The sequence below is a fragment of the Lithobates pipiens genome, unplaced genomic scaffold, assembly GCF_037356315.1.
Source record: "Lithobates pipiens isolate NorthernLeopardFrog02 unplaced genomic scaffold, aLitPip1_a1.2 Scaffold_18, whole genome shotgun sequence".
In the NCBI taxonomy this organism is placed as follows: domain Eukaryota; kingdom Metazoa; phylum Chordata; class Amphibia; order Anura; family Ranidae; genus Lithobates; species Lithobates pipiens.
In genome coordinates, this window is record NW_027507758.1 from 162,702,822 (window position 1) to 163,532,452 (window position 829,631).

Consider the following 829,631-nt stretch of genomic DNA (forward strand, 5'->3'; position numbering starts at 1 on the left):
TAAGTCGCTGATCTCTGCTATTACTAGTAAAAAAAAATAAAAAATAAAAAATATCCTATCGTTTTTAGACATTATAACTATAACTTTTTTTTTTTTACCAAAAATATGTAGCACAATACATATTGGCCTAAATTTATGAAGAAATTAAATTTTTTCTTTTAAAAAACCGCAGAGGTGATCAAATACCACCAAAAGAAACCTCTATTTGTGGGAAAAAAAGGATGAAAACTTTGGGTACAACGTCGCCCGAGCGCACAATTGTTAGTTAAAGCGACTCAGTGCCGAATTGCAAAAAATGGCCTGGTCATTGAGCAGCCAAATCTTCCGGGGCTGAAGCTTTTAAAGAAGCCTATCCTGCTTCTAACTAATACACTGTTTTATGTTCTCCATCAGTTCATTCCCCACAGCTATTACCTTTTGTATCAATTGACCCTCCCTCCTCGATTGTAAGCTCTAATGAGCAAGGCTCTCTGACTCCTCTTGTACCAAATTGTAATGTAACTGTTTTGTCTGCCTTCATTTTGTTAAACGCTGCGCAAACTGTTGGAGCTATATAAATCCTGTATATTAAAAACCCCTTCCCGCCGAGCGTACGCAGATGTGCATACTCGGCTTCCGGGGGTTATACCGGAATGATGCCCGCGCCTGCAGGCCTCATCCGGTACAGTTTTTCTGAGCGGCCGATTGGCTTTCCAGCCATAACAACCGATGCGGCTAAAAGCCGCTCGGCTGTTATGCCGGAGGAGCGGGAGGGGACATTCCCCCCTCCTGCCGCCTCCCGCCGCTCTTACCGGTGCTCCCGCTCAATCGGGAGCACCGATCTCACATCTGCCGCTTCCAGCGGCTAGGGAGGGACTGGAATGACGCCGTAAGTGGCGTCATTCCAGTATCCTAATTGTAAACACGGAAGCGACGTCATGACGTCACTTCCTGTTTACTCGGCTGCCAATGGCGCTGGATTAAAAAAAATATACAGTATTCAGAATCGCCGTTTTCGGCGATCTGAATACTTTGAAGTGTAAAGTCTTTTAGACCCCCGATCCCTCCATAAAGAGTATGTGTCACCACCTATTACTGTCACAAGGGATGTTTACATTCCTTGTGACAGCAATAAAAGTGATTTTTTTTTAAAACAATTTATTAATTTAAAAATTAATAAAATAAATAAGAATTTATTTTCTTAAAGCGCCCCCGTCGCCACGAGCTCGCGCAGCAAAGAAAACTCATACGGAAGTCGCGCCCGCATATGTAAACGGTGTTCAAATCACACATGTGAGGTATTGCCGTGATTGTCAGAGCGAGAACAATAATTCTAACACTAGACCTCCTCTGTAACTCTAACCTGGTAACCGGAAAAAAAATTTAAAGCGTCGCTTATTGAGATTTTTACCGTAGTTTGTCGTCATTCCACGAGTGCATGCAATTATAAAGTGTGACATGTTTGGTATCTATTTACTCGGCGTAACATAATCTTTCACATTATGCAAAAAAATTGGCTAATTTTATTGTTTAGTTTTTTTTTAATTCATGAAAGTGTCCCTTTCCCCAAAAAGTTGCGTTTAAAACACCGCTGTGCAAATACCGCTGTGCAAATACCGCGTGACATAAAATATTGCAGCAATCGCCGTTTTATTCTCTAGAGTCTCTGCTAAAAAAATATATATAATGTTTGGGGGTTCTAAAGCTCCATACACACTATCAGATTGTCTGCTGATTTTTTCCTTCAGGTTTACCAAAACCATGTAGTACAAGGGCCTGCCTGATTGCATACACATTGAAACCCCTAAGGTTTGACCTCATATTATATGGTTTTCGTAAATCTGATGGAAAAAATCAGCAGAAAATCTGATAGTGTGTATGGGGCTTAAGTAATTTTCTAGCAAAAAATATGGATTTTAGCTTGTAAACACCAAATGTCAAAAATAGGCTTAGTCATGAAAGGGTTAATATACAGTGCTTTGAAAAAGTATTCACACCCCTTGACATTTTCCAAATTTTGTCATGTTACAAACAAAAATTTAAATCTATTTTATTGGGATGTAATGTGATAGACCAACACAAAGTGGAACATAATTGTGAAGTGGAAGGAAAACGATAAATGGCTTTCAACATTTTTTACAAATAAATATGTGAAAAGTGTAGCGTGCATTTGTATTCAGCCCCCCTGTGTCAATACTTTGTAGAACCACCTTTCACTGCAATCACAGCTGCATGTCTCTACCAGCTTTTGACCATTCTTTTCAAAATAGGTCAAGCTCTGTCAGATTGATCGAAGAGCATCTATGAACAGCAATTTTCAAGTCTTGCCACAGATTTTCAATTGCATTTAGGTCTGGACTTTGATTGGGCCATTCTAACACATGAATATGCTTTGATCTAAACCATGCCTTTGTAACTCTGGCAGTATGATAGGGTCGTTGCCCTGCTAGAAGTTGAACCTCCGCCCCGGTCTCAAGCCTTTTGAAGACTCTAAGGCCGCGTACACACGGGCGGACTGTTCGCCCAACCTTGTTCGGCAAACAGTTTCATCAAACAGTCCGCTCAAAATTTGCATGAGCGGACTTGCCCACACACGAGCGGACTGTTTGACGAACAAGGTTGGGCAAACAGTTCGCTCAACTTTTGAAATGAACGGACTCGCCCACGTAAGGCGGAGGCAAATCCGCCCATTTCGAGCGCGTGTACAGGTAGGCGGGGCCCGCGAAGGAGACGTCGCGGGCTCCGCCGCCTGGAATGGGCTTAAAGGGGAACCCCAACGCCGAAAAAAATCGGCGTGGGGGTTCCCCCCAAGTCCACACCAGACCCTTGTCCGAGCACGCTACCCGGCCGGCCAGGAAAGGGGGGCGAGCGAGCGCGCCCCCCCTCCTGAGCCGTACCAGGCCGCGTGCCCTCAACATGGGGGGTGCCTTGGGGAAGGGGGGGCCGCGCGGCCCCCCCACCCCAAAGCACCTTGTCCCCATGTTGATGAGGACAAGGGCCTCTTCCCGACAACCCTGGCCGTTGGTTGTCGGGGTCTGCGGGCGGGGGGCTTATCGGAATCCGGGAGCCCCCTTTAAGAAGGGGGCCCCCGGATACCGGCCCCCCACCCTATGTGAATGAGTATGGGGTACAATGTACCCCTACCCATTCACCTGTGAACTAAAGTACAATAAAAAACACAACACAGAGAAAAAATATTTTATTGCACAGCTCCGGGGGTCTTCCGTCTTCGGGGGTCTTCTCGCCGGACTCCTCCGCTATGTGTGTGTAGCTCTTTTGCTAGCGGAGGAGTCCGGCTTTCTTCCTCCCCGCCGCCGGCCTCTTCTTCCGACTTCGGGGGTCTTGTCCCCCTCTTCGGTTCTTCTGCCGGGCCACCGCGCCTGGTCCGGTGGCCCGGTCTTCTGTCGCCGTCTTCCGTTCTTCTGTCGCCGCCTTCGGTTCTTCTGCCGGGCCACCGCGCCTTCTTGTAGCTCTTTTACAGGCGGTGGCCCGGTCTTCTGTCGCCGCTGTCGTCGCCGCCGCCGCCGCCTTCCGTTCTTGTTCTTCTTCTTGTTCTTCTTCTTCTCCTGGAGATGTTGACTCGACGAGCTCTCCGGCCGGAATGCCAGAGCCACGCTGTGCGGTCACTTATATAGTGACAATGGGGCGGTGTCACATGGTATATGTCACATGGGTTGGTCACATGGTGACCCCGCCCCCTTACGATGTCATAGTCCCCATGTGACATCAACCCATGTGACCAACCCATGTGACATATACCATGTGACACCGCCCCATTGTCACTATATAAGTGGCAGCGGAGCGTGTCCCTGGCATTCCGGCCGGAGAGCTCGTCGAGTCAACATCTCCAGGAGAAGAAGAAGAACAAGAAGAAGAACAAGAACGGAAGGCGGCGGCGGCGGCGACGACAGCGGCGACAGAAGACCGGGCCACCGCCTGTAAAAGAGCTACAAGAAGGCGCGGTGGCCCGGCAGAAGAACCGAAGGCGGCGACAGAAGAACGGAAGACGGCGACAGAAGACCGGGCCACCGGACCAGGCGCGGTGGCCCGGCAGAAGAACCGAAGAGGGGGACAAGACCCCCGAAGTCGGGAGAAGAGGCCGGCGGCGGGGAGGAAGAAAGCCGGACTCCTCCGCTAGCAAAAGAGCTACACACACATAGCGGAGGAGTCCGGCGAGAAGACCCCCGAAGACGGAAGACCCCCGGAGCTGTGCAATAAAATATTTTTTCTCTGTGTTGTGTTTTTTATTGTACTTTAGTTCACAGGTGAATGGGTAGGGGTACATTGTACCCCATACTCATTCACATAGGGTGGGGGGCCGGTATCCGGGGGCCCCCTTCTTAAAGGGGGCTCCCGGATTCCGATAAGCCCCCCGCCCGCAGACCCCGACAACCAACGGCCAGGGTTGTCGGGAAGAGGCCCTTGTCCTCATCAACATGGGGACAAGGTGCTTTGGGGTGGGGGGGCCGCGCGGCCCCCCCTTCCCCAAGGCACCCCCCATGTTGAGGGCACGCGGCCTGGTACGGCTCAGGAGGGGGGGCGCGCTCGCTCGCCCCCCTTTCCTGGCCGGCCGGGTAGCGTGCTCGGGCAAGGGTCTGGTGTGGACTTGGGGGGAACCCCCACGCCGATTTTTTTCGGCGTTGGGGTTCCCCTTTAAGCCCATTCCAGGCGGCGGAGCCCGCGACGTCTCCTTCGCGGGCCCCGCCTACCTGTACACGCGCTCGAAATGGGCGGACTTTCCGAGCGGGAACAGTCCGCTCATTTCGAAAGTACAGCGGACAGGCCCACACACGGGCGGACTGTTCGCTCAAACACAGTTTCAGCGGACAGTTTTTCGGAATTTCCGAAAGACTTTGTCCGTCCAACTGTCCGCTGAAACTGTCCGCTGAAAGCCCACACACGAGCGGACTGTCCGCCCAAACACTGTTCAGCGGACAAGGTTGGGCGAACAGTCCGCCCGTGTGTACGCGGCCTAACAGGTTTTATTCTAAGATTGCCCTGTATTTGGCTCCATCCATCTTCCCATTAACTTTGACCAGCTGTCCTATCCCTGCTGAAGAAAGCATCCCCACAACATGATGGTGTGTTCAGGGTGGTGTGCAGTGTTAGATTTTAGTTAGGGGTATCAGAGTAAAGGGGGCTGAATACAAATGCACACCACACTTTTCACATATTTATTTTTAAAACATTTTGAAAACCATTTATCATTTTCCTTCCACTTCATAATTATGTGCCACTTTGTGTTGGTCTATCACATAAAATCCCAATAAAATACATTTATGTTTTTGGTTGTAACATGACAAAATGTGGAAAATTTTAAGGGGTATGAATACTTTTTCAAGGCACTGTAATAATCACTGCTTTTGCAGAGCTTGTATGTGGCTGATTTACGTACAGCATGTAAAACAAATAGAAGGAGATGTTTTTCATTATCGTTAGATCCCTGGGAACAGTAAAGTTCTAAAAACATGGAATGCGTGACCTTACTTGAAAAAAAAAAAACTGAGTATCCCAGGGATTCTTTCATACCAATGTGGTTGTAAATCGAAGCATGGAAACTGCCTTACAATTTATGTGAATATTGTATTTTCCAGTAGAAACCCATTGATACCACTGAACACTAATGAACACATTTTCACAGTGCTGGAAACACATGACCAAAATATTCCTTGTAATAAGGCAATTCATAAAAGTTTGTTATGTAATTCTAAGTATTATTCTACAATAAAGATGCATTGGGTGTCTAACCCCATAAGGTTGTCAACTGGCTGGAAGGCAGCAGCTTATTCTGAAGTGAAGAACTCGCTCTTCCCACGCGTTAAAATATATAGCTAGAACTTACTTGATAAGAGAATCCTTTTTTAGGGGAAGGGAACACAGACAGGCATTACATAGTAGTGGAGAAATATTTGGACCATCTGGGGCAGACAGTGGGCTTCCTGGCTGGACAGTAATAGCAATAGCAGGTGGACCAGCAGTGGAAGGGAGGGCAGGGATTTCCTTTAAGGCTCCGTTTCCACTAGTGCAACTTGTCATGTGACTTTGGACACATAAAATTGCACATCTAGAGTGTAAGTTCTAATGAGCAGGGCCCTCTGATCCTTCCTGTATTGAATTGAATTGTAATTGTACTGTCTTCCCCGATGTTGTAAAGTGCTGCGCAAACTGTTGGCGCTATATAAATCCTGTATTATAATAATAATGACAAGTCACAGCCCATTGATTTCAATAGCACCCATTCCACTCTATGCGACTTAAAGTTGCAGTGACTTTGAAAAGATTCCTGCACTACTTTAATGTGACTTTGGATGTGATTTTGATCCAGAGAGTGTAAAGTCAGATCAAGGTCGCTCTCAAAGTTGTATAAAAGTCACACTCCAAAGTCGCACTTTGGAGTTGCACTAGTGGAAACATAGCCTTAGCAGAGAAGGATACAGTGCTGCAGCAGGAATGCTCAGTAGGGATGAGCAAAATTCAATACTTTCATGCATCGTTAGTAGGCAGGCAATATTTTAGTGGTTGACAACCACCGTGTGTTAAGGGTGCAGTTGACTTTTAATGGCTCCTGGGGGTTGCACAAATCCCTTTCAACTATCATAAACTTGTTCTGTTTACACAGAAACATAAAAAAAGAGTGATGTAACATAGGGCAATATCACGGATTTAATAATCAAATCCCCTGTACACACGGTCGGATTTTCCGATGGAAAATGTGCGATCGGATCATCTTCTCGCAAAATCCGACCGTGTGTGGGCTCCATTGGACTTTTTCCGTCCGATTTTCTGACAACAAAATCCGATCGCATAAATTCCGATCGTGTGTAGACAATTCTGACGGACAAAGTGCCACACATGCTCAGAATAAACGAAGAGACGAAAGCTATTGGCTACTGGCCCGTTTATACTCCCGACATACATGTTTGACGTCACCTCGTTCAGAACAATCGGATTTTCCGACAACTTTGTGCGACCACGTGTATGCAACACAATTTTCGGCCAAAATCCGTCGTATTATGTGGTCGGAGTGTCCGACCGTGTGTACAGGGCATTATAAGTGTGTCTTGTTTAGCTTGGGACTGACTTCAACCAGTGGCATTCTGGGAACTGTAGTCTGGAGGATCTGAGGCATGACCCTCACTGGGAAATGAACTACAATACCCAGTGGTACCCGAGAGCAGAAGGTGTCACATAAAAAGGAAAAGCCAGGGAACAAGTGGGAAGTTAAGGGAAGCTGTCACATCCTGGTCCAGGAGGCTGGACTGAGCTGAGTTTGCAGTATTATCAATAATAATTAAAAATGTGTTGTGCTATCAATATGAAGTGCATAAATTCAATCAAGTAAGAAATGCATACATATTAAAAACTGTAAATAAGAATGTGCTAAACATTCATAAATAATCTGGTAAAGTCCATCAGAAAAAAAGAAGAGAAGTGCTCTTGTGCATAAAGTTCATTTATACTTGTGTAGCAACAAAAAATCTATATTTTAGTGTGCATAGCAAGATCTTCACACCCAAAAGTGCACACCAAACTCTCAAGCTGCTTACCAGCTATTGTGACCCCAAAATGGAGGTCTATATACACTTTATCCCAGTATCTCCATGGATTGGATGGATTTCAAGAGTCAAGATTCCAGGAAAGATTACCATACATCCAGGTTGTTCAACAGTGGGCTCAGCTACTCTGACCCCAAGATAGTCGGTCTGGTTGCGCTTTATCTCAGTATTCCCATGGGATTGATGGATATCAGAAGCCAAGATTCCAGGACGGGATACCATAAGACCAGGATGTTCAACAGTGGGCTCAGCAAAAGGGAGAGACAAAGGAGGAACTCACAGTGTAGTAATTAAAAATTCAGGCGTACCCATCCTGAGATGCCAGTGCTCCAGGCCTGGTATTTAATCACAGCTGAGATTTTTATTTTTTGCTAAACAAAAAAAAAATGGAAAATTTTGAAAAAAAAGTAAATTATGTTTCAAACAGGTAATTTTTCTCCTTCATTGATATGCGCTAATGAGGCGGCACTGGTGGGCACTGATAGGCTGCACTGATGGGCACTGATAGGCACAGATAAGGTGGCACTGCTGGGGACAGATAAGGCAGTACTTATGGCCATTGATAAGATGGCACTGATGGGTGGCACCGATGGGCACTGATAGATGTTACTGATAGATGGCACTGATGGGCAGTACTGTTGATGAGGCACTGATTGGTGACACTGATAGCTGGCACTGTGGGCAGTGATAGGTGTCACTGTGGACACTGATGGGTGGCACTGTGGGAACTGGTAGGTGGCCCTGGTGGGCACTGGTAGGCGGCACTGTTGTGCACTGGTAGGTGGCACTGGCAGGTGGCAAAAGTGGGCACAGATGAGGTGGGCGGGAGCTCTCGTTGATCGGGAACGATGTCCCTCTGAGAGCCACCAGTGATCGGCTTTTTTTTTCTCCTCACGTTGTCAGTGCGAGGAGAAAAAATAGCCAATTAACGTCTCTGTTTACATCACATAATCAGCTGTCATTGGCTGACAGCTGATCATGTGGTAAGGGGTCGGGATCGACTCCCTACTCCGATCTGTGATCAGCCGAGTCTCATAAAGTCGCTGATCACAAGGCACCCCACACACGCCCTGCAGGGGGTGCGCAGGCTGCTTGGGCACGGGAGGACGTCTACTGACGCCCTCCCGGCAAAGTATGTCCGCTCTTTAGCCGTCATTCGGCTATAACGCGGATCTGAAGAAGTTAAGCTGAACCCTTGGTGGATGTTGTCAATGTTTATTTGTAAATAACCTGCAGACATTTTCTGTTGTGTGAACTGTTCATATGATTTTAGACCAGGCCCTAAGTAGACAAGCTATCTGTTCTGCTTTCCAACACGCTGTAACTGTGTATACCCTTACATCTAACTACTGCAACAGCACATGTTCTAGTACCTCGCTGCTACAACTGGGCCTGCTCATTTGTAATCTACACCACAAAGAGTCCCCTTCACTGCTAAGACCAATTTCTTACATACACTACTGCAACACCCATTTTATAGACACACCATTATTTCCTTGTACAACAATGTCTTTCTAGGGCCCCAACGCAACCGGCAGGAGATTCACCACAGAGACTTACTCAGACCCCCCTTATTCTGAGGGCCAATCTGTGTTTAACTTGTAATCTTTATCTTGCATGCCTAAACTTAGCTCCTTTGTCTGAGAGCTCTCAAGTGGAATAATTGTTCTACGTTCTAAGATATTTTTTGCTCTTGATTGATCACTTGGGGTGTTTCATCTCATAAAGAGAGCTATTGTTTACATCCTTGGGGTCACAATTTATGACACAAGAAACAAACAAAACACACACACACACACACAATTACAAGCAACATTAAAGTGATTCTAAAGGTTGTGATTTTTTTTTAAGATAACAAACATGTTATAACTACCTGCTCTGTGCAATGGTTTTGCACTGAGCCACTCCGATCCTCCTCTTTTTGGGTCCCTTGCCAGTCCTGGCTCCTTCCCCCTGCTGGGTGCCCCCAATAGCAAGCATCTTGCTATGGGGGCACTCAAGCAGGCTCATTCCTGAGCTGTGCTCCAGTAGATGTACATTGTCCATTCACACACAGCATGTGGCTTGGCCCTGCCCCCACTTTCTCCTCATTGGCTCATTGGTTGTGATTGATGGATTGATGCTCCTGCTGTTTGAGCCATTAAGGAGAGGGAGACCCGGGATAGCTAGTGTTTTAACGCACATCGCTGGATGAAGATGGGGCTCAGGTGCACCCAGAAGGATTTTTACCTTAATGCAATGAATAAATTAAAAACCTTCTGCCTTGAGAAGTAGATTAAAAATAAACCTAAGTACCCTAAGTACACCCCAACAATCACAGCTTTAAGTAAAGAAAAAAAAATTTTTTGTTGTTCAAGCAAATTTCAGCCAAACCGTTCATCCATCTTTGATGTAATTTCACTGTTTTAAACATGGTCCCCAAACAAGGAGTATGGACCAGGGGGATTTGTAGCGTGCATAGAGCAGTACACATGACCACAACAAATGTTCCAAAGCAGGTACCACCCGAGATTCAAACCATCTATGGGCAGGCTGATTGTACCCCAATTGATCCATCGATCGACTTGGGTACAACCAGGATGTCGGATTTCTAGCTTGGGATTGCTGGCAGTGGCTATAGCCGCTACCAAAAATCATTTAGTTCTTCCGGCAGGGACGGCTCCCCATGTCCCCCCACCAGGGGAACACAATAGCTCCACAGGAGAAATTCCTCCATCAACACTGACTGTGTTGATGGAAAATTGAGTGAAAATCATTATCATTATTATTATTATTAGGCAGGCCCTTATCTATAGCCTGCATAAGGAATGATTTCATGAAAAACAGATTGCAGGGTCATTAGGTAGTGGATGTGTCTAGATCCAAAAACATTGGATAAAAGTACATTTAAAATACAGTCTGTAGTAGGATGGGAAAACTGGGTGCTGATCAGTTTATCTTCAGGGCTTTGGACTGGACAGGCAGTTGACTATTCAAGCCCTAAACTCCTCTGCAGTGGCTAAAACCAAGTGACATTTTTTAGTAGTGAGGGTCAGAGCTTCTACTGTACCTTTACAAGTCTGCATGAATAAAGTCCTTACATAATACAATAAATATCTAAAATTAGCTTATACAGTATATATGCCTAGAAGTGATCAGGCTGATGCAGGCAGGAGGAAGCATTTTCCCAGTCTTTTCTCTCTCAGTGATAAGAAGGAAAACATTGTAACACTGTACCTAGTCAAAGAGCTTCAATTAGGTGCTGATCTGTGTCAGACATTTGTGAACCTAGCCAAGAACAGGCACCACGATTTACATAACTGTTATCTTTGAGCCAGCATCTCAGTCCAGGAATGTATTGCTAACCCTGGATAATGCTTGAATAATCATGCCTCCATCATGGGCGTCTGCAGACCTTTATCAGGGGGGGCATCATTTTAGGGTCGCCCATGACCAGCCCCTTTTCGACAATGTCATTATCATATTATAATGGTCAGAGACTATAGACGTAGTACAGTCCCTAGGATAAGTAATGGATAATGGCCAACAGGCCCTCTTACCAGACCCAGTGAAACCACAGCAGTGATCCCTCCGGCTGGACGATCGCTCACTCTGGGTTCCCTGGGGCCGACTCTGGTCAGTAGAGTAGCAAGTCTGTACCCTGGTCGTGGCTCAGTGTTTCTCTCTGATGGTGCTGGGCAGCGTGGCTCTCTCTGATGGCGCTGGGCAGTGTGGCTCTCTCTCTGGTGGTGCTGGGCAGCATGGCTCTCTCTCTGGCTTCTGCCCAGCACACTCATTTTTTGTCCTGTTGCGCTCTCTCCCTCAGCTTTTTCCAGGTTGCAGTGTCTCAATCTCTCTCTTGATTGAGCTGTAGCCTCCTCCCTGTGGAAAATGGGGCCACCAATCTTTGGGACTACATGTCCCATGATGCTCTCCTCTCCTAGTCTCCTCTGATTGTCCCTCAGTTATGGCCAATAAGGAAGGAACGGAGTGGGCAGGAAGCTGGGCGGGGACCTGGTGAGAGCTGCTGTCACTTCTCCCTGACAGGAGAAAGGGGGGCAAGCGGGGGAAACCTCTGACAGCCCGCAGCTCGCTCAGTACAGCACCGCCGAGTTCTCTGCTGGACTGAGTAGGCAAAAGAAGTCACACTACACTGATGGGGGGACTTGGCAGCACCTTTATAGTGTCACCCCACTGGCAGGTGGCAACTGGGTGTGGGCTGCCCGCACCCCGATAGCGACGCAACTGTGCTGAATTTAAGGTCCGATCCCTGATTCCAGGGGGGGTCACTTGACCCCCCTTGCCCCTACCTGCGGACGAACCATGGCCTCCAACCTTCTGAAGAGTAGAGCAGATAGAGGCATTGTCGGGAGTAGACATGTATGATTAGTTTCATACAAATCGAAAATTCGTACGAATTTCCATAAATTCGTACATTCGGGAGGATCCGAAATACGAATTGCTATGCTTCCGAATATTGTACGAAATACGTTCAGATCCAAATTCCGTTACAATGGAAACGTGACTGGTGTTATGTTGACCAATCAGAGGTTTTCTTCTGCTGCTGAGTGAGGGTTGGGAAAATGACCTTTTTTTAATATGGGAATGGGAGACTGGTACTGGTAGTCGATGGGAGATTCAGAATCAGACAAAATAAGAATTTTCGTTAATTACGATTATTCGTTATGATGAAGTTAAAAACCCAGGAAGTCAGCCCAGCACAGGGATGGTGGGAGCCCTCATAATGAGCACAGCACAGGGATGGTGGGAGCCCCTCATAATGATAAATTCATCATAATGAACATTCGTAATTGTTAAAAAAAACGAAAATTCGTATGAATCCAAATTGAATTTTGGACACAAATTACGAAATACGAATTAACGCCTAATACGAAATGGAATAGAACAAAATGAAACAAATTTATTGACGCCGCACATGTCTAGTCGGGAGTACTGTGATCTCTGTGCTCTGTAAAAAGTAACAAATATTTGTAATTTTTACATATATATGTTATTTATCTTGTGTGCAATTAATATGAAAAATACACTTCATGCTAGGTCTGCTGGTTATAAACATGTTTAAAACAATTAAATACATGTTAAAATAATATGCACCTTATCTGAAAGCCAGTTCACATCTGAATGTGTTTCTGTGCGGTTCCTGTGCGACGCAGTGCATAGTACTGCAGCACCATGTAATCCAGTGCAGACAAACACACTGCATTTGTGATCTGAATTTGGGGTGTTAGAAATATATGGACACCCACAGAAGATCGCACACCCAGTGTGTTTTGACGCGGTGTCATCTTTTCAGCAGAGCAGAGGGCTGAATGAGCTGGAGATCTCCACAGAGTGCGGGAGTCTTTTAATCACCCGCTTGTTAACATGATGTAGATCTGCCGCTCCTCCCACCACCTGAGATGCTTATAGGATGATATCGTCAGCGAGGCAGGACACCCTGGAGAGGACACACAGGCTCAATCCTGCCTCTGTCCTATCGAGAGTAGTACTGTGCAGAGGAGGCAGATAGTAAAAAGGGGCACTGTGATTAGAGAGAAAAGGAGGGGGTGACTGCAAGGAACACTGCGATGGGGGGCTGTGTTTGCTACGGGCAGTGTGATATAAAGTGGGCTGCACTGTAAAGGGGCACTATAATCATTACAGTGCCCCTTTACAGTGCAGTTGCCTTTATATCACATGCACCTTTACATTACTGTGTGAATATCCCATCACCAACGGCCCCTACCAATTTCCTTCCTCACCCGGTCCCTTGAAAAATTGGCTGCTCAGTCTAAAATGCCCAGACCTATTGTTTGTCCCAGTCCGGGCCTGAGGTCAGATATTTCTACTTATGCACTGATACTGAATAATATGTTTTAATCTTTCAAATGATAGGGAACTGAGTAAAGTATTGAAGCATAAGGTACCCATAGATATCAGCAGGGCTTTTTTTCAGTAGGAATGCGGGAGAATGCAGTTCCAGCATCCCCAGCACTGAATGTAGTAATGGCAGAGGGGTGCTGCAATATGCTGGAGGGTCCATTGATGATGGCTGCTGGGGAATCTATTCTTGCTCGGGGGGGGGGGGGGTAATCTATTGTTGAGGGAGGGGTCTATTGTTGCAGGGGTTGTCTTATGTTGCTGGGGGGGGAGGGGGGTCAATTGTTGCTAGGAGGGATCCACTGTTGAGGGATTTATTGTTACTGGCTCCTGGGAGAGCTACTGTTGGCTGGCTGGTAGTGGTTGGACAACAATAGATCTCCCAGCAGCCAATGTTCCCAGGGTGGATCTGTTGTTGCTAGGGGGTATTTTGTTGCAGGGGGGTATTGTTGCTTGGGGGATCTTTTGTTGGGGGCAGGGTCTATTGTTGCTGGGGGGGGATATTGTTTCTGATTCCTGGGGATCTATTTTACTGTATTTCATATTATCCTTAAATTCCATACAAATTACTTTGTATGGGCAGTACTGGGAGGTGGGTAGGGGGTGGGACTAAAGGACAGAACTTAGTGGTGGGTTGGGGGGGGGGGGGGTGGAGACAAGGGGTGACTTGGAAGAGAGGAATACCTGTACCTATTCTTCCCTGGATATCTGGAAGAGTAACAAAGACAACACTTCAGTCTAATGGTGGGTCCATACTCATGAGCGTTCAGCATGTTTGAGCCTTCATGTTTCGGTGAATTATAAATCACCATTTTCTCCTATTGTAAAGATAAGTTGGCAGACAGGAGCAGAACACCACTGTGGTTAGAATCTTCCGGTATATTGGTCTATACAAGAAACGGGAACCAAGCTTAGGCCTCATGCACACTGGATATTTTGTTATCTCTCCTAGATACCTCTCCTCCCAGCAGGGGTGTTTTGGCAGAAAAAAAATGATTGACATTTGGAAATGCGTTTTTGGATGTAATTTCATTTTATTGGGCAGAATAATAATTTATTATGACCATCGAAAATAATTATTCTTCAAGAGCTAAATGTGCCTAGTGTTAACGCATATTTAGATGCGTTTACACGCATTTACAGGCGTCAACCCACTTTTTCTGCTCCTGGACAGTAGGAGTTTTTTTTTTTCCTGCCCCCAAATGCCCCTACCTCTAAATGCCTCTAAACGCCTATTTGTGCATGGACACATAGGCTAACATGCAGGCATTTCGAGGCAAAACAAAAACGACTGATACCCCTAAAAGCAGTGTTAAAGTGGTTGTAAACCCATTACAACCACTTTTTGCTACAGGTAAGCCTATAATTAGGCTTACCTGTAGCTACACTGTATACGGTTTACGGTTAAGCCTGCACGGTTTAGGAGATATCCCCTGTATTTGCATGTGCTGACGTCAACGTCACTGTTGCTTCAGTTAGACTGTGCCATTACTGGCGGCTCCCACACGCATGCTCGAGAGTGACATCATCGCGTCTCCGGCCAATCACAGTGCCAGAGCCGCGATAACTGGAATTAACTCCGGGGAGAAATGTCGCCGGCCAGTGCTGGGTACGGGCACCGCAGCGGGGGCTTCGATCTCAGGTAAGTAATTCATAATGAGCAAGTATGCTATGCATGCTTGCTCATTATGCCTTTGTCTTGCAGTTTTGTTTTTGTTTTTGTTTTTTTCTAGGGTTTACATTCACTTTAAAAATGTCCAGTGTAAAATCATGAACCAGTTGCTCAGCACAGGATAAATTCAGCTTGGGAAAAAAGAAGTACTCTCTAAGGAAAACGGGGATACAAATAAAAACTTTTGCGCAATTATCGTGTAGCATTAGGCCGGGTTCACACCTATGAACACATGCCTCTGTGTCTGCGGCTGTGGGTCGGGGTCTGTGCGGGTATCCGCATCATTTCCTTTGAGTGCCTCACTGTCTCCTGGGATCTGGTGTCATTCATCCCAGGAGTCAGTGCGGACAGCCAACTCAAAATCTCGCGTGATTTGACGGTCGTGAGTTGTTTACACCGCTCGCCGCTGTTGCCAGTGCGAATGCGCGAGAACCAGCGAGGCATGCTGGTAGTTATTGCGTAAGGGAACAAGGAAGTGATTGCTTGTGGGCTTCAAATAAAAGTGGCGATTTTATGAAAAAATGGACATGGATACCGGACAGACACCTAACATGTGAGTTTAACGTTAGACTGATAATACTTGTAACATGAGAAGAAAAAAATAAATAAGTGTGTGCAGAACCGTTTTAAGAAAGGGTGAACCCAGCCTGAAATGATTTTTAAATGCGTGCAAAAAAAAAAAAAAAATGAACATGGCTCTGGCAGCAAAAGGGTTTATGCCCCCTATAGAGCGTCAAAAGACATGTAATAATCTGCGGTGGTTTTTATGGTATAATCTAGCAATAAGGTAACCCTCATAGCACAATGTTGTGATCTGTGTGCCCTTCAGCCATTGTTTGCAGGAAGTACGGTAAGTAGATCAGCAGGGTATTGTTGTTATCTTTGTTATAAAGTGCATGTTTTTTAACAAACTGATATTTACAGCCGCTGCTTTGAGTGGAATGTACTGACCATCTCTATATTTAGATGAAAAGGAATGGTATTAGCTATAGACATAATAACAATTTGTTCCTTCAGACAGTAGAAAGGGAAATCTATTAGTAAACACAAGGATGACTCTTTAGATTTGCTAGCATAGTTCTAACCTCAAATAGATTCTGTACTTGACATTGTAATAAGTCTCCACTCCATGTATAATTGGGTCTCTATGATATAAAGCATAAAAAAAAAATCTATTTATATGTTATTTCCAGATAATGCTTTAGGCCTCTTTCACACGGGGCGGATCAGTAATGATCCGCCCCGTGATGATCCGCTCGCTCAGCGGGGATCGCTCCGTTGTCCCCGCTGAGCCGGCTGCGGACAGGGCGGTCTCCGCACACTGTGCGGGGACCGCCCTGTCAGCTCTCCGCTCTCCTCTATGGGGATCGGACGAGCACGGACCGTGTGTCCGTGTTCATCCGATCCGCTCTGCAGACGGACAGAAAAATAGGATTTTCCTCCGTCTGCAGAATCGGACATTTGCGGAGGCGGACAATAGCGGGTGTCTGCGGATGCTCATCCGCAGACACCCGCTATCCCATAGGGATGAATGGATGTCCGTATTTCATCCGCAAACGGATGGATGAAATACGGACATACCATCCGCATGTGTGAAAGGGGCCTTACTCCTATCCATGGAAAATCCCCTTTATGACCTGTGCACACGGTCAGACTTTCTGGCGGAAAATGTGCGATCGGATTGTGTTGTCGCAAATTCCGATCGTGTGTAGGCTCCATCTGACTTTTTCTGTTGGAATTTCCGACACACAAGGTTTGAGAGCTGGATCTAAAATATTCAGACAACAAAATCTGATCGTTTAAATTCCGATCGTGTGTAGACAAGTCCGATGCACAAAGTGCCACGCATGCTCAGAATAAATTACAAGACGAAAGCTATTAGCTACTGGCCCATTTATAGTCCAGTCGTACGTGTTGTACGCAGGGGCGGACTGACAACTCATGGGGTCCCCTGGCAATAGGAGATTATGGGGCCCCCAGGCAATAGGAGAAGATCATGGGGCCCCTGGGCAATAGGAGATTATGGGGCCCCCAGGCAATAGGAGATTATGGGGCCCCCAGGCAATAGATTATGGGGTCACACAGTATACACACACACACATACAGTATACACACACAGACACACAATATACACACACAGTATACACACACACATACAGTATACACACAATATACACACACAGTATACACACACACACATACAGTATACACACACAGACACACACAGTATACACACACAGAATACACACACACACAATGAAAAGGTACTGGAGAGGCAGGGCAGCTATAATCTTGGGATTATTAAAAAAACACAGATTTTTACATGGTAACCCTGGGGCCCTCGGGCAGTGCCCTAGTGCCTGAATGGTCAGTCTGCCCCTGGTTGTATGTCACCTTATTCTGAACGATCGTATTTTCCGACAACTTTGTGCGACCATGTGTATGCAAGACAAGTTTGGGCCAAAATCAGTCAGAAAAAATCCGACAGATTTTGACATCGGAATGTCCGACCGTGTGTACAGGGCATAAAAGGTTCTTTCACCTTTACCATATAAACTGCCTTTGCAGATAGGGGGCGTCTGTAGATAAAAACAAGCTGTGCAGCTTTGACCAATATCGAATAATGTCCTTGCTATATGTGTAGGCCATTTAGTAGTTCCAAGGGTGGCCACAGCACTCTATGTTTGATGCAAATGCCCAGGTGTTCACCCACAAAGAAAATCCATATAAATCCAAAACTGGTTTAGCCACGTAAGGACCGCCTCACACAGATATACTGCGACAGGGTAGCCCTCCTGGGCGAAACCATGTACCTGTGCATGATTTTGTGCACAGGGACTGGGCGACAGGCGACCCGGTCACGCTGTGGTTGGACACAGCGGGAGCCAATCAGTGGCCGATCATTCAAAGGTGAGGCAGAATGGCGGTCTGCCTATGTAAACAAGGCAGGTTGCCATTCTGTCAGAGTTGAAGATGGAGATCTTGTGTTTCTGCTAAGCAGGAACACGAATTTCTGTCTTCCTCTAGTTAAGCCACCCCCCCCACCCCCACACACACACACACAGTAATGCCACGTACACACGATCACACATTCCAACAACAAAATCCATGGATTTTTTCCAACGGACGTTGGCTCAAACTTATCTTGCATACACCCGGTCAACACAAAGTTGTCGGAAATTCCGAACGTCAAGAACGCAGTGACATACCACGAGCCGAGAAAATTGAAGTTCAATAGCCAATGAGGCTCTTCTGCTCGATTACGAGTATGCGTAGAACTTTGTGCATCGGAATTGTGTACACACGGTCGGAATTTCTGACAACGGATTTTGTTGTCGGAAAATTTGTGATCCAGATGTGTGTCAGAAATTCCGATGGAAAATGTCCAATGGAACCTACACGCGTTCAGAATTTCCGACAAAAAGCGCCCATCGAACATTTTATGCGGCATTAGAAAGCACTCCTTAGGAACACACTTAAAGCAGTTATGTACCTGCAAACATTAAAAAAAAACACCAACCTGTAAGGCAAAGGCATAATGTGCTAGTATGTTTTTGTTTAAACACTTGACCTCCGGAAGATTTACCCCTCTTCATGACCAGGCCATTTTTAGCGATAAGGCACTGCGTTACTTTAACTGACATTTAACTGACATTTGCGCAGTCATGCAACATTGTACCCAAATAAAATGTATGTAATTTTTTTCCCAAAATAGAGCTTACTTGTGGTGGTACTTGACCATCTCTGTTTTTTTTTATTTTTTTTGCACTATAAAGAAAAAAGACCAACAATTTAGTGAAAAAAAATTATATTTTTTACTTTTTTCTATAGAACATATCCAATTAAAAAAAAAAAAAAAATCAAACATCTTCATAAATTTAGTCAAATATGTATCCTGCTACATATTTTTAGTGGAAAAAATCCCAATAAGCGCATATTGATTGGTTTGCACAAAAGTTATATGTCTAAAAACGATGCAATATTTATTTTTATACTACTAATGGCAGCAATCGGTGACTTATAGCGGGACTGCAATATTGCAACGAACAGTCAGACACTAATTTACACTTTTGATACTTTGTGGGGACATTAACACTAATACAGTGATCAGTGCTAGAAAATATGCACTGTCACTGTACTAATAATACTGGCTGGGAAGGGGTTAAACAAGGGGTTAAACATCTAGGGCAATCAAAGGGTTAAATGTGTGCCTAACCATTGTTTATGTGTTAATAAGGTGCTGTTTTTACTAAGGAAAGTGATAGATTTTATTCCCTGCATTGCAGAGACACAAAATCCATCACTTCCTTCCTGTCAGAATGGAGCTTTGCCTTGTTTATATAGGTAGAGCTCTGTCCGGTGTGTCTCTGCCCAACAATTGACAGGGGCTGGCGGACATCCATTGCCAGGCACTCGCAGATCACCTTCTTTTGTGAATAATTGCAGCAGAAGCTGCCCACTAGCGGCTCGTGTGCAACCCCTAGACGGTGATGCAGAATCACGTATATAAATATCATTCTACACAGAACAGCCGCCCTGTGCCCATATATCTGCTATAGGGCGGTCGTGAAAGCTAATGCCTACTGACCAAGGTATTTTTACGGTTTCATTGTGACTCCTTTCTCTTGCAGCATCCTTTGGAGCCATCCTTGCACATAAGGGCTAGACTTGTGTCTCCCTACATTGTGTGCATCAATAGAAACACACAGCCCCAAAGCCTAGGGATGATAAGGAAATCCCCTGCAACTCTTCACTGCCCCTTGTCACCTTCTTCAATCTAATGCCCTGTAATCACGGTTGGATATTCCGACCACAAAATCTGTCTGATTTTTTCAAACTTGTCTAGCATACACAGAGTCGCACAAAGTTGTCGGAAAATCTGATCGATCTGAACGAGGTGACGTCAAACACGTACGTCGGGACTATAAACGGGCCAGTAGCCAATAGCTTTTGTCTTTTAGTTTATTCTGAGCATGCGTGGCACTTTGTCCGTCGGAATTGTCTACACACAATTGGGATTTGTGTGATCGGATCTTGTTGTCAGAAAATTTTAGATCCTGCTCTCAAACTTTGTGCATCGGAAAATCCAACGGAAAAAGTCTGATGGAGCCCACACACAGTCGGATTTTCCAACAACATGATCCGATCGCACATTTTCCGTCGGAAAATCCAACCATGTGTATGGGTCATAACAGACTGGCCTGTGACTGCATTCTTCACTGCTAAGTAATTCCTGTGAAGACTAGAAATTCAGGGAAGCAGCGCTGAGAGAACAGTTGTCAGTAGCATTGGAGTGAGAACTTTTGGAAATGGTTTACTAGGGAATTTCTTCATATTTTTGTGCTAAATGTGTTAAGACAAACATAGCTGAGGGTTTAATACTGCTTTGACGTTTGTCTGTGGTAAAAATTTAACATTGTGTATTCATTTCTACATTGTATTTCAGTTATTTCTAATATGCTCTTATAATTCTGAACAATCATGAAGTTGTTCACTTACCTTGTGAAGATCCCCACACATTTACTGCCATGACTTCTGTGGCACGCATTTACTTGGCCCTGCTGATAGGCACTGCTGTGCCACACATTTCACAGAGTCGGGACGTACTAAACTGCATATTGGGATGATGGAATTAGTACATCCCCACAGAACCTGAACTACAGAGGTCCTGAGAGGAGTTTCAAGAGGTGGAGTCAGTACAGGAATCACAGCTTGCTGGTAGCAAGGTACCATGGGATATGTAGTCCTAGAAAATTAAAATTAAGCATCAGAGGAGAAGCTGCAAGGAATCCAGGACGTTGTGGAAATATTTTGTTATTGGGCACGCGTGCATGCCCGTCGTGAGCTCCGTGAGTCAGACCACAGGTTCCATGGACTCGATGTCTGCGGGGATACCCGCGATTGTCTCACGGAGAGGAAGAGGTGATGTAAACAAGCATCTCCCTGTTCTGCCTAGTGACAGTGTCACTGATCTCAGCTCAACTCCCTGTGATCGGAGCCGTGATCTGTGATGTGTCACACATAGCCCCTCCCCCCCAGAATCACTCCCTAGGACACACTTAACCCCTACAGCGCCACCTAGTGTTAACCCCTTCACTGCCGGTCACATTTACACAGTAATCAATTAATTTTTAATCGTACTGATAGCTGTATAAATGTGAATGGTCCCAAAATAGCATCAAAAGTGTCCGATGTGTCCGCCATAATGTCACAGTCAGGACAAAAATCGCTGATCACCGCCATTACTAGTAAAAGAAAAAATTATTCATAAAAATGTCATAAAACTATTCCCTATTTTGTAGACGCTATAACTTTTGCGCAAACCAATCAATAAACGCTTATTGCAATTTTTTTTTTTTTACCAAAAATATGTAGAAGAATATGTATCGGCCTAAACTGAGGAAAATAATATTTTTATATATATTTTTGGGGGATATTTATTATAGCAAAAAGTTAAAAATAATGCGGTTTTTCCAAAATTGACGCTCTTTTTTTGAATATAGCGCAAAAAATAAAAACCGCAGGGGTGATCAAATACCACCAAAAGAACGCTTTATTTATGGGGAAAAAAAGGACGTCAATTTTGTTTGGGAGCCATGTCCCACGACCACGCAATTGTCTGTTAAGGCGACGCAGTGCCGATTTGCCAAAAGTGCTCTGGTCAGGAAGGGGATAAATCCTTCCGGGGCTGATGTGGTTAATTTGTACTGGCATGTGTATATAAATCATTGTCATTTGTCTAAAAAGTTAGCTATGAGTAAGCACCAGTAGCTACGGTGTGAAACGTGTTAGTAAGAGATTCCATCTTTTGCTGTATGAATTTTAACCAATAAAGAAATCTTTGGAGTGCGGACATCCGGATGGAGTTCTTTTTATATGCTAATTGCATACTGAGCCAGCATCTGTACCTTGTGGAGGGGGAGATTCCGTGACTCGGATACCTGGAGCCGGTTCTTTTCCTGTTTCCAAGATGCGGAAAGAGATGGCAAATAGACAAGGAGCACTCACCACATGAACATCTTTTAAGTACGTTTTTTCTAAATTAGGGTGACCAGTAGGGATGAGCTTTGTGTTCGCCCATTCGGCGAATTCCGAACGTGATGGGCCGTTCGCGCCAAATTCGTGTGGCACTCACGGCCCACAATGCACTGCGATGGCGCAGTGCATTGCTGGCTCATGATTGGCCAAGCATGCAATTTGACCCCGCATGCTTGGCCAATCACAGCGCCGGCAGCGAGGAGAGCCATGATTGGCCACAGGCAGGATGCCTGTGGCCAATCATAGCTCAGGCTGTGTAGTGCACGCCCCACACTATATAAGGCCGCCAGCGCGGCGGCCTTGTGTAGTGTGTTGGCGTCTGTAGCAGTTAGTGGGTGCTCTGTGTACCTTCAACACAGTATACACCGATCGTTATCGGCCGATTTTTCATTCTTGCTCTTCTGTAGTGGTTGTTGTCTGCGTGCCCTGACCGCAGTATACACCCTATATTCACCTATATAGCTAGCGATATATCTATCTTTTATAATAGAGCTTGCAGTCAGTGTTAGGAGATTGTGCGTGCTGTCTGCGTGCTCTGAACGCAGTATACACCGCTATATCCACCTATATACAGTGCCTTGCGAAAGTATTCGGCCCCCTTGAACTTTTCAACCTTTTGCCACATTTCAGGCTTCAAACATAAAGATATAACATTTGAATTTTTTGTGAAGAATCACCAACAAGTGGGACACAATTGTGAAGGGGAATGAAATCTATTGGATATTTTAAACTTTTTTAGCAAATAAGAAACTGAAAAGTTGTGCGTGCAAAATTATTCGGCCCCTTTACTTTCAGTGCAGCAAACTCACTCCAGAAGTTCAGCGAGGATCTCTGAATGATCCAATGTTGTCCTAAATGACTGATGGTGATAAATAGAATCCACCTGTGTGTAATCAAGTCTCTGTATAAATGCACCTGCTCTGTGATAGTCTCAGGGTTCTGTTGAAAGCGCAGAGAGCATCATGAAGACCAAGGAACACACCAGGCAGGTCCGTAATACTGTTGTGGAGAAGTTTAAAGCCGGATTTGGATACAAAAAGATTTCCCAAGCTTTAAACATCCCAAGGAGCACTGTGCAAGCGATCATTTTGAAATGGAAGGAGTATCAGACCACTGCAAATCTACCAAGACCTGGCCGTCCCTCTAAACTTTCAGCTCAGACAAGGAGAAGACTGATCAGAGATGCAGCCAAGAGGCCCATGATCACTCTGGATGAACTGCAGAGAACTACAGCTGAGGTGGGAGAGTCTGTCCATAGGACAACAATCAGTCCAAGGCCCCTTTCACACATGCGGATGGTATGTCCGTATTTCATCCATCCGTTTGCGGATGAAATACGGACATACATTCATCCCTATGGGATAGCGGGTGTCTGGGGATGAGCATCCGCAGACACCCGATTTCGTCCGCCTCCGCAACAGTCCGATTCTGCAGACGGAGGAAAATCCTATTTTTCTATCCGTCTGCAGAGCGGATCGGACGAACACGGACACACGGTCCGTGCTCGTCCGATCCCCATAGAGGAGAGCGGAGATCCGACAGGGCGGTCCCTGCACAGTGTGCGGAGACCGCCCTGTCCGCAGCCGGCTCAGCGGGGACAACGTAGCGATCCCCGCTGAGCGAGCGGATCTTCACGGGGCGGATCATTACTAAACTGCCCCGTGTGAAAGAGGCCTTACACTGCAGAAATCTGGCCTTTATGGAAGAGTGGCAAGATGAAAGCCATTTCTCAAAGATATCCATAAAAAGTCTCGTCTAAAGTTTGCCACAAGCCACCTGGGAGACACACCAAACATGTGGAAGAAGGTGCTCTGGTCAGATGAAACCAAAATCGAACTTTTTGCCCACAATGCAAAACGATATGTTTGGCGTAAAAGCAACACAGCTCATCACCCTCAACACACCACCCCCACTGTCAAACATGGTGGTGGCAGCATCATGGTTTGGGCCTGCTTTTCTTCAGCAGGGACAGGGAAGATGGTTAAAATTGAGGGGAAGATGGATGCAGCCAAATACAGCACCATTCTGGATGAAAACCTGTTGGAGTCTGCAAAAGACCTGAAACTGGGACGGAGATTTATCTTCCAACAAGACAATGATCCCAAACATACAGCAAAATCTACAAAGGAATGGTTCACAAATAAACGTATCCAGGTGTTAGAACGGCCAAGTCAAAGTCCAGACCTGAATCCAATCGAGAATCTGTGGAAAGAGCTGAAAACTGCTGTTCAAAAGTGCGCTCCATCCAACCTCACTGAGCTCGAGCTGTTTTGCAAGGAAGAATGGGCAAGAATTTCAGTCTCTCGATGTGCAAAACTGATAGAGACCTACCCCAAGCGACTTGCAGCTGTAATCGCCGTAAAAGGTGGCTCTACAAAGTATTAACGCAAGGGGGCCGAATAATTTTGCACGCCCCACTTTTCATTTTTTTATTAGTTAAAAAAGTTTCAAAAATCCAATAGATTTCGTTCCACTTCACAATTGTGTCCCACTTGGTGATTCTTCACAAAAAATAAAAATTTTATATCTTTATGTTTAAAGCCTGAAATGTGGCAAAAGGTTGAAAAGTTCAAGGGGGCCGAATACTTTCACAAGGCACTGTAGCTAACTATCTTGCTCTTTTTAAATAGAGCTTGCAGTCAGTTGTAGGAGATTGAGCTACACTTTAAAAATGTACCAGTTGAAAATTACAAAAAGATTCAACTTAACACAACAAATGTACACAGTCCCTGTCTTGTTTGCACCGCCTGTATACTGCTGTTCTGAGTATATAGGGCCTGGGGGCCACACGTATTTCCTTTTTTTAATATGGGTTTGGGGTTCCCCTTATTATGCGTACAAGACCTAAAGGGGCTGGTAATGGGCAGGGAGGGCTACCCATGCCATTTTTCTCAATGATTGTCAACCATATTGCAGGAACCAGATATAACATTAAAACCGCAAGCAGTTTTCAATGATGTTATTTCCGTTTAATGTCATTTTGTGCAGGGACTGTTCTAAACACGGGAAACACGTGGCACTTCACAGGCATACTACAGACACCCCCCAGGCACCATATTTAAAGGAATATTTCACTTTTTTTTTTCACTTTAATCGTCATTAAAATCAGTGCTCCCGCCAAAACGGCCGTTTTTAAAACTTTTTTTTGCATTGACCCATGTCCCCTGGGGCAGGAGCCAGGTCCCCAAACCCTTTTTTAGGACACTATCTTGCATATTAGCCGTTAAAATTAGCACTTTTAATTTCGAACGTTCGAGTCCCATAGACTTCAATGGGGTTCTAACGTTCGTACGAATTTGGGGTCCGTTGGTGCGAACCGAACCGGGGGGTGTTCGGCTCATCCCTAGTGACCAGATGTCCCCGGTTTCAGGGGACAGTCCCCGGATTGAGGACACTGTCCCCGGACCAAGTCTGTCCCCGGTTTTGTCCCTGGATTTGACTTCAACAGGCACTTTTCAAAGACAGTCAGTGCAAAAAAAAATCTGAATTACACCCGCCCTGCTCCTACTAGCTTAGGGGGGTGTATTTTTTCCATTATCTGTGTCCCTTTCTAATGATGATGTGTTGGTCGGAGCGGATGGACTATTTCTTCAGTTTCCCGCACATGCCCATTCAGCTCCGCTCACATGTTCTGTCTTGGCTCAAATCCCGGCCAGCCATCTGCCTGCTTATCTCCTTGCCTTCCCCGGCAGAGTCATTTTCCTCCGCTCCCCACCCAGTAGTAGCCGGGGCCTTGAGGATGAGACCTGAGAGGCTGTGAGGTCGGCGGAGGTGGCGACGGGCATAGAGAGGCAGCTGAGCTCAGCTGATGATGTCCAGCTGCAGGAATAGAGGGGAAGCAGATGCAATCATGGGGCTGCCAGTACCTTCAAGGCTTCAACACAGGTGTGCTTTGGGGTTGTCTGTGAATAGACTACATTGCACTGTGTCTGTCTCTCTGGCATAATGGATGGTATCAGAACTCACAGGCAGCGGCACTTATTGGTCAGAAGTTAACAAAATCAGCACCCAGCAGTCATGTCATGTGACACACTGTGACAGAGCCAGCCAGAGCCATGATAGAGTGCCCGCTGCCTGTGAGTTATCATAATGCTGATGATCTTAACCAGTTGCCGATCGCCTGATAGCTGATTTGCTGCTACAGGGCGGTCACGCTGCGCCGAATCACTTATATACGTGATCCTGCATTTCTGGGTATCAGAGCCAATCAGCGGATCTGGCGGACTCGCCTAGTGGTCTGCCTATGTAAACAAGGCAGTTCACCATTCTGTCAGTGTGGAAGAAATTGATCCTGTGTTCCTGCAAAGCAAGTACAGGGATCCATGTCTTCCCTTAGTAAAAGCGCCTCCCCCCACAGTGAGAAAACACTTGTTAGGCACTCATTTAACCCATTGATTGCCCTAGATGTTATCCCCTACCCAGCCAGTGTCATTAGTACAGTGACAGTGCATATTTTTAGCACTGATTACTGTATTAGTGTCACTGGTTCCCACAAGGTGTCAAAAGTGTCACTAATGCCGCATACACACGAGTGGAATGTCAGACAGAAAAAGTCAGACAGAAGCTTTTCATCGGATATTCCGATCGTGTGTATGCCTCATCTGTCTTTTTGTTTAGAAAATTCTGACGGACCTAGAAATATAACATGTTCTAAATATTTCCGACTGAACCATTTCCTATTGGGAAAAACGCTCGTCTGTATGCTGTTCCAACGAACCAAAAACGACGCATGCTCTGTAGCAAGTATGAGACGGAAATTATTGGCTACTGGCTATTGAACTTCCTTTTTCTAGTCCCGTCGTACGTGTTGTACGTCACTGTGTTCTAGACCGCCGGACTTTGGTGTGATCGTGGGGGCTTAAACATTTGAAAGGTTTCATCCGAATCTTCTTCAGCAAATCTGTTTCTGTGGTTACTATGAGTGAGACCCCTTTCACATTGAGGTGCTTTTCAGGTCGCTTTAATGCTTAAAAAAAGCACCTGAAAAGCTCATGAAAACCTATTTTCATTCAAATCAATGAATGCTTTCACACTAGGGCAGTGCGCTGGCAGGGTGGTGGAAAAAACGCCACTCTCCATTGAAATTAATGGAAAGCACTTCAAAAGTGCTCAGTGATTAAGGCCCCTTTCACACTGGGGCGGTGTGGCCGTCGGCGGTAAAGCGCTGCTATTTTTAGTGGCAGTCTGCGGCCGCTAGCGAGTTGGTTTTAACCCCCACTAGCGGCCAAAAAAGGGTTAAAATCACCCGCAAAGCTCCGCTGGAGCGGCACTTTGCACGCGGTATAGCCGCACTGTCCCATTGATTTCAATGGGTAGGAGCAGGGAATACACTGCTCCTTCACCGCTCCAAAGGTGCAGCTAGCAGGACTTTTTTTTACCGTCCTGTTAGCGCACCGCTCTAGTATGAAAGCCTTTGGGCATTCACACCGGAGTGAAAGGGGCAGATTTTTTCAGGAGCTACACAGGCGCTATTTTTAGCGCTGTAGCGCCTGAAAACCGCCCCAGTGTGAAAGGGGCCTTACTGGCAGTTTACAAGCACCTCAGTGTGAAAGGGGCTTGAGAGTCTAGAAAAAGGTGTTACATTGTATCGCCAGGATGATTATTGGCACAAATTGGTGTACTGTTTCAGAATACATTTTGACCTATTAAATAAATGTTATTTATTTGCTAAATTTTATAACAGAAACTAAGAAAATGTTTTTTTTTCTTTAATTTTCCATTGTTTTTCATTTATTTACCAAGAAATAAAAAAACAAAAAAACAAACAGTGTTAATTAAAAAACACAAAAATCTCAATTTGTTTAGTGTTGCATGACTGTGCAATTGTCATTCAAAGCGTGATAGTGCTGAAAGCTACAAATTGACCTGGGCAGGAAGGGGGTGAAAGTGTCCAGTATTGAAGAAGTGGTTAAACATCTTAAGCCCCATACACACTATCGGACTTTGTACAAACTTTCCTTTGGATTTTTGTACAAAGGGCATTGGCTGTAAGCCTGTATTGCATACACACGATCTGACTTTTTAGGCAACAAACATGAACGTAGTGACGTTTCAACGTACTGATGACACTTCAAAAGAGGACGTTCCATTACTCCAGCGCCACCTTTGGTCAACTTCTGTATTGTTGTCTGATCTTTTGCATTGGTTCTGAGCATGCGTGTTTGTACTTTATACAAAAGTCAGATGGTTTTGTGTACACACCATCAGTGTGTATAGGCCTTAAAGGCCCATACTCACGATCAGACTTTATGACAACAAACATGCAAATTAGCTGTTTTAAGGCAAAAATCCAACCGCACGTACGCTCCATCAGACAAACTTTTTTGGTTTTCATTGGACTGAAGTCTGATGGAGCAAAGTCCATTTGTGTGTACAGAAAACCATCGGACTTTTGTAGAAAGTACAAACACGCATGCTCAGAACCAATGCAAAAGATCAGACAACAATACAGAAGTTGACCAAAGGTGGTGGTAAAGAGCAGAAAAAACACATGATTTGGTGAAAGTTGGCTGAAAAATTCCTGCTGTGTGTATGCAATACAAGTTCACGGCTGACGCGCTTTGTACAAAAATCCATGGGAAAGTTTGTACAAAGTCCGATCGTGTGTATGAGGCTTTACAGTGGAAAAGAAAGCCCAGAACTATTGCACATTATAGGATTGTTACATAAATGGTCCTCCTGCTTAGCTATAGAATTAAAAATGACAGAAGTAAAAAAAAAATTAAAGCTCCAGGCTGATCATATTGTAAAAACTGATATATTTCTTTTACAGGGTCTGTGGATTTTGGCTCAAGCTCAGCACCAAGGTACAATCCTGTTGACTAAAGATATTTGGAAGGACTCTTCAGTTTTATCAGTATTATCTGTGTGACCACAAAAAAGGAAATTGCAGCATCTGATTTCCAAACACACAGAAAGAAGTGTCTCTTTTGAAAGTGAACCATTGCATGCAGCTTCATCCTTAAAGCGGAACAAAATCCAAAACCAAAAATGTAATATACTGCAGTTTACCAATCTGTGGTGGCTACGTTCATTATCCTTTGTTTTTACCTGGTGATCTGGCCAGTAACACACCTCCTTTATTCAAGTACCTCCACTCTGGATCAAGGAGCACAGGGGCACATTTGGATAGCAGCATTGTTAATCTGGGGGAAGGGGAGTGTTATGCCGTGTACACATGATTGGAATTCTCGTCTGAAAAAGTTCTGATGGTTTTCCAGATGGAATTCCACTCAAGCTGTCTTGCCTACGCACGGTCGCACCAAATTCCAATCGTTTATAATGCAGTGACGTGCAACACATACAACAGGACTAGAAACAGGAAGTTCAATAGCCAGTAGCCAATAGCTTCTGTCTCATGGTTGAATCTGAGTATGTCAGAATTGCATACGCACGATCGGAATTTCCATCTGGAAAATTGAGAACATGCTATCAATTTTTGGCTGGCAGAAATTCAGACAGCTAAATTCTGATGGAGCATACACACGGTCGCATTTTCCGATGAAAAGCTCTCATCAGTCTTTTTCTGGGCGGAATTCCGATCGTGTGTATGCAGCATGAGGCTACTTTCACACTGGGGAGGGTGGGCGCTGGCAGTAAAGCGGCGCTATTTTTAGCACCGCTTTACCGTCGTTTGAGGGGCGCTATTCGGCCGCTAGCAGAGGCGGTTTTAATCCCCCCGCTAGAAGCTGAAAAAGGGTTAAAACTGCCGGCAGAGTGCCGCTGCAGCAGCGCTTTGCCGGCAGTTTGGCAGCGCTACCCCATTGTTTTCAATGGGTAGGGGCGCTTTAGGAGCGGTGAATACACCGCTCCTACAGTGCTGCAAAGATGTGGCTTGCAGGACTTTTTTAACCGTCCTGCAAGCACTCCGCTCCAACGGGCTTTCACACTGGAGACACAGAAGAGGCTCTTTACAGGCGCTACACAGACACTATTTTTAGCATTGTAGCGCCTGTAAAGCGCCTCAGTGTGAAAGTAGCCGTAGATGTACTAGCAGATTTAGATACACTACCAAACTCCAGCTAATACTTTAAACCCAGTTACAATAACCTTTTTTTTTGTTTTCCTTTTGGGATAAAGGTTTTACATAAATAAAAGCTGATCATTGTTGTTGTGGAAATTATATGAAGATGTATTTAATATGTATTGTTATAGTGTCTCCCAGTGTTAGTTCTAACGCAGCCCACTCTAAAGAGCTGACTGGGGCAGACGGACGCTGGTTGAGATCCGTCTGGTAGTGAAAAGTTTCTTGGGGATGTAGAGAAGTGTTTGCAGAGTGGGGATATATCCGCCAGAAAGGGCCCTTGTGCGATACACAGAACGATCATCTGGGGGGATGTGTTCGCTCTGCAAAGACATTATCAGTTTAGGGGATGTACGCTCGTGTGTCTCTGCACACAGCAGGGCCGTGGCGTGCTTCTGCAGATAACCTCCCATCTACAGGAACGGGAGTATAATCCGGGTATGTACGCAGAATAAGGATTCACACCAATGGTAAAAATTATGTCATTATTGCATGGTCAATAAACCATATATTTTATATTTCTTTATATTAGGCATTTTCGAGTACAATAGTTGTAATCCACCAAACAGTTTATAATCTTAATGTACAGTAATTCCATTTCATACAGGGTAGAGCTGAAATGTAGGCATAGAATATTTTTACATATTGGTCCTGTGGAAGCTGCAAATCATTGAAGTGAACAATGCTAACACAGTGATCTCCACTAGCTTCCTAGTCCCATGCCGATTGTACACTTGGAATGAATGCAAAGATTTCTCTCATTTGACTAGGTGAAGGGGCAGGGCCAGGTCCGGACTTACCATAGGGCTTGACTGGGCTCAAGCCCATGGGCCCCGCCCAATAGGGGACCCCGCCCAATAGGGGGCCCTGCCTGTTTCCGTTTTAAATACCACTAGGCGTCTGCACTATAGCCGAAAGACAGGTACAGCGTGGATGCCAATTGCCGGGAGGGCATCCCTGTTTACTTCCCCAATGCACGCCGCTGCAGGCGCACATCGGAAGTTCCGTGTTGGCCGTGTCCCTTGAACGCAGCCAATCACAGATTGTATTAAATGGCCAATCACAGCGGCCATTTAGCACTCGATCTGAGTGTCCAATGGGAGATGATCTCATATGTAAACATTAGTGCCACCTATTAGTGCCATCTGTCATCAGTGCCACGTGTCAATGCCATCTGTTATCAGTGCCACCTGTCATGTCACGTGCCGTCTGTTATCAGTGTCACGTGTCAGTGCCATCTGTCACCAGTGCCACGTATTAGTGTCATCTGTCATCAGTGCCAAAAATGTTGATTCATCTATGAAACAAGTGTATTTGATTGAGGAATTGAATTCAAACCCAAGTTTTTTTTTTTTTTTATAATTCAGATTAATTTAAATTTTTTAATAGACTTCAGCAATAAACATAAATTATGTAATTTTTTTTAGTTGTTTGTTCAGAATCGTGATCTCTATTTTTATTCTCAGTTTATCCTGAATTGTGTAGCTCTAATGCATAGCTTGTGTATGTATCATTTTGTTCTATTTAAAGTAATGTATAGAAGGTAGGGCCCGAAAGCACAAGCCCAGGGGCCCCCACCACCCTAAGTCCTGCCCTGGGCAGAGCGGTGACATTACAATTTCTGCTTCATCCAATCAGAAATGTTTTGCATTCATTGAAAAACTGCAAAGTGTTCTCTGAGTGGCTCGAGTACGGAGTGAGTGACGTTCTGTGTTCAGTAAGCAGAATGGTATGACATGGTAACGGAGAGCAAGCGGCGATCACTGTAGTAGTAGGTTTTTGCAAGGATCCCACTGGTATGGCATATACAGTATATAATTGTATTGGTTCAAGCTATGTAAAAATTGCCATACCTAGAAGTCAGTTTTAAAATAAAGAACAGACAGTGCTGACTTAATAAATAAAACATTCTACTAGAGTCAAAGGTGCATGCACTTGAGAAATGTAGAAAACCAGGGTATCCAAAAAATCATAAAAAGGTATTGAATTAAAAGCTGTTACAACTCATCCATTTAGAGTTAAACTGAAATGATGGCCCTAAATCTAATCTTCTACCTCTAGTTTGCATGAGGACGGGTAATGCATAATAGCTGCTTTTTCATATACATGTCTCCTGACATGTATGTATTTGCATATGTGTGCATGTCTAGAGGGGCCTCTTTTATTTATTTATTTATGTTTGTATTTATCATATTTTTATAATAGATTTTTACATTTTTGTTTTTTAGTTTCCAGCATACTACTATTATTTCACATGGAGATATCAGGCATCTAAACAGAAGTTTTTACAGGCTGAGGACAAAAGATTCCTCATTTGCTGTTTACCCGGCGCAACAAGGATTTTCCCTGCATTGAATTCGGAAGTACTCAGTGCTGAGCACTTTGAGGTTCATTCTCAGTGGAAGAAATGAGGAAACGAATATCCTACACTGCTCAGCCATCCTTAAAGTGGTTATAAAGTTACAAGGGTTTTTACCTTCAAGTGGTTGTAAACCTCAGTCATGAAATCTGAGCAAAGCACATACTGTATATCTGTAGTGTTTAATTATCGCTCTCCAAAGCTCTAAGTGTCACTTCTATCCAGTGCTTTATTCCTCTGTTATCAGCATAAGTCACTTCTGATAAGTTTTCCCAACACATGAGATAAATTTGGGTCGGGGGGGGGGGGGGGGGGAGTTGAGCTCAGCACGGAGCTTGTCTATTTGCAACACAGTTCTTCTGCTGTGTGAAGGGGGGTGTTCCTTTCTTCCAATCAGCTCCCACACACTGTAGCTGTAGCCTCTCCACCCCCTCCTCTCTGCGCCTCACAGATACAGAAGGCTTTTAACACAATCCTGTCCTTTTCAGATAAACTAGTAAAACTTATGTAGGAGGATTTGCTTCATCTCTGTTTTATCTGAGGTCATTCACTTCACTAGGTATATAAGAGGGTTTACAATCACTTTTATTCATTACTTACATTAAAGTGATATTGAAGTAAAAAAAAAAAAAAAAAAACATGACATACTCACCTGCTCTGTGCAGTGGGTTTGCACAGAGCAGCCCCGGTCCTCCTCTTCTCGGGACCCTGCCGGAGTTCCTGGCCCATCCCTCCTGTCGATTGCCCATAGAGCAAGCATCTTGCAAGAAGGGCACCCAAACAGGCGTGCTCCCGAACCGATGCTCTGCATGTCCATTCAGACAAGCCTTGCCCCCTCTCTCTCCTTATTGCCTCACTGGCTGTGATTGACAGCAGGGGGATCCAATGGCTCCCGATGCTATCTCAGCCAATGAGGAGGGAGAGTCCCCAGAGAGCCAATGCTCTCATGCACATCACTGGAATAAGAGGGAGCTCAAGCAAGTGTTAGGGGGGCTGTGGGGTCTGCTGTACACGGAAGGTTTTTACCTTCATGCATAGATGGATGCATGAAGGTAAAAAAGCTTAAGCCCTTACAACCACTTTAACCACTTCAATACCAGGCACTTAAACACCTTCCTGCCCAGACCAATTTTGAGCTTTCAGCGCTGTCACACTTTGAATGACAATTGCGCGGTCATGCTACACTGTACCCAAATTAAATTTTTATCATTTTATTCCCACAAATAGAGCTTTCTTTTGGTGGTATTTGATCACCTCTACGGTTTTTATTTTTTGCTAAACAAATAAAAAAATACAGAAAATTTAGAAAAAAATATGTTTTTTTTGTTTCAATTTAAAAACTTTGTAAATAATTACGTTTTTTTCCTTCACTGATGGGCACTGATGGGGCTACACTGATGGGCACTGATAAGGCGCCACTGATGGGCACCAATGATGTGGCACCAATGAAGTGGCACTGATGAGGTGGCATTGATGGACCCTGATATGTGGCACTGATAGGCGGCACTGATGGGCACTGATAGGCGGCACTGATGGGTGGCACAAATTGGCACTGATAGCTGGCACGGATTGGCATGGATGGGCGGTACAGATGGGCATGGATAGGCGGCACAGATGGGCATGGATAGGCGCTGATAGGTGGCACGGATGGGCACTGATAGGCGGCACAGGTGGGCATTGATAGGCGGCATTGTATTATGTTATACTGTACTAATGGATGCCAATCAGTGCCAAACAATAATGCATGCCAATCAGTGATGCCCATTGTGGGCACTGATTGGCATCCATTATGGGCACTAATTGGCATCCATTGTGGGCACTGACTGGCATCCCTGGTGGTCTAGGGAGGATTACCTTGTGCTGGGCATCCCTGGTGGTCTGGTGGCGTCCCTGGCAGTCCAGTGTGGGCATCCTCGGGGGGGCTGCGCTGATAATCGATCAGCACAGACCCCCCCCCCCCGTCCCCGTCAGAGGAGCAGCCGATCGGCTCTCCTCTACTCGCGTCTGACAGACACGAGTGAGGAAAAGCCGATCACCGGCTTTTCCTATTTACACTGTGATCAGCCGTGATTGGATACGGCAGATCACGTGGTAAAGAGTCTCCGTCGGAGACTCTTTACCGAGATCGTAGTTGAAGGGTGTCAGACTGACACCCCGCAACAATGATCGCCACGATGCGCGCCCCCGGGGGCGTGAAGCGGCTCAAAATCCTGATCATGTCATATGACGTCCGGTCAGGATTTTGAAATCACTTTGCAGCTGTCATTTGCCTATAGGGCGGGCGGCAAGTGGTTAAGGAAAAACATTTTTACGTGCAGCTCACCCCCTAGCCCTACCTTATACTTACCTGAGCACGATCTCGATCCAGCACTGTGCCTGAGAACTGCTGCTGTCAATCAAATCCAGTGACAAGGGAGCAGGGGTTGGGGCCGAGCCAAACCATGTGTGTCAAGAGGCACACATGTTGTGGCTCAGCACCATGTGGCTTGCTATGGGGCAATCAGCAAGGGGAAGGAGCCAGGAACACTTATAGGGGACCCCAGTAGAGGAAGACGGGCCTGCTCTTTGTAAAACCTTTTCTTGTTGTATTTTTTTATATATATTTAAACCTTTACAACCACCTAAATGGTAAAAACCATCAGTAGCTGTTTTCTCCCCCCCCCCCCCCCCACCTCTCGAAATACTTACCTAAGTCCTTTCTTGATGCTGTACCCATCTGCAGGAGCACTGCCTCACAGGGAAGATAGATATGGCTCCCACTGCTGTCAATCAAATTCAGTCAGGAAGGAGCGTAGGGGCGGTGCTGAACCATGCTGTATGTGTCAATAAACACACCCAGCCCGGCTTGGTGATCAAGCCTGCACGTCTGCTGCCATAGCAAGAAGCTTTTGTTCAACTCACTTGTCAGTGTATAGCCTCGTACACAGGTTCGCCAACAAAACCGTGGAATTTTGTCTGAAGGGCATTGCCCCAAACTTGTCTTGCATACACTCCGCCACACAATTGTCGCCCAACAATTACAAACGTAGTAACGTACTACGTGGTTTTTCAGCTCTTTAGTGCCACCCTTTGAGCTCCTTCTGCTAATTTCGTGTTAGTAGAAATTTGGTGAGTGTTGATTCCCACTTTTCATTTCACACTTTTCAGTTCGTTTCTGCATGGCCATTCGTCAACCAGACGTATTGCGGCATGGGAGGAGATAACGTGTTATTTATTATTGACCTTGGAGTTATTGCTTTGACATTTTTTTGGTTGAATAATGGTTTGATTTGGTAGATTTTCTATATGTTTGGATACATAGAATGCACTTGGTTAAGTTCTATTGGCAGATAGCATGTCTAATTTTATTTGTTTTCTTTTTTTAATGCACAATAAAAAAAATTGTGGAGAATAATACTTGGCTATGTGTTTTACTTCAAATGACAGTTTGGGAGTAGGCAGTTACATTTAAAAAAATACATTGTAAAATTGACAAGGGGCACCAACAGAGTTGTATGTTTGATCTTAAAAACTACGGGATAATGGTGTTGTGGTAACTTGCCCAAATAAAGAATAAAAAAAAAAAAAAAAAAAAAAAAAAGCAAGCATAATATTATTCTTGATATCATTAGAAAAAAAAAGCCTTTGAAAAATTTGTTTGCCATAACTCCATCAGTATCACCAGCAAAGCAGCTTCATTGTTATCCCATTAACGAAGAAGAGAATGTGCGCTGCATTTGAAGATTTCATAATTTGCCATGTCACGAATGTTAATTCTCGACTACGAATGCTAATTTACAAGGCTGACCGCCTCTGGCTCATCCTTGCTTCCGAGCATGCGTGTTTGTACTTTGGACTTTTGTCCGACGGACTTGTGTACACACGCTTGGAAAATCCGACAACACACATTTGTCCGCAGGACATTTGAAAACCTGCTAGCCAACATTTGTTGGCGGAAAGTCCGACAACAGTTGTTTGATCGGAGCATAGAAATGATTGGATTTACCGACAACAGCCTGTCATCGAACATTTTCCATCGGAAAGTCAGATCGTGTGTACGAGGCTTAAGTGTGTTTAGGCAGGTCAGAAAGGGCAAAAAACAAAATGTGTACTATTGTTTCTTAGCCCTACTATGAGTACGAAGAACAAATAATGCACACATATGTGGTATCGCTGAGATCACCAGGAGCAGAAGAAAGAGGATAAGTCTCCTTTATTATTCCAAAAGACTCTTCTGTGGAATATTTTCACTAAGGCCCTTAATGCCATGTGGTGGGGCAGCATTGGCAGTTATTTTCAGTGCAGCTCCTATGCCTAGACAAGGCAAAATATAGCACAGGTGTTGTGGTGTGTGCTGAAAAAAAAAGGACTACATGCAGTAATCTTTTAGAGCAGGGAGTTACCTAGGGTTGTCACCTGTCCAGGATTCACCCGGACAGTTCGGGTTTGGAATCATGTGTCCGGGTTTCAAACTGCCTGAAACCCGGACACATTATTCAGACTAGGCTATGGCTTCCCAGCAGGGTTGCTGGCTGCAGTTGTCGAAGCCGAGAGTGTCTGTTACACTCTCTTTCACACTGCACAGAGCCAGCACAACAACCCCCCCCCCCCAAACACACACACAGACGGGAGAGGAGAGAGGGCTTGATCTGCTCCTCTTCCATCCCACCCCTACCCCTCTGTGTCTGCCCACATTCCAGTCCCTGACACCGTGCCTCAGAAAACGAAAGTGGTAGCCGGAAATTTGAAGTCCAGCAGCCTCAGATACATCTGGATGACAGCTGCTGACTGCCAAGGAGTGAGTGAGCTCACCATCCATCCCTGTCTGTAACTGAAGTACCCCCCCCCCTTCTCTCTCCTGCCTCTGTATGAGTACACTAAGGTAATTCAGGGTTCTCAGAGCACCCCTTACATCAGAGTTACCCTTTACACCAGAGGCCACAGTGTTCCCCCTTACATCAGAGTCCTCTCTATGTATCAGAGTTCTCAGTGTTTCCCCTTAAATCAGGGTTTCCAGAGCATCCCTTATGTTAGAGTCCCCAGAGTTCTCCCTTATATCAGAGTCTGCAGAGTCCCCTCTTACAATGTAAGATAACTCTGCAAGTGGATTCAGATGTAAAAGGGGAACTATGTGGACTCTGATGTAAAGGGGGATTCTTGTGATTAATTTCATATGATTAGAAATGTTAGTTTATTGTAAAATATATGTATAGTTTATACTATACTATATATATATATATATATATATATATATATATATATATATATATATATATATATATATATATATATATATATATATATAAGTGTTTCAGTGTATTAATAATGTATGCAGTATTTATAACGGCTGCATCGCTGTGAGTAATCATTGTGAGTAAAAGTCTGTATGCCTCAGCTAATGTTTTTCTTCCATAGTCTGTTATGTTAATCTACAACTCATTTCAATTTGGCACATAAAGTGGCAGCACTGTTTGCCCTCTTCATCGTATTTACGCATGCTTATCTGGGAAATTTTTTCAGTGCTATAAAAAATGTTGAACTGTTATTGAAAACTCCCATACCCAGGAAACAATACAATGAAATATTATCAGATACATTGGTAAATGTATTTGGAGGTTAAACATTGATGGTCCCTTCTGGTATGTAAATGCTGTATAGCGCTTATGTTACACATGCATTATCAGTTTGCATTTACAGGGCCTTGAAAAAGTATTCACACCCCTTGAAATTTTTCACATTTCGTCATGTTACAACCAAAACCGTAAATGTATTTATTGGGATTGTATGTGAATAGATCAACACAAAGTGGCACATAATTGTGAAGTGGAAGGAAAATGATAAATGGTTTTCAAACTTTTTTCCAAATAAATATCTGAAAAGTGTGGTGTGCATTTATATTCAGCCCCCTTTTACTCTGGTACACCTAACTAAAATATAGTGGAACCAATTGCCTTTAGAAGTCACCTAATTAGTAAATAGAATCCACCTGTGTGTAATTTAATCTCAGTATAAATACAGCTGTTCTGTGAAGCCCTCAGATGTTTGTTAGAGAACCTTAGTAAACAAACTGAAGGCCAAGGTACAAATCAGACAGGTCAAGGATGAAGTTGTGAAGAAGTTTAAAGCAGTGTTAGGTTATAAAAAATATTCCAAGCTTTGAACATCTCACGGAGCTCTGTTCAATTCATCATCTGAAAATGGAAAGAGTATGCCACAACTGCAAACCTACCAAGACATGGCCGTCCACCTAAACAGACAAGGAGAGCATTAATCAGAGAAGCAGCCAAGAGGCTCATGGTAACTCTGGAGGAGCTGCAGAAATCTAAAGCTCAGGTGGAAGAATCTGTCCACAGGACATCTATTATGCCTCATACCAATGACCAGACTTTCTGTCAGAAAAGGTGAGACGGAATAATTTAATGCGCTGCCCCCTCTCTCCAGCCCCCCCCCCCCCCCCCCCCCTATGACCAATTGATAGATTCATGCATTGCATGAATCTATCCATGGCCGCTGCCACCACCCCCTATTCAGGCGCCTGGCCCCTTATCGGATGCCGGGCGCCTGAATCACAGTGACGGGGGGTGTTTTTGAAGCACCTTATTGGAGCCATAGGCTCTAATAGGCTTCTAATCTTGCAGGAGTGTAGTATTGCAGATACTAAGAATGATCCAAGTTTCTCCTTTTCTCCATTTTCTCAATTTCATATACTGTAGAGACTACAGAGGTCCAGTCTCTGTGAAAGTGACTTGTATTCTACCTACACCTACTACACTCCCTGAAACTACTGATCAGATCAAGAACATTGAGAACCAAAATTGCCAATGTCCCATATAAAACATACCATACCCACTTAGGTGGTACTGGGGCAAGATCATCTAGCACCCAGGGCAAAGAGGTTTGCTTCAAATGCTGTGCTTAAATACTGCAAGGCCACTATTAAGTGCATAGAAAACAATCTGTGAAAACAGTGATGATCACATGCAAATGAAATGTCTCATCCATTTCAAGACAATCCTATACTATCCACAGTTAACCCTCTCGAGGAAAACCATGGCGGGTTTGCCTCTTTGGTGTATAGACGCCCAGCTGCCCTTGTAACACACCTATACACTTATTCATAGTCAAGTAATAGTCATTATTGTTTTATCATTGTTACAGACATAATCAGTACAATTCACACAACATCAACTATATACTATTGCTTATTCCTATTTTTAAAATCCCCCTTTCAACAGATTTATTACTTAATTTGCATGTGTATAGACGCCTGGCCGCCCTGTGACACATGTGTATAGCCACCCGGCTGCCCTTTTAACATGGCTGCATATTTATTCATTGTCAATTCAACATTAGACTTACGACCTTATTTGCATGTGTGCAAATGCCCAGCTGCCTTTGTAACATGTGCACATAGACGCCTGGCCGCCCCTGTAACACATGTGTATAAACACCAGGGCGTCTTTGTAACACGTCTTCATATTTATTAATTGCCAACTCAACATTAGACTTACGACCCTATTTGCATTTGTGCAAAATGCCCGGCTGACCATGTAACACACCTGTATACTGATTCAGTGTCAACCTTACATTTGTATACTTATTTATTATTGTTAATTTAACCACTGCCATCTGTGCCCTGTACCCCTGTGTCAGATTCCTTCAGGACTGCATTGTATATAACACTGACGTTATTGATCCAATTTGCGGGTGCACAGTCGTCTTGGCCATCATCATAATACACCTGTCACTTCCCTTATCATTGTGTATTCAACATCTGCCCATACTCCTCCCCTTACTCCTCCCCCTCACCATTCATAAGCCAGCTTGTGGAGTATGGGCGTAGGTCTGATGAAGGAGCCGCACATGCTCCGAAATGGGTTAACGCCCCCTTCTCTCCACAGACACCAGCAGTCTTGTGTGTCCTGCAGAGAATACAGGCTTCCCTGCTGCCTCCTCTCTCCAGCACGTATGAGAACCCTTTACAGCTGCTGGACAGCTCTACACTGCTCTCTACCACCAAGCTGAGGATGGACACATGCCACAGATGAGGACTTCTGATTTTATCATGTCTTTTAACACTCAAGGATCTGTTCATGTAGTAGCTCTCTTGAATAGCAGTGTAAAATTACCATTGCCCACTCACATCAAGTGCAACCAGATTCCAGCCAGCAAAAAAGAGATCCCTACTCCTGCAGCTGCCTATGAGCACCCTTACTTGGGAGGCATAGTTGACAACATACCAGTTCTTGACAGAAATGCTGATATTCTCCTGCTCCTTGGCACAGACATCCCAAGGGTACACAAGGATCGCCAGCAAATCAATGGGCCACATGAGGTACCATTTGCTAAATGCCTGGGCCTAAACTGGATCATCATAGGCAGCCACGACCTGAGTAATGTCAAGAGGTCTTCCACAGTTTCTTCTTTTAAGACAGGTGTCCTGCCAAATGATCACATTAATGCTGCAAGCAGTGCCCACATTACTACAAAGACATGGCAATAAAGGCATGCAACGATAACAAGGCCCTTCATTTCTGGGATGATAATGTCGGCAACACAGTGCTTGATGTAACAACTAAACACAATAAGCTAGTAGCCACCACGAAAGACAACAAGCTCCTTAATACTATGAGTAAAGTGTTCTATCAAGACAATTTTAAGCCCTTGTACACACGGTCGGAGATTCAGACAACCAAATCCGTCTGAGTAATTCCAACGTATTAATTTCGGAAAAGAGGTCCGGAAGTGATGTTGCATACACACGGTCGGACTAAGTTGTACATAACGTGATAACGTTATTTCGTTACGACGGGACTACGTTCAGGCTAGTAGCCAATAGCTTTGGTCTAGGAATTTGATCTGAGCATGCGTGGCACTATGTCCGTCGGAGTAGGCTACACATGATCTGAGTATGTCCGATCTGAGCATTTTGACGGAAAATTTTACCGGCAAGTTGGAAAAGTTGGTCCGTCGGATATTCCGATGGAAACAGTCCGATGCAGACCACACACAGTCGGAATATCCGACAAAACGGTCTGATAGGATACATTCCGTCGGAATCTCCGAACGTGTGTACAAGGGCTAACAGCTGGGTGACACCACTACCATTCTGTGCCTCAAATAAAAAACTACAAAGTAATAGTCTACATGCAGAAAAAAGATTTTCTTCTTTACAATGCACCCTGAACAGAACTGTGCCTATTCTGAACAATATCCTTATAGGGGTTGTACTGCACTTCAGACAAGAATCAGCTGATGTTGAAGACGACAGAAACTTCTTATACACACATACACTATTGTAGTGCTACCCCTGTAGGAGCCACTGGATTTTTGGATCCCCCTTTGCAAGCACAGGAAGGCAACAGGAATTTACAGGCATTCGCTTAGTAGACAAAAAACAGTCCAGGGTGTTTTGTTTTAGGTTATTAGGGAATAGACTTGGATGGGGAGGCATGGGATGCCCAGAACTGTAGTTAAATTGAATTTGAGGACTAGGAAAACGGCTTATGGCTGCTGAAAAAGATCACAGGTCTGTTTTCCTGTAGAACAATTAATGAGCCAACTGGTAAAGCTCAACTCCATTTTTTATCTACAGGTACTCCATCTCTGTAGAATAATGCTATGGCACCTGGCTTCTCTTTAGGATTCCCAAGCAAGAGGTGCAGGATAGCTGTATGGGCTTTGATGGCTCTAAGCTGTCCTTTGTAGATAGTTGGCTGAGTATTGCACCTGCCCGCTTCTCCTCTTATGCCTCTCCTCTAAAGTGTAGAATTGAAGCTACTCACTCAGTCCCTTGTAGAGATCCTGTAGCTTATGAGGTGACTGCTGAACAGGCCTCCTGCTGGACAGGTCTCAATGGCTTCCATGGTGATTCAGCTAAGCCTAGCTCAGGCTAAAAGGGTGTGAGGCTTCCTCAACTGCTCTCTCTGTATCTCTCTCTCTTCATTTCTGGCTCCTTCTGCCTGGAGGCAGAGCCCCCCAGCACAGGGGTCCCCTCCCAGGCCGCTGGATCCTGGACTATCATGCAGTCAGGCTTCAAAATACTTATGGGCTATCTCTCCACTTTCTGAGCCATCCTTACCCAGAGATTGGAGGAGACTCCACAAATTTTTGGCCTCATTTCTGCCCCTGCACCCTCTAAGTTCTAGAACTCTCCAGGAGCTTCTAGAAGCCAGTGGGAGATGACCAGCCCTTGGAGCTCTGCCAACCGAATTCTTAATAATTTAATCCTGGCTCCTCTGGCTACAGCAGGTAAATTTACCTACTGTACACATGGGATGCCACACCATCTTCTGTGCCATCTTAAAGCCACAAGTTTTATATTATTGTAGCACGACCCCCTTGGGGACTGCTTATATTTACCTGCTCATCTGAATAACTGTCCTAGTTCAGTAGAAGAATTACTTTAAAAAAATACAGGTTAAGACAATTTGGCAATACTGTATAATGTATACACATATGTACAATTCAGTACCACTTATAGTAAGAGCAGAAACCCAGAAACAACCTCAACTCAGTGACCGTGCTTGGGTGAGGCCAGGAAGTAACAACCTTCCACTTCTGAGGGTCAGTAGCAATTCCCTCAGCTGATACTACATGCTCCGGATACGTGACTGAAGTCTGCTAGAACTAACACTTCTCTAACGACTGCTTCAGCCCGTCTATGTGTAATCATTGAAAGACTTTCTCCAACCAAGCTTCATGCTCCTCCAACGTTCTGCCAAACATGATAATATGATCAAGGTACACTAGCACTTCTACCAAGTTCATGTCACCCACAGTGTTCTCCATCAATTTCTGGAAAGTGGCGGGAGCCCCTATTAATCCTTGTGGCATTCGGTCAAACTTGAAAAACCCTACAGGGCTGATGATGGCCGTCTTCTCCATCATCCAAATGCATGGGTATTTGGTAATATCCATTCTTTAGATCCAGCGCACTGAACCATTTGGCCCCCCGATAAGCATCGTAGGGCCTCCTCTATGCAGAGGGTTGAGTACTGATCCGGAAGGGTCCTTCGGTTCAAGGTTCAGTAGCCAATACACATCCTGAGGGACCCATTCTTCTTTCTCACTATCAAAATCGGTGAAGCATAAGGGCTCCTGGACTCCTTGATAACCCCTGACTTCTTCAGTTCAGCCAGCTGTTCTTGAAGATCCTCCAAATCACACAAAGGAATGCACCTGGCTCTTTCACAAAAAGGCTCTTTCGGTTAGCCAAATTCGATGTTCGGCACTCCGGGCACAACCCACATCAAAGTCATTCTTGGAGAACATTTTCTCCCATTGGGCTATTTGAGCTTTGATCCTCTCTTCCCATCCGGAAGGTAGATTCGGGCAGTGGACACACTTCCCCAATCACCATCCTGGGCTTTAGGCTGATTGGGTGACTAGTCACGTTCCTGACACTGACAGGAATTTGCCCCCTCCGCTTCTCAGTAGGTCCCTAGTGGGGATGATCTCCGGGACCACTTCTATTGCAGCCTTCTCTGTTGAATCAGCTTCCAGCACCACAGAGGGACCTGGTTGGTCCCATGACAGCTTAAACATGGCCTTCAGACAGGCTCTCTCTCACCCGGTTGCAACACCTTTTCATGGGTATCCAATCGCCACAGTCTTCCTACCCCTTCCTCAGGTGCCTATTTCTCTTGCAACACTCTTTGGGAAAACCTGCTGCAGTTGAGGATGAATCTTTCCAATTGAGCTTTGAATAACAGTCCTAGATCAGTAGAAGATTTACTTTAAAATAATACAGGTTAAGACAATTTGGCAATACAGTATATTATATACACATATGTGCAATGCAGTACCATTTGGGCATGACCTGAAAGGATAAGCTAGAGTTAAACAGTAATTCTGGCAAGACTTCTAAAGGGGGAAACCCAGGCCAGCCTATATAACTTTTAAACCTAATGAGAGATCAATTAAGCAAGCACGGTATGAGGGCCCTTTAAGTAGTAATGGCAGTAATGTCTCAGTTGCAGGCCTGATGGTCTTCTCCGGCAGTTGGAGATCATTAACTATATCCAATAAGGTGCAGCAACAAGGCAATGGTATTTCTTAACCACTACAATACAGGGCACTTTCACCCCCTTCCTTCCCAGCCCAATTTTCAGCTTTCAGCGCTCTAGCGCTTTCAGTGACAATTGCGCGGTCATGCTACACTGTACCCAAATGAAATTGTTATCATTTTGTTCGCACAAATAGAGCTTTATTTTGGTGTTATTTATTTACGACTTCGTTTTTTTTTTTTTTGAGATATAAGCGCAAAAAAGCGGAAATTTGGAAAAAAAACAATATTTTCTTTTTTCTATTTGAAAAGAAATCCAATAAAATCAAATTTTGTCATAAATTTAAGCCAAAATGTATTCTGCTACATGTTTTTGGTAAAAAAAATTCTGTTAAGTGTATAATAATTGGTTTGTGTGATCGCGGACATATGTACGCAAATGATCATGTACATATGTGTGCAGGTGATCACGTACATATGTGTGCAGATAATCATTGGGACATGTGATTTTAGTGGGACATATGTGGGGGGCATATTTTTATTATTAGGGACATGTGTTTTTATTATTTGGGGACATGTATGTTTTGGGGACATGTGTGTTTTGGGGACATATGTGGGGAATGTGTTTGTACTGTGTGGTGTGTTGTGTGTTTACACTACACTGATGATCAGTGAGTAAAAAGCTGTAAAAAGCAGCCCATACTCACTGATCATCAGCCGGCTGCAGCGTTCTGCTCTCCTCTCCTCAGCGGTGACTTCCGTGTGAGGAGAGGAGAGCCGATTGCCTAGCAACCGGCTGTTTGTTTACATCACATGACGGCCGTGATTGGACACGGCCGTCATGTGATCAGGAGGGCCAATCACAGAGCCCTCCTGCCGATCTGAGATGTGCCGTGTCCGGGTGACACGAGCACATCGGGATCGCGCCGCTGCGCGGGCACGCGCGCGCGCGATCCCGCTACTCATGAAGGACGTTCCTGAACGTCCTATCAGGAGTAGACGGCTCCCACCCGGCCGTATATATATGCATTGGCCGGGTGGGAAGTGGTTAAGCTCCATACACACTATCAGTTTTTCTGCTGAGTTTTTCCTTCAGATTTACCAAAACCATATAATATGAGGTCAAACCTTAGGAGTTTCCATTTGTATGCAATCAGGCGGGCCCTTGTACTACATGGTTTTGGTAAACCTGATGGAAAAACTCAGCAGAAAAACTGATAGTGTGTATGGGGCATTAGAAGGGTTGATGCGACAGGTGTCTATGTACAATGTTCAAGTAGAAACGCAGTAAAGTGTTTCCCCAGGGTAAAGCTGTCTGTGCACAGAGTCTCAGTGAAGCAACAAAGAAAGGTTTGCAAAGGTGGGCAACTGCCCTCTCACCAATGACCAGGCCGATTAAATGCCTTAAGAGCAGCGGTTCCCGTAGAGGAGTCCTTGCAGCGAAACAGCTTGATCATCTGATGCGAAGCACGAAGCGCGGGTTGCCAGACGATCAGAGAGGTGCTGGATAGATGTCTGATGAACAGCAAGCAGTGATGTGCCCTTCTCGGCTGGGTTAGAATGACATACACCTTCTCTGCACGGAGAGGTCCATCACGCACCAGGCCCAAGAAGGAAGAGAGCGTGGGGCAAGTCTCTGCCTTCTTTTAAAGCTCATTCCAACATTCTCTCATATGGAGCAGTTTCCATTCTGAGGAACTACTAATCCCACAATCCCTTTGGATTGGCTCACAGATATGATGTCAGTTAGTGATGCTGGGCAATAGAGGAACAATACAGTACCTAGAAATGACGAGGAATCACTATGCTTTGCAATTGTAGTCCACATTGCTACAGTATGTTAATGTTTGAATTATTCTTCCATGTTCTCCCCCTTTATTCTTTTTCAGGTGTTCCAGAAATCATATTCACCTACAATGTTTGGACTTGATTCTCAGTTAATTAATATTTGAAAACATAGATTTCAATGGAGGGTATTATGTGATATATGCATTGCCTGTTTGATTTTAAAAAAAATTTTCCCTTCCTCACTCCTTAGTTAGGAAATGCTTTGTATAACTACTCCCACCCTCTATTCAGTGTGTCTTTAGCTTCTTTCTGAGCAGAGCACACGTTTTCAATTAAAGCTTTTTATGATCTTCAAGATGTCATTTGGATCTAGTCACTGACTGCTAATACTGCTCATATTGTAAGTTATAGCTATCTCACCGCAACTGGATCAGGTATAGAGATCGCATTTGTAATACTTGTAACACGCACAGACGATCGGACATTCCGACAACAAAATCCTGGAGTTATTTCCGACGGATGTTGGTTCAAACTTATCTTGCATACTCACGGTCGCCCAAATGTTGTTGGATATGCTGAATGTCAAGAACACGGTGACGTACATCACGTACGGCGAGCAGAGAAAAATGAAGTTGAATAGCCAATAGCTCTTCTGCTTAATTCCGAGCATGCATGGAATTTTGTGTGTCGGAATTGTGTACACACGAGCGGAATTTACGACAATGGATTTTGTTGTCGGAAAATTTGAGAACCAGCTCTCAAATTTGTTTGTTGGAAATTCCGACAAAAAATGCCCAATGGAGCCTACAACGGTCGAAATTTCCGACAACAAACTCACATCAAACATTTGTTGTCGGAAATTCCGACTGTGGGTATGCGGCATTAGACTGGGGAAGCAGAACAGTTCTCATTCAGATGGACTGCCATGGGGTAAATGGTAAAAGCAGATGCTTGAGTAGTAGCTTGTGGCATTGCCCCTGACTGCCCACTTACAGAAGAATATACAGAAGAATATGCAGCTGCTCAGGGCTGTACACATAGAAAAATTAAACAGAATGTTGCAGGCAGTACCTCCACCTAACAAAACCCATTTAAGTGTACAGGGCAGCGTCACGACTGCCTTGCAACCACATGTAATGCACTTGGTTGCTGTGCAGAGGCACAGCATTTACAGGGTTAAAACAGGCAGTAAAAAAGCAAAATATCCCCACAGCCTATCAAACTCCCCTGAAAATTGATTAATCACAGACTGCTTTTCGGAGGGGCAGCAAGGACATATGGACAAGCCCTAAAAGAGTATTTAAAGTGGAACTTAAAGTGGAGGGCCACCCTGAAAAACAAAAGTACATGAAAATTTAGCAAAAAATCAGAAAAAAAAATATTTTTTTTTTTTTTTTTACTTACCAGAAATGCCTGTTGCTAGGCATATTGTCCTAATCTGCCTCTTCCTACTCCGCGGTGATGTTCTGTCTTCTCTCCTACGTGCGGCGTCTTCTGGGGAATGGGGCACTGTGTGTTCTGGGAACTGTGTGTCCCAGAACACAGCGCGCCCCATTCACAAAGCGCTGCGCGACTCACGCATGCGCAGTAGGAAACGGGCAGTGAAGCCGCACTGCCTGTTTCCCTTAGTTGAAATGGCGGCACCAGGACCTGAGAGCCAAGGGACGGGTCAGCCTCGGGCGGCGGACATCGCGGGCGCCCTGGACAGGTAAGTCTGCTTATAAAAAGTTAGCAGCTACAGTGTTTGCAGCTGCTGACTTTTAAAAATTTTTTTTTAAAGCTGGCTCTCCTCTTTAAAGTAACATTAAAACGTTTTTTTTTATTTTTATTAAAACAACAAACATGGTCTACTTACCTGCTCTGTGCAATGGTTTTCTGGGGTCTCCTGTCTGCAATCCAGGCCCCTCGTCTTCAGCAAGTACTCCTGTGTCGGCTTGCTCCCGAGCTACCCTGTCTGCGCCTATTGATATAGACCAGTGGGCAACTCAGCCCCACCCCCTCACAGCATTTGATAGACAGCAGAAGAAAACAATGGCTCCTGCTGCTATCAATTTGCATAATGAGGAGGGAAACAGCGGCAAAAGCCATTGCTCTTGTGCATGTCACTGGATCAGATCGGGCTCAAGTTAGAATAAGGTGGGCTGGGAGAGATCCTACAGCAGAGAAGGTTTTTTACCTTAATGCACAGAATTTTTAATATTCCAAGCAAACTCATCCATGTCTGGCTGGCAGCAGTTTGTCCTGGCTCTCTCCCTTCCGCTTCTCACTGCTGCTGGGGCTACACTGTCTGAAGGCAGATACTAAAGACAAACTGGGCGAGGGATGAAGCTAATTCCCAGTGGGGGGGATGTTGGCAGTGTTGTCCCGGCGGGAGAGCTCTCTGATCCCGCAGAGTGCCTGCACAGCCAAGGCTGAAAGTACCGAGCCCTGGACATCACTGGAAAGGCTGGGGGAGGGGAAGAGGTGGAGTTGGGAAGGAGACAGCACTGGCAGCAATAGGGGTGGCACGCTTGCTTAACATGCCAGCGGCACGCCGGCACAGCACTCAATACTGATGTGTGCTTTAGGCCGGCCTATAGGTAGCGAGCGCCGGCCCTGTGAGACCACCCACAGGATGTAATCATTCATCTTGACCACTCACAGGTCGTTTTGTGAGTGATGTCAGCAAGACATGGTTGCACTTCCCCCAAAACCACATGGTCAATTGGATATGCAGCAGCCAACTTTAAACACACAATGTCAAATCTCATTGAGCCACCTATGGGCGAGAGATATTATTACACATGTAAAAAAACAAAAAAAACAAACACATTTGTCATGAATCAATTAAAAATATCCACAACTGATACAGGACACCAGCAGTGGTGTATTTAGGTTTTGTGCTGCCCTAGGCCTGACTAAATTCATGCACCCCCTAATTTAAATATGACCCACCCTTCCTGTCAAGGCCTCACCCCTTCCAATTTAAGACCTATCATCTCTAAGCCACACCCCTCCATCTCCCCTCAGCACCAAAAATATTCCCTTTCAGCACAAATCCTCACCCTCATATAACCCCTTCCAGGACAAATCCCCCTTTGCAGCACAAACCCTTACGTCAACCTCCTCTTTCCCAGCACAAATCCCACCTCTCAGCACAATTCCTCCTCCATCGCCCCCTCCCAGCATAAATACCCCCTCTTAGCACAAATCCTCCCCCATTTCGCCCTCCCAGCATCAATACTCACTTTCAGAAAAAATCCTCCCTCATCTCAAACCTGTGCCTCCTCTACCCTCCCCTCCCCCCAGCTCCTTCTTCTGTTATGTAAGAGCAGGCTACTCTGCTGGGACTTGTAGTGCCCTAGACTACAGGGGACTGAAAAATGTCAGCCCACTCTGCTGGGACTTGTAGTGCCCTCTGTGAGGGACTGATGATTCCTAAGTCCCCCCACAGTCTAAGGCACTACAAGTCCCAGCATAGGAGGCTTCCATATCTCAGCCCCCCAGAGAAGGCACTACAAGTCCCAGCATAAGAGGCTGCCATATCTCAGCCTCCCACAGAAGGCATTACAAGTCCCAGCATAGGAGGCTGCCATATCTCAGCCCCCCCACAAAAGGCACTACAAGTCCCAGCATAGGAGGCTGCCATATCTCAGCCCCCCCACAAAAGGCACTACAAGTCCCAGCATAGGAGGCTGCCATATCTCAGCCCCACACAGAGGGCACTACACGTCCCAGCATAAGAGGCTGCCATATCTCAGCCCCCCACAGAAGGCACTACAAGTCCCAGCATAGGAGGCTGCCATATCTCAGCCCCACACAGAGGGCACTACATGTCCCAGCATAAGAGGCTGCCATATCTCAGCCCCCCGCAGAAGGCACTACAAGTCCCAGCATAGGAGGCTGCCATATCTCAGCCCCCCCCACAGAAGGCACTACAAGTCCCAGCATAGCGAGGTGCCACCAGTCCTCCCAACACAGCATGAGGAGACTGCACAGCCTTCAGCCTTCCACCCCCTGACACTCACTTATTTGCTGCCATATACTCCTCCCCCCTCTTCCCTTACAATGGTGACCTACATTAGTCTGGGGGGCATGTCGCACTGCTTGTCTGAAGACAAGTCCCGGCTGCCAGACCCCCAGGGCAGCACAAAAAGGCTGCAGATCACTCCGCCACTGGTCAGGCACCTCAGGGGCTGTGGGCAGCGGATGCGGACGCCAACGCTGTGTGTGTGTTCATGGGAGGCTGTATCTAAGTGGGAGGAGGCCGCGGGAGCCGAGACTCAGGAGGATGGGTCGGGGGTGATGTTTTTGTGTGGGGGGGGGGCAGCTTTTTGCCACCCTAGGCCTGGGCCTTGTCGGCCTAGGCCAAGACACAGTACTGGACCTCAGGCACAATTAGGTTTGTTCTGGTAGTAAAAATACTGCCCTCAAATGTGCATCAAAACCTTTTTAGCAGCCAAAAATAAATGACAGTCCTTTAGCATTGTATGTATTCTCAAATTCCTGTATCCCGCTTTCACAAAACTCTTTGTCCAGTAAAACTGTAAAATAATTCATAATGACTTTTACCATATTGGCTATAAAACCAAATGACTGTCACAAAAAACACTTGACTGTCCATGACAAGTCACATCATCACTATAGCGCAGCGAGGATTTTTACAAACAAAACGTAAAACAATAATCATTGCTTTATTTTTTATGAATATTTAAACTATATTCAATTAATCTTAATGATGGTACAGTATTTCTGCCCTATTGAACATATACAATATGTATAACACAAGAGTACCATTGTCAACACTAAGCTAAAAAGGTAATACTTATTGTATAAAGTACAAGAAATTATTTTTAGTGAGACCTTTATACATAGGGATGAGCTTCGTGTTCGAGTCGAACATACGTTCGACTCGAACATCGGCTGTTCGTCCGTTTGGCGAAGTCCGAACATTTTGGTCCGTTCGCTCCAAATTCGTGTGGCGCTCACGGCCCACAATGCACTGCGATGGCGCAGTGCATTGCTGGCTCATGATTGGCCAAGCATGCACTGTGACCCCGCATGCTTGGCCAATCGCAGCGCCAGCAGCGAGGAGAGCCATGATTGGCCACATGCAGGATGCCTGTGGCCAATCATAGCTCAGGCTGTGTAGTGCACGCCCCAAACTATATAAGGCCACCAGCGCGGCGGCCTTGTGTAGTGTGTTGGCGTCTGAAGCAGTGGGTGTTCTGTGTACCTTCAACACAGTACACACCGATCGTTTTCGGCCGATTTTCGATCTTGCTGTTGTGTAGTGGTTGTTGTCTGCGTGCCCTGACCGCAGTATACACCGCTATATTCACCTCACCTATATAGCTAGTGATCTATCTTTTATAATAGAGCTTGCAGTCAGTAGTGTTAGGAGCTTGTGTGTGCTGTCTGCGTGCTCTGTACCCAGTACATACCGCTATATCCACCTACATAGCTCTTCTCTATTTGAGCCCACTTGCCATCTGCAGGAGTTATTGGAAGTTGTGTGTGCCTCCAGCACAGCACAGTATACATCTGTATATACCCCTTTATCTCTGGTGTTCTATAATAAAGGCATCTGCAGGAGTTAGTGGGTGTTGTGTGCCTCTAGCACAATATACACTACCCAACTGCTTTTTTACCCAACTCCCTTCAGGCCATTACCATGTCTGGAAGGCCAGCAAAGGAGAGGCAGACAGGCACGAGCCGATAAAAGAGGGCAAGCAGGCTCTGTGTCTAGAGACAACAGTGCTGGTCGTGGACGCGGTGCATTGTCATCAGCACGTGGCCATGGGACACGCTTGTCCTTCTTTTCGGCAGCTGGACATGTTGAGCCGCAACATGCCAACGACTTGGTAGAGTGGATGACCAAGCCCTCTTCATCCTCCTCATCCTCTCTCACCCAGTCTCAGGGTACTAGCAAAGCAGCTGCCAACGCATCGTCTTCCCTCCTCTCAATGTCATCATCAGTGACTCCTTCCCTAGACCCACCACGTCCTCCTGAGGAGTCTCCTGAACTCTTTGAGCACAGTGTTGGGTACATGCTCCAGGAGGATGCCCAGTGTTTTGTGGGCTCTGATGATGACACTCAGCTAGAGGAAGGCAGTAGCGTGAGCGCAGAGAGAGGGGATGCTCAAGAAGGACAGCAATCTGGCAGTCATGTTCCACAAGCTGCAGCATACTGCCAGGTTTGCTACAGCGAAGAAGAGGGAGGGGATGATGAGGGCACTGACTCCACGTGGGTGCCTGGAAGGAGAGAGGAGGAGGAGGAGGAGGAGGAGGCACATGTCCAACGAGGCAGGATGCCCTCCGGGGGCCAGCTTAGGGGCAGCACACCGACTGAATCACACCGCAGAGCTCCGCCTGTGTAGGGCGCTGCCTCTGCGCGTTATTCTAAAAGTTCTTTGGTGTGGGCCTTTTTTGAGACGAGTGCATCAGATCGCACCGCTGCTATTTGCAACATATGTCTCAAGCGTATCTCGCGTGGCCAAAACATCAGCCGCTTGGGCACCACATGCTTGACCAGACATATGTTGACCTGCCATGCAGCTCGTTGGCAAGCGTACCTCAAAGACCCACACCAAAGAACAAAGCGGACCTCTCCTTGCTCCTCATCAGCTGGCATCTCCAACCCCACTAGACCTTCAGTCCTCTCTGAAACCTGCTCTGAGAGGAATGAAGGTGTAGAATTAGGTGTGTCACAGCCAAGTGCTTCCGGGAACTCTGCTAGCGGTACACCCACGTCCGATTATAGCAGGCAAATGTCCCTGCCGCAGCTGCTGGACCGGCGAAAGAAGTTCACTCGCAGCCATCCACATGCCCAGCGGTTGAATGCTAGCTTGGCTAAATTGCTAGCACTTCAACTGCTGCCTTTTCAGTTGGTAGACTCGGCCCCCTTCCGTGAGTTTGTACAATGTGCGGTTCCTCAGTGGCAGGTCCCCAAACGCCACTTTTTCTCACGGAAGGCGATTCCGGCTCTCTACCGGCATGTGGAAGGCAATCTCCTTGCCTCGCTGGACAGGGCGGTCAGCGGTAAGGTGCATATTACCGCTGACTCATGGTCCAGCAGGCATGGACAGGGACGTTACCTGTCTTTCACGGCCCATTGGGTCACTCTTCTGGCAGCTGGGAAGGATGCAGGACAAGGTGCAGTAGTGTTGGAGGTTGTTCCGCCACCACGCCTCCAAAATGCTACTATTGGTTGTGACACACCTCTCTCCTCCACCCCCTCCTCTTCTTCTTCCTCCATGGCCTCTTCCAGTGCTCTGTCCTCAGAACCAGCGGTGCTTCGTAGGCATTCCAGGGGCTACGCAAGTACGCAGGCAAAACTATGCCATGCCGTGCTTGCGCTGGTTTGTTTGGGGGACAGGAGCCACACTGGGGCGGATGTTTTGTCAGCTCTGCAGGGGCAGGCCGAGAGGTGGTTGACGCCACGCCAGCTTAAGCCAGGAATGGTGGTTTGTGACAATGGCACCAACCTCCTCTCTGCCCTCCGACAGTAGCTCACGTCCTTAACCTGGTGGTGCAGCGGTTCTTGGACAGGTACCCCGGCTTACAGGATGTCCTGAAGCAGGCCAGGAAAGTCTGTGTGCATTTCCGCCGATCATTTAATGCCTCTGCTCGGCTGGCTGAGCTCCAAAAGGAGTTGAACCTGCCCAAGAACCGCCTTACATGTGACATGCCCACCAGATGGAACTCAACGTTGGCCATGCTGCAGCGGCTGCACACGCAGCAGAGGGCCATCAATGAGTACCTGTGCGACTACGGCACCAGGACAGGGTCAGGGGAGCTTGGTTTTTTCTCACCACGCCAGTGGGGCATGATCCGGGATGCATGCACTGTCCTGTCACCGTTTGAGGAGGCCACAAGGATGGTGAGCAGTGACAGTGCATGCATCAGTGACACTGTACCTCTTGTCCACCTCTTGGAGCATACGCTGCGTGGAATAATGGACAGGGCACTTGAGGCAGAACAGAGGCAGGAAGAGGAGGACTTCCTTGCCTCTCAAGGCCCCCTTTATCCAGACAGTGTTCCTGCTGTGCCACCCATCACACAGGAAGAGGATGAGGAGGAGGAAGAGGAGGAGGAGGATGATTGTGTCAGCATGGAGGTGGAGGCTGGCACTCAGCATCAGCAGCAGCAGCAGCAGCAGCAGTCTTGTAGGGATGATTTACAGTCCCAAGAAACACGTGGACTTGTACGTGGCTGGGAGGAGGTAGCTGCGGATCATATTGTCCTTAGTGACCCAGAGGACTCCGGACCGAATGCCTCAGCTAACCTATGCTGCATGGCCTCCCTGATCCTGCAAAGCCTGCGGAAGGATTCTCGTATTCTTCGGATCAAGGAGAGGGACCATTACTGGCTGGCCACTCTCCTTGATCCACGGTACAAGGGTAAGGTTGCCGACCTTATCTTGCCATCGCAGAGGGAGCAGAGGATGAGACATCTCCGGGAGGCCTTGCAGAAAGGTCTGTGCAACGCGTTCCCAGAGACTGGGAGGTTACAAACTCCTGGTCCTGGACAACGTGTTGCTGAGGCATCGGTCAGAAGGAGCGGTGGAGAAGGTGGCCGTCTGATGCTTTCAGACAATTTTTTAGTCCGCAGCCCCAAGGTATGATCGGTTCCAGCACCCATCGCCAGCGTCTGATTTACATGGTGCAGGAATACCTAGGGGCAAGGTTAGACTTGAACACCTTTCCCACCGAAAATCCTCTGGCTTACTGGGTCTTGAGGATGGATCACTGGCCAGAGCTTGCACAGTATGCAATTGAGCTACTGGCCTGTCCTGCATCCAGCGTTCTTTCGGAACGCACCTTCAGTGCTGCTGGTGGCTTTGTTACCGATCACAGGGTGCGCCTGTCCACCGAATCAGTTGATCGACTGACCTTCATCAAGATGATTCAGTCTTGGATCATCAACAGCTACCAAGCACCTGAAGCTGATATAACAGAATAATTTGTTTTGAAATATCACATCCCTTCAAGACTGCCTATGCTGATGCTGAGTGACTGTCCTGTTATGTTGATTGTCTATCCTCTTCCTCCTCCGCTGATATGTTGGAAGAACATTTCTGGTTCTGGGTGATGCCATCAGCCCAATTTTTCTGCCCCTGTTTAACAGGGGCGTTTAAGTACAATTTTTGATGCAATGCTTTGCAGCAGGGCTAATTCCTGCAATAAAACAAAAGTATATGGCAGAGGTTGCAGTGTGGTGGCACCAGCACCAGTGCCTAAGGCCCAATTTTTCTGCCCCTGTTTAACAGGGGCGTTTAATTACAATTTTTGATGCAATGCTTTGCAGCAGGGCTAATTCCTGCAATAAAACGAGAGTATATGGAAGAGGTTGCAGTGTCGTGGCACCAGCACCAGTGCCTAAGGCCCAATTTTTCTGCCCCTGTTTAACAGGGGCGTTTAAGTACAATTTTTGATGCAATGCTTTGCAGCAGGGCTAATTCCTGCAATAAAACTAGAGTATATGGAAGAGGTTGCAGTGTGGTGGCACCAGCACCAGTGCCTAAGGCCCAATTTTTCTGCCCCTGTTTAACAGGGGAGTTTAAGTACAATTTTTGATGCAATGCTTTGCAGCAGGGCTAATTCCTGCAATAAAACTAGAGTATATGGAAGAGGTTGCAGTGTCGTGGCACCAGCACCAGTGCCTAAGGCCCAATTTTTCTGCCCCTGTTTAACAGGGGCGTTTAAGTAAAATTTTTGATGCAATGCTTTGCAGCAGGGCTAATTCCTGCAATAAAACTAGAGTATATGGCAGAGGCTGCAGTGTGGTGGCACCAGCACCAGTGCCTAAGGCCCAATTTTTCTGCCCCTGTTTAACAGGGGCGTTTAAGTACAATTTTTGATGCAATGCTTTGCAGCAGGGCTAATTCCTGCAATAAAACAAGAGTATATGGCAGAGGTTGCAGTGTGGTGGCACCAGCACCAGTGCCTAAGGCCCAATTTTTCTGCCCCTGTTTAACAGGGGCGTTTAATTACAATTTTTGATGCAATGCTTTGCAGCAGGGCTAATTCCTGCAATAAAACTAGAGTATATGGAAGAGGTTGCAGTGTCGTGGCACCAGCACTAGTGCCTAAGGCCCAATTTTTCTGCCCCTGTTTAACATGGGCGTTTAAGTACAATTTTTGATGCAATGCTTTGCAGCAGGGCTAATTCCTGCAATAAAACTAGAGTATATGGAAGAGGTTGCAGTGTGGTGGCACCAGCACCAGTGCCTGAGGCCAAATTTTTCTGCCCCTGTTTAACAGGGGCGTTTAAGTACAATTTTTGATGCAATGCTTTGCAGCAGGGCTAATTCCTGCAATAAAACTAGAGTATATGGAAGAGGTTGCAGTGTGGTGGCACCAGCACCAGTGCCTAAGGCCCAATTTTTCTGCCCCTGTTTAACAGGGGCGTTTAATTACAATTTTTGATGCAATGCTTTGCAGCAGGGCTAATTCCTGCAATAAAACTAGAGTATATGGCAGAGGCTGCAGTGTCGTGGCACCAGCACCAGTGCCTAAGGCCCAATTTTTCTGCCCCTGTTTAACAGGGGCGTTTAAGTACAATTTTTGATGCAATGCTTTGCAGCAGGGCTAATTCCTGCAATAAAACTAGAGTATATGGGAGAGGTTGCATTGTGGTGACACTAGCACCAGTGCCTAAGGCCAAATTTTTCTGCCCCTGTTTAACAGGGACATGTAATTACAATTCTCGATATAATATTTCACAGGAGGGCCCCTTCCTGTGCCCACCCAGAGTAACGGTGAGGACTTATAGTGTTGTGGCACCAGCACCACAACCACCAAAGGTCAATTTTTCTACCACTGTTCAACAATGGCATGTAATTACAATTCTTGATATAATCGTTCACAGCAGGGCGCTCCAGCGCCCACCAAGAGTCACTTTGAGGGCTTACAATGTTGTGGCAAAACCAATACCTTGTTCCGCCATTTCTGCAGAGCATATAGGGCAGGCCCCTACTTTCAAACATCCAACTTACAAACATCTCCTACTTGCAAACGGAAGGAGACAACAGCAAGTGAGATGAAAAAAGATGGACGACAAAACAAATTATACAGGGGTGATAACCCTTCCCTATGTTTTCCAAAAAGCTTAAAAATAGTTTTTTTGACTGGAGCTACACTTTAAAAATGTACCAGTTGAAAATTACAAACAGATTCAACTTAAAGCGGAAGTCCACCGGGACTCCGCGTTTTTTTTTTTTTTTTAAAAGCCAGCAGCTACAAATACTGCAGCTGCTGACTTTTAAAATAGTGACACTTACCTGTCCAGCGCGCCCGCGATGTCGGCACCCAAAGCCGATCTCTAGGTCGCCTGTCGGGTCCTGCCGCCGCCATCTTGGGTATGGGAATCAGGAAATGGAGCCTTTCGGCTTCATTTCCCGGTTCCCTACTGCTCATGCGCGAATCGCGCTGCGCAATAAGGACGCTCCCCGCTGCCTCTGGGATCTGTGTGTTTCCCAGCAGGCAGCGGGGCACTTGCGGGAAGGGGCGGGCACTTGCAGAAAGGGGCGTAAGTTACGCCCCTTTCCGCAGAGAGCTATCCCGGAAGTGGGTGCAGTTACCTGGATTATCCAGGTAACTGCACCCCCCTCCCCCCTGAAAGGTGCCGATTGTGGCACCGGAGGGGGGGAGGGTTCCGATGAGCGGAAGGTCCACTTTAGGGTGGATCTCCGCTTTAACACAACAAACCTACACAGTCCCTGTCTTGTTTGCACCGCCTGTATACTGCTGTTCTGAGTATATAGGGCCTGGGGGCCACACGCATTTCCTTTTTTAAACATGGGTACAGGGTTCCCCTTAATATGCGTACAAGACCCAAAGGGGCTGGTAATGGGCAGGGAGGGCTACCCATGCCATTTTTCTCAATGATTTTCAACCATATTGCAGGAACCAGATATAACATTAAAACCGCAAGAAGTTTTAAATGGTGTTATTTCTGTTTAATGTCATTTTGTGCAGGGACTGTTCTAAACACGGGAAACACGTGGCACTTCACAGGCATATTACAGACACCCCCCAGGCACCATATTTAAAGGAATATTTCGCTTTTTTTTTTCACTTTAATCATCATTAAAATCAGTGCTCCCGCCAAAACGGACATTTTTAAAAACATTTTAGGCATTGACCCATGTCCCCTGGGGCAGGAGCCAGGTCCCCAAACCCTTTTTAGGACAGTATCTTGCATATTAGCCGTTAAAATTAACACTTTTAATTTCGAACGTTCGAGTCCCATAGACTTCAATGGGGTTCTAACGTTTGTACGAATTTGGGGTCCGTTCGAAAGTTCTGGTGCGAACCGAACCGGGGGGTGTTCGGCTCATCCCTATTTATACACACATGGTTATGAAGACTTCAGTATTTCATTCTCTTTATTGCTCTTCACGTTTTATCATTTCCTCCTCTCTATTCATGCCACAGACAGAAATGAAACCCAGAGTCTGTGATGCCACACTTCCTTTTGTGGTTCTCTAAGAGTGACATAAAATCCAGTACAGAGGGTGGATAACTTATCTAGGTGTGGCATATACATTTGCTATAAGAAAATCTTTGTTTGCAGTCTAATAAGCACCATAAAAAAGGTTAACCACTTTAAGACCAGGACTTTTCTGGAACTTTTTGCTTACAAGTTTAAATTAGTATTTTTTGCTATAAATTGTTACGTAGAGTAAATAGATACCTAACATGTCATGCTTTAAAATTGCGCACGCAAAAAACTACAGTACCTAAAAATCTCCATAGGCAAAGCTTTCAATTTTATTCGAGTTACAGAGGAGGTCTAGTGCTAGAATTATTGCTGTCACTCTAACGATCACAGTATTAACTTACATGTGTGTTTTGAATGCTGTTTACATATGTGAGTGCAACTTAACGCTTCTGCATGTGAGCTCAGAGAGACGAGGAACTTACATTTTTTTGTTTTTTCTTATTTATTTTACTTTTTATTTTTTGTTTTTACACTGTCCCTTTAATTTTTTTTTTTTTAATCACTTTTATTTCTAATACAAGAAATATAAGCATCCCTTGTAATAGAAATAAACATGACAGGGCCTCTTTATTGAGAGATCCGAGGTAAAAAAGACCTCAGATCTCACATTTACAATTTAAAGCAAAAAATTAAAACATTTTGCCTTTAACCCTTTAACGTTTGGTAGAGCACATTTTGAGTCATGCTAACTCATTGAAAAATGTGGACTTTAAAGGGTTAAGAGGAGGAAAATCATCCCTTTAAGGCGTCAGATGTCACTCCAGTCTTCCAAAGGCATAGAGCGGAGTGGGGGCTATCTTGCGAGGAATGCGAGCCATCATTTATCTGCTTGTCATGAACAGGTAAAATGCAGGTAAAATGCAAAACCCCTGTGGACCTTTTGCGATACCCTGGTTGAGAACCACTAGAGTCATCTCAGACTCTATTTAGCCACACCCAATATTTTGCGTAACTTCTTGCCATGGCACGCAACATATTTTTCCCCTTTCCTTTGGACCAGGCCCACAAATCCAAGTAACATATTACTCTGCCTACACTGGATTTTTGGACATACAGAAAAAAAAGTGTCCCTAAAAATGTTTTTGAAAATCTGTGGACTGACTTGAAGACTGCAGTCCACAAACAGTCACCATCAAATTTAACTGAACTTGAGTAGTTCTGCAAAGGAGGGTGGGCAAATATTGCAAAATCTATATGTGCAAAGTTAGTAGAGACATATCCCAACAGACTAAAGGATGCAATTAACCACTTAAAGAAGAAGTAAAGCCTGGAAAAAAAAAAAAAATACACCCTGCAAGGCAAAGTCATAGTGAGCTAGTATGCATAGCATACTAGCTCATTATGAATAACTTACCTGAGATGGAAGCCCCCGAAGCGAACCTCGTCCACGTCCTCCGTCGCTGCCATGATACTTTTATTTTTATACTGTCCCTTTAAATTTTTAATTTTTTTTTATCACTTTTATTTCTAATACAAGAAATGTAAACATCCCTTGCAATAGAAAAAAGCATGACAGGACCTCTTAAATGTGAGATCTGGGGTCAAAAAGACCTCAGATCTCATATTTACACAAAAAATGCAATAAAATAAAAAATAAAATAAAATAATAATAATTTGTCGTTTAAAATTTTTTTTTAAAAAAAATTGCCCTTTAACCACTTGCTGACCAGCGCACGACGATGTACGTTGACAGAATGGCACGGGCAGGCAATTGGGCGTACATGTACGTCCCTTTAAATTTGCCACCCTGCCATCGGGAGCGCGCCGCCGGCGACGCGCTCCCGCGCTGGTCGGGACCTCCGTGAGTCCGGTCGCGGGACCCGCGGACTCGATCGCTGCGTGCATCCCCGCGATCGTCTCACGGAGCGGCCGAATGAAGAAATGCCGTTGTAAACAACATTTCTCCATTCTGCCTAGCAACTAGTGACGCTGATCTCTGCTCCATGTGATTGGAACAGAGATCAGTGTTCACTAAATGAAAGCCCAACCCCCCACAGTTAGTAACACACCCCTAGGAACACTTAACCCCTACACTGCCACCCACTGGTTAACCCCATCACTGCCAGTGTCATTTACACAGGAATCACTGCATTTATATAGCAGTGATTACTGTATAAATGACAATGGTCCCAAAAATGTGTCAAAAATGTCCGATGGGTCCCGCACAATGTCGCAGTCACAATAAAAATCTCTGATCGCCGCCATTACTAGTAAAAAAAAATAATAAAAAATTATTAATAAAAATGCTATAAAACTATCCCTATTTTGTAAACGCTATAACTTTTGCGCAAACCAATCAATAATCGCTTATTGCGATTTTTTTTACCAAAAATATGTAGAAGAATACATATCGGCCTAAACTGAGGGAAAAATTTTTTTTTATATATTTTTGGGGGATATTTATTATAACAAAAAGTAAAAAAGAATGCGCTTTTTTCAAAATTGTCGCTCTATTTTTGTTTATAGCGCAAAAAATAAAAACCGCAGGGGTGATCAAATACCACCAAAAGAAAGCTCTATTTGTGGGAAAAAAAGGACGTCAATTTTGTTTGGGAGCCACGTCGCACGACCGCGCAATTGTCAGTTAAAGCGACGCAGTGCCGAATCGCAAAAAGTGGTCTGGTCTTTGACCAGCAAAATGGTCCGGTCTGAAAGTGGTTAACCACTTGCTTACTGGGCACTTAAACCCCCCTCAGTCCCAGACCAATTTTCAGCTTTCAGTGCTCTCACATTTTGAATGACAATTACTCAGTCATGCAACACTGTAACCAAATGATTTTTGTCCTTTTCTTCATACCAATAGAGCTTTCTTTTGGTGGTATTTGATCACCTCTCGTTTTTTTATTTTCTGCGCTATAAATGAAAAAATACCGAAAATTTTGAAAAAAAATAAAATTTTCTTTGTTTCTGTGATTAAATTGAGCAAATTAGCAATTTTTCTTCATAAATTTTGGCCACAATTTATACTACTACACATCTTTGGTAAAAATAACCCAAATTATTGCATATTATATGATCTGTGTGAAATTTATAGAGTCTACAAGCTATGGTGCAAATCATAAAGATTTGCAAAAAAAAGATCACATCTGATGTACTAAGGCCTATCTCCATTCTTAAAACCCTAAGAAGCCAGGAAAGTACAAATGCCCCCCAAATTACCCCTTTTTGGAAAGTAGACATTCCAATGTATTTAATAAGAGGCATGGTGAGTTATTTTAAGTTGTAATTTTTTCCCACAATTCTTTGCAAAATTACGATTTTTTTTTTTCACAAAATTTTCATTGTAATAGCTTATTTCTCCCACACGGAATGCGCATACCACAAATAACACCCCAAAATAAATACTCCTACTCCTCCTGAGTATAACGATACCACATGTGTGAGACTTTTACACAGCCTGACCACATACAGAGGCCTAATTTTGAAGTAGCACCTTCAGGCATTCTAGGAGCATAAATTACACATTTCATTTCTCAACCACCTATTACAGTTTTGAAGGCCCTGGAACACCAGGGCAATGGAAACGTCCAGAAAATGTCCCCATTTTGGAAAGCTAACACCCCAACGTATAATCTATGAGGCATAATGAGTCTTTTCAATGGTTAATTTTTTTCCAGAAGTTTTTGGAAAATGTGGAAAAAAATGAAAATGCATTTTTTTTACACAAAGTTGTCCGTTTATAAGATATTTCCATAGCATTTACATAGCAAAAATAACACCCCAAAATACATTCTACTACTCCTCCTGAGTATGGCAATACCACATGTGTGAGACGTTTACACAGTCTGGCCACATACAGAGGCGCAACATGCAAGGAACACCGTCGGCATTCCAGGGACACATAGCCTGCACATACCAAGAATTACACCCCCAAATACATTATGCTGAGCAAAGGGTAAAGAAAAGATTACCTGTGGTTTTAGAAGCGCAGTTGTCCACAGGAGGATATCACTGGTCCAGGCAGCAGGCAGGGACTTGGTCAGCAACAGCGAACACAGTTTTTCAGGCAGCAGGCAGGGATACTGTCCATATTACAGTCCAGGGTCAGTGCAGAGATGTCAGCAGTGTCAAAAATATTGGTCCTGGTAGTAGGCAGGTCCTTGTGGTGTGGTCAGTGCGGCATGATGGCAGTAAGTCCTACAGGCAGCAGACAGAAGTAGAGCCTCGTTCAGGACAGAATGGGGATAGGGGTAGAGGCTTCTCCCTCCCAAATCTCTTTGAAGCCTCCGAGTCTCCAGACCCTAATCTAGGAATAAGAAAACAAAGAAAATTGTTTTCTTCTTCCAGAAAAACTATACTGGAGCCCCTCACATATGTGAGACCCCGCGTTGAATCGCACTAGTCCAGTTGCAGAATACAAGATCAGTCCAAGAGGCAGGCAAATATCGTGGTCAAACAGTCCAAGGTCAGTTCCAGATCAGGCAGAGGTATGTACAGAATCGTTAGGCAGAAGCATGGTCGAATAACAGTCCAGAGTCAGTTCCAGATCAGGCAGAGGTATGTACAGAATCGTTAGGCAGAAGCATGGTCGAATAACAGTCCAGGGTCAGTTCCAGATCAGGCAGCGGTATGTACAGAATCGGCAGGCATAAGAGTGGTCAAATAACAAGCCAGGGTCAGTTACAGAGCAGGCAGTGGCATAAGGGGTGTGAAGGTGTATGAAGGCAGGAACTGAGGATTATGTTTACCATACTTCACTAAAAATTTATTGAAGTATGGTAACGCTGAAAACAGTCGCCTATGCAGAGGCCTGGTTGGGAAGGACATTGTGCACAATAATAAGATGTGTCTTTTCTGACTCCTGCTCTGGTACACACCTTACATCTTTTTTGACGTCTTTGGCCTGTTGGTTTGGGAGGGATTTTATCGGGAAAGTGGCGCTCGGAGAGTCGACTAATAACATCTGATCGGATATTTTCTGGTGGGCCGTTTGGGAAAATAAGAGCAGTGAAAACTTCCTCCTGGTAGCCAAAGAAATGTTTGGGGTTTTGGGTGGAGTTGCGGTAAATGACATAGGAATTGTAAATGGTCAATTGAAAAAAATAAATTGCTACTTTTTTGTACCAATGGTATGTCCGTCTTGTGACAAGATATGGTTCCATCATTTGGTCGTTGAAGTCGACTCCCCCCATGAACAAATTGTATTCATAAATGCATTTTGGGTTTTTTACGAGGCCATTCCTTCTGGGGATTTCCACGAAGGTATCATTGTGGATAGAAGACAACATATACACATCCCTTCTGTCCCTCCACTTCACTGCCAGAACCTCCTTGTTTCTCAGACCTGCGGTTTCTCCTTTTCGCAGCTTCTTATTCACAAGACTTTGAGGAAAGCCCTTCCGATTCCTTTTTACGGTGCCACATGCTGGCATCTTCTTCCGGTGAAGGTTGTGGAACAGGGGCAGAGATGTGTAGAAGTTGTCTACATACAGGTGGTAGCCTTTATCCAATAGGGGGTATATGAGGTCCCAAACAACTTTTCCGCTGGATCCCAAGTAGTCCGGACAATTAGGGGGCTGCAGCTGGGTGTCCTTCCCTTCGTCGGTCGCATAATTTGTAGATCTTCACCCCATAGCGGGCCCTTTTGCTGGGCATAAATTGCTTCATTTTAAGCCTGCCGCTAAATTTAATAAGGGACTCATCCACACATATGTGTTGGTCCGGGGTAAACAATTTGGGGAATGTTTGTGAAAAATAATTAAGTATTGGTCGAATTTTGTAAAGCCTGTCGTAATTTGGATCATTTCGTGGAAGGCACTGGGAATTGTCACTGAAATGTAAGAACCTCAGGATCATCTGATACCTGGTTCTGGGCATTACCGCGGAGAAGAGCGGTGTGTGGTGGAGGGGGTGGGTTGACCAATAGGTACGCAATTGATTTTTTTTGTTGAGTCCCATGTTAAATGTGAGGCCTAAAAAAACCTTGAACTCCTCCACCGTTAGGTCTCTCCATTCGTAGGGACGGGCATAATAAGATGTCAGATTTTTCAAAATAAATTGTTGTGCATACAGGTTGCACTGGGCCACAATTGACGACAACATATCCTCCGTAAAAATTAAATTAAAAAAATCTATTGGGGTAAAATTCTCTGTGTCCACCTGGACTCCTGGCTGGGCAGTGAAAGGGGGAACATTGGCCTCTCCTGAATTAGGAGGAAGCCACAAGGGGTTCTGAAGGGCATAGGGAAGGCCGGCATGGCTCCTAACCCTTTGGGGCTGAGATGACACCCCACTGGTACTTGGCCTTTCTTGCCGGGGCACTGCGGTGCTGGTGGACGGCACTGCGGTGCTGGTGGACGGCACTTCGGTGCTGGTGGACAGCACTGCCTCACTAGAACGCCTTCGTTTGATGGCCCGGATATCTTCCTCCTCGGATTCAGTCAGTGTTTCACTGCTGAGGACTGGCTCATAATTTATGTCGGCTTCAGAATCCAAATCTAAAAAAGGAATCTGAAGAGGAGAGCTCCCCGTTTCTCTCGTCGGCCGTGGAAAGAATTTGGTATGCCTCCTCGGCGGAAAAGACTCGTTTAGCCATGGTTGCTGGTTAAGCCTGCACTGATGGGCACTGATGAGGTGGCACTGATGTGCACTGATTGATGGCACAGATGTGCACTGATGAGGTGGCACAGATGTGTACTGTTGACGCAGCACAGAGGTGGCACAGATGAGCACTGATGAGTCGGCACAGATGTGCACTGATTGTACAGATGTGCACTGTTTAGGTGGCACAGATGGGCGCTTTTGAGGTGGCACAGATGGGCGCTTTTTAGGTGGCACAGATGGGTGCTTTTGAGGTGGCACAGATTGGCGCTGTTGAGGCGGCACAAATGGGCACTGATGGGTCTGCACAGATGTGCACTGAATTATTGCACAGATGTGCAGATTTATTGCACAGATGTGCACTGATGAGGCGGCAGATGGGCACAGATGGGCACTGCTGAGGCGGCACAGATGGGCACTGCTGAGTCGGCACAGATGGGCACTGCTGAGTCGGCACAGATGGGCACTGATGGGTCGGCACAAATGTGCACTGATTTATTGCACAGATGTGCAGATTTATTGCACAGATGTGCACTGATGAGGCAGCAGATGGGCACAGATGGGCACTGCTTAGGCGGCACAGATGGGCACTGCTGAGGCGGCACAGATGGACACTGAGGCGGCACAGATGGGCACTGCTGAGGCGGCACAGATGGGTACTGCTGAGGTGGCACAGATGGGCACCGATTGGTACAGATGGGCACCGATTGGCACTGGTGGGCACTGGTGGTGCACAGATGGGCACTGGCGGGCACTGGCGGTGCACAGATGGGCACTGACGTTGCACAGATGGTGCACAGATGGCCCAGGTGGGCACAGGTGGCCATAGGTGGGCACAGGTGGCCACAGGTGGGCACAGGTGGGCACTGGCGGGGTAGAGATGGGCACTGGCAGGGTAGAGATGGGCACTGGCAAGCTAGAGATGGGCACTGGTGGGCACAGATGGCACAAAAAACACTTTTTTTTTTAACTCACAGAATCTCTCTCCTCACACGCTATCTCTGTGCGAGGAGACAGATTCGGCAATGGGTGATGATCTCATTTGTTTACATTTGAGATCATCACCCATTGGAGGCGGCGATCGCGCTGTAAACGGCCGCTGTGATTGGCCGTTTACAGCGATCTGTGATTGGCTGTGTCCAGGGGACACGGCCAACACAGATTTTCCCCGATGCGCACTCCCGGGAGCGCGCGGGGAGCCATTAAAGGGGACGACGTCAATAGACGTAGTCCCGGCATTCGAGATCCGCGCTGTAGCCGTCATTTGACTATGGCGCGGATCTCAAGTGGTTAAAAACATTTTGACGGGTGGGGCCATCTTCCCCTCACTCATCTCCATAACTAAGAGGACACAACACGCGATCGCCTCCGCCGCTGCCGACGGCTCCGTTAAGCGGCGGACGGCACCGGAGCGCGGCGGGAGGGGGGCCCTCTCCCGCCACCAATAAAAGTGATCTTGCGAAAAATCCACCGCATAGATTACTTTTATCTTGTAGCGAACCGCCCGCTGAAGAAGAGGATACCGGGGTTATGGCAGGTAGCTGCTGCCATATATATATATCCTCTCAATGCAAACACCTTTTTTGTTTTACTTTTTCCAAGTGGACGGTAAAACTCCAGTGAGTGTCTCTTTGTGGAGGACCAACAATTCTTCTCAATCTTTAAGCCTTGTACACACTGTGCAAGAATCATCCAAAATCTAGTCTAGTCAGCAGGAACAGACCAACTTTTGGCCCACGTGTACACAGTGGCGGCTGGAGCTCAATATTTTGAGGGGGCGCCGTCTACACAGAGTGTGATTAGTGAGTCTTGGGGGACAAATCTCATGTGTGGATGGACTCCTGATGTAAGGAGACACTCTGATAGGGACACCTAATTAAAGAAGCACTCTGATAGGGACACTTGATTATGGAGACTTTCTGATGAGGACACCCTATTAAGGAGACACTCTGATGGGAACACTCCATTAAGGAGACACTCTGATAGGGACACTCCATTAAGGAGGCACTTTGATGGGGACACCTGATTAAGGATGATGGGGACACCCGATTAAGGAGGCACTTTGATGGGGACACCCGATTAAGGAGGCACTCTGATAGGGACACCCGATTAAGGAGGCACTCTGATGAGGACACCCGATTAAGGAGGCACTCTGATGGGGGCACCCGATTAAGGAGGCACTCTGATGGGGACACCCGATTAAGGAAGCACTCTAATGGGGACACCCGATTAAGTAGGCACTCTTATGGGGACATCCGATTAAGGAGGCACTCTGATGGGGACACCCGATTAAGGAGGCATTCTAATTGAGACACCATATTAAGGAGGAATTCTAATTGAGACATCATATTAAGATGGTACTCTGATGGGGACACCCAATTAAGCAGGCACTCTGATGGGGACACCAGAATAAGGAGGCACTCTGATGGGGACACCAGAATAGGGAGGCACTCTGTTGGGGACACCAGATGCAATGGGTGACTCTGATGGGGACACCAGAATAAGGAGGCACTCTGATGGGGACACCAGATATAAATATTCACACTGATGGGGACACCTGATGTAATGGGTTACTCTGATGGGGACACCAGATGTAAAGGGTCACTGTGATAAGGACACCTGATATAAGGAGGCCCTCTGATGAGGACACCAGATGTAAGGGGTCACTGTGATAGGGACACCTGGTGTAAGAGGGCATTCTGATGGGGACACCTGATGTAAGGAATACCTCTGATGGGGATACCAGATGTAAGGAAGCATTCTGATGGGGACACCAGACTAAGGAAGCACACTGATGGGGGCAACAGATGTAAAGAGGGACTCTCATGGGGGCACCCAATTTAAGGAGCGACTCTGATGGGGGCAGCTGATCTAAGGGGGCACTCTGATGGGGACACCTTATGTAAGGTGGTTATATTTTCTTTTACTTAAAATATAAATGTGACTGACCCACGTTTATGTTATATTAGAGAGCAATTTGGACCTCAGTTGGAAGAAAATTTTAGTGACCGGACTTGCATGAATTTAAATTTATCACCCCTGCCCTAGGTAGACATTTGTGTGTTAAAGAAATCATGCAATTTTGCTTATATATCTTCAATGCACAAAAACACACACAGCTCTTTTACAGGTGTGCAGTGGTGACATTAAAATAAACAAAGAAACAAAGCAACTCTTATATCATAAATTGCATATTAACATAGTGAATAAACAAATAAATAAATACATCTTCATTTGAATTATAAAAAATAAATAAAAATTGTAAAGTCCATTTATAGATCCCATACGTGAAAAATGACCTCAGTGAGTATAGGAAAGGTTCCTCTCCACCCGCATGCGGACACACAATGCACTCACCAGACTAAATTGACCTTTATTACATTGAGTTAAATTACCCATATGGGAAAATCCAAGATGTCATACATGAGGTTACAGGAATTAATACAAAACGCAGCTGTCATCCATTCAATATATTTATAGATAGCGTATTCAAAGCTCCAGTTTTGCCATATAGAGAGGGCGAGGAAAGAACACTCTCATGGTGCAGTAATTCAAATCATTTATTTAAAAAGAAAGTTGCATTACACTTGCATCAAAGAAGACAGGGATCCCCATGTATTGTATAGGAATCACTGATTATATCTCCACCTGCATCCCAGCTGACCATAAATGACGTATCGCAAACACCACCCTTTAACTCTTAGGCCCCTTCCACACTTATGCGACTTGTCCTGCGACTTGGGACTGCAAAGTTGTATGACACTTTGTACTCCATGATTTTCAGTGAGTGCCATTCGTATCTGTGTGGCTTCAAGTCGCAGCGACTTCAAAGTAGTCCCTGCAATACTTTGGTCCGACTTTGAGGCGACTTGAGGTCCCTAGACCTCAACATTACACAGGCATTGTGTCAAAATTACAGCAAAAAAATTACGCGACTTTCAGGTCGCACAAGTGTTAAAGGGGCCTTTATGGCACAACCACACACCTTACTTTTGCACTCATTCACCTGCAGCACACTCATTCACCTGCAGCAAAGCGTATTGGTAAAAATGTGTCATGCGTTTTGGTGCAGCACAATTTTTAAAAAGGTTATACAGGTTTTAAATGTATTTGTATTACATTGTTTTTTTGCGTATACTTAAAAAAAAAAAAAAGTTTTACATGTGCCGCTAAAGTGTTTGAGTTTGGCTTGAAGAAAAGGTGGCAACCCTAGTAGTCCGCCTGTCATAATACAATATAGCAGCAGGATAGATCCCTGCACTTGTATTGTTTTTTTGTTTTGTTTTTTCATTCGACCCGCTGGGTTGAACAAAATTAAACATCTAGTGTGTACCCAGCTTTAGAGCAGGTACATCATTCTGCCATGGTCCATAGCTCAAAGGTATTGACAGACCTAAAATAAGTCTCACCCACCAGCCGCATACAGAGTATAAGAGCAGTGGGGCGGCAACATTTAAAATCTGGGTGGTTGTATTGCTGTTTCTTTTATTAAAGCCCCATACACACTATCAGATTTTCTGCTGATTTTTTCCTTCAGATTTACCAAAACCATATAATATGAGGTCAAACCTTAGGAGTTTCAATTTGTATAATTTGTATGCAATCAGGCAGGCCCTTCCACTACTACTACTACTATCGTACTCCTCTGTCAAAGGGCAAATGCTGCTTGCATTTAGGTGCATTTCAAGTGTAATTAGCGGACCTCCAGCTGTTGCAGAACTGCAAGTCCCATGAGGCATTGCAAGACTTTGACAGCCACAATCATGACACCCAGGGGCAGAGGCATGATGGGACTTGTCATTTTGCAACAGCTGGAGGTCCGCTAATTGCATATCCCTGCTCTACTGGCTAGCATTTGACCTGGTTTTAAAAAGAATGCAAAAGCTTAAAAAAAAAAAAAAATGTTATACTTACCTGTTCTGTGCATTGGAATTACACAGAGTAGCTCCTCTTCTGGAGTCCCCCGTTGGCAGTCTTGGCTCCTCCTCCTCTCTGAATGCCCTCATAGGAAGCCGCTTGCTATAGGGGCACTCGTTTGGGCTCGTTCCTGAGCCGGGCGGTGTGCATCTATTGACACACACAGCGGGACTCACACCCTGTTCTCTCCTCAAAGGATTTAATGGAAAGCAGCAGGATTGGCACTCACTGTCTCATCAAAGCCTGTGAGAGTGGGGAGAGAGGAGAGAGACCCTACAGATAGGCTGGATCAAGTGAGATAAGAATAAGGAGGGGTGAGGGGGCCATACTGCTAATGGGATATTATTTACCTTAATGCAAGGAATGACTTAAGATAAAAAAATATTTAGCCTTTTTGATCACTTTAAAAAGAGGAGTGCCAGTCTCCCCTAGAAAAATTAAAAGTCAGTAGCTACAAATGCTGTAGCTGCTGACTCTTAATATAAGGCCATTTACTTGTTCAGGGATCCAGCATTGTCCTCACTCGAGTCGATTCTTCAATCGGCTTCAGGTCCAAGGGCCAACATCCTAAGTAAGGGAAACTGGTAGTGAGGCCTTGCAGCTTCACAGCTGGTTCCCACTGCGCATGTGCAGGCTGTGCTTTCTGAATGGTCAAGCAGTCTTCTTGGACCTGTGATGTGTCCCAGAAGGCTATGGGGAAGAACGGGGGGGAGGCAAAATTTTGCTTAGATTGCTGCTCCTCTACACCACCCCACCCCCCCAGAAACTTTTAATAATTAAAGAAGGGGGGGTACAAAGAAGCTGAACTTCTCTTTTTGGGTGAAGTTCAGCTTTAATCTCCAGCAACCTGCTTCAAGCTGTCCTTGCATTCCCATTGACTTGACTTGCAAGAATATTGAGATTATCTTTGCTCCAAAAGTAGAGCACTGTATAGAACTGTACATTCCTAATAAGAAAAATGAATTTGACTATACTGTATCCCAGAAAGGACAATAATCATCCCCGTGCAATGAAAAGAATGAGCTTTAGCCCTTGTACACATGGTCGGACGTTCCGACAACAAAATCCGTCGGATTTTGTCCGACGGATTTTGGCCGAAACTTGTGTTGCATACACATGGTCGGACAAAGTTGTCGGAAAATCCGATCGTACGTAACATGACGACGTTATTTTGTTACGACGGGACTACGTTCAGGCTAGTAGCCAACAGCTTTGGTCTAGGAATTTGATCTGAGCATGCGTGGAACTTTGTCCGATCGGAATTCTCTACACACAATCGGACAAAGTCCGATCGGATCATGTTGTCGGAAAGTTTTATAGCCCAGCTCTAAAACTTTATCTGTCAGATATTCAGACGGAAACAGTCCGATGGAGCCCACACACAGTTGGATTATCCGACAACGCGGTCCAATCGGACATTTTCCGTCGGAATGTCCGACCGTGTTTACAAGGGCTTAGGCCCCTTTCACACTATAGGCCCGCTCGGATCCACCTGTCCTTTTTTCAGGTTTATCTGAGCAGGCCTCCCATTGACTTCTGTGGGCAGGCAGATGACAATGGTGATGTGTCCGCTGACACCAGCCTGCCATCCGTTCCGATAAGATCCGCTCTAAACAGACGGATGCCGATAAGTTTGCCATCTGTCCAGCGGATCGGATTGGGATCAAATGAAAACAGACAGGGAGATCCGTTTTCATCCGATCTTCCCATAGAGGACAGTAGAGCTCTGACAGATCCATCCCTGCACAGTGAGCAGAGATGGATCTGTCATCCACCGGATCAGCGGGGATCAATGGAGCGATCCCCCGCTGAGCTGGCAGAGTCCGCTGATACGCTTAGTGTGAAAGGGGCCTTAGGACCCTTTCACAATTGCAGACCGTTTGTCCGTTTTTAATCCATCTATTGTCTGATGAAAGACAAACATCAATTCATCTCTATGTAAAATGGATGTAAATGGATGATCATCCATTTACACCCATTTACATCTGCTTCCGTCAACATCCATTTTTTGGTATGCATCAATGCCCTATTTTTCGTCCGTTAAACAAAAAAAAAACGTCGATGGAAAAATGGTTGTAAATGGACAAGCGGTCTGTTTTTGCATGAAAAGATTGCTCCGGGACTCAAGTGGTTAAAGTATAACTAAAGGCAAAACTTTTTTTTTTAGTCTGACCTCTGTCAATTTTTACTGCTTTCTCTGTCCCCGTCGGGTAGATTCACCCTCTTTACTTGACCTGTTTACCATTATAATTGAAAGTGAAAGTAATGAAAATCACAAATTTTGGGTTGTCCCCAGAAAAGTAATAGAGGGGAAATCTTCCAATGGGGACACTATTTGTGGTGACCTGGGGTTCCCTCAATTTGCAGTTTGGCTATGGGACAGATGGTAAAAAAAAAAATTTGTCAGGGGTTATAACCCTCCCTTAGTCTATGCAAAATGAAAAAAAAAAAAGTTTTGCCTATAGTTCTACCTTAAAGGACTGCCGCAGGATGTAAAATACTGATGTAAGAACAGATGAAAAATTGATGACCAACTGATAAAAAACTGATGTAAATTTTTAGTTTTAAGTTTACCTGTTGCCGCCCGCCCACTGTCATATGACGACGGAGTGGTGCGGCTCTTGTTCTGTGGCGGCCCATTCACACAGGGCCCATGCGCGATCGCGGGAGCGCAGCTCTGCATTGTCGGTGGCGGCGTGTCCCGGACACACATCGTGACACCGACAGGGGTGAACAGCTATTGGGCATGGCTGTTTACCATGTGATCAGCCGCGATTACATCACGGATGATCACAGTGGGTATTCCCCAATTTAGACCGCGCATACGCGCGATCGGGAGAGCGCAGCGTGGTCATGTGGGTGGCGGCGTGTTCCCAGAAACACTACTGGTCACCGACAAGGGTAAATAGCCAATGGCTGGCGGCTGTTTACCACGCGATCGGCTGTGATCCATTCACAGCTGATCACTAAATGTAAACAAAGACCGGTTACTAGCTGTTACCGGCTCTTCTCTCCTCACACACCATTTCCAGTGTGGGGAGAGAAGAGCCAGGATCAGTGAGTTGTCTCCCACCAGTGATCATCACACGTCACCTGTCACCCGTCACCCCACACCCATCACCTGTCGCCCATCAGTGACCGTCATTTGTCACCCGTCGCACTGCCCATCAGAAAAAATTATTCTATACAAGTGAGGAGGCGTTCCAGATTCTCTCCATGACTGATGAGAGCAGCGGGTAGTTCTCATCAGATTCAAATGGCAATTCTGATTGTGAATCAAATTCAGCATTTGAACCGATCGATAGTATTGGATCGGCAAATGAATCAGAGGAAGAATGGATCTGTCCTAAAAGAGCACGGCGCTCTGGAAACCAGGCAGCCACCAGCAATATACCCCAGGATCAAATTCCCGGGCCCAGTAACAGCGCTGCTGCATCATCACGCCCAAATGCCAGCACAGGAACTTCAAATCCCCCAACTACCAGCACTGGAGTGTCACGCCCCCCAAGAGCCAGGGCCGCTGCATATCTCCCAGATGGTCTTGCCAATCCAACATGGCTGCCTTCCGACTCAGGATCAGCAAGAATCCCCCCTTTCACCGCACAGCCAGGTGTGCAGGCCAATACCCAAACATTTTCTGCAATTTATTGTTTTTATTTATTTTTGCCCGACACTTTACTGCAACTCATAATGAACCAGACCAATTTATATGCCCAGCAGCATATTGCCAACAACCCCCAATCATCATGCGCCCATCCGTTTGAGTGGAGAGATTTGACTCTGGAGGAGTTCAAATTGTTTATGGGTCTCACCATAAACATGGGGCTTACAAAAAAAAAATTAAGGACATGCCTATTGGTCCACCAACCCCATCCACCACATGCCCATTTATTCTTACATAATGTCCAGGTCCCGATACGAGGTATTAATGCTCTTTCTTCATTTCAGTGGCAACACCCAGTGCCTTCCCCGCAATCATCCAAATTATGACAAATTATATAAAATTTGCCCAGTCATTCATTTCTTTTCCCAACGATTTGCAGAACTCTGTTCCCGATAAGCATATATGTGTAGATGAGTTCCTGGTACCCTTTTCAGGAAAAAAAAAATACATTCCTAGCAAAAGGGCCAAATACGGAGTGAAATTTTATAAGCTTTGCTAGAGAGTCACAGGATATCTGTATGTGTTCCGCATACACAAAGGAAGAGATTCCCAGCTCCAGCCCCCTGAGTGCCTGGCCTACATGGGCACAACTGGTAAAATTGTATGGGACCTGGCATACCCACTGCTGAAGAAAGGTTACCACATATACCTAGATAACTTCTACACCAGCCTGCCACTTTTCAAACACCTATACCTCGCAGAAACCCTGGCCTGTGGAACCTCCAGAAAGAATAGGAAGGGCTTCCCACAAGTGATAGTAAATAGGAAATTGCAAAGGGGAGAAAGAGCAAATTTGAGATGCAACAAAGTGCTGGCCTTGAGGTGGAAGGATACCAGGAATGTGTCCACCATCCATGATGACACTACAGTTGAAGTTCAGAGAAGATGAGGTCCCATTGTAAAGCCAAGATGTGTACAAGATTACAATCTGTACATGGGGGGGGGGGGGGGGGGTGGATTTCAATGGCCAAAGGCTTCAGCCCTATTTAGCAATAAGAAAAAAGCACTCTATTTAATTCATTTGGCCATTTATAATACCATTTATAATACCTACATAATTCACACCAAATCCACAGAAAGCCCTGCCCACTTCCTAAAATTCATAGAAGAAGCTGTCACGTCCCTCTTCTACCATCAAAGACTCCCCCCCCCCCAGAAAACCTTCGCTCTGATGCTGTTAGCTGATTTCAAGAACGCCACTTCCAGGACCACGTTCCACCATCTGAAGCAGGCCAAAGATGCCAAAAAAGATGTCGAGTGTGCAGCAAAAATGGATTTAGAACAGATACCAGCTACCATTGTCCCCAGTGTCCCTCCGAACCCGGCCTTTGCATTGGTGAATGCTTCAGACTATATCACACATCCTTAAAGAATTAGCCCATATTCTTAACCATTTCCCCATTTTCATCATCTGTACTGACCATTTCCCATGCTTCCTCAAATAACCATACCACTGCCTTCCACGTGAACTGACCCTGGTCTGTTTTTTGACTATGCCTCTGCCAACCATTTGGACTGCTTCCACGTGAAATAAGCCTGGCCTTTTTTATTAATTACGCTTCTGCCTACCGCTTGGACTGCTTGCACGTGAACTGAACCTGACCTGTTTTATGGACTATACTTTTGCCTACCGCTTGGACTGATCTGTTGCCCTGCTACTGTAGTACACAGGGGTCTCACACGTGAGGGGCTCTAGAAATGTTTTTCCGAATGGAAAAAAATATTTTTTTATTGTCTCCGGGTTTTGTAATTTCCAGATTAGGGTCTGAAGTCCAGAGACTTCATAGAGATTTGGGTGGGTCTAAGCCTCTACCCCTGTGCCCCTGTGCCCCTGTGCACAGGTCTTATCTGATTGCGCCCCTCAGCCTGTTGCTGACTTACTGCCGCTATCTCCCTGCCTGCAGCATAAACTGACCACACCTCTGCCTGCTACCTGGACTATGGAAATAATTAGCTGTAGCAAGAGGCAGTATGTTTATGAAGGGCTGGGGAGCAGTACAATGAGTGCAGGCAGGTAACGGTGTACCAGGACCAATATTATGGCTGTGCTGGCTGTCTCTGCCTGGACAATTTCCATGGACAAATGCTTTGGCTGTGTTGACGATATCCTTGTGCTGACTATAGAAAATATTCCTGCCTGGATAATTACTAATGTTATTATAATTATAATTACTATTGTTGCTAGCACATCCCTGCCTGCTGCCTGCTGCCTGGACCAGTTCCCTCCTTTGGAAACACTACAAAAACACTACAAGAACCACAGGTAATACTTTTTTTTACCCTTTCCTTAACATAATTTATTTTGGAGTGTAATTTTTGGTATGTAAATGCTATGTGTTATAAATATAAATATAATGGCCTTCAAAAATAATAGGTTATCAGGAAATTAGAAGTGTAATTTATGCTTGTAGAACGCCTGAAGGTGCTACTTCAATGGTGGGCCTCTGTATGTGGACAGGCTGTGTAAAAGTCTCACGCATGTGGTATCGCCATACTCAGGAGGAGTAGCAGAATGTATTTTGGGGTGTCATTTTTGATATGTACATGCTATGTGTTGGAAATATCTTAAAAATGGATAACTGCCTCATAGATTATATGTTGGGTGTCTGATTTCCAAAATGGGGTCATTTTCTGGGCATTTACATTGTCCTGGTGCTCCAGGGCCTTCAAATTTGTAATAGGTGGTTGAGAAATGAGATTATGCCTCATAGATTATATGTTGGGGTGTCTGCTTTCCAAAATGGGGTAATTTGTGGGTATTTGTACTTTCCCGGCTTGTTAGTGTCTAAAGAAATTAGATTTTCAGTACATCAGTTCAGATTTGCACCATAGCTTGTAGACTCTATAACTTTCACAAAAAACAATAATATACACTAATTAGGGTTATTTTTACCAAAGATGTGTAGCCGTATAAATTTTGGCCAACATTTATGAAGAAATATTACTAATTTGCAAAATTTTATGACAGAAACAAAGAAAAGGGAATTTTTTCACCACATTTTCAGTATTTTTTAATCTATAGCAAAAAAAATAAAAAACCCACTAGTGATTAAATACCACCAAAAGAAAGCTCTATTTGTGTGAAAAAAAGGACGCAAATTTAATTTGGGTACAGTGTTGCATGATTGAGTAATTGTCATTCAAAGTGTGAGAGCGCTGAAAGCTGAAAATTGGTCTGGGCAGGAAGGGGGTGAAAGTGCCCTGTAGGCAAGTGTTAAACAACTTGACTGAACTAATGAAACAAACAATCCACATGTGTGAAAGGGGCCTTATACTGTACATAAAGCCGTGGAAAGGTAAACCATTTTTATTTATTTTTTTAAACAGCTGATCTTTTTTTTCATTACATGTTTCTAATGCATAATGGCTTACATACCGTATATACTCGAGTATAAGCCGAGATTTTCAGCCTCTTTTTTGAGGCTGAAAGTGCCCCCCTCGGCTTATACTCGAGTCATCGCTGTCTGCCTGCTCGATCAGCGTGTCGAGCAGACAGACAGCGGCCATTCTATTCTAATTCAAAAGCCGCGCCTCCGGCTCCGCCTTCGCCTGTGATAGGCGGAACACTGAATTTCCCAGCAGCCTGTGTTCCGCCTATCACGGACATCCGCTCATCCTCGTACTACGGACGAGGATGAAAGGATGGCCGTGATAGGCGGAACACAGACTGCTGGGAAATTGTGTTCCGCCTATCACAGACAGGGAGGCGCGGCATTTGAACAGGAAAATGGGCGCCGACGAAGAGCGGTGATCCTGGGACGGGACCGGACGGAGGCTCGGCTCGGGACGGGACGGGACCGGACGGAGTCTCGGGACGGGACGGGACCGGACCGGACGGAGGCTCGGCTCGGGACGGGACGGGACCGGACGGAGGCTCGGGACCGGACGGAGGCTGGGGACACAGGTAGGCTGGACACACAAGGCCTCACACACACACACACACACACACACACACACACACACACACACACACACACACACACACACACACACACGGATGGACACACACACACAGGGATGGATGGATGGATGGATGGACACACACACAGGGATGGACAGGCATATCTCACCCTCGGCTTATACACGAGTCAATAGGTTTCCCAGTTTTTTGGGGGTAAATTGGGGGCCTCGGCTTATACTCGGGTCGGCCTATACTCGAGTATATACGGTACATTGCACTCCAGCAAGTAAACATCAAAATCAGATATTGAGCAAATAAATCAGCTTTCGCTGCATTAGCTGGACAAAGTCATAATAATGGCACTTATATCTGCAAAGTTGATGCAGAATTCTTGTATATGTTTCCATATTACTAAACAAAGTCTAGTAACTTATAGTAATCAATCAGATCTTGTTACAGATGAGAACAATCAGACTGATTACATAGCAGTGAGGGCCAACTGTCAAAATTTGGCGTGTGTGTTGCAGCTGACAAGTGGCCAATCCAGCCCTACTGGTCTTAAGCACGCAACGAGACTATGCAATGTTCTCTCATATTGTACAACTTCCTGACAGTAAAATAAGGAAGGAAGGAAACTATACTAGTCCTTGCATGTGTTAAAACAAGTCCACACACCATTCTATATCTATCTATCTATCTATCTATCTATCTATCTATCTATCTATCTATCTATCTATCTATCTATCTATCTATCTATCTATCTACACATATATACTCCTCTGCATTCAGTGTAGCCTATATATTCAGTGTAGACTCTATAATCATTCAATGCAGACAGTGCAGTTTATATAACACAGTGTATTGAAGTGGTTAAGGGGAACCCCGTGGCAAAAAATTGTGTGGGGTCTGGTATGGATTTTAAGGGGAAACCCATGCCAATTTTTTATTTTTTTTTAAATGGTGTGGTGGTCCCTCCCAAACAAAATCCATACCAGACCCTTATCCGAGCATGCAACCTGGCAGGCCGCAGGAAAAGGGGGGGGGGACGAGAGAGCGCCCCCCCCTTCATAAACCATACCAGGCCACATGCCCTCAACATGGGAAGGGTGCTTTGGAGGTCCCCCCCAAAGCACCTTGTCCCCATGTTGGTGAGGACAAGGGCCTCAACCCTACAATCCTTGCCCAGTGGTTGTGGGGGTCTGTGGGCAGGGGGCCCATCGGAATCTGGAACCCCCTTTAACAAGGGGGCCCCCAGATCCCACCCCCCCATGTTAATGGGTAGGGGCGGGGCCACCCGGTGACATAACCGGATTACCCCGCCACCTTCTGACTACATGTGATGTCAGAGGGGGCAGAGTCACCCGTTTACATCAGCGGGTGTCCCCACCCATGCCTATTTAACAGTCGTCAAAGCAAAAAGACGACAGTCGGTGGGACGGCTCCCATGGGGGCGGGGTTTTTCTGTTTTTTTTTCGGGACCGTCAGGCGCTGTGATTGATGGGACACTTTTTTTTTTAATAAAGGAATTGTCTTCTGTCATTTTAACTTTTTTGACACTTTTTTGGTGAATGGGTAGGGGTACAATGTACCTTATAACCATTCACATAGGAGAGGGGGCCGGGATTTGGGGGCCCCCTTGTTAAAAGGGGCTTCCAGATTCTGATAAGCCTCTTGCCCGCAGACCTCCACAACCAATGGCCAGGGTTGTAGGGATGAGGCACTTGTCCCCAAATGTGACCCCAAAGCACCCTCCCCATGTTGAAGGCATGTGGCCTGGTACGGTTCAGGGGGGTGCTCTCTTGTCCCCCCCCCCCCTTTTCCTGCAGCCGGCCAGGTTGCATGCTCGGATAAGGGTCTTGTATGGATCTTGGGGGGACTCCACGCAATTTTTTGTTGTTTTGGTGTGGTGTTCCCCTTAAAATCCATACCAGACCTGAAGGGCCTGGTATGGATTTTGGGGGGGCACCCCAACTCTACTTTAAAAAAAAATTGGAGTGGAGTTCCCCTTTTTTTTTATTGTTTATTTCTTTATTTGACATATTACAAGTTATAACAGACCAAGTTACAATATCAGTATATATTTTACAGTTTTGTTTCCTTATACCGCTAATACATCATATTCTCGTTTTCCTATTTATTTCAATTGATCCGTGCAAAACAACTTTTTATATTTTTCTCTTATTCTTACTTGCCACTATCATATATACTACCTAACCATCCTTTAGACACAAGTATTTACAAACATACACACAGACATAAACACAAAAAAAAACAAAAAAAAAATAAATAAATAAATAAATAAAAAAATATAAAAAACACACGCACTCTCCGGGCGAAAAATCCATAGCGTAGTTTCCATAGTGAGTTATATATCACAAGCTGACAAAGGAGGAGAATGTTTATACCCACATCTTCCTTTGAATACTGCTTTTACTGTCCCACTCAAACAGAAAAAGAAAAACTATACTAACCACTCAATACAGACTCCCCCATTACCAATGAGGGTGGAGCTACCCGTGGATCCGATATCCATCGTTTCCATATTTTAATCCAGTTATTGGATTCTCCCCTATTGCAACCAATTTGTTGTTCTTTCAAGATGTTTTCATTTACCTGAAGACGCCAGTCCTCAAGTAAAGGTGCATTCGAAGATATCCACCTTAGAGCAATTAACTTACGTGCAATAAACAATAGTCTGGTAACTAATATCATCACCTCCCTGGGAAAGAAACCTTCCTCGTCCAAATATCCCAGTAGACATGTCATAGGGGTCCTGTCGATATGCGTATTACATGTAGCATTGATTGTATTAACCACCTCTCGCCAATATCTAGCCACTTTTGGACAATTCCACATCATGTGTATTAAATCCGCTGGAGACTTTTGACATCTAGGACACTCTGGAGAATCGCGTCTGCCCCACTTAAATAATTTAACTGGTGTTCTATATACCCTATATATTATAAATAGTTGCGTCAGGCAATGAGCCGGTGATAATGATACTAGGGGCCCCCTTCTCAAAATAATTTGCCAGTTTTCATCTGAGATGTCCCCTATGTCTCTCTCCCAGCCTGTTCTACCCGGGCTGACAACTTTATCCTGATATAGTCTCATCAATTGACCATATAAAGACGAGATCAAGCCCTTTTTTTCCTCCCCCCTTGCTAATGATGTTATAAGTGGGGTAGGTTTTATCACTATCTTTTCCCTTCTAAACTGAGTTTGAATCGCATGCCGTAATTGTAAATATTTATAGAAGTGACTAGAAGGCAGTTGAAAGGATTCTTGCAGGTCCTGAAAGGAGCGCAGAACGTTATGTGTAAACATCTGTTCTATATATTGAAGCCCCTTAGAGTGCCAGCTTTCGAATCCCTCCAATTTATATAGTTCTTTGTATTGCTTATTCCCCCAAAGCGGGGAGTATTTTGAGACTCCTTCAAATTTCATTATACTCCTCATTTCCTTCCAGACTCTATTCATAAGTGTCGTTGTTAGACCCCTACCGGTGTTACCCAGGGCTCCGGATTCCAACTGAGCCACAAGATTATATCGAAAACTGTTATTTAACAGTAAAACCTGTATGGGGTCTTCCCAATTACTTTCCCCCCAGCCTGCAAAATGCTGAAGCTGGGAGGCTATGAAGTAGAGTCTTGGCTGTGGTACCGCTAATCCACCCCAATCCCTTGCCCTCTGGAGAATTGATAACTTAATTCTCTGGGTTTTTCCTTTCCACAATAGCCTACGAAATATTGATTCTGTTTTTTTGAACCATTTTAAAGTTATCCATATCGGTGAATTATGGAGTATATATAACAATTGAGGGGTCCAGATCATTTTTATGAGATTTGCATGGCCTACCACCGATAATGGCAATTTGGTCCACGCCATGCTCTTAAGTTGAAATTTGTTAAGAATAGGTGACAAGTTATCCATTAAATAGTTTTCTATTCTAGAGTTTATAATTATTCCCAAGTATTTAAATGATGACACTATTTTAACTTGAGGGGCCTCTTTTAACCTGGACAGACTAGGATTATCTAAGGGAAGTAGTACGGATTTATCCCAATTAATAATGTAACCAGAAAACGATCCAAATTCCCCTTAATACCCATACCAGACCCAAAGGGCCCACACAGTTTTTTAAAATTATTTATTTTTTTATGTATATTGCCAGGATCCAGCAATACATTACAGCCGCAAGCAATTAAGAATTACATTTTTGCCCTTTAGAAATGTCATATAACTGTTATAAACATGGGAAAGATTTTTGTTGTTTCACTTTACGCATTATTAAAATCACTGCTCCTGAAAAAACGGCTGTTTTAAAAACTTTTTTTTGCATGGATACATGTCCCCTGGGGCAGTACCCGGGTCCACATACACTTTTTATGGCAATAACTTGCATCTAAACCTTTAAAATTGTAAAGTTGGGGGTTGTTTAGCTCTCATAGTAGATGCTTTTGCCAGCGATTCAAAGCAGTCAGGAACTGTATTTTAGGACATGGTAGCCCATTTTTATTAAAAAGGCAAATAAAAAGTCCGTAATAATGGTTTCCCACACAGGGGTTCTTCTCCAGCAACTACAAACAACAGAAAATGCTAGCCCATCTGGCTCTCTGTAGCAGTACTTCTGCTCTTTGTCCTAGTCACACAGACCACTGGATTCTTCAGTATGGACGGCTTTACTTTAGCACCCACAGCTCCACTCTGGCCTTAGTCCTCAGGCCATTTCACTGCCTCTTGCAGTCACACATGTTCTGGCTGCCACCTGCAGCCCCTCTGACTCCTGGAGACTTCCTTTCTCTAGGTATGGAGCAGTCTCCAACTGGGAGCCCTGAGATATTCCCATAAAACTCATTATAAGGACTGTGCTCACCTGAGCACACACCCTGCTGGTCATCTACAAAATCTGGACACAGAGTTGGAGATCCCGTCCCACCCAAGACACTGTGGAATCTCCAAACTACAGAGCCCCATGACGGAATACCAAAACCTGGAGAAAGCTGTGAAAGCAGCCTTCTCCAGTCCACATCTATGCTCTGCAGTTTTGCATTAAGCAAATGTGCACACCCTTTGAAGAGGGGGGTCCTGAATGGACTTTTTAAACACCCCCAACCCTTACACTTTACACACTATACTGAAAAGTAACATGACACCATAGTAGCCGTATGACAGTAAAAATGTCAGGTGCTGCTTAAGGCTCCACCAGGTCCTCTTGCATGACACACCTCTAGGAATGACGACACCGACGGAGCTTATCCCAGTTTAAAACATCTAGTAGGGAAAAGAAGTCCTAAAAGCAAAACCCTGTAAAGAGGTGTATGACAGCCTCAGCTCTGGCTCCAACCAGGCCATGGCCCCCCAACACATTTCACTCCGCCCCTGGAACCTAATCATGGTGACTTACAGGGTTTTACTGTGATGTGTGACATCTAGGACTTCCTTTCTTTACTAGCATGGTGGTTAGCACATGAAATATCATGAGCTTTCACTTTAATGGTAAGAGTGCTACTAAAATTGCTATGGGGTATCCCAATGCTATCCCTATGGAGTATGGAACCAGCATGCAAGCAGCCAGCTCAAGACCAAACTACTGTGGGTAGCCCCTCCCAAATTGCTACCAGAGTACTCCAGTTCTAGTGGCGTTTCCTCCTAGGGCATTGGATCATCCCCCCAGCTATTCACCTGTGAGCTACTCCAGGTTTCACTGAGTAGGATAATCTCTGAGGATAATTGCAAGTAGCTGTTTGATGTAATGATTCATAGCTCTATTCTTTTCCTGTTTTAAAGTCCTATGCCGCGTACACCGACCAGTTCCTACCGAGAAATCTGCTCGTGTGTATGCTAGTCCGACGGACAAAAACCGACGCGAGGGCAGCTATTGGCTACTGGCTATGAACTTCCTTATTCTAGTCTGGTCGTACGTCATCACGTTCGAATCCGTCGGACTTTGGTGTGATTGTGTGTGGCCAAGTCCGTTCATTCGGAAAGTCCATCAGCACTCCGTCAGAACTCCGCCGAAAGTCCGCCAGACCTAGCCCCTTGAAGTCTGGTTGTGTGTACGTGGCATTACAAACACTATGCTTTGCAGAGCCACAGAGAGGTTGCTGTGAAGAGTCCATATTTATGCAGCTTTCATAGCCTGTCCTGTATTATCCTGCAATGTATGCATGTTTTTACTATTCTGACTCATTTTTGCATTGATTATAACTTTACACCTGTCTGTTTTATCATTTGCCTAATTATCCATCCTGTAACACTCTCACTACTGGTCCAGAGAGGAATATACCCAGAAAGGGAATATTTCTATTAATGTATATCATTTTTAGTACGTTAGCTATTTAAAGCAGAGTTCCACCCAAAAATGGAACTTCTGCTTTTCGGAGTCCTCCCCCCTCTGATGTCACTTTTTGCAACTTTCAGGGGGGAGGGGAGAGCAAATACCTGTATAATCCAGGTATTTGCTCCCACTTCCGGGCATATCTACACCATATCTACACCATATCCGGTGCCTCATCATCATCACCATATCAGGCTTCACTTCCTGATTCCCTTACCGAAGATGGCGGCGCCTCCACTCGAGAGCCGAGGAACAGATCGGCTTCGGGTACAGACATTGCGGGCTGTCCATATTTTAAAAGTCGGCAACCACAGTATTTGTAGCTGCTGACTTTTAAAGGAAAAAAAAATCGGAAGGACCTCCGTTTTTTTTAAGTATTCTGAGGATTCTCCAGCCACATCCCCTTGTATTCATTTGGATATAGTGGGGAAGGGTTGGAACCATTGCTATGTGGGACTTTGTTAGATTGCTTCCCCCTCGCTTTTTATCCTGCTGACAAGGGTTTCACCAGACAAGAAGTGAGGGATAGTCTGCATTAGGAACACAGGCAACAATAAAAAGCTGACACTGGTTCTAGCTTTCCATAACTATACTGAAGTAAACCTTTTTTATATCTGTCTGCATTGGTGTTGGAGATTTGCCCTCTCTTCCTAACTTGAGAAATCATTTTCAGCAAATCAGAAACAGTAGACATGCCGAAAAGGAAGACGCCGCTCAGACAGACCCGGTGCTCTTGCAGTGTATGGCCTCATCCAGAAGGCTCTCCTTCATGGCCAATGATGCACATATAAGCTCTTGTCCTGCTCATTCCCCCACCTCTGTGACAAAGCCCCGGTGGGTGGGGCAAAACACATCAGTGAGTGTGGGCAGAGCAGCGCTGGCTGAGGCCACACACTTGAAGAGCACCGTGTGGTCTGAGCGGCGCCTCCCTCTCAGCATGTCTACACTTCTGGATTGGTGCATAGGCACCTGCTACCACATTCTGAATACCGGCGGGAAAGTTTTCAGTGCTCCAGCTTTGAGTGGTGCTCAAAATGAAAACAGGAGCAGTGCCCTACATGGCAATAAAACCCAACTGGGGTTCCAACCTTTCCACACTCTATAAAAAAAACGAAAATAAATGTTTTGGCTGGATATATGCATTGTAGACCCATTCCCTCCAGATGCAGAAAGTGCATTTTGAACTGATTCCCACTGCATGGACAGTCAAAAAGCAATGTTTGCTAATGATAGTTTACACCATTGCATCACATTTTGTTGCAATGCAGTGCATTGAAAAAAAATTACAGCATGCTGCATTTTTTTGCAGCACAAGCATGCATAAATAGATAATAATTGTGTGTAAATCCATTGCAATTAAATGCAACTCTGGAAACGAACAAGCTTAACTGAAAATCCCCTTGCAAAATGCAACTTAACTTGTTAAGTTTGAACCTCCAGTGGGGGATTCATTGTTTGGTGGCCTCCCTTTTATCTTCCTGACTCCATCAAGAGAAGATTGGATTCCCCCAAGCTACCGTGGACCACTTCATATCGATTCCTGGCGGCCTGCTGCACTGTCTTTGCATGCTCGCTTGACCTGGTGTCGCTGATACGTAGGTCGATTGGCTCTGGTAAGAGTACCCATCCTCTTTTTGTATACCATTAAAGTTATTTCTTCAGGGATCCACTTATCATTTCTGGCTTATTATGCACCAACGTGGTCGTGATAGACCTATTGATTATTGGGACTGACTTCTGTTTGGACTGATCTATGTTATATTATTTTTCTACGGATTTATGTTTTTTCAGTTTGATATTATATGTTGATGCTCATCCATTCACATTTTTTCACTTTTGATATTTATGCACTTTATTTACACTGTTTTTAATCAACAGCGCTACATTTTTGTTCTTTCGCATTTATGAATTTTGTCAGATTTATATGTAGCTGCTTCTCTGTGCCATTTTGCAGATTAGCGCAATAATTCTTTGCACTTTTACAAAGCTGATTCGCCATGCCAAAAATGCTTGGAAAATTGCATTGCAAATGCATATAATGCATGTCTGGCACATACAGAATAAACGCACATGTGAAAATGCATGAAAAACTGGCAGTTTCTGGTGTGAATGGTTCTAAGAAACCGAGAAAATTTCACTTCTTCTTTAAATAGGAAATGTACAACACAGTGCTCAGAATGACTGTGCTGCTGCTACAGTCGCTACTTTGGGTGATGAGGCTAGCTATTGTAGCAGCTCAGTTCCTGCTTCCTGACTACATATTCCACAGCTGCTTCTGTTGCAAATGATGTAGGCACCTGTCCTAAACCCCAGCGCTATGGTGGCACCTGCCCTGCCCCGTTAAATTGGCACAGACTCCCTGGCATACACAGTCACAGAACTTTGACAGCTGCAGCTCAGACTCAAAAGTCAGAATGGTTTAATTAAACCCCTATGCACTGTGATGCAATGTGTGAGGGCACAGTGGGCCCCACCCCCCTTAGGGCCTGTGTGCTCAGTGCCCATTACACACATATAGGATACCCCACTGAATTGGTGATTTCCTTGTCATGACCTAACCTGGACCGTGAATTGTTTCTGCTCTATATTGCCATGCACGTGCCAGCCATAATCACACAACATAATGACCATCACTGTGGATCAGGGTTTCTCAACCAGAGTTCCATGGAAGTCTAGGGTTCCTCCAGAGGTTTCTATTGGTTCCTTGAGCAATGTGCAATATTTATATTGTTATTATAAGGCTTATGGCACTACCTATACCTGAATGACTATTTTATCTATATGATATCCAAATTATATTTCCCACTGCTCATGGCAGTGTATAAACAATGAAAATAGCCTATCCACACACCACATTACCAGACTATAATATTGTGAAGGAGATAGCAACCCAAAACTAAGAAGGAGGGGAAGAACCTCAGCTCAATGTATTATATGAGGACAGGATTCCTGACAAAAGACCCCTTTGATACTAGTGCGTACTCACTTTCTACCTTCATCCTTTATGTACATCCCTCCTCTGTGGTGTGCCCAGAATATATTGTACCTGAGGTAGGTAGTGGGCGTAAACTATATAAGTAGCCCTTGCTGAGGACGTCTATGATGAAAACGCGTACAACGGAGCCACGCACACGACGTCATTTCCGTGAGTTCGTGGAGCGGAGCTGGAACGCACGCCGCTCCTCCACGATCCTTTTGACAGGGCTGGTGGCGTAATACATAGCGCCCACGGCGTGAAGCTTGCCTTATGCTTATTGCTATTTCTCTTTGATTTTTAACTCTGAATTTTTATCTTGAGTTGTTTGTAAAGAGAAAGACTATTGCTGATTGAGACATTTGGGCATTAATATGGCATTTACCATCTGGCTCCTATAGAGAGCTTAACCATATTCCTTGGAGCCCTATACAGTGGTCCTATCTGTCTGAACTTGACCCCGTATGCCATTTTTGGGGCCATAAATATATATATATTTTTTGGATAAAGAGTATATAGTCCTTCATTTTTTTATTAATTTTTTATTTTTATTTGTTTTGTGTTTTTTGATTTTATATTAATTCAATATTTTTTTTGCATTTAAATTATTAAAAATATATTTTTTTTAAATATATTTTTAAAAATATATATATTTTTTGCGTTGGATATATAAAACCTTTTGGGAGTGTTTGCTAAAAACTTTTATCCCGTGGTGACGAACATATTACACTATGAGGATTGGTCTTTCTTCCTCCTGAGGAACCATCTGCCCGCTGATCACTATTTGAAAAGGAGCGCCATCTGGGTACCAATCACACAGCGAAGAGGTGGAAGTATCTGATACAGGGCGTATACAGGCGGAGATAATACATGCCCGTAACCCCTTAGGGGGATAGGAATCTGGTGAGTGGGGACCCAAAGGGGCACGAGCACAGAAGTCACTGGATTTATGTGAACACAAAAGTCACCTTTTTTTCCTTTTCCTTTTTTGAGGCATCTGGAAATCCATGAGACATTTATTGAACTTTATATATACAGTTTGCACTGAACACATTTACAATTGGGACATAATTGTTGTATATTTTAGCAAACTATAATTTTTGCACTTGATTGTGATTGTTGTTTTGTATAGACAACTTATTATGGTTGTCCATACGGTTTAAAAATATTGTTCCAATTATTTTAGTTTTTTTGCACCATAGCTCTAATTTTTGCACGGCTTAGAGCATATATTTTTTTGAGATTTTTTTATTTAATTTTTTTTTATGTTTTTTGTTGCACTAACTTTTTTTGCATTTATTGCACTTTAGCACTTTTTGCACTTTGAGGGTATTTTATTAGTTTATAATATGTTTGAATGGTGCTGGATTTTATAGTTGGTATGAGACAAGGATCTGGAGTCTGTACTACAATAGATATAATAGAGCTTTCATGTGGATATTATCTAGGTCCTTTATGTAAGAAGGATACACTATAAACATATAGTTATTTGGCTCACTAGGATTTCCTACCTTTATAATTTTAATATTACAATATAATAACATTTTTATCACTTATATCTGAAGGGCTACTTATATAGTTTACGCCCATTACCTACCTCAGGTACAATATATTCTGGGGACACCACAGAGGAGGGATGTACATAAAGGGTGTAGGTAGGAAGTGAGTACGCACTAGTATCAAAGGGGTCTTTTGTCAGGAATCCTGTCCTCATATAATACATTGAGTTGAGGCTCTTCCCCTCCCTCTTAGTTTTGGGTTGTTATCTCCTACACAATATTATAGTCTGGTAATGTGGTGTGTGGATAGGCTATTTTCCAGTGGCGTAACTAGAACCTTCAGGGCCCCGATGCAAGAAACCATGAAGGGCCCCCCTGAACCCAAGCCAGGGCCCTTCCCTCTGAGTCCGGAAATCCAGGGCGTGGTCACAGGTATGACCTTTGTGAGCCCTGTAGTTCCACCACTGGCATCAGTAGTTTTTTTTTATTATTTTGTTTTATTTTTAGGTGCCCCATTGGGGGACTGTCCCTAGGCAGGATGGGGTCCCCGTCCCCAGAAGAGATGAGGTCCTTTTATCCAGGGCAGATGAAGTTACTGCCCCCATGTGAGAAGGGGTCCCTGTCCCCAGGGGAGATGGGGGTCCCTGTTCCCACATGAGAAGGGGCCCCTGTCCCTAGGGGGGGATGGAGGGGGTATGTAATGGTGTGTGGGGGATGGTGTCCTCTCACTCACCAGGACCAAGCTGCAGGCTGCGCACTCATCCATGTTGGCCTGGGCTACATCCAGTGTGCTGGACAGGCGATCAGCATAACTCCCAGAAAGACCTTTCATCATCTGTGTATGACGGGGGAGGAGGGGGGCTGGCAGACAAGCCTGCAGTGTCCTCCGGGGGGCTCTCATAGGGCTGCACTGCATCTGGGTGCTTAAAGTTTGTTTACCCGGGAAAAGTATGCAGTGCAGTGTGGACCGGACTCGAGGGGGGGGCCCTGGCTGGGGAGAACAGACATTGGACTGAGCGGCAACGCATGGAGCCGGAGAGGGGTACTCTGAGGAGTCGGCCGAGGACACAGGTCATGCGGGGAATGTACAACTAAAGAGCAGCCAGTGCGATAGTCGAGCATGGAGCTCTGCTAGTCACCCTTCACCCACCCATGTGCATGGGGCACTGGTACCCCTAGCTGCCTATGCTGCTGCCGGCCATATGTAGAGGGGGCTGCATGGGCCCCCTGCATCACAGGGCCCGGTTGCAGTCGCAACTGCTGCACCCCCTATAGTTACGCCCCTGCTATTTTCATTGTTTATACACTGCCACGAGCAGTGGGAAATATAATTTGGATATCATATAGATAAAATAGTCATTCAGGTATAGGTAGTGCCATAAGCCCTATAATAACAATATAAATAGCTAAATAGCCTTAGCTCCCTAACAGGAGCTGAAGAGGGTGGCAGCATCCTAAAAATATTCTGTTTCCTAAGCGCGGCTATTACTAATTATCTCTAATGTGCAATATTTGCCTCTTAGATAAGTTCCCACTGACACCATTGATTTTTTTAGTTATCTGTAAGCCCTCCACACAGTCGGAGATTCCGACGAACAAATTCGTCGGATTTTGTCCGTCGGATTTTGTCCGACGGATTTTGCCCGAAACTGTTGTATACACACGGTTGGAAAAAGTTGTCGAAAAATCCGACGTGATTACGTTATTTCGTTACGACGGGACTATGTTCACGCTAGTAGCCAATAGCTTTGGTGTAGGAATTTGATCTGAGCATGCGTGGCACTTTGTCCGATCGGAATTCTCTACACATGATCGGTGTATGTCCGGAGCATTTTGTCGGAAAATATTTCCGGCAAGTTGGAAAAGTTGGTCTGACGGATATTCCGACGGAAACAGTCCGATTCAGACCACACACAGTCGGAATATCTGACAAAACGCTCCGATCGGACATATCCCGATGGAATCTCCGACCGTTTGTACAAGGGCTAAAAGAGGATTCTTCCCAATGACCACAAGTGTAAGGAGTATTTTTCCTTCTGACCATCACACTAAATGTATTATGAGTTGTAGACTGAAGCCGCGTACACACGGGCGGACTGTCTGGCCAACTTAGTCCGTCGAAACACATTTCAGCGGACAGTCCACTCGCGTGTGGGCTTCAGCGGACTTTTTCAGCGTGCAGTCTGGCGGACTAAGTATTTCGTAATTTCCGTAATATTGTCCGTCGTACTTTGGTTTCAGCGGACAATCCGCTCGTGAGTAGGCTAGTTCGACGGACTAAGTATGGCGCATGCTCAGAAAGGATTTACACGGCGAAAGGTTGCATTGCTGTGTATTGGACTTCCTATTTCTAGTCCTGTCGTACGTGCTGTACACGTCATCGCGCAAACTTTCGACGGACTGTTTGTGCATCCGTGTGTGGTCAAGTCCGTTCATTCGAAAGTAGGACGGACTGTCCGTTGGATTGTCTGACGGACTAAGTTGGCCATACAGTCCGCCCGTGTGTACGCGGCTTTAGTCATTTTTAGAAGGGATTCCCTGAGACTGGAACGTTTTTTCAAGGGTTCCTCTGTGTTGAAAAGGTTGTGAAACACTGCTGTAGACTATCTGCAAATGGCCTATTTTACTCCATAGCTGGTGTATGAGCAGCACCTCAGAAGAATGGCATTACCAGACGAATACTCTCACAATGTAAAAGGTTTGTTTGCATGCTGGCTTTACTGTCTCAGCCATTTTCAAACAGCACAATGTATACTTGGAACACTCTACCTGTGTAGCCATTATTGTATAAAAGAGGAAGTAAACCCTGATGGGTTTACTTCCTCTTTCATTCCCTGCAAAGGTAAAGCATAATAGACTATTTTGCATCGCATAGTAGCCCATTATGTGTCACTTACCTGACACAGGAGCCAGCGAAGTCACCGCTGTCCCCTGTAGTCCGGCGTATCCATCTTCTCGGTGGGGTCTCGCCGCTCCGCCGCTGTCATTCGGCGAAGCCGCAATGACGTCACTCTCGCGCATGTGCACGGGAGCCACCCGTCACAGCGATATGCCGCGCTCAGTGCGCCTCTGTCAACGGCGCATGCGCCGTATACAGCGGTGCCTGTCTTTCGGCAAATATTTCTTGGACCTGCAGATAAGCCTTAATCTAGGCTTACCTGTAGGTCAAAGTGGTTTGTAAGGGTTTACAACCACTTTAAGTGATTGATGTAAATCTGCAGCGCACCTCATTTTTATCACAGCAACTGACCTTACCAAAAGTGTTTACTGAGCAGTTAGTTAAAAGAACGTTGTCTTCAGATTATAAATTATGCTGACAGGCATAGTAGCAATGCATCATGCCATGAAATTGTTAAGACACATTGATTGAATGTAGCAGTGCTGTTTATTAATGTACATCCATTCTGAGCAAGAGATAAAGTAGCAGAAGAGAAGACTGACAAGCGTTAAGTGATGCTTTCTATGATATCTGGAAGATGGCTGATGCATACTTTAAGGCTGGGTTCATACCTATGCGAATTGGATGCAGGTTTTCCCCGCATCCAATTCGCATAGCAGGAGATTTTGACCGGCTCTCTATGGAGTCAGTTCACATATCTCTGGGTTGGCTGCGGAGCGCACTGCACAGAAACGATGTGCGTTTTTGGCTCTGTTTCAGGGCTGAATTCAGGCACAGGTTCAGGCATAATTTGTCTATGAACCGGAGAATGGGGACGCACAGCGTTCCTATGCGATCTGCAGCTGGTTCCAGTGTGAAGTTATGTATGACCAGCATAACTTCTTGACTTCACGACTCAACCTTCTATCAGACCCAGACCAACAATTTTTGTATTTGTGTGTTGGTGAATGTTCATGGCCTGGAGTTTGCTGTGGACAGCTCATTCTGACTGAGCAGTAACTACAACAATAATAAAGAGTATGTTACCCCAACATTTCATATTCCTGATATGTTTCTGTTGTACCATGTACTTTTGTTAAAAAGTATCCTGTTCCCTTTTTATTGCTACCTTTGTGTGAAATGCCTGGTGATTCTGCCAGTCTCCTATTTCAAACTGACCATGCTAGGCATGAGAGCATATCCTTCCCAGCCTAATCAGTTTTCTGGTTGTGCTGGGAAAACAGCCTGCCTGTCCTCCAATGATTAGACTTGTACTGACACAACCCCCTGATGCTTCACCACCCCCCTCTCTAAACGGAGAGCAAAGCTTATGTGATCACTTTCATGTGACAACACTGAAGAAATGACACTTTGCTACAATGTAAAGTAGTGAGTGTACAGCTTGTATAACAGTGTAAATTTGCTGTCCCCTCAAAATAACTCAACACACAACCATTAATGTCTAAACTGCTGGCAACAAAAGTGAGTACACCCCTAAGTGAAAATGTCCAAATTGGGCCCAAAGTGTCAATATTTTATGTGGCCACCATTATTATTCAGCACTGCCTTAACCCTCTTGGGCATGGAGTTCACCAGAGCTTCACAGGTTGCCACTTAAGTCCTCTTCCACTCCTCCATGACAACATCACAGAGCTGGTGGATATTAGAGACCTTGCACCCCTCCGCCTAAAAATTTGAGGATTGCCCACAGATGCTCAATAGGGTTTAGTTCTGGAGACATGCTTGGCCAGTCCATCACCTTTACACTCTGATTCTTTAGCAAGGCAGTGGTCATCTTGGAGATGTGTTTGAGGTTGTTATCATGTTGGAATACTGCGCCAGTGGCTGCAGATTTGTTGGCTGTACATCCATAATGCGAATCTCCCATTCCACCATATCCTGAAGGTGCTCTATTGGATGGAGACCTGGTGACTGTGGAGCCCATTGGAGTACAGTGAACTCATTGTCATGTTCAGGGATGAGCTTTATGTTTGAGTCAAACTCATGTCGACTCGAACATTGGCTGTTCGCCAGTTCGCCGAACAGCAAACAATTTATATCACTCAACCGCAATTTAGACCTGTTGTTCATGTACAGAATGCTGTTATTACCTCTTTCATCCTTTTAGCCTCTCAGTTAAGAGTGGGGATGTTCTCAGTTCCTTTTAGCCACTTCCTTGCTACTATACATTCATATTTTCCAGCATTAGCTGCACATCGTTATTCAGGTGAGGCTCCTTGATGGTGACGACAATGGAACGTTAGTGAAAAATCAGCACAACAGAATTAAATTTCTACCAAAAGCATGTTACAGGCAACAATGGTGGAGACCTATTGAAAGCAGGGGCGGACTGACAACTCATGAGCCCCCTGGGCAATAGAAGACTTTGGGGCCCCCGGGCAATAGGAAAAGATTATGGGGCCCTGGGCAATAGGAGATTATGGGGGGCCCCCAGGCAATAGGAGATTATAGGGCCGCACAGTATACAAACCCACACATACAGTATACACACACGGACACACAATATACACACACAGAATACACATACACACACTGAAAAGGTACTGGAGAGGCGGGGAAGCTATAATCTTGGGATTTTTTATAAAAACACAGATTTTTACATATTGTCCCTGGTTTTATTGAGGCTGGCAACCCTGATGGGTCCCCTTAGTGGCATGGGGCCCTCGGGCAGGAAAAATCCAGCAGAAGCTACAAAATATTAATAAGAAGAGAGACGCCTCTAAGTGTAGCAATATGTTGCTAAATGTTGTACCTTCATTAAATGTATCCATATTGCTACACTAAAGCCGCGTACACACGGGCGGACTGTCTGGCCAACTAAGTCCGTCAGACAATCCGACGGACAGTCCGTCCTACTTTTGAATGAACGGACTTGACCACACACGATGAACAGACAGTCCGTTGAAAGCTTGCGCGATGACGTGAACGGCACGTACGACGGGACTAGAAATACGACGTCCAATACACTGCAATGCAACCTTCGGCCGTGTAAATCCTTTCTGAGCATGCGCCATACTTAGTCCGTCCAACTTGCCTACTCACGAGCGGACTGTCCGCTGAAACCAAAGTTGGACGGATAATATTACGGAAATTCCGAAAGACTTAGTCCGCCAGACTGTCCGCTGAAAAAGTCCGCTGAAGCCCACACACGAGCGGACTGTCCGCTGAAATGTGTTTCAGCGGACTAAGTTGGACAGACAGTCCGCCCGTGTGTACGCGGCTTAAGAGGTGCCTCTCTTCTCTTTTATACTCAGTTGTGACATGATGCTACTTGTATATCAAGTCCAAAAATTTTTTTAAATGTTGCTTGTCTTGCAAAACGCTCTCAAACCAAGTTACTCTCAAACCAAGGTTTTACTGTATTATTTTAGCGAAAGCTAAAGATTTAAAACTACTGAAAATAGCTTTTATGATTAAATTACTATGTTAAAGATATGAGGTTTTAATGATTGGGTTTATTTTCCATTTAATTTAAAGTGGTTGTAAACCTCAGACGTGAAATATGAACAAAGCATATCCTCTATAGTATGTTCTTTTGTTAATTAAGAGGACTAAGTATCATTTCTGTCTGCTGCCTTGTTCCTCTGCTATTAGCATGATTCACTTCTGACAAGTTTTCCTGACACCGAGAGAAAAAAGATGACAGGGGAGGGATCTCCAGTTAATTGACAGTCCCTTCCCTCCAATCAGCTCCCAGAGCTCTCCTCACTGACCTCTGCAGAGTGTAACTTCAGCTCTCCACCCTGTTTTTTTTTCTGACAGCTCAGACAAGCTTTATAAATTCTGAACTTTGAACAGATGTAGAGAAGACTGAAGATAAACAAGTATCACTTATGTGGGAGGATTTGTTTCATCTCTATGTATCACCTGAGGCCAATCACTTCATTTTGGTATATGGAAGGGTCTACAATCACTTTAAGCATAGCTCCCAACTGTCCCTGATTAGGAGGGACTGTCCCTGATTTGGAGCACTGTCCCTCTGTCCCTCGTTTCTCCTCTTTGGCCCTCATTTTGGTCTGATCTATACAGATGTATGTAAAATGCACTTTTAATCTATCAAAAAGTGTTTCCAAGCACTAAACCTTACATCCAATTTCTAAATTGCTGCATTTGTAAGTTCCAAAAGCCAATATAAAGGAATAGTAGTGTTAAAAAAAAGCACTTGTGGGTTTATCCAATCTTGTTTTTTTGTACAGTTCTCCTTTAAGGGGAGTGGCAAAGGGGTGTGTCCTATGCCTGCATACTTTTGCTGATAGGTGTCCCTCATTCCCATCTCAGAAAGTTGGGAGGTATGTTTTAAGTATTCTAGCCAGTGACCTCAAGCATCAATAATTTGTCTATCAGCAGCCCTGATAGGAATGTAAAAAACACTCTTCACCTTTGCACAGTGATATGGCACAAAGAAGTGGGAACCTCTCTGATTTTTCCTTAAAACAATTTGAAGCACATGCAAAGATTCACTTCCCTTACAAGCACAGCTGGCTACTCATGTCTTACTTGTACCAACAATACCGTTGCTGCAAGTAATGTACCCTTTCTGCTTCCTGACAAGCCTTGTCATCTCTTTAATGAGGTCTTTATGCCTGGGGACAGGAAGTAGTGCCCGACCATGTGACCACTGTGATTGCCTGTCACAATGGTCCCATGCACGGGAACCATTCTTGCCGGCTACTGATCTTTACTAGAGACCGAGAGCTGTCTATGACACCTTGGTCACTGTCATAGGCGTGCGCACAGGGTGTGCCAGGTGTGCCTGGGCACACCCTAATCACCCTGTGCAGAACCAATTTTTTCCTGCTTACTAGCACCCTGTCTTCCCTCTGCAGTTCTGCCAGCTTCTGTCCCTTTGGTTTCTGGGAGGGAAGTTTCAGAATGGAGAGTGGTGTAAGGGGCAGGTAAATATCTAATTTACCGACTCCTTCCTTTTTTTGAATGAACACAGTGAGTTATTAGTTCATTCTTAACTGAGAATGAGTTCATTCTTAACTGAAGCATAGTACACTATGTTTACTATGCTATAGTTTGTAAATGAAAAAAAGCCGCTCAGCACAGAGCACTTCCCATTTGTTCACTGTCCAGTTCATCTGAGGCTGCAGAGAAAGGGACTGGGGAAACTCTGTCCTCAGTCCATTTCTCTGTCTCAAAAATGAGATATCAGGGGTCTATTTAGACCCTAAGATAATTCAACAAGCCCCCCCAAAGGGGCCCCTAAAAAAATAGTTAAAAAAATGTAAAAAAAAAAAAATAGTAAAAAAATAATAAAAATTAAAACTGACACCAATCTCTACTGTACTGACACTGCCCACTGATTTGCTGATATGCACACATGTGTGTTTGTGCTCTTGTGTGCACACCCTAATGCAATTTGCTGTGCACCCCAATGGTCACTGTGTTGGGAGCACACTCAGTTCAGCAACTCCTTGTGCCTACGGACACATATCTGTGGTATGTGGGCATTGACGCACTGTTCAAACTTAAACGTTTTGTAGCTTGGAGCCCGAAACCCAAAAACGCTCAGCAAGCAAAAACCTATTGATTTCAATAGACCTTATTCACATCTGAGCATCCTGTCGCTTGTGGGAAAAAGCCTGTCACTAAAAAAAAAGTACATGAGCTACTTCTCAGGCAGAATTGAGTGTTTTTGTCCCCATGGACTTCAATGGAAATGGCTAAAAAGTGCAACATGAGCTTTTTCAAGCATTTTGTCATGCATTTTCTGCTCAAACAGCAGCTCTCTTCTCCTTTTTTTTACAGGACTCCACACCTACCCTGTTTCCCCAAAAATAAGACCTAGCGTGATTGTCGGTGATGGCTGCAATGTAAGACCTACCCCCCAAATAAGCCCTAGTTAAAGTCCTTGTAGGTCTTATTTTCAGGGTAGGGCTTATTTTTGGGGAAACGGGGTAGGGCTTATTTGGGTGGTAGGGCTTATATTGCAGCCAACACCGACAATCACACTAGGTCTTATTTTCTGGCAAAACACCTGAGAAAATGTGCAATTCTGCACTTTAAAAAAAAAAAAAAAAAAAAAGCTTGAAAACGTGATGCTGAGGTTAAATTTACACCTGTGCGTTTTGAATCGCAGGCAGAATCTCAGTGATTCCAATCGTGATTTCAAAATGCTCTGGTAAAATAATAAATGGCACAACTCGAATTTCAGATGACATTCATTTTAATGGCACCTACAAACGCTGCAGTTCTGCCACAAGCTTGATGTAGCTCGATAAATCGCAGCAAACTGAATCGCGTGAAGCTTGTCGCTCCAAAAAAGGTTCAGGAGCTACTTTTGGGGCGTCAAACTTCACGCAACGTAGTTTGCCATGATTTCAGCCTGATTTATTACGCTACAATCACGGCAGTACCACACTGCATTGTTAGGTGCCATTAAAATGAATGGCATCTGAAATTTGCGATGTGCACTTTGTCATTTTTCCAGAGCATTTTGAAATCATGGGCAATTTGCCTGCGATTCAAAAAGCAGAGGTTTGAATGCAGGCTAAAGCCTGAAAAATATACCACTTTTGCAGTGTTTGTTGGTACACAACTTTTGAGAGTCGACCCCGACAAATTATGTGAAGGAACAAACACGAACATTTTTCTCGTACTATACAAGATTGTACAATTTTTGTTTTAATCAGTACACTATTCTTCCAAAAACAAAAGAATACATTACAATACAAATACATTAACTACATTACATCACTTCTGAAGTTGTATTCTGTTGTACTCTGAGAATTTTTGTGACTTTAGTAACCTTTTGTTTTAACCACTTCCCTACCCACCCATACCCACCCATAGTCATATGACGCCCACAGATGGGATCTCCCATCCTGGGTTGGCGTCATATGACATCCTCCCATTCCCAGCCGCCTAGTGGGCGCGCGCCGCCGCCGTCGATCGGGACCCGGTGCGTGTGCCCGCCGGCCATGGTGTCCGCTGGGCATTCGCGATTGCCCGGGAACACAGCAGGACCGTGGATCTGTGTATGTAAACACACAGATCCATGTCCTGTCAGTGGAGAGGAGACCGATGGTGTGTTCCCAGTACAGAGGAACACTGATCAGTCTCCTCCCCTCGTGAGTCCCCTCCCCCCACAGTTAGAATCACTCCCATAGGGAACATATTAACCCCTGCAGCGCCCCCTGGTGTTAACCCCATTCCCTGCCAGTCACATTTACACAGTAATCAGTGCAATTTTATAGAACCGATCGCTGTAAATGTGAATGGTCCCAAAAATGTGTCCGATATGTCCGTCACAATGTCGCAGTCATGAAAAAAAACGCAGATCGCCGCCATTACTAGTAAAAAAAAAAAATGCCATAAATATATCCCCTATAAAAATGCCATAAATATATCCCCTATTTTGTAGACGCTTTTGTAGATGCGCAAACCAATCCATATACGCATATTGCGATTTTTTTTAACCAAAAATATGTAGAAGAATACGTATCGGCCTAAACTGAGGGAAAAATTTGTTTTTGTTTTTTTTAAAAATGGGATATTTATTATAGCAAAAAGTTAAAAATATTGTGTTTTTTTCAAAATCGTCGCTCTTCTTTTGTTTATAGCGCAAAAAATAAAAACCGCAGAGGTGATCAAATACCACCAAAAGAAAGCTCTATTTGTGGGAAAAAAATGACGTCAATTTTGTTTGGGTGCAACGTTGCGCGAATGCAGTGCCGAATCGCAAAAAGTGCTCTGGTAAGGAAGGGGGTAAAATCGTCCGGGGCTGAAGTGGTTAATCACTTCATTTTTTTATTGTTGTTTTTTCATACAAACAACAGCAACAACAACAACAAACATACAACCCCGGCACGTACTAAAAAACATATTCTCCCCCCCCCCTCCCCATTCTGCCCTCCAATTATATATCCAAAATAAATATCAAGTCATCTTCTCCATATCTTTTCAGAATTCCCTGGCCGTCCTCTATGCAGAAAAATAGATTTTTCCTGAACTTTTTCCCTTATTTGTATCTTCCATTCTGCTGCTGTAGGTGGAAATGGTGATGTCCATAGGCTCCTAATTATTGAAATCCTGTATTCTCCCGGGATTTCTTCTTCATAGATACCCAGGAGGCATCCCCCTGGTTCTGGAGGGAACCCGGTCCCAAAAATGCTATTATTCGTTAATACCACCTCATTCCAGTAACGATGGAGTTTGGGACATCTCCGTAGCATATGGATCAGGTTAGCAGGACTCCCTTTACATCTAGGACATTGGGCTGTGTCCCTACGTTTCCATTTGAATCGTTTCTCTGGTGTGTAATATAAATAATTGTGTTAAGTTTTGTGTTGAAGATAGAGATGCCAGCGGTGTTACCGATAGTGGCACTTTAGTAACCTTTACATTTTTTATATGAGACCAGCATGCAAAAAATAAACCGAAAGGATGATCATACATCCAATACTCTCATCATGTGTAGGAGGCTTTAGGTATGAACCTAGCATGAAGCCAATCCTGTATGCAGAGGCGTTTTTATCATGAGGCAAACAAGTTGTTTTTGCCTGGGGAGGCATTTTTTTTGGGGTGGGGGGGAGGGATGATCACCCCAGCATCGTTTTTTTAGAGCCGGCGGTAGGCTCTTTTGTAAAAGCAATCAGAGTGGCATACTAGCCGAATGATTGCTACTGTATTTCCCCAAAAATAAGACCTACCCTGAAAGTAAGACCTAGCATTATTTTCCAGCAGGGCTGGAGTATAAGCCCTACCCCAAAAATAAGCCCTAGTTTAACCACTTGCTTGCTGGTCACTTAAACCCCCTTCCTATCCAGACCAATTTTCAGCTTTCACCCCCAAAATTTTTTCCCCCAAATAGAGCTTTCTTTTGGTGGTATTTGATCACCTGTGCGATTTTTATTTTTTGTTAAAAAAATTTCAAAAGTCCAAATTGAAAAAAAAAAATTTTTTTATTTTGTTATAAAATTTTTAAAGGGGTAATTTTTTTTCCGTCATTGAAGTACGCTGATGAGGCGGCAGTGATGGACACCGATAGGTGGCAGTGATGGGCACTGATGGGGGGCAGTGATTTGCACTGATGGGTGGCAGTGATGGGCACTGATCGGTTACACTGATAGGCAGCACTTCTATGTGGCACTGATTGGCACCACTGGTGGGCCTTGATAGGTGGCATTGTGGGCATTGATAGGTGGCACTTGTGGGCATTGATAGGTGGCACTTGTGGGCATTGATAGATGGCACTTGTGGGCACTTTCAGGTTGCAATTATGAGGCATAATTGCCTCTTCCGTTTTGGGACCGATGTCCCTTTAAGGTGAGACGGTGATCGGCTTTTTTTTCTCCTCCGCTGTCAGCGTGAGGAGAAAAAAAAAGCGATCCCCGAGCCTTTGTTTTGATCATGTGATCAGCTGTCATTGGCTGACAGCTGATCACATGGTAATGGACCGGGATCAGTGATCACCTGAGTCTCAGTGACTCGGTGATCACAGCGCGCTCCGCGCGTGCCCTGCAGGGCGCGTGCAAGGAGCGTGCACAGGGGAAGCTGTCATATGATGGCCTCCCGGGAATTCACATCCACGCTGTGGTCATCATTCGGCCATAGTGCGGATGTCAGGTGCTTAAAATGCTTGTAAAATCCTATAATCCACTCTATTACAGTAGAATATAATGTACAATGTGTGTGTTTCTGTAATATAATTGTGGAGAAGAGAGCTCCGGCGGGTCACAAAAGCGCAGAGCAGCGCTATAATGAAGGTATTTGGCACAATTATATTACAGAAACACACACATGCCCCAGTCCTCCCATGCTCGCACAGAAAGGCGAACGTGCCAAGCATAGGCGTGCGCACAGGGTGTGCCAGGTGTGCCTGGGCACATCCTAATCACCCCATGTGGGGAAAATTCCCCTTGTTTAGATCCCTTATTTTTCAACAAAGCCCCCTAAAAAAAAAATTGTCAAAAATAATAAAAAATGTAATAATAAAAGTTAAAATGATTGACAGCGTCCACTGCCCTACTGACACCAATCTCTGCCCTACTGACACCATCCATTGCTCTACTGACACTGTTAGTATATATACACATATGTGTTTGAGCTTTGGGTGCACACCCTAATGCAATAGGATGCGCACACCTATGGTGCTGTATCAGTCCCGAACGCACACGTGAACCGTAAACGTCAGATCATGGGCAGTAATTGTAGCACCAGACCTCCTCTGTATATCTAAAGTGGTAAAGGCTTTTAAAGAATCACCTATGGATAGTAAAATTTACGTTTTTGTTGCCTTTGCACGGGCGTGCGCAGTTTTAAAGCGGCTTATGTGGGACCAATTCAGACAAGGGTGGAGGGGGTGATGTGCCCGTTTTGGTCTTGCCTAGGGCAGCTCAAAACCAAAATACACCACTGTCTGTGTGTGTTACATGACTGCAAAGAGCCCATTATTGCTTTCTGTTTAAGTAAACTGCAAGTTCCAGTCCCCCCATCCGATGACCAATCCTGTATCAGTAGCTGATCCCCAGTGTAATGCCATGATCAGATCACTGCACCCCACATACAGGCAGATCTGCTGCTGCCGGTCACCCAGCTCCAGTTGTCAGCGATCATCTCCTAGTGATGTGCAGGTTATGCAATAGCAATGTGCAGGTTCCTGCAGAGTCATAGTGAAGAAAGTGAGTGTAGATGTGAGCCCTCCTCCTCCTACACAGTCTCCTCCTCAGACTCTGCTCATTCCCCTCCACACTGAGGACACACAGCCTTACTACACACTGCAGGAGCAATGCAGCTCTGATCAGCTGGAAGGTGACAAGGTGATCCCAGGCAGCCATCACTACACAGCCAGTGCATGGTGACAGGTGAGTGTTGGGGGGTCCTGGGTGTGATGGGTAGGAGGGGGGCACTGATTTCAGATGTGGGTTATGCTGGGCATCCTCTCCTCCTGCGGTGTGCAGAATTCCTGGATTTATTGCAGGGATTTATTATTCTGATCGTGGGATCTGCAGCACTTAACAGCTCTGGTCAGCTTTGATTTCATCTGAAGATCGTGCATGTTATGATCGGCTGGGACAAACTGTAGATCATCTGTAGAAATAGATGTACAAGGTGCTGATCAGTTGGGGAAAACTAGATCGTGTGTAGTGATGATGAGTTGGGGCAGACTGTAGATCGTGCATAGAAATCGAGGTTGATGGTGCTGATCAGTTGGGGCAATCTGTAGATTGTCAATAGAAATCGATGTGTATTGTGATGATGAGTTATGACAATCTGTAGATCGTCTATAGATATCGATGTGCATGATGCTGATCAGTTAGGGGAAATCTATAGCTCGTCTATAGAAATCGATGTGCATGGTGTTGATCAGTTAGGGGGCAATCTGTAGATCATGTATGGTGGTGATCAGTTGGGGGGCAATCTGTAGATCATGTATTGTGCTGATGAGTGGGGGGCAATCTGTAGATCGTGTATGGTGGTGATCAGTTGGGGGGCAATCTGTAGATCATGCAGGGTGTTGATCAGTTGGGGTGAAATCTTTAGATCATGTATGGTGGTGATCAGTTGTGGGGGCAATCTGTAGATCATGTATTGTGCTGATCAGTGGGGGGCAATCTGTAGATCGTGTATGGTGCTGATCAGTGGGGAGCAATCTGTAAATCATGCAGGGTGTTGATCAGTTTGGGGCAATCTGTAGATCATGTATGGTGGTGATCAGTTGGGGACAATCTGTAGATCATGTATGGTGGTGATCAGTTGGGGGGCAATCTGTAGATCATGTATGGTGGTCTTCAGTTGGGGGCAATCTGTAGATCATGTATGGTGGTGATCAGTTGGGGGCAATCTGTAGATCATGTATGAGGGGGATCAGCTGGGGGCAAACTGTAGATCATGTATGGTGGTGATCATTTGGGGACAATCTGTAGATCATGTATGGTGGTGATTATTTTGGGACAATCTGTAGATAATCTATGGTGGTGATCAGTTGAAGATCATCTATAGGAATAGATGTGTGATGAGTTAACAAGTGCCTGTGGAAGAGGTGAGCAAACTTCAGATTGCTTTACTAGTAGAGCAGAGTTGTTGTACTTGGTTACCAAGGAGCATGGCTTCCTGTCAACCACAACCACAACACACATCACTGGAGGCTGAGGAATCCTTACAATGCAAACACAGCAGGGCAAGGAGGAGGAGAAGGAGGGGGTCATCAGGGGTTGGAAGGATCTCAGAGATTCTCCCATCCATGATAGATGACTACCTGGATAGACCTACCTCCCCCTGGTCACCTACCTACTACACTCCCTCCTGTGCAGCATCAGTGACTGTCTGCTCTAGATTTGTCATTTCCTTTTCCTGGCTCAGATCAGCAGCTCATTGAAATGACAAGTACATCTCAGCACAGGGGAAGTTTTCTGCTAGAGTGGATTTTTTTTAATTATTATCCAGGATGTCCTTTAAAAATAGATTCCTTTTAATTGGCTTTTGCTCTTTGATTTCTTAAAGCCAAAAGCAAACTTTTTTTTTATACTGCAGCTTAGATGTGATGGCTGCGTTCATTTTCTTTTTTTAGGCTTTCTTTTCTTTTTTTTTTATCTGATAATTTAGCCAATGATGTTGTTTTTCAATAGAACACACTGTCCAGCAGATGTAGGAGTAATGCCCTGTACACACGGTCGGAAATTCTGACGGAAAAGGTCCGATGGGATTATATTGTCGGAAAATCCAATCGTGTGTGCGCTCTATCGGACTTTTTGCGTCGGAAATTCTGACAGAAAAAAATTCAGAGCTGGATCTAATATTTTCTGACAAAAAAATCCAATCAGACTTTTTCCGATCATTTGTAGAGAACCCTGACGGACAAAGTGCCACGCATGCTCAGATTAAAATTACAAGACCAACGCTATTGGCTACTAGCCTCTACGTAGTCCCGTCGTACGCAACGAACATCACCTTGTTCCGAACAATCGGATTTTCCGACAACTTTGTCCGACTGTGTGTATGCAACACCAGTTTCAGCCAAAATCTGTCAGAAAAAATCTGACAGATTTTGTGGTCGGAATGTCCGACCGTATGTACAGGGCATTAAAGTGGTTGTAAACCCTTACAACACACTTTGACCTACAGGTAAGCCTAGATTAAGTCTTACCTGTAGGTCCAAGAAATATCTCCTAAACCTACACGGTTTAGGAGATATTTGCCGAAAGACAGGCACCGCTATCTATGGCGCATGCGCCGTTGACAGCGGCACGCAGGCGCACTGAGCGCGGCACCATCAACAGTGATATGCCACGCGTGGCGGCTCCCGCACGCATGCACGGGAGTGACGTCATCGCGGCTTCGCCGAATGACAATGGCGGAGCGGCCAGACCCACTGAGAAGATGGATGCGCCGAACTACAGGGGACAGCGGTGACTTCGCTGGCTCCTGTGTCAGGTAAGTGACACATAATGGGCTACTATGCGATGCGTAGTCCATTATGCTTTACCTTTGCAGGGAATGAAAGAGGAAGTAAACTCATCAGGGTTTACTTCCTCTTTAAAGAGATAATCTAAACCATTTGTCACCAACAGGGGTGCGTACAATGATCAGATTTTATTTTTTCATTTGTTTGCTGTAGCCGCATAAAGAGGAACTGCAGTCTGCTCACATAATTTGTAATAAAAACATCTTTGCCATTCTGAAGCTTCCTCCCAACCACTTTGCATATTATTTTATATATGTGATTCTATACTTGCCAAATATGCTGCAGAAATTTCCTTCCATTAAGCCTGGTTGTATCCATTTTAACCGTGGGCATCTGAAGCTGCTGCCTGTTCACTTCCTGGATTCACACAGAGGCACACCTCCAGCTCTGCAGCTCTCATTGGCCCTTTTATGACTCACCCCCCCCCCCCCCCCTTGCTGGCAAACTCTTATGGGAGTGTGAGAGAGAGCTGTGCATGATGCCATAAGCCCAGGCTTTTTACCAGACAAGATACAACAAGTGGGCTGTATAAGGTATTTACTGGCAGAAAAAAAAATGTTTTACTATCCAAAGTTGAAACAACAAAGGCAGAGGATTTAATAGATGGAAAGTTGAAAAAATGACCGGAGGTCCGCTTTAAAGCGGTTGTAAACCATTTAAAAAAAAAAAAAAAAAAAAACCTGTAAGATAATGGCATAATGAGCTAGTATACATACTAGCTCATTATGCCATTATCTTACAGTTTTTTTTTTTAGTACTTACCTTAGAATGAAGCCCCCTGCAGCGGCGCCTGGTCACCGCTGAGAGGCTGATATTTTCCCCCAGTGCTACTCCTGGGTTTGCATGCTCCGCCGCTGTGCATAGACACACAGGCACGCAGGAGCCTTTAGTTTCCACAAGAAGCTCTGAAGTTCTGGCACGATACGCCGGACCTTCGGAGCGCATGTGCCGTTGGCGTCAGAGGCTGCATGCAGGGTGAATATCTCCTAAAATGGTGCACAAAATCACAAAGCGGAGCATACAACCACTATAAAGTGGTTGTAAAGTCAGAAGGTTTTTTTTATCTTAAAGCGGGAGTCCGCCGTTTTATTTTTTATTTTTTAAAAGCCAGCAGCTACAAATACTGCAGCTGCTGACTTTTAAAATAATGACACTTACCCACCCAGCGCGCCCGCGATGTCGGCACCCGAAGCCGATCTCTCGATCGTCTCTCGGGTGCTGCCGCCGCCATCTTAGGTATGGGAATCAGGAAGTGGAGCCTTTCGGCTTCATTTCCCGGTTCCCTACTGCGCATGCGCGAGTTGCGCTGCACAATAAGGATGGTCCCCGCTGTCTCTGGGATCCGTGTGTTTCCCAGCAGGCAGCGGGGGACCTTCGGAAAGGGGCGTAGATTCTGCGGAAAGGGGCGTACCTTCTGCAGAATCTACGCCGGAAGTGGGTGCAGATACCTGTACTGTACAGGTACCTGCACCCCCCTCCCCCCTGAAAGGTGCCAATTGTGGCGCCGGAGGGGGGGAAGGTTCCAATGAGCGGAAGGTCCACTTTAGGGTGGACCTCCGCTTTAATGCATTCTATGCATTAACCACTTCAGCCCCGGAAGATTTGGCTGCTAAATGACCAGGCCATTTTTTTGCGATAAGGCGCTTTAACTGATAATTGCGCTGTTGTGTGCTGCTGCACCCAAACAAAATGAACGTCATTTTTTCCCCACAAATAGAGATTTCTTTTGGTGCTATTTGATCACCTCTGCATTTTTTCTTATTTTTATTTTTTTGCGATATAAACAAAAAAAGAGCATCAATTTTGAAAACAAAACAAAATATTTTGAACTTTTTGCAATATAAATACCCCCAATTTTTTTTTTAAAAAGCTATTTTTTTCCTCAGTTTAGGCCAATATAGATATTTCTACATATTTTTGGTAATAAAATTCACAATAAGCGTGCATTGATTGGTTTGCGCAAAAGTTATAACATCTATAAAATAGGGAAAAGAGTTATGGCATTTTTATTATTAATTGTTTTACTAGTAATGGCAGCGATCAGCGATTTTTATCGGGACTGTGACATTATGGCGGACAGATGGGACACTTTTGACACATTTTTGGGACCATTGGCATTCATACAGTGATCAGTGCTATAAAAATGCACTGATTGCTGTGTAAATGTCACTTGCAGGGAAGGGGTTAACACTAGGAGGCGATCAAGGGGTTAACCGTGTTCCATAGGGAGTGATTCTAACTGTGGGGGGAGGGGACTGACTGGGTGAGAAGAGCGATTCGTACGTTCATACTTAGTATGAACAACAGATCGGTCTCCTCACCCCTGACAGAACAGTGATCTGTCTGTTTACATTGACAGATCTCTGTTCTGTCTCTGTGTGGAGCGATCGTGGGTGCCTGGTGGTCATCGTGACCGCCGGGCAAGCGGAACGGCTCCGGAGTTGCGCTGCTGGCATACACGTGCCCCCCCCTATTGGTCAAAAGGCGAACCGACGTACAGTCAGTTCACCTAGGGGAGCCAGCCTACCGCAGTACAACTGCGGCGGCTGGTCAGGAAGGGGTTAAGATAAAAAAGCCTTCTGTGTGCATCAGCCCCCCTAATACTTACCTGAACCCCATGTCTATTCAGCGATGTCCAGGAGTGTTTTGGCCGGTCATTGACCGCTGATTGACCGCTTAGGCTCTGAGGAAGATGGTTTGTCCTTGAAACGCGTCAGCCATTTGGGATGCCATCTGACCCCTCCAATATCAGTTCCAGGTTTCAGACATTCAGCGACGCAGTCTCACCAACTGATAAGCCTCTTTTACACGCTCGTATGATTATTGCTGTTATAGCTTGTAATAAAATTTACAATTGGTAATGCACAAGGTCGGTGCCCCCCCCTTTTCTCATTTTTTGTTCCAGTTTTAAGAATACCCATTGCTCTGAGGAGGGCAGCAAGACTGCAGGCACTGTTTGATTTAGAGGGTTGGTCGCTCCACTTATTCATAGACTAAGCACCCAAGCGCAGGAGATTAGTATTGTGTTGTTGTCTATAAAAATAACAAACATGTTATACTTACCTGCCCTGATCCTCTTCTTCTTGGGTCCCTCGTCGGCTCTTCTAGGCCCCTCCCTCCTGTTCAGTGTCCCCACAGCAAGCAGCTTGCTATGGAAGCAGCCGAGCCGATCCACAACTCCCTTTGTCCATTTAGACACAGAGCTGTGGCCTGACCCCTCCACCCTCTCTCTCCTGATTGGCTAGCTGACTTTGACTGGCAGCAGTGGCAGCCAGTGGCACCGCTGCTGTGTCTTAGCCAATCAGGAGGGAGAATCACGGATTGGCTGAGACACTCGTGGACATCACTGGAGAAAGAGAGAGAGACCTCAAGTAAGTATTAGGGGGGCCGAGTTGGGCTCCTACACACAGAAGGCTTTTTATCTTAATGTATTGAAACTTTCTGACTTTACAACCACTATAAAGCAGTTCTTCGCCCTGTTTGAAAAAAAAGTTAAAAGTCAGCAGCTACAAATCCTGTAAGTAAAAAGACACTTACCTGTCCAGGAGTCCACCTGAACTGGTTCTTCCCCCGGTCTTCGGGTTCTCGCGCCGGCATGTTTCCTATGCGCAGCCAGCTGTGATTTCTTGCAGCTTCTCAGTCAGCTTCCCACTGCGCGTGCGTGAGCTGCACTCTACTTCTGGGACATGGCTCAGAAGGTGGGCAGAGTAGGGGAGAGGGGAACTTCCGTTGGATCCAGTCCGGCGTTCCAACCGGAAGTGGGAGCAGGGAACTATAAAAACCAGATACCCGCTTCCCCGCCTCCTAGTGGGAAAAATAGAAGGGGGGGGGGCAAAAAGCTAACTGAACTGAGGGTGAATTGGAAAAAAAATCCATGCTAAGCACAATCATTACATTTTTGGATCGTGTGTTGAGACTTTCAAAACAAAAATTTCCGAAGGGACAAGCTCTTCAAAATGTTTCTTGTACATGAAGAGAACGAATGATTTTCATTTGATGTGTACAGTACTGTTTTCCTACAGAAATATCAGTGTTGGGGACCCCAAAAACTGTGAAAAACTGGCTCGGGTGAGGACAGTGCTGGATCCCTAGACAGGTCTTTTATCAAGAGTCAGCAGCTACAGTATTTGTAGCTGCTGCCTTTTAATTTTTTTTTTTGGGTGGATACGACAGAAGATCTGCTTTAAGTGGGACCGTATTATGAAGCCTCTTGTTAAAGTGTTACTAAACCCACAACAGTAATATCACGTGCGTGCCAGCAGAGCAACTCCGGAGCCGATACGCTTGCCATGACCACCAGGCACCCACGATTGCTCCACACAGAGTCTGTATATGCAGTAAAGCATGCTTGTTATAGTCACCGTGGAACCTAAGGGGTCAATCCTCTGCATTGTGTAAAAAGGCTGTTTGATCTTGTCTTCTCTGATTCTCCCCTTCTTCCACAGTCCCCAAGCCATCTCCTGATAGTACAGAGCCTTTGGAGGCACTCTGCACATGCTCAGTTTGGGGTGTATTGCTAGAGAGTTTTTTTTTTCTTGGGAGGGTGCATGTGATCAGCACAGGGCCAATCAGCACTTTCCAGACAGAAGGTCAGGGAGTCATGCAGGCTCATAGGACAGTCAGAGGAGAATGAAAACTCCTCCTACAAGCTTTAACCAGTGCCCTGCTGGACACTGATAAAAGTCACGCGACTGCAATATACTAGAGCTGCACGATTAATTGTCAAGAATCGTTATTGCGATTTTGCCCCATTGCGATCTTGACAAATGTACAGTATTTCCTGATTCTTTATATGCAGAGAATTGTCTCTGCTCTTCTGAAGCCGACAGCCATCAAAAGAAAGGAAGAAAAAAAAAATGGGCAGTCTGCCAAGAATCACAACATTCTTTAGCAGTGGAACTTAAAGTGGAGGGCCACCCTAAAAAAAAAAAAAAAAAAAAAAAAAAAATTTGCATTAATATTCTTTAAAAAAATGTAATTATTTTTTTTTAACTTTCTAGAAACCCCTGTTGCTAGGCAGTCTTCCTAATCTGCCTCTTCCTACTCCGCGGTGATCCTCAGTCTTCTCTCCTCCTTGCGTTGTCTTCTGGGGGAATCGGGCGTGCTGTGTTCTGGGAAATGTGTGTGTCCCAGAACACAGTGCGCCCCATTCACAAAGCGTCGCGCGACTCGCACATGCACAGTAGGATACGGGCAGTGAAGCCACAAGCTAAGGGACGAGGGACGTATCAGCCTCGGCAGGGCCGACATTGCGGGAGCCCTGGACAGGTAAGTGTCCTTATTAAAAGTCAGCAGCTACAGTGCTTGTAGCTGCTGACTTTAAAAAAAAAAAAAATTTCTGCTGGAACACCACTTTAAGTATGAACATTGTAACAATTTGTCAAAGGAATATATTTTTGGGTAAATACGGAAAGTTTAACCACTTAAACACTAAAACCTTTTTCTGACATCTATTGGTTTCAAGTTAAAAGAATTTTATTTTTTTGCTAGAAAATGACATATATATATATATATATATATATATAGATAGATATATATAGATATATATATATATATAGATATATCTATCTATATATATATATATATATATATATATATATATCTATATATATATATATATATATATCTATATATATATATATATATATATATATATATATATATATATATATATATATATATATATATATTAGTTTGTTTTTGTTTTTTGTAGAGACCCTAGAGAATAAAATGGTGGTTGTTGCAATATTTTATGTCACACTATATTTTGTGCAGCGGTCTTTCAAATGTAATTTTTTGGGGAAAAAGTTACTTTAATGAATAAAAAAAACAAAAAAAAAACCAACTAACCAGTAAAGTTAGCCCAAATTTTTTTTGTATAATGTGAAATATTTTATGCCGTGAGAATTGTGATCTTTTTATTCTAAGCAAACAAATAGTGATTCTCATTATGGACAAAATCATGCAGCTCTACAATATACTGATTAGAAAAGGTATTTAGCAGTTTATATTTACTAAAATAATTGCATTTCCATGTTCTGTGTACTGTGGGAGACCAGATATAGTGAATGCAGGGTCCTGGGTTTAGTAACACTTTAACTTACCTTTGAAAGTGATATATGCCACAAATTAGTTTGATTTGCAGATGTAAAGTCAAAGTGTGAACAGTTACTTTAGTTTTGTTTCTTTTTGATGTAAATATTTTAATAGTGTGCACATTCACATTCACCATGAGTGAATCTAAGATGGAAGTGATAACTAGGCTCTCTAGCGTACGTTTCCAGGAATAGCCCACATGCCGTTAGTTCATTGGTGGAGATGAATCTGCGTGGAGTAATAAGTGACCGTCGCCTGTGATGCAAGGAAAGTATTTCTGCAGTTGAACACTTGCCTAGAGATGTTTCATTTACCATGGTGATAGTGATTTGGAGACCCTATGAAAGGCTCGTCCTGCTTTCAATGCCAGAGCCCTTTCAGTGAGCGGACAAAGTGCTGGAGAGAAGAAAAGACTTCTCTCCGGATGGATGAATGGATGCATGACCTCCTACAGTCATTCCCTGATGCTGTGCCTATTGACCCCCTCCCTGGCGTTTTGTGAAAACATCAGTCACAAAATATGGGGCCCTATGTAGATAACTTGCTGCATTGCCCGTGACAACCATTCGTAGCGGTCAGTTTTGCATAAGTTGGTAAAAAAAAAAAGACGTAAATGCGTTGTTCATTGTAGAAAACAAAAGGTCTTTCCTTTTAAGATATGTTTAACCCCCTTCATGCTTGGAGGGGAATACAAATCTTATTGTTTTGAGTTTTGAAACTTTGGCATGTGTTTATATCATCAAAACTACTTAGGCCGGCCATACGCAGTGCGAAGTTCTTTCCTGCAACCACGGGTTGCAGGAAAGCAATTTTCATGATTCCCGCATCATCACAGACAGTGCTGACGGTGGAATTCCTCCTGCCGGGCCATTGTCTGCTCCCGGCTGGGGAGAAGACAGTGGTTATCCATAGCAGTTGCAACAATCGGAAGCAAATCTGACAGACTGGTTATACCCAAGTTGATCGATCGACTTAATACATTCAACCCGCCCATTAATGGTTCGAATCTTCTGTTGAACCGGTCCAGATTTGAACTGTGTATGGCCTGCTTTCGTTTATTCCCGATGAATTATACTGCATATTTTTCTGGAAAAATTGAGCCTTTATTTGGCGGCTCCTGATTTGTTTTTTTTATCAAGGAAAATTTGCCAAAAATAGTAAAAAAATAAATTAAAAAATCCACAACCAAAAGAAAAATACTGAAATAAATATCTCTTCTCTTGTTGTACCATATATGCATATATTATTTGTGGTAGTAGGGCCAAGAAACGAAAGTACACATCTTTTTTGTTTTTGTTTTTTTATTCTACCTAAAATACTCTAACATTAAATAAAGATTATTTTGTATTTTTTGTTACATAAAACATACAGACCCCGACTCTGATACTAACCAAGATGCAAACTCTGCTCTAGCTATTTTATTGTTATTTATTATCAATAGGACACTTGTAAATGGGATTGATGTGTGAACATCAGTAATCTCTAGCATTTATTTTACATGTATTTGAGCGTATTTGTGCGTACACGATTAAAATAAATTTTAGCTCTCGGAATGGAATTTTAACCTCTTAAAATGACTATTTTATACACGTATGTGCATATTTCCTGCATGTGTAAATATGTGAATACAATTCGCACGGGTAACATAAATCTCTGTAATTAAAAAAAAAAAAAATGTATTCGTCTATGTGCAACACATGTTTTCCCGCTTGTGTGTACGTTGAAAAAAAAATGGGCTGCATTTAGATCAGTAAAAGAAATGCCTGTATGCCTACAAACACTGAGTTTTTAGGCAGCAATGTGCAATAGGCCTTGTTATTTTTAATTTTTTTTTCATTTGACTAGGAGAACTAGAGTCATTGTATCTTTTTTCTTTATTCATAAGTAGTAATAGAGTAAGAGTCGGTTCACACTGAGGCAGCACAACTTGCAGTGCGAGTGTACTTCTGTATAGAAGTCAATGCAAGTCGCCCCAAAAGTAGTACAGGAACCTTTTTCTAAGCCAGAGCGACTTGAGTCGCTCCTATTAAAACGGTTTCATAGTACAGAACGGGTCAGGCGGCTAAGCGTCGTCCCTGTGTGAACCAGCTCTTAGCGTCGGTTCCTACTACAGCGACTTGGGATCCGACTTAGACCTCAAGTTGCCCCAAGTAGCTGGACATAAGAAAGAAGTGACTAAGAGCCTTCTTAATGTACACTTCTGAAGTCGCTCCGACTTCAAAAAAGGTTCCTGTACTACTTCAAGGAGACTTCTAGGCACCTTGTACCCATAGATTTTAATGGAAGTTGCCTCCAAGTCAGATCTCTATCTATATTGAAGCGACTTTACAGGAAAAAGAAAATAATTTATCCAGGTACCCCCCTCCCTCCCACAGAGCTGATTATTCTGTGATTGGTCACAGCCAAACTCGCCTGTCCTGGAGGCAACTTTAAGTCAAGTTGCGCAATGTTGCGTTGAAGTTGCCTTCAAATTGCCATCTCGCTGTTAGCCGGGTTGCCCCTGTGTGAACCGGTGTTCTGGTTAGAACTGTCCCCCTATCGGATAGTGTCCGCCCCATACCGCGCACCTTCTGCTCTGAGTCCAGGTTCAAGCCCCACCATGCAAGTGGACATACGGTATGCACTTAATAACAGGGCCCCTCGTGGGCTCGCTTCGCTCACCACGCTTCACTCGCCATGCTTTGGCATGGCCTCGGCAATTTTTTATTCTAACTCTATGTCCACTTGGATGGTGGGGCTTGAACCTGGACTCAGTGTGCAGGCGCTGTTCACCTTCGGAGACTTTCGCAGTACAGGGCGGACACTATCCGACAGGGCCCAGTATTCGACAAGACACCGGCACTGTTTTACTTATTTCCCACAATTTACACAGCGCTTTACATATTGTCTGTATATTGTGCATTCACATCAGTCCCTGCCCTCATTTAGCAAACGAAATTCTACTGATGTAAAGTCAACTTTATTCTCATCTGTAGAAATGCTTGTCATCTCCTCAGATGCCCATTGGGAGTTACACAGCTGTCACTGGAAACTCTTCAGGCAGGTCAGTTCCTTCTTATGCCATCCTCATGTTCTACCTTCTCTCCATTTTCCTACCATGACTGGTACTTCCAGGTATGGGGTGCATGTAACTGTCTCCTTTTTCCCATGATGCATTGCTGGATTCTTGGATGCAGTCACATGTGGTAGGCAGAAGATCCTTGGCCTTGACCTAGCCCAGGTTTTGGAGCATACTCTGGCTTTTTTTTTTTCACTTGGATTCACCAGGCAGTCAGGTTGGTAGGAGGACAGTGGATAGGGTAGTGGATGGGGGTATGTAGGTGGCAAAGGGAATATGGAAATCACTAGATTGGGTATACAGCTGAGTATAAAAGTGACTTGTAGTTATGATTTACTATCCTTTAAAGCTAATCTCCAGGGGCAAAAAAATGAAATTTTTGCAGCGAGTCTCCATCTTCATTGCAAAGGTTGACAAAACTTTGCCTGTTGTTGTAAGACTGTGAAAATGCCCTGCATTGAAGTGGTTAAATACTGCATGAAACCTATCTCCCAAAAAGGAGCAGGAGCTTCTTTTGGGTAACAAATGAGCATAGGGCAGCCTATTAAAGTGAATAAGCTGCCCTATGCCCAACACACGGAAACATAGGCAAATAGCACTTAAAAAGATATGAACGGGGCCTAATACAGGAGGTGTGTTACTGACCAGATCTCCAGGTGAAAACAGAGGGAAAACAAATGCAGCCACCACATCTAAGAAGTGGTAAGCTGCAATATATTCCATATTTGATTTTATGGATTTATTGCGGCTTAAATCTGGTGAAAGACTCGTTACTTGTTAATTGTTACTCAGAGGCCAATGATCATGCATCCGGTTCCTGAAGGTTGTTTTGAGATTGAAGGTTTGTATATAAACTATCTTAATATATTGTGTTTGTGTTACTTTTTTGCAACATTGTAATGTTGGTTATTTTATTTGATAAAATGAGAACAATATACAATGTAGTTCTGTTGGGTTTTAAAGGAATGTGTACATGTGATTGAAGGTCACAGTGTTGTAGAGCACATTGACGTTCACGTGTCCTTTGTTCCATCAGAAAGTGCATAGAGGGGGGTTGATTTACTAAAACTGGAGAGTGCAAAATCTGGTGTAGCTCTGCATAGAAACCAATCAGCTTCCAGGTTTTATTGTCAAAGCTTAACTAAACAAGCTGAAGTTAGAAGCTGATTGGCTACCATGCACAGCTGCACCACATTTTGCACTCTCCAGCTTTAGTAAATCAGCCCCGGGATGTTCAAAGCCATCAGTTTTACAGAACTTTGTATTGCATTGTGTATATGAAATGATCATAATTATCATAGAACATAGAAGCCTTCCTGCACCTAATGATGTAGTGTGATGCATAATGGACATTAATTGGGACTTTTAACGGAGCTATGGCCTGGTAAGGTCATGTGCTTCCATCCCACGGGACTTTAAATGAAACTATGGCCTGGTAAGGTCATGCGTTTCCATCCCTATTGTATTCAAAAAAAGGGGGGGGGAACAAGGGGGACATTGGGACTTTAAATGAAGTATGTGGTAGCAAGAGAGTACAAGGTGAACTAATAGGAATTTTATTAATCGTTGCAATTGGATTTACAATAAATAAATAAAATGATAAACAAAGTAATAAACAATACATGATAATGGTAATAGTGATAATAATAATACAGCATGATAACATAAATATCACAAGGTATCATAATAATAAAACTCCAAAGTTCACCGCAGCAGGATTGAATAAAAGCATATGTAGCATAATGCCTGCAGGACCAAGGTCTTTGTGCACCAATTAGGGTAATGTATAGTAATGTCAGAATCTGAATGTATTCAAAAGAAGCACGGCATATGATAGCTCTACGCACGTTTCGTGGCCTTTGTACCACTCATCAGGAGCAGAGCACGTGTTCAATCTATAATAAAGAGTAATATGGTATTCAGAAATAAGGTAAATGAAAAATAATAATAAAAACGCATGAAAAAGGGTGGGGTAAACAAGTCACCCACATCTAATACATGCTTACTCACTTAGGTGAGTGCACTAGTGGTCTAGTAGGTGGGTGACGCAAGTCGTCCAATATACACCCCCAACCGGTTGGGGGTGTATATTGAATATCTGAATATCATATTACTCTTTATTATAGATTGAACACGTGCTCTGCTCCTGATGAGTGGTACAAAGGCCACGAAACGTGCGTAGAGCTATCATATGCCGTGCTTCTTTTGAATACATTCAATTTCTGACGTTACTATACATTACCCTAATTGGTGCACAAAGACCTTGGTCCTGCAGGCATTATGCTACATATGCTTTTATTCAATCCTGCTGCGGTGAACTTTGGAGTTTTATTATTATGATACCTTGTGATATTTATGTTATTATCATGCTGTATTATTATTATCACTATTACCATTATCATGTATTGTTTATTACTTTGTTTATCATTTTATTTATTTATTTATTGTAAATCCAATTGCAACGATGAATAAAATTCCTATTAGTTCACCTTGTACTCTCTTGCTACCACATACTTCATTTAAAGTCCCAATGTCCCCCTTGTTCCCCCCCCCCCTTTTTTTGAACCTAATGAGCCATAGATGGGCCAAAATTTGACCAATTCAGCAGGAACTGGCCAACAGGAACTGGCCATTTATGGCTGTTCCCAGAGACGTCAATCTAATGGTCAACTTCTCTTGAATGGGTCTGTTGGTAATTTTTTTATTAATCAGTGTCTGCAGCCAATTGGTTGCAGCACTGATTGGTGTATTCTAACAGTGGAGGAGTTCCCACTGCCATAGTGCAGTGGGGAGGATTTCTCCACCCACCATCATTATGTGGATGAGCTTCAAAAACAGAGAATTTATCCACGCTTTTACCACCCTCCAACCACCCACTTATAAGAAAACATGGTGCCACTTTGGTGAGTACAAATTGCTTTGCATTACAATGTGCCAATTTTAATGCCACCTGCCAAGTTTGACAGGTAACACTTGCCTGTCAGACTATATCATGTAAGTGAATAGGACCGCCCTGCAAAAAAAAAATACAGGCATCAAGAGGCGGAAGTATCTCCTTCTAAACTTCTCTGCCTTGTTATTCACTGAGGCCATCCATTTCATAAGGCTCTATGCACACCTACAGTATGCACACATTTCCCCATTTTTTTAAATATGTTAACGCATAGTAACGCAATTCACTGGGAATGTGTCCCTAACATGCTTCAGCACACAAAAAACATGCAATCACTATTTTTGGGCAGAGCTCTATAACATGCAGTGGGGTTGATTTACTAAAACTGGAGAGTGCAAAATCTGATGTAGGTTTTAGGCTGGGTTCACACTGCTTACGCTCCGACATTGGGAGCACATGTCACATGACCTGTATAAATCCCTATTAGAGCTGTCTTAACTGGTCTGACACAAGTCGGTCCGACTTTGAAAAAGGTTCCTATACTACTCTGGTCCGACTTTGAAAAAGGTTCCTATACTACTCTGGTCCGACTTTGAAAAAGGATCCTATACTACTTTGGTCCGACTTTGAAAAAGGTTCCTATACTACTCTGGTCCGACTTTCAAAAAGGTTCCTATACTACTCTGGTCCGACTTTGAAAAAGGTTCCTATACTACTCTGGTACTACTTTGAAAAAGGTTCCTATACTACTCTGGTCCGACTTTAAAAAAGGTTCCTATACTACTTTGGTCCGACTTTGAAAAAGGTTCCTATACTACTCTGGTCCGACTTTCAAAAAGGTTCCTATACTACTCTGGTCCGACTTTGAAAAAGGTTCCTATACTACTCTGGTACTACTTTGAAAAAGGTTCCTATACTACTCTGGTCCGACTTTGAAAAAGGTTCCTATACTACTCTGGTCCGACTTTGAAAAAGGTTCCTATACTACTCTGGTAAGACTTTGAAAAAGGTTCCTATACTACTCTGGTAAGACTTTGAAAAAGGCTCCTATTACTACTCTGGTCCAACTTTGAAAAAGGTTTCCAAACTACGCTGGTCCGACTTTGATCCTAATTTAGCCCATTGAATATCATTGAAGTCGGATCATGCGGATCTTCTGCTCTGAGGATCTTGAAAGGGAACCCCAAGCCAAATAAAAAAAAACAGCATAGGTCCCCCCTCCAAGACCTATGGATTAATGTGCATAGTAGCACATTATGTGACACTTACCTGAAAACGTACCCCGCGCCGTCCACGCTGCAGGCCGCATCCATCTTTGCCTGTCTGCAGTTGCGATCTGCAGCAGGTGTCAATGTTAACTTAACCACTACAATACATGGCACTTTCACCCCCTTCCTTCCCAGCCCAATTTTCAGCTTTCATCGCTCTCGCGCTTTCAGTGACAATTGCGCAGTCATGCTACACTGTACCCAAATGAAATTGTTATGATTTTGTTGGCACAAATAGAGCTTTATTTTGGTGTTATTTATTTACGGCTCCGTTTTTATTTTTCGCAATATAAGCGCAAAAAAAAGTGGAACTTTGGAAAAAAAACAATATTTTCTTTTTTCTATTTGAAAAGAAATCCAATAAAATCAAATTTTGTCATAAATTTAAGCCAAAATGTATTCTGCTACATGTTTTTGGTAAAAAAAATTCCGTTAAGTGTATAATAATTGGTTTGTGTGATCACTGACATATGGACGCAAATGATCATGTACATATGTGTGCAGATAATCATTGGGACATGTGATTTTAGTGGGACATATGTGGGGGACATGTTTTTATTATTAGGGACATGTGTTTTTATTATTTGGGGACATGTATGTTTTGGGGACATGTGTGTTTTGGGGACATATGTGGGGACTGTGTTTGTACTGTGTGGTGTGTTGTGTGTTTACACTACACTGATGATCAGTGAGTAAAAAGCTGTAAAAAGCAGCCCATACTCACTGATCATCAGCCGGCTGCAGCGTTCTGCTCTCCTCTCCTCAGCGATGACTTCCGTGTGAGGAGAGGAGAGCCGATTGCCTAGCAACCGGCTGTTTGTTTACATCACATGATGGCCGTGATTGGACACGGCCGTCATGTGATCAGGAGGGCCAATCACAGAGTCCTCCTGCCGATCTGAGATGTGCCGTGTCCGGGTGGCACAAGCACATCGGAATCGCGCTACTTCTGAAGGACGTTCCTGAACGTCCTATCAGGAGTAGACGGCTCCCACCCGGCCGTATATATGCATTGGCCGGGTGAGAAGTGGTTAATGACACTCCAGATGCAGGTCGCAAATGCAGTGTTTTTGCCTGCACCGCATCACATGGGCAGTAGTACCATGCAATCCTGTTGCTGTGTGTTTTATAAAGTAATTTATGCATTATTTTCAGTGTGATTTCAGCCCATTAGTTTGAATAGAACTGCATGCAGATCGCATGTGAATCGCACAGGAACGCACAGTGCCTTACCATGCAATTCATAGTGTAAACTGGCCCTAACAATCCCCAAGGTACGTAACTGCGAACAGGTGGTTAGAAATGGGTTCTCTCTGCATACAGTATCTGATCGAAGTGAAACTTTAAAGTGTTATTAAACCCAGGACCCTGCATTCACTATATATGCTCTACACAGTACACAGAACATGGAAATGCAATAGTTTTAGTAAATATATACTGCTAAATACCTTTTCTCATCAGCAGTATATAGCAGTCTTGTGACTTCTATCAGTATCTGGTTAAAGTTTTTCTCCCTGCATTGTCCTATGTGGCTGCAGGACCCCTGACCCTCTGTCTGTACAGAGCTGATTGGTCCTGTGCTGATCACATGCACCCTCCCAAGAAAAAAAATAACTCTCTAGCAATACACACCAAACTGAGTATGTGTTGCTTGCCCCCAAGGCTCTGTTCGATCAGCAGATGGATTGGGGACAGTAAAAGAAGGAGAGGATCAGAGAAGACAGGATCAAACAGCCTTATTACATAATGCAGAGAATTAACCCCTTAAGTTCCACAGTGAGTATAACAAGCATGTTTTACTGCATATACACTAGGGATGCACCGAATGGGTTTTTTGGTGCCGAAACCGATACCGAAAATGAAAAATACACTAGGCCGAAAACCGAAACCGATACCGAAACAGCACCGATACCGAAAATGACTGTTTTTAAAAAATATTTTTATACAGGAGGTGGTCAGAGACTGGGGACATGGTACAGGAGGTGGTCAGAGACTGGGGACATGGTACAGGAGGTGGTCAGAGACTGGCGACATGGTACAGGAGGTGGTCAGAGACTGGCGACATGGTACAGGAGGTGGTCAGAGACTGGCGACATGGTACAGGAGGTGGTCAGAGACTGGCGACATGGTACAGGAGGTGGTCAGAGACTGGCGACATGGTACAGGAGGTGGTCAGAGACTGGCGACATGGTACAGGAGGTGGTCAGAGACTGGCGACATGGTACAGGAGGTGGTCAGAGACTGGCGACATGGTACAGGAGGTGGTCAGAGACTGGCGACATGGTACAGGAGGTGGTCAGAGACTGGCAACATGGTACAGGAGGTGGTCAGAGACTGGCGACATGGTACAGGAGGTGGTCAGAGACTGGCGACATGGTACAGGAGGTGGTCAGAGACCGAGAACATGGTACAGGAGGTGGTCAGAGACCGAGGACATGGTACAGGAGGTGGTCAGAGACCGGGGACATGGTACAGGAGGTGGTCAGAGACCGGGGACATGGTACAGGAGGTGGTCAGAGACAGAGAACACGGTACAGGAGGTGGTCAGAGACAGAGAACACGGTACAGGAGGTGGTCAGAGACTGGCGACATGGTACAGGAGGTGATCAGAGACTGGCGACATGGTACAGGAGGTGGTCAGAGACTGGCGACATGGTACAGGAGGTGGTAGGAGACTGGCGACATGGTACAGGAGGTGGTCAGAGACTGGCGACATGGTACAGGAGGTGGTCAGAGACTGGCGACATGGTACAGGAGGTGGTCAGAGACTGGCGACATGGTACAGGAGGTGGTCAGAGACTGGCGACATGGTACAGGAGGTGGTCAGAGACTGGCGACATTGTACAGAAGGTGGTCAGAGACTGGCGACATGGTACAGGAGGTGGTCAGAGACTGGCGACATGGTACAGGAGGTGGTCAGAGACTGGCGACATGGTACAGGAGGTGGTCAGAGACAGAGAACACGGTACAGGAGGTGGTCAGAGACAGAGAACACGGTACAGGAGGTGGTCAGAGACAGAGAACACGGTACAGGAGGTGGTCAGAGACTGGCGACATGGTACAGGAGGTGGTCAGAGACTGGCGACATGGTACAGGAGGTGGTCAGAGACTGGCGACATGGTACAGGAGGTGGTCAGAGACTGGCGACATGGTACAGGAGGTGGTCAGAGACAGAGAACACGGTACAGGAGGTGGTCAGAGACAGAGAACACGGTACAGGAGGTGGTCAGAGACTGGCGACATGGTACAGGAGGTGGTCAGAGACTGGCGACATGGTACAGGAGGTGGTCAGAGACAGAGAACACGGTACAGGAGGTGGTCAGAGACAGAAAACATGGTACAGGAGGTGGTCAGAGACAGAGAACATGGTACAGGAGGTGGTCAGAGACTGGCGACATGGTACAGGAGGTGGTCAGAGACTGGCGACATGGTACAGGAGGTGGTCAGAGATTGGCGACATGGTACAGGAGGTGGTCAGAGACTGGCAACATGATAAAAGAGATAAGTGCAGCCAGTGTGGCCCCCAGTGATGCAGCCAGTGATTCAGCCAGCGATGCCCCCCCCCCAGTGATTCAGCCAGCGATGCCCCCCCCCAGTGATTCAGCCAGCGATGCCCCCACAGTGATTCAGCCAGCGATGCCCCCCACAGTGATTCAGCCAGCGATGCCCTCCACAGTGATTCAGCCAGCGATGCCCCCCACAGTGATTCAGCCAGCGATGCCCCCCACAGTGATTCAGCCAGCGATGCCCCCCACAGTGATTCAGCCAGCGATGCCCCCACAGTGATTCAGCCAGCGATGCCCCCACAGTGATTCAGCCAGCGATGCCCCCCACAGTGATTCAGCCAGCGATGCCCCCCACAGTGATTCAGCCAGCGATGCCCACACAGTGATTCAGCCAGCGATGCCCACACAGTGATTCAGCCAGCGATGCCCACACAGTGATTCAGCCAGCGATGCCCCCCACAGTGATTCAGCCAGCGATGCCCCCCACAGTGATTCAGCCAGCGATGCCCCCCACAGTGATTCAGCCAGCGATGCCCCCACAGTGATTCAGCCAGCGATGCCCACACAGTGATTCAGCCAGCGATGCCCCTCTGCAGTGAAGAGAGCCGTCTGGTTGAATAGAGCGCCGGGAACATCACAGCTTTAAATTCAATAGCTGTGTGTTCCCCGTCGCGCGCCGTCACACACAGCCCCTCCCCCTTGTCCAGGCACTTTGATAGACAGATCACCCGTCCAATCTGGACAGGTGATCTGTCTATCAAAGTTCCCCGGACAAGGGGGAGGGGCTGTGTGTGACGGCGCGCGACGGGGAACACACAGCTATTGAAATTAAAGCTGTGATGTTCCCGGCGCTCTATTCAACCAGACAGCTCTCTTCACTGCAGAGGGGCATCGCTGGCTGAATCAGTCCTGCGCTATTCACCCCCATCATGGGCGGCACCAGGGGCGGGGCGGGGGCGGAGTTCCGCCCCAGGCCCCGCCCCATTTTCGGCTCAATTATCGGCCGGTTTTTCCTTTCGGCAAATTGCCGAAAAGGGCATTTTCGGCCGATATGTTTCGGCGGCCGAAATTTCGGTGCATCCCTAATATACACACTTATTTTACCGTTGGGGGTTTAGTAACACTTTAGGTTTACATTGCCATTGATGAATAACCTGCATTTCAGTATATGGCATTGAATTTCATTCATTGACTTTATAGCTCATAACGGCTTCACACAGAACATTGACCGTTATTATATTATACAGAATAATATTTGAATATTATTTTGAGTTAATTTTTATTTATTTACCTTTATCATTTTCTGAAATGAAGGGGTCTTCACTCACCTGAGTCCTATAGCAAGCAAAGCATTTTTTAGCACAAATGTTTTATATCTTTTTTTGGAATGGCCATGGCAATGTTATATGTCTGAAGGGAGCTAAGAAAGAGTAGTACTATATACCTGAATTCTGTATTTGCTCAGATAGTCTTTACCAGTAAGAGGTTACTCAGTCCTCAACTAAACACAAAGGGCAATAATTATATCCATATACAACAGTCGGCAAGCAAACTATCGCTTAGGAAACCCAATGTAGATAACATTGGGAATGCAGATCTGTAAAATGAGAAGTCCCCACAATAAACAAACAGTACAAGAAGCCAATGTAATGTATAGAATAATGTACCTCCTACTGAGCCTGGTGTGCACTTATAATCGTCAGGAAACTGAATATCCTTATTGTGTCACTAAACCCACATCATAAAAACGCTCAATAAATGGTGTATTACATGCTGTTCATACTCACTCGGTCACTATGAGATTCGTTCTTCTGCAAAAACATGGTTGATCCTGCTGCTCTCTATCTCCACCTTCTGTCCAGGTCGCCAATTCAGCTAGGGATTTTGCAGTTGTGGTGGCAACTCTGCACATGCTCAGTTTTCAGTGAGTTTCTCTACTGAGCATTTTCTCCCTATCACACCCGAGCAGCCCATATGACTATAGAGTCACACATGTGGACGTATACACTGTGATAAATAACAGCCCACCCCTCCCCCCCTCCTCCATGCCCACTTACCAGCTAAACGTAATGGGGCAGGATATTACCATAGAGCATATAGCAATGTGTTCCAGGTTTGAGCCGAGACTTTCTGTCTCATACCTGGAACAGAGTGCGGTTTATCACAGCGGCTCTCAGCCAGTTAGAGAAAGCGATGTATTCTAGCAATGAATACAAAGCTACCTTTGACTGGTTGATTCAAAGGTTGAGACATCACAGCAGCTCTCAGCCATTTAGAGCATACCTCCCAACTGTCCCTGATTTCGAGGGACTGTCCCTGATTTGGAACAATGTCCCTCTGTCCCTCACTGCTCCTTATTTGTCCCTCATTTTGGTCTGATCCATATAGTTGTATATAAAATGCACTTTTTACCTTTCAAAAAGTGTTTTCTAGTGCTAAACCTTTCATCCAATTTCTAAATTTCTGCATTTGTACATTTTAAAAGCCAATGTTAAGAAATAGTAGTGGTGAAAAAAAGTCCTTGTGGATTTAATTAACTTTTTTGGGGTTAATTCTCCTTTAAGAGGGTGTGGCAGGAGGCGTTCCCTATGCCTGCAAACATTTGTTAGTAGGTGTCCCTCATTCCCATTTCAAAATGTTGGTCGGTACAGACATACCCCACTTTTAAGTACACAATGGGGTTTATTTATTAAAGCTGGAAAGTGCAAAATCAGGCTCACTTCTGCGTAGAAACCAATGAGCTTCCAGGTTTTATTACCCAAGCTTAATTGAACAAGCTGTGGTTAGCTGTGCACTTTCCAGCTTTAGTAAATAAACCCCATTGTGTACTTATAAGTTGGGTATGCCTGTATGTATTACATGTAGATTAATGGAGGCTTCCCCTCCATCTTAAAGTGATTGTAAACGATCACCTTGTAAAAAAAAAAAATGATTAAAAATAGAAATGAAAGGTAAAACATTTGTATATAGATAAAAAAAAAAACACATTATAAATACCTTTTTTCATTTTTTATAAGTGATCATATTTCCTCTGTTCTCAGCTGCATAAGAGCTGGGGGAGGAGAAACAGCAGTATACTTCCCAGTGAAAGGCTGTGCAGGGGGGGGGGGGGGGTATCAGGACAAGTCTGATCATTGGAGGAGAGCAGGCTGAGTTCCCAGCATAGCTGGAGAACTGACCACTGTGTGCTCTACTGTTTAGTGTGGTCAGTTTTTAATAGGAAAGCAAAGGGACTGACAGGAACACCTGCACACAAGAAGGTTTTTTACATAGAATGCATGACGCCAAAAAATCTTGAGACTTTAGAACGACTTTAATTGAACAATCTGAAGTTAGAAGCTGATTGGCTACCATGTACAGCTGCACCACATTTTGCACTCTCCAGTTTTAGTAAACCACCCCCACTGTGCTATCCCACACAATGGTACAGGATCTGAGTATAAAAGCCTCACTGTATGAATGTGAGAGACAATCACACAGCCCTACCCACAGTCGCCTTTTTTTGTGTAATATCAATACTATTTCCTTTGATCAAAAGCCCCATCTTGTAGATATAATGCAGTATTTTAAAAATACGTTAATCAGGAACAATACCATTTTATGGCCAGTGTTGGCAGAAAAACACAGTAAAGAACAATTTCATTAAAAATAGATTACAGGACCATTAAGTAATGGATGTGTAGTTTATTTATTTTTTTTGAGAACAAGGATTATAATAAATATAGCAATAAATACGGTTTGTACACACAAATTTATTTTACATAAACTCCTTTGTGTTCATTAAAATATTATTAAATACCCCCCAACAGAAATAAAAAACTTACAGAATTTTTAATTTGTTCTCACTATAATCGAAACAAGAAAAAATGTTGTCTGGAGATGACTTTAAGCCAGAGGTAGGTACATTTAATGGCACTCACACTGAATCAAAGGTATTTCTGAACTATGTAAGAAAGGTTGCACTGAGCTATCATTATGACATTGCCAGCAATTGTCTTTGTGAAACACAACAAGCAGCTCAATTCCTTTCATCTGATGCAGCCAAGTAGCTGGGGGAATTGCAGAGACATATCTCATATTCACATATGTAGATTGATAGAGTCCCGAAGTTTAGTCACACTGCAGTTCTATCGTTTATGGTGATAAATACAATAAAGTACTGCACTTCCCATATATATATATATATATATATATCATGCTCTTGTAATCAAAATAAAACATGTATAACATATGCGTTTAGTGATTGGTCTCCAAACTGCGGCCCTTTGCTTGCTTTTATCCGGGCCTTGGGGCACTATTGCATCCACTGAAGCTGAAAATGGGGCATAATTACCCCCACTGACACCAATGAATGGGGGACATTTGCTCCCAATGACACCAACAATGGGGCCCAATTAAACCCACTGACACCAACAAAGGGTGCACAATTCCTCCCAATGACACAAACGATGGGGCCCACTGACATCAATAATGGGGCACAATTCCTCTCAATGACACAAATGATGGCGCACAATTTCTTCTACTTACACTAATAATGGGGAGCAAATATTCCCACTAAAACAAACAATGGGACATTATTTTTTCCCACTGACGTCGGCACCTTTTGTACTCTCACTGGCCTCGGTTGGGCACTCCTGAAGTGTGAAGGACAATAAACTGGCCCCTTGTTTAGAAAGTTTGGAAACCTCAGTGATAAATATTAAATTCATTTATGTGATAAGTATCTAAAAAATTAAAAAATCATAAAGTGAAATCAAAGTCCATCCAACGTGTCCTTTAAAGAGGAAGTAAACCCTGATGGGTTTACTTCCTCTTTGATTTCCTGCAAAGGTAAAGCATAATGGACTACAATGCATTGCATAATAGTCCATTATGTGTCACTTACCTGACACAGGAGCCAGCGAAGTCACCACTGTCCCCTGTAGTCCGGAGCATCCATCTTCTCGGTGGGTCTCGCTGCTCCGCCGCTGCCATTCGACAAAGCCGCGATGATGTCACTCCTGCGCATGCGCATGGGAGCTGCCACTCGCGGCATATCGCCGTTGACAGCGGCGTGCTCAGTGCGCCTGTGCGCCATTGTCTACGGCGCATGCGCCGTAGACAGCGGTGCCTGTCTTTTGGCAAATATCTCCTAAACCGTGTAGGTTTAGGAGATATTTCTTAGACCTACAGGTAAGCCTTAATCTAGGCTTACCTGTATGTCAAAGTGGTTTGTAAGGGTTTACAACCACATTAAGCTGCTTTCAGACTGCAGTAGACATGCATATGTGTTTTTGCCATGTTTTAGTTACGTTTCTGGTACATTGTACACATGTGAAAAGGGTACATGTGACTCAAAAAATGCACCAAAAACACAACCAATGCCTCTTTGCCATATTGTTGATTCATTTCCTATGCGTTTTAATGGGGAGGTGCATTTTTTAACTGCACCAAAAATTCAGCATGTAGGACTTTTAAAAATGCAACTGACCTGCACTGATTGGTGTGAAGAGTTACGTAGGATTTAATGGTCATGCTTTTTTCTTCTGCTTTTGGTAAGGCAAAAACGCAAGAAAAACTGATCAGTGTGGAAAGTTCCTTACATTTAAAGAGGTTGTAAACATCCAAACCCCCCCCCCCCCCCCCAAAAAAAAAAAAAACCTGCAAGACAAAGGCATAATGAGCTAGTATGTATGGCATACTGCCCTGTTTCCCCGAAAAAAAGACCTAGCGTGATTGTCGTGATGGCTGCAATATACCTACCCCCCCAACTAAGCCCTAGTTAAAGTCCTTGTATGTCTTATTTTCAGGGTAGGGCTTATTTTTGGTGAAGCAGGGTAGGGCTTATTTGGGGGGTAGGGCTTATATTGCAGCCATCACCAACAATCACACTAGGTCTTATTTTCGGGGAAACAGGGTAGCTCATTATGAAATACTTACCTTAGAAAGAAGCCCCCACAGCAGTGCCGGCACACCGCTGACATGGCCTGGAGTTACATCTGGGTTTCCCGACTCCAGCGCTGTGATTGGCAGGAGCCATGCATGCGTGTGCTGTCGGTCATGGCCAGGGCCCTGAGAAAAGGGAACGAGCAGGCCCTTCCTTCAGTGCACATGCGCCGATGATGTCGATAGCTGCATATATAGTAAATATTTCCTAAACGGTGCAAGTGTAGGAGATATTTACAGTATCTATAGGTAAGCCTTATGCTTACCTGTAGGTACAATCAAAGAGAAAGATTTTATTTCCTCTTTAAGTAATTAAATCACCACAAATAAATGTCTGTAAAAAAACTGGTGTTTCTTCATCCAAATCTCAATAAATGCACCAGCAAACCCTGCGTAGTGGGCTACAAAACACCTCCCTCCCAAAAACACAAATTCCATGCTCTTATTGCTCACACTCAAATTGTGCACTTACCAGACCTCCATGACCTTCTTAACTTGGTAAATGGGTCCATAATAGCTTAGATATACATTGTCCTTCCAGACAGCCTTCCAAATCACCTCCTTCCAGCTTCTGATGTTTGCACCCTTTAGTCCTCCAAATGCAGTGATGAAACCCAGACTTGTGGGGCGTAACGCGTAAGGTGGAGACAGGTGCATGACGCCATAATGCTAACTGGAAGCCACTGTGTGAGTCAGTGACTAGGATATATCGGAACTTGTACCTGATCACTGCATGATCCTGTCTTAAAGCTATATGCCACTTTTTTATGTCAGTACAATATTGCTGTATATTTTATTAAAGCATTATACAGAGAACACTAGGAGTGTTTCTTTTTGTCTCTGACAGAGGAGAAGAGGAATGCTCTGTACTCACGATAGGATAACAAATGTTGGATGTGAGCTTGTTGTTCGAAAGTCCGACCGTGTGCATGCTCCATAGAATATTTGTTGTCGGAAATTTCCGCCAGCAAATGTTTGAGAGCAGGTTCTCAAATTTTCCGACAACAAAACTTGTTGTCGGAAATTCCGAGCATGTGTACACAATTCCGACTCACAAAAGTCCACGCATGCTCGGAATCAAGCAGAAGGAGCCTCACTGGCTATTGAACTTCATTTTTCTTGGCTCATCGTATGTGTTGTATGTCACCGCGTTCTCGACATTCGAAATTTCCGACAACATTTGTGTGACCGTGTGTATGCAAGACAAGTTTGAGCCAACATCCTTTGGAAAAAAATCCACGGTTTTGTTGTCGGAAAATCCTATCGTGTGTACATAGCTGGAGTGCTAACGAGGGAACCTCTTGCTGCTGTGGTGGATTTCTGGAAATTTGTTATACAACTGGCGCGCTTAAGACCTCTTATAAGGTGAAGGTCTTTGGAGGGGCGAGCGCATTTGTTTGTCTGTGTGGAGACACCTGCTGCATCTAACAGAAGAACTGTCATTGGGTGTCAAGGGCACTTTTATGTGTAATGGGTAATTTGAAGAATCACTACTACAGGACGTTTTATTATTCATTGTGTCTTTATTGACTTATTAGGGCACACTCCCAGTTTGCTGAAATTTGGTGCATAATTTCATGCTTTGGGCACTCTCTCTTATAGCGCTGCACTGAATGATCTTACACTCCTCGGAACTGGAAAGTTTCATACCTACGCTGGGATCACCATTGAGATATTTGTATATCGCTATCATACCTCCTCTCAAGTGTCTCTTATCCAAGGAGAATGAATTTAGCGATTTGTAGTCGTTCCTCATAATTGAGGTCCTCCAGTCCCCATATTAATTTAGTTGCCCTTCTCTGGACTATCTCCAGCTCCAGCACATCCTTTCTGAGGATTGGTGACCAGAATTGGATGGAAAACTCCAGATGGAGCCGAACCAGAGTTTTACCTCTGGAGAATTATCGTTTTATCTCTGGAGTAAAGTCCCGTTTTAAAGCATGCTAATATTCTTCCGGCTTTGGTGGCTGCAGCTTGACATGGCATGCTATTGCTTAGTCTGTCTTCCACTAGGACCCCTAGATCCTTCTCCATTCTGGAAGCCCTTAGGGGTTCTCCCTAATGAGTAACTTTCGTTTATATTTTTACCCCCCAAGTGCATTATCTTACATTTTTCAATGTTAAACTTAATTTACCATGAAGTAACCCACTCCATTAATTTTATTCTATTAATATTCTATTAATATTCAGGTCCTCATGTAAAGTTTCTATATCCTTGTGTTGTCATTGGCCTACATATTTTGTGTTGTCAGCAAACACTGAGATCGAGCTATTTATCCCATCCTCTATATCATTTATAAATAAGTTAAACAGAATTGGTCCCAGGACAGAGCCTTGGGGTACCCATCTGACCACTCTAGATCATTCTGAGTACACGTTGTTTATCACCACCCTTTGGACTCACCCCCGCAGCCAGTATTCTATCCAAGAACAACCTTATGGTCCATCCCTGCAGACCTCAGCTTGTAGATTAAGCATTTGTGGGGGACTGCTTCTAATGCTTTTGCAAAATCCAGATACACCACATCCACTGGCCTACCTTTGTCCAGGTGGCAGCTCACTTTGTCGTAGAATGTTAATAGGTTGGTCTGGCAAGAAAAACCTTTCATAAACCCATGCTGATTAGTGCTAATTATATTGTTTTTATCAGCAAATTCTTGCATATGGTCCCTTATCCCCTAAAATAGTTTACAAACTACTGACATTAGACGGACAGGCCTATAGTTCCCAGATATATATGTCTGCACCTCTTTGAATATTGGTACCACGTGAGCTTTTTGCCAATCAGCTGGTTCCAATGCTGTCCACAAAGATTAGGAAGGGCGGTCTGGCTATAACCTGACTAATGCCGCGTACACACGACCGGACTTTCTGGCAGACTAGGTCCGACGGTCTTCCCGACTGACTTTCGGCGGACTTCCGACGGACTTTCCGAATTAATGGACTTGGCCACACACAATCACACCAAAGTCCAACGGATTAGACCACGATGACGTACGACCGGACTAAAATAAGGAAGTTCATAGCCAGTAGCCAAGAGCTGCCCTAGCGTCGGTTTTTGTTCGCCGGACTAACATACAGACAAATGGATTTTCAACTCAAGTCTGTCGGAAAGATTTGAAACATGTTCTAAATCTAAAGTCCGTCTGATTTTTATACAGCAAAAGTCCGATGAAGCCCACACACGATCGAATTGTCTGGCGGATTCGTTCCGTCAGACCTTTGCTGTCGAAAAGTCTGGTCGCGTGTACACAGCATAAGTTCTTTAAAGAGGGATTCCTCCCAAAAAAAAAAATATTAAAATCCAGCAGCTATAAATACTACAGCTGCTGACTTTTAATAAATGGACACTCACCTGTCCCGGGTTCCAGCGATGCCGGCAGAAGAGGCCGATCGACCGCTCGGGCCTCGGCTGCTGCCGCCGCCATTCGGGGTGAGGGAATCAGGAAGTAAAGCGAATCGGCTTCACTTCCCGGTTCCCTACTGCGCATGCGCGAGCCGCGCCGCGCAATAGGAAATCTCCGCGCTGTCACTGGGACCCGTGTGTGTCCCAGCAGACAGCGCGGCAGGGCAGGAAATGGCGTAGACTCCCGTGGGAGTCTATGCCCGGAAGTGGGTGAAAATACCTGTCTTTGACAGGTATCTCCACCCCCCTCCCCCCTGAAAGGTGTCAATTGTGACACCAGAGGGGGGGGGGGGGGTTCCGATCAGCGGAGGTTCCACTTTAGGGTGGAATCCCGCTTTAAGGACACTCGGGTGTAAAAAAAAAGTTTTTTATTAAAAAAAAGTTTTAGCTTCAGCTCTACATTTAAACCTTTGCCATGCAATCTAATTAGACTACAGCTCTTCCACTGTTATGCATATGGTAAAGATTAACCAAATGCCCAAGACTGTTTCACATAACCTTTAATAAATGGTGTTTTACATCTACATAGTAGCAGGACAGGATAACAGCTGTCTATGTGCTCGGAAGACGCTGCTGATCTTCCTGCTGCTAGTTCCTTAAAAGCACTTGTGAAATTTCTAGTCTGCATGCTGACACAGGAAACAGATCTATGAAGTAAGAATTTTATCTTATCTCTCCTTTAACATATTGTCTTTATGTTCACTTTATACCTGTACAAAAAGAATGCATAGGATAATATATTTGCAGCAACAAAAAAAATATGATAATAAACATGGCCCAGGTAAATAAAACATAGGAACCAGATATATATATAGAAATAAAACATAGAAACCAAGATATATATATATATATATATATATATATATATATATATATATATATATATATATATATATATATATATATATAAATCCCATCAATAAACTTTGCTTATTTAGTCCCTTTAGGTCTTTTGGCTAAATGTAACATTGAAGTGGTTTTGTTTTATCTGTTCCAAAATCTCAAAATATACCTGCTAACCCTTCCAGAAATATTGAGACCCTCCTAGATATATTTTAGGAGGCAGTGGCAGCTTGCGTTTTTTTGTTTGGGATGGGCGGCAAACAACCACCAATCCTCCCCCTCCCGCAGAACATCAAAGCCCCCCTCCCCCCCCCCACCAGCTTGCTGTCTGCTGGTTGGTCAACTTACCCCATCTAGGTGGTGGGGATCAGGCACTGGCAAACATCAGGTTGCACCGGGCATCCGGTAGCAGCTCCTGTGTCTTCTCCTCCTCCCTTCCGCTGTGCGTCTCCTCCCTTCATCCTAAGCATCCAATAGGATTGCCTAACCTTTCAGCCAATGACGGGTATCAGACCCGCTTCCCAATTTGCCAGGAGGAAGACCAGTGTTGCAACAGTGAATATTCTTTCGCTGTTTTAACACCTGGGTTGGCTCCTGGCGCAATGCTGTGCGCCACGAGCCCACCCTAATTTGAAGCCTATTAGAGCCTATGGCTCTAATCAGGTTCTTAAAAAAGCACCCCTGCCGCTGTAATTCAGGCACCTGGTGTCCTGAAAAGGGCCAGACGCATGATTTGGGGGGGTGGCGGCAGTGATGGATAGAGCATCACACCGTTGCATCAATAGAAGATGGAGGGGGTAGCGGCCCTGGATAGAGGGGGTGGCGCTATTGTAGTCCTTTCCTAGGGTGTCAACCATGCTGTGAGTGTTGTCACGTTAGGATAACAAGTGTGTTATTGATAGGGAGGGCTGTGCAGCTCCAATCTACCCATGCAGCAAAGATGACTGTCATGGGCAGTAGCGTAGCCATATGTATGTGCATATCGAGTGCCCATTCACAGCAGAATGTGGTGCCGGAAAACCGTGTACTGTGCACGTTTCCCACACCACATTCAAAACGCACTGCAGGTGTCAATGTTAAGTTGATGACGCCCAAAATGCAGGTCGCAAACGTAGTGCATTTGCTTGCACTGGATCACATGCTACAGAAGTACTGTGTGATCCGATTGCAATGCGTTTTTTCAAAGTAGTTAATTTACTACTTTTGGTGCACTCCATTGCAATTTCAGCCTGTTAAAAATGAATGGGCTGAAATCGCACTGCACTGTACCACATGTGAATCGTACAGGTTCTGTGCAATTTCTGGTGTGAACCAGCCAGGAAAGTGCAGGCTCGCCATCACTGAACAGAGCTTACTGTCTGGCCGAAGCACCTATTACACAGGCAGGAGAAGAGGCTGGAAGTGCTGTGTTCATTACCCCTGAGGTTCTGCCCTGTTTGCAGGCTCAGTATCACTGAAGAGGCTTGACCCCTTCACCTACCTGTGTAACGGGTACAGTAGCTGCACAGGAAGCTCTGTACCACTGAGCCATTGTTTTTTCTGGGCTCAGATTGTTTATAAAAATGTTATTGTTTTGGATACATAAAGTTGCATTACAAGTCACAGCCCATTGTTTTTAATGGCACCGCTCAGATCTTAAAGTAGCAGCGTCTTTGAAAAGGTTCCTGCACTACTCTGATGCGACTTTGATGCAGGGAACAAGTACACAGGGTGCACACTGCTCCAAGGCTAACCTGCATACCATCCAAATTCACTAAATGTACCTGGGTGCCAGCTTGGTCTGCAGCCAAGATCAGCAAAGATAGAAGACAAGAATAGCGGCACTCCAACATACAAAAAACAAGCTTCTTTATTTATTTAATCCATACAGGTAAAAAAAGAAAAACACACAGCTCCAGGGCATCGCGACTTGAGTCTCAGTAAAGTCGCATTAAAAGTCACACTTCAAAGTCTCACTGGAAATCGTGCTACTTTGGAGTGTGCCCTATATTTGCTGTTAAAGTGACGTAAAAAAAAAAAAATAAAGGAGTGCGCATGCGTGGGACTTCCGGAACGACGCACTAGCCGGGAGCTCCGCACCGCTCCGGTCTTTCGCGGCACCTCACGAGCGCTATTGTAGGCAGCCAACTCTGGGGAGACCTCCCCCGTACAGCGGAACACCCCGGGCACCTACACCTATGCCGGGAAAGGTCTCCAAGAAGGACGTTAGCCGTCAGCTGGACTTTGGCCCGAAGGCCCCACAGCCTCCCAAGATGGCGGCCGCCATTCCCACATGCGGTGAGAACGTGACGCTGACTAGCACAGCTACCTATGCTACGATCGCAGCTTTGCCTGTGATCCACCAACAGAACCCCTTACCCTCTCCAGCCTCCACAGAATCACTCCTGGGCAGACTGCAAACAGAGAATCCATTCTCCCCGCTGGCTGGCACACCTAACAGTGCTGTGGACTCCCTGCTAACCTCCCCCATCCTACCTGATCATCCCCCTGACATGACCCAGCTATTGAACAGCTTCTCTGATATGCTAGCTGTCGGTCTTGCCCAAAACGCTGCACAAATCACCTCTGCCATTAAAGCTGACATCAAGAGCCTGGGAGCCAGAATGGATGCCATTGAACAAACCGTTGATAATGCAGCTGCTCGCACAGACCAGAACACGGCCTGTATTCAGACCCTACAAGATCAGCTTGACACAGCCCTCTCTAAAATTGACGATTTAGAGAATAGAAGTAGACGTTATAACTTTCGCATCAGAGGCATTCCAGAATCGCAAACAGATACTCAGGCGATTGTCCGAGCTCTAATTAAGGATCTCATCCCTGACATCTCTGACAGCAGACTTGAGCTTGACAGAGCCCACCGTGTTTTACAGCCCCCCCGCCAGGATGGCCTTCCTCGGGACATTGTGGTCAAGCCGCACTATTATAGTGTTAAAGAGGAAATAATGAAAAGCTCCAGAAACAGGGGAGACATCTCCCTCAACGGCGCAAAAATTCAAATCTTTGCGGACATATCACCTACTACTATCCAGAAACGAAGAGCCCTCAAACCCCTATTGGATATTCTCTCGCAGAAGATGATCAAATATAGATGGGCCTTCCCTTTCCGTCTGCAGTTTACCTTCAAGGAGAAATCGTATAACATCACGAATTTCCAGAATGGCGAACGTTTACTTCTACACTTGGGGCTCATCTCTCAGGAACTTTCTCCCCAACACATGGAGACCCGTCCGAGTTCCTTCAAGAGGCCATCGCCGACCAGCCCTCTGACCCCCCTCTGGGTTAAACAGCAACCGAAGAGACAGAGGGACGCCGTCCCACCAAGATGAACTCCCGCCCTTCCCGACCCCTTGGGGTCTGACCCTTTCTCTCCACCCTCGCCAGATCCTCTCTGGGCGCAGGATTCCCCAACTCAACCACTGAGTCCACCCGGGACATTTTTCCAGTAACCCTTTATTCCCTGTTTTCTACTCCCCTCTCCCCCCCCCCCTTCCCCTTTTTTTTTTGATTTATCAGGGACATGCATGCACGGCCAAGAACCGTGTGTTTTTCAACGTGTCACGTTCTGAATCCTGGGGGCCTCCCCCTAGGGACTCTTTTGTTTTCAAATACTTTTAGCTGTTTTGGTTAACCATTTTTTGAAGTTAATGTTATGTTGTTATTTAAAAGGTGCAGACCGCCGCTCGACCGGAGCGGGTATGCCTGCCACTCCACCTGTTGTAGCCCTGGGGATTTATTTTCCCATGGTGGCACCAGGAATGCAACCTTCTAATAGGTTGCCCTTCTACCGATCCCTACAATCCAAAGGGATCCGGAGCAGGCTCCACCCTGCCTTTCCCTTCCATGGGGAACCCAGGTCTCCTTTCTTCCTGGTCCTTCCCCCCTTCTCCTCACTCTTTTCTTTCCCTTTCTGGTTTCCCTTTCTTCTCTCTACTCATTTGTCTTCTCCCCCACAGATGCCTTCAAGGAGAGCTGGACGTTTTGAACCTCCCCGGTTTACGAGAACTGAAATTGCCCTCAACCTTGAGACCAGGACCCGCTCGGGACAGGTAACCAAAGCCAGCACATGCTCGCACCTTACACCTCATGTCTATGGCTGATGATATACCCCATACACAATCCCTTAAAGTAGCATCCCACAACACCCAAGGTCTAAACTCCCCCATCAAAAGACGCAAGGCCCTACATAGCTACCATTCTAAGAACTTTGACATTGTTCTTCTACAGGAAACACACTTCCCGAAAAGTTTTAATCCCTCCTTCCTCCACCATAATTATCCCACCTTTTACCTCGCCAACGCTGACGATAAGAAAAGAGGGGTTGCTATCCTCATTTCTAAACGCACATCCTTTACCCTATCTCATACGATTAGGGACACAGAAGGACGTTACATTCTTGTCAAGGGACTTGTTAATGGGTCTCTTTTCTCCCTCATTTCTTATTACGCCCCTAATAAAGGCCAAACTAGGTTCTTTTCTTCGATGCTGACCTCCCTTTCCCCTCACCTGGAGGGTAAGGTGATTATGGGTGGCGACTCTAATGTCGCCTTCGATCACGTACTAGACAAGTCCTCCTCGAAGAGGTCTCTCTTGAAGAGGCCTCCCAAGCAGAGTCTTCGCATTGCGAGGCTCTTTCACGCTTTGGGCATGATAGACTCCTGGAGGGAGCTGAATCCCTCAGCCCAAGATTATACGCACTTTTCTGCGCCCCATAGTACCTACGCCCGCATAGACCACATTTTCATTCACTCCACTGATATTCCTCTAACCTCCCATGCCGCCAAAGCTGATGTCCCTTGGTCTGATCACGCAATAGTCTCCTTGAAGATTTCCGGGTGCCTGATTCGATCAACTCCTCCGCAATGGCGGCTGAAAGAGTCCTTGCTTTCTCACCCGGCACATCGCACTAGCCTTGAAATTGACCTAAAAGAATATTTCCGTACGAATGACACTGAGGACATTTCCCCCAGTGTTTTGTGGGGGGCACATAAGGCAGTTATGAGGGGTAAGCTCATTCAGCTCTCCTCCCGCCTTAAACGGGAAAAACAAGCAGACATTGTCAACTTGGAGAAAAACTTCCAGATCCTATGTAAAGAGCACAAAAAACACCCCTCTGCTTCCTCCCTTGCTCGCCTCGATGCTGCCAAGATCGCTCTTAACACCGCCCTCACATCCAGCGCCGAGAACCATACCCGATGGGTGAGCGGCAGATTTTATCTTAATTCAGATAAATTCGGACCACTCCTCGCAGCGAAACTCTCCCCCAAATTTAGAGCTCAGGCCCTCCCAAAAATCAAATCACCATCTGGTGCTCTTACACAAAACCCCAAACATATCCTGAAGGCCTTCCACGAATTCTATGCTAAGCTTTACTCTAGCCCGAACCATATTAGCTCTCAGTCCACCGAAAACTACCTAGATAGCGTCCCTCTCCCAAAGATATCGGATTCTCATCGTTCAATCATGGAGGCCCCCATATCGGAAACAGAAGTTAGAGCAGTCATTAAAGACCTTAGGAAGGGGTCTGCCCCGGGCCCTGATGGATTTTCAACACATTATTATAAGACCTTTTCCGACATATTATCTCCTTATCTGGCCCGATTTTTTAACTCATTGTCCCAAGCTTCACCCCTAGACCACGCAACAAATTTGGCATATATCTCGGTTATCCCTAAACCGGGGAAAGACCAGAGTCTAGTTAGTAACTATAGGCCCATCTCCTTAATCAATAACGATCTGAAAATAATGACCAAAATTCTCTCCAACCGTCTGGGATCTTTCATTAGCAACTATATCCATAAGGACCAAGTGGGATTTATTCCCGGAAGACAGGGACCGGACCAGATAAGGAGAGCGGTGGATATTATTTCCCTTCTCAACTCAGGGTGGGATGGAGGGCCTCCTCAGGAGGGCTTCCTTCTTTCTATAGACTTGCAGAAAGCGTTCGACACTATCACATGGCCTTACTTATTTGGCGTTCTACGAAAATGGGGTTTTGGTCCCCACTTCACTCACCTCCTGGGGGCTCTCTACTCTCACCCTCGGGCACAGGTTAGACTTCAGGGCCACCTCTCAGACCCCTTCCTAATCAGTAAAGGAACCAGACAGGGATGCCCACTCTCCCCCCTTCTCTTCGCCATTGGTATTGAAACGTTAGCTATATCCATCAGGAATCATCCGGACATTCAGGGAGTACGTTGTGGCGATACGATTCACAAATGCGCTCTGTTCGCAGACGACGTCCTCCTTTTTATTACCTCCCCCACAGTCTCGACCCCTCATGTCCTTCAACTCCTCCAAGAATTCGGACAAGCTTCAGGACTCCAAGTTAATATGGCCAAGTCAACAGCCCTCAATGTTTCCTTAACCCCTGAAGTAGTGAATAGGTTAAAAGAACACTTCCCTTTCGCCTGGAGCTCTCCCTCTATCCCATACCTAGGGATTCAACTTACATCTAACTTTGGCCAGTTGTTTCATCAGAATTACCCACCCATGATCAAAAAACTTAAAAATGATCTTGATCAATGGTCCCTTCATAAGATATCCTGGATAGGGAAAATTAACGCTGTAAAAATGACCCTTCTTCCTAGGTTACTATACCTCTTTCGCTCTCTACCCATTCCGGTACCTAAGTCTCTTATACAGAACCTTCAATCGGCAATTATTAAATTTACCTGGGGCAAATCCAACCACAGACTCCCCAAGAAAACATTATTTAGACCCAGAAGAAAAGGCGGTCTAGGTCTGCCCAATCTTTGGTGGTATTACCAAGCAGCTCAACTCTGCCAGATATCTAATGTTTACTCAAGCGGGCCTAAACCCGAATGGATAGAGATGGAAAGACAGGCTATCCCTAAATTTACTATCGATTACCTCTTATGGCGCCCTCCAAAATCTAGACCCCCAGTCATGTCTCCTACCCTCTCTCACTCCCTTGCTCTTTGTGATAAGATTTACAAGTCCACTACGCTTACCTCCAGGTGGCAACCTCTCGCACATATCTTCAATAACCCCTCATTTCAGCCGGGGCTGAATATCAAAGCATTCCAATGGTGGATAGACAAAGGTCTTTATAGAATAGGACATTATCTTAATCCGGCAGGACCACTTAAGTTGAAACAATGCATCTCTAAGTTGGAGATGCCTCCTACAGAAAGGTTCCGGTTCCAACAATTATCCCACTTTCTGCATAAACTAACTTCCCAATACCCCCTTCCCCTCACAGTTTCGCCTTACGAACTCTGGTGTTCTTCAGCCATAGACATGAGGGGAGGGATTTCGCTGATCTATTCGGCATTTGCCGAACCAACGGATAAAGCGCAGTACATGCTGAGCTGGGAACGCGACCTAGGAATCGAGTGGGACCTGGACTCCTGGCACACCCATTTCAATACTGCATTTAAGGGAATCCTCAACACATCTCTGGTGGAGGCGGACGTCAAAGTCCTTACCCGTTGGTACCTTGTACCCACACGCCTTGCTAAGTTCTACCCTCAATCCTCCCCCTTATGTTTCAGAGGGTGTGGGCACCTGGGATCGCTCATTCACATTTTGTGGGAGTGTCCCAGGATTAGAAACTTTTGGAATAAGACGTTTGCACTGATCCGCAAGGTCACCGGCCAAGCAGCTCCCCAATCCCCAACATTCGCCCTCTTAAATGAAGGAATCCCCCACATCTCCAAACATACTCAATCTTTGATTCACTTCATCCTATTGGGTGCTAAATTGACTATAACCAGGTCCTGGAAATCCCCTAGGGTTTCCTTCCCGAATCTGAAACAAAAAATTACCTGGATTATGTTTCAAGAAAAAATTTCCTACACTATTCTGGACAAAACGAGTAAATTTAAAAGGGTTTGGGAGCCCTGGGCTAGTCACATTGGGATCCTTATTTAGTTTTTGGTCTCGGTGTTTTGTTCTAGTGATTGCTCTATATTTTGAGCTACTCTCCCTTCTGTTCGCCTCCGGCTCTCCTTGACCCAGGCTCTTTCAGTTTAACGTGGTTCCCCCACCCTCTTCCCCTCTCCTTTTCTCTCTCTTTCTTTCTCCTTCTTGTCCCTCCCCTCCCCCTCCCCCTGGTCAGGCCAGGCTGAGGGGGGGTGGGGGACGCTTTCCTGAACATGCTCTGGCTTAACAATTATATTTAGGCATGTATTTATAACAATATCCTTTGTTTGCTTGGCTCTCCCAGGGGCCTGACATCATGTCCAGCTGGGAGCTATGCCTTTGAACAGGACCCCCTTGGGGACTCCCCCAGGTTCTTCCTATTAGTCTTTATGTTAGTCATGTTTTCAGTTTACACTAAATGGGGTATGATGTGACCTGACATTAGCTCATCCTCGGTCCCAGGTGAGCCATGGGGCTCCGACACAGTGAGATCCCTGTCGGGGTGTCGGGGCACCAGGCCGCCGGGAGAGGGGGTTCATTTATGCTTATTATTTTTTTAATTTGTCTTTTCTTTTGTGCACGCCTAGTACTCCTAGTTCCTTTTCCCTGTCACATCTCTACCATGGTTTTCTTCAGGAGTTTATTTTTCACTTTAGTTGCGCAGGTTAAACTATACTCCTGACCCGCCCCGGTACTAGGTTCTCCCTGCTGTTACCCCTTTAGTTTTATACCTGATGACGGAGTAAGAAACTTACTCCATATTGTTCATGTGTACAACATGTTTTGTTATCTATTCTTTTTTTTATGGCTTTCCCCTGCGTGGGAGCTTCAACTCTGTTATGCCAACTATTTTTCAATAAAACTCTTTTAAACTCAAAAAAAAAAAAAAAAAAATTAAAAAAAAAAAAAAAAAAAAAAAAAAAAAATATATATATATATATATATATATATATATATGTATGTGTGTGTGTGTGTATATAGATAGATAGCTATATACAGAATATATCTATATAAATGTAGCACACCCCCATAGGGACTGCTGATGAACTTGGATCCCCCACTCCTGCACAGCCAGGAATACCATATTGTCACAAGCACCCAGAAAGAGAACAGTCCGTGACTTTGTTTTTGTCATTTGTCTCATGAGATCTCCCAGGGAAGGCTGAAGTGATACCAAAGGATCGTTTTTTTATTTTCTTAAAATAACAAACATGTCATACTTACCTCCACTGTGCAGCTTATTTTGCATCCATTTCTGGGGTCCCTCTTGCGGCTCCTCCCCGCATTAGATAACTCCCTTGGAGAAGTGCTCTCCCAAGGGGGTTACCTTGTGGGTGTGCTCCCAAGTCCAGTGTTCGTCATCCATAGAGGCCGAATGCAGGACTCGGCCCCACCCCCCGAGTCATTGCATTTGATTGACAGCAGAGGCAGCCAATGGCTGCGCTGCTATCAATCTATCCAATCAAGAGCCGAGAACCTGTGGAGAGAGGGGTGACGGGGACGCACCAACAGAAATTCAGGGCTCAGGTAAGTAAAACGGGGGGCTAGGGAGATGGTGAGTGGCATGTGTTTTTTCCCCTTAATGCATAGGATGCATTAAGGGGAAAAAACACAAGGGTTTACAACCGCTTTAAGAACACCGCTGTCCTCAGGGAGACTGGCTAGGTGTGGCAGTCTCCCCCCTTGTTAGACCCCAACAGTGCTGATCTACTCACTCTGGCGTCTCCTGCTTCCGTGCTTCCTCCCGTGTGTCATGGTAGAATCCTTCTAGCACCTGACCCCCGACCCAAGGCAGGAGACACCCCCCAAGATCTAAGGATACCCCTAAGGGCCCACGACAGCCTCCCGAATACTGTGTCTCCATCTTTGACCTGACTGCCCTGCTGGCATGGCCCATGTCTATTTATGGAGTGGTTTTAGTTACCTGCCAGTCTACCCCTGAGGATTGGCTGAGGCTCCATAAATATTCAAGGCAGCCCCTCCTAACCTTCACCCACTAATTCTGGAAGATACTCCAACCTCCTAGACCAGGAGGAGGCACCAGAGAGTTGCCAGTCACCCAGCCCTGAGCCTAAGTAAACGACCCAGGATTCCATCTTAGGCTTAGGCTCCAGCTTAGGCTTAGCCCTGAGCTATACTATGTTTTACCTACTTAAAGCGGGAGTCCGCCGGGACTCCGCGTTTTTTTTTTTTTTTAAAGTCAGCAGCTACAAATACTGCAGCTGCTGACTTTTAAAATAGTGACACTTACCTGTCCAGCGCGCCCGCGATGTCGGCACCCGAAGCCGATCTCTAGATCGACACTCGAGTGCTGCCGCCGCCATCTTGGGTATGGGAATCAGGAAATGGAGCCTTTCGGCTTCATTTCCCGGTTCCCTACTGCGCATGCGTGAGCCGCGCTGCGCAATGAGGACGGTCCCCGCTGCCTCTGGGATCTGTGTGTTTCCCAGCAGGCAGCGGGACACTTGCGGAAGGGGGCGGGCACTTGCGGAAAGGGGCGTAATGTACGCCCTTTCCGCAGAGAGCTAGCCCGGAAGTGGGTGCAGTTACCTGGATTATCCAGGTAACTGCACCCCCCTCCCCCCTGAAAGGTGCCAATTGTGGCGCCGGAGGGGGGGAGGAATCCGATGAGCGGAAGGTCCATTTTAGGGTGGACCTCCGCTTTAACTTCTAATGCCGCATACACACGACCAGGCTTTATGGCAGACTAGTTCCGACGGAATCAGTCCATTGAACAATCCGATCGTGTGTGGGCTAATCCAATTGTTTTTCATTAAAAAAATCAGATGGATCCAGAAATAGGACATGTTTCAAATCTGTTCGATGGACTCAATTCCTATCGAGAATTCATCTGTATGCAGGTACCATGGACCAAATACGACGCAAGGGAAGCTACTGGCTATTGAACTTCCTTTTTTAGTTTAGTTGAGTGTATATATATATATATATATATATATACATATGTATGTATGTATGTGTGTGTGTGTGAATATATATATATATATATATATATATATATATATATATATTTTTTTTTTTTTATTTAAAAAGTACCTTCTATTGCTCTCAGCCTTCTCCAAATTCCTTATTTTTTTTTTGCTAGCTGTTTAATTGGTGGTTACTGTATTTTATTTGACTTTTTTTCAAGTGGTGTGCTTTCCAAGCCCGAGAACTCCCAGCTCTAAGCTAGTGCCATCAACATTACAAAGCCAAATGATGGTGTCACACTGTGAGAGTATATTATTTATTATGATCTATACAAGTTATAAGAAATAGCAAGCGTCCCTTCACTTTTAGGTGGCATTGGGCTTTATAGTTTCATTAGTAAAAACAAAAAAACAAAAAAACATAATGCAACCCTGGCTAACAAAACAGACACACTACATTGATTTTGTTTGACTGGTGCAGTTCGGTGCCATTTATTTAATAATAATAAATCATCCTTTACAATAAAGATCCTTAAGATATTTCTAGAATCCATGGTACATTAAGAATAGGAGAGCAGCCAAGTAAATGCTGGCATATTGGAAATCACTCAACATTTACTGTTCTTTCTATTTAGCTCCAGTTTTCTTTTTACAGTGACTGGCATATGTCTATGAGGACTTTTTACATCCTGTAAATATATTGCCCTAGTTTTGTGTTTGCTAATTCAAGGTAGATGATGGCCATAGAAATCTAATTCCTAGGCAATGCATGTGAAATGGATGTAGGTTATATGTTTTTATAGTCTGTACTCTTATGCCCCGTACATACGATCGGAATTTCCGACGGGAAATGTTCGATGACAGGCTGTTGGCGGAAAATCCAACCGTGTGTATGCTCCATCGGACAATTGTTGTTGAACTTTCTGCCAACAGCTGTTGGCTAGCATGTTTTCAAATATTCCACCAACAAATGTATGTTGTTGGATTTTCCGATCGCGTGTACACAAGTCTGTTGGACAAAAGTCCAAAGTACAAACACGCATGCTCGGAAGTCAAAGCGGTCGTTCTTGTAAACTAGCGTTTGTAATGGAGAATTAACATTCCTGACGTGGCAAATGATGAAATCTCTAAATGCAGTGCGCAATTCTCGTCTTCTTTAATGGGATAACAATGAAGCTGCTTTGCTGGTGATACTGATGGTGTTATTGCAAACAAATTCTCAAAGGATTTTTTTTTTCTAGTCATATCAAGAATAATATTATTATGTTTTTTTTTGTTTTGTTTTATTTGGGCAAGTTACCACAACACCATTATCCCGTAGTTTTTAAGATCAAAGATACAACTATGTTGGTGTCACTTGTCAATTTTACAATGTATTTTTTTAAATGTAACTGTCTACTCCCAAACTGCCATTTAAAGTAAAACACATAGCCAAGTATTATTATAACAATTTTTTTTATTGTGCATTAAAAAAAATTTTATAAATAAAATTAGACATGCTATCTGCCAATAGAACTTACACAAAAAGTGCATTCTATGCATCCAAAAATATAGAAAATATACCAAATCAAATAATTATTCAACCAAAAAAAATAATGTCAAAGCAATAACTCCAAAGCCAATAATAAATAACACATTATCTCCTCCAATTCCGCAACATGTCTGGTTGACATGAAAAGCACAAACTGAAAAGAGCTAAATGAAAAACGCAAAAAGAAAAGTGCGAATCAATGCTCACCAAACTTCTACTAACACGAAATTAGCAGAAGGAGCCCAAAGGGTGGCGCTAAAGAGCTGAAAAACCACGTAGTACGTTTAATACGTCACTACATTAGTAATTGTTGGCCAACAATTGTGTGGCGGAGTGTATGCAAGACAAGTTTGAGCCAACACCATTCGGACAAAATTCTGCGGTTTTGTTGGCGGAAAGTTCGATAGTGTGTACGGGGCAAAGGGCTGCAATTAAGTGTTGATAAGCAAGCCAATAGTGCTTTTTTTATACCCAGATACATTGTATATTGAAGAGTAAGGTGAAAAGTATAAAGGTCGGTTCACACTATTTGCAGAATGGCTCGCAGCAGGGGGTCCGGTGCATCCCCGTTCACCGTTTTACAGCGGTGGCTGGTGTTTTTTTTGGGGGGGGGTGGAAAACAACCATCTCCCCGGTTGGGTCACCGGTTGTATAATGTGATTGGAGGAATCAGGGTCTGAACAACAGAAAATCTGTATGGCTAACTTTATGGCTAACTATCTTTCGTAAACTAAAGCCAGGCATACATTAATCAAAATTCGGGGCAGTCCAGCAGAGACCGGACAAATTTTAGTCCATGTATGGACACCCTCAGCCTAGTCATTGATCCGATTGACTTCAGTACAACCAGCCTGTTGGGTTTTTCCTGATTGATCAGTGCTGCTGGCTATAGCTTGCAGCGCTGATCTTTGTTTTCTGATAGCAGGGAAGGCTCCACGTCAGAACAAAATAGCAAGAGGATTGAATGTGTATTTGGGTAATCAGATAATTTTTTTGCTTTCAATCTTGCGTTGAACACAAAAAAAATTATGAATGTATGGGCTGCCTAAATCTAAAAATCAAACATTTGAGGGACAGTTGATCCAAAAAAGGAATTTTCGGAAGCTATGTCTATAGATGGCAAGGAAATAAATTACTAACGTGTAAATCATAAGCAGACGAATGTTAAAAAATGGAGTTGCTTCTTCACATAAATGCACATTTTATTAATTACAGGTCGACCTCAACTTTAACTTTACAGTGACTTTAGCACCAGGCGTCTGCAAAGTGGAGTCTGCTGCTATTGTGATCCTTTTTACAAATGATATGCATGTTAGACAATACAGTGTCAACACAGAAAAAATAACCTCACTGGACAGTACAAAGGTTTGCGATCTTACCACAGCAAGGTCAGTAACAATACTCTGACCCATTACTCCTGGTGACAGTTGTTAGTGTAAAGTGCCCAAGCTAACACAATTACACCCGTTATTTGCAGTTTATCATTGTGTCAAAGTCACCCATGTGAAAGAGCCCTTGGCAAAACATAACAAACTCACACAGATACAATTAGAAGGCGACTGCTGTGTATTGAGAAGAAAACTGTAATCTGTAAGGACAGCCCCTGCCTTCAAGAACTGCCATTTGTTTACTCTGCCTGTAGATGAGGGTTATAGTATAATGGAGGTGCTGGTATTCATTTGTAGTAATATTTATAAATCACAATCTGATTCTTAACTAAGGCATGTCATTAACGTGTTTTATAACCCATCAGTGGAAATAATGTTCACATCCAAGCGGAGGGTTTAAGCTTGTAGACTTTTGGATGTAATTCTGAAGACACAATTTCCTCACAGTCTGTGGTAAGCATAGGCTGCAGTGTCCACAAAAGGCCCGATAAACCATACATGGCACAGTGCCCTTCACATGGCCCTTACAGCATGGAGAACCATTCGTTTACGTGTCCGGACAGCATGGAACTGCATGCATACAGCGTGTGTAAGGCTATGTTTACATCTGTACGTTTTTAAATGCATTTGCAGATCCACAGAAACACACTACTATCCATTTAGCCTTATTTCCTAGTGGTCCCATTCACATCTCTGTGGTTTCCTGCAATGCATTTTTTGGAAAAGGTTGAGGGGATTTTTTTTTTTACAAGCAGCATAGTGCGTTTTTGGCTCCACAGACTTCAACCAAATTGCAATAAAAAAATGCATGGAGAATGCATGTCTTAAAGCAGCACACCATAATTAAAAGTGCAACAGGGACACAATAAACTTGAGGCTCAAGATACTCTTCCTAGTGAAACTGTACCCCTTATCTTCCTAATGCAGTATTTTGAGTGGGGACATCACAAAGCCTAAGTCACACTCCTCCAGCTTAGCTCTCCTGCTACCTCACTCCCAGTGGCAGAGATCCCGGAGTGCACTGAGCACAGATCTCTGTGCGTGCACAAATTAACTCCTTTACTCACCTGTACCTTCAGCTAGGTCCATGGGGTCTCCATGCTGCAGATTTGGTCCAGAATGCAGGAGGGAGCCAGAGTACTGACCTTCTCGCTAATCACAGGACCTGTCATCCATGCCAAGTACTACTCTCCCCTTGGTTTGCTGCTAAGAATTCCCACCAGTTCTGGTTTCCCAGCCAACTCCTCTGTATGGTTAACCCTTCCTTGGTGGCTTTCTAGCTTCTCTTCTTAATCCCATAGGTGTTATAGGCTCTATTCTTGAGAAATGCCATATGCATTCATGCACCTTTTTAGATAAACTTCAGACCAGGAATGGAGCAGTTAAGAAGACTTTACTGAAAATTTAGTAGAACAGTGCAGCAGTACAGCTTACGTGAGCACAGTACAACACTGACTACCTAAAGCAGGCTTCCCAGGTTCATACCTTCTCCATGGTAACAAGTCCTTCAATGCAAGTCCAATGCTGGTGGTTTCCTAGCTCCATGTGAGGTCCCATGTGGTGACCTAGTAGCGGGGGCTACAAACTCCAGTAGGACTTCATAGTGCAGCAAGCCCTCCCTTGTAATCCCATGTGCAGGACTCTGCCCTGAGCCCTTCTCCAGTATTTAGAGATCCACACCAGGGTGCTGTACTGAAAAAAAACCCAAGAAAGGAGAGAATCACATCAACCCTTTCCTAAGTCAGGTAGTGAAATTATCTGCATAGTGCAATTTATTCAAGTGGCAGCAATACATTCAAGGATGCCCTGTAAGCACCTGCTTACAAGCTGTGGCTGGCCTATTGTTAAGAAGTTATCAGGAGGTGATATCCTGCCTCCTGTATGCCTGTTTTAAGAGGCATTCACCTGTCAAACGTGACACGCCATACATTTTTGCTATGCCTCAAAGCAAAGTGTCATGGCTGCTACAATATGGATTGGGCTGTGTGGCGGTTATTGCCAGGTTTTGACAGGTGGCCGAGGAGCTTTAACCCCAGGGATGAATGCCCAAAATAAGAAGACATTCATCACTGGGCGTATACTTTTCTAAACGTTAGTATAACTTTGTGCACCAGTCAGCCCCAATCAGTTGCCACAGCTTTGAGGCTCTGATAGAGTTCTGCAGGTTGCCAGCAGTGGTGGTGGATGGTGCATCTGTGCCTTCAGCCCACACAAAAACACCAGAATCTCATGCACCAGTGTGCACGAGGCCCAATAATGTTGCAAATTTGTTTGATAAATGTCCCCTAATTGAAGCTGTTGAAAGGTCAACAGTGGTATGTATTTCTATATCATTCATTTGAATGGGCTGCAAATCACACTGGACCACACAAGAAATAAATGCATGCACTACTTTTGAAAAACACGTCCCACCAAATTGCATAGTACTGCTGTACAATGCGATCTGGTGCTCAGAAACGCACTGTGTTTGTGTGTTTGGGGTGCCATTAACAATGTATTGGCACCACCAGCAGAGTGCAAAGGCAATGTGTTTTTCAATGGGCCTTTCCTGCACCACGTTCTGGCATGAACTGACCCTAACGTTGGTTAAAATTGCCAAAAGTGTCTGGAAATTGTTAAAAATCCAGTGCTAATGAGAATTCTAAACCTGTTTGTGTATATGGTGAATAAGCTTGGCAGATAATTCCATTCTAGTCGCAGTTGACCTTGAAACTGTCTAGTAATCTGGCACGTCAGGCATAAAATAAATTAGAGCTAAATTTTTGGTTGTAAAGAAGCAACTCAATTCAACTAAGTTGTCACACTGAAAAATAGCAAGAAATAATGTAAAAGAAAAAAGCATAACTTTGTCTTTATCCTACAATATATCGGTCAGGGTTTGCTCATGGGTCAACCGCAACATTTTTCATGTTCATTCTATTATAAGCAGGGCATGCTTATTTTGTGCGGTGTAGCCACAGATCAGGTACAGACATATAATTTCAGTTTATTCATCTTGAAGGAATTGACACAGCGCTCTTGTCATATATATTTTATTAAATAAGCCTTTCTAAACATTGACTTTAAAAGGCTCCCTTATTGTTTAGAAATTCACTGAAAATAAGCCTTGAGTGTTTTTCATCAGTACTGGGAGGAAGTGCAGTAAGAAGCAAGTTCCCCGCTTGATGTTGGCATTCCATCGATTTATTATGTTATTGCATCCGTAGTCTCTGCTAGTTCACGTTTTAATTTCACTTCTGCCCAGAAGAGAAATATTCACCCCTAACAGAATTGAGCATAGGGACAATTTAAAAGGAAATTATTTAATTAAACCAAGGGAAAATGTTCTCTTCCAGCACAAAGGATAATGCTAAAAAAAAAACATCAGGATAGACATAGGTATGCTACCTTTGCTGATTTCTCATGGCAAATGCAAACTCCTAGGTTGTCATTCTTATCCTTTATTCACTACATATTGAGGAATTGACCTGGAACGACAACAAACCTATGTATGGGGACAGAGTGTTGGATTGATACATACCACTGGACGTATTATCGTTAAAAATAAAGATAGAGATGAACGTACACTGGGTGTGGGACTTTAAATATACCTCCGATGGTGAAAAGTGATAAGACTATGGAGTAAAGAATTTTTTACTTCATTTCAACATGTGAAAAACACATTGAAAGAAGAGAAATTGTCTTGGTCCACGCATAAAATACATTAACAATAATGATAGTGGATGAGCAGAAAAAGTTGGGCAGATCAAGTTAACGATCACTGATATACCTATCTGAGTAATAAAACTTAATATATTTTTTATTATAAAAGTAAAAGGTAACATAAAACTATTGCAATATTTGACACAGTGTTTGGTAAACGAATGCATCAATATCTGGTTCAATGGAACATTTTTTAATGAATTTCCAAGGTCTTCATCAGATATTTTGTTTCTAATTTTGCCCTATCTGGTGCTTCGTGCGTAAGAATAGTTGCTGCACAATTATCGCCGCTGAAAACTGATGACATGACTAGGACGTGATTGTAAAGAGTAGAATATATTTCTTTGGGAAGATAAAACTTATAAAAGTCCAGTAAAGAGACACTGGGGCTGATTTATGAACGGTTTGCGCCATGAGTTGCAGCGCACGCCAATGCGCAACGGCTGTTTTCGTATTCACAAAACATTTGCGCCTGTAACACAGCACAATTCCCCCTTTACTATTATCTTTCCTCCCGTGCGCCGCTATAGATATGGCGCACGCATTATTCAACTCAGAATTAAAAGAAGGTGGAAGGGCAAATATTATGGCGGTAATGTGGGTGATGTGAGGAAGTATAGTTATAACTGTGCAAGTAACAAATATGACCAAAACAGAATGGAAAAGTAACTTTCTCTGAACAAGCCTGCTGAGCCTGCAAATACACCTAGAAATGCACAAGGTCAATTTATGCACTGCGCATGCGCAAGGGGCATTTGCGCATATTCAAGTGCTTTGGTTCACTGCGCCGGCAAAATCTTAGTAAATGTGAAGCCACGTAAAGGCATTTGCATAAGTTGAACGGGCACACCTCTCAACTTGACTTTTTTTTTTTTTGGTTCACTTCTATGTTTTTTTTAAGGCTATTTGCACACAGGTCATGTTAGCATTAAGAAAAAAAATTTAAAACATGTTTGGGGGTCCCCCAAAATTCCATACCAGGCACTTCAGGCCTGAAAATCCACACTGGGCCCTTCAGGTCTGGTATGGATTTTAAGGGGAACGCCGTGCCAAAAAAAAAAATGGCGTGGGGGGTCCCCCTCAAAATCTATACCAGACCCCTATCCGAGCACACAACCTGGCAGGCCGCAGGAAAAGAGGAGGGGACGAGAGAGCGCCCCCCCTCCTGAACTGTACCAGGCCACATGCCTTCAACATTGGGAGGGTGCTTTGGGGTACCCCCCAAAGCACCTTGTCCCCATGTTGATGGGGACAAGGGCTGCATCCCCACAACCCTGGCCGGTGGTTGTGGGGGTCTGCAGGCGGGGGCTTATCGGAATCTGGAAGCCCCCTGTAACAAGGGGACCCCCAGATCCCAGCCTCCCCCCAGTGTGAAATGGTAAGGGGGTACTTTCCTACCATTTCACCAAAAAAATGACAGAACTGTTAAAAATGACAAGAGCCAGTTTTTGACAATTCCTTTATTAACCTCCCTGGCGGTACGATTATTTCGGATTTTAGGTGCTAAAAGCGGTACCATTATTTTGCATGAAAATTTGGCGTTTTATATTGTAGTCCTGTAATTCTTAGGAATAACTCTCTTAAATCTGTCCAAACCAGAGTCTAGCAGACATCCCAGGTATGATAAAGTTTGAAAAATGAAATCATAAATTATAATATAATAAATAACTATAAATATTGCACCAAATAATAATATAACAATAATAAAATTTATTCTATAATGTAATCAAATCAAAAACACTGAAATTTGCTCAGTTGCAGAATTGTCACTGTCATTACTTTTCAGTATTTGATGACGGATCTCCCCACAAATCGCTATGACTCAATTCTGCGAGTGATTACAGTTTATTATCGCTGTTTTCTAGCGGGTCTATACCCTTTTTTGATGTAAAATGACAGTTTGGTTGCTATGGACAATCTCCAGTTTCCAGGCAGAAAGAACAGTTTGTATAATATAAAACTGCATGCAGGACACTGGACAGACCACTAGGGACAAAGGGGATGTGAAATATTTATATACAGCAATGTAATCTGTAAGATTACATTATACTGTATGTATACTGTCTGTTTCACTTTTTGAATTTGGCGCCGATCTCCGTCCCCATGCGTCGCAACGCTCGCAGGGAACGGAGATCGGCTCCGTGATAGATCGAGCGAGACACGGCTCGCTTGTACAGCGGGGAGACAACGCTGGATCCGAGGGAGAAGGTAAGTAAACCTCCTCCTGGATCCAGCGATGCAGTCCTGAGTCTGGCTCGGGGTTACCGCTCTTGGTATAAAAATTCCACCCCGAGCCAGACTCGGGAATACCGTCAGGGGGGATAAAGTCTTCTTCTTTCCATCTTCTTCGGGTCTTCTTCCTTTCTTCATCCTTCGGTTTCTTCCTCTATCTTCTTCTTCCTCCGATCCTCTGCTTCTTGCTCCGGTGTTCTCGTCCGGCATCTTCCTCCACAGCGTCTCTTCTTCCTCACTTCGTTCTCGGGCTGCTCCGCACAATGGGAGGCTCCCGCTGTGTGATGCCACCGGGTCACCGGGTGCCTCCGTTATATAAGAACTGTCAGAAGAAGAGAAGCGTCAATCAGCGGGAGCCTCCCATTGCGCGGAGCGGCCCGAGAACGAAGTGGGGAAGAAGAGACGCAACAAGAACAACTCAACACACGTCCATTAATGTCTAAACCGCTGGCAACAAAAGTGAGTACACCCTTGAAAATGTCCAAATTAGGTCCAATTAGCCATTTTCCCTCCCTGTTGTCACGTGACTTGTTAGTGTTAGTTCTCAGGTGTGAATGGGGAGCAGGGGTGTTAAATTTGGTGTCACCACTCTCTTATACTGGTCACTGGAAGTTCAACATGGCACTTCATGGCAAAGAACTCTCTGAGGATCTGAATAAAAGAATTGTTACTCTACATAAAGATGGCCTAGGCTGTAAGAAGATTGCCAAGACCCTGAAACTGAGCTGCAGCACAATGGCCAAGACCATACAATAGTTTAACAGGACAGGTTCCACTCAGAACAGGCCTCGCCAAAGAAGTTGAGCGCATGTGTTTGGCATTATATCCAGAGGTTTTCTTTGGGAAATAGACATATGAGTGCTGCCAGCATTGCTGCAGAGGTTGAAGGGGTGGGGGGGTCAGCCTGTCAGTGCTCAGACCATACGCCGCACACTGCATCAAATTGGTCTGCATGGCTGTTGTCACAGAAGGAAGCATCTTCTAAAGATGATGCACAAGAAAACCCGCAAACAGTTTTCTGAAGACAAGCAGATTAAGGACAATTTAGTGGAACCATGCCCTGTGGTCTGATGAGACCAAGATAAACATATTTGGTTCAGATGGTGTCAAGCGTGTGTGGCATCAACCAGTTGAGGAGTACAAAGACAAATGTGTCTTGCCTACAGTCAAACATGGTGGAGGGAGTGTCATGGTCTGGGGCTGCATGAGTGCTGCCCACACTGGGGAGCTACAGTTCATTGAGGAAACCATGAATGCCAACATGTACTGTGACATACTGAAGCAGAGCATGATCCCCTCCCTTCAGAGTCAGGGCAGTATTCCAACATGATAACGACCCCACACACCTCGTAGACAACCACTGCCTTGCTAAAGAAGCTGAGGGTAAGGGTGATGGACTAGCCAAGCATGTCTCCAGGCATCTGTGGGGCATCCTCAAACGAAGGTGGAGGAGCGCAAGGTCTAACTTCCACCAGCTCCATGATGTCATCATGGAGGAATGGAAGAGGACTCCAGTGGCACCCTGTGAAGCTCTGCTGAACTCTATGCCCAAGAGGGTTAAGGCAGTGCTGGGAAATAATGGTGGCCACACAAATTATTGACACTTTGAGCCCAATTTGGACATTTTCACTTAGGGATATACTCACTTTTGTTTCAGCTGTTTAGACATTAATGGGTGTTGAGTTGTTGAGTTATTTTGAGGGGGCAACAAATTTAAACTGTTATACAAGCTATACACTCACTACTTTACATTGTAGCAAAGTGTCATTTCCTCAGTGTTGTCACATGAAAAGATATAATAAAATAATTACAAAAATATGAGGGGAGTAGTCACTTTTGTGAGATACAGTACTGTAAATACATGGGTATAAAAGAAATCCTTGCCATATACTGTATGCATCCAGTATTTAAACAAGGATGCCATAATTCTCATTGGTACAAAAAGCCAGAACTGATTATGATTGAACTGATAAACATATTATGATGTTTAAAAGATAATTTCCGTTGAATATATTGAAGAACATTTGGAAACAATAGATTAACTACTGTTGCTCTCCTGATTTGTATCATTCTATGTTTCATTTTCTTATTATTATACAATCTTTGTCAAAATATATAATTTGGTCCATGTAATGCCTTTGGCCTTGTCATGTTCAGGACTCATTTTTGTCCTTGTAGTGATTTAATTTGTCATATTCATATAAAAAACATTATTTTTTTTGTTATTATTATTTCATGCTCTCTTTTGTCCCTTAGTAAAGGACATTTTACCACTCATGTTTGTACACGTATTTGTTCTCCTTTATTTAAAATTATTGAGACAAAAAAATAAAATAAAAAATGAACTGCATTGGTTGTTAGAATCTTGAGTAATATTCTTATGAATAAAATGTTACACTGTGTGAATTTCCAGTTCTCTGTAAAGTTTGTTACTTTGAAGGTCAGTGGAGATATTTCCGTTGTGCTTGGTTGCTGGCAGGTTATGTTATATTCTGGTTTCTAAAGTCTCCTGAGATCTCCAGACATCTTCTCTAAAATCCGTAGCTTTCTCCGGTGACATCACAACACAAAATTAATGTGTCTAGGATTGGGGTCAGGTTACAAGTTAAATCATAGGTTAAATGTTAATGTATAAATGCACTTTTGATAATAATAATAATAATAATAATAATAATACACCTAGAACCCCTTCCCCCTAAGTCTTATAATTAACTGTCCTTGTTTCTTTAAGATAATCGCTGGAGAAGCCAGCCACTGTTAGTATGCATGATCCCTGGGAATTACAGACCAGTTAGCCTAACATCAATAGTATGCAAGCTCTTGGAGGGGATGATAAGGGACTATATACACGATTTTAGTAATGAGAACGGTATGATTAGCAGTAATCAGCATGGATTCATGAATAATCGTTCTTGCCAAACCAATCTATTAACCTTCTGTGAGGAGGTGAGCTGCCATCTAGATAAAGGAAGGCCCGTAGATGTGGTGTATCTGGATTTTGCAAAAGCATTTGATACAGTTCCCCATAAACGTTTACTGTACAAAATAAGGTCCATTGACATGGACCATAGGGTGAGTACATGGATTGAAAACTGGTTACAAGGGCAATTTCAGAGATTGGTAATAAATGGGGAATACTTGGAATGGTCAGGGGTGGGTAGTGGGGTCTCCCAGGGTTCTGTGCTGGGACCAGTCCAGTTTAATTTGTTCATAAACGACCTGGATGGGGTAAACAGTTCAACCTCTGTATTTGCAGACAATACTAAGCTGGGCAATAACTTCTCCGCAGGATGTGGAAACCATGCAAAAAGATCTGAACAAATTAATGGGGTGGGCAACTACATGGCAAATGAGGTTCAATGTAGAAAAATTTAAAATAATGCATTTGGATGGCAAAATTATGAATGCAATCTATACACTGGGGGGAGAACCTCTGGTGGAATCTACGATGGAAAAGGGCAATGCCAAGCTGCTGCTAACAAAGCAAACAGAATATTGGCATGCATTAAAAAGGGGATTAATTCCAGAGATAAAATGATGATGCTCTACAAGACTCTGGTCCGGCCGCACCTGGAGTATGCTGTCCAGTTCTGGGCACCAGTCCTCAGGAAGGATGTACTAGAAATGGAGCGAGTACAAAGAAGGGCAACAAAGTTAATAAAGGGCCTGGAGAATATTAGGTACGAGGAAAGGTTGCAAGCACTGAACTTATTCTCTCTGGAGAAGAGACGCTTGAGAGTGGATATGATTTCAATATACAAATACCATACTGGTGACCCCACAATAGGGATAAAACTTTTTTGTGGAAGGGAGTTTTTACAAGACTCGTGGCCACTTATTAAAATTTAGAAGAAAAGAGGTTTAACCTTAAACTACGTAAATGGTTCTTTACTGTAAGATCGGTAAGGATGTGGAATTCCCTTCCACAAGCGGTGGTCTCAGCGGGGAGCATCGTGAGTTTAAAAAAACTATTAGATAAGCACCTGAATAACCACAACATACAGGCATGTACAATGTAATACTGACATATAATCACACACATAAGTTGGAATTGATGGCCTTATGTCTTTTTTCAACCTCACCTACTATGTAACTATGATAGGCAGCCTCTCAATATCAATAAATGCACATTCTTTACATGTGTGTAGGTGTGGAAGAAGAAGAGCCAAGCTTGGAGACTTCAACAGATGCGGCTCCCAGGGAGTCACATTGCAAACATCTCGGAGGAGCAAGCACAGTTGGGTCGGGGGGGGTTTGCTTGAGGGGGAGAACGGTTGCCATTTACATTTTGAGGGGGGGGGGGGCGTTGTATATGTAAATGCATTATTTTAGGGTTTAGGGATTCAAGCAGGGGAATATTAAACTTACTTAGAACTTTTACAATATTTGGACAGCTGGTCAGGATTTACAATTGTCCTTGATGGTGAGAGCTCCAAACTGAGCGATTGAAGGTTTATAAAATTATTGCATGGTTTTAGGTTGTTAGTGGTGTTCCCCAAGGTTCAATTTGGAAACCATTACTCTTGAACATGTGTATAAACAATACAGCATTTGGGATTAAAGCCCAACTTAAGTCAAAATTTTTTATTTCACTTTGGATAGACCAGGAAAGGGTTGGAGACTCTGTTAGGTTCCTTGCCATCTGGGTACATATTGGGAAGATTTCCTTTCTCTTCCCATCAGGAAAGGACAAACCCATTTGAAGTATGCCTCCAGTCACCCCGCTATTCCATTTACATTTTACAGAAATGCCATCACTGTGAGAGGTAAAGGGACACCACCAGAATTGGTGTCATGTGTACCCAGGGGGCTGAACGAAAATAAAACTGAGAGACTGCCCCCCACCAGAATACACTGATCAGCGCTCACAGCCATTGGCTGCCAGCGCTCATCGGCTACTGATCGGATGCTGGTTTTTCATCATGTCTCTTCGACAAAGGCTGGTCGTTGGACTGGCTTCTGTCGGACAGGCAGCTGTACACACTGTCTGAATGTCGGCCAGTCCCTGCTGAACAGGCCACTATTCAGATCTTGTGTACCCAGCATTAGAGGGCTGTCACTGTTAGTGTAACGTAACTAATAAAGTTTAAAAAAGAGCTGTAACTGGAGCTGTTGGGCTTTAACAGCCATTTCTATTTTGTGCATTCTAAAAGACATGGTCCTGTGTTGGCAGGAAAGAAAGTAGCTTGATTCCCTCAACACAGTCAGTGTTAATGGGGGAATCCCTCCTGCAGGGCCATTGTGTTCTCCCAGCAGGGAGGGGGAGCTGTCCCCATTGGGAGAACACAGTGATTATTGCTAGCGACTATAACACCTGCTAACAATAACCTCATGTAAAATTTGGCAGGGTGGTTGTCGTACATGGTTCAAATCTCAGCCAGTTTCTGCTGAATCGACCAATATTCAAACCATCTATGGCCACTTTAAGACTACATTCACTGGGATGTGCAGGGTCCTACAGTGCGTATGTTTCCTGCACCCAGGAGTTGCAGGTATTACGTACTGTATGCTGATAAACACAGATCTGAGCATGTACATGCGCACAGATACAGATAAGCACCCCTGATTTTGCATGCAAATGCATGCTGTACGCCCATCTAAGAGATTATAAGAGATATGACTTTTGTCTTATGCCGCGTACACACGGTCGGAGAATCCGTCGGAATGCATCTTATCGGACCGTGTCTTCAGATAATCCGACTGTGTGTGGTATGCATCGGACTGATTCCGTCCGAATCTCCGTCGGACCCAATTTTTCAACATGTTGGAAATATTTCCCAACCAACTGGGCCGGTCGGACGTAATCCGATCATGTGTAGAGAATTTTGATCGGACCAAGTGCCACGCATGCTCAAATCAAATTCCTACATCAAAGCTATTGGCTACTAGCCTGAATCTAGTCCTATCGTAATGAAATTACGTCATCACGTTCTGAAAGATCGGATTTTTCGACAACTTAGGCCGCGTACACACGGGCGGACTGTTCGTCCAACTTTGTCCGCTGAACAGTGTTTGGGCGGACAGTCCGCTCGTGTGTGGGCTTTCAGCGGACAGTTTCAGCGGACAGTTTGACGAACAAGGTTTTACGGAATTTCCGAAAAACTGTCCGCTGAAACCTTGTTTCAGCGAACAGTCCGCTCGTGTGTAGGCTTGTTCGTCAAACTAAGTTCCGCGCATGCTCAGAAAGGATTTACACGCCGAAAGTTATAATGCAGTGTATAGGACGTCGTATTTTTCGTCCCGTCGTACGTGCCGTTCACGTCATCGCGCACGGTTTCAGCAAACTGTTCGTCCGTCGTGTGTGGCCATGTCCGTCCATGCTAATTTTGAGCGGACTGTTTGCCGAAACTGTTTGACGGACAAAGTTGGGCGAACAGTCCGCGCGTGTGTACGCGGCCTTAGTCTGACCGTGTGTATGCAACAGTTTTGGACACAATCCGTCAGACTAAATCTGACGGACAAAATCCGACGGATTTGGTTGTGGAAATCTCCTACCGTGTGTACAGGGGCTTAGTCTGGATCAACTGCTGTTTAGTTTTGAATGGATCAGCAAGGTGCTATGGAGACCTTTGTCTTTTTTTTTCTCTATGTTGCTATGGAGTTTAAAAAAGGCTGAGGTTACCGAAATAATATTTGAATATGTTAGAATATGTCAAGTAGTCTTTGAAATTTTAAGCAAGCCAATTTCAGTTATTTCAGATTAATCAGTAATTTGTAGTTATATTCTTTTTCACTCTGATACCAGGAGCGAGCCTCTATGGCTGCAGTGTCCTGAAATGTGGCCAGGAGATGTCAGCACTAACTGGTGTTTTTTTGCCAGGTTTCTGGGGCTGCAGGAATTGCCTACAGTTATGCACTTACCTGTACCTTGCTAAGTGGTTAAAATGGTATTCAAACCAAAAACAAAAAAATGTATTATATTGCAGCCTATCGATCCTTAGATGCGATGGCTACATTCGTTTTCTTTTATTAGACCTTTTTTTTCCCCTTTATTTTCACCTGGTGATCTGGCTAATAAATCTGTTATTTTTGAATTTTCTTTAACAGACCTAGCTGTACAGCAAAGATGACAATTACAGGGCTGAGACAAACCATTTACAACTAACAGGGCTGCTTACAATGGTTATTTATGTATAGCAAAGAGCTGTTGCCGGCAAGGCCGAGTCATGCTGTGTGTGCTTATGGATGTACACAGCCTGGCTCGGGACTGAACGCACATCTGCAGAGGAGTAGCCGAGACATCCAGCGAGGCAATCCAGAAAAGGAGGTCACTTATTGGGGCCACTGCACAGAGCAAGTATGACATATTTATTTTTTAGAAAAATAAAGTTTTATCCCTTACAACCTCTGAGGTAAAGATAGAAACTGGTCGGCTGCCATGCACAGCTGCTCCAGTTTTGTTTGATTACAGCGATTGTAAATAAAAAATAACATGTCTATACTTACCTGCTTTGTGCAATGGAATTGCACAGAGCGGTGGCGAACCTTCTCTTCTTGAGTCCCCTGCCAGAGGTGCTGGCTCCTCCTCTCCGTCCAATGCCCCCCACCGGCAGCTGCTTTCCATGGGGACACTCATGCGTGCCCGCTCCCGAGCCCCGCTGCTGCGTTCACTGACACAGACAGTGGGACTTAGCCCCTCCCCCCACTCCCTCGTCACTGGCTTTGATTGACAGCATTCGGAGCCAATGGATCCCGGTGCCCCAGCCAACCCAATGAGACCCAGAAGTGAGCCGAGAGAAGAGCTGCAGATGCGCACAGCGCTGGATCGAAGAGCTCAGGTAAGTTAAAGGGGGGAGGTGAGGGGGCATGCTGATGCTTAAACATTTTTTACCTTAAAGTTCCCACAAAAAAAAAAAAAAATTAAAAGTCAGCTGCTACAAATACTGCAGCTGCTGACTTTTAATAATCGGACACTTACCTGTCCCAGGGTCCAGCGATGTGGGGGATCGAAGCCCCGCTCATCTCCCCCTTCGCTCGGGGGCACCGGCATTTTAATTGTTGGCACCCGGCTGTGGATTCACAGCCAGGCACCCACTGTGCACGCGCGAGCCATGACTGCCACCTGTCACGTGTCCCAGATGATTGCCTAGAGGGGGGGGGAGGAGAGCTGATCTCCCTTCCTGCACCGAGGGAAGTGACGTCAGGAGCCCAGGCGCCGAAGGAGGCAGATTACGAGGGACCCCCTAGCAACAGGCATTAAAGAGGTGAGTCAAAAAAAAAAAAATTTCTCCAAATGTTTTTTTATTTATTTTTTCATGCACATGAATGATTTATTTTTTATTTTTTGGGTGGAACTCCACTTTAATGCAAGGAATGCATTAAGGTAAAATATGTTTAGGCTTTAGAACCACGCTTCTGGTCCAAGGTTATTTTCTTAAAAAGGCCACGTTAGCCTTCAACATAACACATTTTTTCATCCACTGTAAAAAAAAAAAAAATATGGCCCTTCATACTTTTCAAAAGTTTATGAGTGTAACTGATAATTGCATTTTGTTTTATGCAAACATAGCCACGTGTGGTTTTAGGCAGGATAAAGAATGCATCTTTGTTTATCCTACAGAGGATTAGGATCTTTGATATGAAATATATTGATTGATAGAAGACACGGTTCTCTTCATTTATTTACAGATATTTCACTCAACAGACCGCAGCTACGGCAAATGCGCTTTCAACAATAATTGTTTCCTTGGCACGATTCGCACCATGTATCCTGCCCTGACAATCTTTTGTCAGAATTGCTAATGAGATTACAGGTTTTACTGTTGCAAGAAACCATGCAAGTCCCTTCTAAATCCTGCCTCTCTGTCTTTTCAGGCAGCTTAAGCTGTTGGTAAGAAGGACAGGACCCATAAGAACAAATTAAAGTCGGCATCGGAGTCGTGACAGGTCTGCTTTTGTTTGGGTGCCAGACATCAATGACGCAGGCGTCAGCTGCTGTGCGGGGATAGAAGGTAGATGATGCTCCGGAGGAACAACTCGAGAGATTTTCTAACATCCTAACAGCAAAACTTGGTTTGAACATACCTTTTTAGTGAAGGATCCCAGCAGAGGCATCATGGCTACCTCCCGGCTGGTGAACAGGAACACAAGGGACATTGCAAATGTGATGCAAAGGTTACAAGGTAAGTGTCACCTAGCTGGTACAGTCTATGTTCAGACACAGTTAAGCATTGTATAATGTGATTATAAACCCTGCTGGAAGTATTATGGGCTTTTGTGTGTTGGCTTACTGTTCTGACTATTCTTCTGCTGTATCATTTCTCCATAAGACATTATTCTATGTTCCTAAATTAAGCCCTGCTAAAAATATCATGAACGCAGCAACTCTGTAAATCAAAAGCTGTAAGCGAGAGAAAGCAATAACTTTCAAGATGAAAGCCCTGGCTGTTGATTATATACAAGTATCTGGTACTACATAGAGAATGCATAATTTAAAAATACATGAAGTGTTCAAAATCATAAACAGTATTCAACATACTTACAGTCATATAAACCTGCATTTATAAACCAAGTATATAATACAATGCAATCCATAAAGAAAATGTAGAATTAACTAAGCAGTGATCATGTTGGGTCATGAAGCAAAGTCATCAGTGGCGGCTTCTTTTTTTTGGGGGGGGGGCAACAAACACCCCCCCCCCCCCCGGTCCACACTTATCCCATCCAGGTCGCAGCTTCCCTGGCTTCTCCTCCTGGCTAATCCAGTCTTAATATCCGCCTGATTGACTGGGGGGAGAAGCCGGAAGACAATAGCGAACATTGACTTGTCTATATTCCTATCACAAACTTTCTGGAAAATAAGGCTCAACAATAGTAGGTGCTATAACGATTACCAGCTGGATCCTGGAAACATCAAGTGTACATATTCGCCAGCACACCAAGGATCCACAGTCATCGTTCAAAGGATTTTATTGCAGAGAGATCACATCACATTTGCACTTGTCTCTGTGATGTGATCTCGCTGCAATAAAAACCCTTGGACGGTGATTATAGATCCTTGGAGTGCTGGTGAATATGTACAATAGCGAATATTGATTCGCTAATGTCAGAAGTGGGTGGGTACTGCACCCCAAACCCAACCCTTTTGAAGCCAATTAGAGCCTCAGGCTCTAACCATGTGCTTCAAAAAAGAAATCAGAGAAACCTATGAGTCCGGCTCCCTGCATGGAGATTAGGGGGCCGCACATGGAGATTAGGAAATGCTGGGACATTTTTCTTGATCAGCAGCTGCAGAAAATCAACTGCAGCCACTGCTCAGGATATTTTGACAGTGGAGAGTCCCTACTGTCAGAATACAATATCTCAAAAGGGAGGATTGCTTTAGCCACCTTGCTTATGTGGATGGAGGAATCTGCTTTTTTTTTTTTTCACTCAGCCTGCTGGCTGAACAAAAAAAGAAAAGATCCATCTTTGGACAGCTTAAAGTGAATGTAAACCTTCCACATATACCCAGCGAAGTGAACAGCCTTAGCCCTTGTACACACGGTCGGACATTCCGGCAACCAAATCCGACGGATTTTGTCCGAAACTGTTGCATACACACGGTCGGACAAAGTTGTCAGAAAATCCGATTGTGCATAACGTGATGATGTTATTTCGTTAGGACGGGACTACGTTCAGTCTAGTAGCCAATAGCTTTGGTCTAGGAATTTGATCTGAGCATGCGTGGCACTTTGTCCGTTGGAGTAGGCTACACATGATCAGAGTATGTCCGATCGGAGCATTTTGTCAGAAAATTTTACCGGCAAGTTGGAAAAGTTGGTCCGCCGGATATTCCGACGGAAACAGTCCGATGCAGACCACACACAGTCGGAATATCTGACAAAATGGTCCGATAGGACACATTCCGTCGCAATCTCCGACTATGTGTACAAAGGCTTAGAGGATACACAGAGATGAAACAAATTCTCCTAGATAGTATTTATTTACTTGTGTATCTGCAGTCCTATCTTTCCTATAAAATAATAAAAACAGTGTAGCGCTTCAATAATAATAAATGTAATCAACATAAATTATAAAAATAATAATGATAAAACAGAAATCGCACAGAACTAGATGTCTAAAAATAAAAGTCCAACGTTAGGCACTCATTCCACTGTGTTGATGGCATAGGAGTGTCCAAACCCTCACAGGGAAGGAAAATGGTCTACTGAACGAATGTGTTCATGCGGATAAACTTGATTGTAAACATCAGTGAAAAGTAGATAAATACTTCTTACCGGAACAGTTGGACTCACGCAGTCATATGACGGTTGAGTCTAAAAGGCTTGAGGTCACAATCTGGGACCAAGGAGTGTGAGGAGAGAGGTCAGTTGAGCTGGTGGAGGAGCTCCAGGCGGTTGTAGGCTCAATAGTGGATCCTTTCAGATGGAACATCAAAGGTCAAGCTCAGACGCAGCCCGTTGTACCAATACTCCAACTTCCCCCGAATGGGGAGGGGGGTGTTTATGAAGTTTTAAACCAAAGCAATGGAGAAAAAGAAAAAAAGGCTCCACATGGTGCGGGTCAAACGATATAAAAACGTTGGTTTATTAAAGTCAAAAGGTAATGAATGACTTGGTGATCACATAAAAAACAAAATGAACTTAAAAGCAATGTGGGGTACCAACAGCTCGCCCGACGCGTTTCGACATATGTGTCTTCAACTGGGGCATGTTGGAACCCACCACATTGCTGACAAATATATAGAGAATGAGAGAGAGGTTCCGCCTACCAAGAGGCGGGAAATCCAATCTCAGACAGCCTCTTAAAGCTACAGTGTACAATTTAGTCATATCAAAGTATACCAATTCAGACACTATAAGCAAATACAAATAACATTTAAGAATATCACTCATACAGACTGTTAGATAGGTATTGGTGACAATAACATCTAGAAAATAAATAGAAAGTAAGCCACCATGCTAGCGCATGGATAGCACTAAATAGATTACATTGTTCATAGCCTAATCAGATATATAGATGCAGGATGATTCAATTCACTTATAAAGCATATACAGAGAACACATCAAGCACTAATACATAAAGATCAGACCTGCGTTGTTGATTATACATAAATCACATTATACCTTTACCAGAAACTGCCAGTTTACATTTGCATTGTTCACAGCCTCATCAGACTTATGAATTGCAGACAGCCCCAATGCACATACAGAGCGCAAACAGAGAACACATCCAGTTCTAGTACAAAAAGTCAGGCATGCACTGTCGATTATACATAAACTGCATTATACTATCCCTAGAACGAACTAATTTGTTTATATTATATCATAAATAGAGCTGTGAGATTCTCAGTGATAATGTCTAATAGAGATCTATCATTAAGTAATTTAGACGTCTCTTACTTGTTGTACCAGCAATGTGTAAACTGGAGATGTGCATAAGTAACCATGGTGATAATTCATACGTGATGATCAGTTTTGTAAAGTTCAGATCAAATAATCTGAAGTGTCATGACGTATGATGACACAGGAAAAACTAGACCAATCACTCAATGTGTATATCATGTGGCTAAATGTGGGAGTGGTTGAGAAAGGCTCACATCTATGGAGTAGAGGCGTGTATATTTGCATATCATTAAGCAAGAATGTAAGGAGAGGGTGTCGTTCAAAGCTTGGCGCCAATTACTCCTTGTTATGCGTTCCACGCTGCGGATCATAACAAGCAACGTGAGCGCTTATAGGTGCATGACGACGAAATGGGGCGTGTGTGTACAAAACGTCGCATATTACGTAGTCATGCAAAGGAGTGAAAAGGGGCGTGTAAACGCAAACGTCACGCTCTATATCTCTCCACGAAAGTATAGGGAAGGGGGAGGTATTTAAACCTGGCGCCAATTTTACACATGGAGAGCGTCACACGCCGCTGGGAGTGGCCGGCAGCAGAAGGGCCAATCCGAGGGTGTATCACTCTACACATGCGCCATGACTATTGACGTAATTACGTCATGTCATGCGCAGTGGTGGATCAAGGGTAGATGCAACAAGGTAATCGCGGGGAATATAAAAGACGTGACAATATCACGTCACGTCCAATAATAAAGCCCGACGTAACCGTGGCAACCACGGAAGCGTCATCGCATTTAAAGTCAAAAGGATACCACAAGTAAAAGGAAACAAATACAAGAAAAAAAGACAAATATCGCTCCACAATCGGAATATATCTTACTCAGGAGATTTTACCACTAATAACCAAAGGTTATGTGAAGTAAAAAATAAGGAATAGTCGCGTGGGTCAGATGCAGTGCATACAAATTGTGCACATATTGACCTAAAAAATGTATATTTTAAGGTGCCTGGAACCAAAAAGTGGCGTTGGAATATGATAAATATGGCATATTCTCAACTAATGCCAAAAGTGAGACTAAACATTGGAGTGAGTGTGTGGAAGGAAATCCGTCCCAGATCCCACATGATCTAGGAAGAATGCATAATAAACGCATATATCTAGATTCAGGTAGAAATCTGAAAAAGGGGATATGTGAAAGAAAAAATATGATAAGAACGCAAAGTGTATGCGGTGAATTAAACATTATGTCGCAGGGAACACAGATTAGGTGCTGAAATGAAAAGTGAAAGTGAGGTGCCCAATAAATAAATAATGGGTATGTTGGTGTGTAAAACCAAAAAAGGGAGAGCTGAAGAAATAATAAAGATATAAGTCAAATAAATAATAAAGATAATATAAGACACTAGTGATCCATAATAAGATAGATTAAGCCTGATTAATAAAGCTGTTAATGTCCCAGTCTGTGTTCATGCCGAAGGGGGAGTAGCACCTCAATTCATAAATCCAAAATGTCTCGAGACGCGAGACCCCCCTCAGGCATGAATCGCCTCTCCAGTTTGGGACAAATTTGTCAATGATTTGAAAGCGGGTGCCCGTAGGATCTCTATTGTGTTTTTCAAGGTAATGTCTCGGAACGGGGTGTTTATCGCACCCTTTCTTGATTTTACTGAGATGTTCGTTGACTCTAATGGAGAAATTGCGAATAGTGCGGCCAACATATTGTTGGTTGCAAGGGCAAGTCATCAAGTAAACAATGTACCTAGTGACGCAAGTGGTGAAGTGTTTCATAAGGTATCTACGTGCAGTAGTTGAGGATGTAAAGGAGTCACTTTTCCCCTTACCAAGCATATTATGTAGGCAAACGTTACATTTTCTGCAGGGAAAGTAACCCTTACTCTGAGGGAAAAATTGTATCGTTTTGGGGATATCTATTACATTAGGAGCGATATCATTTTGTATAGATCGGGCTCCCCTGTAGATGGTTCCAGCTTTATATGGAATCGTCCCACCCAAAACTTTGTCACTTTGTAGTACCTTCCAGTGCCTGTTAATAATTCTCTTTATGTCATTGTGTTGTGTGGAAAAAGTTGTGAAGAAAGACCATTTATATTTATCACTTGTTACTGTTTTGACTTTTTTTTGAGTAAGAGAGGCCCTGTCGGTAGTGATGGACGAACTTCCGACGGGACGTTTCGCGAAAGCGAAATGCGAACGGACCCAAACGTTCGCGAAACCGAACGTTCGCCGCGGGCCCCATTGACTTCAATGGGAGGCGAACTTTGCAAACCTTCATGTCGAATTTGCGGCCACGTGGTAATTATTAGGGGGTAAAACGTAGTCCCACCATCTGGACAATGACATAATACATGTATGAGGTGAATTTGGGATCGATAACTACAAGCATTTTTATTTTATTTGGGAAATTGTTCTAACAATTCAGGACTATGGAGCTAATGAAGGCAATGGAGGAGAGGGAAGGTCAGGGACCAGGGTAGGCAAAGAAGAGGGTGCAGGAGATGATCACCAGCAGCGTGACATACCGGAATGACACATGCACCATGATAGAGGCATCTGACAGCAGCACCGTAATACAGAGCACTGACAGCAGCACCGTGACATACAGCGCTGACAGCAGCACCGTGACATACAGCGCTGACAGCAGCACCGTGACATACAGCGCTGACAGCAGCACCGTGACATACAGCGCTGACAGCAGCACCGTGACATACAGCGCTGACAGCAGCACCGTGACATACAGCGCTGACAGCAGCACCGTGACATACAGCACTGACAGCAGCACCGTAAGCAGCCCCAGGAGGAAGTCAGCACAGCACAGGGATGGTGTGATCCCCTCATAATAAGAACCCCCAGGAGGAAGTCAGCACAGCACAGGGATAGTGTGATCCCTTCATAATAAGAACCCCCAGGAGGAAGTCAGCACAGCACAGGGATATCATAAGCAGCCCCAGTAGAAATATGACACCGCTCAACCTCTTCAAAGAGGAGGGTAGGGGCATATAGTACGGTGTGCTTTTTTGGGTCAAGGAAGTGAGCAGACTGTACGTCAGTCCCTATACCGCTGAAGGACTGCTGCAGTATAGGGCAGCGGTCAGCAGTGGTGCACGTCAACCCTATCTATTGTGGACCGATAGCGGTCCTTACAGAACAGCAGACTGTACCGCACTCAAGCCTATGTACCGTAGCACCCTATACCAAGTTACCAGTCCTTATAAGAACTTTTGTGGAACAAGTGAGTTGTGAATGTTTAGCAGACTGCAGCAGAAGGGCAGCAGTCAAGTATAATATCCTTTCTATATTTGGAAGAAAGAATATTATACATGTACAAGCCTATTACTGTACCACTGATACCAGTCCTGAAAAGAACCTTTGTGGAACTAATAATAACAGCAAGTCTTTAAAATTACCCTCACTGCCTGACAACACTGCTTCCTTCCTGTCCCTATACAAATTGGCAAAAAAAGAGAACGATTAGTGGTTACTGGAACAGCTCTTTTGTGGACCTTGATAGTAACAGCTAATGATGATGATGATGATGATGATGATGAAAGACTAATCTGGCTGTCCCTGTAGCATACACCGTCCTTTCCCTTTCTCTAAACTAACAAAAGACACTCAGGCTGCTGCAAGAATCAGCAGCACAGCAAACCTATCAACACCTAACACCTATACCAGTCCTGAAAAGAACTTTTGTGTACCAAATAGCTAGTGGTTTATCTCTCCCTACTCCACACAGGAACCTGTCCCTATCGTAACAGAAGAAAGAATGTAAAATGGCCACCGGATCGGGTGTATTTATAGGTTAGGGGGAATGTCCAAGTGTCCATGTGCTGTCATGTCTCAATTGGCTGTCCTGTATCACATGATAAACGTGTCACCAAAGGTTAAAGTTCTTGTATACATTAAACACGTAAGTCCGCCGCGGCGAACGACGGAAAAAGGCGTTCGAACGTGCGGACCGCGAATGTCGGAAATTCGCCGCGAAACGACCGCCGGGCGAAACGTTCGTCCATCACTACCTGTCGGTGTGTAAAGCTGCTTGAATCTCAACATCAAGAGTACGTAGATCATAACCTTTGTCCTGGAACCTCTTTCGAATGGTGTAGGATTGGGAAATATAGTCACTGACATTCGTGCAGTTGCGCCTGAGCCTGAGAAACTGACTGCGTGGGATGGAATTGAGCCATTGGCGATGATGGCAGCTGTCAACAGGAATATAACCATTCCGATCCGTTGGTTTAAAGAAAGTTTTCAGGACCAGGCGTTTCTGCACTATTGTAACCTCTAAGTCAAGAAAATGGATGTTAGTTGTACTGGCCTCAAAGGTCAGCTGAATGCCGCGATCATTGGCGTTGAGGGTTGCCATGAAGGAGTCAAGAGAAGGCCGGCTGCCCCTCCATAGGAGGAGGATGTCGTCTATATACCTAGCCCACAGTACCAGTTCAGGCCTGTTAAGGGCATAGACGACATCCTCCTCCCACTGGGCCATAAACAGGTTGGCCAAGCTGGGTGCATATTTGGCCCCCATGGCGACCCCTCTGTTCTGGGTATAAAAAGTGCCCTGGAACCAGAAATAATTGTGAGACATAGCAAACTCTAATAGCTGCATAAGGAAATTCCTGTGTATCACAGGAAGTGTAGAATCCCTGGAGAGAAACAGTTCAGCAGCTCTCAGGCCTAAATCTTGTGGGATACAAGTATATAGTGCAGAAACATCTGCTGTGACAAGAATAAGGTCGTCATGGTACTCAATATTCTCAAGTAGTCGAATTGTGTCACCTGTGTCCTGTAAGTAGGAAGGTATATTCCTTACTAGGGGCTGTAAATAGGAATCTATATATTTCCCTATTCGCGAGGTGATGGAATTTATACCGCTCACAATAGGGCGGCCAGGTGGATTCACAGAATCCTTATGTATCTTAGGGAGTTGGTATATTGTCGGGATACGTGGGGCCAGTGGGATCATGAATTCTCTTTCTTTCTTATTTAGAATGTTCAGAGAAAAACCTTCGTCTATGATCTGTATGAGTGTTTTTTTGTATTTGAGGGTGGGGTCCCCTGGTAGGGGGCTATAAGTGGTGGCATCGCTCAATAATCTGTTCATTTCCCCTATGTAGCGAGATTTGTCTAAGACCACTATACCCCCCCCTTTGTCTGCAGGGCGAATGATGAGATTTTTCCTTTCACATAAAGATTTAAGGCCCTGTGCTATAGAAGGGTCTTGATGTGTCCTTTTTATGGGTAACTTGTCTAAATCGTTTAAAACGAGATTTTTAAAAACGTTAATAGATGGAGGTAAGATACCTGGGTTGAACAAAGATGGATTGCTCAAACCAGAGTGTCTAACTGATGTAGAATTAGAGGTTTTATTGGTTACATTTGGAAGAGACAAAAAATGTCTCTGAATATGTAACTTACGGATGAACTTATGCACATCAATGAATGTGTTAAATTTGTTAAGTTTTCTAGGTGGGACAAATTTAAGACCCTTATCTAGAATACATTTTTCACTCACTGATAATGTTGCTGTGCTTAAATTAAAAATGCCCGCTCCTACTGTGTCCTTTTTCTTTTTATGCTGGATGCGCCTCCCCCCTCTGGTGCCTCGTTTGGTTTTTGGTTTCCTCCACGTATGGGGGTATCCCTGTGAAAATCCTGATAATAAGGGGGCCCTGATGGATGATTACGGTTATATGGGGGTCTGAACGGAGGTTCATCATTGTAAGTCATGTAAGGGGGAGGGTCGCGTTGAGAATCAAAATGGTCCTCATCCCTAAGGGGTAGGTAACGATTGTAAGTACGAATTGGAGTACTATGTGGGTAATCCTCCCTACTGTGACTATAATTGTCATCCCTCCGAGTTCTACTATGTTCACGGGAAGTATGTTGATAGCCACCATTGTTATTTCCATGGTGTCTATCTAGGCCTTTACCCTTATGCCGAGGTTTGGAGCCTTTCCCTTGAAGGTTAGGGTATTGGACTTGGGCAGGGGATCTGTATACATAGTTATTAGTTCTAGGAGGTCCGCTGGGCCTAGGCGGGGGTGGGGGGGGTTCATATATTAACCTTCTTTCCGTTTCCATAGCCTCAGGTTGCATAATGTCTGATGGCGGATCGTTACCTGGTTCTGAACCAATTTTTTTCTGCCAATTAAAGACAGCATTGGATTTATAATCGTTAACATCACGATTATACTTTTTTTGTTTTTTAATACGTTGATCTTTTTCCTCTTTCTCCAGTTGATTTCTTAGATTGGAGGATAACGTATTGTACTCTGATGTACCCAATGCTGGTGTAAGTTTTTCTTTGATATCTTTAATTTCTTTGTCAATAAGGGGTAGCCTGGCCTGCTTCTTATCTATCAAGAAGTTTAACAGTTTAATACCCATCTCATTGAAAAAGATGAACCAGGCATCAAACTCAACCTCTCCTTGTTGGGGATGTATGTCCCAACGTAAACCCCGAGGGACCATTTTCTCTTTAATATATTGCCTCAAGAAGGCGATGTCCCATTGAAGATGAACTTCTGAGACCATCACGTTCTTGAGTCTAATAAAGAGACCACTAACTTCAGTGTTAGTGGAATTAGGTGTAAACACACCATCAGTATTGAAGGATCTAGAGGTCCTATATTCAAAGATATCCATTGTGAAAGAAAAACGATATAACCAAAAATTATATGAAGGGCAAAAAACTAGAAGAAGCTGCAGTGGATAATGAGTCACAAAGAGAAATATAAAAAGGAAAAACACTGCGCTATAGTTTGTGAAAAGATGGCCACAACGGCCACAACAGCAGCCAACACCAAAAACAAACAAAGTTCAACAGGTAAAATAATAAAAACAGTGTAGCGCTTCAATAATAATAAATGTAATCAACATAAATTATAAAAATAATAATGATAAAACAGAAATCGCACAGAACTAGATGTCTAAAAATAAAAGTCCAACGTTAGGCACTCATTCCACTGTGTTGATGGCATAGGAGTGTCCAAACCCTCACAGGGAAGGAAAATGGTCTACTGAACGAATGTGTTCATGCGGATAAACTTGATTGTAAACATCAGTGAAAAGTAGATAAATACTTCTTACCGGAACAGTTGGACTCACGCAGTCATATGACGGTTGAGTCTAAAAGGCTTGAGGTCACAATCTGGGACCAAGGAGTGTGAGGAGAGAGGTCAGTTGAGCTGGTGGAGGAGCTCCAGGCGGTTGTAGGCTCAATAGTGGATCCTTTCAGATGGAACATCAAAGGTCAAGCTCAGACGCAGCCCGTTGTACCAATACTCCAACTTCCCCCGAATGGGGAGGGGGGTGTTTATGAAGTTTTAAACCAAAGCAATGGAGAAAAAGAAAAAAAGGCTCCACATGGTGCGGGTCAAACGATATAAAAACGTTGGTTTATTAAAGTCAAAAGGTAATGAATGACTTGATGATCACATAAAAAACAAAATGAACTTAAAAGCAATGTGGGGTACCAACAGCTCGCCCGACGCGTTTCGACATATGTGTCTTCAACTGGGGCATGTTGGAACCCACCACATTGCTGACAAATATATAGAGAATGAGAGAGAGGTTCCGCCTACCAAGAGGCGGGAAATCCAATCTCAGACAGCCTCTTAAAGCTACAGTGTACAATTTAGTCATATCAAAGTATACCAATTCAGACACTATAAGCAAATACAAATAACATTTAAGAATATCACTCATACAGACTGTTAGATAGGTATTGGTGACAATAACATCTAGAAAATAAATAGAAAGTAAGCCACCATGCTAGCGCATGGATAGCACTAAATAGATTACATTGTTCATAGCCTAATCAGATATATAGATGCAGGATGATTCAATTCACTTATAAAGCATATACAGAGAACACATCAAGCACTAATACATAAAGATCAGACCTGCGTTGTTGATTATACATAAATCACATTATACCTTTACCAGAAACTGCCAGTTTACATTTGCATTGTTCACAGCCTCATCAGACTTATGAATTGCAGACAGCCCCAATGCACATACAGAGCGCAAACAGAGAACACATCCAGTTCTAGTACAAAAAGTCAGGCATGCACTGTCGATTATACATAAACTGCATTATACTATCCCTAGAACGAACTAATTTGTTTATATTATATCATAAATAGAGCTGTGAGATTCTCAGTGATAATGTCTAATAGAGATCTATCATTAAGTAATTTAGACGTCTCTTACTTGTTGTACCAGCAATGTGTAAACTGGAGATGTGCATAAGTAACCATGGTGATAATTCATACGTGATGATCAGTTTTGTAAAGTTCAGATCAAATAATCTGAAGTGTCATGACGTATGATGACACAGGAAAAACTAGACACTCATACAGATCATAGACGAAGGTTTTTCTCTGAACATTCTAAATAAGAAAGAAAGAGAATTCATGATCCCACTGGCCCCACGTATCCCGACAATATACCAACTCCCTAAGATACATAAGGATTCTGTGAATCCACCTGGCCGCCCTATTGTGAGCGGTATAAATTCCATCACCTCGCGAATAGGGAAATATATAGATTCCTATTTACAGCCCCTAGTAAGGAATATACCTTCCTACTTACAGGACACAGGTGACACAATTCGACTACTTGAGAATATTGAGTACCATGACGACCTTATTCTTGTCACAGCAGATGTTTCTGCACTATATACTTGTATCCCACAAGATTTAGGCCTGAGAGCTGCTGAACTGTTTCTCTCCAGGGATTCTACACTTCCTGTGATACACAGGAATTTCCTTATGCAGCTATTAGAGTTTGCTATGTCTCACAATTATTTCTGGTTCCAGGGCACTTTTTATACCCAGAACAGAGGGGTCGCCATGGGGGCCAAATATGCACCCAGCTTGGCCAACCTGTTTATGGCCCAGTGGGAGGAGGATGTCGTCTATGCCCTTAACAGGCCTGAACTGGTACTGTGGGCTAGGTATATAGACGACATCCTCCTCCTATGGAGGGGCAGCCGGCCTTCTCTTGACTCCTTCATGGCAACCCTCAACGCCAATGATCGCGGCATTCAGCTGACCTTTGAGGCCAGTACAACTAACATCCATTTTCTTGACTTAGAGGTTACAATAGTGCAGAAACGCCTGGTCCTGAAAACTTTCTTTAAACCAACGGATCGGAATGGTTATATTCCTGTTGACAGCTGCCATCATCGCCAATGGCTCAATTCCATCCCACGCAGTCAGTTTCTCAGGCTCAGGCGCAACTGCACGAATGTCAGTGACTATATTTCCCAATCCTACACCATTCGAAAGAGGTTCCAGGACAAAGGTTATGATCTACGTACTCTTGATGTTGAGATTCAAGCAGCTTTACACACCGACAGGGCCTCTCTTACTCAAAAAAAAGTCAAAACAGTAACAAGTGATAAATATAAATGGTCTTTCTTCACAACTTTTTCCACACAACACAATGACATAAAGAGAATTATTAACAGGCACTGGAAGGTACTACAAAGTGACAAAGTTTTGGGTGGGACGATTCCAGATAAAGCTGGAACCATCTACAGGGGAGCCCGATCTATACAAAATGATATCGCTCCTAATGTAATAGATATCCCCAAAACGATACAATTTTTCCCTCAGAGTAAGGGTTACTTTCCCTGCAGAAAATGTAACGTTTGCCTACATAATATGCTTGGTAAGGGGAAAAGTGACTCCTTTACATCCTCAACTACTGCACGTAGATACCTTATGAAACACTTCACCACTTGCGTCACTAGGTACATTGTTTACTTGATTACTTGCCCTTGCAACCAACAATATGTTGGCCGCACTATTCGCAATTTCTCCATTAGAGTCAACGAACATCTCAGTAAAATCAAGAAAGGGTGCGATAAACACCCCGTTCCGAGACATTACCTTGAAAAACACAATAGAGATCCTACGGGCACCCGCTTTCAAATCATTGACAAATTTGTCCCAAACTGGAGAGGCGATTCATGCCTGAGGGGGGTCTCGCGTCTCGAGACATTTTGGATTTATGAATTGAGGTGCTACTCCCCCTTCGGCATGAACACAGACTGGGACATTAACAGCTTTATTAATCAGGCTTAATCTATCTTATTATGGATCACTAGTGTCTTATATTATCTTTATTATTTATTTGACTTATATCTTTATTATTTCTTCAGCTCTCCCTTTTTTGGTTTTACACACCAACATACCCATTATTTATTTATTGGGCACCTCACTTTCACTTTTCATTTCAGCACCTAATCTGTGTTCCCTGCGACATAATGTTTAATTCACCGCATACACTTTGCGTTCTTATCATATTTTTTCTTTCACATATCCCCTTTTTCAGATTTCTACCTGAATCTAGATATATGCGTTTATTATGCATTCTTCCTAGATCATGTGGGATCTGGGACGGATTTCCTTCCACACACTCACTCCAATGTTTAGTCTCACTTTTGGCATTAGTTGAGAATATGCCATATTTATCATATTCCAACGCCACTTTTTGGTTCCAGGCACCTTAAAATATACATTTTTTAGGTCAATATGTGCACAATTTGTATGCACTGCATCTGACCCACGCGACTATTCCTTATTTTTTACTTCACATAACCTTTGGTTATTAGTGGTAAAATCTCCTGAGTAAGATATATTCCGATTGTGGAGCGATATTTGTCTTTTTTTCTTGTATTTGTTTCCTTTTACTTGTGGTATCCTTTTGACTTTAAATGCGATGACGCTTCCGTGGTTGCCACGGTTACGTCGGGCTTTATTATTGGACGTGACGTGATATTGTCACGTCTTTTATATTCCCCGCGATTACCTTGTTGCATCTACCCTTGATCCACCACTGCGCATGACATGACGTAATTACGTCAATAGTCATGGCGCATGTGTAGAGTGATACACCCTCGGATTGGCCCTTCTGCTGCCGGCCACTCCCAGCGGCGTGTGACGCTCTCCATGTGTAAAATTGGCGCCAGGTTTAAATACCTCCCCCTTCCCTATACTTTCGTGGAGAGATATAGAGCGTGACGTTTGCGTTTACACGCCCCTTTTCACTCCTTTGCATGACTACGTAATATGCGACGTTTTGTACACACACGCCCCATTTCGTCGTCATGCACCTATAAGCGCTCACGTTGCTTGTTATGATCCGCAGCGTGGAACGCATAACAAGGAGTAATTGGCGCCAAGCTTTGAACGACACCCTCTCCTTACATTCTTGCTTAATGATATGCAAATATACACGCCTCTACTCCATAGATGTGAGCCTTTCTCAACCACTCCCACATTTAGCCACATGATATACACATTGAGTGATTGGTCTAGTTTTTCCTGTGTCATCATACGTCATGACACTTCAGATTATTTGATCTGAACTTTACAAAACTGATCATCACGTATGAATTATCACCATGGTTACTTATGCACATCTCCAGTTTACACATTGCTGGTACAACAAGTAAGAGACGTCTAAATTACTTAATGATAGATCTCTATTAGACATTATCACTGAGAATCTCACAGCTCTATTTATGATATAATATAAACAAATTAGTTCGTTCTAGGGATAGTATAATGCAGTTTATGTATAATCGACAGTGCATGCCTGACTTTTTGTACTAGAACTGGATGTGTTCTCTGTTTGCGCTCTGTATGTGCATTGGGGCTGTCTGCAATTCATAAGTCTGATGAGGCTGTGAACAATGCAAATGTAAACTGGCAGTTTCTGGTAAAGGTATAATGTGATTTATGTATAATCAACAACGCAGGTCTGATCTTTATGTATTAGTGCTTGATGTGTTCTCTGTATATGCTTTATAAGTGAATTGAATCATCCTGCATCTATATATCTGATTAGGCTATGAACAATGTAATCTATTTAGTGCTATCCATGCGCTAGCATGGTGGCTTACTTTCTATTTATTTTCTAGATGTTATTGTCACCAATACCTATCTAACAGTCTGTATGAGTGATATTCTTAAATGTTATTTGTATTTGCTTATAGTGTCTGAATTGGTATACTTTGATATGACTAAATTGTACACTGTAGCTTTAAGAGGCTGTCTGAGATTGGATTTCCCGCCTCTTGGTAGGCGGAACCTCTCTCTCATTCTCTATATATTTGTCAGCAATGTGGTGGGTTCCAACATGCCCCAGTTGAAGACACATATGTCGAAACGCGTCGGGCGAGCTGTTGGTACCCCACATTGCTTTTAAGTTCATTTTGTTTTTTATGTGATCACCAAGTCATTCATTACCTTTTGACTTTAATAAACCAACGTTTTTATATCGTTTGACCCGCACCATGTGGAGCCTTTTTTTCTTTTTCTCCATTGCTTTGGTTTAAAACTTCATAAACACCCCCCTCCCCATTCGGGGGAAGTTGGAGTATTGGTACAACGGGCTGCGTCTGAGCTTGACCTTTGATGTTCCATCTGAAAGGATCCACTATTGAGCCTACAACCGCCTGGAGCTCCTCCACCAGCTCAACTGACCTCTCTCCTCACACTCCTTGGTCCCAGATTGTGACCTCAAGCCTTTTAGACTCAACCGTCATATGACTGCGTGAGTCCAACTGTTCCGGTAAGAAGTATTTATCTACTTTTCACTGATGTTTACAATCAAGTTTATCCGCATGAACACATTCGTTCAGTAGACCATTTTCCTTCCCTGTGAGGGTTTGGACACTCCTATGCCATCAACACAGTGGAATGAGTGCCTAACGTTGGACTTTTATTTTTAGACATCTAGTTCTGTGCGATTTCTGTTTTATCATTATTATTTTTATAATTTATGTTGATTACATTTATTATTATTGAAGCGCTACACTGTTTTTATTATTTTACCTGTTGAACTTTGTTTGTTTTTGGTGTTGGCTGCTGTTGTGGCCGTTGTGGCCATCTTTTCACAAACTATAGCGCAGTGTTTTTCCTTTTTATATCTATCTTTCCTATACCCCTTCAAAAGAGCAGAAAAGTGTTACAATCTTTCTTCATCTGTAAGCAACACAGAGGAGGGGGCGGAGAGGCTGCAGTTACACTGTGTGAGAGCTGATTGGAGGAAAGGCACACACCCCCCTCCACACAGCAGAAGAACTGTGTTCTGAATAGACAAGCTCTGTGCTGAGCTCCCTCCCCCCGACACAAATTTATCTCATGTATCAGGAAAACTTCCCAGAAGTGACTCATGCTGTTAACAGAGTGCAACAACACTAATGCCTTGAACACACAGACTGAATGTTGGGAGACATTGGCCGGTTCAATAAAAATCGCCTGATAGTGTGTATGTCAGCTGGTCCTACAGAAGTTGTTTGGCCGGCTTCTGTTGGTCGAGTATGTTGAAAAACCAGCAGCCAGCCAGCTCCCGATCAGCACACTCAGCCAGGCCCCCCATCAGAACGCAATAGCGCAGCAGGGGAAATACATGTACTAACGTTGGATTGTTAGTACAGCGGCTCTGTACCAGGCTTTAGAGCTTTGGAGAGAGATAAGTAAACACTACAGATTCTGTATATGTGCTTTGTTTAGATTCCATGACTGAGGTTTATAACCACTTTGAGCACAAGAATCAGTTGTCCATGTTTCCCTAACTTATCACTATTGTTCCCCCTAGAAAAGACTTAGGGCCCTTTAACACTGCTCTGTAGCAAAATCTTGCTGTTTATGCTGTGTGTGAGATGCATTTCCTGTGCATTACTGGTGAGTTTTGGGTTGCCTACACCTGTGAAAAATGGACACTACAACTTCAATCCATTTCAATGACAAGTTGTGTTTTTGGTGTGGTTTTCAAAAAAGTGTTTCTGTATGCTTTTCTTAAAATTTAGTTTTGAATAGATTTGGGAATAATTAGACTCACCATCAAGTTTTTATTGTTGTCTTTGCTCCCATCGGGAGGATCCTCTCCTTTAATTGTTACATATAAGCATTGTCGCCAAGAAAGAAATTGAGGAAAAAATTCAAAATGTTAGAGTTATCTCCAGAACAAGTAGGGAGGGTAAATCTTCCAATGGGGACACCTGTTGTCTAAAGCTGGCCATATACCCATAGATTTCCAAACAAATGTTAGTACAAATATACATATGAAAATTCTCATTGGCACATTCGATGACTTAATGGATGTTGTATGAAAGTACTTCAAAATTTTGTTTGCTTTTAACATTCAGTTTTGGAATAAATGTAAATTGCTAAACGAAAACCACATTTACTGTAAACAATTAAAAGAGGGAAAGACAGGAAGCTCCACCTGAGTGTAGTATTAGTATAAACTATTGTTTATATTGTTCTGGTTACCTAAGGCGACCAGATCGAAAGGGGGAGCAGGTACCTGTCAAAATCGGTGACCTGTTCCCTCCCTCCTCCCCAAAAGCTCAGTTTTACAAACAGTCTACTGATTGGAATGGTACCAGCTGATTGGAGAAAAGCCAATGTAGCACCAATACTTAAAAGGGGCCCAAAATACATCCCTAGTAATTACAGACCAATTAGCCTAACATCAATAGTACGTAAACTCTTGGAGGGAATGATAAGGGAATATATACAAGATTTTAGTAATGAGAACGGTATCATTAGCAGTAATCAGCATGGATTCATGAAGAATTGTTCCTGCCAAACCAATCTATTAACATTCTATGAGGAGGTGAGTTGCCATCTAGATAAAGGAAGGCCCCGAGACGTGGTGTATCTGGATTTTGCAAAAGCATTTGACACAGTTCCCTATAAATGTTTACTGTACAAATTAAGGTCCATTGGCATGGACCATAGGGTGAGTACATGGATTGAAAATTGGCTACAAGGGAAAGTTCAGAGGGTGGTGATAAATGGGGAGTACTTGGAATGGTCAGGGGTGGGTAGTGGGGTCCTGTGCTGGGACCAGTCCTGTTTAATTTGTTCATAAAAGACCTGGAGGATGGGGTAAACAGTTCAACCTCTGAATCTTGCGGACGATACTAAGCTAAGCAAGGCAATAACTTCTCCGCAGGATGTGGAAACCTTGCAAAAAGATCTGAATCAATTAATGGGGTGGGCAACTACATGGCAAATGAGGTTCAATGTATGAATGCAATCTATACACTGGGGAGAGAACCTCTGGGGGAATCTAGACCAGTCATATGTGGGGGCAGTGGCCACATTTTTGTTTGGATATGTATGCATAGTTACATTGGCCCAGTTGGACCAAAGTAAGTATGTCCCATGCCATGCCAATCCCAGTGGAAGCTGGAAATGACTCTTAGTAGACACCACTGCTATAGTGAGCTCTTCACTTTGTCCAATCAGAGAAGAATTCTTTGCATTCATTGAGTAAATGCAACATGCTCTCTAAATGTCAAACATGCAGAGTGTGCAACCCCCTGTGTCCATAATGCAGCTGTTCAGCATAGGGAAGCTAGTAGAGATCACTACAGCAATGGTGTCCACTACACGGATTTCCAGCTTCCACAGAGATTTACAAGGCATGGGACATACATAATGACTTTGGTGTCATCACAGTCTCCGCCTCTTCAATCTGAGAAAAATGTTCTCTGAATGGTGTCCATTAAGCTAGCGGTAATGACTATAGTAGAGATGTCTACTACAGTGATTTCCAGGTTTCACAGTATTTGCAAAGCTGTTTATCAAATGCAAATTTTTTTCGGGAAAAAAATAATTATGTTTTTTATTTTTTCACTTATTGTATAATAATTTAGTTTTTGGACAGTTTTGTATTTAAAGTGGGGTGCCCCCTAAAAAAAAAAATTAAGTCAGCAGCTACAAATACTGCAGCTGCTTACTTTTAATAATCGGACACTTACCTGTCCCAGGGTCCAGCGATACGGGGAACGAAGTCCCCCTTGTTCCCCGCTCCGCTCGCGGCACCGGCATTCTTACTGTAGGCACCCGGCTGTGGCTTCACAGCCGGGCACCCGCTGCGCATGCGCGAGCGGAGCAGGGCGCCGGGATACGCCGCACAGTCATCTGGGACATGTGACAGGTCCCAGATGACTGTGTGGCACGAGGGGAAGTGATGTCACCAGCCCGGGCATTGAAAAAGGCAGACTACGAGGGACCCCCTAGCAACAGGCATTTAGAGGTGAGTAAAAAAAAAAAATTTCAATTTTTTTATTTAATTTTTTTAATGAATTTTAAGCTATTTTTTTTGGTGGCAACACCACTTTAACTTTACTGCTATCACAAAGGGACTAACAAGTGCATCTGCACTTATAGTTTTCTCTTAGTCCTTCTGTAAAGTCCAACAAATACCTGTTGATGCTGCCATTGAAGTCCACCTAATGCAGCTTCCAATGGTGGATCGCAATGATGTTGCACTGTTTCTGAATTCAAAGCAAAGTTGCCACTCTCGTGTAGGCTTGTGCCTGCTTGCACTACAAGGGGATGAAAAAATGTTGTGAGAAGGTTAGCTGTTATTATTGTCACTATTGATTCACAAGCCTGTAGCTGGTCGATAAGCATCTGGCCATATTTATGCCGCATACACGGGATCTGACTTTTCGACGGACTTGGTCCGGTGGACAATCCGACGGACTTTGCAGCTGAGGTCGGCCGGACCTTTAAATGAACGGACTTGGCTACACACGATCACTCCAAAAGTTTGACGGATGCGAACATGATGACATAGAATAAGGAAGTTCATAGCCAGTAGCCAATAGCTGCCCTAACGTCGGTTTTAGTCCGTCGGACTAGCACACAGATGACCGGACTTTTCGACCGGACTCGAGTCCATCAGAAAGATGTGAAGCAAGTTTTATTTCTAGGTCCGCCGGACTTTTGGGAAGAAAAAGTTCGCTGGAGCCCACACATGATCAAATTGTCCTACGAATTCCCGTCCGCCGGACCAAGTCTGTCGAAGAGTTCGGTTATGTGTACGCGGCATTAGTCCTATCCACTGCTTTCTGAGTTGACAGCTCTGTTTTTATTGCTGAAACCTACCAACTATGAGCTACAGTGTCTGGGAGGAGAGCATATGAGATACAAATGAATGAATATTTGGCTCAACCAGGTAAGGTAAGGGAAGTTTTTTGTTGACTTTTTAAGGCTTGTCCATCACATAGTAACTGGATTTGATACTTTTTTAGATTCTTATATTTTAGTTGTACTTTAAATTTATAAAAAGAGTAGCAACAAATGTAAGGCTGTGTTTTATTGTTTCTATTCTCTGACTTTGGCAGTGTTATCTGATGCTGGAAGCAATCAGTAGACTCAGTCTGCCTGTAATGCTGTAGTCATTTAAATAAAAATCTCATACCTTTGCCAAGATTTATGGTGGGAGATGTGTGGTGCTGCATTATGAATGAGCTGATAAACCGCAATGGAGAAGCCGTTCTGTTTCACTAGAAATAAAGTATATTAGAATGTCCTTTTCATCACATAAAACAACTTATTACTAAAAAGACATTATACATATTTTGCAATTGAACAAATATGGCTGTCACATTACCATATTCAAATATAAACTATACACAGAAAGAAGAATTTTGTACATTTAAAAATATATTCATAAGAGTTTTCCAATCATGCTGATCTATTTTACCTGTTTAATCTTAAAACATATACAACTTTATAAATATAAACTCCCTGAGAAATGCAGAAAATGCATTAAAGTGGTTGTAACACTTTGCATTGTTCCATGCGTGAGATGAGAAGTCTCTGCCGTACAGCTGAAACCCAGTACTGTGTACTATATAGAGCTGAAGATACATACAGTACATACTGTACGAGACCACCTAATGAAGGAAATGGCTTGTTTGGACCAGCTCGGTCCAAACAAACTTTTAAAGTGACAGAAAACATGGAGATCAGCTTTAAGATAACATTTGAGTCTTTTTTTTATTTATTATTTCTGGTACTTGTATAGTGCCGTCAATTTACGCAGAGGTTTACAAATATACTGTATATGATACATTCACATCAGCCCCTGCCCACAAGGAGCTCACAATCTAAGGTCCCTAACTTACGTTCATACTTACACATTCTAGGGCCAATTTAGACAAGAGCCGATTAACCTACATGCATGTCTTCAGAGCGTGGGAGGAAAACGGTGCACCCGGAGGAAACCCATGCAGGCTCCGGGAGAACATGCAAACTCCAGGCAGGTAGTGCCATGGTTGGGATTCAAACTGACGACCCTAGTGTTGCTAGCCAGAAGTGCTTTAGTAATTGGTCAGATACTGTAGGAAGCTTCTGTAGGGTTGGAGATTGCACTGGACTGATTCAGTCGGATGTAAGTCGATGACTAGTTGATTGTAGTGGTAGGATGCTTTCTGCCCCATTACACCTGGAAGGAGATGGTGAGCCCTTTTTGGGGGCCTGGTATGCTGCCTTTGGGTATGGCCTTGGGGTCATTTCCGCATGTACTATAAGGGATAGGGAAGGAGGAAGCGCCCAATATCCAAAGAGATGCAAAAAAGGGGGAATATTTTGTGGTCATTTATTGGAAAAAGCGAAAGATAGTAAAGCCATTGTGTTTGGGGGGGGGGGCTACTCCCCCTTCCTCAGGGCTGCTACTGATTGTAGGCTGGTAAAATCCCACATGGGTGTGTCTGTAATACCAGAATCAGAATTGATCTATAATCGCTGTGTTGGCAGTGTTGGCATTCTGGGAAGTCCAAATCATTTGGTGGAGAAAGGATTATGGTGGACAATTTCATGCTCCCAACTACGTGAGAATAGTTTGGGGATGGGCCCTTTCTGTTCCAACATGACTGCGCACCAGAAAAGTTGAAGCTGTTATAGCTGCAAACGGTGGGCCAACTCAATATTGAGCCCTATGGACTAAGACTGGGATGCCATTAAAGTTCATGTGCATGTAAAGGCAGGCGTCCCAATACTTTTGGTAATAAAGTGTACTTTACATAGTTCCGTTTGGCACAAACTATGCAACTCACTAACATGTGAGGCCACAGGATGTGCGGTATGACCTAATGTAGCTAAGGTTCCATAGAGCATATAGTACTGTGTTCCAGGTTTGAGCCAAGACTTTCTGTCTCATACCTGGAATACAGTACAGTTTATCACAGCGGCTCTCAGCCAATTAGGGAAAGCAATGTATTCTAGCAATGAATACAAAGCTACCTTTGACTGGCTGATTCAAAGCTTGTGACATCACAGCAGCTCTCAGCCATTCAGAGCATGCCTCCCAACTGTCCCTGATTTGGAGGGACTGTCCCTGATTTGGAGGGGCTGTCCCTGATTTGAAGCAATGTCCCTCTGTCCCTCATTTGTCACTTATTTTGGTGTGATCTATATAAATGTATATAAAATGCACTTTTTAGCTATCAAAAAGTGTTTTCCAGCGCTAAACCTTACATCCAATTTCTAAATTGCTGCATTTGTAAATTCCAAAAGCCAATATAAAGGAATGATTAAGCAGGTAAAACCGCGCTATGGAATGGGTTCTGGCCAGCAGGAATATATATAGGTGTTAATTTATACCTGTAACCTTGTATTTTGTATGATTTTTTTATGATTTTTATTGGTTACAATTCTACTTTCTAATTCTTTATCCTATTAATTTGAAAAGTTTATTAGGAGTTTTCTCTGATTTTATGAGGTTGCTGCCACCCTAGTATGCACAGGCTGCATTGACAACCTGCTTTCATGGAATGGTTCTTAATTATAGGTTACTGGCGCTACCTCCAACCAACTAATTCCAATACCACTATTTATTTCCTCAAACTTTTATGTCTATTACCTCAACCTGTCCCCAGGGACTACGTGAATTGAACCCGTGTTCCGTGTTTTAACTCAGCACCACCCCACTTATCCAACACCTCAAACTCAAACCAAAAGTGATTAAGCACCACTTTATATCTCCTCTGCTAGGTGAGCTGATACCACTTATTCTACATATAATTTCATTAGTACTTCAAATCAAAAAATGTAAGTATAAGTGAAAAAGTGATAAATGATTAATAAAACCTCTACCGCAAAAAAACCAAAACCAAAAAATTTAAAAAAATCCAAACAAAAAAGACAGAAAAAAAACACAAAAAACCCAAAAAAGAAGGTAAAAAACCAGAAAAAAACCCCCCAAAAAAAAGGGGGGGAGAGAAAAAGCTTCCAGGTGTTATATAGTGCAAAAACACTTCCTAACTGGGAAGCAAAACTACCTTCAATTTTTGTACAAATTACTTGTGCTAATTATTAAATATCCCAAATATCCCTACATTAGTAAATGTGAAAAATATAAAGAAATATATAAAAAGTCCGATTACATCCAGTGATATATGCACCAATCCAAAACCATATAAAATTGTGAAAGGATCAATAAGGCAAATATATATACAAAATAACCAGTGTATGTATCATAAAAATACATTTCAGTCCACAGTGAGTCTTCTATAGCCGTATCAATGTGCCATTACACCTCTTCAAAATACAGGAAAGGTGACTTTCGTGAGAGTGCCTGCGCTTTATTAGTGACTTTCGTGCTTGTTCCCCCTCAAGGATCCCCACTCACCAGATCCATTCACCCCCTAAGGGGTTATACGCCCATAATCTGTATCCCGTTTATCCGGAGATTCCACCAACCAGTTGTGTCTTCAGCGGATCCTTCTCAGGGTTTTTGTAAAGAGATGCAGGTAGATCCTTATATCCACTAGTAATTCCTCAAATAAAAGAAAATTCCCTCATGGTGTAGTATTTTTGATTATACTTGGGAAAGAGGGGAGAACAGTCTGATATTCTTCTTTAAGGCAGGTATTTTTAATTATGTAGAAACAGTAGGAGGCTAGTATCCACTTAAAAAAATGCTTTATTACCAAAAACTTTATACAACACTGTATGCAAAACGAGGGTTTTTTTATGCAAGATGCAGTTTAACAAACCATACATCAGCATACACCGTATATGAATTGTATTATACGGCTAACAAAAAAAGTACCAACCCTTTTCAGCAAAAAAAGAAAAACAATATATCTTTAAAAAAATAATAAAATAAAAACAAAAATAAATATAACGCACTGATTCCGGAGTGCAAAAAATATATATATATATACCAAAAATCCACAAATTGTAAGAGTAAAAAATGTAAAATAAAAATAAAATCCAAAGTCACCTACAGCCCTTGCAGCAATAACTGCACTTCGTCCCAAAAAAGCCCTATTCCCCCAGTGCTAGAGTCCCCTTACTGCAATGGGGTTAGATGATGGTCTCCCCAGGGGACCGTTTGCCAGGCTTAAGTAGGTTAAGAATGGGGCTACGTAGGTGAAAACAGCCAACATAAGATGAAAAAACCATAAAGGTTAAAAGGATTTGAAAAGTTGTTATTGGGCTCGCTTTCTTCAGCCCAAGTATTCAAACTAGCCGGTCCGCCGCGATGCAATTCCCCTGAACGCTCGGTGTGCGCTCTGGAGCGCACGCCGAGCATTCAGGGGAATTGCATCACGGCGGACCGGCTAGTTTGAATACTTGGGCTGAAGAAAGCGAGCCCAATAACAACTTTTCTCCTGGAAGCTTTTTCTCTCCCCCCCCTTTTTTTTGGGGGTTTTTTTTCTGGTTTTTTACCTTCTTTTTTGGGTTTTTTGTGGTTTTTTTCTGTCTTTTTTGTTTGGATTTTTTAAAATTTTTTGGTTTTGCTTTTTTTGCGGTAGAGGTTTTATTAATCATTTATCACTTTTTCACTTATTCTTACATTTTTTGATTTGAAGTACTAATGAAATTATATGTAGAATAAGTGGTATCAGCTCACCTAGCAGAGGAGATATAAAGTGGTGCTTAATCACTTTTGGTTTGAGTTTGAGGTGTTGGATAAGTGGGGTGGTGCTGAGTTAAAACACGGAACACGGGTTCAATTCACGTAGTCCCTGGGGACAGGTTGAGGTAATAGACATAAAAGTTTGAGGAAATAAATAGTGGTATTGGAATTAGTTGGTTGGAGGTAGCGCCAGTAACCTATAATTAAGAACCACAATATAAAGGAATGATAGTGGTAAAAAAGCCCTTGTGGGTTTAAGCAATCTTCCAATTCTCCTTTAAGGGGGTGTGGCAAGGGGGTGTGTCCTATGCTTGCATACTTTTTCTGATAGGTGTCCCATCTCAAAAAGTTGGGAGGTATGTGTGTGTAGCCTTAGCTACATACAGTTTAGACAGCACATCCAGCGGCCTCACATGTTAGTGAGGGACATAGTTCGTTTGGGCCAAACAAGTATTTAAAGTATATCAAGTATATCAAACAATCAGCTTTGAGCAAGCAAAAAACACTTAAAAAGGTAACCATCAATTTTTAAATATTTTAGTTATGCTATGTAAATAGAATCATGTAACATATACTGTATAATGTAGATGTTATCCCAATTTAGCTATGCAAGGGGAAAAACACTTTAACCACTTCCTGACCGCCTCACGCCAATATACATCAGCAGAAGGGCACGTACAGGCAGAATCACGCCCACAGGAAGCTCTGTGAGTCAGGTTGCACATCCCGCGCTCTCGATCGCCGCGGGGATACCCGTGATCGCCTAATGGAGAAGAAGAATGGGGAGATGCTAAAGTAAACAAGCATCTCCCCATTCTGCCTAGCAACAGTGTAACTGATCTCTGTTCCTTGTGATTGGAGCAGAGATCAGTGATGTGTAAAACACAGCCACGCCCCCCCACAGTTAGCAACACGCCCCTAGAACACACTTAAACCCTACACTGCCACCTAGTGGTTAACCCCTTCACTGCCAGTGTCATTTACACAGGAATCAGTGCATTTGTATAGCACTGATTGCTGTATAATTGACAATGGTCCCAAAAATGTTTCAAAAATGTCCAATGTGTCCGCCATAATGTCGCAGTCATGATTAAAATCTCTGATCACCGCCATTTAAAAAAAAAAATTATTAATAAAAATGCCATAAAACTATCCCCTATTTTGTAAACGCTATAACTTTTGCGCAAATCAATCAATAATCGCTTATTTTTTTACCAAAAATATGTAGAATACGTATCGGCCTAAACTGAGGAAAAAAATTTTTTTTTATATATTTTTGGGGGATATTTATTATAGCAAAAAGTAAAAAACAATGTGTTTTTTTTCAAAATTGTCGCTCTTTTTTTGTTTGAAAACTGACCAAGCAATTGTCAGTTAAAGCGACGCAGTGCCAAATCGCAAAAAGTGCTCTCATCAGAAAGGGAGTAAATTCTTCCGGGGATGAAGTGGTTAAAGTGTATGTACAGTAGACCCCAACAATGAACAGCATTTGATCCCATTCGGTCTGTTATGTAAATCACTTTATTATACCCGTTCAGTTAAAAAAAACACCTGTCAGACCCCTTTCACACTGGGGCCGCGGCCGCGTTAGCTCTAAAGCTGCGTTTTAGCGCTGTTTAAGTGGTCCATTTGAGCCCCTTTTAACCACTTTCCAAAGGGGTTAAAAGCACCCATGTTGCAGTGCTTTTGAGGCACTGGCGCTGCCATTCATTTCAGTGGGCAGGGCATTTTGGGAGCGCTAAATAAAGTGCTCCCAAACCACATAAAAGATGCTGCTTGCAGAACTTTTCCTAATGTCCCACAAGTGCACCACTCCAGTGTGAAAAGCCACACTGAAATGAATTGAACGCGGTTTTTCAGGCACTTTCACAGGCGCTATTTCTATTGCTAATATGCCTGAAAACCGCCTCAGCATGAAAGGGGTCTCAATTCTGCCCAACAGCTAATGCCGTCTTGTGTCCTTTGCACTATGCATTCCAATCTGAAAATAAGTAAATAAATTATATTAGTTCTGTCTGATATCAAGCTAATGCAGGTGAGGAGAGTGGGAGGCAGGAGCGGACTGACCATTCAGCCACTCGGGCACTGCCCGAGGGCCCCATGCCACTAGAGGGCCCCATCAGGGTTGCCAACCTCAGTAATACCAGGGACAGTATGTAAAAATCTGTGTTTTTTTTTACATCTGCCTCTGAAATGTCCCTTACCGACAGCCTTTTGGTCTATCTGTGTATACTGTGTGTACATGTATGTGTAACCTGTGTGATTGTATACTATGTGTGTGTGTGTTTGTGTATACTGTGTGGTCCCATAATCCCTGATTGCCTGGGGGCCCCATAATCTCCTATTGCCTGGGGGCCCCATGAGTTGTCAGTCCGCCCCTAGTGGGAGGTGTTCTGTAGTCCTAACATGCTTCCTGTCCTAGACTGACAACACTGACCCCCCATAGATACATCACAATACACATTTTCCCATTGTCACCCTAGCACTATAAAAATGTTACTGGCAGGATCACATGTTACTGGCAGAAGTAAAAATTATAGAAAGAATAAAACTAATAAAGCCACCACATCTGAGGACTGGCGATATTCAATATATTATAATTTTTCTTTTGGATTTAGATTTTACATTGCATTTTTTATAATCCAATGGAGTGAGAAAATCTAAAATTACGGTGACGCGGTCACTTGAAAGTGCTGCAAGCAGGAAGCATTCTAATTCACAGCGTGCAAACATTCCATTGTAAACTGAAAGTAGAGTCACGGCATTCCTGGGCCTCACACCAACGCCACTTTTTTATTTGTGTAGCTAAGCAAGCCATGGCAAGGCTTGGCTGTGATAGGACAATTGTTGATATAATTGTGTACTAACAGTTCCCTAGGAGCTAAGGGCTTTACATACCTCTAGCAATTCATTAAAGATAGCATATAAAGTATAATCAAAATCAGTTGCACATTTGATCATTTTCTATTGCTCAAGTGATAATTGATTCCGATTGGTCCTGCCTAAAAGACAGGTCATTTTTACATGTCTGAAAGTTTCTTAAAGCAGTATTAAACCCAAGAGCAAACATTATATTGCAGCTTACCAATTCTAAGCCCACGTACACACGGTCGGAGATTTTGCCAACCAAATCCGTCGGATTTTGCCCGTCGGATTTAGTCCGACGGATTGTGTCCGAAACTGTTGCATACACACGGTCGGGGCAAGTTGGCGAAAAATCCGATCTTTCAGAACGTGATGACGTAATTTCGTTACGATGGGACTACATTCAGGCTAGTAGCCAATAGCTTTGATGTAGGAATTTGATCTGAGCATGCGTGGCACTTGGTCCGATCAAAATGCTCTACACATGATCGGATTAGGTCCGTCCGGCCCAGTTGGTCGGGAAATATTTCCAACATGTTGGAAAACTGGGTCGGACGGAGATTCGGACGGAATCAGTCCGATGCATACCACACACAGTCGGATTATCTGACGACACGGTCCGATAAGACGCATTCTCCGACCGTGTGTACAAGGGCTTAGATGTGACAACTGCATTCGTTTTACTTTTTAGCCTTACTTTCTTTTATTTTCACCTAAACATATGGCCAGTAAGTGTTGCTTTTCCTGCAGAACAAGCTGTAGTTCAGATGTAGCAGTTGGAGGGTTGAGACAAACCATTTACTACTGGCAGGGGTGCTTACAACGATCAATTTGTATTTATTTATGTAAAACCTTTATCCCAAATGGAACAAAGTGCCTGTAATTGCTGAAAAAGTGTGAGCTGGAGTTCGGCTTCTATTTGTTAGTGTATTTAAATGTGCTAGTGCATCTAACCCCCCCCCCACCAGGCTGACAATTCTGCTGTTTAGGTGTCTCTGTTGCTCCTTCATCCAGAGTGGGGGCACTCTAATATAGGAGGTATGTTACTGGCTATATCACCAGGTGAAAACAGAGGGAAAAAAGAAAACCAATGCAGTCTCCATATCTAATGATTGGTAAGCTGCAATTTATTTTTTGTTTTGGGTTTAATACAGCTTTAAACACTGGAGTCCAGGATATGGGTCCCCTGGATATATATAAAAAAAACAAAAAGTTTGAATCACCCTGTTTAAAATAATCACATTTTAAAGCCTGAAATTAATGCAGACACAGTTTTTGTTTTATCCAGCTGCATAACCACAACATACAAAGCCATCCAAAACATCACCGCATCTTGACATATTGCCCAAATTGTCCATTTCTCTCCTCCCAAGACATCTTGGGAGTGCATTTTTATTGTCTTTTATTCTTTTTAATACATCGCTACAACTAGATGGAGGCGCCTTCTTGTGTTTGTTTTTTATAACCAAGGAGCTAATATGTTGTTTTGTGATGTTATTAGTTAGAAAGGGGTTAATTCTAGAAATATTGTTGAATTTAAAGTGGAGGGCCACCCTAAAAAAATAAATTAATATTCTTAAAAATTAAAAATAATTTTTTTTTTACTCAACAGAAACCCCTGTTGCTAGGCAGTCTTCCTAATCTGCCCCTTCCTATTCCGCGGCGCTGTTTCTTCAATGCTTCCTCCTTGGTGAGTGGCCCCGTTGTCTTCTGAGACATGTGTGTGTCCCAGGAAAGAATGGGGGTATTCACAAAGCGCCACGCGGCTCACGCATGCGCAGTAGGAAACGGGCAGTAAAGCCGCAAGGCTCCACTGCCTGTTTACCTTAGTTAGGATGGCGGCGCCGGCCGCTGATCCGATGGACGGATCGGCCTCGGGGCGGCTGACATAACAAGCTCACTGGACAGGTAAGTGTCCTTATTAAAAGTCAGCAGCTACAGTGTTTGTAGCTGCTGACTTTTTTTGGGGTTTTTTTGTTAAACAGCCAGAACGCCCCTTAAGACCCCATTCACACCTGAGCGTTTTGTAGCTTGACGCCTGAAGCTACAAAACTCTGGAGGGGAAAAAATCCATTATTCTCAATGTAGATGGTTCACATCTCCACTCCAAGTCGCCTGAAGCCCTACGCCTGAAGCTCAAACAAGTTCCGGACCCTTTTCGGGCTGATTTGGGCGTTTTTCTTCTTTTAACATTGGCGATCTTTTGCCTTGCACAAATTCGCGGCAAATCGCGGTAAAAACCGCCGCGAATCGCGGTAAAAAACGCCACAAAAAACGCTTGAAAATGCTACGCTCAAGTGTGAATGCAGCCTTAGGGTCCTTTCACACGGGGCGGATCAGTTCTGATCCGCCCCGTGGATATCCGTTTGCTCAGCGGGGATCACTCCGTTGATCCCCGCTGAGCAGGGAGATGACCGGTCCGTCTCTGCACACTGCGCAGGGACGGATCTGTCACAGCGCCGCTCTCCCCTATGGGAGATCGGATGACGACGGACCGCAGTGCCCGTCGTCACCCGATCCGATCCGCAGACGGATGGAAAAATAGCTTACACTTTTTCGGATCGGAGCGGGTCGGATGTCAGCGGACATGTCACCGCTGACATCCGACGCTCCATAGACCTCTATGGAGCACCCGTTCAGGTCCGCCTGAAAAACTGACAGGCGGGCCTGAACGGGACGTCAGTGTGAAAGAGGCCTTAAGGAGACAAGGTTTAGCCAGTGATTGTATATGCGGCCCGAAGAAGAGGTCAGAGTCTAGGACTATACCTAGCACCCTGGCATGTGTGGAGGGACCAATAATTATGTGGTTGACCTCAATGGTAAAGTCATGGGGGGAGGAAATACTACAAGCGCAATTTTAGAAAACATGAGCTTGAGCAAGTAGTATGACATTCATATGATCCGATCCAAATTTTATCCAATACAAATCCATCCAAATTAGTTTTATTCCATAAAAGGAGTGTCCCTTGAAAAGATTGACAGTTGGGAAGTCTTTTCGACTTACAATGTACCCCACTTTCCCTTTCCTATCACTCTACTTTTCTTTACTTTAAAAAATATATATTTTATGCTGCTTAAAATAGTTTCCTGTCACATACAGTAATACCTTGGATTACGAGCATAATTCATTCCAGAAGCATGCTTGTAATCCAAAGCACTTGTATATCAAAGCGAGTTTCCCCATAGAAAATAATGAAAACTCAGATAATCCATTCTACAGCTACTGCTGGTCTATGCAGTACCCCATGTGGCCAGTGGTGTGGGGGCACCGGAAACACTCCGAGACCAGTCAGAGCTGCTCGGAGACGCTCAGGGACACTCGGGAATGGTGTTTCCGAGCCTCTCTGAGTATCACCAGCACCCCCACACCTCTGGTCAAATGCGGTATTGCACACCCCAGCGGCTTGAATCATGCTCATCTTGCGAGACAAGGTCAGGATTAAAAAAAAAAAATAGCTTGTATTGCGAAACGCTTGTAAACCACGTTAGTTGTAATCTGAGGTTCCACTGTACTTATTATTTATAACAGTATTTTTTTCCTTTGAACTATAAAATTATTTATTATGGTGTTAATAACTGATCATGACTGATAACTGATAACTGATCATTGCATTTTAACCTTATTACATGTTTTTTCGAGTTATATATATATTTTTTATATATTTTTTTCTACATCTTTTTCAATATAAAATGTGCTATATAAAAAAAATATTTTCTTCTGAAGGAAATGTAAAGCTGGGTTTTTCTAGTCCTTTGTGAAAATTACTATTTGCCTTTGATCAATTACTGGACAGATATGCCAAATAAGTAAATATAAACTTGTTAACAACTCAGTTGTTCACACCTATTGCAAATATATCTAGAGAAATGCTGCTAAGCTGTGTAAACGCCTTTAAAAATACATCACGGCTTCTCTAGTGAGAGACTGATGAATGATATTCTCACGTAGGCACACTTTTAAACAATACGTGGCCCAGAGCAAGATCTGCCTACAGCAGACAGCAGAACATTTACATTTTTGGAGATGGCATAATGGAACGTGGCATAATATAACAGCAAATCAATACTGTGCTAATTTCATTTTAGCAAGAATTTAGCTGCGTTCCTGATACCCAAAATGCTTAGTAAGCAAACCATTTTAGTATCGAGTTTTAGATTTTTAACATCATACCTTTCTGATGGGCGACATGTTGAAAATTCTCTCTATTGCACAGCTGTAGGCACCATTGCTTTCTCTTCTGTATGCATTGGATGTCAGATGTAGTACCTCCTAATCCATTCCATACTTAAAGCGTGAGTAAACCCGCTGACTTTTTTTTTTTTTCTACACCTGTAAGGGAAAAGGCATAATGAGCTAGTAAACACCACATACTAGTTCATTATGAAATACTTACCTTAGAACGAGGCGCCCGCATCTCACTCAGTCCACGCCGAGGGAGCTGACATGTTCCCTCGGCGTGTCTTCTGGGTATCGCGGCTTCGGCGCTGTGAGTGGCCAGAGCCACGATGTCATCACTACAACGCATGAGCATGGGAGTTTTCTTCCCGGCAGAGTCTGGCGGACTTTCAGCCCAGAATCCCCGGAGTGCATGCGCCCCTGAAGTCAACGGCTCATAGTGAAGGGAATATCTCCTAAACCATACAGGTTTATGAGATATTCTTTTTACCTACAGGTAAGCCTTATTATAGGCTTACCTGTAGGTCAAAGTTACAAATATGACTATACAACCGCTTTAAGAACAGAGTAGTGATGCAGGGTCGGAGGGAAGAATTGTAGCAACTAAGGGAGGTCTATCTGACACACTCAGAAGTGTCAGATAGTAGTAACACTTTTATAAGAGAGCAAAGTGCCCACCAGAAAGTATCATGCTTTTTTTTGCAGGGGCTTTTCAATTTCATTTTGTTGAGGAAGCAACATGCTCATTTTAAAGAAAGTTGAAGTTGAAGAATAGTTCAGGTCATTGACCTTAAAGGATTAGTTCACCTTTTTTTTTCTCCTAAATTCCAGCTCCCCTATGTACCAATATAGCATTAATGTACTTTTGCAAAAATGAAACAGCTTTCCATTTATTCTACACACACTTACCTCACTCTCTTCATGGCTGTTCAAAAACATTTCTGCCTTATTTCCTGAACAGACTTCATGTCATGACACAGGAAGGAGTCGACCAGCTGATCTCATTAGCATACACCCTGCATCATCTATCCTCAGCTGGTCAACTCCTTCCTGTGTCATGACCTAAAGTCTGTCCAGGAAGTAAGGCAGAGGTAATAGATAAGTGTTTTTAAACAGACATGAAGAGAGTGAGGTAATGTGTATAATAAATGGAAAGCTGTTTTATTTTTGCAAAAGAAGTACATTGGGGAGCTGGAATTTAGAAAAGAAAAAAAAAGTGAACTTGGCCTGGCACTGTGTGTAATTATTGGAAAATAACCATGTGTAGGTATTAGACAACCAACATTTCCTTTAGAAATAAATAACGGACACTTGCTTTCTTTTCAAGGCAGGCAAGTCCCCAAACTTTTTAAGAAAAGGATCAGTTCCTGTCCATCACACAGTATTGGTGGTCAGAGGAAGCAAATATACTACTACATTGGTGGTCAGTGGGAGCACAAATTGACCCTACATTGGTATTCAATGAGAGTAAAAATGCCCCTACAACAGTGGTTAGTGGGATAAAAAATGTCCCTACATCAGTCGAGCACTATACAAAATGCCCCTGTGGTCAGTGGAAGTAAAAAATGCTCCTGCTTCCGTGGAAGTAAAAAATGCCCCCACCAGTGGTCAGTGGAGTAAAAAAATGCTCTTACAATAGTGGAGTAAAAAAATGCCCCTACCTAAGTGGTCGGGGGGAGTACAAAATACCCCTGTGTACCCAATGGTTAGTGGAGTAAAATAATGGAAAATTGTTTTAAATACTTACCGTAATTTCCTTTCTTGATGCCAATCCATGGCAGTAAACATGTGATATTGCTCTGCCCCTATATCCACCCACAGGACCTGTTTAAATCTATAAAAGGAAAGCTAGAGTAACCTCCTGCGTCTTTGTTAAAAAAACAAGATAAAAAAAAGGTAAGGTCTGTATGCTGCCATGGATTGACGTCAGGAAAAGAAAATTATGGTAAGTATTTGATACAATTATCTGTTTTCCCGACACCAACATGGTAGCATACGTACACTAAGCTATTCTGCACTTGATTGTGTATTCAAAGTGAACGCTCTCTACTACAGTAGGAAATATAACCTCAATTTGCAGTATTCCTGGAAGACTATGGGTCCGTTCACACTAGTGGATGTGCGTTATGGTCCTTATAATGTACATACGCTGGTGTTTCCTACATAGTGGAGGTGCGGTGAGTTCTAATAATACATCACAGAGTTTTCCTTTCTTTTTTTTTTACTTCACTAAAAATGAACAAAAAAACACTTCAATGAACCTCATGCAAAAGCATGTTATGACTTGCTACGTTACGTTGTAAGACCTTTTTGTGCAATGTGCTGTGTAAAAATGCAGAACAACTCATTTGAATGGTGTGAACAGGGCACATGGAAGACAACTGTTATCTATGTGTCCTTGCTTTAATCAACATTGAGAAACCTAGCTTAATGAACATGCTGTGAATGAGTATAAGTTTGTAATAGTTGATACAAACAGACTTTCTTGGAGGCATATACACTATATTGTCAAAATTATTGTCAACATTTTTGGGGCGCCTGCCTTTAAACGCACATGAACTTCAATGGCACGCACATGAACTTTAATGGCATCCGAGTCTTAGTCCATTTTGCAGCTATAACAGCTTCAACTTTTCTGGGAAGGCTGTCCACAAGGTTTAGGGAATGTTTGACCATTTTTCCAGAAGTGCATTTTTGAGCTCAGCCATAGCAGCCAACCCTCCTCGAAAAAGCATGCCCCCAGATCTAGTTTGAAAATGAAACAATAAGCCTTAATGGTTGATGCACGCATCAAGAAATTATCCTGTTGAGCACGTTTCATACAACAATACCCCAGGGACAGCCTCGTCCTCCTACAACACACTAATACACAGGAGATAAGCTGGCCATACACCAGTAGAATTTTGTTCAAAATTCTGCAAAAAATTGTTCATCAAAGTATTCACTCTTGCCATCATTGAGTCAACTAATTTTGTTCAAAAGCCCTTAAAATGTCTTTGTGACCTGCTACTTGAACGGACTCCAAGGCATATCAAACAGGCTTCCTTTGTGCCTAGCGCATGTGCATTACAGTATGTACAATTTTTTCTGAATGGAAATTTGATGGGTAGAATTTAGTTCGTTCAGATAAGAATCAAGAAGAACATCCTGCTTCTTTGAATGTTCTCATCACTACGGTTGAAAGCAATTTCCGATTTTATTCCACTGACCATTGGGAAATCACTAAACGATGCATCAATGAAAGATTATGAATGATATTCTACTGGTGTATGGCCAGCTGAGGAGCTTCACCAAAAGGGAGCCTAAATTATAAACAAGTATGACTTGGAGAGTACACCGATATGGACAGTAGTCTAGCTCCACTTAGCTGCCATAGAAGAACATTGCAATCATCTCATTCATTTCTGGGGTTGCCTGGATCCCTCTGTAGTCAAAACTAGAATTAGAACTTTTGGGCTTAAAAGCATCTACAGGATTTTGTAGCCCCTTTCCTAGGAATCAACAGTGCACAGAGGATTTGATTTTGATTTTTTATTTATCCCGCCTAGTCATTATTGTCTGTGAGTTTCATTATTTCTATTTTGTTGTGTGCACCAGTCCATCGGTATATTTACTGAATCAGCCTTGAGTGCATTTATCAGTGTAGCAGCGCCATATTCTCACCTTCAACGACGGCAGCAGGGAAGCTTTTCTGGTAATTACTGGCTTCAATTTAGTTATATATTTCCTTTGCTCATAAATTTGTCACATTCATTTTGTTTAATTGGAATTAATTTCATGAATAGTTATTATAATGTTTTAGGTATGTTTTAGGTATTTTTCAAGAGGGTAAAGCAAATTGATTTAGTCAAAAGGTGAAACCTTTTCATTTCACCTAAAACATTAATTCAGACTTGTCCAGTCTGCTAATTATATGATATATTAGTCACCATTGATTGAATCTTAAATTGCTTGATTCACTGCAAACTATACAGCTCTGCAAGGAAATGTTTAGTCAAACCAGAAATTTGTCATTCTCCTCTTAGAATTGATTTGTCCATTACTAAAGCCCCATACACACTATCAGATTTTCTGCTGATTTTCTCCATGTAATATTTACCAAAACCATATAATATGAGGTCAAACCTTAGGAATTTCAATTTGTATGCAATCAGGCAGGCCCTTGCACTACATGGTTTTGGTAAATCTGAACACAAAAATCAGCAGAAAATCTGATAGCGTGTAAGGGGCTTAAGGCTCGGTTCACACCTAATACCGATACGGCTCCCAGCAAGGGTCCTGTGTGTCCTGGTTCACAGTCTCAAGTCTGATTTTAGCCTGCATTTTGGGCTTAATTTGGACCTGAAATGGAACAAAAAAAACACACAGGACTCCTATGCAAATTTGCACCGGAGCCGCATCGGAGATATGTGAACCGGCTCCATAGAGAGCCATTCGCAATCTCTTGCTATTGGGAAGTGGATGCGGGGGTTCCGCATCCAATTTGCAATAGTGTGAACTATGGTGTCAGTGGACACAATATTAGCCTCCCGTATTTGCAATAGTGTGAACCCAGCCTTATTCTGTCAGCACCCAAAACACTGGTGTCAGTGGACACAATATTAGCCTCCCGTATCGGTGTCAGGGAACGCAATAATAACCCTCAGCATTGGTGTCAGTGAATGCAATATTAACCCTCCCGCATTGGTGTCAATGAATGCAATAATAGCACCCATCATTGGTGTCTGTGAACGTAATAATAACCCCCAGCACTGGTGTCAGTGGATGCAATAATAACCCCCAGCACTGATGTCAGTGGACACAATAATAATCCCCAGCATTAGTGCCAGTGGACAAAATAATAACCCCTCACATTGGTGTCAGCGAATGCAATAATACTCCCAGCATTGGTGTCAGCAAAAGTATTAAACCCCTGCATTGGTGTCAGAGGATGCAATCATAACCCCCAGTATTGGTGCCAGTATTGGTGCCAGTGGATGCAATAATAACCCTCAGCACTGGTGTCAGTGGACACAATAAAAACCACCAGCATTAATGCCAGTGGACACAATATTAACCCCCAGCATTGTTGTTAGTGAACACAATAATAGCCCCCAGCACTGGTGTCAGTAGACACAATAAAACCCCCAGTAGTGGTGTCAGTGGATGCAATAATAACCCCCACTGTAGTGTCCTTTGTTCTCTGCTCCCATAGTGCCCTCTGCCCCCAGCCCCCATAGTGTCCTCTGCCCACATAGTGCCCTCTGCCCTCATAGTTCCCTCTGCCCACATAGTTTCCAGTGTCCTCTGCCCCCATAGTATCCTCTGCCCCATAGTGGCCCCCAGAGTGTCCTCTGCCCCCATAGTGCCCTCTGCCCCATAGTGTCCAGTGTCCTCTGCCCCCATAGTGCCCCCCTCCCCCATAGGGCCCCTTATAGTGCCCTCGGCCCCCATAGTCCCATCTGCCCCCATAGTGCCATGTGCCCCCACAGTGTCATATACCCCCATGGTGCCCTCTGCCCCCCATAGTGCCCTCTGCCCCATAGTGTCCTCTGGCTCCATAGTGCCATCTGCCCCCATAGTGTCATCTGCCCCCATAGTATCCTTTGCCCACATAGTGTCATCTGCACCAATAGTGCCATCTGCCCCATAGTTCTTTCTGCCCCCATAGTGTCCTCAGCACCCCACCCACAGACACACAGTCACACACTGTGCAGGTAAAACTCTCCTACCTTATACAGCACTTCCAAAGCACCTGAAAAGTGCTTCAGAAGCAATGCAACTCAGGTGCTTTTAACCCCTTCTTCGGCCGCTAGCGGCTAAGAAGGGCCGCTTAAACAGCGGTAAAGCGCCACTAAGAGGAGTAGAGCTTATATGCAGCCCCAGTGTGAAAGGAGTCTAAATAAAAATAAATAAACAAATACTTACCAGTGTTTGGCAAATGATTTGACAGTTGCCCCAAATTGTTCTCTGGCACAAGCTACCACCTATAAAAAGAGAGAGGATGCATCAATAGAGGGGCAGAAGAAGACAAGGTTACAGAAAGTAGCACATCCTACCCTACCTCCCTGTCATTGCCCGTTTTATGAGGTTTGTCCCTTTCTTTGAAAGGGGATGTTAAAGTGGAGTTCCACCCAAAAGTGGAACTTTCACTTTTTTGCTCCCCCCCCCTCTGGTGCCACATTTGGCACCTTTCAGGGGGAGGAGGAAACAGGGACCTGTTATGAAAGGTCCCTGTTCCCACTTCCGGGAGACGGCACTGTCCATCGGAAGTTCGGCCCCACTTCCTCCGCCACCGAGCTAATTAGAAAGCGCAGCACACTTCACACACGCACAGTAGGGAACTGTCTGTGAAGCCAAACTTGAACTTCAATAGCTGAGCTATAGATATGGTTATGTAAAAAAGTTGAATATATGCTATGAGTGTTAATTAATTGATTGCTGAATTAATTAATTATTTACGTTTTATTTAAGTTAAAGAGGAAGTAAACCCCTATGGGTTTTACTTCCTCTTTTGCTTCCCGCAAGGCCTGCAAATTAAAAGCATAATGGTCTAGTATGCATCGCATACTATCCCATTATATGACACTTACCTGCAAACGAAGCCTGTGCTGTGCCCTGTGCAGGCCGCATCCATCTTTGCCCCTCTTTGTTCCCGGAACCGAGGACTCCGGCTCTGTGACTGGCCATGCGCATGGGAGCCATCAATCACGGCACACACCGGGGCGAAGAAACGGCACAGTAATACATTTCCTCACAGCGCATGTGCCGATGACAACATCAGCACGCTACAAGTGGAATATCTCTTAAACGGCACACGGCGTACCTTTAGGAGATATTTCCACTATCTATAGGTAAGAATTATTCTAGGCTTACCTATAGATATATAGCACTTACCCCCCAAGGAGTGGCTGAAATTTTCCTGGGCTTACTGATTACCTCCTCCAGCTCGTACTCGTCCTTGTCTAAGGGTTCCCAGGGTTGATAACCCAGTAATTGTAGAGACCGACACTTGAATTCCTTGTTAGGATTTTTACTTTGCATAAAACAATTGAACAAACTCAGTCTCTAAGTTGGGAATAGAGGGTATTAGGATAGAGTTTAGCTCAGGTGCTTAGAACTGCTGTACACAGTCCAGGAAACAGCTGCTCGCAACTGGACTCTTTAACTGTTGGATAAATCCTTAGGTTCTGGGTTTAGCAGCCAACAGGTAATTCTAGCATTCAAAGTCTCTCACACAGACTTGGTTGAAAACTTGGAAACTTAGTTGCAACGGGAAGGGTAGAAGTATGAACTTTTCTTACTGTACCAGAATCTTTCAGCCGGTCCGGCGATACTGTAAGAATTGTGGATTGTCCAATCAATGTCCATGGCAGCTCAGCTTCCAGGCTCTTACTAAGCAGCCAGCCTTGTGCGTGGCTCTCTCACCGAAGAGTCCTCCCCTGGTCACATATAGAGTTGTTGGGCCTCTCCAAAATCCGAGACTGCACTGGAACACCTTAGAATCCTCCTTCCAGTTACTGTGCCTCGAACTAGCCAGCTTCGAGGCTCAGAAAAAAGGATGGATCCGCACCCCAGGCCACGAGGGCCCCGGGGGCTGGTCAGGAGGACCAGGACCACGGAGTCAGCAATAACTTCTGGACCGGAACCCTGAACCACGTTACTTTGGCACCTTAAGTACCCCTTCCCGGATTAAGCAGTGAGACAAACACGTACTGATTGGTTCCGAGACAGAGATTGGTACCCAATGTGTCCAACCAGACTGCATTCTAAAGCCTCCCCCGGGTGTACAACCCCACCTATGACCAGACAATTTAGCACAATTAGTCCCAAAACTCATTACAGTTTTGGGGTAAAAACTAAATCTAACAAATAGCGTGTACTCGATAGGAGTACCGGCACTACAAATAAAAGTAAGACAAAAGGGTTTACAGTCACTTTAATATAATAAAGGAATTATTATTTATACCTATACATAAAGGGCCACTGCCTATTCAAACCACAGGTTTTGAGTAAAGAGTGTTTATTTAGCAAAGTTAATAAGTTCTGACTACAATCCCATACATTTTGGCCTAAATTTAGAAAGAAATTTGATTTTATATGTAGCACGCTGATCTTTAGGCAGGGTTGCTATCAAATTTAGTTGCCAGGCAATTGTTGCCTTGATCAATTGTTAGGAGATCAATTGACTCCTCTCTAAATCTGGACTTGTTGCACCCTTTCTCTTCTGTCGCTGGGTGGCAATATGCTAGTGACATTAGATAAGACAGGGGCATTGCAAGCTCAGACATGAATGGATGGGGTGTCTCAGCCAATGGCCAGGGATCATCTTTGGTTCCTTGGCCTGCTGGGAGAGTCTATTTATTTGGGTGAATCAGGTGATCGAGGTTCTGTGCCACATGCACGGCTGTCTTGGTGGACGTGTGTTAATCTGCGCTGGGCTGCTAGGCTGGAAAGCCTGAGGCCTATCCCGGGGACACCTGGCTGCTAGGCTGCCTGATGCCTATCCAGGAGCAGGAGAAGCAGTGTAGGGTTGGGACTACTGGCTTGTAGTCTTACCAGAAGTAGCGGTTCAGCCGGACGGGGAACCAGCTGTGGTCGGAGGTAGATGGGGAAGCTGTCACCATTAAGGGACCATCCACCTTGTTACCGGAGACCACTATGAGTAAGCTAAAGCCAGTACCAGAGCAGTCTTCTCACCAGCCAGGGATGGTGAAGAAGTGAAAAACTTCAACGAGTGCCAAGCCAGGGACCCAGCGGGGCAGCAGAGGTGACACTTACGGAGCATCAGTGGGTGCCAAGCCAGGGACTCAGCAGGGAAGTGGGGGTGACGCTTGAGGAAGATACTGAGTGCTAAAAGTGGAAGAGCTCAGGGGATCCAGTGGCTATTGGATCCAAAGTCTAGGGAAAGATTGAGTGAAGATCCACAGTGAGTGATTGTGGAGTAAGTGGAGAACTGTTTGTGTTGCCAATAGCGGAATACAACTAACGTTAGTAACTGCTACAAGATTGTTGCGCCCACCATTTCATCTTGCATTACACCCAGCATGCCTTGTAACCCACTCCACACAGAAGGATGTCAGCTGTCCCTAACTCTGGAGCTCACCATTAGGCCTCAGGGGCCCAGAGACTTTGCTACATATTGGATATGTTTAGTTTAACAGAAAGTAGTAAATATTGGGGTTTTTCATTTATGCAATAAAAATAAAAAACCCAGTGGTAATCAAATACCACCAAAAAAAGCTATTTGTGTGAAAAAAAATTATATAAATTGAATGTACATACAGTGTTGCTTTACCATACAATTGCCAATTAAAATAGCGAAAAATGCCCTTCTTATGAAAGGTGTAAAACCTTCTGGAGGTCAAGAGGTAAGTCAGTCTTTGGCACTGCTATCATGCTATAGCGGCTGTATTATAGTGCACCTGCTGGTTGAATATGGCCTAAAAAGTATTGTTGATAACAAAAATGCGATTGTATATATTGTTTCTTTAACCACACAACACTGAATCCATCCAGAGGATCTTCGGGAAGATGAGCAGGACATTCTGCAAATCTATTTATAGTGATCTTGTCTGGTTTTTGGATTGTTCTACAGTCTGTGCTCTCTGTGTCATTGTAAAATGCTGAAGACGTATTTCTGTCATGCTGGTGTGGTGGCAGGTAAAATATAGTGCAGAACATCAAGTATTCAGCATTTATTAAACACTTAGCTAGACACCATCTGAATATATGTAGACAGACACAATGATCCCAAACAATGAGCAGGTTATTATATGGGGCTTTTTGTCACTCCCCAGTTCTTCCAATGGACCGTTAGTAGTCTGCAAGAACAAGTTCCTGTCACAATACAGTGTCATTTTTCAAAAAAGGCTGATATCCTCAAGGATTCATGACTATAGGATATACACAAGCATTTTAAATGCCTTATTCATTTCCCAGCATTTTTCCGGCCCTGAAGTGTCACATGTGCCGTGTGCATCCTACCAAACAAGTGAATGGCTGTACGCGGTCGAGCCATTGTAAATGCCAATGTTTCCTTGTATCCGCTTTACCCGTGCAAGAGCATCGGACATACTTTCTGTACATGAATCATTCGTAAATATTGGAATTTACAAGAGCATGGCTTCCCCGCATACAGGCTGCCATACTAGTGAATGGCTGTACGGGGCACATAGCGCTTCCCAGAAGCAGGAAATTACCCTCCCGGGATCATAAAATGCCTGTGTAAGCACCATATGCATGAGCCCTAAAAAGCAGATCCTGAGCTCCAGTCAGGTGTCTTTGCCTAGGCTGAGCTGATGTGTTCAGTGTGCTGCAGAGAGGAGGAAGCATTTCTTTTGGCTTTGTTTACATATGTGGTAAGGGCTGCTGTGCCTCTGAAAAGGGATCTGTGAGGCATTTGACAAGTGACAAGGAGGCGATATTCAGCCTTCTTACCACCTGTTTGAATACTGTATATGCTGCACCAACGCTCTGCAACCATGTGGAGTGCAGTCCCATTGGCTGACAGGGGGGTCGTTTTTGCTTTGGCTATGAAGCATCACAGCCATGGCAGGTGTTCACCCCAGTCCTCTGCCTTTGAAGCTTAAAGTATAACTAAGGGAATAGCTCCCAACTGGCCCTGATTTCGAGGGAATGTCCCTGATTTGGAACAATGTCCCTGTGGCCCTCATTCCTTCTCATTTATCCCTCATTTTGGTATGATCTATATAGATGTTTTTAAAATGCACTTTTTATCTATCAAAAAGGGTTTTCCAACACTAAACCTTTTATCTGATTTCTAAATTGCTGCATTTGTAATTTCCTCTTACTTCCTCTTTGGCTATGGGACAGGAAGTGAATGGAAATCTCAGCAATGGGGCACAGATGGTTAAAAAAAAAAACAGACGGGGTTATAACTATCCAAAATTAAAAAATAAAATAAAAATGAAACACTTTGCCTATAGTTCTACTTTAAAGTGAAGGGGGCATCAAAATTGCAGCCCAACTGCAAGTGTAAATGACCCCACAGTCACCTCTCCTCCAGTGATCAGACTACAATATTGTAACTTTGTAGCAGGTTACAGATACTAATGGATAAAAATACAAAGGGGCCGCGCTTAGGATACGTGTAAAGGTTGCAGCCTCCCCAAAAAAAGCTCCCGTACGAGAGCTCCTAGGCAATAAAAATAAACAAAAAAGGGTTAATGGCGCTACCTATGTGCCAGAGAGTTATCTACCAGGTCACTCATTAGTGGCTAAACCAGTCCAGAAGTGGTTAAATCACAGTGCTAATATAAACCACCTTTACCCTACCTGCAGGGGTAAGTGAGTATGGAGATCCACCTATATGCGAACAAAGCTCTCAGCCCAACCTTGAGGAGTTATGCCCGCACTGGAGGTCTACTTTCCACCAGCAAGGTGATTAATGTAATGTCCCAGTGATTATGAAATATACCAGCGATAATATGAAATACAACTAGATAATGAATCTATACATAATTACATAAATCCAAATTGAATTAGTATGTGTACACAGGGTATAAAGTCCAAATACCAAAAACGAATTAATCATATAAGTTTTAGTGTACCAAATAGTTAAATTAAGCTTACCAAAGTGCAAAAAAACTAAAACAATGCAAATAATTGCACAAAAAACAAAAAAACAGCAAAAAATCCCGTCAGTTGCAAAAAACACATAAGTGCATCCAAATAATTGTTTATGCTTTAATAAATTGTTGCAGGTGACTTTTAGTGCTCACAGATCTTGACAGATGAGCACGCAAGTCACCTGTCAAGATCTGTGAGTTCTAAAAGTCACCTTTATTTATGTAATTATGTGTAGATTTATTTAGATTTATCTAGTTGTATATCATATTATCAATGGTATATTTCATAATCACTTTACCCTACCTTGCTGGTGGGAAGTAGACTGGGTAGACCTCCAGTGCGGCCATAACCCCTCAAGGTTGGGCTGAGAGCTTTGTCCACATATACTGTAGGTGGATCTCTATACTCGCTTACCCCTGCATTGTGATTTAACCACTTCTGGAATTGTTTAGCCACTAAAGAGTGACCTGGTAGATCAATCTCTGGCACATAGGTAGCGGCATTAACCCCTTTTTAGGTTACAGATACTGTAAGAGACTGCGAAAGGTCTGATTTTGATAGACATTTGTGAACACATCCAGGACCTGTGCATTTGCCAGGATATATATGATTGTGTCCTCTCTGAGCCAACATCACAGTGTAGGAAGTAGCTGCTGATCTTGGATGATACCTGAGAAATGAGGACTGGGATGAAAAGCTGAGTAACAGATCATTTACACCTACTCTATGTATTGCACTTACCTACCATGTGTGCATTTAACAAAAATAAATAAAGCTGATGCTGCCCCACTTTAAAGGAACATTCTAATGAGAGAAATGTATGTGCTGTCGTTGCTGATTTCTGAAAATGCTAGCTGACTGGTTGTCTCTGGCTTCAAGATTTTGGAATCTCTGTCCTGTCAGACTTCCTGATCTGCATACTTGTTCTGGGATCTTGGAAAATAATGATGGTAACCATAACAGCTAGGCAGACATCATTTTCCAAAGAAGTAAGCAACGTCCATCTTCATATTTCCACCAGTGCAGGTTTCCTTTAAAATTGGACTCTAGGCAAGCAGCTAAATACATAGATAAATGGGAGTTGTAATCCTGAGATGCCCTCTCTGCTTTAAACTCTGCCTTGGTGCAGAGATTAAACTTGGTGCCAACCAAGGAGCCTTTACTTACTCGCAAAGACTGAACACAGAAGACTTCCCTTTCTTCACAAAACTTTATTCAGATGAATATGTATGCTTCAAGTCCCCACCTAGAAACAACTCTTACTGACGCGTTTCATCCATACATGCTGATTTTGTAGCTGTGCTCCCCCTGACCTATCAGCAATGAGATTAGCCGATACTGCTACAGGGGAAGGAAGGGCACACTGCACATGCTCCATCTTGTAAAGAAAAAAGAAAAAGGATGCTCATCCTTGTGATGATGGGTGGGTGCGTTCAGTGATCAACATGTCCCAGCTTCTATGCCAGAACAGGGCGGATTTGGCACAGGATTCTGAGCAGCCATGCTTGGCCTACAGGTATGACATGTAAACTAAGCTCCATTGTTCAAGCTGGATAATGTTTTTAAAACTACCGGGGCCCCTTAAGTGCACACTACATTTCTCTTAGAAAGGAGAACGAACACTTTAAAGATGAACTTTGGCACAAAATCGACACAAAGATGTGAAACAACCAACAATTTACTCCATAGAAACGGCTTTGTTTACCTCCTCTTTCCTTATCACCAATATGCCAGTATTTGTTTATAAATTTGTTGCAACAAAAGCCCCATACAGTATGACATCCTTTACATTTGTGTCTGGAGGGCATCAAGATGTGTTTTTGTTGCCCTCCAATCGCTTTCCCTTTTACTGCAAAGGCAGTAGAGGTGGGGGAGGACATATACTGTAAGTGTGGCTAAAATGATCCCTACTGTTGCATTCAGTGGGCAGTACCACCCACCTTGTGTGGCCTATTGATACGGTATAGGGGTGCCCTGCAAGCGAGCAAGGTTTATGAGGTAAAACAGAAGTCGAGGAGGCAATATCGCCTCCTCAAAGCCTGTCAAATGCCCTCTGAGTGATTTTCAGAAAAAGGACTACTTGATGTTGTCACACGTGTCCATACTAACAATGGAAATGTTGCAGGGTTTTCATAAATTTGGTGCAACACGTCCAACTACATACACACTGACAGAAATGCGTTGCAAATGCCTTATTGGATCACCCCCAGGGTCGTTGCAGGTCAAAACATATTTGCTACCATTCAGACTAATATCAAATGTTTATTTTTTATTTATTTATTTTTGCCAAGAAAATAAGGCAAAGAAGGACCAGTCTAATAAATTCTAAAATATAAGTATAAAATACTTATTATGAGTCTAAAGTATAAGCATAATAAAAGTCTAAAGTCTAATCGGCTTGTGTGTATCCAACTTTAGGTCTCATGCCCACGGGCACATAGGACCATACAATGTAAAATGCGTTCATATTTCCGGGAGGCACAGCTGTTTCATAAAGCCTGTGTCTCCACGACTAAGCCCTTCTGAAGGTAAATTGCATTGGAGCATGCTCCATGGATTTAAAAAAAATATTTGGGATCGCAGGCAGGAATGCCCGGACATAAATAAAAACTTAACTAAAAAGACTACGCAAATATTTTATTAGATAAAACTTGGCCGAGGCATATATTATTCGTTTATATACATATTTATCAAGTATTAAATTACCATACCTATTATATTCACCATAGAAATAGCTCAATACATCAAAACTTAAGAAAATACAGCTCAGTCACTACGACTCAAGCTGAAAAACAATCTGTCTTCAATATTTCAAAAAATTGTCCCCTCTTTCTTTGAAAGCAAAAGGGTCCCTACCACATAATATAGTCGTGACAAGGGAAGAGAGGTGGGAAGTTCCACTGTTGATCCTCTTCGTGTGACTGGCCCTGGATCCCACAAACTAGCTCTTTATATAGGGATCCCCTGGAATTTTAGACTGTTCCAGGGGGTCATGTGACCCCTGTTGAGCTATCCTAACAAGGGGCTTCCGGATTCTAGAAGATTCCAGGTCAACTGACCTTAAAGAACCAATCCCATGCTTTCCCGCCGTTTTTCTCACAGTGAGGAGCCTGGAAACTGCTCCTACTCCGATCCCATAAGGAAAAGGGTGCCTTAAGACAGGCTTACCCCCTTTTCCTTATATTTTCATCACATTTGTGATATCATCAGTGTGCGCCTCACTCATTTCATTTGACAGTTACATTATACAGCCACCCATATTAATAATGCATACTCTAGCTCTATTGGGGTATGTGCCTTGCTTTCGTAAACACCGGGCTCAGGCATACATTTCTGGATACATTCATTCCACGTTCAGGGATTTACGCCAATGGACCACATTTTTATTATGTTTTTATGTGCATGGTGTTTTTTTTTACACCTTTTGCATTTAATACAACAATTATTTTGGTTTCCATCATCATTTAATTTCTTCTTTTGTGTCTATAAAATACCATATTTTTATTTTATTGATATGCCAGTGTATATTTACACAAGCATTGTGTACAACTAGTGTACAGCCAATCATTACTATGCATAGTCTATGCCACAGCCGTGTCCCTTGGGCACTGAAATATGACCACCATTTAGGCCTTATGTGTTTCATACTGATGATGCCTTGCCAGACTATTAGATTATTGTCATCAGCACTGCCAAAAATCAGATTTTCTGAAAACAAATACAATAAATGAATTACTTCTGCATTTTCCTGGGACCGTGGTATAAAAGTGTGAAGATCACAATCGGCGTTGAGTTTCCAAGGTATTCCCAGTACATCAATATGCGGGAATGCACGTGAAAGCTCTCCTGCTCATGCAGAGGGAATGGAGAACATGGTAACACACACTCGACTCATTTCTAAACTGTCACTTTTGATAGTGGAATTTCTTGATGATGCTAGAGGGTTTACAAAACTGACCTATCGTGCATGCTGCTCCGAGTCCATCCATAGTTACAGTTGCTATGACCAATACAATTCTCACAGCTCTATTACCAGCCATGCAGCTACAACAGAAGTGTTTTGTTTTTTTAACCCCTCTTTGCCTTTCATTCTAAAATGTATTCATTCTATATGTTCAGTTGTTTAACCGCTTTTATTAATATTAAGAAATCCAAATTTAATAGTACACTCCAGTCTTCTGTTAAAACTGACCTTTACTCTAATTGTTTGATTAAAATTTAAATAAAGACGCCATTTTAAATGTTTTTAAAAGGCAATGGGAAAAAAATTATTTAGGCTACATTCAGAGAGCCACACACTGGCAGCCAGGGACAGGTGCTGGTGAATATTGGTAGGTTCCCACCGGTGGTCCTAAACACGGCCTACACACACTGTGTGTGATCAGCAGCAGCCATGAGCGGTGGCTGTAAAATCTGTATTTATGTAAAAAAATGGCTGGCACCACCGCCGTTTGTACGTCACCAGTAATCTGAGCAGTTACAGGTGAATTGCACTTGCAATTACCCTGGATGCGGACAAACTGGTCACAGTTAATTGGCCGGTTTGTATGCGGCCATAGCTCTGCCCAGATGTAGGGTTTATCTACCTCTGAATGCAGCAAACTACGCGCTCCTAGATGTCTGCGTAAATAAGGCTTGGTTCAGGGTATAATATACTATTTGCCAGTGCAGGGCAGCATTTAACTGCTGTGCGGGTGCGTGCAGGTGCACTTAACTCTCAACCTTCCTGGAATGGGCGGGACCATTCACAGATTTCAGTGCAGGGAAATCTCAGCATTCTGCAGATCCAGGTTAAATCCTGGAGCCCAGTGCCAAAACGAGTTCCGACACTGACCTCCGCTGATCCCCCTGTCAGAACGAGTTCCGACACTGACCTCCGCTGATCCCCCTGTCAGAACGAGTTCTGACACCGAGCTCCGCTAATCCCACTGCCAGAACTAATTCCGACACTGACCTCCGCTGATCCCCCTGCCAGAACGAGTTCCGACACTGACCTCCGCTGATCCCCCTGCCAAAACAAGTTCCGACACTGAGCTCCGCTAATCCCCCTGCCAGAACGAGTTCCGACACTGAGCTCCGCTAATCCCCCTGACAGAACGTGTTCCGAAACTGACCTCTGCTGATCCCCCTGCCAGAACTAATTCCGACACTGACCTCCACTGATCCCCCTGCCAGAACTAATTCTGACACTGACCTCCGCTGATCCCCCTGCCAGAACTAATTCTGACACTGACCTCCGCTGATCCCCCTGCCAGAACTAATTCTGACACTGACCTCTGCTGATCCCCCTGCCAGAACTAATTCCGACACTGACCTCCGCTGTTCCACCTTCCAGAACTAATTCTGACACTGACCTCCGCTGATCCCCCTGCCAGAACTAATTCCGACACTGACCTCCGCTGATCCCCCTGCCAGAACTAATTTCCGACACTGACCTCCGCTGTTCCCCCTTCCAGAACTAATTCTGACACTGACCTCCGCTGATCCCCCTGCCAGACCTAATTCCAACACTGAGCTCCGCTGATCCCCCTGCCAGAACGAGTTCCGACACTGACCTCCACTGATCCCCCTGCAGTGCAACTGGCTTCTCCTCCTCTCCCTACTGTCGGCTGTGCTGCAGGGGAATTTACGGTTTCTGCACCCAGTGTCGCCCCCTATATGCCTCCCTTGCTATGATTCCCCTGTGGGATCCCCAGCCCCCTCCTTAACATTACATAGGAGAGGAGGGCTAAATTATTACAATTATTTTTAAAGTGGAACTTCACTCTAAAGGCCTTCTGTCCTCCTCCCCTAACACTTTGACATTTTTTGGGGGGGGGGGGATGCCTAGTTTTGGTAGGTACCCGCAGGGGAAACCTGCATCCAATTTGCACTAGTGTGAACCCAGCCTTAAAGAAACTCTGTTGTAGGGGCATCTAGATGTTCTGACACACCTGTAGTAGCTTCCAAAAGCCTTCAGCTACTGCTGCATACTTGACCTCTTATGCCGTGTACACACGGTCGGACTTTCCGGCAGAGAAGGTCAGAAGGAATCATTCCATCGGATATTCCAATTGTGTGTGGACTTCATCTGACTTTTGCTTTCGAAAATTCTGACAGACCTAGAAATAGAACATGTTTTAAATCTTTCCAGCTGAATCAATTCCTATCGGGAAAACCGTTTGTCTGTATGCTATTCCAACGGACCAAAAACGACGCAAGGGCAGCTATTGGCTACTGGCAATTGAACTTTCTTTTCTAGTCCCATCGTACATCTTTGCGTTCTAAACAATCAGATTTTGGTGTGATCGGGTGTAGGCAAGTCCTTTTCAGCGTAACTCCGTTGGAAAGACTAGTTGTGTGTACATGGCATTAGGCTCCTTTCACACAGGTGGTCCGATTAGGTTCACTTGTCAGTTTTTCAGGTAGACCTGATCAGAAGCTCCATGTTAGACTCCATACACACTATTAGATTTTCTGTAGATTTTTGTCTTCAGATTTACCAAAACCATCTAATATGAGGTCAAACTTTAAGAGTTTAAATTTGTATGCAATCAGGCAGGCCCTTGCACTGCATGGTTTTGGTAAATCCGAAGACAAAAATCTGCAGAAAATCTAATAGTGTGTATGCATAGTTGCCAACATTGTAAAAAAAAATTCCGGGAAACTTTTTTCACTGTAGGCAGAATTGTATTATGATTAGGGGGCGGGGAATGCGATTGTAGGCGGGGTATAGAAAAGGTGAAAATGCGGCACGCGCAGTGCGTCGCGGCAAAATATGGGCGTGGCCTACGTAAAATAGTGGGCGCGGCGTATATGGGCGTGGCTCAAAGGGTTGTGGTTAGAGTCTGAGATGAATGCGGGATGGAGAGGTAAAGGGGGGGTGTCAGGATGATTGAAGCACATTATTTCTATTATTACATTGTAATATAAAATGAAATCATTTAACTCACTGTAATGCAGAATCAGTGGGAGCCATGAGTGCGTCACTAGCCATGTTGCCTGCCACCCGATGCCATCAGGTGCCCTGAGCAGAGTCCCTCCTTACATCAGATGCCCCATCAGAGCAGCCTTCCTCACATCTGTGTCTCCATCAGTCCTCCTTACATCTGGTGTCCCCATCAGTCCTCCTTACATCTGGTGTCCCCATCAGTCCTCCTAACATCTGGTGTCCCCATCAGTCCTCCTAACATCTGGTGCCCCTCTGACATCCAGACTGGCCCCCCTCTGACATCCAGACTGGCCCCCCCTTTGACATCCAGACTGGCGCCCCTCTGACATCCAGACTGCCCCCCGACATCCAGACTGCCCCCTCTGACATCCAGACTTTCCCCCCTCTGACATTCAGACTGGCCCCGACATCCAGACTAGCCCCCCTCTGACATCCAGACTAGCCCCCCTCTGACATCCAGACTGGCCTCCCCTCTGACATCCAGACTGGCCCCCAACATCCAGACTGCCCCTTCTGACATCCAGACTTTCCCCCCTCTGACATTCAGACTGGCCCCGACATCCAGACTAGCCCCCCTCTGACATCCAGACTAGCCCCCCTCTGACATCCAGACTGGCCTCCCCTCTGACATCCAGACTGGCCCCCAACATCCAGACTGCCCCCCCCCCCGACATCCAGACTGGCCCCCCTCTGACATCCAGACTGGCCCCCCTCTGACATCCAGACTGCCCCCCGACATCCAGACTGCCCCCTCTGACATCCAGACTTTCCCCCCTCTGACATCCAGAATGGCCCCCGACATCCAGACTGGCCCCGACATCCAGACTAGCCCCCCTCTGACATCCAGACTGGCCCCCCTCTGACATCCAGACTGCCCCCCGACATCCAGACTGCCCCCTCTGACATCCAGACTTTCCCCCCTCTGACATTCAGACTGGCCCCGACATCCAGACTAGCCCCCCTCTGACATCCAGACTAGCCCCCCTCTGACATCCAGACTGGCCTCCCCTCTGACATCCAGACTGGCCCCCAACATCCAGACTGCCCCCCCCCCGACATCCAGACTGGCCCCCCTCTGACATCCAGACTGGCCCCCCTCTGACATCCAGACTGCCCCCCGACATCCAGACTGCCCCCTCTGACATCCAGACTTTCCCCCCTCTGACATCCAGAATGGCCCCCGACATCCAGACTGGCCTCTGACATCCAGACTCCCCCCTTCTGACATCCAGACTGCCCCCCTCTGACATTCAGACTGGCCCCCCTCTGACATCCAGACTGCCCCCCCCGACATCCAGACTGGCCCCCCTCTGACATCCAGACTGGCCCCCCTCTGACATCCAGACTGGCCCCCCTCTGACATCCAGACTGGCCCCCCTCTGACATCCAGACTGGCTCCCGACATCCAGACTGGCCCCCCAACATCCAGACTGCCCCCTCTGACATCCAGACTCTGACTCACTGGCCCCCGACATCCAGACTCTGACTCACTGGCCCCCAACATCCAGACTGCCCCCTCTGACTTCCAGACCGTTGTTTCCACATGGAAAGAGATTGAGCTGCGGCGCCGCCCTCCTTCTGCCCCTTTCCATTACACTTCACAGACACTGGCAGCGGTACGGGGGTGGGCGGCGCTGCAGCATCTCTTTTGTAGACCAGCTTCTGGTCTTTTTTAAAATGGTGGACCTCTAGCGACCCTCGGCAAAAAATTGTGACTAACCGAATTTCCTGGAACATTTCTCGGGACAAAATTAAATCGGGACAAGGGTCCTAATCCCGGGAATGTCTCTAATCCCGGGAATGTTGGTAACTATGTGTATGGGACCTTAGTCTGTTTCCAGCCAGATGTAAACAGACTTTGACTTGCGCCCGAGAAAAACAATAAAACATAAAAGGTCTGTGTCCTTTTCCACATTTTCAGACCTAAATAACATTAAAGGTAGTCTGGTGTAAACTGTTGCAAGCCCATTTATATCCAGCCACCTATGGGTGGGTCTGCAAAGATCAGTTTTTTTAACTGCAGCAGAAAAGGAAGAGACAGGGTTGTCAGAAAAGTGACATCTCTTCTGTTCTGCTCTGATTCGTCCAGATCCCCTGCTAATATGACCCTACTGTGCTCAATAATAAAACTACAGACAGAATGACAGCCAGACAGTTAGAAAATGTAGAATGAGAAATCAGCAGTGGCAGCCTCCATATTTTACTCCAGTGTTTGCTGCAGACAGATTGCATCCAGGGCTGGCCATCTGTCTCTAGCTGCACTTTATTGCTGGATGTGCTGATATATGAGAACAAATGCACACAGCCGCAGCTCCTGCCATTGCTTTGTACAGGCATGCTGCTGCAGCAGTTCGCGAACATGTGATTCCAGCCGCTGAAATCCACCTTTCTCCTCTATTTCCAAAGGTGAATGAGGCATAATAGAGAAATGTAAACAAGGGTATTGTCTGTCTATTCAGAAAATAAATAAAACAAGAACGTAGTGTAGGCCTTTGAGAAAGAACTGATGGAATGTGTTTGTTTATAAATCTGGTGAGAGTCCTATGTCAGACCTTGCACACTGGGGCGTTGGGGGTGTCGGCGGGAAAGCGCCGTTATTTTTAGCGCCCATTACCAACGTTTTAGAGGCACTTTTTTGGCTGCTAGCGGGGTGCTTGTAACCCCCGCTAGACGCCGAAAAAGGGTTAAAAGTGCTGGCAAAGTGCCACTGCAGCGGCACTTTGCCAGTGCTTCTGTGCCACTGCCCATTGATTTCAATGGGCAGCGGTGCTTTAGGAGTGGTGTGTACACCATGTACACCACTCCTAAAGCGCCTCAAAGATGCTGCTTGCAGGACTTTTTTTGACCTTGGGATTTCCCAAGGAGTGAGAGGAGAGGCGCTTTACAGATGCTTTGCAGGCGCTATTTTTAGCGCTATACCACCTGTAAAGTGCCTCAGTGTGACAGGGGTCTGGATTATTTGAAGTAAGGCCCGACAGACTAGCTTTTGTATTTGACTAGCTATTTCACAATTTAGCCCTTTCGCTGCCAGGGTTTTTTTTTTGCACACGTTTCATTTTAGGTGTGAATATTGCATTAAACCCCCAAACATTATATATTTTCTGAAAGCAGACACCCTACAGAATAAAATAGCGTTAGTTCCTTATTTTTTATTTTATTTTTTGCTACAGAATAAAATAGTGTTAGTTCCTTTCTTTTTTTGTGCTACAGAATATTAGTGCAGTATTTTAGGAATTGCAAAATATCAGTAAAAATACATTACAATTAATTTTAGAGCACATAAACACAATAAATTACCCAATATAAAAAAATTATTTTAACAAATTGATACCTAACATGTCAAATTATAAAATTTTGTGTGCTCGTGAAATGGCGAAACACTTTAATACCTTATGTTTTCCATAGCCAATGATTTAAAAGTCTCTACAGGTCAGCTCTGGTGCTAGAATTATTGCTCTCAGTTTGGCATGCACACGACATGTAACATGTGTAGGGCAATCAACGCTTGTAGGCTCCCCATTCGTGTGTATTTACATTTGTACATGCGTGTATGTGGGTGGGGTTTGAAAGTGATCAGCCAAAGCCATAGCCAGCGGATTGCTTCCATCTGACAGCCAACTGTCGGCTTGTCAGATATACACTCCCAGTGGCTGCAACTCTGTATGCTGTATAAAATACATGCATCCAGCTTGTCTCATCAGTGTTGTGTGGATGGTTTTAGGATATTTGCTTTTTTCCCTTGCTATTATTCTGCATAGGACATTTTCTGGTACTGTTCTTTGGATCTTCTGGTGACACAATTTCCATAGATATTTTATCTAGTAATTACTGTGAATAAGGATTCATTTGTGCTGTGAGAGTCCCTCAAGAAATCAGTGAGGAACTGGTGGGAGGCCTAAGGCTGAGAAAATCAATAAACTTGCTCAGTGACATAACGGTTACTTGAAGTGTTCTGTCACTTGTTTAGAGGCTTTCATTCTTTTTAGAAAAGGCTTCCCATGGTGGCCAATAAAATCCTTCATGGACACTAATGCAGAAAACACTAAGCACTTTTATTTGTATATATTCATGTAACTGGTTTGCTATATTGCTATATGGTCAATCAGATGTCATATCTTAACAAAACAAGGATTGGCTTAGATTGGGTCTCTGATGTATTAACCTGGAAATACATCACAACGTCACTTCCTGTTTACTCAGCTGCCAATGGCAGCGATTTAAAAAAAAATCCATAGTATTCCAAAATGCAGATTTGGGCATTTTGAATACTTATACTCTTTAAGACCCCAGATTCCTCTATAAAGAATATCTGTCACCACATATTACTGTCACAAGGGATGTTTACATTCCTTGTGACAGCAATAAAAGTGATCAGATTTTTTTTTTTTAACTACTTGCCATCCTCCATATAGCAAAATGACGTCGGGAAAGTGGTTGTGTTATCCTGACCGGATGTCAGATGAAGTCTTTGAGGATAACAAGCTGGCGATCATTGTTGTGGTGTGTTAGTCTCACACCCCACAACTCCGAGTCTCTGTCAGAGCTGACTTGATCAGCCGTGTCCAATCACAGCTGATCACAGTATAAACAGGAAAGCCACTTATTGGCTTTTCCTCACTCGCGTCTCACAGACGCGAGTAGAGGAGAGCCGATCAGCTGTTCTTCTGACAGGGGGGTCTGTGCTGATTGATTATCAGCGCAGCCCCCCCCCCCCCCCCCCCGAGGATGCCCACACTGGACCACCAGGTCCATCAGGGATGCCCACCACTAGTCACCACCAGGTATGCCAATCAGTGCCCACAATGCATGCCAATCAGTGCCCACAATGGATGACAATCAGTGATGCCCATCAGTACCATCAATTAGTGTACATCAGTCCCACCTATCAGTGCCCATCCGTACCACATATCAATACCCATCCGTGCCACCTATCAGTGCCCATCAGTGCCGCCCATCAGTGCCACCTATGTGTATCCATCAGTGCTGCACATCGGTGCCACCTATAGTGCTGCATATTAGTGCCCATCAGTAATGTGTGTATATATATATATATATATAAAATGTATGGCGGTGTATGGGTAAGTCATTTTATAGCAAAAAATACTGCTTTTTACTCGTGAACAAGTGTCAGAAATAGCCTTGGTCCAGAAGTGGTTAAGGCTGAAGTCCCACTGTTATGTGGTCACAAATACACAACGGTGCTTTTACTTCATTTTGAATAGCACTCAAATGCACTAACACAACACACTGTAGCGCTCATGTGTTGAACCACACAACGACACAGTGGGGGTTATTTACGAAAGGCAACTCCACTTTCCACTGCAAGTGCACTTTGAAGTGCAGTCGGTCTAAATATAAGGGGTAGATCTAAAATGAGGGGAAGCTCTGCTGATTTTATCATCCAATCATGTGCAAACTAAAATGCTTTTTATTTTCCTTGCATGTCCCCCTCGGATCTACAGCGACTTTACTTCCAAGTGCACTTGCAGTGCAAAGTGGATTTTCCTTTAGTAAATAACCCCCAGTGCCTTGCTTTAAAAGTGTGGCATACAGCATATTTGCTGATTTGTGGCACATACAACATAAATGGTCTTCCTAAAGCCACACATGTAAAACTCATGTTCAACAATCACACATTAAACCAACACAACTGCTCTAAGATCACTGACATCAAACACAACAGGGATTGTGTGTAGTGTCACAAAGGACAGAGCATGGAAAGTTGTGTACCCAGAGGCGCCTATTATAAAAATCTAGCTGTTGGTAGTTATGAATTGTTGTTACCACAGGAAACCAACTCTTGTGAACACCCTGTCATAAAAGTCAATTAGGTCCTCTTTTCTTTTCTTTTCAGGGGAAGAATTCCTTTTACAACTGTCATGCATATCTATGCCCATGAATTACAATAGGCCTTCATTAACCAGGGGCTGATGTCTGCATTGTTTGGGGGTTTTTGTTAGCTACGGACTGCACATATTATTCCACATTTTTTATTAGAAAATATAAAAATAATTGTATTTAGCCAGCTCATACACGAGGACGCACAGTCTAATACAACGCAAAGAGCCATGTTTACTTTCCTCTGCGTTCAGGCAGCCCATACAAGTAAATGGGAGTGTTTTAGATGGATGGACACACAAGCACAGCTGAGTTTGATAGGTGTGCAAAGTCGGGTGCATGGACCTGGGCACAGAGCCTGTGCATCTATATCCGTTCACCTGCCACTGCATGCCTTTCAAAATTGGCTGTGCAGATGAGTCTATACAGCCAATATGCTCCCTTTTACTTATATGGGCTGCCTGCACGCAGCTCAAAGGTAACAAAGGAAGATAAACAAATGGCTCTTTGCATTCTCCAGGGCTGTTTGCCCACGTGTATGAGCCCTAAAGTAGAACTTTATTAAAATTATAGTACTCTAGAGCCCACCAAATGCAACCCATTCAAGTCAATGAGGCTGCACTGCAAACATGTGCAATGTTTGTGGTTGTAGTATGGTGTTGTGGGTTTTTAGGGGTTGAAATGGGTGGCTTGTTTTCTTAACCTCTTCGTGCCGAGCACACGCAACTATGTGGCCTCTGGCGGCCGAGACTTAGCGCTGAGCAGCCACATATTTGCATGCATTAGCACTGACAGTGCTGTGCCAAGAGCTTGCGCCTTGCGCACTCCCAGCGCAGTGACCGACGGCTCACGGAACGTTGCCGAATGGCGTTTGCCCACCCCACCTCCCAGCATAGAAAACCCCTTGTAGGGCTTGTGGTAACTGGTGCCAAGGGGATAAGCAGCTTTTCTCCTGCCAGAAGTTCTAGCAGTCAAATGGGGCTAAACAGACACCCTATGTGCATGAGGCTTTACTGTATTTATCTGCCTCCTTGAAATGTCCTACATGAGCGCCTGAACCTCTCCTTCTTCTCCTCACTTCCTTTTGTTTGGAAAGAGTAGTGCACATTAGTTGTGTCCATGTGCACTGCTCTATGCACACTGCAAATCCCATAGTCCATAGGGGGTTATTTACGAAAGGCAAATCCACTTTGCAGTACTAGTGCAAACTAAAAGTGCAAAGTGCACTTGAAATTACACTGAAAGTGCACTTGGAAGTGCAGTCGCTGTAAATCTGAGGGGTAGATCTGAAACGAGGGGAAGCTCTGCTGATTTTTTCATGCAATCGTTTGCAAGCTAAAATGCTGTTTTTTATTTTCTTTGCATGTCCCCCTCGGATCTACAGCATAGTTTGCACTTGTAGTTTGCACTTGTAGTTTGCACTTGTAGTGCAAATTGGATTTGTCTTTTGTAAATAACCTCCCCAGTGTCTATTACATTTTCAGAGTGAACAAGAGAGCAGGGGACCACGTTTCTACATACAGATGGGCCATGGAGAACAAATGGGACAATGCGTTTCTGGGGCACACCCCCTTCTTCAGAGCTTAAGCACAGCTCTGAAGAAGGGGGTGCGCCCCTGAAACCCATTAGCGTGCATGTGTGAGGCTGCAGAAACACTTGGGGGTTGATTTACTAAAGGCAAATAGACTGTGCACTTTGCAAAGTGCAGTTGGATTCCACAAGAGCAGTTGCTTCAGAGCTTAGTAAATGAGCAGAAGCTCTGCTGACTTCCATCATCCAATCATGTGCAAGCAAAAATGCTGTTTTTTTTAAATTTACGTGCACGTGATTGGGTATTCTTTGCAAAGTGAAGCCTTACCTCATTTACTCTGGAGCAACTGCACTTGCAGAGGGCAACTGCAAGTGCACAGTCTATTTGCCTTTAGTAAATCAACCCTTTGGAGTTTCTACCTCATGTCATCCTTCTATGCACTTGCTATATACTTGTGCACCTTTGTGAGTACGCATTTTATTGGTTGCCTTTCATATCAGTAAATTCAGTTTTTACATGGATAATGCACTAGGGGTTTGTGCCTTCCCCTTTGTTTTTTAGTTCCACATGGAATATCCCCATCCAAGGAAGGCTGAATCTATCGGGCATTGGACCATGCATGTGATGATACGTTGGTGGACTTTCCCTCTGGTGAAGACCACTGAGCGTTGGGAGTATTTGGCTGTCTTTTCTTGTTTATTTTTATATTTAGCCTGCATCGTAAAAACAATTGGAATGATGTTGCTCGTTGTGGTTTGCTGTAGTTTCTATAAACATTCTGTTTCCAAGTTGTGTTGGTGGACATTATGTATGCTGCCCAGTCTGTTTACCAAGGACTGGAGGGTGGCCATTGTTGGGGCTATGCTCTGAGGTGTAGGTTAGAGCTGTACATCAGACAGACTCACGCTGAGCTTATTAGTGAGCGCAGAGAGTGACTTGTACCATGGTTCTGCTCTCTGCAGTTTCATTTTGATGAGCAGTGTGACAGTGTGAAGTTTGGGCGGTAAAAAGTGCTGAACAGGAAGACTAATTAAAGTGCGTATACAGAAGGGTTTCCGTGGCAACGGCTGCTGACTACAGCTACTGGCTGGAGGTTTCCGTGACAAAGGCCAGTGTTTTGCTTTTGAAACTCATGGAATCAGAATAGCTTCCAAAACCGAGCAGAGTGAGGAGTGAAGGAAAATGTACAAGGGATACCTTTTGTCTTCTTCTCATAAAAAAGGTAAACGGTTGTTTTTATCCCGTTTATGTGTTTTAATCTGTGTTTAATATATTGCATTTATGTGCCAATGTTTTCTGTGCATGTTACTATTAGGGCTCATTCACATGGGAGCTCAGCCCTGTATGGTGCATGTGCATGGAGCCATTAGCATACTTTTCCTATTAGCGCTGAGCTGCGTGCAGGCAGCCCATAGAAAGTGAATGGGTGCTTATCCGCCGTACGGACTCACCCGCACAGCTGGGTTTGACAGGTATGCAGGTATGGATGCACAAACCCAGGTGAGCATGGGTACACCTTTTTCTACATATCTTTTAAATCCATTTGGTGAATCTGTGCAGCCTATGCACACCTATTTACTTTATAGGCTCATTTACACACATCCTCCATGCTGAGAAGCTTTTTGCTGCAAGTGAATCCACATCGGAGCTGCATGCAAGCAGCCCATAGATGCAGCGGCTTCATATGGGCAGGAGCGGTTGCGCCTCTCTGAACGCAGAGGGCAGTGTCTGCGTTCAGAGCGGTGCAACCGCACCTGCCCATATGCAGCCGCATGTCCGATTTATGCCCATGCAGTCGCTGCGTCCTCATCCACCTCTATAGGCTGCTTGCACGCAGCTCCGATGTGGATACATATGTTGAGAAAAGCGTCTCAGCATGAAGGACGGGTCTCAGCGCATCTGAATGAGCCCTTAATAGACTGTCTGAGCACTAGGAAAAGTAAACAAATAGTTCTGCGGGCTGTACAAGGCTAAGCACCCATGTGAATGAGCCCTAATGCCAGTCACATTGACCCATCAGAGTTTGCTGCTTACTGGACTTTAGAAGCAGATAGAAATGCCTAGAGTACATTTTACGATAACATTGAGTTACTCTTTGTACGTGTATTTATGTGTTCACACAATTTAGAAGGAATAATTTATTTCAGGATCTGTCAGTTCCAGGGGAGGGCTGGCAGCCTTAGGCCTGGGGGGCAAGTCCAGTCAAGTGGCCCATTGAATCACTGAATCAGCTCACCACCCATCTACACCATATTCCCCATACAGAGAGAGGGGGAGACTGCTCCACATTGCCCCAAAGAGAGAGAGACTGCTTGACACTGCCTGCAAAGAGAGAGAGACTGCTTGACACTGCCTGCAAAGAGAGAGAGACTGCTTCACACTGTCTCCACAGAGAGAGACCCCGCTTCACACTGCCTCCACAGAGAGAGACCGCTTCACACTGCCTGCACAGAGAGAGACCCCGCTTCACACTGCCTCCACAGAGAGAGACCCCGCTTCACACTGCCTCCACAGAGAGAGACCCCGCTTCACACTGCCTCCACAGAGAGAGACCCCGCTTCACACTGCCTCCACAGAGAGAGACCCCGCTTCACACTGCCTGCACAGACCCCGCTTCACACTGCCTGCACAGAGAGAGCAGTCACTTTCTGTGCAGGCACTGTGAAGCAGTCAGTCTCTGTACAGGCAGTGTGAAGTGGAGCAGTCTCTCAGAGAATGGAGCAGTCTCTCAGAAGGAGACTGCATGATTGCCCCCAGAGAGACTGAGAAAAAGAGCTTGCCCCTTCCCCACACCCAGTACACAGACCAATGAGACTGCAGGAAGATGAAGACTAAAGACTGTTCTGTCACTGCCACCACACTAAGCACTACCTGTGGAGTCCGGAGCTTCTCTGGTCAGTGAGCACCACACCACTGGGCAAGCCAAGCAAGCAGAGTAGCTGAGAGTCACAGTGAGCGCAGCAGGCTAAACACGCAAGTCCTGCTGTCTCCCCGGCATGAACACCAGATTCACCAGGGTGCAGGTTCCTCCTGTCTCAATTGGGGATAATAAGAAATGCACATGAAGGCGCATGCTGTAGCACAGGCCAGATTAAGGGCATTGTGGGCCTGGTGCTGCAGTGGAGCAGGTTTAGGAGTGGCAGGGATATGAGGTAAGTAATGTCATATCCCAGCTCTTGCCCAGACTTGGTCACAGCCCCACAGGGCTGTAATGTTAGGGAAGCCCAGAACTTGAATTACCAAGCTTCTGTAAGAGCCGTGTGTCGGTGTGTGCTCTGAGGGGAAAGTTTCCAAGCCATCAGAATATAGTGATCACTGCTGGCAGCTATAGCAGCCAGCACTGATCGCTAAAAAGCATAAAGACACGCTGGTTGTACTGTCAGTTGATGGAGTCAAATTCTGTACAACCAGTCTGCACAGAAATAGATTGAAATGTCTGCTGAACCGGCAGAATTTCAATCTGTCTATTGTGGCCTAAGTCCACCAGTCTCTGGGTTTAATAATATCCTCAAATCTTCTGAAAGGGGGGCTCCACTTAGGTGTAGAAATTCACTTTGAACTCCACCTTATTTCCAGAACTCTCTTTAGGGTCCTTTAACACCGAAGGCACTGTACAGGCGTTTTAGTGCTAAAAAAATAGCACCTGTAAAGCGCTTCTTATGCCACCCCAGGTTTCCCACTGGGGCGGTGCGCTTGAAGGACATTCTGAAAAGTCCAGCAAGCAGCATTATTGGGGCGGTTTGGGAGAGGTGCCCAGCCCATTAAAATGAATGCAACACGGCCGTTTTTAACACTTTCTTTGGCCACTAGTGGGGGTTAAAAGTGCCCCGCTAGCGCCACTAAAACAATGGTAAAGCGCCACTAAAACGAGTAGCGCTGTACCACTACCGCCCACATCGCCCCAGTGTGAAAGTACCCTTTGGTATTAGATGTGCAAACAAAAAGGTGAGACCACATCTAATACCTACAGAGAGTAATGGAAATAAGGTGGAGTTCAAAGTGAACTGTGTCATTACCTGCAGGGATTGGCATTTAGGGGGGTTAAAGCAGGCAGGGATAAAATGCGATATCAACTATTCACTGCCTGTCAAATGCCTCTGAAAGTGAACTGAGCATAGATCACTTTTCAGAGGAGTGGCAGTGGCTGCTGCAAGTGAATACAAGAATTTAGGCTCACACTGGTGTGCTGCGGTTTGGCTGCAGTGCGGGTGTACTGGCAGGTGTCACACCCCCTCAGACTTCTTTTAGGTTACTCATTGTTGCTGCATGTTCTGAAAGTACACCAAACATGCAGCATGCAGGACGTTTTGTGCACTTTCAGAACATGCAGTAAAAATGTGCATCCTCTATGTCCAGGGGCAACATGCAGGATGACTGCTAGTACACCAGCACTGCAACCAAACTGCAGCATGTCAGTGAGAGCCCACATCATACCACCTAGCCCTAGGAGGGCAAGGTACTGGCACAGGCTGCTAGAAAAAAACTCTTTGGCTGCAGAGAGGAGGAGCTCACTTACTTGGATGGTCCCAGCCTCCCAGGAGCCTCACTGGATTCCAGCCAACTGCTCAGATTGAGCAGAGAGCAGGTCCAGCCTCTGCCAGCCAATGGTGTGGAGTAGGGAGGGGCTGGGCGGGGCTGTGCTGTGTAACACAGGCTGTCAGCCCTGACATGAAGACATCGCTGGCTCACAGTACTGGACTCGGCCAGCTCAAGAACTGTGCATGTTGCGGTTTTGAGCTGACGACACAGCAGCCTTTGCCATCGCATATCAGAGCAGCCCAGGGGGCAATTGCATCCCTGCCCCCTGGCCCAGCCCTCCCCTGGTCAGTTCTATAAGTGGAACTAAACTGTATGATAGAAATGCGAGATAAAAATTCACAGCACACCCCAATAACACAATGAATGAACTCCTGTATGCATATGCAAGAGTTAAAGAGGAAGTAAAGACAGTTGAAAAAATAAAATAAAAAACTGAACCTGCAAGGCAAAGGCATAATGAGCTAGTATGCATAGCATACTAGCTCATTATGAATAACTTACCTGAGAACAAAGCCCCCGAAGAGGTCTTCTGTCTTCATGTCCACCACTGCCATGGATCCCGGAGTGACTTCCGGGTCTCGCTGCTCCGGCGCTGTGATTCGCCGGAGCAGCGATGACATCACTCATGCACACGGGAGCCGACACTCGCGGCATGTCGCCGCGATCTGTGGCCTGCCCAGTGCGCCTGCGCGCCACTGTCTACGGCGCATGCGCCATAGACAGCGATGGCTCTCTTTTTGTAAATATCTCTTAAACCGTATAGGTTTAGGAGATATTTCTTGGACCTACAGGTAAGCCTTAATCTAGGCTTACCTGTAGGTCAAATTGGTTTGTAAGGATTTACAACCACTTTAAAGTTGAATTCCATTTTTGTTATTTCTTTCTGCATTGTTACATTGGTTCATGAATGGAAGTTTGCAGCTCACTGGTGATATATGTGAAAAAAGAGTGTATAAAGTCCTGAATAAAAAAGTGATGGTGCTATATAAATGCCTATAGTAAAATATAATAATCATCATCATATATTAAATATAATAATCATAATGTTATCAGGGCAGCACAGTGGCTAAGTGGTTAGCACTTCTGCCTAGCCAGCCCTGGGGTTGTTGGTTCAAATGCCAACCACACCGCTACCTGACTAGAGTTTGCATGTTTTGCCTGTGCTTGTGTGAGTTTCCTTCAGGTACTCTGGTTTTCTCCCACACTCCAAAGACATGCTGGTAGGTAAATTGGCCCTAGTATGTGTATGAATGTGAGTTAGTGACCCTACATTGTAATATTATTGAGGGGAGGGACTGATGTGAATGTACAAAATATACACTATATTGTCAAAATTATTGGAACATATTTACATGCACATGAACTTTAATGGCATCCTAGTCTTAGTCCGTAGTCAATATTGAGTTGGCCCACCCTTTGCAGCTATAACAGCTTCAGCTCTTCTGGGAAGGTTGTCCACAAGGTTTAGGAGTGTGTCTATGGGGAATGTTTTGACCATTCTTCCAGAAGTGCATTTGTGAGGTCAGACACTAATGTGGACAGGTAGGCCTGGCTTACAGTCTCTGCTCTAATTCATCCCAAAAGATGTTCTATCGGGTTGAGGTCAGGATTTTGTGCAGGTCAGCCAAGTTCCTCCACCCCAAACTCGCTCATCCATGTCTTTATGGACCTTGCTTTGTGCACTGGCTCAAATCATTTGGTAGAGGGGGGATTATGGTCTGGGGTGATTTTTCAGGGGTTTGGCTTGGCCCCTTAGTTCTAGTGAAAGGAAGTCTTAAGGCGTCAGCATACCAAGACATTTTGGACAATTTCATGCTCCCAGCATTGTGAGAACAGTTTGGGGATGGCTCCTACCTGTTCCAACAGTGCAATACCAGTGCACAAAGCAATGTCTATAAAGACATGAATGAGCCAGTTTTGGGTGGAGGAAAGTGACTGACCTGTACAAAGTCCTGACCTCAACCCGATAGAACACCTTTGCAATGAATTAGAGCGGAGTGCCTGACCTCACAAATGCGCTTCTGGAAGAATGGTCAAACATTTCCATAGACACACTCCTAAACCTTCTGGACAGCCTTCCCAGAAGAGCTAAAGCTCTTATAGCTGTAAAGAAGGGGGGGGGGGACTTAATATTGAACCCTATGGACTAAAGCTGGATACACACTATACATTTTTCTGTAGATTTTTTTCCTTTAGATTTACCAAAACCATATAATATGAGGTCAAACCTTAAGTGTTTCAATTTGTATGCAACCAGGCAGGCCCTTGCACTACATGGTTTTGGTAAATCTAAAGGAAATCAGACAACACTTGATCAATACTTTTGATAATATACTGTAGTGTATGTGTTAAGTGCTGGCTAAATTGACAGCGCTATATTAGTACCTTGTAATAAATAAATAAAATATATTAATAACAGGCAGAGGAAAGAAGCAGACTGTCCTTTAGCCAGTGGTGTGCTTGTGTAGATAATTGTATTTACAAAGAATGTGTTAACAATTGTTGGGAAATTGTTACTGCTAAGTATAAAAACACACTGTACATGTGTCATTTTTTGGATTTCAAAATATTCTCCTAACCATCAAAATTAAAAATGACAGGAAATCAGTGTTAAAGAGTCATGAAATTTAACAAGTATGAGCTACTATATACTGCATATGTATATAAAAAAAACATATAATATATATCTTATATTGTTTTTGGAAATATTTTATTATCTTATCATGTGACAACACTGAAGAAATTACACTTTGCTACAATGTAAAGTAGTGAGTGTACAGTTTGTATAACAGTGTAAATTTGCTGTCCTCTCAAAATAACTCAACAGACAGCCATTAATGTCTAAATCGCTGGCAACAAAAGTGAGTACACCCCTAAGTGAAAGGGTCAAAATTGGACCTAATTAGCCATTTTCCATCCCTGGTGTCATGTGACTCATTAGTATTACAAGGTCTCAGGTGTGAATGGGGAGCAGGTGTGTTAGATTTGGTGGTATTGCTCTCACTCTCTCATACTGGTCACTGGAAGTTCAACGTGGCACCTCATGGCAAAGAACTTTCAAAGGATCTGAAATAATTTTTGCTCTACATAAAGAAGGCATAGGCTATTAGACGATTGCCAAGACCCTGAAACTGAGCTGCAGCACGGTGGCCAAGACCATACAGCGGTTTAACAGGACAGGTTACACTCAGAACAGGCCTCGCCATGGTCGACCAAAGAAGTTAAGTGCACGTGCTCAGTGTCATATCCAGAGGTTGTCTTTGGGAAATAGACGCATGAGTTCTGCCAGCATTGCTGAAGAGGTTGAAGGGGTGGAGGGGGTCAGCTTGTCAGTGCTAAGACCATAAGCTGCACACTTCAAATTGGTCTGGATGGCTGTCATCCCAGAAGGAAGCCTCTTCTAAAGATCATGCACAAGAAAACCTGCGAACAGTTTGCTGAAGACAAGCCCACTAAGGACATGGATTACTGGAACCATGTCTTGTGGTCTGATGAGACCAAGATAAATTAATTTGGTTCAGATGGTGTCAAGCATGTGTGGCGGCAACCAGGTGAGGAGTACAAAGACAAGTGTGGTCTTTCCTATAGTCAGGCATTGTGGTGGGAGTGTCGTGGTCTGGGGCTGCATGAGTGCTGCCAGCACTGGGGAGCTACAGTTCATTGGGGGAACCACGAATGCCAACATGTACTGTGACATACTGAAGCCAAGCATAGTCCCCTCCCTTCAGAACACTGGGCCGCAGGGCAGTATTCCAACATGATAACGACCCAAGTATATCTCCAGACCTAAAATCTATTGAACATCTGTGGGGCATCCTTAAGTGGAAGGTGTAAAGAGGCAAGGTCTCTAACATCCACCATGTCTGTGATGTCGTCATGGAGGAGTGGAATAGGACTCCAGTGGCAACCTGTGAAGCTCTGGTGAACTCCATGCCCAAAAGGGTTAAGGCAGTGCTGGAAAATAATGGTGGCCGCATAAAATATTGACACTTTGGGCCCAATTTGGACATTTTCACTTAGGGGGTACTCACTTTTGTTGCCAGCGGTTTAAGCATTACCCGCTTGCCGACCAGTGCACGGCGATATATGTTGGGACAATGGCACGGCTGTGCAAATGGGTTTACAGGTACGTCCCCTTTAAGACGCATGCACCGCTGCGCAAACCAATCAATATACGCTTATTGTGATTTTTTTTAACAAAAATATGTAGAAGAATACATATCGGCCTAAACTGAGAAAGAAATGTGATTTTATATATATATATATATATATATATATATATATTTGGGGATATTTATTATAGCAAAAAGAAAAAAATATAGCTTTTTTTTCAAAATTGTCGCTCTTTTTTTGTTTATAGTGCAAAAATAAAAACTGCAGAGGTGATCAAATACCACCAAAAGAAAGCTCTATTTGTGGGGAAAAAAGGACGTCAATTTTGTTTGGGTGCAAAGTCAGACGACTGCGCAATTGTTAGTTAAAGTGAAGTAGTGCCGTATCGCAAAAAGTGCTCTGGTCAGGAAGGGGGTCAATTCTTCCAGGGCTGAAGTGGTTAATGGCTGTATTTTGAGCTATTTTGAGGGGACAGCAACTTTACGCTGTTCTACAATCTGTACATTCATTACTTTATGTTGTAGCAAAGTGTCATTTCTTCAGTGTTGTCACATGAAAAGATTTAATCAAATATTTACAAAAATGTGAGGGGTGTACTTACTTTTCTGAGATACTGTATATACATACAGTATGTAATAAACATAACAAACCTGATATATTTTTACTTTACGGCCAGCAGATGGCGCAAATGTTTGTTTCATGCTTATAGAATATACAGTACAGTATGTCCAGAAGGTGCACCCTCAACCAGCATTCCATAGACTGATTTCATTACCTTTCTTCTGGAATAATCAGAATGAGATTTATACTTTCTGCCCCCCCATGCCAACTATCTTTTCCATCCTTATTTTAAGGCCTCATGCACATGGACGCTTAGCGGCATTTACATGTGTACTTCTTCTTGCAACCATTCACACGTATGGCCGACTGTATGCACAAACTTCTGGAAAGTTGGGAATTTTACGTTTGAGCTCTTAGAGCCTGTAAAAGTCTGTGTACATGAAGCCTAAATCTTGGACCTGAGCATCTGATCAATACATCAACATACACCCTGATCTGAAAAAATCAGAACATTTTTATGTTAACCCTTGCCCTTCCACCATCTCTACATAAACATCTCCCAGCATCTTGCCCCATCATGGGATTGTCATTAATGGTCTTAGCACTGACAATCTTTTTGTATGCTTGGATTTGACAGTTTCCATCTCATATCTACGGCTTGCCTTAGTATTGCACTAATGAGATCAGGACCGACCAATCACAGCAAACACAGAACCAAAACTGTTCTGACACAACTAGGACTAGGAACAGGTTCATAAGGGGAGAGTCAGTACTGTAAAGACAAGCTTCATAGAAGATTGCCAACGTCTGTTAATAAATCTGGTGGATTGGGCGCCCGCAGAAATTTTTTCGGGGGCGGCATCATTTTAGGATCACCCATGCAATGCCCCTTTTCGACAATGTCATTATCACATTATCATGGTCAGAGACTGCAGACGTAGTACAGGTCCTAAGATTAGTAATGGATAATGGCCAACAGGCCTTTTTACCAGACCCAGCGAAACTACAGCAGTGATCCTTCCGGCTGGACGATCGATCATTCTGGGTCCCCCGGGAGCGACTCTGGTCAGTAGTGTAACATGTCGGTACCCTGGTCTCTCTGGCTTCCACCTGGCACACGCCTCATTCTTTGTCCTACAGCACTCTCTCCCTCAATCTCAATCTCTCTCTTGATCGAGCTGTGGAAAATGGGACTGCCAATCTTTGGGACTACATGTCCCATGATGCTCTCCTCACCTAGTCTCCTTTGATTGGCCCTCAATTATGGCCAATGGGGAAGGAACAGAGCTGGCAGGAAGCCCTGATAGCAACACAACTGTGCTAAGGTCTGATCCCCAATTTCGGGGGGGGGGCACTTGATCCCCCTTGCCCCTACCTGCGGACGCCCATGATCACAGGGTAAAGCGTATAGTGGCTTTCCCTTAGTGTGGGTCAAACATTGAAGTAAGCGGCGTGATTGAGAGGTGGTGGTACACTTTGGTGGAGCATGCACAATTTATGGTGGAATACACACAGAGAGCATGCATGAAAAGGATGCGTTTATTTATTATGAGGAGGATAATGTGTTATGAGAGATTAAAGGACTTTTGTTAATTTATTGTCATTTAATTGTGTCTTTTTAGGCACATACTTTCATAGTAATTGCATGCACACTGTTGTTTTTCTTATATATTGTATTCTTGCTCACTGTAATCAGTTGAATGAAGTGAATTTGTTTTTGCTCTGTATTGTTGCTCTGCACTTTGTAGTGCAGTCAGTAGTCTTTGGTCTGGTGGCTGCATTTGTTTTTGTTTTTCAGTCTTCTTTTGCTGTTTTTGTACCTGGTAATTTTTCTAATAAAACAATTCCTGTCTCAAGGGCGCTACGTCTCTCCTCCACTGATCTTTGAAGGTTGTTTTGGTTGTCGCCTTACTCTGCTCTCCTGACATGGAATACAAAAATGTTTGCATAGCTTCATCTCCATTGCATTAGGGGTATAGGAAACTGGTAGATTAAAGAAAACAGCTATAAAGGAAGATATTCTTCTGTGCAGCTCTAAGGAAGTGACAATGAAACTGCATTTCTGGCAAGATCAACAGGTATTGAAAAAAAATAAAATAAAAAATAATGCAACACTACCTCTAAGGAATGTAAACTGCAATATATAAAATTTTTGCTCTTGAGTTTAGTTATCCTTTAACCTCCCTGGCGGTTTTCCCGAGTGTGGCTTGGGGTTAAATTTGAGTACCATTAGCAGTAACCCCGAGCCACACTTGGGATTGCATTGCAGGATCCTGGTGCAGTGTACTTACCTTATCCCCAGGATCCTGCGATGTCCCCCCGTTGTGTCTGCGTGCTCTGTCCTCAGCCCGATGCCTCTGTGTGCCAGGCTCGGTTCCCTGCGAGCGATGCATGGGGACGAAGCTTGGTGGCATATTCAGAAAAATGAAAATACATAACACATACAGTACACTGTAATCTTACAGATTACATTACTGTATGAAATCATTTCACACCCCTTTTGTCCCTAATGCTTTGTCCCGTGCCCTGCATGCAGTTTTATATTTTATATACTGTTCTTTCTGCCTGGAAACTTGAGATTGTGCATAGCAACCAAAAAGTGTCCCTTTACGTCAAAAGTGGTTTGAGACCAACTAGAAAACAGCGATAGTAAATTAGAACACTTCATTCATATCTGGTGGTCATGCCCCAGAATCCAGACTTTCTGGGCGCAGGTCCACACGATCACCTCTCAAGTTACGAATCAGCAAATTGAATTTCTACCAGCTAGGCTCCTTCTCCACCATGTGCCCAACTCTACTCCCTCCTACAGAAAATCCCTGGGCATGCACATGCTGAACGCAGCCAAGTTATGCACTCCGGTGCATTGGGATCCACTGAGATCTCGACCACCTCAGAATGGCTGAATAGGATAGGGAGGATTGCGGAAATGGAGGAGCTCATCCATATTGCTCGAGACTCCCCCCACAAATACGCACGTATATGGGAACGCTGGACCCAATTCCGCTCCTCGGCGGTCGTCGGGCCCCCTACAAGCCCAATCACACATGATTCCAGGAACGCCCGAGATTCTGATTGACACTGATCCTATGACCCCCTGACATGATGACGCGTCCGGGACTGGAGGAGGCCCCTCATACCACCCTCACATCAGCCCCAAAAACGATGGGGCTTCTCACACCCGGAACTGGAGCTACCATACCTAACCCCTATGAATGACTTGTCTTGGAGGGAGTCAGAGGGAAGACCACAAAGGCCCTTGTTCCCTCTCCTCTTTCCCTTTCTTTGACCCCTCTTCTGTGCTCCCCTTCCCCCCTACCCCCCCCCCCCCTTTTTCCTTCCCTTCCCACCCCAGACCTCCCGACAGTACCCTCGTGCTTTATGACTTGACGCCAGCTGCTCACCCCCCTTCCCCATACACCGAAGACTGATACGACTGCTCTAATTACCGGGTAAATCTGAGGCCACTCGACACACGCTATACCCAGGAAAGCTCACCCTATTCCAAGGAAAGGACCAATTTGACCCCGAATGAGCCAAGCGCCAAGGTACCTTTTTCTCTCCCCTAACTCCGGATAGAATTCTTTTCGGCGCAAAGGCAGCCATCTTGGCATCACCTTCTCTCCTTTCTCCCCTCAGAAGTTTATACTCTTTTTTTTTAGCCAGAGCTCTAGGGGTTAGGGGATCCGTTGTCTTTTCCAGCTGAAATGTTTTGTAGGGTCATCAGACCACATACCCAGTAACAAGTTTGCTTCATAGTTTTTTATGTATGGGATGGTTACTTGTTTGTCATATACCTGTCTGTACCTCTGGCATACTATGTAACACAATCTGTATTTTTTTTTTTTTCCCTTTACGAAAATAAAACTTTTATGGAAAAAATAAAATAAAAAATTAGAACAGTTGCAGAATTGAGCGATAGTGAATCGAGGGAAAATTTATTTTATTATTATTATATTATTATTTTTTATAATTATTTATAGTTATTTATTATATTATAATTTATGATTTTGTGTTTCAAACTTTATCATATCCAGGATATCTTCTAGACTCTTGTTTGGACACATTTAAGTGTGTTATTGCTAAGAATTACAGGCCTACAATATAAAACGCCAAATTTCTATGCAAAACAATTGTACCGATTTGAGACGCAAAAATCGGACATAATCATACCGCCAGGGAGGCTACATTGAACCTAGAATGGTTTGCTTCTCATTGTGCAGCTCATACTTTTTATTTTAGAATATAAAGTAAAACAGAGGAAAAGGAAGGCTAGGGTCACAGTTTTTACAGGAAACAGATATGAACAGGCTCTCTCTATAATGACACATGCATTTTAGCACAATAAAATCTGAATGTGTGAACAGATATGTCCATGGGCCAAACCAAATGAGGTGTAAATTGTAAGATCACATTACAGGTGCCATTCTCCAGCGTTGGAAGGTTTTAAATGGAAGAATAGTCTCCTTGAATTCCCAATCATATATAAAGAAAAATTTAAAAATATATATTTTTCCTAGCACACAATTCGGTATTCAAAATGAACACAACTTCATCTTATTTAGTAGCAGTCACTTTGCAGAGTGAAAATAAACCTTTCAAACTGAACATTTCCTTTGATAGATGAACAAGAAATTCTTACTTGTATGCCTCATGGAGATGTTGTGAACTTTGGTAGACATTTTTCTGATTTGTATGCCTCATGAAGGTGTTGTGCACATTATTCTGACTTGTATGCTTCCTGGAGGTGTTGTGGACATTACAATGACTTGTATGCCTCAGGAAGGTGTTGTGGACCTTGGTAGACATTACAATGACTTGTATGCCTTATGGAGGTGTTGTGGAGTTTGATACACATTACACTGGCTTGTATGCCTCATGGAGGTGTCATGGACTTTGGTAGACATTACACAGACTTGTATGCCTCATGAAGGTTGTTGTGGACATTGGTGTTGTGAACATTGGTAGATATTTTCCTGACTTGTAAGCCTCACTGAGATGTTGTGGACATTGATAGACATTATTCTCACCCTTATGCTTCATTGAGATGTTGTGGACATTGGTAGACAATACACTGACGTGTATGCCTCATGGAGTTGTTGTGGATATTTATAGACATTTCACTGACTTGTATGTCTCATGGAGGTGCTGTGGACATTATTCTGACTTGTATGCCTTATGGAGGTGTTGTTGGCATTGGTAGACATTACACTAATGTATTTGCCTCATGGAGGTGTTGTGGACATTATTCTGACTTGTATACTTCCTGGAGGTGTTGGGGACATTGGTAGACATTTCACTGACATCTATGCCTCATAAAAGTGTTGTGGACATTGGTGGACAATACACCGACATGCATGCCTCATGGAAGTTTTGTGGACATTGGTAGATATTACACTGACTTTTATGCTTCCTGGAAGTGTTATGGATATTTATAGACATTTGCCTGACTTGTTTGTAAGTCCATAAGGGGGGTGCTGTGGAAATTATTCTGACTTGTATGCCTCAATGACGCGTTGTTGACATTGATAAACATTACACTAACTTGCATGCCTCATGGGGGCATTGTGGATATTTATAGACATTTCACTGATTGGAGGTGCTGTGGAAATTATTCTGACTTGTATGCCTCATGGAGGTGTTATGGACATTGGTAAACATTACATTGACTTGCATGCTTCATGGAAGTGTGGACTTTGAAGTACATTATTCTGACTTGTATGCGTCACAAAAGCGTTGTGAACATTGATAGACAAAATTTTGGCTTGTATGCCTCATGGAGATGTTGTTGACATTGACAGACATTACACTGCCTTTTATGCCTCATGGAGGCGTGGACATTATTCTGACTTGTATGCCTCATGGAGGTGTTGTGGATATTGATAGACATTACACTAACTTGTATGCCTTATGGAGGTATTGTTGACATTATTCTGACTCGTATGAATCATGGAGGTGTTGTGGACATTATTCGGACTTGCATGCCTCATGGAGGTATTGTGGACATTGGTAGACTTTACACTAACTTGTATGTCTTGTTGAGGTTTTGTGGACATTGGTAGACATTACACTGACTTGTGTGCCTCATGGAGGTGTTGCGGACATTGGTAGACATTATTCTGACTTGTATGCCTCACATAGGTGTTGTGAACATTGGTAGACATTTTTTTTACTTTTTTGCCCCATGGTGCAGTTGTGAACATCGTTAGACAATACACTAACTTGTATGCCTCATGGAGGTATTGTGGACATTGGTAGACTTTACATTGACTTGTATGCCTCATTGAAGTGTTGTGAACATTGGGGGACATTATTCTGATTTGTATTCCCCATGGAGGTTTTGTGGACATTGGTAGACATTACACTGACTTTTATGCCTAATGGAAGTGTTGTGGACATTAGCAAACATTACACTAACTTGTATGCCTTGTTGAGGTTTTGTGGACATTGGTAGACATTACACTGACTTGTATGCCTCATTGAAGTGTTGTGGACATTGGAGTACATTATTCTGACTTGTATGTCTCACATAGGTGTTGTGAACATTGGTAGACATTTTCTTTACTTTTATGCCCCATGGTGCAGTTGTGGACATTGGTAGACAATATTCTGATTTGTATGACTCGTGGTGGTGCTATGGATCTGTAGACATTATTCTGACTTGTATGTGTTATAAAGCTGTTGTGGACATTGATAGACATTACACCGAGTTGCATGCCTCATGGAAGTGTTGTGGACATTATTCTGACGTCTATGCCTCCTGGAGGTTTTGTGGACATTGGTAAACATTACACTGACTTGTATGCCTTATGGAGCAGTTGTGGACATTGGTAGACAATATTCTGACTTGTATGCCTCATGCAGGTGCTATGGACAGTTGAAGTGTTGTGGACATTGGTAGACATTACATTGACTTGAATGCCTCACAGTTGTTTTCTTTTTTAAAACAATTTAACATTTTAACTTGCTTTTAGAAACACCATGCTATACAATTTTTTTTCACATGCACAAGCAAACTGTGTTATAGTCAACTTCGGGTATTCATTTTAATGTACTCCAAATGTAATTTTCTATTCAGCGCTGTAGTTATTTCAAGCTGGATTTGCTGAAAAGATGCAAGCAGACTAGTTCACTGATAATTGAACCATTTGAAATACTGCAAATTGGATGCAGCTGTTGGGTTCATTCTTTATAAATTTTCATTTCACTTTCATGGTTATAGTGCAGCGTTATGTTGTTTTTCCTGGCAAAAAGTGATTTAAATAGATGTGTTAATATAAGCAAACATACTGAGGAAGGATTAAGTCATACAGAAACATGGAATTCGATTTTTCAACTGCACCTGGTTGTGGGCCAACCATAACTGCTTATTTTCCTTATTTATTAGCTTTGCTTTCTCATTACAGTTTGTACAGGATAAAACAATCATTTTCTTATCAGGGCATTCAATATGATTATTATTGAAAATGTTCTTAAGCAGATAACCTAATACCTCGTAATTTTTTTTTATTTTTTATTTTTTCACACTGCTTTTATGCGTCCAACAGAATTGATTTTACTTTTAGGTCTCATGCACACTAATAGTTTGAGGCTTAACATTTACTCTTGCATAAAATCTCACTGAGAAGCCACAGGTTGTGGCACAAACAGCTGGCCATAGAAGTGAATAGCTGTACACAACTGTACTCGAGTATACACCGATGCACAAAAGCATACACATATGATGTATTTCATCAACATGGAAATTCTGCATTTGGGAAATACAGGGAATTCTGGGCACATGGAATATGTTGTACCCACATGTGCAAGTTTATGCCCATGCACAAGACCAGTGGCATATATGGTAGTACAGCCCTGTACAGGCCTTCACTTCTATGGCTGGCTGTATGCACCACCTCTGCCCCATGGTTGGGGAAAAAACGCTGGGATTTTATGCTAGAGCAGAGTTTAACCTCAAACCATCCATGTGCATGAGGCCTAAGATTCTGTGTAAGCCTATAATAAAGTGAGATTTTTCTCTTTAAAGTGGATGTAAACCCCCAAAAAATGTTTAGTAATTAAGGCTTACACCTTGTATAGTATAGGATTTCATGTCATCTGTGCCCAGTCTTGCCACGAACAGTTAATCCAGCTCTGAGCAGTCTTCTTATCTTTTTTCAGTGAGCCATAGGAGTCTGTTTGTCCCCCATGCTGTGAGTGACAGGTGATTTACATACAGTATCTCATGCATGGCCCTGAGAGACACATTCTGTATACTTCAGATCCCCTCCTCCTTTCTTCTCCAGCTCTCCCAGGGTTGGCTGCTCCACACCTCAGCATGAGTGGGCATGCTGGAGTCATGTGGTGACTTTTCTGTGTTTTGACTGGATGTTAGTGATCATAGCAGGAGTTCAGTGTAAGAAGTACACAGGAGAAAATGCATGTTGACAAGGGGAGTGTAGAGGTGGGCGGAGAGTCTACTGATATCACGACTCCACCCACCAAGATCCTGACAACAGACCCACCCACAGAATCTTCAGTTTTTTCGGGCCTTATAATAGACAGAGGTGAGACATTTGACAGGTAAGGATACATGCAGGAGGCATGTATATCCTTATAGATAACCACTATGGCAGTAGTTTAGACAGGGTGAGAGCTCTGCGCCGCCCCCCACCCCAAAGCACCTTGCCCCCATGTTGATGGGGACAAGGGCCTCTTCCCGACAACCCTTGCCCGATGGTTGTCAGGGTCTGGGTTTGAGGGGCTTATCGAAATCTGGAAGCCCCTTTAACAAGGGGCCCCCCAGATCCTGGCCTCCCTCCTATGTGAATGAGTATGGGGTACATTGTACCCCTACCCATTCACCCAAAAAAAGTAGTGTAGTGTGAAAAAATACATTAGACAGTTTTTGAGTCGTCTTTTATTAAAAATATCTTCTTCCCCACTTCTTCCTCCATCTTCTCCCGTATCTTCCTCCTCCGGGCTTCTCCTTCTCCCGCTTCTTCTTCCGCTGTCTACTGTATTTTTTCACACTACACTACTTTTTTTGGTGAATGGGTAGGGGTACAATGTACCCTGTACTAATTCACATGGGGGGAGGCCGGGATCTGGGGGCCCCCTTTTTATAGGTGGGCTTCCAGATTCCGATAAGCTCCCCGCCCGAAGACCCCGACAATCACCCGGCAAGGGTTGCCGGGAAGGGGCCCTTGTCCCGATCAACATGGGGGCAAGGTGCTTTGCCTTGCCCCCATGTTGAGGGCATGTGGCCTGGTATGGTTTAGGAGGGGGGAGCGCTCGCTTGCCCCCTCCCTTTCCTGACCTGCCGGGCTGCATGCTCAGATAAGGGTCTGGTATGAATTGGGGGGGGGGGCAACCCACGCCATTTTTTTTTTTTACATTTTGGCATGGGGGGGGGGGGGGGTCCCCTCCGAATCCATACTAGACCCAAGGGCCTGGTATGGACCGGCTGGCAATTTTTTTTTTTCAGCTGTCAGGAAGAAAGCCCACTGACAGCTTATTGCTCGTTGGTTGTTAACCACTTTAGTTTTAGGAAGGATTTGCCCCCTTAATAACCAGACAATTTTTTTGCAATACGGCACTGCGTTGCTTTTACTGACAATTGCGTGGTCGTGCCACGTTGTACCCAAACTTTTTTTTCCCACAAACAGAGCTTTCTTTTGGTGGTATTTGATCACCTCTGCAGTTTTTCGTTTTTGCGCTATAAACAAAAAAAGAGCGACAATTTTGAAAAAAATTCAATATTTATTACTTTTTGTTATAATAAATATCCCACAAAAAATATATAAAAAAAATTCTTCCCCAGTTTAGGCCAATATGTATTCTTCTATATATTTTCGGTAAAAAAAATATCGCAATAAGCATATATTGATTGGTTTGTGCAAAAGTTATCGCGTTTACAAAATAGGGGATATACTTATGGCATTTTTATTATACATTTTTTTTACTAGTAATGGCAGTGATCTGTGTTTTTTTATTGGGACTGCGAAATTGCGATGGACAGATCGGATACTTTTGAAATTATTGGGACCACTTACACTTATAAAGCGATCAGAGCTAAAAATATCCACTGCTTACTGTATAAATGTCACTGTCAGGGAAGGGGTTAACACTAGGGGGAGCTCAAGGGGTTAAATGTATGTCCTAGGGAGTGACATACATTGAACCCCTTTAAGTGTAATGAGGTATATGCACCCTCCTAGATTGCTGATTTCTCTGTACTTCTGACACTCAAACAGGTGACTTGCTGCCTTTCTAATTTGTCCACATCTCCTCTTCCTTTGTCTAGTCATATAATGCTTTGTATTCTATGAACCCATTCAGGGAATACAAAGGGGTTGATTTACTAAAGGCAAATCCACTTTGCACTACAAGTCCACTAAAAGTGCAGTCGGTGTAGATCCGAGGGAGACATGCAAGGAAAATAAAAAACAGCATTTTTGCTTGCACATGATTGGATGATAAAATCAGCAGAGCTTCCCCTTATTTCAGATCTTCCCCTCAGATCTAAAGTGACTGCACTTCCAAGTGCACTTGCAGTGCAAATTGGATTTGCCTTTAGTAAATAAATCCCAAAGTGTCCTCTTAACCTCCCTAGCGGTAATCCCGAGTCTGGCTCGGGTTGGGAATTTCATTACAATAGCGGTAACCCCGAGCCAGACTCGGGCTTGCACCGCTCGATGCAGGGGAGGACACAGGGATCGTTACTTACCTTGTCCCCTGGATCCAGCGATGTCCGCCGCGCTGTGTGATCGAGTTGTCCTCCGCTCGATTCACAGTGCCGAATGCCGCCGAGCTCCGTTCCCTGCGGCGTTACGACGCACGGGAGCGGAGAACGGCGGCAAATTCAAAAAAGTAAAAGTACACAAAACACACACAGCACTGTAATCTTACAGATTACAGTGCTGTAGTAAAAAATACACACCCCCTTTGTCCCTAGTGGTTTGTGCAATGCCCTGCATGCACTTTTATATTATAAATACAGTTTTTTACTGCTTGGAATTTGGAGATTGTCCATAGCAACCAAAACATGTCCCTTTTTCAGTTTTTTTGGGATTTGATTACATTATTGAATAATTTTTATTATTCTTTATTATATTATAAACTTTATCATACCCGGGATGTCCGCTAGACTCTGGTTTGAAGAGATTTCAGAGCGTTATTCCTAAGAATTACAGGACTACAAAATAAAAGCCAGATTTCCATGCAAAATAATTGTACCGCTTTCAGCACCTTATTCCAGACTGAATCATACCGCCAGGGAGGTTAATGGGCTGGAGAGAGGAGGAGCGGACAGTGTGGTTTGTGTGCAGGAGAGACCTGTTATTGCAGCCTTTCTCAACCAGGGTCCCTCCAGAGGTCGCTAGGGGTTCCTTGAGCTGTGGCTGATGAACCACCTATTTGATGATGCCTACAGAGTTTAAGGTCCAGCATGACGCCTAATATCTTTTTAGCTGTCTCAGGGTGGCATTCTGAACACCACTTTAAGGCGGACATTCTTCCTATTGACCACCATTATAAGTAGCATTGTTCCTATTGAGCCCTGATGATTTGGTTTTAGTAAGGGTTCCTCGAGACATGAAAATTATTTTTGAGGTTCCTCTAGGGTAAATAGGTTGAGAAAGCCTGTGTTAGAGTATTGGACGTATAGTAAGATCAGGGAACCAAGAGGTAGCATACACCTAATTTCAATTAACTAAAAAAAAATACAAAATGTGGTGCCCTGTTTTAGCCTGTGGATGGTGCTTGTACAGTGTTTCATCTCTGGAAGTGTTTATGGTAGCAAATTTGCCAGCTCAGTACCTAGCAAAACGCATGACATACTGTATAAGAAAAAAAAAATAATAATACTAATGACTTTTATTAACAATTACCAATATAAAAGAATATAGGCATTTTGCTGATTACAACATTTTTACTAATGGTTTTATTTAATTTAAAGTGTCACTTTAATGGCAGGTGCAACTTATGGCGCCTACACACGATCAAATAGTCTGGCAAACTTAGTCCGGCAAACAATCCGGCGGATAGTCCGGCGGACTTTCTAACGAATGGACTTGGCCACACACGGACACTCCGGCGATTGCTAACGCGATGACGTACAGCACGTACAACAGGACTAGAAAAAGGAAGTTCAATAGCCAGTAGCCAATAGCTTCCTTCTCGTACTTGCTTCTGAGCATGCGTCATTCTTAGTCCGCCGGACTACCACACTGATGAACGGATTGTCCGCTGAAAGCCAAGTCCGGCGGACAAATTTTGATGCAAAACTACTTTCTAAGTCCGCCGGACTTTACGATGAAAAAGTTAGTTGGAGCCCACACACGATCAACTTGTCTGGCGTAATGCGGTCCGGCGGACTAAGTACGCCGGACAATTCGATCGTGTGTACGCGGCATTAGGAATATAGGCTCCTTCTCTTACATGACTGCTTGTACAAAGCATATCAGGTTGTGCTGTGTGTGTAACAATTAAAATATGCATCTTTGATCATAATATTAACAGTAGGAACATTTGTATGATTTGGGGGTTAAATGGACAATTGTTATTTTTTTACCAAAAGTGATGAAAAATCAAAAGAGCAGGATGGAAAAATCCAACAGTTAATGTGTTTTTCTTTTGGAAAATGTAATTAATTCTAAAATCTAATTTTAAAAACAAAGTACGGTACTTTTGGAACTACATTTGTCAAGTCTCTGATGGCAATATTGAATACACCCATGGAATTTTTTCGCACACATGTATGTAGGAAAATCTACCATTGTACATGCAGCTTTAGTCTTCCAGGTGCTTTTATTTTTGAGCGGGGACTGACTGAATTTGGATCCATGTGTGGGCGCTTTTGTTTGACAAAAGTCGATCTAAACATCGACTTCTGACTTATGAGAGTGTTGGAAATTTTTTTTGATCAGAAGCTGCAATCAATGGGCTACAGCCACTGATCAGTGTATTCTAAGCCCTTGTACACACGGTCGGAGATTCCGTCAACCAAATACTCCAGATACTCCGACGGAAACAGTCCGATGTAGACCACACACAGTCGGAATATCCGACAAAACAGTCCGATCGGACACATTCCGTTGGAATCTCCGACGGTGTGTACAAGGGCTAACAGCTTATTGAAGCCTTTAACACACACAATGACAATATCTCTTCTCCTCTGCTCAAATACAACACCTTTCTCACTCAGTTCTCAGGAATGCACTTTGCCAGTAATCCAACATCCAGAACAAAATCTGTGTATGGTAGCCAATCAGCTTCTAACTTTAGCTTGTTCAACTAAGCTTTGGCAATAAAACCTGGAAGCTGATTGGTTTCTATACAGAAGTGAGCAGCACCAGATTTTGCTATAGTAAGTTTTAATAAATCAACTAGATATGTGCAATTAGTTTCATAAGAATCGAAAATTCGGACGAGTTTTGCAAAAAAAAATTATGGAATTTCAACTAATACGAAAGAAATTATAACAAAACTAATTTAAGAATTCAGCATGATTCGTTAATTCATCTAATGAAACAAAAGGTCAACTCAGAGTAAATCTTACTGTCCAATCAGCTGATTCAAAAATGTGGCAGACTCAGTGGACCACTTTTCACATATAATATATATATTTATATATATATTTATATATATATATATATATATATATATATATATATATATATATATATATATATATATATATATATATATATATATATATATTTTTTTTTTTTATATGTATATAAATAGCTGAACATTAACCTAACCTTGGGTTATTCAGAAATGTAAATATATATATTATAAAAAAAATGGCAGACTCAATGCTCAATGGACCACTGTTTATATATATATGTGTGTAATTTTTTTTACATATATATATATATATATATATATATATATTTTTTTTTTTTTTTTTTTTGAATGGCCCAATGTTAGTTTCATGTTCAGATATATTTATATACATATTTAAAAAATTATATATATATATATATATATATATATATATATATATATATATATTACTATTTATATATTGTGTCATTCAGAATAGTGCTATATTGATTTGTGTAGGAATGAGAAAAGTGAAAACCTATAGCTCTTACCTCCTATGACATCCCCTCCGTACACTACAAGCAGCATCATCTGATGTGTGTAGAAAATTGCTTGCTTCAGCGTAACAGCTTGTTTTCCTTGGGCTGTCCTGAGCTCAGGATAGATGAACTAGGTTGCTGACATCACTGATTCCTCCGAACGGATTGGCTGTCCTTTGGGAAGATGGAATTGCACATCAGGAAGACACAATGGTGGCAGGGGATGGAGCAGAGATCACTATTACAGAACAGCTGCCTGCCAGTAACCCTGTGAATGGGATTCATATGATAAAACTGAATCATACCCTGGAGCATGCTTTGTGGGATTAATGGCTTTTTGTAACGACAAGGGATGCAGAGCTGCTGAGATCTTCCTGGATTGGGGTGGGCTAGTATGGCTTTGTACAGAGAAGTTGGTACCCGGAAGGTTACTTCAGTGAATTTAGTTACAGGATTTTTTCAGTATCTCCGGGGTAAGTCAGCCTAATACTACTAATCATTGTTTTTATTATCTAATGAATCTCTGTTATTTTCTGTGGTCGGTAATTAAAGTAGGATGCAGCAACGTGTTATTACACAGTGGGGTAGATTTGCAATGAGCTGTGCAGCTCGATTCCACACAATTTTTCTTTTTTATTGTAATTTTTTGCCTTTTTTTTTTTAGTTTGTTTTCTTTAGCAACTTTTGTAAAAATGTGTATTTTTTCAGTTGTACGGTGTTTGCCACAAGGGATCTGCTGTTGTGGTTGAAGTTGTATTTATAAATTCTTGTGCAGATTAAACTTCCTGGGAGGCAGCTAAGGACTCCATGGTGCCCTCAGATAGCGCCAGTTATTTATGTCATGTGTGCATAATTGACATTAACACATTCTTTGTAAATTATTCACATACTATACGTTTTGCAACAGTGTATATTTCATACCAAGTATACGAGTCTTCGTACACCATTGTCAGTGTCTGTTGTGAAAGACATCTTCAGAAGTGAATAAAGTGTGCCCATGCAAGACAGATAACATTTCTTTTTTTCTTTCTAAGCCCTTGTACACACGATCGGAGATTCCGACGGAATGTGTCCGATCGGAGCGTTTTGTCGGATATTCCGACTGTGTGGTCTGCATCAGACTGTTTCCGTCGGAATATCCGTCGGACCATATTTTCCGACAAAATGCTCCGATCGGACATACTCCGATCATGTGTAGAGAATTCAGATCAAATTCCTACATCAAAGCTATTGGCTACTAGCCTGAACGTAGTCCCATCGTAACGAAATTACGTCATCACATTCTGAAAGATCGGATTTTCTGACAACTTTGTCCAACCGTGTGTATGCAACAGTTTCGGACAAGATCCATCGGACAAAATCCGACGGATTTGGCTGTTGGGATCTCCGACCGTGTGTACAAGGGCTAAGGCCTCGTCTCACATAGTAGTACTTAAACATACACCCGTGCAAGGTCCATTTTTTCATGCAGGCAGCCCTATTTATGTCAATTGGGATGCACCGGCTGCACAGACCTAGCTGCTGCTCCCAATTTGACAGCCGTGACAGCAAGTGCGCAGCCAGGAACGAACTGTCTGCATTCAGAGCTGCGCATGGCTGTCAAATTGGGAGCAGCAACTGTGTCCATGCAACGGCTGCATCCCCATTGACATGAGAATGCTCGCATGTGGATGCACGGAACACCCGCGCATCCCAGTGCGGGCAAACGCGGCCCTCACATGGGCATATGTTTTAGTACGCCCATGGAAATGAAGCCTTAGTGTGATTAAAGGGAATCTCTGACATATAAAACTCAATATACATGTTACAATCTGGTTGTACAATCTCCTTTAGATCTTTTTTAGCGCAAGGGTCTGCCGGATTGGATAGTTTAGGTATGTTCTTATTTTACACAGCTTTGGTACATCCAAAGTTGGTTGTACAAAGAATGCACAGATTGTAATGTGTATGGTGACCCTAAGAAGGATGGCAGTGAAGTAATGTAGAGCAAATGCTGGAATTGCTATCAGTGTTTCTCTCTTTATGTTGCCATTAGTGAGTGAAGCAGTGGAAATTCAGCAGTCTTTTACATTTAAACCAGAGTTCCACCCAAAAGGGGAAGCTCTGCTTGTTTGCCCCTCCCCTCCGCTGTCACATTTGACATCTTTCCAGAGAGTGGGGGGAGCGAATACCTGGTTCTGTCAGCCAGAAGTTTGGCCCCACTCCTCCTTTCCCCACCGCTGGGCCATTCACAAAGCGAATCACCCTTCGTGCATGTGCAATAGGGAACCGGCTGTGAAGCCACAAGACTTCACTGCCGTTTTTTTAGCCTAGATGGCGGCAGCAGTACCTGAGAGCCCCCACCAGTGAAGACACCGCTGGATTTGTCGACAGGTAAGTGTCCTAATATTAAAAGCCAACAGCTACAGTATTTGTAGCTGCTGACTTTAATTTTTTTCTGAAGGATCCTGGAGCTCCTCTTTAAGACCTCCTTCACATGGTTGCAGTTACTTGCAGTTAGGGACAGATGTCAGAGTCTGGTTGCTGTTGACATTATACAGGCACAGACATCTATCCCTAACTGTAGGTAACTTCCTAGTGTGTGGCTACATACAAACAAAAGTGGCAGTTGTCAGCCTGTCATTATTTTATATAAGCTGAGTCACTATCAGTCTGTCCGTAGTTTATATTTGCTTACGCCTGTCATTCCTGCCATAAGAATCCACTGATGTTGCCGCTGAAAACCAGTATATGCAAATAAATGGTCGAGTGAAAGAGGCCTAAAACTAGGAGCCCATATGCCCCTAAATGCAACTACCACTCAGCACTGTGTTCAGCCTCAGCATATTTTAGCCTGTCACTGATTATGACTAGCTGCTGGCAGTGGGACTGGATGCTGCATCTGCGCCTCTCAGATGTCTGAAAACACCAGGATTTTACACTCAGAACCTAAACCGCTCATGTGCATAGGTCCTTAACATTTCGAATAAGACCCTGGATGTACAGAATTCTATTTTTCCACATTGAGGTTGAAGGGGATGCACCGCAACTGTGTGCAATGCATGTAGTTGTGGTGCAATAGTACAACATTACATCGTTAAATTAGGTGGTAAGGAGGCAATATAAGGTCTTCTTACTGCATGTCAAATGAAGAAAGGGCACCACGAGTGCTAAAGAGCCATAACTGTATCAACCACCAGATACCACCATGAAAGAGTCCACCCACAAAAGTGGACAACAATACCACAATAAAGTCAGAACCAAGACAAAGGGAGGGAAGAGAACTGATTGATTGAAGATCCAAACTGGTTTAGAATACAGATGTTGGTACCTATAAAGGAAAAACTTCAATCCCATCAGTTGCTTAAAGGAGAAGTTTAGGGTATGTAAACAAATAGGCATAATACTCATCTCCATGCTTCAGTATCGGTCTGATTCTGCAACTGTCCCCCACTGGCTCTAAGCCCGAGAACTAAACAATCACATGACTGCTGATTAATCAACTCTTGGCCCACGTACACACGGTCGGAGATTTTGCCAACCAAATCCGTCGGATTTTGCCCATCGGATTTAGTCCGACGGATTGTGTCCGAAACTGTTGCATACACACCGTCGGGCCAAGTTGGCGAAAAATCTGATCTTTCAGAACGTCATGACGTAATTTCGTTACGATGGGACTACATTCAGGCTAGTAGCCAATAGCTTTGATGTAGGAATTTGATCTGAGCATGCGTGGCACTTGGTCCGATGAAAATGCTCTACACATGATTGGATTAGGTCCGTCCGGCCCAGTTGGTCGGGAAATATTTCCAACATGTTGGAAAAGTGGGTCGGATGGAGATTCGGACGGAATCAGTCCGATGCATACCACACACAGTCGGATTATCTGACGACACGGTCCAATAAGACTCATTCCGACAGATTCTCCGACCGTGTGTACAAGGGCTCGGTCAGCTCTGAGCAGAGAGCGGTGGCTGTCAGTGCCAAAGCTCACTGGAGCGCAGGTCTGGGGAGGGGGCAGGATCGGCTGATCAGGCATCTGGGTGGATCCCGACAAAATTTTTAGGATCCTTCTGTGATCTGCCATTAGCAAAGTTTTGCCTGCTGTCAGCTGATTCTGGGTCACAGGAGAGCACAAGTAAGAGCACTCCTATGACCCATAACAGAATTATGGTCAAAAAAACCTTGGTCCTTCTTTTTTATTTCATATTCAAATTTTAGCTTGCAATCATCTTTATTTTAGGGCTGCCCAGGATCAGAGCAAAGAGGATCTTCCGGTAATATCTGTTTTCTGTAACTTCTTATCAGTGACCAGGATGTAAAGGGGGAAGGAGAACACAGGGCCTGAATGATAAATAGCACAAGCCAACAGAAAGATTTTGCAGCTTTATTATACAAATTCAATTAAAGCAATTAACCATAAAGGCAATACAAGATGGAAAGGAGGGGGTGGGTTGTGGGGGGTTGTGGGTCCCATTGGGACACTTAGTTAGCCCTGTGATCCCAGCAGGAGGCTGCTGCCAGAATAAAAGTAACAAACACAGCAGCAGCCACAGACGAGGGACACATCTTCAGAGCAAAATTTGTTTCATTGCGCAAATGTCCAAAAAAATAAAATCCTTTTTGGCCATATTTCAGCTTTAAATTGAGTTATGGGGTTTTAGCCATAGCACACGGAATAGCTGGCCATTTCTTATATCATTTTTTGGCTGAACATCTCACTAAACAAGGCTGCAGTTGTTTTTATCAAGGACGGTTATGTAATGTCTTTAACAAGAATTGGTATGTAAAACAATGACTATTTTGTCCAGCAAGTGTTCCAATTTTCTGTTCTCCAATAAAGAATTACGGCTAAGGAAAATCACTTGACTACCACCACTCCATTATTTAGGCTGAGCACTGAGGCCAGCAAGAAAATCAATAGTCACTTCTGGGGACGTCAGGGCGAGATAAAGCTTTATACGCAAGGTTAGAAGGGCACTTCCTTCTCTACTGGAACTCTGTGCTGGTTCAGTCACCGGCTATTGTGCGGGTTTATCCATCCTCTTATTTTTGTTGGAAGTGAAGCTGCACTGCAGAACTCAGAGTCGGACTGTAGGAAGAAAGTCCAAAAACTGATTTATTAATACAATGGAATATAAATTAGGTCAGGACGCATCTTATATGAAAATGCCAGCTTTTATTACTTAGGCCAACAAACACACTTGACGAGTGTAGCATGTTGTATATCTACTGTTTGTTAATCTAGTCATAGACGGCTTAAATTTTGTCTGATTGCTGCTGATTTGGCTGACATTTAAGCCATGGGTAACCCTACAAGCTACATCTGACTCAACAAATATCAATTTAAAAATCATCCAAGCCAGGTGGAAAATTGATCCTATCAGATGCAGCCACTGTTAAAAGTTTAGTTCACCTTTATAAAAAAAAACGCCTGTGCTGGTAAGGGTCGCCTGTGGATAAAAACAATTAATGGGAAAATACTGCGCTTTAAAACTAGAAAAAACAAATAATACAAATAATAATTAATAATAATAATAATTAATACTTTTTAATAATAATTTAAATAATAATTTGAATAATAATATTTATAAGAGTATCTATGAGTTGCGCATGATATTTATTCATTTATTTAATTAGTATTTATTTATTTATATAATTTTTTCATATGTTGATGAATTATATGGCATAGCATCTATTTTTATGGTGATGTTCTGTACGTTGCAGTAACATTAGTCACTTAATACAGTGGGGTGGGAGTAGTTAGATAGCGCAGCTACACTTTTTTACGTATTGATAAAAACAATTGGTGCAGCTTTGACCAAAGCTAAATAATGCTCTTGCAATAGGTGTAGGCCATTTACATACCACCCAAAGCATGTCTCAAAAAATTCATAGAGATGGCATAATCCCATCCTTGCTTGACAAAGGGGGCTGAGCCCCTGAAACACATTGCGCTGCGTTGTGAAGTTGCTTGGTCTCTCTGTAAAGGTTTGGAAACAGGAATAGGACTTTTTAGGCATCCAAGTTAAAGCACAAAGACAACTATTCTATAAACCTACAAATGGTATTATTACATGATATGTTTAAAAACAAAAAGCTGAATACAGGGAAAATATGGCCATCATATTGCAGTATGATAAATATAGAGCAAAGAACAAAACCACCACAAATTGCAAATCTTCAGCACATAACAATTGCATATACCAAAGGAATGAGCCCTAACATGTTTCAACTCTCAAGCTGTATGAGTTATCTTCAGGGTTAACGAGTTTAAAACTCTCAAGTAGTATTATTTTTCTTTAGGGGTAATGTGTTTCAACTCTCAAGGAGTATGCATTTTATTCAGGGGTTAAAGGTGGTAGGTTATATAATAATAGCAAAGTGTGTGTTAGGATGAATGCAGTCACCAATCGCAACCCCAGGGGATAGATCTGGAATAGCACAAGGAATGCCTAAAGATCCACACATGACCCAAATAATCAAAGCTTAATCATTTTGGCCCCAAAAAGGGGGAGTCAACCTATACAATGATTTTCGTGATGGGGAATTTCAAAGTTAATTGGCTTGATGAAGGAATTTTACATTGCTTGGTCTCTCTGAGTTGAATGAGATATGGCTGTAGACTCTGACGGCCATCCATCCATCTGGTGGATCTGACTTGAGTGAACAGCAGCTGCCTTATCAGGCACTCGGGATCACTGTCTACGCACTGCCTTTTCACCATTACCTGTAACCTAAGTTAAACTTAAACCTCACATGTAAGTGTGTATATTTAATAAAGTGTTGCGCATTCAATTCAGTAACTCGTGTGCCCTGCTGCTGTTTTCTGTGCAGGTAAAAACAAACTATGCAGGTTTGACTAAAGTTGGATGTTGCCATTGCTATAAGTGTAGGATATTTATTTAGCTCCCTAAGCCTATCAAAAAAACTCCCAGAGATAGCATCATCCCATCCTACCTTGTTTCTAGGATGTTGCTATCACACTCCCAGTTGATCCAAACCCCGTTGTCTGCATTCCCTCTCACCTGATGCAGTATCTCCAAGCTCAGTGATGGTGGGTGGTATCTCTGAGCTCAGATAAAGGACCAAACATGTTGGGGGTTTGACAGTTGTTCACCACCACTGTGATGGTGGGGGTGACTATTAATGGCTGGGAGTTTTTTAGTACTGTTCTAGCAATAAGGCAGGACATGATGATGCCATCTCTGGGAATTTTTGTATGGGTTTAGGGAACTACATACATTTCCTACAATTATAGCAAGGGCAATATACAACTTTAGTCAAAGCTGCACAGTTTGTTTTTACCTGCATAGGCAGTTTTTGATAATGGTGAACTAACCTTAAAGTAACGCTACACAATAGCCAGTGGAGTTTCCACCATGTACACTGTTTAGCCATATATACCCAGTTTACTGTCTAGTGCTGAAATGCCACCTGATCCACAAATTCTTTCTTGTGTAAGCCTGCTATGTGCCTAGATGTAGGAGGCCATCACGCTGTGAAATATGAGTAATAGTTAGATATGACTCAACACAGTTGCAAATTGTTATAGAATGAGTGACAGGCAAGATTTTGATATGTTAAAGCAGTGTTTAGTTCACAAGGACAACTAAATAAAAGTTTATTTTTATACCCCATTGTGCTTCAGGGCCACTTTAAAAACTATGCTGTCTATGTCTTGAAGAAGTCTTCATACAGAAGCTTGCTTTATAGCCCTGATTTACTAAAGGCATGCATGTTTACTAAGGGAAGCTGGCTCTGACTCCCTGAGGCTTCACAGCTGGCCTCACACTACATGGCGCGAGCCGTGCTCCGCTTTGTGAATGGTCCTGACCTGCATCCTTTTGGGATCTGGGACGTTAGGTGTGGCAAATTTCTGCTCAGGATCACCTAGTACAGGGGTCTCCAAACTTTCAAAGCAAAAGACCAGTATACGGTCCTTCAGACATTAGGGGGGCCGGACTGTGGCCATTAGGCATAGAAAAGGTCCCAATGCCAGTGGGAAAAAACAATGCCCTGTCTTCTGTGCCATTGGGAGAAATAGTATCCCATCACTGGTATTGGTATCATTGGTATCATTAGGCTTCATTGTTGGTGTCATTGGGAGTAATTCTCACCACCACACTCATCACATGCCTGATAAAGGGGTTCTGCGTGGTTTTGAAACATTGCAATCTGCTGTAATGATGTGATCGCTGCTTAAAAGCTCTGGACCCACTCTGGACACACTCTTGGTGTGCTGGTGACATTCTTTTGCTCTGACTTGACACGGTTCCATCCGGTGGTTGCTTCAGCTCCCACTTATATGCACGGCCATTTCTACAGGAATGTGTGCTTTGGGATTAGTGCGTTGGAAGTATTACGAGGAATTGGGCCCCATTATTGGTGTTGTTTGGAGAAATGGAACCCCATTATTGGTATCATTGGGAGGGATTGTGCCCCTTTATTGGTGTCAGTGGGGGAAATTGTGCCCCACTGTTGGTATCAGTGGATGAAATGGTGTTTCAAGGGCTGGAAAAAAGCAAGAAAAGGGCCACACAGTTTGGAGGCCACTGACCTAGAATATCGGAGCTGAAGCGAGAATGGGTATTGTACTACACATGTACATAACTTGACATTATAGATCAGTTATCAGTATCTAGAGCGGCCTTTCTCAACCTTTTCAACACAGAGGAACCCTTGAAATAGTTCTCTGGTCTCGAGGAACTCCTGCCAAAAATGTGAAACTTACAACTCATGATACATTAATGTGATGGTCAGTGAGAGGAATGGTCTTTACACTTGTGGTCATTGGGAAGAATTACCTCCTAACAGAGAGCTAAAAATATCAATGGTGTGAGTGGGAACTTATCTGAGAGGCAGAAATTGCCCAATGCTGAAGGAACCCCTAGGAACCTCTGGTGAAACCCTAGGGTTCCACGGAACCCTGGTTGAGAATCACTGATCTAGAGTATTATAGAGATTATACTATTCGGTTTTCAATTTCACCGAGCTTTTCTATTCCCACTAGAAAATGAAAACGGTAAAGGTATCAAGTCCTGCAGAATACAAGTTTTCAATGCCAGAGTTTTTGAATCTATGTCTTGGTGTATATGTTTTTCTTTTTTCTGTTCATTATACTATCTCTCACAAACCAGCAGTAATCATTATGGCTGCTTCTAAGTTTTTTTTATTTAATAGCATCTCTTGCTCTGGGGTTAAGGTTGCTGGCTGCAAGGCTCTAGATTAAATAACCAACTGGTCCCTGATGTGTAATCCCCCACCTGATTACAATTTAATTAATTAACAACACATACACTATAAGATTATCATTTATGTGCTTTGAAAACAATATAGCATAAGCTGAAATCCTCATGAAAGGAGCATATGTGTTTAGGGCTATTTTTCAGGACCTGTCACTATCAAGTGTTATGGTCAGCCTCATGTTTGCAGAAGCCTGTTCAGTGTTACATTGTATATCTCTCCTTTCTATCTCTTCTTATAAAGGAAATTCATGGGGAACAAATCAATTATTTACCAACTAATTTCTCTTCATGGAAGACTTATGAATATTTCATAGGGAAAATATTCCAGCGCTGTAGACAACGTCTATGTGGAAGTGAAGTTGTGGGGAGATCTGTAAAGCCAGGTTTATTTTACCAACAAGGATGTCTGCATCTATTTCCTGTCGAGGGAAGGAAAGACATATCACTGACAGCTTGTTCTGATGAGAGATTCATTTGTAATACACAAACATATCCGTTATAGATGTTTTGCTATGTATGACCAGTTTTAAAAATCAGAGGTTACCAGCAATAACTAAGATTCTATTAGAATCTTTAGCTGTGTCCATTTAAAGTGAACCTGTCTCGGATTGAAAAATGTCTAAGGTAACAACTCTACTAAAGAGCAAGCACGTTGTGATGCCCTCAGATACCTACAATCATCATCAGTTCAGTGTCCAGGTTTTGCTAAGCCCTTCCTGATATAAAACTTTCACTCATGCCAGTCAAATGCCAGAATCTCTACTTGTTACTGCGGCACTATTACTTGACAATTGATTAGCAGTGGAAGGGTTTGGCATCATTGGGGGGGGGGGGGGGCTAAAGCTCTGGGGCCCAACTTGCAGCCTGAGGGCCTGCATGCGGCCCATGGACCTCAGCAGTCTATAGTGGTAACATTCATTAGGGTAATTTCATTGATCTCTAACATGTTTCCAACATGTTTCCATTTTCACATTATCTTCTGCAGCATATCTCCAGCCACAAATGTAGCATGTCCACTACCTCTGACACTCATTTCTTCTATTAGGTCTGCAGGTTCTGCCAGTTCTCTCAAGCATTACATATTTTGAACATTACGTGTGGCCCTTTGCTGATGTTGGGTTGCACTTGAAGACCCCTTTATCTCATAAGACTAAAGTGTATGGCCGGGTCCTACAGTCCAAGGGCTCCACCGGGGCACATGAATTACTTTAGAGAGTAGCTGACCTACGTAAGTTATCCCCTCACCCACAAAAAGAAAAAAAGGAAACGAAAGGCGTTTGTAGCAGGGTGACACAGATGGCATAGATCCCAACTGTCCTTGTTTTTGAGGGACTGTCCCTCATTCGGAACAAAGTCCCTGTGTCCATCTTTCCTCCTCATTTGTCCCCTATTTTGGTCTGATCTGTATAGTTGTATATAAAATGCACTACGTATTTATCAAAAAAGTGTTTTACCGTGCTAAACCTTTCATCCAATTTCTAAATTGCTGCATTTGTAAACTCCAAAAGCCAATATAAAGGAATAGTAGTAGAAAAAGTACTTGTGTGTTTAAACAATCGTTTATTTTATACAATTCTCCCTTAAGGGCTGGCAGGGGGTACGTTCTATGCCTACATATTTTTGCTAATGGGTGTCCCTCATTTCCATCTCAGAAAGTTTGGAGGTATGCACATAGGAGCACCAGCTAACACTGGATATATTCATTTCAGAACAGGCAGTTCATTCTCCTCCCTAATACAACTATTAATAAACACGATAAACAGTATACAATATGATGACTATGATGTCATATGATGATGATGATGTTTGTTGCAGCTCTTATGCCAGTTTTGTATTTTATTTCTTTTAGGCTGTACAGTGGCTGTACAGCAGGAAGAGCTTACATAATCACTTTCCTGGGACCCCCTGCTGCCATGTACAGTCACCCATTGAGATAAATTAGAATAACCGGCCATACAAAGTAAAGCATCCACATTTGCTGTGAATGAACATTATCTTTGTTCGGTGCATGCGTTCATGTGCGCGCAGGTGTTCTCTGCAACCCCTAGGGCATAATTGCATACAACCCCATCTAATTCATCTTAACAGGCAGCTGTATGCAGCAACAGTGATTATGCAGACGCTGCATGCTGTACGGCCTCTGTATGACCATGTGCATGAGGCCCTAAAAAGTACCTATAAAAGCTTTTAATGTTTTTTTTTTAATGCCTACAACCTTAATAGCTAATCTTTTGGGCTCATGCACAGAGGTGCATTGGGCCATATAGCATAAAATGTATTTTATGCTATACCATATTTTGGCACCTGAGTGTAATAGGTGTTGCATACCTTCACTTGTACATATGAATTATAGAATACAGCTCTATGCAGGTATACGCAGCTCTGAGTGTAAACATGGGGTGTATATATACTTGCCTACAGTCGTTTTCTGTGATTTAACTTGTACAAATGGTTGTACTCAACATCTGTGGCTCCCGGGCTCCAAAATACCGCAACATTTTATGCTATAGGGCCCAATACAACCATGTGCATGTTTCTGTTTTTCATTATTTAAAGCATAAATCTGACAAATTCTCCATCAAAAGCAGCCATAGCCAGAAAAAGAGTTACCATTCTGCTCTGTTTATACAATTAATATACTATGAACCTGGAATAAATATGATCACATAAAAACAATGATTCCAGATGACACAGTACACTTATAATACAGGAAAGTAATTCATTTTTTTTCCCTTACAGAGCACCATTCTATGTTTTATGTGTAATCATTTATGAAGTATTGGATAATGCACATTTTCAGAAACATTGTTTGTTCTAAGGCTGAATCTGTGCTTCATTGACATTGTGTCAGTTGCTGTACTAACTCAGTATTCTTTTTCTTCCATAGATGAACAAGAAGCAGTACAAAAGAGAACCTTCACAAAATGGATCAATTCACATTTGGCTAAGGTGAACCTCTATGTACATTGATAATATGTCAGCTTACTCAGTACTTTTATAAGTTGTACTTAACTTAGTTTTAAACTGCTTTTAGTATTATTAATTATATATTTGTGTAAAGTAGAAATGTAGTGTCTTTGGGACAGGAAATTAAGAACTTGGTAGAAATTCAATGTTCTTATCACTTCCTGTGAGCTGGACAGATAGCAAAAACAATGTTATCTTTCTTTTGCAATAAAAGACAAACATTTTTGAAGTCCAGTTTGGTTGGCAACTATGGCTCAACGTGGAAGTGAATTAGGCCCCTTCCACACGGGCCAGACTCTGCTAGGATCTGTCTGCTGATCCCCAATGAGGAGGCGGATGGCTGGTCCGTCTCCGCTCCAAAGACACAAATACAGCCAACTCTCCTCTATGGGCAGACAGATCCGATTTGCTAGACAGATGTTGAACAACAATTTTTATCGGATTGGATTGGATGTTGCTAGGTGTAAACACACAAATGTCCATTTACATCAACCCCTCCATAGAGGATAATGGAGGGTCCAATCGGTCCGCCTGAAAAACTAACAGGCAAACTCTATTGGTCCACCTGTGTGAAAGGGGCCTTATTTTCAGGATTACCAGGTGAAAATAAAAGGGAAAAGACAGAAAAAGGGAAACTAATGCAGCCACCTCATCTTAGGACTGGTAAGCTGCAATAGCTGTTTTTTTGGTTTAGATGTACATAAAAATAAGTCTGCCAGTCAGATTTTGATGTGTATAATGTTAAAGTATAACTAAGGCTAAAATTCTTGTTTTAGCTTGAGTTAACGTGGCGAGGGATTAGAACACCTTTCAGGTTTTTATTGGTGTCTGTGTCCCCATTAGGGAGATTCAATTTCTCTATTTGTCCTTTTTATCGTTATCACCAAAAGTGAAAGAAAATCCCACAGTTTGGGTTATCACTAGAACAGAAATAGTGGAGAAATTTTCTAATGGGGACACTAGTTCTTATGACCCTGTTAACGACTAGGGATTCCCTTACTTTAAGAAATGAAGGGAAATCTACCCAATGGGCTACAGGGGTTGTATGCCTCCCTTAGGCCGGCCATAGATGGATGGCCTTAGATGGATGGTTTAGCAGAACATGGCCAAATTACAATTGGTCTATGAGCAGGCTGGTTGTACTGAAGTCAATCCAGCTTGTTGTTATTTTTTCACACAGTTACTTCTAGTGGCAATAGCCAGTGGTCATTGTATTCTGCCTAAGGGAGAGGCTCCCCATGTTCCCTGCTGGCAAAACACAATAGTGTTGCAGGAGGGAGTCCCCCATCAACAGTCAGTGTCGATGGGGGATCCAAATGGGGCCATGTTTCATCATATCGGCCGATATCCCTGCTATGCTCAGACGTAAAAATTTTAGCTAAAGCCTTAGCAACTCGTTTAAATAACTACATCCATAAATTAATACATCCAGATCAGTCCGGGTTTATTCCGGGCAGAACAACTAGTACTAATATTAGGAGGGTTTTTTTAAATCTACAAATACCTAGAGATAATGAAGGCCCAGTTGCCATACTGGCTTTGGACGCTACTAAAGCCTTTGACAGCCTGGAGTGGGGTTACCTCTGGGGGGTTTTGGAACGCTTTGGCTTTGGCCCCTTATTTATTCAATGGGTAAAGTTACTCTATGGGGGACCGAGGGCAAAGATTAAAATGGGGACCTTACTTTCCGAAACATTTCATTTAGAAAGAGGAACGAGACAGGGGTGTCCGTTGTCCCCCCTCCTGTTCGTATTGGCTATGGAACCCCTGGCTGTGCTGGCGAGATCGCGCCCGGACATCCAGGGATTCCGGCGCGGACCGGAGGAGGAGAAAATGGCCCTATTTGCAGACGACGTCCTGTTTTTTATTGGGGATACGGGCTCTACCCTGAACAATGTAGTGCAGTTGATGGAGGAATTCGGACAACAATCAGGCTTGGTTATTAACTGGAGCAAATCAGCCCTTATGCCATTGTCGGGGTCTGGAGGTCCAATACTATCTACGGTTTTGGGATTGGAAGTGGTGCCTAAGTTAAAATACCTGGGTATTTGGATCTCTAGAGATATAAACCAGTATGTTGAGGAGAATCTAGTACCATTACTGGCGAAGCTGAAGCAAAAGGTTGATAACTGGTGTCGCCTCCCCCTGTCTGTGGCTGGCCGCTGCAATCTAGTAAAAATGATTTGGCAGCCACAGATTCTATATATTCTTCATAATTCCCCAATCTGGATTAACCAGAAGTGGTTTACCAGACTGGAGGTGCTGATCCGTGAGTTAATATGGAGGAGGAGACAGCCTCGTATTCGACTACAGACGTTGCAGCTTTCTGCAGAAAAGGGAGGAGTAGCGATACCACACCTAAGAACATACTTTTTGTCAGCCCAGCTCCAGCATTTTACTGGGGCTGGGCTTGAAGGAGGTGGCTGCCCAAACCATAAATTGATGATCGATAAAGCATACCATAAAACATTAGCTGAAGTTTTGGAGGCCAATTCATTTGCTTGTAGGTGTCCTACTAATGTATTGGCGAGGAAAGTATGGCAGACAACCAAGCAACTCTTGGACTATGAGGGAGTGACTGAGTATACACCCTTATGGAACAATGGAGACCTGGCCGAATTAAACAGTATAGGTAGGCCATTAGAGTGGGAGAGAAGGGGGATCACTAGGTTAGTGCACCTTTACCAGGGGAGCCTTATGAAATCTTTTGAAGCCCTTCGGCAGGAATTTGGTATTTCCAATAGAACGTTCTATATATACTTACAAGTGAGACACGGGATACAAGCACAGTATCGTACACTTACCATTGAGAGGATAAAGACCCCCCTACTCCAGGAATTTCTCGATCGAAGGCAAACAAAGGGCCAGATCTCTAGGCTATATACAAAACTTAAGGATAAAGTGTTGAAAGGAGAGGGCCCTGATAAGAGTAGAAGGGGATGGGAGGCAGATTTGGGACCACTCAAGTGTGAACAATGGGATGAGACCCTAGCACAGGGGAACTTGGTATCTATTTCCCCATCACAGCGTATGTCCCATAAACTTTTTATATATAGGGCATACTATACCCCTAAAAAAATGTGGAAAATAAGTAGAAAATCTAACGGTAATTGCACCAGATGTGGGGCATTAGGGGATCTTCTCCATATGGTATGGAAGTGCCCAAAATTGTATCAGTATTGGCTAGAAATTGTACACAGAATCAACAGGATTTTCAACACCACCTTGAAACCGGAAGCTAAGACCTGTCTATTAGGGATTATGGAAGGGGGTAGAATGCTCGCTGTAACAAAGACACCTATACTGAGGTGCCTATACCAGGCCAGACGCCTAATTGCGTTGAACTGGCAGGCAACGAGTCCCCCAGTACTACAAGCATGGGTAAACGCCATAAATTCCATAATTTGGTGTGAACGAGCAATGTTTATTAGACAAAATAATATAAAAAAATTTGGAGCGTTATGGAATCCATGGTTGAGAGATATGGGTTACCCCCTGGATGAGATAGTGGATGATAGGACTTAGCGAGTATTTACTCGGTCCGGGCTTGGTGTGGTTTGAAAATCCGATGATGTCCCCCGTCCTTGTCCCCGAAGGGATTTGCCATCTTCCTAGCCGGCCAGCCTGAATTGGTCTGGCCGGAGCCGGTAGCACGTGTTCGAAGAATGGGGTTTTGGGGGGGGGGAAGCTTAGAAGGCGGGTTAGGGAAATTAGTATGGGTTACATGATTATGTCTGCGTTTTTTGATAAATTCTATGATGCAAGAATTTGTATTTTTTGCTGTTTTATATGATAATTTTTTATAATCATGTCGTATGTAAAAGAAAAATCTTTTTGAATAAAGAGTATTTAAATAAAAAAAAAACAATTGGTCTATGAGCAGGCTGGTTGTACTGAAGTCAATCCAGCTTGTTGTTATTTTTTCACACAGTTACTTCTAGTGGCAATAGCCAGTGGTCATTGTATTCTGCCTAAGGGAGAGGCTCCCCATGTTCCCTGCTGGCAAAACACAATAGTGTTGCAGGAGGGAGTCCCCCATCAACAGTCAGTGTCGATGGGGGATCCAAATGGGGCCCAAGCTATTTTCTTTCCTTCAACCTCTTGGTTGAAGGAGATAAAATTGGCTAATGCAGTGTTTCTCACCTCCAGTCCTCAAAGTGCCCTAACAGGTCATGTTTTCAGGATTTCCCTCAAATGAAACAGCTGTAGTATTTACTAAGGCAGTGAAACTGATCAAATCACCTGTGCAAAATGATGGAAAACCTGAAAACATGAGCTGTTGGGGCGCTTTGAGGACTGGAGTTGAGAAACACTAGGCTAATGTATAGCCTGCCTTACTCTATACAAAATATTTAAAAAATGTTTTGCCTTTAGTTCTACATGAACTCATCCAAGCCTTAGATTCTTATCAGCCCATCTTGCCAGCAATTTAGGCTCTAATAAAGAAGAGCCATTAAACCCCAAAAACACTTTGGCTTGTTCCTATGAATTTTTACAACTAAATAAACCCTTTCTCAGTATTTGACCTGTCACTCATTTTCTTTTTTTTTTTTCTGTGCCTCTCAGATTTCACAGAGGTGTCTTGTGCCCATGTTCTGCCAACCAGAGCCCTTATGCACTTTAATATAGTTTATATCTTGACTGTTAGATTGAGATACTCCTGGGTCCAATGTCACTAATTTCCATCTCTTAAGGTGGCAATTTATTTCTGTCTATGATACCATTAGGGAGTATTTTCTTCATGTTCTGTTCCTATGACACCATATATAATGGGGATTGTTGGCTGTCACATGGACTGGAAGACACAAACAACAATAAAAACATTGTCAGATTTTCTAACCTGTCCCAATATAGTGATTTTAGTCTTTATTTTCTTGTATTTCCTTGTAACATTTAACATACTGTATTGTGGTAAGGCTAACATGTAGGGTGTCAGGAAATTCTTCATCTTTTAAAATAAACCATGTCTGCATTAAAGTAAACTGCTAATCGAAGATATTCATTATTCAACGTAATCAATGTACAGTGATTACCTAAACCAGCCTGTAAAAGAAGATGATGTATTACCTTTCTGGAGGGCTACATAGTTACAAAATTACATGGCTACATAGTCAGTCTGGTGGAAAAAAAGACACAAGCTCATCCAGTTCAACCAATAGAAGGGGAAAAATGTATACAATCCTATATACACAATCCTATACCCAGTTGATCCAGAGAAAGGCAAAAAACCCCAATAAAGCATGATCTAATTTGCTCATGCAGGGCAAACAAAATCCTTCCCGATCCCCCAAGAGGCAATCGGATATTCTCTGGATCAACTTTACCTACACTGGGCAAAATTATAAATGCATCACTTTTGTGTTTGCCCCTATTTATCATGAGCTAACTTAAAGAACTATGACGTTTTATATGTACATAAAAAAGGCTATTTCTCTCAAATATTGTTCACAAATCTGTCTAAATCAGTGTTAGGCCTCTTTCACACTGACGTCCCGTTCAGGCCCGCCTGTCAGTTTTTTAGGCGGACCTGAACGGGTGCTCCATAGAGGTCTATGGAGCGTCGGATGTCAGCGGTGACATGTCCGCTGACATCCGACCCGCTCCGATCCGAAAAAGTGTAACGGAGGAAAAAGCTATTTTTCCATCCGTCTGCGGATCGGATCGGGTGACGACGGGCACTGCGGTCCGTCGTCATCCGATCTCCCATAGGGGAGAGCGGCGCTGTGACAGGTCCGTCCCTGCGCAGTGTGCAGAGACGGAGCTGTCATCTCCCTGCTCAGCGGGGATCGGCGGAGTGATCCCCGCTGAGCAAACGGACATCCACGGGGCGGATCAGAACTGATCCGCCCCGTGTGAAAGGACCCTTACTGAGCATTTCTCCTTTGCCAAGATAATCCATCTACTTAACAGGTGTGCCATATCAAGATGCTGATTAGACAGCATGATTATTGCACAGGTGTGCCTTAGGCTGGCCACAATAAAAGGCCACTTTAAAATGTGCAGTTTTACTGTATTGGGGGGGGGGGGGGGTCCAGGGGGTCCGAGAACCAGTCAGGATCTGGTGTGACCACCATTTGCCTCACACAGTGCAGCACATCTCCTTCGCATAGACTTTAGCAGGTTGTTGATTGTGGCCTGAGGAATGTTGGTCTATTCCTCTTCAATGGCTGAGCAAAGTTGCTGGATATTGGCAGGAACTGGAACACGCTGTCAATATCGCCAATCCAGAGCATCCCAAACATGCTCAATGGGTGTGAGTATGCTGGCCATGCAAGAACTGGGATGTTTTCAGCTTCCAGGAATTGTGTACAGATCCTTGCAACATGGGGCCATGCATTATCATGCTGCAACATGATGAGATGGTCGTGGATAAATGGCACAGCAATGGACCCCAGGATCTCGTCACAGTATCACTTTGCATTTAAAATGTCATCAATGAAATGCACCTGTGTTCATTGTACATAGCACAAGCCTGCCCTTACCATAACCCCACCGTCACCATGGGCCACTCGATCCACAACATTGACATCAGCAAACTGCTCACCCACACCACGCCATACACGCTGTCTGCCATCTGCACTATACAGTGAAAACCAGCATTCTTCCATGAAGAGAACACCTTTCCAAAGTGCCAGATGCCATTGAATGTGAGCATTTGCCCACTCAAGTCGGTTACTATGGAGAACTGCAGACAGGTCGAGACCCCAATGAGGATGACGTGCATGCAGATGAGCTTCCCTGAGATGGTTTCTGACAGTTTGTGCAGAAATTCTTTGGTTATGCAAACCGATTGTTGTAGCAGCTGTGTGGTTGTGAAGCTGGTTGGATGTACTGTTCTCTGAAATGCCTTTGAGGATGGCTTATGGTAGAGAAATTAACATTCACTTCAAGGGAAACAGCTCTGGTGGATATTTCTGCAGTCAGCATGCCAATAGGATGAATTATCACGGCAAAGGAGAAGTGCTCACTAACACAGATTTAGCCAATATAGGCCTTTTGTGTACATAGTAAAAGCAGTAGCTCTTTAAGTTCAGCTCATGATAAATAGGGGCAAACACAAAAGTGTTGCGTTTATAATTTTACTCAGTGTATACCCATACATATTAGTATCCAGTTATGTTATGTGTATCTTGGAAAGAATCCAGGCATTTTTTAAAACAGTCTACTGAGCTGGCCAGAATCAGCTCTTGAGGGTGTCTTTGAAGGGGTCCTGCATGGCCCTGAAACTTTACAATTTCTCTTCCGTGATGTGATTGTTTTAATATATTTTTGATGCTATTTTGAAGATTCATGGTGTGCTGGCAATATACAGTTTATTTTGACAGTTTTGAACAAAATGCGTTGAAAGCTATGGGATGCATTCTGAATTAGCAGTATGCGTTAGGCTCGCTTGAAGCAGGGCACAATAATATCTGCTTCAGTATCTGCTTACCCTGGTTATATTAAAACCTTAAAACCCAAGTGGTGACTGCTTGCTTTACCAGTTCCTCCTGACACATAAAACCCGCCATTGCTCACACCTGCTTTGTTGTGAAAAATCGCAGTGACCATCAACACCAAACTGCTGCTTTGAGAAGGGGGGTGTTCTTCTGGGGCCCTTTTTAAAAAAGCTGGCTATTAGTAATAATAAAAATAATAAACTTTATTTCATATACCGTCTTTAAAGGTAACTTTTCAAGACTCTTTACAGAGAAAATATAAGAAATGCACAGGATAAAAAACGGAGAAAATGGTAATTATGTAAAATACTGTCTAAAGAAAAACGCCAGCAGAAATAATAAGCACCGATGTAGGACTAATGGGACATAGTGTAGGCTCTTTACCCTTTTCTAAATCAGTCACTGTTGCACTACTCTGAGACAGAACATATGCATCGTAGCTTTGTTTCCACACCATTGATCACTGTGTAGAGTGGTGTTTACACAAATGCAGTCAACCTATGGAAGATGCATTAATATGCACTTTTACAAGGTGCTATAGCTTTATATGAATACGTCAATAGGATCTCTGCAATACAGTCTTGATCAGCCTTTCTGAACATTTTCAACACAAAGGAACCCTTGAAATAACTTGACAGTATCAGGGAAACCCTGTTAAAAATGACTATATCCACAACTCATGATACATTAGAGTGATGATCAGTTGAGAAGAATGCTCCTTACACTTGTAGTCATTGGGAAGAATTACACCCTTACAGATATCTCAAAATATCAATGGTGTCAGTGGAAACTTAGCTAAGAGGCAGAAATTGCCCATTGCTCAAGGAGCAAGTAAATAATATTACAAGGTGAAGTATACACTGCACACTCTCTTTTTCTCAGTGATTCTTGATCATTCCAGGTTTCTTTGTTTATTTAGCACAGTTCATGCCGCCTATCCTCATTGTTGATATGCTAATAAGGTCTTGAGGGGAGAATTAAATGATCAGGAACAGCTTTTCTATTGCATGTAATTTAATTGAGTATGTTGCTAATCAAAAGTAAATTCTGTTATTGAACAATGGCATTAAATAATATCCATGCCTTAACCAACAAATTACCCTATTTATCTATTTATAAATGGATTTCACAAGTACGAATTGCCATCTACAAGGCCAAAAAGCAAATGGAAAACCAATTTGATTATGACACTAAGCAATGTGGGGAAGCAGCATTGATTTGTCATAAAAAAACTAAACAAAGTTGAGTTTTGTTTTGCCAACACTCCCTGCTTTAAAATAATTTTAAATGTGCTACCAACTTACCATCTGTGCCTTGTGGTGCACTGAAATGCTGGGTTTCCAAGGGGCTTTGGGGTGCCCTTCAAAAGGGCATCATACTGCCAATTGTTCATTACCATAAGTTGCTTTAGGCTAGGTTCACACCTCTGATGGATGCGGTTCGCAGCAGGGGTCCGATGCGTCTCTGTTCTCCATTTCAGGGATGAATCAGGGTCGAATTTTTATCTGAATTCGGCCCTGAAACTGAGTCTAAGCCCTTGTACACAGGGTCGGACATTCCGACAACAAAATCTGCGTATTTTGTCAGACGGATTTTGTCCGAAACTGGTGTTACATACACACGGTCAGACAAAGTTGTCGGAAAATCCGATCGTTCGTAACGTGATGACGTAATTTAGTTACGATGGGACTACGTTCAGGCTAGTAGCCAATAGCTTTGGTCTAGGAATTTGATCTGAGCATGCGTGGCACTTTGTCCGATCAGAATTCTCTACAAACGATCGGACAAAGTCCGATCGGATCATGTTGTCAGAAAATTTTATAGCCCAGCTCTAAAACTTTGTCGGTCGGATATTCCAACAGAAACAGTCCGATGGAGCCCACACATGGTCGGATTATCCGACAACGTGGTCCGATCGGACATTTTCCGTCGGAATGTCTGACCGTGTGTACAAGGGCAAAGACACACAGCGTTCCTGTGCAAGCTGTTCCGAAGTCGCAACGGAGAGCTGTGAACCGGCTCCATAGAGAGCAAGTCATAGTCTCCTGTAATGCGAATTGGATGGGGAGAAACCTGAATCCAGTTCACATATGTGTGAACCCAGCCTCAATGTATGGTAAAATGCGCATTTTGCTGTGTATTGCCAGAATGCATACGTTTGAACTGAAAGCTGTGCAGAAGGTGTTGAAGGTACGTAATGAAAGAGCATAAACATGCAATGTTCTGAAATGCAAACTCTGGGGTCAAAGAAATTCTCATAGGGTGTTTAACTAGTAGAGAGACCAAAGAGTCCTTCAAGGTGCACCATGCATACCACGGGTGAGGAGTGCCGAAAAGGAAAATAGTAAATTATCCAAAGACTATGTAATTTTCAGAGAGAAAACAACAAATTTCAGTGGTAAGATATGCATCCCTTCTTGAAGGCCTTAATCAATATAAAACCATTTAAAATGTAAATGCATAAAAAAGTCCTCAAAATGGAAGGAGAGTAAAATCACTAAGGCTAGGTTCACACTGAAGAGATGCGGGAACGCCGCGAATCCGCGGCGTTTTTCCGCATTGCATACCTCCCGCCGGCAGTTCACACTGCCCTATGCGAACTGCTGGGAGTGTCAGTGAAACCTTAATGACACCCCCAGATCAGTTTGCATATCGCAGTGCGATCTGCAAACTCGGACAGGAATCGGATCGCATGGTGTGAACACCCATGCGATCCGATTCTGCTGCGGACCAAAAAAAGGGTCCCGTGCGAGTTTGCGGCGGGTGCGATGCGAATTCAGCCATACTATCTGTATGGCTGAACTCGCATCGCACAGAGATCGGATGTGATTTGCACTGCAGTGCGGTGCGAATCACATCCGGTTCTCGCTGCCGCAGCAGTGTGAATCCAGCCTAATACTAAAAATGCTTTTTTTTTTGTTAAATCAATGTTTCTATCAGATTGTATTTTATTTTTAATGTCAGCTTAATTTATTATTAACATTTTTATTACAGATTTTAGAAAAGAGGATACAAACACGGTATACATAGCTCACAGTTTACAATTCAAGCACACATAAGTATGGAATATAAAACAATAGCAAGCTTAAATAAGGTACATGAACATCCAGAAAGATCCACCGACATGGACCTCTAGTATTATCAATGCAGAGTAGGTGGTCTCATCTCGACATAGGGTCAGGTTAATTTAATGTGTAATAGAGTTAGTGTTATGATTAGACCACATACAGTATATTATTATATGTGGGCTTCCATACCTGGCCAGAAACAGTATCTAATTAATGCACTTTTGCTGATGCAAACAGTTGGAGCCCCCCCTCCGTCCCCCAATGTCCGTGCATAGTGTCCTGAGTCCTCTAGCATCTGGCTATACATTCAATGCCATCTGTAAAGTTGCCTTCTTTTGGTGGTCTGTCTGTGCAAAATAAAGATTCTTTCTTTAAGCCTCCATTAACGCCGGTGTGATTTGTCATGCGCTTTGACAGTTTCAAATCGCAAGACAAATCGCACCCCATTGTCAGCAATGGAATCATTCAAGTTGCCACAACTCGTGTCGCAGCGACTTTGAAAAAGGTTCCTGCACTACTTTTTGCCTATATTATTGCCACTTGCATAGACTTCTGTTAAATGATGTCACAAGCCACAATGAAATAATTGGTGCAAATTGCACTTATCTGAGGCTTTGAAATCTCGCTGAAGTAGCACGATTTCAAAGCTACAACAGTGTGAGTCAGGGCTCATAGAAGTCTGAATGAAAGCCTTCAGTCATTTTATTGGGTTCTAACAAAGACAGATTACATAACAAACATAAGATTGAATATGACAAATAGAGCAAAGAAATTATACAGAGCCATAGATTGAACATATAGCAATCATACATAAGATAAAACGTAAAAAAAAATACCAAAAACAGAAGAAAAAGATTTTTATGATTACATATTAAATATACGGTATTTAACACTTAAATATTAGGCAATAAGTAAATTGAGAAAAAGATTTCAGTATGATGAAAGCCCTTTGCCTGATCAGGTAAAAAAAAACCTTTGGAGGGAGTATGTAAAGGAAAACTATAGAGTGAAAAATACAGGGCTGCCATAGATATCCTCCTTCTGAAAATGCTAGTTGCCCAGCTGTCTATGGCTCAAATAAAGTGGAACTTTACCCATAATAACTTGATAAAAAATAGTGTTCTTTAGGACAGAACATGCATTCCACATTATGCTACGAAAATTGTTGTGTGCTGTAAATTGCCTCCAGCATTGTTCCTTAGTTTCTTCTCGCTGGAGGCTGCCATTTTGCGGAAGCCTAAGAGCCGGTTCACACAGCGGGCGATGCGAGGCGACACGACTCGCCTCGCCTCGCTCTCGCAAGTCGCCCCCGTTCTGTACAATGGAACCGTTCTGAGAGGAGCGACTCGAGTCGCTCCGACTCAGAAAAAAGGTTCCTGTACTACTTTTGGGCGACCTCGGGGCGACTTGCATTGACTTCTATACAGAAGTCATTTGCAAGTCGCCGCTGAGGCCGCGGCAGGTCGCGGCGAGGCAAGTCGGAGTCGCCTCGCCTCGCCTGCTGTGTGAACCGGCCCTTAAGCCCCTGAGCAGCAGTAAATCTTTAGGCTGTCAGCAGATCAGCTGCTACATTTTCGGCATAGTGACAAAAAAAAAGAGAGCAACTGAGCATGTGCAGAGCAGGGTGAGACAGTGGGGTTGATTTAGTAAAGGCAAATATACTGTGCACTGCAAGTGCACCTGCTCCAGAGCTTAGTAAATGAGGTAAAGTGTCACTTTGCAAAGAATACACAATCACATGCAAGGACAATAAAAATAACAGCATTTTTGCTTGTACATGATTGAATGATAGAAAACAGCAGATCTTCCCCTCATTTCAGAGCTTCCCCTAAGCCCTTGTACACACGGTCGGACAACGGATTTTGTCCGAAACTGGTGTTGCATACACACGGTCGGACACAGTTGTCGGAAAATCCAATCATTCGAAACTTGATGACGTAATTTCGTTACGACAGGACTACGTTCAGGCTAGTAGCCAATAGCTTTGGTCTTGTAATTTGATCTGAGCATGCGTGGCACTTTGTCCGATCGGAATTCTCTACAAACGATCGGACAAAGTCCGATTGGATCATGTTGTCGGAAAATTTTATAGCCCAGCTCTAAATCTTTGTCGGTCGGATATTCCGATGGAAACAGTCCAATGGAGCCCACACATAGTCGGATTATCCGAAAACACGGTCCGATCGGACATTTTCCATCGGAATGTACGACCGCGTGTACAAGGGCTTAGATCTTCAGCAAATGCAATTGAAATGGACAGTATATTTGCCTTTAGTAAATCAACCTCAGTGTATTACTGGAATTCAAACAGTATAGGCACTTATTTATAATGTTTTACATATCTATTATAAAAGGGGCCAGCCTGAAGTGATCTAGCAGGACTTAATATTCTGACAAAAATTTCACTTTAAGGGTACTTTCACACCGAGTGTGGGTCTGTCGTTTTAGAGGCGCTTTTCGTTCATTTGCGGGACGCTTTTACCCCCCGATAGTGGGCAAATAAAGGGTTAAAAGCTTTGCAGGTGCTTTGGCGGCGCTGCCCATTGATTTCACTGCAGTGTATACACCGCCCCTAAAGCACCACAAAGATGCTGCTTGCAGGACTTTTTTTAACGTACCGCAAGCGCACCGCTCCAGTGTGAAAGTAGCCTAAAACACTGGAGCCCAGAGAATTTGGTGCAGCTCTTCATAGTAACCAATCAGCTTCTAAATTCAGCTTGTCCAATGAAGCTTTGACAATAACACCTAGTAGCTGATTAGTTACAATGCACATCTGAGCCAGATTTTCCATGCTACAGATTTAGTAAATCTCCTCCACAGACCGGAAACAGGCAGGCAGTTATGGAAACTCAGATTGAACGCTGTGGGTTGATTGTTGTTGTTGATTTACTAAAGACAACTAGACTGTGCACTCTGCAAGTGAAGTTGCTCCAGAGCTTAGTAAATGAGGTAAGGCTTCACTTTGCAAAGAATACCCAATCACTTGCGAGGAAAATAAAAAAAACAAAATTTTTGCTTGTACATGATTTGATGACGGAAGTCACCAGAGCTTCTGCTCATTTACTAAGCTTTGGAGCACCTGCACTTTGCAAAGTGCACAGTCTTGTTGCCTTTAGTAAATCAATCTCTGTACTCCTGATTTGCAGACACGGGGGTTGATTTACTAAAGGCAATTACAGTGTGCACTTTGCAAAGTGCAGTTGCATTCTGCAAGTGCAATTACTCCACAGCTTGGTAAATGAGCAGAAGCTCTGCTGACTTCCATCATCCAATCATGTGCAAGAAAAAATGTGGTTTATTTTTTTATTGTCCTTGCACGTGATTGGGTACTCTTTGCAAAATAAAGTTTTACCTCATTTACTAAGCTCTGGAGCAGCTACACTTGCAAAGGGCAACTGCCCTTTGCAAAGTGCACAGTGTATTTGCCTTTAGTAAATCAACTCCATGTTCTGAATCAGTGACCTAAAAGGAGTACTGAAGCCACTTCACCAGCATGACAACCAAGGAAATTGTATTTCAGTGCAGCATTAAAAACATCCATACTTCCTTTACTGTAGGTTACTTTTATAATTACCCAAGGTTGTATTCTTATTATTTAAAGTGGAACTCCAACTTAAACGTTTTTGCATGGTCTTAAATAGAAATTGTAGGGGTTAGGACCTCTATTACGGAGGTCTTAGCATTTTTCTTCATTGTGTCCAAAGCTAAGAAAAAAAAATTGACTTTAAAGTGTAACTGAAGGCAACATTTTGCCTTTACTTACATTTTAATGTTACACTTTACACTGGTATTCATAGATTGTTATGTAGTGTGAGTAGGTAGGTAGCTGTACAAATTGTATCACCTAAATGCTTGATTGAAAGACCACTCCAATCTTCCTTCATTGGTGAATGGTTATTGGTTAAATACACATGTAATCTTTTTCTTTCATCCCTATTTCCATGGTATTTCCATGTAGTCATCTCTGCTGGATATGCAGAGAGGAAGTTTTGAAGCTGATTGTCAAAGCAAAAGTTAAAACGGATGAGCTTTGTTCTGTTCGTTGTATGCTAGCTTGATATTGGCACAATCCGTTGGAAACTGTTATGACACCTTTAGCTAGACAAGCTTACCAAGTGAAAAACGATGCACTTAAACTCCAATTATCACACCTCAGCAAAATATGAAATGCATCCCGGAGTCATTGACATAAGTGGAACATTTCAGCAGCAGAGGCACTATAGTAAAATGTCAGAGCAAAGTGTTTCTAAACAAAAGTGCACTGCTTCCTCTTCCTAATCTGGAACTGAGATATGACTACTGTTCTTTTAATTACGTTTTCGCTGCCAATCACAACCATTTATCTTTTACTATATTAGTCCTTCACATGTTGAGCTGGCTTCAGAGGGAATATGTTATAACTGATATAACAAAGATGTGAATGTAGTTAATGATAGTAGGTACACATCTACATGATAAGGTAAGTTGACAAACGTTAGTGAATGTGGAACTCCAGACAAAACATGTTTTAGATTAGAAGTGAGAAATGAAGATCAAAGCCTCGTACACACGATTGGATTTTCCGCAGACAAAACATCAGACTTTTGTCCGAAGGGCGCTGGCCAGGAACTTGTCTTGCATACAAATGGCAAGGAATTGTCGGCCAACAAACATGAACGTAGTGACATATTAGACATACTACGAGACTACAAAGAGGAAGTTCAAATGTCAGGCGCCACCCTTTGGGCTCCTTCTGCTAATTTCCTGTTAATAGAAATTTGGTGAGCGTTGATTCACGCTTTTCATTTTGTGCTTTCAGTTCTCGCTTTTCATATCGCGCCTTTCAGTTCACACTTTTCAGTTAGTTTCTGAACGGCTGTTCGTCAAACATCCATGTTGCGGAATCGGAGGAGATAACATGTTATTTATTATTGGCCTTGGATTTATTGCTTTGACCCAAGTCCAGTCCAGGAACAGGAGGAGGAGGATTTCTTTGGCTGCTTTATTAATCGTGACCAATTATGTCATATGCCTTTGCTGCGGGAGCTCCAGTAGAATAATCCGGATGATTTTTGGAATTATCTCCGGATGATGGACTCCTGCTTTCACCAACTCTTGGCATTGTTGACCCTTTATATTAAGAAGCAGGACACATGCATGAGGCTTTTATTTAATTTTTTGGTTAAATAATGATTTGATTTGGTATATTTTCTATATTTTTGGATGCATAGAATGCACTTTTTGATTAAGTTCTATTGGCAGATAGCATGTCTAATTTTATTTGTTTTCTTTTTTAATGCACAATAAAAAAAACTGTGGAGAATAATACTTGTCTATGTGTTTCACTTCAAATGACAGTTTGGGAGTAGGCAGTTACACTTTAAAAAATACAATGTAAAATTAACAAGGGACACCAACACAGTTGTATGTTTGATCTTAAAAACTACGGGATAATGGTGTTGTGCTAACTTGCACCAAAAAAATTTAACACGCATAAAAATATTATTCTTTATATCATTAGAAAAAAAAGCCTTTGAAAATGTGTTTGCCATGACTCCATCAGTATCACCAGCAAAGCAGCTTCATTATTATCCCATTAAAGAAGAAGAGAATGTGCGCTGCATTTTGAGATTTCATAATTTGCCGCGTTATGAATGTTAATTCTCCATTATGAACACTAGTTTACAAGACAAATGTATAAGCCTGCCATCTAACATTTGTCAGCGGAAAATCCGACAACAATTGTCCGATGGAGCGTACAAACAGTCAGATTTTAGGTCATCACACAATTCCTGGCAGAAAATCCAATCGTGTGTATGAGGCTTACGGTGTATATGTAAAGCGCTGCCTAAATTAACGGCTCTATATAAATACCTGTAATAAATAGGTAAAAATAAATAAACATTACAAATGATTGATCTTGTACAACTGAACGGAGGTAACTGTTGTGTGAGGTATTTTAGCAGCATAAAAGAATTCCCTACATTATTATTATTATTATATAGGATTTATATAGTGTCAACAGTTTGCGCAGCGTTTTACAACATGAGGACAGACAGTACACTTACAATACAAATCAATACAGGAGGCATCAGAGGGTCCTGCTCGTTAGAGCTTACAATCTAGAAGGGAGGGTCAAGTGGAAACAAATGAGAAAATGAAAATACAGTTGTTAGGTGTGGGTAGGGTGGGCTTCTCTGAAGAGAAGAGTTTTCAGGGATCGTCTAAAAGCTAATAAAGTAGGAGATAAGCGGACAGATTGAGGTAGGGCATTCCATATGATTGGAGAGGCTTTGGAAAAGTCCTGGAGGCGAGCATGGGATGAGGTGACGAGGTAGTTAGAGAGTAGGAGGTCTTAAGAGGAACGAGGAGAACGTGTAGGTTGGTATTTAGAGACTAGGTCAGTGATGTAGCTGGGCGGGAAATTGTGGATTGCTTTGTAAGTAGCTGTTAGTATTTTGAATTTAATTAGTACAAACAGCGGAAGCCAGTGGAGGGATTGACAGAGAGGGGTAGCAGACACAGAGCGATTGGTAAGGTGGATGAGTCTGGCAGCAGCATTCATGATGGATTGAAGAGGTGATAGACTATGCAGAGGTAAGCCAATGAGAAGGGAGTCGCAGTAGTCGAGGTGAGAGATGACCAGCGAGTGAATTAAGAGCTTTGCTGTGTCATTGGATAGAAAGGGGCGCATTTTGGAGATCTTGCGGTGGTTGAGGAGGCAGGATTTGGACAGTGCTATACAGTGCTATATAATTCTATACAGGATGAGAACTTTTCAAAGGTATCCTGAATCAATGCCATGAATGTATAGCCTGATATTTAGTTACGCTATGCCATATGCACCCTGTGTGTACAATGATGACAGATTATTTAAAATACAAATATATCCATTTGAACATTTTTAGCAAATAGCCAGTTCTCTTTCTGTGACAGCACAGCTGCTCTCTTTAAATAAATTCAAATCAGCAGTTAGCGCAATTTGACCAATAGGGATGTGATTTCTGGTTGGTTACTATAGTTCTTGCACACTGCTGTTTGCACTTTTGAGTTTGTGGTATGATATGTACACAGCAGGTTTATGTAAAGTTACTGATATATCCTGGTCCAGACACTGTTTGTATGGAGTTGGTTTATTCTTCCTGTACTTGTGTGGGTTTTTCTTCCATGTATTCTGATTTCTTGTATGTATGCATGTATGATAGCAATTTTAGACTGTAAGCTCCTTGAGGGCAGAGACTGATATAAATCTTCAGTATGTAAAGCGCTGTGTAAATTACCAGCACTTTATATAATAAATACCTGTAATAAATAAATATATTCAAATAGTTTTAAGCAGATATGTAATTGCGCTTCGTGAAACTGACCATTGTCTTGTTTTTTCCCTTTTATAGAGAAATCCTCCGTTAGTAATAAATGATCTTTTCGATGACATAAAAGATGGAACAAAGTTACTTGCATTATTAGAAGTCTTGTCTGGACAAAAACTGGTAGGTAACATAGAAAGTGTTCAAAAGAGCTTTTCACATTCTGATTTGATTTAGTTTTAATTTGATTTGAAAATATATCATAATATAATTATTATCATTTGATTGCATCTAATTGTAGGGTTTAGATTTAGATAAAGCCCTGGTTCACACTGCTGCGATTTCTGATGTGTTCCAGAACACATGGGAGTTGATTTACTAAAGGGAAATAGAATCTGCATTTTGTAAAGTGCAGTTGCCCTCTGCAAGAGCAGTTGCTCCAGAGCTTAGTAAATGAGCAGAAGCTCTGCTGACTTCCATTATCCAATCATTCCATTATCCAAGCAAAACTGCAGTTTTTTTTATTTCCCTTGCACATGATTGGGTATTATTTGCAAAGTTAAAGGGGTTGTAAAGGTAAGTGTTTTTTCATCTTAATGCATCCTGTACATTAACATGAAAAAACACCTGGCATTGACCACCCCCCCCCCCCCCATTTTACTTAACTGAACCCTCGAACTTGTCCCACGGAGACGCACCATCTCTCGGCAAGGGGATTCTTGGCTGTTGATTGGATAGATTGATAGCAGCGCAGCCATTGGCTCTCACTGCTGTCAATCGGATCCAATGACGCAGCCCCCTGGGGGCGGGGCTGAGTCCTGCATTTGACATCTATGGAAGACGAATGCCAGACTCAGGAGCGCGCCCGCAAAGTAACCCCCCGGGAGATCTCTTCTCCTAGGGGGTTATCTAATGTGGGGAGGAGCTGAGAGAGCCATAAGGGACCCCAGAAGAGGATGTACAGGACCACTCTGTTCAAAATGAGCTGCACCATGGAGGTAAGTATGACATGCTTGTTGTTAAAAAAAAAAAAAAAAGGAACCTTTAGTATCACTTGAAGCCTTACTTCATTTACTAAGCTCTGGAGCAACTGCACTTGCAGAGGGCAACTGCACTTTGCAAGGTGCACAGTCTATTTGCCTTTAGTAAACCAACCCCCTATAATCACATGACAACAGAATTAACATGACTTTCTATGGAGGCTGTTCACATATATGCAGCGCAATTCCAATGCGATTTTGAAAAGGGTTCTGTGAGAGTTTAGAGTGGTGCAGTGCAATTATTACCTCCATAGACTTGAATAGTAACCACATGCAAAACACTTATCTGTTCTAAGATATCAAGCTTCCAGTACGAGAAAGAGAGAGAATCGCAGCTTTATACAAATCGCATTCAAAACAAATTCTGAACCCCAACAACTTGCACTGATTAAATCACACAACAAAATGGATTAAACTCGCAATGTATCAGTGTGAACCTAACATAAGATTTTGTGGTTTAGCATAATTACTTTATTATAGTCAGACAAATTAAGCAAGTTTGCAAATACAACACTTTTCCCTTTTTCTTTTCTCCTGCCGTCTTTTGGGAGTTTTACTCCAAAGGCATTTGCAGACACTTTCCTTTCTGGACATGGTGGACACCACTCAAACTCATCTTAGATATGTATGCTAGACTAGTCTAGCTTTGACATACAAAGTTAAATTGGAGCATGCACAGATAAAGTAATGTCAGGGATGCCTACATGTTCAACTGCACAAAATATTTCCTCTATAACTGTAGGCATTTTATGTCCTTTTATAGATGTTTATAGACGTTTTATTGAAGTTGTGTGTTATATAGAAATGATTATGGCTGTTGTCATACTGTATAATCAACTTTGTGTGAGAAGACATGTTTTCATTACAAAGGTGCTCCTAATGTCTAAAGCGTATTGGTCTACACTCCTGCTATAATTAAAAAGCAGGCAACTAGATGTGACTAGCGATTAAGGATGGGCAAACGGTTCGGCCCGAGCATAAGTTCGGATCGAACTTTGGTTGTTCGGATGTTCTGCGAACACTGAACAATATGCGGTGTCTGGGGCAAATTAGAAAACCGCTGAAACACAGTTAAATTCTAAGGGACACTAACATGAAAAATCAAAAGTGCTAATTTTAAAGGCTTATATGCAACTTATTGTCATAAAAAGTGTTTGGGGACCTGGGTCCTGCCCCAGGGGACATGTATCAATGCAAAAAATGTTTTTAAAAATGCTTTTTTCGGGAGCAGTGATTTTTTTAATGCTTAAAGTGAAACAATAAAAATGAAATATTCCTTTAAATATCGTGCCTGGGGGGTGTCTATAGTGTGCCTGTAAAGTGGTGCATTTTCCCGTGTTTAGAACAGTACCAGGTCTCGGCAATATAGATAAAACTCATTAAAAAAAAGAGCATGGGATCCCCCCCCAGTCCATTACCAGGCCCTTTGTGCCTGGTATGAATATTAAGGGGAACCCCAAACCAAAATTAAAAAACAAAATTGCATGGGGGTCCGCCTAAAATCAATACCAGGCACTTTGGGTCTGATATGGAAATTAAGGGGAACCCTTCGCCAAATTCAAAAAAGAATGGCGTAGCCCCCCCCCCCAAAAAATCCATATCGACCCTTCAGGTCTGGTATGGATTTTAAGGGGAACCCCATGCCAAAATAAAAAAATGGTGTAGAGGTCCCCTCTAAAATCCATATCAGACCCTTATCCGAGCATGCAACCTGGCAGGCCGCAGGAAAAGAAGGGGGGACGAGAGAGCGCCCCCCCTCCTGAACTATACCAGGCCAACTGCCCTCAACATGGGGAGGGTGCTTTGGGGTAGCCTCATCCCCACAACCCTTGCCCGGTGGTTGTGGGGGTCTGCAGGTGAGGGCTTATGGGAATCTGGAAGCCCCCTTTAACAAGGGGACCCCCAGATCCCTCCCCCCATGTGAAATAGTAACGGGGTACAAATTTACCCCTACCATTTCACAAAAAAGTGTCAAAAATGGTAAAAAAAGACAAGAGACACTTTGGGACGAGTCCTTTATTAAAAATTTAAAAAAATAACAAAACTTGCATATAAGCCTTTAAAATGAGCACTTTTGATTGTTCATATTAGTGTCCCAAAGACTTTAACGTTGTTCTAGCAGCTTTGAAACTTGCTGCGATCACCACATATTGTTCACTGTTCGGCGAACAACCGATGTTCAAGTCGAACTTATGTTCGACTTGAACATCGGGCTCATCCCTAGATGTGACCTGATTTGGCCATTGATAGTTGGATCCAGGAATGTTTTTTGTTTGTAGTGGGCACCTCCACAAGTCTGGTAAAGCCTGTTCAAAAGCATTGTTATGTTCAAGAGTAGTAACAGCATACCCAAGAAGGCCAAAAAGACTAGAATCAAAAAGGTAACAATGTACACATCCTTAGCCTTTTTTATTATTTTACTGCAATTGTATAATATCAGGCTATTTTTTTTTCCTAAATACTTCCTGCAGCCATGTGAACAAGGAAGGCAACTGAAGCGCATTCACTGGGTAGCCAACATTGGTGCAGCGCTAAGGTTTCTGGAAGGCAGAAGGGTATGTTTTCTTATTACACTGCATGCTATTCTTGACTGTTATATTGTATGACCTAGGATGAGTTAATCAATGCTGACCCATTTCCAATCTTTCAATTCTCATGCATTTTACTTATAAGAGCATATACTGTATATAAAAAATAGAGACATCACAAAAATCAGCTTTTCAATGTCCTTTATCCAATTCATTGCTTAAAATACAGTAAACTAAACATTTTCTTTCTAGTGTGCTCTTCTTAGAACCTCATTGTGTTCAGTGTGTGTCTCATTACCACAAGAACTTGCAATACCATGGTGCTATATTGTAGCTACAGAACAGTACTTTGTTACTATACTTTGTTCAATATATTGTCAAAAAGACCATGAATATATCTTTTTAGGTACTGTGCAAGATTGACATTTTATTTCAGACGCAGTGATTTAAACAGGTGGAATATTGACAGGTCGCCCCGAGCATGGAGATCTATTCTGGTGAAAAATCCAATCTAGCCACACTGATTGAATCTATTGAAAGATTGATGAGTTCCTAGTAACACAAAGACAAACAGAAATAAGAAGATTTTTTTTACCCAGCTATTGTGTTTTCAGAGAGAATTCTCCATATGGACTCTAAAGGTCTTTTAAATTTAGAATAATGTATTTTATGTTTTTTTTTTTTTTTTTAATGAACAGAAACATATTAATATAGTCTTATGTGCTCAGGTCAGCTTGAAGGTATTGCAGGTCCACACGTATTCTGCCTATTTGTGCGCAATACATATTAATTAATTAATTTGTCTTTATTGCTTACAATACCAGAATTACAATTACACAAATAGAGTATTGCCTACATTTAAACTAAAAATATACAGTACATATCAGTATATGTGCATGCAGCCCGCAGCCTTTCAGACCCAATTCGCATCATAGTGTTCCGTGAACAAATATTGCTGAGTTTAAAGATTTTTTTTAGGTTTAAGTTTGGGTGCGGAGAAGAATTTTTGCTATACACATACTGGTACTTCAAAGGGCAAGTTTACTCCGAAATTGATACTCAGGATATTTCCTTTGGCAAAAGCGAGGCTCCCTTTTAATGGCTGCAGTAAGTGTACAGACCCAGGAACTCAAGCAAAAGATTTCACAACTGTTAGGTATTTAACTCTCCACCATCTGCCAAATAGTGGATTTTCAGTTGTGGGAGAACTGACCATTAAAGGACCACTATCTGGTCCAATTATATTATTATTATTTGTTCCCCCAAAAAGAGATATTTTACAATATTGCTAGTATAACTGCGTGAAATATACTTGTGTATTACCTAACCTCAAGCCCCTGCACAGCAGAATTTAAAGAGGGCCTTCAGCCTACCCGCCTTACTATTTTTTTCACTATGCCCCTGCTTAACAGGTGCCGTTTCAGGCACAGTTCGGATATTCACCCAGCCACCAGTTCTAGTGTTGACAGCCTTCTGTCAACAGACACTGCTTAGTCCCAGGCCGCCATATTACTTGTGATGTCATTGAGAGGCCCATCAGCTCTTCACGGCGGGACCCCATGGTTATGTGCTGCTAGGCCGACCCCCTTTGGTCTTACTGAATTTAAGACTAAAGGCCTCCTTGGATATGTGACATGCATATTCCAGGAGGCCCAGTGACCACTGTGCATGTCATTCAACTAGGTGAATGATGGAGGGGCTGGGCTGCAATGTTTTCCAAAAAAATAAAAAATAAACTTCCATATTCGAGTAGAGGAGGAGAGAAGGGGTCAAGAGTGGTGGAACATCACATAGAGGGTGAAGATCTGCTTTAAGTTTACATTGGCCACACATTTGTTACATATTTGTTACAAATGTGATCTGTGAGAGCAGCAATATTTTCCAGTAACTACTACCATTTTGGTGAGGTAGACCTTCACACTACATGGTGGATGGTAAATTTTGCTGATCAGACATATCAGCACATAAATAAAATCTGAATGTATGGCCAGCATAAAGATCCCTAATAGGACGTAAGGGAACATTTGCCCCTAGTTGTTTGTTTTTGTCTACTCAGAGTGCTTCTTGCCTCACATGCTCTGGGGAGCAGTCAATCTTTCAGGATGGATTTCCTGATTATCTAACCCACTCTCCTCTCCATAGACATGAACGTTCCTACACAAATCTTAAGCTGGCCATTTGTACAAATGTTCGTGCAAAAATTCTCGTCAAAACATTCCTAAAATGTTCTTCCTTGCCATCATTTAGTCTACTAATTTAATTTGAATATCTTAAAAGTTTGGCCAGATCTGCTATTTAAATGCAATCCCAGACATATTAAACAGGTTTTATTACAATATGTACACTTTTCCTAAAACAAAAACCACATTCATAGTTAGAATTTCGTTAATTCAAGATTTTTTTTCCATTCTGCTCCTCTGAACTTTTTTGTAATTACAGTTGATTTGACCCCAATAGTCATCAAAAAAATCGAATGAAGCTTCTGAAAACAAACATTTTCATTAGAAATTCTACTAGTGTACAGCCAGCTTTAGGTCACAGCTGCTAGGACTGTCATTGTAATTGTTATTGAAGGCCGGTGGGGGTATTACAAAACCCAATTACAAAACCCAATTTTTGTAAGGTTGCCATGTTAACTGTCCTTATCTGGTATTGTAATGTGGCTGGAAACCACTGCACAACACGAGCAACGCTTAATCCTGTGGTTGTTTTCAAAAGGTTTGCGGAACATGGGGATACCGCCATTTTAGTACATTGAGGGGCCCTAATCCATTATTCTGGAAAATTACTATTACATGACTGTGGGGTTGATTTACTAAAACTGCAGAGCGCAAAACCTGGTGCAGCTCTGCATAGAAACCAATCGGCTTCCATTTTTTTTAAGCTTAATTGAGCAAGCTTAAGTTAGAAGCTGATTGGCTACCATGTCCAGCTGCACCAGATTTTGCACTCTCCAGTTTTAGCAAATCAACCCCTCTGTCTATCAGAAAGGTACCTTCACATTTCTGCAGCAGCTTTCATTGCTCCCTGCTATGCCCAAATGCCAGGCTGTTCAGAAAAGATCCAACACTTCTTGTTAGTGTCAGAGGCTGCCTGTCCCCTCCCACCTCCCTCCCCACATTTCTATTTTGTGCAATAATATGCACTGCGTTAAGGCAGCTCATTTATTTGCAGTGAACCACAATGCTTAGATGGTTTACATATGTGTTTTGTTCTATGCCAGAAACACGTGTGCTTTGTGGTGTCATTCATAACGGCATCGTTGCAGTAATTGCAGTAATGGGTAATTACTACAACACCAGATCTGAGTGGGGCCTAAATGTTTTCACTAAATGTGGCCTCTTCTTCTCAGCTCAGAAAGTTGGGAGATATAACTAATATTTTTAAATAATTTTCTTCTAAAAAGTAGTTGCACTCCTTATTGTATGTATAATAATGTAATAACAGATGTGCCAGCTCCCAACTGTCCCTGATTTCGAGGGACTGTCCCTGATTTGGAACAATGTCCCTCTTTCCCCCTCATTCGCCCCTCATTTTGGTCTGATCCATATAGTTGTATATAAAAATTTTTATCTTTCAAAAAGTGTTTCCCAGTGCTAAACCTTTCATCCACATTCTAAATTGCTGAATTTGTAAATTTTAAAAGCCAATGTAAAGGTAGTAGTGGTAAAAAAAGCCTGTGTGGATTTAATTAACCTTTTTTTTTGTGGTTAATTCTCCTTTAAGGGGATGTGGCAGGAGGTGTGTCTTATGCCTACATACGTTTGCTAGTAGGTGTCCCTCATTCCCATCTCAAAATGTTGGGAGGTATGCATGTGGCAGTGAGTGAGCCTTCTCCAAATGGAAGACAAGCAAAAGATTTACTAAAACTAGTGCACATAGAATCTGGTTTTATTTTCACAGCTTAAAGTGATATTAACCTCCCTGGCGGTAATCGCAAGTGTGGCTCAGCGTTAAATTTCAGTACCGTTAGCGGTAACCCCGAGCTACACTCGGGATTGCATCTCAGGATCCTGGTGCAGTGTACTTACCTTGTCCCCAGGACCCTTTGATGCTCCCACTGTGTCTGTGGGCTGTGTCCTCCGCTCGATGCCTCTGTGTGCCAAGCTCCGTTCCCTGCGAGCATTGCAATGCATGGGGGCGGAGCCCGGCGGCAAATTCAAAAAGTATGAAATTCATAACACATACAGTACACTGTAATCTTACAGATTACATTACTGTATGAAATGATTTTCACCTCCCTTTTGTCCCTAGTGCTTTGTCCAATGCCCTGCATGTACTTTTTTATATTATCTACTGTTCTTTCTGCCTGGAAACTTGAGATTGCCCATGACATCCAAAAAGTGTCCCTTTACATCAAAAGCGGTATTAGACCAGCTACAAAACAGCAATAGTAAACTAGAACATGTGCAGAATTGAGCGATAGTGGATCGTGGGGAAATTAATTTTATTATTATTATATTATTATTTTTTATAATTATTTATAGTTATTTATTATATTATGATTTATGATTTAGTGTTTCAAACTTTATCATACCCGGGATGTCTACTAGACTCTTGTTTGGACAGATTTAAGTGTGTTATTTCTAAGAATTATGGGCCTAAATTATAAAACGCCAAATTTCTATGCAAAACTAAGTACTGCTTTGAGATGCAAAAGACATAATCATACTGCCAGGGTGGCTACAGTCTTGATTTTTTTGGGTTTGTTTAAAAATAACAAATATGACATACTTACCTGCTCCGTGCAGTGGATTTGCACAGAGCAGCCCAGATCCTCATCTTCTCTGGTCCCTCGCTGGCACTCCTGGCCCCTCCCTCCTGGCGAGTGTGCCTTCAGCAAGCATCTTGCTATGGGGCAACTGAGCCGCTGCTCTGTGTGCCCATTCAGACACGGAGCTGCGCCTCGCCCCCACCTCACCGATCTCCTCATTGGCTCACTGTCTTTGACAGCAGCAGGAGCCAATGGCGCCAACTTCTCTGTTTCAGCCAATCAGGAGGGAGAATCCCAGACAGCGGAGTCTCTCATGCAACATCACTGGATCGAGATGGCGCTCAGGTAAGTAAAAGGGGGGCTGCTGCACACAGAAGGTTTTTTATCCTAATGCATAGACTGCATTAGGATAAAAAATCGTATGCCTTTAGAACCATTTTAATTAAACAAGCTGCAGTTAGAAGCTGATTGGTTGCTGTACACCAGATTTTGTGTGCACCAGCTTTAGTAAATCTCCCCCAGTGTGTACCTGTATGTATGCCATAATAATGGTGTTACTTTGGTATAGAGGCTTTATAGACTTGATAATTGCAACAGTTTTTTTTAATACTGTGCATTTGTATATTTTACTTTACATGCAAGTCTGTATACAGAGGATCCCCGGTTAGTGGTTTTAATAGACTGTAATAACTTTTAAGTTATAAACAACTGAATTTGATATTACATTTTTAGAATTTTTTAATGAGATATGCAGCTGAGCATGCTTTATATTACTGAGTACTTTATGTTGATTATACAATGATTTTCTTTTTAAGGTGATGCTTCTTTTACAACTTCTGTTGAGTCCTTGCAAGGCAGCTATTAATGCCTTTAGCATGCATATTGGTTTCGTTTTTTGTTGTTGTTGTTTTTCCTTATTTCCGTTCCCCTTCCTATTTCCTGAGCATGTCTGTATTTCCACAGTGAATAGCAGCAAACAGCAACACCTACAGGCAAAGGATATAATATATTACATATCATTTGGGCTGTGCTTCTTTATGCCACCATGTACTGTATAATTACCAAACATGCTCAAGAGAAGTGTATAAAATTAGCATCTTCTAAAATAATTTGAATAATTAAATTCAAATTAAAAACAAATATTTTGAAGCAGTAGTTTGGAAAATATTATCCCGTTGTGATTCACTGTTGTTGTCTTTTTGTTCCAGATTAAATTAGTGAATATCAACTCAACTGACATTGCTGATGGGAAGCCTACCATTGTGCTTGGTTTGATATGGACCATCATTCTGTATTTTCAGGTAATTGTAATTTGGGTTTAGGGAGGAGCGGGTCTGAGGGTTACCATTTCCCTGAAAATTGGGAATTTGGCTAAGTGCTTTAGAGGTAATTAGAAATGTGAAATTAGGGTGATTTATAAATGTGCTTTAAAAGGCTTCTGAGGGTAACAATGTTCCCTCTAATTATCCTAGACTAGTTCTTGTGCTTAAAAACGGTCCCTCATTAGCTTCTTTACTTTACTTTTTTTCAAAGAAAAAAATAAATAAAAATAGGGGAAAAAAGGTAAAATAAGAAATTTTAAGTGACAGTACACTAATATGAGCAATCAAATAAATGTTACTGCATGCATATGCACCTACACAATAATGTGTGTTCCATTGCCAACGTACTTCAAACTGAAAAGTATTGTTTTTTCAAAATGCACCTGAATATTCACCTGAACATGCATTGCATGGATGGTGCTCTGCAATGCTTATGCATTGGGGTGCATTTGCATGTTGAGTTGGGGTGCCATAATATATGTCACTGCACAACCAATTTTACAGCTCATTACCACAGCAAACAAATGTGAAACCTGCCTAATAAACAAAGAAGCAAAATAAACAAAACTATACTAAAATCATTTTTTTGCTAGAAAATTACTTAGAACCCCCAAACATTATATATATATATATTTTCTAACACCCTAGAAAATAAAATGGCAGTCGTTGCAATACAATAAAATATGCGTAAGTACAGTCCCAAAATTCCACGAAACACAATACCTACACATTAACAGCGCTCTAAAATTAAATATACAACATGCATATATATATATATACTATGGAAAAAAGGAATCCAAAGAATGGAAAAGTTCATAAAGAAGGGTGTTTGTGATCCAAAAGCCGTTGCAATACATTCTGTCACACCGTATTTGCGCAGCAGTCTTACAAGCACACTTTTTTTTGGAAAAAATACACTTTTTTAAATTAAAAAATAAAACAACAGTAAAATTAGCCCAGTTTTTTTTATATTGTGAAAGATAATGTGAAAGATAATGTTACGCTGAGTAAATTGATACCCAACATGTCATGCTTACAAATTGCGCCTGCTCGTGGAATGGTGACAAACTTTTACCCTTAAAAATCTCCATATGCATCGTTTAAAAAATTCTACAGGTTGCATGTTTTGAGTTACAGAGGAGGTCTAGAGATGTAAACATCCCTTGTAATAGAAAAAAAAGCATGACAGGACCTCTTAGCAGCTAGCTGCTGCCATAACAACGACATTCCTCTTCTAAGTTCCCTTAGTCTGCCTGTAAAGTGGTGCATCTGTAGCATGTATAGAACATGCTGCAGCACATTTAAAAAAAAAATGCATGAAATAACATTTAAATTGCCGGCAATAGAAAAATGTTAAAAAAAATGGCATGGGGTCCCCCCTAAAACTATAACAGACCCTTATATGAGCAAGCAACCTGGCAGGCCAGGAAAAAGGGGGGGATGAGCGAGTGCCCCCCCTTCCTGAACTATGCCAGGCCCCATGCCCTCCCCCTTGTCCTGTTATGGGGACAAGGATCTCTTCCCCGCAACCCTGAGCTGCGGTTGGGGGGTTCTAAGGGTAGGGGGCTTATCGGAGTCTGGAAGCCCCCTTTAAGAAGGGGGCACCCAGATCCCAGCCCCCCTTTATGTGAATGAGCATGGGGTTCAAAGTACCCCTACCCACTCACCAAAAAACTATCAAAAAGTAATAGAAAACACCAGTTTTTGACAATTACTTTATTAAAAAAAAAAAAAACAGTGTCCCCTGATGTAGATCCATCATCAATCATGACACCGTCGCACCCCTGGAATCGAAAACGAAAAAAAAAAACGTCTTGCCTGCCGTGAAGACAAACCGCCGAATGGCTGGCTTGCCGTTTGACAATTACTTACAGATACTTATATACATAAGGGCAGGGAAACCTGGCAACATCACCTGGTGGCACCGCTCCCTTGTGACATCTCCGACTCAGCATGCATCAGTCAGTTTTCTTAATTCAGCTGTCATCGGTGAAGCCCTTTTGACAGCTGATGACCCATCGGTTGTTAAGGATGTCGTGGCCGGCTTCCCAGTGTTCTATCGAGAAGTGCCCGCTATCGAGAAATGCCCGGGACAAACGGTGCATGCACTGTGCATGCAACGCATGGAACAGCAAACAGCTGAGTTTACGATCGGCTGTTGTGTCGGACGGACAGTGCCTGCGCACAATAGCCGACGGAAGAAATTTTTATGTCAGATTGTGCCTTGCGGTGGCGAGGTGTGTCCATGTTGGTGAGGGATGGATTAATACAAGATGGGGGTGGATTATTAAATGACGTGCAGTGTGCTGCAAAACACATATTTTTCTGCTATTCTTCCTTGGACGCTTGCAGGGTGTGTTTAGTCAACTAAAGGGAGCGGATTTTTCTATCTTTGTTTTCTTTGCAGCACTGGCCTTCATTTAAAAATCCACCCCATCATGTACTAATCCGCCCCTCACCAACATGAACATGCCTCACCAGCACCAGACACGATATGACAGAAAAATTTCTTCCGTCGACTATTGTACGCAGGTGCCGTCTCGCCGACACAACAGCTGAGTGTAAACTCAGCTGTTGTGCTGTTCCATACGGCGCATGCGCAGTGCATCCCGGGCACTTCTCAATAGTGGGCACTAACTGACAGAACACCGGCTCCGCTCCTTAACAACCAGCTTTTATTACACCCTGATTGGGAAAAGCTTTGCCCAAATAGGGCGCAGAATGCATTGTACAGCACGCAGTGCATTGCAGGGCGTTCGGTGGGGCGAACACCCTGCAAATTCGGGTGCTCCCCGAATGGTGCAAAAAGCCAAATCATGCTCGATAATTTGCTGCTGCTGCTGCGATGAATCATGGGAGGCTATTTGTCAATTTACCAAGCGTTCACTTTTTTTTGTGGAATCTTAGAAGAATAATGTGTGAATCTTGGGTGAAAACACCATAGAGTTTTGTTAACAGATTTTAGTATTGTACCAAGAAAGATGCAATGCCAAAGGTTAAAAGGGGGCTAGAGGTCCATCTGCTGCTTTAAATGTAAAATGTAAATATACAATATTTATTGTGTTTATATTATCATGCTTACCTGACTAAAAACTGCATTTTTTTTACAAATAATCCCTGACCATAATAACTCAAAAACATATGCATTATTTAAAAAAAAAATATGTAAAAAGTTGGGAGGGTACCGGTCAGAAAGTGCTCTTGCGGCTACTGATTCGCCAGTGCAAGGGCTTTCTGATTGGTCATTCGCTGTGATATTTAAACTCAACCACATTTTGTATCACTATGTTCAATTCAAATTTAATTGATCAAGAGTTCATGTATAAGGTTTTTATTTTTTTATATATATACTTTTTTTATAGATTGAAGAATTAACCAGCAATCTTCCACAACTTCATTCACTGTCTAGTAGCACATCTTCAGTAGACAGTTTAGCGGGCTCTGATACAGCCAGTCCCCCAAACAAACGCAAAGTGGTCAATAAAATTCAGGGAGGTGCCAAGAAAGCCCTGCTTAGATGGGTACAATATACTGCAGCCAAGTAAGTATATTTTTTTGTTAACACATTTTTTTATTTTTTTTTGTATGTTCATAAAATATGTCTTATGTATTGTTATAAAACTTAGCATATAATTTAGGCAGCGTCAAGATAGAAAATAAACAATATACATCAATAACATGTATAAGAAAATCAAGCATGACTTGTGAATCTGATGTTTTTATGGAACTGAAAAATGTTGGATATGTACATATCAAGTAGTGTAAGTTTTCAGTGGTTACTCCTGCTGACCCGTATGTCACTACTGTGTCATGTAGTGACTTAGGGATCAATAGATGGAACCATGGAGCACAGCTGGTTTTAACCACTGTTGCTGTAAATGTACCTTTACTAAGTTGATTGAATTTTTTTTCTCTTACCCATTATTAAATAAAACGCCTAATGATATTGCTTTACTTTATACTGAACTAAGCGTTGAGAGAAAACAAGAGCTAGCTATCTATACTATCTATGGGTCCTCAGTCAATGCACACCCATGTGCTACTGATGTGCTGTTTGCTAATCCCTGGCATAACAAGTACACTTTTCAAATCTTTATGTGCCCTTTATATATTTGAATATGTTAATTAAGTCACTTGTAAGACGTCTTTTCTCCAAATTGAATATATGGAATTCCAGGCCTTTAAAGCGATCCTTTCACCACAGGGTCACTTGTAAAAGAAGTCTAACCTGTAAAAAGAGAAGCTATACTTAACCTCCCACAGCCTATGTCTTATAGCACTTTGGTGATAAGGTCACATTAACCACTTAAGCCCCGGACCAATTTGCAGCCAAAGGACTAGGCCCCTTTTTGCGATTTGGCACTGCGTCTCTTTAATTGCACGCTCGTGCGACGTGGCTCCCAAACAAAATTGGTGTCCTTTTTTTTCCACAAATAGAGCTTTCTTTTGGTGGTATTTGATCACCTCTGCGGTTTTTATTTTTTGCGCTATAAACAAAAATAGAGCGACAATTTTGAACAAAATGCAATATTTTTTACTTTTTGCTATAATAAATATCCCCCCAAAATATATAGAAAAACATATTTTTCCTCAGTTTAGGCCGATACGTATTCTACATATTTTTGGTAAAAAAAAAAACAACGCAATTATCGATTATTGATTTGTGCAAAAGTTATAGTGTTTACAAAATAGAGGATAGTTTTATAGCATTTTTATTAATATATATTTTTTTTACTAGTAATGGCAGCGATCAGCGATTTTTTATTGTGACATTATGTCGGACACATCAGACATTTTTGACACATTTTTGGGACCATTGTCATTTATACAGCAATCAGTGCTATGTGCACTGATTCCTGTGTAAATGACACTGGCAGTGAAGGAGTTAACCACTAGGAGGCAGTGTAGGTGCTATGTATGACGTTATGTGTTTTTTTTAATTGTAGGGGGCGTGGCCTGGCATGTGACATCACTGATCGTCCTTCCCTTTAAAAGGGAACAGACGATCGATGACAGCCACGCTAGGAAGCACAGGGAGATACTTGTTTACACAGACCTCTCCTCGTTCTTCAGCTCTGTGACCCAATAGCAGGACACCAGCGGTGATCGGGTCCGCTGGTGCCGCGCTCCCAACCCACGGCTGGGCACTTAAAGAATCACGTACAGGTATGTGATTGTGCCCAGCCGTGCCATTCTGCCGACGTATATCAGTATATCGTATAACGGCACTGCATCTGGGCACTATAAACCAAAAATGCTATTTAATTATTTTTTAATATTTAATATTCAAAGTAAACTCACCCATCCATCTATGTCTCCATGCTTTATTTTGCTGAGAAATCATTGTGAAAAAACACCCCCTAGACTCTCTGGCCTTGGCCATCTTGAGTAAGGGAAAATGATTCGTGTAGCATTTACTTCCTGGAATCCATCTGAGGGTGTGCTTAGCTGGGAAAGCTCCTCCTTTCCTCCTGAAGACTCAAGGGATGTATGACATAATTTTCCTAGGCAGGAAGTAACAGAAGAAATGTAAAACAAGTATATATGTAATACTTCATATCTATTAATGCTAGCAGCATAAGGATTACAATTATTCAGTGATGTTTGTAATTTTTTTTTGTATGGAATCTTCTGTACTATTTGATCAATCTTTAGCACCTGGGTGGGCATTTCATATGCTTGAACTAGATCTTTTTTACTGAATGATAAAACCAATAAATACATTGAAACAGAAAAATATTTCGTGTTTTTTTTCCGTTTTATCCATAAAAAAAGCTATTAAAGCTGCTACAAGTATATGGAGCTCATTCCAAGGTTGAGTAAGGGGGGTTTACAGAACCCTCTGTCAATCATGAATTATCCAGCTTACAAACAACTCAAGGGTGCATATTTTAACATAGACTCTACTCAGTTGTGTACCAACTCTTAGCTATTCCCCTGACTGGGCACTGCCATCTTGCCTATTTCACACCTACAAGAGGTAAACCCAGGTTGTTAGTCACAGCCCTCATGTCAAAGACACCTCTGTCGTTCCTGTGACAGTCATGTGTTACCACTCTGTGACCAACGGTAGAGGGTTAGAGGTGAGATTGAGGGCTTAGCTGGTGACTTGTGATGTTCAGTCTGCTTAAACTGAATGTTTTTAGGAAATATGGAGAGCATTTGAAATGCTGATGGTTGGCCTGTGAGGGTATCACTGTGTTTATGTGTTTAAGAAATAGAAACATTCTGTTTGATACTTCCTAAAATATCTAAATAAATGTTACTACTAGATACTGACTGCTTTGAACAAAAGTATCCATTTTGTTTTTCTTAAAAAATGAAAGGCGCCATGGAATCGAAATAAAAGACTTTGGATCAAGTTGGAGAAATGGCATTGCCTTCCACTCAATAATCTATGCAATTCGTCCAGAACTGGTGGACATGGAAATACTGAAAGGAAGAAGCAATCGGGAAAATCTGGAAGATGCTTTTACAATAGCCGAAACTGAGCTGGGGATTCCCAGACTCTTAGAGCCTGAAGGTATTTTTATTTTCTTGTATTAAAGCAACTAGAATAAAAAATGGAACTTGAAGTTAACTACAGATTATACCTCAAGAACATATAGTATTGAATGTATAATATAAAATAACATTGTGAAACCAAATAAATAGGCATATTTACATGTTTTTCCCTTAGATGTAGATGTTGATAAGCCTGATGAAAAGTCCATCATGACTTACATCGCTCAGTTCCTCAAGCACTATCCTGATCTTCACAACTCAGCGGGGGAAAGACAACAAGATGACGTAAGTGTCAAGAACCTATTGATAAAATCGAATTTATAGCATTGCTAATTGATTTAGCATTTTTATACGTAACGCCAGCACACTGTATTATCTTTTAAAAAAAAAACATGAAACAGACCATAGTTTTCCTTTAAAAGTGAAGCCCCTTTAGGGCTAATGTAGAAAGGTGTTGTTGTTTTCTTGCACCTCAAAGCAGGTCAGAAGAATCCTATTTACTTCACTGGTGTGATGACATGTCTGGGGTTGTGTTTTTTTTTTTTTTAACCAATAAAAGTTTATTGAGGCAATCGACATCACAATACAATACAAGATGAGAAAAGAAATATTCATGGGCTCAAGCCCAAAACGCACAAAATAACATATTGTTCAGTCATAAAAACCGCTACAGAGAACCTTACAATGTGGTAGCATAAAGCAGCAAAGAGAAAAAAAAAACCCAAAATGAAACCAAGGCCTCTGTAAGTGCGGGGTCCGAAAGAATTATCAATGACCCCCATTGAACTGTGCACCAAAATATATTCGACTGTTGGGGGTGAATTTTAAGTGTCTGTAGAGAAAGGGAAAAGAAGGGGGTGAGAGATTAAGAAGAGAAGTGAAAAGGGGGGGGGGGTGGGAAAAAAAAAGGGGGGGGGGAACCGTGACCTGAGAGATGTGCAGCCCTCCACAGATTGGAGGTAGTTTAGAGCATGATTAGCAAAACCTGTGAACAAATTGTGCTGAGGTCACAAACTGGTTTCAGTGCGGTAGCAAAGGTGTTACATTACAATCCTGAATATAACAACAAACCAAAATGTATAATATTAAACTCCATTGTAAGACCTTGGTTGTGACACATAGAACCGTCCTACTACTAACCAGGTAGATGTATATCGGCTAGGAGGTCAGCCATTTTGAAGTTTATCAAAAGTATCAGAATATTTGAAGATAAACCATGGTCTCCACAGTCTGTGGAATTTGTCTGTCCTTTCAGCAGCCATTGCAACCGTTTCCTCCATCTTATATAGGGAGTCCACTTCGGACAACCACTCTTTTAAGGAAGGTGGGTGTGGGGACTTCCAGTGTCTAGGAATGATCGCCTTGGCAGCGTTCAGCAAGTGCCGCACTACTGATTTTTTGTATTTTCCTAGTGAGTAGCTGGAGATGTGGAGTAGACAACATTCAGGTGTAAGGGCAAGGCCCGTCTCCGTGATGGCACGGATCTGCGTGCAGATCTCGTCCCAAAACTCCCGTAGGCTCGGACAGTCCCACCATATATGTATCATATCACCTTTGGCACCTCCACATCTCCAGCAGGACTCTGACGTACCTGGGTACCATTTATTGAGTCTGACTGGCGTAAGATACCAGTTCGTCAGGACTTTGTACGCTGTCTCTTGTGTGCTAGTGCTTATGGAGCATTTGTGTGCCAATATGCAGGCATTGCTCCATTGCTCGTCCGTGAAGGTCTTGGAGAAAAACCTCTCCCAATCCTGTTTATGTCTGGTCGAGCGGTCCGTCCTGGTGGCCTGTAGCCAATTGTAGATCAAGGATGTCGCCCTTCTCACTGGTTCACCCGTGATGCACAATTGTTCAAACCACGTCTGTTCTCTCATAACGTACGATCTGTTGGTCGGGCAGTGGACATAATCATGTAGCTGTCTATATTGCCAGTATGTGAAGTGTTTTGCCTGTAGGTCCTGTGCCAAGTCCCGAAAGGTCCTAAGTTTGCCCCTCTCCAAGCAATGTGCCACAGTCGTAGGTGTCCCATCGGCCCTATGTGGGAAAGACGCCGTAGTGTGTCCAGACGCGAACGCAGGGTTGTGAGCCAAGGGTGCCAAGGGACCTGGTGTGGAGGCCAGTCCACACTGTTGCGAGGCTTCCCTAAAGACTTCGAGAGTTGGCCCTATCAGGGGGTGCGTCGTCAGTGTGGCCGGTCGAGCTTCCGTAGCTACCCATGGCAGGAACCTCAGCGGGGTTTTTGTCAGTTCGGCTTCCAACCCCACCCAGTCTTTGGTCTTGTCATGACAGTTCCAGTCCAAAATGCGGACCAGGTGCGCTGCATATTAGTAAAACCTGAAGTTTGGCAGGTTAATCCCCCCCTTTGCTTTTGGCAACGTCAAGGTCGAAAGTTTAATTCGAGGCTTCTTGCTGGCCCAGATAAAATTTCTCACTATTGCTGTCAGGTGGACAAAGAATCGTCTGGGCAGTTTGATGGGAAGGGTGTGAAAAAGGTACAGAACCCTCGGTAGTATTGTCATCTTAATGGCAGCCGCCCTCCCGAACCATGATAGCGGGTGAGAGTGCCAAACCTGGAGCTCCGCACGTAGATCATTCACAAAGGGTTGAAAATTTTGGGTATAAAGACTGTCTGAGTCGGGTGTGAGCCAAATTCCCCGGTATTTAAGTCTGTGATCTACCCACTTAAAGGGGCAATTAGACTTGGCGGACAACAGGCGCGCAGGACCCAGGGATACGTTCAGTACCTCAGATTTTTCGCAGTTAATTTTAAAATTGGAAAGGTATCCAAATATCTCAAATTCTTTCAATAAGTTGGGGATTGAAATGTGGGGTTGGGTCAGGACGAATAAAAGATCATCCGCGTAGGCGGCTAGTTTAAAGTGCGTGGGTCCCTGCGTAAAGCCCCTAATTGACGCATTTGCATTGATCATGCGAATGCAAGGTTCCAGTGCAAGGATAAACAGTATTGGCGATAGCGGGCAACCTTGGCGTGTACCGTTGCGTATGTTTACAGGTTCTGAAAGGGTCCCGTTTATTTTCAGGCGAGCCGTCGGGTGTTGGTATAGTGCCGTGATCCAAGTCATTAGCTTCGGTTGAAAACCCACCTGTCTGCACACTGCAAACATGAAATCCCATGCCACTCTGTCGAAGGCCTTCTCCGCGTCCGTGGACAAGAGAAGGCCCTCGACAGTGCTCCCCCCCATGCAATGCAGAAGATTCACTACTTTGATGACATTATTCCGGGCCTCTCTCCCCGGCATAAAGCCCGCCTGCTCCGGCCCAATCAGCTCAGGTAGAAGTGTGCTTAGCCTTGTAGCAATAATTTTTGACAGAAGCTTTATGTCTAAATTGAGCAGCGAAATCGGCCGGTAGCTGGAGCAAGCGTTAGGGTCCTTCCCCGGTTTGGGAAGTACAGTAATGTGTGCTAAGTTAAAAGTGGGTGGGACCTCCCGAGGTGTGGAGAGAGAGTTTAAGGCCTTTAACAAGGGTGTCGTCAATAGAGGCGTGAAGGTCTTATAGTAAATGGCTGAGAAGCCACCTGGGCCCGGGCTCTTCCCAGCCTTCAATGTTTGAATAGCCTGGACGAGTTCCGGGGCCTCAATAGGCCTGTCCAATTCCCTGGCGTCGTCTACAGAGAGACCCGGCATGCCACTGCGTTGTATGTACTGTTCTATAATCTCACGTCTCGACCCCTCTACCGTTGCTGGCTTATGCATGGGTAGTATGTTATATAGCTTGGAGTAAAACCTATGGAATTCCGCCGCAATACCGTCTGTACTATGTATCAGCTGGTTCTCACGGTTCCTGATCTGGGTGATAGTATTGGAAGCCCGCACCCCCCTCAATGCTCGCGCCAAAAATTTGCCACTTTTGTTACCATGTTCGTAAAAAAAACCTCGTCGGAAGAACAAAATCCGTTTGGCCTGCAGGTCTAACTTATCCTGAAGAGTCCTGCGCGCTAGTAAAAGGTCATCAGCCAGGGCCACCGCCGCTGACCTCTTGTGTTGTGTTTCTAGGGCCCTCACTTTTGCGAACACGTCTTTTAAGTCCTGTTCCGCTATTCTCTTCTTTTGTGCTGCCAGGCCCATCAGTCTGCCTCTAAGGACACATTTATGTGCCTCCCATACAGTCATATGGGAAACGTCATCGGTGGTGTTTTCTCTAAAGTAGTGTGTTAAAGTCTCCCTTATTTGTTCCAAAGTCGTGGGGTCCGTCAGTAGTGCGGGGTTAAGTCGCCAGCTACTCGACTGTCGACGAGTCGCCTGTAGTGTTAACGTCAGGGATATCGGTGCGTGATCAGATACCGATCTCGTCCCAATGCGTGCGTCTTGCAGGTTAGGCAGGTCCCTTTGTGTCAAGAATAAAAAGTCAATACGAGTGTATTTGTTGTGTATAGCGGAAAAATAACTGTAATCTCTACCTTGGGGGTGCTTGACCCGCCAAGAGTCCATCAGTGCCATAGAGTGTAGCATAGTCTTAATTTTCTTAAATTTACGGTATGTGATTGCTGACTTGCCATCCGAGGTATCCTGGAGGGGGTCCAACGAGACATTGAAATCCCCCCCCAGGAGTATGCACCCCGTTGCGAACCCAGAAAGTTCATCTATCAACTTCTGACAAAAGCTCACATGTGCTACATTTGGGAAGTAGACGTTTGCCAGCGTGATGGGGAGTCCCCCAACCGTTCCCTTGAGGAAGAGGAACCGTCCCTCAGGGTCTGCTAATTGCTGTGTGAGCTCAAATCCAGAGTCTCTCCCCAGCAGAATCGTGACCCCTTTAGTCTTCGAGTCAGGACTAGCCGCATGAAATGCTTTAGGGAAGCATTGGCTCGTCATTTTGGGGATCGAGCTAGCCCTGAAGTGGGTTTCCTGTAGGAACACAAAGGACGGTCTCCCCTTCCCCAAGTGGCGTAGCAGCTGTGACCTCTTTTGTGGAATGTTGAGACCACGCACGTTGTGCGAAATCACGGTAGGATTCCCACCTAGAGCAGAATAAATCATTGTGCAGCAGAAAAGGGGGTGAGAAAGAGAGAGAGGAAATGGAAATCAGAAAAAAGAAATAAAGGAGAAAGATAGGGGGGAAGCCACAGGAGGCAGAGGGAGCAGGGAGGGAGAGGAGAGAGAGGGGAAAGGGAGAGGGAGAAAAGTGCGTAAAGTAATAAGGTGGAAGAAGGGAAGGGGTAAGGAAGCCCACTAACCGACACCAGGTAAGTGGGTCAAAGATAACTGGTAATTAACCTCTGGGGGGCGGCCCCCAGAGGTGATTCCTAAGAAATGGGGTCGTGAATTAACCCTACCAACGACAACCCTAGTAAACCAGGAAAGTCAATCAGGGAGTCAATTCACATCACCCCCTGTGGGGGTAGTGGGAGTAACACCCAGAACAATGTCAACAGCCCAAGTCCCAGATGATCTGGGGCAAATGGTCTGAATCCAAATATCTGCCGCTCTCCGCACCCCCCCAGCCTCATATGTAGTATGCGAAAACGTATCCAATGTATAACAGGTATATCAACCGTAACCATAGTCCCCAAGCAGGGGGATAAACCATATGATAACCACAGTGTGGTGCTTGTAGTAATCAGTTCAGCCGACCACCGCTGCAGGCCACCTGACGTCCACAAGTGCAACGTGGCCCAATGTCCCATCATAAGAGTGCGTTGACATGCCCTACTTCTAAACTCAGTGACCGGGCATCAGCAAACCATGGGCAGCGCTCTCGCTGGCGTCCATGTCCTTCTCCGGCGTATGTAGAAGTGATGTATCTGTGAGGCCTAGCCGGTCAGGGCTGCTCTGTAGAGTTGCAAAGTCAAGGTGAGAATCGCCTGAGCCCGTTCGTGCTTCCGAACGGTAGACCTCCATGCAGTCGGCTGTCACTCTCCAATGGGCAAATAAGCTAGGCAGAAACGAACAAACAAAACGAACGAAAAGAAAAGGACCCAAAAAAACTGTCAACGAACGGTAGAACCAAACTCGTATCAGAAGAGCCGACTCAAAGTTCTCGTCTGATCTCGTCCGCCCTTCAACGTCCGAAGCTTGGGTGAAGCATCCCTAGCCGATCGGCCACTATTCTGGATCTGGGTTCATCTGCAAGGCTCTAGGAGCAGAGGCGCGTCTGGGCGTAGCGCTGGGGCCCGGTGCAGGTTGCTTCTGGAACTTCCCCCTTTTGTGCGGAGGCTTAGAGGGGGTAGAATGGGGAGACCCCCGGGAGGATTGGGGAGCAGGAATATAGTGAAAGTCCCTGTACCAGTCAGGAAGATCAATCAGAGGTATTTGGACGTCCCGGCAGAAACCTTGTAAGTCATCAGGCGTGCGTAGATACAGTTGCCTGCCCGAGAAAGTCACATTCAGGGCAAAAGGGAATTTCCACTTATAAGGGATATTTTGCCTCCGTAAAGCCTCCAGCAGGGGGCGCAACGCACGTCTGTTGCTTAGCGTTATGGGCGAGAGGTCCTGAAAGATGGAGATTTCAGTGTCATTAAACGTGATGTGAGCATTACGCCTTGCTTTCGCCATAATTTCCTCTTTTAATTTAAAGTCAGGGAGGCAGCATATCACATCTCGGGGGGGGGGGGGGGCGTATCAGCAGGTCTGGCTCTCAGGGCCCTGGGAGCCCGGACAAAGTCAATTGGTGTGTCAGTTAGGCGTTCCAACAGTTCATTGAACACATATTGTAAAGCAGAAGGGATGTTGCTGGGTTCAACCGACTCCGGGATACCCCGTACCCTAATGTTGTTCCTTCTCCCCCTGTTGTCCAAATCCTCCAACTGCCTGTTCATCTCGATGAGATGGGCTGTGTGTGAATCTGTGATTTTGTCCAGGCGGGCGATAGCTTTGTCTCGTTTTGCACCGGCCTTCTCCACCCCCTCTAGCTTCTCTGAGATAGACAAAACGTCTGCCTTCAGCTCTGTGATGGCGGATGAAAAAGTGCCCTTAATATCCGCTGCTATTTTCATCATGTCAGTGAGGGTGAGGGGGTGATCCGCCTGTGCTTCCCTTACCTCCTCCTCATACGCGGATTGCGAATCCTCGCTGAACTCGTCCTCCCCACGAGGCTGCGCCATCTTGGATAGGGCCTTGGTGCGGCGGGGCTGCGATTTAAAGATATCCGGGATGCTTCTGGTGCCCGAGATTGGTGTGGAGCGACATGAGCGGCTACCGGAGTTGTGGCGCGTGGGTCTGCTCATGGTCGCCGGCGGTTACGGCGAAAATCGTGCTGTTGGGGCTGAGGGTATAGCGGAGCTCCTCTAGTCTGCTGCCATCCGCTCCGAGCTCCAAGCCACGCCCCTCTGGGGTTGTGTTTGACCGTTTTTTTTTTTTTGTATTGTGCTTCTTTGGATGGAGATGGTTCTATTGAGTTACATTTGTAGGCAGAACAGGTCAAACACAGCCTTCTGCTGTAAAATGCCTTCTATTACATTTCATACACAGAAAAGCTAATTCTGCGCTCCTCTCTGTGATTTTACTTTATTAACGGCGTGACTTTCCTGACTTTGGGGATGTCTCCACCCCTGAAGTAGAGCTCCCACCCAATGCTTCCTATGTAGACAAAGTGTCCAAGTGGCTAATCAGAGTCCTCTCACTAAGTGGGTTGATGGATGAGCTTTGTGAGTAAAGGGTTTGATGCTAAAGTTAGTGAAACTGAGGATTTAAAAAAGTAACAAAGTAAAACTCAGAATAGAGGGATGATGTTCTCTAGATAATAAAGGTAATATAAGGATCTTTCCTTTCAAAACGTCTTACATTAAATTTAACAGAATTTGACCACAGCCGGCCACCCATGTTCCGCTTATTCTGACATAGTCCAGTTCTGCCCAGTGTACAGCTCAGTGAGTGATAATGACTTCAACCTTTTTGCCCTATTTAATACCGTTGTACAAAGCGCAAATATGTATAGTAACCTGCTCTAAACAACCTAATTTCAGAATATTGAACAGACATTTTTTAGGTATCTGTTGCTGCATTATGTACAGTACTCTCTGTGTTATTAAGGTATTAAAGCCTAAGTTAAGTTAAAGTCTTTATTTATTTTTTACCATTCACAGCGATTGTCTCTTGTGCTGCTGGCTCTTTTCTTAGTTGAAAACTTAATGAATTTAAAGTAATGCATTTGGGTGCTAAAAATAGGAACACTAGGGGGAGACCCACTGGGGGAATCCAGGATGGAAAAAGATCTGGGGGTCCTAGTAGAGGACAGGCTCAGCAATGGCATGCAATGCCAAGTTACTGCAAGCAAAGCCAGCAGAATATTGGCATGCATCAAAAAGGGAATTTACTCCAGAGATAAAATTATAATTCTCCCTCTCTACAAGACCCTGGCCAGGCCCCATCTTGAGTATGCCGTCCAGTTCTGGGCACCAGTCCTCAGGAAGGATGTGCCGAAACTGGAGAGAGTCCAGAGAAGGGCAACAAAGCTAATAAAGGGAATATAGCATCTCAGCTATGGGGAAAGACTACAATCTTTAAAGTATTCTCTCTGGAGAACAGATGCTTGAGAGGAGATATGTTGGAGATATACAAATACCTTACTGATGACCCTAGCATAGGCAAAAAACTTTTCAGTGGGAAGGAGTTTAAAAAGACACGCGGCCATTTATTGTAACTGGAAGACAAGCGGTTTAATCTTAAACTGCGTAGAGGCTTCTTTACTGTCAGAGCAGTAAGGATGTGGAACTTCCTTCCACAAGCAGTGGTATCAGCAGAGAGTGTCGATAGTTTCAAAATACTATTACATTGGTAATCTTAACAATCACAACATACAGGTATATGGGATTTATTATTGATGTAAAATCACACACACTCACAAACACACATTCAGGTTGAACTGGATGGACTAGTGTCTTTATTCAACCTCACCAACTATGTAACTATGTAATTAATCTGTTCTGTTCTGATCCATAATCCTCTGGTGCTGCGGGGGTTAATACGATCAACTAGACCTGTCTCGGGCATTCGAATGTCGAATATGCCCACCCATTCTGCCCCCCATCGCCCATTCGTAAAAGCTTTAGTTTAACTTCCATCAATGAAAAGTGCTCTATGAATGGGGGATGGGTGAATGAAACATCCATCCCCTTCATTCATGGAGGACTTTTCATCTGCTCAATGAGACACAGGCAGCCCAAAATAAAAAGTGACAGCTATTTGAAATCTTCCCCACTCTATTCCAAACGAAAATGAAAATGTTTTAGCTAGAGCTACTCATTAAATATCTGTATAAATGTAATTTCATGAGTGATCCTGTTCTTGAAATTATAATAATTGTTTCCGTGGACTAATATTTAAAGAAAATCTTTAAATACAGCCAATGTGGTACCAAACATATCCAACAGGTGGCAGTCCCAAACAGTTTTTTTCTGGCTAAGCGAAGATATTAAAGTGACAATAAAATTCCAATTTCTTTTACATCAATCGTTCTAAAATATCAAGTATATCATGGCTTTGTTTTTTGTTTTTGTTTTTTAGTTTTTTGTGTGTTTCTTTTTTTTAACCACTCAAGGACCGGAAGGATTAGCCCCCTTAATGACCATGCCATTTTTTGCAATACGGCACTGCGTCGTTTTAACTGATAATTGTGCGGTTGTGCAATGATTTATCCAAACAAAATGTATGTCTTTTTTTCCCACAAATAGAGCTTTCTTTAGGTGGTATTTAATCACCTCCGCGTTTTTTATTTTTTGCGCTATAAACAAAAAAAAGCAACAATTTAAAAAAAACACAATATTTTTTACTTTTTGCTATAATACATATTCAAAAAAACAAAAACAAATTTCCTTATCAGTTCAGGCCAATATGTATTCTTCTACATATTTTTGGTAAACAAAAATCGCAATACATATTGGTTTGCCCCAAAAAAATAGCGTCTACAAAATAGGGGATATATTTATGGCATTTTTATTATTTATTTATTTTTTACTAGTAATAGTGGTGATCAGCGATTTTTAGCAGGACTACGTCATTGCGGCAGACAGGTTGGACACTTTTGACACTTTTTTGGAACCAGTGACATTTATACAGTGATTAGAGCTAAAAATAGCCACATAATTACATAGTTAGTAAGGTTGAATAAAGACACCAGTCCAACCTGAGTGAGTGTCCACAGTTATCCCTATCCCTGTACATTGCACACTCACATCGGTCCCTACCCTCAGGGAGCCCGCAATCCAAGGTCCTCATTCATATACTAGGGCCAATTTGGGACAGAAGCCAATTAACCTACCAGTATGTCTTTGGAGTGTGGGAGGAAACCAGAGTACCCAGAGGAAACCCACGCTGGCACAGGGAGAACATGTAAACTCCAGGCAGGTAGTGTCGTGGTTGGGATATGAACCAGTGATCCTTTTTACTGCTAGGCAGAATGTTAACCACTACACCACTGTGCGGCCCCTAAACCACTACACCACTGTGCTGCCCACTATGCCACTGATTACTGTATAAATGTCAATAGCAGGTAAAGGGTTAACACTAGGGGGCGCCTCAAAGGGTTAAGTGTTCCCTAGGGAGATATTTCTAAATGTGGGGGGAGTGTACTGCTTGGGAATAGAGAGATCGCTGTTCCTGATCACTAGGAACAGCAGATCTTTCTCCACTTTCCGTCTGTTTACATTGACAGATCACCATTCTGGCTCCCTAAGGAGAGATCGCATGTGGCCGGCGGACATCGTGCCTGCCAGCCATGCGCATACGCTGGGGCGTCGTGTGTGCCCCCTATAGCTTCTTAAAGTGGCCGAAATACAATGACGGTGATTTAGGAAGCCACGCCAACCTGCCGTGGTATAACTGCGATGGCTTGCCATTGTTTTCAGGCTTCTTTTTTGTACTGTGCTCACTCCTTATCCGCCACTGATGCAGCTCACAGCCACTGGTGTAGAGCAAGCAGTGCTCTTATTTCTGGTCACACACTCTGCTTTATGAGGGGAATCTATCAAAGCTGAAGTAGCCAGAATCTTGAGCAGTTGTGCAAGTCAACCAATCAGCTTCTATCTTCAACTTGTTCAGTTAGCTTAGAAAATGAAAGATACAAGCTGATTCGTTGGCATGCACAACTGCCCCAGATTCTGGCTTCTTCAGTTTTGATAAATTCTCCTCTACAATTCCCGTAGAGCTGAATGTGTCTGCAGGTAAATGTGTAGTTCATCATTGGGGTGAGCAGGAAAGGGTGGCTACATTCACATACATAAATGAGGCATGGAGAACCAACGTAGTCACCCTAGAACAGGAAGTTTGAGATTAGCAGAAATGGCATGCTCTTGAGAGATGAAACAAAGGAAGACAGAGATTGAAGGTACATTCTAGTTATACAGGTATTTGGACATATTGTATTTATTTTATTTTATTTTATTTAAAAAAATTGAGTTTAGTGTCACTTTAGAAGCTTTATAAAGAATTATAAAGGAGCTTTTTCTTTTATAAAGGTCATGTACAATACACAGTATGCTATGCATATATGGAAAGTGTTTCTTCTAAGTTTGTAAAAGTGTTATATATAGGAAATTGTAATCCTAGAGATATTTTTCATCCATGGTCCCTTGTTGAACGATCCGTACAGTGTGTAAAGCATTGTTCACTAATATCTATGAGAAATTGTTTTAGTGTGATAGCTGAGAAATGGTTATAGTGCAGTTTCTGAAAAATTGGGCAGTATAATCCTTGAGGAATTGTTAAAAGATTAAAAGATTCTGAAAAATGAAGTTGTAACAACTGAGTGTTTTATCCTGCTAGGCCCTTGCTCTTGAATGTTGTTGCTGAGTCTGCAGATATGCACTTTGCTATTCGTTTTCTGTGAAAACCTAGTTCTTACATTAACACTTTGTGTAGTTGAGTAAGTAGTAGAAATGTTGATCATAAAGAGAAACTGTAATTATTTTTGATGTGTTTCAATTATCAGAAGGCCCCCACTCTCCCTGTTAAATGTTTGACATTTTGTATCTTTTTTATAATATGTATATTGTAAAGAATAATAAATTAAGAATGCAACAGGATATATTGAAATATGGAAAGGTGGACAGAAACAATTAAAGGGGTTGTAAAGCATTCAAGTGATTGTAAAGTCTTGTTTTTTTTTTTTTTTCTATAAAAATAATAAACATGTTATACTTACCTTCTCTGTTGCAGTGTATTTGCACAGAGTAGCCCAGATCTTCCTCTTCTTCCCCCCGTTCAGTGCCCCCACAGCAAGCAGCTTACTATGGGGGCACCAGAGCTCAGTCACAGCCCCTTGTGTTCATTCAGACACGGAGCCCCAGCCCAGCCCCGCCCCTCTCTCCCCGATTGGCTAGATGAATTTGATTGACAGCAGCGGTAGGCCAATGGCACTGCTGCTGTGTCTCAGCCAATCAGGAAGGAGAATCTCGGATGGTTGAGACACTCATGGACATCGCTGGACAGAGATGGACCTCAGGTAAGTGTTAGGGGGTGCTGAGGAGGCTGCTGCACACAGAAGGCTTTTTACATTAATGTATTGAATGCATTAAGATAAAAAAAAAACCTTCTGCCTTTACAACCCCCTTAAAGGTTTTTCACCTTAATGCATTCTATGCATTAAGGTGAAAAACCTTTTGTGCTGCAGCTCCCTCCCAGCCCCCAGCCACCCTCCCTCTTTTATTACCTGAGCCCGATCTGATCCAGTGATGTGAATGAGCGCAGCAGCTCCAGTCGTCCTCCTTATTGGTAGCCATTGACTCCCACTGCTGTCAATCAAATGCTGTGACATGGGAGGGGGGGGCCAATGGACGCAGTAGCCAGGGCCGATCCTGTGTGGATGCACGGGGTGCAGTGCACTGGACACCACAGAGGTGGGGGGCGCTGAAGCGCCAGAATGCTCCCCTTCCTTCTCCTCTCCTTGTCTGTGTCCAGAGGCGGCTCTCTTCACCAGCAACTGACAGGAGCGAATCAGAGGAGAGACTGTGCCACCGCCACTGTGTTTCCTGCCCAAGCCCATCCCCTCTTCCTCCTCCTGTCAGAGGAGGAGAGTGAAGCAGCTGGAGATCAGAGCAGCTCTCTTTGTATGGAGAGAGACCAGCCACACAATGATGTCTCGGGGGGGGGGGGGGGCAGTTCATGCCTGACATGTGTTCCAGTTCTCCTCCTCCTCTCTGTCTCTAACTCCTGCCTGCTGCCTGAGCCTGTCACGATCTACTCTCCACCAAGGCGGCTCGGCTGCACAGTGTACTTTCCTCTCCAACTGCCGCCCGGGTGTTTTTATGTACCAGAGCTGCTGGCCTGCTGCGGTAATGGGTGGGGGAGCTTCCTGATGAGGTTGGTTTTTGCTAGGGGGGTGGTTTGCCCTGGGGAGATCTGTACTAATGGAGGGGGGTGGTTTGTCATGGGGGTCTGTACTAATGGAGAGGGGTGGTTTGTCCTGGCGGGGTCTGTACTAATATAGGGGGTGGTTTGTCCTGGCGGGGTCTGTACTAATATCGGGGGTGGTTTGTCCTTGGGGGGTCTTTACTAATGAAGAGGGGTATTCATCCTGGGGGGTCTGTACTAGTGGAGGGGGGTGGTTTGTCATGGGCAGGTCTGTACTAATGGAGGGGGGGTGGTTTGTCCTGGGTGGGTCTGTAGTAATGGAGGGGGGGGTGGTTTTTCCTCCGGGGGTCTATACTGATGGAGGGGGGTGGTTTGTACTGGGGGGTCTATACTGATGGAGGGGGCTCTGTACTGAGGCAGGGGTTTATACTTAGTGGGGGGTCAGCACTGATGTAGGGGGGTCTATACTTAGTGGAGGGGGTCTATAATGAGCGGCAACTATAGATGGTGAAGGGGGGGTAACACCAGGAGACACCAACCCTAGTGACACCACTGCATCTGCGGGCTCTTCTTTTCCCTCTCCTCCTTGCACATGCTGCTGTACTAGTGAGCGGTGCTTGCCAGCACAGCCGCCCACTATGTTTCTTCCCCCCGCCTTCATATCAGCCAGGGAAGAAATATAATAAAAAAAAGAGCATAAAAGAGGATTGTGGGACATGTAGTCCCAAGGACTGGCAGCCCCACTGTAACATGGAAACTGCAGCCCACACAGCATGCCCAGCTGAATGGGAGAAAGAGAGAGCCAGGAGCCCAGGAAAACTTTCAGGGAAGTGCACCCAGGACTCCAGAGGGAGAGGACAGTGCTGAGGGAACACCATCAGAGAGAGAACCCCGCTGCCCTGCGCCACCAGAGGGAAGCCACAAAGCCTAGCGCCATCCCTGGTGGAGAAAGGAATAGAGTAATTGCCAGAATATAGATCTGGGCGCTACCCAGCAGAGTCACCATGGGAAATTCAGAGTGAGCTGACTCCTGATCAGAAAAAACGTTGTTGCTGTATCGCTGGGTCGGGTGAGAGGGTCGATCAACAATAATATACTAACATCCATAGGAACTGCAGTCTCTGACCATCTCATGTACTGAGTTGCCTGCAGTCTCTGACCGTCTCCTGTATTATAATTCCAGTCTCTGACCATCTCCTGTAATATGTCTGCAATCTCTGACCATCTCCTGTATTATGTCTGCACTCTCTGATCGTCTCCTGTAATATGTCTTCAGTCTCTGACCATCTCTTGTATTATATCTGCAGTCTATGACCATATCCTGCATTATATCTGCAGTCTCTGACCATCTCCTGTAGTATGTCTGCAGCCTCTGACCATCTCCTGTAATATGTCTGCAGTCTCTGACCATCTTTTGTATCATGTCTGCAGTCTTTGACCATCTCCTGTAATATGTCTGCAGTCTCTGACCATCTCCTGTACCGTGTCTGCAGTCTCTGACCATCTCCTGTATCATGTCTGCAGTCTCTGACCATCTCTTGTATCATGTCTGCTGTCTCTGACCATCTCCTTTACTATGCCTGCAGTCTCTGATCTGACCATCTTCTGTATCATGTCTGCAGTCTCTGACTATCTTATGTATCATGTCTGCAGTCTCTGACCATCTCCTGTAATATGTCTTCAGTCTCTGACTGTCTCCTGTAATATATCTCCAGTCTCTGACCATCTCCTGTATTATATCTGCAGTCTCTGACTTTCTCCTGTAGTATGTTTGCAGTCTCTGACTTCTCTTGTAATATATCTGTAGTCTCTGACCATCTCCTGTATTATGTCTGCAGTCTGTGACCATATCTTGTATCATGTCTGCAGTCTCTGACCATCTCTTGTATCATATCTGCAGTCTCTGACCATCTCTTGTATCATGTCTGCAGTCTCTGACCATCTCTTGTATCATGTCTACAGTCTCTGACCATCTCCTGTACTATGTCTGGGTGCTCTTTCTAACAGACTCTCTAACAGAAGCCCTCTCTGTGTGCATCAGAGAGACTTCCCTCTAGGTCTCATTAGTGTATGCTCTTCCTGTATTTTCTTTGTTAAAATATCATGGGAGGATCCCAGGGTAACAAAGACTTCTTAGGGGAGCATCTCTGTGTTTGAGTCTTTGCCATAGAAACATTTGTAAAGGCGAGGCGTTGGTAAGATGACCACTCCCATGTGGAGGCGCCATAAATATTTCTGCACCCAGGTGTCTGTGACCCTGGAATCAGCCCTAGCAGCAGCGGTACTGGGGAAGGACTACACACGGGTGCTCCCGTGAAGAGTTTCTGGGGGGGCACCCGCCACAAAGAGGAACGCCAGTGAGGGGCCCCAGAAGAAAAGGATTGGGGCTGCTAATGTAATGTAAAAACATTACACAGAGTAAGTAAGTATAACATGTTTGTTATTTTATTTACAAAAAAAAAAAAAAAAATGAGCCTTTAGTAACACTTCAAGATTGTCAGATGGGTAGGAACAATCATAAATTGTTAAAGGTATATTTCACTTGTGAGGTCCCCAAGACATATAAAAACCTAGAAGCTGACCAGTGAGGCTCTACCTGTAACTAAAATATACATTTTGAATGGTTTGATTTTTTTTAAATGTAATCCATGGTACATATGTAACAGTTTGTTTGCAAAGCATGGTGGACTTGTTGACTATTTACTGAATATCCATATGGGTATGAGCTGAAAAAGGGTATAGATTAGGATATAGATTATATACCACCCTTTACTAATTCTGTGTGCGGTACAGCCTGTTATGGTCAAAGTGGATGTAAACCCATTTTTTTTTTTTTTTGATGTCACAATGTAGAGAATAAGATTTCCTATCATCTCTGCCCAGTCTTGCCACACTGAGTTAATCCAGCTCTGAACAATCCTCTTTTATTGTTCAGTGAGATACATCTTGACAAACAGAGAAAACTTTTGTTAAATCCTCCGCCTTGCTTGGAGTGACAGATTATTTACATATCTCATGAATTAGCCTGAGACAGGCACATCCTGTGTAAAAAGTTCACAATTCACATCCCCCCTCCCCTCCCCTCCCCTCCAGCTCTTCCATGATTGGCTGCCTTTATTTTTTATTTTTTATTAGCCCTGTTGGGGGCTTTGGTGACATATCAGGGGTCTAAACAGAGACCCCTGACATCTCCCATTTGAGAAAGAGAAAGCGACAGAGGACACAGATTCCCCAGTCCCTTTTTCGGCATTGAAAATGAATGGAGGGGACACAGCGGCTCCTGTCCATTCATAAACTGAAGCAGAGTAACACACAGGTTACTGTGCTCAGAAAGGGGCTGGTAATTGAATACCAGACCCCCTTTCTCCGCTCTCCATCCTGACAGATCCCCTGCCCCCCTCGCAGCCCGTGACTGCGGGAGACAAGGAGGGGCGGAGGAGGAAGACACAGCAGGGCTTTTCAGGTGAAAGCCGCAGGAGGGAGAGAAGCTGATGATGAAAAACCAGGCATGGGGGGATCGGTGCTCACAGCTGTCCCATTGCACCGATCATCCCCCACTGTCATTGGACATTGATGTGTGTATAAACTTGTGACAGGGGGCCGTGAACGCGCTCTGCTTTTACCCAGAGCGCACTCTACCTCTCCTGCACGCTCCGTCTGCTGACATCATGACTCCACCCACCAAGCGCAATAACAGACCCGCCCACTAAATCTGCTGTTTTTAGGGGCTTCAAACTGCTAAACAGGACACATTTGACAGGTAAGGGTATATCCTTATAGTTCAGCACTATGGCAGTACTTTAGAATTGATGAGATTGGGTTTACATCCACTTTAAGCAGAGCATGCTAACAAATCGTTTGGTTAAAGCTCTTTTGGCCCTGCTTCTCTCATGGGCCGTAGGAGTGCAATTAGTTTTGCACTCCGTTGACCCGTATTCAGCTGACATTAGACTAAAGTCTACCTAGCACATCACTGAGAGCCTGAGCCAACCTCTCCCTCCCCCTGTACAGCCTAGAGCTCCAGTTAGGGCTGGAGAGGCAGACCAGAGAGCCAGTGATTGACCGTCACCGGCTCTCTACTCACTGAAGACCAAGAACTGAGTGACCAGCGGTCTTTGATCGCTCAGTTCTCGATGTAGAGGCAGCGGGGGGCAGATGCAGTATTGGATCAGTGCTGCATTCACCTAGATGAGTATGATTATTTGCTTTTTTTAGTTCCTTGACTTCTCTTTTTTAAAACTGTTGAGTAGCCTTGAGAGTACCATCTGCCAACTGCAAGTGATAAATATGTAATAATAATTTGCCACATTAAATACTTACCGTATTTTCCGGCGTATAAGACGACCTTTTACATGTAAAAAAATTGGCCAAAAAGCAGGGGTCGTCTTATACGCCGGGTCAGCCCCTCAGATGGCTGTTTGGTGTTCGGTAATACTGTATTGTAGCTTCGGCTACATACAGTATATACCGCTGAGCCAATCCTGGTGAGCGATGTATTCAAATGAATACAAAGCCTGCTTGGATTGGAGTAACCACCTCTGCCAATCCGAGCAGGCTACTCTGTAGCCTGCTCGGATTGGCTTGGAGAGTCAGAGAGGCGCGGGCTGATGATGTTACAGCCTCTGCCAATCCAAGCAGGCTTTGTATTCATTAATAGAATACATCGCTTGCCGTGATTGGCTCCAGCAAATGCAGGAAGAAGGAAGAAATATGAAGCCTCGGAAGCCTTGAAAGCCGGGTCGTCTTATACGGTAAGTACAGTTTTAAAGGCGTTTTTGTGGGTCGCCTTATACACCGGCAAATACGGTATGTGCATTGGGCCTCAGCTTTTGGTAAACTACATTAATATTTTCTGAGCAAAATCAACTCATTGCACTTAACCCAGGTGGTCAGTAGAAGCTGTGAGGATGATCAGTGCTGTGGCTCAAGCTCCTGTAAACTGTATATAATTTGTAGCTGGTATGGATAGGTGAGAGTGTCAAGAAAATGGCACTAACATCCTTGAATAATATGTATAGACAGAAAGAAGATTTGGTGGGATTTTAAGGGTGCCAGGCAAAAAAGTTAATAGCAATACACCAGAATATCAAAAAAATAACAGAATTCATTACACACAAGACAGGGGAGGGAAAGGGTAGAGGAGGAAGGAAAAAAAAAATTACCCTTTCCCCCCCCCCTCCCCTTCCCCTCACTTTCCTTTTCCCTTCACTCCCTCATCACCACAGCGTACCCCTACATTTTGCTTCTCTGTGTGCAGCTCAGTTTCTGTTTTTCCATTTTGGCTCAACATCAAGTCGCAGGTAAAACATCCCTTGTTGGGTGCCTGATGAGTATTGGGCTTGGGCGGTCAATAGTACATTTTGTTGTTGTTATTTTTGATTGTGTATTTTTGTTTCCCTGTATTGTTTTTAACTGTATTTTGTTTTATGTATTGACACATCTATCTCTATCTCTCAATAAACATCCTCTGAGGAAGCCCTAGGGGGTGAAACATGTCGGGATACTATTGTTGAGTGACCATTTGTTCCATAAATTGATTAGATGTGTACCCATGTCTGCGTAATATATGTATAGCCAGTTTTTAAAATCTGTCTTGTATGTAATAAATTCTGTTATTTTTTTTTATGTTCTGGTGTATTGCTAGTAACTTTTTGCCCGCCCCCCTGCAAAAAATGACGTGGCAAATTAGGTGGGGGGGGGGGGGACTTAAAGCAGAACTCCGCTTTAAGCTCATTCTCTGTAATCACAAATAAGGCAAGTGAAATAATGGAGTTGATGTTGCATGATTTTGTATCATACATGCAAATGATTATATTGGACTACTGCTGCAGCGTTTAGGTTACTGTTTTTGTGACCACTACGTGTATGTCCTATAATTATATGATTTATTGAGAACATCTTTAGGAAGGAATTTTTGTTCTCTGTGGATCAATAAAAGATGCATTAGTTCCAGAACAAACAGTTGCGTGTCACAGTGAATGAGAGACTATTTAAAACAATGTGGAGTTTTCCCTGGTTGGAGCTCATCCAGCCATTCTCTTTAATTAATTGATACTCATTAAAAAATAGAGTGCGCTGGCGGAATGAGTACTCCTTGTGCGGGATACAAATTGGCATAGTTAAACATATCGAAAAAATGTAACGTCCCTTGTTCCTGCAAGGAACATTGCAGGTACAACTAATATGTTATGGTTTTAGGGCTTCTGTGGACGTAACATGTTAACTTCCTACACAATCCTGTTTTTTAAAATGCGTTATGTTTGTGTGTGATTTTGTTTTTATTATTACAAAGTTTTAAAGCATTTTTGGTAATAGTGCTTTGGCTCTATAGACAAAGGATTTCTTTACAGTCATTCAATATCAGTCTTTTTCATTTGTTAATACAGATGATTGATTAGACCCAGATTCATTAAGTGCAAGCGGAACTTAAGATATCCTAAAGCCAGGGATATGCTATTAGCAGACCTCCAGCTGTTGCAGAACTACAAGTCCCATGAAACTCTGACAGCCACAAGCATGACACCCAGAGGCAGAGGCATGATGGGACTTGTAGTTTTGCAACAGCTGAAGGTCCCCTAATTGCATATCCCTGTCCTAAAGGGTGCTTAATATGTATTTCCGATTTTGCAGGCAGATTAGAGAAAACAACACTATGGGCACAATTCGCTAAAGGTTATCGAATGAGATATGACAGTCACATGACCACTTAATGTGTGCAATAATCTATTGCTCGTATGTGGTATTTAGTGGAAACACCAAAAACGATCATTAAATACCACAATAAAAAGGCAGTAAAGTCAATTCACAAAAGGAAATAAATAAATGGGGTAATTAAGTACTGGTCAAAGCTTGTGATAACTATGTGGTAACTATGGTAATGACATACGCCCCAGTAATTGGTTTTAAAAATAGGCGTGAAAATGCATGCTGGAGATTTGTGGAGTGTCAGAGTATTATCAAATGTGAGGAGTTGTTACTGGAGGCGGATCAGAATACTCTTATTAATACTCTTATTAATGACTGCAGCTCCACATAGATCCACTTCTATTGAATGGGAGCAGCCACACATGGATCGAAATTTGACCAGTCCCTACTATACTGGCCGAATTCCAATCCATCAATGGCCAACTTAAAAACAGGCTGAGCTTCCCACTGATTGCAGGGCCCTTTCCTCCCATCGTGTTGCCCTTTATTATGGTCTGCAGTGGACTTTCTTCCTGCCATCTTGGGGCTGGCTCACGGTGGTGGAATGTCAGGGCCTGGTGGCAAGTGTGACCTTTGCGAACCTGGAAGTTCCACCACTGTTGTCAGTAGGACTGTGAATGGTGTCATTCAGTGGAGCAGGGGACAGTATCAGTATGGCAGGGAACATTGTCAGTAATGTAGCGGATGTGTTCAATAGGGCAGTGGATGGTATCAGTATGGAGGTGGACTTTGTCAGTAGGGCTGTGGATGGGGTCAGTAGTTTTTTATTTTTGTTATTTTATTTTTGTATGTTTTTTACAGTTTTTTTTAATTATTTTTTAACAATATTTTAGGAGCCCCATTCATTGGGGGCTTTGGTGAAATATCAGGGGTCTAAATGGCCTCTGATGTTTCACCTATGAGACTGAGAAAGGAGATTGAGGACACAGCCCTCAATCTCCATCTCTGCAGCCTCAGCTGCACAGAATAAATGGTCTGGAATCTGTACAGAGCTTCCCCTTCATTCACAAACTAACAAACAGTTTACTATGCTTCAGTTATACATAAGCACAGGAGTGATCAGTACCGGTCACCAATTAGTACCGATCACTGATTGTGTCCATTCAGAAAATAATTAAAATTACATATTTACCCTCCCCCCCCCCGCTCTCTATCCTGAAAGCATCCCCCACAGCAGCCGGCAGGAGAGGGGAGAGGGAAAGCAGTCAGCGCTGTGGGTGGAGGAGAGGACAGGGCAGCCCATTGGGGCACTGAGGCATCAGGAAACAAGTAACCTGGATAAGAGGGGTGGCAGGGGTGGCATATAGTGGAACCGATCCCCTCCACTTTTCTATGATTTCAATGGCTGCAAGAAAAAAATGGAGTGCATCGGTTCCACTATATGCCACCCCTGTCGCCCCTCCTATCCAGGAGTAGAGCCAAATATAACAAGAGAGCCATCATAGTTACAACTCTGTTCAGAGGCTAACTGTGGCCAAAATCAGAAACACAAAAATCAGCACACGGGAAATAACTGCCAATAGGATATGTCCCTTGTGTTGATTCCTCTGCTGTTAGTAATAATTCTCTCCTTCTGTTCTGACCCCCAACGACCATCATCCTTGCCGCTGTAATTTGCCAGTGCTATGGGGCTGAATATATATTGGGCTGTCGATTGTAAATTATGTCCCTTGTGCTGATTTTTTTGTTTTTGATTTTGTCTGCACTTAGGGTTTAACCCTTTGTTAGGACAGATTTAAATTTGGCAAGCAAATAATCTGCACCTCATAAATTGGAGGATTCATTTTTAATTATTTAATATATATGATTAATATCTATGTGGGTACCTTTATTTATGTTGTATTATACATTCATACTATATTGTTAAAGCAGTAGGTAAGCTTGCCAAACTTGTTTCTGATAAATAATCTCTCTATATCAGAAAAAAAACACAAAGTTCTGGAATAGGAGATTAGGATTTTGGCATTGGTAACAAAACATATTTCTGAAACAGATGTTGTTTGTTGTTGTAATGTGTATTTGCAGATCATAGGAGTTTTTGTTGTAATTAAAAAAGTGACTTTATTCTCCGCAGAAAATAATGAGAAATTCAATTGTGACTATGTCCATTAAGAGCAGTTACTGTATGTGCTAATTGTGGTGAAGATGTGAATTCCTAGCTGGAGTTCAAGACAGTAATATGCCATATATCCCTCCAAGGCTAAAAATAGATCCATCAGCCTAACATGGTAGCAATACTATTGATTTCATGACTACAATTATATTTAGATACATTTTAAAGATAAGAGGTTCCTTACATTTTGAGCATTGGGTTTGCATTGGTCATTTGCAATTTTTTTGTGGTCTGAAAATACTATTGTAGATACGGCTATGGAAGAAGCATGAAATGGTTTGATAGGAAATGTCATGTAGTTCCTAGTCTTATTTATTGACATATTTTTCTCCAGTATGTGTATTACCAGCTTTATAATGCCTGGTTTACACCTATGCATTTTTTTAGTGCATTTTCAGTTGTGTGTTTTATGGAAAGGGCCAGGGCTTCTTTTTTGGTTCCATAGATTTCAATTGTTTAATTAGTTACTGACCACCTGGCGAAGTTGTACTGTGGCAAGTTGGCTTCCCTTTGCAGATCGTCGTCATTGTACATTGGGTGCCTACACGCTGATTTGTGGGTGTGCGTGCCCATTCAGGAGCGGACTCAGTGTCCGCCTGCCACCTGTAATCTCTCCAGAGACAGGCAGAACAGGGATATGTCATTGTAAACAAACAGATCCCCGTTCTGTAAGGGGAGGAGAGACAGATCGTCTGTTCCTAGTGAATAGGAAAAACAATCTTTCTCCTCCTCCAATTTGCCCAGCTCTCATACAGTTAGCAACACCTCCCAGGGAACACACTTAACCCCTTGATTGACCCCCATACAAGTTAACCAAGCTCTATACTATACAGTACTAATGCTCTGGATTTATAGAACAGCAAGGAGCATGTATTCTTATGTCCACTTTCCAGTCACCATCTTCGATGGATTAAATGCTACTTCAGTCTTGTGCCTATGACATATTACCATATTGACCAGGATGTGCACTACGCCTCCAAATGTAGACTGTCATCCTCCATCTTAGATATAATAATAACCCACAATAAGTACTGGGTTAGCAACAGCACAGGAAATGAGTTAGATACAATTGAGCCAGACCATCTAGAAAAATTTGAACTCCTCTTTCTTAAATTGAAAAGCCCACCTAATCTAACCCTCACAGATATGCATTAAACTAATAATATTGATCAATGAACATTTATTACACAATAGGAGGTAGATCCTGATTCTTTGTTGGGAAACAATGCAGCCATAGAATACAAGTTTTTGTACACATGGTATGTACAACACAAGGGCTGTAAGTTCCAATCTATTTTTCCCTTTACAGAGAACAGCCTTAACCACTTCTATTCTGATGTATGTATACCCCTTATGGACCTTAGAAATTATTACATTTCTGCTTTGGGCCTGTTCAGCAAAAACATTGTCAGTGTTGCATTATGATGACATTGCTTGGGGTGCATATGCGGCGCGATGTGGGACAGACGTGTCTGAGCACAGCTCTGTCTGACCCGGTTTGCCAAGGCGGATTTCCCAGGGCTATTCTACTCCGAATCGACCCAAATCACTCCAGCACCCCTGCGGAACATACCTGTGCATGCCAAACCAAAAAAAAGGACAAAAAAGCCACTCCCTGACAAACTATCTTCTCAACATGGAGAAATCACAGGCTAAAAAATCCCAAGATGGTGCCAACTCCTCTGCAGCGTCCAGCACTCCCATGCCTGCACAGTCTGCAGCTACTATCCTAGCCTATTCACTATATATGAAAAATTTGCTGATAAAATACAGCTGGAACCACAGCTGCTACTACTACAGCTGGAACTACACAAATCTACAAGTGCATTATCATAAGAGATAGCAAAAATAGGTAACCACACTGACATTCTCGAAACTAAACATGGAAAACTTTCTCTAGGCCATAATGATCTCAGGAAAGATTATAAGACACTTGCAGATAGCTTTGCATTTATGCAAGCTTAAATGGAAGATTTGGACAATAGAAATTGTTGTAACAATATAAAGATATAAAAGAGTGGGTGGCATCCCAGAATCGATCACTGATCTTACACCTGCTATCTCTAAACTCTTTCACAATCTACTACCAGATAAACCTCTATCTGCATTCACCTGTGACAGGATTCATAGGGCTCTTTGCCCCAAACCAACACCTGACAAACCCCACGTGGCATGATTATGTACATGAAAGACTTTCTTGCATGCGCACCTCCAGGAATACTCAAAACATAGAGTTTGATGGTCACAGAGTACAAATTTACCCGGACATTTCACCGGCTATGCTAGACAGGAGACGCAGAATGAAAAAGGTCACCAGTATACTACAAACAGCAAGAATCAAATATTCCCATTTAAGCTATCAGTGATACATAATGGTTCCACTTAATCCCAAAACCACTCAAAGACACACCCTTCCACAAAACTTTTGCCCCATCTCAGTTCTAAATAACCACCTCAAAATCTTTGGCAGGATGTTGGCCGATGGACTTGCAGCAGTGATCACTAATCTCATTCACACAGATCAAACCGGCTTCATCCCAGGCCGACAAATAGTTGATAACATTAGACTAGTCTCAAACATCATTCAAGATGCCAACCTCCACTTGCAACCAGTTTGTCTTCTCAGCTTAGACATTCACAAGGCATTTGATAGCGTCAACTGGTCTTACTTCAATCATCTTCTCCCCACATGCTATTTCTGATAAATTCCTGCATGGCTTCAATGCTCTTTACCATTCCCCACAAACTAGAATTAAAATCCCAGGTAACAACTCAAAATTCTTCTCCTTGAGCAGGGGAACTAGGCAAAGCTGTCCCCTATCCCCACTTTTATTTGCCCTAGCAAGTGAACCCCTGGCACTTGCATTGAGAAATAACAATAATATAAAAGGTTACACAAATGGCCTCGATGAATTTAAATTAAGCTTATACGCTGATGATGCTCTACTATTCTCATCTGAACCACTTATATCCATACCCAACATTCTCGCTGAACTTAAAAATTTCCACAACCTCTCAGGCATGGGTATTAATATTAATAAATGCTCAGCCTAATATATTAATCGCTCTCAAAACACACAATCTCTACTACAACAAAACTTCCCATTCACATGTTCCCATTCCTTCAGATACCTTGGTATCCAAATCACACCCTCATTCAAATCAATCTACAAAGAGAATTACCCCCCACTTTTCTCCCACATTAGCTCCTTACTTAAAAAATGGTCCTCTTACCACAATTTTTCCTTGGAAGAATCTGTGCCATTAAGATGTCAATCATCCCCAAACTTCTATACCACTTCAGAGCCCTTCCTATTAAGGTCCCCTAAACTAAAATAGAATTCCTCCAAAGAGAAATTAATAAATTTATCCGGGCAAACAATTAAATCCAATATGATAGTTGCCCAATTTCTCCTATTATGGCTAAAGATCAAAGATCCCTATAAATTAGCTTCAAAAGCTGTAGTAGTAGCAGCTGTAGTTCCAGTTTTAAATTATATATACTGTTCTTTCTGCCTGTAAACTTGAAAATGTCCATGGCGACCAAAAAGTGTCCCTTTACGTCAAAAGTGGTTTTAGACCAGCTAGAAAACAGCGATATTAAATTAGAATCACTTGCAGAATTGAGCGATAGTGATTAGTAGGCAAATTTGTCATCAGAAACTGAAAGTGACGACAGGGACAATTCTGCAACTGAGAAAAGTTCAGTGTTTTTTTGATTTGATTACATTATTGAATAAAATGTATTATTATTTTATTATTTGTTATAATTATTTATAGTTATTTATTATATTATAATTTATGATTTTGTGCTTCAAACTTTATCATACCCAGGATGTCTACTAGACTCTTGTTTGGACAGATGGAAGTGTGTTATTACTAAGAATTACAGGCCTATGATATAAAACACCAAATTTCCATGCAAAACAATGTACTGCTTTGAGATTGAAAAATCCAACATAATCATACTGCCAGGAAGGTTAATGCATGAATGCATTTGAAACTAAACGAAAATTTGCAGTGTGCACATGTTTAATTTCCAGTATCTGTATCTGTATATGTATCTGATGCTTAACTCCATCCATGCAACAGTAGAAGCAGGATAATATATTAGTAACTTCCCCCCTCCCAGGTGATAAGTTGACTCTCCCATTACATATATCTTGCTAAAATGGAGAAGGGGTAGCCAGAGCCCTCCTATGTGTTGTTCGTGGGATATTCTTATGTAAGAACTGTGCCATCAAAATAGAAAAAATTAAAAAAAAGAGAAATGTATTGTAACTGAATCTTTTGTTGCAAGTTTAAATGACAGCAAATCAGTCTGTTGTACAGTTTTGTTCATCATGTGTTTACATCACAACTGGCACCCACATACTTGTAAAAGCATTCACCCCCTTGGCTTTTTACCTATTTTGTTACATTACAGCCTTTAGTTCAATGTTTTTTTTAACCTGAATTATATGTGATGGATCAGAACACAATAGTCTAAGTTGGTGAAGTAAAATTAGAAAACATAAAACAATTTTTCAGAAATAAAAAACGGATAATTGGCATGTGCGTATGTAGTCACCCCCTTTGTTATGAATCCCATAAAATGCTCTGGTGCAACCAATTATCTTCAGAAGTCACATAATTAGTGAAATGATGTCCACCTGTGTGCAATCTTAGTGTCACATGATCTGTCATTACATATATGCATCTTTTTGAAAGGCCCCAGAGGCTGCAACACCTGAGCAAGAGGTACCACTAACGAAACACTGCCATGAAGACCAAGGAACTCTCCAAACAAGTAAGGGACAATGTTGTTGAGAAGTACAAGTCAGGGTTAGGTTATAAAAAAATATCCAAATCCTTGATGATCCCTAGAGGCATCATCAAATCTATCATAACAAAATGGAAAGAACATGGCACAACAGCAAACCTACCAAGAGATAGCCGCACACCAAAACTCACGGACCGGGCAAGGAGGGCATTAATCAGAGAGGCAGCACAGAGACCTAAGGTAACCCTGGAGAAGTTTCAGAGTTCCACAACAGAGACTGGAGTATCTGTACATAGGGCGACAATAAGCCGTAAGCTCCATAGAGTTGGGCTTTATGGTAGAGTGGCCAGAAGAAAGCCATTACTTTCAGCAAAAAACAAAATGGCACGTTTGAAGTTTGTGAAAAGGCACGTGGGAGACTCCCAAAATGAATGGAGGAAGGTGTGTCTGGTCTGATGAGACTAAAATTTAACTTTTTGCCCATCAAAGAAAACGCTATGTCTGGTGCAACCCCAACATATCACATCACCCAAAGAACACCATCCCCACAGTGAAAAATGGTGGCAATATCATGCTGTGGGGATGTTTTTCAGCAGTCGGGACTGGGAAACCGGTCAGAGTAGAGGGAAAGATGGATGGTGCTAAATACAGTGATATTCTTGAGCAAAACCTGTACCACTCTGTGTGTGATTTGAGGCTAGGACAGAGGTTCACCTTCCAGCAGGACAATGACCCCAAACACACTGCTAAAGCAACACTTGAGTGATTTAAGGGGAAACATGTAAATGTGTTAGAATGGCCTGGCCAAAGCTCAGACCTCAATCCAATATAAAATCTGTGGTCAGACTTAAAGATTGCTGTTCACAAGCGCAAACCATCCAACTTGAAGCAGATGGAGCAGTTTTGCAAGGAAGAATGGGCAAAAATCCCAGTGGCAAGATGTGGCAAGTTCATAGAGATTTATCCAAAGCGACTTGGAGCTATGATGGCCGCAAACGGTGGCTCTACAAAATATTGACTTTAGGGGGGTGAATAGTTATGCACATTGACTTTTTCTGTTATTTTGTCCTATTTGTTGTATGCTTCACAATAAAAAAAAAAAAAAATCTTCAAAGTTGTGGGCATGTTCTGTAAATTAAATGATGCAAATCCTCAATCCACGTTAATTCCAGGTTGTAAGGCAACAAAACACGAAAAATGCCAAGGGGGGGGGGGGGGGGGGGTGAATACTTTTGCAAGGCACTGTATGTGATAATCCTTTTGTATCAGATCATGGCTTCACCTTTTAGCCGTCTTCACTTTCATCTAACAAAATGTATGGGTTACCATATGGTCACTCAGTCTGAGCAAATGGTATCCACCTGCCAGGAGCATCAAACAGATGGCAGTGACCGTGTAAAAGCAAGGTGTAACTATCCAGCCTGCCCAGATAAACCTTCTGCAGCATTTTTAACAGAAATAAACACTAATGTGTTATATGTTTAAATACATGTGTACAATGCCTAATATTTGAAATGCATCAAATATGGTGCATAACATTAATGAGAACCTAAGTGTTCCATTAGTATTTTTAATCGTTCTGTAGGAGGTTTTGAATGATAGTCTCTCGTCCCTTTTTAGTTAGCAGAACATGTTGCTAAGCAACTTTGGCCACCATATGAGAAGAAAATTACCCTATCCACGCTGCAAGCATAGCATCTGATTTTATACACTTTGCTAGAAATAACATACATGGCTTTCAACACTATAGAATAAATCACATACTTTGAAAGGGAATACTGTATTTTGCAATGCTTAAAGTAGAAGTTCAGCCATAACCTAACTAACTCTAAATTCATAGCTCCCAACTGTCCCTGATTTGAAGTGACTGTCCCTCATTCAGAACAAAGTCCCCCTTTGCCTCTGTCCCTTTTTCCTCCCCAATTGTCCCTCATTTAAGTCTCATCTATATAGTTGTATATAAAATGCACTATTTATCGATCAAAAAGTGTTTCCTAGTGCTAAACCTTTCATCCAAATTTTAAATTGCTGAATTAGTAAATTCCAAAAGCCAATATAAAGGCATAATAGTGGTAAAAAAAGCACTTGTGGGTTTTACCAAACACTTTTTTTGTACAATTCTCCTTTAAATGGGGACATGGCAGGGGGTGTGTCCTATGCCTACTACATACTATTGCTAATAGGTGTCCCTCGTTCTCATCTCAGAAAGTTGGGAGGTATGTAAATCTAATCTAGCCACATTTCTAAACGAATCTATCTAGCCCTATATATCAAAAAAAATCACTGCACTTACCTGTTGTGCAGCCGCTCTGGTCCCACGTCGAGCTGTGCAGGCGTGTGCAGAAGAGGCAGCTGACAACGGACGCCCCATAGTAAGTCTATGGGGGATGTCACTTCCCAGGCATTTACCAGAAGTTGTCGGGTCTCTCCTGCACACAGCATCCGCTGCTGGAGACCAGACCGGATCGGCTTCAGAAAAGGTATGTACAGTATTTAAAGGTATGTATATTGTCTTCTTTACAGGGCTAGACAGATTTGTTTTAGAATGTGGCTGTAAGTAGGTTTAGAGTTAGTTTTGAGTAAACTTCTACTTTAACTGCCTAAACTATAGTTCTATTATGTATACTACTGTATTTTACTTTGACAGTAGTAAATAATATATGTGTTTGTGGTAATTTTTCCTCAAGCCCCATCTTGTAAATTATTCTTATCCCACTGTTATTTAGAAGAGTAGAAGCCTGTCCCTCCATAACATGCCCATGGGTAGTGTTGGACTAGGGTAACTGGGACAGTGGTTCTTAAATGTTTCTGAGATATTGACACCTTTAAGAATCTGATGAAAGCTATGGACCCCCTCCCCAGGAATATTTACATAAACACAACCTTGCATGCAATTTGATTCTCTCATACATAATTGACATACACAAAGTTTGATTAAAGTTAAAGATTTTAACAAAAAAACAAACTCCTTTTCATGTAAAAAGTAATGGCCACTTATTACAAAAATGAAATCCAATCATCTTGTGCGAATTAAACAAAACAATTTAAATTTTGTTCAAATCTACTACTACTACTACTACTACTACTACTACTACTATTACTTGAAAATGAGAATTAGCACTTGCAATAATGTGACACGAGATGGATTCTGTGCAGAGAACACTGATAAAAGTTTAACTGGTAAACGTTTGCCAACGACCAGTCAAGAGATGCTTAAGTAGTTGGCGATAAAAGCAGTGGTAGGGTGCATTTTCTTTCAAGGGGAAATCATTGACTGGGACGGAGGGGGGGGGGGGGGTCTGTATAGTAAATGCTATTTTTTTTATCAGGCCCACACGGACCCCCTGAAACCTAAGTCAATGGACTCCAAATTAAGAACCCTTGCACTGGTATCAAGAGGCAGTACCATGCACAGTGCACTGTAAAAAAAAGTTGGTGGGAGTGTGGTAAATAAGAATTACCATTATGATTGCCAGCTTTTTCTATGTCAGTGTAGAAATGTAGGGCTAGTTTGTGGAAAATGATTTTTTACAAAAGTTTTAATTTAGTTTTTCAGTAGCAGAACAGCTGACCCTTCCGGCAATCTGCTGCTATAATTCAAATGTTCAGGATCAACAGAGACAGTTATAAAACTACAGTTACAGTAGAAGCTGCCCTGGTGAGAGTCAAAGCCACACTAATTAGCTTATTTTTTTTAAATGACATCCTGTCACCAGAGCCGTGCAATGCAGTGTTACCATAGTGACTACTCTAGGGAAGTGATTTGGATTTTTTTCAATATACCGCTATTTGCTTATACTGTCATAATGGCTAAACACTAAACAATAATTTCCGACAGTTCTTGGCTTCATTCCTGTAGCCACTGAGAAGTACTGCAATCTCTGTGATTGACTACAGCTATCACATGGTACAGGGAGGCAGTGCTTGGCCCTGCATCATGTGATCTCTGTGATCAATCACAGAGATCACAGTAGTTCTCAATGGCTGTATGAATGGAGATCACATGGTACCAGGCAGGGCACCACCTCTCTGTACTTGGATCGACTGATGTCAGTCTGGAGAGGAGGAGAGAGCTGGCTGGTCATGTGGCTCTTAATTGAGGTATTTACAGCATTTATATTTATAAATCATTCACAGAGTGGGACACTGCAATAAAAGGAAGTGCTAATGGTGTATACAGGTTAGTGTTATGAGAGCAGCAGGAATGGGGGGGGGGGCTGGCTCACACACAGACAGAGAGGGGAGGGGGGAGGACACAGGAGCCCAGAGGAGAGCAGATAGTAGGCTGCTGATGACAGAGGCACGTAAACTGACCACAATGTTTGGTCTCAGCAGCCATTATATACCGTGGTCAGTTTACAGATGGGTGGGGAGAAACTGTCAGGATCAGCCAGGTTTTTTAGGTGTTACAGGGGGTCAAATAACACAGGACAAACACTGTGTCATATAACATGCTTTAAATGAGCAGAATCCATTTTTTGGGGGTTAACAAACGCTTTAATTACTTTTGGTCGAGATTCGTCAAGTCATCAAATTTACTAATGAGAATTTTCATACAAATGTTCATAAATCTACTACTTTTTGGATAGCTATTTCTAACAAGATGTCCCAGTATGCTTCTAGATGTGACTTACTGTAGCTGAAGGTTGTGCTAGTATTTAAGCTCAGGTTTATTTATACCCCTGGGGTCAACCAGAGCATCCGGAGCCCACCAAAGAATACAATCTATATTTTCTTTATGATAATAATCCTTTGAGGAAGTTTATGATATGGTTGTTTTATGCTTTTGGCAGAAGGAAGAGAGACTGATGCTTCGAGACTTAAAAGTTTGGATTGAACAGTTCGAACGGGACATCACCCGAGCGCAAACAGTAGAAAGCAGTTTACAGGACAGATATCAGGTATAAGAATATGCCTCTATTATCTTGATCTATATGAAATTGCCATTGCATATGTCTGTATTCTGCTAGTTAAAATGATTAAGTGAGCACCCTATAGTCAATGCATTATGACAGAACTTTTTTTACTCTGCATGTTTTATTACTGTGTGGTGAGATTTCTCTCTACTTCCTATGCAACAAAGGGGACACCTATAGCTTTAAAGAGGAAGTAAACCCTGATGGGTTTACTTCCTCTTTCATTCCCTGCAAAGGTAAAGCATAATGGACTACTATGCATCGCATAGTAGTCCATTATGTGTCACTTACCTGACACAGGAGCCAGTGAAGTCCCCGCTGTCCCCTGTAGTCCCGAGCGTCCATCTTCTTGGTAGGTCTCCGTAGGTCTCGCTGCTCCGCCGCTGTGATTCGCCGGAGCAGCGATGATGTCCCTCCCGCGCGTGCGCACGGGAGCCGACACTCGCGGCATGTCGCCGCGATCTGCGGCATGCCCAGTGTGCCTGTGCACCGCTGTCTACGGCGCATGCTGTCTACAGCGGAGTAATAAGTATTTCTCTTTTTTCGTAGTTTTGATTTTTATTGTATTTGTTTCTTAAAAGCACTCTTTATCATTTTTTTTCTTGTAGACATTTAAACAATACAGAGTCCAGTATGAAATGAGAAAGAAGCAAGTTGAAAGTGTTCTTCAGCCATTGAGCAAAGATGGAAAATTATCACTTGATCAGACAATGCTAAAGCAAGCATGGGATAAAGTTTCAGCAAGGGTATGTGACTTTTTGTAATGTATATGTATCGGGTTATTGATGCACTTGGTCTTGTTTTTTATGTTTTTTCTGCATTCTCATTCTCATTTGATAGTCAGTTATGATTTGCTCACGTGAAAAGCATGTTTGGTAAAGTGCGCTGACATCTGTCCTAAATGGGATATAATGAACGCACTTGGCATGTATGTAGTGAGCAGCCATCAAAAAGAAAACAACAGATATGTGGCAAATAATCCTGGTGAAATATTACCCCCCCACCCTGTACGTGGCTCCCAATTTACCATCTTTTCAACACTCTTGCTCTGTACTCTTAAAGTGACATGTTGCAAGGACGTATGGGGTCACAATTCATGACCTAACAAAGAAAATGCTGGTTGCCTGGCAGTGATTGACTTAAAGTGGATGTAAACCCTCACATATACCCAGTGAAGTGAACAGCCTCAGATGATACACAGGGATGAAAGAAATCTCCCTACATAAGTTTTACTTGTATATCTGCTATCGTTCCCCTTCTATATTCTTTAGAATTCTTACATGGTGTTAGAATTTTCACTTACTCATTCAGCACTGGGAGTGTAGTCTTGGCTTACACTGGGAGACAGCTGATTGGAGGAAAGGCACACACTCCCTCTCCACATAGGTAGAATAACGAAGATACTTCCAGAGCTGTGCTTTGAATAGACAAGCTCTCTGCTAATCTATTTCTAGCAACCTCCTACGACACAAATTTCCAGCTGCTTTTATCTCCCCTCTTGGAGAACTTGTCAGAAGTTGTCATGCTGATAACAGAGAAACGAAACAGTAGAAACATACGGGACTCAGGGTTTTGGAGAGAGATAAGTAAACACTACAGATATATGTGCATAGGTCAAATTTCATGAATTGGATTTACATCCATTTTAACCACTTCAGCCTTGGAAGAATATACCCCCTTCCTGACCAGAGCACTTTTTGCGATTAGGCACTGTGTGGCTTTAACTAACAATTGCGAGGTCGTGGGATGTGGCTCCCAAACAAAATTGATGTCCTTTTTTTCCCACAAATAGAGCTTTCATTTAGGTGGTATTTGATCACCCCTGCGGTTTTTATTTTTTGTGCTATAAACAAAAAAAGAGCGACAATTTTGAAAAAAAAAACGCATTATTTTTTAAATTTTGCTATAATAAATATTCCCCAAAAATATAAAAAAAAATTTCCCCTCAGTTTAGGCCGGTACATATTCTTCTACATATTTTTGGTAAAAAAATTGCAATAAGCGTTTATTGATTGTTTTGCGCAAAAGTTATAGCGTTTACAAAATAGGGGATAGTTTTATGGCATTTTTATTAATTTTGTTAATTAATTTTTTTTATTAGTAATGACGGCAATCAGTGATTTTTATTGTGACTGCGACATTATTATGGACACATCAGACATTTTTGACAAATTTTTGGGACCATTGTCATTTATACAGCAATCAGTGCTATACAAATGCACTGATTCCTGTGTAAATGACACTGGCAGTGAAGGGGTTAACCACTAAGGGGCAGTGTAGGGGTTATGTGTGCCCTGGGGAGTGTTTCTAACTGGAGGCGTGGCTACATGTGACACGTCACTGATCTCTGCTCCTGATCACGGGAGCAGAGGTCAGTGCCATTGCCACTAGGCAGAATGGGGAGATGCGTGTTTACATTAGCATTTCCCCTTTCTTCCTCCCCATGAGGTGATCGCTGGTATCCCCGTGGCAATCGAGTCCACGGGACCCGCGACCCGACTAACGGACTTTGCCGCAGGCACGCGCCTGCTGGCGGCCTCTTAAAGGGCAATGTACAGGTACAATGAATAGATCTGGCGCTATACCTATTTATTGCCTGAGAATGTGTCACTAGGGATTCATTTGTCTGAAATGTTCAGCATATTAGCGATTAGTTATTAAAAATGGGGTTGGTTATATCAATGTACCAACAAAACTATTACATAGGAGAGATAAAATGAAAATAAATAAAATTTATGAAATCCTAAAGTAAAAAAGTATTGAACCAGCTCAATTATATAAAATATACAGCATCCTGACAATTAGTATGAAAACTAGTGAAGTAAGAGTTAGTAAAATAAAAATTACATATATTCAAACAGTGAATAATTTCCAGCGTGCTGGCTGTCAGGTGAAAAAAATATAAATATTAAGAACTGATAATCCCAAGGGGGTTGTGACAATTACTCATACGAATAAAGTGCTGGTGCAATTACATTTGCTAGTATATTAATAACAATTAGGTATGAAACTGAGACAGGCTGTGCTATCTTCAAACTGCTAGTGCAATAGCGTGACAGTGGAGTTTGTACAAAATTCATGCTACAAATATAATAAATAGGTGATAAATAACGTAATATCAATATTTCAAGTGAAAACGTGCACAATAAAAATGAAAAAATGAAAAAATGTATTGAATGGATAAAAATATAGGTGAATAAAAATATAAATAGATAGTCTCTGATGGGTAATAGGATTGTCCCGTGAGTGGGGGAAGGGGGTGTGATAAATTCAGATATTATTCTCCATGCACTGTGGTCACTTCTAAGTTGTACTCTCACCGGAAAAAAGACCCCATCCGGGGTGGATCAGCCTTCACAATATTAGCTATTGTGTCGCTCTCTGGCTTGCTTCTGGTAAGATGCTGAGGATCCCTCGTTTTTTTCACAGGTGGAGTGTGCCACGGTATGTATGTTAAAAAAGAGGACCATCCATAGTGTGATAACGTATGAGAAACAGATTTATTTAAGAAAGATTAAAACTACTTACAAATGTGAGTAAGAGTGGTAGCGGTTAGTTAAATCTCTACTCTAACTTTAAAGCAGCTTGCGAACGTCCCGTTCGGCTTCCCCGCCGTCTGTGCTTAAGGTGTACGTCGCTTGGCCACGCCCTACGCGTTTCGTCACTCGGTGACGAATAAAGTTTTATTGTCACTCGGTGACAATAAAGTTTTATTGTGCACGTTTTCACTTGAAATATTGATATTACATTATTTATCACCTATTTATTATATTTGTTGCATGAATTTTGTACAAACTCCACTGTCACGCTATTGCACTAGCAGTTTGAAGATAGCACAGCCTGTCTCAGTTTCATACCTAATTGTTATTAATATACTAGCAAATGTAATTGCACCAGCACTTTATTCGTATGAGTAATTGTCACAACCCCCTTGGGATTATCAGTTCTTAATATTTATATTTTTTTCACCTGACAGCCAGCACGCTGGAAATTATTCACTGTTTGAATATATGTAATTTTTATTTTACTAACTCTTACTTCACTAGTTTTCATACTAATTGTCAGGATGCTGTATATTTTATATAATTGAGCTGGTTCAATACTTTTTTACTTTAGGATTTCATCAATTTTATTTATTTTCATTTTATCTCTCCTATGTAATAGTTTTGTTGGTACATTGATATAACCAACCCCATTTTTAATAACTAATCGCTAATATGCTGAACATTTCAGACAAATGAATCCCTAGTGACACATTCTCAGGCAATAAATAGGTATAGCGCCAGATCTATTCATTGTAACCCCCTCTTAACCTTTCCCACCTTACCAGGTGGATATTAATAGAGGCTGCTCTTACCTATTGTGGCACATAAAAACTACTTTGTACATATACATATTTTTAGTATCCTTTTAGGGTATAGGCCCCATAGCGCAACCTACCCACCCCTTTTACCAATGTACAGGTACGTTAGTTTGCCTGTATGAGCCCCTCTGCCGACGTATATCGGCGTGAGGCGGTCGGCAAACCGTTAAAGCTCATCTCCTGGGAATGGTAAAATGCTCCCAGGTCCTCCTCTCTCCCAGCAGCTGGAGCTCTTCTCTACTCCCTTATGCTCCAGCAATGAACTGTACTCACCTTGACTGCAAGGCCGTGGGCTCTGCTATGGAATTGATCATTGCAGAGGACCAGCGACTGCTGGACATAGGGCAGAAGAGGCTATGGAAGCCAGCCTAAAAGCCTAGAGAAGGCCTGAGAGGAGAGGAGGTTTCTTTAGGTAAAATTGCTTTTTGCAACCCACTAGACATAAACAGATATTTAACCCTTGCAGGGCAGGGGCAGCAAATTTGACCAAAATAAGACTGTAGAACACATATTCTCACATGATAACATACATTTTGCTTAGTTAAAGAGTGGGGTGAAAATAAGTTGCTTTACATTTACATGGGATAAATGAAAATTGGTACTTGCCTAAATGACACATGATTACCAGCAAAGCCATGCTACCTCACAGGACCCCTAAAAGTGAGGTCCATTTGAGACCACTTAAGTTGTGTACAGAAAATAACTTCCCAGGATAGAACTCCAAGCAATAACCCTACTCTGTCAGTGTGCCCAGCCCTAATGGGACTGGATTGGACTTCATTTTGACTGAATCCGATTTCCTATCTTCTTGTCAATCAGGATGTAATTCCTAGTTAAAATGAATATTACAAATGAAAACCAACTGAACTGTTGTAACTGTCACAGGAACAGTTTTTTTTTCCCACTAGTTTCTTCCATTAGGGGTGCTGGGGTGTGCTAGAGGGCCTGTGGTTGCTGGCTGCTGGGGTATCTGTTGTTACTGGTGGGATATACTTTTTTTTTTGTGGAGGTCTACTGTTCAGGCTAAAAAAGGCATAAATCAAAAAACAGTAAAATGAATTGCTTTCATATTCAGTGCCACTAAAGAAACTATTGCCCACTCCTGGACGTCCCTCTCACTGAACTTTCAGGAAGTCAAAACTTGTATGAACGACATAATGGTCAATGAAACAGCTAAAGTGGAAGACAGACGTGACCAGTTTTTGGAAATCTGAACTGCGGATACATTACTTGCAACTCAATCAGAGAGCGCTACAACTCTGACTTTTACCCCTAATGTTAGGGACTGTATAGCATTGCATAACCACAACATAGCATCCAAGGAGTTCCCCCCTCCTTTCCTCCCCTTCTTTAATTGTATCCCTCTCTGTTAATTCATAACATGTCTGCCATAATGCCAATTTGAGTGTAAACATTTCTAAATATATGTATATAATATGTATGGATTGGCGGCAATTGAGACTCGCAGATGGGTAAGTACATCAGGGCATCAGTTACGTCCCATACGAGGGACTAACCAATATAATATAATATAGTACTAATATAATGCCTGACAAAGATACCCTGACCTATTTGGAAAGCTTTCATTTTCAATTCCCTGAGTTGTCCAATAGGGGTTAACATTTAATTAATGGTAAACTGTTGATTTTTAAAATATAGTTCTAAGGGCCGTTACGTGCAGTAGCTCACAGTGGTCAGAAATAATTTTTTTTTTTGACTTGTATAACCATACCATGTGCCTGTTGAAAGTATTAAGAATAATGTGTCATGTGACTTTATTTCAGATTCTTGATTGGCATGTACAACTTGATAAATCCCTACCAGCTCCTTTGGGAACTATTGGCTCCTGGTTATATCGAGCAGAGGTTGCACTCAGGGAAGAAATTATCATTCAGCAATCTCATGACGAAACAGCAAATATTGTACACAGAAAACTAGAGCAACTCAAGGTAAATAACACGTAATTATTCTCAGCACTAGTTGCACAAATAATAAAAACAAGAATGCTTGCAATAGTAGTGGTGGGACTGTATTGGGATCAGATGGGTTATGTCTTATCTTAGACCTCTTTTACCATCCATAGATCATTAAATACTGGATTCCTGAACCAATTTAGCAGTGTCAGTACACGCAGTAACTTGACAATAGCTCATCAACTATAACTTTATGACAAATTTGCCTGCCTAAATAGCTTTTCCTTTTTTTTTTTAAGGACATACTTATAAATACCTATAGGTATTTAAGGTGACTCTGTCATGATAGAAGTATGGGGGTGGCCATAGCTAGCTTACCTCTGAAGACATAAAGCGGAGGTCCACCTATCCCTGCAACAATTAAAAGCCAGCAGCTACACATACTGCAGCTGCTGACTTTTAATAATAGGACACTTACCTGTCCTGGAGTCCAGCGATGTGAGCACTGCAGCTGATGTTTCCATCAGCTGCCGGGTGCTGCCACCGCCATGGCAGGTAAGGGAACCAGGCAATGTAGCATTGCGTCAGCAGTGTAGCTTCACACCGGGTACCTACTGTGCATGTGGGAGGCACCGCTGCGCTCTCCTACTGGCCCAGTGGAGGGAGGAGGAGGGAGCCGAGCTTTGATGGCCCAGACTCCCGTAAGTGGAAAGACAGGTATCTACTCCCCCCCTCCCCCCTGAAAGATGCCAAATCTGGCACCGGAGTGGGAGAGGAGACAAATGAGTGGAAGTTACCAGACTTAAGTACTTTTGAGTCAAAGACCCAGAACAAGCACGCTGTAAAGTGTCATAATTCATTGGGGTTGATTTACCAAAGGCAAATAGGCTGTTCAAGTTGCGCTTTGCAAAGAAAAGCTTAGTGAATGAGATGAAAACCTTCTGAGTTCCACAATCATGTGCAAGAAAAAAGGCTGTTTTGTTTTATTTCCCATGCACGCGATTCGGTATTCTTTGTAAAGTGAAACTTCACCACATTCACTAAGCTCTGGGACAAATTTGTTTGCAAAGTGAGCCTATTTACCTTTAGTAAATCAAACCCATTATCTATAAGCTTGTTTGGGGTCAAAGGCTCAGACAGCATTAAAAACGAAGCATCTGCACTACAGACAAGGAACTAGCATCTCTAAAGGAAGGGTAACAATGGCAGGCTCCATTGTTCTCTCGTGACAAATTCATTTTCATTTGGTACAGTGCTTTAATAAATTCTCTATTCATTTTTTATTATAAGCTGACACATGGACAAAAATGCACTTTTTTTTTGGTATTTTTTTTGACTTGTCATAAAACAATAATTAATGTGATATTCAATTTTTTTTTTTTTTTTTTAGAGCAGGTCCTAACTTAATGTGAGTTTTTTTTTACGTTCATTTTCTTTTGTCTTTGGGCTTTTTCCTAAGCTGCTAGCCCCCCTGCCAGTTTGCAGGTGTCTCCTTAGTTGCTTACAAGACACCCGTCTGCGCACGTTCCTGGCTTGTGCTGTGTGCATCCATAAACACACACAGGGGTTGATTTACTGAAACTGGAAGGTGCAAAATCTGGTGCAGCTGTACATGGTAGCCAAGCAGCTTCTAGCTTCAGCTTTTGAAATTATGTTTTGACAAAAAAAACCCTGGAAGGTGATTGGTTTCTATGCAGAGCTGTGCCAGATTTTACACTCTCTAGTTTTAGTAAATCAACTCCACAGTGTGTAGAAAGCTACTAACCTGCTCCCTCCACCTTCCAACAATTTGACGGCAGTAGGAGCCTATGGCTTTGCTGCCCTCAGTATCCACCTCCAGAACCTGCAAGATCGGGAAAGTGGTGTGGATCAGTGGGGACCCGCAGTGGTGACAACAGGTCATAGGCATGTGTTTGGGGATGAGGCGCTGTAAAAATGTACCTGGGTGTTTTTTGGCCTAATGCAGAGAACGTATTAAGGTAAAATACATTGAGCATATTGGAGGTTATTTACAAAAGGCAAATCCACTTTGCACTACAAGTGCACTTGGAAGTGCAGTTGCTGTAAATCCAAGGGGGACATACAAGGCAAATAAAAAGCAGCATTTTAGCTTACACATGATTGGATGATAAAATCAGCAGAGCTTCCACTCATTTCAGATCTACCCCTCACATTTACAGCGAGTGCACTTGTAGTGCAAAGTGGAGTTGCCTTTAGTAAATAACCCCCCATAGCACCACTTTTAAATATTTTTTTCTATGCTGTAGTGTACAATGATAGTTGCCAGTTGCAGCTGTTGCTGCGTCTGTCTGTGCAACACAAGGAAAGAGGCATGGTGACAACTACAACTGACAGCTTTGTTTGTAAACGATGATCACATGATCAAGAACCATGCTGTTTGGTTTTAAGTCCTTAGTGTGAGACCTTTATTTCCTAGTTCTCAGATGAGTTGTAGATTAATATTCTGTCTGTGTAAGAAATCATGCTTGAGAACATTCATCTGCAGATTACCGATGTAGAGGATTTAAGGGAAATGTATGGAACATTTTCAGTGAATACATATTTTGAGTTTTAATTGCAATGTAAGCCTTTAAATATTTTTTTTTATGTTTTTTACAATTTTATATGCTTTCTCTTCCATAGTTATCATATTGTATTCAATATAAAGATTTTTAGGTTAGCCCCAAAGGGAGTTTTGTTGCTTCAGTGAAAATCATTTGTCTGTCTCTGTTAATTGCTGTAGAGCAGCGATCTCCAAACTGTAGCCCCTTTATCTGGCCCTTGTGGCACTTCACGCTGATATAAAGCACTATTCCTTGCACTGACACCATTGATGAGGCACCGATCCTCCCACTGACCCCTACAATGGGACACCATTCCTCCCACTGTCCAACGATAGGGTGCTATTCCTCCCAATCACACCATTGATGAGGCACCAACATGGGGCCACATTTCCTCCCACTGATACCATTGGTTGGATACCATTCCTCCCACTGATGATATAAACGATTGGGCATCATCCCTCCCACTGATACCAATGATGGGGCACTATTCCTCCCATTGACATAGACAGGACCCCATTCTTCCAACTGATATAAACGATTGGGCAGTATTCCTTCCACTGACACCAATTATGAGACACTATTCTTCCCACTGACACCAATGATGGAGCACTATTCCATCCACTGAAACCAATGATGGGGCACTATTCCTCCCACTGATACCAACGATGGGGCACTATTCCTACCACTGCCACCAATGAGGGGACATTGTTCCTCCCACTGACACCAAACAATGGGGTACTATTCATCCCACTGACACTAAGGATGGGGCACTATTCTTTCCACTGACACCAATGCAGGGCCACTATTCCTCCATCTGCTGGGCACAGGCATTATGTCATTTTCTTAAATCCCAGTGAACACCAAGCCTGAGACATAGTCTATTCCCACTAACACTGGAGCATTTTCTACTCCCACTGCCCACAGTCTTGCCCCAAAAAGTCTGAACAACGGTAAACTGACCCTTTGTTTGAAACTTTGGAGACCCCTGCTATAGAGAAAAGAAATTTGCAACATAGGGTGTTCATTGTTTGAATTTGTTGTTTAACCACTTGCTTACTGGGCACTTAAACCCCCCTCAGTCCCAGACCAATTTTCAGCTTTCAGCGCTGATGCACTTTGAGTGACAATTGCGCGGGCATACAACACTGTACCCAAATGAAATTTTTATCATTTTTTTCCCACAAATAGAGCTTTCTTTTGGTGGTATTTAGTTACAGCTCGGAGTTTTATTTTTTGCTAAACAAACAAAAAAAGATGCAAAAAAAAAAAAAAAAAAATCATGTTTTAATAGTTTGTTATAAAATTTTGCAAACGGGTCATTTTTCTCCTTCATTGAAGTGCGCTGATTAGGCGGCACTGATAGGCTGCATTGGTGGGCACTGATGGGCTGCATTGGTGGGCACTGATGGGCTGCATTGGTGGGCACTGATAGGCTGCACTGGTGGGCACTGATAGGCATAGTTAAGGCGGCACTAATAGGCACAGATAAGGCGGCACCGATGGGCACAGATAAGGCGGCACTGATGGGCAAAGATGGGCACAGATAAGATGGCACGGATGGGTGGCACGGATAAGTGGCACGGATGGGTGGCACGGATGGGCACTGATAGGTACCACAGATAGATGGGACTGATGGGCACTGATAGGTGGCACTGATAGGTGGCTCTGATAGGTGGCACTGCTGGGCACTGATGGGCGGCACTGCTGGGCACTGATGGGCGGCACTGCTGGGCACTGATGGGCGGCACTGGGGTGCAGCACCTTTGAGGCAGATTGGGTGGCACTGTGGGTGGCACTGTGGGGTGGCACTGTGGGTGGCACTGTGGGTGGCACTGTGGGCACTATGGGCACTGACAGGGGGCACTGACGGGGGGCACTTACTTTTTCTTTTATTTTACTTCAGGATGGCACTGCGGGAGGCAGGTGGGCACAGGCAGGTGGCAGGTGGTCCCTTGTATTGATGGCCGTGATCGGGACTGATGTCCCGATCACGGCCGCCGGTGATCGGCTTTTTTTTTCTCTCCTCGCGCTGTCAGCGCGAGGAGGAATAATAGCCGATTACCGGCTCCGTTCTATCACATGATCAGCTGTCATTGGCTGACAGCTGATCACGTGATAAGGGGTCGGGATCGACCCCTTACACGGATCGGTGATCAGGCGAGTCTCACGGACTCACCGATCACAGAGCGCGCCGCGCGCGCCCCTCAGGGGGCGCGCAGGCCGCTCGTAACCAGGACGACGTCAATAGACGTAGTCCTGAAAATGTAGGTCCGCGCTAATGCCGTCATTTGGCAATAGCGCGGATCTGAAGTGGTTAATTAAGAGATTTGCATTGTGAGATGGAGCTTTAAATCACATTGAGATAGAGTAATTCACATTATTTGTGTAACAATGCAAAATAGGAAGCCTACATATACAATGAACAAATATGGCCGCCCCATGCACACATTTAACTGCAAATTTTCAACAGCATTCTTTTTTTTAATTACCACACATTGATGAGAGTATTTCTGACTATTTTTAATGTTTAGCTAAAAAAAAAAATTGAAGAATATACATCCCCTTTAAGGCCACTTAGTGTCAACACTGCTGGAATTACAGCCATTTACTGGTTTTATGAGCAGCTGTGGCCATTATCAAATTGAACCATTCTGCGTAAACTGTAATATACTGATACACTATATTTCCAAAAGTATTGGGACACCTTTACATGCACATGAACTTTAATGGCATCCCAGTCTTAGACTGTAGGGTTCAATATTTCATCACAGACTGAGAGCCAGGCCTTGTCATCCAACATCAGTGCCTGACCTCACAAATGTGCTTCTGGAAGAATGGTCAAACATTCCCATAGACACACTCCTAAACCTTCCGGACAGCCTTCCCAGAAGAGTTGAAGCTGTTATAGCTGCAAAAGGGTGGGCCAACTCTATATTGAACCCTACAGACTAAGACTGGGGTGCCATTAAAGTTCATGTGCGTGTAAAGGCAGGCGACCCAATACTTTTGGTAATATAATGTATTTCAAACAAAGGCATTATTGTGCCTAACAGCATTATATCATTAAATGTCATAGTACTAACACATTAGATCAAAGAAATAATGTTACTTTGCCAGTACGGTAATTGTCTTTAAAGTTTTAAGACTTCATTATAAAAAATTCAACAGCTGGATCAAATTGAATGCTATGCTATGCTATGCTAAGAATTGTCTGCATGAGCTCCTATCTTTGGTGTCATAAAGAAAACTGTTGTGGGTCAGGAAGTGAAGAAGTAACTGCCTGTTGGGCAAGTGACTCTGTTCTGAGACCAGCTGTCAGGCGAATTGTCTGCATGATGTATCAAACAGTAAAATACTGTAGCAGAAATGCACACCCCATAGTATAACCAGAAAGGCCCTGCATGAAAACATTAAAGCTGAGCTCCAGGTGCAAAATCATTCATTAAAATATATTCCTCAATAACCACATGGGATATGAATCAATTTTAATTGTGTCTACCAAATGTCTTTTCAAACCCATAATTACCATATAAAAGTAGTGGTGATATCATCACTGGGCTATACATGATCTTTGCACAGAGCTGAGCTGTAGGAGGGGCCCTGCAGGTCCTCCCACTACAGACTGTCTACCAGAAAAAAGAGATGGAGGAACATGCATTCCTTCATCTCCTCTGTGACAAATGAAGCCAAAGCAATTATGATTTCATCACTTTAGGTTTCAGAGCTATCATTCCCCGACTGCTACAGCCACGGAAGCAGCTAAAGTGATCATGAGTAGCTGCATTAATTGTGCTCAAGATCGTGCTTGAGTAGCTGCATTGGAGGGCAGGAGAGACATCAGGTGTCTAATAGGCCCCAATGTTTCCATAAAGCGTACCTGTCATCTACCCAAAGCTATTGCATAGTGTTTTGTTAGCCCCCTTGTGATAACAATGTATTTAAAGCACCCCCTCCCCCCCATCCATACAAACAAATGCAATCTCACACATATGTCCTGCACACATATATGTAGTGATACCCCCCAAGGAGCCAAAGAACCTCTGTTCTGCCACGACTCCCTTAACTGCTTGCCCCCACTGACATACCTGGTTATAAATTGAAGGCCAGACACACCTGTGTAACTTAAAGTATAACTAAAGGCAAAACTTTTTGTTTAGTTTTGGATAGAATGGGATGAGGGATGCGAAGGCTTGTCGGTTCATATTGCTGTCTGTGCCCCTGTAAAGAGGATTCACCCTCTCAATTTGTCCTGTTTACCATTATCATTGAAAGTGAACATAAAAGAATATCCCAAATTTGTCCCCAGAAAATAAATTGAGGGGAAAAATTCCAATTGGGACACTAGTTCTGGTGACCTGGGGGTCCCCAAGGAATTCCCTTAAAATGCCAGGATTTCCTTTCGCTTCCTGTTTGGCTATGGGACAGGAAGTGAAGGGAAATCTCTGCAATGGGGTGGTAAAAAAAAAATGACAGGGCCCATAACCTTTCCTTACTCCAAAATAAGAAAAACAAATTCTGCCTATAGTTCTACGTTAAGTGTTAGTATATTACAACACCATATCATATTTATAAACCATATATAGTAAGGATATTTTAATGAGGCAAGTCAAACACAAAACATAAACCAGTAGGCAGGCAACTCAACATGTTTTAAAGATGCAGAGCTAAATCGGGTGAACCTTGGCCTGTATTATGGCAATGAATTATACTGCATCTATGCTAAACCAAACTTTAACTGATGCAAACAAGTTTGAAAGTATCAGCATTAGCCAATCAACAATAAATTAAATAAAGGTCCTTGTGTGTGCATGACATGTTTTGTGTCACATCGACACAGCCCCAATAGTGGGTGGACATATGCAGGAATCTCGAGGGGTAGCCATTTGTCAGGAACACAAAGTACCTGGCACCTAATTGTAAATATTATCTGGCTATCGTTGGAGCCCTTCTGTAAGGTGGTGCATGTGACGCTGTCCCTTCAATGCAATGGATGGTTGATGGGCTACTAAGTAAGGGACAGTCTCTATAGACAATTATTGTGTGCAGCAAGGGATTAAGTTAGGTAGTTATGCTCACCACTCCTGGCTCAAAACAGGTCTGGTCCAGTTCACTTGGTGATCTGTTGTCCCAAAAGTCTCAGTCCTCACGACTAGGTCCTTACTGATCAGGTCCTCACTGATGCAGGCACACACAGCAATGGGTCTCCCCAGCTTTGGTCCCATGACACAGCGACCCACTTGTGGCTCAGTCTCTCACTCTGGTCCTCACTGGCTCTGTCCTCTAAGGACACAGCAAGGCTCCAGTTTCTGCACACCAGGCTCTGCTCTTTGTGTAGGCATGCACAGAAACAGGTCCACACGCCCACTGGTTTCCCAGGACTATCTGGCCCAATTTCTGCAGATTTGCCCAGGAAAAGTCCTGCTCTCTCCTTCTCTGTATGCAGGGAATTTTGGATAGTAAGGTCCACAGCCCATTAACCTCCATTCACTTGCATTGTGCAGCACCCCTTATACCTTGATCCTTAGCACCTGTCATATCTTTCAATATCCTACTTTTAGGGTCTCCACTGCTACTGGGGGGGGGGGGGTAAGAACCAGGGAAGATGTTACACAGAGCTGCTCCACTCACAGCCAGCAGCGCAGCAGGGAAGTGAAAGATGAGAGAGATTGAAGCCACACACACAACTGGGAACTCGGCCAACAACACATTGGGGAAGGGTGGTGGGTGGGTGAGAGGGTAAAGGATACACACACAGCCGGTGGACACCTGGCTACATATGTAAACTTTGATTGCACCACACATGTAAGATATCACTGCGAACATAAGAACAATAGTAACAATTTTAGGGCCATCATTCTCAATAAACTCAACAACGATAACCTGAAAAGACTTTCATCTATGAAAAATGTCAGTATCATAGTTTGCCGCCATCTCATGGGCGCGCACAGTTTTGAGTCTTGATATGTTTAATGGCCCGAATAGCATTTAGCATCTGTCGTCCAAATAACTCCTGTAGTAACAATATTAAAACAAACAGAAATCTTGCTGACAGACTAAAGAGCAGCAGCTGGAAAAAACAATTAGACAAATTGTGTATAAACATGTAAATTTACATTGCAGCGTTAAAAGTGACAAGTGAAAATGAAACCAAGTGTATCTTGATGAATAAAGAATAAAAATTAAAAAGGAATAAACATGATAGTCCCAAATAAGTTCAAATCAGAAAAAATGTGATGCAAAGAAATCTTTATGTTCCGATATTTTCAACACCCAAGTGTGCCACCACCTTGAATAAAGAGGACTCTTACCAAAACATATGGATCCTTTATATGAAAAGAGTCATGAGCGCTTGTAAATGAATATGCCATCTGTAGGGAAACTTGTATCACCTTCGAATCTCCACATGTAGTCACCAAAACCTCCCATGCAAAGACATAAGATGTTCAGTCATAATATAAAAAGAAAATCGGGAAGGTCCACATAGTGTAAAACTGTATATTCAATTAAAAAAAAAAAAAAAAATAACTAGCCACTCACAGAGGTAAAATCAACAAGTGCCAAGTGCTTGATAATAGAATACCAGTCCTGGGATCCAATCGAACCACTTCTTGGTTACAGTATGCACGGTGAGACGGCACGAGCGTAAGATCCACCCTATGCGTTTTGTCACATCTGAAATCATCAGGAGCGCTTTCTTTTTACATCACAATTAAACATCTTATGTCATTGGATGGGGAGTATTGGTGACTACAGGTGGAGATTCGGAGGTAATACAAGTTCCCCCACAGACGATGCATTAATTTACAAGCTCTTGTTACTTTTTTTCAAATAAAGGATCTATATGTTCTGGTAAGAGTCCTCTGTTTTCAAAGTGGTGGCACACACACACAAGGTACACTTGGTTTCATTATCACTTGTCACTTTTTACAGATTTAGAGTTACAATGTAACAGTATGCAGTATCCAGGACGCCACTCTTCTGACCCAACCAGTGTGCAGTGTTAAGCGGCCTCAGCCAGTATTACTCCACTAACCATGCCACTGATGCGTTTCTCCCTGCCCACCGAGGGGTTAGTCATAGAGCTCTATAACTAAGCAACGGTGGGTGGGGTGAAACATGTCAGTGGTCATGGTTAGTGGAGTAGTGCTGGCTGAATCCACTTAACACTGCACACTGGTCGAGAGAGCTGCATATTTACTGGATGCACTATCATCTTTTATATTTTACCAAACATGGATATTAAATTTTTTTGTGTGCTCTAAAATTCATATTAGTGTATTTTTCCCATTAGTGTTTGATAAACAGCTGCACAAATATCATGTGACATAAAAGATTTCAGCAGCCACCATTTTATTCTCTATGGCCTCTGCTTTAGAAAATATATAATACTTGGGGGTTCTAAGTAGTTTTCAAGCAAAAAATGCTGATTTTAACACTTGTGTGAAAAAATAAAAAATTTGCCCCGGACACAAAGTGGTTAAAGTAAAAATACACACAACTCTTGTATTGAAACATGATTTGCTCATATTAGAACACACACTAGGGCTGGCTTTACACTATTGGTTTGCAGTTTCTGAAGGTGCCCTAAAAAACTAACTATCTTATAAAATGATAATACTGACTACTAGGGTTGCACTGATATTGTTTTTTATCGGCTAGTACGAGTACCAATACTTCACCGATACTGAGTACTGATGCTCTGTGGTGCGATTTGCGTCAGTACAAATTTTTTTCCCCACAAATCACACTGCAAAGAATCGCATGTGATTTGAACAGGAATGTGGTGCGATTCCTGTCCGAATGTGATTTACCCCACTGCTCTTGTGAGTGTATATGTGTATAGATGCATAGTAGGGATACTCTGATACCGATACTGATATCACTGCCGTTACCAAGCATTTAAGCGAGTATCTGTACTTGCCCGAATGCTCCCGATACAATTGCGTCAATACAAAATTCATGGGTACAAATCATACTGCAAGGAATCATGTGCAATTTGAACAGGAATGTGGTGCAATTCTCGTCCAAATCTCATGCGATTGCTCCTGTGTATGTGTATAGAAAGGGAAAAGCGCCATGCAGTGGGCAGTTTAAAAAATGTTAGATTTCACTGTGCATATCTGGCCACATGGAAAATAATCTACATAGGTGTCCCCAGTCCGCCAATGATAGGATGATAGCAAATCAGGACCGCTGGAGGTGCTCACAGGGCTGGAGGAAAAGTTCCGGGATCTTGTGGGTATAAGGTGGAAGTGATGTCTACTTGGGGGCGACGGCCTCTACTTCTCATCCAGACCTGTGAGCACTTCCAGCGGCTGTGATTTTCTATCACTGGCGGACCGGGACACCTATGTAGATTATTTTGCATGTGGCCAGATATGCACTGTGAGTGCTAACATTTTTTTAAACTGCCCACTAGATGGCGCTTTTCCCTTTCTACACACATACACAGGAGCAATCACAGGAGATTTGGACAGGAATCACACCACATTCCTGTTCAAATTGCACATGATTCTTTGCAGTATGATTTGCACCCATTCATTTTGTATTAACGCAATTTGCACCGCAGACTTTTGATATCGGGAGAATTTGGGCAAGTACAGATACTCGCGCAAATGCTTGGTATCGGCAGTGATATTAGCATCGCTATCAGTGCATTCCTACTGACTACACATATGCATTCACCTGGAACTGTGAAATATTGACTTTTCCTAGGGACTGGAATTTGCAATCTTTCCAAACTGTGCCAACATCCTGTGTATCTGATCAGAATTAAATTTGCTGAGTCTGCTAGTGATCAGTGGCATTAAAGTAGATGTAAACCCAATGTCATTCTTTCTAAACTACTGCCATAGGGGCTATCTATAAGGATATAAATGCCTCCTGCATTTATCTTTACATGTCAAATGTCTCCCCTCTGTCTGTTATGAGACCCGAAAAACTGCAGATTCTATGGGTGGGTCTGTTGTCAGGAGCTCGGTGGGTGGAGTCGTGATGTCAGTAGACTCCCCGCCCACCTCTACACTCCCCTTGTCAATATGCATTTTCTCCTGTGTATTTCTTACACTGAACTTCTGCTATGATCTCTAACATCCAGTGAAAAGACAGGAAAGTAACCACATGACTTTAGCATGCCCAATTATGCTGAGGTGTGGAACATCCAATCCTGGCAGAGCAGCAGAAGAAAGGAGACGGAGGGAATTAAAAAATAATGCATGTCTCTTAGGCTAGTGCACGAGATATGTAAATCACCTGTCACTCACAGCAAGGGGGAGGATTTGACAAAGTTTTTCTCTGTTTGTCAAGATTTATCTCACTGAACAATAAAAGAGGATTGCTCAGAGATGGATTAACTCTTTGTGGCAAGACTGGAATCAAATGATAGCAAATCTTATACTCTACATCAGGGGTCTCCAAACTGTGTCCCTCCAGTTGTTCAGGAACTACAATTTCCATCATGCCTAGTCATAACTGTGAATGTCAGAGTTTTACAATGCCTCATGGGACGTGTAGTTCCACGCCAGCTGGAGGACCATAGTTTGGAGATCCCTGCTCTTCATTATGACATCAAACCAAAAAAAAAGTCGGGTTTATATCCACTTTAATTATCCATTCAGATCCTTGGACTGCATCCCCCTTAATTGGGATTAGTATTTATTGAAGCAATGAAACATAAAACATTTTTATTTATCCTAAAACTCTTCTGACAGTCTAAATCCAATCAATAGAGGAGATTTGGACTCCAGGGGCAGTGCCAGTTGTACGAGTCTTCAGATGCCAGGATTCTAATCAGGTACACTTCTTTAGCACATACACTGAAAGGCTTTCAAAGGATCTGTTGAAAGCGTTTATAAATACTTGCTTTCACGAAGGGATAAAATTGCATACCACTGTGACAGATAAAATTTCCCGGTGCACAAATACTGAACAGTGACTCATCTCTGCAGCCTGCCTGCTTTTTATTTTTCATTTTCATGATTTTACTGCCAAAAACGTTTTCTGTGTTTCGCTTACTATATGCATTTTTTTTTTCATCCCCACAATTAGGACATACTGAAGAATCTGGATGGTTCTAAAAAGGCTTTCCAGGAGATCCACCGCTCACGGTCTGTCAACGGAGTCCCAGTCCCCATAGAGCAATTGGAAGACATGGCAGAAAGGTAAACGGAGAATTTTAAACATTAATTGTCAGCGATTGCTGAGAAATTGCTGCAGCCTTTTGAAATGAAAGAGGGGGGGGGGGGGGGCAGATCTCCGTTAGGATTGTGATAGAATAATCACATATGCGTTGCTATTACTAAATGAATTATAGACTTTTTAAGGGGGGGAGAGAGAATATTTAGGTTGGGAATGACTTATTTAGAAGTTGTCAATGATTGCTATTAAGTGCATTATAGTACAGAAATATATTGTACATTGAAATAACTGCATTACAGGTTTGTTGCCTTGGAGATCAGCATTAACGTGTGATAGTATTTTTCGATTTTAAAGAATGCAAGCTTCTTTCAGTCGAAAATTACAATTTATTACTGATGGGACTTTTAAAGACTGCAGCAGTTAAATTGGTAGATTTTAGTACACGGCGCAGATATTTAAATGGATAATTCTACGCCAAACTATTTCAGTTATTTTAGGATAATTGAGCCGGCATCTTCTCCATCTCATGCAGATTCTAGCAGTCAGATTTCCATAGTATAGAGTACTTGTCTGTTCCCATCTGCAAGGCTGTAACAAGGATGTCACTCCCTCACAGCTGGATTCACATATGATTCAATTATTCCACGGCCATACAAAATTTAAATTTAAAAATAAGTGAACTTAATTGAGCGAAATCGATTTTTAAGGAACTGCAGGATATCTACTAATGACTACATCTGCTTCATTTCAAAAAATATTAGAGCACCTTTGTAATTCACTATACCAGGGATATGCAATTAGCGGGCCTCCAACTGTTGCAGAACTACAAGTCCCATGGGGCATAGTAAGACTCTGGCACCCACAAGCATGACACCCAGAGGCGGAGGCATGATGGGACTTGTAATTTTGCAACAGCTGGAGGTCCGCTAATTGCTTATCCCTGCACTATACTTTATGTATAGTAACAATTTATATCAGAGAAAGGGTCAATAAAACATTTAAAGGGGAATTCAGCTGAAAAATTATGTAACAATTTTTTTTTTTTTATCAACTGAATAATGTCTGGAACCTCAACCTATTTAAATCTTTAAACTAACTGGGGGATACAGGCGTTACCTAGAGCTTGGGTTTCTTGCACTCCTTCTTGCTGGCTAGAATGAAAAATTGAAGTATCAGTTGTCACTGGAGTTGGCCTTAAAGTGTTTTTTTTTACCAGTGGCGGCTGGTGCTGGAGGATTTTGGGGAGGAGGGAGGGGGGGGGGCGGCGACCCCCTTCAGGTCCGCACTCATCCTATGGCGAAGCTCCCCTGGACTGTCCAATGCTGCAGCTTCTGTCTTCACCTGGTGTTCTGTCAGAATAGCAAACCCATCAGATTAGGTAACGGAAGTGACGTTCCGTCAGCTGTGCATGCGTTCCGTCGCTACCAGGTTTGCTAATCTGACAGAACAGCTGAAGTCAGAAGGCGACAGCGGACATCTTATTACACCCAGCTACTTCTTGAATTTCAGAGTAATTTTAGCAATAAAATGGTAAAATGGGCATATATATATATATATATATATATATATATATATATATATATATATATATATATATACACATATATATATATATATATATATATATATATATATATATATATATATATATATATATATACATACAGGCATACCCCACTTTTAAGTACACAATGGGGTTTATTTAAGCTCATTAGTTTCTATGCAGAAGTGAGCCTGATTTTGCACTTTCCAGCTTTAGTAAATAAACCCCATTGTGTACTTAAAAGTGGGGTATGCCTGTACTGTATAGCATACATACATCTGTGATGCTGTTTGAATGTTTCATTTTGAAAGCCTAAAGGTTTAGTGCTGAGCAGTGCGTTGTGTACCAACATGGTCTCCACCACCTTCCTAATGCTGGTGTCCAGCTTCATTCAAAATGTAACATCACAACAGCATCACAGATGTCAATATACTATATTTATTTATATACGCTCACTTTATTGCTAAAATTACTCTAAAATTTAAGACGTAGCTGAATGTAGTAAGATTTCCACTGCTGCTGTTCTGTCAGATTAGTGAATCTGTCAGTAGTGGTGGAATGCATGTACAGCTGACGGAACGTCACTTGGGTGCTCTGCGCCCCAAGGACAATGAAAAACTTGCCAATTGGGGCCTCGGGATGTGGTCACGTGGGTATGACCTACCTGGTAGAAACCTATTGGTCCGAAGCCCAGCACAGTGCACATAGATGGTGCGAGCTGGAGGGCGGCACTGAGGGCTGGGGGGTGGTGCCCCTGCGCTGATTGTGGACTGGCCACCACTGTTTTTTACCTATAAGCAACAATTTAATATATTGAAATGTACCAATTCTTACATGTTGTGATTGCATATCTTTATTTTGTTTAAGCGGATCTTCACCTTCCCACCCCCTTTTTTTTCTGGCTTACCTTGTGGATTCTCCACAGTTTGGATACTCACCCACCCAGTGGATCCAACATTGTCCTGCCAAGATACTATTCTCAGCAGCGGCTGCCCAGGTCCCGCGCTGCCATGTGTGTCTGACAGAATTGGGAAAGCCTGCTGGCTCTTCTGGTGAGCCTCCCAACGACGTAACACTAGGACTGCCCCCAATCCTCCTCTGTGAAGAAAACACTAAGCCCTCCTGGGATATGTACCTCATATATCCCAGGAGGCCTTAGTGTTTTATTTACAGAGGAGGAGGATGGGGGGTAATCCTAGCAGTACGTCATCAGGAGGCTTCCCAAAAGGCTTCCTAGAGCCAGCATGCTACCCAAAAGGTCAGATATATAAACCATTGAAACCATTTTGTTATAGCTATTCAGGAAAAACATCATTCCGGAAATCCAGTGAGCTACTAACTTGAATTGCTGTCTGCCTCTGCTGACTGTTATCAGTTATCATTGTCCCCAGTTCTCCATGTGGACTACAGAATGCTTACCTCTATGTTTTGGAGGTGAGGAGAGGGAAAGGAGTTTGTAGTCCCAACACATTACCTGTCTTAGGGTGACACCACTCTTGCTCCATAGATACACTACAGTGAATGAGTGTGGTCAACATAGGACAGGAATAGTGAAAGGTGAAATAAAAAGGTAAAGAGCTTGAAAAAAGAAAATAAATGCAGCCACCTGGGCCAATGGTTGGTAAGCTGCAATTGGGTACATTTTTGTTTTTGGGTTTTGATACATTTTAATGCTGAACTGTAGGTGTCATTTTATTGCTTAGGTACACCCAGCTTGGACCAAAATATGCATACCTCATACCTGAGTGATCACTGTGGAAACAGAAAATGACTGTAGTAGTTGCTGCAACTATGGTAGTAGCAGGGATCTTTCGAGTCCTGTGCTGAATGGCTTCTCTTCTTCATAGTAACTACAAGGGGTTGTATGCTTGGCACTGCCACGATTAATAGAATGTCTTGTATTTTTTTCAAAGAACACACAAAAATGCATGTTTGAATGAGGTGGAGATATAGACAATGCCTCCCTGCCTCTTCACTGCATCAAATCATAGAACAACTTGTATCAATATAAAAAAATAAAAGGTGCTCTGTAAATGGTGGCAGTGCAGTTACTATGCAGAAGGGCAGCCAAGTGGCATAGGACAAGCAAAACTACTACAGTGATTTGCAACTTCCACAGCAGTCCCTCGGGTATGAGATATGGATATTTACATTGGTTCAAGCTGGACAAATGCACCTATGCAGTAAAAATCATTCATATAATTCAGCTTTAACTCTGAGATGTAAAAACACATAAATTAAAAATAAATATTGTAGCATGAATATTTTAAAGTTAAAGCAGTTGTATACCCGTACAATTAAAAAAACAAAAAAACCTGTAAGGCAAAAGGCATAATGAGCTAGCATGCCTCATACTAACTCATTATGAAATACTTACCTTAGAATGAGGCATCGACAACTAATCCTGGTTACCACTAAGGGAGCTGAAATTTCCCCTCGGCCGGTCTTCCGGATTTGCGGCTCCAGTGCTGTGAGTGGCAGAGCCGTGATGTCGTCATTCCTGCGCATGGGGGACCTTCACAGAGCATGCACCGCTGACGTCAGCAGCTGCATGCAAAGTGAATATCTCCTAAACCAGACAGGTTTAGGAGATATTAATTTTACGTGCAGGAGAGCCTTATTATAGGCTTACTTGTAGGTAAAAATACAAAAAAAGGGTATACAACCACTTTAAGTGTGTACTCAAGTGTGTATCAAAAGTCAACCTGGCACCAGGTAGTTCTAAGGGCAGGGGTTTCAGCCACAAAATCAAGTGTTTAAAAAGTGTCCCTCACACTCCCTTACTTTTAAATCTAAGGCTCTTTTCACACTTGTGTAACTTGGAATCAGACTTGTGAGACCCCAAGTCGCAGGACATGTGATATTCAATGTATTTTTAAGAGAGACGTTCCTTCTGACACCACAGAAATTGCTGTGATTTCAGAAAAGATTCCTGCACTACTTTGGTCCGACTTTTGATGCGACTTTGGTCCAGAGAATGTAAAGTCAGATCAAAGTCACACCAAAAGTTCCAATCACGCGACTTTGGAGACACGCTAATTTAAAAGCAGCCTTATCGGAGTTTGCCCTCTCTATATCACACATTCCTATGGTCTATCATTATGGGCTTCTTTGCTGCCTAAAAAGAGTGTTTGGAAGGGGGAAGTGAGCAGGAAAGCTCCAACACAACCAAGAAGTGCCAAAGTTTTGTATGTCAGAATGGTCCAACTTTCTGGCATAACAGCAGGGCTTTTTTATTACCAAGTTGTTTTAATGATTTTAAAGTATACTGCATCTACCATGTGTTCTATCAAATTGGATATATAATCCAAATAAGTAGTCATGACAAAAGCCAAGGCAACATACACTTTGACTAAAGTAACTATTGCCTTTACTGTGGAGTGATTGTAATAACTTCAGCCCAGCTGCAATCTACATTTAAAGTGTTACTAATCCCACAACAGTAAAATCAGTCTGTATATGCAGTAAAGCATGCTTGTTATACTCACTGTGGAACCTAATGGTTTAATTTTGCACATTGTGTAAAAAGGCAGTTTGATCCTGTATTCTCTGATCCCCCCTTCTTCCATTGTACCCAATCCATATCCTGATAATACAGAGACTTGGAGGTACTCTGCACATGATCAGTTTGGTGTGTATTACTAGAGAGTTTTCTTCTTTTTTTTTTTTGAGGAAAGGGTGCATGTGATCAGCACAGGGCCAATCAGCACTGTCCAGACAGAGAGTCATGGGTCATGCAGTCTCATAGGATAGTCAGAGGAAAATGAAAACTCCTCCTACAAGCTTTAACCAGTCACTGAGAGAAGTCATAAGACTGCTATATATTGCTGATGAGAAAAGTTATTTAGCAGTTTATATTTACTAAAATAATTGCATTTCCATGTGTTTCTGTGTATTTCTGTGTACTGTGGGAGACCAGATATAGTGAATGCAGGGTCCTGAGTTTAGAAACACTTTAGGTCACCATAGATTTAATTAATCTCTATGATGGCCACAGTTAGCAGAATTATTTAAAATATCCCAAAAATGAATGGGGACATCATTTGACATTGCATGTTTAATTTTAGGAGCATCTATTAAGTGGAGCAGTCTGTACAGACTGCTTTGCATTCTTGTCACCATGGAGATCAGTGACATTATCAGTTTTATTGTATTGCATAACCCGTTAATACTCCAGACATTTTCCGAGTATACATGTTTACACTTGTATCAGATTCTTTTAATTCATGAAATTGCTTTCCGGGTAATACCTTATGCTTTTAAAGTAGTCAAGATAACACATTAAATTCTAATTATTGTAGTATTTTACAAACTTTTATTTTAGCATATTGAGTTTAGACTAGCAGGCTTGCCAAACGTAGCCCCATCTGTAAAACTAGGTATGACTGCGCACATGAACTTAATTATAAAATATTTATAATGAATAACAGACAGAACTTGTGTGAATTGATATTCATTTGTAAAACTGCATTTTATATAAACCACGTAGTGACACAAACCATTTTTTCTGCTTATTTTTGTCCTTTTCAGGTTTAGTTTTGTTGCCTCTTCTTCCCAACTTCATCTCATAAAATTGGAATTCATGGAGTTAAAGTACCGTCTTTTAGCACTTTTGGTCCTAGCAGAATCTAAGCTTAAGTCATGGATCATAAAATATGGAAGGCGAGAGTCTGTTGAACTGCTTCTGCAAAATTACATTGTAAGTTATTCACACGTATTCTCAGATACATTGAAATGACTCAATACAGCCGAGGTCCATGATTTGATGATAGCTACAAAGCCAGGGCTATTGTTTATATAGTTGTCTTTCTTTAGTTGGGAATGTGGTGGATATTGGGAAGTTGTAACTTGAGGAGTAGGAATGATGTTCTACTGTAGGTTTAGTTCACATATCTGCTCTGAAAATTGGGGATCCAAGTGTGGTCTTGAATTCTGTGAAAAAGTTTCCTAGGAGGACATTTATCAACATACTTTATTTTGAGCAAACCAGAACTGACTACATACAGAAGTTTGGGTGTTCTCCATCACAGCCCACCGCAGGTAACATCGGATATCTAAAATGTACCATTCCCTTAATAGCACTGAACAATTCTCTAGCTTTAGATGCAGAATAAGGAGGTAATGTTTAAACATGAAAGAATAGCCAATGAGGGGTTAACACATATTGTTGATACTAGTAACTTAGAAATTAACACATAGACAAATACTATGAGGATCTGTCACTAAGGGGTTAAATGTCATACTCTGAAGACCAGTAAATATGGTGTTACATAAGCAAACACTCAAAAGTGGTCATTGAAAGCTGGTCACTGCGGAGCTTACATTGTGGAGAATATTAAATACTGGGGTGGGTGGACCTTAAAAGTTTAAAGCACATGCTGTGGGGGGGGACTGATCATGGAGGGGTTAATGCACATACTGTAACCTGGATACTAACAACTAAGGAGCTAAGATATACTTTTGAAACTGACCACTAAGGAGTTATGCACATATGCTGGAAACTGTTCTAGTTAATCACATATTTTGTCAACCAATAACAGATTGGGTTAACACATGGATTGGTAGAGAAGAGAAGGATAATGGATACCGCTCAAAAGTTTATACTGTTTTTTGGGAATGTTATGGGAGAGGTGTGGAGACAGATGGCAAGGATGTGAGTATAGTAAGGGGACTGCTCAAGGGTAGGTTCAAAGCTAGGTTGGTACTACTGTGCAAGGTTGGTACTAGCACAGTACTTAATGGGAGGGAACAGCAAGTATGGAAAGAGGTGCAGATAATGATTGGGTCTGATGTTCTGAAGTGAGGAGTGGACACTGTGATACCAGTAGCAGATAGAGTTGCCAAAGAGCAATTTGGGAGTGTAAACAGTCTCTGTTGGAAGGATAATTAGGGAAAGGAGCATACAATCTTCATAGGGAATGTTGGCTCATACCACAAACACAGGCAAAATCCCCTTGTGGTGAAACCAGAAATGGTCTTAAAGTATCAGTTTTAATATATATATCTATATCTATATATAGGATAGGATTATAATCTTGAATTCGATTAAATATTCAATATCTGGACCATTGCAACACTTAGCTGTTTATTCCTTTATTGCAGTGTTAAATCAAATGCAACATATCACCATAGCAACATTTTCTGTAGAAAGCTTTAATAAAGGACCAACATTTCTAACATTGTAGAGCGCACTTGTTGTCTACTGAATATGTACTTGTTGTCTACTGAATAATCATGTACTCGAGCAAAACCTGACTGGCAGTACACCAAAGCTCAAGATAATCCATCTAATTATAATGTTAGTTTAACAGTTTTGCTTAAGTTATTAGACAATGATCAGAATTTCTACTGACTATGGTAAATTAACAGTCAGCTGAAATTGTCCTTTGTGTAATCTGCTATTAGTAAGTCAACCTTATAATGTCAGTATAAGTCCACCTAGGTGAACACAGCCTATAACAAGGGTAATATGCACTCATTCGTGCCCCCAAGCAATCAACTTAAACAGCTTAAGCCTGACTGACTAGAAAAGTCTATTGGTAACTACAGTGCATCTGGAAAGTATTCACAGCACTTACATTTTTGTGATGTTACAGCCTTATTCCAAAACGGATTAAATTCATTATTTTCCTTTAAATTCTACAAACAATACCCCATAATGACAATGTGGAAGAAGTTTGTTTGAAATCTTTGAAAATTTATTAAAAATAAAAAAAACAAAAAATCACATTTATATAAGTATTCACAGCCTTTGCTCAATACTTTGTTGAAGCACCTTTGGCACAAAGCACAGCCCCAAGTCTTTTTTGAGTATGATGCTGTGAGTTTTGCCCACCTATTTTTGGGCAGTTTCTCCCATTCTTTTTTGCAGGACTTCTCAAGCTCCGTCAGAATGGATGGGGAGCATCGGTGCACAGCCATTTTCAGATCTCTCCAGAGATGTTCAATAGAGTTCAAGTCTGGGCTCTGGCTGGGCCACTCAAGGGCATTCATAGAGTTGTCCCATAGCCACTCCTTTGGTATCTTGGCTGTGTGCTTAATATTGTTGTCCTGTTGGAAGATGAACCTTCACCCCAGTCTGAGGTTCAGAGCTCTCTGGAGCAGGTTTTCATTGAGGATGTCTCTGAACATTGCTACATTCATCTTCCCCTCTATCTTGACTAGTTTCCCAGTTCCTTTCGCTGAAGGACATCCCCACAGCATGATGCTGCCACCACCATGCTTCACTGTAGTGATGGTATTGGCCAGGTGATGAGTAGTGCCTGGTTACCTTCAGATATGAAAATAGTTCAATCTTTGTTTCATCAGACCAGAGAATTTTGTTTCTCATGGTCTGAGAGCCCTTCAGGTGCCTTTTGGCAAACTCCAGGCAGACTGTCATGTGCCTTTTACTGAGGAGAGGTTTCCATCTGGCCACTCTCCCATACAGGACTTATTGATGGAGTGCTGCAGAGATGGGTGTTCTTCTGGAAGGTTCTCCTCTCTCCACAGAGAAATGCTAGAGCTCTGTTAGAGTGACCATCAGGTTCTTGGTCACCTCCGTGACTAAGGCCATTCTCCCCCGATCGCTCAGTTTGGCCAGGTGGCCTGCTCTAGGAAGAGTCCTGGTGGTTCCAATATTCTTCTATTCATGGATAATGGAGGCCATTGTGCTCATTGGGACCTTCAATACTGCAGAAATGTTTCTGTACCCTTCCCCAGATCTGTACCTCGATACAGTCCAGTCTCGGGGGTCTACAGACAATTCCTTGGTCTTCATGGCTTGGTCTGTGCTCTGACATGCACTGTTAATCATGGGACCTTAAATGGACAGGTGTGTGCCTTTCCAAATTATGTCCAATTAACTGAATTTACCACAGGCGGACTCCAATCAATTTGTAGAAACATCTCAAGGATGATCAGTGGAAACAAAATGCACCTGAGCTCAATTTTGAGTGTCATGGCAAAGGCTTTGAACACAATGTACATGTGATTTTTTTCATTTTTTATTTTCAATAAATTTGCAAAGATTTCAAACAAACCTCTTTCATGTTGTCATCATGGGATATTGTTTGTAGAATTTTGAGGAAAATAATGAATTTAATCAATTTTAGAATAAGGCTGTAATATAATGTGCAAAAAACTAAGCACTGTGAATACTTTCTGGATGCACTGTACGTCTAACTGGCTGAGACCTGGGGTGTTACACCAGGGGACCCATATTTTTTCAAACTTGTCAGGGCACCCCCTATGTTGATAAATATATTTTTATAGACAAAGCATATCACCCATGTAAGCTATTCATTTCCTGCAGGTGGGTAAGTTAGCAAAATTCCAGTGGACTAGAATAATCTACGTGCCTGAAAAAATGCCCTCACGATAGCTTCCTGGGAGAATTTCTGCAATTGTAGACTGTCTAGGATGCCAAAGATGCATTGTTTAGGGTCACCTAAACAACTAGACTGCACACCTAGAATACATTATTAAGCAGATGAATGACCTCCAACTAGTAGAGTTGGAGTTTCGGGCATTACCATAATAGGAGAACTTGCTCTCCGAGATATCTGCTGCAGTTGGTACAAAGGGGTTGCTGTAGAACACCCATTTCAAATAGTTTGGAAGGTGTGTAGTACAAATTGAAGAATAAATAGTTGCATACACTTCTGATTGACATTAAGGGAACACTTCTGAACAGCCTGTAAGGCCTCCTCCCACTGCTTCTCCTTGAAGGTGCCAACGTCTTTAGCCCAGGGAGCATCTACTTTTAGGGGTACCCATTGAGAAAATGCAGCAGTAACATACCAACCCTTGGTAGTCCTACTGTTCTGCATCATGATGCAAATTGGTGTGGGAGGCTCTAAGCAGGCAGTGACATCCTGGGCCAGAACAGTCTGTTGCAATAGGTAATAATAGAAGAGCATACAGTGAGGTAAGGCAAATTGAGATTGTAGGGCAGCAAAGGACTTCAAAGTCCCATTCTCAAACCTGGGAGAGCTGTATTACGTTATGAAGAATCTGTTTTTGTCTGGAAGGAAAGTGATGGCCTGTAAATTTCTTTAATCAGAAAGCCAGCTGTATGTTTAAAAATATTCTTCAATATATCACCTGCATTTTTTATATTTTCTGCCAATGTCCTGTTAAGATTCTATTAATTTTGTTAAGTTCCTACTCATTCTGTTCAGATGCCATCCAACTAATAACAACAATATGATCAAATTTTTTTTAGCATAAATGAGCGTATAATGCTTGGTGGCCTTTCAAAGGCAAGAACATAAATGTTTGCGTTATCTTGAACATGATATGTATATTTTGTTTTCCAGTTAATTGATTATATTTTATGTTGCAGATGTTTATTGATGGTACTAGGTTCTTTGAGCAATACGAGTTTACCAGCCAATCTCTTAAGCAAGCAGCTGAGCTCTATGTTAAAGCTGAAGGATCAGGTAAGATTTTGATGTTTATTAAAGTTCAAAGATTATATAAATTCAAAGATTATCTAATTAAAAAGACCCTTATTTTCAAAATGATTTGGTTCCAATCCATTAATGTATTTTTTTTTAAACAGTAAAACAGTAAAAAAAGTGCATTCTGTCAATAACCACTTGACCACTGGGCACTTAAACCCCCTTCCTAACCAGGCCAATTTTCAGCTTTCGGTGCTTTCACATTTTGAATGACAATTACTAGGTCATGCAACACTGTACCTATATGAAATGTTTGTCTTTTTTTTCACACAAACAGAGCTTTCTTTTGGTGGTATTTAATCACCGCTGTTTTTTTTTTTTTTTTGCTCTATAAAAGAAAAAAAGACCAAAAATTCTGTAAAAAATGCATTTTTCTTTGTTTCTCTTAGAAAATTTTGCAAATTAGTACTTTTTCTTCATATATTTTGGCCAAAATTTATACTGCTACATATCTTTGGTAAAAATAACCCAAATTGATGTATATTATTTGGTCTTTGTGAAAGTTATAGAGTCCACAAGCTATGGTGCCAATCTCTGAAAATTGATCACACCTGAAGTACTGACGGCTTATCTCATTTCTTGAGACCCTAACAAGCCAGGAAAGTACAAATACACCCCAAATGACCCTTTCTTGGAAAGTAGACATTCCAAGGTATTTAGTTAGAGGCATGGTGAGTTTTTTGAAGCTGTAATTTTTTCCCACAATTCTTTGCAAAATCAAGATTTTTTTTGTCTTTTTTTTTTTCACAAAATTGTTATATTAGCAGGTTATTTTTCACACGCAGCATATGCATAGCACAAATTACACCCCAAAACACATTCTACTATTCCCCCTTAGTATGGCGATACCACATGTTTGAGACTTTTACACAGCGTGGCAACATACAGAGGCCCAACATGCAGGGAGCGCCATCAGGTGTTCTTGGAGCATAAATTACACATATCATTTCTTCTTACACTTGAAGGCCCTGGAGAATCAGGACAATAGAAACACCCCAAAAATGACCCCATTTTGGAAAGAAAACCATGCAATGTATAATCTATGAGGCATAATGAGTCTTTTGAACATGCCAATTTTTTCTACAAGTTTTTGGAAAGTGTGTAAAGAAAATGAAAACGCATTTTTTTTTTACACATTATTGTCCATTTACACAATGTTTCTAACACATAGCATGTACATATCAAAAATTACACCCCAAAATAGATTCTCCTACTCCTCCTGAGTATGGCAATACCACATGTGTGAGACTTTTCCACAGCGTGTCCACATACAGAGGACCAACATGCAGGGAGCACCATCAGGTGTTCTAGGGGCATACGTTTCAAATCTAATTTGACTACCTATTAAACTTTTGTGAGGCACTGTAGCGGTATGGATGATAACTGATGTGGCATGGATGAGCATGAATGGGGATGGATGAGCCATGGATGGGGATGGAGGAGCCATGGATGGGGATGGCTGAGCATGAATGAGTATGAGTACGGATGTGTACGGCTGAATACGGATGAGTACGGCTGAGTATGGCTGGGTACGACTGAGTACAGCTGAGTACAGCTGGGTACAGCTGAGTATAGCTGATTATGGCTGGGATAACTGGGTATGGCTGAGTATGGCTGGGTACGGCTGAATGTAGCTGGGTACAGCTGAGTATGGCTGAGTATGGCTGGGTACGGCTGAATACGGCTAGTACGAACAGTAGTTTACAAGACTGATCTCTTCCCAGACGTTCCTTGATTGCGAGCATGTGTGTTTGCACTTTCAACTTTTGTGTGATGATTTCTGTACTGACCATCCGAAAATCAGATGTTTGAATTCACATCCGACAAAAATTCTATAGCCTGCACATCCAGCTTTTGTCTGCCGAAAAAGTCAAATCCGCTGTCGAAAACACCGTAATAACGATCCGAAAATGTGCAGACAGCTCGTCTTATGAATTTTCCCTTCTGATTTTTGTATCGTTTGTACAAGGCCTTACTCTGTTCAGTGCTGAACTGGCGAGAAATCGCAGCTGCAGTGTTGAACTGATTGCCCATTGAGATTCTCTGCATTAACCAGTCCTCTCTTGCATTTTTCTTTCGTGGACGACTAGCCTTCTTGGGGGACTTGAATGAATTTAACATTGTAAATTTGGAACAACAAACTTCTCTTGCTATGGCTAAAAGGGTCATCCCTTTGGCCTTCATCTGTACAACTTGCAGCCAGAGGGTTTCAGTCACTTTAGAACACCTCCATACACACTATTAGATTTTGTCTTCAGATTTATCAAAACCATGTAGTGCAAGGGCCTACCTGATTGCATACAAATTGAAACTCTTAAGCTTCATACACATGGTACAATTGTTGGACAACCAAACGTCTGATTTTTGTAAAAAGGGTGTGTGCCAGGATCTTGTCTTGCATACCAACATTACACAAATTGTCGTGCCACAAACACGAATGTAGTGATGTACTACGAGGAATTTCAGCACTCGGGCACCGCCCTTTGGGCCCCTTCTGCTAATTTCGTGTTTGGTGAGCATTGATTCTGAGCATACATGTTTGCACTTTCAACCTTTGTGTGACAGATTTGTGTACTGACCATCCAAAAATCTGACGTGGAGCTGACGTTTGACAAAACATTACTAGCCTACCATCCAACATTTGTTGGCTGAAAATTGGAAAACAATTGTTGAAAGGAGCGTACTAACTGTAAGAACTTTGGACAACAGCCTGTCAAATGACTATCCCCTTCTGATTTTCGTACCGTGTGTACGAAGCTTTAAGGTTTGACCTCATATTGGTAAATCTGAAGACAAAAATCTGCAGAAAATCTAAGCCCCCTTACACATGGTCGGACATTCCGACAACAAAATCCGTCTGTTTTTTTCCGACGGATTTTGTCCGAAACTGGTGTTGCATACACATGGTCAGGCAAAGTTGTCGGAAAATCAGATCTTTCGAAATGTGGTGACGTTTGTTCGTTTCGACGGGACTACATTGCGGATAGTAGCCAATAGCTTTGGTCTCGTAATTTGATCTGAGCATGCGTGGTACTTTGTCCAATCGGAATTCTCTACAAAAGATCAGAAAAAGTCAGATCGGATTTTGTTGTCAGAAAATTTGAGGACCTGCTCTCAAATATTTTCCATCAGAAATTCCGACTGAAAAAGTCTGGTAGAGCCCCCACACGATCGGATTTTCCGACAATATAATCCGATTGGACCTTTTCGGATGGAATTTCCAACTGTGTGTACAGGGCATAATAGTGTGTATGGGGCTTTAGGCTGCCAGTTAAATAGGGTTTGTCAGCCAATTAAAGAAATTAGCACAAGGTGCCAGATTAACACCAGTAACTGGGATGTATCTGAAAGTGTTCTCTAATTTTGTTCTTTTTCAAATCTCATTGACGTTTTTAATTCTGTGCTTCAAAGTATATGTAACTCATGAAATATGCTTAACAAAACTTCTCTTTTACTCCTGTTTGGATCATTTCAGCAGTGACCTTGAAATGTAGGACATTGTAGGTTGTTCTCTAATTTTGATCTCCATTGTACATCTCATAAAGACATATAGGTGTTGTCTAATGCAGTCAGAGTGGACCTTGGTTAGGTGTTTTTTCAGAAACACAACTTTTGTAGAAAGTCGGACAATAGTTTAAAATTCATGACATCGTATTGGCTGACTGCACAACTCACGAAGAACAGAATAGGTGTAGCTTCTTTTTGTATTATGGGAGTATTTTTCATTTCAGACCTAAATATACAGTAAAAGACAGGAGCGGCCGCAAATGCAGTAATAGTTTTCTGTTTTTTTGTAGAAAGTTTTTTTATTGCACACTTTTTATGCAAATACTGCTTTGTAGGGTTCTTTAATACAATTGTAAAGTATGAGGATTGCTTTCTACAGCTCACTCTTTTCCAATTTCAAAGATCCTTGGAACGCCTTTCTTTCTGGCTATGCACATCCTGTTTTCAGGGCATCCCGAATTATATCTCCATAGCTTGTGAACTGCTAACCTCTTCTGCTTAAACAGCAGAACTGTACAAAAATCATTATCCTGTTTAGATGTTATTCCATCTCTTCCATAGACTATAGTCGATACCCAATAAGTTTGTCATTCCATGGCCCCTAATTTCTGTAGATTAAATCTTGCATATCTTTTTATGGCCAAATTAGTAGATTCAGCCTCTTAAGGTCTCAGATTCGCTTTTTAATTAGCAATAGTTTAGGCATGCAACTGTCTAACAACAGGAAATCACTTATTTTTATATATTGTTTGTGTGCATGTAGCTGAAGAAGCTGAGAGTGTGACAAAGTTTTTACATGAGACTACAGTCCAGTGGAGGAACTTATCAGTGGAAGTCAGAAGTGTCAGAAGCATGCTGGAAGAAGTTGTTTCAAACTGGGATAAATACAGTAGTACAGTGGCCAGTTTACAAGCTTGGCTGGAGGATGCTGAAAAGATGCTGGACCAGCCAGAGCATGCCAAAAAGGTAAGTAGCAAAATAAAAAAAAAACAATGTATTAAGATACACTTGGCTTATTGGCCACGATTAACTCTTTATTGCAAAGATTACCCAAAAGAGTTGTATATAGGATTGTCCAGTGTATATAGTGGTATCAACATCCTGAGTATAAACAATAGATAGTAAAGAAAGAGTAAGGGACTTTTAAGGTATTGGAAAAAGTCAAAAAGTAGATACAGGCTTTGATTTACCTTTACTCCATAGAAAGCTTCCATTTTTATTTTTTTTGTCAAAGCTTAATTGAACAAGCTAAAGTTAGAAGCTGATTGGCTACCATGCACAGCTGTACCAGATTTTGCACTCTCCAGTTTTAATAAATCAACCCCACTGCAGCGGGAGATCCAGAGTCTTGTCTCGGGAGGGGCAAAGTTTATAAAAAAGTTCCCTCTGCTAAAGTTTCCTGAGCCTGTCTGATAAACTGATGGGGCTTGGGGAAATGTAATACATGTGCAATCAATAACCTGGGGAAGCATATGTATACTGCCTGCACACTTAATAAAACTTAAAACTGCTGAACCCCATGTCAAATTAATGTGGCCCAGAGGGAGGAGTGTTTTTTTTATTTTTTATTTATTAAATAGCATGAGGTTCATATGCTTACGGGGAAAAGAAAAGAGAGGGGAAAAGGAATCATACTTGGTTATTGGGTTGATCAGTTTGGTTAATATAGATTATATAGTGTATAATGACAATGTATTATGGTGATATGTAGAATTGACAGGGTTAACCACTTAAGCCCCGGACCATTTTGCTGGCCAAAGACCAGAGCACTTTTTGCGATTCGGCACTACGTCGCTTTAACTGACAATTGCACGGTCGTGTGACGTGACTCCCTAACAAAATTGACATCCATTTTTTTCCACAAATAGAGCTTTCTTTTGGTGGTATTTGATCACCCCTGTGGTGATCACAAGGAGCAGAGATCAGTGACACTGTCACTAGGCAGAGCGGGGAGATGCTTGTTTACATTAGCATCTCCCCTTTCTTCCTCCCCATTAGACGATCGCGGTTATCCCTGCGGAGATCGAGTCCGCGGGACCCACGACCTGACTCATGAAGGTCCCAGCCGGTGAGCGCGCCTGCGACACACACGTGATGGCACTGCGGCAAATTTAAAGGGACGTACAGGTATGCCCATTTGCCCAGCCGTGCCATTCTGCTGACATACATCAACATGCGCCGGTCGGGAACCGGTTAAAGAGACATTATGAAGAGATGGTGTATGATCTGTGTGAAATATAGTATGTTACTTGTGAAAATAAAGAATAAAAAATTTAAAATGAATGGCCCCCTACAGAAGGACAGTTGGTACTCCCTTATCGGCGGCCCTGTATATATATAGTCATGAACAAAAATATTGGCACCCCTGCATTTCTGTCAGATAATGCACCACGTCACCCAGAAAAGTGTTGCAATAACAAATGTTTAGGAATTCTCATGTTTATTTATTTTGTTTGTATTGGTATGACACAAAAAAAGTGGAGAAACAAAAAGCCCAATCTGACACATTCCATGCAAAACTCCAAAAATGGACTGGGCAAAATTAATGGCACCTTCTCAAAATGTAAGAAATAATTGCATTCCAAGTTTGTGATGCTCCCATAATTTTGTAATTAAGCTCACATGTATCAAGTAACAAATGCCGACAATATAAGAAATCACACTGGCAACCAGTTAAAATGAAGAAAAATTCACTCAACCTCTCTGTTGTGTGTGTCTGTGTGCCACACGGAGCATGGGAAGGAGAAAGAGCAGCAAAGAATTGTCTGAGGATTTGAGAACAAAAATTGTGGAAAAGCATGGACAATCTCAAGGTTACGTGTTTATCTCCAGAGATATTAATGTTCCTGTGTCTACTGTGCATAACATGGTCAAGAAGTTTACAGCCCATGGCACTGTAGCTAATCTCCCTGGATGTGGACGAAAGAGAACAATTGATCAAAGATTGAAATGAAGGACTGTTCGAATGGTGGATAAAGAACCTTGATCAACTTCCAGACAAATTCAAGCTGACCTTCAGGCACAGGGTATAACTATGTCAGGTCACATTATATGTCGCCATTTGAATGAAAAGGCACACTATGGTAGGAGACCCAAGAGAACCACACTGCTGACACAAACATGAAAAAGCCAGATTGGAGTTTTCCAAAAAACTTACCTGAGGAACCCGAAATCTTTTTGGGAGAATGTGCTGTGGACAGATGAAACAAAATGACAGCTTTTTGGATCTTGCCCATGGCCCACCCTACGCCCACTGCCGCACACTGCACTTTCCATCCGGATTGGCGAGTCTGCCCTGGCTAACCATTTACACGCATTAAATCCCCATTAATTTATTTTTATTTATATGGTTAGTATATTATATTATTTTTTATTCTATTTCATAGGAATTTTTTTGGTCGCATCAGCTCCTGATGAGTGGGGAGACACCCACGAAACGCGTCGAGCTTTTGAAATGATGTCCCAGCTATACTTTATACGGAACTATATTTATTTTATTATGAATTTACTTTTTTAACTATATATTAAATTTATTTTTGTTTTACATCTAGTGGATGCATATCTATTATGTGGATGTATTTGCTGATGTCGGTTTTGCTGTCATAGGCACTACCATGCCATACTACCCAATTATTTTATTTATTACTACTATGTGCTGCTATATGTGAATACTATATATCATGCTTCTACTGTACTTATGCCTATATACTTTATGAATTTGATCTTTATTATTTTTTATGATCTGTTACTGAACAATCAATAAATTTTTTTTTTTTTTTTTAATATGGTTAAAACCTACCTCCATTATCCAAGTGCTTCATTTTAAAGTCCCAAACTTCCTCTATTACGTACCGATTACCGGGATGGAGGCACATACTTGTGCTTCATTTAAAGTCCCAAAATTCCCCTCCTTTTTTGCAGCTTTTTGGTAAAGCCCATCATTCTACTGTTTTCAGAAAAAAAATGAGGCTTTTCAAGAAAAGAATACAGTCAAACATGGTGGAGGTTCACTGATGTGTTGGGATTACTTTGCTGCTTCAGGAACTGGATGTCTTGGCCTTGTGCATGACATTATGAAATCTAAAGATTACCAAAGAATTCTGGGGTGCAATATTGGGGCCCATTGTCAGAAAGTGGGGTCTAAATCAGAGGTTATGGGTCTTACAGAAGGACAATGACCCAAAGCACCCAGAAATGGTTTAGGAGAAATCACTGGAGAATACTAAACTGATCAGCAATGAGTCCAGATCTAAATCCCATGGAGCACCTGTGGAGAAGTCTCAGAACAGCAGTTGGCAAAAAGAACTCTTCCAATCTGAGAGACCTGGAACAGTTGGAAAGAAGAGTGGTCCAAAATTCCAGTAGAGAGGTGTAAGAAATGCATTGATGGTTACAGGAAGCAATTGATTTTAGTTATTTTTTCCAAGGGCTTTGCTACCAAATATTAAAAATTGAGGGTCTCAATAATTTTGTCCAGTCCATTTTTGGAGTTTTGCATATAATGTGTCTGATTTAGCCTTTTGTTACTCCACTTTTTTGTGTCATTTCAATACAAACAAAAGAAACATGAGGATGGCTAAACATTTATTATTTCAACAATTTTCTTGGCGAAGTGGTGCATTATCTGACAGAAATGCAGAGGTGTCAATATTATTGGCCATGACTGTATATATATATATATATATATATATATATATATATATATATATATATATATATATATATATATATATATATATATATATATAAAATAACAATTATTTTGACAATCCTTGAGAGAGAGAGAGAGAAAGTTGTGCTCATAAATTTACATACCTTGTCAGAAGTTATGATTTCTTGGCAAATTTTCAGAAAATATGATGAATGGTAACACATAAACTCTTCTTTCACTCATGGTTAGTGTTTGTCTGAATCCATTTATTATCAAGCAACTGTGTTCACTCTTTTTAAACCACAATGGCAACAGAAACTACCCCAAATGACCCTGATCAAAAGTTTACATACCTCAGTTCTTAACACCCTGTATTGCCCACTTTAACATCAATAACAGCTTGAAGTCTTTTTTGGTATTTGTGGAGGAGGCTCTTTATCTCCTTAGATGGTAAAAGTGCCCATTCCTCTTGGCAAAAAGCCTCAAGTTCCTGCAAATTCTTGGGCTGTCTTACACAAGCTGCACGTTTGAGATCTCCTGAGAGTGGCTCAATGATATTAAGGTCAGGAGGCTGAGATGGCCACTCCAGAACCTTCACTTTATTCTGCTATAGCCAGAATAAAAGTCGACTGGCCTTGTATTTTGGATCATTGTCATGTTGGAATGTCCAAGTACGTTCCATGCTTAGCTTCCTGGCTGATGAATGCAAATGTTCCTTCAGTATTTTTTGATAACATACTGCATTCATCTTGCCAACAATTTTGACCAAATTTCCTGTGCCTTTGTAGCTCACACATCCAAAAACATCAATGATCCACCTTCGTGACTTTCATCATAGGCCTTGTTGACTCCTCTCCAAATGTAGCATTTATGGTTGTGGCCAAAAAGCTAAATTTTGGTCTCATCACTCCAAATGACTTTGTGGCAGAAGGTTTGAGGCTTGTCTCTGTGCTATTTGGCGTATTGTAAGTGGGATACTTTGTGGCATTTACGCAGTGGCTTTCTTATGGCTTTCTTCTGGTGACTTGACCATGCAGCCCATCTTTCTTCAAGTGCCACCTTATTGGGCATCTTTAAACAACCATATCACATGTTTTCAGAGAGTCCTATACTTCACCTGAAATTATTTGTGGGTTTTCATTTGCATCCCAAATTATTTTTCAGTCAGTTGTGGCTGAAATCTTAGTTGGTTTACCTGACCGTGGTTTGGTTTCAACAGAACCACTCATTTTTCACTTCTTGATTAGAGTTTGAACACTGCTGAATGGCATTGCCAATTGTTTGGGTATCTTTTTTATATTCCTTTCCTGTTTTATACAGTTCAACTACTTTTTCCCGCAGATCTTTTGACAATCCTTTGTTTTTTGTGTGTTATTATTCATGTTCTCTGAAAAATGGCCAAGAAATCATAAATTGTACCTGGGTAACTTATGAGCACAACTATATATATATATATATATATATATATATATATATATATATATATATATATATATATATATATCTTTCTGTGTGTATGTATTTGTGGCATATTTAGTACTGGCTTGGTAAAAAATGCAGTGCAGTGTTAAAAAAAATCATATATACACACTTTAATATACACTTTAAATACAGGTCACCTCACTCACTCACATTGTGTAAAAGAGAGACAGTAACCAAACCAAAGCATGCCTTTATCGTGAATCCTGTACAAAAATAGTATTTTTTGACAAACAGGAAGGCTGGCATAGTGGCACTTACTTTGCCTGCGGTCCACACCCTGGTGTCTTTGGCTGCAGAGACACTTTTCCCAACATAAGGCTCCAGCTCCTCCCCTTCACAGTCAACTGACATCTAATATCCTGCCCCCTGGCTCTGGCGGGCTGGTGCTGAACTGAATAGGTTGCAGAGCCAGCCACGTTAAGGGTGGTTGAGCAGTGCCGGCCCAAGAAGTGGCCCAGCTGCCTTGGGAGTGGGAAGTGGGCCCAACTAAGAAGATGCCTAGGAAGTCAGGACTCATAACAGTAATATCATAAAAATTGATAATTTTTATTTGAAAATTCATAAAATTGTACATAATTGAACTCTATTCGAGACTCACACATAATTAAATCTCTTAAGAGCTACACCACCTTGCTTATATTCCCTATGCAGCCTATCTATTATTCTGAATAATGCGAGCACCATTTTATTACTACATTTATAGCATAATTACAGAATTATTGGAGACAGATGAGTAATTGACTTTATGCATTTTGCTGAATATTTCCAACTTCTTCAGGAGTTAATGGTGGGTAAACAATTGAGATGATAAAAAAACATCCATATGGCATTGCCATGCTTGGGATCACAAACACTTTCAGGATAACAATGCGGCTGCAGCTTTGCTTGAAGTTGCTGGAAGACCCTTAAATGTTGTAATATACAAATTTCCACATACTGACTTTTGTTTGAAGTGTTCTTCTGGGTGTTTATTTCCAATGGACCATTTGGGGCAGAATACACATCCTTTATACATAGATCCCTGAGGTTGTGTTCTCTTGTGATCCCTAGCAGTGCCCCCTCTCTTTCCTGCCTTGTAAGCATTAATTTCTACATGATTGCATAGGGATGATTTTTATTATTTCTATTGTTTACCCACATATAACTCATGGAGAAGCTGGAAATATTCAGTGAAACACACAGAGCTGATTGCTCATCTTTCCCCAATAATGTAATAATGTAGTAATTATGATATATATATATATATATATATATATATATATATATATATATATATATATATATAGCATATTGGAAGGTAAGTGTGTGTAGTTTTGGAGGGAAGGAGTTAAGTAAATCTGTTACTTTGATCTTCATTAGCAAGTGATGGCACACCAAAAGCTATGATCTTTAACGAGTTTTCATCTGTCATTTGTGTTTTGAGATCTGTACCCCTTCATAAGACCCTGATGCATGTTTGTTCTCTTATTTACCCCCAAAATTATGAAGAACTATTGTCTATACCCCTTAAGTGGTCATGCAAGACAAAATGAAACAACAGTTCTGGCTTGATTTGGACTTTAAAACAATCAGAACTGGAGCATTTGTGAAGACACTGGAGCTACAGTTGCATGTACTGTAGTCCGAGACTGAAAATTAAAATGGAATTATTTTAAATGAAGTCTCTTAATGGCCTGTTAATCTTTGTACCATGGTGGTATGACACAGGATGTATTTATCATGTTCTGTGCATCTATTTACGGATATTAGTTGACTCTAAGGCCGCGTACACACGCGGGGACTGTTCGCTCAACTTTGTCCGTCAAACAGTTTCAGCAAACAGTCCGCTCAAAATTAGCATGGACGGACTTGCCCACACACGACGAACGAACAGTTTGCTGAAACCGTGCGCGATGACGTGAACGGCACGTACGACGGGACGGAAAATACAACGTCCTATACACTGCATTATAACTTTCGGCGTGTAAATCCTTTCTGAGCATGCGCGGAACTTAGTTTGACGAACAAGCCTACACACGAGGGGACTGTTCGCTGAAACAAAGTTTCAGCGGACAGTTTTTCGGAATTTCCGAAAAACCTTGTTCAGCGGACTGTTCATTGAAACTGTCCGCTGAAAGCCCACACACGAGCGGACTGTCCGCCGAAACACTGTTCAGCGGACAAAGTTGGGCGAACAGTCCCCGCGTGTGTACGCGGCCTCACACTCTGGATAGCCTAACTACATTCACTTCTAATATTGCCATGGAAACACAGACTTACCAACAATAAAACTAGTGAGTTAATTCTAGAACTGTTATCTGTTGGGCTTTAATTTTATTAATAGATTGTACTGCCCCCACACTGAAATATCAAGCAATGAAATGCCCGGTTAACTAGAATAAAATAGCAGTGGGGAGTGTAAATATCATTCAGCCCCATACCTCTATTTCACCGATTTCAAAGTCTAGGTGCGGGTTAGCCAATGTACCTAACTAAACCTAATGTATCACTAATTGTGTAACTCTGAGAAACATTGAAAATATATGACATGTGTGATGCAGTCGGTCAACAGCATTAATCAAAAAATATAGTTGCGCTAAATATTGTGACAGATAAATGAAATAGCGATACTGCAAACAGAAAGTCCATACAGTGATGTAAAAAAACAATACCATCGTACACTGCTAATCTCCAAAGTGTAGTGTGAGTTCCAAAGGGAAAAACCTCCACCTAATAAAACATCTTGCATATATTGGTCATACAAAATGTTTTTAACAAGATAGTGATAATCAGTTCTCATAAACATGAAGGTTGTTAGCAATTGTTACACAATGCATTAGCAACACACAGAAGACTGTAGAAAGATGAAGTCATAGACAGGTATCATGTCGCTGGCATGTATATGGAGATACGGATGTGGGGCTTTGGAAATATAAAGAGCGACAATGTAACAGTATGATGACTGTATTCATATAGTAATATTTGATTTTCTAGCATTGTCATCTTATGTGAGCTTATCTGTCGCAGGCCATATGGACATGTTTAATTATGGTTTTTGCATGAGCAAACAGGTTCTTATGTTGGTATATCATTAGGCACCATATCATACAACTGTGCGACTCTGATGAATGATGATGTTGTACTGTCACCCTCATGTTTTCATAATCTTAACAGTTGCATTTGATACAAAAATGTCCTCACTTAAAACCCTAATTTTTTACTCCTTAACACCTTAATATCTCTGCCTTGCTTTAGGAGTTTTTTCGCCATTTGCCTCACGTGATCCAGCAGCACACGACAATGAACGACTCTGGCAATTTCCTGATTGAAACCTGTGACGACACAGTGTCTAAAGACATCAAGCAACAACTTCTATTGCTGAATGGTCGTTGGAGAGACTTGTTCATGGAAGTAAAGCATGTATGTTGATATCAGTGAATTCTATATTTTTTTTCTTAAAGGGTCAATTCACCCAAAACTGATACTTCATTTTCTGGTAAATGCTGAAGAGTTAAACCACCTAACATTTTCTTATACCTCTCAGATTTGTGTTGGGTTGAGATCTCTGAACTTGACTTTCTATACCTGCATTTTTTCATTGGCCTCTATGAGGGTTATTACACTCCCTGGTAGATTTTATATTAATTTATATATTAAAAAGAATGTTAGAGGGTGCTGGATCACACAAAGGTGGGTAGAAATATTAAAATCTACCAGGAGGATGAGAAAAGCAATGAAGTTAGAATAACTAATATATGATTTTTGGGTGGAAACATAGAATTCCAGAATATACCTAACTAATCTTACAAACTGTCTCCTCCTCACTCCTAACACCTATTTTGACTTAAGCTATGTATACTTACCCATTTTCAGGTGCTCTGGGCTGATCACATGATCTCTCTGTGTCAGTCAGCACCAGCTGCAGGGGAGAGGAGAGAGTGCTTAATGGCTGGCAATGCCTGGGAGCGGTGGCATAACCCATAGTCTTACTATGGCCCACCGTTGTTGGTGCTCCCTCCATTTCCCTGCAGCCCCCACTGTCTGACATGTTGGCTGAGTTGGATCACAAGACCCGACCAGAGCAGTCTGAAAATAAGTAAGTATACAGATCTTTCATACACAGATTAGTTAGCATAGGTGTTAGGAGGAAGGGGGGAGCATTTAGCATTTTTAAAATAGGCACATAACAGAATTCTACTTTGTTGTTCAATTGGCATTTTTCCCTTTGACCTTTGCAGATTTATAGTAGATTTGAAGATGTTTGCAGTGCACATGTCTTAGTTATTTTCAGAATGATGTTATAAATACTTTCATTAAACTGCTAATGATGTCTAAGAGCTAGTATTGGTATGCAAGTGCACAGGAATTCAAAAGCAGCTGAGAAAATCAATAAACACAGAATAAAATCCATAAGAGCTGAGTATAGGCTTTTATACAAGAATATTGCAGTAATCATGTTATTGCTTTACAATAATTAGATCACAGAGGTGACTTTTTTTCATTTATTGGACTATTATATTTTAACTGTTTAATTATGTGTTTTGCATTTCTTTTCTTTATAACCATAGTAAAAAATTACAAAAAATGTAAAGCAACATTGGTCAGGTGACGTGTGAAGGTCCTCAGTTATGCAGGTCGGGGTGTAACTAAAGGCTGGTACAAAAGTGCTGAATATCGTCCGACATCGGCCGGTTCAACAGAAAATGTCTGTCATTCAGCCCATGTGTACAGCAGCCCAGCTTCTGTTGAACGGGCATGCTGGAAAACCAGCAGCCAACCAACATCCGATTAGCACTCACAACCAATGGCTGTGAGCACTGACTGGTGTATTCTGGCGGGGAATGGGCAACCGGGGGCGGTCCCTATGTTGAAACACAATAGCTTAGTGGGGAGATCGCTGTACTAACATGGCATAGTTAGTACAGCGATCTTCTTGTGAGCTCCCCAGTTTTTTTTTCGTTCAGCCCATTGGATGAATAAATGAACTACATGTGTGTACCAGGCTTACAATTTGTCACATTTAACTGGACTTGTACTGTAAAGTTGAAGATGTTTTGCTGCTTATCCAAGCAGCTTCTTCAGTTATGATAAGCACCCACATGGCTAACTCAATCACATTAATCGAAATCACCATTGAATGTGAAAAGACAGATGTTGATTGTCCATGATTGGACGTGCGAAAGGTTGTTAAAACACTCTGTCCTAAACACATAATTCAGTCAGCATTGTGCCAAGAAGCACAAGTCCGGTATATATTGTTCCAGTTACATGGTTGAAGGTGTGAGTTGTTGTCAAATCACTGAGATATTAAAATATCATTATATGAAGGTGAACCAATTGTCCAAAATGTGCACCTTTTTTTTTAAGTGTTAGTTCACAGTAGACACAGTTCTTTTCAGTTATGTGCGCTTTTTTTCTGCACAAAATGCATGCACAGTGTTTTCCATGTATTCCAATGGCTCTAGTTCACACCATGCAGTCAGATTCCGGTCCATTTCTGCACTGGAAACTGACTGCATGGTGTGAAGTAGAGCCATTGGAATACATGAAAAACACTGTGCATGCATTTTTAGTGCAGAAAAAAAGTGAACGGAACTGCGTTCTGGCCTGCGGATTTTACCCTCTTATGTTGGGCCATGTGTATTGAAAGGTTACTCACTATTGTACCATGGTGAAACAAAACTGAAACAAAATCATCACAAATCGTTCCTGCTTAAAAATTCTAGTATAAAATTTGTATTTTTCTGAGTGAGAATTTAAGAGGTCCAAAGGTGTGGAGTTATCAAAAATAAAATGGCAATTGTCACTGGTACCATCCTTTGTCACAATCCCCTGCCACTCAGTTTGTCTGGTAGGGTCCTCAAAAATACCCTGCACTTAAGGGTACAGGGAGCACCTGAATGTTTGAGCAGAACTGTTGTATGGGGTAGGATAGGGGGTGGGTAGATCAGTGGATGGGGGGGTGAACGTTTTAGAAAAACCTATCACTATTCTCTGGATAGACAATAATAACTGCAGTAGAAACTTTTAAAGAAAAGTTTTAGAGTGGGAATAGGTTGGAACATCTGCTATGTAATAGAAATTTAATGTCTATTGACAACATTTATTATCTATTAACCTTCATTGGGAAGGTTTCTTCACACTTGTATAATATTTTGGAGATTAAGTGAGTACAATTGCTTCGACAGGGACACAGGCTGCAGTAAAATTACTCTTCTAGTAGCTATGTAAAATATTTAAACCTCTATCGAGGGTTGGCTACTCTAAAGTATTTTTTCAGGCATAGTTAGATGAGTCGGTACGGTATATCATCCATTGGTCGTCTTTCTTCTTAGGGACTCTAAAGGCAAGATCTCCCTGCCATACAGTACTTAGTTACATAGTTACATAGCAGGTGAGGTTGAAAAAAGACACAAGTCCATCAAGTCCAACCTATGTGTGTGTCAATATTACATTGTATATCCCTGTATGTTGTGGTCATTCAGGTGCTTATCTAATAGTTTTTTGAAACTATTGATGCTCCCCGCCAGGACCACCACCTGTGGAAGGGAATTCTACATCCTTGCCGATCTTACAGTAAAGAACCCTCTATGTAGTTTAAGGTTAAACCTCTTTTCTTCTCATTTTAATGAGTGGTTCCTGGTTCTGTTCTTGTTTACTTTTCCATTTTGGCTGTTCGTGAACACTTTTTTTTTTTCATGAACACTTTTAGTGTTCCCACTTGTCCTGTTGTGTTCCCTATAATAGAACATAATTTGAAAGTAAAATTTGAACCCCCATAAAAAACATTCAGGACTGGGGGTTTATTTGCCAATATCTCATTATTGGAAGTAAAAAAAAAACTGGTTGCCTAGCTTTCAAGCATCTATCAGCATCTACCAGAAGCTTAGGATATCACATCTGGATAGACTTATACTTTAAAGTAAACTTGCCATTTAAAAAAAAAAAAAAAAGCTACAGCTTTCTTTGCTATTCTGTGAAAATGCAAGTTAACTTGCCGTCATGTTTACATTATAACTTGAAGGCCCCAGACCCATAACAAGTATGTTGATTAAGAAAGTCAAGAAAAGTCATAAAGCCTAAGCTGCGTACTTGTTCCAAGTAATTTTTTCAAGGCACAAAGGGGCAATCATGCCATCCAGGCCTCTAGCATTTTCAGAAAGAGAGTTCCATAATGACAACTTCCATTTTTCTCTCATTGCAGGTTTCTGTTAATAGCATTAACATGACAGAACATCTATTTGCTTTATTGTTATTTTATCTAATATATATTTTAATTAATAACTAAATACAAGAACAAAAATGTTATATATTGCACTTTAGAGTTCGTGGATGTGGTGTCTACCTTAGTTTTCTTTTTTCAAGGTAAGAAGACCATAGAGTGCTTGTCACTTCCTGATAATATCTTCCTTTTTAGTTATCTTCTGTAAACTACCAATTACCCTGCCCCCCATATAATGGAAATGAAGAGATACAGACATATTTGTAGTCCATATCAGGAGAACAGCCTAGGGTGACAACCATGGCTTTCTCCATTGACATAGTGGAATGGGGCAGCCACCTAGGGATAGGAAGTGTGTTATTTGCAACAGCACAGGTTGAAAATAAAGCAGAAAAAGCTTGAGAAATCAAAACATATGCAGCCACCCCACCACGGACCAGTAAGCTGCAATATAAACTTTTTTTTTGGTTTTGTCTTTAGATACACTTTAACCAAAGTCCTACCTGTAAACATGGTTTCATTTTTGTTCTACTTCCAATGAGTTTTATCCTAGTGCAAGGTGGAACCCGTTTCCACTACACTGTTAAATAATGTTGTTTGTGCCCATTTTCATATTTGTACTGTATGCATCTTTGTACTAAATGTATATAGCCCCTATGTATTCTTAAAAATGATCTAATGCTTTGCTGTCTATTTCTGTAGTATGCTAGAGAAGATGATTTTGAGCGGGCAAAGAAGGAATATGCGGAGGGTTTGATAGCACTGGCAGCATTTGCAGAAGGAGGCAATGAAAGAATTTCCATCCCGCTGGAAGTGTCCTTTCTAAATGTCAAGATGTTTGTTCAAGATTTAGAGGCATGTTTTTTTTTTATCTTTAAATGTTGTTTTTCTTTCTTTTTTTTTGTGATGTGGTGAATGTAGTAGTGTGCATCATCTAAACTCAGTGAGAATTTGCTTTGTTAGGAGGAGAGGGGGTTAATGTTAGTTTATATAGAAGTATACCCATCCTTTTTCTTGTAAATGCAATCAAATGCGTTTTGCACTTATCAGGCAGTTTTCAGTTTAAAGTAATGTAATAATTTACCTGCAATACCTACAAAACAAAGAGAAGCTAAAGCTGAATAAAAGCCTCTCAAAAGCTTCAGACACTGTAAGCGGGCTTGTTCATATACTTCTATGGAGGCTTTGAAGATGATTTGAAGTACCATGAAAGCAACATGCTGTATAATTTTTGAAGCAAAGCAAATGCAATGTGTGGACAGGACTGTAAGTTAACCATTTTATTTAGTAACCAGGGCTTTGATTGATATTTAGAGTGCTTTAAAAGAAAGCATGTCCAATGCCACATTTTGAAGCAATTGTAAACGAGCCCTACGTACCTGACAAATCTAACTCTCACTCTCACTAATATACATACACACGTTAATGGGCAGGCTGAATGTACCAAGTTGATTGGTCGATCAACTTGGGTACAACCAGCTTGCCAAATTCTCTTGCGATTATTGCTAGCGGCTGCTACTAGCGATAATCACTGTATTCTCTTGGCGGAGAAGGCTTCAACCCCCCCACTGGGAGAAGACAATAGCTGATTTCCCTGTCAGCATGGCCTGTGATGATGGGGGAATTGTGCACAATTTCTTCCTGCAACCATAGGTTGTAGGAAAGAAATTTGCACCGTGTATGGCCTGCCTATGATAAAATTTGTCCTTTCTTTGAATACTCATCTCTTGGGCAAAGATCTTCTGAATACCAACTGTTTATGCACCAGGATCCTTTTTTTCCTTACCAGTATATCCACCCTAAAGCCGCGTACACACGGGCGGACTGTCTGGCCAACTTAGTCCGTCGAAACACATTTCAGCGGACAGTCCGCTCGTGTGTGGGCTTCAGCGGACTTTTTCAGCGTGCAGTCTGGCGGACTAAGTATTTCGGAATTTCCGTAATATTGTCCGTCATACTCTGGTTTCAGCGGACAATCCGCTCGTGAGTAGGCTAGTTCGACGGACTAAGTATGGCGCATGTTCAGAAAGGATTTACACGGCGAAAGGTTGCATTGCTGTGTATTGGACTTCCTATTTCTAGTCCCGTCGTACGTGCTGTACACGTCATCGCGCAAACTTTCGACGGACTGTTTGTGCATCCGTGTGTGGTCAAGTCCGTTCATTCGAAAGTAGGACGGACTGTCCGTCGGATTGTCTGACGGACTAAGTTGGCCATACAGTCCGCCCGTGTGTACGTGGCTTAAGCTTCATATCTGCTGAAATGCAGATTTTGTTATTTTGTTTTTTTTTGTTTTTTTCAGTATATGAAAGAAAAAAGAATAACAGGTAGCACTAATTAGCTTTTAGTGCCCGATATTGGTTCTATCCCTAGAAATAGCAATTACAAATCAAACTAGAAATGCACTGTTCCCAAGACTGTACTTGGGCCACTTCCCACAAGGCCAGGTGAAGAACACCAGCATGGGGCTCAACCTCTGCCCCACACGCACTGCAATAATCCAAAGAAGAAGGAAGCCCGCTGCAGTCTGAAAGATTCAAACACTGGGCTTAGTTGTAGACTCTCTGTTCTTTCTGTCCATATTGGTAAAGAGTGTCAGTGTTTGAATTTGTTTTAAGTGCAGCCAGCTTTCTTCTTGGCTGGACCAAGGTTGGTGGGTTTCATGGAGGAAGGGGGTCACAAAATGGTGCTTCCTTCTCTGAAAAACACAAGCCCTAGTCACATATGTGCAGGGCTGGACTGGGACAAAAATTTGGCCCAGGACTTCATCATGAACGGCCCACTTTAATTTTGAGTGTCTCCGTCAGCACCTCCCCTTACATCAGAGTGTCCTCCCTCTCCTCCTCCTCCCATGTGTACTCACAGTTTTGAAGGCAGATTCTCGTTCCTCTCTCCAACCATGTGATAAGTGACAAGAGATAAGGGGAGAGAGGATGGAACGTCTGCCAGCTGTCTATCTCCCCCTGCAGTATGGAGGGAGCAGAAAGCCTTATGCTCTCTCCAGCAAGTGACGGCAGCTGCTCCGCCTAACAGGAGTGAAATCACGATCACTCACTGTCTGAGAGGAGCGGGTCCAGGACTGCACCTCACCAGCCCACCGAGCCATCGGCCCACCGGGAAACTCCCTGTAGTCCCGATGGCCAGTACATGCATGTATATGTGTAATGTCTGCAAGAAGCAACTGCAGGTAGGGGGACTGAAGTTTTAATGTCTACCTGAGATTTAAATTCACTTAACAGCAGTTGCTTTAGATGTTTTATTTTATTTTATTTCATATATATTTGGGAAAGGACAGTCAGTTCTTGTCATGTGCTTAGTCATGATTTGCGAGAAAAAAACTAACCATTTTGCAATTCTTTCTATTTATCACAGGATATTAAACAGAAAATGCCAATCATAGAAGCCCAGTATAAGTCAGTGACAAGGATGGCTCAGCTTCTTACAAAGGAATCTCCACCATCCGAAGCAAGTGAGATGCTGGCAGCTGTAGCAAGAATCAAGGATCAACTAAATCGAGTAAATTCATTTGACAGTTCTGTTATTCCCCGCAGTCCTGTACCCCCACATTCTATGATTTCCAACTGATATTTGCTTGGAGAGGCCTTAAATATATATTTTTTCGTAGTTAAAAATATTGCTTCCTATCTCATACTCCAGTGCTCAGTGCTGGCACAGCTGAGTATTAGCCACAAGTGTCCTTCTATTGCACAGAAAGGGAGGGGATGTGTTAGGCCATCTCTGTTACTGAAAGTATTGGGTCTAACTCTTTTGCTTATTGGACTGCACAATCATATTGAAACACCCTGCACATCCGTTGTAATGGGAATGTGCAGGTAACACTATGAAAACAGAGGTTGCCATTGCAATTTTTATTTGTCCTCATATCTCTTTCTGTGCATTGAACTAAGCTTTTCCAGATTGTGGATGTCATTTACATTATTGACAAGATTGTCTTGTAGGGTATTTTTATAAATTGACTTAAATAAATATTGGCACAGACTATAACTGCTGTAAAGTAGCCATTATGATATGCTGAAAACATGAAAAAAACATGGAAAACTTGGTTTTGGTGTTTTTAAGTCATTTACTATTCCATATGAAGAATGGTATAACTTTTCTTTTTTATTATTCTCAGATAAGGGAGAGATATCCTCCACTATTGTATGAATCGCAACAACTCCTTATGCCACTTGGAGAATTTGAGAATCACATGACCATTTTTTATGAGACTCTCGAGAAACTAACTGGAATTATCTCAATGTCAGACATGGAGTTACAATCCACCTCAGTTCTTAAACAGAAGCAGCGGGTATGTATCATAGGGTAGTATATGCTACTGCTACATACTGCAATGTATAATGCAACAATCAGGTTAGTTCACAAAAGCGCAATGTTTTCATCATTATATGTTATTTGCTTTTTTGCAATTGAAAAAAAGCCATATTTGGCAGTAGATATGCTTTAAATTACAATTAGAACTGATATAATATCATTTATCTTAGTGAACAGAGACCAATTAATTGTGTAGCTAGGCATCCATTCTCCCTTCTCTGTGTGCAGTGGCAAACAAATAGCATATCAGGCAAATAACATTTTCGGAAAAACATCGGCAGCCCCAGTATTCTAATGATTTAAAACAATGCCAGCAGTTTAAAGTATGACCAAATTTTACAGTTTATTTAGAGCTGGCCATAGATTGTTCTAATCTCAGCCAGTTCAGCAGGGACCGGCTGAGATTCGACCCAACTATGGGCAGGCTGATTGTACCCAAGTTGATCCATCAATCAACTTGGGTATTATGTCGGATCTCCAGCCCTGAGGAAGGGGGAGGCATTTCTCCTGAAATGTTGGCATTACCTGATTCTCTGAAACAATACAATTTTCAATTGGACCTCTGAATGTCATGACTTTTTGTACTGGGCGTTCTTCAATTAGCAACCCTACAGTATTCTTATGAAGACAGTTTTAAAATAAAAGCATTCATGATAACTGCATCTAAAATAGAATGCTAGCATAGTTGTATTCATTGAAGGTTTACATCAAGCATTACAGGATGACAGTATGAATATTTATTTTATTTTCATATTGTAGGAGCTAATAACATATCAAGAGAGCTGTAAAAAAGCCTTGGTCATCATTGAAAAGAATGGCCAAGCTGTTCACAAAGCACTGACAATCAGCAAATCGATGCAACATTTTGACCGATCTCCTCTGCAGAAGAAAATAACAGATGCTCAGTCCGCTTTTCAGGTGATTTTTGGTTGATGACTTCATTTCTGACTCCCCAACTGTCACTTTGCAGATTCTTACTCTTGTTTTTTTCCTACTGGTTTTTCCACCTCTGAGTACTTTTTATCCTCAGCCTTCTGTGTTCTACACAAGTTATCATGAATACGTATAAGACACAGTGCAGAATGTAAAGCAATAAGGGAATTTTCATATTACATATTTGTGGGAACCTGAATAAGCTGTGCTTACTATTAAAGATTTTTTTCTACAAACTTTGTGTGCCTCTTTTCAATGTATCTCTTCCTTTATTTTGATCATAATCTGTGAAATTTGAAACATTTTATAGCTGTAAACATAATAGTCAGGCAAGCAAAAGTTTACGAAAAATCAAAAAATAAATAAATAATCTTACAATTATAATTGTGTATACCCATGCAAAATACAAATTCGTTTTTTTAGATGTATGTTTATATCAAATTGACTAGTACTAGAAAGGAAATTTATTTTTCACCTAGGGTTCTGTTTAACACATATTTGCAGTTAAAGTATAACTAAAGAGAAAACTTTTTTAATGTTTTGGCTAGAATGGAGAGCAATTAGAACACCTGTGATTTTATTGCTTTTCATTCCCCCATAAGTGAGATTCATTCACTATATAAGCCTTTTTTTTACCATTAGCACCAAGAGTGAAAGTAAAAGAAAGTCCTATTTGGGTTGTCAGCAGAATGGGGAAAGAAGAGAAAAATTCCAATGGAGACACGGGTGCTTGTAACCCGGATGACAACTAGAGATGCCGTCACATTGGAGGGATTTCTCTTCTTGATTTGGCCATGGGACTGGAAGTGAATCTCCCCACTGGGACACAGATGGCAAAAGGACTGACAGGGTCATAACCCTCCCTTACTCTATCCAAAATGAAAAAAAAATTTAAATGTGTCTTTATCTCTTCTTGGGTAACTCATCAATAGTGGCCAGCTCTTGGCTGATTCTGGAACTTCTATCTCCTTACTGGGCGCAGAGCCACATGAAAGAAAAGCCTTTGTATTGTCCAAAGAAACTCCATCCTATTTGTACATTTATACAGGCATACCCCACTTTTAAGTACACAATGGGGTTTATTTACTAAAGCTGAAAAGTGCAAAATCAGGCTCACTTCAGCATAGAATCCAATGAGCTTCCATGTTTTATTACCAAAGCTTAATTGAACAAGCTTGGGTTAGAAGCTCATTGGATTCTTTGTAGAAGTGAGCCTGATTTTGCACTTTTCAGCTTTAGTAAATAAACCCCATTGTGTACTTAAAAGTGGGGTATGCCTGTACTTGAGTCCTAAATTACCAAAAATACTCACTTATTTGCAAGTATCTATAGGATTTCTAAATGTTTATTTTTTTTCTCTTTTAGGGCTAACACATATTTTTTTCTTATCCTGGAAATCAATAACACATTTACTGCATATTATTTCAGTGTGAAAGTCATAATAGGGGGCGCTAGACATGTGACACTAAATTATATGTGCTAACAATACAAGTTTTGGACCATGTGACATGGAATAAAGTGAAATGACAACTATTGCGAATAAAAGTATAAACAAAGTGTCTATTAAAAGTCCATAAATCTTCAGTGAAAAAAAAACTCGACGAATCAAATCAAATATGTGCCAAAAGTCCTTCACCGCTTAACAAGAGATCCAAATCACACCCAATGTGCTTGAATGAAAAACCTGCTCAACAGATTACCATGACCTCTTTAATTAAAAAGAAGGCCTGGGAACGCTCAGATTGGAAGAATCCAGGAACAAGTGGGCTGGGGATGAATCAGGGAACCTCTGGACTTTATTCTCCTCTCCACCACGGTTGTCCATAGGAGATGAAAGACAAGAGGGTAACCAATAGCGTGATACTGCTTTATTTAAAAAATTGTTAAAACATACAGATGCTTCCTGATGACGTAGTAATACAAAATGTACGTCGAGTCGTTTTCCGGTCACATCACTTCTGGGTCCGAGCTTCCAGTTTGTCTCCCAGTGGCAGTGGAACACACGCCAATCCCACAACGTGAGCCGAGTGGTGTGCGGTTCCCATCAGCATTCATGTGAGTCATCCCTAGTCCAGGGACAAGGCACTAAACAATGTAAGCAAGCATTTGTATGTGAACAATGTTTTTAAAATAAAGCAGTATCACACTATTGGTTCCTTGTTATCTGGTGAGCAGCTTTTTAATTTGAGTACATTGGGTGTGATTTAGATCTCCTGTCAAGTGGTGAAGGACCTTTGGCACATTTTTGATTTGATTCATCAAGTTTTTTTCACTGAAGATTTATGGACTTTTAATAGACACTATGTTTATACTTTTATTCTCAATACTTGTAATTTCATTTTATTCCATGTCACATGGTCCTTTTTTTGTATTGTTAGCACATATAGTTTAGTGTCACATATCTAGCGCCCCCTATTATCACTTTTTTATTGCACAGTAGCTTGCCTACATTATTTGGGGAGCAGCTATATGGTTATTTAATCTATTTGTATTGACACAAAGTTTGTTTTCTTTTCATATTATGTCAGTGGTCATCTCTTTATTTCTCCTTTTTTCTGTCATATTTCTACAATTCTTTCACATTAACCCGATAGCTCTGACAGCGAGCAGCTTAGTAGATGAAATTATCACCTAACTAGTGTGTTCCTTTGCAATGAAAGAAAATACATATGAGCCTAATGCCGCATACACGCGATCGGAAATTCGGCCAACAAAAGACAGATGAGAGCTTTTGGTCGGAACATGCGATCGTGTGTATGCTCGGACTTTTGCTGGCCCGAATTTCGGCCAACAGAAGATTGAGAGCATGTTCTCAATTTTTCGGTTGGAAAAAGTTCCTATCTGAAAATGCGTTCATGTGTATGCAATTCCGATGCGCAGAAACTCACGCGTGATTCAACTACGAGACGGAAGCTATTGGCTACTGGCTATTGAACTTCCTTTTTCTAGACCCGTTGTACCCGCTGTACCTCACTGCGTTCTTGCCGGTCAGAATTTGGTGTGACCGTGTGTATGCAAGATAGTTTGAGCGAAATCCCATCATAATTTAGTCGCAAAAACCATCAGGACTTTTTTCGACCAAAATTTTGATCGTGTGTACGTGGCAAAATGCACATCATTTTGTTGGGAAATTTAATCCAGGGCTAAATATTCATTGAAATGGATACTGTCTGGGACAAATATAAATGGAATGTCCTGCTCATTTTGATTAAAAATTTCTCATCTATATATAAACGTGAATCAAATGAAAAAAAATGTTGTATATATTTAGTGGTGGGAATGTTTTTAATTTCAGCGGTGGAACGAAAATCATTCTAACCCTATATACAGAATAAATTAATTAATTAGTAAAATACAGACAAGACCCATTTATTTATGGACACTATTAACCTGCAAATAGGCAAAGAAATCAAAACAGACCTTGTAGTAATCATGAGGTTTTATGATTACCATTAATTAGCAAAGAAACTTATCATCAAATGATCTTTTAAGTACCAGTACTTAGCATATATTTGTTGTAAGTGAGTTGCGAGTGCACATAAGAGTTTTCATAGTAAATTATAAGTGGTCAGAGATGTTCTGTCTGTGTTACTTACCTTTTCACTTACCGTATCTATAACATGCAATGCTTATTTGTTCTGATCATTCACACTATAAACTGTCCATTTACTAAAAAATACATAAATAAATAGGATTTTTATGCTAGCACTAAATTAGTTAAGCTGCATTTAATACCTGTAGGTACAGCTGTAGTTTTGTACCTACAGAAATATTTGAATAATTTGAATAGATTTACCAAAATTAATTACTTCCAACAACGATAGTGTTTTTTTGGCCATCAATGGGGGTGACAATAAAAATATACTATGTGTTAAACCGGTATCGCATCAAACCTGATTTACCCGTAAAGTGTAAAAGACGTTCTCCAATAGCTGAAATCTTCATGACATGTTTATAACATTTTCACTGGGCAAACTAGACTAGAACATTTCTCTTGAATTTCGAGCTATCTTTAACATATTTTTCACTTAATCCTTATTCTAAAAATTTAAAAAGAAACAAGTTATTGAACTAGAAATATCACACTGTTTCCATATGGTTTTCTACTTTAACCTCTTTCTAGTCAGGTATCGGTTTGGTCATCTGCCCAGAAGAATCCAGCTCTTAGCAGTTAACATGCAGGAGAAGACTTACTGAGACATGCAGTTCTCTAAGTCAGTTGTGGGCAATTAGCTATAATATTGGGGGCCTCAAATAAAGTCTCAATGCTTCTTAAGGCCTACATAATTATAAAAAAAAAAAATTAAAGCAGCAATGAAAGGTCAGCATGGCTTTGAGCCAACCACTCTTACTCTTTTAAACTAAAAAATAATGAACTGTTTAGAGCCTGTAGACTTGACATGCCATAATCATCAAGAAATATTCATCACACTGAAGTATTAACACATTTCTTGGAATCCTAGATGTACATTTTCTACTTTTTATGTTATTTATTATGTTTTATGTGCTGTTTTGGTGGGTTTTATGACGCTTGTTTTTAGGGGATACCATTTTACTTTAACTATCCCTAATGCTGTGTTCTGCACTGTGTCTCATATGTTGTTTTAATTTGACAGTTGTTCTTCATGTCTTACGCCATCATTTAAATGTTCCAAGGCACTGATTGCAGGCAAGCAGGAAAAACCTTTATACTTTTGTCTGTTTGTTGCTAAATTTGTCTCTTTGTCTCCTTCGTAATATATTTAGCTAACCAATTAGTGCTGAATGAATCAGCTACATTCTGAGTAACTAAATTCAGCTGTTTCTAACTGGACCCAATTTTGTCCTTTGGAAACAAGAGAAGTCTCAAATATTAATCAAGTGATAGGTTTGTAATTAGCATGTATTTCCTCTATGGAGATAATTTGGGATCAATAAAGAGTAACCTAAAAAAAGGAGAAAAAGGCGGAAGAAGAGGACAACAAGCTAGTAATTTTTCCTTATCTCTGACTTTGCGGACTTGATTTACTAAAACTGGAAAATGCTAAATCTGGTGCAGCACTGCTTAGAAACCAATCAGCTTCCAGGTTTATTGTCAAGACTTAATTGAACAAGTTGGAATTAGAAGCTGATTGGCTACCATGCACAGTTGCACCAGATTCTGAGTGCTCCAGTTTTAGTAAACCTCCCCCACCATGTCTTGTTCTACACTGTGCCTCTGTGTGGGAATGACCGGCGCAAAGCTTTGCTTTCTCATATCAAAGTTGCCCCTTGATGGCTAGTCTTAAGACCAATGGAGGAATGCTTAAGCAGTAGCAGAAGTGCATAAAGCACAGATCAGTCAATCAACTTAGGTACAAGCAGCCTGTCAGATTTTACATGCGATTTTTTCCAGTGGCTGTTATAGCTGCTAGAAATAATTACTGTGTTCTCCCAGCAGGGATGGTTTCCCCTGTTTACACGCCAGGAGAACACAATGGCTCCCTGGGAGGGATACCCCTGTCAATACTGTCTGTGTTGATGGGGGAATAGAGTGAATTTCTTTGCTGCAACTCGTGGTTGCAGTAAAGACATTTGCTCTGTCTTTGGCCGGTGTCTTGTCAAATAGGGTCCTCCATCAGATGCTGTCCCCTGCGTACTGCGCATGCGCAGTACACAGGAACACAGATTCCGAAAATTGCCGAGGATGAACGGCGCCTGCGCCGTGAGTCCAGGTTCTATCCCCACTATCCAAGTGGACATAGAGTTAGAATAAAAAAAAGCCGAGCGCAGCGAGGCCGAGCCCGAAGCGTGGCGAGCGAAGCTCGCCCGCGAGGGGCCCTCTAAAATTCACAACCCTATGTCCGCTTGGATGGTGGGGCTACCACCTCCTCTCACGGCGCAGGCGCCGTTCAGCTTCGGAAATTTTCCGAAGCTTCGTCTGCTCCGTACTGCGCATGCGCAGTACGGAGCGGACACATATTGATGGCCGGACTCTATTAGGCAGAACACCGGCATTTGTACAGTTGTTAACAACTAAAAGCAAAGAAGCTTATCAGAAAACAGATCCTGATAGGAAATGTTTTCCTGCACATTTTATATTTCAAAGAGATGGCACACTCAAGCTGGATTTGGGGTTCTCTATTATCATGGTTTAATTTATTAGTAATAAAGCCAGTTTTCCCACAGTTGTTAAAGCTTTCTCAAAAAAACACTTTTATGCTATGCTTATAGCATGCAAAAATATGCCCATTGTGTTTAAAATATGTCTACTTCAGAAACCCTTTGGTTTATTTAATAACAGCTCAAAGAAAGCACATTGTTATTCATAGTAAGCAGGAGCCAGCAGCTATAAGGGAATATTCTAGTAAAAGCTGCATTACAATCGGTTATGCATGGTTACTGCAAATCCCTTTACTTTATGCCTGGATATTAAGTATGACCAGTCTGACACAGTTGCCTGTGCAGCCAAGTCACACAGCTGAAAGTGAAAAAACAAAAGGAAACAGCTTTAACGATAAGTGCATTTGCCCAGGGTCACGTGTACTCTGTTTCATTACTGTTTGCCATGGTCCTGTGTGATGTTTGAAATGTGCAACATTCCTGGCATGGTCTGTAGTGTCATGTGACAAAAGACATGTTCATTGAGAATAATAGCTTTTCAACGTGCATGTGCCAAGCTGTAGATTGACATGCCCATTGTTCTACATGGATTGCAACATTTCAGAAGATGCAGGGGGCTCTGGTCTGGACTAGACAAGTCAGTGTGAAGATGAATTTGTCTGCATCTGAGGTCTGTATTCACATCAGGGAAGTTGTTGAGAGGTAACCAGGGCAAAGCGCATGGAATATTTTGGGAAATGACAGCTAATGTTACTATTCCTAGTGGAGCTTCATATTTGTTGTCTGCTGTTCTTGCACCATTGCACGGTGGACTAGGGGTTTCGTCAACACTCCCAGCATTTAACAGTGCTGGAAATAACAGTAGTTTCTTCACTAGACAGAAAAGTGAAAGGTGGGAAAGAGTCAGAGTAATGTGGCTTTAGGCCACTTTCACATGTCCAAATATCGGTGGCTTTTTGTCGCATTTTAAAACAATCTGCCCAATGAAACAATTATATTTTTGAATTTTCTTAAATAATACATGAACACACATGAATTTAAGACAGGAGTCTCAAACTGGTGGCCCTCCAGATGTTGCGAAACTACAAGTCCCATCATGCCATTGCCTTTGGGAGTCTTGCTCTTAACTGTCAGCCTTGCAATGCCTCATGGGACTTGTAGTTTTTCAACAGTTGGAGGGCCACCAGTTTGAGACCCCTGATTTAAGATGTACAAAAATGTTGTTAATCACATTTTAATAGACCATACATACATGAATAGGTGTACAATCAGGATACTAAATTTGCATAGGCATGGGAAGGCCCTTTTATGTGGCAGGACAGTCATCAAACCTGGCTGGCAGTTTTCTGTCTAATTTCTATGACATTCAAATCTGGTTGAAGAGTTGAGGGGAAGTAGTGTTTTGGAAGGTTAAAAACTTTTTCCAGTTGCTATTGTTTACCTTGAGATAAGCTGGTGCCAGCAGTGCCTGGAACGTTTGAACTACATCTGTCCCTACCTCCTCCCCTCCAGAAGACTCCTGAGATGTATGAGATAGTTTTCCAGGTGAAGAAACCAGGAAGTAACTGAAGGAATGTTAGAAACAAGTTTAAAACAATTATATGATATACTTTCCTATCTACTTACTAATCAATGTTGATTGGTAGAGTGAAGTTTCATTGTATTGTATTTCGTTTTGGGTAGTGTATGGAAATGTTCACATTTCTGTCTAGTTATTTTTGCCTGTGGCCACTTTTAAGAGATGTCAAGGGGCATTTGGCTGTCACTGAGACAAGTAGGCACAGACAGTAATAAAAATATTGTCAGAAGTTCTAATCCTTCGACACAAAAGAATGTGTTATTGATTTTGTCTGTGAACTTGTTGAAGAGATTTCCCATCACTTCATTGGAGGCTGTAACCCTCACGCATCATATTCAAAATGAAATACATTTTGGCTGATGTTGAGCATTAATAAATCTGGCCATATGTGCTTTTAATTAAAATTCCTAATGCAAGCTTATATGCATCCAATTTTTTATTCTTTTTGTTTTCAGTTCAATATTGATGTTTGTCTGCTCTTGTAGTCTCTTTTTTGAGTCAAACTCTTTTTTTCAATGTGTAAAAACCCAAAGGGAAAAAAACATCAATACTGTTGAACATCCCAGTCTATCAGAATTTGAGAGGAATTGACAAATTGAGCGATCGAACTGAGAAAAAAAAATATATTTAAAATCTCATACACCTATTTTAAATACAGTTCTAGGACTTGAGGCTCCTAAATTAAAACTTGGTATTTTTTCATAACATGTCCATATTCAAAAGTAAATACACGTTACAAAATAATTTATTCTGCCACTGATATTCTACTTTCCACTAGCCATATATATATAAAATATGTATGTGCCATTTTTCTTTTTAAATTAAGACCATGGTAAAGAAAATATCGGAGTGGAAAAAAAAGATAGAGTCCAATAGCAGCCTGATGAAGAAGTTTGAAGAGTCCAGAGCGGAACTTGAGAAGGTCTTGAAAACAGCAGAAACATACTTGAAAGAGAAGGGAAACCCAGAGGAATTACTAAGGAAGCACACTGTAAGTAGCTTTTGCCATATTATCATTTTTGTGACTTTTGACTTGGTGTTATGAATTACAGACAACCACTAAAGCGGCAAAAGTGAACTCTTGGAGTTGTTTTCTCCTGAAAATCCATACAAAAGGTTTCAGGATATGCTGATGAACCTGAATCCAAAATGATTATTTAGACTAAAAATTGTGTGATGGTACAGTATTTCTATGGTGTGGATATTCCCAGCCATTCTTCTTCTAGAATTACAGTTCCCTGTACTAACAAAAGCAAGATAAAGGTTTTATATAGTCTAGTGAAACATAATAAAAAGAGAAGACATTCTGTGAAAAGTAAAGATCCTTAATTTGTTGTGTAAGTCTAAATAAAGTATATACAGTAGAGGCAACTAGATCTTCTCTTGGTATCTACTGGCTATCGGTGGTTCGAAAATTGCAAATTGATAGGTGGCATTGAAAAGCAACATATTCATGGATTCTCCAGCTAGAATCCCCATTGGGGAGCACTCAAAAATGGTTAATTTTACTCAATGGTGGCCAGTTATATAACAAAGGGGCAAGCTAGGTGGATCCAAACTTTGGATGGCCCTGAGATCATGCCCTGTGATCAGCTTGTCAGTTTTTCTAGGTTAGGGGGTTCTACATTTACAACAGAAATTCTCTTTACTTGTTCAAAGCATTACTTCAGTTAGTAATCCACTTCCCAAAGACATGAAGGCAAAACTTTTGAATAATCCATTAACTTTATTTTAGCAGACAGGAGACAGTATAAGCATAACCTCCCTTATTGTTTTTTGTTACAAATTTTTACCCAAAATGGATGGGGATCAAAAAAAAAGATCAATTTCATGTAATCAGATTAATCTATTTTGTGTATAATGCAACAGTACCATCACCACTTAATCTTGACTGTTGTTTGAAACCATGATATCATGGAAACAATGCCAGGCTGAACATTTTGGCTGAGCTCATTCTGTGACTGGTCTAGGAGCTTGCTATGTGTTCTTATAGGAAATCCACTAAAGGCCGATGTACTGTATATAGCATTTCCCATTTGGAGGGGCAGGAAATTTTCCAACCAGAACTTATTGTCCCACACAACCCAAATAGGAGCATTTTCTAGTTAAAGCAGAGCTCCATGCAAAAGCTAAATACATTGTTAAAACACATATATGAGATTTACGTTACACTGCACGGTCCTTTTTGACATAGGACTGTATTTCCACTTTCACACACCTAACTTTGTGATCAATCAGGAAAAGGAGAGGCAGCATGCTGATGAACTCATCTTTCTGCCACTCTACTCTCTTCTTTGTCACTGCTTCTTTTGCACTGCAGCACAGCTGATTGGCTCCTTGTGCTGCTTCCCCCTGAACTCTACTGTAACAGCAGACTGCAGGAGGCTGATACCGAGTCAAATTCAGGTAATTTAAAGCCCAAACTTTTATTTTAGTTTAGTATATAGTTGGAAAGGGTTAGAACCTCAATCAGGTTCATGTCCATGCTGGGCAGATTCACATTTTTTATTTACCCATTTATTTGCCCATTATCAATGGAGCAGACAATGCTTTGAGTTGTCACCTGAACAGTAAAAGAGGGGCAGTCTTCCAGTGGGTAGCCTTGTTGTAGATGACTAAGAGAGGACTTTTCTCACTTTGTAGAGCTATCCTCTAGCTTTCTGTTGTGTTTATGGGAGAGGAAGTGAAGGTAAATTTCCCCAGTGGGACACAGACAGAAGAAAAAAAAACAAGTTTTAATGACACTCAGAGCTTTGGAGAGAGAGACAAGTACACAGTATAGAAGGATGTGCTTTTTCAGATTTCATGTCTGCGGTTTACCACTAGGATAAGTTTATGGATGGGGAGATAGGAAATACAACTTGGCAAAGCTGATACCACTCAGTCCACAGATTGCTGTTTGTTATTGGTCCTCAACTGGACTTGTGGAGTGCATTTTATGCAGATCAACATGTATGTTTCTCTACTTGCAGGTATTTAAAATGATAAAACATGGTGAAACATGCATGCATTGCAGAGATGCATGTTTTTTTCTTTTTCCATGCTTTAAGAGTTAGTTTCTCTAAAGATAATTGAATTGCACTACACTAGCAGGCTGTACATTTACAGAAAACGTGATATAGTGCACTGGGGGTGTTACTAAACCCAGGACCCTGCATTCACTATAGCTGGTCTCCCACAGTACATAGAACATGGAAATTAAGTTCTTTTAGTAAATATATACTGCTCAATAACTTTTCTCATCAGCAATATATAACAGTCTGGTGACTTCTAACAGTGTCCAGCTGAGCACTGGTTAAAGCTTGTAGGAGGCACTTTTATTCTCCTCTGATTTTCCTATGAGGCTACATGACCCTTGACCCTCTGTCTGGACAGTGCTGATTGGCCCTGTGCCAATTACATGCACCCTTCCAAGAAAAAAAAAATCTCTAGCAATACACATCAAACTGAGCATGTGCAGAGTTCCCCCAAGGCTCTGTACTATCAGGAGATGGATTGGGGGCTGTGGAAGAAGGGGAGGATCAGAGAAGACAGGATAAAACAGCCTTTTTACACAATGCGGAGGATTAATCCCTTAGGTTCCACAGTGAGTATAACAAGCATGCTTTACTGCTTATACAGATTGATTTTACTGTTGTGGGTTTAGTAACACTTTAGTTTGAAAAAAATGTGCTTTGTTGGAAACTCTATAACATTTTTTTTTGCATGCAGGACTTTTTTGGACAGTTAGATCTGAAGGTTCTTAATGCTTTCCTGAAAGCTTGTGATGAACTGACAGATATCCTGCCAGAGCAAGACCAGCAGCCACTTCAAGAAACCGTCAGGAAATTACATAAACAATGGAAGGTTTGTAATTTAGTTTATGTTTAGGATTCCACTTTATATCATTAAACCAATTAGGCTTCTGTAATCTAAGAAGAAAAAGTCTAGGTAATAAAAGTTCAGTTTCTTTGCATAGTGCTGCGCTATACATAAGTATAAGTGCATAAATTATCCTTTTTTTGGAGGAGGATTAACATCTGTTTTCAGAGGCTCTGGTCAATTACAGACTTTTGGTGCCAATTTCCAGCACAACTAGAAATATTGGGTTTCTGAATGGTTAAATCATCAGAATAGGAGCTAGGACCCTCCCTATCACGTGGGGGAGTCCTTATTTTCCTTCTGACGATTTATCATGGACAGAAGGAACCTTTCATGGACCTTTCATGGCACTGCTGTGAGCCATAGACACACAGTTTATTCCTCTCTTCTATACACAACTACATTTATTTGGTTTCCTTATGCTGCTTCCTGGATTGTCTGTGAATCTATCCTGTTACCTACCATCTGGGGCCATCTGAGAGGACACCTGAGCTCCTAAAAGTTTATCGAAGGACTGATTGAGTGTTTACCAGTGATGGCTGGTGTTTTTTTCTGGGTGGGGGGTGTATGGCAAACAAGACCACCCCTATCCCCCTGGTCGGTCAGGTCACTGGCGGCAACCCCCCCTGAGTCGGCCAGTCAGTAGTCGGGCCCCCGCACTTACCCCATCTCACGGGCAGCACTCCAGGCGGCATTGGCTTCTCTCTGGACAGTTCTCTGGCTACTTCCTTTCTTCCCCTGCATCTCCTCCCTCCTTCTTGCGGCCAATCTGATTGGATCTCCTTTTGGCCAATTGGGTGATGGGTCTGACGACCTACTTCCTGATTGGCCAGGAGGAGAATCAGTGTTACAATAGAGAATGTTAATTAGCTATTGTCACAGAACTGGGTGGGCTTGCGCCCCAAGCCCATCCTATTTTGAAGCCTATTAGAGCCTCTGACTCTAACCACATGCTTAAAAAAAAACCCTGCAGGTAGATCAGGGGGCTGGATGCATGGATGGGCTGCAACTGGTGTTTACTGACCTCCCTGAGTAAAGGTGGTCGCTGATTCTCTGGTAAGCCTCCAGTGAGAACTTGCTGTGGGTGACACGGTTGCGGTTTCTAGATTTCTCTATTCAACATGGACATTCTCTCTGTGGCTTCTTTTGACTTACACTATTTTTATATGGTTTATTGATTTATGCACTTAATATATGTATAGTGCACTGCATGTTGTTCATTTACTGCTAATATATGCACTTATTACAGTATATGTATAGCTCTGCGCTTTGTTTATCTATTGCTATTGTGCTTAGTATCTCAGTTATAGTGCTTAGCCGCTGATTTAGGTTCTAGGTGCAGATAAACTCTTTCTCTTTTTCACTTTCTTTGCATGTTTGTAAAAGGATTAAGGTTAAGGGTTTTCATTATAGCATTCATGAGCTGTTTTAACTGCTGCTCATTCTTGCTAAGAGACCATTTAAAGTGGTTTAGATATCTTGTATAGATGATCCTCGGTGAACGTTATTGTTGCTGAACCAGGGAAAGGAAAAAAAATATATACTTTATATAAATGTTGTCCTGAGCTGGTCCAGAAATGTGGATGGCCTGTATCTAGCATCACAACAGCCACTTTGACCAGTGAGTTTGACATTAAAGAAATATTTTCTTGTAAACCTTATTTTCACGGTTCTTTGTTTGCTTTATAGGATTATCAGAGTGAAGCTCCCTACCACTTATTACATCTGAAAATTGAGCTGGAGAGGAGTAGGATTTTAGCCTCAGTGGAAGACTGCAGAGCAGAGTTGGCTCGGGAAAACAAAATGCTTCTAGTAGATGGCAGTGAGAAAATTGTAAAAGAGCACAGGGTAGGTATACATTGAAACTTACTGTCTCCCTCAGAAATGTAATGTCATAAAAAGGATTGATAGATAGATAGATAGATAGAGATAAGTAGAAACATTTGTGATACCCTGAGCTTCCTTTCAGTCTATAATATGTAACTTGGGTCTTACCATAAATACCACCATTACTTTGAGCCAACATAGTGTCAAAAGGAAATTGGGACAGCATTCTGCAGTTCTCATTGTTGGGCAGGCAGGGAGTTATGAAAATGCCTTCTGCTGGACACCACTTGAATATTACATACTAGAAGCACAGTTGGGGCATAATGCTGAGAGGCCTTCTGCTTCTTATCTGCTCTGATCCACATCTAGTGGAAATTACTTCAGCACAAATGGTATGTCCGCCATGTTCATAAACTTCTTTGATTCACAAGTATAAAGATTAAAGTTCCCTGTCTAATGCAGTATAGCTAAGACATTTTACAATCAACTAGCCCCAAGCCTATCTTAGGCCCATGTTAGGGTAGCTGCCCGAAGCTCCAAAGCCAGAAGGGGTATGATGAAAATTATGTATTTACTTGACTTTTCTCAGTGATTAGGCATTGAGCATTAGCAGTAATTATTCAAGCTTGGTACTTGTCTCTGTAATTAAGCTGTATAATTTTTCTGCAGATTTCTGTGACGCAAGTGACTAACTACGATAGCCTGTGATGTAGGCTGAATGGACAATGCACAGACTGACTATAAGTTTTATTGCAAACACTTGCTGACCACAATACATATATATACGTTACTGCTTTGAAGAAGTGGTTTACCGGGATTATGGATGAATATATCAGCCCTGACCCCAGTATAATTTTTTACAGTCAGCGGCTGGCTTTCTCATAAAACCTTTTCAAGCGGCTCATGAGCCACCGAAACATTTTTCAAAGCAGTGGGAGGGGACATTCCACCCCTCCCGGTGCTCGCCAGTCTTTCTCTGGCTTACTGTTTCCGCCGATTTGTCTGAGAAACAATCTGACGGTGCGGCCTGCTTCTCCCATAGGCGATCAAAGAGTATCTACTCTTTGATCGCCTCTGCAGCCTTGGAGGACCGGAGCAATGTAATTTCTATTACAAGTCATTTCTATTACAAGGGATGTTCACGCAAGTTGAGCATGCATATGTAACTGGTCTTCGCACTACACATGTGAGGTATGGCAGCGAACATTAGAGCAAGAGCAATAATTCTAATGCTAGACCTCCTCTGGAACTCTAAACAGGTAACCTGTAAAGGCTTTGAAGCGGCACCTGTGGAGATTTTTAAGTACTGCAGTTTGTCGCTATTTCACAAGCATGCGCAATTTTAAAGTGTGACATGTTAGGTATCTATTTACTCAGTATAACATAATTTTTCTTTATACAAAAAAATTGGATAAACGTGTTTTTTTTTATTCATTAAAGTGTATTTTTTCCCCAAAAAATTTGTTTGCAAAATCACTGCGCAAATACCGTGGGACATAAAAAATTGCAACAATTGCCATTTTATTCCCTAGGGCCTCTGCTAAAAAAAATGTGTAATGTTTAGGGGTTATAGCAAAAACTTGTAAACAAAAAGTGCCAGAAAAAGCCTGGAAGGCAAGTCATTAAGTTGCTCAGTTCAGCTAATAAACAAGGGACATGATATTTAATTAATGCATTCATTAGGCTTTGTTGACCTCTCTCTTCCTTCCTTTTACGACTGTTTTATTATAGGCTTTCTTTGGTGAGAAAGGGTGCTACCAGCTATGTGAGAAGAGGCTGCGGCTAATAGAAGAGTTGTGTTTAAAACTGCAGGAGAGAGACCCTATTAAAGGAGTTTATGAAAGCAGTAGAGTGGTACTAAAAGACATGAAAACTCAGATTGATACTACACATCTAAAACTCATGGAGCATCCAGACAAGTGGAAGGATTTCAGGATAAGGTACTGTGTTACATAGTTGCATAGTAGGCAAGGTTGTAAAAAGACACAAGTCCATCAAGTCCAACCTATGTGTGTCATTTTATGTCAGTATTACATATTATATCCCTGTATGTTGTGGTCGTTCAGGCGCTTATCTAAAAGTTTTTTGAAATTATCGATGCTCCCCGCTGAAACCACCTCCTGTGGAAGAGAATTCCACATCCTTACCACTCTTACAGTAAAGAACTCTCTACACAGTTTATGGTTAAACCTCTTTTCTTCTAATTTTAGTGAATGGCCGCGTGTCTTTTTTTTTATCCCTATTGTGGGTTTACCAGTACGGTATTTGTACATTAAAATCATAACCCCTTTCAAGCGTCTCTTCTCCAGAGAGAAGAAGTTCAGTGCTCGTAACCTTTCCTCATAACTAATGTCCTCCAGTCCCTTTATTTGTTTTGTTGTCCTTCTCTGGACTCTCTCCAGTTCCAGCACATCCTTCCTGAGGACTGATGCCCAGAACTGGACAGCATAGTCCAGGTGCGACCAGACCAGAGTCTTGTAGAAAGGGAGAATTATTGTTTTATCTCTGGAGTTAATCCCCTTTTTAATGAATGCCAATATTCTGTTTGCTTTGCTTTCAGCAGCTTGGCATTGCATGCCATTGCTGAGCTTGTCATCTACTAGGACCCCCAGGTCCTTTTCCATCCTAGATTTCCCCAGAGGTTTTCCCCCCCGGTGAGTAGATTACATTCATATTTTTGCCACCCAAATGCCTTATTTTTTATTTTTGTACATTAAAACTTATTTGCCATGTAGGACACAAGCCCTATCCTACTGAACTGTATCTGTGTCATTGTTGTGTCAGTTGACCGGACATTGCATGGGCAACACACACTTAGTAAATGGAGCAGGAAAGTGGATGTGAATGCAATATCAGGTAATAATGATCAGTCACAGGAAAATGTTTAGTGAAGGCATTGCATTATATCCAGTTCAGCTGATGCGATTGTCTTGGGCCAGGGGAGAACTGAGAACATTTGGCCGGAGGGGGCAAATGGTGAAGTGTGCAATGCCTCCCTGTTCCCGAGTCCCAGTGAATTTTACGGTGTGGGGGGGGGGGGGGGGGGTGGGGGGGGTCGGACCACACCCTTCATTTTTGTCCCATCCCACTTTTCATAAGCCCCATCCCTTATAGAATCCACACACTCTGTCCCCTGTATTCCATTTGCTTCCACCCATAGTGTCAGAAGCTTAGCATCACATGACAGAATATATATCTCAGCCTCACAGGACACAATATATAGCTCAGCCTCACAGGACAGAGTATATTTCTCAGTCTCACAGGACAAAGTATATAGCTCAGCCTCACAGAACAGATTATATAGCTCAGCTTCACAGATCAGGGTATATAACATCCTCACAGATCAGGAGGATATACAGCTCAGCCTCACAGATCAGGGTATATAGCTCAGCCTCACAGATCAGGATATATAGCTCAGCCTCACAGATTGGGGTATATAGCTCAGCATGACAGATCAGGGTATATAGCTCAGCCTTACAGATCAGGGTATATAGCTCAGCATGACAGATCAGGATATATAGCTCAGCCTCACAGATCAGGGTATATAGCTCAGGCAATGCACAATGCAATGGCCAAACAGAACAAGGCAAAATCAATATGGAACCACACAAGAACGGTCAGCTTGGTTTAGCATAAACCCTTCATTAGCAATAGAGAAACATTTAAACATTAAACAATGTTGATATATAGGTAGATCTTATTAAATAAGGGGTGGGGCGTTAAAATTATAGACAATAGATGAAAAGATAGAGAAGACAGATAAAAATGAATTATGTTAAAGCAGAGCAAAAAGTTTAAAAATGCTTCTGTGAACACACCATATGTTAATAGTAACAACACCACATTATAATTTCTGTCTACACAGCTATAGAGGAGGTGGAAGAGGTCGGCAGGTTAGAAGGGTATCTCCTGGGGCACTACAAACACCAGCAGGAGTCACTGGGACTTGTAGTGCTCCAACAGCTGAACAAGAAGTGCTAGCCTAAACCTTCAAATTTAGCATAGCAGGGACATTGCAGAGATAGGCTGCTGAAGATGTCACTGAGCCTGCTAACTTCATCAGAGAATGGCCACACTGGGGCTTGTAGTTCCTCAGCAACTTCAAGGTAAACTTCCCAACTATGCAGAGAAAGTTGTTAGTGTGACTGCAGTTTCATCCCCAGGCCAGCCTGGGATTTACAGTTCCCTAACAGCTGACTCTTGCATGCCATGTTAGTGCACAGGCTACAGAGGACAGTGAAATCTCCACTCTGCAGGGCAAGGCAGGCTCTGTAGTCATAAGCTTTGCTGATCCTGCAGACCTTTGTTCTTGCCCATAAACAGGATGTAGGAGCCTGCCTGTTCCTGCGGATCTTTGCAGCTTTTCCCATTAGCTGGATGCCTCCTGCAGCAGGGACTGGTGAATCCCTAGGTTCTAGATACATTCTCCAGTACAGACTGGTGGATCCCCTAGCTTCTACATTCCTCTTCTAGCAGGTCAGATAGATCCCTAATTTCTAGATGTCCCCCAACAGGGACTGGTAGACCTCAAGATTCTAGATGTCCCCTCTAGTGGACTCCAAGCTTCTATATTCCTCCTCCAGTGGTGTCTGGCAAGTCTATAGGTACTAGATGCCTTCTTTAGCAGGGACTGGCAGATCCCTAGCTTCTAGATGTCCCCCTTCTATATTCCTCCTCCAGCAGGTACTAGTGGATCTTAGGCTTTTAGATGTCCCTGTATAGTGGTGGCTGGTGGCGTGGCTGCATTCCTCCTCCCCCCTGCACCAGGGGCCGCCGGGGGCTCAAGGCGGCACTGACAGCTGCTAGCCCCCCTTCCCGTATGCGGGAGGTCCGGTACTTACTGTGTCAGGCAGGCTGCTGTGGTGTGCTCAGCTCTCCTCTTCTCCCCTGGAGTGCGGGCATGCAGGCAGTGTTAGCTCCAGCTCCAGCGTGTATCTCCGTTTCCAAAGCTCTGTGCAAACTGACGACCTGGTTGGTGGGGGTGCACTGTAGAGTGAAAATAGCGAAGATTTAATCGCTATGCTCACACAATTGGGTGGGATCAGGGGAACACTTTCTGAGCCCACCCTTTTTTGAAGCCTATTAGAACCTCTGGGTCTAATCACATGCTTCAAAAAAACAAACAAACCCCGGCATAGGAAATGTATGCGCCTGATATCCTGAAATGGGCCGGGTGCATGGATAAATGGGTGGCGGCAGGGATTGGGGGGCTGTGCCCCTGCGCCCACAATGAACGGGCTGCCAATGCCCAGTCTTTGCCTATCCTGGGCCCATGGCAGTATTCTTCTCAATACTGCCACCTTCACAGCTTTTCAGATATTTAGCCCATGTACACATGGTCGGAGATTCCGACGGAATGTGTCCGATCGGACCGTATTGTCGGATAATCTGACTGTGTGTGGTCTCCATCGGACTGTTTCCGTCAGAATATCCGACGGACCAAGTTTTCCAACTTGCCTATAAAATTTTCTGACAACATGCTCCGATCGGACATACTCCGATCATGTGTAGCCTACTCCGACGGACAAAATGCCACGCATGCTCAGATCAAATTCCTAGACCAAAGCTATTGGCTACTAGCCTGAACGTAGTCTCGTCGTAATGAAATAACATCATCACGTTATGTACAATCGGATTTTCCGACAACTTAGTCCGACCGTGTGTATACAACAGTTTCGGACAAAATCCGTCGGACAAAATCAAAGGGATTTGGTTGTCAGAATGTCCAACCGTGTGTACAAGGGCTTAGAATATCACGCACTGGTAAAAATACAATTTCGTTTTTAAGTTATTAAAAATTGTAACCTGCTTAAATAACAATAGCTTCCTTAGTATCATTCTCCTTATTTATCCTAGTAAACTGATTTGTGCTGCATCACATAACCATTTAAGTGGATAATTTTCCTTTTGGCATCAAATGTAAATGTGACTAATTATTCTATGGTCAGATGTAGGCAAAATAATGTGGCATTTGAATTGGCCATGGATAAAAGACTATACATTTTTACCCAGAAACATTGTTTTACATATTGCTTTCTACACTGTACAAATTTTGAAAACTTAGATTTTTTTTGTTACTGTTCCTTATTGTCCTACTTTTACTGACTGTCCCTCTTCAACTTTACAGATTAAAAGAAGTGTCTGATTGGCTGGCAGCAAAGGACAAAGAGTTAATACAAATTAAAGGCGGGATTAAAGATATTACGAAATATGAACAATTAAAATATTCAGTGCAGGTAACAAGTTTTCTGACCGGATGTGCTTATGCTTGAGGCAGTATTTATATAAGATCTTGAAGCATTACTTATATATTTCATACTGTTCTTGGCCTCTATATACTGTGTAGAACAATCAGGTAAGACAAGAATGGTAACTACATTGGAGACTCTAATGGCTACAGATCTACGATGGCTTTACCTCTCTTGCTGGATGTGCTATAGACCCATTATCACCTAGTTTCTCTGGGTTGAAGATTTTAGCAGCATACAAACAGGGATGTATTTAGACATCATGCTCCCCAGGGGCACATGCCTCACATCTATTTGTAAATGCACCAGGGTCCACTCCCAACGCTACAAACGCCCACTTTTTGTCCTTTAATTTATATGTGTAGGTTTGACAGCTGCTGTTTTCTGTCTCCACCTGCCAGACCACCTACTGCCATATATATATATATATATATATATATATAATGCTATATTATATATGTATTTTGCTTTTAAAATCATTTGTTCTTAACATCACCTTGATTGTGTGTGTATATATACAGTATTTCACAAAAGTGAGTACACCCCTCACATTTTTGTAAATATTTTATTATCACTTTTCATGTGACAACACTGAAGAAATTACACTTTGCTCCCGTGTCTCAATAGTGAGTGTACAGCTTGTATAACAGTGTAAATTTGATGTCCCCTCAAAATAACTCAACACACAGCCATTATTGTCTAAACCGCTGGCAACAAAAGTGAGCACGTACCTAAGTGAAAATGTCCAAATTGGGGCCAATTAGCCCTTTTTCCCTCCCCGGTGTCATGTGACTCGTTAGTTTTACAAGGTGTCCAGTGTGAATGGAGAACAGGTGTGTTAAATTTGGTATTATCGCTCTTACGCTCTCATACTGGTCACTGGAAGTTCAACATGGCACCTCATGGCAAATAACTCTCTGAAGATCTGAAAAAAAGAATTGTTGCTCTACATAATAATGGCCTAGGCTATAAGAAGATTGCCAAGACCCTGAAACTGAGCTGCGGCATGGTGGCCAAGACCATACAGCGGTTTAACAGGACAGGTTTCACTCAGAACAGGCCTCGCCATGGTCGACCAAAGAAGTTGAGTGCACATGCTGATCATCATATCCAGAGGTTGTCTTTGGGAAATACACCATGTCCTGTGGTCTGATGAGACCATGATGAAGTTATTTGGTTCAGATGGTGTCAAGCCTATGGCATCCACCAGATGAGGAGTACAAAGATAAGCGTGTCTTACCTACAGTCAAGCATGGTGGGGGGAGTGTCATGGTCAGGGGCTGCATAAGTGCTGGGGAGCTACAGTTCCTTGAGGGAACCATGAATGCCAACATGTACTGTGACATACTGAAGCAGAGCATGATCCCCTCCCTTCGGAGACTGGGCTGTAGGGCAGGATTCCAACATGATAAAGACCCAAATACACCTCCAAGACAAACACTGCCTTGCTAAAGAAGCTGAGGGTAAAGGTGATGGTCTGGCCAAGCATGTCTCAAGACCTAAACCTGATTGAGCATCTGTGGAGCATCCTCAAACGGAAGGTGGAGGAGTGCAAGGTCTCTAACATCCACCAGCTCTGTGATGTCGTCATGGAGGAGTGGAAGAGGACTCCGGTGGCAACCTGTGAAGCTCTCTCCCTGTCGCTGGGCCAGTAAGAGAGAGGAGCGGGGCCTTGTGCATGTGCAGTAGGGTTCCTGGTGTGAAGCCCTAAGGCTACACTGCTGGGTTCACTTAACCACAGACATCGCTGGACTCCAGGGCAGGTAAGTGTCCTATTATTAAAAGCCAGCAGCTGCAGTATGTGTAGCTGCTGGCTTTTTTTTTGGGCAGACCTCCGCTTTAACCTATTAGCAGTTTATGGATGTGTATAGGGAATACACCACTCATTCCCCACCAAATTAAAAAAAAATCCAGTGGAGCTCTGCTTTAAAAACATATTGGATTAGCTAATAAATGGTTAAAAAGTTTAATGGCATAAAGCTATGATGCTTATATTTTGGACTGTAAATGATTTATTGTGTAAACTTTAACTACATATCCTAAAATCCATGAGATAACTGCTCCTCCTGAGAATAAAGAGTGGAGCAATGTATTTAGTACATCGTGATCTATATTTTTCATGTGCTTCCTTTCCCATTTCTTATGTCCATTAATATTCATAAATATAATGCCATTCTTACTAATGGGGAGAATTGTTTTGTTACAGGAAATTAGACAAGATGTGACTAAGCATGAGGATAATGTCAGGTATCTGAAAGACAGACTGACTGCACTTACTGAGGTTTCGGTGGAGAAGGAAGTAAGAAGGCAAAACAGTGATCTAGCAAAACTATCTGACAGCCTAAAACTCTTCCTGGACTCGCTAAATGAGGTACATAGTGTTAGCATTTCACTGCTACATGGACAGCCCTCACCTCATTATACGTGCTATTCATTTTTGCCTGCACTGATACTAGAAGTGTTCTTTGTTCTAGTTTGAGAAAATCCAAAGCAACAACCTGTCGCCATCACAAACTGAACAAAATCTGTCCTAGTACAGTGAATAATACGTGAAATGAGTGTGTTTTTTTGAGTATTCTTTTTTCTCCATTTGCTTTTAGGCCTTATGTACACTGCTGCTGGTAAACGGACATTTACCCTGTTTCCCCGAAAATAAGACCTAGCGTGATTGTTGGTGATGGCTGCAATATAAGCCCTACTCCCCCAAATAAGCCCTAGTTTAAGTCCTTGTAGGTCTTCTTTTCAGGGTAGGGCTTATTTTCGGGGAAAAAGGGAAGGGCTTATTTGGGGGGTAAGGCTTATATTGCAGCCATTACCAACAATCACGCTAGGTCTTATTTTTGGGGGAAACAAGGTAGGAGCATTTGGGCATTTTTTTCAGCTGCCCCTGAACTCTCCTCTATATTATCTCATCAGAACATGTACACAGGAGGGTCGTTTATAGTTGTTTCTAAGCAGTTGAGTTTAGAAGCATATTTTGGAAAGCAAAACAATGCGTTCAGGACGGATGAGGCGTTTGAAACGCAAAATGCCTGTAACAGCTTGTAAACGCATGTAAACGCAATAACTCACATTTAGCCACATTTCGTTTACAGGCTTTTTTAATGGGGAAACATTTTTGTTTTATTCAATGTAAAAAATGCTTCTAAACACAAACGCGGCATGTAAACACGGACATTTTTAAACATTGGTTACTATCTGTCAAGTTAAATCGTTCAGGAGAGGTTTTAAAATGTCCCTTGTGCATGAAGCCTTAAAACACATTAATTATTTCCTTATTTCCTTATTTTTACAAACATATTGTCTTTTTTCTCCTCTTGCCTTTTTCCTGTGCTTTAAAAGTTATCATCAAAAGACCAAACTCATGTAAACATTGTATTGTTTACATTTAAAATGTCTGCAGTCTGCACTGAAACACTGCTGTGTACTCTTTTATGCCCTGTATACACGGTCGGAAATTCAGACGGAAAAGGTCTGACAGGATTATATTGTCGGAACAACCGATCGCGTGTGGGCTCTATCGGACCAGGATCTCAAATTTTCCAACAACAAAATCCAATCAGACTTTGTCCGATCGTTTGTAGAGAATTCTGATCGGACAAAGTGCCACACATGCTCAGATCAAATTACGAGCCCAAAGCTATTGGCTACTAGCCTGAACGTAGTCCTGTCGGAACGAACGAACGTCATCACGTTCCGAACGATCGGATTTTCCGAAAACTTTGTCCGATCGTGTGTATGCAACACCAGTTTCGGACAAAATCCGTCTGAAAAAATCTGACAGATTTTGTGGTCGGAATGTCTGACCATGTGTATGGGGACTAAGTCTGCTGTATATTAGTTTTTCTCTTTTACTCTCTTTTTGAAGACCAACTATGTTACTATGTTATACAGGGCTGACCTTAGGTTAAATGCCACTTAGTAAAAACATTTAGTATGACATCCCTAATTACTCTTGTGAATAAAGGTACCACTATACACTTTTTTTTTTCCATAAAGATTTTATTGAGATTGCATAGAACAGTGCATGTATTGAACACAGAGCAGTTTTTCATATTCAAATGTTTAGATATGTGATATATTGTGGATTATTAATGGAAATGTTAAAAAAGTTTATAAAAATTTTGATAATAATAAAAAAAAAAAAAGAACACAGAACAACAGATTTTTTTAATTGAAATTCCAAGATACATAGGTAAATCATAAGTATTCGATGGTTATCAAGTCTGTACATATTCCAACTCCACAGTAAAGCTGAAAAATCCTACACACTTTTTACCACCGTTTAGTAAACTCATCCTTGCTGTCTTGAAATCCTTTTTGCATTTTACATTCTTGCTATCATATAAATTGTAGTTTTCTAGGCCAGAAAATGGCTTTTTCAAACAGAGTAATTTAAATTAGTAGAAATATCTCTACTGTATTAGACAGAATTATCTTTAATAAATGGTCAATAACAGTAAAAGCCCCACTACGTGTTCCCTCTGGAGGATGGTGCCTTAAAGCGTAAGTAAACCCATCCACAAAACAGTTTCATTTCCCGAGCATGCCGGAAATGTAACACTCCTATTGGTTGTGCTCTCAATCAAACTGTTAGACCATCCAATGGCTGGTGTCATGACTGATCACATGGGCAGCATCATGGTAGTTTTATATTAAACAGAGGCAAAGATGGCAGCTTCCTTGGCTGAAATTGATACGTTACACTTTAAGATACTTAACAGTTCACGTATAGCTAAGGCTAGCTACTATGTTATGGAATTGGGTAGGCCTGGGCAGTGTCATTGTATGCCTTTATCATTGCATTGGAATATATTATTATTGTTAGTATACAGGATTTAAATATCGCCAACAGATTGTGCAGAAATATAAGGGGGGCAGTGCATTTACTATACAGTTCATTACAGAAGCCATAGAAGGGCCTTGCATGAAAATTATTAAAATGTAGGAGTCTATTAACCTATGTTTCCACCCAATGTTCAATGAAGATTAACCCTTTTTTCTCACATAACGTTACATTGAAAAATATGATGAATCTTGGATGAAGACATTGATAAATAGACCCCATAGAAATAAAAATCTCACATTTTTTGCTGTTTCCCAATAGATTGAGAAGATTTTAAGCACTGTTGGAGATTGTGTAGAGTGCAAGGAAGCAGTAAAGAATAAGCTCAGTGAGTTAGTGACAAGTTCTAAGGATATTCAATCACAAGCTGAGAAGATTTTGAACACAGAAAGCCTTGAGGAGGCTCAGGAACTACTTCTTCATTATGAGGTATTAATACTTTATGATAATCCAAATAAACATCTAATGTGAATGTTTTTGTAAGAGCTAAGTGTGACAAATTCTCTACTAATTAACCTGTAATAAAATTTGCATGATCTTATATTAGTCAGAAAATACTATTTATGCTGTCTCACTGTGGAAATCGGGGTTCCCCAAGCCATATTAAAGCCATGCCCAACCTGACATTGTGACAAATCACCCACTTTGGCAAAAATCTCTCAGGTTTTGGATAACCATTGGCCCAAATGTTTGTCTTAAGTTGTGTGTATTTGGCTTGATACTAATCTGTATATACTATACTCTGGTCCTTGCAGAAAAATATAAAGAAAACACGTTTAAAGAAACAGGATGTTCAGCTCCAGATTACTCGTGCCAAAGAGATACAGGCTGAGAAGGGATTGTCCAGAGATGTTCAGGATGAGTTGATGAAGATGGAAGCTGAAATGGAAAATGTAGAGGCAGCAATGGTGCAACAAGAAGAAGAATTAAAGGTATACACACACACACACACACACACACACACACACACACACACTCAAGCTAATTGCTGTGGCCTAAAATAAATTATCTAAATGCCATTTTTACTTAGCTAACTTTGTGGTCGTGTGATGCACTGGATCGTAAGTCTTCTGGAACACAGAGTGGAAGGGTTATTTTTGAGGTGCTTTGTCTCTTCCTGAATAATGTGGAATCTTCCCATTAGCTGTCCAATGGAAGCATTCTCTCAGGTTCCAGAAGATTGCAGTAGCATTAGGGGTAGCAACTGATTCTTCCAGTAACTGGAGTTCAGATCTGACTGCCTCCAGGCTTGGACATGCGTTCCTAACCGCAGGTAACCACCTACATGCAAAGAGTGATGGTAGCTGTCAGCCTGTTAGTACTTTGTACTGGCTGAGTGGCTACTGCTATTCACATGCACCAGCCACAATAATCTGCTGATTCTTGCCTCTGGAATCTGATGTATACGACTAAACTACTGTGAGAAAGAAGGAGGCTTAATACATTCATATGCAATAAATTATTGGCAAAAAATAATGCTCTAATTACTTAAACTTTTCTGAATTTAAAAAGCTAATCAAGGCAACCGGTAAAAGGGTCGATCCACATACAACTGTTTTTTTTAGGGTTTTTTAGGTGTGGGGGAATTAAAACACCTGACAGCTTCTTATATTTTTGTATCTGTTAAGAAACCTGTTGAGCAATAACTGCAATTTCAGTTTTTTGGCCTGCATATCTGCTGTGACTATTATGAAGGGGCCTCAAACTCCCTGTTGAATTTTAATCATTTTCAATTATGGAGAAAGCAACAGGCATTTTCCATAACTGTCTTGCACCAGTACTTATAAGGTATGTTGGGCTGGTGGCACTAAGTAAAGATACTTTACTATTCAGACATCGATCAGAGTGGTTCCCTCAGTCAGTGATACACGGGGGGGGGGGGGCATAATATAGCTACCTGCTCCCCACTGAGACCTGTGATCATCGCTTTTGACAGGGTCTTCCACAATCAACTTATCTTGCAACCACCTTTCACCGTGCCCACCAAAAACATCACCATGAAATATTTAGTGTTTTACTCTTACTTTAAGCCATTAAAAAAATCCCCCCAGGCCAAATTTTCCTAGACCTATCCTGTTCTATGAATTTTTTTTATGTAATACAAAAAAAGGTGTTTCAAAGCACATAAAAATATTTAAAAATAGCTTTATATGATTTATTTTTTCTCTTTGAAGGACACAATCCATGATTGGGAGACAATAGAAAATGGAAAAGAGTCTATTGCTCAGCATTTGAAGCAGATAGGACCTACACTTGAGCGACCCTTGAACTTTGGAACACTGGAAAATATATCATTAGAACTTCAGCAGGCAAAGGTTACATTATATTTGTCTATAATATATAGTATAGTTGTTTTTACAGTAGTATGTGAAGTGTGATATGTCTTGGCTGCACATAAAAATACGATTCTAAACAGTGCTTAACACAAGCAAAGTTTTCCTAAAACAGAAAGTATTCACATGTTCTATACCTCAGCAGTTGTGGATGTGCAATCTGTACGGTCATACATCACCATAGTTTTGTTTGTAAAAGGCACACGTGACATTGCTACATGATATTTCCAGACACAGGAAATAAAGACATTTTGTGTGCTTATGTGAACAGGTAAAGGAACTAAGAATGTTAAAAATTAAAAGTCAGCAGCTTTAAATACTGTAGCTGCTGACCGTTAAAGATCAGGTACTTACCAGTCCATAGATTCCAGTACTGTCTTCCCGCAGCAGATTCATGGATTTGGAAGCTGGCGGTGACTTCTGGCTACCACAGTCCACTTCCCACTGCACATGCACAAGATTGTCTAATGCAGGGAGACTGGTTCCTACAAGTGCCCTTTCTAGAGGGGCGCTCATCAGTGTGAGTTTTTATTTATTTCTTTTTTGACAGCGGGGGTTTCACACACAATCCGGTGGCTGCAGACCCCTGGTACTGGCATCCTGCCGGGCACGCACGTCCCCACCATGTAATCATGTATTCTGGCCTCTGCTTGCACATCTGCGGGCACGGGAAGCGACATGTCGGGTGCCGGTGGGTGGAGGAGAGGGAGAACAGCAGACACACGTCCACTCTCTTCCCCCTTCTTGTTGCGACCCTGTGTATGACGTCACTTCCGGGACATGCTGTGACTTTCCCCAGTTAGCAGAGTTGGAAAATAATGTACAATAAGATTGCAATAAGCATATGTTGATTGGTTTGCACAAAAGTTATATCGCCTACAAAATAGCTTTATTAATATATGGCATTTTTATTATTATTATTTTTTTACTAGTAATGACGGCAATCTGCGACTTTTATCATGACTGTGACATTGCGGCAGTAAGATGGGACACTTTTGACACTATTTTGGGACCATTGACAGGGATCAGTGGTATAAAAATGCACTGATTGCTGTATAAATGTCACTGGCAGGAAAGGAGTTAACACTAGGGGGCGATCAAGCAGTTAAACGTGTTACCTGGGGAGTGAGTCTATCTGTGGGATGGGACTGACTAGGGGAGGAAACTGATCGGTGTACCTATATACTAGGGACACACGATTAGTCTCCTCTCCCCTGATAGGACATTGATCTGTGTGTTTACACACACAGATCCACGTTCCTTCTCTGTCACGAACGATCGTGGGTGTCCAGCAGACATCACGGCTGCCGGGCACGCGCATTGGCTCCTTGGTGACGTGGGAAGCCGAGGAAGCCGAGGACATCATATGACGTCCGCCCAGGATGGTAGATCCCATCTGGGGGTTAACCACTTCACCCCTGGAAGGTTTTACCCACTTCCTGACCAGGCCATTTTTTGCGATATGGCACTGTGTCCCTTTAACTGACAATTGCACAGTCATGCAACGCTGTACCCAGATAAAGTTGATGTCCTTTTTTTCCCACAAATAGACCTTTTTTTTGGTGGTATTTGATCACCTCTGCGTTTTTTTTATCTTTTGTGCTATTAACAAAATTTTGAAAAAAACAATAATTTTATTTTCTGCTATAATACATATCTTAGGCTAATATGTATTCTGCTACATATTTTTGGTAAAAAAAAAATCCCAATAAGCGTATATTGATTGGTTTTAGCAAAAGTTATACGCCTACAAACTACAGGATCTATTTAGGGACTTTTGTTTATTTTAATTTTTTTTACTGGTAATGGTGGCTTAAAAATGCACTGATCCCTGTATAAATGGCACTGGCATGGAAGGGGTTAACACTAGGGGTGATCAAGGGGTTAAATTTGTTCCCTGGGAGGTGTTTCTAACGGAGGGGGGTGAATTTACTGGAGGAAAAGAGAGATTGTGATTCAGCTTAGCTGAAACATGATCTCTCATTTTTCCTCCCTGACAGATCAGTGGTGTGCTTTGTTTACATGGGCCCAGTCAAAGCGGGAGAAGTGTGCCAGTGGCCCCTAACCCGCATGCACAAAATCACGTACAGGTACGTGATTTTGCGCACCTGGTTCGCCCGCCTGCAGTAAATGTATGTTGGGCAGTCCGGAAGCGGTTAACCTGTCACCGAAAATTCATCACAAACTTAATCAAAATTACATCCAAGCACATAAAACCTCCCCCCCCCAAAAAATGTGAGGCCCTCCACCCCCACATATACACATATACCAACATAAACGCATGTGTCGGGGGTTCCTACACATCAAAATGTTGATTGTGATACACATGTTACATATTGCCGCACACGCCTGAGTGAGAGTAAATATTCTAGCACAAGATCTCCCCTGTAACACAAAACTGATGACCTATAGAAAATATATCGTACTGAAGTATGTCGGCATTTTATGGGCACACACAGATTTAAGGTTTGATATTTTGGGTATCTTTGTTTTTTTTTGGGGGGGGGGCTCCAGAATTCACTGCCTAGCCCTGCTTCTTCATCTACATGAGCATTGTGGAAGTGGTAGCAAGTACTAACACAAAATGGTACCCCACCTTCCTCCCTCCAAAAATCCTGAAGCTCAGTTAAAGGCTGGAGAGAGGGAGAACATCAGCAGTACCTCACTTTATAGAGTGAATTTCTGTTTTCAGATGGAAACATACATCTGTAATAAGAAAATTCAATTTCTGAAGATCATTGTTTTTTTTTTTTTTTGCTGCATATAAATTATTTGTATGAACTACCGTATTTGCCGGCGTATAAGGCGACTGGGCGTATAAGACGACCCCCTATTTTTCAAGTGAAAACATAGGTTATGGGCAATACTCGCGGTATAAGACTACCCCCCTTCTGAGGCAACACCATTTTAAAAAAACATTAGAACCATTAAAAACACAAAGCAAGAATGCCAACTACTCATCCGTCATGCTGTGATATGTCATAAAGTAAATCAAACAATAATAACACAAACAGAGATCTATTGAATGCCACAACTCTGGAAAGTAGAATTTTTCACTAACCAAACCTATACCACTTTTGGGTTACATTCTATGGGAATTGTCCACCAAAATGCATTTAATAACCCCCCTGTCATATGTCCCAGATTTACCTGTTCCTCTTGGGTGCCTGGGACCTCAAAGGCAAACAGCAGGATGTATAGTAGTAGGAGATCAGTGAATGGATTTACCCAGGGAAGTATGGTGAGCGGTGTATTCTTTTAATGAATACGCCTGCTTGGATTGGCAGAGGCTGTAGCATCATCAGCCCTTGCCTCTCTCCCTCTCTCTCAAAGTCAATCCGAGCAGGCTACTCTATGTAGCCTGCTCGGATTGGCAGAGGTTGTTACTCCAATCCAAGCAGGCTCTGTATTCATTAATAGAATACATCGCTCGCCGGGATTGGCTCAGCGGCGTATACTGTTTGTAGCTGAAGCCACATACAGTATTAGCAGACATTTGAGGGCTGACATCCATCGGGCAGCATTGTATACCCGGCGTATAAGACGACCCCCAATTTTTGGGCATTTTTTTGTGTAAAGGGTAGTCTTATATGCCAGAAAATACAGTAATCTTTTTAGATGCAAAAAACTTCCTTCTCAAAATCTCTTTTCAGAATACTATGTAATGTGTATGGGTGGTCTAATGACCAGAATCTTTTTATCCTAACAGGAGCTATGTAAAAAAAGTGATGATCTCTCAGTTCAGGCTGAGAATCTGGTGAAGAAGTCAAGTGACATAAAGCTTGGAGAAAAAAGCAAACACCACCTACTGGAGAAAACTAAGGCTGTTGATGAAAATGTGAAGCAGACTAAAAAGTGCCTGTCTGAGAAGTAAGTGCAAAAAGCGGGACCCTTTCTTGTTTCTGGCATGTGATATTGCAGGAAAATGAGAGTCCCCTAATCTTCCTAAATTTTTTTTGCTTTTATTTGCTTTATTACAACATGGTGCTGCTTCTTCATTTGTGGATCATTGGATTTCCTGTTAAATTTTTTATTGATTTCAAAGAAATAAACACTTAGAACCAATACAAATTGGAGTGTCACAAATAAGGAAGCATATACAGAAAATAAGAGTATACAATAAACATTTAATTTGACCCATAAGGAGGAGGGACAGCCAGACATACTGAAAAGAATCTGAAACATCACAGTGGGTTAATGGGGCTCCATATTCACTTCAGCATAGGAAGATCCTTGTTATGGGTGTGCAAGTAGGTATAGCAGAATGGTGGGGCAGATGGGGCAACATGTAACTGTGAAAACTCATCGAAGTGTAGCATCCAAGTATGAAGTATAAAGAAGATGATGAGAAATGCAATGAAAAATGAGAAAGCAGGAAAAGGAGGGAGAGAGGGTATCCCAGGGATAAGTCGCAATCTGGTCTTACTGAGCTAAGAGGCTAATGTTAAGGTAGGGAGGCTAATGGGAACATTAAGGATTTGTCAAAATGTGGAGGCAAGTCGTACTTTATCTAGTGGTTCATTTTTTCCTTACACGGGTCATGTGAGTCACCAAGTGTTGCTTGGCAGGCTAAAGGTGCTTAGCAGGATTGTTACATAGGGGAAACAGGAAAGGGCACACGGATGTCATCAGTAGTTCCTGATGAACCTAGTCGTATTCCTAGTGTTGTATCAACTGAAAGACCAGAGGCTTTCCGGGCAATCTGAGCCACTAAGCCTATCTGGTATTGTGCCTACAGTCAGGGCCGCTGAATGAAATCATGGGGCCCCGTACAGCCTACCTGATGGGGCCCCGTTCAGCCCCACCCCTGGTCCCTCCTTCAGTCCCACCCCTGGCCAACCCCCTGGCCCCTCCCCAGATCCCGCCTTGAAACAAAGTGCAGGTAATGGTGGCGATCAGCGACTTGACAGTGGGACATGCCAATGCCATAATGTAAAAATGTGTAGCAAAAAAATGACGCCTTGTGGGGATGAAAACATATAAACAAACAGTTGCCCCCTTTAACCACTTAACAACCAGCGCACGCCGATGTACGTCCTATTTTTGAGGAGGGATATCTCGGTAACGGCAGCAGCTGCTGCCACAACCGAGATATCCATCTCTTCAGGCGCCGGCTGTCTGTACGATAACAGTGGTCTCCACGACGGATTCGCCAGGAGATCACCGCTATCGGCGGCGGTAGAGGTGCCACCCCCCCTCCCGCACCTTCCGCCGTTTACCGGAGCCATCGGTAGCGGCGGAGGCGATCGGGTCCTTTTCCTAGCTGGGTATGGAGACGAGTGAGGCTAAGATGGCCCCCACTCGTCTCTATAACATAGGAGGGCGGAAGTGACGTCAAAACGTCACTTCCCCCCATACCTCTTAAAGGTATATTTTTTTAAATGTCATTTTTCTTTTTTTCTTTTTTTTTTTTTTTTTTGCATTTTAGTCCAAATGTGAGATCTGAGGACTTTTTGACCCCAGATCTCATATTTAAGAGGACCTGTCATGCTTTTTTCTATTACAAGGGATGTTTACATTCCTTGTAATAGGAATAAAAGTGATCCTTTTTAAAAAAAAAAAAAAACAGTGTAAAAATAAATAAAATCTATTAAAATAAATAAGAAAAAAATAAGTTTTTAAAAACACCCCATCACGACGAGCTTGCGCACAGAAGCAAGCACATACGTGAGTAGCGCCCGCATATGAAAACGGTGGTCAAACCACACATGTGAGGTATTGCCGCGATCGGTAGAGCGAGAGCAATCATTCTAGCCCTAGACCTCCTCTGTAACGCAAAAAATGCAACCTGTAGACTTTTTTAAATGTCGCTTATGGAGATTTTTGAGGCTAAAAGTTTGACGCCATTCCACGAGCGGGCGCAATTTTGAAGCATGACATGTTGGGTATCAATTTACTCGGCGTACCATTATCTTTCACAATAAAAAAAAATTGGACTAATTTTACTCAAATTAAAAGTAAATTATTTTTCCAAAAAAAGTGCGCTTGTAAGACCGCTGCGCAAATACGGTGTGAAAAAAGTATTTCAATGACCGCCATTTTATTCTCTAGGGTGTTAAAAAAAAAAATATATAAAATGTTTGGGGGTTCTAAGTAATTTTCTAGCAAAAAAAACGGTTTTAAACATGTAAACACCAAATCTGAAAAAGAGGCCTGGTCCTTAAGTGGTTAAAGTGAATCACTAAACTGTGTGAAATTATAAAATAAAGAATAAGGCGCTATATAAATATACATTTATATGAACATGTAAAACACCTTATTCTTTATTTTATAATTTCACAATGTCATAATGTGCTGCAGACAGTGCCATCCATGCCAATTTCAAAACGGACGTGCTGCCTGCAGCGACAAAAGTACCACCCATGCTGCCAATGCCATAGCGCATGTGCTGCCTGCAGAGACAGTGCCGTTATGGCATTGGCAACATGAGTGGCACTGTCTCTGCAGGCAGCACATGCGTTATGGCATTGGGAGTATGGGTGGCACTATCTCTACAAGCAGCACATGCGTTTTGGAATTGGCAGCATAGGTCGCGCTATCTTTGCAGGCAGCACATGCGTTATGGGATTGGCAGCATGGGTGGCTTTGTCTCTGCAGGCAGCACATGCGTTATGGAATTTGCAGCATGGGTGGCACTGCCAATGCCATTATGCATATGCAGCCTGCAGAAAGAGAGCCACCCATGCTGCCAATGCCATAATGTGTAGATGCTGCAGAGACAGATAGTGTGTAATAAATCATCATCATATAGTAGATCTCTTGCACAATGCATCACCCCCAAGCAAACACTAAGCACACACCTGTGTCGGCCTCCACACCAGCCACTTCCTCTCTGATCCTACTGCTCCCTGATCTCTTGACCTCGGATCCTCCAAAAAGAAACGTATTGCTTCAGTTAGTACATCATCTAGTGCATCAAGGAGTGATTGTAGAGGTTCCAGTATCTAATAGGGGCACAGGGTTTTGCTAAAACCTGTTTACGGTTCAGAAACCAAACAGGAACACAAGGCCCATTTTGGACCTAAGATCCCTGAACAAGTATCTACTGATACAGTCCTTTCAAATGGAGTCTGTCTGCTCAGTAGTAGCCTCACTCCAGAGGGGAGACTTTCTAGCCTCCATCGATATAAAAGATGCGTATTTACACATACCTATCTTTCAGCCTCATCAGAGGTTCCTACTTTTTGCAATAGAGAAACATAATTTTTAGTTTGTGGCTCTACCCTTCGGGCTGGCTACAGCTCCCCGAGTGTTCACAAAGGTCCTGTCACCAGTACTAGGTCTTTTAAGGGCCCAACGGATCCTGGTGCTCTGGTATCTGGACGACCTCCTACTCAGCGATCACTCAATACAGGCTCTAGAACAGAACATAAATAACAAAAAGTCAGCCTTGAAACCAGCTCAAAGTCTAAAGTATTCAGGTCTGATCCTAGATACGGTTCAAACAAGAATATTCTTGCCACCCGTAAGGATCTGTTCCCTGAAGGTGCAGGTGCATCAGATAAGGGGCACCAGACAACCCTCTATTCGGTTCTGTATGAGTCTTCTAGGGAGGATGGTATCCTCCTTTGAGGCAGTATCCTATGCCCATTTCGATTCCACTTTTACAACAAGACATCTTGTTGGCCTGGACCAGAAGAGGAAAAGCCCTGGATTATCCAATGTGCTTATCTCCTCGGTCACGCTTAAGCCTAAATTGGCGGTTGCAGGATCAGAACCTGCGAAAGGGAAAATCCTTTCTCCTGGTAACTTGGAGTGTACTGACTACAGATGCCAGTCTTTCAGGCTCGGGATTGACCCTAGAAGGGCTCGCAGCTCATGGTAATGGTCAGAGATAGAACAGATCCTGTCCATCAACGTCCGGTTATTACAGGCAGTACATCTGGCCTTACAGTCTTGAACAGTGGAGCTTCAGGACTGCCCTATCAGGGTTCAGTCTGACAGTGTCACTGCAGTGGCCTATATAAAGTACCAAGGCAGTACCAGGAGTCCTTCAGCTTTGAAGGAGGTGAACCACATACTAGACTTACTAGCCTGGGCAGAGTGACATGTGGCGATTATATCGGCAGTCCATATCCCGGTAGTAGAGAACTGGAAGGCAGATTATCTCAGCCACCAGCAAATCTGCTCGGGGGAATGGTCCCTACACCCAGGGGTGTTCCAGGAAATTTGCCAGGTTTAGTCGACCTATTGGCATCAAGATTCAACAACAAGCTACAGCAATTTGTGTCCTGAACAAGGGATCCTCTGGCATTCGGAGCAGATGCTCTGATAGTTCCATGGAGTTAGCACTCCCTGGTTTATGGAAATCTATGGAAATGCAAAATCCGCTTGAAGCAGGTCAATGCAGGTCAGAGGAGGTTAGCTGCAGGTCAGATAGACCTATGAAAAATTGATATTGAAAGCATCTTAAACTGATATTAAACTGATTCCATCAATGTAAGCCCAAAGCCCGTTGACACACACCCATTAGGTGATCCAGTGTAGGAAGTAAGTAAAGATGTAATATTGTAATGATTTAGTGAGATTGGTAAGCTTCTGAATCATAGAATTTGGCCAGTTATTAAGATATTATTGGGGTATTAATATATTAAAATATATTTTTTTATTTTTTATAATTTCAAGCATTACCAAAATGGAAATGGTGAAAGAAAGGTGGCAGAAGTTTGATCGTGATTTTGAGATGCATGCCACATGGATTTTAGATAAAGAAAAGGAACTAGGTGACCTTGAACTGTCAAATATTTCAGCAGACATGCAAGTCAACCGAATCAAGGTAAATTATTAGAATAATAACTGATATATAATCAACATTGGAAATAGGTTTAAATATTTTACAGGGTACGCTCCAAGGCACATTTTAGTAAATGTACTTTGTGTTTGTTTTATCTAACGTAAAAAAGTTCCTTCACTCTGTGGTCACATCATTCTTTTTATTGTGATAATAATATAATAAAGCTCCATAAAATGAAGGGAAAGTCACCCTGCTTTTTATGTCTTAGTTATGGATATGGATATAAATTTTGATGGACTAATCCTTAAGGTAAATGCATATTGTGACAGATCAATACTATAATCTGTGGCTGAAGGTTTGTTGGGATAGGACAGACAATGCAATACTGAAAAACAAACAAAATGAAAAGTACTTGTATATTTGTTTTAATCTCATAGATTTTATTAATATCAAAAGCTGGAACCTGTATGATTATTAAAAAAATTAAGTATTTGTTTTTTTATTACAGGAAATACTAAAGGAACTACAAGGGAAAAGTAATGCAACAGCAGATCTTGAAGCTAACAGCCAGTCTTTTGCTGAATTTGTAAGCTCACCTGAGATGGCTCGGCAAAAAGCCAGACTGTCACAGCTGGCCAAGGACTGGGATTTACTCAAAGAACATGCTCAACGACTGAAAGAAAGCATCCTGGGGCATGCCGAACAGCAACAAAAATTTGACGAGGCTTTTAAACAGGTAGAAAGAAGGCGCACATTCACTATCAAAATATCAGTCACAAAATGCAGTCCATAGGTTTGTAGAGTTCTCAATTAATATGACAGCAGTTAAAGATCATGTGTGATATTTTCATCTAAAATCTTGTAGAAAGGCAATACAAACAAGAGAAAACATTTTTTCAGTGAGAACATTTTGACACCTTTCTTAAGTGTTAGCTATGAGTATACCTGAAAATTACAAATTAAAAATTTGCAGGCAGTATGTTTGAAGTGGTCATGCTGATTATTGCTGAGCCTTTGGATGGATTTGTTTTTGTTGCCTTTGGGTATTTTCAACATTTTCAGCATGATGCTGTGGTCCGTGATTGTGCTTAAAAACCTGATTGCAGAATGTGCAGTCAGCATTGCTATAAACATAGATCAGTCCTAAAGCTGCTGTTATCTGTTCTACAGGTTCAAAATTCTTTGGAGAACATTGAAGCTTCTCTTGCATGTCCAGTTAAGAACTGTTCTTCAGCAGCAGAGACTTACAAAGTGCTGAATTCACACCGGGTAAGTTTGCTTTTCCATAAGAATATTAATGAGCTTTGTTCATGTTTCATGCTAATTGCACATCATTTTAACTGTCTTAAAAATCCAAAGTACCAACTCAGGGTTTAGGAATTTGTTCGTTGAATTTGGTCCATTAATTAAGGTGTGCGAAGCAAGTATCTGGGAGGTGGAGGGATTGTTACGTATTACCTATGTTTCTGGATACATTTCAACATGTGGATGCTCCTTGCTGTTGCTGTTTGGGCTTTGTGGTTCACCTAATTGGATTTACAGACTTTAGCTTTTTTGTTTATGGAATTTTAATTGGTTTTCTTTGCGCTGCACTTCTCTCTGATTTTGATATGTCTAAAACTGCTATTTACATAAAGGGTTGTTAATTATGAAAGGCAAATCCACTTTGCACTGCAAGTGCACTTGAAAGTGCACTGAAAGTGCACCTGGCAGTGCAGTCGCTTTAAATCTTAGGGGTAGATCTAAAATGAGTGGAAGCTCCGCTGATTTTTATCATCCAGTGTGCAGGTTAAAATGCTGTTTTTTTATTTTCCTTACATGTCCCCCTCGGATCTACAGCGACTTTACTTCCAAGTGCACTTTCAGTGCAAAGTGGATTTTCCTTTAGTAAATAACCCCCTCAATGTTCACCACATATCAGTAAAAACCCATCCAATCCATATATACAAAGAAACCAAAACAAATAAGTTCAGAAATTATATTATGTGTAATAAAATGAACGACACAGGCAAAAAGTATAGAACACATGAAGAAAAAGGCATGGAAAGCCAAGACACCAGCGGAAATCTATCAGTAATTAGAAAGCAATCCTGGACCTTTTCAGTGCAAATTAATATCAGCTGGTTCAGTCTCAACTGATGGCCTATAAAAAGGTATCTCATTACCTCATTATACCATTATATCTCATTATCTCAGGACCTGTGCAACCTTATTGTTGCAAAACATACTGATGACATTGGTTACAGAAGGATTTCTAAACCTCTGGTCCAGTGAGCACTGTTGGGGCCATAATCCGGAAGCAGAAAGAACATCATTTCACCTTAAACTGGGCACAACCAAGTGCTCCTCGAAAAATGTCTGACAGAAGAGTGAAACGAGTTATTAGAAGAGTTGTCCAAGAGCCAAGGACCACTTGTAGAGAGCTTCAAAAAGACCTAAAATTAGCGGGTACAATTGTTTAAAAATAAATAAATTGGTAATGCACTCAACTGCCATGGCCTGTATGCACATCCACCATGCAAGACTCCATTGCTGAAGAAAAAGCATGTTAAAGTTTGCTGCATAACATTTAAACAAGCCTGTGAATTACTTGGAGACTATAATCTGGTCAGATGAGAACAAAATTTAACTTTTTTGGTGCCATAATACATCCAATGTTTGTAGGTCACCCCAAAACACCATACCAACAGTAAAGTTTAAAGATGGGAACTAGGGATGAACCGAACACCCCCCCCCCCCTCCCCTGGTTTGGTTCGGTTCAGTACGCAACCAGAACATGCGAACAGACAAAAATATGTGCGAACACCGTTAAAGTCTACGGGACATGAACGTGAAAAATCAAGTGTTCATTTTAAAGGCTTATATGCAAGTTATTGCCATAAAAAGTGTATGGGGACCTGGGTACTGCCACAGGGGACATGTATTAATGCAAAAAAAAGTTTTCAAATGGACGTTTTTTCAGGAGCAGGGATTTTAATAATGCTTAACGTGAAACAATAAAAATGAAATATTCTTTTAAATATCATGCCTGCGGAGTCCCCTTAGTCTGCCTGTAAAGTAGCACATCTTTCTCATGTTTATAACAGTACCGCAGCAAAATGACATTTCCAAAGGAAAAATTGTAATTTAAAATTGCTCATGACTGTATTGTATTGCCTAATCCTGGCAATATCCTGGCAATATACATATTAAAAATGTGTGGGATTAAAGTCTATAGGACAAAAAAAAAAAAAGTGTTAATTTGGGGAAAAAATGGTATGGCCTGGTATGGTGGCATGGTACGGTTCAGGAGGGGGGGTGCTCTCTTCCCCTCCTCGTTCCTGTGTCCTGCCAGATTGCGTGCTCAGATAAGGGTCTGGTATGGATTTTTGGGGGGACCCTTCACGACATTTTTTTTTCATTTTGGTGCGGGGTTCCCCTTAAAATCCATACCAAACCCTTCAGGTCTGGTATGGATTTTGAGGGTGACCCCTACACCATTTTAAATAAAAAGAATTGGCGCAAGGTTCCCCTTAATACCCATACCAGACCTGAAGGGCCTGGTATGGAATTTGGGGGGACCCTCACACAATTTTTTTTTAAATTTTGGTTCGGAGTTCCCCTTAATATTCATACCAGACCCAAAGGGCCTGGTAATGGACTGGGAGGGGAGATCCCATGCCGTTTTTTTTTCAATTAATTTTATCTGTATTGCTGGGTCCCATAAATAAGTCATTATAGGTGCGAGCACTTTTACATTAATTTTTTTCCTTTATAAATTTCATTTTGTGCAGGGACTGTTCTAAACATGGGGAAAATGCACCACTTTACAGGCATACTATAGACTCCCCCCAGGTACGAAATTTAAAGGAATATTTCACTTTTATTGTTTCACTTTAAGCATTATTAAAATCACTGCTCCCAAAAAAACGGCAGTTTTAAAAGCTTTTTTTTTGCATTGATACATGTCCGCTGGGGCAGGACCCGGGTCCTCAAACATTTTTTATGACAAAAACTTGCATATATGCCTTTAAAATGATCACTTTTGATTATTCATGTTCGTGTCCCATAGATTTTAATTGTGTTCATGTGTTCTGCCAAATTTTTTGCCTATTCGATATGTTCTGGTGCGAATTGAACCAGGGGGCGATCAGCCCACCCATACTAAAAATCAGAGTTCATAGAAGAGGTCCATGGAACCTTCAAGATTTGAAGACAGTTTGTGTGGAAGAATGGGCCAAAACCACATCTGAGCAATGTATGTGACTAGTTTCTCCATACAGGAGCTGTTATTACCAACAAAGAATTGTGTACCAGGTTTTAAATACATTTCAGTTAGCATGTTCATTATTTTTTTCCTGTGTCATTCCATTTTATTACACATAACTTAATTTCTGAACTTCTTTGTTTTGGTTTCTTTGTAAAGAATGTATGGATTGCATGGGTTGTTACCGACATGTGGTGAAACTGTCATATCAATCGCACCTTTAGAAATATATTTAACTAGAAAAAAAGTGACGTGTTCAATACTTATTTTACCAGCTGTATGTATAAATTGGCCGAGCCAAATTGCAGAGGAAATGATAATCAGAAGTCACACTCACTCCTCACTATTTCTCTCCTTACCTCTTTTGGTGGCCCTTGCTTAATCATTACAGTATCCTATAAAATGTGTTTGGTCTTACCCACAGGATATTTGTCATGATGTTGAAACCTTGAAAACCCGAATTCATTCCCTGACTGCTGGTGCTCGTAATCTCACAAATAAGGATAAAGCAGTGCAGCAGACCTCAAACCTTCAACAACGAATTGAAACTGCCTGGACGCAAGCTAAAGAGAGGCACTCCTTGCTGGAGCAATTGCTAGCACATTGGCAGAGGTATAATCCATCCCAATAATAATCTTATAATTATCTGTTACATGACATGTTGTAATTTGTATTGCATAAAAATTACAATACATAGATATTGTGCATTGCATGGAATCTCAACAGCACATTTTATAAAACTTGTTAACATTTATTTTTATTTTTTTGTGGTAATTCTCTGGTATTTCGGAATCTAAAGTCACAGCAATGTGATGAGAGCACTCTGTAATGATTGCTTATGTTTTTAGGCAAGAAAAGGAGTTTTCTGCTTTTATTATCTGGATTGAGAGAAATGAAGCATTGGTCAGTCCGCTACAAAACCTATTCCCTGCAGATAAGACAAAAATCGAAGCTGAAATGCAGGCAGCCCAGGTATGTGTATGCGTCATAACCAGTGGGCATACATAGGTATGCAATAGTGATCTAAAGTTTGACATCTGGCATTATACAAGTTATTTTATGGAGATTTTCATTCAAAGGTAATATTAACAATGCATCTCATCACTGCTGCCGTCCTTTTTTATTGCCATTCTACCTTTCCATGGGTATTTACACAAAAACAAATCTTTCAGCGCTCGCATGAACTGTCTTTGTCGAGGAATGGTTTACTGTAAAAAAACACACCATTTTATAATGTTGATGTGATTAATTCAGTACCATTGTGCAGCTGTTAACCACTTGGAACTTAGTGGTTTAAGGAACAAACAAAACTGAAAAAAACACAGCGCACCAAGGGGACCTTTATATACTAAAAAAGAAAGTCATTTATTAAATATTATGAAAAAACACTTTCACAAAGAGATCAAATCCATCCTGGGATCTAAAAAGCAATTGTCAATCTGGAGATAAAATAAGGTCCAAGTTGTAATTATCAATTTGAGAAAGCGCATGCACGCGAAACATGTAAGTCAACTCGGCATGGCAACCCGTCCCTGCATGAGGTTCTCTGCCTAGGATCAGCTACGCGGTGGTTGTAGACATCACGCAGATCGATCGGGTCTCCTCTGACGCTGGCTTGTGTAGCATTGAGATCTCTGGCCGGATCTAGATCTCCCAGCGCGTATAACGTCATCTTTTGAAGATGGTGATCACCCCGATCGGCAGCATTTTACATCCTGACATCCCCACTGGCTGTCCTGGTTGTCTGGTGGTATCGTTTATATTTCAAGTTGAAGTTCTATCTGCACAAGGTTTGATAATTACAACTTGGACCTTATTTTATCTCCAGATTGACAATTTCTTTTTAGATCCCAGGATGGATTTGATCTCTTTGTGAAAGTGTTTTTTCACAGTATTTAATAAATTACTTTCTTTTTTAGTATATAAAGGTCCCTTTGGTGCGCTGTGTTTTTTTCAGTTTTGTTTTACCTTTCCATGGGCACTGTCATAGTCATTTTTTTTATTTAGTACACAAAGTAGTGATACACAATGTTACATCTCATTGTTGAACATGCTTAAGGAGAATGCACGGCGTTTTCTAGAAAGCTCATATTTTTTGTTATTTAAGTACTTTTCTTGAAGTACAGTCAAAGTCACAAAAACAAATATGCTGCCGGATATTGTTCTAGCAACAACATTTTCATGGTTTCACCTCCATTTTCCCCTTCCAGCTGTTAGGCAGAGTGTCTAAATATGACTGTACAGTCCAGAAGGCACCTTTTGCATTTAGTTATCATCACTCAGGCACGGTCTGTCACACTCCTCTTCTTCTTCAGTACAATTCTCTGCAAGGACACTTGTGATTAGGAGTTTGGCTGTTACTCAGCTATGTCAGCACAATGCACTGAAAAGGAGGTGTAACAGTATTTTCACTGGCACAAAATGGTACTTTACTGTAAGGTGTCTCTAATCACAAATCATAACATGCGGAGGTATAGGCCTATAAAAAGATAAAATGTGGTGACACTTCATATTCTGTTTCGAAGTAATTTTGACTGTAATATTCACATCTTCAGATTATTTCTCTTCCTTATTTTCTTTATTAGATTAAGAATAGAGAGTTGTGGATTATCCAATGTCCCCAATGTTTCTTTCATTACACCTTTTCTAATAGAACAAGAGGGATTCTTGTTGTCTATCTCCTTCTGAATAAAGAGAAAAGAACTGCGCTAAGAGAACCCAAAAAACTAATTGATTAATAAATATGGCAATAAAAGTGTCATATGTGAGTAAGACATATAAATAAATAATTCAATACCAGCATCATATGAATGTGAATCATAAAAAATAAAAATAAAAATTCTAATAACAATAATTAATAATAGTCCAAGTGTATACAAATAAAAGTGAAAAAGGTATACATATAATGTAATTAATCCCAATTGTGTCATACCATGATTACTGGTATGCTAACTGTGGCTTCAGTTGTTTCTGAGTCACATATTTGGCGTATCAGAATTTAGAAGTCCTCAACTGCATAATTGCTTTGGGTTAATAATTCAGGGTACTAAAATAAGCATGGCAGTTTGGCAAGTAGCATTTTCCAAAAGTGAGGTCTATAGTGGGGGCATGCATTTTTTTTCTAGTTTGTAGTCTTCAGTGGGTGAATTTTTTCCTCAAAGGTATGTTTTTTATATTAGAGTGGATGTATATATATATATATATATATATATATATATATATATATATAGATATATATATAGATATATATAAATACACAGTCTGTATATATATTTATTATACATTCACATAAGCCCCTGCCCTTATGGAACTTACAGTCTAATCTAATGGTCTCTAACGTACATTCATACATACACCTACAGCACTAGGGCCAATTTAGACAGGAGCCAATTAACCTACCAACATATCTTTGGATTGTGGGAGGAAACCCACACATGCACAGGGAGAATATGCAAACTTTGTGCAAGTAGTGCTTTGATTGGGATTGCAATCAACGACACTAGCAATGCTAGGCAGAAGTGATAATCACTTAGCCATTGCGCTACCCATTTGCTTGTTTCTCAACAAGATGTTAGAACACACTCAAATTCCTGCTTGAATGTATTATCATCAAGTGCACACAGGGTCAATCAATCAATGAATGTAATTATATTGCCAACTTGATAAATCTTTTCATACCACTTATAGATAGATTTATCGGCATATAGCTTTAGCTATACCCTAATTTTGAGAGGGATGTTTCAGTAAAAAAACGTACATTTTAAATAACGGACTTTGAAGCAAAATAAGGGTCAGTGCCCATCAATACAGCCTGATCACTACCCATCTGCAGCCTCACCATTGCCCATTAGGGATGAGCTTCGTGTTCGAGTCGAACGTACGTTCGACTCGAACATTGGCTGTCCGTCCGTTCGGTGAAATCCGAACTCTTTGTCCGTTCGCGTCAAAATTCGTATGGCGCGCACGGACCACAATGCACTGCGATGGCGCATTGCATTGCTGGCTCATGATTGGCCAAGCATGCACTGTGACCCAGCATGCTTGGCCAATCGCAGCGCCAGCACCGAGGAGAGCCATAATTGGCCACAGGCATCCTGCCTGTGGCCAATCATAGCTCAGGCTGTGTAGTGCACGCCCCACACTATATAAGGCTGCCTTTGAGGCGTCCTCATGTAGTGTGTTGGCATCTGAAGCAGTGGGTGTTCTGTGTACCTTCAACACAGTACACACCGATCGTTTTTGGCTGATTTCCTATCTTGCTGTTGTGTAGTGGTTATTGTCTGTGCCCTGACCGCAGTATACACCACTACACTATATTCACCTCACCTATATAGCTAGCTAGTGATCTATCTTTAACCACTTAACAACCGCCCATTGCCGATTAACGGCTTCAGGGCGGTTGTTTAACTCTGAGAGGCCGTTAACGGCCTCCCAGAATTCTGCTCTCGCGCGCCCCCCGGGTCGCGCACTCGAGAGCATCCGTGACCGCCGGGTCGTCGCGGCCGTTTACCACGTGATCGCTCCATCAAATGACGGAGTGATCACTTGTAAACAAACCGGCGTCATAACATGGTTTCTCCCTCCCCTCTCTGTACCGATCGGTACAGCGGAGGGGAAAGAGATCGGTGTCAGCAGCGATGTGGGCTGCATCTGCAGTGCCCACATCGCTGCTCACCGAATTTAACCCCTCAATTCCCTGCCAATACTCTGCAATACCAGTGCATACTCTGCAGTACCCTGCCATTACCCTGCAGTACCCCCCATTAATCTGCAGTACCCTGCCATTACTCTGCAGTACCCTGCCATTACTCTGCAGTACCCCCCATTACTCTGCAGTACCCTGCTATTACTCTGTAGTACCCCGCCAATACCCCGCCAATACTCTGCAATACCCTGCCATAAATTGCCATACCCAGCCATACTCGGAGATACCCAGCCATACTCGGTGATACCCTGAAATACCCAGCCATGGACGCCCCCCACCCCTCACCGCCCTCCGGTGCTTCTACCAACTCGCCAGTACGATCAAAGCCTTTTTTTTATTTTTTATTTCAGGCTTCCCAGCCTAGAGGTGAGATGTGGGGTCATATTGACCCCCAGATTTCACCGTAAAGAGGACCTGTCACCCCATATTCCTATTACAAGGGATGTTTACATTCCTTGTAATAGGAATAAAAGTGATCAAAAATATATTTTTGGGGAAAAAAATGTCAAACTAAAATAAATAAAGTAAAATGAACAATAAAAATAAAATAAAAATTAAAGCGCCCATGTCCCCATGTGCTCTCATGCAGAAGCGAACGCATGCGTAAGCCCCGCCCACATATGAAAACGGTGTTCAAACCACACATGTGAGGTATCGCCGAGAACGTTAGAGCGAGAGCAATAATTCTAGTCCTAGACCTCCTCTGCAACTCAAAACATGTAACCAGTAAAAAAAAATTTATGAAGAAAAAATTACTAATCTGCTAAATTTTATAACAGAAACAAAGAAAAATTCATTTTTTCGCAGAATTTCCGGTCTTTTTTCTTTTATAGCACACAAAATAAAAAACTGAGAGGTGATTAAATACCACCAAAAGAAAGCTCTATTTGTGTGAAAAAAAGGACAAACATTTCATATAGGTCCAGTGTTGCATGACTGAGTAATTGTCATTCAAAATGTGAGAGCACCAAAAGCTGAAAATTGGTCTGGTTATTAAGGGTGTTTAAGTGCCCAGTGGTCAAGTGGTTAATAATAGAGCTTGCAGTCAGTAGTGTTAGGAGATAGTGCGTGCTGTCTGCGTGCTCTGTACCCAGTACATACCGCTATAATATAGGGCAGGCCCCTACTTTCAAACATCCAACTTACAAACATCTCCTACTTGCAAACGCAAGGAGACAGCAGCAAGTGAGATGAAAAAAGACGGATGGCAAAACAAATTATACAGGGGTGATAACCCTTCCCTATGTTTTCCAAAAAGCTTAAAAATAGTTTTTTTGACTGGAGCTACACTTTAAAAATGTACCAGTTGAAAATTACAAACAGATTCAACTTAACACAACAAACCTACACAGTCCCTGTCTTGTTTGCACCGCCTGTATACTGCTGTTCTGAGTATATAGGGCCTGGGGGCCACACGCATTTCCTTTTTTTAATATGGGTACAGGGTTCCCCTTAATATAAGTACAAGACCCAAATAGGCTGGTAATGGGCAGGGAGGGCTACCCATGCCATTTTTCTCAATGATTTTCAACCATATTGCAGGAACCAGATATAACATTAAAACCGCAAGCAGTTTTAAATGGTGTTATTTCCGTTTAATGTCATTTGGTGCAGGGACTGTTCTAAACACGGGAAACACGTGGCACTTCACAGGCATACTACAGACACCCCCCCCAGGCACCATATTTAAAGGAATATTTCACTTTTTTTTTTCACTTTAATCGTCATTAAAATCAGTGCTCCCGCCAAAACGTCCGTTTTTAAAACTTTTTTTTGCATTGACCCATGTCCCCTGAGGCAGGAGTCAGGTCCCCAAACCCTTTTTAGGACAGTATCTTGCATATTAGCCGTTAAAATTAGCACTTTCCATTTCGAACGTTCGAGTCCCATAGACTTCAATGGGGTTCTAACGTTCGTAACGAACGTGGGGGCCGTTCGCAAGTTCTGGTGCGAACCGAACCGGGGGGTGTTCGGCTCATCCCTATTGCCCATTAATGAAGCCTGATCAGTTCCCATTTGCAGCCCTGCCGTTACCCATCTGCAGCCTTGCCATTTCCCATCATTGTATCCTGCTCAGTGCCCATCTGCAGCCATGCTATTGTCAGTGTGATAAATATTCTGTATCATAAATAAATGATGACTGAATTTCTATATCCTCAGCAATATAAGGCCCAGTGTAGAATTTTTTACACCTCGTGCTATCTTGAATTTATGGGCAATTTATATGTCATATATGCAATTAGGCTAGCAAAGCCTCTGCTTACACTTTAATACATTTTTAAGGAATCAATGCATATTTATTATACCAATTGCATCATATCTTAATGTTTAGAGAGACACTGTAACTTTGCTTATTCATCTCCTGTGTATGCGGCTCAGCTTGTCACTCAGCTCGCAATCCGGGACATGTGACATGCTAGGAGCCAGAACTGGGCATGACTGCGAGCCAAGCTGAGCCGAGTACACAGGAGATCCTGGCTCTGTCTAATCGGGTGGCGTTTGTCCCCTCCTTCCCCTCCGAGGCAGCATGTCAGCGTATAACACACATGCACAATTTCCCCCCTATTTTCATGGGGAAAAAGTGCGTGTTATAAGCCAATAAATACAGTAGCTATTTTAACATAACATTGTCATGACTATTGCCATATAAATCCTATGACCATTAATACATTTTTTTAAATAATTTGATTAATGCATTTTTAAATATAGAAATGGCATTGTCTATTGATCTTGAATAATGTCTCTACAACAACTGGCAATGAATTATTGTAGTTGTCTGTCATTTAGAACATCAAAATATATCCCAAAAAAAAAGGAATAAAAACAAATGAATAAAACAGACCTAGCAGTATATACTGTATTTATTGGTGTATAACACTCACTTTTTCACCATGAAAATCGGGTGCAAATATCGTGTGCGTGTTATACGCCAATACTTCAATTTTAGCTGCCTTGGAGGGGATAGGGAGGGGGCAGGACGAGCGCCATCAGATTACATACAGTGAAAATCTCCTCTTTATTTGGCGGCCTCTGTAATAGGAAGTCCCATCTTCTGGGCCACCATTGGACCAGTGTTCTGTCTATCATAGGAGATTCTCACTAAATGGCTGCAGATGGGCATTGATCAGGCTGCTGCATTGATGGCAATGGTGAGGTTGCATTGATGTGGACTCATGAGGCTGCATTGATGGCAATGGTGAGGCTGTAGATGGGTACTGACCCTTATTTTGCTTCAAAGTTCCTTATTTAAAATTTAAAGAGGGAGTCCACCCGAAAAAAAATTATTAGAAGCCAGTAGCTATAAATACTACAGCTGCTGACTTTTAATAAATGGACCCTTACCTTTCCTGGGGTCCAGCAATGTTGGCAGCCGAGGCCGATCGATCGCTTGGCTCTCGGCTGCTGCCGACTCCATTCTCGGAGAGGGAATCAGGAAGTGAATCATTGCGGCTTCACTTCCCTACTGTGCATGCGCAAGTCGCGCAGCGCAATGAGAATGGTCCGCGCTGTCTCTGGGACCCGTAAGTGTTCCAGCAGACAGCGCGGGGGGACAGGAAGAGGCATAGACTCCCGTGGGTGAAAATACCTGTCTTAGACGGGTATCTGCACCCCCTCCCCCCTGAAAGATGCCAACTGTGGCACCGGAGGGGGGGAGGATTCCGATGAGCGGAAGTTCCACTTTAGGGTGGAACTCCGCTTTAAGTTTTTTTCCTGAAACTTCCCTCTTAAAATTAATGTGCGTGTTATATGCATGTGTGTGTTATACGCCGATAAATATGTTTCTAATATTTAGAAAAGTTATTTTTATAGAGTAATTTTGTCTTGTTCTGTCCTTACTGCAAGTTACCCAGTGACCTTTGTGCAGTTTGACATGCAGCTAAGGTAGGAAGAAAAGGGTGGGTGAAAATAAGAAGAAATATACATTTAGAACACATGTAATATAACCAATAAACAGAGCTGTTTTTTGGTGTAACAGATAAAGTACATTTGTAAATCCAAAGCTCATCAGTGATGATGTCAGGTATTTACCTCCACTTGAGCTCAAATGTATTAGCTGGGCTTTTAGATACATCAAGCTGATCCCTTTCACACACATATTAAAAAATGTATAATTTACTTTAATACAACGCTAGCAAAAGTGTGCTTGTTCATTGAACAGAAGGAAGTCTTGTATTCCTGAAAAACTGGCAGGTGGTATGAATGGATGATAGAGTGTATTGAGTTCAGCATTCTGGGGAATGTAATGTATAGCACAGCTTACATAGTGCAGTAAACAACCTTTAAGAAACACTGATAAGATTTTTTACACGAAGCTGGTCACTTCCATGCAAAAATTAAAAGACTACAAATTCATTTTAATACAACATATGATTGCTGTTTCAGAACGTTTGCATAAATCTTTTATTATGGACTAAGCTGTGACTGTAAAGTCAGTTTATTTTAAAGATGGGGTATACCAATAATCATTATCATTTTAAACAGTTAGTGTTTAATAAACACTTTTCTCAAGGTTGTTTTAAATATAATGTATATGGCTGATGATGAAGTAACTACTGATATTTTGGATTTACCAGGCTCTTAATGATGAGTTAGCACAATCACAGAGGTACACTGTTCTGGTTCAGTTGTCCGCATCTTTGTATTCAACCTCCACTGAAAGTGGCATAGAGTCAATGAGGAGTCGTCTAGAGGATCTGTCTCAAAGATGGAAGAGTTTACCTGATGCTGTTTCCAAAAGGTTTGTAATTTCCCTCCTTTTTATTGCACACTTACTAGCAGAGTATGTGTATGTAAATCAATTGGAAAATATGCCCATTAGCCAAAATGCTTTTGTGTTACACTTTCTACAATACATTTTTGCTTCACCATTACTGTTTATATCACTTTTTTTTAGGATCAGTGTTTTGGAGTCTGTCCTGAGTGAGCATCAGAAATTTGATGACATGTTGCTTGAATCATCCCTCTGGATTACACAGTTTCTTCAAGAACTTCAAGAAGCTGCTGAAATCATAACCTCTAAACATGATGCTGCTGTGACTTTAAATGAGGTGTTTTTCTTTTCTAATACACTTGAAAAATTTGCACATCAAGCCAATTGTACAGATGTACTGTATTCTCATAATAAAGTTGCATTATGTTTTGGGCTTTACTTTGAATCTGTCAACCACAACTAATAGTTCAGTTTTGGTAGATGCTGAACTGTCAAAAATTGCCTAGCTTTTCATATTTGTTTTGGATTCCATGACTATTTTGGTAGAGATCCAATTTTTGTTTTTTTCAGATTTTTAATTTTGTTTTTATTTTGAAATATGCAACAGGAATAATGGCAATGTCCACTGGTGGGCAGAGCATTTTAGATGCCAAGAAATGAACGATGGTTAGGACATATTGTTGCTGAAATCTTCTAGTGGTATAGAAAGCCAAAGAGGGGGAACTACCTACCAGACTTGACCTATAAAGTAAAATATCACTTTCAGTTTACAGATGGACTTCACCTGCAAAGTACAATTATTTTGTGAGTAATTGCATACTTCTTTATCCCCCAGAAACATATAGCAGAGGTGAAAAAACAGCAAGAAGAAATCAGTAACCTGAAAGAACAATTTGCCAAGTTATGCACCTTCACAGTTTCAGAGGATCATTCCCTTCTACAACAAAGAGTCAATGACTGTGTACAGCTATATGGAGAAGCAACTCAAGTCACAGAAAGACGTCAAGAATCCCTGTCCAAATTAGGAGACTTCTTAAGAATCCATGCAGACACTCTAGGAGTCCTTCAAACCTTAAAAGAAACAGTAGTGGGAGCAGTCAGCTTGGATAAAGACAAATCAGATGCCCTTGAAAAAGACATAAATGTTGTTTCACAGGACATTGACAAGATAGCAGGAGTGTCTGCAGCTTTAGATACTGCACTTACCAAAGCACAGTATAACCTAAAGAACTCTATTTCTGAGCAGAGAACTTCTTGTAGAGCACTGTCTGACAATCTAAGTCTAGAACTAGAAAAAGTACAGACATTACTTGGAACAAAGCTAAGTGAAGCAGAGGTTCTTGAAGCTTTGTGGAAATCTTTTATTGATTGCAGAGAGAGGCTTCTCAAGACTATTGAAGACATTGAAGAAAAAGCAGACAGCGAAGAGATGAAAGAACCAGCCCTACAAGCATTTCAACAAAGGTAATAAACAAATAAATTTACTTTTTCTTGCATCTTCAAGAAGAGTTTTTTTTAAATAACATTCTGTTCAACTAAACAAAACTTAGGCCGCGTACACACGGGCGGACTGTTCGCCCAACCTTGTCCGCTGAACAGTGTTTGGGCGGACAGTCCGCTCGTGTGTGGGCTTTCAGCGGACAGTTTCAGCGGACAGTTGGACGGACAAAGTCTTTCGGAAATTCCGAAAAACTGTCCGCTGAAACTGTGTTTGAGCGAACAGTCCGCCCGTGTGTGGGCCTGTCCGCTGTACTTTCGAAATGAGCGGACTGTTCCCGCTCGGAAAGTCCGCCCATTTCGAGCGCGTGTACAGGTAGGCGGGGCCCGCGAGGGAGACGTCGCGGGCTCCGCCGCCTGGAATGGGCTTAAAGGGGAACCCCAACGCCGAAAAAAATCGGCGTGGGGGTTCCCCCAAAGTCCACACCAGACCCTTGTCCGAGCACGCTACCCGGCCGGCCAGGAAAGGGGGGCGAGCGAGCGCGCCCCCCCTCCTGAGCCGTACCAGGCCGCGTGCCCTCAACATGGGGGGGTGCCTTGGGGAAGGGGGGGCCGCGCGGCCCCCCCACCCCAAAGCACCTTGTCCCCATGTTGATGAGGACAAGGGCCTCTTCCCGACAACCCTGGCCGTTGGTTGTCGGGGTCTGCGGGCGGGGGGCTTATCGGAATCCGGGAGCCCCCTTTAAGAAGGGGGCCCCCGGATACCGGCCTCCCACCCTATGTGAATGAGTATGGGGTACAATGTACCCCTACCCATTCACCTGTGAAATAAAGTACAAAAAAAAACACAACACAGGGGAAAAAATATTTTATTGCACAGCTCCGGGGGTCTTCCGTCTTCGGGGGTCTTCTCGCCGGACTCCTCCGCTATGTGTGTGTAGCTCTTTTACTAGCGGAGGAGTCCGGCTTTCTTCCTCCCCGCCGCCGGCCTCTTCTCCCGACTTCGGGGGTCTTGTCCCCCTCTTCGGTTCTTCTGCCGGGCCACCGCGCCTTCTTGTAGCTCTTTTACAGGCGGTGGCGCGGTCTTCTGTCGCCGCTGCCTTCCGTTCTTCTGTCGCCGCCTTCGGTTCTTCTGCCGGGCCACCGCGCCTTCTTGTAGCTCTTTTACAGGCGGTGGCCCGGTCTTCTGTCGCCGCTGTCGCTGTCGCCGCCTTCCGTTCTTGTTCTTCTTCTTGTTCTTCTTCTTCTTCTCCAGGCGATGTTGACACGTCGCTCCCTCCGGCCGGAATGCCAGAGCCGCGCTGTGCGGTCACTTATATAGTGACAATGGGGCGGGGTCACATGGTATATGTCACATGGGTTGGTCACATGGGTTGATGTCACATGGGGACTATGACATCGTAAGGGGGCGGGGGTCACCATGTGACCAACCCATGTGACATATACCATGTGACCCCGCCCCATTGTCACTATATAAGTGACCGCACAGCGCGGCTCTGGCATTCCGGCCGGAAGGAAGAGCGATGTGTCAACATCGCCTGGAGAAGAAGAACAAGAAGAAGAACAAGAACGGAAGGCGGCGACAGCGACAGCGGCGACAGAAGACCGGGCCACCGCCTGTAAAAGAGCTACAAGAAGGCGCGGATCGTTTAGTGAGGTGTATTGGTCTAGCAGCAGTATTCATAATAGACTGAAGGGGGGGATAGCCTGCTTAAGGGTAGGCCATTAAGGAGAGAGTTGCAGTAGTCAAGGTGGGAAATAACCAAGGAGTGAATAAATTGCTCTGTGGTGTCATTAGTCAGGAGGGGTCGAATCCTGGAGATGTTGCTAGGTTAAGGCGGCAGGATTTAGCCAGTGATTGGATATGGTGACTGAAGGAGAGGTCAAAGTCAAGGATTACACCCAGGACCCAGATAACCCAGATAACTGGTGGTAAAAGGAGAAAACTGCAATGGCATTTTGAAGGCTTATTGGTTTCATATGTTTGGTGAGTGCATTCCCATAGGGGGTCGTCCTTTGTACCACAAGTGGTGATCTATATGGTGGAAGCTGTGTTTCAATCACAAAGCAAGTGGATAGAACAAAGCACCCTGTCTTCTGAACACTGAACTGAACTTTTACGCATGTTTTGGAAAAAGAAAAAAATGTACATGCTCTGCTATACATAAAAAGTGGACTTTTTAGTTTGAGTTTCATGTTTTGTGTATTTTTGATAGGTTTGTTTATAACTACACTTTCAGGTCCAGTGGTTATACTTGGTAGACTATAGTAAGAATTTTTATACTCCTTATCTGTCGTGATGTGAAGATGGTCATACTGGCTTTTCTTAAAAGCAGTTTTCAAAAATTCACTATACAGTATGTACAAAAAAATGGCACAGATACTCAGTGGCGTCACTAGGGGGGTGCGGTGGGTGCACACCGCACTTGGATGACACCCACCAGAGGGGTGACACCAGGGGTGGACTGAGCCAGGCTGCTCTAATGCTCCCTGAAAGGCTGCACTGCTTTCACCGCAGACATGCAGGCCCGGGGGAAACCCACGGCTCCATCCACGTGCTCCTCTTCTCTCCCTCCTCTGAAGACTGCACCATCCTCTGCAGGTACGGACAGCAGCTGGCTTGAGAGCTGCAGGTGTCCTGGAAGAAGGGGATCCCCACACTGCTCTATCCACCTCCATGATGCCTCAGCAGCCTTACACTCAACCCTTCTCCCACCCCCCGTCTCCTTCCCTGTGTGCTCAGTCTGTTTAGATACTGTAAAATGCCTACAGTGGCTTCAAATGACAATTATAGATTGTACAGGTATACATTGTAATGAAATAAATGCTAACCACTTCTTCAACATGTGTTGGACATTTACTAGTGCATGGATGTTTCTGTTTCAAGTCCTAGTGCTCCCCTTTTTACATTTGTGTACTGTAGTTGTATTAATTTCAAAGTGGCAGGTATTTATATCCTATATATGCATCTAATAAAATATACTTTTTTTTTTTATTCAACATGAATACAGGTTAACATTTTTTAATGAACTGGAGGAAGAAATTAATTCATATCAGCATGAAAGACAGTGGCTGATGGACAAAGCAAAGCAGATTGCTCAGAAGGATTTATCTCTGGCAGCTGAAGCAGACAAAGAATTGAATGGACTGAACATTACTTGGGAAGATACTAAGAGGCTTATCAGCGAGAGGTAAGAAATACATTATTGACATGGTAATCTGCAGCATATTATATATAAATATATACAGTATATCATATTCTATATCTCACAATTCCAAAACAAGGGCTACAGTATACATGAAATGTATTAAAAGTCCATCAACGTAAATATTACAAATTGGCAGCTTGTATTTTTTTTTTGATAGACGTTTAATAAATCACATTCATGGTGCAGCCCCTGCTTTTTGCTATATATCGAGCCTGCAATCAGCTTCTAACTTCAGCTTGTTCAATTTAGCTATGACATTAAAACCTGGAATCTGATTGGTTTCTTTGCAGAGCTGCACCAGAATTTGCACTCTCCAGTTTTAGTAAAATTTTTATCAACCCCATAGTGTCCAAATGTGTGAAAAACAACAAACTTTAGTAATCCATTGTATATCATTAAATGGAAAAAAAAATCTTTAGATACATATGTCTATGATATAACCCATAAATATAAACCAGCAACTTGCTCTATATTTTGACCTCCAGCAGAAGAAGGCCAGTGTAGACTTAGAATGCTGTTTTTTGGTATACGCAACACCTTTCTTCTCCTATCACTCAATAAACCATCCACTCCCATTAGCATTAAGCATTAGAAAACATAGAGAACCCAAATAGTGTGGCCAGTAGATTTATTTAAAACCAAAAACATAAATAAGAGATATACTGTAAGATTAAACAATCTCATATTCACAATGCTTCCAGGCCCCATGTGTTTCGTCCAATCAGGCTTTCTTTTTCAGGAGGTGCTTAGCTCCGAAGACATAAGCCTTACCACTTTAATAAAAATAACCTGGAGTACATGATCAAAATTATTATGTCAGTGTCACGATCGTCCTGGCGTCTCGTTTGCGCACGAGAGACTTACCCACAGAAGCTTGTTGTCAAGGACCCGTCGTGCTCCGTTAACGCGCTAGAGCGATCGGACGCACCCGCGTCGGCTTGAACGAACGCACGCGTGCACGTGGGGGCACGAACGGGCGCACGTCCACTCGCGCACGCTGACTCGTCGTGCGACCGTTTGGCACCCTACAGTCTTCTTAAGGCACTTGCTCCCTTCCACCCGTGCTGACCAGTCTACAGCGTGCTCGGAGATCCTGCTATCCTATACCCGTATCTGTTACCTTGGTTCCTGTTACCCGGCTTTGATCTTGACCCTGATCCGTTGCTGCCTGCCTACGACCTCCTGCTTGTCTGACTACGCCTCTGCCTCATCCCTCTTGTACCACGTTGACCGCTACCTGCTGACCCGGCCTGTACCCGACTCTGCTGTTCCTACCTACCTGTCGGATGTCCTGTGACTGCTGTACCCGCTGACGTCCGTCTGCCAGCCAGTCTACCCCTTGTGCCTGCCTACACCAGTCTCTTGTCTTCAGCTCCATCTACTCGCTGTTGGTGTCCTGCTGCCCATCCGGACCAGCATCTACCTGCCAGGCACTTGTGCCCCCTGAACTTTTGAGCTTCTGTTACCACCTCCAGGGGTTCTTTAGCCAGGGGCTACGAGGGGCCGCTTCCTGCATTCCGGGCTCGCCTACTAGGTACGTGACAGTACTGGTCAGCCATGTCCGAGCCTGCGCAGGGAGCCTCCCCCATGGACGAGCTTTGCCGCCATTTGGCCGGTCTTACCCAGGCAGTAAAGAGCCTACAGGAAGGCTACGGCAGACTGGAAGAGCAAGTCCAAGCACTATCTGCTTCTCCGCCCGTTGTTCCAGGGGGCCACGCCCCACCTTCAGTGGTGATGATGCCACCTGAGCCCAGAGTACCAACCCCGGAGCGGTTCACGGGTGACCGGAACAAGTTTAGAGCCTTTCGTAACTCTTGTGAGCTCTACTTCGCCCTGCAACCGAGGACCTTCTCCCTCGAGGCGACCAAGGTGGGGTTCGTTATCTCCCTCCTAACGAACGAACCTCAAGCCTGGGCACATCGCCTACTGGAACGCAAGGACCCATCCTTAGACACCTTAGACACCTTTTTTATGGCAATGTCTAGACTCTATGAGGACCCCCAACTCGCTACAACTGCAGAAGCAGCCCTACACGTTCTGCAGCAAGGTCGCAGGCCTGTGGAGGACTACGTGTCGGAGTTCCGTCGTTGGAGCGCTGACACGGACTGGAATAACGCAGCCCTGCGATATCAGTTCCGCATGGGCCTGTCCGAGCCTTTGAAGGATGAGTTGGCACGTGTTGGCATTCCCGAAACCCTGGAGGCCCTGATAGACATTTCCGTTCAAATTGATAGGCGCTTGAGGGAACGCCGCCAAGAACGTTCCTGCCACAGCCACGCTGGATCCCCCGGAACCGATGCAGTTAGGGCTACTCCGTCCATCACTGACCCCAGAGGAACGCCAACGACGCCGGGTCAACAACCTCTGTATGTACTGTGGAGGATCAGGACACTTTGTTCGCTCCTGCCCAGCCAAGATACGTAAGTGCCTTCTTGTTCCACCTGTTCCTTCGTCAGTGCTGTCTGAAAACTCCTCTCACCTGGCTGTTCCTGTTCTTTTGCAGCTCCCAGGAAGGACTATTTCAACCCACGCAGTTATTGATTCGGGGGCATGCAGTGGTTTTATGGACGTATCCTTTGCCCTGAAGAACAAGATTCCCCTTAGACCGAGAGAGAAGGGACTCTCGGTATACCTGGCCGATGGGTCCGCTCTAGAATCAGGACCGGTGACTCAGGAGACTAGTCCCCTCTCTGCTGTCATCACCGGGACTCACCAAGAATTCCTATGCCTAGACGTCATCAAATCTCCTCTGTTCCCCATCATTCTAGGCATGCCTTGGTTGAAGGCACATAATCCACGTATCAACTGGGCCACTGGAAAAATTGAATTCCCTTCGGACTACTGCCTCCAGCATTGTTATCCAGCAATTAACGGGGACTCTCCGGCCCTCCTCTGTTTGGAAGCAGATGATGACACCCGGCAAGCTGTGCCTAGAGAATACCACGACTTCCTAGACGTGTTCAGTAAAAAAGGGGCTGAAACCCTACCACCTCATAGGCCCTACGACTGCCCTATCGAACTACTCCCGGGGGCCGAGATTCCATTTGGAAGAATTTTTCCTCTGTCCGAATCTGAACTCAGTACTCTGAAAACCTACTTGGATGAAAATCTTGAAAAGGGATTTATCCGACCCTCTACTTCCCCAGCTGGTGCGGGGATTTTCTTTGTGGAAAAAAAAGACCACTCTCTACGCCCATGCGTGGACTATCGGGCGTTGAACAAAATCACCATCAAGAACCGTTACCCCCTGCCATTGGTTCCCGAACTTTTTCAGAGACTAGGTTCCGCTAAAATATTCTCTAAGCTGGATCTTCGGGGGGCTTACAACCTCGTCCGTATTAGGAAAGGTGACGAGTGGAAGACTGCCTTTCGTACCCGCTTCGGGCACTTTGAATACCGGGTGATGCCATTCGGGCTGTGTAACGCTCCTGCCACGTTCCAGCATTTTGTCAATGACATTTTTAGAGATTACCTTGACCTGTTTGTAATTGTCTACCTTGATGACATTTTGATTTTCTCCCCCTCTCTAGCAGATCACCGGGTACACGTTAAGAAGGTCCTGACCCGTCTCCGTCTTCACGGTCTATACGCCAAGCCCGAGAAATGTGTTTTTGAACAAACGAGCATCCAGTTCCTCGGCCTGATTATCTCGGTAAGGCGAATTGAGATGGATCCCCAGAAGATCTCTGCAATTCAGGACTGGCCTGCCCCTTCCGATAAAAAAGGAGTTCAGCGATTTGTGGGGTTTGCGAACTTCTACCGCAAGTTCATTAAGGGTTTCTCTGCAATTATCGCTCCCATCACCGGACTAACGAAGCAGTCTCGGAAGTTTCATTGGACCCCCGAAGCACAAGAGGCCTTCAAAACCTTAAAAGATTTGTTTATATCCGCTTCTGTCCTGAAACATCCCAATCCCGCTCTACCATACATCCTCGAGGTCGACGCTTCGGAGATTGCAGTAGGAGCGATACTCTCCCAGAGGCAGGGGGCCAAGTCTTTACTCCACCCAGTTGCCTTTTTTTCCCGTAAGTTGTCGGAGGCGGAGAGAAACTACGACGCCGGGGATCGTGAGTTACTGGCAATAAAATCCGCACTCGAAGAGTGGCGCTATCTGCTGGAGGGAGCCACCCACCCGATCCTGGTCTATACGGACCACAAAAATTTGGAGTACCTTAAAACCGCAAAGAGATTGAGGCCCCGTCAAGCCAGGTGGGCACTCTTCTTCTCCAGATTTTCATTTCACATTACCTACCGTCCCGGATCCAAGAATACCAAACCAGATGCTCTCTCCCGCATGTACAACCAATCGGAGAGCTCGCCATCCTCTCTACGGGGAACTTCCTTCTGCTCCAGGGGGATGTGGTATCCCAAATTAAGCAGGCTTCCATAGGCCTAACGCCTCCACCCGGTATCCCGTTGTCCTCCAGCAATGACCTTTTGTGGCATGGGAACCAGATCTTTGTTCCCCAAGAAGTTCGGACCCCAGTTCTGGCCGCCTGTCATGATCACCCACTGGCCGGCCACTTTGGGGTATTCAAGACTCTGGAACTACTCCAACGCACATTCTGGTGGCCTCGCATGAAGGACGACTGCAAGAGGTACGTGGAAACCTGTGTCATCTGCACCCGAAGCAAAGGCAGCAAGTCAAGAGCCTGGGGTCTGCTAAAACCGCTGCCCGTTCCTGATAAACCATGGAGGATGATCTCCATGGATTTCATCGTTGAACTTCCCCCTTCAGAGAACTATTCTACGATTTTCGTTATAGTCGATAGACTTACCAAAATGGCTCACTTCCTGCCCATGAAGGGCACTCCCTCAGCTACAGAGACAGCCAACACCTTTATCACAGAAATCGTAAGACTCCACGGCATTCCCGTTAACATCACATCCGATAGGGGGGTGCAGTTCACCTCGAGATTTTGGAGAGCGCTCTGCGGAGCCTTAAAGATCGATCTTTGTCTGTCCTCAGCCTACCATCCACAGACCAACGGCCAGACTGAGAGGACGAACCAGACTCTGGAGCAGTACCTCCGTTGTTTCTCCTCCTTCTCCCAGGATGACTGGGTCTCTCTCCTGCCTATGGCCGAATTCGCCTACAACAACACGGTCCACTCTGCCACCAAACAGTCCCCCTTCTACGCGAACTTCGGCTTCCACCCAGTATTCTTGCCTGGCACCTTCCCTGAATGTTCGGTACCAGCAGTACAGGACCGTCTTAACTTCCTTGAATCAAACAACAAACTTCTACAAGAGACCCTGACCAAGTCCCAAGAGCACAATAAAGAAGTTTTTGACAGGAAAAGGAGGGGGGAGCTGGATCTCAAGATTGGGGATCAGGTCTGGTTGTCTACCTTGAACCTTAGACTGTCCTGCCCCTCTAAGAAGTTGGGTCCGAAATTTGTGGGCCCCTTTCCGATCAAAAGGAAACTGAATAACGTGGCTTTCGAACTTAAGCTTCCCGAGTCCTTCCGGATCCATCCAGTCTTTCACGTGTCACTACTCAAACCCGCAGTCCCGGACCCCTTCGTTGACAGGACGACCGGCCCTCCAGAACCCGTGATGGTCAATGGAGAGATTGAATTTGAGATTGAATCCATACTGGATTGCAGGAGAAGGCGAAACCAGACTCAATTTTTGGTCAAGTGGAAGGGGTACGGCCCGGAGGAGAATTCTTGGGAGCCAGAATCTAATATTCACGCTAAAAGACTCATCCGTGCTTTTAAGAACTCCCATCCGAGTAAGATGGCTCGGTTGGGCATCCGGAGGCTGCCCTTTGGGGGGGGGCAGTGTCACGATCGTCCTGGCGTCTCGTTTGCGCACGAGAGACTTACCCACTGAAGCTTGTTGTCAAGGACCCGTCGTGCTCCGTTAACGCGCGCTAGAGCGATCGGACGCACCCGCGTCGGCTTGAACGAACGCACGCGTGCACGTGGGGGCACGAACGGGCGCACGTCCACTCACGCACGCTGACTCGTCGTGCGACCGTTTGGCGCCCTACAGTCTTCTTAAGGCACTTGCTCCCTTCCACCCGTGCTGACCAGTCTACAGCGTGCTCGGAGATCCTGCTATCCTATACCCGTATCTGTTACCTTGGTTCCTGTTACCCGGATTTGACCTTGACCCTGATCCGTTGCTGCCTGCCTACGACCTCCTGCTTGTCTGACTACGCCTCTGCCTCATCCCTCTTGTACCACGTTGACCGCTACCTGCTGACCCGGCCTGTACCCGACTCTGCTGTTCCTACCTACCTGTCGGATGTCCTGTGACTGCTGTACCCGCTGACGTCCGTCTGCCAGCCAGTCTACCCCTTGTGCCTGCCTACACCAGTCTCTTGTCTTCAGCTCCATCTACTCGCTGTTGGTGTCCTGCTGCCCATCCGGACCAGCATCTACCTGCCAGGCACTTGTGCCCCCTGAACTTTTGAGCTTCTGTTACCACCTCCAGGGGTTCTTTAGCCAGGGGCTACGAGGGGCCGCTTCCTGCATTCCGGGCTCGCCTACTAGGTACGTGACAGTCAGTATAGTATTTGAAAACTCAGATCCAGATTAATGATAATGTAATGGTACATTCCTTTTGAAATTCTGAAAATATTTTTGAATGTTCCTCCTATTCAGTGAACTATATTTGTTTCTCTTATTTCAGTCAAGAGCAGTGTCTGGCACTTATTGAACTAATGAAAGAGTATGAACACGTAAAATCTTTTATAATGAAGGTTTTAGAAACTGTGGAAAATATGATCACAATCAAATCCACTTTAAAAGATCAGGAGGACATCCGCCGCACCATAGCAAAAGTAAGAAAATATCTTTAATGCAATGTTCTTTCTATTTTAGTATTCTACGTCATATACAATACATTTCAAAGTGCTTTTATTTTCTAGTATTTTTTAATAAAATGGTTTGAAAACCAGGTGAATCCACTCTGCAGAGAATGATTCAATCCATGAACATCTACTGCCTGAATTTCTAAATTGTAATTCTCCACAGATCAGAGTGATCTACGTGGCAGTATTCAAGAAAATCCAAAATTGATGAATCTGTGACTATTCTACTTCAATCATTACAACTAATTAAAGCGGAGCTCCACCCAAAAGGGGAAGCTCCGCTTTAGGTACTCCTCCCCTCCTCCCCTGCCACATTTGGCATGTCAGTTTTTGTAACTGCTGACTTTTAATAAAGACAAAAACAACTGGAACTCCGCTTTAAATTTGCTTAGATAGATGAACCAGGCATTAAAGAGGCAGCGTAGGAACAATCAGAAGACACTTACCTGCCAGAGCCTAGAAGGTGATCATGCAGCATTTTGGATCTCATGGTCTGAAGCTATGGCACATTTCATAAGGACACTGATACCAGCAGGATCTCCAGTCAAGACTTGCTATGGGTTGTGTTACTTGGGTAAAAAATATTCTACCACATTACTAGGTTACACCTTTTAAGGAACAGGGTCATGGGTTCCCTGCCCCGTGACAGGAGCCACGTTTGCTGTCAGAGCCTTCTGCTCCCCCCTCCTGGAAGCGGGGCTAGGCCTGCCCCCCTCACCTCCCCTTTTTGTATCTTTTTTTTGCAAACCGATTTCCTTGTTTAGGCATTACTCAATATATACTCGGCAAATGCTCCCTTGAACACCTAGCCTCAATGTTGGATCCGGTCAGCTGATTATTGTTTTTGTTCACTTTATGTAACTCTTGTTTTGGTATTCATATATATGTTCTCCTTTTGCAATGCTATGTACTGCTGGTCTATACCATGAACCTTCTTTGTTGTAATCACCTCACGATTCTCCAATAAAAATGGAGTAAAAGTAAAAAACATTCTACCACTTTCTGTGACCCCCCACCCGCCTAAGTGTTTATCAGCGTCCCCTATCAATTCAGAGCTGCACCTGGCTGCATCTGTTCTCTCCCTTCTCCTCACTCTCAGAGGCTTTGCCAAGAGCAGCAAAAGCCATTGGCTCATGCTGCTGTGGGTCAAATCCTCTGAGGAGTAAGGGGCCAAGCCACACTGCACTGCGTGTATGTGTCTATGGATGCACATAGCCCGGGTCAGGAGCAAGCCCGCAGGTACACCCCCAAAGGAAGAGGCTTCCTATGGCGGTGCCCAGAGAAGAGGAGGAACCAAGAGTGCTGGCAGGGGACCCCACAAGAGGAGGTTTGGGGCCACTCAGTGCAATACCGTTGCACCACTTTGTGCAATACCATTGCACAGAGCAGGTGTGCATAACATGTTTGTTATTTTAGGAGAAAAAAAAGACTTCCCAACGTTTTTAACTCAGATTGTCATATTTGCTTCTTATGGCCACTCTAAAATTTTGTTTCAGGTTGGTATGATTGTACTCATAATTAGTGGAAAGTCCAAAAGGAAAATTCGAAGTTAATTAATAAAAAATGATTAGAGAAAAACTCCAGGCAAAACTAAATACACGGTTTACATACATATACCGTATGTTTAAAAGAAAATGGATTTGTAATTCTGTACAGCCTTGTGATTTGCTCATAATTGTTGCGTTGCAAAGCCAGGCAAGCTACATACTGTACCCTTTTCCTGGTTCAGCAAAAAAGCATCTGTCACCTATCCACGAAGATGGATTAAGGCCAAATGGGATCCTAGGCTAGATACTATAGTGGCTTTGTACCCTCCTCATCTTTTTCATTCACTTTGATAAGGAATGCAATATCCTCAGAAGAGCCACATTTTCAATATCTGTAATGACATGGCCCAGTCAGACATTAACTACCTAAAAGAGCATTGTCCCTTCAGAAGTGACAGGTTTGTGTACATCATGAAGGTTGTAGCAGGGTCCCCTTAACATCAACCTATCCCTATTGTGCTGCCTTTAGTGCCTTGCCTCTAGATTGGTTATTCCACAATGAGTCTGCATCATCATCATCACTGTCCATTTATCAGGGATGTGATGCAGGAAACAGTAAAGTAAAAGAGTGTCCCTGGCTGTGCAATGGCTTCTTTTTCAAATAAGATTTTTTTCTAAAGTTTAGTGAAGGAAGTTAACTGCAGCTTGTAGTTGTATATGAAGAAGGGGTTACTTCAAACTTGCAGTCCATCACTGGTTCTGGCCCGACAAAGCGTACTTTAAAATATATTTTTATCAGACCACAAAACGAAAACATACAAATTGTAACTCTTCATCCTTCCCCCAACTCAGTCGTAGCACTTCGATTGTTATTGTTGCTTTTGTGATTATGTTCGCTAATTTTAGACAACATTGTTTACTTAGCATGAATCAGCCAAGAATGAAATCACGGAGAACCAGAAAGAACTTGACGAGTTCACCAACAAAGGAAAACGTTTATTGGTGGAACTTAAGAGAATTCATGGCTGTGACGCAAGACCAGTGAAAAAAGATATGGACTACTTTGTGGACCAATGGCTTGATGTAAGATAACTCTGCTGATATAGTAAAGTCTTCGAATCTTTTCTTTCTCTGTGCTATTTAAAGCCTGTTTTTTTTTTTTTTTCGTTCGTCCCTGCAGACAGAAAGAAAAAAAACAGAGGAGCTTGAGAGGAACTTGCTATACTAAGGGTCCTTTCACACGGGACGGATCCGTGATGATCAGGTCTGTCTCTGCACACTGTGCAGGGATGGACCTGTCAGAAGGCTGCTCTCCCCTATGGGAGATCGGATGACGACGGACCGCAGAGTCTGTCATCACCTGATCTGATCCTCAGATGGCTGGAAAAGTAGGTTTTTCCTCCGTCACACTTTTTCGGATCGGAGCAGGTCCTATGTCAGTGGACATGTCACCGCTGACATCCGACGCTCCATAGTGGAGCATCCGTTCAGGTCCGCCTGAAAAAAAACAAAAACTGACAGGCGGACCTGAACGGATCGTTTGTGTGAAAGAGGCCTAACTATGCAATGTTAGTACAGCGATCTCCCCTCTGAGCTATTGTGTTCTGACAGGAAGACTGTGAAATTGTGAATATGACACACATATAAAATAATCAGACAATTGTTAACAGACATCAAAAAAAGGCAGCATGCGCCTTGCGTCCATTATACACCCACTGTACAAACTAGCAAACAAGTTCCTGTCTATTGTGTCTTCCCCAACAGATAGTTAATTATAAAAGTAATCCTGTGTATAATGATTTTCTACATTGTGCAGAAGAGCGGATCACTGGATAGTTGTATTTTTCATTGTTGTAATAATACCATAACAAGAATACATCACGGGCAAAAGTAGCTTTTCTTCCATATTTAGTAAAGTAATTCAATGTTTTATGTGCTGCACATAGCAGATGAAAACATATGTTTAGGAGTGTGGTGACATTCTTCATAATTAAAGACACTAAAAATAAATAAAAAACAACCTTGTGAATAGGTCAAATATAGTATTAGTGTCTGGACGGGTTTTCATTTCAAATGCCAAAGGATGATGGTATTTGTAAGTTACTGGCTGATTTTTTTTTGGTTACATTTCTGATAAATTATTTTTCATGATTTTTTTTCATTCATTTTATCTGATTACAATCCAGAGAGGTGACTCACTCATCACATTGGCATGTAGGAATAACATTGGGAAGATAGTAAGCCACCTTTTTTCTTTTCCCTGCATTGTAAATATTTTAGTGCCCATCTAGTGTTCTTGTCTTAGCCCTTGTACACACAGTCGGACATTCCGATGGACAATGTCCAATAGGACCTTGTTGTTGGATAATCCGACAGTGTGTGGGCTCCATCGGACTGTTTCTGTCAGAGTATCCGACGGACCAAGTTTTCCAGCTGGGCTATAAAATTTTCCGACAACATGATCCGATCGGACTTTGTGCCTTTGTGACTTTGTGTAGAAAATTCCGATCGGACAAAGTGCCATGCATGCTCAGATCAAATTCCTAGACCAAAGCTATTGGCTACTAGCCTGAACATAGTCCCGTCGTAATGAAATAACGTCATCACGTTCTGAACGATCGGATTTTCCGACAACTTTGTCCGACTGTGTGTATGCAACAGTTTCAGACAAAATCCGTCGGAAAAAATCCAACGGATTTGATTGTCAGAATGTCCGGCCGTGTGTACAAGGGCATACACAATTATTTCTTTCTATTCTGCTCAGATGCATACATGTAGTGTTTGACAAGAAAATACTGCATTTGACCTCAATAAAACACGCTGCTTAAGAAGAAACAGTGCAAAGCAGATCAGTTGCAGCCTCTGAATTATCTACTTTACTCCTTTGATGTTAGATGTTAGTAAAAATCTGCTGACCTGCATTTGACCCGCATTTTAAATGCATGTGAAACACTGGGATACAGCTCGTATGTACATGAGCCTTTAGTGTAGGGTCATCAAACATGTCATCATGGGCCGCATCAGCATTATGGTTGCCCTCAAAGGGCGAGTTGTATCTGTAAGAACATATACATTTTTGGAGGGCTTTTTTTCTCAGAGAATAGGTGCAGGAACAAAACCACTCCCCGTGCGGAACTGCATCAAACAATGGGTGCGGCCAAATTGCCACACAATGGGAGGATCTTAAAGAGGCAATAATTACCATGAGTGCATTATGTTCAGGGATGCAGGTACAGAGTGCAGAGTTCATAGTATGCTATGTACATTGCATTGTTTGTGGGTGTGCTATGTACCGAGTGCAGAAAAATGTAGAAAATGCGCCTCTTCATACTAAAACAGTATCTGGTTCCGCAATAGGTATATATAATAGCCAATTAAAGCTGAAGCAGCTACTATAAAAGCCCACTCTGGGCAAATGAAAACAAATATACAAACACAAAAGGCAGCGCTACAAATTAAATTGACACGCTACAAATATTTTAATGTGCTATCATACAGTGCATATGTACAGTGAAGAAACACAGTCCATACTATATTGCAGCTAGCTTCTCTATATATTCCATGGTGTATGAAAGAAGAGACTGTCCAAATGAAAGAAGTTCACTTTCCACTTTCAAGATGATAGGCTGTCACCAACACCTCCACAGTGCACACGTGAAGAAGCGGGGGGAACACATATCCCCCTTCAAATTAAACTCTTACCAGATTCAACTGGGTCAAAAGCATCAACACTGTAGACTTGGTCTCTCTCTCTCTCTCTCTTTCCAATCACCTAGGACAGCTGCACCAGGAGGTTTGGATCACGCAGTAATAAGCTGCTGGAATGATATGGAGGTGGGGGGTTTCTTAGCCCCCCCCCAGGGTATGCAAACCAAGATTTCAGCTAAAAAAGCCTGCAACTTCTCCTTATCCCCATCCCAGGTGATGAGCACTCTCTCCCAGGATAGGGATATAGAGCAAAGTGGAAAGTGATATTTGAACTTTCATTTGGAAAGTTTAGCAGAACCCCCCATAAAAAGGGGCCCCAGTCCCTGAAGGTTTTTTTAATGGAGCCCACCGTGAGAGGTGAAGATTGGGCCTGTTGGTTTTACCACAGAATGCCTGCGGCGGGATAAGGTAAGTGGAGATTCCTAAGGAATTTAAAATTTTCTTATGGATTGTCTCCTTTAAAAGTAAGTGTTGTCAAGCCTAAAGTCACCACTGGGGGCTGTATAGAGCATGTACCTTGTTCATCGCTCTGTGTCAGCAGACTTCCTCTGGCTAGCAGTCCCAGGCCTTCGGTAAGATGTTTGGGGGGATTTTTTTTATAAAAACACCTCCCCCTCCTGGACAGAAACTCTCTCCCTCTCCCGGATAGGTAGGGGAAAGCCCAGAATGATCGGCAGATGCCGCTCTGTTCTCCCACTGCCTCTGTACGGCGGTTTGCCGTCTGCTCTCCTCCTTGCCACCCTCTCAAACACGCCAATCCGGTCGGATCGTAGAGCGGCGTTCGTGCAGGAAAATGTTCTTTTGAAAAGAGGAAGGGGCGCGGTGGGAATACGGATGGGGGGCGTGGCTTGGTGAGGCATTAGCGTTCGGCAACCTCCAGCACTGGAGTGCATTTAAAAAGCTCCATTTTACTGACTGCAGCTGACGGAGGGACACAAGAGCAGAAGGGGGCAAGTAAGTGGTGACACAGGCATTCCCTTGGCACATTTACTGAGCATAAGGCTGAGCATTAATAGCATAGGCGATTGCTGGACTATTTGATGAAGCAGTAGGTGAAATTTCTTCCGTTAGTACCTCTGCATATGTGCATCAGCTATGGTCAGAAGGGGAGGTAAAACACCCCAAAAAAAGGCTCAAAAGTGTCTCCCTCAAGCTCTAAGAAGCTTAGTTGCATCTCTACAATGGCATCCTCCCCTGAGAGATCTGAGGTGGTTGGTCAGAGTGAGCCATCAGGGCCATCAAATGTTGCAACTGTTTCCAACACTGCAGCCCCTGTCTATATTACTGAAGAGGCTTTTTGCTCAGCTATGATAGGATTGGAGGAAAGGTTAGTGGCTTTAATCGCATCATTCCAGAGTGGGACAAAACGGGACAGGTCCCCTTCTACTACCCTCAAACAGAGGAACTGGGGGCGGGAGAAGATGAATTTCCCTCAAGGGACCGTGAAGAAGCTGATGACTCCTCTTCTGAGGGGTCAAATGCGCAAGGATCTCCTTCAGCTTCACAATCTGATAGATTGATGGTGCAATCTCTTACAGAGTTGGTCCGCTCCACTTTTATGCTACCCTTAACTGAGTTGGTTGATAAGCCCACTTCTTGTTTGGGTTCACTAAAGCCTCCTCAGCTGTGAATGCCTTTCCTGTCCATTTATTGCTGGAACAGCTTATGTATTCTGAGTGGGATCACCCAGATAAGTTTTTTTTTCCTCCCAAAAAGTTTTCAACACTTTATCCTATGGAGGAAAAATTCACTAAAAAGTGGGAGATACCAGCAATTGATGCTGCTTTTTCCTCTGTGAATAAAAGTTTGACTTGTCCGGTAGACAATGCTCAAATGCTTAGGGATCCAACGGATAAAAAAAATGGAATTCCTGTTAAAATGCAGGTTCAGTGACCCAACCTGCAGTGGCAGCAATTGGTGTATATCAATCCTTGAAAGACCAGTTTAAACAGGTGCTCAAGGTTATACCTGATCAGCAGGCCCAGGATTTAGCCGAGCTACCAGATGCCTTATGTTTTGCAATAGACGCTATGAGAGATTCTATTCTTCAGGCCTCATGCCTTAAGCTTGGGCTGGCACATATGCGTAGAATGCTGTGGTTGAAAAATTGGTCACCTTGCAAAAAGCTCCTGGCTAGTTTTCCTTTCTGCCGTGACAGGCTGTTTTGGGATGATTTGGATAAATACATCCAAAAGATTTCTAGTGGAAAAAGTACCTTTTTGCCAGTTAGGAAAAGGAGTAAACGTATTTCATTTAAACAAGCTCCTTCTCCAGTGCCAGGGGCATCAGCCTACAGGAAGTCACGAGGACCTCCGCCGTCAAGTTCAAGGGGTAAACCTCAGAGTCAACCCCAGAGACAAAAGAAATCCTGGGAGAGGAAATCTACAAAACAAAATACTAAAGCCTCCTTATGAAGGGGTGCCCCCCGCTCGCTCGAGTAGGGGGAAGACTTCTGCAGTTCTCAAGGGCCTGGCAGGAAGAGTTTTGAGACAGTCGGGTGACTCCCTCAATAGCTCTAGGGTACAAACTAGAATTCCGAGTGTGCCCGTCTCCTCGTTTTCTCAGATCAAACTTTCCCAAGGATCCAGAGAAAAAGAAGTCTCTCTTTAAAGCATTGGACCATCTTTTGTCTCAAAAAGTGATCTCTGTGGTCCCCATGGAAGAGCAGGGATTAGGATTTTATTCAAACCTTTTCACTGTGCCAAAACCAAATGGAGGTGTCAAACCCATTCTAGATCTCAAAGATCTAAACCGGTTCCTGAGTATCTGCTCTTTTTGCATGGAGTCAATCCAATCAGTAGTCTCTATCCTACAAGGAGGCGTCAATTGACATCAAGGATGCATACCTCCATGTGCCTATTTTCCCCGCTCACCTGAAATATCTACGTTTCAAGGTATAAAATCTTCTTTTTCAGTTTGTAGCTCTGCCTTTTGGTCTAGTTACTGCACCTCGGGTGTTTACAAAGATCCTGGCCCCTCCTCTGGCCAGATTAAGGGTCCAAGGTATAACGATGATAGCTTACCTAGATGATCTGCTCTTGATAGACCAGTCAGTAGCCCGCTTAGACCAAAACATGGTCACCACAGTCAACTACCTGGAATGCCTAGGTTGGATTCTCAACCTAAAGAAATCTTCCTTAAAACAATCAAGGAGATTAGAATACTTGGGTCTGATCATAGATACAGCCCAGAAAAAGGTATTCATGCCCTAGGCAAAGATCAGCACCATAATGGATCTGATTCAGGTGGTCAAAGCAAAAAATAATCTTTCTATTCGGCTTTGCATGAGGTTGTTGGGAAAGATGGTGGCTTCATTCGAGGCTGTTCCTTATGCTCAGTTTCATTCAAGACTGATGCAAAACAGCATCCTATTGGCTTGGAACAAGAAGGTCCACGCTCTAGATTTCCCAATGCGTCTGTCTCCAAAGGTGCGCCGGAGCCTCAGTTGGTGGTTGATAACCAAAAATCCACAGAAGGGAAAATCCTTCCTACCAGTTACCTGGAAGGTGGTAACAACAGATGCCAGCCTTTCGGGTTGGGGAGCAGTCCTGGAAGAGGCGACTATACAAGGGAAATGGTCCAGAACAGAAATGACTTTGCTCATCAACATTCTAGAGATATGGGCAGCGTGCTTAGCCCTGAGGGCCTGGACATTCAGGTTGCGGAATTGTCCTGTCAGGATCCAATCCAACAATGCCACAGCAGTGGCCTAAATCATTTTTTCCAAGGGGGCACAAGAAGTCATTCGGCCCAGAGAGAGGTGAATCATATCCTAACTTGGGCAAAAAACAATGTACCTTGCCTATCAGCAGTCTTCATTCCCGGAATAGAGAATTCGCAGGCAGACTACTTGAGTCACCAGCAGTTGTTCACGGGAGAATGGGCCCTTCACCCCGATATCTTCCTGGCAATATGCCGGAGATTGGGGATCCCGGACATAGACCTGTTTGTGTCCAGGTTCAACAAGATAATCGAAAACTTTGTGTCAAGAACAAAGGATCCGCTAGAATGTGCTAGCATGCGGAATGGATGCCTTGGTGGTCCCGTGGAATCAATTTTCACAAATGTATGCATTCCCTCCTATTCTGTTGCTGCCACGACTTCTTTGCAGAATCAACCAGGCAGGGAAGTCAGTGATTCTTGTGGCCCGATGCAGCCCAGAAGATCTTGGTATGCAGGGATGGTGGTAAGGGACCCATGGACCCTACCACCACATCCGGACCTACTCTCGCAAGGTCCAGTATTCCATTCTACCTTACAAATGCTATATTTAACGGTTTGGCTATTGAGACCCACATTCTTAAGAAGCATGGGCTGTCATGTTCAGTTGTATCTACCTTGATTAAGCCGGCCTCTAGAGTCATATATTATAGAGTCTGGAAGGCATATGTTTCCTGGTGTGAATCCAGGAGTTGGCATCCCAGAAAGTATGATATAGGGAGAATCCTTGACTTACTGCAAATGAGGTGAAGCTGGCCTTAAGTTCTATCAAAGGCCAGATCTCGGCCTTAATGGTATTATTTCAATGACCGCTTGTTTTGCATTCTTTGGTCCGTAGCTTTATACAGGGTGTAACGCGGCTTAATCCATCGGTTAGATCACCCCTGAGCCCCTGAGCCCTTGAATTTAGTTGTGTTGGCATTACAGAAACAGCCTTTTGAGCCGATACGACATATTCCCTTGATCCTTTTGACAAGGAAACTAGTTTTTCTGGTAGCCATATCTTCTGCAAAAATGGGCTGCTCTTTCTTGTAAAGAGCCATATTTAATTATTCACAAGGATAGAATAGAATTGCGTCCTCATCCTAACTTTCTACCGAAGGTAGTGTCAGATTTTCATCTAAACCAGGATATTGTTCTACCTTAATTTTTTTCCGAAACCCGGTTCTACGGAAGGAAAGTCACTACATTCTCTAGATGTGGTGAGACTAGTCAAAGTCTAATTGAAGATTCGAAAGTCTACTGCTCAGATTCCAAAAACGGATGTTTTGTTTGTGTTGCCTGAAGGTCCTTAGAAAGGACAGGCAGCATCAAAATCACAAAAAAATACAAAAACTGAGGATCTCCCAGTAGTGAGAGGGGTTATATAGGGAGTGGACTTCCTGTCTTAGGGTGTGCTAGTGTCCATCACCTGAAGGTGGCCTATAACCCACATAGTAACTACTCCAAGAAAAGGATTTTACAGGTAAGCTGGTATAAAAATCATATTTTTGTCTTGCCTCCTGTAGAGTTTTAAGAAGCTTAGGAAAAGCAAGAAAAACAATGCACAACTTGGTGATGAGTTTTAAAGAGAAGTTGGTAGGAATAACATTTTTAAAGAATTTTAATCTATGCTTTTAATTTGTTATAGTAACATCTAACATTCAGAGATAGCTATGTGTGCTGCTTTTCATTTCTAGCCTCTCCCTGTCAGGTTTAAGGCCTCCGATGTGGCTTACCTCTTACCTGCCAGAGCTCAGGGCTAATAGTGGCCATTTAGTCTGGGGAGCTTCCTTTTTTGCTCTGACTAGAAAATAATAAAATTAGTCAATAATCAAGTAAACCTTGAAAGCAAAGGCTGCATTAAGACAATTCAAGAGTTGATATTACATTTTCCCATTTGTGACTGGTCTGTAGATCACTTGGATTCTACAGCTCTATCTGTTCCTAGGATAATAGATGTGTTTGTGAAACCTTACCTCCTGATACTCCTATGTCACTATATAAATACGTTGTGGGAAGGCAAAATTAGAGAGCCCTATAGAAAAAGGAAAATGTTTACCTTGCCTATTCTCATTCTTATCAGCATTTCATTGATCACTTGATAGTAGCTGAGCTTCACCTTTATATTACAAAGCTTTAAGTTGTAACCAAGAATGATAATAGCTAATATACCGTGTTCATTTTGATAATGATTTTTTACAGATTTCGGAAAGAATAGATGAGAACATGGAAAGATTAATTGTGAGCCTGGCCTTATGGGAAGATGTATTGAGCATAAATGATGAAATTGATGGGTGGTCTACCAACTCCATTTCACAGCTGAATGAGAGTATTACCAACTTAAACAGCAGTCAGCAACTGAAATCTTGTCTTTTAGACTTTCAGGTTTGTGTTAAAATATAGGTTCCTTAATGTAACTTAACTGTGTCATAATTCATTTCTTAGAGGAGGCCAAGAGTACCTTCAACGTCATCAACATTCCACCTTCAGTTATACATTTTCAAAGAATGGCTTCCTGTCAATTTACGATACTTAAATCAGCTCCATCAATCTCCAGACTTAATTTTTATAACCAGAGTGGTCAGCTGTTAAAAACGTAACTTTTAAGTATACCTTAGTTATACTCTCTGCTTATAAAGGTCAGCAAATCAATTTTTGGACTGTACCTAATGTTGCCATGATTACATTTTCAGTTGTCCAACACTCAGTTATACAATTTACTTAATTTCATGGGGCCCTTTGTTCTTCAGTTGTCTCAAATCTACAAGCTTACATATGAAATATTTATTTATTACATATTTATTTAATTCTATATCTTACTAACTTAACTGGTCAGAAAATGTGTTAAGGGGTTTATTTAAACAACAGATAGATACTATTATCTGCTCTGTACAGGACACCACAGTGTTTATGCCGCTGCACCACATTTTACAAGTCATTCATAAAATGCAGGTCTTTGTGTGTGACTTGCAGTGTCCTACAGAATTTTTCCTGCATAATGCTTCTGAGAACACTCCATAATAGGATGAGGTCCTGTTCATCTGAATTTGGCAGGTCATGCGACCTGGTGTTCCTCCCTATTGCACTTTTTTTTTTACCATTCAGTAAATTTAATTGGGATTTGTACTTAGAAATGTTTTTTTTTTTTTATGTAACTATTGATAAAGCTGCATTATATCCATACTGCTACTTTATACATCTATATATGTACCCAAATTCTGCCAGTATCTGGTCAGCTAACTGTCTGGCCATATGCTGATAATACACTTGTCTCTTAAGTGTGCAAAAGAGTATTACTTAGCAAAGCCCTGTAAAAAAAAAAAGAAATGCATTAGCCACAGGGCTTTGTATTTTATTTTACTATTACTACATGCATAAAATGTTTGTTAATAAACTTTTTGCACAATCTGGGCACAATTGCTGAACTTTTTCCATTATGTCTGGTTCTAATATCTAATATTTTCTTTTTCAGCCCATCGGCTTGGGGGGACCCCCACGCAATTTTTTTTAAAAACGTTGGTTAGGGTTTCCCCTTAATATTCATATCAGATCCAAATGGCCTGGTAATAGACTGTGGGGGAATCCTATGCCGTTTTTTTTCAATGACTTTTATGTGTATTGCCGGGACCGACAATTCATTATAGCCGCAAGTAGTTTTAAATTACTTTTTTACCTTTAGAAAAGTCATTTTGTGCAGGGACTGTTGTAAACACGGGAAACATGCACCACTTTACAGGCATACTATAGACACCCCCCAGGTACGAAATTTAAAGGAATATTTCACTTTTATTGTTTCACTTTAAGCATTACTAAAATCGCTGCTCCCAAAAAAACGGCCGTTTTTAAAACTTTTTTGTTACATTGATACATGTCCCCTGGGGCAGGACCCAGGTCCCCAAACACTTTTTTATGACAATAACTTCATATAAGCCTTTAAAATTAGCACTTTTGATTTTTCATGTTCGTGTCCCATAGACTTTAACGGTGTTTGCTTGTTCGAACACATTTTTTGCCTGTTCGCATGTTTGACTAAAGGAGGGTTATAGCCCTTTTCAGTGTCCCATAGGGGGGATTTCTCTTAATTTCCTGTCCTATGGCCAAAACAGGAAGTAAGGAAATCCCTCAAAAGTCAGGGAATCCCGGTTTGCCTCCAGGGTCACCAGAACTAGTGTCCCTATTAGAAGATTTCCCCCCTATTTCTGTTCTAATGTCAGCCCAAATTGGGAATTTTACTTTCACTTTCGATGATAATGGTAAACAAGACAAATAGAAGAGGGTGAATCTCCCTAACGCAGGGCACAGACAGCAATGCAAACTGGCAGATGTTCTAATCCCTCCCCACTCTATTCAAAACAAGAAAAAAAAATGCCTTTAGTTACACTTTAAGAATTATTGTTTAGATTCTTGCAAAAGCCCAGTGATGACTGGATACCTTTAAGAATGTCTGTGTCTCCTTAAGTACCTTAGCAGTACCGTAGCTGGAATACTATGTTTTCTTTTCTCATTATACATAAGGACACCAAATTTAACACACTGGAAACATTCTTACTCATCTACGTACTCTAAACTGGGGAATTTTGCTTGGCCTAGAATCAAGGGATTGCTGGAAAAAAAGACTTAACTTTGCGCTCTTTTTCTTTATGCCATTTTCTTCACTGCATTGATACAGACTGAAGTAACAAACAAGGGACAGAAACTGGATGAGTTTCATTCCAAGGTTTATGAACTCAAAGAGCTGACCAAGAGCCAGGAGCCCCCTTCAGAACTGCAGGTCAGTATTCTGTTCTATACTGATATTAGAACTCTTTTCTAAAACCACATACTGCAGTTTGTGTTCTGCTGTGTGACAAGCCCAGCTCTGAAAATAGATGGGGCATAATGGTAACAGTAATCTTGCTGGTTCGAAATCCTCTACAGCATTACATTCGTTGAAGTTCTTAAAATCTGCAGTAAATGGGAATGATCGTAAGATGTTTTTAATTTTCAATGCTAACAGAAATAATGATAGATATAGCGCAGTTATCTATATTAGCCAATATTTATTCCCTGGAAGAAAAATATGAATCCTGATTGCTGGGGAAAAAAAAACATTTAAGAGATTGTAGTGCTGATTCAATCAGGTACAACACCTTTGTTATATGCCATATTGCTCTCTATTTTCAGCAATGTGATTGCTATTTTCAGCTCTCCTATAATAATGATTGTTCTTTCTTAGTGGATGTAGCCCATTTCTGAAGACTCGCTGTTGTAAGTGACCAACAGGTTGTTTATTGTGCTGAGAATTTTTTCTATTTTCTGTACATAGGGCTGTGTTTTTGTGTGTATCTGACTGGGTAATATGTGAAGAGGTTGTAAATGTCTCCCTTCTGTATGGGCTGCCTATGTATTCTTTGTCTATAATGACACATTGGGCAGTGTTTTTGGCCTTTGGGGTCCTCCTTTTTATTTTTGCTATGTTGGTATGTGTAATACTGGTGTTTGGTAGCTGGGCAACCACCTTCACCACAATTTTAAACTTCTCACCATTTTTTCTTTGGCCAGGACCTTGCTGACATAATTTACTGGAGAATGTGTTCAGCTTAGGGCTATAAACATTCCTGGGGGGTTGGGTAGCTTCTTCTTTTTGGCTGGAAAGATCATGTTTGCACCAACGGGATGGAGGTTGCTATGAGGCTCTGGGTGAATCTTCTAGTCAGGACATTTTTTGCATCTTTTTTGCACCATGTCCAAGGTTGATCTAGGCGTAGGGAAATACTATTCTTTTTTCACTTCTAACAATTCCTAGGTGAAACTGCCTACATTGGTTGTTATTTACAACTTTGATTATTCAACTTGTTGCTCCCCTGATTGCAAAGGTTTAAAACAGCCACCTTCCCTAGCATCTAATGCTTGAAATGCCTTATCTTTCTGACTCTGTCTGAAACCCTTCAGAAGATTTGTTGTCAGATACCAAGACCCCATCAGCTGAGTTTCATGAAGTGTTTTTTTTTTCTTCAAAACAGAAAACACCTGTTTTTGTAAATGGGTATGTGTGTTCCACTTTAAAAGAGGATTCCACTGTTCCCTTCTGTACCACGATGACTGGGCTATGTTCTTGTAGACCTAAATGTTCCATCAAAGTGTTTACTCTTCCTCCCCTATATAGAGATTCAGCAAATTTTACACTTCTGGAACCCGAAAGCGGCATTCATTTTAGCTTGGATCTAAAGACTCTCAATGCCTTTGTTCATCCTAAAAAGTTTTGGATGGAAACTATTCAGTCAATTAGTATCTCCCTTCATCACAGAGACTTTTTAGCAGAGAATTTTTGTATCCATCAGCATAAAGGATGCACATTTATACATTCCCATCCATCCAGGTCATCAGTTCTTCACTTTGCTCTGTGTGACAACTATTCTTTGGATGCTAATTGTCTCATGTAAGAGAATTAGTAACTGTTGCTTATTTTATTATTGTTATCATTTTCCTTAATCATTTTACAGATTACAATTGTGTATTTTTTTATTCTGTGATCTAGTTCATGGAAGCAGATTTAAGGCAGAAACTGGAGCATGCCAAAGAAATTTCCCAAGTGGCCAAGGGGACATTAAATGACTTTAGTCTTCAGAAGATGCAGCTGGAGACATTCATCGACCAGATGACTAACTGGCTTAATAAAGTTGAAGAATCCGTTTTAAAATATACAAACAGCCAGGAACCTGAAGACCTGAAAAAACTTAAGGTATCTAATTTTTGTGGCTAGTTGGCTCACAGCTAACCTTTTATCTATGGAGTATCACATTTTATCAAATGTATTATTTGTGTGATGAATGGATACCAACATAAAGAGCTAAACTGTTATTTAAATCTTAACTTTTGGATTGTGTTTGTGAAATAGACTGACAGTTCTATAGTAGCCTTCATTCAGTTGTTGACTAAAAGTCAACCATATGATTTGATAATGGCTTGCTATTGAAAACATATGTTAAATGTGATATTATCAGCCCATATGTTCTATTGCATGTGATAAGTGCCTTATGATGGGGGTCCCAAAGAAACACCAACCCGTTACTAATGTGCATTGAGCTTTTCCATACCCAAGGTAATCTCAAGGAGGATTTAGTTTTTTGGGTAATTTTTAGTGCAGCTTACTTGTCCTCGTTGTGTAAGTTAATTTGATACCACTGTCAGTGAATTTGTGAAGGGTCTGAGTAAAGTAAATGCCCAACACCTGATTTGACCCAAGAAAAAGAAATGGGTACCCAATAAGGTTTTATATATATATATATATATATATATATATATATATATATATATAAAATCAGCTTTTATTAATATCACTTCTTCCATTGAAGTAAAAAAACAATATCAGTAAGGGTCTTTTACATTTACAGCAAGCAAACATTCTAATAAGGCTACTAAGCGATAAGTTCCATATTGGGATATAGGGGGATCTTACTTATTTTATTTAGGATGTCAGTCCACCCAAATATTTCAATTTTTGGTAGATGTCATAGAGTATACATGGATGAATTAAATATCAAGAACAAGGTCCGAGCAATACTAATACACAAGGTTTTAGCAGAATGTTAATAAGTCAATCTCTGAGGGGAAAAAACACGCAAACATACAGAGCTATGGTAATTAAACTTATAGTTAGTGAGATAAGGCAGGGAGAGAGCTGAGGAATGTGAGGAAGGAAGAATCACAGAGGTAAGAGAGGTTGTAAAATTGTTGAGTAGGTGATTTAGAAAACGAATGTCCACATTTAGTCCATTATCTTTTGTGACAAATAGAATTATTATTCTTAGTTCAAAACTTTTCCTTTCCTGAGTAGTTTTAAAGTTCCTTTTAAGAACCAAAACATTCATGTCTTCCATGGTGTGAACAGTGATGTTCTAAAGGTGGGCAGAAATAATCACCCTTATATTCCTTAATGGTGTATCTGGGTAAATTCATTATTTTTCATAATTTCTGTCCTGTTTAAGAACTTAAGCTCCTCACCTTCATGACTTCCCCAGGTTTAATTACCATTGCTGTATCTGTTTTTGTGTGTGTGTTTTTTTTCCCCCAGAGATTGTCTTATTAACATTTTTTGTGCATCAGTTACATTTATTGAATGAACCCAAGCGCTGATATGGCAATGTAAATGTGCTGAGGATTAAAATAGAAAAAACCTTAATGATTAAGCTGCCACCATGTGTAAAGTGTTCTGTCACCCAATAGGATATGATATCTAATAATGGTACGCTCTAATCAATTTCCTATTTTACAGTGCACTAAAAATGTGATAAATACTGCATAGAAATAAGGTATATACTAATCCGTGCATATACAAGAAAGTGCTAAGTACAGTATATGCCTACAAACATATACAAATTAAAGTGCTAAATACTGTGCAACAATAATTAAATACTCCTCCACAGGTTGAGTGGAAAGTGCTAAGTGCAATATAAGCCTACAAACACATACAAATTAAAGTGCTAAGTGCTATGCAAAAATAATTAAATACACCTCCACAGATTGAGATAAACACAAATAAAGTGCTATGTGCTCTAAACCACTATAGTACTATAAATATATATACCACCACACAGAAAAATACAAAAATTGTGATTACAAATTAAATATAGAGTGTGGAATACAAATCAATAATAGAAAAAGTTCATCATAAATCGATATGTTGAATAACTCAGTGTAAGCAAAAACTCAGTCCACTCCCACAGGTGCAGCTGCTGGCCTCGAAAAAAGTATATAGATCTCACCACTATAGATGTTACTATTCAGTCTACTCATAGGATTTCACTTGTCTCATCAAACACAGCATTTCTCAGCCAGGCTCCTCATTAACATAGAAACAGAGCAGAAAAAAACATCATTGCGCAATGATCATAGAGCCCTGAACATTAAGCATAAGCAGATCCACTCACATATATAGAGATAATGACAGCGCATAAGAACAATCAGCTGATCAGAGCATTCCCAACACAGCCTTCACCGCCCGCTGTGTTCATGAAGATACTTTTTTCGTAATGACGTCTCTGGCTCCTGCTGATGCGTTGTGTCACGTCACGTGACTTTATCCTAAATCCTAAATCTTTATCCTGTTCAAGGAGATACTTCTCGGAATGACATCACTAGCTCCTCCTGATGCGTTGCGTCACATGTTACGTGATTTTATCCTAAAGTCACGTGACATGTGACGCAACGCATTGGTAGGAGCCAGTGACGTCATTTCGAGAAGTATTTCCGTGAACACAACGGGCGGTGAAGACTGTGTTGGGAATGCTCTCATCAGCTGATTGTTCTTATGCGCTGTCATTATCACTGTATATGTGAGTGGATCGGCTAATGCTTAATGTTCAGGGCTCTATGATCACTGCGCAATGATGTTTTTTTCTGCTCTGTTTCTATGTTAATGAGGAGCCTGACTGAGAAATACCATGTTTGATGAGACAAGTGAAATCCTATGAGGAGACATCTTTAGTGGTGTGATCTATATACTTTTTTCAAGGCCAGGAGTTGCACCTGTGGGAGTGGACTGAGTTTTTACTTACACTGAGTTGTTCAACATGTTGATTTATGATGAACTTTTTCTATTATTGATTTGTATTCCTCACTCTATATTTAATTTGTAATCACAATTTTAGTATTTTTCTGTGTGGTGGTATATATATTTATAGTACTATAGTGGTTTAGAGCACATAGCACTTTATTTGTGTGGCTATACATTTATCTCAATCTGTGGAGGTATATTTAATTATTTTTGCACAGCATTTATCACTTTAATTTGTATGTGTTTGTAGGCTTATATTGCACTTAGCACTTTCCACTCAACCTGTGGAGGAGTATTTAATTACTTTGTGCATCAGTACTACTTGGACCTTGAAGTAGAGGTTATACCCCAAAAGCTTGTCCAGAAAATGTGGATGTTAGTGCAAATAAAAAAGTCTCATGTCCAGGGGCAGACTGACCATTGGGCCACTCGGGCACTGTCCTAGGGGGCCCCATCAGGGTTGCCAGCCTCAGTAAAACTAGGGACAGTATGTAAAAATTTGTGTTTTTTTTTACATCTGTCTCTGAAATGTCCTTTACCGACATCCTTTTGGTCTAAAAATCCTGAGATTATAGCTGCCCCACCTCTCCAGTACCTTCTCAGCCAATAGAAAAATGTCTGTGTATACTGTGTGATTGTATACTGTGTGTGTGTGTTTGTGTATACTGTGTGGCCCCATAATCTCTGATTGCCTGTGGGGCCCCATAATCTCCTATTGACCGGGCGCCTCATGAGTTGTCAGTCCGCCCCTGCTAATGTCTCATGACCGTACTCAATTGTATTTGCAACAAGTGTACTAGCACGGCTACCCTCACCACAAGCATATCTCCTATTTAAAAATATGGGCTTAGTAATGGAAAAGTAAACTTTGTGACAAAATAGTAATTCAGTGTATTACAATCCAGGAGATGCAGAAAGAGTTTCAGGCCCAGCAAAGCAGCATTGACACAACACAGGAGAATCTGAATGCTCTTTGCCGACGCTACAGATCTGCTGAGCTTGAGGCTGTTGGAGCAGCTCTCACTGTACTGATCAAGAAATATGAAGCCACCAACCAGCTCTGCCTTAAAACACAAGCTACTCTGCAAGAAACACTGGAAAAACAATTTAATGGTAAGATATTTTATAATCAATTAAAGTTTGCGTAATGGAGATATCCAGGTAAACAGCTAAATGTACATTTGAAATTCATATATGTTTTCTGCTTTACCTGTCTAAATATTTATAATTGTGTGCAGCCAGTGCATAGCATACTAGCTCATTATGAATAACTTACCTGAGAACGAAGCCCCCAAAGCGGTCCTCCGTCTTCATCTTCGCTGCTGCCATGTATCCCCGAGTGACTTCCGGGTCTCACTGCTCCAGCAGTGTGATTCGCTGGAGCTGCGATGACGTCACTCCCACGCATGCGCACGGGAGCCGACACGAGCGGCATATTGACGTGATCTGCGTCCTGCTCAGTGCGCCTCCGCGCCGCTGTCTACGGTGCATGCGCCGTAGAGAGTGGTGCCTGTCTTTTTGTAAATATCTCCTAAACCGTATAGGTTTAGGAGATATTTCTTGGACCTACAGGTAAGCCTTAATCTAGACTTACCTGTAGGTCAAAGTGGTGTGTAAGGGTTTACAACCACTTTAATGATATGCTCTTAGGCCAGTTTTGCTGTGCCACACTCTGTGATCACAGATCATACAGTTTTTATACACCTAATATGCTTTTTCTATTTGATTATTGGTTTCTTATTTTTTAAAGCTGAACCCTAGGCAAACAGCTAACATATGTGAGAACTGTTTTACCTGCCAAAGGATTTGTTACTGCCTATCCAGTTCAGATTTACAGAGCATTTTTTGTGCTGTTTCTCTACTGTAGGTTTCATTTTTATCTACAGCTCTTGTCCCCATTGCCACCCTGTGACTGGAGAGTGAAAGGCGAAGCAGCAGAGCGATGAGCTCATCACTTTGTCACTCTGCTCTCTTCTTCTATTAGCATGCTTCTTGCAAGGCAGAAGATCAGATTGGCTTTGTGTGCTGCTTCTTCCTTCCCCAGTCTGAGCTCTATTGTACAGACTGCAAGAGATCGATCCAAAGTCAACTAAGGAACTTAAACTTCTGACATTTAGGGCCAGTTCAGACTGGTGTGCCTAAAAACGTGGTATGGGTTTTTTAAAAATTCATATTGTGTTCTCAATACATTGCGTTAAAATTTAATGCAACACATATGCATCGTAGAAGTGTTTTGTGTGCAGTTTGCATGCATTTTCATCCCTGGTCACCTGAGAAAAAATTGACATGTGACTCAAAAAATGCACCAAAAACACACCATGCTGCACTTCTACTGTGTTTCCATTGACTATAATGGAAGGTGCATTTTTGCTGTGTTTGTGAAACATAGCACCAATGATGCAACATGCAGAACTGTTTAAAACACAGCACACCTGCAGGGAAGGCAGTGAAGTGAACAGTTAGTGCTTTTTCACATGGGACGGATCCGTGATAATCCTCCCCGTGAACATCCGCTTGCTCACCGGCGATCGCTCTGTCGATCCCCGCTGAGCAGGAAGATGACAGGTCCATTTCTGCACACTGCACAGGGACGGACCTGTCAGAGTGCTGCTCTCCCCTATGGGAGATCGGATGACGACGGACCGCAGAGTCCATTGTCACCCGATCCGATCCGCAGACGGATGGAAAAGTAGTTTTTTTCTATGTCACACTTTCTCTTATCACTGCTGACATGCGACGTTCCATAGATTTCTATGGAACATCCGTTCAGGCCCGCCTAAAAAACTGACAGGCGGACCTGAAAGGATTGGTCATGGGAAAGAGGCCTTAACCTTGTTTCACACAAGTGCAGCTTGAAATCGAGCTACTTCAGTGCAATTTCAAAGCCACAGATCAGTGTGAGTTGGATCAGTCATTTCATTACGACTTCCAACTTCATTTAACAGTCAATGCAAGTCACAATAAAATTGCAGAAAACTAGTGCAGGAACCTTTTTTCAAAGACTTGTATCGCAATGATTTGAATGGTTCCATTGCCGAAAATAGAGTGCGACTTGCCTTCTAATTTGACAGTTCAAAATCGCATGACAAATTGCATTAGTGTGAACGAGGGCTTTAAGAGGATTTAAAGCTGACAATTTTTAAAGGGCTTTTGTTGCACTTGAAAGGTGGATTTTAGCTTAGCAAAAGCGTAGCAGTGTGAACAGGGCCTTAAAGTATAACTATAGTCAAAACATTTTTTTTCGTTTTGGATAGGGTGCAGAGGAATTAGAATGTTTGTAATGTTTTTTCTGTCTGTGTCTCCATTTATGAGATTCACCCTCTCTATTTGTCCTGTTTACCATTTTTATTGAAATCGAAAGTAAAGGAAAATTCAAAATTTTGAGTTATCCCCAGTAAAGTAACAGAGGGGAAATCTTCCAATTTGGACACTAATTCTGGTGACCTGGGGGTCCCCAAGGAATTCCCTTAATTTGCATGGATTTCCTCTCACTTCCTGTTTGGCTATGGCACAAGAAGTGAAGGTAAATCTCTGAAATGGGACACAGATGGTGGAAAAAATTAATCTGACAGGTGCTATAACCCTCCCTTGCTCTATCAAAAATGAAATGGGTTTTACTTCCTCTTTTTTCTCCTGCAAAGTAAAAGCATAATGGGCTAGTATGCATCACATGCTAGCCAATTATGTGGCACTCACCTGCGATGTCCCCGCTGTCTCCGCTGGTGGCTGCATCCATCTTCACCCTTCTTTCCGGTGCCGTGGACTCTGGTTACTGTGACTGGCCGAAGTCACGTGACTTCACTCCCGCGCATGTGCACGGGAGCTGCCGCTCACGGCACGGGCCCTTTAGAAGCGACACAATCATGCCCTTTCTTCAGTATATCGGCGTGAGCATATATGGTAAATATTGTGTATATATGGTATAAAACCATGCAGGTTTAGGAGATATTTCCAGTACCTACAGGTATACAGGTAAGCCTTATTATAGGCTTACCTGTAGGTAAAAGTGGTGTAACTATGTTTACAAACACTTTAATTTAAAATATATATAATTATGTACTGATGATTACTAGACATGTGCATTCGTTTTCGTCCAAATGCATTTTCGTCCGAATTTCAGCTATTTTCGTTTTCGTTTTGACAAACGATAACGAAAGCACAAAATCCGAAAAACGAAAGATCCGACATAAATAAATGCTTTATTTTCGTTTTCATTGTTACAACAGTTCGATATAGAATAGGAGATTCGACATGACTCTGACAACAATCTGTGTCTATAGAACCTGTGGTCGAATGTGCCTAACCTTACCTCTATTAGTCCAAGATTATATAGAGAAAATATTCGACAGAGAAAAAAGATTTGACAGAGAGAAAAGATTCTGCAAGTTACTGTCCTAAAAAGTGTTTGGGGACCCGGGTCCTGCCCCAGGGGACATGTATCAATGCAAAAAAAAGTTTTAAAAACGGAAGTTTTTTCAGGAGCAGTGATTTTAATAATGATTAAAGTGAAACAATAAAAGTGTAATATTCCTTTAAATTTCGTAGGGGGGGGGGGTTGTCTATAGTATGCCTGTGAAGGGGCTCATGTTTCTGGTGCTTAGAACTGTCCCTGCACAAAGTGTCATTTATGCAGGAAAAAAAGTCCTTTAAAATCACTCGCAGCTTTTATGAATTGTCGGCTCCGTAATACAGAGAACACTCATTGAAAGTCATTGATTAAAAATAAATAAATGAATAAAAAAAAAGCGTGGGGGTCCCCCAAATTCAATTACCAGGCCCTTCAGGTCTGGTATGGATATTAAGGGGAACCCTGCCTCAAATTTAAGAAAAAATTTGACGTGGGGTTCCCCCTAAATATCCATAACCAGACCCTTCAGGTCTGGTATGGATATTAAGCGGAACCCCGCATCAAATTTTAAAAAAAATTTACGTGGGGGTCCCCCTAAAAATTCATACCAGACCCTTTATCCGAGCACGCAACCTGGCAGGCCGCAGGAAAAGAGGGGGGACGAGAGAGCGGCCCCCCCTCCCTCCTGAACCGTACCAGGCCACATGCCCTCAACATTGGGAGGATGCTTTGGGGGTCTGTGACCCCTCAAAGCACCTTGTCCCCATGTTGATGAGGACAAGGGCCTCATCCCCACAACCGTGGCTGGTGGTTGTGGAGGTCTGCGGGCGGGGGGCTTATCAGAATATGGAAGCCCCCTTTAACAAGGGGACCCCCAGATCCCAGCCCCCCCCCCCCTGTTTGAAATGGTAAGGGGGTACAAAAGTACCCCTACCATTTCACAAAGAAAGTGTAAAAAATAGTTAAATAAGACAAACACACTTTTGAAAAATTCCTTTATTAAAAATTAAAAAAATTAAAAAAAGATTCCAGCGGCGGTAATCCACTCTTGCTATCCAGCGACGAACGGTCATCTCTCCAGCGATGGCTCATCTCATCCAGCGCAGCGAATCCATCCTTCTTCTGTCTCCATGGAGGAGACACTGCAGGGATTGCGGCGGCCTGACGTTTCTTATATACAGAGGGCGGGGCCACCCGTCACCTGACCCTGCCCCCCTCTGACGCAAGGGGAAACCTGGGGTTCCCTGTGACGTATGGGTGACCCTGCACCCCTCTGATGTAACACAGGCAGGTTTCCGTTACAGCAGAGGGGGCGGGGTCACCCATACGTCACAGGGAACCCCGGGTTTCCCCTTGCGTCAGAGGGGGGCGGGGTAAGGTGACGGGTGGCCCCGCCCTCCGTATATAAGAAACGTCAGGCCGCCGGAATCCTTGCAGTGTCTCCTCTGCGGAGACAGAAGAAGGATGGATTCGCTGCGCTGGATGAGATGAGCCATCGCTGGAGAGATGACCGTCCGTCGCTGGATAGCAAGAGTGGATTACCGCCGCTGGAATCTTTTTTTTATTTTTTTTATTTTTAATAAAGGAATTTTTCAAAAGTGTGTTTGTCTTATTTAACTATTTTTTACACTTTCTTTGTGAAATGGTAGGGGTACTTTTGTACCCCCTTACCATTTCAAACAGGGGGGAGCCGGGATCTGGGGGTCCCCTTGTTAAAGGGGGCTTCCAGATTCTGATAAGCCCCCCGCCCGCAGACCTCCACAACCACCGGCCACGGTTGTGGGGATGAGGCCCTTGTCCTCATCAACATGGGGACAAGGTGCTTTGAGGGGTCACAGACCCCCAAAGCATCCTCCCAATGTTGAGGGCATGTGGCCTGGTACGGTTCAGGAGGGAGGGGGGGCCGCTCTCTCGTCCCCCCCTCTTTTCCTGCGGCCTGCCAGGTTGCGTGCTCGGATAAAGGGTCTGGTATGGATTTTTAGGGGGACCCCACGTCATTTTTTTTTTAATTTGACGCTGGGTTCCCCTTAATATCCATACCAGACCTGAAGGGTCTGGTTATGGATATTTAGGGGGAACCCCACGTCAAATTTTTTCTTAAATTTGAGGCAGGGTTCCCCTTAATATCCATACCAGACCTGAAGGGCCTGGTAATTGAATTTGGGGGACCCCCACGCTTTTTTATTTATTTATTTATTTATTTTTTATCAATGACTTTCAATGAGTGTTCTCTGTATTACGGAGCCGACAATTCATAATAGCTGCGAGTTCGGCTTTTATAATGAATAAATGTGACTTTTCCGGAAGTTGGGGCCTATACAAGAAATGCATATTCTGTAGGGATCAGCATAAGACAATATTTATCTTATTATTGTTTAATACATTGCAAAGCCATATAGTGATAGCTTCCCAATATCACCTATCTATTCTTCGCTATTGTAGGCTAACAGATCTTCCCAATATCACCAATAAATTTCTTTATTGTAAGCTATTATAGGCATGGAACAGTATTCTTCTATGTGATAGCTAATTGTTCTTGCCATAATAAAAAATCAAAAATAACATATGCATGATGTTTTGTTTCAATATAGATGCTATGTATGAATTTGAGGAATGGTTTGAATCTGTAAAAAGGGATATTCAAGGCTCATCAGATTGGTCTGGAGATAGCAAAACTTTGGAAGCCAAAATACAACATTTGCAGGTGAACTTATAAGCACACGCATTTTTTTGAGAGCTTTTACATATGTTTGTGATAGTTTGTATACACTTAAATATATTGACTTTTGATTTTGAATGGCAAATTTAAAATGAATCAAGGAAAGCAAAATGGCAGTGCTACCTATTGCAGTTAATGACAACTGGAATCTATGGACAGTTTAATAAAGTACTTTGGCAGCATTATTTGTTACATAACATCCATATTATACACACTGTGCTGCATGTTACTTACTCCGGGGTGCTGCACGCTGCTCTACATGAGATATTCTGGCCCACTACACTTTGTACAAAGTAGTGTACATTACATATTCCTGGCCACTGCATACTGTATGCCGATCTGTATTACATTCCCTGGATCATAGCGTCTGTACACTATCCTCTACACCAGGGGTCTCCAAACTATGGCCCTCCAGTTGTTCAGGAACTACAATTCCCATCATGCTTAGTCATGTCTCTGAATATCATTGTTTTACAATGCCTCATGGGAAGTGTAGTTCCGCAACAGCTGGGGGGGGCGTAGTTTAGAGATCCCTGCTACACTAACTATACACTAACTCATGCTGCTCAAAGGTGAGCTGTGACAAACGGCTGATCTCAATAATGAGGGGTACTCGTCAAGTCACAGCTGCAGCACTCAAGGAAAAGAAAATCCTGATGGCAGCACTCCCTGAGATCCAAAAAAGCCTTTATTTAATGGTACAAAAAATGTATAAAAAGCACACAGATGTAGATGCGGAGGAGGGGGGTTAAAGAGTTTCACGCGAGGCTGTGCACAGTTAATCCCCCTCCCCTGCCTGTTTATACATTTTTTTGTAGCATTGAATAAAGGCTTTTTGGATCCCAGGGAGGGCTGCCAGCTGGGTTTTCTTATTTTATACACTACATACCGCTGAACTTTGTATACTGTGCTATACATAAACGTTCATTTGGGAAAAAGCAGTAAAATACAACCACAGTAAAGCAGAAAGCAAAGCTTGTAGCAAATATTGCTGCCTCTAAGCACATATAGTACAGACCGTACATAAAAGCAAGCTTTTTAAAACATGACCACATTTTGATAAAATTATTAACATCAAACAGATCTCTTTTAGGCCTCTTTTAGTCTCTACCACCCCTCTGAAAAGCAATTTGCGGTGGATCGCTTTTTCAGAGGTGGTTTAAAGATGTTCAGGAGGAGTTGCTGCCACCTTTCGTATGCCTGTTTATTTCCCAAGGGTATTTTACATTTAAAGCGGGGTTCCGCCCTAAAGTGGAACTTCCGCTGATCGGGGTGGAGATACCTGTCAAAGATGGGTATTTACACCCACTTCCGGGGGTCATTTCCTGTCCTGCCGCGCTGTCTGCTGGGACACACACGGGTCCCAGTGACAGCACGGACAATTCCTATTGCGCTGCGCGACTCGCGCATGCGCAGTAGGGAACCGGGAAGTGAAGCCGATTCGCTTCACTTCCTGATTCCCTCACCTAGAATTGTGACGGCAGCAGCCGAGAGCCGAGCGATCAATCGGCCTCGGCTGCCGGCATCGCTGGAACCCGGGACAGGTGAGTGTCCATTTATTAAAAGTCAGCAGCTATAGTATTTATAGCTGCTGGCTTTTAATATTTTTTTTTTAGGTGGAATCCCTCTTTAAGTCCTTCCTGCTGCTTCCCCCCAGCTAGCATTCCAATCATGTGACCACTGTGGCTGTCACAGCGGTCAGATAATTGGAAGCTCCCGATTGCAAGTATCCATCAGGAGCTTTCTATGACATTTTACCTAGTGTGTTGGGAACACGCAGTGAGCATGCTCCTAGCAGAGAAATCAGTTTCCCATGGATGCACATATGCAGCCCACCTGCCCAGAGGCTTCATCAGTGGCGGCTGATGACGTTTTTGGATGGGGGGCGCCAGACCCCACCCATCGTTTTTGACCCCTCCCGTTTCTCATAAAGCACACCACTTATAGAATCCACCCACTCCGTCCCCTGTATTCCACTTACTTCCACCCATAGTGTCAGAAGTATACAGCTCAGATCTCAGAACAGAGTATACAGTCCCAGCATCACAGGACAGATTATATATCTCAGCATTACAGAACAGATTATATATCTCAGCATCACAGGACAGAGTATATAGCTCAGCCTTGCAAATCATGGTATATAGCCAGCCCCCCAGATCATGGGTTTTACTTCCTCTTTGTTTCCCTGCAAAGGTAAAGCATAATGGGCTACCATGCATCTCATAGTAGCCCATTACACAGGAGCCAGCCATGTCACCGCTGTCCCCTCTTCCATGAATCGTCCATCTTCCTTCTGGGTATTGTGGCTCCGGGGCTGTGATTGGCCGCAATGACGTCACTCCTGCACGCGGGAGCCACCACTAACGGCATGATCGCCGTTAGCAATGGCACGCTCAGTGCGCCTGCGTGCCGCTGTCTACGGCACATGCGCCGTAGACAGCGGTGCCTGACTTTTGCAAATATCTCCTAAACTGTGTAGGTTTAGGAGATATTTCTTGCACCTACAGGCAAGCCTTAATCTAGGCTTACCTGTAGGTAAAAGTGGTCTGTAAGGGTTTACAATCACTTTAAATTCCAGCATGACTACCCACAAGGCCAGCTCCATGATCTGAAGAGTTTGACACAGAAAAATTCAAGTGGTCTGCCCAGATCCATAACCTCAACCTTACTTACCTTACACCTTTGGGTGGAATAAAAAAAACAACTGTGAACCAAGTCCTTATATCCAACATCAGTGCCTAACGTTAAAAATGCAATGCCCACAAATAAAATCCAAAACCATGCTGGAAGCCTTCCCGGATAAGTGGAGACTGTTGTAGCTATGTGGGGAGGGGGTAAAAAAAAAAACTTAAGACCCCTTTCACACTGGGGAATTTTTCAGGCACTACAGTGCTAAAAATAGCACCTGCATAGTGCCCTGAAAAAAGCCTCAGCTGCAAACCCAGTGTGAAAGTCCAAGTGCTTTCACACTGGGACGCTGCGCTGGCAGGGCAGAGCTTCTTTGCAGCTGTGGATGAGCGGTGAATAAGGCCCATTTTTTTGCTTTCATTTTTTCAAATGACAATTTATTTATTTTTTATTGCATTTAAGTCCAAATATGAGATCTGAGGACTTTTTGACCTCAGATCTCATATTTAAGAGGACCTGTCATGCGTTTTTCTATTACAAGGGATGTTTACATTCCTTGTAATAGGAATAAAAGTGACCCACATTTTATTTTAAATGTTTTAAAATGTTTATAATTTTTTTTTTTAAATCAATAAAATAAAGTAAAATAAATAAGACGAGCTCACGCGCAGAAGTGAATGCATACGTGAGCAGCGCCCGCATATGAAAACGGTGTTCAAACCACACATGTGAGGTATCACCGCAATCAGTAGAGCAAGAGCAATAATTCTAGCCCTATATCTCCTCTGTAACTCAAAACATGCTACCTGTAGAATTTTCTAAACGTTGTCTATGGAGATTTTAAGGGTAAGTTTGACACCATCTCACCAGCGGCGCAATTTTGAAGCATGACATGTTGGGCATCAATTTACTCGGTATAACATTATCTTTCACAATATAAAAAAAAAATGGGCTAACTTTACTGTTGTCTTATTTTTTCATAAAAAAAGTGAATTTTTTCCAAAATAAAAAAGTGCGCTTGTAAGACCACTGCGCAAATACGGTGTGACAAAAAGTATTGCAATGACCGCCATTTTATTCTCTAATGTATTAAAAAAAATGTATAATGTTTGGGGGTTCTAAGTAATTTTCTAGCCAAAAAAAATTGTTTTTAACTTGTAAACACTGAGTCTAAAAAACAGGCTCGGTCCTTAAGTGGTTAAATTACTGGGAAGATGTATAATTAATATCATTTAATTAGCGCTTCCAGTGCTTCTCTATAGATATTCAGTACAAAGGCTGATTAATTGAATATTAATTGACTGGATCACATTTAGCAGGTTTATAGAAAAAGTGCCTGAAAATGTAGTTCATAAACAGAAAGGAGATTTCCAGCCTGGGAAAATCACCAAGAACCTCAAAGCAAATGCTCAATTGTTAGATTATTGCAGACATCTAGCTTAAAAAATAAATAAATACATTTATATCAAAAATCCTGGGGTAGTGGGTTCTTTTAGTCCCAACCTCCCCGGAGTGATCTGTGATTGAACTTTATGAACCGAATATCCCTCATGCTGCATGGCACGCAAGATCTCGTTACTTACCTTCCAGCAGCTCCGCTCGGGCCGAAGAACGGAGCTGCCGACGTCAATTCCAGTTTTCGTCTATTACACGAAACCCAGAAGAAACCTCTAGATTTAAATAACCATGCTCCCACCCCTAGTGATTCTACGAGCGGAAGCTATTCGGCGCTTTGTATTGCGCCTCAAGGTGGGTTAAGAGTCCACAAATGAAGCACTACATCTGCAATCTCATGATTACATTGGCACAGTGCTTCCCATAGTGCACTGTGTCGGGCGCCTGAACACAGTGCACTTAGTTAAAGGATTTTCTTTTCTTAAAGGGGCAGTTTTAAATTTTTTTTTTTTACGTTTTTGTTTGTGACTACAGGAGGAGGGGGGATAGTGCCTGGGCACCCCCTATGGACAGGCCGCCACTGGGCTTCATATAGACCTTCAAGTGGAGGGGACAGGTCAAAGTGGTTGTAAACCGTTACCTAAATCCAATGAAGTGACTGGCCTCAGGTGCACATAGAGGAAGCAAACCCTGCTCCTGTACTTGTTTATCTGGAGCCATTTCTTCTCTGCATCCGTTCAAAGTGCAGATGTTATATAGCTTGTCTGAGCTTCTGGAAAGAAGGGGGCAGAGACCTGAAGTTACACTCTGGAAAGCTCAGTAAGGAGAGCGTTGACAGCTGATTGGAAGGAAGGGACACACCCCCTTCACACAGCGCACAGAAACAGAGCTGAGGCTGTTAATCACAGGCAGGGTGGGGCGCCAGCGATTCCTTCCCTGTCACCTTTTTTCTCATGGTGTCTGGAATGAAGCAGCAGACAGAAATAACACTTAGTGCTCTGGATTTAAACAAGTATACACTATAAAAAGATATGCTTTATTCATATTTCATGCAAGAGGTTTACAACCACTTTAAAAACAAAGCCAAAGGTGGTGGCAACATGGTCCTTTTGACCTCAGTGGACAAGTTTGCCATGTCACTTTGTAATTTGGTGGTTGGGGGTTAAAGATGCTAATCAATCTCCTGTTTTTACTGCCACCCAGCTGCCCGTGTGACCTTAGCCTTTCATCTAAAAAATACATAAAAAGACATTTAAATAAATTTGGGAAATTTACCAAGTAAATGCACTACCAAGTAAATAGCGTGAGATTCCACAGTGAGGTTTGGTACGGGTAGCATTCTTTCTTTCTTCTCCACAATCCCCCTGTGAGGTTTTTGTTTTTTTCTGTAGACCAGTGGACACCCAATTTTATAATATTTTTTTCTAATTCCCAACAAATGTACACTATTTATTTTCTATATATTTTAACACAGGCTGTATTGGACTCAGTCAATGAAGGCCAAAGTAAATTGGATAAGGCAACAGACGAAGGAGAGAAACTTTACTACTGTTTGCCAAAGCCACTTGTGCTCAGTATTCAGGAGAAAATATCAAAAGCAGAAAAAGAGTTCCAGGGTTTCAAGAAGCACTGTCTGAAGGACAAGCAGGCTCTTGAGGATTGTGTGTCTGAGCTTGGAAGGTGAGTGGTTGTACCCAGGTATATCAAATACATCATTCCGCTGCTGTCAAGCTGTTGCTTTATGAGGAGAGTTCAATATTGATTCTGAAAAAGATACTCCATAAAAGTTTTATCCTGTGTTGAGTTCTGATGATGGGGGAGTAGTTCTGCCCCCAAAACTTATTAGACTCGTTCCTCATGTTTTGACCTGGTGCTCCTTTCTGTATTTTATTGATTTGAGCTCTTGCCTTGTGCCCTTTGAGGGAAGCCTTGCCACTTTAGCAACGCTGTTGAGCTTGTTTGAAGTTTTCCTTCATCTGAATACATGTGCAAATCTAAAAGTTCTCAGTGCCTCTTTGAGTATGTTGTTCTGGAGTGGAATGCATGGCGACCAACCAGCTTCTAACTTTTCTTTTCAAAGCTTAAAACATCTGTGGTCAAAATGTAACTTCATATATTCATTTCTACATACAATTTCAATTATTTCTAGTCTACTGCTATTATTCTGAAGGTTTTTGAAATATGTAAACTTACTTTGTGAAGATCCCACACACTTACTTCCTTGAATTCTGTGACACGTATTTACTATGCCCTGTGAGTAGGCACTGCTGTGTAACACATTTCACAGAGCCAGCCTTCTGAACTACAGAGGTTCTTAGAGGAGGAGCTTCAGGAGGCAGAGTCAGTACAGGAATCACTGCTTGCAGGCAGCAAGGTACCATGGGGCATGTAGTCCTTATAAACTGAAAGTAAACAGCAGAGAAAAAGCTGCAAAGCATGCAGGGTAGTGATGGACGAACTTCCGACGGGACGTTTCGCGAACGCGAAACGCGAACGGACACAAACGTTCGCGAAAACGACCGTTCGCCGCGGGCTCCATTGACTTCAATGGGAGGCGAATTTCGCAAACCTTTAGGTCGAATTTGCGGCCACGGGGTAATTATTAGGGGGTAGCACGTAGTCCCACCACCTGGACAATAGCATAATACATGTATGAGGTGAATTTGGGATCGATAACTACAAGCATTTTTTTTTTATTTGGGAAATTGTTCTGACAATTCAGGACTATGGAGCTAATGAAGGCAATGGAGGAGAGGGAAGGTCAGGGACCAGGGTAGGCAAACAAGAGGGTGCAGGAGATACAGAGCACTGACAGCAGCACCGTAATACAGAGCACTGACATCAGCACCGTGACATACAGCGCTGACAGCAGCTCCGTGACATACAGCGCTGACAGCAGCTCCGTGACATACAGCGCTGACAGCAGCTCCGTGACATACAGCGCTGACAGCAGCTCCGTGACATACAGCGCTGACAGCAGCTCCGTGACATACAGCGCTGACAGCAGCACCGTGACATACAGCGCTGACAGCAGCTCCGTGACATACAGCGCTGACAGCAGCTCCGTGACATACAGCGCTGACAGCAGCTCCGTGACATACAGCGCTGACAGCAGCTCCGTGACATACAGCGCTGACAGCAGCTCCGTGACATACAGCGCTGACAGCAGCTCCGTGACATACAGCGCTGACAGCAGCTCCGTGACATACAGCGCTGACAGCAGCTCCGTGACATACAGCGCTGACAGCAGCTCCGTGACATACAGCGCTGACAGCAGCACCGTAAGCAGCCCCAGGAGGAAGTCAGCACAGCACAGGGATGGTGTGATCCCCTCATAATAAGAACCCCCAGGAGGAAGTCAGCACAGCACAGGGATGGTGGGAGCCCCTCATAATAAGAACACCCAGGAGGAAGTCAGCACAGCACAGGGATGGTGGGAACCCCTCATAATAAGCAGCCCCAGTAGAAATATGACACCGCTCAACCTCTTCAAAGAGGAGGGTAGGGGCATATAGTACGGTGTGCTTTTTTGGGTCAGGGAAGTGAGCCAAATGAATTAAGAAGGTCTGTGTGCTTGATTCCAAAAATTGTTTATAGACATATACATGGTCTACTGATCACATGTGTTGAATTCCTCCGAGATCCATGCCTCATTCATTTTTAGAAATGTGAGGTAGTTAACACTGTGGTGAGCTAGGCGAGTACGCTTATCGGTCACAATCCCCCCTGCTGCGCTGAACGTCCTTTCGGACAGGACACTGGATGAGGGGCAAGCCAACAGTTCGATTGCAAATTGGGCAAGCTCTGGCCAGAGGTCAAGCCTGCCCACCCAGTAGTCTAGGGGTTCATCACTCCTCAGAGCGTCCACATCGGCCGTTAACCCAATGTAGTCGGACACCTGACGGTCTAGGCGTTCCCTGATGCTGGATCCGGATGACACCTGTCGATGGGTCGGCTGAAAGAATGACCTCATATCCGAAGTCACCAACACATCTTCAAACCGGCCTCTTCTTGCAGGCGCTGTTGGATTGGTACCCGCAAATCCTTCTCTGGGAGTGGGAATTGCTCCTCTGCCAGCGCACGCAAAAGCAGAATGCAGCATTTCTCGAAGCAAGGCCTGGAAGTGCTGCATTCTGACAGCCCTCTGCGACGGCGGTAACATTTCCGCCATTTTGTGTTTGTACCGGGGGTCTAAGTACGTTGCCACCCAGTACTGGTCCTTGACCCTCATGCTTTTTATACGGGGGTCCCTATTAAAACACTGGAGCATGAAGGCCCCCATTTGCACTAAAGTGGAAGCGGTGTGGTGGCCTGGCTCCTGCTCATCATCCAGGATAATGTCGTCCTCTTCATTCTCCTCTCCCCATCCTCGCACAACAGGGATCCCAGAAAGGTTTAAAGCATGCTCTTCTTGCTCCTGCTCATCCGCCCCGGCACCATCCTCCTCTGACTCCTCATCAGACTCCTGTTGTTGACTTGTCTCAGATAGAGTAGCCCCCCCTGGGAATTCATCCAGCATTGCGACTTCCTCATCTTCCCGCTCCTGCTCCTCCACAGCCTGATCAATGACACGACGCAATGCACGCTCCAGAAAGAAGGCATAAGGTACCATGTCACTGATGGCGCCATGGCTGCGACTGACCAGTTTGGTGATCTCCTCAAATGGCCGCAGAAGTCTGCATGTGTCGCGCATGAGCAGCCACTGGCGCGGTGAAAAAAAACCCAGCTCCCCAGAACCGTTTCTTTCGCAGAGTTCATACAGGTAGACGTTAACTGCACGTTTCTGCTGGAGCAGCCTATCAAGCATATAGAAGGTTGAGTTCCATCGCGTCGGGCAATCGCAAATAAGACGTCTGACCGGCAGATGGTGTCGCCGCTGAATGTCAGCAAGGCGAGCCATGGCCGTGTAAGATCTTCTGAAATGGGCCGAGATTTTCCTTGCCTGCCGCAAGATGTCCTGGACCCCAGGGTATTTGACAAGGAATCGCTGCACGACCAAGTTTAAGACGTGTGCCATGCACGGCACGTGCGTGATTTTGCCCTGTTTCAATGCGCTAAGCAGATTGGCACCGTTGTCACACACCACTTTACCAACTGTCAAATTGAGCGGTGTTAGCCACTCATCTGCCTGTGAACGCAAAGCTGAAAGGAGTGCCGGGCCAGTGTGGCTCTTTGCTTCCAGGCACAACAGACGCAGCACGGCATGGCAACGTCTCACCTGGCATGTGGAATAGGTTCTGGGGAGCTTGGGCGGTGCAGTGGAAGAGACGCTAGCAGCGGAAAAGGAGGAGGCAGCTGAGGAGGAGAGGGAGGAGGATGGAGTAGGAGGAGGAGAAGAAGAGTCAGGCCTGCATGCAATCCGTGGCGGTAAAACCAAATCTACACGGGTGCCACGGGTTACATGCTTGACGGCCGTCAGAAGGTTCACCCAGTGGGCAGTAAAACTGATATACCTTCCCTGCCCGTGTTTGCTAGACCACGTGTCTGTGGTCAGATGTATCTTGGCACCGACACTGTGTGCCAGAGATACATTCACTTGCCGCTGAACATGGCCATATAGCTCTGGGATGCCCTTCTCTGAGAAATACTTCCTTCCTGGGACCTTCCATTGTGGTGTTCCAATGGCCACAAATTTGCGAAAGGCCTCCGAGTCCACCAGTTTATATGGCAGTAGTTGGCGGGCTATGAGTTCTGACAAGCCAGCCGCCAACCGTTGGGCAAGAGGGTTATCCGGCGTCATCATTTTTTTACGCTCAAACATTAGGCCCACGGAAGCCTGCCTTTTTGCAGAAAAATGTGAGCTTGGCGTGATGGAAGGTGGAGTGGAGGACAATTGTGAGGAGAGAGGAGAAGGAGAAGTAGAAGACGAGGCTGGACGGTGAGAGCCTGCAGTGTGGCTTTGTGTGTTCCGTTGCTCCCACTGGGCTCGGTGATGGCTGCTCATGTGCCTTCTTAAGGCGGTCGTCCCTAGGTGAGTATTGGGCTTACCGCGACTAACGCGTTGACTGCAAAGATTGCAGATGGCAACGCTATTGTCAGCAGCGGACACGTTAAAAAAAGCCCACACTGCGGAGCCATGTGCCGGTGTCCTGGGAGCGCCAGATGTGACCGTACATGGTCGATGACTCGCTCCTGATACATTTGCAGTCTGCTTTGTCCCTGCTGTGCAATGTAAGTCATTGCTGCTTCTCCTCCCTATCTGCTGGTCCATATCTCCCTCTGAACTCCCCTCCTCTTCCTCTCTTGTGGGCACCCACGTGACATCACTAGACACGTCATCATCAACGTCACCTTCCCCACCGCTATAAGTAGAGTAGGCAGCAACACCGGGGACCAACCTCCTCCTTGGGCTGATCTGGGTACTGGCGTCAGACTGCTGAGTAGCGCTTGTTGCTACCTCCTCTTCCTGATCCAATACCAAGAGTGGCTGCGCATCAGAAATGTCCTCTTGATATGGATCGGAAAATAATTCCAGTGACTCAAGCGGAAGGTATGTGGTGGTGGTGGTGGTGGTCGTGTTGTTGGTGGTAGTGTCTTTGGGGGTGCACATAGCAGAGAGTGAAGAAGAGGGTGCAGATCGAGAGGATGAGGAGGGTGCAGAAGAGTAAGGCTGAGCGAGCCACTCAACCAAGTCTGGTGCATCCTTTAAAGTAATTGAACGCACCTTCTGCAACTTCCCACTTTGGCTCAAGCCTGTTGCTCCTGCCCTACCCCTACCACCCCTGCGGAAGGGCCTGCCTCTTCCTCTGCATGTCATTTTTTAAATGACCCTGTGACAAAACTCTTAGTCCCTATACCGCTGAAGGACTGCTGCAGTATAGGTGAGCGGTCAGCAGTGGTGCACGTCAACCCTATCTATTGTGGACCTATAGCGGTCCTTACAGAACAGCAGACTGTACCGCACTCAAGCCTATGTACCGTAGCACCCTATACCAAGTTACCAGTCCTTATAAGAACTTTTGTGGACCAAGCAGGTTGTGTATTAGTGTTTAGCAGACTGTACGTCAGTCCCTATACCGCTGAAGGACTGCTGCAGTATAGGGCAGCGGTCAGCAGTGGTGCACGTCAACCCTATCTATTGTGGACCGATAGCGGTCCTTACAGAACAGCAGACTGTACCGCACTCAAGCCTATGTACCGTAGCACCCTATACCAAGTTACCAGTCCTTATAAGAACTTTTGTGGACCAAGCAGGTTGTGTATTAGTGTTTAGCAGACTGTACGTCAGTCCCTATACCGCTGAAGGACTGCTGCAGTATAGGGCAGCGGTCAGCAGTGGTGCACGTCAACCCTATCTATTGTGGACCGATAGCGGTCCTTACAGAACAGCAGACTGTACCGCACTCAAGCCTATGTACCGTAGCACCCTATACCAAGTTACCAGTCCTTATAAGAACTTTTGTGGAACAAGCAGGTTGTGTGTTAGTGATTAGCAGACTGTACGTCAGTCCCTATACCAATGAAGGACTGCTGCAGTATAGGGCAGCGGTCAGCAGTAGTGCACGGCAACCCTATGTATTGTGGACCGATAGCGGTCCTTACAGAACAGCAGACTGTACTGCACTCAGGCCTATGTACCGTAGCACCCTATACCAAGTTACCAGTCCTTATAAGAACTTTTGTGGACCAAGCAGGTTGTGTGTTAGTGTTTAGCAGACTGTGCGTCAGTCCCTATACCGCTGAAGGACTGCTGCAGTATAGGGCAGCGGTCAGCAGTAGTGCACGGCAACCCTATGTATTGTGGACCGATAGCGGTCCTTACAGAACAGCAGACTGTACTGCACTCAGGCCTATGTACCGTAGCACCCTATACCAAGTTACCAGTCCTTATAAGAACTTTTGTGGACCAAGCAGGTTGTGTGTTAGTGATTAGCAGACTGTACGTCAGTCCCTATACCAATGAAGGACTGCTGCAGTATAGGGCAGCGGTCAGCAGTAGTGCACGGCAACCCTATGTATTGTGGACCGATAGCGGTCCTTACAGAACAGCAGACTGTACCGCACCCAAGCCTATGTACCGTAGCACCCTAGACAGACCAAGTTACCAGTCCTGATAAAGAGCTTTGTGGAACAAGTGAGTTGTGAATGATTAGCAGACTGCAGCAGAAGGGCAGCAGTCAAGTATAATATTCTTTCTATATTTGGAAGAAAGAATATTATACGTGTACAAGCCTATTACCGTACCACTGATACCAGTCCTGAAAAGAACCTTTGTGGAACTAATAGTAACAGCAAGTCTTTAAAATTATCCTCACTGCCTGACACACTGCTTCCTGCCTGTCCCTATACAAATTGGCAAAAAAGAGTAGGCTGGAACGATTAGCTGGAACAGCTCTTTTGTGGACCTGATAGTAACAGCTAATGATGATGATGATGATGATGATGAAGAAAGACTAATCTGGCTGAGCTGTCCCTAAAATAGCAGCATACAGCGCTCTGTCCCTTTATCTAAACTGACAAAAGAAACTCAGGCTGCTGACCTAACACCTATACCAGTCCTGAAAAGAACTTTTGTGTACCAAATAGCTAGCGTTTTCTCTGTCCCTACTCCACACAGGATCCTTTCCCTACAGTGACAGAAGAAAGAATGTAAAATGGCCACCGGATCGGGTGTATTTATAGGTTAGGGGGAATGTCCAAGTGTCCATGAGCTGTCATGTCTCAATTGGTTGTCCTGTAACACATGATAAACGTGTCACGAAAGGTTAAAGTTCTTGTATACATTAAACACGTAAGTCCGCCGGGGCGAACGACGGAAAAAGGCGTTCGAACCCGCGGACGGCGAAAGTCGGAAATTCGCCGCGAAACGACCGCCGGGCGAACCGTTCGGCCATCACTAATGCAGGGATTCCACAAAGATGTGGAAAGTGATGGCCAGCAGACATACAGCACTCACCACTTGAAAGAAGATTTTTCAAGTAAACTTTTTAGGTTCCATGCATACTAGCTTAAAAAAAAAAAACACCAGTGCTCTTGGCAGAAAAAAAACGCTAATGTTGAGCATTCTTTGTTTAGAAGCATTTAGATTTTTTTCTGCCAGAAAAATGCTCTCAAAAACATAAAACAGAAGGAATTATTTTCTGCCTCTAAGCACTAAGATTAATAGACTACCTAATGTGCATGGACACATTGGATAACATTAGTTGCTTCTACAGGCAAACTGCTAATGCTAGGAGTAGCATTTTTTTAAGCTAGGGTGTATGGCGCCTTATTGGATTGTCAAAAATAACTTTTTTTTTGTATTGTTATTACAATACTGATGTTATAAAATGGAAGTGTATGCTGTGAACATAGATTTCCTTTAACTAAACAAGAACATCTGGAATCCACAAAATCCAGAGAGCTTCCTATATTTGTTTTGGAGATGTAATAAACATAGGACCAAAGTAGTGCATTATTATTATTATTATTATTATTATTATTAACGATTTATATAGCACCAACAGTTTACGCAGCGCTTTACAAAGTATAGGGGGAACAACACAATTACAGTACAATACAAAAGGTACAGGAGGGCCCTGCTCATAGAGCTTACATTCTAAAGGGAGGGGATGGTGGTACAAAAGGTAATAGCTGCAGAGAATGATTTGATGGGGGGCATTCAACTGGAGCAAAACTTCTACTTTCCCCCACAATAACTAGATTCTCTAGTTGAAGATTAAACATGATCGGGCACTGTTAGTAAAGATTTTTAACTCCTCGACTCCTCTATTCACAATCTGTGTTTGTTGACAATCCACTTTAATGAGGCAAACTGCTGGAACACAGAGCAACAAATCCGATTTTTAAATATTACACTTTACTCTGTTCTCTTTGCCTGGAAAGAATGTGCAAATAGTTATATCAGTCAAATACATGGATGGTGGTAAAAGTGGATTCATTGCAAAGATATGATCTTTCTACAAAATATCTGACTATAACAGACCCAATGTATGTTTTCAGCTTCGAGGATCAATATAAAAAGTTAAGCTTGTGGATTCATGAGCTGGAGGAACGAATTAGGACAGAAACCCTTGGAGAGAGCAAGCAGCACATTCCAGAAAAGAAAAGTGAGATGCATAAAGTGGAAATGTTCTTGGAGGAGTTGCTGGCTGCACGGTAAATATGAGTATAGATTTTAGAAATGTATTAAGTGCTAATAAATTCCACAGCACTGCTGAGAATATACAGTATATCACATCAGTACCTGTCTCGGGAACAGCATACCAAATTATATATACCCTGTCAGAATTATACAGATACAAACTAGGGCTTATGTCAGTAGAAGGCAATTACCCTGTTCTTGGCTTGTGGAAGGAAACCCAAAAAAGCATTAGGAGTGTCCCCGATAGGGAACTGAACCCAGGAACTCATGTCATGTATATCATGCATTTTAAATATATTTAAAATATAAATCAGGAAATATATCCATAATATTCTAATGTTTTCATGTTAAATTGGCACTTTCCCATGAATAACAGTGGAAATTTGAGAGGGCAGGACAATGTTACTGACAACAATTCAGGTCCTTAAGACACCTTTCCTGGAGAATGGGCCTTTTTTATGTTGCCAGTAAAACCATATGCCCGGTGAAGCTCATGAACTATTTATCACACCCTTGGTTACAATCTTGCAACATTTAGTGGGTTTTTAGTGTAGGATTATCTAAAACGTATGCCCATTCTCTGTAAACTTGGATCAACTTTCATCCATTGGTCTCACTGCTCATTTTGGGAGACCTAGCACATCATCCCCTGGAGTTCACTACATTCTGACTCCACAAACAGGGCTCAAGATCAGAAAAACACAAAAATGACTTCTCTCAGTGTAATCACTTTTGTGTCGCTGCTAAACACTTTGGCCCACCTTTCAACTCCCAACAAGTACTCACTTCACTTCCCACATCACAGATTATTTGAAATTTTAGGAACGTTTACTAAAGTTTTCTCAAGTGCGGAATAACAGATCAGGAACTTTTCAATGAATCCCAAGGTACAGAAAATCTCTGGGGTAACATAGTCCTTGCAATGTATTTCTCTCAGGCCAGATAACCTCCCTGAACATTCGTATGGTAGGGCCAGTTTCTTCACCCCACACAGAGAAGGGACTTCTTTGTCTGACAGATAAACATTTATCACTTAACAATTGGTGCTCTTTCTCCTGAATAGAGGAAGATTTCCACCAACTATAGAACAGAACCTCTGTTGTTAAACTACAGTAGGGTGAATGATGCCACATTTTGTAAACACCCCTTACAACTTTGCAGACATTACTCTTTGTAGCTGAAAGTGAACCTATCCAGGCCACAATTTGCCATCAGAAAATACTGATTGTCTGGATGTCAAGCTGACTCTCTTCCTTCTGTTGCTTGAGTCACTGACCAAAAAAGTATGATGAACATAGGAAACTCTAACTTTACTCAGGGAGGTCACGTTTACTAGAAGAAATGTTATATTAATGGTACTGGATATGTTAGGATTATATTAGTAGTTTTGCCTTAAACTCTGTGTTGTAGGGATTCATTTGAGAAACTTTGCCAGCGAGCTCAGGCCCTTCATGAAGATGGCCGTGGTGATGGGCAAGAAGTTCGCCAGTCAAACCAGCTTCTTACCACCTATCAAAACTTGGTGAAAATAATCAAGGAAAAGCTTCGTGTCTGCCAGGTGGCTGTACAAGAGCATCAAATTTTTGAAGAAGCATTGCAAACCACATGGTTATGGCTGAAAGATATCCAAGACAAGCTCTCTACTATAGAGGGTACAGTGGGAAGTAAAAGCACACTTGAAAAACGTCAACAGCAAGTTCAGGTAACTGCTTCCTGTTGACCACAGCTCCCCTAGTCACTTACTAAGCAATACACATTACTAAATATACACATGTAGCAGAATCAAGAACATTGATATTTCAATATTAAGTTATTTTATTCTGAATGAGTGTAATAAAGGGGTAATTTAAGTTTGTTTGAACCGTGCCCATATTTGCGGATAATTGCACCCCCACCCAAGCACTCAGAAACCAGACCATATTCACTGATGTAGGAAGTGAATGTATATTGACTTTAAGCATTTCAGTCATATGGAGCAAACGTTTTTATTTCTAAATTCCCTGTACATGGTTGGGTGTTTGAAGGATACACAGGTTTCTTTCACCTTTAAATGACAACATGACCTATGTACGCTATATGGCCAAATGTTTGTTGCCATCTGACCATGACACCTACTATATGCAGTATTTGAGCACCCCTTCAAAATATTCAGATGTTTCCAGTAATCGGTATGGTTAAGGCTGCAATATACAAAGATATTTTAGAGTATTGTCCATTTGCTACCTTGTGGCAGTGGTTTTGGGAAAGGCCTATTTCTGTATCAGCATGACTGTGCCCCATAAATGCACAGTTTCATGAGTTCGGGTGAAGGACCTTGACTGGCCTGACAGAGCTTGGTCCTTAACCCTATTAAACATATTGGCCAGCACTGTAGTTTTGCATAATACAGATTATAAGTTTGGATCTAATTAATTGATACCAATGCAACCAAAAACACATTGACAATTTTGTGCATTTTTTTTTTACATTATACAATCCATTTCCAAATTGTGTAGGCAACAATATTTATTTCCCCTAAAACATTTATTTTCTAGGAAATCTTGCTAACTAAAGGTGAAGGTGAGGTCAAATTGAACTTAGCTATTGGGAAAGGTGAACAGGCTCTTAAGAGTAGTAACATGGATGGACAGATGGTAATCCAAATGCAGCTGCAGACATTGAAGGATGTATGGGGGACTGTCAACAGTACAGCCACTAGATGTCTCAGGTAGGAACCTCCTCTATTTTTTTTTTTCATTTGTTTTATTTTATTTATCATTGGTACTTTTATAGCACCGTCAACTTACACAGCACTTTACTATACTGCATATTGTACATTCACATCAGTCCCTGCCCTCAAGCAGCTTATAATCTAAGGTCCCTAACTCACGTTCAAAAATACACATACTAGATCCAATTAAGACAGTAGCCAATTAACCTACCAACATGTTTTTGGAATGTGGGCGGAAACCACAGTACCTGGAGGAAACCCACGCAGGAACAGGGAGAACATGCAAACTCCAGGCATTTGAAATCTTTGGGATCTTATGTGTACACCAACATAAATTTTGCTTTTGTTCATTACCACAATGTTGCAAAAATTACTATACAGTATGTAAGGATCATTTGCGATGATTGTTATCCTTCCTTGTGTTTTTTTACATTTAGTAGCAGAAATGGCTTGTAATTTTCCTATATGTTGTATGCAGCATTTTAAAGGCCGTGATCAATCAATGGAATGAGCACACTGAGAGGAAAAATCAGATGGAACAGTGGCTGGAGTCTGTGGATCATAAATTGGAACAACCTCTTCAACCTCAGAATGGCCTGAAGGAAAAATTTGCTGTATTAGATCACATTCAAGCCATCTTATCTGATGTAGAAGATCATTCCACAACACTACATCATCTCATTGAAAAGACAAAGGAATTACACCAGAAAACTGAGGACCCTTCCTTCTCTGACATCGTCCAGAGTGATCTGAAAATGCATTTCAATGACATCTTGACTGTTGCCAAAGTAAGATATTCCTCTATTGCTCAAAATTTGTATTTTATAGAATAAAAAAATGTGGGTAGGAACTGACCTGCAAATTTTGGTGCAATCGCAGCAGATTTCTTTCAATGCAAAGGGCAGCAAATTGAAAATATTGCATGCAGCACTTTCATCCTAAATGGATTTCATTTTAATTTTCTAAATGTTAAAATTTTGAAATTCAGAGGTAGGAATATGGTTAAGATTGTTAATTTGTTTTGTAGATTATCAAATAATTTGATGTCAGAAATGAGATCTTAATTTTTATGAAAACAAAATGTTGGATGTGAACTATTTTGTAAAATGTTGTAAACTATATCATACTCCCTCTTTAAAGAGATTTAGATGTATTTACTATCTTTCAAATACTACAGCTTCTGCCTTGACATTTACATTCAGTATCTCACAAAAGTGTAAATACTTTTGTAAATATTTTATTATATCTTTTCATGTGACAACACTGAAGAAATGTTACTTTCCTTCAATGTAATGTAGTGCGTGTACAGCTTGTATGTGTATTGTGTAAATTTGCTGTCTCCTCAAAATAACTCAACACACAGTCATTAATGTCTAAACCGCTGGCAACAAAAGTGAGTACACGCCTGAGGTAAAATGTCCAAATTGGGCCCAATTAGCCATTTCCCTCCCTGGTGTCAAGTGACTTGTTAGTGTTACAAGATCTTAGGTGTGAATGGGGAACAGGTGTGTCAAAGTTGGTGTTATCACTCTCACTCTCTCATACTGGTCACTGGAAGTTCAACATGGCACCTCATGGCAAAGAACTCTCTGAGGATCTGAAAAAAACGAATTGCTGGTCTACATAAAGATGACCTAGGCTAGAAGATTGCCAAGACCCTGAAACTGAGCTGCAGCACGGTGGCCAAGACCATACAGTGGTTTAACTGGACAGGTTCCACTCAGAACAGGCCTTGCCATGGTCAACCAAAGAAGTTGAATGCACGTGCTTAGCGTCATATCCAGAGGTTGTCTTTGGGAAATAGACATATGAGTGCTGCCAGCATTACTGCAGATGTTAAAGGGGGTGGGGGGTCAACCTCTCAATGCTCAAACCATATGTCGCACACTACATCAAATTGGTCTGCATGGCTGTCGTCCCAGAAGGAGGCCTTTTCTGAAGAAAGCCCGCAAACAGTTTACTGAAGACAAGCAGACTAAGGATATGGATGATTGGAACCATGTCCTGTGGTCTGATGAGACCAAGATACATTTATTTGGTTCAGATGGTGTCAAGTGTGTGTGGCGGGAACCAGGTAAGGAGTACAAAGACAAATGTGTCTTGCTTACAGTCAAGCATGGTGTCATATTCTGGGGCTGCATGAGTGCTGCCAGCACTGGAGAGCTACAGTTTATTGAGGGAACCATGAATGCCAACATATACTGTGACATACTGAAGCAGAGCATGATCCCCTCCCTTTGGAGACTGGGCCACAGGGCAGTATTCCAATATGATAATGACCCCAAAAACACCTCCAATATGACCACTGCCTTGCAAAAGAAGCTGAGGGTAAAGGTGATGGACTGGCCAAGCATGTCTCCAGACCTAAACCCTATTGATCATCTGTGGGGCATCCTCAAACGGAAGGTGGAGGAGAGCAAGGTCTCTAACATCCACCAGCTCCATAATGTCGTCATGAGGAGTGGAAGAGGACTCCACTGGCAACCTGTGAAGCTCTGGTGAACTCCTTGCCCAAGAGGGTTAAGGCAGTGCTGGAAAATAATGGTGGCCACACAAAATATTGAAACTTTGGGCCCAATTTAGACATTTTCACTTAGGGGTGTATGCACTTTTTGCCAGTGGTTTAGACAGTAATTGCTGTGTGTTGAGTTATTTTGAGGGGATGGCAGATTTACACAGTTATTTATACAAGCTTTACACATACTACATTGTAGCAAAGTGTCATTTATTTAGTATTTTCACATGAAAAGATATAATATAATATTTTCAAAAATGTGAGGGGTGTACTCACTTTTGTGAGATACTGTAGTTTGGTAATTTGTTCTCTGTAAAATCATTGGTATCCTTTCCTATTTAAGTATTCTCACTTATCTACACATATTGCACAAGCCCCTCATCACTTATAAAATGCACAGTTCTCCACCCAAAATCAGAACATGTGTTTTCCCAACATATTTTGGCACAATGGTGGCTTTATCAGTAGAGAGAGTGCATAGAGATATGCCTATTGTTCCAAATGAATCGCAAAATATGTTTGCAATTTCATGCAAATAATACAAGTTGGAAGATTTCAGCGCAGACCTGAGATCTGCAGACCTGGGCTGGAGTCCTCTAACTACTGTTCCAGACTTAACAACGTTTACCATTATTACTTTCTTTGCATCAAACCTGCCTACTATATTACCTACTGTAAGAAAAGCAATTTAGCTTCATAACTGGACGGCACAGTGGTGTAGTGGGTAGCACTCTCACCTAGCAGTAAAAAGGGTTGCTGGTTTGAATCTCAACCACCACACTACCTGCCTGGAGTTTGCATGTTCTCCATGTGCCTGCGTGGGTTTCCTCCCACACTAAAAAGACATGCTGGTATGTTAATTGGCTTCTGTCCAAAAAGTGGCCCTAGTATATGAATGTGAGTTTGGCTCTATGAGGGTAGGGACTGATGTGAGGGTGTACTCACTTAGGTTGAACTGGATGGACTGGTGTCTTTATTCAACCTTACTAACTATGTAACTCTTCAAGATGATAGTGATAGACAGGGCATTTGGATATAGCTAGGTAGGCCATGTGGGCACCTCAGGAGTTGGGATTCACTTACAGCCTGTGCAAGCCTTCTTCCCAAGACCAGATTTCCATCACTGGAACATGTAGACCTACAATCTTTGGTGCCCAAAACAACATGCCTCTGCTATGATCTTTTTTTTACAGAACATTTCTAATCTGGCTTAGTATATTGTAGAGATTTATAAATGAGAAGAATATATTTCTACTGGTGATGATGGAAAAATGGTGTGGACAATAAATATACAGGGAAAACGCTTAATTTTTGCCTCTAAATCAAGCATATTGTGTCTAATGGTAAATCTGGTCATGCATTATCTTTAATATATACAGTAATACAGAGCTTCATGCTACATAAAGATGAATGCTTTTGCTTTGAAAGATTAAAAAACCTAGGTGATTGCTTAATATGCATTTTGTTAAATCTAAATAGACATTGACTAATAAAGTAACATTCAATTTTGTGTTTAGGAAAAGATGAGGAACATTGAGGACATAGTGAAAGATCATCTACTCTACCTGGATGCAGTACATGAATTCACGGATTGGCTGCACTCAGCAAAAGAAGAACTTCATCGTTGGTCTGATGCCTCAGGAGATTCTGCCGCCATCCAAAAGAAAACCACAAAAGTTAAGGTGCGTTTCTGGACTAAACCTTTGTAAGGGGGGAAGAAACACCAGTGCTCTTGACAGAAAAAAGTGCGAATTTTGAGCATTTTTGTACTAGCATTTAGGAGAGTTTAGCAGCGATTAGGAGCATTTAGCGTTTTTTTTCCTGCCAGAAAAACACTCTCAAAAATGCAAAACAGAAGGTTGTTTTTCCTGCCTCTAAATGCTGAGCCTAAAATATGCCTTTATCTAATGTGCATGGACACATAGGGTAACATTAGTTGCTTCTACAGACAAAACGCTAAACTTCTCTAGCAGCATTTTTTTAAGCCAGTGTCTATGGCCCCCTTCCGGGGTTTATTTACTAAAACTAGAGAGTGCAAAATCAGCTTCCAGGTTTCTTTGACAAAGTCTAATTGAACAAGCTGAAGTTAGAAGCTGATTGGCTACCATGCTCAGCTGCATCATATTTTGTACTCTCCAGTTTTAGTAAATTGATCCTTTATAGTTATCAACTACAGTGAAAGTAAAAGAAAATCCCACATTTTGGGTTGTCCCCAGAACAATAATAGAGGGGAAAGCTTCCAATGGGGACACTAGTTCTGTTGAAAACCAGGGACTCCCTCACTTTGGAGAGACTTCCTCTAGCTTTCCTGTTTTGGCTATGGGGCAGGAAGTGAAGGGAAATCCACCCAGTGGGACATAGATGGCAAAAGAAACCCCTCCCTTACTCTATCCAAAATAAAAAGTTTTTTCTTTAGTTCTACTTTAATTAACAGAAGGTAGATGGAAGAGAACTTCCTGTGTAGAATGGTTTTCAGGTCACTACTGTAAAAATATAGCAATAGACGTAACTGATGATGATATTTTTCCCTTGCAGATTAAAAAATAAATATTTTCCCTTTTTAAAGGGGTATTTCCTGTTCAAACATTAAAGCGGTAGTAGACTGCTGGCTTTTTTTTTCTTAAACCTGCAAGACAATGTCATAATGTGCTAGTATGCATTGCATACTAACGCATTATGTGAAAGTTACCTTAGAACAAAGCCCTCCAGCAGTGTGCTTACATGTTCACCTGGTCTTCCTTCCAGGTTCACGGACTCCCACTGCGTGAGTAGCCAGAGCCGCAATGACGTCACTCCCGCACATGCCAGCGTTTACGGCATGCGCATGCGCCAGTGACATCTCCGGCTGCATCTACAGTAAATCTCTCTTACACTCACGTTTAGGAGATATTTATAGTACCTATAGGTAAGCTTTATTATAGGCTTATAGGTAAAATTCATGCATGGGAGTTTATTCCCATTTTAAGTTTAGTACAAAAATGTAATAGCTTTTTCTTGTAGTATAGAGTGGTACTTGCATATGCATTGCATTTCTATAAATATAAAAAATAAGTTTAGGTCAAAATGCCATTTGTACATTGGTGGTCACAAGACTACCCTTGCAAACAGCTAAAAGATCACTGGTGTCCCGACGTTGGCTTTGTCGAGTGGCATTGCAGGCACCATCAGCCACAGCTCCAGGAACCCATAGCAATCTCTGAAGGAAATTTTTGTATTTGATTTTTGCACAATGTGAGAAAGTTATACAATGGTGGCAAAGTAATGCTTGCAGAGTTGTCAACATGTTGGAAATGCATGAGCATTAAAAAAATGCAAATACAGACATTGAGTCAGGTTATGTGTTTGGTTACTGTTAATGACGCTGGTAGAGAGTTGCTGATTGTTTTGGTATCTATCACAAGCAAGCTTTTTTTCTCAAACACACTGGGGCTTATTTACTAAAATGGGGGAGTGCAAAATCTGGTGCAGCTCCACATAGAAACCAATCAGCTTCCAGGTTCCTTTGTTAAAGTTTAATTGAACAAGCTTAACCGCTTCAGCCTCGGAAGATTTTACCCCCTTCCTGACCAGAGCAATTTTTTGCGATTCGCTACTGCGTTGCTTTGACTGACAATTGCGCGGCCGTGCGACGTTACACCAAAACAAAATTGACGTCCTTTTTTCCCACAAATAGAGCTTTCTTTTGGTGGTATTTGATCACCAGTTATTTTTTTGCACTATAAACAAAAAAAAAGCGACAATTTTGAAAAAAAAGCAATACTTTTACTTTTTCCTATAATAAATATCCCCAAAAATGATATAAAATTTTTTTTTTTTCCTCAGTTTAGGCCGATATGTATTATTCTACATATTTTTGCTAAAAAAAAAAACACAATAGGTGTATATTGATTGGTTTGCGCAAAAGTTATAGTGTCTACAAAATACAGGCATACCCCACTTTTAAGTACACAATGGGGTTTATTTACTAAAGCTGGAAAGTGCAAAATCAGGCTCACTTCTGCATAGAAACCAATGGGCTTCCAGGTTTTATTACCAAAGTTTAAATTGAACAAGCTGGGGTTAGAAGCTCATTGGTTTCTATGCAGAACTGAGCCTGATTTTGCACTTTCTAGCTTTAGCAAATAAAACCCATTGTCTACTTAAAAGTGGGGTATACCTGTAGGGGATAGTTTTATGGCATTTTTATTACAATTTTCTTTTTATTAGTTATGGCGGCGATCTGTGATTATTATCATGACTGCAACTATTATGGTGGACACATCGGACACTTTTGACACTATTTTGGGACCATTGACAGTTGTACTGCAATCAATGCTATAAAAATGAACTGATTTTGTAAATGACACAGGGGGTTAAGTGTGTCCTAAGGAGTGTTTCTAACTGTGGTGGGGATGGGCTACCACTGACAAGGAATGGGCTACCACTGACATACCACTGACAGTGATCACTGCTCCTGATCACAGGGAGCAGTAGATCTCTATCATGTCACTAGGTAGAATGGGGAAACGACTTGTTTACATAGGCATCTCCCCGTTCTGTGGCTCCGTGACGCGATCGCGGGACACCGGCGGACATCGAGTCTGTGTGATCCGCGCGTATAGTCACGCTGAACGCAGCAGGCGGGCACGCGCCCGCTAGCCCTGCTGATTAAAGGGGACATACAGATATACCCATTTTCCCACTGCTGCTATTGTGCCAAAGTATATTGGGGTGCAAACAGTCGGCAAGTGGTTAAATTAGAAGCTGACTGGCTCCCATGCAGAGCTGTACAAAGATTTTGCACTCTCCAGGTTTAGTAAATCAACCCCATTGCTCAGTTATACACTTTGCCCATAGCAACCCATTTCTGCAGGGGCTTTCTCTCTAAGCCGCAACAGAAAATTGACAGCTGGATTGTGATTGGCTGACATGGGTAATGTCTAACCCATTTTTTTTTTTTTTTACAAATTTTCATACAACAACACATTAGTCTTTCATAGGAACTCAATTTAGTTAAATCTTTCTAATTTAGCTTCATTTTAGAAACTTTGCAAATGGCAAAAAAAAATAAACATTAGCTTTTTGCATGAATGTATTTGCTATATTCTTGCTGGCGCTAATTCTATATGATTATTATTTATCAAATAGATTAAATTGATTATACTGAGAAAAAGAGTGTTTGTTTTGTGTGCGTCATTAGCATTCTGTATTCACTTTCAACAACTGAAACATCAGTGTTTGGAAATAATTAGCAGCTACATCACATGTGAGCTGTCTCATTTCCCAGGACGGGAGGACTGCTCTAAAGGCTTCCTGCACAACTTTGTAAACTTTGTCAGGCTTTCCTCCTATTCTAGGGCCGCAAACAACTTTGGTTGCTATAACAACAAACTTTTTCCATTGCAGGAGCTGATGGATTCCAGACAGACCGGAGCTGAACGCCTAAGCAAAATTGAAACTCTGGCTCCCGCAGTGAAGAAGGACACCACATCTAGTGGATGTGAACAGATAGACGCAGAGATCCAAGGCCTGCAAACAGACTGGAAGCAGTGGGAGGAGAGTGTCAGTCAAAGTAAAAACACTTTGGAAACGCTTTTAAATCAAATGGCGATCTCGGAACAGGAATTCACATCCCAGGTCTCGAAGCTGGAAGATGCAGTCCAAGACTTCAGTGTTTTTCTGGAAAAGTGGGCTCAGAAGCTGATGCAAGCTGAAGGCAAGAATACGGACAGAGAAATAGTGGAACACTGGCAAAGGCAGAAGGTGAGGCTTTAAATCATTGTGGCCTGTATGAGCGCTTCACATATAGAGGAACGTATACTCTGAGCCTAAGCAGTTAAACTCTGTTAAATCAATTCATTTCATGCAAAAAAAGTCTTCTAAAAAAGAGCCGTATTTGAAGAACAGAGCATGAACTGCATTGTTCCTGTATTCACTGATACAAGCATAGTCATCCCTCTTTTAGACTAACTTATAGCCAGCCCTGATATCCCATCCTCCACATATCTCCACATATCTTTACTACAAAAGAAAAGGATGTCTTATACCGCGTACACATGACCAGACTTTCCAGCAGACAATCGTGTGTGGGCTAATCCGATCGTTTTTCATTTAAAAAATCCGATGGGCCTAGAAATAGAACATGTTTCAAATCTGTCTGACGGACTCAATTCCTATTGGAAAACTGTTCATCTGTATGCTGGTCCAACGGAACAAATATGATGCAAGGGAGGCTATTGGCTATTGAACTTCCTTTTTAAGGCCCCTTTCACACTGAGGCATTTTTCAGGCGCTGCAGCGCTAAAAATAGCACCTGTATAGCGCCTGAAAAACGACTCCTTTCAAACACTGGAGTGGTGTGCTAGCAGCATCTGTGGAGCGGTGATGGAGCGGTGTATTCACCGCTCCTTCACCGCTCCTACCCATTGAAATCAGTGGGGCACTGCGGCTATACTGCCAGCAAAGTGCGGTTCTAACCCTTTTTCGGCCACTAGCGGGAGTTAAAACTGCCCCGCTAGTGGCCAAATAGCGCTGCTAAAACGACGGTAAAGCAGCGCTAAATATAGCGATGCTTTACCGCCAACGCCCGCACCGCCCCAGTGTGAAAGGGGTCTTAGTCCCATCTTACGTCATCAAGTTCAAAACAAATGGACTTTTGAACGGACTTTGGCCATTCCTGTGTGGCCAAGTCCATTCGTTCGGAAGTCTGTCGGAACTCCACTGAAAAGTCAGTCGGGAAGACTGTCGGACCTAGTCTGCCGGAAAGTCAGGTCGTGCGTATGCGGCATTACAAGGTTACTGTGGAAGGCAAGCTGGGTGGCTTAAAAGAAAAGTTACGCATTAAAGCCCAACTCCAGAAAAAGTAAAAGTCCTACCTTGCAGTGAGGCTGCCCCATGCACTGTAAAGGGTTAAATGCTTATTTATATCTAGGGGATGGGAAAAGCAATTAAAGTGGAACTTTATGCTGGGAAAATTTAAATTGGCAGACTGAAAGGATTTTTAATTCAGAAGAGACATGCTTTGTCTGTTCTGCATTAAAGCTACTTACCTGCCTGTCCGCCCTTGTACAGTGAGCCAAGCACACGCAGCTCACTTTACAAATTCGGCAATGCTGAATACGACTGTAATACTGCTCATGTCTGGGAGTGACATCACCCCTGCCCAGCTAATGACACCGGCCACTAATTAGGACTCGGAAGCCAGCCGCCTGAAGATGTCAGCTTGGGGACACCACATCGCTGGAGCTGAGGTGAGTATTGTTCCACTTAAAGCTAGCCAGAAATTGAACATGTATCTTTTTTGATCAGCCAGCTGGCTGATCAAAAAAAAAAAAAACAAGTGGAATCCACATATTCGAAAACTCCTTCGTTGTCAGAATATACTGATCAGTGCTGCAGCCAATTGGCTACAAGCGCCAATCGAATGAAAATATACCAACAGTATTTCTTGAGAGGAATCGATCATTCAGATCAACTCCCTTTCGATCAGGTACCAGCAGAATTTCAATCCATCTATGACCTGCTTTACTTACCCAATTTTTTGCTCCTCCTCCATCAAACTACACTCCCCTATGCTCCAGCAATGGACTGTTCCTTGGCCTTCTCATGTCAAATACAGGGCAAATGCCTGCATCAGTCTTCATGATGTCAGAGGACAACTGACCACCAGAGCATAGGGGAGAAGGGACCAGACTTGCAGCTCGGAGGAGCCTGCAAAAGTGGAGGATCAGGTAACTAGAGAGCTTTACTTTTTCCTACAGACCTAAATGAGCATTTAATGTAACCCTTGCAGCTCAAGGGGGGGCCCCACTGCGGAGGAGTATTTTAACTTTCAACAAAGTTTAGCTTTGAATGTACACTTACACATAACACAGTTATAGGTTACCTAGATAACCTAGTGCCTGCATAGGACAGACATGTTTCACTGTTCTCTACAGATATTGGGGTTGATTTACTAAAGGCGAGTAGGCTGTTCACTTTACAAGGAAATCTCCCTTAGCTTAGTGAATGTGGTGAAAATCGACTTAGCAAATAATTCCCAATCACATGCAAGGAAAATTATATAAAAAATAAAAATAAAAATAAAAACAGAAACATTTTGCTTGCACATGATTGGATGATAAAAATCAAAAGAGCTTCACCTCATTCACTAAAACCTTGTACACACGGGCCAAATGTTGGGCTGCATCAGCAACCTGTGTGTACTGCAGCCGGTCCGGCCTTTCGGTCTGCTTCTGTCAAAGGGGCATGACAGAAAAAGTTCTGCAGATTGGCATCTGGCGGGGGGTCCCCTAGTCAGGACACAATAGCTCAGCAGGGGGGGGGGGATTGATGTACATACTTTGGATAGTTAGTACAGTGGCTCCTCCCGAGCTGTTTCGTTTTTTGTTTTTTTCATTCAGCCCGCTGGGTTGAATGAGAAAAATGACAGTGTACCATACATTAGGGAAAATTCTCTTGCAAAATGAACAGCCAATTCGCCTTTAGTAAATAAACCCCATTGCATGTGCCAGATTTAGAAAAACCTGGTCAGTTACAGACAATCCCTGGAAATAATTCTAACATGTCACTGTCACTGATGTTATTATACCATCTATTCAGGTCGCCAGGAAGCCACATGTAGTATATTGAGTCTGGTATCACCTGAGTGCAGCAGCACAAAATAAGCACATTGCTTCTCAACCAGACAAACCTGTAGTGATATAATTTTACAGAAAATAAAATATACCGTTTTAAAAATCCACATAGACTGCACTGAAAACTTTATAAAATGATTAGCAAAACAAACCACAGTGCACTTTTGATTTTCCTAAATTTCCTACATTACATTTATGTATGTGCATTTACCCAATCAGTAATCAGAAATTGCCTGCGTTACTAAACCGCTTTTATACAGATTACACAGATCTACACACAGATAATGACAAAGTGATAAATCCATAATTTTGCTGATTCAATTATACCTATATACAGTATATGTAATAAAGGCAGTAAACAGTATTGTCTGTATAATATAATACATATAGTAGATGCAAAATCGTATTTTTCTCATCAAATAAAGTTCATATTATGGATCTGCCTAAATCTGCCCTGGCATGACCTCAGTTGACAAAGAAACTGTAGTAGCTTTCGAACTCTGGAACCCTGGGAAAAATTTACAGTCTTTCATTCACATGTACAAACACTGCTTCTACAGGAGGGAAGACTTTGTGCTGCCAGGAACTTGGCTTTATGCTACACTGATTAAAAACATATGAAGAAGGAGGCAGGCTAGAACACAAAGAATACATTCACATCCTTTAAAGTCATTTACAGTAATATATATATATATATATATATATATATATATATATATATATATATATATATATATATATATATATATATATATATATATATATATATACATATATATATACATACATATATATATATATATATATATATATATATATATATATATATATATATATATATATATATATATATATATATACATACATATATATATATATATATATATATATATATATATATATATATATATATATATACATATATATATATATATATATATATATATATATATATATATATATATATATATATATATATATATATATATATATATATATATATATATATAAAATCATATGCATATATACATACAAAGACACTAAAGTATTGCATTGACAGTCTCGTTGACCTATTTTGAAGAAAAAAAAATACTTGGTGAAAATTGGCTTATAGCAAATTCTGCAGGCCCCTGTAGCTGTTTAAAATTGAAAATGCCAATTTGCATTAAATAGATACTGTATATACATATTAAGCTAAGAAACTGGAAGCTATTTAAATGCAAAGCCCACACCAAAGACTGTAGAACAGATTAGAGAGAAACTTCTATATGAGATGATAGTCATATTACTGATAACGATGTCATAGAACTTTTGGCTTAAATCTTATTTAGTCTACATAAAGTGGCCCAAATTACATACTTTTGGTTGCTTTTTTGCTTCCTTCAATTAAAATCACTAAGGGTTCATACAGAAATGAAGGATTCATGAGAATTCCTAGTGTCCTTATGAGACCACAATCCTCCCAGCTAATAGAACATGTGTTTTAATACTTGATCATGTTTTTTAATAAAACTTTTTGGAAAACAGCGCTGTCCAAACGATAACTCAATTAATCAAACCAAGGCCTGAGCCGGTGAAAGCAAAATCTAAAAGTGATAATGTAAATAATAACAGTATAAATTCCTGCTGCAACCCAATGTGAGATACCCACACTAGACACAAACCCAAAAATTAAGGCTGCGCTAAAACTTATACATTACAGTATTAACAATGTGACGTGTTAAATTCTAGTGTTAAACAATGTATACTATCAAGAAAAATAGTGTATAAAAACATCAAACTTGAAGCACATAAAAAGTCCAAAGAGAGGGAAGAACGAAGGTATGGAGTAAGTCCCTTGAAGTGACTCTTTACAAACACCCTTCAGATGTATAGCAGGTGCGCCCAAAGAGGAAGTTCTATCCACCACCTATTTCAATGAGGCTTACCAGCTGACAAGATCTCTTTTTAGGGAGATCGTACAGGCATGAAGAAAAAACGATCGTTCCTGGTCTCCCCGATGGGTTCCGCTGGCGTCTCCACCTCTTATATCTCTTTCTTACAACGTCTCACATTCCACCGAATTTTTAGATAAGACAAGAAAGAAAGGCTCCCATAGCGTAATTCCGCATAAAAATTTATTACGAACGAAATAAAAGTAAAACAAACTCACAAATTCCAGTTGAGTACAAGCGTAAGTACAATCACGAGCCGGCCGGCTCTCTCTTATTAACACTGCCCGTCCTTCCTGGTCAACGGGGAATGGCGGTAACGTCAGCACGGCTGAGCGGCGTGCTGACGTTACCGCCATTCCCCGTTGACCAGGAAGGACGGGCAGTGTTAATAAGAGAGAGCCGGCCGGCTCGTGATTGTACTTACGCTTGTACTCAACTGGAATTTGTGAGTTTGTTTTACTTTTATTTTGTTCGTAATAAATTTTTATGCGGAATTACGCTATGGGAGCCTTTCTTTCTTGTCTTATCTAAAAATTCGGTGGAATGTGAGACGTTGTAAGAAAGAGATATAAGAGGTGGAGACGCCAGCAGAACTCATCGGGGAGACCAGGAACGATCGTTTTTTCTTCATGCCTGTACGATCTCCCTAAAAAGAGATCTTGGCAGCTGGTAAGCCTCATTGAAATAGGTGGTGGATAGAACTTCCTCTTTGGGCGCACCTGCTATACATCTGAAGGGTGTTTGTAAAGAGTCACTTCAAGGGACTTACTCCATACCTTCGTTCTTCCCTCTCTTTGGACTTTTTATGTGCTTCAAGTTTGATGTTTTTATACATGTGTTTTAATACTTGAGGGACCATTAACATTCATGGGTTCAACAGAGTCAAAAACTTCAGATGCTGCAGGCGGCATTCATTTGTTGCAATCAATAACAAGATGAAACCTATGCTCTGTTTAAATTTAAACTCCAGGTTTGTCTTTTATAGGAAAGGATAGGTAAATGGAACCTCGATTCACTTTGTTTTCTCAGGACAGAAAATATGGTGAAACTTAAAACAGTAGTCAACAGAGAAAAATACAAGGAAATCTCTAATAGGGACACCTGTTCTGGTGTCAACTGTCATTTTGGAGAGATTTCTTCCTACTTCATGTTATGTTTTCAGGACAGGAAATCAGCATCTCCTTAATTAACATACAGACAACAATGCAGTCCTAAGCCCTTGTACACACGGTTGGACATTTCGACAACAAAATCTGTTGGATGTTGTCCGACAAATTTTGTCCGAAACCGGTGTTGCATACACACGCTTGGACAAAGTTGTCGAAAAGCTGATTGTTCTGAGCGTGACGACGTTATTTCGTTACGACGGGACTACGTTCAGGCTCGTAGCCAATAGCTTTGGTCTAGGAATTTGATCTGAGCATGCGTGGCACTTTGTCCGATCGGAATTCTCTACACACAATCGGACAAAGTCCGATCGGATCATGTTGTCGGAAAGATTTATAGCCCAGCTCTAAAACATTGTCCGTCGGATATTCCGATGGAAACAGTCCGATGGAGCCCACACACAGTTGGATTATCCGACAACACGGTCCGATCGGACATTTTCCTTCAGAATGTCCTACCGTGTGTACAAGGGCTAAAAAAGACTGACCCTTCTGCATTCTCTCCAAAACAAGGGAAAACAATTGTTCCCTATTGGCACCTGTGCATTTGGATCATAACACTGGAACTAGGGAGAATACAAACTGAGATAAAACCTAGTTATAGAACCTAAGCAAGTTGTTTTTTTATGTATTATTCAGCTTGTATTATATTTATTTTTAGGATGCGCTCAACGCCCTCGCTGAAGCTGAACATATCACAGATGACTTGAAAACTCAACTTAATGATCTTTGCAGATTTACAAAAGACTTAAGTGTCTACTCTTCCAAAGTGTCTGCTCTTATTAAGGAATACAACAGGTATATGTTTTCTAGAATGTGCATAATATCAGCAGGATACTTCCAGAGACTAAACTCAGAAATCAGCCATGAAAAAAGGCCATTCCTGTATCTTAAAGCAGAACTACAACTTATCTGAGCACCACAACCCAAAAAAAACATAATTTTATTTTTAATATTCAAAACAAACCCACCCATCCATCCATGTTTTCATGCTTTATTTTGCTGAAAAATCACTTTAAAAAACACCTCCTGGCATTTCTGGCCATGGCCATCTTGAATAATGGCAGATGAGTAGTATAGCATTTACTTCCTGGAATCTGCCCTTGGCTCAGGCATGCAGACAGGAGGGTGTAGTAGGCTGAGAGAACCCTTCCCACAGTACGCAGAACATGTAAATACAATTATTTTAGTAAATATAAACTTATAAATACCTTTTCTCATCAGCAGTATATAGAAGTCTTGTGACTTCTATCAGTGTCTGGTTAAAGCGGCTGTATACCCACTGATGTTTTTTTCTCACCTGCAAAGGAAAAGGCATAATGAGCTATTATGCACTGCATACTAGCTCATTATGAAATACTTACCTTAGATCGAGGCCCCGACATCTGGCCCGATCCACGCCGAGGGAGCTGACATGTTCCCTCTGTATTTCTTCTGGGTATCGCGGCTCCGGCGCTGTGAGTGGCCAGAGCCGCGACATTGTCACTACCGCGCATGCGCGCGGGAGATTTCTTCCCGGCAGGGTCCGGAGTCTGCCGGTCTTTCAGCCGAGAATCTCCTGTGTGCATGCGCCACTGCAGTCAGTGGTGCATTGTGAGGGGAATATCTCCTAAACCGTACAGGTTTAGGAGATTTTTTTTTACCTACAGGTAAGCCTTATTATAGGCTTTCCTGTAGGTAGAAGTCCCAAAAATGACTATACAACCACTTTAAAGCTTGGAGGAGTTTTTATTCTACTCTGAGTGTCCTGTGAGGCTGCAGGACCCCTGACCCTCTGTCTAGACAGTGCTGTTTGATCCTGTGCTGATCACATGCACCATCCCCCAAAAAAAGTCTCTAGTAATACACACCAAATTGAGCATGTGCAGAGTGCTCAAAGGCTCAGTACTGTCAGAAGATGGATTGGGGACGGTAGAAGAATGCAGAGGATTGACCCCCTGGGTTCGACAGTGAGTTGATTTCTCTTACTTTGGATATATCCTTCCTCACGTCCTGTTGTGCCTCCAGAAATAAAGTGAAGGATAATATCTTCAAATAGACACAGACAGCAAAAAGAAAAAAAAATGGCCAGGGGTTTTAACTATTACCTACCCTAGTCTGATTGTATCACACTATGATAGCATTCAAGGGATTCTAAAATGGCTTTTCAAGTAATCACATTTAAAGTTAACCATATTAGCATAACTTAAATGCTATAACAGCTTTATAAATCAGGTCAGAAGTTCAGTAAACTACAGCAAGATTTTGCCATATCTTACAGTCATATATTTGTTTTTGTCTTTTTATCTATGAAGACTTTGCTTGCAAGCCTCAAAAGCCTGTCAAAGTAAAGAGCAAACATTACAGCAGAGATTCCGCACAGGTTTCCGGGACTTTCAGCAGTGGCTGGTAAACGCAAAAGTGATGACTGCCAAGTGTTTCAATGTTCATGAAAGTATTACTGAAGCATCAGCCAGTCTAGAGAGAATTCAAGTAAGATGATATGCTGTTTATGAGTTTGTAATATATATTGTTAAGGTGTATTCTCTCCGTATTGCGTACTGTGCAGAGGCGTAACTAGAATCTTCAGGGCACTGTTGCAAGTAATCATAAAGGGCCCCCCTGACCACCAGCCAGGGCCCGGTCGCAAGTGCAACCTTGGTATTTTCGCCACTGGTGGCAGTATTTTGTTTTTGTTTTTGTTATTTCTTTTACAATTAAATTTTTTTATTATTTTTTACATTTTTTTAGCAGCCCTGTTGGGGGCCTTGGTGAAATATCAGGGGTGTAACCTGACCTCTGATGTTTCACCTTTAGGACAGAGAAAGGAGATTGAGGACACAGCTCTCAATCTCCATCTCTGCAGCCCAGCAGCACAGAATGAATGGACAGGAATAGCTCTGTACAGAGCTTCCCATTCATTCACAAACTGACGCATAGTACACACAGTTTACTATGCCTCACTTACTAATGGACAGAGTCAGGGATTGGTACCGACTGATCAAGGAAGGGGCCGGTAAATTACACATTTACTGGTCCCTTCCACGCTCTCCATCCTGACAGATCCCCCGCAGCAGTCTGCAGGGAGAAGTAAGGGGGAAGCCGGAGGTGCCACAGGAGATGGGGGGGGGGCTCACAGGAGCTTGGGGCAGCAGGAGGTGGATAGGAGGGGTGGCATGTAGAGGAATCAGTTCCCTCCATTTTTTTCCTGCAGCCACTGGAAAGCTGCAGGGGGAAAATGGAAGGGATCAGTTCCTCTATATGTTGCCCCTCCTATCCAGGTGTATAGGGGGCCACACAGGCTCCCAGGAGCATGGGACCAGGTTGCAATTGTGACCCATGTATGTACACCCTGGTTCTGTGCTTAGTGTATCACAAGTGTATTGTTATGTTTTTTTCAGCTTTTTGAACTTTTTTCTAGGAGTGCCTTTCCGAAAGTGAGAGTGGTCAACAAAAACTACAAATAGTAACATCTAGAGGGGAACTTTTGTGTAGTATTATGCCTGAGGAGAAAATTAAAACTATCCAGCAGAAGGTCCAGACAGCAAAAAATGATTGGAAGAGCTTCATTTCATCTCTTCATCAAAAGGAATCTGCTTTAGAGGTTGATTTTTATTTTGTACTTAGTAATGTATAATATTTAATTACTATATAACTGGCAGTGTGATAACGCCATGCTTGTTTATGTGAGCAGTAGGCAATCCAGCATGTTCTATTTTTGCGTAAATAGACTATAAACTGAAATTCTGATTAATAGTACAGTATATCTTCATGACATACAGTCGCACTGCTTAGGTACTCAGATCTTGATTTTGGTAGGACTGACCTGATTTTCACAAAAAGAGCTGGACTTGTTAAACAATACGCATGGTATTTTTAAAGCATTGGCGTGTTTGGGAAAATCTGGAGTGCACTTGAGAAGATGGTGTATGAGATGACACTCTTATGTTCGTTGCCATCCTGATTAGTCTTATGGTATTAGTTAAGTTTGTTTAGTTAAGCCCGATACAATATTAAGTTCCAAGCTAATTTTAAGTAAACATCTTTTTTCAAAATAAAGGGCAACTAACTGTATCAGCACTATATATGTTCTGCATCTACTGTAAATGTTGTCTCAAGCAGTGGTTATGCCGACCCAGTGGAACATGATTTTTACGAAACAGACAGATCTCTCAGCAACTATCTTTTTGACAGACCCAATGTAGTCTTCAAGGGTATACCATTGTGCAGTTTTGATAAATGACCATTCTCTATATTAAAGGATGGCAGAAAGTGTTCTTAAGCAACACTTCTCAGTGTGTGTACTGCCATACAATGGTGGGAACAGACTCAATTATGAAAGTACAAACAGGTTTGCTTAGGATTAAATGATTTTGGATTTTACTGCAAATATAAAGTAAATAAAACTGCATAGGTGTGAACAGTATACTAAACAGGCATACATTTTTTTTTTTTTTTTATCGAATTACCCAATATTTCTTTATTTATTTATTTTTTACTGTTACAACTTATTCTTTTAACTATGCTGACTATGTATATGTTTACTCTTGAATTCTTTTACTTTTTAGCTTTCCAGGATTCATTGATTCAGCATGTGTTAGTAGCTATCAATACTGTATGTTAATTTTTTTGCATTTATTATAGAATCTAAAGGTACAAATGAGAGATTTTGAATCAAGTGCTCAGCCAGTTCAGGAGTGGCTCAGCAATACTGAACGATTAGTCCAAGACAGTAATAATCGCCTCCATGACCTGCCCTCTAAAAGAAAGGAACAGCAGAAGCTGCAGGTAACTTCTAGCCTTATTCCTGCGTGAATCCATAGCCTCCTTAGGCTATAACATTTAGGACGTTATACCAACATAGTCTAAATTATTTCCTCCAGTCATAAGCTTACCTAGTAATAATCTAACATACTGTTCTCAGCTTAAAGGCCAGCTTTACCCAAAACTGATTGGTACTCATATAGCATGATTAACCTGCTGGCTGCTGTTTCAGACTCCAGTTGTGAAATTTCCCCAGTTTATGTTTTCTCTGTTTCCCACAAGGCCATCATGAGGATGGTGAAGTTTGACTTCTCCATTATTTGTGTATTTTACTTATAGAGAATTCAGCAGGAGAAGTGGCATCCCCATTTTGCTTGGCATTATTTTATTTGGGTAGCTTTTAGAATTTTGGGAGGTATTTCAACACTGGAGAGCTTTAAAAAGCCAACATGTGATTCAGTTTTGGGGCTGAAAAGTACATTTTGGGTAGAGATTGCCTATTGTCTAACATGTTGCACCCAGCTTCTACTAATGTCGGTATGCCATTGTTTTCTGCTCTGTTTGAAATGTGCTTGTGCTCTCTAGTCTATCCTGGAAGAAATAGCCTGTCATGAACCACAGATCACCAGACTAAAAGAAAAAGCTCAGCAGTTGAGGGAAGGACAGTCTGCCAGCAAAACCTGTGTGCACAGGGTGTCTCAGCTGTCTGCTCAATATCTAGCTTTAAACAATCTAACCAAGGTAATGTTTCACTGTTTGTGCTTGCTGCCTGTGTGTTACTCTTGATGTGTTGTCTTTATTGCTGCACCTGATGCTATGTACAAAGCATGGATTGTTTTAACTGCCTGAACAGTAACCTGTATAATCTGTACAACTAATTTGCTAGGCCTTAAAAAAACATTGTAGCAGACATAAGCTAAAGCAAAGGAGGCTAGGGAAGGTTTGTTTGGCACTATGCTGTTACAAGAAAGCTCTGAAGACTTTATTTAAAGTTTTGAAGGTAAGTTTGGTATTGTACTCCCCAGTCTGATATACATGGTAAAAGAACACTTGGAGGGTAAAGCGGAACTTTACCCATAACAATTTGATAAAAAATAATGTTCTTTAGCAAGGAGCATACATTCTACATTAATAATTAGTGCGTGCTGTAAATTGCCTCCAGAACTGGTTCTGTTTCTTCATGCTGGAGGCTGTCATTTTTCTGACGCCTAGAGCACCTGAACAGCAGTAAATCATAAAGTGGAACTAAACCCATCAGTTTAACGTTTTTAAAAAAGCCGTTACATTTCTGGAATGTCGGGATTGCAAACTGTCACATTTGTTTGTGTCCTCAACCAAACTGTCAAACCTTTAGTTTAAATGGCTGGAGCCATAACTGATCACATGTACAGCACCATGGCAGTTGCAGTTTAAACCGAAGCAGCCTTCTTGGTTGTAAAGATAGGAAGATTTAATTCCACTTTAAGGCTGTCAGCAGATCAACCTCTACAAACTCAGTGGTGCCTAAAAATGGAGAGAAACTAAGCATGTGCAGAGCAGGGGGAGACAGTGTACTACTGGATTTTAAACAACATAGACACGTATTTTTATAGTTTTCCATAGCTATACCTGTAAAAGGGGCTAGCCTGAAGTGATCTAGCAGGAATTTTCTGACTAAAGTTCCACATTAAGCTCAGAGACTGTAAGCGTAACTTAAAACACATACATCATCATCACCAATCCACACAACTGCAGGGCATAGGAATGAGAAGATGGTACTACAGTAGTTAATGAGAGTCACTGCCATACAACTTAAATATTTCCCCAAGGCAGTGCGGTCAGTCCAGGGGAGCAGAAAAAATTAATGGTGATGACAGCAGTCATAGATGCAGTACAGTATGTGTATCTGACACCTCACTGAGAGCTTGTATGTAATGGAATAATGTAGCTCAATACACTTTTCTAATGCTGAGAGTTAGAATGTATTGGAAAGTGCCAATTGAGTTCTCTATTTGAGTGTACTGTGCACTGACCTTATAGCCAATATCAGATACTGGTGTACTGGAAGGAAGAAAATGAAGCAAGAGAGAGGATGAAGAAAGTCTTAGGAGACATCTCATCTGGTTTTTGATTTATTTCCCTTTTTGCTTTGTGTGCAACAGCTTTTTTTCATCAAGTCCGAGAACAACCCTTTGTTTATTCACCAAATGATCTTCACAGTTTTTGTACCCAAATGACCTTCACATTTTTTTAAGAAAACTGATAGTTTGGCAAATTACTTTGGTTGTTCTTGAAATCTGAATGGATAAAAAAAAAATATATATATCTGCTGTACACACACAGCTAAAGGGAAAAACAAAAATTAGAAACCAGATGAGAGCAGTAGAGTCTCTAATTACAGTACTGTGCCAAAAGTCTTAGGCAGGTATGAAAAAAAAAATGCTGTAAATTAAGAGTGTTTTCAGAAATAGAAGTATTCAGAGTTAATTTTTATCAATTAACCACCTCAATACAGGGCATTTACACCCCCTTCCTGACCAGACCAATTTTCAGCTTTCAGCGCTCTCACAGTTTGAATGACAATTACTCATGCAACACTGTACCCATATGAAACTTGCGTCCTTTTTTCCACACAAATAGAGCTTTCTTTTAGTGGTATTTAATCACTAGTGGGTTTTTTATTTTTTGTGCTATAAATAAAATAAAACGTAAATTTTGTGAAAAAAATGCCTTTTTCTTTGTTTCTGTCATAAATTTTTGCTAATTAGTAATTTTTCTTCATACATTTTGGCCAAAATTTATACTGCTACATATCTTTGGTAAAAATAACCCACATTAGTGTATATTATTTGGTCTTTGTGAAAGTTATAGAGTCTATAAACTATGGTGCCAATCACTGAAAATTGATAATTTCTGATCAGGCCTTCAGTACATCAGGTGTATCTCATTTCTTGAGACATTAACAAGTCAGGAAAGTACAAATACCCCCCAAATGACCCCTTTTTACAAAGTAGAAATTTCAAGGTATTAAGTAAGTAGCATGGTGAGTTTTTTTAAGTTGTCATTTTTTCCCACAATTCTTTGCAAAATGAAGATTTTTTTGTTATTATTTTTTTTTTTTTACAAAATTGTCATATTATCGGGTTATTTCTCACACACAGCATATGCATACAACAAATTACACCCCAAAATACATTCTGCTACTCTTCCCGATTATGGCGATACCACATGTGTGAGATTTTTAGACAGCCTGGCCACATACAGAGCACCAACATTGAAGTAGTACCTTCAAACGTTCTATGAGCAAAAATGACGCATCTCATTTCTCAACCACCTATTACAATTTTGAAGGCCCTGGAGAACCAGGACAATGGAATTTCCCATAAAATGACCCCATTTTGGAAAGCAAACACCCCAACGTATAATCTGTGAGGCATAATGAGTCTTTTGAACGGTTCATTTTTTCCCAGAAGTTTTTGGAATATGTGGAAAAAAGTGAAAACGCATTTTTTTTTACACAAAGTTGTCAATTTATAAGATATTTCTAACACATAGCATGTATATAGCAAAAATTACACCCCAAAACACATTCTGCTACTCCTCCTGAGTATGGCAATACCACATGTGTAGGACTTTTACACAGCCTGGTCACATAGAGAGGCCGAACATTGAAGTAGTACGTACAGGCGTTCTAGGAGCATAAATGATACCTCGTTTCATTCCTACCTATCACACGTTTGCAGGTCCTGGAGCACCAGGACAGTGACATTACCCACAAAATGACCCAATTTTGGAAACAAAACACCCCAACATATATTCTATGAGGCATGGGCTGCAAATAGGTACTCGGGTACTCTGATGGGCTGCAGATAGGTACTCTGGTACTCTGATGGCCTGGTGACAGGTACTTGAGTACTCTGATGCCCTGGTGACAGGTACTCGGGTACTCTGATGGCCTGGTGACAGGTACTCGGGTACTCTGATGGCCTGGTGACAGGTACTCGGGTACTCTGATGGCCTGGCGACAGGTTCTCTGATGGCCTGGTGACTGGTATTTGGGTACTCTGAAGGGCGGTGATAGGTACTCAGGTACTCATATGGACTGTGACAGGTACTCGGGTACTCAGATGAACTGTGACAGGTACTCAGGTACTCAGATGAACTGTGACAGGTACTCAGATGAACTGTAGCAGGTACTTGGGTACTCAGATGGACTGGGACAGGTACTCAGGTACTCAGATGAACTGTGACAGGTACTCGGGTACTCAGATGGACTGGGACAGGTACTCGGGTACTCAGATGGGCTGCGACTGGTACTCGGGTACTCAGATGGGCTGTGACAGGTACTTGGGTACTTTGATGGGCTGTGACAGGTACTCGGGTACTCGGATGAACCGTGACAGGCACTCGGATACTCTGATGGACCGTGACAGGTACCCGGGTACTCTGATGTGCCGTGACAGGTACTTGGGTACTCTGATGTGCCGTGATAGGTACTCGGGTACTCTGATGGGCCGTGACAGGTACTCGGGTACTCTGATGGGCCGTCACAGGTACTCGGGTACTCTGATGGGCTGTGACAGGTATTCAGGTACTCTGATGGGCCGTGACTGGTACTCGGGTACTCTGATGGACCGTGACAGGTACTCGGGTACTCTGATGGACTGTGACAGGTACTTGGGTACTCTGATGGGCTGTGACAGGTACTCTGATGGACTGTGAGTGACAGGTACTATGAGGGGTGGTGACAGGTCCTCTTTATTTTTGGGGGGGGGGGGCAATCAGTGTGATTGGTGTACACTGTAAGCGGTAACGAGATGTTACCGCAATCTCCCGATCGTGTGTGAGGAGGAGAACCCAGTAACATCTCGTTACCGCGGTTTGTTTACATTTTAGTGATCGGCTGTGAAAGGATCACAGCCGATCACGTGGGTAAACAGCCAGCGTCGGTGACGAGCAGTGTTCCCGGGGAACACGCTGCCACCGACGTGCATGAACAGCGTGCTCTCGATTGCGCGCATGCGCCGTGCACAGTGGGGTTGTGACCATCTGTGATTGCCCGTGACTTCATCACCGCCGACCACGTGGTAAACAGCCATAACCAATGGCTGTTCACCCCCTTCGGTGGCAAGCGGTGTCTCCGTGACACGCCGCCACCGAAGAAACAGGGATGCGCGCGCACGATCGCGTGCATTCCCTGTTTAAACGGGAGGTCATCATATGACGGCCTCCCACCACAATAGGTGCGCCGCCTGGCCATCATTTGACGGCCGGTGGTCGGGAAGCAGTTAATAAAATGTAAAGAAATGAAAATAAGAGAATTCCAAATCAAATCAATATTTGGTGTGACCACCCTTTGCCTTCAAAACAGCAGCAATTCTTAAATTCTAATAGGTACACATCTTGGACAAAGCTGATCATGGATCGAGGTAAAGGGCCAATCACAGCAGCCCTTTACCATGTGATCAGCTGTGTCCAATCAGAGCTGACCACATGTAAACAAACTTGCCAGTTATCAGCATTCCTTTCCTCACGCGTGAGGAAGAGAGAGCCGGTAAGAGTGTGACAGGGGACATTTACACTGATAATCAGGGCACTGATGATTGGTTCAGCCTCATCAGTGCAGCCTGTCAGTGCCCGTCAGTGTAGCCTATCGGTGTCCATCAGTGCTGGCTATCAGTGCCGCCTATGAGGGCCCATCAGTGCAGCCTTGTCAGTGCCCATCAGTGCAGCTTATCTGTGGCCATCAGTGCTGACTCATCAGTGCACATCAGTTCAACCTCACCATTGCATATTAGTGCAGCCTCACCAGTAGCCATCAGTGTAGCCTCATCAGTTCAGCTTCATGAGTGCAGTCTCATTAGTGCAGATCAGTGAAAAAGAAAATTAACTTATTTGCAAAATTTTATAACAGAAACTAAGAAAAAAAAATTCTAAATGTTCAGGTTTTTTTTCATTTGTTTAGCAAAAATCCCATGATGATTAAATAGCACCAAAAGAGAGCTCTATTTGTGTGGAAACAAATAATAAAAATGTTATATGGGTACAGTGTTGCATGACCACACAATTATCATTCAAAGTGTGAAAGCACTGAAAGCTGAAAATTGGCCTGGGCAGGAAGGGGGTGAAAGTGGCCAGTATTGAATTGGGTAAAGAAGAACAAGTAGTCCTAAAAGTGATGGTTTGTCGCTCGCAGAACGCTCATCTCAACATCATCGAGTCTATCTGGGATTACATAAAGAGACAGAGGGATTTGAGGTGGCCTACATCCACAGAAGATCTGTGGTTAATTCTCCAAGATGTTTGGAACAACCTACCCACTGAGTTCCTTCAAAAAACTGTGTCCAAGTGTATGTTTCTGTTCTGAAAGCATTCTTAAATGACAGCATTTTTCCACACCTACCTAAATCTTTTGCACAGTACTGTATAAATGCGCTACAATTACTATTCTGTTGATAGGTATTATCTTATAATTACATATCTCTGTAGCAGAACTTTTAGAGGTCTTGCTTTCTTTAGGTTGTATTTCACTAAAAGATTCTTATAACCTTTGCTCCATCATTTGTTGCATTAGTTAAGCTGCCAGGATCAGTACACAGTATTAGGGAAGTCATGCTTTTACACTTTCCTTGTATTTTGGAGACTTGGACACTCATGAAAAGATTTCCCCTGCAGAGGCACTACATTACAGTCTGAGCATTCAGAACTACAATTTCTTAGTGATCTGCCAAGACTACCAAGACAATCTAAACAACATTTTTGAAGAAAATGCCAAGGGGATTCTCTTTGCTTTATTCTGCAGAAGGGTCTTATACAGTCTGTACTTCTTTCCATGCAAACACATTGATAGAGATTTACATTACATTCATATGTAATTTTAATTGATTATCAAAACATCATCTGTGTGATGCTGCTTATTCTGTTCAGCATGTAATAATTATTTATTCTGTGTGTATTGATCTGTGTGTTTTTTGTGCATATTCATTTCCGACTTCCAAAACGAATGTGAGTTAAGCACCACTAATAATGACACTTATAGGCCTGCACACGAATCCTAAAAAAGAACAATTTGTGGCCAGCATCTATTGAGGGGATCACTACTACTGCAGTTTGATAGGAACATGCCATGGTGTGCCACTGCTGGATAAAAAGAGTTATTGAAAGCTAATAGTAAGGTGCTGAATGTGCCACTCAGCTCACAGTAGTAGCTGCTGGCTTGGTACCCAACGTTTCTTTGAAGACTAATGCCCTGTACACACAGTTGGACTTTCCGACGGAAAATGTGCGATTGGATCATGTTGTCGGAAAATTTCGATCGTGTGTGGGTTCCATCAGACTTTTTCCGTCGGAATTTCCGACACACAAAGTTTGAGAGCTGGATATAAAATTTTCTGACAACAAAATCCAATCATTTAAATTCCGATTTTGTGTAGACAATTCCGACGGACACGGATGCTCAGAATAAATTAGGAGACAAAAGCTATTGGCTACTGGCCCGTTTATAGTCCCGTTGTATGTGTTCTACGTCACCACGTTCTGAATGATTCGATTTTCTGACAACTTTGTGCGACCGTGTGTATGCAAGACAAGTTTGGGCCAAAATCCATCTGAAAAAATAATTTTTTGTCGTCGTAAAGTCCTACTGTGTGTACAGGGCATTATGCTGCTAATGTGTCCTGTTATCTGTTCTAGGGTCTGTCCAGTAATTACGATGTGGAATTATGTGTTACATCAAAAGGTAGCATTATTTCTTGGGGTAGGTTCACACTTATTCGGTTTCCCTGTTGCTATGTTTTGCAAGTGCAGAGCAGCCCATTCATTTGAATGGGCTGCTGTACCTGCAGGAAATGCATGGAAAAGGTCTCTTAACCTTTTCTAAATAAACAACCGCATAGAAACCAATTGGTGCTATGCGTTTCTGCGCATGGGAAAACATGCCACAGTTTCCAATGTGTTAAGGTTACATTAAGCATTAATGGCACCCCTGCATGTCTGCTAAACAGCAGCCTGTTCTTTCTGCGGGTGCACAAATACATGAGGATTACACGCAGACCAACACCCACATATAGTAGATGTGAACCTAGACTTAGGTATCACTACACAATCAATGTCAGTGCAAAAAGAGAAAAGGACAAAGTCATAAATATTTTGCTAAGCTTTCGGAGACTCAGCATTGTTCTAAATTTCCAATACTGCACCTAATTCTTCTGTAGGAAAAAATGTCAAGGATGGACCGAATTGTTGCAGAACATCAGCAGTTTTCTCAAGCCTTGAATGAGCTTCAGGACTGGACAAAGGATTCTATTCACCTGCTGCAGTCTTACTGTCACCCGACAGCAGATAAAAGTGTCCTTGACAGTAGAATGTCTAAACTGGAGGTAACTATGTTACAAACATTTTACTTATTTTTATCTTATATTCATTCAGCAAATATTGTATTTCATCCTTATAGTTTACTAATCCTAATGTGCACTGTGCTCATAAAATAAAACTAGCTAAATAACACAAATACAATGACAATAAGGAATAAATTAAAAGTTGTATCAATAATCTCAATAAATAAATGTTCGCCGTTATCAGTGTCTAATCATATTATATCAGTGCTTTGCAGTTAAAAAGTGCTAAATCCTGCAAAAAGTTGCACAAAAAATGAATATGCATGCATTAAATCAGGTCTCCCCCTGCAATCGATATACTCACCAAATGCTGTGGACCACTATAATTTATGGTCAATATGTGCTCGATATCTTCTAGCCACACTGTTTAGTAGACTGTCTCTCTTCACCATGCCACCACCTGAGATCTTTCTCGGTAGGTTATTAATGCAAAGGAATTAAAAGTTCCCATAGTGTTAAACAAACAACCAAACATCAAGAATCACACTCACAGTGAAGAGTACTATACTAGCACATCATTAATAACCATAATTCAATTGAATTGACTCCGCTTCAGTGGTGGATTCAGTAAATCATATAAAATAAAGTGTAAAAAAGTGCCTAAATGTGTTCCAAACATACATTTATGCTATTATACCCATCGCTCTTGTGCTCCCCCTGAAGTAAATGCAACGCTGTATCCTGGCCTAGGCCGACAAGGCCCAGGCCTAGGGTAGCACTTTGCAGGGGGGCGGCACTAAAAGTGTAGTGTAGCGCCGGTCTTTGGGGTAGACTGGGCTGAGAGGCACTTAGTCTAGCGCCCTCATAAAGTGGCCGCACTGCTTCCGGTATGCGGGGGGCATTGGGGGTGGTGCAGCATTTAAACTGTAACAAATGTTGTTTGTATCACTAGTCTGACATCAGCCTGTGTGTGCTTCTATTCTCATAAGTTAAATAGCAGAGACCCTTTAAAATCACACAAATTAATGCATTCTTGCAGCTACTTGGACATCTAAATGACAATAGCTGTAAGGTTTTCTGCACACTAGAATGAAACGTGTTGTGTAAGCTTGCATTGGTCTTGTTGGCTTAGTACATATCTGCTTTCCCTTTGATTTTCACTGAAAACTGTACTGTCAGGGGTATTCTATAGAAATACATGTCAAGAATGGTGGAGGTACCATCCATATAAATAAGTAAAATTTTAAACTGTAAAGTAAAACCAAATTAATTGTCGTGAGTGATACTATCACTTTGCTTTCTTCTCCTGGTGTGGAAGAATTAGGTAAAAAAATGGACTCTGCTTATAGCCTATTACAATACAATGTGCTAGACACAGGCAAATTGATTTGCTAGCCTTTTTCCAAGCTGAAACATTAGCACTGTGAGAGTGAGTGCTGGCTATTATCACAATGACAATTTTTTGGGTATAGGCTCTGCTAATGGTGAAGCAGGAGAAGGAAATACAGATGAAGATGACATCCACCCGAGGAGAATCTGTTCTAAGAAACACATCTACAGAAGGAGCCCCTGCCATCCAGGATCAGCTTCAAGACCTGAAGGACTCCTGGGCCTCTTTATTATCCTCCTGTATACATTGTAAAAGGTAAACTTTATAGATGCATGGCATGTTTCTCTACTTAAATTAGCTTCTTTTGTTTCACCTTTAAGTAAGTATATGTTATTAATTGTCTTTTATTTTTACAGCCAACTTGAAGGGGCTCTGTCTAAGTGGACAGGCTATCAGGATGATGTGCGACAGTTCTCTAGCTGGATGGATGGCATTGAGGAAAGACTAAATGAAGCCGAAAGGCAGTACAATGAACTGAGGGACAAAATTGCTGCACAGAGCAAAGCTAAAGTATATATTTATTAATTTACAGTCATTTACAGTTGTCTAAATCTGTCTATAAGCATCTAACAAATTAGCAATGAAAGAATAGCCTAAAGTGGGAGTCCAGTCTAATCCTAACTCAACTTAAACCTGCTCCAACCCCCTTCTAAACCCTAGTCAATCTACTATATGAAAGGTAGATGTGTATACTTACCTATTCTGAAAGGAATCTGGTGCGGTCACGTGATCTCCCAAGCCGTCTTCACCTTCAATGAAGGTGAGAGATCGCCAACAACCACAACGGATTGAATGCCTGTGCTGTGACATCACCCATAGGCTTACTATGAGACATCCGTTGTTGGTTGTCCCTCCTCTACACTGAAGCTGCACTGACAGCTCTCAGAAAAGGTAAGTATACACATCTTCCTGTCACAGGGTAGATAGAATAAGGTTTAGAAGGGGGTGGGAGACGATTTAAGCTTAGTTAGGAATAGACTGGACTTCCACTTTAAGGCCTCATGCTCACTGGATGTTTTTACAGCTGCACCGCAGAGGTGTCTGGTGTTTGTTTTTCATTGCTTTAAACTCCCCTGCATGTTAGCCTATATGTCCATGCACACATAGGTATTTAGCAGCATTTAGTAGCAGGGGATTTTAGAGGCAGGAAAAAAAATACTACCAGTGCATCCAGAAGCAACAGCATTTGGACAGAAAGTATGATTGATGCTACTAAAAACTGGTAAATGCACCTAAATGCTAGGTGCGTTTATTGCTTGCGCATTATTTAATTTCAATGGCCAGAATAAATGATTATTCTGCCAATTAAATGAATGAATTCCCAAAAGATTTATGCCTGTAAAAGCACCTAAAAGCTTGTAAAAGCTTTATACACTTTTACAAGCGTCAGGTATTTTTTCTGCAAAAATGCTGCTGGCTTCTAGGAGAGTTAAATAAATGTCCTGTGTGCATGAGACCTAAAACGGTAAGTCCTAAAGTGATACTAAAGTCTTTTTTTTGATAGAAAACACAAACATATTATACTTACCTTAGCAGCCCAGATCCTCCTCTTCTGGGGTCCCTTGTCGACGTTCCTGGCCCTCCCTCCTGCCCCCACAGCAAGCAGCTTGTTATGTGGTCACCCGAGTTGCTGCTCTCTCCATTCAGACACGGAGCTGAGGCTCGTCCTTTCTCTCCTCATTGGCACACTGGTTGTGATTGACAGCAGCTGGAGCCAATGGCACCCACTATGTGTCTCAGCCAATCAGAAAAACACATTTTACTGGGAGACAGTATTACACAAAAACGTATCTTGTGTTTTTTCGCCAAGAAACTGTGCAGTCAATATTTGCAAATGATTAGAGTCTGGAACAATAAAGAAACACTCTACCACCACTTCATTATTTCTTTCAGTTACTGAATGAAGAGGTTGTAAGTCATGGATCTTTGTTGGACACCATAGAAAAGAAGGGGTCCAGTATGACTGAACATTATGTTACACAGTTGGAACTCCAGGATCTCCAGGAACGCTACAGCGCACTACAAGGAAAGACCAAGGTATCAAACAGTTGTGAAATAAATGTTACATTTGTTGGAGAATTTTCCCTAATTATATTAAAATGATATTAAGTAATTTCTGCAAATTTGGCAATTTTAGACCTGCTTTGTCAACAATTGTCCAGTGTAATGAAAATGTGGTTATATGTGCACATACTGGTGTTGATAACTTTGGTGCTCAAACTTTGTTTTTCAGTAATACATAGATATGTTGCTAAATACCATTGGAAGGTCTTGCAAAGTGTTACTCAGGTCCCAAGAACATCTCATTAAGAAAAATAATGAACATTTGCAATGCCTTGTGAGATAGCTGATAAACATATCATGACAATGCTTCTAAAGCTGGAAAATGGTGTGATATCTCTTTAGACTTTGGTTGCCCATGGACCTATCAGCAGCTGCAATTTCTGTTGCTTTTAAGACTATTAAATCACTTTTTAACACAGATATATTTTGTTGTAGGAGGCAATTTCCAAAGCAGATAAAATAGTCTCAGATCATCAAGATTATCAAAGGGGTCTTCGAACATTTGATGATTGGTTACAGCAAGAGATTGAGAAGCTGGATTGTCTGGAGTTGCTGGATGGCAATATTGAGATGTATGAAAGCACACTTCGAGAACTTCAGGTAAACTAAAAAATTGAACATTGCATTTTTAGATAGCAACTACATCAATGCAGTCAATCCCTGAACCAATAAAGATGACTTTATATACATATGCCAACTATGCTGCAGTATATCTATTTTAGAAAATATCGTACTTCACTTGTATAATTTATAAACATATGGTACTGATAGTGCTCACAAACCTAAGAGTGATCTGACCAATTTCAGCTGGATGTTTACTCATACAGAATCTGCAGATGGTTAGATTGTGTTCCCACATAAATCCTCAGATGTCTATGGCCTGCTTGTCTCAAGTAGTCAACCTATTTAAGCTAACTGCATCCAAAAAATTATTACTTAGAGGTATGGAAGTATACAGATAATAGCAAATACAGTTAAGGTGGCACTACATGAATCAAATTTCAGCCTATTCCTGCTGAATTGTCTGAAATTCTTTCCATGGGTGGGCCTATTTTTTTTCTATTTTTTTGTGGATAGCATAGAGACGTGTTAACACCCCTGTAACATTTGTTTTTTTTTTTTTAAATGTATATTTATTGAAAAAAAGATTTTTGTACAGCAGATAAATTTGTACAACCAATGTAGACATTCAAGATTGACAGTGCAACAGTAACAGGAAAAAACCGCCGCAGGCGGAATACAGCATGTTAACCTCTTGATACATCACATTAAAGGGTAAGGAGGGAAGGACACACCACAGGACCGCTGAGTGAGATACATGAATAAACCCAGAGTTGTATATGTGGGGGTGGACGTAAGGTCAAGGTCCCGAGAGCAAGCCTGAGGCAAACATTCCCGAACGTAAATAGCCTCAAGCTAGGATGTTGCCTCGGGGTTGAACGCGGAACTATCCCATCTGTCCCATACTTTAGAAAACTTGGGTAGGGAGTCTTGTACTAGCGCAGTCATATGTTCCATCCTGCGGATATACGCAATTGCGGAAATTAGCTGTGGATGAGATGGGGGGGAAGGGGACAACCAAAGAGCAGGAATCACTCTCTTAGCAGCCAAGAGGATATAAGCTGTCAGTTTCTTGGCGTGCTTAGATAGCGCCGCAATAGGCAAACCTAACAAGTAATGTCTAGGGTCTAACGGAGCATCTATCCCCAAAACAGATTGGAGCAGAGAACGGACCATAGACCAAAAAGGTACAATCAAAGGGCAGCTCCAGAAGATATGAAAATGGGTGCCCTCATGTCGTAAGCACCTCCAACACAGCTTAGATACAGTGTGATCGTATTTATGTAGCATTTCAGGGGTTTTGTACCAGAACATTAGTATCTTATATGCTGTCTCTCTCTGCTCCACGCATCTAGAAACCTTAGAAGTAGAAGTCCAGATATCCTGCCATTGAGAAATAGTTAAGGGAGTTGGTAAAATTGCGGCCCATCTCCTCATATAGAGATGCGTTTCCGCGGTGGGCGAGGTTGAATTGTGAAGGATACTGTAAATAGAGGATATAAGTCCTTTCTGACAGGGACCATGGAAGCACAAAGTTTCAAAGGTGCTAGGGTTTGTCAAAGTCAGGTCAGGAGATCTGGAATGAAAATAATGTTTAAATTGAAGGTATGAAAAGAGGAGTCTATCCGGAATGTCATACTTATCCTGAAGCTCTGGGAAGGATAGGAATTTGCGAGACACCGGGTGTACCAGGTGGCGTAATTGGAAGATGCCTGACCTGTACCAAAAAAACATACTCTTCACAGAGAGGCTATCAGGCACGTCTGGATTAAAAATGACATTCAACAGGGGTGAGCATGGAGAAGAGAGAGAGAACCTCTTGTGACATTTCTTCCATATGGACAAAGTGAAAAGCATCGGCCCAAGGCTTAGACGTCTTAGCTGAGCCATAGAGGAGGTCAAATCGGACCACAGCATGGCACAGGGATGAACAGGAGTAACAACACTCATTTCCAGCTCCGACCATCTACTGGTAGCAAAATACGAGGACCAGGAGATAGCCGCCAGAAGATGCGCTGCATAATAATACCTCACTATATCTGGGGCTCCCAACCCACCTTGAGACCGTGGAGCAAAAACCACTGTTTGGGCTATCCTATGTAGCTTATTTCCCCATATAAATTTAGCGAAGGCCCGCTGAATGTTCCTAAGTTGAGGCATGGAGATAGCAACTGGTAACGTTTCAAAAAGATATAAAAACTTAGGGAGTATGGCCATTTTTAATACATTAATTCTGCCCAAGAGAGATAGGGGGCACGACGTCCAACTCCTGAGTAGGCTATGCGTTTCCGCAATTAGAGATACATAATTAGCTTCATAGAGGGTGGTGTACCGGGCAGTCAAGTTAATGCCAAGGTATTTAAGGGAAACGGGGCACCAATGATAGGGGTATGTAAGTTTCAAAGAGGCTAGAAGTGGGGGAGAGATATGAATAGGGAGCGCTTCGGTTTTAGTAGTATTAACCCTATAACCCGAGAGGCTGCTGAACGTGTCTAGAAGAGTGTGAAGTTTGGGAAGGGAGACTTGAGGTTTCGTCAGAGTGAGGAGTATGTCGTCTGCAAAAAGAGATAACTTGTATTCTTTCAATCTGAGCGAAACTCCGCTTATGTCTGAGTTCTCCCGTATAGCTGCAGCTAAAGGTTCCAGGCACAGTATAAACAACAAGGGGGAGAGGGGACAACCCTGTCTGGTACCATTACTATGAGTAAAGAGTGGAGACCTGTAAGATGCCAGTTGGACTTGGGATGTGGGAAGTGAGTATAAGGCTTGCAGGGCCGACAGGAAAGAACCAGAAAAGCCAAAACGCTGGAGTGTAGCAAACATGTATGGCCATCCCAACCTGTCAAAGGCTTTTTGTGCATCTAAACTCAAAACAATGGCCGGGCAAGATGTCTTATCGAGCAAGTCTATAAGATCGATGGTGCGTCTAGTATTGTCTCCAGCTCGTCTACCCAGTACAAATCCCACCTGGTCATTATGAACCAGGGCGGGAATCATTAAGGAAAGCCTATTTGCTAAGATTTTAGTGAAAATTTTATAATCAGAGTTTAGTAAGGCTATGGGTCTGTAGTTATCTGGTAAGGTAGGGGATTTACCCGGTTTCGGGATAACAGTAATATGTGCATGGAGGAACTGAGAATGCGGTACAGTGCCCTTCTGTAGGGAGGTAAAGAGATTAAGCAAATGAGGACTCAGTGTCGGGAGAAAAGTCTTATAATAAATGTAGGGGAGCCCATCAGGACCCGGGGACTTATGGGACGGGAGGTTCTTTACTACCGCAGCCAATTCTTCTGGCGTGACGGGTGCATTCAGGGTAGCTACTTGTGAGGATGACAACACTGGCAGCTTCAAGGGAGCACAGAAATCATTAAAGCTGTCCTGGGAGAACACGTGGTTGGGATCTGAAGCTAGGCAATTATATAACTTCTGGTAGAAAGCACCAAATACTTTAGACATCTTCAAGGGGCAGTAAGTCGGAGTACCGTCTGACTGTAGCAAAAGATCGGGGTAGGAATGAAATGGACGGGGTTTTAGCTTGTTCACCAACATCCTATGAGGCTTGTTGGCAAACTCATAAAACCTCTGCTTCGCCCAGAGTAGAGCTTTAGAACATTTATGCATATCTAAAGATTTCAACCGTTCACGTAGAGAGGTCACTGTGCGAAGCCGTGGCACCGATGGGGAAGACACCAGCAGAGCTTCAGCTTTCAGCAGTCGCGAAAGAATGTCCAGTCTCTGCGCAGCTGAGTCTCGCTTGAGGCGGGAGCCAGCCGAAATACACAATCCTCTGAAAAAGGCCTTGTGGGCCTCCCAAAGGGTGGACACGTCCCGCACAGACCCTTCGTTAATTTGAAAAAATTCGGTAAGACTCTGTGACAAATGAGTTTCGGTGGACGGATCGCGGAGGAGAAACTCATTGAATCTCCAGTGGCAGGTCCTGGGTGTGGAGAGGGTGAGGGCGAGGTCAAGCTGGACCGATGCATGATCGGACCAAGTTATGGGGTTCAACTCTGAGGCTACTGCTGACATTAGAAGAGGTGCCGTAACAAAGATGTAGTCCAATCTGGAGTACATCTTGTGTGGGGGGGAATAGAAGGAAAACTGCCGGTGCGTAGGGTGTTTAATCCTCCAAATATCTAATAAGTTATGAGATCTAATGAGCTTGCGAAACGCAGTAGATTGACGCTCCGTTTTGGAGGAGGGGTTGTCTGAAAACAGGGTCTGTCTATCCTTCCTAGCAGACATGGCCATATTAAAGTCCCCACCAATGATCATGAATGGTTGGGCAAATGCGCCCAGGTTGTCCAAGACCTTAGTAAGGAATTGAAGCTGGCCAGAGTTGGGAGCATAAACATTAATAATTGAAAGAGAGCGAGATAAGTAGTCGCAGTCCAGAAGAATATATCTACCCTGCGGGTCGAGAAATGAAGACTTAACCCGTAGCGGGCATGTCTTTTTAATCAGTATCGCCACTCCAGCCTTACCAGAGGGGTCAGAGGCCATAAAAGAGACCGGGAAGTGTTTAGCTGCAAATTTAAGAGATCCCCCTGGGCGAAAATGAGTCTCCTGGACCAGGACCACATCTGCGTTTGAGGATTTGAACTCCTTCAAAGCTAACCAGCGCTTATGGATCGAGTTCAAGCCCTTAACATTGTAAGTGAGCACCCTCAAAGCCATGATAGAAAAAACAGTGGAAGCTTAAAGTACCCATAAAACACATGTAAAAAACTGATATAACCATACAAACCAAGAAGATATCGGGACCCGTGGTGTGTCCTAGGAATGAAAAGCAAGTGAAAGCATATAATAACAATGCATCCATATAGCGTAAAAAAGAGCATCAAATTCACACAAAAAGTGAAAAAAAGGCCAAAAAAAAGGCCTGAAAAAGAGAAAAAAACATTAATAGTAGAAAAAAGGCCTGGGGGGTAAAAACCACCCAGGAGTCCACAGCCGTAGCCGCGGAACAAGAGGAGGCACATCAGGGGTTCCAGCTCATCTGGAGAGACCCCGCCACCTTCCAGCAAAAGTTACAGGGAATATGCACAGTGTACTGTAGTCCCAACAACCAACAACAGGGGCAGTAGAAAAAAAAAAAATATAACCTGTAACTAAAATTGCAAACACCCCTAAGTAAGGAGAAAACATGGTGAGATAGGGGCCAAGGCCTAGGTCAGCCAAATAACACATATGGAAGTCACCATCAAGGGGGGAGTCTAGGGTGTAGGTTACGCTGGGGAGTAGAAAAGGGCTTCTGCGACTTCTGACGTGCAGGGGTCCAGATCCGAGCAGGAACGGAGGAGGGTCTAGGTGTCGTCGGAAGCGGCATGGGATCCTCGTCTGGTAGTGGTGGTAGACCCAGGTTGCGTATGAAAGCTTCACTTTCCTGAAGATCTCTCATGGAGTATTGAGTCCCATCTTTAGTGGCTGAAAGACGGAAGGGGAATCCCCAGCGATACGGGAACTGATGGTTCTGCAGATGTGCAGTCACAGGGCGAAAACTACGACGTTTGGCAAGCGTGATAGGGGATAAGTCACTAAAAATTTGTATCTTGGCCCCCTTAAACTCCAAGCGGGATTTGTTCCGGGTGGCCATGGTCAAAGCTTCTTTGCTGTCGTAGTAGTGAAAGCGTACGATAATGTCTCTTGGGTTGGCCCCGGCAGGGGGCTTTGGGGCTAAGGATCTGTGAGCCCTATCCAATCTCCAGTCTATGTCCGGGATTTTAGGGGCGACAACATTAAAGAGACTGAGTAGGTATGGTTTGATCTCTCCCTCACTGACGGCCTCAGGGACGCCTCTAATACGGAGGTTTTGGCGACGTTCCCTATTCTCTAGGTCTTCCTGTTGGGATTGGAGCTGGGAGACAGATTGCTTCAGACCGGCATTGTCTTCTTCTAAAGCGTGAACATACTGTAGTAGGTCATCGAATTTGGTTTCCAGTACATCAGTCCGTTCTCCAATTTGAGCAAGCTCCCCCCGTAATTCATGGGCCAGTTTACCCATTTCCTTAGAAACATTGCTCGTTAGATCTTGCAGGAGAGCTCGCAATTTATCATCAAGTACGTCAACTGTGACCGGGGCGGACATCGTAATGGAGTGGCTATGCGATTGGGAGCTTGGAACGTCGTGCGTCGACACTTGGGAGGCCACTTGTGCATATGTAAAAGAACCTGGAGAAGGAGCTGGGGAGGCTTGCCTGCTCAGAAATCTATCCAGAGTCTGTGAGGGCCGCAGATCCGGGAACAAAGACTGAGGAAGGCGTTTCGGCCCGTATTTCACCATGAGGCGTTGGGACTAGGCATATATTCAGTTACATGGGGTGCTTCCCATAGAGAAGTAGCGACTGCGAGTTGCACAGGAGCATTGGAAGGCGGCTAGGGCCCACGGAGAACGATCACATGTTTGTCAAACAGGGGGGGCCCGAGATGTGACCCCAAAATAGTGCGTCGTCGATCAGAGAACACAGACCAACTGGGAGGGGGGCCGATGCTGGAGAGCAGGCTGCAGCACTCTCTAACAAACAGGGGTGGGAAGTCCAGATACCACTGCACCACTAGGCTGTATGAGGAAACAAGGCAGGGCAAAAAAGAAACCAGAGCAGGCAGCAGGCAGGTGTAGGCCTCAGATGGTAAGAGGAGGAGATGATGGGTGGACCAAGATGGCCACTGACCAGGCCTAGTGCAGTTGCAGGGCAAGAGGGTACGGCTGACGAGGGCAAACAGTCACTCAGGGGGAGGCAGGCTCTGTTGAGGCAGGGGTTAATGCCTTTGCAGGGGGATGCAGCAAGCCGGTTACAGGAGAGGGAGAGCAGCTATGCTGCGGAAGGCCGTGGGTGTAGCAAGATGGCCGCCGGAGCTCACCTCTCCAGTGAAATCCCAGGCATCTCCCCCAAGATCCAGATAACAGCCAGCGGGACTCCGGTGTAGGTGGAGGACGCTTCGGGGGTCCGCGATGTGCCGCTCCGGAGGTCCCGGCCGAGATGGGACTCAGGATCCGCCGTCCGGAGGCTCTGCAGAGCGGTATAGGCCGCAAGATGGCGGCGGTGTCCGGCCTGGTGCGCTGCCCGCGGCCGCGGGAGCGGTTATAGCCGCAAATCTGCCCCAAATAATGGCTCCGTCCGGAGCGTGGAGGGCCCCCCGGCAGGATGGATGGGTCGGTAGGCAGCAAAGCCGTGCGGCAGGCGAGGATGGGCACGGATACCGTTGGGCCTCGGCGGAGCTCCACACGGGTACGTCTATCTCGATCGGCTTCCGGCCACGCCCCCCCTTAACATTTGTTTTGCTGTCTGTGCCCCTGTTCCGAAGATTTCACCTGATTTTCTGTCCCTGTGGCTATAGGATTTAGAACATTTTGGGTTATTGTGGAAAGAATTGGTGATAAAGCTTCAGCGGAGACACCTTTTTCCCATTATAACACTTACAGGAGTGAATTTCCCTTCCTAGGGGTAGATTTCCTCTCACTTCCTGTTGTCTCCCTCTGTTTCTAAGTATGAGTTGTTTGTAAGTCGGATGTTCGTAGCTTGGGAACAGCCTGTAATGTACAACAAAAGCACAATATACAATGTTCCTTGTAATTTCACCATAGAAATGCAACTAGGTTGTGAATGTGCATATTAAGTAATTTCAGCTGACAGATTCAAAGCTAAAATACTCCCTACCATACCAAAGCCCAGTTTGTGAGGGTTCTAGATTTACAAGTTTAACTTCTTTATATTCAGTACTGTGCAGTTTGAAGAGAGTTTGGTGGGTTCTTACATCATACCAAATGTGTTACATTTTCTTTTTTTCAGGAACTTCAGATGAGGTGTGCAGAAGGTCAGGCTTTATTAAACTCTGCACTGCATACACGGGAAGAAGTTATACAATGGGGCATTCCTCACATTGAAGATAGGGAATTAGAATCATTACGACAGGACTGGCAAGTGTATCAGCAAAGACTCGCAGAGACCAGAGGACAGATTAATGCTGTTCTAAGTAAATTGAAAGCGATGGAAAGAAAGTTCCAGAAGACTGATGAGTGGTTGACCTCCGTGGAGGGAAAAGTGAATATTAGAACAGGACGCAAGTCGGACAGAGCGACAAAGGAGATACAGCTGCAACAAATGAAGGTAAAGCCAAAGGAAACAATAATTCCAAATGATTAATATTTGTGTTAGGTAGTTTAAAATTGTTTCTCTTTCAGTGACCAGACTTAAAGTATTTAGTTGTATTATGTGTTTTAGAAGGTGCTTATGTGTTTATGGTTATGGAATCATAATCTGAGAGTAAGAATTTGCTAATAGTAGTCAAGATTATATCACTTTCTTTTTCATCAAATATATAAAGCATGAAAAAAATCCTAAAGACCATACCGTGTGAAGCTGTAGAAAGGATAAAGTTACCCACTTTATAAATCTTTATCATTTTTTTTTTGTATCCTGCAAAACGTATAGTGATTTTCTTTTATCATTCGCTAGGGCCACTGTTTCCTTCATGGATATTTACTATAAAGTCACACATTTAGAAAAACTCCAAATGATCAGTCTTACAGTTTTTTACTTTACTATAACATAATTTTATTGCTGATGTTTCTAATTTTGTATAATGGAAAGTATCTAAATCTTTTCTTCATCTTGTAGAAGTGGCATGAAGAAGTGTTAGTCTACAAGGAGGAGGTTGAAGAGGTTGGGTCATTGGCTCAGCAAGTGTTGGAGGAAGGCCGAAGTAGCAGCAGAATGAGTAGCGTCGCCTCCCTGCTCGCATCTCGTTATCAAGCTGTTCGATTATACATCTTGGTAAATGCTTTCTTTTTAAAAAAATATATATTTTTTTGTTTTATTGATAAAGCACAACTACAATGCCTACTATTTATGTATTTCATCAATGTAGTCTATGACACAGGTAACTAAGCCATAGATATCAAGACCTTAATTACGTCATAGATGTCAAGACCCTTGCTTTTCTTTCCAACTAGGCAACACTTTAATTAAGCAACATTTTGATGATGGAATGAGTCATGCTAATGTAACAGTATGTGCTTCTCAGAGGATAATAATATTTTGTCAACCATTTAACATAATTAATTGTTTGCTTGCCTTCTTTGTTTTAGGAACAAACCCAGTTGCTTGAGGAGGAAATAAAAAGCATAGAGGAGTCGGACATTTCCCTTAAATCATATACTGACTGGTTTGGAGAAGCACAAAACAACTTTAAAAATGTTACATCAGACATGGGAGTCATGGATAAGACAGGTCTGGAGAGGAAAATTAAGAAACTTGAGGTAATTGAACCATAAGCTATTGTCTGACTAGCAAATATGCCCATTTGTTCACTGCTGAATGGGTGAATATAGTGGGGGCATTATACTTCATGAAAAAGTGGGTTTGTTTCACTTCTGTTATTATATGTTATAATACTCTTATCTAAATCCCAGTCTGAAAGGAAAGGTCTTTTCCAAGTTACAAAACAGAAAAATATCAGTACAACTTTACAGTAGTTTTTTTTTTTTTTTTTTAATCCAAACACTTTTTATTGTTATTAAAGGTCAGGGCAGGGAAAAGAAATAGAGATAACACACTGTGTATACATTATGTAGGCTATACAAACTTACATAGTTATACATGTCACAGAGGATCATTAGTCGAGAGGTCTAAGGAAGACTTATGCCTTGTACACACGGTCGGAAATTCCAATGGAAAAAGTCCGATTGGATTATGTTGTCGGAAAATCCGATCGTGTGTGGGCTCTATCTGACTTTTTCTGTCGGATTTTCCGATGCACAAAGTTTGAGAGCAGGATCTAAAATTTTCCAACAACAAAATCCAATCCCATAAATTCCGATCGTGTGTAGACAAGTCAGACGGAGAAAGTGCCACGCATGCTCAGAATAAACTAAGAAAAGAAAGCTATTGGCTACTGGCCCGTTTATAGTCCCGACGTACGTGTTTGACATAACCTCGTTCAGAACGATCGGATTTTCCGACATCTTTGTGCGACCGTGTGTATGTAACACAAGTATCGGACAAAAGTAGCATTACAGTAGTTTTAGTTTCTTTTTTAATTGAGCATTAACTACGTATTTGGCAAGTGTATATGTTTTTACAGAAGACCACGGAAAGCATATGTAGATTTTTTTAAAATAATTTTCTTCTGATTTATAATGTTGCTAATTATTTTCTTCCCCCTACAGCTTTTATTAAGTGATATGGATATGGGTCATCGATTGCTAAAATCAGCTCGCGAGAAAGGAGAAAGAGTTCTAAACTACTTAGCAGGAGCTGAGGCAGAGCAGCTAGAGAAAGGCATACACAGCCACGTGGAGAACACGGAGGACCTGACAAGTTCAATTAGAAAGGAACACACAGCCTTGGAGAAGGGACTTCATTTGGCTAAAGAATTCTCAGACAAGTACAAAGTGCAAGCCCAATGGCTAGCGGAATATCAGTCAGTTCTGCAAGCTGATGTGGATCCCAAAACTGAACTGTATGAAAAGAAGGCACAGCTAGCTAAATACAAGGTAACCTATACTTTCTGTTCAGTGGTAGGAGAATTGTCATATTCAGGCTAAACACATCCAAGTTTGTTGCCATACAAACACGTGAGATTGGATCTGCTGTACAAGTAAAGTACATTTTTCATATATGGGTCATGATGACCAGTCTTCTTTGAAGACCACAGGATTCAGCAGCATCATTAGTGATAAGTTAGATATAACTTTTCTTCTTATATTTGGCTTCATAGCACGAAAAAATCCACTGATTAATGAACGTGTGTGACAGGTAAAAAGAAGCATTTGTGAGGATCTGTGTGTTACTGAAAGATCAGATTCCCATATGTATCAGAATCTTAAAGCCCAACTGAGTTTGTAAGTTCCAAATCACTTTGAATTAACACACAAACGACAAATTTAATTGGAAGGAGATTGAAGATATTGCTGCTTTTAACAAAGTAAGTTATAAATAAAGTCATAGACCTCAGAAAGCTGTTGGATGTGTGGACAACCAATCCAATATAACCTCAGGCTAGAGAGATTTTAGAGCAGGGCATGCTCTTGCAAGCATAGCTGACAGAGATACATTAGCTTATCATTGGATAAACCGCTACATTGATATAGGTGTTCCGGTTGGAGTCCATTCACTTTACTCATAGCAGCCAACATGAATACTGTAATGCCAGGTCTGGGAATCCTGATACTGGATCATTGTCCACTGTATGGGAGTTTCAGGCTTTGCCATTGTCTTAAATAATATACAAAAAGTACAGTTTGCTTGTACTTAATCTGCAGACAAAATGTTAATAATGTAATTGCTTCTGTGCATACAGTCTATCCAGCAGACTGTTCTCTCCCATGAGCCTTCTATCAAGCTAGTCATTGAAAAAGGAGAAGCTTTGTTTAGCATGACCCACGATGCTTCTATGGGAGACAAAATTCAGAAATTGCAAAAAGACTATCAAGGACTGTGCCACATGGCAAAGGTGAGAGAAAATTATATTAAAGCTTAAATGAACATGCAGATGTCTGATGTTTTATATGGTCGATGATGATGATAATTAATAACATGCAAGTTATTGTAAGACAAATTAGAAGTGTGGCTACCATGCTTTGTGAGTCATCTAACCAGAACAAGTAGGCAGTGTTGTTGCCCAGTGTAGTTATTAGTCATGACACCTATCCCTGAATAAAGCTCTGGGAGCTAAAGATGAACGTTAGCCTTACCTTTGGCCTTGTACAGTTGAACATGCTGTTGCCCTGCACTTAAATTGTTTACTGCATACTGTGAGCTTCTCACATTATGCATTAGAACCTACAGCAAGTCAGATAGAGATCATCTAATTTCTTAGCCTAACTATCCCTGGCCTGTCTGTTTCATTTATTGGATTTTAGTTCTTTCAATTATGAAGGCTCAGCATCATATGTGTTGGCAGTCTGCATGTAAATGTGGACTTCCTAGGAATGACCACTGCTCCAGACAGACACCCATCCATCCAGGCATTTTAATGTTTGCATAATTCCTCCCAAAATGTTGTAATGTTTTAAGAAATCTATGGACAGCACACTTCCAGTAACCATAATCTGCTGATATAGCATATAGAAGCAAAAAGGATCAGTGAGGATGCCACTGCATCTAAAATAAGCCACTGAAAATCCAATAGTTTTATTTAAAAATGTAATTACCATGGTGACTGGTGAGAGTTTATAATGCTGGAACTGAAATAACTAACTACACTCCATCTTGTTTTTTTACCTGCAAATAGACAAGTTTAGTAGATTTGGAAGAAAAAGTAAAGGAGCACGAGGCCTACAATTCTGAGCTGCAGGAAGTGGAGAAGTGGCTGCTTCATATGTCTAGCAGACTTGTGACCCCAGATCTAATGGAAAGCAACAATCTAGAGACCATTACTCAACAGCTGGCAAACCACAAGGTATTGCATCATAGGTTATACATAAGCTTTTTATTGTGGTGAAATTGTTTCATTTTTCATGTTGTTGTGCTGTCTAGACATGACTATGGTGTTGAAAATAACATGGCTACTTGAAATGTATAGAACATAGATAGAATGGGAATATTTTTCTAAAGGAGAGCCTCTGTCACCAGACCTTACATTTAATAAGCACTTGCATGTTTATTTTTTTGAATAAATACATTTGGTTGGAATCTGATCACATTTTGGAAATGTCAATTTCTGTCTGTGCAGGCCTCAGCTCCTGCCCCTGCCCATGCTACTTTGTATGCAGGCAACATGAGCCTGCACATGTACTTGTAAGCAAATGGTAGGATTTTAGGCAAGGTCAGCAATTTATTATCTATACACCCATAAAGTAATTAAATAGAAGTACCAGTTGGAGCAAAAATGTAAATAAAGATGAAGTCGATTGTACTATTTTCTAAGTGGATGATGTGTCACTGTTGGCATTATTGAGTGCTCTGCTGTGTGCAATCTCTTATTATCAGCCTTTCTGTCATCAGACAAATGATAGGCTGTTCAGAGTTCCTAAAACATCAATAAATGTGAGACAGGGTGTCATTTGAGTGACAGGTCTGAGTCTGCCTGGGGCTGCTCCTGTCACATCCAAGATGGAAATGCCCAGCAGGAGTTGCAGGCCCATTCAGTACCATAATATCATCAATTACAGGGAGATAAAATGCACAAAACAAGGGGATATTATTTTTTGGAAAGATTGTTGCAGATATTAAAAGTACGGGGTCTCCTAAGCTGTGCTCACTTTAGGTCGTCCAATTATGTGCAATACAATATCCTGTTTTTTTAAATTCCCCTGGTTATGAACACATCTTTCCTTTGTTTCAAGTGTAAATCAACCCCAGTGGTTTCTCTGTTAGAACTGGGAAAGTATAACCATCCCTGTGTGTAGGCATCATTAAAAAGCAAATGTCTGTGAGTAACAAAAATAGAAATGCTGGTAAATACTGTATACAGTCATACCCCAGTTTAAAGTACACAATGAGGTTTATTTACTAAAGCTAGAAAGTGCAAAATCAGGCTTATTTCTGCATAGAAACCAATGAGCTTCCAGGTTTTATTACCAAAGCTTAATTGAACAATCTGGGGTTAGAAGCTCATTGATTTCTATGCAGAAGTGAGCCTGATTTTGCACTCTCTAGCTTTAGTAAATAAACCCCATTGTGTACTTAAAAGTGGGGTATGCCTGTAAAAAACATGAATAGTATGATTACCATGTTGAGGGTAAATGTGAAACAATGTAGAACAAATTTGTTAGTTTACACTTTTATTAATTTTAATGCCTAAACTGTGTATATTGTATAACTCTTGTCATCTTTGCAAATCAACCAGTAAAAACAGGAACTTAATAATGTACCAAATACTTCTGCAGGCAATGATGGAAGACATTGCTGGTTTTGAAGAACGTCTGAACAGTCTTAAACTAAAGGGAGAGACTTTGGTTCTTCATTGTGCTGAGCACCTGCAGGGAAAATTCAAGCAAAATATCCATGCCCATTTGCAAGGGACAAGGGACAGTTACTCTGCCATTTGTAGCACTGTTCAGCGGGTAAGTATTGGTAAACCCAATGTGTATACAAGTAGTTGAGATTGACTTCATACCTTAAAACTGCCCTCACTTTGCTGGTATGGGACAGGGGCTGTAGTTTTGGGACAGTGTTTACTTAGAGTGCAGAATTAGAAGATATTTTACTCCCTATTGAATATAGCACATGGTCCCGTTCCTATTGGTGGCCCCATTGTCCCCAAAACACAACTCTATATGCTGGCTGTATCTTCCCCCACCTTAAACTCCAAATTATGAGAATTCCTGTGGGGGGAAGTACAGCCATCACAGAGTCCTGCCCCCTGTTTAAGCTGAGTACTGTCACTATTATCAATGAACAATCAGTGCTGCATGTTCATTCATAATAGTTATGCCCTGTACACACAGTCGTAAATTCAGACGGAATAGGTCCGATCACATTATATCCGATCGTGTGTGGGCTCTATCGGACTTTCAAATTTTCCGACAAAAAAATCCAATCTGACTTTTTCCGATCGTTTGTAGAGAATTCCGATTGGACAAAGTGCCACGCATGCTCAGATCAAATTATGAGACCAAAGCTATTGGCTACCAGCCTGAACATAGTCCCGTCATAACGGACAAACGTCATCATGTTGTGAACGATCAGATTTTCCAACAACTTTGCCCGACCGTGTGTATGCAACACCAGTTTCGGACAAAATCCGTCGGAAAAAATCAGATGGATTTTGTGGTCGGAATGTCTGACCCTGTGTACAAGGCATAAAAGTTCACTTAGAGCTGTAGTTCTGTGTAAAGTATCTGCCGATGCCCTGTTTAAAGTAAAAGCACCTGCAAATACATTACAGAAAGCTGTTGTTCTGAGTGATCTTTTATTTTTTATAAATGAACGAACAGTGCTGTGGTGCTATAAGGGCCTACTTTTACACATATGCAGCCTGACAGTTGGCTGTATATGTGTAAAAGAATGAGTCATCATTCAATTTTATGAATAAATAATCTGTAATATCAGGACCAGTGTATGACACAGCTTAACAACCGTATATAGTAAAGTCCATGCCTTTTAATATAAAAAGGTTAAAAAATTGCATTTATAGCACACTAGTAAAACCTTTGTATTTGCACATGTCATGTATTAGCCATCTATATTTGTTATATGTCAAGTTACTTTTTGAATTTATTTGTCTTTTGAAGAAATATATCTGTTTAGTACTGGCTGCACACTTAAATCTTCATTTTTAACCGCAGGTTTATTTAAGTTTGGAGAATGAACTCCAGAAGCATGTCAGTCACCAAGACACAGTGTTGCAGTGCCAGGCCTGGCTGGCCTCCGTGCAGAAAGACATAGAACCTGGCACCAAAGCTCCTCTCGGTCTGGCAGAGGCAACAAAGCAGGTTCGTTAAGAAGTCAAAAAGCCAATTTTGAGCAGCATTTAATTTTAATATTAATTTTCATTGCCAATCTATCTAGCATCAGTACTAACATTCATTGCTCTAATGAAATATTGTTAATTTTAAAGGTACTAATTTATCATGGCATTATGTGTGTCCATCCAGGCAAAGCATTTCAGGACTCTACAGGAGCAGGCCAACACGTACTTGGATCTCTTATGTACTGCTTGTGACTTGTCTGATGGTGCCGTGAAGAATGTAGCAATCAATGTTCAGCAAACAAAGCAAACAGTAAGAATTGCATTGCCGTATAATAGAAAAGATTGTGTGCGCCTGGTAACAACTAGTTGCTGTCTAAATGCTAGTAAACTGACAGCAGTATGAAGATCACATGTTTCTTGGATCAAAACTTTTCTTTGCTCTATCTCAAATGAATAACTATGGGCCACCTCCAAGTGCGTCACGTAAAAACTGTCTATGTTACCCCATGGCAAACATTTATATTTATACTTTCTACCGCTGTCATTACCTATTGCAGGTTTCCATCTAGTTTATTAGTATGAAGTAATGCAGACAGTTATGTCACACACGTTCATAAATAAAAACCACTATGTCTTGTATGGTTGCCACAGGGGATTTAATTACTTATAAAAGACAGCAATCACAGTTTGTTAGTGTGGAGCACCGCACTGTCCTTTATATAATTCTAACACAATTGTGTATGCATTTAGTTTATGCATTCAAAAATTTCCGCCTTGTAGACTAAATACATACTGCTAAGATTATTGGCTCCTGGCTAAAACAAAATGCTTTCTTAAAGGGTTCACCAGACCATCAGGATTGAGTTTGCATCCTTCTAACAGGCAATACGTTATGGGAAATGTTAGACACAAAAGGAATTGGGAAAAATCTGCTTGTGGTGGTCAGGGTGATCTGAGGTCTACTTGCTGATATGAGGGCTGAAAATGAATGGTGTCATTAATAACCCTCTTAGGTTAAGAAAAAGTGAATCATCTTTTTAGCTTGTTCTAAAAGGTCCAAATGCATGAGTGTCATGATAATTGTCTGTGCCGAGTGTGCTTTTTTGACTGTAAAGTTATATATTTCATTCCAAAAACATGGTTTCTAGTTTTGGATAGATTGGAAAAAGATTAGAATTACTGTTGGGTTTGTACTGCTACAACTGTTGTACTGCTGTGTTAGGACACTTTCACACTGAGGTGCTGGGGCGTCGGGGGTTAAAGTGCCGCTATTTTTAGCAGTGCTTTACCATTGTTTTAGCTGCACTTTTTGGCCGCTAGTGGGGCACTTTTAACCCCCGCTAGTGGCCGAAAAAGGATTAAAAGCTCAGACGAAGCGCTGCTGCTTGATTTCAATGGGCCAGGGGTGCTTTAGGAGCGGTCTATACACTGCTCCAAAAGTGCCTCAAAGATGCTGCTTGTAGGACTTTTTTTAGCATCCTGCCAGCGCACCGCTCCAGTGTAAAAGCCCTCTGGCTTTCACACTGGAGTGACAGGAAAGGCACTTTACAGGCACTGTGCAGGTGCTATTTTTAGCACTATAGCGCCTGTAAAGTGCCTCAGTGTAAAGGTAGCTTTAGAGAGATTTAGCTTCACTTTCTGTCCTATTGATAATGATTTCACCAGAAAGGAAATGAGGAAATATGGGCCAAAGGGAAATGGAGAAATAAACATTTGACAAGAGATATAGCTTTTCCCTACTGTGCTAATGCTACTGTGATTATGTCCAATTTCATTTCAAACCATGGGTCCCAAAATTCACCAAACTTGCAGACAAGTCCTCTTTAGTGGGAAGAGATGCACCCAGTTTCCTTAGTAGGGAGAAGGCTGTCAGCCTTTATTACCACCTGGATTCTCAGAGATTTCAGGGAACCTTTTTTTTAAAGTTCAAAAACCAAATAGGGTTATCTGCTCCATCTTGGATCTAAAGGCCCTAAATGTTTTTATGCAGCCCAGGAATTCAACATGGAAGCCACCAGGTCTGTCATAGTCTTCCTGCAGCACTGAGACTTTTTATCCTCTGTGGACATAAGTATGTCTACTTAAATGTCCTTATTTTTCTAGCACATCATCAATTCCTTTGATTCACAGTGGGCCCTTAGCTCATCCAGTTTGTGGGCCATTTGGCTTAGCTTGTGCAGCTTGGTATCAACCAAGGTGGTGGTCTTGTTCTGGCTTTGCTATGCTCCCAGGGTATCCCCATCTTGGGGTATCTGGGCAACTTCCTACAGTTGAGACCTTAACAATGTTTGATTTCACCCTGAACCTTCAGAGGTCTGCACTGGGGCCGACTCATTGCTTGTATTATCTGGTTCTGATCCTAGACACAGCTCAAGCCAGAGTTTTTCTTCCACAAAACACCAAATCCTTCACTCTCAGGATCAAACTGTTCAGTCCAGGAATTATGTGTTATGTTTTATTTAACCTTCACTCACTTTTGCAGTGGCTGTATGTACTGTATGAACTTTATGTAGCCTTTGCTACGTACAGTAAACAGCACTGTGTTCCGAAGAGGGCTTCTTGTGCTGCACCTAAAATTGAGTCAGGCTGAGCACTACTCAGCATTCAGTGGAAGCTTTGGATTTTATAAATGAGTATAAAGCGTTCTCTGGTTGAACAATAAACAATAAGCAATACAATTTTAGAGAGAACACAAAAATACAAATTTATTTCTCTCCCTGTTGTTGTTGTTAAAGGTTTCCCCCTCACTTTCTGTCTGATAAAATGTCAGATGGACAGGAAGTAAGGGTACATTTCTGATCCTCAGATAGCAGTACAAGTCCTTTCCCACTCAAAAGAGTCCTTTCCCTATACAAAAGGATACAATCTTTGGCTTAACATGCACTTTAAACTGAGCATACATGTTAAAACCTGACTGTACAAACACTTATCTAACAATTATGTGCAAGGGACTACCTGACTAGATACTTACTGAATGGATTGCTTAACCACTTTCAGACCGGACCAATTTGCTGGTCAAAGACCAGACCACTTTTTGCGATTCGGCACTGCGTCGCTTTAACTGACAATTGCGCGGTCGTGCGACGTGGCTCCCAAACAAAATTGACGTCCTTTTTTTCCCACAAATAGAGCTTTCTTTTGGTGGTATTTGATCACCCCTGCGGTTTTTATTTTTTGCGCTATAAACAAAAATAGAGCGACAATTTTGAAAAAAACGCATTATTTTTTACTTTTTGTTATAATAAATATCCCCCAAAAATATATAAAAAAACATTTTTTTCCCTCAGTTTAGGCCGATACGTATTCTTCTACATATTTTTGGTAAAAAAAAACGCAATAAGAGATTATTGATTGGTTTACGCAAAAGTTATAGCGTTTACAAAATAGGGATAGTTTTATAGCATTTTTATTAATAATTTTTTATTATTTTTTTTTTTACTAGTAATGGCGGCGATCTGCGATTTTTATTGTGACTGTGACATTGTGGGGGACCCATCGGACATTTTTGACACATTTTTGGGACCATTGTCATTTATACAGTAATCACTGCTATATAAATGCAGTGATTCCTGTGTAAATGACACTGGCAGTGAAAGGGTTAACCAGTGGGTGGCAGTGTAGGGGTTAAGTGTTCCTAGGGGTGTGTTACTAACTGTGGGGGGGTTGGGCTTTCATTTAGTGTACACTGATCTCTGCTCCAATCACATGGAGCAGAGATCAGCGTCACTAGTTGCTAGGCAGAATGGAAAAATGTTGTTTACACAGCATTTCCTCCATTCGGCCGCTCCGTGAGACGATCGCGGGGATGCCCGCGGCGATCGAGTCCGCGGGTCCCGCGACCGGACTCACGGGGGTCCCGACCAGCGCGGGAGCGCGCCGCCAGTGGCGCGCTCCCGATGGCAGGGCGGCATCGAATATTGGACGTACCTGTACGCCAATATGCCTGCCCGTGCCATTCTGTCGACGTACATCGTCGTGCGCTGGTCGGGAAGTGGTTAAACTGTATCCAAAACCCACTATTTTTTAGTTTTCGAAAGGATAGGTAAGGGTTAGAACCTCTGTTTTGTGTTCCTGTCTCTGCTGGGTAGACTCACCTTTTTTTAGCTTTTTAACCATGATCACTTGGACAGAAAGTGATGGGAAATTTTATAGTTATCTCTAGAATTAAAATAAAGGAGAAATGATTCAACTGTGACAAGGATGCCCTCCCAGTGCCAGGTTTTGATAATGCTAAAGGCAAATTTACAGAATTAGATTAAAACATGCAAGGACAACTTTAGACTGAGTTGTTATCTTTGCCAGAGAATAATATGTAACATTTTTGTAAATATTTAATTTACCTTTACATGTGACAACACTGAAGAAAGTGTTTATAAAGACAGTTTAGTACAATGTAAAGTAGTGAGTGTACAGCTTGTATAACAGTGTAAATTTGCTGTCCCCTCAAAATAACTCAACACACAGCCATTAATGTCTAAACAGCTGGCAACAAAATTGAGTACACCCCCTAAGTGAAAATGTCCAAATTGGGCCCAATTAGCCATTTTCCCTCCCCAGTGTCATGTGACTCGTTAGTGTAACAAGGTATCAGGTGTGAATGGGGAGCAGGAATGTTAAATTTGGTGTTATTGCTCTCACTCTCTCATACTGGTCACTGGAAGTTCAACATGGCACCTCATGGCAAAGAAGTTTCTGAGGATCTAAAAAAAAGAATTGTTGCTCTACATAAAGCTGACCTAGGCTATAAGAAGATTTCTAAGACCCTGAAACTGAGCTGCAGCACAGTGGCCAATACCATACAGCGGTTTAACAGGGCAGGTTCCACTCAGAACAGGCCTTGCCATGGTCAACCAAAGACGCTGAGTGCATGTGCTCAACGTCATATCCAAAGGTTGTCTTTGGGAAATAGATGTATGAGTGCTGCAAGCATTGCTGCAGATATTGAAGGGGTGGGGGGGTCAGCCTGTCAGTGCTTATAACATATGCCGCACACTGCATCAAATTGGGCTCTTCTAAAGATGATGCACAATAAAGCCCACAAACAGTTTGCTGAAGACAAGTAGACTAAGGACACAGATGACTGGACCTGTGGTCTGATGAGACCAAGATAAACTTATTTGGTTCAGATGGTGTCAAGCTTGTGGGGCAGCAACCAGGTGAGGAGTACAAAGACAAGTGTGCCTTGCCTACAGTCAAGCATGGGGGTGGGAGTGTCATGTTCTGGGTCTGCATGAGTACTGCTGGCACTGGGGTGCTACAGTTCATTGAGGGAACCATTAATGCCAAAATGTACTGTGACATACTGAAGCAGAGCATGATCCCCTCCCTTCGAAGACTGAGCCGCAGGGTAGTATTCCAACATGATAATGACTCAAAGCACACCTCCAAGATGACCACTGCCTTGCTAAAGAAGTTGAGGGTAAAGGTGATGGACTGGCCAAACATGTCTCCATACCTAAACCCTATTGAGTATCTGTGGGGCATGCTCAAGCGGAAGGTGGAGGAGCACAAGGCCTCTAACATCCCACAGCTCTGTGATGTCATCATGGAGCAGTGGAATAGGACTCCAGTGGCACCCTGTGAAGCTCTGGTGAACTCCATGCCTAAGAGGGTTAAGGCAGTGCTGGAAAATGATGGTGGCCACAAAAAATATTGACACTTTAGGCCCAATTTGGACATTTTCACTTAGGGGTGTACTCACTTTTGTTGCCAGCGATTTAGACATTAATGGCTGTGTGTTGAGTTATTTTGAGGAGACAACAAATTTACACTGTTATACAAGCTTTACACGCACTACATTACATTGAAGGAAAGTGCCATTTCTTCAGTGTTGTCACTGTTATACAAGCTGTACACTCACTAATTTACATTGTAGCAAAGTTTAATTTCTTCAGTGTTTTCTCATGAAAAGATATAATAAAATATTTACAAAAATGTGAGGGGTGTACTCACTTTTCTGAGATACTGTAGATGCGTTCTACACATTGTTCAAGCATTCATTTCTTTTAATTTTGATGATTATGGCTTACAGCTAGCAAAAACCCAAAGTGCAGTATCTCAGAAAATTTTAATATTACATAAGACCAATATAAAAAGATTTTTAATACAGAAATGTTGGCTTACTGGCAAGTATGTCCATGTACAGTATAATATGCACTCAATAATTGGTTGTGGCACCTTTTGCATAAATTACTGCATAAATATGGTGTGGCATGAAGGCGATACTCTTGTGACACTGCTGAGGGGTTATGAAACCCAGGTTGCTTTGATAGTGGCCTTCAGCTCGTCTGCATTGTCGGGCTGGTGTCTCTCATCTTCCTCTTGACAATACCCCACAGATTCTCTATTCTCTATTCTCAGGTGAGTTTGCTGGCCAATCAAGAACAGCAATACTATGATCATTAAACCAGGTATTGGTATTTTTGGCAGTGTAGACAGATGCCAATCCTGCTGGAAAATTAAATCGGCATCTCCATTAAGCTAGTCAGCACAGGGTAGCATGAAGTACTCTGGAATTTTGTTGTAGAGGGCTTGTGCTGACTTTGGACTTGATAAAACACATCGGACCAACACTAGTAGATGACATGGCTCCCCAAATTATCACTGACTGTGAAAACTTCACACTGGACCTTATGCAACTTGGATTCTGTGCATCTCTACTCTTCCTCCAGACTTTGGGACCTTGATTTCCAAATTAAATGCAATGTTTTCCACATTCAGTGATGATTTGGGGAGCCATGTCATCTGCTGGAGTTGGTCCATTGGGTTTTATCAAGTCCAAAGTCAGTGCAGCTCTTTACCAAGTAATTCTAGAGAACTTCATGCTTGCCTCTGCTGACCAGCTTTATGGAGATGCTGATTTCATTTTCCAACAGGACTTAGCACCTGCCCACAGTGCCAAAAGTACCAATACCTGGTTTAATGATCATGGTATCACTGTGCTTGATTGGCCAGCAAACTCTCCTGACTTAAACCTCATAGAGAATTTGTAGGGTATTGTCAAGAACAATAACAATGCAGGCGAGCTAAAGGCTGCTATCAAAGCAACCTGGGCTTCATAACACTTCAGCAGTGCCAAAGGCTGATCGCCTCTCAAGTATCAAGTATTGAGTGTATACTATACTGTACATCGACACACTTTTCAGTAAGGCAACATTTCTGTATTAAAAATCCCCTTTTTCTTTTTTTTTTTAATTGATCTTATGTATAATTTTAGATTTCTAAGATACTGAATGTGGGGTTTTCACAAGCTGTAAGCCATAATCATCAAAATCAAAAGAAAAAAAATGCTTGAAATATATCACTCTGTATATAATGCATCTATATAAAGTATATGAGTTTCACTTTTTGAATTGAATTACTGAAATAAATTAACTTTTTGATGCCATTCTAATTTTATGAGATGCACCTGTATAGTTTGATATTAGCTTATATGGAGTAGATGATTCGTGAAGGAAAGCTATGAATTTGAAACCAAAATGACAAAGTCTGAGTGGGTTGACAATATTTCCTTTTCCAGATTGAGCAGAGAATGATGGCGTCTCAGGATCTGGCGAATGGGTGGGAAGAAGTTAAACATCTAAAGGCGGAACTTCAAGTATATTTCCAGGAGGCAGGTCAGCAGATTCAGAACATGAAGAGAAGACGAGCAGAGCTGGAGATTAAACTGGCACAGAACATGGTATCACAGCTTAAGGTACTGGGAGCTTGTGCCTTCTATGATTATGTTTCTGTGCTATGATGTGAAAATCAAGACTTTTCAGCTTGGGGTATATGTACGTAATATGTGCTTTTTAAGATCTGACAGAAGAGAAATAAAGTATACAAAAACTGAACAAAACTCTGGATAGCCGCACTCCGGATTGAGTAAAAAGTAAAGTGCCTTTATTTCTTCAAATGCAAAAACTCCATATTGAACAAAACATCACAGCAAAGGGAAACAAAAAATTAGAACAAGGTGTCTGACGCGTTTCACGCTATAACCAGCGCTTACTCATAGCTCAGAGTAAGAAGAGAAATAAAGTCTCTAAATAATTGTACAGTACAGGACACAGGCTGAGCATTCATAGACCCTGGGTTATAGGCTACTACCTTCAGGTGATGGGAATACTCAGCCTGTGTCCAGTACTGCAATCCAAAATATCAAGTGTACAGGGAAATCTAAATTCCTTTTTATTTATAAGTAGAAGGAATTTAAAGAAGGTGCTTCCTACATACCATGGTACAGTATTTGTAGATACAATTGCAAATAGTGGGGCTGTTGCATGGCAAGACTGAAGGAAAGAGTCTCAAAGTAGAGATGTTGCCAACAGCAACCAGCCAGGTCTCACCTGTCATTTTATGGAAAAATGAAATAGGAATTTTGGATGTTGATTTTGGATGCTCTCCTTTTTTTATGAGTCAGCCTCAGTGATTGATACTGGGTAAGCAAAACTTAGTATTTATTTTAATTCTTCTGGTCAAAAAAATAAATCAAAGTGTATTTAAAGCCAAAAATTAGAACATTTCCCCCCCAGTTTCTGTTAGTATGCACAGGTGAAGACGGGGTGCTGGAAACAATTTTTGGCATATCAGTCAGATTATAACAGCACAGAACGGCTCCAGTGTGGCTGCTCTACACCAAACAGGAACATCCGTGCAAAAAGGGGAACCAGAGTTGAGAATCTATGTATATACAGCCCAATGAGCGTGCCAAACAAAGGTTCGAGAGTCCAAAACCCCTTCTTCAGTGAAAGTGTCAAAAACCAATAAAAGTGTAACTCTGGTACTGTAATTGGTAGGACTCTAAGATGGCAAACTCAACAGGAATATTTAGTGTATAAAAGTTACAGAAAACCTGCAATCTTTGTGTCAGAAAAATGTTTTTTGACACTTTCCCTGAAGAAGGGGGAGTTACTCAGCACCTCCCAGTGTCGGAGGCTGGCTTCATAAAGTGGAAGAGATCGATAAAATGGAGGATCTCATAAAATAAACAAGAAAAATATTCAGAGATGTGGAGATTATGGAATCTGTTTGTCCTCATTGAAGAGGGTTTAAACCTTCTTGGTAGAACACCTGTAAACATGCAGAGATGCTGGATGGCTTGGTGCCCATTCCACCCCCCCCCCTCCTTTCCTTGTCCCTACCCCCCCCCCCATTTCTCCCCTTTATTCTTTTTTCGGTTATCTTTTCTTCTCTTCTCTCTTCTGTAATTTAGAAATTGGAAAATAGTTTAGGTGAGAGCAGGACATGTGACAACGGATTTACCCCTTAGTTGCTACAGTGCATGGAATATACCCACACAGATTATACGCTAAGAATGTCATGTCTGATTTTATTTATAATCCTGATTTTTGACTGTATCATCCCAATGTATCTGTAATGTTATTGTTTACACAGGGTTACAGAGATAACCTGGACTCGCCTTTTGTGGTATTGTGGATTAAATAATGCATTTGAAAAAAGAAGACGGGGGAGTTGTTGGGCTTCTGAAATGCGTTGGATGTTTTGTGTTATTCTGCTGTGAACTAATAGCTTCTAGACAATACTTTTAGCGCTAAGTGAGCACCTTTAGCTGAATTCTGTTTATCCTGCAGTGACAGTTATGGCCCGTACACACAATCGGAAGTTTCGCCAGCAAAAGTCCGATGTCAGCTTTTGGTCGGAAATTCCGACCATGTGTACCCTCCATCAGACTTTTGCTGGCGGAATTCCTGCCAGCAAAAGATTGAGAGCAGGTTCTCAATTTTTCGGTCGGAAAAAGTTCAGATCGTCTGTACCAATTCCTACACATGCTCGGAAACAATTTGACGCATGCTCTGAAGCATTGAACTTAATTTTCTCGGCTCATCATAGTGTTGTACATCACTGCATTCTTGACGGTCAAAAGTTCAGAGAACTTTCCTGTGACCGTGTGTATGCAAGCCAAGCTTGAGCGGAATTCGGTCGCAAAACCCATCCAAGTTTTTTCCGACGGAAGCTCCATTTGTATGTACAAGGCATTAGACAGAATAATGCACACACAACCTATGGCCATTTTTTGAAACTTGCAAGTGATGCAAAATATTTGAGGATCGTTAAAATGGTTGTAAAGCTTTAATTTTTTTAAATTAAAATAATAAACATATTATACCTACCTGCTCTGTGCAATTTTATTGCACAAAGCAGCTTGAATCTCCTCCTCCTCCTTCTCGGGTCCCATGTGGACACTCTCGGCTCCACCTCTTCTCCGTGTGCCACTATAAAATGCTGCTTCCTAAGAGGGGACATCTTCGGGCAAGCCCCCGAGCCAGGCTGTTGTACATCTATTGCCACACACACAGAGGCTCAGCCCCGCCCACCTTTCCCTCCTCACAGGATTTGAGTGACAGCAGCTGGAGCCTATGGTTCCCACTCCTATCATTGAGTCCTGTGAAGAGAGGAAAAGAGAGCAGTGTTGCTGCACTGGGGCACAGCACTTGCTGGAGATAGAAGATAGGTAAGTATTTAGGGAGATGAGGGGGCGATATAATCATTGAGACGTTTTTTACCTTAATGCAAGGAATGCATTAAGGTAAAAAATGTCCTGCCTTTAGAACTGCTTTAATCTTGCAGTTGGCAAGTTAGTGAAAAACATCAAGCAACAACAAACGCACTCAAGCAACTTCATTCTCAAGTAAAATATTGCAGCTCCAGTGATCATTACTAATAAAATTGTTCTCAAAATCTTTCATTGAATTTATAAAAATATCTGCATCATTTATTTTAGAAAATTTAGGACTGTGCTTAAAACCTTTCCTACTCTCCCATCCCATCTTATTTTCTCTATCTTCTAGGGATTCTGTCAGAAGCTTCAGTCTCAGCAAGATAAGATTACCAGTTTTACAGAGAAAGTCAACCAACTTACCAATGGGCAAGAGTCTCCAGAGCATGCAGACATTGGGCACCTAAGTAGCCGTTGGTTGGACTTCTGCTTTCAAATTAACAATCTACTTCAGCAGAGGGAGGAGGACTTGCAGAGATCACGTGATTATCATGATCGTCTCAGCTTGGTGGATGTTTTTCTGGAAAAGCTCACCACCGAATGGGATAATTTAGCCAGGTAATTTATGAATAGTCATATTTCTTTGATTTTCTTTGCGAAAATTCCTTTTTATAATGTACAAACTAAAGTAACATTGCTATTGCATTTTTCTCACAGCTTTAACTAAAATGTGTTGTAATGTAATTGTACAGCTGTTGAAGGCTGATTTATAAAACCTGAGCAAAGCAGGCTGGGCTATTTGTGGGGTTGTTGTCCAATCACATTTCTTCTTTTTGGATTTATAGTATCTCACAAAGGTGAGTACACCCCTCACATTTTTGAAAATATTTTAACATATCTTTTCATTTGACAACACTGAAGAGGTTACACTTTGCTACAATGTAAAGTAGTGAGTGTACAGCTTGTATAACAGTTTAAATTTGCTGTCACTTCAAAATTACTCAACACACAGCCAATAATGTCTAAACCGCTGGCAACAAAAGTGAGTACACCCTAAGTGAAAATGTCACAATTGGGCCCAATTAGCTATTTCTCTCCCCAGGGTGTCATGTGACTCATTAATGTTACAAGGTTAAATTTGGTGTTATCACTCTCACTCTCTTATACTGGTCACTGGAAGTTCAACATGCCACCTCATGGCAAATAACTTTTTGAGGATCTGTAAAAAGAATTGTTGCTCTACATAAAGATGGCCTAGGCTATAAGATGATTGCCAAGACCCTGAAACTGAGCTGCAGCATGGTGGCCAATACCATACAGCAGTTTAACAGGACAGGTTCTACTCAGAACAGGCCTCACTATGGTCGACCAATGAAGTTGAGTACACGTGCTCAGCATCATATCCAGAGGTTGTCTTTGGAAAATAGACGTATGAGTGCTGCCAGCATTGCTGTAGAGGTTGAAGTGGTGGGGGTCAGCCTGTCAGTGCTCAAACCATATGCATCAAATTGGTCTGCATGGCTGTTGTCCCAGAAGGAAGCCTCTTCTAAAGATGATGCAAAGATAAAGCTGAAGATGAACCTGCAAACCGTTTGCTGAAGACAAGCAGACTAAGGACATGGATTACTGGAACCATGTCCTCTGGTCTGATGAGACCAAGATTAACTTATTCGGTTCAGATGGTGTCAAGTGTGTGTGGCAGAAACCAGGTGAGGAGTACAAAGACAAGTGTGTCTTGCCTACAGTCAAGCATGGTGGTGGGAGTGTCATAGTCTTGGGCTGCATGAGTGCTGCTGGCACTGAGGATCTACAGTTCATTGAGGGAACATGAATGGAAACATGTACTGTGACATGTAGAGCATGATCCCATCCTTTTGGAGACTGGGCTGCAGGGCAGTATTCCAACATGATAACGACCCCAAACACACTACCAATGCCTTGCTAAAGAAGCTGAGGGTAAACATGATGGACTGGCCTAGCATATCGCCAGACCTAAACCCTATTGAGCATCTATGGGGCATCTTCAAATGGAAGGTGGAGGAGCACAAGGTTTCTAACATCCACCAGCTCCGTAATGTCATCATGGAGGAGTTGAAGAGGACTCCAGTGGAAGGTTAAGGCAGTGCTGGAAAATAATGGTGGCCACAAAAAAATATTGACACTTTGGGCCCAGTTTGGACATTTTCACTTAGGGGTGTACTCACTTTTCTTGCCTTTAGTTATTTTGAGGGGACATCAAATTTACACTGTTATACAAGCTGTACACTCACTAATTTACATTGTAGCAAAGTGTCATTTCTTCAGTGTTGTCACATGAAAATATATAATAAAATATTTTCAAAAATGTGAGGGGTGTACTCACTTTTGTGAGATATTGTATAAGACAATGATTGTTATGGCAAGAAGCACACTTTTGCTTTAGCTTTTTGTCAGCAGAGGATCAATTGTATCTAAAAACATGACTACTAAAAGAAGAGGGAATATATTTATCTTTCCTGTGGCTTGTATCTTGAAACACCACAGCTATTCTGCTCCCTGGCCACTGAAATTATTCAACTATTCAGATGATACCCCTCCTGCACTTAGTAGGCGCATCCAAAAACTTGTACTTCCTATAGTGATGTACAAGCTGGTGGGAGGGACCACAGCATATGGCAGGGGAGCACATGTTCCACACACCTGGAGAGCCATAACGAACCTTACAGAGTCACTACAAAATAGATCTCAAGTTAAATTTTATTTTGTTTTGGACAGAGTAGTGGGAGCTTATGTCAGATATTTATTGGTGTTAAGCTGACCATACATTATACAATTTTCTTATTCAATTTACCTGCAACTTTGTAGTGCAAGGGCCGTACAAATTGAAAGTGTTTAGGTTTGACCTCATGTTTGGCCCATGTTTACAGTGTCCAGTCCGGCAGAAGGAGCATGACTGAAAAAGGTCTAGCGATTAGCATTTGATCAGCACTTTCAGGCAATGGCTGGAAACGCTGATCGTTGTGTTCTGCTGGTGCGGGGGGCAGTTGCATCGGGGGTGCAGTAATCGGATAGTTGGTACAGCTGCTCCTCCGGAGCTCTTCAGTTTTTTGTTGTTCAGCCCACTGGGCTGAACAAAAAATAATAAATAGCGTGCAGCAGGCTTGAGACTAGGTTTACATCTATGCGTTGTTTGCTTTTGCAGATCTGCAGAAAAGCTCTATGATCCATTTAACCTTATTTCCTAAGACATCCCTATTTCACATCTTTCCTGCAATGTGTTTTTTTGGAAAGGTGAAGGGACTTTTTTAGATGCAGCACGATACATTTTTGGCTCAGTGGACTTCAATGGAATTGCATCAGAAAACACATATACATGCATTTTTACCACATTTTTGCTGTGTTTTCCTGCATGACAACAGACGTCTCCCCTTAGCAACATCACACCCCCTCTTAGCAACCCATAGCTTGCGGTTGGCCAAAACAAAAAACGAATTAAAAATGCATCAGTGAGTGCACTTGAAAAAAAAAAATGCATGCCAGAAAATGCACAACAAAAACACATCAACCACATATGCATAGATCTGAACCTAGCCTTAGTCACTGACCTGCAACAGGTCAAGTAAATTCAAAGTAAATTCATCTTTATTTGTATACTTGTTCCAGGTATGGGAGACAAAGGAGTTGATTTACTAGAACTGGAGAGTGCAAAATCTGATGCAGCTTGTTCAATTAAGCTTTGAAAAAAAAACTGGAAGTTTAATGATTTCTATGCAGAGCTGCACCAGATTTTGCACTCCTGTTTTAGTAAATCAACCACAAAGTATAGAAGCAAAAGTGGAAAATATGACAGCAAGGAAAATAGCATATGGAAGATAGAGGAGTAAAAAGGACTTCAAGCGATTGTAAAGTCTTGCTTAACCACCTCAATATAGTGCACTTACACTCCCTTCCTGCCCGGACCAATTTTCAGCTTTCATCACTCTCACAGTTTGAATGACAATTACTCAGTCATGCAACACTGTACCCATATGAAACTTGCATCCTTTTTTCACACAAATAGAGCTTTCTTTTGGTGGTATTTAATCACTAGTGGGTTTTTTATTTTTGTGTGCTATAAATAAAAAAAGACCGTATATTTTGTGAAAAAAATGCCTTTTTCTTTGATTCTGTCATAAAATTTTGCTAATTAGTAATTTTTATTCATACATTTTGGGCAAAATTTATACTGCTACATTTCTTTGGTAAAAATAACCCAAATTAGTGTATATTATTTGGTCTTTGTGAAAGTTATAGAGTCTACAAACTAAGGTACCAATCACTGGAAATTGATCACATCTGATCAGGCCTTCAGTACATCAGGTGTATCTCATTTCTTGAGACACTAAGTGCCCGTTCACACAGGGGTGACACGACTTGCAGCGCGACTCACAGACGTGACCTGCACACGACTTCAGCAGCGGCTTGCAAAACGACTACTGTATAGAAGTCAATGCAAGTCGCCTGAAGTCGCCCCAAAAATAGTACAGGAACCTTTTTCTAAGTTTGAGCGACTTGAGTCGCTCCTATTAGAACGGTTCCATAGTACAGAACGGTTCCATAGTACAGAACGGAGCGCGACTTGTCAGGCGACTAAGTCGCCTGACAAGTCGCGGTAGTTTGAAGGGGCACTAACAAGTCAGGAAAGTACAAATACCTCCCAAATGACCCCTTTTTAGAAAGTAGACATTCCAAGATATTAAGTAAGTAGCATGGTGAGTTATTTCTCACACACAGCATATGCATACAACAAATTACAACCCAAAATATATTCTGCTACTCTTCCCGAGTATGGTGATACCACATGTGTGAGACTTTTACACAGTCTGGCCACATACAGAGGCCCAATATTGAAGTAGTACCTTCAGGGGTTCTATGAGAATAAATTACACATCTCATTTCATTCCTACCCATCACACTTGTGAAGGTCCTTGAGCACCAGCCCAGTGGAATTACCCACAAAATGACCCCATTTTGGAAAGAAAACACCCCAACATATATTCTATGTGGCATGGGCTGCAGATAGGTACTCGGGTACTCTGATGGGCTGGAGACAGGTACTCGGGTAACTTGATGAGCTGCAGACAGGTACTCGGGTACTCTGATGAGCTGGTGATAGGTACTCGGTTACTCTGATGGGCTGGTGACAGGTACTCGGGTACTCTGATGGCCTGGTGACAGGAACTTGGGTACTCTGATGGCCTGGTGGCAGGTACTCAGGTACTCTGATGGGCTGGTGACAGGTACTCGGTTACTCTAATGGGCTGGTGACAGGTACTGGTTACTCTGATAGGCTGGTTACAGGTACTCAGTTACTCTGATGGGCTGGTGACAGGTACTCGGGTACTGTGATGGGCTGGTGACAGGTATTCTGTTACTCTGATGGGCTGGTGACAGGTACTCGGGTACACTGATGGGCTGGTGACAGGTACTCGGTTACTCTATTGGGCTGGTGACAGGTACTCGGGTACTCTGATGGGCTGGTGACAGGTACTCAGGTACTCTGATGGGCTGGTGACAGGTACTCTGATGGCCTGATGACAGGAACTCGGGTACTCTGATGGCCTGGTGACAGGTACTTGGGTACTATGAAGGGCGGTGACAGGTACTCAGGTACTTGGTACTCATATGGATTGTAACAGGTACTCAGGTACTCATATGGACTGTGTGTGTTGGTGTACACTGTTGGGGGTAATGAGATGTTACTGCAATCTCCTCCTCACACATGATCGGTGTGTGAGGAGGAGAACCCGGTAACATCTTGTTACCGCGGTTTGTTGACATTTAGTGATCGGCTGTGAAAGGATGACAGCCGATCACATGGTAAACAGCCACTGGCCAATGGCTATTTACCAGTGTCGGTGACGTGCAGTGTTCCTGATGTGCATGCGCAGTGCACCCCCAATCACGCGCATGTGCTGTGCAAAGTGGGTCAGTACCTCCTGTGATCGGCCATGACTTCATCACGGCCGATCACTTGGTAAAGAGCCATGCCCAATGGCTGTTCACCCCCCTCGGTGGCGAGCGGTGTCTCCGTGACACAGTTGCACGCATTCCCTGTTTAAATGGGGGGACAAGAGCCGCACCGCCTGGCTGTCATATGACAGCCGGCGGGTGGCAATCGGTTAAAAAATAAAATAACAAACATGTTATAATTACCTCCTCTGAGCAGTTGGATTTGCACAGAGCAGCCTCGATCCTCCTTTCCTCGGGTCCCTCTTCGCTACTCCTGGCCTCTCCCTCCTGTTGAGTGCCCCCACAGCAAGGAGCTTGCTATGGGGGCACCCGAGCCAAGTCATCGCTCCCTGTGTCCATTCAGACACGGACCCCTGCCCTGCCCCTGCCCCTCTCGCCTATGATTGACTAACTGACTTTTATTGACAGCCGTTGGAGCCAATGGCATCTCTTCTGTGTCTCAGCCAATCAGGAGGAGAGTCCCATACAGCTAAGACATTCATGGGCATTGCTGGAGAGAGATGGGGCTCAGGTTAGTATTAGGGGGTGCTGGGGAAGCTGCTACAAACAGAAGTTTTTTTTTATGTTAATGCATAGAATGCATCAAGATAAAAAAACCTTCTACCTTTAAAACTCAGAAAGTTTCCTTTAACAGCCAAACCAGTAGGCTCTCTATAAAAGAACAGTAATGGCTCAATAAAAAAATATTTATACTGCATATATAGTTATATTTCTGTTTTTTTTTTTTTAACAGGTCTGATACTGAGAGTACAGCTGCACATCTTGAAGCCCTAAAAACACTGGCCAGTATTCTTCAAGAGAGAAGATTTGCACTTGAAGACCTCAAGGAGCAAAAGCAAAAAATAACTGAACATCTGAATTCAGATGACAAAGAATTAGTGAAAGAGCAGACCAATCACTTTGAGCAGCGCTGGACTCAGCTTGAAGATCTAGTGAAAAATAAAATCCAGACATGTGCTACAACTTTGGAACAGTTAAGCTTAGTCCATTCCCGTCTGCAGGATTTGACTGAGTGGGCCGAAGATCAACAGCCTGGTATCTCAGAGGCTTTAAAACAAAGTCCACCACCTGAACTTGCTCAGAACTTGCTCATGGAGCACTTGACTATCTGCAGTGAAGTAGAGACCAAACAATTGTTGCTGAAAAACGTGATAAAAGATGCCGATAAAATTATGGGCAATTTAGGACTGAACGAAAGGCAACAGCTTCAGAAAGCTCTAGCAGATTCACAGAAACATGTAGACTATCTCAGTGAGTTGGTCAACCAGCGTAAACGACATCTTAACAAGGCTTTGTCTGAAAGAGCCCAGTTTTTAATGGCAGCTTATCAGGCCTTGAACCAAGTTCAGCAGCATGAAAAAAAAGTTATGTTTCAAGAATATATATGTCTCCATCCTGATGATGTAAGCAAGCAAATCAGAACTTGCAAAAATGCCCAAGCTGGCTTGAAGGCTTATCAGGTTGATATTAACTGCCTGTGGAACCAGGGCAGGGAGTTGATGAAGGAGGCCACAGAGCAAGAGAAGACTGAGGTTTTAGCAAAATTACAAGAGCTTCAAAATGTCTTTGACAGTGTGCTTCAAAAATGTGGACAGAGGCTTATCGAACTTGAAAAGAGCCTAGTTTCAAGAAAACATTTTAAGGAAGATTTAGATAAGGCTTGTCACTGGATTAAGCAGGCAGATGTTCTTACATTTCCTGAAATCAATTTAATGAATGATGATTCTGAGCTTTACGCACAGCTGTCCAAATACCAACAAATACTGGAGCAGGCACCAGAGTATGAAAATCTTTTACTTTCTTTGCAACAAAATGGTCAGGAGATTCTCCCATCACTGAATGAGGTTGATCATTCCTACCTAGATGAGAAATTGAATTCTTTGCCACAGCAATGTAATTATGTTGTTAAATTAGCCAGAGAAAAGCTTGGTAAGGTCCAGGAAGCAATCTTTATGCGTAAAGAATACATTTCGCTAATTGATTTGACAAGCAAAGCTTTAAAAGAATTGGAAGACCATTTTCTACTCATGAACAAAGTTCCTTCAAATCTTTTAGCTGAAGAAGCATTGGCACTTCAGCAAGACTATTCTTCTCTTTTAAATGAAGTTGTGACTCTTGGCACAGCAGTTAATGAACTCAATCAGAAGAAAGAAATTTTCCGTAGCACCGGACAACCGTGGCTTCCCGAAGAAATGCTGCAAGTTGTAAGTCAGTATCATAAGTTAAAAAGAATGATAGAGCAGAAAGTTAGCCAATTGGCAGACACAACACATGCCTATAGAAAATATGAAGACCTTTGTTCCAAGCTGAATATAAGGTTTGAAGCACTAAGTAAGGAGCTAGAACAAGTTAATGTGGAGACGCTTCCAGCTGAGGATAAGCTGAAAAGTTACCGTACATTGGCAGCCAACCTACAGAATTCCGGAACTTTGCTTAGGCGCATTACAGAACAGTTAGAGGAAATGTCCTCGGTGATTGAAGTTTCAGCATGTGAATCTGCTGAAATGCAAGTACAACAGTGGCGTGAGAAGTTAAAGTTATGGAACTCACTAGTAAAGGAGAGAATGGGAGAAAGTGAAAACAGATTTATACAGAGTATAGACTTTCATACTGAGATCTGTCGTATTTTAGAGTGGCTAAGACAAACGAAGGTTGAGCTAAATGAACCCGTGCTATTGGATGGGAAACTTGAAAACATCCAAGAAGAAATCAGAAAGTTACAAATTCAACAAGAGGAATTTGAGTCAAGTTTAAGAATAATAAATGCGCTATGTCTCAGGGAAAAACAGAAGTATCTGAAGGCAAAAGAATTTGTTCCAGCTGATCTGGAAAACTGTATGGCTGAGCTGTCTGAACTTGAAAAGGAAATTAATGAAGGAATTACTGGAAAGCAGGTTTGTGCTTATTTTTATTCTTAGTTCTTTTAACAAATATTTTATAAACCGCAAATGTAAAATCTATAAATTCTTGTCATATTGTTAAAGTGTAAAGCCAAAACGTTTTAGTTATTTTTTTAGTTTTGGATACAGTTGATCCATACATGTGTTGTTTCTGTTTGTGTTTCTGCTGTAAATAATTATCCTCTTCATTTTCTTGGTGACCATTTTCACCAGGTCTGAACAGGACTCACATTTGGGAGTCTTTCTGCACTTTCCTGTTTTGTCTATAGAACAGGAAGTAAAAGGAAATCTCTCCAATGGGACACAGATGACAGAAAAAAGAAAACTGACAGACATTTTAAAGCAGGAGTAGGGCCAAAGCTCTTCTGGCCCTACTTATTATTATTATTATTATTATCAATTTATATAGCGCCAACAGTTTACGCAGTGCTTTACAATGTATAGGGGGGACAACACAATTACAGTACAATACAAAAGGTACAGGAGGGCCCTGCTCGTAGAGCTTACATTCTAAAGGGAGGGGGTGGTGGTACAAAAGGTAATAGTTGCAGAGAATGATTTGATGGGGACAATGATTTGACTGGAACAGTTAGGTGGGTGTGGCATAGGCTTCCCTGAATAAATGAGTTTTCAGGGAACTCTTAAAGGTGGACAGGGTAGGGGCTGAGCGGACAGACTGGGGCAGGGAGTTCCAGAGGATGGGAGAGGCTCTGGAGAAGTCTTGAAGGCGAGCATGAGAGGAGGTAACAAGGGAGCTAGAAAGCAGGAGGTCCTCAGAGGAGCGGAGGGGACGATTTGGGCAATATCTGCAGATGAGGTTGGTGATGTAGATGGGGGTGAGGTTGTGGATGGCCTTGTATGTTATGGTTAGCATTTTGAATTATCCCATTGGACACAGAAGTGTACTCAGTTCTGTACTCCTGTGACCCATATTCAGCCAACAGTGTGTCCACTGTCGTCTCACATCACTCTGTCGGTCCAGGCTCTGGAGAGATCCTGACTTTAATGTTGGGATTCACCCAGATCAGCTTCTCAGCACACACCTAAGACCCTAAGCAGGTCTCCTGTGCCCATTCCACAGCTCGTGTTCCAATGAGAGCTGGAGGGGCAGCGCAGAGACCCAGTGACTGATAGTCACCGGCTCTCTGCTCATTAAAAACTGAGAACCGAGTAATCAGCAGTCTTTGATTGCTCAGTTCCTGGTCTTAGAGGCAGTGGGGGACAGATGCAGCATTGGACTGATGCTGAATCCACCTAGGTGGGTATGGATGTTTTTTTTTTTTTAATTCCTGAACTTCTCTTTTAACCACTTTTTACTGTGACAGGGTGGCCGCTCTGCACCAGATCCTGGTACGTGATCTGACAGTTCCGGGTCTGGGGCATGCGTGCATACGACCGGCGACCCACTCCCGCTGTGATTGGACACAGTGGGAGCCAATCATTGGAACCCGCTTGTGAGAAAGGCAGAACGGTGGTCTGCCTATGTAAACAAGGCAGACCGCCATTCTATGAGAGGGGAATGTGCTGATCTTGTGTTCCTGCTAAGCAGGAACATGGATCTTTACATTTCCTCAGTCAAAACACCCCCCACAGTTAGCAATCAAAAAAATAAATAAAAATATACCATAGTTTGTAGACACTGCACAAACCAATCAATATACACGTATTGTGATTTTATTTTTTTTATCAATATGTAGAAGAATACATTTTGGCCTAAATTGAGACTGATGCCAGATGCTAGAGGCAACAGTGACATCACGCCCTCTGTGATGTGACAGTGCTTGGTTCTTTAGTAGCGCATGCTTTTTATTTGCATTTTTTTAACAACAGTAAACACAGTGCTGATGGACATAATGCTATGTCATATGCAGAGAGGAGACAATTTTTATATGTATTTATCAGCAGCTCTGCCTTATCATGATGAACTTGTCTCTGTTTTCATACAGACATGCAAATGAATTTTAGTTGGAATGTGAAAGGCCTCTTTCACTTGACCGATCCGTTCAGGTCTGCCTGTCAGTTTTGTAGGCAGACCTGAATGGATTCTCCATAGACCTCTATGGATCGTCGGATGTCAGCGGTGACATGTCCGCTGACATCCGACCCGCTCCAATCTAAAAAAGTGTGAAGGAGGAAAAACCTACTTTTCCATCCGTCTGCAGATCGGATTGGGTGACAGTGGACTGCGATCCGTCGTCATCCGATCTCCCATAGGGGAGAGCGGCGCTCTGACAAGTCAATCCCTGCACAGTGTGCAGAGATGGACCTGTCATCTTCCTGCTCAGCAAGGATCAATGGATCGATCCCCTCTGAGCAAGCGAATGTTCATGGGGCAGATCATCACGGATCCGTCCCACGTGAAAAAGCCCTTCAGGAATAATTTCACTCTATTCATTGTACATGCAGATCATGTATTTTCTAATATTAGGAAAGATGGATTAGAGACATCTATTACTGAAAGGCTGTGGGTGGTAAATGTTATTTTCTGTATTATATTAAGGCAAATAAAAGTGTTATTAGAATCATGGATAGTACATTGATAAACTACTTTTTTTCTGCATCAAATTATTAGCATTAAGGTTATTTTTTTTTTCCTGTTTTTAGATGACTCTTGACAAGATGTACATTGCGAATCACCGGTACCACCAAGCAGTGCAGTCTGCATCTGACTGGCTTGAAGAAGCACAGGAGCTACTCCATCAAAATGAAAATGGTGTGGATATTGAGGTAGCTGAAGAAAGTCTTAAGGTTTACACAGAGTTCTTTAGTACAGAAAGCAAATTCAATGGACTTTTAGATGAACTGCGGACTCTGGTATCGGAGCTTGAAGTTTGTGTGCAAAAATCTGGACAAGATTATCTGAAGCAAGCTGTAGCTTCCCTGAAAAGGAAAGGAAAAGAAACCAAAGAGCAAGCCCAACTTCAGTTAGAATTGCTGAGAAGGTATTATAGCTATTATTCTTGTATGTGATTAGAGTGTTGTTTTTCATCACAACTTTAAATTTAAAATTACTTCATAACTGCTAAATTTCTACAGTTGAGATAAACTGCAACTTTACCTAAATCAATCAACACTGAGGTTTATTAACCTAGCAAGGGCCACACATGCAAAGAACAAATTCAATCTGATTACAGGCATACCCCGCTTTTAAGTGCACAATGGGGTTTATTTACTAAAGCTAGAAAGTGCAAAATCAGGCTCACTTCTGCATAGAAACCAATGAGCTTCCAGGTTTTATTACCAAAGCTTAATTGAACAAGCTGAAGTTAGAAGCTCATTGGTTTCTATGCAGAAGTGAGCCTGATTTTGCACTTTCTAGCTTTAGCAAATAAACCCCATTGTGTACTTAAAAGTTGGGTATGTCTCCTGTAATGTTCTGCAATTTGAAGAAAGTTGATACATTTTTAATGTCAAATTTAAAAGGATAAAAGGATTCATGATATTGCTATGCACCTCATATGTAATGTGAATTTGTTGATTACAGATGCACTGTCCAGTGGAATTTATACCAAGAGGAAAGACACCAGGTTATTATGTCTTTAAATGAGGCTGAGAAAAAGTTGTCTAGGTTTTCTGTGGCTAAAGATGCTTCATGTCCCAAAGCTGAGGAAAAGCTTTTGTCACACAAGGTAAGTGGCATAAGTGTGTCTCGTTTCTTCTTGGTTACTGAGTTCATGATGAGCTTCAACAAAAGTAGACACATACAATAAAGCGGATTTTAATACATTCAAATATTTCAAAATAGTTTTTAAATGTATAACCAGCAACCATAAGTTAGTGATCCTGATTTGAAATTAAAATTGCATACTTCCTCCAAGAGGGAGAAAAACAAGGCCAGCACCAGAATAAGGTGGCTTAGGCAACCACCTTCCCAGTATGTGCCATACTGCCATTGCACTGACTTTAGCTGCAACCAACACCAAAATTGGTGCCTCTAGTTCGGGGGGCGGTTGCTCCATTGGGGCAATGAGTTGAGATACACACAGTGCAGTTCTCTTGTTTTGTGGGGCTCCACTGAGACAGAAGGCCAGGGATCCAGATTATTCTCCCTTCTTAAAATTGGGAATATGGAAGCTTGCTTCATAATGGCAGTGAAGGAGAAGGAGTGAAAGCTTGTCAGGGAATGTGTACTTTTAAACGGTGGGGAAGCTAGGAGCTCATTAAAGGAGCAGAAATCAGCAAGAGGTCTATTCAGTAGATTAACCAAGAAAAATCTGAAGCACCACTCCTATGCACTGCAAGCTTCACTACTCTTCCTCCATCTGCTGCAGGGGATAATTTCAGGATGGGGAGCTGGGAAGGGGCCAGTAAATATGTAATTTACCAGCCACTTTCCTTTCTGAATGAACACAGTGAGTGATTGGTACCATTCATAACTTAAACATTTCACCACTGATTCTTAGGAAGGATGTGTCAGTTTTGCTTATAAGTGCACACATTTGTCGCTTATTCAATGTAGTGAAAAAATATTTTAGCCTAATCCAGAAGTTGTTCTGATAGTTTCAGCATAGTTAGCAGCTAAGTGCTTTCCAGGTCCAAACCCATAGCACATCCAAAAGTGTGCCTCTCAGAAAACCTAGTAACTCACTTAGTGAGTGAGGCTGGTTGGGCCAAAGCACCCGGGAGCAACCTCACCATTAGCACAGCTCGATGCCTTTTCAAAATTCCCATTATTGCCTCCTTTACAGTGGCAAGGTTTAGGGCTTGCGGGACCATGTGCTGACATCATCCTCTAAGTGCAGTGCAGTGTGATGGTTTTCCGTATGTCTACCCTAGTGACCTTTCCTGGTATCACCAATGTTACCATTGTTAAATACTCAGATTTCCTTCCCTGAAGCGAGTCAGCTTTCTGAACTTATGTAGTCAGAGTTCTAAAGAATATAATAACTGCAAGCTTTGACCGAAAAGAGCATCATGGGTGTCTAGTGTTGGTAATTGGTTTCCAACTAACAAGGCAGTTCAGTTCAAACCCTCACTAAAGAAGTCTGCATCATGTGGGTTATGGGACCCTTCCTTAACTTTCAGGGACATTGCCTCTAATTTTCCTTTAGGGACTTGTAGAGTATTAGGGGGAATACCCTCCAAACTTAATCTCCCCCTCTCTCTTTGACCCTTGTTCCCGTTCAACTTCTATCTCTATTCCTGGGGGCTTAGACTCGAGCGTGAGACCTCAAGATAGTCCTTATGGACAAAGAAGTTCCTGGCATGACCCCTCCTTCTCTTAGGTTAAATGGTTTCTGGGGAGGGACTCCACTTGCAAGAGTGTCCCTTTACCTGGTGCTTAGTCTAGTTCCCCTGAACAGATGGTCCCACTTCATCGGGGAAACCCAATGTCAGTTGGCTCACTGACCTAAACACTGTTGGAAATCGCTTAGGTCCTGTAAGATCTTCACCTCAGGGAAGGTAGGCTGTACGGCCCCCATGATTTCTAACAGCAGCCCTGGTTTTAGATATTGTCATTATTAGTTAGAATTCCCTGAGACCGGAAAATTATTTCAGCATAATCACTACTGTCTTTTGCCTTGATCATTAATATCCTCCCTGTGCTTTTGGGTCCCTAGGAAAAGTAATGAAAGGATATGAGAACGCAAAACCAAATAGTGTAGATATCATCTGACTGCTGAACAGTTTTTGATATGATCTTTCTATTAATAATGCTAATATCTATGGAAAAAAAGATTCGGAATGTTTACACATCCCAACGTTTACTATATCTTAGAGGGAAGAATGAAAGCTGGACAAAAAAATACAGTCTAGGAGATCGTCAGTCCTCCCTAGCAACATGTAGCATGTTTTCCCTACCCAAATTCATGAAGATGTCTGAAAAAAGGGATCTATGGGAACCTTTGTTGATTATAATGAGCACAATCTCAAAGATATGTTGCAACCTAAAAAGAAAGTGAGAAAATTATGTTTTAATGTTTTTCTTGTCTGGCCACCATTAATTACCTAAAAACTTATTAACTTTGTAGACTTTGGTAACACTGGTGAATTCCTTCCATGAGAAAATCACATCTCTCGAGGAGAAGGCGTCAGCAATGGAAAAACTAGGGGATAATGCAAGTAAAGCAACTATCAGCAAGTCAATGACAACTGTGTGGCAGAGATGGACCAGGCTCCGCAGTACAGCCCGTGAGCAGGAGAAGATACTGGACGAGGCTGTACAGGAGTGGAAGAAGCTCAGTGATAAGGTACTAGCTGTTGGTATGGAAGCTGTGTAACTGTAACTTTATAACCAAAAATTACTTTAACATAATACACAATCCATTACTTATACTTCTGAGGGTGGACAGATATTTGATTTGGGTGTCTTCAGGAAGAGATGTAAGCAGGATGTTTAGGCAGTCTGGTTTGTATTTTCAGATACTGGAATCCACTTTGGCAATTGATCAGCTTCAGGAACGCCTACCAGAGAGCTGCACAGAAAAGGCCTCAAAAGCTGAACTGATCGAGCTACTGGAGAACCATGAAACCTTCTCTCGCGAGTTGGAGCAGGAGTTCTCAGCAGTCAACCGACTTAGACAACATGCGCTGAATAGCATCTTGCGAGATGTTGTATCTGAACCTGCTGCCTTTGAAGACCTGCCAGTCATTCAAGAAATTAAAGCCATGCTTGACAGATGTTCAAAGTAAGATATATGTACTGGGAATTGTGGTTATAGCACATATTCATTTGAGGTTAAAGTAGATATTAACTCAGTCACTTAAATCTCATATAATCCTTAACATGTAATTAAAAAAAAAAAATCATTCTTTTTAAATGTGCAGCTTTCGTTAAAATACTTCCAGTGATACATAGAAATCCTGGCATAAAGTAGCTTTTCAGACATATCCTGTGATAGGGTGACAACACTATCCCTGTCTCCCAGCTGTCATCCCGCGTGTCACACTGTCATGTGCGCCTCTGGTGGAGACTATAAGCAGCTGTGCCAACACACATTACTTCAACATGTTCTGCAGTTGAAACTATCTGGAAGTTATACTGTATGGAAGCTGATGCTGGAAAACATGCATGCTGCACTTTTAGCATTGAAGCAAAGACGGCAGGATCATTTATAAAAAATAGATTGTTATATGCAATAACCTCTTTTTACAGAAGTTTTTCTAAATCGACTACAAAAATTCTAAAGCGGACCTTGCAGCACAATGGAAGGTCTTAATATAATACTCAGACCCCCTTCCGCTTTAAAAATTACTTATTGTTTCAAAATGTACCAGCCAACAAAAAAAATTAGAATTGTACTTACATTACTCTCAACTTCATTACCCTGAAATTGGGCACCCCAGCCAATCTTTAAATCGACTCCAATGTGATGCCGCCAACATTCCTGATAAGGGATCCGGGCAGTGAAGCACCTGGTTCCCTACTGCACATGCATGAAGTGCGAGGCATGCTGCACTTTCTAATTGGCCTGGAGGCGGGGGAAGGAGGGGGGACAAACTTCCGGGAGATATGGCTGTGGCCTCTCATCCAGAAGTCGGGAAGGGGACCTGTCATAAATTCCCCCCCTCCCCCCTGAAAAGTGCCTAATGTGACACCGGAGGGAGGGAGGAAGCATATAAGCAGAAGTTCCACTTTTTGGTGGAACTCCGCTTTAAGCATACATATAAAGTATTTGTGCCATGCATATACGCAGGACTGAAGTTAAATTGTGTTCAGTTTTTGAGTCAGTTTTTGTAAGGCTCATATACACGGGTTTTTGTTTGAATGTTTTGTGGCCACACAGGTTAATGTGAATGCAAAAAGCAAGTGGAAGCAGACCAGATGCAGCTCAAAGTAAATCCTTGAGGAACTGCAAGTCAATACAACTTAAAGGAAGCAAAAGCCTCCTGCATATGACTTGCTTCTGTGTCTTATTTCATTTGAATGGGCCCTTATTGTGGCTTTTCTATAACCTGAAATTTTAGAGACTCATTTTATATAAATGACATAGCTAAAGATCTTATAATTTATACTTGTACACTAACAAGGGAATAAAGTGATAATAAATCAAGAGAGTGCACCATCTGAAGTGCAGTCACGCTATCTGGAACACCCTCAGGTCAAAAATGATCTCCAGCTTAATCACTGGTTTCCTATTTGGCTTTCTAATAACTATTTTAACAGCGTATACACAATTGTGAAAAAGGAAATTGTACATAAATCATATTTCATGCTTTTCATTCATGATGGTTTCTTAAAGTATGCAACAGAAAGTAAAGAAGAGCAAAAAGCTTGTAGAGCAAGAACTGAAGGAGAGGGAAGATGTGGAGAAAGAGCTGAATGCCGTTAAAGCCTGGATCAAGGACACTAAGGCCAATCTACTGAACCCTGCATCAGAAATGGACATGCAGATAGAAGACTGGCAGGTACTATATTGTGGGAAAATGAATGCTGAAGTTTAAATATTTTGCCTTATATTTTGCCTTCTCTGGTTTCTTCATCCACATGAACACACTAATGATGTTTTTAAGTAAAATAGTTCCTTTTCAGTACACATTTCATTTAAAGCCAAGTACTGTTATAACTGGGTCTTTGTGGTGTATGTGATAGAAGTTTCAGGGCTGGTGGAAGGGGCTGCAGGGTGCAGTACAGTTTTTCCTGAAAACATTACCTTGTCTCAGTATGCCTGTCAATACCCCATTCCTGGTGCAAGCAATGGCGTGGCATTTGGGAGATGTTATATAAATATCAATGCCTTGATGGGCGAATGTCAGTCTGAATGAGTGGGTCCTAGAAAGGCTGTATTTGCAATCAGACAATCCTAAATAACACCCACATGTGATGCTGAATTTCTAGGATTGGAATAACTGAAATCAAATGAATGAAAGGGATGGACCAGGGACATTACAACTGGAAAGAAAAGGGCTAGGTGATGCTAGATGTCCTCTTGCCAGAAAATAAGGCAGGCTTTATCTGGCTTCCTGTAACTTTTATTGCACATTGTGCGAAGTTTTTTTTTTCTTTTTTTCAAATATCATTTTTATTGAGTTTTCAAAGGCATACAAATTGCCCACGCAGGGGCCATACATTACCCACGCAGGGGCAAGCCTCCAAATGCGGCAACCGGCCACATACGGACACATTCTCATAACATACAGTCGGTTCCTGATGCAGCAACAGGCCGCAGCAGGGCAACGTAAAACAAACACAACCTTAACTAGCTATACCCCAATGTGGGGAGAGGGTATTACAGGAGGATTGTTTGCTAAGTGATATACAGACAGGATAGAATATCATAGTAACAATTGGGTCAACCTATCGTCCCACTATGAGCTTAATGAAGAATTATGGATTAAACACTACATCAGTTGCCGTAGTGTTATCATCCAACCAGCAGGTCCACACCTTCTCAAATTTTTGCGGGCAACCCCTGCTCGAGTAGGTGGCCTTATAGAGGGGTAAACTAGCATTCACCAGGTTTTTCCAGAATTTAATAGAGGGGGGAGACGATTGCTTCCATGTCATGGTGATGGCCTTTCGTGCATAGTACAATAACAAGGATATAAGTGTTTTTCTAGCTCTGAGGATCGACATCTGCTCCACTAGCCCCAGCAGGCAATATTTAGGGTCATAAGGGATACTAATCTTAGTAGTCTTGCCGATCTCCAGGAGAACCTCCTTCCAGTAACCCTCAATCGCTGGACAAGTCCAGAAAATGTGAATAAAGTCTCCTGGCTGATAGGAGCATCGCCAGCACGCCGAGGAATGCGTCGGCGACATCTGATGCAATCTGTGGGGCGTATAGTGGGCCCTGTGAACAATTTTGTATTGGACCAGTTTGTCCCTGGCCGACACCAAAGGGGAGAATGGAAAGTCCCAAACCTCCCTCCAGTCGTCGTCATCTAACTCCGGTATGTCCCCACCCATTTCCTGCGGAGGGAGGACAGCTCGGGGACAGCAGCAACCAGCAGGGACCCATAAATCTGAGACATGGGTTTCTCCAGGTCTTTTACCCGAAGGATGGATTCAAGCTCAGAGTATTCTAACACAACCGGTTGACCACATTGTGCGAAGTTTACATTGTGCAGTAAAATCGGACTAAGCATTTCTCGGTACAACTGTGCAAGACTAAAGGTAAGGCTGTTCAGATTTACACTGATCAGCCGTAATGCTATTACCACTGGCAGGTAAAGTGAATACCAAAGATTATCTCATTACACTGGCACCTGAAAGAGGGTGGGCTATATTCTGCAGCAAGTGAACATGTTGTCCTTAAAGAGGAAGTAAACCCCTTCAAACCACTTTGACCTACAGGTAAGCCTAGATTAAGGCTTACCTGTAGGTCCAAGCAATATCTCCTAAACCTATATGGTTTAGGAGATATTTGCCCGAAAATGGGCACCGCTGTCTACAGCGCATGCGCCGTAGACAGCGGCGCGCAGGCGCACTAAATGCGGCAAATCCAAGAATGGATTTGCCTAATTTGTCGACTCCCGTGCGCATGCGCGGGAGTGACGTCATCGCGGCTTCGCCGAATGGCAGCGTCGGAGCTGCGAGACGCGACTCCCGTGCGCATGCGCGGGAGTGACGTCATCGCGGCTTCGCCGCTGTCATTGGTCGGAGCTGCGAGACGCCACCAGCAAGATGGATGCGGCGGACTACAGGGATCAGCGGCGACTTCGCTGGATCCTGTGTCAGGTAAGTGACACATAATGAGCTACTATGCGATGCATAGTAGTCCATTATGCTTTACCTTTGCAGGGAAAAAAAGAGGAAGTAAACCCATCAGGGTTTACTTCCTCTTTAAAGTTGATGTGTTGAAAGCTGAAAAAATGGCCAAGCATAAGAATTTGAGCAACTTTGACAAGGGCCTATTTTTAATGGTTAGAGGAATGAGTCAGAGCAACTCTAAAGCTACAGCTCTTGTGGGAAGTTCCCAGTTTGCAGTGTTTCTACCAATAATAGTCCAAAGAGGGAAAACAGTGTGTGAAGGTTAGCCTGTGTAGTATATATATATATATATATATATATATATATATATATAGATATATATAAACAAGGCTTTTTTCTCAGGAACTCCACCCTTCCGAGTTACCCTTCATCTCCGCCCCCTACCCATCTCTGAGCACCATCCCTTGGTTCCACCACCTACCCACCTACCAGTACCGCACCTTTCAGAGAATACAGAACCAAGTATTTTGTGCTGCTCGGTAATTTCTATGAAATTTGTTAATGAAAACAAGAAAGATAGTAAAACAGATCCCTTGCAATGAGCAACAATAGACTCCACCCCAGAAACATTAGACTCAATTGACCTTTCCCGCAACAGTAGATCCCACCCAGCAACAATTGACCCCCCAGCAAGATAAGACCCTCCCCCCAACCAGCCACAGTAGACTTACCCAGCAACAATAGACCCACCACACAAAAACAGATCCCCACCAGTGACAATAGATACCCCAGCAGCCAGCAACAATAAACCTTCCAGCCCACTTTGCCAGTACATACATTCAGTGTTGGAGGTGCCGGAACTGCGTTCCCCTGCATTCCCACTGAAAAAAAGCCATATATATGATATATATATATATATATATATACACATTTTGGCTTTTTTTCTTTTTTCATACCAAATAACTAAGCTGTTAGCTGACAGTTTTTGTTATAAATTTGATGGTTTGGTGCTTGGCTCTCTTAATGTTTAGTCTGTCTACTTTTCTATTTCCTGAATGCAAGCCGTTAGCAAGTAGTTTGTTTTATATAAATATTATGTCAATCTAAATATTTTAGGCTTGTACATATGAATATAGACAAGCACATTTAATTACGTTTGATTAAACATTTAGGCCCCATTCACATATTGCTTAATGGGAACGTGGGTTCCCACTAGAATTTTAAAAAGTGAGATTCAGATACAGAAATGTGTATCATGCATAGGGCAGCCTATTCACTTGAATGGGCTGCCCTATGTGCGTTTGTCACTCCAAAGAATTTCAGAGATCAAGTTTTGGCCCTGAGCCAGGAGCGAATTTACACTCACGCTTTACCACGGGTCTTGCTCGTTTTGTCACGTCACAGTTGAGGTTAAATTGTGTCGCATTTGCCATCAATTTTTTGACACGATTTGGAATCATGAGTAAAATCACAGCAACTGTCCATGATTCCAAATCACCCATATATGAATGGAACCTTAAGGGGGTTGTCAAGGTTTGTTTTTTATTTTCTAAATAGGTTCCTTTAAGCTAGTGCATTATTGGTTCACTTGCCTTTTTCTTTGTTTTCCCTTCTTTTCTTTTTTCTTTTCTTCTTTTTTTTTTCTTTGTTTTCTTTGTCTGGATTTCTCACTTCCTGTTCTTCCTCAGTAAGCTGTGTTCAGTAAGCTGTTCTGGCTAACTAAACACTGCTCCGATGATGGTGTGAAGTTTACTGAGGAGAAATAGGAAGTGAGAAATTCAGACAAAGAAAAAAAAACAATTAGAAGGGAAATCGAAGGAAAAGGTAAGTGAACCAACAATGCACTAGCTTAAAGTAACCTATTTAGAAAATAAAAAACAAACCTTTACAACCCCTTTAATGTGATATTTATGCGTTTTTCATTTCCTTTTATAAATATTGACAATTCTTTGAATTTGTAAGATATTGAAACAAACTATGTGCATAGCAAGTCTGCATCCCTGTATGACCCAGAAGGTTCTACTTGCAGACTGTGATAAACACTTTTATATATTTAAAGAATAACATTATTGCATTATAAAATATTCACATTTTCTCAGAGTTTACAGAAAGAATTAAATTCACATCGTCACAAAGTGGAGAAATTGTCTGAAGAGCAACAGAACAAATATTTGGAGATGTATGCAATTCTACCATCTGAACTCTCTTTATTGCTTGCTGAAGTGGCATTAGCACTGGCAAATGTAAATGAGGAGGTACGTCATATGCTATGTGTTTTAAAAGCAATACAATTTTCTCATTCTCACTAATGGAGGTTCATATAATTTGGTGTGCCTAAGTAGTATGGCAGGCTAACATTTCCATCTCAGGGTCTGGTCTGTGGTAGGAAGAAAAATGTATTGGGCGCCAGTTACTTTTGTTTTTATTTACCTTCTTTTTGTTCAGCTCAATTCTAGGAGAGAGGGTCCCCAAAATCATATGTTTTTGGTAGTAGAACAAGCAGTGGGCCCTTTAAGGACAGCCATCTGGTAATTGGTAATTGCTGGCCCTGAGAGAGCAGTTAGACAGAACTTTGACTCTGTAAGAGCTGTCACAGTCTATCCTAAGTTTCAGTGGATCTATCTGTAATAAATCTGGCTCCTAACTCTTTTAGAGCAATTGTTGGGTGATAAAAGTCCATACAGTAACTTCTACCCAGCTACTCTGTGATACTCTTTAGCAAAAAGATTCTTTATAAATCCAACTAAATACAGATATCCACTCCAACAGGTAGTTGTTCCCTTAACCCCTGGAATATGCTCCATGATGAGATAAGGCTCAAGTGGAGAGGCGCCTTAAACACACATCCTCTCTAGACAGAAATTTGGGAGGGAGAAAGGGCATTGTGGAAAGGTGACCTAAATTATACCAAAACTATATACCTGAATAAGGACCTCAGAGATTGGTTGGGTTAGATACATATTCATAATATGAGTGTTTGTCTTTAACACTCTGATTACTGGAGCCCCCTTTACAGTAGAGCTGGCCATAGATGGGTTGAATCTCGCCAGGGATCCATTGACCGACTTGAGTACAGCCAGCAGGTCGGATTTGTAGCGTGCAATTATTGCCAGTGGCTATATCTTCTAGCAATACCCACTATTTTCTCCAGGCAAGGATGGCTCTTATTCTCTCCCCTCCAGCTGGCAGAACTCAATAGCTCCATGGGAGGGATTGTCTCACTGACTGATTTGATGGTGGGAATTAGGCAATTTTCTTTTTTGCAACCCGTTGTTGCAGGAAAGAAAATCATATAATTTATGGCCTGCCTAACAGACAAAAGCACATAACCTACCAAGCTTAGGAAAAGGAAAATGTACACAATAGTTCAGGCTAGCAACAATCAAATTACATGGAATTAGGGAGACAACATCATAAGCCAGGGTCCCTACACAATTTACTACTGCACCCTAATGATTCTATAGTACATTGGTAAGTATTTTTTAACATAGCTCCCATACAAGACATAGGGGCACATTTATTTAAAATGTGTTTTTGGTCTGTGTCTTTGTTTGGAGCATTCCCTGCATTGTCAGGAAGGGAAAGGAAATCTCACCAATAAAGGACATAAACGGCACTAAAAACCTGGCAGATGTTCTAAGCCGCCTTGCTGTGTCCAAAATGAAGTAAAAATGTATGACTGGAGTTAACAGAGAGGGGGAGAGTAAATGTAGTGGACCACTCTGAGGCCCCTCATATGGCTAATGTTCAAACCTTTACATTTAGCACATGGAAGCATATGTTTATGATCTGTAATGTCACTTTAAGATGAACACTTTAGTATTAGCTCATCGATACAATATACTTTTTTTGTAATGTCCATCCTATAGATTCAAATGAAGCAGAAAGAAGCCCAGCAGAATCAAGTGCTGCATCAGGAGATGAGCCAGCAAGCTACAGAAATTGAGCAAGAGTTGAATATCATTTTGGAAAAGCTGAAAGGGAAAGCAAGTGATGTGGCTCAAGCTAAAAAAGATCACAAGGTGTGTAAGGTCAGAATTCTGTGTTGACTTGCACATCACATGTAAATGATGGCTCATGTATGTGCCAACATTCCTCTCTTCTCTGATCAGGAGAAACAATTCTCATACTTTGGGGTTGGTTTACTAAAGTGCAAGAGTGCAATATCTGGTGCAGCTGTGCATGGTAGCCAATCAGCTTCTAATTTCAGTTTCTACAAGAAAAAAAAATGGAAGACATGGCACACCTAGTGCATAACCAATGATAATTTAATGGTTTAAAAATTCATAAAAGTGGGTAGGTACTCACAAAGTGCAACTCTCAATAAGCCTTAAAAATGCACAGTGTATGGACCACCATGGACAAGCGTTTTTATAGGAAATGATAAGATTGAGAAAAATTTGAAATAAACCCCACCCCTGGAAGGTGCGGGGAGGAAGAGATTTTTTTTTATGAAGCGAGAGAAGAGGTTGGGACTTTGCATGAAGCATGCGGATTTGGAAGCAAAAAGTGAGCTGTATAGGTCTGATAATGTTAAATTTATTAAATATTACACAGTAAAATACATCAAAAGCAGTGGTACATATTGCATCTTCCATCATGATTAATTGATTCATACATTGACATATTGCACATTGACAATGATATTCAAGTAAATTAGGTAAAACAGTATATACAGGATATGTTACAAAACTGCATGATTATAGAATTTATGGCATCTGAATCTCGACGCGTTTCGTGGCTAACTTGCCACTCATCAGGAGCTGATGTAAATTGGATGTCTATAAAACGAAAGTATTATATCAGACAATGAGTAGGACTTGTATATAAAAAGTAAAAGTAGAGATAGAATTTGCTTGAATCAACCACCCATACTCACAGGTGAGGCAATGGAAAGGGCATGGCAGTGGTTGCATGGGCATATATATTTAATATTAGATATTAGATATCTAAATAGTCCATTATATGTACACATATATATAAAGATAGATAGATAGATAGATAGATAGATAGATAGATAGATAGATAGATACCATTGATGTCCCATTGTGCTTATCATAGCTTCTTTCTAATAATTTCCAGTATTTTTATAATGTAATTTCAGATAAAGTGCTCAACATTTGTATGTGTTCAGTATGGTACCCCTGTGGATCTTTTCTATGCATAGAGAGGCTACTAGATAAACTATAAAGTGGGATCACACGTGGGGTGCTGCTACACTGCATATAGCATTTATATGATCTTGAATATTGTAAATGTATCTGATTACAATTCCTTCTTTTCACAGATCTTATGTGAGGAATTAGACAATTGCAACATAAAGCTTGTGGAACTGGATGCAGCTGTGCAAGACTTTAGTGAGCAAAGTCCCACACTGGCAAAGCAGCTGGTGGACAAAGTAGGCATACTAACGGAAGTGCAGCAGCAAGCCAGCAAGGAGGCTGAATACAAGACAGGCAGAGTAAAACAGGTACAAAAATGGACATTATTTTTTTTTTTTTTTTTTACCTCCTGCTCTCCAGCTCCCTTTTCTCTTCCTCCTATGATTGTCTCCATGACTTGACCAGAGCCTCTTCCATCCTCTGGAATGCTCTACCCCAGTGTTTCTCAACTCCAGTCCTCAAGGCGCACCAACAGGTCATGTTTTCAGGATTTCCCTTCAGATGAAACGGCTGTGGTAATTACTAAGGCAGTGAAAACTGATCAAATCACCTGTGCAAAATAGTGGAAAGCCTAAAAACATGACCTCTTGGTGCGCCTTGAGGACTGGAGTTGAGAAACACTGCTCTACCCCAATCTGTCCATTTCCTACTCTGGCCACCTTTAGGTGATCCCTGAAAACTCATCTCTTCTGGGAAGCCTATCGCGACACCAACTAACAACTGAACTTTTAGACTCTATGTACACTGGCGCTCATAAACTGACTTTTTTTGGAGTTTGGGCGTTTTTTTTAACAGACCATAAACTCTACTCTATGTTATCCTATGTATCCATGCACACATGGACGTTTTTGAACTTTTATCAGCAGCGGAGTTTATCGGCTGTTTTCTGAACGCCATAAAATCGTGTTCAGGAGTAGTTTTTCTGACCACGAAAAATGCCAAACGCTCATAAACGCTGATAAATGTCGATAAACGCTCACCAGTGTTTTTTAAAGTTTTTTTACCATTGAAAAAAAAAAAAAGCTAAAAAATGCTAATAAACGCTATTGTACAAATGTTAGAAAACGTTGAAAGACTCACTACAAAGCTACTGGCATTTTTATTATGTTATTTTTAACGTCCAGTGTGTATGGAGCCTAATTTTTCCATCAGCTTGCCTCTCACAGTTGTTACCTTTTTTTTACCACTTGCAAAACAAATAATGTACACAAAATCTGTAAACGCACAAATAGTGCGTTTACAGATTTTGTGCACATTATTTGTTTTGCTATATTTTTGCACTTGCACGTTACACCAGTTGTATGTTTTCTATTTTATGCACATTATTATATTCTTGTAGATCTATAACTATAGATTAAGATACAGATTATTCAGTGCATAGCCATTCCAGCGCAGCGTATATTAAATTTTGGTTTTAATGTGCACGAATGTATGAGACGTGTTTAACATTTGCAGCTTGTTAGTGGCAGATAGATAGGGGGTTCTTTAAGGCTCGCAGGATTTTGTTATTTTGCCACCGTATTAGATTGTAAGCTCTTATGCACAGGGCCCACTTAACCCTCTTGCACTGTATTGTGTTATAACCACATCCTCTTCATTTATTTTGTAAGGCACTGCACAAACTGTTGGCACTATATAAATCCTGTAGAATAATAATACAATGTTTGCCACCAACTTCAATTTTTTATAGGCTGTAATTCAACTGGAGGAATACAATGAAATGCTAGAATTCATTCTGCGTTGGATTGGGAAGGCAAAAATATTAGTGCATGCTCTCATTACCTGGAATTCAGCGAGTCAGCTTCGTGATCAGGCAGTGGCTCACCAGGTAAGTTGTAGCTGAAGTTTCTGTGATTTACCACTTTTGAGTTACACCGTTAGATAGATTACTTTGGATATATGTATAGTTTTCATTTTTCAAGTTTTATCACAGAAGTTCATTGAATGCTATCTTATTTCTCTATAAAGGCCCAGTCTGATGTAGATTTACTTGTCACGATTTGGAAAACATTTTAGATGGATAATTATTGGCCAAGACCTTAAAGTGAATGGAAATTCTTATGCTGGCCATAATACACTAGTACATTTTCAGATAAGAATATTCGTATGAAGATTTATATGAAAACTCTTTGTACATTTGATGAGTGGACGAATGTCACTGGAAAATTTCACTTGCTCTTAACATTTGGGTTTTAAAATGAATCCACATACACTGTACAAAAATGTGTTTGTTTGAGAAAAATTTTCCATCCTGCTCCTTTAAGTTTTCTCTGTGGTGAAAACAAACATTGATTTAACCTCACTTATATTTAGGAAATTGAATGAATATTCTAGCGATCGACTTCTGTACAACCACCCACTCGATCAGCGCTGAAGGCTTTAGACTGCAGTGGTGATCAGTGTATTCTGATGGCAGGGAGGTCACCCCACTGTCAGAAAACAATAGCTCAGCAGGGAGTATTGAACCGCTGGTTGAATGAAAAAAATTGATTGATGTACGGGCTGCCGTAGAAGCAGGCTATTAGCCTGCTGTACAAGCTCTTTAGTTAGCAATCAAGCTTTCTATATGATAAACCCTTTTAGGCAATCCAATGAGCAAATAATAGAGTGCACACTGGAGGCTGCAAATTGGGGTCAGTGACTTATGCGGGGTACACACAGGAAGTTTCTTTGACCCATAAGCGATGTTAGTGCAGCAATCCCCCCTGCTTTGCTATTGTGTTCTGACAGGGGGACTACCCCACACCCGGTCAGAACACATTGAATTGTGCTGGTAGCCATTGGCTGCCAGCAATAAACAGATGGTTTTCCAGCATGCCCGTTTGACAGAAGCCGGTCATTAGGCTTACTAAATGCTTCAACTCGTTCCATGAAATAACCGTACATGTGTTTTTTTGTTCATAGGCTATGTTAGATGAGTCTAGAGATATACGCAATGACCTGGAAGCTATGAATGAGAAGATAGACTACTTATCAAGCGTGTACCACACTGAAGGATTGTGTCAGCAAGTATCGGAACTTGGACGAGAGACTGAAGAACTGCAACAAACAATCAAACAACGTTTGCAGAGCCTTTATGATGCTGCAGAAGTAAGAATCTTGTTATATTAGAAGGTCTTTAACATTTGGTAATAATATTGACTCCTGCACATTGGGCCCAGTGGCCAGTAGAAGCTCTGGTATTGGTAACTCGCTAATAAGAAAGTCCATCTTTTTTTGAAGTGCCTGAAGAAGAGTACATACTTATTCTAGTTCAGATATTATGTTATTCAAGTGACTACTACAATTTGTATTATTTTGCAAAATGATCAATAATTCCCCAAGTATTTATTGTTGTCTTCATTTAAATTAAACTTTTCAGGATATGAAAAAGTTTGAGAGTGAAGCAAGAGCTTTACAAATAGCACTGGCACAAGCTCAATCTACCCTAACTTCTCCAGAGCTTGGGCGCTTGAGTCTCAAGGAACAACTGTCACATCGACAGGTGAGATGGTGTTAAGTTTACTTCTAAAAGTTTTAAGTTCAGCTTCAGTTTAGAATGTTTACTAAAAACTTCTCTTTAATAATTGTTATATTTTACAGCATCTCCTTTTGAAAATGGAGTCTCTGAAACCAAAAGTACAAGCTGTACAGATTTGCCAGAGTGCCTTAAGAATTCCCGAAGAGGTAGTCACCAGCCTTCCCATATGCTGTACAGCTGTCAGGCTGCTAGAAGAGACCAGCCGTCTCCAACATACAGCTATCCAACAGTGCAATATAATGCAAGTAAGTACCGTATTTATCGGCGTATAACATGCACATTCATTTTAAGAGTTTCTGAAAAGAAAATTAAATTTTAAATAAGGAACTTTGCAGCAAAATAAGGGTCAGTGCCCATCTGCAGCCTCACCATTGCCATCAGTGCAGCCTGATCAATATACAAAAAGGAAAATACTGCGCTAGACCAAAAAATAAAATAAAAATTGAAATAAAAGATAAAAAACAAGGCCGCAGCTCAAACGTGGGATACGCACACAATGGCAAGAAAAACATACATGAAGCTGCGCCAAATGTCACATAAACAATGTTAAAAGAAATTTTGCATAATATATAAAAAAACTCCTTGGCAAAAAATTGTATATAGCTAAGTCCACACTGGTTACTCTTCTATTAACACCGCGGTGACTCCACACATATAATAAAAAGTGCCCGACCACCAAGATAAGAATGCGCTTACCAGATGGCAAAGCTTAAGGAGCCTTTGGCTATGACCCAGCCTCTGCCTTTAGCTTATACCAGGGACCCTTACACCGTACAGGAACGAGACCTCATGACAGGGAAGCCACCTTGATGTTTCACAGGATTTCACAGGATTGTACCGTACTTATATCTGATTCTCTTCTTATCCCTTGAGATAAGAAGAGAAGAGTACCGTACTTATATCTGGTTCTCTTCCTATCCCTTGGGATAAGAAGAGAACCAGATATAAGTACGGTACGATCCTGTGAAATCCTGTGAAACATCAAGGTGGCTTCCCTGTCATGAGGTCTCGTTCCTGTACAGCCTGATCATTGATCAATGCCTATCTGCAGCCTCACAAATGCCATCATGCAGCCTCATCAGTCTACATGAATGCAGCCTCACAAGTGCCATCAATGCAACAGCCTCACCACTGCCTTCAATGAAGCAGTCTCAACATTGCCATCAGTGCAGCCTGATCGATGCCCATCTGCAGCCTAGAGGGGACAGGGAGGGGGCAGGATGAGCGCTGACAGATTACATACAGGAGAATCTCCTATGATAGTCAGAACAGTGGTCCAATGGTGGCCCAGGAAGAAGGAAATTCTCACTGTATACAATCTGACAGCGCTCACTCCGCCCCCCTCCCTGTCCCCTCCGAGGCAGCTAAAATTGAAGTATCGGCGTATAACACGCACACACTATTTGCACCCAATTTTCAGGGTGAAAAAGTGCGTGTCATGCGCCAATAAATACAGTACTTTATGAAAACTCTGTAAAACAGCACATGCTTAGGAATTGAATGTATCCATCAGCCTTGTTGCTGTTGCTGTAAGTTTGCTTTTGTATGTCCCAACTATGTAAATATCCATTGAGAATGTTATAAATGCTCTGTACAAACTCAGCCCGGAAATAAATTCTGTGGGGCAGTGCATAGATTTTGTTATCTAGTGTGAATTGGTTTATAGTTTTGTCCCCTATTTTAACACTGGGCATTTAGATATATAAATTGGATTTTGCATGTACATAGTTTCAGGTGAAGTTGTTGCTTTGTTTCCTTAACCCTTAGGAGGCAGTAGTCCAGTATGAACAGTATGAACAGGAAATGAAACATTTGCAGCATCTCATTGAGGGAGCACATCGAGAATTACAAGATGCAAAAGTAACAACTAACAACATCCAAGAACTACAGATCCAAATCAAACGCCATGAGGTATTCTGCATCTAGATCATATTTTTGTAGCGCTTTTCTGTGTGTGATTTATTGTATTGCCTTTTAACCACTTCAGCTCCAGAAGATTTACCCCCCTTTGTGACCAGGCCATTTTTTTGCGATACAGCACTGCGTTATTTTAACTGACAATTGCATTGTCGTGTGATGCTGTATCCAAATAAAATGTATGTCCCTTTTTTTTTTACCACAAATAAAGCCTTCTCTTTTTTTTTGGGTGCCAGTGACTCTAATACAGTGCTCAGTGCTAAAAAAAATATTCACTGTCACTGTACTAATGACACTGGCTGGGAAGGGGTTAACATCAGGAACGGTCAAAGGGTTAACTGTGTGCCTAACCAGTGTTTTACTACAGTGTGGGAGGTGCTTTTACTAGGGGAAGACATGGATCCTATTCCCTGCTTTGTAGAGACAAAAGATCCATACCTTGCCTCCTGTCAGAACAGCGATCTGTCTTGTTTACATAGGCATACCTCCATTCTGTGTCTCTGTAGGATGAAGCGGGTTCCGGCTGACATCAAGTATAACGAGTGTATAATCACAGCGGGCTTTAACAAGCCATGCCTGCTAACCGGAAGAGCCAGATCATGTGCATATATACGTGAAATACTGTATGTGATCTGGCGCAAAGTAAAAATGCTATAGGGTGGTCAGCAAGTAGTTAAAGAAGCTAATCTATTACAAGTTCTCTTCCATGCAGAGATACTTTGCAAGGCCAGATTTCTACAAGGTGGAGAGGCCAGGCAGTGATGACATGATCTCCACTCCACATCAGAGAACATTCTGCATTCTTTGAGATGCACAGTGTTGTCTGAATGGTGCCTGTGCAGAGCGAGTTACTCCCTGTGTTCACTAAGCAGCAAGCCAGCCGTTCAGCACAGGACCTGGAAGCTAGTGGTGATCACTGCACTGGCAGTGCCTACTACAGGCATACCCCACTTTTAAGTACACAATGGGGTTTATTTACTAAAGCTGGAAAGTGCAAAATCAGGCTCACTTCTGCATAGAAACCAATGAGCTTCCAGGTTTTATTACCAAAGCTTAATTGAACAAGCTGGGGTTAGAAGCTCATTGGTTTCTATGCAGAAGTGAGCCTGATTTTGCACTTTCCAGCTTTAGTAAATAAACCCCATTGTGTATGCAGCACTAACCCCCAAAGGAGCTGCTGATTTTTATTTGGGCTTACCGTTACCTTCTTGATCTCTTGTATGTCTAGGGGTTCCCCAAGGTTGATGGCCCAAGAACTGCAGAGACTAACACCAGATCCGCTTAAGGGATTTTTATTTTCAAAAAGGAGAGTAGACAAAACACAGTCTGTCAATGAGGGTTTTAGGTAGAAAGTTCAGGTACTCTTGGAACTTAGTCAAATAGGAAGTCTCTCACTTTAGAAATACAGAGAATAGCCATTCACAACTGGATCCTCACCCTTATCGGATAGACCCTCTCTCACTAGGCCTAGCAGCCGATAGAGTGCTCAGATAAAGCAAAGTCTCTGCCACAGACTTGTTGTAGAACACTTGAATAAAGTCTCTGCCACAGACTTGTTGTAGAACACTTGAATAAAGTCTCTGCCACAGACTTGTTGTAGAACACTTGAATAACTGAAAGATGTAGACAAGCTTAGAAAACCCTCATACAGTACCAGTATCTTGCAGCCGGTCCGGCGATACTGCACAAGCGTAGATTCGTTTGGGGTCTTTCAACTAAGCCTGCCGGCTCTTTCTGAGAAGCCAGCCTTTCACATGGCCTTCTCCCGAAGAGTCCTCCCCTGGTTGCTTCCTCAGCTGCTGGGCCTCTCCACAGATGAGACGGCACCGGACCACCTCCGAATCCTCCTTCCAGTTACTTTGCCACGGGCTAGCCAGCCCCGAGACTTGGAATTGGGTGGATCCGCACCCCAGGCCATGAGAGCCCTGGGGGCTGGTCAGGAGGATCAGGACCAAACAGACAGAAAGCACTTCTGGACCGGAACCCCGAAGCACGTGATGTCAGCATCTTAAGTACCCTCTCCCAGAATGCACAGCAAGATGACACTCCCACTGGGCTGGTTCTGAGAAAGAATTGTCACTCAATGCGCCCAGCTAAACTGCGTTCGCACACTTGCTAGGGATAACAGCGCCACCCATAGCCAAGCAGAACACAGTGCAATCCAGCTAGACTGGTACTGAGACCATAATTTGGTGTAATTGAACCCAAAACCGAACTGCGGTTCCAGGAATGTTAAATGAAAAAACACATAGCGCATGCTCTTCAGGAGCCGGCGCTACATGTACTTAGAAGTGGCGTATGCCCGTACAGTGGTTTGCAGCTTCAATGGGGATTGGCCAAGTGTGGCACATTTATACTTATATTGGTCCAAGCTGGACCAATGTATCTATGCAAAAATAGCCATAGCTAGACTTTGGCTTGAATGTTGTGAAAGGTTCTGCTGAGAGGCCTACATTTTCAGTATAAAGCTAAGATCTGGAAAAAGGGACATGACCTTCAATTAGCAGAAGGAAAGTTCAAGAGTAATTTTAGAAAGTATTATTTTACCAAAAAGAGTAGTGAATGATTGGAACAGACTTCTAGAAACATAGTGAGTTACTTTATAGTAAGAGAATTTAAATATGCCTCGGATAATTATAGGTCTATAATTAGACAAGAATGTTAAAAAAGTTTTTTTTTCCACCATCAGGTTTATTTGCCTCTGTTTGCATTTGTATTGCTTTTTCTTTCAATCGTATTTTTAGTCTTGATCATAAGAAAGAAAATATGTATCACCACTATAAACCATCATAAAATAGGTTACTTTTAAATAATACTGGTTTGAACAAACAACTTAATAATTCTACTGAGCTTTATTCTACTGTATAATATTAACATTTGTCGTATCACCTGCTTGTTTCTTGAATTGAACTCCTTCTTATTTGGCTGATGTTGATTACAATTGCCAATACCTAGGATATACAGTATATTGTAGGTCCACGTGCAATGTATAGAGAGCAACGAGTTACCTTAGCCAGCTGTATAGGTATGTAAATGTGAAGAATGTCCAAACGTGTGAGCAGATTACATATTGTATTACTAGAGAATACAGAAAACAGTGATGAGGTACAAAGTGCAGCTTCCCATAGAAACCCATATGTTTTCCATTTTCTGCACTCTAATTAGTGAAAAATTAATCCTAATTGATTGCTGGACTTTGCTGTATTAAAGCATTTTTTATTTGATTACTTCTTAAAGTGGTAGTAAACCTGCTGACATGTTCTTTGTTTTTTTCACACCTGCGATGCAAATGGCATAATGAGTTAGTATGCACCTCATTATGAAATACTTACCTTAGAACGAGCCCCCAACATCTCACCCGATACACACCGAGGGATCTGACATGTTCCCTCGGCGTGTCTTCCGGATATCGCGGCTCTATCACGGCTCTATCGCTGTGAGTGGCCAGAGCAGCGATTTCGTCACTCCCGCGCATGCACGCGAGAGATTTCTTTCCGGCAGGGTCCGGCGTCTGCCGGGCTTCCAGCCGAGAATCCCCTGTGCGCATGCGCCGCTGCAGTCAGGGGAATATCTCCTACAGGTTTAGGAGATATTTTTTTTACCTATTATTATAGGCTTACCTGTGGGTAAAAGTTCAAATTAAGACTATACAACCGCTTTAAGGAACATTTGTGACTCAATTTCAGCTGCATAAATGAAATCTGTGTTCTTTGCATTGTATTTATTTAGGTAGTATCAGTACAGTTCCCATGTTTTAGCCCTCATTCACACTTCAGTGTATTTATTTATTTATTTTTTGCTGTTTCCCTATTCCTGATTACCCCTTACTATGCCAAACTATTATTTCCAGGTGTGCCTGTTCACAATTGTACGCTCAGCCACCCTATGCCCTAGGTCAGTGATGGCACCCCAAATGTTTTGGAACTACATTTCCCATGATGCTCCAGTACACTGCAGAATGCCAGAGCATCATGGGAAATGTAGTTCCAAAACATCTGGGGTGCCAAGGTTCGCCATCACTGCCCTAGGTCCTATGCTATGTTCACTAGGAACAGAAAAAATGGCAGAACCTCTGGCAGAAAAAGCGGCTTAGAAATACTCATAGTAGCTCATATCTCACTAGCTAAAACCTCCTAGCACAGCTCACAAGTGCTAGGAGATTTTATGGACAAGTGTACACTTGAAAATGCAAATGCTCCTAAACACCACGTTTACAGCTCCCAACCCTCCCTGATTTCGAGGGACTGTCCCTGATTTGGAACAATGTCCTTCTGTCCCTCATTCCCCCTCTTTGTCCCTCATTTTGGTCTGATCTATATAGCTGTATATAAAATGCACTTTTTATCTATCAAAAAATGTTTCCCAGTTCTAAACCTTTAATCCTCATCATGGGCGGCACAGTGGTGTAGTGGTTAGTACTCTCGGTTGGAATCCCAACCACTACACTACCTGCCTGGAGTTTGCATGTTCTCCCTGTGCCTGCGTGGGTTTCCTCCGGGTATTCCGGTTTCCTCCCACACTCCAAAGACATGCTGGTAGGTTAATTGGCTTCTGTCCAAAATTGGCCCTAGTATATGAATGGGGACCTTGAATTGTGGGCTCCTTGAGGGTAGGGACTGATGTGAGTGTACAATGTACAGGGATAGGGACAATTGTAGACACTCACTCAGGTTGAACTGGATGGACTGGTGTCTTTATTCAACCTTACTAACTATGTAACTATCCTATTTCTAAATTGCTGCATTTGTCAATTCCAAAAGCCAATATAAAGGAATAGTAGTGGTAAAAAAAGCACTTGCCTTATGGGTTTAACCAATCTTGTTTTTGTGTACAAATCTCCTTTAAGCCCTTGTACACACGGTCAGACATTCCAATGGAAAATGTCCGATCGGACCGTGTTGTTGGATAATCCGACAGTGTGTGGGCTCCTTTGGACTGTTTCCGTTGGAGTATCCGACGGACCAAGTTTTCCAGCTGGGCTATAAAATTTTCCGACAACATGATCCGATCGGACTTTGTCCAATCATGTGTAGAGAATTCCGATCTGACAAAGTGCCACGCATGCTCAGATCAAATTCCTAGACCAAAGCTATTGGCTACTAGCCTGAATGTAGTCCCGTCCTAACGAAATAACGTCACCACGTTAAGTACGATCGGATTTTCTGACAACTTTGTCCGACTGTGTGTATGCAACAGTTTCGGACAAAATCCGTCAGACAAAATCTGACGGATTTGGTTGTCGGAATGTCCCACCGTGTGTACAAGGGCTAAGAGGGCGTGGCAAGGGGTGTGTCCTATGCCTGCATACTTTTGCTGATAGGTGTCCCTCATTCCCATCTCAAAAAGTTGGGAGGTATGCGTTTATGAGTGTCTGAAAGCTCCTCTCTAAAACCTGATCCAGAAGGAGTTTTTTTTTCCTACTTCTAAGCGCTGAGCTTAAAATATGCCTCCAAATGGCCTAATGTGGATAACACAGAGCTGCTTCTACAGGCAGGTGGTTGGTCTGTTAGTAATATCTTACATGTTACACCCTTCACCACTTTTGGACCACCGCGCGACTATATACTATATACGTCCTCACTTTGAGGACAGATATTGTTGTTGCCATAACCCTGGTATCGCTGTGTTTGGCCGGAGGTCCGCTACAAGATAAAAGTGGTCTCTCTGGAGGATTCGTTGCGAGATCACTTTTATTGGCGGCGGGAGAGGGTCCCCACTCCCGCTACAATCCGGTGCCCTCTGCCGCTTACCAGGGTGACACAATTTTTTTTTAAAACAGGGTAAAAATAAAGAATAAAAGGTAAAAAAAAAAAAATGAAGCACACCCCTATCCCACATGCTCGCGTGCAGAGGTGAACGTGTATGTGAGTAGCGCCCACATATGAAAACAGTGTTCAAACCACACAAGTGAGGTATCGCCATGATTGGTAGAGCGAGCGCAATAATTCTAGCCCTACACTTCTTTTGTGACACAAAACATGCAACCTGTAGAATTTTTTAAACATCATGTTGGGTATCAATTTACTTGGCGTAAAAAATGGGCTAACTTTACTGTTTTCTTATTTTTTAATTTAAAAAAAGTGTATTTTTTAAAATAAAAAGGGGGCGCTTGAAAGACCGCTGCGCAAATACGGTGTGCCAGAAAGTATTACAGCAACCACCATTTTATTCTCTAGGGTTTTAGAAAAAATGTATAATGTTTGGGGGTTCTAAGTAATTTTCTAGCAAAAAAAAACAGTTTATAACTTGTAAACAACACATCTAAAAAAGAGGCCCGGTCATTAAGTGGCCCCAAATTTGTGACAGTGTTGAATTGTAAGTCTGTTAACGTGCTGCACATTTTCTCTGGCAAGTTGAACATTTGTAGAACACTTGAAGCACAAGGTCAAGTTGACACTTTTTCAATTTTTAGCAAATTTGTGTGGCAAGTCTCTAGCAAGAACAAAGTTGCAGTGGTGAGTCTACAGCAAGAGCTCTGCAAGTCTACATACAGCCACAGAGACCCCTGTGGTGGGATGACTGTTACACAGCATAACTGAAGCAGAACTTGCAGCATGTTTGCAAAGAAAGTTGATCTGGAGTCATGCATTGCGGACTTGCTGTAATTGTGAAGCCAGGCCAAGTCTAGCAAAAACTTAGCAAGTTGTTTTCAAACTTGAAGCACAATTGCTTGCTATCTGGGTTTGGGTGTAACATGTAACACGTTGCGAAAGGTGAACTTATCCTTTAAGCCCAGTGTTCATGCTCCCTTAAAATTACATGAACATTACTATGTATTCAGGCATTTTTGATCCTATAGACTTTAATGAGAATGCCCATAAATGCTTGATACGCATTTTAATGCTTGATGAATTACTCTCCTCCTATAGATCTGCTTTCCTTCCAGAGGCGTACCTAGGGTCTCCAGCGCCCCCGCCCCCCGACTGTGGTCCCAATGGGATTCAAATTCAGCCATACAATCTGTATGGCTGAATTTGCATCGCACAGGCATCGCATGTGATTTGCACTGCAGTGTGGTGCAAATCACATGCAATTTCGGACATCGCATATCTGTGAACCAGCCCTAAATGTACATTAGTTTATGCATCATTACATGTGTTTTCTTTACATTTGATGTTTCTACCAGAGTCTCACTGTCGCAAATATGTAAATTCAAATACAATTGTCAGTTCAGTTGTTACCTACCTACCTAACCTCACGGCAGTGTATAGTCTAGTGGTCTATTCCCTTCCTACAACAGTACTGACCTACCCAATTCCTAAACTGACCTACCTGATTCCTACATTCACCACTACACTATAGTGTATTGGGCAGTGTGTAGTGGGCAGTGGGGTGTAGGGTGTGTAGTGGGCAGCAGGTAGTATAGTGGTCAGTGTGCACACTGACCACTACACTGCCCACTGACCACTACACACCCCACTGAACACTACACTGCCCACTAAACACCCCACTCACCTCTACACTGCCCACTGACCACTACACACTGACCACTACACACTGCACTACACTGCCCACTGACCACTACATACCCACTGACCTCTACACTGCCCACTGACCACTACACACCACACTGCCCACTACACTGCCCACTGACCACTACACTACACACTGACCACTACACTGCCCACTGACCACTATACACTCCACACCTCACTGACCACTTCACTGCCCACTACACTACACACTGATCAATACACTATACACTGACCACTCCACTGACCACAAACCACTACACACCCCACACCCCACTGACCACTACACTGCCTACTACACTAGACACTGACCACTACACTATACACATCCCACTACACACCCCACTGAACACTACACTGCCCACTGACCACTACACACCCCACTACACACCCCAATACACACCCCAATACACACCCCACTGACCACTACACACCCCACTGACCACTACACTCCCCACTGCCCACCCCACTACACTGTCCACTGGCCACTACACTATACACTGACCACTACACACCCCACTGACCACTACACACCCCACTGACCACTACACACTGACCACTACACTGCTCACTGACCACTACACACCCCACACCCCACTGACCACTACACTGCCCACTACACTACACACTGACCACTACACACCCCACTGACCACTACACTGCCCACTGACCACTACACTGCCCACTACACTACACACTGACCACTACACAATACACTGACCATTACACACCCCACTGACCACTACACTGCCCACTACACACCCCACTGACTACTACACTATACACTGAGCACTACACACCCAACTGACCACTACACACCCCACTGACCACTGCCCACTACACACCCCACTGACCACTACACACTGACCGCTACACACTGACCACTACACACTGACCACTACACTACACACTGACCACTACGCACTGACCACTACACTGAACAATGACTTATGATGTCATGTCTCTGCACTGCAGTCACATACAGTAACACACAGACAGACACACACAGTCACACACACACAGACACACACAGTCAACACAGTCACACACAGACACACACAGACACACGCAGTCACACGCAGACACACGCAGTCACACGCAGACACACGCAGTCACACGCAGACACATGCAGTCACACGCAGTCACACATGGGCACACACGGGCACACACGGGCACACGCAGACACACACAGTGACACACGCCCCCCCCCCCCCCATCCTGTGCCCCTGGTGGGCGCCGGTTTCTCCAACCCCTTGGTACACCCCTGTTTCCTTCATTCATCCAGTCTAGGAAACTAGACCTCTCAAGTCTCCTGGAAGGTGCGGGAGACTCCCGCATTTATGCGGTGGCTCCCGCACACCCGCAAGCACCTCCCGATCTCCCGTGAATGATCGGTGCGGCAGCTGTCCCTCCTGCTACGCAACCGATCGTCTCCAGCTTCTCTGTGTTCTCCTCCCCCATCCCCCATCCGTGTCCTTCTACGCCCTCCCTCATCCCCTGCAACCGGCTTACCTCCTCTCCCGCCAGCTGTGGGGCGAACTAGTAATTGGACACAGTGTGCGAGATCGCTCCTGTGTCCTGTGATTACTGAGCAGAGTAAACTGTGTGGGGAGATGCCAGGGGTCTTTTTAGATCCTTGGCATCCCACCAAAGCCCCCCCCCCCAAAAAAAAACAATATTGTAAAAAAAATTAAAAAAATTTAAAAGTGCAAAAAAATAAAAAAAAGCATTCAGAATTTTTTTTTGAAACAAATTAAAATGTAAAAAAATCAATTAATAAAAAGTAAAAAAAAAACTACTGACACCATCCACTGCTACCCACCCTCCACCCCCTTCCCCAGAAGCACTGCGAAAAAATATTGAGAAAGTGATTTAAATAATATTTTGCCACAGGGGTGGGGGGGTGGTGTTTGTGGGTACGCAGCGCCACCTCCCTGAAATTAGTTTTTGCAGGTTGGCATGTCTAGGAAACAACTCCTGAAACTTGATATAAAGGTCCATAAAACGCCTGGAAAAAAAGCTTTCTAATGACCAGGAATATGCTTTTCTCAGGTATGAATGCTGGCTCAGACTAACATTTTTAACAGTTGTTGCCCCCTGTTGTTCAGAACTTCTCCTGCCATTGTTTTAAGCTTGGCTAAGAGCTGAGCGTTGCATATTTTATGCTGGTAGTCATCACATGACCTCATTACAAAGCCCGAGACATAAGCCATCTGGGGGTCAGCTTATACTTTTCTGTATTAAGTGACTAGTATCTTGCCAGTTTGGCCTCTCCGTCTGTCTGCTGAACCTTTCTGTTTGCTGTCTTTGAAATCTGCCTCTGAAAGCTGCACGGCCATTTCCTCTTCTTGCTACAGCTTTCTACTTGTGTTCTGTGGTTTCTCTGTATTGTGAGATGCAGCCTGGCTTAGTTCATTTTCACAGTCAACAACATCCTGCCTCTTAGCCGCTGCTGATGGATGATGCAGGGCTAGCGAGCTGTGATTTTATTGGCCAGACGCACCCAGCCTATTTTGCCTGCCTGAAGCACAATGAGAGCTTGATTTTTTTTTTTTTACACGTTCTTCTCTTATGTTTCCTGCCTAAATAATAAAAAAAAAAATGTGTTCGCAGGAGCTGGCGAAGAAAATCAAAGGCTATCAGGATCAGATAGCGTCGCTGAATTCGAAATGTAAGATGTTAACCATGAAAGCCAAACATGCTACGATGCTACTGACTGTGACTGAAGTGGAAGGACTGACAGAGGGAATGGAAGAACTGGATGCTGAACTCCTCCCTGCACACTCTGCTCACCCGTCAGTTGTTATGGTAAGGCCTCTGCTCACATTAGCTGCTATTGTATGAGCTGCGTTACATGTAGGCAGGAACAAAGCCACCAGCACAACTCCTGATGTTGGCTGCTTTCTCGCACGGAATTAAAAAAAAGAATTCCGATTGCTTCTACCGCTTTTAAGTACACAATGAGGTTTATTTACTAAAGCTGGAAAGTGCAAAATCAGGCTCACTTATGCATAGAAACCAATGAGCTTCCTGGTTTTATTACCAAAGCTTAATTGAACAAGCCGTGGTTAGAAGATCATTGGTTTCTATGCAGAAGTGAGCCTAATTTTGCCCTTTCCAGCTTTAGTAAATACACCTCATTGTATACTAAAAAGTAGGGTATGTCTGTACATAACATTTCTGTCATACTACAGTTCTTAGACTTTCTTAAATCATACATAAAAACAAAACAAAAAAAACAGCTCATTCCTAGTCAAAAGATTACACTAACGTTCCCTTACACCTATACATTTAAATCGTTTGTTTCTTTTTTCTATACAGTCCTGTTGCGTTTCTATAAAATGTTAAGCTGTACACAATTGTCTCTTTTGTTAGTGTAGCAAATCCTTCCTGCATGCGATTTGTTTACTGGCCAAGGCATGTGACTGTGAGCATTCTGTGTACAGACATCACCAAATTCATTCACTGCCTGCTGTCGCTTTCTCATTTCCTAGCTAACGATCCCTATTCATTCAAGCAACTTTCAGTATCTTCATTTTCTTAGATTTGCATACAAAAAAAAAATAATTAGCTAGTAAAATTTGTACAGACATACCCCGCTTTTAAGTACACAGTGGGGTTTATTTACTAAAGCTGGAAAGTGCAAAATCAGGCTCACTTCTGCATAGAAATGAGCTTCCAGGTTTTATTACCAAAGCTTAATTAAACAAGCCAAGGTTAGAAGCTTATTGGTTTCTATGCAGAAGTGAGCCTGATTTTGCACTTTCCAGCTTTAGTAAATAAACCCCATTGTGTACTTAAAAGTGGGGTATGTCTGTTATGCAGTATAAAAATGGAGGACTGATGTATGAAATATATTGCTAGGCAACAGGGAGATCTTGCAAAATAAGAAAGGTAGGAGGGACACCTTAGGGTGCCAGGTCACATTGTTAAAAATGCACGTGATCTTGTATTCAGTTTTTCTATTAAAGGTTATCATGGCCATACTGATATGGGGGTATAGCATTTAAAAATAAGCAACTGTTTTGGCCCAACAATAAAAGGTTTCAGTCTTAACCTGTTTGCACAGATAATTATTGCACAGATATAAAATGACTAAAGTAGTGGCTATAGTACAGGCATACCCCACTTTTAAGTACACAATGGGGTTTATTTACTAAAGCTGGAGAGTGCAAATTCAGGCTCACTTCTACATAGAAACCAATGAGCTTCTAACCCCAGCTTGTTCAATTAAGCTTTGGTAATAAAACCTGGAAGATCGTTGGTTTCTATGCAGAAGTGAGCCTGATTTTGCACTCTCCAGCTTTAGTAAATAAACCCCATTGTGTACTTAAAAGTGGGGTATGCCTGTAGTATTTTTCTGAAAATGTTGTATATACAGGCATACCCCACTTTTAAGTACACAAAAGCTCCCATTGAACATATTCCCTCGGAAAATCCGACCGTGTGGATGCAACATTATAATAATTTTGGATTCAATTCAGATGCCTATTGGTGATAAGTTCTTTTTTTAGGCATGATAGATATTTTGGTATTTCCTGCCTCACGAGTTTGATAGTGGAAAGCAATAGCATAATCTTTTTACGTGTCTAACTTTTACTAGGTTAGCAATTGAATAATGTATGCCTTTACTTCTGTTAGGTATAATAAAGGTGCCCATTTTATATGGTCACAAGTGTTTTACACTAGTTTTGTGACTGTATTTTATAAAAGGTATTGATAGGTCCAAGTCTTTAAATAGTTTTAAATACATTATGTTTACTTTATAAGCATTCTTATTTCCAGTTTTTCATATGGTATCTGTCACCATATTTATTAGTATGACTGCAAAGGCAGCTCAATACATACAGTATCTTTATTGTGAAATAATTATGTTTTTATGTCAGTTTTCAAATAACATATATCGTATTTCTTATGTGAATACACTGATGCTGATTAGTTGTCTTTTGATGTGTGTTGATTTGTGTGTGCACTTGTCTCTTACTTTCTCTGATCTACTTGCTGCCTTCTGGGGCTCTTCTGATGGTCTTTAATGGCAGATGACCGCTGGTCGCTGTCACACTCTCCTATCACCTGTCACTGAGGAATCAGGGGAGGAGGGTACCAACAGTGAGATTTCCTCTCCACCGGCCTGTCGTTCACCTTCACCTGTGGCTAATACAGATGCTTCTGTTAATCAGGTATCACTGTGCTGTATTTTTCTCCTTCCTAATTAAAGGTAGCACTCAGTTCTCTGTACCTTCTTGTGCAATAAATATTGTGTGAACTGATCATTAAGACCAAAAAGACTAGTAAACTTGACCTGACCTAAAACGTCTAAAATAACAATGATGCTAACGAGCAGACACTTATATTGCCTGCAAGTACCTGTGTAGTGTTTAAATCAATAATTATGTCCCTGTGGTGTCCCTTGGAATCTGGTCCAGGCTGTACATGGGACTTTGACTTCTGCCCAAGTCAAGAGTAAACTGTCTTTCAGGTCCAAGTTCACACCCTGTTACTCAGCTGCAGAATGCTAAAAAAAAACGTACTGTCCATTGCAAAGATTGGGGTGGACTGAAACTCAGGAGGAAGCAGGGATTACTCTTGACCTGGGCAATAGTCAAGACTTTGTGTACAGCCTTCCATGTAGTGTAGTGATTTGAAGACTAACACAGGTACGTGCAGGCTCAACAAGGTGCTATGCTTCACCATTGTTTTCATTTTTAGAAATGTTTTCGTTCACTTTAATGTTCATTGGAGCAACGGCTAATCAAAAGTACCCAGATCTTTGCTGATCCCCAACAAAAACTTCATGGAGATAAAACGGTCCTGAAGTACAGATTGCAATCGTCTCAAAATGTCTCACAGCAGAAATGGCATTTAATTAATAACACCGTTTTTTGCATTAGGGCAGTCATACCAATTAGCCAGACTGACTACTATAAACTTAGTTCATTGCGTTTAATCTTATTAAATAAAAAGTACATTGGGGACTACACAAACCATTGTGAGACTCGTATAGCTTGTTTCCTGAAAAAAAATGTTATGTACGAAAAGCTGCAAAATAATAGCAAGACCCCAATTTACAGGGTGAAATGACACCATATGTTGGATTATACTATGCAGCTAATAATTGTTTGTATATGCCCTACAAAATTACATTTATTAAGTATTGAAAGCAAAATTTATTCTAGGTACAGAAAGCTGAGTGTTGCCCTTCACCATGAAATAAATGTTTTGTCTTGTTGTATTTGTTGTTTTTTCTCTGTTTTCTGATTAGTGGTGATGAACCAATTTATTCATCCCTAGTCAAGCATTTTCCACCATTTGATGCTTAGGGACAAGAGATATTGCTTTATATATCAGTCTCAGAAGTTTGCTATGCTAGTGTAAAGTATACACATAATACTAAACCATAATCTAATAGTGTTTTCTATTATATATTTGCTAAAAAAAATGTTGACAGTTAATATCAGTAGAGTGGGAATAGGCCCCATCTTGGGGAAAGACAAAAAAGTAATAAAGCTAATAGCCAAAAGCCAATCCATCATAACATAATTTCTTTCCAATTTTCCTGTCAAGATTTGTACATTATCATGTGCAGAATAAACAACTGGGATTCAAGTGGACAATTCTTGTAGAAAGTTGCTTAGGGTTGTTGCATATATAATTATCAGTAGTAGAATAAAATATATTCAACAAACACATTTTATTGTTGTAGCCCTACATTTGGATTGTAAGAGTAAGGACCACGAATTGACTTGCAGGCACAGACAGCAGCAAAATGGGTCATTTGTAATTGGGGGGGAAGGTTCCCCTCATTTTTTGTTCACGTATTACAGGGGAAAAAAATGAAAATCAATCACAGCAACAGTAACAGATATCAATCAGATGGTTCTGGCCAATTTCTTCTTTACACATAGCTAAAAAAGTACTTTATAGAGTTGGTCTTTAACATTTCCAGACCATTAACAAACATATTAGGTAATGTTTTTGTGCTAGTAATGGAGTTGAAGACAGAGATGTCCACTTAGTGCTGTCTGGGAACAAGAGACTTGAAGTTGAAGACAGAGGTGCCTACTCTGCGCTATTTAGTAGTGAGAGACATAAAGCTAGAAACAAAAGTGTCTACTCAGTGCTGTTGTGAGTGAGGGTACTTGGAGCTGGGGAGAGAGATGTCTGCTTAGTGATGTTTAGAAGCGAGGGTCTTTGAGTTGGGTACACAGTTGGATGTGAAGTGCTTTTGGGACAAAGGATCATGTTGTCAGGGTCTGAGGTGTCTGCTCAGTAGTGTTTAGGAGGAAGGCACAGCATTATTCTTATGGCACTTACACAGTGGACTGAGTATATATGTGATTAACTTTGCGTTGTCATGTGAGCAGTGTTGGAGACATTTTTTCCTAAAAGTTTTGACCTTTTTTTGGCAGAACATTGTACTAGCGGACTCAGGCCTTTATACAGTATATTATCCTTTTTTCATTCCAAACCTCTTTACTATTATGTTCAGGCAGTGGGATTGACAGGAACACCAGGTATTTCACATAAAGAAAACACTACAAAGAGAGGATACGTTTTAAGTACATGGTACTGTAGGCCTCTTTTGGGAGGGAGGGGTTTGATAAATGGTCCTCCCCAAACAGAATATTGCGCTGGACCTGTAGGTGAATAAGAGAACCAGAACCTTTGCCGCTAAAGTTGGCAGGGCCTCTGTGAACTGGACCTTCCTGAGAAGATAATCAGTAATCTAAAAGTAATTGGGAGCAGAGAAACAAATCCTACCAGCATTTAACATTAACCAACGGTATATAACCAGTGTAGAAATAATACAAGCTTTAAAATAGAAGAGGTTATTAACAGTACATACATCTAATGTACAAACAGCTATCAGAAGAGGGCCTGGTAAGAGTCCCGGTGGAATTGTGAACATATACATGGGTATATGTAGTTATTAAAAGAAATACCTCTAAGACAAGATCAGCAGCCACGGGGAGATCCTCAAACTGTTGTCCAACCAGCCTGGAACTGAGCTTCTCAACAGCAGGAACTGTGGCATCTAACTGTGGTATCTAACTACCAGGAGTGGCTATTGGATGACTTAACTGGCTCTAGCCTATGCTGGTTATCAAGTTCTAAACTAAATCTAGCTATCAAAACCCAGGATTACCTAGAAAAGCAGGAGCTGTATACAAGCTATATTGCAATAAACAGGTTCACCTGGTAATATACTACACACACATATAGTAGCACAGGCCTAGCTATCTGGCATTGTGCATATGAGATAATAAAAATAGGACAGAAATACGTCTGTCACATGGATTTAGATATACACTCATTAACAGCTACAGTTGAACTAATAGAACATTTGAATACTTTTATAATGGTCTGATCTGGGTGAAAATACAGCAACAGTAGCGCCCCCTATGTGTATAAATACCAGTGTGATAGTAGCAGGTAACAGTAGAGGGCAGCAAGTCCCTGCAGTACAACAGGCACAAAATGTTGGGGAAACAACTGATTGCCAATTGGCTATCACAGTGCTCAGTCACTCTGCAGCGCCCTTTGTTTTTTTTTTTCCTCTTGAATGGAGAAAAATATACATTGTATTTTTTTCTCCTGCTAATGGAGAAAAATTAAAACAAAACATTTTTTTTGTAAAAAAATAAAGAAATAATAGGTAGCTCAGGGTTTGATCTAGGTCAATGGCAGAGTTAGAATTAGGGTCATTGTCAGGGTCAAAGGTCATGGTCTGGGTTAAAGGTCAGGGTCAGTGTATTTTAGGTAGGAGTACAAAAAGCTTTTTTATTTTATTATCACTGGAAACGATTATCAGTGAGCCCTACTACAGGGAACAAACATACAAATAACATGCACATATGTAGTATCTCTGTGATCATCAGGAGCAGGAGAATTTATTTATTTTCTTTGGTGATAGGTTATGGTAATAGCAAGCAATATACAGCTACATTTTTAAAATGATAAAAAAAAAAAAATTTTTTACTATTTAGTGCCAGTTTTCCTTTGGTAATAAAAAAAAACATGAGATATCCATTACCATTTACCACCAAATGAAAGGCCAATTTGTCCTGAAAAAAATATAATCCACCTGGATACATTAAGTAGTTGCTATATATGTACAGTTTTACTAAAACATGCCAAAGTTGCAAAACTATGTTCAGGTGGATTTGTTTTACCCTGTGACATGAAGGGCTTACAGATTAGGAAAATAGGTTGTAAATAATTTATACTGTATAGTTGGTATTTTTCTACAACCCTAAAATTCACAAAGGCACAATAACCAGAAAGGCAAAAATATAAATAGCTTTTTCTCTATACTCTATACATTTTATTCACCGGAGATAATATAACCAGGAGTTTTCTTTTGCCCCCAAAAAAAAGGAAAATTGTTTCTTAGTGTATTGAAACTTGACTGCTTGTATTGAAGCTCTCTGTATTCCATGCAGAGCTCATCTACTCAATGAAACAGTGGGATCCTCATCCTTCTGATTTTATTTTCTTTTATACACCTTTGAATAGCTGAATATGATTCTGAGAGCCAATAGCATGCAAAATGTGTAACTGTGTGTATAGGGTTGTATCTGCTTCACCCACAGTATATCAGTGCTCTAGGTGACATCTGAACTTTGAGTCTTGAGCAAAGAGGTATGGAAGTGATTAATGACCTTTCTCTGTTCTGTCTTCAACATAGGGTCTGCTTTCTTTCAAGCTATAAAAATCCTTTGTGAACATTATTTAGGGCGCTTGGAATGAAACAAATTTGAAGCAAATGCTTGGGGACAAAAATACAGAGTTAGGTTCATAGGCCAATTTAAAGTGTATCTAAAGCCCAAAAAAAATATTTTATATATTTGCAGCTTACCAGGCCTTGGATGAGGTGCTCACAAAAACATTCTAATTTTCAGGTGTTTTTGCCTTTATTTTACCTGATAATCCATTGAATAACACACTTCCTATCCTTGGCTACACTCACTCACTCCACTGTATCTGTGGAGGTAGCCATGGTTGCCAACCCGGCTGGAATAATAACATGTCTTCCACTCTTCATCTCCCTTGCATGGGGATAAGTAGTTTATAGGAAGAAGGTAACATTGTTTGTGCTTTTAGTTCAGCTCACAGGAAGTAACAAAGAAGCAGCATTTCAGGTAAGATCAACATGTATTTTCTGTACGTGTTGAAAAACATCTTTCACCACATCTAAGGATTGGTCAGCTGTGATATATAACATTTTTTGTTTTTTTGGTTTGGATATCCTTCAGGAATTTCCTTACCCATTTTTATTATTGAACCCATGCCTCACAGTGGGTTCTACAAGCTCAAACAAAAATTCTTTAACCTCAGTGGCACCATCACTAGCACTTTAACTTTGGGCCCTCAGCCAAGTGCAAAATCTGTAGTGTAGTGGTGGCCTGATAACCCACATACTCCTTCCCTGGCCAGACTCAGTGTCTCCCTATGGGCCCTTAGATACAGTAGGATATAAAAAAAAAATCAGGTCCTTTATAACACAGCAAAAATATATTATAATTCATTTTACCATTGTAGATTGTAACTGTATGTAGATCAGACCGTGCTACTTATGGTCCAGTAGCATCAATCTGAGTGTACAGAAAAAAACAAACTTATAGTAATACTTTAGTCATTTATGCAAGCTGATTTTATACTTCAGTATTTCTTTGCAATAGTCTTTATCAGTAAAGTGTAAACTTAGTTTTTTTTTTTTTTTTTTATCAAGCTGATAACATATATTGCAGTTACAGGAACTAGTTTGCATGCTTTTTTTACCTTTTCTGTTGAAAGTACCGTGTTATCCTTCATGCTCTTAGGACATTGCTTATTACCAGGCCTTATCTGCTGAACAGTTGCAGACAGATGCTGCCAAGATCCAGCCCAACGCAGCTTCTTCTCAAGACATGTATGAGTCGGGAATAGAGAGCGCTGCTAACGCAAAATTAGATGATCTACAGCGTTCCTGGGAGACACTGAAGAATGTGGTATGTTTTCATCTTAATGTTTAGCCAATTGTGTATAATATATGAAATTAAAAGCAAAAGCTAACTCTTGAAATAAAATAAAAAAATTTAACATTTACAAGAATTACCGGCATTTAACACGCACCTTAATTTAAGGAGGAAAGTTTCAGGAAAAAAAACTTACATTTTAAATAAAGAACTTTGAAGCAAAATAAGGGTCAGTTTCATCAATGCAGCCTCACCATTGCCCATCTACAGCCTAATCAATTCACATCTACAGTCTCACAACTGTCCATCAATGCAGCTTGATCAATGCCCATCTGAAGTTGATCAATGCCCATATGCAGCCTCACCATTGCCATGAATGCAGCCTGATCAATGTCCATCTGCAGCCTCACTTCAGATTACTGCTGCCTTGCCTCGGAGGGGACAGGGAGGGGGCAGGACAAGCAGCATCATATTACATACAGCGAGAATCTAATGGTTTACTCTGCAGCCTCTTTAATATAAAGTCCGGCCTCCTGGACCAGCTTCTATGATAGACAGAACACTGGTCCAATGCCGACCCAGGAGATGGGGCTTCCTATTACAGAGGACACTGAGTAAACAGGAGATTGTCGCTGTATGTAATCTGACAGCGCTCGTCCCACCCCCCTCCCGGTTCCCTCCTAGGCAGTCCAAATTACAGTATTGGCATATAACATGCACACACTATTTGCACCTGATTTACAGGGGAAAAAGTGCGTGTTATATGCCAATAAATACAGTATTTTTCTTGAAATTCACTATGGATTCTAATTCCTTGCATTCTGCTTAAAGGTGAAATTATAGCTCCAGTTGCTTTCACAAAGAAAAAATCTTTTGGAACTGCAAGTCATAGTACTATAAACCAGGGTATCCTTTATGGGATTGCTAGAGTTAGTAGTAGGGTATAAATCATAAATTAGGCTAGGTTCACATTGATTCAGCATTGTGAGCTGCATTTTGTGTGGGCACGGCAGCATGCCCATTTAAATGGGCTGCAGTTCCTCTTGAAATGCAGGGAAAAGGTCCCTGCAGCATTTTAGAAATTGCAGCCTGCATGGGAATCGCAAGTGCAGTATGGTTCCCAGTGTGGGTGCTATTACCAGTGCATGTGATGCGCTATAAGGATTAATGGTTCCAATGCACTATTCTCAACACACATGTTCCTGTAGAGATGGCTGAATGTGTAAGTGGGTGCGGAAGCGACCACCACCTGGAATTGGAAATAGAGAGAGTGATGTCACCAGCACACCAAAATCTCCAACAGATAGCAACGTTTCAAAGTCACACAGGCATGTGTGGGTCTTGGTGTGCTGGTGACATCACTCTCTCTCATTAGGACTAATGGTATCCACATGCATCCAGTGTGTGTTTTCTGTGCGGGTGATTGCAGCTGCAGGAACAAGTGCAAACCTGCAGCAGGAACCACCCATACAGATATGAACCTAGCCTACCTGTATTCATTACTAACTGTTTAAGTTCATGTAAAGCACTGATAATAATAATAATATGCTGCATTCTATGGTCACCTGTGCTAGTATCTTTTATGTTATAAATTTTGTCTTCATATGTCTGTTAGATTAGCGAAAAGCAACGCACTTTATATGAGGCTCTTGAACGACAACAAAGATATCAAGATTCTCTTCAGTCCATTTCCACTAAAATGGAGGCTGTTGAAATGAAATTAAATGAAAGTTTGGAGCCCAGCAAGACCCCTGAAAGTCAGATGGCTGAACACCAGGTAATCTGTAGTATTCATTAAATGTAAAATATCTTACTGTGCCATCCTTGATACCTACAGAGCTATATGGTTACAAAGTGCCATACGAAAATATATAAAATAAAGGTACATTGGATTTTTTGTCTTGTAATACTGTTGTTTATTAGGCTACCTCTAATACATAACTCTTTCCTCACTAAGGCCCTAAAAATTAACTAACCTATAATAAGTCCATTAACATCTAATTTCCCTCTTCTCAATACTTAAGTGGACCAAAAAACCTAGCCATAACTTTAACGTAATCCTAAAAATGTTTATTATCTTTTTACCACAACAATGTAGCCCAGCACTTACCTCTTAAAACCTAGACTTATTTGTAATCCCTAGACACTAACTGTAACCCAGCCCGCACTCTTTAACCCCTTACACTAAGTTAGGTTGTACGGTAATTCATATATTATTTTTTTCTAAATAAACAATTGATGAAGATATGATTAAAATTACTCCATTATATTGTGCTGCCTTAGGCCATGTCCTGAGTAGTGTTTCCACAAATCCAAGTCTTCTTTCACTCCTTAGTATGTTTATATTAAAATTATTTTAGTTAACTAGCATAATTTAAAGGAGAACTATAGTTAAACTTTTTTTTTCATTTTGGATAGAGTAAGGGAGGGTTATAACCCCTGTCAGTTTTTTTGTTTTTTTTTTGCCCATTGAGGATATTTCCCTTCACTTCCTGTCCCATAGTCAAAACAGGAAGTGAGAGGAATTCCTGCAAATTAAGAAATCCCTTGGGGACTCCCAGGTCACCTGAACTAGTATCCCCATTGGAAGATGTTCTGGGGACAAACCAACATTTGGGATTTTCTTTCACTTTCAATGATAAAAATAAACAGGACAAATAGAGAGGGTGACACAGACAACAATAAAATATGACATGTTTTCTAATCTCTCTACACTCTATCCAAAACTAAAAAAAAAGTTTTGATTTTGGTTCTACTGTAAATGATTAATTGTCTGAGATTTCAAAACACATTTAGTAGGTGCATTTCATTTTTAATAGTGGTGTGGCCTTTACACTACTGTAATCTACAAAGTGTAGTAACTCTTAGCAACCACCAACCAACAATCAGAAATTAAATGTTATTGTTCTGTTAAAGAAAGATGGAATCTGTTTGATTGATATATGCACTGTAAACTGCACACAGACAGATGTTGTATCATGTTTTGTGTATCAGATAAACAGAATTTGAATTCAATTTATAAGTAGTTGTATAGTCAGATGATCTATCAGATTAGATATCATTTAAAGCGGTATTGTACCCAAATATTTCAGTCAATCTGAGCCCATTCATTTACTTTCATTGATGCTCAAATGCCCCTTTAAAAAATTAATCTCGCCGTAATTACCTTTTTATTTTAATTATTAGGTGTACTTCCGGTCTCTCCTCCTGTGGGAGTAGGCGTGTTTTTCGCCTTTCCCCTGCTCCGCAAAGTACCCTGGGAGCTTCTTCTGAGTCTTCCCAAGATTCTGTGCGGATCATTGTCCGGCCGAGTGAGAGCTCGTTTGTATATGTTTGGTTGCCATCACAACGTGGCGGGAACTTCCGACGACGCCGGCCGTTGTGATGGCAACCCGGAATTTTACAGCGCTGCTCCCTGTTATACAATGAGCATGCGCAGGATCGAGCAGGGAATCCTGGGAGCACAGCATTCACTCCTGGAAATAAATGATTGTGGGCTTCAAATGCCCACAAGCAAAATGAAAACCGCCAGGATACATTTATATAACATCATATTGCTGACGAAATCGGAAAGCAGGGGAAAGATTTAACACAGCAAGTGAGTACTCTCTGTGCATTACTAAAGTAGTTCAATGACCCAGGAAAAAAAAAAACGGATCGGTCAATGGAATCCCGCTTTAAATAAATAATGTAGGTGGGTCTTTGCGCAATATACTGTATGTGTTGGTATGTTCTGCTGACCTAATCAACAAATTGAGCACTAATGGACTATTCCTCACAGGGATCAATCAGTATGGAGAACTAGAATGGGAGCTTCCCCAAACTTCAGAGGTGTATATTGTCAAATGCAAGGGTATTCTGCTTTGTTGGGAAATCTCTATGCTGCCATTTTCCAATAGTTCTCTTTTCTATGGATTAACCCTTGGCCTGCCATTGATAAACACCATATGTTGGCAGCAGCAGGGGGTTTTACACACTCCAGGCTGCTACAGCAGCAATTTGTGTAAATGTTGTAAGCCAACTGTTAGTTTCCTGATGAAGGTTATCTGGCAGATGTGTTCCATTAGCTTCAGTGGAGTGGAGGGGAGACATCAGGGGTCTAAAAAAAACCTGATGTCTTATTAAAGAGCACCTGTCACTATAAATATGCTATCACATAGCCCCCCTGCCCTATGCACATGCACATACATATTTAAATGTACATATCAGGGTTGATTGTACTACATGTGTTACAAATTGCTGTGCATGCCAGAGTGACAGCAATAATGTTAGGGTCATTATTTGCATGTAACTCTAAACTGATGACCTGGAAGAGCTTTTAAAGTGTGACCAATGCAACATTTTGGTTACCAAGCTGGTACCTGGTTTTGACAGGTACATGCTCCCACTTCCAGCTGACTTCACTGCAGCAAAATCTTCTGGACGTTCGGTCTCTTTCTTCTTTCCCCCATCTTCGGGTCATTCACAAATTGCAGCACGCTTCACGCAGGCGCAGCACGCTTCACACAGGCGCAGCACACTTCACACATGCACAGGTTCCCTTACCCAGGATGGCATTGGTAGCACCCAAGAGCCCATTGAAAAATTGGCTCGGGTGAAGACACCGCTGGATTCGCGAACAGGTAAGTGTCCTAATATTAAAAGACAATGTTTTTTCTGAAGGAGCCTAGACCTCCACTTTGATGGATTTTTTACTGAAAATGTGTGTTTGATAAAGAAGTGTGTTAATATCACGTGACAAAAAAAATAAAAATGGAACTACCACCATTTTTTTCAGAAAATATATACTGCACTGGTGTTAACCTGACTTTTTAAGCCTAAAATTATAATTTTATCATGTGTGAAATACATGCAAAAACTGTGCTGGCATGCATGTTTGTTAACCAAGCTAATGATAAAATGACTGATGATTACACAGTCCCAGCGAGGATGGCCAGATCTTTCATGCACTGTTCTAAGTAGGAGATTTGCCATTTTTTTGTATGCCAAAGCTTGTAAGGTGGATAATATTATCATTATACAGGTTTTATATAGTGCCAACAGTTAGCGCCGTGCTTAACAAAATAAAGGCAGACATTACAGTTACATTACAATTTGGTGCAAGAGGAATCAAAGGGCCCTGCTCACTAGAGCTTACAATCTAAAAAGGATATATATAATACATTTTTATGTTTCCCTCTAGGCTCTTATGGATGAGATTTTAATGTTACAGGAAGAGATCAGCAAGTTGCAAGCTTCCTTTGCAGATGAGCTAGTATCTGAATCTCTTGATTCAGAAGCCGCAGATCAGTTAGCTCTGCAATCAACACTGACTGTCTTGGCTGAGAGAATGGCCACCATCAGAATGAAGGCCTCAGGAAAACGGCAACTCTTGGAGGTACATACAGTATTCAAGTTGTTTAGAGTAAATATGTCTATGTGCACTTATTACTAAATAATATAGCTTTTACACTTTTAATAGTGCAAACAGCTGCTTATACTTACTTCTTTACGCTATCTTAATTATTTTCTACCATAGCATTTTGGCATATATAGTACATTGTATTTCTGTAAAACTAATATATACAGTACTTATGGAAATTGAATTTTCCATATCTATTGCATCCTAAACATTTTACAAAATAAAATTTTACCAAAATTAAACAAATTCAATTTAAAGGATTTTTTATCAAATATTGCTTTCATACAACACGGGTGAACAAAATGGACATTATAATTGTATATAGAAGCGAAATAAATTAGTTCAACTGAAATTGGTTTTACTGCAACATGTTTGACTTCTTGGTTCCTGCAAATCATTTTTACAGGCGTAACAGAAGTTGAGTTTTCTAAAATGGACAGAGTGTTAGCACTTTACTTCTGGAATTATGGACTTATTATCATGCATTATATACACAGACAAGCATGGCAACAATATTCTTATATATCCTGTGTAAGCTATTAGTCCCATCAATCCACCATATAATGGAGATGTATAAAGGGGGAAACCTGTGTGACAACCATGGCTACCGCCCCCATAAATACTGTACAGTAAATGTAAACACAAAGGCACATGAAGTGTGTTATTTGCAGGATCTCCAGCGAAAATAAACTGGGCTGAGGCTGTGCTTATGGATTTTTTCCTTTGACATTGCTGCAGCTTGGAGTTAGGGCACATAACCTGTCCCTGCCTGTACTCACAGCCATCTTGTTGAACTTTACTTCTCTACCTGAGCGGCACCTAAATTTTACAATTTATTATGTTTTATTTTTGAGTTTAGATACACTTTCACATTCTGAAATTTTTGTAGTCAGACTTGTACCTGGGTCCTCATTTATAATGGAGAGCAGATATCGCTATCCACTCTTTGTTATGTACAACGTGGCCCATCTTATTTATAAAAATCAGATTTTAAGTAGTATGCTATTTAAAAAAAATGACCCTCTAGTCTTTTTGGCCACCATGTCTGTTCATTTGTTGACTATTGAATCAACAGTGTTTTTTTAGGTACAACTTTTAGGCTTTTCAGTGTGCCAACAATTCAGCTACTTCACAAACTTTGAAAAGTTCAGTTGCTGGAACACTTAATTGGATTAAAAGGCAGAACTAAATTCACAAGTATTACAAAGAATTGCAATCGTATTTATAGATACTACATTTCCATTACTGAACAATGTACAAAGAAATCTTATCACTATTCCCTTTCTGCTATGATAAATAAATTAAAAACTATAGTTATAATTAAATAATTATAACCCCAACAGCATTTTACCCGGATTGGGTGGGGGTAAAAGCTTATTGTGCGTGATGACGTTGACGATGCTAGTTTTCAACAGTGGAAATACTGTATGTTTTACGCACATGCATTAACAATGACAGAAAAGCTAAACAAATTATGTTATTAGGAAAAACTGAGCGAGCAGCTGGAAGAACAACGTCATGAACAAGCTCTGCAGAGATACCGCAGTGAAGCAGATGAACTTGATCACTGGTTGCGGGGGGCCAGATCAACTTTGGATAATGTATTGCGGGCCCTTGAGGAGCCTATGGATATGGAGGCACAACTCATTGATTGCCAGGTATAATGCATCACAGATATAAATTTTGTGTAATAATGTGAGTTAGCGCTCCAAACAAGCAAAAAAAAAAAAAGTAGCTAGCACAAAGTAAGGTATTCAGCCAACCTTATATGCAGATATAAAAAGTAACAGTGCAGCGCTGGCAAATTCTACATACATATAATAGCGTGCATAAATGAAAAGCTGGAATTCATAATCCTCAAATTAAACCCAAAAAAATACAATATAAATAAACAAATTTAACATAAATAAACAAAAATATAATTTTTTGTTTAATTTAAAGTGGTTGTAAACCCTTACAAACCACTTTGACCTACAGGTAAGCCTAGATTAAGGCTTACCTGTAGGTCCAAGCAATATCTCCTAAACCTATATGGTTTAGGAGATATTTGCCCGAAAACGGGCACCGCAGGCGCACTGAGCGCGGCATTCTCCGCGACGGAGCTGCCGCGCGTGTCGGCTCCCGTGCGCATGCGCGGGAGTGACGTCATTGCGGCTTCGCCGAATGACAGCGGCGGAGCTGCGAGACCCCACCAACAAGATGGATGCGGCGGACTACAGGGGACAGCAGCGACTTCGCTGGCTCCTGTGTCAGGTAAGTGACACATAATGGGCTACTATGTGATGCATAGTAGTCCATTATGCTTTGCCTTTGCAGGGAATGAAAGAGGAAGTAAACTCATCAGGGTTTACTTCCTCTTTAATGATTATGAATTTAAGCATTCTATTTGCACACGCTATTATATGTATGTAGAATTTCTGAGTGCTGCATTGTCACAGATATAACATTGTTCAGAACTCTGTATTTTGAAAGATGAAAATAAATTCTTGTACAGGCCTGGAAGTGTGCTTTATGTGCATATTTGTGTATTACAAATAATAGAATGCATAAATCCAGAATGCATAATTAATTATCCTATATAATATGAAATAAATAGAACATTTCCTGTTTCCTGTAAAGCACTGGAGGCTTCTTGTTCACATTCAACTTAGAGAGCTTTCTCCACCCCTCTCTGCTTTTCTCCCCACTGTTAAAATCGCTCATTGTTGCTAGTTAATAATAATATATACAGTACAATGGAGGGAGCACAGAGACCTTATTTTTTGTTTTTTGTTTTTCTTTACTCAAACTTTCGGCTATCCCTATTACCTAATATACTCACATTCCTCCTGTAAATTACATATGCATTTCTTGTTTTCAATAACAGTTTATTATTTATCATACAGGGAGAGAGGGTAATGCTCTTCTTAGCCCCGTGATTTCATTACAGGAACTACTGTATACTAATACTCAGGGGTCAAGTCCTGGGGAAAAAAGTGTGGGAACTCCCACCCAAAGATCCACTCCCCCACCAAAAAAAAAAAAACGCTCATAAGCATATAAATTTCACAGAAAATACAGTGCAACATTTATTGGAAAGTGCCAGTTTACAAAAACAAAATAAGTTAACTTGTCAAACTAACAGAATAATCACCACATGAACTGAGGGGGACACGGAGGAAAACTGGAGGAGGACAGGAGCAGAATGGAGGGGAACAGTAGAATGGAGGGGGACACGGAGGAAAACTGGAGGGGGACAGCAGCAGAATGGAGGGGGAGTGGGGGACAGCAGCAGAACGGAGGGGGGAGTGGGGGAGACAGCAGCAGAATGGAGGGGGAGTGGGGGAGACAGTAGTAGAACGGAGGGGAAGTGGGGGAGACAGCAGCAGAACGGAGGGGGAGTGGGCGAGACAGCAGCAGAACAGAGGGGGCGTAGGGGAGACAGCAGCAGAACAGAGGGGGAGTGGGGGAGACAGCAGCAGAACGGAGGGGGAGTGGGGGAGACAGCAGCAGAACGGAGGGGGAGTGGGGGAGACAGCAGCAGAACGGAGGGGGAGTGGGGGAGACAGCAGCAGAACAGAGGGGGAGCATGCTCACTGTAACTAACTCAGCTCAGGAGAGGAGAAGTTGAACTGGAGAAGTCTGGCAGCTCAGAGTTGGGCTGCACTGCTGGAATTGTGCTACAGCGGCTGCGGGAGTAGTCAGCGGCTGCCCCGGGACTGTCTGGCATTGACTGGGCAGTGGGCACAGGCTGGATCCTTATCAGCAGTAAGTGTGGCTCTGTCTGGTGTGGTGTATGTGGCTGGCTGCTCTCTCTCGGTGGCGCTGCTCGGCCTAGCAACCAGTTACTCAGGCATATGCAGGACATGGCTGCTAAAGGGAACTGAGTTCCTGATGTGGAAAAAGTACAGGAACTCTGTTCCCATGCGTTCCCGCAGGACTTGAGCCCTGCTAATACTACTAAAGAGGGCGCTCCATGCCACTTCCTCCAGAAGCAGAGTAACCATTTAACTACATTTGGAATATACTTCACCTATACTCCAGCTCATTGGAAAAGTAGGAGGTGTGGTGGAGCTTAATAAAGCAATATTGCAATCCATGCAGCTACAGCGATGAGTAGGGTTTTGCTGCAGTGGTGCCATTTATGCTCCGATGCCAAATGTAGTAAAGTGCAAATTAAATGTTGGTATTTTACCTTAAGTAACATGCTATTTAGATTTGTTTCGCTAAACATAATCAATGTAAAGCCTAAGTGTAGTTCTAAAACAAATTAGCACAATGGACATTACTTATAGACAGTTGAATGTGTACATTGTGCTGCTGTCACATCTGTCACAGCTAAAGTCTTCCGCAATCATTTCCCCCTCTACCCTGCTGCTGTAGTCTAGAGGTTAATAGAACTGAGGGAGCTCATCAGAAGTGCCCATCTATGCTCGCTCTTTTCTGCCCATCTCCTACATTTATAGATGGTATACTACTCTATGAATTAAATATGATCTATGAATGGAGGAGGATGGAAAGGTTCACCCCTCCTTTCATAGTTCATGTTTTATTTATAGAGGATATAGTACATTGTCTATGAATGGAGGAGCTGGATGGAAAGGGCAGGCATAGCCACTCACTCTTGATGAGTGCGTATCACAGCTTCCAAAGTACTATTGACTCCTGCCACATTTGAGGATTATATCCTACTGACTATAAGTAATGCCCATTGTGCTAATTTTTGTATGTTTTTTTTTTAAATGTTCACTACACATAGGCTGTAGGAGCAAATTTATAAGGCAGTGAAAGTGATATTTACCAAACATTTCATCTGCTGATAAGGTAACTGGGTGAATTCCAGGGCGGTAAAGCCCACTCTAAGCTGATTCTTTTTCACAGGAGAGCAAAAGTAGGTGCACTCCTGTAAGCCAGAAGAGAAGTATGGCCAAGAAAGCTTTGGTCTTACTTCTCTAAGGCCTTAAGCACACAGGGGTTATCCACCTTGCACTACAAATGCACTGCAAGTACACTTGGAAGTGCAGTCGCTGTAAATCTGAGGGGTAGATCTGAAGTGAGGGGAAGCTCTGCTGATGTTATCATCCAATCATGTGCAAGCTAAAATTCTGTTTTTTTATTTTCCTTGCATGTCCCCCTTGGATTTACAGCGACTGCACTTCCAAGTGCACTTGTAGTGCAAAGTGGATTTGCCTTTCGTAAATAACACCCAGGGTGTCTGTTCAGCCCCTTTGATTGCTAGAATTCTTGGCAAGAGAAAAGCTGCTTAAAAAAACACAGTAAAAGCAACGTATTGCATATGCCTTTAGGCACATTTAGGTATGTCAAATGTTTGAGAGTAGGGATGAGCATAAGTTCGATTCGAACATCAGGTGTCCGCCTATTCGCAGTTTTTTTCAATGACTTCTTTTATCTGTATTGCCGGGACTGACAATTCATTATAGCTGCGAGTACTTTTAAATTACCTTTTTACCTTTAGAAATGCCATTTTGTGCAGGGACTGTTCAAAACATGGGAAAATGCCCACTTTAAAGGTATTCTATAGACACCCCCCAGGTACGAAATTTAAAGGAATATTTCACGTTTATTCTTTCACTTTAAGCATTATTAAAATTACTGCTCCTGAAAAAAAGAACATTTTTAAAATGTATTTTTGCATTGATACATATCCCCTGGGGCAGGACCCAGGTCCCCAAACACTTTTTATGACAATAACTTGCATATAAGCCTTTAAAAAGAGCACTTTAGATTATTCATGTTCGTGTTCCATAGACTTTATTGGTGTTTGCATATTCAAACACATTTTTTGTCTGCATGTTCTGCTGCGAACCCAACAGGAGGGTGTTCGGCTTATCCCTATTTGAGAGTTAATGTATTCCATTACTTTATTCTGGCCTTTGGAATACATCAATGCTCAAATACCAAACACGTTTAGCATTTAGGCACATTTAGATATCTTTAGCATTTTTTTCTGCTTTTCAGCTCTTCTCCTTTGGTGTTTTTTTTATCTTCAGCATATAAACTATTATCAGTGGCTCCTCTTCGAATATGCCTATAAGCATGTATATGTGCATAGACACATAGGGGTTGATTTACTAAAGGCAAATAGACTGTGCACTTTGCAATGGGCAGTTGCTCCAGAGCTTAGTAAATGAGGTAAAGATTCCCTTTGTAAAGAATACCAAATCACATGCATGGAAAAAAAACTGCATTTTTGCTTGCACGTGATTGGATGATGGAAGTCAGACGAGCTTCTGCTCTAAGCTCTGGAGCCACTACTCTTGTAGAGTGCAACTGCACTTTGCAAAGTGCACAGTCTGTTTTCCTTTAGTAAATCAACCCCGTAGGCTTTCATAAAGGTGCTTTTACAGGCTGAAAAAAAACTGCTAAATGCTTTTTTTATAAACTGTGTGCATGAGGCCTAAACTGTTTTATTTCTGTATTGAGAAAATGGCTACATTAGAAAGTATCAGTTTACAGTTCTTGCTTCATTTGATCCTCTGAATAAGGCAATTTAGGTTTCTTCTATAATTAAAATGTCCTGTGAAGTTACACATTACTGGAGCAGTTCATAGAAGGATAGTTACCCAGTAAAGATGTGTTTATGCAGGTCAATCTGTAAAGAGGATTATGCAGATATAGTCAGTCATTCACAAACCTTGGAAGCTAAAAGCTTATCCATATAGCACATGGCTCATTTGTACAAAACAAGACGGAGAGCAAAGAGCTTGGGTCTAATAATGCATAGACCTGAAGAATAATGGCACATGCAAACCAATTTCTAAGATAGATTTGCCATTTACTGGGTTCAAGAGATATCCTTGCTTTTAATTTTCAAAAGTTTCTTTTTCTTTTTGAGAGTGAAAATGACTCTCAGTTTGCTGTGGACTTGCTCCTGTAACAAAGGCTTTGCCCTTGATGTAACAGCGATGCCGAAATGCCTTATTTCATAAAATGTTTGAATTTGCTTCTTTGTTTTCACTGCTACAGAACATGCTTTTGGAAATAGAACAGAAGGTGGTGGCTTTGTCGGAACTGTCTGTACACAGTGAGAACTTACTCATGGAAGGGAAGACCCAAACTAAGGAAGAGGCCGAACAGTTGGCAATGAAACTGAGGACTTTGAAGGGGAGCCTCTTGGAACTGCAGAGGGTTCTCCAGGACAAACAGATAAGCATCCAGGTAGTTCAAACTAATGTAGCATTTAATTGTATACTATTTATTATGGGAATAATTGATACACTGATGTTTTATTATATTCTTCTTATGCTAACTACTTAAGAAAAGCATGGTGGTCATGCTTATAGCCAGGTTTAAGATATTTCTGGACTGATTTGTAATCCTTTTATTGGCTTCCATTGACTTGACTCTAAGTCAGATACTGTGTTTAGCCAACTTAACAGCTATGAATCAATTCACAACCCTTACACAGCTTTTGTTATTGTAAAAGATACTTTAGTTAACTATAAAGAATTGCACATTGATTTATTTTTTCTTTTAAGTATTTCCATATGATACAATACAATAAATCAGCCACTGATAATGTAGTTGTAACCATATACAATGAAGAACTGTCACACAATGCTGGTAACCCCATTTACAGTTCATTTATATATTTGTACATTGCAGTGAGTGTGGTACAATCAAATGATATGTATTCCCATGCTGTTAGAGATCTACAGTATTGCTTTAACAGTGCTCTTATGTTTTGTTTGTTCCATAGGCTAAGCTAGCATGGGGCGAGATGAAAGTACACAAGAAAGCAGAACATGTAATGTGTCTGTTTTTCTGGTTTGGGTTCTGCTTGCTGTTTGATTTTTCTTGTTCTTGGGGTGTGCTGTGCAAACTAAAATTTTATTAATCCATTCTTTTCCAAATTCTCTTCGTTCTATTTATGATCAAATATCAGTTTATCAAACTATACGTTTTTTAAGATTTGATACCTCTTTCTATTTATTTTCTAAGTAAATCAAGCTTTTTCCATGACTATTTTATTTAAAAAAAAAATCAAAATATTTTGAAATAATGCTCTACTGTTCTGAAAGTAAACTAGTTAGATTGTGATCTAAAGGCTCAACCCGCTGTTTTTTTGTTGTTTTTTTTTTCAACTGTCTTTGACTGTCATTGATAAAAATCCATCATTATGGCAAGTAAGGATCATTATAGCTGAGTCGTAATGAGATGAAATAATCCATTTAGCTATCCCCCAATCAGCATTTGATGGTTAATTCTTACATAAGACCTTTTGCTTTTTTTTCCCTGTGAGTGATGGTTATTGAAGACATGTTCTGCCCAGCACACTCAGCTGCAAATATTAGCTGAACCTTATTCATTATTATTAGCATTATCAAGAATTTTGGCTAAAACCGTAATTGATTGTCTAGCTAAAACTACAAAGATAAAATCTAAGTGCTGTTTGATTGGCATAAAATGTGCACCTAGATCATTTTAGTGAATTTTGTTTACTGATTAGAAGTGTTAAGTGCTCATTTGTCTCTTTAGTGTTTATATCGTTAGTGCATAGTGTTGTGTAGTGATATTCCTGCAAGCCTATGCAGATGCAGCTTTTCTTCGTTGCTAGACATTTGTTGGAATGCTGACTCAGACTGTACAATTAACACAGTACACATCCACCTCTCAAGTTGATGCCGTATCCAGAGCTTATTTTACGGCAAGGAAAGTAATAGCTAGGAGATGGGTCATCCCTTATATACTCTCGTTTGAGCAGTCAACACCAAAATGTACCTCATTCTTTAATTTAAGAAAAATACCTACGTAGGAAAACCCAGCCAACTAAGATGTCAAAGAATATTGTTCTGTTGGATCAAAAGTGTGCATACCTCACTAAGGTTAGCTCCTACCCTGGTTTGACTAGCTCTTTCCATTCCCCTTTGGGACTACTGCTCTAGGGGCTTCAACTTGAGGACTTTAAAAGTTAATTGACACTCAGGAAACTATCTCTTGCCTCAGTTGGTATATTACTGATATCTCATTAGCAAGTCACAGGTTGACTTTACAGCTATTCCACATGATATGCTAGGTAAACAACTGCTCTGGCACTTTTCACATATAAGATTATATATATTACACCTGTTTAATGACCTTCTATCTTTTTCTGACTTTATACACATAACACTTCTGACTGTTGGTAACAGTTGTTCCATATATTGTATATTGTGCTGTTTATTTGAAGGTGAATTCCAGGTATGGTTATCTTTGCATAGTTACATTGATCCAGCTTATTCCAGATCTGACTGATCCCCGTGGAAGCTGTAAATCATGGTAGTAGACACTGCGACTACAGTCATTGGTGCCAGCTTCCAGGTTTCTTTGCCTATCATCTGCCATGCTGCTTAGTGAACACAGGAGGTCACGCACGGGTGCCAAACATGGAACACTTTGCATTTCCTCAATGAATGCAAAGCTTTTTCTGATTGGATGAGGTGGAGATTATGATGTTGCTGCCCTACCTCTCCATCTCGTCAAATCAGAGAACACTTTACATTCAATAGGAAAAATGCAAAGTGTTTTCTAAATGGCACACGTGTCAAATGAGGGACCTCCTGTGTTCACTAAGTAGCAGGATAGGCGCTTAGCACAGGACCTGGAAGCTAGCAACAATCACTGTATTAAGGTGATTGTAAAGTCTTGTTTATTTTCATACAAAAATAACAAACATGTTATACTTACCTGCTCTATTGCAGTGGATTTGCACAGAGCAGCCTGGTCCTTCTGTTCTTGGGTCTCTCTTCGGTGCTCCTGGCCCCTCCCTCCTGTTCAGTGCCCCCACAGCAAGCAGCTTACTGTGGGGGCACCTGAGCCAAGTCACAGCTGTTTGTGTCCATTCAGACACGGAGCTCTGCCCTGGCCCTGCCCCTTCTCTCCCCTGATTGGCTAGCTGACTTTGATTGACAGCAGCTAATAGAGCCGATACTGTGTCTCAGCCAATCAGGAGGGAGAATCTCAGACAGCTGAGACACTCCTGGACATCGCTCGATAGAGAGGGACCTCAGGTAAGTGTTAGGTGGGCACGGGGGGCTGTTGCACACAGAATGCTTTTTATCTTATTGCATAGAATGCATTAAGATAAAAAACCTACTGCCTTTACAACTCCTTTAATGGGGCCTACTACAGGGATTTTCAGCTTCCACTGGGATAGGCCAGGTATGCAAGCATAGCTAAATTTGTCAACCAATGTAACTATGCAAAAATAGCCAAACTAAATTAGTACTAAGTTGTAGCAAACCTGAAAGTCTGGGCATTCACTGGAAGGTGTTCACTTTACATTTTGCTGTGCAAGTCCAGACAATGAATGTAGAGAGCAAATAGGAATTAAACATAATATTTAAGCCAGTGATTTAGCTGTCCAACTTTATTGCCCTTAGGTGTCTGCAGTCATTTTGCATCATCAGCGACTTTTTTTTTTGTTCATTATGTTTATTTTTTTTAACAGATAAACAATGCTGCAGTACTGTTGCTGTAAAGATATTGAAGAGCAAATAAGATGTATTGTGCATACAGTTTTACAATTTGTAAATTTGTGCATGGAGCGTACCATACATTGACATTGTTTAGAGTAGGTTGTTTCAAAGGCATACAAAGGAAAAGTAGGGTCACTAATGGAGGAGATTAGCTTGGGATGGCCTGGGGGGGCCTAGAGCCATTATAAGGATAGGTCCAGGCCAGCGCAGGAAAGCAGATAGCAAAACAACGTAGAACAGGAAGACTAGGGGTGAAGGCAGAAGGTGAGAGTTGTTGGGGACAGGATAGATGTATTCTGTGAGTGCACTCCCTTTCAGAGGGCCAGAAGGACTAGTTTACACTCTGCTGGAAGATATTAAGTAGTCCACTGATGCCAGATATTCATATATTTATCTGTTATGCCAATCTTTCACTGCGCATGACTGAATCGATCCAACACTTGGTTTCAGCAAAGAAAACGGTGGGTGATTTCCAGGCTTTCGCAGTTGTTTGCTTGTCTCCTATTAGAACATGAAGTAGTCATTTGAACTGGGTTTGGAAATGTGTGGAGGCTTGAGGTTTCAGCCACTTGTCACCTATATCTGGCTTAAGACATCTTGTTTTACTTGGACTAGAAGCAATTTCTCTTGCACTGCCACTGCAGATGTTATGCCCTGTACACATGGTCGGACTTTCCGACGGAAAATGTCCGATCGGATTGTGTTGTCAGAAAATCCGATTGTGTGTGGGCTCCATCGGCCTTTTTCCGTCGGAATTTCTGACACACAAAGTTAGAGAGCTGGATCTAAAATTTTCCGACAACAAAATCCGATCGTTTAAATTCCGATCATGTGTATCCAATTCCGACAGACAAAGTGCAATGCATACTGAGAATAAATTATGGGACGGAAGCTATTGGCTACTGGCCCGTTTATAGTCCCATCATACGTGTGTTACGTCACCGCGTTCAGAACGATCAGATTTTCTGACAACTTTGTGTGAACGTGTGTATGCAACACAAGTTTTGGCGAAAATCCGTCTGAAAAAATCTGATGGATTTTGTCGTCGGAAAGTCTGGCCGTGTGTACAAGGCTTTACAGTTACATTGCTGGAACCTTTGGGCAAAAGGCCAACTCTTTATTCAAATGTAATCAAAAAAACATTTAAGGTGGAAGTCTAGGCAGTCCATAGCCCTAATGAGTGTGCCATATGTTTACATTATTGCTCTACATCTAGCATTCCTGATTGATCATGGCTAAATTTCAGTTCAATCAGGAAACAGTTCTTATTAGCTGTGGTGGTGGCACAATACAGGCATACCCCACTTTTAAGTACGCAATGTGGTTTATTTACTAAAGCTAAAAAGTGCAAAATCAGGCTCACTTCTGCATAGAAACCAATGAGCTTCTAACCCCAGCTTGTTCAATTAAAGTGGTTCTGCACCTAAAAAAAAATATTAAAAGCCAGCAGCTACTAATATTGCAGCTGCTGACTTTTAATAAATTGACACTTACCTGTCCCAGGGTCCAGCGATGTCGGCGGCAGATGACGAGCGATCGCTCGTCTCTCTGCTGCCCCCGCCGCCATCCTCTGTCAGGGATTCTGGAAGTGAAGCGTTGCGGCATCACTGCCCGGTTCCCTACTGCGCATGCGCGAGTCGAACTGCGCGTTTCTTCTGGTGCCCGCAGTGTCCTGGGAACTGTGTGTTTCCTAAAACACAATGGGGGGGGGGGGCTGGGGGCATCTGCGGGGGTCTGCAGCGGTCTGTCCCGGAAGTGAGTGCAGATACCTGGATTATCCAGGTAACTGCACCCCCCTCCCCCCTGAAAGGTGCCGATTGTGGCACCGGAGGGGGGGGAGGGATCAGATTAGCAGAACTTCCCCTTTAGGGCGGAGAACCGCTTTAAGCTTTGGTAATAAAACCTGGAAGCTCATTGGTTTCTATGCAGAAGTGAGCCTGATTTTGCACTTTCCAGCTTTAGTAAATAATCCCCGTTGTGTACTTAACAGTGGGGTATGTCTGTAATTTAATGATATTGATTCTAATGCTAAAGGGCCACAATGGTTCAGAATTAGCAAACCAAACATCTCTGTCTCTGCCCATAGAAGCAGCTTTTTTGCATTATGCCTACTGAGTGTTTTGCAGAAAGAAATCTGCCCATCTGTATCTAAATCTACAATCTACATCATATGTAATCAACTTCAGCCTTTCCAATGATCCTTCTTCCTAGGCTGCCTATTAAATAAATTTTTGGGTAGAATAAAAAAAAACTATACTTACCTCTATGCTGCAGCATTGGTCTAATGCTGCAGCTGTTGTCTGCTGTTGGCTGTAAGAACTGAGCAATCTCATGACCACTGATTGCTCAGCTTGGAGTGGAGAGCAATGATTGTCAGTCACTGCTTTTTGCTTTGCCCCTACAGTGCTCACTGGAGCGCCGAGCTGACGAGGGGCTGGTGTAGCTGGCTTCAGCTGTCAGCCATGCAATAGAGCTGGAGTTTGCTGTCAATCAGGCAGCTGAGTGGATCCCAACAATATGATCAGAATTCTTCTAGAGCCTGGAGCAACGCTATGAAATCAGCTGAAAGCATGCAAGCAGGCCACTTTTAGCTGACTGGCTCACAGGAGAGCAAAAGTAAGTGCACTCCTGTGACCCAGGGGAGTAATATGGTCAAACAGCTTTGACCATACTTCTCTTTTAAAATAGGAATCAGGATCATGTGACCTGATTTTTAAAGGGAATTTTTTGTACTTTGACATTTTATATATGTAGACTAACAATTTTATGTTCTAATTGTTTCTCTAGTCAACTATTTTGCTAGCCTTTATTTGGCTCCCTTGACTATTGACTTGACAATAAGCCCTTTTGAACCACCCCTTACCAGCTAGGAGTGACAGTTAATTAAAGCTGATCTACTTTATCTCTGCTTCATTGACGTCACAAAGTCTAAACCAGATATCTGATGTGACGCTGGTATGAGAGGCTAGAGGTTACCTTGCTTACTATCACGGACCTGCTGGAAAAGTCAGACATAATACTGAATGTCACATTCACTAGAGAAGCACAATACTAATTGGATTGGAGTAATTGCGTGTCTGTGTTTATCGTCAAAAGGCAATGAAACTAATAATGCAGTTTGTTATACAGGTTTCAAAATGATTGCTTTATAACCATAATCCTGATTGTTGTACCTTTAAAAAAATGACACTATAGCAGTACCCATTGTACTGTGTTATCAAAGGATGACTCTGCAGTGTAGATAGAAGTAGGCCACTGTGACCTGGGCAACTATTTTATATAAAGGTTGTGAATTCTCTTGTGATGGTTTTGAGAAGAGCCAGTCATTAGAGTTGTCTTTTTCGTTTCTCATCCTACAGGGGACATTTCATGAAAAGGAAGAATCAGAAGCAGAACTGTCATCGTCACAAAGTCCCAGTGTCCAGGAATGGTTGGCGCAAACACGTACAACTCGCTCACTACAGAAGCAGAACAGTCTTCAGAAGCAGAAGGTAAATTTCAAAAAGACTGGTCTATCATATTTAAATGTAATACCTTTTGTAATTTATTAAATATAAGTAGCACCTAGTAAGGGACACTACACTGTGGCAGTGTTATACAGGTTGTAAGACAATAATCAGACTGAAAAGTGGTGAAACATACATCAGCCTATCAGCCTCCCTAAGTGACCAAAACATGTCAAGTATATATATATTGTGAAAGCATACCCTCAATGTGTATGTAAAGTCAAACATTTTTCATTAACTTGAGACAGATTTGGAAAGGGCTAAAACCTCTATAAGGTTCATGTTTCTGCCTGTGTCCATCTGGAGAGATTTACCTTTACTTCCTGTCCATGAGGCACAAGAGGAAATGAGAGGAAGTCTCTCCAAAGAAATCAAAATTACAATCTTGGAGAGGTATCACAGGTATAGATGTCCCCACGGAAAGATTTCCCCTTACCTCTTGCTACTCTACAATGTTGAATTGTTGACAATGTTTCCCCTTACTTTATTGACTACTCTACAATGTTGAATTTCCCTGCACTTTTTGTTTTAACAGCAGTAGTTATCAGGGCAGATAGAGAGATTCCACAAGCAAAGCACAGACAGCAGTAAGGGCTGATTCACACCTATGCATTTTTTGGGCTTTTCGCATTTTGCACATTTGCACTACAGCCCATTTAACATGGTTTCCTATGGAACACATTCTGTAGAGCAAATCTGCAAAATGCAAAAAGCACTAAAAATGCATAGGTGTGAATCAAGCCTAAAAGCTTAACAGAGGGTCTGACCCTTCCATGCTCTTTTAAAAACAAAAGTACAAAAATGTCTTTATGTAAACTTTGCCCCCCCCCCTTACCACTAAATTTATATCTAATGCTAAAGTAACCCCTTCTGTTGCATTGAAAACAAGGGAGCTGAGTGTGACTGCTGTAAACTGCTGGAAGGTGAAATCTGTTGCTATACACTGCTACACTTAGCTCACTCTTCGCTCTACCCTTTAAAGTGTTGTTATCTTGTGACCCATGGTTTGCTTAGTGTGCCGCTCAGGCTCGATAACTATTAGGAGTAGTGTGGGTAATGCTGAAACCACTGCAGTACTACTCCTGTAGTCACTGGAAGGAAGAGAGGAAAGATCCCTGGTGCCACACATCCATGGAGTCCAATGGTGGTATGAGAGAGACAACCCCAGCTGGGCTCCCACCAGGCCACATCCCCAGCACATTTCACTCCGCCCCTCTGAGCTTAGTCATGGGGATCCCAGGCTGAGGTTGTCTTCCTCATACAACCATAGGACTCTGTGGATGTGCGGCACCAGGGATCTTTCCTCTCTTCCTTCCATTGTTGTTACCTTCTTTTCCTAATTTCTAAGTGTAAATAAATCCTAACAATTAATTTCCTCTTTGCCTTCCTGCCTTTGTTAGATATACTATTATAACGTTTTGTTGGTACTACACAGAGCAGCCCTAGCCTCTTCTTCTGAGGTCCCCCACTGACACTGTCCACTCCTGCTCTTCAGTGTCTGCGCCTGTAACAAATGCTTGCTATGGGGACAGAAGTGCAGGCTTGCTCCCAAATGGGGCTTTGTGTGTCTATAGACACTCACAGCATGGCTCGGCCCCATCTCCCGATCCCTACTCACAGGATTTGAGCTGTTGCCTCTGAACCAGTGAACCGTTGCCTCTGAGCCAAGAGGAAAAAGAGAGCAGTGATGCTGCTCAAAAGAGATCAGGCTCAGGTAAATAGAAAGAAAAAAAGAAAGGGGGGCGTTCTAAAGTCCTAATAAATTTCCTGTCCTAGGGTGATAACACTGCTCCTCCATAGATACAGTACAGCGAGTGAATGTTTTCACCCTAGGACAGGAAGTGAGTTACTAGCAGGACTTTTGTTGAAAGACTTATTAATTGTGGAAAGCATAGTTCATAGAAAGGAAATCTGTTTTTTTTATGTACTAGGAACTGGAACAGGAACTTGCTGAGCAGAAGAAATTATTGCAATCTGTTGCAAGTCGTGGAGGGGAAATCATAAATCAACAAACAGCCATCGATCGGACAAATGTCAGGTATAGAGCTTCTCCTGTTCTTCATATTTTGTGTGTTTGGATTTGGGGTTTTTATGTAAAATGTAATGAAATGGTGAATTTTCCCCAGAGATTTGTGAACGTGGTCAGCTTTACTTTGTAAATAATACCCAAAGTGATGCAAGGAACATAAGTCTAAGAAAAAAAAACAGCATTTTTGCTTTCAAATGATGGAAATCAGCAGGGCTTTACCACGTTCACTGCTCTGGGTAAAAGGTGTGCAACTGAACTTACAAAGTGCACAGTCTATTTGCCTTTGGCAAATCCACCCCATTGATTTTGATGAGTCAGCCAAATCATAGATTTTCAGCATGAGAAAGAACAGTAAAAAGCACAACCACTGTTTGTATTCGCACCACTGCAAAGCAGGAAATACATTCTATATACTGTATTATATATATATATATATATATATATATATATATATATATATATATATATATATATATACAGGGTTCAAGTCCTGCGTGAACGCATGGGAGCGGAGTTCCTGTACTTTTTCCACAACAGGAACTCAGTTCCCATAGCAGCCGTGTCCTGCAAGACTATGAAGTATGCGAGCTGTGTGGCAGGTGCTACACAAGCAGCTGCCGACACAGCTCGCAATAGTAAGTCCCGCACACCTGACCATTCAGGCATTGCCAGTAGGGGGCCCCATGACAGCTTCCACTTCGATCTACCTGTCAATCACAGCTAGCTGACGGGTAGTTCAGCTATTCTGCTCACAGGACATGCAAAAAGAGAGGTGAGCTGAGGGAGGAACATCAGTTTGGGGTGGTAGGCTGAGCACAATACCTGGCAAAGTTTAATGCCAGGAGGGAAGTTTATGTGGAAATATGTAAAGGGTTGGAATAGCAGCGAGTGTGTGTTGGAGCCCTGCAGAGTTTGCAGCCCCCAAGTTAACATACATATCCTAAGCAGGAAGACATCACTATCTCCCCAAGCATTCTGTCCAGATAATGTGCAGTTGATTTATGACCTTTCTGTTTAACCCTGAGTTATCCAAACTCTGTTCAATGAAAAGTGTAAACTCACCACATAAACACTCTATATACAAAATAAAATTCTCCAATAAAGATCAGAACATGATGTTCACATTTGCATGGAAGCACAATTGAATGAATGCTGATTACTCACAGAATTAACGTATTTATGTTTATTGAGGATTGTTTTTTTTATGTACTATCAGTTAAGCTTCATACACACAATACCAAAATCGGATCAAAAATGCCACTTTTGAAGCATTCGTGCATATAAGCGTATCATTTTTTCTTTTTTTTGGTGGGGGAGTGGATCTTCGGTGAGAGTTCCCACACTTTTTTCCCCAGGACTTGACCCCTGAATATATATATATATATATATATATATATATATATATATATATATATATATATATATATATATATATATATATATATATATATATATATATATATATATATATATAATGTGTGTGTGTGTATATATATATATATATATATATATATATATATATATATATATATATATACATATATATATATATATATATATATATATATACTGTATATATTTTATAGAGGAGTACTGTATACTGTACATGTACAATTAAAAGACATTGATAACATGTATATCAGTTTAACCTATTTTATTTGTGTACCTAACATCCCAGTATTGGCACGTTTTTGTTTTTTTTTCAGTTTGTGCAGCACTTTTAGAAAAAAAAATTGCCCAAAAAAAGACAGATTCAGTCTAACTGTTGCAGAAACAATGTTAATACAGGATTGATTTCCAATGGCAATACTTTTTATTTCCTCCAATATTCATACAAGCTATATATTTGATATTTGTGCAGGTCTTAAATCCTAAATTTATATGGCACAACTGTTTAACAAAATGTAACGCACTGTTTTCTATAGTGATGGACTAGATTCCCTGTCTAGAGAGTTGGGCTTGGAAGGAGTAAAACCAAAATCTCAGGATCAGATGAAAATGAAATGGGAGAGTCTGCACCAAGAGCTCAGCACCAAAGAGAAGCTAATACACAGTGCTTTACAGCAGGAGCAAGAGCAACCGGTAATTGTATTATATTATAGTTATGTCACACAGGGCAGTGTATGGAATTTGTTGTATGCGGTATATGGCCTCATACACATTTGCCATTTTTAACACTGCTGTTAGGGGCATCCAGCCTTTTTGTTCTGCCTCTGATTGCCCCTGCATGTTAACCTAGGTGTCCATGCATACATTCTCATTTGGAGGAGTTTAGAAGCAGGGGCATTTAGAGGCAGAAAAAAAAAAAACACTGCCAGCATGTCCAAGAGCAACAGCATTTTGCATAGCGCTTGAGCATTAATGCATTTCAATGAGCAGAATTATTATTCTGCTCAATGAAATGAATTAACGACCAAGCATTTGACACACCTAAATGCGCCCAAGCATGTCTAAATTCTTTACCCGAGTTTACAAGCATCAAGCGTTTTTTTCTGCCAAAGCGCTGCTGCCAGAAGGAAAGGCGTCTAGGAGAGATGGCCAAACATTCAGTGAGGCCCAAACCCTTATGATGTGTAATTGTAATTATTTTTTGTATGTATTTTTCTAACCAGATATTCAGCACAACAAACAGAATTATACCCGGGGTGCCTTTTTACAAAGGAGACAAGCAAGTACAAGACAAATCATCTGTCGTAAATATTTTGGATGGATTAAACCAAGCGCTGCAAGATGTATCATCTCAGGTACATACTATTACTTCCATGTAATGTGAGATGTGTCTTACAGAAATATATTGTGTTGGTGCCCACCCTTTCCAAGACGTTATTTCGACTAAACAAAATGGAGTAGAAAGTATGGGCATACACAGATCTGTTGCATTCACATATGCCTGGGACTTTTTTTATGACATGCAAAACATACAGTAAACCAAGGGAATGTCCATCTGAAAACCACTGGATGAAATTGTTTGAGTTTACATCCAAACAAGATCACATACTTCAACCATCTAATTTTATTTCCTTTTTTCTTGTTACCTACCCTTTTTTTTTAGACTTAAAAGCTTACTAAAGCCATTGTAGAAGAGTTTTAGGTTTCATAAGAGTTAAAAATTCTGTCAGAGTTTTATTTATTTCTGTATGTTCCAATAAGAACTAAAGCTGTCCATACAGTGCTAGACTTTCAGATGATTCAGAGCAATTAGCCTAAAACATAACAGTGGGTGGCTCTCCTGGATTGGCAAAAGTTGATTATTTAATTTACTTTTGTTAAAGTAGCTGGGTCAAAAACTGTCACCGAGACAGCACCTGCAGTCACTCGGATGTCAGAACACAATAACGCAGCAGGGGTAATTCATCCATCCCTATGGTTTGCGTGGATGGAGGAACTGTCAGATTTCTTTTGTTCAGGGTTTATGGCTGGCTTAAGTGCTTATCAGTTAATATTAGACCCACACAGGACGGATCCTTCCGCTGATCCCCTGCTGAGCTGAGCAGAATAGGTAGATGGTCCTTGACCACCTCGTTTATGCAGAGCGGACACAGATACAGCCTGTTCTGTGCTATGGGCAGTCGGATGTAAATGGGTTGGCTGTCTGTTTACACCTGGCTGCCCTCCAATCCAATCCAGCTAGGAAGGCGGATCCCCTTTGTTTTTTTTTGTTGTATCGGACCCGAAGTTAGCCGGGTGTAAACGGAAACAAGTCAGTTTACATCCAACTCTCCATAGAGAAGAATGGAGGGTCCAATCGGGTCTGGCTGTAAAAGGGACAATGTGACCCATTCATATCTATCATGTGAAAGGAGCCTAAATTAGCATTATTTATTAAATATTATTATTTATTTATTTTTTTAACTCCAGTGTGGTCCTACCATTGTGTCAGTTAGAACATTTACACAAAAAATTTAAATTAAATGTTTTATTTTAAAAAAATTTATAATATGCTTGCTGTTGTGAAAACTACATCTAAACGTATTATCGCTGCATATACAATATCGCATAAAAGTGAGTACACCCCTCGCCTGCTTCCCATTCACACCTGAGACCTTGTAACACTAACGAGGAACATGACACTGGGGAGGGAAAATGGCTAATTGGGCCCAATTTGGACATTGTCACTTAGGGGTGTACTCACTTTTGTTGCCAGTGGTTTAGACATGAATGGCTGTGTGTTGAGTTATTTTGAGGGGACAGCAAATTTACACTGTTATACAAACTGTACACTCACTACTTTACATTGAAGGAAAGTGTCATTTCTTCAGTGTTGTCACATGAAAAGATATAATAAAATATTTTCAAAAATGTGAGGGGTGCACTCACTTTTGTGAGATACTGTATCTTATTTTAAGTTTTCACATATACAATGTAAACATTTTTAGACAGTTTGTAACTTATTTTGATCTTTATTTTATTTATTTTTTTCAAATAATAGACTTACTGAGGCATATACATATATTATATTTTAAGTTATACTTTATTTTTCATGATCTTTAAATGCCCCAATTAATCTATATCCGTATACTATGCAATGTATTTTTGTTAGACTACAGTTGGAGAAAAAAAGATTCTTCCATTAGAGAAAAAACTCTATGATGCTGTCTCAGCAACTTCTACCTGGTTGGATGATGTGGAGGAGCGACTTTTTGTACAACCTGCCCTTCAACCAGAAGAGACAGAATCCTGTCTATACCACCAAGAGGTATGTTGTTTTCACTAACTTGCGAAACCAGTCTTAGTAAGGGCCTTGCAAAAATTAACAGGCGACCCAATTTAAAATCCTCAAAAGAGAAGTACGGGATATAAAAAAAAAAAAAAAAAGGATACTCACCTAGGTGGATGCAGCATCGATCCAGTGCTGCAGCTGTCCCCCGCTGCCTCTGCACTGAGAACTATGCGATCAAAAACATGAAATGAGATGTAGGGAAGTGGCCATTAACCCCCCTGGCGGCGTTCCCGAGTCTGGCTCGGGGTGGATGTTTTGTAAAAAAAGTGGTAACCCCGAGCCAGACTTGGGACCGCATCGCTGAATGCAGGGAGAGGTTTACTTACTATCATAGAGCCGAGCACCATTCCCTGCGAGCGTTGCGACGCATGGGGAAGGAGAACGGCGCCAAATTCATAAAGTGAAACACTCACTATACATACAGTATAACGTAATCTTACAGATTAGATTGCTGTATGTAAATATTTCACATCCCCTTTGTCCCTAGTGTTCTGCCCAGTGTCCTGCCTGCAGTTTTATAATATAAAAACTGTTCTTTATGCCTGGAAACTGGAGATTGTCCATAGCAACCAAAACTGTCCCTTTACATCAAAAATGATTTTAGACCAGCTGGAAAACAGCGATAATAAATTGTAATCACTCGCAGAATTGAAGGATAGCGATTTGTGGGGAGATCCGTCATCAAATACTGAAACGTAATAACAGTGACAATTCTGCAACTGAGCAAATTTCAGTGTTTTTGATTTGATTACATTATTGAATAATTTTTATTATTGTTATATTATTATATGGTATAATTATTTATAATTATTTATTATATTATAATTTATGATTTAATTTTTCAAACTTTATCATACCCGGGATGTCTGCTAGACTCTGGTTTGGACAGATTTAAGTGAGTTATTCCTAATGCCGCGTACACACGGTCAAACTGTATGACGTACTTAGTCTGGCGGAAAAGTACGCCAGACTGTCCGTCGGAATTTCCGAATGGGCTGCTTGCCCACACACGGCACTTTTTGAGCGGACTAATACGGCGTACTAAGTCCGCCGTACTATCCGCCCTACTTTTGAAATGAACGGACTCGCCCACACACGCGGAGGAAAGTCTGCTCATTTCGAGCGCGTCTCCAGGTAGGCGGGGCCCGCGAAGGAGACGTCGCTGGCCCCGCCGCCTGGTATGGACTCAAAGGGGAACCCCAACGCCGAAAAAAATCGGCGTGGGGGTCCCCCCAAGTCCAAAACAGACCCTTGTCCGAGCACGCCTTGGCGAGCGAGCGCCCCCCCTCCTGAGCCGTACCAGGCCGCGTGCCCTCAACATGGGGGGGTGCCTTGGGGAAGGGGGGGGCGTGCGCCCCCCCCACCCCAAAGCACCTTGTCCCCATGTTGATGAGGACAAGGGCCTCTTCCCGACAACCCTGGCCGTTGGTTGTTGGGGTCTGCGGGCGGGAGGCTTATCGGAATCCGGGAGCCCCCTTTAATAAGGGGGCCCCCGATACCGGCCCCCCACCCTATGTGAATGAGTATGGGGTACAATGTAGAATTACAGGACTACAATATAAAACACCAAATTTTCATGCAAAATAATTGTACCGCTTTTAGCACCTAAAATCCGAAAATAAAATCCGAAATAATCGTACCGCCAGGGAGGTTAAGCAAAACATTGTGGTCACGATGTGTACAAACCCATCTGCCTGCCCCAACCACTCCCATTTGGGGGCAACAAATGTAGTTTAAAGTGATATTAAACCTACAATTTTTATTTTTTTCAAATAACAAACTTGTTATACTTACCTGCTCTGTGCAGCCTCGATCCTCCTTTTCTCTGTGTTCCCCATCCCTGCCAAGTGCCCCCATAGCAAGTCCTTTGCTGTGGGGGGCACTCGAGAGTGCCCACTCCTGAGCCACCTCTGTGTGTCTATGGGACACACAGAGCATGGTTCAGTCCCACTCCCTGTGAACTCAGCTGAGGAGGCAGAGACATGGGAGAGTAGTGGCTTTCTTGCATGTAGTTGGATCACAATTGGGCTCAGGTAAGTATTGGGGGGGGGTGGGGTATGGGGAGCTGCATGCAAAGGTTTTTTTACCTTTGTGCATAGAATGCATGAAGGTAAAAAAAAAAAACTTCTGCCTTTAGAACCACTTTAATCTCTTGTTTTTACTGACAGACTTTGGCTAAAGACATCAAAGAAATGAGTGAAGAGATGGACAAGAACAAAAAAATCTTTTTACAAGCCCTCACAAGCACTGGAGACCACCAGGAGGTCATAGAGGACACATTGTATTGCCTTCTGGGAAGACTGAACTCTTTGGAATCTGTTGTAGACCACAGATGTAATCAGATGAAAGAGAGGTTACAGGATCTTCTGACCTTTCAGGTATGATGATCGTATGAGATCCTTGCATGCCATACATAACCTTGATATTACCTGAATACTATTGAATTGATTTACTCACGCCAAGTAGGTTGTTCAGTTTTGCAGGGGAAGTTGCGCTTTGTCAGGGAATTTTTCCCAGAATTTCGTGAATGTTGTGAAATTCTACTTTGCAAAGCATAGTCAAACGCATGCAAGGAAAATAAAAAGCAAATTTGCTTGCATAAGCCTGGATGATGGAAGTCAACAGAGCTTCTCCTCATTCACTAAGCTCTGGAAAAAATTTGCTTATAAAGTGCAACTTCACTTTCAAAGTGAGCAGTGTATTTGCCTTTAGTAAATCAATTCCTATGTATCATAGTCAGACCTGCAGTTCAAATTCTATTCTATTTTCTGCTGGCTACATTCATCTAGCTGTGGTTTTAAGGGTCATTCTCTTATTGCTTTACTGGCAATCCTACAAAAATCACAAAATGGCACCTAGCTTAACAATACTTGCTGGACAGTGTATCTTTGGTTAGATATGGATACTTTGGCCTATGTTTTACATACAGTAAATATTGGTGACAGCTTAACATAAAATAACATTTTTATTATAGATGTGTTTGTCAGTTTAGTATCAAACATTGACCTATTTTATATATTTTTTATATATTCAAAGTGCAGACTTATAAAGCTTGTCTGAGTGTTCAGAAAAAAAGGGAGGAGAACTGAAGTTACACTCTGCAGAGCTCAATGAGGATGAGCTCTGAGAGGTGAATGGAGAGAAGAGACACACTCCCTTTCACACAGCTGAGGCTGTCAATCAGCTGGAGATTCCTTCCCTGTCACCTTTTTTTCTCTTGGTGTCAGGAAAACTTGTCATAAGTTATTTATGCTGATAGCAGAGGAACAAGGCAGCAAACCGAAAGGACACTTAGTGCTCTGGATCGAGACAAGTGCACACTATAGAGGGATATTCTTTGTTCATATTTCATTTCTGAGGTTTTCAGCCACTTTAAGTTAGATCTGTATGACGATTAGTTAAAATCATGTTATATTCCACCATGCCCCAAAATTTTGCATTCACCTTCCTTTTCTTGTGTGCATTAAAAAGTCTGACCTCAGATCAGCATTGAGGTTATTTTTCTCTCTCAGTCCCTTTCCGAGCTAAGCAACATTGGTTCTTGTGACTGCAATTGGTTGTCAGGAAAGTTGTATATCTGCTGATGGCCAAATTCCCCAAATGTTTTTCTTTAGGTAATGATCAGTATACATCATGGCCCATCACATATACCCACTATTTATCTCTGATCATACCGCCAAAATCATCCAAATTCTTTTAACAATATGCGGAATGCATTATCTACATATGTGTAAAACATGCCAAAAGATTGTGCGCCAAGCAAACATTTTGAAAATGCTGTTTTTGAGTTTTTATGTAACATTTGATTTGTATGCATGTTGTGTACTCTCAGAATGATCTGAAGATGCTGTTTACTTCCTTGGCTGATAATAAATACATCATACTGCACAGACTGGCAGAAGCAGCAGAGCGACCAGCGAAAGAACAGATGCAGGTAAATAATGCAAATGGCCATTATGCCATATCATACCTATCTTATTATTATAGCAATGCCAAGGCACATACTAGGAGGATAATCACCTCACATTTGACCAGACAATAGTCAAAGATGTCATGAGGGGTTATAGACATGGCATTGCCTTTATTAACATAGCATACACCAAGAAATATGCCACATACTCTCATACAGGTCATTGTATAGAAATTAATTTCCTTGTAAACCCACCAGACATTTTGATACTATTTTTACATATCTGTAATACACAGTCCACTACTGGCCTTTAGAGAGTCTGCCAGCTTAAATACATAATGGCCAATTTATATACAGTAGCTAATAAAGTGGACCTAAAGCTTCATCTAAATACGTTCCTAGCCAATTGCCCTAAGACCCCTTTCACACTGGGTCCTTTTGCAGGCGCTATTGCGCTAAAAATAGCGCCTGCAAACCGACCTGAAACAGACGCTAGCCCCCCGAGGGCTAGCAAGATGGTAAAAAAAAGTCCTGCTAGCAGCATCTTTGGAGTGGTGAAGGAGTGGTGTGTATACCGCTCCTCCACCGCTCCTGCCAATTGAAATCAATGGGGCACCGCAGAGGTGCTTTGCTGTGATTTTCAACCCTTTCTCGGCCACTAGCGGGGGGTAAAACTGCCTCGCTAGTGGCCGAATAGCGCAGCAAATCTGGCGGTAAAGCGCCGCTAAAAATAGCGGCGCTTTAACGTCGACGCACCTCCCACCCCAGTGTGAAAGGTGCCTAAGCGAATCTCTTGAAGCTTACACAAAACGGTAAAAAAGACAGAAGAAATTAGAGCATTATAGTATATAGTGTAATAGATTACCAACATGAAAGCCTTAGGCCGCGTACACACGAGAGGATTGTCCGTCCAACTTAGTCCGCTGAAACGTGTTTTAGCGGACAATCCGCTCGTGTGTGGGCTTCAGCGGACTTTTTCAGCGGACAGTCTGGCGTACTAAGTCTTTCGGAATTTCCGTAATTTTGTCTGTCCAAACTTGGTTTCAGCGGACAGTCCGCTCGTGTGTAGGCAAGTTGGACGGACTAAGTATGGCGCATGCTCAGAAAGGATTTACACGCCGAAGGTTGCATTGCAGTGTATTGGACGTCGTATTTCTAGTCCCGTCTTACGTGCTGTACACGTCATCGCGCAAGCTTTCAGCGGACTGTCTGTTCATCGTGTGTGGTCAAGTCCGTTCATTCAAAAGTTGGACGGACTGTCTGTCGGATTGTCTGACGAACTTAGTTGGGCAGACAGTCCGCCCGTGTGTACGCAGCCTAAGGAGATGTTTAAATGTCTTCACCCCTCAGCAGGTGTCTTCAGCAGTAGGCCACAATCAACAGAAAAGGGCCCAAAGATTTTACACACACAGAGATCTTAGTTGAACCACCAAAGCTAAAAGAATTTCAGAGGTGCCCAAAGAGAAGCGGACTAAATAGGGAATTTAAAAGGTTGCTTTTACTTACCATAATAATAAGAAACCCAGCGTATTGGAGAGCACCAGTAGATATTAAAGACAGAAAATGTGTTTTACTGCACCACTCCCAGATCTTGCAGTAGGGTTTCCAAATCAAAACAAAAAACTGTGGGTGATATAATTCCCTAGCTTCTGCCTAAAATTAAAATTTAAGTGTGTTTTGTTGGAGAGTCTTTGAACAAGTATGGCACTTTTAAGTGACCTGATTTTAATAATTTAGCTTCTAAAAGAGATATTTCGCAAACCATACCTTCAAGTTAAGCTTACTTTCTGAACCTGAGCCCTAAACACACAACGATGAATTTTCTCTAGTTTTCGCGTCACCTTCACCAATACTATTGCATGAGCACACTAGAAGCCTGTTCCTTCAAGTTTAAGGAGAGTTCATACTTGTACCAACATTGAGCCTGTGGAAAAAAACTGTGATTTGCATATAAAGTCTGTCTACCTACGCTCATTTCGTTTTGGTCAGAGTCCTATGAACAAAGGCCAACCAAAGCTACTCTGATTTTGTTTCATACTTTGCTTTCACCTCCGTTACATGTTTTCATCTATCTTGAAATCCTATTTCTTCTGCATTTCATATTTCCAGGGATTCTCCCCTTTTGTTGAATCTACAGGAACCCTGTACCAGATGGGTCACATACCGAGATACCGCTAACTTTACTTAGCGGAATATTATGAAACCTTTTGTTCCCTTCGTGTGTTTGTGTATCATCATTTCAATACTGCTCATCCACTGTATATCTCCTTCTCTGCTTTGCCATTCTGTCCTCCTTGTTCGTTTGCTAATTTCAAATAACTGTAGCTTGACAATAAATGAAGTAAGGTCGAATGCCCACTATAAGATGTACCAAATTAAAAAGCATGGTGTTTGTGACATGTCTCATAGGAAAGACTGCTGGCATTTTTAATAACACTGTGGATTTTATTACAGAAATTCTGTAAATAAAGAAAGTTTTGTTCATGTATTCTTGAAATAAATGCTTACAAATAAAATGTACCTGTCTTTTTTCCAAATATGCATTAGCTATTTTGTGGGATGGAAGTAGGCCAAGCAAACCATTCCTAATTATATGTGATCTCAGTTTTAATAGAGTGTCATTTTTAATAATGACAAAAAACTGAGACTAGGGATGGCTTTATTATATTGCGGCATAAATAGAAATACAGAGGGCAGAGGAAATAAACAAATACAAAATATAATGTAGCGTCAAAGCACATCAACTGGTAATTTGTCATTACATATTTGCAGTGTGGCAGTGTGAAGAAGATGTCACATTGGTTTAGTTTGATACACCTTTACAAACAAGTATAATATACTTTAATGTATGGCATATCATAAATCCATTAGCAATCCACATTTTCCAAGCATTACATAGTTAGCTTAAATAATCAAAATTAACTGTGCAGTTATCCTATTCATATCGTCTGTCCAAAATCATTATGATACCATGATTCATAATTTATCTGTACTAAAATCAAAAGAATAAAACTAATCATATATCCTATCAGACGATAATGAGAACTTACCAAATTTCATCATCTTTTTTGCATCCATTGTCAGTGCACTTTTTGAGACTCTCTGCAAGTCAGGATTGGGCAAAGTCAAGCGTTGAACCCCTCCCTGCCAGAGACTTTATAGTAAACATCATATTAATGGGCACATTCTCCTCCAAGCTGGCTAAAGAGAACAACATGCTGGTGGTGCTTACAATTTCACCCTTCTTGTTTATTATTGTAGCAAGGCATATATAGATAATTTCATGATACTAATGTGTATACGGCCGGACTTTTCGACAGCAAAGGTCCAACGGAACAAATCCGTTGGACAATTTGACCATGTGTGGGCTTCATTGGACCTTTGCTGTTGAAAAATCAGACGGACTTTAGATTTAGAACATTACAAATCTTTCCGACGAAAAATCAGTTTGTCTGTATGCTAGTCCGATGGACAAAAACTGATGCTAGGGCAGCTATTGGCTTCTGGCTTTGAACTTCCTTATTCTAGTCCAGTCGTACATCATTACGGTCGAATCTGTCGGACCTTGCTGTGATTGTGTGTAGACAAGTCCATTTCGCCGGAACTCCGTCAAAAAGTTCCTAGGAGTTCAGTCCGATGAAAAGTCCGGCCATGTGTACACAGCATTAGTGTAAAAAGAACATAACTAATCCATAGGAGGCTTCAGTTGAAAGAAGGAAAATGAATACTGGTTTTCTTTAAAGCCTGGTACACACATCAAGTTCTTTTTTGTTCAACCAGCGGGTTGAAGGAAAAAAAAAAACTGACAGATTACCATACCAACCTAAGCGATGTTGGTGTGGCGATCTCTCCTGCTGTGCTATTGTATTCTGACAGGGGGACTTCCTTTGCCAGAATATACTGATCAGCACTCGCAGCCATTGGTGGATGCTGATTTTCCAGCATATCCCTTCGACAAAAGCCAGTCTTTAGAGTGGCTTCTGTTGGACAGACTCCTGTACACACTGACCAAAAGTTGTCTGGTTCCTGCTGAATTGGTTGATTTTTGAACAGTGTGTACCCAGCTTAAAGAGATTGTAAAGGTAAAAAAAAAATTACAAACATGTCTATACTTACCCGCTCTGTACAATGGAATTGCACAGAGCCGCCGTGAACCTCCCCTTCTTAGGTTCCCCCGCTAGCACTCCTGTGTTCGTTGAGACAGACAACGGGACTCAGCCCTGCCCTGTCCCTAGTCAGTGGCCTTGATTGACAGCACTGGGAGCCAATGCCTCCCGCTGCCCCAGCAAAGGAGAGAAGAGGTGAAGACATGCACAGCGCTGGATGGAATGAGCGCTCAGGTAAGTAAAATGGGATGGGGGTGAGTGGGGATGCTAATGCCTAAACATTTTTTACCTTAATGCAAGGAATGCGCTACAGTAAAAAATGTTTACTCTTTAGAACCACTTTAAGATCCTATATTTATCCAATAGGCCTTGAGGCATACATTCAAGGAACGAGCTGAAAAAAAGAGAATTAGGTTGTTTATATATATATATCTTGATTTTATTGTCAGCATATTGCCAATGCTTCTGTTTAGAATTTATAAAGTTCTTCAAAACAGTTTTTCAGTAATGCATTTAAATTGCATTTTAAGAGTTTCCAAGAACTACATTTTGTCCACAGCAGCCAGAACTTAGTTGTCAAATGAAAATAAAAAAAGCAATTCTACAGTTTGCTCTGGGCACGTGGTTTTTGTTAGATATGCTTTCATACATGTAATCCAAATTTATATTAACCAAACAAAAATGTTTTTACGACTTTATACACACAGCTAATTTTTTCATGCATTGCAGTGTGGTATATTTTAAATATTTAGGGCCATAACTATGTGTAATTGAGTGCTGTAGCAAAACCATTAAGAGCCTTCCTATTTCTCCAGCCACTAAGGGCCATTTCACACAAAATAACTCATCCGTGATAGGATCACTAATAAACCACCTATCTATTTGAATGGAGTCACTCCCTCGCTAGCTAAACCAGCGAGATATCTCTCCCTCTCCCTAGCAAGGTAGATTCAGCAGCATCGCAAACCAGTAAGGACACAATTCCATACAGGCAAGGTAAAGCCTGTTCTGCATGATACTGCTGCTAGCAGTGTGCCATTCCCAACCTTTATGTTCAGTCATTTTATCCAAATGTATTTGCCAAATGCTATTGCTAACTGCATAAAATATGATGTAGCTAAAACATTTTAGCCCCCCCCCCCCCCCCTTCATTTTTTGTCCACATTGCAGTTGCATGCTCTGTTACTACCTTGGTTCTATTCATCCCTAGGAAAGATGTGTGGATGGGGGAGTCCCTCCCACAGCACTATTGTGTTCTGCCCGCGAGGAGACTTCCCTACCAGCAGAACACAATGATTGATGTTGCCAGCTATAGCCAGTGATGCTAATCATTCAGGAAAAACCTGACAGGCTGGTTGTATACAAGTCAACTGATTGATCGACTTGTGTACAACCAGAGTGCCCATACATGGATCAGAATTTGGCTGGTCCCTGCTGAACTGGCCAAATTTTGATCCATTTATGGCTGTCTTTATTCTAAGTCTAATCTTATATGACGTTAAAGGTAGATAAATTCTAATTCTAATATTCTATTTCTAATGCTAATATTCTAATGTATAAATTAGAAGCATTAAAATACCCTAGTCAACATTGCCAATGTTTTCCAAGTGTAGATAGTAAAACTAGAATGGAACTACATACCATTCTATACTAGTATCTAAGAAATCAAATCTCATTTGTTGGGCCTAGAATAGAAGCAAATATGTACAATGCAAATATGTAAAATGACAGCAGTAATGTCATCTGCAGCCAGATGTAGGGGACAGTTGAATTTCCTCTCCTAATTGTATTTTAGGCTTGTATGAAAAGTAAATCTTAAAAAGTAAACAGGAAATCATGATGTTCAGAAAAACCCTCTCTTATATATTAATCCCCAAAACTGCCTCTATGAAAGCATACAGGCTGCCTACATAACATCATGTTTTATACTTACTGGTAAACCAGTCTTGTCTTATTTCATAAGAAACAAATATATTTGTTTTTACTCAACAGTGTATCTTATAATTGAACAAGCCTTGAGACATTATTTAAACAGCTGAGTGTATTAAAATGAACCAGTAAATGTAGAAATAAATCTTATATTCTTGTGTTTTTTTACTCTAAAGTATATGTCAGTCACCTAATTATCCATCTTTTTCAGTGGAAATAGTTAAAAAGGTAAACAATTAAGTTACATTTAGCTTAATCACATATGCTAATAAAAAAAGGTGCTTACATACACAGCATTTGGGCAGGACATTGGATATATGGAACCTATAGCAATGTCAGTCCAGCTCTAAACAAAGTCTGATGATGGCAGGTCTTGGACTAAGCATAAGTGCGCATAAGTCTTTAAAAATACCCTTTCAGAGCATGCTAGAAACAATGTACCTGTAATCAGTTGTACAAAGATCAAGGATAGTGGGTAGTTAATATTGGCCTATACAGGGAAGTTATCCACAAAACAGGTGCAAAATGGCTGAATCTGCCTTTATGACTGGCTGTCTATGAAAGTGCCTAAATAGGGTAGTGAATTATTAACAACTTGTAATAATGAGCCAGTGTGCGTTTTTGAGTTCAAGAGAGAGAGAGAGAGATGCAGCACCATTTTAATGCACTGCTATTATCATCAATAGGCCTTGAATGTGTGTAGATGCTTCAAAAAGCATCTTATGGATGAACAATCACTACTTAAACAAGTGCCCTTGTGTTGTGTATTAAAGTGCATGCATTAAATGCATAGTTATGAATGTGCTCTTGTCCAAATAATAGAGTTGTAGATCCATATGAACACAATATAACGGTAGGTTCTTTTTTTTGCCTAATAAAACAATCCAGAGTTACTGGATTTTATCTCCAATTATTAGAACAGCAGTAATAAATACTCATCTAAAACCCCTATTCAATTTAATATCATCTGGTAATTATAGTATAAAAGCAGGGTATACATGCAGAGGTTTTTTGTTTTTTTTTCAACCAGAGGGTTGAAAAAAATCAGATTCCCGCACATGATGTGACATAGATCATTGTGCTATTGTGTTCTGACAGTGGGGACTCCCTCCCACCTTGTCAGAATACACAGGTTAGCACTGCAGCCACAGGTTGCGTGCATTGATCGAATGTTGGTTATCCAGCAGGACCGATCGACAGAAATCCGGTCTGACGACCAGCCTCTGTTGAACAGAGATAGGTACACACAGACTGAAATTTGGGCAATTCCCGCTGAACCTGCCGAATTTCGATATGTGTATACCCAGCTTAACACCCTTTATGTGCCAACACTAGAGTACAATCATGTCAAGTCTGTGCCATTGATTTAGGCCACCATAGCTAAGGTTATAGCTGGCTGGATAATTTTCCTCTTGCAGGCAATCCCTGTACAACTGTATGAGAGTATGCTCAGTCTAAAGTAGCTTTGTGTAGACCTCTTTCACACTGAGGCATTTTAGCACTAAAAATAGCACCTGCAAAGCGCCTGAAAACTGTCTCTCAAGCCACCCCAGTGTGAAAGCCTGAGTGCTTTCACACTGGGGAGGTGCGCTTGCAGGATGGGAAAAAAAGTCCTGCAAGCAGCATCTTTGGAGCCGTGTGGGAGCGGTGTATACACTGTTCCTCCACCGCCCCTGCCTATTGGAGTGAATGGGCACCGGTTACGAAGAGCCTGAAAAGCGCTTCTGAAGCGCCGCATCACGGGCACTTTTACCCCCTTCATGGGGGTTAAAAGTGCCCGCTACCGCCTGAAAATTGATATAACAGCGGGAAAGCTAAAACGAGCGGCAATGTCCCAGTGTGAAAGTAGCCATAGTGTTTTGATACAGTACAATATGTGGTAATAAAGTATAGATTCTAAGTTACATAAAAATATATTCTAAGTTTAATCTAAGCTGGCCAAAATAAATGAACTCATATATAGGGTGCTAAACACAGATGCTAATTCTACCAAAACTGCTGCCAGTGTATCACTTTGGGCGTAGAGATCATTATTCTTTGTACATAGAAGAAAAAGTGAAAAACCCTTTCTGGTTTTTATTAGTGTCTGTGTCACAGTTGGTAAGATTTACCTCCACTTAAAGGATTAACACCCCTGATCTCCTCTTCTCATGGATTCCAGATTCCATTGTGTGTGTATATATATATATATATATATATATATATATATATATATATATATATATAGCCATTAGCCTATCCCTATTTTACATTTTAAGGTCTTATAAGACAATACTATTGGGGGGGGGGGGGGGGGGGTATATATGTTTTAAGGTGACAGTTTTTACTTATCCTCCTGTTTAAGATGATAGCTGGGAGACGATGAGAGACCATTTTGCATCTATCATATATAAAGTTGCTACTTAAACCGTCAGATTACAGGTTGTGGTTACAGAACGCGTTTATCCTTAAAATTCCAACTTATATTATTATGCTATAGTTTTAATTACTAATTACTTATTATTATTAATTTTCTTTTTATTATTTTTCTGTGTTTAGGCTATTTTACAAGCAGAAGATAGTTTAAAAGAACTGGATATAGAAATTACTGAGTTGAAAAAATGTGGAGATCAACTCCAGGTGGACCAGCAATCAGTGCAAGAATTGTCAAAGCTTCAGGTAAGGGGGAAAAGATAAAATATTTAGATTTTAGCAGGTTTTTGAATTTTAACTATGGTAACACTTATAGTAGGAATAGCATAAATAAATACAGGGGAGTAGTGGACATTTATTTGTTTCACACTTTTGAAAATGTGGGTTCCCAATTCAGACTCTTTTACCTTATCATCAGGTGCCCTCTGCTGGAAGTGTGGCATATACAGGCATACCCTACTTTTAAGTACACAATGGGGTTTATTTACTAAAGCTGTAAAGTGTAAAATCAGGCTCACTTCTGCATAGAAACCAATGAGCTTCCAGGTTTTATAACCAAAGCTTAATTGAACAAGCTGGGGTTAGAAGCTCATTGGTTTTTATGCAGAAGTGAGCCTGATTTTTCACTTTACAGCTTTAGTAAATAAACACCATTATGTGCTTAAAAGTGGGGTATGTCTTTATAAAAATTTGATCTAAAGGCAAACTTTTTTAAAATTTTGGATAGACTAAGTTATAACCCCTGTAAATTTTTTGCCATTGAGGAGATTTCCTTTCATTTGCTGTCCAAAACAGGAAGTGAGAGGTATTCCCTTCAAAGGGAAGGAAACGCTGGTTGTCACTAGAACTAGTGTTCGTATTGAAAGATTTCTCCTCTATTCCTGTTCTGGTGACAACCTAAAATTTGGGGTTTTCTTTCACTTACACTCTCGGAGATAACAGTAAACAGGACAAATAGAAAGGATGAATCTCCCTAATTGGTGCACAGACAGCAATAGAAAACTGACAGGTGTTCTTAACCTTCTTCACTCTGAATCAAAAATAGTTTTGCCTTTAGTTACATCTTAGCTACACAAAGTGCCCAGCCAGTGCTCAACAAGTCGTAATTAGTGGTCTTTTGTTAAATTGATAGACCTTGCTTTCTCCTTCCTGTGTAGGACACGTATGATGAATTGATGATGATAATCAACTCAAGAAGAGGTGGGCTAAATCAGAACCTAGCTCTAAAGAGTCAGTATGAAAGAGCTCTGCAAGACCTGTCTGACTTGATTGAAACAGGAGAGGAGAAGATGTCTGGAGGACAGAAATGCATTGTCTCCTCTAGAGAAGAGGTCCATAATATGCTTCAGAAGCACAAGGTAAGTGTATGTAAATTGACACATACAGTTATAATGCTTGCATTACTCAAGTTCTTCTGCTTGAATTGTAAGGAGATCTGCACCCATGTAAAGCTAAATCCTGATAATGGTAGAATTACCACATCGCTTATGTGAAGAGAAATGGTATGTGCCTAGATAGCTGGTGATCAGAAATAGAAACAGAGAAAATTGTTACACAACTCCAGTCACTTTCTCAGGCGCTGGGTTTACATTAGCCCCCATACACACGGTCGGACACTCCGACCACAAAATCCGTCTGATTTTTTCCGACAGATTTTGCCCAAAACTGGTGTTGCATACACACGGTCAGACAACGTTGTCGGAAAATCCGGTAGTTCGTAACATGATAGCGTTCATTCGTTACGACGGGACTACGTTCAGGCTAGTAGCCAATAGCTTTGGTCTCGTAATTTTATCTGAGCATGCCTGGCACTTTATCCGATCGGAATTCTCTACAAACAATCGGACAAAGTCCGATCGGATCATGTTGTCGGAAAATGTTATATCCAGCTCTCAAACTTTGTTGGTCGGACACTCCAACGGAAAAAGTCCGATGTAGCCCACACATGGTCGGATTATCCAACAACATGGTCCGATCGGACTGTGTGTACGGGGGCTTAGAGATTAGAAGACTGGGAGGCTGTCAGCATACTGCCAGGAGAAGGGGAGCAAAGGGTGCTAAGCTGGCTTAGGCCTTATTCACACTGGCACGGCCAAACCTGCATTTACATGGACTTTTTTAAAATGTATGTACACTGTAAAAGGTCCTAATAATACCTGGTTTAGGTGAAGTCAGTTTAGTTGCATTTAGAGAAAATAGAATTTGGTTCATCTAGCATCTAACACAACTAAATATATCTTAACACAGTTAAATCTACTTTGAAGCAGGAACATCTAAAATCAAGTGATCCAGGAAGCATTCAAATTGTTTAAACTTCCCAGAAAACATCCCCTACATTTAGAAAAGCTAATGCCAATGTGAATGACGGCTTAGCAATATATTTTTATTAGATTATATCAAAAATTACAAAGAAATTAACAGAGTGAAAAAGCCAGTGCATTTAAAAAAAAAAAAACACACAAGTGGTATAGGCAGCGAGGAGGGGAATAAATCCTCCCATTGCTCGTAAAACAATACTAATCCATAATGCAGGTCTGAAAAGTGTACCAAATAGAATTCAACAAATAATGACTATAACAGGTTCTTTATAGAATATAAAAAGAGAGAATAAAAAAAAAAAACATGTTCGGCCCATGATATGCCTAGCAGCAATAAAATATAAGCAGATTAAAAGAGAAATTTGAAAAAGACAAAAGCCAATAAGTTATATTTCATAAAGCAAGAAGCGATATACTTGCTCAGGTGCATCAAAGTCCCAAGCAAAATTGGAAAAAACTATTATTTAATTATAAAAAGAAAAGAGGAAAAAAGAAAGAAAGAAAAAAAGTGAATGAGGCCTTGGACTAGAATTTCAGTGATTCTTCTGGGAATTAGAGAATACATTGCTCCACAGTGTCTGCAGCTATAGAGATCAGTGAGAGCTTATTTTAAGGCTCCCTTATTGCTTTTTAGAATATATACATATTTGTTGATAAAGTTGCACTTTAGGAATTCAGATTTTGATGTTTGATTGATGTTTTACTGTATTTGCCTTGCTTTAAATACATCTCCATAAACACTAGTGAAGTGTCTAGTAAAAATATTAAAAGAAAGGGTTCATGGACATGACAGATTAGGGCCATACACTATCCAGATCAGGATTATTGTGGGTGCAACTTATACAAATCAATGACAGGCTGGCTGGCTCTACAGATATCATTCAAGGTTGTAGTTTTCTTCAGCTAATATTTTTTTGTTTGATATGATTATTTTATAGTAAAAATAATGCCTCGTACACATGATCAGACTTTCTGCCAACAAAACCGTGGAGTTTTGTCCGAAGGGTGTTGGCTCAAACTCGTCTTGGATACACACGGTCACACAAATGTTGGCCATGAATTACAAATGTAGTGAAGTGCTAGTCGCACTATGTGTTTTTTCAGCTCTTTAGCATCACCCTTTGGGTTCCTTCTGCTAATTTCGTGTTAGTAGAATTTTGGTGAGTGTTGATTCACGCTTTTTTTTTCGTGTTTTTCATTTAGCGCTTTTTAGTTTGTTTCTGAACAGCCATTCCTCAACCAGCCATGTTGTGGAATAGGAGGAGATAACGTGTTATTTACTATTGGCCTTGGAGTTATTGCTTTGACATTATTTTTTTGGTTTAATAATGATTTCACTTGGTATATTTTCTATATTTTTGGATGCATAGAATTCACTTTTTTGATTAAGTTCTATTGGCAGATAGCATGTCTAATTTAATTTTTTTTTTTTTTTACACACAATAAAAGAATTGTGGAGAATAATACTTGGCTATGTGTTTTACTTCAAATTACATTTTGGGAGTAGGCAGTTACATTTTAAAAAATACAATGTAAAATTGACAAGGGACACCAACATAGGTGTATCTTTGTTATCTATGGGATAATGGTGTTGTGGTAACTTGCACAAATAAAAAAAAAGCCTTTGAAAATTTGTTTGCAATAACTCCATCAGAATCACCAGCAAAGCAGCTTCATTATTATCCCATTAAAGAAAAAGAGAATTGTTCACTGCATTTGGAGATTTCATAATTTACCATGTCACGAATGTTAATTCTCCATTACAAACACTAGTTTACAAGACCGACCACTTCTGCTTCCAAGCATGCGTGTTTATACTTTGGACTTTTGTCCGGCGGACTTGTGTACACACAATCGGAAAATCCAACAACACACATTTGTTGTCGGAAAATTTGAAGACATGCTAGCCAACATTTGTTGGTGGAAAGTCTGACAACAATTGTCCGATGGAGCATATACATGGTCGGATTTTCCTCCAACAACCTGACATCCAACATTTCCCGTTGTGCGTATGGGGCTTAAGTCTGAACACCTGTGCACATTTGTAATCAACAAAGGTAGGAAGGTCTGCTGCAAAATCATATACAGTTCCTGCAATGCCTAACTAACCTCAGAGCCCCCTAACGGTAACACTGTTTTATTGTGGATGAATAATAATATTGTCAACCATATGAGTTTGGGCCAAATATCATTTTCAAATAGAGATGTCACTTTTATATTCATTACAAATACATGGAATATTTTCCAGGAGTATTTCCAAGGCTTGGAGTCACACATGATCCTCACCGAAACACTTTTCCGGAAAATCAGCAGCTATACTTCTCCTAGGGAGACTCAGCAACACTCAGATTTGATGGCGAGAGCATCTTCTGTACTGAAACAAGCTCACAAGAGAGGAGTAGAACTGGAGTACATACTAGAGGTAAGGCTAAAACCCTTTCTACATGAATGATTCTTATGTATATTTAGCACACAGTACTTAGCAACTTTAATTGTTATTATGTTATTTGACTGACCTCACAAAACAGTAAAAGTGATATGTGCACATGTATTGATTACAAAATATCTATTGATCACCAAACTACATGGATATTAGACATACATATTCTAAATACAAAATTGTCCTGTTTTATTTTCTCTGGTTTTTCAAGTGCCAATGACTTAGGATGTGTGATATTTCATTTCCATAAACTTGCATGGGTGTAATAAGTACTGAAATACTGTTTTGTTTTTGGTAGTAGAGTGGATTAGAGTTTAATCCACCAGTGGGTATAAAAAACAAGACCCCGATAAAGAAAGCAGCGCCCAGCCCTGGAATGATTGTACACTCTACTGCTTTGCTATTGAGTTTAGCTTCTGGAGACATTAAATGAAGTGTGTGCTCTGTGTGTTGTTGTGGCTAGTCCAACAGAGAGTGCATTATGCGGATATAGATCATTCACTGTTTAGCAGATTCCTCGTAGGAATATACGGAGAGCTCACTACTTCCAGTGACACTGGTACAATGCTGGAAGGTGAAGATCTCCCTACCATTGTTCAGAAGAGCTGTAAAGACCTAGTGGGTAGATTAGAACTTGCTCTCACTCCATCCATTTGGAAAATGATGCTATGAGTTTAGTTATGCTTTCTCAAAAAAAATATCTGTTAAACTCTAAAGAGAACGCAAGACATAGGCGTGCGCATAGGGTGTGCCTGATGTGCCTGGGCACACCCTAATCACCCCGCGCTGTCTCCAGAGATTTGCCCCAAAATGCTGCATCCAAAAAATGTGTGGCTCGCGCTGCCTGTGAAACAGAATTGCCAGAGTTGTTCAGTGTATGAAACTTTCAGATAATGTCACTGCATGCAGGAAGAGACACCAGCTGTCAAAAGTCACTGGGGATGTCGGGGCGGGCGGGACCGAATGGCCATTAAACACCAGCCAATGGGATGAGGCCTGGGCGGGCTGCTATATTTATGTGTATATATATATATATATATATATATATATATATATATATATATATATATATATACACGTGTGTGCTTGAGCTTTCGGGTGCATACCCTAATGCAATAGCCTATGACACAAGAAAAAGCTTCATGACTAAGAGTGTCTGCAGAAAATTGGCATATCATTTAGTCCGATTCATACTTTCTGTTATTTATACTTCCTATAATATAATAATAGTAACAGTAATTGGCAACAAGGGCAGTTGTTCCTACAGATATTAAACATCACAAGGCTCAATTCTCAGTATAAATCTGTATTTTTTCAGTCAATGTACTAATTTTAGATTGCTTTTAGTAAAAGCAAAATCCAGTATTATTAATGATTTAATACTCCATGAATTGCACCTTTATCATCATCTGCTACTTTCATGCCCAGAAGCCATATATAGTTTTCTAAGGCAGTTCTGAATGAGGAACATTCATATTTAAATGATATACATAATGTTGTTAATCTGGGCTAATCTGGGATTTGCAAATAGTGCCAACAAAACTGTATCTATTTTCCCTCCTTGGCACTGACCGTTTTCCCTTGTTACATTCTGTTAACTAAAGACAAAACATTCAAGGTCATTTTTAGGCTTTCTAGTTTATCAGTATGAGGAAATATAATGGGGAATCTTTGTTTTTTTCTTTTTTATTATTATATGGTGTGGAAGGTTTGTGGTCCATGATGATAGGACAATCAGAATTAGAAGCTGTGCCCCCCCATAGTTTTGGAATGCCAGCCGCCTGCATACCGGAAGCAGTGCGGCTGCTTTATGGGGGCGCTAGACTAATTTGCCTCTTAGTCCAGTCTGCCCCAGTCGGCAGGGACTCTTTCCATGCTGCCCCCTGCAAAGTGCTGCCCTAGGCCTGGGCCTTGGATACAGCGTTGGGCAGGAGGGTGTGCTTAGCTAAGAAAACCCCTCCTAAAGACTCATGGGATGTATGTCATTATTTACCTAGGCATGGAAACCAGGGAGTAGCTGAAGAAATGTTTAAAAAAACATTTAAATCAAGTACAGTTATTTTCCCATCTATTTACTAATGCTAGCAGCATAAGGATTAAAAATACTTGATTGAGAGAGTGAAGTTCCACTTTAACTGTGTGGTAGAGATTCAACCACATAGCTAGAAGCAGTCTTGGCATATTGATTCACATGATTTGGGGCATATCAAGGTACTCTAAAATGTACAAAAGTAAATGTACAAAATAAAACCCACTGAGTCAGTTTTTTTCCTTCTGGTGTATGTTCGACCATTTTATCTTAGATTTTTTTTTTTTTATAGAGTTGTTTTTCGAGTTGTGAAAGTGTTAACCCCTGTTACTATTTAAATTCGAATAGGGGTATCATTAGAGAGATTTCCCCTCCCTTCTCTTTTAATATTTTTTATTGTTTTGTTTTCATGGAATAACAGCAGGTACACCCATGTAGGGACATGAAAACATTATACAAAATGTTCATATGAAGGTAGATAGAAGCATTGTTACATTCTTACATTTACACAAGATAAAGGACCAGGGACCGTAACCCCGCTATGGAAACATAATATTTTCCTATCATCACCGATGGGGTGGGGCGACCCAGAGACCAAGTCTCCCTGGGGCATGGAGGCTTGGAGAGGGTCCTCTCTTTTTATCCTGATGTCAAGTTTTACCAGAGTGGAAGTGAGCGTAAGACCCCCATACACACTATCCAACTTTTGTTGTCAGATTTCCTTTAGATTTACCAAAACCATGTAGTGCAAGGGCCTGCCTGATTGCATACAAATTGAAACTCTTTAGGTTTGACCTCATATTATATGGTTTTGGTAAATCTGAAGGAAGAAATCTACAGAAAATTGTATAGTGTGTATCCAGCTTTACTCTCTAACAGCGACACGAGGAGAAATTAAAATGGCTTTTCTTTAGGAGAGTGGAGGACGACTTCCTGTCACTTCCTGTTTGGTGAAACCATTATCAGCACGTCAGGAAGTGTGAGAAAATCCTTCCCATTGGACTCACACTGGCAGTGTGCCTTCTAATCATTCCTTACTCTATTTAGAACTAGGATAAAAAGTTTGTGTCTTGACTTATGCCCTGTTTGCTTTTGGTACAGACTTTCTATGGGTCTTTACTTAAATATAAAAGTTTTTTATTTTAAGAATTTATGTGCATAGCATTGAGAATAGGTAAATAAGATTGCTCAAAGCGTATCTTTTGAGGAGAGGATGGGAATTTGGGATTCATTTAATGTTGACCATGTAATCAGTGCTGAGGCATTAGTCATTGGTTCTCTGCTGATAGGGAGAATCACTGTTTAGGTTGAGCTGCTGACTGGCCAGCTCTACATGAATGTCAATTCTCCTAGAATCGTAGGCGTAAACCATATTGGTAATGGACATGTCTCCAAATTGATCAAGTATTTATTTACTTAGGGAACATAGATGCCTGTTTTTTTTTTCTGTCAGCGATACATTTTTTCAAACACGTAAGTATGTTATTCCCTTTCAGGACTGTGACTATGTCAGGATATTTACTTACTGACTAAGTCAGGATATTTACTTTTATTGTTTTAAACTATATGTATGGTGTTTTCTGTATTGCTATTCACAAATCTCTAGACATGGATCCAATTGGATGAAAAATATCAAGATCTAAGCAGGCAGCTGGAGACAATTGAGAGCAACATACCTATTGTGGGGCTTGTGGAAGAATCAGAAGAAAGACTAAAAGAAAGAATTCAATTGTATCAGGTACTGTGAAATATTTTTTATCATCACCAAGTATTTAAATGTATAAAATGAATCACATTTCCTTCAGATTGCCTTTTTTTTCAAATCTTTCTGTTTGGCTATGTTTGGCGATATTTTAGCTATCTACCCTTTAATATTAATTTTCATATATTCTCCAAGCCTGGTGTTGTTTTGTTGATAACATAGTATAAAGAACACATCTGGATAAGCTGCTTACTGTAGTTGCGGAGGTTCTGAAAGATATGTGGTAGCTCCAGACCAATAAAAAAGCTTGTAGTGCCACTCCAACAAAGAGAAAATGTTTTTTCCCCCTGGTCCTCAATTGTGGGGGTGTTGGCATCCAAACTAACTTATCTAGCAGTAATGATAATAAACATCCAGGACAATACTCTCCCGATCCGACCCATGTAAAGTGTTAGGTGGCCTCAGCCAGTGCTACTCAGCCAGCACTAACCACGCCCTATGCCACGATTCATTCCACCTAAGTCATAGGGTCAGGTGAGCGGCATCTTGGATGCTTAGCTCCAGACCGGTAGGCTCGAGGATTTGTTCTGGTGTTAAATAAGGGGCTGGTGTAAGGCCTCATTCACGGAGGTGGACTGGTCCATACACCTGTGCGAAAGACCATCTTCGCCCATGCAGGATGCACAGGTGCTCCATGCTACTGCACGTAGGCAGTCTGTTCAAATCAATAACAGGTGACCTGATCAGGCAGACTACAATCTGATCCATGCTTTGGGCCCACGCAGATATACACTCCAGGACGTTCTTAAACATACATACAGGTCAATGCAGCTGACTACCAGTCATTGATTTGAACAGGCTGACTGCATGCAGTTGCACAGAACACCTGTGCATCCCATCCGGGTGAAGGCGGCCCTTCATATGGGTGTACAGATCTGTACACTCATGTGAATGAGGCTTAAGAGAAGGCTAAAATGGGGCTAAAAATGTCAGTGTAACTTTACCACAGTCAGGGCTGCCCTGACTGTGGTCAGATTACACTGACGTTTTCAGTAGCTTTTCATCCTTAATCTTGTGTTCATAATGAATTTTGTTGTGATACTTAATCCATGATCCCCAAACGCATTGGCTGTATCTGATATTCTTGTTAAATAAAGATCATAAACAAATTTCTTAGCAAGATGATCATTTTTATAGGCACACCTAACTACATATGCAGATTTTATAGTTCCAGGACTAAAGCTCGCACCACTTTCTCTTATTGGTCTGATTGCCTTTGAACAAGGGTCCTGCACTATACACCTATTTAATGGTATTTCATCTCAGTGGTTAACGTTAATGTCATCATTGATTTATTTTGTTATTGGTGTTAAAAATACAGCATCTAAATGGGGCTCATGGTCCGATAGTAGTTGGTTACTAATCTGTTTTGTCTTTGACAATTGATAGTTAGCTAACTAACCAATTCTCATTGATTGTTCTTTACAGTGCTTTAAGTCCAGCTTGGCAGAGTACCAACCAGGACTTTACCAGGTCTTGGAAGATGGGAAGAGATTGCTGATGTCAATCAATTGCTCAGAGCTTGAGAGCTCACTGAATCAGCTCGGAGAGCAATGGCTGAACAGTACCAGCAAGGTTTCCAAGGAATTGAACCGACTAGAGAATATCCTCAAACACTGGACAAGGTATCAAAAGATTACTGGGATGCCCAATAGTACCTAGCACCAAAACTAAATGTTTATTAGTGACACATTTGGGCTATTTTAATGAACAGATTTCCCCAATGCAAATGGATTTCGACGACAAAATCCTTCGGATTTTTCCCGACAGATTGTGGCACAAACGTGTCTTGCATGCACATGGTTGCACAAAGTTGTCGGAAAATCCGATCGTTCGGAACGCAGTGATGTAGAACACGTACGACGGGACTAAAAAGAGGCCAGTAGCCAATAGCTTTAGTCTCGTAATTTATTCTGAGCATGCGTAGCACTTTGTCCATCGGAATTGTCTACACACGATCAGAATTGAAACGATCGGATTTTGTTGTTGGGAAATTTTAGATCCTGCTCTCAAACTTTGTGTGTCGGAAATTCCGTCGGATGTCAGATGGAGCCCACATGCGATCGTTTTTTCCGACAACATAATCCGATTGCACATTTTCCGTCGTAAAGTCCGACCGTGTGTACAGGGCATTACTGTTTTATTGCCATGGATGTAAAGATTAAGTCAGAACAAAATTACTTGATTCAGGCCAACTTAATAACCCTTATGTCCACTCTGTTTTCAAAGGCTATAAATTCATGGCTGCTTCTGCGACCAAATACTGACAGCCATCTAGTGCTTGAGATTGCTTGCCAAAAAGCTGCCCATTACATTCATTCATACAATTTACAACACTCCCCCACACTGCTGCAGTCACTTTCCTGGAATATAAACAAAACCACAGTGTCCAGCATGTGGCTGTAGCCACATGGGGGGCATAGAAAACTTTATGAATGGATGTCATCAATCCATTCATAAAGTTTTCTTCATTTCTCATTAGCCACTTTAGCACTGTTTACATTTTTTTTAGGATGAAAAGCAGGGAAACCGATAAACATTACTCAGACGTTTACTGATCTCCTGCAAGGTAAACATTAATTGGAAGTGCTGTATTCATGAGCACTTCTGAGTTCAGGGCAGTGCTAGGGGAAAAGGAGATCAATGACTTTGTGCCTTCTAATTCTTTTTCCAGCACAAAGAGCCACCACTATCCACACTAACCATAGTCAATTGTCTCCAGTCTATCTCAGGAGTGGGGAAGAGAGAGTGGTCATACTCCTACTGGAGGTTTGGATTAGGCTGGGAGCATTGGAAGATACTTTTCTGAGTCAGGAATACATACACAAATAGAATTTTATTTTTTTTAAACCAGAGTTTAGTGCCATTTTAACGAATTATCTAAACTAGCTGCCAAATGCAATTCAATAGTACATTTACTATATGTTCTGATGTTTTCCAGTAAATATCTCAAGTATTTTTGTAATTTGTAAATACATTTTTCCACACAATTAAAAATACGTGTATAAAATAAGTAAATTAACCATAATATTTTATTTTTCTCCTTCTAGATATAAAAACGAGTCAGCTGAACTTGTTCACTGGTTACGCTCTGCAATGGATAGACTGGACTTTTGGACTGAACAATCTGTTACTGTGCCTCAAGAGCTGGAGACAGTCAGAGATCATCTAAGTGCTTTCTTGGTAAATATATATAAGATGGTTAAGGAACTCATGTAAAGGTGCCTGCATGCATGTCTACCCTATATTGAGTCTATTGGAACCCCAGAATCCTGTGTGCCAGCTGTTTAGAGGAGAAGTCCAGCCTGAGGTTTTTAGACTGGGCTTCTTCTAAGGGTCACAGGAGTGCAATTCATTTTGCACTCCTGTGACCCGTTTTCAGTGGAGAGTGGTCTAAAGTCTGCTCTCAGCTGATGTCACTGCAATCAGTCGAGGCAACGTGTCATGCGGACTCAGGAAGTTTGGATCCGCCACTTGCCTGGACTGATGGTAGTCTCATCCTCTCAGCGAGCTGCTGAGAGGCTGAGACGGAAGCTCCCCGCCCCTCCACAGCTCAGCGATCCAATGAACATGGTGGAGCAGAGCAGGAGAGATTCTGACTGACAGTCCTTCAAAAAAATGGTAACTATCTGGCTGCCCCAGAACAAGCATGCAGCAACTAAAATGAGAACTCCCGATTTGCATGCATCATGGCCAATGATCCAGAACATACCTAAGCAATTGGATAATTATGATAACCTAGCAACTAGTATTTTGGGAAAGGGGTCTGCTATAGATGTCTTCTTATTCTTTAGGTTTCCTTTAATTGTTAACATCTTCCTACAGTAAGTACTTTAGGAATTGAACTTTAATATGAAAGAAGTAAATGATCTCAACTTGATATACGTTTTACATTGTCCTAGGAATTCTCCAAAGAGGTTGATGCCAAATCTTCTCTGAAGTCATCAGTGCTAAGCACTGGGAACCAGCTGCTTCGTCTGAAGAAAGTGGATACAGCAGCACTTCGTTCTGAACTGGCAAAGATAGATAATCAGTGGACAGAGCTCCTCACTCATATCCCCGTAGTACAAGAAAAGCTTCATCAGGTAAGATAGGACAGTCTGATGTCACTAAATAATAAATTATTACATTTTCCTGGCTTTAAAGTGACCCTTTCCTTTGTCCAAACAGGACTGAGTAAGGGGGTCATCTAACATTCCTCACTTCTTTCTTTGCTCTCACGCCACTCCTGTGGATTCTGGGAATGGGGAAAGAGTGCCTCAACTAACCTTCAAATCAATTTGATGCAGATTACACAGGGCTATGAACTTCTTCCCCACACTCATGTGATAATGCTGGGCCAATCACAAGGCACCAGTGCTGTCATATGGAAGAAGGGGGAGGTAGTGAGTCACATGCTCACCTATAACTCAATATCCAGACCTGTACCTGCTGGGTGTTTAACTTTGTTCCAAGTGTCTGAACAGTGTGTGTGTGTGTGTGTGTGTGTGGGGGGGGGGGGGGGGGGGGTAGCAAGAATAAGATGACCATATGCTGTTGGAGGGTGGTGATAGACCTTCCTAATTAGCTATGGGTACACAAAGAAAATGGTTGTTTTAAGGTAGCCTGTGCTGAAAAAAGGTACACAGCATTCACAGGCCCCAGCTGCCACATAAATAGAGGGGTGGGTTTATTAAAGGTAAATAAACTATGCACTTTGCACATGTAGTTACATTTTTCTAGTGCAGTGACTCCAGAACTTAGTAAATGAGTAGAAACTCTGTTGACATTCATCATCCAATCACGTGCAAGCAAAAAATGCTGTTTTTTTTTTCTCATTTTCCTTGCATGTGATTGGGTATTCTTTGCAAAGTGAAGATTTGTCTTATTTACTAAGCTCTGGAGCAACTGCACTTACAAAGTTCACAGCCTATTTGCTTTTAGTAAATCCACCAAAATGTGCCCACATCAGTTTATTGCATGCTATGGCCTTGTCAGTTTTCTCTCATTCCTGCTTGTCCAGAGGAAAGGATGGCATTCAGTGAATCATTTTACTTTTTGAAAATACAATATTATGTGTAATTATGTCAGCGAATACACTCTTTTTAAACATGAAGGCTTGTAATTATATACAGTAGATGTCAGTAAACATACTGTAAATGAATGTATGCTCTATAGAGGCCTACCTAGAAGTGATGATAGAGGTATACTTGGAAACGCTGTGTTTATGTAATCATTTCCTTTCCTGTTCCTTTTTCTGTTGCCTTCCTTCCCCCCCTTTTTCCTTAGGCTTGGTTCACACAGGGGCGACTTGTCCAGGCGACTTCGCTGCCTGACAAGTCACGCTCCGTTCTGTACTATGGAACCGTTCTAATAGGAGCGACTCAAGTCGCTCCGACTTAGAAAAAAGGTTCCTGTACTACTTTGGGGTGAGTTCAGGCGACTTGCATTGACTTCTATACAGAAGTAATTTTGCAAGTCGCCGCTGATCGTGTGCAGGTCGCGGCGCTGCAAGTCGTCCCGCCCCTGTGTGAACCGAGCCTTAGCCTTTTCTCTCATGTTTACTTCCTTCTCTTCTTTCCCCTAACTTCCTTTTTCATTTGTTCCTCCTTTTTTTCCTTCACAGTTCCATAATTATTCTATGTCCAATCTGCCATTATATGTTATGTTGAAATGTCGTTTTATTTTTAGCTGCAGATGGACAAGCTTCCTTCACGCCATGCCATTACTGAAGTCATGACTTGGATTTCCCTGATGGAAAATGTAATTAAGGAAGATGAACAGAACATCAGGAATGTTGTAGGATGTGAAGCTATTCAAGATTATCTGCTGAAATACAAGGTAATGTTAAACCACAGAGGGGGCATCAAAATACTTTTCCACTGAACCGTGCTACAATGTTGGTAAATCATCTCAAATATGAAGGCAACCTTATTGGAATTTTCACAATAATTCTTGTTTCAAATAAATCACTATTTGTTAGTGCAATCATTTCCTGTTTGCACATGGCCACCTTGTTTTGTAAGTTTCTTTGTTTTACATGAAACCCACACATGGCACAAGTATTACAATAGAACTCCAGACAATATTTATGGTCAGTGAAAGGACCTGCATACATTCCCTACCTTATTCCATACCTCCCAAGTTTTTGAGATGGGAATAATGGACACCTACTAGCATAAGTACAGTATGTAGGCATAAGACGCACACCCTGCCATACCCCCTTAAAGGAGAAATAAACATAAAAAATGATTTGTTTTAACCCACCTATATTCCTTTATACTGGCTTTTGAAATTTACAAATGTAGCAGTTTAGAAACTGAATGAAAGCTTTAGCACTGGGAAAGACTTTTTTTTAAAGATAAATGCATTTTATATACAGCTATATAGATCAGAACAAAATGAGGGACAAATGAGGAGCAAAGAGGGACATAGGGACTTTGTTCCAAATCAGGGACAGTCCCTCAAAAGCAGGGACTATTGGGAGCTATGCCTTACCATTATATCTACAAGTATTCTCTAGGTGCATAGACCTTCTAGGCGCATAGACCTTCTCTTATTGAAACAATTTTAACCAAACCCAGCCAAATAATGGGTGACTATAAGAAAATAAAATGGCTGTTTTAGTTGCATAGTCCCTTCTCCCAATCCAGCCAGTGATTTGACAATGGGGGAGATCATCCATATGTTTTTCTCTCCATAATGCAATTTCACTGACTACATTGTGCAAGGAAAACTTATTGAGAGCACTGATCCTCCTCCCGCTTCTGCTGCTGTGCAGATCATTCATTACATGAGGCTGATATCAACATAGATTCCGTTACATGCTAGTTCCACTTCCATGTAAAAAAATTTTTTTAACTAACACATCATGCACATCAGATTATGCACTCTAACATATTTACATATTATGAACATGCAGTAATATCACTTTAAAACAAGGCCTCATTCGTCTCTGCATTTCTAAGCATTTTGAAGACATTCAGTTTTAAAGTTCACAACACAGGCACTGTTTTAAAAAAAATAAGAACAGAGTCTTGGCATCCTTGCAGCAAGTGTTTCTAATGCCGCGTACACACGACCCGAATTTTCGACGGACTAGGTCCGACGGTCTTCCCGAGGGACTTTCGGCAGAGTTCCGACGGACTTTCTGAACGAATGGACTTGGCCACACACAAGCACAACAAAGTCTGAGGGATTCGAACATGATGACGTACGACCGGACTAGGAGAAGGAAGGTCATAGCCAGTAGCCAATAGCTGCCCTAGCGTCGGTTTTCATCCGTCGGACTAGCATACAGACAGACAGACTCTTCGACCGGACTCGAGTCCGTCGGAAAGATCTGAAACATGTTTTATCTGTAGGTCCATCAGACTTTTGTGAAAAAAAAGTTCGCTAGAGCCCATACACGATCATAATATCCAACGGAATATATACATTTATGCCAAGGTAAACACTGTATTACCTACATTTAACAATTCAGGATATCATTTGTATTTTTTTTTTGCAAATATTGTTTTTTTTTTTGATTTTTTTAAGAGCATTTTTTTTTTTTTTGCAGGGATTTAAGATTGACATCAATTGTAAGCAGCTGACGGTGGACTTTGTGAATCAGTCAGTTCTCCAGATCAGCAGCCAGGATGTGGAAAGTAAGAGGAGTGACAAAACAGATTTTGCTGAGAAGCTGGGAGCCATGAATAGACGCTGGCAGATCCTTCAAGGATTGATAACAGAAAAGGTACTAATAACATACATACTTAAAGTGGAACTACACTGAATCCGAGCAACACAAACCAAGAACACTATTTAATTCATTTTTATATGGCAAATTCACCCATTCATCCATGTCTCCATCCTTTCTTATGCTGAGAAATCACTTTGAAAAACCCCCCCTAGCAGTTCTTACCATGGCCCTGTTGAATAAGTGCAGATGATTAATGTAGCATTTACTTCCTGGAATCTATCTGTCCTTAGCTCAGGCATGCAGACAGGAGGGTGTGCTTAACCAGGTAAACCCCTCCTCCTCTCCTGCAGACTCATTGGATGTATAACATAATTTCCAAGGCATGTAATCCAGGAAGTAACTAAAGAAATGTAAAACAAGTAAATATGATATACTCTCCTATCTATTTACTAATGCTAGAAACATAAGGATTAAAATAGTTAATATTGATTGAGAGAGCGAAGAATTGCTATTAACTTAAATTGAAATGTAAAAGGTATATTGTTTATTATCTATTTTCATCATAGTAATATAAAATAGTTTGCAGTAGTGGTCTAATTTAAAATTATAGAGGGGCTCTAGTGTGGCCACTGACACTTTCAGAGGATGGCAAAATGGCAGCTAATTTCCGTATGTTGAAGAGCATTGTGTTTAGCTAGGAAGCCCATTTAAAATAAATGTGCTGTAATGTATCTCAATGCTTGAAATTGTTGGTCCTGCTGTGCTTTTAACTATAAAGCACACTAAAGAGAAAGTGGTAATACATTTTGCCGCACTTGGTGTCAGTGACAGCAATAGCAACTGCCAGAATTGGTGTCAGTGGCCACAATAATAACCCCATCATTGGTGTGAGTGACTGCTAAATTTACCCCTAGCATTGGTGCCAGTAGCTGCAACAATGCACCCAACATTGGTGGTCAGTAATAGTACTATGTAAACTCTTCATTATTGGTCAGTGACAAATCTAGTAACCCGCCTCCCTGCATTAATGACCAGTGACAGTGTTATTTTACCCCCCCCCCCCCACCTTGTATTTATTGGCAGTCAGTGGCAGTCCTGATTAGTGATGGACGAACTTCCGACGGGACGTTTCGCGAACGCGAAACGCGAACGGACACAAACGTTCGCGAAAACGACCGTTCGCCGCGGGCTCCATTGACTTCAATGGGAGGCGAATTTCGCAAACCTTTAGGTCGAATTTGCGGCCACGGGGTAATTATTAGGGGGTAGCACGTAGTCCCACCACCTGGACAATAGCATAATACATGTATGAGGTGAATTTGGGATCGATAACTACAAGCATTTTTTTTTTATTTGGGAAATTGTTCTGACAATTCAGGACTATGGAGCTAATGAAGGCAATGGAGGAGAGGGAAGGTCAGGGACCAGGGTAGGCAAACAAGAGGGTGCAGGAGATACAGAGCACTGACAGCAGCACCGTAATACAGAGCACTGACATCAGCACCGTGACATACAGCGCTGACAGCAGCTCCGTGACATACAGCGCTGACAGCAGCTCCGTGACATACAGCGCTGACAGCAGCTCCGTGACATACAGCGCTGACAGCAGCTCCGTGACATACAGCGCTGACAGCAGCTCCGTGACATACAGCGCTGACAGCAGCACCGTGACATACAGCGCTGACAGCAGCTCCGTGACATACAGCGCTGACAGCAGCTCCGTGACATACAGCGCTGACAGCAGCTCCGTGACATACAGCACTGACAGCAGCTCCGTGACATACAGCGCTGACAGCAGCTCCGTGACATACAGCGCTGACAGCAGCACCGTGACATACAGCGCTGACAGCAGCTCCGTGACATACAGCGCTGACAGCAGCTCCGTGACATACAGCGCTGACAGCAGCTCCGTGACATACAGCGCTGACAGCAGCTCCGTGACATACAGCGCTGACAGCAGCTCCGTGACATACAGCGCTGACAGCAGCTCCGTGACATACAGCGCTGACAGCAGCTCCGTGACATACAGCGCTGACAGCAGCTCCGTGACATACAGCGCTGACAGCAGCTCCGTGACATACAGCGCTGACAGCAGCTCCGTGACATACAGCGCTGACAGCAGCACCGTAAGCAGCCCCAGGAGGAAGTCAGCACAGCACAGGGATGGTGTGATCCCCTCATAATAAGAACCCCCAGGAGGAAGTCAGCACAGCACAGGGATGGTGGGAGCCCCTCATAATAAGAACACCCAGGAGGAAGTCAGCACAGCACAGGGATGGTGGGAACCCCTCATAATAAGCAGCCCCAGTAGAAATATGACACCGCTCAACCTCTTCAAAGAGGAGGGTAGGGGCATATAGTACGGTGTGCTTTTTTGGGTCAGGGAAGTGAGCCAAATGAATTAAGAAGGTCTGTGTGCTTGATTCCAAAAATTGTTTATAGACATATACATGGTCTACTGATCACATGTGTTGAATTCCTCCGAGATCCATGCCTCATTCATTTTTAGAAATGTGAGGTAGTTAACACTGTGGTGAGCTAGGCGAGTACGCTTATCGGTCACAATCCCCCCTGCTGCGCTGAACGTCCTTTCGGACAGGACACTGGATGAGGGGCAAGCCAACAGTTCGATTGCAAATTGGGCAAGCTCTGGCCAGAGGTCAAGCCTGCCCACCCAGTAGTCTAGGGGTTCATCACTCCTCAGAGCGTCCACATCGGCCGTTAACCCAATGTAGTCGGACACCTGACGGTCTAGGCGTTCCCTGATGCTGGATCCGGATGACACCTGTCGATGGGTCGGCTGAAAGAATGACCTCATATCCGAAGTCACCAACACATCTTCAAACCGGCCTCTTCTTGCAGGCGCTGTTGGATTGGTACCCGCAAATCCTTCTCTGGGAGTGGGAATTGCTCCTCTGCCAGCGCACGCAAAAGCAGAATGCAGCATTTCTCGAAGCAAGGCCTGGAAGTGCTGCATTCTGACAGCCCTCTGCGACGGCGGTAACATTTCCGCCATTTTGTGTTTGTACCGGGGGTCTAAGTACGTTGCCACCCAGTACTGGTCCTTGACCCTCATGCTTTTTATACGGGGGTCCCTATTAAAACACTGGAGCATGAAGGCCCCCATTTGCACTAAAGTGGAAGCGGTGTGGTGGCCTGGCTCCTGCTCATCATCCAGGATAATGTCGTCCTCTTCATTCTCCTCTCCCCATCCTCGCACAACAGGGATCCCAGAAAGGTTTAAAGCATGCTCTTCTTGCTCCTGCTCATCCGCCCCGGCACCATCCTCCTCTGACTCCTCATCAGACTCCTGTTGTTGACTTGTCTCAGATAGAGTAGCCCCCCCTGGGAATTCATCCAGCATTGCGACTTCCTCATCTTCCCGCTCCTGCTCCTCCACAGCCTGATCAATGACACGACGCAATGCACGCTCCAGAAAGAAGGCATAAGGTACCATGTCACTGATGGCGCCATGGCTGCGACTGACCAGTTTGGTGATCTCCTCAAATGGCCGCAGAAGTCTGCATGTGTCGCGCATGAGCAGCCACTGGCGCGGTGAAAAAAAACCCAGCTCCCCAGAACCGTTTCTTTCGCAGAGTTCATACAGGTAGACGTTAACTGCACGTTTCTGCTGGAGCAGCCTATCAAGCATATAGAAGGTTGAGTTCCATCGCGTCGGGCAATCGCAAATAAGACGTCTGACCGGCAGATGGTGTCGCCGCTGAATGTCAGCAAGGCGAGCCATGGCCGTGTAAGATCTTCTGAAATGGGCCGAGATTTTCCTTGCCTGCCGCAAGATGTCCTGGACCCCAGGGTATTTGACAAGGAATCGCTGCACGACCAAGTTTAAGACGTGTGCCATGCACGGCACGTGCGTGATTTTGCCCTGTTTCAATGCGCTAAGCAGATTGGCACCGTTGTCACACACCACTTTACCAACTGTCAAATTGAGCGGTGTTAGCCACTCATCTGCCTGTGAACGCAAAGCTGAAAGGAGTGCCGGGCCAGTGTGGCTCTTTGCTTCCAGGCACAACAGACGCAGCACGGCATGGCAACGTCTCACCTGGCATGTGGAATAGGTTCTGGGGAGCTTGGGCGGTGCAGTGGAAGAGACGCTAGCAGCGGAAAAGGAGGAGGCAGCTGAGGAGGAGAGGGAGGAGGATGGAGTAGGAGGAGGAGAAGAAGAGTCAGGCCTGCATGCAATCCGTGGCGGTAAAACCAAATCTACACGGGTGCCACGGGTTACATGCTTGACGGCCGTCAGAAGGTTCACCCAGTGGGCAGTAAAACTGATATACCTTCCCTGCCCGTGTTTGCTAGACCACGTGTCTGTGGTCAGATGTATCTTGGCACCGACACTGTGTGCCAGAGATACATTCACTTGCCGCTGAACATGGCCATATAGCTCTGGGATGCCCTTCTCTGAGAAATACTTCCTTCCTGGGACCTTCCATTGTGGTGTTCCAATGGCCACAAATTTGCGAAAGGCCTCCGAGTCCACCAGTTTATATGGCAGTAGTTGGCGGGCTATGAGTTCTGACAAGCCAGCCGCCAACCGTTGGGCAAGAGGGTTATCCGGCGTCATCATTTTTTTACGCTCAAACATTAGGCCCACGGAAGCCTGCCTTTTTGCAGAAAAATGTGAGCTTGGCGTGATGGAAGGTGGAGTGGAGGACAATTGTGAGGAGAGAGGAGAAGGAGAAGTAGAAGACGAGGCTGGACGGTGAGAGCCTGCAGTGTGGCTTTGTGTGTTCCGTTGCTCCCACTGGGCTCGGTGATGGCTGCTCATGTGCCTTCTTAAGGCGGTCGTCCCTAGGTGAGTATTGGGCTTACCGCGACTAACGCGTTGACTGCAAAGATTGCAGATGGCAACGCTATTGTCAGCAGCGGACACGTTAAAAAAAGCCCACACTGCGGAGCCATGTGCCGGTGTCCTGGGAGCGCCAGATGTGACCGTACATGGTCGATGACTCGCTCCTGATACATTTGCAGTCTGCTTTGTCCCTGCTGTGCAATGTAAGTCATTGCTGCTTCTCCTCCCTATCTGCTGGTCCATATCTCCCTCTGAACTCCCCTCCTCTTCCTCTCTTGTGGGCACCCACGTGACATCACTAGACACGTCATCATCAACGTCACCTTCCCCACCGCTATAAGTAGAGTAGGCAGCAACACCGGGGACCAACCTCCTCCTTGGGCTGATCTGGGTACTGGCGTCAGACTGCTGAGTAGCGCTTGTTGCTACCTCCTCTTCCTGATCCAATACCAAGAGTGGCTGCGCATCAGAAATGTCCTCTTGATATGGATCGGAAAATAATTCCAGTGACTCAAGCGGAAGGTATGTGGTGGTGGTGGTGGTGGTCGTGTTGTTGGTGGTAGTGTCTTTGGGGGTGCACATAGCAGAGAGTGAAGAAGAGGGTGCAGATCGAGAGGATGAGGAGGGTGCAGAAGAGTAAGGCTGAGCGAGCCACTCAACCAAGTCTGGTGCATCCTTTAAAGTAATTGAACGCACCTTCTGCAACTTCCCACTTTGGCTCAAGCCTGTTGCTCCTGCCCTACCCCTACCACCCCTGCGGAAGGGCCTGCCTCTTCCTCTGCATGTCATTTTTTAAATGACCCTGTGACAAAACTCTTAGTCCCTATACCGCTGAAGGACTGCTGCAGTATAGGTGAGCGGTCAGCAGTGGTGCACGTCAACCCTATCTATTGTGGACCGATAGCGGTCCTTACAGAACAGCAGACTGTACCGCACTCAAGCCTATGTACCGTAGCACCCTATACCAAGTTACCAGTCCTTATAAGAACTTTTGTGGACCAAGCAGGTTGTGTATTAGTGTTTAGCAGACTGTACGTCAGTCCCTATACCGCTGAAGGACTGCTGCAGTATAGGGCAGCGGTCAGCAGTGGTGCACGTCAACCCTATCTATTGTGGACCGATAGCGGTCCTTACAGAACAGCAGACTGTACCGCACTCAAGCCTATGTACCGTAGCACCCTATACCAAGTTACCAGTCCTTATAAGAACTTTTGTGGACCAAGCAGGTTGTGTATTAGTGTTTAGCAGACTGTACGTCAGTCCCTATACCGCTGAAGGACTGCTGCAGTATAGGGCAGCGGTCAGCAGTGGTGCACGTCAACCCTATCTATTGTGGACCGATAGCGGTCCTTACAGAACAGCAGACTGTACCGCACTCAAGCCTATGTACCGTAGCACCCTATACCAAGTTACCAGTCCTTATAAGAACTTTTGTGGAACAAGCAGGTTGTGTGTTAGTGATTAGCAGACTGTACGTCAGTCCCTATACCGCTGAAGGACTGCTGCAGTATAGGTGAGCGGTCAGCAGTGGTGCACGTCAACCCTATCTATTGTGGACCGATAGCGGTCCTTACAGAACAGCAGACTGTACCGCACTCAAGCCTATGTACCGTAGCACCCTATACCAAGTTACCAGTCCTTATAAGAACTTTTGTGGACCAAGCAGGTTGTGTATTAGTGTTTAGCAGACTGTACGTCAGTCCCTATACCGCTGAAGGACTGCTGCAGTATAGGGCAGCGGTCAGCAGTGGTGCACGTCAACCCTATCTATTGTGGACCGATAGCGGTCCTTACAGAACAGCAGACTGTACCGCACTCAAGCCTATGTACCGTAGCACCCTATACCAAGTTACCAGTCCTTATAAGAACTTTTGTGGACCAAGCAGGTTGTGTATTAGTGTTTAGCAGACTGTACGTCAGTCCCTATACCGCTGAAGGACTGCTGCAGTATAGGGCAGCGGTCAGCAGTGGTGCACGTCAACCCTATCTATTGTGGACCGATAGCGGTCCTTACAGAACAGCAGACTGTACCGCACTCAAGCCTATGTACCGTAGCACCCTATACCAAGTTACCAGTCCTTATAAGAACTTTTGTGGACCAAGCAGGTTGTGTATTAGTGTTTAGCAGACTGTACGTCAGTCCCTATACCGCTGAAGGACTGCTGCAGTATAGGGCAGCGGTCAGCAGTGGTGCACGTCAACCCTATCTATTGTGGACCGATAGCGGTCCTTACAGAACAGCAGACTGTACCGCACTCAAGCCTATGTACCGTAGCACCCTATACCAAGTTACCAGTCCTTATAAGAACTTTTGTGGAACAAGCAGGTTGTGTGTTAGTGATTAGCAGACTGTACGTCAGTCCCTATACCAATGAAGGACTGCTGCAGTATAGGGCAGCGGTCAGCAGTAGTGCACGGCAACCCTATGTATTGTGGACCGATAGCGGTCCTTACAGAACAGCAGACTGTAACGCACTCAGGCCTATGTACCGTAGCACCCTATACCAAGTTACCAGTCCTTATAAGAACTTTTGTGGACCAAGCAGGTTGTGTGTTAGTGATTAGCAGACTGTACGTCAGTCCCTATACCAATGAAGGACTGCTGCAGTATAGGGCAGCGGTCAGCAGTAGTGCACGGCAACCCTATGTATTGTGGACCGATAGCGGTCCTTACAGAACAGCAGACTGTACTGCACTCAGGCCTATGTACCGTAGCACCCTATACCAAGTTACCAGTCCTTATAAAAACTTTTGTGGACCAAGCAGGTTGTGTGTTAGTGTTTAGCAGACTGTGCGTCAGTCCCTATACCGCTGAAGGACTGCTGCAGTATAGGGCAGCGGTCAGCAGTAGTGCACGGCAACCCTATGTATTGTGGACCGATAGCGGTCCTTACAGAACAGCAGACTGTAACGCACTCAGGCCTATGTACCGTAGCACCCTATACCAAGTTACCAGTCCTTATAAGAACTTTTGTGGACCAAGCAGGTTGTGTGTTAGTGATTAGCAGACTGTACGTCAGTCCCTATACCAATGAAGGACTGCTGCAGTATAGGGCAGCGGTCAGCAGTAGTGCACGGCAACCCTATGTATTGTGGACCGATAGCGGTCCTTACAGAACAGCAGACTGTACTGCACTCAGGCCTATGTACCGTAGCACCCTATACCAAGTTACCAGTCCTTATAAGAACTTTTGTGGACCAAGCAGGTTGTGTGTTAGTGATTAGCAGACTGTACGTCAGTCCCTATACCAATGAAGGACTGCTGCAGTATAGGGCAGCGGTCAGCAGTAGTGCACGGCAACCCTATGTATTGTGGACCGATAGCGGTCCTTACAGAACAGCAGACTGTACTGCACTCAGGCCTATGTACCGTAGCACCCTATACCAAGTTACCAGTCCTTATAAGAACTTTTGTGGACCAAGCAGGTTGTGTATTAGTGTTTAGCAGACTGTGCGTCAGTCCCTATACCGCTGAAGGACTGCTGCAGTATAGGGCAGCGGTCAGCAGTAGTGCACGGCAACCCTATGTATTGTGGACCGATAGCGGTCCTTACAGAACAGCAGACTGTACCGCACCCAAGCCTATGTACCGTAGCACCCTAGACAGACCAAGTTACCAGTCCTGATAAAGAGCTTTGTGGAACAAGTGAGTTGTGAATGATTAGCAGACTGCAGCAGAAGGGCAGCAGTCAAGTATAATATTCTTTCTATATTTGGAAGAAAGAATATTATACGTGTACAAGCCTATTACCGTACCACTGATACCAGTCCTGAAAAGAACCTTTGTGGAACTAATAGTAACAGCAAGTCTTTAAAATTATCCTCACTGCCTGACACACTGCTTCCTGCCTGTCCCTATACAAATTGGCAAAAAAGAGTAGGCTGGAACGATTAGCTGGAACAGCTCTTTTGTGGACCTGATAGTAACAGCTAATGATGATGATGATGATGATGATGAAGAAAGACTAATCTGGCTGAGCTGTCCCTAAAATAGCAGCATACAGCGCTCTGTCCCTTTATCTAAACTGACAAAAGAAACTCAGGCTGCTGACCTAACACCTATACCAGTCCTGAAAAGAACTTTTGTGTACCAAATAGCTAGCGTTTTCTCTGTCCCTACTCCACACAGGATCCTTTCCCTACAGTGACAGAAGAAAGAATGTAAAATGGCCACCGGATCGGGTGTATTTATAGGTTAGGGGGAATGTCCAAGTGTCCATGAGCTGTCATGTCTCAATTGGTTGTCCTGTAACACATGATAAACGTGTCACGAAAGGTTAAAGTTCTTGTATACATTAAACACGTAAGTCCGCCGGGGCGAACGACGGAAAAAGGCGTTCGAACCCGCGGACGGCGAAAGTCGGAAATTCGCCGCGAAACGACCGCCGGGCGAACCGTTCGGCCATCACTAGTCCTGATAAATCACTCCATCTGACAATTGCAGCTTTATTTTAGTGCTGCAGCACAGTAAAGTCTTAGCATACAATTATCATTTTCATCCTTTTCTTAAATACCTTCTTCAATGACTAATTCCACACAAGAGTCTAGGTGCAAATTGTACAGACATTCTATTGATGTGGCTGCTTGATATGTTCTTTGATATGTATTTTATTAGTCAACAGGAGTTCTCTGTGTTCCTCATCTTACTCTTATTCTAGATAACCTAATTACCCTTTACACACAAATAGTATTACGTTGTAAGGTTTATCTTTAACAGACCAGTGAAATGTCTAAATATGCATCTTAAAATATGAGCTTTTTTAATGCTACATAACTAACATCACTCTGTGTTAACCAAAACTGGACTACAGGTGAACAGCGGAATATCCAGCTGAAATACACTTGGAGCAGAATGGGAGCATCATTTGTCTGAGTTCTCTTTCACTCAGCATGTTCCCTGTCTGCCCATGTGCATACAGGAGTGCCTGGTTGGCACCTAGTGCTACCTTGGCAATCAAAGGAGAACACAGTGCTGTAAAGAGCTAGGAGGGTGCTGCTCACCCCAAGTAAATACAAATAGAACTAGTTCCCCCACAAACGGGGTTTTTAGGCAGCAAGAGACAGTAATAGAAGCCAATAGAAGTAGTATAAAAGGTATTTCAATATTAATTGGTAAAAACAGTTTTTACCAATTAATATTAAAATACCTTTTATACTACTTCTATTGGCTTCTATTACTGTCTCTTGCTGCCTAAAAACCCCGTTTGTGGGGGAACTAGTTCTCCTAGTGCTACCTTTTACTTTTCCATTCTAAGAGCTTCTTTGCAGGGGATGGTAGAGACTGAATTATTATGGTACTTTATTATTATTTAATATTATATTATTTCTTATTATTATTTATTATTATATTATTTACTATTATTTTTTATTATTATATCATTTATTAATTATTATGGTAACACATTATGGTACTTATTCTAGTTTTATCCATAAATACATTTTATTATTATGATAGGAATACTCAACTGCATGAATGTTTTTTTTGTTTTGTTTTTTATCTTCCCGTAGTTCAGTTTTAAATGCAATTATTCATAATATGCCAAGGTCTTCAAATCTTGAAAAAAAATTATAATGCCATATATTATGATTACTGTCCACAATATTCATATTTGTATTTCTGTACAGATTCAGTTGCTAGAGGGATTGCTGGAATCTTGGACAGAATATAGGAACAACGTGCAGAATCTAAAATCTTGGTTTGAGAAACAAGAAAAGAAACTGCAGAAATATCAGAGCATCGGAGATCAAGCTTCAGTCCAGAACAGCTTAAAAGATTGCCAGGTCAGGCACCAGCTATTATATGTTATCTTTTTTTTTTATATTAACTGTCTTATAAGATACATATTAAGGGCCCAGCATTAGAACGTTTCTTGGGTCCGCACCTAATATACAGAATTAATATGTAACAGTGTTTACATATCAAAGGCTGCTCTTACATTTGGGCTCTTTTCTCATTATTGCATTGGGGGGACAAATGAAACTCACTGTGATGAATTTCGGTGCCATTCCGTTGTAAACCATCTATACATTGTGGTGTGCTTTGTTAAAAAAATGCTGAGTCAAAATGAATGCGCACAATACTGCATGTTAACATGCATGCAGTCACCCATCGCAATGCAGCACAAAAGGATTCCTTAATCCCAGTTTAACCCCCTGTATTTATCACTGTATTGCAGTCAGGGTGCATATACAGCAATACATATTCCGCTATTTGTTTGTAGATGTTTTTTCATTCCTAAATTCTGATGTAAAGAAGAATTGGACCACTCCTCTCACACAAGTAGCAGCCTGGGTCACCAGTGGTTTGACTTGTCCTTCTAAATACTGCTCCAATCAACAGTGCTCAAAGTGTTACTAAATTCAGTAATATGAAAATAGTTCCTCTGCCCCCCCCCCCCCCCCACTATGCCCACAGCTTATAAATCTTCTTTTTGCATTAAAATACTGCCACTATATATACCTTTTCTTGCTGATTTGTATACCACATCACATGATAAACTGTACAGTTTGTCCAGTCCTGAGTTTTCAGGTAGGAGGAGATTTCCACTACAGCCTGTGTACACGCCCACCCACATGTGTGATGTCAATATCATGTGACCTGAACAGTTCAACTGAAACAGTAAATGTTCTCTCCAGCAATAGAGACTAAACTGAGCATCTGCAGGACGGCTACCCTCATTGTATTATATGGCTTTGCCAAGATAGTGCAGGAGGGAAGGATCTGTTCATATAGTGTCAAAGAGCCTTTTTACACAATGCAGAGGATTAACCAATTAAGTTCCGCAGTGAGTATAACAAGCGTGCTATTCTGCATATACAGATTTTATTGTTGTGGGTTTAGTAACACCTTCAGCTTTTTAAGTACAGAAGGTTCAGTTGGGCTTTAAACTATGTGAAATTTATGTTAAGAAACAAAATGTTGTTTTGATATTTTAAACCCAGCCCAATACCTTTTTGCTAGTTTGCAACACTATTAACTTAAGTGAGGGACACTAGGTTTTCCTTCCTTTTTTTTATGAGAATATAACGGTTAAAGTGATGCTAAAGTCTAAATTTTTATATATAAAAAAGAGGTGATGCTTACCTACTATGTGCAAGACATTCCCCCGCTTCCTCCTCCCATGGTTCCTGCTGCTTTCAGTGTCTTCTGTGAAAGCAGGAAGTGAGGAGAGTGGTGCTGGAGCTGGTGACAGCTCTGTAGCAGTTACAGGAGCAAGGTAAGTGTTTAGAGACAGGGGAAGAGGGGAGCTAAGAAAGATAGTGAGATTTTTTTTACCTTAAGGTCCCTTTCACATGTGCTGTCCGACCGGGTCCACCTGTCTGTTTTTCAGGCAGACCTGATTGGACATTGCACTCTCCCCTATGGAGTGGCAGATGTCAGCGTTGACATGTCCGCTGATATCTGATTCTGTCCACCAAATCCAGACAGATGTCGGTCCTATTTTCCATCTGTCTGGCGGATCGGATATGATTGGATGAAAACAGACAGGCATCTCTTTTCACCCGATTTCCCCATAATGGAGAGCAGGACTGGGTCCATCTCTGCTCTGCTCAGTGAGCAGAGACAGACCTGTCATCCGCCTGCTCAGCGGGGATCAGCATGTGGAGAGATCCTGAGTGATGTTCACGGTTGGATTTTGAAATTCACTTAACCCCTTTATCTGTGGTTGAAAGCTCTTTAGCCAACCATGAGAGTGCAAGGCATTGGAAGCTGGTGAGTGCGTTATCCGAAGGGCGCACCCTTCACTGAATCACTGTCACATATTGGTGTGGTGGAAGAATTTAGAAGATACTACAATTTAGCGCCACAATTTTTATCTCACTTCTGTTAGAGGTTTAAATATTGTTCATGTTATTGCATTATTTAAAGTGGCAGCTATAGAGATTTAGATCTTGTCAATAGGCGCAATGGGGGGATTTCAAGTGTAGGCAATAGGGAATTTGCTGACCATCAGTTTTTTGACATGTGAATACCCACATACATCTGTTGGCATTGTCAGCCTGTCATTGCTTTCTACATTCACCTGTCAATCTAGCCGCAGGTGTAAGTTGGGGTTTTGCCACAGCTGTGACATAAATCCTGTGTGAATTAGGCCTTAACTGACATTTTCTTCCCAGTGGAATAATATTGAATCCAAATGGCAAAATTCACTGAAAGGACAATAATAACAGATAACAGAAGTAAGGTTACATTGCGAATATGGTCACATTTACACTGGCATTATGGCTCCTACAGCATGAATCAGCTATTTGTTTACACAGCTGGAGCATCCAGGAGCCCGCAGCAGCCAATGTTACTCTATGGAGATGCAGTGGCTGCACAGACATAGCCGCTCATCCCTAATTTGACAGATGTGCAGGGGCCAGTTAGTGGCCCTAAATATAGACAGCCTTAAAAATAGCTCCACCTGAATAAGAAAAAGGCTGATTCACGATGTATGGGCCACAGCACATCTGTAATTGAGGCCTTAATGACTGTCTACCTTTCTTTCAACGTATGTTTTGTATTAATTTTGATGTCCTACAGTATGCATTTAAGGTCGTACTCACGTGATGTTTCCATTGAACCAACAAAAATATTTTTGCTATCACTGAATTATTACTCAGCTAAGACAAAGATGTTCTTTGCTATGTAGAAAAGTTAACCGGGGCAACTTGTTCATATTAGCAACAGTTTTCAAAGACTTTTCATTAACATTTGTCAAATTGTTTCCCTTCATCAGGAACTAGAAGAACTTATTAAGGCTAAAGAAAAGGATGTGGAAAAAGTTGGACAGACTGGGCTTTCCTTAATTCATAACAAAAAAGAAAAAGTCAGTGCAATTATTATGGACAACCTTGGTGAACTTCACCAGTCTTGGGCTAATCTGGATTGCAAGGTATGTGGTTTAGTTGTGAATGAGCACAAGTTATCTGTGTGAAACCGGTCTACCAATGTTCCTGTAATGTCCTGTCTACGTCCATTAACACCTTGACAGTAAAATAACTATTCTACAGAAGTTCTTCCTTCCATGGTGTGCGACCAATCTTCATTTTCTTCAATGTGGTTTAGTTATGCTACATATTATACAGGGTGTTGTGTGTTTGTGACATCCTAGGAGCATATTTATAAAGAAGTAACATTCCTGGTGCGTGTGTTTTAAATGACAGTGATTGATTCACCACCAGTGAATGTTTGGTGGACATCACATTCATTGCTTCATAAATCGACTCCTTAGGCCCCTTTCCCACGAGGCGGGTCCGGTTTATCTCAGCTGGGGATCCATCTGCTGATCCCCTGCTGAGCTGAGTGGAGCAGCCAGATGACAGGTCCATGTCTGCCCCGTTTATGCAGAACGGACGCGTACACAGCCGTCTCTGCTTAATGGGCAGTTGGATGTAAATGGATTGAGTGTCTGTTTACACTCGACTGCCCTCCGATCCGGCCAGGAAGAGGGGAACTGATCTCCTTCCATTTGCTTTTGCCAGATCGACATCTGACTGCCCATAGAGGAGAATGGAGGGTCTGATCGGCTCCACCTGAAAAACGGACAGGTAGACCTGATCGGACTACTCACATGAAAGAGGTTTTATATTTTTTCTTACATGGCATGGTAAGAATAAGTATGCAAAATAATCATTTTTCTTTATGATACTAGTATTCAGAGACGTATGGTAGTAAGGGTCACCTCCAACTAAAAGTCTTTCTTTAGTTTTGGATAGTGTGGAACCTCTTAATAGAGGGTTTATCCCTTTCTTAAATAACAGAAATGTTTTTATTGCTGTTTCCCCATTGGAAAGATTTCTTCTTATTTTTGTTCTGTCTGGGGGACATCAGTCAAGAGGTGAGGGAAATCTCTCGAAAAAGGGCACGGCTATAAAAACCGACAGAGGCTCTAATGCTTACTCAAAACATAAAAAAAATTTTTTTTCCCCTGCAGATAGACTTTTGTTGCAGATGTTTTTCCTCATGTAAATATCAGTTGTGTTGTGTCTATTGAAAGTAGTCTTTTTTTGTTTTTGTTGAACCGTCAACCAAATTCCAAACCTCTATGGTCATTTCAGCTACTAACCATGATGCATTGTTTCAATCCGCTTTACTGCTTGTAAGAATTGGAAGCAAGCATGCGATCTTATAATAAAAAAAAGCTATTGCACCCTTTCTTGTGGATACTTGAAAAGGCCGTGGTATAGTTACTGATTTTGTTTACATTAACAGTGTTCGCCACACGCATCACATAAACTAGGAATAGGTAAAGAAAGTGATGCTCTACTTTTGTTATCGGAACTGGCCACTGGGTGTCATTGTTCCATAACTAGAAAGTGATATTTTCCCTCACTTTAACCTCATTTTTTTTAAAGAGAAAATAAATAAATAAAAAGATCTGTTCAGTAATGTGAAACTAAGGGCTCATCCACACTTGTCCGGGAAGTGGCGTTTTTCTAGTTTATTATGGTTTTCTGTGTACCTGGTTCACACTTAAACACCACCTTCAGGTGAGCCGTGGCGCAGTACAGAAATCTGCAACATCCATCCCACACTGCAGCTCACCCACAGCTCAGTTTTTGTTAATATTTCAAAGCTTTGCGGTTTAGCTGCAGTGCATAGAAATAAATTAAGTTAGAAAAGGTAAAAATCACTGACACTTCCTGCATGATATGTGGCATTTTATTGTGCAGGTAGTGTGAACTAATCCTAATGAACCTAGCGTACTGTACATTTGAAACACTGACCTACAAAAAGGTCAGTTCACTAAAATGTGAGAATTTTTTTTAACTGTGTTTGCTATTTTATCTAATCAACAGGATAATGGTAGAAACAAAAGTATAGCATATGTGTGTACTTTTTTTTTTATGCATTCAAGTGTTTTTCTCTCGAATATTGTTTTTGGCATAAATCGTAACCATTATTGTATTGCACCCTCAAATACATCCTTTTGCTACTCTCTTCCTCTATAGACACTTGATAGAACCTCATAATTATAGTCAATCTGTAGTGTTTTAGAGAAAACATATTTAATAATCTTAGGCCCCTTTCACACTGGGACGGGAGCAGGGTCGGCGGTAAAACGGTGCTATTTTTAGCGCCGCTTTACTGTCATTTTAGCTGCGCTATTCGGCCACTAGCGGGGCGGTTTTAACCCCCTGCTAGCGGCCCAAAAGGAGTCAAAACCACCCGCAAAGCGGCGCTTTGCCGGTGGTATAGCCACGCTGCCCTATTGATTTCAATGGGCAGGAGCGGTGAAGGAGCGGTGTATGTACCACTCCTTCACCGCTCCAAAGATGCTGCTTGCAGGAGTTTTTTTCCCATCCTGTAAGCGCACTGCTCCAGTGTGAAAGCCCTCGGGCTTTCACACTGGAGACACAGCAGCGGCTGTTTCAGGTCGGTTTGCAGGCGCTATTTTTAGCGCAATAGCACCTGCAAAGCGACCCAGTGTGAAAGGGGTCTTAGTGACTTTCACATACAAATTATAGCAAACCTTTATGTTGCAATGCAAGATTAGCAAATCTACTTAATAAATAATAATGACATTATTTATAATTATTCATTTATCAATAATTATTACATAAAAGAAGAAAATGCTGTATTCATTGTTTTGATTGAGTGAATGGGCTTGGTTCTGGAAAGAGTAGGGAAGGTTGAAAAGCCGTGTCAGTGTATTTTTTTCCTTCTTGTGTCTCCTTTCATTTCCTGGCCCGGAGACACAACAGGACATGAGAGGAAATTCCCATCGGGGAAATCCTCTTTTAGACAGGTGTCCTCATTGGAAGATTTACTTTCACCTTGGTGACAACACTCAATGTTTGGAATTTTCTTCAAAATTCTCTCCTGGTCACATTGCTCATGAGGACAAACAGAGAGTGAATCTCCGCAGCATTAACAGCAGGAAAACTTTGAGAGGTTCCAAAATTTCCCTATCAAAAACGAACAAAAATTGTTTTGGTAATACATACACTTTAACCACACTTGTGCTGTTCCTTGAAGTTCATAAATCTCATTAGCTTTCCATTGTAAGACAGCTTATTGCCAACTAATAACTTCAGAAGTATGATATAGTTTTCTTGACCAGCCATCTCTCCTTTGTGGCTGGAGCAACAGTGTAAATAACTTAGAACAAGGTATTGAAGTCTGAATAGCTGACTGCTACTAAAACCATGGAGCCTTTTGTTAATCTGCTCATTTGAAGCCATGAACAAAGAAAAGAGAAGGCAGAAGAAAGTCAAACTTATTTTATGTTTCTATTGTTTTTCTTAGGTGTGTCAGCTAAAGATATTGTTACAGTCAGTACTTGATCAGTGGAGCATTTACAAGGAAGTGTACGAAGATCTGAACAGTTATTTGATGGAAGCCAGGTATTCCTTGTCCCGCTTCCGGCTCTTGACAGGATCCATGGAAGCTGTGAAAGTCCAAGTGGACAATCTGCAGGTGAGAGAAAATTGAATATGATTTAATGAATGATCTTGCTGTTGAGGAATTATCATGATTAGACCCATGTTATAGTAATTAAACAAATATTTTATTATAACTTCAGGTGTAACTATATAGTAAAGTTGTTCTCTTGTTTTAATTATTCCAGATATTAGAAGTAAAATTTGTAGGATTGTTATCTCTGCTCCCAAATGACCAAACTGCTTATCATGTAGGTTCTACACAAGTGTTTTATATACCTTATTTATCGGTGTATAACACGCACAGGTGTATAACACGCAAATTCATTTTAAACCCTTGTACACACGGTCGGACATTCCGACAACCAAATCCGTCGGATTTTGTCCGACGGATTTTGTCCGAAACTGTTGCATACACACGGTCGGACAAAGTTGTCGGAAAATCCGATCGTTCAGAATGTGATGACGTTATTTCGTTACGACGGGACTACGTTCAGGCTAGTAGCCAATAGCTTTGGTGTAGGAATTTGATCTGAGCATGCGTGGCACTTTGTCCGATCGGAATTCTCTACACGTGATTGGACAAGGTCCGATTGGATCATGTTGTCCGAAAATTTTACCGACAAGTTGGAAAACTTGGTCCATCGGATACTCTGAAGAAAACAGTCCGATGAAGACCACACACAGTTGGATTATCCGACAAAACGGTCCGATCGGACACATTCCGTCGGAATCTCCGACCGTGTGTACAAGGGCTAAGAGGGAAGTTTCAGGAAAAAACTTGCATTTTTGTATTGGCGTATAACAGGCACACGCTATTTGCACCCGATTTTCATGGTGAAAAAGTGAGTGATATACGCCAATAAATACAGTATGCTCATTGTTTGGGTCCTTTTGGACATGAGAAAAGGATCCAGGACAGACACAGTACATTGTAGGGTTAATTGACCATAGAATTTCCATGGAAGAGTTTTTTTGTGGGCAACATTTGTACAATTTTCAATCTGTGGCAAGAAAAGTTCAGATTCTTCAGATTTGCTTGTTGTTATGATGATAGTTATATGCTATACTTTGTTTAGAACCACAAAACATTTTTTCTTTTTCCCAAAATGCCATAGCTAACATTATTTTAGCTATTTAATCATCTCATCTATCCTGTTCTGCTTCTAAATAATCTAGAGTTGACTTCTTCATGTAATGGTTTTTACTTACAGAGTCTACAGGAAGAACTCGACAAACAGGAGACAGTTTTAAACAAGTTTGCCTGTGTATCAAACAAGCTCCAGAATGAATGCTACCCGACTGTGACAGAAGCACTGAAGAGCACTTTAAAAGAGGTTACCTCGAGGTAAAAAGCTAATTTTATCGAAATCACATATAGGCACATTCTTGTTGTTCCATTCAAACACTTGAAATCCTCAATCCAAACATTACTGTCTGAATTGATCTCACTATACCACTTTAGACACGGAGAAGAACACCGTGCCACCATGCCAACTATCATTATAACATTTCAACAGGATAACTCAAATCTTGGCATAATGGCTTTGCTAAACTTAAACATTGTGCTTTTTTGGGGTCGTGCATTGTATCAACGGTGCACATACTTCTAGATGTATCTTACTATGTGCAGGCCAAAATTATTTTAGTTTAATTAAAGAAAAAAGGATGGGAAAAAGCAGATATGTCCACTAATAAAGGGTTAAATTAATACTACCCTTATTGAGTCCTTATTAAGGTATTAGTGCCGTAACCAAATAGCATATACAAACGGAAAAAAGCAGTTCGATTAGCACGGACTGCAGAAAGAGGTTACTTTGGGCACCAAAAGAATTTTTTACCTCCAAAGATAAGGTTAATTGAACATTTATAATTTATTTAAAATTTCAAATAACATAATTAACCATAGTTTCATCATTAAAAAACCAAAGACCATTCATAAAAAATGTGTCCAGTAAAGCAAACATAAACCATATAAAACAGACCACAGACAAAACATAAATGACACACACAACAAACACAAAAAGTGACGCTGGTCCGGACCAATTGCTACCGATTGCCAAAAATGGTTATTATAAACCAATTAAACCTGTAGAAATGCTCACAATATCGGTTAATATATTTATCTGGCAATCAGCAGCAAGCATGGAAAAGAGACTAATTTTAAAGTATGGCTATTACTATCAGCCTGATTCCCGAAAATCTTTACGACAGAGTGTCCATTCGATAGTTATGAATATACAATCCATTCGTCAGTGACAATGTTTGGTATTTCGAAAGTTGTCGGCTTGGATTAACCAAATTTATGTGATAGTATAGAAGTTATTTCCTTCGGAGACTGCTATTTGTTCACAAAGGCCACAGAAAGCTAATATAAAGCACAACATCTGAGTTGTTTCACGACTAGAAGCAGTTCATTTCCATTTAGTCAGTAAATGCTGCAACATCACAGTACATCAACAGATAATTTTGAAGGGCCATAAATTATGTCTCATACAATACCGCAGCCTTCCCCAGTGCTGTTGTTTGTTTCTCTGAGGAAAAACAGATTGTCCGATCCTGAAAGGGTTACTTCACGAGCATAAAGTTTTGCTCTACCGACACATGTTTTATAACATCCACACGATATGCACTACTCACGGGCCGACATCAATCGTTGTTATTTTCGATATGAGAACATTTCGGCGGCCCATAAACAAAGGTGATCCTCTGCTGTTAGTGATTCAGTGCACATAGCTCGCTTTAGCAAACGAGGGCTTACGGAGACACCGATCTTCCATATGAAGGAATAATATCGAATTTCTCAAAAAACAAGGTTCGTCCAGCATCCGGATGTGATGTCAAAATTATTTTAGGACCAGGGGCTCATCAGAGATTGAAAGTTTCCTCGCTGCAATGACCCAGCAGTATTCCACCATTTATCTTTCACTTTAACCCTTGTAAGTGAGTTCATTTTGTACAGTTTTTAATACTTTTCCTGATTTTACTTACTGCACTTTGCAGGTTCTGTGCTGGGTCTATTCTCTCCTCTTTTTACAATAGATGGAGCTTCCCCTCCAGACCACCCAGCAGCATTCCATTCTTAGCGAGATCAGACTTTTCCTAATTGATGTTGGGCTACCCATACACCTGTGTGTTCTCAGGTTCATTTATGATACTATTGTAAATAGAAAGAGATTTGTAAAGGGCATTTACACCCTAAATATACCCAGCGCAAAGAAAGGGGGACACTGGTGCAACTGATTAAAAAAAAAGTTTTCAGCGGACAGTCTGACGAACAAAGTTTTTCGGAATTTCCGTAAAACTGTCCGCTGAAACTTGGTTTGAGCGGACAGTCCGCTCGTGTGTAGGCTTGTTCGTCAAACTAAGTTCCGCGCATACTCAGAAAGGATTTACACGCCGAAGGTTGCATTGCAGTGTATAGGACGTCGGTTTCTAGTCCCGTCGTACGTGCCGTTCACGTCATCGCGCACGGTTTCAGCGGACTGTTCGTTCATCGTGTGTGGTCAAGTCCATTCATGCTAATTTTGAGCGGACTGTTTGTCAAACTGTTTGACGAACAAAGTTGGGCGAACAGTCCGCGCGTGTGTACGCGGCCTAAGATGATTTTGGATGCACTGGGTAGCTGGAACATATAATCTGCTATGGCTGAGGTTATATGTTTGTCTCTTTTGCGATATCTTAAGAGTATTAATGAGCTGGGATTGGATATGACCTCATTCAGAACCAATGGAAAGCTGTCACATGATCATCTCCCCACCAGTGCATTGAGCAACGGGCAGGAGATTCCCATCCTGCAGCTACAAGTATCAAGGAGGCAGAGATGCTCATGATATTATTAACTAATATGGCCATGTGGCCATATTAGGACTGTGTAATTGTCCTGGCCATGTGGTCATATTAGGTCAATGATGTCATAAGCATTCCTGCCCCTTTGTATTGGTCAAGCTGGAGGGTGGGGATTCTCCCACAACTCATTGGGCAAGCTATACACGTATCTTCACCATTTGGACTCTATACCTTAAGCGGTATAGGTGGGTGACACTTCTGAAGCACAAGAATAGTCTGGTCAAGTCTTTTGATTTAAATTAAAAAATTATGTTATTTCATGTTTTGAATAAATGCTTATTACTTTAACAGGTGGAATAGTTTATTAGAAGACATTTCAGAGCAGCTGTACTCAAGCAAGACTTTGCTCCAGCTATGGAAGAAGTACAAAGATTTCTGTAGTCAGTGTTCTGCCACTGTGCAGCAGCAAGAAGACCGCACCAATCAGTTACTGAAGACTGCAACCAACAAGGACATAGGAGATGATGAGATTGCAACCTGGATACAGGACTGCAGTGTATGTACACAAAGGCTTTCAAAAGGCTCTCTTCTTGATTACGTGAGAGAAAACAAACACCCTGAAAATACTAGTTAGAAAATGATGCTTATCTCTTGCTATGCTGAAATTTTTAGAGAACACATTTGCGAAAGGGGATCTATGACCTTTATATATATTGTGTGTGTGAATGTGTATATATATATATATATATATATATATATATATATAATATATATATGGAATTGTTAGCTCAGTAGTAGTAGCATTTTGTAAGTGAGACCATGTCAGTCTGAAGTTCGTTGTAGGGTTTGCCAGCCCACCTTTATTAAACACAACGAAAGTAAAAATCCATAAAACTTGCCCACAGTAGTTTCAGTTTCACACAGCAAATCAGGTTCCCAAAAAAAATACAAACCACCTGGCTCTTCAGCAACACCACTGCTCTTATCCCTGGTCCCTTAGACCATGTCACCAGCTCTTATGGTTCTCTGAAATCTCTCCTGACCTACTCAGCCTATGGTCAAAGACCTCTTATGTCGCTCAGGGCTCTCTCACTCCCCTGAGACTTCCAGATTGCCTCAGTCTCGTAGTTGCCCCAGCCTTCTCAGTCTCCCAGACCCTCTCTTGGTCTGCAAAACTCACATAGCTGCCTCAGCTCTCTCAGTCCGATGAACATAGAACCCCTCCAACATAGAATGCACTCTCTCAGATAGAGCACCTTCATCTCCAGACAGGAACACACACCTGTCTTCAAATGGGAGCACACCTCCCTTCTGGCTGAAGCTCTGAGCCCATGTCTTCCCTATAAGAGCTGTGTGCCCCTGGACGCACACCCTGCCGGTCTTCAACAAGACCTAGACACTGGTTTGGAGATTTCTTCCCTCGAAAAGCACTTTGAAATCTCCAAAATACAGAGCCAAATGCAGGAATAATAAAATCCAAGGAAGCTGTAAAAACTGTTTTCTCCGGAGTCCTGCACTCTGCATGCATGTAAACCCTGTTTTTTTTTTTTTTTGGAACCATTTACACAGTAGCGGAGCATTGCACTCTCACACTATATATATCTAGCACCACCCAAACCTGTTTTTTTCTCCTCCACTAATTCAATACTGGTATGGAAAGATCCTGCATTTTCACATGGATATGCTTATGCAAACAGCAGCCATTAATAAATAATTATTTGAGGAAATGGAGGGAGGATTATGGAGGTACATTTTATGTGCTTACGGTTCAACTATCCCCCTTACCCATATTGTTACTTTTTAATGGAGGGATGGAAGTATATACTTAATAAAATAACCTTTACTAGGCAGATCCCTTGTAATTTCCATTTTGGGTCAAGTAACCCAAAGTGGCAATATTATGGGAGGCTGATATCAAAGAAACCACTAGGTTCACTGGGGACTACATGGAAAACACAGCTGCAAAACTCCCAAACACCTCTGTGGCAAAAAATATCAAGTGCAGTTTCCTTTCATATACTCTTCATCTGCTGTGAGTGTGAAGGAGGGGTTAGGATATTGGTAGTACATTATAACGTTTTATCTGTCTGCTTAATTAAACAGGCTCTTTTGAAAAATCTGGACACAGCAAAAATCTCATTGACTGGTCTTTGTGAAATTGGAGAGGATCTTAAAGAACAAGTGGATTCATCTGCAGCTGCAACCATCTTATCTGATCACTTATCGCTGTGCCAGCGTTTGTCAGTATTGGAGCAGGCTCTCCAAAGACAACAGGCCATCCTCCAGGTATTGAACTACTTATCACTTTATTTATATTATCAACTTTACTTACTTGGTAAGCCCTAATGTTGCCATTAAATTGAGAAATAAAATGGCAAATTCTTACCTCCTAAACAACAATCCCAAGTCTGTGAGGTCCCTCACATGAGCTCATTCATCCTGGTACACAGGCACCATGCCGAGAATGTAACATGAGTTGGGCATGTGCAGCTCAGTGTTCTTTGTAAAGATGCCAGCCGTATGTCTCTTCTGCGATGTTGTTTTTATCTTTAATTCTGCTTTAATCTTTTGAGAATATGAATAAGACACATATGTTAATTACAGTAATTAAAAAAAATGAATGGAAAACATAGCAATTAGGGAACCAGCCGTAACATTTAAGATAGCCTGACTTATTCTATACATAAAGTAAACAGTGTAGAACATACTGAAAGACGGCAGACATTTCTATAACATTTTGTATTCATTCTACCGTTTTCTAGAATTCAGAACTAGAAAGTAAGAGGTTTTATTCCTACAGGTAAATAGCTTACATGCAATTGAAATACATATATGGGTGTTCATTAACCTGACAAATTGTTCATTCTGTTTGAATAATAATGTGATGCACACATACACATGCAATACTGGATATCCATACAGGTGATGACATTTTTATATGGTTCTTTCCGTATTGTAGCTTCCGTTATTTTTTTGTCTGCTCCTGGAACTTTTTTTTTTAAAACTGAAATTTTTTATTGAATTTTCCAATTTTCACCAAAGATACAGAAAAATAAAAAGGTACAATAAGTAATGAAAGGTAGTCACAAGCTACGTTAACATGGTGTGTGGTATATACCGAACAGACCGCCTATACCATTCAATGGCGTAGTCGTACAGTCCCGGCTCTAGAGATCCGTGGGTTTTGTAACAGAAACATGATAAACGACAATACATTAACTTAAACATTACACTACTACCTAGGCACATTTAAAGCAGGATTCAAGACCTGCGTTATACCACTGACCCAATTATTAATCAGTTATGTGACTTATGTTAATATGAAAGGGGAGAAAGAGGATAGGTGGAAAAAGTAGATAAAGACACGTAGATTAGTATATACAGACACAAGACAAGAGGAAGATTACAGAATAGGTAGAGATGGAGAGAGTAGGAGAATAAAGGACACCCGCCCCCCGACCCCGTGCCCCCGCGACCCCCAGAAAAAAGGGTGTTGTCCATCCCGGATCAGCTGGATTTGGGGGCCTCCATCCTATCCCAAAGGTCCCATATCGTGTTATGTTTGTCGAGAGTGTTATTTAGGGAGGCTGTCATATATTCCATCCGCTTGACGTCTCTGATTCTGGTATGCAACTCAACCAATGAAGGGGTTTCTCTTTTTTTCCATATTAGGGCTATTAAGCATCGCCCGGCCGTCAGCACCTGGGCTAGTAGTTTTTGGGAGGATCTTGATAATGAGGTAGGAGGGAGGCCCAATAGGAACATTTTGGGGTCTAATGGTATTTGCACCTCAAAAACGGCTTGTAATAAGGCTTGGACTGTTTCCCAATAGGGGATGAGTCCAGTAAATATGGAACAGCGTCCCTACTGCTCTGCGGCAACGCCGGCAGCGGGAGTCAGCGGAAGGGTATATAGAATGGAGTAGTTCCGGGGTTTGATACCAATGAAGCATAACCTTGTATTGGTTTTCTTTATATAAGGTGCATATTGAGCTTTTAGATGCCCGTGACCACACCTGCCGCCATGTCTTCAAAGGTATGGTCTCCCCCAGATCCCGCTCCCATTTATCCATATAGGCATGCCGTGGTCCCGTCAGTGAGCTCCTGGGACTTTTATTTGAATGTTAGCATGAAACTTTGTTAAAAATCTTGCTTAGCTGACTTAATAAAGAGTGATAGCAGACTCTAAAAAGTCTTCACTCCAAAAAAGAAAATGATGCCCCAGGTTCCCTGCAGAACTGACCACATCAATTCAAAAATAGTGTTGCGTTGTCAAACAAAATCAGTAAGTGCAATCTATAGTGCAAATATTTTGATCAGCAATAAAGTCCAGTAATAATTAAATTCATAAAGTCCACTGTAAGTGTAAAAAATATTCATAAATCCAGTGTGCACCAACCACCATTTGATTATAAAGCCACTTACCAGACATCTTAAGAGTTCTTAATCAGTATTTAGATGGTAACCGATCCTACATGAATGGATGGATGCATGGCTCCGGCTTGCTTCCTCTCACAGCTGACTATATGGCATGCCCCAGAGTCACTGGATCGCTTCCCATGTACCTGTCGCACCACCACAGTTACATACCAAGGAAAGAGCAAGGATATTCCATAGTGAAGTACTGTATAAAATGTTCTTAATAATAAATAAAGTAAAGTACTAACAGAGAAGTATTAAGAGCATTTCACACAGCACCACCAATGATCGGGGCAGGCGTCACCGCTAAACTCTGTCCTTTGCACTATTCGTTTAACAAGATGTCTTCAAGGGGCAAAGCTGGAGCATTTTGGTGCTGTGCGATATGCTCCTAAAACGTCTCTGTTTGTGAGCACCTTACATGGTTTATAATGTTATACAGTACTTAACTTCACCGTTTTTGATGTTAATGTGTTGATGTATGAAGATGGCAGGTCTTGTAGTAGTACAAAGAACTGTTTTTTTTTTGTTTGTTTCAGGCTGGAGTGTTAGATTATGAAACATTTGTGAATAGTCTGGAAAACCTGGAGGCCTGGATTGTGGCTGCAGGAGAAGTGTTAAATGGCCAGGACCCTAATCGCTCATCAGACCTTTCCATAATTCAAGAGAGAATGGAAGAACTAAAAGTAAGTAACTCTTTTATGACACCTGAACTGTCAAATAGAATACGTATAGGGTCTAGCCTTAGTATCACACTAACAAAATTAGAAATCACAAGACACACCCAATATACTGAGCTTGGGAGCTGTGAACATGAGTCTGCCCGCTCTAAGTGTACCAAAAGCTGATATCTACAGAGTAGGACAGACTTTCTCCCAGGTCAGTTCTAGAGGAGTTGATTTACTAAAGGCGAATACACTGTTTACTTTGAAAATAAAGTTGCAAGGGAATTTTCACCTAAAGCTTAGTGAATGCGGTGAAACTGAAACTCCACTTTGCAAAGACTACCCAATCACATGCAAGGGGGGAAAAAAACAGCATTTTTACTGACACATGATTGCATGATGGACGTTAGCAGATGTTCAAGCTCCGGGGATAATTCCCTTACAGGGTGCAACTGCACTTGCACAGTGAACAGTCTAGGCAAATCCACTTTGTGCTACAAGTGCACTTGGAAGTGTAGTCACTGTAGATCTTAGCCGGACGTGTAAGGAAAATAAAAATCTGCATTTTTGCATGTACATGATTGGATAATAAAATCAGCAGAGCTTCCCCTTATTTCAGATCTACCCCTCAGATCTAAAGCTCTGTGGAGTTGCCTTTAGTAAATCAACCCCAGAGTGTGTGAATGTTAGATACAGAACATGCTATTAATCCCACAAAACCCATCAATAAAAAAGCATAACAATGAAAAGAACATAGCAGAATGAGCCCAGCATGCAGGGGATTGTCTAAAATGTTTATCATGTAGTTAAATGCGTCTGAAAAATAATAGATGGGTGCTGTCCCAGGTAGCCCTGCTGCCCTCAGCTGTAACCTACTGTATGTTGCCTATGCAGAAATACAGGCCAGGATATAGCTGAACTTATGCAGTGTAAACACGACCGGACTTTTCAACGGAATGAATTCCGTCTGACTTTTCAACGGAGTTTCGACGGACTTCGGTTGAATCGGACTTGTCTACACACGATCACAGCAAAGTCCGACGGATTCGACCGTGATGACGTACGACCAGACTAGAATAAGGAAGTTCATAGCCAGTAGCCAATAGCTGCCCTAGTATTGGTTTTCGTCCGTCGGACTAGCATACAGACGAACTGATTTTTCGCCCGGACTCGAGTCAATCGTAAAGATTTGAAACATGTTCTAAATCTAAAGTCCGTCTGATTTTTCGTCAGCAAAGGTCCGATGAAGCCCACACATGGTCTAATTGTCCGACGGATTAGTTCCGTCTGACCTTTGCTGTCAAAAAGTCCGGCCGTGTGTACATGTCATAAGTGAAATAATGTGAACCTCATGAGAACTCAAATATTGTGAATAAATATACAACCTAAAATACTTGCCAGCTGTTAGAAATGATTTTAACATCTGTTTTGCAGAGGCAAATGTTGCAGTTTAGTAGCATGGCCCCAGACTTGGACCGTCTTAATGAGTTGGGGTACAGATTACCACTAAATGACAAGGAAATCAAAAGGATGCAGTGTTTGAATAGAGACTGGACAATGGTGTCATCTCAGACAACAGAAAGATTCAGGTAAGGTCAACATTATAATGACTGCTTTATGAGTTGCGGCCACTGAATAATTAAGCACTGTACCGCTGCAAAACAAAGAGTTGTAACCTGTACTGTATGTTAATGCTGGTGGACACTCAGCTAGATAAACCATAAAACTGGAACTTCAAACAAACAGCTTAATACATGGTTGAAATACTTGTTTATTTATTATTTTACGTGCAAATGATTTGTAATCTTACTTGTCTGCCTTTTTCCCAGTTTAATATTACTTTTCTTGGTCAGCTTGATTGGGTATGTTCCCTGCTCACTGCACATAGGTATTAATGAGGCTTATTCACTGTCCAATGAAGAGGCTGGAAGTAAACAGGTGACACAGTTAGTGGAATCTGTCACCTGTATGGCTGTAGCTTGTGTAAGTCACAAAACTGGCTGCATAGTAAAACAAATCTGGCGATCTTTCAACTGTGCGTTTAATTGTGCCCCTTTCAATATATTTAAAAAAATAAAAATAATATAGGCTTGTGAAGCTATAAATACACTCAACATGTAAACATTCCTTGTAATAGAAAAAAAAAAAGCAGGACCTCTTAAATATGAGATCTGGGGTCAAAGAGACCTCAGATCTCATATTTACATTAAAATGCAATATTTTATTATAATTATTATACAGGATTTATATAGCGCCAACAGTTTACGCAGTACTTTACAATATAAAAGGAGACAATACAGTTACAATACTATAAAATATAAGAAGATTAAGAGGGCCCTGCTCAGAAGAGCTTACAATCTAATAGGGTGGGACAGGTGGTGCAAAAGGCTGTAACTGTGGGGAATGAGCTGATGGAAGTGGTAGGAGATTAGTTGGAGACATGATAGGCTTTCCTGAATAGGTGAGTTTTCAGGGATCGCCTGAAGGTAGCGAGAGTACGGGATAGCCGGGCCAGTGGAGGTAGCGAGTTCCAGAGGATGGGAGAGGCTCTGGAGAAATCCTGGAGATGAGCATGGGAGGAGGAGATGAGAGAGCTTGAGAGTAGGAGGTCTTGGGAGAGGAGAAAGGACGATTTGGGTGATATTTGGAGACAAGATTGGTGATGTAGCTCAGGGCAGAGTTGTGAATGGCTTTGTATGTTGTGGTTAGTATTTTGAATTTAATTTGCTGGGTGATTGGGAGCCAGTGTAGGGATTGGAGGAGAGGGTTGGCAGACACTGAGCAGTTGATAAGGTGGATAAGTCTGGCAGCAGCATTCATGATAGACTGAAGAGGGGATAGCCTATGGAGAGGCAGGCCAATGAGGAGGGAGTTGCAATAGTCAAGGCGAGAGATAACGAGAGAGTGAATGAGGTATAAGAGCTATGGGCGGAAGTGACGTTTTGAAGTCGTTTCCGCCCTGCAATGTTATGGAGACGGGTGGGGGCCATCTTCCCCTCACTTGTCTCCATACCCAGCAAGGGGTAACATCTGATCGCCTCCGTCGCTGCTGATGGCTCCGGTAAGTGGCGGAGGGCCCTTTTTGTTATCGCAAAGCGGACCCCTGGCTGAGGAAGAGAATACCAAGGCTATAGAAGCTAGCTGCTGCCATAACATATTCCTCTTCAAACTTAGGACATATATCGGTGTGCTGCAGTCCGTAAGTGGTTGGTTAAGAAGCTCTGCATTAGTCTAGAGTGGCCCGACCCTTCCATTTGCCAGTGAGTGGATGTTTAAACGCAAGGGTACTGTCACCATTCCATAAAGTAAAACAGTGAGGATTAGGCTTTGTTTTCTTGAGGTTGATTGTTTCATTTCAATGGCCCATTTCACTGTACACACTTATTAGTACTCTTTAAATCTAGTATTGCCCTACTTTCTGGCAAATATTTATTAATACAGTGTATGTGAATATTTTTACATTAAGTGTGTTTTTTAACTTAAATGATACAATGTTGTCTTTGTGACATGGAGATTCGTTTATGTTACATAATATAAGCTGAACTCTATGTGAAATAGTTTTGAGACAAAAATGTTGACATAACTAAGGTAACTGCAGTATTAGGTTAATCATGATGTGCACAATGTATCCATGCAGAAAATTGTAGAACATTTTTTTCTAAAACTTTTCTAGTGTGACCACAAAGATAAGACAGGGCACAGAAACTCGCACTGCGTAACTTCATTTTCCATGAATGATTTAAAAGACAGGCTGAAAGGTTCATTTGGAACTTAGTACATTGTAGCTAAAGATAATTTGTCTAAAGTAACAAAACTGACAATCCCTGCTAAAACATTGGTCAGAACATTGAGTCAGATATTAATAGGTAAAATTAGGGATTAGTACTAAGCATATGGCACTATTCCATGTAAGTAAAGGAGCAAATTTACTATAAAAATACATTTACATTGAGCCTGGGTTCACACTAGTGGGATCTCTGACTTTGTAATTCGCACCTGCACCGCAGTCTATGTCTGAGCAATGCAAGCTCAGCCATACAGTTGTATGGCTGAACTTGCATTGGATTCGCACAGCAAAAGGTTCAGGGACTTGTTTTCCCCCACAATAGAATCGGATCGCATTTGATTTCTGTGTGAGTTCAAAGTTCGCACTGCAATCTGTGAACCAATCTGGGGGTGTCATCCAGTGTGTAGAGCTGAGAGCTGATTGGAGGGAAGGGACACTCCCCTTCATACAGAATTGAGGCTGTCAATCACTGGGTGTGTGCTGAAGCTCCCTCCCCATGTCACCTTTTTTCTTGGAGTCAGGAAAACTTGTCAGAAAATGACTAATGCAGATAGCAGAGAAACAAGGCAGCAGACATGAATTACACTTAGTGCTTTGGATTGAGACAAAAAACAGACATTAACCACTTCCCGACTGCCTGCTTTACATATACTGCAGCAAGGTGGCGCTATTGCGCAAAATCACATACCTCTACATGATTTTGTCAATAGCCACTGGGGGGCATGTGTGTTGCGCTAGAACCACAAGCACGCGCTGATTGGCCACAGGGGGAGCCAATTAGCGGGCTCTGCGGACTCAATGTTCTTGCAGATCAGGAACCCCCACACAGTTAGAAACACACTGTTAACCCTTTGATCGTCCCTGTTGTTAACCCGTTCCCTGCAAGTGTCACTTATACTGTGTCATTGCATATTTTTAGCACTGATCACTGTAATAATGTCGCTGGTTCCCTGAAAAGTGTCAATAGTGTCAGCTAGGTGTCCGATCTGTCCGCAGCAATATCACAATCCCGCTAAATATCACTGATCACTGCCATTACAAGTAAAAAAAAAAAATTCTAAAATGCAATTAGAATATGCCCTATATTGTAGACGCTATAACTTTTTTGCAAACCAATCAATATACACTTATTGGGATTTTTTATACCAAAAATATGTAGCAGAATACCTATTGGCCTAAATTGATGAAGAAATTGATTTTTTTATTTTTTATTGGATATGTATGTATAGCAGAAAATAAAAAAAATATATATTGTTTTTTTTCAAAACTGTCGTTCATATTTTGTTTATAGCGAAAAAAACTAATACCACAGAGGTGATCAAATATCACCAAAAGAAATTTGTGGGAAAAAATACTATTTGGGTACAGTGTCACACGACCGCCCGATTGTCAGTTAAAGTAACGTAGTGCCGTATCGCAAAAAATGGCCTGGTCATTAAGGGAGTAAAATCTTCCAGTCCTGAAGTGGTTAACAAAAACCTTGAAGACAAAAAGCTTCATTCACATTAGCCCACAGGTTCCCTGGTCCTGGTTAACCCCTTCAGCCCCTCTTCTTTTTTTTTTTTTCTAATATTTTTCCATACGTTTGAAAAAACAAATATTAGTTTTTTTGTTTTTTTTGTTTAAAAAAAAAGCTTTTTGCCAAAAACAAAATCTTTGTGCTCTTTAAATAAAAGGGATACATGGCAGAATAAATTTGCAGTTGTGATGAATTAAAAGTCACTTTAGTTCTCAGACAGAATGAATTTTGTCTTAATAATACAATCCTGGCTCCATGCTTATTATGACCTAATTGCATTAGTTTAACTACATCACATCAACTCCTCCCCCTGCCCCGCTCACTTTTCAATGGTGGTAATCTTAGGACTGTCATTCTGCCCATTATACCAAACCAGTCACTGCACATGTGGTTATGCACAGCATTCATCTCAGCATTTTTGCACCCTCACCTTGGGTGCTTGAGGACCTTCTCTTGGCGCTAGTGCCTGTATTATTTTCTTTTGTGCTGACAGCATTTAAAAAGTGTTATTCAATATCCGATATTATTAATAGTACCTGTTTTTTGTTTTTCTTCTTATAGTAAGTTACAGTCCTTCTTGCTACACCATCAGACCTTCCTAGAAAAATGTGAGACTTGGATGGAGTTCCTAATTCAGACTGAGCAGAAGCTGGCAGTAGAGATACCGGGCAACTATCAAAGCCTACTAGAACAGCAGAGAGCTCATGAGGCAAGTTACAAAGCAGGCTGGGGCAGACTGACCATTCGGGCCCTCAGGCACTGCCCGAGGGCCCCATGACACTCAGGGGCCCCATCAGGGTTGCCAGCCTCAATAAAACCAGGGACAGTATGTAAAAATCTGTGTTTTTAAAAAAATCACAAGATTGTAGCTGCCCCGCCTCTCCAGTACCTTTTCATTGTGTGTATGTATATTCTGTGTGTGTATACTGTGGGTGTATATTGTGTGTCTGTGTATGTATACTGTGTGGCCCCATAATCTCCTATTGCCTGGGGCCCCCATAATCTCCTATTGCCTGGGGGCCCCATAATCTATTGCCCTGGGGCCCCATAATCTTCTCCTATATCCCAGGGCCCCATAATCTCCTATTGCCCGGGGGCCCCATGAGTTGTCAGTGCGCCCCTGAAAGCAGGTTTTATCCCTATATTACTAATGCAACCAATATGCTAAATTAATTTTGGTAGAGACACTTGCATCTGCTCACAGTGACTACCTGGGGACATGCTATCTGACACTTCCGGGTGTAGGGGATATAATGTGTCTAGGTGCTGTAATCCCTCCTGCTGATCCATATGTCACCAGAGGACAGAGTAGTGACATAGAAGTTGGTGAGGGCAAACAAAGTACCCACCTGGTGACACGCTGCACCCAGATAGCACCACCCGCCAGGTACATGTAAAGCCTCTTTCACCAGGTGCTATTTTCCGTAATGTATTTCTGGTGATGACAGGGTTACTTTAATGGATGTTTCTACCATTGAGAAACTATGAGAAACTTCTAAAGTAAATTGTATTTTTTTCTCCAGCTATTTCAGGCAGAAATGTTCAGTCGCCAGCAGATTTTGCACTCTATAATCATTGATGGACAACGGCTCCTTGAGCAGGGACAAGTGGATGATAGGTAAAGATATCACTGATTGCAGTTATATGTTTTAGATTGATGTTATAACTATGTTAGAGGATAAAGATTATTATTATTAATCTTCACACTTAAAGTGTTACTAAACCCACATCCGTATAATCAATGCAGTTAAACATGCCTGTCATACTCATTGTGGAACCTAAGGGATTAATCCTGTGCATTGTGTAAAAATGCTGTTTGATCCTGTCTTCTCTGATCCTCTCATTCTTCCACGTCTCCAATCCAACTGCTGACAGAACAGAGGCTAGGGGACATGTTGCACATGCTCAGTTTTGTGTGTATTGCAAGAGAGTTTTTTTTTTCTTGGGAGAGTGCATATAATCGGAACAGGGCCAATGAGCACTGTCCTGACAGAGTGTCAGGGGTCCTTCAGGCTTATAGGACCAGCAGAGCAGAATGAAAACTCTTCCTACAAGCTTTAACCAGACACTGATATAAGTTACAGGACTGCTCTAACTGCTGATGAAAAAGGGTATTTAGCAGTTTATATTTTACTAAAACGATTGCATTTCCATGTTCTGTGGACTGTGGAAGACCAGATATAGTGAATGCAGCGTCCTGGGGTTAGTAACAATTTAAGTGTCGCTGATGAGAAGCCTTATCCATTTTGAAATTTTGTATCCATATTTTCAGCTATGGAGCCATTTGTACTGTTGTGCTCACTCTTTGGTGTGCTAACTACTGTGCACTACATTATGGATTTAATTTCCATAAGGCTGTTTATAAAAAAAAAAAACTTGCAGTCAATTTATCATCTCATAGTGACTGCACTGAAAAAATATAGTTTGAGTTTTTTTCCTATGCACAGTTGCAAATGGAGCAGTTTAATTCTCTTAGGCTTTGACACATGGAGGTTAATTGACTAAAACTCTAGAGTGCACAATCTAGTGCAGCTGGGCATGGTAGCCAATCAGCTTCTAACTTCAGCTTGTTGAATTAAGCTTTGACAAAAAAACCTGGAAGCTGATTGGTTTCTATGCAGAGCTGCACCATTTTTTGCACACTCTAATATTAGTAAATCAGCTCCATGGTCAGATACTTTGACAGATACTTTGACATCCTAAACCATGAGGACCTGCAAGCTGAAAGCGAATTGTTTTTCTTTATTGGTTCTTAATGTTCTTTTTTATTTTACCCTTTCAAAAAATGCTTTCTAATATTTATGAAAAATTATTTCAACTATAAAAATGTTGAAAATTGCTGATGTAGTACTTCTTTAGCATCCTTTACAGTAGAACTAAAGGCAAAACTTTGAAAAAAAAAATTGGGCAGAATAGGGGAGGTTATAGCCCCTGTCAGTTTAAACTGCCTTCTATGTTCCATTTGGGCAATTTTTCTTTGCTTCCTGTCCCATAGCTAAAACAGAAAGTGATAGGAAATCCCTCTAAAGTGAGGGAATCCCAGGGTGTCACCAGAATGTCCCCAATGGAAGATTTCTCCTCTATTACTGTTCAGGTGTCAACCCAAAATTTGGCCTTTTCTTTTACTTTCACTTTTGATGATAAGAGCCCTTTCATACTGACAGCGCGGGGGGTGTCGGCGGTAAAGCACTGCTAGTTTTAGCGGCGCTTTACTGTCGTTTTAGAGGTGCTTTTTGTCCGCTAGCGGGGCGCTTTTGACCCCCGCTAATGGCCGAATAAAGGGTTAAAAGCACCTGCAAAGTGCCGCTGCTGAGGTGCCTTGCAGACGCTTAGGCGGTGCTGCCCATTGATTTCAAATGGCAAGGGCGCTTTAGGAGTGGTGTATACACCGCTCCTAAAGCGCCTCAAAGATGCTGCTTGCAGGACTTTTTTTGCCATCCTGCCAGAGCCCGAGGGATTTCACATTGGGATTGCAGATGAGACATTTTTCAGGCGCTATTTTTGCGCTAAAGTGCCTGAAAAACGCCTCCAGTGTGAAAGGAGTCTAAAGGTAAACAGGACAAGAGAGGGTGAATCTCCCTAACAAGGAAACAGACAACAATACAAAACTGACAGGTGTTTTAATCTCTCTCCAATCTATCTGAAAAAAAGAAAGAAAATTATTTTGTTAGTGCTTGTCATTGCCCATAAATTTCCCATATCTACTCTTGATTTAATCAGCTCACCTAAATTTCTTAGGGATGAGTTTAACCTTAAACTTGCCTTGCTGAGTAACCAATGGCAAGGAGTAATCCGTCGGGCTCAACAAAGGAGGGGGATAATCGACAGTCAGATACATCAGTGGCAACGCTACAGAGAAATGTCAGAGAAGTTGCGCAAGTGGCTGGTGGAGATGTCCTATCAACCAGTGACAGGCTTGGGAAACATTCCGATACCACTGCAGCAAGCCAGGAATCTTCTGGATGAAGTCCAGGTATACATTGACTTAGTTGTCGTTGTTGAACTTATCTCGCATATTGTAGTTTATATTGACATGCATATAATTGCTGGTTTAAAATGGATTTCCTATCTCAAGAATTGTTATTATTTTTCAAGTGACATTCAACAGATATTAATCAACATACAGTGCCTTGCAAAAGTATTCACCCCCCACCCTTGGTATTTATCGTGTTTTGTTGCCTCACAACCTGGAATTAACATGGATTGTTTGAGGATTTGCATCATTTAATTTACAGAGCATGCCCACAACTTGGAAGATTTTTTATTTTTTTTATTGTGAAGCAAACAACAAATAGGACAAAATAACAGAAAAAGTCAATGTGCATAATTATTCACCGCCCCTAAAGTCAATACTTTGTAGAGCCATCTTTTGTGGCTATCACAACTCCAAATCACTTTGGCTAAATCTCTATGAGCTTGCCACATCTTACCACTGGGATTTTTGCCCATTCCTCCTGGCAAAACTGCCCCAGCTCCTTCAGGTTGGATGGTTTGTGCTTGGGAACATCTTTAAGTCTGATCACAGATTTTCTATTGGATTGAGATCTAGGCTTTGACTAGGCCAGTCCAACACATTTACATGTTTCCCCTTAAACCACACAAGTGTTGCTTTAGAAGTGTCTTTGGGGTCATTGTCCTGCCAGAAGGTGAACCTCTGTCCTAGTCCCAAATCACACACAGAGTGGTACAGGTTTTGCTCAAGAATAACCCTGTATTTAGCACTATCCATCTTTCCCTCGACCCTGACCAGTTTCCCAGTCCCGACTGCTGAAAAACATCCCCACAGCATGATGCTGCCACCACCATTTTTCACTGTGGGGATGGTGTTCTTTGGGTGATGTGATGTTTTTGGTTTGTGTCAAACAGTTTGCATTTTTGTTATGGCCAAAAAGTTAAATTTTAGTCTCATCAGACCAGAGCACTTCCTCTATACATTTTGGGCGTCTCACCAAAATGCCTTTTTGCAAACTCAAAACATGCCATTTTGTTTTTTGCTGAAAGTAATGGCTTTCTTCTGGCCACTCTGCCGTAAAGCCCAACTCTTTGGATCGTAGGGCTTATTGTCATCCTATGTACAGATACTCCAGTCTCTGCTGTGGAACTCTGCAGGGTTACCTTAGGTCTCTGTGCTGCCTCCCTGATTAATGTCTTCCTTGCCTGGACTATTAGTTTTGGTTTACGGCCCTCTCTTGGCAGGTTTGCTGTTGTGCCATGTTCGTTCCATTTGGTTATAATAGTTTTATTGGTGCTCCTAGGGATCATCAAAGATTTGGATATTTTTTATAACCTAACCCTGACTTGTACTTCTCAACAACATTGTCCTTTACTTGTTTGGAGAGTTCCTTGGTCTTCATGGCAGTGTTTGGTTAGTGGTGCCTCTTGCATAGGTGTTGCAGCCTCTGGGGCCTTTCAAAGAGATGTGTATATGTAATGACTGATCACGTGACACTTAGATTGCACACAGGTGGACATCATTTCACTAATTATGTGACTTCTGAAGGTAATTGGTTGCATCAGAGCTTTTTTATGGGCTTCATAACAAAGGGGGTGAATACATGCGCACATGCCAATTATTATTTTTTATTTATAAAAAAAATAGTATTATGTATATATTTTTCTAATCTAATCTAATTTTAATTTAGACTAATGTGTTCTGATCCATCACATATAATTCAGATTAAAAAAAACATTGAATTAAAGGCTGTAATGTAACAAAATAGTTAAAAAGCCAAGGGGGGTGAATACTTTTGCAAGGCACTGTACACTTTGCGGATGCAGTAGTGCAGCAATACACTAGGGATGTCAAGGTCACTTATTTAATATCATTGTAGGGACCCAGAGAAAAACATTACATTAGTAATTCATTACATTGGTAATTGATTCTTAAAATCGTGAACTATATGTGCACAGGGTGAAAATTTGGATTAGCTATATGGTTTATATACAATGGTATATTCAAGGTGCAGGGATAGTAGGCATTTCCTTCATGTTTAATAATAGAAGATGATCCATATTGGTACTTAAAGACAGATAAAATACAGCAGATGCTAACTCATTTCAGCCATGATGCCCTTATTCACAACATAATTTTTAGTGTTAAAGAGGTGTTCCCCTTTTAAAAAAACATTTTTTAAGTCAGCAGCTACAAATACTGCAGCTGCTGACTTTTAATAATCAGACACTTACCTGTCCCAGGGTCCAGCGATGCGGGGGCACGAAGCCCCGCTCTCCCCCCCTCCTCTTGGCGGCGCTGGCATTGCAACTGTGGGCACCCACAGCCGGGCACATTGCACATAGCAACTGTGAAGCCACAGCCGGGCACCCACTGCGCATGCACAAGCAGCACCGCACGCCGTGATTGGCCACGCAGTCATCTGGGACCTGTCACGTGTCCCAAATGACTGACGGGGGCAGAACTGAGCCCTTCCTGCGCCAAGGGGAAGTGATGTCACCAGCCCAGGCACTGAAGGAGGCAGACTATGAAGGACCCCATAGCAACAGCATTTAGAGGTGAGTTAAAAAATAATTTTCCAAATTTTTTTTTACATTTTTTCAGGAATTTTAATCATTTTTTTTTAGTGTGTGGAACACCACTTTAAAGAGATTGTTGCAAGGAAAAGAAGAGTATAAAGCTGGGTATACATCAAAATTTGGCTTGTTCCTGCTGAGTTTTTATTAGTGTGTATCCCTGTCTTTTCAACAGAATGACTGGCTTCTGACAGGCAATGCTGCTGGAAAGCCAGCAATCAATCAGCTGCTGCAGCCAATGGCTGCAGTGCTAATCTCTGTATTCTGACCATGGGGGGAGTCCTTGCTTTCAGAATACAATAGTGCATCAGGGCATAGCCCTACATCCACATAACTTGCATGGGTACAGGGATCCGTGAGTGTTTCTTTGTTAAACCCGCTGCTTGAACTAAAGAAAAACTCTACCTGTATACTCAGCTTAACAAAAATGAGAAAGAAAGAAGGGAGATGGGGAGAAAGAAGGAGGAAGAGAAGATGGGAAGGATGGATAAAGGTAAGGGGGGTAAAGATAGGGCAAAATGGTGGGCTGCGCAGAAGATTTGGAAAGATGAAGGACAATCATCCCACCCCACCTCACCCCACATCAGTGACACAGTTTCAACTTTTTCTTTTATAAAGCTTGAAGTGAATTCTAAAGGACACGTGTAGGCTACCATACTTTTTGGACTTTTTCATGTCTTAAAAAAATAGTGATTTTTTTATATTGACCACAGTGTCCATTATTCATTGCAGTATTTCTCCTTGCAGTACTTCCTAGCTCAGGGGAGATGATTTGCATGCTAATGGCACTGGTAGTTGCAACAAAGGTGTAGGGCATGTTACATAACACACGCACACAAACACGTTTGCTTTTTTCGGATTGAATAAATCAGCCCTAATATGTGATCTACATAGTTGCATTCTCTGTGTAAGCTTATTCTGCATGTATGTTACTTAAACAAGATGCATTGTTGTTTGATGTTACAGCTAAGAGACAGAGTACTTCACAGACAGCAAGGGAGCTACATCCTGACTGTGGAGGCTGGGAAGCAGCTTCTTCTCTCTGCTGACAGTGGGGCGGAGGCTTCCTTGCAGGCAGAGCTCATTGACATTCAAGAGCGATGGAAGGCCACCACACTGAGACTGGAGGAACAGAAGAAACAGCTTGCATTCCTATTGAAAGTATGTGCCGCCTTCTTTATACTCATTCCTATAGAAATTAGATTTAGTATGTGGATAGTGTCATAAACTAAGCAGATGTAGTAAATGCTATCACTGGCTAGCTCCCTTTTGTGTTCGATTTTACAATAGCAGTAATGTTCAGGATATTTACAGCAGGCACAAAACACTGCAGTAATATAGTTGGAGAAATTTGAATAATGTTATTGCTGCTTTTCTGTTTAATTCATAAGATATATGTAAGGAATTTTCCATGTGTTTCAATATATGTGGGGCTTATTTAAAGGACAACTGCATGTTAATATATTAGGCAGGGAAATAGGGTCTATATATGCTGGCGTATAGGTATATATCAGATTTCCCTATAGAGCTATGATGACCTGATAACCTGAAATAGCCAACATATAGTAAAGGTAAGATATTGCAGGTAACGATGGTTCAATTGGCAAGGATTTAAACTGACACTGGGTGAGAATTATAGGTTCATTGATCGTGCACCACCATTCACCCATTGGGTTTTTTGCCATTAATTCCAAAGTTATAAAGCACATTTGCTTCTTGCACAATCACTGCAGTCAGTTGTTACCTGGACTGCTTATTCTTCACTAAGAAATCCAGGTCTTGGTAATACTCACCATATTTATAATTATTTATAATACATGAACTGATACATCTGCTGGACCACATCAAGTTTGTAGCTTCAGAGTAGAATCATTGATATAATTCAATGATTCGCTTTCTATGGAGGACCTGACACTCTCATAATCATATTGCTAGACATCAAACTTGCTGCAATTAAAGTGATACTAAACACACACTGTTTAATTTGCATTGCCCCTTCTATTTCTGTAAATGGATGACGGCACTGTAATTCTTTTAATTAGAAAAAAAAAAGTACTCTTTTTCTGCCTGTCTGCTGGGAAACATCAGCAGGAGGCGATTCTAGTCCTCTACTGCTGGTCACATGTTAAAAATAAATAAATAAATAAAACACAGCCTTTGGAATACAGAGTAAAAATAAATAATTAAAATCAATAAACTATTTTAAATTGTTATACAAATATATATTTGAAAATCAAATCTTTATTATTTTTTTGGCAATAACATGGTGTGGGCGGATTTCTGTGTCACACCCCTCCAGCCTGTGTCTTATAATAAGAGGGGGGTGATTCCTCCATTAATCTACTGTACATGTAATATCCCACCCCCTTTGTGTTTAGCTGGTTAGTGGGCATGGAGGAGGAGCAAGGAAGTGAGCTGGCATTTACCGCTGTGTATACGCCCACATGTGTGATTCTGTAGTCACATGGGCTGCTCAGATGTAATAGAGAGGAAATGCTCAGCATAGAAACTCATTAAAAACAGAGCATGTGCAAAGCTTCCAACACCGCTCTGCAAAATCCACAACTGAATTGGGGACATGGACAGAAGGGGGAGACATAGAACAGCAGGATCAACCATGTTTTTTGCAGAATACATAAAACGAATCTCATAGTGACTGAGTGAGAAGGAACAGCATGTAATACAGCATTTGTTGGTAGTTTTTTATGATGTGGGTTTAGGGGCACTTTAAGGACTTTATGTCCCCAGTCACATGCCTGTTTAGGTCATATCCACCTGCCAATGTTTCAGGTGGATATCTATGGGTAGGCAAATCTAAACAGACATGCGTCTGTTTACATCTGATTACCTCCAAGTGCATCAAGATTTAAAAAAAAAAGTGGACAAGGTTTTGAAGCGGAGTTACGAAAACTGGAGAGTGCAAAATCTGGTGCAGCTCTGCATAAAAACCGATCAGTTTCCAGTTTTATTTTTTTGTCAACGCTCAATTGAACAAGCTGACGTTAGAAGCTGATTGGCCACCATGCACAGCTTCATCAGATTTTGCACTCTCCAGTTTTAGTAAATCAACCCCTTTGCATCTTCTTACTGTTTTCCATTGTTAAATAGGATGGAAGAGAGGTAAAATGATGTGAACAGATGCATGGCTATTTACATCCACCTGCCCATAGACCTAGGTCTGGTTGAACTCCTCCATCAGAAGATGGATTTAAAAATTTAATAAACATGGATATCACAAAAATAACATCAGTTTTGCTCCAATTCAACATGGGATCTGTTCATAGATCTCCCGCTGATTGCAATAGATGCTGTCTTTGTGAAAGGACCAAAATACTAAAATGTTTGCATTTGGTCCTGCTGCAGCTTTTTATTATAAGTAGCCCAAGATTGCAGGTAAATCACTGTACTGTGTTTCAGATGATGTGCTATCTGTATATTGCAGGAACTATTGCTGATAATTAGAGTTTTGATTATTTTCATTTTAGATACACTTAGTACAAATCACTTGTGCCCTTTTTTGTATTATATTTTTATTATCATATCCTATCCTATAGCTGTAAGATGATTTAATGCAGAGTATTGTGGGACTTGCTTTTTCAGACATGAAACAAATCCCTGACTTTGCAGGTTTTACCTTGAAAGGGTAATCCTGACATATATTGCTCTGCAGTGCATCCTGTACTGTACAAATGTAGATTTTTCTTTGTTATGTTCTTTGTTACTTATACAGTACCTCGTAACACTTTGGAAATGTATATTTTTTAGGACTGGGAGAAATGTGAAAATGGAATAGCAGATTCCTTGGAAAAGCTAAGAACATTCAGGAAAAACCTCTCTCAGCCATTGCCTGTCCACCATGATGAACTCCACTCAGAACAGATCAGATGCAAGGTAAGCAGCAGACGACCCCCCGATAACTGTATCTAGAATGTAGTTGTATGCAGGACTATTTTATATACTAGAGCAGTGATTCTCAACCAGGGTTCCGTGGAACCCTAGGGTTCCTCCAGAGGTTGCTAGGGGTTTCTTCAGCATTGGGCAATTTCTGCCTCTCAGATAACTTCCCACTCAAACTATTGATCTTTTTAGCTATCTGTAAAGAGGTAATTCTTCCCAATGACCACAAGTGTAAGGACCATTCTTCCCACTGACCATTACCCTAATGTATCATGAGTTGCAGCAGGGGTTCCCCGAGACCAGAGAAGTATTTCAAGGGTTCCTCTGTGTTGAAAAGGTTGAGAAATGCTGTACTAGAGTTTTCAATTCGTATTTGTAAATGATACATACCATGGTTCTCCTCTTACAGGAACTTGGAAATGCAGTGGAAGGATGGGTGGATGATCTTGCTCATCTCACAGAACTGAAGGATACCTTTTTACCATTTATTAGTGCAGATGATATTTCTATTCTTAATGAGCGCATTGAACTGCTGCAGAGACAGTGGGAGGAACTGTGTCATCAGGTAATTGAATCAGGAGATACTAATGAAAATGAACTGACATGAACACACACTTGATACTGTACCTAACTCATGGTCCGTGTTGTCATTATGCTCTATGAAAACTCTATCGACCAGGTAACACCATTTTCATTGCATCTATATTTAAAAAGAACAAAACATTTTTGAACTTCGAACAAACAGCTAAATTTTATCTGCAAAAGATTTTTGTCCATCCAGTTCTGTTCTGCACACAGCTCGGCCACACAGCACAACTCTGTCTGACTAGACAGACAACCTGATTTTCCTCTAGGGCAGTTAAGTAACACTAATGCTGCGTACACATGATCGGACTTTCCGACGGACTTGGGTCCGCCGGACAATTTGTTCGTGTGTGGGCTCCAGCGGACTTTTTCTTCCCAAAAGTCCGGCAGACCTAGAAATAAGACTGGCTTCAAATTTGTCCACCGGACTCGGCTTTTAGCGGACAATCCGTTCGTCTGTGTGCTAGTCCAACGGACTAAAACCGACGCTAGGGCAGCTATTGGCTACTGGCTATGAACTTCCTTATTCTACATCATCAGGTTCGAATCCGTTGGACTTTTGGAATGATCGTGTGTGGCCAAGTCCGTTCGTTTGAAAGTCTGGCGGACCTCAGCTGCAAAGTCTGTCGGATTGTCTGCCGGACCAAGTCCGTTCGAAAAGTCTGGTCGTGTGTACGCGGCATTACAGGTCTTCCTACTTTCAGCCTGTGACTGGACTGTAATGGAGAAGCAGCAGACCGATGAGTGCATTTCTCTGTCACTCTGTGTCCTCTTCTAAATCAGCTTGTCTTTTGAATTCTACAGCACAGCCAATTGACTTCTTATGCTGCCTTCCCTCTCCCAGCCTTAGTGCTGCTCTGGATTGTATGTAAAAGGCTGACACCAGGTCATACAGGTACTTAAAGTGGTTGTAAACCCACTTTGAAAAAACAAAAAACTAACATCTGCAATACAAAGGCATAATGAGTTAGTTATGTAAAACTCACCTGAGATCGAAGCCCTCGATGTGGTGCCCGTACACAGCACCGGCCAGCGACATCACTCCTGGAGGTTACTTCTCGGTATTGCGGCTCAGGCGCTGTGATTGGCCAATGCTGCATGCGTGCGGGAGCCGCCGGTAACAGCACACTCACTGAAGCAAACGGCATGTATGTGCCATTGCTTCAGTGCGCATGTGCCGATGACGTTGGCAAAGCAGATACAGGGGATATCTCCTAAATCGTGCAGGTTTAGGAGATATCCTGGGTAGTTACAGGTAAGTCTTATTATAGGCTTACCTGTAGCAAAAAGTGGCCTGTAGGGGTTTACAACCACTTTAAACTGCTTGCATTTCAAAAAAACATTTAATAATTTATAAATAAATACAGAGTTGTATTTATTTGTGTCTTTTATATCTGCCAGGAGTTCTGATTTTATGAATTTCTATTAACACTGTGATTGAGTCACAAAGTTTCTGCTCAATTTAATCCTCAGGCAAGAGAACGTTTAATAGTTTTGATTATGTTTATTTATAGCCAAATCTCAAGGATTCAGAGATAAGCCATCCAAGACTGTTAAGTCAGTCCTAATAGGCCCACAGTTACAATTCTGGTTTATGATCTCCTGATGTTATAGATATTTACTGGTGCCAAGCTTTTCTCCATAAATAAAAGCTCAATCTGTTTTACTTATGCTTACCAAGTGTTCCTAGTTTCTGGGGAATGTTCAAGGTTTGGAGCTTTTGTTTTTATAGTTTCAGCATTTAAATTACAATTTAACGTAAAGCTTCCACTTGGATATAGTTATGCATATGAAAGGAGACCCTAAAAGGAGGCATCTAAAGGGCCCTGCAGATGCTTCATTTTAGTCCTTAGAATACTGTAGGAGCCCTTTACTTCCTCCTGCCGCCTTGACATGTATATACAGCAAACGGGCAGGTGGGTCTTAACACCCGAAACAAAAGAGGGAAGGGTGGGAGTTTACATGAGGCACATGAAATATGGTTGGTAAAAAATGGTCAAAAATAATGACATGTTTATTTGATATAAAAAAATAGATACTATAACACATTGCAATTCTTAGGCACATGGAAAATTCATATAAATACATATACACACATACAGTATCTCACAAAAGTGAGTACACCCCTCACATTTTTGTAAATATTTTATTATATCTTTTCATGTGACAACACTGAAGAAATTATACTTTGCTACAATGTAAAGTAGTGAGTGTACAGCTGGTATAACAGTGTAAATGTGCTGCCACCTCAAAATAACTCAACACACAGCCATTATTCCATAAACCGCTGGCAGCAAAAGTGAGTACACTCCTTAGTGAAAATATCCAAATTGGGCCCAATTAGCCATTTTTCCTCCCCGGTGTCATGTGACTCATTAGTGTTACAAGGTCTCAGGTGTGAATGGGGAGCAGGCATGTTAAATTTGGTGTTATCGCTCTCACTCTCTCATACTGGTCACTGAAACTGCAACATGGCACCTCATGGCAAAGAACTCTCTGAAGATCTAAAAAAAAATGTTGCTCTACATAAAGATGGCCTTGGCTAAAAGAAGATTGCCAAGACCCTGAAACTGAGCTGCAGCATGGTGACCAAGACCATACAGCGGTTTAACAGGACAGGTTCCACTCAGAACAGGCCTCTCCAGTGTTGTCATATGAAAAATATAATAAAATATTTACAAAAATGTGAGGGTGTACTCACTTTTGTGAGATACTGTAGATAGCATGTGGCATAGCACAGTCCATAATGTGTACATACACCCAAATGTTTAGCATAATGCATTAGGAGCCAATTGGCAATCCAAGTCATATAGTTATTTCTGTAAAAAACCATAAGAAAATCTATACTAACATTAAGAAACATGGATTTAAAACATCACTGTATCCAAATGGCACAACGCGTTTCTCGGACTCGCTTCCTCAAGAGCGAATGCATGACACGTATCTATAAAAAAGGTGTATAAATGCCAATTTTATTGTACTGGTTATCCCAACTGACAAAAGGGTGGGGGAGGTTGGAAAAGGATATTATAGGAAGGAAACAAAGTCCATCCCTGAATACTTACAAATTGGCTCTGGGTACAAACAGTGTGGTGCCCAATGATTTGTGCTGCTGGAAGTGTCTGTCCCGGGAGCTGTGATGTTGCGGACCCATGGACACCAAAGCACATACAAACAACAACCTCAAGGAAGTAGGGGGTATCCATGTAAAGATCTGGGATAATGCAGAGTGACACCCAGCTGTGGCACATATGCATCCAAGGGGGTCCAAGTTTCTGTGCTGAGAGCATGCTCACTGTGACCTCCCAGCACAATGACTGAGCTGCCACTGACAGCTCTAAGTCTCTGTGATTGGGAGCCAACAGGCTGGACTCCTGATCTTATGACTACTGTGAAAGGCAATTGCAGCGATCATGTGTTTGTGACACTACTTCTACCATCCGGCTCTCTCATCTACTTAAAAGGCTGTCAGAAGGTGGCAGGAATTTATTAAGCTAGGGGCTGTGTTTACAATGGCAACCTGTTGAATAAGTTAGTATTTTTGTACAGAGCGCCTCTGACTTCGCTATAAACTGCCTAATACCTCTTCGATTCAATAACCGTTTCAGGTCTGCCCTAGAGGGTGATAGCAAGCACTTCACTACTTAACAAAAATTTAAAATTTATGTGCACTTTTACAAATACAATATCTTGTTTAACATATCCAGTTAAACCAGACAAGCTTGCAGACATTATTTATCACAGTTTTTTTTTTTACTAGCTTGTATTTTTAGATTGGTACTGAAAAATAAAAGTGGATCTAGAGTCAGAAACAGATTGCAGAATCGGATCGCCCCTTAAATCTCAGCATTACTTCACTCTGACTCTTCCAACGTTTTCCTAAAATAGTATGGCACAGTCATTCCCTGACCCCTTTTTGCAACTACTGAGATCAATTAAGTTATCAGTAACATATTTGATTAACACCCCCCCCCCCCCCCATGACTCATTGTCGCTACGGTGCGTATACTCTATATTACCCTTTTGTATTCCTTATTGTCTCTAAATTTTCTTTTCACAGACCAAGGTTCTTGGGTGTTTTTACATATGTGCTGCAGCTTTATTTTGTTGGGATGGGCGGATGGTGATATGGTTTGGCGGGGAAGAGATGGGTGTAGGTTTTGTTTATAAAACTTGACAAATCCCAATAAAAATGTATCTGATCAAAAAAAGAAAAGAAACATACTGTAGACCCACTTACCCCCTTGCTGTCTACAATCTGTGAATCTTAAAAAATACCTGTGATCCTTTTTCTTCTGGGCCCAACATGTCTATTGATTCTCTTCTACTTCTGTTCTAATGTTGCAACTGATGATGTGTTCTGCTTAGGCAGAAGCAGCCAGGTATTGCCTCTGCAACATCAAGATCTGGTAAGATCTGCAGCTTTAGGATAGTGGGTCCTGAAATTTGCAGCAGAAGATCACAGGTGCATAACCCAGTGAAAATAACGGGGACAAGTCTGAAATAATCAAACAAATGTAGCCAACACATCTAGAGACCGATAAGCTGCTGATTATTTACTGTATTTATTGGCGTATAACACTCACTTTTTCACCATGAAAATCGGGTGCAAATATCGTGTGCATGTTATACGCCAATACTTCAATTTTAGCTGTATCGGGGGGGATAGGGAGGGGGGCAGGACGAGCGCCATCAGATTATTTCCAGTGAGAATCTCCTGTTTACTTTGCGGCCTCTGTAATAGGAAGTCCCGTCTTCTGGGCCGCCATTGGACCAGTGTTCTGTCTATCATAGGAGATTCTCACTAAATGGCTGCAGATGGGCATTGATCAGGCTGCACTGATGGCAATGGTGAGGCTGCTGCTTTGATGGCAATGGTGAGGTTGCATTGATGTGGACTGATGAGGCTGCATTGATGGCAATGGTGGGGCTGCAGATGGGCACTGACCCTTATTTTGCTTCAAAGTTCCTTATTTAAAATTTAAAGAGGGAGTCCACCCGAAAAAAAAATTATTAAAAGCCAGCAGCTATAAATACTACAGCTGCTGACTTTTAATAAATGGACACTTACCTTTTCTGGGGTCCAGCGATGTCGGCAGCCGAGACTGATCGATAGCTCGGCTGTCGGCTGCTGCCGCCGCCATTCTCGGTGTGGGAATCAGGAAGTGCAATGGGAATGGTCTGCGCTGTCTCTGGGACCCGTGTGTGTCCCAGCAGACAGCACGGCGGGACAGGAAGAGGCATAGACTCCCGTGGGAGTCTATGCCCGGAAGTGGGTGCAAATACCTGTCTTAGACTGGTATCTGCACCCCCTCCCTCCTTAAAGGTGCCAACTGTGCCACCTGAGGGGGGGAGGATTCCGATGAGCGGAAGTTCCACTTTAGGGTGGAACTCCGCTTTAAGTTTTTTTCCTGAAACTTCCCTCTTAAAATTAATGTGCGTGTTATATGCCGATAAATATGGTAATTATTACAGTTATTTATAAGGACTTACAATATTTTGCAGCACTTTACCTACTGACATTTACAGCAGTATATTCGTTTTTATTTTTGTGTTTAGATATGCTTTACACTTTGGAATACATCACTTAAAAATCGCAGTGTGATAGTAATAGTGCAATAATCAACTGTTCTAGTAAAATGTAGCTAACAATAATCACAGTAAATGCAGGCTCCTGACACTTTCCATGTAAAATATGATATAAAGACTTCCTGCGCAGCTTCCAATCACATGTGTACATGTTGTTGGTTACATAAGAAAAGACAGATGTATAAAATGACACAAATGCCTAAAGTCCCCCGGATGTGACAATAAGCAAAGCATATCACATTTATTTCCTCTGCTCGTTTTCTGAGGTGAGACCAACAGGAAATGTACCATTTCTAGCTTCAAAATTGAACAGAGCTCTTCACAGAAATTCTGTTCATGCTGCAAACTTAGAAGTATGAGTAACTACTCCACTAATAGCTTCATTGCTGTTCATGGCAAAGTAATGTGTAAGTATTGTTTGCAGTATTAGTGTGTCGCTGTAATATTTTATGTGTTGTTTATTAATACCTAAGTTCTCTCTTGTTCACATTTATGTTGTAACCTGTGCTGTTTAATCTTAGACTACAGGGTGAAGCATTTACACATTTGCTAGTGCAGGTTTAGATTCAGGACCCGTTCACACCGCCCACATGGTAAAACAGGAGGTTTTACTGTATGGACAGATGTGTATGGTCCAGGCAGGGGTGGTGCGGTACACATTTCAGCACAGGGCACTGTGTACTTTTTTTTTTTAATTCTAACTTTTTCATAATATCAGCCTAACATGTCATCCGATTCTCTAAACCATTTAGAAATGGACAGTACATAGAGCCTTCAGGTGATATCCGGTCAATTGCAGACAAATGCATACAGTATGCATTTTTTCTGCACCTCACTGCTCGGCACCCAGGAGCTCTGTTGCAGCGTGAACGGGGCATATGAAAAACAATTGTTCTCTGTGTGCCCTTGCAGAGATTGACGTGAGCAAGCCCTAAAAATAGGGTTTGTAAGTACATGCACACGGGCGTTTGAAAATATTCCCATCTACTCTGAATGTTTCTGCCAGAAGTGTTTTGATGTGTAATTACTTATGTTTTAACATGTTTGCACATGTACAACATTAGAGGTTGATTTTGCACTTATTAGATTGACTAAGCACCGTGCCTGGTGTGAAACATATCAACGGCTGTACAGTTAGTCTGTACCCCTTTGTGATGCTTTGATATCCATTTTTATGCAATAAGGGTGAATTTTTTGGAGTGTGGCTATCTAGCTATTTATTTTTCCTAGATTGATTAATGTATAAGGGTATTATAGCCTGTGTAATTTCTTTATTTTTGCATACTTTTGCAAAGTTGGTTAACACTTTGAACATCCCTGTTGGTAGATTGCTTTTGGTAAGTTGAGCTAAAGATTTTTTATTTAGCTAGAATAAATCTGAACACAGGTTTAGTGCATCTTTGTACTTTATGTTCAGACATACCCCACTTTTAAGTACGCAATGGGGTTTATTTACTAAAGCTGGAAAGTTCAAAATCAGGCTCACTTCTGCATAGAAACCAATGAGCTTCTAACCCCAGCTTGTTCAGTTAAGCTTTGGTAATAAAACCTGGAAGCTCACTGGTTTCTATGCAGAACTGAGCCTGATTTTGCACTTTCTAGCTTTAGTAAATAAACCCCATTGTGTACTTAAAGTGGGGTATGCCTGTATTTTTATGCATAGATACATTGGGAGGGGATTCACTAAAACTGAAGCACACAGAATCTGGTGCAGCTGTGCATAGTAACCAATTGGCTACTTACTTCAGCTTGTTCAATTAATCTTTAACAATAAAAAATAACAGCTGATTGGTTAATATGCATAGCTCCACTGGATTCTGTGTGCTCCAGATTTTGTAAATCCATCCCCATGGACTGAAATAGAGCTCTGTTCAGAGGCTTAAAAAATGCCTCTAAGAGCTTTGTTTTTTTCTGCAAGTGTGCATGAGGCCTTGGTATTATAGGCCTTGGTATTTGAGGTCTTAATGCCCGTACACACCTTTAGAAAATCATGGATAACTTTAAAAAGCGATCGTACGATAATCTCATCGTTGGCTTTCAAGGCCCAATCACAATTCATGCAAAATGATCCAGTGGGACAAGCACGGAAATTTTTGGTTTAATCAGTACAGTTGTCGTTCGAAAATACAATACAAATACACTACAACACAGGGCATCATGTCTGAATTTTTATTCTGTTTTACGAGAATTTTCGTAATTTTAGTAAACTCTTAATTTTCAATATGAGATTAGCATGAAAAAAAAATGGACGATCATTCGTCCAATAATCTCATTGTGTTTACCAGGCATTAGGATCAATCATGGCTGTATTCTGTAATTACAGGTCTCTTTACGTCGGCAGCAAGTCAGTGAGAGGCTTAATGAGTGGGCAATTTTTAATGAAAAGAACAAAGAGCTGTGTGAGTGGCTCACCCAGATGGAAAGCAAGGTCTCTCAGAATGGGGACATTAGCATTGAAGAGATGATTGACAAGCTAAGAAAGGTACTCACATTTCTTTTAAGTTGAAAACTTTTTTAATTTGATACAGGGTTGTACACAATCATTATTGAATGTATACCTTTATTTTGCTCTATTGTTTATGTTCCATATGAACAGTTCTCTTTTAGGGCAAATTAGGCATGTATGTGCCTAAGGTACTCTTTTTGTAGGTACAGCTTAAACATAGCCAAAGGCTTTGGTAATGTATTATGTGCCTTTAAAACATATCAGCTAGAGGTATTTGAGTACATGAAATTGAGCCTATGTGGGGCCCTTTTTTAAAAATCATGGTGCATTTACTTATGTGATCTTGGACAGCCTAAAATATAACTGTGCATATTACTTTATTCAGCTGGCTTTTTTATGATTTACCTTGTGTAATGCTGCTAAAATATTAGGAGATGTAACTTTGCAATAAATTTAAGATTTCATGACCTAGAGGTAAGAACAGTTCTGCAGTACTGAAGTGCAAGTAGCTGGTAAATTTCTTTTATCTATGAACTCTGAGACCCCTTTCACACTGAGGCACTTTGCAGGTGCTATAGCGTTAAAAATAGTGCCTGCAAAGCGCCCTGAAACAGCGGCTCCATTCACTCCAGTGTGAAATCATGAGAGCTTTCACACTGGAGTGGTGCGCTGGCAGGGCGTCAGAAAAAGTCCTGCCAGCAGCTTCTTTGGAGTGCGTTAGGAGCGGTGAACTCACCGCTCCTAAAACGCCCCTGCCCATTGAAATCAATGGGCAGTGCCGCTGAACCGCCGGCAAGGCTCTGTGTAGCAGCACTTTGCGGGTGGTTTGAACCCTTTTTTCGGGCCGCTAGCAGGGGTTAAAAGCTCTCCGATAGCGGCTGAATAGTACCGCAAAAACAACCACTGACGCCCGGGGCGGCTCAGTGTGAAAGGGCTCTGAGCCTGGGGTGGCCCTTTCAGCACGACCAGGCTCAGCAAAAGTCCATTTAAAAAGAATGCGCTGGGTTCAATTTTTTGCCAAAACAGTGACTGCTTCCTATCAGATGCAGTCACTGCTTGCATATCCAGGCAGCCGCAGGTGCTGCGGCTGCTTGAATACAAAAGAAGGCAGTGGAGATTTCTCTGTCCATGCGGTTTAGCAAATCCAGGAACAGAACACCAGAACTCCTGCATATCACCTCATTGCATCACAAGGTAGAGCTGCACAGGTCTGGTTCAAGCTGTGATATCACAAATGGTGTTTAGGTTTAGCTTGAAGTGGCAGGTCTCTTGGCACTGAGGAAGTGGGTATATCCCTCGAAACACATCAGCCCTTCAGACCTGTGATGTGATGAGATGATATGCCTGAGTTCTGGTGTTCTATTCCTGGATTTGCTTTGATGAGCTTACACATGTTGGTTTGTGAGTATAATATGTAATTAGATTTTTACTATTAAATGGTATAAAAGGATAATGCATTAGGCTGGCACACCCACTGTTTGTTTACTGTTACTTTAAAGTGACCATGTGGCTAAAGGGCTAATCACCTCACCACATTAGAAAACATACATGCCATCAATAAAGCAAAACCTACATACACAGAACTCTAAACCCACAGTTGATTCATGATTTAGAGATAGGGGAATGTGGTTTAATTTGCTCCAACAGGGAAACATTCCTTCCTTCCTTGTTGTTACTTCGGTGTCCGTTTGTGAAGCAGTGAAAATATTTCACTACTTCATTCTCTGACATTCTCAGAGGAGATCGTTCTGCTCTGGATGCCAATTTATGAAGCTTTGTAGATCTCTTCACCTTTGGAGGAGTGAAACGATCGACAAACACTTCAAACAGTGGAGAACGGCCCCTGATACTGGAATCTCATGAGACTCTACGAGATTACTGCATCAGAAATTCACTGAAACACAGAGATGTCAGTTTATTAAGCAGTGACAAATTATCACCGCTCACTACACAGACAGATGGCATGGTTAATGCTAATAAAATAGAGTGCCTCTACATAATATATATATATATATATATATATATATATATATATATATATATATATATATATATATATGGAAAGCACATAAATATGACAGGGAGGCATCATTACTGTCTTGGGGGGTCTGATCAAGGAAGAAGGAAATTAATAATCTTCTTTCTTCCTTCTCAGATCCCCCCGGATTCTCTCTTCACTCCCCGATTCTCCACCTCTGAGCTGGTGAATCAGGGACAGTGAATTCTGACTCAGATCGCCAGTGAAGCGTTGAGATCGCAGCTTCATAAACTGGCCGTTTTTGTGTCAGCCAATGACGATTCTCAGTGTGCGGAGATCATCGGCAGGAGAACATGTTCAAACACGTTTTCCCCCGATTATCTCTGTTTCATAAACCGTTTATGGACTGTGATCAGTGGCGATCCTCGGGGTCACCGCTGTTCACAGTTTAATAAGCGGACACCTTAAAGAGGAACTGCGGTCTGCTCACATAATGTGTAATAAAAACATCTTTCCATTGTGAAGCTTCCCTCCAACCACGTTGCATATTATTTTATATATACTGTGATTCTGTACTTGTCAAATATTATGCTGCAGAAATCTCCCTCGACTAAGAAAATTAAGGAAAGAATCTGGTTGTTATTCAGACAAGTAGCTGATTTTTCTGACACTGATGCATATTGTCTGTGCTGTATAGGACTACCAGGAGGAAATTGCAGTTTTTCGGGAAAACAAAATCCAGCTGCAGCAAATGGGAGAGAGACTTGCTAAGGCCAGCTACGAAAGCAAGGCATCAGAGATCGAGTACAAGCTGAGCAAAGTTAATGACAGATGGCAGCATCTACTGGACCTTATTGGTGCAAGGTATATTCATGTTTTAGCCCTTCTCTACTCTATAAAAAAAAATGTTTGGGCTATAGATACACTTTTGTGTATAGATGCATTTTCCCAAAACAATATTCCTTATAGACAAAATAGAAACTCCCAATTCCTTTGACCTCCACACTTGTGTAATGCCTTGTATAATTGTTTTATGTATATCGTTCCAATCATAATACCCCCCACACACCCTCCTAAACTTGGTGTATTTTTTCATTGTGAACTTGCATTGCTGAATTTTGGTCTATAGCTCATTTCATCTCCAGCTGTGTCTGTTTGTCCCATATTGCCACTATGGGGTTGATTTGCTAAAACTGGAGAGTGCAAAATCTTGTGCAGCTCTGCGTGGTAGCAAATTAACCTAGTCAATTAAGCTTTGAAAATAAAACCTGGAAGCTGTTTTCCACTCGCCAATTTTAGTAAATCAACCCCTATATGTTCACGTTCCTAAGAGTATGATATTTTAGCAAATAAGAGGTTGTCAGTCTGCAAAATAGAGTAGGGACTGGCCAGAGTGGGAACACGATTACTCAGTTGGCAAGCTTAACCCCCCCCCCCCCCCCGGCAGTATTCCCGAGTTCGGCTCGGGGTGGATTTTCAGTACCAAACACGGTAACCCCCGACACTTGGGATCCCATCGCAGGATCCAGGAAGAGCTTACTTACCTTGTCCCCTGGATCCTGCAATGTCTCCCCTCTGTGTGTGCGAGCCATCCTCCGCTCGATCGATCACGGAGCTGAGCTCTGTTCCCTGCGAGCGTTGTGGTGCACGGGGACGGAAAATGGCGCCAAATTCAAAAAGTAAAACACGCAATACATAAACAGTACACGGTAATCTTACAGATTACACTACTGTATCAATTTATTTCACATCCCTTTTGTCCCTAGCGGTTTGTCCAGTGTCTTGCATGCAGTTTTATATTATAAAAACTGTTCTTTCTGCCTGGAAACTGGAGATTGTCCATAGCAACCAAAACCATCCCTTTACATCAAAAGTGGTTTTAGACCAGCTAGAAAACAGCGAAAATAAATTAGAATCACTCACAGAATTGAGCGATAGTGATTTGTGGGGAAATCCGTCATCAAACACTGAAAGTAATGACAGCGGCAATTCTGCAACTGAGCAAATTTTTGTGTTCTTGAGTTGATTACATTATTGAATACTTTTTATTATTATTATATTATTATTTGTTATATTTATTTATAGTTATTTATTATATTATAATTTATGACTTAATTTTTCAAACTTTATCATACCCGGTATGTCTACTAGAGAATTACAGGCCTACAATATAAAACGGCAAATTTCCATACAAAATAATTGTATCACTTTCAGCACCTAAAATCTGAAATAATCGTACCGCCAGGGAGGTTAAACATGTATTGCAATATATGTGAACAAAGAATCCTCTCTTCCTCCTCTTCCACCCCCCCCCCCCCCACTCTTTCACATTTGGCACATAAAATAGTTTAAGAGGGAAACCAGGTTCCCACTTCCACTTCCACTCAGATCGCCTAGGTGATCCAAGCGGAAATTCTCCTCCCCCCCGGGACTGGTCACAGGTCCCTGAAGACTGTGGGACCATTAAGACAGTGCAGTGCCGCTCACACATGCACAGTGAGCAGCCGGAAGTGAAGTCGCAAGCAGTCACAGCCCCCGGGACAATATGTCACCACCAAGACTGAAGGCCAGTGAAGAAACTGGCCGGCGAGGACAGTGTGGTATCCCCGGAAAGGTATGTGTCTGTTTTTTATTACGGTTTTTGTAGCTGCTGACTTTTAATTTTTCTACGGGTGACTGAAGTTGCTATTTTATGTTTTGATGGGGCAATAAGTTATGCTCACTGTGCTGTAACCCCTTTGTATTCTATTATACTGTATATACAGTGTATATACAATATTGTGCATATATATATATATATATATATATATATATATATATATATATATATATATGTATATGTATATGTACAGTGGTGTGAAAAAGTGTTTGCCCCCTTCCTCATTTCCTGTTCCTTTGCATGTTTGTCACACTTAAGTGTTTCGGAACATCAAACCAATTTAAACAATAGTCAAGGACAACACAAGTAAACACAAAATGCAATTTGTAAATGAAGGTGTTTATTATTAAAGGTGAAAAAAAATCCAAACCATCATGGCCCTGTGTGAAAAAGTGATTGCCCCCTAAACCTAATAACTGGTTGGGCCACCCTTAGCAGCAACAACTGCAACCAAGCGTTTGCGATAACGTGCAATGAGGCTTTTACAGCGTCCTGGAGGAATTTTGGCCCACTCATCTTTGCAGAATTGTCCTAATTCAGTTACATTAGAGGGTTTTCGAGCATGAAGGCCTTTTTAAGGTCATACCACAACATCTCAATAGGATTCAGGTCAGGACTTTGGCTAGGCCACTCCAAAGTTTTCATTTTGTTTTTCTTCAGCCATTCGGTGGTGGACTTGCTGGTGTGTTTAGGATCATTGTCCTGCTGCAGAACCCAAGTTCGTTTCAGCTTGAGTACACGAACAGATGGTCGGACATTCTCCTTCAGGATCTCTTGGTAGACAGCAGAATTCATAGTTCCTTTTATCACGGCAAGTCTTCCAGGTCCTGAAGCAGCAAAACAGCCCCAGACCATCACACTACCACCACCATATTTTACTGTTGGTATAATGTTCTTTTTATGAAATGCAGTGTTCCTTCTACGCCAGATATACTTGGACACACACCTTCCAAAGAGTTCCACTTTTGTCTCATCGGTCCACAGAATGTTGTCCCAAAAGTCTTGGGGATCATCAAGATGTGTTGTGGAGAAATTGAGACGAGCTTTGATGTTCTTTTTGCTCAGCAGTGGTTTTCTCCTTGGAACTCTGCCATGCAGGCCATTTTTGCCCAGTCTTTTCCTGATGGTGGAGGCATGAACGCTGACCTTAACTGAGGCAAGTGAGGCCTACAGTTCCTTGGACGTTGTTGTGGGGTCTTTTGTGACCTCTTGGATGAGTCGTCGCTGCGCTCTTGGGGTAATTTTGGGCGGCCGGCCACTCCTGGGAAGGTTCACCACTGTTCCATGTCTTCGCCATTTGTGGATAATGGCTCTCACTGTGGTTCGCTGGATTCCCAAAGCTTTGGAAATGGCTTTATAACCCTTTCCAGACTGATAGATCTCAATTACTTTCTTTCTCAATTGTTCCTGAATTTCTTTGGGTCTCGGCATGATGTGTAGCTTTTAAGGATCTTCTGGTGGACCTTACTGTGTCAAGCAGCTCCTATTTAAGTGATGCCTTGATTGTGAACAGGTGTGGCAATAATCAGGCCTGGGTGTGGCTAGAGAAATTGAATTCAGGTGTGGACAACCACAGTTATAGTATGTTTTAACAAGGGGGGCAATCACTTTTTCACACAGGGCCATGATGGTTTGGATTTTTTTTCACCTTTAATAATAAACACCTTCATTTACAAATTGCATTTTGTGTTTACTTGTGTTGTCCTTGACTATTGTTTAAATTGGTTTGATGTTCCGAAACACTTAAGTGTGGCAAACATGCAAAGGAACAGGAAATGAGGAAGGGGGCAAACACTTTTTCACACCACTGTATATATATATATATATTTATGGTCAAAGCCCTATGGCCGATACGGATATGAACAAATAGACTTTACCATAAGATTAACAACATGAAATGGACCTGAAGTGTGCCCTGGTCTGATGGTCGGTATACCAAAATAAGGGGGCATACCCTAGATTAGAAATTAATATTTGTGAAGAGAAATGAATTTGAGAAATGCCCTGAAAAGGGGATGGGAGGGTGGGTGCCGCGCACCGGAAACCGACAAAGACCACAGGCGAGCGGGCTGGTTAAATACCCTCCGGGCTCCTCCCATAAATTCAGGCCACCACACTGGCCTTCCTACTTATGGTCAAAGCCCTATGGCCGATACGGATATGAACAAATAGACTTTACCATAAGATTAACAACATGAAATGGACCTGAAGTGTGCCCTGGTCTGATGGTCGGTATACCAAAATAAGGGGGCAAAACATTCAGGTAGGGGTGTAGTTTTATTAGTTTTAGCTTAATTAGTTGAGCAAGTTTGGTGAATGCTTGTGCCATTTCCATCCGAGGATTGGGGATGTACCGGGCGAGGTAGGCAGGGTTCCAACTGCTTAGTCTCTTAATGACGTGACTTGGGACCCATGCCAACATGCTGCCAAGGGTGCTCAAATACTAAAGAGTGACCACGGTATGGACCGGGGTCGAGGTATAGGCTGCGTAGAAGAACCCCATGTGTTTGGGAAACTGGCAGGTACACAAGTGTTAGCACGAAAAGGCAATAGGGAACTAGAGTTTACGCGTTCCGGTAGGAGTGACAGTAGGTAGTCGAGTATGGTTACTCGACACCAAGCACTGCCTTTTCTATAGAAATGGACGTCTATCCTGGAGCCAGATTGCTGGGTTTTAGACACTGCAAGGTGGAGGATGAAATGGTGTTGGTAGCGAGCCAAGTGACGACTATGCAGGACTTGGCCTGCGGGGTTGCTGAAGGCCTGGAATGCCCATACAATGGACTTTAACTGGTGCCACCAAGATAACTGCAGCAGTCTGCGCAGGAAGGACACAACCGAGAGCGGCCAGACCTGGCTTCATCAACAAGGTGAGCCTTGGCCCAGTTGTCAGTGGTGAAAGCCACAGCCTGTCCTGACATAACCCCAGATTCGAGAGGCTGTCATGACCGGGTATAGCTTGAAGAGGGAGGAAGTCCAGGTAAACCCGGGGTTTAGGAGTATCCCTGATGCCATGGTTCTGTAACCAGTGGTGGCCAAAAATTGCAGCGAAGCCTGTGGAGGCTGTGGCATCTGTCACTACCAGGGGTGACAGGGGCATCGTAGATGGTCTAAACATCGCTACACCAATCCATGCAGTAAGGAACCTTCCGACATTGATGGTCTGCTATTGCCACGGCATCTAAATTAAGGATCTGAGAAGGGTCCTGTGTCCGTGAGAGGAGGACCAGGAGGCGTGACATAAAGATCGACCCTGGGGAATGGCCCGTATTGCCGATTTGAACGTTTGTCAGGTAGTGTGTGTGTAGAACCTGGCTGCCAGTGCTACCAACGATAAATTGGCTAGGCCATGGAAAACCACAAAGGGCCAGGTAGATGGCCGCTTGGATGACAAGACTGGGGAATATGCGAGGATTTTATATGTCCTTAAAGATGGCAGTTGTGATGGGCGAGCGTTTGCCGTTGGCTATGGGCGATGCCTCTGGATGCCTCGTAGAGGGGATCTTGCTGTATGGGCCGTAAAGACAGATGGCTCTCCGGGCCCTGTAAGGATAAGAAATGCTGAACGCTGGCTAGGTATAGCCTGAGCGTGTTACAGGAAGAAGCCAGTTGCGTGTGTCAACACGATCCTGGTGCAGGATGGAAGTTGAACTCAACTGTCCTAAGGGAGAGACAGACAGACAGGAAACGGTGAGTGGCTTGTAAGAAAAGCCACAGGAGACAAGTGGTCAATTAAGTGCTGCTGAAAACGACGTGTAGCCAGTTTGTGTGCCACTGAGAATGTGCTTGCAAAAGAATGATTGCAAGAAGTTATGCTAAATCGCAAGCCTTGGCATGATTGCAAAAGTAGTGTTTAACCACTTCAGGACCGCCGTATTGCCATTGTACGTCAGCACAATGGCACAGGCAGGCAGAATCACGTACATCTACGTGATTGCCTTCCAGCGGGTGGGGGGTCCCATCGGACCCCCTCCCGCTGGATACGGCGGTCCGATTCGGTCCAGCAGCGATCCGTGATGAGGGGATGGCCGTTCGTTTTCGGCCACCCCCTCTGGATCGCTCCTGGCCAATGAGAAGCTTCCTCCCCTGTGTATTGTTTACACAGGAAGGAGGAAGTGATGTCATTCTCCTCGGGGCGGTCTTTTTGACCGGACTACGAGGAGAAGAGTAAAAGTAAGTCTGCACGAACACTACACTGACATGTAGGTACACACAGGCACACAAACCCCCCCCGATCCCCCCCCCGATCGCCCCCCGATCCCCCCCCGCCCCCCCTCCCCCCCCAGTCACATTGTCACTGATTGCATTGATCATTTCTTTACTGATCAATGCATTCAGTGTCAGTTGTGACAGTAAAAACTGTCAGGACAGTTAGTGTTAGGTCCAGGGTAGCCCCCTATCACCCCCCAATAAAGATTTAACCCCCTGATTGCCCCTAGAGTTAACCCTTTCACCCCCTTTTGCCAGTGTCACTAAGCGATCATTTTTCTGATCGCTGCATGTGTCGCTAGTGTCGCTAGGTAGCTAGTTATTTTTTTAGGTTCACCGCCAGGTTTTTATATCGCTAGGTACCCCGATATACTACCCAATAATGTTTTTAACCCCCTGATTGCCGCTAGTTAACCCTTTCACCCCCTTTTGCCAGTGTCACTAAGCGATCGTTTTTCTGATCGCTGCATTAGTGTCGCTACAGTCGCTAGGTAGCTAGTTATTTTTTTAGGTTCACCGCCAGGTTTTTATAGCGCTAGGTACCCCGATATACTACCCAATAATGGTTTTAACCCTCTGATTTCCGCTAGTTAACCCTTTCACCCCCTTTTGCCAGTGTCACTAAGCGATAATTTTTCTGAACGCTGCATCAGTGTCGCTAGTGTCGCTAGGTAGCTAGTTAACTAGGCTCCCAAAAAGTCCCCCACATGTGGTATCCCCGTACTCGGGAGAAGCAGCAGAATTTATTTTGGGGTGTAATTTGACTTCTGCCCATAGCATGTGTGAGCAATATATCATTTAGTGACAACTTTGTGCAAAAAAAAAAAAGTTTGTAATATTCCCGCAACTTTTGGCAAAATATAAAATATTCCATGGACTCAACATGCCTCTCAGTAAATAGCTTGGGGTGTCTACTTTCCAAAATGGGGTCATTTGGGGGGGTTTTGTGCTATTTTGGCATTTTATGGCCTTCGAAACTGTGATAGGTAGTGAGGAGTTAAATCAAAAATTTGCACCCTTAGAAATCCTGAAGGTGGTGATTGGTTTTCGGGGTGCCGTGCGCGACTAGACTCCCAAAAAGTCCCACACATGTGGTATCCCCGTACTCGGGAGAAGCAGCAGAATGTATTTTGGGGTGTCATTTCACATATAACCATGGCATGTGTGAGCAATATATCATTTAGTGACAACTTTTTGTAAAAAAAAATTTTTTTATTTTTTTTTGTCATTATTCAATCCCTTAGGACAAAAAAAATAAATATTCAATGGGCTCAACATACCCATCAGCAATTTCCTTGGGGTGTCTACTTTCCAAAATGGGGTCATTTGGGGGGGATTTGTACTGCCCTGCCATTTTAGCACCTCAAGAAATGAGATAGGCAGTCATAAATTAAAAGCTGTGTAAATTCCAGAAAATGTACTCTAGTTTGTAGACGCTATAACTTTTGCGCAAACCAAAAAATATACGCTTATTGACATTTTTTTTACTAAAGACATGTGGCTGAATAAATTTTGCCCTCAATGTATGACTAAAATTTAGTTTATTCGATTTTTCTTATAACAAAAAGAAGAAAATATCTTTTTTTTTCAAAATTTTCGCTCTTTTTTCATTTATATCGCAAAAAAAAAAAATCGCAGAGGCAATCAAATACCATCAAAAGAAAGCTCTATTTGTGGGAAGAAAAGGACGCAAATTTCGTTTGGGTGCAATATTGCATGACCGCGCAATTACCAGTTAAAGCAGCGCAGTGCGAAATTGCAAAAAGACCTCTGGTCCTTAAGGTGTTTATTGGTCCGGAACTGAAGTGGTTAAACGTGTACTTGCGACAATTGCGCGGGAGTTTGTCACTGGAGATGTGTTGGTAGTGACTGTGAGAAATTCGTGTTACCGCATGTGCTTTGCGAAGACTGCAGGAGTTGTGCTTGAACATGTGTTTGGATGCGTGCTTGCAACGATTGCAAGATGTTATGCCAAGATGCGTGCTTGCAACGATTGCAAGATGTTATGCTAGGATGCGTGCTTGCAACGATTGCAAGATGTTATGCCAAGATACGCGCTTGCAACGATTGCAAGATGTTATGCTAGGATGCGTGCCTGCAACGATTGCAAGGAGTCACACCAGGATGCGTGCTTACCATGATTGCAAGATGTTATGCTAGAATGCGTGCCTGCAATGATTGCAAGAAGTTATGCCAGGATGCGTGCCTGCAATGATTGCAAGGAGTTATGCCAGGATGCGTGCCTGCAACGATTGCAAGGAGTTATGGTAAGACACATGGGTAGCCAGGTCGGAAAAGACAGAAGTGCATCCAGTCCTAACCATAAATCAAACAAATAAAATACCGCACAACCCGACACACCCAATTCTACACCCACAGCTGATCCAGAGGAAGGCAAAAAACCCCAGCAGAGCATAGCCCAATTTGCTACAACAGGGAAAAAATTCCTTCCTGATCCCTCGAGAGGCAATCGGATTTTCCCTGGATCAACTTTACCTATAAATATAAGTACCCCGTTATAACGTACATTTAGGAAAGTATCCAGGCTTTTCCTAAAGCAATCTATTGAGCCAGCCAGAACTGCCTGCTAGCAATGATTGCAATAAGTTTGTGCCTGGACATCTGCTTGCAATGATTGCAAGAGGTCTTATGCTCAAATGCGTGCTTGCAATGATTGCAAGAGGTCTATGCCCGAATGTGTGCTTGCAATGATTGCAAGAAGTCTATGTTTTGGATGCGTGCCTGCAACGATTGCAAGAAGTCTACGCTTGGATGCGTGCTAGCAATGACTGCAAGAAGTCTACACTTGGATGCGTGTTTGCAATGATTGCAAGAAGTCTATGCTTGTATGCGAACTTGCAACGATTTGCAAGAAGTTTATGCTTAATGCGTGCTTGCAACGATTTGCAAGAAGTCTATGCTTGGATCCGTGCTTGCAACGATTTCAAGAAGTCAACGCTTGTATGCGTACTTGCAACGACTGTAAGGCCGCGTACACACGCGCGGACTGTTCGCCCACACACGACGAACGAACAGTTTGCTGAAACCGTGCGCGATGACGTGAACAGCACGTACGACGGGACGAAAAATACGACGTCCTATACACTGCATTATAGCTTTCGGCGTGAAAATCCTTTCTGAGCATGCGCGCAACTTTGTTTGACGAACAAGCCTACACACGAGCGGGCTGTTCGCTGAAACAAGGTTTCAGCGGACAGTTTTTCGGAATTTCCGAAAAACCTTGTCCGTCCAACTGTCCGCTGAAACTGTCCGCTGAAAGCCCACACACGAGCGGACTGTCCGCCCAAACACTGTTCAGCGGACAAAGTTGGGCGAACAGTCCGCCCGTGTGTACGCGGCCTTCGACGTCCATGCTTGAATGCGTGCTTGCAACGATTGCAAGAAGTCTATGTTTGGATGCGTGCTTGCAATGATTGCAAGAAGTCTACGCTTGGATGCGTGCTTGTAATGACTGCAAGAAGTCTACGCTTGGATGCGTGTTCGCAACAATTGCAAGAAGTATACGCTTGTATGCGTACTTGTACCAACTGCAAGATGTCCATGCTTGACTGCGTGCTTGCAACGATTGCAAGAAGTCTACGCTTGGATGCGTGTTTGCAATGATTGCAAGAAGTCTACGCTTGTGTGCGTACTTGTAACGACTGCCGTGACTGTGACTGATGATGAACCGGACTCTGGAGCATGCACTGAAATGAGGCTAAAGCACTGGGGCACACCGTAACGAATTGGTGCATGTATGCAACTGGATTAGAAACGGAGCGCGGTACGTGGCGGTGAAATTATTCTGATCGCCATGACAGAGGCACGAATCGATCATGCCGCTGTTGCGACTATCCGTTAATCGTGCATGCTCTGAAGCATGTACTGAAATGTGGCTGAAATACCTGGGGCGCGCCGAGACGAATTAGTGCACGATGCGACTGGATTCGTATCGGAGCGTGATACGTGACAGTGAAAATGATTTCCCATGACAGAGTCATGGATCAGAGAACCGAAACCTGCAACCAATAATGAATCCTGACTCTGGAGCATGTACTGAAATGAGGCCGTAACCAACTGGGGCACATCGAAACGAATCGGTGCATCACGGATGCGACTAGATTCGAATCGAAGCGTGGTAAGTGACAATGAAATGAGTGACAAAAGTTTGCCATGACAGAGGCCCGAACCGGTCGTGCCGCGGTTGCGACTGACAACGAACGGGACTCTGGAGCATGTACTGAAATGGGGCCGAAAAATACCTGGGGCACGCCGGGACGAATTGGTGCACGGGGATGCGACCGGATTCGAACTGAACGTACTACGTGACAATGAAATGTTTCCCATGATAGAGCTACGAATCGGAGAGGACGCAACCTGCGACCGTCAACGAACGGGCTCTAGAGCATGTACCGAAATGAGGCCAACGCAACTGGGACACGTCGATCGAACCTGTGCGTTTTGAGAAAAGCGACTGGTTTCGATTCGAACGTAATAGGTGAGGTGAAATGACTCCCATGACAGAGACCCGGGTCGATTTAGCAACGAGCGGGCTCTGGAGCATGTACCGAAATGAGGCCGAGCAACTAGGGGCACACCGGAACGAATCGGCGCATTTAGCGGATGCGACTGGATTCGAATCGGAGCGCAGTGCGTGACAGAAATGAGTGAAATTATGAAATGACCTGCGTGAGCCAGCTATGGCAGAGGTACGAGTCGTTGTGCCGTGAGACACGACTGGCAACGATTTTGACTGTGGAACACGGTAACGAGACTACATAACAAGTTACTAAAACAGTGCAGTTTTTCCTACAAGCAATATCTACTGAAATGACGCCCGTGAAATGAAGGGCGCTGCGAAAATAGTGCGTTTTGAGTGATAACAACCCGGTATCATAACGAACGATTCGATATTTCAGGTTTTAACGACACTCAAAAATAGTACAGGAAGGTCAATCGAGACCCTTACCTGCGGCAGTCGAGCCGGCGACGTCGTACAAAAACGAACGGGAAACGAAAACTACGAGATTTCTAGTAGAGAGACGTTTATCCGAATGGCAACGAAACACGAGCAGTCGGCCTAGTGACGTAGTGCCGCGCACCGGAAACCGACAAAGACCACAGGCGAGCGGGCTGGTTAAATACCCTCCGGGCTCCTCCCATAAATTCAGGCCACCACACTGGCCTTCCTACATATATACATATATTTATCTATTTATAAGTGCATTGTACGAAAAAAAGCTGTAAGCTTTTTTTTTTCACGCATACCACATGGCCGCTGAATCATTAGACCTGTAACATAATGCACACACAACATGGGCACTAAGTTGCCAAGTATTTCAGTGATACAGGAGCGTGCTAGTCATTCAGTTCACTTCTTTAATGCCATTAGGGTATGACATGTAGCTTTTGGAACTCCTTGTGAGTAGTGATGGTTGTGCTGGCTCAGTGCAATACTGTTGCTACTGTAAAGACTTGATGTTATGCAAGTCGTGTTCTATTTCTGGGATCAACTGAGGCTGAAATTTTTAATGAATAATTGAAATGGCTGCAAAGCAGAGTTTAGACGTCAGCCCCTTCTTCTCCCAATCTTAGCCAATCTGAGACCTGCTGTGCAATTATTTCAACAATCATGCTTAAACATGCTTAAAGGATGAGTGAGCATAGGACAAATCTTATTGTGTACTGTCCAATCAGTAGGCTGGGATGGGACCTTTACAAAGCTCCTTTGTTACCTCCAGAAAAGTGAGATCCTAGACCTAACTATACTTTGTAGTGGGAGTACCTGGCTTACTAAAATTGTAAAAATCACAAATGAACAGTTCACATTTATTTTTCAAATGTTTATTTAGCTATTCATGCAGCGTTCAAATTTAAACAGTGCTTCTAAAGCAGTGCCTGTTTTCATGGTATATTAAATTATGCATATAGGGCTTTCCCTCATTCTACCCTTTGCTGGCATGGTACTGTTTGATTTCCACTGTCTACACGGAGTTGGTAGATTTATCCCTACATTTTTGTTTCATCAGTAGTACTTTGTCCAAATTATTCTATAATAGTCTAGAAAATGCTTTATATGTAAAAAGGTAAGAAACATTGGGTATGTGAAAGCCAGAATTTACGGTTTTGAGAAATTCAGTATTAGATCATGAGCTGCAATTGCCTTTTGAATTATTATTTATTATCTCAAACATGAGCTGATGTCATTGCAAGAAGCAGATATCTTGGGAAAAAAATATTCTGTTGGATAAAAAAAAAAAAATCTGCTAATTGCACCAGAACAGTAGTCATGTTTTGTGAAGTGTATTGAACTGCTCTGCATGCATAATTCACCAGCAATGCAGCTTGTGCTAACTAGTAACAACTGCAGGGTTCTATTAGACATATTGCTGTAATAAGAATCACTTGTAAATTATTTGCATTCATACCTTTTACTAATGTAAAAAAGAACACAATTACAGCAGTTAGCCACTCAGCAGCTTAGGTTCTGAAGAAGGTCTGATGGTAAACAGTTATATGCGCACATGGATCTGAATGCACTCTTGGGGCCTATTTACACCTCTGTACTTTTTCTTCTGATGTGTTTTCTATTGAAATAATGGAAAAGTAACAACTTACAAAGCAGCACATTAACATGCATTGGTGCACATTTTTAACACACGTTCTTTATATTCCTCGTGGATGCACATCATGCTCCATCGACGTGCCTTGTTAACACATGCACTGATGTGTGTTTTCAATGGACCATGCATCAAGCAAAAAAAGCAAAAGTGTAAATCCAGCCTTAAGAAAACTGGCCTCCAGCAGTTTTGTGTGGCAAAACTACCAATTGTTTTTAAATCCCCCTGCAGATTATTGTGTGTTTGCAGTCTAATTTCTGGATTACTTGCTCTACTGCCTACAAACATAGGACGTACGATATAATAAGCATTCGTCATGTGCAGGCTCTCTATGTAGTCTCACAGACCTGCAAAGTACTACAAGGACATATTCTGTTTGCAGACATCATAGCTGGTCACAAATCCCTTACATTCTTTTGAGTGGGGTCTTTTTATAGAACCATGAGCAGTTGTCCAAACACTTGGTCTCATGTTGCACGCCCAGATCTCACAACAGTTTGTTGTGCCTGTGTGCTTCCCTCATTTCTGTGTTCCCCACAGAAGTGAAAAGGTTTTTTTATCTTCCAGTGAGCATTAATTGCTCATGGTTTTGCTTCTACTGATGAGTACGTTCATGGTCCTTGCGGCAGCCATTGCTGATTTAGGCGTGCATAAGATGGCAGAGGACAGCATTGAGGATTCTGAACTTCCGGACTGTGATTGTGATGTCTCAAGGCAAGAAAAAGATGTTTGATTTCTTGCATGCTATAGATTTAACAATGCATATCAGACTGATGTTTAGAGAACCAGATAGCCTACATTACCTTTATGTAAAGAAATATACTAATTGAATTCACAAATATGCATGTTCAAGTTTCAAACTTTAAACATTTGGCATGAATGTGAAGCAATTAGAAGTTGCTTGTAGTGTATGTTGGTGATGTTACCAGACAAGATGCTAGTGGCGTGTAATAAAACTGGTCTTCTGGGGACCAATTTAGAATAAACCTTCTTTCACACACAGACATTTGAACACATGCTGTATATAGTGTATATTTGGAATAGGATTAAGAAAGATGTTATCTAAATCCTTATGCCCGGTGCACACAATGAGATTATCGGACGAATGATCGTCCGTTTTTTTTTTTGTATGCTAATCTCAGATCGAATCTGGTGAGTTTACTAAAGTCACGAAAATTTCCGTACGACAAAAAAAAAAATTGAAAGTGATGTCATGTGTTGTAATGCATTTCTATTGCATTTTCAAATGATAGCTGTACTGATTAAACGAAAGTCGTACGATCTGGCATTGTACGAATTTTTTTTTCGTGCATGTCCGATAGAATAATATCGGATGAACTGTCATGATAGGTTCTTGAAAGCTCTGTACTAATGATCCGATTATCGTACGATTGATTCGGAAAAGGGTATTTTTGGTACGATTTTCTGATCGTGTGCACAGGGCTTTATCTATCAACCATACACATATTTCTGTGTTCAGTTATGACACATTTATTTTTCTTTGCTTTACTTTGGTTAATGTGGCCAGTGTAAGCTTAATATAAGTGGAAAATGTAGGTTTACTTGCCACATTTATTTTACACGCCACCATCAGTCCAAGGATATGTATAGATATTTTAGGTAAAGGAGGATGTATTACTAATAGAGAATGTTTACTTTGTATAGAGAATACAGTAAGCTCACATTAAACAACTATCCATGCACATGGAAAAGTGAAAAAAAGACGATTTTTTTTCTTGCATTTGATTAGACAAGAGAAGTGAACAAAGCATGATCTGATTTACTAAGCTGAGTAAGCATTAACTTTGCTAAGTGAAAATTCTCTTCCTTTAGTAAGTTGCCCTAAGGAACTCCAAATCACTGTAAAAGAAGAAGGATGTTGAAAACAGTAGCCAATGAAATCACTAGATAAAGCCAGCTAACAATATTGCTTCCATTGTGCAGTGCAGAGCAACAAACATGCAGCCCAGTGTCTTAGAGTTGTGTTTGTGACCCCCAATCCCATCTCTATATTACCCTGTTTTGCCAATGCTTACATAGACTAAACAGGAAAAGCTTCTAACACTGTAGCTTAGCTTTTCTGATTTATTACTACTGAACTAACATATACTAACGACAAGAAGTGGCAAGTACGGGTTCCTATTTTTAATTGTTCACGTGCTCGATTGTTTTTTGTTTTTGTTTTTTTTTGTTTTTTTTTAAGGACTGCAGAACATACAAAAATACATAGTTATCAACATATTATCCAGCTTTCCCCATTACCGAACGCGGTCAATTGTTTACAAGGCAAATTTTTCAAGAGTGATACACGTGCTTGATTGTTAAGTAGGGTATATACATACCGAAATTATCCAGTTAAGCAGGAGCCAGCTGAGTTTAGATCTCTGTGTATCACTCTCTGTTCTACAGAAGTCATTAGAACAGTTTGTGTTGAACAGTGCTGCTAGAAAGCCAACATTCGATCAATCCATGCAGCCAATGACTGAAGCGCTATTCATTGTATTCTGACATTTTGAATCTCCCTCACTGTGCTATTGTATTCTGGCAGCAGGGGAGATTCCTGCATCTACATCTTTTGTGTGGATACAGGAATCTGTTGACTAATTTCTGTGCTTATGTGCATACACCTCAATCATTGTAGTAGAATGGACATATACATATTTAGATCTGAGAGATTTTGTACATTTTTTTTCATTCAACCCAAAAAAACAAAAAACAAAAAAAAACGTCCATGTATACCCAGTTTTAGAATCATAGGAATCCCATACGGAGCAGTGTTGTTCCATTGAAATATTTCTTGGTTCTTCTATACTTTTATATTGTGGAATTTTCTATGTATCCAGTGTGCTTAATGGAGCTCTTTAGTGCTACTTTAATTTTTGGATAGAAGAGGTGTTTTATTATTATATTATACAATATTATAATGCCTATTCAGTGTATTATATCTAGAAACAACAAACCTGTACTAATTGTATTTGCATTGAGCTATAAGCAATAAACTGTTCAATGCCTTACATGAAGTCCATGTTCTGATTTATAATGCAGTGTGAATTATATCTTACCTGTTGCTCATTGCACAGAGGGACATATGCATTTCCAAATAAGAATGAATGAGATTTGTACTAAAATGTAGAAGTGATAGAATGTAACAGAAGATGTATAAGTGTTATGTGCATTTTTTATACTGCTACCGCATTGTGTCTTAGTGTAGAGAAAGAAATTGAGTACATAATGCCGTTGGGTTTTTAAGTCAATTGTGCAAAGTAATAGCGTTGAAGGTTTGATTTAACATATCTTGTGTAGAGTTTGTACTGCTAGCTCTGAGCAGCTCTAATCTGCAAGTCCAATATGATGTGAGTTTTGTCGGAAGGGATCTAAATATAAACTGGCACTTTAGAGATGTGAAACATGTATTGTTCCATACTTTGTACTAAACTGATAATGGTGCCTTCTAGAGCAGTACAGTGTCCTCTGGGAATTCTTCCAACCTCTACAGAAGAGCACATAGTCTGCTGCTTTATATACTTGTTATGGCACATGCTAAATTGTGTGAGTCACATTACATATTCATGTATGAATTCTAATTGCACATGACTAAAACTGACATTTGTGCGCACGTTCCACAAATTGTTGATATAGTTTAACATGATCTCAGTGGACAGCTACAGCGTAAGAGGAGCTTTGGCATCCAAGACTAATTGGACAAATTTTCCTTGTCATCTTGGTATATTGTGCGCAGAATCAGAGCACAAAGGCATTAATCTTGCATATACACATATCATAGCATATCACGGATCTTCAGTAGAAATTCACATAACTTACAGATAAGACAGGAAAAGTATAATTTATAGTTATCATGTCAATGCAGCCGTCTCCTCCAGTAAAACTTACAATGATGTAACTAGTTATCTACAGTCTTCTATATTTTGGTTACTTAGTGCATCCTTTAGGTTTTATTGGAGTTAAAGAAACCACATTCCCACTGCCATTTTTAGGTTACACGGTGTACAGTTTGTTGCCTGCTTTGATACACAACTAATGACCTTTAATTCATAATGTTAATGGAATGAACAGCTCCAAACAATATGCAAGAATTTTCAATCATACTGAATGATCTTTAGGGCAGATAAGCTTAGTAAAATAAATGTCAGGTACAGGCATACCCCACTTTTAAGTACACAATGGGGTTTATTTACTAAAGCTGGAAAGTGAAAAATCAGGCTCACTTCTGCATAGAAACCAATGAGCTTCCAGGTTTTATTACCAAAGCTTAATTGAACAAGCTGGGGTTTGAAGCTCATTGGTTTCTATGCAGAAGTGAGCCTGATTTTTCATTTTCCAGCTTTAGTAAATAAACCCCATTGTGTACTTAAAAGCGAGGTATGCCTGTATCTGGGTCCTGTGGCATCCCACTTCAGTTTCCAAAAAGCTTCTACATTGACTAGTATACGTATGTCTGCCAGAGGAATACCTACTGTTCCTGGATCCAGTATTCTGCCCACGCATTATACTTGCTGGACCATTGTCTGGCCATAAAATTGTCAGGAGGAAGCAGTAGCCTCCAGTTTTCTACACATGACTCAAGCAATGTAAGTAACGACACTGATAGGTGCTTGAGCTTTGTGTCTGTCGTTATTATTCATACATTTTTTTTCTGCTCAGAGAGATCATTATCAATTCTGCCTGTTCTGTATTATGTAGTAGTCACATGGTTTACCATTGCTATAGTTACATGTTTTTGCAGCTGATAAACTAAAGGACTGGTCTAACAATATTCTATTGACAGCAGTAATAAAAATGATTTATTTTATCATTACCTGGCAGAGTGAAGAAACTAAAGGAGACCTTGGTTGCAGTACAGCAGTTGGATAAGAACATGAGCAGCCTAAGATCATGGCTGGGTCACATAGAATCAGAGTTGTCCAAACCTATCGTGTATGAAATCAGTGATTCTGAAGAGATACAAAGGAAACTAAATGAGCAGCAGGTAAACCCTAAATAAGTATGGTACACCACTCCTGTCGGTAACAGGAGCAAAAGCTTAAATAGCATTGGCACCACATCGTGGGAAGTCCAAGTGCACAAGCACACTTGGCTGTCAATGCACCAGCGATGGAACTAGAAAAAGCAGCTCAATGGTCTTCATGTTATCAGGTATGTTACCATAGTTACACTGCTGCAATCGATAAAGCAGACTGTGCCACGCTGATGTTTTAAAATGCATGGTGCCTGAGGCTGCTGAAACAGTAATTTTTTAATGATTTTCTGAGCTTTTTAAAGACACTAAGAGTGGAATAAATGTTGTTCGTGTTTATAGTTTTGAAGTATAACCATCTTTTTTTTTTACCACCAACTATCTATCTTTCAAGGCAAACTCCAGTCCTCTGTTAACATCTATTGACAGATGATAGATAGGTTGATGTTGATCAGGACATGCAATTTTTAAATACAAAAAGATAATTAAATTAAAACCTGTAATGGTGCAAACACGAGGCACAAAGGCACTTACCCCGGGGGTCTAGGCAATCTTTCTGTTGACTGTGGTATCACTGAAGCAATTGCTTTGAGACCAATGCATGTCAGAATTAGAGGCCTCTGTATAGCTCTTGTGCCTCAGGTGACCCTACTCATAATGGAGTCACCAAATGAATTTATAAATGTGAGGAGAACTCTGACAATCAACAGGTCTTCTTTATTGGTGCAATAGAGAACCTATAATAGATTAACCTTTTTTGGCATGCTGCTACAGCAGTATATCTACTACAGCATTTTATTCTGGCTGATGATGTGTTATAAGTGTCTGTAACATTACAGAGACTCTGAAGAACACAGCCTGATAAAGCCCCCCGCCCGCAGACCCCCCCCCCCCTTCCCCAAAGCACCCACCCCCCCATGTTAAGGGCACGCGGGCTGGTACGGCTCAGGAGGGGGGAGTGGTGCTCGCTCATCTCCATCCTCTTTCTTGACCGGCCTGGGCTGCGTGCTCGGATAAGGGTCTGGTATGGAATTTGGGGGGACCCCCACGCCATTTTTTCAGCATAGGGTTCCCCTTAAAACCCATACCAGGCGACGGGGCTAGCAAGGTGTCAATCTCGCCAATGGAGGCGGCGACATTGACTTCCTTCGCTAGTCCCGTCGTACCTCAAGTCACGTTCAAAATTTACGGACTTTACTCCATGTGTGGGCAAGTCCATTCATTTTAAAAGTCCAGCGGACCTCTGCCAAAAGTCCGGCGGATTGTCCGCCGGAAAAGTCTGGTCGTGTGTGGGCAAGTCCACTCGTTCGGAAAGTCCGGCGGACCTCCACTGCAAAGTCCGGTGGATTGTCCGCCAGATAGTCTGATCGTGTGTACGCAGCATTAGCAATTGAATTTATCATTGTGTGAAACGTAGTAATTACTGCACTTAACAGGAAATAGTCATTCGCAATTTTCCAATAATTTATGCACTAACTACAGCCAGCTGCCTGAAATTTCCTTAAGAGAAGATTAATAGGTGTGGTGGGACTATGCTGGGCGGCTATTCCAGCACAGTCCTACCATACCCCCAGCAAAAGACAATGCTTTGTCTCTGGTGTGGATGGTTTACACCACTGTGTGGTGGTGGTGTGTGGGCAGTGTGCACTGACAAAAATTACTGCGTTCAGTACTTTTATTCAATGCAGTGCAGTCACTGCATGGAAATTTATGAAATGTCACTATGTGACAGTTCAACAAAGTTTGTATAAAAAAAAAGTGAAAAGTGGTATGTGCCGAGATCGGAGCATCAGCACTGCCTTCACCGCAATCCATGCACATCAGCCATTGTGTTTCAATCTATTGGCTGGTGTGAATGTACCAGTAACAGTTTTGTGCACTGTATTCACAAATTAGTTAACTGTATATAAACTGCATATATAACTGTATATTTAGGTTTTTTGACTTTCACTGCAATAAGAGCATACAGGTTTACAGATATTAGCAAAATATAAAATGAATTGGAAGAAATGCATGATATTTGTGTGGCTTATTTATCTAGTTCATAAGCACTAATAGCATGTACAGTACAGTTATTAGGATTCACACCTAATAACAGTGAATGAAGTTGTTGTTACTCTTTGACTGACTGTTAAAGCTGTACAAGTATATTAAGAATATTAAATGTATTTCTTCTTCCCAGATCCCATTTAACTAAGCATTGCAGAATATGCCACTGTTCTGGAAACTGTTTCAGAGTTCACAATGTATCATTTTTAAAGATTTAGCTTAGGCTCCTTTCATATGGGCGATCTGATCGGGTCTGCCTGTCAGTTTTTCTGGCTGACCTGATCGGAAGGTCTATCCCTTTAGACAGGTGGCACTTGCCTACCTCCGGTTAAAAATTCGAAGGGGGTCCACCCTCTTCCGTTTAGGTGGATCTGATCAGAATGTAGTCGGGTATAAATGGACTGAGGAGCCTGTTTAATCCTGGCTGCCTGCTCTGCTCTGATCAGCAGGGGATCTGTGAGCTGATCCCCTGCGGATCACAAGGGAATCCACTCCATGGGAAAGGGGTATTACCAAAATGGGTGAATAACTGTTTACAAAGTGTATCAATGAAGTGCCACAGATGCCCATTAGTTTAATGATGTATTGTAAAGGCCATGTCTATATCAATGCTTGAATTTCCCACAGCTGATTCACTTAGGACACTTTGGATGGAAGTACTTTTCAGAATATACTAGATTCCTGTGTGCTCAAATCCAGTTATTATGTGAATTTGAACTGCTTGTAAGACAATGTATTGAGTAAATTACTGTTTAGGACTGTTTTGTATTTTAGTTCCATATGTTTGCTTTTGTTTTGTTTATTGCATCTATTACGTTAAAGGTTTTAAGCACATTTCCCTGCGTCTAAAGTTAATCTGTCCCTCTGTTTATGCTTTTTTGGTGTCTTTAATACCATCTAAATCAGTGACCAGGAACAAGGGATTTCATACTCCATTGACTAAATGCTTGTTCCTTGTCAGTGTCTTCAGAAAGTACTGAACACGGAGACAGCCAGTCAGTTGGCATTTGCCAGAGAAGGTTATCAATGGCAGCCTCTATTTCTGTAATTTTCTGCTTATACGATCGGATTATCCTTCTCCATGAAGGGTATAGAAGGTGTACTCTATTGTATTCAGCAATGATGGATATTATTTGAGACACTACCATTATTACAAACTCAGCTGAAATATATTGTGTAAGTCAAGTAAGTTAAGATTTCAACTTTCACTTTTTAGTGCAAGTTAGGAAATGAAAACATCATTGGGGAAGATACTAGATTGGGAAGACCATGTGTACCACATTCTGCTACTGATGAGCAGGACGGGAAATGTTAAGGTAGATTTAGACTTGCGTCTAATTCTGCCTTTCTTCTGTGGCATGATCCACATTCAGATCGCACTTCAGAGACAACTGACCGGCAGTGGGAAAGTTACACGGAGCCTTTTAACCTACGTTTTAACCCCATTTTTAACAAACATACCGCAACCTTGCACCCAGCTGTGGGGTATTTGTAGCACTTCCCCGTTTGTATGCACGTGCCACGTTTGGCGGGCTTGCCATCCGCTGATCACTACATGTTGGGTAGACTATGCTGCGAGTGTGAAGCATCAAAATCTCAGCATGTAAACACCACCGTCCGCTGCCTATTGCAGCTTAAAGGGGGGGGGGGATTGGTGGGCAACACCCCTCAACTACATCTAAATTAAGCCTTACACAATAGTATATATTATTTTGATACATCGGGGTTGATTTTCCAATGGCAACAGACTATTCGCTTTGCAAGGGAATTTTCAATTTGCAAAGAATACTTAATCTCATGCAAGGAAAAAAATTTAATTTTGGTTGCACATACTTGGATGATAACAATCAGCAGAGCTTCACCTCATTCCATACACTAAGGGAACATTCCCTGGCAAAAAGAACAGCCTATTTGCCTTTAGAAGGTCAACCTAAATGTATCTAATCTTGTATACTTTAATAAAACTGCATCCAGTTTACAGTCTAGTATAGTGTGTTTTTATATCTTGATAGGCACAGGTTCAAAACTAAATAAAAATCCTGTTTTGCATGCATTGGAAGAATACAAATGTGCTATGTGACACCATGTCATTTTGAGGCATTTATTTCAGGAACTCCAGAGAGACATAGAGAAGCACAGTACCGGAGTTGCATCGGTTCTAAATCTCTGTGAAGTACTTCTGCATGACTGCGATGCTTGTGCCAATGACAGCGAATGTGATTCCATTCAGCAGGCCACCCGCAGTCTTGACCGCAGGTGGAGGAACATCTGTGCCATGTCTATGGAGAGGAGACTCAAGTAAGTTTTTAAACATGTGGGTCCAGGGCAAAACAGGTTAGGAAATCATGGTGTAATTTAAACACAAATATGCTCCTTCTCTTTACCAAAATACTAACCAGTTGCTCCGACAATTAGTTACAGTTGTCATAGAAGTAAAATAAAAATTGAGCTATCCTAGATTGTAATAGATTGCCAACCAAATTTTATTTTCATTACTATTTTTTATTTTATTTTTTTAATTAAAAGTGCATTGAAGGCTAGGAAGTAACTTCTGCAATGTTTATTTATTTTTTTGCTGCCTGTGCCCTGGTCAGGAAATTTTTCTTGAGACCTAAATAGGAAGTCAACAGGTAATCCCCAGTTAGGCTGGATTCACACCTATGCATTTTTAGTGCTTTTTGCATTTTGCAGATTTGCACTGCAGTCCATTTAACATGGTTTCCTATGGAACACGTTCTGTAGTGCAAATCTGCAAAATGCAAAAAGCACTAAAACTGCATAGGTGTGACTCCAGCCTTAATATGGGGAATTCCATCTTTGACAAGTGTCACCAAAAACGAATGTTGCATGGGAATATACCTCCTCTATTGCTGTTCTGGTTGAAAATATTTTCATATTTCATCACTATTCATGGTGATAATTTTTGGTCACTGTGGCAAATAGCGAGGGTGAATCTCCATAATGAGGAACAGGCAATGATTAAACCTGACAAAGGTTCTATAAGGGTCCTTTCACACGGGGCGGATCAGTGCTGATCCGCCCCGTGGATATCCACTTGCTCAGCGGGGATCACCGGAGCGATCTCCGCTGAGCAGGAAGATGACAGGTCCGTCTCTGCACACTGCGCAGGGACAGACCTGTCACAGCGTCGCTCTCCCCTATGGTAGATCGCGTGACGATGGACCGCAGTGTCTGTCATCACCCGATCTGATGACGGATGGAAAAATAGCTTTTTCCTCCGTCACACTTTTTCGGATCGGAGCGGGTCGGATGTCAGCGGACTTGTCACCGATGACATCCGACGCTCCATAGACCTCTATGGAGCATCCGTTCAGGTCCGCCTGAAAAACTGACAGGCGGATCTGAATGGATCGTCCGCGTGAAAGGGGCCTTACTCGCACATTGCATAAAACTAGAGAAAAGATTTTGGCTGGAAGGTTTCTTCAAGCATACTGTTCACCAAGCAGTGAACACTAAAATGTAGTTTACAACATAAATGAGTAGCAGACCAGAACGTGCTCCAACATAGAACTTCCAAAAGCCACCATCACGATAAGTTAAAATTAAAATTTGGAATACTGTAGCTATTATAAATGTTAAAATATATGGAGAAAAAAATGGACTTTTCAGGCACATGTACAAAAATGTAACAATCTCTTTATTTATTCATATCAAAAAATACATTGATTACAAAGACACAAACCAGTTAAAAAAAAAAATATATGTTCAACAGGCCCATGAGTTAATCCTATTACACAGCATTATATCATCATTTTCCTTGTAGCTATTATAAAGATAGATGTGAAGAAACTTGCATAGGGTTAAGATATGGAATTTAGCTGTATCTAAACATAAAGCTTATTAATTCTGGTGAATGCTGAGCCAAATGTAGGCCAAAGGTAACAATGAGTAAAAAATGTGTAAACATGTCAGCCGCTCAGATCAGTTCATACTGTAACTATCAAAGGAAAGGTACACATGGGTAGGGCGATACACTAAACAATACATCTTCCAGCGCTCGGTCTAATTAGCAAAAAACCTTAAACGAAATTAAATTTTTTCAGATGGATTTTGTCCGATACTGGTGTTGCATACACACGTTCGGACAAAGTTGTCGGAAAAATCCAATCGTTCGGAACGTGATGACGTTATTTAGTTAAAACGCCACTATGTTCAAGCTAGTAGCCAATAGCTTTGGTCTCCTAATTTAATCTGAGCATGCGTGGCACTTTGTCCGATCCGAATTCTCTACAAACGATCGGACAAAGTCCGATCAGATCATGTTGTCGTAAAATTTTATATCCAGCTCTCAAATTTTGTTGGTCGGACATTCCGACGGAAAAAGTCAGATGGAGCCCACACACGGTCAGATTATCCGACAACATGGTCCGATCCGACATTTTCCGTCGGAATTTCCGACTGTGTGTACAAGGGCTAACACAAAGTTTTTTGCTACACGCATTTGTATTTATATGTGAAAGCCACACTGCTGTGGTTCAGGCCACTTACCTGCATGCTTGTTTTATTGGGATGAGCCACTGTGTCCATTCTGCTTCCTAATAGACTTCATTAGACTGCTGGCATGCAGCACCTGGAGTCTAGACAAGCTACAATAAATGGTCAGTTCATGGTATATGGGCCTCATCACCTTTGTGAAAAAGGCCTAAACCAAAAAACAGTAGTCACCCCCATCAATTTATAACTAGCAAAGTAAAGGTGCATATGGGTGGAGAAATAGCCTAAGCAGTATAAAATCCCTAGTATTCAATCCAACTAGTCAGTACAGAATACTTGAAGTGTTACTAAACCTACAACAGTAAAAAAAGTACTGTATATGTAGTAAAGCATGCTTGTTATACTTACTGTGTAACCTAAGGGGTTAATCCTCTGCATTGCATAAAAAGACTGTTTGATCCTGTGTTCTCTGATCCTCCCCTTCTTCCACTGTCCCTAATCCATTTTCTGATAAGACAGAGCCTTTGGAGTCACATGCTCAGTTTAGTGTGTATTTCTAGAGTTGTTGTTTTTTCTAGGGAGCGTGCATGTGATCACCACAGGGGCAATCAGCGCTATCCAGACAGAGGGTCAGGGGTTATGTAACCTCATAGGACAGTCAGAGTAGAATGAAAGATCCTCTTACAAGCTTTAACCAGACACTGATATAGGTCACAAGACTGCTATATACCGTTGATGAGAAAAAGCATTTAGCAGTTTACATTTACTAAAATAATTTTATGACAATGTCCTGTGTAGTGTGGGAGACCTGATATAGTATGCAAGGTCCTGGGTTTAGTAACACTTTAAGGGATTCTAACATTTAGATTAAAACAATTTCACTCTGGGTGACCTCAGCGGCTTTCAGCTAGTCTGGATTTCTGGTGTGTTGCGGCACAATTAATACGGCTCCAAGGTAAGCCAGCTGTCACTTTATTCATTACTATACGTGTGTCCTAGTTTGGGAACATGCATTCATACCTGTCTCATTCATTCAGCATGTTCTACCAGCTCCAGCATGTTTACAATGTTCCTTTGTTCAGTCCTTACTGCAGAGGTTCAACTAGAAAGCAACTGGTTTGATCCAGCAGAAGCAGTTGCACATCGATCAAGTTTAAATGTCATGACCTGGCTAGTCGCCATCGTTTTTTTTTTTTAATGCCACAGCTGTTGCTTGTAAATCATTCAGTAGCAGAGACCAGTTATCACTAGGCAATGTAGGGTATTGGCCTCTAGTACAGGTTAAGCAATGTGTTGTAATAAAAGGTGTTTGCCTCTACTTCTAGGATCGAAGAAACATGGCGCCTTTGGCAGAAATTTCTGGAGGACTTTTCTCGCTTTGAAGACTGGCTGAAAATTTCAGAACATACAGCTGCCTTACCCAGTTCTTCTTGTGTGCTTTATACAGTGGCAAAGGAAGAACTGAAAAAATTTGAGGTTATTTGAAAACGTATTTCTATTTTATATAAGATGCACGTGTTTGATTAAAAAATGCCATAATTAAAAGATTAGGATTCAGATAAAAAGCCATCCATACCAAGTGGATATACTATATATATATATATATATATATATATATATATATATATATATCCATATCTATAGATCTATAGATATAGATCTATATATATATCTATCTATCTATATATAGATAGATAGATAGATAGATAGATAGATAGATAGATAGATCTATATATATATATATATATATATATATATATATATATATATATATATATATATATATAACTTTAATTTCTCATTTACAAACGTTTTTTTTTCTATTGCAAAATAATGTAAACTGTAAAAATAATGTAAATGCCATAATTAGAAGATTAGTATTCAGATAAAAAGCCATCCGTGCCAAGTGAATATATTATATATATAGATATACATCTATATCTATAGATAAGATATAGATCTATATATCTATATATGTGTGTATATATATATATATATATATATATATATATATATATATATATATATATGTATGTTATTTTCACCATGAGTTTGACCGTGATCATGATTCTGGAAATTAACTTTAATTTCTAATTTACAAATATTTCTTTTTCTATTGCAAATTAATGTAAACTGCCCAAATAATTTTGAACTAACATATACAATCTTTCACCATGACTTTGACCATGAATCTGGAAATTAACTTTAATTTCTAATTTACAAACATTTTTGTTCTATTGCAAAATAATGTAAACTGCCCAAATAATTTTGACCAGACACACATTCTCTAAAATTTAATGATGTGGCCTACCACGCACTAACTAAACTGTCCCAGCACAAGTCAGATGGCAATGAGGAAACGCTAAAATTTGTGCCAGCATAGTTCTAATTAAATAGTACTGTAGGTCTCGTCTCAGCAAATGTCTATAAATAAAGTATATCACTTCATGTGAATGGGAAATAACACCTTCATATCTCGCTTGACACTTTGCTTCCCCTTGCACTGCCGATGTGCCTGCATGTCTCATGACATAAAGGTATTATTTCAAATTGTAAGATTAGATTGTAAACCTTTAAATGCTTTTTTCATTAAAATAATAAGCATACCATACTTACCTGCTCTGTGTTAATGGTTTTGCACAGAGCAGCCCTGATGTCCTCTTCTAGGGTATTCTGTTGGCCCTCCTGGCTCCTCCTCTCTGCCAAGTGCCCTTTTATGAAGCCATTTCCTATTGGGGCCCTCATGTGTGCTCGATCCTAAGCTGACCTGTTCATGTCTATTCAGATACACAGCACGGCTTGGCCCCCCATCCTTCCACTCTCTGCAGGTTTTGTCCAACAGCAGCAGGAGCCAATGGTTCCTGCTGCTCTCAGCCAAGCCTATGAGATGGGGAGAACGGAGAACACCTGCTGCACATGTGCACAGCGCTGGATCAAGATCAAGCTCAGGTGAGTGTTTAGGTGGGGCTACTTTAAAAAAAAAATTATCTTAATGTAGAAAATGCATTAAAGCGGGAGTCCACCGGGACTCCGCGTTTTTTTTTTTTTTTTTAAAAGCCAGCAGCTACAAATACTGCAGCTGCTGACTTTTAAAATAGTGACACTTACCTGTCCAGCGCGCCCGCGATGTCGGCACCCGAAGCCGATCTCTAGGTCGCCTGACGGGTCCTGCCGCCGCCATCTTGGGTATGGGAATCAGGAAATGGAGCCTTTCGGCTTCATTTCCCGGTTCCCTACTGCGCATGCGCGAATCGCGCTGCGCAATAAGGACGCTCCCCGCTGCCTCTGGGATCTGTGTGTTTCCCAGCAGGCAGCGGGGCACTTGCGGGAAGGGGCGGGCACTTGCGGAAAGGGGCGTAAGTTACGCCCCTTTCCGCAGAGAGCTATCCCGGAAGTGGGTGCAGTTACCTGGATTATCCAGGTAACTGCACCCCCCTCCCCCCTGAAAGGTGCCGATTGTGGCACCGGAGGGGGGGAGGGTTCCGATGAGCGGAAGGTCCACTTTAGAGTGGACCTCCGCTTTAAGGTAAAAAAAATAAAAAATTAGCATTACAACCACTTTAACTTGTGGAGAAAAATAACCTACTGTATTTGTGTACATATGAACACAAATGGTTTATTCCATCACACAGGAATTTTGTTCAGTCAGAACTTTAAAAATTATTTAAGAAAATGAATAAAAAAAAGAAGAGATAAACCTACTGCCTGTGCTGATCCCTTGAAATGATGATGAACGTTTTAAAACTATTAATATATTTAAAGTATATGTAGGTTTTTTTTTATTAATCTGGCCATACACCATTAGTTTTTTTATTTTGTTTATTTATTTTTCAGATTCCTCCATCTACACAAATGAGAACGATGGAGGAATCCCACCCCTGCACTAGAAAATTGCATTCTGGCAGTTGCACCGAATACACCGATGAGCGGCTGCAGCTAATTGGTTACAGCTGCTGTTTACATTTTTTTTTTGCAGTATACCCCTTTAACTCTGTTGAGCAGGGATCACTGCACACCGTTTGAGATTTAGCCAGTCCCTGATAAATCATTCACATTTAATGTGTGTGGCCAGCTTTAGCTTTGGAAAGAAAGAGAACAGAGTTAGAACCCCTGTCAGGTTTTGCTTTTACCAGGGGTTCCATTTGAGAGGTCATCCTGTCCCAGAGACATATTTTTTACCAGACAGGAAATGTAGAAAACTCAGATAACAATAACAATCCGACAGAAGTTCTAGCATTCCCCTGCTTAACTAAAACTTTTTTACTTTTGTCTGTGTTGCTGATGGAAAGTTTCCTTCTTTTCCTGTAGAGTGCAAAGGTGTCGCAGGGACTGTGTGTAAGGGGAAATCTCTCTAACGATGCCCCAGACAACAGAAAAATTCTGACAGGGGTCTGAATCCTTCTAACCCTATCCAAAACTAAAAGCCACTTTACCTTCTGATGTCCAAAAATTTGGCCAATTACGACCAATTGTCTGATTGGCTGGAAATATTTATTTTTCTAAGTGATATCAGCCAATCAAAAAAAATATATATCACACAAAAATATCAAGCGATGCGTAATTAGCTTATAGTTGTAGTTAAATAACATGTAGTTAAAATAAATATTAGATCCAATCAATGTTGGTTAAGATTAAGTGCCACATCCCTGAAGTAAGACCGATATCAAAGTTACACTATAGTATTGGCGTGGGACTTTTAAGGCCCAGCATACTTTTTGTTATTAAAATATATTTTGTTTAATTCAAAGGTGTCTAAAAGAGATACATCAATACGATTTCCAAATCACATTACAAAATACATCATAATAAAATACAAAAATATAAAAAAGGTCAGTGTTAGTACTGCAGTATATTTGCATATAATAGTCTTTGCAGCTCAAGGCGTTTCTGAGACATTGTCCTCTTCGTCAGGAGATACCGATATACACTTTATATAATAAGGCCATCTAGACAAAATAACAATTTATCAGTGATCACAGTTTCAGAAGTTGCTTAGTAGTTCTATCACTGCCCATTGCATTAAGATTCTCCCACACAAAGGGAAAAGGAAAAAGGGTGCAAGGGGGAGGGGGAAGGGGAGAGGAAGGGGAAAAAAGGGAGAGAGACAGAAGGGATCTAAGGAGGTAAGCCCCCCAAGGGTCCTGGAGACATACAGATTCCCATAAGTTCCACATCCACCCCCCCTATATCCCTCTATCAAGGCATATATATAAAGTTGCAAAAGCCAATGTCATTCAGAAGGAGATCTATGCATCCAAAAATTGAGAATTATTTGTTGTTTTTTTTTGGTTACCCTGTTTCTATGGCGATTTTTTGTATCCCATATTCATACTTACCTAGGTGGATGCAGCTGCATCTGTCCCCCCGCTGCCTCTTCACAGAGAACCGAGCCACCAAATACCGCCAATGGCTCGGTTCTCTCACCTTCCCAAGCAGAGAGCTGCTATCTGTCATTCAGCAGCTCTCCTGCTTTGCTCTTCCACGCTCATTGGCGAGCCGTGGAGGGACGGGAAGTGGCCGCCTCAGAGGCTCCCTGAGAGGCTGAGACACCTATCAGCCCAGGCACCTGGCAGATCCAGACTTCCAGAGTCAGGATGATGCTGGGCCTGGACTGATTCCAGTGACATCAGCAGAGAGCGGACTTTAGACCGATCTCTGCTGAAAACGGGTCATCGTACTCCTGTGATCCATAGGAGAATGAACTCAGGCTGGACTTCTCCTTTAAGCTGTTATTTGTCCTGGTAAGGTGATATTCATACAGTCCCAAATAAAGAATATTACATTTCTTTAAAAAGTCGGTATATATAATATAACTTGGAAAGGAAGTTTGTTCTTCCAAATAGCTGGAAATCAATTAAAGGAAATATAATAAAATAGAAAGTTTTAGTATAATTATCTTGTGGATAGTATATCATAGCATATCTTGTGGTATGACTGTAGATTACATAAATATTATGTAAATACATATTCAATTTAAATAAATGGTAAATCCCCGCAGTACTATATTTGTCCTATATCAAATAAATCAACCTTGGTACAGCATTAGGAAGAGTTCCGTTTTAGCGATAGTGTGAGAAATACGTAATATTTAGATGTGGCGTAGTAAAAGGATTTTATCACTGATACAAATTTGTGACTTACATTTGTTTTGAATAATTTGGAAACTGTCACACAGAGAATGGAACCAAACAAAGTTGTGACAGTCTGTAACTGAAAGAAAGCAAACTTCCATATGTGTGACTGTCTAATGGCCATCAGTGTCTGTGATACGAGTCATTGAATATGCAGCATCACAGCTGTCAGTACCGTCCCCAGCTGTCCTCCATACATGCACCTGTTGGCTTCTCATACTTCCCCCCTACTGCAATAACAGCTGAGATGAAGGGTACAAATTTGTTTTCACTCAAAGTCATTATAGATGTAATATAGATAAGTCAATACTTGTCTTTTTATTAGATACTGATGTATAAAACGTGTAATGGCTCAGTCATTGATACAGATATTTCTTGAAAGGACTTAGATAATCGGAGATCTTGCAATTCTAATAATAAAATACACAAAAAGGGGAATTGGTAAAGAGTGTCTATGCCACGTCTTAGTACTACTGTACGTTGTGCCTCTACACAACAAATGTTGGTGCAGGCAAAACAGTTACGTCAGTTTGGGGTGGGGCGACCACCAGGTGCCGAGGTGCTCTGATCCAGGAATATCCATACGGAGGAGGAGGTAGCAGCAGCAAACCGTGCTGCTAGACAGCATACAGAGACAGGCATTATGCTTGACTCTGTATACTAGGGATGAGCCAAACACACCCCCCCCCCCCCAGCTCGGTCCGTACCAGAACATGCGAACAAGCAAAAAATTTGTGCAAACATGCGAATGCTGTTAAAGTCTACGGGGCACGAAATCTCAAACGTGCTCATTTTAAAGGCTTATATGCAAGTTATTGCCATAAAATGTTTATGGGGACCCGGGTACTGCCCCGGGGGACATGTATCAAAAAAAGTTTTAAAAACAACCGTTTTTTTCCAAGAGCAGTGATTTTAAGAATGCTTAAAGTGAAATAATAAAAATGAAATATCCCTTTAAATATCATGCTTGGGGGGTCCCCTTAGTCTGCCTGTTATGTAGCGCATGTGTCTGATGTGTTTAACAGTCACACAGCAAAATTACATTTGTAAAGGAAAAAATTTCATTTAACTCTCCTAGCGATATTCCCGAGTGTGACTCTGGGTTAAATTTCAGTACATTAATGGTAACCCGAGCTCAGGATTGCATTGCAGAATCCTGGTGCAGTAAAGTAACCTTGTCACCAGGATCCTGCGATGCCCCCCACCCCCACCTCCGCCAGATCATCTGTCCGATGTCCTGTGTGTCGTGCTCCTTTCCCTGCGAGCATTGTGACGCATGGGGGCGGAGCCTATGGCAAATTCAAAAAGTACACAAAACATAACACATACAGTACACTGTAATCTTACAGATTACATTACTGTATGAATTCATTTCACATCCCTTTTGTCCCTAATGCTTTGTCAAGTGCCCTACATGCAGTTTTATATTATATATGGCTCTTTCTGCCTGGAACCTTACATAGTTGGTGAGGTTGAAAAAAGACACAAGTCCATCAAGTCCAACCTATGTGTGTGATTTATAAGTCAGTGTTACATTGTATATCCCTGTATGTTGCAGTCGTTCAGGTGCTTATCTAATCGTTTTTTGAAACTATGGATACCCCCTGCAGAGACCACCTCCTGTGGAAGGGAACTCCACATCCTGGTCGCTCTTACACAGGGGTCTCCAAACTATGACCCTCCAGTTGTTCAGGAACTACAATTCCCATCATGCCTAGTCATGTCTGTGAATGTCAAAGTTGTACAATGCCTCATGGGATGTGTAGTTCCGCAACAGCTGGAGGGCTGTAGTTTGGAGATCCCTGCTCTTACAGTAAAGAACCCCCTATGGATTTACACTGTTATACAAGCTGTAAACTCACTACTTTACATTGTAGCAAAGTGTAATTTCTTCAGTGTTGTCACATGAAATGATATACAAAAATATTTACAAAAATGTGAGGGGTGTATACACTTTTTGGCAAGCACATCACCAGCCTGCGGGTGGGTGCGTCTGTCTCTGCTCATGTCACTCATGACTCTGCAGCTTCCCCTCGAGGCTGATTTGGCAAGTTGCTCTCAGAGGAGGGAGTGGGGGGGGGGGGGGGTGGCTGCACTGACCATGAAAGATGTGGGAAAACTGTAGCACAGCTTTCCTGTATCTTTTGTATCTTGGAACGTAATGACAGGGCGTGCAAACTGCCTACACTAACACTAGTAAGCATTCGTGTTAGCGTGGTCAGTTTTCAACCATGAAGGGGGGAACTGGCAGGATCAACCAGGTAATTCAAAAGGAATGACAGCACAATGTATCCACCTTATATAAAAAGCACATATGCAATCGTTAAGAGTCTTGTTCGGTTCCTGCTGAATCAAATCACCAATGACACAATGATTTGCCTCTCTTCTAACAGATTGGCATGTAAAGCTTTATATGTAGATAGCTCAATCCTGCAGGGTTGTCTGTGCTCTCTTCTGCTACTCCTTTGCTGCACATACGTCCCCCATAACACTCTTAAAGAAACAGAATGCACTCCAGCAGTGCAATTCCATAAAATCAAGTAGGTTTATTAAATGAGGGGAAATTCACTCACAAAGGTAAGTGAATAAGAAAATGGTAATGAAGGTAAATGGGAAGCAAACAAGGTATAAAGCAGCACAGGCTTCATTGTAAGTCATTGCCAACCCACAGCCATCGGGCCAGTATTAAACAACTCTTGCTGTCTGGTCATGCCACCATGTGTTTTGTCATATCAGACTTTATCAAGGGGGCGACTTAGCGGGAGGGACCTCCAGCTTTTATCGCTACACATATTACCCTTACTATACAACAATCGGAAATTGATTCCAAGCGCACTGCGAATGGGGAATTCTTAAATAAACAAACAGAGAGTCTCATAAAATTATTCAACCTCAAATAAAAGTATTCCACAACTCATAATCACCAATGAATACCAGGTTACTCAGTAGATCAACTCTATAATGTACAATTTCTCAATCAATTGACCCCCATTCTCCACAAGATTTACAATAATTACAATATAAAAATAATACAAACACTCTATCATATAGAATTACTGTGTATTCAAGAAACTATAACAACTGATCTTGGTTAGACTTACAACAACCTTTGTTTCTTTGACTTTAATTCTTACAAATATCGAGCAACTTGTCTCCAGATTTTATTATGTAGTTTATTTTTGAGACCAATTAAATGTTTTAGTTAAGAAGTGCATTTATTAATAGGAACAAAGCTTATTTTATGACAGGAAAGAGAATACATTTGCTTTGGCCAACTCCTTAGTGTCCCACAGAACAAGATGTTATCTTTGGTCAATATTATTTCCCTGACTTTAATTTGGATTTGATGCTTTCTTTTCCTGTGCCAAGCAGCACTAAGGTTGTCCCCCACTTTCTTTTTTTGTTAATGCTGAGCTTAAGAAGCCACAAATCATTTTCTTCCATATACCCAAAAATGTTCCAACACTCATATCATCTCCTATTTTTTTTTTACAATATAGGGAAGTGATATATTGTGTATACTAGCGTCTCACTATTTCATTTAAATGTATCTATATTTTAGGCTTTCCAAAGACAAGTTCATGAGAGCCTTACTCAGCTGGAACTCATAAACAAACAGTATCGCCGCCTGGCTCGGGAGAACCGCACTGATTCAGCATGTAAACTAAAGCAAATGGTCCATGAAGGAAACCAACGGTGGGATAACCTGCAAAAAAGAGTTACGTCTATTCTCAGGAGGCTAAAGGTTCGTTTTATTAAATTCTCTCTTTGAGTTAATAAAGGGTAAAAAGAGACGGTCACATTAAAGAAAACAAAAAACATCTATACAATGCAGACAGTCTGAGGTGCTTCCCGGCCCCCCTGCTTTACCTAAATACCAGACCATTCTGATAGCCAAAGCTCCACACTTCCTAGTAGTTTACTGTGAAACCCAGCTCAGGACTGCAAATCAATGTGATTCAAATACACTTTATTAATGTAACATTCATTATACATCTATTTTGTTCTTGTGAATAACATTTTTGAAATGCAAGGAAGCATAGAGCTTGGACGTGTATCACCATCAAAGAATGCCATAAGAATACCAGCATTATGCACTCTGAATTTTAAACACTGAATTATATTGAGTAAATAGAGACTTTTTTTACATTTTTCTTTTAACTTAAATTATTTATTCATTCTGGACAAATAAATCATTTGAGTTATCTCTTTCGTTTCTGATTCACTTAATTACAGCATTTTATTGGCCAACGAGAAGAATTTGAGACTGCACGAGACAGCATCTTGGTTTGGCTTACCGAAATGGACCTTCAGTTAACAAACATTGAACATTTCTCTGAGTGTGATGTTCAGGCAAAAATCAAACAGCTTAAGGTGAGCCATTGTTTTTCAGTGTGAAAGACAGGAAGGAAATTCTAGTTAATTAGAAACCTACTTATACTATAATTACCAGCTTAAGGGACTCTGCCTAGCATTGGTAAGCTTTGAAGAGGATAAAAATTGACCTAAATAAGAAATGCCGTCTAGAAATATATCGTCAGTAAATATTAAAATGAGCAAACTTTATATTCTAATCTAAAGCATATAAATCAGACATGTATTTTGCCTGTTCTTGCCTTTCTACCTCTCTATTCAGCCTTGGTGAGTTAAGAAAGATAGCCTTGTGTCATCCCAATTTGGAACTTCAGTTATGGCACGTACACACAGTCGGAATTTTGGACAGCAAAAGACAGATGAGAGCTTTTCGTCAGAAAATGCGACCGTGTGTATGCTCCATCGGAAGTTTGCTGGCCAAATTTCCGCCAGCAAAAGATTGAGAGCAGGTTAAATTTTTCAGACGGAAAAAGTTTCTATCTGATAGTGTGTATGCAATTCCAACGTACAAAAACACTGCTCAGATTCAACTACGAGATGGAAGCTATTAGCTACTGGGTATTGAACTTACTTTTTCTAGTACCGTCGTACGTGTTGTTGGCGGTCAGAATTTGGTGTGACTGTCTCTATGCAAGGCAGCTTCAGCAGAATTCCGTTGGAATTCTGTCGGGAAAACCATCAGAGCTTCCAAAATTCTGATCATGTGTACGCGGAATTAGAGTTTACAAGGTTATTTTCTCACCATTTCCATATGACAATGCTGAGCAATCACCAAGCACCAGCACTGTTATATGGAATTAATATGGATCTCCATACCCAAAAGTAACAGGTATTTCCTTGACTTTCAATGGCAGACAGAGAGGATGGGGAGCAAGCAAAAGGTATGTAGGTGTTGCTGGGGGCTTGTGCTCTAAAGTGAGTTTGCTGTAAAGCCCCCTCCAAAACTTACCTGAGCCTAATCTGTGCACAGCTGTAGCAGCTCTTCCCCTCCCTCCTCGCTCTGACAGGCACGACTGAGAGCTGCGGGAGCCATTGGCTATTTCTAATCTAAGTCAAAACCCGTGAGTAGAGAGTGGGGGACCTCAGAAGAGGAGGATCGGGTGACTCTTTGAAAACCATTGCACAGAGCAGGTAAGTATGACATGTTTGTTATTTTAATTGAAAACAAATCTATTAAAGCTTTACAAACACTTTAAATTACTTTATTTGAAGCAATGGCAAATTTATTGTGGAATAAAAAGGTCCATAGCAGAAAAGAAAAAAAACTGTTCTGGTTTAAAGTGAGTGTACAAGTATGAGAACTTAACTGGTTAATAAACCTTCATATGACCAAAGTATTACTTTACCCTAAGGCCTTCCAGCAAGAGATAGCTTTGAACAACTACAAGATTGATCAAATTATTACTCAGGGAGAACAACTATTAGAAAAGAGTGAACCTCTTGATGCTGCTGTTATTGAAGAAGAACTAGATGAACTGCGGAGGTATTGCGTGGAAGTCTTTGGTCGCGTTGAACGTTATCACAAAAAGCTCATCCGTCTTCCGGTATGTCTACAGTTACTGCTTTATCAACAGTAGATGCTAGCAGTGCAAATGATATTGAAAACTATAATAATTGCATAATATCATTATTTCATCAATACTCAGAGATCAGTTTTAGTAGCATATCTATATTTCTTCTAGTTAAGTAAAACAGGCTAAATTGATCCCTTGATATTACTCAGTATTTAGCTACAAACGGAGGAATGTTATCAATGGAGAATCAGAAATTGATGCATCCAGAAGCAAGTGCAAAGCTGACATAGTTACATAGTTAATCTGATTGAAAAAAAGACACAAGTCCACCCAGTTCAACCAACAGAGAAAAAAACACACACTCAAATAGAAAACCTCCATATACACTATCCTATAACCACAGTTGATCCAGAGGAAGATCAACTTTACCTATAAATATTAGTATTCAGTTATATTGTGTACATTAAGGAAAGAATCATTTTTTAAAGCAATCTACTGAGCTGGCCAGAAACAACGCTTGAGGGAGTCTATTCCACATTTTCACAGCTCTTACTGTAAAGAAGCCTTTCTATATTTGGAGATTAAATCTCTTTTCTCCAAACGTAAAGAGTGCCCCCTTGTCCTCAGTGATGACCCCTACATGAACACCGAGTTCACTATATGGAGCACTTATACGTACACATATACAGATACATCTGAATAATGTTCGGGGCTGTACATCTCTCACTGTGTACCTGTAAAACTCAGATGTGCAAGTGAGTCCTTACAGTTATTGCAGTTCCTTTGACTAAAACAGATTGTCTGCAGGCAGCTCCATGCTGCTTTGGACATATAAATAAACGGTGCTTCATTCTGAAGGTGCCTCTGCGCTACAGTGAAAACAGCATGATAGTTTCCTAACCTTGAATTTCACCTTTCTGTTTTTTCTGCCTATTATTTCTAGTTGACAGACGATGAACATGACTTCTCTGACCGAGAGGTGGATGGAGATGAGACAATGGATCTGTCTGATCTGCAGTGGCACACAAAAAATTCAGGTGGCCTCCTCTCACCACTGCCTTCTTCAAACCACTCACTGTCCCTAATTGTTCCAATGAGGAGTGAAAGATCGGGTCGCGATACACCAGCTAGTGTGGATTCCATACCACTGGAGTGGGATCATGACTATGACCTCAGCCGGGATTTAGAAACAGCAGTTTCCCAAGCATTGCACTCAGATGATGAAGATGACAAAAGTTATTTTCTTCAAGGAGCAACTGGTTTAACTGGTAAAATATTCTATCTTTTACATATTCATGCTTAGATGTAAAATGTTATAAAGCTTTGAAATGGTCTCAACAGACTGCTATTGTTGAGAGTGATGGCACCTTGACAAAAGGCAGATTTTCCTAAAATGTGTGTGGCATGTTCTCTCCAGCAATAAAGACCAACCTGAGCATGTGCAGTTTTACTACCCTAACTGTGTCTTATCTTGCCTTGCCAAGAGAGACCCTGCAGGAGGGGGAAGATCTGTCCATACAGGATCAAAGAGCCTTTTTACACAATATAGAGGATTAACCCCTTTGATTTTACTGTTGTGGGTTTAGTAACACTTTAACTATTCTCATTATTTAAAATCTGGCAACCTACACTGTGGCCACAAACCTTAACTATGCAGATCTCAACTATTACAAAGAATGCCAAGGTCTAGCCCACCACCTTCTGTAACTCATTTGGTCATTGAGGCTGAACTTCCATTGGAAAACCAATAGAAAGTTGCCTTTGTTGATGTTGAGATTTTTCTATTAGGTTATAACACTACTGATGGGCTCAAGACACTGTACAGAGGATACAAACCAGCATCTGAGGGTACCTGCTTTAAAATTTCACACTGGTTTACCAGTTCTACAAATGTACTTTAAATGTACATCTGGCAGTATGTACATTTTTATGCGATGAACAGTGCAAATTTACAAATCCAACCCTTGAAAAAACTATGATATCTGACATTTTCTTGTAATTTTTTCTTAATACAGGTGTCTGAAATATTTGTATATTATGTTAAAACTACTAATATTTGTTCAATATTTGTTCATACCTTGTTCAGAGTTTGCATTACAGTTGTTGTGATTATTTGATTGTTTAGTTAATTGGTAGTACTGCCATTGAGATCCACTAATAGATACAGGTGATCCTGCACACATGGAGAAGGCCACACTATTTTTTTATTAAGTTTTAACACATTAAAGTACAAAAAAGCCACATACAATGTGAATATTCACATATCAACACATCATAGTCATGGTACATAGGAGGAACAACAATCCATAACTTTTGGCATATGTAAAGTCAAACTAGTTGAGTACATAGAAATTAGATGGGTGATAATAGAATTCCCAGATATATCTGATAAATGCTCCCATGAACAAATTGTAATTGGGACCTCCTCTATGCAGTAGCCACTAAGAATACAGCTAAAAAAAAGGAGGGGGGGGAGGAAAGTGGGTACATGAGGGGGGGAGGGGCAGGGGCTCCCCAATTCTCATGACTAGATCCTGGAGGTATTATCCCTCCTAAAACTTATTGTAGATAAAGGAGGCAAAATTGGAGGAGTAACAGAAGTGATTCCAGACTGCCTAAGTAAGGCTTTGAGCTTCAATAACACCAGGAGCAGAGAAGGTAATGGGGGGCCAGGAGAGGAAGTAAGAAGTTTGTTTCATGCTTTCTCACTCAAGGTGGCCTGTGGTAGCAACTGACTTTGATTTAAAGCAATTATATATAAAACATGTGAGAGCCAATTGGGGTTAGACATTGAAAGTCCTCTGAGATATTTAAAACCGAATTGGTTGCAGTTTACACATGCAGCATTTTGTTTATGTAAAGTGGAGGAAAAAAAGTGGAATTGCCCTACACCTCAGGCCCTTTCACACGTGCGGATCCGTTTTCAGACACCCGCTTGCTCGGCAGGGATCGATCTGCTGATCCCCGCTGAGCCAGCGGATGACAAGTCCGTCCCTGCACACTGTGCAGGGATGGACCTGTCAGATCTCTGCTCTCCTCTATGGAGGGATCGAATGATTACAGACCGCCTGTCCATTTTCATCCGATTTGCCAGACGGATGGAAAATAGGACATCCATCCATCTGGATGTAGTGGAGCGGAGCGGATCAGGGCGGATTGGATGTCAGTGGACATGTCACCGCTGACATCCGTCGCTCCATAGAGATGCATGGAGCGACCGTTCAGGCCCGCCTGGAAAAACTGACAGGCGGATCTGAACGGCCTGCACGTATGAAAGGGCCCTAATAACACTCATATCAGATAATTGCTTTCATTTTCTTGTGGATATTTGACTGCTAAAGACTGCAGTTAAGTGATCAATGCCATACAGACCTTTAGAAACTAGAAATCTGGAAAACCATCTTATGGCTTGTGATTTTTGAACGAGCACGGCATATCCAACTTTGTTACAGATAGCTTCACTGTGACTGATGTATTAGGGACAAACTGGACTGTGTAGTAACCGCTGATCTATAGGTGGTGTCAGTCACATTTATCCAAAGGATCCAACAAATCTGGACCCCTTCAACATACTCAGCCTGTCCTTTGTCTTTACAGATGTAGAAATCCCTGAAAGTCCTGAAGCCTATATTAAACTTACTGAAAATGTTCTGAGAAAGTCCACTGGTAGGCTGAGTGCCGAGATTTAAAAAAAAAACCTCTATGTATAACTTTCACAGTTAGTCTGAACATCACGTCACAGCTTTAAATCATGTCACTTTTTCTAACCTCTCCTATGTTACACCCCATTCTGCATGTATAACAGTTACTATTAACCTAACCTTTTATATTTAACACCAAAGGAGCAAAACTAAAACATTGTTAATCAGGTATAGCTTCATGATCTATATTATTATGCCGTATTAAAAAATATCACTGAAAAAGAATTGCATCCCCTAGGAACATATGCTGGACTGGTGCACATACTGGGGTTGATTTACTAAAGGCAAATAGACTCTGCCCTTTGCAAGAGCAGTTGTTCCAAAGCTTAGTAAATGAGAGGAAGCTCTGATGATTTCCATCATCCAATCATGTGCAATCAAAAACATAGTTTTTTTATTTTACTTGGGTATTATTTGTAAAAGTGAAGCTTTACCTCATTTACTAAGCTTTAGTGCAACTTCACTTGCAGAGTGCACAGTCTATTTGACTTTAGTAAATCAATCCCACTATGTTGTGTAACGTGTGCCTCACTAAAGAGTACATGTTTTTTTCTGTAACCCTATAAAAGTACTAGGATACATGCTTTGTACTTTTGTACATATCTCTGAACATAGAAGGGACTGCTGTTATCCATAAAGTTCACTGAAAGGCTTGTACTATTCCTAAAATACACCTTTATTAATAAAATAATATACATATTAATTGACCTGATAAGGCCACTTAAAGACTTAAGATGATTGTCAACGAACCCTGAAATTTATATTTCATATTTCCAACATTTGCTTAATGCTCAACTTAGTAAACATACTGATATGTATGTGATGTAAGCCAATAGGAAAGACTGTAAAAAAATATTTATTTATTTTATTTATTACAAGTATTTTTATATCTGCACACAGTGGCTTAGTGGTAATCCACAATTTAAAAAAAACTTTATGCTAAAAATTAGTATGGGGTTGTATAAAATTAAAGGATCTAATCCCAAAAACACAAATGTATTATTCTGCAACCTGCCAGTACTTGGATGTAATGCCAGCAGTAGTTTTATTTTTTTTTAGCCTAAGAACAGTTTAATCAAGCATAGAAAAATACTTTTTTATGCTGGCAAAAATCCAGTGTTTGTATAAACTTATGTGCACGACGCTGAAATCTCAAATAATATCAGCTTTCCTAGCTATTTTTTGGGAACTACAACACAACGCTCCCCTGTGTAATGGAGAAGGGGAAGTATTTTTAATCCAAATCAGGAGAGAAGCTTAGGGTGACAACTCATCCACCCTAGGACAGTAGGTGTGTTAATGGCCAGATCACCTGGTGGAAATAAAGGCAGCCATACATGGATCGAAATTTAGCCAGTTCAGCAAGGATTAGTTGAGTTTCTATCTATGTATGGGCAGGCTGGTTGTACAGAATTTGATCTACTAATTGAGCTCTGTACAAACAGCCAATACTGCTGTGTAAAAGCGTATAATGCCACTCAAGGTGATGATAAACAGGTCCAGTGTCTCACAATGATTAGTGTGCTCTGATGGAGAGGAAGGCTCTCTGCTGTCAAAATATAATAGCATCAAGTGTGTGGATTGGGGGAATCAGGTCTTTTTTTTTTTCGTTCAATGCACTGATTGAACAAAAAAAGATCATTAATGTATGGCCAGCTTAAGGGGAAAAAAAGGAACAAGGATGTAGCCACTTAATGTAAAGCCACTATCAGTTTTTCCTTCAGATTTACCAAAACAATATAATATGAGGTCAAACCTTAGGAATTTCAATGTGTATACAATCAGGCAGGCCCTTGCAATACATGGTTTTGGTAAACCTGAAGGAAAAACTCAACAGAAAAACTTTAGGGGCTTTAGGAATGGTAAGCTATAATGTATTAAATTTTTGTTCTTAGGTTTAGATACGGTACTCTTTGTAAACAGCAACAATAAGTCAGCTGTGACTCGCCAACATTCTAAGAAACCTTTATCATGGGAGATGCCGCTTCAAATGAATATTAAAAATTACTATTAATCAAAGATCATTTACTTGATATACAACAAGTTAAAGGCATTGGTAAAAATACACTGAGGTTTATTTTTTTATACGCTACAAAAGATTAATGATAGAATTTTTGTAGAAAATTTTAGCTATGGGTATCATCTTTGCGTGTTTCTGGTTGATCTGGTACAAGTGACAACTTGGTTCACCCCTTACCTCATCACTAACATTATCCATCAGAGACTTGAATCTTCTGAATGGCTTAGCCCTTGTACACACGGTCGGACATTCCTGACGGAAAATGTCCGATCGGACCCTGTTGGTGGATAATCCGACCGTGTGTGGGCTCCATCGGACTGTTTCCATTGGAATATCCGACGGACAAAGTTTTAGAGCTGGGCTATAAAACTTTCCGACAACATGTCCGATTGTGTGTAGAGAATTCCAATCGGACAACGTGCCACGCATGCTCAGATCAAATTCCTGGACCAAAGCTATTGGCTACTAACCTGAAGGTAGTCCCGTTGTAATGAAATAATGCCATCACGTTACATACGATCGGATTTTCCAACAACTTTGTCCGACCATGTGTATGCAACACAAGTTTGGGACAAAATCCGTCAGACAAAATCCGACGGATTTTGTTGTCCGAATGTCCGACCGTGTGTACAAGGGCTAACAGACCTTTACCAGCAGTCCTGCATCTGTTCTTAGAACAAATTTGACTTCCTCTACAAATGCAATGTTCATATTGGCTTCCTTATCTTGCTTCTCTTTGGAAGTGGTACGACAATGATATTTTTGAGCAATCTGTAGACATGTAAACACAGTTAACATACAATGAACTCATTTGAGCTTCTTTCATTTAGGATAGGAAGGGAGTCAAAGTTCCTGTTCTTATTCATTCTTTATTACCTCTGTTTATTAATTTTTATACAGTACGAACATTACTTGCCTGGCTCTCTAAGTCACTTACTGACACACACAACAGTTATTACTTCTGTTATTCTCTGCATGCTTGCTACATTAGTTATTCTATATGCTTAACCCATGTACAAATTTTGAGACTGCTCATCTCGGAAATTTTGATTTTTATTTTGCATAAGGAGAGTCTGGTTTGTTAGAATCACAGATCCGTCAGCTAGACAAAGCACTGGATACCAGCCGCTTCCATTTACAGCAGACAGAGAATGTCATTCGTAGCAGAACCCCCACTGGACCTGAACTAGATTCAAGTTACACAGGATATGTAAGTATTGACAATGGGGAATCCAACTGTTTATTCTATATGGATGACTCTGAAATGTCAGAGTGGTGTGCCTACATCATTAATGACTTCCATGCCAACCAAGGAAAAAAAAAATTATGTTCCAAAGTCAATATTTTTAAAGTGATCCTTTTACCAGCTGGATGATGTTAGAGCAGAAACACCCTGTGAAAAAAAGGAGAGGAATACTGACCTTTGTACGGGGGATGGGAAGTGAAATCTTTTCCCTCTTCATGAGCTTTGGTTGATGCTGCTTTGCATCTGTGTCCTGTAGTGGCATAAGGGTCGTGTATAATAAACCACAGTGCACAGCAATTGACGCATTATCTAATACTCCTGCATATGTTTCATAACAGTAGCGGCTGGGGAAAATGAAGAAAGAAAAAAATTCATTTGTCACTTGTGGGAAAGGTGAACATTCCTCTTTTTCTTTAATAGGTTGAGTCTGCTCTAATGTCTTTCATCAAATGTCAGGGACATCTTAGGCTATGGCTATAGATTTAATCTGGTTAGTATAAGATGTGCAGGAGCAGTAAAAAAGTGCCATTACATAGTGAGGGGCATTTATGAAAATCAGACCAGAGGTTCGCTATTGTACTAATTTAGATCTTAGTAGCGAAGACCAACCATGGCAGAAGTGTTGCTGTACATGAACAGTGCCCGGACAAGGTCATCTACAGCCCATGGCAAACATACCAAACTGTGCAGCACGACCCCCCCTACATATCACCTGTTCTAGTACAAAACCCCCTAATCCCCCTCCTAGCACAAATCCTCTTCCTCCACCCCCCCCCCCCAACACGGACACCCCTCAAGCACAAACACCCAAATTTCCCCTCCTAGAAAACAATTCTTACCGCCTGCTGCCCCCCAAATCCCCCCTTCCAACACAAATTTCCTCCAATCTCTTCATGATGCCCACCTACCTCACATGATACTACAGTGCCCAGGGCAGCCTCCCATCTGGAATGATTGTTGTGATGATTGTTCTAGCTGAATTTGTCTGGCAGTATTGGTAGAAAAAGCAATTCATACATGTTGTACTGATTTACACAAACCAGAGTTTTCCAAAGCACCTAAGCATGGCTCATCTTTAAGTCAAGCAAGTAACCTGATTGGTTGATTGGTTGCCTGCTCAACTTTTTGTCACATCCTCTTAAAATTTCTGGTAAGAATTTGCATTATATAGGAAAAGGTTTGTGGTCACCTGACACTCACAGTTTTACAAGAAGAACAAGAAAACCGGCTTTTCATTTCATCCAAAATGTGTTCAATAGGATTGAGATCAGTGTACAGTGCAGTACCTCCACACCAAACGTATAACACTATTATGTCTTTATGGATCTTGTTTGCCTGCCACAACTTTATATATACATACCTTTCCATAGATGGACGTTGATTAACAGAATTCATTTTGTAGATGGTTTACTTGTTGCTCTAGGACTCTTTTTGCTTTTTTGAGCAACACGCTGCAAATATTTTTCCTTGTTTTCAAAGTGTCAGTTTTTGGTAGATGTTAAAGAGGTAAACATCTGACAGTTTCTTATATAACTCATAAAAATAGAAAATACCGCACTAAGTAACAAAATAAGAAATGACAAAAAGCAAAGCAGCTGCTAAAAACGTGACATACACACATAAATATAAAATTAAGTAAAGCTGTGCTGAAATATGAAACAAAACAAAAATATTATAAATATAGTCCATATAACACAATGAATGTGTATAAATCTAAAAAACTTCCAACACAGCAGCAGCCTATGTGTTGCACAGATTGCACAGGTTCAGGGTTCAGTCCATATAATGGATGACGTCAGATTGTGACAAAACAAGCAATGAGAGGATTGGCGTGCTGACATCATCGCGCTGTAATGTAGTGGATGGGTGTTTGCAAGCCAGCCGGCTGTTTTTTTTTTTGCTGTTTTTATCCTGCATTCCTGTAAGTGCGACATTTAGTCTTTAATAAATCCTATATGGTACAATTTTACACTATGGTGAGTTGACTGATTGATGATCGAGTCTCCCTGGTCGCCTGGTGTCTAGTCCAAGATACTTCCTACCTAATATCTGTGAATTGCCATATCAATACTTTTCCGGACAGAGACCCTGGCTGGTTTTATAGCCGCATGCTCTTGAGACCTTGCCTTTTGGTAAGCACGCACTCTATGTGGTTGAGGTGCACTGTTTCGTGGTGTTTATTGCAACTTTACTCACTGGTGCATATTATATGGACTGAATCTGTTCAACACATAGGCTGCTGCTGTGTTAGAAGTTTTTTAGATTTATACACATTCATTGTGTTATATGGACTATAGTAATACTTTTTTTTATTTTTTTTTCATATTTCAGCGCACCTTTACTTAATTTTATTATTTTATATAACTCAGCCACTCTATTGGGCAAATGTCTGTTCTTGCATTCCTGGATCTGCACACCTGCAGTGGTAATTTTGAGGGATTCTCGCCACCTTTGTGATTAACTTTATAGCTTATAGAAAACAACAGGAGAAGATAGAACACACAAAGGTGGATATGAGCAACAAAATCTCCGACAGGAACAGGGTCGGGAACTATGACAAGCAAAACTTTCTGTTGGTGTACAAGGCTGAGTGAGCCCATCATTTTCCACCTATAACTAAAATATCATTTTTGGATGTAGACTTGGCAGTTTAATGATTCTTTGTCACATTTTGTATGTCTTTGTTCCAGCTACTTGTCAAACATATAACAAAAAAGGGCAAGGATCCACCAAAAGCATATTGCTTCCACTAGCTTATTCTGTTTAATTTTATCAATGTTGTTGTTCTTTAGATGAGGCTTCTTGGAGAGTGTCGGGGTAGCATAGACACTGTAAGGAAAGTAAGTGAGAAATTAAAAGAGGAAGAAGAGAAACTCTCAGGTTTCATTAACCTAAACAGCACAGAGACACAATCTGCTGGTGAGTAGTATATAAGGGTTTACACTTACCTATTAAAACTTAAAGTGGTTGTAAAGGTTTTTTTTTTTTTTTTAAATAACAGTGTCATACTTACCTGCTCTATGGTCCCCCGGGGGCCCTCCTGGCTCCTCCTCTTCATCGGGTGCCCCCATGGAGAGCCGCTTTCCCTGGGGGCACCCGTGTGGGCACGCTCACGAGTCATGCTGCTGCATCCATTGACACAGACAGCAGGACTCGTCCCCAGCTCCCGTGTCACTGGATTTGATTGACACCGCCCAATGGCTCCTGCTGCTATCAATCTATCCAATGAAGATCCGAGACAGTGGCTAGAGTCGTTGGGCTCATGCACATCGCTGGAACGATCAGGTTCAGGTAAGAAAAAGGGGCTCTGGGGGAAGCTGCAGCACAGAAGGTTTTGTACCTTAATGCATAATGCATTAAAGCGGTTCTGCACACATTTTATTATCGTACTGTGATTGTTTTTGCTACCGTCCACACATTGCCTAATGCCCCTTCATTTTTATTTTTATTTATCCTACCTGTCCTTATCTTTATTTTTTGATCTTCATCCCCTGCGGCTATGGGCGGTCTCCTGGGATCTCGTCAAAGTAATCCCAGGAGACATTGCGGCTAAGACTGGCAAAATCTCGCGAGATTTCGCGGACGTGACCTCAACACGCTGTTGTCCTGACAACATTCTGGATTTGCACTATCCTAGCTGTAGCTACAGAGTATGCGCGGGAACCGTCAAAGCATGCTGGTTCCTAGCAAAGACTGGAAAGAGGAAGTTATTGCTTGTGAGCTTCAAATGCCCACACGAAAAATGAGATCTGCTGAACACTAAAAATAAAAAGTAAAATTTGGAGGAAAAAACGGACATGTTGCACTGAGAAATGCTGGAAAAGTAAGCATATTTATTTCAATAGATACATTTTAAAGCTTAAACAGCAAAAGCATTTTTTTTTCATAAGTGCAGAACCGCTTTAAGGTGAAAAAACATGAGACCTTACAGCCCCATTAAATATACGTATAATTATTCCTAAATAAACAATCAATAGTAATTATTGTGTGGTAAGATACAATGGACTTGTCAAACATATGATGACTTAGAGGTCCATTTATAAACAATTTGATGGCCAATTCATCTGACATATATTCAAAATGTGCTCAGAGTTCTTTGAGCAACATTCATCTTACTTTTAAAGCAAAATTAGTGGACATTCGCTTAACATTTTAACCAGCGAAAACTGCTTTCCTGACACTTAACAACATTTTCTTCAAAAGGAGATAGCCTTTTAAAATAGCAATTTCTATCTTCCCTATAACAATCATCTTATATTCTCTTATGCTGTAAATAAGATTCATAAAATGTGAAATGGTTGAGGATAGAAAGTGCTGAACCTTTGTTTTAAGGCCTCATTCACATGGGCATACCGATCAATACACTTGTGCGAAAGGCTGCCTTTAGCTGTCTGGGATGCACAGGTGTTCCATGCAGGGAGATGCAGGCGGCCTGTTCAAATCAATGACAGTTGGCTGGACCTGCACAAATCTCCACGCACATCCCAAAGCGTACCAAGTCTGCCACTGAAATAGAAGGACTGACTCTTTAAGTATTTTCAGCTTTTCAATAGGAACTTCAGTTTTGCTTCATTTTTGTCTTGATATCATTGTTGTCCCAGGTGTTATCGAGCGATGGGAATTAATTCATGCACAGGCCTTAAACAAGGAACTCCGAATGAAACAGAAACTTCAGCAATGGCAGCAGTTTATGTCAGATCTGAGCAATATCATGGATTGGTTGGGAGAAACAGAGGAGGAGCTTGAACAGCTTCGCCAGCTTGATGTCAGCACAGATATCCAAATTATAGAACAGAGAATCAAAAAGCTAAAAGTAAGTTATTTCCACAGTACTACGTTACCATATGCATGCAGAGGCAAGAAAAAAAAATTATGAAAAAGATTGCAAACAAAAATGTACTGGTTTCATTTAAAGCAGCATTAAACCCAAAAGCAAACATTTTATTGAAGTTTAACCAATTCTTAGATGTGATGGCTGCATTATTTTCTTTTCTAGGCTTTCTTTCTTCTATTTTCATCTGGTGATTCAGCCAGTAAGTCTTCTGCTTTTCAAAAGAACATGCTCTCTTCCAGATATATCAGTTTACAGGGATGAGACAAACTATTTAACTCTGACAGGGGGTGCTTACAATGATAACCTTGTATTTATTTATGTAAAACCTTTATCCCAAAAGAGAAAAAAATATGTTTTACTGTGACTGCTTATAGCGTATAAGCTAGAGTTTGGCTTCAATTTTTTTAGTGGATCTAAATCTGCTAGTCCATCTAACATTCCCCACCACCCAGACTGGGAATTCTGTTGTCTAAAGGTGCCTCTGTGGTCCTTCATCCAGAGTGTGTGCAGTCTAATTAATACAAGAGGTGTGTTACTGGTCAGATCTCTAGGTAAAAACAGAGGGGGGAAAGGCCAAAAAAAAAGAAAACAAATGCAGCTACTACATCTAAGGATTGGTAAGCTGCAATATATTACATTTTTTGTTTTGGGTTTAATACCACTTTAACAATTCGCTATTGGCTGTTTTTGTTAAATGGATGTGCTAATTAATAGAAAGTGTGTAATATGCAGTTCTGTCATAATTCTATCCATAAAAGACCTCCGTTTTGCTTGCGATGTCACTGATCCAAGCACTGTTATCAACAATATATTCCGCATTTAATGTACATATCTTCCTGCATGCTGAGAAAAACAAAACAGCGGTCTAAAGCCCATCTCTAGACATTTGTTTGGATAGAGCAAGGAGAGAAAGAGTTTCTGTTAGGCAGACCATACATAAGAACACTTTTTTTTAGCCAGTGGGTTGAGTAAAAAAAATGACCCCATGCCCCCATCCACAAATTTGAGGTGGATGGGGGAATCATTCCCACTGTCCTATTGTAATCTGACAGCATGGAAACATCACAATACACTGATCAATGCTGCCGGTTACAGCTAATAACTCAGAAATTTTCCAACAGGCTGGTTGTACTTCTGTGCAAACAGCCTGCCCATATATATGGATTGGATTTACCAATCTACTTCTGTACAACCAGCCTTTTGGAAAATGTCTACACGATCGGCATCACCTGTTGTAGCCACCATCAGAACACAATAGCTCAGTGGGAGTGATTCCTCCACCCATCTTGAATTTGTGGATGGGGGAATCAAGTCATTTTTTTTTTGTTCAACTCAGTGATTGAAGAAAAAAAAAAAAAGACTAATGCATGGGCTGACTAAGCCCTTGTAAACACGGTCGGACATTCCGATTTTTTCCGATGAATTTTGTCCGAAACTGGGGTTGCATTCACATGGTCAAAGTTGTCGGAAAATCTGATCATTCGTAACATGATGGCGTTATTTCGTTACGGCGGGACTACATTCAGGCTAGTAGCCAATAGCTTTGGTCTAGGAATTTGATCTGAGCATGCGTGGCACTTTGTCCGATCGGAATTCTTTACAAACAATCGGACAAAGTCCGATTGGATTATGTTGTCGGAAATTTTTTATATCCAGCTCTCAAACTTTGTTGGTCGGACATTCCGACAGAAAAAGTCAGATGAAGCCCACACATGGTCAGATTATCCGACAACACGGTCCGATTGGACATTTTCCGTCAGAATGTCCGACCGTGTGTACAAGGGCTAAGACGCATATGAAAAAAGGATCCGATTTGCGATTTGCCACTTATTGGTACAACTGTAAATGTCTTTGAAAATGAAAATGAAAAGTAGTGTGACAGACAATTAAAGAGCTGATACAAGAATTGCTAATCCTTTGCTTATCCTTCTTGTCCAATCACATACAATACAGCTGTATACACTAGTAGAATTGTGTTCAAAATGTTTTGTTTTAAGAACAATTTTCTAGTTGTTAGGGGGGTCAAATCGACATCCCATTTTTATCCGCAGTGAAAATAAAATTCAAAGGAGCAGAATGGAAAAATTTTCACGAACAAATACATTTTTAGCAGTAAATGTTTTTTGTTTTGTTTTGGAAAAGTCCATTCATTCCAAAATCGAATTTTCATTAAAAGCAAATTTAATTTTGAAGTACTTTCGAACAACTTTCATCAAGTTATTGAATACAATGAGGTTTATCACACGAATATTAGTATGACGTTGATTCAAAAATGTTCTAGTGTATGGCCAGCCTAATTAAATTGTATTGTGTTGCTTGTATATGAAATAAAAAAAATGTGTCTGCGCATATTCCTGTTGAGGTTAATTGGTAAGATCATTTTTTTCATGAATTACTAGAAAATTCGAGTTTTGTGATAAGCTCCTGCACTTTATGCTATTCCTTTAGTTTAGTTCTGATATTGGCGTGAAAATAAAAGGAAAACCATTACAAGAGAAAATCAGAAAGCCCCATTCAGTCTACTTTACATCTATATGTAACTAATGTAGAAACTAAAGTGGCACTATTCAGATATTTTTTTCTATGCACTTCTAGAATTAGGCATGTCTGCAACTGATAATAACAAATATCTTTTTCTTCTTCCACTTGCTTATTTCAGGAACTTCAGAAGGCTGTAGACAGCCGGAAAGCTATTGTGCTGTCCATTAATCTCTGCAGCTCCGAGTTCACTCAGGCAGATACTCAAGAGAGCAAGGATCTTCAAGAGCGCCTGAGCCAAATGAACCTAAGATGGGACCGTGTGGGCAGCACATTAGAAGACTGGCGCTGTTCACTACAGGATGCTTTAATGCAGTGCCAGGTTTGTAACAGACTCCATTATTTACAAACTTGTCTTGTATTATTTTTTTTTTTTGTGTAAAGCACGTTCACTCAGTGCTTTCTACAAAATATAGAACACATTAATATCACTATTTTATTATGTTAAAAAAAAAACTGATTCCAAAATATGGCAACATAGATTTTAGTTTTATTATTGCATGCGGTATCATACTACAAGGTGAATGAGACTAAATCATACATACTAAACTTAGGCAGCCCAGAAATGATAGAAAACAAACTTAAGCAAATGTTCCTGTATACATGGAAAAAAGAAGGTATCAAGTACTTGGTATCACCTTGACCTCTAAATTTGAAGACCTCCTTCAGGCCTGTTATACACCTTTCTTAGACACACTCAGAGACAAATTAAATAAATTCGCTCTAACCAAATTGTCGTGGCTAGGTAGACTAGTCGCCCTTTATGAAATGCAGTTATTACCCCAATTGTTGTACCTCCTTATGACCCTTCTGATTCCAATACCCAACTCCTATTTCAACTCCATACAATCCTTACTTAACAAATATCTATGGTGAGGTATGAGGGCCAGATTTGCATTCAGTAAGCTTATTAAGCTTAGGAAAGCGGGTGGGGTAGGACATGTACAGCTATAGGACTGTTATTTCGCAACCATACTATCCCAAATGAAACATTGGTTGTCACCGCATTCCAATCCTTTGCTGAAAGAGCTGGAATTAGCCCAAATCCCACAGGGGAATCTCCAAGACTTTTTAATGACAGCTTCCTTCAACATGTCACTGAACATCAAATTAGCACCTCTCATCCTAGTGTCAATAAGAGCATGGGTTCACCTTAGGATATACCAAAAAGGGATCAGCAAATTATCTCCCCTGAAGCTTCCCATAACAGCCATAAATCTCCTAATACCCAATACCAACATCAATTCATGGTTAGATAAAGGCATTAATTACCTTGAAGATATACTAGATGGAACACAACTTAAACCGTTTAGCACCATACAGCACGAACAACAACTACCTTCTACGGCGCACTATGATCACATGCAAATAGATCACCTACTAAAAAAGAACCCACAGATTTTTACCAGATAATATAACACGATACTAGCAAAGCACTACAACCTCAACTAAGGCCATATCTGTCATATACTCCTATTTGCAAGACAAAAACATATGTGAAAAATCACAACCAATTGGGAACAGGAAATAGGTGCAGAATACATGGCCCAACACTGGGAGAAAACCTTTTGCCTTATTTATTCCTCTACTAAATGTACAAATCTATTGGAAATGCAGCAAAAAATAACACTTAGATGGTACCTCACACCGTACTGTATTTCCAAGATCTACCCAGAGGCTTCTCCAAAGTGCTGGAGAATATGCGGCGGCACTGGCACACTAATCCACATCTTGTGGTCGTGCCCACAACTCCGCCTACTGTGGTTCCAATTGGCAAGAATAATATCTATTAACATAGGTACCCAACAATCTTTAACACCAGGTATGGCAATTCTGTCCCTCAACCTACACGAAACACCATTGCCCTACAGAATCGTAGTACCACATATTATACTATCTACACGTCTTACTATTCTTAGACACTGGAAAACACCAGATGCACCCAAAATCACGGAAGTAATACATACAATTCACACACACGGCACTTATGAGGTACTACACTCCTTAACGACGGGGAATTAAGGAAAGATCTCACCTGGAGGCTTCTCCAAAGTGCTGGAGAATATGCGGCGGCACTGGCACACTAATCCACATCTTGTGGTCGTGCCTCAACTCCGCCTACTATTGTTCCAATTGGCAAGAATAATATCTATTAACATAGGTACCCAACAAACTTTAACACCAGGTATGGCAATTCTATCCCTCAACATACACGAAACACCATTGCCCTACAGAACCATAGTCCCACATATTATACTATCTACACGTCTTACTATTCTTAGACACTGGAAAACACCAGATGCACCCAAAATCACGGAAGTAATACATACAATTCACACACATGCCACTTATGAGGTACTACACTCCTTAACGACGGGGAATTAAGAAAAGATCTCAAAAGAATGGAGCCCATGGTTACACTGGTACTCCAAAGGAGCATTATTATAACAAAATTCCCTATTTAGAGACTAAGTAAAAGGATGAATTCAACCAGTTAAAGGTAAACAATTTGGATTCTACCCTGACTGCTATGAGAAGTTCAATATAGTTTAGTTTAGTTTTATGTTGTTAATGCTTACAAAGGTTATAACACCACCAGCTGTAAGAACTATGCTTGAAATAGTTTTATTATTGCAGTTACATTATATCCATATACTACCATTTGTCATTTCTTAAATAGTAGGGATCATAATGATGATACTGTAGGGAATATTTAGGGTGAATCTGACACTTACTAAGCATTAAATGCAGGTGAATCTCCCTTGGTGCATGTATTTGTAATAACAGTGATTGATTCACTACCAGTGAATGTTTGGTGAAAGTTACATTCACTGCTTTATAAATATGTGTGTTACAAAGCTTTCTGACAATATTCCAGCTATAGATAGGCACATCTATTCAGCATGTTAAAGTGTTGGTATTTTAGTGGAGTCTGATAGGTTGAGTCAATCTTAGTTTTTTATGTTTTGGATATAATATTCAGATATATCTCCAATATATATTGGAGATTAAACAAATCCTCCTACATAAGTTTGCAGATAGTAGATAGACGTGCCTAGATTAAAAAAAGAAGTGATAATAATATAGTCGGTATCCTCATCCTCATAAATCGTATTCAGGGAACTGGGGGATGTCTGGCTAGTTCATGGTTGGAGCATAGTCCATGCATAGGCCCCTCCCCTATATTTGTTCCCTGAATAAGTTTGCAGATGTTTATCTGCAGTCTTCTCTTCTCTACCTTCCTCCAAATTCCATCATTTATAAAGCTTGTCTGAGCTGTCAAAAAATAGAAGTGGAGAGCTGAAATGACATACTGCTGAGCTCAGCGAGGAGAGCTCTAAAAGCTGATTGGAGGGAAAGGACACCAACCCCCCTTAACACAACACAGGAACTGAGCTGAGGCTGCAAATCACAGACTGTGTGCTGGAGATCCCTCCACTGTCATCATTGTCCTCTTGGTGTCAGTGAAACTTTTAGAAGTGATGGTAGATAGTGCAATTTTCTTTCCTGCAGCCACAGGTTGTGCAGGGAGCCATCCCAGACAGGAGATCACACAGTGATTATTGTTAGTGGCTATGGCTGCTGGCAATAATCGTATGAAAAATCAAGTTGATCAATCGATTGATAAATTCAGCCTGCCCATACATGGTTTGAAACTTGGCTTGTCCTGCCGAACCTGCCAAGATTTGTATAATCTATGGCCAGCTTTAGTGTTTTTTTGATTGAAACAAGTACACACTATAGAGGAATATACTTTGTTCATATTTCATGTCTGAGGTTTACAATCACTGTAAGTACTGTAGCTGTCAGGTCATTTAGTTCTCCACCATCTACGTTTAAAATATTCGTTTTGTATACTTTAAAGATTAGCTCAGGCTGTAAAACAAAAAAACAGTCACGCTTGAGCTTGTAGAATATTACTTTCTATCCATTATTATCATTATTACTAATAACTTTTTCTGCTCAGCTGTAGTGTAGCCAATGGAATGACCCAGTCCACTGTATAATCAAGTATAATTTTAAGGAATGTCTTAAAAGCTGTCCAATGTACTGATCATATACTGTACGGAACAAGTATTAGTGGGATCCAGACTTATATAAATTTATTTTTCATAAATATCAAAAACACAATATGCACCTCTTCTCCTAATTCTAAATCATCCCAGCAGGACAAACATAGTAGCTATTAACCTCAAAGGTAGAGTGCTAGCAGCCTTTACCCCCCCCCCCCCAGCATGCTGACACTAGCTTGTAGGAAGAGGGGGTACTTTTTTGAAGGCAACATTTTTATTGTATTGCTTTGATAGGGAAAAATGTTCTTGTACTTGTGGTTATTACCGTATATACTCGAGTATAGGCCGACCCGAGTATAAGCCGAGGCCCCCAATTTACCCCCAAAAAACTGGGAAACCTATTGACTCGTGTATAAGCCGAGGGTGAGATATGCCTGTCCATCCCTGTGTGTGTCCGTCCATCCCTCTGTGTCCGTCCATCCCTGTGTGTCCGTCCATCCCTGTGTGTGTGTCCATCCATCCATCCCTGTGTGTGTGTCCATCCATCCATCCCTGTGTGTGTGTCCATCCATCCATCCCTGTGTGTGTGTCCATCCATCCATCCCTGTGTGTGTGTCCATCCATCCATCCCTGTGTGTGTGTCCATCCATCCATCCCTGTGTGTGTGTGCGTCCATCCATCCCTGTGTGTGTGTGTGTGTGTGTGTGTGTGTGTCCATCCATCCATCCATCCCTGTGTGTGTGTGTGTGTGTGTGTCCATCCATCCATCCCTGTGTGTGTGTGTGTGTGTGTGTGTGTGTGTGTGTGTGTGTGTGTGTGTGTGTGTGTCCGTGCAGCCTTGTGTGTCCAGCCTACCTGTGTCCCGAGCGGTCCCGTCCGGTCCCGTCCCGAGCCTCCGTGTCGTCCCGTCCCGAGCCTCCGTGTCGTCCCGTCCCGAGCCTCCGTGTCGTCCCGTCCCGAGCCTCCGTGTCGTCCCGTCCCGAGCCTCCGTGTCGTCCCATGCCAGGATCGCCGCTCTTCGTCGGCGCCCTGGCGGCCATTCCCCTGTTCAAAAGCCGCGCCTCCGCCTCCGCCTGTGATAGGCGGAACACTCAATTTCCCAGCAGTCAGTGTTCCGCCTATCACGGACATCGGCTCATCCGAGGATGAGCCGATGTCCGTGATAGGCGGAACACTGACTGCTGGGAAATTGAGTGTTCCGCCTATCACAGGCGGAGGCGGAGGCGCGGCTTTTGAAAGGTAGAATGGCCGCTGTCTGTCTGCTCGACACGCTGTTCGGGCAGTCAGACAGCGGTGACTCGAGTATAAGCCGAGGGGGGCACTTTCAGCCTCAAAAAAGAGGCTGAAAATCTCGGCTTATACTCGAGTATATACGGTAATCTCAATAAGATGATAGTAAGATGATTGAGTCCAGAATAGATTTTTTTTTTATTATTAAAATATCAATATAGGAAACCCAAAGTATTTTGGGGGGTTCACACACTCCCCTTTCATCATAACCAGTGAGTTACGTACTTCAGGAATGCTTGGACGCGCTTAGAGATATAACATCAAATGTTTGTGCCAGCAGAGGTAATGCAGTGTGAATGGCTTAGGGCGACAGTCCTGCACTACCCTTGAAACATATTAGATGTGGAACTGGACCTTTACCATTCTGGCTATACGTCTGCACACAAAATCTTTTTTGTCATTATAAGTGAATAATGAATGAATAACTGACATTTGCATTCTGTAAAAGCATTTTGCTTAAATATATTTGTGTGGAAAAAAAAATGATAATGTAAATGTGGTGGAAAAAACACTGGCTATGAGAAATGTCATATGAAACATATTGATTTTTCATGCATCCAGGCCTGTATATATATATATATATATATATATATATATATATATATATATATTTAAATATTGTTGAGCACCATGTGCTCCTACGCTTTTGTATGTTTTTATATTTATTTTTATAAAATAATTTTTTATTAATTATAATCAAGAGTTATTGGGATTCATTTACTAAAGGTGAGTCACTTTTCCTGGGCAATTTTTTCTTAGTTTAATGAATGTAGTGAAAATTCACTTAGCAAAGAATATCCAGTCACCTACAAGGAAAATGAACAACAACTATTTTTGCTTGTACATGATTGGATGATGGAAGTCAGTAGAACTTCCCCACATTCACTAAGCTAAGGGAACTAACTCCCTAGGCAACGTACAAATCCCCTTGCAGAGTGAACAGCCTATTTGCCTTTAGTAAATCAACCTCATTGTGTTTAGTCATGAAATATGTCTTCAAAATAATAGACTGAAAATGAAAAGATTAAAAAAAACTAAAATTTTGTTGAAAGCATTAACAATTGTATAGGTCTTTTCACTGAAGGATTGCTGTAAAACAGCATAGCTCATTAAATCAGTATATAATGATTAATGTTTTACCTCCTTTGTAGTTCATTTCCAATTGAATTCTTGGCATTAGCATTTTCTCAGCAGATGCAACTCTTTTGCTCCTCCCTAGCTGTCCCCAGCCAGTTTTAGGCTTTTTGCACAATGCTGCCTAAAAACTCCAAATTTTTAGTTATACAGGTATTTTTTACTGATATGAATGCTGTCCATTGTTTTCAGTGTGCCTATATACACAGGCATGTAAACAATACGCACAAAAACATGCAAAATAGATGCAAGAAATGTTGGCCAAAATTACTGATGTTCAAACATCAGTACCGTGTACAAGTACAGGAGTTTCATGTGACTGGGTCCTAAACTATTATGTCTTCAATAATTGTGCAGTTAAAAGGTTCCATAGCATCTTGCAGCTTTTTCAGTCTTTAAATGTGTTAAATAGTTATTATTTTATTACAGTAAATCAAATGCTAAATATTTACAAGCTATTCTTTAATGTTGCATAATTGTTACGGTAAACGTCAGAGGATTATGATATTTAAAGGGATTACAAACCCCAAAAGATCAACTGCAAAAGAATTGGAAATGTAGATTGCTTGTCCCTCCTCTGTCAGCTACTGTGGTTCCTTCCATCAACTTGTACGTCATCTAGTAATCAAATAATTGCGGGAGCTAGAAAACGGAGATCTTGTGTCATTTTCATACACTGACCTTTGAAAGGGAAAGCATGTTCACACTTCTTTAAGATGGCCTTTTGGGTAAAAGCGAGTCACTTTAAGGCTGAAGTATATACATAATTAGAGTGCACATGTTACGGTTGTAATACTTAGATTATTTTGTATGTGTATGTATATGATAGGACTTCCATGAAATGAGTCATGGGTTACTGCTTTGGCTAGAAAACATTGACCGAAGAAGAGGTGAACTGCTTCCTATCAATCCCAGCCTTGACAGTGACACTCTTCACGACCATCTCAAGCTGTTAACGGTACTAATTTTTACCTTTTTTATTTCCATAGGGATATCAGTCATGTCTGTAGTTCTTTTATTCACAGATAAAATATTATGGCACTGTATTGCTCACATTTACTGCAAAATGGAATACACATTGAATTTTACCCCAGACCCTATTAGATTAGGAGTTCTAGATGAAGTAAATAATAATTTACAGTTTAATTTGTAAAAAGCTAGGTCTTTCTATATATCAATAATTTTGTTTTTTCTATGCGCTATAACAAGTTACGGTAAATAACTGCAGGTGGCTATTTACATTGTGGGTTAATTAACGTTTTTTTTTTCCAATTGTTTTTTATTGAAAATTGTTTATAGTACAATATATAAAGTACAAGTAGTACAACAGGAAAAATAAATAATAGTAAACAGATATACAATCAACTGGATACCGTAGAGAGGTATTCTAAAGGCACAGATAATTGATTGCTCAACAGTAAGTGGATTTGATATAGTGGGGCCAAATAGTCTCAATTGTCTCAACCTGAAAACGGGAGATCATTGGCCCAAGAGGGTCTGTACTAAGGAATATTGTACTTAGATTGTCAATAGCTGAGTGCGTTTTAAAAACAAAATGTATAGGCAAAGGATCTTATATGCAAAATAAAACACGGGGTGGGATTAAGAGGGGGGGAATTGACTGTGGTCTGATCTTCACATGAGGAAAGGGGGTTCGATGGGGGTGAGAAATACAACCATTATGGGATGAATCATAGATTAACTTTAAACCAGTTTATCCATATTTTCCAGTGAGTATCAGGTTAATTTACATTTGAATGCATTCTTTTCATTGTTCTTCCATTCACTGACACATGTTGGCTTGTTAGTGTTAACACATTCAAGTGCATTTATCCAAACTAGAGCAGACGGAATGTGGAGCAGTTATGCATGGCAACCAATCAGCTTCTGTATTTCATTTTTCAAAGCTTAAGGGGAAACACTGAAGATAGAAGCTGATTGGTTGCCATGCACAGCTACTCCAGATTCTGCCTATTCCAGTTTTGATAAATGTCCCCAATTGTGTGTATGAGTGTGCAGTTTCTAAATATGACAAAAATTACGTTTGAAATTAGATAGTTAAAAAGTTTAAAATTTCATAAGAAATGTAAAAAAGAACATCAAATATGTCAGGTTGGTATGTAAGCCATCATGGTTTGTTCTGTTTTAGTCAGTAGATAATGAAAGTTATTTTAAAGTGAACCTGTGGCTTGGAGCTAACACAGGGCTGAGGACTCTCTCGTTGCCCCATGGTGTCGATTTACTAAAGCTGGTTGCACTCAGAATTTGGTGCAGATGTGCATGATAGGCAATCGGCTTCTAACTTCAGCTTGTTCAATTAAGCTTTTCAATACAACCTGGAAGCTGATTAGTTTCTATGCAGAAGTGAGCCTGATTTTGCACTCTCCAGTTTTAGTAAATAAACTCCCATGTAACAGTGCTTGATGTCTGAGCATCCAATCACCAAGCACATACTCTCCTGTTTTTGAAATACCAGGTACTTTTCTTTGCTTCTGGCTCACAAACAGAACAGTAAACTCATTAGTACTGTAATACAGATTTGGGTACTACAGTGCAGGCACATACTCTAAAGCCTAAATGGCTTTATATGACTTCTCTGCTGCCAAGGGAACCCTAAAGTCAGGCCAACTGTAGACTGGAATCTGCAACACTTCTTGATCTGTGGAAAGCTGGTCTATCCACTACTGTCTGTTTCTATTGGACCACTAATGATGGGCAGACTTACTGGCCAATTGGTGTAAGCGGAGGCAAGAAAGCCTTCAAAAAGAGCAGGAAGTGTTTAAGATACCATATTAGGATTTTGAGGTTCCCCTGGCACTGGGGCAGTAACCTAAAGGTAGGTACAGGGTACATGCATAGCATTGTCAAAGCCATTTCTGTACCCCTAGTGCATTGGCTGCTTTAGTTTAGGTAAAATGTGACATAGCTCATTCTAGAATATTAGACTAACTTAAATGATGTAAGTCATTAGTACTAAAACGTTTCAAGTTTTAGACGTTTAGTATAAACAAGACTGACCTTATGCTTGCATAACAGCAAATCAAGCGTGAACTGCTCGAGTCACAGCTGAAGGTGGCATTACTGCAAGACATGTCCTGTCATTTGCTGGTCAATGCAGAGGGCAAGGATTGCCTTGAAGCCAAAGAAAAGGTACATGTCATTGGGAACAGGCTCAAAGTGCTCTTGAAGGAAGTAACTCGTCATATCAAAGAAATAGAGAAAATATTAGACATTTCAAGCAATCAGCTGGTAAGTTTTGCAGTATGAGTGGATATGAATAACATAAAACTTAAAAATATATTTTAAATTTTTTATTTTAATGAGCTTGTGTCAGAAATTAAGCGAAACATTCATAAGCAGAGTGACATTATGCAACGTGTGTCAGGGTGCTGTTTAGCATACACAATTGTTTGTATTTTATGTTTATTTATCTTATTTGTGTAGCAGTAAGGGTCCATTCACACCAGAAGCAGTGGGACTGTATTGGGTGGCTATTACACAGCAAAATTGCCTCGTCTCCTGTGTGCCTGGTTAACACAACCATGTTGTGTGGGTGATGTGTGCTGAAAAAGGTATGCTGTACTTTTTTCCAGTGCAGTGGAGTGCAAGACAATTGACCTCCACACATCACACAACGGCCAACAAAACTTAATGAATTGTCACTGTGTAATATTTCAATAAAGTTAGTTTAAAAAAAGAGAACAGAGCAATGCACCACGATTGGTGCACCAACACTGCAGTTATCCAGCTCAGTTGCATCACACACCAGCCGCTACATTGTAACACAGCAGCTGATGTGAAGAGATCCATATGTTTAATTTAATTTTAATGAGTTTTCAAAATAAGAAAGCATATAAAAGTATCGTACACATTGGGTAAAGTGTACAAAATATATGTAAAACATTGTAAAACAAAATAGATCATAGTAACATCAGACCTGAGTATCAGAAATACGTGAACATCACCCTTATAATGTATATCACACAGTGCTTTATTAACTACATAAGACATTTCACACGTTGTCTCAGAAAGAAGTTAGAAAAAGGGTGAAATATGTTGAATTTGATAGCTTCTTCAAAGTCTCAGAGTTTATAGTGATGAACCAGTAGACTATACTATCTGGAAGTGTATGAGGAAGGTCATTCCTATCCCTTTTCTCTTATTTTTTCGTTCCTCCTTGTGCTGTCTGTATAGTGATGGTGACTCATTTAGAACATAAGCCTGGTGGGTCTGCCAACCTTAAAGCGGAGTTCCACCCACTTTTTTTTAACTCCCCAGCATCCCTCACTAATCTGGGCACTGTAAACGAATTGGATATTTTTTTTCTGCACGTACTGTATATATACTGTATTCAACTTTCACTTCCTCCTCCCTGGCCATGGCACCACGCATCATTTCCGGTTTACAATGCCTCCTGGGAGATGTGTGTCACCAATCCCAGGAGGCAATAGGCATCGCTGGGTAGTAGTATTGCATTATTTGCAAACCGAAAATGACGCGATGCAAGGGGGTGGCCAGCTCCATTTAAAAAAAAGGATAACCAGGCTGGAGCATCTCAGCTCTGATTGCAGAGCCCCGGGGGACAGCACAGACACACCATTGATAATGATTTATAATAGAATACTATGATGGGACAGTTTTGATGGGGGCAATAGTATGGGGAAATTTTGATGGTGGAAGTATGACAGGACAGAATTGATGGGGATAATATGAGGGGGCAATTTTGATGGGGCAGTTTTGATGGTGGTAGTTTTGATGGGGGCAATTTGATGGAGCAGTTTTGATGGGGGCATTATGATGGGGCAGTTTTGTTGGAGCAATTTTGATGGTGACAGTATGATGGGACATTTTGATAGGGGCAATATGAGGGGGCAGTTTTGATGGGTGCAGTACGATGGAGCAATATGATGGGGCAATTTTGATGGGTTAGTATGGTATATATATATATATATATATATATATATATATATATATATAGATATAGATATATATATATATATATATAATTTTGATAGTGGCAGTATGATAGGGTAGTTTTAATGGGGGCAATGTTGATGGTGGCACTTTTGATGGGGCAGTTTTGATGGTGACAGTTTTAAAGGGGCAATTTTGATGGTGGTAGTTTTGATGGGGGCAATTTGTTGGATCAGTTTTGATGGGGGCATTATGATGGGGCAGTTTTGATGGAGCAATTTTGATGGTGACAGTATGATGGGACATTTTGATAGGGGCAATATGAGGGGGCAGTTTTGATGGGTGCAGTACGATGGAGCTGATGGAGCTGATGGGTTAGTATGGTGTATATATACATATATATATATATATATATATATATATATATATATATATATATATATATATATAATTTTGATGGTGGCAGTATGATAGGGTAGTTTTGATGGGGGCAGTATGATTTGGCTGTTTTGATGGGGGCAAAAGGATGGGGCAATTTTGATGGTGGTAATTTGATGGGGCATTTTTGAAAGGGACAATTTTGATGGTGGCAGTATGATGGGCAGTTTTGATGGGGCAATTTTGATGTTGGCAGTATGATTGGGCAGTTTTTATAGGGGCAATATGATGGGGCAATTTTGATGGTGACAATTTGATGGGGCAGTTTTGATGGGGCAAAAGGATGCTGCAATTTTGATGGTGGCAGTATGATGAGGCAGTTTAGATGGGGGCAATATGACGAGGCAGTTTTGATGGTGGCAGTATGATGGGGCAATATGATGGGGCAGCTCCTGCAAAAGGTTTTTTAAAAGGTGCTAATTGTAAATGATATTCCTTCTTTCTGTGTATATATATATATATATATATATATATATATATACACATATATATATATATATATATATATATATATATATATATATATATATATATATATATATATATATATATATATATATACATATATATATATATATATATATATATATATATATATATATACATATATATATATATATATATATATATATATATATATATATATATATATATATATATATATATGCACAGAAACCATGGATGTCATTTGCAATTAGCATATTTTAAAAAGTAGCTTTTGCAGGAGCTCTGTATACTTATACTCTGTATAAGTGGAGCGGACATGGGCCTGTCATCCGCCCACTCTGCTTAGCTCAGTAGGGAGAAAAACTGATCGGACCCGTGTGAAATAGGCCTTAGGCCACAACAGAATGTGATAGTTAAATAAGTTAAGTGTATAGAACAATTGTCTGGCATGCATAAGACCATAAAAAAATTGAAAAAGGCTTCACTCAATATCATGATCATGGAAGCCTGTGACCATAGAGAGATTCCAGAGCGGTAGGCCAATCCAGTAGGATGTCAAAGAAAGCAGGGGGGATATAACTATGGGCCCAATTGAAATGCCACATGCCAGACAAGCTTCCACTGCAGAAGAATTCTTCTGATGCTGCTGCTGATCCTGATGCAGCAAAAAATGTAAATTAATAAATAGGGGTAGGTACCACTAGAGGAGGCTACTCCAACATACCACCCAGATGCAGTGTACTAGCCCATCACTGTTACTTCTGGAACACAAAAAATAACTAAATAAAACAAAAAAAAAATGTAATTATATAGTAGTTTACGTTAAGTGCACACAGTTTAATATGAAATGGTACATAATAAATAAAACGTGCTTTTGCTTATTCCGTAAACTATTCTTGAAAAGTTCTGAATACAAAAGTGCAGTCTTAACATTTTCAATTTCCTTTCTCCAGATATTGGTAGGCATAAAATATACCACAGCCTGAGAAAGCAGAGTTTGTTGTTATTATTTATAAGCAATGTATTTTTAATTTACGCATGTATTTTATTCGTACGCACAGGAATTATCATCATGGTCTTCTGCAGATGAGTTAGACACCTCTGGATCCCTTAGTCCCGTGTCTGGCAGGAGCACCCCCAGCAGGCAGAGAACGGTAAAGCACACATGGTTTAAAATAAACAGAGTTCAGAAAGATTTGAGAAACAGACAGGCAGCGCTTGTGATACACATCTACTAGGTAGGCCCAGAAGCACATCCATATTTCCATTAGCTGGACACACTACAATTTTCCACTGTTCTGACCCCCTGACATTTCCCTTCTGCACAAACAATTGGGTAAATTATACTTTTTAATGAAGCTGGGGTTATGTTGGCCTATCCTTTTATCATTCTGTTTAATTATATTTTAATTAGTTTTCTGTGGTTTTGGAACTATGAATTTAATTTGCACTTTAGTTAAATAACACCTATAAATTCTATCCCTATGAACTATTTGATCTCCTTAATTGATTTTTCACATTCATTAGTCTCCTATAGGTCCTAGTGATATAATGTACAGGAATACTGGCTTTTCGAAAGTTTTAACAAAACTCATCAATTATATTATATATTCATGATGAAAGTTAATCATAATAATCAGTTACATGAATTATAGTTATAAATACAATTATACATAACTAAATTTCATTTTGTGAAAATAAAAGAAAAAATATTTATTGGATGAAACTAGTACATTATTTAGTGATAGTATGTATTATACTGCATGTTTATTAAAATAGACTACAGAAAACAAAATCGAAAGCCAGTTTTCCTTCCCTGGGTATTGGTCACCTCATGTGATTTTATTTTCTTTTGCTGCACTTTTCATTTTGTTGATTTTTCTTTCATCGGTAGCTTGTCTTTTTTTGCCTGGACTGAACATTCTTCTTTCTTTACCCCCTGTTCATTGCAAACAGCCACGGGGCAAATGTAGTGTCTCACAGCCTGGACCCTCTGTCAACAACCCACCTAGCAGGTACCTTATTCTCCTGGTTTCCAAGTTCTACTCTAGAACACAGAGGATGATAGAATATGTCCAGCAAGAAGGTCAATCCTGTTCTACAAAATTTACTGAAATCTCATTATACACCATGCTAAGCCTTACAAGGGCAAAAAAAATCAATCTTAATGGCACATGATTCATCATCCTCTCATTTTCTAGACTGCAGTTAAAGTCAGGCTCTACTCCATTCATCTTTGGAACTTGCCAGCCATCAAAATGGATATGAGGTCTTGTTACATACAGTCCATTTTGTGGGCGTTTGCCTCCTCTGAACTCTTCATTGTCAGAACAGATTGGTCCATGGAATTGGTGGCGCCATCTCTATTCGCTAACCTCACTAACCCTTACTAACACAATTGTCAGTATACTTGCACACAAATGTAGCCCATGTTTTTCTGACCACAAGAGTGCAGACATTAAGCTTTCTGCTTTTCTTTTTTTCTCTATTATTTGGGTAAAATTTACATATTTCTGTAAAGAAAGGCTTGCGCATTTTGGTTGCTGTTGTTTTGTGTGCTTCAGTCATTTTTATTTTTTCATGAGTCTACTTTCCCTATTTGTCCTAAATATCCCAAGCATCCTTGCTGTCACTAGTTTTAGGACATAATAAACATTTAGTAGTAAAGTCAACAAGACCACATTTCTATTAAAAATAGATTTAAAAATGAAAAGGTAACTTCATATTCATTCGACCATTGACAAAGGAAACTCTAGTAAAATGTAACCATGATCACTACAGATAGACCATCTAAAAGGTGGACATAGATGATAGGACATTTACTGTGCACTCTTTACAGTAAATCCTGGCATTAAAGGTAGTATTATTTAAGTAAATATCACATGGCCACATCAATGATTATTAAACACCAATGCAATTGACTACATTTATATGATAAACCATTTCAAACAGAATCTCTCCATATAGTAAAATGTAGGAGTTCCACCCATCCTTTGATTCTTATGTTTTCTGGAGACAAATCTGCAATTGTGGATTTTACTTGTAGACCTCCTTCTACTGGTACAATCTGTTATTGCATCCAGCCCATAAAATTCAATGGTTTCCATTGTGGAACACTTTTTTTTTACTGTTTGGCCTCCAGTACTCCCCGTTATGAAAGCAACAATGGGACATTGTCCTAATGTGGTTTGGTAGTGGACTCTGGAAAGTGGGGTCAAAGCTATAGTATAGCTATACAAATGAATCTCAACCAAAAAGAGGAATTCAATTACCCTGGAAATCCATCTTTCCTGTTGCTATCTATATATAAATCAGGTAAGTATGTAAATAAGGCACATTCACAATCCAATAAAAAATTTTATGCAACAACTTTTTTATTTGCGGGTTGTACTGGTTGCCCATGTCTACTATATAGACTATTGAGAGCCTGCAACCTAACTGCCAAAATATGCATATTTTTGAGTGCTTGTCTTTATGTCAGTGCAGGCAAATTGTGGTAGCAGAGCCAAACTGCTCCAGCTTAACTTAGCCGGTATAATAGAAAATGGATAAAAATATATGCCATAGCCTATTGCTGTTTCTTCATGCTTGGTTATGAAGTGTTTGAGATGTCTTCTGGCACATGAGGATTGCCACCCAATTCAGTCATCTATATTAGACATAGGGCAGCCTTTGCTACGTGTTACTTTTTCATGTAAAAAATGTTGTTGCAAAAAAACAAATACGTTAAATGTGTTCTTTATGCTCATGGACAACACTAAGCTTCAGTAGTGTTTCACTTGACAGGGTGCTAAAACATGCCTTATTCTTAAAGATGACCATTGTAGCTTCTACTGTGTATGGTAGAAGAACATGCCACAGTACACTAACCCTTAAAATTGCCCATACCCTGGCCATTTATTGGTCAAGGTAGATTTTTTGAGCCACATCTGACTTTCACATTCAACAGATAACTGGTCAGATATTGAACAGTCAATGGAAAATAATAAGTTGTACCAGAACTGCATTGGTCTGCATATGTGGTTCTTACACAACTGTTTATATTATCTTAAGGGCATTAAGTATAGCTACCCACCATTGTTTGATTTTGCCTTCACTGTTGAAGGCCAAATTAGTTGTAGGTGAGACTGCTCAAAACTAATTTTGTTCCGTGATCTTTTTGTCTACATCCTAATTTAGACCTGTAGGAGAAAATATTTAAAGGAGAAGTATAGCCAAAGCTATTTTAGCTGCACTTCTCCTGGGGATCACGGGAATGCAGTTTGTTCTGCACTTCTGTGACCCCTTTTCAGCCAACAGTGGACTAAAGCCCATAGTCAGCTGACATCACTTAGCCAGTCCTGGCTTGAGAAAGATCCCAACTTTACAATCAGGATCCAGCCAGATGCCTGGCCTGCTAGCTGGCTCAGGCTCTCAATGAGCCCATGAGAGCCTGAATGGGGTGCTCCAACCCCTGCACACCCCAGCTCTCCAGTGAGTGATAGAGGGGCAGAGCAGAGAGCCGGTGACAGTCAGCTGTCTTTGATCACTCAGTTCTCAGTCTTAGAAGCAGCGGGGTGTGGCTGCAGCATCAAACTAGGTGAGTATAAATGTTTATTTTGTAAAAAAACAATGCTTCTCTTTTAATTATTTGCTACGGGTATCTACATACCTGCATTTGTAAATGGCCTCATATACTGTATGTTTTGATGTGAGGTCATGACAAATCAATAACCTTGAGCATACACCTATGTTTTTTCAGATTTCAGGGAAAAATAAATAGATAAAAATTGATTAAAAAACAAATTCTTAGAGAGCAGACTCCTTTTTTCAACTTGTCAGATTGTGTAATATAAAGACTTCATTAGTAGCCAGCAGGTTCGCTTATAAGCTGATGAGCATGTTCTATTTAATCTAAAGTGATAATAAAATTTCAAGCTCTCATCACCTTTCCGGCTGACATCTTCCATTGCCAAACATCTGGCCCAGCGTACGTCTTAACAGCTTTGCAGCTTGCAGTGGAGCCCACTTCCTCATAACATCTCAGCCGCAGCACTCTTTCTTTCCACTGGCACTGTTGATTAACACATCTTTTTGCAGTACAGCACAATATTCAATTTGTCATTCAGGCAAGCATGGAATACAAACGAGTTTCAACTGAATGGAGAGCTTAATCAAAAGCACAAGTCAGACAGGTTGTGTTTGATGTCAGCTACAGTACTAACTGATAACACAGAACAGGCTGTCACTGTGTTCCTTATTATTTTAAATGCCTCTGATCAGAGTACTTTGTGTGTGATCTTGCACTGGATCAGTAAACATTGATAGACTACGGTTTAAGGGCAAACAAAATAAAATAAAGCAGTTTTACAAGATTTTTAATGACACTGAAGAATTTCATAAATAGTTTGTGGGTTGTTTGTGCAATTAATGCAGGCAAAGAGCTTTTTAGTTATTTTATTTTGTATGTTGAACACTAATTACAGAACTTTGTCAGCCCCCTAATAAAATATATATTTCAAGCAAACGTAATATTTGCCCATTCAGAGAAGAGCAACGGGTTTACAGCATTTACATTTTTCTATGCTGCTCTACCTTTCTGTTCAGCACCCGAAGCCAACAGGAATACCCACTACTCATGCTGAGTGTGGACTACCTCTCCATTAAGTTTTTACAGTTTAAAGCAGAAATAAAATGTAAAAAAAACAAGCAGGTAGGCTTTTTATTGCTGAAAAGACATTCAATAAAACAAACAAACAAACAAACAAACATTCAATAAAACAAACTTATCAATCTGTTTGCAGTCTTTTAGATTGTACACTGAGCTGTGCATGCAAGGCCTTTTTTAACATATCTGCTGCTGATAGCACAGTTATGTTCATTGACAGGTACCTGGCCATCATTATTTTTCCAGATAGCCATCCCTGCCCTCCACAACATGTGGAGCATAATGTGTCTGTGTCATTGGGCCATGCTGTCAGTGGTAGGACACACATGACCACGGACATGTGGCCTAGTAAGCATGGGCAGGGGCACTACAGGAGTCATTACTATGGCACTGATGGAGGTAGGACGAGGCACACTGATGGAGCTGGCAGTGCCACCAGGGGTCTTGTCTTACCAATTCAGACTTATTATTGCTTAATAAAAATATAGGTGTCACAGCCAAAACTACCTAAAAAAAAAATAGATGAATCAGATCCGAGCTGATTCACTCATCACCAATCTGGACTTTGTTGTTTTTTTATTATATTCTTACACTGATTGTCCCGGTCTGAGAAAGGGTAACATTTTTAGAACTGCTTGCCCGCATTGTACTGCACTGCAGATGGGAGCCTCCTACAGGCACAGCAATGTACCTGTATGTCGCTGGCCAATTCTGGGTACAGGGTGCGCATGCCACCCCCCTTTCTCGCTATTAGACACAGCAGGTTTTTGTCAGCAGGTCCTGACCAATGATTCATGGCTGGGACCTGCTGTGTCCAATCACAGCCTAGAGCCTTGTGTTGACAGATAGCACAGGGTTCTTGTACAGAGGGAACAATCTCTTTGTTTCTTCTCCCTCCAAAGTAGGGAGAAGGAACAAAGAGATTTTAGGTAAAAAGCAGCACATCATACACTCAATAACACATGTTAGGCACACACTTATCCCCTTGATTGCCCCCAGTTGTTAACCCTTCCCAGCCAGTGTCATTAGTACAGTGACAGTGTATAGTACTATCACTGATCAATGTATTAGTGGCCCTAGCAATGCCAGTGTCAGTCAGTTCCTACCCAGTGTCAGTTATTACAGTCCTATTATAAGCCGCTGATCACCGCAATTACTAGTATTAAAAAAATCCAGTATGTATACCATAGTTTGTAGATGCTATGACTTATTGGGATTTTGTTTACCAAAGACATGTAGAAGAATACATTTTGGCCTAAATGTATAGAAAAAAAAAAAACTTGGATACGTTTTATAGCAGAAAGTAAAAAAAAAATGTTGGTCTTTTTTCGTTTATATAATAAAAAATAAAAAGATCCAGTGGTGATCAAATACCAACAAAAGAAAGCTCTATTTGTGCAAAAAAAGATTTTGTTTAGTAGTGCAATGCTAAATAGCGAAAATAGCTTGGTCACAAAGGGGGTAAAACCTTCCGGAGCTGAAGTGGTTAAAACATGTCAGAATAAAATAAAGACAATATAAATTACTCTGAGAACAATTATAAACAAAGAAAGTGGGTTTTTCTGTATATTTAGATAACAATTGGTTTTTTTTTTCTGCTAAAGCATGGTTGATAAGGAAAAAGAAATCGAATCTGAGATTGCTAATGTCCCCCCTCTCACCAATTTTCTATTTTTAAACACCTGTAACCAGCAGGTAAACATTTTGAAAAGAAGGCTTTTCTCCGGAACAAGTCTAAGCAAAAGCTGATTTGTGATTACGGAATAATACAATCCAAAGTAAAATTTGTTCAAAGAATTCTTATGGGCCATTAATTACCGCTTTGTAAAAGGAAGTGCAAAGTGTATTTTTTTTAAGAAGCATTTCAACCTGGAGGCAAAGTAATTGTAGCAAACAGAAAAACATCAAATAACTTTTGACCTCTAAAGATTTTTGCGACTTAGTTATTTGCTCTGCTAATATTGAATGTGACTGTTTGTACATATTGGTACAATATTAGCATTTAATATTGCTGTGTCAATATTAGAAAGTTTGGGAAGTCTAGTGTAGTTTTGCTTCATATAGCAGTAACATCATTACAGGTTTAGCGCAGAGACTTAGGATTTTTTTATAAATCTTTTATTTATTTCATAAGACAAGAAAAACACTGAAACAGAACAGAAAAATTGAAACACATCCTTTCTTAACATTTGGAGGTCTATATAATGATAATATCGACCGTTCAAACATACATATCGAACTTATATCACTCCTCTAAGTCCCATAATTCCGATCCTTAATGTAATATATAATATACCTGACCACCACTTAGGATTTTTTTAATTAAGTCATTAGTATTATGGTTAGAAATAAAGCATATATTTAGGAAAAAATATATTTATATTTTAAATATATTTAATATATACTTATGATTAGGTTCATTTGAAATTTTGCATATGAAAATTGTATTTAACCACTTAAGCCCCGGACCATTTGGCTGGCCAAAGACCAGACCACTTTTTGCTATTCGGCACTGCGTAATTTTAACTGACAATTGCGCGGTCGTGCGACGTGGCTACCAAACAAAATTGACGTCCTTTTTTTCCCACAAATAGAGCTTTCTTTTGGTGGTTTTTGATCACCCCTGCGGTTTTTTATTTTTTGCACGATAAACAAAAAAAACGACAATTTTGAAAAAAACGCATTATTTTCCTATAATAAATATCCCCCAAAAAATGTATGAAAAGCTTTTTTTTTCCTCAGTTTAGGCCAATACGTATTCTTCTACATATTTTTGGTAAAAAAAAATCCCAATAATTGTTTGTTGATTGGTTTGCGCAAAAAGTTATAGCATTTACAAAATACGGGATAGTTTTATGGCATTTTTATTAGTTTTTTTTTTCTTACTAGTAATGGCAGCATTTTTATTGCGACTGGGACATTATGGCAGACACATCGGGCATTTTTTACATATTTTTGGGACCATTGTCATTTATACAGCAATCAGTGCTATACAAATGCGCTGATTCCTGTGTAAATGACACTGGCAGTGAATGGGTTAACCACTAGGGAGCAGGGTAAGGGTTAAGTGTGTTCTGGGGCGTGTTTCTAACTGTGGAGGGGCGTGGCTGTGTGTGACATGTCACTGATCTCTGTTCCCGATGACAGGGAGGAGAGATCAGTGACACTGTCACTAGGCAGAACAGGGAGATGCTTGTTTACATTAGCATCTCCCCGTTCTTCCTCCCCGTGAGGCGATCGCGGGTATCCCCGTGGCGATCGAGTCCATGGGACCCGCGACCTGACTCACCTAGGTCCCGGCAAATTTAAAGGGACGTACAGGTACGTTCATTTGCCTGTTCGTGCCATTCTGCTGACGTACATTCACGTGCGCTGGTCAGGAAGTGGTTAATACTGCAGCTAGCAGGTGGTGACAACAGCACCCCCTTTTAACTAGGCTGACTTCCTGCTATGTTATGAATTGCCTGCATAGCCTATTCAGATTACACACTCTGCTAACTCAGAAGAGGGACACACCACCCCCTTTCCACTAGAACAGGTGGGATCCAACCAGATTAGTTAAAGTGTTTATTAACCTAAAAAAAAAAAAAAAATGTTCTGTAAGAGCATGTTATTATACAGCACAGTGCTTGTACTGTGTAACTTGCCCCCCCCCCCCCCCATATCACCTAAAAAACCTGTCTGATCCTGCCTGGCTATGCCCTCCCCTCTATAAACTGACCACAGTATATCATGACTGCTGAGCCCGACACCGTGGTCAGTTTAAGTGCCTCCATCATCCACAGCCCTGCTCTCTGCTTTCCTGTGTCCTCATCCCACTCCCATCCCTTCCTGTCAGCTCTGTCCACGATCCTCCCCTCCTGCTGCAATCAAATATATACTATGATCATGCCATGCCCTCTGTTATATAATGCTATGTGTCCCTGTGCTGTATATAAAACTGCAGATTATACAGTATATCAGAGTGGCTCCTGGTGCTCACATGACTCCTCAGATCTCTCTTCTCCCCAGCTGACGTCCTCTGCAGTGCTCGGCCCCGCCCACTCTAGCTGTCAGCTGGAGAGAGGAGAGAGCAGAGGAGTCACTTGAGCGCCAGGAGCTGCTCTCATATATATGGTATAATGAGCATTTTTTTTCTATACAGCACAGACACAGGGGCACATGGCGTTATATAACAGAGAGAATGGATGATCATACTATCGTGGGTTAGCAACCACTTTAATTAGATAAAGGCAACCATCAAACATGCTGGCAGTTATTAAAGCAATATTAAACCCAACAGCAAACATTATATTGCAGCTCATCAATTCTTAAATGTGATGGCTGCATTAGCTTTCTTGTGTAGACTTTCTTTCTTCTCTTTTAATTCGGTGATCCAGCCAGTAAGTCTGTTGTTTTTCAATAGAACAAGCTCTCTTGCAGATGTATCAGTTACAAAGATGAGACAAACCATTTAACACTGGCAAGATTGCTTACAATGATCAGCTTTAATTTATTTATTTATCTAAAATCTTTATCCCAAAAGTAAAAAATAAAACTATTTGCTGTAACTGATTTATAAAGTGCGAGCTGGGGTTTGGTTTCAGTTTGTTGGTGTCTCTAAATCTGCTACATCTAACACTACCCAACCCCCCCCCCCCCCCCCCCCCCCACTAGCAAAAATGCTGCTGTCCAAATGTGCCCCCTGTTCTTCTTCATCTAGAAAGGGAGCACCCTAATACAGGGAGTATGTTACTGGCCAGATTACCAGGGAACAAGAGAGGGAAAAAAGGCTAAGGAAAAAGAAAACAAATGCAGCTACCACATCTAATAATTGGTAAGCTGCAATATATTATACTTTGGTTATGATTTAACACAGCTTTAAAGTAGTTCTAAAGGCTGAAGGTTTTTTTTACCTTCATGCATTCTGTGCATGAAGATAAAAAACCTTCAGTGTGAAGCTTCCCCCACAGCCTCCTGCTGCTGTCAATCACAGGTGGGACTAGAGGGTGGACCTGAGCCCCATTCTATGTGTCTTATGGACACACAGTGTGGGGCTCAGGAGCGAGCATGCACAAGTGCCCCCCAAAGCAAGCAGCTTGCTATGGGGCACTCAGAGAAGAGGAGGAGCCAGGAGTGATTTTCACATGAGTGGATAATTATGTAAATACTCATATTAGTTAATCATCCCAATTGTCTTTGCTCCAAACCTTGCTTGCTTGTAAACCACCATCACAACCTTTGCCAAATCAAAAGCAGGCAACACATGCATCAAATTTTAAATGTTAAACTTAATCTGTAATATTTGGATGCATGTTCAAAATTGGGAACATATATTGTATATCATTCATTGCTCTCATTACATTTTCTACAGAGTTTATTTAATATTTTATTAATATAATCCTATTAAAATCATTTTTTTTCTAATTTTCCAATTTATTTTTAAAGCAACCAGACCTACAAAGCTAATGGGAAAGTAAGCTGAAAGATGTCTGCGCTGATTTTTATATATATATATATATATATATATATATATATATATATATATATATATATATATATATATATATATATATATATATATATATATATATAAATTGCAAAAATGTACAGGGACTTTAGAAGTTTTGTAAAATCAAAAACAAAATTGTAACATTGCAGCTTATCAGTCAGTAAATGTGGTGGTTGCATTTATTTTCCCCTTTCAGTATTTTTTCCTTTATTTTCACCTAGTGATTCTGTTAGTAAAACATTTTCTGTTTAACTGTGACAACGCTCACCCTGCTGTATCAGGGCAACAGATGCAGGATTGGACTACAGGAAGCTGCCTCTCACCTCTTATATAACATTGAGAGGCTTGGCTCTGTAGGCCATAGAGAGACTATAGAACAATATATTGATAAGAGTCAGCACAGAGCACAGGAAGTCATCAGCTCACAGGAGTTCTGGCAGGATCAACAGGTATTGCTTGTACTTATCAAACAAATATAAAAATACACTTTGGTATATTTAACAGGCCAAAGGGGACCAACGAAGAGGTGCTCATTTTTAGAGTTCACATACCTTTAAACTTTCAGCTACATATTTTATTATTATTTTCATAATAGGATTAGTAGGATCACAATTAGTATCCACTGTTACAATGTGCAGACCCATAATGCAGAAGCAATCTTATGGATTGTTGCACTGTCCTATAACTGCCACATCAGGGTCATACTTTTAGCTCCCTCGTCAATCTGCAAATGAGAAAATATAATATTTGTGATGGGATAGTATAATGATTGAAAAGATACCACAGTATCCTGGTTCTGATGGAAATCTGCCAAATCTTCTACCACACCAAGCCTGGTATTGTTCACATAACAATTGGATTGTACAAAAAGGATTATTTTGAATTACGGTTTAGAAAAAAAAAGTAAATGTAGTAATTCTCTGTAGTACAGATGTGTTTGCCTTAATTTTAAAAGAGCCAAATGGTCTGCTGGGTTATTAAAGTTATGTATAAAATAACTGGCAACATGGGGAATGCACTAAAATGTCATCTTAAAATAAAGCAGAGCCAAAGTGAATGTCTTCTGTTTTGGAAGAGTGAATAAGTAATTTCAGTATATAGAAAAAAAACTATGGCTTGTGGCCCCCAATTGTCTACTTCTGTACAAATTAGGGAGAAGGTGCAAAATGCATGACCTTCATTCTTCGCACAATGTGTATGGGAGCTTTTACAGTTGGGATGGTGTTGGAGCAGAAATTTAATATATATCTGGGCACAGTGACATGGGAGTTAAATTATATCAAATTAAGTAGTCTGGATGGCTGGAAGTTCAAAATAGCCCATCCTAACTAAAGTGCGCAATATACAGTGGTGTGAAAAAGTGTTTGCCCCCTTCCTCATTTCCTGTTCCTTTGCATGTTTGTCACACTTAAGTGTTTCGGAACATCAAACCAATTTAAACAATAGTCAAGGACAACACAAGTAAACACAAAATGCAATTTGTAAATGAAGGTGTTTATTATTAAAGGTGAAAAAAAATCCAAACCATCATGGCCCTGTGTGAAAAAGTGATTGCCCCCTAAACCTAATAACTGGTTGGGCCACCCTTAGCAGCAACAACTGCAACCAAGCATTTGCGATAACGTGCAATGAGGCTTTTACAGCGTCCTGGAGGAATTTTGGCCCACTCATCTATATATATAAAAGGAACTATGAATTCTGCTGTCTACCAAGAGATCCTGAAGAAGAATGTCCGACCATCTGTTCGTGTATTCAAGCTGAAACGAACTTGGGTTCTGCAGCAGGACAATGATCCTAAACACACCAGCAAGTCCACCACCGAATGGCTGAAGAAAAACAAAATGAAGACTTTGGAGTGGCCTAGCCAAAGTCCTGACCTGAATCCTATTGAGATGTTGTGGTATGACCTTAAAAAGGCCGTTCATGCTCGAAAACCCTCTAATGTAACTGAATTAGGACAATTCTGCAAAGATGAGTGGGCCAAAATTCCTCCAGGACGCTGTAAAAGCCTCATTGCACGTTATCGCAAACGCTTGGTTGCAGTTGTTGCAGCTAAGGGTGGCCCAACCAGTTATTAGGTTTAGGGGGCAATCACTTTTTCACACAGGGCCATGATGGTTTGGATTTTTTTTCACCTTTAATAATAAACACCTTCATTTACAAATTGCATTTTGTGTTTACTTGTGTTGTCCTTGACTATTGTTTAAATTGGTTTGATGTTCCGAAACACTTAAGTGTGACAAACATGCAAAGGAACAGGAAATGAGGAAGGGGGCAAACACTTTTTCACACCACTGTACATATATACTTTAAATAAAATAAAAAACATATATATATATATATATATATATATATATATATATATATATATATATATACATACATACATATATATATATATATATATATATATATATATATATATATATATATATATATATATATATATATATATATATATATTTATATTTATTTATTTATTATTATTATTATTATTATTATTATTTATTTATTTATTTATTTTATTTAAGTCTCTTATTTTTTTGAGAGAGATACTACAGCATTCTCTTTGTCCTAACTTTCCACGGTGATCTGTTTCAGTGATTTTACACATACTACTCTGTTCTGAGGCATTTTTTTAATTATTATCCTAAGATAATGTTTGAAATGTAGATAAAATATTACACACAGAGCTAAGTTTAAAAACTATTTTCTGATTCCCACATCAGAATATCATTTATTGACCTACTTTCCTTGTGAAAAATGTTACATTTATGTGCTAGAACTGCACAGCGTATTGATAAGTGCTCAGAGTTCTCACAAAGACTGAGTAGATATGGAAGCTGCAATACAATGTATTTTTTTGTAAACTTACCTTTATCAATTCTGTTTATTAGGCCCAAAGACGATGGCTCAGGTTCCTACCCTTCTGAAGCTAATTTAGCTCAAAGAAACCAGTCATTCTTCCTACGAGTTCTCCGAGCTGCGTTACCACTTCAACTTCTTCTGCTGCTTTTAATTGGTCTTGCTTGTCTTGTACCAATGTCCGAAGAAGACTACAGTTGTACTCTGTCCAATAATTTTGCAAGATCCTTCCACCCAATGCTCCGTTATACCAACGGACCACCCCCTATATGAAAGCTCTGGCAGTACCTTGTCTAGAAGGTATATGAGCTGTTGCCAGCTTTTATTTGCACTTAATGTGGCAGCTTTATTTCCCTTAATTAACATATAAAATGACAGCTCTGTTAGAGCCCCTACAGTATTGAGTACATTATGTTGTGCTTCAAAATACAATCACCAATTTCAGCTCAGAAAATACAACCTATTAACCTTAAATCATGTGACCTTCTAAAAAAATGAACTATGCATAGTCAAGATTAATATTTTTTTTGTCAAAGAAAACTCTAATGAGTCAATTGATCCCCAATGTGAGTATTATCAGTATTTGACAAGATGCAATTATGATGCTATTTTAGATGCTTGTAATATAAAATTTTAAAGAGCTTCAACAACCAATATTTTTTTTTTACTTATCTCTGTGGCATTTTTGGTTGATGGGCTTTCTGTGTGGGGATTTGGTGGGGGAGCATGAACTAACTATAAACTCTGTATTAAGTATGGCAGATATACAAATGAGAAGCACTTTTTTTAAGCTATGAAACTGGATGTAAGAAATGAAGTCCTGAGCTCGACAGAAAACAATCTATGAAATGTCAAGTAAAGAAATAGAAAATATTATTTATGTATGTACAGTTTGCTAAGCAAAGTTTGTTTGTATTGATTTCTTGCAATTATAGATATTGTAAAATAATTTTGTTGTCTGCATTTTTTGGTTAACAAAAACACTTTGTCTTTTTGACATTCCAATATACGTATTTCTTCCTATAATGAATCTCTACTTGGACAGATCCATCAGTAATGAGAGATTAGTTTATATCAAAACTGTGTATTTGGGTACTTCATTATCTTTCAGTGCTATCATCCCAAAAACATATGCCTCGAAAAATATAATAGGGGACTTTATAGCACTCAAGAATTCAAATTACGCAGGTATTTATAAAGATTCAAAAATCATAATTTATTTGTACAAAATAGACACATATATGCATTTAAATAGGTTAAAAACACTAGAAATTTCATAGGTATAGATTACACACATTTGACCACGAATGATGAACTAACGTTCAGGCCAAAAAGTTTGGCTGAACCCACTGGAGGACGTCACATAATAGCAGGCTACCAGCCCAACCAGCTCAAGGAAATCCCCTCCCTGTAGTTGCACGTAAAAAAGGCGAGGGGATGCTGGTGTTATCATTGACATAATATGGCCAAATGGTCATATTTGGTCAATGACATTGACCCGACCCCTAATGACTCATGACCACTGACCACTTCAGATTGTGTTATACATATTTCATATATTATTATACATATTGACATATTGCAGATATTTCATTTTACAACCAAACAGAAAATGCATTTTGTAGAATGAATCCACTTCTTCAGGCCTAAACATGAAAGGACCACACACTATTTAATAACCTTCATTGAAAGTAATTCAGTGGTCTTTTACTTAATAACTAACACCAAGAATATGGCAAACACGTGTCCACCAATTGTATATATAAGAAAGAAAGCACTCACATAGCCACACGTGTAATATAGAGGGGAAACAAAAAGAAAAGGGATACTTTCTAAGTATCCCTAGGTCGGACTTTAAAGGCGTAAGAAATAATAACGAGGTATAGAAAAGTAACAATATTTATTAGAAAATTCATAACATGAATAGAGCATTCAAAGATAAAAATCATGTAATCATCCTTCACCATTGGGCTTCCTCAGGACACATTCAAGGTTTCAAAGAGAGCAGATCTCATTGTCTTCCAGGAGAATAGGCCTCATATATGGTTATCCAGATAAAGAGGATATCCAAAAGTATCATGTCAGGAATAGACTTTGGCCACCAGGAGCAATTGGGTGCTAGATTTGCAATCTATACCAGCCTATCTGCCAAAACTCCAACATTTACTTTAAGCAATTATATGATTGATAGTTGGTTGTCCCTGGAGACTGCATGCTTCATATAAAGTCCCAATTTTTCCCTTGCCCCTTTTCCCTTATGATGTTTCCAAAACTCCAACATGGAGACTCCCCGCTTGGACAGAGGTAACAGTAATGATAATGGGAAGAACTTCCCTGTGGGTATAACACAAGGTAATCTAAACATCCTAATCAGATGCCCTTTGAGGTTTCTGATGGAAATGCCAAATCATGGAGCTTTGTAATGCTGGATTGTATAGATCCTTAAGCAAGCACAGTTGTACCAAAGACTGCTACTTAAGATTTTGGTGGCATTTTTTTTTTAGCAAAAGAAAAAACAAGGGCGACCAGCTCCAGGGATCTAAGTGTAGTAAAAACATTATTTATTCATAAATAAATAAAAAGCAGATGCACTCACAAAGGAACTAATGCAGAAGCTGGAGGTGTAGAAAGGCAGTGTCCCACTGCACCTCCCGGACTGCCTGAGTAATGCAGTTGAGCCCGATGGCATACTGCCCTGTTGGGCTGCAGAGTTAGTCATATCGCTCTCCTGCTGGAAGATGCTGACAGGCATTAGCTCTGAAGCTGATAATAGTAAATCTCGCCCTCTGGGATGTCATCATCTGATGGCATGTCCCCATAACGGAACACATTTCTGGAAGGATTCCCCTTTACTCAGCCTCAATATTTTTTTTAAGCTGTTTTAAATTAGTAAAAGTCCTGTCTGAGCACAGACACCATAATTTGCTTGCTATCACCTTTCCTAGATGTAAAACCCTCCTTTGTATGTATCTCTGAAATTAGTTCTGCAATTAGCTGTCCTGTCCAATAAAAGTACTCCTGTGGTTATTAAGGGCACTTTTTTTGGACTGGGGAATGGAAGTTGGCAGCCCTCAACTCTTAAGTTGAAGGATTCAGGCCCCTTGCAAGAAAGTGATAACACTTTCCTTCATGGTGTTAACCAGGGTTCAAGTCCTGCGGGAACGCATGGGAACGGAGTTCCTGTACTTTTTCCACAACAGGAACTCAGTTACCATTAGCAGCCATGTCCTGCAAGACTTTGAAGTATGCGAGCTGTGTGGCAGATGATACACCTGCAGCTGCCGACACAGCTCGCAATAGTAATGCCCCATACACACGATGAGATTATCGGACGAATGAACGTCCGTTTTTTATTGCATGCTAATCTTAGATCGAATCTGATGAGTTTACTAAAGTCACGAAAATTCCCGCACGACATAAAAAAAATTCGTACGTGATGTCATGTGTTGTAATGCATTTGTATTGCATTTTCGAACGATAGCTGTACTGATTACACGAAAATCGTACGATCTAGCATCGTACGAAAAAAATTTCCGTGCACGTCCGATAGAATAATATCGGATGTACTGTTCGAATCGGCTCTTGAAAGCTCTGTACTAACGATCCGATTATCGTACGATCGCATCGAAAGCGGTATTTTCCATACGATTTTCGTATCGTGTGTACGGGGCATAAGGGCCGCACACCTGACCATTCAGGCATTGCCAGTAGGGGGCCCCATGACAGCTTCCGCTTCGATCTACCTGTCCATCACAGCTAGCTGATGGGTAGTTCAGGTCTAGGTCTAGCTGACGGGTAGATCAGCTATTCTGCTCACAGGACATGCGGGGAGAGAGGTGAGCTGCGGGAGGAACATCAGTTTGGGGTGGTAGGCTGAGCACAATACCTGGAAAAGTTTAATGCCAGGAGGGAAGTTTATGTGGAAATATGTGAAGGGTTGGAATAGCAGCGAGTGCATGTTGGAGCCCTGCAGAGTTTGCAGCCCCCCCAAGCTAACATACATCTCCTAAGCAGGAACACATCACTATCTCCCCAAGCATTCTATCCAGATAATGTGCAGTTAATTTATGACCTTTCCGTTTAACCCTGTCTTATCCAAACTGTTCAATGAAAAGTGTAAACTCACCACATAAAAACTCTATATACAAAATACAATTCCCCAATAAAGATTAGAACATTATGTTCAACATTTGCATGGAAGCACAATTGAATGATTGCTGATTATTCAGAGAATTACTGTATTTATGTTTATTGAGGATTGTTTTTTATGTACTAACACTTAAGCTTCATACACACAATACCAAAATTGGAGGAACAATACCACTTTTGAAGCGTTCGTGCATATGAGCGTATCATTTTTTTATTTTTGGTGGGGGAGTGGATCTTGGGTGGGAATTCCCACACTTTTTTCCCCAGGACTTGACCCCTGGTGTACGTGTCACAAAACTATATATTAAAAAAAAAGGGAGCCCTTCCTAACAAGTATTATAATCTTTATGTGACCTTTGTTTCGGCCAGAAATCTGTAACTAGGTTTACACTGGCAGTAACCTGTGTTCTTTGTTCATGGTGCCAACGATCTGCAGGCTCAAAGAGCATCTGAGCATTGCCAACACACTGTGCATGGCCCATTTCTTTAAAGATGAACTGCAGTCTGCTCACATAATATGTAGTAAAAACATCTTTGCCATTCTGAAGCTTCCCTCCAACCACTTTGCATATTATTTTATATATACTGTGATTCTGTACTTGCCAAATATGCTGCAGAAATCTCCATCCACTGAGTCCGGCTGCATCCATTTTAACTGTGGGCAGCTGAAGCTGCTGTCTATACAGTTCCTGGATTTACACAGACACACAGAGGCACACCTCCAGCTCCACAGCTCTCATTGGCCCTCTTATGACTCACCCCCCCCCCTTCCTGGCAAACTCTCACGAGAGTGAGAGCTGTGCATGATGTCATAAGCCTAGGTTTTTTTCCAGAAAAGAAACAGGAAGTGGGCTGTATAAGGTATTTACTGGCAGAAAAAAAAAGTTTTACTATCTAAAGTTAAAACAACAAGGGCAGAAGATTTACTAAATGGAAAGTTAAAAAAAATGACCAAAGTTCCACTTTAAGTAAAGTAAGCCTTGTATCCACATTGTTTACTATTCAGGAGCTCTCTGTCACTATGGCCAAACCGGGGGGAAGGGCTAATCCAGAGCAGGTCACACATCATGTAACATCACTAAGCTTCCCTCCCAGGCTGTGTAGAGTGGATTGAAACTGTCACTCCAGGATCTTCTCTGTCCAAAGGCATTGGTGGGTGGATCAGATACTTGACTGACAGCTTAGCTCTGGCTTTGCATGGCCTGGGGATGGGTCCGGTGACACTACAGGACATGTGACCCACTCTGGCTTAGCCCCGTCTGGGGAAGAGAAGAAAATGTCATGTGATCCCAGATTTTAGAAGGTGTAAAAAAGTATTTATTACTCTTATTATTAAAGGGTTTCACATGTAATGAATGGCTGATGGTGTGTCCTGTTATTTTGATGCTGTAATAGTATCAGTGTTTAGAATCACATGGCTCAGTCTCCCGATTTACAGACTACAGTGGGAGGGGCTAGTTTCCCCTCTAACATCAGCTGGGCGGTCACGTGACCGCACATCAGCGATGTGAACTAAGGCTTTTACCTGCAGAATAAAAAACAAAACACACATTGTCCAGTACTTATTCTTATTGTGGAGGGGCTGGCAGGAATTGGCAGTAACTTTTTAGGTGAAATAGCGGCAGGAGAGGAGGGGAGAGCTGGGCAGGAGAGGAGGGGGGGCAAGAAGGAGAGGGGGGGGGGGCAGTGAGGATAGTAGAGGGGAGGGGAGGGGTGGGGAGTGGAGGAGATTGTATTCTCCCTGCAGACTATGAAACTGACATAGATAGGGAGGAAGAGGAGAGGGATATGCAGAGACACGCAGGGGAGAGCTGATATGATAGAGGCACGTAAACTGATCTCACTTTAATGGCTCAGCAAGCATGATAAACGTGGTCATCTGACAGAGGGTAAGTCAGGACTAGGCAGGATCAAACAGATACTGTAGAAAATAGAAAGCGCCAATTGAAAAGGCAAAAGCAATATGCTACCTTAAAGGGTCAGAAGTGATTTTTTTTTTGGGGGGGGGGGGGGGGTAACAATCACTTTAAGCCTAATTCCCTTTGCTTTTCAGCATATAAAACCACAAGTCTTCCAGTTCATATCTTTTAAAATGTATATTTCAGGGTAAAATAAAAGTCTTACCCATCGAAAGGGAATTGTGTATGGAAAATGTGCTACCAATAACATTTCTTGTTTGCTATAATATTCAGTCAGGACAGCTGACAACTGGAAGCTGTAAGCAACTACAAGTCAGTTGTTTCTGAGAGTGTTGCAATGAAGTCCCCCAAGGTAAAAGGCAAACATTCACTTTGAGCTTTACGATTCCTTTATGTTACATAAAACTTCCTCTCGTGTGATATCCTTTAAGTTAGAAGAATTTGTGATATTTTGAGGTAAATATCTGGTGTGGCTCAAAATACAATAAAGTAGAGCTGGGAAAAATTACTAGAAAATTAACTTTCTCTTTCGTTCATTGACGGTCGGACACAGCCCCTTTAATTCTTGACCTTAGGGTTATCACGCTACTTCAGGAGAGGACTAGGCAGAACATGTAACACATGTAAAAACAGCAAGACTGTACAGCACCGCTCAGGGGGCGGTCCCTATGGCTATAACCCCTCATCCTGCTTCCTGCAGCTCAGTTTTTTCTTCCTAGTGTAGGAGAAGGACCTGGCTCCCTGAGGGGACCATTGGTCCTGGGATTTTGAATTTTTTTCTACAGATCCTTGTAGTTTCCTCAGCCTGGCAATCAAGCGTGAGCAGATCCTAGCTACGCGCTGGGTCGGCCATGACATGCCCCTTCTGCTCCAGGGGCAGCCGGTGAGCTATATGCTCCGGGGCACACATATGACCGGGCTACTGCTGTCCGTGTCACAGTGTGCCAGCAGCCACCCCGTACTGCTCGGGTGATGGGTCTGTTGTGGAATGCATCCAGCAATCCCGACAGGAAGGGTAAGTATGGCTCTCCCTGCCTCAGCAGGATAGAGCAGCTGGGCATTCCCTGGGAGGTCAACTAGGGGGTCTCTCACTCTCCCTTTCCTCTCTCCCTATCCTTCATTCTCTCCTCCCCCTTCTGGGGCCACTGTGTGACTGGGCATGAGGTGCAGTGTATGTACCTAGGCCGGGGATCCTCAGGGGGGCTCCGAGCTTTGGCTGGGATGTGCTGGCTGTTAGGGGGTCCTTTTTGTTTTTCTGCTCCTGAGGTGCCTGAATAAATTTCGAGGCAGCCAGCATTTTGCTGAGGCCGTGGCCATTTTCCTGTAGTCTTATGCAGTGTATGGCTGTTAGCCATTTTCTAGAAGGTTTGGCGGCCATTTTCTTGGTGATTTTTGTACTAAGGACGGCCGGCGACCATTTTCTTTTAGCCTCAGCGCATTTTTACCTCTAGTGCTGTGTCTGTGTAGTACCTCAGAACAGAGCGGTTTTCACTCTGAGCACTTTGTGACTGAAACAGGGCAGAGCGGTCAGCAACGGCACGGCGCAGCACTTGGTCAGGGTAGTGAGGCCTGCGGAGGGGCCCCTCAGTATGTGAGCAGCTAGGAGGGTGGGATTTGTGTACCTTGCCTTAAGTCCCTAAGTTGCGGCAGGTGAGTGAGGGTCAGCATGGCGTCAGAAACTGGTGCTTCTTCCCCAGACATCCCTGCTATTGCAACTGGCTCACCTGCAAAAAATGCGGTGCCTATGGATGCTTTGTCGGCGGTCCTGGAGACCTTTGTTGCCAGGGTGAAAGTGGCGTGCGGGCGCAAGGGGGTGTAAAAAATTCCCCCAGTCTTCTGGGGAGAGCTCTGATTCAGACTCGGCTCTCGGGGTGACTGGCGACCCCTGTTCTGACGTGTCAGGGGATGCGGACCACGACCGCTGGGACAGTGAGAATGACTCTGTGTCCGGGTTAGTGCAGGAAAAAGCTCTAGTGGGAACACTTAGCACTGTGGTGCGGGGTACCCTGAAAATACAGGATGCAGCAGGAACCTCTGCTGAGCTGGCGGTCCTTTTGGGGTCCTGCAAACCGGCCCGCATGCCTAAGGTGTTTCCGTATTTGACTTATTTTGATAAGTTCCTCTACAAGGAATTTAGAAGTCCGCAGCGGGCCTTTTTAGTCCCAAGAAGAATGGCAGTGTGTTACCCCTTTGAGGAGAGCCTCCTGAAAAAATGAACATCTCCTCCGGTCGTTGACCCCCCCGATATCCAGGTTAAATAAAGTAACCACAATTCCGGTAGAAGGGACTCCTGCCTTCAAGGATCCTGCCAACAGGAGGGCTGAAGCAGTGGCCTGGTCCATGTTTATGGTAGTGGGGTCAGCGTAACGACCTGTGCTGGCCACGGCCTTGGTGTCGCAGACACTCACTGAATGGGCAAAACTGTTGCACTGTGATTTGGAGAAGCAACAGTCTCCCCCGGTCTGCGGAGAGCTGGCAGACCAGTTGGTGCATGACCTTAAGTACATCTGTGATGCGGCCCTGGATACGGTCCCCCTGCTCTCTAGAGAATAAATATCAGCAGTGGTGCTACGGTACCTGATTTGGCTGAAATTCTGGTCTGCGGACCAGGCATCTAAAAAAGCTCTGGTGGATTTGCCCTTCCAAGGTGACAGGCTTTTTGGAGCTTGGCTGGATGACATTATTAAAAATGTTACCGGTGGGTAAAGCACGTTGCTCCCACAGTCCAGGAAGGGTAAGGAGCGACGCCGTAGGCAAGGGCCCTCTTTTTCTGTTCACAAACGTCTTTTTCACCCGCCTGGGTCGGCAGGTAAGTGTTCCCAGTCTGACAAGGCACCTGCCGAAGGACAAAAGCGTTCCTGGTTTCGCAAGCCAAACAAGTCTGCGAACAAAAATGTTACCGCATGAAAGTTTGTCCCGCCCAACTCTCGGGTGGGGGGGTCGCCTTTGGGAGTTTGCAGCCCGGTGGACCTCTCTACTGTCCGACCATTAGGTTTGTGAACTTGTTTCATCGGGATACACGATAGTTTCCCTCCAACCTACCTCTACTTCCAGCTCTCTCTGGAAGCCCTGTTCAGGGCAGTATGGGACCTGCTACTGAGCGGAATGATAGTACCTGTACCAACACTGGAAAGGTTTCAGGGATTCTACTCCAATTGGTTTGTAGTTCCCAAAAAGGAAGGGATACGTCCAATCCTGGACTTGAAGGCCCTCAACAGCTTTGTGAAAGTGCAAAGGTTCAGGATGGAATCAGTGGTCTCTGCATTCCATCAGGGGGACTTCCTGGTGACCCTGGATATCCGGGACACGTATTTACATACCATATGTCTCAGGCATCAGAGGTTTCTGCGATTTGCAGTCGGGGAAGAGCACTATCAGTTTGTGGCTCTCCCTTTTGGCCTGGCGTCAGCACCCCGAGTCTTTACCAAAGCGTTAGCTCCAATTCTGGCACTGTTAAGGCAATGTGGGATCGCAATAGTGGATTACCTAGACGACCTCCTTCTGAGAGCAGCTTCCACCTCAGAATTAAGGGAGGATGTAGTGATCACCATGCAGAGTCTCTGGGAGTTTGGTTGGGTGCTGAACCTAAAGAAGTTGGTGTTAGTGCCGACTCAACGCCTGGAGTACCTGGGCTTGCTGTTGGACTCCTCACAAGTGAGAGTTTTTCTCCCTTGAGACAAGCGGCAGACTCTTCAAGCTGCAGTGAAGTTGTTAATGAACCGCAGGTGGTCGTCGCTGCGCTTCTGCATGTGTGTTCTGGGCCTCATGGTAGCCACATTCAAGGTGGTACCGTATGCTCAATTTCACACTCAAGTCTTGCAGAAGGAGATTTTGTCAAAATGGAACAAATCTCCATTATCCCTGGATTGTCAAATTTGGGTGAGACAGTTAGATTTCCTTCTCTGCTGGCTGAGGTCTCCGGCACTTCGGTCCGGGAGATCGTTCCTTCCTCTCAATTGGACGGTGATCACAATGGACGCCAGCCTGACCAGTTGGGGGGAGCGCTGGGAGTACAGTCGGCCCAGGGCCTTCGGTCTTGGGAAGAATCCCAACTGCCGATCAATGTGCTGGAGCTTGGGGAGATTAGACTTTGCCTCTCCACATGGTCAATGAGGCTACAAGGGTGTCCGATCAGGATCCAGTCAGGCAATGCCACGGCGGTGGCGTACGTCAACCATCAAGGAGGAACAAGGAGCTGAGCTGCAGCACAGGAGGTTGCTCACATCCTCCAGTGGGCAGAGTGACATGTGCCAGCCCTGTCGGCCATATACATCCCGGGGCATAGAAAACCGGCAGGCAGATTACCTAAGTCGTCAGTAGACATGTGCAATTAGTTTACTACGAAACGAAAATTCGTATCAATTTACGGAAATTCTTACGTTCGTAGGAATCTGAAATACAAATTTTTATGCATACAAATTCCATACGAAATACGAAATTTTGTTTACGAATTTCGGATCCAAATTCATAACGAAAATTTGTAATTGTTACGAAAAGTTAACAAACCTAAAAGTTCAAAACCCAGGAAGTCAGCACAGCACAGGGATGGTGGGAACCCCTCATTGATAAATTCATCATAACGAAAATTCGTAATTGGTACGAAAAGTTAACGAACCTAAAAGTTAGAACCCCAGGAAGTCAGCACGGGGATGGTGGGGACTCTATGGGAATTTCTATGCTAACGAATTTTATATGAAATTTTGTTAACGAATTTCGGAATTTCTGATCCAAATTAACAGAATTGTGACTGGTGTTTTGTTCACCAATCAGAGGAAGTCAGCACACCACAGTGATGGTAGGAACCCCTCATAATGGACACAGCAGGTGTACAGACCTGGGAACTCGGCACAGGGATGGTGAGAACCCCTCATAATGGGTACAGCAGGTGTACACTCAGATCCGAGAACTCAGCACAGGGATGGTGGGAACCCCTCATAATGGGCACAGCAGGTGTACAGACCTGGGAACTCAGCACAGGGATGGTGGGGACCCCTCATAATGATAAATTCATCATAACAAACATTTGTAATAATTACGAAAAGTTAACAAACCTAAAAGTTAAAACCCCAGGAAGTCAGCACAGCACAGGGATGGTGAGAACCCCTTCATAATGATAAATTCCTCATAACGAACTTTCGTTATTTTTACGAAAAGTTAGTGAGACTAAAGGTGAAAAACCCAGGAAATCAGCACAGCACAGGGATGGTGGGAGCCCCTCATAATGATAAATTAATCATAACAAACTTTCATTATTTTAACGATTTCGTACGAATCCGAATTGAATTTCGTTCATGAATTACGAATTCCGATTTTTTTTCATACGAAACAAAAACGGAACAAAATGAAACAAATTTTTGGACGGTGCCCATGTCTAGTCGTCAGATGCTGGACTCAGGGGATCCGGAGGTATTCAGGCACCTTTGCCTAAGGTGAGGCACACCAGATGTGGACCTTTTGGCCTCCCAGCTCAATCGGAAGGTGCAGAGGTTTGTATCCAGGCCAAGAGACTCCTGGGCGGACACGTAAGACGCATTGGTGGCTCCATGGGGGCATTATCGGCTGATTTCTGCCTTCCCCCCATTCAAGCTTCTACCACGTCTGTTGCACAGAGTGGAGGCTGAGGGGATTCCAGTAATTCTGATTGCCCCAGATTGGCCTCAGCGTCCTTGGTAAGCCGACTTAGTACGACTGGTGGCGGATGTTCTTTGGCGGCTAATTCTGCGAGAGGACCTTCTAGCGCAAGGTCTGATACTTCATCCTGCTTTATCGTCGCTGGTTTTAACGGCATGGCTGTTGAAAAGCAGGTGCTAAAGGACCGAGGTCTCAGTAATTTCCACTATGCTGAGGGCACGGAAGTCTTCTTCCCAGAAGAGTTACCATCATACATAGAAGGCTTACATCTACATGTGTGAAGAGATGGGGTGACGTCCGCGCACTTATTCAGTTTCCAGGATCCTGCTGTTTTTACAGCGAGGAGTGGATCAGAAACTTGCCTTAAGCACCATCAAGGGACAGATATCAGCCTATCTTTTTTCAACGCCCCTTGGCGACTCACTCATTGGTGAGTACCTTTGTGCAAGGGGTTCGACACGTAGTCCCTCCGGGTTCGACCACCGCTACCTCCGTGGAATCTGAATCTGGTGCTATCGGTGCTTCAGAAACCGACGTTTGAGAACATTGAGCATATTCCCTTGTTAACACTCTCTCAGAAAGTCGTTTTTCTAGTGGCTATTACATCTGCCAGGAGGGTTTCTGAGTTGGCGGCCTTGTCATGCAAGTCTCCCTACCTTTTCATCCACAAGGATAAGAGCGGTGCTACGTCCGCAGCTTTCTTTCCTTCCAAAGGTGGTTGTGGCATTCCATCTAAATGAAGACATTGTGTTACCATCCTTATGTCCTAAGCCGACACACCCAAAAGAGGTTGCCTTACATTCGCTGGATGTGGTCTGGGCTTTACGGGTGTATCTGTCTCCTACGGCTCCCTTCCGGAAGTCAGACTCTCTGTTTGTCTTGTGGTTCAGGCCTATGCCTTAAAGGGGCAGGTGCCCCATTTTTCTGTCACAGCTCATTCCACCAGAGCAATTGGGATCTCCTGGGCTTTCCGACATCAAGTGTCTGTCTCCCAGGTGTGTAAGGTGGCAACTTGGTCGTTCGTTCACACTTTCAATAAATTCTACAAAGTTCACGTAAGCGCATCTGCGGATGCTTGCTTTGGCCGCAAAGTTTTGCAGGCGGCTGTGTCCGTCAATGAAAGAAAGAGAAAATGGGATTTTTGTACTCCCTGTAAAATCCTTTTCTCTGAAGTTCATTGATGGACACAGCACCCACTCCTCCTATTTACTGTATTTTTGTACTGCTTTTTGACGAACTGAGCTGCAGGAAGCAGGGTGAGGAGTTATAGCCAGAGGGACTGCCCCCTGGGCGGTGCTGTGCAGTCTTGCTGTTTTTACATGTGTTACATGTTCTGCCTAGTCCTCTCCTGAAGTGACGTGATAACCCTAAGGTCAAGAATCAAAGGAGCTACCATTCCTCATCGCAGTGTTCTTACTGTAAGCACTCAGGTTAGGTCTAGTTGTCCCTTTCCTGTTACGCCTAAATTAGAATCGGACTAAAAACTATATTTTATCATATTTTGTAGATGCCTGTGAGCATCCGCCCCTGATGAGTGTGCTATACACGAAACACGTCGGGAATTTTGGGATGCGGACACATGTCCCTACCCAACTTCTCTCAAACAATTTGGGTATTTTGGATGTAGATACTTATTTTGATTCAACTATCATTTGTTATTCCTATTTCTCAATTATCTTATGCTCCTATTATTTCCTTCATGTTGATATTTGCAAGTGCTGTTCTTATTATGCATATTTATGAATTTCATGGAATGTATTTTACTAATCTAATCAGACCACTATGGGGTGCTTGGCTACTAAACTTTGATGTACCCAAGACACCCGTATTTGCATACGAATAGACGATGTCGGTGTAAATATATATGAAATGGCATTTATTATAATGCTTTTTCTTTTATGTGGTTTCTGTATTCATACGTCTTATACACTTTTTGTATGATTAATAAACATGTATTTTTATGTAACCTACCTCCACAATGTCTATAACCTCACTTAAAGTCCCAAACTCCTTACAATTTTACTTTGAATCAGGGATGGAGGCACATTTAAAGTCCCAAATTTCCCCCTTTGCTTTTTTTATTAGTTTTGTTGACCTTCATTGTACTTGCTCCATTTCCAGTACATCCTTCCTGAGGACTGGTGCCCAGAACAGAACGGCATACTCCAGGTTAGGCCAGACCAGATTATTTTAGAGTGGGAGAATTATCACTTTACATGCCAATATTCTGTTTGCTTTGTTAGCAGCACCTTAGCATTGCATACCATTGCTGAGCCTATCATCTGTTAGGACCCCCATGTCCTTTTCCATCCTAGATGACCCCAGAGGTTCATCCCCTAGTGAGTAGATTGCATTCATATTTTTGCCACCCAAATACATTATTTTAAATTTTTCTACATTAAACCTCATTTGCCATGTAGTTGCCCACCACATTCATTTGTTCAGGTCTTCTTTCAAGGTTTCCACATCCTGCTGAGAAGTTATTGCCTTGCTTAGCTTATCGTTATCTGCAAATACAGAGATTGAGCTGCTTACCCCATCCTCCAGGTCGTTTATGAACAAATTAAACAGTATTGGTCCCTGCACAGAACCTTGGGGGACCCTACTTCCCACCCCTGACCATTCATCAACCCCTCCAAGAGTTTGCATACTATTGATGTTAGGCTGGTCTGTAATTCCTAGGGATGTATTTTGCCCCTTTTTAAAATATTGGTGCTACATTGGCTTTTCTCCAATTTGCTAGTACCTTGCCAGTCAGTACCCTGTCAGTAAAAATTAGGAACAATGGTCTGGCAATTACTTGACTGAGTTCCCTAAGTGCCCTCGGGTGCAAGCCATCTGGTCTTGTGATTTATTAATGCTAAGTTTTCCAAGTCTATTTCTAATTCTGTCCTCTGTTAGTCATGAAGGTGCTTTCTGTGATGTGTCATGAGGACAAACACTGCAGTTTTAATTACTAAAGCCTACTGATTCCCTCGTGAAGACTGAGGAGTAGTGATGGACGAACTTCCGACGGGACGTTTCGCGAAAGCGAAATGCGAACGGACCCAAACGTTCGCGAAACCGAACGTTCGCCGCGGGCCCCATTGACTTCAATGGGAGGCGAACTTTGCAAACCTTCATGTCGAATTTGCGGCCACGTGGTAATTATTAGGGGGTAAAACGTAGTCCCACCATCTGGACAATGACATAATACATGTATGAGGTGAATTTGGGATCGATAACTACAAGCATTTTTATTTTATTTGGGAAATTGTTCTAACAATTCAGGACTATGGAGCTAATGAAGGCAATGGAGGAGAGGGAAGGTCAGGGACCAGGGTAGGCAAAGAAGAGGGTGCAGGAGATGATCACCAGCAGCGTGACATACCGGAATGACACATGCACCGTGATAGAGGCATCTGACAGCAGCACCGTAATACAGAGCACTGACAGCAGCACCGTGACATACAGCGCTGACAGCAGCACCGTGACATACAGCGCTGACAGCAGCACCGTGACATACAGCGCTGACAGCAGCACCGTGACATACAGTGCTGACAGCAGCACCGTGACATACAGCGCTGACAGCAGCACCGTGACATACAGCGCTGACAGCAGCACCGTGACATACAGCGCTGACAGCAGCACCGTGACATACAGCACTGACAGCAGCACCGTAAGCAGCCCCAGGAGGAAGTCAGCACAGCACAGGGATGGTGTGATCCCCTCATAATAAGAACCCCCAGGAGGAAGTCAGCACAGCACAGGGATAGTGTGATCCCTTCATAATAAGAACCCCCAGGAGGAAGTCAGCACAGCACAGGGATATCATAAGCAGCCCCAGTAGAAATATGACACCGCTCAACCTCTTCAAAGAGGAGGGTAGGGGCATATAGTACGGTGTGCTTTTTTGGGTCAAGGAAGTGAGCAGACTGTACGTCAGTCCCTATACCGCTGAAGGACTGCTGCAGTATAGGGCAGCGGTCAGCAGTGGTGCACGTCAACCCTATCTATTGTGGACCTATAGCGGTCCTTACAGAACAGCAGACTGTACCGCACTCAAGCCTATGTACCGTAGCACCCTATACCAAGTTACCAGTCCTTATAAGAACTTTTGTGGACCAAGCAGGTTGTGTATTAGTGTTTAGCAGACTGTACGTCAGTCCCTATACCGCTGAAGGACTGCTGCAGTATAGGGCAGCGGTCAGCAGTGGTGCACGTCAACCCTATCTATTGTGGACCGATAGCGGTCCTTACAGAACAGCAGACTGTACCGCACTCAAGCCTATGTACCGTAGCACCCTATACCAAGTTACCAGTCCTTATAAGAACTTTTGTGGACCAAGCAGGTTGTGTATTAGTGTTTAGCAGACTGTACGTCAGTCCCTATACCGCTGAAGGACTGCTGCAGTATAGGGCAGCGGTCAGCAGTGGTGCACGTCAACCCTATCTATTGTGGACCGATAGCGGTCCTTACAGAACAGCAGACTGTACCGCACTCAAGCCTATGTACCGTAGCACCCTATACCAAGTTACCAGTCCTTATAAGAACTTTTGTGGACCAAGCAGGTTGTGTATTAGTGTTTAGCAGACTGTACGTCAGTCCCTATACCGCTGAAGGACTGCTGCAGTATAGGGCAGCGGTCAGCAGTGGTGCACGTCAACCCTATCTATTGTGGACCGATAGCGGTCCTTACAGAACAGCAGACTGTACCGCACTCAAGCCTATGTACCGTAGCACCCTATACCAAGTTACCAGTCCTTATAAGAACTTTTGTGGACCAAGCAGGTTGTGTATTAGTGTTTAGCAGACTGTACGTCAGTCCCTATACCGCTGAAGGACTGCTGCAGTATAGGGCAGCGGTCAGCAGTGGTGCACGTCAACCCTATCTATTGTGGACCGATAGCGGTCCTTACAGAACAGCAGACTGTACCGCACTCAAGCCTATGTACCGTAGCACCCTATACCAAGTTACCAGTCCTTATAAGAACTTTTGTGGACCAAGCAGGTTGTGTATTAGTGTTTAGCAGACTGTACGTCAGTCCCTATACCGCTGAAGGACTGCTGCAGTATAGGGCAGCGGTCAGCAGTGGTGCACGTCAACCCTATCTATTGTGGACCGATAGCGGTCCTTACAGAACAGCAGACTGTACCGCACTCAAGCCTATGTACCGTAGCACCCTATACCAAGTTACCAGTCCTTATAAGAACTTTTGTGGACCAAGCAGGTTGTGTATTAGTGTTTAGCAGACTGTACGTCAGTCCCTATACCGCTGAAGGACTGCTGCAGTATAGGGCAGCGGTCAGCAGTGGTGCACGTCAACCCTATCTATTGTGGACCGATAGCGGTCCTTACAGAACAGCAGACTGTACCGCACTCAAGCCTATGTACCGTAGCACCCTATACCAAGTTACCAGTCCTTATAAGAACTTTTGTGGACCAAGCAGGTTGTGTATTAGTGTTTAGCAGACTGTACGTCAGTCCCTATACCGCTGAAGGACTGCTGCAGTATAGGGCAGCGGTCAGCAGTGGTGCACGTCAACCCTATCTATTGTGGACCGATAGCGGTCCTTACAGAACAGCAGACTGTACCGCACTCAAGCCTATGTACCGTAGCACCCTATACCAAGTTACCAGTCCTTATAAGAACTTTTGTGGACCAAGCAGGTTGTGTATTAGTGTTTAGCAGACTGTACGTCAGTCCCTATACCGCTGAAGGACTGCTGCAGTATAGGGCAGCGGTCAGCAGTGGTGCACGTCAACCCTATCTATTGTGGACCGATAGCGGTCCTTACAGAACAGCAGACTGTACCGCACTCAAGCCTATGTACCGTAGCACCCTATACCAAGTTACCAGTCCTTATAAGAACTTTTGTGGACCAAGCAGGTTGTGTATTAGTGTTTAGCAGACTGTACGTCAGTCCCTATACCGCTGAAGGACTGCTGCAGTATAGGGCAGCGGTCAGCAGTGGTGCACGTCAACCCTATCTATTGTGGACCGATAGCGGTCCTTACAGAACAGCAGACTGTACCGCACTCAAGCCTATGTACCGTAGCACCCTATACCAAGTTACCAGTCCTTATAAGAACTTTTGTGGACCAAGCAGGTTGTGTATTAGTGTTTAGCAGACTGTACGTCAGTCCCTATACCGCTGAAGGACTGCTGCAGTATAGGGCAGCGGTCAGCAGTGGTGCACGTCAACCCTATCTATTGTGGACCGATAGCGGTCCTTACAGAACAGCAGACTGTACCGCACTCAAGCCTATGTACCGTAGCACCCTATACCAAGTTACCAGTCCTTATAAGAACTTTTGTGGACCAAGCAGGTTGTGTATTAGTGTTTAGCAGACTGTACGTCAGTCCCTATACCGCTGAAGGACTGCTGCAGTATAGGGCAGCGGTCAGCAGTGGTGCACGTCAACCCTATCTATTGTGGACCGATAGCGGTCCTTACAGAACAGCAGACTGTACCGCACTCAAGCCTATGTACCGTAGCACCCTATACCAAGTTACCAGTCCTTATAAGAACTTTTGTGGAACAAGCAGGTTGTGTGTTAGTGATTAGCAGACTGTACGTCAGTCCCTATACCGCTGAAGGACTGCTGCAGTATAGGGCAGCGGTCAGCAGTGGTGCACGTCAACCCTATCTATTGTGGACCGATAGCGGTCCTTACAGAACAGCAGACTGTACCGCACTCAAGCCTATGTACCGTAGCACCCTATACCAAGTTACCAGTCCTTATAAGAACTTTTGTGGAACAAGTGAGTTGTGAATGTTTAGCAGACTGCAGCAGAAGGGCAGCAGTCAAGTATAATATCCTTTCTATATTTGGAAGAAAGAATATTATACATGTACAAGCCTATTACTGTACCACTGATACCAGTCCTGAAAAGAACCTTTGTGGAACTAATAATAACAGCAAGTCTTTAAAATTACCCTCACTGCCTGACAACACTGCTTCCTTCCTGTCCCTATACAAATTGGCAAAAAAAGAGAACGATTAGTGGTTACTGGAACAGCTCTTTTGTGGACCTTGATAGTAACAGCTAATGATGATGATGATGATGATGATGATGAAAGACTAATCTGGCTGTCCCTGTAGCATACACCGTCCTTTCCCTTTCTCTAAACTAACAAAAGACACTCAGGCTGCTGCAAGAATCAGCAGCACAGCAAACCTATCAACACCTAACACCTATACCAGTCCTGAAAAGAACTTTTGTGTACCAAATAGCTAGTGGTTTATCTCTCCCTACTCCACACAGGAACCTGTCCCTATCGTAACAGAAGAAAGAATGTAAAATGGCCACCGGATCGGGTGTATTTATAGGTTAGGGGGAATGTCCAAGTGTCCATGTGCTGTCATGTCTCAATTGGCTGTCCTGTATCACATGATAAACGTGTCACCAAAGGTTAAAGTTCTTGTATACATTAAACACGTAAGTCCGCCGCGGCGAACGACGGAAAAAGGCGTTCGAACGTGCGGACCGCGAATGTCGGAAATTCGCCGCGAAACGACCGCCGGGCGAAACGTTCGTCCATCACTACTGAGGAGAACAATAAATTCAATACCTTCGCCCTCTACCCATCCTTTGTAACCAGATTTCCTTCCTCATTCTTTATGGGGCCAATATGGTCTGTCCTCCCTTTTTTACTGTTTATATACTTAAAGAATTTCTTGTGATTTTTTTTTGCTCTCCTCTGCTATGTGTCTTTTGTGTTCTATGTTAGCCACCCTAATTCCACCCTTACATATCTTGTTGCATTCTTTGTAAAGTCTGAATGCTGATGATGATCCCTCAGCCTTGTATTTTTTGAAGGCCTTTTTTTTTGCATTTATATGCATTTTTACATTAGAGTTAAGCCATCCAGGACTTTTGTTCGCTCTTTTAAATGTATTTCTCAATGGGATACACTAGCTAAAGCAATTATTTAGTATGCTCTTAAAGTGGTTGTAAACCCTTACAGACCACTTTGACCTACAGGTAAGCCTAGGTGTACTGAGCATGCCGCTGCTAACTGCGATATGCCATTAGTGGTGACTCCCATGCACATGCACGGGAGTGACGTCCTCGCAGCTCCGGCCAATCACTGACGAGTTCCCGTTGTTTCCAGCTTCCCTTTGTTTCCGTGGTAACGCTGATGTCACCCAGGGCGTCCGGCTCCTAGTCTGCCTGCTCAGCTTTTTTGGCTTCCTTCCCCCATGCAATTGTCGCTGTCTAGCCTTTACACAGCTCAGCTCATCTACACAGCATCCTCATAGGAGCGTCATCCCACGTCCCCCGGTAGGGATTGCTGTGCCCATCTGAGGATCCTCCTTACCGTGCTCCCCCCTGTCATACTGGGATTTTCATACCATCTATTTAGAGTTCTGACAGCCCTCTCCACGGTCCAGCCTGAAGCCAATTGGTTGATGTTAACCCCCTCTCATTCGGACTCAGCAGTGGTATCATTTATTATTTATACCAGTATCTTATTTAGCTGTATGCTTTTTATGACTGTTCTGCAACCATCTACAAGTATCTATACTACTATTGACTGTTGCTGCAATATATATCATAATATATACATTATATTTGACTCTTAGTGCAATAAATTGATCATGTTACTTATCTAAAGACTAATACGTTTTCATGCAATTTCCATTGTGCGCTGCTTTTTGTTTTCTGCATCCTGACATCCATTTTTCCAGTGGTTGGTAGCTGCACTAGAACTTAGTTTACTATATATTTTTCAGGTTGTACATGCCAATGCACATGACTAATAGTTTGTAGCGCTAATAGGAACTGTATATATGGTTACATTTTTATGTTATGTTAGGTTCCTTGGCACAGGACAAAGCTATGTCTCATTGCATCACTACTTCCTCCATGGCCTCACAACATTGGCTAGAGTGAGGAGAGAAACATGTGTGGCGATATGGGAGGAGTTACAAGTTGGGAGCCCACAGAAAACATCTGGGAATCGGTTGTTGACACCTTTTGGGAGAAAACACAGTTCCCCAATTGTATTGGTGTCCTTGATGGGAAACACATCAGGGTGAAAAAGCCTCCCCACTCTGGATCATTGTATTTCAATTATAAAAAAAAATGTCAGTGGTCCTCCTGGCATTAGCTGATGCACAGCTGAAATTCCTTGCTGTGGATGTGGGAGCACATGGCAGCCAAGGGGACGCCCGCATATTCCGTGGGTTGGCCTTCGGACATCATCTACATGAAGGACAGCTCAATATTCCTCCCAGGAGGCCTCTACCCTGCACTGAGGAACCCAGCTTTCCATTGGTCATGGTGGCAGACGAGGCCTTTGGACTGACTGAAAATCTCATGAAGTCATACAGTGGCTCTGGTCTCAGCCTTCAGCAAAAAATCTATAATTATAATTTTAGGCTCAGCCATGCATGCAGTGTTGTCGAATGTGCTTTTGGTGTATACACGGCCAAATGGCGAGTTTTGCTGTTCTGTATGCAGCTGCATGTTGAGAATGCAATTAAAGTGGTCCTGGCATGCTGCGTTCTGCAGAACTTTCTGCGGGACAAAGACAGAAGTAAATTTGAACCGGAGCCCAGTATCCAAGCTTAGAGAGTACAATTTATGGACTTGCGGTCAATGGTACATGTCATGACCATCTGAAATAAATTTGCCAATTTTTTTGTATTACTTGATGGAGAGGTGTCATGGCAATATGATTTTGTGTAAACAAATAAAATTTGAATACATCATGAGCTCTGTTATATTGTATTTTTCTTTGAATAAAGATTTTCAAATTCATGTTATTTCTTTCCATTTTTCATCAATTGTTCAACAAATCCTTTTCACTGTGCGTGAGACAAGGGTATGCTAGCCTCTTTTGAGCTTAGCATACCTTTGTCCCAGGCAGAGTGCAAAGGAGTGCTGTTATACATCATATAAAACACAAATAATAAAACCACATTTTTTATTGGAAAAAAAAATGTATTTTTCAAAAATATATGAACAGGGTTTATCACAAATGGTGATAGGTGGAGGGGGATGCTTGATCACAATGGGGATTAGGGATGGGGGAAATGATGATTGGGGCTGGCGTTCAGGCCCAAAAATAAATGAACAGGTCTCATCACAACTGGAGATAGGTGGAGGTGAATGCTTGATCACCATGGGGATGTGGGGATTGGGCACTGGGTAATGATGATTGGGGCTAGCGTTCAGGCACAAACTCATGCTGGTAGCGGGGTACAGGATATGAGGGAGGTGTTAGATCATGGTGAAAATGGGAGATGGAAGGTGCAAATTGACCGTAGGAGTGTGGGGTGGAAAATTAGGTCTGGGACGGGATAGGTGGTGGCTGGCGTTGAGGAGGGGGCTGGTATTGAGAGGGGGTGCTAGCACTGCTGAGGTCCCAGGGGCCATTGGGGGATCATGAGAAGCATTATATGGATCACATGGTGGTGGCCCACCACTTAATTTGGCATGGCAATAGCATACATGCAATCCATACAATGCTTCTCTTGGTCTCCCCAATGTCCTCCAGGATGTGATATAAGCTGCGGCAGAAGCAGGTGTACGGGTTGCTGGTATCCAAAAATGCATCCACACTGCGCCTCTGCTGCAGCAGTGCTAGCACACTGTCCTCTGCCTCAATATTGCAGCCGGCCCTCCTCTGATGCCCACCGCTATGACCGCGCACCCCCCCATGTTCATGCCTGCCAGCCGACAACTCCAAAGCCATGGAATCCTGCAAAAGACCGAAAATGTTTAGATTGACATGTAGATAGACAGACAGACAATGAGATAGACAGGCAGACATAACAGACAGACTCAGCTATGACACTTGCCACACTGCTGTCATGGGGTGATGCATTGCCAGTGCTCTCCATGGGACTGGTGGGTCTTTCCACATGTGCCTCTTCCAAAGCCTACTCCCTTTGCAGAGTAATCTTAGATGTCCTGCAGAGAATACAATTTAAAAAGTTAAACAATATCCCTGGAAAATGTAAACCGCCTGCAAAGCAATGCAAATAGGGAAATATATGATGAAAAAATAACACAAAAAAACAACTTACTGTCTGCCACTATTTATCATGTTTTGGCGCAAGAAATACAAATTGTTGTGGTATATGTGGGTTTCTTTGTAGGGGCTGGTGCACCACTATGTGCTGCCTTCTCCTCCTCTGTTAGATCCCTCCTTACTTGATAACAGAGGGATTTCCACCTGTGCTGCAAAATTCTGCCTAAAGAAAAGTGGAAAAGGAGGGTTAATAATTTAATATTCATTCTTCATTTACATTACACAACAAAAAGATCATGCATTCAATAAAAATAGACTTACTTGTCAACTTTCTGGCTCCATTCGGCATCTGTTCCCAACCAGGGGTTATTGTCGCACTGATATCCACCCATGTTTTCACTTTTGTAATATGGTCTCCATGCAGTGGATGAGCCAGATCGCAAAGGTCAGGATGGGCCTCAACTGCACTAATGAGGTCCACCTGAGACACAGCACTGGCCATCTTCTTTCTTCTATGTCCTACCCATAACCACACTGTGCAAAGGTCTCTTGGGTAATGTTTAGACAGGAATTTCCTGTTTTTCCCCAGACATTACAGTGACCTATCAAATTTTTACAGTTTAAAAACGCTGATGTGCAAAAACACGGCTTAACGTTGTGTACAAAGTTAAGAAGGTATTTTTATGTGTTTTTGAGCGTCTGGCGTTTTTACAGCTCTAGTGCTGCACCTCAGAACATGCTGGTTGTGGGTTTTTTTTGGGGCTTAAAAATGCCTGTCATTTACAACTCAAAAACGCCTTGATGGGCATGAGGCCATAAGCTAACATGGAGAGGTGTTTTTAAGCTGCAAAAAAACGATCCTAAAAGTGGTTGTAAAAATGCCTGTGGGCATGAGGCCTAATAATAGTTAAAGTCAAACAGGCTTTTTAGTTTTTCTGATTTCACTACATACTGCTTCTCACAGTTTGTTTTAGAAACTCCAGCAGGTCAGATAGAGCCCACTGCAATTCCTGACTGGAGGACCTCCAGCATCATCAAGCCTTTCTTTCCCAGCTTGGCTGTCCCTGGTAAGCACTATCCATTCATGGATTTCAGTTATTTTATTCATGGAGGCTACCAAGGGAGGGCTTCATTCAAATTCCGTTTTCTAAGAAAGCCCATTCCTCAATGCTGGCACACACCCATAAAAGCATTTTGATATTTGTGTAGCGGCGGCTCCTGAAGAGCATGCACTATGTGATTTTTCTAAAGTTAAAGTTGCCTAAACTGCAGTTTGGTTTGGGTACAATTATCTAAATTGGGCCTCGGCATCAGTCTGACTGGACTTTGAGATGTTCAGCCTGGCCACAGGGGGCACTGTCTCTTCTGGCAGGCATGGAACTATGGTCTGGTCAGGTGCTTAACTCTCTCGGAGCCCACCCAGTGGGAGTGGCGCTCTCGCTGTGCTTCTGGGAGAGGGTACTTAAGATGCGGACATCACGTGGTTCGGGGTTCCGGTCCAGTATGATGTGCTGACTACATGGTCCTGGTCCTTCTGACCAGCCCCCAAGAATGTCCTGGGGTGCGGATCCACCCAACTTTAATGTCTTGGGGCTGGCTAGCCCAAGGCAGGGAAACTAAAGGAGGATTCTGAGGTGGTTGGGTGCCATCTCCAGTTCGGGAGAAACCCAGTGTACTTCAAGCATTCCGGGGGAGGACTCTTCAGAAGAACACCACGTACGGGTTGGTTTTCTTAGCAAGAGCCTGGAAGGGCTGAAGTAACCAAGAGAATCCGGTCTTGTGGATATCGCCAAGCAGGCTGAAAGATCCAGGTATTTTACAAGTGTTCTCAAGCTTAGTTTTCCCACGGGGTCTACAACGATGTCTGTGGCAGAGACATTACCTTGTACATTTCTACAACAACGTCTGTGGCAGAGAGTAAGCACCAAGTTGGCTGCTAGGCCTTGTGAGAGAGGGACTGTCCAACCTGAGTGCACATCCAGCTGCAAATGGCTATTCTCTGGATGCAATCAAAGTAAGCAAGTTCCTCAATTTTTTTTGGACTTTGACACTAAGAGTACCTGAACTTCCTTTCCACTCTCTGATCCCAAGTTGAAAGACTGTTCAATTATCTGAGTTTTGCAAATAAAATCCATTCAAGTGGATCTATTGTCAGTTTCAAGTTACTGGGTCAATTACCACGGGACATCCCCTAGACATGCAACAAGGAGGACGGAAGGTAACGGTAAGCCCAAAAATAACCAGCAGCTCCTTCGGGGGTTAGTGCTACATTTGCAAGACTCCTAAGGGTCAGTCCACTGATTGCATCAGGGCCTAGGGTTCTTGTGAGGAGTACTATTGAAAAAATATAATTTTGAGTAGTCTCTGCCTTTGTGGATCAGTTCTCAACCATAATGCACAGAACCCTAACTATGGAAATATTGAAATCATTGGGGTTGATTCGCCCTCTTTGGCCTGTTTACCATTGTCATTGAAAGTGAAAGTAAAATAAAATCACATTTTGGGTTGTCCCCAGAAAAGTAATAGAGGGGAAATGAGGATACAGATGGCAAAATTAAACAAAATTGATGGGGGTTATAACCCTCTCTTACTCTATCCAAAATGAAGGAAGAAAAGTTTTGCCTATAGATCTACTTAAGGGTAAATAGACTGTGCACTTTACAAGGTGCTCCAGAGCTTAGTAAATGTGGTAAAGCTTTAATTTACAAAGAACACCCAACCACATGCAAGAACAAGAAAAGAAACAGCATTTTTGCTTGCACTTGATTAGATGATGGAAGTCAGCAGAGCCCCCCCCCCCCCCCACCCCCATTTAATAAGCTCTGGGGCAACTTAACTTGCAAAGTACTCAGTCTATGTGCCTTTAGTAAATCCACCCGATTACATGTAGTAAAATATATAGGTATTTCGCCATAGCCATAATTTCGCCATATTTTTAGAGATTTTTTTTTTTTTTTTTGTGAATGAACAAGCTTATACATCATTTGCTGCAAAAAAACTCCCAATCACTCCAAACATAATATAATGCACTGCACATGCATATCACAATGATCCAATCTCTTGTTCAAACATATACAACTGCTCTAATTCATCCGAAAGGTGTTGAAATCAGGACTCTGTGCAGGCCAGTCAAGTTCCTCCACCCCAAACTCGCTCATCTATGTCTTTATGGACCTTGTTTTGTGCACTGGTCCAAATCATTTGTTGGAGGGGGGATTATGGTGTAGGGTTGCTTTTCAGGGGTTGGGCCTGGCTCCTTAGTTCCAGTGAAGGGAACGCTTAAGGTGTTAGCATACCAAGACATTTTGGACAATTTCATGATCTCAACTTTGTGGGAACAGTTTGGGGATGGCCCCTTCCTGTTCTAACATGACTACGCACCAGTGCACAAACAAGGTCCATAAAGCAATGGACGAGCAAGTTTGGGGAGGAGAAACTTGACTGGACTGCACAGAGTCCCGACCTAAACCTGATAGAAACCTTTGGGATGAATTAGAGTGGAGGCTGCGTGCCAGGCCTTCTCATCCACATCAGTGCCTGACCTTACAAATGCACTTCTGGAAGAATTGTCAAACATTCCCATAGGCACACTACTAACAATTGTGGACAGCCTTCTCAGAAGAGTTGAGGCCTTTATAGCTGCAAAGGTTTGGCCAACTCAATATTGAACTCTACAGACTAAGACTGGGATGCCATTAAAGTTCATGTGCGTGTAAAGACAGGCCTCCCAATACTTTTGGTAATATAGTGTATGATGTCATATGTAGTGGGGATACTTTACTTTTTTGCAATTATTATTAGATATTTTCTCACTGGCAGGTTCCCACTGGCATAATTGATCCTTTATCTATCTATAGGGGAGTTATTCTTCCCAGTGACCATCACAATAAAGTATAATGAGTTGTAGATATAGTCATTTTTAGCAGGGGTTTCTTGAGACTGGAAAAATACGTCAAGGCTTCCTCTGTGTTGAAAAGTTTGAGAAAGGCTGCCTAAAAGTGTAACTAAAGGCAAAACTTTCTTTTTAATTTTGGATACAGTAGGTGGTTAGAACCCCTGTCTGTTTTTTTTTTTGTTTGTTTGTTTTTTTTGGTATTTTGTTGCTCATTCACCTGGAGCATTTTTCCATTTTTTTTTTGTTTTTTTGCCACCTGTGTCCCTTTGGAGAGATTTACCTTCACTTCCTGTCCCATTGCCAAAACAGGAAGTAAGAGGAAATCCCTGAAAATTATGGAAATCCTTTGGGGTCCCCCAGGTCACCAGAACTATTTTCCCTATTGGAAGATTTCCCCTCTATTACTTATCTTTATAAATGTCAAATATTTAACCACTTGCTTACTGGGCACTTAAACCCCCCTCAGTCCCAGACCAATTTTCAGCTTTCAGCGCTGATGCACTTTGAATGACAATTGCGCGGGCATACAACACTGTACCCAAATGAAATTTTTATCATTTTTTTCCCACAAATAGAGCTTTCTTTTGGTGGTATTTAGTTACAGCTCGGAGTTTTATTTTTTGCTAAACAAACAAAAAAAGATGCAAAAAAATAAAAATAAATAAATCATGTTTTAATAGTTTGTTATAAAATTTTGCAAACGGGTCATTTTTCTCCTTCATTGAAGTGCGCTGATTAGGCGGCACTGATGGCTGCATTGGTGGGCACTGATGGGCTGCATTGGTGGGCACTGATGGGCTGCATTGGTGGGCACTGATGGGCTGCACTGGTGGGCACTGATAGGCATAGTTAAGGTGGCACTAATAGGCACAGATAAGGCGGCACCGATGGGCACAGATAAGGCGGCACTGATGGGCAAAGATGGGCACAGATAAGATGGCATGGATGGGTGGCACAGATAAGTGGCACGGATGGGTGGCACGGATGGGCACTGATAGGTACCACTGATAGATGGGACTGATGGGCACTGATAGGTGGCACTGATAGGTGGCTCTGATAGGCGGCACTGCTGGGCACTGATGGGCGGCACTGCTGGGCACTGATGGGCGGCACTGGGTCGCAGCACCTTTGAGGCAGATTGTGGGCACTGTGGGTGGCACTGTTGGTGGCACTGCTGGATGGCACTGTGGGTGGCATTGTGGGTGGCACTGTAGGTGGCACTGTGGGCACTATGGGCACTGATGGGGGGCACTGATGGGGGTCACTTACTTTTATTCAGGATGGCACGGCGGTGGGCAGGTGGGCACTGGCAGGGGGCAGGTGGTCAGCTGTATTGCTGGCCGTGATCGGGACTGATGTCCCGATCACGGCCGCCGGTGATCGGCTTTTTTTTTTCTCTCCTCGCGCTGTCAGCGCGAGGAGGAATAATAGCCGATTACCGGCTCCGTTCTATCACATGATCAGCTGTCATTGGCTGACAGCTGATCACGTGATAAGGGGTCGGGATCGACCCCTTGCACGGATCAGTGATCAGGCGAGTCTCACGGACTCGCCGATCACAGAGCGCGCCCCTCAGGGGGCGCGCAGGCCGCTCGTATCCGGGACGACGTCAATAGACGTAGTCCCGGAAATGTAGGTCCGCGCTGTTGCCGTCATTTGGCAATAGCGCGGATCTGTAGTGGTTAAGGAAAATAGTATCAAAAATTACACACATATATAAATATCCTTCTTCCACCGATAAAAAATACAATGTTGGAGAAGAAGGGCATATATATATATACACATATATATATTAACTTAAATAGCTTTACAGCAGCCAAAAACAAAAGGAAAAAGGTTTGTAGTCTTGCAAAGTCCAGAACAGCTGTCCTTATCAAAACAGAGCTTGATCTTGATGGCAGGTAGCTTCCCCTGCCAGGAGCCTTCCAAACAGGACACTGCTGTCCACTTCAGTTGCTGCAGTCCAAAATAAACACCATCCACCATCCACCATCCACCATCCACCATCCACCATCCACCATGTCTTCTCCACTCCTCCACACCCATCTACCACTTCCTGTCTTGTTTTTTAAAGACACTTCCTTAACAGGTGGGTTAATCAATTTTTATTCCCTTAAAGAGACCACAACCCAAACAGAGGGGAAATATAGCGTCCTTCCAGGACCCAGCCACGGCATCCTGTACATATCCCCCCCCCTGTGCCCCAACGCCAAGGAGGTGGAGGCAACAGTGGAGCTCAAACAATGGACTCGGGAGAGGGCATCTGCATTTTGATGCAGTCTCCCGGGCCTATGCTCCACTACAAATTTAAATTCCTGGAGTGCCAGGAACCACCGGGTAACCCTGGCATTAGTCCCTTTTCCCTGCCTCAGCCATGTTAAAGGGGCATGGTCAGAAATCAACCTAAACTTCCTCCCCAAAAGGTAATATCTGAGGGATTCCAGAGCCCACTTAATGGCCAGACACTCTCGTTCAATTATGGCATAGTTTTTCTCCGCTGGTGTTAACTTCCTGCTGAGGAAGACTATTGGGTGTTCCTCGCCATGAATAACCTGTGACAACACCGCTCCCAATCCTACATCGGAAGCATCAGTCTGGACAACAAACTCTTTTGAAAAACTGGGTGCTACCAGGACAGGGTGTTGGCACAGCGCCGACTTGAGCTCCAAAAAAGCCTTCTCAGCGTCTGCATTCCACTCCACCATGACCGATTTCCGACCCTTAGTCAGATCGGTCAACGGAGCCGCCAACGTGGCAAAGTTGGGTACAAACCTCCTGTAGTATACCACCATGCCCAGGAATGCACGTACCTGCTTTTTTGTGAGGGGGCGGGACCAATTCTGTATAGCCTCTATCTTGTTGATCTGAGGTTTCACTACCCCTCTACCCACGATATAACCCAGGTATTTCACCTCCTCCATTCCCAAAGCACATTTTTCAGGGTTTATTGTAAACCCCTCCTTCCAAAGAGAGTCCAGCACTGCCTGCACTTTGGGCAAATGTGATTCCCAGTCTTTGCTAAAAATGACTATATCGTCCAAGTACACTGAGGCATACTTCCGGTGAGGTCATAAAATCCTATCCATTGCTCTCTGGAACGTGGCTGGAGCAGTTTGCAATCCAAAAGGCATCCTTTTGTACTGAAAACTCCCCTCTGGGGTAGAAAAAGCAGTTTTCTCTCTAGCGGCCTTAGTCAACGGTATTTGCCAATACCCCTTGGTAAGGTCTAACGTAGTGATATACCTGGCTGGACCTAGTCTCTCGATAAGCTCATCTACCCGGGGCATGGGGTAGGCATCAAACCGGGAAACTTCATTAAGTTTCCGGAAATCATTGCAAAATCGCAGAGTCCCGTTGGGCTTCGGTACCAACACAATCGGGCTCGACCACTCAGGCCGCGTACACACGCGGGGACTGTTCGCCCAACTTTGTCCGCTGAACAGTGTTTCGGCGGACAGTCCGCTCGTGTGTGGGCTTTCAGCGGACAGTTTCGGCGAACAGTCCGCTGAACAAGGTTTTTCGGAAATTCCGAAAAACTGTCCGCTGGAACAGTCCCCTCGTGTGTAGGCTTGTTCGTCAAACTAAGTTCCGCGCATGCTCAGAAAGGATTTACACGCCGAAAGTTATAATGCAGTGTATAGGACGTCGTATTTTTCGTCCCGTCGTACGTGCCGTTTACGTCATCGCGCACGGTTTCAGCAAACTGTTCGTTCGTCGTGTGTGGCCATGTCCGTCCATGCTAATTTTGAGCGGACTGTTTGCTGAAACTGTTTGACGGACAAAGTTGGGCGAACAGTCCCCGCGTGTGTACGCGGCCTCACTCTGCGATTCCTCAATAATCCCTAGGTCTAACATCTTTTTAACTTCCTCTGAAACGGCCTTCCTTTGAGCCTCTGGGATGCGGTAGGGCCGGACAAAAACTTTGACTCCTGGTTCTGTGACAATATCATGCTCTATGACACTAGTGAGCCCTGGCAAGTCTGAAAATTTTTCTTTATTTCTCTGCAAGAACTCCTTTGCCTGCTGACTTTGGGTTTTAGACAGGGTATTTGCTACTTGGACACTCTCCACCCCAACCCGAGGCTCAAGTTTTGTACTAGCCAGGGAGGTCACTGGTTCCCTGTCTGTCCAGGGCTTTAAACAAGTTTACATGATATATCTGGAAGGATTTCCTCTTGCCTGGCTGGTGGACTCTATAATTTACCTCTCCCACTTTTTCTACAACCTCGAAAGGGCCTTGCCATCTGGCCAAGAACTTACTTTCCACAGTGGGAATCAACACTGCTACTCGATCCCCCACTTGGAAGTTCCTAATTTTGGCTGCCCTATTATAGACCCGTCGTTGAGCCTCCTGGGCTTTTTGTAAATGTTCCTTAACTAGCGGCATCACAGTTCGGATCCTCTCCTGCATTTGAGAGACATATTCAAGAACACTTTTATGCTGAATTGGTTCACTTTCCCATTTTTCTTTAACAAAGTCCAGTAATCCACGAGGTCTCCGCCCATATACCAATTCAAAGGGCGAAAACCCAGTGGAGGCCTGGGGCACTTCTCGGATAGCAAATAGGAGAGCTGGTAACAGGCAGTCCCAGTCTTTCCCATCCCTTTGTACCACTCTCTTGAGCATAGACTTAAGGGTCTTGTTAAAACGTTCTACCAATCATTCTGTTTGAAGATGGTAGACCGATGTGCGCAGCTGTTTTATCCGGAACAGTTTGCATACATCAGCCATAACCTTCGACATAAACGGGGTGCCCTGGTCTGTGAGAATTTCCTTGGGAAAACCTGTCCGTGTAAACAACTGGAATAACTCCCGTGCAATAGCCTTAGAGGAGGTATTCCGCAGGGGTAGCGCCTCAGGATATCGAGTGGCATAGTCGAGGATCACCAGTATGTAAGAATGACCTCGAGCTGACTTTACCAAGGGACCCACTATATCCATGGCTATCCTCTCGAATGGGACCTCAATTATGGGCAGAGGGACCAACGGGCTCCGGAAATGGGTCGCCGGAGCGGTCAACTGACAGGTGGGACAAGAGGTACAGTATCTCCTTACCTCTGCTTTCAAGCCTGGCCAGTAAAACCGGTCGGCGATCCGTGCCTCCGTCTTTTCAACTCCCAGGTGTCCCCCTAAAACATCATCATGGGCCAGGTTCAGGACCTTGCGTCTATATTGTTGGGGTACCAATAATTGTTCTACCACATTTTCTCTCACTTTAGTAACCCGATAAAGCAATTCATTACATATTGAAAAATGTGGCCACCGCTCATTAGCACCTGGCTCTTGGGGCTCCCCATTTATTACTACAACCTGTTCCCGTGCCCTGGCCAAAGTGGGGTCCTGCATCTGGGCAGTACCAAATGCCCCCTGGGGAACACCCAAATCTGGCAAGTCAGGGGTAGAGGCCATTTCCTCATCCTCTTCCCCCAGCATTACCTGAAGCGGGGAAGGTTCCCCCCCCTCAGTGTTCAGGTAGGTCTGAGAACCCCACAATTTGACATCCTTAGCAGTATCAGCACTATTTTCATCATTATTAACCAAAGTCTCTGCGTTTTTATCAACTGGGTCCATATTACGAATATTTGGCATCTCAGGGTTATTACCCTCAACAACAGGAACAGAGGTACTAGTTTCTTCCCAGTCTCTGGACCTTTCAGATAGTTCTCCTTGTCTCCAAAGTTTTGCAAATAACGGACAGTCACGTCCTATGATAACGTCATGTACCAAGTTCTTTACCACCCCCACCTCTTGAGTACCAGTGCCACATGCTGTGGAGATGGACACCGAGATGAGAGGGTACTCTCTAGTGTCACCATGAATGCACACAACCCGCAAAATTTTGCTTACCGGACCGATCTTCCCAATTACTCTAGGGTGAACCAGGGTTACCATGCTTCCAGAGTCCAGCAAAGCCTGTGCAGGGTGGTGGTTCACTTGGACTTCACACTCAAACTTCCCCTCTCCAAGGTCAAGATGTGTTGTACACGCTTTATGGGCATAAAAAGACCCCCTCCGAAGAACCCCGCATTCCATGGGTTCTTCCTGCAATGGGCAGTGGGCCCGGGTATGGCCCCAGGCATGACATCGCCAACATTGTACATCCCCTCCTCTCCGATCAGGAACAGGTCGCTGAGGGGGTAACGGCTGTGACTCTTGGCCTTCCGGGGTGTTGGTTCCAGGGCTCCTGGGGACATCCTTTCGAAGGGCAGCAGTTGCTCGGAAAGGCCTTGGCAGACTGGGCCCTTGACGCTTGGGGGGGCCAAGCAGATCCTCCACCACTGTATATCGTTCCACCATCTCGACAAGGTGGTTTACGGTTTTGGGGTCTCCATGGCTGACCCACCGTTGAAAGTCATCTGGCAGTGACCTTAAGTATCGGTCCAGCACGACCCGCTCCACAATTTGGGGGCCAGACAACACTTCGGGCTGCAGCCATTTTTTTACAAGTTGCACCAGGTCATGCATTTGAGATCGCGGTGGCCGGTTTGAACGATACTTCCATTGGTGCACTCGTTGGGCCCGAACAGCCGTAGTCACTCCCAACCGAGCCAGTATTTCTGCCTTTAGTTTTTGATAATCTTTAGCATGTTCTGGTGGTAGGTCAAAATAGGCTTTTTGAGGATCTCCGGTGAGGAAAGGAGCAATTAAGCCGGCCCACTGGTCCTAGGGCCACCCTTCTCTCTCTGCCGTCCTCTCAAATGTTGCCAGAAACGCCTCTACGTCATCACTCAGGGACAACTTCTGCAAGAAATGGCTTGCCCTTATGGTCACCTGGTTGCCAGGGGCAACGGCCACTTATTCAGGGCCCTGAGAAAGCTGCTGCACTGCTTCTTTTAAGGCAGTTATCTGAGCCTGCATCACCCCTTGTTGGGTCGCTTGCTGGGCTGCTAACTGGGCCACCAACAGGCGAATATTTTCTTGCTGCAGAGCCAGCGCCTCATTGTGGTGCGTTTTTTGTACCTCCAGCTGGGTTGCTAAGCGCTGATTAGCTTCCTCATGGCGAGTCTGCGCTTGCATATTAGCCAAGGACAGCTGTTTAATTAGCTCCTCCATTGTTTCAGCTTTCAACAGTTGTGCAGCTTTAACCCAGGACATAAATTCACTGTACTGTCCCTTTAAATGTCAGTTCAAATCCAATGCAAAAAAAATAAAAAAATAGCAAGAAAAACGCCTGTTACTTTGTCCTGCCCACATTCAAGCACCACTTGTAATGTTCTGGGGACCAGGTAGATCGCAGGACACAGGCTTTTCATACAACAAAGGGTTTATTAACTTAAATAGCTTTACAGCAGCCAAAAACAAAAGGAAAAAGGTTTGTAGTCTCACCGACTTGCAAAGTCAAGAACAGCTGTCCTTATCAAAACAGAGCTTGATCTTGATGGCAGGTAGCTTCCCCTGCCAGGAGCCTTCCAAACAGGACACTGCTGTCCACTTCAGTTGCTGCAGTCCAAAATAAACACCAAACACCATCCACCATCCACCATCCACCATCCACCATCCACCATCCACCATCCACCATCCACCATCCACCATCCACCATCCACCATGTCTTCTCCACTCCTCCGCACCCATCTACCACTTCCTGTCTTGATTTTTAAAGACACTTCCTTAACAGGTGGGTTAATCAATTTTTATTCCCTTAAAGAGACCACAACCCAAACAGAGGGGAAATATAGCGTCCTTCCAGGACCCAGCCACGGCGTCCTGTACAATATATATATATATATATATACATATATATATATATATATATATATATATATATATACATATATATATATATATATATATATATATATACATATATATATATACATATATATATATATATATACATATATATATATATATATATACATATATATATATATATATATATATATACATATATATATACATATATATATATATATATATATTTAACCACTTCCCGACCGCCGCACGACGATGTACGTCGACAGAATGGCACGGGCAGGCATAAGGGCTTACATGTACGTCCTTGCCTGCCCGATCGGGCCCCCGCCCGGTGCCTGCGGCGGTCGGTATTCGTTCGGGAGCGATCCCGGACGAGGGGACGGCCATTCATTCATGGCCACCCCCTTGCGATCGCTCCCGACGAATGAAAATGTCCCGTGACATCATTTCCTCTCCTGTAATGTAAACACAGGAGAGGAAGTGATGTATTCTCTCCTCCGTGTCGGTATTTTTCGTTCCGGCACCGAGGAGAGAGGTTCGGTAAGTTGCACCAACACACCACACATACAGTAGAACATGCCAGGCACACTCACACCCCCCTTTACCCCCCGATCACCCCCCAATTACCCCTGCCCCCCCAGTCACAGTGACACCAATTGCTTTTTTTTTTTTTTCTTTTTTTTTTTTTTGCATTGGTGTCATTTGTGACTGTAATAACTGTTAGGGCAGTTAGGGTTAGCCCCCTTTAGTTCTAATGTGCCCCCCTAACCCCCCCAATAAAGGTTTAACCCCGTGATCACCCCCCGTCGCCAGTGTCACTAAGGCTGGGTTCACATTGCAGCGGTTTATGAGAACGAATGTGATTCGCACCGCACTGCAGTGCAAATCACATCCGATCTCTGTGCGATTCGAGTTCAGCCATACAGATAGTATGGCTGAATTCGTGTCGCACCCGCCGCACCCGCCGCAAATTCGCACGGGACCCTTTTTTTGGCCCGCAGCAGAATCGGATCGCATGGGTGTTCACACCATGCGATCCGAGTTTGCAGATCGCACTGCGATATGCGAACTGATCTGGGGATGTCATTAACATTTCACTGACACTCCCAGCAGTTCGCATAGGGCAGTGTGAACTGCCGCCGGGAGGCATGCGATGCGGGAACCCGCCGCGGATTCATGGCGTTCCCGCATCGCTCCAGTGTGAACCCAGCCTAATAAGCGATAGTTTTTCTGATCGCTGTATTAGTGTCACAGGTGACGCTAGTTAGGCAGGTAGGTATTTAGGTTCGCCGCAGCTTTTTATAGCGCCAGGGACCCCCATATACTACCGCATAAAGCCCCCTGATTGCCCCCTAGTTAACCCTTTCACCAGTGATCACCATATAACTGTTACAGGTGACGCAGGTTGGTTAGTTATTTTTTTATAGTTTCAGGGCACCCGCCATTTATTACCTAATAAAGGTTTAACCCCCTGATCACCCGGCGGGTGTCATTTGTGACTGTAATAACTGTTAGGGCAGTTAGGGTTAGCCCCCTTTAGTTCTAAGGTACCCCCCTAACCCCCCAATAAAGGTTTAACCCCGTGATCACCCCCCGTCGCCAGTGTCACTAAGGCTGGGTTCACATTGCAGCGGTTTATGAGAACGGATGTGATTCGCACCGCACTGCAGTGCAAATCACATCCGATCTCTGTGCGATTCGAGTTCAGCCATACAGATAGTATGGCTGAATTCGTGTCGCACCCGCCGCACCCGCCGCAAACTCACACGGGACCCTTTTTTTGGTCCGCAGCAGAATCGGATCGCATGGGTGTTCACACCATGCGATCCGAGTTTGCAGATCGCACTGCGATATGCGAACTGATCTGGGGGTGTCATTAACATTTCACTGACACTCCCAGCAGTTCGCATAGGGCAGTGTGAACTGCCGCCGGGAGGCATGTGATGCGGGAACCCGCCGCGGATTCGTGGCGTTCCCGCATCGCTCCAGTGTGAACCCAGCCTAATAAGCGATCGTTTTTCTGATCACTGTATTAGTGTCACAGGTGACGCTAGTTAGGCAGGTAGGTATTTAGGTTCGCCGCAGCTTTTTATAGCGCCAGGGACCCCCATATACTACCGCATAAAGCCCCCTGATTGCCCCCTAGTTAACCCTTTCACCAGTGATCACCATATAACTGTTACAGGTGACGCTGGTTGGTTAGTTATTTTTTTTATAGTTTCAGGGCACCCGCCATTTATTACCTAGTCTCACTAGTGTACCCCTAAATTTAGGGGTGTCTACTTTCCAAAATGGGGTCATTTGGGGGGGGTTTGTGCCATCTTGGCATTTTATGGCCTTCAAAACTGTAACGCCCTTAGAAAGCCTGAAGGCGGTGCTTGGTTTTCGGGGCCCCGTACGCGGCTAGGCTCCCAAAAAGTCCCACATATGTGGTATCCCCGTACTCAGGAGAAGCAGCAGAATTTATTTTGGGGTGTCATTTCACATATGCCCATGGCATGCGTGAGCAATATATCATTTAGTGACAACTTTGTGAAAAAAAAAAAAAGTTTGTAATTTTCCCGCAACTTGTGGAAAAATATAAAATATTCCATGGACTCAACATGCCTCTCAGCAAATAGCTTGGGGTGTCTACTTTCTAAAATGGGGTCATTTGTGGGGGTTTTGTGCCATCTTGGCATTTTATGGCCTTCAAAACTGTAATAGGTAGTGAGGAGTGAAGTCAAATATTTACGCCCCTTAGAAAACCTGAAGGCGGTTCTTGGTTTTCGGGGCCCCGTACGCGGCTAGGCTCCCAAAAAGTCCCACATATGTGGTATCCCCGTACTCAGGAGAAGCAGCAGAATTTATTTTGGGGTGTCATTTCACATATGCCCATAGCATGTGTGAGCAATATATCATTTAGTGACAACTTTGTGAAAAAAAAATAAAAGAAAAATTTAAGTTTGTAATTTTCCCGCAACTTGTGGCAAAATATAAAATATTCCATGGACTCAAAATGCCTCTCAGCAAATAGCTTGGGGTGTCTACTTTCTAAAATGGGGTCATTTGTGGGGGTTTTGTGCCATCTTGGCATTTTATGGCCTTCAAAACTGTAATAGGTAGTGAGAAGTGAAATCAAAAATTTACGCCCTTAGAAAGCCTGAAGGCAGTGCTTGGTTTTCGGGGCCCCGTACGCGGCTAGGCTCCCAAAAAGTCCCACATATGTGGTATCCCCGTACTCAGGAGAAGCAGCAGAATTTATTTTGGGGTGTCATTTCACATATGCCCATAGCATGTGTGAGCAATATATCATTTAGTGACAACTGTGTGTAAAAAAAAAAATATATATATTTTTTTGTCATTATTCAATCGCTTGAGGCAAAAAAATAAAATATTCAATGGGCTCAACATGCCACTTATCAATTTCCTTAGGGTGTCTACTTTCCAAAATGGGGTCATTTGGGGGGGTTTTGTACTGCCCTGCCATTTTAGCACCTCAAGAAATGAGATAGGCAGTCGTAAACTAAAAGCTGCGTAAATTCCAGAAAACGTACCTTAGTTTGTAGATGTGACAACTTTTGCGCAAACCAATAAATATACAATTATTGACTTTTTTTTTACCAAAGACATGTGGCTGAATACATTTTGGCCTAAATGTATGACTAAAATTTAGTTTATTGGATTTTTCTAATAACAAAAAGTAGAAAATATCATTTTTTTTCAAAATTTGCGGTCTTTTTACGTTTATATCGCAAAAAATAAAAATAGCAGAGGCAATCAAATACCATCAAAAGAAATCTCTATTTGTGGGAAGAAAAGGACGCAAATTTTGTTTGGGTACAACATTGCATGACCGCGCAATTACCAGTTAAAGCAGCGCAGTGCCAAATTGTAAAAAGACCTCTGGTCATTTACCAGCAAAATGGTCCGGTCTGAAGGTGGATATATATATATATATATATATATATATATATATATATATATATATATATGATTTGTTTTATACTTTTTTCATTTAATATTTGACATTTATAAAGATAGTTTGTACTTAGGGATGAGCTTGGTGTTAGAGTCGAACATACGTTCAACTCGAACATTGGCTGTTCGCCCGTTCGGCGAATTCCAAACATTATGGGCCGTTCGCGCCAAATTCGTGTGGCGCTCACGGCCCACAATGCACTGCGATGGCGCAGTGCATTGCTGGCTCATGATTGGCCAAGCATGCACTGTGACCCCGCATGCTTGGCCAATCACAGCGCCGGCAGCGAGGAGAGCCATGATTGGCCACAGGCAGGATGCCTGTGGCCAATCATAGCTCAGGCTGTGTAGTACACGCCCAACACTATATAAGGCCGCCAGCGCGGCGGCCTTGTGTAGTGTGTTGGCGTCTGAAGCAGTTAGTGGGTGTTCTGTGTACCTTCAACACAGTATACACCGATCGTTATCGGCTGATTTTCGATCTTGCTCTTCTGTAGTGGTTGTTGTCTGCGTGCCCTGACCGCAGTATACACCGCTATATTCACCTCACCTATATAGCTAGTGATCTATCTTTTATAATAGAGCTTGCAGTCAGTAGTGTTAGGAGCTTGTGCGTGCTGTCTGCGTGCTCTGTACCCAGTACACACCGCTATATCCACCTACATAGCTCTTCTCTATTTGAGCCCACTTGCCATCTGCAGGAGTTGTTGGAAGTTGTGTGTGCCTCCAGCACAGCACAGTATACATCTGTATATACTCCTTTATCTCTGGTGTTCTATAATAAAGGCAATATGCAGGAGTTAGTGGGTGTTGTGTGCCTCCAGCACAATATACACTACCCAACTGCTGTTTTACCCAACTCCCTTCAGGCCATTACCATATCTGGAAGGCCAGCAAGGAGAGGCAGGCAGGCGCGAGTCGATAAAAGAGGGCAAGCAGGCTCTGTGTCTAGAGACAACAGTGCTGGTCGTGGACGTGGTGCATTGTCATCAGCACGTGGCCATGGGACACGCTTGTCCTTCTTTTCGGCAGCTGGACATGTTGAACTGCAACATGGCAACGACTTGGTAGAGTGGATGACCAAGCCCTCTTCATCCTCCTCATCCTCTCTCACCCAGTCTCAGGGTACTGGCAAAGCAGCTGCCAACGCATCGTCTTCCCTCCTCTCAATGTCATCATCAGTGACTCCTTCCCTAGACCCACCACGTCCTCCTGAGGAGTCTCCTGAACTCTTTGAGCACAGTGTTGGCTACATGCTCCAGGAGGATGCCCAGTGTTTTGTAGGCTCTGATGATGACACTCAGCTAGAGGAAGGCAGTAGCGTGAATGCAAAGAGAGGGGATGCTCAAGAAGGACAGCAATCTGGCAGTCATGTTCCACAAGCTGCAGCATATTGCCAGGTTTGCTACAGCGATGAAGAGGGAGGGGATGATGAGGGCACTGACTCCACGTGGGTGCCTGGTAGGAGAGAGGAGGAGGACGAGGAGGAGGCACATGTCCAACGAGGCAGGATGCCCTCCAGGGGCCAGCTTAGGGGCAGCACACCGACTGAATCACACCGCAGAGCTCCGCCTGTGCAGGGCACTGCCTCTGCGCGTTATTCTAAAAGTTCTTTGGTGTGGGCCTTTTTTGAGACGAGTGCATCAGATGGCACCGCTGCTATTTGCAACATATGTCTCAAGCGTATCTTGCGTGGCCAAAACATCAGCCGCTTGGGCATCACATGCTTGACCAGACATATGTTGACCTGCCATGCAGCTCGTTGGCAAGCGTACCTCAAAGACCCACACCAAAGAACAAAGCGGACCTCTCCTTGCTCCTCATCAGCTGGTATCTCCAACCCCACTAGACCTTCAGTCCTCTCTGAAACCTGCTCTGAGAGGAATGAAGGTGTAGAATTAGGTGTGTCACAGCCAAGTGCTTCCGAGCACTCTGCTAGCAGTACACCCACGTCCGATTATAGCATGCAAATGTCCCTGCCCCACCTGCTGGACCGGCGAAAGAAGTTCACTCCCAGCCATCCACATGCCCAGCGGTTGAATGTTAGCTTGGCTAAATTGCTAGCACTTCAACTGCTGCCTTTTCAGTTGGTAGACTCGGCCCCCTTCCGTGAGGTTGTACAATGTGCGGTTCCTCAGTGGCAGGTCCCCAAACGCCACTTTTTCTCACGGAAGGTGATTCCGGCTCTTTACCGGCATGTGGAAGGCAATGTCCTTGCCTCGCTGGACAGGGTGGTCAGCGGTAAGGTGCATATTACCGCTGACTCATGGTCCAGCAGGCATGGACAGGGACGTTACCTGTCTTTCACGGCCCATTGGGTCACTCTTCTGGCAGCTGGGAAGGATGCAGGACAAGGTGCAGTAGTGTTGGAGGTTGTTCCGCCACCACGCCTCCAAAATGCTACTATTGGTTGTGACACACCTCTCTCCTCCACCCCCTACTCTTCTTCTTCCACCATGGCCTCTTCCAGTGCTCTGTCCTCAGAACCAGCGGTGCTCTGTAGGCGTTCCAGGGGCTACACAAGTACGCAGGCAAAACGATGCCATGCCGTGCTTGCGCTGGTTTGTTTGGGGGACAGGAGCCACACTGGGGCGGATGTTTTGTCAGCTCTGCAGGGGCAGGCCGAGAGGTGGTTGACGCCACGCCAGCTTAAGCCAGGAATGGTGGTTTGTGACAATGGCACCAACCTCCTCTCCGCCCTCCGACAGGGACAACTGACCCATGTGCCCTGTGTAGCTCACGTCCTTAACCTGGTGGTGCAGCGGTTCTTGGGCAGGTACCCCGGCTTACAGGATGTCCTGAAGCAGGCCAGGAAAGTCTGTGTGCATTTCCGCCGATCATTTAATGCCTGTGCTCGGCTGGCTGAGCTCCAAAAGGAGTTGACCCTGCCCAAGAACCGCCTTATATGTGACATGCCCACCAGGTGGAACTCAACGTTGGCCATGCTGCAGCGGCTGCACACGCAGCAGAGGGCCATCAATGAGTACCTGTGCGACTACGGCACCAGGACAGGGTCAGGGGAGCTCGGTTTTTTCTCACCACGCCAGTGGGGCATGATCAGGGATGCATGCACTGTCCTGTCACCGTTTGAGGAGGCCACAAGGATGGTGAGCAGTGACAGTGCATGCATCAGTGACACTGTACCTCTTGTCCACCTCTTGGAGCATACGCTGCGTGGAATAATGGACAGGGCACTTGAGGCAGAACAGAGGCAGGAAGAGGAGGACTTCCTTGCCTCTCAAGGCCCCCTTTATCCAGACAGTGTTCCTGCTGTGCCACCCATCACACAGGAAGAGGATGAGGAGGAGGAAGAGGAGGAGGAGGATGATTGTGTCAGCATGGAGGTGGAGGCTGGCACTCAGCATCAGCAGCAGCAGTCTTGTAGGGATGATTTACAGTCCCAAGAAACAAGTGGACTTGTACGTGGCTGGGAGGAGGTAGCTGCAGATCATGTTGCCCTTAGTGACCCAGAGGACTCCGGACCGAATGCCTCAGCTAACCTACGCTGCATGGCCTCCCTGATCCTGCAAAGCCTGCGGAAAGATCCTCGTATTCTTCGGATCAAGGAGAGGAACCATTACTGGCTGGCCACTCTCCTTGATCCACGGTACAAGGGTAAGGTTGCCGACCTTATCTTGCCATCGCAGAGGGAGCAGAGGATGAGACATCTCCGGGAGGCCTTGCAGAAAGGTCTGTGCAACGCGTTCCCAGAGACTGGGAGGTTACAAACTCCTGGTCCTGGACAACGTGTTGCTGAGGCATCGGTCAGAAGGAGCGGTGGAGAAGGTGGCCGTCTGACTGATGCTTTCAGACAATTTTTTAGTCCGCAGCCCCAAGGTATGATCGGTTCCAGCAACCATCGCCAGCGTCTGATTTACATGGTGCAGGAATAGCTAGGGGCAAGGTCAGACTTGGACACCTTTCCCACCGAAAATTCTCTGGCTTACTGGGTCTTGAGGATGGATCACTGGCCAGAGCTTGCACAATATGCAATTGAGCTACTGGCCTGTCCTGCATCCAGCGTTCTTTCGGAACGCACCTTCAGTGCTGCTGGTGGCTTTGTTACCGATCACAGGGTGCGCCTGTCCACCGAATCAGTTGATCGACTGACCTTCATCAAGATGAATCAGTCTTGGATCACCCACAGCTACCAAGCACCTGAAGCTGATGTAACCGAATAATTTTTTTTGAAATATCACATCCCTTCAAGACTGCCTATGCTGATGCTGAGTGACTGTCCTGTTTTGTTGATTGTCTATCCTCTTCCTCCTCCGCTGATATGTTGGAAGAACATTTCTGGTTCTGGGTGATGCCATCAGCCCAATTTTTCTGCCCCTGTTTAACAGGGGCGTTTAATTACAATTTTTGATGCAATGCTTTGCAGCAGGGCTAATTCCTGCAATAAAACTAGAGTATATGGCAGAGGTTGCAGTGTGGTGGCACCAGCACCAGTGCCTAAGGCCCAATTTTTCTGCCCCTGTTTAACAGGGGCGTTTAATTACAATTTTTGATGCAATGCTTTGCAGCAGGGCTAATTCCTGCAATAAAACTAGAGTATATGGGAGAGGTTGCAGTGTGGTGGCACCAGCACCAGTGCCTAAGGCCCAATTTTTCTGCCCCTGTTTAACAGGGCCGTTTAAGTACAATTTTTGATGCAATGCTTTGCAGCAGGGCTAATTCCTGCAATAAAACTAGAGTATATGGGAGAGGTTGCAGTGTGGTGGCACCAGCACCAGTGCCTAAGGCCCAATTTTTCTGCCGCTGTTTAACAGGGACATGTAATTACAATTCTTGATATAATATTTCACAGGAGGGCCCGTTCCTGTGCCCACCCAGAGTAACTGTGAGGAGTTATAGTGTTGTGGCACCAGCACCACAACCACCAAAGGTCAATTTTTCTACCACTGTTCAACAATGGCATGTAATTACAATTCTTGATATAATCGTTCACAGCAGGGCGCTCCAGCGCCCACCAAGAGTCACTTTCAGGGCTTACAATGTTGTGGCAAAACCAACACCTTGTTCCGCCATTTCTGCAGAGCATATAGGGCAGGCCCCTACTTTCAAACATCCAACTTACATACATCTCCTACTTGCAAACGGAAGGAGACAACAGCAAGTGAGATGAAAAAAGATGGACGACAAAACAAATTATACAGGGGTGATAACCCTTCCCTATGTTTTCCAAAAAGCTTAAAAATAGATTTTTTGACTGGAGCTACACTTTAAAAATGTACCAGTTGAAAATTACAAACAGATTCAACTTAACACAACAAACCTACACAGTCCCTGTCTTGTTTGCACCGCCTGTATACTGCTGTTCTGAGTATATAGGGCCTGGGGGCCACACGCATTTCCTTTTTTTAATATGGGTACGGGGTTCCCCTTAATATGCGTACAAGACCCAAAGGGGCTGGTAATGGGCAGGGAGGGCTACCCATGCCATTTTTCTCAATGATTTTCAACCATATTGCAGGAACCAGATATAACATTAAAACCGCAAGCAGTTTTAAATGATGTTATTTCCGTTTAATGTCATTTTGTGCAGGGACTGTTCTAAACACGGGAAACACGTGGCACTTCACAGGCATACTACAGACACCCCCCAGGCACGATATTTAAAGGAATATTTCACTTTTTTTTTCACTTTAATCGTCATTAAAATCAGTGCTCCCGCCAAAACAGCTATTTTTAAAAACATTTTAGGCAATGACCCATGTCCCCTGGGGCAGGAGCCAGGTCCCCAAACCCTTTTTAGGACAGTATCTTATCTTGCATATTAGCCATTAAAATTAGCACTTTTAATTTCGAACGTTCGAGTCCCATAGACTTCAATGGGGTTCTAAAGTTCGTACGAATTTGGGGTCCGTTCGAAAGTTCTGGTGCGAACCGAACCGGGGGGTGTTCGGCTCATCCCTATTTGTATTTACTTAATTGAACTTAGTTGCTATTGATACACCACATGTGTCCTGTGAAAGCAGCTTCCCTGGTTTGACTGGTCACCTTTTTTCTTTTGTATTTAACCATTTTACCTCTTTTTTAGTAAACAAAAACTGACAGGGGCTCTAACTTTTTTCCACTGTATCCATCCCACTGGATATCACATAAAATAAAATAATGCATGGTATTATGAGAAAAATACTGCATATTTTGGAAAAATACTGTATCCAGTATTTTAAACGCATTTTTAGTGAATTCCAAAAATTTTTGAAAATCGGTAGGTACCACTTCGTGAATGGAGCTCACTGAGTCTAAAATAAGGGGTGTAATGAAAACAGAACGGTTATATTCAGTGGCGGTCCCTCAATTAGGGGTGCAGGAGTTCTTCCCCACTAATCCATGCATCCGGCCCCTAATCTACATGCAGCGTGCCAGATGCATTGATTCATATGTTTTTTTTTTTCAGAATCACGTGATTAGAGCCAGAGGCAGTGACAATAGGAAATTAATATTCAATATTGTCTTCCTGATTCTCCTCCCGGTCAACCAGGAGACCTGATTGGCCAAAAGGAGAAGCGACCGGATTGCCCACAGCGCAGAGGGAAGCCACTGAGGAGGAAGCCGCCGTGAAGCCTAAGACGCGGAGGAGGAGAAGCAGGAAGGAGTCAAAGCTGCCCATGACCTGGAAGGTGTAAGTGCGGGGCCTACTGACTGACGGAGACAGAGCATGTGGAGTCAGGCTGCACATGCTCAGTTTGGTGTGTATTGCTAGAGAGGTTTTTTTTTTTTCTTGGGAGGAGTGCATGTGATCAGCACAGAGCCAATCAGCACTGTCTAGACAGTAGACATGTGCAAAAGGAAAAAAATTTGTTTCGTTTCGTTTTAATTCGTTAATTCATTAATTTCGTTTAGTTATATTCATTAACTTCCTTAAATTCGTTTTCGGATTTCGTTTAGTTTTCTACAGAATTCGAAAAATCGGCCACATTCGAAAATATTTCAACCAAATTCGAAAATATTTCTACCGAATTCAAAATGATTTCAACATGATTCGACATTATTTCAACCGCATTCAAAAATATTTTGTGACCCGACTTTAGGGCCATGTATCTCGGGGTCACTTGGTGACCCCGAGATATGTGGCTGCAAAATCGGGTCGCAAAATGTTATTAGTTATTAGAGCAGAGAATAACATTTTGCGACCCGATTTTGGGGCCACATATCTCGGGGTCACTTATAGCTAGAAACCCCAATTTGGTATGCAAACACAATAGTACTAGCACTACAACATATCCAAATTTGGAGTTTCTAGCACCAAGTGACCCCGAGATACATGGCCATAAAGTCGGGTCACAAAATATTTTCAAATGTGGTTGAAATAATGTCGAATCATGTTGAAATCATTTTGAATGCAGTTGAAATAATTTCGAATGCGGTTGAAATAATTTCGAATCATGCCGAATTCATTCGAATTCATTCGTTATATTTCTTTTGTATTCGTTGTAATTTGTTATTTATTTTTTTTCGGACATTCGGATGCATCCGAATGTCCGAAAGATACAAAATTCGGCCGAATTTCGATTCGTTACGAAACGAATTGCACAAGCCTACTAGACAGAGGGTCAGGACAGCTCAGTGCAGTATGAAAACTCTTCCTACAAGCTTTACCAGGGATTAATAGAAGCCACAAGGTTGCTATATAGGGCTCATGGGAAAAGGTATTTAGCAGTTTATATTTACTAAAATAATTGCATGTTCTGTGTACTGTGGGAGACCAAATATAGTGAATAGAGTCTCCTGGGTTTAGTAACACTTTAAGGCTTCATGTACAATCCTGCTGGTACGGACAGATGTTTAGGAGTAGTTGGGCGTTTTTTGGTTTTTTTTCAGCTGCCCCTGAACTTTTCTCTATGTTATCTTATTAGTACATGTACACAGGGTCGTTTATAGTTGTTTCTAGGCAGTTGAGTTTAGAAGCATTTTTTGGAAAGCAAACAAAAATGCATTCAGGACGGATGTTCAGATGCATTTCAAACGCCAAACGCCTTTAACAGCCTGTGAACGTGTGTAAACGTGGCAACTTTCATTTAGCCAAGTTTCATTTACAGGTGTTTTTCATTTTTGACTATTTGAAAAAAAAAAATGCTTCTAAACGCAAACACAGTTAAACGCGGCATGTAAATGCGGCAAAACTGAAGATTTTAAATGTCAAGTTAAATCGTTCAGGAGAGGTTGTAAAACATCCCTTGTGCCTTGAGCCTAAGAGCCGTTTTACACAGGGGGAACACGACTTTCAACACGACTTTTGGAGGCAACTTGGACACGACTTCAACATGACTTGGGGCGACTTACAACACAACTTTAAGTCGCCCCAGGCCAGGCGACTTTTGCCGTGGCCAATCAGAGAATGAGCTCTCAAGGGGGAACTCAACGCCAAATTTATTTTAAAAATTTGGCATGGGTTCCCCCTCCGAGAACATACCAGGCACTTAGGTCTGGTATGGATTTTAAGGGGAACCCCCTATGCCGAAAAAAACGGTGTGGGGGTCCCCCCAGATCCATACCAGACCCTTATTCGAGCACGCTACCCGACCCGCCAGGAAAGGGGGTGGGGACGAGCGAGTGCCTCCCCACCTCCTGATTCGTACCAGGCCGTGTGCCCTCAACATGGGGGGTGCCTTGGGGAAGGGGGGGTCGCGTGGCCCCCCCACCCCAAAGCACCTTGTCCCCATATTGATGAGGACAAGGGCCTCTTCCCGACAACCCTGGCCGTTGGTTGTCAGAGTCTGCGGGCGGGAGGCTTAGCGGAATCCGTGAGCCCCCTTTAATAAGGGGGGCCCCGGATCCCGGCCCCCCATCCTATGTGAATGAGTAAGGGGTACAATGTACCCCTACCCATTCACCTGTGAAAAAAATGTACAAAAAAAACACAACACACAAGGGTTAAAATAGTTTATTGCACAGCTCCGGGGGTCTTCTTCCATCTTCGAGGGTCTTCTCGCTGGACTCCTCCGCTATCTTCTGCTCTTTTGCTAGCTCTTTTACTAGCGGAGGAGCCCGGCTTTCTTCTTTGCCACCGCCCTCTTCTTCCGACTTCGGGGGTCTTGTCCCCCTCTTCGGTTCTTCTTGCCGGGCCACCGCGCCTTCTTATAGCTCTTTTACTGGCGGTGGCCCGGCCTTCTGTCGCCGCTGCCGCTGTCTTCTGTTCTTCTGTTGGAGGCGACCTCCATTGAAATCAATGGGTACCAGTCACCTACAAGTCGGATAGAAGTAGTACAGGAACCTTTTCTGAAGTCGGAGCGACTTCAGTAGTGTGCATTAAGATGGCTCTCATTCACTTACATTGATTTTTACATGTAGCGCGACTTAAGGCGACTAGGGGCGACCTGAAGTCGGATCTGAGTCGCCCCTGTGTGAACCAGCTCTAACTCATAACTAGGGCCAAGGTATGTTTGTATGTGGTTTTCAAAAAATATTACTATTTTTTATGACAGTATAAAAAAATTCTGTGAAGCAAAACCTATCTTTTATATTTTTGACATTTTCTCCCCTTTTTTATGACAGCTTTTTTTAGCTGGGTCAGTAGACTTGACATACAGTTTGACAAATGTTTCTAGAGATGTGGCAGAAATATTCGGTCTGAATAGTCTGACCTGTCTTCACAAAACAGGAACTGATGATATGGTAAAAAGCTCATATTGAAAAGAATACTGAAAGCTTTTGTAGAGGACAAAATGCTGATATTGCATATTTTATATGTGAGTAATATTATGGATGAAGAATCGTTTTTCTGCAGAGAAAGACTTATTCAAATCAGATAATTATCCTGCTGATCTAGTATGCTTTTTGCATGATTGGAAAAATAATATTTGCCCAGTTTATTGTGTGAAGATTGTCTACTCTTTTAGCAAGTCAGCCCTAATGTTATCATTCTGCTGCAGGCTGAAGGAAACATTTCCTCTGCCTCCACCCCAACAGTGATCAGATGGCATCATTGTTATCTAGTACTACATGACAAAGTGAGAGGCCACCGAAGGGACTGATTGTGTCTAGCACTTATGATCACACATGAAATGAACAGGAACTAGCATTTATGTGATTGCGTTATCTCTAAACTGGTATCTCAGTGCAGGAAATAGATACCAGCATTGCCAACAATCAGTATTTTTACTGGCAGCCAGTAAGAAATGAGCACTTTTCTCCTGCCAGTAAATGCCAGTGACAGAAAAAGGTTGCCAGTAAACAATATGGCTGTGACATAGTTACATAGTAATGTTGAAAAAAGACGCAAGTCCATCTAGTTCAACCTATATAATCCCATATACACAATTCTATACCCACAATTGATCCAGAGGAAGGCAAAAAAAAACAGCAAAGCGTGATCCGATTTGCTACAGCAGGGTAAACAAATTCCTCCTTGATCCCCCGAGAGGCAATCAGATATTCCCCGAATCAACTTTACCTATAAATGTTAGTATCTAGTTATGTTATGTACATTTAGGAAATAATCCAGGTCTGTTTTAATGCAATCTTCTGAGTTGGCCAGAACCAGCTCTTGGGGGAGTCTATTTTACATTTTCACAGCTCTTACTGTGAAGAAACCTTTCAGATTTTGAAGATTAAATCTCTTTTCCTCCAGACGTAAAGTTCACTATATGGACCCCTTATGTTTTTGTACATGTTGATCCTATCCCCCTGTAGTGTCGCTTCACACTGAGGCAGCACGAATTGTAGCGTGACTGCCTCAGGCGACCTGGACACGACCCCTGCGGGACTTGCGGGACTTGCAAAACGACTTCTCTATAGAAGTCAATGCAAGTCGTCCCCAAAGTCGTACAGGAACCTTTTTCTAAGTTGGAGCGACTTGTGTCGCTCCGATTAGAACGGTTCCATTTTACAGAACAGGACGCGACTTGTCAGGCGGCTAAGTCGCCTGACAACTCGTCCCAGTGTGAACCGACCCTTAATCTCCTTCTCAAGAGAAAATAAATTCAGTTGCTCTAATTTTTTCTCATAGCTGAGCTCCTCCATGCCTCTTATCAGTTTGGTTGCTCTTCTCTGCACTTTCTCCAGTTCCCCGATATCCTTTTTGTGAACTGGTGCCCAAAACTGAACTGCATATTCTATATGAGGTCTTACTAATGATTTATACTGGGGTGCTTACGCAGTTCTGGACCGGAGCTGGCCGAGACTATTCAAGTGCCTGCTACAGTGTGTTCAGGCAGCGCAGCGGAGGGCAGGTCTGGCAAGGGCGGTGCCTGAGCGTGTCGTGTGATGGTGCAAGGAAGTCAGTTGGAGCAGGCCGAAGCCTTGTGTGCTGGTTTGCGGGACAGGAGTAATGCAAGCCAGAAACAGGACTGTCAATGCTGTTTGGAGTGGAGTGGACTTAAGGGACCGCCTAGTGTGGAGAGAGACTGTCAGCGTGACTCAGGAGAGAATATGTTGTGTCTGCGAGGTGTCATTGTCATCTGTGCTGCTGCACATTGCTGAGAGTGTCACTGAGTGTCATTGCGAGAGTCAGCTTCATCTGTGTGTGCCTGCCTTTTCTGATTTCTTGCTCTCCTGTTCTGTTCCTGAGCTACTTACCTTATTGAAACTAAAATAAGAAATATGTTTTTTTGCCGTATTATCTATTTTAAGTCACATTGCTAATTGTACTTTTCTACCCTAATTTGCACCTAAAACTGTAATTTTGTAAATTTTGGAAATGCCAGTAAAAACTTATCTGAGCCAGTAAATTTTGGGTGTTGTGTCAGTAAATTTCAATCTGGTAGGTTGGCAACACTGATAGATGCTGATGTTGCATAATATCTAATAGCAAAGATGGTGCCATCCCTGTCGCACCAAAAAAGCAAATGAAGACATTGTCTGTGGGAGTACTCGGAACTCTGTGTGGCAGTGGCGTCGTTAAAGGGTGGTTATTAAGGCTGGAGCCCTGAATCTGGGGCCCATAGCCCTGAGTCCAGGACCGGCCCTACAATGAGAGTGTCCCAGGCTGTCTGACACAGCGCTTCCCGCACAGGCACTCTCACTGAGTAATTTAAACTCGGTGGTTCACTGACAGCCAGAGAAGGGAGATATTAAAGATTCGGGAGGAACTTTCTCACACAGAGCTCCTGAGCAGGTGAGAGCAGACCAAGTAGTAGGGGAAAAATTCTGTATACCCAGCCTTTCCTCTCTCTGTATACCCAGCATCTCCCCTCTCTGTATACCCAGCCTCTCCCTTCTCTGTATATCCAGCCTCTCCCCTCTCTGTATACCCAGCATCTCCCCTCTCTGTATACCCAGCATCTCCCCTCTCTGTATACTCAGCATCTCCCTTCTCTGTATATCCAGCCTCTCCCCTCTCTGTATACCCAGCCTCTCCCTTCTCTGTGTATCCAGCCTCTCCCCTATCTGTATATGCAGCATCTGCCCTCTCTGTATACCCAGCATCTCCCCTCTCTGTATACCCAGCCTCTCCCCTCTCTGTATATCCAGCCTTTCCCCTCTCTGTATACCCAGCCTCTGTCCTCTCTGTATACCCAGGGGTCAAGTCCTGGGGAAAAGTGTGGGAACTCCCACCCAAGATTCACTCGCCCACCAAAAAAAATAAAAAAATGATACACTCATATGCACGAACGCTTCAAAAGTGGGATTTTTCATCCAATTTTCGTATTGTGTGTATGAAGTTTAACTGTTAGTACATAAAAAAAACAATCCTCAATATACATAAATACGGTAATTCTCTGAATAATCAGCATTCATTCAATTGTGCTTCCATGCAAATGTGAACATCATGTTCTGATCTTTATTGGGGAATGTTATTTTGTATATAAAGTGTTTATGTGGTGAGTTTCCACTTTTCATTGAACAGAGTTTGGATAACACAGGGTTAAACGGAAAGGTCATAAATGAATTGCACATTATCTGGACAGAATGCTTGGGGAGATAGTGATTTCTTCCTGCTTAGGAGATGTATGTTAGCTTGGGGGGCTGCAAACTCTGCAGGGCTCCAACACACACTCGCTGCTATTCCAACCCTTCACATATTTCCACATAAACTTCCCTCCTGGCATTAAACTTTGCCAGGTATTGTGCTCACCTTACCACCCCAAACTGATGTTCCTCCCTCAGCTCACCTCTCTCCCTGCATGTCCTGTGAGCAGAATAGCTGTGCTTCTCCTCTGGGTTCTCTCATCATATGGCACTGAAGATAGAGGAGGGGGGATTCAGCAGGACACACAGAGCAAGTATGCAGGAGACTGGGGGGGGGGGGATGAGGAGGTAGAAAATCAGGAGGGGCCGGTGGGGAGGAGCGAATCACGAGAGGTCTGACTAAATACAATCTCTTAGCAGCAGGGACCTGATCTACCCGTCAGCTAGCTGTGATTGACAGGTAGATCGAAGCGGAAGATGTCATGGGGCCCCCTACTGGCAATGCCTGAATGGTCAGGTGTGCGGCACTTACTATTGCAAGCTGTGTCGGCAGCTGTTGGTATAGCACCTGCCACACAGCTCGCATACTTCATAGTCTTGCAGGACACGGCTGCTAACGGGAACTGAGTTCCTGTTGTGGAAAAAGTACGGGAACTCCGTTCCCATGCGTTCCCACAGGACTTGAGCCCTGTGTATACCCAGCCTCTCCCCTCTCTGTATATCCAGCCTCTCCCCTCTCTGTATACCCAGCATCTCCCCTCTCTGTATACCCAGCCTCTCCCCTCTCTGTATACCCAGCCTCTCCCCTCTCTGTATACCCAGCCTCTCCCCTCTATGTATACCCAGCCTCTCCTCTCTCTGCATACCCAGCCTCTCCCCTCTCTGTATACCCAGCATCTCCCCTCTCTGTATACCCAGCATCTCCCCTCTCTGTATACTCAGCATCTCCCTTCTCTGTATATCCAGCCTCTCCCCTCTCTGTATACCCAGCCTCTCCCTTCTCTGTGTATCCAGCCTCTCCCCTATCTGTATATGCAGCATCTGCCCTCTCTGTATACCCAGCATCTCCCCTCTCTGTATACCCAGCCTCTCCCCTCTCTGTATATCCAGCCTTTCCCCTCTCTGTATACCCAGCCTCTGTCCTCTCTGTATACCCAGGGGTCAAGTCCTGGGGAAAAGTGTGGGAACTCCCACCCAAGATTCACTCGCCCACCAAAAAAAATAAAAAAATGATACACTCATATGCACGAACGCTTCAAAAGTGGGATTTTTCATCCAATTTTCGTATTGTGTGTATGAAGTTTAACTGTTAGTACATAAAAAAAACAATCCTCAATATACATAAATACGGTAATTCTCTGAATAATCAGCATTCATTCAATTGTGCTTCCATGCAAATGTGAACATCATGTTCTGATCTTTATTGGGGAATGTTATTTTGTATATAAAGTGTTTATGTGGTGAGTTTCCACTTTTCATTGAACAGAGTTTGGATAACACAGGGTTAAACGGAAAGGTCATAAATGAATTGCACATTATCTGGACAGAATGCTTGGGGAGATAGTGATTTCTTCCTGCTTAGGAGATGTATGTTAGCTTGGGGGGCTGCAAACTCTGCAGGGCTCCAACACACACTCGCTGCTATTCCAACCCTTCACATATTTCCACATAAACTTCCCTCCTGGCATTAAACTTTGCCAGGTATTGTGCTCACCTTACCACCCCAAACTGATGTTCCTCCCTCAGCTCACCTCTCTCCCTGCATGTCCTGTGAGCAGAATAGCTGTGCTTCTCCTCTGGGTTCTCTCATCATATGGCACTGAAGATAGAGGAGGGGGGATTCAGCAGGACACACAGAGCAAGTATGCAGGAGACTGGGGGGGGGGGGAGATGAGGAGGTAGAAAATCAGGAGGGGCCGGTGGGGAGGAGCGAATCACGAGAGGTCTGACTAAATACAATCTCTTAGCAGCAGGGACCTGATCTACCCGTCAGCTAGCTGTGATTGACAGGTAGATCGAAGCGGAAGATGTCATGGGGCCCCCTACTGGCAATGCCTGAATGGTCAGGTGTGCGGCACTTACTATTGCAAGCTGTGTCGGCAGCTGTTGGTATAGCACCTGCCACACAGCTCGCATACTTCATAGTCTTGCAGGACACGGCTGCTAACGGGAACTGAGTTCCTGTTGTGGAAAAAGTACGGGAACTCCGTTCCCATGCGTTCCCACAGGACTTGAGCCCTGTGTATACCCAGCCTCTCCCCTCTCTGTATATCCAGCCTCTCCCCTCTCTGTATACCCAGCATCTCCCCTCTCTGTATACCCAGCCTCTCCCCTCTCTGTATACCCAGCCTCTCCCCTCTCTGTATACCCAGCCTCTCCCCTCTATGTATACCCAGCCTCTCCTCTCTCTGCATACCCAGCCTCTCCCCTCTCTGTATACCCAGCCTTTCCCCTCTCTGTATACCCAGCCTTTCTCCTCTCTCTGTATACCCAGCCTCTCCCCTCTCTGTATACTCAGCATCTCCCCTCTCTGTATGCTCAGCCTTTCCCTTCTCTGTATACCCAGTCTCTCCCCTCTCTGTATACCAAGCCTCTCCCTTCTCTGCATACCCAGCCTCTCCCCTCTCTGTATACCCAGCCTCTCCCCTCTCTGTATACCCAGCCTCTCCCTTCTCTGTATACCCAGCCTCTCCCCTATCTGAATACCCAGCATCTCTCCTCTCTGTATACCCAGCATCTCTCCTCTCTGTATACCCAGCATCTCCCCTCTCTGTATAGCAAGCATCTCCCCTCTCTGTATAGCCAGCATCTCCCATCTCTGTATCCCCAGCATCTCCCATCTCTGTATCTCCAGCATCTCCCGTCTCTGTATACCCAGCAGCTCCCGTCTCTGTATACCCAGCATCTCCCCTCTCTGTATACCCAGCATCTCCCCTCTCTGTATACCCAGCATCTCCCTTCTCTGTATACTCTAGCCTCTCTGTATACCTAGCCACTCTCCTCTCTGTATTCCCAGCCTCTCTATATACACTAGCCTGTCTTCTATATACACTAGTCTCTCTGTATGTAACAATTAGCATCTTGTGGCAGGTAAAATGACACGCTCTCTGGTGACCCGAATGTAAGAGGGGGCTTTCTGGGTACCCTGATTTAATGATAATATATGTTACACACACACATTATATACATGTGTATGCCCGCCCAAGCGTATGACTTTCTTTACTTCGCTCTATGGGCTCTAGCCCCAGATATTTTGTAGACCTAGCAACGCCCCAGCTGTATGGTAATAAATACCTGTAGGTTCTTAAAATATACACTACTCAGAGGTCATGCACATGAAGAAATATTAGTTTTATAGCACAATAAATACACCAAGGAGGCTGACATTCGTGCTATTGTGGTAATCTAAAATAGTACATCGTCTTTGGATATTCTTGATCCCTACCTTTTGAGATATTAGATTTTCTGTCCAAGTTTTGAGGTTGTCCTGAACCTGGCCATAACCAGAATTTAGATATGCTTCCTGTTGCTATCTTCTCTTTGTTCTTCTGTACACGTTGAGTATCTGTTCTCCATCGCAGCAAGTTAATTTTTAGGGCAAGCTAAAATATCAATTTATTCCTCAGATAGTGCCCACAACCATGGTTTAGATAAAACAGTCTATCATTTTCGGTTATGCTTTACTGAAATGTTGTAAATCATCAAAATTTCAGCTTGGGTTTATGGAAATAACCAATCAGTCACTATACCACTATTATCTAACTTTTGTGAAAAAGGAATTAGGTAGAATTGGCGCTATACCTTTAAATTAATATATTTATTGCCACTAATCCTCAACTTGTTAGCACTATAAAATTGCTATCGTGGTTATACAAATTGTTAAGATATTAGTGTCCATACCCTTTTGCAGGGACCTCCTGCTGAAAAAATATATATGTGTATATATAATAGTGATGATTAATCAGCCCCGAATCGGTGTTTGGAAAAAGTGAAATTGCATATAAAATTGTGATACTACTGAAAAATTCTTAAATGTCTTAAGATGTTTTGGGGTACGAGCTGCCTCTACTTGGTGTACCCCCCCGAAAACGGGTGGGGCTTATTAGCATGTGAAAAAAAGTCAGGTAGAATTGGCGCTATACCCTTAAATAAAATGTCAGCACAGCCTTGATGACATCAGCACGACGAAACCGGTAGGCGTGGCTATAGAGAAGTGACCTCTTTTGAATACACCACAGCAGCTGGTGGTGTGAGGATTTCTTATAGTGAATCTTGCTCTCATAAGATGTGAGTAGTTTTCTGTTTTCAATAAACCTTTCTTAACCGCTTCCTGCCCGCCCTATAGCCGAATGCCGGCCTTCGGGCGGGCGGCTTCCCTCGCCTGGCCGTCCCTGGACGGCCAGGTGTTTACTTCCGCAATGCGCGCCGCCGGGGGCGCGCATCGCGGAAGTTTTGCACTCGCCGTGTCTCCCGGAGACAGGCGAATACAGATCGCCGTGAACGGCCAATCAAAGCGGCCGTTCACAGAGCGATCTAAGCTGCCAATAGGAGATGATCTCAAATGTAAACATATGAGATCATCTCCCATTGCCGTGTCTCTCTCTCCTCACACAGAGACAGCGTGTGAGGAGAGAGAGGATCTGTGAGTGAAACATTGTATCCGTATTGAGTACCAGTGCAAATTGTCAGTCCCAGTGCCAATTGTCAGCCCCAGTGCCAATTGTCAGCCCCAGTGCCAATTGTCAGCCCCAGTGCCAGTGCCATTTGTCAACCCAGTGCCATTTGTCAACCCAGTGCCATCTGTCAGCCCAGTGCCATCTGTCAGCCCAGTGCCATCTGTCAGCCCAGTGCCAGTGCCGCCAGTGCCACCTGCCAGCGCCACCTGTCAGCGACAGTGCCAGCGACAGTGCCATCCGTCAGCCCCAGTGCCGTCAGCGCCAGTGCCGTCAGCCCCAGTGCCGTCAGCCCCAGTGCCGTCAGCGCCAGTGCCGCCAGTGCCAGTGCCGCCAGTGCCACCTACCAGCGCCAGCGCCAGTGCCACCTGCCAGTGCCATCCGTCAGCCCCAGTGCCATCACCCCAGTGCCGTCACCCCAGTGCCGTCACCCCAGTGCCACCTACCAGTGCCAGCGCCACCTGCCAGTGCCAGTGCCAGTGCCAGTGCCACCTGCCAGTGCCACCTGCCAACGCCAGTGCCATCCTTCAGCCGAAGTGCCGTCAGCCCCAGTGCCGTCAGCCCCAGTGCCGTCAGCGCCAGTACCGTCAGCGCCAGTGCCGCCAGTGCCACCAGCGCCAGTGCCAGTGCCGCCAGTGCCACCTGCCAGCGCCATCTGCCAGCCGCACTGCCATCTGCCAGCCCCATTTGCCAGAGCAAATAGCCAGCACCATCTGCCAGTGCCATCTGTCAGCGACATCTGTCAGCGACATCTGCCAGCGACATCTGCCAGCGACATCTGTCAGCGACATCTGTCAGCCCCATCTGCCTCCAGTGCCATCTGCCTCCAGTGCCATTTGTCAGTGCCACGTGTTGTCAGTGCCACCTGCCACGTCAGTGTCACCTGTAATCAGCGTCACCTGTCAGTGTCACCTGCCACATCAGCGTCACCTGTCAGTGTCATCTGCCAAATCAGCGTCACCTGTCAGTGTCATCTGCCAAATCAGCGTCACCTGTCAGTGTCACCTGCCACATCAGCGTCACCTGTCAGTGTCACCTGCCAAATCAGCGTCACCTGTCAGTGTCACCTGCCACATCAGCGTCTCCTGTCAGTGTCATCTGCCAAAATGGGGTCACTTTGTGGGCATTTCCATTGTCCTGGTGCTCCAGGGCCTTCAAAAATGTAATAGGTGGTTGAGAAATGAGATGTGTAATTTATGCCCCTAGAACGCCTAATGGTGCTATTTCAATATTGGGCCTCTGTATGTGGCCAGGCTGTGTAAAAGTCTCACACATTTGGTATCGTTATACTCAGGAGGAGTAGTAGAATGTATTTTGGGGTGTCATTTTTGCTGTGTACATGCTATGTGTTGGAAATATCTTATAAATGGACAACTTTGCGTAAAAAAAATGCGTTTTCATTTTTTTTCCACATTTTCCCAAAACTTCTGGAAAAAAATGAACCATTCAAACGACTCAATATGCCTCATAGATTATACGTTGGGGTGTTAGCTTTCCAAAATGGGGTCACTTTGTGGGCATTTCCATTGTCCTGGTGTTCCAGGTCCTTCAAAACTGTAATAGGTGGTTGAGAAATGAAATGTGTAATTTATGCTCCTAGAACGCCTGATGGTGCTATTTCAATATTGGGCCTCTGTATGTGGCCAGGCTGTGTAAAAGTCTCACACATTTGGTATCGTAATACTCAGAAGGAGTAGCAGAACGTATTTTGGGGTGTCATTTGTGGTATACACATGCCATGTGAGAGAAATAACCTATTACATTAAAAATTTTGTGAGAAAAAAAAAAAAAAAAAAAAATCTTCATTTTGCAAAGAATTGTGGGAAAAAGATGACAACATCAAAAACCTCACCATGCATCTTAGTAAATACCTTGGAATGTCTACTTTCAAAAAAGGGGTCATTTGGGGGGTATTTGTACTTTCCTGACTTGTTCGGGTCACAAGAAATGAGATAGGCCACCAGTACATCAGATGTGATCAATTTTGTGCGATTCGCACCACAGCTTGTAGACTCTCTAACTTTCACAAAGACCAAATAATATCCAATAATTTGGGTTATTTTTACCAAAGATATGTAGCAGTATAAATTGTGGCCAAAATTTATGAAAAAAAAATTATAATTTGCAAAATTTTATCACAGAAACAAAGAAATATGTGTTTTTTTTCAAAATTTTCGGTCTTTTTTCATTTATAGCGCAAAAAATAAAAACCCCAGAGGTGATCAAATACCACCAAAAGAAAGCTCTATTTGTGGGAAAAAAAGGACACAAAATTCATTTGGGTACAGTGTTGCATGACTGAGTAATTGTCATTCAAAGTGTGAGAGCACCAAAAGCTGAAAATTGGTCTGGGCAGGAAGGGTGTTTAAGTGCCCAGTAAGCAAGTGGTTAAAGACATACTACACTATGGATTCTCCTCCTTTTTACATGTAACGTTTAAATGAGAATCTAAACTGTGGATGGATGAATAACCAAATTCCCAGGGAGATGCCAGAGAGTGACACAGGGGCTATACACTGTGAAAGTGGTTCTCCCCCAGTAGGGGTAAAGATCTGGTGAGCGCAATATAATTCATTTTCACCAAAGCGCACCGGGGATTTTCTTTGGATATTTGCACGAGGCACCATTTGGATTATGAACTGTTTAATATATTACAAAGGACCTGTCGGCATATTATGTTTATAGGATAATAAAATTTAATTTATTTATTTATTTCAGTATTTTTCACTAGGTGTATATTACCATTTTTTATTTTTTTTATTTCACAACCTTTATTGGTATGGATGTATAACTGTTTAACCAATTGCACGGATTAGGAATAATTTTATTAATTAATAGAGTGACACACATTTTATTTAAGGGTATAGCGCCAATTCTACCTGACTTTTTTTCATTATCTAACGTTTAGCCATTTGCAACCCAAAGTAACAGTTTTTGTTATACTGTATTATGAAATCTTTTAAAAAACTCCTGTAGTAGGGGATGACTGCAATCCAACTTTTAACACTGTGCAAACTCCTGGTAAAACTAAACAAAACAACAAATCATACAAGTTGGAATGAGTTTTCTAAATGCGTATTGCAAGGAAAAAGTTTCGGAAAGTAATATGTGAAGGTATTTTTTTTTAAATACGGATGGGTTCTATTACAATGATATGCAATACTTTTTTACACATATCTGTAATTGTTTTCTTTCGATGGAATAACACAGCTAGGTTAAATCCCTTGAAGCCTTAAATGCTTATGTTAAAATAATCATTGGGGTAGATTTATTAAGGCAAATAGACTGTGCACTTTGGAAGTGCATCCTAATTTTCCTGAGCGAATATGAATCTGGTAAAGCTTCACCTTGTAAATAATACCCAATCGGGTACAGGGAAAAAAAAAACAGCATTTTTGCTTGCACATGATTCGGTGATAGAAATGAGCAGAATTGTTGGTGAGGATCACAACTGTCAGTGTCAGCTGGTAGCTATTAAGGTTGAGCAACAAAATTTTTTATTATGTGTACCCCTAACCTAAGTTTTACGGATTTAAATGTTTTTCTTTTCAAATATATGTTTGATTGGCTCTTTCATATAGATTAGCTGTCATGTGTGTTTGTTTTATTGTTTGTGCTAAAGTGCTTGTTTGGTACTATGTGTTGTCACCCTTGTAATCAAGTAAAATTGTATCTATCTATCTATCTATCTACACACATACATGTGATTTAAAGCGGGAGTCCACCGGGACTCCGCGTTTTTTTTTTTTTTTTAAAAGCCAGCAGCTACAAATACTGCAGCTGCTGACTTTTAAATAGTGACACTTACCTGTCCAGCGCGCCCGCGATGTCGGCACCCGAAGCCGATCGCTCGCTCGTGCCGCCGCCATCTTGGGTATGGGAATCAGGAAATGGAGCCTTTCGGCTTCATTTCCCGGTTCCCTACTGCGCATGCGCGAGCCGCGCGGCGCAATCCGGACGGTCCCCGCTGCCTCTGGGAGCTGTGTGTTTCCCAGCAGGCAGCGGGGCACTTGCTGAAGGGGGCAGGCGCTTGCGGAAAGGGGCGTAACGTACGCCCCTTTCCGCAGAGAGCTAGCCCGGAAGTGGGTGCAGTTACCTGGATTATCCAGGTAACTGCACCCCCCTCCCCCCTGAAAGGTGCCGATTGTGGCACCGGAGGGGGGGGGGGGATTCCGATGAGCGGAGGTCCATTTTAGGGTGGACCTCCGCTTTAAAATGTGTTTCCAACTTTTGCAGCCAGCATGGGATAACAGTTCCTTTTTATTTGTTACTTGTTCCCATTAAAGAGGAAGTAAAGCCAAACTAAAAGAAAAACAATAGACCCTGCAAGGCAAAGGCATAATGAACGGCGCTGTGACTGGCCGGCTCTGCGATGACATCACTCACGCGCATGTGCGTGGGAGCCACCACTAACGGCATGATTGCCACAAGCAGCAGCATGCTCAGTGCGCCTGCGTGCCGCTATCTATGGTGCCTGTCTTTTGCAAATATCTTCTAAACCGTGTAGGTTTAGGAGATATTTCTTGCACCTACAGGTAAGCCTTAATCTATGTTTACATGTAGTTAAAAGTGGTCTGTAAGGGTTTACAGACACTTTAACTTATCATAACGTCAAAAAAATTGCTTGCTACCTTTTTTACTTGCTTAAAAATCCTTACATGTGTAGCGCCGGTACTCCTAACGAGTACGCACTATATGTTTAAATTTAGTTTTTGCCCAAAACTGTAATGAGTTTTGGGACTAATTGTGCTAAATTGTACTTTGGCATCAGTTTGGCTGGGCTGTATAGAAGTTCTGCCTGGTCATAGGTGGGGTTGTACACCTGTGGGAGGCTATAGAACACAGTCTGGTTGGACATATTGGGTACCAATCTCTATCTCGAAACCAATCAGTGGGCGCATTTGTCTCGCTGCGTAATCCGGGATGGGGTACTTAAGGGGCCGAAGTCACGTGGTTCCGGGGGTTCCGGTCAAGAAGTTGTTGCTGACTCCGTGGTCCTGGTTCCCCTGACCAGCCCCCGGGGGCCCTCATGGCCTGGGGTGTGGATCCATCCATTTCCAAGCCTCAGAACTGGCTAGTTCGAGGCACAGTAACTGGAAGGAGGATTCTAAGGTGTTCCGGTGCCGTCTCAGGTTTTGGAGAGGCCCAGCAACTCTACATGCGACCAGGGGAGGACTCTTCAGTAAGAGAGCCATGCACAAAGCTGGCTGCTCGGTAAGAGCCTGGAAGCTGAGCTGCCATGGACATCCATTGAATCCACAATTCTTACAGTATCGACGGCCCAGCTGAAAGATTCTGGTACAGTAAGAAAGGTTTCTACGTCTACACTTCCAGCTATAACTAAGTTTCCAACCAAGTCTGTGTGAGAGACTTTGAAAAGCTAGAATTACCTGTTGGCTGCTAAACCCAAAACGTAAGGATTTATCCAACAGTTAAAGAGTCCAGTTGCGAGCGGCTGTTCCCTGGATTATGTACAGAGAGAGACTTTCATTGAAGTCAGCAGTTCCAAGCACCTGAGCTAAACTCTACCCTGACACCCTCTATTCCCAACTTAGAGACTGAGTTTGTTCAACCGTTTCATGCTAAATAAAAATCCTGACAAGGAATTCAAGTGTAGGTCTCTACAGTTACTGGGTTATTAACCCTGGGAACCCCTAGACAAGGACAACAAGTGCAAGCTGGAGGAGGTAATCGGTAAGCCCAGGAAAAATCAGCAGCTCCTTCGGGGGTTAGTGCTACACATGCTTTCCCCATAGTTTTTCATTATCAGCTGAGCTAGTCTAGATTTGAAACCATCCTCCTGCATTATATGTTAAAGAGGGATAGCTAGCTCAGTTTGTTGTGGGGACAAAGACAAAGGGGTTAATTTACTAAAACAGTAGAGTGCGAAAACTGGTGCAGCTCTGCATAGAAACCAATTAGCGTCCAGGTTTTATTGTCGAGCTTAATTGAAAAAGCTGAAGTTAGAAGCAGATTGGCTACAAAGCACAGCTGCACCAGATTTTACACTATGCAGTTTTAGTAAATCAATTCGCCATGACATCTTCTCCTTAGAAATACCTAAATGGTAAGTAACATTTATTAGGTGTGAATGGGAACACATCACAAACATGTAGTGGGGTTTTCCACTGCAAAAGTAGAAATATATATACTGCTATAAGGTGCTATATCACACATAGCAGCTAATTGCATTCAACAGTAGTAAGAAACCAAAGCTGAGTCAATGGTGTCATTAGCATCAGGAAATAAAACAGACATCAGCAGAATATTGTCATAGTAATGGTCATTTTAATTGGTACATTTAAGTGAGAGCTTATTAAACAAAATAAAGACAAAGGCACAATTAATTGCACATGCAATTTTTAGTCAAGATTTTTAAAATGTTGGCATTTAGAAACAGTCTGACACATTATTAGAAATACATTCAACAGTCCAATGTCACTCTCAGAGACTTTGTAGACATCTCTGATATATAAGGTGCTATTCCTCACATGCACAGCTAACTGTGTTTTTGAAAGAAATGCATACAAATTACATAAACTACATTACATTCCACACAAAACAAAACCATAGACAAATATATTAATTTTTAAATGTAAAATCTGAGTAGGTCCAAATAATATTGTTGCATTTAAAAAAATTGTTTGTATTATTCTATAAACTTGATGGCAACATCTTTTTTTTTTTTTTTCAATCAACACAATTTTTTCAGTGTAATAACTTTAAGGGTCCATCCAATGCATATCGAGCTCGAGCAAACTTTTGGTTTAAATCATCCCAGGTGCACCAAAACAAATTATTTACAGTTCATTTTCTTTGGCATGTCCACTGCCAGCATTCTGCAGAGATGAACTTGCTCTCTGTGCGGAAACAGTGTTCTTCCTGCAGAGGTTTGGCAAGCCCCCTGTTGGGTCCGAGCTGCAGCTCCTCAGCCAACAGGAAACATGAGCTTTGCTGATTGGATAGCTCTAGCTCTAATACAGCGGGGGTGTGTCAGACCCCTGCAGAGAGATTACTGCTTTCACACAAAGAGCAGAGATATGCAATTAGCGGACCTCCAGCTGTTGCAAAACTACAAATCCCATCATGCCTCTGCCTCTGGGTGTCATTCTTGTGGCTGTCAGAATCTTGCTATGCCTAATGCGACTTGTAATTCTGCAACAGCTGGAGGTCCGCTAATTGCATATCCCTGACATAGAGGTTCATCTCTGCAACTTGCTGGCTGGGCACATTTCTAAAGCTGGCTACTCAATATACAATTTTAGATTTACCTTCAACTATGTAGCGGAAAGGCCTGCTTGATTGCATACAATTTGACAGTGTTTAGGTTTGACCTCATATTATATGGTTTTGGTAAATCTAAAGGAAATTTGTAAAAGAAAATTATATAAAAATTATATAGTGTGTAGCCAGCTTAACCGCTTGCTGACCACCTCACGCCAATATACGTCGGCAGAAAGGCTCGTACAGGCAGAATCGCGTACCTGTACGTGGCCCTGTAAGAGGCAGACAGCACCCGCGGCAAGCTTCGTGAGTCAGGTCACGGGTTCCGCGGACTCTATCACCCTTGGTATACCCGCAATCGCCTCACGGGGAGGAAGAATGGGGAGATGCTAATGTAAACAAGCATCTCCCCGTTCTGCCTAGTGACAGTGTCATCGGGACACTGTGATCGGGAGCAGAGATCAGTGACATGTCATACACAGCCACGCCCCCCCCCACAGTTAGAAATACGCCCCTAGGACACAGTTAACCCCTACACTGCCGCCTAGTGGTTAACCCCTTCACTGCCAGTGTCATTTACACAGGAATCATCGTGTTTGTATAGCACTGATTGCTGTATAAATGACAATGGTCCCAAAAATGTGTCAAAAATGTCTGATGTGTCCGCCGTAATGTCGCAGTCATGATAAAAATCGCTGATCGCCGTCAGTTAAAAAAAAAAGATTAATAAAAATGCCATAAAACTATCACCTATTTTGTGAACGCTATAACTTTTGCCCAAACCAATCAATAATCGCTTACTTTGATTTTTTTTACCAAAAATATGTAGAAGAATACGTATTGGCCTAAACTGATGAAAAAAATATTTTTTTTATATATTTTTGGGGGATATTTACTACAGCAAAGTTTTTTTTTTATAACGCAAAAAATAAAAAACGCAAGCGTTATCAAATACCACCAAAAGAAAGCTCTATTTGTGGGAAAAAAAGGACGTCAATTTTGTTTGGGTGCAACACCGCATGACCGCGCAATTGTCAGTTAAAGCGACGCAGTGCTGAATCGCAAAAAGTGCTCTGGTAAGGAAGGGGGTAAATTCTTCCGGGGCTGAAGCGGTTGAAGGAAACAAATTGTAAAAACGTTGCACACCTTTGGTTTTGATGCACTTGGATTAAATTCAACTGATTTTGAACTCAAAGCTTAATTAGGCTTTAATGAGTGGATGATAAAGGGCTAAATTGCATACTGGCTTATAACTTTCCAGGACCCATAAAACCAAATTTCTGTTTTCTTGGAAGGTGTTGCTGCAACTTAAGGTGTTTGTCTCTTCCTGCTACATTCTCAGAATAAAAAAATAAAAAACATTGCAGCAAAAGGCTTTGTGAACCCCTTGTTGTGTCTATAGTAGATGAGCGACTATATCGCCATTGGAGACCTCGAGATCTTCAGGTGTCTGGTGAGTAGTTCAAACCATTGGCATCTATTCAGAGTTAAAATAGTTTTGGTAGCCTGGTCTTTTAAGTTTAGTCTAATCAAAGTGCACCCACCCATTTTTGTATACCTAAAGACAGAAGACTTTAGTTTGCAGATCTATGTAGTGGGGAAAGCTTTTGAAACGCTGTTGGATTTTTTGCTACTATCTGAGACACCATTCAAAATTTTGTCCCACTTTTGGTCCTGGTGGCAACACTTTTACTGAAAAAAAAAAAAAGATATATATACAAACTCTCTTTTTCTGTTGGAGATTCAGCCTCACTTTCTGTATGGTGAAATCATTGTCAAAGGAAAGATCAGAAATAA

The 829,631-nt window shown here is 42.3% G+C and overlaps 1 protein-coding gene across 16 annotated transcripts; it reads left to right on the top strand.

The window, feature by feature from the left end:
* The first annotated feature begins 102,166 nt into the window (after nt 1-102,166).
* Nucleotides 102,167-765,809, top strand: SYNE1 (spectrin repeat containing nuclear envelope protein 1). Of its 16 annotated transcripts, XM_077486324.1 has the most exons (146): nt 102,167-102,291; nt 160,368-160,675; nt 253,865-253,926; nt 271,825-271,920; nt 275,249-275,332; nt 281,228-281,320; nt 284,704-284,882; nt 287,668-287,864; nt 288,021-288,130; nt 319,469-319,576; nt 320,200-320,337; nt 325,739-325,903; nt 338,479-338,591; nt 344,642-344,810; nt 349,437-349,533; nt 353,825-354,027; nt 362,429-362,593; nt 367,098-367,250; nt 369,768-369,911; nt 370,531-370,704; nt 371,487-371,645; nt 380,147-380,311; nt 383,032-383,166; nt 384,871-385,029; nt 386,740-386,948; nt 391,136-391,244; nt 393,463-393,627; nt 396,364-396,531; nt 396,858-397,034; nt 398,277-398,417; nt 402,145-402,305; nt 407,061-407,211; nt 407,678-407,905; nt 408,340-408,438; nt 411,840-412,027; nt 412,264-412,387; nt 420,695-420,858; nt 421,015-421,168; nt 421,667-422,295; nt 425,280-425,459; nt 432,120-432,270; nt 434,712-434,870; nt 443,400-443,582; nt 445,867-445,968; nt 447,715-447,918; nt 451,638-451,845; nt 457,672-457,784; nt 463,297-463,502; nt 471,765-471,920; nt 473,317-473,608; nt 474,441-474,613; nt 475,095-475,404; nt 478,649-478,813; nt 482,517-482,873; nt 489,508-489,644; nt 491,141-491,318; nt 492,247-492,429; nt 493,470-493,613; nt 494,175-494,330; nt 501,782-501,946; nt 503,377-503,549; nt 503,651-503,804; nt 505,188-505,331; nt 505,794-505,958; nt 513,710-514,027; nt 514,538-514,693; nt 515,008-515,178; nt 516,088-516,414; nt 517,221-517,373; nt 518,154-518,321; nt 519,751-519,927; nt 521,152-521,298; nt 521,461-521,586; nt 528,796-528,972; nt 532,070-532,335; nt 538,442-540,602; nt 543,213-543,550; nt 544,093-544,237; nt 546,581-546,799; nt 546,972-547,237; nt 548,792-548,957; nt 553,302-553,457; nt 555,072-555,224; nt 556,490-556,672; nt 558,055-558,192; nt 559,269-559,454; nt 559,726-559,848; nt 559,947-560,129; nt 561,652-561,795; nt 571,887-572,081; nt 574,313-574,453; nt 580,097-580,264; nt 581,847-582,008; nt 585,414-585,608; nt 587,117-587,290; nt 592,599-592,790; nt 593,332-593,379; nt 599,449-599,580; nt 601,527-601,633; nt 603,550-603,706; nt 604,237-604,368; nt 606,165-606,320; nt 608,513-608,722; nt 610,177-610,278; nt 618,828-618,947; nt 619,859-620,059; nt 623,268-623,441; nt 627,095-627,226; nt 628,679-628,875; nt 630,301-630,433; nt 631,153-631,335; nt 632,921-633,070; nt 634,791-634,967; nt 645,352-645,507; nt 648,450-648,605; nt 651,962-652,132; nt 653,310-653,443; nt 656,236-656,440; nt 657,988-658,170; nt 660,842-660,988; nt 662,402-662,556; nt 666,835-666,982; nt 667,797-667,891; nt 669,994-670,246; nt 673,768-673,962; nt 676,567-676,692; nt 677,108-677,263; nt 685,196-685,354; nt 687,994-688,160; nt 705,609-705,771; nt 709,919-710,106; nt 713,589-713,739; nt 721,957-722,139; nt 722,631-722,768; nt 724,121-724,312; nt 725,226-725,550; nt 727,880-727,948; nt 731,071-731,213; nt 734,042-734,168; nt 735,851-736,062; nt 738,743-738,943; nt 745,888-746,016; nt 748,095-748,307; nt 751,919-752,011; nt 752,814-752,872; nt 764,893-765,809. In XM_077486324.1, the coding sequence occupies exons 2-146, from the start codon at nt 160,609-160,611 to the stop codon at nt 765,131-765,133; spliced, it is 26,478 nt and encodes an 8,825-aa protein (XP_077342450.1). In that variant the 5' UTR covers nt 102,167-102,291; nt 160,368-160,608; the 3' UTR covers nt 765,134-765,809. The 16 variants fall into 16 exon arrangements, with proteins under 16 accessions (XP_077342450.1, XP_077342463.1, XP_077342449.1 ...); XM_077486323.1 differs by lacking the exons at nt 102,167-102,291; nt 160,368-160,675 and adding an exon at nt 242,019-242,223; XM_077486326.1 differs by lacking the exons at nt 102,167-102,291; nt 160,368-160,675 and adding an exon at nt 242,019-242,223 and having other exon boundaries at nt 580,115-580,264.
* Nucleotides 765,810-829,631: the final 63,822 nt, after the last annotated feature.

Bases quoted from the DNA above. Each gene is read 5' to 3' on its own strand.
- SYNE1 (XM_077486323.1), top strand. From the start codon at position 242,145: ATGGCTTTGTACAGAGAAGTTGGTACCCGGAAGGTTACTTCAGTGAAT. The intron at 471,921-473,316 runs GTAAATATGAGT...TCTGTGTTGTAG, and splicing joins GAGGAGTTGCTGGCTGCACG to GGATTCATTTGAGAAACTTT. The intron at 516,415-517,220 runs GTAACCTATACT...CTGTGCATACAG, and splicing joins CACAGCTAGCTAAATACAAG to TCTATCCAGCAGACTGTTCT.